We start from the raw sequence: 1153433 nt of genomic DNA, 5'->3' as shown, positions 1-1153433 counted from the left end.
CCTCCCCCCCACCCCCACTTTCCCCTTTGGTAACCATAAGTTTGTTTTCTATCTTTGTGAGCCTACTTCTGTCTTGTAAATAAGTTCATTTGTATCATTTTCTTAGATTCCATATATAAGAGATATATGATATTGGTCTTTCTCTGACTTACTTCACTTAGTATGATCGTCTCTAGGTCCATTCATGTTGCTGCAAATGGCATTATTTCATTCCTTTTTTATGGCTGAGGAGTATTCTACTGTGTTTCTTTTCTCTTTTTCTTCTCTTCAGATGCTGCTGACAACTGTGTTCCCTGTGGAGAAAACTGCTTGCCTGGCTGCCTCACTCTGGACACTGGAATCTTGACTGTTTGAGTCTAGTGGGGCATCTCCAGGCTAGGAATCTACTTGTAGTAACCCTGGGCGGGGTATAATGCTGTACTGTAAAAGATGACAGATGAGATATGCTGGGAATGACTGGACTCCCACTGTGGAATCGGAACACGTGTAGGTTACTCTAGGGGTAACACAAGCTGACCATTTGCACCAATCATGAATACTATCCAGTGGTGTGGAGGATTCACTTCCACTTCCTAACCTCCTGGTAAGACCCTCAACAAAGTGTGGCCAAGGGGCCATCTCAGCCCTGGTCTAATGCAGGCATCTTTTCTTACACACCCCATCCTGCTGACCCTTTCTCACAAGGCCACACTGTTCTTGTCCCAAACCAGTCTATAGGACTATTGATTGCTTGTGTCTGGACCTTATGAGAGAATTCTCAGCCCTGCTCTGCCATTGCTCCCATTTTATTTTCAGCCTGAGTCTCCATTGATGTTGCTTAAAGGAGGCTAAAGTCCCTCAACAAGCTCAGCAAAAACATCAACTTCCTGCTGATGCCACAAGGCTCTCTCTTCCCAAAGCACTGGGACTTGCTCCTGTCTCTGTTTCGAGCAGCTGGGCTTGCCCCAACCCCTCTACACTGTGACATGAGGAAGGGCTTCCTCCGTGGCTTAATTTGGTAAAAAGAGTAACTTCCAGATTGGGGCCAAACAAAAAATGGGCTCATCTTTGGCTTCAAACAAGAGGCTATTATAGTTCTCAGCCAATAGCTCTACCAAGCATTCTTGGCTGCTAATGTTCTCCATTTGACTGTTTACCCTTCCACATCTTCACTCTCAGTATGGGCTGTGCAAATGGACTTCAGGTACCTACTAATCCCCCCCCCACCCCAAGCAATGCTGGTTACTGGGTGGGGAGAGGAAATGGTCATATACAGCTATATAATATGATCTTGATTCTTCAGGGTCCCTCAAATGAGTTGGGGTGATAAAAATGCCTCTGTGTTTGTGCTTTCCATTGAATGCTGGTTCACAGAATGTGATTTGATCAGTGAGACTGTGTTTTTGGGAAACCAAAACCCCAAACATAACTCTGGTCCTAAGAGGGAAGTGGTACATCCAGGATGGAGAGGAAGGGATGACTTGACAAGGGAGGTGAGTGGAGCTTGTATTCCCAGGTGAGTAACGGTTCAAAATGCAGTGAGAGGGCTGCGTGGTATCTGACTTTTGAACTGTCATTGTTCTCTCTACTTCTGTCTCTCTCCTAACGCTCACCTCTTTTCTCCTTTTGTCCTTCTACTGCATAGCCCGTCTCACATACTCACCATTCTATTAAGATGGTTAACCGCCAAAAATGTGTCCTCTCTCTTCCCTGTTGTGGCAATGTTACTGACCAGGCAAGCCAGACAGGGATGCTATTTTCCAGCCCTTCTTGTGTACACATGTGGTTGTGTGACAAGTTCCCAATGATGGGAGGTAAGCAGAGAAATGTCTGTCTTTTCAGGCTGGGGCTTTGGGGAATGGGTCTGCCTTCTCTGCTGCCTCTTTCCTCTTCTACCAGCTCGAAGTGGAGGTCTCCAGGGCTCTGGTGAAGCAGTTTGAACCTTTGCTGCTCATTGGAATCAACTGGAAAGCTTAAAAAAAAATTCTGCTACCTATTTAGATGCTAATTAAATTGGTCTGAGGTGTGGTGGGGGCAGCAAGAGTTTTAAGCTCCCCAGATGTTCTAGAAGATGACCAAGGCAGAGAGTTGTCGCTCTGGAGGGCTGGTAGGGCCCTAATTGGCATAAGGAAGGAAGCTACACACTGGCCAGGACTCTCATGTTGGAATGGTACTTAAGAGGGTAGTTTTTATTCTATGATATCCCTGAAAACCTGGGGTTTATTTGCTATAGCAGCTTAGTTATTCCAATTAATTTATCTTTTTAATGAGCTCAGGGAGAATGCCTCCTTAGCATGCCATGATTTTCTCTGCTCCAACATCTTCCAGCTGTTTTGCTCTGTTAGATTAAACTGTCCCCAAGTGGGCAGCTGGGGTGCTGGGTGCTAGTGGGATGCAGAGCGGCCCCTTGACTCTGGCATCCCCAGGTGCTACTCCTGTGACCTTGAGAACTTTGGATCAGGAACAGTGCCCCCGCCTCCCCTCCCCCCATAAGCTCACACATGGAGATAATTTCTGTCTTATTGGAAAGATGGTGATTCCCTCAGGTTTGCATTTGTTCTATGATCCTATTAGGCGTTGTAATTCTGCTTACTGATATCCAGTGCTCAGGATGATGCCTTCTACTCTGTGGGTTGGTGATATGACACCACATTTAATTTTTCTAAGTTTTCTGATACCACTCAGTGGGAGAAATAATTGTTAATGTGCAGTTGCAGAATGTTTCCACCTAATTGTCTCAGAACTGCAGGGTATGTATTTGATTTCTCTGATTGATCTGTTTTGTGTATGTATTTTTCCAACATCTTGAATAATTTAGGAGCAATCCTGGGTTGGTGGCTAATTTGGCATCTAGCAATTATGAGTCCTTCTGAAACATATTTCACTCAAGTGTCTGAAGGCAGGAAGGAACTGCTTCATAACAAGACGCACTGTTATATGAGACTGGGCATACCGTGTGGCCACTCGGTTTCCGAGAATCTACTGCTTACCTTCAGGTTAACTTGTGTTCTAAAAGGCAGGCTCGGTCCTATCTCCTGACATCAGTATCGATGGGTTGATAAGTCTTCTGTTGGCTCTAAGCTCCTTCCTGTGTGTTAGTTGAAAGCAACGATGAAAGGGAAAATAATGCCTGCTGGAGCTCCTGGACCAAACCTGAAAACCTAGTCATGGGGAGGAAGTAGGGCCAGCTCTGGAGTGGAAGTGGGCTGTGGTGGGGGAGTAAGCAGCATTACCAGAGATGCTCGGGAATTATTCTGAGAATGTAGAGAGCTGCCCCCGCCCTCTAGGAGGCAAAAGGATTCATCTGTACCAAACTGTGCCCTTTCCTGCCCAACGGCTTACCGGAGGACTCCCCAGCCAAGAGGTCAAGATCTCACCTGCTAGATCAGGGAGACTTCCCTCTATGTCATGCCCTTCTCTTGGGAGCTTTCCAGCATTACCAGTGGGCAGGGGGACAGGGTGAGGAGCAGGTCGCCTTTCTGTTCCTCACAGGGAACTTAATTGGGGCTCAGGTCCTCCTTGTCAGAATCCCCTCCTCAACGTGGTCTCCGTGGTCTCGAGGCTTTGGCAGGACACAAATGCACCTTGTCTATGACCTCCAGACAAAGCCCACTAGCAACACACCTGAGGCTGAACGATTTGGGTTTGTTGACGGTTGTAATGTGGGAGACACACACCACAGGGGACTTGGGGAGACTCAGTTAAAGGGTGTTGGAAAGAACCAACTATAGGATTTGGGCTTGTGCTTGATGATTTGAGGGAGGGTTGAATAAATCAGGATTGGATGCATTCCAGGAGTGGGGGTAATTCTATGAATGGGTATCAACCCCACCATAGAAGATGGGATGAGTGAATCAAGGCTGGAGTTGTAATTGATAAAGAAGAGGGGTAACCCATTAGCAGGATAGGGGGATGTGTGGTCATTTTTACACTTTGGATGATGGTCATATTTTGGTGTGGAGTGGTTTTGTTTTTCCTTGGATCCATCACAGTCATTGGTGTCCTGTGACATCACTCATATTCAATCAGGCCTGGCTGTCCATGTCAGGGCCAGCTCCTAGCAACACCAGGGCCTGGCTGACAGAACCAGGACAGTTCCCAGATGTCGGTGGCTGTTTTTCTTGTTCTCAATCTGGTTCATTAAAAGATCATTAAAAGATAGAAACAGTTCTGAATTGCTAATATAATAGTAATTGGCCACTGCCATGAGCCTTCTGAGGGTACTCCTGCCCCTGCCCCACTGTCCTCTTTCATCTCTCACAACCCACTAGTTAGCAGCAAAGTAAGGAGCCTTCTGGATCCTGCTCCAGCTCCACTGCTATCGTCTGTCCTGATGAGTCAGCGCCTGTGTGGTACCTGCTGCCAATGTTTGGAATACCACTCTGGCTTTAGGATTGTAGATCCTCTCAACACTAAGACTGAGAAGAGGCAAGGAGCCAGAAGAAAGGGAAAAGAGAGGAAAGGAGAAGGAAGAAACAAGATGAAAAGGGAGAGTGAAGGGTAAATAAGTGAGGATGAGGGTAGCAGGAAAGATGAAAAGATGTCTAGCAAATAAAGCAGAGATGAGGCCCCAAGGGTGAACTTAACAAAGGCCAAAAACCAGAAAGAAAGAGCTGAGCAGTGAGGAATAGAAGGGAACAGAGAATAAGAGGAAAATTCAGGCTAAGGCACCCCACTTAAAACATCTTACCTTAGGCTGTGGTTCACTTACATTGAATATGTCCTGAAATGATGTTGCTAGCAGCTGGGGCTTAGAAAACAATCATTTTGTTAGAGACAAGTTTGGGTTGTGTTGGATCAAATTTGACAGGGTTTAACCTGTAAAGAAAAGAGGAAATAGGCTCTCCAGTCTATCGTGGGCTGCGGCATAGCATCAGGGAAGCTGGTTACGATTCGCAGCTTGGCGCCTCGGCTGCTTTTCTTTCTGTTTCATCCTGTGATGCTCCTTTGAATCCCAGCTTGCACAGGCCCCTGCGCAGGTATGAAAAACCTCGTTGTCTCTGAGTTAGGATGAAAACCAGCATACGTTTCCTTGCCAAGTCTCGGAAAGAAGGCAGTGCGAGCAGATGGTGGAGAAAGCTGTGCAGAGAGCCTTGATTAACCCACCATGATGGAATGGGCATCACACGTGGAGGTCTTTTCTCTGCTTGTAAAGAACTTCTGCAAATAGCCTGTGGGGACCCGGGAGCAGGGTGGGGGCGCGAGTCCTTTTCTCTGAAGTGGTGGTTCTTTGAATTGATAGCATAGCCACTGTCCCTGGGAACACAGGGCTATTTGAAGGCATTAGTGAGAGGGAGGAGAAGGTAAGCATGAAGCAGGGGGATCAGCGCACTGGCAGATGGAGGCTGGGCTCTGGAAGCCAGAGTGAGCCCAGAAGGTCACTCCATCCCAAGTTCTCATCGCGGCTCTGTGTGTCCTGGTGTCTGGGCATCTCCGGCAGCCAATCCACTGGACGCTTCCAGTGCCTGACTGTGTGGGGTGGAAGCAGGAGATTGTGAGACTCAGACCAGGGTAAAGTATTGATAGATAAAATACTCACAGGGTGACTTTCCTTGAAATCTCTCTTTAGAGATTGTTTTCTCCAGAGAAATGAGTGTCGCATTTCACAAAACATTTCAGAAATCCCCCACCAGCTCTGGGTCTTCTTCGTGTGTATTATGTTCTGTCTCAAGGAAATAATGGTTGGAGAAGTTGTTCTTTGAGGCAGGGAGCGGTCCTTTGTCTGGACACTGGAGTTTGTGATTTGTGTAAATTTCTTTGTTTTACATTTTTGGCTGAGTGAATACACCTGGAAAGTTGGAGGGTCACGTGGGTAGGTCATTTTTGCTGAAGAGGGTTCCTTTGAGTCATAAATGTGTTTTAATCTGCCTCCATTGGAGATAACAGTTTATGTTGGATAAAGTTTACATTTTATCCAGCCATCTCAAACCTGACCATATCATTCTTCTTTTTCTAATCCCTTAAACAGAGCCCCATAATCTCAGGATGAAACCCAGATTCCTTGCTATGGTTGACCCTTTAGGATCTGGCCCCTCCTTGCTTCTCCTGTCTCCTGTCTCACCCCTCCCCCTATAGGCTGCCTATGTTTCCTCTTATGAAAATCCTGGGAATCTTTCCAAATATGTCGTGCTCCTTCTTCTCTGCCAACGCACAGGCTGTTCCAAGAGAAGCACTCACAGGACGTACCATCTAGCTGGGCAGAAAGGACGTGTCCCTGATACATGAGACTCATTCAGTTTCCAAGGAAAAGAGACTCAGCCAAAGTGTTTTGGGTTTAATTTGAAGATGCTTAGGGAGTTAAGAAAAACAGAGAATTGTCTTAACCACTGCACTGCTGAAGTCACAAAAACCAAGAGTATTTGGGCACTAGACCGTAGTTCAGGATGTAACACGGCTTATCTTGTTACCAGCTCCCTTGCCTAGTGCTCCGTGCTTGCTCAGTGCCTCATCTATTTCTGACATTACTGCTCTCTACCTTGTAGGTTTGGCTGATTTATGGCTTCTGCTTACCGCTTTTTTCAAAGTAAGTTTTCCCGCTTCCATTGCCTCTATATCTTTTTTCCTCACTGTATGTTTCACATGCAGATTTCCTTAAGAGAGGGACTCTGGGCAGTCCACATCCAGGATGAAATGGTACCACTGAGCTTGGCTTTGGTTCTGGGCCCCCCTCCCTGGGCACTGGCCAACCAAGAGGTAGTTGCCTGTAGGTCAGATGCTAGTCCTTGGTTGAATCATCTGTGGCCAAGGGAGCAGAGTCACCTGGTGGAAAATATATCAACCTGGGATCAGAAGCATCAGAGAGGGCCCATTGATGGGTCAGCATAGCAAAGCGTCTCAGAAATGCTTGTGTGGGCTGCTTGGTACTCAGAAATAAGATAAGACAGCAAACAAGTGTCATATTAGTAGAATATGCAATGTGTGTTCTTGATCTGGTCAGAAGTGGCTGAGGTCTTATGGTCTGGGGTGGCATTCCTCTGCTTACAATCACGAGGATAAGCTTCTCAGAATGGCATGAGGTCTTCACGGGATCCAGCCTCTGGATCTTCCCTGGATGATTGCACCGTATTTATTCAGATGTCACTTCTATGCCATCCCTCTGTGTATTCAGAACTCCTATGCATCTTTAATTTTGGGATAAAGCATAATTTCTTTCCTGAAAGCTTACCCTGCTTCAGACACTTAGGAGCTTCCCCCCAGCGCTCTACAGCGGCTCCTGTTACAGCACCTAGAACACGGGGCTGTGATTCCCAGTTGACATGCCCACCTTGCTCACTAGACCTTTAGGTATCCTAGCAACTAGCCCAGGGCTTGGTACCTGCTACTACTGTTAGAACTAGTTACTGTTGATCGAGTTATGACTCTGTTCCATGTACTGTTCCAAGTATTTTCTGTGTGTTAACTAATTTAATCCTCTTGGTAGGAGCCATAATGATTCCATTCTCCATTTTGGGAAACTGAAGCCCAGAGAGGCTGAGAAACTTGCCCAAGGTCGTGTAGCTGATATTTGGTGGAGTCAGGATTCCAATCAGGCAACTTGTTCAGTGTGTCTTTTGCCCACTGGATTATACTGTCTCTTGGCAATAAACCTTGTGGAGGAGTTAGTAGGCATTCAGTTAGTATTGAGGATGTAAAGGCTGGTGTTGGAGGAGAAGAAAGGGTAGGGGGAAGGCAGTGTAGGGGAGGGAAATGAGGCACGAAGAAGCATACACAGAGCAGCAAGTACCAGCCTTGGGAGGCAGGCTGGACACGTTAGTTGAATCAGAGAGTGGACAAGATAAGAGGCTGGCAGTGACATGATTAAAAGCAAGTTTTAAGAAGATTAATCTTGCTTCAGAGTACAGGATGGTTTGAAATGGGAAGAGGATAAGCACAGGGGTCCAAATAGGAAGCCCCTGAAATTGTCTTGGGAGCCAGTGGATGGTGAGGTGATGAGCGTGGACCTGGAATTAGGTGAATAAAGGGTTTGAGTCTCAATTCTGTTCCTTGCCAGCTGTGTGACCTCTCTCAGTCTCCTAGCCTCTGTTCCTTCATATATAAGACAGGAATTATTACTCATCTCACAGTTTATTGTAAAGATTAAATGCATGTTTGCCAAGGGCTTAGCAAAGAACTGACCTTCTTCTTTTGTCTTGAGCGGTGAGGGCTTGTGCCTCTGTGGTAGCACCGGCAAGAGAAAGGATGGGAAAATAAGACCTAGTAGAACTTGTTGATTGATGGGCTCTGGGAAGTTGGGACAAGGAAGGGTCAGTGCAAGTAGTCATGCCAGGGAGCCTGGGTCCTGGCTCTGGTTTTGTCACTAACTACTTTGGATGCATCACTCATCCACATGGCTGGATCTCAGTTCCTCCCCTGGAATGTAAAAACGTTGGACTGATACTCGTTTTCCTTCCAGCTCTGAATGCTATAATAATATAGACAAGAGGTTTGGAATCTGGAAACTGGGAGAATATAAAAGACGGTCAAGCACTGCCTTCCCCTCCAAAGATGTTTCCCCACCTCCTTTACTTTTTATTAATCCAGTCCTTTGCTCTCCCTCTGAGTTGGCAATATTATTGTTTTCTTTTGTTTTAGACAAATGGCTCCAAAATTTCAGCTGTTGATGGAAGATTTTGCAAGCAGAGCAGAAGGTGAATCAGAGATGAGTTTTTCCCTGGAGTCCTCTGGTCGGCCTGTCCTGATCTGAACCTCCTCATTTCTCTGAGGGGCAGGAGCCAGTGACTGCTCAAACAATTTACTCTTTCTTTTCCCCTCCCTGCAGGGCACGTCCCTTGCTCTTCTCCGTCAGTCTTCAGAGCTGGTTTGTGATGATGCTGCTAGGATATCTTTTCTCCCTGGACACTCCAGCTGGGCGTCCTCAAAGAGAAAGAAAATGGGGCCTGTACCGGGCAAGACACACATGCAGTCCTCTGATAATAAATATTTTTATATCTTGAGCATTTCTTTCCTGGATTACATCTTGCTGTGGGTGAAATGAAAATGTGTGAGCACTTGCTGAATCCTTTGGCAAGCAAGTTTCCATGGCAGCCCTCAGAGGGTTGAGTCCCTCTCCTAAAGAGAATAGTTTATTATCAATTAACAAAGGGCAAAGAGGTCCTTACTGCAATTTTGCTTACAGAAACTTCAGATAAATTTCCCCAGCCCTCCAGGTGCCATATGGAGCTGGGAGGAGAGTTGTTGACTTCCATAACATACAACACCCCAGACACAGGATGTTGGTGATACGGAGCCACGAAAGAATGTTGGTTCTTAATCAAAAAGGGAAACATTATCAAATTGACCTACTAGGCATTCATCAAGTACCTACTGATAATTCCACCTGCCAGAGATGGCAAATTTCCGCTCTTTCAGAGTTCTGGGTTGAGTGTTGAGACTGGATGACTGCTTAATAGGAGAATGAATTGCGGCATTCTTTGATCTACTGAACAAAATTACAGGTGCAATCAACTACCACGTTTTTTGAGAATCACAGCTTCTATGAGGAAGCAGAGATAATAATTCTCCACATATGCTTGACAGAAGAGCAGCTTGACCTGTGGAAACTTGCCATAATGTGATTGAAAGAATAGGGAAGAATTCTGCCCTGAAGTCCTGGAAAATGAGATTATACTTGACTCAGAGGATGTGCACAATTTCTTCCAGGTCACTGATTTTCTCTTCTGACGTGTCCAACTTGTAGCCAAATACAACCATTGTTACTGTCATTTTTGAAGGTCATTTCTTTTTCAAATATGGTATGTCACTTTGTAATTTCCTATTCTATGCACATACGTTCATGTTTGTCATTTATTTCTTTAAACATGTCATCAAAGTTTTTTTTTTCTTTCTTTCTTTTTAAATAAGTCTGGGTCTAATAATTCCAAAATCTGAAATCTTTGTGGGTCTGTTCCTGTGGTCTGTGATTTTCTTTTAAATTTATTTATTTTATTTTTATTTATTGGCTGTGTTGGGTCTTCATTGCTGTGCGCTGGCTTTCTTTAGTTGCAGCGAGCAGGGGCTACTCTTCATTGCTGTGCACAGGCTTCTCATTGCAGTGGCTTCTCTTGTTGCAGAGCACAGGCTCTAGGTGTGTGGGTTTCAGTAGTTGCTGCACATGGGCTCATTTGTTGTGGCTCACAGGCTCCAGAGTGCAGCCTCAGTAGTTGTGGCACATGGGCTTAGTTGCTCTGCAGCATGTGGGATCTTCTTGGACCAGGGCTCGAACCTGTGTCTCCTGCATTGGCAGGCAGATTTTTAACCACTGTGCTACCAGGAAAGCCCTGGTCTGTGATTTTTTGATGCTTCTTGTTTATGTTCAGGTTGTCTTGTTTTCTTGTCTGCTTGCTAATCTTTGACTGTTTTCTGGTCATTTCTATTGAAAAATTATTTTTGTATGTGCTCTGAGGCCTAGATTCAATGTGTTTTCTCCTGAGGTGAGCTATCAGTCAGAACACCTCAGAACAAGTTCAAGATTTGAGACCCCGCGGCTCACACTCCAGGCTGTATAGAATGAGGTACAAATTTGTAAGAGGGCTGCCCTGGCCACACGTACCCAAGAATAGCTGTCTTTCTTTTCCTTTTCCCTCTCCCTTTTTATCACCAAAACAACCCTTTGTGAACTTCCAGAGGTTTTTCTGGGAAGAGGCAGGATGAGATCTGGTTGCACTTGACTTGAGATTATGGTTCTTTTGGGTCTCAGCCCAGAGTGGGAAGGGTCTCCCCAAACTCCTCACTCTCAGTGGGCCTGAGCCCAACTCCTGTCTCTGTAGGCCTGCTGCTGGAGTCACTTGTGTCATTGGCAAATGCCCTCAGATCATAACAGTTTGGTAAGTCTCATTTTCGGCTTATCTTTCTGGTTACAGAGTTTCATCCAAAAATTAGCCTGGAAGTTCCTCATGTTTTTGCAGATAGTCAATGTTTTTAAGTTGTTTTTATTATTACAATCTTATCTATCATTTTTAAAAATTATTTATTTATTATTTATTTATTTATTGGCTGTGTTGGGTCTTCATTGCTGCACATGGGCTTTCTCTAGTTGCTGCAAGCAGGGCTACTCTTCATTGTGGTGAGTGGGCTCCTCATTGCGGTGGCTTCTCTTGTTGTGGAGCACCGGCTCTAGGCACATGGGCTTCAATAATTGCAACACATGGGTGCAATAGTTGTGGCTCATGGGCTCTAGAGCACAGGCTCAGTAGTTGTGGCACAAGGGCTTAGTTGCTCTGCGGCATGTGGGATCTTCCCAGACCAGGGCTTGAAACTGTCCCCTGCATTAGCAGATGGATTCTTAACCACTGCGCCACCTAGGAAGTCCCTTATCCATCATTTCTCTTTGATTTCAGCTGGCAGTTTGATCTGTGCCACATAGTTTACTTTTTCTAGACGCTGGGAGGCCACCATGATCTTTCAAAATGCAAGTCAAGGCAGGTTTCTGCTCATCGCCCAGCACATTCGTTCCCCAGATGTGTTACTTGTTAAACATTATTCACTTATGGTTGGACTCTGGGCTGCACTGTGAGAAACTTCCAGGATAAAGTTCTAGCTGCTCAGCATGGAAGACAAGGCCTCTTTCTCTTTCTCTAGACCTACTGCCTTCTACTCCCCGCTTCTCACTCCAACACTGCGCTCCAACAATGTGGATAAGCTTAGATTTCTCTGAATACACTGTACCTTTTCTCACCACAGTGCCTTTGCATATGTGCTCCCTGTGGACTAGAATACCCTTTCCTCTTTGTTCCTGAGGCAAACACTTATCCATCTTTCCAAAGCCAGCTCAGAGGTCACCTCCTTTACAAAATTCTCTTCAACGGCCCTCTCACCACATGTTATACTTGTGATGGTACACTTTGTACATCAGTCTATGAGTACATATACTATTGTGATTTCCTTTTATACTAGGTTTCAAGCTCCTTGAGAGCAGGGATGGTAATTAATTCATCTGATGCTCGATATATTTTTGCTAATTGATTGAATGCACACAATCAGGCAAATCAGACATCCAGCCCAAGCTGAGAGAATACTGCCATGACTTCTGACACTAACTACCCAGACTTAAACTAAGCTTTCAGATTAAAGGCATAGTCCTCACAAGACTGCCCTCACTTTCAGAGGCCAGCGGCAAGTTCAGGGGTCCCCACACCACCCTCACTTCTGCTCAACTGATAACAAACTTTGGAGTTCACATCACCTGTTAGGTTTGATAATTTGCTAGAACTACTCACAAAGCTCAGGAAATGCTATACTCATGACAACAGTTTTATTATAGCATAAAGGATACAAATTAGAACAAGCTGAAGGAAGAAATACACAGGGAGGGTACCAAACACAAAGCTTCCGTGTTCTCTCTCAGGATGGGTCACCCTCCTGGTGCATCGATGTGTGTTAATACACACAGAGTATCACTAAACAGGTAAGTTCACTTGAGCTTTGGTGTCCAGAGTTTGTATAGGGGTTTCATGATGTAGGCATGACTGATTGAATTATTGGCCACATGATTCAACTCCATCTCTAGCCCCCTGCTCTTCCCCAGATGCCAGACTGATGTCAGGTGGCTCAAAGCACCAAGCCTATAACCACATGGGTGGTCTTTCTGGTGTGGCTAGCCCCAATCCTGAATCATCTTGTTAGCACACGCTATCTAGGGCCCCACCAAGAATAACAAAGACACTCCTATCACTTGGGAAATTTTAGTGGTTTGGAGGCTACCTTCCAGGAACTGGGAACAAAGGCCAGTGAAATTCCTTATTGTGCAGGAAATGCTTTCAGCCCTAATCTGATGTCATTGGTGCCCAGGAATTCAATCTGGTGGTTAGGGTCCATAGTAGGAAGGCCAAATGGAGACCTAACATCTGAGAGGCAGGTGAGTTGCACATAACAGCTGACATTTAGCAATAGCTGCCCTTAGATTATAGTCGGGAATCACCCAGTGTTGACACATAGTGGGTGTTTAATAACCATTTGTTAAATGAAGGAAATGTGGTGTGAATTGGACCTTAATGGATGGGGAAGGCTGAAGAGGTGAGGTGGACATTCCCAGTACAGACTTGCTGGAGCACAGAGTAAGGATGCAGGTGGCAATTTCTGGAACGTGTCTGTAGGTTCATACAGAGCTAGAGGGGGAAATAGAATGGCTGTGACCAGAATTCACAAATCTTTATGAACTAGTATAAGTACACGAGAGAGGCAGTTGGCTCTGCTCCACAAAGCTGAATGTGGTTCACTTCTACCATGTCTCGGTTCTGGTGCATGAGAAGGAAGAAAAGAGAAGTAGAGGGCAAGCATTCTTTTTTGTATTTTTTAAAAATTGAAGTATAGTTGATGTGCAATATTAAATAAGTTATACAAGGTGTACAATATAGTGATTTACAATTGTTAAAGGTTATGCTCCACTCATAGTTATTATACAAGATTGGCTACGTTCCCTATGTTGTACAACATACCCTCATAGCTTATTTTATACATAATTGTCTGTACTTCTTAATCCCCTACCCCTGTTGCCCCTCCCCCTCCCCTCTCGCCACTGGTAACCACTAGTTTGTTCTCTATATCTGTGAGTCTGTTTCTTTTCTGTTATATTCACTAGTTCGTTGTATTTTTAAGATTCCACATATAAGTGATATCATACGGTATTTGTCTTTCTCTGTCTGACTTATTTCACTTGGCATAATGCCCTCTAAGCCCAACCATGTTGTTGCAAATGGAAAAATTTCTTTTTTATGGTTGAGTAGTATTCCAGTGTGTGTGTGTGCACACATACACGGACATCTTTATCCTGTCCTCTGTCGATGGACACTTAGGTAAGCCTTTTTTTTAAGGCGAGGATCCCGATGTTGCCGGCATTACTTTTTCTCATGTCCCATTAACTAGAGAGTAGCCACATGCAAAGCTGGGAAATGTTGTCTTTACCTGAGCAGTCTCACGCCCAGTTAAAACTCAGGTGTGTGTAAGGGTTGAGGGTTGTATTAAGAAAGTAAGAAGATGCATCCTGGGGGGAAAAACAGACTATTATACCAGCCTAACATGTTTGGATTTCATCTCAAAGGACACCGAAACTTATTGAGAGTTTTAGGAAGAAATGATCAAGCTCAGTTCTGAATGCCTTCTAGTGCCTCCCGAGGGGTTTCTGAGATGTATGATAAACATTTCTTCTTGATTTATGATTAGTGAGACGAGAGCAGAGGAGGACCAACCTTACCACAGGAGGAGGCAACTGTCCCCAAACTTCCACAAATATCTCCTCCACTGATGCTTGAAATTCTGTCTTTCCTGTCATTCTTTTGGGAGGGGCATTGGGAACCAACTTCCCTGAACCTCTTCCTGCAGGGACCACTGTGAGGGGAACACATAGTCCCCACTCTCGATGGTTCCTTCTGTGTGGAGGGGCCTTCTTTAGAGGAACACCCTGGTCTCCCTCTGCTCCTGCTTTACTCTTCCCCAGAGGAAGAGGAGGGTCTTACTTGATTGGCAAGCCTTTAAATAGGGATGGTGTCTCATTTGTTCTTGGTTACAAGAGATGTCCTGCAGGGTTAGTCTCTAAGGAAGAGCCTGCCATTTTCTAACTGTACCTGTCACTGGTGGGTGACCGTGATACCAGAGCTAAACCATGCCCTCCAGGAGAGCTTTTCATCCGTATTGAAGGTGATATTTCTGACCTCCTCTGCCAGATTCCTGTGTCTACCTCTGAACTGTTTCAGAACCCCTGTGGGGAACAGGGACACTATTTATTAGCCCCTCAAAAGCTAACAGGTGTGCACAGAGCCTACTCCTGGTCACTGAAGGGGCTCTGCTCATCCCCTCTGCCCCTGAGAAGCAGAGAGTCTCACACCACGGGGGACACTGCGACTGGCTCATCAGCAAACACTTCAGCAACTCATCAAGTCCAGGGCCTCTCCCGAAAAAGATTAAACCAACGCAAGCAAACAGGCAGGCAAGAAGGAAAGAAGAGGAAAGCAAGAGAAGAGAAGGGCTCAGAAAGAGGGGAGCTGACAGGAGAATCAGGATAGGCTTCTTGGAAGAGCGAAGGGCATGGCGCAGGTTTTACATTTTTCTTTAATGAATTTTTTCTTGCTTCCACCCTGACAAAGCCCAGTTTTATGTTTTCCCTGTTATATGAGCCCAGAAGTTTCCACAACATCCTGGTCAGTTCCATAAATTTTTTTTTAAGGGGTAATCTATGAGTGTAATTTTCCATTCTCCTTTCCAGCGCACTTGGCTCCTTTAAGGAAGCCCAGCAGGCTGTGGGGGTGTCCAGCATGTCCCTTTCATGGAGTCCAGCTGCAGGGAGTCCCTCCTCTTTGATGGCCGGTGATGACTCACTTCCCTCTGACTGCCTTGAATAGCTTCCGAAGCCACTCCTGGGTCAGGCTGCTGCTCTATAGCCTTTCCCTCTGAATTCCAAGAGCAAGAACTTATCCGCTGGCCACCCCGAATCCAATCCCAGCTGTTAGGTGGAGGGCCCACATTTCTGGTCCTGCAGCAGTGGGAGACTTTGTGAGTAGTCATCCAGCTCAGATGACTTGAAGGAAGGATGAGAACAAAGCTGTGAATGAGGGAGGCGGGGACGTGCAGGCAGGGCGAGGATCCCAGAGGGCTTGATTATTACACTGGGAACATCGGGCCTCGGGCTAATGACTGCTCAAAAGTCAAGAGTGATTTAGCTTTCTGTTGCCCCCAGGTAAGACCGATTAAATTTAATAGACACAATAAGATGATTCTGAATCTTGGGTGCACGGAATAGAAATCTCCACTCTGATGAGATTTAAAACATTCAAACTAGAACTCCTGGTCTTACTCCCCTCCCACCAAACTTGCTATTTCCCCATCTTCCCTCTTACTTAGTGACACCACCATTTACCCCTTACGCAGCCATTGAGGCCTCATCCTTTAAGACCCTACTTAAAAGTCACCTTTTTGATAAAGACTGTCTTACCTTCATTCCTCCCCCATTAGAATTAATCACTTCTTATTCTGTGCCGCTCCAACACTTTGTTCATCCTGCTATTATAACATGACACTGTCTTACAGTTGTAGCTCATCTCATTTACACCTCTTATTTTATTTCCCCTAAAGTGCCCTGCAGAGATCTTAGGCTATTGTGTTAGTTTGCCAGGGCTGTCGTAACAAAGTGGCACCAACTGTGTGCCTTAAACAGCAGAAATGAATTGTCTCACAGTTTGGGAGGCTAGAAGTCAGAGATAAAGGTGTCAGCGGGGCTGGTTCCTTCCGAGTGCTGCGAGGGAGATCTGCTCTAGGCCTCTTGCCCAGCGTTTGGCAATTTACTGCCGATCTTTGGCCTTCTTTGGCTTTTAGAAGCATCACAGAATGTATGCCTTCATCTTCACATGGAGTTCTCCTTGTGCGTGTATATTTCTCTGTGTCCAAATTTTTCCTTTTTTCTGACACCTGTCATATTGGATTAGGGCCCACCCTAATGACCTCATTTTAACTTGCTCACATTTGTAAAGACCCTATATCCAAATAAGGTCACATTCTGGGTTACTGGGTGATGGAACTCCAACATATCTTTTTTGGGGAACACAATTCAACTCATAACAAGTATTCACCCAAAAATATGAGTTGATATGAACTGGAGTCCTTTTCTAGAGAGAAAAAGTATCTGTGACTCTTCTACCTTCTCTAGCTTGAGTTTCCTAAGGGCAAGCCCACATATGGTTTATTTTTCTATCCCCAGTGTGTAGCTCTGGGTGTGGCAAGCTGTACTTGCTCAATAAGTGAATGACTGACTATAAATTCTTATTCAGATGCTACTTTTCTTCAAGAGAAACCTGGCATAGCAGGAAACTCCAAAGGGCTCTGAAGGGATGGAACTCCATCGCATGGTAAGTGGGTTCATGCAAATTGGCCTAACATCCAGCAGAGCTCTTTTCAGGGTAGCAACAATAAGATAAATTATAATTTGTGTCCTATGAGACATCTACATGTCAGGTGTTGGGGCCAGGTGAAGATAATAATAGCTAACCATTATTCTCCCATTGAACCCTCACAACAGTCCTCTGAGATAGTACATGTATTGGTCCCATTTTGTGGATAAAGAAGTAAGAGAGATGCAAGACAGATAGGTGTCAGGTGGTCCAGTGTCACCAGCAGGTGTATAATGGGGCCAGGATCTGACCCCAGTTCTGAGACCAAAGCCAATGTTCTTAGCTACCATGATACGCTGCCTCTCTGCTTGGATTTTGAGCTGTTTGGGGAGACAGGCTCATTAGTTGGAATGGCTTTGAAGATCATCTCAAGAAATCAACAGCCCCCTCAATGCAGGAGTCCACATTCTCACCTCCAGGACCCATGGTGTGCTTGTAGCACTTCCAGGCTTGCATTTCGTTTTCTGTAAAATAAAGAAGTTGGGCTCTGTCGTCTCCACCAGCTCAACAACTCTGTGATCATTCGAACATCCCCAGGGAAGGCTTTACCCTGAGAGGGGTGGTTGCAAGTTCTTAACTGACAGAAAAGTCTGTAAGGAATCCACATCTGTCCCCCCTGCAGCTTCTACCCTTTTCTCCTTGTTTGGCCCCTCTGGAAAATCTAGTCCTTCATCCTCACATGACAGCTCTTTAGAGGCAGCAGCCTTTCTCCTTTTGACACCAGCTTCAAAGACTTTCCTACATTGGGTTCTTCTCCTCTGGATGAGAAATCCATTGTAAAATGCAGGACCTGGAGGGTCTGATGAGATTGGGGAGCTCTGTGGCTGCCACATGCAAAACTGTTTCTAGGAAGTGGTGGACTCCAGCCTTTCCCCTTTGGGGATGCTGTTGCTTACACGGAGCAGCTTAAAAGCAACTGAAGGCTGCCCATTACACTGGAGCTGTGGCAACAGGGGAAGGCGACCACCGGCTGGCTGGGCACCCCTCGGGGCCTTCTGGTGCTCAGTCCTCCAGAGCTCTTCGACCTCGGCTCCTTCCTGACTCTTCCCTTTCTTGCACCTACTCAGGCCTGCTGTTCGGGCTACTTTTACCTGGTCAGTAATCTAGTCAAGTCCCAATTTCAAGTCCCATTTTTTTAAAAATTTATTTTATATTGGACTATAGTTGATTTACAATGTTGTGTTAGTTTCAGGTGTACAGCAAAGTGACTTAGTTTTATATATATATATATATACACATATATCTGTCCTTTTTCAAATTCTTTTCCCATTTAGGTTATTATAGAATGTTGAATGGAGTTCCCTGGGCTATACAGTAGGTCCTGTTGATTACCTATTTTATATATAGTAGTATATATATATCAATGCCAAACTCCCAATTTATCATCCCCCCCCAGCCTTTCCCCTTTGGTAATCATAAGTTTGTTTTCTAAGTCTGTGAGTCTGTTTCTATTTTGTAAATAAGTTTATTTGTATCCTTTTTTTTTAGATTCTACATGTAAGTGATATCATATGATATTTGTCTTTGACTTACTTCGCTTAGTATAATCATCTCCAAGTCCATCCATGTTGCTGCAAATGACATTATTTCATTCTTTTCAATGACTGAGTAATATTCCATTGCATACATGTACCATATCTTCTTTATCCATTCCTCTGTTGATGGACATTTAGGTTGCTTCCATGTCTTGGCTATTGTAAACAATGCTGCAATGTCAAGTCCCATTTCTTTAGAATATCTCCTGGGGAATGTTCTACTGCCCCCTCTCTTGGCCAGACCCTGACACACAGGGGCCTAGATTTCCACCGTGGCTCCATGCTTCCCTACTCCCACCTGCCCTGTTTCCTGTTGCCAGAGTAGCTGTCCTGCAACACAGCCTCATCCTGCAGCCGCACTTGTTACCACATTCTCTCTCTGCCTCTCAGTCTGTGGTCAGGGCCCTCTGTCTAACTCTCTTCCCTCCCACTGGACTTGACACGTGCAGTCTCACCCCAGTCACCCTCATGCTGAGAATGAGGCCTCTTAGTTTACATCCAGAGGATGGAGTACATACTGTTCACCCCCAAAATACTTGTTTATAAATTGATATGAACTGGAGTCCTTTTTGAAGAGCAAGCACCCATCTATTTTCCGACAGTGAAGAGAGGACTTATTTTATGTTCTTCTCAGGAAGTCAGAAGGACCAGGTCTGGCTGAATCATTCTGATTTTGAACAGAATTCCCTTGTTCATTAAAAATTTGGAGATGTTTGAGTCTCTAATTAAAGAAAACAACTCCCCAAATATTAATTCCAGTCCCAAAGAAATTCATCCAATTTTACCAACTCCGAGGAAAATATTAAAGATCCTAACATCGTTCAGGTGCCAGTTCCAGATGGTGAGAATGAAAGATTATTAAAAGTAAAAAAAAAACCTGATCATTAAATGACACAGGGATGACATAATGGCTTTGGGCTTTCATGTGAGTTCTGTACAGGAGGATAAGGATCAATTCCAGCTGTGTAGCTGGGTGAGGCTTCCCCAGGAATGACACCAAAAGTTCCCACTTATCTGCAAGTCATTTCCATGAGAAAGATGTTAGATTCACTTTTTTTTTCCAATAGCAGATGTATTTTTAAAATGACTTTGGGACCAGTTCCTTATTTCCTCACTGAGAGTCTATTCTTACAATGACATCCCAGGACTCCCCAGAGCATCAGAGATCAGGACGCCGAAAAGCAAACTCCTTGTGTTACTTCCTGCAGTTGCAAGCCATTCCCGATCCACAGGCTCTGGGGACCTTTCTCTGGGCCCAGCTCAGAGGAGAGCGAGGGCTTACAACTAGAGACCATGCACGACTCAGCCTGCAGAGTCATCGGTTTGAGAGAAGTGAGATCGTTGGTTTGTTCTCAGAACATCAGTCAGCACGTCTCCTCCATTTTCCTTCCATGTGTGACACGCATTCCCAAGTCTTTCCAAAACTTTGGCAAGCTCTTGGGGTAGGGGTGGGGAGGGGGGAACTTGCGTGGATGGATGCTATCCAGAAGCCAATACATGAGGCCCATTTTACCTAATTTGAATGGTATTTGGGGCTTGAACAAAGTATAATTGTTTACACTTTTAATTGCCAAAACAAATGCTTGAATACAGATGCTAAGTGGGATCATAGCATCCTACGCGGGCTATTACAGAATGTGATTTTAGTGCAATGACAGACTTTTATTAAGACATATGTGCCAGGCATGTTCCTTAGTACTGGAAATGGGGGGAATTCAGTAATTATTGAATTGAGCGCATGCGCATGTGCGCGCGCACACACACAGCATTCACATCACAAAATCTCCTTTTGACACCCAAGGACTGTTGACCTGAAGCACTAGCTGCAGTTGCTCGTTTTTGCTTTAGCTACCTGATTTCCTTATTTACTTTTTCCCCTGATTTAATTTGACGTTGCCACTGTGTAAAAAGAGACTTAGATGTTGGGAGAGAGGTGGAAACAGATATGTATTTGGTGTAAGACATTTGTGTGCACATCTGAGCTGTTGATTTAATGAGGTGACATCCAGGTCTGCAAACTGAATGAGAAGGAAGGGAGAAGGGATTTACAAGCTGGCTGGATAATTAAAGATTTGTTTAACTGTCACTAGGATCCCATTTCATTGTTTTGTTTTAATAATTAAAATTATTTCATCACTGGGTTAAAACCTTATATCTTAAGTGTCACCCAAAAGCATATTTTTGTGATTGAGTTGTTCTGGAAAGCCTTTGGAACACAAGGTTTACCAAAGAAATAATAAAATACAGGCATAATAAATAGAGAGGCAAACTCAAGGTGGTTGATTAATGTGGAAAGATTATTGAAGTGTGCAGTGAATATGGGGTAATCTAGTGGACATTGTTTATGGGGAGACATTTTAAAACACAGGGTGTTTTAAAATAAATAAAACCCAGCTTTGATTAGTGTGTGTACTTTTGGTAACAGAATACATAATCTTGAAAAAATATTGGCGTCCCCTTTGAGGTACAATGGTTTAGCACAGATTTTTCATTTGAAATTAGTGTTTACTCTCAGCCAGAGAAAACTCCCAGATGTTTTTTCCATTAAGCCGTGTATTTAACATGAAGCCATAATTACAGAGCACTTTGCAATATGTAGTATGCTATTGCCCATATCTGAAGCCTATACTAATATTAATAACTACCATTCATTAAGGGTTTGTCTTGTGCCCAGCCCTGTGTTAAGCACTTTGCAAACTCATTTAATCCTGAAGAAAACCTGTGGGTATTATTATGTCCGTTTCACAAGTTAGGAGGCTGCTACCCAGCGAAGTGAATAAGTCCCCTGCCCTAGTTTCTGGAGAGCCAGAGCTGGGGTCCTGGGCTGCCCTGTCTGAATCCAGAGCCTGAGGAGCTCTGCCCCCACCCGCGTCCTGAGTGGGGGCGGGGCGTTTGCATGGGGCTCCCTCTGCCTTGCCTTCTGTGTCACCAGGGTGCGGTGTGGTTGGGAAGAACACGTGGTCCCTCCTCCGCACCAGCAACCAGCACCTGACGCCTCCGTTTCATGCCCTGTAAAATGGGGATCATAAATTTTTAAGAAATTATTTATTTATGGTTTATTTTTTACTGAAATATGGTTGTGTTGATTTTTGTACAGCAGTGATTCAGTATACATACATGTGTGTGTATATATGCGTGTGTTTATGTATATATATGTGTCTATTATTTTCCACATTCTTTTCCATTGTGGTTTATCACAGGATACTGAATATAGTTCCCTGTGCTATACAGTAGAACCTTGTTTCTATCCATTCTTTATATAATCGTTTGCATCTACTAATCCCAAATTCCCACTCCATCCCTTCCCCCAGCCCCCACCCCCCATACAACCTCAAGTCTGTTCTCTATGTCTGTGAGTCCATTTCTGCTTTGGAGCTAAGTTGAGTCAGGGTTGTTGTGAGTCTGAAGTGAGACCACGCATAAGAAAAATTTTGTAAACTGTACGGAGTCATATACATGCAATATCAGTTATGCTAATTTTACTATGACAATAATATGAATCAGTCAATCCCAACAAACTCTGTGGATATAGTTATTATTCCTGTTTCCCAAGGAGGCAGAGCTTTTTTTTTGGCTGGCTTTTTAAAGTTTAAAAAACAGGAATGTGTTTAGGAATAAAATCTTTTGCTGACTCTCTTTCTCTCCTCCCTGCAGCTCAGCTCAGGGGGCCCTTGCCTCCCTGGAGATGGAGAATTTCATTTAACTGAAAAACTTCTTGGCCTCTGGAAAGCATTCCTTCCTTTACCATAACTATTTAAAAGCTTTACTCTCATTCGAAGAACTTTCTTTGTGTGTCCACCACTGAACCCCACCCATTCCAACTGTTTTTTTTCCCCTAGCAGCCCCAGGGTTTTTAAAGAGGGACTATGGGATTTTTTTCTTTCCTATCCTGAAAGGTCAACTGACTCAGGGCAGCTGTAACAGACCCATTTAGGATACCAGATTGATATGCTGCTAGGTAAGTAATAGGTGGTATGTCCAGAGATTTCTCTTATTCTGGGCACACCTAAGAAGAACCTTCGTTCAGAGTCTCAGTGAGTTGCTAAGGTTCTCATGGCTCAGAAGCAAGAGATAAGGTATGAAGTACCTTTCCCTGGGACCAACACACTAAATGAAAGAGTTGTCTGGAGAAGCTTCTGGAAATTCATATATATTCTGTAAATATATGCTAGGGCCAATCACATGGAAAACACCATGTTAGGGTTGCAAAGATGAGTAAAACACAGGGCTTGTTTGCAAGATGCTTTTGTACTATTGGGAGGAAAAGACTGGAATACAAGTGAGTATAAAATAAAGTAGAATATGTAACTCATGTCAAAATAAAGATACAACATATGGGATTAAGAAGAGACCCAGAGTACATCCCATTGGGGGAAATGAAAAAGACTGCATGACAAAGTTGGGACACTGGGAACTGAGAGTGGTCCAGCTTGGCTAGGGTCTTGGGTTACTGCAGGGAAGCAGTGACAAATACGATGGAAAGGTGAGAAGTTCAGGTGACATTATGGGCGGCCTTCAATATTAGGCCCTTGAGGGAAACTGACAAAGGAGTTGGTCCCTGGAATCATCTGATTTTCCAATACCTTTTCAGGTCCTTATGTAGAATTATATTAAACCCACATCTTTTGAGGGGTGTTTTAATTGGATTCCTTGCACAAAAAGAGCATGGCCAAAGGTAACTTTCTCCTTTTGTTATTTTTTCCTCCCTTTGTTCTATCTATCCTCTCCCAGGGCTCAACATCAGAACTGTGGATGTGTGATAATTGGCTGCAACCACTGAAGGCAACAGGGCTCCCTGCTCAGTGCATCTGAAATCTCTTAATCTTGGTTGCACATCCTGTAATGATTAGGATGGATCAGGGCTCACTTCAAAACACAGGGAGGAGGTTCCTTAGATTATTGGTTCTCAACCCTGGCTGCATATTAGAATCACCCAGGGACATTTACAAATTCTGGTCCTTTGGCCCCGCCTCAGGATAACTGGATGAGAATCTCTGGGGCTGGACCTGAACATAGATATTTAAAAATTTCCTCTAGTGATTCCAATGCACAGTGAGAGTTAGGAATCACTGCTTTAGATAATTTCTGCTAGGAAACACAAAACTCAGCAGTCAAGGAGCCTAACATTTCCCTTTTTGACATCTTTTCCTGAACACAGGGTGGAATAAAGAAGTGTCATCTCTTAGTCTAAGTCCCTATCCAAGTGTCATCTAGAAGCAACAGCCAGCAGCCTTACTGCAGGTAGTGACGGAGAAAGCACCTTTGCCCCACGTGGGGACCCAGGCAGGTTCATGTCACAATTGTGCCTTTTGACAAAGTGACTGCTGCCTTTTCTTCCTGAACATGGTGTTAGTGCACAATGACTTTGGAATCAGCAATGTAAACATTGCTTCTGAAGCCCAGCAGGACCCTGTGGCGCTCCTGGGTATGGATTCTGTGTCCCCTATTTCTTGTTTGTAGGGAACAGTCTCCAGTCTCCATGACCTTCCCTGAGTCCCAGAGGGCAGATTCAAACAGTTGCTGATCAGGGAAGGGAGGGGATGCAGAGACAAGGGAAGAGCAGCCAAACAAACAAACAAACAAAAAACAATGGTGCAGCCTTGGGGCAGGGTCCTCAAGGGATACACATAACAATGCCTTTGAGCTCTTTACTGAACTAACCCCCCCCCAACAAATGATTTGAGTTAGTATTCTTTATTCCAGAGAAGACCACAGGAGGACAGATTAAAGGAACCAGAGAAGCTCATCAAGAGATTACCTGAGACCAGATTAAAAGAGTGCAGGTGCTGCACACACCCTATTCTTTTCAGCAAACCCACCCTTGAACTATTGCTATACAACTCCTCACCAAATCCTCCCTGGTTGAGGAGGATTTTTGAGGGCACAGTTTTTGAGGGCACGGAGCCTGCTGTATCCCCTTTGCCTGGCAAAGCAATAAAGCTATTCTTTTCTACTTTACCCAAAACTCTGTCTCCAGGATTTGATCTGGCACCAGTGCACAGAGGCTGAGTTTTCAGCATCGCTTCCTTCTCCTGGCACATCTTGTTGCTCAGGCAACTGGGGGCACTGCACCAGCTACTTGAAATAGATTTCTCTTCCCAAAGAGAGACTTTCACTTAACACTTCTTATCATGTTGGTCTCCTTACTCTGAAAGGGTCCTTCTGGTTGAAGACCCCCAAAATAAGAAGCCTTGTTTCCAAGAACTTGATGTTTTTTGCCTTGAATTATCTGGACAATTCTTTCATGCACTCCATTCTGTATACAGTTTTCCTTGGATCAAGAAATCTGGATCCCAAAATGTGAAGCATCATGTTTGATGCACATGCTGCTCCCCAGGTTATAGAATGAAGGGAGTACCTTCACAAACACTGGCTCAGGGGAAGAATCTGGTCCAAAGTCACAAATCGTTTTGGCTTCAGAGTTATTGTGTGGGACATTATCTTGATGTATTGGTAGCCTTTAAGTATGTTATCAGCAAGCTACCCCAGACTAAAGACTCTACTCCCCAGACTCCTTTGCAGCCAGGTATAGCCAGATCACTGAATTCTGGCCAATGAGATACAAGCAAAAGTGACATGTGACATTTCCAGGTCATAAACTTCAGAAGGAAGGCGTGTCCCCTCTCCTTCCCCCTTCCTGCTGGCTGGAATGAAGACTTCATGGTCTCTGGGAGAGACTTTCATATGAGAGAGAAATATATTTCTATCCTGTTTAAACCAGTGTGATTCTGGGTCTCTGTCACATATAACTGAACTCACATCCTAACTGATAACAGTCCTCAGGGTCTTAAGTACCATTACAAAATCTTTCGTGGGTACTTGGCTCCAAGGGGAGGGCAGGGGGTTTGGGGAGAGTAATTGACATGCAGACTAATGATGTCATTGCCAACTTTTTTGCTAAAAGTAGTCTGATTTGAGGATATCACAGAGCCAAGGAGAAATGGAACACAAGAAAAACCACACAGTACAGTGGGGTCCCTGGACCATGGGTGCCCCGGGTTAGCTACCCTTGGTCATCTTGGAAGCCTCGTCTAAGTGGGAGAGAGAAACACATAAGAAACAAACTATTTCATTGAGAAGAATAAAGTGACAGCCACACTGCATATAATGCAGGATTCTGAAAAGGAGGCATCCCCATGCTGTGTGCACAGTTCACTGGGAAAAATTTGTTTAAAATAAGACATTAATTATGTCTATATGTTCAAAGTGTCTCCCAGAAAAGAAAAGTTAGATTTCTGAATTATGTGCATCAGTTGCTTTGCTACAGTCAGAAATTCTAAGGAAAGAGAGACATGTGAAAGTTGTGAAATTCCAGGGAGCACTTATAGCCGGGGCAGTGAACCCCAGACCATTTGTCTCTGTATGAGCTCCCTGAGCAATCATCCTTCTGGTATCTAGCGAGCAGAGTGGCTCAACTCTCTGCTTCATAAGGTTCACTTCATTTTTTCTCAGCCCCAGAGAAGGCCGTCTAGCACCTGGCATGTTTAGGAGAGAAAGTAATGAGCTGTCAGCAAGGGCAGATTCGAAGCAATTGACTGAGTAGTCAGGAAACTCAGCCATGTTCTTGTCAAGTAGGCAAGCTTTGCTGCCTTCAGTTCTTCTTAGGAACTTGTGTATTAGCCTCAGGGTAAGGCATCCAGTCAAGTCGCTGGGGTCATCTAATCCACTCAGACTGGCTCTGGTTTTCTAGGCACGTAAGAACTGAAGATATTGGATATATGCTCACATTTCCCCCTCCTAAGCCACTTTTCTTGCCTTGATTCCAGTGCAAACTCAGACACTTCCCGAACAAACCTACGATACTGAGTTACATGAAATGTGTTTAATTCCACCCAGAACTGTATTTGGTGATACAGTGTGAAGTTTTAAAATAATATTTTAGCACAAAAATGTAAATGTTCTCGTAAATGTTATGCCTTTCCCAAGTACTTTGGTTGATTCATTGTTAAACTGAAAAGCCTTAATTACATTTCTGTTCCTCATTAACAGCTACAGTGCAGGAATATTCAGCCTCAGAGTTTTCGGCGGGCTGATTTGATGAGATGGCTTACAGACATCGGGGGAAAAACATGTCCTACAAGGAGATGGGATGACGGACTGGCTAATTTATTGATGCTGTAACTGATCTTCAGGGAAGGATGTGGAACTTTTTAGGGAAGAAACTGTTGACCTCAAAGTGTCACTGAGGGGCTCTCAGATCTGCCAGGACTCCCAGGCACCCTCATAGGCTCCTGACACCAGCCTCTCCCCCAACTGCCAACCTCCATCCAGGATGTATTGCTCTGGTTCTTTCCTCTGCACTTTCTAAGAGAAGAGTGGGGTGGAGGTTCTGAGAGAGAAAATGGGGATCAGTTAGCTGCGAAGGTGAGGAGGGCAAGGTCTAGGGGCCAAAGGAAGAATGAATCAAGAGAAAAGGCAATTTAACATATGGGTCCACAATTGGTTGGAAGTGGAGAGAGATTTGTAGCTCAACAGCCAGGCAGAGTCTGAGGCAATTGCGTCTACCAGAGTCGCCCAGGGAAGGCCGCAGTGGGCGGGGGCAAAAAGGTGAACTCTGTCCATTTTGCTACTTGAGTGCCCCTGGGAATGTCTGCTTAGAATGGATAGGGAGCAGTGGTCCAAAAACTCAATGTTGATCGAGTTTATAGTAATTGACCAAAAGGCAATATATCCTTTGCCTCATTTCAACTTCACAAAGTAGCTTTTCAAGATAGCCATTATTATTTCTCCTTTTCCAAGGGAAACTGTGCAGTTAAGAATCTTGACTGGGACTTTCCTGGTGGTCCAGTGGTTAAGACTCCATGCTTCCCATTCAGGGGGTGGAGGTTCGATCCCTGGTTGGGGAACTAAGATCCTGCATGCTGTCAGTGCAGCAAAAAAAAAAAAAAAAAAAAAAAAAATCTTGACTGAAGTTACTCAGAAAGTGATGAAGTGTAGGTTAATTTGTCCATTTCATTCATTCATCCTGTAGCTGGGGTTTACACTTCTGTAAGCCATTACTTCTACGTACAGAGAAACAGGTAGTTTATCCTCTGTGACTTGGGACTTGTCCCTGATGTTCTGTTCTGCAGCACAGGGGTGAGTGGCAGAGGTGCCTAGATATTGAAACCTCTACGCAGGGCAGCTGGGTGGGGACAGGAACCCCCAGCTGCTTGCATTGTCAGCTTTCCCCTGTGGTCCACACATGCATTGTCATTTTCTCTGTGCGCCGTGATGGGAGAATGGTTGGGTAGCGCTGCTGTAAACTGATCCTGCTCCAGAGATCACCCTGCTGGGTGAAAGGGGTGGGGAGGGTGGGCGAAGAGTACTTCTGCTTTCAATGTACGCTCTCGTGGTGTCTCAGTCTTTCCCAGTTTAATGTGCCTCATTCAAGTTAGCTCAGTGTTGTCCAGGTAAACACTTGAATCTTCAGCATTTCTCCTGTTCCCCCTCCTTCCCTCCCACGTGGCTCCCAGTGTGCCGTCATGCAGTCCGTTGGCCCAAATATTCTGGATCCTTGCTGCTTTGGTTGAAATATCTTGGTCAGACTGTCTTTGTGTATCTGCTTCTGTCCTCACTGAATCCACCGCTGGGGTCACTGACCCTGCCTGCTGGGTCACGTGCTGGCATCAGCAGTTGCTGACTATGGACCTTGCTTTTGCCTCCAGGTTCAAGGTCCTCACCTGTGCGAGTTTCATCCGCCCTACTCCAGGCCTCTTCAATCCTTCTTACCCCTTCCGTGTCCCCGGCCAGGGCACACGGGAACATCTGGAATGCCTGCAAATTATGCACCAGCCATGGAAAACCACCAGGGCCATCTCAGGCTCTCTATCCAAACCTCTCCCTGTATTGCCCTGAGACTCAACCAGATGAGACCCCTGTTGTGGGCTCTACTCTTTGGCTGCACCCCTTTCCACCAGAAAGAGTCCATGGGGCCAAGAAAATGTGCTCTTTTTCTAGACTACACTTTGGGTACCCAAGACCTTGAAAATTCCTGTGCAAACTGTTCAGAGGCTGCTTCCAGGGCCTCACATGCCTGTTCCCAGGCCATTGGTGTTACATACCGGGGCCCGAGGATGACCAAGGGGCAACAGGTACAGAGAAACATGTAGGCTGTGGGGAGGCCCGTGGCTGTGTGGGCAATGCTCATTGTGGTGCAGAATGAAGGCAGGAATGGGAAGGAAAAAGGAGTCAAGTCAGGGCCTCCAGTTGCCAGCTGACCTCACCCAAACCACAGAGAGGTGGGGAGGAAGGGAGTGGGGGCTCTCCAGAGAAGGGGGAGGGCTCAGCAATGGGGGCGCAGTGGGCAATGCCTGAGTAAACTGGGGAAGAGGTGACACAGGCGGAGAAATGGCTTTTTACCCAATTCCCATTTGGGCAATTTCAGAACTTTCCTTAACAAGGGAGAGGACAGCGAATTGGGTAGAGATTTTAAGTCAACAAACAAGCAAGTTGGTGCCTTCATCATATTGTCCCACAAAGGTGTTTTTAAACTGTAAAAACATTTCTTTTTTTTTTTTTTCCAGTGGAACCACCAGCTTTGGTGTTTGTCTTAAAGTTGCATTATTTTTCATGAGTGATTAGGTTGGAAGAATAATAATTTAGTTCCCTGAGTGATGTCCCATGTGATGTGCGGTGGGTGGTGGAAAACAGAACTGGTTTAGGATATATATCTTTCCCCCCAAGGATCTCAAAGCCCAGATTTGGGAGCTGGACCAAGATGTTTCTTTCTGTGTTGTAAGCAGGAAGCAGACTCAGGGAAGCTGAGTGGGCTGCCCGTGGTGATCCATCAGCCGTCAGAGGCAGGATCCAGTTCCAGTTCTCTACTTGTTGCTCTGGCCAGTGTGATGCTTTTGGGGATTCGTGCAGCACAATCTTTGCCTGGGTAAGTGAGGCGAGTGGTCTATTTCTTAGTAGCTCATCACAGAGAAGCCTTTAATGGATTTACCTTATTTTTAAATGGAGGAGCGCATTTCTTCTCCTTCCAAGACACGCATATGGTGGATGAAACTATTATCTCCTCAGCTGAATTCTCCCTCTTTTCACTCTGGAGTGCAGGGCTTTAGCAGCACCTGCTTGACAAAAAAACATTGCCTGCAGTGGTGAAGACCTATGATGCCCTGGAGGGGGCGCAGTGGAGCCAGCAAGTGGCCCTCAGTAGTTGCTGGTTTCCCTTTCTTGTTGCTCTGGGACCCTAGGCTGTACACCCATAGACATGTATGGGAAGTTGCATTGGTACAGGGAGCTAGGCTTTCTTTATCACCTCCTTCCCCACAAACTATGAGACACAAGGAAACCCGTTTTGGATTTCAGACTGAATGGCAGTCAGGGCAAAGTAATTCCAGTTTAATTGGACTTTATTTGAAGGGAGGGAAAATGGAGGCAGTGACTTCCATTCACTCATGGAGGGGAATGATGAGAAATCAATAGTGGTTCTCGTGTTGAATGAACAGAGCTTGGACTGGGGGCAGAGCTAAATTTGGGGGGTTGTTGACTGAGAAGCCGCCCAGGTGCCTCTCTGTCAATGAGAACATCTGAGAAATATGGTGCGGAGTAACTCAGGTTTCCATGTGACATCTTCCATAACCTGCCGAATGAAGACTGATTCCTCTTGCACTAAAATAAGCAAGCTCTAGAGCAGAAATTAAAGACTCACTCCTGAGGGCCGACTGAGTATCTCTGCAACTTGCATGTGTAAGTTGCGTATTCCAGCCTTCTGTCCAATCAGCCTCGAGACTAGCTCCTGTGGACAGCTGCGGGAAGCTGGCATTTGTAGTGAATGGATATTTGGAAACTCAGTAATACGTGACATGGTACTGTTTAGTGGGAATAAGTAATTTCTTTTAGACTGATTTATTTTATCATCTACGTCTTTACATGGCTTAATTTGCTTCCGAGGCGTGTTCTGGTTCTGAAGACGATAGTAATTAATCTCTCATTTTCCAACATAGAAAAGTATACAATTTTTATTAATAGAAAATGAGTTTCTCTTTACTTCCATTAAATAAATGTTGAACAGGGGAATTCCCTGGCAGTCCAGTGGTTAGGACTCTGTGCTTCTCTGCACCAGGGTTTGACCCCTGGTCAGGGAACTAAGATCCTGCAAGCCACACAACAAAAAAAGTGTTGAACAAATGTTTAACGAATATTGGTCTGAAGGATCATCTAATTACTGACTGCTCAGGCCTCTCAATGTCTAGGTAGATATAGTTCTGCCTACTTTCCTAACTGGAGGCATAGAATTGAATGTAGAAGACAGATTTTGCCAATGTCGCAGAGAGAGAAATGACAAAAGTCAATGACAAATCAAACAAGGGAAGACAGTAAGTCCTACTGTACTGATTTGCATTCGGCCAAACCAGATTGCCTGAGAGAGGCGGCCTTTTATGGTAAACGGGGAAACTCCGGAGACCTCATCGCTCTCGCAGCCCTAAAGGGCTCAGAGTCAGATGCAACAGTATGATCTTTGGAGCTGCGCGTTTTCAAAGTGACTGTACAAACTCAGTCAAAGATTATTCTGCAGTTTTCTCTGATTGTAATAAGAGCCGATGAGCATTTGTTACATGAAAGAAAGAATCCATTGAGAGAAAGATAGTAAATAAATGTCATTTTTGCCATTTCTAGCTGAAACAGGGATCTAACAAGAGAGGTCAGAAAAATAGGAAAAGAGGAGAATGAGCTACACGTCAGGCGGAGAGATAGGTGAGCGCATGGAGGAATCTCCCCGCTCCCAGACCTATCTTAGGGAGCAGCTTTTAATTCAAAGGTGATTCTCAATGTAGCGGTAGAATCATGCGGTCCCCTTGGAGAAAGACTCTAGATAAACACAAACCCTAATGATTACCGATACATCATTATTTTCCATGTTGAACGTGGGAATTATTATTTGTATTATTTTGTATTTGGATTTCAGCATTTTTCTTTTGCCTTTACAGATCATTAAATGTATTTTTAAATCAAGAAAATTCTCAAAGGCTTTCACAAGCTAGGATTGTTTATAGAGCAAAAACTGGGCTCCCAACAAATATTTGCAACTTAATGATAGTTTGTATAAAGCCCAGAATTTTTGTATAAAACAGGTGTTGTCTGCATACATGTTTCACGGCTCCATTAAGCATCTACCTTTCCCTTGAAATTACACCCCATCTTACATGGCACAAAGACACTGAAGTGGTCATTTATTTTAAATTAACTCAGAGCTGGACTGGAAAACATGGCGCCCAGATGATGCCAAAAGTATTCCAATGAGGTTGCCTTTGGGACTGTTACCCATAAAGTGATATTTATAGGTCGGTGTTTTTCATTTCAAGCTGCTGTGACTGCAGGAATGATAAACGTCTGGCACCAAGCAAGAGGGGTGTTTGACCAATAGGGCTTTATGGCCCGTAGGTCTTAAAATTCCATTTTCTTTTTTCTTTTACTCTTTGCTCACTGTTGGGACATGTGGAAAACAGACGCTTTGAGCAGGGGAGACTTTCAAAGGTCTCCCTGTTCTGGGGCAAAATATAAACAAACATACTGGTCATCAGTTTCCAGATTTTCCCGTTTATTGCTTTCATTGCAGCCGCCGGCTCTCACTATGGGAATTGATTCTGTCTCCATCTGGGGCTCCTCTTTAGCAGAGTGAGTGAGTAGATGCGTAGAGCTCTCTCTCCCTTTAAAGATTTTGTGACCCTGCTGGATCTGACTATTGCTTCTCCTGGAGCTAAGTTCCCGAGTCCTATGACCCCGGCCCTCGGCTTCCTGCCAGAGTGTCCCAACAAAGGGTGGAAGGGGTTTGCCTCTCTGACCTGCAGTCTGATTTTATGGTTTAGCTCATTGTTCCTGAGTTTGCTTACCAGCCTCTCTCCCTGAATTCCCTACCTCCTGGTTCCTAACTCTCAGTTCAGCCAAATAGCAGTGGGCACGCATCGGCGGAAGACAAGGGAACAGAGCGCGTGTCCTTGTTCGGTAGCCCTCCTTCCTCTTGAGGTGGATGATGTTTTCCCGAGGCTCTGGTGCCTGCCCTTTGGTGCACTTTAGAGTCACTGGCGGAGCCCGATGCCCAGGCTGCCTTCAAGCCCAATCACGTCAGAATCTCTAGAGTCGGACCCCAAGCATCAATATTTTTTTAAAGCTTCTCAAGTAATTCCTAACGGCAGCCGAAGTGGAAAACCACTGTCTTAAATGTGTTTGAGTGATTGTGGCACTTCCTTGGTGTACCCAGTGGGACGGTATTGACTGGTTGTTTTATTTCCTTGAATTAAATTGAACATGGGAAAGACTGGGTCTAAAGCTACCACCTCAGATGTCTCTGAAACTTGAACATTGAGAATCTCTGTTCTTGAACCTTCTGCCTTAGAAGACCTTGAGTCTTTTAAAATGAGAAAGCCAACAGCTGTTCATCACTCAATTAACAACTTGAAGCTAAAGTCATAAGTCATAGCGTGTAATGGGGTATTGCTTAGAAATTGCTTCAGAAGTACCGTTTATTAATTAATTTGCATATACCAATTATGTTGTTTATTATAACTTGTTTTTATGGGCATATGTTCTTCACATTTTTACCCTGGGAATACTGAAACAAATTGTGATGCTGAAACTAAAGGTAAAACATTTTCTCTATTTATGTACTTAGCTATAAATTCATTTACAGTCCTCCCAACCAAAAACAAAATAAACAAAGCAAAATAATTTTCTAAAAATGATATTTTAAGCTTAGAACTTTGTTTTACATGAGGTGACTTCAAATATACTTAGATGCAGCCATGTTGTTAGTTATGTTTTTTCTGTTGTGATTGTATTAATTTTTATGCCATTCGAACAGCCAAGTTCTGTATCATCCATAGGAAGCTTATAATAGATTTGGTTTATTAAGACAATCACGGTGAATAGTGAGCTCTCAATCCAGAAGGTTTATTAATACAGTTTACTGGCCAACGTGTCTGATAAGCACAGACTGGTTACCTTAACAGATCAGTGTTATTGCTACAGCACGTGCGGGCATCAGCAAGGAAACAAGAAGAAATAGCTCCGAGTCACATCAAATAGTCCACGAGTTGACGTGTGAGCTCCGCTATCATTTTCCTCTTCTCAGTACCAGAGGGAATCTCAGAATCTAAGAATTTTGGAAATGGAGCCTAAGACGTATCTAATGCCGAGGGACTAAAAAATCTCATCCCTTGTTCCAGGGTTCAACTATTGGTAGTGGTTGTGTGGGCTGTTGTGTTGATGAAGGGAGCGAGATCACATTTGGGCTAAGCAGGAGGAGCAGCCCTGTGGACACTAGCATCTGCAGTGGGTGGGTGAGAGGAGGGCAATGCCTGAAGGTGGGTCAGTGTTCTCTGTACTCATCTAGTCCAACTCTTTCCCCGTATAGGAGTGGTTTTCAATGTGGTTTCATCCTGTGATCATTTAGGAGGCATAAAAAAAAAAATCCCAACGTCCAGGCCACATGCAGACCAATTAAATCAGAATATCTGTGTGTGGAGCCATGGTGATTCCCAGTGTGTCCAATGTTGAGAGTCACTTTCTTTTGGAAAAGGAAACAAGGGCCTTGAGAGAAACTGAATCACCCAGTGCCCTATAGTTGTAGGGACTGGATGTTTACCAGGTCTCATAATTCCCATCCACTCTTCTCTTCACTATACTGTGCTGGCTCAGCCTGATTCTTTATGGAAACACATGAATAATGGCACACTGATAACCTCGTCTGTTGACTTTTAGAACAATGTTTCCCAAACTATGACTCTTTCCACAAAGTGAATTATAAATCACGATACTTTAAAATCACTATTTTGAAAATACACATAACTTGCTTTGATGAGTAAGATACAAATATATTTAGAAACATTGCTGAATTCAGAGTAGCTTTTGACCTTTTATATTTTCTCAGTGGATGATACTCTCAATTATTGCCATGTTGAAGTTTGGCGCCTCTGATTTAGACCTAAAAGGTGCGTGAAGCAGGGCAGCTGTGATGAGCCCAGACTTTCACCAGGACTAATGAAAAGGCTCAATATTGCCTGCAGACAAGCTTTGATATTAGCATTGCTGGCCTATCTGCTGCTGTTGACATACATAGAAATGAGAAGATTCTTCTAGGACACATGAAGCACAGTATAATCTAACTCCTTGCATATCAGAAAATGATATCCTGAGTCAGTAAGGATGCCAGAGATACCTCAGCTTGGAGGTATTTTGAGACTCTTCCAAGTCAGCAGAATGTGGTAGAATTGATGACTGTGGTTCGCCATTGTGTTTCTTGTATTTGTATAAATGTTCATTTAGATAATTCCATTTCATTGTAGCTGGAAAATCTTGTGTAAGTCACTTTTCTTCCTTATGATCCAATTTCCTAATCTCTAAACAGGAGGGATTAATGTCCCTTCAATTCTAAGAAACTGTCTCCTAGGGGCCATTGTTGGATGGTTATTACTCAGTAGATGAGGACCCCGAAACCCAGTGATGTGTGAAGAAACTTTCCTAAGACCGCACTTAGTTACTTGAAAATACTGGACTAGAATTAGATCTCTTGACTTAGAGATCTATGTTCTATTAGCAAGGCTAAGGTGGTACTGAAATTTTTAGGGTGAAGATCTGGGCTCCCCTTAGGCTCCCCACATCCTTCCTTAGATCTCTGTTCCAGGACTTCTGTAGGATGCTCTGAAGACTGTTAGGAGCACAGAAGCACATTTTTTCCATCACCAGTGCGGTTGTGAATTGGGTAGAGGGGCATCTGGAAGATGGAACGGTCTCTTCTCTAGGAGTCAGCCCTGGAGCAGAAGCTGGGGAATGGGACATATAATTCCACAGAACATATACTTATTGAACTCCTGCTTACTATGTGCCAGGAACTTTTGAAGACACAAGCTGAGCTGGAAGGGGTTTCTACCTTTTTCTTGTTTGTGAAGGAGACAGATACATGAATAAACAATGACTATGAGGCAGACTGATAATTTAGGTGACTGTGGCAGATGTGACTGGTTGGCCAATTTAGTGCCCATCTCTAGACCTCTTGCTTGCCACTCTCAGAGAGGCTCAAAAAGCTATATATTTGCTTTTCAAGTATCTTGTGAAGGAAGGTGGTCATATGAATAGTCTTGCCAATGAGATGTAAGAGGAAGACAGCCTGAGAGTGGTTCTGAGAAAGTTTTATCTTTCTTTCTTGATAAAAAGAGACAGTCATCACTAATGCTACTTCTTCCCATGCTTCTTGACTTGAATATGGATGTGGTATCTAGAGGTTCAACCACCATTTTGCAACCAGGAAGCAAAAAGCATGTGGGAAAGGCCAAGACATTTGCAGAGACGGCCTAACACAACCCATCCACTGAACCAATGCCAGTGGTGGGCCGCCTCCAGATATTTTGTAATTTGACAGAAAGAAATCTTGATTTGTTTGAAATGCCATAAGCTGAAATTCCTATTACCTTCAGCTGCGTGCATGTCCAACAGACATATAAGTATATGCAAGTACTCTGGGAGTAATTTCCTATCTTCAGAAGGGAGCAGTGTAAGGCAGTATTGAAGGGCATGGACTTGGGAGTCAGAGAAAACTCTGCTGCTTAGGAGCTGTGTGACCTTGGGCAAGTCACTTAACATTTCTGAGCTGCCTTTTCTGCATGTGTAAAATGGGAATACTATCAATCTCACAGAGTTGATGCAAGGACTAATTGAGTCTGGATAGTACCTGCTGTAGTGCCTGGCATGTGAAAAGTGCCCAACTGGTAGCTCTTATTATTAGCGTTCTTCTTGAACCCTTTTATTGAAACCCTTGTGGAGGACCTTTTTGACAAAGCTTAATGCCTTCGATGTAACAGTTGTCAAGTACCAGGCTGTGCCCTCATGAAGCTTATGGACTAATATATGAAGACAGATGTTAACCGAGCAATCACACACACACCCTGTAAGATTACAACCATGACAAGTCCTATGAAGGAGAGGAGCACGAGAGACTGGTCTTGGGGTGGGGGTGGGGAGGCAGGAAATCCTCACCTGAGGACAGGATGCTCCAGCTGAGAGCGGAGGGATCAGCAGGAGTTAACTGGGCCACGAGGGGAGGGAAGAACATTCCGGCAGAGGACGCTACATTCAAAGTGCCTGTGGTGGGATGGAGGTGAGCATGAGGGCTGAAAAGAGGCAATGAGGTCAGAGTGAAGGAGTTGGGGAGGGCGGCGTGAAGGGGGCTGCCTTCCCTTTCCTGATGTGCTCTCCCCGGTGGAGGGAGCTGCATTAGTTGTAGCGTTCCTGGCCTCTTTCAACCCCTTGCTCCTCCCCTTCCCTGGGGTGGAATAGGAGTGGTGGCAGGTACAGCCCAGAGTCTTTTTTACCTTGGAGGGAGGGAGCTGCCTGCAGGGAGTGTGAGATTCCTCTGACCCTCCAAGGAGAGGCTCTGCCCCTGGGGTGGCCTGCCCCAAACAGCACTGCCTCCCCTGGGCAGGAAAGGCTGCCTGATTCTGGGACTCAGAGCGTGGAAGCACAGCAGTGCAGAGATTCCAGCACATCCTCCAAGCTGCCTTTATCATGAACAAAGATGCTGTTATGGTCTCCACATGCTTGCTCCTATGTTCTCTCTCTCCACTGTCCAGAACTTGGGTGGGAAAAAGGGATGTTATTTATGGGGCCCACAAAGACCCAAGAGGTATAGGTTGTGACCTTAGAGACGATTAGAGTTCAAACCATTCAGAGCCTTGCAGTCTTTGTTAAGAGGTTTGCATTTCATCCTATGAGCAATGGAAGTCTTTGAAGAGGTTTACAAGCAGGAGAGGGACCTACCTGATTAGAGATGCATTTTGAGAAGTTCCTTCTGGCTGCTCCATAGTGAACAGAATAGGAGACTCTTAATCCTGGGTGGACCTCTTTCTCTGCCCTCTGACTTCAAATAAGTTGTCCTAAGTCTTGGCTTCAGGCGATGTCAGAGCAGGCAGAACTGCAGTGGGTGGCCCTGGGCCCCGAAAGGGAAGAGAGTCAGAAGCAGCTCTTTCTCCTCCAGCCTCGGCTCCGGCTGAAGACAGTAGCTGTGGCTCTCTGCACCCACCCTCCCAGGCTCCTTTAGTAGGCGAAAATATACTCAGAAACACAGGGCTTACGTTGAACAGTGATGACCTGATTTTTTCAGTCATTGATGCTGGAAACAAGAAAATTAAAAATACAGTTTCAGGTTAAAAAATGCAGTTTGGGTGATGGAAGATAGATTGGCAATGATTCTTTTCATTTCTAGATGGTATCTACCTCTGGACTTATTGGTGAACTAAGAGAAGTATTTGCGGAGGATGGGACAGACAAGGGGAGAAGGCTGCAGCTTGGCTGTACACTTGTTGGCAAGAGGGAACAGGTGGTGTGGTCAGCTGTGATAAGAGCTTGACGGAAACAAACAGAGGATTGGGAAAGATTAACAAGGAGGACCTCCTCTAAGTAAGGGGCCAGGGAAGCCTCCAAAGGAGTGATTTGTGAGCAGAAACCTGAAGGAAAAGAAGATTTTCCCAGGGAGCAGTAGGGAGGAGGAGGTAAGGGATTAGGTGAGGCTGAGCCAGAGGAAGGAGCAGGGCTGGTGCAGGATGAGTTGAAGACACAGAGCGGCCAATTATACCAACTGCAAAGTAACATGGGAAGGCGTTGAAGGAAGGGCTGACTTAGCCAGAGGAAGAGGGGCTGACCTAGGAGGGCTTCAAAGGGAAAATGGCATTTGAACTGGGACTTTAAGCCTGAGTAGGAATTCTTCAGGTAGAGAAGGCAAAGAAGCACATTTCAGGGGGCAAAATAGCATTGCTTAAAGGCAGAGAGGTGTGAAAAGACCTAATCTGGGATGCCCACAACCTTCAGAAAAAAAAAATGATTAATACCATGACCTTTGGCTCCAGGTGCACTTCCCCACTTCATGTTTTCCGCCCCATGTTGTTTGTCTCCCATAGACAGGCGTCTGAGTGTTTTCACTGAAAATAAAACTCAGATAATTTCACTTACTGCTCATGTTATGAAAAGCCCCTAGTGTTGGGCCAGGTTAGGCAGAAGGCAACCAGAACTGTCCCCAAAATATTTATTTCCACAGTCTGTTTATTCTAGGTGGATTGAAAGAGATGTATTTTACTGATGCAGCAATGAGCTCAAGTCTGAAAGTTGGTCCACGGGGCAGAATGCTTGGCGGCTCACACAGGCTTAACCAGACCAGGAAGTCGGGACCCTGTCAGCAAAGAGAAATTGAAAAGAACGAAACCTCCTGAATAATTCAGATCAGAAATGAAACACTTTGGCTTCAACTTGGCTTCTGGAGAGATCCTGACTTCTTTCCCTCTACACTCTCTGACTCAGCGCTCAGAGGCCAGTCCCTAAAGAGGCAGCAGTGATCACTAATCATCCATTAGGACTCCTTTCCACAGCACGGCCTGTTTACCTCGGAAGCCACGAGAAGCCCAGAGTTCTAGATCATTCCTTGTCACCCTCCCTCTTGCCGCCTTTACAACCGTTGCCCCTTCTCTGACTTGCGCTGAACCTTCCCCAGCCCTCCAAACCCTCCCACCATGCCTCCTGGACTCGTGGTCTCTCAGAATCCCCTAGAGCCTCAAATTATTTTCTGAACGTTTTCTTCATCTTCTTGCAGCTCTGACTGAAGTCCCCTACACCTCCCTCAAGGGCGTTTCTCTTTTTGGGGGAGGGGTGCCCACACCATGCAGCGTGTGGAATCTTAGTTCCCCCACCAGGGATCGAACCTGCGCCCCTTGCAATGGAAGCTTGGAGTCTTAACTGCTGGACCGCCAGGGAAGTCCCTCAAGTGGTGTTTCTTCATCATTTTTTTTTCCTCTCCTACCTTCTTTTCACCCTGGACTTGGAGGCGGGTGAGATGACCTCCTGGCTTCTCACTGCTGCTTCCATGGCTTTGTTCCTCCAACTCTGTAAAGTCTTCCAGGGCACTGGAAACACAGACCATGGGGCTCTCCCACATCCCACTCCTTCCAGTGTGTCACCCACCTTCCTCCCCCTCATGCCTCCTCATTTTTTGACAACTTTAGCACCAGCATTTCTTTCCACCACCGCTTTTGTCATTCCTTTCAGTATTCTGAATATCCACATGGGTGATGCATCCAACCCTGGGCCTCTCAGTTGCAAAGATCTCATGTTCTGCCAACATCAGCCTTTTATTCCCATGGCCAGCCATCCCCCAGACTCTGTAGTACCCTTTCCTTCACCACCTCAAAGTCTCTACTGCACCTCAAGTGCTTTCTGGCCACCAGCTTCTTCTCTTCTAGCCCATGACCTCCAGGAAGCCAACTCTGGGAATTATCTGGCCCTTCTTAGACTGCCCATCCATCTTATTTCTTTTTGTTGCCATCTCTTCCCTCTTTACCCAGCTGAGATTTCACGGACCATCTTGCATACATTTTCTTTCCTGCCACTCAACTCCTTTGTTCGTCTCTCCCTTCTTGGTACTTGTTGGCAAAACTCCAACCCTGGTGACGTCCACCTCTCTCACTCTGCACATCTGTGCCCAGTAGCTGAGTGTGGCTTGCAAAGAGCACACAACCTTGTGCCTGGCCATGCTTTCAACTCATGACCTTGGATCTTAAGTAGGCTCTCAGCCCAGCCTGGTAGAGAGACTTTGTTTACCTTGTCAATTCATTCTCCACCCTTTGAGAGAACGATTTCACTTTCTTCTCTTTCCTAATACCACCAATGCTCTCCCCTCACTACCCATAGCCTTGCTTCTTACTTCACCAAGAAAATAAAAGCGATGGAAAAACAACTCAGGTAGCCAGATCACCAGCCAGATCTATGATCCTGCCTGCATCTGGACCATGTGCTCTCCCTCCCTCTGTAATTTGAGCGAGAAGTTACACAGGCTCTACCCAAGGCTGGCTTTCCACCCATCCCCTCTCACCTGCTCAAGGGCTCTGCCCTACCACTGTCTGGTCTCTTCTGCACCCATCTCTTCCTCTACCACTTCATTCTGTTGAGCATTGAAACCTACAGCTCTACCTCCTATCTTCTTCCTACATCATGCTCAGCCTACCTCCCTATCTTGTGCTCCTTTTTTATAACAAAATTCCTTCAAGGAGCTGTCTCTTTTTGCTATCTCTGTTTCCTCACTTTTCATTCTCTCTCTTTTTAAAAAGTTTTTAAATTATTTTATTTATTTATTTTGGCTGCGTTGGGTCTTCGTTGCTGTACGTGGGCTTTCTCTAGTTGCAACAGGCAGGGGCTACTCTTCATTGCAGTACGTGGGCTTCTTGTTGTGGAGTACGGGCTCTAGGTGCACGGGCTTCAGTAGTTGTGGCACATGGGCTCCGTCGTTGTGGCTCTCGGGCTCTAGAGTGCAGGCTCAGTAGTTGCCGTGCACAGCCTTAGTTGCTCTGAGGCATGTGGGATCTTCCCGGAGCAGGAATCAAACCCGTGTCCCCTGCATTGGCAGGCAGATTCTTAACCACTGTGCCACCAGGGAAGTCCCTTCATTCTCTCCTTAATCCACTCCCTCCATCAGGCTTTGGTCCTTATTACTCTGCCAAAACTCTGTGTGTCTACACTGACCGATCCCTTATTTCAGCTGAAGAGCATCATTCAACATATCATTCCTTCCTTCCTGAGGCCTCCTTCCCTTGGCTTGTAGACTCTGCACATTCCTGGTTTCCTGCCTGCTTTGCTGCCCTTCCTTCCCAGTTTCATACACTGGGTCCTTGTCCTCTGGACCTCTATCTGTGGAGCTATGCCTGTGCTCTGTCTTGAACGTGCCTGTTCTTCAGCCTTACACTCATCTCCCAGGTTATCTCACCCAGGCCCATGGCTTTCAAGACCATCTGCAGGCTGATGACCCCTAAATTGATATCTCTTTCCTGCACCTCCCCTCCTGCTTATCTCCTGCTCAGGACCACATGCTTGTGCAAGTTATGCTTCACACAATTCCAAGGGGTATCATTGGTATTGGCAGCAATCATAGATTTGTGTATTTATTAATATAACTTTCTGGCATTGACAATGAGGTGACAATAAAGTGTTTTCTAGTTTGCACCAAGTCACCTAGTAGGCTTAGCAGGCAGGGCTGTAACAACTTTTCCCTCCATGGGCTACACTCCAGCCATCCTACATTGTGGCTGTTCTTTAGGCAAACCAAGCACACAGTTGCCTGGGCTGTGCACTGTGCTCCCCTGCCTTGACCCTGTCCTCTAGGTATGTGCTTGGCTGCCCTGCCCGCTCTTGTCATTCCAGGCTCTGTTCAAGTATTACCACCCTTGATAAAGTAGCAGCCCTCAATTCTTTCCTGCTTGACTAATTTTAATAGTCAATACCTCTCCTCTGCATTGTATTATAATATACTTTCTTATCTTTTTTTTTCTTTCTCCACTCATCTTTAAACTCTGTGTGGGCAAGGACTTTTCTTGTTCACTGTTGAATTCCCAGCATCTAGAAGAGTGTCTGGCATGGAGCACTCAATGAATAAATACTTGTTGAATGGATGAATGAATGAAAGGGTAGCATGGCTATACGTCTTCATGGCACTAGCCTATGTCCTAGTATTCCATACATGCTAGGTATCATGGACTGAATGTTTGTATTTCCCCCAAATTCATACACTGACAACCTAACCTCCAATGTGATGCTGTTTGGTGGTATTTGGGAAGTAATTCGGTTTAAATGAGGTTATGAAGATGGGGCTCCCATGATGGGGTTAGTGCCCTTATGAAGAGATGCCAGAGAGCTTGTTTCCTCTCTCTCTCTCTCTTGCTCTGCTAAGTGAGGACACAGAAGGAAGGAAGCATTCTGCAAACCAGGAAGAGGGCCCTCACCAGGAACTGAATCTGCCAGCACATTGATCTTGGACTTCTCAATCTCCAGAACTGTGAGAAATAAAATGTTTAAGCCACCCAGTCTGTGGTGTTTGGTTATAACAGCCCAAGCTGGTTAAGACAGTGGGTGCTCATTAAACAGGAATGATAATAATGCTAAACTCCTGGGCTGTTGTGAGTCTTGAATTGGGTCATGGATGTGCATGTGAGCTGTATACAAAGACCCTTACTGTTGCTTTTATTGCTGAGAAATTAACTCAGTGATAGAAATTGAATTTCATTTATCCATTTACTCCATAATTAATTCTGAGCCCTTTGTAGGTGTGGTGTTCAGGATTCTGGGAATACAGCAGTGAATATGCAAAATCCTTGTCTTCCTGGGACTCACAAGTTCTCAGAAGATCAGATTTCTTCCTCTTTTTTTCTGCTTTGCTCCAGTTTCACTAGGGTGCGGTTTGGGTGAAAGGTGCCATCTTATAGCAGAAGGGTGGAGTAAAGTGTTAGGAGAGAGTAGTGAGCCTGGCTGTCAGGGAGGGCCATGGCATATTCAAATCCCAGCTGCCCCACTTAAAGTGGAAGGAATAGGAAAATTACTTTGTCTTTATAAACCTCATTTGTCTCCCCAGTAGAATGCAGGAACTAATGGAATCTACTTTGCTGGGCTGTTGTGAGGATAGTCTATGTAAAGCACTTGGCATCCAGGGAGAGTTAAGTGCTCACAAAGTGTTACTTGTAGAGCCATTTTTAGGAGAGGTCAAGGAGGGACTAGCTCCCGAGGGAGAGAGTTTCAGATCTTAGTGGAAGAAGGAGGATTTCTTAGAGAGGTCCTGGCTGTAGGCATATTTGCTCACAAGAGATTGATGATTACAGAAGGACATCATAGCAGGGCCTGGTAAGAAAGGAGGGAGAGAAGCAGGGCTGGAGTGAGAAAGGTGAGGCAAGTGGGTCTGAGGATGTGGAAGAAGTGGCCTCAAGGAGACTTATGTTTGAGAAGATACTTTCTAAACGCCAGGAATAAAGGAAGGTGGGATGGGGCCATGAGTTTGAGGCCTGATGATGTAAAGGAGAGATCTGTTAAAGGGAAGTGGGCCTAAGATTACTTAGCTGATACCCTGAGCGGCTTTGGATGCACTAAGGTGGATGTGGGGTTGTAGAGGAGAGTGGCAAGACTGAGCTCTGAACTCAGCAGATTGAAATGAATTTGGAGCCTCTTGGGTGCTTGGGAAGTGAGTTGGGAGGATGGTGAGGGGGAGGGATGAAAAAGGGAAGAGAGGAGTCAACAAACAGCAGGAGAATGGGGTCCAAAAGGGATCACAGATGGGTAAAAGTGAAGATCAAAGACAATTAAACTGCAACTTCAAGTTGATAACTCTATGCTATGGCCCTGTAACCCCTCCCTATGCTATGCAGCCCCCTGCCAGGTTTGATGTTGGCAATATCCTTGTTTTCCTGGATGGTTTAGGGTAGGCTTGAGAGGATTGACTAATGTTATCTTTTCGGAAGGAGTTTTCATTCAGCCCAGGACTACACACACACACACACACATATACACACACACTGACTTGTATTATCCCATGATACAATACTTAGCCTTACTTTGTGTGATAAAGTAAAAACATAAATATCAACTATGGTATCATTAATTCTTCAATGCAACATAGAAACAGTTTCAAATAAATGAAAATTTTATAATTTCAAACAAATAAAGATATGATGAGATAGTTTTTCCTGCCTGTTCATAAATTCATCCTAAGAGGCTTCCTAGGTGACGCAATGGTTAAGAATTCGTCTGCCAGTGCAGGGGGCATGGGTTGGATGCCTACTCCAGGGAGATCCCACATGCTGTGGAGTAACTAAGCCCGTGTGCCACAACTATTGAGCCCATGTGCCGCAACTAGTGAGGCCCACATGCCTAGAGCCTGTGCTCTGCAACAAGAGAAGCCATGGCAATGAGGAGCCCGTGCACCACAACAAAGAGTAGCCCCTGCTCACTGCAACTAGAGAATGCCTGCGTACAGCGATGAAGACCCAACACAGCCAATAAATTAAAAATAAAAAATTCATCCTAAAACACAGGTAGATAAGACTGCAAACATATCTGGTGAACTATTGATCACAATTTTTTATTGTTTTTAATGTAGTCAAGGTTGAAAATTAAGTTCATCCAAATGGGTTACCATGAATGATAATATTAGCAATATATCTTTTCTACTTAATTTAAAAAATTCTTAATCTTCATCCAAAGTGATCAACATAAACAAGTTTTGTAATCTTTCTTCAGGGCAAATGACTAAACTGCAGTAATTTTTTCTCTTTTTTGGACAATACCAAGTTAAACTCAATTATTGAATCAGGGTTTGGAAAAGAAAATGGATTTGTTATCCAAGTGTTTTTCTTTAATGTTTCAATTTCTCTTTTGGAAAGTTAAAAATTAAAAGTTTGGGTGGAAGGGAATTGTAAAATATCTCTAATTCTATTTCACTTGGGCTGTGTTCACTAGTAATGTTCTCTTTGATATGTTGTAACAATATTGGAAACATTTAGTAGATAATGTCATTATTTCTTATTTATTTATTTATTTTTTAAGAACTTTTATTGAGATACAGTTAACATACAATAAACTGCATATATTAATGTCATTATTTCTTACTCATTTGGCAAATAAAATCTTTTGAAATCCCTGGATATATTATCTTGTTGATTTTCTTCTATGGTTTCAAATTTAGTTCATTAAGAATACTGAAAACATCAGCAAAATATACCATTTTTTATTAACAAACATCATCTTTGAAAAAATGACCAAATGGTACTCCTTCTTGATTAGAAAAATGTGAATCTCATTCTAGAATTCATATACCCTTCTTACCACTTTCCCTCGTAACAACCAATAAATGTTGGGATGACTCAGAAAGTGGAAACGATTAGCTCTAATCTCTGAATAAAATATTCCCAAAGTCACCTATTCAGTGAGGTTCCTTTAGTAAAATTAACAACTAAGCCTGAGTTTTTCAATTTGTCCATGAGATTTGTAGAATATCTTTAGACACCCAAACCTCAAGACATATAAGCCAGATTCCAGACATTAGCATCTAACCATTTTCTAATAACTCCATCATGTTTTCTAGTTGTATTTACTGTCCCGTATCTTTTCTTGTTGTTGTTGTTGTTTTTTGTTTTTGTTTTCTTTTAAAATTTGTTTATTTATTGGCTGCATTGGGTCTTCGCTGCTGCACACGGGCTGCACGTGGACTCAATAGTTGTGGCACGCAGGCTTACCTGCTCCGTGGCATGTGGGATCCTCCTGGACCAGGGCTCGAACCCATGTCCCCTGCATTGGCAGGCAGATTCCTAACCACTGCGCCACCAGGGAAATCCCTGTGCTGTATCTTTTAATCTCATTATAGTGCTCGAGTTTAATTCACATTGATCAATAATGCATGTTTCTAATTCAGTTGTGTGAGATTCAATTTAAATTATATAACAGATTCTCCATGAGTTCTCTCACCACACATATCTGATACAAATGAAAAGAATTGCTTCTCTTATGATGTTAGTGCCCTCAAGTTGGATCTCAAAATCCATGCTAGTCTGTGTGTTCTGTATAATATACTGTGTTTTCACTAAGAGGGAGTGTTTTGATTTTATCTGCTGATTTAGCATTAAAACTTACATATACCATATCCATACAAGCTAAGAAATAATATTTTTAGGACCTTTGTATTTTGCTGCACAATATGCCACTGCATATGAGATCAAGACTTTCTTATTAACTGCCATAGAATGACTGGGAATACCATAAGCGAACACCTGTCTAGCACTCACTCTGGGCAGGCTCTTTTGTGTGGACCTTAAACATATTATCTTTACCATGGACTAACTACTGTTATTATTTTTTATTTTACAGATAAGGAAATGAGGCACAAAGAGGTAACGTAATTTACTCAAGGTATCACATCCTGTAAGAGGGGGATCTGGAATTAAAACCCAGGCAGCTAACTCCAGAGTTTGGTTCATAAACAATACTGTGAACTACCTCTCAAATTAAGAATTCTGTAATTTAAGTCTTTTTTCCTTCTAAGTGAAAAGTCTTGAGGGACATTGAAAATATATAGTTACAAAAAATATATTGGATTTTCTCATTTTCAAGGGATTAAAGCCCATATTTTAAATACTCTTCATTATAAAATCTTGCTTTCACGTTCTACTTTTTAGAATGATGTTCAAATTCAGTCCAGGTTTAGTTGGTATTTTGCTCGATTTAGTTAGTTTTTAACTTCAGATCCAGCAGTTGAACTGTACAGGTGCCTCTGGATTTTTCACCTCATCATTCTTTTTTCTTCTAGAAATAAAATATCATTTTTATGGACAATTTACACTGGACAGCGTACTTTCTGAAAAAGATCTTGCAAATTTGCAAGCTGTTGTGACTTTGTTAAACTAACACTTGTTAAGTAGAGCCTCAGGGTGTCATGGGATGGTGACCCCCAGTTTATCAACAGATCACAGCATAAATGGAAATGGAGAGGTCCTGGAGGAGGTCCACAGCCCACCTCAAGGGGCCACATGGGGAGGAGGTCCAGGCAGGTGCAGACACAGACGGCAGCAGGACCCAGGGCACATGCCTTTGTTTAGGTCTGTGGATGGAGCACTTCGGGGTTCCTGGGCTAAGGATAGATTGGTCCATTCAAACCCCCAAGAAGCAGGGTTTTGTAAGCTCCGAGGGGGTCTTGTCTAAGGGGCGCAGGAGGAGAAGGCTCTGGGAGGCAGGAAAGGCTTGATAACAGGAACTGCTGGGGAAGTCACATCAGGAACTGACATTCGCTTGTGACTCTGTGGGCTGTTATCCAGGCACACACTCAGGGGAAGAGCTAGTGCGAGTCCAAGTCCCTGCAGGCTGCTTGGCCACACAAAATAGATGCTGAGGCAGCAACATTACGGGATGGTTTAGCTAAGCTCTCAACACTCCAAAACTCAGTTGAATGACTGTACAATTTTGCTGACAGGGAATATGCAAATTTTCATATTATAAAACAAAGGACACCAAATTAACCCTCCCATTATGGTAACGGTCAATTTGACCATCATAACTTGAAAATAGAATGAGGCGTCCGTGAGCAAGAGAGGAAACGACCTGTTCCTAGTCACTGTGTGTATTCATCAGGTGCCCACCACTGTGTCTGCCACATGGGAGGGAGCAATTAAACACAGTATTTGTTGTAACATTTGCATTGCCAGGATTCCTCCTATAAACTCTGGTGTCTCCTAATTAATTAAAAAAAAACCGCTGGTGTGACTGTTGATTTTATGAGCCACCAATGGATGGGGCCTATAGTTTCAAAAACACTAAGTCAATGAAAGGGGTTGAGTTTCCCCATTGGGTCAATGCCAGGGTGAAGATAAATTAATATCCATGAAATGTAGCATCTAGAATAGGAATTATGGCAAGTTTAGTGGAGGCACCCAACTGGTACCACAGGTGATCACGAGACCCTTGACTTCTTGAGAAGCTTCAGGATGTGGGCAGGGCACTGCATTTTCCCCAAGATAGGGATGGAGGTGTGAGTTGATCTTATCTTAAGGGGCCTGGTGGTCCCAGATGCCATTGGCTTGAAAATAGCAGCAGTAGAGTGAAGAGGCCAAATGCATGAGATTTGGGGCATGGCTGCTGGGTTTGCATCTTGGTTCTGCCACTTACCAGCTGTGTGCAGATTGCTTAACCTTTTTGTGGTTCAGTTTTCTCATTTGTAAAATTGGGATAACAATTGTATTGAGCTCAGAGGATCATTATGAGGACAAAATGAGTTACTATACACTGTATGTGTAAAATAGTTACATAGTGTTTGTAACGTGACATGTATTCACTGAAAATAAGATTTAAAAAAAATTATCAAAGGAAGTTGGGCTCAGGCAGACTACAGGAGTTGAAGGAGCTTCTTAGGTTTGCTGCAAACCTCCATCTGAAGACAGCCTCTCTGGACGAATGGTGCTTCCCAGCGTCAGGTGAGTTGGAAACACTGTAATTCCCCATCAGACCCACCCCAGCAGTCTGTCCACTGCTGTATGAATCTGTGCTCAGAGACTGACCATCAGTGTCCAGGAGCTGAGGTAGCACCTGGTCAACCTGGGAATGTCAATCAACACTCCTCTACAAGCAGCACAATAGAGGTTAAGGTGTTTGCAGTAGAGGAAAGACTTTCAGATTTTTTTTTTTTTGACTTTCAGCTTTTAAATGGTGGAGTTTAAGATGTAAGTGGAGGAGTAGCTACAGGTTGGGCCAGGGTGTGCTCATGGAACGGGTTTGTGGAAATGGAGCAGAGGTGGAGGTAATTCAGAGATGTGAGGCACGGGACACTGGTCAGAATGGCCATGATTAAAATCTGTACTAATAACAAGTGCTGGAGAGGGTGTGGAGAAAAGGGAACCCTCCTACATTGTTGGTGGGAATGTAAGTTGGGGCAGCCACTATGGAAAACAGTATGGAGCTTCCTCAGAAAGCTAAAAATGGAGGTACCATATGACAATCCCACTTCTGGGCATATATCTGGAGAAAACTCTATTTCAAAAATATACATGCACTCCCATGTTCATAGCAGCACTATTCACAATAGCCAAGACATGGAAACAATCTAAATGTCCATTGGCAGAAGAATGGATAAAGAAGATGTGGTACATGTATACAATGGAATTCTACTCAGCCATAAAAGAGAATGAAATGCTATTTGCAGCAACATGGTTGGACCTAGAGAATATTGTACTTAGTAAAGTAGGGCAGACATAGAAAGACAAATACCATATGATATCACTTATCTGTGGACTCTAAAATATGACACAAATGCACTTATCTACGAAACACAGACTCAGATATAAAGAATATACTTGTGGTTGCCAAGAGGGGAGTGGGGTAGGGATGGCGTGGGAGTTTGGGATTAGCAGATGCAAACTAGTATATATAGAATGGGTAAACAACAAAGTCCTACTGTACAGCACAGGGAACTATATTCAATATCCTGTGATAAACCAATATGGAAAAGAATATGAAAAAGAATGTATATATATGTGTAACGGACTCACTGTGCTGTACAGCAGAAATTAACGTAACACTGTAGATCAGCTATACTTAACTATACTTCAATAAAAACATAAAATAAAATATGCTTGATGGCAAAAAATAAAAATAAGAAGGAAATGTGGGGCAGTGGATGCAGGAAGCTGAGATCCTGGGAGAGGCGGAGAGGCTGTGGATGGGACGTGAAAGTGATGAATCAGCATCAGAGTTAGCCACTGTGGGGGTCAAGGAGAGTGACAGGCTCACAGCAGGGAGGGGCAGACAGGGCTGCGAGCTTCCAGGGAGAAGGTTTTCAGCGGGCAGGAATGGGAGTCAAAGAGGTCTGAACACAGCACAGGGATGCGGGTGCTGCCTCTGGGCCTGGGGAGGAGAGCAGCCTGATTTGAGAGGATGAAGAGGGATATGTCCTCTGGAGAGCTGAGCATGGCTGAGGGCACCCTGCAGGGCACATCTGTTAGTGGTGGACAGCAGGTCTAAAGGAGGCGAAGCGGAGGCGGGGGAGGCAGTAGCGAGTGCTTGGCCAGATGAGAGCCTCCGTGATGACAGAGGTGCCAAGAATGACAGAAGCTGAGGACCTGAGCTGACGTGACCCAAGGGAACCAACCTGGGCAGGGACACGCCTGGCACAGCCCCTCCCACGGCGTGGGCTTCCAGCAAACCTGCTTCCCTTCTTCCTTCTCTCCTTTCCCTTCACTGAGCCTCAGTCTCCTGCCCTGTGAACTGAGATCAGCAGCTGCACGCTGCTCAGAAACACAAAAATGGCAACTGACTTCATGGCATTCTTTTCCTCGGTACCACATCCGTCAAAGCCCCTCCTTTATGATCTTCCCTGGAGACAGATCCAAGTGGTCTCCAATTCCAGTCATTGGATCCTGTGAATTGTGTGTACCAGGGTGGAGGTGGGGCTCTCGAGCCACCCCCGCTGTACCATCTGGCCCAGGGGCTGGGGCTTTGCTTACACATCACCATGGCTTCCTGGGCCTAAGGCCCCACTTTCTGTTCTAGGGACATTAGAACAATGGATAAGGGAAGAGCCACAGGGGACCGTCCTGATGGGGGCTCAGCAACCCTTGCAGCACAGACGAGCCAAGGGATGAGCAGTCCGCCTTGTTGCAAGTGGCTGGTGGGTGTGAGCTCTGCACTGGAGCTGCTCCCGCAAAGACCTGGAGGGATCTCCAGCACCCGATGGGCTCATGAGGGGCTCAGACACCTCTCAACACAGACTCCCCTCCTGGAGCATCATTCCCGTACCCCATGCCGGCTCTGGTCCTCTTGTCTCTGACTACGGAGCCCCCCAAGTCACGGTCCCACCGCGCTAGTCCCCTCCTCCAGTCCTGGCGACCTTCACCTTGTCTCCCGGGGAGCGGAGAGGGCCGCCCGGCTGCTCCCTCCCTCCTCCTCTGTGCCTCTCTGCTCTTTATTACAGAATCAACGGTCTCTGCTCTCTTCCGCTTGGGGCTTTCTCTTGATTCCCAAGAGTCTGGTTGGAGGTAAAGGAGTCTGACTGTTAGCTCTTTCCTCTGTGTCCCTGCAGCTTGAGCCACCTGGGCGTGCTGAGGGGGACTTGAGCCTCCTGGGCGTGATGAGGAGGAGCGGCTGTCCCTAATCTTTGTCATGGTGCAGACGTGACGTTCTGCCCCTCTCAGGGCCTTCTGTTCCCTTCAAGGTCAGCAAGTGAGGGAAGAAAGAAAAAGCCCCAAGATAACTATCTCAGGATCCTACCTCAGGACACAGGCTACCCTTCAGGAACTGACTTCAAAAGGCTGCGCTGGGACAGGCTCTCTGGTCACAGACCCTGCGTGGAAGGGACCTGAGTGGCCGCTATGTCTATCGGGATTCTTTCGGTTACAAGGGTCACAAGCCCCCTGGGGAGTATTGTGTAACAGGGTACAAGGGTGTCTCCCTGTAGCTGGGGGCAGGGGGGCAGCCAGCCTCAGATGGCCCCTGGCACATAGACCTGGAAGTTTCTTGCTGTGTGCCCTCCTTTGTTTACGCAGAGGGATTTTTCTGCTCCTCTGGTGCGCTGGCGCAACACGGCTGCCCTGAAGCTCTCCAGCGTACACGACACAGGGCCAGCCACTTGGATGTCACCCGTTGCTGTCTGTTCCTAAGGCCAGATTCCCGGGCTGGGGCAGCTGATGGCCGCATTCCCATCAGGCATCCGCCTCTGTTCCGATCATCTGGGGCTGGGGCTGGCGAGGGGGCTGAGAGAGGGCGCAGGCAGTGCCCAGTGGTTCTAGATGGGCCGTGTCTGAGCGAGAGGTGGGCGCAGCTCATCCTCAGAGACCGGGGAATCGTCATGCACACAGCAGGCTTCTGTGCCTCGTCCAGCCGCACGTGTGCGGCCCGGGGCCCCCAGGACCACGCTCTACCACGAGTGGTCCAGCCTGTGAGAGTCCCTCCAGTGAAGGGCCATCCCATCCCTCCTGCCTTTCGCGGAGCTGACAGACTGCTGAGCTGAAGGCTTGCTCCCTGTAACATGTTGGTTCTGACCCCTGAGGCCACGGAAAATTAATCCAGTCCCCTTTCCACCAACAAGCCCTTTCGGTATTTGAAGAATTTGAAGAAGCAGCTTCTTCAGGGGACTCTGGCCAACTCCTTTAGCTTCTCCTGGTGAAAGTGGTTCTGGCTCCTTTACCATCCTAACCACTTCCCTCTGAATGAGCTCCTCTCTCGATCGTCTTTACTTCAAAGCATGACCTCCTGGACTAGATGTGGTGATACTTGTGTCTGGCCTGCTGTGGCAGGTGCTAGCACAAATGCGTTTCCTTCCTTCTAGAAACTTCAGTGCATGCAGTGTAAGCTTGCACCAGATTATTTAATGAACTTCTGTGAAGCTGAAAAGGTGCCAGAGAGGAATTTAACCAGGCTGCCTGGGTCCTGGCAGTGGCCACACGCTAGTGAGGGGATCATGGGAAATCACTTCAAGAACTTTCAGAGCTTCGGTTTCCTCTTCCGTTGGAATGCTAGTGGCCCAAACCTCCTAAGTTTGTATGTTTGTTTTAAATGGAGACTGAACCAGTTAACACAAGGAAAGCGCTTAGCACAGTGCTGGAATCCAGGACACGATCAATGAAAGTTGGCTGTTAGCATCATCATTATTAGAGTTGCTTCAAGCGTCAGTGTGGGCTTGGGTGCTTCTTTCATGATGTTCCTGTAGGTGTCTGGATGCACCCACGTGGTGTTTAGGAGTCCAGTGTGGGGCTCCATCCTTGTGGAACTTCATCGTGTTAGATTCTGCCCATTATTCTAATTTCCCTCTCTGGCTCAGTGAGGCAGTCTATTCCATCTCTCTCCCAATTCTACACCTTAGCCACAGTTGAAGGAATCTCATTACCAATAGGAGGGTAAGCTTTTGTTTTCCCTTGGCCTCTCTGGAAGGTTAGTGGATGGAGAATGTAAGTGGAGAAGCAGGAAGCTCAACCAACCACCTGAGAAGTACAGAGTGGCAGTTAGGAGCTCCAGCAGGGGAGTCAGCGGCCGGGGGCTCCAGCCTCTCCTGGCCCGTGGTGCAGTGCGGCGTAAGTGAATGGAGTGCCCCACGCCCCTACTTCCTCATCTGTAACACGCGCGGTCTATGGACTCTACCTCTTAGGGTTGCAGCATGGATCCCATGAGCAAAAGCATGTCTGGCACGCCTAGTAGGTGCTCAGTAAATACAAGCTGCTCTATTTACATAGCTGTGGTGGTTGATCTCTGTGGTCCTGGGAACCATCACACAGCCCTAACCCTAGGAACAGTAGGAGTCTGGAAGAGGCACTGGTGTCTGGGGTACCACCAAAGTAGTCCTTGGGAGAAAAAAGAAGGGGATGGAGTGAGAGCTGGAGGATCTGATGGCCAGGGGAGCCAGCTAACAGAAACAGCAGCAAAGCAGTCCAGCTCACACAAGAGACCCTTTGTTCAGCCCTCTGCTGGCATGTTCTCCTCCAACACTGAGGCTGTTGTAACACAGGCCTGAGCTGCACACACATCCCCAGCCGCCAAGGTCAGGCGTACACAGGCCAGCTTCCCCAGCTGTGGTCTGGCTGTCTCCCAGCGCATCTGTGGGTTGTGTGCTCAACAGAGCGGCAGGCCCAGAGGGCCCGGGTGGGGGGATTATGGAGGCTGGATCTTGTGTGGCAGCCACAGAAATGCAAAAAGGGTCCTTGTTTTTTAAAAGCTCCCAGCTTAAAGCTGGGTGTTGGGTGTCCCCAAAGATGGTGTTAATAAAAATGATGGTGATAAACTGTTAAGATAGGGGCCATTCAGGCTTCTGAAGAGTATTTTGGCTTGATGGAAATGAACAGCTTCTATGCATATTGAAAATTAATCAAGTGATTCAGATCGCTGCATAATTAAAGTCCTTTATAGGGATCAGCGAAGCTTCTGCTGGGAGGCTCTTGGCGTGCATGTTTCGGAGAGGCTGGAGATAGCTAAAGAGGCTTATTTTGTTCAGACTTAACAACAGTGAAACTGAGGGAAAATCAGGGAGGGTCAGACTGAGTTGATCATATCTGTCCAGTCCCAGATTACCCCAGGATCCCCGGGTACTGCCAGGGATGGTGGACCTCCCCTCAGAGAACTTCCCTCCACCCTCCCACTTTGCTCTCATGTGGCTCCGGAGACAGGGGTGCTGCACCCCCAAACCCAGCTATGCCCTGGGCCCATTCCTCTGCTGCAGAACCTGCCCAGGTGCCCTGTTCAGAAAGCAAGAGCCCGCCAGACCAGCTGAGGCTCGGGGTTAGACCCTGTCTCAGGGCCATAGCACCAGAGGCCCTCTGTTCAAAAAGGAAAACGTTAAAAGTAGGTCACTTGGCTTCCGCTCTTGGGCTCTGGGGCTACTTTGCAACTTCCCTGAGGTTTCCCTTTGCTCTGTGGGGACATCTTTTCAGCCTGTTCCAGAAGCCAGGTTTCCTGATGGCTGCTGGGTTCCTGGCACTGCCTCTTGTTCCTGGGCGGCCAAGCTGCACCTGCAGCGGACGCCCCCCTCCTCCCCCAACGTCAAAGCGCCTTGCTTGAGCCTGAAAAGGTCTCTTTCCCCCACATCTCACTCGATGCCCTAAGGTCTGCCCTCGCCATGACTTTCTTTTACATTTAACTGTGACAATGCTGCAGCTCAGACCCCTCGAGTCTTTTCTGTGGATCATCATTACAAAACTCCTCACTGGATGTCCGCTATTCTTTCTCCAGTCCATCCTTCACACCAAAGTTGTTTTTCTAGAACACAGATCTGATCATGTCAAAAATCCACCATGGCTTCCCACTGTCTACTACATAATGTTCAATTCCCGAGCTCAACATCCATCACCGCCTTTAATCTGACTACAGCCCCCTTTTGTCACTTCCTCTCTCTTTTATTTCGTTCCAACTGTGTCGTACAACTCAGAGTCCTACAAACCTGGAATGTATCTGCCTGCTTTATACTTTTGTGTCTACTGTTCTCTCTGCCCTTTCTCCATCATAGTTTTACTCATCTTTCTAATCATTTCAAATGCCGTCTCTTGTGTGAAGTCTGCTGAGACTCCCTGTGGAACTAACTGACCGTTCTCTTTGCTTTGATTCTACCTCTATTTGAGCATCTCTTTTCTTTCTGCTTTGCATTAGAGTTTGTTTGCTGCATGCCCTCCCCTCCCCTGTGCTGTAGTGCCCTTTAAGGTTAGACCTTGTCTTACTCACCTGAATATCTACAAATAAAAGTGCTTGGCTTGCATATAGTTGGTGCTTAATATCTGGGTGTTGAACTGAACTGAATCAAAGACAATCTGCTTCTTTTTCAATACAAATAACTTTGGTTTTCTGTTTTAAAATTGCCCTATAGGCAGGGACTCTTCAAGTTAATACATAAATCTATTCTCATTGTTGGAGTTTTGAAGCAGCCAATTATGCATGTCATTTCTTGTCCATTTGTTGAGCCTATTGAGAAAAAAGACACATGTCATATTGGGATCAAAATATGAAATTTAGCTCTGACAAAACAGGATTAGAAAATGCTACTTGGACCCAAGGGTGAAATAGACCACATGCTTTTCCTCATTTGAGTTGAACTTGTCAATTGATGTAGGGATGGAGCAGTAGGGCATTGGCAGGCCCACGGCCCTTGCCTGGTGTGAGGCAGAGTCTGGCCTGGTGCTTGTTGCCTGGAGGAGGGAAGAACACGGGTGTCCTGCAGTCAGCCTGGTCTAAACTCTAGAGCACAAAAGAGCCAAGTGGAGCCACCCATGTTCCTGCCTTATTTCCCTGTTTCAATAGAGAAATCATGTCCCCTCAGAGGTAATCATTATTCACTATTTAATGGCTCCTTCCAAGCCCTTCCCTTTAATATTGGGTTTGCCAAATTTTCATTGGGGCTTTTCCGTAAGATATTACAGAAAAACCTAAACCAACTTTTGGTCAACCCAATATATTTATATAATATAGAAATATATGCAAACATAGGCTATATTTTGTATACATTGAGTTATACTGTACTTTCTTTTTTAAAAATTAATTAATTAATTAATTTTATTTATTGGTTGTGTTGGGGCTTTGTTGCTGCACATGGGTTTTTTCCAGTTGAGGTGAGCAGGGCTACTCTTCATTGCAGTGGTGCGGGCTTCTCATTGCGATGGTTTCTCTTGTTGCAGAGCATGGACTCTAGGTGCACGGGCTTCAGTAGTTGTGGCATATGGGCTCAGTAGTTGTGGATCATGGGCTCTAGAGCTCAGGCTCAGTAGTTGTGGTGCATGGGGCTTAGTTGCTCCGCCGCATGTGTGATCTTCCCAGCCCAGCGATTGAATCCATGTCCCCTGCATTGACAGGCAGATTCTTAACTACTGCACCATGTGGGAAGCCTGAATTATACTCTATTTTCTGCAACATGCTTTTCCCCGTGATGATATGCCTTACAGAATTTTTCTTTTCAGCACATATAGCTATACCACATTCATTTTGCACGCCGCATATAATATATACCATGGATATATTATAAAAATTTTTTTTCTGGGTATAACATTCTGGGTTGACAGTGATTTTCTCTCATTTTGTTGAAGATTGACTTCTGGCTTTCATTGTGGCTGTTGGCATTTCAACTTTCAGCTCAACTGATAGGAGGTGATCTATCTATTCTCTCTTTTTAAACATAGAGACCCTCTTTGTGTTCATGGATTATATATATATATATATGAATTTATTTTTTCTATTTCACAATCTTTGAGTGCCTTGAGTCTATAGGTTGGTGTCTTATAAGACTATTGGAAAATTCTTGGCCATTATGTTTTCAAATATTTCCTCTGCTGTCTCTTTTTTTCTCTTCTTCTGAAACTCCAATTAGATATATGTTAAATCTATCCTCGGTGTCTCTTACGAACTTGCTCATCTTTTCTGTATATTTCTCTCTTTACTTTTTCATTCTGGATACTTTTTTAGTCTTTCTTCCAGCTTATTGTCTCTTTTGTTGAATCTATTCTGATGTTAAATCTACCTATAGAGTTTAATGCTAATTATGATTTTTTTCATGCCTCGATATATTTGTTTGGTTTTGTAAAAATCTTCTTGGTCTTTTTTTTTTATAGTTGCTATTTATTGCAAATATTTTTCAAGCTTCTATTTTCTTTTTTTGGTCATAGTAAGCAGAGCTATTTTACATGTTTTTGACTGATAGTTCACATATCTAAGTTCCTTTGGGGTCTGTTTTTGCTGTCTGCTGTTTCAGCTGCTTCTCAAAGTTGGTGACAGGACTTCTTGTGAAAAGCTCATATACTTCCATCGTGTGTGTGTATGTGTGTGTGTGTGTGTGTGTGTGTGTGTGTGTGTGAAAATTCTTGAGACAGGAATGAAGGTGAATTCTTCCAGTGAGTATTTGCCTTTGCGATGCATCTGAGAGCATTACTAGTTCAAGTGCAGAACCGCTTTAAGCTAAATACTCATTTTGAGAACTTTCTTAGACCACCTCAGACACTATGAGTTTGGGCAATAAATTGGAGTGAGGAATGGCTTGTGGGTACAACTTATAGGATTTTGTTTGTTTGTTTTTCTCTTTCTGAGAGTACAGCTTTAGGGGATAAGAATTTTCTTTTAGTCCTCCCACTTTTGGTGGGTCTTGGCCTTCCTCAGACTATAAAAGTGAAATACAAATAGACTAGGTTTGGCAAATACCTTCAGGTGAAAGCGAACTTCTGTGCTCTGCTTCTCTTTTGAGGTTCTCACCCTCACTTTTGATCTGATGTTAGTAATTGTTGATTATTTTGCAGCTCTCTTTGCCTTTAAGATATTCCTAGTATTTTCCCCAGCATTTTAGTTGTTTTTAGTGAAAGAGTTGGTCTAGAAACCTAGCTACTTATATTACCTTTCCACAAATTATTCAGCCATTTCCTTTTTATTGGAAATTTGTTTTTTTCCCCCAAGTTTTCCTATTCCAAATCATGCTACAATGAATATGTGTCTTCGTGCACATACATAGGCATGTCTCTCAGGTATATATCTATAATTGGAAATTCTGGGTGGACTCATAGGTGTAGTTTAACTTTGACACAAAAAGTATTACTAATTTATCATCTCATAAAAAGTGGATGAGGAAAAAAAAAGTGGATGAGAGGGCTCTTTTTCATAACCTCTCACTAGCATTGGATTTTCATACTTAAGAATTAGTGCTAATGTAGTGTATAAAAATATATCTCATAGTTGTTTTCATTTGGGATTTCTTGTTCATTAGTGAATTTTATCATAATTTTAATCTCTTAATTGGCCATTCGTATCTTTTCTTCTGTGAAAGGCCTATTTATACCCCTTGATCTATGTTTTAAAAAATATGCTGTTGCTGTCTTACTGATTTGCAGAATCTCTTTGCACAGCCTGGATATTAATCCTTTGTCTCCATATTTATTGCACATATATGTTTTCAAATTTTTCACATTAGCTTTTAACCTTTTATGACATCTTTCACCACATAGCAACTTAAAAATTTTATGTATTCAATATCTGAATTTTTTCCTTAATGGATTCTAAGTTTTCCACTGTTTTTATCTAACAATTTTATGGTTTTGTTTCTTATGTTTAATTCTTCAATATATTTAGATTTAATTTTTGTAAATCATGTTATACAGGGATATAAGTTTTTTTTTTAATGGGTAGTTACCATTTTTATTTCACCAAAAATCTGGATAAACAACAATCGCCCTTTATGATATACTAAATTTCCATGTGTACATTAGACTGTATCTGTATTCTCTATTTTCTTTCTTTGACCTATTTATCCATTCTTTCTCCAATATCCCACTTTAAATTATGTTATCTTTATAATGTGATTTGAAAGCTGGTAGAGCACATCCCTCTTCATTGTTCTTTTTCAAAATTTCCTTGAGTATTCTAATGTGATCTTTATTCCAGATGAAATTTTAGAATCAACTTGTTAAATAGTTTAAAAATCCTTTAGGAATTTCAATTGTAATTATATTGATTTATATTTTATTTGGAAGGAATTAGAGTCCTTATACTAATAAATATTTCAATTCAGGAACATGGATAGCTATTTAGTCCAGTCTTTTAAAAAATATCCTTCAGGAGGAGACGATTCAAGATGGTGGAGTAGAAGGGCATGTGCTCACTCCCTCTTGCAAGACAACCAGAATTACAAATAACTGCTGAACAATCATTGACAGAATGACATTGGAACTCACCAAAAAAGACACCCACGTCCACAGACAAGGGAGACACCTCAGTGAGATGGTAGGATGGGCTCAATAGTGATAAAATCAAATCCCATAACCACTGAGTGGGCAACTCACAAATTGGAGAACAGTTGTACCACAGAAGTCCACCCACTAAAGTGAGGGTTCTGAGCCCCATCTCAGACTTCCCAACCTGGGGGTCTGGCAACAGGAAGAGGAATTCCCAGAGAATCAGACTTTGAAAGCCAGTGGGATTTGTTTAAAGGACTTCCACAGGACTGGGGGAAACAGAGACTCCACTCTTGGAGGGCACACAAAAAATAGTGTGTTCACCAAGACCCCAGATGAAGGAGCAGTGACCCCATAGGAGACTGAACCAGACCTACCTTCTGGTGTTGGAGGGTTGCCTGCAGAGGTGGGGGGCAACTGTGGCTCACCACAGGGACAGGGACACTGGCAGCAGGGGTTCTGGGAAGTGCTCATTGGTGTGAGTCTCCCAGAGTCCGCCATTAGCCCCACCAAAGAGCCTATAAGCTCCAGTGATGGGTAACCTCAGGCAAAACAACCAACAGGATGGGAACACAGCCCCACCCATTGGCAGGCAAGAGGATTAAAGTTTTACTGAGCTCTGCCCACCAAACTGGATTAAAGTTTTACTGAGTTCCGCCCATCCAGCCCTACTCACCATCAGTCCCTCACATCAGGAAGCACCCACAAGCCTCTTAGATAGCTTTCTCCATAAAAGGGAAGACAGCAGAATCAAGCAGTATCAGCAGTATTTTGTTCTGTGGAACTGAAAACCACAGCCACAGAAAGACAGAGAAAATGAAAAGGCAGAGGACTTTGTAACAGATGAAGGGACAAGACAAAACCTCAGAAAAACAAATAAATGAAGTGGATAGGCACACTTCCAGGAAAAGAATTCAGAAAAATGATGGTGAAGATGATCCAGGACTTTGAAAAAGACTGGATGCAAAGATTGAAAAGATGCAAGAAAAGTTTAACAAAGACTTAGAAGAATTAAAGAACAAACAGAGACAAACAACACAATAACTGAAATGAAACATACACTAGAAGGAACCAATAGCAGATTAACTGATGCAGAAGAACAGGTAAGTGACCTGGAAGACAGAATGGTGGAAATCACTGCAGCAGAAGAGAAGAAAGAAAAAAGAATGAAAAGAAATGAAGACAGCCTAAGAGACCTCTGGGACAACATTAAACACATCAACATTCACATTATAGGGGTCCCAGAAAGAGAAGAGAGAGAGAAAGGACCCAAGAAAATACTTGAAGAAATTATAGTCGAAAACTTCCCTGACATGGGAAAGGAAGTAGCCACCCAAGTTCAGGAAGCGCAAACAGTCCCAGGCAGGATAAATCCAAGGAGAAACATGCGAAGACACATAGTAGTCAAATTGACAAAAATTAAAGACAAAGAAAAATGATTAAAAGCAACAGGGAAAAATAACATCCAAGGGAACTTCCAAAAGATTAACAGCTGATGTCTCAGCAGAAACTCTGCAAGCCAGAAGGGAGTGGCATGATATATTTCAAGTGATGAAAGGGAAGAACCCACAACCAAGAATACTCTACCCAGCAAGGATCTCATTCAGATTTGAAGGAGAAATCAAAAGCTTTGCAGACAAGCAAAAGCTAAGAGAATTCAGCACCACCAAACCAGCACTACAACAAATGCTAAAGAACTTCTCTAAGTGGGAAACACAACAGAAGAAAAGGACCTACAAAAACAAAACAATTAAGAAAATGGTAATAGGAACATACATATTGATAATGACCTTGAATGTAAATGGACTATATGCTCCAACCAAAAGACAGACTGGCTGAATGAATACAAAAACAAGACCCCTATATATACTGTCTACAAGAGACCCACTTCAGATTTAGGGACACATACAGACTGAAAGTGAGGGGATGGAAAAAGATATTCCATGCAAATGTAAATCAAAAGAAAGCTGGAGTAGTAATACTCATATCAGATAAAATAGATTTTAAAATAAACAATGTTACAAGAGACAAGAAAGGACACTACATAAAGATCAAGGGATCCATCCAAGAAGAGGAGATAACAATTATATATACATATGTACCCAATACAGGAGCACCTCAATACATAAGGCAAATGCTAACAACTATGAAAGAGGAAATTGACAGTAACACAATAATAGTGGGGGACTTTAACATCCCTCTTACATCAATGGACAGGTCATCCAGAGAGAAAATTAATAAGGAAACACAAGCTTTAAATGACACAATAAACAAGCTAGATTTAATAGATATCTACAGGGCATTACATCCAAAACCAGCAGATTACTCTTTCTTCTCAAGTGCACATGGAACACTCTCCAGGATAAATCACATTTTGGGTCACAAATCAAGCCTTGGTAAATTCAAAAAAATTGAAATTGTATCAAGCATCTTTTCCAACCACAGTGCTATGAGATTAGAAATCAATTACAGGAAAAAAACTGTAAAAAACACAAACACATGAAGGCTGAACAATACGCTGCTAAATAACCAAGGGATCACTGAAGAAATGAAAGAGGAAATCAAAAAATACCTAGAGACAAATGACAATGAAAACACAGTGATCCAAAACCTATGGGATACAGCAGAAGCAGTTCTAAGAGGGAAGTTTATAACAATACAATCCTACCTCAAGAAACAAGAAAAATCCCAAATAAACAATCTAACCATACACCTAAAGGAACTAGAGAAAGAAGAGCAAACAAAATCCAAAGTTAGTATGTGGAGAGAAATCATAAAGATCAGAACAGAAATAAATGAAATAGAAACAAAGAAAACAATAGCAAAGATCAATAAAACTAAAAGCTGGTTCTTTGAGAAAATAAATAAAATAGATAAACCTCTAGCAAGACTCCTCAAAAAAAAGGGGGAGAGGACTCAAATCAATAAAATTAGAAATGAAACAGGAGAAGTTACAATGGACACTGCAGAAATAAAAAACACCATAAGAGACTACTATAGGCAACTATAAACCACTGAAATGGACAACCTGGAAGAAATGCACAAATTCTTAGAAAGGTGTAACCTTCCAAGACTGAATCAGGAAGAAACAGAAAATATGAACAGACCCATCACAAATAATGAAATTGAAACTGTGATTAAAAATCTTCCAACAAACAAAAGTCCAGGACCAGATGGGTTCACAGGTGAATTTTACCAAACATTTAGAGAAGAGCTAACACCCATCCTTCTCAAACTCTTCCAAAAAATTGCAGAGGAAGGAACACTCCCAAACCCATTCCACGAGGCCACCATCACCCTGATACCAAAACCAGAAAAAGATACTACAAAAAAAAAAAAGAAGAGAATTTTTTTGTAGAAAATTCATCAATATCACTTATGAATTTAGATGCAAAATTCCTCAGCAAAATACTAGCAAACAGAATCCAACAACACATTAAAAGGATCATACACCACGATCAAGTGGGATTTATCCCAGGAATGCAAGGATTCTTCACTATACACAAATCAATCAATGTGATACACCTTAGTAACAAACTGAAGGATAAAAAGCACATGATCATCTCAATAGATGCAGGAAAAGCTTTTGACAATATTCAACACCAATTTATGATAAAAACTCCCAGAAGGTGGGCATAGAGGGAACCTACCTCAACATAATAAAGGTCACATATGACAAACCCACACAAACATCATTCTCAATGGTGAAAAACTGAAAGCATTCCCTCTAAGATCAGGAACAAGACAAGGATGTCCACTCTCGCCACTCCTATTCAACATAGTTTTGGAAGTCCTTGCCACAGCAATCAGAGAGGAAAAAAGAAATAAAAGGAACCCAAATTGGAAAAGAAGAAGTAAAACTGTCACTGTTCAGAGATGACATGATTCTATACATAGACAATCCTAAAGATGCCACCAGAAAACTACTAGAGCTAAGCAATGAATGTGGAAAGTTGCAGGACACAAAATTAACACATGGAAATCTCTTGCATTCCTATGCACTAACAATGAAAGATCAGAAAGAGAAATTAAGGAAACAATCCCATTCACCATTGCAACAAAAAGAATAAAATACCTAGGAATAAACCTAACTAAGGAGGTAAAAGACCTGTACTCAGAAGACACTCATGAAAGAAATCAAAGACAACACAAACAGATGGAGAGATATACCGTGTTCTTGGATTGGAAGAATCAACATTGTGAAAATGACTATACTACCCAAAGCAATCTACAGATTCAATGCAATCCCTAGCAAATTACCAATGGCATGTTTTTAAAGCACTAGAACAAAAAAATCCTAAAATCTGATGGAGACACTAAAGACCCTGAATAGCCAAAATAATCTTGAGAGAGAAAAAAATGGAGCTGGTGGAATCAGATTCCATGACTTCAGACTATACTACAAAGCTACAGTAATCAAGACAATGTGGTACTGGCACAAAAACAGAAATATAGATCAATGGAACAGGATAGAAAGCCCAGAGGTAAACTATGGTCAACTAATCTATGACAAAGGAGGCAAGGATATACAATGGAGAAAAGAGAGCCTCTTCAATAAGTGGTGCTGGGAAAACTGGACAGCTACATATAAAAGAATGAAATTAGAACACCCCCTAACACCATATGCAAAAATAAACTCCAAATGGTTTAAAGACCTAAATGTAAGGCCAGACACTATAAAACTCCTAGAGGAAAACATAGGAAGAAAGAACACTCTTTGACAATAAATCACAGCAAGATCTTTTTGGACCACCTCCTACAGTAATGGAAATAAAAACAAAAATAAACAAGTGGGACCTAATGAAACTTAAAAGCTTTTGCACAGCAAAGGAAACTCAAAACAAGACGAAAAGACAGCCCTCAGAATGGGAGAAAATATTTGCAAATGAATCAACAGACAAAGGATTAATCTCCAAAATATATAAACAGTTCATGCAGCTCAAATCAAAAAAACAAACAACCTGATCAAAAAATGGGCAGAAGACCTAAATAGGCATTTCTCCACAGAAGACATACAGATGGCCAAGAAGCATGTAAAAAGATGCTCAACATCACTAATTATTAGAGAAATGCAAATCTAAACTACAATGAGGTATCACCTCACATCAGTTAGAATGGGCATCATCAGAAAATCTACAAACAGTAAATGCTGAAGAGGGTGTGGAGAAAAGGGAACCCTCTTGCACTGTTGGTGGGAATGTAAATTGGTACAGCCACTATGGAGAACAGTATGGAGGGTCATTGAGAAACTAAAAATAGAATTACCATATGACCCTGCAATCCCACTACTGGGCATATACCCAGAGAAAACCATAATCCAAAAAGAAGCATGTACCACAATGTTCATTGCAGCACTATTTACAATAATCAGGTCATGGAAGCAACCTAAATGTCCATCCACAGATGAATGGATAAAGAAGATGTAGTACATATATACAATGGAATATTACTCAGCCATAAAAAGGGCCAAAATTGTGACATTCATAGAAACATGGATGGACCTAGAGACTGTCATACAGAGTGAAGTGAGTCAGAAAGAGAAAAACAAATATCATACATTAAAGCATATATGTGGAATCTAGAAAAATGGTACAGATAACCAGTTTATAAGGCAGAAATAAAGATACAGATGTAGAGAACAAACATGGACACCAAGGGGGGAAAGCGTAGGGGGTGGAGGTGTGATGAATTGAGAGATTGGGATTGCCATATATACATTACTAATAAGAAAAAAAATATCGAATTGTACAATTTAAACATATACAGTTTATTATATGTCAAAAAACACAAATCATCTAATCTTAAAAAAATAATAAATGAACAAATATAACAAAATGGAAATAGTTGCACAGATACAAAGGACAAACTAGTGGTTACTAGAAGGCAGAGGCATGGGGGAGGGGTGAAATATGTAAAGAGGATTAAGTTATAAAATAAATGTCACAGCAATGTAATATACAGCACACAGAATACAGTCAATATTTTAAAATGACTTTATATGTATGTAATCTATAAAAATATTGAATCACTATTTCATAAACCTGAAACTAATGTAATATATATCAACTATACTTCAATAAAAAAATTCCCATGTCCCAATATTTTAATTAAACATGAATCTAGGTACTGCTGTGAAGGTACTCTGCAGATAGAATTAAGATTAGTAATTAACTGATCTTTAAATAGGGAGAGTATCCTGGGTTATCTAGGTGGGCCCAATGTAATCACTTCTGCCCTTAAAAGGAGAAGAGTCCGAGAGAGGTGGCAGGAGTAATGGGGCAGAAGGGAAACAGAAAGGTTCAAAATGTGAGAAGCACTTAGGCCACCACTGCTGGCTTTGAAAGTGTCCATGAACCAAGGAATGTGAGTAGCCTCTAAAGTCTGAGAACAGCTCCCAGCCAGAGAGGAACCTGCCAACAATCCAAGTGAGCCTAGAAATGGATTCTCTCCTAGAGCTTTCAGCAAGCTTCTTGAAGTCACATTTGTGACACTCTGAGCCAAGAACCAGCTGAGCCCAGACTCCTGAACTACAGAAACTATGAGAAAGTAAGTAAGTGTTGTTTTAAGATGATACATTTGTTGTAATTTGTACAGCAGTGGTAGAAAAAGAATACACTTTCTAACAGCTCCTTCTCTGCCTCCTTGTGGACCTTTCTTACTCTACTTGTTCCTTAAACATTGATTCCCATTCTTCTCATTCTCCCTGAGTAATATTATTAGCTTCATGACTTCAATTGTCATGTATATTCTATGGAATCCCTAAGCTGTATCTCCACATCACATATCTTTGCTGAGTTCCAAATCCATAGGTCCAGCTGTCTACTCAATATCTCCATTCATGTCATCTAAAACTCAACATGTCCAAATATGAACTCATTTTCTTCCCCCAAAGATGCTCCTACTTCTGAGATCTCTGTTAGAAATGGTGTTGCAATCATACAGCTGCCAGAGTCTATACCTGATCCTCATCCTCATCTCCTCCCTCTTCTTCAGTTCCCAAGCCCCAAATCCTGTCAATTCCAGCTCCTAATCTTCTCTAATCCATCATTTCTCTCCATCTCCCAGTACAAGTCACTATTATCTCTCACCTGTGCTACTGCAAAAGCTTCTTACTAGTCTCCTTTTCAGCAGTGGTACTCCTTGCCACCCATTCTCCTAGCTAAGGCCAAAAGGTCGTTCCTGACATAACATCTCTATCCAAGAGGAGAATATAACAAAGTGGATATGACTGGAGACCAGTGACCACTCTGAAGGATGAGGTCAAGGATATCATCCGTAATGAGGGCAAAAAGATAAGTATAAAAATTAGAGGGAAAATATGACATGGAGAACCACCTTATGAGGTCAGTATCACCTATGAAAAGAGGGAGTGTCCCTCAACAGATGAATGGATAAAGCTATTCATCTGAAAATGGCTCAATGGGTATAAAGCTTCAGTTACACAAGATGAATAATTCTAGATATATGCTATACAACATTGTGTCTTTAGTTAACTACACAGTATTATATACTTTAAAATGTTAAAAGGACAGATAAGATGTTGTGTTCTTACCACCAAAAAACCCAGAAAAACCCAAAAGAAATTTTGGAGGTGATGGGTATGTTCAATACCTTGGTTGGGATGATGGTATCATGGGTATATGCATATATCCAAATACATAAAAATGTAAACATTAAATATGTGCAATTTTTATATTTTGGTTATACTGCAATAAAGTTTTGAAAATAAAAATTAAAAGGTGAGATTGGGAAGTAATTTTTTAAGTAGAAGAAACTATCCCAAAGTTCTAGAAAGGAATTTCCAAGTGCCCAAAAGTATTAACGAAAAAGACCTCTGCCCAAACATATCCTAATAAAATTTTTCAGTGGTAAGACTGGATGCCTAAAGACAAAGGAGAAACATGTTAAACGTTCTAATGGAAAGTTATTTTAAATGTAGAATTCTCAGCTGAACTAACTTTATATGGGAAGACAAAATAAAGATTTTTTTTCAGATATATGTAGCATTCCGGCTCTCTAAATGAATTGTCTGTGATGTACACTGAGCAAGTATTTCAATCAGCCTCCTACAAATCAAAAAGTCAAGTTGCCTCTGACAGATCTGATCCAAGCAAAACAAAATTCATCCTACCACAACTGGTAAGCAAAGAAACCAGGAGAACTTGTAGCTAAATCTAAATAAATTGGTACATGTTTTGCAGTTGACCAAATTTTAGAATTTCGCTGTCTCTGGGATAGATTATACTTTGATTCTTTGAATCGTGAGATAAATTTCAGAACATCAAGAGACAGGCTGGTTTCACAGCCCTTTATCCACTATTGTATGTAATGCTTAAATGATATTTAGATACTGCACACATTGATTTCAGCCCTTTGCTCCAACAATGAAAACACCAATTTTGCAAACAGTCCCAGGACCCAGATCTGGGATTGCTTGCACAGTGCTTAAGGGTGGAGTAGCAAGAAATGCCAGGAGCTTAATGCCAAGAAGCCCTTTAGGGAATTTTCAGGTTATAATTCCAGCAAGCAGATTATAGAGCTATGGTGAAATTTACTTAAAACCACCACCCACGGGGAAATCCATTATGAACTCTGGTCATGGCAAAACCCCCAACTTTCTTCTGATACAAAGGCACATAACAAAAGAGCCAGCAATCAAGAATCCTCAACAAAAAGCTTCAAGCAAGTATTTTTTCTCCCTTTTTGCAGATACTGCAAGTTAGGGCAGAGAGCCTTTGACCCTATTGCTAAAAAAACAATGGCCACAATTAGCATCTTCTGTCTATTCCAGGGTTTTGTTTTACTGTTAGCTGTAGGCACGTTACACAAAGTCTGCCTAGACTACCTTAGTGACACACTAGAAGCCTTTTTAAAGTTGTGAACTCATGCTGATGTTTCAATTTAACTCGAATTTTATTAACTCTTTTCTCATCTGATTTTATGTAAACATTTACTGATTCATTTTTCTCTAAAGTGCCAGCTTTTCTCCTGTCTTCTGTATACAACATATTCTTAGCAATTTTAACACTCTCACTATATATTGTCATATATATGTCCTATATATTGTTACCAGGGGTTTAAATTATAATATTCTTCAAACCTTTAAAAATATTATTTTCCCATAAAACAATGAATGAAATCACTAAGACAGAAATAAAACATATTAAAAATTCACAATTAGAGAAAAGAATCTCTGAGGTAAGGTGAATAATACCCTCCTAAATTATCCACATCTTAATCTCCAGAACCTGTAAATATGTTACTTTATATGGCTAAGAGCACTTTGAAGATGTGATTAAGTTCCACATCTTGAGGTGAAGGGATTACCCTGAATTATCCAGGTAACCCCAATGATGTAATCACAAGTATTCTTGTAAGAAGGAAGCAGAGGGAGATACTACTACAGAAGAGAAGGCAATGTGATGACAAAGGTGGAGATAGGGGTGATGAGTTTTGAAGAAGGAAGACCCACAACCAAGGAACACAGGCCACCACCAGAAGATGAAAAAGGCCAGCAAACTGATTCTCCCCTCAGAGCCTCCAGAAGGAACCAGCCATGCCAACACCTTGACGTTAGCCTAGTGAAACTGATTCTGTACTCTGACCTCTAGAAATGCAAGAGAAAAAATTTGTGTTGTCACTAAATTTGTGGTGATTTAATACAACATCAATAAGAAACTAATACCAACTCCAATCAAAAAAAAATTTAACCTGGAAATTCAAAATAACAAATTAAAAGAGTAATTACAACCTATTTAGAAAGGACAATAAGTGTACTACATGTTAAAGGCTAAGAGATTTGGCCACTGTGGTAGCAAAAGGAAAAATGTGTGACCTCATAGGCATTTATTAGAAAAAAGAATAATTAAAAGTAAATTTAGTGTTCAGTTCTAGAAGCTAAATTAAAAAAGCAAAAGAATAAATCCAAAGAAAAAGAAGTAACTAATAACCAAAAGGCAAACATAATGCATTAGAATGCAAGATAAAAAACAGCAGACAAATGCTAAAACTAAAAGTTTATTCTTTAGAAAGACCAATGAAATAAACTTTGGCAAGTCTTGTAAAGAAAGAACAGAGGAGACAAAAAACAATGTCAGAAATTCAAAAGATAATATAACCATAGATACAGAAAAGATTATTTTAAACATGAAAAATATTCTATACAACTTTATACCAATAAATTTGAATGTTTATATGAATTGCATGTTTTTCTATGAACATCTATGACTTAAGAGGAAACTGGAAAACTTAGTGGAACCATAACCAGTTAAATTTTTTTAATTGTCAAAGATACATCCTGAAAATGATAGTAAGCTCAGATGATTTTAATGGCAAATTCTAGGAAGCACACAAACTCTGTGTTATGTAAAGTAATACAGATCATGGAGGGCTTATGAGGCTGGCATAACCCTGAAACCAAGAAGGAAAAGATAAAATAAATCAAGGAAACTATTGGCTAATCTTTCTTAGGAAAAAAATGTAGAAGTCACAAATCAAAAAGCAGCAAATCAAATACAAAAAAAAAGGTAGTAACATTTTAGAATATACAGCGTGGTCAACTTGAGTTTATCATAACTATGCAAGGATGTCTCAGTAATAATATGTCTAATAATTTAATTCAACACATTTTCAAGTTACAGATGAAAAATAATAAAACCCAACATATTCTAAAAGAACATTGGATTAAAAAAAATATTATCCTGATTCAGGAGGGAAAAAACCTTAGCAAGCTAAGACTAGAAGCAAACTTACTTAATATGATAAAATTATCTGAAATCTCTAACAAATCTATATTAAAAGCATTCCAATAAAGTCAGGTATAAGACAAAGAAGTGTACTATCATTATTCTGTAGGAGATCTAGTCAATCCAATAAGACAAGGGAAAGAAATGAGACGTATTATTTGCAACATTCAAAAGTACCAAAAGAGCTGTAGTCAACATCTGATCTATGGAAAGCTTACAAAAGAAGGAGAAGATGAGAAAAAGAGCCAAAACCAGATCAAGACATAGAATTTTGCGCAATACTATTTTGAGGATGCTAGACAAGCTCAAGGCAGTAGTTCCTAGGTCAGGTAAACTAGTATGTTAGTCTTCGCCCTTCCCCCCTTCTATATGATCCAAATGTGAGGTTTGGGAGGAAATCTATCTTACACACATACACACCCATAGAAACAAATGTCATTATTTCTACTGGATGATAATATCTTCTAAGAAATACCAAGAGAACTTTATCAATGAAAACTAGTAATGGATTCATCAAAGGAGCTGAATACATGATCAACAAACCAATCTTTTTCCAAAATTAATTAGTTAGAAAATTTCATAGGAAGGGGAACATTATTCACTGTCACAGCATAAAAATATCTAGGGGGGATGTTATATACAACACTCAGAAAAAAATATGGAGAAAGCTTTGGAAAAAATACATTGAAGGATTTTTTTCTATTTCTGCTTTGCAAAACGGTTGATTTGTAAACTTTTTCTATATTCCACATATATGTGTTAATATACGATACTTGTTTTTCTCTTTCTGACTCACTTCAGTCCGTATGACAGTCTCTAGGTCCATCCATGTCTCTACAAATATCCCAATTTCCTTCCTTTTCACAACTGTGTAATATTCCATTGTATATATGTATCACATCTTCTTTATCCATTCATCTGTGGATGGACATTTAGGTTGCTTCCGTGTCCTGGCTATTGTAAATAGTGTTGCAATGAGTATTGGAGTGCATGGGTTTTTTTGAATTATGGTGTTCTCTGGGTATATGCCCAGTAGTGGGATTGCAGGGTCATATGGTAATTCTATTTTTAGTTTCTCAATGACCCTCCATACTGTTCTCCATAGTGGCTGTACCAATTTACATTCCCACCAACAGTGCAAGAGGGTTCCCTTTTCTCCACACCCTCTTCAGCATTTACTGTTTGTAGATTTTCTGATGATGCCCATTCTAACTGATGTGAGGTGATACCTCATTGTAGTTTAGATTTGCATTTCTCTAATAATTAGTGATGTTGAGCATCTTTTTACATGCTTCTTGGCCATCTGTATGTCTTCTGTGGAGAAATGCCTATTTAGGTCTTCTGCCCATTTTTTGATCAGGTTGTTTGTTTTTTTGATTTGAGCTGCATGAACTGTTTATATATTTTGGAGATTAATCCTTTGTCTGTTGATTCATTTGCAAATATTTTCTCCCATTCTGAGGGCTGTCTTTTCGTCTTGTTTTGAGTTTCCTTTGCTGTGCAAAAGCTTTTAAGTTTCATTAGGTCCCACTTGTTTATTTTTGTTTTTATTTCCATTACTGTAGGAGGTGGTCCAAAAAGATCTTGCTGTGATTTATTGTCAAAGAGTGTTCTTTCTTCCTATGTTTTCCTCTAGGAGTTTTATAGTGTCTGGCCTTACATTTAGGTCTTTAAACCATTTGGAGTTTATTTTTGCATATGGTGTTAGGGGGTGTTCTAATTTCATTCTTTTATATGTAGCTGTCCAGTTTTCCCAGCACCACTTATTGAAGAGGCTCTCTTTTCTCCATTGTATATCCTTGCCTCCTTTGTCATAGATTAGTTGACCATAGTTTACCTCTGGGCTTTCTATCCTGTTCCATTGATCTATATTTCTGTTTTTGTGCCAGTACCACATTGTCTTGATTACTGTAGCTTTGTAGTATAGTCTGAAGTCATGGAATCTGATTCCACCAGCTCCATTTTTTTCTCTCTCAAGATTATTTTGGCTATTCAGGGTCTTTAGTGTCTCCATCAGATTTTAGGATTTTTTTGTTCTAGTGCTTTAAAAACATGCCATTGGTAATTTGCTAGGGATTGCATTGAATCTGTAGATTGCTTTGGGTAGTATAGTCATTTTCACAATGTTGATTCTTCCAATCCAAGAACACGGTATATCTCTCCATCTGTTTGTGTTGTCTTTGATTTCTTTCATGAGTGTCTTCTGAGTACAGGTCTTTTACCTCCTTAGTTAGGTTTATTCCTAGGTATTTTATTCTTTTTGTTGCAATGGTGAATGGGATTGTTTCCTTAATTTCTCTTTCTGATCTTTCATTGTTAGTGCATAGGAATGCAAGAGATTTCCATGTGTTAATTTTGTGTCCTGCAACTTTCCACATTCATTGCTTAGCTCTAGTAGTTTTCTGGTGGCATCTTTAGGATTGTCTATGTATAGAATCATGTCATCTCTGAACAGTGACAGTTTTACTTCTTCTTTTCCAATTTGGGTTCCTTTTATTTCTTTTTTCCTCTCTGATTGCTGTGGCAAGGACTTCCAAAACTATGTTGAATAGGAGTGGCGAGAGTGGACATCCTTGTCTTGTTCCTGATCTTAGAGGGAATGCTTTCAGTTTTTCACCATTGAGAATGATGTTTGTGTGGGTTTGTCATATGTGACCTTTATTATGTTGAGGTAGGTTCCCTCTATGCCCACCTTCTGGGAGTTTTTATCATAAATTGGTGTTGAATATTGTCAAAAGCTTTTCCTGCATCTATTGAGATGATCATGTGCTTTTTATCCTTCAGTTTGTTACTAAGGTGTATCACATTGATTGATTTGTGTATAGTGAAGAATCCTTGCATTCCTGGGATAAATCCCACTTGATCGTGGTGTATGATCCTTTTAATGTGTTGTTGGATTCTGTTTGCTAGTATTTTGCTGAGGAATTTTGCATCTAAATTCATAAGTGATATTGATGAATTTTCTACAAAAAAATTCTCTTCTTTTTTTTTTTTGTAGTATCTTTTTCTGGTTTTGGTATCAGGGTGATGGTGGCCTCGTGGAATGGGTTTGGGAGTGTTCCTTCCTCTGCAATTTTTTGGAAGAGTTTGAGAAGGATGGGTGTTAGCTCTTCTCTAAATGTTTGGTAAAATTCACCTGTGAACCCATCTGGTCCTGGACTTTTGTTTGTTGGAAGATTTTTAATCACAGTTTCAATTTCATTATTTGTGATGGGTCTGTTCATATTTTCTGTTTCTTCCTGATTCAGTCTTGGAAGGTTACACCTTTCTAAGAATTTGTGCATTTCTTCCAGGTTGTCCATTTCAGTGGTTTATAGTTGCCTATAGTAGTCTCTTATGGTGTTTTTTATTTCTGCAGTGTCCGTTGTAACTTCTCCTGTTTCATTTCTAATTTTATTGATTTGAGTCCTCTCCCCCCCTTTTTTTTGAGGAGTCTTGCTAGAGGTTTATCTATTTTATTTATTTTCTCAAAGAACCAGCTTTTAGTTTTATTGATCTTTGCTATTGTTTTCTTTGTTTCTATTTCATTTATTTCTGTTCTGATCTTTATGATTTCTCTCCACATACTAACTTTGGATTTTGTTTGCTCTTCTTTCTCTAGTTCCTTTAGGTGTATGGTTAGATTGTTTATTTGGGATTTTTCTTGTTTCTTGAGGTAGGATTGTATTGTTATAAACTTCCCTCTTAGAACTGCTTCTGCTGTATCCCATAGGTTTTGGATCACTGTGTTTTCATTGTCATTTGTCTCTAGGTATTTTTTGATTTCCTCTTTCATTTCTTCAGTGATCCCTTGGTTATTTAGCAGCGTATTGTTCAGCCTTCATGTGTTTGTGTTTTTTACAGTTTTTTTCCTGTAATTGATTTCTAATCTCATAGCACTGTGGTTGGAAAAGATGCTTGATACAATTTCAATTTTTTTGAATTTACCAAGGCTTGATTTGTGACCCAAAATGTGATTTATCCTGGAGAGTGTTCCATGTGCACTTGAGAAGAAAGAGTAATCTGCTGGTTTTGGATGTAATGCCCTGTAGATATCTATTAAATCTAGCTTGTTTATTGTGTCATTTAAAGCTTGTGTTTCCTTATTAATTTTCTCTCTGGATGACCTGTCCATTGATGTAAGAGGGATGTTAAAGTCCCCCACTATTATTGTGTTACTGTCAATTTCCTCTTTCATAGTTGTTAGCATTTGCCTTATGTATTGAGGTGCTCCTGTATTGGGTACATATGTATATATAATTGTTATCTCCTCTTCTTGGATGGATCCCTTGATCTTTATGTAGTGTCCTTTCTTGTCTCTTGTAACATTGTTTATTTTAAAATCTATTTTATCTGATATGAGTATTACTACTCCAGCTTTCTTTTGATTTACATTTGCATGGAATATCTTTTTCCATCCCCTCACTTTCAGTCTGTATGTGTCCCTAAATCTGAAGTGGGTCTCTTGTAGACAGTATATATAGGGGTCTTGTTTTTGTATTCATTCAGCCAGTCTGTCTTTTGGTTGGAGCATATAGTCCATTTACATTCAAGGTCATTATCAATATGTATGTTCCTATTACCATTTTCTTAATTGTTTTGTTTTTGTAGGTCCTTTTCTTCTGTTGTGTTTCCCACTTAGAGAAGTTCTTTAGCATTTGTTGTAGTGCTGGTTTGGTGGTGCTGAATTCTCTTAGCTTTTGCTTGTCTGCAAAGCTTTTGATTTCTCCTTCAAATCTGAATGAGATCCTTGCTGGGTAGAGTATTCTTGGTTGTGGGTTCTTCCCTTTCATCACTTGAAATATATCATGCCACTCCCTTCTGGCTTGCAGAGTTTCTGCTGAGACATCAGCTGTTAATCTTTTGGAAGTTCCCTTGGATGTTATTTTTCCCTGTTGCTTTTAATCATTTTTCTTTGTCTTTAATTTTTGTCAATTTGACTACTATGTGTCTTCGCATGTTTCTCCTTGGATTTATCCTGCCTGGGACTGTTTGCGCTTCCTGAACTTGGGTGGCTACTTCCTTTCCCATGTCAGGGAAGTTTTCGACTATAATTTCTTCAAGTATTTTCTTGGGTCCTTTCTCTCTCTCTTCTCTTTCTGGGACCCCTATAATGTGAATGTTGATGTGTTTAATGTTGTCCCAGAGGTCTCTTAGGCTGTCTTCATTTCTTTTCATTCTTTTTTCTTTCTTCTCTTCTGCTGCAGTGATTTCCACCATTCTGTCTTCCAGGTCACTTACCTGTTCTTCTGCATCAGTTAATCTGCTATTGGTTCCTTCTAGTGTATGTTTCATTTCAGTTATTGTGTTGTTTGTCTCTGTTTGTTCTTTAATTCTTCTAAGTCTTTGTTAAACTTTTCTTGCATCTTTTCAATCTTTGCATCCAGTCTTTTTCAAAGTCCTGGATCATCTTCACCATCATTTTTCTGAATTCTTTTCCTGGAAGTGTGCCTATCCACTTCATTTATTTGTTTTTCTGAGGTTTTGTCTTGTCCCTTCATCTGTTACAAAGTCCTCTGCCTTTTCATCTTCTCTGTCTTTCTGTGGCTGTCGTTTTTGTTCCACTGGCTGCAGGATTATAGTTCTTCTTGCTACTGCTGTCTGCCCTCTGCTGGATGAGGCTATCTGAGAGGCTTATGTGCACTTCCTGTTGGGAAGGACTGGTGGTGGGTAGGACTGGGTGTTGCTCTGGTGGGTAGAACTCAGTAAAACTTTAATTAGCTTGTCTGCCAATGGGTGGGGTTGAGTCTCCACCATGCTGGTAGTTTGGCCTGAGGTGACCCAACACTGGAGCTTACAGGCTCTTTGGCAGGGTCAATGGGGGACACCAGGAGGGTTCACATCAATCAGCACTTCCCAGAACCCCTGCTGCCAGTGTCCCTGTCCCCATGGCGAGCCACAGCTTCCCCCTGCCTCTGCAGGTGACCCTCCAACACCAGCAGATAGGTCTGGTTTAGTCTCCTAGGGGGTCACTGCTCTTTCCCTCTTGATCCTGGTGAGCACACTACTTTTTGTGTGTCCACAAGAGTGGAATCTCTGTTTCCCCCAGTCATGTGGAAGTCCTACGATCAAATTCTGCTGGCCTTCAAAATCTGATTCTCTGGGGATTCCTCCTCCTGTTGCTGGACCCCAAGTTTGGAAGTCTGATGTTGAGCTCAGAACCCTCACTCCAGTGGGTGGACTTCTGTGGTGTAACTGTTCTCCAGTTTGTGAGTTGTGCACCCAGTGGTTATGGGATTTGATTTTATAGCAATTGAACCCCTCCTACCATCTCATTGTGGCTTCTCCTTTGTCTCTGGATGTGGGGTGTCTTTTTTGGTGAGTTCCAGTGTCTTCCTATCAATGATTGTTCAGCAATTAGTTGTGATTCCTGTGCTCTCGCAGGAGGGAGTAAGCACACATCTTTCTACTCCTCCATCTTGAACTCTTCTCCTCTGTTCATATATTCTTTAGATTCCATAGATAAATGGAAAACATACAGTATTTGTCTTTCTCTGACTTACTTCACTAAGCATAATATCCTCCAGGTCCATCTATGTTGTTGCAAATGGAAAAAATTTTCTTTTGTATGGCTGAGTAATATACCATAGTGTGTATGTGTGTGTGTGTGTGTGTGTGTGTGTGTGTACTTTTAAGGGCAGCTTCCTATCTGTCTATCTATCTATCTGTCTATCATCTATCTATCTATCTACATATGTGTAAGGAAACTATAAAGACATTATATAAGGATATAAATGTCTATATAGATGTATATCAGGGTACTGTCTATATAGCTGTATATATAAGGCCATACTTAGGGCCCACCTGGATAATACAGGGTATTCTTAACCACCTTAAGATCTTTTATGTAGTCACATCTGCAAAGTGTTTACCGTATAAAGTAACATCCACAGTTCCCAGGGATTAGAATCTGTCTTTGGGGAAACACTATTCAGCCCCTTACACTAGGATTATTAGATATTTGCAAAATAGACTGAATGACCCTGTCTCTCCTTAGCCATGTGTGTTGTCCCCTAAAAGCCCACCAAAGATAGGAGTGCTGGAGAGCAGAGGAATGTAGGGTTTTATGGACCATCCCCTGGATGCTGTAATATCAGTGACTTCTCTTCTTGTCTCCAGCCATTTCTTGCTGTCTGGATGGCTACCTGGACCTCTGGCATCTTACAGGAGATGTTGAAGTACTGTGCTCACAGCTGACAGAAAAAGGTGTCTTTCCAGTTTATTAGGTATGATCTTTTAGGGGTTAGCAGGAGGTGGTACTCTCTTCCACCTTTTCCAATTTCCTTTTCCTATTCTTTGAATCCAGTGTTGACAGCCAATAGGTACAAAAGCTCTGGAGATGGGGCAGTACAGCTACTTGAGATTTCTTTGCAGTTATTCTGCCTGTAGGGTTTGATTTACTATTTACAAACATACTTTCTATGTGTAGGTCCTGGCCACCAGAGAGTTGAGTAAAATGCATTTTCTGTCCTATGAGCAATGAAGGAAAGAAATGCTGAACTTGATAGTTAATCTGAGGCAAAATAACTGAAAGTGAAAGTAAGGTGGAAGTAACAAACAGTGAGAAGAATGGATGCACCCGCAGGGCAAGCAGAAAAACCAACCTGGGTTGAAACCATCACTACTGTTTGCTAGCTGTGTGACCTTGGGCAAGTCACTTTGCCTCTGTTTTTTTAGCTCCAGTCTAGGGATGATGGCATATCCTCTCAGGGCTAATTGTCATGGGAAGCCAGTGTATGAAGGAGAGAAAGATTTGTAATTCAAATGCTGTTCCTGTCAGTCAGTAGGCATGTGATCTTGGGTGGTTTATGCAACCTCCGTGAGCCTTAGTTTCCCCATCTGCAAAACAGATAGTAATATTTTGCAGCAATATTGGGGAGAATGGAAAAGATAATTGTGGGAATTATTATTATGGAAGAAAATGATTCCTATTTGAGAAGGGATCTAGGTAAATTACAGAGTGGAGATGGAATTTGAGTTTGGTCTTGAAAGTTTGATAGTTGGGGAAAGGGGGAAAGGCATGACCCAAAAGAAAAAATGCAGAGTGTGTTGTGAATATAGAAAATGATATGGCTACCCATGTGGTGGAGAATTGGGTGTGGGTGGAGAACCTTAGCAGGGATGAGGCTGGGGAGAGGGGCGAGGGTGGACCGTGGAAACCTTGCCTGATGTGCCAAGAATCAGTCTAGCAAAGGCTGGCTCCTTGATCTTTGATGGTGGCCCCTCAAGAGCAGTACAAGAGACTATATAATGGGGGATGTGGAAAAAATAGTAGAACTTCCAGAGAACTTCTGTCTATAATCATTTTGTATTTCATTTCTTCCAAACGTTTCTCTTTTTAAAAATTTTTTTTATTGAAATATAGTTGATTTACAATGTTGTGTTTGTTTCAGGTGCGCAGCAAAGTGATTTAGTTATATATACACAAATATATGTGTATATTATTTTTTAGATTCTTTTACATCTTAGGTTATTACAAGATATCAAGTAGAGTTCCCTGTGCTATACACTAGGTCCTTATTGGTTATCTACTCCATATATAGTAGTGTATATATTTTAATCCCAAACTCCTAATTTATCCCTCCTCTACCTTTTCCCTTTGGTAACCATAAGTTTGTTTTCTATGTCTGTGAGTCTATTTCTGTTTTGTAAATAAGTTCATTTGTATCATTTTTTTTATATTCCACTTATAAGTGATTGCATATGATATTTATTTTGTCTGTCTGACTTATTTCACTTAGTATGGTAATCTCTAGATCCATCCATGTTGTTGCAAATGGCATTATTTCATTCTTTTTTTATGTCTGAGTAGTATTCCATTCTGCATATATATACCACATCTTTATACATTCATCTGTTGACAGACACTTACGTTGCTTCCATGTCTTGGCTATTGTGAATAGTGCTGCTGTGAACATTGGGATGCATGTATCTTTTCGAATTAGAGTTTTCTCCGGATCTATGCCGAAGAGTGAGATTGCCCAATGCCTTTTTCTAAAAAAACTATTTATTTATTGGCTGCTTTGGGTCTTTTCTGTTGTACACAGGCTTTCTATAGTTGTGGAGAACTGGGGCTACTCCTCATTTCACGGTGGCTTCTCTTGTTGGAGCACAGGCTCCAGGCGTGCAGGCTTCAGTAGTTGTAGCACATGGGCACAGTAGTTGTGGCTCTCGGGCTCTAGAGCGCAGGCTTAGTAGTTGTGGCACACGGGCTTAGTTGCTCCTCGGCATGTGATATCTTCTCGGCTCAGGGCTTGAACCCGTGTCCCCTGCATTGGCAGGCGGATTCTTAACCACTGTGCCACCAGGGAAGCCCTGCCCAATGCCTTTTGTAACGAATGTTTTGTATTGCTTGTAGAACATTAGTATAGTAATTGATGCATATAATCTAGTACCATAAATGACACACACACACACATATACTATATATGAAAGAAAATATAAAATATTTTACTGATTGTGTATAGGAGCAAAAGAGTTCAGAGACCACACAGTACTTTAAAGCACAGCAGCACAGCCTGCTCCATACTCCCACTGAGAGTGTAGGTAGACACCTGCTTGTGCCCAGGAATGAGGTTGTCCTGTTCAGGGGGCAAAACTGGCTCTAAGGCTCCAGGATACCAGTCCTGGATCCTGGCAGCTGTTTTCAAAGCAGGTGGGAAAAAATTATTCAAGATGCTGGGATTGAGTCCCACTGACCATATCTTAAATATCTTCCAACCTCTAACTAACTCGTTCTGATAGCCCTTTAGAAGTCAATGTATTTAGTTACTGGTTTATCTTGGAGGGTTTGCCAGGAAGCGACATAGCTTTAATCAGTGTATTTACTGATTTTTTTAAATGACTGTACCTGGAGTTTGTTAACAGCTGATTGAATTTTTTTCTAGATTGAAATGATCACAGCTACACTCTATGGAGTAAGGTTTTGGGGGATCAGTCACCCATGTTACCCTGGTGTACCCAAAATCATTTTCAGAGAGAATCTGAGCCCTACTCTGGGGGTTCTCCTGTGTCTGGCTCTGCACAGGGATGGGATGGGATGCATGTACCAGGTGCCCATCCACAAAATGCTTCTCATTCTCTATAGAAGTGTGCCAATATGTACACAGCCAATGGAAGGACATGGGCTTGCCTTTAGCTGGTGCTGTGAAATGCGTGCCCCCTTGGTGTTAGAAAATGTGTTTATGGAACTCTGGCTCCTGGGAGTCAGCCGAGCTGTTGGAAAGCTGTAAAATCTGGACTTGGCTCTTTTCACCTGGGCTTTGAGGTTAAGCTGTTTCACTACACTGAGATGCGTTATAAACGGATCTATGAACAGGCCTCACAGAACTATTGCTGAATTTGCTTCAGGGATGCTGTGGCAGGCGACAGTCTGTCTGTCATTACATCATACAGTCATTTTTAAGAGCCTCAAGTGAGAAATTTTCTGTAAATCTCAGTACCAGGATAGAGATTTTTTCCCCCCAAGCGCTTAGTTTGTTTTTCATTTTATGAATACTGTAAAGTATGTAAATGAATACATCTCCTGCTTTGATGGAGAAATGTAGAGCCAAATTTGCTGCTTTCTTCTCCAAAGTACAGAGGACTCTATGGGTGTATATTTTATATGCTAATTCCAACTTCATCTTATTTGTTTCTACCTTAAGTTTCCTCTTTATCTCTATACTTCACTGATTTGTTATCTCGTGTACTGAATGTGTTTTTAAAGTCACCTCACATATTTCTGGAATTAAGGAAGTTGAGAAGGGTTCACTGATTAAAAATATGAGCTCTTGGATCAGAATGATCTGAAGTCGAATTGCTGCCCTGCCACTTAGGATTTGTGTGACTTTAGGTAAATTATCTGACCTTGTTCAATCTCAGCATCCTCATCTGTAAAATGGGATAACAAGAGGAACAATTTTTTAAGGCTGTGGTAAGTAATTGCAAAGGATTTAATACAGCACCTGGGCAGATAATAAGTACACATGTCCCTTGGGATTGCAAGGCATTGGCTCCAGGACTCCCTCAGACACCAAAATCCATGGATGCTCAAATCCCTTATGTAAAATGATGTAGTAGAGACATCCCTCCATATCCGTGGGTTCTGCATCAAGGGATATGGGAGCCGACTACACTACATCAATGTTATGTAATTATTGCTATTGTTAGTATTAGAACTAGTAAGAAAATAAATAAATACTTGAATAAATTAATGTATCTGTTGGAGGAGAAAAAGTCTTGTTTTGCTGTGACATTTCCTCTGCTTCCATGAACTGAGGCAGTGTAGAGAATAAACTGTATAAACTCTAATGGAGATGGCTTAAAATCCTATAGAAGCTCACAAACCCCTAAGCCTCTGAGAAGAATATTTATTTTTTTATGTTTTAACTAGAAGGGAATGGAGGAAGGGTCATAAAATGTTAAAGTATATTACTGACTATGTTACTGACCTATATTACTTTTTAACAGTAACTCCTAAAATTATTACCATCTCAAAAACAATTCCAAACAATAACATTGCAGCTGGTTTGTATGCTGTCATCAATTCAGAGGGGGTATTGCTAGCTACGGGCCACATACTCTGAAACTTAAAGCAATAAAACAAAATGGAACAGTAGAAGATGATAATTTTCTAGCACAGGCTGGTAATGTTACAGTGACTAAAGACCAGATGTATTTGAGAAAGAATAGTAATACCAAGATAGTGTCTTTATTAAGGTACTTTATAAACATGAGCCTATTATTTCCCTGAGGAACTGTCTGAAAAAGCATAAGCTCCAGACACCAGAATAAGAAGTCATTTTGGTATGAACTTTTATGTGCTTAGCTCATCTTTGACTCTATTCCAGCACCCAGAACATGCCTGGCACAAATGTCTGCTGATGGAACAAATGAATGAATAGGTTGCCTCAAGTTGTGGGAGGTCCCCACAAATAACTGGACAATCTCCTTGGAGGCATCAGGACCAAAGGAAGCTCGGTGACCTGTGGGTCAGTGAGTAAGCAGCTGGAGGCTTTAATCCCAGGAACATGGGAGCAGGGGGCACGTTCATTCACTCATTCGTTCAATAAATTTTTTTAAGCTCTTTATTGGAATATAATTGCTTTACACTGCTGTGCCAGTTTTTGCTATACAGCAAAGTGAATCAGCTGTATTTATACATATATCCCCATATCCCCTCCCTCCCGCGACTCCCTCCCACCCTCCCTATCCCGGCCCTCTAAGACATCACCCATCATTGAGTTGATCTCCCTGCGTTATGTAGCAACTTCCCACTAGCCATCTATTTTACATTTAGTAGTGTATATATATCAGTGATGCTCTGTCACTTTGTCCCAGCTTCCCCTGCACCACCCCCAACCCTGTGTCCTCAACTCTGTTCTCTACATCTGTATCTTTATTCATTCACTCATTCTTGCAATAAATTTTTTAAAAAATTTTATTATTTATTTTATTTTTGGCTGCATTGGGTCTTCATTGCTGTGCGTGGGCTTTCTTTAGTTGTGGCGAGCGGGGGGCTACTCTTTGTTGCGGTGTGTGAGTTTCTCATTGCAGTGGCTTCTCTTGTTGCTGAGCACAGGCTCTAGACATGCGGGCTTCAGTAGTTGCAGTGCGTGGGCTCAGCAGTTGTGGCGCAAGGGCTTTGTTGCTCCATGGCATGTGGGATCTTCCCAGCCCAGGGCTTGAACCCATCTCCCCTGCATTGGCAGGTGGATTCTTAACCACTGTGCCACCAGGGAAGCCCTTTCAATAAATTTTTAAGTCACTACTATGGGTTCTGATGCTATGCTGGCCACGGATATAAAAGACAAGGCAAATCCATGCTCTGTTCTCCTGGCACTGACACAATCACAACACAAGTGACAGGCACAAGCCATACCACGAGATGACAAAGGAAGGATACCAAATCCAGAATTGGAAGCAATCGAGGAAAACTTCATGAAGAATGGCTGTATGACGGATGAGTTGGAAGTCTTGACTAAGTAAAGGGGGGAAGGTGGTGGGTACAGGAACAGTCAGAGAGAGTGCACGGTACACAAGAGACACTGGCCGTGCCAGGTCACTGTGGCTGGAGCAGAAGTGAGGGTGGAAGGCTGGTGAGGAGAGGAGAGGAGGCTGATCAGCAGGGCCTTGCTTTCTAGAAAAGGAATCTTGCTTGATGCTGAGAGTGATGGGAATGAATTGAAATTTTCAAGCAGAAGAGTTTCAGTATCAAATCTGAGTTTAGAAAGCTTGCTCTGGATGCCATGCAGAATGAACTTAGGGATGGAAACTAGGGGCAGGGAGTTATGTTAACTCAGGAAGGAGGCTGTTATGTTAACCAGGCGGCAGACTGTGGGTTTAAACATAATGGGGGGTTCCTAGCAGATGACTGTGACTGAGGACCAGAGAGGAAAAAGGGCCATAGCTACTTGCAAAAGAATGAACGTAAGATGGACACTTGCTTTCCGTATCGGGTAGACACGTTTCCACTTAACTGTTTGCAAAAGCCACCTTGTGATCCACGGGCGGGGCAGTGGGACGTGCCTCCAGGCTAAAGTCCTGCGAGCTCCTCTTCCTGCCTCACCCCCAATCCTGCCATCAAGGTGGCCTTGGTGCTGCAGTCCCACTGGGAAGCTGTGGGGCTGGGGACCCCTCTGATGGGATTTAGGAGGCCTTAAGATCTTCTGACAGTGCCTCCTACAGATGAGTGGGGATTAGGAGCGGCATATGAAAACAGGTGGAAATCAGTGTAAAGGAGAACCACAGCATTGAGCTTCTTGAGATTTGCAGGCAGAAAACTGAAATCCAGGCTCCATCTGGGGTGAGCTTGGGAAAATCATTTAAGCTCCAGCACTAAAATGTCATTAAATGTTGACACTAAAAATTATAACAACTTACACAAATCCATGAATCTTTTATGCTCTATGAATTTCAGTTTTCTCCTTTATAGAATGAAAATTAAAATATCTGCCTGTATGTATCTTGAATGAAACAAATCATATATGTACTAATACTTTGAAAACTGTAATGTGATGAACTATGTACATGTTGGAAACCTGTGAGGCTGTGCCGGGTGGTGCATTGAGCATAAGTCAGACAGACATGGATTTGGGCTCTGGATATATTACCAGTCAGCTGTTGGCAAGAATGGAAAGCTTGTTCTAAAATGACTCCTGCCTCCTGCCTGTCCTCCCTCATGGAACCCCCTCTTCTTCTGTGCGGGTGGGCTGGACCTAGTGACTCCAATAAATAGAATCCAGCAAAAGTGATGCCACTTTGGAGATTAGGTTATGAGACAGTGACTTCTGTTGTGTTGATACCCTCTCTCGCTCTGACTCTGATGAAACACGCCACCGTGTCACGAGCTGCTTTATGGAGAGGCTCATGTGACAGGGGACTGTGGGGGGCCTCCAGCCAAGTGACGTGGGATGCAGGCCCTCAGCCCAACATCCCACAAGGAACTGAAGCCCCAGGCAACCCTGCGAGTGAACTGGAAGGCAGATGCTTTCCTCGTGGAGCCCTGCCATGGCTGTGGCTTCAGCTGATACCTTGACTGCAGCCTAGTGGGGACGATGAGCCAGAGGACCCCAGGGACATACTGAGACTCCTGACTCAGAAGCTGTGAGACGATACATGTGGTTGTCTTCAGCCACCAAGTTTGGGGGGAATTTTTTATGCGGCAATCCGTAACAAATACAGCCAGTTACTCTCCCTGAGTTCCAGTGCTCTCCTCTATAAAATGGGATCCCAATACCTACTCACAGAACTTATAGTAAGAATTCAATGCGAGGATGTATCTAAGCCTAATGCAGTGCCTGGCACATAGTAGGCGCTTTGTAAATGGTTGTTGTTATTATTTTTATAGGAGGCAGCAAAGCCCAGAGACAGCTGAATGCTACACACAATCGGGGCGTTGAGTTCAGGGCAGTGAGTTCCTGGCTGCCCTGTCATAGCATCACTGCACTCTATTATTTTTTTATTTTAGTGTGTGTGTTTTTTTTTTTTTTTATTCATGTATTTTATTGGCTGTGTTGGGTCTTCATTGCTGCACACGGGCTTTCTCTAGTTGCGGCGAGCAGGGACTACTCTTCATTGTGGTGCGCGGGCATCTCATTGCAATGGCTTCTCTTGTAGAGCACGGGCTCTAGGTGCGTGGGCTTCAGTAGTTGCGGCACACGGGCTCAATAGTTGTGGCGCACGGGCTTAGTTGCTCTGCGGCATGTGGTATCTTCCTGGGGCAGGGATTGAACCCGTGTCCCCTGCATTGGCAGGCAGATTCTTACCCACTGCACCACCAGGGAAGTCCACTGCACTCTATTATTAATGTCTGTTTAATTGCGTGTCTTCTGCAGTTGACTTTGAACTGCGTGAGGCTGGGGCTGTGTTGTGTCACCACTTTATCTCCTGTGCTCAGCAACACTCAGTGAGGGTTTGTTAAATGAATGAATAAATAATTGAATTAATGAGAGGGTTGAGAGATTTCTTGTCCCCTTGGGATGTCTGGTACTATAAGCAGCTGGCACTTGTCCCAGGCAATAGCGTAGGGGAATGGAAAGGATGCTGAGCTAGAGCGTTAGGGTCACACTGAGGCTCACGGACCGTACGTGCTGTTCTCAGACCTTGGTTTTCTCATGCATCAAGTGAAAGTAAAATAGTTGTCCTAACTTTCTTATAGGCTCGTTGTGAGGCTTAAGTGAGGTCATGGATATAAAAGTGCTTGGAAAACTGGAAACACAATACAAACATTACTATTAGTAACATTGGTGGAAACCAGCCCACGATGGTCATCCTTCTTAAGTGGCCCATTACTCAACCAGCCATGTTTTGACACAATTCAGATTTAGATAATATGTTTGGATTGTAAATAAAATTCATGAACTAATTTCATATAAAAAGCAATACTCTAACAAATTTTACTTTTTTATTAGCTGGGACATATATTCTTCAAAAGGGGTAGAATGCCTTGTTTTTCCCTTGAACTCTTCTTGTTCCCCTTTGTGATCTGCATGTTTGGATTTTCAAATGGGAAACATGCCCTTTACAGATGAATTCTTTAGCATAGGACATGGTAGTTTTGCCTTTGCAATACGTTGTTAGTAAATTTTGACTTTAAACATTTGTTTGGACCCGCTAAGAAGTGGGTAAACACACTTACTGGCTAAAGAAAACAAAGCGTCTTGAGAGGGACGTCCAGCTGTAGTCAGGCTGGGTTAAACGCCTGAGGAACCAGTTCTGCCTCATGTGAAACACACCAGCAGGCCGCAACCAGACAACTGTTTTTGCCTCAGAAAAACCCAGTGTAGCCAAGAAGGCTAAGCCAGTTTCCTCGGAGCAGGGAAATTCCAGGCCCCTTCTCATCACACCCCAACCTTCCTTTCCAAATACAGCTTCCTCTGCACACTAGATGTCTTTCCCCAGCATTTTACAAATTGAGTGCAGGGAGAGGTTCACCAGTTTGCCTTAAATGAAGGCACTGTGTGGCATGGACATGAGTGGAGGAGACATAGCACACTGGAAACTCCCCCTTGGAAAATCACAATGCCCCCGTTAGGCAACAAACTTTAACACAATTTGGGTCAAAAGGAGCATCATCAGGTCAGAGTTAACTGCTTCCTTTGTTCTTTCTTATAGCTCTTTAATGACAATGATAATCTTCTTTCTTGTCTTTTAGTTATTTGTCCACTTGTACATCTCCCTGGCTGCTCTAACATCTTTGAGAGTACAGACTAGCTTTTTCACCTCTACATGTCTGCTGAGTCCAATACAGTGCTGTGAATGGAACAGGTGCTCAATAAATGTTTTTGGAATGAACTGATGGAATAATGAATGTTTAATGGTCTAGGGTGGGCCACATAAGCAGAACTTAGAAGAAGAGGCTACAGAGAGGCAAAACAAGTCATGTTTTTAATGAGCAAGAATCAGTTATAGGGTAAAAATTCCACTTAATTCAGCTGCTTCAGGGAGAGTCTGACATCAGATGACTATTTAGTCATCACTCCAAATAAATTTGGTCCTTTCTAACCATTTATCCAGTGTCATATAAGCACAGTCTATTTGTACTTTCCTGCCCAGGGACATTTCTTCACCCACACAAATCTTTAATTTTTTTTTTTTCTAGAGACATGAGTTTGTTTACTGGGGGAAAGTAATTTAGGAACTGTTCACCTTGATTTGGAATTAATGAAACAAAATACAGTGCCAATCTTAAATAACCAATAAGATGATCATCTCACAATAACATTTATAGTCTTTGGCCAGGTACCAATTTAGGACTCGCTTTTAACATTGGTGTCACCAACCACCTCCTCTCATACTGTGGGTAGAAGGTAATTCTTGGAAGCTTTGAATGGACTCTCAGGTTCTCCATTACTCATCAGGTTTCCCTCTGCTTTATGGACAAACACAAACAAGTGGAAAAAAAGGACTCAGACTGGCTGGAGAGTCAGAATAAAGTGTGTCGGTGTCAGGTGCTAATTCTTCTCTGTAAAGTTTACCCTTGGAGATTCTTTATCTTTCAATTAGCTCATGTGTCTTTCAATGTAGCTGCATGTGTCTAGGGATCTACGTGTGAGAGAAAGAGATGACCTTTCATATAATAATGCTGGCTCCCAAAACACGGCACTTGTCAAATGCAGGGGAGACAGGACAGCATTGGGTTGTTTCATGGTTAGCAAGACAAAATGTAGCCGTGAACTCAAGTTAAAGGTCTGCATTCTGCAGTGATAACCCCGACAACATGTGGAAACAGTGGGGGAATCCTTCAGTTTGGCCATGCCGTGCAAAGCTTCAGGACACACCTGGGTCTGTTTCCTGAGACCCAAGTGTCATTCCTGGCTAAGTAAAGTAGATGTGACAGGGGAATGACACCTTCTTGCGCGTACATATCAAGGGCCATCCAGAGAACCCAGCTGGGGGAAAGAGAATTGGTAAAGATGAGCTTTATGAAGAGTGACACCTGTTAAACTGCTAGTTATTGACAGAGATTCATAAAGCATGCAAAGATAGAAGAATTAGACTTTCTTTTTATTTTTAATTTATTTTATTTTTTAATTGAAGTACATGTGATTTAGAATGTTATATTTGTTTCTGGTGTACAGCAAAGTGAGATACACACACACACACACACACGCACTCCACACACAGATTTTTTTTTCAGATTCTTTTCCATTATAGGTTATTGCAAGATATTGTGTATAGTTCCCTGTGCTATACAGTAGGTCCTGGTTGATTATCTATTTTATATATAGTAGTTTGCACCTGCTGATCCCAAACTCCTAATTTATCCCTCCCTCACCCCCTTTCCTCTTTGGTAACCATAAGCTTGTTTTCTATGTCTGTGAGCCTGTTTCTGTTTCATAAATAAGTTCATTTGTGTCATATTTTAGATTCCACATATAGGTGATATCATATGATATTTGCCTTTCTCTTTCTGACTTACTTTACTTAATATGATAATCTCTAGGTCACTCCATGCTGCTGCAAATGACTTCATTTCATTCTTTTTCATGGCTGAATAGTATTCCATTGTGTATATATATACCACATCTTCTTTATCCGTTCATCTGTCAGTGGACATTTAGGTTGCTTCCATGTCTTGACTATTGGAAATAGTACTGCTATGAACATTGGGGTGCGTGTATCTTTTCAAATTAAAGTTCTTTCCAGAGCGGGATAGTTGGATCATATAGCAATTCTATTTTTAGTTTTTTAGGGAACCACCATACTGTTTTCCATAGTGGTTGCACCAATTTACATTCCCACCAGCAGTGTAGGAGGCTTCCCTTTTCTCCTCACCTGCTCCAGCATTTGTTATTTGTAGACTTTTTCATGATGGCCATCCTGACTGGTATGAGGTGATGGCTCATTGTAGTTTTGATTTGCATTTCTCTGATAATTAGCGATATTAAGCATCTTTGCCTGTGCCTGTTGGCCGTCTGTATGCCTTCTTTGGAGAAATTAGAGTTTCTTTTTATTAGTCTAGTCTTATTTGACTCCAGGTGGGGGTGGCACATGGAGCAGGAACATGGGCAGTGCTGGAGGTCAGAACAGAAAGGCTCAGCCACACTACATGGAAGCAATCTAAATGTCCATCAAGAGAGGAATGGGTAAAGAAGATGTAGTACATATGTACAATGGAATATTACTCAGCCATAAAAAAGAATGAAATAATGCCATTTGTAGCAACATGGGTAGACCTAGAGATTATCATACTGAGTGAAGTAAGTCAGAGAAAGACAAATATCATGTAATATCACTTATATGTGGAATCTAAAAAAGGGTACAAATGAACTTATCTACACAATAGAAACAGAGTTACAGAAGTAGAAAACAAATTTATGGTTACCAGGGGTAAGGGAGGGGGAGGGATAAATTGGGAGATTGGGACTGATATATACACACTACTATATGTAAAATTGATAGCAAATAAGGACCTACCGTATAGCACAGGGAACTCTGCTCAATACTCTGTAATGGCCTATATGGGAAAAGAATCTAAAAAAAGAGTGGATGTATGTATATGTATAACTGATTCACTTTGCTGTACACCTAAAACTGACACAACATTGTAACTCAATTACACACCAATAAAATTTTTTTAAAAATTAAAAAATAAATAAAGAGAGAAAAAACAAACCATGCCAGGGAAGAAGAGAGGGAAACAAGGTAAGGACAAAGGGAGGCCAGTGAGCCACATAGATAACCTCGCAGGGAGTTCCCTAGGCAAACAAGTGAAGCACTGGCTCATTGATTGCTGAAATTGTGGTGGGAGTTACTGAAAGGAGTCTAGGAGGCCAGGCAGAAAATCATTAGCAGAAAATAATCATCTACCACTTTCCGCACTGAAAATGATACTAACCTACACAAACCAAAAAGACCACAGAAGAAGCAGAAGTTCTGCTCTGGGGCTTGAGGGCTCCTGAAGGCGGGGGGCTGCTGTCCTGGCAGACAGAGAGCTGCAGCCGGAGTGGCGAACGGTCTGTGGAGGAAACAACAGTACCCCAGAGCTTTGTGCAGCTGAGAGAAGGGAGGTGCTTGTAGATAGAGGAGAGAAGGCCAGTACTGATGGCGGCCCAGCACCCTTTCACGAAGAAAGGAGCGATGAGGTCAGCTCCTGGCGAGGAAGGCTGTTTGGTTTGGCCCCAGGAGTTGCCCTGCAGAACCTCATGGGTAGAGAAAGGGCATGCACTGTGCAGTCTTGGGAACAGGCTGACCCTGCCAGAGGGTACGGTAACCCCAGGAGCTGGACAAGATATGACAACACTGTCTCTGTGTGGGTCAGAGCTGAAGGCTGCCTTGCTCCCTCCAGCGCGCACATCCTCTGGTTTCTGGACTGGAGCTTTTCCCTTAGGTGTCTAGGTGGTACCCTTACCACAACGAACTGTCTGATCAACCCCTTTTCCCCTCTAGGGGACTGGGGAGGGGTGGGATGGGAGCTGTTTGGGGTCCTGGCTGTGTTCCTGGGCTTGGTGATGTTGGGCTCACCAGTGGCACGAGGGTGGAGTGAGGTGCCCAGGGGGCAGAAGGGAAGGAGACGCTGGCTCTCAGTGTCTTGGAGAAAGTGCACGGTCGGCACGTCCTTGCACTTTGCTCCTGAAGCACCTCACTCCCCCCACCCTGGTGCTGGCTCTGGTTGGAGTCAACTATCTCGCTCCACATTTGGTAGTATAACTAAGGCGGTCTGGAACCAGTGTTTCTGTCTGGAGTCTAGAGAAGCTGTAGCCAAATCTGGAATGCATCAGGGTGGGAGTGGGGTATTGTGTTCTCTGCAGCCTCCAGAGCCCCAGGAAGCTGTGGATACCACTGAAGAAGGGACTGGGAGGGACCCACTGCTGTGGGCGCCTGCAGCCTGTGTGGCTGCTCCTTCTCTGGGTAAGGAGAGCTGAGAAACAGGAAGAGCGTTTGCGCAGTGTGAGCTAAAGGGAATCCTGAAAGAACATCGATCAGCTTTTAAAAATGAGTTATCTATCTTTCTTCTGATTAGGAAAATAAATGCATGTTCATTTTAGGTAGAGTTAGATTATTTTCTAATGACATTTATTTAAAGCACCTGTAATTTCAACCTTCAAAGCGATCCACTATTTCCATATTGGTCAGTTCCTTTAGATTTTCATCTTGAATCCTGTGGTCCTAGCTATGGGAATGATAAAGACGAGAAGTTGACCGTAACAAAAACCATGTACAGAGCACGTGTTTTTCCATGTCAAAACCCTACACTAATTACTTTACATTCATTTTCCAACATGATCTAATTTATTGATTATAGAAATCCCATGAGGCCGGCAATATACTACCTATTTTGCAGGTGAAGACATGGAGGCTTAGAGATGTGAAGTGACTTGCCAAGGTGACACAATCAGGAAGGAGCAGAGTTGGGGTTCCAATCCAGGTCCACCTCTTCTTCCTGTCCCTGCTCCCCTCCTCAGTTCCTTCCCTGTCCTCTCACAAAGGAAGCGTAGAGTGAAGATAAAACAGCAGGTCCTGTTTTGGAAGGTTTTTCACCCTCTCGAAAGGAATGACATGAGAGTTCCCCAAATAAGAAGTGAGCATCCACCCCACTCTAGGTTCCGAATAGCATTTGTTTCTTTTTTTTTTTTTTTAATTTTAATTTTTATTGGCGTATAGTTGACTTACAATGTTGTGTTAGTGTCTGCTGTATAGCAAAGTGCACCAGTTATACACATACATATATCCACTCTTTTTAAGATTCTTTTCCCATATAGGTCATTAGCGTTTGTTTCTTGAGCTTCCTCACACCATATAATTGACAAGTTTGAAATCAAAGCTTCTTGTCTTTTTCTGTGTTTGTATTTTGATTTTCTAGATTGTTTTGACTCTTTTTGGCACTGCAGGAAGTTCAAGCAGTGGAAAAGACCATTAGAGAAGACTGTGTCCCACTCAGATCAAACTCCCGCTCCCATCAGACTTTCTCCATTTTTTTTGAAGCCAGACACAGTGGGGTTACATCCCACTGTCATAAGAAAAAAATCCCATGTCCATACATGTTTTACAATTATATAAAATGACGAATAAAGATGCCTACAAATTCTTTGACAGTCTCCCTTTTGAGGAGAGAAAGTCTCCTCCTTTAAAATATAAGGGTGGCCTGTGACTGCTCTGACCAGTAGAACATGGCAGAGGAGATGCTACGGCAGCTCTGGGCTTAGCTTTTATGAGAGCCGGCAGCTTCTGTATTGGTCTCTTAGAATACTCTCTAGGAGTCCTGAGCTCTGTGAGGGTGTTTCGGGCCACCCTGAGGCCACCACGCTCTGAAGAATCCAAGCCAGCAAAATGGAGAAACTCTGAGGAGGAGGGGAGAGAGACTGGAGAATCTCCCAGACATTCCTGCCCCCAGCATTCAAGTCATCCCAGGTGAGACCTCAGACACTGTGGAGCAGAAATGACCTGTCCTTTGCGTCTTTTCTGAGTTCTGATTCATAGACTCTTGAGATAAAGTTGTAATCTGTTATCTTAAGCTTCTAAGTGTTTGTTACTCAGCAACAGATAACAAACAGTACCATGTGTAAAATTTTACAAAACCACCGAAGATATTTTTATCCAGACAAGCCTGTAAAAGCCAAGGGGCACTGTGTTAGTTTCCTAGGGCTGCTGTAAGAACCACAAACTGCGTGGCTTAAATCAAAGATATCTCACAGTTCTGGAGGCCAGAAGTCCAAAATCAAGGTGTCCGTAGGCCCACGCCCCCTCCGAGACTCTGGGTAGGTCCCTTCCTCGCCTCTTCCTAGTTTCTGGTGGTGGCTTGTCAATCCTTGGCCCCCCTTGGATTATGTCACTGCAATCATTTTTTCTGCTGTCAGGGGGCATTCTCCCTGGGTTTCTGTCTGTTCTCCTTTTCAGAGAAAGAATCCGTTGTATTGTATCATGAGCCCACCCTACTCCAGTATGAGCTCATCTCAACGTAACCAATTAAGTCTACTTCCAAACAAGGTCGCTTCTGAGGTACCAGGGGTCAGAATGTGAACATATTCTTTGGGGAGGGGTTGCAACTCAACCCATAATAGGTATTTTGGACACAACTGAGAGGTCAGGTGGCGGCCAAATGGCTGCTCTCTCGGAGAACACATTCCCCAAATTATTAGCAGAGCTGAGCAATTCGTTGTTTTCCAGTCCAGCTTTAGCTTTTACTCTGGTTTTCAGTTCAAGAACTGAAAGCATTCAGCATTCTAGGGAGACATTTGTTTACAACTTTAACTGGAAATGTTCCATGAAGAGCCTTTAGACATATTTACACTGGTAAGGCTAGGGGGAGAAAAACAGTCCACGTTGTTGCCTGTTACAACTTGTAATTGTATAAAAAACTAAGCAATCAGACAGGAATATGGACCCTCCCCTTATTCTCCCCCCCCCCCCACTTCTATCTCACACACACACACACACACACTCAGTTACAAAGCTCAGAGTTCTACAAGGAATCATGCCAATCACAGAGTCTTCACTCTGGTGAGGGCTGGGTGGGAACAGCACGCCGTCTGGGCAGGAGGACAGGAGGACGGGCAGGTCCTGGAAACGTCTGGGAGTGAGAGCCAGGTGGACACCGTGCACTCAGTCACCCACGTGTCCACTCACCACCCCTGCATTCAACAGCCGTAGCAGCAGTGCTGTGACCACGGACTGAGTGCTACTCTGCGTGCCAGCAACCATCAGACGAGAACGCCCGTTGTTCTCAGTAAGGAGTCCTTGGCAGCCGGGGAGATGGAAGGTGAAGTAGAGAATGATCTAGATGATTAGCTAAACTAGAATCAACCAGGACCGTGAATGTGAGTCTTGGAAGAGATGGTGGTGGGTGGAAGGTGGGGATGGCAGACACAGATGGATTTATGGTCACAACTGACAGTTGCTTTAGCGGTGAGGGTGAGTCCATGCTGATTTCACAGTGTGGCTGATCCTGTCTAGGGGTGAAGCACTGCTTAACCACTGGTGCCCAAACAGTTGAGTTTGAACCCAACCTGACCCCTTACCTGCTCTGTTAGTTTGCCAGGGCTGTCATGACAAAACACCACAGACCAGGTGTCTTCAGCAACAGACATTTATTTCCTCCCAGTTCTGAAGGCTAGAAGTCCAAGATCAAGGTGTCAGCAGGTTTGGTGTCTCCTGAGGCCTCTTCCCCTGGCTTGCAGACGGCCGTCTTCTTGTGGTGTCCTCACCTGATCTTTTCTCTGTGTGCATGAATCATTAATGCCTATTTTTTTTTTTTTTTAAATGAATTTTTTTTTTTTTTTTGGGCACACGGGCTTAGTTGCTCCGCGGCATGTGGGATCTTCCTGGAGCTGGGATTGAACCCGTGACCTCTGCATTGGCAGGCGGATTCTTAACCACTGCGCCACCTAGGAAGCCCCGATGCCTATTTTTTTGTGTCCAAATTTTTTCTTCTTATACAGACATCAGTCAGATTGCATTAGGATTCGTCCTAACAGCCTCATTTTAACTTAATGACCTCTTTAGAGGTCTGATCTCTCCAAACAGTCACATTCTGAGGTACTAGGAGTTAGGACTCAACATATGAATTTTGGTGTGGTGGGGGAGGGGGACACAATTCAGCCCGTAACACCTGCTGTCCAGTATCAGCCGATAACTTTCTCTCCCCAAGACTTAACTTCTGTACAACTGGAAAGATGTTAACTAACACATATCAAACCCCTCCTACGTTTTAACTCTTTTACATCTGTTACCTCCTTTAATCCTCACAAGAGCCATGTAAAGTTGATGTCATCATAATATCCAATAAAAATATAGGATGCCCAGTTAAATTTGAGTATCAGATAAACAGTAATTTTTTTTTTTAGTGTAAGTATGTCCTGTGTGATATTTGAGACATACTTGCACTAAAAATTTCTCATTGTTTATCTGAATTTCAGATTTCGCCAATTGTCCTGTAATTTATCTGGCAACGTTACCCGCTGGAGCCAGAACAGTGAGCAGGGTCAGGACTGCTCCCTTGGGAGAAGGCCTGATTGTCTCCCTTGTCCCATGTGAGGCTCTCTTCTCTACTGTGGCACCAAAAGGAGGCCTCCCAGGAAAGCAGCCTAAACCAGCCTGGTTCCTGATTTTGAAAGGAATTTACTTTCTCCCTCTCTCTTTAGTTACCTCCCCTCTGTCGCTGGCTAGTGTGGCTTAAATAAGCTTTTCCCTGCATTACAATTGTAATAGCAGAGACTCAAATATGAGTCTGGGGAAAAACGGCCTGCTTTGGTTCAGTGTGACTGGGACCTACCTAGCACAGAAAGGAAAGACTCCTCCAGACGACCTAGCCTTGTTCGTCTAAGCCCTTCACTCAGTTTTGAGCGCAAATCTTCAGCCAAGTGTGAAGTGCTATTTGCCTCACTTTGCTTTTCTTCATCCAGAGGCTTAGATCTCCCTTGGGGACTTTGAGTGCAGTGTTGAAAAAAGTTATTTAAACCTTGGAAATAAGCAATAGGCTTACTTCATGACCTTTCAGTGTCATCTAAGACCATGTTACCAAAGGTGTGGTTTGTTAACAGTGTCACCTGTGAACTTGTTAAAATGCAAATTCTCAGACCCAGCCCAAGACCTATTGAATCAGGATTTCTGGGGGCAGGGCCCAGATATCTGTATTTTTGTATAGTCTGAGAAACATTGGTCCAGAGAAGCTTGCCTAGGGGTCCTCTCACTCTTTGGGAGAATGCAACATAGTTTATACCGCTGACTTGGTCTCAGACCTTTTACAGTACTGGTGAGATGGTGATTTTATTTTCTGTCCAGTAGAGAAAATAACCCCAAATATTACAGTTTTGCTGCTCTCTTGGATATTAACCAATTTCATACCTGGATGTGCAGTCTTATCTCAGCCCTCTTTTCTTCCCCCACTGACTGCACGAGTCCTATTTTCTCATATTCTCCTTTGATCCAGCATTGTCAACCTGCTGGTTCCCTCATTAATGCACTGAATAAAACTATGATATGGGCTTAATTATCTATCTATATGAAAATTAGGTTTTTAACATTTTGAGAATTATACTCGAACACAAGAATAACTGAGAAAAGACAGGATTCATCTCTTCTTCAGACTCCTGGCTAAATACTGTCATAACACTCTGTCTCAATCAGGGTCTATTCGTTACAAATAGAAGCCAACCTGACTAATCGCAAAGAAGAAGGGATTTAGTGAAAGCCTGTAGGTGTCTCATGAGACTCGTTTGCAGGAAATACAGCGAGGCCTCCAAGAGAGCTGAAGAGTGTCAGTTAGTCTCAGATTCTTTCACTCCAGTGCTTTCTGGCCCCTGATTTTCTCCAGAAATGAGCACTGCTTTCTGGCTTCTTTATATACTGGTTACAGACTGGTTTCCCTGTTTACTTATCAGCATGAATGTGGCATAAAATTGATCTCAATGATCTTCCAGCCCCAGAATCTGATTTGTCTCCGACACACCAGTAAATCAATTGAATTTGAGTCAGATGCCTGCCTGCTGGGGGAGGTGGATGGATCAAGACTTCAGCTTATCAGAATGGCCATCATCGCAAAATCTGGAAACAACAAATGTTGGAGAGGGTGTGGAGAAAAGGGAACTCTCCTGCACTGTTGGTGGGACTGTAAGTTGGTACAGCCACTATGGAAAACAGTTTGGAGGTTCCTTAAAAAACTACAAATAGAACTACCATATGATCCAGTAATCCCACTCCTGGGCATATACCCAAAGAAAACCATCATCCCAAAAGAAACATGTACCATAATGTTTATTGCAGCACTCTTTACAATAGCCAGGACATGGAAGCAACCGAAATGCCCATCAACAAATGAATGGATAAAGTAGATGTGGCATATATATACAATGGAGTATTACTCAGCTATAAAAAGGGATGAGATGGAGCTATATGTAATGAGGTGGATAGAACTACAATCTGTCATACAGAGTGAAGTAAGTCAGAAAGAGAAGGACAAATATTGTATGCTAACTCACATATACGGAATCTAAAAATGGTACTGATGAACTCAGTGACAAGAACAAGGACGCAGGTGCAGAGAATGGACTGGAGAACTCGAGGTATGGGAGGGGGCGGGGGGGTGAAGCGAGAGAGTAGCACAGACATATATATACTACCAGCTGCAAAATAGATAGCCAGTGGGACGTTGTTGTATAACAAAGGGAGTTCAACTCGAGGATGGAAGATGCCTTAGAGGACTGGGACGGGGAGGGTGGGGGGGATTTGAGGCGGGGGAGAGTCAAGGGAGGGAGGGAATACGGGGATATGTGTATAAAAACAGATGATTGAACTTGGTGTACCCCCCAAAAAATAATAAATAAATAAATAAAATTAATAAAAAAATAAAAAAATAATAAAACATACCTCTCAAAAAAAAAAAAAAAAAAAAGACTTCAGCTTACCCCCCCACCAGAAGCTGAGGTTAGAGCAGATATATTGTAAGAAGCACCAGTGGGCAAGGATGGTGAATTTATCTCTGATACTCTAGACTTTAGTTAGACTGTATTAGAGAATAAAGAAAGAGAGATGATGAAAGAGGTGTTCTTCCCAGTGTTTACTCCCTTGGACATGACAATGGTCTTGGGACCAACTTGGCTCAACACACCTCTAAGCCTAACACATAGAAAAGCCTCTTGGCCTCCGAAATGGGCAGAGTGAAAGTTGAAGAAAGAGAGGCTAATTTTTAATTAAAGCTCTTTGATACGGAACCTAACAAAAATCTTATTTTTAGGGCTTGTACACTTAATTAACCTTTGAGAATATCATATTATATTGGCAAGTATTTTCAGCCAAAATATTTAACTTAGGATAATACTAGCTACTGTAACAAATCCCTAAATTTCATTGGCTTAGCACAGTACAAGTTTATTTTCTACCCACAGCGGGGTAAATATAAAGCAGGTATTCCTGGTCAGTGGGTAGGAATCCTTTAGCTTATTTAAGTCTTTTAAAAGTTTTTTCAGTAATGGTTTGTACATCGTTTGCTAAATTTATAGATATTGGGGGATTTTGATACTATTATAAGAGTTATCTTTAAAAACAATTCCATTTTCTAATGATTTGTTGCCAATGTAGTTGGAAATATAATTTTTAAAATATTGACCTTATATATACATATAGATATAGATAGATAGGTAGATGATAGGTAGATAGATAGATGATAGATAGATAGATAGATAGATAGATAGATAGATAGATAGATGATAGATAGATGATAGATAGATATAGATAGATGATAGATATAGATAGGTGTGTGTGTGTGTGTGTGTGTGTGTATCTGGCTAAATCTACTCATTCATTTTAATAATTTCTAGGTACTTTCTTTTGTGTTTTCTGTGTATACAATTATACTGTCAAAATACTGTTATTTCTCTTTTCTAATTGTTATGCCTTTTACTTCTTTTTCTTTTCTTACTGCACTGGCTAGGTCTCACAGTATGTTTTACAGATGAGATGTCAGCAAATATCCTTGTTAATTCCAAGTCTCAGGGAGAGGCTTCCACTACTTTGCCATTAGGTTTTATACAATCAGGGTCAGTTAGAATACAGAAACCATATTAGTTATTTTCAGAAAGAGAATTTAATTTAAAGAATTAACATCCATGTTTTGGAGACAAGAAAAGGCAAAGAGATGACATTAAGTATCACAGAGATTGTAACCACAGGAAGCAGCAGCTACTACCTTGGCACTAGGAAAACAAGTGAAAGAGGTTGATATTAGTAAAACTTAAAAGCTTAGATGAGAGACTCCACGCATTTGGGTTGCAGACCCCTGGGGAGAGGACATTGCTTGACCAGTGCTTGAGGACCTTGAAGAGGGCCCCTTAGAGCTGGTTTCACACCTGTGAGGAGGGGGCAACCAGGGCTGTTATTGTTATCTCTGACTGTGCATGGTGAGACAGATTCTGAAGTATGAAAAAGCTGCAAACTGGAAACAACTGCTGCTCTTGGAAACAACTGTCACTTTCAAGATGAACTTTGGATGCATTAACACAAACAAATGGGAAGAAGATAGGAAAGTCCCTTCTTCCTCCTCCAGCCTCGCAGCCTCTCTCTCATGCCCCCTAAAGCCTAACAGGGAGCAAAAGCAAAAATGTGATTTGCAGAGTCCCAGCTTCCAAAACACAAAATGAAGTAAAAACAAGGTGGGTTTGAAGCTAAATAATTGTCAAATAGCTTAATAATCTAACAATAATTGTGGTACTTGCAGTAGGTTTTTTGCATATACTTCATCAGGTAAATCCACTTTACAAGAAATTCACATCTATGCCTAGTTATTAAGAGTTTTTATACTAAATGAGTGTTGATTTTGATTAAATACTTTCTCTGTACCTATTGAAATAAACATATAATTTTTCTCCTTTATTCTATTAGTTTAGTGAATTATAGAGATTGATTTGGAATGTTAAATTAACCTTCCATTCCTGAAATGTCTCACTTGTTATGTTAGATTATATATTTTACCTGTTGCTGGGTTGGATTTGCTAATATTGTGTTAGTATCAGAAGAGTGATTTTGTCTGTAATCGTTCTTTGTCAACTTTGGTATCAAGGTTATCTTGTGCTCATGACACAGGTTGTGATGTATACACTATTTTTTATTATTATTATTATCTGGAGGAATATGTATAAAATTAGTGCTATTTTTTAAGTGTGTGGAAATATTTATTGGTGAAAGCCATCTGGGCCTAGTGTTGTGTCTTTTAGTGGGAATGTTTTCATTATGGACTGAGTTCCTTTAATAAATATAGGACTATTCATACTTCTTGTATTTCCATTTTTGGCAGGTCAGTTAGCAGTTAAAAATTTCAAAGACTGTCCATCAATTCAAATTATCACTTGCATTGGCATAAAGTTGTTCATAATATGCTCTCATTACCTCTTAAATGTTTAGAAGATCTGTAGTGATATATCTCTTTTCATTCTTGATGTTGGTAATTTGTGGGGTTTTTCTTCCCTCTCAATATTGCTAGGGGTTTATAGAGCTTGTAAACTTAAATTCAAAGAATCAGCTTTTGTCTCTGTAAGTTTTCTCTATTGTGTATTTGTTTTCTATTTTGTTAATTTCTGCTCTTTATGACTTAAAATTTCAGTCTTTCTTCTTTTCTAATACATGCATTTAAAAGTATATATATTTTCTTTAAATACAGCTTTAGCTGCACATCACAAGTTTTAATATGTTGCATTTTTATTATTAATCAGTTAAAAATTTACTTTCCAATTTCCATTTTATTTCTCCTTGACCCCATGGGCTATTTATAAATATATTTTTCAACATCTAAATATATAGAGATATTCTAATTATATTTTTGTTATTAATTTATAGCTTGCTTTTGCTGCAGCAGAAAATATACTTTATATGATTCAATTCTTTGAAATTTATTGAGACTTGCCTTTCAGCTCAGCTTATGGTCAATTTGGGCAAATGTTAAGTACACGCTGCAGTTTTGTGGTGGAGGTTCTAAATGTAACATTTAGGTCAGATTAGTTATTGTGTTGTTCAAATCTTTTATATCTTTACTGATTTATTGTCTGTTCTTTCAATTAGTAAAAGAGATGTATTGTACCTCAGTGTGATTGTGCATTCTTAAATTTATCCTTGAGGTTTTAAAATTTGCTTTCTATATTTCAAGGCTATGTTATTAGATTCATACAAATTTGGGATTGCTACATCTTTTTAGTGGATTGACATTTTTATCACTATAAAATGTCCCTATTTACCTCTGGTAATCTTCTTGCCTTAAAGTCTAACAATGTTTGACATGAATAAAACTACATTTGCTTAATTTATTGTTTATTTATAGTTTAGTGTTTGTATGGTGTATCTTTTTCTGTGCTTTTACTCTCAAATTTGTTTCTCCACTCAATGTGTGTCTCTTGTCAACAGCATGTAATTGTTTTTTTTCTACAATACAGTCTGACAAATTTTATTTTTTAAAATAAAATATTTTATATATTCATAATTAATGTAATTATTGATATATTTGCATTATTTGTCCTGTGTATCTTACTATTTGTTCTCTTTCTATATCTATTTTTTACGATTCTATTTACAATTACCCCATAGATTACAATATGTGATCTTGATTTACTAGAGTGCATTCTAAATAAGTACTTTCACCACTTCTCAGAAAATGCAGCAATCTTTGTACACTTTAATTATTTATAACCCTTCCTACTTTTGCTATATTTTGTCATGCATTTTAATTACACATATATTTAAAACAGAACAGGGCATCATTATCATTGTTTTTTACAGCCAATTTTTCTTTAGATTTATCCACATATTTACTTTTCTCACTGATCTTCATTCTTTCTGGTATTTGCAGGTTCCATTTAAGATAATTTTCTTCTGCCTCGAGAATTCTCTTTAGTACGTCTTTTAGAGTAGTCTGCTGCTGGGCTTACCTGGTGGCGCAGTGGTTAAGAATCTGCCTGCCAATTCAGGGGACATGGGATAGAGCCCTGGGCTGGGAAGATATCACATGCCACAGAGCTACTAAGCCCGTGAGCCACAACTACAGAGCCTGTGCTCTAGAGCCTGTGTTCTAGAGCCTGTGAGCCACAACTATTGAGCCCACATGCCACAACTACTACGAGAAGCACCGCAATGAGAAGCCCATGTATGGCTACGAACAGTGGCCCCAGCTCTCTGCAACTAGAGAAAACCCAACGAAGACCCAACACAGCCAATAAATAAATAAATAAATAAATAAATTTATAGAGTGGTCTGCTGCTGACAAACTCTTCTCCCTCTCTCTTCCTCCCCTCCTATCCCTCTTTTGCCTGGAAATATTTGTATCTTGCTTTCATTTTTTTTTTTCAGACAAAATAGACTTTTTTTTTTGTTTGTTTTTAAGTTCTTTATTGAAGTATAATTGCTTCACACTGTTGTGTCAGTTTCTGCTGTACAACAAAGTGAATCAGCTGTATTTATACATATATCCCTATATCCCCTCCCTCCCTTGACTCCTTCCCACCCTCCCTATACCACCCCTCTAAGTCATCACCCATCATCAAGTTGATCTCCCTGCATTGTGCAGCAGCTTCCCACTAGCTATCTATTTTACATTTAGTAGTGTATATATGTCAATGCTACTCTCTCACTTTGTCCCAGCTTTCCCTTTGCCCCTACCCTGTGTCCTCAAGTCTGTTCTCTACATCTGCATCTTTATTCTTGCTGGGTTCATCAGTACCATTTTTTTAGCTTCCATATATATGAGTTAGCATACGGTATTTGTTTTTCTCTTTTTGGCTTACTTCACTCTGTATGACAGACTCTAAGTCCATCCACCTCACTACAAATAACTCAGTTTCATTTCTTTTTATAGCTGAGTAATATTCCATTGTATATATGTGCCACATCTTCTTTATCCATTCTCTGTTAATGGGCATTTAGGTTGCTTCCATGTCCTGGCTATTGTAAATGTGCTGCAATGTACATTGTGGTACATGCTTCTTTTTGGATTATGGTTTTCTCAGAGTATATGCCCAGGAGTGGGATCGCTGGGTCATATAGTAGTTTTAGTTTTAGTTTTTTAAGGAACTTCCATACTGTTTTCCATAGTGGCTGTACCAATTTACATTCCCACCAACAGTGCAGGGGGGTTCCCTTTTCTCTGCACCCTCTCCAGGATTTATTGTTTCTAGATGTTTTGATGATGGCCATTCTGATTGGTGTGAGGTGATACCTCATTGTGGCTTTGACTTGCATTTCTCTAATGATTAGTGATGTTGAGCATCTTTTCATGTGTTTGTTGGCCATCTGTATGTCTTCTTTGGAGAAATGTCTATTTAGGTCTTCCACCCATTTGTGGACTGAGATATTTGTTTTTTTGATATTTGAGCTGCATGAGCTGCTTGTATATTTTGGAGATTAATCCTCTGTCAGTTGCTTCATTGGCAAATATTTTCTCCCATTGTGAGGGTTGTCTTCTTTTCTTGTTTATGGTTTCTTTTGCTGTGCAAAAGCTTTTAAGTTTCATTAGGTCCCTTTGTTTATTTTATTTTACTTTATTGTATTTTTTTTACAGTGTAAAACTGCTTTTATTCACAGATGTTATGCTTGCATACATTTTCCACATCAGTGATTTTCACCATTCTGTCTTCCAGGTCACTTATTCTCCCTTCTGCCTCAGTTAATCTGCTATTGGTTCCTTCTAGTGTATGTTTCATTTCAGTTATTGTGTTGTTTATCTCTGTTTGTTCTTTAATTCTTCTAGGTCTTTGGTAAGCTTTTCCTGCAACTTTTTGGTCTTTGCACCCAGTCTTTTTTTGAAGTCCTGGATCATCTTCGCCACCATTATTCTTACTTCTTTTTCTGGAAGGATGCCTATCTCCTTTTCATTTAGTTGTTTTTCTGGAGTTTTATCCTGTCCCTTCATCTGGTACAAAGTCCTCTGCCTTTTCATTTTTTCTGTCTTTCTGTGGCTGTGGTTTTCTGTTCCACAGAACAAAATACTGTTGATGCTGCTTGATACTGCTGTCTGCCCTCTTGTGGAGGAAGCTACCTAGGAGGCTTGTGCGTGCTTCCTGATGGGAGGGACTAATGGTGGGTAGGGCTGGGTGGGTGGAGCTCAGTAAGACTTTAATCTGCTTGTCTGCCAATGGATGGGGCTGTGTTCCCACCTGTTTGGTTGCTTGGCCTGAGGCGACCCAGCACTGGAGCTTACAGGCTCTTTGGTGGGGCTAATGGCGGACTCTGGGAGGGTTCACACCAATGAGCACTTCCCATAACCCCTGCTGCCAGTGTCGCTGTCCCTTTGGTGAGCCATAGCTGCCCCCACCTCTGCAGGCAACCCTCCAACACCAGAAGGTAGGTCTGGTTCAGTCTCCAGTGGGGTCACTGCTCCTTCCCCTGGGGTCCTGGTGAGCACACTATTTTTTATTTGCCCTCCAAGAGTGCAGTCTCTCTCTCCCCCAGTCCTGTGGAGGTCCTGCAATCAAATCCTGCTGGCTTTCAAAGTCTGATTCTCTGGGGATTCCTCCTCCTGTTGCCAGACTCCCAGGTTGGGGAGTCTGACGTGGGGCTGAGAACCCTCACTTTAGTGGGTGGACTTCTGCAGTATAACTGTTCTCCAATTTGTGAGTCACCCACCCAGCATTTATGGGATTTGATTTTAACATGATTGCGCCCCTCCTACCATCTCATTGTGGCTTCTCCTTTGTCTCTGGATGTGGGTGCCTTTTTTGGTGAGTTTCAGTGTCTTTCTGTTGATGATTGTTCAGCAGTTAGTTGTAATTCCGGTGCTCTTGCAAGAGGGAGTGAGCGCACGTCCTCCTACTCTGCCATCTCGAACCGTCTCTCCCCTTCATTTTTGATTTTATTTCCATTATTGTAGGAGATGGGTCAAAAAGGATCTTGCTTTGATTTATGTCATAGAGTGTTTTGCCTATGTCTTCCTCTAAGAGTTTTACAGTGTCTGGCCTTACAATATGTGCAACAGGATCCCCTTTGTTTTATTGGGGATGCAATGACTGTACAGAGTTTTATGCTACTTAGAAAATGGCAGAGATGACTTTTTATCAGGAGAACATTTCTTAAATCACTTTGGGGAAAACAAATGTTCTATGCAGTTTTAACAGGTGTTCTGTAGAAAAAGAGTTTTTGGTTAAATTACTTTGGGAATTGATAGTTAAAATAAATTCTTTACTTCACAATGTCTCTGAGCCTTGGGTATGTTATATGCCTTCTAAGTCTATGGAAGGGAGATATGGAATGCAGAATTTCCTAAATTTATTTGATCAAAGAACCCTTTGAGGAGCAACTCAGGGGGAATCTATTATTCCAGATATTATAGTTTGGGAGACACTGATTTGAGAGGAAAGAAGGCTAAGGTAGAAGTTAGACGTCTCTGGTTCTGGCTGCGATAACATAGCTAATTATCTGCTATATGACATTGCATCTCTGATAGTTTCCTCATTTGTAAAATGAGGTTTCACTTGAGATAACTGAAGTCTAAGCTTTTCTCTTCTATGATATTACCAAGCATATTACCTGTATCACACAATATTATCCCCATCTCCAACTCTCATAGTACGTTTCTCTTTTTTTTTTAATTAATTAATATGGCTGTTCTGGGTCTTAGCTGCCGTACGCGGGATCTTCCTTGTGGCATGTGGCTTGTGGGATCTAGTTCCCTGACCGGGGATCTAACCCAGGCCCCCTGCATTAGGAGCGCCTAGTCTTAGCCACTGGATCACCAGGGAAGTCCCTGTTTCTTTTTACTTACTGAGAAAGCCTTGAAGTGATGGTTTAATTATTGAAACGGGTGTACCATCTTTGAATTTGAGTCAAATTACTGAACTGAAGAGATAATGCTAAACCATCTCTGACCTCCTCAGATATTCAATAGAGGAACTGTAATGGCACAAGGTGACATGGTTTTACTCATTAAGAAAACAACAGGGCTTACGATGTTTTGTGTAGAGTTGCTAATCCTGGTAAACTTAATGTTTGTTTGTTTGTTTCATGGATTCATGGAAAAAGGAGACACCAGAAAACTCAGGGTATGTTCAAGGCAGGGAACTAAAGGTCCACCTGGTCTTTTCCTTTCTCTCAACTCAGACCACAGAGGAAATTACTTGTCTCAAAACTTGGTGCTAATCAGGGGAAAAGAAGGTCTCTCAGAATTTTAAGCCATAAACTGGGCCTCATGCTTATTTAAGTCTGAATTCATATGGAGTTGGCAACTCAAAAACATTGAACCAAGAACTTAATTTACAGTTAGGCTTAAAATGACAGCCTCCAGGAGACACGAATATAAATCACCTCTGCAGGAACCCATCTTCATCCCAAGTCCCCCAAGATTTTCAGAGATAAATTTCCAAGGAAAATAAGCAGCTTATAGTAAAAATCATGAGTATATAAGGCACCAGCAGGAAAAAATAAAGACTTTTGAAACAGACCTATAAATACTCTAGATATTGTTAACTATGGTTAATATATTTAAAGAAGTGAGGGGGAGTCAAGGAAGGGAGGGAAGACGGGGATATGTGTATAAAAACAGATGATTGAACTTGGTGTACCCCCAAAAAAATAAAAAATAAAAAAAAAAAAGAAGTGAGAGACAACCTTGAAAATATGAGCATTGGAAAGAACCTATAAAACATAGGCAAGCAAATTTGAAACAAAATAAAACTGAACTCAAAATGATAAATATAACAATTGAAATTAACATGATTATATGTGTTTATTAATATACTAGATACAGCTGAACAGAATTAATGAACTGGAAGATAAGACAGAAGAAATTACCAGAGACAAACAAAGAGATGGGAAAGAGAAAAGAGATGTTAAGATTATGGAGGATAGAATTAAAATGACTAGAAATAAATCTAAATATATCAGCAATTATAATACATGAGAAAAAAACAAATACGATCACACGGAAAAGGAAACAACATCTAGCTCATCCTATTTACATGAGACATATAAAAGCCTAAGGACACAGAAAGATTGATAGAAAAAAGATAGTGTGATAGATTGATATTTGCTTCTAATTCTTCACCCTTCCCTGCATCTCCCTTTTCCTGCCCTTATTATGAGTGTAGTATACGTCCCTACACTTTGGCTTTGGGCTTGTAATGTGACTTTCTTTGACCAGCTTAGGCTGTAAGGAGTTTTACACAAAAGGGGTCCACTTGTGCTCTTGGATCGCTGCCATTGCCCTGAGAGGAATGGGCCCCGGCTAGCCCACTGATCCAAGGGGGATGAGAGGTGGAGCAGAACCGCCCTAGCCAAGCCACTCCACACACCTGCATTGAGAAGCATATCTGATCCCAGACCAGGTCAGCTAAATTCCTGATCAGCAGACACATGAGCAATAATAAGGGACTGCTGTTTTAAGCCACCAGGTTTTGGGGTAGTTTGTTATCCAGCAATACCAAAAGGATACATTCGTCAAATGCTAAGTAAAATAAAATTGGTCTAGTTATATTAATATCAAAATAAACCACAGGGAAAAGAGTATTTCTAGTGAAAGAATTTATTTTATAGAAGTTTCAATTCAACAGAGCGATAAAATAATCCCAAGATTATATGGACTTAATAATGTAGCCTCAAAACAGATACAGTAAAAATGTACAGAACCACAAGGGAAAATAAGCAAATCCACCGTCATGATGGGGTAATGAGACAGGAAGACTAAAAAAATATCATTGAGGGTGAATGAGATTTGCATACTACAAAGAACATGGTTCACTGAATCATAGATCATTTCCATAAATGAAATGACACCTCAATCAGCTGTAAAAAAAACCATTTGTTAGAGACAAAGAACATCTATGAAAATCAACCATGTATTAGTTTATAAATCAAGGCTTAATTTTAAATGAATTTTATCATACAGGTCATATTCTCTAACCACAGCTTAATTCAGCTACAAATAAAAAACAAAAATATGACTAAAATTTTCCAATCATTTAGAAATTAAAAAGCATAATTCTAAACATTCCAAGGCCAAAGGAGAAATAACAAGGAGAATTAAACAACATTTAGAACTGAATCATATTGAAGATATTACTTATAAAAAATTCTAGGTTTCCATTAAAGCTATATTTAGGGGGAAATTTATAGTCTAAAAAAGAGTTATACAAGAATTATGGTAGAAAATTGATGAACTAAGTATCCTTAAGAAGTTAGAAAAGAGCAGTAAAATAAACTCAAAAAAAGTAGAAGGAAGAAAATAACAAAATTAAAGCAGAAAATGAACACATAATAAAGAAGACCCACAAAGCCAAAGTTTTTTTTTAAAGGCTATTAAAATTGACACACTCTGCAAAATTAATGAAAAAGAGAGAGAGAGAGGAGGCACAAATTAACAACATTAGAAGTATAAAAAATATAACTATAGATCCTGCATATATTAAAAAGAAAATATGGTCTTTTGAAACAACTTAATGCCACTAAATTAGAAAATTTAGATAAAACTGACAAATCCTTGAAAACTATAACTGACCAAAACTGATTCAAGAGGAAATAAAAATGTGAGTAGTTTTATAATAAATAAAAATGTTCAATCAGTAATATGAAATATTCCCACAAAATAATATTTACAGTTTCACTGTGTTTTTAAAAACAATTTTACAGTTTTACTAAGTACTATCAAATATTCAAGGAACAAATAATCTCCATTTTATAAAAATTATTTCAGAATATATGAGTCTAGCATAATCATAATACCAAACTTGGCAACAATAGAACAAGAAGAGTGAATTACAGTCTAGTGTCATTTATAAACATGGGTGCAAACATTCTATACAAAAATGTTAGCAAACTCGGGGCTTCCTAGGTGGCTCAGTGGTTAAGAATCTGCCTGCCAATGCAGGGGACACGGGTTCGGTCCCTGCTCCAGGAAGATCCCACATTCCACGGAGCAACTAAGCCCGTGCGTCACAACTATTGAGCCTATGCTTTAGAGCCCGTGGGCCACAACTATTGAGCCCATGTGCTGCAACTACTGAAGCCCAAGTGCCTAGAGCCTGTGCTCACAACAAGAGAAGCCATGGCAATGAGGAGCCCCAGCACCACAACAAAGAGTAGCCCCCGCTCGCTGCAACTAGAGAGAGCTTGCGCGCAGCAACGAAGACCCAACACAGCCAATTTAAAAAAAAAAAAGAATATTCTAAGATGATCATTGTTTAAAAAATATATATATTAGCAAACTGAATTCAGCAATATAGGAAAATAATCATATGTCATGAGTAAGTTGGATTTATCCCAAAGATGTAAAGTTAAACATTAGAAAATAAACTAGTATGATTCACTACATTAACACGTTAAAAGGGGATCAGAGTTCCCTGGTAGTCCTGTGTTTAGGACTTGGCACTTCCACTGTGGTAGCCTAGGTTCAGTCCCTGGTCAGGGAACTAAGATCCTGCAAGCCATGTGACATGGCCGGAAAAAAAAGGGGGGGGGGGGGAGATACAATTATCTCAATAGTTACAAAAAATGGATTGCTAAAACTCAACATGTGTTCATGATATAAACTCTCAGCAACTAGGAAGAATGCTCGATAGGAAGAAACCTCAACTTAAAAAAATCTACAAAAGCTCTCCAACAGCAAACATCATAAAAAATGGAGATGTACTTATTTAGAATATTCCCTTTAATATCAGGAATAAGACTAGAGGGCTTAACATCTCCACTTCTATTTCATGTTGTAGTAATAGTCCTAACTAGTTCAATAAGGGGAAGAAATAAGATTGGAATGCAAGAATCCTACTAAGAGAATTTAAAATTGCATAGAAAATAGGAAGGAATCTACATATAAATTATTAGACTTAATAAGACAGTTTAGCAAAGTGGCTGGATAAACAACCAACAAAAACAAAAACAACAATGCAACTCAATCTATCAGCAATACATTTAAAAAATGAAATAAAAAAATCATAGTAGCCTCCCAAATTGAGATATCTAGAAATAAATACAAAAAATACATACAAAACTTTTATGGAAACTATAATAAAAATGTATTGAAAATAGTTAAAAGACCTAAAAATGGATATGGATAGGAATACACACACAGGACACCAGCTTGGGTCTGGGTGTCATCCTGGCAATGACAGGTATGACAGTATCCTCAAGCAAGGCCATTGTATACATTAAAGGTTTGCAAAATAAGGACGGCCGGGCTCTTGACTTTCGTCCAGGGAGAGACTTGGACAGCAGAGAGCCTCTGTGACCTTTGAGGGGGAAGCCTTGAGAAGTTAAACAACTCATTCATGTTGTGTTGTTTCAGCCTCCGAGCTATGCAAATCCTAAAACCTTACAGAATATTAGGTAGCATCCTGGCTTTAAAACTGACTGGAGAAAAGTGGCTTTCTCCTTTCTAACAGAGAAAGACATGATTGGTCTGGACAAATAGAAAATGATTTTGCAAGATATATTTTATGGTAATAACAGACCCCTGAGCTTTACGGTTTGCTATAACAAGGCTGAATTACTCACGGCATGCTTCAAAACTTGAAGGCTTAGTCTTTATCCTCAATTACTGTCAGACGAGGCTTCATCAGGCTTCGGGTGCTTTGCTTCAAGCCAAGCCATCCGTTGAAAAAAGATCATACTGCAGGAATGAAAAGAGGGCCAGCACAAGTACTAATTTAGTGAATGTGGCCATTGTCACAGGTGAACACAAGCGTGGTTGAGGTGGGCGTGAAAGTCTTCTTGTGCCCTTGCGTCCTTTTCCTATGTAGAATTTATCACTGTGTTATTATTATCCATTGAAAATCAATAGTAAGAAAGCTGGGAGCCCAAAGCCCATTCAGACTAATCATCTCAGTACCTTTAATCACACGACTGTCAGCCTTGGTGTAATCACAGCCAGCACAGGTGGTAAATGGCATTTCAAAAATGCTGTCAGGTCCTGCCTCTCCCCAGTCTCTGTGGTTTACTTCCTTCTACAGCTGAGATAACTTGACCCAAACCAGCACATTCAGCCCCATAGTAGTTTCCAGGAAAAGGATTGCAAATACACTCACCACTCCTTCCTACTTCCCTTTCTGAGACAGACATCATTAATGGACCATCACCTTCGTTTCTGCTAAGCCCAGACAGCTGCAGCCTTAGAATCCGGCCTGACTCAGTGTTCCAGGCAGCTCTACCCAATGGCCAAGGATTGGAATGCAGGCAGGAACGTATCTGGCTTCCCTACTCTTGGACCAGTTAGGTGTAAAAGACCATAAAGCGAGCCAGCCTAGAACAGTAGCTCCATGTGAAGCCACCCATGCTGCTTAGTCTGTCCTTGACTTTGTGTTCCTATTCTTATAGCTGGGCTCTGCTTCATGCATCCATCCAACGAATATTGCCTGAGAGCCTCCTATAGATCAGATACTATTCTAAACCCAAAAGATAGTGTTTATATTGTATTTTATATTTATTGATTATATACATTTATATTACAATATAATATACTTATATATATGTATATACCTATTTTCTATTACATTTATATATTTATATTATATATTTATATTATGATGGAACTTTCATTTTAATGGTGGAGACATTATAAACAAATCAACAAACAAATCAGATAGTAATAAATACCAAGAAGAAAATTAAAGTAAAAGGTGGGTATACACATCTGTCAAATGAACTTGAGGTGGTGGAAGTAAATTTAGAAGGAAAATGGTGGTGGGTGACATGAAAATAGGATGAAATAGGATGGCCAAGGTGCACCCCTCCCAGGTAGCACGCATGTGTGAGCGCAGCTGTGTGAAATGAAGGAATGGCACAGGAGGATGGCTGGGAAGGAATGTCCAGGTTGTGCAGCATGAAAGGAAATCATTTAATTCATATCCCTCTCAGGTTTCAGATGAGTTTTAGAGGGGCTGCGTAACTTTAAGTTGTACTAGTTAAGGTGATATGAGCTGTAGTAACAGATAACCCCCCAAATCTCAGGGGTTTGCATGGTAGAAATGTATTTCTTGCTCACCTGAAATCCAGAGCAGGTGTTCCTGGCTGTCCAGCCTTTCCTCCAAGTAGGGATTCAGAGGCCTTATCCATCTTGGAGTATTCCCTCTCAATACCAAGTTCACTCCAAGGGCGTGGCAGCGCGGAGGACTGTGTGGGGGACATGTTAAAGTACCAGTCCAGATGACTCCACTCACGGTGTGTTGGCAAGAATGCAGTCACGTGGCCACAACTAACTGCAAAGGACACATGCTCAGAAGGAAGAGAAGCAGGTGTGGAATCCGCCAGCAGTTTTCTCCAGTTACATAGCGGCTGGACCAGGATTCAAACCGAAGTCTGCCTGCCTCCAGGGTCAACCTGTCTTATCTCTGCCCTCTTCTGTCTCCCTGATGTGAGCTGTTCTTTGCTCCCATCTGAAGGCCTGCCTCTTGCCCCTGCCGAAAGCCTGCATTCAGCCCCACTGCCTGCCTGCTTCTGAGTGTTGTCTGTTTTGAGACGCCTTTTCCCTGTGTTTGGGCCACGCACCAGTGTGCTGACTCCCCTGTTGCCTGGGTCTAGTCCTCCACATGCCAAGGGTCTGCCCGCTACACTGGGCCTGCACCCAGAGTCCCTCTGCTCCAGCATCTGCTGCACCCCAATGGGCAGGTTTCTCCCAATAGTGTTTGGTTTTGTAGTAATTAAGGGGCTATTCTGAGTGCTAAATGCAGGCACTATATTTGGAAAATCAGTGGTTTCAGTGTACACTACCGGCTGACCATTATGGTTGAAAGAAAGGTATTCTAGGTACTTTCTGCAGAATAAAGGAGGCAACCCTAACATTTACATGAATTAGAAGTCAACAGAAACACTATATGTGGAGACTCCAGCCTGGAGTATATGAGTGAATGGAATCTCAGAATATAATCACTGCACATATACAGGATCACAAAGAGCCTGGGGCATGGAAGGGATGGTATCAGGCACCGCATGCCATGGCCAGAAAGCAGCTCAAAGTACATACATCACTGATGGCAGGCTAGTGGTCTCATCTTTGCATGTAAAAGAGAAGACACAGTAACACCTAACACACATTTATAGAGGAGGACTTAAAAGTTCAATGCATGTTCTACTAAATTCATGTTTTACACTATTTTATAGTATGGTTTTATTTTCATAATCTTAGGATAGCACACAGCAGTTTCTTAATACACATTTGATAAATGAAGGATGATTTATAGATGCATCAATGAATGAAAAGGCAGGATAAAAACTGAAGTTCTCCAGTTCTTAACATTTGTGAGTAGATGAATCTTTGAGCAAGTAACATAAAGATTGAGGATTGGTGAAGATGATTGATTACCACAATTTAATAAACCTTATAATAGGGTTAATTTGATGTGTATTACATACGTATGGGAACATATAATTAATAAGGTATAAATGTTAAGCAACTCCGAAGGTGGGGCCAGCAGAAGACCCCGCCCACTCCCTGAGGTCCTCCCTGCTTTATGGGATTTGGGGAGCCTGATCCTTCACAGTCAGACTAACGTCTGGGAAGATTCTTCACCCAAAGTCCTCTAGAAATTGCCCCACAAAGGAACAGACCTGAGGAAAGAAAAGAAAGAAAAGGTAAAGAAAGGAAAAGAAAATCAAAAACACAAGAAAAGCCAAAGAGAAAAGAAAAGCTTTGATTCTCTTAACTGTGGTTCACATGTACACACACACACACACACACACACCCCTGTTTCCAAGGCACTGGATTAATTCCTGCCCTCATCCTTCCTCCCTGAAATTTTCCCTTTCCCTGGCTGATCCCTGAAATGATCAAGTTTAGCTCTTTTATGGTGTGAGGACTCCAAAAGTAGAGGCCAAGGAGTCAAAATCAAACCTCTTCTTCAAGGTGATGCTCAGGTGGTCTCGTGCGTTTTCACCTCCTCAAGGTGTTCTGTCACAGGTGATCATTTGACTTCAGGCTGTAACGACCATGAGAAATGCGCAAATAAGAGTCAAAGAGGCAGTGGACTTCTCCCCTTTTCTCTTACTCCACATCTATGTGGGAATCTAGTTCTAAGCATCCTTTGAGTCTGTCCTCTCCTCCTTATCATGCTTCTTCCTGCCTTGGATCAGGCTCTGGCTGCCTCCTCCTTGGACCACAGCCACAGTCTGAGCTCATGGACCAAGCGTGCATTAGCCTGGTGCTGAGCTCTGAGGGTTCCTTCCCCTTTATGGGCCCCAGTTCCCACAGCTTTCAAGTGTATCTGGAAGGGTTGTTGAGGAGATTAAACAAGATGTGAACTTCTGTATCCCCAGAAGGGCCTCGGTCCTCTTCTGTCTTGCCCACCCTCCACACTGATGCCACAGCAATCTCTCTGAAATGCAAATTCAATCACTTTGTTTTCCTTCCTACGCCTCTCCTGTTCCCCTCTAAACAATAAAGGCCAGACTCCTTATCATGGTTTATAAAGCTTTCATGACCAGCTCCCTCTACTTTTCTGACCTAATCTGATATGCTGTCAAGTACTGCTTTGCTTCCAACCATGCAAAGTTACACAAAATTCTCCCTGAACGTATGCTTTCCCATTAACCCAAGCCTTTTCATGCACCATTACTCCTGCCTGGAATTTCTTCCCCTCTCTTGTCCATTTGATGAACATCCAGTCATAAAGACAGTTCAAATAGACTGCATTCTGCAAAAACCCACAAACTCTCATGCTCGCAGGCTCTGTCCTCAGAGGGCCTTTCTCACCAGGTACGTGTGCCTGCAGTACAGACCGCCAGCCTGCGGCGTGTTGTTAGCTGACGTGTCTCTCTCCCAGGCTGGGGGTTCAGGAAGAGTGGCTGCCTGATCATTCCCTTCCGGGGATCCCCAGCACATGCTTGGTGCTAACTGATGTTTGTTGAATCACATGTCTGAGTTGCTTAGGACCACACAGCTGGTGAATGCATAGTGAGGACAGTGTTGCTTCCTTTCTGTTCCAGGTTGACCATGTCCCCCAAAGATATGTTGAAGTCCTAACTCCCAGTCCCTCAGAACATGACCTGATTTGGAAGTAAGGATGTTGCAGATGTAATTAGTTATGATGAAGTCACGTTGGATTAGGGAGGGCTCCTCAGCCAATATGACTGCTGTCTTTATGAGAAGAGAAGAAAGGACAGAGACAGATTCACACAGACTCACACAATGTTGCAGGCAGAGACTGAAGTGGTGTCTCTACAAGGTAAGCATGCCAAGGGTTCCTGGGAACCAGTGGAAGATGGAAGAGGCAAGAAAGGATTCCTCCCTAGAGCCAATGGAGAGAACACAGTCCTGCTGACACCTTGATCTCAAACTTCTAGCTTTGTTTTCCTCTCAGTGAGACAATTCCTGTCGTTTTAAGACACTTAGTGTGCGGTACTCTTACAGCAGCCCTACGAAAGGAATACACTTCCCATCAGACCAGCTGATCAATCCTGCCCTCCACATTTAAAGCTGACTCCCTTGATCACCTCCCTGTCCCTGCATGGGGATACGAAGGTCGGCACACAGCGGCACAAGGACCACGAAATTCATAAAACTTACACTTCAAGGGCCTTCACTTATGAGGCCCATTCCAAGGGCATGGGAGGGTCACCAGCCTTGTGTCCACATGATTATAAGTTTTCGTAAAAATTTCAAAATGGTATTTTAACCACAATCAATTAAGAGTACTATCTTGGGACTTCCTAGGTGGCTCAGTGGTTAAGAATCTGCCTGCTAATGCAGGGGACACGGGTTCGATCCCTGCCCCAGGAAGATCCCACGTGCTGCGGAGCAGCTAAGGCCGTGTGCCACACCAACTGAGCCTCCACTCTAGAGCCTGCGAGCCACAACTATTGAGCCCATGTGTTGCAACTACTGAAGCCCACACACCTGGAGCCCATGCTCCACAACAAGAGAAGCCACCACAATGAGGAGACTGTGGGCCACAATGAAGAGTAGCCCCCGCTCGCCACAACTAGAGAAAGCCTGTGTGCAGCAACGAAGACCCAACACAGCCAATAAACAAATAAATAAATAAATTTATATATATATAAAAAAAGAGTACTATCTTTTTCCTCTCAGACTTTGCCTTGGGTCAGATGACTTAATCATGGCCTGAACTTTTAGGGATGTTGCTAATAGGATGTAAACTTGGAGATACATTTAGTTTGGCTTAGTGGTGTATATTTATGTGGTTTTCAGTCACTTGCATGTATAGTGAAGTTACTGCTAGATCTCCCAGTGTAGATGACCTTCTGGAATTCTCCCCCCACTCACTGTGCCACAGGCTGCCCCCTGTCCCACATGTGTTCTTCGGTGCCCAGTCCTGACGCTAGGGGGATGTGAAAAGAAACAGGTTTGAAGTGTATCCAGAGGCTAGTCTGCAAAGAAGTCTTTGAATCACCAGATGTGTAAAATTGTAATTGGAGGATTCAGGGCTCATCAACCCTTTATCAAAATGGCAGTTCTCTCTGTCAGAGCTATACTTTGATAATGTAGGCTGTACACTGATAAACACTCCTTACATTTTTAAATATTGTAATGTGAGCCTCATAAAGTAGAATTTCATCTGAATTCTTTTGTTTGTGGGACCCAGTCCTGTAGCAATACTGTAAATGGTGAGTCTATTCCGAATGTAAAGTCATGTTTTCTGCATGCATATCAGATCATGTTTCTGTGAATCTAATATAAATTGTCCTGACGAAGTCTGGTGATTCCAGATGAAACAGCATGCAAGAAACAGCCTGAAGAAACAAGTGTACCCCTGAATGAAACTCCTACACACATTCATCTTTTTTTTTTTTTTTTTTTAGGGAATTTCTTTTTTTTTTTATTTTTTTTTTTATTTTTTTTATTATTATTTTATTTTATTTTTTTTGGGGGGGTACATCAGGTTCAATCAACTGTTTTTATACACATATCCCCATATTCCCTCCCTTCCTTGACACACATTCATCTTTGAATCATTGCGTGGCATACGACTAATCTGTTGTACAACTAGGTAGCTCATTACAATATAGCAGCCATTTTATTTTATTTTATTTATTTATTTTTTTATTATTTTTTGGGGGGTACACCAAGTTCAATCATCTGTTTTTATACACATATCCCCGTATTCCCTCCCTTCTATAGCAGCCATTTTAAAGTGCAGTTTCTCTGATGAATGTGTGTCATGAATTCTAAAAGTATTTAAGATTAGCCAAGAAATGCCCTGAAATCCTGCGGCTCTTTTATGAATGCAACTAGATTAGAGTTTTCCCAAGTTTGAAAACCCTAAAAATTAATGCAAAATCGCCAGTAAGAACTTGTGAAGCTCAAAGTAACTTTTCTAAGCTATTAAAAATAAATACAAATTTTTGTTAGAAGAAAGAGTAAATGTTCTATTCTCTCTCTGGAGAAGATTACACAATTGGTATTATATGAACAGTTAACCAGAGAGTATGGAGCCAAAAACTATTGGGCAAGAAAGTATTACAGCGATGTGGCAGGCAAATAATTCCTAAGAATATTATCTTACATTTACGGATTTTGTAATACTTGTGTTATTAGTTAACCTTGCTATATTTGTAATGTGTTATACTTTCTTCTTTCAGTCTGAAGAAATAGTCACCTTTGTACCGAATTTTATATCCCTCATTTTCTATCACTGTTATTAAAGAAGTCCCTGCCTCCAAATTATATGTGCTAAGCCCCATATAACCAGGATCTGCTCATCCTAACACAAAATAATGATTGACATGACTTGTTCATCAAGTTTGGTTGAAAGCCAGCTGCACGCAGGGTAATGTGGTGGGAGCTTTATAGTACAGACTTAAAGTGAGAAGAGCCCTCGGCTGCAGCTAAGGGTCCAGGAGTCCACCCCTAACACTCCCAGAGAAAGTCCCTTTCCAGCGTTAAGAGATTAGGCAAGTCCCTTCTGAGCTTTAAAACTTGATTTCTTCTTAAGTGAGGAGTTTGGATTAAATAAGTTCTAAAGCTCGCCTTCATGGGACAACTTTTTAAAAATTTATTTACTTATTTGCTCCTTTGGGTCTTCTTTGCTGTGTGCGAGCTTTCTCTAGTTGCAGAGAGCGGGGGCTATGCTTCGTTGTGGTGTGTGGGCTTTTCGTTGCCGGTGGCTTCTCTTGTTGTGGAGCACGGGCTCTAGGAGCGCAAGCTTCAGTAGTTGCAGCATGGGCTCAGTAGTTGTGGTGCACGGGCTTAGTTGCTCCACGGCATGTGGGATCTTCCCGGACCAGGGATCAAACCCGTGTCCCCTGCATTGGCAGGCGGATTCTTAACCACTGCACCCGCCACCAGGGAAGTCCAATGGGACAATTTAAATTTATTTTATTGAAGTATACTTGATTTACAATGTTGTGTTAATTTCTGCTGTACAGCAAAGTGATTCACTTTTACATATGTATGTTCTTTTTCATATTCTTTCCCATTATGATTTACCATAGGATATTGAACATAGTTCTCTGTGCTATACAGTAGGACCTTGCTGTTAATCCATTCTGTATAACAGCTTGCATCTCATGCTACAATTTTCTGAACATGTGTTTCAGAGTTAGCCCAACCTTAATAATATTTGTGAATAATATTGCCACAATCTAGCTGTTTCCACTCTCTAGGAGTTTACGACCTTCGTGGGCCAAGATTAGCCTTTGGTTTGTTGTGATAGGCAATGTTAGCTGGTAGTTCTGTTCCCTTGTTTTATAGGTTGGTTTACATCTTGTGACAAATACGTCCCATTTCCGGTTGCTGAACTGCTGAAGCTGTACCTGCACATGTCCTTGTGAGGATACTGTTCCTATTCCAGCAGGAGGTACCACACCTAACGGCTAGATTGACATCTGGGTCTCACTGGGCCTCTGACAAGTCCCTGCTTATGGGACCTGCGTCAAGATATATTCCTGTCTGGCAGTCTGGGGCATGATTCCATGACTTAGTTTTCATGAACCCTAACTTCTAATAGAGCATTCTATTCGATGTTTCGACTGTGCTGAGGGGATCCCCCAGTATGCTGGCTGTGACTTCTGCCACAGGGATAATGCTTATTGTCACATGGCATGTTGACATGACATCGCTCTGTAGTTCTTTGGTTTGCTAAGGAGCCATCTTCCTTATGAATGCCAAAACAAATTTTCCATCAACCAGTTAATGTTTATCCTACGTTGGAAGATTAGCAGCACATGCTTCAGTTGACACTTGTATTTTTATTTTCATGCCTAAGTTAACTGATGGCCATGCTGTTCATGATTCATTTATTGATTTGATTCACATCCCTCCTTCTTCCAGCTCAAGGATTTGAACTCAATAGGGAACTCTGGCCACATCAAAATGGCAGTTTTTGAACCTGGCAAGATCATAATTGTATTTGGGTTTGATTTTGGTTTCCAAAGATAACTTAAGAAGTTGTCAGCATCCCTTAATAAGGTCAGTTACATAAGCAGGTAATGAGTTTGCGAACAGAATGTCAACATTGATAAAAGCTGCTAATTTGGTTATTTTTAAAGGTGTTTCCGCTGCAGCACATACCTCTTAAATAAGAACTCTTGTCTGCTATGGCTGTTTTTGAAGATTATACGTCAGTTAAATGATTCATTCACTAGCCTCCTCAATAAATATTTGCTACGGCACTGGATGAGACGCTGTTGGCCACTTTGCAGAGATGATGCAGTTCTACAGACGGAGGGTTAGTATGAAGAAGATGAAAGTTACAGGTCAAGTTGACCCAAAAAAAGAAACCCCGCCTTTGATTCCACCCCAAAGATGGGAAGCTGATAGATGGTGTTGATATCTGCTGGCTTGGTAGACACTAACAGAGTAATAGAAAAAAATGGCTCAACCCCACCATGGTCCTTTTGGGAGCCAAGAGACATTGACTCTATTTAATGAAGAAAGTGGTCATTTGGTTGCTGCTGCAGAGGGTAACCAACCATAGGGTTGAGGTACAAAAGCAATAAAGCAATAGAAATTGTATGGAGCACGCAGCACAAACTGTATGGTCATGTGTCAGTCTTTTTTTTTTTTTTTTTTCTATCACTATATAGATGGGTCAAATTGTTAGTATTAATGCCACCATGTGGAAAGTGTCCTGGACATCTTACTAATTAATTAATTCAATCACTCAATCATTCAAACATTAATTTTTACTGAGCACCTGTTATGCACTAGGCCTTTGCTAGGTGTTGAGGAATCAAATATGAATAAACTGTTTGGAGGTCAGTATAAGGAGACAGATAACAAAATTAACACTGCAAAACAGTCTGGAAAGCACAATGACAGAGTACTTGACAAGAACCTAATTCATTCTTGTTTGGGAGTGGTGAACAAAGAACTCTAGGAGAGGAAGCATGGCTAAAACTGTCAGTAGCCTACCCAACCACCATTTACTTCATCCATTCATGCCAACAGAACCTTAGCTTTGTTCTGTAGGAGGGAAAAGGCACTCAGAGTAGAGGGGCTTCTTCACCAGTCACAGATAAACCATAGGAATCCTTTTCCCTTTGCCAATGATTCGAGTACAGTGAGCTAGTGACCTGGACCAACTTAATGGGACCAGAAGGGAAAGATTTTTCTTCTCTGATAAAGAAAAGAGATGTCCAAGGAGAAGCTCTTCTTTCGTTCTGCCTTTGGATGTGATTTTGTGTGGATTTGATGTTTGGAGTCAAGGTATGCATTTTGAGATAATATGGGGAAAGCCAAGACAAAGAAAAGGCAGCCTAGAGCTCAGCTGCTTAATTAGCTAGCTCTGGAACTGCAGGGGAATAATAACCTCTAAAGTATACTATAATAAATACTAGTTTGATATTTTGTTAGTTGAAGCTGAAAATATCCAAGCTGATACAAAAGTCTTCCTGAAGGAAGTTCTGAGCTGAGTCTTGAAGAGCATGTAAGACTTAACCAGACAAAGAAGTGGGTGAAGCATGCTCCTGGCAGATAGAGGTATAAAAGGCACTCTTTGGGGGATAGAGAGCAGCACATCTGGGGAACCACAAGTGCTTAAGCGTGGGTATTGCAAGAGATGGGGCTGGAGAGAAATGTAAAGCCTTATGTGCCATGAGAAGCAGCTTATACATGTATCCTCAAATAACCCCGGGGTCACTGAAGATTTTGCTTAGATTTGCATTGCACAGAGATGACTCCGGTGGCCACAGAAAGGCAGATCAGGGGGTTTGGGATGAAATGGAGAGCATGTAGGATAATCCCTACAAGAAGTGGAAAGGTGGTAAAGGGGATGCAGAAGAGGTGTAGGTCTGGGAGATGTTAGGGAAGCAGACTCCATAGGACTTGAAACCTGATCTAATGTAGGGGAAAGACAGAGGGAGGTGAAAAGGCCAACCCTTGGCTTTTTGGAGGGTGTCTAGGGGGGAAGTGGTTCTTGCCATTGAGATAGGCAATTAATAAATTGGTTCTGAGACTGGCGGAAATAGCTGGTAAGCATGTTATGGGCTGGGGGTAGCATGGGGGTAATAAATTCAACTTGAATTATTACATTTGAGAATTTCAAAGACAAACAAGTGGGGATTTCCAGTGGGCAGTTCATATGTAAGACTGAAGCCAAGTGCTCCGAGGAGAGGCCTCACCTGGAGAGATCTGAGGGTGCTCGGCAGAGAGATGCTGTTGAAACCTTGTGAGTGGATGTACAATGCATAGAATGGGATGGGGAGGCTGTTTCTAGAGACACCCAAGCTTTAGAAATAAAAAAGAGGAAAAGGTAAGAAAAAGTGGGACAAAGAAGGCAAAGAGACATAAACCAGAGAAACAGAAGAAAAGTAAGGAGAAAATGGCACAATGAAAACACAGGGAAGATTGCTTTCATTGTGCCATTGCTCAAGGGCCAGCAAGCTGTTGTTTGTGTGATGAATGGACTTATTTTCTTGTTTATGCCTGTCTCTCTGACTACACTGCAAGCACCATGGGGGCGGGGACCTCATCTCTTTTGCTCGCCGTTGAATCTCCAGTGATAGACTTACTCTCTGGACTCTAGTAGTGCTAATTAAATATTTGTTGAATGAATGGGTGGTTTATGTATTTATCTTGGTGTGCTCAGCTGTGACCACTAGGGTGCTCAAGAGTATGTCAAAAGAAGAAAGAAGCCAGAAGCCTGCCAGAAGCCTGCCACAAGCATCTAACCATATCTTCTTCCTCTTGATTCCTCAATGCTACAGAGCCTAGAAACTGAAAATGAAGACCAGTGACCATTGCGTAGTCCAAACCCATTACTGCCTATGAACTGACCTGGGCAGGCTGGTCAGCTGGGCAGCTCACTGGAGAAGGGAAGGAGAGCTGGAGTGGGAAGCAGCTGTTTGGGAGTGTGAATGATACAAGGACAACTCCAAACGATGGGAGCACAGAGGCATTTGCAGATGGGTCTTCCATTTTTTATGTCAGCTGAACAGACCAGCTGGCTCACGACGTACAAGCAGCAGAAAGAAGCAGATTAACAAAATCCAGGGTCTCTGTTCCCCTGATTGGGCCAGCAGGTGCCTTCTTGGGGGCTGTTTGAACTTGTTGGTCTGTCTCCCCTTAATAGAAAGCAAGCTCCATGAGGGCAGGGAATTCTGTCTGTTTCATTCTCTGATGTAGCCCCTAAATCAGCATCTGGCCCACAATAAATATTTATTGAATGAATGAATGAACATTATGCTTTGGCTGTTATTCGCAGCCACTGTGAGTTTCCTGCTCTCAACCCTGCAGCAATATCCCTCCCACCCCAGAACTTAATCACCTGCTCCATCATGATGCAGGCTGGGTAAAACTTCCTGAGATTCTGGACTCCACAGGGAAGAGCTTTTGTCTAACTGCTCTCTTGAATTGCCCTCAGTGCTATCATAGTCCTGAGCACAGAAGAAAGAATGAATTAAATGTTGACTTTATTCATTCAAAAAATATTGACTGGGCATGGCTGGTTCCAGGTGCTGTACCAGGCCCCACTGATAATCACGTTAAACAAGACCCAGTTCCTCACTTCAAAAGTTTACCAGGGGGACTTCCCTGGTGGCGCAGGGGTTAAGAATCTGCCTGCCAATGAGGGGACTCGAGTTTGATCCCTGGTCCAGGAAGATCCCACATGCCTCGGAGCAACTAAGCCCGTGTGCCACAACTACTGAGCCTGTGCTCTAGAGCCCGCGAGCCACAACTACTGAGCTTGTGTGCCACAAATACTGAAGCCCGTGAGCCTAGAGCCTGTGCTCCACAACCAGAGAAGTCACCACAATGAGAAGCCTGCGGCACTGCAATGAAGAGTAGCCCCCGCCTGCCGTAACTAGAGAGAGAAGCCCGCGCGCAGTAACGAAGACCCAATGCAGCCAATTAATTAATTAATTATTAATTTAAAAAAGAGTTTCCCAGGGAGAAGACAGACCTACAGGCAAACAATAATCAAACCAGTGAGAAGTGCTACAGTGGGGCCAAAGGAGGGAGCCCTACAGGGCACTGCCCTCTGCCTGGGGGTCAGGGTGTGGGTGGTGGGACGGGGCCCCAGGAAAGGCTGCGCAGAGGAGGTTCTGCCTGAGTTGGGAGATGGGAGGACGTGTGAGTTGGCCGGCATGGATGAGCTGGGAAAGGGGGAAGGGTGGTGCTGGTGTGAGGAGAAGCATATTAGGCAGGGAGAAGTGTGTAGACCATACAAACAAGGAGACATGAGAAAGCAGGGGTGTGTTCAGGGCTGGGAATGTCTGTCAGGACATGGAAAATAAATCAATGATTGATTATAATCAGAACCTGGGACTCAGACTTAACTATGGCTCCTTAAGGTAGACAGAGTATAGTTCTTTCTGCTCCTGGATGGAGGGAACCCAGTCCTAGTGCACAGATCCCTATAAATAAGATCTCTACGCTGAAGTGTGGGCTCTGGTTTCTCTGTTCTTTGTAATTAATTACTGTGGTTGATAAGATCTCATCTTTCTCCACTCTAAATCCTGCGTTTTGAGTCTGATACTGATCTATGTGATTACACTCTTCTCTTAAAATTGACCTGGTTTTTATGGCATAAGATATACTTTCAAATGATAAAACTTGTTTGAGATAAAAAGGGTTGGAAAAGAAACTGACTACAGTGCCTGTAGAAGGAGAAAGAAAATAAACATTTTGGGATAAACATGGACATCTTAAGTCCCAAACTGTGATCTGTTAGGAACATTTATATCCAACGGCAACCCTGCAGACAGCAGTGAGCAGGAAATGTTTGGGCAGCAAATACTAACTGCTTCAAGGAAAACATTCCTCTTTTAAAATAATCAAATTCAAAGGAAAGAATATTGGAACTAAATCCCACCCCTAATTTGTTTTAAAATCCATGTGGTCAAAATGAATGATTTATAAATGAAATTATCCTTGGCCTCGTTCTGAATTGACATGTTTGACTTCCTCCACGAAAGGAAAAAAAGAGAAGGAAGACTCATATTCTCTGAATGTATTTCCTCTCTGAATGGGGCTCCTGTTTAATTGATTTTACTTTGATTTTTCTGTAAGTGGAAATGGAGAAGAGGATGCAGGGGGGACCAGTCAAGGCAAAGCCCCCAGACTCCTGTGTCTTCAAACAGAAGAGACAAAGTAGAAGATATTTTGACATTTTGTTTTTATTTTTCTAACTTGGCGCAAGTCACTTACCTTTCTTCAGGATGCTATTTACACCAGAGAAATGCATACTCTGTAATTCTTGTCAGGCACAAAAAGGAAAAAAATTCTCCAACTGCTTGACAATGCAGTGGGCTGGAAGTATGCAGACATAAGTGGTGTGAACTGAAAGTCTCCATGAAACTTTCTCTATAACCATAATACGAGTAGTTTCCATTATTGTACCACTGTGCCTAGAATTCCTATTCGATTCATCCCTTCAGGGCAAGATATGTCAATATTTCAGATTACTGTCATCAAATGGTGATACCCAACTAGACTGTTAGCTGTTGGATGGCAAGGCTAGCTGGTGCTTCCTTAGTATACCTGCTCGGCTCAAGTACAGTCTATACACATGGTAGGTGTTCAAGAAATACATCTGAGAATCCCAACACACAACTATGCTAGGCATAGTCAACCCTTAGCACCATATGGCTCCTTTAAAAAATAATTCTCCAACTAGGAACACTTAAATCTGTGTTTATCCAGAAGAAGAAGAGTTAGGTTGGGTTTGGGTGCTTTAGAGGATCAGGAGTAGGACAGAGTTCAGTGAGATGCTCAGGGCCCTGGGCACTAGATCTGCATGAGAAATATGTGAGCCACATATGTAAATTGAAAATTTCTAGCAGCCACACTGAAAAAGGTAGAGGAAACAGGTGAAATAAATTTGAACATATTATATTTAACCAATATATCAAAAAATATTATTTCAACATATAATCACAATAAAAATTATTAGTGACATATTTTACATTGTTTTTTCACGCTAAGTCTTCAAAACCCACCGTGTATTTTAATCTTATCACAAATCTCAATTCAGAGGAGGCACATTTCAAGTGTCTAGTAGCCACATGTGGTTCCCACACTGGACAGCACAGATCTATGCCAGTTGGCACAGAGGAAAGAGGAAGGGAGGGAAACAGGGAGGCGGCACTGCACTTGGGAGAGACTTGGGCCAGTAGGAAGTGGCCAGAAACAGGCGAACAGGGAGGAGAGCTGGAAAGCAGGAAAGCGTAAGGCAAAATGTGCTTTGAAAGTGCGCGGGGGCATCTTTGGTACAATGGCTGGAGCTACTACTCAGGGTTTGTTTGGCTCAGGCTGGGCCGAAAGGATTCTCAGAGGTTCTTGCAGGTGGGGTTCCTTGAAGTGAAAGATGTGTGATTCCTTTGGTGTCTCTGAAGTGAATTAGCCCATTCCAAAGTCTCTTAGTTTAATAAGTCTGAAGACTTAATAAGACATCTAAGATTGTCAGTTACTGTCTTCTAGAGAAAATTACCATCTTCTAGAGGAACATAATCAAATGCCCATCTTCCAGCACAGGTATTCCTGCCTGGCCAAATTTACCTCCACAACTCTATAGTTTATATCCTGAAGATCATGGTAAAGCCTGTGAGAAAGAGGGCAGACAGAGAAACTTCCAGTTTCACCTTTTTCAGAATGCCATCCAGTCCATCCAGGGCACTTCTCCATAATCCATGACCTATGAACTTAAACTCAGTTGGGAGACAACTTCCATAAAGAGGTTACTTATGGTATGAGTTTAACATACTTGGGGTAGGTGGAAATGAAATCCACATAAAAATATCATTTCCCTCACTAGATACTGGATGTTGAAATGTTCCTTTCTTGCCAAGTTTAGAAATTTACAACAGTGGCAGCCCCAGTCACCACGCGTAATTTTAGATCTACTTCTCTCTATGAAGCAAATTAAAATTTAGAAAATTCAGGATTGTTTTTCTATTTCTATTTCTAGATTTCTGGATCTTTCCAGCATCTATTCTTCAAAAAGAGGTTTTCCATCTTCATCTCATGAGTGGGATAATCCAACCTAAGGGGTGTAGTTCCACTAGACCAATATGTAACTTGAGATCTGTGCCTGATCTACTGTTGTCTTGCTTGCCGTCTTTTTTAAAGGTCTCATTTTCACTGTGCCTTTCTTTCTGTGAATTCCACAGATTTCGTGGGCACTTCTTTCAGGTCACAGGTATTATCTGCACCTTCACTTGTGATAATGGTTCCACCTTGAAACTAACCCAGCATTTCTTCTGAATATTTTAGACGATCTTCCCTTCTCAAACCTATCTAAAGTTTCTGTAACCACAGCTGTCGCAGTCCCCTGCGTCTGGTTTCTCTGATTGCTCTCATTATGGACTCTCTTCCTATAGCTGTAAGAGCATGCTTCTCTCAACGGTTTCCTAAACTTGGGATCCCTTTGCCCGTGGGGGTGGGGGAGGGGTGGTTCTAGCTGGCTCTGTTAGAATTTTATCACTTTTCTTCCTAACCTTCCCTTTATGAGCAGCTAGAGTTGGGTATGTTTCCTGATCCCCTTGATATCCATCTACCTTGTCTCTAAAAACCCACACCTTCTCCTAAGGAAATCTTTCTCTTCCTCCTGCTTAATCATTCCATCTGCTTTTATTTGCCTTTCATTCTCCCTCTGCTCCTATTGAGATAATAAGGCAGAAGCACATTTTGACAGCCAATCCAGTTCCTCCCCGAGTTTCTGAGCAAACCTGCTTCCAGATATGCTGTTTCAGGCTCAAGCCTCCTAAATTGCCTTCTAAGCTTTGGGGCTGATAATAATTTCATTGAGCTTTTTTAGGGGGAGGGGTTGTTTTCTTTGTTTTCTTTCTGTAAACCCAAGAAGATGGGATGTTCTTTATAAAAACAGTGGCTCCTGTTCCTTCTTTGATGTATTCATTAGTGAAATCTACCACCCGCTGGAAGTGTCACCAATGTTAGTGCCGCTGGGATGTAAAGCTGGATGTAAAGCTAGGGCCAGAACTTACGTAATGAACAAATTCAGGATAAACTTGAGGCCTGGTGGTTGGGGGTGACTTGAGTCTGTGTATCAGCCCCCTATTTCCACACTTGTCTTCCTTGTCCTTGAATGCAGTTCCTAACAATGCAGAAAAGAATAGAACATTGAGGAGCTGATCTAGATTAAGGTCTGGCATGAAACTCACACTGGTGCTCTGAAGCCAGGAAGAACTTAGCTGCCTTTGTAGTTCAAACACCTGCCCTCTAGTGATGTCGAAGAGACATACTCCACGTAGAAAAAAAATTTCCCTACCCCAATGTCTAAAAAGCACATATGCTGCACCAATTTTAGGATTAGTTTTAACTAGGTCTAAAACATTCTATTTTTCCTAGAATAAAATTTATGTCACAGCCATGCCTGCTCAGGCATGAAGGGTTCCTACAAGGTCAGATCAAAGGCCATCAAAGTCATTGTTTATGGGTAGGAAGAGTGAGAAGCTCCTGCACCCCCAATTCCTGCCCCCTGGCAGAATGCATCCTCTGTGGGAAGGAAGATCAGAATCAGAGATTCCAGCAGCAGCTGATGCTAAACACTCAACTCCTTCTCCTAGACCTACCAGTTAGACACAGATCCTCTTCAAAAGGTAGGGAAATTCATCAGGCAGGTCACTCACCTGAAGTTCCTCCACCTGGAAACCCAAATGCAGGACAGCAGTTCTCAACACCATCACCTGGAGGGCTTGTTGAAACAGATCACTGGGTCACCCCCAGAATCTGATTCAGGAAGTCTGGGGTATTGCCTGAAAATCTTCATTTCTGTCGAGTCCCTAGGTGGTACTGGTGCTGCTGGTCCAGGGACCTCACTTTGAGAACCTCTGACCTATGAGAATGCAGGTCTCCTCCAAGAGGTAGACCAGTCATTCTTTGCCTGGATGAGCGAACTGCTTGTGGTTTGAGTGACATGGGGATGTGTGAGTTACAGAACTGGGGATGTGTGAGTTACAGAACTGGGAATGCGGTCCTAATGGCTTTGTTTTCACAACAGACCAGGGAGAGAAGTGACTGAAAAAAAGAAGAATTTTTACCATTCTGAAACTCAGTCCTTCTTTACAAGGGGCACTGGATTGATCTGTTAATATTACTGGGTTGGCCAAAAAGTTTGTTTGGGTTTTTCCATAACATCTTGTTTCCAAACAAACTTTTTGGTCAACCCAATTTTACAGAACCATGGTGACAGGTATTTTTTCATTTCATCAAACTAAAAACCCATTATTTCATTAAACTAAAAACATTCAGTTGAAAAAAACTGATTTGGTGGTCACTTAGAAGCAGCCTGAAATTGTTGGAAAGCAAAACCTAAACTAAGATTGGTAAACCTTGGGTTGTTTTTCTTCATTCTCAAACAAAAACTCATCATTTGGAAATCTTTGGGGCATATGTTCAATAAGTTAATTTCTTTTTATTTTTCATTGTCATCTATCAACATCAGCATTGTCAGAAAGCAGTTATTAAACATGAAAATCATACTGGACCCAATGCTAGGATCTGTACAGAGCAAGATAACACACGGGCACAGTTCTTCATCAAACGTGGACTATCAGAGGTTGGACTAAATGGTTTGGCTTCTTAGTACTCAAAGTATGGCCATGGACCCGCAGCACTAATTAGAACTGCAGAATCTTGGCCCCATCCCAGGCTTCCTGCAAATAAGAAATTGCATTTTCACAAGATCAGCAGGTGATCAGACACACTTAAACATTTCGGAAGTTCTAAGCTAGTTATGCCCCCTCCTCCCCATCCTTTATGTGGCCCCCAGAGTACCCTTTGAAGATCTAAGTCTCAACACTCTTTGCTTAAAATTCTTCAATGATATCCATTCATCCAAAGAATTAAATTTAAAAATGTCATAGCTTTGGGGGAGACAAGGGGTAGATAATACATATGATTCCAATAGAGGAGTTGTAGGTAGGTAGGAAGGGTTAGTAGCTAGATAGTTTTACGGGCTGAATGGTGTTTTTCTGGCTTTCCATCATTCAGAGAGGCATCAGAAAAGCCCAGCTCAGCCTAACCCTTCATTCCCCCAAAGCAATGCTTCGAAAAGGGCCAAACCTGTGTGCCTATGACACTGTCCTTTTCCGTAATGCTTGGTTTATACGTCTGAGATCTCTGTGGGTCTGGAAGATGGAACCCCTGTGGTTAGCAAATTTACATATACCAACAAGGGGAGAAATTCTATGTCTAGTTAGGCAGTGGGAGGGGGAGTGTGTGTTGAATTTGAGAGGGTTCATGGAGCAGCAGAAAACCACCAAGGGGCTCTTGGATGAAAGCCCTCATTTAGTGAGTGCTCCCTGTGCCACAAAATGTGCTAAGAGCTTTGCTGATACTCTTTCACTTAATTTCCACAACAGCCATTGAGGGAGGTATTAATAAAATCCACAGTTCACAGAGAAGAAAAGTAAGAATTGGAAAGGTTAAGCGACTAATCCATGTTACTTAGCTAACAGGAGGTGAAACTGGGTTAAAATTCAGATCTGATTCTAAAGTCAGTGCTGTCAGTCTGTGTACAACATGGTCTGTCTGTTTACAAGGGTGGTCACCTACTGTCCATCCCTGCCTTTTCATTTAAATCCATATTCCTCGGACATGAATCTCAGGAAACTGCTGACTGCTCTTTCCCACGATGCTTCCAGAAAGCGTTGCCTTGCAAGCGATGAAGTGGAAATGGCACCAACGAATAAGAATGAATGGATGGATGGGGAGTTCCAGATGGAGACGGCAAATGCTAAAACGATGGGTCATGCCCATAAATCAGCAGATGTGCCATGGCTCTTGGTGACAGACACCCATTTGCCCCGCAGCCAAACTGTCTGCTTTGGCTTCTCTGAGCTGCAGTGGAAGCCAAATTGTCTACCATTGAATCAGTGACCCAACAAGAGGGGCTGAAATTCTGAAAAAATCAAGCCAAATAAAAGTCCACCCTTGTGCATTGCTGCAGTGGAAGAAGAGATGTCGCGTGTCTGTTTCTGAATATTTCAGAGACTATCGTTGCCTGGGAATGGAATTCCAGTGACTGGAAAGGCAGAGGTGTTATTGCCTTAATGCATTGCCTGTAAAGTCTTTGCGTCTTCTTGCCAAGAAATTAATGAAGCCAGGTCAGAAGGAATGATTACTGTACAACCTAACATCTACCATTTAAGCTAAAAATAAAGCAGAAAAGGAAGTTCCCCAAAGGATAACAGTTTCAGCTACACAGGGAAATCTAAGGTGGGTTGTTGTAAACCTTGATTTTCAACAATGTTACTGATGCAGATGGACCGGTGGATCTTCTGAAATTTATTGCTTTTTCATGCAAGTTTGAACCAAGCAAATTTGAAATCATGTAATAAGAAAATAATAATAAAGCCTCCCTTTAGGTACAACATTTGAAATAATATAAATCCCCTCAATTTGCCATGGTCCCAGACGCAAACAGATGGCACACAAACTGGATGAAAGAGCTCCTGACAAAGGTGTGAGCAGGGTATAGGGAAACTGCAACGAGCAGCACAAATCTCCCCTCCTGACCTGAAGGCGCGAGGGGATGAGCAGGGGGATGAGCAGCTGCTGAACCCCTTAGGAGGGCAGTCGTGGAGAGGGTCACCTGACAGGACCTGGGGGCTTTGGTAAAGGGGCACAGTTGACCGTCTGCGGCCTGGTGGAGGGTTCTGGGGTTGGTTCCCCGGCCTCTCTCCTCCAGCACCCAGATTTCAGTGTGTGCTGCCCATCGGTGGGGCCTGCCTGGAAGCCAGAGGGCAAGGAGGCTCGTTGGCGTAGCCAATACAGATTGACTTTGTGGGTGGAAGAGGATGGAGGAAAATCTGGAGGGCCCCTAAACTAAAGCAGAAAACGAGCCAAGAGTGATACAATTTCAAACCAGCAGCAGGACAAACTGTAAACAGTGCCTCTGCCGTTGCCACGTGGCCACTGCCATTTCACTCACACCCCTGAGTGCCCTAAACTATCTATCCGTGGTCAGGATTGTGTGGATTTTGAATTATGAGATACTTTTAGGAAACATGCCTTCCATCAACTTCCCTAATTCGTCTTCTTCCCCAAAATACCACTTTGTTTTCTAGTCTCTTGTAGGAGATTTTAAGCCACAAATTAATCACCAGGCTATAGGAAGAGTTCTGGCTTACCTCCCTTCACGCAGTTTCTGTGTTCTTGGAATACCACAAAATGAACACTTTTCTAAATACAATTCTATTTTTATTTTGAGGCATTTTATTTATTCAATGCTGTGCAGACTTTTCTCTCCCTTTAGAACTGATTGATGCTCTAAGAAGTTAATTTTGAATAGGATGAGCAGCTGTGTTTTCACAGTCACAATGCTTGCAGGAACTCTGGTTGCCTGACTATAAGCTCCCTGAGAACAGGGGCTGTGCTGAGAACAGGGGCTGTGTCTCATTCAACAACTTATCCCCAGCTTCCAGCATAATGTCTGATTCTTAGAAAGTACTCCATAAATATTTCTTGAACGAATGAACAAAGGTTTCAAAATAATGCATAGGTCCATAACTGAACCATACCAATTCCAACCGTATTCCCTAAAAATGTGTTATGATGAGCTTTCAGAATCCCTGTAAGTGATATTGTGAAGGCTGACTGGTTTCACCCCTTCACTGGAATGCTTCACAAACTAAGAATTAGCTCCCAAGATTAGTCTTTCTGTCGTGGTCCAGTCATTTTGAGAATTCTCCAAAGAGCAATCATTGACAATTAGAAACTTTTCCCAACCAAGACCCAAAGAAAGTCATTTATCCTTTCAGAGTCTCTGTGAATGCAGAAAATCTGGAATCTCAACCAAATCAAGTGTAAAAGTTGTCATGGGGTCCATTTTGTTTAGTCATCTGCTTTCCTTAAAAGATGGCAAACCTGCATCTTATGGCCATCAAAGTTCAGCATCAAGCAGGCTGGAAGGAGCCTTGGATCCTCTCTAGGAGAGCAGGCTTTATCTGGTATCACCTGCTACAAGACAAGGATGAGTGGGAGGGGCTGGATGGATCTAGAAAAGCTTTGCCCTGAGATATTGTGCTTTGCTTAGAAAGACTGCATTCTTGCATCTCTTACTGATGGCTTCATTTGGGGTATTTTTAACCCAGGAGAGTAAATCAACCCATCCTTAAGAAGGTAATCCATGCATTTGATTTCCATTAAGAGTGAGAAGAACGGATTGTTTTCCTGTCTCTTCTTTTTGTCCTAATTTTCCCTTTACTCAAACTTCCTCTCCTCTGCTTGGTGATGCCATGGTAGCTTTTAGTCTCCGGAGGGGCCGTGGGCGTGCAGCTCTCTCTGCAGCCATCAGTGATTCATTTTGGTGACTAATCTGCCGGGGCCTCTGGGCTGGGAGAGAGTGATGTCACTGTATCTCCCCCCATCACGCCCCCCCCCACCCCCGGGCTTCTGCTTTAATTCTCTGCATGTTCACGACAGGCGTGTTCAGCTGAGGCTGCCCTGGAGTCTGGGAACTCACTGAGCTTCCCAAATGCCAGGTGACCCCAGGCAGGGAGCCTTGGGATGCTCATTGATGCAGGGCTGAACTCCTTCACCCTGCTCACCACGAGGCCATTCACAGATGCAAATATCTAGGAGGTGACCAAACAGACACATCCAAGGCAGCCAGACATCCAGGAGTCAAGTTTCCCTGCTTGGTCTCTCTGCTTTGAGGTCAGTTATTATAAACTATCATTTTGTAGGAATGCTCTTAATTCAGCTGTTGTATAAACCACAGGTCTGTTTCTCAGCAATTATAATTCAGAGCCTTCGGACAACAGTAATCCCTGGTTTGATCTTTTTACACCGCCCCTCCCCCCCCCCCCATTTCTTTCTCTCTTTTTGACTGCTCCTCTACCTCGCTCCTAACTTAACAGTTTCCAGCTGTGAATCATTTGGCTGTTTCCACCCCAGTTTTTTCTATCATATGTAGCTGGACCCCTTCCACGTCCCAGATGTGCTATTTATTTATGCCGAAGCATCTGGGCCTCAACACAGTCCTGTCACTGCAACGTGGCAAACTTGCGAAAACCCCAACTGGCAGCCAGCTCACAGGCTGCAGCACCCTGACGAGCTAGGGTGGCACTTCCATGGAGCGTGCGGAGGCCGAGGGAAGGGACGCGGGGGGCGATGGGGGCCCGGGGGGAGCCAGAGTCGCACGCTCCCATGCCGTGACTGTCAGGGGAGGCTTGTAACGCTAGAAGGGGAAGGTCTGGTTCCTTTTAAAGCAGGGGTTTTGCTGCAAAACCTAAATAACTCACTCTCCTCCATCAGTGAACTGGAAGCCTGATTACCCAATTAAAGCAAATGGTCATCGCCCCTAAGGGACAGCACTATGAGCACCGAAGCTGTGTGCCCAGGATTTGAGGAATGCAGGGCTGCCTGGAAGGGACACTGGACTGGGAGCCAAAATGCTCTGAATTCAGCTGTTGTAGGAACCACAGTTCTGTTTCTCAGCAATTATAATTCAGAGCCTTTCTACTGATTCTGATTCCGACTTTCTACTGGTTCTCTCTCTGACCTTGGACAAGCCTTGTAATCTGGGCTCCTATTTCCTTTCCCATGAAGTGAGAAGATTGCTTTAAATTGTGGGGTTTTTAAGCTTTTGTTTTAAAAATTCAAACTAAATCTTAAGTGGAAGACTTTTGTGTGTGTGTGTGTGCTCAATACAACCGTGAGAGGAAGTGGCCTGACAGCCATCTCAGGGCGCACTGGACCCCACGGAGCTCAGAGGGAGGCGGGGTGTCATTGGTGCACCCCGCCAGCATTCACCCTTCCTCGCCCCGAGAGCCGTGGGCTTGGCCACAGGGCCACCCTTCTCAGCGGCACAGGGAACAAACCTTCCCCTCTGACACTCTCGTCCTTGATCCTCCCCTGGCTTTGTCTCCTTAATGTCCTCCACTGCCTCCTCCCCGCCACCACTCTCCTCTCCTTAGCTTCCTGCAGGGAAGGCCAGCAGTTCAGTTCCAGCCTTTCTGAAAGGGCCACGCGGAGTAGGGGTGAGACAGAACACTTATAACCTTGGGTGAAAAAATCCCAGGCAGATGAATCTTCCAGACTACTAAGATGGAGCCTCACTTTGCAGATTTTCTGTGAATTGTTATATCGAAAGGAACTCTTCTCTCTCTCCTTGTATCTCGAGTCTCATTGTGAAAGCAACATTTTTTATCCTAGCCCTAACCTGTGTGGCAAGCCCCAAGAATGAGGGCAAGGACATGTCTGGGTGTGTGTCCCTCTGTCTGGCCATTTCTGAGACAACTTTATAGAACCTCAAGGGCTCCTTGGAGCACAGTTTTTGGACCACTGCACAAGAAGCAAACATCACTCCCAATCCTTGGGTCCTCAGAGAAGAGTATCCCTCTCCACCTGGACTAGAATCCTGGGAAGTCTTTGGACTAGAGAGGACCTTTGGAGACCCCCACTGTTTCTCACCTGACACTTTGAGGGAGGCCTGCATCCACCTAGATTCCCCCAGTTGGGAGAAAGTTCCCTTGGACAATAGTTCACGACTCCTAGCACCACACAGCTATCCTTAGGGGGCGCAACTCTCTCTCTAATGGTGCGGCATTAGGCCCTTTGGGCTCATGGATGAAAGAAAATTTCAGTATCTGAGAATTTCCCTCCGTACAGGTGACGTCTCACGTAGCCCCAGGAGCCCAGCTGGCTGAGAAATGAGCGCTGTGCCACCAAGGCAGGTCCCACATCATCTTGACTCTGTGGATAAACTATTACTTTTCCTCTCATCTGCAAGGAGTGGGACAGCACCATACTTCAAGCTGTTATAGACTGTATTATTCTTTCCAAATATTTGCTGCACTACTTGGCAACAGATTAAACCTCCTGGTTACATGGACGTTCAGCTTAGCCACTGATTTGCTTTAGCCAGTGAAATGTGAGGAGGAGTGATTATGTCACCTCCAAGATAACACGACAAAAGCCTATGTGAGGTTCCACCACCTCTCTCTCTCTCCTCTCTTCTAACCAAGCGCAATATCCGAGAAGGGCAACATCCCAGACTGGGCTGCTTCTCCATCCCGGGTCTCAGAACGATGAGGATGGGAAGATGCGGCAGAGCCCAGACACACATGTGATGGGTATGGAGCATGAGCAAGAAGTACAGTGTTGCTGTCATGAGCCTCAGTCTAGCTGACTGGTTACTTATGGGTTAGGAGCCAGACAGACCTCGCCTGGAATTTCAGCTATTTAATCTTAGACAAAAGCTGTTTAATCTTAGACAAATTACTTAAACTCTCTAAGCCTCAGTTTTCTCATCCATGAAATGCGGATGATAATGGCACTTATCTCACTGGGTTGTTGTGAGGAGTAAATATGAAAATGAAAGTTCCTCAGCATAGTACCTGGTACTTAGAAAACAATGAATGTTACCTATTATAATAATAAAATAGATTTAGGGCACCGAAATAAAATGATGGGTGAATATGAAAGAGGTGAACAATTATAAAGCAGGACAACCGATTGTAAATCTTCTAAAACTTAACTTTTAAAAACAATACTCAATGCTTATGGCCCTATGTTAGGAAGGATAATGGCCCCCAAATATGTCCAAATCCTAACCCTCAGAACCTGTCCATATGTTAGCTAACACGGCAAAAGGGACTTTGCGAATACGAGTAAGTTAAGGATTTTGAGATGGGAATTTATCCCGGGTAAGTTGGGTAGTGCTATTGTAATCAGGAGAGGCCTTATAAGTGAAAGAGGGAGGCTGGCGGGATGGAGAAGCGAGGACAGAGGCAGAGGCAGAAGCGAAACAGGTGTTGTTTGGAAGAGCCAAGGAACATGGACAGCCTCTAGAAGACGGAGAAACACTGGAATGGATTGTCCTCTAGAACCTCTTGTCAGGAACGCAATCCTGCCAACACCTGGATTTCAGTCCAGTGTGGCCATTTTGAATTTTTGATTCAAATTGTAAAATAATTTATGTTGTGTTAAGCCACTAAATTTGTGGTCATTTGTTATAGAACCAATAGGAAATGAATTCAGGCCTTTTTCTCTTATTTCAGCAATGCTGTTTCTTGCCAACAGGTAGCCCCGTTTATCTGAGTTCAAAATCATAAAGATCTGGGTAGGATTTCTTTAGACCCCAACACATGCTGAGTCATAAGTGAGCTGCTGCCTGTGGCCGCCCTTTCCTGCCAACTCCCTCCCCAATCCCACGTGATCCCATCCTATCCCATCCCACATACACAATCTCAAACTCATAAAAGGAATTTTCTATTTTAATTTTTAAATGACATGTTACTTTGTTAACTGTGTGTAGTTTTAGGGGGTGTGTAGTTTTGGAATATTTTTCAGTCATGCCTGAATGATAAAATTAAGGCCAGAAGGCCAGGCCCTTAGATACACCTGAGTTATATCAGCATGATTCTTTTTTTCTTTTTTAAATTTATTTATTTATTGGCTGCGTTGGGTCTTCATTGCTGTGCCCAGGCTTTCTCTAGTTGCAGAGAGCAGTGGCTACCCTTTGTTGTGGTGCACGGGCTTCTCACTGCAACGGCTTCTCTTGCTGCAGAGCATGTGCTCTAGGTGCCTGGGCTTCCGTAGTTGTGGCATGTGGGCTCAATAGTTGTGGCGCACAGGCTTCGTTGCTCTGAGGCATGTGGGATCTTCCCAGCCCAGGGATCAAACCCGTGTCCCCTGCATTGCCAGGCAGATTCTTAACCACTGCGCCACCAGGGAAGCCCCAGCATGATTCTTAACACGACTTTTTCCAGAGTTTTCTTCTAGGACATAAAGATTTCATCATCAAGAGAATGTCATATAAACGGTCTTGATGGTGAAGGAATTCCTCTGCTAGAGTAACACATGAGGCATCTGGCAGTGAACTTTAACATCACTGGTTGTTGAAATCCTGCTTGATTATAAACTGGGAGAATTGATTGTTGGGGTTTGCATCTTTTTAGGTACTGTTGTTTTACTCGTTAATGGGGTTGAGTGATGGAAGACAGGAGACAAGAGGAATATCTGTCATCTCCTTCCCAGAGGGCACTTTCGTATTGTTCAGCAGTGGGTGGGCTGCGCAGTTGCTTCAGGGGTCTCTCTCATGCTTGGAAACCTTCTGCAAGAGGCCTCCTGGGGCGCAATGTCATTTCCAGGACTAACCCTGCTGCGGTAGTTCTTGCTTCTTCCACTGCTCCTGCTTGGGGGTGGGAGGTGGGGTTCAAGTTAAGAGAACATATCACGTAGGGAAGCATAAATCGCCGGGCCAATAGCTCAGAGGTTTAGCCACAGAATGGTTAAATTTTCTCTTTCTGTTCTAAATAAAATAATAATTCTGTGCTCAAACTGCTACTTGTTTTGCTTCCCACTGGCTCCCGACTCACAGATCCCACAATGCTGGGAATGGCTGACTTTCCAGGAATCTCAGCTATGACATGCTATTGAGCTTTAGTTATTTTCTCTTATTAAAAGAGGGTTGCAGTGGGGGAGCGGTTCCCTCTATAATCCCGATGCCAGAAAATAGATCTTTTATCTTTCCTTATACTTGGCCTTGTATTTCTATGTCTTCCCGCAGCCCCCATCATTTTAGAGCTCTTGGCTGTGAGAATCCCCCCGTCTCCAACCTCTTCCTCTCTCTATGGTCAGTTCAGTCCTTGAGTAGGAGAGTCCACTGACTCTCCAGTGACCGGCATCTCTCTCTGAGTGTGTGTAAAATCTTAGTCTACACTGTATACTCACACTTCTCAAGTTAGATGTTTACTATCAGATTAGATTTTTACCATCACATTTCAGTCTGGATTCTGCAATGGGAAACTTAACTGTCACACAATTCACTTTTATGCAATATTTTTTCTATATGTGGCTATGCTCCTTTCAGCTAGATATTATATGAATTAGTACTGAATCATACCCAAGACCAGATGGAGTTGGTTTTTTCTGAGGAAGACAAAGCGTTAGCTTTTCTTGTCTTAGTTATGAAAAATGCTAGCTTGAGCGATGACCTGGCTGGTGTCCCAATTGTCTTAATGAGGAAATCAGAGGGGCCATATGGCCTACCTGATCAATTATATGCTTATTGATTAAGAAGGGGAGGAAAAAATAACCCAGAGAAACAATGTTAGTCTCTCCAATCTACCCTTTGTGTCAGAATGCTGTTACTGTCTCAGTAGAGACTTGCAGGTGTGGCTGCTGGGTGCAGAGAGCTGTAGGGATGTGTCTCTGAGCTGTTCTTGCAAAACCTTTGTATCACAGGGAGATGAAAATGGTTCTGGAACCTAAGTTACACATGGTAAGAAATCAGAGGTAGCACAGAGTCTTATGTATGAAAAAATAAAACCAATTAAAAACAACGATCGTCATCTTTGAAGTGTAAAATGAAAAAAGGATAAAAACCTTGATAAAAATATAATCCCTTACTTGTGCTCACCTTGGGTAAAGCTGTCTCTCAGTTGCCATCAACTCCTCACTTACCTTAAGAATACAAGGTAGAGTCTAGCTTGAGTCATATTACCATTCTTTATGTTCACAGGCTTTTCTTTATGCTCATAGAGCCACAAAAATTGCTCTTCTTTGGAGGAATTCAAGTCATTTCTAGATGTTCTTTCATGATTTCACTGAAAAACTGAGCTAAAAAAAAAAAACACAAAAAACTAAAGGTGTAGAACAGGTGTGACAAAGTAGAGCCTACAAGCAGAACTGTCTTGTTTGGCTGTCACAGGATTTTTAAAGTGAGAAATTTCACACAAAAATACAGATTTCTTCATGGCTACAGTCCACTGGAGTGGAGTGGCAACTACCAGCCTGAGAAGGGGCATAACTCCCTCTTCAATTCCCTAAAGGCTTGCACTGGGCCTGCTTCACTCACCTGCACCACCTGCCTGGTCCTGTACCTGAACCCTGACTCCAGCTGCCACCTCTGACCCTGTGGAGACACTGAGGTCCAAGGTCACTCTGAGGGAAACACAGCTCAACTCCACGGGGACTCGGTTTAGTCTGTGTGTGTATGGGGGAGGACCTGGAGCGGGAAAAAAACTTTTTGAAGCAAGGGGAATTGTTTTTCCAAACACATCAACGTACGGGAGAAGCAAAGAAAGGGAAGTGAGGGGAGAAAGAAAAAAAGATGAGGGAGAGGAGGGCATGGCTTTCAGGAAAGGTCTGGATGCATTTGGTAGCAGGGAGCAGAATGAAACTCACCAGCTGTACCTCATGTGAGGCCTGCCAGGCAGCACCAGGCTCCGGGCACACTGTCAGCTGAGGAGGCCGTGCTGCAGAGGCTGACTTCAAGACACACATCCACCTTCTCCTCTAAATTCTACAAACTGCTTTCTTGGATTAAGCCATTCTAGCCCTGAACCACCACGGAGCTGTGTTTACAATATGGCCCTCCGCCCAGCCTATAAGGCGGTGCTCTAGCCACCATGGTGCTGGACTCAGCGTCAGGATACTAGTGGGACTTCCAATCCGGACATTCCCCTCTGGATTCAGCACTGTGAATCCATGTGCTTTCTCTGAGAACCTGTTTTCTTGTTATTTGTTTTTTAATATTACAAACATTATGAACATTACACCACATATGATTTCTCTTCGCCCTGGTGGACAAACGTCAGAATTAAATCTGTGGCCAGCTTCTAGCAAGCGTAGGAGACACAGAGGACTGGGATGAATCTGGGGACAGTCGACCCTCCATTATCTGCAGGTTCTGCAGCTGTGGGTTCAACCAACCTTGGATGGAAACTATGAAAACAATTCCAGAAAGCATCAGAAGCAGAACTTGAATTTGTTGCACACCAGCAACTACTTACATAGCATTTACCCTGTATTAGATATTAAACGTAACTGGATGATTTAAAGTACACGGGAGGATGTGCGTAGGTTATATGCAAAGACTACACCATTTTATATGAGGGACTTAAGTATCTTTGGATTTTCTCATCCAAGATGGGGTCCTGAAATCAATCCCCCGCAGATACCAAGGGATGACTGTACTTCACTCTGTTTTGTTTTTTCTTAATTTTCAAGCTCTTTATTTTCCTTTGTTCTTTTTCTTGACTATTAATTTTAAAGTGCTTTTAAAAATATCTTATTGCTGTCAGGTATTACACAAATACAGAATGAATAAACAAAGCAGGCATTCCAGAAGGCAAGGAGCATCTTTCCTTTTCCAGGTAAAAGGAAATGGAACAATGAAACCTCATGCTTATGGGTGCTACCTGACTGCAACATATAATTGAACATTTTAACTGCACAATGCTTGCCCATTAATTAAAAATTTAATTTATTCAATTTATATTTGTTAGTTTTCCCCATGTATTCAATGCAAATTCCCAGCTTCATTAAAACTGATGGCTTATCATGGAGGGGCGGTGTCTTCTCACACCCATAGCTACCTGGCTGTGTGTGAGATGTACTGGGTGATATAAGAGGATTCACTGCCCCACCCCCATCCCAGAATCCCAACTCCCTGCAGGTACTGGTCATCCCCCATGAAGACCCTGGCTTTCCTCAATCTCAGAACCCTATGTAAACCATGCAGGATCTCAGATTATATATGAAGTGAGGGTGATTCCAGTTTCTGTTTTCCATGTTGTCCTTTCTCAAGGACTTTTTTTTCTGGGCTATTCCAAGATTTATATCCAAGTCCTGTTGGGATCTTTTCTTCCCAATTAATCCTCCAAGTGAAAATCTACCAACTCCACTTTTTTCTCTAGAATATGTCTGTACTATTAATGTGTTGTTGGGAAAAAAGAGAAGGTGTAAGTATGTTAAGATTGTGTATATATATGTTGGTGGGAATGTAAATTGGTTTCAGCCACTATGGAGAACAGTATGGAGGTTTCTTAAAAAACTAAAAATAGAGCTACCATGTGATCCAGGAATCCTATTCCTGGGCATATATCCAAAAAAGTTGAACACCCTAATTTGAAAAGATACATGCACCCCAATGTTCATAGCAGCACTATTTACAATAACCAAGGTATGCAAGCAACCTGACAGATGAATGGATAAAGAAGTGGTATATATATACAATGAAATATTACTCAGCCATAAAAAAGAATGAAACAATGCCATTTGCAGCAACATGGATAGATCTAGAGATGATCATACTAAGTGAAGTAAGTCAGACAGAAAAAGACAAATATCATATGATATCACTCATATGTGGAACCTAAAAAAAATGATACAAATGAGCTTATTTACAAAACAGAAACAGACAGACAGACATAGAAAACAAACTTATGGTTACCAAAAGTGAAGGCAGGGAGGGATAAATTAGGAGTTTGGGACTTACATATACACACCACTATGTATAAAATAGATAACGAGGACCTACTGTATAGCACAGGGAGCTATATTCAATATCTTGTAATAATCTATAATGGAAAATAATCTGAAAAAGAACATATACACACACACACATATATATATAAAACTAAATCACTTTGCTGTACACCTGAAACAATCACATTGTCAATCAACTATACTTCAATTAAAAAAAAAGAGGGTGTGTGTACATAGAGGAAAGAAAATAATAAAGATGATAAAATTATGTGTCTAACGAGCAAAAAATTGAGTGGCATGAAAGAGATGGTAGGGAAGAGAGAGATCTTGCATCTACTGTTTTCTGCACTAGACAACGTGCGGAGGTGTTGACTGAGGACAGCTTGCTTTTGTTTTGGAAATTGATGAGGGCTGTGTGGAAACTGGGGAATGGCTGGGGGGTAATTCAGAGAAGGCACGGTGCAGCTTACGTAGAAGGCAAGATAGGCCTTTGTAAATAACGAAGCTTCTGATCTGGTTGGAGACAAAGGCTTGCATACATAACCCAACTAGAGAGGAATTCAATTACTAAATTACATATTAAGAGTAATAACTGCAATAAATAGGTTGCACCTATGCTTGTAAGTTCAACATACAACCAATTAATGGCAGACTTTCTTGGAAAGCACTTAGTTTTGCCTTAGGGTCCCTCTCTAAATTGTAGTGAAAATGTTCATATTTAGTGATCGGAGTTTCAAAAATTTTTTGATTTTTGAAGTCATAACCATCTTCTATGAGTCCTTCTCATACTCTCTGTTATTTTCTAAAATTATCAATGTCATTTACCTTCTAAGGAATTCTGAAGTCACCTGTCCCTTAAGTTTCTTTGGCATTGGTAATGCATGGCTTAAACCCATTAGATACTGGGTCTGGTCTAGGTAATATTATTGTAGTGAGTATCAATTTTCATAGTTGCAGCAATTTATAAAATTCAGATAAACTTAAACATGGCAATTCAAGTAACTAGGTAACTTAACACTTAAAACACAAAATTTAAAGAACTTCCTCTGGCAACACTTACCCTGTACAGACTCTCCTGGCTGCCCTATGATGGAATGGGAAGCCTGCTAAGAGAATTTCTTGTCCAAGTTCCCGTTTTCAAGTTGGAACAAGTCCTTCCTACTCTCAGATCTCTATCTTTTCCAGGGAGGATGGTCTCTACTAGCTCCCTAGGAGTCTGACCCCTGGAGGGGTAACTGTGAGAATTCTTTTCTCAAGATCCTGTACCAACGATGCACTCTCTAAATGTTCCCCAAGCTCTTCAATCCCAGCTCAGGAAATGTTTGAGTTTCCTCTTTGTGTAGTGGAGAGATGGCTTGTATATCATTCCATGCTTTTCTTCCTTTATGGTTTATATGATAAACTCTATGCTCTTAATGCTCCATGGTTTGCCCTTGCACAGCTCAAAATTTTTTTTTCTCTTCCAATGCTATTGTATCTTCCCCTCTCAAGAACCCATTTTGAAATTCAAAGTGAAGAACCTGAGTTGCTAAATTCTGCTCTTGCTGTGTTCTTTGGTATTTTTCCTTCTCTATAACAAATGCCTCAGACGAAAGATCTAATTTTTACTGTGAAAATGTTGTAGGGTGAAAAGAAAATGCCAGGAAAGAAGAATATACCTGTCAATATTTAAAAATATTTTACAGCTACTTACATGACATGAACTGAAGGACTTAGGTGGTCTCCTACAAAATTTTGCTCTTTGGGCTGAAGGGTGGGGACGGGGAGAAAGCTAGGCACATTTTTCAAGATGTTAAGTTCAAATCGTTTTTGAAATTAACCATTAAGAGACAGATTTTTCTCTCCCCCTTTTTGTCTTTGAAAATATTCCCTATGTCACTCCTTTTCTATGATCCTCCATAATCTGAGAGGGTTAGTTGGCAAAATTTCATACAGTAAGCAAGACTCACTGTTTGATCTAAGACTCAAACTATCTCATTGGGGGAAGAGAAAATCTTTCTGGCTAAAAAGAAATATCATCTGGGATCTTAAAGCCCTTCAGCAGGGAGATGGTGGGGAATGTTGTTCTCTTGGCTGGGGAATAGGTTGGATGACTGGAATGTCTTTTTTCCAGACTGTTAATTTCTGAGATTGGAGGAAATCAGACCTCAAAAGGAATGGAGGAAGTACAATTTTCAGAGAACAAAAGTGAAGACTAGTTACTCTAATATTTTGAAAAGTGTTTTCATGAGTTTTCAATAAATATTTGCTAACGATCAACTATTTAAAAGAATCAATTAAATGCTTATATTACCGTGGACTTAAGCCCCTAATTATTGGGAAAAGGTCAAAATACTTCCAGATTTCTGAGTTCATGTGAGTAAATTTGTATTTCTTTCATAATATTCACAGAATGCTTATGACAAGTGCAGTGCAAATGAAGATGCTTTATTCCCAACCTGGACTGTTGAAGTGAAACTCCCTTCTGTTGAGTATCATCACACCACACAGAAAATGATTCATGACTAATCAGTTTATGTATTAGTTTATCTGTATATGAATGTGTATGTGCATGGATGTGTATGTAAATTATATTAAATACATATATATAATTTTTGAAAATTGAAAGGTATTTTTACCCACCAGAGTTTGTTATTTCAATCTATCAAACCATAATTTTACATCATGGAGTAGTGGTTCAGAGCATGGGTGCAGGAGCTGGATTGCCTGGCTAAAACCATTTATTAGCTGTGTGACCTTGGGCACCATACAGAACCTTTTTGTACAGCAGTAACCTCATCTCTAAGATGGGAGGAATAACCTGCTCCATGGAGTGGTTGTAGGGATTCAGTGAATTAGAACATGGTATCATATAAAGTACAAAATAAACGTGAACTTTGGTTACAATTACTAGCACGTGCAAGGGCCATGCTAGGTGCTGTGAGGGATAAAAGAGAGACACAGTCTCTACGCTTACACAGTTTACTATTTAACCGGAACCCAAGACATAGCCTCATATAAATATTAATACCTGAGGAGAAAAACCAACAGTTCAGTTCAGTAGCACAGGCCAACCTCTTAAGGAGCAGAGGAGCATCTTTATATAAGGTGCTAGTCTCACATTTGTTTCCCTTTACCCGATGCGTATCTCTTTGACATGATGAAAGCAGGCTCAAGCAGATTGTAGAATAAACACTGTCTGCAGCAGCCAGCTTACGTTAATCCTGCAGCAGTTTAGTCACGGGTGAGCCTTACATGACGCAGATGCTGATGCTGGATTAAGGCTCTTGACAACAGAGGTTGGTCCAACTGTTAGTGTTCTGAGAAGTGCGCCCATCCATCAAGTTCTGCAGTTTATAGAGGGACAGTGACTGCTTCAGCTGATTTTATTTTCCCTGAGATTTACAGAGAATTTCAGACTCTGGTTGTCTGGTTTAAGAGGTAATTCTGTACAAGAACTGGCACAAAAATGCATGTCTAATTGCCCAATGAATATATTACAGTTAACAACTTCTCTGTGAGATTAAGGACAGGGCTGCTTATTGTGGCCTGGAATGATCATAGAAGGCCTTGGGAAGAAGTGATTATGAAAGGGCCCTCGACAAGAGTTTAAGGTAGTCCTTAGCTTAATCCCTTTTAAGTTAAATATGAATTCCCCTAATTTAATTTTCAAATGCATCACTCTAGATTTTTACCTAACACTGTGCCTGAATGGTGCCCATATCAAAAGATGCTTTTTTTTTAAGCTAAATTATGAGTTTAATAGACTTTCATGTATTGATTTGGGTAAACGTCATTTATAAAATTGCTTCTGTGGGGAAAAAAGGGGTATTCTGATTTCAGACAATTTATAAACATTTTTTGAAACTCTGATTGGTTCTTTCACTCAACAATTATTTATTGAGTGCTTTTCATGTATCAGACACTGTTGTAGTCACATGTGAACAAAACAAAGATGCCTGCCCTCATGGAGAGGACATTCTAAAGAGGACAGTTAAATAATAAACACAGCAAATAATCAGTGTAGTGTGTTAGAAGGTGACGAGTGCTAAGGAATAAATTTTAAACAATGTAATGCAGAGTTAGAAGGATGCGGATGGGTGGCCATTTTAAATAGGATGGTCATTGAGAAGGTGACATTTAAGCAAAGTGTGAAGCGAGCCAGCCAAGGTGGTGAACCATACCTGGAGGAAGAGCATTTAAGGCAGAAGGAAGAGCCAGTACAAAGGCCCTGAGGCAGGAGCCTACCTAGTGAGTTTGAAGAACAGTAAGTAGGCCAGTGTAGTTGGAAGGGGGTGGGAGAGACAAGAGGATGAGGTCAGAGAGGTAAGTTGAGTAGTGGCAGGGAGGGAACTTGACAGATTACAGAGAACCTTGCAAGCTATTGTAGAGCCTTTGAGAAAGTTAGCAGTCACTTGTATGGGGCTGGTTTAATTAAGGCCCACCTGTATCAAAACAATTCCTCTTTTTCCTTGTCCTATAGTTCAATTTTAATGTGGATACAAACCAACTGAGCTCTTGTTAAAAGTCAAATTTTGATTTAGCAGGTCTGGGGTAGCACCTGAAATTCTGCATTTTTAACAAGCTTCCAGGTGATGCCAGCCTGCCAGTCCACAACCACACATGAGAGTAATGAATGTAAAAAGGTACTGAGGTATTGAGAACCCAGGGGCTGTGGGCCTTACTTCTCCATTAGCTGGCTGCAAGGGCCTTCTTGTTCCCTTTGAGCTTAAAAGGACAACCTGAAAACTCTCATACTGGTCATAACCTCATCACTGTCTTCACTATTTCACAGTCCTTTCACCTGGCTAGTAAGAGCATGGTCTAGGGCTCTCCTGGGAACACAAAATAGGTTATCTGGCTGTTTCCATAAAGGGTCTATGAAGTTTCTAAGGCCTCCCCACTGCCATTATGGAGGCTCTGCTTCTGAACCTTAACCTGGGAAGACCTGCCCCACTCCTTGAATGATAATTAAATAATTCTCTGACTGCTTTCCTGTCTTACTCCAGTTATAGTAACTCTGACTTGCATCCTTCACTCCTGGCCCTACACCTTGAGTGACAGCCCAGCTCTGTAAACAAGGCCTGATGCAGCTAGAGGACTTGGGTCATGGTCCCAGGATGAAGAGGTGCTCAGCTGATGCTGGTTTAACAGGCAAGGCTGGCCTTCTTAAGAGCTAATGCAGTAATTTACAGCTGAGCAGGTCTGGAAGGATTAGACACTTGTGAATATAAAACAAATGTTATGAGTCAGACAGGATTGGGTTAGAATTGTGCTTCCACCCCTTATTGTGTTATCTCAGAAATGCTCCTTGGCATCTCTGAGCCACAGTTTTCTCCTCTGGAAAATGACAATGATAACAGCAGCTCCTTCATATACTGAGAAAATGCATATAAAGCACATAGCAACGTGCCTGACATAATGTTACTCATAAAACACTAGTTGCTATTACCTTTTTTTATATAATTACTATTAACATCCCACCACATATCACATAGCTTTGTGGCCTGGCATTACAGTACATACCTTTAAAGTCCCTGGAGTTAAGGTACCAGGGCAAATCCCTCAGCAAAGTCTTTCAAAGATGAGACAGAGACCAGGAGCAGGTTCATGATAGACGGCACAGAAGATAACGGAAGGGACTTTAGATGTTTAGTTTAGAAAGCATATGATGGGGGAACTGACACGATGGCTGTCTCGAGGGTGTCTTGTATAAGAGGCGCCCGAGGGCACATCTGAGACCAACTGCAAGAAAATAACTGGAAGCACATCCGTCCGTAACAGTGAGCTGGGGGGAGATGCGGCTGGGGGCGTCTGTGAGGGTGGGCTGGTGCGCAGCTGCGGCGGTGGAGCCAATCACCGGGCGCAGCCCGTCCTCGCGCGACGGTACCGTCGTGCAGTCGTGACGTCGGCGGTTGCCATGGAGAGGCCCGCTCGGTGGGGACCGCGAGCTGGCGCCAGGGGCCGCAAGGTCGGAGCGTGGCTTTGAGGCCGAGTCCGTCCCACCATGAGCGGCCGAAGTAGGGGCAGAAAGTCCTCCCGCGCCAAAAGCCGAGGCAAAGGCCGCGCTAAAGGCCGAGTCCGCGCTGCTGCTGACGACGCCCCGCGCGACCCGGACCCTCCACAGTGCCAGAGGCTCGGGGAGGAGACCAAGGCGGCACAGGTGCAGGCTGGCGCGGGTTGGGGTGGCCTGGAAACCGCTGCGCCCGCGCCGCCCCGCCGGCCCGGGGAGGAGGGCGCCTGCCGGCTCCCCCTGGACTGCGGCCTCGCGCTCCGGGCGCGGGCTGCGGGGGATCGCGGGCAGGCCACAGCCAGGCCCGGCCCGGGGAAGGCCACATCCCTCTCGGAGCGCCTGGCCGCAGACACAGTCTTCGTGGGAACCGTGGGAAGCGTGGGAAGGCCGAAAAATGGCCCCCGCGTTGGAAACCGGCGCGGCCCCGCTGGGAAGAAGGCCCCAGCTACCTGTAGCGCGGTGGGGAGGGTGGCTCCGGCCGTGGCCGGTGGGAAGCCCAAGAAAGGGACCAATGGGGAGTCTGCCTCCGTTCCAGTGGTAGAGGAAAACAAGGTAGAGAAGGATGCAGGGTCAGGGCCCCCGGCGACAGATGGCAGCATGGATACACTGGAGAACGTGCAGCTGAAGCTGGAGACCATGAACGCCCAGGCGGACAGGGCCTACCTGCGGCTCTCTCGCAAGTTTGGGCAGTTGCGGCTGCACCACTTAGAGCGCAGGAACCTCCTCATCCAGAATATCCCGGGCTTTTGGGGGCAGGCTTTTCAGAACCACCCCCAGCTCTCATCCTTTCTGAACAACCAAGATAAAGAGGTACTCAGCTACTTGAACAGCTTGGAGGTGGAAGAGCTTGGCCTCGCCAGACTGGGCTACAAAATCAAGTTCTACTTTGGGCGCAACCCCTATTTCCAAAATAAGGTGCTCATCAAGGAATATGGGTGTGGTCCTTCCGGTCAGGTGGTGTCTCGGTCTACTCCAATCCAGTGGCTCCCAGGGCATGATCTCCAGTCCCTAAGCCAGGGGAACCCAGACAACAGCCGGAGCTTCTTTGGGTGGTTTTCCAACCACAGCTCCATTGAGTCTGACAAGATTGTGGAAATCATCAACGAGGAGTTGTGGCCCAATCCCCTGCAGTACTACCTTATGAGTGAAGGGGCCCGTGCAGAGAAAGGAAAGGAGGGCAGGCCAGGTCCAGCAAGGCAGCCAGTGGAGACCCCAGAGCCTGCGGTAAACAAGTCCAACTGATTCTGCACAAGTCTCCCTACTACCTACTGCGGGACCCGTGCCTGACTGACCACATGTGTTTGCCTGTCTGCCTTCTCTTCATGTTGGCCTCTGTGCACAGTATTTCCTTTGGACTTTAGTTACAAGAATATGGCATTTATGATCATGTTCTTTTGCCTCCCCATGGTGTTCTTGCTCTTTTACATTAGTGTCACATGTTACGTGATCTCACCCCTACTGTTTATATGTTAAACACTCATGACTTAAGATGTGTGCTGCCTTTATCTACGTTGCCTGGACCCTGTTCTTGGCTCTGGCCTTTCCCACCTGTCTTTAATGTGGACACTCATGAGTCATCCAACAAGAGGACCAGTGCCTCCTTAAGCTCTGCTGCTTCAGGGCTCATGACTTGCTGGGCTTCGCATTCATGCTGGCCATGCGTTCCGTCTGTGACAGGCTCTTCTCTTGCCACTGCAGAATGAAGCTAGTGCACATGGTATTGGCCCTCAGCCAAAACTGATTGTTCCATTGCTCTAGGGTCACCAGCCAAGGTGCCGCCTATAGGATCTCTGGCTTTGGCCCGGGGCCCATGCTGCCCTTCTGGACGTGGATGAGGTTAAGGGTGAGAAACAGTATGCTGCATGTTCTGTACCATCATGCATTTCTTCCTGCCTCTGGGCCTTTCTCCTGGTGAACCTTCGGCAAGGTTTGCCCCATCACTATCAGGCCATTGAGTTTTGTTTAGGTTGCTGTTGGCCCCAGTTGGCTTCCTGGTCAACAAGGACCTCAAGAACTGCCTGTGGACCCAGGCCCCCTGCCAGTGCATGAGACACATACCTATCCTCCCTAGGCTTCCAGGAACCCTACTGGCTGCCAGACTGATGGGCGGGCTGGTATGTGTGGATGTGCTCACTGTCATCAAGCTGTGACTCCAGGTGAGGGTGGGGACTGACTCATCTGTAATCTAAGTACTGTTATGAACTCCCCTCATCCCTTCCTCACACATGACCAAAGTGTTATGGTGGGGTTGCTGGGGAAGAGGTCTTGCTGATTTGTGGGCCTGTGTCTACTTCAGCTCACACCTCCATGCCTCCTTCCTCACTCTTCCTTCCCTCCCTCTCTTCCTCCTTTCCCTCTCTCCCTTCTTCCCTCGCTCCCTGTCCTGTCCCCCACCCCTCGCTCCCTTCCTTTGTTTTTTTTGTTTTAATAGTACCACAGCTCAGAAAGAGAAAACAAAACAATGATAAAACCAGGGTTTTCTACATATAGCTAGGGAAACAGCTGGGGACTTGCTACGCACATGCACACACTGGGCTGGAAGAGGGTAGAGGAAGCCAGAAGGCCAAGTGGGTCTGTGGTGAGACACTGCTCCCGACTCCTGGGTTCACACTGTAATTCTGATGTTGATAATTCTTTTCATGGCTGGCATCTGCTAGAATGATAACCCCCTAGGCAGCAGTGTTGTGAGCTAGAGTTACTCCTGTTCCGGCCTTTTCCTCTGCCGCTTAAGACCCGGTTGCCTCCTGCTGTTTCCTCCTCTGTGGTAGCCTCTGGCCCTCTGGAACCTCATTCCCCAGCTTTCCCACCCTCAGCAGTCCTTTGCTCTCTTGGCTTCTACCTTCAGATACCCGTAGGAGTAGGCCTTAGTCTCCAATATGGGGGAATCTCAAGGCTTTCTTGGGGCATGGGGGCAGAGGTGGGCAGAACTTGTTCTGAATCTCCAAGGCTCATTTCCAGTGGGTGTAAAAGCTGAGCTGGGCCCTCCCTGCCCAGGCTTAACTGTGCCTCTTTCCCCCTCATCTCAGAGGATGGGGAAGTAGGATTGTGTCTACACTTGCCCTCCACTTGCTAACTTCCCTTTCCTTATGGAAGACCTTGTTCTGAGTTCCTCAAGGGCTTGACTCAGAGCTGTCGAGAGGGTGTTTTGGGCAAAGGAGTTGGGTAAAAACTTAGAGTGGGAGTGAGTCTGGTGTAGAGTGGGCCTGGAAGAGCAGGTAGAAATAGTGTGAGGAGCCTCAGGGAGAGTACACCTGTCTCTCAGTGATGGAGGGGACAGGGAGGGACTTTCCCCAGGGTGGGGATGGGAGCATTAAAGGGCTGTGGGCAAATGCGATGCCTCGGTGAGGGTACGCCCAAAGTTTTGTCCAGTCTCTCTCATTAGTGGATTTTATAAATCATAGAAACAAAAACAGAATAATGTTACTTTGGTTGCTTTCTCTGTTCTAGGTGTGGCCTTGTGTATGTGAAAGCTTAATGCTATATGCTGCTTATTTTGTTTCTAAGTAAATCGTACCACTTTCCTCATTTTTTTGTCTGATGGGAATATAAAACTGTACAGGTCTGCTTTTTAGTTTTGTTTTGTTTTTGTTTTTTTGTCTGTTTTTTTAAGCTTTTTCCTCTTTATTATGGACATTTTCAGACATGCACATGCACAGAAGTGGAGAGGATGGTCCCTGCACCCCGTGTGCCCATCACCTAACTACATCAGTTATCAGTTATGATCAACCTGGTTTCATCTGTATCTCCCTCTCCCTGCCTGTATTGTTTATCACAAGTCCAAGACACTGTGCCAGTTCAACAAGGACTGCTTTGGGAGATGGGGACTCTGTGTGGGTGCTGATGGTGGCAGGGTGCACTATCATCATCACGTCTGGTCTGCTTTTTGCTTTTCATGTTAACTAATGAAGTTCCAGAGATGGGCCTTAGGAAGGAACGTCTTCAGAATTAACAAGAAGTCTCAAAAAGAGACGAAGGGGATGCTGTCTTTTCCCTGCAACCACAAAAGGAAAGAGACTGTTCTGTTGTAAACTCTTTCAAAGACTTATCAGTCTTTGATAAGGTGCTTACTTGAGAACTTTCACCAGAATATCAGTCTTTTTTCCCATGTAAGATGGAGACTTGTGTGACTATTAGAATTATCAGCTTGTCCTGGTCTCATAATATAATTCTAGGCTTGAAAGTATAATTTGGAAATTGTTGCTGTGTTCTGTGAAAATAACCTCCCAAAAGTAATCAGTAACTGGTTGTCTTACTTGGTAATTGACACCCTGGTAATAATGCAATTATTCGTTTGTTCCAAAACAGTATAAATAGTTGTAAGCGTGCATGCATGATGGAAAAAATAAAAGCCTGTATCTCTGTTATATTTTTTTATCTTTAAAAAAGAATTGGGAGGTTAAGCAGAGGCTGGGTAACTGAGGGGATGTATACTATGGTGTACATGAGTGATTCCTAAGCCTCGGGCCCTTGTGTGATTAGCTACATAACAATATATAAAATTCTGATCTCCAAGCCCTTACCAGAGATTGAGATTCTGTGGTTCTGGGAAGAAGCCAGGCAGTCTTGTTTTTAACAAGCTTTCCAGGTAATTCTAGTGGAAATCCAGTGCTTCTCAGATTTTAGAGTACCTCTGAATTGTGTGAGGAATCCTGTTAGAATATGAATTCTGATGCAGTAGTCCTGGGTGGAACCTGAGATTCTGCATTTCTAACAAACCTCCCGGTGATGCCAGTGCTGGCGGTTTGTGAACTGTAGTTTGAGTAGCACATGAGGTGACCTTTAAGGACCTTTCAAACTAGATTAAGAGTGCTCAATCTTGGTTGCACGTCAGAATTGTCTGGGAAGCTTAAAGAAATACGCACATTCTGGGAGAGCCCCTCACAAATACTGACTAAATCAGGATGGGGGAGGGGACTGATCCAGGGGTAAGTATTTTAAAAACATCCCAGGTGATTCTGATGTCTAGTCAGAGTAGAGGACTAGGGTTTCTGATACTGTTCGTAACAGATTCATAACAGGGACCATTTTCCGTTAATCAGGAGAATCAGCAGCAGACAACCAAATGCCACATAAAGCTGCCCAGCAGAAAATGGTTGGAAAAAATTAGAAGTGGGTTGTTAAATGACAAGAAAATAAAGTTGGTTTATAAGATGTTGGGCCTGAATCAATAAATATGCAGTGTTCAGGGCATAATAGGTGCTCAAATGTTGAGTGAAAGAATGAACTTAAAACATAGTTTATATTCAAATGCTTTAGGACCAGGCTGGTAATTAAATTTGTGAAGTGGGCCATATTTCTTTCATAAAGATGTATGTATCAGTGCATTAGGGCTTCTGTAACAAAGTACCACAGACTAGATGACTTAACAGAAATTTATTTCCAGTTCTGGAGGCTAGAAGTCTGAGATCAATGTGTTGGCAGGGTTAGTTTCTTCTGAAGGCCTCTCTCCTTGGCTTATAGAAGGCTGTCTTCTCTGTCTTTTCTTGACTTTACCTCTGTGTGTGTCTGGGAGCAGTGGGAAGAGGTGGGGGTTGTGTGTAAATTGGAGCAGCTGTTCTGCAGCACCAGGTCATTTACCTGGGGGCCCACAGCCCAAGTGTTGCTCCATCTTCAAAAAAGGAATGAGGGGAATCAATCTTTATGTAGAATCTCCCAGTTTTGAATGTTTTCAACTAAAAAAAAACCAAAACAAAACTAAACACCCAGAGCCTCACTGTCAGTGATAGGTGGAGTGCAAGAGGGTATGGAGGGCAGCCTCTCCTTCAGGCTGAGCATCCTCCTGAGATCCATGCAGAGTCCTCCGGGGCTGCGAGCTGGAGGGGCTCTCCGTGCAATTCAGCTCACATTCTTGCTTCTTCACAGGTGCGGAGCCTCCCCTTCCCAGGCCCCCCTTCACACCCCTCCCTTCTGTTCTTCATAGAACCCATCTGATCTGGGGCTCCCGACCGCCCCAGGGGCCCATTCATGCGTTGTCTCCTACACGAGCCAGCCTCTGTTGTGGACATTAGAGATACAGCGATGGACAAATACAGCTTTGAATTCTGCCCCCATTCTGAGTTTCAGCTTCCTCTCAGCTTTGGCCTGGAATTGTCAGTCAATCTTTCTCTTTTTCTTCCTTTTCCTGCATGGGGCTGACCAGTGTTTTAGATCCATATGGGGGCTAAAGGAAACCTCTTTTCACTCTCTGGCCTCTAGGCCAGGCTTCATAAGGCAATTTAAACTTAATAACCTGGAGAGGAAGGGCTTCTTGGAGTAATTCTTGTTAGGCTGAGTCCCTTGCCCCTTTCTCACCTAGTTTTATGGCAAAAGGCCGCCTGATTTCTTAACTCCTTACTTGCTGGGCTTTTTTGGAATGTAGTGGGTTTGTGCTATGCCGTAGGGGAGAGGGGAGAGGAAAATAAACAGTCTTGCTACCCGTAGCTTACTGAAAGTCTCTCTCTACTTCTGACTGTCTCTCCTTACACTTTGGGCTTCCCCCTCTGGTCTGCTGCACTGATTTGCTACAAGGGAAGGAGGCACACTGCCTTGAGGTGGCTTCACCAAGGGAGGGGACTTCACCCCCATTTGCCCCTCTGAAGATTTTGGACACTCCTCCCACCCTCTCACCCCTTGAGTTCCTCGGCCTTGGGGAGCCACCATTACTGCTGGGGCTCTGGAGGGGCATATCCCTCCGGTGCCGAAGCAGTAAAAAAAAAAAAAAGAAAAGCAGAGATTTACATCTCCAGTCTGTGGTTTCTGTCTCTTTGTCCTTAGCATCTTCATTCCTGCTTTTGGAATCTTCTCCAACTATTTCACCTTTCAGGTTCACATCTCACTTCTGCTGGTTCACCTTCACCTGAAACTCCGACGTTGCACGAGTCCTGCTTCTGTACCCCAGGCCATCACCCTCTGGTCTGGTGTTCAGTTACAGACTGTCCAACTTTCATTATCTCAGTGATAATAATTATCCCATAAGATGGCTTGAAGAGGTTAGATGACCAAAATCGCAAAGCCAGTAAGCAGTAGAGCCCGGGCTCAAACTCGGGTCTTCTGCTTCCAAGCTCCTACCATACATGTGATGGTAAACATGAGGCTGGGGCAGGTATCTGGCACAGGAGTCTAGGCACTTCTTTGCACAGAATCTGTATTCAACCCTTCACGCGGTGCACCAGAAGCCTCAGCACAGCACATAAATCACTGCCAATCAATCAGAGTTGACATGTGAATGTGAACCTGACCATTCCACACCACAGCTGCTGTCAGAGCTCGACCGGGGCAGTGATTCGATGGCTTAGGTGACCTAGAATGTGGCTGAGGCCTCCTTCAGCTGCTCTATCCCGGGGTCAGGATTGGTTCTAGACACACATGGCTACTGCAGGAGGCTGAGTGAGGAGGTTTTGGGCTACACGTATCAATACTTGAATATGAATGCCTTGGAAGAAAGGATAACAAGAAGTTCTCCTATAGCAAGAAGTCAGGTGATAGGAAGTTACAGGCTTGCTTCAGCAGCACTGTGATATTAGGGCTCTGGGTCCTCCTCTCTGCTTCTCTTCTCTTGGGTTTCACCTCGTGGTTCCCCAGCTCCAAGCACCACATCCTCATCCAGCTGCACTTAAAGGCACGCAGGAAGGAGAGGGGGTCTTCTCACACGTCTCTGTCTTTATCAGGGAAGAAAATCTCTGCCAGTAGTCCGTGGTGGATTTCAGGGGACCTGAGTCAAGTCCCTTGGGCCAGAAATGGGTCACATGCCCACATTCTGCTTGAAGGAAATCTAGCACTTTTCAGCACGTCTTGTGGGAGTGGGGTTCTGACATCAAGGAATAAGAGGTCAAGGGGCTAGAATTGACGGGAGATCTTAGTCACCTGTAGGTTCATCCTTTTGGGGGTGATGTGGCTGTGCTGCTGACCTGAAACACCACGTACCACTTGGAGGCACGTGCACCTGCACTTCACCTGCTCTGCCAGTCACCTCTTCTGACAAGAAAGCTCTACCCGTGCTCCGTGTTTTGTGTCTCGTCCCCTCTATTTATGGTAAATGCTTTCTCGGCCAGCAATGCCTGTTTGCCGTTCCTATCTCCCACGGCACCTAGCTCAAGGTTCACTCGGCATTTGGTGTAGGTGGTCCGTAAATGCTAGTTGAGTGAACGCATTAAGCCAATAATCTTTCTATGATGTAAATTTGATCCTGTCAATCATCTGTTCAAAGCCTTCAGGAGTAAGGTCTAAAATCCTAAGAAGCTCATAACTGGCCCTTCGTTATCTGACCCTACACTCTTTTTTCTTTTCAAACTTCTCTATTATGAAAACTCACATAAAAGTTGATAGAAAAGTACAATGATCACCCACATACCTACCATTTAAGTTCAATGATTGTTGACTTTTTTGCCATATTTATTTTGTTAATTCATGTGTCTGTATGTTTATATTTGATAAACCACTTGAAAATATTTTGATGTTTCACTCCTAAATATGTAGTGTGTATCTCATAAAAAAATAAGGATACTCTCCTATACAATCACAAAACCATTATCAGACTGCAGAAAGTTACAGTTCCCGAATACTGTCTAGTATCCAGTCCGTATTTAGATGTCTCCGTTGTTCCCAATATTATCTTATAGTATTAGTTTTTTTTTTTTAATTTTATTTTATTTTTTTATAATTTTTTGGGGGTACACCAAGTTCAGTCATCTGTTTTTATACACATATCCCCGTATTCCCTCCCTTCCTTGACTCCCCCCCCCGCCTCGAGTCCCCCCCACCCTCCCCGCCCCAGTCCTCTAAGGCATCTTCCATCCTCGAGTTGGACTCCCTTTGTCATGCAACAACTTCCCACTGACTTTCCATTTTACAGTTGGTAGTATATATATGTCTGTGCTACTCTCTCGCTTCGTCTCAGTTTCCCCTTCACCCCCCGCCCCCTCCCATACCTCGAGTTCTCCAGTCCATTTATAGTATTAGTTTTAAGAACAAGATCTAATAATGTTCAGGCATTGCATTTTGCTGTTTTTTTTATTCTTTTTAAAACAAGAATAATCCACTCGCTTTTTTTCCTGCATGACATTGAATTTCTAAACAAGTTAGGCCAGTTGTCTTACAGGCTGTTCCACATTCTGGATTTGTCTGATTGCATCTTCTTGGTGTAATTTAACTTTCTCCTCTGTCTCCTGTATTTTTTGAAAACTGAGGATTTGGATGAAACACCTTTGGCAAGAATATTGCATAAATGAGGTGTTTACTTCATAAGGCGTCACTTCAGAAAACACATGACAGTTTGTCCCACTATCATGCTGTTAATTTGATCTCCTAGTTAAGATGGTGATCACTAGATCTTTCCTATGTAAGCATGGATTTTCCCCTTCCAATCAGCAGGTAATCTCTGAGATGGTACTTGGTCACTGTGAGAATATCCTTTTTCCTTAAACTTTTCATCCCAATGTTTTAGCAGCCGTTGATCGTATTTGCCCCAATCAGTTATTTCTCTGTGGGTTACAAAATAGTGATATTCTAAACTTGGCATTTCTTTTACATATTTTAGCAGGTATTCTAAAAGGAAGACTTTACCCTCATTATCTGGTGATGAACCATACTTCCTTCTGAAAAGGCAGTATAAGTAAGTGCTTAACGTGTTCCCTTTAGTTATCAATTTTCAGAATCAGAAGTTGGCATAATAATCACCTCTAATGCATGTTTTTCTTTATTTTCTCTTTATTACCACTGTGGACTTGTGGCATTTTATTTATTTAATGTCTTACAATCAGTTACATTCACCTTTCCTGTAGCTACAATATTGACCCGCATTTTGCTCCAAACTCACCTTTAGCAGACCCCTCTCATCTTTGTCCCTGATTTTTCTCCCATTGCCCCCTGTGCTGCACGCCAGCCAGCGTGAACCACTATGCATTCTCAGGACACCATGGTGCTCCTTCACGCCCTACACATTTGCACACACCATTTGCTAGGGGAAACACCTCGTGGACCCTCTTGGGTGCTCAGATACGGCTCAGATATTTTTGTGCTGTAGTTTTTACTCTTTCAAGGCTGAATTAGTCCTTCTCTTATCTTTATTTCCACAATATTTTGTACATACTTCGATTCATATTATATAATGGATTGACTTGTTCCCACCAGAGACTATGAGACCACAGAAACTAATTAGCAGTGTGTCTTAATCATTTTTGCATTCCCATAGCTCAAGGGCTTACACATAGTAGGTGCTCATTAAGTACTGAACACGTGAACAAATGAATGGTCCCTAACGATTCATGAAGGCATCGATGACAAACTACAGAGAGTTTGGAGGTGCCCAGGAGCAAAGACTGGGAATAATTTCAAGTGAAGGAGGAGCATGAACCTAATACAAATGGATTAAAGGATAGTGGGGGCAGGAAGCTATCACCTGTGCAAAGCCTCAGGCAAAAACCACACCAAATTACTCTCATAGCATATTGGAAATCTAGTAGGAAAATAGAAGTGAGCAGGAAAGCAAATGAAGAATGTTGGAAATGTACCAGGTATGCTGTGCTTTAGCAATATTCCACAGCACGCAGGTCTGTAATCGAAAACAAGAAAAAGCCAAGCCGATGTGATTCTGGTAATAAGTTTCCCAGGCTCTTTCTCTCCCATTATACGTGGATGTGTATATATAGTCTCAGGTCTCCTAAGAGGTCCCTTTAATTCAAATGACTTCAAAAAATTGGGTTAGAACAAAGTCAGTCTCTAAAAGAATGACGTCACCGAAAAGAAGCTGGACGAGAGTGACCTGCCGAATGGAATGCAGGGAGTGGATCTAGGGAATCTAAGGGACAGGTCCCTTGAGCTTCAGCATTAAGCAGCCTAAATTCTAAGATGCTAGAACACATACGGTCATCAAAGCCTGGTGCTGTATCACCTAGTGCTGTGGCCCCAGATACCTAATGAGAACATTCAGAGCACTTCGGGGGAGAGAGGAGCACGACCAGGCTGACTGTCCCTCAGGAAGTGAGGTAGTAGGGCCTGGATGTGTCATCGCAAGAGCTCTTCATCTTGTGCCCTGAGAACTCATTTTGCTCTCAGTGCCACCTCTGGGGTGGGAGGCATTTACTTACCCAAACAACACTGGAGGGACACTGAGGTCCTCCGTGGTCACCTGTCATTCTCTCAGCAGGGGGTCTTATCCGACTCTGATAAAATGGTACTCCAGCTCCCACGGCTCACGGTATTCCTTTTTTCCTTCATAGGACTTATCACAATTCAAGACTATGATTTTTGTCTCTGAGTTTGTTTCTCCCTCTGGACTGTAAGCTTTCAAGGATTTTGTTCACTGTTGAATCCCAAGTGCATATACATAGGAGGTGTTCGACAAATCGTTTGGGCTGATGGACATGTTAGTCTTTTGAGCTCTGGCCTGTTCAGGTGGCAGGTTGGTGGGCTGTACCTTGGCTTGTCCTCTGGCAGGAGGAGCTGTCTCTTCCTAAGTATGCACTGGGACTTAGTCTGTTTTGTTGAGCACATACCACATGCCAAGCACAGTGCTAGGGCATTTAAACACATCACCCCAACAATTCTATTATTATCTGCATTTTTCCAGATGAGATAAAAGAGCCCAAGAAAGTTTGGATAACTTGTTCAATATCATGTAAGTTGTCATTCCTGGGGTTGGCAGTAGAGCCCCTTAGCTACCATTCTGCCCTGCCTCTCAGGCTGGGGTTTTCAGGTGAGTTGGTGAGTTAGACTAACACGGTCTCCTGACTTCAGAAGGGAAGGAAGATGGTGTGTGGCCGCAGATAGGCTTCCAGCTCTCCTGAGGCTGGCGGTCACTGTGCCCACTCACCAGGGACGGGAAGTGTGTGTGTGTGTGTGTGTGTGTGTGTGGTGGTGGGGGGGTGCATATCTGGGTGTGTGTCCAGGGAGGGCATGTGTCCTGGGTGTGTCCAGGTGTGTGTCCAACGTCAGCTTTGGAACGTGGGCTGCAGACCACCTGCTGCTTGTCCGCAGGGCCACGGTGCCCCGAGGCTGCTGGGCACGACGCTCGCTCAGGATCACTGCCGGCCAAGCAGTGAGGTCCACACCTCAAAGCCACCCAGCTGTGGGCAGTTTGTGGGGAACAGACTCGCCTGGCCTGAAGCAGCTCAGAAGAAGGGGCCTCTGTTGAGGCCCTGAGCAGATGGTTTAACAGGGAAGCTGAGTCTCAGGAGGCACCAGCTTCAACAAAAGGGTGTTGCAGCTACAAAATGAGGGGATTTGTTTGTGTGCAGGCAGCACAGGTCAGCCTCCTGGTCATAAGCTGTTCTTGGAGCTGTAGCCTCCCCCACAGACAGCCATCCCTATCACTGCTCTTGTCTCTGAGTGAGAAAGATGGTGAGAAATCATTCTTTCTTGACATTTCCGTAGGGGTGTGCGTCCTTATGTACAAAAATTTCACTGAACCTTCTACTCCACAAAGGGATCACATGGAGGGAAAGGAAGCAAGGCAGTTAGCATTTATTGAGCACCTACTGTCTGCCAGACTGACTTAGGTGCAGATTATTTTTTATTTTTTATAATAATAAGCTTATGAAAGCTGCATTATTATCTACATTTTATAGTTAATGATACTGAAACCCTGAAAGTTGAAAAACTTGCTCAGGGTTACTCAGCCAGAATTCTAACTGATGAGAGTGTCTTTGGTTCCAAAACAGAGGACCTCTCCATTATCTCATACTGCCCTTCCTGGAAGAAGAAAGGAGACATAATTACTTTTAATTTTAGTGTGAGTAATATGAATCAGATAGAATGCTTTTAGCAGCAAGTAGCAGATACTCTGACCAATGAGGCCCAAGAGTAAGGGCAGTTACGGTTTTCATAATAAGGAATTTGGAGGTAAGTGATCCCATGCTTAGCTGAGCTGCTCAGACAAGTCCCCAGACTCTTTCCATCCTTCTATCATCCTTGGCATAGACTCAGCAAGGACTTTTTGTCTCAAACTTGTCTCATGGTCTCAAGATGGCTGCTTCAATTCCAGGCATCATATTCTCAAAGGCAGTGTCTAAAAATCTAAAATAGAAAAGTAGCAAAGGGGGCAAACAGGGAATTCTCCTGTACAACTGACTCTCTTACAGGGAAGGAAAATCTATCCTGAAGGCTCTACTAGTGTACTTTCCTTTACACCTCATTCATTTCATCAGTCAGACATGAGTCGCACATGCACATATATATCCCCTCTCAGGCCAACTCCTGGCCAAGAGGAATGTTACTGTCATGACTGGCTTAGATCAACCAGGATTAGTTCCCAGGGGCTGGGCACACAGCCTGCAGTGAAGAAGGGAGCATGGCTGTTGGGTGGGCACTTGCCATGTGATACTAAAGCCAAGGGCTCATCAGGCTCTGTGATTGGCATAGCCAGAATGGAATAGTTGGGAGGACTGAGGACATTCACTATTTCTTCATAGATTTGGACAGCATGCTTGTTTAGTACCGTCTCTGATCCAGGCGTGAGTTAGGCACCTTGGTGTGTTGAAAGAACTGTAGGGTATAGACCTGTAACATACCTTATAATCTAGATGAGGGAGGAGTTAAGTATCAGTGCACAGTTAAATAAAGCATGAAACAAAAATTTAGCAAAAGCCAGCATAGCAGCAAATGGTTTCTGGGTCAGAGGGCGATTCCGCACATTCTTCTTGAAAGTATTCTGTGATTTCTTTCTCTTACTCATGACTGGATGGAAGCACTTTAAAAACTATTTTCAATCAGCAAGGTTTATTTTTGTATCCTCTGCCAGGTTTTTATTTCCTTCCAAAAAATGCATTAATTTTTCAATGATTTGAAGATATTTGGGGCCAAGGAAATTATCTTTAGGTGTTAAACACAATATTGCTGGCTTTCTAGAGGAAAATATTTGGTGCTTCAGCAGGAGATCCGAACCAATTTTAAATTTAAGCATCAGCCCTGGTAGCTTTACCGTGTAAGGGTGACACTTTATGATTTTTTTTTTCTTTTTTGGGGGTTCCCTGTGGATCTAAGCAGTATTCAAATTAAGCATGAACATTCATGTCAACAGTTACATTAGAGGCATTTGAATGATGCTTAGAAAATGCCATAGCGGCAGCCAACACTTTAATTTGGCCTCTGATTAAAGGCAGTCTTCTCAATCTGGCCTCAGTTCCTAGAATAATCCTTTGAACAGATACATACAAACACATACTTTGCTGATAATTCTGTTGAACCTATAATAAATTGGTTAGGAATCATTATCATTTGAAACCCAAAAGAGTGATCTAGAATATGGGCTCTCGTTTCTCTAGAGCTTCCGCTGGAGACTCTTCCCTGTAGCCCAGTCACTTTGGTAAACGATCAGCACCTGGGAGACCTCCCCCTTTTTTATTTAGGGCTTTTCTTATGTGACACCCCCCCACCCACCCACCCAGAGATGCTAACCTTATTTTTTCCAGCCTCTTCTTGGTGGGGGGTTGGAGAGAGCAGGGAGGGTCATCCCCAGTATGGCATTTCTCAGGCTCTCTTTTCAGGGGCTGCTGTAATTAGAGAGGGGAGTAAGTGTTTTGCCACCTAACCCCACCCTGTCGGCTGTTTTAACTGTTCCTCAGCCCTAGCTAAGCTGGAGCCACGGTGACCCAATCCCAGTACATCTAAAAAGAGACAGTCCTGCCAAACAGTCACGGCAGTTCTCTGCCCCTGAGCGCTCCAGTAGCGACTGGGGCCAGTGAGCAATTGGGGAAAATGTTGTGGATCTCGTGCTAAAGAAAAAGGGTACGATGCAGGTTGCAGAATGCGCTCACCTTAGAGCTGGCTTCAGGTCTGCCTTCGAAAGCTATGGCCTTCAAACCAAAGCCAGAATGCCGGCTGGAACCAGCATAGAGCAGCGGGCATGAACACTGGTCTAAGTAAGACGAGCTGGAGTCACGACTTTGTTCCAAATGTTCCAGATGTTCAAACACTTGTTCCAAATGCCAAATGGTCCAGAATGGTTGACTGCTAAATGTTTACCAGAGTTGGTCAGGGACCCAGAGAGTGCGGGCAGGAATATAATGGGAGGTTGTAGAGTATGGCAACTAAGGCTTGGAATCAGGCATATCTGGGTTCATATCCAAACTCTGATAGTTACTAGGCAGTGTGTGCCACCTGGGTAGGTTATTTAGTGTCTCTAAGCCCCAGTTTTCTTCTCTATAGAGACAAAAGTTCTGAGTTAGGTGAAAGTCATAAAAAATGAGACTCAAATTAATGGAATAAAAACAATTAGTGTGTAGAACTGCAAAGTCCAGGAGCAATCTGGACTTCAGATAGGGCTTGATCCAGGGGATCAAATCACGTCAGCTTTTCTTTGTTCTGTATTAACTTCATTCTCAAGCAGGTTCTTCCCTTCTGGGGGCAAGCTGGCAGCTTAATGTTCTAGACCCACAAATATTACTCTTTCTGCAACCCTAATAAAGACAAAAAATATTTCTTCCTTTGCAGTTTCAAAAAAAAAAAAAAACACCCCGAGATTGACTCTCTTGGTTCACTAGGTCCATACATACACTTGAACAAATCGCTAAGCACTGGGTCACTGCCCAGCCCTGGAGCCCAGAATGGGGTCAGCATCATCCAAGCTACAAGACTGACAGTAGGAAAGGGATAACTTTTTCCAAATGAGATTAAATGATGGTGTCTGTACCAGAGGAAGCGGGGATGGATGCTGGGCCTGAAAACCAATAGATGCCCGCGGAGCAGAAGTCCATTCCCAGGTCATCCTTGTTCATAAGGAAGCGGGAAGGCAGAAGCAAAAACACTGCTGTTATTTGTAAGGACCAGGTGCCAACACCTCCCTACCTTGCCCTTCTTCACCGTGTGACGGCCTTTCTACTGTGGAAATTTGGGTGCAGCTTGAACATGACGTACACCCATGTTGCTTCAAGCTCTCGGGGCATCCGGCTTCACTATTGCTGCTCGGTACGTACCCCTCCCCGCCCCCCAACGTTTTCTTTGCCGTGATTATCCTCTCCAGGTCTTGGTGCGTTTCCTCTGTGTTTTCTGGTGCGCCTCTTCACCGCAGGTAATCCAGACAGTGACTGCTGACTGTGGGCCTGTGAGTCTGGGGAGGCAGTCGGCAGCTACTACGGGCGGTGAGGAGGGGTGAGGGGCGTCTCACCTGCGGCAGTTTGCAGGCAGGTGATACGGGCTGGGGCCACAGAGAAGCTGGTGAGGCATTATGGCGTTTCCTGGGAGCCAGGGGACTTTCCGTGTATTGGGTTGGCCAAAAAGTTCATTTGGATTTTTCCACAAGATGTTATGGAAAAACCCAAATGAACTTTTTGGCCAACCCAATACCTCAAAGAGGACTGGGAGTCTTTGGCGCCCCCTTTCCCAGGCCAGTGGCTTGCCCTTCATCCTTCCTCAAGGCTCCCACTCTGGGGCTTGAATTTCTGTAACTCCCTCTTGTCTTCTCCACACGGTGGGGGATAAGCCATCCCAGGTCACCCCTCAGGACCTGGGTGGTTCAGGGACACACAGGCAGGTCAGCGTCTTCCAGCACCGAGCAGGGCCAGTGAAGGGGTGGACGTAAGTCTGGCCACGCAGGTGACGTCTGTAAGGATTTACCATAGGACATAGGGCAGGACAGAATTAGAAAGGCTTTCTAATCATGTGAAAAAGACTGTTCACAAGAAATGTCGCACACAAACTTATAACAAGAACATGGAGAAAGAGATGAACTCTCCCTGGTGGTGGGCTCTTTGTGCCTCTCGCCAGGCTGGGCTGTGGTGAGGGAGGAGGCAGGTGAGAGAATTAACAGAGTTTTAGGAGGAGTTACACAAAATGTGGTCATAAGAGAAGAGGAGGCAGGACATAGAAGGGGCACAGCTAATTAGGTGGGGGGGTGTGTGGATAAATTCACCCAGGAGCCAAGCAGGGGAGACATTTCCTCCTTCAGAGATAAAACAGAGTCCAGAGGAGATGCCCAGCCGTGGGCCAGAGTGAGAGATGGGAAGGAGGGAAGCTTTGTTCTGAGGAACAGGGTTTGGAGGGAAGGGAGCACAGACCACCCAGAAGGGGTACCCTCTCCTGTCCTAAGGTGGGGGGACCTGGGAGACTGTGCACAGCTATCTCAGACCTTCCTACACCTCTGTTTCTTTCATCTGTGGTCCAGCTTTGCTCTGCGCTTGAGTAGCTGTGTGAGGACAGGCGTGGCAGGACGGGGTGATGAAGTGGTACTGCAGGGGCAGCCCCTGTCTCAGGACTGAGGCCGTGCACAGAGAAATCTCCTCTTCCTCCTTACGCTGAGGTGGTGGTGGCCACGTATGCATGGCAGAGGCCTAGCAGTATTACAGGACGCCCCCTGCAGGCCCCTTCAACCTCGGGCTGGCGGCGGCAGGGGGTGGGTGGGTCAGACTCTCCTTGGCCGGGCAGGTGTCCTGGTTCCTGTTCTGCGTGAGGGCCACTGTGAGGCCACCGTCCCTCTGTACCCATCTACACGTCTAAATCATAAAGCTCTCCAGGCTCCAGTCCAGCCCAGAAGAACTATTTGTTCTCTTAAGCTTTATTTCAATTTCCATAGGACAGAAGAAAAAAGAAATCTAAAACAAAAAGTAAGACCGTTTTAAACAACCAGGGACTTTGTTTTGGTTATTTGTGGAAGGGCGTGTGGTGGGGGCTGGGGGGAGCTGTTTAGGAGTTTTCCATTCCCGGAGAATCTAAATCAATGAAAAGTGAGTTAAAAATTGGGTCCCAAGATTACACTGAAAAGTCTCAATCCAGAAGAAACTCTGAAAGCTATATTTTCAGCCTGAAGGGTGAGGGCTTTCTCGTGGAAATGTTGGTGGCCCCTGGCTCCGTGGCCCCGGCCCTGGGCAGCGCTGTGATGCTGTTTATGTGAAGACAGGACGCAGCCCTGGGAGTGGCGCTCTCGAGGAGTGTGGTCCTCAGCTCTGGCCCTCCTTGTCTCCGGGGAGCGAGCCCCTCCCCCAGCCAGCCCTGTCCTGGCTCCTCTGCTGGAGGGCTCTTCCCTGCAGATCCGTCCTGGGCATCTGCCGTCAGCTCCCTTTGCCTTTGAAAGAAGGTGCTGTTGCTTTCACCTGCCTCTTCTGGGGGGAATTTCTTTCTGACTACCTACAGGGAAGAAGTGCAGCTGTGGGCAGGGAGGGCATGGGGACCACTGGCAGTTGAAGGAAAGGATGAAGCCACAGCCGGCACCCAAAGCACTTGTCCTCTGGACCCCATACCTCATACCCCAGAGGCAGTCTTCTGTAGGCTGACAGCTCAGCCCTTCAGCTGGACTTGGACCTGGAGGGAAAGCCATGCTTGGTGATGTGAGAATGGCAGAGTGTGTGTTGGGGGTGGGGGGTGCTGGGGCAGGGTGGTGTGTGTGTGTGAAGGGGGTGGACAGGGACAGTAGGGGTAGTGATTGGGAGCACTGGCCTTGCAACAAGACAGGAGTGGATTTGAATCTCAGCCCTGGGACTTACTGGCTTTGTGACTGTGGGCAAGTCACTTGACCTCTCTGAAGGCCGATTTCTTGATCTTTTTTTAAAAATTTCATATTATAACCTAATTAAAAAAATGTTTATTGGCTGCGTTGGGTCTTCATTGCTGCACACGGGCTTTCTCTAGTTGCTGCGAGCAGGGGCTACTCTTCATTGTGGTGCACGGGCTCTTCATTGCAGTGGCTTCTCTTGTTGCAGAGCACGGGCTCTAGGGGCGCGGGCTTTAGTAATTGTGGCACATGGGCTCAATAGTTGTGGCTCACGGGCTCTGGAGCGCAGGCTCAATAGTGGTGGCTGCAGCATGAGGGATCCTCCTGGAGCAGGGATCGAACCCGTGTCCCCTGCAGTGGCAGGCAGATTCCCAACCACTGCACCACATAGGAAGTCCCTCTTGATCTTTTTGTAATATGTACTGTAGATAAAGGCTTAGGACCTCTCGTGCGCCACAATATATCATGTGACTCTGAAATCATTTCTTTGGACTCAGACCTATAGACTGTGATTTATGAAATTCCATCCTTGTCCTGAAAAGGGGCTTATGCTCTGGTGGACTTCTCTGCCCCAGCTTCCAACTGGCGTCACAGCCTCTGTTTTGCCTATCAGCCTACATTCAACACTCAGGTCCTTCCCACAAATATCCTCTCCCAGCGAGCACTTGGCACATCTAGGAAACTTTATGGACAATCTGGGGCAAGGACCCAGCGGCTTCTTGTCTTCTTTCTGATTCTTTCTCCTCACATCTCTCTACCCCTGTCCTTCAAGTTTGCTCAGAATTCCAAATCCTCTGCCTCTGTCTATCCAGAGCGTGATGCAGTTTTGTTCAGTGGGATGCAGGTGGAGATGTTGGTGGCAGCTCCCAGGAACCCTCCTTAGAGATCAATGGTGCCCATCTACAAAATGGGGGTGGTAACAGTACCAGCCTCCCAGGATTTAAGTTAATGTGTGTGCATGTCCTTTGTAAACTGACATGAGTCATCTCTATGGACACTAAGGGCACTCCCCCCCCGCCAGGCAGCCCTGGACTGGGGAGCCCTTCGCGGCAGAGCTTCCCTGGGAGAGATGCCTAGACAGGTCACCAAGCTGACCAGCCCTTCCTGATAGGATTAACCCCCTGCGAATATCAGAAGTGGAAATCCAGAGCCTGCAGAGTTGGATGCTGTGAAGATGTTCGTTTAATTGAGTCTCCGCTGCTCCTTCATTCAGATGCTTCACATTAAATGGCAGTCTAGGTTCAGAGCGAGATGGTTTCTGATCAAAACTAGTGAAATTAAACGTGGAAGAAGTCTAGAAAAAGAGGAATGCTGAAGGAAGCTGATTTTCATTCCATTCTGAAATCTCCGAATGTATGTAAGGCTCGGATCTCCCTATTCTAGAAGCATCAAGCATAAAGCTTTCTCTCCTGCATCAGTCAGGATCTGAGTCATTTCAGACCCACGTCTGAGTTGGGGTGGATGAGTAGAAGGATGCTAGCAGAAGATTGTCACAGTAATGGCCCCCAGTGAATCACGCCTCCTGGTATTCACCCCTGTGTGGTTCCCTCCCACCGTGGCTCTGGGCGTGGCCATGTGACTTATTTTGGCCAATGGGACATCTTACCTAGCTGACACTTGGTAGGTGCCGGGCACTGGGATTTGCTGAGGTTTGCACTCAACTCCTTGAGGATGAAAGACCAGGTGGAAAGAGAGGCCCTGCCCTCCTAGGCAACCCTCCTGCTGAAAGGAGCCTAGATGAAGCCAGCAGAGCCTCCCAGCTGTCCCACAGAATCACGACAAAGAATTAATTGCTGTGATTATACATTTTTTAACTGAAGTGAAATTCATGTAACATATAATTAACCATTTTAAAGTGTACAATCCAGTGGCATTTAGTACATTCACAATGTTGTGCAACCACCACCTCCTTCTAGTTGCAAAACATTTTCATCAGCCCAGAAGCAAGCCCGGCGCCCTTTATGTAGGTGCTCCCCTGTCCCCCTCCCTCCAGCACCTGGCAACCACCAATCTGCTTTCTGTCTCTATGGAGACAGACCTTTGGTGACTGGCTTCTTTTCACTTAGCATAATGTTTTCTGTATTCATCCATGTTTTAGCAGGTGTCAGTACTTCATTATTTTTGTGCTCAAACAGTTGTGGATATTCATAGCGGCACTATTCAGAATAGCCAAAAGACGAAAACAACCCAAATGTCCATCAACAGATGAACGGATAAATAAATTGCGGTATGTAAACACCATGGAATATTATTTAGCCATAACGTACTGTTATTTTAAGCCATTCAGTTTGGGGTTGGCTTGTTACTATAGTAATAGATAACTGATCGAGTTTTTAAGGTGATTGGAGTAATAACAAGAGCTATCAATTCTTAGATGGTTTCTATATGCCATGTGCATGTGAAGCACTTTGAATGCTAATACTTCAACCTTCGCAAGAACCCTGTGATTTAGATACGAATAATGACCCCGCTTTACAAAGGGGAAAACTGAAAGAGTAAGTAATTTGCCCAATTTAACCCAGATGATCTCATTCCAGTGCTCATGACTTATCTACTCATCGTACGTAAACCAGCCCTAAACGACAGGCTTGCTCTGGGAGGTGTAAGGGCACGAGCCCATGACAGTCTGCGGCTTTGTCATGAAAGAGACACACTCTCAGTTTTCTACAGTTCATACCGATTACCACTGGAAGAGAGATCAACCGAAATTAAAGCCAATCGTGTTTAAAATCGGTACCATGTAAAATTCTAATTTTTTGGAGCCTGACTTGGGAACATTGAACTTTGTAGAAATAGTATCTATAAAGTAACTGTTCAAAGGCAGACATTGCAATCATAATGTTTGATATAAACAAAGCACATTTATTGATGGGTCAAAGCTTTATTGTAAAATTTGCATGGGAAAGAATCCCAATGAAAATAACTTTTGTGAAATTCAATATGAACAAAAATGGAAAGACTTTGAAAGGATTTCACTGGGCTATTTAAAAAAAATGATCAAGGAATTAAATTGTCTGAGGGGAGTGTGTTTCAGAAAATACGTCCCCTACAAAAATGTATCCATGAAGATACAGTTGTGGTTTAAATTGTATTTTTAGGAGTCAAAATTTCCTTACGACAGAACATCTTTCTGAGTCAAAACATCTTTTATCTTTTCATAAGGATTTTTGGAAGAGTGTAAAATGCTATAAAAATGTGAGTATGGGTCACTCTGAGAGGCCATGAGAGATTTCTAAGACCCCTTGGAGAGTAAATGCACTGTGATTTGGTCAGACTCCCACACACTGGGATTGCTTATGGTGCCAGGTGAGGAGGTGAAGGCTGCCCCGGGGAATCAGGAATTCCTGACTCTGCAAGGCAGAGTCAAGTTCTCATGTCCTTCTTGAGACGCAGATACTGGGCAGGGAGGGGAGTGGCACAGGGAAAAGTCACAGGAGTAACCTCATGGCCCGATGTGTAGGGAACTTAATATAAGCTCTCCATAAGAGGGAGCCTTCATCCTTAACAGAGAAGGGACAGCAGCAACTTTTGGGGCTGTGGCCATCTCAGGTGACCACAGAGCCCAGCACAGCAGAAACATGAACCCAGCAGCGACACCCACCTGGAGCCAGGATGTGGAAGGACGAGTTACTCGGGATCCACCAGAAAAGGGTTTGGGCTGGCTGGGCAGTGCGGGGATGGGGAGATGTGCGGGGATGGGGAGATGTGCGGGACTGTTCGTACATTAGTCCCTAGATCCCTAGATCTAGGCCTACAAGTTTTTCAGGACCTCTGACCATATTTATTAGCTCTAAATATACAAAGAAAATTTCAAAGCTAAAATGAATACAGGAATGTAAAATATAATACTAGGTCGTCTAATAGTGGATTATGTATAGGTCTCATACAATTATACATAAATATAAAAAGTTTGGATCTTAAAAATAAAACAATTTATTCTTTGCAAACTCAAATGTATGAAAATTAAACCTTTCAAAAACTTATAGCAAAAATATAGAATATATAATATAAATAGTATATATTATACATATGATTTTAGCTAGCTAGCTAGCTAGCTAGCTATTCATCCATGAACACTGTGGGTATGTTTTAATATATTTCACGTGATGTAGAAGTGGTCTAGGAACTATAAAGGTTTTCACGTGACGAGAGTGGTGGTGAGGGCATGACTTGAAAGCGAGGTAAGGATAGTTAGCCTGGTAACAAAACTAGGTGGGTGTGGAGCCAGTGCCCTTGTTAATCAGCCCAAGAGTTTGATTTTTCTTGAGGCTGGTGTGACCTAGGAAGTAAGGACTGTATATATTATCAGAATTTAAGTAGAAAAAATGCTGAGTACACAGATAAAACCTAGGTTTTCAGATGGAAAATGTAGATTGTGGTTCAGTGACATACCAGGTGCCAAGTAGGGTTAAAAATAAAGCCCCCAAACCACATAGTGGGGCCTTTGTGTGAACGGAGCCCTCTGGAGTTGTGTAACATGGTCACGGCCCTGCCACGTCGCTTGGACTCATAGAAACGTGGAGAGCAGGATAGAACTATGGGGATTGCTCATCCTGCATTCCGTTCAGTGAGATCCTACTCAAGATATAAGGGCTGTGTAGTCATCACAGGGAGAGGGAAAGAGATGGAGTCACGAGAGAGGAAACCTCCGGACCGAGCCCTACACAATTAATCACCTCTCCTTCCTTCCTTGCAGGATGGGGGCTCAGAGCCTTGGGGAAGATACAGCTCTCTCTCTGTTCCTAGAGAAGCTGGACAGGTCTGGGCAGCTGGCCATGGGCTGAACAGACAGAGTGAAATGTGGGGAGCGCTAATTTATCAGGAATCCCTGAAGCCCCTCTGTCACTGGATATCACTTATGTTCTACAAGCTTTCTTTGCAGGGGCCTTCTCATTTACAAACACATGCATTAACTTAATGCCTTTGTTGTTTAAGGGGAGAGAGCGTAAGTCAAGGGCTGCCACTGTAGCTGCTGACTCTCCGAGCACTGTGCACTGTCACTGTTCATCTTGTTGAATGCCGTCACCTCTGCGGAGAAGAGAGTTAGCTACTGCAACTTCACTTCTGGAGAGAACTTGAAAGTTGTCTTGATTCCCAGCCTCAGTGCTGATTCCCCTGAAACAGGAACCTCTCCCCTTGATGCTTTAGAAGCCAAACAGATAATGGAAACACTTCCCTGATGGATGCTGAGAAACGGATCCTTCACAAACACCACCCTTCCCAAGTTCAAGGAGAGCTTGGATGGAATGCACTTGGCCAGTGTGTTCTTAAGGATATTCTTGGGAATATCCTTGTCACTCATAGGGCATTGGTGAGAATTTGAATAAAATGTTTTTATCCTCTTTATTCTTGCACCAGGTGACCATTCCTGCCCATTCTAACCCTCCCCACCCCTCTGCCTCTGCTCCTCCAGATTCAGGATCCTAGAACATCAGGTTTAACAAAGGATGAGACTGCCTTATCTAACCCCTTATTTATTTCCCCTGAGGAAACAAGGCCCAGAAAGATGAACAAAATAGCCAATAATTATTCAGCTTAGCATCACAGCTGTGGCTAAGTAGGGCCCATTGAAGGCAGGGCCATTTCCACCAGGGCTCAGGACTTGTGCCCCTTGTTTTTCACCTAAAGGAATGGGGCTGAAGACCCTTTGATGACACCCAGTTAATCCCAGGCTCCTATTTGGAAATATGTGGGAATAAGCTGTATTCTAACCTCATGGATACAGACTGACCAGGACAAAGCTCCATTGGACACACAAGCTTGCTTTGTGGACCAAATGTGATGGTAAAACTTGTATATAAATTTTTGTTGCTGTTGTTAACCACTACATATTATGGACACAAAGACAACTGGCAAGTTTAAGGAAATGTAAAGGAATCCTTTTGTGAAGCAAGTCAGCATTTCTTAATTTGCCTTTGTGATAAATCTAGACCTCCACTATCCATGAGAATCCCTATATTTGGACATCATAGGGAACCTTGGATTAAGCAACTGCTCCATGTCTTTGTTTTCTCACCCGTAACATAATACTGGTACTCCTCAGCACCCCCCAACAGGACAATTGTGAGGGGTTACCTTGCTGGGCTGAACAGGAGGTGTTAACCCCCACCCCCCTGCCCTGGCTATTACCAATATTGTCAGCGGTTTCCATTCCTCTGTAGCCTTTCGTTGCCATTGGCTGGAAGGCTCCTGTCCTGGAACAGTGAGGATGGAGTGGAGTGTGTGTGAGAGGGTCCAGCAAGGAGTTCTCATGTTAGAGGAACTACTCACCGTCAAGAGAAGTGCAGACTGAAGGTGTGACAATCCAGTTCAGTTTAGCTTGTGTACCAGGTGCCGTACTGTGCCCAGGGGAGAGAGACCTCAGTGACCTGCCCCTGCCCTCACGTGGTCACTTAGAGGAGGGGCCCTGCCAGAGCCCTGCGTGGATCTGATAAAGAGTAACTCTCCACCTTTTGACTCGGGCATGGCCCATCAAGGGCAGAGCCATCCTCCACCAATGTATTTTTCTTTTTTTTAAGTAAATTTATTTTTTTATTTAGGCTGCATTGGGTCTTCGTTGCTGTGCACAGGCTTTCTCTAGTTGCAGTGAGCAGGGGGCTTCTTTGCGGTGCGTGGGCTTCTCAGCATGGTGGCTTCTCTTGTTGTGGAGCAGGGGCTCTTGGCGCGTGGGCACCAACGTATTTTTGATGTACTCAGGTGGTCCTAGTAGAGTCAGTCAAATACGTCCTGAAGAGCAGCAGGGGCAAGAGGCCCACAGAAGAAAGGTGTAGAAATTCGTAGTGACTTGAAGCTGGAATTTTGTCACACTGAAGTCAAGACGCTTCTTGGGAAGATCTCTGATCAAGATGTCACTTTGCAAGGAAACTTCTCCCCAGCTTTCCTCCAGCATTTGAAGCTGCAAGCTCTGAAGGTGAGCTCAGGCTGTCATATCCCTCCCCTTGGCTCCCTCAACCCCAGTAACCATGACGAGCTGCATCTGACCATGGCAACGTCTAATTTTTCAGAAAGGCCTAGCCGGAACACTCACCATACTTAAAAGGAGCATTGACAGATAAGCAGCCTCCAGGATGCCATTTCCAAAAACCCATCTCTAATGAGGCATAGCTAACAAAATGTGTACGGTGATTATTTATTCCACCAGCAAGTCCCAAGGTGATAGAATCAGTTGCATGTGAAATTTGCATTGACAAACCATCCCTGATGATGTAAGCCTCCCTCTGTGCTCTGGACCATGGAGCTTCCACTATTGACTGGAGCTTCTGATCAACTCTTCCAGCATATGGCAGAATATAGATGGAAATCATGGTCAGGTCTGGAGTCACGCATCACCTCCTGGGCCTGCACTCGGAGAAATGGGCTGGTGACTAGTGGGCAGGTTAGGGGGCTGCAAGAGTCAGGGCAAAACGCTGTTGCTTTCCTGGGGGAGAATCCAGTTGCTGCTTTTATAGGAGACCAGGAAAGGGTGATGTGGTCATGGGAGTGAGGCCAAAGGTTTCAGGGAACCCTGTCAGATTAGGGCACCTCTCTCTGCAGGTGCCCCAGTTTCTGCAGTTTTGAAAGGTAAGAACTTATACCTGCCCTGGAAATTCTGAAACCTCAGGCTGCTGGCAGTTTATCTGACATTTTCTGTTGTGTTTAGACTTGATGGGTTCAATTTTATAGCATAGAGGTGAGCCAATATTTTTCAGGACAGAGGGTCTGGGACAAGTGGGTAGTTTGCTTTGATTCAAAGAGAACTCGTAAATATCATACAGTCTGTATCTGTTAGGATTAGGACCAGCTGCTAGAAACAGACAGCAGAAATAAAGGTGGCTTCAGTAATATAGAGGTTTATTTTCTCTCGTACAAACTAAGTCCAAATAACTAGAATAAGTTCAGACCACTAGCTTCCATGGCCCATGATGGCTTCTGGAGCACCAGCCATCACATCTGTATTCTAAGCAGGAGAAGGAAGAGGGAAGGGCAAAACGAATGCCTTCTGATGGAATCTATTTTTTAAAGGAGCCCCATTTTTACTTTAATTGACCATCCTTACTTGCAGGGAAAGCTGCGCTGTGTATTATTTTAGCTGGGTACATTGCTGCTCGGAATATATTGGGCAGGCAACAGACAGGCACTGCCATATCATCTTTTAAGGGCAGCCTCTGAAGCTTCAGTAGAAAGAGTATTTCTTTAGAACCTAGACATAAGTGTGTGATAAGGGGTAATTTATTTTGATTCTCTGGATCTGTTTCTTTAGCCATAAAAATGAAGATATTAATCCTGCCTGATGGGACTGCTATAAGGAGTAGATGACACACTTATGAAGGCTCTCAGCATGGTGCCTGACACTTGAGTAGTAAGTGTTCAATAAATGTTAGTGCCCCTTTCTTTCCTGTGCATAAGAATGTATTATCTACCTGCATGGAGGCTTTGACCACTAGCTCCTCAGCTGAGGCCCATGACACATTCCCCGGCAGAATGCCTAAGAGGATGACAATTACAGTTTCATAATTACAACCACAGAGACACCAGCAACAAGAGGGGGCATGTATCCCGCGACTCTTCTGCACAGGCACCGAGCAAGATGTTCTACACAAATCCTCTCGTTCAGCCCTAGCTGTGTTAGATGCCATTTGTCCTCTGCCAGAACCTGGGGGCTCTTTTACCATAACGGTGCTTCCAGGGCTCCCACCTGTGAATCTCATCAGACATCTGACTGAGGGCTCTTGGGGCTGGTTTGCCCACAGGGCAGAGTGCCCAGGCACCTGGAATATATCTCCTGCATGCTCTCAGCCCCTGAAGACCAGTGCAGGTACATGAAAGCCCCGCTTACTTGCGAGTGGGACAGTCTGATGTACAGCATCCTCCCAAGTGCCAGGAGCATCAGGCTAGGAAACCATACCTTGCTTTGATTTTTCCCACCCCTGCCTGCTTCCTCATCTCCTGTAATGGGAGCAGGTCCTCAATAAACCATCTGCACGTGAATCCTCTCGGGGTCTGCTTCTGGGGAGTCTGACCTAACATATACCTCAAACCCCATGAGGCAGACCTATTTGTAAACCCTTTACTATTTTATAGAGGGAAAATTGAAGTTTAGACAGGCCAAGCAATTTGCCTGAGGTCACACAGCTAGTAAGGTGGTAGAGTAGTGTTGTGGACTCAGGTCCGCCTGGCAGCACCTGAAATCTTCCTCTCCAGCTGCACATCTCTGAATGCTGGCCCAGAATGGCAAGGGTAACATGCCAAGGACTCTGGCACATTGAATTCCTCAACCTGCCTGCTGGTGAGGTGGGGCCCTGTGTTTCCAAGAGTGCTAATGGGCGCATCTAAGTTAGGTCTTCAGTGACAGTCATCCAGGGTGTCCTGGAAACCTGATTCTTTTGACTGAGGTTTGGGGAGGGAGCAGTGGAGCCGCTGGAGAAGACGCAGGAGCGTCCGCTTGGCCAGCTAGAGTAGCCAAGTCCAGCCTGGTGGGCCAAGGGGTACAGAGGCCATGCGCATTCATGCCTCACAGCCCATCTCTGCCTCATCCTCTCCCAGTGCACTCTGCACCCAGCCTGGCATGACAGTGTCAATTCTGCCCAGAAAATTGGGCTCACTTCTCACTGTATTGTTTCCAAGACATTTTGGCTTTATCTCTGAAAGAGTGACATGCTGGGCCTTTCCACTTCTGAAGGGCTGGAAGCTTGTTCCTTTCCCTCCTTTGGGCTTGAAGAGACTGTCAGAACCATTTCCTCTGAGGGAGACTGGGAAATAACGAAATTAGCAATAATAATTCAATAATTATAAAAAGTCCTCATGATCTGAGAATGATTGATATCAGTGAAAAAAAAAGCTACATGAAAGTGAATCCACTTAAAGTGTTGACCAAAAGATCATGGTAAAATAGTTAAAAAAAAAATCAAAAAACAAAATTGAATGTGATTTTTCCTACAAAATGAAACATTTTATAAAAATTTTTACAAAATTAGTTTATTTTCTGTTGAATAAACTTAGGGTCATAATACCAACTATTAATTAATTCTTAAAGAATGAATAAAATAAACACTTTTTACATGTGAAAAATTTCCAGCAAAATTACATGATTGCCTAATCCTAAATTCTTCATATTTAACTTTTGTAGCACAATCCAAAAGAGAGCAATTTTTACAAAATACTTGAGTATTTATCGTTTCCCCAAGAGCCCCTCACAAAGCTTTGCTATTCAAATGGTTTTCTCCATTGCATCACTAACCTTTCGCTTCTTCTCTGTTTGTTGGTGGCTGCCTACCTCTGCCTGGACTCCTTGGTCAGTACCTTAGCTGACTGAGCTGAGCAGTCTCCAACATCACTTTCATCGACTTCATGAAAACCCTCATTTATTGCAAGATTTGCAATCTCATTTTGCCATCTATTTGCACTGCATTTGCAAATACGGTCAGCATTGTGGGCCTCATACCCTCTGGAAGGGTCAGACCTTCTCCTTCTGGCAGAAAGCGATGCTTATATTAATTGTAAGACAGTTTGGAGTGGGGACGGATTTTTTTAAGTGCTGTACCTCAGCAGTGGGTAGTTTGGGGGTATGAAACCTTTTACTTTCTGGTGCCACTCCCTCTTTCAGGCACTTACAGGATGAATATCATTGCAAGGGCTCCTCTGCGTTTCTGTAAAGAGTTTCAAAGTTTATGAAGCACTTTGACATTTCATTTGACCCTAACAACTGCCCAGCGAGGAACCATTATTTTCTGGATGACCTTTCTGAGAGCCATAAAGTTACATGACTTGTCCAAGGTCCCACAGGTGCTGGAGAAGCAGAGCCAGGGCTATAGCTCAGGGCTGTTGGTTGTAGGTCTGGCTCTTTCTCTTTCTCATCCATAGTGCTGGTTTACCCAAGAGAGCAACTTTGATATTTCTAAAAGATGCATGGAAGTTATAGTAGAAAAAAATCAGAACATCTTTAGAATTAATTTTAAGGTTTACTACTACATTTATTTTAAATTACGCATTGTGGAGGGCTGTATTTTTTTTTGCTGCTGATATCCTCTGGAAGTTCTTCATCTGGCCCTGCTCACTTGGGCACCCAGGAGATCAACTGCAGATTCTGAAGGGAGGCCTAGAAGGCACAGAGCCCTGGTTCTGTCCTGGTCCCTTCCACTTAGCCAGGCGGCCTGTATAAGGCAGAACCTGACACCTAGCACTCTTTACATCTAGCTCCATACCCAGGTTAAAAAGTCCCATTAACAAAGCTCATTTCTAAACTTTGCCAAAATCAAAGTTAGGTCCTCTGCTTGCAGAAGAGTCTACTGTAAGCAAGAAACTCGCTCTCTGGTCCAGAATTGCTATTTGGTTCACCTTGGCAACATCATTTCAATTAGGGTCAACAACCCTCTTAATTAAGCACTATTCCTTAAGCAACAAGGTAATGCTTCATTCATCAGAATTTTATCTCCTAGTTATGCCGCAAAGAGTCCCTTTGGTCTACTCCACTCAAATTATCAGCAAGAATAAATCTGAGAGTTCAATATTACTGCAGAGCTGGCCATTCATTAGGGCTTGTTTTATTAGTCTCCTGCAGTTTGGAGCTGCCAGGAAGTGGGCAGTCCACTGCCAGCCAAGGTTGAACTGTTACAGCTAGCCACAGAGGCACAGTAGCCAGGTTGGCTTTGAGGCAGACCAGGGATGGGGAGGTGGCCCTTGGGAGGGTTCTGGAGGAAGCAGGGGAGGGAGGAACTAGCCTCTCTTCCTCCAATCACTTCTAGCAGGCGAAGTATTCTTTTTCTCATTTCTTTCCAAGGATGTGACCAGAGGGGTCAAGGACTCCCGAGAATCATCCTGCTTATTCTTCTTCCTCTGAAACACTGGCTCCTGTGTGCTGGCCTTGGACTCGGGAGAACTGAGGGGCCATTGCAGTAGGTCTGGGCAGCCACATGTGCATCCAGCACTGTATTACACTGCAATTTTTCAAATGTTTTCAGAGGCCTCTGGGATGAATAAAATAAAAATTCATTTAAGAGATACAGAATTCACAGTAATTATATCAGCAGCTTTATGAAGGGTGTCTTTTCAGCCTCCGAAGACTCTTTTTCTCTGAGAACTAATTTTCTTCACCCAATAGAAAACAGCCCCTGGCCCATGTTTGCAGCACCCGCTCCCCCTTCTTCCCAGTCACAGCTAACTGGACCCGGGCCGGTGCCTTGTCTATGTGTAGCTGACCAGTCTCTCTCCTAGAACTTGAACTCGAGATTTAATGCATTTTGGGGAGCAGGTGTCTGGCACAGAGGGAACCTGTCACTGGCAACTGTGGGCCAGCACCATCTTCTTGTTTTAAGCATGGAGAAAGGGGGTAGTGGGGGAGAAGTGTTGCAAACACATGGGGAGAAGCAGAAACCAAGGCAGCCACAGCTGTGTACCAAACACTCTCCAGACTCAGCCTTTCTCTTCCCAGAGGCTTGGATGCTGCTGGCTTCCCAGGAGTCCTTCCAATATGTTAAAAATTGATTAAGGTAACCTCAACCAAGGAAACATTGACAAAACAGTGATTTCTTGATATGTATATTCTCATGCAGTAGATACTAAATGACTGTTATTATGTGGGAATCATGATTTTATATATTATAAAGGTGCCTGAATTCTTTTTCTCCAGTTTTAATATATATTTTTTAATTGAAGTATAGTTGATTTACAATGTTGTATTAATTTCTGCTATACAGCAAAGTGATTCAGTTATACATATATATTCATTCTTTTTTTTTATATTGTCTTCTATTATGATTTATTACAGGATATTGAATATAGTTCTCTGCACTATACGGTAGGACTTTTTGTTTATACATTCTATACATAAAATCTTACATCTGCTCACTCCAACCTCCCACTCCATCTCTCCCCTAATCCCCTCGCCCTTGGCAACCAACAGTCTGTCCTCTATGTCCTTGATTCTGTTTCTGTTTCATAGATAGGTTCATTTGTGTCATATTTGAGGTTCCACATATAAGTGATATCATATGGTATTTGTCTTTCTCTTTCTGACTTACTTCACTCAGTATGATAATCTCTAGTTGCAACCATGTTGCTCTGAATTCTTAATAAGAATGTTTTAGAGGGATGGTGGTCTCTGTTTTGCCTAAAAATTCTATACAGGAGATGCATCACTTACAGGAGAAAATTCACGTGCAGCACTCAGCATCCTCCAAGGAGTTCATGCTCAACAAGGGTTATCAATTATTTTCATAGACTCCTGACCAGTACTCACAATGACCAGGTCCAGAAACACCCTTTTGAAGTCTGTTGCGTAGCCATGATCTGAGTCATGATTTGAGCATATCTCCCTCACCTTGAAAACCTTTGCAGATACGATGCACTTCCCTGCTTTCAGGAGCAGGAAGAGGAAGTGCTGGGATTTGTTGTGGGGTGAGGTGGTCTCACCAGCATCACCTGGATAACGTGTTGAATTAAAAATTCCCAGGCCCCATCCCAGACCCATTGCATAGAAGCTTCAGGGGAGGAACCTGAGGAGCTGCATCTTTAACAAGTGCCCCACGTGATCCACATCACCAGGGAGTGTGGACCTGTCTTTAAGTGGACAAGCCACAGGTCTGAGCAGATGTCTTAGGTACAGAAAATCATACCATGCTTTTTAATGATGATAAAAGGTGGGGGGTTGTTTTCACAATGACACAGCATCCAACTGCCCACCCTAACGCTACTGAGATTTTCAGTCCATTTTCTTCTTCTTCCCCACAATCACAAGTGCTTCTAGGAAACTGACACTGCACTGCCCCCCATCCCCCAGGTCCAGAGGTGGGCCCTCATTAAATCAAGCCAGTCACTACATTCAACTTCCTGATTCAAGTGTGGACACATGACCCGGGCTGATATCATCTAGGGGGATTTTAGGCCTATGGCTTCGAAGGGATGCTGTGCTATAAGAATGTGAGGGCTAGAGCCGCTGCAGCTATTTTGCCACAATGAGGGGGAAAGTTTTCAAATGACTGATCCTGTGGAAGTAGAAAAAAGAAAAGAAACCAAGATTTTATTAAGGTGCCAAAGCTCAACTTAGCTCTGTGCGTACCATTTGGGGGATGGGGGGGGGGGGCGTGAGATCCTCAGCTCCACCTCCTTCACTCTCCCAGTGCTTTGCTAATGCTTCTCATGTCCTAGTTAGCTGTTCATGTCCTACAGAGTGCATCCTCAGCTTAAAGGATCTTTATTTAGCCACTGAGTTGGGTATTTGGAACTTGCTAATAGATATACTTCACAACATCTTTAAAAAACATTCATTTTATTTCAGGTATTGATGCAAATTGATCAAGGCATTAAATCCTTGGCTGATCCTTAACAAAAGGGAATGAATTTGAATTTCAGCAAGAGGGATTTGGGTTAGAAAGAAGGAATACTTTCTTCCCATAAAAGTATTAAAGGGGTCATCCAGAGAGGTTCTAAGAGTTTCCTATTCTGCAGATTAAAGAAAAAAGATAGAGAATTTGGTAGGATAATTTTAGTGTTGTCCTGCAGAGTAGTGGAAGGATAGATTAATTATCATCACTTAGGATCTCTTCTGCTCCATGATTTCATAAAACCACCCAAACTTTATTCTGGACGAGATTTCTGATTTCAGTTATGAAATTCATCATCCCTGCTCTCCTGGAGTTACTGGAGTGACACTTTGCAAACATTCTCAAGGTAGACCTGCCCAGATGCCTTCTCCCAGGCTGCGGAGGAATGAAAGAGCTTGTTCTCTCCCTCATCGTGACTGACCAGATGTGTCACTTGGCTGGTCAGGAATATTTTTATTGCAAATGATGCTGTTTCCACTGACCACAGTTCCAAAGCCATTAAGACAAAAACAGAATAAAATATCATATTCTGGTTTGCTTGATTTTCTGCTGTGGACTTGATGAGGCAGACATTATTCCAAGGTCTTAAATCTATCTCACCAAAACATCCCGTAGTGTCCAATGCCTGCTCATTTACACACAAATATAGCAGTGGAGGTAACTTTGTCAAGAAAAAGATTTTGGGTTTTTTTCTATGCGGGGTGCAACACCGACCAGGGTGCCAAGGGCCATCCCCAAGTTCATTTATTTGTTTATTAGTTATTATTCACTTACGATGCTAGGCAGAGGATAGTCAGAGTTGAACCAGACACTGTCTCTGCCATTGACATCCTCATAGGCCAGGGACAGGGGACCCCGAACTGCTACCTAGGATATGAGACGTGTGAGCAAAGCGCCAGCGAGGGAGGGATGGAGGGATGTGAGGAGCTGCCGGGCAAGGCTCCTGAGAGGGAGGAGGACAGCCTGCTCGGCTCCTGGAGGACAGTTAGATGAAGAGAACTGAAAATAACTCCTGTCTGGGAGCTAAAGCTCTGGTTGCTTAGTCCCAACTCTGTTGTTTTTTACCTTAAGCCAGTCACTAAATTTTCCTGAGCTGGTTTCTTCAGCAGTCAAGCAGAGCTCATAAAACTACCTCACGGATGGCGTGCACGTGCTTTAAAAACCACCACGCGTCTGCCACTTCAGGTGCGTTCCCCTGCGAGGCTGGAAGGGGACCGATCAGGATCCACCTTCTGTGCAAAGGGCAGTGAGCTCAGAGGCGGCTGTAGGCGTATGGGCTGTTGCTGGTCCCTTCTTTCAGCTTAAAATAGCAGAAAACGCAGGCTCTCCCAGATGATGGCGTCAACTCTTTCCAGGGATGGGAGTCAAATTCCAATCCCACGTCCCTGGCCTAGCAAAAGGGCCCAATTCATCAGCTTGACGTTTTCTCCCCCCACTCTCTGAAAACTCAGGAATGTTTAACAAACCAGGCTGCGTCACCATGGAGATGTGAACCTGCCTGTGCTTCCTGGGGCAGGACAACCCAGGCATTGAGGACGCCCGACTCCAGTGGGCTGATTTCAGACACCAGGAAGACCCCCATTTCTTATTTCCTCCAAGGCCCTCAGGGCTTGCTTTTCCCATTCTGGGGGGGCACCTGTTCACTAGTGTGTACATTTCGTTTAATGAGGATTAAGCCTTTTGTCCCCTAATTAGCCATAAGAGCTAAGATTCCGTTGCCCCCAGGAAAAGAGGAGAGTAACTTTCCCGTAGAAACGTACACAATGAGTGGGCATCCTTTGAGAGGGATGCTGGAGGAGGGTGAGAAGAACTGTACTCAGTTTTTGGAAACCCAGGGAAGGGCCCCCTGGCAAAAGAGAAAGGGAGCAGAAAGCCTCTGTCAAAATGCTACTCTCTTCCAGTTTCCTCTAGGGCTGGTCCTATTATGGTGGCTGAGATTCATGGTGTCTTCTGTTGGAAGACTGGCATGATGGGGATAATATCTCCATCTTCCAAAACAGGAAAAAAAGAGTTCATTTGAGGAAATACTGGGTTTACTGTTTATCCTTATCTAAATTCTGGAATAGATCATTTCGTAGAGGTTTGTGAGCCCCTTTCAAAAGAAAGTCGTGCTCCTGAGTTACAAGCAAAGGCTCAGCTAGGAATTTATAGCCTGTAGCCATCTCCTTCCATCGAGTGCTGTGTGCAGGGGAGGCAATAAAAAGCATTTGTTAAATAATTGAAGGCAGACTTGAGGTGACCTGTGATAACAAAAACATATCCTAAAATGGATAATAGGAGATATGAAAGAAAAAAGTAGTGGAGAAAGAGAAAAAATAGATTAAAAAAAGAAAGATAAAACAGAAAAATATTTTAGTGTGTGGGCTGATTGAAAGACTACAAGTAAACATAAGATTTAGCTCCAAGTTTCCTGGAAAACAAAGGAAAAGAGTAATTGTTAGGCTCTCTTATTCTTTCCATGTTTGACAAAAAAAAAAAAAAAAGGCACCTGAATAGATGTTTTTCATTTTTTTTCTGGCACTAGATTGTATGTGAAATTTATTGCATGAAAATTGTGTTTTACAAGGAACAGCAAGCAACACGATGTTTCCAAAGATCCAGAAATGTTCTTTAAATAGACCTTTTAATACTTATTCTCTATAAAAGTCGAGGACTTCATATTGAATCATAACTCAGTTAAGACATTTCTGCAGGAAACTATTCAAATACAGGCCAGATGAATTTCTTTAGAGACCCTAAAGGAAGTAAATAAATAATGTATCCTTTGGTTCAGTCCTCTCCAATATTACATCTAAGGATGGACTTCTAGCTCATAGAACATTAACAGATGCCAGAAATGTCCATATTCTACTTGTGATGAGGGAGAGAGCTGAATGCTTTAGATACCTGATGTGCAGACCACATTTGACACAATGTTAAAAAAAACCTTAGGAATCTGATAAAAATTCTCACCCAGACAAGCATCGTAGTATAGAAAAATCAGAGCCTGGATACTCTTCAGATAGACTGGGTCTCAAACTGGGCTCAACAATTACCATATGACCACGTTGGCTAAGCTACTTAAAGTCTCTCAGCCTTGGGATTCTCTTTGCCAAAATGTGGATAATATGCCTTACTTTCAAGGTTGAGTGAAAATTAGCTGACATAATGTATTGGTTACCACTAGTTTTATCTACAAGCAGCAAAAAAACCAACCAACCAAACAAACAAACAAGTCCCAAAATAGCAGTGGCTCAAATAAGATAGAAACTCATTTCTTGTTTTTGTTCTAGACCAAGGACCTTCTTGTTGTTGTAGACCAGTCCCTTAGCTTTCTGTTCTGCCATGAGTGGCTTCCATTTCTCAGATCACCTCATAGTCCAAAGTGCTTGCTGGAGCTCCAGCATAACCTTTACATTGCAACAGGTGAGTGGAAAGGAGAAAGAGAGAGGGGCATATCATTTGCTTTTTAAAAACATGTTTATTTGCATCTTTTTGGCCAGAATTTTGTCACATAGTCTCACCTAAATTCAGGGAAATTGAGGAATGTCATCTTTATTCAGGGTAGCCTAGTGCCAGACTTAACAACAACAACAAAATACAGGACATCCAGTTAAATTAGAATTTTGGATAAATAATGAATTTTTTTTTTTTTTTAGCGTCAGTATCCCCAATGCAGTATCTGAGACATACTTTCAATAAAAAATTTTCATTGTTTATCTAGAATTCAAATTTAACTGAGTGTCTTGTATTTTATCTGGCAACTCTAGCCCACTTAAAAATCAAGGGTCCCATTACTGAGGTGGCGGGGAAAGAATGAACATTGGTGGACAGCCAGCAGTCTCAGCCACAGGAGCGAGTGTAAAAGTGTGTTTCACAGAATGGGTCTCCAATAAGTGCTGGTCCTCCCTGCCTTTTCCCTATGAGGCGAGGCAAGGCAAGGTCAGAGGGCAGTCACAAGGGTAGCTGTTAGTAGAGCCAAAATTCATTTCTAAAATAGAACTTTGAGGCCAGTTTAAGCACATGTAAGCATGTAGACCTGGTTAAGACCTGAGAGATCTGTGTATTAATCATGAACGAGACAAATTTGGCCTGGAAATTAACAAAGCACAGCCCTTTTTTATAAAAAACAAAAATGAGAATGCTGTCTCATCTTTGCAGAAAACCCATTTCTAAGCACATCTGTAAGTTAGTGCTCTCATCAGCTGTGTTGGCTGCAAGAGATGAGGGAGGGGCCTGCGGGGGAGGGTGGGGGCAGGAGAGGAATTCGGTCTGTGGCTCACCTGCTTTCCCTCCACTGCAAATATTTTTTCTTTAGCAGAGCTGATGTGAGATTGTTCTTTCTGCCCATACTGAACCAAATGTTTCTGTTTTTTCTCAAGGCCACTCTGAGTTTCAGGCCATAAAACCATGTCATCAGTACTATGGCAGAGAGAGTATGAGTTCACTTTAGCTAATAGTCAAAGTAAACTGTTTGGGTTGCAGGTAAAATAAAGTGGAGCTCAGACACAGTGTTGTTTTGCAGCATTTAGAATTAGCATTTGCTTTGTCAAAAGACTGTTCTTACCAGCAGTCTTGTGTTCCAGGGTTTGACGAAGAATTATTTGCCTATAATCCTTAGATTTGCGAATGGCAGATTTGCTCCATACTTAAGCTCTAGGTTGGCAATAGCCGCTGAACTAGTCTCCCTGTCGCCTCTCTGCTGTCTTGTCACAAATCCATTCTTCACAGAGCAGCAAGTGTGATCACTATAAAATGTATCCCAGTACAAACCTTGCCTGAGACCTCCAACAGCTTCTTATTAAACCCCTTCCCAGGCCGAAAAGGCCCTACCCAGTCTTTCTCTTTGTTCTTTGACCACACTGTACTGGGTTGAATGGTGGCCCCCTCAAAGCTACATCCACATACTAATCTCTGGAATCTGTGATTGTTACCTTATATGGAAAAAAGTTAAGTACTGTCTTGTATGGCAAAAAAAGTGGTTAAGGATCTTGACAAGAGAAGCGTCTCTCTGATTATCCAGGTGGGCCCTAAATCCAATCACTTGTATCCTTATAGGATGGACGCACAGAGAAGACACACAGAGAATAGGAGGGGGCAACGTGACCACGGAAGTAGCGTTTGGAGTGATGCAGCCACAAGCCAAAGGACGCTTGGAGCCACCAGAAGCTGGAAGAGGCAATGGAAGCATCCTCCCTGAAAGCCTTCGGAGGAATATGACCCTGCCATCTGGATTTTGAACTTCTGCTTCCAGAACTATGAGAGAATCCACTTCTGTAGTTTCAAGCCACCTTGTTTTCAGGAATTTGTTACAGCAGCCACAGGAAACTAATACACCTGTCATGATTGTTACAAATCTGCTGGTTCTTGCTGTCATGCGAGGCTCAGCTTAAACGCCACCTCCTTAGACCTGCCTTCCCTGATCGCCAGTCTTCAGTCGGCTCCCGTCGATTCCTTAGTCATTCTTCATGTGTTTCCAGGAGGGAGTGATCAAATAATTACATGTAACTACTGGGGAAAGTAAGACAAATATTGAGAACTGAGGAAAGGATGCACAGAAAGGGTAAATAAGCTGTCCGTTGTGGCACATTAAGTGGAGGGCTGGGCTGTCTGACTCCAGAGCTTGTGGCCTTCCTCTCCCACCTGTACCACCTCCCAGCAGTGGGAGAGGGTGCTGCCAGATGGCTGATTCGGTAGCATAGGGTATCTACTTTTGTCCCCCAACATATTCGTACAATTGCAAAGACCTAGGCTGCATTTTATCCCTCTCGCCTTCCTCTCCAACCATCTTATCCCTCCTGCCGTGCTTGTACCTGAAGGCAGAGGAAGTCCAAGTGGGGAGTGGTCACTCACTTTCAGCCACATAAAACAGCCATGCTGAGGGATGAAGATAGCAAAACAGGGCCAGTGGCAATTAACCACAAAACTGATGATCCATAAGGTGTGTAGTTGGACATGGACTTACACCGTGGACTGCCACTCAGTGGTGGTGATTAAAGGAGGGTTATACATGTGTTTCACCCGGGTATTTCCCTCTTGGCTTCAGGCAGCTCTCCCTAATCATTCCTGGGGAAGTTGTCTAGGGAGAAACAATATTCCTGATCCAGGTTTCCCGTGGATGACTGCTGGACAGAGCCATCGTCAATTTTAGCATTTGTGTGTCAGATTCAGCAGATGCTTTGCAGCTGTCAAACTCAGACGAATGGTGAATTGGGTCCATATATTTCTAGGATGTGTATATATTTTTGCAAGATAAGGGATAACGAGATGGCCTTGGCAACAGAATCAACATCAACATTTGGAGGAATGAGTTACCTACCAGGTATGCAGAGCTGACCCCTAATTTTCATAGACTGTTACTTTTAATGAGAGGATACAGATCTTAGTGATTGGGGGCTTTGTAGAAAATTAAATATGACCACAAATCCTCTCACCCTCCTGCCATCAAGAGATGAGATCTAATTCTTCTCTCTTTGAATCTGAGCAGGCCATAGTGTCTTACTTAACTAATAAAATATATTGAGAATGATGTTCTGGGATTTCTGAGGTTAGGTCGTAAGAAGTGTTGAGGTTCTGCCTAGGGCTTCTGGAACACTCACTCTCAGAATGGTCCCTCTTGGACTAGGCTGTCAGAAGCCCAGACCAGCATCAGCTGCCAGCTGTTTGAGGGAGGCCTCCTGAACATCCTCCACAGCCAAGCCTTCGGATAACCGCAGCCCCAGCTGACATCTGACAGCAAGTGTACGAGAAAGCCCAAGTGAGAACAGCCAGCTGAGCTCAGTCGCCCATAAAGCCATGAGAAATGACATAGTTGTTGTAAGCCATTAAGTTTTAGGTGGCTTGCTATGCAGTCACAGGTGATTAGGACAGAATTTGGTACCTGGAAGAGGAATGCTGCTATGATAAAAACTTGAATTGTGCGACGTTGGCTTTGTCACCAAGCAACAAGAAGAAGCCAGGAAGTGCTTGAGGAAACTATGAATGAAAACAGGAAGGAAAAGGAGGAAACTGTCATTGGGGGCTGGAAAAAGGCATCCCTTGTTTTGTAATGATGGATAATTTGGTACTCTGTTGTTTATGGTAATGCAAACCACAGAAAATGTACCTATGATATAGCAGATTTGGCTAAGGAGACGTCCAGGTAGAATGTTGAAAGTGCCTACTGTTTTCTTTCAGGCAGGTATGGACATAGAGAGACGAGCTGAAAACTGAACTATTCAGTTTCAAGTAAACGTAGATGAAATATAAAGAAGCAGACTTTCCGGGTTTAGGGACAAAGCTGATTCTTATTCCCAGCCTCTCCAGTTGGAAAAAGGTTCTCAAAGTAAGACATGATATGAGGGTATTAATCGTCTCGAAGGCATGGCTATAAGACACCTGTTAAGCTTTGGAAAGTTTTAGGAGTATGCCTCACAGACCCTCTCAACTAGGCAGGAAAGTTTCAAAGGAATCTGATGGGCATTGTTCCACACGTCTGACTCTCAGCCCAAGGCAGAAAGGGGGACTGTCTCAAAGAGATTTGTTGGTGCGTATTTTGACTAATGGTGTGAACTCAAAAGAGTCCTTAGGAAGCTCACAAAAATTTAAAAGCATTATGAATGCAAAAGCACCATCAGTTGGGACTGAAAAAGACAGAGGGAGTTAAACATGCAAAGAGCCTTCCTTCCACGGGTGGGAAACAGGAGAAGAAGGCTACTAAGCTGCAAACGTGGCCACTTCTTATGGAAAAGGGAGGATGACTCAGAGTACAGAATCAATACCCCAGTGAGTGGAACCAAGACCCTCAGAAAATCATCAGTGTTCAATGGTAGTCCCAGAAGAGCTCCCGGCCCACGGCCAACACTGACAGGCAGCTTAGATGAGCTGTCATTTTGAACATCCAGCCCAGCCGAGCCTTCAGAGGGCTGCAGCCCCAGCTGCCATCTGACTGCAACCACAGGAGAGAGCATAAGTGAAGATTTCCCTCCTAAGCCCAGTCGGCCCACAAACCCATCAGAGGTAACAGTAAATTGTTTAAAGCCATTACATTTTAGAAGTGGTTTGCTATACAGCAAAAGATAAGCAGAAAAGATTTCAAATCTCAAGTCCCTCGTTTATTAGCTGTGGGATGTGGACAAATCACCTGAAATCTCTGAACTTCATCTCCATCTCTGCAAAGTGAGAATCACAACAGGACCTACCTAACGGATTTGTTTGGGGATTAAGAGAGAGAAAGCGTGAAAAGCAACAAACTCAGTGAGAGGGTCTTAGTGAATGGGTCAGTAGGTAGTAGTTACTGTAGTTAGTAAATCAGTATAAATCATTTGCTCTTGTGCAAAATGTAGATGAAGAGCTGGGGAGCCTGTGGGAGGAATTCCTTTAAGTGTCTGGTCTTTTGCTAATGACCTGAGAGTACGATGAGGTCATAAACATCTTTGCATTTGCTTTCCATTCTTTTCTACATGCCAAGAGAGCATTTTGAGTCATTAGAGAAATTTTCCAAAGAAATTCTGAGGTCAGAAGAAATATTACCACTTGGCCTTTAAAAATGTGGCTGCTATGATCCCATAGGTGGGTCTTATTACCAGCACATGAGCTGAGCAGGCCTGGGTCATAAAGGGCATAAGGAGGGGCTGAGCAGACCTGATCTTGTTACAGTGAGCTCTGCGGGCTTCCTGGCAGAGGAGGAGGGCTCTAAAGTCCCCTGGAGGCCTAGGATGGTGCTGTCCTCCAGTGCGCGCACGTGTATGTTGCGGGGGTGGGGGGGTAGTTGGAATTCAGAGTGGGTGAGGGCAAGCTTAAAGAGGCTGGGCCCCAGCAGAGAGCGCTAAAGGAGCATCACACGGAGGTTCAGGGCATCAGCATACTGATGTGCTCAGTCACGTTTTGGTCATTTATTCATTCATAAAGTCAGTCACTCATTCAACACCTATCTCCATGTACCAGACTGGGTGCTATGCTCTGGAGACCCATGATGCATAAGAGACAGTCCCTCCCCAAGAGGTCGGGATCTAGTGGGGGAGACAGACGCATACATAGGATGTATAACCAGAGGATAAGTACCACAGGAGAGGTGATGTGAGAGCACAGAAGAGGGGCCCCCCATCCTGGAATCAAATTTGTTCCCCCTGTGACAAAGCTCTGAGAGGAGCAGCAAGTGGGGCATGAGCTGTGTCTGGAGAAAAGGGCCGGCTCAGCATGGACAAAGGATGCACTTCGGGCAGAGGCTGCAAACAGACCAGAGGCACCAAAGGACAAGCCACCCCTGACCTTCTAGGGGCCACAGCCCGGCCCCTCTGAGGCTCAGCTCCTGGAATCTGGAGGGTTTGTTCCAAGGCTCCCAGGGGACTTGGAGACAGGGACCATCTCTCTCAGGCACAGGTGGAAAGCAAAACGTCTCAAGTATGTCTTCGTTTTGGCTCCACAGACAACTTCTGTGTGGGCAAATCTTTTTCTGCATGTGTTCTATTACTATTTACTGTCCATGCTCTAAAACATTAAAAAAAAAAAAAAGAAGAAAAGCTAAAATAAACTTCCACAGAGTTCCAAATGGCAGACTGCGGTGAGAGCCAATGTCCTTTTCCTTCCAGTGTTGGCTCGTCTGCCAAGTGATGGCACACACGTTTGGTGAGGCTGTGCCGCCGCCACTCCCATCTGCTCCTTCCTCTCGCCTCCCCCAGTTCCCACCCACGGGAGGCTGTCATCAACATCAGCTGTGGTCAAAGGCTACGACCTGGGGCGAAGTCTATCCTGAACTCTCTTCAGGGCTGGGCTGAGGGGCTTTACTCGTATCCGATTTTGGAAGTTGAATCGCCTACATGGGATCGGGAACCAAGGTGACATTTTTGTCCATGACGGTGTAGAACTCTCTCCTTGCTTATCCAATGGGTGGTCTAGCTTGAGTCAAGAATCGACTCCTCCCTGGAGCACTCACACAACGCGGGCAGCAGCCATGGCCAAGCACGATCCAAGTATAATGCGCATCGGCACCCGCGGGTGAGGGTCCCAGTTCTGGTCTGGCAGCTCCTGGAGGGCAGGAACCAGACCTTCCTTCCCTGTTTTCCAGCAGCCAGCAGGCCCTCTGACGTCTGGAAGGGGGCAGGAGAGCTTGTGGAATTCAACCCCGGGTATCACCCAGGCAGGCAACGGCACTCAGACTCGCCTTATTATCAGGAGGACTTTTCTATAGTCAAAGAATAATAATGATAATGGTAATAAGAATTTTAAAACTAATACTGTGTATTGAGCCCTAACCCTTTGTCAGGCACGAGGACAAGTACTTTCCTTCCGTGACCTCATTTGAGACTCAGAGGCTCTGTTGTGTGTCATTACCCTCACTTGATAGATGAAGAAATGGAATCTCGGAGTTGAAGCAACTTGCAACAGCCTGGTTGATGGGGCTTGGATCTGAATGTAGGATGGTCCGTTTTGAAGACTGACTCTTATCCACAACACGTTGTTGTGGACCCGAACTAAGACTACTGGAATGGCCCAACCCTGGAGAGTATCCCCGGTACCAGGGGACAAATTGATACTCAGGGGTGGGGGGTGGTTGCTGTCAGGTGTCACCTTTGTCTAGAGTATACCTCCAATTCCCTCCCTAGGGAAGCAGGAGCCAGGCTTATGCAGTGGGAGGATGGGTTTTGGTGCCCAAGCAACAAAGAGATAAACACCATTCTAATTCCCACTTAAAATAAGCAAACCAGCCCTGGAGCGCACATGGACAGAGCAAGGGGCTGAGGGATTTGGTAGGTCTGTTTATTTCAGTTTGTATTTGACCTTGCGCTACATTGGCCAAGCAACTCCCAGTGAATGCAGAAACCTTTCCCCTGCCTCGGGAACATTTCCACACAAACAGAAACACCACACAGATGACAAAAATTAAGATGTACTCTCTAGCTCGCCTTGCTGTATTATTTGAAACAATTACTGTATGATTTTGCTTTCACATAGCCATGGAAACCCTGCTGAAAGGATTTAATACAATTTATTGTGTGAAGCTTAAGAAGAAATCTGTTTCCCTAGTGCTGGAAAACAAAGCCAGCCAATTCCTCCCCAATTCCGTACAAGGTGTGATGGATGCAAATTGTGGACCTGTGACCTCACACAGCAGGCGAAGGAGATTTCTGGGAAAGCATCCTGGAGATAAGTGGACCTGCCTCCTTCAGATGTGTCAGAAAATAAAGCCAGTGCCAGAGGAATGATAATCTCCTTTGATGTGCCCAGAGCTGATTTTCTGTTTCAGAGAGGGAGGCACAGCTCTGAGTGGCAGGACCACAGAGCTTTGCAGTAAACACAACAGAGAAATTTTCCCTGCCAGGTCACCCCAGGAGCCTCTCACTCACAGGCTCCTCTGACAGGTATCTCATGCCGTAGTGATGGGATCCACGAAGGAGGGTAGCTTGACACCTGGGTCTGATGAGGGGGTGGGTTCACTTCAGAGCCTCTTGATACCTACGGTGTAGTTTTACAGCAGTGGTTCTCAACACTGGCTGCTTAGAATTCCCTGAGGGGCTTGGAGAAATACCACCCTTAAGCCCCAGACCTTACTGATTAGATTAGAACCTGTGAGGCTGGGGTAGGCACAGGTATTTTTTAAAAAGCTCACCAGGTGATGTGAATGTGCAGCCAGGCTTGCAAACCACTGCGTCAGGGCTTGATCTTCTTTAGGCTGAACTCTTTTTATACTTACTTTCTGGTTCCCAGAAAGAAACGCAGTGCCTGATGATCTGTAAACCTAAAAAGTCTGTTTTCACCCAAATCTGTAGTCTCGGCAGTTCAGTCCTTTATCCCTAGTTTCAGCTGGTGGTGGGAAGAACATAAATTGCGGCAGAAGTTGGGGAAGCCGGGCTTCTCTGAACTATTTTTGCTACTTCCTGGGCATTTCAAAACAAAACATTAAGCAAAATTGCAGCTGAAGACTTGGGTTCAAATTCTGGATTTGTTACTTATTGGGTGTGGGACTCAGGGAAATGACTTATTCCCTCTGGCCTTTTCCTTTGGAAGAGGAGGATGATTATATCTATTTATTGTGTGATCAAAGGAGATAATAAAAGTGTAAAACCTAGATGTCAAGTGGGGTCTCTTAAGGGCTAGATTAGATGGTGCAAACCTTCCACCTACAGATAGTGGAACATCTAATTATTTTCTCAAGAGTCACGGGAATTTCTGAGCAGCTCACAGCCTTGCGGTCACCTGATGCTGTGAGCTCCTGCTGCCACTAAACTAGTCAGTTCAGCCACTGTCTCGTTGCTCACTTGGGTTGTTCAACCCAAATGTGCAACTCAAGCATTTCCCTTACCTTCCCCCAAACAATCCTCTCACACAGGCATTTTTTGAGTGTAGGTGACTTTACTGAAAGCTGGGGGGGATGAAAGGAATTCCACGGTAGCATCAGAAATGACATGCAACAGTGTCATGCAATCCTGTTTCTCAGGTTTCTGGCCATCTCCACGCTGCTTAGTCCTCCGCTCTTCTGCTCCCATCTTCCCTCCTGTCTTTCCCCTTCATCCCTAAGTTTCTGCACATTTTTAACATGGAACATTTAGCTATCTCGTTTGTTTCCTTGGACATCATCTTTCCTCCAGACATTTATTAAACTATTTCCTGACATATCCAGCCCCTCCAAAGCCCCATGGAACTTTGGTAGCTCAACAAAGCCAGCCCCTGACTGATCAGGTATGATGATAACAGCTGGACCATGCTTTCAGCTCAAGATCAGGCTCCACAGGACCCTCCCACCCTCCACAGGCCACTCCCACGTCCACAGGCCCCTCCCACCCTCCACAGCCTCACCATCAGCCCTGTGAAAGCCCAGGTTTCAGAAGTGGGAAGGTGTCTAACTCAAACTTTTTCTTTTTAGGTTTAGATTTGAAGACCACACTCTGGGTATTGGGGATTTGAAAATCCAGCCCTTTAGGGGAATTTAAAAAAGGGTTTATAGAGGCTTCTTGTATCCTGAATAAAAAATAACATTTTGAGGAATGTAAATGAGTCAGAAACCCAAGACTGATCTTTCCTCTGAAATACACATTTATAAAAATTGAAGTAAAATGCACCGGGCAAAGTGCCCCCTACCAAACCCCACACATTCAGTGGGAATTTGGAGTCGTGTTGCTGCCCACAGGCCTCCTACCAACAAACCCACCTAGGAGGGCCTGGGTCGCGGAGACCAGGAGGGCTGGCGCTCTGCAAACATTCCCTCATTTGTCTTCCTTCTGCGGCTGATGACAGGAAATTAAGACTTTTTAAGCAGATAACTGAAAGGCGGAAGGGATCCAGTTGGTTCCCACTGTCTAGGAATAGCTCCAGAAGCCTCCCGTCCCTCCCCTCTCTTGTGGATGTTTCTCTGAGTCCTGCCAAACCCAGGGTGGCCTTATAAGAAGACATCCCTAAGAGTCATCTCCTCACCCAGGCAGGGTTGATCAGCCTCCTCGCATACTGCCCTGGGATGCTGTTGGTACCCCCATCAGAACAGACTTCCCTCTAGTTGTACATTGGGCATCCCACTTACCCTACCCCCTGCCCTAGCTGGTGAGCTGCTCCAAGGCAGGAAACACACACTTTCTAACACATAACATAGCCCTGGTGCAGAGAAGGCATTTATAAATGCTTGCTCCAAGAATCAACGAACGAGTGAAAGTTCACCAAACAACAACACTGAGTTTGCTAGTATTATTTATTTTAATATCATGCAAAATACAGAGCGGACATTATCTTCTGCTCCTAACACTTTTGTGATTGGCTAATCAACAAGTTTTAACTAAAGATAGCTGCATCCTAAGAAACGCGTGAGAAGGAAGCAATGGCATCCGCATTGTTGAAGAGGTTTATTATCAGCTACAAATAATAATGCTACATCACATCATTAGAGCTATTCTTTAGAGATCAGCCATTCTTTAGTGCTTATAAAGTGCTTTGCTTAATTTAAAAATATTCTAGCAAGGATAAAGGACAGCACATTTTATAATCACTTGTCAGTAATTACCAGCTAGCCTGTGATAGGGAAGGATTAAAGTTCAGATCTTTAGGACTTCAGGCTCTGCTGTCATATATTTTCCTTGCCATCTATTTCCTTGTCATATATTTTCACTTCTGGAGAAAGAAGCTAAATCCTTCTAGCGGGCAGAGATGCATCTCTTAGCAGCAGAAAGCAGGGCTCAGTTCCCATCTGCCTTGATGTTCTTCTTCCACTGGGGTCCTATGAACCTGGCCTGTGGCTTATCTGGACCTCTCAGCTTCCAGGTCCCTGCCAGCACTGGGGATGGAGGAGGGCAACGGGCAGCTGTGGAGACACTTGTCAAACCTCAATGCTCATGCTTACTCAGTGCCACTGGATTGAGACAGCATGGCTTCCTCATACCTCATAGAAAGTCAGTCCATACACATTTATTGGGTACCTTCTGTGTGCAGGCACTGTTCTAGGTGCTGAGGATTCCGAGGTGAACGGGAGAGTCATGGTCCCTATCCTGATGGTCTAGTGGAGAAGATGGATTTTTAACAAATAAATGATTATAAATATGCAAATTGCTGTGAAGGAGAAGCATAGTGCAATTCAAGGGTATCATGGGATTAGTGGAGGAAGTTGAAAACAAGGTCATCATGTGCTTTGTTGCTGTGCAAACTGTAGTCTCTGTGAATGGTGCCCCCTGGAGTTGTGTTCTATAACCTGTCTGGTCAATACAGTAGTCCTGGCTGAGAGGGAAGAAATAACATGTAAACTGAAAAGGATGTAAAAGATTGACCAGGTGAAGAAAGGAGAAGAGCCTCCCAGAAAGAGGGCTTGACATGTGCCCGGGCCCTGAGGCAGAAAGGAGCTGAGCATGGCAAAAGGATGGAGGGAGACTCGCGTGATTATAGCAGAGAGCACGAGGGATAGAGTTGTGGGCGCTGAGCTTGGAGGAGCAGGAGGATTCGGGCGGGGCCTCTCAGGCCATTGCAGGGAGTTTGCATGCTATTCTTTTTTTTTTTTAATCGAAGTATAGTTGATTTACAATATTGTGTTAGTTTCAGGTATACAGCAAAGTGATTTGCTTATACATATATATATATATATATATATATTCTTTTTTTCAATTCTTTTCCATTACAGGTTATTACAAGATATTAAACATAGTTTCCTGTGTTATATAGTAAATCCTTGTTGTTTATCTGCATACTAATTCTAATTGCAATGGGAAAACATTTAAACTGAGAATGACATGATCTGATTTATGTCATTTTGGCTGCCACTGGGGGAAGGATTGGGTGGGGGGCAGCATGATTAAAGGTGTAACGTGCTCAGTGTCAGAGTCGATTTGCAAAGTGTCTGGTGCACACTGGGTGCACAATAAACCGTGGCTTCCTTTTCCTTCTCTCATAATTACAACATGTTTTGCAATTCCCAAAGCACTTGCAATTCCTTATCTGCTTTGATCTGCATAACAGCCCTAGGAGGTGACTTGGGTATGTTCACCCTGCTTCACACCTGCAAAAACCAAGGATTAGAAGGGCAAAGCGGCTTTCCTAAGATCCAACAGCCAGTACCTCCTGGAGCTGGTTCTCACATCAGTTCAGGGAACCTAACTGATGCCCAATCCTACCACATCATGCAATGTCCACACTAAATCATATAATTAGTTACTTTTCCAAACACGAAGAAAATATTTTTAAATTTCCAGGAGTCATGATCTGCAAATAGAAAAAGAAAGAAAGAAAAATACCAATGAAAGAGACAATATTTTCCCTAAGAACAGTCTGGGTCATCCAAACTTCAGATTAACTAAGAAGACTGTATTTCATTGGAGTCACAGTGGCTCTCTCTTCTTTTCATCTTTATTTACCCCAGTGTGGCCCACTAAAAAGGATCCAGTGTGCTCTGAGTCTCAGAAGATAAATTTTAGCTCATTAATCACCAAACAGGGGTTAAGACATAAACAAATCAACATTATTTATACTGAATGAGGCAAACATTCCTTTCAAAGACTTTCGTTTCCTCTGGGAACACAGGCTACCTGAGCCATAACCACCAAAATATCTATTTTCTTTCCCTTTTAAGGAAATGCCACCTCATTGCCAAACCTCAAACACAGCATCCCAAGTGGAAGGAGATGTTTCAAGTAGAGCAGGGGGAAAACTCAGATTCAAAAGCCTTTCAGTCCTCTGCCACTAGGGATTCCATCTGAAACCGTCTGTGGATAGTGTTTAATGTTCCGCAAATCTATTGAAAAGAGATTTTCGTCACAATTACATTATAATGTTTTTCCCCAAGATCCTTCCTTGTCTGGGAGCCAACAGCTGAAACCTTGAACCAGTGTTTCCCAGACCTCATTTCCAACGCCCTCATTAAAAAAGAGGCAGGCACACAGGGGGATCAGGCTTATCTTGTCTTTGTCCCTGACTCTGGGGAACACCAGAAAAGTTGGGAGTTTGGGGCTTGAGGACTATAGTATGCAATTGGCCCTCTTCCCTTTTTTTGGCCAGAGTTTTGTCAGAATTAATTCACTTGGATTTGTTGTTTTGCTAGCATCTCTATGGAAATTACTTATCTAGAACATTACAAGCACAGTCCCCATGAAAGCAGTAAAACTTAGATGTGGACCAATACGGCCCTGTGGGAAACCGAGAATGGTAAACATGGAGACTGGAGTTTTTCAGCCAGCTAGCGGAGGGGTGGAAGGTGCCAGAACTCAAAGTGGCCATGTCCCCAAGGCGTGGTCAGTGGAAGGTTTGCGCTTGGGCACTCAGGAGAGACTGCTTGGGGGGATGCAAGGCTGCCAGCTGTGCCCTCCTTGACCTGGCTTCGCTGTCACCACTAAGAACTCTGCTTCCTTCCCCAGGGGCCCCTGCCCAGACGGGGAAGGAGGGGTGGCTGCGACCGCTGGGTCAGACCTCAGTTCTGGGAGGAAGCTCGGCGGGGGCCCCCTGGCTGTGGCTGTCACACAGAAGCAGCAGCAGAGGTGGCACCTGGGGCAGCTGTGGCGCCTGTTGCAGGCCTCCTGGGTCCTCACCCACCACTGTCCCTTCCTGCCTCCTCTGTATACTTTTCCCTCTCCTGGTGGCCCTTGGTGACGCATTAGCATTTACCACACCCACTAGGATTATCTATGCCTTTTTTTTTTTTTTAAGTCCTTTAGGTTTCCTTGATTTCAACAACAGAAAGTGACTCTGAGCAGCGGAGGGGTGGGGGGAGGGAGTTTATTGGGAGGTAGATCAAGCATAGGATGAGCAGAGCTATTGGAGCACCGGGCTAGGAAGCAGACAGGAGGCCAGGTGACCTCGGGGCTGGGAGAGGGAAGCCCGGCTGTTGTGTTCAATCAGGACTGTGCACTCGGGAGGCCACCACGGGGAACGAGGGACAGTATCACAGATCCTTGGGACACTCACTCAAGACTCAGAAATGGGGGAGAGCATCCGTTTCCTGAGCTTAGTCCTGCCTGGCCCCCGTGGCGCTGGGCACCGAGGGAGGAGCATCTGATTTCTCTATTTAGAGGGGAGATGTATGGCTTTATCCCCCGCACCTTTCCCCAGACCGGAGGAAATGAGGATTCTGTTAGGAAAGGCGCCTGAGCCCTGAGTGGGGGCTGGGGGGGGGGGGGAGGGGCGGAGAACAAGGTGTACTACGCGTTCTCGTTCTCTCCCACGGGACGGCAAGCTGCTCCAGGCACAGGACCAGGTGTTGTTTTTCCTCTCCTTGTGTCCCCAAGGCAGGGTCCCCTGTTCATGCCAAGTCCCCAAACAGCGGCCAGGCCTCCGATGGGGGCTCGGACGGGCCTGCCGTTGCAGGTTCCATGCTGGGAGGGGCGAGGCCCTCAGGGAGGAGGCAGGAGGTGAACCCGTCTCCTCCTCCGGAGTAACTGCCGGCTGTGAACGTTCCTCTCGCCAGGAGCTTCGGAAACTGGCGTCAGAGACCCAAGGGTGGGGGGATTCCCTCCTGAGCCCCGGGGTTGCCCATCCCAGCTACTCAGCACATCTCCAGGAGCCAGTGAAAGGCAGGAGCGTGTGCAGCTGAGAACTTGGGAAGAGAAAGCACACGTTCCCTGCCTCTCCCTGGGGCCGCCTTGCTGTCTCAGGGGCAGTGGTGTCTGCCTCTGTCCCGTCCCTCCTTCCCCTCCCCTGAGCTACCACCCTGGACAGCATCTATTTATTTCTGAAGCAATTAGAAAAAAAATACAGCACCTTATAATGATTGGCGGTCATGTTACAACTTTAACCCTGGTGGAGACGGATGAGAAAAGCCTTGGCTCTCTGGGACGCAGTAAATGGGAGGGAAGGCGGGGGTGAGGGGCTGCTGCTTAAGTAACAAACTTCTGAGATTATTTGACTCTTTACACTATGTATATGTATATTTTATTGTAAAAAATGTTAAAAAAAAAAAAAAAAAGACAAGCATCAGCTCTGATGTTGGGAAAGCCACAGCTTCTCCCTGGGCCCTATTCCTCTTCTCTAAAGTGGCAGGGACAGGGCTGAGCTCCAAGTGCATCCACGCTCCCCAGGTCACCAGGCCAGGTGAGTCAGCCCACTGTTCAGCGAGGACGCGCAGGCACCTCATTTATTTGGGGCTGCACTCAGAATGCAAAGGCACAGCTGGTCTCCTAGGTGACTGCCAGGTAACACCATGGTAATCTACTTCCTGTGCCTGTTCTCCCCTGTGGAGGGTTCTGGTCAAAGATCACAGAGGCGCTGCGGAGCAGAGAGAAGCCAAGGATTTTAATATGCGTGTGGTGACATTTAGGGCCATGTCAGCCTCTCCAAGCTGAGCTGGCACATACAGCTCACAAGAGGATGCCTTTGGCTCATGTTCTGCTTAAAAACAAAATGGAAATCCACTAGGAATCCCAAATATCCTTTAGCGGAAAAGGAGGGACACCTGGTACAAGTCAGGTGTTGCGTGGGTCTGAAGGAAGAACAATTTCTAGTGATACTCATCTTGGGAAGTCAAGTATTAGCCTATTAAAGACCCCTTGCAGTCCTGACAGAAAGGAAAGGTTTAATTTTTTATAACCTAGCACCCCCAAACATTCAAACATGACATTTTCTTTTCATGGAATGCTCATTAATTACTGGCAACTTCACAATATCTATTTCCACATACATGCTTGTATAGGATGGGAACTGACCATAGGGTTGAGACAGTTGGGCAGCTTGGAAAGAAATGACTCAGTTAATCAGGTCATTCAACATGCTTTAAATGCTCACCGTGGACCAGGTACTAAACAGGTTATAAAAAAGATAAATTAGTAAAAATCCGTGGTTTCTTTCCTTAAGGCACTCGTAGTCTTTTTTAAAAAATTTTTTATTGAAGTATAGTTGATTTACAATGCTGTGTTTAATTTCTACTGTACAGCAAATGACTCTTATAAATATATATATATATATACACACATATATATATATATATATATCCTTTCCCTTATTCTTTTCCATTAGGGTTTATCACAGGATACCGAATATCGTTCCCCGTGGTATACAGTAGGACCTTGTTGTTTATTCATCCTGTATATACTAGTTTGCATCTACTAACCCCAACCTCCCAATCCTTCCCTCTCTCACCCTGCCCTCCCCCTTGGCAACCACAAGTCTGTTCTCTATATTAGTGCGTCTGTTTTCATTTTGTAGATATGTTCATTTATGTCGTGTTTTAGATTCCACATGTAAGTGATATCATGTGGTATTTTTCTTTCTCTTTCTGACTTACTTCACTTAGTATGATAACCTCTCGGTCCATCCATATTGCTGCAAATGACATTATTTTGTTGTTTTTTAATGACTGAGTAATATTACACACACACACACACACCACATCTTCTTTATGCATTCATCGGTCGATGGACATTTATGTTGTTCCAGGCCTTGGCTATTGTGAATAGTGCTGCTGTGAACATGGGGTGCATGTATCTCCTCACATTATAGTTTTGTCTGGGTATATGCCCAGGAGGGGGATTGCTGGATCTTATGGTGGCTCTATTTTTAGTTTTTTGAGGAACCTTCATACTGCTCTCCATGGTGGCTGTACCAACTTACATTCCCACCAACAGTGTAAGAGGGTTCCCATTTCGGAGCTTGTAGTCTTGTAGGAGGAAACAGACACATGAACAATGACATAAACTTGCCTTAAGTATTGCTACGGAGTGAAGGGTGGCCCCCCGTTATGGACTAAATGTTTGTGTCCCCACAGATGCATCTATTGAAACCCTATCTCCCAATGCGATGGTGTTCGGACGTGGGGCCTTTGGAGGTGATTAGCATTAGACAAGGTCAGGAGGCAGGAGCTCTGTGAATGAGCCTCGTGCCTTTATAGGAGCCCCCAGAGCGCCTGCTTCTCTCTGCTGTCCGCCACGTGAGGCTATAATGAGTCGGCCATCTACCACCTGGAGGATGGCTCTCAGGAGAACTCAACCTTGCTGGCGCACCCATCTCAGGCTTCCCGCCTCCAGAACTGTGAGGAAATAAACATCTGTTGTTTATAAGCTAACCAGTCTATGGTACTTTTTTACAGCAGCTTGAACTAAAACACCCCCCAAATTCATGTTGAAGCCTTAACTCCCAGTGTAACTATATTTGGAGACAGGGCCCTTAAGGAGGAAATTAAGATTAAATGAGGGTAGGGCCCTAATCTGATAGACTGTGGCCTTAGAAGAAGAGGAAGAGAGAGAGCTGTCTCCCTCTCTGCACATACTGAGGAAAGGCCAGGTGAGGACACAGTGAGAAGACAGCCATCTACAAGCCAGGAAGAGAGCCCTCACCAACAAACCCAGCTCTGCTGGAACCTTGATATCCACCTTTCCTCCTGCAGAATTGTGATAAAATAAATTTTAATTGTTTAAATGCCCAGTCTATGGCATTTTGTTATAGTGGCCCAAGCTGACTAATGCAAGTATGGTATGTGTTTGGGCAGAAGCACAGGATCTGAAGTCAAAAGTGGGCAGCCTCAGAAGTGTCAGAAATGACAGCCAGGGTAGACTGTTCTGGTTCCTTCCAGTACACCGTCCTTGCCATGGACTCTCTGTGGACGTTTGGAAACCAAGTCAGGCCTCTGGACCTCAGCTTCCTCCTCTGATAGGTCTAGATGGCTTTAATGTTTTGTAATTATTTGGCCCTTGTTTCCTAGGGATGCCACAAATGTGGTGGCTTAAAACAATGGAAAGTTACTGTCTCTCAGTTCTAGAAATCAAGGTGTCACCAGGGCCATGCTGCCTCTGAGACTGTGGGTAGAAGCCTTCCTGGCTTTTCCTAGGGTCTAGTGGCTACTGGTAGTCTTTGAAGTTCCTTGCCTTGCAGCTCATCACTCCAATCCTGCCTCCCTCTTCACATGGCCTTTTCTGTGTGTGTATCTGCGTCTTCAATTCTCCTTGTCCTTATAAGATCACCAGTCATTGACCTTATTTAGGGCTCACCCTAATCCTAATGACATTGACTTGATCACATCTCCAAAGACCTAATCTCCAAATTGCAATAGGTACTGGCAATTAGGACTCTAACATATCTTTTTGAGGGACACATTCGATTCACTACAGCCATCCACAGGTAGATAAGATTAATTTGCCCAAACTTGTCGAACCACTTTTAGATCATGTCATAAAGCAAAAAAGATTGTTCAAGATTCACCATGTTTGCAAATAATGGCCAATGCAACAAAACAATGCAAGCTGGAACGCATGACATTGGCTCCGTCCTAGTGTCCCTGCTGTTGGTCTCACACTCCTATCCATTCTCTACTGTGCTCTGAGAGCAACCATAATAAAATACAAATCTAATTATGCCATCTCTCTGTCCAAAATTTTTAGGGGCTCTCCCTTTCTTAAAGCACAAACACTACTCCATCACAGACCATGCTAGACCTCATGGTTTGGTCACTGTCCAGCCCGGTGTGTGTTCGTGCCCTTGCTCCTTCCATACAGTGTGGGAAGACATTCGGGAACCTTTTTGATGTGGGCCGAGCGATGGGATTCTTGAGCAGTGGAGGAGCTGAGGGTGCGGGGCGTGGAGACTAATATCACCCTGTTTGGTCCTGAAGGATGGCTGGTTAGCCAAAGACGGGTAAGATTCCTCAGAGGAGGAACAACCTAAGACAGGCACAGCCGCAGAGGGGCCAACAGGGGTGGTGCATAGAGCCTTCCTTATATCACCGTGTTTGGCCCTAGAGGATGACTGGTTAGCCAGAGACGGGTAAGATTCCTCAAGGGAGGAACAACCTAAGACAGGCACAGTCGCAGAGGGGCCAACACGGGTGGGGCACAGACCCCCAATATCTGAGAGAGGTCTCCTGCCCCCAGGGCTGTTTTGCTCTCCACCCCCAGCTCAAATCTACACCTGCTCAACTCAGACCCAGGAAGTTAACAAAGATAATTGCCTCAGTCATGTGAGGCCTTTGGTTGTTTATGAGTGTAACCTGAGAATGTTAGCCCACGAACTCAATAAAAACAACCTGGGATGAGTCAGCAGGGCTCTTGATCCGAGAGGACTTGAGCACCCCCCCCCCCCCCCCCCCCCGGTCCCACTTTTCTCTTCCGTCTGTGTCTGTGTCTTCTTCAAGCTTGCGGCACCCGTCACTCGCCTCGAGTCGCCGAGCTGGTCTCGGCAATACAGTAGAGCACTGGGATGTTAGAAGGCACGTCAGAAGGCATAGTCAGGTGGAGAGGGGACAGCGGTCACCCCCAAAACTCCCCAGTGGGGGCTGCAGAGCAGAGATGAGACGGGGGCTAGCTTCAGTGGAGCCTTCGCCAGAAAGGGGCAAAGAGGCATGCAGCGGGCTTCCGCCAGAAGAATCGCAAAAGTGGCCAGATGATGCCTAAGGATTTGTGCCCGGTGAGAGGCTTGTCAGCAGGGCAGGTATGGCACTCCATCCTTGCCAAGTCTAGAGGGAGTTGGATTGGCGCTCTAGCCATTAAAATAGACAACCGCCTTACCACGGGCATCAGCTAGGAGGTGCCCTCACCCTTCCTCCTCCCTGCCCGACGCCAGATGAGAGCCCGGAAGATGCATCAGACGGAGGATGATGAGAAAGCAGATTCTGACCTGCCCTGCCCTTGGCCCCAAACCATAGGAGCTGCATATCCAGTCAGCACTGGAGGGCCAGCTGCCTGGATTCGATGGTGACCAGTTGCAACCGGAATGAAAAGCTTGTCAGTACGTTCATTATGTCATGTGGCTGTGCATTAGACTCGGGTCTTTAAGAGATCAGTGTTACATGGAAGAAAGCATTCCCTGTGAGCCAGTTCTGCTGCAATAACTAAAGCAAACAAACAACAGAAAAAAACACACCAAAAAACCTAGTAGGAACCCAGCTTAGTAAGGTAAATTCCTGACTAACAAGGCAGTGCTGGCCCCATTTACAGAAATTCAGCAAAGCACTGCGCTTATTTAGAGTTGAGAGAGACGTCCTCCCAATCCCTGAACAAGAAATTATTCCCAAACAATTATTCTTGGAAGAGAAGCACAATCCTTCTGCTGGAACCTGAGTTTCCCAGGCTCCACGAGATGAAGAGCCAGGAATCTCAGCTGTGAGCTCTTCTGTCCCTAAAACTTCAGAGTCTGGCACATAGTAGCTGCTGGATAAAGACGTGTGGATTCAAAAGGAATTGGATCTGGAGTCCCAGGGAGAAACTAGCTGACCTGTGTAGTGTGGAGCTCACCAGCTTATCTTCTTCAATGGCTAAATAAGCGGCAGGTGGAGACCATGACCATGCAGAGTTGAGAGGACGCAGCTCACACTGCAGGAGATGCGGCCACTGGCCTTCTTGGTTTCAGAAGAGTTTAATAATCAGCTCTTTTATAAGGTGAAGGGCCTACATCCAGGGATTTCCTCTCTGCCCCTTTGATTTTAAAAAAGAACCAAATACATTTATGAAGCACCTCCAGCATACCAAGCTCTGTGGTAGGCACTGGATTTGCTTTCTAGTCTGGGAGGCAGATATGTAAACAAAAACAGAGAGATAAAGGATGCTCAAAGAACTGTGGCGATTTTCCCCTTCCACGTCCGGGAGGTGGTCCTCGGCTGCTCAAGACCCTGACAGCCTCACTGCAGAGATGCTTCCCTGCATCCCACCTCAATGACTTGCTCCCTCGGCGGTACTGCTGTGTATGGCACAATAGGGCGGGAAGCGAGTCCCCAGGAGGCGGGGCTCGGGAGGGGGTGGGACGGGGCGCAGGCAGCGTCCGGTGGCAGTGGGAACCGGAAGGCCGGCATCTGAGCGCCCACGCGGTGGGGGTGCGTGGGGTGAGAGGAAAACTTGCAACTTATTTTGGATTGTTTCCATTTTCTCAGTGCGTCAGGAAGCTGTGAGTGAGGATAGGGAAGAGTCGTTTGAGGAGGAAAGAGTGTGCAAAGTTCATCTATGAGATGAATGGTGTGATTGTCCAGGGAAATGATCCTTGACTGGTTCTGGGAAGCTTTCAACAAAATATCGATCCCTGAGCAGGAAGGATGGAGGGGGATTGGAGGCGGCGAAGCCTCCGCGACTCCAGGTCCGCTTGTACCACGACGGGTGTGGGAGGGACAGGTGGCATCGTAGGAGAGGCCCTCATGGGTAGCGGTGTCCTTGGGGACGGCGGCATTCGGTGGTGTGAGCGAGAGAAGACGGCGAGTTTGCTGCCCGCGCATGGATGCAGCGGCCACCTCACCACCTGCCACCCTCCATCCATTACCTGCTCTGTGCTCCATACGCAGCAGCGGGTTCCTGAAATGCCTCTGTGTGCCGACCCATTTATCTCACTTGACCAGAACCACAGCCTTTCCAGGGCAGGGATGAAGGCCTGTGCGTTGCTTTCCTCCTGGAGTCCTGGACATAAATAAGCTACTTTTATGAAAAATGATTATATTTTCCCAAAGCAAAAAATTTAGTAAGAATGGCCTTGTTTTATAGTCACACATAAATCTCTTTATATCTGACTTAAAAAAGGCCAAGGGATTCTCATACCTGTTGGTGCCTTCAATCTGTCGTGTTTTCCCTGGTCACGTAGTCTCTGGAAACCTCCATGGGACATTTGTGAGAAAATGAGAGTGAAAAAGGTAAATAATATTTTAGCAGTATAGCAAAAATAGTTTTGAACACTTGCATACGCCCAGGGGAGAACTACTCTATGGACAGTCTCTAAGTATTTGCTGATTGACTGGTTGACTGACTGACTGAATGAATAAATGAATGAACAAATGAGTGGATGACCCTCTCACTGTGCTGTGTCCACAGTGTTCTAACTGGGCTTCCTGCTGCCACTTAGGTCTCCCCCAATCCACCTCCTGTATTGTTGCAGCGTGACCTTTCCATTGCTGTCTCTGTCATCTTCAGGGTCAAGTGCAGTTTGGTAGCAAGACAAACATTGTCTCCAGATCCCGCCCCCGCCCACCTCTTGGGTCTCTTGTTTTTATTCTCCCCACCCAGCCCCGCGATTGCCTCCAGCCAAACAAAACTGCTTCCACAGTTACTCACGTTGTTCCCACGCCGCCTAGAAAATGTGTCCTTCTCCGCTCTGTCCCCACAACACAGCGTCTGGCAAGCTTGTACAGCTCCTTCAAAACTCTACTAAAAGTCACCCCTCTGAAGGCTTGCCTGCCTGCCTGTCATCTGATCCACAGGTAGACGAAGAGGCACTTAGTCCAGACCCTGGTACATAGAGGCAAAGACCTTCATATTCAGGGCTGATGACTAAATCCTCAGCAACCCTGTGGGTCAGAGGTTGCTCTGTAGCCAGTGCTGGCCCTGCTGGGCTGGAACCCAGGCCCCTTAGGTCACAGCTCTGGATCAAATCGTGAGACACTTGTCTGAAATGCCCGGGTGTGTGATGTTAGGCAGGTGACTTAATGTTGCTAAGCCTCAGTATCCATCTATAAAATGGGATGCTAATTGGACCTGAGGGCTTTATAAGGTTTAAACAGGGTGACACATGCCGATGGTTTAGTGCAGACAGCATCTGTCACGTAGATGTGCTCCGTCCCTGTGAGCGCGTGTTATTTATTGCCGTGTGTCGATTAGTTCCTATCTTCTGCTAAATGGAAGCAGATATTTACGTCACGTTTCTCTACTTGACTGAAGTCAGCAAAGCGGCAACTACGTCCTGTATATCTGTGTAGGCACAGCAGCCACTGCAGTGCATGGCATCTAGTAGGTGCTCAGTAAATATCCTGTGACCCATAGAATGAGCGGCCAGGCTGCAGCTTGAGTCAAGGGATGCGTATTCCCTGTTCCCTGGACCCCATCTTGGTTAATGCTCAGCTTTCCCATCATCACTGAGCTACACATTCAAGTCAGCATCTTGAGAAGACCTTTTCTGGTGCCTCCCGTTTTCAGGGTGACCAGCGGAATTTCCCCCCATTATTTTCTCAGAGGGAACCTGCAAAGAAGTATAATTTGAGGAAAAGTATCTGGTGAAGGCAGGCAATGACACTTCTTTTGGGAAGTGCCCTTTGAAAGCACACACGTTTTCAGAACAAGAGCAAACCCAGGGCGCCCGGGGGTGCAGAGGCTTCTGGACGGCTGCGGCTCTGGTGTGGCTCCCCCCAGCGCCCTCTGAGAGGAGGCAGGAGGGCTGCTGCCGGGCCTCGGCTGTCACGTGGGCTGTCACCTGCAGACTCTCTCTCTGGGGAATGGCTGCGTGGGGCCTGACTTGAGGAAGGGGTGCCAGGTCCTGGTCCCTCCACACACGCGCTGCCTGGCGTCGCACACACACTCACACAGCATTGTCTGTTGTTGCTGCCATTATTGTCAGTGCTGTGGGAGTGTCATTAAAAGCCCGCCCTCCATCGGAAGAAAACAGCCTCCAGTCCAGGATGGGGCTTCTCAGGTCAGGAGGCCGTGACTCATGAGGGTCAAGGGCACCAAGTGTGGGAGTCAGACGAAACTAAACACAAACCCCACCCCTGCTTCTTTCTGGCTGTGTGAGATTTGGTGTCATTGCCCCAAGCCTCAGCTTCCTCATTGGCAACAGGTGGATTGTGGTAGTCTCTCAGAGGGCAACCTGAGCTTTAAGTGGTTTTGAAGAGGAAAGTTACAAACTTACACTCAGCTAAAAACAACTCCATGCTTGTTTTGCTTTTGTGAAATATGCTTGCTGCCGGGAGAAAAACAGGATGACCTAAGGATTCAATGTAACTTGAAGATGTTTTGCTAAAAAATGGAATGTTCTGCACCTGCTCTTGTAAGTTTCTGTGTGGAAACTTCCATGCTCTGTAAACATGTGCACTATAAAAGTAAAGCTCACCCTGAGCTCGGGGCCCAGAACTTTGGAGCCTTAGCTCATCTGGTGCCTGCCAGCTTAATAAACCTGGTTCTCCAACCCTCCAAGTGCGGTGCTTGGTTTCTCGATGGACTGATTTCTGCAACATTTCAGGTGAAGCTCTAGTCCTTGGAGCTCACTAAGTGCTCCAGAATTCTAGTTGTTGTTAGGAGAGAAGGCCACAGGGTAAACAAATTGGGTACTTTCCTCTTTTGCTGGAAAATCAGTTTTACTCAGAGAGTTGGGAAGAAGTTTTGAATTTTGATGATCTTAATAGAACAGGCACACAATGTAAATATTCTATAAATTTAAAGATAAAAGAAACCCTTTGGGGAAAATAAAATTGTGATTTCAGTGTGTGTTTTGCCTTTTCTGAACTTGATTCCAGAGCTCCCAGGCCTGGGACCGGAAGCTCACCCTCCTTTGGTGAGAAGGGGTGGGGAGTATGTGTCTTCAGGCCTGCACATCAGGCCTCTCTCTGTGTGTCTCTAATAATACAGAGTCCTGGGCCCTGATCTCACTCAGAGGAACTGTACCCTTAGGACATGGGAGGGGCGGGGTTTGCCCTCATTTATTTATTTATTTATTTATTTATTTATTTATTTATTTGGCTGTGTCGGGTCTTAGTTGTGGTATACGGGCTCTTCGTTGAGGCATGCGGGATCTTTCATTGCAGCGCACAGGCTCTTCAACGTAGCGAGTGGGCTTCTCTCTAGTTGTGGTGTGTGGGTTTTCTCTTCTCTCTCTTTGTGGCCGCACAGGCTCCAGGGTGCGTGGGCTCTGTAGTTGTGGTGCGTGGATTCCAAAGCACATGGGCTCTATAGTTTGCAGCACGTGGGCTCTCTAGTTGAGGCATGCAGGTTTAGTTGCCCCACGGCTTATGGAATCTTGGTTCCCTGACCAGGGATCGAACCCACGTCACCTGCTTTGAAAGGTGGATGCTTTACCACTGGACCACCATGGAAGTCCCTAAATTAATTTTTAAAAAATTCATTTTATTCAAGTATAGTTGATTTACAGTGTTGTGTTAATTTCTGCTGGACAGCAAAGCGACTCAGTTATACATGTATGTATACATTCTTTTTCATATTCTTTTCCATTATGATTTATCATAGGATATTGAATAAGTTCCCTGTGCTATACAGTAGGACTTTATTGTTTATCCATCCTATATAAAATAGTTTGCATCTGCTAATCCCAAACTCCCAATCCTTCCCTCTCCTTCTCCCCTCCCTCTTGGCAACCACAAGTCTGTTCTCTATGCCTGTGAGTCTGTTTCTGTTTTGTAGCTAAGTTCATTTGTGTTGTATTTTAGATTCCACATATAAGTGATATATGGTATATGTCTTTGTCTGACTTACTTCACTTAGTATGATAATCTTTAGGTTGATCCATGTTGCAGCAAATGGCATGATTTCATTCTTTTTTATGGCTAAGTAAGACATATATTACATAAAAAATACATTGTATATATGTACCACATCTTCTTTATCCATTCCTCTGTGGATGGACATTTAGGCTGCTTCCATGGCTTGGTATTATAAAGAGCGCTGCTGTGTACGTGTGCATGTATCTTTTCAAATCATAGTTTTCTGAGGATGTGTGCCCAGGAGTGGGATTGCTGGGTCACATGGTAGCTCTATTTTTAGTTTTTTGAGGAACCTCCACACTGTTCTCCATAGTGGTTGCACCAACTTACGTTCCCACCAGCAGTGCAGGAGGATCTCTCTTCTAGAGACGCCTAACTATTACAGATGAGGCAGCAATTAATCTGCTGCCTGAGGCCTGACCAGAGCTGGTCCAACAGAGAAGGGAAGGGGCGGTTTTATGTATTTCTCTACTCTGAAGTCCTTCAATACCCTGAAATTTCTGTCTCCCCAGAATCCATGCTCTTATTTCCCCTGCATTTGAACTCACTTCGGGGCTGTACTCTGACCTCTGGAAAGGTGGACAGGACTGTTAAGAAATGTGGTAATTACTTTACCCACCCCTTGGCTTTCTGCTTGCACTGGTGGCAAGGCCTGAACCTATGGTTTTCAGTGGCTCCTTCAGGGTAATTAGATGCCAAAAGACAAGTAAAATATATGGATGCAGGCTGGGTAGCTGCTCCATCACACCTCTCTGCAGGTGGTGCTTGCAGCTCGTGGCTTTATATGGGGGGGCAAGTGACAACTCGAGGCTCTAGTCTGTGGGTCATGGTAGGTTTATTTAAGGTCAATTATGACAAGCTCTGAGCAAAGGATTAATATAAATCTGACAAATCATATTAGGAAATGTATTTATTGTGTCAGATTTCTCAAGTGGTAGTGTTTCTTTGTGCAGGCTGAATGATGACATTCAATGTGCATACTTACTCATCTTGACAGCTAACAAGATAAGCACGTCAGCATGTGATTTGCCAAATAATGTTCCCATGAATTTCATATAGAAGTCGCCAGCGGTGCACATTTTGGAAAAGGGATGAATGTCGCCTTCAGGGTAGTGGCTGTCGAACAAATTTTTTTCTTCCTACTCTGCCTCGGTGTTTGCCTCTCATGACCAGGTCAGCCACACCCATGACCAATTGGTGAGCTCGGATGAAGCTTCACGGTATTAGAGGGCTGTTAGCAGAGAGCTGAGGACCTGTGGGCACAGGCAAAAGGTGCAGCTGATTTGCAGCTTGGGGCACTTGCTCTGACCTGTGGCATTTCTGCAGCCACAGATGTGCAGGAGCTGTGGCATAAGGGGTGCCTGGTATCGTCAGACTGCCTGAAAAGTGCTAGCTTGGGTCCTGGGGAGGACCACATGGTCTCCAAAGGGTGGCTGGGGCCTGGTGATGTAGCAGACAGGAGTCAAAGTGGAGGGCTCCCTGTGATCCTTTGCCTTGTCTGCCAGGCATTGGCTTATCAGGGACCACTGTATCAACCTCTCCATTTCCCAGGGGGCTGCATTGGCAAGACAGGGCACTTCTGGGTTAATTTGGTCCTTTTGTCTTGCCTCCAGTTCCTGTTGATGGGTGACCATGGACACAGGATGCCTCCAAGTTCAAGGCACGGTGGACCTGAATTTGGAGAACACGCTTTGACAAGGGGGCCATGCCAGTGTCGCAGAAGGCTTGTCTACCTCTCCCCCACCGTCTCCTCTCCTCTGATAATTTCTCACCCTTGTGTCTGGTCTCCAGAGTTAGATGGCAAACTGCTGATGCGAGGGCCTTGGTTTCCTTTTTGTGGCCCCCACAATATCTGGGTAGGTTCTCGATACATTCTTGTAGCTTGACCAAGTTCTGGAGAGACTTCTCGTTTTGCCCACCTAGAAGGCAGCCTAGAGATAAGGCAAGCTTCCATCTCCTCAATGAGAAGGTTTCCCCAAAAGTGTTTTGTTTTTTGCCAAACTGATCATCCAAACCCTAGGATATAAGTTAACTCATTAGTCAATGACTTAAGTATTTATTCTATTAATTTAAGGATACACATATATTTAAAATTACAGAGCACATAAAGTATTTTATGTTCATTTCATTAAAATATTTTGTTTTACTACAGATGTCTCTGGCACCAGTGTCTTTACTACAGTGTCCGTGGCACCAGAGCACATCCATTGCTTTTACTTCCCTCTCAGCTGCTGAGCTGCAGCCCTTCTGAATCCGTGTAAGACAGACAGGAAATTACCCATTGCTTACATGATGCTGTTTCAAGGGGATCATTTGCACTGTATCCTGAGGGCTCTTCGGCATGCTTGTTCACAATAGCTAACACAGCTGGGAGGCCACCACCGCAGGACCTAAAGCTGTGCCATAATCCTTTGCCTTCTTTACTTTTTTTTTAATTTTTAAATTTATTTTTATTTATTTATTTTTAGGCTGTGTTGGGTCTTCGTTGCTGCGGGGTGGGGGGTGGGAATACTCTTCACTGCGGTGCGCGGGCTTCTCCTTGCAGTGGCTTCTCTTATTGTGGAGCATGGGCTCTAGGTGTGCGGGCTTCAGTAACTGCAGCACATGGGCTCAGTAGTTGTGGCTCTCGGGTCTAGAGTGCAGGCTCAGTAGTTGTGGCACACGGGCTTAGTTCCTCCAAGGCATGTGGGATCTTTCCAGACCAGGGCTTGAACCCGTGTTCTCTGCATTGGCAGGTGGATTCTCAACCACTGCACCACCAGGGAAGTCGCTGACTTCATTATTTTTAACCAAATTTATATGGTCATCTCTATAAACATCCCCATAACTAGCATCTCTGTAAACTAGTATCGACAGAGGTCATGTCAACCTAATATGCTTTCTCTAAACAGGCCTTTGTTGGTCCAAATAAAGTCTTAGCAAAAAGGCTCTTTGCTATGAGAAATGAGACTTTCTAAAGGCTCAGATAAGAGCAACTCTCTTCTCCCTGCCCCTCTTTTTTCTGAAAGGTAATTTTTGGGGGGCAAAAAGAGCTCAGCTTACTGGGGCATATTATAGTATCTCACGTTTAAGAAGAAGGGAGCATTATTACCACTCCCTTCTCATGGTTGAAGTGCCTCTTCCTCCAGGAAGCCCCTCGGGCCAGCTGGACTGGCTGCTCCCACTCTATCCCCATGGCGCCTGCCCTGGCGCCACCACAGCATTCGTCATGCTCGTTTATTGTAATTGCTCATTTAGTTGGGTCTCTGCTAATAGACTGTAAATTCCAAGAGGGCTTTGTTTCACCCTTAGTGTCCAGCAAAGAAGCTGTCGTGGTAGGAATTCAGCAGATTTTTAGAATGTACAGGTAAAGGTGTGCATAAAAAATCAGTGATTTTGTGGTGTGATGATTTCCCATCCTCCCTTGGCAGACAGGTAACACCCAATTCCTCCAGCCATGTGTTCGGGGCTGTGCCAAGGGCCCTAGGACCCCCTGAGGTTGGGATAAGTAGCCCAGAGTTTCAGCTAAGGTGGTGACACCTCCCCACAAGGCACGGTCAGGTTTTCTTCCAGAGCCGACCTGATCTGACCTGGTCAAGACAGCTGAGCCTCAGCCACTGGTAAGGGCTCTGGACTTGGTACCAAAGGCCTGGTGTGGAGGAATGAGGACCCATGCGTGGGCTGGGCCCACTGGCCCTGTCACACGCTGGGGTCCCTTTTTCCCTTCGGGGCTGAGGCCTGCCATGGTTCTCCAAGGGCGGGGCCTGACTCACTAACTGTTCCCTCTCCCTTCTGGGGGGGGGGGGGGTAGGTGGGGGCTGATAGATCCTTTCCCGCACACAAGGGGAGTGGACTGATGGCCCAGACCATAGTGTGTCACTTTTGAGGGTCACTGCCACTTGCATTTGTGTCAATTTGTTCCCTTGGCCCCTATCCGGGGGTCAGATGCAGGTCCCCACAGCTCAATAACAGCTAGTTAGTGAGTCCTTACCAGGTGCCAAGTCCTTACCAAGTAAGAACTCGGGCAGGCAGGCAGGCTCAGGTGCCCGGGGCTGAACCACTGTGTCTGAGTGGCCTCTCTGCTGAGCAGAGGGGACAGCTTTCAGCCGAGTCATTTCGGGAGGCCCCAGAGCCCCCCTGAGTGGTCCTGACTCAGAGGCCTGATGCCAGGGGGCTCTGGTCTGCCACCCTGAATCCCTGGACATGGCTGGAGTTATTTGCAGAGTCCCAAGAACCATCCAGGGAAGGGTGGGAGGCCCAGATAGGCCCCTGGCCACTCTCAGAAGCACCACAATTCATTATTTGTGATTAGTCACGAGGCGACCCTTCAGGTGTGCCTGGACACGTTGTCTGCTGGGAAGCAGGGCTGGCCTGCTAGGCCTCGGGAACTGGTGTGCCAGTGAGTCACCCCCATCTGCAGAGGTGGGAAGGCAGCTGGCAGGCAGAAGGGCTGCATCAGCAAAAATGGGCAGCGGCCACCCACTTGTACTGGCCCCAGCATGGGTTCCCTTGGAAGTGGTTCCGTTTGCCCTGGAACAACCCTGTGTGGGTCAGATCGACTGGTAACCACCACGCTTTACAAAATCAAGGCTGGCCCCTGTCGAGGAAGCGCCCTCTCCATTGGAGCCCGGGCCCTGTGGGTTTCACCTGCGCCTTTGCGGCACAGAGAAGCAATAGGGGCTTTTGTTTGAGCAGCTGCTGGACCACCCCGGTGGTACTCAATGCGGTTGCCTCCTTGCCTCCAGTGAGGGCTTCTGGAGACTTCCTCACCCTTCCTCTATCTCCCAGCCTCTTGCATGTTCTCCCTGCAGAGGGAGCCACATACCTGGGCTGGGCAAATCCCGGGGCTGTGACTCGGGGTTAATGCGTGTCAGGGGGTGGTGGGTTGTATCCAGAATTTTAGTGGTGGGACAGTTCTGTCTTCTATCCTCCGCAAAAGCCCATTTGTCAGCCATGTTTCTGGCACTTGCTAATACAGTTCTGAGATCTCTCGTTCATCTTCTGGGACGCCACAAAGTTAGATGTAGCCATCCAGGGAGTCGGGCTGGCCCTCTCTCTGTCCTCAGGCTTAGTAGAGGAAAGCTGTGCCCTCTGAGGATGTTGTCACCTGGTGGCTGTGCTCTCTGCTAATTGCAAATACACTATAAGTTCGCTGCAAGGAGAAAGCCTGTATCTTGGGAAAGATGCGTTCTTTTGTGAAGCTGTGTTGGAAATTGCTGGAATCACGAGCGATTGACAAACGCTGTTTGGCAGGGTCAGGATAGCTAACAATGGAAGAAGAGAAACTAAGCAAAAGGAATTTATGAAGGTGGTTTAAAAGAGAAGAACATTGAAGGATAAGAAAGGCCTTTGGGGAAAATGATAAAGATGTCAAATACCTGTGTAGTGCTTCTGCAGAGGTCTTCATTACGACTGTGCTGCAAATCAGGTCAGAATGCTTTCATGTTCTGTTATACGTGTTATCGTATTGGTCATCTCTGATGGGTAGACTCATGGCCTTGCTCCTGGCCTCACCTTGACCACAGCCAGGGCTTCAGGACAGAAGAATCTTCTCTGTGGGCATCCACACTAATGGCTCCTACCCGTCACTTCCTTCCTGGGCTTCTTTGATGTGTTGGTACTGATGCAGCTTCCAATGCACACAAGTAGCCCCAAAGTGCTGGGAGCGTCTGTGGCCCCAGGAACAGCCCACAAGCAATGTGGAGCTGGGAGCTGGTGGAGAAGGAGTCTTGTGGTCAGTGTCCAGGTGGACAACTCTGCCCTCCTTGGAAGATCAGTGGTGAGATGATGCCCTTGTTTGCCCCCAGGAGTGACCTTGACAACGCATGCGCTGTGGTTGCATCCTTCTTCTCTTCTACTCCATGCCCCTCAGCCCCAATACTGGGATCTCCCTCTGAATCAATGAGCAGCACATGAGTCCTTGACTCAGTCTGTCAGTAAGATTCTATCCAACCCTGCTTTCAGTCTGGGTTCTAAGAGTTAGCTCAAAGTTTTAATTATGACCTATATAGTATTACATATACAATGAATTAGCATTTTATAATTTTTAGTTTTATTTTTCAAGATACAACTCTCATCAGTCCATTTCTTGCCATTCATTATAACACATATTTTAAGTGGATTTACTTTAACTGGCCTTTTCCCATCAGATCATGGGACCCTTATATACATCCCCCACCCCCCAAATTCTGTAATTGATTTTCCCCCACTTGTATGTCTTTTTCCATTCATCAAACTTTCTTCTAAAGTACACACTTCACCATATAGCTGCACCACAATTATATACTCAGTCCTTATTGTATTTTGAAGTTATTTCCATTAAAAAAAATCACAAATAAAGTTGAAGAGAATACTCTCAATGCATGAAGGTTGGGCAGATTTTCAACTCTTGTGCCTCAGTTTCCTCATCTGTCATATGGGGACAAATATACAGCCCCTGCTTCATAGAGCTGCTGTGAGGATTACATGTAATATTACTTATAACATGCTCAGAACATGCCCTAGCCATACTCGGTGATCCATAAGGTTAGCGATGATGGTGACGGTGACGGTGATACAGACTCTCATTTTATGGAATGACATTGTCCATCTAGTTAGTCCAGTCAATTCCCAGGACTGGTGAGTGCCATCAACTTTGCTTACTTTCCGCACCCTGCTGCCGCTACTCTATTCAGGCCACCCTCCACTCTGCCTGCAGTACTGTCCCCAAATGGTCCCCTTGTCTTGAGTTTTGCCTCTTCCCATCTCCTGTGCTCACAGTGTTCTCTTCAAGGCAAAACCCTGAAGAGGGGAACCAATTTATTTCCTACTAGCGCTGTATAGGAGTACCTACTTCCAAAAGTTTGCTAATATTGTCTGTAATTATTTTAAAAAACATTTTTGAAAAATGGTATCATTTTACATTTCACTTCCTCGAAAAGGTTGAACTTTAAAAAACAAATGCTTGCCTCTATCATTACTGCCTTTGTATAGTGCCTATTCATGTCCTTTGCTCTAAAAGACCTTTAATGTTATGACACAGGAAGCACTATCTGTGTGGCAGAGCTCAATTTTGGAGCTGGGCAACGTTTGCCCTGGCTAGCTTTGGCTCTGGGCCTGGAACCACACAGAAAAGCCCCTTTTATGGTTAATTCGGAGGGTACAGTGTCAGGCGCCCATCTGTTTTAATTTGGCCCAGCCCATGAGGACTTGCGGATAGGACCCCTCGCAGCACATAACCATCCTTTAAGTGACCCGTTCCTCATCCCTGGACCCCTTTCCACATCCAGCTCTTCCCATGGCCATTTTTAGCCCAGATGACCATGCCATTTTGAAGCCTGCTGCTTCAGGGGGCTAAATATAATTTCTCTGGGAAAGAGGCCAACCGCGACCGTTTATTTCCGTTTGGCCTTGTCTTGAGACCAGACTGAATGTGAGAGAACGTGGAGCCAGCGTGAAGACACAGCGTGGCCCCGCCGAGTGCCAACCACCGCCGCACACACACCTTCTGGTGACAAAGGGGAGCCAGAGGACAGGAGCCCTGCTCCTACTTCCCAGGCCCCGGAGGGGAGCGGCAACTCAGTCGTGACCTGCGGCCAGGTTCTTCTGGTCTGAAATGACAGGGAGGTTGGCGTGTGTGCCTCCTCAAAACTTGCTGGAAGTTTCTGCCTGAACTCAGTTTCTCATTCTGGTAGCTCACACTGCCTGCGAGAACACAGGAACTATAGTCCCCTCTCCAGCCATGTGGAACAGCTCCAGATCCCCGAGCACACCGTGCTGTGTTACAGATCCATCCTCTGCATACGCTACTTTCTCTGCTTGGGTCACAACTGGAGAGCTAGTGCTCATCGTCCCAAATCCAGACCCAGTGCTCCTTGACCCACCGGAAGAGACGTCATAATCTCTCCTGTGTCTGAGGTGCCCAGTTCATACGGTGGCTGTTTTAGCACTACATTCTCTACGCTTGTGTCTCCTCTAGGGGAGTGTGAAAAACCTGGAGGGCAGAGACTGTCTTCATTCATTCATTCAGCCACTCAACAAACATTTGTGGAGCTTCCTTGGTGGCGCAGTGGTTAAGAATCCTTCTGCCAATGCAGGGAACACGGGTTCGAGCCCTGGTCCGGGAAGATCCCCCATGCCATGGAGCAACTAAACCCGTGCACCACAACTACTAAGTGCGCTAGAGCCTGTGAGCGACAACTATTGAGCCCATGTACCGCAACAACTGAAGCCCACGTGCCTAGAGCCCGTGCTCCGCAACAAGAGAAGCCACCACGATGAGAAGCTCGCGCACCACCACGAAGAGTAGCCCCCACTCATCACAACTAGAGAAAGCCCGTGTGCAGCAACAAAGACCCAATGCAGCCAGCAAATAAATAAATTAATTAACTAATTTAAAAAAAATTTGTGGGCACCCACCCTGTGCTGCGTGTACTCTTCCTTACCTTGCCTGTGTGCTGCTGAGCCTGGGGCTGGCACATAACAGGTGCTCAAGAGTGGGTGGAGGATGGGATCCAGTTTCTGAGCATGGCCACCCAGCCAGTTCCCAGCCGGGGAGGGTTGCCCTCAGGCACAGTGTTTTTCGTTAGCCTGGGCGGTCCCTCACTCCCCACAGGTGAGGGTTCTTCATGTGGTCCCACCATGTGGGAGAGGTGCGCCATGGTCTCCCCACCCCACCTGAGAACCGCTCACCACTTTCTGGCCGCTGAGCCTCACTCTGTCCCCAGAGTTGCCAGGTGCAACCAGGAGAATCACCTGAATTCTCACCTCTTCCTTCCCAGCTGACTTGCTTTCCCAGTGGAAATTGCATATCACATGGCACCTGGAAGGGCCAGCGTGTGCCCACGTCACGGCATGACTCGGCCTAAGTCCCGGGAGTTATGCCAGGACAGCACGATGCCAACGCAGAGCAGATAATAGGAAGTAGGTGTTGGCAATAGTCACCACGCTTCATCCAAGAGGACAAGGCTCACAGAGACGGCTTTAGTGACCCGCGTCCTGATGGTGTTTGGAAAGGTCTGTAACTGGGGGTGGAGCTGGGGGGAAGGGATGAACGTGAGTGTGGAACAGAGAAATGACCATGAACTCGGACAGGAGTGTGAGCCGTGCTTGTCTTTTGGAAGCATCTGCCGTTTGCAGATGCATGCTTTCTTTCTTGGTTTTCCAGACTCTGGACGCTCTGCCCATCTCTCCGTTGAGTCCCTCTGTCACCCTGGCAGCTCCCAAAAAGCCTCCCTGAAGGAAATTGTCCCCAAAACGGTCTCTGATCGAATTCTACACTGGCCATTAAGTCTAGATTATTCATTTAATTATTTGTTTTGTAGTTTTGTTTTGTTTTCATCTTTTTAAGTCTTTTTTGGTATTTGTGTTTGACGTATTTTATGCTACTTCTTTTAAAAAATAGATTAAGCCCTTCCCTAATATGTGGTTCTATACTTCATTTCCCCCCCAAAGGAACATTTACCATGTAAATTCCACAATAACTGTTTCATTTCTTTACTCTTATTTTAATGACTGATTTGGAGTTAGTATGGTTTGAAATGGGATCTCAGAAACAGATCACAAAACTTTTTTCCAGTTTTATTTAAAAACAGTTTTATGACATTAAAAATGTGCTTTTCATTTTTTACACTTAATTTTGAAGTATGTTTTTGGAGCATCTGTCCTAAAAGATGACTCTCAGCGTTTTTAAACAGAATTCTTATTAGGATGTCCTAAGGACCAGAATCTCACTTTATGTTGCTTTCGAAACACAGTAATTTTCTTTATAAAACTCAGTGTCTCATTTCAGGTTCTTTGTGGGAATGCTGGGACGATCCCTCTGCCCCCTCCTCTGGGTCCACCGTCTCCTGCAACAGGCTGGCTTCCCAACTTCTCAGGCTAGTCTCCAGGGGTCTGTTCCAAGTGGACATTGGGTCACCACTGCTTCCTCGACAGTGTGATTGGTCCTTTGATATGTCCTCTCATCCAATCAGAAATCCCTACGTGATAATCAAGTCTTGGCGATGCTTCTCACCATGGGAGAAAAGTCACATCACAGTCTAATTTGGGGGATCACCAAGCCACTCGCTTTCAGTTTGAAGTTCCCAAATCCCAGGTGTGTGAGACGTTAGTCCCTGGACGCCTCGGGAGACATGAGCCATAGTGCACACTGGTAGATGTGAAACAGAGGTCCATTCAAGCAGTTCGCCCTCTCAAGTGTGAACACCCCACTGTACTGGTGGTCGCACAGCCGTGGCAGTGCGCCCCACTCTGCTCCTCTAGCAACGTGGGAAATAGTCGCAAGCTCGGACTTTACCTTAAAATATATATATGCTTTTACTTTCCATTTCTTAGAATTAAATTCTTACGTGAATTTCATATGTGAATGGGTAGAACCAAGGGCCCTGGAAGTCAGAAAAATCCCATTTAAAACCTTAACTCCACTTCGTAGCTGGGTAACCTTGGGCACACTGTTTCACCTCCCTCAGTCTCAGATTATTCACCCATAAAGTGAGATGATGACCCTGACCTCCTAGAGCTGCTGCGGAGATTCAAGGAGACCAATGTGTGTATGCGGCACCCGGTGGACAGGACCCAACGGTCAGCAGGAGGTAAAGAAGCGAAAACGGGCCAGGCTTTTGAAAGACCTGGAGTAGCAACGGCAGCATTTCTGGTCTAATTTAGGCCTGGACACCCCTGCTCTTACTTGGTGCCCCTCCCCATTGCCCTTTGGTGGACCATGGGAGCAACCACCGCGTGTGGCCCACGTGCAAGGGGCACCAGGTCAAGGGCAGCAGATGCCACGTGCCAGCAGCTCGCGTTACTCTTGCCCCAGCTCTTCTGCGGAAGGTTGTAGCCTCATAATAAACTCCCATTACCTGAGGCAACTTGGAGACACTCTTTAGAGGTAACTGGCTTAAATAGCTCAGGATCAGAGATCGGGGTTGGAAAACGTTTTCTGTAAGGGGCCAGATAGAAAGCATTTTAGGTGTTTGTGGCGCATGTGGTCTCTGCTGAAGGGACTTTATCTTTGTTAGCGTGAAAGCAACCACAGACTACATATGAATGGATGGGTGTGGCTGAGTTCAAGTAAAACTGTATTTGTAGACACTGCAATTTGAATTGGATACAATTTTCATGGGCCACAAAATATTCTCCCCTTTACTTTTTAAAATGACACTTTAAAATATAAAAAACGAGCCGTGCAAAAAGAGGTGGTGGGCTGGATTTGGCCCACAGGTTATTTTGCTGACCCCTTGTCTAGAATGATGTCTTAATAAAGATGAAATGGGGGAGTCTGCTGGCTTTAGCTTTCTTCCTGTTAAATGTATATGTTTATTGAATGTGGACTCTGGGCCTGCACTATGTCAGGTTCACGTTATCAGAACTTCAAGGAGAGAACAACAAATCCACCATTATAATGAAAGCTTTCAACACTCTCCTCATAAATGACCCATAAATAAGATGTACTTTATCTCTTTTCATCTCCACTCAACACTGCGAGGTAGATCTCACCACCCTGATTTTGCCATTGGGGAAGTGGAGATTCAGAGAGGCTGCTTCACTTGTCCAGGGTCACACGTGAGGAAGTGGCGGAACCACGATCTAGCCCAGGATTGTGTGCTGTCAAGGTCCAGGTGCTTTGCACTGGCTTTCAGGGCCTCCCTTCACCACCAGCCTTGTGATCACCTGCAAACTCACAGGGGAGTAGAGAGCTACAACAGCAGGGCTGTGTTGACCACTGACCTCACTTTTTAAAACCCAGGTCGACTTGGGTTCTGTTGGGGTAACATTGAGGAAGTTCGATCAAATGACCAGCAACTGCAATAGCTATTCATATTGGGTTTTGGTTTTTAATCACATGAGCAGGGATGACTATTAGCCAGGAGTCCACAGCCACACACGGTGAGGGACACCCTGTAGTGAAGCAATAATTACCGAGGCCACAGATCCCTGTGGGGCAAAGCTGATGCTGGGGTCTGGTCCCTGATGGAGCAGGTCAAGGGGGCCGAGCCACCCTGAGCGTAGTTCAAGGCTGTCCAATTAAACTGAAGGAATTCAGAGACCAGAAGGATAAATATTAACAGTTCTGGAAGGGGTTGAGTTGGGAAGCCCAGTTTCTGATTTGACAGAGTTGTAGTGAAGGCAAGTGATGAGAAGGTTTCCAAGAAGAGTCATTTGCTTGTATTTGGCTTGAACGTAGAGGAAGCAGGTCAATGACAACTTGAATTGTTCTAGAGGTCATTATCCAGTCTCCTCTGAGAACACACACACACACAGAATGAAATGGGTAAAAACTGAGAAACTAGCAAAATAGCAAGCAAAGCTTGAGGTTTACCATAAAGTGGCCTTGGAGTAGCTTCTGAAAGGAAGAATGTGTGTGTGTTGTGGGAGAAGCTAAACTAGGGTGTAACATGAGATAATAAGCAAACAGGAGGGGAGAGTCTTGCCTGACCGAGAACAGTGAGGGAGTGCGGAAATGCCACATCTGTTTCTCACACTGCGACCAAAGGGACCAGATTTCAGGGTGTGAACCTGGCACAGTGGAGTGGAAAGTTTGCTTCTCCAGGGCATCCTTCCCAAGGGGTGTGGGAAACACAGGCAGTCCCAAATTGATGACAGGAGGATGTCTTAGCTTGGGCTGCTCCCCAGGGCAGACTCTCAGAGAAGTATTTGAGAGCAAATAGTTTTTTTTGGGAGGTGATGGCAGGAAGCAGTGGGGTGTTGGGGAAGAGAGACTGAGACAGGAATGCAGACAAATAAAGGTACATCCTCCAGCAAGTCATCACCATGGACAGACAGAGCTGAATCCTGCCAGGGATGCTCGGGGCCAGTGTGGAACACAGGCTTTGGAGTTATCCTGCCTGAAGGGAGAGGGAGTCAGGCGTTCGTCTATCACCTGTCAGCGGCTGGTCAAGGGCCTTTTCCCACATGGTGTGTGACCGTTGACTCCCTGTGGGCTCTGGTGGGCACAGCAGGCACAGGGGGCCTTCGCAGCCAGAGAGAGCCCTTGGGAAACATCACAGGTGTTTGCTGGCGGACGAAGTTGGGCTGGTGTGTATGGCAGTTGTGAATGCTGAGGGGACACGGCTGGGGCACTGAAAGCATCTCAGCTGGGCACCTTCCAAAGACTCATCTCAAAAGTAAGGGTCTAAAGGTTATGGCTTTCCATGTGCACGTGTCCCTGGCTAAACAAGCTGGGGTGGGGGCAGGGGCGGGGAGGGTGGGAGAGAGGAGAAGGAGAGACAAAGGCTGCAGAGCAAGAGGTGACTATAGAGAAAGAAAAGAAGCAAGTTCAGGCGAGAACAGAGGTGTCACAGGGAGGACCAGAGCTAGAAAGTTGAGGTCTAGAATTTTCTTGCCCGTTACCCATTCCTATGACAAATGAAACGTGGATATTGTCCGCTGAGCCTAATAATTCTAGTCCTCCCTGTTCTCATGCTGAGTATCGTGCTGGATATGAAGACAGATGGTTCTCTATCTTTGAGATAGAGTGGAGCTGGACATGGGAGAGTGGAGCTGGACATGGGAGAAAATGTTTGCCATGTCAAGAAAATTTAGCTGCTTTTGTTGGCATGAAAAACTCCACAGATTAGGGAAAAAAGAACCTCTGAGTCCTCCTTTTAAGTGGTCTAGGAGTGAGACAGTTTTCCCCAAATGAATTCCTGGGCCAGTATAAACCTCTGCTGGGGCCAGCGCTGCCGTTCCCCTCTCCACCCATTTCCCCAGAAGCAGGAGCCCAGCCAAAGCCTCTTTCAATACAACCTAAGCTCTTGGAAGGCGTCCGAGACTCAGTCTTGCGTAGGGAGAGGGTGTCTCCACTCAGCAAACACACCCCATTCGTCCTCCTGGTCTGGGAGTGGCTCTCTCAGGTGCCCAGGGGACAACATCTCTTTCTATCAGTGGGGCTGTGGCTTTTGTTCACGTTTGCTGTTACCCAGGGGATGACGTGACCTCCTCTGAGCTCAGGGCATCAGCCTCCCCTGGGAAGCCAGAGATATCAGGTCCTGATTCCTGGAAACTGTAAATGTTACTCTACTTGGAAAAAGCATGTTTATAGATGTGAGTCAGTTAAGGGTCTGGAGATGAGGAGATGATCCTGGATTAGCCAAGCCCTAAACGCCATCACAAGTGTCCTTGCAAGAGAAAGGCAGAGGGAGATTTCACATTCATGGAGAAGAAGGCCATGTGAAGACGGAGGCAGAGACTGAAGTGATGCAACCACCAGCTAAGGAACACTGGCAGCCACCAGAAGGTGGAAGAGGCACAGAATGGATTCTCCCCTAGAAGTTCTGGAGAGAGGGTGGTCCTGCTGACACCTTGATTCAGGACCTCTGGCCTTTAGATCTGTGAGAATAAATTTATGTGTTTTAAGCCAAGTGTGTGGTCATTTGTTACAGCCAGCAGCCACAGGAAAGTAATGCATGAAAGTATGAACTTGCTGGTCACAAGCTGACCGGGTTACAGCCAACTTGTGGATTGAGTTGGATAACCCCTCCGTAGTAGCTTCTTCTGAGGCAAGGTGGAGGTGCGGAAGGGAAAAGTCAGAGATGTTTGCTTCCAGCAGGAGCGTCTCTGGGGGTGCCAGCTTGCTTCCCGAGGCCTTGGGAGACTAAGCAGGTCCTTACTTTTATCTTCCCAATGGCCATGCGGCTACCCAAGGGTGGGGTGACTTATTGAAGGAACATGGGGTGCGGTGTGGATCTGGGTCCGGAGGCCAGCTCCAGCTTCCCCGGTTCCTCTCTGTGCAGTGAAGTGACGGGTTTGGGGTAAAGCTGGGATTTGTACCCAGGTCTCCTGACTGCACTGTGGCTAGCACAGGACAGGAGGATTTCTGCCTGCCACTGGCCTGTGAGGAGGCTGCTGGCCTCAGATCTTGTTCTTTGGAGGACCCGGGTTCTTTTGTGGGGGATACGCAACACTTACAGTGTACCAGGTACCATCCTAAGTACTTCCCAATAGCTTGGTAGAGTAGAATTGCTTATTCTCTGTGATACTCAGGGTTCTTCAGAAAACCAGAACCAATAGGGTGTGTGTGTGTGTGTGTGTGTGTGTGTGTGTGTGTGTGTGTGACATAACATAGATAATCATATATTATGTAATATATAATAAATTATACATATTATATATGATATCTATGTATGTATGCATATTTTATATATACACGCGAGCACGCGCATGTGTGTGTGTGTGTGTATTTATACACACAGACAGAGAATGAGAAAGAGCGAGAGATTTATTTTAAGGAATTGGCTCATACAGCTGTGGAGGATTGGCCAGCTGGTGGAGACCCAGGGAATCATTGATGCTGCAGGTCAAGTGCAAAGGCTGTCTGCTGGCTGAATTGCCTCTTGCTTGGGGGGAGGTCAGTTTTTCTCTCTTCAAGGCTTCAAATGATTGGATGAGGTCCACCTACATTATGGAGGGCAATCGGCTTTACTCAGTCTACTGATTTAATTATTAATCTCATCTAAAAAAATACCTTGGCAGGAACATCCAAATGTGTTTGACCAACTGTCTGGGTACTGTGGCCCCACCAAGTTGACACAAAAAATGAATCATCACACTCTCCCCTCTGCCCAGCTCCCTATTTTTTAACATGTAGGGAAAATGAGGCTTAGAGAAGGAAGAAAACTTGCTCAAGTCATGTACTGAGTGTGGCTTCAAACTCAGAAGCCACGCCTTGGCCACCATGTGACAGGCATGCTGTAGAGGGAACCCTGGTATTAGGCTGAACTTGGTTGTGCCACGATACCCTGTTGTTTGAGCAGGTAGGTAGCTGACACTTCCTCCTTTGCCACACCAAGACTAGGCAACACGCCGAGGTGACCTGAATCAACTTGAATTCTTTTTCCTCCTTGTTTACTGCTCACCCTTAACCTTCTGGTCCTTTTCTTTAGTGCTCTCCTGTCCATCACATCTTTCTGTTCCCTAGTGAAGTTTCTTTCGGCATGTGCTTCCTATCGGTGTTCTTTTTTTTCGAGTTACTACCAACACCTCACACTGATTTCAGGTGCCATATATTTACCCAGAGAAAGCTCCTAGCCTCCTGCAAAGAGTCAAGCCCACATTTAGTTGGGGCTAGTGAGGGGGTTTCCCCTGCTGTACCCATCACTCACAGGGCAGTGAGACGAGAACAGAACCTAACTGTCCTTGCTCTTGAAGGGCAAGGGCTTGTCCCCAGCCGACCTTAAAGACAGGGCTGTCTCTTGGACATCTTTGTGCCCCATGTCAGTCAGTGTGCAACTGGGGAATCTGAAACATATCAGACATTTGAAACTGAATCTGAAATCAATCAGGGAATTTATCAAAAATGACTGAATAGAACAAGGAAAGGGTAAGGGAAACCAAAGATTAGTAGCTGCTGGGGAACAAAGGGCAGAGAGTTCACTGGCCAGAGAGGCGGCTGTAGTCTTCCCTGCCTTGACCCCCAAGGATGACCACAGCCACTGCTGCTGCTGCTGCTGCTTCAGGAAGTTAGAAAGCGTAGCTTATCCTCGATTGGGGTTCTTTCTCAGGGAGATGCTTGAGACTGACACAGAGGAGGAGGGAAGCTGAGGGTGTAGCTATGGTGACAAGGCTCTGTGCGTGTGTGTACGTTAGTGGGAGCGGGTGTTCTTCACTGCTTAGGTCCCAGATGAGGTAATTAACCAGGCTCCCGTAGTCCACTGTCTTCCTCACGGCACTTGGTCCATGACAGTCACTCCAGTTACCATTTGTAATTGTGCATTTTACCAGCTTCCCAACTAGACTGTTTGTTCCGCGAAGTAAGACCTTGCCCTCTTGTTTTCTCTCATGTCTCCTTGTGCCCAGCGCTAAGTGGCTACTCAGCGCACGGGAATTGACTGGCTACCAACCAGGATCTCAAGAGATACCTTTTCTTCTCTCATCAAAAACACATGCAGTGCATCAAAGGGTCTTATGGGAGTGCCTGGTTTTTGAGAAGAAAGCTGGATTTGCAGGCTGGGTTTTTTCCTCAGCTATGGCTGTATCGTTGAACTTTTCACAGAGAAGAGGCAGCAAGAATGGTCAGGCAAAGTGCAGTCTGAACTAGAAGCCGGGAGGACACACACTCCTTCCTGGGGGCATCTCTGAGTAGAGATTGGGTGGTCACTGAAGCAGGCAGAGCTGGGATGCAATAGCAGCCAGGCACCTGCCTGTACACTCATCATCCAGCTCTCCCTCCAGCCATTATTTACAGCCTGCTGCCCTGATCCCACAGGCTCATCTTCACTCCCAAAGGAGAAAGACATGAAATAGATTGATATGAGAATCGGTGTGTTTGTCCATGAGCCCTGTGGGAGCTGGCATTCTGAGAGCAGCTCCCGTTCTCCCAGAGAGACTCTGACAGGCTGGGTGTGGACTCTCCCTGAGAAGTTGCTCTTTCCCTCTCATGGCCAAAGGTGAATGGACTGATTCCTATGCTTGGTGGTGTTAATTAAGCTCTAATACTGAGGGTTCATGAATGTGACTGTCAGGTCTGCTGGATGACCACAGCTTGGGCTCTCCTAGATGCATTTTAATTTTGTCCCTGCAAATGTATTTAGCAGACTTGTACTTGTTCAAGAGGCTGCCACCCATCCACCATTTGACCACAATATAACCTTAACACGTCCGTAAGATACATACTTTTTTTTAACCCAGATAACTCCTGTGAGGGAGAGATATACAATACATTTTTATCTTGCATGTACACTTTGATCACTTATTGGCTGCCTGGGACACTGTGTGGAGAAGGATTCTGAAGCACTGTGATCAGTAAATTATGTGCACCAGAGGACTTATAAGATTCTTTTATAAGAAATATGCTAGACAAAATCAGCAGAGGGACGGGAAAAAGATGGCGGCGAAGTAGAGAGACGTGGAGTGCATCCCTCTCCACAGATGCATTGGGAATGCACGGAAGGATGCAGTCATTCCCACAGAGAACCAGCTGAACACCAGCAGACGGCCTCGGACACCAGAAAGGGCTGCGGAGAGCCCGACATAGCCGGTAGGGAGGCATCTACGAGGGCTCAAAGAGGGTGAAGCGGCGGAGCTGTGGCAGACGGGAGGGAGTGAGAAACATACGGAGGGTCCGCAGCGCAGCTCAGCGTTCCCGGACCGAGAGTGGGAGCGTGGGAACCGGAGAGCTGGTTCAGGGTGAGAAACATTGTTGCTGGTAGGGTGACGGACCGAGAGGACAAGAGGGAGGAGGTCCGCGGAGAGGAGTGCCCGTCCCTGAGAGCTGCCCGGCCATGATGGCGGCTGGAGGCTGCAGGCTCACAGTGGGGGGGGGGGAGCCGCGCGAGTAGCCTCTCTCTCTCTTTCGGTGCCTCTGCAACAGGCAGTGGAGAGACGTCCGTGGGCCACCTAAGGCGCTCAGGGATAACAAGCACCCTCAGGCACTCGAGCGGGGCTCGATTAAAACCCCTTGCAACGCCAGCAGCAGGGAGGCTGACGAGAGAAAAAAAAAAAAAAACCAACAACAGCAACAACAAAAAAAAACCTGAGAGAGGCCCAACTCTAAGACTTTCTGTTTACGCCTGAGCCACCAGCGTCCCTCTGCAACAGACACCTCCAAGCCCGACTGAAACAACAGTGCGCCACTGCTCACTCACTCCCAGGAGAAGGAGCCACTATTGTACCCTCTCCCTCCCCACACACCGACGCTTACAGACGAACAATAAAGGAACCTCTGCTGGTCACAGAATAACGCAAAAAAACCCAAGGCAAGGAGAAGGACACTTACAGCTGAGACGCTAAGGAAACAGAAATAGTAGTATCAATACCTATTGAACTGGTCCATTCTGGGATCAGTTCTGGATTTTTTTTTTTTTCTTTTTCTTTTCCTCTTTCTCTTTTTTTTTTTTTTTTCTTTATTAAATACGATCTTAGCCCTAAGGGATCTACAAGTTTTATAACATAATTTTTTAATGATATTTTTTATTCTTTTTTTTTTTTTTTGCCTTTTTATATACTTCTATATCTAGCTAAGTTTTGGGTAGTACGGACAATATATCTCTCATACTTTCCTTTCATCCCTATCTTTTATACATTTCTATTCTTTTCTTTTTATTTGCATATTTCCAACCACAGTACGCTCTTCTGTTCCCCTTTCTTCCAGCCTTTTTAAGTTTATTTTATCTTAACATACTTATAAGCAACACGATTGGTCTGCTCAGACTCCTTGCTCTGTTCTCCAGATGACGCACTGCCTTGGTATTTAATATTAGGCTTTTGTCTTTATCTTAGTTCTTCGTACAGTTGTCTAATTACATTCTGAGAATCTCCATTCTCTCTGGTGGTACTCTGGCTCTTTTCTATATTTGATCCTAGCTTACAAAATCTCCCTGGATTAATGTTTGTATGTGTAAGGTGTTATTTGTTTGTTTGTTTGCTTTTGCTTTTGTCTCTGATTTGTTCTGTTTCAGTTGTCAATTTCTGTTGGGTTTCTCTTTGAATATCTGATAGCACACTGGGGTTCTGTCAGGTCTTTCTAGAGCCTTATGTCCTAATGGATTCAGTAATTGTGTGTCTTATACATGTATGTGTTTCCTAGACTTAATATTCGTGTAATCCAATACTTGGACATTCGTCTGAGGCTTGGACAGTCTTCTATAAACACCTCTATCGCCAGGACAAGCAACCCCAAAAGTTTGGACAACCATGAGGAAACAAAGAAACACCATGCAGGCAAAGGAGCAGGAAAAAAACCCACAAGACCAAATAAATGAGGAGGAAATAGGAAAAATGCCTGAAAAAGAATTTAGAGTAATGATAGTAAAAATGATACAAAATCTCAATAACAAAATAGAGAAAGTACAAGTAACAGTTCATAAGAACTCAGAAAAACAAACAGCAATGGATAACAAAATAACTGAAATTAAAAATACTCTAGATGCTATAACCAGCAGAATGACTGAGGCAGAAGAACGAATAAGTGAGTTGGAAGATAGAATGGGAGAAATAAACGCCACAGAGCAGGAAAAAGAAAAAAGAATAAAAAGAATAGAAGACAGTCTCAGAGACCTCAGTGATAACATTAAGCATACCAACATTCGAATTATAGGCATCCCAGAAGAAGAAGAAAACAAGAAAGGGTCTGAGAAAACATTTGAAGAGGTTCTAGTGGAAAACTTCCCCAACATGGGAAAGGAAATAATGAACCAAGTCCAAGAAGCACAGAGAGTCCCATACAGAATAAACCCAAGGAGAAATACACCAAGACACATATTAATCAAACTAACGACAATTCAACACAAAGAAAAAATATTAAAAGCAGCAAGAGAAAAGCAACAAACAACATATAAGGGAAAACCCATCAGGATAACAGCTGACCTTTCTACAGAAACTCTGCAGGCCAGAAGGGAATGGCAGGATATACTGAAAGTCCTGAAAGAGAGAAATCTACAGCCAAGAATACTCTACCCAGCAAGAATCTCATTCAGATTCGAGGGAGAAATCAAAAGCTTTCCAGACAAGCAAAAGTTAAGAGAATTCAGCACCACCAAACCAGCCTTACAACAAGTGCTAAAGGAACTTCTCTAAGTAGGAAACACAAGAAAAGGAAAACACCTACAAATACAAACCCAAAACAATTCGGAAAATGGTCATTGGAACACACATGTCAATAATCACCTTAAATGTAAATGGATTAAATGCTCCAACCAAAAGACACAGACTGGCTGAATGGATCCAAAAACAAGACCCTTCTATATGCTGCCTACAAGGAACCCACTTCAGACCTAGGGATACATATAGACTGAAAGTAAAGGGATAGAAAAAGGTATTCCATGCAAATGGAAGTCAAAAGAAAGCTGGAGTAGCAATACTCATATCAGACAAATTAGACTTGAAAGTAAAGACTATTAAAAGAGACAAGGAAGGACAGTACATAATGATCAAGGGATCCATTCAAGAAGAACATATCACAATGGTAAATATCTATGCCCCCAATATAGGAGCACCTCAATACATAAGGCAAATGTTAACAGCCATAAAAGGGGACATCGACAGTAACACAATAATAGTGGGAGACTTGAACACCCCACTTACATCAATGGACAGATCATCCAAACAGAAAATAAATAAAGACACACAAGCTTTAAATGACACATTAGACCATCTCAACTTCATTGATATTTATAGGACATTCCATCCAAAAATGACAGACTACACTTTCTTCTCAAGTGCACACGGAACATTTTCCAGGATAGATCACATTCTGGGTCACAAATCAAACCTCGGCAAATTCAAGAAAATTGAAATCATATCAAGCATCTTCTCAGACCACAATGCCATGAGACTAGATATCAATTACAGGAAAAAAACTGCAAAAAATACAAACACATGGAGGCTAAACAATTCACTGCTAAACAACCAAGGAATCACTACACAAATCAAAGAGGAAATCAAAAAATATCTAGAAACAAATGACAACGAAAACACAACAACCCAAAACCTATGGGATGCAGCAAAAGCAGTTCTAAGAGGGAAGTTCATAGCAATACAGTCCTACCTTAAGAAACAAGAAAATGATCGAATAAACAACCTAACCTTACACCTAAAACAACTAGAGAAAGAAGAACAAAGAAACCCCAAAGTGAGCAGAAGGAAAGAAATCATAAAGATCAGAGCAGAAAAAAATGAAAAAGAAAGGAAAGAAACCATAAGAAAAATAAATAAAACTAAAAGCTGGTTCTTTGAGAAGATCAACAAAATTGATAAACCATTAGCCAGACTCATCAAGAAAATAAGGGAGAAGACGCAAATCAACAGAATTAGAAATGAAAAAGGAGAAGTAACAACGGACACCTCAGAAATACAAAACATCATGAGAGACTACTACAAGCAACTATATGCCAATCAGTTGGATAACCTGGAAGAAATGGATACATTCTTAGAAAAATACAATCTTCCAAGACTGAACCAGGAAGAAATAGAAACCATGAACAGACCAATCACAAGTATGGAAATTGAGGCAGTGATTAAAAATCTCCCAGCACACAAAAGCCCAGGACCAGATGGGTTCACGGGCGAATTCTATCAAACATTTCGAGAAGAGTTAACACCTATCCTTCTCAAACTCTTCCAAAATATTGCAGAAGGAGGAACACTCCCAAACTCATTCTACGAGGCTACCATCACCCTGATACCAAAACCAGGCAAAGATGTCACAAAAAAAGAAAACTACAGACCAATATCACTGATGAATATAGATGCAAAAATCCTCAACAAAATACTAGCTAACAGACTCCAACAGCACATTAAAAAAATCACACACCATGATCAAGTGGGGCTTATCCCTGGGATGCAAGGATTCTTCAATATACGCAAATCAATCAACGTGATACATCATATCAACAACTTGAAGGATAAAAACCATATGATCATTTCAATAGATGCAGAAAAAGCTTTTGACAAAGTTCAACATCCATTTATGATAAAAGCTCTCCAGAAAATGGGCATAGAAGGAAATTACCTCAACATAATAAAAGCCATATATGAAAAACCAAAAGCCAACATTGTTCTCAATGGGGAAAAACTGGAAGAATTCCCTCTAAGAACAGGAACAAGACAAGGGTGTCCACTCTCACCACTGTTATTCAACATAGTTTTGGAAGTTTTAGCCACAGCAATCAGAGAAGAAAAAGAAATAAAAGGAATCCAAATTGGAAAAGAAGAAGTAAAATTGTCACTCTTTGCAGATGACATGATATTATATATAGAAAACCCTAAAGACTCTATCAGAAAACTGCTAGCACTCATTGAAGAGTTTAGTAAAGTAGCAGGATACAAAATTAATGCACAGAAATCTCTTGCATTCCTATACACTAACAACGGAAGAGCAGAAAGAGAAATTAAGGAAACTCTCCCATTCACCATTGCAACAAAAAGAATCAAATACCTAGGAATAAACCTGCCTAAGGAGGCAAAAGATCTGTATGCAGAAAACTTTAAGACATTGATGAAAGAAATCAAAGATGACACAAACAGATGGAGGGACATACCATGTCCCTGGATTGGAAGAATCAACATCGTGAAAATGTCTGTACTACCCAAAGCAATTTACAGATTCAATGCAATCCCGATCAAATTACCAATGGCATTTTTCACAGAACTAGAGCAAGAAATCTTACGATTTGTATGGAAATGCAAAAGACCCCGAATAGCCAAAGCAATCTTGAGAAGGAAAAATGGAGTTGGTGGAATCAGGCTTCCTGACTTCAAACTATACTACAAGGCCATAGTGATCAAGACAGTAAGTTACTGGCACAAAAATGGAAAGGAAGATCAATGGAATCGAATAGAGAACTCAGAAGTAAGCCCAAACACATATGGGCACCTTATCTTTGACAAAGGAGGCACGAGTATACAATGGAAAAAAGACAGCCTCTTCAATAAGTGGTGCTGGGAAAATTGGACAGCAACATGTAAAAGAATGAAATTAGAACACTTCCTAACACCATCCACAAAAAGAAACTCCAAATGGATTAAAGACCTACATGTAAGGCCAGACACTATAAAACTCCTAGAGGAAAACATAGGCAGAACACTCTATGACATCCATCAAAGCAAGATCCTTTTTGACCCACCTCCTAGAATCATGGAAATAAAATCAAGAAGAAACAAATGGGACCTCATGAAACTTAAAAGTTTTTGCACAGCGAAAGAAACCATAAACAAGACTAAAAGGCAACCCTCAGAATGGGAGAAAATAATTGCCTATGAAACAACGGACAAAGGATTAACCTCCAAAATATACAAGCAGCTCATGCAGCTTCATACCAAAAAAGCAAATAACCCAATCCACAAATGGGCAGAAGACCTAAATAGACATTTCTCCAAAGAAGACATACAGATGGCCAACAAACCCATGAAAAGATGCTCAACATCACTCATCATCAGAGAAATGCAAGTCAAAGCCACAATGAGGTATCACCTCACACCAATCAGAATGGCCATCATCACAAAATCTGGAAACAACAAATGTTGGAGAGGGTGTGGAGAAAAGGGAACTCTCCTGCACTGTTGGTGGGACTGTAAGTTGGTACAGCCACTATGGAAAACAATTTGGAGGTTCCTTCAAAAACTACAAATAGAACTACCATATGATCCAGTAATCCCACTCCTGCGCATATACCCAAAGAAAACCATAATCCCAAAAGAAACTTGTACCATAATGTTTATTGCAGCACTATTTACAATAGCCAGGACATGGAAGCAACCTAAATGCCCATCAACAAATGAATGGATACAGAAGATGTGGCATATATATACAATGGAATATTACTCAGGTATAAAAAGGGATGAGATGGAGCTATATGTAATGAGGTGGATAGAACTACAATCTGTCATACAGAGTGAAGTAAGTCAGAAAGAGAAGGACAAATATTGTATGCTAACTCACATATACGGAATCTAAAAATGGTACTGATGAACTCAGTGACAAGAACAAGGATGTAGATACAGAGAATGGACTGGAGAACTCGAGGTATGGGAGGGGGCGGGGGGTGAAGGGGAAACTGAGACGAAGCAAGAGAGTAGCACAGACATATATATACTACCAACTGTAAAATAGTCAGTGGGAAGTTATTGTATAACAAAGGGAGTCCAACTCGAGGATGGAAGATGCCTTAGAGGACTGGGGCGGGGCGGGTGGGGGGGGACTCGAGGTGGAGGGAGTCAAGGAAGGGAGGGAATACGGGGATATGTGTATAAAAACAGATGATTGAACCTGGTGTACCCCCAAAAAATAAAAAATAAAAAAATAAATTTAAAAAAAAAAAAAAAAAAGAAATATGCTAGAAACCAAAGGCTCAATAAGGCGCACTTCTAAGCTTCCCTGGGAGGAATTCTGCTGCTTCTCTAGAATGTGAAAGGGGCTATAGTTGTTCCTCTCCTTTCTTTTTGTTAATAGCAAAATTTCCCTTCCCGTCATACTTGCCTGTCAGCAGACATGACATATTTCATGGTATCATTGAATGTTAATGCTGGGTGATTCTTCAGAGAGCATTTAGTCAAAGCGTCTTGCTTTACAGAAGGTGGAAATGAGGCCGCAGGAGTCCGATTTTCAAAAGGTCAAACAGCTGGTTAATACAGGTCCTCTGTCTCCCCTTGTCTTCTTTTGGACCCTCTGCTTCCAAGGCAGGAAATCTGTCTTTACCTCAGTTCTCTGCTCAAAAAAATGTGGGCTTGTTCAGGATGGGGACCTTGGGCTGACACAGCAGCACCTTCGGCCACAGAGCCTGGCTCTCTCACTTGATGGCGGAGGAAACACGAGTAAGTGGCTTACTCTTGCTAAGCCTCTATGTCCTCACCAATTAACTGAGGATGAAGATTGTGAGGATTGAGATGACGGATATAAAGTGTGCAGCGCTGGGCCTGGCTCCACGGACACAGGCTGCTGTTCACCTCTGAAGGACAATCTCATTGGGCTCAATGATTCCTTATTCTGAGAGCCTGTAATTTGCAACATCAGCTGATAATACATGGGGTTGTCTCTGAAATACCTGTGAGGCGTTCCAGGTTTCCATCAGGATTTTTCTATCAGATGAGATGATACGTGGAGAGTGAGTTCTTTGCTAACAAAAAAGCATTTTTCATTGTTCATTTCAGATAACATGTTTCTCATCATCACTATTCCTACCGCTACTAATCATGTCAAGCTATATTCTGTGAGTATCACTCTGATTCCATGGCAAGTTTCAAATTCATCAAGGACTCTCTGGAATTCTTAGCCCCCTTAAGGACAACCTCTTTTTGCCAACCTTTATTTTCTGACTTGTGTCTTTAAACTGATTCTTCTCAACAAGGTGGTGTTTTAGGCGGATATTTATATCTAGCTACAGTTTTAATTAGTATTGTATTTATATTTGCTTTTTTTTTAAAATTGATATCTTATTCCTGGCTGGCATCCACAGTCATTTCCTAAAGGACACAATTTTTAAAAGCCTGATAAATAAATAAGTGTGTGTGTGTGTCTAAGCTTAAGTCGGCACAGCTTCTGAACAGTATTTGTGAAGGGGAGCAGCGTCTTGAGGCAGAATCGTCTCCTGTGCCTGGCAATGTTGTCTGGGCACAAGTCCCAAAATATGCCATTCTCAGTGAAACACACTGAGAGCGCACTTGACACAGGCTGGGACCTGGGGCCTGGGGCCCTCTACTGCAGTGCTTGCACCTGGACAAAAGTCTCCTCGAACAACAAAATACAGAGAAAGTATAAGGGACTAAAAATAACTTTGTGCATGTGCAGCTGGGGCAAACTATGGACAAGATCAAGAGCCCAACTGCCACTTCTTGAAGAGCTGAGAGCAAAGCAGAGGTGCTGCACAGGCCCCCTGCACACAACACCACCAAAGGAGTGAGCAAACCACCTAAGCCACCCCTCCAGCCCGACCACAGGACACGCCCCTACCCTCTCCCCATATAAGGAACCAGCTCGCCCCCATTTGGGGAGCAAGCAAGGGAACCTGTTGTTTGTTCTCGCTGCCCCTTGCTGCAGCAGGGGCCCCAGTAAAGCCTTGCTGGAGTTACTTGTCTGGCCACTGATCAATTTCTATTGATTGAGGATGCCAAGAACCCTGGTTGGTAACACAATCAATCCAATCGTGTAGTCCTGATCCACACAGTGTATACCAGGAAATTGGCTGGGAAGATGTCAGAGACATGAACTCAGCTGATGTCCCATCATAAGTTATCTTGAAGCCCCAGTGAGTACCCCAGGTCTGCACTTCATCCTCCTGGAGATGTGCTCTGTGAACAAAGTCCAATAGTGGGGCTTGGCAACTTTCTCACAGGCCAGGGAATCTTAAGTATCTTTTATGGCTGGGGTTCATGGAGCCACTATAGAAAACTCATTGAACTCTAGGTCTGTTATTTTTTCATGAAAAGGAGGCATCAAGATGAAAACGAAAAGTGAAGGCTCTGTGATCAGAGCGAGTCGGTCCCTGCCGTGGCACCAGCCATCTGATGCCAGGGCTGGAGCCTCCGTCTCCTCCAGGATCAGTTTCCCCATCTATGAACTGGAGGAGGATTGCACTTCCACTGCTGACTTACGGGTTGTTGAGATAATAGACACAAAAGGATTTGTAAGTTCTTAAGTCATTTTCAAAAATAAATTTCTCATAATAATCCTAACAATTTTAGTGATGCAAAGAAAACCCCACCCTGCATTCAAGTCCCAAGAGCAGAGAGGAGGAAGAGGAGAGATATAGAAAGAATAAAAGACACAATCTCTGCTCTTACAAGCTGCAGCCTAGACTGAGAATTGGCCCTGATGGCAAACCACCACTGAAGCCTGGAGCTCAGGGCTTGTCAGGCAGGTCTCTTTCAGCCGTGAGTGATAGAGCCCATGTCAGCACGGCCTCAGCAGAGAGCAACGTGCTGTCTCTCATCGTGAACAAGATCACAGCTGCGTCCAGAGGGTCGGTGTCATCGGGCCCTGGTCTCCCTCACTCAATCTCTTGGCTCTACTCTCCTCTTTGTTAGCTTTAGTCTTGGGCAAAATCATCCCACAGTTCTTGCGCTGATCCCAGCAATAAAAGAACTTCTCATTCCCAAGAAAAGTCCTAGAGCTTGAATCCAGTCTTGAATGGAATGGCTTGGGTCATGTTGGTCACGTTTCTTAAACTAACCACCATTGCCAAGGGCCTGCGGTAGGCTGATTCATTCATTTATTCAACACATACCTATTAAGCATCTACTTTGTTCCTAAAACTTTTCTGGGATCTGAAGATAGAGCAGTGAACAAAACAGGCAAACAAGTATATAAATAAACAGGTAACTTCAGACACAGACCCAAAGTCAGAGGTTCTGGGTGAGGTATTTTAGCAAGCTCCCCAGTGAGTCAGATGCCCGTGGTCCGTGGTCCCCACTTTATTAGGTGGTATCAACACGGTATAAGGAATGCGCTCCGAAGCACTAGTGAGCAGTGTCCAGGTGCAAGCCCCCTTTCTTAGGTTGGGGAAGTTCACGTAGACGTGTACAGAGTAGACAGCAACACACCAGTGACCACAGCTTCAGGATGCACAGGGAACAGTCTGCTTGCTCAAAGGGCAGGAGCTGGAACTATACTTGTTCAAGGCATCATTTCTCACCTAGGAAGTCCCCAGCATCACCCAAGCCAAAACTCAGATATCTCCTGCAGATATAAAAATGAGGATTTGTTTGCTTCCTCTCTTTCCAGCTTAAATATTTGTAAAGGTTCCGTCTGTGTGGGAACTCATCATTTTGTGCTCCAGATGCGGGGTTACATGTTTAGGGTCCAATATTGTGGTTAATCATTACTTCACTAGCTGTCACTCCTTCTTCCCTAGATCTTCCCTTCAGAACAGCCTCTAGTATCTCATTTCTTTCCCATCCCCTGAAAGGCAGATCCTTGCCAAAGATGTGTCTATGTGTGGAGTTCAGAGTCTGGCTTCTGGAAGTGAAGAGTGAGCAATGCTTTGAAATCTGGTTTCACAAGCCTCCCAGTTTTACCAGAGGTAAGAAACCAAAGCTGAGCCAGAGCAATGCCAGGTAGTGCTTCTGGAAACTTCTCCCTTAAAGCTGCCCTGAGGCTATTTCTGTGAGCTTCTCCTTCTCCTTTCCCAGCTTCTCCTTCCTGTTTGCTTCCGCAGGGAAAAATCTTTATACTGTGTGACTTCCTTTTCTTCTGAACTTTCTATCTTTCATTCTAGCCTTTGGTCACTATCTTTCCTTCTCTGAATGTCAGAAATAGGGGCCTGGCCTTGCCAGGCATGTGGACGTGTTCATGGATGTTTATCAAGCGAAAGAACTATTGCTGCAGTTGGGTGTGGGGAGGGGAGGATAATTATGATGGAAGGTACACAAGGAAGGCAGGGCGCCGACCTCAGCTGAGGAAATAGGCAAGAAGGCAGTTCCTTGGTGGAGGCATTAAGTATTCTACCTCAGGAAGCAACTGATGTGAGGCCACTTCTGGATAACAGGGCAGGAGACAGAACCACTCTTCAGAACCCTCCTTCTGGATCATTCGCAGATCAGTCACTTAAACGCAAATGCAGGTTAAAGGTGGAGACTCAGAACTAGAAGAGGGCGAGTGGAAATGTCCCAGTGCTCATCCTTTGGGGCTCATGTACCAGGGAGGAAAGCAAGTCTAACAAAGCGGGTGACTTGACCAAGGTCAGGCAGGACCTTTCAATGACAAAACCCTGCAAGGCATAGGCTGAAGCCAGGGCGGTCAAGGGTGGCTTAGATTCACCTGGGTCCACAACTCCTAAGGTCTATCAAGTTATATAATAAAGAAAAAAATGATATTCTTTAGTCATTTATGGATAAAGAAATGATGTGAGTCATTTTGACTTTATTCGAAACTTCTTCCTCTGTGGCAAGATGCTTGTAGAGTGTGGGTGGCTCCATCTGTAGAGGAGAATATTGGTCAGTGAGATGGCAGCTCCTGCCTGGCCTCTGTGACCTGAATGGTGACACCTGAATGGTGACACCTGGTTCTTTGGGATCTGGCAATTTCCTTCCTTTTTAAAGAGCTTCTTGAATAGAATTTGAATCCTAATTGAAAAAATAATAAAATAAAAAGATGAATTAATTCAAATCACACATCACTTCCTGCCTCCAATCCCCCAATCCAAATATCTGAATAAAACCTTAGCCCCTAACCAGTCTGTGCTGCCACCTGACTTCTCACCACCCTGAGCTACTGGCTCCATCCTATCTAAGACTAAGTTATGCATTGAAATCATCAAGTCTGGGGAAGTGGGTTATCTGTTTCAGCATATGAGAAATTGTCTCCTTTTAAAAAATTTATTTTAAATAGTCAGATGAGTTGTCAGTATTAATGCCTGGACTATGAGAGCGGAATCCAAATGAAATGGTGGTGGAGAGGGGGTTGGGGAGAATAGAAGTATAGTCCGGCATTCACTTAAAGATATTATTTCGACCTTAGGTACTAAAGTGAACGGGGGTAGAATTTCCAGAAGCCAAGTTCAGATGTGACCGCCTTTCCTAAAGAGGCCCAATTAAGATCATATATCAAATCACCTCCCAGATTTGCATGTGTAAAGGAGCAGTTATGGATGTAGCAACCCGTTTGCACAGCAAATTTCGTATAAGGAGCTGTTCCTTCCTTCTGTCATCAAGACACTATTTCTGCCATTTCCGTATCGATTTTGTAGACTGGAAAGCCCTTGTTGCCATTAATTACATCTGTTCAAAACTGGAAGGAGTGGATATAGGTTGGTAATAAAATAAGACAAGGCAGAAAATCTTGTAGAATACCTCCACCTGGGAAAGGGCAGGCTTGGAATTATCTGTGCAAGGAATCCAGGGTGTCAGAAGTTGGGAGGACAAAACTGTCTCTCAGGACAGAAGACACTCTCAGATGCCTTGTCCCTGCGTCCTCTCCTCTCGCTCCCCCAGGACCAAGCTCGCCGGAGTCACCGTACCGCATGCGGAGCCATCCCTTCTCTCCACCTGTGTGATACATCACTAGACCGCCACCCAGCCCCACCAGCAACATGTTTTCTTGGCTCAGTTTGGCTGACAACACTCAGGTAGGTCCATCCCAGCCCAGACAAGAACTTCGGTTCTCAAGTTGTCCATGCATTAAAGTAACCTGGGGAAATTTTTTAAAAATCCTAATGTCCAGGATTCACCCCCGAGAGCCTGATTGAATTGGTCTGCGTGGGCCCAGATGTTCAGCTCTCTGTTCTTCTTCTTCTTTTTTTTTTTTATCTTTCCCTATTGATTCTAATGTATGGTCCGTGTGGAAACAATGCATTTAAGAAAAGCATAAATACTTCAGGGACGCTGTCGCTTTTCCGTAATTGTGTTTAGTTCAGACAGGGACCCTCAGACCCAGCCCTCCAGGAAGCGTGCTGGATGGGGGACGCCTGACTCCTGGGCTCCTCACCCCCACTGGCCAAGTGCCTCAGCCTCACTGGGCTCTGCTTCCTCTCAGGTGAAATCAAGAGTCTCCATTTCCTCTGGTTCTTAAGGAGGGGATGCTGCCAGAGCTGCTCCAGGTCTTTGCTCAAAACCTGCCAACCCCCCTCTTCAGCAGGAGTGAACAGAAGTCCTTCAGTTAAAGGGTGCAGAGATAAGAGAGGAACGTACACACAAACAAAAACCTGGGTGGAATCTGCTGGGACCAAGATGGTGATGCATGTGACCTCCTGCAGAGCCTGAGTCATTACATGAGGACTTTACTACATGAGCACATTAACTGGTGCACCTGTCGGCGACCATGACTGGACAGTGAGGATCAAAAAGGGATAAAAAGGGGGGGGCACCTCACTTCCTGGAAAAAGCCCTGCCCCTTCCCGGTAGACTAGGGCACATGCCTCCCCACCATTAGCCTCACTCCCCCTGCCTTTGTCTTTACTCTTTAAAATTAAATCCCTCTCTCCAGGTGGGATTTAACTGACTTGTGAACTTAGTTCCTCCTTCTCCATTCTTTGGCCACAGAATAAAGTTTATGCTGTGTCCATCTCAGCTTCGGTTTTCTTGTTCGACAGCTCGATAAAGAACCCTCCCCAGCAGAGGCAGAGAGCCTGGCCGGGCTAGGGCCCGAGCGGGGTCTATAGGACTTAATTCTGTGACAGGGACTCTGGGAGCCCTGCAGGAATTCTGTGCCTCTGTCTGACTGAGGTGCAGTGAGGAAAACCAGCTTTTGTGCCTCATTTAGCCCGGTTTGTAAAAGGGACCCCGCTTTGCTCTCTCTTCCCTCAGATTTCAGTTTTGGTATAACTCTAGGCTGGCGAGTCACATTCTCTAATCAAAACATCTTCTTACATTCAACTCTAGGTCTCTCGAGATTGGCACCACAAGGCCTGACGCTGGAGTCAGGATGGTAGGTTCCAGATGGGAGGCAAGCTCAGTCTCCATCAGAGCTAAAAGCATGCAGCGTCACACCTCAGAAGGCACCTTGGACTTAAGCTCCCTAGCCTGGCAGCCTTAGCCTGGCAGCCCATGACACTTAGAAACTTATAGATTGAAAAAGAAACTTCAGTCTCTTGGAGGCATAAAACTCCCCCCAAATCCCTAATTTAAACACAAAAGACATAAACGTCTATTTAGCCCTAGAAGACAGGATGTCACACGAGCAGCTATATGAGTTAATATATAAAAAATGGGTTAATAAATCTTAAGGGCAAAATTGAAGTACAGGCAAGTTAGAAAGATGCACATTACATTTTCCCTGAAATGGAGCACACGGTGAAAAATAAAATAAGACAAGGATCTGGGACTGAAATATGCTGAGGTCTCCCTGAGCCCATGCTGCACGCAAAAGCAGTCCTGGTGCTTATGTATGTGAGGACGTCCGTGGCTCTTTTTTTCCTCTCCCTGAACCTGCTGTTGGAATCTATCGTCCTGTCCTTTTTCATAACCTTCTCTGCAGGGTAGATGTACTCTCCCAACTGGGGCTCTATTTGCCCTGCCAAATCCCATTCTGAAAATCAATTTTCCAAATGGCAGCTTCGCAGGGACACAAACAAAGCTGAAAACTAGGGATCAACCTACAGGAACGGCCTGAGTTTGGAAGTTAAAGAGACTCTAAGCCTCCCCGTGGAGTGAGCTCATATTTCCTGAGGACCCTGCTGGCTTGTGCCAGTTGAGGTGACCGGTCTTTCCAGATGGGACGTGTCGCTTTGTGCGCTGGGCTGTAATTGTCCATGACAATTGCAGTCTTTTTACTACACCAAGAAGAAGAGATATACCAACAAAAGCAGCAACCAGAAACCCACACTGTTTGAGGCAGATGTGCTATTAAAACTGTAATGGACTCCATTAGAGAAATCCCTCCCCATGTTCTCATTCTTTGTTTCAAGTACCTATTTTTCAATAGTCTTCCCCCAGCCACATCCCCCAAATCTACTGGGCTCTTTTTTTGAGGAAGAAAACCAATAGGATTGCTATCCTTGACTGCTCTCACTGTTCAGATATAAAAGCAAGTATTTTTCTCGTAAGTTTCTCATCGTAGAGACCCTTGCCCTGGGCATCACATTTTTGCATTCATTCACACATCCACCCATCCATCCATCCATCCACCCATCCATCCATTCATCTGATATTCCTGCATTTACTGAACCCATGAGAATATTAGTTGTTTTTGCCTGCCCAGAGATGTTCCCTATTATCTTGGTAACAAACCCCATTTTCCTTTAGGAAAATGTCCTCATTCATTTTCTTTCTTTCTTTTGTTTAAATTTATTTACTTATTGGCTGTGTTGGGTCTTCGTTGTTGCACACGGGCTTTCTCTAGTTGTGGTGGGGGCAGGGCTACTCTTCATTGTGGTGCACGGGCTTCTCACTGCAGTGGCTTCTCTTGTTGCGGAGCATGGGCTCTAGGCGTGTGGTCTTCAGCAGTTGTGGCTCATGGGCTCTAGAGCGCAGGATCAATAGTTGTGGCGCACAGGATTAGTGGCTCTGCGGCCTGAGGGGTCTTCCCGGACCAGGGCTCGAACCCATGTCCACTGCATTGGCAGGTGGATTCTTAACCACTGCACCACCTGGGAAGTCCCTGTCCTCATTCATTTTCAATCTATGTGGTTCAAGTGGGACTGACCCTATAGCCAGCAGCCAGGGTGCATACATCACCCCAGGCTGGCCACTGCCTCACCTCAGTGACCGGATTAATTGGGCAAATTGGAGTTAGTTTAACTCATTGGTCTGTGGCTGGAACTCTTGGGAGGTAGAAGCTCTCACGGAGTTGATTGTCAAGCTACAGGAATGTCAGCATAGAGCTGACAGCAGTGAAGTAGCAAAGAAACAGAAGCGAGAGACGCTGAATGGGCAGGGAAATCCTCCCTGCCTGGTTGAGCCCACGGATCCAGCTGTTTCAGTTCTCCTCCCTAAAATTTTCAGGCCTGTGAGTGAATACATATCCCTTTTCACATTTTGGCTTGGGGTTTCTGTCACTTGCAAATGAAGGAGTTCTCTCTACTCTGTGCTAGGCCCCGAGACTAAGACAAACCAGTTTCAGGAACCGAGCAGCCTAGCAGAGGGGCTGAGTGTAAACTCTGTCACCCGCATTTGACTTCTGGCTCCACCACTGACAGTGTGTGACCTCACACAAGTTCCCTTGCGCCTTTGTTTACTCGTGTACGAAATGGTGAAGGGATACACGGCGCCTACCTCTGGCTTGTGAGGATAAGCTAATTCAGCGTTTCGCGTGGCGCCTGGTCTGCAGTGAGCAGTCAGTAAATACGAGCCAGAGGCCAACTGCGGTCAGCAGTGTCTGGGAGGCAAGAACGAGATCACAGCCACACCAATATGCTCATGAATCTGCCTTCTCCTCTTTCTCCGCCTCTTTATCCCACTTGTATAAATTGTAGTACTGTTCCTAACTGATAACAGACCCTGACTGTCGTAAGCGTTTGCTCCTGTGGCATATCTCCACAAAAGCTGACCAGTAGATCACCTCTCTCTACCCACTGCAAATAAGTGATGAAGGGAGGACATGTCATGTGGAAATTTATCTCCAAGTACATAAGGTGGTAGCCTTTAAATACATCATCAGGCAGGCTACCCCAGAAAGACTCATAGGACAAATTAAAATACTAAAGTCACAAGGACTTCAATATATTTAAAACATATAATAAGAAGCAAGAGGAGAAAGAGAGGGTGAGTTCATGCACTCGGGATAGGGTGCAAGTGGGGTGCAAGGACCACACTACCTGAACCCCGTGTGCACAATGTCTGGGTGCACTAAGCTCGCCCCGCTGGTAGTGTGGGTACTAGGACCAGAGTTGAGGTTTGAAGCAAGAGGACTGGGCGGTAAAGCGTTAACTTAGCAGGCTTGGGGTGTTCAAGCTCTGTTCATTCCAAAGAAAGGACTGGCCCTTGACTAGCTCCTGGGAGCTCATCCTTGAGCCATTGAAATATCCTGCTTGATAAGAATGTCTTTGTTTACCTGGGGTCTTGGGACCTGCCACATAGTTTACGTTAGCAGTGTGATTTATGGTAGGGGCTTTGGGCCACACGCTATCAGCTGGACCTCTGGAGGCTGGGTAGTTAAGGTCCGTCTCATGGACATTCCATGCCTACGTGACTGAACCCCAATAAAAACCCTGGACACCAAGGTTTAGTTGAATTTCCTGGTTGGCAACACTTTATATTTTGGGTCACACATGGTTGTTGGGAGGATGAAGTGTCATCCATACAGTTCCACTGGGAGAGGACAGCTAAAGCTTGCACCTGTTCTATGTTTTAATCCGTATCTTTTTGCTGTAACAAACTGTCATTTTGCTGGTTTTATTCTGTATCTTTTCCTGTAATAAGCTGTAATCAAGAGTTTAACTGCTTTTCTGAGTTCTGCAAGTCCTAGCAAATCATCAGATCTGAGAGCGGTGTTGGCGACTCCTGACACGGGGGCCCACTGATGGTGGATGCCCTGGGCCAGTGTCACATACTTGTCCTACTAGAGAGATGCGGTGTGCCTGGGCTCTGCTGTTGTTCCCCAATTAGCCTGATGAACAGTTATGGGCTCTATTTGAATTTCTTGAGCAGAGGACACGTGACCTGAGGGGACTAACCAGTAGGTACCCAAATTAGGAGATCATGCATATTAAATACTCATGTATATGTAATGACTCCTGATATTTAATCACCTGTGTGTTGAGTATATCGAGACTATTTAGCACTCAGGTGCATCATCCACATGAGGTATTTCTTGGTTCCTCCATCCTCCTCTACCTGTGTTTAATGTGCACATGTTCTACTTGCTGACTACTTAACATGTCTCATGAATTCTGTTGATGACAATCACACTTTTTGCTTAATAGCTACTTATTTACATTTAAACATTTCAAGACAGTTTGCCTATGCGTGTAAACTACAAGCTTCTTTGTTTCCTAGAAATGTTTAGTCTCCATAGTGTGCAATCACAGGGCACAGTCTGATCAGTGGATTAGGGGAGGAGAGGCAAACACATCACTAAATGCTTCTGTGCTCCAAGCACTTCAGTTCTGAGAACGCACACGCACAGTCCTGATTCCTGGCCTCATGGTGGCTGCCTCCCAAAGGGCTGAGCTCCTACTCACGGTTCTCGTGGAATAATGATAGTCATGCTACTCACAGCAACCACACACACACAGCTGCTGCGTTCCAGGCATTTGTAAAAGCACTTCACGTAAATTAATGCTTGACAGGAGCCCTATGAGGTAGCGGCAATTTTAATCTCATTTTTACAGAGGAGAATAAAAGATGCAGGTGAGTGAGGAACTTGCTCGGTAGAACTAGCAGAGGTGATGGTATAGCTGGGGCTCAAACTCAGGACAGCTGGCTCCGCAAACCCTGCTCCTGGGCGCAGGCATTCTGCTCACCCACACAGCAATGTCAGCCCCTCAGTAGCTCACTGCCTTGGCTGCACTCAAGTGGGAATGCCTCAGAAACATGGCTAAATATAAAATACCTGAAAATTAAAAATGCTTAGGCTGAATGTTGATAAGAAACTAGAGTGACGGTGGAATGCATTCGTGTATATTAACCTGCGACAACACCATCCTTCAGGAGGAAGGTTTTAATTATTGCAACATTTTATAATTATTAATTGCAAAATGGACATGAAGAGTAGAAGTTCAGAATGGTAGAATTTCATCCAGTGCTAGCATAGTGAAGGAGATATTCTTAATTTGAGTTGGAAGTGTTAGGAGAAAATAATAGTTACATATCCAGAGCCATGCTGAAAACATACAGTAACATACATGGGGCATCAACACAGACAGCCACTCCAGAGTTTCCAGGTATTTGTCACAAGGTTTGTCTGCTTACTCATGTGCTCAAAAGTTGGAAATATTAAGGGAAAAAAAAAAGGTCCAGAAGCATAACTAGGGTGGGTGAGATCAGAGGGTGTCACACTCAGAGGGAGACATTTTCACATGCCTTCCCTTAAGCTACGTACTTCTGATGCTCATGGCAACAGTTTTAACTCCCTTTGCAAGTCACTGTCTGGGTTATTCTGTTGCGACAGGGCCGAAGGGTGGCAAAGGACCAGCATCAGTCAAAGGACTTGGATAAAAATCCCAGCTCTGCACTCATCGGGTGGCCTTGTGTGGTCTGTGAGCCTGACAGTGCGTCGTCTGCAGCACGGGTGACCATCCACGTGTGCTCAGGGGTCCGGGTGCCGTGGGCGTGGTGGAGCAAGGCCAGGGAAAGCGCTCTGCACAGGGTCTGGCATACAGTAGGTGCTCCGTAATGACAGTGGAGTCTGAAGTGTGTATACAGTTTGTTAAAATATTCCTTTTGGAGGTGAGAGCCTAAATTTTGCCCATCCTGGCTTCCTATGTGTCCTCAGAATGTTGGAGGCGGGTGGGCGGGTTGGGAATTGGGTTCCTGGCTCAAAGTAAAATGTTCTTGACAAAACAAAACATTTAGCTTTCAAGGGCTTCTAAAAGAAAATATCTCACACAGTTCCTTGGAAATAAGTGCTTCCCACCTGAGCATGTTTTCAGGCACAGCTGAAGCACAGGACATGGAGGAGAGTGGGGAGGAAGATCTGGAAAAAGCTGTCTACACCAACTGACTGATCTCAGGGACCAGGGAGCCGGCCCTGGGCAAAGTCTGTTTGGAGCTTCACCAAGATCCTAATTTTATACAATGAGTAATTTTGCAGCGTCTCCGGCGCTTGTCTCACTCCTGTCCCCTCCCTCGGCCACTAGTTAATGGTCCCCGTGGGCAACAGTCCCTGTAGTTAATGAACCCCAACAAGACCGGGCCTCCTGGTCCCCACACGAGCCCGGACGCTGCACGCGGTATCAGACTCCCTATGAAGCCTTCACCAAACGTGGCCTCCTGATTGGCCCCCTCACTGTGAGTCAGTAAAACCCCTCAGCATAGGCCACGGAGTTCTCCTCATCATTAACCTCTCTTTTATAGCTAATGGTTCTCACAGCCAGGCCTCTCATGTAGGGCAGCCAGGAATTCACCCTGAGGGCCTCCTTCCACGTATACACCCAAGCGTTTTTAAAGAGAGACTTTCTGCGGCCCAGCAGCAGCTAAAAGTTGCCTAGAAAGCCCATGGCAAAGGCCTTTGTGACGCTGAGGACAGGTCCCCTGGACCTGTGTTTGATTTCCTTGTTCTTCCCCTTTATTATTATTTTTTTTAAACAGAAATAATCAAGTCCATTTCCATTTAAGTGTGTTCTGTGATTATAAATAGTGCCTTCCTATTCCTGGGACTCTGACTAGGGGTTGCTGGAAGCTGAGGTTTTAGAGAACGTCCAACCTGAGAAACGAAACTTTCAAAAATAGGGAAGATATACCACCCTCATGTGAGTTCACGTTGAGGCTAAGGGAAAAAGGGCTAGAACCTTCCAGGAGACAACGAGCTAACAAATAATTCCCACCAGAATGCCAAATAAACAAATAAAAAGGAAACACAAGCATACAAATGAACAAACAAAAATTCCAAGATCCTGAAACAAGAAAGGAAACGAGTGTGGCGTCGCCTACCTCTATGTGTAAGAGCAACTGATGTGGTGATGACCATGCTAAGAGCAGCTAACACTTATTGCCAGTTGGGGTCACGCCAGGCATATGCTAAGCAGTTGATGATGGTTTCCTCACATAATCCTCAGGACAACCCTGTGAAGTAAATGCTATTAGTCCTATTTCACAGATGAGGACACCGAGGTGAATACACACGAAGCCAGAAAATGTTGGCATGTGACCAAGCGTTGGCCCCTGGCCACGCTCCAGGCACGTTCACACACCTTCTGGGGGCCAATCTCGGGTGACCTGCTGACCTTCCTGGCTGTGTGCAGCAGCTGATGCTGTGTTTTCTACTGCACAGCGTTATAGCTCCAGGAACGTTCTCCTTTCTAAAGCCACATCTCCAGTCTGTTCTATCTAGTCTCTCCTCAACCCAGCGGGTTTCTAGATAGAAATCCTGAAGCCATGTCCAACCAGAGGGTGAGTAAGAGAGAGTATCATGCAGTGAGGGTGCCCCGGGTTCGTGGAATGTGTGGGCCTCTTGGACACAGAGATGGAAAAGCCAAGCTCCTTGGACTCAAGGATTTCATAATCTGGTAGTGGCGACAGGCAAGCAAACAGACCATTCCAATATATGCAACAAATGTTATTACGATAAGTACAAATAGCATTTAATTTGTACCAGGCACTGTTCTTAGCACTTTTCATAAATTTCTCTCATTTAATCTTCACAATAATCCCATGAGCAGTTGTGGTCATCATTTTGCAGACATGAAAGTGGGGGTAGCGAGAGGCTGTGTGACAACTGCAAATGAAAGAGATGGGATTCTGAGTCCAGGCGGTCGGGTCTCAATCCTGCACTTTTAACCAAGCTGCTCTGTGGCTTCCGTCCTGATGGCAGTGAGCACGGAGGGCTGTGGGAGCACTGCCAGACTCTCCATCAGGCAGCAGGCAGGGCGGGGCCTTTCCACACGAGGGGCTCCCAAGTTGGGTGAACTGATCCGTAGAACCCCCCTAGTCCATGACTGGACCAGAAAAGGGGGAAAAGTAAAACGGTGCAGGCACATCATAGGGTATATGTTGTGGTTGGAAGCGATGGTCTGGATACACCTTATGAACAGAAGACGGAACTGCAAAAGGAAGGCAAAGAATGGGACCTGTAGCCCAATGTCATATATGTAAATTAAAGATGCATGCACACAAAACAATGCATATACATTATATAAGAGCATATATAAAAGAAAAGATTCCTACGAAACACAGTTGAACGGCTGCCTTTGGGGATGCGAGAAGAACGGGGGTGGAGTAGAGGAATAAGGTGAAATAAAGCGAGAGACGCATGATGATGATAAAGTGCTGTGAACTGAAGGGAATAACTAAGTCAGTCTTGGGCACTGAGAGAGGAGGAGGGAGGGGAGGAGGATGATCCTGAGGAGCGTCTGTGAAGCGCGCCTTTCCTAAGTTTTGCCCCTTCCTCCCTCCTTCCCTGGCGGCAGCAGGAGCACCAAGTTGCTTCCTCCAGTGCCATCCTACCCCCTTCTCATCGTTGATTGGCTCAGGGATGGGCACCCGACTCAAGCTCAGCCAATCAATTCACTTCCTTTTATAGACCGCCTGAGTGCCCAATAGAGGCATCATAACTGAGGGTTAAGGGCAAACTCGAGCCAAAGTAGATTCAAACCCTGTCACCGGCCGCTTTCTACGTGAACTTGGGCGCGTGGCTTTGCCTCTAAGTCCTGGGTTTTCTTGTCTATGAAGTGAGAAAATGTAATTCCCAACTTACAGGATTGTGTGAAGATTTAGTGAGTGAATGAAATGCGTGTATAGTGCTTAGAGCAGTGCCTGCAATAACAGGACTCGATGAATGCTGGCCGTAATTGTTCCCTAAGAACCTGGGACTTGGGAGACTAAAGAAAGGGCTGCATCTGGGTAGCGGATCAGTATGCCAAAGAGTAAGTCACTTCCCGTTGTGTGGAGCTTCCGCAGTATTTTAGCCTCATGGACCATAGAAATACCATTATTTTATCTAGTACTGGAGAGATGGAAGAGGTTGGGAAGCGTTGCTGAGCAGAAATCAGTCTCTGGTTCAATACCTGAAGCCTCACTATCCTAAGTTCTTGAGCCTATGTCATACCTCCGTATTTTTGCGTTCATCTAATATCCACCCCCACTTTTCTGCTGAAGTTAAAGTGTATTTCTATCAGTTACTTATAGACGGTATAGGTGTAAAGAGGGTCGTGATGACAGTGAAGACCCCAAGGCTCAGCCTATTAGCTCATCTCCACATGTGATCACTTCCATGGTGTCATCCTTGCAGCCAGAATCACCCTTACATGCTGATTACTGAGTTAAAATTCCTTGAAAAAGTACAAAATCATATATCCCACTTACTGTCATTATCAAGTCCCAGTTCACACAAATGGGTAACAACCTCAGCACACAGAATTTTGTAAAATCTGGATTTTATACAGAATTTTCTGGGGTTACGACACATTTGTGACTTCATAAGCTTTCAATATGTTGCTAAAAGAATCAGTTCCCGCCCTTACTCATTTACCTCCATTCCGGTAAATTCTATTTACCATTTCCTAATAGAATACAACTGTTTTTGAAAAAAATCATTTTCAGTTGTTGGAAAAGATGGTCAAGGCTTTATTGGGAATTCAAACTTGTGTATCAAACAGATAAATCATGGATTTAAATTTCCTAGAACAAAAGTACTTAGGCGAGAATGTGAAAGTGTTTCAGGAAGAGGGAACAAATAGAAAACCTTCCCTGACCTTTGGAAGTCAGAGAATAATCAACAAACTGATTTAGGCAATTTCACCACTTTGAAGGCTTTCAAAGAAGACTGATTTCTGTTTGTTCAGCCATCATTTGGAAGTGCAAAGATCAGGGACATCAAAAGCTTTATCTGAGCTTCTAAATGTGTTTGTGAAATCGCTAATATGCCATGGAGGCATTTCTCAGAGATCTGCATTGTGGCGGTTTTTATCTTTGTCAGTTTGACAGGTGCCATCTGATAGAGTGGGTGGCCCTTCCGGCATGCCAAACGCCTTCCAGCGCCTTCCAGAGGCAAGCCAGAGAAAAAAGGAAAACCAGCCATTTCCTGTGACTGGGAGTCAGAGGCAGCTGAAGGGGTGTGTAATGACTTCCTGAGGATGTTTAGTCAATCATTACTGTGGTTAAAGATTTTGCATGAAGCGCGTAGTCTACACTTCCCAAGTAGCAGTATTAAATCTTCAGACTCATAAAGAAGTCTAGTCATCCTTCCATAGGAAGTACAGTGTCCATAAAGTTTCTCTGAGGGAGTCAGTGCAGGGCTGACAGGGTACTCCACAGTGTCAGCAACCCATCGTCCTTCCTGTTTGCTTCTCTGCTGAGTGTGCTTGCATCCCCACGTTCACTTCATACTCCAAGTCTACAGCTGCCGCTTCCACCTTCCAATAAGAAAGAGGATGGGAGGAGAAGGGTATGCCCATCCCCCCAGCTCCCCTTAAGGAGACTTCCTAGAAGTTTCTCATGCTACTTCCGGTTCTAACCTATTAGCCAGAACTTAATCACATGGCTACATCTAATTATAAGGTGGGTTGGAGGATATAATCTAGCTAAGATTTAGGGGTTCTGTTATCATAAAAAAAGGTAGAAAGGATTCTGAAGGACAATTAGCTAGCTCTGCCCCATCGTCCTTCAGGACTCAGCTCAAATGTCCCTTTCTTTAGAGAGACCATCTGAGCCCATCCTCTTGGTAAGCAGACTTTCCTCACTTACCTGCTATCACAGGACCTGTTTGGTTCCTCCATAGGAATGATCTTGTTTGTTTACTTGTTTACTTCTACTTTTCATGGCCTTACTCCTCCACTAGAATAAAATTCCTTGAGTCCAGGAACCTCACCTGCCTTGCTGCTCACCACGCTGCCCGCAGTGCCTGGCACCAGCAGAAACCTCGTAAACACGTGGAATGAGTGAACAAATGATGAATGAGGGCCCTTACACACAAAGCCACTGTGGCATTGAGAATAAATGTATAAGGTCTGGGGTTGGACAGCCTTGATTAAAATCTTGCCTCACCTCTTGTTAATAATGTGACTGTGGGCTAGTGACTTAACTTGTCTAACCTTGACTTCTCTATTTGTAAAAATGAAGGGGAGGGCTTTTGGAAGAATAAAAAGAATTTAAACATGTGAAGTGCTTCCCTCTCTGCCTATTAGAGAGCAAACAGTCAATAATTTTATACATGACCATCAAAATAATTTTTATTTTGATATTATTGGGATCTATCTAGTCCAAAGATTCAAAGGAGGCTTCTTGGAAGAAGGGATCTTAGAGATGAGTCCAGTGGACAGGCAGGAGTTAACTAGATAGGAAAGAGGGGAGGAGAACCTCGTAGGGAGAAAGAAGCACACATGCATTGGTCTTGGGCCAGGAATGCATATGTTGGAAGAACTAGAATAAAAGTCAATGTGGCCAGAGTTGAAGAGAGGAAGGAAGACAGGGCTAGAACATACAGGGCTTCCGTATTGTGCACTTTATCCCAGATGCAAAGAGTAGTCACCAAAGGGCTCCAAGCAGGAGAGTGCATAATTGGATTTGTAATGTATATCATCATCCTGGCTGTGATATAGGGAGGGGGTTATCACATCAGAGTAACTTCTGTAGGTGAGATGACTACTGTATTCACACTTTCAAACTCAAGTCTGCCCCTATCAAACATTTGAGGCTCTGGGCAGAGAGAAGTAGAGCAGCAGATCAGCCTGGGCTGGCTATTCTTGGGCTTCTTGATTGTGAGAAACTTTTAGATATGCCTGAATATTTAAATACTCTAAATGAAAACTAACAAACTGTTAAAATAAATGTGTTCTAGCATCTTGTTTTGAAAAATATACATACACAATGACTAAAAGTCTAAAAAATATCAGAGAAGGTTGAATTAAATTATTATTGTCCATGCCTGGGTGTTCTGCAATAGGATCAGACATACATAATTTGCAATTTATTGTATATGTATTCCATAAAATTCATTGTTCTTATCTTCAATTCAGCAAAATCATGAATTGTATTCTTATAATCTAGATTTTCATATACTTTGTTCTCCACTGAAAATAATGTCCTAAAGGACAAAAATCTAAAATGCATTTGTATTCAAAGTCCAGAAAATTTGAATATATTTAGTAAAAATGTAAATTAAAATGAATGTAAACAATTAAACATATTCTGTATATATTTAAAAAAAATTGTTGTTCTTCTAAAATATTCAAAATTAACTACTGAAGGCAGGGCAACTAGCCAAGAAAAAGAAGTAAAAGGCATTCATTGGAAAGGAAGGAGTAAAATTATCTCTATTCACAGACGACATGATCTTATATGTAAAAAACTCTAAAGGTTCCACAAACTGTTAGAACTAGTAAATGAATTCCGTGAAGTTGCAGGATACAAAATCAACAATAAAAATCAGCTGAATTTCTATACACTAACAATTAACCATTCAAAAAGGGAATTAAGAAAACAATTCCATTTACAATAACATCAAAAAGAATGAAATACTAAGAATAAACTTAACCAAAGAGGTAAAAGACTTTTACACTGAAAACAACAAATTGTTGCTGAAAGAAATTGAAGACACAGATAAAGACATTTGCTATGGACTGAATGTCTGTGTTCCTCCCAAACCCATCTTTTGAAGCCCTGATCTCCAATGGATGGTATTTGGAGGTGAGGCCTTTGGGGAGTAATTAGAGTTAGGTTAGGACATGAGGATGGGTCCCTCATGATGGGATTAATGCCCTCATAAAAAGAGAAAGACACTTGAGATCTTTCCATAAGCACACACCAAGGAAAGACCATGTGAGCACGCATTGTGAAGGTGACTGTATACCAGCCAGGAAGACGGCCTTCACCAAGAACTGAATCTGACAACACTTTGATCCTGGACTTCTCAACATCCAGAACTGTAAGAAATACATGTCTGTTGTTTAAGTTACCCAGCCTATGGTATTTAGTTATATTAGCCCAAGCTAAGCAGCAGCCTTTATTTGTGGGTACTGTTAAGATGGCAGTACTACTAAAAGTGACCTGCAGATTCAAGGCCGTCCTTATCAAAATCCCAATAGTGATTTTTGCAGAAATAGAAAATATGTCCAAAAATTCATATGGAATCTCAAAGGACCCCAAATAGTCAAAACAATCTTAAAAAAGAACAAAGTTTGAAGTCTTATACTTACTTATTTTAAAACTTTAGAACTGATTTACTAAAGTTACAGTAAGTCAAAACAGTGTGGTACTGTAATAAAGACAGACATAGAGATCAAATGGAATAGAATAAAAACTTAGAAATGAACCCTTCATTTTACATGGTCAAATTATTTTTGATAAGTGTGCCAAGACCATTCAATGGGGAAAAGGCACTTTTTTCCAATAAATGTTGTTGAAAAAACTGGATATTCACACTCAAAAGAATGAAGTTGGATGCTTACCTTATACCATATAAAAATTAACTCAAAATTGATCAAAGACCTAAATGTAAGAGTTAAAACTGTAAAACTCTCTGAAGACAAAATAGGAGAAAAGCTTCATGACATTGGATTTGGCAGTGGTTTCCTGGATAAGATACCAAAGGAACAGGCAACAAAAGTAAAAATAAACAAAACTACACAAAATTTTAAAAATTCTCTGCATCATTCCACAGAGTGAAATGATAATCCATGGAATGAGAGAAAATATTTGCAAATCACATCTCTGATAAGGGGCTAGTATCCAGAATATATAAACAACTCAAAAACGAGAAAAAAAGAAAACGATTAAAAAATGGGAGAAGACAAATACTGTATGCTAACTCATATAAATGGACTCTAAAAAATGGTACTGATGAACCTGGTGACAGGGCAAGAATAAAGATGCAGATGTAGAGAATGGATTTGAGGACACGGGGTTGGGGGGTGGGCAAAGGGGAAGCTGGGACAAAGTGAGAGAGTAGCATAGACATATATACACTACCGACTGTAAAATAGATAGCTAGTGGGAAGTTGCTGTATAACAAAGGGAGATCAACTCGATGATGGGTGATGCTTTAGAGGGCCAGGACAGGGAGGGTGGGAGGGAGTCACAGGAGGGAGGGGATGTGGGGATATATGTATAAATACAGCTGATTCACTTTGGTGTACCTCAGAAACTGGTACAAGAGTGTAAAGCAATTATATTCCAATAAAGAGCTTAAAAAAAATGGGGGAAGGACTTGAGTAGACATTTCTCCAAAGAAGATATATACAAATGACCAATAAGTACATGAAAAGATACTCAACGTCACTAATCATTAGGGAAATGTAAATCAAAATCACAAATACCACCTCACACCCATTAAGATGGCTACAAAAAACAAACAAAAAACTCAGCACTCCCCCCACCCACCAAAATCCCCCCAAAAATACAGGGAAAAAAGGAAAATAACAAGTGTTGGTGAGGATGTGGAGAAATTGGAACAGTTGTGCACTGCAGGTGGGAGTGTAAAATGGTATAGCCACTGTGGAAAACAGTATAGTGGTTCATCAGAAAATGGAACTACCATATGATCCAGCAAATCCACTTCTGAATTTAAGCAGGATCTGGAAGAGATATTTGCACACCCATGTTCATAACAGCATTATTCACAATAGTAAGAAGTGGTAACAACCTAAGAGTGGAGCAACATTGATGGATAAATGGATAAACACAATGTGGTATAAAATACAACGAAATATTATTCAGCCTTAAAAAGGAAGGAAATTCTGACACATGCTACAACATGGATGAAATTTAAGGACAAGTGAAACGCCAGTCACAGGACAAATACTATATGATTTCACTTATATAGGGTACTTAGAGTAGTCAGATTCAGAGAAAGGGAAAGTAGAAAGGTGGTTGCCAGGGGTTGGGGGCAGAGAGTAATGGGGTGTTATTGGTTAATTGGTACAGAGTTTTATTTTTACAAGATGAAAAGAGTCCTGGAGATGGATGGTGGTGATGGTTGCGAAAAAATGTGGATGTACTTAATGCCACTGAATTGTACATTTCAAAATGATTAAGATGGTGAATTTCATGTTATGTATATTCAACCACAATTAAAAATAATAAATAATTGTTAAATAAAAGAGAAATATAAATTATAAAGAATAAATATCAAATTTTTAAATAAAAATATTTAAAGTGAACTTTCTCCACTTACATTTAAAAATGTTGAACATTATTAATTTTACAAACATGAAAACTATTTGCAATTCTAGCATGAAATGTCCATCTAATTGCCAATTTAAGTTATAGGTATTAGATATTAAATAACATTGAAAACATTAGATAATGCAATATGCCACCACGTACAGCTGTTGCGAGTACCATGCTTATTCATGAGTACTTTCAGAATCACTAATCGGAACAGGATGAGAATTAAGAAAATAGATGCCCCACACTTCTGGGCAACAGCACCTAATTATGCAAGAACTGTTGCCGTCTTGCTCTCTGAGAGGAAAGATTTGACAGGTTAATGAATTTGTCTTCTCTTCTTGAGTACTTTTGTTCCTCAAATCTTCTTCGTGCTCTGAGGCAGTGTCTATGTTCACAACATTTGGACGCAGTTACCTCTCAAAGGCAGGACCTGAGGGGCAGCATTTCTCTGGAGCCAGCTTGGTGTTCGCCTGAAAGTGGATGCTCAGACACATGAGTCTCGCTGTGCCCCCCTCACTGCCAGGCAGCTGGTGACAGAAGCACCCACAGCGCCCTCGGTCAATTTGGTGGTGGTGCGCGTTTGTGGTACGTGGGGCCTTCTAGAAGCACAAGGCCCCTCTTCCTTGGCCAAAGCTTGGCACTGTTCAAGCCCCACTTTCTATGCCTTGAAATGAAAACGAACCAGTTAGACGGGATCTGTGCACACAGGGAAAGCTAGAGGGGTCACTATCGAGAGGATTTATGTTTGTCTGAGTGGGATATTTGGGTTTGAATTTTCTGGATTTCAGCCACATTTTATCAGCTCCGTGACCTTGGAAAAGTAAGCTATGAGCTGTATATCCAGGTTTTCTCATCTCTAAAATGGGGACTAAAATAGAACCGGCCTCATTTTGTTGGATGAGGATTAAGTGAGAAAATGCACATAAAGTTCCCAGCAGCATAACTGGCCCAGGCTGGGTATCAGCCATAGCGGTGATGACGCTTTGGATGGCAAGGCAGAGCTTGGGGAAAATTCAGGGTCCATTACAATCTCTTAGAATTAAGAGGACTAATTGGATTAGGGTGTGAATTTATCATCAAAGTCTAAGGCAAAACTAAATGTTCTTTAGATCTGGAGAATAGAACAAGGCTTTCAGAGGTATCATCAAACTCATAGATAGTTGTGTGGCTGTTTGAGCAGACCTGGGATGACAACCAATGATAATAAGAACATGAGATGCTCCAAAGGACTTGAGCACACTTAAGATATGCTGCACATAAAATGAGTATTTCTCTGTCAAGTTTCAGGGCCACAGGGATGCCTAACGTCCAGGGAAAAGGTCTTTGCCTGAAATTGTGTAACTGATTGGTTGGAAGGCCTGATTTGGTGAGAGCTGAGTTCATCTGTCTTATTTTGTGTGCAAAACCCCTGTAACCATTGCTTTTCTACCATTCCTTTGCTGAACTGTGGATGATCTAAGGGAGAGGAAAGAAAAAAAAAAAAAGCTTCAAAGGTAATTCCTTCCTGCTTCAAAAACAGTCTTGGGTTTTCTGGTTTAACAGAGAATTGGAAAGTAAGCATGCATCATTAATTTCTATGCAAAAACATTCTTCACTTCAAATGGCAATTAGTTGATAACATTTCTATCTAGTGTCGTGATGAGATTTTTATGCTAATCATCACATAGCAGTAAATTAATCATTTGGGCACAGTTAGAGAGGATGTATATTTCATGAGACAGATATAGATATCAAGATCTGTTTGATATTTACTCAAGGTAAGTGGGGAGCATCTCAAATTATTATGAGGGGAGCACACTGAGTAAATAGGACTGCATGGCAATGAAACGTATGCAGTGTAGACGCATGAGGATTTTCAAAACACTCTTGGTGTCATTAGTGTAATTATTGTGAGGAAGTTGCAACACTCTGGGGAACTTCAACTCCAAATCATTCACAGACACACCAGAACCCTCAAAACCACATCTTAACAACATCAAGGGCAAAATCAGCAATCGACCTCCTTTCCCTCTAATCTCCTCCTTTTTCTGTTACAGAATTCACCCTTTTCACATTGTACAATATTTAAATGGGTTTCTCTTCTCAGTGTGCACTTAAGTCTACTCAGTCAAATGAATCAGAAAAGCAACTTGACCCTAAAGTCAGATTGGAAAGCTGCTGCGCACATAGGAACTAGGCCACCATTCAAATGAGACACCCTTTCTCAGCAGATGGACAGTGCCTTTCACAATTTATGGAAAATAAGAGAATTGTACTTGAAAATGCCAATAGCTCTAGTGATTCACTAACACATGCCAGGCTCTACGGCTGCCTGGGAGACCTAAGCAATTATGATGTGTGAGTGGAGCTGCTGTGAAAAACAAAACTCTGTAGACCCCTCTCTTTCTTCACGATTCTTCCACCCTCTATTTTCCCAGCGCCAACACACTTCTCCGTTAGCCCCTATGCTGTTAGTGCTACCGATCACCCCACCCACCAACACACTCCCCCACCTCACACATTCACCCCATCCCCCAACCAAGCCCCTCCACTCTCCTCCAGTAAGGCAGCGGCAGAGGGACCAGGGAGGACGTGCTTTCATCTGGCCCTATGGAATTATTATTTTTTCAGGGAAATAGACAACTTTATGGGGAAAGGCAAAGAGATGGAATGAGAGCCATTTCCTCAGAGACATTTCTAGGATACAGGCAATGAAGGTACAACCCCAAACCCTGTGCAGAAGGTGGGGGTGGAGAAAAGACTGCATTTCCTGGAGGGACAAGGTGGGTGCAGTGACTCAGGAGGCAGTTGGCGGGGGGAGGTGGAGTCTCGCCAGCTGGTGGGAACTTGAGGCTAGAAAATAACTTCGGGACTGTTTTTCTCTTGCAAAGTTGCTTTGAACTTTAAAATTCCGGAGTGAGCGGGGAGGGTGGTGGTGGCAGTGAGTGAGAATACAAAACGGGACGTATCTGAGCTCCATCATCTATCTGTGAGGGTGATCTAAAGATGCTGCTCAGGGTGACAAGGAGAAGGCAAAGCAGCTCCAAGTCAAGGGGAGGTGGAGACCATGAGTGTAGCCCAGTTCCTGCTGAGAAGTCCCTCTCTGCTGACCGTGAAGGAAATGGAAGAAGCTGGTCCACAAGGACATACAATGTTGCTCCATTTTAGGGAGCAACAAGGAGGCAACCAGCAGCCTATGAGTTTATATAAATAATTATACATGTATTTATATATTTACATATTATTTTAAATGTATATAATATATATTATATATAAATATATACATATACATATGTATATGATATATTCTTTCTAGAAAATAATCCTTGAAACTAAAGATGATTACCAGCTAAACCATAGATTATCTTTGGACTCTGATGCCATAAGTTTTATCTCAGTGTGTGGACGGTTTGTGAAATCCCTGAGAATCTACATTCTCCAATTGGAATCAAGTAGTGAGAAGAGAATGATTCAAAATGCACAAAATGTGAAAAGAACATGGTTGTATATGTTGGACAAAAATTAGTGACTTGACACTTATTTCTGACCAAGTAAGAGTAACGGGGATCAGGTTTATTTTTAGGTATGAAATCTTTAAAAATTCTAATAAAATGTATGAAACAATAGTTATTAAGATCCTGGACATCAGGAGATGAAGGACAGTGTTCCCCAAGACACAGAAAATAATTGAAGTGAGTCCCACAATGGCCCTAGCTTACCGTGAGAGAGTTTCCAGTCACAGTTCAGGAAAGGGAAGCCCCAGCAAAGCCCAGGAACTACCATGAGTTGAAGAGAGGATTCCGAATGTCCGGGGAGGCCAAGGCAGCGAGATTTCACAGGACACAGTCTCAGAGAGGGGAGAGCCTCACAGAGGGAGGTGCCAGAGGTCTCTGAAGGCTCCCCCACCCCTCCCCAGCTGAGCCCTGATCCGTGCACGTGTTGCAGGAAACTCTCAGAGGCTGGGGAAAGAGCTAACTGAAAGGAACAGAAGAAACAACACTTGGAGCTGAAACAAGGACAGAAATAGTTTGTTCCCCCAGTCAGAGAGGAAAACCTCCTAATTTATGGGGCACCAACAGAGCACTCAGAAGGTTTAGGCCTTGTAGTTAGGCAAAATTAGCCCTGGGCTGAATGCTCCTATAATTGTGCCTCACAGAGCTCGGGAAAGAATTAGGATGTGTTATATTTCTCAATCCAGCATGAACCTGAGAGTGACTGGATTTTGGAGTGAGGAGGAAGACATCACCTTGTAAACTGCATGACCACCATTACTCAGTGAAAATATCCTCTTGTGTCTCTGCAGGGCCACTGTAGTAGGAACTGGCAACCACGTGGGTTACTTCCAGTCCAAGTCTCCATTTATGGCTTCTGTCTCCTTTTGTGAAGATGGGATACAAATGGGACCACCTAAAGCACAACTGTGAAGACCTCCCGCTCTTTGGCAGCTTCCCATATTTCCTGCTTAAGCTTATTCCCTTGCTTGAGAGAATTCCAGGACTTTCCTGCTGGCATTCAGTTTAGCTCTCTCTTGATAGGGCTCCCTGTTGGGAATTTTCATCTCGTTTCTATCATTACCTCAAAGAAGAGAAGAACAGAGGAATGGAAACTGAGAAATGGGTTTGCTGCAAGATGGAAGGAGATGACATCCTCCAATCAGAGAATATTTATTGTGAAGCTACTACGCATTGTTCTTGGTGCTTTCAGATGTGTTTCAGAGGACTGCGCCCTTAAATTAGGTAAGCGATTCAATCACTTGTTTTCCATTTATTCTCAACAAGACTACAGAGGAAGTATGAAGTGGGAGTCAAATTTCATTGTTTACTTAGCGTTTATGGTAGTATTTATCGAGAAGTCTGTCTTTTATTTTTATTTTTTGCTGATCTTCTATACCAACCTGGCCATAAATCAAGTCTTCATGAATGTATGGTTCTGGATTGGGACTCTCTGTTCTGTTCCATTGGTCTATTGATCGACCCTTGCGCTAATGCCATGCCGTCTTAAATACTACAGCTTGGTAAGAGGCCTTGATATCTGGCAAGGTAAGATTAAAAAATCAGTTAGAGTAAGCTGTGGAAACAAAACCCCACAAATTATCAGTCTTAATATAATAAAGATTTATTTCTTGTTCATGCCTCATGTCCATTATGGGTAGACTGGAAGTTGGGTCATGCCTGGTCATCACTCTGGAGGGAGGCTCCTGGAGCAGGCACTCTCTGGAACACTGCCCTTTGCTATGATGGGGGAAGAGAGAGTATGGCAAAGTCATGCACTGGGTCTTAAAACAAATAAATTTGGAGAGAATGGACATCTTTACTACTGAGTCTTCCAAAACTTAAACATGGCATATTTATCCGATTATTTAGTTCTACCTTAATATATTTCAGTGAAGTTTTATCTTTTTCTCCCCAAAAGAATCTTATACATCTTTTTGTAAAATGTTTCCAGATATTTTATATTATTAGATGTTAATGCCAATAACATAGTTTTGGTTGCATTTTCTAAGTATATGTATAGACATGTTTCTCATTATATTCAATGATTTTTTTCTCTAAACCTCCGAAACTTTGTTTTTAATTTTGATTTTTTTTGTAGGTTCTCTTGATTTTTCTACGTAGGCAATCATATGTATCTACAAGTAAAACAGTTTCTTCTTTTCCATTGCTTACACTTTGTCCCCTCTGCCTTTCTGTAGTAGCCAGGACATCTGAGATACCACTGACTAGAAGTAGCTCTAGTGATCACCTATATCTTATTCCTTATCTTAAAGGAAAAGTTTTTGGTATTTCATTGCAATTGTGATATTTAAAATTTTATTTTTGGTAGGAGTTTTTCATCAGGTTAAGGATGTCCTTTTATTTTTATCATAAATGGATTTGGGATTTTACATGATTCTTTTGCTATGTCTTTTGCTGTCTGTAGTTTCTCTATAACATGTCAGTGCAGATTTCCTTTCGTTTATTCTGTTTGGGATTCATTGGGTTTCTTGATTCTGTGGATTGGTATATTTCATTATTGCTGGAAATTTTTCATTTATTATTTATTCAGATAATTCTTTGTCTTATTTCCTCTTTTCTGGAACCCTGATTAAACATATATTAGGCCATATAACTCTATCTTTCATATTTTTTAACCTCATTCATAATTTCCTTATCTTTTTTTTGTGCTAAATTGTCATTAATTTCCTCAGTATTTTTTTTTTCAGTTCATGAATTCTTTTATCTGCAGTTAAGCTGGTCCTCTAATTTTCAAATTCCATTTACTATAGTTTACATTTCTAGAAGTTCTTTTTTTAAAATATGCTTGCTCACTTTTTATAGTCCTTTGATCTCTGTTCTATTTTCAATCCCTTCTTTTACTTCCTTAAACATAGTAGACATAGATTAGAAAATTTTTGATTTAAAAATTGCAGTATCAGAGGATATTGTGAATTGATTCTGTTGTTTTCTTTTTTGGATTGCTCTTGGTCAGAAGTCCTGTTTTTTGTTTTTTTGACTGTGAGTTAATATTTATTGTAACTGCATCTGTGGGAATTTCTCTGGACCCTCTATTCAGCACTCAATAACAGTAATTTTCATTACAGTCCTCAGAGTTATTTTTAGTCCACCATTGTAATGATGTATCATCCTTTGGGATACCAATTTCATTGGGGTTCTCTAGTATCCCTAACATGGTAGTCTCTGGGGCTTGTCTATAGTCCCCCAAAGTCACTAAAAGCTGTGAAAATAGAATTTAAGTTCATCACATTCTATAAATTTTCTCAAAAACAAATCTGACCTAATTTGATGTACATCTTTTTGGTTCATGCCTCCACTTAATTTTTTTGTCTAATATTCTTTACCTTTTAATCAGTTAATTCATATATTCAAGAAAGTGATTCTCAGATGTTATCTGGCATTTTAGTTTTCAGTATAAAGGTCAGTCTCTTACCTTGCCAGAAATGAAAGATCTTTTTAATTATTACCATTAACAAAACTGATACTTTGTCTTCTCCTAAGGATTCAGTTACATGTATATTAAATCACTTGATAACCAATTATATGTATATGAGATCCCATATATATTAGGTCATACTCTTGGATGATCCATTCTGGTGTTTGTTTAACTTCACTTTTCCTTCTTTTAGTGTTTTAGTTTGGATAATTTTTATTGACCTATTTTCAAGTTTGTTGATTCTTTCCTCAGCCTTTTCCAGTCCACTAATGAGCCCAACAAGGAAATTCTCCATTTTTGATGTTGTATTTTTTAGTTTAGTATTTGTATTTGATTCTGTTTTATAGTTTTCATCTTTCTGTTGAAATTCTCCTTCTGTTCATGTATATAGTCCCATTTTCCTACTAGATTTTAACATATTAATCATAATTATGTCAAAGTTCCTCTCTGATACTTCAAACATCTGAGTTCTCTCTTTGCCTGGTTTTCTTAATTGCTTTAACTCTTGACGATGAATTTTTCTTGCATTTTTGGGTGTGTCTCGTAATTTTTAAAATTGAATACTGGACATTGTGTGTGGAAGGATAGTAGAGATTATTCCCAGAGTAGATAAGGATCAATGTTTTGCTTTGTGAATATTAGTTAGCTTCTCTGAGCCTCAATCTTGTTATTAGCAAAATGTGAATAAGCCCCAACTTCACAGATATATTATGTGAAATATATAAAATGTAAATGTAAAATAGTATTACTGTTTGTCTGGTGATAGACCTTTAATAAGGCAATCAGATTTCACATACTTGATATTTTCCCCAAATGGTGACTTTTTTTCTGTTAATTAAAAAAAAATTTAATGCTTTATTAAAAAATTCTAATAATATAAAAATGTGCAAATTAGAAAGCCAGATGCCTCCATACATTCAATTAAGACTGTACTACAATTGTGTATTCCTCTACTCTTTCAATGAATAAATAACAAAAAATTGGTGTCACTGTATTTGATTTAATGTTCATAAATACATGCATAAAAGCCAAAGGTCTTCCAAAGCTTTATCCAGTATTTACTTTCAAAGTAGAAACAATATTTTTAATATGTGGTATAAAGAAATTCCCTCACTGTGATCCTTACCATATGTTGATTCTATGTGGGGGTGGGGATCATTCCTTACAGAGAATTTGGAAAGTATCAAAAAAGATGATATCACAAAGTATGAAAAAGCGTTGTGCTTTGTAAATGATCACATAAAATTGTTAGGTGAAGAGGGGCTTCCTGAAACTGCAAACCCGGGATTCCTGGCCAGAAAGGACAAAACTGCCTTCTCTCTTGTTCTCGCTAAGACCTGGGCAACATTTCTTCCATGTCTGCAATGACATAAGAGACAACAGCCCAAACAGCGGCAGCAACATTCATCTGCTTTGGATCCATTACAGTCATGGTGTCTCCATGGGAGTGATGGAAGGAGAAATATTTATATAGGTCATCAAGTAGACTGGCACCTGTGGAGAAAAGAGGAAGAATTCTTAGTGAAATATTTTGACAGGCATTGCTGAATAGCTGCTCAGAAACCACTTTCCCCTTCCCTGCTCCTATTATACAGGCTGCAATGGCAAAATAATGATGTTCCCAGCCTCTCTTGCAGCAAGAAATGGTCATGTGACACTGTTCTTACTACTAGGATATGAGTGTGAGAGTGGGAGAGTTCTAGGAAAGCCTTTACTTGGGGGACAAGAGTCAGTAAAATGCCCTCGTAGTGAATTAGATGAGAAGTTTGGAACTGCAGGGGGCAAAAAGCCCACACACTAAAAAATGGCAAAGTGGAAAGACAGAAGGAGCCTGGATTTAGAAATTATTGCAAGCCCACTGAACAAGCTCTATATTGCTTACTTCTGGACTTCCTGCTAGGTGAAGAAAAATAAACTTTATTTGAAAAGCAAGTGATACAAATGTCCTCTTTATTCATAAAAAGGTTTTGTTTTGTTTTGTTTTGTTTTTGTACCAGCAGAGTGCAAATTTTTTACTTCCCTGGATACAAAAAAAAAGTCAATACTCCTTTGCTCAGGTTTTTCTTCTCAAATTATTCATTCATTTCCCATAATATTTCCCAGCAACCTCTAAGGGCACCAGCAGGAGTCTCCGCCCCACTTTCTTCTCACTCTAGTGAGGCTTTTCTCTAGTTTCAGCCATGGATCAGAGCCTCAAGGTATCTTCATACCTCCTAGTCATCCTTCAGAACCTATTGGGCCCATTCTGTGAGTTCCAACTGCAGTTCTTTAGCCTCTGGCCTATTTACTGACCATTTTATTATGAAATATACCATGTATACATAATATTGTAGAGAACATAAATGTATATTATAAAGGGCGACAATATAAAAGTTCACATATGTCCATAATTCAATGCAAGAAGGATATCACCAGTACCTTTATTTTTTTATTTTTTATTTTTATTTTTATTTTTTTTGGGGGGGGATACACCAGGTTCAATCATCTGTTTTTATACACATATCCCCGTATTCCCTCCCTTCCTTGACTCCCCCCCCCTTGAGTCCCCGCCACCCTCCCTGCCCCAGTCCTCTAAGGCATCTTCCATCCTCGAGTTGGACTCCCTCTGTTATACAACAACTTCCCACTGACTATTTTACAGTTGTCACCAGTACCTTTAAAGCCCACTTTATGAGTTCCCTCCCACCCTGCCCCATCCCATGGATCCTTCCTCCCTCCAGAGGTACCCATCCACTCTCCTATTCTGCTTCTATATTAACCACTCCTTGCTTTCTTTACAGTTTTACCAAATAAATATAATCAACACTCTCTAGGCTCTAAATGTAGGAGTGGAATTGCTGGGCTATAGAGCATGTGCATGTTTAATTTCCTTATGCAGCTCCAAAATGTTTTCCTTTTCAGTTTATCCTTCCATTGTCAGTATATGAGTCTTTCTCTTTCTTCACATCCTCTCTAGCATTTGCTGTTGCCAGGCTAATATTTGCTAATCTGGTAGATGTGAAATATTACATCATAAGGTTTTAATTTTTAAAATTATTAGTGAGACTGCGCATGTTTTCATACATGCAATTTTTGTCATTTATGCTTTCTCTTTTGTAAAATGCCTGTTCATGCTCCTTGCTCGTTTTCAATGGATTTGTCTTTTCTTATTGATTTGTAGGAGTTCCTGATATATTTTAGACACTAATCTTTAGTTGGTAGTCAGTTTATATAAATCATTTCCCAGTTTGGCTCTTTTCACTCTGTTGATCATGTGTTTAGAAGAACAGATTTTTTTTTTTAAAGCTCTTTATTGGAATATAATTGCTTTACACTGTTGTGCCAGTTTTTGAGGTACACCAAAGTCAATCAGCTGTATTTATACATATATACCCATATCCCCTCCCTCCCACGACTCCCTCCCACCCTCCCTATCGTGGCCCTCTAATTCATCACCCATCATCAAGTTTATCTCCCTATGTTATGCAGCAACTTCCCACGAGCTATCTATTTTACATTTGGTAGTGTATATGTGTCAATGCTACTCTCTCACTTCGTCCCAACTTCCCATTTGCCCCCCACCCCCACCCTGTGTCCTCAAGTCCGTTCTCTACATCTGCAACTTTATTCTTGCTCTGTAACTGGATTCATCAGTACCATTTTTTTTTTTTTTTTAGATTCCATATGTATGAGTCAGCATATAGTATTTGTTTTTCTCTTTCTGGCTTACTTTGCTCTGTATGACACACTCTAGGTCTATCCACCTCATTAAATATAGCTCCATTTCATTCTTTCTTATGGCTGAGTAATATTTCATTGTATATATATGCCACATCTTTATCCATTCATCTGTTGATGGGCATTAAGGTTGCTTCCATGTCTGGGCTATTGTAAAGAGTGCTGCAATAAACATTATGGTACATGTTTTTTTGGGGATTATGGTTTTATCTGGGTATATGCCCAGTAGTGGGATTGCTGGCTCATATGGTAGTTCCATTTTTAATTTTTTAAGGAACCTCCAAACTGTTTTCCATAGTGGCTGTACCAGTTTACATTCCCACCAACAGTGCAGGAGAGTTCCCTTTTCTCCACACCCTCTCCAACATTTATTGTTTCTAGATTTTCTGATGATGGCCATTCTGACTGGAGTGAGGGTGATACCTCATTGTGGCTTTGACTTGCATTTCTCTAATGATTAGTGATGTTCAGCATCTTTTCATGTGCTCGTTAGCCATCTGCACGTCTTCTTTGAAGAAATGTCTATTTAGGTCTTCCGCCCATTTGTGGATTGGGTTATTTGCTTTTTTGGTATTAAGCTGCATGAGCTGTTTGTGTATTTTGGAGATTAATCCTTTGTCCATTGCTTCATTGGGAAGTATTTTCTCCCATTCTGAGGGTTGTCTTCTTGTCTTGTTTATGGTTTCTTTCGCTGTGCAAAAGCTTTTAAGTCTCATTAGGTCCCATTTGCTTATTTTTGATTTTATTTCCATTATTCTAGGTGGAGGGTCAAAAAGGATTTTGCTTTGGTTTCTGTCATAGAGTGTTCTGCCTATGTTTTCCTCTATGAGTTTTATAGTGTCTGGCCTTATATTTAGGTCTTTAATCCATTTTGAGTTTATTTTTGTGTATGGTGTTAGGAAGTGTTCTAATTTCATTCTTTTATATGTAGCTGTCCAATTTTCCAGCATCACTTATTAAAGAGGCTGTCTTTTTTCCATAGTATATTGTTGCCTCCTTTATCAAAAATAAGATGCCCATATGTGTGTGGATTTATCTCTGGGCTCTCTATTGTGTTCCATTGATCTATATTTCTGTTTTTGTGTTAGTACCATACTATCTTGATCACTGTAGCCTCATAGTATAGTTGGAAGTCAGGGAGCCTGATGCCTCCAGCTCCGTCTTTCCTTCTTAAGATTGCTCTTTTCTTTTTTTTTTTGCGTTTCCATACAAACTGTAAAATTTCTTGTTCTAGTTCTGTGAAAAATGCCATTGGTAATTTGATAGGGATTGCTATTGAATCTGTAAGTTGCATTGGGTAGTATAGTCATTTTCACAATGTTGATTTTTCCAATCCAAGAACATGGTATGGCCCTCCATCTGTTTGTATCGTCTTTGATTTCTTTCATCAGTATCTTATAGTTTTCTTGTACAGGTCTTTTGCCTCCTTAGGCAGGTTTATTTCTAGGTATTTTATTTTTTTTGTTGCAATGGCAAATGGGAGTGTTTCTTTAATTTCTCTTTCTGCTCTTTCATTGTTAGTGTATGGGGATGCAAGAGATTTCTGTGCATTAATTTTATATCCTGCTACTTTACTAAATTCATCAACTAATGCTAGCAGTTTTCTGGTAGAATCTTTAGGGTTTTCTATGTGTTATCATGTCACCTGTAAAGAGTGACAATTTTACTTCTTCTTTTCCAATTTGGATTCCTTTCTTTTCTTTTTCTTCTATGATTGCTATGGCTAAAACTTCCGAAAGTATGTTGAATAATAGTGGTGAGAGTGGGCACCCTTGTCTTGTTCCTGTCCTTAGAGGAAATGCATTCAGTTTTTCACCATTTAGAATGATGTTGGCTGCTGGTTTGTCATATATGGCTTTTATCATGTTGAGGTAACTTCTTTTTATGCCCACTTGCTGGAGAGTTTTTATGATAAATGGATGTTAAACTTTGTCAAAAGCTTTTTCTGCATCTATTGAGATGATCGTATGGTTTTTATCCTTCAATTTGTTAATATGATGTATCATATTGATTGATCTGCGTATACTGAAGAATCCTTGCATCCCAGGGATAAACCCCACTTGATCATGGTATGTGATCTCTTTAATGTGCTGTTGCATTCTGTTAGCTAGTATTTTGTTGAGGATTTTTGCATTTATATTCATCAGTGATATTAGCCTGTAATGTTCTTTTTTTGTGACATCTTTCCCTGATTTGGTATCAGGGTGATGGTGGCCTTGTAGAATGAGTTTGGCAGTGTTCCCCCTTCTGCTATATTTTGGAACCGTTTGAGAAGGAAAGGTGTTAGCTCTTCTCTAAATGTTTGATAGAATTTCCCTGTGAATCCATCTAGCCCTGGGCTTTTGTTTGTTGGGAGATTGTGAATCACAGTCTCAATTTCAGTGCTTGTGATTGGTCTGTTCATAGTTTCTGTTTCTTCCTGGTTCAGTCTTGGAAGGTTGTACTTTTCTAAGAATGTATCCATTTCTTCCAGGTTATCGAATTTATTGGCATATAGTTGCTTGTAGTTGTCTCTCATGATCTTTTGTATTTCTGTGGCGCCAGTTGTTACTTCTCCTTTTTCATTTCTAATTCTGTTGATTTGTGTCTTCTCCCTTTTTTTCCTGATGAGTCTGGCTAATGGTTTATCAATTTTGTTTATCTTCTCAAAGAACCAGCTTTTAGTTTTATTGATCTTTGCTACTGTTTCTTTCATTTCTTTTTCATTTATTTCTCATCTGATCTTTATGATTTCTTTCCTTCTGCTCACTTTGAGGGTTTTTTTGTTCTTCTTTCTCTAATTGTTTTAGGTGTAAGGTGAGGTTATTCATTCGATATTTTTCTTGTTTCTTGAGGTAGGATTGTATTGCTGTAAACTTCCCTCTTAGAGCTGCTTTAGCTGTTTCCCATAGGTTTTGGGTCATCATGTTTTCATTGTCATTTCTTTCTAGGTATTTTCTGATTTCCTCTTTGATTTCTTCAGTGACTTCTTGGTTGTTTAGTAGCATATTGTTTAGCCTCCATGTGTTTGTATTTTTTACAGTTTTTTTCCTATAATTGATATCTAGTCTCATGGTGTTTTGGTCAGAGAAGATGCTTGAAATGATTTCAATTTTCTTGAAGTTACTGAGGCTTGATTTATGCCCCAAGATGTGATTTATTCTGGAGAATGTTCCATGTGCATTTGAGAAGCAAGGTATTTTGTAGTTTTTGGATGGAATGTCCTATAAATATCAATTAAGTCAAGATGGTCTAATGTTTCATTTAGAGCTTGTGATTCCTTATTTATTTTCTGTTTGGATGATCTGTCCATTGGTGTAAGCGGGGTGTTAAAGTCTCCTACTATTTTCGTGTTACTGTCGATGTCCCCTTTTATGGCTGTTAGCAATTGCCTTACATATTGAGGTGCTCCTATGTTGGGTGCATAGATATTTACAATTGTTATATGTTCTTCTTGGATTGATCCCTTGATCTTTATGTAGTGTCCTTCCTTGTCTCTTGTAACAGTTTTTACTTTAAGGTCTAATTTGTCTGATATGAGTATTGCTATTCCAGCTTTTTTTTGACTTCCATTTGCATGGAAAAGCTTTTTCCTTCCCCTTACTTTCAGTCTGTGTGTGTCCCTAGGTCTGAAGTGGGTTTCTTCTAGGCAGCATATAGACGGGTCTTGTTTTTGTATGCATTCAGCCAGTTTGTGTCTTTTGGTTGGAGCATTTAATCCATTTACATTGAAGATAATTACTGACATGTACGTTCCTATTACCATTTTCTTAATTGTTTTGGCTGTGTTTTTGTAGGTCTTTTCCTTCTCTTTTGTTTACTGCCTAGAGGAGTTCTTTAGCAGTTGTTGTAAGGCTGTTTTGGTGGTGCTGAATTCTCTTAACTTTTGCTTGTCTGTAAAGCTTTTGATTTCTCCTTCGAATCTGAATGAGATTCTTTCTGGATACAGTATTCTTGGCTGTAGGTTTTTCTCTTTCAAGTCTTTATCACCTGCCACTCCCTTCTGACATGCAGAGTTTCTGCAGACAGACCAGCTGTTATCCTTATGGGTTTCCCCTTATATGTTATTTGTTGCTTTTCTCTTGCTGCTTTTAATATTTTTTTCTTTGCGTTTAATTTTTGTTACTTTGATTAATATGTGCCTCGGTGTGTTTGTCCTTGGGTTTATTCTGTATGGGACTCTACACTTCTTGGACTTGGTTTACTGTTTCCTTTCCCATGTGGGGGAAGTTTTCCACCATAATCTTCTCAAATATTTTCTCAGACCCTTTCTTTTTTTTTCTTCTTCTTCTGGGACTCCTATGATTTGAATGTTAGTATGCTTGATATTATCCCTGAGGTCTGTGAGACTGTCTTCCATTCTTTTTATTCTTTTTCCTTTTTCCTGCTCTGTGGCAGTTGTTTCTCCCCTTCTATCTTCCAACTCACACATTCTTCTGCCTCAGTTATTCTGCTGTTTATACCATCTAGAGTAGTTTTGATTTCAGTTATCGTGTTGTTCATTACTGTTTGCTTGCTCTTTAGTTCTTCTAGGTCCTTATTAAATGTTTCTTGTATTTTCTCTATTTTTTTTTCGAGATTTTGGATGGTCTTTACTATCATTATTCTGAATTCTTTTTCAGGCAATTTGCCAACTTCTTCATTTATTTGATCTTGTGGGTTTTTATCTTGCTCCTTTGCCTGCAAGGTGTTTCTTTGTTTTCTCATTTTGTCTATTTGCTGTCTCCTTTCCCAATGCTGCCTAGTAGAAATTCCTCTTATCTCTGTTCTGTTTGGCTTGAGGTGTCAAGAACTGGAGCTTGCTGGCCTTTGGTTGGATTTGGAGCTTGGTGTTGAGAATGAGAACTCTGGGGGAGCACTTGCTGATTAATATCCCATGGGGTCAGGAGCTCTGTGGTGGTCCAATGTCCTGGACTCCGCTCTGCTGTCTCAGAGGTCCAGGTTTGGTCCCTGGCCGGGGCATCAAGTCCCTGGAAGCTGCATGGCATGGAGAAAAAGGAGTAGAAGGAGAGCAAAAAGAAAAAGGAAGAAAAAAGGGAAGAAGGGGAAAAGGACAGACAGATCCCCAAGACTGGTGGTAAAAGCAACTCTAATAAGTCAAAATCACACAAGGAGATGTGCACACTTGCCCTTGCAGAAGAGAAGAGGAAAAGAAACCAATGAGAAGAGAAAATGAGAGAGCAAAGAAAAGAAGAGAGTACTCATACCAATTACAAGCAAATCCACATACAAATATATACAGTAAAAATTTAACTAACAAATACCTAAAACCAGAAACAAGATAAGCATACCAAGAAGTCCTCCAATATTTCTAGGTAGGGCTCTGCATCTGCTGTGGAGGAGACTATGGAGAGCTCAGACTGTGATCTGGTAGTAGTCCTGTGTGTATTTGTCCCCACAGTTCCCAGTTGTCCCCTATGTCTACAGTCTCTATTGCAGAAACGCTCGTCTATTCAAGTGATCCACAGATGCAGATTCTTTCAAGCCTATTGTGGGCATTAAATCTGCTCCTCCTGCAGCTGTTTCTCTTTCTCTTCTTCAGTCCTGCAGTCCTGGGGGATCAGTTTTGCTTTTAGTCCTTACTTTGTGTGTGGGTTGCTCTCAGGAGTCAGTTCTCTGACCAGGCAAGAGGAGGTGAAAGAGGGTGATTGGGGCTCACTTGCACATTTAGGTTGGGGGTAGGGAGGGATATGGCAGTCTAACTGAAATCTGCAGGATTGCTTGCAGCATCAGAGGTGAGTGTGAGGCTGAGGTGTGCTGTGTGTTCTCCCAGGGAAGTTGGTCCTGATCGTGGGACCCTTGTTGGTGGGCTGCCCCTGCTGCTGGGAGGGTGTGGCCGATAACTTGCCTTACACACAGGACCCTTGGCGGCTGTGGGTGAGCAGGCCGGGGGCCGGCAGCGTGGCAGTGGGGGCGGCGTGCAGCTGGGTGGGCGTTCAGCTGGACCCAGAGGTGCGTGGGGCGGGCGGGGGCATGGGATGGCAGGCTTTTTGATCCAGCAGTCTTGGGTCATGCCACTTCGCAGCCTGTGAGTTCGTGGAGAGGAAACTTCCTCCCAAGCACTCTGAAACAAAAGTCCCCTGCCTCTCTGTCTGACCCAGGACTTTCCCCAAACTCCCTCCTAGCTTGCTGGTGCACCTGTCCCTCAGGCTATTCTCATGCAGCCCCCTCCCCCCCCCACCCCCCCCCCCACCCCGGGGTCTGTTCTCTGAATCCCAGGCCTCAGGGCCCAGCCCCCACCACCGCTGCAGGTGAGCACATTAGCTTCTCTGGCTGGGGAGTGCTGCCTGACTCCTACGTGCGGGGATCTCTCCACTGGGCCCTCAGCAGACCTCTCCACTGGGCCCTCAGCAGACCTGCCGTTGCTCTCTCTTCTGGGGCTCCGAGGCTCCCTCTGTCCTTCCCTGCCAGTGAGGGGGCTCTCATGTGTGGGAGCCTTCCCCCCTCACAGCTCCCTCCCAGAGGAGCCGGTCTCCTCAGAATGCTTTGTCTCTTTTCCCCTTCTTTCCCTTGCGCTACCCAATTATGTCAAAATTCTCTTGCCTTTTTGGCGGTCTGAGGTTTCCTGCCAGCATTTGGAAGGTGTTCTCCAGGACCCACTCCCCAAGTAGATGTATTTGTGTGGAGGAAGGTGATCGCCACGTCCTACTCCTCCATCTTTTTCCAGTCTTGATGTTCTTACTTTTAATGTAGTTGAATTTATGAATACTTTCCTTTATGATTTTTACTTTTTATATCTTGTTTAAGAAATACTTCCCTACCCTTACATCACAAAAATATTCTCTGGGGTCCTATTCTAAAACTTTTAAAATTTGCTTTTCATTTTTAAGTTCTTCATCCATTTAGAATTGGAATTGACTTTGGTGTAGGGTAGGCTTCTATTCTTATTTTTCAGTTGTTCAAGCAAAATTTGACTAGTACATCCTCTTTCCCCACGGGTCTGCACTATGAATTTTGGCATATATCAAATTTCCTTATATATGTTGGTCTTGGGACTTCCTAATTCTGTTCTAGTGGTCTGTTTGTCTGTTCCCACGACACTATCACAGTACCTTAATTACCACTGCTTTCTAATTCTTGTTATCTGGCAGGGCAAGTTCCTTCACTTTCTCTTTCTTCTCCTTCAGGAATATCTTACTATTCTTGTCTGTTTGCTCTTTCAGATAAAATTTAGAATCATTTTAAAATTATACAAATTTTTTGTGGGGGCGGGTTTAATGGGAATTGTGTTAATCTACATATCACTTTGTGGAGGACTAACATCTTTTTATTAGGAGACTATGTTCTTATCCATGAAAATGGTGTGTTGATATGTTTCTATTTATTTAAGTCTTCTGTAATGTCTTTGAAGTTTTGTAATACAGTGTGGCATGCCTTTTGTTAGTTTTCTTTCCTCCATGGCTTGTACTTTTTGTTACTAACTGTAAATTATACATTTTTAAAAATTTGCATTTTCTATTTGTGGCTTTCCATTTTTAGCATCAAGGATATATATCTGATTCATAAAATGGCAAGTGTTCCTTCTTTTTCTATACTCTGGAATAGTTTGTGTAAGATTAGAATGATTCATTTCCTGGTCATTTTGTAGAACTCCTTACAAAAGCATCTAAGTCTGGTACTTTCTTTATGATAAGAATTTTAACTAATGATTCCATTTCTATCCTAGTTATTGGGTTATTGAGGTTTTGTGTTTCTTCTTGAATTAACTTTGGAAACTACAATTTTTCTAGGAATGTGTGAGTTTTTCCAAATATTCAAAATAATCAGCTTAAAGTTGTCAGTAATATCCTGTCTTTATCTCTGTTTATGTCTGCAGCATCTATAGAGAGTATTCTTTTTCATTCCTGATGCTGGTTTTTGGAGTCTCTTCTCTTTTTTATTCTTCAATGTTGCCAGCAGTTTGTCAGCTGTATTACTCTTTGAAAAAAAAAGAGAGAGACAATCTTGTTTTTTGGGGACATTCTCTAATGTGTAGTATTTTTTTCTTCATTGACTTTTACTTATATTTATTATTTCCGTCCTTATTCTTAGGTTGATTCACTTTTGTTTTTTTAACCACTTGAGTTGAATGCTCAGTTTATTACTTTGCACTTTCCTTGTCACTGACATAAGCAGTAAGGCTACAATCTTTCCCCTACTACTGCTTTAGCTCTCTATATCCCACCAGTTCTTTTTTTATTATTATTAATTAATTAATTATATTGGCCGCATTGGGTCTTCGTTGCTGTGCGTGGGCTTTCTCTAATTGTGGCGAGTGGGGGCTACTTTTCCTTGCAGTGTGAGGGCTTCTCATTGTGGTGGCTTCTCTTGTTGCAGAGCATGGGCTCTAGGCATGCGGGCTTCAGTAGTGTGGTGTGCAGGCTCAGTAATTGTGGCTCGTGGGCTCTAGGGCGCAGGCTCAGTAGTTGTAGTGCAGGGCTTTGCTGCTCCACGGCATGTGGGATCTTCCCGGACCAGGGCTCGAACCCGTGTCCCCTGCATTGGCAAGCAGATTCCTAACCAATGCACCACCGGAGAAGTCCCTATCCCACTAGTTCTGATGAGTATTTTCATGATCACTTAGTTCTGAATATGTACTAATTCCTAGTTTGGTTTTTTTCTTTGATGCACGAATTAGAATGTGTTTTTTAATTTTCAAGGGTACATGGTTTCCTTAGTTATTTTTTCATTATTGGCATACAATTCAACTGTTAGAGAATGTGGGCTATATGATACGAACTCTGAGTTTTGCTGAGATTTTCTCCATGGCCTAATGGATGATCCATTTTATAAATGTTACATGTGGTGAAAAGAATGTGCTTTCAGTATACTGTGTCTGTGCATTAAAACAAGTTTGTTAATTGTATTTGTCAAATCTTTTAACTCCTTACTGATTTATTGTCTATTTGGTTTATCAATTTTGAGAGAGATCTGTGAAAATGACCTGTAATTTTGGATGTGTTTATTTTTTTTGTAGATTCAGCAAGTTCTTTTAAATATATTCAAAGTTATGCTTTTAGGAGCACACAAACTTAGAATTACATCTTCCTGGTAAACTGAACATCTTTATTAATATGTAGTCATCCTTGCCATTTGTAGTAATACTTTTTGTCATGAAATCTAGTTTTACCTAATATTTAATATAGCTCTACCTCCTTTCTTTACCTAATTCTTTGTCTTTACCCATCAATTTACTTGCAGTCTGCCTCTGTACTTATATTTTTAGGGGTTTCCCTTATCAATAGTTTAAAGTTGAATTTTTGAAATCTAGTCTAACAATCTTTGGTTTTTAACTGGAGATTATAATTCATTTATGTAGATTGTGATTATTGTTAAATTGGACTCATATCATCTTAGTTTTTGTTTTCTATTTGTTCACTTGCTTTCTAAGTTTGTTTTTTTCCTTTTCTTTCTTCCCCTCCTTTGTGCTGAATTTATTTCTTCTTCCTGTCATTCCTTTTTCCCCCAAACTCTACTCCTTTGGAAGTTACACACTTTATTTCAGTTCTCTCAGTGGAGACCTCAGATGATTGATAGGATTACATATTTATTTAAAGTTAACCAAGACCTTATATAAGAACACTAGGGCCCCAAGTTTTGTCTCCTGTTCCAGATGCCCTCACTCCTCATTAAAACCGATGCTCTACGAGAGCAGAGATTGGCAGATACCCTTAGACAAAGGCTCCAGAGTTTCTTACCTCTTATAGATCCTTGCTTCATCATTTTTTACCTCTGAGGAATTCACTTACTTTGCTTCACTAAGCCATGTGTTATAGAAAGACAGTTATTGTTTTATCCAACAATCATTTTTTTTTTTTTGGCAGGAGAGCAATGTGTCTGAGAAATTCTGGTCTATCACATCGCCAGAGTTCTCTTCTCCCAATCCTCTACTTCATGCTCTTTGTTCTTGAGCTCTCTGCTGCCTCAGGATGCCATCCAGATTTTCTCTACACCAACCCAAGTTTTAAAAACTTTGTACCACAGCTTTTCTTTACTTATCGCCCCACGCTCCTTCCTCTATAGTAGAATATGGATTTCCCTCTATTCATTCATATTTCACACTGAGTTCAGTCAGCTATGTTGCTATCAACACAACACAAGCCAGGGAGGCAAAACAAACATATAAAAGAAAGCTCACCTCTCAACCCCGACAATAAATGACCCCCATGTCTGTTAGCAAGTATCTGAAACAGGGTGTATTAAGTTGATAACACCTTCACCTGTGTTGAGGAGGCTTCTAAAGTAGTAACACATGTTTTCTGTTACTTGGATAGCTCTGTAAGGGTGGGGTCCTCACCATTATCTGTCCTGATAAGGTACAACCTTCAGTGGGTGGGCTGGAACTGAGGTTTATAAGTGTTCAGAAGGTTCCATTCAATTCAACTGGACAAATATTTGAATTCCTACAACATTCTAGGTATACAGGTGAAAAAGTCTCTGCTCTCAAAAGCTCATTCTGTAGCAGAGGCAGCGAAATGTGTCTGCAAGTAATAGTAACACAGTCAGAATGTACTGAGTGCTATGGGGAAAGGACAGAAAATAGTGGATACCTTATGTAATTGAATGAACTTCTCTGACCCCTAGGTTAGGTCCCCTTGCTGGGTGTTCTCCATACCTCTCCTATTGTAATCTTTACCCTTCTTTGTTATAATTGCTCTTTTCACATTTGTTTTCCGCACTATATTGTAAGTTCCTGAAGGCAAGGCCACTGTTTTGTTCTCCTCTCTGTCACCAATGCCTACAGCATAACACCAAACAAATGATAAATGTATATTTGTTGAGTGAATGAATGAAATCAGCAAATTGTGTAAGTGAACTGGGCCTTGGGGGTGCTGTATCAGTCAGAGCCCTTGTAGGAAATGGATGGGACACTCCAAAAAGATAAGTGGAAAATTTAATGAAAGGATTATTTACAAAGAGTGGTCAGGGTTAGATAAAACCAACAAGGGATGCTAAAGGAGCAGCAAGGAAGGCCAGTGCCATCCCTAGGCCAAAAAGGGCAAAGAAGAAAGCAGCTACAGTGCAGTTATATCTGCTGGAGAGGGTCACCAGAGGAGCTGTGGTTGTTTGTAGAAGCCGGGGAATCAGTCCCCTGTTGGTGCCTCTCACATCCTCCAGGGCCTCCCTTGGCCAGTCATCAGCCAGAGGGTAGTCCATAACAGTGAGCCTCCAAGGGCACAGTATAGGGTAGAGAAAGGTGATGACTGATACGGAGTGGCACAAGAGAACATCCAGCACAAGTACTTAGGATGCTGACAGGCAGAGATGGGGCACAGATGTTCCAGGTGAATAGAACATGTGAGCATTCCAGTTTCAGTGATGTCGGGGGGAATCTGGGTTATTTATAGGCAGATAAAGTTGGCAACCAACATTATCTTTGAACGGTTCTAATAAGGCTGAAAACAGACTGAACATAGCTCATAAATGGGGAGCTGTTGGGGGCCAACGGGCAGGAAGGTGGGGAGACTGGAGCTGCACCGTAGGGAGACGCTCCAGAAAACTGTGGAGGTGGAATTGTGTAAACAATCGTGGTGGTGAGGAGATGGCTGGGGAGGAAGTACAGTTTGGGGGACAGGTGACAAAGACCAGGGCCAGATGATGGTATCCCAGCCTCTGAAATTCTCTGGAAAGCATGTGGTTGAAGATAACCAAACTTCCCAGTGAAAAGGCCAGCAGTCCATTTTTAAACCAGAAGACACTTTATGCCATGAGCTCACAGCACAACCCAGGAGAGACGAATCTGTGTTTTCGCTTTGGTAGGCGCTAGAAGCATTTCTAACAGAAGCCATGACATTTTAGAACTAGTTGAAGCGGGTGAGGAGCATGTGCTCTCTGGATCTCAGACAGCGTCAGGATGTCAAATTCATGTACAAGTTAAGGACTAAGTCGAGGAGTTCAAAGAATGAAAGTCACTGAGGGCAGATAGAAGATGAATCAGAATTGTGGACTTCAAGTAACAGGAAAGGACATTTAATTCTAACAGAGTGCAGCTTGCTTGGGGCTGGTGTGCTCTCATTTAGAGTTTCCTAAAGACACAGCATGGTGGCTGACAGACAAGTCTCCAAATTCCATGTTGAAAAAATAGAAGCAAGAAATATTTGTGCATGCCCTCTTCAAGGCCTCTGAAATTCCCCTTCTGTCTCAGACTGAAAGAAACTGACTGCCAGATGGCTGGGAATTGGCTGCATCCCTTCAGAACCAGTGACTTAAGGAAAGCATTTCCTCAGAGATCATCTAGGTTCCCATGAACAGTTTACAAAACTGAAACAACTCCAGAAGATCTGGTACCACCAGTGAGGACACTGATAACCACAGGAGAAACGAGAGCAGGCCTGCTGGCAGCCTTGCAGCTTTGTTTCTGCAGTTCCAAGGAGACATTTTGTCAGTGACAGCCACTGACTGAAAAGACCAGCACTTGAGGGAGAGACTGCATTGCAATTTCTGAGAGTACCTGACGTTGCAGGGTGAGGGGCAGCAGGCGATATGTTAACTACCCTTAGGGATAAATTGCACAGAATCTTTTGACAGGTATATGAGCTCTGAAAAGGGAATCAACAAATGATTTTTAGGAGGCGAAAGCAAGTAGGAAGGAGCCTGCTCTGAAGGCCAGTATTCACCACTTGGAAATAAACTACAGCACGATTAGGGCAGTTCACCTTTAGGAAATAAGTTCTAAGGGAGGTTTGGAATTCAAGGATGTAAAGACATATCCTTGAGCTTGTCAGTCACGGAGAAATCGGACCTAGACAGGGAGATACAGCTTAGAGAATATAGGGGTTAGAGTCAGATAGGACTGGGTTCAAATTCAAACTCCTCTGCTTAATAACTGGGTGAATTTGGGCGAATCATGTAAGGCCACCCGGACTGTTTCCTCATGAATGAGTGAGGGCTGATGATACCCAAGTTCAAGATGCTGGTGAGGATGAGTAGGCACTCAGTTAATGCTTTACTACAGACATTATGTATCCATGAGATTGGCCAATATATCCACAAAGCATGATCAATTAAATACAACTTGAAGGATTTAAAATTCTTATTTAACATATCAAAGTTCTGATGATCGTTCTTCAACATGGAACAGTTGGACCATACGGTCTATTCTATGTGACCCTGCCTTGACCCATGTTTGGATTATTTTCCCTTCTCGTCCTTCTCTTTCCCCCTTTTCTCTCTCCTTTCTGAATCCTTTTTTTGGTAAACATTCATCTCACAAAATATTTTCCAGCTGTGTGACTGGGTGAAGATGGTCCAATGAATATTGGAAGAAATACTTGACCCGCTCTATACTGTTCACGACAGATTCTAATCTTCACAGAACGATCCCAGTAATGACCATGGTCTGTGCAGGATATCAGAAAAAGGTTAAATGAATACCTGCTAATTCCTGAAGAGATGGGTGGTAAATACACGAGATTCTCATAGCCCCCTCTTACCGTAGGTTGACTCTCATTCATATGTAATCAGTGGGGGTTCATGGGCACAAATTAAGCAATTCATGTTATGAGAAGTTTTTGAAAGACGTTTGAAAGCTTTGAAAGTTTAAATTCAAGTCTGTTATTTCCGTGCACACATTGGCTGCCGCAATGTTTCATGAAGGAGGCACTCACAGGCGAGCAGCTGTGGAAAATCCATTCTCCTTTATAAACAGATCTTGAACAGTTTGGGGTATGTGATTTAATTACAATGTAATGTATTACAGACATTTCCTGATCATGATAATTATGGGGTTGGAGAAGAACGTTATGGTCTTAACGTATTCCCTGCAAGAAAACTTAGTCTCCCTAGAATATATAAAATAAAAAATTACATTTAAAGCTTAATTAAAATTATTATTTCTTTCAGCAACATTATGAAATGAAAAAACATTACCAAAATAAGTAGAAAATCAATTCATGGAATTTGCAGACATTTAACCTCTCTTTTCAAAAGGGCAGTTTTATCCCTACTATATTAAATCTCATTGAAAATTAGAGTGAGACACAACTAATTAACAGCTTCCTAACCCATAGCTCTCCAGAAGAGAAAGCAACTTATAAGAGGGAAAGGAAAGAACAGTAAAACAAAGGAAAGGACAGGAAATGGAAAAACATCCCAGATCAAAACTCCATGAAAAGTATCATAATTTTAGTTTCTAAATTCTTACCCACGAATTTCCACGCCTGTGCCGGAAAGTTTCAGGGGTGCCACTAAGGCCTCGCGCCTCCCATCTCTGGAAAGCTTGGAACTGGTGGCTGGGATAATTGTGACCACAGAATGTGGGTCAGCACCAACATCTCTGGAGCACCTCCAGTTCACAAGTACCTAAACTCTGTGATAATGATTTGTCTTTCCATAGAGTTGAAGCTGTATGGCTGTAATAAGACTAATTAATTATCGCTATAGGAAGATGGCACTACAGACTCTGCAAATGTGGGAAGGACAGGAACAATACTATTTGTTGAGGGTCTCCTGTGTGCCTAGGGCTTTTTGGAGATTATTTGGTTCAGTTTTCCAAGTGACCCCATGAGGGAGTGATCATCCTGCATCATTAACAGATGGAAAACAGGTTTAAGTAACGAAAGTCACACGGTGGTAAGCAGCAGAGATAGCATTCAAAGCCAGGGCTCTCCAAACGGACAACCACGCTCCTACCCAGTTTTCGGAGCCGTCTCTCCCTGCCTTATGCTGGGACAGCTGTAACAGCCTGTCCCCACTGGAGAACTGTGTGCACGGTTCACGCCACTTGCAGCTCCATCCTTACTTTGCATCATGACAAGAAGATGGAAATTCAAGCTGGGGGTATCCTGAGCCGTGAACTAGAGTGAAGACTCAATCATGTTCAGATGGTGGGCTCAGGCAGCCTGGGCCTACCTATCAGAAGACGGACAGCAGAGCCCCTCCTAACACCAAGCCCCCGGTCTTGTGTGCCACACTCTGCAGGGCCTGCCGATCCTCCTCAGAGCTTGCAAGCATCCCATCCCAAACCACCCCTCCCCTCGGATCATTTGTTATCCTCTTACCCTGTTTCCTCCCCCTCCCCCACCTTGACAGCACTTTCTACTACCTAAAACTATATCACTCTTGCAATGATTTCATTATTTGCTGCTTGTCTTTCCCACTAGAAGGGACTTTGTCTTTTTCACTCTGCTCCCTAAAGCCTGGCAGGCAGTAGATGCTCAATAAATGTTTGTTGAATCACTGAATGGATAAATGAATGAATTATTAAATATCTAATGGGGCAAAAGCAGAGAGAAATACTGGTTTCATTCTGCCTCTCTACATGAATTTTGTTAGGTAAATCCTATTTTCTGGGGATTCTCCTCTCAGCTGCTGCCTTGGGGAATGACAAGAAGCTTCTTGTTACCGAAAGCTTGGGATGTTTCACATATAAGCTGAGATCTAAACACTCTATTATGTACTACTCAGTATGTTCCTCTACTTTTCACCACTGTTGTGGAAATTATCCACAACTTGATAATAAGGCAAAAAGGTGGGGAACACATCCTTTCAGTGTCATTCAGGGGCAAAGCCCATGAAAGATTATCTAGGACAATGTACTTAGTTTGACTCACTGCTAACTACTGATTAAAGGTCCCAGACTTAGTGATGTTATATGTTTAGTCACTGATATTTAGCCTAGTAGAGATGAAAATTATTTCTGTCTCATAGAACAGTTGTTTCCAAAGGTTACAGTTTATTGGCCTCTAAGACATTAACTAGTTAATCAGTTTTAATCTAACCTAGCAATCTTAGGTTAATATTTATTAAGCTGCATAAACTCAGTTTCTCAAATGCTCTTTGAATTGGGGTGACTATCTTACTGATTCCCATATTAATGAATGAATTGAATAAAATCTTTGACGTGTTCATTTTTTATTTGCATGGGAATTATGATTGTACCTTTTAGAAAATTATAACTTAATACCACCCATCTACAACCTTAAAGGAACAGTCACATTCATGTTGCTTCTCAAAAGTTCAATGACTCATGGTCTCCATCCATGATTCCCCGTGATTCCCCTAAGGGCACTGAGCAAACTGAGTACCAACCTAAGCGCTGGTCTTCTGCCTTCTCCCTTAGGGTAGGGGATGGTCCCCAGTGATGAGGAGGATTGGGGGGAAAATAAAAACAAATTTTGCACACAGACACACACATTTATCTATATCTATATCTATATCTATATCTATATCTATATCTATATCTATAATCTGTGTGTGTATAAAATTGGACTTGTCTTCACCACCTACCCACCCCTTAATACCCTAATTTCTCCCCTGACCTGCCTCACACCTTCCACATGAGAGTCATTATTTTGCCTTTCAGAAAATTAACCCACCTATAAACCTTGAAAGTACAATCACATTCATACATAATTGATTCTTTATCTTTGAGTTTATAATTTTATGTCTGCGCATGTGTAGTCATAACTTCCATATGTAGCGATAAAGAAACATCTATACCACTCTCTCCTTCTACCTTGTTTTGTACCTCAAACTAACATTGACACTTCTCATGATGGGGGTAATTTTGAATCTTACTCATGTATATATGTCAGTCCCAATTTATTATTCTCCCTTTGTCCATACAGAAATCATTGCCCACTCTTCTTTCATGGCCTGATGTCCACAAAGCTCCTACCCATTTGAGCCAGTGTGACTCCATGTATGTGCCTTTCTGCAGTTCTCTCCGCACCTGGGGAATGATGCTCCTAAAAAAACGTCAGTAAAAACTGTCTGTGCCAGAGCACAGTGTGAGAGCAGTCAATGCACATGGGTCTTCAGACTTGAAAAGACTCTAAAGATTGCTTCCAGGGTGGAGTTTATAACGAAAGCCTTAAAATCATCATGGTTTTCTATAATTGTGTTCAAATGGACATTTTGATTTCTGGCTACAGATACATAAAGGTTACAAAGCTGCTGTGCAGTGGAAGCCAGATGTTAGTAGATGTAAACCTTTGTTTCCGCGTGTCACCTCCCATTCTGTTGGCAAGCAGACACAAAGGAATGAGACAAGTTGGAAGTATTACCTGGACATGCTGTTCTAGGCCTACTTCCTGTACTGAATATGAATCGTTCTGGAAGGCTGGCTGGCAGGGGTACTGCAGGAATGCCTGGGGGACATGGTGGAGCTGGAGAGAGCCATTATAAATGATTACGGTACTGGAGGCCAATTGGTCGATAGGAAGATGTCCAGGCACGAGGGAGGTTGCAAGGGAGACGCTATGAACCTCTGACTAGTGATTCTCACTGTCACACGGCCAAGCTGATGGATTTATAAAACTTATTTAAAGAAGGTTTATTATTAAGCACTTAAGCACATAGTCTATAGGGAAAAAAAGATCATAGTTTTTCATAATAGGAGGAGTTGGCTTGTTTTTACAATCTTTAAAAAGGTTTAAAAAAAGATGTAAGAAAGGAGAAGGGGGTGTATTTTACCCATTCAAAGAAACTTTGATAAAACTATACTGACCATCAAAAAGGCCGAGTTGCTGTAGGATGGAGGGAATGCGTTGCTGTGGATGGAGACCTAACTGGCTGTGAGACAAAGAACAGGAGCAGCAGGTAAGGCCACCTGAGGATTGGTATCACTATTCAGAATGGAAATCAGTCTTGAGAAGCTGCAATGGCCCTTCCAGTTACTCTGTGGATCTCCATTACCCATCCCCCCCAGTATGTAGGACAGGTTAAAACTGTCCTTTTAAAGGGATCTAGCTAAATTCACAGCTGATTAAGCCATATGAGGTTACAAAGAGAATGAGACTATTTTAGAGTAGGCACCTAAAATTTTAGGGGTCATGTCAAGGGGGGCAACCAAGTCCTCCACAAAATGGCTTTGGGGGCCACTGTCGGCAGTAGAATTACGGGCTAGGTGGACTAAGCGTCTGCGCCAAGACAGGCTTCTTTATTTCTGCATATGACCGTGTGAGGGTCATGGGACGTTGTACCACAGAAAATAGGAAACATACAGAAGACAATTTTAATACTAAAAAAAAAAATTCCACCTGAAAAGATACAGCATTAAAAATATAATAAAAGGTGACATTAAGGAATACTATGTAATCATATCCAGAAAAATGAGGATGGTGTCCTGTGGATCCATTCAGAGGCAGCTCAGGACACTGACGAAAACTGCTCTGGCAGTGAGTACCTCTAGACGCCTTTCAATTCTTTATCGCTTGCTTATGTGTCAGATAGCATGGACTTGTCCAAAATAAGTGTGTCCATGCTTTGGTGTAAGTCAGTTGGTTACAAATAGATCACAAACTATTTGGCTAAAGTTGCAAAGTTCCTCCACCACAGCTTCTGAGGAAAGAACTACAAGGAAAACAGAAACATGGTGAATAGTCCTGGCCTCAAACCATCATCCTGAAGAGGAAGCAGGTAAAGTTAGAGGTTGACACTGGAGAAAAATCTAGTAAATGTTGGCTCAGTTATTCTAATATGCTTTTGTTTTATTTAAGCAAATAGGCCTTTACTTTCTTGGTCACCTGGCAGGTTCCCATTTGGCAGCTAAATGCAGCCCCATTAATTGACTATTTGCTAAAGGGATGCGATGTTTGTTTTTTTTTAAACATAAAACCTTTTAAAATTTAACCTTCTGAAAGTCGTTATGCAGTGAGGAAAAAAATGAGCTAAACACGAAAAGCTTTGTGGATTCCGAAACAAAGGAAACAAATGTGTAAGAAGGAGACTGGGAAATGAGTATGCTTTTAATGCAAGCACACATCTCACTTAAAGTAAAACAGTTCCAGGAATATGCATTAAATGCCAATGCCCATGAAAAGGTCCTGGCCCACAGCAATCAATTTGGAGGGAATCTACAAGGCTGAGATGTAAGTTTAACATTTAGATGTAGCTTAATTCCCAATGCTATTATGGTTCACCCTCATTAATGTAATTCTTAGGGCAATCCTTATAATGAAGAAACAGTGATTATTCTCAGTAGCCATGAAAAATATAATTGTAGTACATGTGATTAAATGCTTCTGTGGTGAGATAAACTGCAATTTATACATTTCTGTGTGTTCTTTAAAAAAAAAGGCTGATGATGATAAAGGAAGCTAATTCTACTTTGTGGGGCAACATGTCATTAGTTATTCCATCATTTATACTCAAACTCCGGCATTATGGGGCAAGGTAAAAGGTGCTTGAGATTTGCTGCTACAGACCCTGAAATAGTTTCCAGTGCAGAGTGTATAAGTAAGTCCTACTGTTTCACCTCCAGAGTCATTTCTCTTAAAGTCTTTAGAATTCTTGACAAAAGGTGGAAAGGAAAGAATGCTGTCCTTTACTAACTAATTAAACTGGTAAGAAGACCTCATTATGAAGGACAGGGAACATGAAGCATGAATTATTTCTTGGTCCATTTCATACAGTGAGAAATAATCTTCCAGCTACTGTAAACAGGTTAAATGACTACTCAGTATGATCACAGTTACAATGTGCAAACCTTGACTTCACTGCTGCATAAGCAAGGCAGCCACTTAGGGGTTCTATCAAACATGACTTGCATATAAGGCTTTTGGAAAGGAGATCACATTCATTTATCTGTCATCTACTGAGCTCCTACTAAGCGCCAAGTACCTTGCTAAGCTCTGGGCAAACAATGATGGGTATAACTTACAGGTGTCTGCTCTCACAGAATTTCATAGAACTCTCAATCTAGTAGAATACACCTTCGTAGAAATGAGGTTGACTGGAGAATAAAGTATCACATCTAAAACTGCTTGGGACTCTACAGATGAAACTTTAAAAGGAGAAAGCCTCATTCTTCCCAAGTTTCTGTTTTTAACGCAGTAAAGATGGTTCTTGAGTGTGTTGGAGGGTAGCACAGGCTGTTTCACTCTGGGCATGGTACAGAGACTGGAGATGGTACTGCTACTTATTGTCTCTGGATTACTGGGATGTACAATGACATGCTGTTTAATGATGAGAAAGATAACAAATCATAACCATTTTCATAGCCAGGATTTACTAAGTACTTTCTATGTGTCATGGCCTTAACTAAACCTGCATGATCTTATCAAATCCGCACGATGACTCTCTAATTATTATTATTCTCATTTTACAGATGAGTAAACTTAGATTTAAAGGTTATAATGACAATTATAAGCAGAGGAGTCTGATGAGAGGATGTGCAGACCTTTTTACCTTGTGCTGAATTCATTCCTTCATCTTGAGGATGAAGGTCCACGGGAGTGGGGAGTCTTGCCCTCACCGAGTGGAGTGAAAGAGCAATTCTATGGGTCTGCCATCCTCAGGTGACCCATCCCCACATCACCACCGTCTTTGCTCTCCAGGGAACTTCTCGCATGAACCTGCGTTTCTTGAAACACCTTCTATTAGATCTCATAATAGAATACCTGGTTCGTACATTTCCGAAATTATATCCTTCCCTTGCTTATAATTCAACCTTGCATACTTGGTAACAGACACTGTATCCTACTCTGTTGGTTTAGGGTGAACCCACTCTACCTGTGCTCAGCAGGTTGTCAGGATGGCTACTGTCCCTCTTAAATTTTAGAATCTCTTTTCTCTGTGGAGAAACACCTCATCCATTCCCTTGGAAGCTTTCTTTTTACATAAATCAGAACTGGCAAAGAACTTCTCTAGTCCAACCATCATCTAACGTTTGAATCACTTTACAATATTTCTAACATACAGTTGTTCAGTCTTCTCTTAAACACCTCTATTGACAGGAAACTTGGGACTTTCCAAAGTAGCCCACCCCAAGTGCTCTCCAGTAATGCGTTCATTCAACATTAACTACATTCATAAAATGAGTTGTGGGGAAAGTTTTAAGTAAAGAACTGTTATAGTTGTACCAAGTCCCTGTCTTTTATGAGGCCCAACTAGGGGAGCTAAGACATGTACACCAAGAGCTAAAACATGAGATCCAAAGTTCTGTAAGAGCTCAGGGGATGGAAAGGTCAATTACAATTGTGATGTTCAATCAGACCAAGACAAACCATGCTAATATCCTACTTCTCAGATTAACCAAAGGACTTCAAAATACTCTATAACCTTGGAAAACAGTCAGATAACAGTAACTGCTAATATTGCTTATGTAATAAATGATTAGCTTCTTTTATATATAATGTGCATACTATAAAATATACCCATTTGAAGTGTACATTCTTCAAGTTTTGACACATGCACACACCTGTGTGACTATCACAGCAATCAGGTTGTAGAACGTTCCCACTGCTGCTAAAAGGTCCCTCGTGTCCAGTCTTAGTTCACTGCTTCCCACCTTCAGCGTCTGGCAACCACTGATTTGCTCCCAGTACTGCAGATTAGATTTGGCTTTCCTAGAATGTCACATGAATGGAATTACACGGAATGCAGTCTTTTGTGTTCGGCTTCTTTCATTCAGCATGATGATTTTGAAATTCACCTATATTGTTGCATAGTTTGTTATTTTTTTTTTTCTTGGTCATCGAGTGTAGGAATGTCTCATCTTGGTTTTAATTTACATTTCCATGATGACTAATAATGTCCAACACCTTTTTGTGTCATTATTGGGCATTTATATATCTTCTTTGTGAATGTAGTGTTTGTTAAAATTTGCGTGACCATATATGTATGGATCTATTTTTGGATTCTCTACTCTGTTCTGTTGATCTGTTTGTCTATTCTTATGCCAATAGACCACATTGCTTTAATTACTGTAGACAGGACAATTTAAAATCAGATAGAGTAAGTCTTCCAACTATTTTCTTCTTTTTCAAAATTGTTCTGAATCGTCTAGGCCCATAGCATTTCCACACAGATTTTAGAATCAGCTTATCATTTTGTAAAATAAAGGACTACTTTAGCTTCATCCCACACATTTTGACACGTCATGTTATTATTATCAAAAAGATTCAAAACAATCTCTAATTTTCCTTGGTGGTTTCTTCTTTGACTCACGTGTGCTGTTTAATTTTCTATTTGGGCATTTTGTTGATATCTTACTGCTTTCACTTTCATATTTAATTCCACAGTGGTCAGCAAATATATTGGGCTGGCCAAAAAGTTCATTCGTGTTTTTTGTAAGATGTTATGGAAAAACCTGAATGAACTTTTTGGCCAACCCAATACTTCATATAATTTCAATCCCTTTAAATTCACTGAGATGGCTCTTAAGACCAGCACATACTCTATCATGATGAATGCGGTATGTGCACTTTAAAAAAAGAATGTGCATTTTGCTATTGTTGAATTCATTATTCCATAAAATCAATTTGATCATGTGGGTTGATAGTGTGTCTTCCATATCCATACTGACTTCCTAGCTACTTGTTCTAACATTAAAAAATGAGTGCTGAAATCTCCAACCATAACTATGGATTTGTCTGCTCTTTGATTTCTGTAGTTTTCATGGATTTTTGAAGCTTTGTATTGAGTGCATTCACATTTAAGATTTACATGCCTTAATATAAAATGTCCCTTCTTCTCAATAATATTCTTTATTTTGACACTTACTTTTACAGATAGTACAGTTATTATGGTCTTCACATGTTCAAAACTTGCTGTGTATCTTTTATCCACCACTTCTAACCTACTTGTCTTTACATTTAAAGTGTGCTTTTTGCAAATAGCATATAACTAAGTCTATTTTTCTGTTCAGTTTGACAATCTCTGTCTTTTAATTAAAAGAGTTTAGTGCATTTATGTTAATGTAATTATTGATATGCTTGAGTTTTAGTCTACCATCTTGTTATTTGTTTAGCATTTGTTTCTTTTTTTCTTTTTTCTTTTTTCTGTTAAATATACCACATATCCAACAAGTTTGATCCATTTTGGCTGATCAAAGTTCAAAATTTTCCTAGCCCTGTGGTCTCTGGGAATTGTTCAGCCTCCAGCTCCCTGACAGTTCTTCTTTGCTGATTCTTGTGGAATTTTACCTTATACATGCTCAGGTTAGTATGCAGCAAAAGACTCAAGGGGACCCTTATGCAGACTTCTGGAGCTCCTTTTCTGTGTAGCTCCTTGCTCTGGTACTCTGTCCTATAAAAACACAGCTGCCTCAGACTCCCTGAACTCTGTCCCTGTAACCTAGTGAGACCACTGTGTTGTGCTTGGGCTTTCCCTCCCTGCGCCATGACCCCAAATATGCCTTTAGGCAGAAAACTGGGGCAATCACAGGGCTCATCTTTTGTTTTCTTTACCTCAGGGATCGCAGTCCTCACCTTCCTGCTGTCCAATGGATGACTTAGTTGTCTGATATATTTTGTCTAGCTTTCTAGGGTTTTTTTTGTTTGCTTTTTTGTTCTTTAATAGCAAGGGTGAGTCCAAGTTTCTCTCTTATGGCTGGAAGCAGATATACTTATTAGCTTCTTGAAGGTAGAAAATATGTCATATGCTCCTACATTTCAGCATCTGACAGTTGCTTTACTTGTCAATATAGCACAGTGGTTAATAACATAAATTATAAAGCAAGCCTCACTGAGTTTGAATCCAGACTGCATGTATCATCTTGTGACACGGGGAAGGGTATTTTACTTCTCCGTGCCTTAATCTTCCCACCTATAATATAAGAATGGTAATAACCTAGCTTTTGGGTTTGTTTGAGGTCAATGAGCTAATGAGTTTGGATACTGCTTGGCATAAGATAACGCTTAATACTAATGCTATTGCTAATGTTATAATGACTTGGCTTCAAAGGGCCAGGTAGCTTATTCCTGTGAAAAAAGTGAAGATTCACTTTTTTGGAATCTCATGCAGATAACCAGAGTAAGTGAATGGAACCACATGATATTGTTTCATTGTTGCTATATTAAAGAATCATGGACCTCCATCTCTCCTAGCCAATCGTAAGTAACGGATAACATCAAGCTCCTAGCCTGAGAACAAAGGATCTTGACAAAAGCCACACTAAGATCTAAGGAGACTATAAGTGTACCCTGCTCTTCATATTTCCATCTAGGTTAGCAATGAAAAAGTATATGTGTGCTGCATTTCTAAAATAAGATTTTATTAGAAATGCACTACTGGCAATAGATCAGTTAAAGGAACACAACAGTGGATCTGCTTGTAAAGTGAAGACTCCTTTTATAGAGCAAATGATCGCCCACTAATTTATCTATGCCATAAATCTAGAGTTCTGTATGTAGGGTCTGTAATGGGTGGCACCTGAGCCAATGTTACTTTCAGAGACTAGGCTTGGCTGTTTTGAGACATATTAAAAGCTGCTCCTTTTAGGGAGATCCTCCCTGGGGCTTTGAGGAAGTTCTTGGGAAAGAGGAGGTCCTAATATTTACATGTGTCAGGCAAAGGTTTGTTACTCACTTGTGTATATGCTTAACCAGCCTGGGTATCAGTCATGTGTCCAAGAATGAAATACAAATTAAAGTTTTAACACAGACAAATATCTTTGGTATTTGCTCTGCAAACCAGCCCATGTGTTACCACCACCACCACTGTTCTTCTGTCTTGGGAGTATGTGCCTGAAGGCCCCTCTCTCGGTCCTGGATTAAAATGGCCAGCTCTCAGGTGACCTCAGCAGAGATGTTAGCATGATCTGAAGTTCATGTCTTGTAAATGTTTAATGATAGTCTTCAGAGGATAAAGGAATAAAGAAGCAATTAAAACTCTCTTCTTGACTGAATACTGTGATTAAATTAGATTCTGGTGCATTATTGTAGTTTTTGATGTGGTACCGTGGTGCAGGGGTCTGTATGCTACCACTGATCTAAGTAATCCCCCACTGAGGTACACGAGAGAACTAATATCACAGAGTAACAACGCACCAGTCACCATTTCCGAATCATCTAACGGCATCCACCCTATGACTAATACTTTGAAATTAAATCATCTTTCCTTCAGAAAAAAAAAAAAAAAATCAATGCTTTTGTTTTATTATCTACCTTAACAACATTTCTACGAGGAAAGAAGGGGCTGGATTTGTAGTCCGCTCTTTTTAAAAGTATGAGAACCAGAGAACCAGAGAGTAAATCATCTGAGTGATATCATATAGGGACATACAACCTAAGAGAATCCTGGACCTTGCAACACCAATCTTGAAACCTTTCTGCTAGATCAGGGTTACCAAAGTATTTTTGTAAAGGGCTAGAGGCTAAATATTTTAGAATTGGGTGGGCCATACTGTTTCTGTGGCAACACAACTGCTCAACTCTGCTGTTGTATCAAGAAAGCTATCACAGTGTAGAAACGTAAATGAAGGAGCACAGTTGGTTATGATGACTAACTTTCTCTCTCCCTCTCTCCCTCTCTCTCTGTGTACACACACACACACACACACACACAACAGGTGATGGGCCAGACTTGGCCTGCATATAAAAGTTTAACAACACTTGCACTAAATCGTGACCCATGTTAGAGGCTACCATAGGATCTAAGGGATACTACATGACGGTAGAATGTGACATTTGTCCTTGCTTCTTTTTTTTTTTTAATAAATTTATTTATTTATTTTATTGGCTGTGTTGGGTCTTTTTTTGCTGTGCACGGGCTTTCTTTAGTTGCGGTGAGTGGGGGCTACTCTTCGTTGTGGTGCGTAGGCTCCTCATTGCCGTGGCTTCTCTTGTTGTGGAGCACAGGCTCTAGGCAAGTGGACTTCAGTAGTTACAGCACATGGGCTCAGTAGTTGCAGCATGTGGGCTCAACAGTTGTGGCTCATGGGCTCTAAAGCGCAGGCTCAGTAGCTGTGGCGCATGGGCTTAGTTGCTCCAAGGCATGTGGGATCTTCCTGGAACGGGTATCGAACCCATGTCCCCTGCATTGGCAGGCGGATTCTTAACCACTGCACCACCAGGGAAGCCCTGTCCTCACTTCTTGCATTATCATTTGGTCTTCACAAGAAATCTGCTCTGTGGGCTATTAATAACTTTCCATTTTATACATGAGAAAGCTAAGAGGCTAGCTCACTTGTCCAGGTCCACATGGTTGTAAATGCAGTGTGAAGACTCCTGAATTTCAACATTTCTCCTCTGCTGGCTGTTCCATAAGAAGTTCTTATCTACACTTTCATTTTTAGTTGTGAAAATGCTTGGACCTGGGGAGGCTGAATGACTTGTCTGGGGTCAATGGTCTGTTAGTGACTGAACCAGGACCAGAACCATCATCTGTTGGCTTCCAGGCTGGGCTTCTATCCCTTCACATTATTGTGAACATTTTCCAGAAAAAAAAAAAAAAGGTGTAACTAGATAGAATGATGGTATGTTCATTGTATTTCATTCTTTAAACTTCCTGAAATGATACCATTAAAAAAAAAAATCTCTTTGACATACCAAACAGTATCCAGATAGAGAATAATGATTTGTGATTCACTTTATGTCTTTGACTATCTAATTTTCAAATCCCAATCTGGATCATAAAATTCTTTTTTGGCACACAGCAGTACCATTTGTTTAATTTTATTCTGTAATGCTGACAATTACATCTTCAATCACAGCACTTAATTATCTCCTCCAATCCAGGGAATGTGTGAATCAGAAGGAAAATAAATTGATAAAGAGGACTCGGTTTTAACCAGCACTTTAAAAGGAATCACTGTGATTTCCAGGGTCTCTTCTGGCTCTATCAGAACATGGAAGGTGATCGGGTGACCAATTGTCCTGGTCTGCTTGGGACTGAGGAGTTTCCTGGAATGCAGGGCTTTCAGTGCTAAAACCAGAAAAGCCCCAGGCAAATGGTCACCCTGACTGCTAAATCATACGTACGGAATGAACTGACCACTAACCATAACTCTGGAGGTAATGACCCTCCTCTGGAAAGTGACTGCGGACAAGAATAAGAGGGCTGCCCAGTTTCTCAGCAACATTTGAGCATGACAGGGCCCCATGATTTTGCAGGAAAATCTAACTATATTAAACCCAACTATATTAAAATATCAACAGGTATAGATGGACGAATAGCCCATTGACAAACATCAATCAGTCTGGATTATTACTGCTACGTTTCCCACTCATTGGTGAAAATAGTGTAATCTGTCAACCTAAGATACACATAAGGAAAGAGGGCTTTTAGCTCCAACCATAACAGAAGGCATCCGCTCAACAAGGAAAAGAATCCACAAGCCACCGGTGAGCATCAGTTCTTAGACTCCACAGAATACGCATCTCCCAGCGCCAGGGTCCTCAGCCAGCCCGGGAGGCGACGCCAAGGTTCCAAACTCTGGCTCTGAAGCCACAGGCCAGATGACACCTTCTTGGGATTTCTCTCAGGCCTCCTGCCGTTTCTACCTTCCTCTGACAGCTCCGGCTTTGCAAATTTGGGCTGGCTGAGAAGACCTGCTCTGGATGTCCCAGCTTTGGGGAAAGGAGTTTCTGGTGGTCCCCTTCGAATCCAAACCTCTCGAAGGCCCCTTTGCTATGGCTGGAGTAACAAGGGGCTTGGCGAGCCCCACAGCTGTCAGCCCCGCTCCCTGCCCTGGAGGATGCTAAAAGTAAATGCGAGAAGGATGCACACCGTCCGGCGGCGGAACAGTTGCTACCGTACGTGCCAGGGTTAAAAGCCACAGATGATGAAAAACTCTGGAAAAAGCCACGTGAAGGGTGTTCAGACCTTTCCTATAGAAACGCTCACCACTGAAAGCCTGATTCTAATTTTCAGCTATATTTGGTGACTGTTTATTTAAGAACTTGCTTAGAAAATTCAGTTGAAATATGCATCAGTGAAATCTGTGGCCGTTACAGGCTGGCCAAATGTAGTAATGAGTCTGAGTCAGCATGTGCAGGGGACAGTCCCCGTGACCATCAGACGGCCCGGAGGCATTCAGACACCTCACTTCACGAGGGACTGATCGAGCCCCGTCTACGTCCTCCCAGGCCACCAATCACCTGCAATTCTAGAGACCTGGCTGTCTCTGACATTTTTCTCCTTAATCCTTACTTTGGCCTTCACTTTTTCTACTTCCTTCGTTGAGTCCATTACTCAACTCCACGTCATTTCTTTTCCTGTCTCCTGTCTCCCTTCTGCTGCTTACTTGACCCTTTATCCCTTTCTAATTTATCTCCTGTCAACCTCTCCCACATTTCTTTATTATTTGCCTTTCTTAACTGTCCTTGTCTCTATGACCTAATTTCTCTTCCTCTTTTGCAACTTGTTTCTTGTTTTCCACTGGGGATTCCTTTAAGCACTTAAAAAACCAATTATTACCACGTTGCTTCATTTTCAGTAAACCTGATTTTGCAAGTGGAAACTCCATTTCCTTGGCGTGCTATGGCAGAGAGGTAAAGACATAAATTAACGAGCCGGCTGAGATGGGGAAGAGACAGCCAATTTGCAGCTCTGTGCTGGAACGACTATGAAGCAGGTGGCGAGGGGCATGAATACACACCTCTATGCAGCTTAGCACACCCTGTACGCACCAGATATCTACAGCCTGTCCAGGCCTGGAGAAAAATCAATTTCTCCTTGTTGAATGCCAAATGAAGGCTGTCAAAGTCAGGTGCTGATCCACTATTTAAAGAGAACAAATTCAAAAATGGCAGGGAGCTCTGTGAAATTGCTATGAAGTCCAGTTTCAGAAACAGGAGTACTTGAGTCAGCCGAGGATCTTCCTACAGGGGGGTTGATGTCTGTGTGTCGGCGGAAGTGCTCTGGTATATTCTCCAGATCCCCGAACATTCTGCTAACATAAAATGTGAACAACACAGGCGCACTGGCTAGAATAAAATTGCTTCAGGTTGATAAGCATTCAATAGCTTCCCTGAGTTTTCAGCCGACTCAGACTCACACCTGCCAATGTTGCTTTTGATTACAAAACACAACAGTTGGGCATTCCAGGTAACCAGAATTATCTTGGTAATTAGATTCTGTCATGCACGGTATACTCAGGCCTCGGGCTTTTGTGGAAACAGAAGAGGCTCCCGGAGTATCTTTAAAGCACTTGGTCTCTTCTAGAGAGCAGGTCGCTAATAAGCTCTTCCTGAAACAATGAGAAGGTGGATTGCCTCTCCTTTCACACCTCCTGCCTCCCCTTTCTGGTTCAGCAAATTTCAGTTGTGTTGCAGAAGGAAAAAGAAGGAAGAAAGCTGTAAACAAGGAGAAGGGATGGAAACTCTCCAGGAAGAAATCCAAATTTCTGTCTTGGTTTCTGTGCATTTCAAAATGGAAGTGCTACACCTGTTAAAGTGCCCATTAGGCAAACAATACAGGAAACAAGATGGGCTTTAGGAGGTTGGGAGGGAGGAGAAGAGGCAGGTCAGGGAGCGGAAGCAAGAGGAGGGCATTGTGTTTAAAGGTGATTGCAAAATGTTCAACCAGGGGAAAGAAATGCCTGCACACATTTCACCGAAGAGTGAAGGAGAGCATCATTTCAATGCTGACAAGGGGAACAACATCTCTGTTGCAGCCACACAGAGGTCTGTCTGTGTCTAACAAGACAAAATTACAGGTCTGGTGATGGTGCAACTTCCATGCCCTGAGTTCCATGCATCAGGAGGAGGTGCGACTAAACACTTGATATATTGACTAGATGTGAAGAAATAGATCAGATCTGTGAGGGTAATCGTGGTTACCTAGTGGTTAAAACAGGCACACAGAGAAGGGAGAAGAAAAAACACAGAATACCTACTGTGCGCCAGGTACTTCCATCTACTCTGTCTCGCTTAAGCCCTAACACACGCCGGTGCACTAAATATTATGAAGCTTCATTCCCAGATGAGGAAAAAAGCCTCAAGAAGATGTAAATAACCCAAGTTCATACAGCTGCTCAACAGTAGAGCCAAAATTTGAGGGCAAACCCCATGACTTCTACCCGGTCATGCTGCCCCCAGAGGACACAGTCTCCGTACCTTCCAGAAAGGAAACCAACACTCAAGGATCACCAACCGTATGCCAGCCTCTTTGGAACACACTCTCACACTCTCACATTCTCCGGTAATTTCAGTTCCACCGACACATAGATGATCTGACAGACAAACAGTACGCGGTCTCTTCAAGAAGACAACTCAAACCTTTGCCACAGCAATCACACAGATCTGGTGCCTGGGGATGGGTGTGTGAGGGAATCCCCAGCATCTGGCGCCCCCCCCCGAACATGGAAATCTCACCTGAAGACCAGAGGAGAGGCTTTGGAGAGAGACAGGGTAGGGACCCACGAGAGATCTCTGGGCTGCCCTCGCCCCGCCTTCACGATGGGCGCTTCTGCTGCCCCTCTGGGTGGAGCCACGCCACACAGACTCAAGGGCTTCTGTGGGCGGAAGGGGCCCAGCGCTTCAGGACAGGTCTGATTCTCAACAGTCTAGAACACAAGGGCACAGGAGGTGTTTTTCGAGCTCCTTAGCAGGCGTGAGAAGCCACTGGGTGAGGTCTTTCCCTGCAACGTTAGGCTTCCTCTGATGATCGCAGCCGACACTACGGAGCACTTGCCGGTGTGTGCCAGGCACTGCTCTAAGCACTTCTGTGTCTTATCTCATCGCGTTGACGAGACTCGAGAGGTGGCTCTGCTTATCCTGACTTCGGGCAGAGAGCTTAGGGAGCGTGCCCAGCCCTCCTCAGCTGGGACTGCGCCGCAGGGCGTTGCTCCCGGATCAGCCCGCGGTGCTGCTTCCACCACATGGAACTGGATGCTCCAACCCTTCTGCAACCTGGGGACGCGGCACACTCGCATAGAACTTTGTCTTTATCACGCGAACATAGTGCCGACACTCTCCCGTCTGTTACTGGCTTTATATCCTGCAATTGCTTCTTATGACAGATTTCATGCCTTCATCGTCCTTCCTCACTCTAAAACATGTTACAATCTGTTTATGTTTCTCTCATCTTAAAAAAACAAAACAAATCCATCCTTTTACCCCATACCCCTCTCTAGCTACTTCTTTTTCTATCACCTCCCTTTATAGCCAATCCTCTTGAGAGAGTTTCCTTTTTTGACATCTTTATTTCCTCATGTCCCACTCACTGTTCAATCCACTTTACCCCCACTCTTCCCCTGAAATTGCACCTGCCAACCACACGTTTCTGGTTGTTAACTCCAGTGGGTATAACAGTGTCTTTCTGGGAGGTCAGACCTGGTTGACCATCCGTCCTTCCTGAAAGACGCCTCTGTTGCCTCCTGTCAGGGTGATCCCTTCTCCTGGTTTGTCCCACTCCCTGGCTGCCCCTCTCAGTCTTCTCTATATTCCTCTCCCTCTGCCCCTCCTTAGTGTCCCGAGCCCTCCCTCCTCCTGGGCTGTCTAACCCATTCTGCGGCAGCATGAGCACTGAGCGTGGATGACGTACAGCTCCACTAGCACGGTCCCCTCCTGAGGCCCAGGCACATATCCAACTGCCTCAGGGACACCCCTAGCCCGAAGCTCCCGTGTTCCTTCTTCTGTGACCGACCGCCATAATCCTAGCCTGAAGCCTGGCCTCCCCCCTTACCCTTTCCTCTCCCCTAAGTCTCACATCACGCCCGCAGGCTGAGACATCACCAGCCCACCCACCTTCTCCAGATCCCCTGCCCCTCCTCTTGTGAGCCTCCATCACTCTCGTCTGGCCCTCCTGCCTGTTCCAGCTTTGCCCCTCCAGTCCACGCTATCAGAGCTTCTGCCAGAGTGACCTTTGCAAACAGAAAAGAGGTGCTCTCCCTCTTCTTCTTGAGCCTTTGAATGGCTCTCCTTTGCTGTGAGACATCCGTAGTCCTTATCAGAACTTACAGGAAAGGCCTGTTATGATCATGCCCGTAATTATCTTTTCGGCTTCATTTTTCACGATCTCTCCTGCATTCTGCTTTTCAAACCATCGAACTTCTCTCAGTTCCTTGCTGTGTTATGCTCTCACAGTTTCTATGTGTTCCCACATTTGGCCTTTATTATGTGACGCACCCTACTCCCATGCTCATGTCTTTCAGCTGACTTCTGGGTAAGTGTCACTGGCTTAAATGTCACCTCTTCTTTGAAGCCTTCCCAGACCTCCTGAGCCCGGACTCCTTCCATGTGTCCCTACAGTGCCCTGCACTTTTAATAAGATGGCAGTCAGGACACTTTTTTGTAGTCGTCTCTTTGTGTATCTATGTTTCCTAGTAAACATAAGCTCCAGAAAAAGGCACTGTTTCTGTCTTGACTTTTGTTGGACATTAACTCCTACCACAGTGTTTAGTGAAAAAATTAAACAATTTAAAATGGCATTAAATATTTTTGAATGAATAAGCATACTTTGTAGGAACTAGGAGGTAAGGAGAAAGTGAAGCAGCCTAGCCAGGTGAAGAGATGACCAGCAGGGCAGAATAAGGAAGCATGGGGAGGTAATATTCCTGGGTGCTCCTGCTCACACTTCCCAGAATTAAAAGTGAAGGGCTTTGGGCTTCCTAGGTGGTGCAGTGGTTGAGAATCCGCCTGCCAATGCAGGGGACACAGGTTTGATCCCTGCTCCAGGAAGATACCACATGCCGCGGAGCAACTAAGCCCGTGCGCCACAGCTATTGAGCCGGTGCTTTAGAGCCACAACTATTGAGCCCATGTGCCGCAACTACTGAAGCCCACGCACCTAGAGCCCGTGGTCCACAACAAGAGAAGCCATGGCAATGAGAAGCCTGTGCACCACAACGAAGAGTAGCCCCCACTCACCGCAACTAAAAAAGAAAAGCCCGCGCACCGCAAAAAAGACCCAACACAGCCAATTAAATAAATAAATAAATAAATTTAAAAAAAAGAAAAAAAGTGAAGGGTTTTTCTGGAGTCCAATAAAGACAATGGGAATTGAAAGAGAAGACTCTTCTGTCCAGGCTGTCTTTCAGGAAGACATCTGGGAGAACTGCCCAGAGTCTACGTGGGAACAGACAAGGTGCAGGTTTGTTTTGAGAGCGAGAGGGAACAGAGCACAGAAAAGCTGGAGGGTTGGAAGGCCCCCTCTCTTGTCTTGGTCAAGATATTTGCCAAATTTAAGCCAACTGTTTCCGTGTCTCTCTTGGAAAATGAGAAGCGTGTATGAGCGGTAAGAAGCAGAGCCATGTTACTCAGTGCCTTCCCACACGCTCAGAGGACTGAACGCTCTAACACGCACTCTTGAATGCAGCTCAAGCTCTTCACTGACTGGTGAGTGATGAAACATGCTCTGAAGCAATTTATCGCTTCAAGATGATGGCAGGAGGCAGACAGTGCTGGCTAGAAGTGGAGAGGCTCATTTTGAGCAGGGGATGTCAAAAAAAAGAGGTTCTGCATAGCAGCTGGCCCTCTGGAACACGGCTGCAGACATTTGGGGTATGCTTGTCATGTACAGGCCCTGGAATACCCCTATTAACCTAGAAGCCCTGTCACCCTCCTCTGGGGAGGTTGTAATAATTCACAGGAGAGAATAGTTACTGAAGGATGAAGCAGTGGGGAAAGCTTCATAGAGACACTGGCCTTTGTGCCAGGCCTTGAAGATTTAGCTTCTAGGAGGAAAAAAGAAAGGGCATTCCAGGTAAGAATTTTCCCCATACTGTGGGAAAAGGCATGGAGGAGGATATGAACAGGGTATGCCCAGAGAATAACGATTAGACTAGCTTGGCTGGAGAGGCAGGCTCCCGTCACAGAATATTGGAAGTTAAGACAGGACAAAAATACCCTGCAGTGTTCTACAGGTAAGATCAATGGCTCATTTACCCAGCTTCAAAAGGCTGCAAATAGCTATTTTTTATGTTGGAAAAGAAATCCAATAATTTGTATCACTCGGGCTATGAATCTGATAAAAAGCCTTTCCTGAAGACTGTAACAAATGGCCGCAGGAGCCCTGCATTCAAGCTGCAGTATTGTAATACACTGCCGGGAGAGTCAGATCATATTGATTTTGTTGGGCCACTCGGCTGTCTGTACAGAATTCCCAGAGTCCCTGCCTCCCTCACTGGGTTCCATTTTATCCTGTTTTGTACAGATTTAGAGAGAGCCAGCTCCCAGGAAGGCTGCACTGGGCTGTGCAAAGCCAACTGAGGCACAACTGCTGTCCTTAAGAAGCTCAAGTGGAGAGAGAGATAAGATGCTCTAATAATGCAGGACCACATGTCAAAGAAAAGACAAACAACAACACAAAAGGAAGAGATGGATGTGGAGCAACTGGAACTCTCATCCACTGCTGGCAGGAATGTAAAGAATGGGAAATGGTAAAAGCACTTAAGAAAACAGTTTGGCAGTTTCTTCTGAAGTTAAACATAGTTCTACCCTATGACCCAGCAGTTCCACTCCTAGATATTTTCCCAAGGGGGGAAAACATATATCCACAAAAAACATCTGTATAAGAATGTACATAGTAGCTTTATGCATAAAAACCAAAAAACTGGAAAAAAAGCTAAATGTGTATTTAACAGGAAAATGGATAAACAAATTGTGGATGGGAAGTACTCAGAATTAAAAAGAATGAACTACTGCTAAATGCAACAACATGGATGAACCTCAAAAATAGGATGTAGTACTAACTAAATATGACACAATTCCCTGCATTTATTCCATTTATATGATGTTCAAACATAGGCAAAACTAACCTCAGATGATAGACATCAGAATAGTGGTCGTCTCTGGAGATGGGGTGAGGTTGGGGGTTGTCTGGAAAGGAGAATGAGGGAGACTGTCTGGGTGATGGAAATGTTATATCAATTTGGGCATTGGTTACCCAGGTGTACATGATTATCAAACCAGGTGCATTTTACTCTATGTCAATTATACCTCATTAAAAAAAAATAAAACAAAATAGGAGTTGGGTAAAAGACAGCATGGATTCATGGACATGATGCCTTGAGCAAGCTTCAGAGAGTGACCCTCGAAAAGTGGCTGGGGAAAGCCTATCCAGGGGGATGTACTGTGGGATTCAGGAAGCACTATGCTGGTCATGGGAGCTAAGGCCAGAAAGGTGGGCTGAGGTCATAATAGTGGTTGGGGTGGTAGGAGCAGAATCACTGACTATATCCCATTAGATTCACCAAGAAAGAGAAGGGAAATAGAAAATTAAAGGGATTAAAAAGCTTTGGAAATTTTGTTTTTTGGATTTGTTTGTAGCATATTTGTAGGCCAAAGGGCTGAATCACTGTGGAAGAGACACTGAAGTGAGAAGATCACTCACAGATCATGGTTCTGGTAGATGTGGGTGGTTCACACTTAGATAGGATGTGAACCTGCTACACCTCTGTCAGGAGAGAAGCTGGAGGCCCGAGTAAAACTGTGAAGGGCAGGGAGCATGAAGCTCATGGTGGATGTCCTCTAATGTCTCAATGTAGCTGACCTTCAGTGAAAGTGACAAAGAAGTAGGGCGGGGGCTTGAGGAGCACAGAAAAAGTTCAGAACAGGGTGCTATAGAGAATCTGAAAGAGAATCCGGAGATGAACAGGCAAATTCTGAGAGTTATGCAGCCTGGATTGCTAATAGAGATCACTGGCCAGGCTGGGGACTAGCAAGGCATGGAGAATGAAAGCATATGGTGGCTACTGAGAACATGCTTGACATGGGTCATGGCTAGAGGGTGGGGATGAGATAGTGCAGGGCCAATGGAGATCACGAAAGGGTCAGAGTTCTGGCTGCCAGGAAGAAGAGAAGCACGTCCAGGAGGCATAAGAAACTTTATAAGTATAAGGCAGCGTTGCTCAGTGAAGGTGGTTTTATGATTCACGATGTTTGAAGGAGAGCAGTTCTGAATGATGGATGGGTTGAATGGGGATGCCATTCAGCTCTGGAAGTTGGGAGTCATCAAGGATGATGGCAGAAGACACGCAGGAAGGAAGACTGAGCCAAAGGCTGAAGTCCTTGAGCAAATGTGGTGGAGTATTCCCACTTACAAGTTCCTCTCTCTCCAAATGTGAAGCAGAAGTTGACCTGAGCTTTGGTTACAAAGTACTGTTTTAAATAATGTGCTACTGATTATATTTAACTCTTTTTATTCTATGAAGTTGAAAATGCTTCAGGGTATGTTTTAAAGTTGATTTTAATCACGTCTCTATGAGTAACACAAAAGTGGTTTCTATTCTCATCTTACAAATAATGAGCCTTACTTCAGTGCCCCTGGGTACACAAAAGCAATTGCTGAAATCACCTGTCTATTCAGAAAGTGACTGCATTAGACAAAGGGCACAAAACGGCATAGTTTTCAGTGTCTGAAAAGAAGTCGCACGTTTTGACACTTAAAAAATAAAATTTATGAGAAGAAAGAAGTTGTTTTGTTCTTATTCATCTTTCCAGTTCTTTTATTGATTTTTTTATTGGAATAATTCCTTCAAGCCCTTAAAAATCAAAATTTTTATTTAGGGACTCCCAGACTCCTACATCAAGAAATATATCCTAAAGGCCAGCGGGGAGCTTTTTGGTATATCATGAGTCAGAAGGAAATGGCAGCAGCATTGTTTCTACTACTTATTAACTGTGTATCTTTTGACAAAATATTGCCTCTCTGTGCTTTGAGTTCCTCATGGAAATATTATGCAAGTAAAAGAGCTAAACAAGGTTGGAATTTTTAATACACGAAGAAAACAGTGAATGATTAGTGAGTCTTTAAATAGAAATTAAATTAACCACCACAAAAATGTCAACTTTGACCCAAAACAGTTCTCTGGCAAGGCATCCTTAATCAGGGATCTTCTAGAAACGAGTTCTGATTAATGAGATGAGAATGTCCATACCTCCCACCCCCACATCTACTTCCTCACCAGCATTAGCACCTACATGCTCTGTCTTCCTGCCGGTTACCACAGAAGAACCATTCAAGCTTATTCCCAAAGCCAATTTCCACATTTGGGCATTAGGTCCTTTTCCCTTTTGCCTGCTCAAAGAATTGGTCATTCTTTTCCATATCATTTACTTCCCCCTCTCTATCAGATTGTTCTCATGAGCAAATAAACACATTATTTCTCTATCTTAAAAATCTTTTTCTCTACTCCTTTCCTTACCAGCTCAGAGAGCCAGTGAGAGGGTCCCTGCCCTTAGCTCTGTGCCTTAAAAGGCCATGTTCTGGTCCTTCTCCAGCCACGGGTTTCCCTATGGGGTAGGAAGTCTGTTGGGACAAGAAGTGTTTACCCAGAGCTGACTGATGCTCCCCACTTTCCAAACCAGACTCTGGGTACCCTGCACCACAGAATTCTCTGTCCACATAGACCTTAGCTCCTCATGGAGTGCTCGCAGTCCTCTTTCCTGGATCCATCTTCCTTAGGGTAGACTTGCTGTCATACGCCTAGACCCAAGTGATATTCAAGAGATGGTCTTGGTGGGAGTATGGACCAAGCTTGGACACGCAGGCTGGGGTGTCCCCTCCCAAGCAAACAAAACCCCTCATAGTATGGGATGAGCTGGCATCTGGAAGGGAAGGGGTGTGGGCCACAGGCCCTTTCCCTGTGCCACCAAGTCATGGTGTGGAATTCCAGAGTCCAAGAATTCTAAACCCGAACCTGGTTTTCCAGGTTCTTATGAAAAATAATATTTGTCAATCTGATGGAAATAACATTTTACTTAATAGTCTGTTAGCTTGATATAGAAATTTTACATAATTGAAAATACATGGTGATTCCTTCTTTATCTTATCCCAACTTCTTAATGCTGGCATTGTCAGGGCTCAGTTTCAGTACCTCTTCGCTTCTTTATATTCAATCCCTATTTATCCACCCAGCCCATGGCTTAGAAGGCTCATGATTCCCCAATAGTTTCTCCAGCCCACACTTCTTTCTTAGTTTTATACTCTCTACTTGACATTTCCACTTGGATGTCTAACGGGCATCTCAAACTTGCGCATGTACCAAAATAAACTCCTGTCTTCTTTTACCAAACCTGGTCCAGTCACAGCCTTTCACATTCCACTTTATGCCAACTCCATCTTCCAATTGCTTAGACCAAAAACCTTGGAATCTTTTGGAATCACCTTTTACTCTTGCAATCTATCAGGAAACCATACTGGCTCTATGTTCAAAATATATCCAAAACATGACCATTTCTCACTACTTCTCCTGCTGCCACACCCTGGTCCAAGCTCCAATCACCTCTTGCCTGGACTACTACAATTGCCTCTCACCGGGTTCTCTTTTGGTCTCTTCTCAATACAGACACCAGTGTGATACCATTCCAATATGGCAGATCATGTCATTCTGCTCAAGATCCTGCAATGGTTTCCCCATTTCACTTAATTGTCTTCAAAGCCCTATGTTCTCTAGACCCTGATATCCTCTGATCTCCTCTGACCATTCATTCCCTCCCCTGCTCACTCAGCTTCAGCCACTCTAGCTTCCTGCAGGGCCTGGAATGTGTCACGTGTATTCCTGACTCAGTATGTTGCTCTGGCTGTTCAGTCTGCTGGAAGGCTTCCCTCTCAGTTATCTGCTTAATTAACATTCGCACCTCTTTCAAGTCTGTTTGAGTCTCACCTTCTCAGCAATACTGTCACTGACCACCCTGTTTAATACCACAACCTGTCTCCATCCACCGAATTCCCCTTACTCTTCTCTACTTTTCTCTATTCCATACCTCTTACTACATTTTAACATTCTATAGTTTATTTAATATTTCATTTAATATTTCTCTTTCCTATCTTGTGATGGAAGTGTTGTACATCTGCACTGTCCAATATAGTGGCCACCAGCCATATGTGGCTATTAAGCACTTCAGATGTACATGGAATTGAATTCTAAATTTTACTTAATTTTAATTAATTTATATTTTATTTAAGTAGCTACATGTGGCTAGTGGCTACCATCAGGAACAGTTCCAGAATCTGGGTACCATGAGAGCAGGGAACTTTGTTTCATTCACTAAGGTCATCTAAATGCCCAGCAGAGTGCTTGACACACAGTAGGTGCTCAATTAAAACTGTGTTAGTATATGTACAAAGTTCAAGGCCAACTTTTCCAAGGCCATGCAGTCTACCACTGGAAGAGAGATAGGGACAGAACCAGGAACTCATCAATAGGAAACCCACTTCCCCAGCATATCAAAGAAATATCCAGAAATCTGGGCAGAGGATTTCTGCCAGGCGTGCCCTGTAAGTAAGCACAAAGCCTCACACATATAAATTAAGGGTACAAATAATCCCTCCTGCACAGAATCCAAATCTCCAATCTCTGCCAATATGCAACCAACTTGACTCATTTGTGGCCATCATTAGAATTCAAGGCAGCGGCTCTCGGCGTGTTCTCTGCAGAGGAAGGTTAATAAGAATCTATAAAGTATTGCACCATCCTGATGGTGAGGAAGATGAAGGCACATTTCAGCATCACTGATGAAAATGCTGAGGTCATGAAATATAAGGTTTTATGCAATTACATCCTGAAAACCAAGCAGAATTACCAAATAGCTGTGGAAATTTACGTGATTTTGGCGGAATGAATATACCATACAGGAAAATAAATCATTATTGTGTGAATGGTATTTTAAAAGCTATTCTGGAGTTTAAATAGGGAATCAGTCTCACAATACCAAATCAAGATTTTCAAACTGTTTCCTTCCAAAATCTTATTTTGATGATCTATAAGATAAGAGCTTCCAATACTCCTAAGGTAGTTCAGTTAGAAGTGCTTTACTAAGTTGCAATAACACTAAGGATTAGGCAATATTTCCTTGTATTATCCGCTTAGTTCCTCAGGATGCTAGTAAAAGCAACAGTTTGTTATGTCTCTAGTTTATTTAAAATACTTCAGCATATATTTGGACACTAGTGTTCACAGCAGCATTATTCACAGCAACCAAAACACGGAACCAGCTCAAATGTCCATTGACGGATAAACGAATAAATAAAACATGGTATATAAATATAATGGAATATTATTCAGTCTTAAAAAGAAATGAAATTCTGACACATTACAACATGGATGAACCTCAAAGACATTATGCTAAGTAAAATAATGCAGACACAAAAGGAAAACTATTGTATGATTCCACGTATATGAGAAATGTAGAATAGTCAAATTCATAGAGTCAGAAAGTAGAATGGTGATTCTGGGTGGAGCGGGGAATGGAGGGTTATTGTTATTATTGTTTTCTGGGTACAGAGCTCAGAAATGTTAAGTGATCTTCCCAGTGCCAATGAATTTCATAAGCAGAAACTAAAGGGAAATATTTGATATCATCATTATTTAAGAGCTACCAGTTATTGAGCAATTATTATGAGTGGGGCATACTACTAGGTACTTTACAGGTGACGGCTAATTTTCACAAGATCCCTGCAAAGTGAGTTTTCAGAGGAGGGACTGAAGTTCAGAGAGGTCACGTCAGCAGATGTGGTCAGCGCCCCATTTACAACCCCAAGGCACTCAGCCTTCTTCACTAGATGTGGGCATCCTGCTGCCAACACTCTCCCAGGGAGTGGAGCAGGCTGGGAGTCCCAGGGATAACACCTCTGGATCAGTGCTTGGCCAGTGGGGAAAGCTTCCTCCTCTCACGTTAGGTACCTCTGAGGCATGTTCTACACTGTCTCCCAGACCCCAAAGTTCACCCAGTGGCCCACAGGAGTAACCTGCTCAACCACACGCTGCCTGTTAGCTTCCTTCCATTCTCGGACTCATTTCTTCACTCCCCATCAGTGCTTCCGGGGATCACCTTCCAAATAAACTACCTGCCTCAATTCCCTGTCTCGGGGGATGCTTTGGGGGCAATCATGTAATTCTCTCAAGGTAACCCAACCAGCTACCAGGCTGCAGAGTTGGATGGTGAACCCAGGTCCATCTATGTTTGAGAATCATGCTTCCACAAATGTAATTACATCTTCCTTCCTGAGTAAGCAGAGATAAGATAGAGGTGGAAGGAGAGAATGGATGTTTCAGAAAAAGCTCTTGAGATTTCTAAATGATTTGTTTGGTTAGTATCTTAAGCACTCATGCCCTCAGAGTTTATACTCACCACTTTGCATTGTAGAGATATGAAGCAAATTATCACAATCATGTTCACAAATCTGATCCATTCAATGTGGGAGGCTGAAAAATGGCTCCCAAAGATGTCCACAATTCCAGTCCCCTAAACGTGTGAATGTTACTTTACATGGCAAAAGGAAACTTTGCAGATGTGATTAAAGATCTTGAGATGGGAAGATTATATTGGATTATCTGGGTAGATAAAATGTAATCACAAGGGTCCTTATAAAGAGGGACCTAGAAGGAGTCAGAGAAGATGACACTGTAGTGAGGAAAGCAGAGATCACAGTGATGCACACTGAGGATGGAGGAAGGGGCCACAAGGTACTAGGAGACGAAAGAGGTAAGGAAATGGGTTTTCCCTTACACTCTCCAGAAGGAACCATCCCCGCTAATCCCTTAACTTCAGCCCCATGAAACTGATTTCTGACTTTCAACCCCCAAAACTGTATAAGAACAAATTTGTGTTGTTTTAAGCCAAGTTTGTGGTGACTTGTTACAGGGGTGACAGGAAACTGACACAGCTGAACATTACCAGTGATCATAATATAAAAGATAATATTTATTCCTAGTGATAATAGTTATATAATAACAGATAATCTTTATTCAGCCCTGACCATGTCTAGGCATGGTGCTGGGCATTTTATCGGACCATCTAACTTCACAGTCCTCATAAAAATAGTGAGGGACTATTTCTAATTTCCTCATTTGGGAGATGAGGAAGCTGAGACTTAGGTTCAGAACTTGCTTCAAATCACAAGCTAATACCTGAGCTCAGGCTTTTCTGGCCCCCAAACCACGTTCCTAATAAAAACTCCAAAATCTGAATCCTTGAAGCTGAAAGTAAAATGAGTTATGTGAAAGGACACTGATGATTAGCGTTGCAAAGCAGCTGGCCTTGGCCTTCCATTATACGTTGAAGAGAGTGAAACAGCAACACACGCAACCTTCCTGTTGAACATAAATCGCTCTGGTCTTCACCCGATTCTCCGACCATAGAACCTCTTCCCTGTTCCCCTCTGTCTCCAAAAAAATGGAAACTTAACTCAAACAGTACTGCTGGTTGGATGGGGATAATTTAGTAATTAGGTGTTTTGGTTTCTAAGGTCTTCTTAGCTTCTAGCTTCTATCAGAATTGAGCTAAAAGAAATTCCCCCAACAGCTTTCTTGAAATCAGAAGAGGTTTTGAAAACCCAGAATGAAACACGTCTTTTTTACTTTTTTTCATTTTGAGTGCATTTTCATTTTAAAAATAAAAAGTTCAAGTGATCACATTTTAAAAGGGAGCAGGATTTGACTGGTTCACATAGTTTGATCTTGTCTCTCTAACTATACAGTACTGTATACCCTTCCAGAGCAGGAAATGGAAGAAAAAATTACATTTTTTTTTTCTCTCTTATGCACTCAGTATAAGCTGAGCTATCAGTAGATAGAAGGGGTGGGGGAGAGATCACTAGTCAAATAAATAAATAATGAAGAAAGGAGGGAGGTTGAAAGATGACTTTCATATCAGTCCTGCATCTATGCATTTTAATCATATGCACTCACACACCTTCCAGGCCATTAAGAGTGATAAGGGGCTTTCTTTATTTGAAACTTTGTAGAGCCATCCTTCACTCCAGGATAGTAAGTAGTTTTCATTTTGCCTGTGTCAACTCCAACCTACTGGTACTGGCTTCTAGAATGCTATACGGCAAAGAGAATTAATGGCCAAACCAAGTGAAAGGACACTGAGGATCAGCATTGCAAAGCAGCCAGCCTTGGCCTTCCAGGTGGAAAGAATGAGTGATTGATTAGTAATGTCTGCTTTGGACTAAGTATGAGAGTTGGAGGAGTGCTGTGCCTTTGCTGAAACCTTTCACACAATCAACTGTGGGCAGAATTTACTGCCCAAATTTATTTCAAGACAATGCCATCATCTCTGAAATGATCTCTACTCCATGAATATGTAGTTTTCACTTCTGCTTCTTCAATAGTTTCTTTTACTGACACCCAGTGAATCTTACATTTTGCTTCTAGGCATACTCAGAAACGACTTTAATTTGAGAATGTATTTGAAGAGAAGTTTAAATCAATGTTTGTCAAATTCTCTGAAGATAAGGGATGTTATACATGCCAAGTATCATTAACAACAATAAAGCTTTGTCTAACATTCCTTAACAATGCAAGTGTGGTTGGGTATGATTCTAATCAAGTTCCTTCACTGACTCAGTGAATCAATGGATCTTTACCTCTCACATATAACTCTGTGAAATGAATATATCCAATTCATAATAATCGAAATTAATTACACAAATTTAACTTTACAACCCCTCCTAAAACTTACTTAGGAATCTTAAAAGAATTTTCTCACTTGTCCTATTTTGAAATTATTCAATAAGAAATCCCTAGATTTCATCTTTCTACCTATTTCTTCCCAGACACACATCTTAGGGCCTTTCTATGAACAATTTTTCCCACTCCGAGAGAACCCCCAGAATCAAGAGGCCACCCAGAACATTATTTTCATCAATAATAACAAAAATAATACCATCTTTTAAATAGCTCAAGTTTACAACTTTTCACCTGTCACATCTTCTTAATTTTTATTTAATATGTCTTTTACTATTATTCCCAAAGTATAGATATTAAATCAGGTTATTGAGTAAATGGCAGAACTAGGACAGAAACCCAAACGGTGTGACAAAGTCCATACTTCCACGCCTGGTCCGCCTGGGTTCTATCACATCACCATGTGATTCTCTGGCCCGAGTTAAGCCCATTTCCCCACTGCACCGCGCTAATTCCCTCTTCTACTACTTCTCTCTTCTCTTCTCCTGGTTTGGTCTGCTCACCCGACTCTCCTCCACCTACTCGAAGTCTATAATTCTTCATGGCTCTTCTCAACTCTACCATCTTCACAAATCTTTGCTATTCTTGCTGCACTCCTTCAACTCCGACATTCTTAATACTTGTTGATATACTCCTCTATGCTATTTCATCTCCATTTGTTAACGAATAAGCCTGGAGGATCCACTACATGCCAAGTACTATTTAGGCACTAGGGATTCAGCAGTGAATAAGCATGCCTCTCATGGAATTTACGTTCCAACTGGGACTCCTGCTGTGAGGGTTCACATCTGGGTTTTAAGCTCCTTTGTGACAGTAACCGCACTTGTGTTTTCTCTGTCTATGAAAGGGCAATGTAACTTCACTGCGCATAGCTTATCACTAATAAAGCGGTGTCCTGGTGGTATAAGTATATAGCCAGTTAACGTCAGGGGGCGAGACAAGTAATTCACTTGAGATACCAGCTCCCTCCATTCGCCAATAATTTTCTAACTCTGGGAAATCTACAGTACTGTTGAGTAAGCGATTTTAGGAGTTTTTGAGGAAACTGCCTGGAGATGGTTTCCTGTCTCTGCTAAAGCAAGATCCAAAATATCCATTTCTCCGAGATCTGTCTGGGAAGTTCCACCACACTTGGGAACAACAGTTTAAGAGGTTTTGAATTACTGTGCGTATTAACATGTTTTCCCCTCCTTTGATCTTTTCCTCGAGGACAACTAGAATTACTCTTATAGCATTTCAGGGGTGGTGAGAACTTAGCACTAGGAGAAACCACTTGCTCAGAAAAACGTATTTTAAGGCTTCCTCTTATAATCAAAACAAACAAGGGTGGAGTTGAGCCCACTAAACAAACAAACAAACAGACAAAAAACACCACTTTTCCCTCCCAAGTCTGATAGGAAGTGATCAGAGAGGGAGTTTTAGGGCTTCTTCCAGAGGATTCATCTTGGAAAATTTGGCATCTTGAATGTTTCTAAAGATTGGTTTAAAAAGATACTCGGTTGCTGTGTTAAATTAAACTTATTTAACAGTCTAAGGCAGTCTCCTTCACAAAATTTCTCTCTGAATCTTGTACACACACACACACACACACACACACACACGTCTCCCTTGAGGAATCATGAGATACCAGTGGCTGTCTGTGGGACCTGCTTTGCATAAATACCCCTTTTTCCTTATGGGAGGACAGGAGAAGGGAACTCGGAACTCTTGCCCGCTCTTCTCCCCACCTTAGAGCAAGCTCCCTCCAGAGGCTCGTGACGCCAGCCCCGGGACGGCCAGATCCGCCCAGACAAGCGTGCCGGCTCGCCTGGAGCCCAGGAACACCGTGGATCTGCGTCACGCCTCAGGACACAGTCGAAAGAGAGTCTTAGAAATACGCAGGGGTACGGCACTGGGTTATGCTCTCATTCCAGGGATGTTTGCAGAAGGATTCTGAAGCTTTGCAAACAGAGAGCACAGCTGGAGGAACAAGCAGGCTTTCTGTAAAGAGATGCGGTCTAGAGCAGGTGTGGAGAGGGGACTGTGCCTTCTCTCTGACAGACCTAGGAGCAGTCTGAGAGAGAGAAAGACACCGGAGAAAGCCTTTTGGGGTTGATGTTAGGGCATGACATGGTAAGGCTGGCCCCCAACAGACTGAGCATCCTGAGAGCGGAGACTGTCTTGTTTGTGGCAGACTCCCCAGGACCTAGGACAGTGATTGGCTCTTGGTAAGAAGTCAACTAATGTTTTTGAACTGAACTAAATTGGAAGCAGCTGCCGAAAGCCACGATCAAGAAAAAAGTGGGTAGAACAAAGTTGGGAAAATGGTATTATTTGTGTATTCCCCATGTTCTTCACCAAGCTATTGATATCTGAGAGTGGGGGAGGAAGACTTTGAAACTTTCACAATATGCATAATAACTAGAATACTGAAGAGGATAACGACTGTGATAGAGACAATGCTGTATGTTCACCAAACCAACTTTATTTTTCTCCTGAACACATAGGAAGGCTACATTTCCCAGCTTCCCTGTACCTAGACAGGGCTATGCCACTTGCTCCGGGCAATGGGATGTGGGCAGAGGTGATATGTGTTACTTCCAGGCCTGGCTCCAAACCCCTTTCTTATAATCTCCCATATTCTTTCTTCCTTCCTTCCTTCCTACCTCCCTCTTTTTCTTTCTTTCTTCCTTCCTCTTTCTCCCTTCCTCTTTCTTTCTCCCTTTCTCCCTTTCTCTCTTTCTCTCTCTCTCTCTCTCTCTGTCTCTCTCTTTCTCTCTTTCTCTCTTTCTTTCTTTCTTTCTTTCTTTCTTTCTTTCTTCCTCTCCCCCTCTCTCTATATCCCTCTCTCCCTCTGTCTGAATAGATACAGAGCTTTCAGTGGAGGACTTCAAGGGTCTGAAGCTTTAAGGTGCAGTGAGGCCAGTAGATGGAAGGAGTCTCAGTACTTGAAACACTGTGTGGTGTACAATGTCTCCTCCCAAACACTGATCCCCACTGGACTGAGACATGAGCAAGAGTGACATGTTTGTTAAGTCACTGAGCTGGGGTTGTCTGTTGTAGCTGCCAGCACTACATCCCTGACTAATAACAGGTCATTATTCTGTGTTAGTTATAGGGGCCTGGAATCCTCAGATTCCTGACAGAGAGTAGGGCTAGAAAAATAGAGTTTACAATCATGTATATATTTGCATATGTGTATACTGAATCACAAATGTAATTTCTTAAGCATTTTCCATATGCAAGGCATTAAGTAAATAGCAAGCAAAGCATTTCAAAATGATTCTTTGTGTACTCACACAGTAAAAAAAGCGAGTCTAAGGTTGACAGTCACCAAGTAGTCATGGAGTTGGCCACAACCAACTTCAGGTTGCCTATGATCATTAACTATTTTCCCTAAGAAAATGCAACCAAAAATAGTTCTCTACTAAACAACAACAAAAAATCAGCCTCACTGAGTAAAAACCCTTACAATCTTCTGAGAAGCCCATGGCGTAGAAGAGCCAAGCTCACTGGGCTGCTTTCTGGGCAGAAGCAACACGACATTTCAGCTTGGGGAAAGGGCACCAACAACTTTCTCAAGACTAGAACCACAGGGTTCAAATTTGAGGCCTCAGGATAGTTCAGTTCTCTCCTGGGACGTTAAAATACCATTTAAAAAGGCTTACCTCGTTGTCCAGGGAAGTGGGCACAGACAGACCAACTAATACGCGAATGGACTGGGGTGTGGGAGGGAGCACACGTGGGTTTAGTGTCTCGGGCACACCTCCTTGCTTCCACAGTTGCCTGCACGGCAGCAACCAAGGGGTTCTGAGCCATGAGAGATTACATTCTCTATTTCCCCTTCTTGGAGGGAGAAAGACTCTGCTGAAGCCTCTTGCCCTTGTTTTACTCCTCTGCCATGAAGTCAGGTAATAAGAGGTTGTTCTCTACAAGCGCTCTTTAAATCCCACCGACTCTTTACCCCTCGGCCATCTTCACCCATTAGGACCCAACTTAGGCACACGTCAAATGCCACCACTTCCAAAAAGGCTTTCCTGAGTTTTCCTCAACCAGGCTTAAACTTTCTCAGTTTTCAATTTTTGTATCACTTGTAAGTTTTACCATTTACAGTATTTTTCCTAGTTATTGTGGTATCATATCTTATTTACCCTTCTAGGTGGCAAATTTGAGGGAAGAACTGTTTTATTCAAAGACCTAATTCAATCAAATTAGATCTATAATAAACATTTGAATTGACTTTCCAGTACCTCTCTCTCACAGAGTAATAGGATGGAATAAGGTTAGTATCGGGGCATGGAAAATATTTTCCCTTTCTTTGTGTGCTCTGGACTGCTACTCTATGTGTTCAAATCCTGACCTCACTACTTATAAGATGTGTCACTTGGCTGAGAAACTTTACTCTCTCATCTTTAGTTCCCTCACCCATTAAATGAGGTTAATAAGGTTATACATGTAAAACATTCAGAAAGTGCCTCGCATATAGTAAGAACTCAATAAATGTAACCATTACCACCACAACAAAAATTTCACTAGAGAATTGTTGATGGTCTTTGTTACTTTAAACAGGGATAGCAAACCCAAATGCCTTTAGGGTCCAGGTAGGTAATGTAAGTAAGTAAAGCAAAGTAGGATGGATAAGTGAAGTGAGACGGTTGGAATTCAGAACTAGGTGATGAGAAAAACAAGTAGCAGTTTACAATGTATGTATAATAGTGCTGTGTTACAGGTTTACTATGAGGAGAACACAGAGGAGGGGTACCAAACAGCCTTACATACTAAATGGAGGTATAACAGCAAAGACAGCAATGATAGTAATTGCTAAGTTTCCTGAATGAGCGTGTTAGGAAGTTAGCTGAGCTGAGTTTTAAAAGATTAGAAATTAGCTTGGAGGATTAGAAAGGAAGACTGTTAGGAGCAGTACATAAAAGGAGTTGTAAAGTAATTTAGTGCTTTGAAGGAACTTCTAGTAGGATGTTATGGCCAGAGTGAAGGTCCACATGCAAAACTGGTGAGAGACCAGGCTAGAGAATTTGGCAGGTGTCAGGTCATGAAGGACCTTATATGCCTTGCTCAAGAGTTCACCTAGAAAGCAGTGAGAAGCTGCATTTTAGAAAATAGGTAGGGGACTTCCCTCATGGCACAGCGGTTAAGACTCCGCGCTCCAAATGCAGGGGGCTTGGGTTGGATCCCTGGTCAGGGAACTAGATCCTACATGCATGCTGCAACTAAGAGTTTGCATGCTACAACTAAGGAGTCAGGGAGCCACCACTAAGGAGCTCACCTGCCACAACTAAGGAAGCCCACATGCTGCAACTAAGGAGCCTGCCTGTTGCAACTAAGGAGCCCGTGTGCTGCAACTAAGGAGCCAGCAAGCCACAACTAAGGAGCCTGCCTGCCACAACTAAGGAAGCCCATGTGCTGCAACTAAGGAAGCCCATGTGCCTCCACTAAGGAGGCCTTGAGCCGCAACTAAGAAGTCTGCCTGCCACAACTAAGACCCAGTGCAAGCAAATAAATATTTAAAAAATTAAAAAAAGAAAAAGAAAACAGGTAGAAACAATGCAGTAATGAGAAATTTTAATACCTTAACTTAAAGCACACTGTATAGAGAAGAGGCTATATTTAGAAGGTTGAATTGGCATACCTTGGGGATCAACTGAATGGAGAGGGATGACTGAGGAAGAGAGGTCCATGTCAGTGCAAAGCTTGCAGGTCTGAGTGACTAGGATGATACTCTGCCCTTCCTAGAGATGTGTTACAGTGAGAGTGAGGACAAAAGCTCAGCTTCTGGCATGTTGAGTTTAAGTACCTATAGGGCATCCAAGTGGTAATGCTGGCTACATGGATTTTAATACCTGGACATACAGATTTGGAGATCTATAGAGTTATCTTCTAGGAACAGTGAACTGAATAAGAAGAGTCTAAGGATGATACCTTACACATCATAACTCTGAAGAGACCAGTAAAAGGAGAGGAACTTGAAAAGGAATGGGGAAAAGGAGGTGCAAAACTGGGAAAGAGAAGTGCCTAGAAGCTAAGGAAGTAAACAGTTTCAAGAAGTGGGTGGTGCTCAACAGTGCCAAGGCTTCAGAAAAATCAAGTAAGGAAAGGACTAGCATGGACCCATTGAATCTGGGCAAAAGAAGGACCTTGGAGTCCTGGGAAGGGCAGTCTCAGTGGTCTGCTCCAGTAGAATTCAGACTGCAGTGTGAAAAGGAACGAATGGGAGGAGACAAGCTTGGCTGCAAAGAAAAGAAAAAGAGCTGGAAGGGCATGGAGTCATGTAAGGGTGTTTACATTTTTTTTTTTTAATGCTAAAGACTTGAGAATATTTTATATTCTGAAGAAAAACCTTTTAAGGAAGAGAAAGGACTAAAGCTATAGAGGAGAAACTATAATTGTCAGTATGAGGTGCTGGATGGTGTAAAAGGGTACAGGACCCAGAACATAGCCCTGGATAAGAAGAGAGACACATACCCTATTGTATCCAAAAGGGAGAGTGGGAAAAGATGGATAATGGACCGCCCTTTGCTGAGGGTGGGAGAAAATAGAGCATGGGAGAAGGTCAGTGGAGACTGTTTGGGAGAGGAAGGGACTGAGAACACGTAGCAGAAGTATGAGGCCTCATTGAGGGCCCAGCCCAAGTTGGAGGCCATGAGTTTTCAGCAGCACAAAGTTAGCATGTGTGTGACTTTCTCAAGCAGCTCTTGGTTGTCCAGAGGCAAGGAAGGCACATGAAGGAATTGATCCAAGATGTCCAGACATCCGGGGAAAGGCTCACGCTCATGAACTGTTTAGTGATTTCCTCAGACTGAGATTTCATTATGAGTCTGAACAATTTGCAAACCTGCAAATCATCTGAGATTTTCCCAAAGCTGTGTTGAATACTAATTCATCTAGATCGACAGGATAACCTGCAAGGGAATTGGAGCCTTTAAACTCAATTCTCTCTTGACACTTGAGAAATGAATGGAGAATTACGTGTCCAATTCTTAATCCTTGGAGAACCAAGCAGAAACGTGTTTTATAAGAGTTATCAGAGAAGAATTTTGTTCTTTTCAGAATGCTCAATATGCAACAAGAAAAGAAAAAAGAGAAGAGAAAAAAGGAGCAAGGAGGCCTTCACATACCCCAACAGTAGAAGGAGGGGCCTACCAAAGGCATTCCCTATCTTTGTTTATGAAGCCTCATACCTTATGGTGCCACAGGCTCTAGGTACTGGCTATGACAAGGCTTTAAAGTAGAAGGAAAAGAAATCCCAGGCAAATGATTTCCCTTAAAGGTTTCAAATTCTGATTGGTGGTTTAACCTCTCAGTAGGCTTAGTCCTTATGAAGCATCTAAGAAGAGGGACCCCTGTCCTGTGCCCAGGGTACTACGCACTGAGTGGGAGTTCAGCCTCTATAGCTCTCTATGCTATGGAACGCGTGTGGCACCCCTGGGTTCTCTCCCACACCTCTTGAGGAAGGAGCCCTCTCTACTGAGTGTTTCTACAGACGTGCCTGCTGAAAAGGAATGCATCTCGCATACCCTGACTCTATTCTATGTTTATATGACAATGAACATTTCATAGGCTTCAAACCTTATGATTTTGAGGATCACCACAGCTGACAAGAGATATCTGACAGATTTCAAAGGTAATGGGGATTAAAACTAAATGTTGCAAACGGTTTTCTACTGAGTTTTCATCCTATTTACTTTCCCCTTAGTTAAGAAAACCTCCTGAAACATTAGCTGCTTTTCCTCATAACTTCAGCAGCCCATAATTTCAGCATTACGTGTCAATACCAGGTGAAATACACATGTGTGTACGTACATACACAAAGAAATCATAAAAACGGAGGAATCACGTGCTTTGTTGGTTATTTGTTCTAGAGGTATTCAGGACAACTGCAGCTTATCTGGGTGGCAAGGAGCTCAGATGGGCCTCATGTTTTATACCCATCCATCCATCTGTCCATCCACCTATTCCATACTTGAGTAAACGTTGGCAATAACTTTATATCCCCTTGCTCCTACTTAGAATTTCCCTACTGATCTACTGCTTCATGGGAAGGAACCTCTCCTCACTCTTCTTGCTGTTCCTAAGTCCCCAAGTATCCCTAATGCATAAGTTCCTAAATGCTAGGGACAGACAACTTGAGATCAGATAAACTGATCATAAACAAACAATGGCAAAGCTGAAGATTAATTTAAAAAAAAACAAACCAGCATCTATGAAGAGAACCTGAAATGTTCATGACAAAAAAACATACTGCTCTAAGACTGATTTTATACGACAAGGACATTTGTTCTGAAGAAGAAGAAAGCAGCCCCTGACATCCAGAAACTGGTGTGACACTTACAGGCAGGCGGCAGGGCTGTTAAAGAAGCCCTACCCCCTCGTTCTTCTGCGGGACACATAAAGAACCTCACAGAACACCAGCATCAGATAAGGGCGTTCTGTGACTGACAGAGCGAGTCAAAACAAGCCACTTCATAGTTCTGTATAAGCCCAGACTAAAAGTTCCTGTGCAAACCACAAAATACTAACATCCCCTCTCCTGAGTAATAAGAGTGACCGCTGCTTCTTCACTCATTATGACCTTAGTCTCCATCGGGTCTGTTCCCTGCACATGAGATTTAAGATACCCAGTCATTGAACTGTCCCTCTTCCAGGGAGCACCCAAGCTAGAGTAAAGCCCTGCTTCCTTGGGCCTTCCCCAAACCAAACCCTGAAGCCCCCAAGTCCTTTCTCACATCCTTTGACTGAGATGCCTCACAGTCCCTCACGGGATGTGCCCTCCCTCACTGCAACAAGTGATAGACCCACCTTGTTCCACCCCAGGAGTCTCCCCGGCCTCTGACAAAGCAGGGGTGACAGGTACTCTTGCTGTACGCTGCTCTGAAGTGAAGTGCACATAGTGTCTGGAGAGGATGAAGTGGGTAAAGCACTGAGAGAGGTTCCTCTCGTGAGGAAGCAAGGATGCTTCCTTTCAAAAAATGCCAGTTCCAAAGAACCACTTGAGAGCTTTCCCTTGCTCAGCTCCTTCTCTTCTGCATGAGGTCTTGTATAGATAGAGGCACCTACACACTGACTCATGATTGGGAAGGCTTTGTGGTTTAACCTGACTTTTCATCCCATATATTATATCAGGCTGGCTCAGCAGCTGTTTGTTATTTTCAGTGAGTCAAAAAAGGTTGACCTCCTAGGTTCTGAGCAAGGGAAATATGAGATTTCCAAAGGTACCAGTTAGAGGGTGGTTTAGAAGCGTGACATGTAATCTGGCATCTCAGTATCTTTATAGAAATGAACTGAGACAGGATGAAGGTAAAGTTGAAAGTTATGGGCAAAGTCTCTGCGGAAACTGTTTTACAAACATCATCTACAACTGAGGGAAACTATTATAAAACATAAGGAAAATGTTGGGTTTTCTATGGGTGTTTGGTTTCTGGAAATCTGTTACTTATGTAAGTTCACTACCACGCAGGAATCAGTTTATTTTCACAAGCTGGTGCCTCAACATTTGTCAGAGCATTGGTATCAGGTGGGTAGAAGGCAAAGATAATTATTTCCACTCATATACTAGAAAACTGAGCCATGGTAATAAGTCGCTCAACACAGCCAAAGCTTCATCAACAGGGCCCTGGAACTCACCCAGGTCTTCCCACCTCAGAGCACTCTCAATAGCCACCAAACTGCTTTCAGGCCAAGTAGTCTTTGGTTCTGTATCTGATAACATTAATAAACCTGGGAAAACACTGCCTAGATCATCTAATTCTTGGGTACAGTAGATAGTTGCTGTTTGAACATGTGAGTAAGGACTCAGAACCCATCCTCTTCCTCAAAGGATGGTTCCCAGACACCCTACATCTTAAACATCAGGGGAACGTAAGGAAAATGAAAATTCCAGGTCCCACTACTGACTTACTACATAGTGTTTCAGGTATGGGACTCAGGAACCTGCACTTTTAACAAGCTTTACAAGAGCTTCTTAATTACATTGTTTGAATACTACTGGTCTAGAGTAAGCAAGTGTTTGCAAAAAGCCACTCAAAGTGAAAGAAAGGATCAACACCCCCAACCCCTACCTTAAGTTGAGTTCAATACACATTAGGAATAACACTGAAAAGGAAAAAGTGGCAAATGTTTAATGCAGGGGTCACCAAGCAAAACAAATAGTTCTCCAGCATAAAGGGATCCAGAGGTTTTTCAGATCCTCTTATCACAAAACTGCTGTTCTCATGCTCATGAGGCAGGGGGATGACCCCTGTAGCACCAGCAGGAGCTAGCAGCTATTTTGATGTTAGCAGAATCTGCGGCCTGAGGTCTGGTCTTGATTGAAGCAGGGACTTAGGATACATTCTGGATCATTAAAATTGCTTCTAGGCCTGTGCTTTTAGGGAAGAAGCAGATATACAACAAGCGGAGATAGAAGCAATGCATTTTCCTACTAGCAGTGGCTGCCTAGGAATCTTGGGAGTATAATATTATATGTTATTATTTTTTAAAATAGAAGCGTCACCTATAAAAGTTATTTCAAGCATAACTTGGACTTTATATTTTATAGCTATGCTTTAGGCAATCTATTTTCTTCCTGCATATGTAGCATTTTAATCAAGCTTTTTAAGCTATTTATGGCTAAAATTAACCAAGTGTGATGAAAATAATGCTACAAACCAGTCTGTTACCCTAAAGCAGCATTTTTTTAAACCAAGCCCTAGGTTCTGAATGCAAAAATCTCTCATGAACGAATAAAGGCAACACAAGTGAGTGAGGGGGCTATGGTAACAGAGCTGAGACCATCATCAGCTGGTCTAGCATTTAAATCTCAATGATTCTCACTTTTACGGCTGAAACAAATGTTTCAGTTCTTCAACAATTGTATAACATTTGAGAACTCATAGCAAAATCACATTCTGATTTTTAAAAAGCCATTCTAGGTTATACAGTTTAAAATAAGGTAAGCAAATTGTGAAGAATTTGTCTTTACAAAGGTCTCATTTGGGATCTGAATGCAGTATACAGAACCAGACAACAGGTATTAAGTGAAGTCAATGAACCTTTTAGCTTCCTTTTCCCAAATGGTCATCTTGAACACAGATGTCTAAAATGTGCTACAGATGTATAAAGCAAGGTATGTAGCTATTTATAAAATTAAAATTCCATTGATCAAAGGTGAGATATTTACATTTTTACCCCACTCTCAACTTGGCAAATAGTTGGGTGAAAATTAACTGTACTTACCTGAAATTTATTACCACTCCTTTCATCACCACCATTTCCTCTTTGCCATCAGTGTTTTTAGGGCAAACACAAAATATGAAATATTGTTAAAGAAGTAAGTACCTTCTCTTTTGAAATCATATTATGAGGAAAATAGGTGAAAAAAAAGCTCATTTTCTCCCTTTTTTTCTCTTTCTTTTTAACTTCCGTTTGGATGTAAAATGTTTAATAACTGGAAGTCAAATATTCTTTGATGAGAAAAGAAGCTTGCAATATTATCTTATAAACTGTGCTTGCATATCACCAGAACAAAATAATAACTATAACTATTTCAATTTAAAATTTGATAAAGTACTCTAAATGTATAACTTCTTTTTAAATCGGGTACTGCAAATAGGCATTTTTTAAACTGGGAACAGGCTATGAATATAAAATATCCCATGTTAGCAATAACCTTTTGTATTTTTTAGTGAGATCTTTTCAAATTAATCTTTCAACACTCATATTGAGAAATCCCCGTTCTTGTCAGTTCTCAAATTTAATGACAGCCTTTTGCATTTGTGCTGTTGAGGATTAGAATGAGGTAATGAATGCACAAACGTGGCCAATTTAGCTCACCTCCAGTCCACAAAATTAATGCAACTGGATTCCTAGAGGAAAAGCTTTTAAAATTTAAAATTCTGTTTTGGATTTCTTAATTTACTATTCAAGATGTACTGCTAATTACCATTATAACAAAAGATTAAAATACAAAGAAGAGCCTGGTACTTTGGGGGTGGTGAGGACTTGCTGAGGAAGGACCACCCGTCAGGCAGGGGTGAAAGCCCTTGACCTCAGCGGCCAGCACCTGGAGAGGTGTACTCCAGAGGCAGCTGCCTGCCCAAGCCAGGAGCCACAGGCTGTCTGGACTCCCTCTCGTTTTTTTCACAGTGCAAGGCCATTCCTTCTGTCCCATGTAATTTGCAGCCATTATCATAGATATTAGATGTGGAAAGACTTGGCAGGTTACCTAACGTCCCAGCCCTTCGCACAGAATGCTCCTGTTGAATATGTATGAAGCAGTTGTTAGTAAGCGCCTGTGGAAGCCAGCCTATTAGCAGTCATGGTCATTTACCACCACCTGGGGGGCCGACGACATCTAAAGATCCTTAGCGCACAACCATAAGTGGAAAAATAAATAACAAAGGAATGCCATATTCAAGACATTTGACTAACTGTCAAATAATGAGGTTTATTAAAAACTTCCATAGACACTAGATTCCTCTTATGTTTGGGGATACCGTTAAAAGGGCTCTAAACAATACATGGTGGTTGCTTTCCTTCCTTTTGGGTAAAAACAGCTCAAAATGGGCTCTTCCCACGCCAGAGACAGAGCACACTTCAAGAGCCAACCTTCAGGATTCTTAATTTAGGTGCCATACATTTAATTAATATGAGACAGCACAGCATATACTTAATTAACACAAGACAACATTTTTAGTATTCTCGGGACAATGTGAGTTTTGAGACATTTGGAGCTGGATACAAAGCAGAAACTAGAGAGAGGATATAGCATTACTTGATATATGGGATAATTTAGACTCAAAACCAGATCAGTCAGGCCTCAAGGTGATTTACAGGTGTGAGGCTGGGTACGTGTCTTTGGAGAATCGGGCTGTACCCATGGCAAAGCCTACATGAACTAAGAAGCTGCCACTCTTTGCTGTTTTCAACAAAATCCCAGGGATGTGAAGATAGCAGAGAAGGAAAACGGGCTTTGCAGTCACACAGAGCTGGTTTCGGAGTGCACTGCACCTCACACCAGTTAGGAAATGCCCCTAGGCAGCCTTACCTTGTTTCCCCATCTATAAAACAGAAACAGCAACATCTACTCGTGGATATTACGAGAAGAAAAAATAATGAAAGTAATATCTTGTAGATCTTTAATAAATATTAGCTTCCTTTTCCCCTCTGAGAATTCTATAGTTGCATTTAAATGACAGATTATTTAGGCATACAGCAAAAATTTATTACAGGTAAATTTGCATGACTCAAAATGCAATCAAATTTTCAAAATATTTCTAACTCACTGAACAGCAGAGCAAGTTTTTTAAGTGCCAAGCAATTAGAATTGCTTCCTTCACAAATCCTTGAGTTTAATAGCAAACCAATGCAAAACAATGCTGGAGAAGAGGCACACTTGTGCATCCTGTTTTCGCCATTTGAAGGACGTGGTTGGTACCTTGGATCTAACAGCTTCCTCTCTTCTGTAGAATTCTCAAAACCCCTCAAGCTGCTCCTCTTTAATAAGCACTAAAGAATCTGTAGGTCACTTCCACTATTCTCCAATATGGTGGTAATTCATTTAGAAATTAAGGATAATTAAGCGTTACAACACACTTGATATTTAAAGATTGAGAAACACCATTAACCACCACGGATGAAACGACCATTGGCTTTAACCTTAGTCTGAACTTCTTTATCTTCTAGTTCTCTTTCAGCCATTAAACAACTCTTTCAGATAGCTCTTCTACTAGAATTCATTTAATTATTCATAATATTAATAAGAGGTACTCACAATGTCCAAACGCAGTACCTCTCTTTTAAATGAAAAAAAGAATATTTCTATAGTCATGCATACCCAGTACTAAATATTTGAATGAAAGCAGGAAAAAAGGTCAATACTTTGCACATTGCCAAAATTCCAGGTGCTAAGCTTAGAGTGATAAAATACCTAGATAGATGACTTGTAAATTCAGCTCCACTTTTCTAGGTTCTAGATACGTCCTGAATAATATGGCTTATAGAATGAAAAAAGCTGCATGTTCACAGGTCAAATAGAGATCCAAAAAAAAGAAAGCATAACTCCACAGAAGGTTCCAGTGACTTATAATTACATGGATCATACCTGTAAAAAATCTGATCCAAATATTGACTAAGAACATAGAGAAATGAAATCAGAATTAAATAATATTCAAGAAACAGGTAAAATCCAAGAAAAGCTAAGAAATATACTATTTAACAAAAGAATGAAAAAAAAATAAAAGCAGCAGTTTACAAGAAAGGTTGGTGGGTAGTCGGAAAAGGTCTTTATTCTTATTATATGACATGGTTCTTTTTTGGTGCAGGTACACACACACACACATTCACACACACAGCATAATAAGGGAAAGCAAAAGGGAATGATTAGCTCCTTTACAAGATACATAAACACATTATCAGGCAAAATTAAACTCTTTAGTTCCAGGACAGTTAAAAAAGCACACACTTCGTAAACGTCCCTGAGGGCCTGTGACCCGAGGCATAGGGAAGCACATGCCATGACATGAATGGCATTGTATGTACCTCTGTAATCGTCAACAGATGTGGCATGCCAACAGACTAGAAACACAGCTTCCACTTAACACCCGCTTTTTGGTGGCTAACAGGCTGGGAGTCTTAGAAAAATGAAGGTTTGATGAATGAGGCATCCTGCTTAATTGCGCTAAACCGTTTAGTTCCAATTTTCATAAACAGATTCAACAGTTGAGAAATAGGAAACCTCTTCCTGATTCTCTCAAGAAAAAAGAAGGGGAGGGATAGGAAGGAAATGAAAGAGAGAAGCACAGATTATGTTGCCACGGGATACTTAAACTGTATAAATCAGGCATTTATGTGGTTGTATCAGCAGAAATTGAAATAAAATTGTACCAAGACCAGATATTAAAAAATATTAAGAAAATGCATTCCTTCACTGCTGGGATATTCTCATCAATTTGCTCCCTACATTTTAGTGCTGTTGAAGTACCAATCTTTCGAATAATTTAAAATCCATAGCTGACCTTTATTCATGTTTGTTTGATATAGGCAATTCTGTGCTATTTAATCTCTTGCTCCTAAAAGGCAGAGGTAATCTCATTCTCCTTCATTTAAATCATCTCTGTTTTACATCAAAAGCAATTTTCACTTCTGGAAAAATATGGGCTTTAGGTTATAGAGTCTTAACACTAGAAAAGGCTTAGAAAGGTAATTCCCCCATTTTTAGGTCAGAGAACATGCCTACTATATATATTTTTTGAGGTGTACTATCTGAATATCAGTGTCTGGGATGAGGCTCCTTGCCAACAGAGAATACCTAGTCAGTCCACAGTACAGAATCTAGAACTTGATGTTGCCCTAGAGGGTCAGTGAGACTGCCATCTGTGTCCTTGGCCACGAGCCAGTTGGCTTTTACACATTCACTTATATAATCCTCCCACCAACTCTTATCAACCCATAATCAATTTACTTTGGTGGAACAGGAACTGTAAAGAGGCCTCAAAATCCCAGAAGCATCATTTGATATAGAAGAGCTACTAATGGTATTATTAACATTTGACTTTTTTCTTCTTTGCTGCCTTCTCTGCAGTGTTCACCATGTTGTAATGAAGTGAGTCAGGTGCTTTCCTAAGTCATGCCACTGAACCAGTAAAGTAGCAGGGTCACTTGAAGTGAATGCCAGCAGTTTCATCCCTCATTTACGTAACCACAAAGTAACGTGCTAAGGCCCAAAGGTCAGTGAATACCAATAATACTCATGCATCTTTTGCAATATTTCCTAGAATATTCCAGTAATGCCCAGTCACCCTCTCTACTGGGTCTAAATACATGAGAGCATGTTCATAGCAAGGCCTCTTCAGTGATTTTTTAAAATACAGAACTAACCCCCAAACACTGAAACCACTTACTGAAGATCAACTGTGTAGCGTGTAATTGACTTTCAAATACATTATCACTTATCAAATAAATACATTCAATTCTCACAATAGTCCTGTGGAATATTATTGCCCTCATTTTACAGATCAGGAAACCGAAGCTTAGAGAAGTTAAATGACTTGTCCAAAGCACACTGCTCTAAAGCTATGAAGCCTGTTCCTCTTTTATGACATTTGCTGCCTCTCTAACACAAATGTTAGGTAAGTGGTCAGAACAATTTAAATGTTAAAGGATGTTTCTGAGTCTTTCCTCATGGCCTTCTTCTTGGAGAAATACACAATGTATCTGCAGAGTGTGTTCCTAGAAATAATCTGCTAAGTTTTCCCATTTGTAGAGGTAAGGAGAGACCGGGGGTGGGGGTGGCAGGAGAGAACACACAGGTGTTCGATCCTGTGGACTGCGGGGAGTGTGGCATTAACTTTACCCAGCTCTGCATCTGCCTGGTCACCTGAGTGTCTCAAGTAAAATGGGTCAGAAAAGCCTAAGGAATGCTTTTCTTGCCCTGAACTCATCTTAGGTCATGAAGAGCTGAGAGGACAGGTGCTATAAATTCAGGGTATTTTGTTTGTTTGTTTGTTTTTGGGACTTCACTGCTGTCCTTCCTTATCTGCTAATAGATCCTAGATGGCAGAGGCTTTATGTATTTTATATATTTTGAATCAGGTCTCAACAGTGAAAATAAAGGCAGTTACTGTGTTCATTCACACATCACCAATTCTCCCCACTTTAAGGATTATATACCTTGACAACAGGGATGAACAAAAATGCCAGGCTGGGCCTCTGTGATTTTCCCAACTGAGCTGGATGTGATGAATTACTTGGCTCTTCTGTGCTGAAGAGGCTGTGAAGACCTAAGTCTTGAGCTTTGAGCTGCCTAAGGTCATAGTTGAGCCTCTAAGGGGACAGCTGGCTTGAGAGAATGAAGGCGCCACGAAAGAAGGCGGAATGTGCACCAGAGAGAAAGAATATCCCAATGCTGGATCTGTGAGACCAGCTCCAGGCCTGTTCTGTGGCTTGAAAGATTCTTCATTTTTGCTTCAGGTCATCTGAGTTAGACTTCTGTTACTTAGCACTGAAGGAGTATGGGCTAATACAGAAATTATGCTTTAATAACTGAAAATAATAACAGTGGCTTCTTGAGAGTGAACTTTGTGCCAAGCATTTCACTTGAATTGTCCTTAATTTTTTCTTTAATTTCACGAGGCAGGTGAAATCATTATCACCATTTTATTTATGAAGAGATTGAAGTTCTAAGAGGATAAATGACTTTCTTAAGGTCACACAACTAGAGAGTAGTAAAGCAAGATTTTTTGAATCCATTTCTTCTTGGCTCCTAAATCCATGCTCTTAACATCTAGGCTATGTTTTACCTAGATGGCTTGCAAGTCTGGCTGTATACGGGAATCCCCTGGGGGGCTTCTGAAACCAGGTGTGCTCTAGGTCCCAAGTCTGCACAGGTACAGTGGGCATCTTCCATGTGGAACACAATGGACTTGTGCTCTGGGAGACTGGAGGCCCCGAGGGATGAATATGTTCTTGGTAAGTGGTACTCCCTGAACTTGTGCATCTGTTGTGGCCCTGCAGCCAGACCAATTAAATCTTTGCAGGTGAGCCCCAGTGCTGATATGTTTTTAAAAGTCCCCCAAGTGATTTTAAAGTTCAGTCAAGGGTGTGAACCACAACTGTAACCTGAACACATGTTTGGGTCTACACCAACACAGAATGAAAAATTAAAGCCATTGAAGCTAACATACCAAATGACTACAATTATCTCAAGTAATTGGATATCTCAGATAAAATCTCCTGTCAGAAAGAGTTGAGTGTGGAATCACTGACCCCTCCATTTGAGCTTTGCACTATAGTGCTGGCTAAAGATATTAAAATGATATCTTTGAGTACCTTCATTCTTTAAATATGGCATCAATAATACTTAATAAACAATTTACACAAAAAAAATGTGGATTTTGTAAAGAAATGTCCAGCAAACATTTCCACTTAGGTTTAAACCTTACATAACTGGATAGTTTTGGGTACTGATGAAAGTCATGCCTATCTCTACATAGGCTGTTCTCTCAATTGTTAGACGACTATTTCAGCCATTACAACAGAAGAGAAAGAAGGAAGGAAGGAAGGAAGGAAAGAAGGAAAGAAAGAAAGAAAAAAGAAAGAAAGAAAGAAAGAAAGAAAGAAAGAAAGAAAGAAAGAAAGAAAGAAAGAAAGAAAGAAAGAAAGAAAGAAAGAAAAAGAGAAAGAAAGAAAGAAAGAAAGAAAGAAAGAAAAAGGAGGAAAGAGAGAAAGGGAGAGAGAAAGAGAAAGAAGGAGAGAGGGGGAGGCAGGGAGGGAGAGAGAGAGGAAGGGAGGGAAGAAGAAAGGAAAGAGAGAGGAAGGAAGAGAGAAAGAAAGATGGAAAGAGAGGGAGGGAGGGATGGAGGGAGGGAGGGAGGAAGGAAGAAACAAAAACAGAAAGAAGAAGAAGATGGAGAAGGAGGGACAGATGGAGAGAGGAAGGAAGGGGAAGGGAAGGAAAGGGAAGAGAAAAGAAGGAAGGAGGAAGAAAGGAAGGAGGGAGAAGGGAGGAAGGAGGGAAGAAAGGAAAGAATACTGAGGACATACTTCATAACTAGTCCTATTATAGGCAACAGCTCACCAGATCACAAATGATCCACAACTAATAGATTTGACAGAGCTCAGCCATATCTGATTTACGCATTATGAATTGGAAGGACAATTAAGATAGCATATGTCATATCGTAAAAGAAAGTTTAGTTACGATGATTATGCAATCTCACACTTTCTTATAAAAATGAGATAACAGGGAGACAATTCACTGTGTTAGAAATCCCCATGAGGGGAATCTACAAGAATATCAGGTTAAGTAGTCATTTTTGAACTTTAATACCGAGCAAAGGAAGGATCTTAAGCCAATGAAATTACGCAAACTAAGGAGTCTATTGTACACAATTGAGATATTATTTAAAAGTCCTCACCCAATCAGAAACTCAATTTTACCAAAATCCCTTGAATTGTGATGTTTTTCCTGTTGTTTCCATAATCCTATGCTTATTAAAGTAATTAAATTGATAAACATATTTTTAGTAGAGCTCTTATAAGAAATTGATGAGCTGTCACAATACTCGAAGACTTATTTGACTCAGAGAAGGTTCAACAAGCAGATTATGTCCAATTATAGTCAGAATTCATTGCTAATATCTGAGAACTCCAGCAACCACTGCCAATCACAGTGTAATGTCTTATGGGACTACTCTATGTCTCTCCAACTCTACGGTTTAATTTGGCAAAACGTCAAGTCGCAAAACATGGAAAAGTGCAATTTTAGCAAGACATTGCTAGAAGCCATGCAGACCAGCGCATGAGATGTGCGGATCTATGAAGCTAGCTTTTGTTTTGAGTCTCATAGGAGGATGCTGTGGGTTTGATGGCGCCTACTCAGTGGCAGGGATTGAGCCCTGTCATGCCTCACTCCTGCTGAAAATTTTCAAAAGTTTCTGGCCGTCCCCAATTCTCCGAATAGCATTCAGGGGTCCCAAGAGACCTTTTCAGTTTTAGCTCTATTTCCCTATATTAAACTAAACTTTGGTCAAACTAGACTAATCATTTCAAGAACCCATTGAACTTTCTTACCTATGCAATTTTGTGTATTCTCATCTTTTCACGTGCAATGCACTCCCTCTCCATCCAACAAAATTCTATTCTTTCTGGAAAATCAGGTGAAATGCCACCTCTCTTGTGATGCCCCATGATTTTAATTCATCTCTTGCCTGAACTCCTATTGCACTTTGTTCCCCTGTGTCTAAACCCTCCATTAACTCCTTGAGTATAGAGAGCGAACCTTATATATGACATTGGAATAAAACAGGCCAATATGTTAATTCTGGCTTTTCCACTTAATATCTTTATGACTTTGGACAAAGAAAGTCCCTGAGCTCCAACTAACTCATCTGAAAATTGGTTACAGACTACTAATGTATGCTTTAAAAGGTTCTTACAGAATTATTTAAGATAATGTACGTAAAGCAGCTAAAATAATACTTCACATACAAAAGACACTCAACACATATTAAATCCCCTCTTTATTTCTCTTGTCTGAATGTCACGTAGTACTTACTAGATACTTCCTGGATGAATGAATGAAATTGTGAAACTGTCTGAGTCAGATCTAATAAGAAAGAACAGGCAGTGCATGTCTTAAGGATCCAACTATGACACTCCAAGATAATTACTTTAATAAATATCATAACTATTCCTATCTGTAATCTTTTTCTCACTTTATAAAGAAAAATCATAAATAAGCATTTAAACATTTTAGAAATCAGTAGTTTCAGATTTTAAGACAAACGTGAAAGATGGAGATGATATTATATTCAGGGTAACTTGCATTACAGGTTAACAGAAATTTGTACACCTCTAGTGGAATATACAATATATCCTAAAGACAAAAAAACAACCTGCGACAAACAAACCATTTTCAATAGTCGTGCTGTTGTTTGTTGTGCAGTGTTGTTCTGAGACTATTGTGTGTGCTGTGGGATAAAGCAAGTGAGTGGTTATGTGGCTGCACTAAGAGCCAGGATTTCCAGCAAAGGAGAAAGGAGATACAGACATAATATCGGTGAGGTAAAGTACAACTTTATAGTCCTGAACTTGAATTGAAAATATATAATTCACGGTATCTTTTTTCTTTAGAAAAAAATAAATTCTAGTTCTATCCTAAAAAGACATAGAAACAATGACTAACCCAAAAGCAATAAGCATACTTAGTGTTCAGACTGTGGTCTCTAAATACAGTGACCTAGTAGAAGAAACTGGAGCTCTTTTAGAGAAATAGCTGATTACATCTGTGGCAGGAAATATACAAGATAGCCTGGAACACTGTCACATCAGAAAGCTAGGATGCTATCAGTGACTACAAGGGCATGTCTAAAGGACTCAGGAACTAGTTTAAAGAGGCTCTCATTGGCCAAAAATAGGACAATTTTGAGCATTAATAAGCATAATTACTACAACAGAATGAAGCACATCTATACTTTTTAAATCCATTGGTAAATTATGACAGTGAAAATTAACCCAATTAGTTATTTTTGGAGGATACTGGCGAATCAACTAATAATTTTTAAAATAGGTAAATAAAGGCAAAGACTGAAATATTTATCGCACTTTTCTTACACAAAGGTACCTCCGGGTAACCAGAGAGTTCTTTTTACAGAATTATTTCAACTAATAACCAGTTACCATTTTGCAACCCCCAATGAAATAACAGATCTAGGCAATAATCTTCAATGACTGTCAACATCATAAAAAAGAGAGAAAACTAGACATTACTCATAAATGGAAATAAACAACAATACCTAAGAAGTATTCTTGACCCCCAAAATTAAAAAAGAAAATCAAACCTGAATCAGATTAAGCCTCTAGATTTAACTACCAATTAACAGAACTATAAGAGAGAGTGGTAACATGTTAAATGATTCCACGGAAAAGGAATTACCTAAATCTAGACTACTGGAAGTCCCATGGAACAAATTACTTGGTTTCTGTAACAAGTGGCAAGAAAGCAGACAAATGAAGGTGGAACCTATGGATCAGAAGAGACTCAGGACACATCAAACACATCAACCAACTGCACTGTTTGAACTTTACTGGAATCCCACTTTAAACAAGAAAACTATGGAGGAAAATACAGCTTGGAGGAAACTGGAAACATTTGAAAACATATTGCATATGCTATTAAGAGATTACTGTAAAATATTTTTAGGAGGAATAATACATGACTACAATATTATTATTCCTCCTAATATATATATTATTATATATATTATATTATATATATCTCCTTACCTTTTAGAGATTAATTAAAATATTTACAAAGGAAATGATATAAAATGATATGATGTTGGGCATTTGCTTCAAAATAATCTTGGTATAGAGGAGTGACTGTGGTGTAAATGAAATAAGCATGCCCAAGAATGAAAAATTCCTGAGTGACGAGTATATGGGAGAGTTCATTAGACTGTCCTCTTTACTTTTGCGTATGTTTGAAATTTTCTGTAATTAAAATTTTAAACCGCATTTAAAAGCATCTAATATGCCAGGCTATAACGAATTTTCCAGGCTCTAATCACTTAAAGTAGGGATAGGCAAAGTTCACACAGCTGACAAAGAGGAAACATGTTTTGAAATCCCATTTCCTTGAACTCTACTGGCTTTCAAGTAATGTTAGATTTTTTTTCTTAGAAAATTTCAATGTAGCTTTATTTGGTTTTCCATGATGAAGTCTTCCTTCATAATTATTAAGTAAACCAAATCACAGTCAGTCCTCAATAGTGAGCTCCTGGAGAAAAGACGCTGTATCTTATATTTGTATCCTCCATAATTTATGTATAATATAGCTACCTGTTGAATGAAGTATTAAATAAGAGGTCAATTAGAGCATCTGTAAAGTATTAAGTGAAACTGATGGAAAGTCAAATGTTAGGAAAGGGAACCGGGAAGAACCAACCTTGAGATCTTGAAAGGGGCAGTCAGAGAAGCTTCTAGGCTACATTATTAGCAGGCATGGCAAACACGCACAGTAGACAGAGAAATTTGAGTCATAGTGTTTTTTGGGTTGCTATAGTGCAGAAAATAAAGCAATAATTTAGTGGTATCCTCTGATTTTCTAAAGTAATTGTTTCTAATCCTGTGCTACTTCCTCAAGCTCCCTTTTCACGCCAGGTCTTCCACTGTGAGCCTCCTACTTCAGTGTGACAGTGTACCCCCTGGCACGAGTTTTACGGATTCCCTTCTAAAACACTGCTCTCATCTTCTGCTGAAGATGTCTGGTGACTTTGCATCAACTACAAGAGTTTCCACCTGAAATTTACGCCTCTTCTTCGTCTGACCCAGAGATACTCAACTGCTGCTACCACTCACTGCTCTCCAAGCTGATTCCTTTGCCCTGTGGAGTCCCTCTCCCCACTGTCCCCAAAAGTGACACCTGCCTTTGTTCACAGGACAAAGGAATATACTTCTCTGCCCCTTCTGTCCCTTCTGACACTACAAATCCTTCAGCATCCAGCCCAAGCTCACCTCTTCCAGGCCTTTCCTGTCTTCCACCCGATGACTTCCTATAGCTTTCTGCATGTGTTATTTACCTTGGTGCTGTACCAAAACTTTCTTTTACTATGACTTAACTCTTTTTTATGTTCATCTTAGTTTCCTCATGGTTGTCCAAGCTTTTGGGGCTGCTTGTCCTGGTGATAGAGGTGTTTATAGAAGACTGTCCAAGCCTCAGACTAATGTCCAAGTATTGGATTAAACGAATATTCAGTCAGTTCACTCAGCAACTGATGCCTTTTGTTACCAGTTTTATGAAACCATCAGGTTTTCCGTTAGGATTCTGTAATTTCTCACCCAGTTCAGCAGTATGATCTGAAACTGGAAGCTCTTTGAACCCCATCCAATTTTTTTCTTTTCATCGAGGCTTCATAAAAGCATACTTAGGCAAGGTTGTTTAAAGCATTGGCCATTGGTGTTTGAACTCAGTTTCCAGCCCCTCTCCTCCCTGTATGTTCATCTTAAAATCAAACACATCTACTCGGTAAATATTTACTGGATATCTATTATATGCCAGGTAATAATAAGTATTGGGTATATAAGGGTGAATAAAATACTCTCTTGGTTTTCAAACCAGTTAAGGAGATAAAATACAAAGTATATTAATTTTAAAGTGAAAGTGTGTGCTTTAAATAACAGATCGGGCAACAATAGAAGACACTTCAGAAGGCAGTGCATAACTAACTGCCCAATGTTAGAAACAATTCCCTCTTCTTCCAGGCTATTGTCAGTCCTACTATAGGGTGTAAGCCCAGCCTGCTTTGGTCAAGATACCCAATGGCTTCTCTGGAGCTGCAGCCGATCTACTGCAAGAGGAAAAAACAGCAGAAGCTTATTCTGTTAGCTGTTATTATTACCTGTTTCAAAGAGCAATTCCCAATTGTGTGGTCCAGATGTGGATGCTACACACACCTATCTAGCATGCAGCAGACGATGAATATTAAAGCAAGAGCTCTGACTCACCTGAGCTAGAGGTGAGCGGCAGCCACCTGCTATAATTCTCTGTATTACCCTTATCACTCTCTAATGTTTTTCTCCATTCTTGATTTCTTTGTTACAGCTTGTCTCCTCCTACTGCCCTCTCCCCACCTCCCAATACAATGTAAACTTCATAAGGGCAGAGAGCTGGTAAGTCCTTTTCATGCTGTATCCTCAGTGTCTAGAGTGCGTGATTTACAGTAGGCACTCAGGACATGCTCGCTAACTGAATGAAACTGCTGGGCTATTTAAAACAAGGGCTATAGTCACAAACCAGGGAGTGCCTTTTCATGTTCTCAGTGGGGTGAGGTCTACTCACCATGCAGCATCAACCTCTCAGACATCACTAGCACAGTTTTTTTAACCATAAAGGAGGCATCTTTTAATTAGGGACAGCAGGGGACATAGAACTACTGTATTGCGCTATTCCACTTGGTGATTGGAAAACATGAGTCCTGGATCTAGAGGCTGAAACTTCAATCTATTTTACATTCCTACTTAGGTCCTGATCATCTCCTTTCTTGGAAAATTTTAGAAGAAAGGCCTTGGAGATGTATAAATGAAAAATTTTAATTTAGTTCTGCTTAATGCCATAAGGTATCAAAAAGAAGCAGGATGGAAAATATGAGAAATTCTGAGTAATCTGCATATTTGGTACTTCACTGTGGAATCTGAACTATTATAAAGAGATGAAAGAAATAACAATGTGATTTTAAAAACAATTCAATATGTAAGAAAAGAGGACAGCTCAACAAAGCAAAGTTATTACTAAAGTAATCACAACTATGTTCTGGCATCACAGTTTACAAACCTCTCTCACATCATCTTACTCTCCCTGTAAACCTAGACACTACTGATTCAGCATCTGACTCAGGACATTTTGTCAAGGGCCAGGCACCACTTCTTAGGGGCTGGAAACTCTGAGACATTTGCAATCAATCACAACTCTAAAAGGGTAAGAGCCATGAGGAGAGGTGAGCAGGAGGTTATAGGAACATACCCAACGTTCACTCACCCAGACCGCTGGGGATCCAAGAAGGCTTGTGAGAGGAGAACGAGGTGCCGAATCATGGGTGAGTAGGACTTAGCTGGTGGAGAAGACAGAACAGGGCAGGTCCAATGGCTAGGAAGCTGAGAGCACAGGGTGCACTGCACCCTCAATGAATGAGACTTGTATGAGCAACAGATGGATAGAGAGCAGTGGGGCAGCCACGAGAGGGGAGGCTGCACACCAGCCCAGGGTGGAACCAGAAGGGCCTTGAATTCCATGCTAAACAAAGACCTGACACTCTGAAGACAATAGGGAGACAGCGAAGGATTTTAAGCAAGGAGGAGAGAGGATCGGATATGCCGCTACTCTGTTGCTTATCAGTGGGAACTCTCATCTTCTTCCTAAAGAATAACTGTTAAATAGATAGCCAGTGGGAAGTTGTTGTATAATAAAGGGAGTCCAACTCGAGGATGGAAGATGCCTTAGAGGACTGGGATGGGGAGGGTGGGGGGGACTCGAGGGAGGGTGGGGGGGAGTTGAGGGAGGGAGGGAATATGGGGATATGTGTATAAAAAGATGATTGAACTTGGTGTACCCCCCAAAAAAATAATAAAATTAAAAAAAAAAAAGGATCCCAGTTTTTCTCACACATCAGGAGGCTACACCTTCAGGGGAGACTGGGCTCCACCCCAGACCCAGGAAGTAAAACCTAATCAAGATAATCCAATTTTGGTAATTGTACTCCATTGCCACAAACGTTACAATTTTGGCCAATGAAACTGAGGAAAAATCTGCTTTGGAGCTCCTGGATGACATTGCCTTACTGTTAAAAGAGCTAGCCATTATGGACAGTCTCTCTTCCACTGCTGCACAATGTGTGAGAATTTGTTGCCTGGAACAACTGCAGCCATCTAGGGACCACGAGGGGACAAGCCTGGAGACAGAAGTCAACATGCTGAGGATGGCACAGTGGAAAGATGTAAAGAATCAAGGTCTTTGTTGTGGTTGATAACTGAAATGAAGCATTCTGTAAGCATCCACACCAGGGCTCTATTTTAAGTAAATTTAAAAATCCCCTTATTACTGTTCTAAGTTGCAGCTTCTGTGTTATTTTGCAACTAAAAGCATCCCAATTGATAGTGTGATTTTCAATTTAGAAAGTTCACTTTGGAAGCAGTGAGCCAATTAGATGGAAGGGAACCAAGAATGCACGTTAAGATGTGAGGATGAGGCTGCTACAGGAAAATCAGCGAGTGCTACTGAGACAAGGTTTGTGGGGTAGAGAGAAAGGAATGGGCTTTAAAAATAGGAGGAAATTGGAGTAAACAGGACTTGAGGGTATTTGGTTCTATGTCCTGGGTGATTGTGTGGTTTCTGGAAGGTAGTGCCAGTCAATGAGAGCGGGGACAGAGAAGGAGGAGGAATGCATGTGTGGGCTTGGTGGTGACCATACCTATTTTGCGTATAAGATAACCAACCCTCACTCACTAGACTGTATAGACTGTGAGAGTGTGGATCTTGCCTATCTTCTTTACGGTTGATTCCCAAGTGCCATACAGCAGATGAGTAGTAAGAACGCTTAATAGTAAATGCGTGAGGCTGAGAAAAATCACATCATTTGCCTAAGACGGCACATGCAGTTCAAAGCTGTGAAGCCAGAACACACACTGTTAATTCTTCCCAGCACACTGTCTACCACTTGCCAAGATCATCAGCAAAAGGTTGCCTCTCTGAAGCAGAGGAAGAAATTCGTATTTGGTAGATATGGAATCAAGGTGGGCTCACTCCCTCAGGTCACATTAAGAGAGTATCTAATTTTTTACACTCATATATCAATATACTGTATTGAAGAGTTTCTAAAGAAAGGCGTTCAAGAAGGATGCATTAAGGACATCTGAGAACCATGAATTATACCCTATTACTGACAGGTTCAGAATGAAATAGATTCCTGCCATTCTAATCAGGAGCTTATAATTAAAGAATCAGGCAAAAAATCAAGATTGAAAGCCTTTCTGCTATCTGGAGGCAGTGGAGACTAGCCTAAATCCCTCTTGGACTCCTCTGAGTCATGCTCTTGCATTATCTCTGAAAGAGTCGGGGAGCAACTGTTTACCATTTTATGTATAAGAATCATTAATACACTAGAAAATATTATTCAACATCTCTCAGTCTTTATTTCTTTAAGATAAATATGCCTAATTGCTCTAAGTCATGCTCTTGTATTATCTTTGAAAGAGTCGGGGAACAACTGTTTACCACTTTATGTATAAGAATCATTAATGTACTCGAAAATATTATTCAACATCTTCTCTCAGTCTTTACTCTTTTAAGATAAATAATCCTAATTGCTCTAGCCTTCTTAATTTATGTCGTTTTTCCATCTGTCATTTTTTCTATCTTTATGTCTTTTTTCTCAGCATCCTTTATTTTCTCCACACTCTTAAGCTGAAGGACCCAAAGCTTGTCAAGAAAACAATTACTTCTATGTTTTTGTTTTTCCTCTCGTGAGATTTATAAGAAATTAAATTTTTCCCAAAATTAAACTAAGAGCTACAGAGGAGGCAAAGAAGTAGAAACCGTTGACCTTGACCTCAAAGAATTGATCACTGAGTATAGGAGGCAGGATGCATGGAAATTCCTAGTAACCAAAGAACAATGTTTGTGTGTGATTCAAGTGCCAGACTGGGGGCTACAGGAGTGTTTCAGAAGTTCAGAAAAGCAATAGAGCACCAGGGTCTGTTACAAAAGGATTCGCAGACACCGACAGATATAGAGTGAGGCTTAAAGAGCGTGTAGGATCTGGAGGAGAAAATAGGAAGGAGTATGGAAGGGGGTGGAAATGGGAGAAGGCCGGGGTATAAAGATATCTGGAACAGAGAGTTGATGTGGCAAATACATCTAAGATGTTATAATTTTAACTTGTCCCCTCAAAGCCTTATACTTATGTTGATAGTTATCCTGTCCACCATGGACACCACCTAGATGGCGGAAGGATAGCCCGTCTCCTCTCCAAAGATGATCCTTTCATAAATGTATCTATTTGGCTTCTATAATTAATGAAAATCATATTGAATTTTAATTATATCTGTGATCTTGATTAGTATTTTGATAGAGTATACCTGAAACATTAAAAAAATTGGGGCTCAGTTATCAGACTACAGAAATTTGATAGGCCAAGGACATGGTAGGGGCTCAATAAATATTTATTAGTTCAACAGAAGAAAGGAAAGAAGAAAGAAGAAAGGAAGAACGGAGTTTGGAAATATTTCTCATTAATTTTTCAAAAGTTAGGTGAGCAGTTATTTAAATCATAACTCAATTAGCATTTTGAATCCTATCTTTGGATTTAACTCACTGTAACTTACCATATTTTCAAGAATTCAGAATACACAACTAGTATATTTTAATTTTTTTTTCAGATTAACTATGGTTCTTCATCTTTTTCTAAAGTTCCTGAAATTTTCGATGGGTGACAAGAGTTATAATCAGTTCCATCATTTCTTCCAGGAAGAGCTCGAACTTGAAATATCAAAAGATAGCTCAATAATAATAGGGGAAACAGCAATAATCTGGTTCCATCTTACAATACTCTAAATGAAATAAAAAAGAATTCCAGGAAACATCAGTTGCAGTCTAAATGAACTACCAAGTTTATATAAACCTTCCTGATCTACAGAGATAGAGAGGGGAGTGGAACAAAGAATGTGAGAAGAAATAAGTAGTTATTTACAATAACAAACTCCTTTCCCCAGGGGTAAATTATTCTGGAGCAGGAATGAACTGAAATCCTTTGCATAAGCAAGAGCTGAGTAACATAAACATTTCAGACACTGCCATAGATTTGGAAGACCATCTCAGCATTCCAGACGCCCCTGTGTTGCTGTATATTGTGGGAAAAGGGCCACCAGCCGTGAAACAGAAGTGGCCTGTTCTCAGGGTGGCTTATACACTTAAGAGCTGGATAGACTTGGGCAAGTCATTTAGTGCCTCTTCGTCTGTTTCTTCATCTTCAGAATAGGAATAATTGTACCTACCTCTTAGGGTAGTTGTACAGATCAAAAAGACAATGTCTGCAAAAAGCCTAACCTAGCTCAGTAAATTATAACTCACGTTAATTCTTAAGCAACCACAATAGGCCTCAAATTCCCCACTGCACCATGGCAAGAGGGAAAGCCCTCCTTACCTTTGTGAAGACAATCAAATCAACTTGCCAATTCCAAATAGAACCATTCTTACGGAATATCTACATGGAAGGAATACAGCTAGAGCCAGTTCTCAATCATCCCGTGCAACAAAAGCAAGAACTACCTGGGAGGAGGCAGCACACATTTTTTTTGTTCTACTTCTGTCTTTAGTTTCAGCTCCTCACCATTCTTTTAACCACCCCCAGTTTTCACTCTAATTCACCCACAATCTGTCAGTCTTTTCCTCACGTCTACCATCCAGCAAACTTACTTAGCTTTTCTGATATTTTAAGAAGATTCTTATTGAGAAATTTAAGGGTCAGGAAAAATCTAAAATTCAAACAAAATCATTCTATACATCTTAAAGGGCAAAATCTCTTCCCCTAGACCTTGATCATGATTAAAAACACATATATGTAGAGAGTCTCAGTTCTGTCTAGATGACCCACAGCACTGAAAATGGAAATGTTGTTTTAAGATATTTCAAATATGGTTAAAATATACACAAACCATTGGAGAGAATTTAGGTCCTTGTCTTAGAATAAGGAAGAGCTCCTTCTATTTTTATTTATGAAAGATCAACAGCAATCTTAACATCTAAAATATGCTTTAATCTATAATATCTAAAGAATGAGCTTTTTAAAAAGCTTAAATCCATACAGCATGCTATTGGCAAAGTCTATTTTGCAGGCTGAAAAAAAAAAAGCTGCAGCGGGGTGGATCTAGAGAGACTTTTTTTTTAAACCTGTGAAATGTTTTGTAGCCATAGAAATGGTTCTGGAAACTGTAATTTAAAAACTATTCAAACGCTGGACTTCCTGTTTGCATAATACAAGTACAGAATAATATGCTAATAGATTCTTTAACAGAGTTTTGATTATGGATATAATGGTGTTGAGGGAACAACTCCAGGTCATAGAGGTCTAATATCATTAATAACCCTTTCCCATGGCCAGTTTAGGGCAAATTTGTTAAGTACTATAAATTTGTCTTCTTTAGGACCGTTCCCTTTTCTAGTCCTGTAACCACCCTAGGCCTATTCCTATTACATAATTTCATCCCCGCCTAGGACTTGTCTTAAAAATATCAACCTGATGAATCACTGATCAGGGTAAATTAGTTTATGTTCAACCTCTTAAAGCAGTCTTTGCATTAGGAAAAAATGATTAGCAAGAGTACCCAAGCTCAAAGAATAAATCTCTAATGGTAAAATTTCAGATACCATGGTCTGGGGTAGGGAATTATTTGGGTCAGAGAACTTCTGTAGAACAGGACTAGAACTAGAAGGATATTAGTAGTAATAATTGCCTCCTACTCTAGTTCATAAATTTTGGTCAGAAGATCATTTGTGCTACAATCACCAGATACCTGTTTAAAAAAAAAAAAACTAAAACAATTTCTAGGCCCAATCCCAGAGTCATTAAATCAGACTCCCTTGGAGTGAGGAACATATACTTTAGAAAGAGAAAACAGATGGGTAAATAAATACAAAGGAGTATTATTATCCCCAAATTGGAAATCATCAGATTATATCTTACAGACAAAAGCTAAGGATTTCCATATATTAATTGACCTACCAGTATCTATTGTGGCATGTTAGAAATTTTATTTTAAATCGGTAGCAGTATGTAAAGAACCTCAGTTTCAACTTTTGCTCTTACCAGGCACTCCAGCTTGGATCCAGAAGTTAATGTCTGTCCCTTCTCCAGCCCTAAAGACCTGTGTGACATTGATGGGCTGCAGCAGCCGCATGACTTCCTCCACGATGGCCCTGGCCTTGTCACTGCCAGTGAACTGCAGCCCAGAGGGTAAGAAGGTCCCCAGGTCAGACTCCATCACGAGGCTGTAGTTGGAAATATTTGCCTAAACAAAAGACAGAAGTGTTTGGTTCATATCTGTCACTTCTCTGCTTTCCCTTTGGAAGTTATCAAAAAAACAATAATCAAATTCTTTCTCTCCTCACCAGTTGTTGCCAAAACACATGTTGCTCTTCCCAACTTAGGTCTGGTCTGTATATTACCTAACAGCTCTGAGATGAAAATTACTCATCCTGGGATTTGCTAAGTTTCAATTGACTTGGAAAGACTTCTTTTTTAATTCAATGAAAATAAATAAAAAGCTCCATATTAAAATTACTCAGTTATTACTACCAACAATAATATTCTTTCAGCCAATTTTCTTAAGAGCTTACCTTGTACCAGATTCAATTCCTTTAATATGGTGGAGACCTCCAGATAGTACTAGCCATGCTCAGACTAAAAAAGGTATGCCCTGTCTATCTTAATTGTGAATTCTGTGAAGACTTAAAGGCTTCAAACTGACAGGTTTGTCTTGGGTTCCTGATCCCATTGTTCTTCCATCTGTTGAATCTCCAGGGAGGGAGGTAATAGAACACATGAAATGCTGTTCTCTCTGGGGTACAACTGTAGCATCTAAACCCTGGCAAGTCTGCCAGGCTGCTAGTGTGTAAACTTTTTCCAAATAAAGTCTGGTAAGAAAGCACACAGTGATTTCATGTAGCCAATATTGTCGCAGCAAAAGCTTAGAATATAAGAGTCTCTCAATAGATTGCACAGCTAAATTGCCACATAGTCCCGAGGCTTGCAAGTTTAAGGTCCTTCAAACTGGCCTGGCCATCTCCTTCCCGGGTCCCATTCACGTCTTCAAGACTGACCAATCACTAGCTTGGCTGAGTTATTCCAGAGCTGTCATCCTCATTATTCACCTAGTAAAAATTAACAACAACATTTGCACGGTGCTTTCAGAGAGCTTTCATATTTGCAGTCTCCTTTGATCTTCTTCCATAACCCACAAAGTAGAGCAGTTTTATGGTTGATGCTGTTTTATAGAAAAGGAACTGAGGATCAGAGAGGTCAAGTGCTTTGCTCAAAGTCACACCGTTGGCAAATGAGAGAGCTGAGTCTGAAATCCTATGCTTTTCAAAACCCCACACTGCCATCGCTAGCATGGGAGGGGGTAGTAGGTCATGCTTGTTGTGAATTAGAATGATTTTTCACTTACAACACAACAATTTCAGGGTTGCATAAATATTTTTCTGTCTGTAAAACAGATAAGTTTTTACAATGAATTCCTAACAATTGCTGTGGAAGGGCACTGTTGTTATAAGGGGAAAAACAGTGGTGGGTTCTAAAGGAGGATGTTGCCAACATTTACAGGACTGAACTTCATGGTCCTGGGACACCATTTTGTTGTTATCGATGAAAATGAGAAGGTTCACGAAGCAGAAGTCTGTTCATATTTCCACTTCCACTTCTAAAGAATTTCTGTCTTCATGGTGATTTTCAGAGAAAGACCCACGGTACTTTATGATAAAAAGTACCACCTCCGCTTTCAGCTGTGGCTACTGCATGATGGTAGCATCATTAGAGTTAATAACATGCAAAATATTTGCATTAATGTCTTACATTCAGGGCTTGTTCAACTAGCACATTGGTGCTAGGTCAGCAAGTTGACCTGAATTTGGCAGTCCTAACCCTTATGTGCCCTGATGCTCCTCCATCCCAAATGCTCTCTCTCCCCTGTAAAAATAAGAAAAGAAATAAGACAATATATCTGAAAATAAAAACAAATTGGGTAATGTATGCGAGGGTTCCCATATTTCTGGCAGATCCCATCCTTCCAACAAGAAAATGAGGCAATTTGCTCCTAACTATATACCATTTATTTAAACGTAGAGCTAAGCAGTAGTTTGGCTATCAGCCTGGTGAGGTGGACAACCCTGGACCCACTCGACTCCATTCTTGACTCAGCAACTGATATTCTGGGCTGCCAAGGGGAGTGACAGCCTCTGTCCCCAAGGCATGTTGCCTTGGCCCCTGGCTTCTCCATCTGTAGGCTGGGACAAAGGCTCTTTTCCAGGCTTGAACAATGAGCCTGGGCATATGCAGCTTTGAGGATCTTCAAAGAAAAGGCCTTTGTAGACCAAAGTGAAAGTGGTTGTGTGAGTTGAATTTGTCAGGGCTCCTAACAAAATATGCATTAAGGGCTTCTTGACCCTCATCAACCGCAAATGAACAGATGTCCCAGGGACAGGGAACCCCACAGTCTGTGAATGCTACCGTGCAATGCCAGGATGTTGATGGGAACGCTGAGAATAATGTAAATGAAGGAGGTTTCAAAGGTGCTGGATGCTGTCTACGTGCCAGCCTGTTGGGCAGAGGGATAACAAGTATGGGCTCTGGGATTATTCAGACTGGGTTTGACCCTCAGATTAACCAGTCACGGGCTCTGTGACTCTGGGCAGTCTGTGTAACCCCTCAGTTTCTTCCACCATGAAATGGGGATAATACTGGTACCCAATTCATGGAGCTGTAAAAAAAGAGTGCATTGTAGGGCCTGGCGTGTAATGAGCACTTAGTCAATAGTTGCTGTTACTGGTCCTACCACGAAACATCAGTACCTCCCAGATTTTCAAGGATGGTCTCCATGTAAACCATTCTGTGAGCAGCTTACAATGATAATAGGTAGCGTTTTTGCAGTGCTTCCTACATGCCAGACTCTGTGTGAAATGCTTTACAGCTTATCGCATGTAATGCTCCCAATCATTCTGTACGTGCTATTATAGCTCTCATTTCACAGTTGAAGCAACTGAGGTTTAGTCGGGTTAACTAGCTTTCCCCAGGTTACCTAGCTGGTAAGTGGAGCAGCCAGAGTTCAGATCCAGAGGTCTGCCTCCCCACGCCTGTGCCCTCGACCCCTCCACTGCGCTGGCTGCTGCTGCTTATTTCCAACTGTTGGGCCACAAGTCCCCACTTTTAATTCAAAAATACAAAGGCTGTGGTGAAACAAATGTATAGAATTTAAAATGTTTTTGCGTGATCACAATACAAGGTCTGCTTGGACAGAATTTATTGTCCCTGCTAACAGATTAATGTGATGAAGCAATGAAAAGAATGAAACAAAAACAAAAACAAGAACAAAACCCTTGATCCTCCATTTCCTTCCAACTAGGAACAAAAAGTAAAATAACAAAACATCTTTTCAACCCGAATGAGACAGGATATGCAGATCTCAGTAAACCAGAATTCTGGCCTAGGTAGAAACATGTTTGATTTCTATTCATGTAGAATTTTATTAGCTGCTGCTAACATGATGGCAGCGGTCTATTGTTGTCTATTTATATATAAACATCTCCATATGTTTTCAATAAAGAACTAAGAAAACAAACCACCCACCGTCCATGACACTGCTTTTTCTCATTTATGGAGTCATTGTCTAATCATTAGCACATGGCCAAAGAGCTGGGAAAACAAAATGTCTCTGCACAAAGAAACAGGAATGAATAAGCTGGGTCACTGGGCTGTTAGAACTGCTGCTTCTCAGGAACGTGTTGTCACACACGTGTTCCTCACTGTGCCATCAGTCGTTGGGGACACACTCTGTAGATTTGAAAAGCTGATTATAGCGAGTGACAGCGGAGCAGAGCCATGCTGGTTTTATTCAACCCACTTCAGCTTAGAAAACAAAAGATCCATCCTCCTGGTTACAGGATATAAGGAGGAACCTACTTCTAGAGATTGAATGCTTTATCGCTGAGATAACCTGCACCGATTGAGGCAAACATATAGATGAAGAGGCTGAGAAGCTCAGTGACAAGCTCAGATATCATCTGTAAACCCCTCACTCTGCTCTCTTAATAAAGAGAAGCATCTCTTTATTAGGAGCCATGGGAACTGTCCTTCATTGCCATGTTACAGACATAATGCAATGCAGAGAAATGCTCCTGGCCAATCTCCTAGGTTGGGATCGCTGGATTGTTAATATATATCTGCTCAGGGTTGAGGATTCATAACTTTGCCCTGTGCTAGAATTACATCCTATCACTTCTTTTCCTTTCTCCTTTTTTTCAAGGGTCAGCTTACTCTGCCAAAGAACAATTTGGTAACCATTAGCATTCTTTGGGTGCAACACAAGATTAAAAAGTAGAACAGTGTTTAAAATACATATTGCATGTTTTCAAATGCTTACTTCCTAATATAAACACAAGGATGATGTGTGTGTTCTTTGCCTTTATAAAAATCCAGATAATTCTTCTTCGGAAACATAGACCCAAGGTCAACATCTCTCCTCCCAAATTTGGCTTCTTTTCTGTTTTAAAGCTTTTATTTTCTCATAACCTAGGTAACCTGTCTTTGATTTTGAACTAAAATTGCAATCCCCAAAATCAAATGACAAGAAAAAGAGACTCCTAAGTATTTGGATTAATCATGTAGCCTCCTCAGTTCAATTTTCGAAGAAGGGGATCCCCCCTCAGCCCCCCACCTCCACCCCCGCCCCGCACCTCCCCCGACACAGGGCAATCAGCCTCCGTACCACTTTCCTGCTCTGGTAAATGTTAATATTTTACAGATGATGGTGGTGATGCTGTTTGGTCAGGTGGTGGGCTCAGAACAAGTTCTCAAAAGGAAATCATCCTATGCGACCCTGTGCTGAGTTTCTAAAATCACCTTCTCCAGCACTGCCAGTGATCCTGGAATTCCCATTTCAAAGCGTGTAACTAGAAGGGGGTCGCTTCGCAGAACTTTAGCTCAAATACCTCTCATGATGGGATGATAGGTAAAGAGGTTTCTCCCTGCTGTGCAAAACCAAGCATAGGTTTTACTTTCTGGTCATGTCTACCCTGAGGTTCAGACTTTTATTTCTGGCAGTCTCCAGCATTCAGTTTTGAACAGCCTTGGGGACCCAGGGGAGAGTCAGGAAAGGGATGATGACAAGGTGGAGTGCCATACGTTATTTTTATTTGACAGCTAAACTGGCTGTGGCTCAGGGGAATGGGCAGCCTTGGGTGAGTTACATGAGTACTAAAATTGCAGACACCTATTGTGGTTTACCCACCATGCTGCCTGAAGACGGGACAGAATAAATGGCTTCCGGAGGTCCCTTTCCAGCCCTATCATTCTGTGTGTGTGCACAGAAGCTTTCTCTTGTGAGACAAACCTGTGTTTTCAGGCAATCCAATTTTCACAATGTTGTTTGAAGCGCTCTAGATCTCAGTGAATTCTCCTCTTGGGCTGGTTCAGGTCCATGGATAGCCCTTAAACTTATGGAAAATGCACGATCCCTCTATAAACGTCACTATGGTGACGACTGTGAGTCAGAAGGCTGAAAATATGGCATAAACATAGGCTAAAAGAAATAAGAATTTTATTTATATTATACAGGAACTATGACTCTACTCACATTTCTTTTAGGAATAGAAACAACCCAATATCCAGGGTATTTGGTAGACAAACTTATAAAAAGGTTTACATGGCAGCTTGTCATCTATCTCAGCTTTTAATTTGATGTCTGCATGTTGAAGCAACATAATCAACAGTTAGAACCAGTGGGACTCAAAGTCTCCACAATTAAATTTTGATTCCTTTAGCATAATGCGTTGCCCAAGTGTTCTGTGTTACTAGTTTCATATTCATTTCAATAAGTTGTTGCAGAAGAGAAATCTCCAACACGGCTGGCTTTGTGAAAGCAGCTGTCTCTGCCCTTTTCATTTTCTATCCCTCTCAACCTCCTTCCTCACAGGGTATCTGCCTGTCTGTCTCCTCTTGTACCCATCACGCTGCCATCAAAGTGTAAGAACTAAATTGTCTAAAAGAGGATCCTTTTCTTTTTAACCTTTCTTCTTTGACACTATTGCATGCTTAAAAAACATAAAGACATGTTTCTTGTTTTTGATGGTGGGGTCTTGCCAGTCAAGACAGTGCTTTCTGGTTGACTTCTAATCAATCCCCTTCCCTCGGCCGGGAGGCCTACAGCAGCTTCTTTAAATCCCTATCCAAGGTTATAACTGACAAGGAGTTCCTCTTCTTATGAGTAGACAGGTTATTTCCTGTAAAAATATATTACTTATTTTCTTGCCCTGCAAAAATAGGCTACTTTATAATCTGGAACTGAAATATTCACTCGATCCTAGGGCAAATCATATTAAAAATATTAATCGTTAATTCTCCTTTCTGTATAGCCAGTAGACAAGCACTTACAGCATTTCTGGAGTATGACAATATCCCTAAATGCTTTATCTGATCAAGCACTCTTTACTAATGTTAGTAAAGATGCTAAACACAGCTTTAGAAGTAATTTTATTTTCTTAAACATGCCTTCTTTTCTCTCAAAATCACAATAGTGGGTCTGAAACCTCATTAAAAACAATTATACCCAAATATGAGCTTCAAGGCTCTGGTTGTACTCAAGGCCTCATGCCCCGCCTCTCCCCTTGCCTTTCATTCCTAACACACCACATCCCATCTAATATGCTGCACTGTTGCATCTTACTCAATTTGTTTTTTATACCTACCTTGCTCTTGAAAGAATTCAAGGTTTCCTACAAGATACTAATTCTATATTTTAAAAGTATGCAAACTCTTGAGAACCAAGAAAATGCCATGAAGTCAGTGATCAAATCTGTGAGGATCTCTGCCATACCTCTAGCTTAAATAACCAAGCTCAGCACATAGTGGGTGCTCAAGAAATATCTGAGGAGAAAGAAAGTCACAGCGGGGAAAATTTGACATATTTTGACCCCAATAGCAGCCTGAAGATATAACGTAGTTCTAGATCGTGCTGCCAAGGTAAGAGGGAAGAATGATGTACTATGAAGCTCCCATTATCTAGGAAAAGAAAGGATACCACCAGCTCCTTGAAAAAGGCAATAGTTTTTCCAGCATTCAATTCTAAGAGGAATTACCACATGGTTGTTTCTATGAGAAACACTGAACAAAATAACGAACAGAGTTTCCAATAACAGTTTTATAAAACAGGCAGAAACACCTTTCCTAACACTACTTCCTAAATATTAATCCTCAATTAAAGCCAAAAGCAAAATATTAAGTCATATTTCAGTAAAGGTATTTCTTTAGGGAGTAAACTGTATTTATTGAACAGTTACTGAGACGGAAACCAAATTGGGTGACCATACGTCCCTGTTTGCCCTGGGAGGTCCCAATTTACATCCTTTGTCTTGGTATGATTATTAGTAGTGCCTCCTTTTTCTATCCTACTCTCAAATATCAATTATTCCTCATAGAATTTTTGTAGAAGTTAGCAAAAAATTCAAGATTGAGATCACCAAGTGAGCATTAAATTGTGAGTATTTGATGGAGCTAAATTTGTCACTTGTTTACTCCTGCAAACACTTTCTTCCCTTAGCTTCTGGGACCTTAGACTCTCTGCATTCCTCATGCAGCACTGGACATGCCTTCTCACTTTCCTTGGCTGGTTTTCTCATCCTCCTGATCTTTAGATGTTGGGGTGGTCAAAACTAGCCAAAAGGGTTTATCTTTTCTCTATCCTCACTGTGTTGGTGCTCTCATCCAGCTTTATGGTTTTCAAAAAACCTATATTGTGATGAGTTCCAATTCACATTCCATGTCTCTCTCCTCAAGTTCAGACTCATAACCAACAGCTACTCAGCACTTACATTTAAAGGTCTAATCGGGTATTAGTTTCCTATTGCTGCTATAACAAATTACCACAAATTTAGTGACTTAACATAAATTTATTTTCTTATAGTTCTGGATGTCATAAGTCTGAAAGGAGTCTTACAGGGCTAAAATCTAGGTGTTGACAGGGCTGGCTCCTTCTGGAGGCTCTAAGGGGAAATCCACAACCTTGCCATTTCCAGCTTTAGAAGCTTCCTCCATTCTTCAGCTCATGGCTCCTTTTCTTATTGCCTCTTCTCCTCCTGCTTCTGTCATCATGTTGCCTTCTTCTCCGTTTGCCCTTCTCGCCTTCCTCTTGAAAGGATGGCCCAACCCAGTAAACAGAAAACCCATTCTTCTAGTTGCTGAGTGTAAAAATTTTGACAGCCACAAATTCCTGACTCCTCTCTTGATTTTATACCCTAAATGCAATCTATCAGCAAATCTTGTTGGCTTTATTTTCAAAATAGACCTACTATCCAATGACAACTCACCAGCTCTACTGTTCTCACTCAGTTCAAGCCACTATCATCCCTCGCCTGGAGTATTGCAATAGCTTCCCAAGCATTTCAACCCTTGCCATTCTTCAGTGTATTCCTTACACAGAAGCCAGGGTAAGCCTGTTAAAAAAAATCTAGTCTAAATGAGGCTACTCCTCTTTTGGAACTCTGCATGTAGCTTCCAAGGTCACTCAGGCTAACAGGCAAAGCCTTTAAACTTGCCTGTTAGGCCCTAGATGGAGTTAGAACCTGACCTTCCATAACTTCTGTGACCTCATCTCCTGTTACTCTCTATTGAAATTTCACTGTTCCAGCCACCTTCAGTTCCTCAACAATGCTTGCGTTCTGAAGCTTATGCACTTGTTACTTCTTCTGTTACTTTCTTCCTCTGAATATTTCCCACTTTCTTCTGGGCTCTGCTGAAATGCCCTCTTCTTAGGGAAGTCTTCCTGCCTACCTTATATAAAATAAGACCTCCCTTAACACTCCTGATAACACTCCCTAACCCCCTTATTCTGCTTTCTTTTTCTCCTTTGCATCAACAATAAATGTTTATCTTTATTGCCTGTCTCGTCTTAGATTAGTGTTTGGTCCCTGATGGCAGGGACTTCTCTGTTGTGTTTTCTACTTGTTATCAATTATTTAATGGCTATAAATCCTTCCTTTCCCTGTATATATTCACTTTTCCAATGTGAATTTGCCACTCCTTTCATCAAGAGGTGCAATCTCTTTCCCCACCTTCTGAATATAGGCTGGCCCTGTGTCTTTCGTTGACCAACAGACTCTGGCAGAAGTGACCACTTGCGACTTCAGATCGTGGGCCAAAAGAAGCCATACAACTGCCACCTTGACCCTTTGCTGCCCTAAGAATGACATGTAAAGAAGCCTGGGCCAGCTGAGGTACCACCTGGGAAGCACAGCCCAGCTGACAGTCAGACCCAACTTCCATAAGTCAGGCCATCTTTGACCATCCAGCCCACCAAGCTGTCACATGACTGCAGCCTCAGTGATCAGATAAAATTCAGGATACTCAGTTAAATCTGAAATGTAGGTAAACAACAAATATGTTTTTAGTATAATTATGGCCTGTGTGATATTTGGAAGCATCTAGGCTCCCTAATTACAGGGAACTCCCTAATGACAGGGTACCTGAAACAACACCAAGAACATGTAACAGATGCTCAATAAATTTTGTTGAATGAGTTAATATTCTATATTATTTATTCAAAGAAGATTAATATGTTTATAATTTGGATATGTGGGTAAGTTGGAATTTTATAATTTGAAAAATTAATGAGTCTGGTTGTAATCTTGCCCATCTGTTAAATCAACCCGCCTCTGCTGACATGGGTTTAGGAGCGTATCTGTGAGCAGAGCCAAAAACATTCTCAAGAAGCACCGTAGGATCTGCTGAAATGCCCAAGCACTTGCTCAGTTGAGTTTCCAGAATTCTTCACCAAAAGAATAGAAGAAATGATCTTGGTTTGGAAGAATCTGGGGGCAAGAGTTACTAGTTATTTGGTTTTATGATTAAAGTAGCCTCAAGTTGGGTATAGAATATTGAATTGAACCCCAAAGAAGGCTGAACAAAACCATCCTGTTAAAACAAAATCAACTGACGTTGACTGGAATGGTGGTGCAGCCAATGCCTTTAGGGGCTATAACAGCCATGGGCGAAGGAGAGGAGAGATGGAGAATGAATCGGGAGTAGGGAGAGAACAGCCTAGAAATAGTGACTCCCAGTGAGTCTCATGAGGATGGGATGGAGGAGACCTATGGAGAAAAGTAACCCTGGGGACCAGAGGATCTTATGTTCCTTAGAGAGCAAAAATAGCAGTCCCAGCGTTGAAAGCACAGAAGCTGAGCTTCCACTGGAGAGGAGGCAGAGGTGTTGTGAGAAGGAAAGTAGTATCGTCGGTACAGATGGAGCATCTTTATGGAGAAAACTCCATGAGCATGGCTATCTTTAGACCTCTCCCCTGAACTCTAGTTATTTTTTTACCAAGCTGTGTACTTGACCTCTCCATGTGGATGTCTGATACCTCAAACTTATTATGTCCAACACTGAGCTCCTGATCACCTCCTCACACCCCTCTACCCAACTCTTGCCACTTGAGCTGCTCAGGCCTCAAACTGTGGGGTCCCACTTGACTCCTCTCTTTCTCTCACACTCTACATACAACCCACCCTCAGATCCTCTTGGCGCTTCCCTTAAACATACCTGGAGGCTGACAACTTCTCATCCACTGCTACCATCCTGGTCCAAGTCACCACTCTCTCTCACCTGGATTATTCACCCTTGTTCAGTTCTAGTCCCCCTTCAGTCTATTCTCAAACCAGCTTCCAAAGCAATCATTTTAGATTATTAATTCAGGTCAGGTTAGTCCTCTGCTCAAAAGCCTCCAAGAGTTCTAATCTCCCTCAGAGAAAATGGCCCGTGAGGACTGACATGATCTGTCCTGCTGCTTTCCCTTCCCTGAAGCACGTCAGGTACGTTGGCTTCCTCCCTGTTCCTGGAATGCCCCCCCCCCCCCACTCCATCAGCACCTTCCCTAGAATGTTCTCTTCCAGATACCCACGTAGCAACCTCTTTATCTTCTTTAGACCTTTACTCAAACCTTATCGCAGTCAAGCTTTTTCTGCCGCCCCCCCAACAAAAATTCACAGACTCCCTCCCCACACACCCCATCTCTGTCCCGTTTTGTTTTTCTCCTCAGCTGTTCTCATATCATTTTAGTTATTTATCCATATCATCAGTCTTGATGCACTAGAATGGAAGTAAAGTGAGGGCAGTTTAAAACAGTGCCTGGAACTTAGAAGGCTCCCAATGAACATGCACTGAGTGAATGGATAAATGCGTGTATTTACGTGTTTAAACGCATCAATGTGTACGTGTGTATATGTAACCCCTGCAAGCACATCCCTAGCTGCTATTCTGGATGACGGTGGTGAGGACGCAGATGATGATGGTGACGTGGTTGCTAGTACTGGTGATAAGGCAGCATCAGTTTTTCAGAATCTGTTTCTGTTTTTTAAAAATCTTCTCAAGAAAGCATAGGGTTCAACAACTAAAGGTGAAAGCTGAATCTTTAGTGTATATTTTATAAAGCTCCTAAAACATATAAGTTTTTTTCAACATCCATTACAAATGCTAAAAATAAATCCTTCTTAGAAAGCTATATAAAAGGATAGCAATAAAAATGCCCTTTAATTACCTAAATATAAGTGAAACTTCTAAGGTTCCTTCAATAATGGAATAATAAGATACGCATTCTCAGAGCTGTGTGGCAAAAGTAATCTCCTTCTCAGCTGAAAACAGGGCTGGGAGACATCCTTATGTAGCATCCCTATGTCATGGTCGTTTTGCCATCAAAGGTAAGAAACCCCAACGTGCAAGATTCGCCAGAATAAAATGGCCACCATTAACAGGAGGAAAAAGCACGAGCAACGAGCAACCCAACTGCCAAAGGGGCATGTACATAGAATTTTTGAAGTAGTAAATAATTTTTAAAAGAAACCTTAAGGTTTGTTATGCTAGCGTTAGTACAACTTGAGGCTAATAATACATGGTGTAATCAGTAAGATTCAATTACAAAAACTAAGAAATGCATCCTGGGACTACTGAGAGCTTTAACAATTGCTTAGCATACTTTGTAAGTTTTAAAGTATTCAGACAAAATGAAGGAAAAATAATAAACAGATGAGGCAATTTAGTTTTGAGAAGCGTTGCGATAATTTAATAGGTATAGTTTAGATAAAAGGAGGCTAAGGAATTACAGCAATTATAGAAAAAAATCCAAATAGGTACCTATATTGAGCTAGGGGAGGTGTAGAAAAACAATTTCCCTCATCTGAGAACAGTAATAAGCAACAGTAGAAATCATTTAAAGGTAGAAGAGGAAAATAGCTACAGCAGAAAATAGCATCAAATACGTTGGAAACAATGATCATTCTGAAAAGCCACCTCAGGACCACTTAGGGGAGACCAAACATTAGAAATGCTTGACAGAAGTTGAATAGAAACAGTTGGGTACACAGACTTTGCCCCCAATTTCTCTCTGGTTATCTGCAATCTTCAAGGATATCACTGCTGTTTGAAGGAGGTGCAGGTGATTAGGGTAGCAATCCTGAAGGTGTCGTCCATCTCAGAGTGAGGTGGATGCTTCAATTCCCACTTCAGTGGTGACTGCCACTGGGGAGTTAGAGGAGGTGATGCACAGATGCTAATATCACTTGACACCATTCTTGGCCATCAGGTGAGAAATATTAGGCAAGTTACTTAATACCCTGGGCCTTAGTTTATTCATTTGTAAGATGGGGATAACAATAGTTATCTGGCCAGTTTATTCAAAGTTGGAGTTCTTAACCTGGCATCCTTGGGGGTTCATAAATTTGGAGGTGGTCAGTGAACTTGAGTGGGAAAAAGATTACATCTTTGTTTTCAATACCCTCTAAATGAAATTTAGAATTTCCTCCAATTATGGATAAAGTAACAAACCACAGTAGTATTAGCAGAATGTGCCACTTCACTACCAAGAGAAATCACAGATATTTTCACATCACGTCAGACTTGCAGAAATCTCAAAATAATCCTTATGTTCATCACTACTTTGAAATCATAGTACTAATTATGTAATAGCGCAAGATAGTATTTTATGCACTTAAAACGTATAACAGTATCACATATTTAGTTTAAAAGTTTTGATAACTGTGTTTTCATAAAATTCATATCCTTGTAATACTGTGCATTTTATTTTATGCATTCAAAAACAGTATTTGAGAAGATGTCCACAGGCTATACCAGAATGCCGACGTGGTCCATGGAACAAACAATGGTCACAAACCTCTGCTGGGTAAGCGGTAGCTTTACTCTGAAGGTGGTGAGGATGATGGCGATCGTTCCTCCTGTTATTATTATTATTAAACTCACTAGAATCCGTTTGCCCTGGACATCTGGATTGGAGTCTCGGTTCTGTAACATAACGGCTCATTGAACTTGGCAGGCCATTTAATCTTACTGAGTTTTGTATCCTCTTCAACAAAGGAAAGACCAACTTGACAGCATTTTTCTGAGGATTACATGAATTTATCATATGTATTCAAAGGTATATTGTATGTCAAAGTATTCAGTTCTCTTGAGACGTCTTACCAGCAAGACGTCTTACCAGACGTGTCACCAGCAAGAGTGCCCAATAAGTAGAACAGCCATACAGATGATCACCCCAGCCAATGACGCCTTCGAGAGTGAAAGATCAGTAATTATGGCAGGACGATGGGTGGAAAGCGGACTACCTAAAGTATATCAGGAACCACGAAGCTACTTAAATACTCCTTTTCTGATTTCTTTTGTATCTCCCATTCCTGCCGTTGTAAAATCCAACAGATAAACACACAATTTCCTTGATTATAAGAATCACATTTTTCTCCTATTTTAGCATTTTGGTAATTGGAATGCACCTTGTTATTGATACATTCCATAAGATACTTGCCAAATTCCAGGCAAAGAAACAGATTGTGCCATCTACTAGTTGTCACTGTTTGTCTGTGTACAAATGTCATCACACACAAAGGGTCTCTGGGATTTCATTTTACACTTTGGTTGTTTGCATTAGTATCAACACAGATCACTAAATTTTAAATTTGAGCTCCTAATTATTGATTAAAATTCTTCCTAAGTTTTTATGTGCACAGAAAATTGATTTTCACGTGAGGTAAAACAATGAACGGCAGTAGATATCACCAGACGTTCAGACTACATCCTACAGTGTTCACGGTTAGTGAAGACGGGTGTCACCAAACAGGTGTCATGGAGGCCTCTACTCGGGTAATGAAGAATTTGTGGAGAGCTTCCTTAGAATTTCAAAAGAAGTTGTATGACTCTTAGAAATATTAAAGTTTTTTTAATGGGAAAAACCCCCCCACAACTTAGCCCATTTGGAAATACAGAGGAAAGCCTATATTCAATATGCCTCATGATCAGACTGTCAACCCTAAAGGTGCACTGTTAGCCCCTCTCAGCCCCACTCGAGGCCCCACTGCCCAGGACCAAAAAGTATCCAGTGTCATCTTTAGACCTGGAGAGATGCTGATTCGAGCTATAAAAGTGTGAGATTGTGTATGCTATTGCCAGTTTTTAAAAACTCGATGTTTAATGCAGTTTTATTTTTCCTAAGGCTTTATTATTCCTAATCACACTCCTTAAAACTAATAATCCTTAAATTGAAGAAATGGAGGACTGAATCTCTTCCAACCAGTCCCACGACGTCCCTCTTCAGTTTCGTCTCCCCTTTCTCAGGCTCCACCACTATTTTATAGCTTAAATTTGAGAATACAATATTTGACATTCTGTTGTTCTAGCTGAAGAGGTGTGAATGGCTGAGGTGTTTTTGTTTGTTTGTTTGTTTCTAATGTAAAAGGATGTTTCTTCCACTGCTATTCATACATCAACTGCTTGAGCCATGTTTAAGAAAAGAGGAAGAGTCTAGACTCTCCCAGCTGCTGGTAGCCTTTGACCTTCCTTGGGTTTAGCTGTCAGTAATAATTTACTCATTTAAATCTCACTGCCCTACTTCAATGGTAAATATTTGCTAAAAGAAGGTGGTATTATACACATAAATATAGAAGGCACCTTTCACTGAATCAGAGTAGTCATGAGAAGAGTGTATTTCATTCCACTTGAAAATTTTAAGTGAAAGTCCACAGTTGCTGGCTTTTATAGAGACCACATTAAACTATTACTTCATGTGTCACTTCATATAATGAAATAATTAGCTGGGAAATTATATTTGCATTCTCTATTTTTGTACAATAGGAATGTCATTCATTAACCATTAACACAGTTTCAGAGAACTGAAGGTAGAAGCTTTGTATACAAGTGATTATTTTTTCCATCTTTATTTGCTCCATTCTTATCTTGGTAATTCAGAAAACAGATGTTTAAATAGAGCCTTTCAATGGAACCCATCACTACTGTGTTCCATGTCAAGGTAATTGCCTAAAAGATGCGAAGATAAAAATCACATGGGTGGTCAGTATTTCCGCCAAGCTCTTGCGGAAGCCAACAGCCTAAGTGTCTTAGGTTCAAACTGTTTATTGCACTCTTGATTATGTCCTTCATTTTCCTTTTCCTTTCCATTTCTGTTGTGTTAGACTATGGCAGGCTGAACTACCCAACAGAGACAGCTCGTGATCACCACCACCTATCACTGAAGAAGAGCAAAACCACCCGTCCATTCTGGCAGGTACACCTTTCCACATATTCAGAAAACAGGGTGCCAAAAGTAGTGACAAAGGGAGCTCTCGATTATGAAGGAAAGAACATATTAAAGATATACATTATTTTATCTCCGAATTAATGAAAGAATAGAGTCCACTTTCTTAAAAATAAAAACAAGCAAACAGAACAAGTGTTAAATCATTTGTTCTTTGAGTATGGTTTGCAAGTAATGTTTACATTTCTCTTTTGCAATTCACAATTCATCCCCCATTCCACAATTCAACTTTCCTTCCTCAGCGTTTTACACGGAAACTACTAAAGCACGTAGGGTTAAGGTACACCAACTTTTGGAGACCTCATGGCTCTCTTCTTTTATAACTGCTCCTCTGGTATTCTAAGTTGTATCATTAAATTAAGATATTGCTAAATGAACACGGCCTACGGTATGCTTATTGTCTGATAATGTTAAAAAAAGTACTGACACAGTGAAATCTCTGTTCTTGGAAATTTTTAAAAACAGCACAAGCAGGGATCCGTCCTGGTGTATTCCCTGTACTTGGTGTATCAGTCACAGCTATCTTGGAGGAAGGAAGCTGGACTCGATTTGTGGAGGGTTTTAATATATTTTCCTACGTGTCTAAGCTCCACACATGTAGAAAAGATGTAACCAGATAAATACATACACTATATCCATCTCTCAAGGATCAGAGTTTTCATCTCAATTCTCCTTTCTTTTAAGATTAGAGGCAGTGGGAGATGTCCTAAAGTGTTAGCCCTGAAAACCTCTGATCTGAAGACAATCTTTTAAATAGTGGCATGATCTTAACACTTATTAGTGTAAAGAGTTTCATATCACTAAAAGTTCTCTTTGGATGTTTTTTGATTTTATCTATTACCTAGCTAAAATATGACTTAGAAAATGCCCCAAACTAAAAGAAAATTACAGTGAAGATTAAAAACAAATTTTAGTCATTGTAGCAGGATTTAGAGGGTTAACTTCAGGAACAAATACATATATTTTTATTCTTTTCAGAGAAGATGAGAATATGAAACATTGAGAATTATTGGCAACAGCTAATGGTCTGCATGATTATACAATATTCCTTGAACTTAAACTCCAAAATGTGGTAGAATATGATTCTATGTTATATGTGTTTTAAGCTAAGCACTTGGAAGTGACATCTCCATTCATCCATTCATGTGTTACTGTATCTACCATGTCTGAATAATTGCTGTGTATGTGCTTCAGACTATGACAAGCGGATAAGTGTACATATAAATGTAGGTAAATCCTGTATATAAGATAAGTATATAGAAAAGTACATGAGGGCTTCCCTGGTGGCTCAGTGATTAAGAATCTGCCTGCCAGTGCAGAGGACATGGGTTCGAGCCCTGGTCTGGGAAGATCCCACATGCCACATAGCAACTAAGCCTGTGCTCCTCAACTACTGATCCTGTGCTCTAGAGCCCACGAGTCACAACTACTGAAGCCTGTGCGCCTAGAGCCCGTGCTCTGCAGCAAGAGAAGCCACCGTAATGAGAAGCCCGCACACTGCAACAGAGTAGCCGCTGCTCATCGCAACTAGAGAAAGCCTGTGAGCAGCCACGAAGACCCAACGCAGCCAAAAATACATACATACATACATACATACATAATAAAATATATCTTAAAAAAAAAGAAAAGAAAAGTACATGGTGAGCGAAGTCATTATGGCTGAAGTTTGGAGACAGAAAACCTAGGTTCAAATTCAGGCTCTGTACCTCACATCTGTGCTGTGCAACTTTGGATACATGTTGTTTAACCTCTTGAGCCTCTTTTTTTTTCTTTTTTCTTTTCATCTATGAAATAAGGAAAGCAGTACATGGCCTGGCAACTACCAGGGTCATTACTATTACCAATGTCTATGGAAAAGTATTAATAGTTATAAATGATCATATAGATGCAAGAGATTACAATAACATCTTGTAAACAGTAAGAACATAGTACATATTTGTTTGGGAAATGGGATCTTTCAAAATTCTTGATTGTTTCTTTTCTCTCTATAAGTCTATCCAAAAAATCTCTAGTATTGGATTTCCAGATCTACTAAAAGGAATGAAGTATTTATCCTTACATGGAAAAAAATTGGCAATTTTCACAAAGCACTTTTCCTTCTGTCTACTATCACATTCTCTTCCCTTTGACCTTTCCTAACTCAAATGACAAAATAGCTTCATTGTCTCCCATTTGCTCTACGAGGCATAATAAAATACTTTCCAGAGCTTTGGAGGGGAAAATACTATCCAGTTATAGCAGTGATGGGGCAAGGGTGTGTGCTATACATTCTCCTAGGCCTTAGTTAATACCTGGAGAGTTTCCTGAAACACATTTACAAGTATTTAACATAGCATCACCTCTGCTTTCATGGGGATGAGTTTCATTAAATGAAACTATAGAAATTTATAAAAGCAAATTACACTCCTGTTTTAACTAGTGATGAAAATTCTGTCTAATCTCAAAATAACTCATGTTATGAAACCAGTTTAAACCTTTGTTGAAAGGTCTTGTCAAGCTTTTAAAATCAGAATTGTTGTTTATATACATTTTGCTGTGTGGAGTATAAAAGCTCTTGAGAAATTAATCCTGAGAACTCTCCTTTAAGAGAACTCTGAAATCAAAGCAGTTTAGACAAACTGCTGGTTGCCAGGGGTAACCTCAGCTTCTAGAATGAATAACTGTAAATGCAGGACAAGCATTTGATAAAAGGATGCAAGAGTGAGATCTTCTGAAAGAAAATAAGGAATGAGTTCTAATCTTTTGGCTAGGAAAAATTATGCCTTTATGTTTTTAACACAGATGAGTCAGAAAGGATTATAGATGTGTCCTAATCGATAAGGAAGTTAGAAAGCCAGACCAAGACCTACTCTATCAGGGGACAAGTGGCATCTTTAAGGCAAGACAGGACTTGGGTTAATACTTAAAGGAATGACCTATTAGGATGAGTTCCAGAGAAAAAGACAAAGGACTGTGGGCAATACTCAGGTTGTGCTCTCAGCTGCGCCCCACGATTCTGCTTCTCAGTTCCCTGTGTGATATTCAGCCCTAAAAGCAACAGTGTTAGTACTGCCTATTGTGACTTCTGGACACTGCTTCTCAGAGTAGGAAGTAAACTCACCATCCAGTATCTGCTTTCTAGCACTGACCTTGCTGGCGGCCCTGCCAGTTTGATTCTGCCCATTCATTCCTCAAGCCATCATCGACAGACCATTCTTCAGTGATTATATATTATTCTGGCACAAGTACACAAAACCCACAGCAGCCAGAGGAGGGGACAAACTTCCAGAAGGGTTACTGAGTACCAAAAGACATGAGGTTTTTAGGGTCTCCTAGGAAGAGCCTCTCTCCCAGACAATAAAACAGATTTAAGAAAAGAAACACTGCAAGTAAATCTATGGGTATAACTAAGATGTGGTTAAACAGTGAATGACAATTGTTAAGGACTAGTAGAAAGTTGCCAAGATACATTAGAGTGTTCACTTCTTTAAAAGACCCTTCTACATGTATAGACTTTTAAAAAAATCCCATTTAAAATATATTTTCAAATGTTATATTTAGTTATCATAATAAAAGATTTGAGGAAGTATGTTAACCCTTTCCTCCAAAGCTCACTATGCCTGTTGTGTGGCTCACTGGGCTAGAACCATGGCAAAAGATTGACCTGGTAATGGTGTGTTCTGTCCTGGTAATGGTGACCAGTGCTGAGCATACAAATAACAGTCATATTAAAATCTCAATGTTAGAGATAAGACACTTTAAATATTAGAATACAATCATGTGCCACAAACCTCTTCCACCAACAGGTGTGATTATGAGATTGGAAAAAGCTTCAGAAGAAAGTTCTCTAAACTTCTTCTCAGTAACAGGAATCATCATACTTCCCCTCCCCTCTTCCTCAGCTCCTTTTCCTCCTTCTTTTCCTCCTCCTCCTCCTCCTTCTTATATTTTATTGGAAAACAGCTCTGCTCGTCTAGTATTGTCTGTGACTACTTTGGCACTATAATGACAGAGTTGAGTAGAGAGATCATATGGCCTGAAAGGCTAAAATATTTACTACTTGGACCTTAAAAATAGCTGGCCAACCCGGGCTTTAGAAGACAAAGAGAGGACGACATTCTCAGGCAAATTAAAACAGTGCTGGTGGTTCAAAAGTGGTCTGCTGACTCTGTAACTCAGTACTGCCCAAGTGCATGGGGCGCGGCAATGTAGTCCCAAAGGCTCTTGTGATCCATAGGTCACTTGTGAGCCTAAGCGTGACACCTCAGTTCAGATCTGTGTATCCTGGTGTGTCAACCTGATTTCTTTAGGAAGTTCTAAATGCACTAAATATGCTATGGGTCCTTCCAGGTCAGATCACGACCTGGTTAGCAACAGGGAAGCACTGAGGCAGAAACTGTGCCTAGTAGGCAACCTCTAGTAAGCTGGTAAAACGGGCTGGATACAAACTAAAGTCCTTCATGGTTTCACGAATGGAGAACAAATAAGATGCCACTCACAAGAATTCACGAGAAACCTCAGTGTTTTGGCACAATGTTCTCAGAACCAACTTTGAAAGGCAGTTGCCTCCATTGGGCTAGTAATGGTAGCAGAGAAGTCAGGATATGGTTCTTTACATGTCTGGGCTAAAACGAATACTCAAGCCTACCATCACTGCGACCTGAAACCATAAGGCCTTATACAGTAAATATTGCCCCACAACGGTAGGCAAAGTCAAAGATTCCATTCTCATTGCCACAGCCAGTCTTCTTACTTTAAACTATTTCCTTCCTCTTATATAGAAAAAAATAATAAAAACTTAGCTAAGAAGGATCCCTTCTAAAGAGATAAAGCGAAGAGGTGAGTGAAAGCCTACTCATGTTCATTTGAAAGATGGCATAATATGATTGTCCTAATACCAGAGGGAATATTTTGACATCTCTGCCCAGGCTAACATAACATCCATATATAAATACCATACAGAATATTCTGAAGTCCCATAGTCATAATGGGATTCTCAGGAGAAAGCAAACAAATGCAAAAGACAGCCCTTTCCTTTTTTTAAAAAATAAAATCCGCAAATTCTAATAAGACCCCAAAGAGCTCCCAGGTGTGCTGTAGAAATTATGTGAATGTTGAAACTACATGGGGCTCCAGACTAAAAACATGCTGAGATAAATGAAATTTAAACTAATTTTGTGATGTGCTTGACAGACTAATGCAAGTACCTAGGCACTGAAAGAAAAACACGGGATGCATAAAAGCCCAGCAGTAATGATTGAAACAATAACCTCTGATTAGTACATCTATACTGCACAGAACATTAACGATATAAGAAAGGCCATTCTGGAGACACAGTCCAGACACAATTAGGCTGAATGAGTATATCAGGTCTATTGTTTTTATAACCAGAGCTGCAGATGAGTACAAAACTGTTCTCACTCTAGCAGTGTCACCCTAGCTAAATTAACATTATATAGAGGCAATAGGGTTGGTGAAATAAAAATGCCAAAGTAAATCCATTTGCCCAGATAACATGAAGAATTCTCACAAGCATTTCTAAATATCCCTTTATTTTGGAGTGAAACATGAACTCAGTGTGGGTTGGGAAGTTGGCGAGAACTTTGCTACTAAAAGAAGCTAGCATTTTTGTATATTTACATAAGTAAAAAGGAAAATTTGTTCCCCAGCGTGGCAACACCAGAAATTCTGACAAAATATTATACATATTCATTTTAACTTTTTCTGTTTTAGAGTTGGCTAGAGTTAGGAGAGACTAATGTATTTAGAATGATCATACCTCCCATCCCTCATTTAATAAAGCCTGTTTAAAATATTGCCCTTATTAATGACTACCAGAACGTGGCAGTGTTCATAATCCCAGTAATTCAATTGCCAGGAGTTTGTGCAATAAATCAGGAAAAGGTTAAAATATTTTTCATGCCAGAATAGAACATATCAATCTATTTTATTTGATTACTTTGTGTAATGAGGCTTTCTCAAGGCCAGATTACCTTACTCATTATAATTATGCCAGACCATATTTTTGCTTAAAATGGAAAAGATTAAAAGATGCCAGCAATCCAGTGGAAATGATTCTAGGGCGTTTTCCCTCCTTTGTATGTTTCAGGACATGAGAAATGACATCCTGCTCTCCTTCCAAGAGTAGAGAAGAAAGTAACATTGTTCCCATGAAAAGCAGATTAGGCAAATGGCATCTGGACAACACTCATTTCACTCATTGACTTGAAAATTCAATAAAATCATCTGTAATGTTTTTTAATTCCAAAGTTAAATTCCACCCCTATAAGTAAACTCTTAAAAATCACTAGAGCACAATAACATCCTTCTATATGTGGTGACATTTCCTTCTCAGTGAATGCAATCTGAATTCAACAAAAAAAGCAGTTCATATTTTTTAAAAAAGTAATGACTTTATCAATAAAGAATAACATAAAGCATTTTCTGACATCTTTCCCCCCCACTTTCTAGAATAACCTCTTCTCTGGGCATAAGGAAAATCTCCCTCCCCAAACCCTTTTGGGGCTCATTCCTGCCTCAGGTTCCCTTTGGCTCCAGTTGAGTTCCAGCAGCCTCAGCCGCCATGTGAAATCTGTCTCCAGGGAGTCAGCTGTGGTTATGAGAGGATGGAATGTCTATGTCCTGCTCTTCCAAGGTGTTCCTCCAAATTGAAATAAGGTCACTCCAACCATTAGCAGCCCCACAAACCTCATGCTGGGTAAAAAGGCCTTTGATCTTGCTAAGTCATAAGGCAGAACACAGAATGAAGGTGGTAGTCTTCAAGCAAGGAAGCAGGAAAGCGTGAAAGAATGATGACCATTAGAAGTGGAGTCAGAACTTTTCTTGGGACTTTTCAGAACTGTCCCTTGTAAAATATAAAAATACCACTCCCACAAGAATGGTCAGAAATAAAAAGTCTAACAACACTACGACGTATTGGGAAGGATGGGGAGCCACCAGGACTCTCATAGTTGCTGGTGGGAACATTGAATGGTACAGCTTCCTACCACTTTGGCAGTTTCTAACAAAGTTAGACCTTCACCTATCATATGACCCAGCAATTCTACTCCTAGAAAAGAAAAGAAATGCATATGTTCATCAAAAGATTTGTACCAAAATGTTCATATCAGCCTTATTTATAATAGCTAAAACTGGAAGCAACCCAAATGACCATCTATAGGAGAATGGATAAAGAACTTGTGCTATATACTATTCACACAATAAAAAACTGCTCTGCAACAGAAAGAGACAAACTGCTGTTACTGCAACAACATGCACGAATCACAAAACCATACTGTCTGCTTAGTGCAGGAAGCCTAAGAGTATATCCTGTGTGGTGATAAAAATCAGTATAACAGTCATCTCTGGTGGAGTCAGAGGTTGATCTGAAAGGGAAATTTCCTAGCATAACAGCAATGCTCTATGTCATGATCTGGGTGATGGTTACACAGGGGTATACATTTGCCAAATATATACTGTGCTGTATACATAAGATGTGTGCACTTTATCACTGAATGCTAATTATACCTCAATAAAACACTGCTAGCATGAAAAATGTGTTATTTCTAAACAAATCAATAAACATAAAGCACAAATAATATACATATAAATAATTCTCAAGTTCATGTGCTAATGTGAAGGGACAGTGAAAAGAACTTCAACACTAGGAGAGAAAAGTTTACAGTTTATCAAAATTTGTGAAGTAGCATGTTTTTTTTTAAACAAGAGAATAATATGTACACACCCTGGGACTTTATGCTATGAATTGTTATGGGCAAGCTGGATGGACACGAGGAATGCTTTCTTTTTCCTTTTCTTTTTTTGAAAATAAATTTATTTACTTATTTATTTGTTTATTCATTTATTTATTTATTGGCTGTGTTGGGTCTTTTTTGCTGTGTGCGGGCTTTCTTTTTAGTTGCAGTGAGTGGGGGCTACTCTTCGTTGTGGTGCTCGGGCTCCTCATTGCCGTGGCTTCTCTTGTTGCAGAGCATGGGCTCTAGGCGCATGGGCTTCAGTAGTTGCAGCACATGGGCTCAATAGTTGTGGCTCATGGGCTCTAAAGTACAGGCTCAACAGTTGCAGCACATGGGCTTAGCTGCTCCGCGGCATGTGGGATCTTCCTGGAGCAGGGATCGAACCCGTGTCCCCTGCATTGGCAGGCGGATTCCCAACCACTGCGCCACCTAGGAAGCCCCAGGAATGATTTCTATTCCAGTTGACTCCAAAATACAGTGAAAAATCAGTACTTCCTGTTCCAATTATTTTACTTAGTAATGCCCACCAAAATCCTCACAGACCTTTCTGAGCTGAAGTTTGTTTCCTTGGAAAGTGTGTTTTAGATATCACAATAAAGTTCTATTTTAGTTTCAAAATTTATACTCAAACCACAGTATCACATATTTCACAACAATTTAGTAAGGCTAGCAATTATTATAATAATTGAACCAATACTTCATAAGTATAACTATGAAGCAAAGGAAGCTATTAATCTGAATACAGTTTTGAAAATTAGGCAGTAAGTTTCAGCATATGATTTTAAATCATTCTAATTTTACATTTTTCTATAAATATATTAATTAAATTATAAACAAAGAAATACTTACTAAGAGAAGGATAATGAATGTTAATATTAATTTTATTCCCATGGAAGTTTAGCTACATATGTTCATTAAAGTAGCCCTTATAGAACTTTACTGTTGAAAAGATTCTATGATAGGGAAGAAAGAATACATTCAGAGCAACAAAAAGAAGAAATAATAATTTTTTACATACTGTTTTTCTCCATAATTAATGCTATGTAAGTAAAGCTAACTTTATGTTAAACTCTATACCAAATAAGAATGCACAGAAAAAAGGGTGGTTCATGTACATTTATATTATTTATTACAATAATATCTTCCTGCAAAATACTTATGTAATTGGCTTCAAACAAAATTTATAAAATTATCATTTAGGTCATACAAAGTTATAAATAAATCACTGTATGGAAATAACATGAATATGTTTTATGATTTTTATCATGTAGATTAAGGATCCATCAACTTTTTCTATAAAGTATCAGACACCTATTATTTTGGGGCTTGCAGGCCACATACAATCTCAGTCAAATAATCAGTTAAAACATGTAAAAATATTCTTGTCTTGAGGTCTGTACATAGACAGATGGATTTGGCCCACAGGCCATAACTCACTGACCCTTGTTATAGATCACTAATAACCATGACTACATCATAAAAATGCTAGCAGAGTTTTAAAAGTGCAAATCTTTTATTTTTACAGTCACCAGAATAGGTCCTCCCCCAAATAAAAGTTTTGCTCCTGTTTGGTATCACCCATACCGATGCCAAGGGTGCACGTCAGGCTCAGTTCTCATCAATACGAAGGAGAGCGGCTTTCCCTTTTCCACCCGCTCCTGACTACTCACTCAAACCCACTTACTCCTCAAGGATGAGGTCCTTATTACAGTTACTTTACAGTTAAACTCAGCCACCCAGAAATGATCATGCTCCTGACAACGTTTATATCAATATGCTTAATCATCAGAATATACAGTGAATCCTTCAAAACTGGCTGTGTCCTGCAAAACATGCAGAATGTCTTTTTAAAGGTGAGATAAAGAGCTATCCTAAAATAAAAGGCCTATGTTTTCCCTTTCTGGAATTTCTTCTTTCCATCCCTGAAAATGCAATTCAGACCAGCCATCAGTATATAGACACACTTGTAAGAAGGCAATGTGGATATTTTCAGGATAAACCAGCTTTGCTAATGTCATTGCATGTCCTTTGAGTATATATTCATATATACTCAAAGATATATATATACACACTTTGAGTATATATATATTTTATATATATATGTCTGCCAACCTCTTAAAGTTTAAAAATCAAGTAATTTCTGATTTCACCCATGTATTTAGTAGGCTATGGCAAAACTCAAAATCTTCAGAGAAATAAACTTTTTTTTTTTTCCAGATCAAAGGAATTTCAATGGTTGAGGAAATTTCAAGCTGGCGCCATAGCAGTTTAAATCCTTTTTTTTTTTTCTTGCAGTTAGAGTATATTACACAGAATGACTAAGCTTCCAAACAGTTCCTTTAGGTTTTTTTTGTTTTTTACAGAGTCCAAGATGTATAGATTCTAAAAAGCTCCTTCTTAAAAGTAATGCAATCACTCTCCTGCCCTCGCGATAAAGTGCGCACTTCTAAACATAGTTTGTGCTGTCTTGTCCAGACTCTTCTTCCTCTCTCTTCTCTGCTCTTACCACTGTGCATCTTGCACTCAACACAGTAGCCACTTGGAATGCCTTTCAGTTTCTACTGTGTGATGTGACCTTTTCACCTCCAGCCTTGTCACATGGAGGTCCCACTACCACAGACCCACCTCCTCTCTGCCAACTCCTTTCCTTATCTGGTTTCTGCTTAGTCCTTAGGTCTCTGCTGAGATGTCATTTCTCTCCTATAGTCTATCCTGACCACTCCAGAAGGCCAGGCTGTGTGAACTTCCTGTCTCTGCTCTCACTGGTTGATTCTTTATCAGAACGCTCTTAACATGTTATATTATGATTGAAGTTTAGGTGTCCTTCTTTAGATGGCAGTCTCAGCAAGGTCAGTGAGTCCTCTTAATGACAGTAAACCTAATGCCTAATACAGTGCCTGAGATCGTAGGTGCTCAGAGAATATTAACTGAATGTTGCTGTCCACCCAACACAGAGAAGATGACGCTACTGACCCGCCAAACCAGAGGACATAATTTGGAGTAATCTTATTCCCCGGGAACACTTGAGGCCATAAGAACCGACGTGCTGGAAGAGCTGGGCATGAAGCATGGTCCTCCTCTGTACGGAAAGTAATGATATTCAGTGACCAAATTCATGACCCTAACTAAACTTATTGTTCTTAAGCTCCAAATAACTGAAATAGGGTAATGGAGACTGACTTTGTCAAATGATCAAAAAGGATATAAACACAACTTAGAAAACAACAGACCTCTCTCTGATTTTGATAATTTAAGTTGAAAAGATGTGTTCCTTCTAACCTGGAGATGCAGGGAGAACAATCCAGCAGACCAGACCCTGCTCCTCTGCCCGGCGGGCACTGCACAGCAGCACAGCCACTGATTGGGGATTCCTCTTTGAACTAACATTTGATTTGATTCAGGGCATTTCTAAGCTTGTACATTTCACCCTCTCTCCCCTCTCTCAAAGGTTGTTCCTGACATTAATCTCCTTGTCCCCCATTTTAAATTTTTTTCGTTTTCATTTTTAATTTTTTAGGCTGCATTGGGTCTTCGTTGCTGCGCACGGGCTTTCTCTAGTTGCGGCGAGCAGGGGGGCTGCTCTTCATTGTGGTGCTCGGGCTTCTCAGTGCAGTGGCTTCTCTTGTTGTGGAGCATGGGCTCCAGGTGCTCAGGCTTCAGCAGTTGTGGCATGTGGGCTCAGTAGTTGTGGCTCGTGAGCTCTAGAGTGCAGGCTCTGTAGTTGGGGCACATGGGCTTAGTTGCTCCACGGCATGTGGGATCTTCCCAGACCAGGGATCGAATCCGTGTCCCCTGCATTGGTGGATTCTTAACCACTGTGCAACCAGGGAAGTCCCCCCATTTTTCTAAAAATTGAAGTTTCGTTGATTTACAATATTGCGTTAGTTGCAGGTGTTACAGCAAAATGATTCAGCTATATATATATTTTTTTCCAGAATATTTTCTATTACAGGCTATTACAAGATCCTGTGCATTTGTGTATCTTGTGCTATGCAGTAAATCCTTGTTCCCTATTTTATATGTGGTAGTTTATAGCAGTTTCCTAATTTATCCCTCCCCTTACTCCCGTTCCCCTTTGGTAACCATAGTTTGTTTTCTATGTCTGGGAATCTATTTCTGTTTTATATATACATTCATTTGTACTATTTTTAATTTCCACACATAAGTGATATCATATAATATTTATCTTTCTCTGCCAGACCTACTGCACTTAGTATGACATTCTCTAGGACCATCCATGTTGCTACAAATGGCAATATTTCTTTTCTATGACTGAGTAACAATACTCCATTGTATATATGTACCACATCTTCTTAAGTCTGTTGATGGGCACTTGGGTTGTTTCCATGTCTTGGCTATTGCAAATAGTGTTGCTATGAATGTGTATCTTTTTGAATTGGAGTTCTCTTTTTCAGATATATGTCTAGGAATGGGATTGCTGGATCTATTTTCAGTTTTATAAGGAACCTCCATACTGTTTTCCATATTGGCTGCACCAATTTCCCAACAACAGTGCACGAGGGTTCCGTTTTGCCCATATCCTCTCCAGCATTTATTATCTGTAGACATTTTGATGATGGTCATTCTGACTGGTGTGAGGTGATACCTCCTTGTGGTTTTGGATTTCCATCTCTCTAATAATTAGTGATGTTGAGCATCTTTTCATGTGCCTGTGGGCCACCTGTATGTCTTCTTTGGAGAACTGTCTTATTAGATTGTCTGCCCATTTTTGATATTGAGTTGTTTGTATATTTTGGATATTAACCCTTTGTCGATGGTGTCGTTTGCAAATATTTTCTCCCATTCCGTAGATTGTCTTTTTGTTTCGTTGATGGTTTCCTTTGCTGGGCAAAAGCTTTTAGTTTGATTAGGTCCCATTTGTTTATTTTTGCTTTTCTTTCTTTTGCCTTGGGAGTCCCTGTCCCCTATCTTAAACGTGGTCCTTTATTTCTATTTATGATCTTCCACGGTCACCTTCTTGCCTCAAGCTTCACTTTTGCCGTTTTTGGTCAGTGTCAGACCACGCTGTCCTCTACATTCCCAGGTCTGAGACCTCTGGTTGCTGCCATTCCCACGGCCATTATCGATGCTGACTGACTCAAGGTCTCAGGATGTGGCTTTCAAATACCAGTGCCCCCAGGAGGATCTGGGACATTGGGGTATGGGGGTGGACTCAGCAGGAGCAGTGACCGTTAACCTATTGCTATTCCTCCGGCATACATGAGTACAACAGAACTAGAGAGTTTAAGAAAACGGCCACACAGCAGGTGGAACTTCCCTAAGGCCACGGACTCATGCAGAAACAGAAAATCCCTCAGCCCCACCCCAGCCCCCTCAGCTTACCAGTGCATTCTCTCTTATGGGGCGGGATGAAGAAGCCTTCTGTGAGGGGTATTTGCCAGAGTCAGCCTACCACAAAGTACTGCTGAGTCTTCAGGACAACAGCGGGAATTCTTAAACCAAAAGATCAGTGTATTTACACTGATATTACATGTGCAAATGCCCAGCCGTCCATGCCTGCTCTCTCACCTTGTGTAACTGGTAGTACTGGAAGGCACCGATTCCACCTTGCTCCTCGCCCGTCCAGAGCACCAAACGCAGAGTCCTCTTTGGGCGCAGCCCTGGGAAAAATAATAAAATAAAGCGAGTGATTCTTCAGTTGATTTTGAATTTTTTAAAAATGGCAGCGCCTCTTATTTGCATTCTGGAGGCGGGAGGGAATCAGAGGCATGAACGTTCCTCTCTTGCTGGTGTGGCTGCCTGATTCAGGCTGTGGTTGACACAGCAGAGGAGTACCCTCAGGGCTGATCTTCAGGGCAGGTTAACAGAGAAAGGGGTTGTGACAAACGCTGTCTGCCAGCCAGGGAATGAGAGCCTCTATTCATGTCCTTAACTGGACAACCTGCCCAGTAGGACCCAATGGATGGCCAAGTTCATTGGGATATTAGATTGCATCCAGAAGATGCAGTTAGGAAGGCTCTAGGCAGATCATGAGGCCTTCCATTGATGAACTGAAACCCAATCATTTGTCTCTACTTCAAGATAAAGTGTGTTGGTGGGGGGGGAGGGGGGAGCGTAGCTTCTTAATCTAAATCCACAGTATAGCTAGCTGCCCATGCTGTCCTTGGTGAGGTAATGATTGTGAAGCAGATGCAATGTTTGTGTTTACCCACAGTCATGTTCCTCTCCTTCTTGGAAATATAAGGTCATTCACTTAAGGTCAATGAAAATGAACTGAATGAGAATGACATTTTATTCACCTTATTAGGGCACAAACAGCTTGCTGGCAATTTCATTGCCCTGGGAACTACAAACTTGTAACCTGCAGCTGTTAAAGTTACCCGCAGATCTGGTACATGTAGAACCAGTTTTGAGTGGCTCTGTCGGCTCAGTAAAAGTTAACTACAGTGGTCGAACAGCAGGCTAAAAGTTTCACTTTCTGACAAAGAATTAAAACTCATTTCTGATCTGGACCTGATGATGTTGTTTCTGAGGAATAACAAAGACAGAAAAACATGAAGCTGGGCTTAAATCTCATTAATAAGATCTGTCCTCTTGCCTCACTGAAGGAAAACCATAGGGAAGGACTTGGCATGGCTCCGAGATGGACACACTACAAACATCAAGTATAACCACCAAGTGCTGCTACCCAGGCACATGGCCTTCTTCAAGGGAGCAGGCTGGTCGACTGCAGCCTGGATGATAAACGCTCCTGGGAAATGGAGCTCTGTCCTGCCCCTTCTGGACACACAGCAAGTACCCTCCTTTCACAAGTCTAGTGCTAAGGCACTGAAAAGGAGCTACGTGTTTCACTAAATTGAATACTGTGAAGCTGCTTTACACTTGAGTATTTTAACATAGTTAAAGAGTGCAGGTTTAGAAGGCAGGCTGACCTGAGTTCCAGTTAAAACCTAGACAAGCAATATCCACATCCAATTGTTCAGCAAATTGGTGTTTTCTTCTAAGTCCGTCTAGAATCCAACTTTTCACCTCTGCTATCACGCGAGCCCAAGCCCCAACTTCTTTTGCCTGGACTGTCACAGTCACCTCCTAACTGGTCTCCCTGCCACAGTCCGTGCCCCTCTGCAGGTGATGGTTCGCAGTGCAGCCAGCAAGACCCTTGTAAAACTAATATCAGAGTGTGTCATTTCTCTATTCAAAACCTCCAAGAGCCATAGTGTAAGCTTCTCAAAGGTAGGGATTTGAGCCTTGTGATTCAATGTGACGCCCCCAGTGCCTAGACCGTTTGGCCCATATTAGGTGCCCAATAAATAGGTCCTGAATGAATAAATGAATCCAAAGTGTGGTGCCACACTTAGAGTAAAATTCAAAGCCCTCTACCTCTGTTCCAGCCTCATCTCCTAAAACCTTCCTGCCAGCTCATTTCCAGGCAAAGTGGTATAGTTGAAAAAGGCAGACAGATCTGGTGAGCCCTGCTATCCATAGGCACTAGCTGTGTAGCCACTGGGAAACGGATTTACCTCAACTTCAGCTTCCTTAGCTGAAGAGTGGAGGGAATATTACATGCTCATAACATAACAATTTCCTAGCGTGGCTGTGAGGATGAAATGAGATGTGATGATGTATATAAGACAGTGTGTCTGGCATGCAACAGACATTCAATGAATGAGCTATAAAACTACATAATGGACAGCCAGGCACAGAGCGCACACTTTTACCCACAGAGAGCAGGGGCCTCTAAATACTCAGGACAGTCTTCCAAAGTCATCTGAGCCCCTGTTAAAGAAGAATCACGCACTACCCACTGCCTGCTCCACAGAGGCGAACCACCTACTCACACGCACAGCACAAACTTCAACTACTGTTGGAGGAAGAAATCCAATCAGTCTATCTAGAGATCACAATCACTGGCTCCTCTAACAGAAATGCGCTTAATGTCAATTTGAATCAAATGACATTTTGCTTGCAATGTAGAAAAAAATAAAAAAGGATAAAGTGTTGCAAATGAAAATTTTGAACATTTTTTAAATCCATAACAAAGGGGGAAAAGCTTTGTTTACATATCTCTGCATTCAGCAGCAAAACAGTACCAAATTATTAAAACGATGGAATTCTCTAAATAAGGATCAAGGGACAGTTAGCACAAGTTAGAGAAAAATCGATTTTTAAACGCAAATGCTCTGAATATCCCCACAGATTTGGTGTTCTACTCGCAAATCATCAGGGTACAGGATTAGTCTCTTTCAAATTTCAAATTAGCCAGATGGCCAATGATGTTATATTATGATAACAAAAAAGTAATCGGTTTGAAGTGAGGAATGCTAACTAAGGCCTCCAAACAACAACAGTATAGGTGGTGCATGGCTGGCCCTGAGGAGACAAAGAGAGCCACCTCCCAGCCCTGGAGAAGTTCAGTCCCCACCCTACTCTACATTCAAGGTTAAGGCCCAACAGAAGAAGTTAGGAAACCAGTGGTTAAGCAAATTCCTGACTGAGCTGCAAAGTCTCTTTTCCACTCCGACATTCTGATTGCCCCTAGAACCTAAGAGAAACACATGGGACTTCACTCAGTACTAGACCCTGACTCTAGCGTGGAGGTGGAGCCCGCAGGCCACCTGAGTCCACAGATGGGCAGCATGGGGCACCGAAAGGTACTGGCTGTGGAATCTCAATAAACGTTTGATTCCTTGCTCTGCCACTTCTGGCTGTGACTTTAGATTAGGTGCCCAAGCTCTCTGAGCCCCAGTTTCCTCATCTACACAATAAGGAAAAGGGTAATTGCCTCATGGCTTTGTTAGGAAAATTAAATGAGAGCAGGCAAGTATACATGAAGCACAGTTCTTGGCACATAGCAGACTTTCAAGAATTGTTTGTTAGCTTTTCTCTACATCATTCCATGAACTTCAGTCTGTGCCAATGTTTTCCCAGGAGACCCTGTGAGAGAACTAGGAAAGAAGCGCCTTCCTCATTCCTCTTCCCTAGGAGCCGTAGAACATCTTTGTTTATACATAATGCATACCCAGCCAAGGGAAAAACACAGATTTCATCTAGCTCATAGAAAAACACATAACCTCTTTCAGCATGGAATACGCCCTCATTCCCACATAGAGCATATCCAAATCCAAACAAATAGAAATTGTTTCCTCACTTTAAAAGCTAAAGGCCAATCAGAAGTTTTAGTTTTTGGATAAAGTCAAAAAGCTTAATAAATCTGAAGACTGAATAAAGTTGATATAAGGATGTCTGTATTTATTATTCTTAAATAATAGAATTTATTGTATATCTCAAATCCAAACTAGTTTGAAAAGCTAGGAATTTTAAGTATATAAAGTAACAAAAATAACAACAGCAACAATAATAAAACAATAATGATGATAGCAACACAACAAAGTGATGCAAAGTCAATACAGGGATCTCATCCCGTAGCGAAACTAGGGTAAATGAATAGCTCCGTAGTTATCCTAGCTCACAGCTCTGGCCCTGGCTAGATGGTTTACAGCACAAGCCTAAGGCAAGCAAATGAAATAAGTCTTAGGATTGGTGGTGAGAGGGAGGACCCTGGGCTGAGCTGCTAGGAGTCAAGTCTCATTGAGGTTTTGTCAGGGGATAGGCAATTAGCTCCCCCGTAAATGTAATGAAACTGCCCAGAGATCTCTTGACCTCCCGGAATTTTTATTAATAACTTCAGATAGTACAACAAACATGCTGTGGTATTACAGTTTTCCTCTAAAGAGGAAATACAACCTACGTTCCATCTCACTTTCATTTTATTGAGGAGAGTAATAATGCTACTGGGAAAATAGTGCCTATGAGAAAAGGTGAAGACAATCCGGTTGGAGTTTACTTTTTGTTATCATCAGATTTAAAGATAAGAAGGCTGAGAGTTAAACCCATAAACTGAAAAGGTCAACTGACTGTCCTACACTTGTATGAAGAGTGGGCCAAAATAAAATAAACTTAGATTAATCCAGCCTTGTAGACAGATTTCCCAGATCATGAATTCTAAAGAACACTATTTGTTAACAAAGTGTATTAACCCAAACGCCTGCTTACTACTCCGTTTCAATCCTGCCAGAACTATGTATATGTACTCTTCTCCATTCTGAGACCTAATTTTGCAGAGAAAACACAAATTTTCTCTTACAGTAAATATACTCAGTTCCCACACAGATGTGCTAGCTCATACATACACTTGTTGTCCAGCTCTCCTTTATCAACAGTTCAAAAGAGACTGCTGCATTTAGAGATGTCTAATGCTGCAGTACACTTGACTAGTATAACTGCAGTATCTGGATTAAAGAATAAATAATGACAGTATATAAATGGAGTGAGACGAGTCAGTAAGCATAGTGGTTAAGCACATGGGTTTTGGAGTTGAGACCTATTTCCACCTTGGACAAGTTACATAATTCATTATATAATATATAAGCACGTTATCATGGATTTTTAAAAATAAGGGCATGGGTACCCCAAATTTAATTATTTTAGTGAAGTAAATTGCCACTACTTCTCTTTACAGGCAGGAACAGAAAATCACTTGGAGGAGATCTTTTGTTCTTGGAAGAATCACTTGGTATCTTTCTCAGTCATGTAAATATAAAGAAATTAGGCACTTTTGGGGGCCATTGGGGCAGGGCAATAAACATTTTTAAAACTCCACCTTGCTAGCTGCTACCTCTTGAGCTACCTGGAGGAACAACCTGGACACTGGGCAGGAGATAAACCAGTGTAAGAGAAGCCCAGGGCCTTCTGGGAGGAAAGCCCTGTGTCCTCAACCCTGCTTGCTTGGACAGGGGGCTGGGGAGGAGAGGACTGTTGTATCAGGGTGACAATGACTAAAGTCCCAGGGGAGGGAAGGTCTGAGAAACCACTAAAAGAAAGTGACCTTCTACAACTTCATATGAACCTCTCTGTTCACTGTCAACCACACTTACATGTTGATCTCCCCACCAGACCACGAATTTTCTGAGACTTACTCATTTCTCTTTTTACATAATCCTAGTCCAGGACCGGACATGTAACAAGTGCTAAATAATTGTTTATTGACTAACTAGATAAATGAATGAGTGAATACATATATTTATATAAGCATAAATATAGCTACTGACTTTTCATTTAACCTAAAGCATACTAGTGACTCCTCAGTTCAGAAAGTTAAGATATGCTCTTTTTGTGAAACTAAAGCCCAAATATCACAGGTGGAACCACCCTAGTAGCCTAGTTAATTAGATGTGCATTTGCGTCCACATTTGCTTCAATCGCTAATACATTTACTTACTTTTGCAGCATGGATAGATATAGTCAAAATTGTTACATCAATAATAGCTCTTGCTGATCAAGTCATTAAACAAATATATTGGGTTGGCCCAAAAGTTCATTCGGGTTTTTCATAACATCCTATGGAAAAACCCAAACGAACTTTTGGGCCAACCCAATATTATGGTCACAGAAGTCTTTCCATCAGCTAACTGTATTAAATTGAAGTTATTTGCATTGTAAGGTCTGACAGCTCTCTTTAATTTTTTAGTTCAATATTTTTTCTGATTATAAAACAATATATCCTTTAAAAAATGGAAAACAATAAAAAATTAGAAAACAAAAACAGCCTACAAGCATATTGTATTTCCTTATAATTTTTGTATACATACATTTGTATACATATATAAAGAGTGATTTTTAAATATAATTTTATATACTTTTTCCACTTAAAAATCATGGCATATGTGACCATCTATAATAATCAATATCTTCAAGAAAATGATTCTTAATTTTTTAAGCTATTCTTTTACTGTTGGATATTTAAGGTTTTTATCCTTAGGGAAAGTTCTTAAAGGTAGAAATAATGAGTCTAAATAGTATACACATTTTTAAGGCTCTTGAAACATGTCACCAATGCCCTAAAGAAAGCTTACCAATATATATTCCCACCAGCAGAGTATGAGAATATTCACTTCTGCTTAATGTGGAACTTTTAATCTTATCTCCTTAATTTTTATGTCTGTCAGTACACTATATTTATTTTTCTATACTACATTCTACTCATTTTCAGCCAAAATAATTATACCACACACATGCACACTCAATCTGTAGTCTAGTTTAACTTGACTCAGACAAATATTAAGTTTGTATCTGATGCATGCCTAGAGTTAAAATATGTGAATTTGTTTTTCTTATTTAAAATGCCTGATAGTAGGGCTCTTTCATCAATATATTTCTAAGATAATGTGAGTATCATATAGGGATTACAAGCTTGATCTAGCTGGCATTTTAAAACATACTATTTATTCTTCCCTATCATTATTCAGAGTGTTTTTATCTGCAAGGAGAAATAGAGAAGCCTGCTTAATGATAGATTTGAACCCTGAATCACACTTTTGTTAAGAGTTCTACCTTGCAAAAACATCAAATGGGGAAGTTAAGCAAACAGTGCAATTTTTAAGGAATGATGGTAAATCAAGTACAAATACCAAGACTTCTCTTATAAATTCACATTCACCAATATGATTCTTTAAATTGTATTTCTTGTGAAGATGGTGCTGTGTGAGGAAGCACAAAGGTGTTTGCACTTGAATCAGGGATTATCAACAAGTAATGCATTTCCAACAAACAACTGAGGTGAGAACATTTCTGGGATCCCTTCTCAATACCAAACAACAGATATGAAGCATAGATCTTTTACAATGAAGGCACCATCATTAAGCTGCTGCTGTTAACTCTTCCAAGTGCTCCTTTTTAGGGTTATGGTAGAAAGGATGTTACCTACATTTTTAAAGATTTTCCTTGTGTGTATTATGATTTGTAAAGTTATCTAAACTTGTTTCTGACCAATAATTAACCATAACTTTTACTTTTGGTTCCATTTAAGTTTCAGTTTTCAGACCACAACACATTTGGTAGTATCAATACCTTTTTGCAATCACTGTTGAGCTAAAAAACTCACCATCTTGAGCACTGCTTCCTCCTCGGCTCCCACAGTGACTGCTGGCTGCTCTTGCTAAGGGAAAATCTCACCATTAAAGGAATAAGATCATCAGAATGTCTCTGGTACTCTCCCCCATCTTTCCAGTCCCACTCTAGCTACCATTATTTAAGCCCTTTGAATTGTTGCAATCGCCAACTAACTGATTCTTCCGATTCTCTCTGTAGAACTGCTGCCAGATTTATCTTCTTAAAATACTGCTTTGAATATGTCACTGGCTAAGTGAAAGTCTTTAATCATCCATCATCTACAAAGGTAGTCTGCCTCCAAACGTTTTTGAACACGCATCTCTACCAGTAAAAACACTGGGGCATGCATCACCCCATATGTATATTCATGACTGCATGACACATATATAGTACTGTCAATATGTCCAAGAAGTATTAGTAAGAAACTAACATTTCTTTCTGTAAATAGAGAATAAATATTTTCCTGTACCGAAATGACGGTCCTACATAGTGCCTGGCTTTGGAGGCCACTGGTTTACAGCACAGAGTATGTGCTGTTCAGTACGGCATTCGAGGTCCTGTGCAGATTGGTTCCAATCTTCTCCTCCAGGCTTGCCTCCATTCCTCCCCTTCCCAAAGCCTCATTTCCAGGTAGATTGGCCTCTTCATTTTCCTCCTACCCCTGTGCTTTTCCTCACCATTTATCCCATCCTCTTTGCCCTTCCTTGTTTTTTCTTTTTACCCATATCCCAAGTATCTTTCAAGATCCAGTTCCAACTCCTCCTGCTCCACCTTCTTCCTCCCCTGAACTTCAAAGCTGTTATTTTCTGTTCTAACCATTTGGCAATTAATCACGACTGATGTACTTTCCGCTCCTGATTTCCACACACAGCCCCTGGTAAATCAAAGAGCCCTATATGTATTCGTTGATAAATGGATTAGCACATCTAATGGAAATTGTTTTAAACTGAGACTAGACAGATACAGATTAGATCTGTAAAAAGAACTTTTGGACAGAGGACATTTTGAAACATTAAATCAGTTATCAGTTACATTTGCCTAAGGGAGAGTAAAGCTGGAAATAAGGCTGGGCTTGGACAGGTTTGGAACATGGAAATAGATTGGAATCTCTGAATCTCTGTTAGATCTAGAATATTACAGTGATGATTCCGCAAAGACTGAACTCTACCCACAGGGACGTGAGATTGACGTGTTCTCAAGAGAAGTATTTGGCCTTACAGGAGAGGTGCTGTTTATCTCAAACATTTTCATTCCTCAATTATGAAACGTGTGAACATATCTGTATTCTCCAGATAAAAGAAAACTTAGAGAAAACCCAGGGTGTTTACATGAAATCAATGCCTCATAATTTATGCACCTTACATTGCCAAGGTAATGGATTATCTGACCCCATGGGCCTCTGGCTTTTCCAGGTCATTATGTCACATCTTACATATAAAAGTCGTTAGGGTAAGCAAGAAATTTTATATAGTCTGTTAAGGTATTTATAGGCACTTGTAAAAATTTATTTTAGACTTCAGGGGACTGTCATCTTAGAAAGATTCTCCAAGTTTAACTGCTGCCCTCCGAGGGCCAGGCTTACAAGGCATGTTCAGAGTCTGTGAACACTTCACTTGAAATGAAACCAAACCCATGCAGAGTTATGTGCTTAGTGTGGGAAGGAATGTGATGGCTCCATTCTCAGAACTTTTCCCAGGACCCCCTGTTCTCAAACCTTAAACTCAACTTACTAGAGTTCTTTTTCCCTGTGTAGACAGTGACATTTCAAGAACATTACTTCCTGTCATGTTCCAATTTATTGATATTTAATGTGCACATATAATGCTTATTAAAACATATCAGCACGGTCCATATTTGGATATAAAAGCATATGTTTAAGAATTTCATTCCATAAAAGAAGAAACTAATATTCTGTAATAGGAGAAGTGAACACACAAATCAACAAATACTCATTTGGACTAACTGTACAGAAATCAAAAAAATTAAATGGCATAGTCAAAGCTGCTTGAAATATCAGACTCATTCATTCAACAGCTATTCCTGTTTCAGGAGTGAGGGGTTTAAGGCTGAAAAAGACAGCCATATTTTTTTAAGGTCTTTATTGGAATATAATTGCTTTACACTTTTGTACCAGCTTTTGAGGTACACCAAAGTGAATCAGCTGTATTTATACATATATCCCCATATCCCCTCCCTCCCACAACTCCCTCCCACCCTCCCTGCCCTGGCTCTCTAAGGCATAACCCATCATCCAGTTGATCTCTCTTTGTTATACAGCAACTTTCCACTAGCTATCTATTTTACAGTTGGTAGTGTATATACGTCTATGCTAGTCTCTCACTTTGTCCCAGCTTCCCCTTCGCCCCCTGCCCCCCCCAACCCCATGTCCTCCAGTCCATTCTCTGCATCTGCATCCTTATTCTTGCCCAGTCACTGGGTTCATCAGTACCTTTTTTTTTTTATTTTTAAGATTCCGTATATATGAGTTAGCATACAGTATTTGCTTTTCTCTTTCTGGCTTACTTCACTCTGTATGACAGACTCTAGGTCTATCCACCTTATTACATATAGCCCCATTTCATTCCCTTTTATGGCTGAGTAATATTCCATTGTATAAATGTACTACTTCTTCTTTATCCATTCATCTGTTGATGGGCATTTAGGTTGCTTCCATGTCCTAGCTATTGTAAATAGTGCTGCGATAAACATTATGGTACACGTTTCTTTTTGGATTATGGTTTTCTCTGGGTATATGCCCAGTAGTGGGATTGCTGGATCATATGGTAGTTCTATTTTGAGTTTTTTAAGAAACCTCCAAACTGTTTTTCATAGTGCCTGCACCAACTTACATTCCCACCAACAGGGCAGGAGAGTTCCCTTTTCTCCACACCCTCTCCAACATTTGTTGTTTCTAGATGTTTTGATGATGGCCATTCTGACCAGTGTGAGGTGATACCTCATTGTGGCTTTGACTTGCATTTCTCTGATGACTAGTGATGTTGAACATCTTTTCATGTGTTTGTTGGCCTTCTGTATGTCTTCTTTGGAGAAATGTCTATTTAGGTCTTCTGCCCATTTGTGGATTGGGTTATTTGCTTTTTTGGTATTAAGCTGCATGAGTTGCTTGTATATTTTGGAGATTAATCCTTTGTCTGTTGTTTCGTTGGCAAGTATTTTCTCCCATTCTGAGGGTTGTCTTCTTGTCTTGTTTATGGTTTCTTTCACTGTGCAAAAGCTTTTAAGTTTCATGAGGTCCCATTTGTTTATTCTTGATTTTATTTTCATGATTCTAGGAGGTGGGTCCAAAAGGATCTTGCTTTAATGTATGTCATAGAGTGTCCTGCCTATGTTTTCCTCTAGGAGTTTTATAGTGTGTGGCCTTACATGTAGGTCTTTGATCCATTTGGAGTTTCTTTTTGTGTATGGTGTTAGGAAGTATTCTAATTTCATTCTTTTACATGTTGCTGTCCAATTTTCCCAGCACCACTTATTGAAGAGAAGACAGCCATATTTTTTGACATTTACAGTCTAGAGGACAAAGTGAGTAAGAAATTTCCACATTATTCTTAGCATCATTGCCATCACCATCAATTATCTTTGTAGGTACTTTGAATTTATCTAAAGAAAATCGATTTTTTAGAAATTAAGTTATCATTGCTCTGAATGGAAAATGAGGTTATGCCAGAGAGAGACTTAACTAGGTTCAAGGGTAGAATTGGGAGATAGGGCAGACAGGTAATGAAGAAAAGAACTGGAGGAGAGCAATGACATAGTAGTAAAAGCAATTACAGCATCACTGATGTGATTTTAGGGATGGCCAACATTCCACACAAGATGGGGGGAGAGGGGACCAAGATTTACCAGCACTCAGCACCAGTACCATACCAGACACTGTGCCGAGATGTTTCCAGACACTGTATCACATAATTTCAGAAACATGACTTCATTTAATTCTGAAAAGCAAGTGATAGTGCCTTCCTCTTTTACAGATAATGAAACTGAGAGATACAGAAATGAAGTCACTTGCCCAGGACTACACAGTTGGTAAGTGGCAGAGCTGGGCTTGTAATTTGGGGCTGTCTGACGCCCAATCCCTGCTCTTAACCCCATCCTGCCACGGCCTTCCCAAGCAACAAGCTGCATGGAAAGATCTCACCCATCCTGTGCAACCTCTGCCTTCTGTCTTTTTTCAGGTGAAACTCTCACATTACAGAATATACTCTAACAAAGCTACTGTATCTAGCCCATTACTCAGAGGTTCACATTAGCACCTTCAATTCCACCTAATACTATCCAATTTCAAGAGACAGAGTGGCAAGAATATGCCTATCGACAGCTGCGTGGGTAAATGCGTTTGGTCAGTAGGGGTGAGGACCCGCACCAATGCAAAGAAGGCCATTTTCTAGGCCGACAGAGATAAGCAAGCAGACACTAAGACACGCAGAACCTGAACAACACTGGGGTATCCAGATGTATAGCAACAGGAATGACAAAAGTCTTCAACTGTTGGGTCCAAAAATCATCACCAACTCAAAATAAGTAGGAGACAGAGAAGGAAAATACCTTATCTTTCATGTGGGTTGCTGAAGAGTCACTTGCATTTTGGGGACCTGAGCTCCAGAAATATTCAAAAGAAATCTAAAAAATTATAAGCCTAGCATCCACTTAGACAAATCAACAAAATGAATTCTCTGCACGCAAAAATCAGAGGGCTTTTCAAAAATTGGAAAATTTTACTGTCAAGGTTATTGTGAAAAATGAGCTCCAAACATAAATATATTAATTTTTGTTGTCAATAATACATCCTATGGGAAAACAAAAACTCACAAGGACAGTATAGGACATCATAAGTTCTTCTCAGGAAAAAATTTTTAAACATCAAGATTTCACTGTTTCTGCGAGGGAGACTATACCAGGGAGAGTTACAACTGAGTTTAGGAAGATCTGGAGGGAGGGCAAAAAGTTGATCAAGGAGCGAATTGGTGGAGAGTGATTCTATCATGGTGAAAGTATTTACAGCTCCACTGCTTCTGTTAGAGACAGCTGGCCAGCTGGTGGGGAGGTGTGGCTGGGGGAGAGAGGAGAGCAGCATTTACTGGGTATTAACCACTGTGCCAGACACTGTGCTACGTTTTTTCCAGACATTATCTCACTTAATTGTCATAGCAATCCTATAGTACCTGGGAGTATTATAATACCTGAGACTGTTATCCCCAAGTTACAGATAAGAAACAAGGCTACAAGAATATAAGTGATTTGTACTATGTTGCAGAGCTGCTTAGTGCTAGAGGCTGGATATGAACCCAGTGTCCATGCCTCACCAGCCAGACCACCCTGACCCAGGCTCCCTTATGTTGAGAACATTCTCTGACATATGAAAGACAAAAATAATTTAGGACAAATACTAAAGGCATAGGGAGACCATGAGGGCCTGAACTTCAATACAATGTGGAAGTAACAGAGCTGTTCTCTAGTGTATGTTTCACTGAGTCGGCCACGTACGAAATCATCAGGGTTAGGTCACAGGCATCGTCATCGTGGAGGACAGGGCCTATTTTCAAGTCTTCTATTCACTTCCACTAGGTCTCCACTTTCTAACCCCTCAAGTTTCCAGTGTAACCTTCCTCAGAGAAACAAGAATTGAGATAAATGGAAAGCGTGGGGAAGGAAAGAAGTGGTGCAATGGCAGACACAAAGCATAACAGCAACTCAAATACCACCAGCCTGCTGCTTGCAGAAATCACAGAAAGTATACAATCACCTTGTGAGCTGCAAGCTTGCAGCCACCACCATCCCCATTCTCCCACTATACGCTGCACGTGGCGCTCTGAGAAAAGTCATCACCTTCCATTGTAATTTAGCAGGGCCTGATCTCTCACCTGGTTTAATGGATGGATGAACAGATGAATGAATGAAGGAACAAAAGAATAAAAGGAAAGAAGAAAGAAGACTAATCAAGAATTAAGAAAATCCAGAGAGCAAATGACTAGGATATAGTGATATAGATATGACATAGACAATTCTCAAGTCCCATTCAAAAAAAAAGATGGTAAGCTATGTTTCTTTTTACACAGAGTAAAAAACATCTTTTTTCCTAATGGATACATAATACCGTAAATAAAAACTGATGACCATAAACAGCACTGCCACAAACTCAAGATGTGGACACCTTACTTCATCCCTCCCAGCCCCTCCTGCCAACACCACCCTGGCTGGGACAGCTGTCAGCAGGCCACACTCCCTCCTAAGACCCTGCATCCACCCTCTACGATATGGAAAAATCAGATGCGACGTGGAGGAGATGAGGTGGAAAGTGCCTGGACCAAGTAGAGAGAAGGCTGGCATCTGTCAAACAGAGACTCCAAGAATCCGGAAACGCAGATGCCCACCTGGCCTGGCTCTCTGAGGCCTCGGCGGGTGTGCCATGGCTGCGAGAGGCCAGCACAGAGCCGTGCAGACGACGACGAGGAACAAACGCCCAGGCGCTGACCGGTGGGGGCCCTGGCTGGGTGAGGCTGCCAGTGTGCGGTGGCTGGGAGGCTTCCGCCCGGGGCTGTGAAGAGACCCTGTGCACGGGACTGGCTGGGATCCAAGGCCAGGGCCACGGCCCGGACCTCAGAGCTGACCAGGTCAGCGTGTGGAGAAGTAAATAAGTCACGAGGCTGTCACATACAGCACAGGGAATACAGTCAGTATCTTAAAATAACTTTGTATGGAGCCTATTCCATAAAAATATCAAATCACCACGTTCCACACCTGAAATACAAACCAGGCAGACTTCTCTGGTGTCATGCTCACCCTGAAGTGGACAGGAGAATGCTATCTAGAGAACAGAGACGTTTGCTAATGAGGTAAAGTAAAAAGTAAAAAGAAAGCTAGCATTTACTGAGTGCCTACGATGTGCTAAGGCAGCCTGCTAAGCACTTTGTGTGCTTTAGTTCCTTTAATTTTTCTCAACTGATCCTCATGGTAACACAAGGATGCAGGTATTATTATTTTTCCTCTTTTACAGATCAGGAAACTGAGGCTTAGGGAGGTGAATGAAGCAACTCGCTTGTGGTCACATATATAACAGCAGAAGCAGGACTTGAACCCAGACCCTTCTGATCCCAAAGCCCATGGTTTAAGCCTGCACGGGGGTGCCCCTCAGTGAGCTCAGCGGGCTGGGGCTGACTCACATGGGGATTAGTCCTGAGGGAAGCGACACAGGCATCTGATGAAGATGATAACATGACATTATTGATACACACTCACAAGACTCCAATAAAAAAAATATGCACCCAGCCAGTCACAAAACTGAAAAGTGAGGAACCCAGTCCAGGGGAAGAGCTATTCTGTTGGCACTAGGCCCACGCTGGCTGCAAGTTGAAGCTACACTTGCACACATTTGTATAAGCAGACAGTCTAAAATGTCCAAGCACAAATCAACACATTATTACAGAGTCCATCTACTGTGCTCTCAATCCAGCTCCCCAGCTCTCCTTGGCCTGACTCACTCCTGTGTTGCTTAAATCTGTTTCTGTGTACTGGGGGATCCATGGCACAAAGCATCGAACTGTTCCGGGCAAAGAATTTTGTCTTTAAATTCTTCAAACGACAACTGGCATTAAAGAGGTTTTTTAAAAAAATAGAGATGTCAGGCCGCTTCCTCAAAGCCTGGACTTTCCAAGGACCCAAGGAAGGAGAATAGCTTACTACCCCACCACCAGCCATACATATGTTCAAGTGCTCTGTGTGATAACCACGTCGATTTATTCATTTTTGAGCCTTGAACCTGGATTACTTTGAGTCAACTGCCTAATCTAAGTCAGACTCTTTTACTGTTCCAGCATTAAATAACAGCACCAAAGTGAATCTCTCCAGCACCAAACAGACCACGGGCATGAAATGCTAAATAAACAAGACTTATCCCAGTGTTCTGCAGCTCACTTCTTTATAGTATTAAAACTTGCTTCATCCCCCTGAGGTTCCCAAATAAGAAAAACACCCTGTTCTTTATTATAAGCACTAACAATTTCTCCTCCCATCTAGAAAATGTATGCCATTGCCCAGAATGAAGTTTATTTCAAGAATTAGATCACCTTAGACTGTAAAGCGTAACTGTGTTCTGGCTGCCTGAGAAATCACAATCCACTTTGAAAATTTATACACATTTGTCATTTAGAAATAGTTCTTTTCTTTGGCTTTTGAGTAAGTAAAGGATTTTCCTAAGGACAGTGTCAAATAGCCCCATTATGACTCCCATTTTGGTAGCCTAATCATTATCTTCCATTACCAGGCTAGAGACACTGTCAGTTTTGAAAACAGCCTCTTTATGGAACATAAAGTATGAGTCAGGAGGCAAGCAAGTTCTCAGTGGCATGCGTGTGTCATTTTATCCTAGGCAGTACCTGTGGCATTTCTGCAGGGTGGGCCTGCTTTCATCAGCTGCCAGGGGCATCATGGGAAGGCACGAGCTCTCAAAGATCTGGCTGAAGAAACACCACACAGCTTCTGTCAAAACAGCTGGAGGCCAAAAATCAAGCCACACAGAAAACTGTTGTGTAAAACTCCAAGTGAAATAGAAGATTCTGTCTCTCTTAAGAGAAGTCCCTCTCATTCCAGAACCAGCTGTTACAGACATCAGTAAACTTGGGGCGTGTCTAGTGTTCTATAGAAGAAACTCTTCAAACAAACTTTGGGGGGTGGGGAGGAGACAGGATTGGGAGCAGGAGTCTGCTTTTTAATGACCAAGGCTGAATATGCTTTCCTCTGGTTTTCTTTTATGTTTCTTCATAAAGCATTTTTCATGCTTTCCTATTTTGTAGTAGCTTTTTTTTTTTTCTAATATACTTAGGTTGCCAAAGGAAAAAAGAATCTCTGCCCCCATGTACTCTATTTAGTTGAAAGACAAGTTTCAACTATCTCATGCAAGAGAATGAGCCAGCAACCTGCCACAGAGGTCAGGTAACAATAGGCTCCCTTCAGAGCCTGTCAGTTTCCAGGCCCTGCTGCTCTGCAACCAGATAAGTCAGTTCCCTGAGCACCTGGGTCCTCCCAGGCTGCCAGTGAGGTTGCTGGCATCACACATCAGGGATCTAGCCATGTTATTTACATTTTAATAAATATTTTGTTTTTATTACTTTTTCTTGTTTGTTTCCAGGGGTTCTAAGAAAGGGAGAGACACAGTCATAACCAACTAATGTAGGCTAGAAGCAGCTACATTTGGCTGACCTGCAATTTGGTCTAAGAAATCAGAGCTGGAGTTTTTTAAATAGGACAAATATTTAGAAGGGAACAAATGCACTTTGCATAAGTTTCATTTCCCTTGCAGAACAATTCCCCGCCGTCCTATTCACAGACTCTAACAGGTGCAGTAGAGTTACAGACCCCTACGAGAGTGTCTGCTGGATTCAAGCTCCTGACACCTCTTCCTGGGTCAGGTTTGGGTAAATCTAAGGAACAGCAGGACATGTACACAGAAGAGATTGAGAAAAGGCAACTCCATTTTTAGACTCTTTCACTCATATTCAATCTTACCTCTGTCCCTTCTGCAAACTCTAACAGTTTTCTTGGTTTCAAAACTGCTTCCTCACTTTTACTGAAATTCTGAGAGCCGACTTCTGACAACTTCAAATAACCCCTCAAAAAACCACAGGGACACAGATTTCAGACTAGTTGACAGACTCAGCTACCTGAAAGTAAGGCCTCTGTTAGGGCACCGTGGGGCTTGTTTAGATTTTGCTTCCCTCACCATACATTTTTGGGGAAAGTATTTAGGATTCTAAACTGTCGAGGATACCTGGGATATTGGTGGTTATTGTCAGCACATTTCATGGAGCATATGAAACGGGCACTGTTTTTTTGTTTTTTTGTTTTTTAAATTTTAAGTTCCCCATTATTCAGTGCAGCAGTGTGTACACATGGGGAGAAATACGTCCGGAGTGGGGAGCTTAGTCCTGAAGGACGACAAACTGAGATTTAACATTCAGAACAAAAAAACAAAGCACAACTCTATTTACCCACACATTTAGATTTCACCCCATTAAGAAGAGATAAGGTTCATTTTTAATCAGTATCATTTACATGCAGTTAACATGTCAAAGCCCATCAAAAAGCTGCTTAGTGTAGTTTAGGATCTAAGCTATGATGAAACTTTTCTCTCTCTCGTCATCTTCACACTTTTAAGTGTTAGCTTAGGAGAAGTTGCCTTTGCTGGCTATTCAAAATTGCTTTTAAATCAATCCATATGGAATCTAAAAAAATGGTACTGATGAACCCACTGACAAGGCAAGAATAAGGATGCAAATGTAGAGAATGGACTGGAAGACACAGGGTTGGGGGGTGGGTGCAAAGGGGAAGCTGGGACGAAGTGAGAGACTAGCATAGACATATATACACTACCAAATGTAAAACGGATAGCTAGTGGGAAGTTGCTGCATAACAAAGGGAGATCAACTCAATGATGGCTGAGGACTTCGAGGGCCAGGACAGGGAGGGTGGGAGGGAGCTGCGGGAGGGAGAGGATATAGGGATATGTGTATAAATACAGCTGATTCACTTTGGTGTACTTCAAAAACTGGCACAAGAGTGTAAAGCAATTATATTCCAATAAAGAGCTTTAAAAAAAACAATGTAAATCAATCCATATGAAATGATCATAAATGCTCAGTTGCTAAAGAAAAAATTCACAAGCCTTCCCATTCAGACCACATTTGTGGAGGTTCTTTCCCCAGCACCATAGAAATTGTTTTGATTGTATATTTTTTCTTTAAAAAAAAATAAATTTCCTTTTTCTCTTAAAATAGAAGAAATTACATTAATCATGGAAAGTTTGGAAAATGTAGGAAAAAATAGTCACAGAACTATTAACAAGAGATAATCTTTGTTAACATTTTGGTATTTTCCTTCAATTCTTTTACCATGCTTTCAAATTGCTTTAAGGTGATCCATTACACATGTATATTTTTCATTTTACGTTACAACCTGCATGTTTATCTGTGTTATTTCAAAGTCTCTCTAAATTTCTATTTCTATTTCAAAATATTTCACTATAAGGATGAAGCATAAGTTAACTGTTCTTTATTTGTTATAATTTTCATTTATTTCCAAGTTTTAATATTATACATAATATTGTAATGAGCTTTGAACATAAAGCTTTTTCAGATATTTGAATTTTTTTGAGGATAGATTATAAGCAGAATTAGTCAAAGTGTAATTTTACCTCTCAATACATATTGCCAAATTGCTTTCCAAACAGTTGTATCAAATTATGTAAAAATGCCTTTTTGTTGTGCTCTTATCAGTATCTTTTTAAATCACTAATTTAAAAGGCAAAAAATGTTATTTCATTGTCTTGAATTACATGTATTTGCTACTGAGATTCAACATTTTAAACTTTTTTGCAAATTATATATTGTGGTCCTTTATTTATTGCAGTCCTAGGACTTCTTTCTTATTGATTCGTTTGAATGTTTTATGTATTAGAGATATTACTGGCTATAATTTCATTGGAATTCTTTTGTGTATTTTGAATTAAGTTCTGTGATTTCACTATCTGTCCTTAATCCTCAGTCTTCCTGCTAACATTTCAAAGGCTGGCTTTGGATATCACATAATAAAAATGAATTAGGAGAATTAAAGAAAAAGATGTCATGATAGTTAAATCCAAAATGCAGTTCTATCTCTAATCTGATAAATTCAATACAGCTCAATGGATACCCAAATTCCTTTCTAAGTCTGAGTAATAAAGACAGGTGCATATATCCTAGATAACAGCGATAATAAGCGTCAACAAAGTCATGACAGACAGTATATCACAGAGTGATAAGGTTTAAGGTAGATGCTCCGTGAATGTCCCCTCCAGCAATGAGAATTATTGTCCCCCACCCTCCTTCGTTTGACATAGTGAGAACAGTGCAATTTTAAAGGTCCCTATCAAGCAGAAGTTGTCAATATGTACCCAGGCTTATCTCAGGTCCTTACCAAATCCCTTAGTCATCAATTTCACTTACCAACACATGCAGATGACTGCAGACTGAGTTATGTAGCACCAGGCCATCAGGGAAATGAAAGAGAGGTAACCCAACAGTGGGAACCTAGACATGGGGCCTCAAAGTGCAGCACAGCTGCTTACTGCTGCAGAAGAGGCCAAGATTCTCAGGCTTCAAGAGGAGTATATAGGTGTGTATAAGTATATATAGTGGGTAGAGTCCTGGGAAGTAAAATCAAAGAATTGTAGACCAATTACATTCACCTAAAACAAAAACTTCAGGTTAATAACAACTAAACTGCACAGTGCTCTGAGGTGGTTCAAAAGGTTTTAACATTAATTTTCTCAGTTGATGCTTCCAAAAATTCAGTGCCTATGATTATATTAATTTTATTGATACAATAACTAAGATAAGAGAATTTCACTGAAGTTTCCACAATTATAGATCTTTTAGTTTGCAGAGCAGGGCATCAAAGTTAGACTTATAAACTATAAGAGCAGTCAACTTTTCGATTCATTTATGACTCCTAGCCTTGCTGGTCTTCTCTGGATGCCTCTCTTGCAGCCTGAATGGAAAACTCAACTTGTCTTCTCACCCAAACCTTACAAAACTCAGAAGTAAAACCAGCATCTGCTTTCAAGAGAAAGAGAGTAGAGAGGAAATTCCCCTCCGTTAGAATCTACTGGGCAGCCTGGGAAGGCTTTCAAGTTCTGGCAACAGAAAATTCTTAGGGCTCTGCAAAAGGCAAGTAATTCCTATGCCTCACAAGCCTAAAGGGTTACCCAGAAATACATATCACAGGGGTAACTAGACCAGCTGAGGGAGTACTTATGACTTACGTAGCCTGGATGATCTCAGCCACACGTGGATCTGAAAAAGTGAACCATCTATAAAACAACCAATCACTTGTCTAGGGATCAGAATTTCATCAATGTCAATGTTCTAGAATACAACCCCACAGGAGAAAGGCTGCTGAGAAAGACAGCCAGTTGTTTTCCTAAAGGCTTCTCTTTTTCATAAAAGAATTTGGGCTTAGAATTACACTGACTTTGTTAAAATAAAGGATGCACCACCGACCATACTAGCTAAAGATACATGACCTTGGGCAAGTGACTCAACTTCTCTAACTAAGCCTTCAGGGTCCTCAAATGGAAAATGAGGATGATACAGTAGTACTAGTCTCATGTGGATACTGTGAAGATTATATGAGAAAAGTCTTATAAAAGCATCCCATAAATAGTAAACATTCTATAAATCTAAGCTATTGTTATTCTAGTATGATTATGTGCTGCTTTAAAGCCAATCCTTTATTCCATAGACTATTCTTATTTATTATCTATTGAAAGTTTCTTAATAAATATAGTTTTTGGATTGTCCAATAAACAGCAAAGAACAGCAGCAAAGTAAAATGAGCTGTGGGACAGTACAATGACTACAGGACAGCAAGCAAACAACTAAGTAAATATAGAAGAGAGCTTTATCACAAGAGAATGCAAGAATATACCTCTAGTAACAAGGAAAGCTTCAGTATTATTTCACATCTACCCATTCAAAAAAGCAGACATTCTGCCCTTGATGTTCTTTAGCTTCATTATAATGTAAACATAAGAAGTTTTTAAAATGTAATATTGCTTGGCATTCTTTGAACTTTTGTGATATGAATACTCATGTCTTGCCTTAATTCTAGAAAATATTTAGCAATTTTCTCTCTGTTATCTCCTACTGGGAGTATTTACTGATATATAACAGAATTTGTTATATTCCAAATCTTTAATATTTTCAATTCTATTTTCTTTCTATTATGCAATTTGGTAATTTTCTAATTTATGTGTTCCAATTCATAAAGTCTCTCTTTGACAGCATTCTCTCTTTGACTATTTATTCCTTCGGTTGAGATTTTTTTAAGAAAAAATCTAAATGACTATACATTTTTATTTCCAATAATGATAATTGGCTCTGTTCTGTATCTGGACATTCTAGTTTCATTCTAGTTTCCACAATTTAGTTGTTATTTCATAAACTTGTTCTTTTTTGTTTTTTAATGGATGCTATTCATTCTTTTATTTTTTGAAGATTTTAAACATACTTGATTCTTATTTTCAAGTTTTTTCTACCATAATCATACCACCCTATGATGACTGGGATAGCATAGCATGCTGTAAATGAATACAAACTCAGGTTGCTAGCCAATGTAAGGGAAAGACTGAGGGAATGGTGTAAGCAGCAGTATGGAGGTGATGGAGATTATGTGAGAAAGCCATCATATAATTTCCATTTTTCTCAAGTTGGTTTTTAAAATATTGAGAGAAAAGTGCTGAATACACTTTTAAGAAATATGATGGCTTAAGACATATGATAAATGACTTGCTTTAAAAATTCAAAACACTAACTAACCCCAGGTACTATTCACTGTCCATTGCTTAGCCAGAGCTTAAGACTTAATCACTGCTCTCAATAACTTTGGGTTGAATGGATGCATGAAGAATAGATGGATGAATAGTAAGTAATGATGAATCCCACAAATGGAAAGGTTCAGTCAAGTGCAATGATCATTAATACCATAACTCTTCAATTACAAGAGCATATTTTTTAACATTTAAGTTTTTGAAATTAGAATTATGATCAATGTATACATTTACTGAGAAATTTTTTTTTTCTCATGAAAATGTCTTACAGCAAAGATGCATCTTTAAACTAATGTTATTTGGAGTTAAAGAAATAGAATATTTTAATACCATAATTATGAAAATGCATTACACACCTGCATGAAAACAAAATGATAGCAACAATTTGGAAATTTCTAATTAAATTGGAACAACAGAGACCAGTCCCTAACTGAAATGGATAGGCTATGTTATATATAAAGTCAGCAAAAATATGAGCTTGGTAAAAACTGGAGGAAAATTATATGTTTTGAACTCTTTGGAGGAACATAACCTTTTCTTAGCTCCCTCGGGTCTGTGCATATGAGCAACTTTAACTCTTCTAGCTAACGTGAATTTTCTAATAAACCAGTGGAACCACGCTTATGAGTTTGAGGATATTAATTGGTAGAGAAAAAACTAAAAGGGGATTTCTGAATGCTCTTGATCAAAACTGAGGTATCTCTGGAAGAAACTTTTCCCTTGAGGCTAAGAAAACATTTGAAGAGACTTTCCAAACAGAAGATCTCAGACAAAAGGCAGCCGTCCTGAATAACGATGCGGTCATAAATTCTGATTCTCCTATGCCCTAGCAAGACTGGAGGTGAGTGATGGGAGACCTGGGATCTTTAAAAAACAAGGCCATTGGCTCCTCCTGGTAGAATATTTCCAGATGCTTAGTCTACCTTATTTCACTAGTAGCAAACTAACTGCTTTACTCTAGTCAATAAACCAACTAAGGCTCGAGGGGAAAATATTAAAGTCTTTGAAAAGAATTCTCATTCAGTAAACCTCATCCAATGTTATGACCTAATGATTTAATAATTATTCTTTGCAAAAAGCTGGAAACATAGACATGAAAAAATAATGGCCAAAAAGATAAACTGCAAATAAGCATAAGCAACTGGTTGAAAACAGGAACCAATTAAAGAGTAGACTGTAATGGAATTAAATGATGTGATACTAAAAAATTGAGAACTCTATTCATAAATACACTTGGTATGGATATGTTTGAACTCTAAGCCATTTATCCCAGAAGACTCATAAGATCAAATTAAATTCTAATAAATTTGTTAAGATAAGACAGATTTTATGCTTTGTCTACAGGTATCACCCTGTGAAAATAAAAACTGAACCTAGGAACTCATTAAGTAGAGAATCATGGAATAATAAACATTTTGAGATGGAAAGAACTTTGAAGGTCATGTAATTCAAAACCTTTCCTGGTCTGCAAATCCTTTGTGCAACTCTGGGACCAAATGATCCCATAGGCTCTGTTTTTTGTTTTTTTGTTTTGTTTTTAAGAACTTTTATTGAGATATAGTTAACATACAATAAACTGCATATATTTAGAGTGTACAATTTGGTATTCCAATCTCCTAATTCACTCCCCCTCAACCCTGCCTGTTTCCCCCACCTGATGTCCATGTTTGTTCTCTACATCTGTGTCTCTATTTCTGCCTTGTAAACCAGTTGATTTGTACCATTTTTCTATAGCCCGTATATATGTGTTAATATACAGTATTTGTTTTTCTCTTTCTGACTCACTTCACTCTGTATGAGTCTCTAGGTCCATCCATGTCTCTACAAATGTCCCAATTTCATTCCTTATTACAGCTGAGTAATATTCCATTGTATATATGTACCACTTCTTCTTTATCCATTCATCTGTTGAGGGACATTTAGGTTGCTTCCATGTCCTGGCTATGTAAATAGTGCTGCAATGAACATTGGAGTGCATGTGTCTTTTTGAATTATGGTGTTCTTTGGGTATATGCCCAGTAGTGGGATTACTGGGTCACATGGTAACTCTATTTTTAGTTTTGCAAGGAACCTCCATACTGTTCTCCACAGTGGCTGTACCAATTTACATTCGCACCAACAGTGCAAGAGCGTTCCCTTTTCTCCACACCCTCTCCAGCATTTACTGTTTGTAGATTTTCTGATGATGCCTAATCTAACTGGTGTGAGGTGATACCTCATTGTCATTTTGATTTGCATTTCTCTAATAATTAGTGATGTTGAGCAGATTTTCATGTGCTTCTTGGCCATCCGTATGTCTTCTTTGGAGAAATGCCTATTTAGGTCTTCTGCCCATTTTTGGATTGGGTTGTTTGTTTCTTTGATACTGAGTTGGATGAACTGTTTATATATTTTGGAGATTAATCCTTTGTCTGTTGATTCGTTTGCAAATATTTTCTCCCGTTCTGAGGGTTGTCTTTTCATCTTGCTTATAGTTTCCTTTGTTGTGCAGAAGCTTTGAAGTTTCATTAGGCCCCACTTATTTATTTTTGTTTTTATTTCCATTATTCTAGGAGGTGGATCAAAAAAGATCTTGCTGTGATTTATGTCGCAGAGTGTTCTGCCTATGTTTTCCTCTAGGAGTTTTATAGTGTCTGGCTTTACATTTAGGTCTCTAATCCATTCTGAGTTTATTTTTGTGTATGGTGTTAAGGAGTGTTCTAATTTCATTCTTTTACATGTTACTGTCCAATTTTCCCAGCACCGCTTATTGAAGAGGCTGCCTTTTCTCCATTGTATATCCTTGCCTCCTTTGTCATAGAATAGTTGACCATAGTTTATCTCTGGGCTTTCCATCCTGTTCCATTGATCTATATTTCTGTTTTTGTGCCAGTACCATACTGTGTTGATCACTGTAGCCTTGTAGTATAGTTTTGAAGAGGAAAGTTAGAAACTTACACTCAGCCTAAAATAACTCCATGCTTGTTTTGCTTTTGTGAAATATGCTTGCTGCACCGAGAAAAACAGAAAAAAAGGATGACCTAACAATCCAATGTTACTTTAAGATGTTTTGCTAAAAAATGGAATGTTCTGCACCTGCTCTTGTAAGTTTCTGTTTGGAAACTTCCATGCTCTGTAAACATGCGCTCACCCTGAGTTCGGGGCCGAGAACTTTGGAGCGTTAGCTAGTCTGGGGCCGCTGGCTTAATAAACCTGAGTTCACCAACCCTCCGAGTGTGGTGCTTGGTTTCTCGACGGACCAATTTCTGCAACAGTTTGAAGTCAGGTAGCCTGATTCCACCAACTCCATCTTTCCTTCTCAAGATTGCTTTGGCTATTTGGGGTCTTTTGCGTTTCCATACAAATCACAAAATTTCTTGTTCTGGTTCTGTGAAAAATGCCATTGGTAATCTGATAGGGATTGCACTGAATCTGTAAATTGCTTTGGGTAGTATAGTCATTTTCACAATGTTGATTCTTCCAATCTGAGAACATGGTATATCTCTTCATCTGTTTGTGTTGTCTTTGATTTCTTTCATGAGTGTCTTATAGTTTTCTGAGTATAGGTCTTTTACCTCCTTAGTTAGGTTTATTCCTAGGTATTTTATTCTTTTTGTTGCAATGGTGAATGGGATTGTTTCCTTAATTTCTCTTTCTGATCTTTCATTGTTAGTGTATAGAAATGCAAGAGATTTCTGTGCATTAATTTTGTATCCTGCAACTTTACCAAATTCATTGATTAGCTCAAGTAGTTTTCTGGTGGCAGGCTCTGTTTTTGAAGAGGTTCCAACCACCAGCTGATCCTTTCTTTTCCTTCACAGAAGAAAAGATGAATGCTTCATTATCTCCACATCATCTCTTCTCATTCTCACCTCCACTCTTTGTGATCAGACTTCTACTTTCCCTACTCCATTGAATTTATTTTTTCTAAAATCAGCAATAGCCCCCACTTTCTGGATTCATGGAACTCATTTCTGTTCTTATCTTCTAGAGTTATGTTTGGCACTTAACGCTGTCGCCCTCTCTGTTCTTCCTTCACACCTCTCACTGGTTCTCTTCTACATATCTGGCTGTATTCCTTCTTGTCTTTTTCAAGGGCCTTTATTCTCTGACCTTCAAATACTGGCCTATCCCAGATACGAAGTAATGGCCCTTTCTTTTCCCACTCTGAATACTCTATTTGATCCCCCATATTTCCTTGGTTCCGACCACCATCTAAGATCCTAAAAATTCACAAATCTAGATCTCAACTCAGAACTCTATCTGTGCCCCAGATTTAGATATTCAGCTGCCTATTAGACAGCGTCATGTGGATACCCAACAGGTCCCTCAATCTCAACAAAACCAAACTGAATGTATTATTTCCCCCACACTTAAATTGGCTTTTCCTGTATTTACTCTTTTAGTAATACATCCAACCGTAGGCATTACTTCCCTCACATAAATCAGCTTCCTCTGCATTTACTATTTTTTAAGAGTTTTTTTATTTATTTATTTTTATATCCTGCATATAAGAGAGGTCATACAGAATTTTTTTTTCATCAAAACAATACTTAGAATAGTCTTTATTAAAGAAGCTTAGCAAAAATAACTAGTATACAGTTCTGACTTATTTGCTGGCATAAACAGGGGTTTTTACTTAACTCCTGGATAATCCCAGCCAAACTGTGATGGAATAATGACAAATTTCCAGAAGATCCTTCACTAGACAGCTTTGTGTGAGATTTTTTGAGATGGAACTTGGTACATTTTGGAGATTCCATCACCTCATACCCGTGACATTGCACATAATGACTCCGTAAAGACATATTCTGACACATTCTCATTAGCAAGTTACACAGGTGGTTTTTTTTTTTCCTTCTTTACTGGAGTATAATAGCTTTACACTGTTGTGCCAGTTTCTGCTGTACAACAAAGCATATCAGCTTTAGTGCCAGTTTCCGCTGTACAATAAAGTGAATCAGCTTTTGTTGATTATAAATATATATCCCCATATCCCCTCCTTCTTGAGCCTCCCTCCCGAGCCTCCCTCCCACACTCCCTATCCCACTCTTCTAGGTCATCAGCAATCATCGAGTTGATCTCCCTGTGTTAGGCAGTTGCTTCCCATTAGCTATCTATTTTACATTTGGTAGTGTATAAATGTAAATACTACTCCTTTACTTTGTTCCAGCTTCTCCTTCCCTACCTCCCCATGTCCTCAAGTCTGTTCTCTACATCTGTGTCTTTATTCTTCCTCTGCCACTGAGTTCATCAATACCATTTTTTTTTAGATTCCATATATATGTGTTAGCAAATGGTATTTGTTTTTCTCTTTCTGACTTACTTCACTCTGTATGACAGTCTCTAGGTCCATCTACTTCACTACAAATAACTCAATTTCATTCCTTTTTATTGCTGAGTAATATTCCATTGTATATATCTAACACATCTTCTTTATCCATTCATCTGTCGATGGACATTTAGGTGCTTCCATGTCTTGGCTATTGTAAATAATGCTGCAATGAACACTGTAGTACATGTATATTTTTGAATTATGGTTTTCTCTGGGTATATGCCCAGTAGTGGGATTGCTGGGTCATACAGTAGCTCTATTTTTAGTTTCTTAAGGACCCTCCATACTGTTTTCCATAGTGGCTGTACCAATTTACATTCCCACCAACAGTGCAGGAGGGTTCCCTTTTCTCCACAGTGTTTCCAGCATTTATTGTTCCTAGATGTTTTGATGACGGCCATTCTGACTGATGTGAGGTGATACCTCATTGTGGTTTTGATATGCATTCCTCTAATGATTAGTGATGTTGAGCATCTTTTCATGTGTTTGTTGACCATCTGTATGTCTTCTCTGGAGAAATGTCTGCTTAGGACTTTTGCCCATTTTTGGATGGGGTTGTTTGTTTTTTGATATTGAGCTGCACGAGCCGATTGTATATTTTAGAGATTAATCCTTTATCAGTTGCTTCATTGGCAAATATTTTCTCCCACTCCAAGGGCTGTCTTTTTGTCATATTTATGGTTTCCTTTGCTGTGAAAAAACTTTTAAGTTTCATTAGGTCCCATTTGTTTATTTTTGCTTTTATTTCCTTTACTCTAGGAGGTGGGTCAAGAAAGATCTTGCTGTCATTTATGTCATAGAGTGTTCTGCCTATGTTTTCTTCTAAGAGTTTTATAGTGTCAGGCCTTACATTTAGGTCTTTGATCCATTTTGAGTTTATTTTTGTGTACAGTGTTAGGGAATGTTCTAAATTCATTCTTTTACAAGTAAGTGTCCTGTTTCCCCAGCACCACTTTTTGAAGAGTCTTTTCTCCATTGTATATTTTTGCCTCCTTTGTCATAGATTAGTTGACCATATGTACATGGGTTCATTTCTGGGCTTTCTATCCTGTTCCATTGATCTATATTTCTGTTTTTGTGCCAGTACCATACTGTCTTGATTACTGTAGCTGTGTAGTATAGCCTGAAGTCAGGGAGCTTGATTCCTCCAGCTCCATTTTTTCCTCTCAAGATTGCTTTGGCTATTCAGGGTATTTTGTGTTTTCATATAAATTGTATAACTTTTTGTTCTAGTTCTGTGAAAAATGCCATTGGTAATTTCATAGGGATTGCATTGAATCTGTAGATTGTTTTGGGTAGTATAGTTATTCTCACAATGTTGATTCTTCCAATCCAAGAACATGGTATATCTCTCCATCTGTTTGTGCTGTCTTTGATTTCTTTCATCAGTGTCTTATAATTTTCTGCATACAGGTCTTTTGCCTCCTTAGGTAGGTTTTGCCTAGGTATTTTATTCTTTTTGTTGCAATGGTAAATAGGATTGTTTCATTAATTTCTATTTCTGATTTTTCATTGTTGGTATATTGGAATGCAAGAGATTTCTGTGCATTAATTTTGTATCCTGCAACTTAACCAAATTCTGTGATTAACTCTAACAGTTTTCTGGTAGCATCTTTAGGGTTTTCTATATATAGTATCATGTCATCTGCAAACAGTGACATTTTTACTTCTTCTTTTCCAATTTGAATTCCTTTTATTTCTTTTTCTTCTCTGACTGCTGTGGCTAAAACTTCCAAAACTACGTTGAATAATAGTGGTGAGAGTGGGCACCCTTATCTTGTTCCTGATCTTAGAGTAAATGCTTTCAGTTTTTCATCACTGAGGATGATGTTGGCTGTGGGTTGTCATATATGGCCTTTATTAGGTCATATGGTATTTACCTTTCTTTGTCTGACTTATTTCACTTAGCATAATGCTCTCAAGGTCCATCCATGTTTTTGCAAATGGCAAGATTTCATTCTATTTTATGGCTACATAGTAATCTACTGTGTATATGTGTGTGTATTTTATATATATATATATATATATATATATATATATATATATATATAAAGTCTCAGAGTTTATTCATTCATCTATCAGTGAACACAGGTTGTTTCCATATATTGGCAATTGTAAATAAATCTGTGACAAACATGGGGTGCATATATATTTTCAAGTTAGTGTTTTCATTGTCTTTGGATAAATACCCAGAAGTGGAATTGCTGGATGATATGGCAGTCCTAGTTTTAATTTTTTGAAGAACCTCTATACCATTTTCCATACTGGCTGGTACTCATTTACATTCCCACCAGCAGTGCACGAGGGTTCCCTTTTTTACACATCTTTGCCAACACTTGTCATTTCCAGTCTTTTTGATAATAACCATTCTAACAGATGTGAGGTGATATCTCATTGGAGTTTTGAATTGTATTTCCTTAATGATTAATAATGTAGAGCATCTTTTCACGTACCCATTAGCAATCTCTACGTCTTCTTCAGAAAAAATGTATATTCAGATCTTCTGCCCACTTTTCAAATGAGTTGTTTGGTTTTTTTGCTATTGAGTTGTATGAGTGCTTTATATATTTTGGATATTAGCCCTCTATTAGATGTATGATTTACAAATATTTTCTCCCATTCAGTAGGCTGCCTTTTCATTTTGTTGATGGTTTCCTTTGCTGTACAGAAGCTTTTTAGTTTGGTATAGTCTCACTTATTTATTTTTGCTTTTGTTGCTTTTGCTTTTGGTGTCAGATTCCAAAAATCATTGCCAAGACCTATATCAAGGAGCTTACCACTTATGTTTTCTTCTAGAAGTTTTATAGTTTCAGAGCTTATATTCAAGGCTTTAATGTATTTCAAGCTAATTCTTGTGCATGTAAGTGTAAGATAGTGGTCCAATTTTATTCTTTTTCATTTGGCTGTCTAGTTTCCCTAACATCATTTATTAAAGAAACTGTCCTACCTCTGTTACATATTCTTGGCACTTTTGTCATAAATTAATTGACCATATATGTGTGGGTTTATTTCTGCGCACTCTATTTTGTTCCATTGATCTATATGCATGTTTTTATGCCAAACCATACTGTTTTGATTACTATAGGTTTGTAATATACTTTGAAATCAGGGAGCATGATGCCACAGCTTTTTTTTTCTTAGCTTTGTTCTTTCTTAAGATTGCTTTGGTTATGTAGGGTCTTTTTGTGGTTTTATGCAAATTTTAGATTGTTTGTTCTATTTCTGTGAAAAATGCCATTGGAATTTTGACAGGGATTGCATTGAATCTGTAGATAGCTTTGGGTAGTATGGGCATTTTAACAATATTAATTCTTCCAAACCATGAGCATGGAATATCTTTCCATATGTTTGTGTCTTCTTTGATTTCTTTCATTAATGTCTTGTAATTTCTGATATACAGGTCCTTTGTTTCATTGGTTAAATTTATTCCTAGGTCCTTTATTCTTCTTGATGCAATTGTAAATGGAACTGTTTTCTTAACTCCTCTTTATGATAGTTCATCATTAGTGTATAAAAAAAATTTAAAAAAAAATTAAAAAAAAATGCAACAGATTTTTGACATTTGATTTTGTATTCCACAACTTTATTGAATTTATTAGTTCTAACAGTTTTTTTTTCTTTTTTTGATGGAGTCTTTAGGGTTTCCATATATAATATCATGTCAACTGCAAATAGTGACAGTTTTACTTCTTCCTTTTCAATCTGGATATCTTTTTTTTTTTCTTATCTGATTGCTGTGTCTGGGACTTTCAATAAAAATAAAACCTTCAATAGAAGTGATGAGAGTGAACATCCTTGTGTTGTTCCTGATCTCAGAACAAAAGCTTTCAGCTTTTCAGTATGATACTGAAACTCCCATTTAGCTGTGGGCTTGTAACAAATGGCCTTTATTATGTTGAGGTATGTTCCCTCTATAACCCTTTGTCTAGAGTTTTTACCACAAATGATGTTAAATTTTGTTAAATGCTTTTTATGCATCTATTGAGTTGATCATGTGGTTTTTATCCTTCATTTTGCTAATGTGGTCTATCACACTGACTGATTTCTAGATGTTGACTCATCCTTACATCCCTGAAATGAATCCACTTGATCATAGTGTCTGATCCTTTTAGTGTATTGTTGAATTTGGTTTGTTAATATTTTGTTGAGGATTTTTGCATCTGTGTTCATCAGGGATCTTGACCTGTAATTTTCTCATGAAATCTTTGGTTTTGCTATCAGGGAGAGCAGGAAGAGTTCCCACCTGTTCTATTCTTTGGAAGACTCTGAGAAGGATTGGTATTAATTCTTTGAATTCCTGGTAGAATTCATCAGTGAAGCCATCTGATTCTGGGCTTTTGTTTGTTGGGAGGTTGCGCTGTTGCAGGTTGATTATAGACTCAATCTCCTTACTAGTAATTGAGCCGTTTAGATTTTCTATTTCATCATGATTCAGTCTTGGTAAGCTGTACGTTTCTAGATTTTTATCCATTTCTTATAGGTTTCCAATTTGTTGACGTATAATTGTTCATATTAGTCTATAACGATTCTTTGTATTTCTGTAGTATTAGTTGTAACATCTCCTCTTTCATTTCTGACTTTATTTATTTGAGTCCTCTCTCTCTCTCTCTTTTTTTTTTGGTGAGTCTAGCTGAAGATTTGTCAGATAAAAATGAAAATGCAACAACCAAAATTTATGGGATGCAACAAAAGCCATTCTAAGGGGAAGTTCATAGCAATAAATGCTTACCTCAAGAAATAAGAAAAGTCACAAATAAACAATCTAAGTTTACACCTTAAGGAACTATAAAAAGAAGAACAAATGAATCCCAAAGTTAGTATAAGGAAGGAAATAACAAATATTTGAGCAGAAATAAATGAAATAGAGACTAAAAAGACATTAGAAAAGATCAATGAAACTAAGAACTGGTTCTCTGCACAACCATCCATCAAGACACCAAAGTCATAAACCTGTGAGTTTCTTAGGTACTCTCTCATATTCAATCATTACAAAAGAAAACTTCTTCCTCCTCCTCTTCCTTCTTCTTCATTATTGTGATCATAACAAATATTTATTGAGTGTTTACTGTATGATAAGTACTCGTAAGCTTTATAAGTTATCTCATTTAATTTCCATGACAATTATTATTAATACCACTTTACAGATTAGTCAGTTGAGGCAGAGATTAGTTGGCAACTTCCCAAGTTAACATAAATAATAAGTGGTGGAGTTGGTTTTCAACTACAGTCTGACTCAAGAGCTTAAGGGTCTTAACCACTATGCAGATTAGTTATCAAGACCATACAGTTTAATTCCTCAACCTCTTTTAAATATGTCTACTCTGCTCCATCCTCATAGTATTGCCCTGTTTACAGGCTTATCATTCACTAAACCAGATTCTAAATTCTATGAAGTTCAGGATCATGTGTGCCTTTGTTTATCAATGTCCCCAGTGCTTAGTATGATGGTTAGCACTTAGTATATCCTTAATAACTGTCTGCAGAGGAAACAAATATTTTCACCATGTTAATAATAGGAAGATGGCTGTATACTTTAGTGTCCGAACTGGAAATGTTTTGAGATTGAAACAGGGCACTATCAATAATTACTCTGGGGACTTCCCTGGTGGTCCAGTGGCTAAGACTCTGCGCTCCCAATGCAGAGGGTCTGAGTTCGATCCCTGGTCAGGGAACTAGATCCCACATGCCACAACTAAGATCCTGCATGCCACAACTAAGAACTGATACAGCCAACAAATAAATAAATAGAAACCATTATTATTCCTTTGAGGGGAAAAGTCACTTGGGCCTTGATGGATAGCATATGTGAGCTGTTCCTAACAGCTTCCAAGCATCTTCCTACAAACTACGCACTTTGGTGCAGGGGACAGCTGAAACCATTGGTGAAAGTTTCCTGTAGTTTCTGTGCTCCAAGATTTTCTGAATACTAGTAGCTGCATTCCTGATCTTCCCTATCCCAGGTCTTCCAACGCTTTTATAAGTCCCTTTATTTATAAGGCAATCAAAACTAGCTGCCTCAACAGACAGACAAAACTCTCAAATCTCTACGTTAACACACAGAGTGTGTTAAAGAGTCCAGTAAAAGTTGACTTTTGCTCATGCAAAGTCCAAATACAGGTTGATGACAGCTCTCTTCCATCTGGTGATTCAGACAAGCAAGATTCTTCCATCTTTTTATTTCCATCTTTTCATATAGCTTCCAGGGTTGCTTCCAGCGGCAGTAGGGGTTAGAAGAGGTATACAAGCATTTAACCATTTTAGTCCTGGGAAATTACTTCACTCTCCTTCACAGTCCTTTGGCCAGGACCATCATAAGTTCCCAACCTCACAGCAAGAGGGGATGAGAGAACAATACAATGTGTAAGCATTAACTCTTTCTGTCATAGGCTTAAATTCCCTAAATTAAATCCCTTCCTGCTTGAAATATCTGAGGTGGTTTCTGCTCTTCTTATTGATACACCATGAAATAATACATAATTATAGAACCAAAATATATTAACTTTATGAAGAGGCACTAATCATTAGTTTCTACACTTAAATGTGTAATTATTGGTTTTGCTGTGTATGTATACAAGCATATTACCTTACATAGAATTTTACATACATGCTTATGGCTTAGTTCATATACCTACTGATAGATATTATTTGAATTAGCAGATTCAATAGTAAAGACTAAATTGGTATTAATGACTCAAATGAAGAGAACAAAATTTTATTGGTATGTAATCTATTTATACATGTGTCTACAATTCCTTTGAATTAAAATGACCTATTTTAGTGAATAACAATGCTTTTGAAATTTATAAAGGACTGCATCTGTTGTATCTGTAAAGACCAGGGCTTGTATCATTATTTGCTTATACCAACATGTCTGATGATGCATTAGGTTGTACTAAAGTGAGCAAGAGTGGTTGTGAAACAGGACATTGACTCCTAAATCTAGTAATAATCATATTTTCATAGAAAACTCTTAGCTTCTGTTTGACTCTTACCAGGAAACAAATAATACATACACAAACTGACTCATGCAACACAATATCTGCAAACATTTGTGTTAGTGTGATTATAGATGTAGATGCATCACATATACTGTGCCTGATGTTCATCCTTTCCATTCAAAGGAGATGTTCAATGGACAGGCCCTTGTTTCCATCTCAGTGACTATAGTGAAGGTGGGTCAATTTCCAGGGATGATGTATAGTCAATGCAGGTAGCAGAGCTAGCCTACCCCACAGGCAATGTTCAATTCCCACCTGAATTGAGACATTCATCACTCCATTCTGCCTATTCATGACTCTGTCAAAAAATTAAGGTCATGTTACTCCTTCTAATTTGTGTTTATAGGAAATGTGGGTACAACAAGCAATCTGAAAGATAAATGTGAATTGAGAGTAAGCACTTCAGGTGAGCCGTTCTAGAACTGAAGCCTAATTCTGCCACTTTTCATTCAGGTTAATTTATGGGAAAGAAAATGAAGGGAAAGAAAGTGAGTGGAAACTCACCTTTACTAAATGCTTACTCTGGGCCAGATTCTGTGCTCAACAATTTCAGACATATTTCCTTACTGATTCATCACAACAACCCTTGTAGAAGATATGATTGTTATCCTTATTTTATAATAAGGAGGCTTGACTGTGTTGCTTACTGTCTCAAAAACAAAAGCAAAATTTCTTGTCTCTCACAGCCTCAGTTTTCTCATCTGCTAATACATACCCTATATCTAGGCATTCTTCACACATGGAATTTCTTCTTTAACATTTTCCTTCCTTACTAGACTAGCAGCTACATGAAGCTTTCAAATGCAGACCTGATGCCAAAGGCCCTCTTTCTGCCATGCCTCAGAACCCACCTGTAGGAGCGCCTTTAAAATAAGAGCTCACTTGGACGAGCTAGAGCCTCCTCAGACACGTGTGCACCCTCAGGCAGAAGCTGCATTTAGTACGGCACTATGAGAAGCTTATCTCTGCCACCAAAAATACTCATACATCAAAGACCAAAGAAGAAAACTGCAGAAGAAAAGCAACCACTAGTGATAAAGCAGAGAAGGTCACCCCTCTGTCAATGATCTCTGGCACCCACGCATCAAGGGATGAAGAACAGACCTGAGTGAAGGTCAAACGCCTCTACTTTGTGTGCCAGGTACTGAGACTAGGGAAGAACCTGCAATGAAATATCATGAACTTTCGAAGGTCCTCACTTATGACCAAGGGTCAGTGGTTAGTCTGTTGATTTTCTGTGAGTCTTGTGCCTTCTCAGTCTTGGAGAGTGTAAAATGGGAACCCAAACTAAAAACTACCACTCTCTACAGAGTCAGGACAAGAACATCAAAGATAACAAGAATCATAATAACAGTTTATAACTGCTTTAAACTTTTCCCTGTCACTTCATCAACCAACTGACTACAGTACATACCCTACTATGGACCAAGTTCTGGAGATACAGCAGTAAACAAGATATGTACAGACCCCGCCCTCGTGCAGCTGATAATCTGGCAGTGAAGAAAATGTCAAGAAATCATTACATGGAGAATGACTAGACGTAGGGCATGGATTCTTACTCGTATTTAACAGACAAGAAGACTGAAGCTAGTAAGGGGTTTTGAATATCGTTTTTAAACCAGTAAATGGCGTAGTCAGGCCTCAAACATGGGCCTTTATATTTGTCGTCCAGAGCTCTTTCCATATTGCTACACTGCCTGGGTCCCTGCCTCTAAGGACTCCCTTCTACCAAGGCATGCTGCTTTGAGTCTACTGAAAGCTGAACATGCTGAATACAGCTTAGAATGGGAAAAGAGTAAATGGATTACAGGTGATTCTGGAGCCGACCTCAAGTCTTCCCCTTTCTTGGCTTTAAACCACAAGGATCTTGTTTTAGGATGGATTTTAAAAAGGAGGTAGAAAGCACGTCTCTGAATTGCACTATGATTCACAAACTTTTGCTTAGGATAACTATGTCTTTATTACTTTCCATGCTATCGTCAGGACACCTGAGACTTTCCTAGGGCTCACCTGTCACTCAGTCAGCAGATGTCTGTGTTCAGCATTTACCATAATACCCATCCTGTAGGGTCCATCCCTCCTAAAAGAGGAGCTTCAGATGAAACTGTGAACCTCACAACTATACTATTGGCAAGGCCTTTGGGAGACTTCCATTTCAACAATAAGAATTAGCTCCTTGTGGTCTCTGGAGAAACGGGATAAATAAAAACGGTTGTTGATACAGGTGCTGGAAATGTTTGACGAGTGGAGACGGACTCTGAAGAGGACCTGAACGTGAGTGTACTTAAGTTCTGTGTGGCTGTGCTTCTTCCTTCTTCTACCTGCCTGATAGAAGACTATTCAATACGCCCGCTAACAAGCCGGGAGTCCGCTGTGTTCTCAGCCTGGTGGTAGGTGCTGCGAGGACTACAATGCAGAAGACAAAAACTTAGACATTAGAGAGTGTGGTCTGATTAGGAAATTGAGATCAAACATGAAACAGAGAATTAAACTGGGCTGAAGGAGTCCAGAGAGAGGGGAGGTTAATCTGGGTGGGAAGACCTGTAGAGCCTTCCCTGTGGAAATGGGATGGACCACATGTTGCGGGATGTAGTGAGCTTGACTAGAAGAGCCCGAAGAGAAGGACAGGCTGAGCAGGGCACATGGCATCAGCAAAGATGCAGAGATGGAAGCAAAGAGGGTTTGTGGAGGACACAGTGGCCCATTCTGCAAAGCAGAAGATGTGTCTTGGAGAGCAATGGGATTCAGCTGGTGGATATACCACAGCCCACCCAGGGCCACAGTCAGAAAACCTGGTTTGGGACACAAACCGTGGTCTGTGCCCTTGCACAAGACACATCCTCTCTGGGCTTCACTTTATTGTTATGATCAATTAGATTGTTCCACTGGATAATCTCGGAGATCCCCTTCCAGTTCTAGCAACTATGATCCTGTGATTCTCAAAGTTATGGGGGATCTTCTTCTGGCTAAAGGCCCAGGGGGAAACAGAGAACCAAGGCCACAAAGAACAAACAGGAAAATGTCCTATTATTTTTTTAGCACCATTGAGACCCCCTGGAATTCCTTACAGAAGAAGGAAGAAGTCTGGGTGGTTTCACGTGGAGGTCCGAGGCTCACTGTTCTTTTCCTCGCAGGAGCCACTGTCCAAGGTTGGTGGGGTTTGAGGAAATCCAGCTCACACGTTCATTTCTTTCCTCTTCTGCTGCACATGCTTTTGATAGTAAGACATGCTTCACTAGTCACAGCCTGAAAAACTGGTCACACACATTTCTTTCTTCAGAATCATTTCCTCTTGAAGATGCTTCCTCACAAATAAGTTATTCAATGGCCACTGCGGCGATTTTAATTTCATGCCTCAGAACGGGGGCCTGCCTTCTGTGTGCAGGGCTCACAGTGACCAGTGACGGGAATCGCCTCTGCTGCCTGGCAGCTCAGGGAATCGCTGTGCAGGAAGCATGGTGAGGGCCTATCTCTTGCAGACGGAATTCACACAGCAGATAATCTTGTCTTCGTCTCAACACAGCCAGGGAAAACAGGACATTTTAAGTAGGCTCTTACATAAAACAAGGATTTTGCAAACTATTTTGATCTAGATGTATTTCCCTCAAAGAGAATAAATACATAAGAAAATCCATTTTTGAAGATCAAATGAAAGTAAGCACATATACACACACTCATCAAGGGGAAGCTTCTAAGACTCTGATTTGATTACTACTATGCAGTAGCCGCAGTACATATTTATCTGAAGGAGGAGGTATTTCTGTTTGATCATTTTTACCTCCTCCCCCTTAGCAACTGCTTTTTAAACTGCCAGCTGTTCTTAACAAGAAACAGAATGACCAAAGTCTCCTTTCCTTGATGATGTCTTATAAGATTTTAACTGCTAATATTACTACTTCCAGCACTGAGTGACATGAGATAAATCTTCCCAAGTTTGTGAGGTCAACAACCAAGGTTTTGTCAAAGCTGGAAAACAGCATCTGTACTTGGATGTTTCTCACGGTTTCAAGCAGTAAATCATGGGGAGAGAGAAATAAAAAGGCATTTATTGAAATTAAATCATCTGCTCACAAATAGTATATTTTTTCCAGTCTGAAAGATTTGAAAAGAAAACAAAAACCCTGGATGTGTATGCAGCAGACCAGGGCAAGTGCCGATCAGTCTTAAGTAATATATATAACAAAATTTTAGAAATAATATTTGTGTAGAGTAGTAGGTATATGATTTATTTCAAAAAGTGAATGTGATGAAGTTAACATCACTGAGGAAAGATAAAAGATTATTTCTCTTCTCTAGCCATCTTTCAGTAAGTGAGTGGAAGAAAACAGTATGTAAAAATTGCATTTGAACATAAAATTTCAGGATAGTTGAACATAACAAAACTACCCCACCACTGAACTAGTGAACAGCAACCAGATCCAAAAACAACAACAAAAAATGTTTGAATCTCTTGGATGTAGATCAACTCAGCTCACACATTTTTGAACCTAAAACAAACTCTACATAGTTGCTGACAGACAGTGTGGAAAGAAATATTACTTCAAAGTTGATCACAGCAATTCACAATGACAGGACAACCCCCATCATGGGAATTCACTTCATGCCATTCAGTTACTTTTTATAGCACTTGGAGAATTATGAAGAATTTGCCACTGTGACCGCAACTAATCTCACCACTGGAAAAAATTATTCAATAAAATCTATCTTCTTCCATAAGAGGAAATAACTGTCACTTTAAACATGTGTATGGCAAAAAGGACTGAATGTAGCTCACCTGGAAGACTTAGTTTTCTAAGTTAATATTAACGTAATAGTTAAGATGAAGCTTAGGAAGGACAAAAGAAAAGTGATTAAATGATTAAACAAAGGCTAACTAACAAAAGGCAAAAATCCAGGTGGCGGCCAGATTAACGAGATGTAGAGATGTGGACTTCCCATCTGACTTTACGACATGCACCCCAAACATCATTCTTTCACACCACTGTGCCTCTCCAAGCCAGGCTACGCTTCTACCAGGTCGTGCCTCTACCTTCTTTCTCTCTTCTTTCCTTTCCCTTTAGTCACAGTTGGCCTCCTCACCCGTCCTGTGTTTCTGAAAGAGACCCAGGGCCTCTGTGGATTGGCTCCTACACTCCTCAAAGCAAGCTTCCCACTGGCCCTCCTACTTTCTTGGCCCAAAGCATTTGAGTGGGGTCATTTCTGCTAAACCTGACAAACACTATGATTGACATTATCTTGCGTTGGGTGCTGAACATGCAAAGATTAAAAGTCAAGCTTAAGGAGCTCAAATCTGACAGCAGAAACAATGAGTACACGTAACATACTGGAGATGGGGTGAAGGAAGGGAGGTAAAACAGGACGGCGGTTTTAGGGACATGCAGTAGACGTCGCATAAAATGCCACTGAAGACACACAGCAGGCAGCAGCCCCCATGGAAGGGCCTGAAGGACACACATGTACCCACTTCCCACATGACTCCTACCTGTGCCCACGCAGGGACCTACGCCCACTCCTTCCAGGCCACTGACCGACCGTGACCAACACTACGCTCCGTTCCATTCTCCCTATCCACATTCCCCAGATTTAAATATACAGCCCTAAGGGTCCTCACTAATACAGCCATCCCTCACTTAATGATCTTTTTTCCATTACGAAAAGAGGAACAGTACACAGAAATGAATCAGGTAAATGACAAGGCTAGACGTGTGATTCAAATGTTTGGATAATAGAACGGTATCGTTTATCCCTCTAGCAAGTCCAGTCTAAAAACATGTTCTCTCTAACTATATAAAGCAACAGGGAAATGGCCACTCCTCCTGGTGGCTTCCTGATTCACCCTCCAACTGTCTCCTCAGGCTCTCCAGTGACTAGTGCTTCCCCCACTGTCCTTCAATGACAGGCCAGCTTCTGAGCAAGCTCAGTTCTGGATGTCATGAGTGACTTAGATTTGGAATTAGGGTTTTGTTTCTTCTTCATTGTTGGGCATTGGGGTTGGGAGATGGAGGATGGAGGAGACCTGCTTAATAATTGCCAAGAAAAATTGGTACAGATTTTTCTAAGGCAGTATTCTGAAAGAATAAACAAACAGAAAAAATACAGCGAAAATCTTTGGGGTCTGATTATGTAACTTGCATTTATGAAAGTTGGCAGAATCACTGATAAGAACACATTTGCTTGGATGGCCCAGGACTTTATAATCTGCTATGAAAATTTGAGTCATTTGTCAAGGGTGGCAATGAGGTGATTTTGTGTTATAATTTTCCTGCTAGTCCAAATAACACCCTCTGAAAACTAACAAACACCTGTGCTTAGACCACTTAGGAACTGCATCTCCAACCTCTGTAGATGCTGTGAATTGGGTCGAGAAGGGGATTAGCAGTGACTGCAGACGTAGTTCTTGGACCCTCCAGCAGTAGCTAAACCTTAAGAGAGAAGGAGGTAAGCAAGAATGACTTTTCTCTTTCTAGGGCTCTAACCAGTACCTTTATGCCAGTGTTTCCACAAACCTAGGATAATGAGAAGGTCTATAAACCAATTTATAAAAAACACAGAAAAAAAATTATACCTTTAGTACCACTTTTTTTTTTTTTTTTAGATTCCGTATATATGAGTTAGCATACAGTATTTCTTTTTCTCTTTCTGGCTTACTTCACTCTGTGTGACAGACTGTAGTTCTATCCACCTCATTACATATAGCCCCATTTCATTCCTTTTTATGGCTGAGTAATATTCCATTGTATACACATGCCACATCTTCTTTATCCATTCATCTGTTGATGGCATTTAGGTTGCTTCCATGTCCTGGCTATTGTAAATAGTGCTGCAATGAACATTATGGTACAGGTTTCTTTTGGGATTATGGTTTTCTCTGGGTATATGCCCAGTAGTGGGATTACTGGATCATATGGTAGTTCTATTTTGAGTTTTTTAAGGAACCTCCAAACTGTTTGCCATAGTGGCTGTACCAACTTTACATTCCCACCAACAGTGCAAGAGAGTTCCCTTTTCTCCACACCCTCTCCAACATTTATTGTTTCTAGATTTTGTGATGATGGCCATTCTGACGGGTGTGAGGTGATACCTCATTGTGGCTTTGACTTGCATTTCTCTAATGATTAGTGATGTTGAACATCTTTTCATGTGTTTGTTGGTCATCTGTATGTCTTCTTTGGAGAAATGTCTATTGAGGTCTTCCACCCATTTGTACCCAGTGACAGGGCAAGAATAAGGATGCAGATGCAGAGAATGGACTGGAGGACACTGGGTTGGGGGGGGCGGGGGGTGAAGGGGAAGCTGGGACAAAGTGAGAGAGTAACATAGACATATATACACTACCAACTGTAAAATAGATAGCTAGTGGGAAGTTGCTGTATAACAAAGGGAGATCAACTCGATGATGGGTGATGCCTTAGAGGGCCAGGACAGGGAGGGAGTCGTGGGAGGGAGGGGATATGGGGATATATGTATAAATACAGCTGATTGACTTTGGTGTACCTCAAAAGCTGGTACAAGAGTGTAAAGCAATTATATTCCAATAAAGAGCTTAAAAAAATTATACTTTTATATGTGAAATGGTTCCCTGCATAAATTAAATTGACAATTTAATTTATTTGCTCTTAGTTGGAAGAATATCAACTTGATAGCAGTAACAGCGGTCATCTTACGATAAAAGTGTGGTTATAAAATTTCACGATTAACAAAATTTGAAAATAAATCATTATTAGTTAACAGGTTTGTTTTCAAAACCTTGCAAAGCATGCAGATAAAGATGAAAACACAAAGGAAGCTGGACGGTAAACTGACTGAGACTATTGGCTTTGGCCGTCCATGCTTTTCTCCTTGTCCCTTTCTCATTATTCCATAACAACAAGTGGCATAGACAGGTCACCATCCTGATTTTCCAGATCTTCTCTTTTCCAAATGCCAAGCACCAGGCCAAATGAAAGGTGTTTTGCTTTCTCAGAAAATGACTAGAGGAGTTCTGGCTACTCAAGGTGATGCTAAAGGGATCCTTTCTTATACAAATATGTACAAATGATTAGAAATGTATGCATTTTAAAAACTATTGTTTAATGCATAGCATTAACTCACAAAAAGAGAAAGGGAGGAAGAGAGAAAGAGGGAGAGAAGGATGGGAGGAAAAAAAGGAAGGAGGGAAAGAGGGAAAAAAAAGAAAGAGAAAGACACAGAAATCCTCAGATCCCAGAAGCAATAAGGGAATTTAAGCTAGAACAGAAAGTAAAAGCTGACATTGCAGTAACCTGGGGTTTTCAAAACCCCATGCTGAGAAAGGAACTGGGAGGCCGGTCTATGATCTCGGAGATACAGAGACACTGAGCCCGAGTGGAGTGGATTTGCTGTGCAGGCACCTCCATACCCAACTCTCACAGGAAAAAAAAGATAATCTATGACTTAATCCATATGTAGTTTAAGTTAAAAACTCAATGGAAGAGACAGAAAGTAGAATGGTTGCCAGGAGTTGAGGGAAGGGGAGAAGGGGGAGTTGGTGTTTAATGGGTAGAGAAGTTTAGTTTCACAAGATGAAAAAAGAGAAAAGAACTACTGTGGGGTCTGCTTCAGGAAGAAGGTAATGGAACCAGAAGAAAGGGATAATAGTTAATAAAAATGTCAACAAATATCATGGCAATCTAATATTACTTACACTGACTATAAATAATAATAACAGCTAATATTCACTGAGAAGTTATTGTGTGTCAAAAACTGAACTAACTCATTTAATTATCATAATAAACCTATAGGTAGATACTATTGTAACACCATTATACATGTGAAGAAACTGAGGTATAGCACACTTAAACAGTAATGTGACAAAATAAAAAATAATAATAATAACCAGTAAGTGAGAAAATAAAAAAAATAACAATAAATAATAAATCTGGGGAGGGTTTGGAAACAAGGCATAACTAAAACACTGGTCAGCATGAATATATACAATGCATATGATGGGAGTGCATGGACTGGAGCAATTCACGATTGCTGGGTTATTTAATTAAAACAACTATACATGTGACATTTTAATAATGACCACTAAAAGAATAGGAAGAAAATGAATACATTTCCAACTAGTGGAGGGAAAAACAGGAGGAGAGTGTAAGAAAAAACAATGAATCCAATAGAGAGGTAGTCGTGATATAGTACTAATATTAGATGAAATAAACTTCTAGGGAAAAAACATTATTAAGGATAAAGAAGGTCTTTAGACTCAACCATATAAAGCAACAAAGCTTCAAACTATACAAAGCTAATTAAGCTGATAGAAATTCAAGGAGAAATTTATAAAATCACCATCTTAGTGGGAGATTTTAATATACTGCTCTCAAAAACTGATAGAGCAACTAGATAAAAAACTAGTAACGATACCGTAATTTTAAACAGCACAATTAATAAATTTTCTCTAATGAAAGAATATGTAGAATGTTATTCCTAGCAAAAGGAGGCTACATATTCTTTACAAGTCAAAAGAACACAGTTTTAAAAAACTGACCAAGTAATAAACCAAAATTTTGTCTCAACAAATACCAAAGAATCAGTATTACATAAACCATGTTTAACCACAACTATGCAACAAAATTGGAACTCAAAACTAATATTTTTGAAAACTTAAAGAAAGCTGTAATAATTAAAGAGTCAAAGAAGAAATCATAATGAAAATTCCAACATGTTTAGATTGGATGGCCATTAAGACACTATTTCAAAACTTGTGGGAAGTAGCTAAATCAGTAGTTAGTAAGAGATGTATGGCCTTAAATGTAAATGTTAGAAAATAAGAAAGACAACATCAGTGGACTAAACATTTACCTGAAGAAGACAGAAGAAATAAATAAAACACAATAAACCCACACATGGAAGAGAATAATACTATCTATGAAAATTCAAAATCACAAAAACTATATGATACTGTTTTTGGAGAAATACACTTACAGAATAATGTTACAACAATCAGATCATGGTTACAACTGCAAGGGGAGAAGGGGATGGATTGTGGAGAGGTACAAAACAGGTTTCAACTGTATTGGTAATTTTTAACTTCTTTTAAACTAAGGACCAGAAACAAATACTTGAAATTGTTAACATTTACGAGATTTGGGTGGAGGATTCTTAGCATTTATTATTATATGTTGGCTTCCAAATATTTGAATTATTTGTTTAGAAAAAGGAGGGCAAAAAAAAAAAAATAAAGCGCAACATTAAGAAAAAGAATTAAAAGATTTTCTACTTTTGTAAGTTGTAAGTAGCATCAGCCTTAGGCCCCTCATCTGTAAAAGGAATAACAGTAGTTTCTACCTTCCAGACTCTGAGAGCTGCGTATCCAGCAAGCAGCTCAGAGCTTGGTAGAGTGTGCTCTAGAATGCTAAACACCATTATTATTTCATCCTAAAGGCAGGAAGCATCTCCTCTCAGCTTCACATCAACTTAAGAAGACCTGAATGAGAAATCTTCTTTGATTTTCCTTCATTTAAATCCTAAAGCAAGAATATTCACTGCTACTGTCGATTAAAAAAAAAAGAAGAAAAGAAATGTTATACATTTGTAATTAGTAAAATGATGCTACTGTTACAAAACGCAGTAGGACATTATTGAAGTTTTTCTTACTATGACCACTTTAGGGTTACCTTGTCTCCCTACCTCCTAAATCACTTCTCCACCAAAGTGCTCCACTTGAATTCCAAGTCAGTGAGATGGTTGCCATCAGCGGCAGCATTGCCACTACAGTTTTCGTCAATATCTGTGTCACGGATCTTTCATCTTCGCAAGTCGGATAGATATGCATTTGCTTACACTGTGTTTGACTCATGTAACAGTCCTGCAAGCATACTGTCTTCTATTTTACTGATAAGGAGCTAAGGCCCAGATAGGTCCAGTGACCTGCCAGGCATAACAAGATATACCTCAGAGGGCTCTTTTGAGGATTAAAAAAGGTCATGTGAAGTAACTGGTGCATAAGAGATATTCCATATATATTGGCTCTCTCCTCTTTTCTCCCAAATGTTCAGTTAATGTTTGATGATATATTGTTTAATTAATGTCTGCCTGTTATATTAAGTGAAAATACATGGGGTTCTTTTGATATATGTTTTGTATTTTTATCAAAAAATCCCTGCTTTGTAAGTTTAACCACTGTTTTTTGCAACAACGTATAGTAAAAGTTCCAGAAAGGTAATCAATTCAAAAATTCCTCTAACTCTTCGTTTGTGGCTAAAAATGACAATCAAATGATTTCATCTAAAATTATTCAACTATGAAAGATGAACTCACACTTCTATCTTTCACAAAAGAGTAACTGCAGTATGAAGCACTTCATAAAATCTTCCCTTGTTCTAATGTGCTGCCTGAAACAAGTGACCATGGGATGACCAAGTGGATATATGGTCTATGGTGATGAGAACAAAACTACAGCCTCTGAAACACTTCCTGACGTATATTTTCCTATACACATTAATCAAAGCAATAACTCTGAATACTTTCAATTACATTTTAAATACATTTTTTTTAAAAGATCCATTATTACAGAGAAAGAACAATAATACAAGCATCATTGGTCACGATCCTCAGTTTCCTGTGCATGAGGATCTTCTGAGAATGCCTGGAAACTGTGGGGTTTTGACTATATTAAAAAATAGAAAGATTTCTTTAGAACTCAGTTACAAGGGTTAAAATGTAAGAGTAAGTACTAGATCTGATTCTTTGCTTTCTCTGTCTTGATTTTTTTCTACATTTCAAACAATTTACTTTGTAGTAAATTATGTTGTCCTCTACAGCTATTTCCTGTTTTTACTATTTTTTTTCTTCGAGGATATGATAAGTCTTTGTAAATACAGCATTACTAGGTTAAGGATATCGGCAGAGAGAGAAAAGGGGACGAAGAAGATGAAGATCTCCTTTCCCATATCCTGTAAGTGTTACTTTAATTCCATGTTACATTTCTGAAGCATCTATTAAGTGCCCTTCACTACAGCAATGAGGAGAGAATCAGATTTATATACTGTTGGATGGTGGCTACACTGGGGTGATGGTTTGTGAGTCTGGCTCATTGGAACAAGCTACCGTTCTTCTATTATGAGAGCTTCTCTGCTTTCCAGATGGCCCTGACCAAGCCCAACTGTGCAAAGAGATAGACATCAATCCTTGAGAGACAAAGTCGATCCTGAGATTATACTCTCTGCTGGAATACCCACCCTTACTGTTTTGGCAATTAGCATCTAATAATACTAATTATTATTACTGATAATCTAGTAGGGGTCAGATACTGTCTAAATTGTTTCAAATCATTGTATAACAATTCAAGATAAATTGCTCCTACTGTAAGGAAGAGGAAACTGAGATTTAAATGGTTAAATAATTTGTCCAACGTAATACAGCTACCAAGGATTTGAACCAAAGATACTCTAACATGGAGTGTATGCTTCTACTATCCATGCTGCTTCTCATTTGCCTACAGATTTTGAGTTATTTAGGGGCTAAAGAAGGAGGAGTTCATGGGTTAAAAAGCCCATGAGATCTGGGTCACATGGTACAGTCTGGAGGTGCTGGTGTCAAGCAAGAATATGGGCGGAGCATAAGTTCATCACTGATGATTCACCCAATGTGAGGATGGCATTAGCAGGATTACAAACAAGTAATCTTACAATAGTCAACTTCATTTAATACTTTATTTAGCTTATCATTTCTGTCACACACCCAATAGAAACTCTTTACTCCTAGAGCTTAATTTTGAGGATGTTCACAGGGTTGGTGTGCCTAAAAATGAACTAAACTAAATCCTTATCTCCCAGGACTATGAAAAACAATGCAGCTAACCATAAAGGTCCAATCAGATGTTCATATTATATTTTCTTGTTTCTTTGTTTGCAGACCCTTGTTTATAGGCACATTTATTGGAACAGAATTCATTCTAAGCTGAGCAGACCACAGCTTTTGCAAAATGCAGCATTAACATGATGCAGAGAAGTGTGTAGGCGAAGAACACAGCATCCTTGGAAACCCCATCACTTCCTCTTTGGTATATTTAGCATAGAGAGGTAGAAGCTGGCTTGTCAGCCACATGGCAAATAAAATTTGCTTAGGGACTCCAAATCTGTGGTTCTCCAGGCTCTGTATGGCTGGAATCTCCCCACTCCACTTTCCTGTGTTTCCATTCTATTCACCCCGCTTCCTTACAACTGAAAAGGATAGCCTACCCACTATCTTTAGAAGTCAATCCCATGCTTAAAATCTTCAACAGCTCCTACTGCCTGTAGCACCAACTCCAAAGCTGAACTTTGTATCCAATGTCCTTTACAAACTGACCTTCATTTGCTAATTTCCCACCACTCCTCACTCACCTATTGTTCTAGATTTACAAAAACATCCTCCACTCCTTAAACTATGTACTTTCATGAGCTCTAATTTTGTCCTTTCTTCTCCTGGCTCCCACCCATTCAAGGCTTAGCTCAAATGTCTCTGTCCATGTGAAGCTACTGATGCCTGACTGTGAGCTCTTTGATGGAAGGATCTCTGTATCTTATCCATTTTACTTGTCGGACATGAAGTGGGTGTTCAATATGTATTATAGAAATAGGAGATCTCTTGTGAGCCAAGTTGCGTAATACTGTGATGCTACAGTTTTAATGAGGTAGCCTACATTTTCGACACAGCCCTGCCCTGGACTTATATGGATCCTATTCTTGAGTGGGAAGAAATCCACTGGGGCATTAAAGATACCATTATTACATCTTTCCATAGCCTTTCTTCTCCAGGATAAATAGTAGCAACTTTTAAAGCTTCCGTTTCCTTTACCAACACCACATTTCTTAACTTTCTAAGGCATACAGGCCAAATCAAAGCAGATGTGGGGGAGGAAGCTGAGCATGCTATGGACAGAGGGGCCCCTTGAGACCCTTCCTCTCACAACATTCATCTGCCACCCCTCCAGATTCTGTCAGACAGGAAGGAATTAGTCACAATGCTGAATGCCACTGGGCCTGGGTCTTCTCTCCATTCACACAGAAATGGTATACTTTGGCTAAATAATAAAATAATAACAGCAATATTCATGTAGTCTAGGCTTTAAAAGGACTGCAGGATCTCCCCTACCACACCCAAACTAAAAGGTAGAACACATTCTAAGTGATTCATTTTTAACAAATCTTACTTTATCTCATCACATATTTGGAAGAGCAATCTACACACAGTTTGTTTTTTTACACACACCAGTGGAAATGTCTATGTTAGCTGAATGAGATATAAAGTTGCAAAGTGTTTTAGTGAAACTTATCAATGCGTTCAAACCTCAAGAAAAGTGCTCAGAAATTCCCAACCAAAAAAATATGTATCTGCCACTGGTCTTAAGGTAAAGCCAGACACTATATAACTTGCCACTATAGGAAATAATATATCTGAATAAAAAATGAGACAATCATCCTCTAAAGACAATGAGAAGGAGCCACAAATGCCCCCTGACAAAAAAACCTACTTTTAGCAATTAGAAAAAAGAGAAGCAGCAAGCAAATTCTTAGCTTCTAATTCCTCCATTGTTCTAGGTATTTGCATCACTAAATATAATCATAAAAAGTCAAGACCAAAATTTGTTCATTACAAAAAGGCAGACAATCATCTACAAATTAAAATCCAGATTAATAAAAATAAAATTCAATGTTGGGGAAAACATTTTTTTTCTAAGACTTGAACTAAGTTAATTTCTTAGAAAATTCCCGAAGCAGACATATTATTTCCTAAAGGTATCAGGGTGATTTTAATAGGAAATCTTTCAAAGGGCTGTAAGTCTCCCTTCTGGTATTCACAAAATAATTGTGGAGGAAAAGCATACAAAATGGGAGCAGGGAAGAGTTTGTAGAATGTTTTAAAATAAAAATTCCCTCTAGAAAAAATAAGTCCTACCAAACTCTGATGCATTTGGGGTCATAGAAAAACCTGGCAGAGAGAGCCTTTAGCATATGTCAAACATTTCCAATAATACTACATTTATCTTAATAAAATAGGCTCAGATAGTGCAGAAATGAAGTTACTTGTTGGGTGAACTCTGTATTTGGATGGGTACAAATGCTATTCAAGAAGTAATATAGAGAAGGATGTGGAATGCATCCTTCTCCACAGAAGCATCAGGAATACACGAAAAGACACAATAATTCCCAAAGAGAACCAGCTGAACACCAGCAGAAGACCTAGGACACCAGAAAGGACTGCAAAGATCCTGACAGAACTGGGACAAGCAACCTCTGAAGTCTGGACTACTCCATCAGAAGTCAAGTAGGAGGCTCTGGTGAGGGAGCACTGAATCCAGGATGCTAGACTACTAGGGAGTCCTCAGACAAAGGGAAGATTAACTGCAGAGATTTCTCACGGAGTCCTGTATCAGGGTCTAAGACTCAGCTTTGTCCGACTGTCTGCAACTGCCAGTGCTGGACACCTCACACCAAACTACAAACCAGAGAGGAACACAAACTCGCCCATCAGCACACAGACTACCTAAAGCCATATTAACCTCACAGATACCCTAAAACACACGTCCTGACACGGCCCTGCTCATCAGAGAGAAAAGACACAGAGCTACACACCAGAAGGCAGACACCTGACCCCCAAACCAGGAGGCCCACTCAAGACACTGGACAAACCCCACCACAGGGGGCAGAGGGCAGAAACAAGAGGAATTACTACCAGGCAGCATAGGCAAAGGAGACAGTAAATCCTATAAATTAGACAAAATGAGAAAACAAAGAAACACCATGCTGGCAAAGGAGCAGGAAAAATCCCACAAGACCAAATAAATGAAGAGGAAATAGGAAAATTGCCTGAAAAAGAATTCAGAGTAATGTTAGTAAAGATGATCCAATATCTCGATAACAAAATACAGAAAGTACAATAAAAAGTTAATAAGGACTCAGAAGAACTAAAGAGCAAACAAACAGTAATGGACAACACAATAACCAGAATTAAAACTAGTCTAGATGGTATAAACAGCAGAATAACTGAGGCAGAAGAACGAATAAGTGAGTTGGAAGATAGAATGGGGGAAATCACTGCCACAGAGCAGGAAAGAGATAAAAGAATCAAAAGAATGGAAGACAGTCTCAGAGACCTTGGTGACAACATTAAGCACACCAACATTCAAATCATAGGCATCCCAGAAGAAGGAGAAAAAAAGAAAGGGTCTGAGAAAATATTTCAAGAAGTTATAGGGGAAAACTTCTCGAACATGGGAAAGGAAATAATCACGTCCAAGAAGCGCAGAGAGTCCCATACAGAATAAACCCAAGGAGAAATACACCGAGGCACATATTAATCAAACTAATGAAAATTAAACATGAAGAAAAAATATTAAAAGCAGCAAGAGAAAAACAACAAATAACATATAAGGGGAAACCCATAAGGATAACAGCTGATCTATTTGCAGAAACTCTGCAGGCCAGAAGGGAATGGCAGGATATACTGAAAATCCTGAAAGACAAAAACTTACAGCCAAGAATACTCTACCCAGAAAGAATGTCATTCAGATTCGAAGGAGAAATCAAAGGCTTTACAGACAAGCAAAAGTTAAGAGAATTCAGCACCACCAACCAGCCTTACAACAATTGCTAAAGGAACTTTTCTAAGTAGGAAACACAAGAAAAGGAAAAGACCTACAAAAACAAACCCAAAACAATTAAGAAAATGGTAATAGGAACACACATGTCAATAATCACCTTAAATGTAAATGGATTAAATGCTCCAACCAAAAGACACAAATTGGCTGAATGGAACAAAAATAAGACCTATCTATATGCTGCCTACAAGAAACCCACTTCAGACCTAGGGACACATATAGACTGAAAGTAAGGGGATGGAAAAAGATATTCCATGCAAATGGAAGTCAGAATAAAGCTGGAGTAGCATTACTCATATCAGACAAATTAGACCTTAAAGACTATTAAAAGAGACAAGGAAGGACACTACATAATGATCAAGGGATCCATCCAAGAAGAACATATCACAATTGTAAATATCTATGCACCCAACATAGGAGCACCTCAAGACATAAGGCAAATGCTAACAGCCATAAAAGGGGACATTGACAGTAACACAATAATCATAGGAGAATTTAACACCCCACTTACATCAATGGACAGATCATCCAAACAGAAAATAAATAAGGACACACAAGCTTTAAATGACACATTAGACCATCACGACTTAATTGATATTTATAGGACATTCCATCCAAAAACGACAGAATACACTTTCTTCTCAAGTGCACACGGAACATTTTCCAGGATAGATCACATTCTGGGTCACAAATCAAGCCTTGGTAAATTCAAGAAAACTGAAATCATATCAAGTATCTTCTCCAACCACAATGACATGAGACTAGATATCAATTACAGGAAAAAAACTATAAAAAATACAAACACATGGAGACTAAACGATACACTATTAAACAACCAAGAAATCACTAAAGAAATCAAAGAGGAAATCAAAAAATATCTAGAAACAAATGACAATGAAAACACAATGACCCAAAACCTATGGGACACAGCAAAAGCAGTTCTAAGAGGGAAGTTTATAACAACACACTCTTACCTCAAAAAACAAAAAAAATAGCAAATAAGCAACCTAAACTTACACCTAAAACAATCAGAGAAAGTAGAACAAAGAAACCCCAAAGTGAGAAGAAGGAAAGAAATCATAAAGATCAGAGCAGAAATAAATGAAAAAGAAAGGAAGGAAACAATAGCAAAGAATAATGAAACTAAAAGCTGGTTCTTTGAGAAGATTAACAAAATTGAAAAATCATTAGCCAGACTCATCAGGAAAAAAAGGGAGAAGATGCAAATCAAGAGAATTAGAAATGAAAAAGGAGAAGCCACAACGGACACCACAGAAATACAAAAGATCATGAGAGACTACTACAAGCAACTATATGCCAATAAATTGGATAACCTGGAAGAAATGGATACATTCTTAGAAAAGTACAACCTTCCAAGACTGAACCAGGGAGAAATAGAACATATGAACAGACCAATCACAAGTACAGAAATTGAGACTGTCATTAAAAATCTCCCAACAAATAAAAGCCCAGGGCCAGATGAATTCACACGCAAATTCCATCAAACATTTCGAAAGGAGCTAACACCTATCCTTCTCAAACTCTTCCAAAATATTGCAGAAGGAGGAACACTCCCAAACTCATTCTACGAGGCCACCATCACCCTGATACCAAAACCAGGCAAAGATGTCACACAAAAAGAAAATTACAGGCCAATATCACTGATGAATATAGATGCAAAATCCTCCACAAAATACTAGCTAACAGAATCCAACAGCACATTAAGAAAATCATACACCATGATCAAGTGCAGTTTATCCCTGGAATGCAAGGATTCTTCAATACACACAAATCCATCAATGTGATACATCATATCAACAAATTGAAGGATAAAAACCATATGAGAATCTCAATAGATGTGGGAAAAGCTTTTGACAAAATTCAACATCCATTTATGATAAAAACTCACCAGAAAATGGGCACAGAAGGAAATTACCTCAACATAATAAAAGCCATATATGAAAAACCAAAAGCCAACATCATTCTAAATGGTGAAAAACTGAAAGAATTCCCTCTAAGAACAGGAACAAGACAAGGGTGCTCACTGTCACCACTATTATTAAACATATTTTTGGAAGTATTAGCCACAGCAATCAGAGAAGAAAATGAAATAAAAGGATTCCAATTGGAAAAGAAGTAAAATTGTCACTCTTTGCAGATGTCATGATATTATACATAGAAAACCCTAAAGACTCTACCAGAAAACTGCTAGCACTAATTGATGAATTTAGTAAAGTAGCAGGATACAAAATTAATGCACAAATATATCTTGCATTCCTATACACTAACAATGAAAGAGCAGAAAGAGAAATTAAGGAAACTCTCCCATTTACCACTGCAACAAAAAGAATAAAATACCTAGCAATAAACCTGCCTAAGGAGGCAAAAGATCTGTATGCAGAAAACTATAAGACACTCATGAAAGAAGTCAAAGATGATACAAACAGATGGAGAGACATACCATGTTCTTGGATTGGAAGATTCAACACTATGAAAATGACTATACTACCCAAAACAATTTACAGATTCAACACACTCCCTATCAAATTACCAATGGCATTTTTCAAATAAGTAGAACAAGAAATCTTACAATCTGTATGGAAACGCAAAAGACCCCAAATAGCCAAAGCAATCTTGAGCAGGAAAGATGGAGTTGGTGGAATTAGGCTCCCTGACTTCCAACTATAATATAAGGCCACAGTGGTCAAGACAGTATGGTACTGGCACAAAAATAGAAAGGAAGATCAATGGAATAGAATAGAGAACTCGGAGGTAAGCCCAAGCACATATGGGCACCTTATCTTTGACAAAGGAGGCAAGAATATACAATGGAAAAAGGACAGCCTCTTCAATAAGTGGTGCTGGGAAAATTGGAAAGCAACATGTCAAAGAATGAAATTAGAACACTTCCTAACAGCATACACAAAAATAAACTCAAAATGGATTAAAGACCTACATGTAAGGTCAGACACGATAAAACTCCTAGAGGAAAACATAGGCAGAACACTCTATGACATCCATCAAAGCAAGATCCTTTTTGACCCATCTCCTAGAATCATGGAAATAAAATCAAGAATAAACTAACGGGACCTCATGAAACTTAAAAGCTTTTGCACAGCAAAAGAAACCATAAACAAGACAAGAAGGCAGCTCTCAGAATGGGAGAAAATACTTGCCAACGAAACAACAAAGGATTAATCTCCAGAATATACAAGCAGCTCATGCAGCTTAATACCAAAAAAGCAAATAACCCAATCCACAAATGGGCAGAAGACCTAAATAGACATTTCTCCAAAGAAGACATGCAGATGGTCAACAAATACATGAAAAGATGCTCAACATCACTAATCATTAGAGAAATGCAAGTCAAAGCCACAGTGAGGTATCACCTCACACCCGTCAGAATGGCCATCATCACAAAATCTAGAAACAACAAATGTTGGAGAGGGTATGGAGAAAAGGGAACTCTCCTGCACTGTTGGTGGGAATGTAAAGTTGGTACAGCCATTATGGAAAACAGTTTGGAGGTTCCTTAAAACACTAAAAATGGAACTACCAAATGATCCAGCAATCCCACTACTGGGCATATACCCAGAGAAAAGCATAATCCAAAAACAAACATGTACCATAATGTTCACTGCGACACTATTTACAATAGCCAGGACATGGAAGCAATCTAAATGCCCTTCAATGGATGAATGGATAAAGAAGATGTGGCGTGTGTATACAGTGGAATATTACTCAGCCATAAAAAGGAATGAAATGGAGCTATATGTAATGAGGCGGATAGACCTAGAGACTGTCATACAGAGTGAAGTAAGCCAGAAGGAGAAAAACAAATATTGTATGCTATCTCATATATACGGAATCTAAAAAAAAAAAAAAAAAAAATGGTAGTGATGAACCCAGTGACTGGGCAAGAATAAGGATGCAGATGCAGAGAACTGACTGGAGGACATGGGGTTGGGGTGGTGGGTTCGAAGGGGAAGCTGGGACGAAGTGAGAGAGTAGCATAGACATATATACACTACCAACTGTAAAATAGATAGCTAGTGGGAAGTTGCCATATAACAAAGGGAGATCAACTCAATGATGGGTGATGCCTTAGAGGGCCAAGACAGGGAGGGTGGGAGGGAGTCATAGGAGGGAGGGCATATGGGGACGTATGTATAAATACAGCTGATTGACTTTGGTGTACCTCAAAAGCTGGTACAAGAGTGTAAAGCAATTATATTCCAATAAAGAGCTTAAAAAAAAGTAATATAATTTCTACCATGCCAATTAAGAAAACATCACTTGGTTCCATCTTGTCAATATTCTGGCAACCACAAGAGCCCAAAGACAGCGTATAAAATCTAGAATTAAAATAAGTCCAAGGCTATTTGTACTCAGTTCCATGAAATGTACCTCAGCAAGCATTCTTGGATTCTTCCTCACTGCTGCCGACACCAGTAATGCCCCAGAGCAATGTTTCCCAAAGCACACTCGAGTCATGGAAGACTCTCGCAACAGATGTTTTTTGATTAATAAAGAAATTACCAAGAGAGAGTTTCCCAAACTTATTTGACCATAAAAGAAGGTCCTTTCTAATGGGATCTCCTTTCTAGATCTGGGGTAGTCCCATGTTGGCTTCAGGCTCTATCTACCTCTAGCTCCAGCCTTTAGGTTTCCATTTCTTGGAAGTCTTTCATTTCCCTCACACAGTTATTCTGGATGGGACTTCCTGAGACTTTTCCAAGGGAGGCTTGACCAGGGCCTTGGAGAAGAAAACCCTCATCCTGGATGGATCCCCACCTCTAAGAGGGAAGCTACTGCATTACAAATGGCTACATAAAGCTCTAACTGCACCAAAGCCTTAGCTGTGCTGCCTGGTGCACTTCTGGGCCTAGAAGGCCTGATGACTCCTGCATGACTCTTCCTACTTCCTACCTCTGCTCTGTATTTCCTATTAACAAAGTGTTTATGGTGATTGCAATACCAAGAATTTCTCTCTCTCTTTTTTTTTTTTTTTTTTTGCTTCTGAGGGTTTTTTTTTTTTCTTAATTACTAAAGTAACACATGCTTAATACACAAAAATCTAATGTTATATAAGCATATCAGGTAAAAAAGAGCATGTCCTGACATTCTACAAACCCTCTCTTCCCTCCACAATCCCATGATTGTTAATGTCAACAATTTTCTCCTCATTTTTAATGATACACAAGACTGGAACCTCTGTAATCTGCTGGGAATTCTTCATTGTTCCCCTTTTGCCTCAGGAATTTCTATTTATCTTTCTAAAAGAAAGCTCAAATATCACTTTTGTGAAGGTGCTCTGACCCAGCCAAGCCATGCTAGGCCCTCCCTTTACCAGGTGCCCAAAGTAATTTGCACATATTTCAATTAAAGAGCTTATAACAATTTCATTGCAATTTCTGAATTAAATGTGTCTATTACTTCAAAGACTTCAAGGAGCATGTCTCATTCCTCTTTGTTACAAGGTATCTGGCACACTGACCTGAAATTAGTACACGGTAAATATCTGTTGGATGAATGAGTGAAGAAATACATAAATAAAATATTTTTATAACATGCAGACTTCAGGCTCTATAAAAATCACAGTCAAGATGCTCACGTTTATATTTCTCTAAAAAGATGTTCTACATATATCCAACATTTCAACAACCAGGTAGTACTGTTAACTATTTTTTTTCCTTTGTTTAGGCCTGAAAAGTTCAAATTCTAACTTTATGGAAAACGGTAAAGTTGGAAGAATTTGGGGATGGATGGTGGTTTACTATTCAAGTGCCAAATGAACATTTTGAAGCATAACGTCTTTGGCCATAGGCTATGTCCACTGACACCAGAACATTCCAGGAAATGATATTTCAAATAAACAGTTTCAAGTCCAGTAAACCACAAACACAAAAAAGTATTCAATAGCATTTCACAGCAAATAGCCTTCTGCTGACAGTTACTCAGGAATGACTGATTATATCTGCAAAGCACAAATATCTCTTCTGTTAGATTAATTGAAAATGGTTTTAGCTGATGGCTTGGGCAAAAGAGTGAATCTATGAAAGTAGTGAAAGAAGTGAATAAAGGATAAGAGACTTGAAGGATGAATCGTAGAACAATATTCCTAAATATCAGAAAGTCCCACTGGACCAACATTTCAAATTAACAAGCCCTACTGAGGGACTCTGACATGCATTCTGCATGATATATTGTCCAAGGAACAGAAGCCAAAAGGAGTCTCACTTTTCTTGGAAAAAGAGATTGTCATACAGCTTTCATAATTCACCAATTAAACAGTTTGGGCTCAATGTAACTAAGTAATATAATTATGAACCCATCTCTTGGCCTCTGGCCCAAAGTGCTCTTTCTTATTCAAGCTTACCAGTAATTTTCATCTAGAAGGCATATGTGACATGTTAGACCCGGTTATTCATATTGAAACACATAGGCAATCTACAAGCAGAAACTCACAATCTAATTTTAATTTTAAAATTAAAGAGTAAGGGGCTTCCTAGGTGGCGCAGTGGTTAAGAATCCGCCTGCCAATGCAGAGGTCACGGGTTCGATCCCAGCTCCAGGAAGATCCCACATGCCGCGGAGCAACTAAGCCCGTGTGCCACAAAAAAAAAAATAAAATAAAATAAAATAAAAAAAAAAATAAAAAAAAAAATTAAAGAGTAAGACTCAGTGGGTGCAATTGCAGGATATAAGGTATAGTGTGGATTCTGGGCATTCAGCTTAAGCAGGAAGTGGAAGCAGAAAGTGACCAGGTGAAATTTAGACCCTTGAAAATTTAGGATTAAAGTGGAAAATAGTAAGGGGTCAGTGGATTTTCATTATACAAGGGATGGTGACCAATAGTAAAGGGAAAGGATATTTAGGGATACCATAACAGCTGGCCCTGGAGTTACAGCAGTACAATTAACATATTAAGTTAGGAGGCAAAGCAATCACTAAGCAGGTGGGGGTTTAAAAAAAAAAAAAATATATATATATATATATTCCTCCCTTACATAAAAAATACGGTACTGTCAGATCATGCTTATTAAATCATAAAACTTAAAATTTATTGCATATTTGGGTTGGGTTAGGCACTGTTTTAAGTTCATCATGTGAATACATTATTTAATTCTCAGAGCAACCTTACGAGATAGGAATTATTGTTATTTCCAATTCACAGATGAGAAAACGCACAGAAAGACAAAGTAACTTGCTTAGGGCCACATGCCAGTAAGTTGCAGAGCTGGGATTTGAACCCAGGCAGTCTGGCTCCAGAGTGTTTTTTTAACAGTATGCCATGCTGCCTCTTAATACCCACTCAAAATAAATATTATTCTTTATTTTAGAGTTGTATTCATATGTTTACACAGATTTTCAGAAATCTATAGGAGAGTTAAGTCCTGAATTGAAGGAGACTGTTTACTTGCTATCAAAAGCAACTGAAGTCAGTGTACTTTCAGAGCTGGAGAAAGATACTCAGTTCACCTTTGCATGGTGTTTGACATTTATTCATGCAATTGAATTCAACTCAATTAACAGTGATTTAGGATTCCATGCTGAGTACTAAAGAAGTAAGATGTAAGGCTTACAGAAGACACAATTTTTATCCTAATCTAGAGCAGATAAAATACTCTGGAAGCTAACAGTTGAACAGAGATGAAGAAAATGAACTCCAAAGAGTTCAAATGACCTGCCCGAGGCCAAAAAAGTAGTGTGTGGCACAGAGTGACCTAAAGATCTAATTGAAATGGGTCCAGTTCTCTTTTTACCCTACCACTCTGCCTCCAGTCAAGCTGGTTGGGATACACTGAAATAAAACTAACTTCGAAAATAAATATCTGTGCCCTATAAACAGAGGAAAACGTTTGACATTTGCCTGCCTCATCTCTAGAACCCACTTCATTCTGGAATGAAGTTAAGGACAGAGAGAACAGAGAGCCAAGGGAATAATTTTTTTTAAGGGAAGAGGAGGAGAGAATTCACATATGGAGTCTCCCAGATCTTCTCTGAAGTGTTTTTTGGTTTTATTTGCTGGACAATTTCTCTCTCTCAAACCTTACCCAATTCTAAAAACTGACCTGATACTGTCTTCACTGATGTGTATAGGTGCATATGTATGTCTCCAACTATATTTTAAGGGTCTTAAGAACAGAGGACATGCTTTAAACCTCTCTGCATGCCCAGCTTTTACAAAATGCTTTCACATAGTAGGTGCTCACTATGGCAACGATGTTAAGTGTAAGTATATTTGTCGATGGGCATTTAGGTTGCTTCCATGTCCTGGCTATTGTAAATAGTGCTGCAATAAACATTACGGCACATGTTTCTTTTTGGATTATGCTTTTCTCTGGGTATATGCCCAGTAGTGGGATTAATGGATCATATGGTAGTTCTATTTTGAGTTTTTTAAGGAACCTCCAAACTGTTTGCCATAGTGGCTGTACCAACTTACATTCCCACCAACAGTGCAAGAGAGTTCCTTTTCTCCACACCCTCTCCAACATTTGTTGTTTCTAGATTTTGTGATGATGGCCATTCTGACTGGTGTGAGGTGATACCTCATTGTGGCTTTGACTTGCATTTCTCTGATAATTAGTGATGAACATCCTTTCATGTGTTTGTTGGCCATCTGTATGTCTTCTTTGGAGAAATGTCTATTTAGGTCTTCTGCCCATTTGTGGACTGGGTTATTTGCTTTTTTGGTATTAAGCTGCATGAGCTGCTTGTATATTTTGGAGATTAATCCTTTGTCCGTTGTTCCATTGGCAAGTATTTTCTCCCATTCTGAGGGTTGCCTTTTAGTCTTGTTTACGGTTTCTTTTGCTGTGTAAAAGCTTTTAAGTTTCATGAGATCCCATTTGTTTATTCTTGATTTTATTTCCATGATTCTAGGAGGTGGGTCAAAAAGGATCTTGCTTTGATGGATGTCATAGAGTGTTCTGCCTATGTTTTCCTCTAGGAGTTTTATCGAGTCTGGCCTTACATGTAGGCCTTTAATTCATTTTGAGTTTATTTTTGTGTATGCTGTTAGGAAGTGTTCTAATTTCCTTCTTTTACATGGAGCTGTCCAATTTTCCCAGCACCACTTATTGAAGAGGCTATCATTTTCCATTGTATATTCTTGCCTCCTTTGCCAAAGATAAGCTGCCCATATGTGCTTGGGTTTACCTCTGAGTTCTCTATTCTATTCCATTGATCTTCCTGTCTATTTTTGTGCCGGTACCACACTGTCTTGATCACTGTGGCCTTGTATAGTTTGAAGTCAGGGAGCCTAATTCTACCAACTCCGTCTTTCCTTCTCAAGATTGCTTTGGCTATTCAGGGTCTTTTGTGTTTCCATACAAATTGTAAGATTTCTTGCTCTAGTTCTGTGAAAAATGCCATTGGTAATTTGATAGGGATTGCAGAGAATCTGTAAATTGCTTTGGGTAGTACAGTCATTTTCACTAAATGCCCATCAACAAATGAATGGATAAAGAAGATGTGGCATATATATACAATGGAATATTACTCAGCTATAAAAAGGAATGAGATGGAGCTATATGTAATGAGGTTGATAGACCTAGAGTCTGTCATACAGAGTGAAGTAAGCCAGAAAGAGAAAAACAAATATTGTATGCTAACTCATATATACGGAATCTAAAAATGGTACTGATCAACTCAGTGACAAGACAAGAATAAGGACACAGATGCAGAGAATGGACTGGAGAACTCGAGGTTTGGGGGGGTGGGGGGTGAAGGGGAAGCTGAGATGAAGTGAGAGAGTAGCACAGACATATATATACTACCAACTGTAAAATAGATAGCCAGTGGGAAGTTGCTGTATAACAAAGGGAGATCAACTCGATGATGGATGATGCCTTAGAGGACTGGGACGGGGAGGGTGGGGGGGGAGTCAAGGGAGGGAGGGAATATGGGGATATGTGTATAAATACAGATGATTGACCTTGGTGTACCTCAAAAACTGGTATAAGAGTGTAAAGCAATTATATTCCAATAAAAAAATTAAGAATTTATTAAGTAAAATTATCTCACTTCAGAGATGACCTGGTTTAAAAAAAAATAAAAGTGTAAGTATATACAATGTAAGGTTTCCAATTAGTTTGTTTTACTTAAAAAAAAAATGATCCTGTATTCAGGTCTCCTAGAAATTTTTTATTAGCTTATTTTAGTGGGGCAATTTTATGTGCCACCTTCTCCCCCCACAACCTGCCAGGGGATGTTTGGCAATGTCTGGAGACATTTTTGGTGTCATAACTTGGGGGATAGCGGAGAATAGTGCTACTGGCATCTAGTAGGTAGACGCCAGGAATGTGGCTAAATATCCTACAATGCACAGGACACACCTCACAACAAAGAATTATCTGGACCCAAGTGTCAATAGTGCCAATGCTGAGAGACACTGGCCTCTTTAGAAATTAAAAAAATGCACAATCACCTTCCCATTTCTCCATTTTTAAAACACAGGTAAGACATAAATCAAAATGAAACACTAAAGATTTGCCCAACCAAGACTGTTTCAGTAGTCTAAAGATGAACAACTATTTAATGGGCTGATTTAGGATTAGAAGGGTTCATTAAAAGCCAGAGCAAATGCATGAATCTAAATGCTTGTGTACTTAAGTAAGCAATGGAATGCCTGCACCAAAAGGAATATTCTGATATTTATCACATCTGAAACCAAGGTTACTCCACAGTTACAATATAAAACGTTCTGCTGATGAGGCAATTTCAAAACCAGCACTTGTCTGATTTAGACATGGAACTGTTCTTTCAGACTCTTTCATTATTTCTAACCTCACTCAAAAGCTACCTTTTGACCAGCACACAAAGAGGAAATGTATGTTTTTTGTTTGCAAATATGGTCATCAAAATAAACTGTTTTCACAATTAGTCCTTCCTTTTTATGCCTGTCCATCTTTCTCATGTCTAGGTTAACCTGGAAGGTCCAATTTTTCATCCTAAATTCCCTATTGTGGCCAGGAGAATCATTGCTTCAGGCCTACTTTGGCTCCTTGACTTCTATCATGGAAAGACAACTGCAGTAAAGCTCTGCTAACAGCTTGATGATGTCTTTAAAGATAAACAAAGAAAAGGAAGTGGGGGAGCTGCTGATTTTTCCTTCCACTTGCTTATGGTTTCCTTACACAGTCTCTAACTGATGTGGTTGCATTTGCTACAGTTTTATTTGCTTGTTCATTTTCCCCAGTGGCTGATCATATTTGATACCTTGGCTGTCTGGTAGAAGCATGAATAAAAATTTCCTTCTTTAAGGGGACAAATTAGTTATTTTCTGGGAATCAACTGACAAAAAACATAATAGACCTCAGGAGGATCTTTGAACATTCCACAGCAACTAATCTGTTGAACATTTTGTATGTTGAGTTAAACACGTCACCACTGACACCCTCACACATTGGTTAACGACTTTCTAAATATTTACCAAGATCTTTAATAAGCGAGAGTGCTTCCCATGATATAAAGGCTCCACCACCATCATCCATGGCACCCTGCCCGACATCCCAGCTGTCCAGATGTCCACTGACCAGTACAACCTAAAACAAATAATAAAAAGAGAAAAAAATAAAATAAAACTAAGCAGGAATGACATCAAAGAAGAAGCATTCAGCATTCCAAATACAGAAATGAAACTTTTATATTTTCTTTTCTATTTTTACTTCTTAAAAGATCTGTGTCATTACTAGTGAAAAACTTGGTATACAGACATTACATTAATAGAAATAAAACTTCTCACCTGTACTTCTCTTTATTAATATAATTTTGAACACTAAAGAAAAATGTTTATTACTGATGGATGTTTGACAACTTTATTACGTGGCTTAAAACCTAAATGACATAAAAATGGAGCTCAAACTTCACCCATATTGTCAACTGTCCCAAATTCTAGCAGACAAATAATAAACATGTACTAAATTGAATTCAAATGAAAAAGTGAGAATAATTTATTTGTTTTAAATTATTGGGCTTTGTGCATTATAAATCACTCTGGTGTTGCATAAATGAGTATGCTGGAGTTACAAACTAGAGTCTAATTAAACAGAAGAACCTCTAAGAAATATCTCAATTTATGTGTTAAATAAATCTATAGATTATATTATAAATTTTGCATCATTGTAGGTTTACATTTTTTTTCAAGAATTGTCAGTAATTCTCTCCAGGAAAATATAAAGAAAAATTCAATAAAACTACATTTTATGGACATATTTTTCAACAAGTTAAAAACCAAGTAAAATGATGCTGGGTTAATAGGATATCCACATGGAAAGTACGTATCTTGACTTCTAGATCATGCAATAGACAAATATCAAGTCAGATGAATTACAAATTTAAATAAAGATATTGGAAGAAAGCATAAAACAGATTTGCCAACTTAGAGTAGGCAAAGATTTCTTAAACTGGACAAGAAAAGTGTAAATCGTAAAAGAAAAAATAATAAGTTGGACTTTAAAAATATTAGGAATATTTATTCATCAAAAGACTCCATTACAGGAGTGAAAAGGCAACCCACAGAGAAGAAAATATTTACAATACATATTTTCAACATAGGTCCCATATCCAGATTATATAAAGAACTCCTATGAAATAGTAACAAAAAGAGAGTCAAATGACAGAAAAATGGGCAAAAAACTTGAACAGACAATTCACAAAAATAGATATATCAACACAAATCATTAATGATCATATTAAAAGTTGCTCAGGTTCATTATCAAGGAAGTATAAATTAAACCCACATTCAAGACATATCCACTGGAATAGCTAAAATGAAAAAGACAGAAAGTACTGGTGACCAGGTGGAGCAACTGGAACTCTCATACATGGAGTGTGAGTATAAATACTTATGACCATTCTGGAAAACTGGCTTATCTACTAAATCTGAACATACACACACCCTAGGACCCAGCAATTCCATTGCCAGCTACAATCCAACAGGAATGGATGTGTATGAATGCTTTCATCAAAAGGAACGTAGTAGAACGTTTCTAGAGTATTCATAACAGCGCCCATCTCCCCCCCACCCCCTGCTCCCGAAAGAAGACAAGTCAAATGCCTGTCAACAGCAGAATGACTAGTATGCTGTATTGATCAATAGGACACTGCACGGCAGTGTGAATCAACAAATGCAATATACAATAAATACACGAATCTCACAAACATAATGAAGAGTAAAAGAAGTCAGACACAATAATACATCGTGTATAATTTTGTTTATGTAAAACAGAAAAACAGGCAAAACAGGAGAGTGGTTACCCATGGTGAGGAGGGGCAGCGACAGGAAGAGGGCACAAGCTGAGCTGCTGGGTGCTGGTCATTTTCATGTTCTGTTTCCTGACTGCGGTACTGGTTACACAGGTGCACCCAAGTTTGTAAAAGGTCAGCTCATTATACACTTAGGGTTTGTGCATGCTCTCTGAGAATATTACACTTCAATAAAAAAGCTTTAAAAAGCCAAATCCAGCAGATTGATTCTACATAGAGTATACAGCAAATAACTAAACCAAAGTTGAACAAATCTTGATGATTCATATGAAAATGCCCAGGACTCTGGGAAAGTGGGATTCTGGGTTTACAATATCAGAGTGACCCCTTGCACTGCCTCCTTCACTGAGCAGCTGCAGGATCTCCCATTCACTCTGTATATCCAGACAGACCCAGCTTACCATGACTTCACTGTAGTCACAAACAAGTACAATGTCCCAGACTAACAAATGGCCATTTAATGAACCCAAATGGACTGTTTCTAAGGAAAAAATAATAATAAAGAAAAAAACATGTTGCAAGAGCCGGAAATTCTGATTCAAAAAGTGGTGTAATCCCATGTGGGATGAACAAGCCAATTAGTCAACATTCTCACCATCCTCAGAACCATCTTCCCAATGACCTTAAAGCTCCAGTGGATAAGAAGTGTCAAAATCTGTTTTAATCCACTTTTTTCTCAGATAACACATGAGTAATTAAGGCACCTATTGTTTTAATCTTTAGACTTCCTTCAGAATAACTGAAGTTGTTTTACAATCACACCTCTTTATGTTTTCTGAAATTATCTCTGTTCTCTAATCTAGAATTATTACTTTAATACTTAAAAGATGGAAATGGTTCTGAATGATAGGAAACTAAATGATATCCCATAGGATAAGGTCTTTGGCACAGTGATATGGAAGAACGATTACAAGCCATTTGGATGATGAGAGTTTGTTTTACTTTTTTTTGTTGTTTCTGTTTTACAAAAACAGAATATATTGGGGGTCACCATGAGATAGTAGTAATTGATTTGCAAACTAGGTAATGACAATAAGCTACTTCTAATTCAGCATATTTAAGGAACTCGAATTTTCCTAATCATAAAAGCTTCAACCTACACCTTGAAAATAGTATTGCAGGAGGTCTCATTCAACATGGTGTCTGACTGGCATGCCTTAATGCAGCCTCACAAAGGATAACCCAGCAAAACATAACAAAGTCACTATGTCTTATGTCAGGGTCAGGCAGAAATGAACATTGATTGTAACATATCTGGATCTGATTTAAGCAAACGAAACAAAAACAGATAACTCAGAGACACAATAAACTCCAGATTTATGAAAAAGGATCACCTTATGAAAGATAGGAGAATACACTGGTTCTGTTGCCAGATGTGGAGCCCTTAGAGCAACAACATGGCCTAGACCCGACAGAGCAGTGGGGCCCCACTCATCTTTCCCCCTCGTGTGCTGCTCTCTGAGGCAGGCAGAGCACTGACCAATTCCCTGCCCTCCAACTTCCTTCTCACCACCATCTCTTCCAAATGCAGTCAAGAGTAAAAATTATTAAAATGACAGCAAAAGCCAAGAGCATCCACAGCAAAACAAACAGAAAAGCAGAATGGGAACTGTGATGCTCTGAAATGGAGTTTGTTATTTGTGAGGCACACATCAGCCCTGACCACCAAAGACTCAGGTTTGGGGGTCGGAGGGGGGAACTTCTGCAGTAGGGCAGAGATGCACTGGATGACTGCCTGCGAGGATGAGGATTTAGACTAACCGTGGCACAGAAACACCTGCAGGCCAGCTGTGGGTCTGAGAGCAAAGATACACTAAATCAAGGGTAGACAAAAGCCCCCACTTCTCTGTCATTGGGGCATATGGAGACACTGAAGGCAAACCGGTTTGCTTGATTAAAAGATAAATAAGAAGATAATGGAAATGGGACACGTGGAAAATATGGCAGAGAACAAGGGAGAGAGAACAGCTTCAGAAGAAGTACCTTCTTATAAAAACAAGCTAATGCAAGATCCTGGAGAAAATGTCGTGGTCTTGGGCATTCATGCATGCATTTATTCAACAGCTTTTACTGAGTTTCTCCTATGTGCCAGAGACATGGAAATGGTCAAAACAAGCAAATATTCTGCCTTAATGGAATTTACATTCTGGTGAGGGAGATGGGCAATAATAAATATAACATAATGGTAGTTTTAAGTATTATGAAGAAAAATGAGGCAGCGAAAGGGAATAGAGAGGGCAGTGTAAGGGAGAGGAGATCAGTCAGGTTCCTCCTAAAACGTAGATAGCCTCCTAAAACGTAGATAGCCTCCTAAAACGTAGATGCCCCCATCCTAACGATGAGAGAAATCTGTTTAATCTAGAAAATGATAACTTTTTTAGGCCCATCAGAGATCTGAGGTTGTAATTCAACCAGAGGAACTGAATTGCAGAGGATGACACGCTCATCCAAGAAGAAGTGGGACCCACGAACTGTCGGCCCTTAGCAGCAGCAGGAAACCTGCCCACACCCAGAATTCCTCACTGATGTAAAGAGTTCTGCTGCCCCTGGGTTAGGGGCATGGGACTCATTTCCATAACTCACAGGAAAACCTAGGCAGAACACTCTTTGACGTAAATTGCGGCAGTATCTTTTTTGATCCACCTCCCAGAGTAATGAAAATAAAAACAAAAAATAAACAAATGAGAAAGCCCCACTCTTGAGCTCAGGCACATACAGCCTGGCTAAGACTGAGGGGCAGAAGCACCAAGAAACCATCCTGTCCCTCCCAGGAGCCTCCAGTGAGTAACAAGCAGAGCAGTAACAGTTCATAACCAAGGGAACGGCAAGGGCCCAGAGAGACCCCTGTGGTGCAGACACACGGAGCCTGCTGAAAGCTGAGGGTGAAGCAAGGCACTGGGAAAACTCCTCCCACAACCCAACCCCTACATTAAAAACAGACTAGTAGCAGCCTAAAAGTATGTGAGCACCAAAAGTAAGAATAGAAACGATAAAATCCAAACCTAGCTCAACTCCAAATAGATTGACTCAACCACCCTCACACTAATGGTTTGATAGAAGAGGCATTCTCATTGTTGAACATACACACTGTTCATCTCAGGCTCTACTGTTCTCTTACAGATGATATCCAGCACCCAATAAAAAATTACGAGGTATAAAATAAACATGAAATAAAAAGAATTTTTATCAGGAAATAGAGTATTCAACAGAACAAGACTCATATAGAGCCCAGATATTTAAACAATAAGATAAGGACTTAAAAAGTCTTTGTCTTTCTGATTAATCTGTTAAAGGATCTAGTGGAAAAGACAGGGAACTTCATCAGAGAGATGACTATGTAAAAAAAGTCAAATGGAAATGATAAAAATGAAAACTACAATGTATTACTTAAAGATGCACTAAATGCTTAAATGAAGTAAGAAACTAAAACTTTTGTAGGAAAATAAAGTATTTTTATGTCTTTGGAGGGGAGGGAAAGATGTCTAAAACAAGACATAAAAAATGCAAAGCTTCAAAGCATAAGCATGAAGAAAAATGCATACATTCAACTATATGAAAATGAAGCCTTTATGTCTATCAAGAGAAATCATAGAATGAAAGGAGTTATTATAAATTGGGAGAAGATACTTACAGTATATATACAACCAAAAAATAGCTTATATTCAAAATATGTAAAGAATTCCTACTAATCAGGCAGAAAAAGGCAAGAAACCCAAAAGACAAATGGAAAAAAGACATAAATGGCATTCACAGAGTTCACATAAAAGGCATTTCACAGAAAAGAAATTATGAATGGCCATCAAACACTTGAAAAGATGACCAACCTTAAAAACATAAATTAAATCCTCAATAAGACACCACTTTGCATCTATCTAACTGGTAGGAAGTTTAAAATCTGACAATATGAAGTTGTGGCAAGGATGCTGGACAACAGGAATTCTCATCCACTGCTGGCAGGAGCAGGAAATTGCTAAAATCATTTAGGAAAACAATTGGGCGTATCCTTTTAGGTTGAACACAACTCACTATCCAACAATTTCACTTTAGATGCAATTTAGAATTCTGGCAGTTGGGTTCTTGAAGACACATACGAAAATGGTCATTCACAAACAATCATAAGGCCTCAAACTACAACCAACTCAAATGTCCATCAACAGTAAAATGGATAAACTATGGTAGAGTCATACAATGGAATACGATAAAGTAGTCAAAATGACCTCTAGCTACATATGAAAATACATATAAATGAATATAAAAAAAGAAATATGAAAGAAAAAGCAAGAACAAAATAAATCACAAAAGAGTATGATTGCATAATACAAATTTCAAAATTCAGTGAGCTAAGTAATATAATCTTTAGCAATGCATACAAAGATGATAAAATCATGAAGAAAAAGCAAAGTAATGGTAAACTGAAATCAGGATAGCATTTACACCAGATGGGTTTAGGGCAGAGGGAGGAAATCACTAGAGAGGAGCACACAGCAGGCTTCTAAGGCACTGGTAGTGTTCCCTCTCTGAAGCTGAGTGAGAACACTTGGAACCCTTTCATTCTTCTTCTTCAGATTGTACATACATGCTGAAGTCTTTTGCATGACTTTAGCAATAGGAAGAGTTATCAAAGACAATTTTTTAAGTGAGTTCAAACAAACATTTAAGGTCAGATTTATCTCATTCTATTTCACCTGCTGCAAAGCAAAAGAAAAATATGGAAAATGTATACATCTACTTACAATGATAATTTTGTTACTAAAACATGTTACTAAAACATGGAAAATGTATACATCTACTTATAATGATAATTTTGTTACTAAAACATGTATCCCTTCCTAAAAACCAACTAGAGATCAAATATAATTGTAAAATCTAAAATAATTTTATCTAGCAACATATTGAAAGCTATTGCAATGTAATGGTTCAATGGTCTCCAAAGGCCCACGTTAACTAGAAGGTGTAGATATGTAGCAGATAATACAGTCATCCCTCTCTCAATATATTCAGAGTGTTTGGTTCCAGGGCCCCTAGCAAACACCTAAATCCATGGATGCTCAAGTGCCTTATATAAAATGGCATGGTGTATGCATATGACTTATGCACAACTTCTCATATACTTTACATCACCTCTAGATTATTTATAATGCTTAGTACAATGTAAATGCTATGTAAATAGTTGCTGGCTTGCAGCAAATTCAAGTTTGGCTTTTTGGAACTTTCTGGAATTTTTTGCAAATATTTTTGATCTGCAGTTGGTTGATTCTGTGAATACGAAACCTGCAGACTCAGAGGGCCAACTGTACTAATAAAGGGCCAGTATTGGCTCATCCTTACCTTCTTGGCATGTCTAGCTTTTCACAGTCTGCATTTTAGATTGTGAGTTATATAGGTATTTATCTAAACCTGACCAAGTCCTTGTTAATCAATCTTCAATAAACGAGATGCTCACCTCCTTTGAAGCGTGCTTCATTTTATAAATATCTTGCTCATTCAAAACCCAGAAAGACAACTACCTGGTGGTTTTATTTTTTGCTTTTGTGATGTTTTGTTTTGTTTGCAGCTGCTTCATTCTCTTCGTCTCATTTTATTTGGTGTATCTTAAGAGCTAGCAGGGAGGAGTATCAGGGCTACAATTCAAGGCCTAATGCATTTCCAGACATAGGAAATCCCCGATCAAATTTTTAACAACAAAATTCATTAAATAGTTGAAAAAGATGACCTACAAAAAGAGGAGGAAAAACCTCTCATTATTTAGCCTTAGAGAAGAAGCCAAGAAGTGATGTAATACTGGGCTTCAGCTATGACAGGCCCTCTGTGGCTGATATGAACAGCAGAAGATAAAGCAAAGGAACCAGGTTTGGGCTGCAGCAGTGAGCATTTAGGGTCATATAAATGATCAAGAATTTTCTGATGGAAGGCTTTTGTAGAAGTTAAAAAAAAAAAAGGCTAACAGGGGAAAGGTTATGGAAAATTCAGTTCCTTGGAGGGTTTCTAAATTAGGACACATTCTTAGGTCTTAAAAGGAAAGCTAATAGAGAAGGAATAAATAAAATCTTTCAAGGTTCCATCTAGTCCAATATTCTATGACAGTTTTCAAGAATTCTTCTTTTGTTGAAACCACTTTAAAGGGGGAGATTGTCCTTTGAAAAGTCTCCATAACCTCAACAGACTTTTCCCTGAGCATCTCCTCCATACTCTGGCTGCCAAGATCTTCCCACAATTTAGAATCTAAACACAGGTGGGCAGGCACTTCTCAAGAAATCTGTTTCATAATTCCTGTCAAAGTCTTGGCTTTCAGAAGGCAGTTGCTGAATGTATCATGCTATTGCCTAGAACAGACAAAGGGGACAATGTTTGAACAAATATCACCCTCCACAGTGACCAGACCAGGTGGTCTACAGAACAGAGCCGGGCTGCTGACACTCAGGTGGTTCAGAGGAAACACAGCAAACACCTGAGCTCCTCTTGAGTTGGTTTCTTATTGTCAAACCTTGTTTAATGAAGCTGTTGGGTACTGATAGCTTGTGGGATACAGACTTCTTTCACAAGAAATTGGGCCATCTGTCCAAATGCTCACGCATCACAAAGCTGCTCCTGAAAGCGGCTGTTTCCACTCCTAGAGGGGCCCCTTACTCGTGCAAGGCACTCAGATTGGCCTCATAAAAGGAAGATCATGCCTATTCCCGGTTGAATTCTCTGGGCACGTTACTGGACTGATATCGGAGGATAAAACAAGAAGGGCCTAATTTATCTGTGACTCACAAAAACCAAGCCTCTGGTAGATTTAGAAAATGTGGTTGCAGTGTATTTGGAGGAAATGGCTGAAACTGATTAAACATTGATTTGTGCATGGGACACAGCAGAGAATATCTATGGGAGGAAATCATTCTGATTAAACAGAAGCAATTGGGTTTTACCAAGAAGTCATGATTGGTTGCAACTGGAGATAATATTCTTTTAAGTGAAAGAACTATGCTCTTGCATGCCTTCTCCTTTGGTCTAAGCATCCACAGGATAAGCTGTCTCACTTAAGAGGATGCGAGGAGTAGAAAAGTTGAACTACAACATTGTACTTGAACTTCCTCAGGGGAGGAGAGGGAGACAGAGTTTAGGCAGCTTCTATCTCAAAAATGATCATCTTTCCTATGGTCGAATCCAACTATGGTACAGTGCCCAGCTATAACTTAGCTTTTCTTACAACCATGTTCCAGGATTTTGTTAGGTGTGGTGTGTAGAATTTAAAAAAAAGGAAAGAACAGAGGCATGTGGTACTTTGATATTCTACAGACTCCTTTACGGTTCAATTTAGACAAGCTAATAGAAGTAGCATCACTCTTTCATTATAGAAAATGGAGGCTAAGGTGCTTCCTACCTAAAGAAACTTTTATAACTTTTTTTTTTGCCATTTAGATTTATAAGCTAAAAGATTCTTCTTGTCCTCTAATGGTTTCTAAAATCCCAGAAGAAAAAAAAATAAAAAAATAAAAAGTAAAAAAAAAAAAAAAACCAAAGTAAAATCCCAGAAGCCTATGCAACTTAGAGTACTGTTTTTGATGCTTGTTTGTCTATTGATTGTGGAAACTTTCTCAATTATTGAACCTTCTCTGATCTTGTGAATGTTCTCTACAGAAGTCAGTCTGCAAGATCAGCTGAAAGCCTCAGTCTGCAAAATACTCTGCAGCCTCCAGTTCTGAGCCATGAGAAGAAACTAAACAACCAGCTAGGATTTACCTATTCAAGTGAGTGTTGTCATTTTGAAAAGCATGGTCCCTGGGAGGCTATACAGTAATTCCTTCTCTACCACCAGTTCCCATAAAGAGAAAGCCAAATTAGCATGGATAGGTATAGATGAACTTACTTCTGTCCAGTTTCTCCTTAATCGAAAGAAATTTAGTCTGAAGATGGGGGATTTTTAGTTGCTTTAATTGTGATGACTAGGAAAGGAAGGAAGGAGGGAGGGAAGGAGGGAGGGAAGGAAGGAAAGAAGGAAGGAAGGAGAAGGGGAGAGGAAAGGATGGAGGAAGAGAAGGAAGCAAGATGATGACTAGCACAAATGAGAAATTGAAGAACAGATCAGAAGGGAAGAGGATGGCAAAGAAGCTTTTGAGAAAGGCAGAGGAAGAAAAGAGAAAGTAAACCCAGGTCAAGATGTGAACCCAGGCTTGTGTCAGGTTGCTGAGGTTCACATGCAAAGTTCAGAGAAAATGTTTCCCCATGTTCTGATGTGCACGAGCTTGATGTCATCATGGATGTTGCTAAGACTAGGTAAGCTCAGAAGTGGGAAGGAGGATTTGGAAATACTACCCAGCTGTGACAGCCTGTGTAATTTAAAGAAAAGTTATCTAAAGTATTTCTACCTCAAATATCCAAGTTATTCTGTTGCTCCTGCCTGCCATGTTCCTGGACCACAGTGGTAAGCAGGAATCAGAAGTCAACCATTCCAAGTTTCAAGACTTGGCAGTGAACTTTGGGGTAGCTGCATGGCTTCCTGCAATGTTGGCACTTGAAGAGAACTTTAATTTTGATGCATAAATTAGAGCTTAAGCAAAAGACAGTCAAATAATGTTATAGGTACCCTGAATAGAGGACTTTTTTTTTTTTCTTCTTTTGGCCGCACCATGCAGCTTGTGGGATCTTAGTTTCCTGACCAGGGAGCAAACCTGTATCCCCTGCAGTAGAAGTGCGGGGTCCTAACCACTGGACTGCCAGGGAATTCCCAATAGAGGACTTTTCAATGATTCTAGTTTTTAGCTTCAAGACAGAGTGTCAAGGAGCCAAGCTTACTTTGAAAGTCTCCATGTCTGCATGAGCCACAGGCTTGCTGTCCAAGTGTAGTACTTCCTGGTCTATAGCTCTCTCATCATACTTGATCTCACATTCTATCAGCTAGGTCATTGTAGTTAATAATCTCTGTGTTCAGACTCTAGGAAGAAGCCAAATTTCCATTGGTATATTTTGTTTTAGGAGGAAGATGTTGCAAATATTGAACACTTTATATTCTTGCATCCTTGTGTGAAAGAATACTATTTTGCCCATTAACCCTGATTCTGTGTTACTTTTTATTGGAATTTATATGACCTAGGAAAAAAATCAGAATAGACAGCTTAACTAGCATTGTACCTAATATAAATGCTATGAGATCCAGGGAAAAGTGTATATTATATATATTTACCCAAACTGAAAAACTCTCCCTTTCCATTTAAAATATAATAAATAGAACCTTAACTTCAATATTCACAGGCAAACAACACATCAACACGAACAAAAGAAGTGACAATTTTAGTCTCACAAGAATCAAAAGCCACTAATAGCTGAGAAGCAGGTTAATCTTATAATGTTTGTGCATCACAACTCAAAAGGAATCATCTGGAAGTGATTTCTTCTAAGTCCAAAGCTAACTTGAAGCATGGCCATGCTTTGCACAGCACAGAAAACTTATCCCCTGCCCTCTTAAAGTGAACTTCAAGAATAAGGAGTAGGAGCAACCTGAATGTCACAATGTTTGGTAAAGGCAGACCTGCTAGAAAAAAAGGAATAAAAATGGGCCCTAGGGACTGAGAGTCCATGAGGAGTGCCAATGGAGAAAAAGAACATAATGAGAACACAAGGTAATTTTCAGAACTTAAAAGAGGCCACAAAAGGATAATAAAAAATTTAGCTTTTCTCTCTCCAAAATGCAACTAATTAAAATAAAAGACCATCAGGATAAAAGAACATTCACTTTCTCCATAAATGGATATTATGACATTATTGTAATATTGTGGGCCTAGATTTCGTAATGTCAGCACTTATGAGGCTATCCATGGTCCCCTAAACATTTTGACTTGTCATGAGACTATGTCCTCACCAGTTAAATGTTGGTTGTAGCCATGTGGTTTGAACAGTTAATCATAAACCTTGGGGAAAGAAAGGAAGGAAGGGAGGAGGGAAGGAGGAAGATGGACTCTTTCTCCTGAATTGTCCTTTTTCTGAAGAAACAAAAAATGCTAATTAAAAATGAGTATTTATTAATTTAACTTGTATTTATTAGCACAAACAGTATATTTTAATAGGCTATAAAAGTAGAGCAAGAAAAAGAGAAATGCAAGCATCAATACAAAGTCACGTATTTCTCACTAGATTCTTAATGTTAGCACTTGCTTAACGTAATGGTACAATCATGTTCAACATTTCCATCAATATCTTAATGACATGCTTATGAATTTTAAGATGATAAAAATGTGAGATGAATCATTAATGTGGTGGATCAAATCATAAAGATCCAAAAATATCCTGAAGCAGAAATAATAGTTTATAGCCAATAAGATAATTCAATAGGATAAGTTTGAAGGTGCACACTACACTTTGAGGCGGTGGGTTGATTGTAGTTCATTTGGGAATGAACAGAAAATTCAGGTGGGCCTAAGCATTTTGAGCCAACAATGTGTCTCAGCTATGAAAAAAGTTAATAAAACTTTAGGGTTGAGAAAAGATGGCGGCAAAGTAGAGGGACGTGGAGTGCATCCCTCTCCACACATGCATTGGGAATGCACGGAAGGATGCAGTCATTCCCACAGAGAACCAGCTGAACACCAGCAGACGGCCTCGGACACCAGAAAGGACTGCGGGGAGCCCGACATAGCCGGCAGGGAGGCCTCTACGACGGCTCAAAGAGGGTAAAGCGGCGGAGCTGTGGCAGACGGGAGGGAGTGAGAAACATACGGAGGGTCCGCAGCGCAGCACAGCGTTCCCAGACCCAGACGTCAATCCGCGGCTGAACGGAGGGTCCGGGAGCAGGAGCGTGGGAACCCGAGAGCTGGTTCAGGGTGAGAAACATTGTTGCCGGTAGGGTGACGGACGGAGAGGACAGGAGGGAGGAGGTCCGCGGAGAGGAGTGCCCGTCCCAGAGAGCTGCGGCTGGAGGCTGCAGGCTCATGGGCGGGGGGGAGGAGCCGCGCGTGTAGCCTCTCTCTCTCTTTCGGCGCCTCTGCAACAGGCAGTGGAGAGACGCCCCTTGGGCCACCTAAGGCGATCAGGGATAACAAGCACCCTCAGGTACTCGGGCGGGGCTAGATTAAAACCCCTTGCAACCCAGCAGCAGGGAGGCTGACGAGAGGAAAAAAAACAACAATAGCAACCAAAAAAAAACCCCAAGAGAGGCCCAACTCTAAGACTTTCTGTTTAAGCCTGAGCCACCAGCGTCCCTCTGCAACAGGCACCTCCAAGCCCGAGTGAAACAACAGTGCACCACTGCTCACTCACTCCCAGGAGAAGGAGCCACTATTGTACCCTCTCCCTCCCCACACACCGACGCTTACAGACGAACAATAAAGGAACCTCTGCTGGTCACAGAATAACGCAAAAAAACCCAAGGCAAGGAGAAGGACACTTACAGCTGAGACGCTAAGGAAACAGAAATAGTAGTATCAATACCTATTGAACTGGTCCATTCTGGGATCAGTTCTGGATTTTTTTTTTTTTCTTTCTCTCTCTCTTTTTTTTTTTTTTTTATTAAATACGATCTTAGCCCTAAGGGATCTACAAATTTTATAACATAATTTTTTAATGATATTTTTTATTCCTTTTTTTTTTTGCCTTTTTATATACTTCTATATCTAGCTAAGTTTTAGGTAGTACGGACAATATATCTCTCATACTTTCCTTTCATCCCTATCTTTTATATATTTCTATTCTTTTCTTTTTATTTGCATATTTCCAACCACATTACACTCTTCTGTTCCCCTTTCTTCCAGCCATTTTAAGTTTATTTTATCTTAACATACTTATAAGCAACATGATCCATCTGCTCAGACTCCTTGCTCTATTCTCCAGATGACACACAGCCTTGGTATTTAATATTAGGCTTTTGTCTTTATCTTAGTTCTTCGTACAGTTGTCTAATTACATTCTGAGAATCTCCATTCTCTCTGGTGGTACTCTGGCTCTTTTCTATATTTGATCCTAGCTTACAAAATCTCCCTGGATTAATGTTTGTATGTGTAAGGTGTTATTTGTTTGTTTGTTTGCTTTTGCTTTTGTCTCTGATTTGTTCTGTTTCAGTTGTCAATTTCTGTTGGGTTTCTCTTTGAATATCTGATAGCACACTGGGGTTCTGTCAGGTCTTTCTAGAGCCTTATGTCCTAATGGATTCAGTAATTGTGTGTCTTATACATGTATGTCTTTCCTAGACTTAATATTTGTTTAATCCAATACTTGGACATTCGTCTGAGGCTTGGACAGTCTTCTATAAACACCTCTATCGCCAGGACACGCAACCCCAAAAGTTTGGACAACCATGAGGAAACAAAGAAACACCATGCAGGCAAAGGAGCAGGAAAAAAACCCACAAGACCAAATAAATGAGGAGGAAATAGGAAAAATGCCTGAAAAAGAATTCAGAGCAATGATAGTAAAAATGATACAAAATCTCGATAACAAAATACAGAAAATATAAGAAACAGTTCATAAGAACTCAGAAAAACAAACAGCAATGGATAACAAAATAACTGAAATTAAAAATACTCTAGATGCTATAACTAGCAGAATGACTGAGGCAGAAGAACGAATAAGTGAGTTGGAAGATAGAATGGGGGAAATAACTGCCACAGAGCAGGAAAAAGAAAAAAGAATAAAAAGAATAGAAGACAGTCTCAGAGACCTCAGTGATAACATTAAGCGTACCAACATTCGAATTATAGGCATCCCAGAAGAAGAAAACAAGAAAGGGTCTGAGAAAATATTTGAAGAGGTTCTCGTGGAAAACTTCCCCAACATGGGAAAGGAAATAATGAACCAAGTCCAAGAAGCACAGAGAGTCCCATACAGAATAAACCCAAGGAGAAATACACCAAGACACATATTAATCAAACTAACAACAATAAAACACAAAGAAAAATATTAAAAGCAGCAAGAGAAAAGCAACAAACAACATATAAGGGAAAACCCATCAGGATAACAGCTGACCTTTCTACAGAAACTCTGCAGGCCAGAAGGGAATGGCAGGATATACTGAAAGTCCTGAAAGAGAGAAACCTACAGCCAAGAATACTCTACCCAGCAAGAATCTCATTCAGATTTGAGGAAGAAATCAAAAGCTTTCCAGACAAGCAAAAGTTAAGAGAATTCAGCACCACCAAACCAGCCTTACAACAAGTGCTAAAGGAACTTCTCTAAGTAGGAAACACAAGAAAAGGAAAACACCTACAAATACAAACCCAAAACAATTCAGAAAATGGTCATTGGAACACACATGTCAATAATCACCTTAAATGTAAATGGATTAAATGCTCCAACCAAAAGACAAAGACTGGCTGAATGGATAGAAAAACAAGACCCTTCTATATGCTGCCTACAAGAAGCCCACTTCAGACCAAGGGATACATATAGACTGAAAGTAAAGGGATGGAAAAAGGTATTCCATGCAAATGGAAGTCAAAAGAAAGCTGGAGTAGCAATACTCATATCAGAAAAATTAGACTTGAAAGTAAAGACTATTAAAAGAGACAAGGAAGGACACTACATAATGATCACGGGATCCATTCAAGAAGAACATATCACAATGGTAAATATCTATGCCCCCAATATAGGAGCACCTCAATACATAAGGCAAATGCTAACAGCTATAAAAGGGGACATCGACAGGAACACAATAATAGTGGGAGACTTGAACACCCCACTTACATCAATGGACAGATCATCCAAACAGAAAATAAATAAAGACACACAAGCTTTAAATGACACATTAGACCATCTCAACTTCATTGATATTTATAGGACATTCCATCCTATAACGACAGACTATACTTTCTTCTCAAGTGCACATGGAACATTTTCCAGGACAGATCACATCTTGGGTCACAAATCAAACCTCAGCAAATTCAAGAAAATTGAAATCATATCAAGCATCTTCTCAGACCACAACGCCATGAGACTAGATATCAATTACAGGAAAAAAACTGCAAAAAATACAAACACATGGAGGCTAAACAATTCAGTCTTAAACAACCAAGGAATCACTACAGAAATCAAAGAGGAAATCAAAAAATATCTGGAAACAAACGACAACGAAAACACAACAACCCAAAACCTATGGGATGCAGCAAAAGCAGTTCTAAGAGGGAAGTTTATAGCAATACAGTCCTACCTTAAGAAACAAGAAAATGATCGAATAAACAACCTAACCTTACACCTAAAACAACTAGAGAAAGAAGAACAAAGAAACCCCAAAGTGAGCAGAAGGAAAGAAATCATAAAGATCAGAGCAGAAATAAAAAAAAAAGAAAGGAAGGAAACAATAGCAAAAATAAATAAAACTAAAAGCTGGTTCTTTGAGAAGATTAACAAAATTGATAAACCATTAGCCAGACTCATCAAGAAAAAAAGGGAGAAGATGCAAATCAACAGAATTAGAAATGAAAAAGCAGAAGTAACAACGGACACCTCAGAAATACAAAACATCATGAGAGACTACTACAAGCAACTATATGCCAATAAATTGGATAACCTGGAAGAAATGGATACATTCTTAGAAAAATACAATCTTCCAAGACTGAACCAGGAAGAAATAGAAACCATGAACAGACCAATCACAAGTACGGAAATTGAGACTGTGATTAAAAGTCTCCCAACTCACAAAAGCCCAGGACCAGATGGGTTCACGGGCGAATTCTATCAAACATTTCGAGAAGAGCTAACACCTATCCTTCTCAAACTCTTCCAAAATATTGTAGAAGGTGGAACACTCCCAAACTCATTCTACGAGGCTACCATCACCCTGATACCAAAACCAGGCAAGATGTCACAAAAAAAGAAAATTACAGACCAATATCACTGATGAATATAGTTGCAAAAATCCTCAACAAAATACTAGCTAACAGACTCCAACAGCACATTAAAAAAATCATCCACCATGATCAAGTGGGGTTTATCCCTGGGATGCAAGGATTCTTCAATATACGCAAATCAATCAACGTGATACATCATATCAACAACTTGAAGGATAAAAACCATATGATCATTTCAATAGATGCAGAAAAAGCTTTTGACAAAGTTCAACATCCATTTATGATAAAAGCTCTCCAGAAAATGGGCAGAGAAGGAAATTACCTCAACATAATAAAAGCCATATATGAAAAACCAAAAGCCAACATCGTTCTCAATGGGGAAAAACTGGAAGAATTCCCTCTAAGAACAGGAACAAGACAAGGGTGTCCACTCTCACCACTATTATTCAACGTAGTTTTGGAAGTTTTAGCCACAGCAATCAGAGAAGAAAAAGAAATAAAAGGAATCCAAACTGGAAAAGAACAAGTAAAATTGTCACTCTTTGCAGATGACATGATATTATATATAGAAAACCCGAAAGACTCTACCAGAAAACTGCTAGCACTCATTGATGAGTTTAGTAAAGTAGCAGGATACAAAATTAATGCACAGAAATCTCTTGCATTCCTATACACTAACAACGGAATTAAGGAAACTCTCCCATTCACCATTGCAACAAAAAGAATCAAATACCTAGGAATAAACCTACCTAAGGAGGCAAAAGATCTGTATGCAGAAAACTTTAAGACATTGATGAAAGAAATCAAAGACGACACAAACAGATGGAGGGACATACCATGTTCCTGGATTGGAAGAATCAACATCGTGAAAATGAGTGTACAACCCAAAGCAATTTACAGATTCTCTGCAATCCCTATCAAATTACCAATGGCATTTTTCACAGAACTAGAGCAACAAATCTTACGATTTGTATGGAAACACAAAAGACCCCGAATAGCCAAAGTAATCTTGAGAAGGAAAAATGGAGTTGGTGGAATCAGGCTTCCTGACTTCAAACTATACTACAAGGCCATAGTGATCAAGACAGTATGGTACTGGCACAAAAACAGAAAGGAAGATCAATGGAATCGAATAGAGAACTCAGAAGTAAGCCCAAACACATATGGGCACCTTATCTTTGACAAAGGAGGCACGAGTATACAATGGAAAAAAGACAGCCTCTTCAAGAAGTGGTGCTGGGAAAATTGGAGAGCAACATGTAAAAGAATGAAATTAGAACACTTCCTAACACCATCCACAAAAATACACTCCAAATGGATGAAAGGCCTACATGTAAGGCCAGACTCGATAAAACTCCTAGAGGAAAACATAGGCAGAACACTCTATGACATCCATCAAAGCAAGATCCTTTTTGACCCACCTCCTAGAATCATGGAAATAAAATCAAGAATAAACTAACGGGACCTCATGAAACTTAAAAGCTTTTGCACAGCGAAAGAAACCATAAACAAGACAAGAAGGCAACCCTCAGAATGGGAAAAAATAATTGCCTATGAAACAATGGACAAAGGATTAAACTCCAAAATATACAAGCAGCTCATTCAGCTTAATACCAAAAAAGCAAATAACCCAATCCACAAATGGGCAGAAGACCTAAATAGACATTTCTCCAAAGAAGACATACAGATGGCCAACACACACATGAAAAGATGCTCAATATCACTCATCATCAGAGAAATGCAAGTCAAAGCCACAATGAGGTATCACCTCACACCCGTCAGAATGGCCATCATCACAAAATCTGGGAACCACAAATGTTGGAGAGGGTGTGGAGAAAAGGGAACTCTCCTGCACTGTTGGTGGGAATGTAAGTTGGTACAGCCACTATGGAAAACAATTTGGAGGTTCCTTAAAAAACTACAAATAGAACTTCCATATGATCCAGTAATCTCACTACTGCGCATATACCCAAAGAAAACCATGATCCCAAAAGAAACTTGTACCATAATGTTTATTGCAGCACTATTTACAATAGCCAGGACATGGAAGCAACCTAAATGCCCATCAACAAATGAATGGATACAGAAGATGTGGCATATATACACAATGGAATATTACTCAGCTATAAAAAAGGGATGAGATGGAGCTATAGGTAATGAGGTGGATAGATCTACAATGTGTCATACAGAGTGAAGTAAGTCAGAAAGAGAAGGACAAATATTGTATGCTAACTCACATATACGGAATCTAAAAATGGTACTGATGAACTCAGTGACAAGAACAAGGATGCAGATACAGAGAATGGACTGGAGAACTCGAGGTATGGTATGGGGCGGGGGGTGAAGGGGAAACTGAGTCAAAGCAAGAGAGTAGCACAGACATATATATACTACCAACTGTAAAATAGATAGTCAGTGGGAAGTTGTTGTATAACAAAGGGAGTCCAACTCGAGGATGGAAGATGCCTTAGAGGACTGGGGCGGGGAGGGTGGGGGGACTCGAGGTGGGGGGAGTCAAGGAAGGGAGGGAATACGGGGATATGTGTACAAAAACAGATGATTGAACTTGGTGTACCCCCCAAAAAATAATAAAGAATAAATAAATAAATAAATAAATAAAAATTAAAAAAAAAACTTTAGGGTTTGTTGCTAAAAATATGAGATTCTGATTATGTGAAGTAAAAAACTCTCACTTTATTCTAGTTAACCAAACAATTTTCCTCCTTTTTCTCCCACCTAGATACCTAAGCAGATCTTCTGCAAAAAGGACTGTGGTCAGAGAAGAGCTGTCGGGATTTAACAGTATGTGAATGTAGTGCTGTTTGAAGAGTAAGGGAATATGTTACCCTGAGGAAGAGAAGGCTTCAAAGGGCTAAATGCTTCATCTACAAGAAGAACAAACTTGCCCACAGGGTATAACCAGGCCAGCGAGTGGAGGATATATGCAGACAGATTTCAGCTCAGTACAGGAATCGATCTGAGTGTTTTCAACAAGGGACTAGTAGCCCTTAGAGGAGTCAGCTGCTGAATACTGGCAGTGCTCCAGGAGGAACATCTGTCAGGTGAAGAATGGACACCTGACCTGAGGTGGGAGTGGGAGGTACGCACTGAGCTGGATGATCTCCAAAGGCAATGTCAACCCCAAGATTCTATGATTCTAAAAGGAAAAATGGGCTTATCTTGGCCATGATTCAGTGATTCCTATGATACTAATATATTTTTCTACTGTATATTTCTATTATCATGTTATTTCTTTGGATCAAAAATAAAAATTTTAAATTATACGACTGGTAACATTAATTATTAAGGAAATATGCCATACTAAAGAGAACATTTTATGATTTAAAGTTTGCCTTCTTGCTGCATTGACTTCCACTGGAACCTAGGGGCGTATCGGGGGAGGGCTTAATAATGTGACCACTCTCACTATTGTCCTTTGGCGTGAGCTCCACCTCTTACAGTTCACTTTAATAATCTATGATGGACGGTCATCTCTTCATGTGATCAAATGTTTTCTAAGTCATTTTCATATTTTGCATCCATGAGTAGAAAATTCCATGTCTATCAACTCCACATGGTATTCCCCTTTATCTGCCCTAAGATTACCTTCTCAAGGACATAATACATAAAAATTATGACTTTGTAGACATTTCCAAATGAGCTATTTTTTTTCTTTGCAGGGTAAAAAGGTTGCTACACTCTTATAACGGTCTCATCATACCACTTTGACGGCTCCTTCTGAATTTTCTCCAGTTCCACTGGATTTTGGAGATGTGGCAATCAAACTTGTAATGTATAGATGCCAGAACTTTTTTTGTATTATAGAGAAGCTACAGCAACCTTCCTGATAGTTCCCAGAACTTACTTGGTCTCTTTAATTGCCTAGAATTACACAAATTAAGAAACTTACCCGACTCTGGGTTTCTTTTCAGGCTCCTATATTCATACTCTACTAGAGCAAGAGTAATCTTAGTAGATTATGGCCAACACTCTGCTTTTACACAGGGAAGTAAAGTGATGTGCCCAAGTGGCAGGGCCTGAAAATAGAACCCAGAGCTTCTGACCCAGAGCCAAGGGTTATTTCCCTCCTGTCCCTCTGCCTGCTTTATAAGAAGTGGTGCATAGCCGACTTTTGATTTTTCTCTAATGCATTACCTTTTACTTGACTGTGCTAAAAATTAATCTGCTACTTTTTCCCTTAACACACAGTCTAATGAGTTTTTTTCAACAAATTTATCCTGATCAGCTTGACATGGGTAAGTTCTTTAACCTCTGTAAACCTTGTTTCCCTAGCTGTAAAGTAGGAAAAATAATACAAGTGTATTATTACACTTTAAAGTGTATTGTGAAAATTAAATGAGATGAAATACCATGTTCATCACTGTCATGGTCCCTGGCACAGCACAATGAACACTGTAAATGGTTGCCGTTATTGAGTACACCATAATTATTTTAAGATGACCTCAAACGCTGCAAACAATTCTCTCCAGGAAAGACTCACTTGGGAAGCTGGAGCGCATAAGTGGATTTCACACAGCCCGCTGCAGCAGGCACAGGTTTAGGGTACTATGTGCTGCCAGTTTGAATTAGAGGCAGTATCAATCACAAGCACATATTATTTAGAAATATGACAAATATTCTAAAAATGTTGTTTGGTGAGCCTAATTTAAAACAGCATGAACTTATTCCATCTGAAAACATCCATATGCCATGAAATAGCTAAGTTACATTTTCATTTCAATAATAGGTTGCAAAGGGGAAAAAAAAAAGTTAGAGCTCAAGCAATCACAAACACACAGCCCTCTCTAAATAACTCTGCCGTTCCTAGGTAACCAGGCAGCACTGGGGGAAAATGAATTCAGGGCTTTGAACTGATGCTGCCCATGTACCAGAGGTGAGTTTTGTCCTGGCAATGGCTAATTGAATGAATGATTCCACTGACAACTGCATTTACAGAGCTGGCAAGACTGGGCACGCAATAGCTCTCTCCTTAGGAAGGCCTAGAATACAGGCAGAGAGTCCAGAAAAGAGTCTAAGAGAAAGCATCAAAAGTCTGGCATACTTCATGTGGAAATGAGAAGCTTACGCCAGGAAGAAAAGCATATCCTGACATCACATTTGAGCATAATCTCTGTAGAGAAGGTATAAAAATCACCAAGAATGGGGAGTGGATGACGAAGGGCAGATATCAATTTTTCATGCTATTGTAGACAAATTTAAGGGTAGCATTGTTTAAAGATCAAAGAAATAACGAAATGGCTTGTCAAAGGAACACTGTTTCATATCTTTCAACTCTATACTCTTAACAGTTTATGAATTTTAATCTCCATGTGTTCCTCCAGTAAACTGCGATGAGGTACAGCATGTTTCAACACTGTCTTCGTCCCTCTTCTTGCAACAGGGTAGTCAGGACCATGAGCTCTAGGGGTAGAAGGGCGGGGTTTGAAGTCTACCTCTCACTCATCAGGAACTTTCAGCAAGCTGCTTGGGCTCTCTGGGCTCCTATTGCCATGTATCTTTTGAACGTTAACAACGGTCCCCAGCATTGGTGTAAGGGCAAGCATGAGGAAAGGGCCTAGTGCACTGTCAGGCACCCACCACATGCTCCATCCATCTAGTGTCCTGATCATTCATCTTAGCATCTAATTATATGTTTAATTGTTATCAGAATGTCCTGTTGAGATGTTGTCTGTTCTTAGTAAAAATGGCTCTCTCTGATGGTATTCTCAAACAGCTGAGGGGCAAAGAATGCTACCCTCCCCCAGCAGTAGAGGGGTGGGAAGGGGAAGGAGTGTGCAAGAGTTTGAAAATAAAATCCCATCCCTGATTCAATGCACTTCCACTGGGGAGAGGGAAGGAGTAGGCCTTCCATCCTCATCCCTCAGCGGAGAAACACTCTCCTAGTGGCAGTTTACATCCTTCATGTGTATTTCTCACAAAACTTGAAATATGGTAGAGAATCAACAAACCAACAGTTGATTTGTTTCTATTTAGTAATAAAATGTGATTCAGAATCAAGCCAGTTCAGTCTCTTACAGAGAAAGATATTCGTTTTTGTGATCAATACACAATTTAAAAAAATTTCCAATTAATTACTTTGACCTTTACAATTTAGTCACATAAACCCATTAAAGAAGTTTACTCTCAACTATGTATAATGGATAAGGTAACTCCCTTTCTCTCAATGATGGGTATAAACAATGAGCACATTAAAAAAAGATTAACCTTTAATGTGTTCTTCGAAGGTCAGAACAATATAGAGCAATGGACAAGAAATTAGGACCAGAAATAGTCATGCTTAAAAGTTAACTATGAGACTTCTGGTCAACAGGGTACAGCAAATTCACATCTTCACGAGCCTCCTCTGTTCCAAACACATGGCAATTAGAGATGAAACATAAAAAGGGAAAACCAAAAGGTTGTAATTTGGCTCCAAAAACTAGATAAATGTCTCTGTGGACTAGAAATGGATGAGAATCATGAGGCCATGAGTGGGTCTGAAGCCAGGGGGCCCACAGGGCTCCAGATGTAGACTGCACGCCATGAATGCTGGGCATTCTGGTCCTGCAGGCAGACAGAATCTAAGATCACTTCACTGGAGACAGCGGGACCTAAGCCAGGCTGACTGTGTGAAAGCAAGCAAGAGGGTGGAGCTCAGGAGAGGAGGCTGAAAACAAGAGAAATGTGCCAAGAGGTAAAACTTTAGAAAACATTTGAGCCTGTGGAGGAGAAATGGACAAAGACACGAATCAGAACCAGGCACTGAATCAAGCCACCTGCTGGCTTTGCAACCGAATGTGTGACCCTCGTTATCACCATTGGCGAGGGTGGCTGATACAAGATAATAAAACCTGGTTCTCGGTTGGCAACGTCACAGGCCGGGTGAAAACAATCACAAAACCTCGAGAGAAAGAACTGAACCAGAGGGAGAGAAAACAGTACAAACAATGATACAAACTGAATTTTTTTTTCAGATTTCTTATTTATTTATTTATTTATTTATTTTATTGGCTGTATTGGGTCTTTTTTGCTGTGCGTGGGCTTTCTTTAGTTGCGGTGAGTCGGGGCTACTCTTTGTTGTGGTGCGAAGGCTCCTCATTGCTGTGGCTTCTCTTGTTGCAGAGCATGGGCTCTAGGCGCGTGGGCTTCAGTAGTTGTGGCACATGGGCTCAATAGTTGTGGCTCACAGGCTCTAAAGCGCAGGCTGAATCGTTGTGACACACGGGCTTAGCTGCTCCGTGGCATGTGGGATCTTCCTGGCGCAGGGATCGAACCCATGTCCCCTGCATTGGCAGGCGGATTCTCAACCACTGCGCTACCTAGGAAGCCCCAAACTGAATTTTAAAACATCCTGCTCAAAATGAGTCAGCAAAACCAAATTCCAAAAAAACGTGAAGGAATATAGTGCTAAACATGTCAACAAAATCAACATCGGAAATAAAACCTCCACTCCAGATTAATTTGTGGGAAGACTGTATAACAGGTTTTAAAAATTATACTTAGGGTGATCAAAGGACTAATTTGCTAGAAAAAGAAAAATCACCAAAGTTGACTTAAGAAGAAATAGAAAACCTTGAAATATAAAAAAACATTAAGAAATTTAATCAAGAATCAAAAAGTACTCTCCATGCACACAAACTAAGCCACCAGTCTCAACAGGTTTTACAGGTGAGCTTCATCCAATTAAAAGGAACAGAACATCCTCAGACTTAGCCAACTCATTTGTCAAGGTGTTACAATGACACCAAAAAAAGACAAGGACAGTACAATAAAGTAAATTACAGACAAATCTTATTTATGAATAGAATGCAAAATTATTAAACAAATTATTAAACAGGATGCAAAACTTCCTCCAGTTTTAATAGATAAAATTAGAAAACTAACAGACAATAATGCTTTAGTCCAAAATGTGAAATACAAGTTAGCGATTCTCTATGAAAAAATAAAATCCATAATATTTCTGATCGTACACACGAATGGGTCTGTACATTTGTTCACACAGACATGGCATTTGGAATGATCAACTCCAGGTTGTTGCCTAAAGATTAAAGAATTAAATTGAGCAGAAAATGAGCACAGTAATTCATTTACTCCTGCTTCGCTGCCCACATCTATAAAGCACCACAATTTACTTATTTTTATTTTATATATACACTACTGCAGTATCCGTGAAATATTCAACAATCTAAAAAGAAAACAAAGCAACAATAAAACAGAAATATAGGACTGTGTTCCATTCTGTTCCATTCAGGTAGGCGCCCTGAAGTACCAAGTGCCTGCCCTATCCACACGCTTCTCCTTAGGGAAGTAGCCTCGGGAATGCTTTCAGCACATAGTTGTCAGGGCTTATGCTATGTGCAGTAAATCATTAGACCCCAGGTTAATCTGGGCATATTCTATCCCTTCTATCCATCCCCCAATTATCTATCCATCTATCTATCTAAATATATTTAGAAAATGCTATACTTCTCTAGAGAAACATGTTTAGCTTTCCCACCATTTCCAAAATGTTTTATCCATGCATTCAGAAAGCATTTATCAATCCACTGTTAGACACTGTACTATGTATGTGGTGAGGATAGAGCAATGAACTTGACAGATAAAGGCCTCTGTCCTTCTGAACTTATTATATTCTAGTTGAAGGACAGATGATGACTAAGTGAACAAAGATAACCCAAGACAGCGACATATGCTGTGAAAACCTGGAATCAAATGATGTGTCAGAGAATGATGAGGGGCTCATTGGCCAGAAAAATACCTCTCCAAGAAAGTAGAGGTGGACTGAACCCTGAATGGTAAGAGTAGACACATGAAGATCTAGGAAAGAAAACTCCAGCCAAAGGGAACAGCTGGTGCAAAGACCCGGGGGTTGGAATGACTTTTAGTGGTTAAGTCTCTCTTGACAACAACCTGTCAGCAGAACAGTGAATCAGGGAACCACATTTAGGAAATACTTGAAGTACCAGAAATACTGGTTTAATTTGAATTGAGGAATTATGAATGGGCATGCTGATTTAGGAAACTAAAGAAATTACTTAAATGCTCATAAACAGATCCATCTGGAAATGATAATAATTCCCTTTCAAGTAGGGAAATGCAACATATTAGATCTAGAAGTCCCCGAAAAGATTTGATATAGCAAACTACAATGAAATTTTCTAGAATTATTTTCCTTTCTTTTTTTTTTTAATTAATTAATTTATTTATTTTATTGGCTGCGTTGGGTCTTCCCTGCTGTGCGCAGGCTTCCTCCAGTTGCAGTGAGTGGGGGCTACTCTTCCCCGCGGCGCGCGGGCTCCTCACTGCCGTGGCGTCTCCCATTGCGGAGCACGGGCTCCAGGCGCATGGGCTTCAGTAGTTGCAGCACATGGGCTCAACAGTTGTGGCCCACGGGCCCCAAAGCACAGGCTCAATAGCCGTGGCACACGGGCCCAGTTGCTCTGCAGCATGTGGGATCTTCCCGGAGCAGGGCTCAAACTCGTGTCCTCTGCATTGGCAGGCAGATTCTCAACCACTGCGCCACCTAGGAAGCCCTAGAATTATTTTTCTAATCAAAGATAGTCATCAAATAATTTTGCTTTGGAAATGAAAGTAATGCAAATGTCTAATTGTCATGCAAGTCCTAGGGAAGGATCATGTTCTGAAAACAATCTATCTTCCAGGGAAAACTGGGGAAGGAATGGGCACTGAAGATGGAGTCCAATGGAAGAGGAGTTGGAGAACCAGAAGATCTAAGCAGACACAGACCGTTTCACAGTCAATAGGAAAAGCGGCATCACTGAAAGCAGCCCTGATGGGAGCCGTCTGTGGCGCTGGTGGCATCAACCAGGCAGCAGCAGCTCATGAAATGAACAGCCACCCCTCAAGGCAAGTCACCTGGAAGCCACCTGGGCGGACCGCAATTCACAGTGTCACAAGTGACGGGCAGAGAGCAAACCCAGGGGAATCTGCAAGCAACCTGATAGTGCGGAGAACTTCCTCAAGAAGAGGTCACAGTTTACGGACACGGGGAAACCAGTGAAGGAAGAATTCACACAGCGCAAATAGGATGAAACGGGGGTAAGTGAACAAGTTAACGGGGAAGGCTGTGTTTTGGGTTTTATGGAATGTCATACATTACAGCAGATTATCCTTCAGAAATGTAAGTTCCTCCAATTTTGAATCGAACTTGAAAGGGGTGCTAAATTGGATTTAAGTGCAAAAAATAACCATGCTGCTGGGGACTCTTTCATCTTGAGAAAAAAAAAACATGCTCAATCAAGTCATTTATGGAATGGCGTGTTCCGAGTAAATCGATTTCCTGATTAGCTACATTAGATTTTTAAAGTGTAGTTGTCAATCTTTCTTAAAGATATCTGCTAAGATCAGTGGAACAGAACAGACAGTCCTGAAACAGATCTGGGTACGTGTATTATAAAAAAATGCTTCACAACACCAACATATAATGTACGATATGAAATGTCCAAAACAATAGAAATCTAAAATGAGATACATCTAAGTTTCATATTTTTTCCGAACATCCTCAAGGACTTTCTTGTACCCACTTTGGAGACGTCTGTGCTCTCTGGCCATACGGACCTCTGCTGACCTGCAACCATGACCTCCAGGAGGACGGGGCCAATGGCTGCCTTGCTCACCCTCTAATCCCCAGTACCTCAGAGTACTCAGTGTTAGTTCTTCCTTGAGCCCTTTCCTTCCTGGTGGGCTGACACTAGATACAGGCAATATTAGCTTCTCTGTTAGCTTTAAGCAATCTAATTCTATAACCTCTGGGGGCACGAAAGAGAACTTCACCCAGTGACAGAATGACACGCACTGGGATGTAAAGTGAGTCTCCCTTGGCCTAAGGCTACTGGTGAATGTGAAGGAGAATTTTTATACCCTGTAGGAAATGCAGTCCATTAAACCATTAAAAAGAGGAATTTGAGGTATTTCCCCACTATCCAATGCCACTGGAAGAATTTTTAAAGTTGAAGAGTAAATATAGGAACACTGCAACCTTTCAGAAGTACAACTGTTTAAAAAGACCATACTGGCAAGCTGCTCAAATAGTCTAAAACAATGAGCAGCCTGACATTTTTCAAACAAATATTTTAAAACTCAGGTCCACATGTGCACTGGAAATTAGTGCCATTTGTTCAACAATAATAGACTTGATTCATATCCACTCTTGTACGCTGGATTATATTTGCTGATTTCATTAAACCTTCTAAAGGTTACAGCTGGTTGACATATGAAAAATTCCACACTTCTAAAAGAAGGAATTTTGTACCAGCCCTCTTTTTTACAAAACCACTCTTCAGAAAAAAAATGATAAAGCATAGGACTGTTCCTCACAGTCACTTATTATATACTCAAACTTTTTTTTTTTTTTTAATCTACGGATATACTAAGAAGGAAACAGAAATAGGTGGTCATGAACAAATTTGGGACGGAGAACAAAGCAGGTACCACGGGGAACTCCAAGCACTGCCTGAGGGGACTTTGTAGGGAGGCCTGAAGACCTGGGCTCCACAAGCAAGAGTCATAGGATGCAAGACTGGGCATGAACGTGAAGGAGCCCTCCTCAGCACTTGACTGGTGGGGCTGGGGGCATTACATACAGGACTCTAGAATTCAGTACTTAGCAATGTCAATTGTAGTCTATCTCTTCTTTCCAGAACACTAAAAAAACCCACAAAAAAACAAAAAACGACAAAATCCTCAAAAGGGATTTCAGCAGGACTAACAGAAGGGCTGTGTAACTACAGAAGAGACTGAAGTCACCCCTTAAATGTGCTTTATAAAGCTACTTGATTCGGAAAAAACTTCTTGACCATGCCAGAAACATGATCAATGTGGCTTAAATTAGGGTTTCCATAATCATGACAGTAATTTTTAACAGCTACTAATGTACAAAACCTTCCAGCCTAAAAGGCTTAGTGACACAAATAACTATTACACTGTCAAATCCTGAATGACAATAAAAGTCCTGGAATTAACCCCAATGTGCATTAAAGGTTACAGCTACTGTAACTGCAGACTCACTACAATTCTGAAAAACTTTTAAAAAAAAAGATACAACACTTCTCACTAGTAGCTGTGCTGCAGCCCTATAATGCCCTTTATGTATTTCCTTTCTCTTTTGAAAAAAGAAAACAAAGCCTTCTTCAGATTCCCAGTTTCCGTAACAGTTTCATTTTAAATTACACAGACCAAGAGGGCCAGACTGCTACTCTCTAGCTGTGAACGCTCCTTAACTTTCTTGTGCCTTGGTTTCTCAGCTACAGAAGGAGACTAACAACCACACGTGCAGTGTTCGTATTATCAGGATTCGCTGAATGTATGCAAATCAGTTAGCACAAAGCCAGGTCCATGGTAGTCAATTATCAATTATTTGTATTATTTTTATTATTTCAGTGGTTTATATAGATTTATGAAAATAGGTCCAAACATGATATGGGGGAAACTTTCAAATTCTTGATAATTTCCTTCCAGATCATTCAGCTCTCCTACTTAAAATTCCAGCCTATGAGTAAATCTTATTCTACATTGGAGTACCAGAGGGCTTTCCAAAGGAACAGAATTTGGGTATGTGTGGAAAGCTAACAGCTTTCAATAGAAGACTCCAGCTTTCAATCTATAGGACAGTACATAGGTCTGGTGGAAGCCTTCCAGAAAGCGGATCTCTAGTAAGTAATATATTTAATGCCCTCTCAGATAGAGTTCAACTAGGTTAGATAAAAGTACATCACAGGGATTCCTGGTTCCAGTTCCAAGTGGTGACATTAAAAGAGTCATATTCAAAGTCACTTCCTGAAGCAGAGAAAGAGCAGAAGGGAAGAGATGATAAGAGGCACTAGATTGATGTTTCTCTAACATTTGTACAAATGCAGATTCCATTCCAGACCTATTGAATCTGTACCTGAGAATGGGTCTGAGGAATCTACATTTTTATTAATCATCCAGATGATGCCTGCACATCAGTAATTTCGAGAACCAGTCCAAGGAATTTGACTAAGGTTGTGGGATGGAGCCATAATTCTGTGCTGTTGGTGACAGATCTTATGTGTCAACTAGAGGAACTGTGGGATGGTTGAGCTCTAGCTTACCTCTCTTATACCCCACAGGTCCCTTTCATTTGCTTCATGTCTGCACTTTACCCTAGCCTCAGAGAACCCAACTCTAGAAACAGCATTCGGACCAAAGGAGGCAAAATGGACAGAGCTTGCCATCCTGAGAACCTGGCTCCAAGAACAGTGCCTTTGTAGTGTTCCTTCTTTAATGTAGCTTCTGGCAAGATTATCAAATTTCCATTTAAAAGACAACCACATAAGTTCAGGGTAAGACAGTAAGGCTTGGGAAAGAAAAGAAAAAGAAAAAAGAAAAGAAAGGAAACGAAAAGAAAAAAACCACTTAAGAAACCATCCTTATAGGGATGAAAGAAGAGAATGGAAAATAGAAAATGTACTAAATAAAAAAATAAAAGCAAGAGAGAAAGAGAGAAAGAAAATGTACCAAATAATTGCTTTTTTTGGTTTACTTGTGAAATCAAGTTAGGCAGTCTTTGGAAAGACAATACTATATCATGTGCTGCTAACAAGGGTAGCTGAATTGTTTCTCTAAACTATAAATCAGTATATACCACTATGTTATTTAGACATTGCAAGATAAGTTATCTTCTAGAGAGAAAAGGAAAAGGAGAAAGGATAAGGATAATAAAGCATTCTAGCACACATATCACCATTAAAGAAATTCAATTTTTCAATAGTAGCTTGAATGGCTAAACATCTTCCTCTTTCAATGTTAGCTGCCTTATTCTCTCTTTTTATCAGTTCAGTTTCTTGAATTTGTATATTTTAAAAAAATCAAACTGGTTACATTTGATCCATAGGCATGAGAAGAGGACATCCTGATGTACAATGCACGTACAGATGTGAAGCCGTGCTTGCCCCACTACTGTGAGGGCACGAAAGAGTACTGTGTGCTTCCACTCCAATAGTTTTTACTTATTTATTTATTTTAATTTATTTATTTTTGGCTGTGTTGGGTCTTCGTTGCTGCGCATGGGCTTTCCCTAGTTGTGGAGAGCTGGGGCTACTTACTCTTTGTTGCAGTGCGCGGGCTTCTCACTGCGGTGGCTTCTCTTGCTGTGGAGCATGGGCTCTAGGTGCATGGGCCTCAGTAGCTGTGGCACATGGGCTCAATAGCTGTGGCTCACAGACTCTAGAGCACAGGCTAGTAGTTGTGGCACACGGGCTTAGCTGCTCTGCGGCATGTGGGATCTTCCCAGCCCAGGGATCGAACCCGTGTCCCCTGCATTGGCAGGCGGATTTTTAACCACTGCACCACCAGGGAAGCCCCTTACTCCAATAGTCTTAGAATCATGGGTCTCAGTTATGCCCCTGACGTCTCTAGTAGGGAAAGGAAAACGTCACCTCCTGCAGTAGGGCAGCAGTGGCATGGGGGACCTGGAGTGGCTTGGCAAAGTCTCCAGGGTCCCATGGTGCGCTGGCCAGGAAACTCTGTCTCGAGCATCTCAGTCACCCCATCGACTCAACCCCATGCTGATCCCAACTCATTACTACTAATGGTAACCATATTGTCCAGTGTTAAGGTACACTACCACACTATGGACAGGAGCCTACAGAGAGAGAACTCCTTACAGAGTGTAAACTGGGGGAGTATATAGGCAGCTGAAAGTCTGAAGCTGATTTACATGCAAGCCAGCCAGGATAAAAGATGAAAGAAACTAGGGACCCAGGCAAATGCAGCTGAGCTCTGGAATGCAAGTAAAGTTTACGAATGAGAAAGGTATCAAGGTTATAATAGTAAGGGTGCAAGGCCAGCACGAGTTCAGCCAATCCCAGCAGCTTGTTAAAAGTAGTTCTCCCCTACCCCACTGAATGTGCTTCCTGATTTCAAAGTTACACAAGCCCATTTGTGGCAGCAGCAGCACCGCACTCCATCCATTACCCACATTCCATCCAGCTAATTACCAAGCGCCAGATACACTTCTATGGGAGAGGGCTGAGAGCAATTTTGTAAGTCCCTGTGTTTTCATTAATGTGAATTTCTCAGCCTTTCTAGGTCAGAGAAACGCTGGGTGATTACAAGCTTTTACTTGTATGAAAAGAGGAAAAGCATGCTGGCACATTATAAGGAGCTAATGCCAGTTCCCAAGATTTGGGGAAAGAAGATGGAGTGCTTGAAAGAATGCAAAGGTATTTTTTTTAAGTAAAATAAATTGATAGAATGTTTTACATCTCTTAAAAAATCAATCAAGAGATCATGTAAGGTGCTCTGAGTATTAAATTATGAAAGAAGACTAATTCCAGTAATTGAAAGTGAACTAGTTGATGAGAATTCAACTTCATGTAGTTCTTCCTAAATTACGAGTGAAGAACTGAAAACTCTTTGTAGTATTCATTCATTCATTCATTCAACAAACACTTGGTAAAGCCTACCTCATTCCAGGAACCAAGGAAGACTCGAGAAACACAGAGGCTGAGTGTCCTCCTTTGTACTCCAGAAGCCATCTGTCCCCTCCTCATCATCCCATTTGCAAGCTACTCAGGAGTATTATTTTGCCTTTCCCACTAGATTTTTAGCCAGTGAGTTAATGAATACTTGAGGAAAGAAAGATAGAAGGGAGAGAGAGAGAGAATTGGAAGGAGCACATAATCTAGTTTGCTGTGAAAGCAAGGTGGTCTGGAGTTTGGTAAAAAGAGACCACGGAGGACTGCTCGTTTTCTTTCTTCTTTGTGAGCTAAGTCCTCCATATGGGACCGACCCTAACCTTCGGCTGATGAAGCATAATTTTATGTGAAGCCCTATCAGGATCACATTCATTTTAGAGTTGGGAAGAATTTAAAAATCCATTTGTCATATTTGTTTTCAATGTATTAAACTGTGTAACAGGTAGGGAATAATGAGGCAAATCAGATAGGGCAGGAAAGGGTAAACAATTTTTACAGAGAAAAGTAGAATTCAAGTTTTAGGATAGCCAGGTTAAAAATATTTATTATGATAACAGAGTCAGACTCGCATTAAACGTTCACTTGGCATCCCTGAAAAAAGTATTAGTGGTAAAAATTAAGACATCTGAAAGTACCAAGCATTGGGGAAGACAGGGAACAACCAGAACTCTTACGTACTTCTGGTGGGAATGTAAATTGGCACAATCCCACTGAAAACAAATTTGGCATCACCTAGCAAAGCTGAATATGTGTAAACCCCTTGACCCAAAAATTCCACTCCTAGGTAAATGCCCTAGAGCAACTTCTGCACGCATGTGCCAGGAGACACAGACAAAAAAAATGTTCACAAGCTGCACTGTTTGAAACGGCAAAAACTGGAATCAACCCAAAAGTCCATCGACAGTCTAATGGGAAGGTAAGTTGTGGCACGGTCACACAATGGAGTATTATGAAATGTGAAAATAAATGAAGCACAGATGCACACAGCAAAATGTAAGCTATGGTTTTGAAAAAAATGCAAATTATGGAAGACTACATACAATTAAAATACTTTTATAAAGCTAAAGCAAAACTATGTATTGTTTAGAGATACACATATGGAAAAACTATTTTAAAAAGCATAAATGGATTAACACAAAAAATCTAGACCAGCATTTGCAGGGTGAGGGGACACAGAGAGACTCTAGGAGTGGAACCCAAGGTAGAGTCAAGGGGACTAGAGATCTTAGGTTGAAATTGTTTCATTATACAGATGAGCATTTCATTATTAGGCTTCATAATGTACACAGATGGTACATATTCTGTTGTATACATCAACTATGACATATACAAAATATTTAAATTCTGAAATACTACACAGCCATTAAAATAAGTTAATTAGATCCACACGTTCTGATAGGAAAAGATCAGGACAAATTGTTTAGGTTAATGAAAAAGCAAGACAGAACAATACCATAGTACACTCCCATTTCTGTAACAAGTTAGTAAAGATACCAAAAGCTCATATAACAATGTGATAAGTACATACTTGTACTGAATACTTTCTCTTTGGCCCTCCCACCCACCCTCCACCCTGCTCTCTGGCTGAGGAGGCTGACCCAGATGGACCACATCAATTTGTTTTCCTGCCCCTTGGCTTCCCATAGGGTTCAGTCAATGGGGAGCTTCAACAGGAGGGTGGAGGGAGGGAAAAGAGGGAGGTCGGTGTGCTTCTTCCCAGATACCTCCCTGTAGGTGTGGCTGCATCCCTCCACCAAAGGTCTCAGTGCCATCAGAGGGTCCTTTCTGCAGCATGTTCCCTGTGCCCAGGTACCTATGCAACTCCCTCTCTGGGCCCTCTCAGGGCTAGGGGTAGTAAACAGTATCTCTTGTGCCTTCCCGCATCACCCTCACACTTTGTAAATAGTCCCTTTATTAAACTCAAATTATCCTAATTTGATTGCACCATCTGTTTCCTGCTGGGACCCCAACTGATACAATTATGTATGGATATACAAGCAAAGAAACAGGACTAGAAATATACACAAGAAAGGTTATCAGTGGTTAACACTGGTGAAAAAAGCTAGAATTAGAGAAAGAAGGAAACACTAAGGTTTGGCCTTTATACTTTTGCGTTGTATAATATTTCTAAGAGGCAAGTAGGCATGTATTTGAGCAAAACAAATTTTATGAGTACCAGAAAAAATAATGTTTTAAATGCAAAGTTGGGCAGTTTAGTTAAAGGACCAAATCGGGTCCTTTCATCTCTATATCCCTGGTCCCCAGCACAGTGCCAGCCGTACAGTAGGTGCTCATAAGAAATGCTGACACTATAATCCAGCGAACCTTAGACGTAAAGAATTTCTTGAAAGCAGGGTTAGGTTCTATGGAGTTAAGTAATAAACGGGAAAGAATAAACACCTGCTAGCAGCTCCGCAGTAACTATAGGTGCAGGCAACAACTGGGCTGTGAGCCTGCTTCCTGCCCTGCACGGTGTGCCCAAGGCTAAGCCCTCTGCGCTGGTCTGTGCCACGGTCTCTGGGCATAAGAACTGCACCTAACCAAGCTCACGCAGGTGTCTGTCCAAGGCCTGACAGGCTTCACTACTACTGTCTCCCCTCCTGGTACCCAGGGTCTGGATGCTTCTCTGGTCTATGAACTCCGTGGTTAAATCCTTGGCTACTGGGCTACAGCCATGAGACTGGATGCCATCTGGGCATCTGAGGCTGGGGGTGGCCACCACCAACACCCATCTCACCCCAGGAGGGAGATTAAACCCTGGCCCAGGCTGTCCCCAGGCTGGCCCACTCAGCCATAGAAAACCGGGTTGGTTAACTCAAATTGTCCTTCAAAATTCACTTCCTCGGAGAAGCCTTTCCTGATTCCCTGAGTTTGAGTAAGTGCTCTCCTTCTTAAATGGTCCATAGACGTTGTGTACGTCCTCTATCATAATATTTTTTACACTGTATGGAAGTTTCCCATTTACTTGTGTGTATCTCTAACATACGAGCTCTGAGGACGGGGCTGAGCCATCGTCACCTCTTATCATAAGGGACACTGACACAGAGTAAGGATTCATCAAATACTGGAAAGGAAAAAGAAGAAGGAAGAGAGGGAGTGAGGGAATCGAAGGAAGGAAGGAAGGAAGGAAAGAGGGAGGTTTGGAGGGAGGGAGGAAGGAGGGAAGGAGGGAAGGAGGGAAGGAGGGAAGGAAGGAAGGGGAAAAAGAAACCACACACTGCTGGATCGATAGATATGACAATACAAAATAGATCACCCTGTTTTGCCTACTCCAATGACTTAAAGCGATGGATACTCACAAGCCCATGTAACGATGAAGTTGCTGATTTATCACATACTTACTGAGAACCTCCCTTTCACCAATCACCGTGCGAGAGGCCAGTGATACAATGGTGAGAAGAAAAACAGACCATAGTCCCTTACTCACCTCCCCTGCATATATATGGGGATGTTTTGTTTTTCAAACTTCTGATGTTTCTAAACGTTTTGAAATTTTTTTTCCAAAGATCTTTTGAGATCTTTAGAGTATTTAGATATTTCTGCATATTTCTACTAATTGTTGTCAGGCAAGAGATTCTGTGAGTGAGTTAATTAGCAGTAGGTACAGCTATCAGAGACAGGCATTGGTTCTTCTGTGCCGAATGATCTCCAAAATTCTTTGCCAAAGAAACGAAAATGAATGTTTAATTTTGGCCCCCTCTGTCTTTCTGATGGCTTTACAGAATTCTGTGGTATTTGAAAAGCATCGGGAAGAGTAAATAATGAAGGTTTGGTGTTCCTTTTTTAAACACAAATGAAACCCATTAAGCAAATGAGTCAGAAATCATATAAGAGAACATTAGGAATTAAAACAGACTTGAAAATGATTTCTAAAAGACCTGAGGCAAAATTCTACTCAATTCCATCCAGAAATACTGCACCAGTCCCACCACACTGAACAATGCTACCTTCTGACTGCCCCTCAACACCTTTGCTTCCTTCTAATATTGCCACAATGCATCAGGACAAGAGAATGCAAGCACTTCATTCTTAATAAACAGGCCCGGAGTTTTCTCCAAGCACATGAGAAGTACACGAGACAATTACTTTATCAAATAAACTAATGGCTCTTTTGAAAAGCAGGACCAAGGGGGAACTGGACCAAGAGAGTACAGTCACCCCTCTCCATCTTCTCCAACCACCCCTTCCCCCCTAACCCACGGGCCTTTCCATGGTACACAAAATTCCCATGTTATACACATTAAAACACTGACAATCCTTCACAAGACGGCAAACTCTACAGGGATACAAAACCTTAAACTGGTATCAACCTGTGGTTGGCTGTGTGGCTGATGCATGGGTGGGTTCACACACACTGGCTCAACAACCATTTCCCCTTCTTTTGAAAAGAGACATCTGGTTTTGTCCTGGGAACCATCTCTTCCCTACTCTCAGTCCATGGTTTGGGTGAAACTGACCGTGACCCCTGGTTCCAGTAGTGAGCACCCTAGCTAGTGCTGGACAACCACAGATCTACGACCCTCCCCAACAATGAAAGGAGGCAGATGACTCAAGTCAAACTAATGCAAGTTCTATCCAGGACTTCTGCCAGAAAAAAATTTCTCCATTTCTCTTAGGATGCTAAAATGGTAGAATATAAGCCTGGTGCTATTAAGGGCTTTGGGACACCATTTCTCAGTCTTCTTGAGAATGAAGCATGCCAAAAAAAAAAAAAAATAGAGTCTTGTGAAGGAGAAGCAAACTCCCGACACGTTCTAGAAACCTGGAAATTCTTCAGTTACACCAGCCAAGACATTGCCCTCTTATTAAACCTGTCTCACTAAGTTTCTGAAACTTAAATTTCCTAGAGTTCCAATTCATACATAGGTATTGATGCCTAAATCAGAAAGCATAGTGGAGAAAAACACAGGCTGCAGAGTGGAAGGAAAAGAACATAACTGGAGACCACAAAGATCGGGTTCTGTCCCTAAATACTTGACATTGGGCACGTCCCTTCATAAAAACAGCAGGGGCTGGGTGATGATGAACTCTGAGCTCTCTTTAAGCTTTGACATACTATGATTATAGACATATTTCTGAGAGCAGGGAGAAGAACCGAAGAATGGCATACTTTGTAGTCTTGCAAAGGGAGGTGGGAGTCAGGGGCTCATTTAGCTGAGCTGACGGGGACCCCCAGGCGAGGAAGGTGTGTTGTTGACAGGAAGATGAACGATCATGCAGATGAGCTTCAATAACTTGACAGTTTTGCCAGAACCAGCCCTGACTATCAAAGAAAGAAACTTCTGACTCAAAGTCAAGAGCTGTGTATTAACCATTCTCCTCCAGGAGTAAGGCTGCCTTAGAGGCGAGGAGATGAAGGATGCGGCTGCCACACTGATGTGTGATTGGACCCTTTTTGCTCCATGGAGCCCCTGCCTGGAATGCCCTCTTCACCTAGCGCTTCCTGTCTAAAGCCTACCTGACCTTCAGCACGCAGCCCAAGGCTCTTCTCCTCCATGAAGCCTCCACATCATCGCATCACACAGTGATCTCTCTATGGTCTTTAATCCTCGGTCACTTGTTATGTGTTCCTCTCACTTAAAAAATACCTGATTTGTGGATGGACCTCTCTGCAATGATGGGGGACCCCAGAGGATGCCAGAGAGGACATGCCCAAGGGCACCCTGCTCTCCACTGACAGACCCTGCATGAGAACTCAGGTCCCCAGGCTCCACATTCAGAGTTCTTCCCTCCTCATCCATCAATGACACCTATTGCTACATTTTTCCTACTCCTTGTCTTTTTACTGAATGTTCATTTCAACCCCCCGCCCCAGTGACTTCTTCCTGAATGCCTCCTGTGTACTAGGCTCTGTGTTACGTTGCTTGTGGACACCTTCTGTAATCATCACAACCATCCTGGAATCATCACAACACATCACTAGTCCCAATTCACAGATGAGGCACAGTAAGGCTGTAACTTATCTGAGATCACAGAGCTAAGAACAGGAAGGGCTAGGATTTGAAATTAGGACTATCTAGTTGTGAGGGTGTTTTTTTCCCCCATCATCATTCATCACCACCACCCATACCACATTATTATCACTGGTACTTGGCAAAGAGCAGCAATTTAAAGATACTACTTTAAATCCTCCCGCCTTGCCATGTGGACATCAATCTCATTTTCCAGGTGAAGTCACTTCTCCAGGAAGCCACTGCTGACCACCACCCACAGAGGAGCTCAGTGTCCCTCCCGAGTGCTTCTCTACCACCCTATGCTTCCTCTCTGTTTTTAACATTTAGCTACTGCCTTGAAAACTCCAGCTCTCTATCTCCTCCACTGAATTAGAAGCAAATTGGAGGCAGGAACAATGTCTTGTCAGCTGCTTATTCAGTAAATAATTGTTGAATAAATAAGGTTGACAGAAGTTCACAAGAAGCCTCTGCTGGTGGTACAGAACCCTGTCCATCTCACCCTGGCCCCACCCCCACTCATTACAAGAGGGCACACTCACTTCCAGGCAAATCAAGAACAAACTGGCCCTGCTGCCAAGAACAGCAGCATCAGGGGAAAATTATCTCCCTGTGACTGGGGCTACACACTTGGCATTTTCTCACCAAATCTGGTATTCATGACTTAACTGGGGCCTAGTCAAAGCCAAATCAAAGCTGCTTCCAAGAGACAGATGGCAAGAGCCTAACATCTGCCAGGCCTTTCAAATCACCAATTCCCCATAGCAAGAGCTTTCGGTGGCTCTTTGCAAACACCCAGTGGTCCTCATTGAGCCATGTAGAAGGACTCTAAAATCTGAAAGAGTTGATAAAAATCATCTCTTTAATCTATTGTGGCAATTTTTAAAGAGTAAACCAATCAGCAATCAGCAAGAAATCAGTGGTGGCTGGAGGTGGTGTGAACATTTTCAGAAAAGCCTTAATACCCTCTTACATGCATTCAGAATCACGGCATTAAATCCTTTTTCTTTTTAATTTATTTATTTATGTATTTATTTATTATTTTATTGGCTGTGTTGGGTCTTTTTTGCTGTGAGCAGGCTTTCTTTTTAGTTGCGGTGAGTGGGGGCTACTCTTCGTTGCGGTGTGCGGGCTCCTCATTGCCGTGGCTTCTCTTGTTGCGGAGCACGGGCTCTAGGCGCATGGGCTTCAGTAGTTGCAGCACGTGGGCTCAATAGTTGTGGCTCACGGGCTCTAAAGCGCAGGCTCAATAGTTGTGGCACAAGGGCTTAGTTGCTCCGCGGCATGTGGGATCTTCCTGGAGCAGGGATCGAACCCGTGTCCCCTGCATTGGCAGGCGGATTCTTAACCACTGCACCACCTAGGAAGCCCATTAAACCCTTTTTCGACAGACACCTCCTTTCACCATAAGCAGACCTTCATTTAACCAGTAGTTACTGCTTATCTGTTTAAAATCAAGTACTCTCCTAGATGCTGGAGAGAGAAAGGTGAACAAATGAGACCTGCTATCACAAATGAACTCTTACCTGGAAGAGGCAGCTTATCAGGCCATTTGTACTCACTGGAGTCAAAGCACAGACTTTATCAAATAAACTAATGGTTCTTTTGAAAAGCAGGACCAAGAGGGAACTGGACCAGGACATTACAGTCACCCCTCTGTACCCACAGGTGGCTTGTCCTTTTTTGATTTTTTGTGGTTTTCTAAAATGTTTGAAATTTATTCTAATTAAAAATAATTAAAAAGAACAAGAAACATTGAGAAAAGTTAGGGAGTGGTACATAGAAAATCCAGAGTAAAATATCTCAAGTTTCCTCTCCAGGGAAGTTACTGATTGACTAGAGGGAAAGAGTCCACAGAGATCCACAAATACCATTCAAGGCAAGAGGACTAAACTAATACCAGGAAGACCCTGGTCTACTCAAGCAAGGTCTAAAACCTTTCACCATACCAAGACACAATCTGGTACCTCCCTCTCCTCCTCTCAGCCCTACCAAATGAGGCACCTTCTATTTGAAGCAGTTCTGCTCATAGAGCTCTTTTTGGAGCTGGGAGAAACAGGGCATGTGGGGTCAGGGGAGAGGGAAAAGCAGTAGTCCTAAAGTTTGGTCCCTGGGTTCAATGATGCAAAGCTATGGAATAGCTGTACTTGTTTAAGGTAGGGAGTCCAGTCGAAGAAAGGGAGGACTTACAGAAGTGAGCTAAGCCAGTGGCAGCCTCCTATGCATTCCTCCTGACATGTCTATTCCTTCTCTGAAGGCCAAGCTTCACCCAGCCTAGCTGATCACAAATTGATGAATAAAACAGGAGCAAAAGAAAGAGTGGGACTATGATAAAAATGAACAACAACAACAAAAAACCCAACAGTGTTGTGGAAATTGTATGGCAATGTCTCCAGGGCTACCATAAAACTACAGAACCAAAACTTCACTTTTGCCAAAACTTCTTTAGATAAGAAGGAGATACATTTGTCATTTGTGGCACAAAAGAAAAGCTAAAGAGAAATAAAAAGAACGGAAGCTAGCAATGGAGTCATTTTACCTATCTCGAATTTGAACCCAGCATGGCTAAAAGGCAACCAGATCAGACCAGCATCGCTGAACGTTGGTGGATAGCCTTGATCCCTGGAATCCTCTATAAGTGAAAGCCTGTCACCTCCTAGCCTTTGTTGGAAAGAATAGGAGAGGGGTCAGAGGCTTGCATATATGTCTGCTGAAAGGGTAATATGGCCTTTGGTGTGCACACAGCCACTGACAGAAAAGGGGGAAAGAAAACTCTTGGTTTCCCTCTTCTCCCTCTGCCTAGGATGTGCAGCACTGCTTGGGGACCACCACCCAGGAAGCTGATGCAAAGGAGGTTACGAGACTCAGCACACTGATGTCGGTCTTTGCCATGTGAAGGTCTCTCTGTGGGACAAACACCTCCCTCCTCCCACAGAGCTGACAGACACAAGTCCAAGGAGGTTATAAATCTGTCTAACATTCTAACTGCCCATCAGAATTCTTTCTTTATCTTGGAGTCCAGACAGCTATAATGATCTCCATTCCTACCCTCTGGCCAGGTAGTCAAATGACACGTCTGTTGGTGCTCCTGTGAAGGGAGCTGGCGTTATCCTCTGTATTCTGCAGACCTAAAACGTCATCATTGGGAACCAGGAGGGCAATGAAGGTTTGCCTCTGACCACTGGGAAATGGGTGCATGCAAGTTATGCCTCCAGTAAAATAGATGCTTAAAAGTAAAAATCTCCAAAGAATACCATCCTTACTGCCAGAGATGGAGCTTTTTGGTAAATGTGTTTCTGAGGGTTCGACTTAGACTTAGAAACAGCTAGGCAAAGAATCAAACCTCGGAAACAGCAATTCTATGGACTTCAATGCGGAGCCAGCAAGCGAGAGAGATTCTCTATCCCACACCTGCACAAGTGAACAGGATTAACAGCTCAATATGCCCAAAAAAATCGCTCTCTCTATATATTTTAAAAATGTAACAGTTCTCTTAACTCCTCATCCAATGAAGATCTAAGGAGTTCCTACTGCTAGTCATCTGCTGGGCTAAAAGAAATGTGTCCCTCTTTGCTTTGTGACTTTCTATGTATTTGATTCCTTGATCTTGGGCTCATATGAAGCTGAAGGATCTTAAGAAGAGAAGATAACAATGTACTTTCCCTATTCATTTCTGTTGTCATAGAAACCGCTATAGTTTCTGAATGTGTTTCAGGAAACCTGTATCTCCCTCTTGATCTCATAGTAGTGAAGTTCGGGAAGGATAAGCTTTCCCCTCTCTCGGTTTTGACTGCTCCAGCTGGGGGTATTTCTTGATACACCTCCTGACCTGAACACAGTGCCCCTTAGGTTCTCAGCACACAGAAAAGGCTGTTTTCAAAGCATAGCAATTTGTAAAGAAACTTTTGCCTCTGAGACACAGATGTAAGTGAATTCTCTACCCATTTTCTTCAGTGGATGTTTTCAGCTGGAAGCAAGCACAAGTAATTGTATCTGAGTATAATTCATTTGTGTGCTTATACAGAAAATAAAAGAACAGAGTGAAAGTACATTTTTAACCCAAACTCTAAGGTGTAAAGACAGATGTAGGAAAAATTAAGCATGTTTCAGAGAGAGAGAGTCAGAATTGGAGAGAAGCCATGCTTTGAACCATGTTGAAGAAAAGGAATATCCACTTGGGTTTCTGAAATTAAGCCAAAGAAGGATAACCTGAGAGGGGACTGCACTCCGATTCTCTACGATCGGAAACTGGCATTCAGGGAAGCACACGAGCAAGCCTAGAAAGACAAGCATTTTTGTTTACTCTCATAAAGCAGGTCAAGAGAGCCCCGAGCGCAACTTCTTTACAGCATGACATGCTACCTTCAAGCAGAGCAAAACATTCTACCTGCCCCATTCCTTCCACCCAACACAAGAGGTCACTTCAGTGAGGCCTTCCTCATGGGAACAAAACGAATGTTACACGTTTTATTTCTTTGCCTTGGAAAGGTTCTCTCTAGGAAGTCTCAGTCCTCTGTCCCTCCCCAAAAAGCAGAGAGAAAGAAAGCACCTGGGATTTTAAACTATTAGTCATTTAGGTCTGAATGATCTTCCATCATTCAAAAGCCTGCCCAAGTGCGAAGATAAATGCTTGTTAACAGTCCATTAGAAAGTCATGCCCCAAAATGAGGTTGGAAGGGGAGAGCATCTTCTCAATGAGAATAAAGTATAAGAAAAACACATGTTTTGAAATAATTCACAATTCCTTGAAAGCGACCTGGATTGAAGTCTGGTTTTTGTTTGTTTTCAGACTCAGCAGAAAGGCCCTGGGCTCCTCAAATTAAAATCAGACACCAATCCAAGCAACTTGTTTCTTCTGACTTGCCGCCCTCGGATTTGGAGTATAATTTTCCTTCATCAGGGTCTGAACTTCAGAAGCCCATCTTGCAAGCAGTTTTCAGCCCCCAAACAACGTGAAGAGACTTCTGCTTTTCAGCAGGAGAGTCAGTGAAGGGGAGACCCTGGCAGCTCTTCAGAGCACAGCCCGGGTGGGTGCAGTCTAAACGCGGGACTGTTTGCTTTCTGATAGAGGTAAACTGCTTCACCACGTCTGCCTGTTCAGAATACCATACTCAGGAAAGCGTGATTAAGAGGCCTGTAGCTGGCCAAAAGATAAACATTTGATAAACATGCATCACCCACAAATCACAAGGCTGTGTATCTGAGGCTACACACAAGGCCAGCACCCCTCTCCACCCCCTCGTGCAATCCTCTCTTATACCAAGACCTAATTTTTGGCTTATTCTTAATTCAAAGTAGGCAGGCACTAGAGAGCTCATACAAAAGGAACGTTAACCCCTGAATATTGAATTTCCTGACAACTGATTTATGCTACCATGCCAATGTTAACTCCATTTAATTTAGTTGCTCTGGTTTACGTTCTTCTCAAAAGCACAAAGGAGGAAGGTTATTAGTGCATAAATGCCCCAGGGTTTGGAACTGAAAGAGCACTTTTCCCTCACTCCCTGTCTTATGATATTAGAAAATGCTTCATGAGAATAAGAGATGGGTACGGTCAACCCACAAAATGAATTGGGTAATTAGTTGGTTGTAAAGCACCACGATGAACTTGAGCTTTACAGGACTTGCTGGTCCGGCCCTGCATATCTTCAGTGCCTGTGTCTGTTTTAAGGTCAATGTGGTTGCAGAGGACACAACTACTTCCTGGCATGATGTATATCACGGGATAAAGCAGAGCAGGGTGGAGGAATAAGCCAGAATTCATCACCAGCGTGCAAACTTCATTGTACTGAGAAACAGTGTTAGAAGGAAATCAGATCATTTCGTGGCTGGGTTTATTTGAAAGAAAGGAGGACCTGGGGTCTAAGCAAGCAAGAGAGGATGATGGTGGGAATATCTTAGCTAGGTTAGTTTCTGGAGCATAAAATTCCTCTCTGATGTGTTTCTATGTTGGGGTAAGTGGAACCATGTTCTGGTTCCCAGGAAAGAGTCCCTGGGACCCCTGACTTTCCCTCTGATGGGACAGCATAGAGTTTCAACACTTCTCCAGCACCAGTGTTTTCATGGCTGCTCGTCTCCACTGTGCCCTAGGGCCAGCGTCACCCCATGACACTCTCTGGGGGCACCATTCTCCTGATATCTATGAATGCAACTCCTTAGGGTCACGGCAACAGGAATGGGGTCTCCAGAGCGCCAAGGTTCAGCAGTCCTGCCTTCCTCCCCTTGAAAAAGTCTTGGAAACCCATTTAAGGCTAATGTGACCCAGACACGCCTTTAATGTGCTTTGTTTCCCAGCAAAACCTTCAATGTTAGGGAACCGGCATGACCATGCACTGCTGGACCAAGATTCTCCTGGGATACCCCAGCTAGCTGCTGGCATCACGGGAAACAATGGAAGAGGAAGCAATCTTGTCCATCTTCCCCTCCCCCCAAATTATCAAAAGTCAAGTACCTTAATCATTCAGCCTGGCTTCATTTGGAGATGCAGAAAGACTCAGAATGAACTCTGAGAAGTAACCTAGGACATTGCCCTCCGCCCTCAAGGCTGTACATAAATGGAATATTTAACGTTTCAAGAAAAGGTTCCACAGCCTTACTCAGTAAACTGTTCCCAAAGTTTTATAGTCATAACTCTGCTACATAAATTTCTCATGTTGTAGCTTAAGCCCATTTGGTCTCTTACTGTTCTAGCCTAGATAATCTTTTATGTAAGAAATGTGGCATATTAAAACAAAACAGAATTTATTTATAGAAATGAAGATTGACTTTCAAATTTTCCTAGAAATCTGTACTTTCACTTCCAATGAGGTAGCCCAGAACCCAGTACATAGTAGGTATTCCTTAAAATTTTTTTGAATGAATGGATTGTTCAAACATTTAAAAAAAACTTTGGGGGAAGTTTTTTTTTTTCCCCTACAGCAGTACAAACAGGAAGAATACTTTGAAGTTACAAAGAAGATAGACCTGGATCTAAACTGTTCAGAGCTGCCCAAAGATGGATTAGCTTGCACTGGGGAAGTTCCACGTCATTGGGCGTATTCAAACTGGACAACCAGAATGTTGTCAGAGGTATCTAGGAATTGGAAGAGTGGTTGGGATAGTTCATCTGCCCAGACTACAAAGACAATCACAACTGACTTTAAGAGGTATAATCAAGGTTTCTGGGTCTTCAGAGAATGGAGCAAACATATCCAGGTAGGACGGTGGTTCTCCAGTTTGGCTGTACATTGTAACCAGCTGAGCTTTTACAAATGCAGAGGCCTGAATTCCACCCCCAGCGGCTCTGATTCAAATAATCTGGGGGGTAGCCTGCGAAAACAAGATTTTTAACAGCTCGCCAACTGCATCCAAGTATAAGAAGCACTGAATTGCAAGAAACTAGAGAAGATTCATTAAAGAAAGAGAAATTATGTCTAGGCTTTAAACGCTGGACAAGATTTGAATAAATAGAGAGAAAAAGAGAGACATTCCTGGCATAATTTGGAGTATGTGTTTGATAAGCCATGTTATAACGTGTTATATATAACATGTTACAATGTGTTATACATAACGTGTTATATATAATGTGTTTATGCTCTATAGAGCATCCATGAATGAATATCAAAAGAGAGTTAATTTACTAATTTTTGTTAGGGTTCATGGTCATTGTTCTTAGATATAAATTCCAAATGAATTTCTTTCATGCATTCAATAATATTTCCTCTATATTAGTTACTCACAATTACTTTTGTCCTCAGCCCAGTGATGTGTAGGGTAGAAATGATTAAACAAAAGGGTGGGTGGCTGTGTTTAAAAAAACAATGACAAGGTCAATTCAATTATAAAGGATTAGTAAAAATCTTTTTGATGGAACCAAAGTGATGACATTGAAACTCTGACACTTGAAAGTATTAATAACCACAGAAGTTTATTATTTAATTAACTGAATGGTATCTGGTAAATTAAGCCCACCAAACCAAGCACGCAATAATCAATCATTGTATCCGGTCTGGTTTTATATCCATCTCTACTTCTCTGAAAGGTGTGCTGAATCAAATATTTCTCCCCTAACTTTCCATGTATAGTGTCTGCTTACTAGCACACCATAACTGGAGAGTGAATGGGTGATAAAACAAACTGCATTCGCCATTAGAAGAGTTATGCTACGTGGATGTAATCATTCTTTGCAAAAAAAAAAAAAAAAATCATTGCACAAGAGTTGTGAAATATTCTTTTCAAAAGATAGATAATAAATCAAATGGGCATGATAAATGTCAGCATAGGGAAATTTGCAGTGGTGCTTTTGGTTGCAATATTTTTCTTGTCTGCATAAATCTGCTGAAAAGAGGTTATGGAGAAAAGGGAAGCTATATATATTCAGGAAAAGAGTAAGTCCAATTCTAAACATAGTGCTGTGTTTCTGCACATGAAATAGAGTACATGCCCACTCTGGCACACTTCACTGGGAAATGGACAACTCTCATGCATTTCTGTTTCAGGCAGTTAGGATGGCCACAGAGGCGGACGCAGATGGTACGGATACCTCACCCCACAGCCTCAGGACTCACCTCTGGGCTCTCCTGCAGCCTCAGTAAACTGAACCTGGCCATGCCTCTGCTCCCAGCTTTTATACCCAAGGGCTTTCTCTGGCATTAAAAGCCTGCTTGCAGGGAATCCTGAAAAATGCCAGGGATTTAATGCCCCCAAAGTAACTCTCAACCAATGAGGACAAGGGTCAATGGATAAACCTCTCAGCTTTCCCATATTTCAGTGGGACAATTCTGAAGCATGTTCTAAAAAGTTTCTCACCCCAGCAGGACTGAGCCCATTGCCTATAGCAATTACCCATGTCCTAATGCATCCTTTATTGTTTTTTTTCCCTTTCTTTCTTCCTCTTTACTTCACTTTGGCTTCCTGGAATCACCTATCAAATAAACTACTTGCACCCAATTCTTTATTATAGGTTCTGCTTTTGAAAAAATCGAACTACAAACAGAGCATCTAACCTTTCATTGTATTCCTAGACTGGCCAGGGAAATAATGCTTTGAGAACATGCCTTGCATGCACATGGTAGTTACTCAATAAATGATGGATGGGTGGATGGTTAGATGGATGGACAAATGGAAAGATGGATGGATAGATGAGTGGGTGGATGGACAAACAAGAGTGTGTTATTGGGGACAACAGAAAAAAATAGTAAGATTAATACTGGAGCCATGGGAAACAATAACATTTGAAGGAAAGGGAGAGAAAAAGAAGTTGAAGAAGGAGACTGAACTGTTCCCATCAGCCAGGCTCTAGGATCTGGTTGAATGATTCTGATGGAAGAGCTCTGTCAGTGTAAGGATGAGAAGGAAGTATTTCATGGCGCACAGCTGAGAGGTTTATCCATTGATTCTTGTCCTCATTGGTTGATAGTTACCTTGTGGACATTAAAAAGGTACTCTCTCTGAATACCCAGACCATGTGTTTAACTGTATAGCCACTGACGATTCAAGTTCATATTTTATACCCTTTCCTTATACTTCTTTGCATCATAATCTTAACAGTTTCAGTTTAATATTTAATGTGTTACTTGTAACTTCCAGAGTAGAATTCTGATTTCCAGAAAGATGATTGAAAAAAAAAAAAACCAAGTGAGGATAATATAGAAGCCAAGGGAAGAAAGACTATCAGAAAGTCAACCTGGTTAAGTGTGCCCTGGGCTACTAAGAGGGCTGGTATGATCTTGACTGAGAAGTCCTTATCCCTGTAGCTGAGTCTTGGCTAAGATGACTTCAGCATCCAGTGGCAATGACTCATGGAGATATTGTCAAAAAGTTTGCAGCCTACTAACTTCTACTTAATTCTGGCCCAAGGAAAGATGGAGCTGCTTTGATAGAGGCAGATCTTCCAACTCCCCTATTCCTAGAGGGAATTTATTCTCAGTGAGACATATGGAAATGGACTGAGCGGAGGGCTCAATGTTAAGGAGTGGTCTCAACCGCATAGCCCTGCCACTACCTCAATTTTGAAGGTCAGCTAATCTTATGGGATGCATCACCCAATCAAGCACCAAAGTACTGTTCTGACCCTGCCGTGGACACTCTGAGCCCTCTGCACACCATGGGTGGTCTAATCAACACCAACCACGTATGCATTCATCTAAAGAACTGGCTTTTCAAGCATATTATCATCTGTGTTAAGTATTCACTTCTTAAGAGGAGTTTCTGCACTGGAGGTAAGTATAAGGAATTTGGTTAAAATTATGATAAATAGCATTGTCCTATTTAGTGAGAAAAGGATGAAATATCTAAAAGGCTTTCAGGTTCAGAGACACATTGATTTGAAAGTTGTAATATATTTTTACTTCTTTTTAAACAAAACAAAACCAAACCCTATTGCATAAGGTCATGAAGAACAGGAAAACAAAGAATTATCCCTGCCTCATGTTTCAGCCACTAGTCAGTCTCCAATCCTGTTTGGCAGCTCAGGCTGAGTACATGAAATTCACAGCTGTCTATCCCTTTCCAAAAGGAGAAAGAGAAACAAATTAGGGGGTTAATCCTTGCTGTCTGATGAACTCCCACTGTCCGAATCACATGCTGCTGAGCAAACAGATTTAAAGCCTCTGTTCCCAAAAAGCATTTTAAGTATCATCCAAAGTTGTTTTTTTCCCCCCAAACCCACTACTTATGTCATCTTGTAAAAGAGACAGTTGGGAAAGTATTAAGGGTTGATCCTGGTTAGGAAGAATGGGTTGTCATAGTTACTGTTTTATAAATATGGGCTCTGGACCAATTCCAATACTGATCATAGTTAGGAAACATTTTTCTAATTAAATGGCCAGAGAATTAAAGTTACATACTCTGTGTTGTCACACAGGAATAACAAAAGTCTCTGAAATGTAAAATTTTAATTTAATTTAAAAATTTGATTGAAAAGAGTGATTGCTACTCTCCGGGAGGAAATAGAAGCATTCTCCATTTCTTGAAGTAAAATTTTTAGTGAAAAAAATATAATACACACAAACTTCTTTTAAATTCTAGTCTAAAGATAACAGGAAAGAAACCCCAAATCAAAGTTGTTACTTGAACGTCCCCTCCCTGTCCATTCACTTTCCCCCCCAAGATACTTCCACACATGAGCAAACAGTTATAACTTTAATTATGAATGACTACAACAATAAACTAAGACTGTATAAGACCAATTAATATCAGATTGTTTACTATGTTATTTTGAGGCAAGCTTTCTCAAATTTCCATAGAAATCTTTCTGACAATGAAGGAACACGTTGAAAGTTTAATTTCGGGGTGGCGGAAGGTATATTTTCAACACAGGAAAGAAGCGACAATGTCATCTCACAGAGGAGAGAAACCTCTCTGACTCAAGAACCAACAGTCTGCTGTTCAGCCACATCCCTCATGCCGCACACATTAACTCCCACTTCAAAAGCTGATATCCAAACTCGGGGCTCCTAACAGGTGCTCAATATGTATTTGTGGAATGAATGAACAACTAAAAGTTGATCTAACCATAGAATGGCTTCCAAGCAAAACAAAAACAAATCCAAAACAAAAAAAGGTATGTCAATATTCCATTCTTCACTTTCATTGAAACAGTGATAGAAAATTGAAAGGCATTAGATTCTGGAAGCTAGTAATAAATACTCTTCTCAGATTTGGCAAAATTGCTGGCAAAATTTTCTTCATCCCAGCATTAGGCAGAAATCTGCAGTCACCAGTGGTAACCAACCAGTGGTAACCTGTCAAAACTCTCCTAACAAATCCAGTGCATGAACTACACTAGGAAGAAACAGGTGCACATTTTACACTCACGGTAACGGGGAGAGATAATGAGAAGGAGATTTAAATCGAAAAGCCTGGCTTCCAATTTCACCTGCCCCCTGAGCAGCTCTGTGTTTGTACAGACTCTCTGAAAGCCCAAGCACTTCATCTGTAAAATGGAGTAAATAATAACACTTATTTTAAGGGCTGGGTGATATTCAAATGATGTGTGTGCTAAGTGCTTTACAAACTACAAGGGATAAAATGAAATCAGAAATTCCACAGTGAATTTCGCTCCTCAATGCCAACTGTGTTAGCTGGCTAGGGCTGCCATAACAATACCACAGAGTAGGTGGCCTAAACAATAGAAATTTATTTTCTCACATTTTCTCACAGGCTGCAAGTTTAAGATCAAAGTGCCAGCAGGTTTGGTTCCTCCAGAGGCCAATCTCTTTGGCTTGCACATGGTCTCCTTCTACCTCTTCACACAGTTGTTCCTCTGTGAACACGCACCCCTGGTCTCTCTGTGTGCCCCAATTTCTTCTTCTTATAAGCACATCAATTATATTAGATTAGGACTTATCCTAAGGGCCTCATTTTAACTTAACCACCACTTTAAAGGCCCTATCTCTAGATATGGTCAGCTTCTGAGGTACTGGGGGTTAGGCTTCAATGTCTTTTGTGGGGAACAGAATTTAGCCCATAAATACCAAGTAAATATGTTTTAAAATAAAAATGTGGTGAGGGGATGAGATATTGAAACAACACAGAAGGCTGATCTGCTAACTAATTAGCAGAATGCCAGAGTTAAATGATAGCATTTGAGAGAACAATATATTATAATTGTTAAGAAAACAAGTCCATTACCAAATAACACATTTATTTACACCAATGGCCTCACAACATTAACAGCTAAATGGAGTAGCTAATGGACTTTAGATCATAAGAAATGATTCATATAGCTGCTCTTTTCCTTGGCTGCTAGAACACAATCTTTCAATCTAACAGGGCTCAGTAAAGAAAGTACCACGGGTTACTCATTTTGCTAAATTTTCTATGCCCCATCCCTAACCCCTACACCCCAAATTTTTTCCATAAACTTTTGCAAATAATTTTAGACAACTATCTAATATGTGCTTGGCATTATATTAACTGTCATGATAGATAGTAACAAATACAGGTAATATATATCGAAAGCTTACCACATGTCAGGTATTATGCTAAGTATTTTATATGCATTTTCTTGTTTTATCCTCATACAACCGTTATGTAACAGCAATATGTATTCTTATTACCACAACTTCAATATGGAGAAACTGAGGCTCAGAGAAGTTAATGATTTACCCATTTGATCAGTGAAGGAGCGAAGATTCAAAGTTAGTTGTGTCTAACTCCAGAGCCCATATTCTTAATTACCTCAGGTGGCTTTCTTGTCTTAACCCTAACTGGACTTCTGTTGCTGAAGTGATTCTTCCTAACGATTAGGCCACACCAACATCACAGCAAATCTGCACAGAAATGATATTAAAGTATGAGAGCTGCCTCTATCTAATTAGAAAAATCTAGTTTATTTGGGAATCTTTCAAATTATCGTACACTCGATTTGCTATAATTCTTCCAGGTCACTGAAGAATACCTCCTAGAGGCAGCATAGTTTGGGGGCATAAAATTGAGTTAAAACTTGGGAATGTGAGATTCTAGTTCATCCCAGCATTATCCCTTAGCTTCTCAAATGACACCTGAGCAACTATGACATATTTCAGAACTTTTGGTGCCTGTTCACAGTTAATATGACAAACACAGTGCTATTCACTTATTCTTAGATTCGACAAGCAGGTATTGACTATTCCTAGCAAAGTCAGGCCAGTGCAAGGCTCATGGTACACACCGCATAGATGTGGTCCCTGCCATAGTTGGGCTCATCGTCTAGTGGGGGAAATGAACAGAGGGACTGCAGCAGAGTACTGTATGACACGTGCCCTGACAGAGATACAGCCATGGACGCCAAGAACAAAGTAACCTAACTTCGCTTGGAGCATTCAAGAGTACCTTTTCCAAAGAGATAACATGAGCTGAGGCTAAAGGGGGTCATAGAAAATGTAGATCAAGTGTGAGACTTCTTGTTTAAGTTGGGGGTCCCTTTTCTATTCAAAATCAGCCCCCCTCAAAACAACCCACAGCCCACAAAACACAAACACAAACTCTATCTTTGATGAAATTTAAAGACATTTGTAACACTGAAACACATTAACTGAAAGTGTAAAGCACATATAGAATTCTTACTGACTTGTCAGAGTAAAGCAAGAGGAACCCATGTGCCTGCAGACAGCATACCTAAAAGAATCAAGCTACATTTCAGGAACTAGATGTATCAGGTACGTGTGAAGCAGGGGTGAGATGTCATACTAAAAGCAAGAAGTTTGCTTGAAAGTATTTATGAAAAGCTGGTATGCCTCCAGGTTTCTACTCCCTTCATGCCTACTCAAACAACTACAACCTGCATTCTCCCAATGCCAGCAAATAGGAGCATAAGTCTCACAGAGGGTGACTCGGAAAGGTTTGGGACTCAGTGACCAGTGCAGGATAAGGCACCAAATCTGAAAATAGGGAGATTAAGTGAAAGCTTGCATGTAAAACAGTAAGACTTCCATTTTCCTTTTCCATCCAGTTCCCAGATACCAATGGCCTTATTCCTTGCTCTGCATACTTATTCTCAATGAAGTATCCCAGAAAACAGAGAGTCCTAGGAGGTGAGGATGAATGAAAATTATGTAATAAGTTTGATCACATGCAAAAAAAATGTAGACTGGAAGACAGTGATAGATACAAAAAATGAATTAATTATTAATTCCAGGATCTTTTTAATTAACAAGAAAATAATGTAAAAACTAAATACTGATTTAATTAAAAAAACTGTGAACTAGGTTTTGCAGAAACTGGTCAGGGAAAGGAGGTTAAGTAAAGTTAAATCTTCATTTACAAAAAAAATAAAATAAAATAAAATCTTCACTTACAATAATAGGAAATCAATGGATAATGTTTAAAATTGATGTCTCAGTAGACAGCTGTAAAGCACATTACTTAGAATTATGGGTACAAATAGCTAAGAGGTGAATGTGTTGCTCTTGGGATATAGGTCAAGATGGAGTAAGAAGAGGGGACTGCTATTTTTCATTATAAGCCTTTTAGCTCAATTTGACATGTTTAGCTATACATTTATTCCTTGGATAAATATAAAACACAATTTTAGAAAGATTATGTTTTAAAATTGTGTGGCTGGGAAGGAATCAAGAAGACCCTGAGTCACCTCCTTCCACGGGCACACCAAAATTACAACTAGTCACAGAGCAACTTTTTATGAGAAAAACCAGAAGACTAGAAGAAAAGATTTTCTATAACTAAAGATATAAAGAAAGAACCACGATGAGATCGGTAGAAGGGGCAGCACTCCTTGAGGAGCAAAGGGTGTGAGCCCCACACTGGGCTCCCCAACCCAAGGTCCTGTAATAGAAAGATGAAGCCCCAGAACATCTGGCTTTGAAAACCAGAAGGGCTTATGTTCAGGAGAGCTGGGAGGGCTATAGGAAACAGAAACTCTGCTCTTAAAGAGCACTTAAAACACCTCACACACTCTAAGTCCCAATGCAGAGGAAGTAGTTTGAAAGTTACCTGGGTTACTGACCTTGGAAACTCTCCTGTAGAGCAAGGAGGCAGCTGAGACTCCCTTTGGGGACTGAGACACTGGTAGCAGACTTTTTTTGGGATCTCGTTCTACTGGCATGGGCAAGTGCCATTCTGAAATGCTCCTTCCAGCCTATTATTGAGGGGTCTTCCCTGCTCACCGGCAAACCCACAGCAACCACACATGGCTGTGCCACATCACTAGTCATGCTAGGGGCTGGCCCCTCCCACCACTGGGCCCACAGCAGCTGCAGGAGGCAGGACCTCACAGCCACTAAACGAGGGCCCAGCCTCACTACCAGCACGTCTAGAGTAGCTGGCTCCACCACAAGAGAAGGGCCCATGCAGCCCACATAGGAAATAACCCAGAAGAATCTACCTCTTATGACCAAAAAAAGCATGATGCTGGGTCTCACAGGATGTCTCTTACATAAGATCACTTCTCCAAGATTAGGAAACAAAACAGACTTACCAAATACACAGAAATAAACACAGAGAATTAGGCAAAACAAGAAGACAGAGGAATATGTTCCAAACAAAGGAACAAGAAAAAACCTCAGAAAAAGAACTAAATGTAACAAAGATAGGCAATCTACCCAATAGAGCAGTGGTCCCCAACCTTTTTGGTACCAGGAATGAGTTTCGTGGAAGACAACTTTTCCATGGATAGGGGGAAGAGGATGGTTCAGGCAGTAATGCAAGTGATGGGGAGCAGCAGATGAACCTTCACTCACTCACCCAAAGCTCACCTCCTGCTGTGCAGCCCAGTTCCTAACGGACCACGGACTGGTACCAGTCCATGGCCTGGGGGTTGGGGACCCCTGCAATAAAGAGTTCAAGGTAATGATCATAAAGATGCTCACTGATCTTGGTAGAAAAATGGATGAACACAGGGGGAACTACAACAGAGTTAGGTAATATAAAAAAGAACCAATCAGAGCTGAAAAATGTAATAACTGAAATGAAAAATACACTAGAAGGAATCAACTGTATATTAGATGATACAGAAGAAAAAAGCAACAGTTTAGAAGACAGGGGAGTGGAAATCACCCAAATGGAAAAGAAAAAAGAAAAAAGAATTTTTTTGTATGAGAATAGTTTAAGGGGCTCTGGGACTACTATTAACATTATAGTGGTCTGAGAAGGAAAAGAGAGAGAAAGGTTCAGACAATTTATTTGAAGAAATAATAGCTGAAAATTTCCAGGTCCAGAAAGCACAGAGAGTCCCAAACAAGATAAACCCAAAGAGGCCCACACCAAGACACACTGTAATTAAAATGTCAAAAATTAATGAGAAAGAGAGAATCTTAAAAGCAGCAAGAGACTAATTATATACAAGGTAACTCCCATAAGACAACTGGTTGCCTTTTCAATAGAAACTTTGCAGGCCAGAAGGGAGATGCACAATATATTTAAAATGACGAAAGGAAAAATCTATAACCAAGAATACTCTACCCAGCAAGGTTATAATTCAGAATTGAAGGAGATATAAAGAGTTTTACAGACCAGCAAAAGTTAAAAGAATTTATCACCACTAAATGAGCCTTAAAAGAAACGTTAAAGGGACTTCTCTAAGTGGAAAAGAACAGGCCACATTTAGAACTAAGAAAATTATGAAAGGGAAAATCTCACTGGTAAAGGCAAGCATATAGTAAAGGTAGTGGATCAACCAGTTATAAAGTTAGTAGAAAGGTTAAAGGTTAAAATAGTAAGATCACCTACAGTTGGCCCTTGAACATCACGGGTTTGAACTGTACAGGTACACTTATTTGTGGATTTTTTCAATAGAAAATGTACAGTACTACTGGTTTCGTGGTTGACTGAATCTGCAGATGTGGAACCACAAATGTGGAGGGCCAACTATAAAGTACATGCAGATTTTCTACTGCATGAAGAGTTTGTGCCCCTAACCTTTACTTTGTTCAAGGGTCAACTATATCTCCATAACAAATAGTTAACATAAAATTAAAAGATGTAAAATATGATGTCAAAAAACATAAAACATGGGGGGCAATAAAAGTGTAGGGCTCTTAGAATGTATTCAAGCTTAAGATATCATCAACTTAAAAAATACACACACACACACACACCCACACCCACACCCACAGTAACCACAAACCAAAAAAACCTATAAAACATAAAAGTATCCAAACATAACACTAAAGATAGTCATCAAATAACAAGGGAAGAGAGCAAGAGAAGAAGAAAAAGACAGAGGAGAACTACAAAAATAATCACAAAACAATTAACAAAATGGCAATAATTACATACCTATCACAAATTACGTGCAATGTAAATGAACTAAATGTTCCAATCAAAAGACAGAGAGTAAGTGAATGGATACAGAATAAGACCCATATATATGCTGCTTCCAAGAGACTGACTTCAGATCTAAAGACACACACAAAATGAAAGTTAGGAGGTGGAAAAAAGTATTCCATACAAATGAAAAGGAAATGAAAGCTTGGGTTTATCAGACAAAATAAACTCTAAAACAAATATTGTAACAAGAGATAAAGAAGGGCATTACATAATGATAAAAGGATCAATCCAACAAGAAGATACAACACTTGCAAATATATATGCACCCAAAATATAGGGTTCACTAAAATATACAAAAGAAGTATTAACAGACATAAAGGGATAAAGTAATAGTAATACAACAGACAGGGGGCAGAGTCAAGATGGCAGCACGGGAAGATGCAGAGATCGAGTCTCCCCACACACAGAACAGTTGCAGGAGGCCGGCGTGGGACCTGAGGCCCAAGCTGACCGCAGGAACCCTGGAGCAACCAGGTAGGACCTGGGGGAAGTCGGGGGGGTGGGGAAGGGGAAGTCGGAAGGGACCGGCGCCCCTGGGGGGTGGCTGGGTGAGGGAGGAGGTTCCCGCCTGGAGGGACCATTGGGGGCTGGGGAGATCGGGGAAACCGCAACTGGGTTTCTCCCGCCCAGGAAGCCAGGAGGCCAGCTGAGCTCCCTGGCTTGGGGGCCTGCTGGGCTCCCCAGCGGGGTCCTCCACCCTCCAGGGCCCATTCCAGGCTGCCTGGGTCCTGGGGGTGTGGGAAGGAGGGAGGAGGGGCGAGGAGGTGGAGAGGTGGATAGGAGGGGGTGGGGGCTTTGAGATTGGCGGACAAGGAGGCAAGAGGGAGTTTTGCCTGCCCTCTGGACCAGGGAGGCCCACTGGGCTCCTGGTCCTGGTCTTTCACTCTCCCGGCCCCCTCCAGCTGCTTGAGACCTAGGAAACTGGGGGTGGGGGAGAGGAAGAGAGGCAGACAGGGACCCTATGAGACTGGGAGATCTGGGGAAGTGCCACAGGCATTACCCTAGCCCAGTTGGCCCTGGGAAGACTACTGGGCGTCAGAGTCTGGTCTCCTGCCTTTCAGTGCCCTCTGCAGCTGTGAGGGTCCTAGGGGAATAGGACAGAGGGGGTGAGAAAGAAGAGAACCCAAGGGGGAGGGACCCTCCGAGACTGGAGGACAAGGGGAGGTGCCTAGCATCTCTCCTACCAACTCGGGCCCAGGGAGCTTGCTGGGTACCTTGACCCACTGGGGCCTTTGCTCCCAGGACCAGAGGCATTCCTGGGCCTCTCTGACTCATTGGGCCCATTCCCCACCACCCCCAGGAACGTTGGAAGCATAGGACCTGCCCATTGCCTAACTTCGCCCCCACCCACGCCCCTCTCTAAGCCCCAACCCACAGCCAAGGCCTTTTCTGGCTTTTTTTTTTTTTTTTTCATTTTTCTTTTTCTATTTCTTTTTCTTTTCTTCCCACCTCCTCACTTAGGCTATTGCAGTTGTTTTACCTTCCAGTTGTTGCTCCACCTTTTTTTTTCTTTTTTAAATTTTTCCTAACACATATGTTAGTTTCCTATTATAATATTTTTTTATCTTGCTATTGCTCTGCTGTTCTCCTACTTTTATTTTTTTTATTTTTTTTATTTTCCTTGCTCCACATGGCTTGTGGGATCTTGATTCACAAGCCCAGTGTCAGCCCTGAGCTTCTGAGGTGGGAGCTGAGAGTCCAAAACATTGGACTAACAGGGAAACCCAGTTCCCAGGGAATATTCTTCAGAGTGAGGTCTCCCAAAGGTTCTCAACTCAACACCAAGACCCAGCTATACTCAACAGCCTATAAACTCCAGTCCATGAAACCTCAGGCCAAACACCCAGAGAGACAGGAACACAATCCCGCACATCCAAAGTGGGGGGAAAATGAGATGACAGGAAAATATGTCACAGATGAAGGAACAAGGTAAAAATACACAAGACCAAATAAATGAAGAGGAAATAGCAAAACTGCCTGAAAAAGAATTCAGAGTAATGATAGTAAAGAAGATCCAAAATCTCGATAACAAAATACAGAAAATATAAGAAACAGTTAATAAGGACTCAGAAGAACTAAAGAGCAAACAAGCAGTAATAGATAACAAAATAACTGAAATTAAAAATATTCTAGATGGTATAAACAGCAGAATAACTGAGGCAGAAGAAAGAATAAGTGAGTTGGAAGATAGAATGGGGGAAATAACTGCCACAGAGCAGGAAAGAGATAAAAGAATTAAAAGAATGGAAGACAGTCTCAGAGACCTTGGTGACAACATTAAGCACACCAACATTCGAATCATAGGCATCGCAGAAGAAGAAGAATAAAAGAAAGGGTCTGAGAAAATATTTCAAGAGGTTATAGTGGAAAACTTCCCCAACGTGGGGAAGGAAATAATTAATTAAGTCCAAGAAGCGTGGAGAGTCCCATACAGAATAAACTCAAGGAGAAATACACCAAGACACATATTAATCAAACTAACGACAATTAAACACAAAGAAAAATATTAAAAGCAGCAAGAGAAAAGCAACACATAACATATAAGGGAAAACCCATAAGGATAACAACTGATCTTTCTGCAGACACTCTGCAGGCCAGAAGGGAGTGGCAGGATATACTGAAAATCCTGAGAGATAAAAACCTACAGCCAAGAATACTCTACCCAGCAAGAATCTCATTCAGATTCGAAGGAGAAATCAAAAGCTTTACAGACAATCAAAAGTTAAGAGAATTCAGCACCACCAAACTAGCCTTACAACAATTGCTAAAGGAACTTTTCTAAGCACGAAACACAAGAGAAAGAAAAGACCTACAAAAACAAACCCAAAACAATTAAGAAAATGGTAACAGGAGCATATATGTCAATAATCACCTTAAATGTAAGTGGATTAAATGCTCCAACCAAAAGACACAGACTGGCTGAATGGATACAAAAAGAAGACCCATATATATGCTGTCTACAAGAAACCCACTTCAGACCAAGGGACACAAAAAGACTGGAAAGTAAGGGGATGGAAAAAGATATTCCATGCAAATGGAAGTCAAAGGAAAGCTGGAGTAGCAATACTCATATCATACAAATTAGACCTTAAAGTAAAGACTATTACAAGAGACAAGGAAGGACACTACATAATGATCATGGGATCAATCCAAGAAGAACATATAACAATTGTAAATATCTATACACCCAACACAGGAGCACCTCAATACATAAGGCAAATGCTAACAGCCATAAAAGTGGAAGTCGACAGTAACATAAGAATAGTGGGAGACTTGAACACCCCACTGACATCAATGGACAGATCATCCAAACAGAAAATAAATAAGGACACACAAGCCTTAAATGACACATCAGACCACCTTGACTTAATTGATATTTATAAGACATTCCATCCAAAAACTACAGAATACACTTTCTTCTCAAATGAACATGGAACATTTTCCAGGATAGATCACATCTTGGGTCACAAATCAAGCCTCGGTAAATTCAAAAAAATTAAAATCATATCAAGCATTTTCTCTGACCACAATGCCATGAGACTAAATATCAATTACAGGAAAAACACTGTAAAAAGTACAACCACATGGAGACTAAACAATATGCTATTAAACAACCAAGAAATCACTAAAGAAATCAAAGAAGAATTAAAAAAATACCTAGAAACAAATGACAATGAAAACACAATGACCCAAAACCTATGGGACGCAGCAAAAGCAGTTCTAAGAGGGAAGTTTAAAGCAATACAATCCTACTGCAAGAAACAAGAAAAATAGCAAATAAGCAACCTAACCTTACACCTAAATCAGAGAAACAAGAACAAAGAAACCCCAAAGTGAGCAGAAGGAAAGAAATCATAAAGATCAGATGAGAAATAAATGAAAAAGAAATCAAGGAAACAACGGCAAAGATCAATGAAACTAAAAGCTGGTTCTTTGAGAAGATAAACAAAATTGATAAACCATTAGCCAGACTCATCAGGAAAAAAAGGGAGAAGAGGCAAATCAACAGAATTAGAAATGAAAAAGCAGAAGTAACAACAGATGCCACAGAAATACAAAAGATCATGAGAGACTACTATAAGCAGCTATATGCCAATAAATTGGATAACCTGGAAGACATGGATAATTTCTTAGAAAAGTACAGTCCTAAGTCCCTTCCATCAGGAAGCACACAGGAGCCTCCTAGACAGCTTCCTCCACAAGAGGGCAGACAGCAGTATCAAGCAGTATCAGCAGTACTTCGTCTTGTGGAACTGAAAACCACAGCCACAGAAAGATAGAGAAAATGAAAAAGCAGAGGACTTTGTACCAGATGAAGGGACAGGATAAAGCCCCAGAAAAACAACTAAATGAAGAGGTGATAGGCACCCTTCCAGAAAAAGAATTCAGAATAATGATAGTGAAGATGATCTAGGACTTTGAAAAAAGACTGGATGCAAAGATCGAAAAGTTTACCAAAGACCTAGAAGAATTAAAGAGCAAACAAACAGAGATATGCAACACAATAATGGAAATGAAAAATACACTAGAAGGAACCAATAGCAGATTAACTGAGGCAGAAGGGCAAATAAGTGACCTGGAAGACAAAATGGTGATAATCACTGATGCAGAAAAGAATAAAGAAAAAAGAATGAAAAGAACTGAAGACAGCCTAAGAGACCTCTGGGACAATGTTAAACGCACCAACATTCGCATTATAGGGGTCCCAGAAGGAGACGAGAGAGAGAAAGGACCTGAGAAAATATTGGAAGAGATTATAGTTGAAAACTTCCCTAACATGCAAAAGGAAATAGCTACCCAAGTCAAGGAAGCGCAGAGAGTCCCAGGCAAGATAAACCCAAGGAGAAACATGCCAAGACATATATTAGTCAAACTGACAAAAATTAAAGACAGAGAAATGTTATTAAAAGCAACAAGGGAAAAACAACAAATAACATACAAGGGAACTCCCATAAGGTTAACAGCTGATTTCTCAGTAGAAACTCTGCAAGCCAGAAGGGAGTGGCATGATATATTTCAAGTGATGAAAGGGAAGAACCTACAACCAAGAATACTCTACCCAGCAAGGATCTCATTCAGATTTGATGGAGAAATCAAAAGCTTTCCAGACAAGCAACAGCTAAGAGAATTCAGTACCACCAAACCAGCCCTACAACAAATGCTAAAGGAACTTCTCTAAGTGGGAAACATAAGAGAAGAAAAGGACCTACAACAACAACAACAAAACAATTAAGAAAATGGTAACAGGAACATACATATCAATAATGACCTTGAATGTAAATGGACTAAATGCACCAACCAGAAGACACAGACTGGCTGAATGGATACAAAAACAAGACCCATATATATGCTGTCTACAAAAGACCCACTTCAGACCTAGGGACACATACAGACGGAAAGTGAAAGGATGGAAAAAGATATTCCATGCAAATGAAAATCAAAAGAAAGCTTGGAGTAGCAATACTTATATCAGATAAAATAGACTTTAAAATAAAAAATGTTACAAGAGACAAGAAAGGACATTACATAAAGATCAAGGGATCAATCCAAGAAGGGGAGATAACAATTATGAATATATATGCACCCAATATAGGAGCACCTCAATACATAAGGCAAATGCTAACAACTATGAAAGAGGAAATGCAAGGCAGAAATAGAGACACAGGTGTAGAGAACAAACACATGGAAACCAAGTGGGGAAAGCGGGGAGAGTTGGGGGGGAATGAATTGGGAGATTGGGACACCAAATTGTACACTCTAAATATATGCTGTTTACTGTCTGTTAACTGTATCTCAATAAAAGTTCTTAAAAAAAAAAAAGAAAGAAAAAAAAAAGAAAAGTACAATCCTCCAAGACTGAACCAGGAAGAAATAGAAACTATGAACAGATCAATCACAAGTAAGGAAATTGAGACTGTCATTAAAAATCTCCCAACAGACAAAAGCCCAGGACCAGATGGATTCACAGGCGAATTCTATCAAACATTTTGAGAAGAGCTAACACCTATCCTTCTGAAACTCTTCCAAAATATAGCAGAAGGAGAAACATTCCCAAAATCATTCTACGAGGCCACCATCACCGTGATACCAAAGCCAGGCAAAGATGTCACAAAAAAAAGAAAATTATAGACCAATATCACTGATGAGTATAGATGCAAAAATCCTCCACAAAATACTAGCTAACAGAATCCAACAGCACATAAAAAAATCATACACCATGATCAAGTGTGGTTTATACCTGGAATGCAAGGATTCTTCAATATATGCAAATCAATTAGTGTGATACACCATATTAACAAATTGAAGGGTAAAAACCATTTGATCATCTCAATAATGCAGAAAAAGCTTTTAACAAAATTCAACATCCATTTATGATAAAAACTCTCCAGAAAATGGGCATAGAAGGAAATTACCTCAACATAATAAAAGCCATATATGACAAACCAACATCCAACATCATTCTAAATGGTGAAAAACTGACAGAATTCCCTCCAAGGACAGGAACGAAATAGGGGTGTCCATTCTCACCATTATTATTCAACATAGTTTTGGAAGTTTTAGCCACAGCAATCAGAGAAGAAAATGAAATAAAAGGAATCCAAACTGGAAAAGAAGAAGTAAAACTGTCACTCTTTGCAGATGATATGATATTATGCATAAAATACCCTAAAGACTCTACCAGAAAACTGCTAACACTAATCGATGAATTTAGTAAAGTAGCAGGATACACAATGAATGAGCAGAAAACTCTTGCATTCCTATACACTAACAATGAAAGAGCAGAAAGAGAATTTAAGGAAACTCTCCCATTTACCACTGCAACAAAAAGAATAAAATACCTAGCAATAAACCTGCCTAAGGAGGCAAAAGACCTGGATGCAGAAAATTATAAGACACTCATGAAAGAAATCAAAGATGATACAAACAGATGAAGAGACATACCATGTTCTTGGATTGGAAGAATCAATATTGTGAAAATGACTATACTACCCAAAGCAATTTACAGATTCAATGCGATCACTATCAAATTACCAATGGCATTTTTCACAAACTAGAGCAAGAAATCTTACGATTTGTATGGAAACACAAAAGACCCTGAATAGCCAAAGCAATCTTGAGAAGGAAAGACGGAGTTGGCAGAATTAGGCTTCCTGACTTCAAGCTATACAAGGCCACAGTGATCAAGACAGTGTGGTACTGGCACAAAAATAGAAAGGAAGATCAATGGAATAGAATAGAGAACTCAGAGGTAAACCCAAGCACATATGGGCAGCTTATCTTTGTCAAAGGAGGCAAGAATATACAATGGAAAATGACAGCCTCTTCAATGAGTGGTGCTGGGAAAACTGGACAGCAACATGCAAAAGAATGAAATTAGAACACTTCCTAACAGCATACACAAAAATAAACTCAAAATGGATTAAAGGCCTACAGGTAAGACCAGACAGTATAAAACTCCTGGAGGAAAACATAGGCAGAACACTCTATGAGATACATCAAAGCAAGATCCCTTTTGACCCACCTCCTAGAATCATGGAAATAAAATCAAGAATAAACTAACGGGACCTCATGAAACTTAAAAGCTTTTGCACAGCGAAAGAAACCATAAACAAGACAAGAAGACAACCCTCAGAATGGGAGAAAATACTTGCCAACAAAGCAACGGACAAAGGATTAATCTCCAAAATATAAAAGCAGCTCATGCAGCCTAATACCAAAAAAATAAATAACCCAATCCACAAATGGGCGGAAGACCTAAATAGACAATTCTCCAAAGAAGACATACAGATGGCCAACAAAAACATGAAAAGATGCTCAACATCACTAATCATTAGAGAAATGCAAGTCAAAGCCACAATGAGGTATCACCTCACACCAGCCAGAATGGCCAGTCATCAAAACATCTAGAAACAATAAATGTTGGAGAGGATGTGGAGAAAAGGGAACTCTCCTGCACTGTTGGTGGGAATGTAAGCTGGTACAGCCACTATGGAAAACAGTTTGGAGGTTCCTTAAAAAACTAAAAAATAGAACTACCATATGACCCAGTAATCCCACTACTGGGTATATACCCAGAGAATGCCATAATCCAAAAAGAAACATGCACCATAATGTTCATTGCGACACCATTTATAATAGCCAGGACATGGAAGCAACCTAAATGCCCATCAACAGATGAATGGATAAAGAAGATGTGGCATGTATATACAATGGAATATTACTCAGCCATAAAAGGGAATGAAATGGAGCTATATGTAACGAGGCAGATAGATCCAGAGTCTGTCATACATAGTGAAGTAAGTCAGAAAGAGAGAAACAAACACAGTATGCTAACTCATATATATGGAATCTGAAGAAATGGTACTGATGAACCCATTGACAGAGCCAGTGTGGAGATACAGATATAAAGAATGGACCTGAGGACACGGGGCTGGGGTAGGGGGTGAAGGGGAAGTTGGGATGAAGTGAGAGAGTAGCATGGACATATTTACACTACCAACTGTAAAAATAGGTTGCTAATGTGAAGTTGCCATATAACAAAGGGATATCAACTTGATGATGGGTTATGCATTAGAGGGCCAGGACAGGGAGAGGGCGAGGGAGTTGCGGGAGGGAGGGAATATGGGGATATATGTATAAACACAGCTGATTTACTTTGGTGTACCTCAAAAGCTGGTACAAGAGTGTAAAGCAAATATATTCCAATAAAGAGCTTAAAAAAATAAAAATAAAAACAAAACAAAACAAAATAGTAATACAATAATAGTAGGGAACTTTAACACTGTACTTACATCACAGGACAGTTCATCCAGAAAGAAGACCAATAAGGAAACACTGACCTTAAACTATACATTAGAGCATAAGGACTTGGTATATATATAGAACATTCCATCCAAAAAATTGTAAAGTACTAATTTTTTTTCATGTGCATATTGAACATTCTCCAGGATAAATCACATGCTAGGCCACAAAACAAGCCTCAGTAAATTTAAGAAGAATAAAATGATGTCAAGTACCTTTTCTGATGAGAACAATATGAGACTAGAAATTAACTACAAGAAAAAAACCTAAAAACTAAATGAACATGTGGAGGATAAACAATATGCTTCAAAGAAAACCAATTGGCTATTGAGGACTTCACAGAGGAAATCAAGTAAACCACAAAATACCTAGAGACAAATGAAAATGGAAACATAATGTATCAAAATCTATGGGACACAGCAAAAGCAATTCTAAGAGGGAAGTTTATAGTGATATAGAACTACCTTGGAAAACAAGTAAAATAAGCAATCTAATCTTATCCTGAAGGAAACAGAAGAAGAACAAAGCCCAAAGTTAGTATAAGGAAAGAAATCATAAAACATAAAACAAAAATAAATAAAATAGAACTAAAAAAACAATTTTAAAGATCAGTGAAACTCAGAGGAGGTTCTTTGAAAAGATAAACAAAACTGACAAAGAAAAAAGAAAGGCCCAAATATATAAAATCAGAGTTGAAAGAGTAGAAACTGACACCACAGAAATACAAACAATTATACAGTAACATTGGACAACCTAAAAGAAATGGATAAATTCCTAGAAATATACAATCTTCCAAGACTGAATTAGGAAGAAACAGAAAATCTGAACAGACCAATTACTAGTAATGAAAATGAATCAGTAATAATAATAATAATAAACTCCCAACAAACTAAAGTTCAGGATCAGACTCCTTCACAGGAGAATTCTACCAAAGATTTAAGAAAGAGTTAATACCTATGCTTCTCAAATTACCCCAAAATACTGAAGAGGAAGGAATGCTCCAAACTCATTCTACTAGGCCTTTGGAATCAAGCATCACCTTGATTCCAAAACCAGACAAACACACTTAAAAGAAAAAAAAAAACTTATAGATCAATATCATAGATAAACAGGGATACAAAACTCCTCAACAAAATATTAGCAACCTGAATTCAACAATACATTAAAAGGATCACACACCATGATCAAGTAGGGTTTATCCAAGCAATGCAAGGATGATTGGATATCCTCAACTCAATCAATGTGAGACACTACATTAACAAAATGAAGGGAAAAAAATCATACATTCATCTCAATAGACACAGAAAAAGGTTTTGACAAAATTCAACACCGATTTATAATAAAGAATTTAACAAAGTGGGTAGAGAGGGAACATACCTCAACATAATAAAAGCTATATATGACAAATCTACAGCTATCATAGTCAATAGTGTAAAACTGAAAACAATTCCTCTAAGATCAGAAATAAGATAAGGATGCCCACTCTTACCACTTTTAATCAACATGGTCTTGGACATCCTAGCCGTAGCAATCAGACAATAAAAGAAATAAAAGGAATCTAAACTGAAAAGAAATAAAATTGTTACTGTTTGCAGATGACATAATACTATATATAAAAGACCCTAAAGACTTCAATAAAAAACTATTAGAACTCATAAATGAATTCAGTAAAGTTGCAGGATAAAAATATACAGAAATTTGCTGTGTTTCTATACTTTAACAACACACTATCAGAAAGAGAAATTAAGAAAATTATCCCCTTTGCAATTGCATCAAAGAGAATAAAATACCTAGCAATAAATCTAACCAAAGAAGTGAAAGATCTGTACTCTGAAAAGTGTAAGAATTGATGACAGAAACTGAAGATGACACAAGCAAATGGAAAGGTATACCATGATTAGGGACTAGAAGAATTAATCTAAAACAAAGGAGACAAGAATATATAATGGGGAAAAGACAGCCTCTTTAATAAATGGTGTTGGGAAAATTGGGCAGCTACATGCCAAAAAATGAAACTGAACCACTTTCGCACACCATATACAAAAATAAACTCAAAATGGATTAAAGACTTAAATGTAAGTCTGAAAAACCACAAAACCCCTAGAAGAGAACATAGGCAGTATATTCTTTGACATCGGTCTTAGCAATGTTTTTTTGGATATGCCTCCTCAGGCAAGGGAAACAAAAGCAAAAATAAACAAATGGGTCTACATCAATCTAAAAAGCTTTCGCACAGTGGGGGAAACTATCAACAAAACAAAAAGGCAGCCTACTGAATGGGAAAAGATAATTGCAAGTGATATATCCAATAAGGTGTTAATATCTAAAATATATAAAGAACTCATAGAATTCAACATCAGAAAAACAAACAACCAATTAAAAACATGGACAGAGGATCTGAATAGACATTTTTCCAAAGAAGACATACAGATGGCCAATAGGCACATGAAAAGATGCTCAACATCACTAATCATCAGGGAAATGCAAATCAAAACCAAAATGAGATATCACCTCACACCTGTCAGAATCGTCAAACATAGTCATCAACGAATAACAAGTGTTGGCAAGGATGTGGAAAAATGGTAAACCTCAAGCTCTGCTGGTAGAATTGTAAATCGGTGCTGACACTATGGAAAACAGTATGGCGGTTCCTCAAAAAATTAAAAATAGAACTATCATACAATCCAGAAGTTTCACTTTGGGGCATTTACCTTAAAAAATAAACTAACTCAAAAAAATATATGCACCCCTATGTTTACTGCAGCATTACTTACAAGAACCAAGATATAGAAGCAACCTAAGTGTCCATTGATAGGCGAATGAATAAAGAAGATGTGACAGACACACAGACACACACACACAGACACACACACACACACACACACTAGAATACTACTCGGCCATAAAAAAGAATGAAATCTTGCCATTTATGACAACGTGAATGGACCTCAAGGGCATTACACTAAGTGAAATAAGTCAGACAGGAAAAGACAAATACCATACTTTATATCTGAAATCTGAAAAATAAAACAAAAAATGAAAACAGACTCACAGGTACAGAAAACAAATAGGTGCTTTCCAGAGGGGAAGAGGTGAGGGAATGGGTGAAATTGGTGAAGGAAATTGAGAGATACAAACTTCCAGTTACAAAATAAATATGTCACCAGAATGTAATACACAGCATAAAGAATACGTTCAATAATACTGTAATAACTGTGTATGAGGACAGATGGTTTCTAGACTGATTATGGAGATATTTCATAATGTAATTAAATGTCAAATCATTATGTTGTATACCTGAAGCTAACATAATATTGTAAGTCAACTATATTTCAATTATGTGTGTGTGTGTATGTGTGTGTGTGTGTATACACTAGTGTGAAACAACCCCACTGCAGAAGGTGGAGGAATAGGTGTTCATCTATGTAACTCTGGAAATGGGTGGAGTCCGTAACGTAAAATGAACTGCACCATAAGCACTGTGTTCTAGTTGATAAAGTTGCTTCCTACAGGAGTACAAGTTAATGCTGAAACAACAAAACACATAGACTGGAACTGAACAATTAATTCAATGGATGGTGGGTGGTAGGAGCCAGTTTTCTCATTGTTGGGTGGGAGGTTACAGAAAAGCAAGAGGATGAGGCTAGAATGTGGTAAAGGACTAGAGCTGGAGACATCAGTATGAATCATGTTTAGCTTAATATAGATACAGATGGCTATCTACAGAAATATTTATAGATATGTGTATACAGATGGTTTGGTATATAAACACATATCTCCTTGCTCTGTCAGCTGAGACGACCTAGAACCAATGACACCCCTAGCTAGTAACAAGCATACCTAGAGCCAAATCTTTGTTTTTAATGCCATTCTCCAAGAAAAAGAACTAGGGTTCCTTGGAGAAATGGTTGATTCTTAAACTGGGGCAAGAAATACACAAGATTAGCCTAGAGCAACTTGTAGTGTCAGAAAGCAAGGAAGTGCATAAAAACAAAAACAATAACCACCACACCACAAGTATGTCAAAGGAACACAGGAGTCCACTGAAAGCGCTCCCAGTGGCCAAAGCTGTAACAATATGAGCAAAAAATAAAGTAGTATTGAATTATAACCTAAAGTATAGAATAAGTATCTATGCATCCACTCCAACATCAATGATTGAATAAATAAGTAAATAGAGAAAAATAGTCAAATATCCTGTGCAGAACAATTACAAGCAGTTTATATAGATGTTCCACCCTTAAGGAGGTACAGCATAACTCTCAAACTCTTTAAGTGTGGGCTGCACACATGACTTCCTTCCAAAGAACGCAATATGGAAAGGGAAAAAAAATAGCTTTAAAGTGGAGAAAACTGGCAAACAAGGTCCACATCAACACCAACAAGTCATGTTGTTGATATGTGCCCTGGAAATGGTGTGATGAGAATGGCACTTTACCTCTGTGGCCTTCCTACCCGAAACACATCACTCTAGTCTAATCATTAGCAAAATATTAGACAAGTTCCCATTGAAGGACATTTCTATAAAATATCTGATCAGTACTCTTCAAAACAATAAAGGACATCAAAAACAAGGAAAATCTGAGAAACAATCACACCAAGAGAAGCCTAAGAGGTGTGACATCTAAATGTAGTGTGGATTCCTAGATAAGACCCTGGAACAGAAAAAGGACATCAGGGGATAAATGAAGAAATATGAATAAAGTATGAATTAACATCAATGTTGGTTCACAAATTATGACAAATGTATCATACTACTGTAAGATGTTAATAATAGGGGAAACTGGGTCTGGGCTATGTGGAAACTCTGCACTATTTCTGCAATAATTCTGTAAATTTAAAGCTGTTCTGAAATAAAAAGATTACTTAAAAAAAGACAATGGTCACAAATTTCCATAATTTCGGCTCTAATTCTCCATTTTAAACTCACACGTTTCTAAAACTCTTGGGAGAAATGAAGCAGCATGAGGGAGAATATTATTTAAATTCATAGCCAAGATTCCTTTGAATTCTAAAACCTTCTGAGAACTGTAGGCAACAACCTACACTATGCTTTCAACATGCTGCACATTATCATGACATCAACTGACACTGAAGATGCAGTATGGATCAGGATATTTTGTCAGCAAACAACAGCCGATTCTGGCCAATTGGGACAGAATAAAGTTATTTATTGGGAAGATAAGGGGCAGCTCACAGAATCTTAAGTAAAGCTACCCAGCTAGGCTTCACAAAGGACAGGAAGCAGGCAGCTCGAAGGCAGGCAGCAGAACCTCCTGCCTTCTCTTCAGAGAACTCCCTTCAGAGAAATCAGCTCTAGCACGTTTTCATTCTAAAGGGAGCTCTGCTCAAAGTTCAAATTCTTAGAATGGAGGTAGAGAGTCTGGATGGCCCGTTTGAATCATGTGACCACCTCCAGGCAGAGCAGAGCAGAGCAGAATATCTTAGTTGGGATGCTACTTAGCCTGCATGCAAAGTGGGAGACTAAGTTCTCCCAAGTAACTAAGGCATTTCCAGAAGAAGAGGAAGTAGTTGCTTGGTAGGCCAAAATATCAGCTGTCCAACCACAGTTTTTCCTTCAGGAAACTTAAAATCCAAAGGCATGGTGGAGACAAAAAGGATATTTGGACCCAAGCATCCGGAAATAGAGGACAGAGGTGGCAAGTTACAAACCAGAAAGGTGGGACCCTCAAGAGAAGAATCTTCAAGATCCGTCCTCAATACTTGCAGCACAGCAATAGAGAACACAGAGTCAAACAGCTGTGAGGTCCTCTGGGAAAGGACCATTTGATGAGAAACAAGTATGGAAAAGTCAAGTAAGTGACTTACAATTCATCAATGTAGAGCATATCCCATTTTGTCTACTGGGTGGGTGGTGTGTTTTCTCTTATTTCTTCTTTTGCAGATCTTATTTTTAGAGTGTTTTTTTTTTTAGAATGTGCACAAATACGAATGAAAAAGAAAAAGTATATTCAGTCACAGGGATGCTTCCACTGATCAGCTCTAGACATTTTCATGTTCAGCCCTTAAGCCACAGACTTCTAGGTATACAACGCGCATGCTCCTAGAGTAGGACGTTACAACACTTCAGGAGGCTTGTCTCCACCTCCCTGATGTGCAAAGAGCCTTGCACAGAGCAGGGTACTGGAAAAGAACCCTCTTAAGCCCCGACTCTTAAAAAACATAGGCTCCTGCATTGGCAGGATGGAAAGGGCACTGCAGTCATCACTCAGCATTGGGCAAGTCAGTGCTAAGGACAACTCAGCAGTTCCTGGCTCTTTAGTTCTCTTTTATGTTACGTGTGGCAGGTAAAGCAGATAACCTAGGAAACCAGCCTCCTGTGTCACAATCCATCTTTTCTGATAACTTAGAAGATTTCCCTCTGATTATTCCATCAGTGATTTCAATGCCAAAGAGCCAGCTGCAGTAAGTAATTTTTCCCATTTTTGACTGCACAATGGACCGTAATTGGCAGAAATGCATCCCACAAGTCAGTCTCTAACCCACGATTCAGGCTTACATCAACAGATTCCTCCAATCTGCCAAGTGTTATTCCATCTGAGCAATCGCCTTATTCCTGGCACCCTAGCATGGCACTTCCTGTTCTGTATGTTGGAGGTGGGGATCATTTATGGCTAGCTGGAGTCAGCAAACTCGGTTTGAAACTAGCCTGGTGGAATTCTGACCAAAAATCCCTTACTATAATTTAAAAATAAATCATCCCCAAATGACAAAGCAGAACCAGGGCTACGTTCCCCTCACTGAAAACGAAGAAGTTTAATGGAAAATAAAATGCCAAAGCTGCAGGGAAAATTACTATTGCAAAAATTGTATTTCAGATTTCTGAGCTCAAGTCAATTATATTTCCTAAAGCTGTTCAAAGGATAGATAAAATGCCAGCTAACCTCACAGTGTGTATATCTATTAATTTTCTACCAGCAATACCTGCTGAAAGTACCACAAGAGGATTCCAGAGCTCTGAACTGGGCCCTGCTCTAGTCCTCTCACGATCTTACTACCATTGCTATAAACCCCTCTGTGATGGGGGCATTCAAGGAATGAATCAAAACTATTTTTTCCCTAATGTCTAGATTGTAGTAAGTAACTAAAGCTGTCTTTTTATAGCTATAAAGTCCTTGGGATGGTGTCTCCTTCCACAAAGCGAATCAAAACCAAAACCAAAACCTCAAACCCAAAGAGAGGTGAAGTTCCCTTACGACACATTGAAGGTACTCAATAAATGTTTGTCAGACTTAAAAATAGCACTAATATAATTTGTCTACTGAAAAACAACTAAATTTGTTTTGACTCTGTACCCCAACTTACCGCCACAGTCCCCCAGCACACACATGGCACCGTTATGCAGAGAAGCTGGAACACCATGAAAGGAATAAAAATGCCTTTCTTTAAAAGCCATTCATAGTCACTTTGTAAATCGAACATGTGTTTAGGAAGGATTATTTCACAACTTCTTTTCAGTGGTGTTCAAGGTAATCACGTGGGTGTGTAAACAGCATAGTAACGGCTGAGAAGTAAATGACCATACCAGGGATTTTTTGTTTTTGTTTTTATGGTAAAGTTTTCAGCAATCAGCAAGACTTTAGACTGAACAATAATAATTTATAAATAGCTAGACAACCAAAACAACTCCCTTGAATTGCCCCTTTGAAGTTTTAGCTGATGAGGAATTTTTCTGAGAGATGGGAAATAGGACATTTACAAAATACAAACAATCTACTCTTCATTCTGAAATCACAACATGGAATATTGACTAGGAAAGGAATTGGAAAGTATCATCCCATGAAGCTTGAAAGCGTATAATGGGTGAGGGTCCAAAGCCCTGAGTTGAGAGAGGAGAGTCTAATTCACTTAATCTCCTCTTCTGACACCCCACACATGCCCCCCTTCCTAGCATGAGTAGGGCTGTGGCAAAGCCCGCTGCCCCTCCCTCTCATCTGCAATTAACTCATCCACCACCTTGTGCTAGAGAAGCACATGGAGTTCACAACTTGAGAGCAGATAGATATTTGCTCTCCTGGCAACATTATAAGGATGATATGGTTAGATCAGCAAGACTTCAAAATCCAGAGCAAAGAGCAAGGGACCATATGTGTTATAACCATTCTTTAAAACGCTGCCAGCCCTGCCAGCAGCGTGGACAATGGCCCATATGTAAAGCACATCTGGAGCTACATGTGGTTGCCTGATTGTCTTGCTCAACACTTCTGCATATTTAGTAGAATCAAAGGGTTTAATACAGCGTCCTCCTCATATGGGAAAGTAACGGTAGCTTGTGTGTGTGATGCGAGGAGAGGAGCAAGAGGACAGCAGAGGAGGAGACAGTGGGGCCTGGCCTCGCAGGGCTGGGGATGTCACAATCAGATGAGCCATCTGTGTGTGGCACGGCTTGCACACTCTCCTCCTCAGAGCACTTCTGTCCCACTGCTTCTACTTACATGGGCCTTAAAACAGCCCCATTTACAGACAGAGAGGGGGTTTCAGAGGAAAGCATATGGAATCATTCTATGTAGCTGAGGCAGATTTGATCTCTGAGACTATTTAAAATGATTCTAAGCCTGCAGCAATACAACTGGGTTTTTTCTCTTAGTACTCCTTCGAGGTAGGTCAGATTCTGCCATTTCCTTCAAAGAACTGGCAGAGAAATTCTCATTCCTTTATTCGAGCATTATTTCTATAAAACCCTAAAGAAAACCCTCTATAAAGTCACGAATTTGGTGTATGCCTGATTTCATACATTTCTGAGAAAACAGTAATCAGTTTCTGTCCCCAAGTCCGCAAAAACAGCCTTATCATTTAATGTACTTTTTAAAAAGCATTTTTTAAGTTATTATTATTATACTGGAACTTTGACATTTTTCTGACATTAAAAGACTAGATTAAAATAAACAATATGCTCACAGAGATGTACTTGGCACATAAAGGATATTTTCACATTCATTTGCAAGGTAACAGAAAGAATGCCTTTCTTGCTGCCTCCCTCACAGTGAAAGGATAAGAAATGAAAGTAACCTGGAGTGAAAACTTACTGATGTTATGAGCCTTGACTTCTAAAGCGAGGTACAAAGCTTTAAAAAGAATATTTTTTAATCTTTTCCATACAATGAATGCATTGCAAATGTTAAAAAGAATCCCGAATGACCTTTGTCTAGCTAAAGCTTCCTAATGAGGAAAAAATATCACAAATGAATCACTCACCTGGTTCTGGGGAGCAAGATCAGGCAAAATGCTGTTCCTGAATCATAGCACTTTGCATGGGGCAGCTCCTTTGATCCTCACAGCACCAGTGGGTGGTAGGGACCATTACTGTCACTTTACAGATGGGGAAAGTAAGGCTCAGAGAACTTATATGACATCGCAGTTAAGCTGCATAGCCAGGACTCAGCCCCAGGTCTGGCTGACTCTATAGACCATGCTATTACCCTCTGGATAATGTTGCCCCTGTGCTGTTTTATAAACCTGGATTCAGGAAAATGCCCACAGAAATAGCAGAAATAATGGGAAAATCAGACTAAATCAGGTTACATAGGAAAACCTCAGAATGTCAATATTTACATTTTTAAATGTGCGTGGTTTTCTAATTATGGCCAATAGAAGGGTTTCTGAGATTAAAAGATTTCATTTTATTGCCAGAAAGAACTGCTTTCCAGTAAGCCTGATTATTATATGGTGGGCCTGGATGACTCAGTGACAGCAAAATAGGGGGAGCACGGGCCTTCCATAGGAGAGGACGGGTGTAAGTGAAACTCACTGCTGTGTCATCATCACCAAGAATCATTAACCACAGTATGAGGGACAGACAAAACACATGGCCCAAGGGCTGGGGAAGTGCAAAGGGACTCCTCATTTGGAGAGGGCACTGGGACAAAAAGGCAAGCACAAGGCCTGCAGACTTTTCTCCTGCTGGGCTCTCAGGTGCCATTACTGGCCTGAACCTGAACTTGGCAGGAACAAATGACTCAGATGGTCTCCTCATTTATGAGCTGCATTTCTGAAGGAGCAAACATCTCATTCACATGTTGGAGCAAGGTCCTTTCCTTATACGTTGTCTTATACATTTTGTTTTGGCTTGGTTCAGTTTTATAACTACTCCCAATGGAAGCCTGCTATCTCTTGCTCAACCTGTGTATTTACCCAAGAGGTCTGGTGGCTCGAAAGCACATGGGTCGCTAAAATATTAATATAACTCAAGAAAACTGTTTTGGTGTTCTTGCAGCATCCTCATCCTAAAAACTCCTAACTGCAGCTACTAAATTATAGATAATAACATTGACTCCTGTTTGTCCCATCTTTCAGTCCTCTCCTCCATGTGCTGGCACAACAGTGAGGATCCCCTTAGAGCAGAGTGAAGCCAACACAGTGAAGTTGAACAGATCTGGGCTCAAGTCCTCACTCAGTCCTCAGTGAGACCCCAACAAGATGCTCGGCCTTTCAGACTATCAGTTTCCCCAAGTGTAAAGTAAGAGCACTGATATGATTATAACACTACTTCATCAACTACAAATTAAATGGAAACATTCATTTTAAAAAGTACTTTACAGATTTCAAAGTACCACACAAGTGATAATATTAAGGTTATCATTGTATAAAAGTACAACGGGTAGACAGGAAGGGAAAGCCAGTGACCTAGTGAGAAAAAGTCTTAAAAAACATTACTTCCAGTTTCAGGTCTGCTGTTACCCAGTTGTACCATGCTGGGCAGGGCATTTAACCTCTCTGGACCAATACTTCTTCATCTATCACAAATGCGAACAGAAAGAAGGGAAGTAAACCATGGGCCACACAATGGGCTAGGATTTGTATGTTCTCTCTCAGTTAATCCAAAAGGTAGGTTTCACAAGAAGAGTCATGGTAGCCACTGATACTGATGAAGAGACCAGAGACATGAGAATTTAGTGAAAAGAATGCAAAGCACACCTAGTGGCTCCTGATTCAAACGCTGCTCTGCTAACTCCAAAGTGTGTGCTCAACCTGGTTGAATACCACACAGAAAAAGTAGAGTGACTGTGGCTTTGATCAAGGTGACGTCTAAGGATTTCTTTTAATTCTAAAATACCATGAGTCTAAAACTTTGTGATCTTCCATTTAATTATAAATAAAAGCCTAAGTAATGCAAAGTTAATATCTCTTCCGTTTCTATATGAACTCCCTCCACAAACGTTCCCTTGTTTTTCAGGGTCAGGCAGACTGGCTACTAGTGGGCTGATCAAAGCTCCTTAGATGTCCACTCCCAACTCTTCTCTGGGGGATGGATGCGACTCATGTCATTGGGCTATTACAACTCATCTCTCTTCTCACAAAAACACAGGCCAATAATAGCAGGACAATCATATCACTGGCTTCCAATACTGTGAGAAACATCTGCCCACACATCCCCAGCTCTACAGACAGAAAAACAGCTTTTTCTCTCACTAAAAGAAAATTGCTGAATTTGTAGCATGATACGCTTATGGTACGTATATTGAGAAAACACAGAGAAAAACCACTAAGGAATTTTCCTCTCTGACCAATGCCTGCAACAAAAGAAGAGTATTAGAAGAAGGCTGCCTTGTGTTAAGTACAAGGCCTCTAACTCCACTTTATTTCCACTGTTACTGATGTAATTGTGAATTTCTACTGCATTTATAATTAAGAAAGAAACAGATAGTAATGCTTAGTATTAAGCATTGAGTGGCCATTAAAATAATCTAGAATGCCAGCAGTTGTATATGATATCAGAGGTTCAGTTTACCATAACAAAGTTTTATATCCATGGGAAAAGAGGACGAGAAATTAAGGCCCTTTTTTGCATCACAAATCCATTCACGTCACAGCTGTCCCCTCATTGAAGGCACATTACTCATCACAGGCAGACTCCTGGACACATTCACTGCTGGACACAAAATAGGTCACATCTTGGTTTTATTATAAATTGCCATCACAAGTGGCAAAACGTAAGATCCAAGATGGAACGTTCACCAAGTTATGGAAATGCAGTTGGTGAGGCACTAGAGAATCACTAAAATCACTTGGGGGATAGGGCAGGCCAATGGTAGAGGGGAGAATTCCAGAATACTGTGGGAACGTGGCCAGCAGCCTACATCTCCTGGAGAACATAAGAGCCTATTAAATTCTGCTGCAGAAATAAAACACACTACCCCTCCCCCAAAATACATGTGTATATGTGGTGCGTGTAATATATGTGTGTGTGTGCACACATGCGCGCAAAAACTGAGGGGAGAAATGGTGTATAATTTTTCCAGTAAGACAAACTTTAATGACCATGTCAGCTAGCTGTTAGGAAAGTAATCTATCTCCCATTCTCCACTTATACACGAGTGTTTTTGCCTTTAGTAATCTGAGCTTCCTGAACACTTTCTCAGCTCAGCCTGCCTTCAGATTCTTCTTTGAACTAATTTCATCTCACTGGAGACACACAGGGATCCAGTTCCCACGGTGGCGACAGGTCACTCTCTGAACGAACATACCCCCCCCCCCCCACCACAGCAGCTCTCACTCACATCAGTGTGCTTCTATCCTCCTTAACAGTGTCTGTCACCTGCCAGACTCCAGTCTAAGCCACTAATCCTGCACAGTGCCTGGCAGCAGAGCGGCTTCACCTTCAGAACATCCCAAGGCAGCTAATTATAAGACCTTCCTACTATGAATAGTGCTATACATCACAAAATAATGAGGAAAAAAAACTTTAAGAATTCTAAAATCTATTGTCATGTTGGAACATTCTCTTCCCAATCTTCCCCCACCCCCAACAGAGAGAGAGAGAGAGAGAGAGAGAGAGAGAGAGAGAGAAATTCAATAAGGAGGTAGTATAGAATAAAGCGAGTGCAGGAACAGGTGGAGTCTTGGGAACCATTGGTAAAAATGTTGAAAAACTGTGAAGTCATTTTATGCTTGGATGATCCTTAAGAAAATGTCCTTAATGTTCAGAGCCTCTGATTATGTGACAATAGTCACATTTGAGATTCACTATGTCACAACTGTCAGAAAAGCAAATGGAAGACAATTCAAACTGGTGCTTTTGCCAACATTTTCCAACTAATAGCACATTTATTAACTGTTTGATGGGACTCAACAAGTCTTTTCTCATGACCTGCACAGGATACAGGAGGAGAACTCTAAAAATGAGAAAAAGGAACGCCAGCATCCACATTGCTCAGAATAGTGCACAGGCCCAGCTGGATGCTAGGAGTGAGGTTTGGGACAGGCTGGGAACAGCACATCACAGGGAAGAGGATACTCCACAGCACAGCAGCCAATCAGTGAAGCCAGGAAGAGCAGTGATTGGCTCCATTTCCAAAGCTCCATATACCTTTCCTGTGGCAGATACTGCTAGATAGGCACCAGCTCTGTTCTCCCCTCCCTCTATAGCATTAATAATAGAGGCATAGCTGGGTATGTTGCTATTCAGCAAGGCTACAGCTCCCAGCCCCCCTTTCACTTAGGCATGGCGCTGTTTCAAAGCTGGTCAACGGCTTGTGAATGGAAGTGATATGGGCCACTTCCAGGTCTGAACCTTAAGATAGTTCACGTTCTCTTTCCCCTTTCCAGCTGACAAGCCAGCTGCTACAATACAGATGATGACACTGCCCTAGGTTATAAAAGAACAACAAGATGGATGGAAAGTATTCCTTCAATGACCAGGGAAAGCAGAGCTACTCAGCAGACATGGACCACTCATACCAGGCCTGCCACATGAGCAATAAATAAGCCTCTTTGATATCTGAACAACTATATTGTGAAGCTTCTTTGTTACAGCAGCTAGACTTTAACTAATACATTCCCAAATAGGACCAAAACATATTACAAATACAAAACATATTAATAGTATAAATATAATTCTTTGGTCAGGATTTGTTTTCCTCATCTACTGAGTTCCCTCTATCAATCTCCTTGGCAAATTCCCCTTCTACATTAGTTTGGCAGATACTATTTTCCAATAGCATAGAGACATAACTAACAGCAGTTTTGTCACTTTGATATCCTAGAAATCTTTCAAAGGCTTCCAAGTGAACTAGGTCAGATTAGGGTACGTTCCATACACACATTCCAGTGCCCAATGCTGGAAGTGAGAGGTGGGTTTACAGAAGCCCATGAAATAGACTTGTATTCATGTATATTTATTTTCTAAGTAATTAGCACCATCTCTTTTATTTACACAGTTTATTTTGAAATATTTTTCTGAGACCTGTGATTTTAGTAGGGGAAAGTATCCATTTACATAACATGAAAGGAAACTAAGGCTCAGAGGAGTTCATATAATTCCCAAGAAACACAAGGCTCTATTCCGGGGCAGAGGTCACCAACCTTCCTTTCATTGTCTAGGACAGCATTCTCAAAATGTGGTCTCTGGATGCTCATGTGAAATGCGCAACTCCAGACTCACCAAATCAGAATTAGTTAGAGATTTGGCAGGAATCTACACTGCTGACAAGTGCGTCAACTGATTCTCATGCAAATTAAGCAAAATACTGTCCTAGACAATGGACATACCTCAGGCCAGCTTAGAAACATCTTATTAGCATGTGAGAAAAAAAAAATCATTTATAACATTTAATCTAATCAAAGCTGAATCCCAACATTCTTCCCCCAGAATTTTAACCTTGCACTAGTGTCTTCGACTATTTACCAACATAACTCGGCTCTAGCAGCTACCGTGATACCTCTATACAGGCTTAAGTGTGAACAAATCTTTTTTTTTTTTAATTTGGTTAAGAAAAGGCTGGATTATTATTTCAAAAGGAACTTCACAATATATAAAGGGAAAATAAAGCCAAAGAACCCCCAAAGAAGAGAAATTAATTGACAGCTACAAGCTTGTCCTAGTAGGGGAAAGCCTTACTTCTTTTCCTCAACTCAACCCTGTCTGGTGAACCCTGATCCAAGGCCCACCTTTCTGGCCAAGCTGCCTTCGATGCCCTGCTTTCTTCACAGACTTACCCCTCATCTCAGATGGGTGCCAGATGTAATGTAGGAGTTAGTCTGAAAACCGGTTTCCTGTGGAACAATGTTCATTAGCTGTTCTTCAGCTGCCTTCTACTTTGCTATCCTATGGTCATAGCGACTGTGCCTCTGTGCTTAACAATATGCTTCAGGGCCACTGTCCATTCAACACGTCACTCCACTGTAATGTTGTAAAATCAAAGAATATCCATGCTAGGAAATGACCATCTGCAGTAATCAGCTCCCACAGGGCTGCTGTGTCGCACAACTCCACGGGCACTAGTCACATTCTATTCCATGGAAACAGGGCTCATGGAGGTCATACAGGCAGATGGCACCCCTTGAGCTGTGCTACTGGCAGTACTGCATAAAGTGGTTCCTAAACTGTGCATCAGAATGACTTCAAGAGCTTGCCGCAATTATGGATTCTGGGCCTCTGCTCCTTCTCTGCTCTCCTTTCTCTTCCCTCTCCTGGAATTGGGACTAGATGGGGCCCTTTTTAAAAAGCATCAGTGGGGCTTCCCTGGTGGCACAGTGGTTAAGAATCCACCTGCCAATGCAGGGGACACGGGTTCGAGCCCTGATCCAGGAAGATCCCACGTGCTTCAGAGCAACTAAGCCTGGTGCCACAACTACTGAGCCTGCACTCCCCACGAGCCACAACTACTGAGCCCATGTGCTGCAACTACTGAAGCCTGCGTGCCTAGAGCCCAGGCGCCACAACAAGAGAAGCCATTGCAATAGGAAGCCTGTGCACTGCAGTGAAGAGTAGCCCCCGCTCTCCACAATTACAGAAAGCCCGTGCAGCAATGAAGACCCAATGCAGCCAATAAATAAAAAATAAAATTAATTAATTAATTAAAAAAATAAGCCAAAAATCATTTTTAAAAAAAAGCATCAGTGGTGATTCTGATGATCAGCATGGTTTGGGAATAAATAATCTCATCCAACTCTCCCATTTTGCAGGTGGATGAACTGAGTCTTCCAAGGACTAGATAACATATCAAAGTCACACCTAGCTGGTAAGCCAGAGCTGCAATCAGGTCCCAGATCTCAAGACTTTCAACAGGGGCCTTTGTCTCCATTATTTAAACAACAAATATCAAAAACAAAGTAAAACTAAACAACAGCAACAAAAACATTACTAGAAGGGTAAAAAGTGGTGAGATGTCTCAAAGTCAAACATGAAATGCTATTTGTATTCTCCATTGGGTGGATCACTTGTACCATGACTTGCTTCCACAGCAAACGTGGTCCTATTAATGCACAAACACAAAACTGTGGGGATGTACTGAGGAGTGAAAGTTCAGAGATAAGAATTTTAGGGTCAAAGGAATAATTTTAAAGAAAAATTGGCTCCCCTAAGGACACCTATCAAGATAGGTATTGACGAAGAAGTTTGCTGGCTGCCCTGGGCTGGGTGACCTCCAAAAGATCACCATGTTCAGGGTCTGGCTCTGCCAGGCAGACTTGGGAGACAGATTCGTGCCAATCTAATACTTAAAAGCATGATCAAGGAGCCAGAGGGCCCACTTACTATTTTACAATGGGAGGTCTTCTTGGCTTGAGACGTATCAACAGTCTGCCGCTCAGGAATGGGCACTTCTTCCTGGGAGGCAAGGATACTCCAAACACCAGCAGCTGGCTCCACCAGAAGTTGCTTTTGGAGCAAATTAGAACAAAGGGAATGAAATGCTCTCATGCCATATTTTCTTCTCCATGTGGCTTTTCCCTGCTCCAAATAACTTCCTTTGATAAGGAACTTTGTAGAAGACAGTGGAAGGTACCAGTTTTGACTGTAGGCTTCAGAGCTTCGCAGCTCTGGGTTTGAATTCTGGCTCTAGTACTCATTAGCTGCCGCACAGTCACCTCTCTGAGTCTCACTTTTCTACCTCAAAGGAGTAAATGAGAAATTATGCACCATCAGATATATACTTAAGAGTTTAGAAAACGGTGGCTATTTCTGCTGTTGGTAACACGAAGAGGAGCAGGAGAAGGCATAACAGGCAGTAAAGCACATGTGATCTCCAATGCCTCATTAGGGAGAGAGTACCTGGTGATGTTCTTCACTCCGAAGATACCCCCTCCTTTGTAACTGTTCACATTGCATCAAAATTAACTCGGTAAGTACTGACACTGACCTGTTAGTCGTAACATCAACTTCCACTTTATTCTAAGTGTATTTTTCAAAGATTCAATGTTCTCTTTGCCCCGAACAATGAAGTATTGCTGAGATATTGCCCACTTCTCTGTTTCCACTTTTTAGACCAGGCCTACTTTCTTAGCTTGGCTTTAATAATTTTTTTTTGGAGGGGTGGGGGGGACATAGAAAGGCAGTAAACCCAGAACAGCAAGAGTTATAGAGAAGGAAAGGGGGATTAGGAAGGATGCCAAGCAACGCCAAGTGAAGTATGACTATCACTTAGAGATAAGCCAAAGAGAGACACAAGTCCTCAGGCAGGTGAATCCACTTGACAAGAGAGACTCTTCTGGATGTTCGAGAAGGAAAATCCTGTGCCTCTGAGTCACGGATGGGGCAGAAGATGACGGGATTTATCTGGCTACCTTCTACCCGACCCTTGCTTTCCTCTGGTCAAATTTCACCCCACAGGGAGTTAACTCTCCTGCATTTCTGGATTGTATCATCTCAGTTCTTCAGATGCTCTTGGGGTCTCATTGCAGGCCCCATGGTTTGGTACCTCATCCAGGTCCTGAAGTGGCAGTGAGAGCCAGAAACTCTAAGCAGGGGACTGGCGGGCCAAGCAGCACAGTGACAGGCACAGGCAAGGGCCCAGTTCTCCCCGGGCAGGTGACTGCTGGTCCCCTGGGCTGTGAGTGCAGGATGCAGTTGGCCCAGATAGATCTGAAAAGGCATAGAAAATGTGTGTCTGATACATTCATCTCCTCCCCTCCCACATATTCAGTCTTGGCTTTTCATCAAGTAGAGTTATAATCTATAAGAAGCTTCTGCTTCAGAAGCTGGTATGTAAGCAATGAGCAATATTCAGAAGAGCACAAACTTTGGGAAAAACCTGGGTTTGAAGACAGGCTCAACTACTTAAGAGCTATGTGACACTGTACAAGTTTTCTGACCCCTTTGTGCCTCAGTTGTTCCATCTCCTAAACAGGTTTGAATGATCAAACCTACCTCATACCATAATAAGCACACCTACCTCGCAGACTTATTGTAGGAATGAATGTACTTACACACACAAAATGATGAGAACAGCACCTGACATGTAATGAGGGACATAGAAAAAATATTTGTTGTCCCTCACATCTGTTCCACTGTCTCATATCTGATTTCCTAGGCCCTCTGTCTTGGGGCCCCATCTCTTTCTTTCCACTCAGTCTCCTGGCTAGCTTCCTGGTCCTGAGATAAGCTTCATGAACTTAGCCTAGTCTGTCTCTCTTTGCCTTAACTGACCTTCCCCCTCCTTGGATATCTCGTGCTGCGGATGTACAGTTCTCATCAGCCTCTCCTTTGCCACCACGCTCTCAGTCCTGGTCTGCTCAGTTCTGTTACTGCCAAATTTCTGGGATGACAAGTATGAAATTTTTGACGTGTTGTTTCAGACAGTGCAAGTACTACCAGGACAATTTTATGCAGGTCTTGGAACTCACAGCTCTCCCAAAGTAAATAAAAATGCTAATTGGCTGTCTGACTACATCTCTCAAATCTCATGAAGAAAGCCCACAGCCCTGCCACTTGACACCCCAAAGATGAGCTTGTTAGCAAGCTGCTGATGAAGAATTGCAGCTATGAAATGACGGAGATCACTGTGACTAACCATTTCAGAGCTGAGTCACTAGTGGCTAATTCACTCATAAGGGACGGCAGCAGCCACACAGGATATGATGCTAAAACAGTGCTTTATTCCACACAATGAAGGACGATCTTCGTTTGGATTCTAAGCTACTTCCCAATTCCCTTACTCCTCACCTTGATTTAATAAGAAACTGCTACATGGCTTAACACCACCAGAGTCAAAACTCTGTGACATTCAAAATGTAGTGGATACAGAGCAGCTAGATCAAAGACATGAAAGGAACTCTTAGAAAAATCACTGTCAAAATACTTAGCAATAAATGCCCACAATTGGTAGACAAGCATAAAGAGTATAAGGACCTTTACATAAGGGTTTCTGTAATTTCTCTTTGTGAGATTTTACAGTCATATGTCTAACTAGCCAAGTTTAGTATTCAACTCATGAGTGAGCAATTATTTCACTACTTCCAATTCATTAGAAGTTTCTCTACCTCCTATGATCGGAGATGAAAAGCTTGACATTCGTTCTACGAACTTGTGAGGAGAACATCCAGCCCAATGTACCCCGTCCTTCATAAAACCCACACGCAAAGAGACTCCCAGAACCACAGTGTCATTGCTTGTGGCCATCACTCTATATCTGTCCCCTCTCATGCCTTGTCTCATATCTTCTCGGTCCAACTTTTTACACCCATGATTGCTGCAGCAAGCAGCTGTGCGCAGGTGTAACCTGACAGAATCTCTCCTCAGCTGCATCTGGCATCTCTCGCTTTCTGCTCAGGGCCTTCAGTGCTGGCCTCCTGGGAAGGTGACAGGCACTCTCTCAGCAGTTCTAGGGCATGCACAAACCTGGACCTGCAAGGGAGTTAACAACTCATGGGGCAAGTCTTGACCAATGGGGATCAGGAGCTGGTGGATAAATGCTCTCCTCTCCCATCTTCTGGCGGACAGCTCTGCCTCACTTCTCAGAGGGTCACAGGGGGAGCAGACCCCAGTTGCCCATAGTGATAAGTAGCTCGATAATAAAGCCTTGACTTGGCTTTCCCTCCTTTGCTGTTTCCAGTCCTCCACTTCTGTTCCTTAGGATAATTTCTCAAAATAAACTACTCACATGTAACCTCTGTCTCCAGCCCTACTTTTGAGGGGTGTAACTAAACTAAGACACCTCTGCTGAAAAATTTTTCTCTCTACTGTATCAGTTTTACACATTGGATTCATATCAATGAAACTTAAAGTATTCCTCAAAGCCAAAAGTATTACAATCATATAGGAGATTACCCTAGGTACCCATCTACTCCAGAAGCCCTATCAAAGTGCCTAGGTCCATAAGCAAACCGGAATGGTACATGAGAAGACTTGAGGTCACACATTACAGATTGGGTTCCCCAGAAGGCAGACTGCACCAGAGTTTGGTATGCAGACTGTTTATGCCCTTGAGATGAATACCTGAGAAAGGGAAGGGAAGGACACAAGAAGGAATGGATGGAGAAGTCAAGTTGTAATGCAGCCCAACAATGGCCTCACCTGACCCCACAGGCAGCCCTAAGACTAAAATGGCCTGCCAGAATTGTCACGCATCAGACTGAAATAACTAGGCTTTCTCACTCTCGTATGAATCGGTATTGGATGTGGACCACTCCAGGAGTGGGTGAGACCTTGGATGAATGGCTCTCTGCTGCTGAAACAATCCCTGAAGGGGATGACACTGGAGGCCCTCTGCTGAGTGCATTCCCAGAACCTGGGCCAACATCTTCCCTGAAGGAAGATGTCCCCCAAGGAACCACTGAAGAGCTGGTGGAGAAACTCAGCCCAGCAAAGAGAAAATCAGGAAAGACATAGAGGCTGTTTCCAAATATGTGAGGAGCTCTCATGTGGAAGAGCAATTTGTCTTCTATGGATAGAACTAGGAACAACTGGTGAATATATGCTTACAGGTAGGAAGATTTCACCTCAAAAGTGAGATTTTTCATGTAAGGAGAGCTACCTAAAGAACTGGGATGTGTCAGTAAGGATCTCATGCAGATGTAAAGCAAAGTCTGCATATAGAGCAAATCCAAGAGAGAATGTTAAGTTCCTTTCCAACCTTGAGATTCTCTGATTCCAAGAGTCAGAGCAATGCTCACAATACAAAATTGTCACTTATGCATCATTCATAGGCAGCACCATCAGCCCTTAGGCACAAAAAATAAATATGAAAGTTCTATTTGTCATAGCTACGTGAGGAAATAAAGTTGAGAAGCAATAGGAATACTGACGAGTGACTACAGACACTTCCCAACTTCCAAACGCCCAACTCACCAATAAACATCTGTTCATCTCCCTACATATCTCCCTAGCTAGCTAGCTGTCTCTGCCAATGCATCCACCTGTTTATCCTCCACTCTTCTGCAGCGAATGAAATACTCCAAGTATACTCATCTCCACCACTGGGCGACAAACCAAGATCTTTCTTGTGACCAGACAGCAGGACAGAGCTATCCCAAGGCAGCTCAAAATCTACATATCTAAAGCCATGCTCACCTCTCCCTAGCCCACACCCCACTCCATCCCATATTCTTTCTATAATCCTTTATTTTGTTAATGGTGGTCTATTAACGCAGACATTCCAAGCCAACAATATTGGAGTTCACGAGTTTTAGAACCAGATATACTTGATTATGAAACTGACTTTTCCCATTTACAATACCAGACGTGAGTGAGTCACATAAATTCCTCTAAGCCTCATTTTTCTCATTTATATCATTGGGATAATACCTATTTCATTGGGTTATTCTGCAACAAGAGGATTCTATTACAGAGAAAAGTTACCATGAACTGCAAGAAGAGGACAAAAAAGAGAGGCTATCAAAGACAATATCATCTTTTCTTTCTTTTTTTTGCTTGTTTGTTTGTTTGTTTGTTTTTGCCAAGAATTGGCCCAAAGTCCCTAGATGATAGAGGAAAGTCTCCTCCTCCATCATCCTGTGCTCTCATACCTTCTTTCTCTTACCCTCGTACCTTGTTCTGGTGTACCTAATGCTAGAAGATGAATTAAACAATCATTTTCAGCATCATGTCTATTGGAAATGCATGCATTCCAACTTCCAAACAACCTACTTTTTGTACAATGGCTGGTAAATGGGCAACTGTTCAAACTTGAAATAACAACAAAAAGTCACTGTAAGTACGTATGTAGCTGCACCTATGGCTTCTAATACTCTCTCCAGGCCCCTATACTAAAGATCAAAGATACACATTTGATCAAAACTCCCCCATCACTTCACATCAGTGTTCTACCAACCAGCAGGATACTTTCTTTTTCCATCACAGCACCCTAAAATTGCCCAGAACCTTTCATCGGCTGGAATATACAAAGTCTTGATCCTAGGTTTCCTTAACATAGATGCCTCCTGGACATCTCATTTATAATACTCTACATTCTTATTATCAAATCCAATATGCACTGTTTCACTTTTGAAGTTCTCACCACCCACAGCTGAATGTTGATTAATATGCTTGAGCCTCACCATAACTATTCATTAAAAGAGGCTCTTGGCCACTGGATGGCTAGATGGCTACTCCTTTATAGACTACAAACTTTCTACTCCCTCCACATCCCCCTCCAAACTCCCACAGCATGAGACCATTGATTTTATAAGAGTGAAACATTGTGAGTTTTAAAAGTAATACTATATACTATAACAAAGTAGCAGTGCATCATCCCACACAGTTCACAATCACCCTGAGCATCTTTTGCTAACTCATCATGTGAATGGTTGTATGTTCTTCTCAAGCACCATTAATAATTCTGTATATACTGTCTCCTCTGTAGAAAGAGTCTACTTTTGCCTTGTCTTCTTTAGGAGAAAAAAGAATTGTCCCTAGGACTAGTAACCTCAAAGTGCAGTAACCATCATTCATTGAAGAACAACTCTGTGCCAAAGCTTTCATGGATAACATCTCACTGAATCCTCAAACAACTCAGTGAAGCACACGCACACCATTTTGCAGAGGGAAAACCTGAGTCCCAGAGATCCTGAACTGTGCAGGGCAACATCACGGATAACTCAGCTCCAACCTCCTCTGTCCCTGTGTGTCTCTGTTCAGGTTTGCAATTCTTAGTAGTGGGAGCTGGCAGTCCACCAGAAGCACAAATGTTGGGAGAGGTACCATTCCCAAAGGAAGGGATCCTGGGCAGACACACCTTTCTTGAGTTCTAGTTCCTTAATTAGAGGCCCCCTACTTATTTTTTGCTTCTCTAACCAAAATGTAAGAAAACAGAATTCAAGGTAACTGCACATTATGAAAAAACGATCATCTTCAGAAGAAGAGTCACACCTACTTTGCTTCGGTATGGGGTACAGATTAAAATGGAACCTCCAACCACTAGAAACAGCACAATTGTTTCAGATTTCCCCTGCCAAAAAAAAAAAAAAAAAAATCAAGCCCAGTCTTATTCATCATTCATAGAGCTAAAGTTTAATCTGTCCACTCCTCACATTTACTAATCCAGTGGGCATGGACAAGTTGCTTAATCTCTCTAAAATTCCCAGTCCCCATCTGTAAGATTAGAGGGGAAAAGTACGTATTCATAGATTTCTTTAGGGGAGATGAGAAACTGGACAAGAAAATCCCTGACACATGGTAAACACAGCTGATGGTTATAATGACTGTTTTGATGGCTCACTTCTATTAGGAACTAATCAAGGTACCTAGCTCTTACTCATTCAAAATAAATGGTTTTTCCATATTACTTAATCTCCTATGTTTTTCTCACCACTCAGGTTAATATATTTGCCTTTTTTGAATGCTAAAATATGTTACTGGCACTCTGAAAGTAGAATCTTCCTATTTAGTGATGTTCTTAAAATGCTGTCTTTTCTTTTTTAACTTATTTTATATTGGAGTATAGCCAATTAACAATGTGATAGTTTCAGGTGCAGAGCAAAATGACTCAGCCATTACATATACATGTATCCATTCTCCCCCAAACTCCTCTCCCATCCAGGATGCCACATGGCATTGAGCAGAGTTCCCTGTGCTATACAGTAGGTCCTTGTTGGTTATCCATTTTAAATATAGCAGTGTAAAACACTATATCTTATAATGAAAAGCAGTGACAAAGTGTAAGACTGCCTTGACTTTAACAGGTAGATAGTGTAGAATGTGGTGGCGTGCTGGCAAGAAAGCACTGATCTGGAAATCAGAAGATGAGGATTCCATACGTTCCCTTCTCTGTTGGGATTATTCACTATGGAAACCATATAGGGGTGTTTAATAGACTCGAAACCCATAACAAGCTTAAATTTCTATCCCAGTTTAACCATTTTATTTTAGTCGTCAGCTTCTCCTAGTAGAGAAGGCAAAACTTTTCTTTTGTTCATTAGTTCATCCATCTATCCATTCATTTTTTATTTAATTCAAAAAGAATTTTTGAGTGCCTACTGTATACACAGCAATGAGGTATAGATTTGTGACAAAAGAAAAGCGTAAAAAAGACCAATGGGAGTTCTGAAGAGCAAAACATTGTGTAGGGCTGACATTAACTATTCTACCTGAAAAGGCTCTTGGGGGGAGGGGCATTTAAGCTGGCCCTTGAACAGTGTTTGGCATGCAACTGGTGCTCAGTAAATATTTACTAAATAAATTAGTTATTAAATCATTCAATTAAATAGTGAATTAGAAAGAGTAGGTAAGATTTCAAAAGGTAGACACGGAAAAGAGGATCAGTATGGGAAAGGCAAAGAGACAAGAAAGTGACACCAAACACATGAGACAGTAAAATCTTCTGGGCTTCCAGAAAACAGATTACCTGTGGGAAAAGGTATGACCAGTATAATAGCTTGTAAATGCAAGGCTTTAAGTGAGAGACTTAAGGAGTATTGACTATTATCTTAAAGGAAGCAGGGAGCCACTGAGTTTTTAAAATAGATGGTAGATAGAGACATACTTAAGGAATAAGCATAAAGGCATGCTTGAGGAATACTGGTTGGGTGGTGGTATAGCGGACAGATGGAGAGAAGAAAGACCAGAAGAGAGACATTAAGATGGCAACTCTATTGTCTACACAATATCCCCTGGAGGATTTTTTTAAAAAAAAGACTGGGTCCAGTACCCTGTTTTGCATTGTGTCTTGTGCTCTTGCAACCAGGTCCACTTCTTAGAGGCTTATTATGAAAATACACAAATGGTGGTTCATAGTATAAACTCAAAACTCTTCTGATATAAACACTGAGGGAAAATAGGAGAAAGTGCTACTTACAAATCTGATCAGAATAAATCTGGAATGAAATATTGTCATTTTGCAAAGAGATGAGGCATGACTAATGAAGAACATGCATTAACTGGCCATAATTGCTGCTAAAAATTCACACGACATTAAATTAAGTTAGTTTAACCTTAAATTGAGTCAAGAATGTACACAGAATAATATCGTTCTTCCTCCAATCATCCATGTTTAATGTAACTAACAGTATAACTATAGTGGCACTCTTGGCACATGGCCACACAGTCATCTTAGAATTTTCCAAAGGCAGCTCTTTAAGCAGAGAGAGAAACCACATTAACCCCTTGCTAAGCTTCCCATTGATTATTATTTAAAACTACGCCATGTTAGCAAAGCCCATAAACAAGTCAAAAGACAACTTCAAAATTCTCTAGCTACGTACTTATTTCGCTAGAACATCATTTTTACTGAAAGATTCATGTGTAACCAAAACATCTAATAACAGGTTAAGTAAATTACAAAGCACCCATTTGGTTAGAATAACTGAACTTAAAAGATACTAAAATTTCTATTTCAAGGGATATTTTGCCTGATGTTAAACAAAAATTTGATCTGATGCCATCTATAAAAATAAATGTATAAAAATATTCATAGAAGAAAATACAGAGAAGGAAATGCAGCAAGATGTTGACAGCAATTTTCTGAGTTAATGTGCTTCTGAGTAAAATTCCTTTCATTTTTCTCTTTTTCAAATAAGCAGCTATTAATTTTATATTAAAGTCCAACTTAAACAATAAATGGAGTCCTTCTACCAGGAGCTGCTAGTTACTCTAGAAAACAGTAGAGCTGGAACTGGGACTCAAAGAGATTTCTGCAACACAAATATAAAGGTTTGGTTTATGAGCCTGTCACAGTGGGTAACACATGGATAGCACTCAATAAATAGTCAAAGAGATACAGCATAGAATAACAGGTCAGTCTGAGCTGTTCCCTTTTATAAAATTTCAGTTGGTTAGCATGATGCCAAGCAAAACACATAATTGGTTATAAAATGTTAATTTCTACCTGATTGTTGTAGCAGAACTGGTAGAGTGAAAGCCTGGGGAAAATCCAGGTGTTCTTCATTAGCTATTTCTTGGCCCTACATTTGAGCTTAAAGTTTTCAAAACACAGACCCAGACACTCTAGTGAAGTTACAACATAGGGAGGTGGCTATTTTGGATAGCCTGAACTCCCCCTTTCACTAAGGATTTATAACAGTGCTTTTTTGTTTTACTTTTTGAAGTAAATACTTCAATGTTTTAATTGCTTTCCCATCTTCTTAAATAGTACCTATGGAACTTCCTTGCAGACTCTAGTCACTCTTAGGATCATTAGTTACTGCATTACCATATAATACAGTAAGTTCTTAATGAGATTCTCACACCTCAAATGCTATGATTTTTGAGTTGTGAGTTTTGTTTTATCCTTTACTTGCAGTTTCTGAAATGTGCGTTGCAGTGTCACACTTTTATACTTTTTTTACACACGTTTTCTCTTTGCCCAGAACACCTCCCAGTAAATTCTTGGTCCACCTATTAAACTCCTACTTATCTCTCTATCTTTCCGTAGCCAGCTTTCCTGAGAGTTCAGACTCAGTTACTCCTCTGTGTGTACCTTATACTCCTTGATTGCTGTATTAGCTTACCCCAAAACCCAGTGGCTTAAAACAATAAATATTTATTATATCACACATTTTTTGTGGGTCAAAAATTTGGAAGTGGCTTAGCTGGGTGGTTCTGGCTCCGAGTTTCTTATAACATTGTGATCAAGATGTTGGCCAGGGTTGCAGTCATCTGATGGCTTGACTAGAGCTGTTGGATCTACTTGCTGGCTAACTTGGGCTGGTCGATAGCCGAAAGCCTCAGTTCTTCATCAAGTGGACCTCTCCCCAGGTCCACTTACAACATGGCAGCTGGTTTCTCCCAGAATAAGTGATCCAAGAGAAAGAACAATAAGAAAGCCACATTGTTTTTTATGTTCTAATCTCAGACATCACACACCATCATTTCTGCCACATTCTATTCATTAGAAGTAAATCACTAGTACAGCCTAGGCGTAGGGGAAGGAGTCCAGCTTTATCTTTTAAAAGGAGAACAAAGACTTCGAGGGTATACTTTAAAACCACAAAGATTGCTCTTATGGCATTATAATTATTTATTTAAACACTTTCATTTTTAGGTTGTTTTTTAGGACATCCTTAAAGCATTGACTTTACCCCATATAAAAATAGAGATCTGGGCAGTGACTTTAGTGAATATAGAGGAATCAAACTGAATCTTACCTCCCACTTATTAGATGTGCATCTGACTTTAGTCAAGTCATTTAGTCTGAATCTCAGCTCTCTTGTCTTTAACACGGGGATTGTAATCATCAGCCCTGTTGTTAGGATGAAGTGGAATAATACAGGTGAGAGTCTACCGCAAATTGCGAGGTATTGTACGTTTACGTTCGTACTGAACCAGGCAAGAGGCAGTCAGTACTGCAAGCCCGGTGTTAGCAGAGCCTGGCTTCCAGAATTTACTGCCTAGTTTACTTATCAGCCACTGCCCAAGGGCCCCTTTATCACCTCTCCTCCCCTCTCTGCCTCAGAATGTCTCCAAGCTTGTAACATCGAATTCTGCACATAGTAGCTAATCAGCAAGCCTGTGCTGTTATTCACTGTGATGCTGACAGTTGCCCTGGTTTTTTTTTTTCATTTAGGGTAAATAGCAGTATTTCACAAAACAGAATAGGAAGTTACTAGGGGAACAGGATAATGAATGGTTAAGAAAGAGTACAGGTTCCGGGAAAGGACAGTCTTGAGTTATACACTGCCACTCAGAAGCTTTGTGAACTCTGAGAACTCGTCACACCTCAGTTTCTTCATCAGTAACACTGGGATAACAGCACTGATTATTTGACAAGGTCATAATGAAGATCAAAGGAGATAATACATGAGAAGCATCTCAAATACTGCCTGTCACATAGTAAGTGCTCCATTAATGTGTATTATCATTCATCATATGATTATGATTATTATGAAATGGTTCCACCATTAACAAGGGTAAGGTGCTCAAACCCATGGAAGGTGGCATCCTCCTGCTTGCAAGTCCCATTCTGCACACTAAGGTGACTTACTGAGTCCAGGAAAGAGTACTCTTCAAGGCTTGCCTTGCCTACCTGGGTGGCTGTCTATCTAAAACAGCCTGTCTGGCTTGAGCTGTTTCCATTCGCTGTCTTTATGAGCCCAGAGGCATGCACAGCTATGAGCACATTTCAGAAATTTGAAAAATAAACAATGAAATGTCTCATGCTTGCCACACATGTATTTTTCCTACCATGATTTAGGTTGGCTGGTTCTAAGCCATAAAAAGTTTATAAGAAAGAAAAAAAAAAAAAAAAGAATGAAATTTGCCAGTTTAAAACTCTTTAACCCCAGCTCCCAAAACTTTCCAACTCAAGGTTAAGATGTGAACCAATGTTCCAACCAATATGTTCATGAAAGATTTAATAATTACTTTGCTTATGAAAGTTTAAACAGCTGCTTAAGCGAGTAAAAAGGCTCCCACCTAGGCAGAATAACCTGTTGTACCCATTAAGAAGGTTTTACAAATCATCAGATTACTTATTCAGATGAAAGGAAAGCCACATTTGCTGCACAGCCTCTAACTATTCAATTATGTATGGAATAAGTTTGTCCACCAGGTCAATCAGGTTTTGTTTATTCCTTCAACAGGGGTCTTGACAGCATCAGCGTTAAGGCAGTTCCCAAAGGGATTGCTGAGCTTTTCAATAATGTATTTTTAAAAACACATATATATGAAATAGGCCATGACTTTTTCTTTAGGTTATTTTACAGCTTAGCTCCATGAATACAGAGTTCATTATCAAATGGACTGGGAAATTACAGGAGGTCACATCACATCCCTTAAAAAAAGAACAACATTACTCTTTGAGCTTTTACATATACTACTCCTTCTGCTTGGAATATTCCCCATCCAAACTCCATCCGCATAACCTTTAGCATGGTTACCTCTTCATGGTTAACTACTCATGGTATGGGAATAAGTTGGATCTCTCCAGAAAGCCATCCTTGGCCTCCCTGACGAGGGTGGTTATCCCCATCATACCACTCTGCTACCACATTATGGCACTTATTGCCTGTTACTGCAGTTACTGGTTAAACTGCCTGTCTCTACCATGAAACCCCAAGGGCTGTGAGGGCAAATTAATATACCAGCATATGTTAGGAGCTCAGTTACTTCCTGTAGAATCAATGAATAAGTTCTCCAAGTCACCCAAACTACACTTTTTCTTCTTTTTCTCCTTCTATCCAAACTTTAACAACTCTTGCCAATTTTATTTCCAAAATATTTCCTGAATCCTTCTCCACTTTTCCTACACTATTTCAACTGTCTCCGTTCAAATCCAGCTAATCTCCTGGCTGAATTTCCGTCTTTGCCCCTCGAACATATACAGTGGGTAGAGTGAACCAAAATGAAAAATCCACTGCTAACCCAACCTTTCAGTGACTCCCTGCTGTCAACAGGACAAAGCCCTTCAAGAGGTATGCCAGGCCTCTGTGATCAGTCCCTCCTGATGCGCCCTCCTATTTCTCAGTTCCTTACTTCTGCATAAGCTCTCCCCTCTCTAAAGAAGGCTAATACTGATTGAGGGTCAGAGAGGTAAAATAACCTACCAACCAAATGTAAGAGGCAGGATTTGAATTCTACAGGCTATGTTTCTAACCACACTGCTATGCTGCCCACCCAATGCTATTGCTACAACCCTGGTGCCTGACACACATCCCATATTCCATAAATGTATGTTGAATGAATGAATAAACAGTTGGGGGGAGGGAAGAATATAAAAAAAAACACCAAAATGTAAACTATCCAGTGGCTCTTATCCTGCTTTTCTCCTGTTTCTCAGAAAGTTTGGGGAATATTGCAAAACAACCTCTTCAAGATTTCCAGTGCACATTAGCACATTAAAGGCTTAAGAATTGCCTCAAAAAAAGGCATCTGTTTAACTTTTTTCAACAGAAGAGTTCCTAACTGTATTTGAACAGAGAATGTTTTTAAAAAAAAAAGAAAAAAAAAAGAAGAAAGAAAGAAAGAAAGAAAGAAAGAAAGAAAGAAAGAAAGAAAGAAAGAAAGAAAGAAAGGAAGAAAGAAAGGAAGGAAGGAAGAAAGAAAGAAAAGAACACCAACCAACACCCTTACTCTGTGACCGAGTGAAAGGGCTCCCACCGTTGTCTGTTACCATCTAAAAGTATATACTGCGCACTGTCAGTCTCATGATAATCTCCAAGTATTTTTTTTAAATAATGGAATTTTCAGGCTGGAAATGACCTTTGAGCTTTTCCAAACAAAATCCCCCATTCTACAGTTGAGGGATTAAGCGACCCAAGGTCACTCAGCTTATTAGTGGCAGAAATAAAACCAGAACCAAGGCCTGGCAACACCCACACAGTGGGTACTTTCTATCATGCCACACCAGTGATTCTCAATGTGCAGTGACCTCTGCCCCTCAGGGGACATTTGGCAATGCCTGGAGACATCTTTGACGGTCATGGCTATGGGGACGAGGGGAGAGGCCAGGGATGATGCTCAATATTCTACAATGTACATGATTGCCTCCCACGACAAAGACTTATCTGGCCCCAAACATCACTGGTGATGATGCAGAGAAACCCTGCCCCACGCTAAGCAAAAGAAAAAGCGACCTCTCCAGTGAACAGACTAGAGCTTTCATTTCAATGTTTCCGACCAGCCTGCATATTATATTTGAAATAATACTGGCATATGAAACTGAAATTGTTCTTTGAATCCCTGAAAATAACTGCTATTGGAAAGAGGCTTAGATTAAGAAAAGAAAAAAAAAAATTACCCCCATCAAGGCTTTACCAAAATGGGTTTGGATATTATCAACCAAAAAAAAAAAAAAAAAAAAAAAAACCCAAAACACTCTTCTTCTCCATACAATTCTCTCAGAAGAATTCTTGAATATACTAACATGTTAAAAATATTGCATTTACTAAGCAAGACCTCAGAATAAGGCCTAGGAAATCGCTGAGGAACAACAGCAATGGGCCAGCCCTAAAGGTAGCACGAGAGACCCTGCTCTCGGTGAGATTCTCCCACAGTGCCCTGTACCCCTGGTCCCAGGTAACTTCCACTCACGTCAGGTCAATTTGAGCACAACTTTCCTTCTGTGTCTGCTTGTTTGTCTGAGTGGGAGACCCTGGAGGCATCACAAACTAAGCCTGAGAAAGGACGATGTGGGGTAATGTCAGGACAGCGCCCCAGCTGCACTGGGGGCTGCACAGAGGATGCCTGCAGGCAGCCCATACTTTCCAAGAAAGCAGCTCACTCTCGGGAGTGTCTCCTGAGAGTTTCCCCATTGGGTTAATGTGCCATAGTTCTGTAAGATGTCATCAGTGGGGAAGCTGGTCAAAGGATACACCCAAGCTATCTGGACTATTTCTGAAACTTTTTGGGAATCTAAAATTATTTCCAAATAAAAAGTGTTTTTTAAATGACATGATTGGTAGTAGATCTTTTTTGGCTTTGTCTGTGGTCCTTTGCTAAAAAAGAAACACCTGATTACCTGATTAGTGAGAGTGAAGGTGTATGAACAGGGGCACAGGGGAAGAGGGCATCATAAAGTGTCACTTCTACTGAAGAAGTGCTGCCTCTACCAGATCCTCTTCCAAAGGGACAAGGAGGTAAACAGGAATGAGAGCCAAATCAGACTTGATGGAGAGAGGATGAGTAGGAGGAATGGACCAAGTGCAGGTGGGTTTCCCAAGTAACAACCCTCATCGGTGCTCTAAGGAAAGTGAGACAACAAGGGACAGTATATTTGAGAGTCTGTGCCTAAGAAAGTGATATCAGAAGAAAAAGCATGAGAGGGAGACACAAGTAATGCCTTAGTGGGTAGAGCACGACTTGAATCATGAATCAACAAAATCCCATGGGTTTAAATGCTATCCATCCAGCTAAAGTGTGCCTAGGCACAATGGAGTATCTTTGAGGTCAGGAAAGAAATGGGAGTCAGGAAATCTAGAGTCACATTCCAAATGTGTCCTATCACGCATTCATTGTGTCTCCTTGGACAAGTGACTCTTAGATTCAGTTTCCTCATCTGGAGGTCAGGGAATTGGTACTAAATTGCTAAGATCCTTACCTGTCTGTCTCTGCCTAGGACTATTCTAAGAGGTGGGATACTCTCTATTGATTTAATAAAAACTAAAACCTATTCATGGAGGGCAGCACGTTTCCTATGAATTTTCCAATGCAAATTAGCTCTTTAATAAATGGGAGTAGAATAATGTGGCTGTTTTAGTGCCAGGGAGGATCAGCTCAGAAGTCAAAGAGCTCTCGTTCCCACCCTCTCAGATGTATTCTCAACCATGGATATGCCTCACAGATACACTGATAAATCACTCTGAGAGACAGGAGTTCAAAGGCCTAATGTCTGAGCTTCCAGAGACCTACTTTCCCCTCCTAAAGGTGTTCAAGGTCTGCTGAATCCTGAAGAACACTTCCAAATCACAGAGGAGCCATTTCAGAAAAAGTAAGAATGGGGAGAGAATTCTGGGCCTGGAGGAGCCATCTTGTGGGGTTTTTAGGAAGAGAGTAGGATTTATGTCTATGATACCCTCATTCTGCCCTTTCACATACTGAAACCCAATAAAGTATGTGTGTGATTGGCATTTTTTAAAAGCTTGTGGTTAATTTAGTCAAAGCTTATCTCTGCATTATGTAATAGGGTTCTGAGATGTGTTAATGCTTCGTTCATCACATATATACTTTTCCAGAGCTGAAATCCAGCACATGTTGTCCGTAGATCTTGGGCCAAATGAGAAGGATTCTTTATGTGTTAAATGCTTTCCTTTCATCAAGGTGCTGTGCATGGATGAGTTGTAAGGGGCTCTGCTGGGTTTCAGCATTGAAGAATATCAGCCACTGCCTGAGTGTTAGCCCACTTTCAAGTCACACAGCATGCTCAGCTGGAAGCAGAATAATGGTCATTTCAACATATCTTCTTCATTTTTAGAAATAATTTCCACTGCAACTAGTTTGCTTAGCATTATTTAGCACTATTCTTCAGTATAATAAGGAGCAAGCTAGCAAGGATGTGTCAGGGGTAAGTTAGTCAACCTAAACTATCAAGACCAACATTTATGTCATTGTCAGCACACTAATAATTAAAAATAAAGTTGAATGATTTTACACAAGTTTGTCAGAGTTTAGGAGAGCGTCTCTCCCTCACTAGCCAATGAAAGAATGGGTCTTAGCTAATATTGAATCTCCATCATACATTTCCTTTCCTTCTTTCTTCATTCTAATTTTCTGCTCATTTATGAATAATACTATATAATTTAACCAAAACTGCTTCCTACTTAACCCCACCTCAAACTCCCCACCTCATGGTCTCTTTTCCTCTGTCCTCTTCACCTCTAGTTACTCACCTCAGCATTTACCTTTATCATAACCTTTATTTCACAGGGAACAGGAGAGGGGACCTGACAGCATGGAAACATCATTTTGAGATGGACTGCATTGCAAAAATGCAGAAGCAGAAAGAGAACAGAAGAAAAGATCAGGAGGGAAATAGCAAGGGACTGAATTAGAACAGTAAAGACACGACAGGAGTAAAGACAAGACAGGAACAGATTTTTTTTTTTTATGGGCTGAAAGTAGACTGAGTAGGATGTGGTTCCTGACTGTAGGACAGTAACAAAGAGGAGAGAATGAAAAATAACTTGAAGTTTCCAAACTGTGCTGATAGGTAAATACAGTTCCTTCAACAGGGACAAGAAACCAAGGTGAGGCGTCAGATGTGAGGTAGTTGATGGGCTCAAGTTTAGCCATACAGCCCATGGATAACTGATGTTCTAAATGGGCAGGAAAACTTCTGGATTTAAAAAGAATAGAAATTAAGAACATATTCCATTCATTTTCTTCTTTTATTCCTCTCTTCATTCTCCTGAAATAAAATATGTATTGAGAAGCTACTGCATGCCAAGCCCTGGGATAGGCATTAGGGAAAAAAGAAAAGAAAAAAAGTAAACAGAATGCTCATGGCATCTGCAGGCTCTGGTGGGAGATGACAGCATACCAATGGCAGAGTGGTGGGATGAGGGGAGGGCTCCCAGAGGAGGCTGTATTAGGGATGGACTGTGCTTACTCAGGTTCATTAACTCACCTAACACCTGGCGGGAAGAACACACACTCCCCACCTCTCTTCAAGGGCTAGATGTCCCCTGTGGTTCCAGGCAGGCTGTAAGGCAGATTTCCCCCCCCCCAAATACAGCCACATGGACTTCACTGCGCTCACCCACATTCCTTCTGGGGAAGTAATGCTGTGAGTTCTTTGTTCGTCTTCTATCTAGGTAACAAGGTATTTACAACTAACAAGGTATTTACAAATAACTCCTAGGGTAGGAGGGGCTTAGGATTATGTACTATCAGTTGTCTGGATGAGCAGGCTAGTTCCAGCCTAAGAGTGGGTGGCAAGGTGGGAGTGAGTTATTGGAACCTTAGTCTGAAACGGCCAGTGGGTGGCAGGGTCTGTGGCTAACAAGATATTTATAACTAACTCAGGATGCAACGTTATGGTAGAGGTAAAAGTTTAATTCTGATTCCTGAGACCTCTCTGGAATTGTCTATCACCCACCTGGAGAAGGTGCTACCCCTATAGAACACAGAGATTGAAGCATCTTGACAGAGATTAGGGTGTTTAAGATTCAGGCCAGCTCCACAATTCTCCTCCTAGGCACTTACCAAGGAGGAATTAAAATATATGGCCATAGGAAGACTTATACAAGAATGCTCACAGAAACCTTCTTTATAATGTCAAAAACTAGAAACTATCCAAATGTCCATCATCACTGGTGAATGGAAAAACACATTGTGGTCTAGCCACACAACAAAATATTACTTAGCAGTATAAAGGACTGCACAAAGGATACAACAACATGGATAAATCTCAAAAGCATTATGCTGAGTGAAAGCAGCTGGCCCAAAAGACTCCACTTATATGACTCCAACTATATGACATTCTACAGAAGAAAAAGCTATAGTCCCAGAAAGCAGATCAGTGGTGCCCAGGGGGCAGGGGAGTAGAGGAGGAGATGGTTTGCAAAGTGAAACAAGGGAACACTTGGGGTGATGAAAGTATTCTCTATTATGACTGTGCTTACATTACTGGATACATTTTTCAACACTCATTGAATTGTACACATAAACTTGGTAAATTTATTTTATGTAAATTATACATCAATAAAACAGATTAGAGACACAACCATGCAGGGCTGAGGGGTAGGCCCGAGCACGCTCAGCCAGAAGGTGCCAGTAGTTCCTGGGAAGCCCTGAGCCAGCACCACCTAAATCCTCCAGGTGCTGCGTCCCAAGATTGCCTCTGTTTTAACACTTTGCCCGCAGACCCTGCCACGCCCTGGGCATTACAGACTAAGGTTCCAAAAACACACTCTCACCTTGCCACCACTCTTAGGCCTGAACGGGCCTGCTCATCTAGACAACTGATAGTATATAAGCCTAGCCCCTCCCACTCTGTACTAGAAACCTTAAAATGGCAACATTTTATCCTGGAAGTACTGACCATGAGGATGACATTCTCAGGAGTCTGGCTACTCAGTACCTGGAAGGTGGACTCTTGGCTCTTCTGCTATTCTTAGTTTCCTAAAGACACAAGGCGCTGGATTTGTTTGTTTTCTCAATATTTAAAACTATAGTTTCTCTCTGGCTGTTTGACTCCCCGCGGTCCTACTGAGATCTTGCTTCTCCATTACCCCTGTGGTGTAACCCCAGGGTTGACGCATACCCAGGTCCAGGAAGCAGGTCACTTAGGAAGGGAGAAAAGAGTCCTGAACTTAAAACGAATCTTTACTGCAGCATAGCCCTTAAGTCTGAGAGAGGCCCTGAGTCAGGACACGTGCAGAAGGACTGTTTCTCCACCACTATGCGCTTGTTCCTTCATCCCACTGATCTTCTTAAGCAAAATACAAGTCTGAACTTCCCGAAGAGCTTTACTTTTAAGTGTTATTTTCAGAATTTCAATAACTACTAATAAAGAAGATTTGTACTAGAAACCTTATAAACACCATTTTTTGTACACTTGATGTCATAGGTAGTAAACTGACATGACATTCAGTGAGTGCCTGTGATGTGACAAACACAGTAGCAGGAGGCAAGCAGATGTGCATTATCTAATCCAGTCCTCACAATAATGCTGTTCCTTACATACTCCACCCCCTTCTTTGTAAATAAATTCTCTTAGAGTTAGAGAACAAGTAGTTTGCTGAAGTTATTTAAGCTTTAGCTAGTATAGAGTTTGAATATGCATCTGGGTCTATTTGAGTCCTATTCACAAGATCCTGGGTTTGAGTCCCTTCTTAGCCATTTACTAGCTGTAAGGACCTTAGGCAAGTGAGTTTCCCTCTAGGTTAATTCCCTCATCTGTAAAATGAAGAAAGTAGATCTACTTCACAGAGCTTTGAAAGGATGCGGTAAGATAAGTCACATGATAAGCATATTATCAACTACTGGTATGATCTCAAATGCGAAGCTGGCTCCAAATGCAAGAAATACAACACTTATGAACAAATACTACCCTCAACTTTCAGAGCTGGATTTCCACACAGTGGAACATATTCTGCCCTTCAGTTAGTTCTGCCTTCCTTCAGTCAATATAGTAAACTTTTGATGAAAAAAAATACATATATATGTATTTTTAATATATATATTAATATATATATAAAATGTCTGCCTTTAACGAGTCTATGCAGACCACCTCTGCAGACTCATCCTCTCTTTCCTAAACCGTCTCTAAAAACTGAAACTTGACCACAACACCTTATTCCCAGACAAGCCATTCCTCGCCTTCACTCACCTGCTGTGGATACTTGCTACCAAGGATTTCTGCTACGGTGTTGAAGGAATTAGCATCTGGGTAGTTCCTTGCCCCCATCTTCAGCTGAATAACAATTCTGCTCCCACGAGAAGCCATTCTTGACATCATCTCTGCATCTTCCACCGTAATACAAGCTGTTGGGATCTTTGGCACACCATCCTGATATTCCTGAATACCTGTGTGAGGACTTGAGAAAAGAAGCCACCAGGTTACCTTGAAAGTGGAAATGAACCAAAAATATTTTTTAAAAGCCTTTCACTGATCTCTGTTTGCATGTGAGGAATGGGAAGGGTGGGTAATATTGGTTTACTTGCTTTCGATGTGAATATAATTTTTCTTTTTGATAAAAATAACTTAGAAACTTTAATTTAATACTAATTTCACTGAAAACGTTACATGAAATTTATTTTGATAATTTGAATTATCCTTTAAAAAGCTGTAAATTGCCTCAAACTCAGTGCCTTCATGACCAAGAGGTGAACACATGTGTTTGAGGAGACAAAGCCTATGGAGGTTGCAGACCAGAAGGGCCACACATCTAGAAGAAAACTGGCCCAGATACACCCAGCTTTCTGGTCACTGACTGCCTCAAGAGCTACTCTTTTCCCACCCAAACACAGAGGTCTGCATATGTAGCCCACTGTGCACAAAAACCATAGAACAACGTCTGGGAAATGTTTGGATTCCCAGGAAGAAAAGTGCCAAATAAACCCAGGTCTGTGATTTCACTGCCACAGGAAAAAGAAAACTATTATAACTGCAATTTAAGGGGAAATATCATCCCAACTGGTCAAGTTTTTTCTGCTAATTTCCAGGTGCTTCCTACATCACTAGAAACACTTGTAATTAAAGTTGATATTAATCTACTGTTGATTCAACCTCTGCCCATGCTAACTGAGTTTATCAAATTCATTTTCTAAAACTTCTCTTTCAAGCTGTCCCCTGAGGTACAGCTCCAAACCCACTCCCACCACAACTTCCTCAGGACCACAGCTTCTGAGCGCTCACCATATCCTATCAGTCTATTCCTATCTTCTGTGGAAGCACAAGCTAACAGCTTCCCTTTGCAAATTAATTTCTCTTTTTATACTTCCATATTTATTTCATATTGTCTCATATTCAGAGAAAAGCCTTTTTATTCCTTTCAGCCACAACACATTTCTCTCCTGGTGAAGCGACTCCAATCTTCACATGTGTAAACATGATGATCCAGTCTTATCACTGCTTTCTTGGTGTGACTGTGTTGCTGTGACTGTGCATCAGGTGACTATTTACTGACTTAGAGAAATTGCATGGCAAGGTGCTTAAGAATAGAGGTTCTGGAGCAAGACTGTCTGGGTTCAAATCCAGGCTGTGCCATTTACTGCTAACTGGCCTTGGGCAACTTACGCATCTTTGCTTCAGTGGCTTCAGCTATGACTGGAGGTGGTAATTGTAATACCTATTTCATAGTTATTTTGAAAACTTAGTTAATTTATACAGATAAATCGCTCACCCTGGAACATAGCAAGCACTTAATACATGTTAAATATTTATGATACTAACATCTATTACATTAACCCTGCAGAGAGAGACTATATAATCTCAAGTCCTCAGGACCATCTAAGTACATCCTTTATGGACATTTCTTAAGTGCTGACTGAAAATCATATTCCTCATAAGAGAGAGACAAGTGACTTATAAATCTAAAACTTACAAAGCAGAAACCCTGAATCTGAATCCCCGTTCTGAAATATGCCTAATCCACTCTAACTTTCCATTTACGGCTATGGAGTCATATAACCTAGGTCAAATCCTGGCTCTACCATTCTCTAGCTGCCTGACACCTAGCAACTTAGATTACCTCTCCATTTCTGAGTTTTCACATCTGAAAAGTGGAGAATAATATTAGCATTAACCTCATAAGATTTTTATAAGGAATAAAAGAGATAGTATATGTAAAGGATTTTAAAGTGCTTGGCACATAGTCATTACTCAGTAAACATTAGTTATTATTATTTCTGCAGTGTTAATTTTTGCCACTGAGTTGGTAGAGTGATTAATGACCAAAAGTATTTTGAAACATGTAGGAAGACAATCTAAATATTTATTATTGATATTACCTTACGTGATGTCTAGGAGTCAACAAACTCTCCTTGTTCTCAGGCTCTCTGACTCAAAAGGAGGTCAGTGTAACACTATTTAATAGGCTCTTTTAAATAATGTTTCTAAACAAATTGGTACTAATACGCTACATGTAAGAGTTCTTAATTTGGGGACAGTGAATTGGGCATACACCCATAGCTCCACTGAGGAAAATAGCATTTTCTTAATTCAAGACATAAGAAGCTTCTAATTTGTTTCTACAATTAAGCATGTTCTCTAGTGGAGTATTCAGCATTGTTTAGTAGAAGTAGGCAGAACGAAGACTCAACCGTTTTATTTCGAGTCCTGTATTTTCACTGTCAGTTGTCCTACAGGAGATGATCAGCAACCTGACCCCATTTAGAAGCCTAACCTGCAATTTCACAATAGCAAAGGGTAACCTACAAGGAAGCCATAAAAAATCAAAACAAGAACATTTAAGGATTAATGCCAATCCTTCACAAAGTCTCTGAAAAAATACAAGAGGAGGGAACAATTTTCCAACTTATTCTTCACGACCACTATTACTAATAACAAAACCAGACACAGACACTACAAGAAAACTAGAGACCAGTATCTCTTATGAATATAAATGCATAAAAAATCAACAAAATAGAACAAACTGATACAGCAACATATGAATTTTACACCATGACCAAGTGGGATTTACTCCAGGAACACAAGGGTGATTTAAAATCAAAAAATCAATCAATGCAGTATATTCTAATAATATTCTAATAATATAATAAAGGACAAAAACCACATGAACATCTCAATAGATGCTGATGAAGTCTCTGACAAAATCTAATACTCTTTCATAATAAAAACCCTCAACAAACTAAGAATGGAAAGGAACTTCCATAACCTAATAAAAGGTATCTATGAAAAACCCACAACTAACATCATACTTAGTGGTGGAAGACTGAATGCTTTTCTCCTGTGATCAGAAACAAGACGAGGATGTCTGCTCTGTCCACTTCCATTTAATGTTGTACTGGAAATTCTTGCCAGGAAAATCAGACAAGAAAAAGAAATCTAGGTTGGAAACAAAGACATAAAACTCTCTCTGTTCACAGATGGTCAAGTATATAGAAAATCCTAAGGAATCCACACACACATAAAAAATCTGTTAGAACTAATTAACAAGTTCAACAAGGTTGCAGGATACAATATCAATATACAAAAATCAATCGTACAGTAGTAATAAAAAATACAATATAGTAGCAATACAGTAGCAATGAACAATTTGAAAATTAAGTTAACAATTGCATTTCCATTAGCAACAAAAAAAATAAAGTACTACAAATAAATTTAACAAAAGTGCAGGGACCCCCCAGTGCTGCAGTGGTTAAGAATCTGCCTGCCAATGCAGGGGACACAGGTTCGATCCCTGGGCCGGGAAGATCCCACATGCCATGGATCAAATAAGCCTGTGCACCACAACTACTGAGCCTGTGCTCTAGAGCCCTTGAGCCACAACTATTGAGCACACGTGCTGCACCTACTGAAGCCTGAGCAGCTAGAGTCCGTGCTCTGCAACAAGAAGCCACCTCAATGAGAAGCCCTCAAACCGTAATGAAGAGTAGCCCCTGCTCATCACAACTAGAGAAAGCCTGCATACAGCAACGAAGACCCAACAAAGCCAACAAATAAATAAATTTATAAAAATAAATAAATTTAAAAAACATACTACAAATCTATAGTAATTACAAGAATGGTACTGGTATAAGGATAGACTCACAGATCAATCAAATAGAACTGAGAATCCAGAAATAAACTTTATAAGAATGGTCAATTCATTTTCAATGAGAGGGCCAAGATAATTCAATGGGGATAAAAAATTATTTCCACAAATGGTGCTGGGGCCAATCATATACCCACATGAAAAAGAATGAAATTGCAACATTACATCACTCACAAAAAAAACAAAAACCAAAAACCAAAAAACAAAACAAAAATACAATTCAAAATGAAATACAGACCTAAATGTAAGAGCTAAAACTATAAAACTTCATGACCTTAGGTAAGGAAATTGTTTCTTAGATACAATACCAAAATCATAAGCAACAAAAGGAAAAAAGAGACATTGAACCATCAAAATGTTAAACTTTGTTATTTCAAAAGCCACCATCAAAAAGTGAAAAAACAATCCACAGAATGGGAGAAAGCTTTTGCAAATCATATATCTGTATCTAAATATATAAACAGCTCTTAAAACTCAATAACAAAAAGGCAACCCAATTTAAAAATGGGTGAAGAGGGCTTCCTAGATGGCACAGTGGTTAAGAATCTGCCTGCCAATACAGGGGACATGGGTTCAAGCCCTGCTCCAGGAAGATCCCACATGCCGTGGAGCAACTAAGCCCATGTGCCACAACTATTGAGACTGCGCTTTAGAGCCTGTGAGCCACAACTATTGAGCCCATGTGTCGCAACTACTGAAGCCCACGCGCCTAGAGCCTGTGCTCCACGACAAGAGAAGCCACGGCAATGAGGAGCCCGCGCACCACAGGAAGAGTAGCCCCCGCTCGCCGCAACTAAAGAAAGCCCGCATGCAGCAATGAAGACCCAACACAGCCAGTAAATAAATAAATAAATGAATACATAAATAAATAAATTTATTTTAAAAAAAATGGGTGAAGAATTTAAATAGACAGTTCTCCAAATAAGATATACAAATGGATAATAAGCATGTGGAAAGATGCTGAACATCATTAGCCACAAGGGAAATGCAAATTAAAGGCACAATGAAATGCCACTTCGCATAGGATGGCTACGATAAAAAAGACAGGTAAAAACAAGCACTGGTAAGAATGTGGGAAAATTTGAACCCTTGTGCATTGCTGGTGTGAATGTAAAATGGTGTGGCCATTTTGGGAAAACAACTTGACAGTTCCTCAAAAAGTAAAACATGTAGCTACCATACAACCCACAATTCTACTCCTAGGTATATACTCAAGAGAAATGAAAATATATGTTTACACAAAAACTGGCACACAAATGTTTACAGCATTATTCAGAATAGTCCAAAGGTGGAAACAACCCTAATGTCCACCAACTGATGAGTGGATAAACAAATATGGTATATCTATACAATGGAATATTATTCAGCAATAAAAAAAATAATGTCCTGAAACATGCTACAATATGAATGAACCTTGAAAACATTATCCTAAGCAAAAGAAGTCAGTCACATAAGACCACATGTTGTAAAATTCCCATTTATAAGAAATGTTCAGAATAGGCAAATTCATAGAGGCAGAAAGTAAATTCTAGGTTGCCTTGCACTATTGGAAGGCAGAGGGAAATGGGGAGTGAATGCTAACAGTTAGGGACTTCTTTTCAGAATGATGAAAATGTTCTAAAACTAGACAGTGATGGTGTTTCCACAAATCTTTGAATATACTAAAAAACACCAAACTGTGTGTGTTAAAATGGTGAATTGTGAATTTACCCCAATAAAACTTCTTATATAAAAAATCAAAATAAAAATCTTAAGGTTCCAGATTTCTCTTTAAGGGGAAAATCCTGGTATCTTTTTCATTCAAAAATCATGCTTCCATGGCTCTGGTTTATGAGATGTATGAAAACAAAGCCTGCTGTCTCTGTGCTTGCAAGAGAGTATACCCAAAATATAAAATGAATGTGGAAACTCTAAGTCTTAAATCAGCTTTTCAAATTTTACTAAATTTCTTGTGTATGTTGTGTAAAGTGATATAATTTGTTTTTTTTAAGAACTTTTATTGAGATACAGTTAACAGACAATAAACTGCATATATTTAGAGTGTTCAATTTGGTTTTTTTTTTTACTAGTAATGTATATATGGCAATCCCGATCTCCCGATTTAAAGTGATATAATTTGAAGTCAGCTGAACACTATCTTTTAACTACATAAAAGAGTGCAAGGTTTAAACAAATAAGTTTGACATTTCCCACCTGACTGCCACACATCAAACTCCCTTAATGCCAGTCATTTTTGACTAGCTCTTTAGAAAAGATACCAGGCACTTTGTTTCTGAGCACTTCAAAATCTGCAAAGCTCAAATCAACCACTGAAAGTGGGTGTCAGCTTGTGATGTTAAATATCCAACAAGAGGAAAATTATGCATCCTTACTGTGGAATATGTAGGTTTTCACAGGGGCACAGAATACACTGACTAAAGTAAAAATTATTCACAACACAATGAAGTCTTGGAATGTTTCCTAAAGAAAGAGTCTAGAGGTGGGAATGACTGTGAGGACTGGGAAGTTTTGAAGCTATAGCCTTTTGTTTCTATGAGAGTTTTTTTTTAAACTTCCTTATTAAGAAGGTTAAAAGAGCACCCATTATGTTTATTAGAAAGGCTTGTTTGTTCCAAAACTCAGTTTGAAAATAACTCTCTTGGAAAAATTACAATTGAATTTATTAATTTTTTTTAGATCCAGCACTTTAAGAATAAATTCATCTCAGACTTTTATACTGTCATTAACAACAAGACTACATTGATCTCAGGCATTTATACTATCATTAAGAACACAAAAGCCAAAGGATGCATTTGCACCATAATTTCACAGAAAAAGCAAACAATGAAATATTTCCAACTCCCACAGGTTAAAAAAAATGAAAACAAAACAAAAAAAAAGAACTTGATCAAGAGAGGAGGTAAGACTAAATTTCATTCCTAATTTATGTAATTCAGTTGAAATGGCAGAAGAGAGAAGAAAAAGTCAAATTCTTACATTCTATTCCATATTGATGACAGACTCCACATGAACAAAACATGTTTAATATCGTATTCACGGGCAGATCTCAGTAAGGAGACCATTACAGACACAGCATCGGAGAGATGCACCTTCTTCCAAAACAGAGGAACCCAGCCAGCTCCACAAGAGTGTGAGACAGAAGGAAGATGGTCAAAATGTGTAGAGGGATTTTTTAATATCCACAGTATATAGGGAGGGCTTTTGGTTAATTTCTCTAAGACACAAAAATGTAAAGAAGATTTAAAGATATAAGGAGGTAACTGCGTGTAAAATAAATATAAGAGAGAATTCAATATACCTAAAAAAATTATATTTAATATTTTGTTATCTAGAAACTATTGCATAAATACTAGTTTTGTTATTATTAGATACTTTGTAACCTAAAGTAAACATCAAAAATATATTTGTTCCTTTTTTTCCTTTCTGATCTTGTTCTTCTGTATAAGTTATAATTTTCTGCTAATGTAGTTATTCCATCATCTTAATTTGTTTTTTTTCTTATATTCTCCTCCAATCTTTACAATTGCTAAAAGAAAGACGTGCTTATGTATTAAAAGTAAGATGAAAACCTACCTTGGATAACAAAAATGTTACAACAGATAATTTCTTTAATAAAAATGATAATAATGATAAAGATATGGAGCAACATAAAAATCACTGAATAATGAGGACCGTTAACTTTAACCAACAAAATGTTCTGTCCATTTTACTAACTAAATAATGTTTTTAGTTTACACCTCAATGGGAAACATTTCTGATTAACTGGACTGGAAAATATTTCAAGATCATCTAACCCAAGATCACTGTCTTCTCAGTCAGAAATATCCTAAGTTTCTATTATTAACTATGTTAAACAAAGTCAATCTCTCATTACCCTCACAGCCCAACATCCTCTTATTAGAACAGAACTGAAGATATCACTCATAGCACATGCTATAGACTGAACGTTTGTGTTCCTCCAAAATTTATACATTGCAATTCTAACCCGCATGGTGATGGTTTTAGGAGGTGGGGTCTTTGGCAAGTGACTAGGTCATGAGGACAAAGCCCGCCTGAGTGGTATTAGGACCCTTATAAAAAAGGCCCCAGAAAGATCCCTCACTCCTTCCACCACATGAGGTTACAGTGAAAAAACAGCCATCTAGGAAGTGGGCGCTCACCAGCTGGCACCATGATCTTAGACTTCCCAGCCTGCAAAATTGTAAGAAATAACTGTTGGTTTTTTATAAATCACCCAGTCTAAGGCATTTTTGTTATAAAAGCTTAAACAAACTAGACAGCATATTCTGTCAGAAGGGAAACAAGATAAAGCCATTTGAATCATTTAATATCCATTCTTGATTAAAACGCTGGGCGAGAAAAGGAATGGCTGATTTGTTTCTTGACATGAAGGAAATATTCCTGAAACAGAGCATCAGATAGTCATACAAGGGTCAGATCAAGATGGCAGAGTAGGACGATGAGGAGCTCACCTCCCCCAACAAACACACCAAAAATATATCTACATGTGGAAAAATTCTCATGGAAAACTAATTGGAAACTGGCAGAAGAACTCCTATAGAACCAAAGTGATAAGAAATATTTCCACATAACAGGGTAAGTATGGAAAAAAGGCATAGGGTCGGGACCTCCACCCCTGGGAGGGATCTGAAAGAAAAAGAAGGTCTGCTTAGGCAGACCCTCACCCTGGGGACCTAGTAGGGCACCCCTGTCTTGGGGTCCTACATGGAGAAAACAAGCCCTCTTGGCTTCTGGGAGAACCATAGGAACTGGAAAAGGGCTGGAGAAGCCTAGATTCTACTCATAAAGAGTGTGTGGGTGCCGGCTTCCCAACAAACAGGGTGGAGAGAGCTCTGCACGGTGGCTGCCACCTCACCACACTCCCAAATCCAAGTGCGGTGAACACCGCAGCCCTACCCATGCCACAGCACATTTTGGCACTGGATCTGGGGCAGACAGGCCCTGGGAGAAGACCCAATCTAGGGATGCAGAGGAGGCTAGGGGACGTGGGGTACAGTCCAGGTGGGGAAGCAGCAACAAGTGTTGGCACTAACTCAATCTGCACTGCGGAAGCAGTCCACTTCAATTCCTCCAGCCACAGTGCCACAATTCGAACCCCCACCTAGTGAATGCTCCAGCCCCACCCACTCCACACCACAGCCTTGCCCTAGACCACACAACCCTAGAGGACCTTGCACTAGATGACCACAACAGGGGAAGGGATGCAACTTGGGTTCTGTCTGAGTGGAGCTGCAGATGTCTACACAGGGGACGCATCAGATCTCTGTGAGCACACAAGCCTCACTTACTTCAGCACCCTTCTCTGGGGCAAAACATGCACTCAAAGGGAACAGAGCCTGCTTAGGTTCAACCCTCAGGACTTCTGCTCCAGCAACTGGGGAGCAGATCCCGACCCTGACAGGACACTGACAGCTATGGGGCAGAGAGAAGATTCTACCTCACACGCTGCAAAGGCTTTAGATCCTCCAACAACAACCACATTCCCCATCAAGGTGATAGTGGCCAGCACATCCTGGGGAAAGACGTGGCTGGTGTCTACATCAGAACCAGCCCTCACACCAAAGACATAGGATAATCACAGTCTACATAGGTGCATGCCCACATAAAAACAACCCTTCAAGACCATAATAGGTAACTATTTCTCCTAAATTCACAGAGACAGAGAAAGTTGAGTAAAATGAAAAGGTGGTGGAACTACTCCCAATTAAAAAAGCAAGAGAAAACACTTGAAAAACTAAAAATAAAACAGAGATCGTCAGTCTTCCAGACACTGAATTCAAAAAGGAGCTAATAAAAATGCTAAATGAATTAAGAAAGATTATTAATATAAACATAGATCATTGTAACAGCAAACTAGAAACCATAAAGATGACCCAATCAAAAATAGATAATTCAATTTCTGATATTAAAAAGCAGTATAAAAGCAATGAATAGCTGAGTAAATGACACTGAAAAACAAATACATGATCTGGAAAACACAATAAGAGAAATCACACAATTAGAAGAACAGACAGAAAAACAAATGAAAAAAAATGAAAGCAAAATACAAGATCTATGGCATAATATGCCAACTTACACATAATAGGGGTTCCAAAAGGAGAAGCGCAAGAGAGAGAAAGCAATCAAAAATATATCTGAAAAAATTATGGCTGAAAACTTCCTAAACATAAAGAAGGAAATAGATATCCAGGTACAGGAAGACCAGAAAGTCCCAAACAAGATGAACCAAAACAGACTCACACCAAGGCATATCATAATTAAAATAGCAAAAGTTAAAGATAAAGAGAGACTTCTAAAGGTAGCAAGAGAAAAACAAAGTGTCATTTACAAGGGAACCCCCATAAAGGCTGTCAGCTGATTTTCCTGCAAAAACTTGGCAGGCCAGAAGGGAGTGGCATGATATATTCAAAGTCCTGAAAGGGAAAAATCGGCAACCTAAAATATTCTACTCAGCAATATTACCCTTGAGAAGAGAAGAAGAGATAAAGAATTTGTCACACAAGCAAAGACAAAAAAATTCAGCAATAATAAACCTAACCCAAAAGAAGTGGTGAAAGATCTTCTCTAAATGAAAGAAAAAAAAAAAAAAAGGCAAGAATCCATGGGAAAAGAAAAATTCTAACAGGAAAGGCAAATATAGACTAAGGACTGAAGATCACTTAAGTAATTCGGATTTATAAAAGCAACTATAACTACAATAAACAGCAAAAGGAATAAGCATGAAGATATAAAATAGGACATCCAAAACACAAAATGTGGAGGAGGGGAGTAAAAAATGTAGATCTTTTAGAATGTGTGTGAACTTAAATGATGATCCATTTAAAGCAACTATATATAGTTATGAGTCAACATACATGAACCCCATGGTAACCATAAATCCAGACCTACAATAAGTTCATAAAAACCAAAAAGAAAGAAACTCAAGCATACTATAAAACAAAATCATCAAACCACAACAGAAAAACAAACAAAAAAGATGAACAAAGAAAGGCTGCAAAAACAACTGGAAAACAAGGAATAAAATGGATATGAGTACATACCTATCCATAATCACTTTAAATGTCAATGGACTGAATGTTCTGATCAAAAGACATAGAGTGGCTTATTGGATACAAAAGAATAAGCACCTTCAATATGCTGACTACAAAAGACTCACTTAAGGGGGAAAGACACACACAGACTGAAAGTGAGAACATGGAAAAAGATTTTTCATGCAAGTGGAAATGACAAGAAAGAGGGAGTAGCAATATTCATATCAGACAAAATAGACATTAAAACCAAGGCCATAAAAAAAGACAAAGAAAGGCATTATATAATGATAAAGGGATCAATACAAGAAGAGGATATTATACTCATTAACATATATGCACCCCATACAGCAGCACCTAAATATATAAAGCAGATACTAACAGACATAAAGGGAGAAACTGACAAAAATAATAACAGTAGGAGACTTTAACACCCCACTGACATCAATAGACAGATGATCCAGACAGAAAACCAATGAGGCAAGAGAGGTCCTAAATGACACAATAGGCTGGTTGGACTTAATTGATATTATCTACAGGACACTACAGTCCTCAAAAAGCATAATACACATTCTTTCAAAGCATGCATGGAACATTCTCCAAGCCAGACTATGTACTGAGTCACAAAACAAGCCTCAACAAATTTAAAAGAACAGAAATTATACCAAGCATCTTTTCCGACTACAACAGTATGAAACTAAAGATCAACTACAGAAAGAAAAATGAGAAAAGAACAAACATGTGGAAGCAAAACAAATGCTACTAAAAACTAAAACAAAAACCAAACAAATAAAAAAACCAATGGGCCAATGATGAAATAAAAGAAGATATTAAAATCTAGGGGATGCAGCAAAAGCAGTTCTAAAAGGGAAGTTTGTAGCAATACAGGCCTTCCTTAAGAAAAAAGAAAAATCTCAAATAAACAACCTAACCTATCACCTAAAATAATTACCAGAAAAAGAGCAAACAAATCCTAGAGTCAGGAGAAGAAAGGAAATAATAAAGATCAGAGAGGAAATAAATAAAACAGAGATCAGAAAAACAATAGAAAGAAATCAATGAAGCCAAGAAATGTTCTTTTGTTTTTGTGTTTGTTTTTTTAAACATAAAGAAAATTGACAAACTTTTATAGCCAGGTTCAGCAAGGAGAAAAGATGGAGGGCATCGCTAATCATTAGAGAAATGCAAATCAAAACCACAGTGAGGTATCACCTCTCACCAGTCAGAAAAGCTATTATCAAAAAGTCTACTAATAACAAATGCTGGAGAGCATGTGGAGAAAAGGGAATCCTCATACACTGCTGGTGGGAATGTAAATTGGTGCAGCCACTAGAAAAAACAGTATGGTGGTTCCTTACCATCCAGCAACTCCACTCCCGGATATATATCCAGAAAAAACAAAAGCACCAATTTGAAAAGATACATGCACCCCAATGTTCACAGCAGCAGTATTTACAATAACACATGGAAGCAACCCAAGTGTCCAGCAACAGACAATAGGCTTAAGATGATGTGGCATATATGATATATATGATATCACTCATATGTGGAATGTAAAAAGTAATACAATTGAATCTATATACAAAACAGAAACAGATTCACAGATATAGAAAACAAAACTTATGGCTACCAAAGTGGATGGAGGATAAATCAGGGGTATGGGATTAACAGATACAAAGTACTATATATAAAATAGACAAGCAAAAAGGATTTACTGGATAGCGTGGGAATTATACCCAATATCTTAATAACATATAATAGAATATAATCTTCAAACAAACAAAAAAAAACCCGAATCACTATGCTGTACACCTGGAACTAACACAATATTTTAAGTCAACTATTCTTCAATCAAAAAATTAAAAATTTAAAAATTTTAAAAAAACCAATAAAGCATCAGCTAAGTACCAAAGGAAACACTAGAGTCATGTTCTCAAGGTGTTTTCTGCAGAATACTAGGCCTAAAAAGCCTTGTAAGGGGCAAAAGATTCCATGATGAAATACAGTTGTGAAACATTGAACATTATTTCCCTGTTTTGAGGAGTCATGAAGCACATTAGGCTATTCATAGGCTCTGAGAAGTAACATACTCAAAAAAAATGTTTGATAAAACTAAGCATTCCCAAACTTAATTGACCATAGAACCCTTTTTGTGTAACACTTTCACTCTCCCTAAAGGAGGACCAAGAAAATACCTGGGCATTTTCCTTCAACAATCAATTCAAATAGATTCAAATAGCCTTTTCTCTGTAAAGTCTTTTGAATACCACTGAGGCAGAGTTGGAGACTCACTCCCCTGTGCACCCCTGCTTCCTCCTCCATACTTCTGTCTGTAGCCCTTATGATATTGTTATATTCATGCATTTAAACACCCCATACTAGATATGAGTGCCTCAAGAATCTAACCATGTCTAATTATTCTTTGTACAGGAAAAACCTGCAGCTTCTACCATATTTTAAGTATTTATAGTTCTACCATATTTTTAAGTGTTCAACAAATACATATATGCTGTATGTGTTTGTCAAACACTATAAAGTTCAACATATATATATATATATGTATGCTATTGGTTCTCTTTTTCTAAAGGATCCTAACTAAAAGTCAAATTTACTTTTATTTGCAGCCAAATATATTCCCAACATTTGCAACAAGTGAAGTAGAAAAATCAGTAGATTGCATATGTTAAAATTATATACATGAAAACTTCCCTTTTAAAAAATACATCTCCATATCAAGTAAAGAAATGCAAATTAAAATTACTGCAAGAAGCCATGATAGAAGATTCTTGGAAGATGGCAGAGTACACCTGCCCTTCAGCAACTGCTTAAGGGAGTCCTATAGGGTGAAACAAAAGGACACTAGACAGTAACTTGAAGCTCTATGAAGAAATAAATATCTCAGTAAAGATAAATGGGCAATTATGAGATTTTTTATTGTAACAATGGATTGTAGCTCCACTTTTACTTTTCTACATGATTTAAGAGACTAATGCACTTAAAATAATTATTAGTTTATGTATTGAAACACATAATATATGAAGATGTAATTTTGTAATAACAACTAAAAAGGTTGGGAAAGGAGCAAAGGAACGAAGTTTTTGTATGTTACTGAAGTTAAGCTAATCTAAATTCAAATTAGAGTGTTATAACTTTAGGATGTTAAATGTAATCCCCATGGTAACCACAAAGAAAATAGCTCTAGAATATGAACAAAAGGAAATGAGAAATAAATGTAAACATTCCACTACAAAATAATCAACTTAACACAAAAGAAGACAGCAATGCAGGAAATGAGGGACAAAAAAGCTAAAAGGTATAAAGAAAGCAAATAGCAAATTGACAGAAGTCCCTATTTACAAATAATTACTTTAAATGTAAATGCATTAAACTCTCTAATCAAAAGACAAAGATTGGCAAAATTGATTTTTTCAAGTGATCCAACTATCTGCTATCTGCAAGAGACTTACTTTGATACCAAAGACACAAACATATTGGACAAAGGTATTCCATGCAAATAGTAACCAAAAGAGAACAGGGATGGCTATACTAACATCACACAAAATAGACTTTGAATCAAAAAAGTTTACAAGAGAAAAAGAACATTATTTATTAATAAATGGGTTGATACAGGAAGAAGATATAACAATTATAAACATTTATGCACCTAATGACAGACTATCAATATATACAAAACAAACACTGATAGAATTGAAGGTAGAAATGGACAGTTCTAAAATAATAGTCTTAGACTTCAATACTCAACTCTCAATAATGGAGAACAACCAGACAGAAGATAAGTAAGGAAACAGAGGAGTTAAACACTGCAACAAACCAACTAGATCTAACAGACATATACAGACCATTCTCCCCAACAACAGCATATACATTCTTCTCAAGTCCACATGGAATGTTTTCCAGGATAGACCAAATGTTAGGCCAAAAACTAAGTCTCAATTGATCTAAGAAGACACCTATGCAAAGTATGTTCCCTGACAATAACAAAATAAAGTTACAAAATAAATATCAGAAGGAAAACTTGAAAATTCACAAGTTTGTGGAAAGTAAATGGCACACTCTTAACCAACCATTGGATCAAAGAAGAAATCACAGGGGAAATTATAATATATTTAGAGATGAGTGAAAACAAAAATACAACATACCAAAGCTTATGGGATGCAGCAAAAGCAGTGCTAAGAGGGAAAATTATAGCTATAAATGCTTACATCTGAAAACAAGAAAGATCTAAAAAAGCAACCTAACTTTACAACTTAAGGAAGTAGAAAGAGAAAAACAAATTAAACCCAAAACTAGTGGAAGGAAGAAAATAAAATTTAGAGCAGAGGTAAATAAAGCAGAGAATAGAAGAACAACAGAGAAAATCAATGACACCAAAACTTGGTTCTTTGAAAAGAGCAACAAAACTGACAAAGCTTTAGCTATATGGACTAAGAAATAAAAAGAGGAGACTCAAAATTTCTAAAATCAGAAATGAAAGTGAGGATATTGCTACCAATTGCACAAAAATAAAAAGGATTATAAGAGACTACTATGAGCAGTTATACATTAACAAATTGGATAACCTGGATGAAATAAGCAAATTTCTAGAAACACAAAACCTACCAAGCCTGAATCATGAAGAAATAGAAAAACTGAATACATCTCTAACTAGTAAGGAAATTAAATCAGTAATTTAAAAAATCTGATCGCTTCAATGGTGGATTCTACGAAACATTTAAAGAACTAACACCCACCCTTAGCAAACTATTTCCAAAAAAATTTAAGAGGAGGGAATACATGCTAGCTCATTCTATGAACTCAACATTACCCTGATATCAAAGCCAGGTAAAGACACTACAAGGAAAGAAAGCTACCGACAAATATCCCTTAATAACTTTGATGCAAAAATCCTTAACAAAATACTAGTAAACAGAATTCAGCAGCTTATTAAAAGGATTATACATCATAACCAAGTGCGATTTATTCCTAGCATGCAAGGATGGTTAAACATACAAATCTATTCAGTGTAAGAAAGCACATTAACAGAATGAAAGAAAAAGCCCACATGATCACCTTATTTGATAAAGAAAAAAAGTAGCAAATGTCAAGACCCTTTCATGATAAAAACACTCAACAAACTAGGACTAGAAAGAAACTACTTCATATATAACTAAAGCCATATATGAAAAACCCACAGCAAACATCATACTTAACGGTGAAAGACTGAAAATTATTTTGCTAAGGTCAGGAACAAGGCAAAAAGACATTTGCAATTTCTATTCAAATAGTACTGGAAGTTCTGGCCAGAACAACCAGACAAGAAAAAAATAATAATAAAAGGCATCTAAATTAGGAAAAAAAGAAGTAAAATTATATCCATTCACAGATCACATTATATGTAGAAAACCCTAAAGATTCAAAACACACACACACACACCCCCAAACAAAAACTACTGAAAGTAATAAATGAATTCAGCAAAATAGCAGGATACAAAGCCAACATACAAAAATCAGTTGCATTTCTATACATAAACAATGAACAAGTTGAAAAAATTCCACTTACAATAACATAAAAAAGAATCGAATACTTAGGAATTAACCAAGGAAGTGAAAGACTTGTACAATGAAAACTACAAAACATTGCTGAAAGCAATTAAAGAACATAAATAAATAAATAAACACATTCCATGTTCATGAACTAGAATATTTAATACTGGTAAAATGTCAACACTACCAAAAGCCATCAGCAGATTCAATGCAATCCTTATTAAAATTCCAAGGATGTTTTGGGCAGAAATAGAAAAACTCATCCTAAAATTTATATGGCCTCTCAATGAGCCTGAATAGCCAAAACAATCTTGAGAAAGAAGATCAAAGCTGAAGGACTCATGCTTCCCGATTTTAAAGCTTACTACAAAACTATCACAATCAAAATAGTGTTATGTTTGCATAAACACAGGCATGTAGACAGATGAAATAGAGAGCCCAGAAATAAACCATTGCATGTATGGGATTTTGGACAAGTGCGCAGAGACCATTCAATGGGGAAAGAGCAGACTTTTCAATAAATGGTGCTGGGTAAACTGTATATCCACTTGCAAGGGAATGAAGTTAGACACTTACCCTAACACCATACACAAAAATTAACTCAAAATGGACAAAAGACTTAAATGTAATACTTAAAGTTATAAAACTCTTAGGAGAAAACATAAGGCAGCACTTCCCTGGTGGTGCAGAGGTTAAGAATCTGCCTGCCAGTGCAGGGGACATGGGTTCGAGCCCTGGCGTGGGAAGATCCCACATGCCACAGAGCAACTAAGCCCGTGTGCCACAACTACTGAGCCTGTGCTCTAGAGCCCATGAGCCACAACTACTGAAGCCCGTGTGCCTAGAGCCTGTGCTCCGCAACAAGAGAAGCCACCGCAATGAGAAGCTTGCACACTTGCACGGCAACAAAGAGTAGCCCCCGCTCTCTGCAACTAGAGAAAGCCCGTGTGCAGCAACGAAGACCCAACACAGCCAATAAATTAATTAATTAATTTAATTTAATTAAAAAAAGAAAAAAAACATAGGGCAAAATTTCTTGACATTGGATTTGGCAATGATTTTTTGGATATGACACCAAAGGTACAAACAACAAAAAACAAACTAAATTTCATGAATATTAGAAAATTTTGTGCATTAAAAGACAATATCAACAGGTAAAAAGACAATACACAGAATGGGAGAAAAAGTTTACAAATCATATCTCTGATAAGAGATTAATATCCAGAATAAATAGAGAACTCTGAAAACTCAACAACAAAAAACCAAACAACATAATTCAAAAATGGGCAAAGGATTTGAACACATATTTCAACAAAGAAGATATACAAATGGTCAATAAGCACAAGAAATGATGCTCAACATCACTAATCATTAGGGAAACGCAAATCAAAACTACAATGAGCTACCACCTCACACCCATTAGGATGTCTACTATCAAAAAGCAGAAAATAGCAAGTACTGGTGAGGATGTGAAGAAATTGGAACCTTGTGTGCTATTGGTGGAAATGTGAAAGGGCACAGCCTCTTTGAAAATAGTATGGTTGTTCCTCAAAAAGCTAAAAACAGCATTACCACATTACTGGCAATTCCACTTCTCGGCATGTTCCCAAAATAATTAAAAGTAGGGTCTCAAAGAGATATTTATACACCCATGTTCATGGCAGCATTATTCACAATAGCTAAAATGTATTAGCAACTCAAGTGAACAGATAAACAGAATGTGGTGTATACATACAATGGAATATTATTCAGCCTTAAAAAAGAAGGAAATTCTGACATATGCTACAACGTGGATGAATACTGAGAGCATTACATAAGTGAAGTAAGGCAGTCAAAAAGGACAAATACCGTATAATTCCACTTATATTAGGTACTGAGAGTTGTCAAAATCACAGAGGCAGGAAGTAGAATGGTGGTTTCCAGGGTCTGGGGGAAGGGGACAATGGGGAATTATTGTTTAATCGGTGTCAAGTTTCAGTTTTACAAGATGAAAAGAGTTATGGAGATGGATGGTTTGAAGGTCGCACAATGTATTTAATTATGAATGTATTTAATACCACTGAATTGTAGACTTAAAATGGTTAAGAAGGTAAATTTTATTTTATTTTAATTTTTAAAGCCATTACACATATAAATTAAAATAAGACCCAATATTGTGTAAATGGTAGAAGAAAGTGTATGTACTGTAAATTAGTTTGATATTTCTATAGTGTGATATCCCAAAATGCAGCAAGAACTACACAAATCCTTACTTTTTTCAGTTATTCTGCTTTGGAGAGCAAACTCCCTGGCAATATTATAAAATAAAAAAAAATTATACTAAGATGTTCCCTGCATCTCTGCATATAAATGTGAAAAGCTAGAGACTGTCCAGCAGAGGAACTTCAGAAGAGGTAGCAGGAAAATGAAAGAGCTGCACAGCAAGTAAATGGCCAAAAGCTATACAGGGAAACATGTAAATAAATAATGTTAAGTTAAATAAAAGTGTGTGCACAATAAAGACTGAATATGCATTTGGAGTGATGTAAATTGAGTTAACAGTCACTTGAGTCTTTGGGAAATTCGTCATTCTGTTAGACTGAAATCATGTGAACTGCAGCATTACCAATAAACAGAGTTAAATCCTTAAAAGTCTGTGCCCAGTCTGTAATATAACCTGGAAGCAAAGCCTGAGCTATCACAGTAGCAATCTGAATCCTCGAAATCCTAGGTCATGGGCATCTGAGCACCTGTGGAAAATAAATAGAAGAATGTCTGTTGCAATTTTCTTTTCTTCTACCATCAATTACACAAAGTCCTTGCAGCTGAATCCTGCTGCAGTGCCGGTCCCTCGACATGCCATCTAGGCAGAACTACAAAGCTAATATTTTCTTGATGTCAATCACATTTGTGTTCAGGGGCTCTTCCTGTACATCTTGTAGTGTTTCAACTGTTTATTCACATTTGTGTACATCGTCTCAGCCTCTGAGTCAATCAATAGGTATGTGTTGTTAGTCTTCTAATCTTTAGAAAAGTCATATATGAGATCTCCATCCCACTATGATATAGAGGGGCACAGAATTAATTCTGTAAAGACTGCTGGCACAGATAGGATATCAGGACTCAGTCACCTTAAAGGAGGAAAATGATGTCTACAAACAGCACCTGTGCACCATCATCAGTAAGTCTGCCTAAGTAATACATTTTGATGAAACAGAAATGGATGCCCTGCCCTTGGATTTAAAGTTTTCCTTCCTTGGCCTTTTCCCCTTACTTTGGGCACCATGAAAAGACCTTTACTCAAGTAAGTAGTGGAGTTTTGAACCCTACAGTGTTAAGGAAAGGTGATCTTCTTGTTCCATGGACCCCTAAAACATAAACTCTTCTATCAAAATCACAAAATACCACGAAGAGAAGTTAAACTCTCTAACATGGAGGTCTGTTGAACGTTCCAAAGAAGTTAATGATAATAATAGCTAGTGCTTGCTGAGCACTTGTTGTGGGGCTGGCAGTGTGCTGAGTGTCTTACATGCATTAATTCATTTATCAGTCACTACAACCCTAAGAAGTAAGGACCTGTCCCCGCTGTACAGGTGAGAAAATTAAAGCACAGAGAGGCAAAGCTCACAGTCTCACAGCTAGAAGTTGACAAAGCTAGAATTGAACTCTGGCAGTCTATCTCATATCCATCCTCTTAAACTATAACAGAATATGTATTATATTGCCACACACAACACTAGTAACAGTGATAATTTTGATGATGATTACTGTTAATAACAATAATTACAATTTATATTTGAATATTAAGACATATACTGAGCTATGCAATTTCATACATTACCTTATTTAATCTGCACCTCAATTATGAGATAAGTGCCCATATACCCATTTCTGAAGTGAACTGACAGAGTTCATGAATAGTTCAAGTTCTCTGGGTAAGAAATAGTGAACTTTGAGACCAAGTTTTTATTCTTCCAGATTCAAGGGAACCTATTCAAGCCATACAGCACCTTTTAATCTTTTATATTCCTTCTGATGAGAAGACTGAAAGAGATTATACATTGTGATGGAAAGCACTTGCACTGGGTCTGACTGGAAATATGTGGCTTATAAATGGTACTTACCTTCCTCACCACCCATCAATCGCATATACTTCTGCATTAAAGTATCACAGATCACTGTGTTTATTTACACATTTTATACCCATTACACATTTTATCTCTTCTAGACCATCAGCTCCCTGAGAACAAAGACATGATCTTTCTTGCTTTTGTGTACTCATTGTTACAGCACAATTTTCGGTCCATAATATGTGCTCAGAAAACATTTATTAAATTCTATTAACCTGGAGCCTCTGACACCAACTTTCTCTCACCACAGTATCATCTCCTTGAATTTTATTTTCAGTTTTCCCCAGGCAACTTCACTATTTATTGATCATGAATCTGTGTCAGAATCACATAGAGGACTTGCCAAAACACAAATTGCTGGGCCCAACGTCCAGAATTTCTGATAGGACCAGGGTGGGGCCGGGGCATATGCATTTTTAACAAATCCCCAGGTGACATAGATATTGTTGGTCCTAGGTGTTGGAGAGTTTGAGGCTTCACCAGAAGAAAGGATTTATTCAAAGACAGCACCCTGTCAACGGAAAAAAGTGTCTTTTCAACATTCGTTTCCAGAGACTCTATCACAAATATACACAGGTATAATAAATCAGTAAGAGAAGTGCTGTGAAAGAATGAATCCTTACGCTCAATGATCTGACATTTATTCATAACAACATCAGTTTTATACAAAGTGTGACTATAGAGTTATGGACTTAATGGATACAGTAGCAAACCTACTCAAACTCACATCAAAAGGATTGTTATCCCTCCAAAGCTGTCACTGTGGGAAGCTGGCTGCACAGTGACTACAGTAATTGCCCACTGTTGTAAACAATTTTGGAACTTCTTCCTCTAAAACTGCCTTCAGAGCATCTGACAGCCTTTCAAATGGTCTAAATGGGGGCAAAATTTGGTATTTTAAAATTTTAACTTTTGGTATTTTAAAATTTCGATTCCTCAAAATAACCAAAATATTATGAAGTAGTATCATGAACAAAATGAATGAATGTTACAAAATAATAAAACTACTCTTTAATGTATGGCTAATTAATTGGCTCTAAAGACAACTTCAAAAGAGAAGTATCAGAAATATTTGCGTCAATGGCACCTATGTTAGAATATGTTTAGTCTTAGAAGTTATTTACACTATTGTGTAAATGCTAATTAGATGTACATATCCTAGTGTATTTGTTTAAAATGATTTATTCCAACAGTATTTCTTTTTTAAAATGACAGCAACCTAAAAGTTCAGTAATAAGGAAATTGCGACATAAATTATGGTGTTCAATTTCAATGGATCTTTTGCAACCATTAAAACTAATTATGAAATCTATAAAACATGAAAAATTTTAATATAGAGAAATGCCATGTTCTATATAAACTATGATAAGTGATATAAAATTTATGCCCAAGCAATAGATGAAAATATAAGAGAAACAAGTTTAGATGGCAGGGGAAATTTTTTTCTTTTGAAATTTCTCATTTTTATACAACTACAAAATTTAGACTGAAAAAAATAAATCTTTATCCTAAATTTGCTATTTGTATTTGCCAGAGCAACAGAAACATATGGACTAATTGTAAATATTGTGAGACTAAAAGTATGAATGCTTTTATTTGTATGTGACATGAGTTACGAAATATACCTGAAGTCAGCCAAAGGAACATTTTGAAAACAGAGATGTAGGGAGAAATATTCCCCAACTATTTGAGAATCTGAAGATGTGTACAGTGACCTAGCACAAAATTCAAGAAAATAAAGGTGACCATGGGTCCACTTGAGATCACAAGGTCTAAGCCAGATTTCCAGTCTAAATACAAATGCTCAGTATATCAGCCATGATAAGCTAAATTATACTATGAAAACGATCAACCTCTAAGATTCCATTCATCAAAATGATAAATTTTTAAAAATTTCAGTCTTTTTGAGCGATATAATTGACACATGAAATTGTAAGATATTTAAATTGTACATCAAGATGATCAATATATGTATATATTGTGAAAGGATTCATCCCCTTGAGTTAATTAAAATACCCATCACCTCACATATTTATCCTTTTGTGTGTGTGTGTGTGAGAAAATTTAAATTCTGCTCTCTTAGCAAATTCAATTATATAACACCATTCACCCTAGAACAACACGGGTTTGAATGTTCAGGCCACTTATATCGTTCGTGGATTATGGATAAATACGTACTATAGTACTACACAATCTGGGGTTGGTTGAATCCTCAGATGGGGAGCCACAGATACAGAGGGCCAACCGTAAAGTTATACGCAGATTTTCAACTGCAGACAGTTGGTGCCCCTAACCGCAAAGTTCTTTAAGAGTCAACTATACAGTGTTATCAATTACAGTCACCATATTTTACATTAGATCCTCAGACCTTATTCATCTTACAGCTGAAAGTTTGAAGTCTTTCACCAACCTCTTCCTATTCCCCTTCACTCCTTCACACCTGGGCCCTTGCAATTACTTTTCTACCCTCTGTTTCTATCAGTTAGACCTCTTTTTTTTTTTTTTTTAAATATTTATTTATTTATTTGGCTGTGCCAGGTCTTACTTGCAGCACACAGGATCTTCCTTGAGACATATGGACTCTTTTAGTTGCAGCAGGTGGGATCTAATTCCCTGACCAGGGATCAAACCCAGGCCCCTGCATTGGGAGCACAGAGACTTACCCACTGGACCACCAGGGAAGTCCCAAGTTAGACCTTTTATTAGATTCCATATATAAGTGATGCCATGCAGTATTTGCCTTTCTCTGTCTAGCTTACTTCACTTAGCATAGTGCCCTCAAGATCCATTTGTGTCGTCACAAATGGCATGATTTCCCTCCTTCTCATGACCAAATAAGATTCCATTGTGTGCATGCGTGTGTGTGTATAGACACACACACACATATATACACACGCATACACATATATGTATCAACATCTTTACCCATTTATCTGTTGACAGGCATACATTGTTTATATATTTTCCCTATTGTGAATATTATTGCAGTGAACATGGGGTTTCAGATATCTCTTTGATATCCTGTTTTATTTCCTCCGGATGTATACCTAGAAGTGGAATTGCTGATCATACGGTAGTTTTAATTTTTTTGAGGAAGCTCCATGCTGCTGTTCATAGTGGCTGCACCAATTTACATTCCCACCAACAGTGAATAAGTGTTTCCTTTTCTCCGTATACTCACCAACACTCATTATCTCTTTTCTGTTTGATAACAAGTATTCTAACAATACCTCATTGTGGTTTTGGTTTGCATTTCCCTATCGGCTATATGTATGTCTTCTCTAGAAAGATGTCTATTCAGTTCCTCTGCCCATTTTTAATCAAATTATTTGTTCTTTTGGCTGAGCTGAATGAGTTATTTATATATTTTGGATATTGACCCTTTAACAGATACACGATTTGCAAATATTTTCTCCCATTCAGTAAGCTGCTTTTTCATTTGTTGATGGTATCCTTTACTGTGAGGAAGATTTTCAGTTTGATGTAGTCTAGCTTATTTATTTTTGCTTTTGTTGCTTTTGTTTTTGGCATCAAATCCAACAAATCACTGGCAAAACCAATGTCAAGGAGCTTACTGCAATGTTTTCTACTAAGAATTTTATGGATTCGGGTATTATGGTCAAGCCTTTAATCCATTTTAGTTGATTTTTGTGTATGTGGCCTAAGACAGGGACCCAGTTTCATTATTTTGCATGTGGCTGTCCAGTTTTCCCAACATCATTTATTGAAAAAAAACTACCCTTTCCCCATCGTATATTCTTGGCACAATTGTGGTAAATTAATTGACCTTACATGCGTGGGTTGACTTTTGGGCTCTCTTTTCTGTTCCACTGATCAATATATTTGTTTTCATGCCAATACTGTACTGTTTTGATTACTATAGCTTTGTAATATCATTTGAAATCAAGCAGTGTAATGCCTCCAGCTTTGTTTCTCTTTCTCAGGATTGCTTTGGCTATTAAGGGTCTTTAATGGTTCCATACAAATTTTAGGAACTTCTTTTCTATTTATGTGAAAAGTACCATTGAACTTTTGAGGGACTGCATTGAATCTGTAGATTGCTTTGCAAAGAATGACCATTTTAACAATACTAATTCTTCTAATCCATGAGTAAAGAATATCTTTTCATTTGTGTCTTCTTCAATTTCTTTCACCAATGTCTTATAGTTTTCTGAGAATAGGTATTTACCTCCTTGGTTATATTTATTCCTAGCTATTTTATCCTTTTTTATGCAATTGTAAATGGGATTGTTTTCTTACTCTCTTTTTCTGATAGTTCCTTATTAGTGTATAGAAATGCAATTGATTCTTATATATTTGTCTCATTTCAGTTTTTGGCTTATTGTCTGATATCAGTCTATACTGTCTGATATCAGTATTGCTACCTCTGCTTTCTTTTGGTTTACATTTACATGGGGTATATTTTTCTACCTCTTCACTTTCACTCTTAAAGCTAAAGTGAATATTAACTTTTAGGCAGCATATAGTTGGGTCTTGTTTTTTGGTTTTTTGTTATTTATCCATTCAGCCACTGTATGTATTTTAATTGGAGAGTTTAGTCCATTTACAGTTAAAGTAATTATTTATAGGTATACTTATTATTGCCATTTTGTGAATTGTTTTCTGGCTATTTGGTAATCCTTTTGTTTCTTTTTTCTTCTTTTGTTCTCTTCCTTGTGATTTGATGGTTTCAGTAATGTTATGCTTAAAATCATTTTCTTCATCTTCTATGTATCTACTATAGGTTTTTGCTTTGTGGTTACCATGAGGCTTACATAAAGTATCTTATAACAGTATATTTTAAACTCATAACAGCTTAACTTCAAACATATACTAAAGCTCTACATTTTTACTCTCCCCTGCACATGTTATGTTTTTGATGTCACAATTTATATTTTTTACCTTACGTACAATTTTTGTAGTTGTAGTTATTTTACTACTTTTGTCTTTTAACCTTCATAATGGATTTATAAGTGATTTGCCCACCACCATTATATAAGAGTATTCTGAATTTAACTATATATTTACCTTTACCAGTGATATTCATACTTTCCTAAGTTTTCCTGTCACTAATTAGCATCTTTTATTTTTATTTTATGTATTTTTTATACATCTTTGAGTATAATTGTTTTACAATGTTGTGTTTCTGTTGTACAATAAAGTGAATCAGCTATATTTATACATATATCCCTATATCCTTTCCTTCTTGAGCCTCCCTCCCATCCTCCCCATCCTACCCCTCTAGTTCATCACAAAGCACCAAGCTGATCTCCCTGTGCTATGCAGCAGCTTCCCACTAGCTATCTATTTTACATTTGGTAGTGTATATATATCAATGCATCTTGAAGAATTAACTTCAATACTTCTAGTAAGGCTGGTCCAGTGGTGATGAACCCTTTCAGCTTTTGCTTGTCCAGAAACTCTCTCTCCTTCATTTATGAAGGACAAATTTGCCAGGTAGTGTAGTCTCACTTGACAGGTTTTTTCTTCCCAAATTTTGAATATATTATGCTACTCCTTCTAGCCTGCAAAGTTTCCTTTTTTTTTTAAATTTATTAATTTATTTATTTTACTGGCTGTTTTGGGTCTTGCTTGCTGTGTGCGGGCTGTCTTTTTAGTTGCCGTGATTGGGGGCTACTCTTCGTTGTGGTGCACAGGCTCCTCATTGCCGTGGCTTCTCTTGTTGCAGAGTATGGGCTCTAGGCGTGTGGACTTCAGTAGTTGCAGCACATGGGTGCAATAGTTGTGGCTCACAGACTCTAAAGTGCAGGCTCAGTAGTTGTGGCGCACAGACTTAGTTGCTCTGCGGCATGTGGGATCTTCCTGGAGCAGGGACTGAACCCGTGTCCCCTGCATTGGCAGGCTGATTCTCAACCACTGTGCCACCTAGGAAGCCCTGGCCTGCAAAGTTTCTGCTGAAAAATGTGCCTTTAGTCTTATGGGGGTTCCCCATACATAACCAGCTGTTTTTTTCTTGCTGCTTTTAAGATTCTCTCTTTAGCTTTAACTTTTGATAGTGTAATTATAATGTGTCCCAGTGTGGGTCTCTTTAGATTCTCCTCTACAGAGCAGCTCTCTGGGATTCCTGTATCTGTATGTCTGTTCCTTTCCCTAGGTTAGGGAAGTTTTTGGCCATTATTTGTCTGAGTTAGCTTTCTGCCTTTTTCTCTCTTCCTTCTCTTTCTGGGACTGCTATCATGCAAATATTTGTCCTCTTGATAGTGTCTCATAAGTCCCTTAAGCTATCTTAACTCTTTTTCATTCTTTTTTCCTTTTGCTGCTGTGATTGGATAAATTCCAGTGCCCTGTCTTCAAGTTCACTGATCACTTTTTCTGCTTGACCTTGTTTGATATTGAACCCCTCTTAGAAATGTTTAGTGCAGTTATTGTACTCTTTAGCTCTGTGATTTCTGTTTGGTATTTTCTTATATTTTCTATCTCTGTAAAAGTTCTTACTTTATTCATGCATTGTTCTCCTGACCTCAATGAGAGTCTTCATGACCGTTGTTTTCAATTCTATGAATGCTATAGAGAGCCAAGAGGGACTAAGGGAAGAGTAAAGGTAGATGTGAATCACCAGGGGACTGAGACCAGGCACCATAAATAGATAGGAAAAACCAAATAAAGGATGGTAAAAGCATCATAAATAACTATGCAGCCATTAAACACTATATTTTGATGAATATTTAATGATTCAAGAAAATGGTTAAAATATGTTTCAAAACTGCATATACTCTAACCCCCATAGCATATATGTAAATTTATGCAGAAAGAAAGACTCAAAAAATAGATGAAGAGGTAAAAGTGTTTTTTATCCTCCAAACCTGAATATAAAATGTAAGCTTAAATGTTGCTTTAGTCTCCCCATTTTTCTACTTCTTTCTCCCAATATACCTTTCTAAGTTCTCTTAAAAACTGACTAACAATGATGAGTTGAGCAGACAGATTTTTCAAAGGATTAGATTCTGCTGCTGAGTTTTGAGGAATTAATGGATGTTCCTCCATTCATCTTACATAGTCTCAATAAATAATCTGGCTTAAGAAACTGAGAAATCAAACTTTTCTTTCAAAGAGAGAATATATTTTGAGCAAACTAGAAGAGTTAGGGGAGGTACAAGAAACATTACCAAGGACTTAGCATTCACACAAAATTCCACAAAACCAGGCTGAATTCTCGCCAAATGTCACAGAGAAAATAGGTGATAATATGGAATAAGTCCCTTTGAGGCAGAAGGGTGGGAGTGAAGGGCTGTAGAGCAGCTTGAGAATAATATTTAGTTGATGTAAAATACTTTCATCTGGTACTTTGAAGTAGGCAAATGTATTTTTTTTTACCACAAAGTCAAAGTATAAACAGGACATTTGTAAAATGGCATTTTATAAACATCTGGATAATGTGTTTCTAAAGCCTAGGCCTAAAGATTCAGGAATCAGCTGGCAATAATTCCAAATCCATCACTGATTAAAATACTTTTCAAACATCAAACCTCTGGTACTTGCTGTGGTTTCAGATTGCACTAGAACATTCCACATAATTTAACTCATTTCATAAACACTACGTTGAGGTATTTAGCCTTAAATTTATAGTTTTAATTTTAAAATGTAGGGTAACTAAAATTATCCAAAAATAGATAGACGTTAACTCTAAAAAAATTAGTAATCAAATGGAAACTATTATTTCTACTTTTAGAACTATAATTAAACTTCTGTGAGAAATTAATATCTATTAATCTTTTAAATCATAAAAAAGTCATCAAATAGCTAATAAATTTCCCATAATCTGCCCCCTTCTCATGTAATTTCTGCTTTTAAATAGGAAGCTAGATATATTTTTTAAAGTTATTTTCCTAGTTTTCTTACATGAATATTACATAAGCTAATAGGTCTCATTTGCTGTGAAAATTTCCTAAGAAACTTGGTATAATGTTTTAAAACTGCCAACAGATTTGGTGAGCTTGTCATGAGCCTTCTGCTTTTATTAAAAATAAATCATTCACCAAACCTGTGACTAGGCACAATCATTAATTATCAGAATAAACATTTGGGTACCAGGTTGACTATGGCAACCAAAAATTTCTAGCTCACTAAAGGGAGTTAAAAAGAACTCATGGGTTAAATTAACTCATTCTGGCCACTTGATCATGTAATTAGAATTATTAATAATATAATATGTTATAATAATACAATATTAGAAATATTATTAATGTCATTTCACGAAACACCTTGGGTACTTAGCTAAGCCAAATTCTGTGCTAAGGCAAAGAAGATAGGCTACATCTGTGAATAAAATAAATGCAATTCCTGTCCTCTAAGGAAAAAAAAAAATTCACATTTTTGCAAAAGTTTGTTGAGCATTATTTCCCAGACTAACCTGAATGCCACCCTCTAGAACAGCATTGTTTATATATTTATCTATTTATGTCTAGCATTTAGTGTGCACCCTAATGCACAGTAGGCTTTTAATAAATGTTTGATGGATGAATGAATGAAAAAATATAATTGTTATATCCACCACTATGCCCCTCACTAGGGGGTGATGAGTTTACTGCTGACAACTTGAGTTTAGGAAAAACTTAACCTCTCCTCATCTATACTCTCTCTAACTGTTCTCAAACCCCACGGGTTTATTTAAAAGCAATACCATCTGAATTTCTTACAAAGGCTGAAAAAGAATCAGTCACACAGCAACTCTAGAGAAAGTACAGCTTAAGAGGCAAGGGCGTGTTGCAACCTCTCCAAACTCAAATGAACCGGTGTTGAGTGGAATAGGAATTCAATAAATGGCCACTCTCCACAGGGCAGCATATCGACCACACACGCCAGGAAGGGTCCTGCTGGGCTCCTCTCACATGCACTTGTTAAGGAAAGGGATACCTGGGTATCTCAGCACATCATCCATGTGCTGCTCAAAGCTAAATCAGATCTAGCAGAGCCTCCTTTCCTGTTCCTTTCCCCCAAGACACACCTAGCTTGCCATGGTAGTTTACTCTCAATACCTGCCTCTCTATTCCAGACAGATTCATAGAGCCTTGCTGAGTGAGAGAACTAGCCTTTGGAAGCATTCAAACTGGACAGAACTCAGCTATCATTCAGGGAATTGTTGATTTCATGTTGAATCCTGGAGAGGCAGGGTCAACGTATGAACTAGAGTGACCAGGGTCAAATCCAGCTTTGACGCTAACAGTATTGACCTAGAGCGGCTTTCACTAGCAGGCTCAGTCTCAGATTTCTCATCTGTAAAATGCAGCTAATATCTAGCTCAGAGTGTTGGTGAGTCTTCAGAATAGCTTACCCAAAATTCCTGGCTCACTGTAATTTAAAATGAAAGCCATCATTATTACCCTACTTTTTGGAGCCACCTGCCTTCCTATGTACCCAGAGGCCCAAAGCCCATACATTCCACACAAGTTTGCACTCATGCCTTCCTCCATGGATCCTAATCCCTGGCAGTGCTCCAATTGTTAGTATTTTATTACGTTGCTACTGGTATCAATAATAACATCTAACTTTTGCATTGTCACCTGGATTTACTAAGCAGGTCCTCATAAATTTTATTTACTTTTCACAACAATCATATAAGGTAGATATTTTTACTCAGATTTTTTTTAATGGAGAAGCTCTGGCTCAAAGTTAAGCAATTTGCTCAATATCACATAACTAGTAATTAAAGGAACTGAAAGTTGAACCACAATTTCGCCAATACCTATGTTTTATGGGGAAGACATGCTGCCTCTCACTGCTCTCCCCACTCTATGCCTCATCCCTCACCCTACCCCTCCAATTAGCTATTGGTGCTCATTTCTTTATGTCTGAAAATACAGAGGACAGGTAGATCTAGGATGCAATTTTAAATATGCCTGAAATAAAAATATTTATCCAAAATTCATTTAACAAATTTTTACTGAGGCACTCCTATGTGTTTAGATGATATAGCAGCAAATGTGATATTTTGTTATCAAGAAACCCTTTTTGGTTTCTTATGGTCCATAACTCTGCCTTGTTTCATCTTTTAAATCGTGGAACACTAGCTGTTTTGGATACTGCTGCTCAGACCAAAACTCTGTCCCAAGATTCCTGTAACCTTCACACACAGAGACCTGCCCCTTTAGAGTCCTGATGAGTGCAGATAATCATAATTTCTGAAGTTTCTGTGGTCTGCAGCCTCCTTCTCTCCTGCTGAGAGGGGGAAAAAAAAGCTTTGGGTGGGGTCATACATAAAGTCTCAAAGAACTTTCAGGAAATCAGGGAACTGCAGATGGCAATATCTTTCACCTTCTCCAACTGAGAGAATATGGCCAGCCCTGTAGCATGGAGACTGGTACAGGTAGACCCACTAGGTCCTTTGGTGGGCTTAAGTGGCGCAAGGCACTTTAGGCCTCCAATTCTAGAACAAGCTGGTTAAGAAACAGGAGGGGAAAGGTGCCCACCTCCTCCGACACTTCCTCTTGGCACAAGCCATCCTTTCCCTCACGTTTCTCAGTATTATCCTTCTTACAGCTACCTGCACAAATGCCTGGTGTGTGTCCAGGCAAAAGTGGTACTGGCTACTACCAGTTACAGCCAGTTACTATATGACCTGTCATCCTGAAGACCGACAACAATTATGTATACTATTACAATGTGTGAAATGCAATTCGTTATTCATTTTATTTGATGCCAACGCTAAAAACATTCATGAGTTCTCAGTGTTCATGGTTTGTTGCTTAAGCAGCATGATCCCCTGCTCACCACTTTAAAAACCATTGAGTAACTTTCCAACTAAGACCATCCGTCCCCCATGGAATTCCTTGGCAATTCTGTCACTGAGACACTTTGGTATGCAGCTGCTTACCTGAGAAGAGCCTATCAGAGCTGTAGCCAAGCATTAAAATCAGAATACAACCCCATGGGCTGGAATGAAAAGCCTCCTTGAAACATTCAACAAAATAGCACTTTATTCATTAACAAATAAACACATATAATCAGTACACTCCTGACTATGAGAAACCAAGGAATTCCTTTTCCTCTCCCACATCTCCTGCCATGTGCAGAAGAAATAAACTTCACCATCCAGTCTTAATTCTTTTTCCTTTAACCCTCAATATGCATCTCTTTCTACCTAACTTCCCTAACTCTGTTGCCTACCCCCCGCCCATCCCTTGAACAGAGACTTCATCAAGTGTCAGCCTTCAGGTTTTTACACTCATTTTACACTCTCTCTACACTCTCCTCCCTTGGAAATTTCATCCCCTCCCATATATTCAATTATCAGAGCTATTTAGAGGACTGCTTCCCACTTCAAGTCTGTATCTCCAACTCTGACCACTCTTCCAGCCTCCTAAGTTTGGTTTCTAATCATCTGACATCTCCATCTGGATTGGACCCAAACCAAAAGCATCCTCCTTCCCCTGCTCTAAACATGTTTCCTTTATATTCCTGTAACTGCCATTGGCTTGAACTCCTAGAAACTAAGCTCCTATTCATTTTCCCCCTCCATCTCTGAGTTGGCTACTTCTACTGCAAGTAACAGAATCTCAAATTTTCAGTGGCTTCAATAACACTGTTTAATTCTCTCTCATGTAGAAGTCTGGCAGAATTAATCTAGGGCTGATATGACTATTGTGGCCCATGAAGTCTTCAGACTCCTTTTAATTCACCTCTCCACTATTCCTAGGATCCAATGAGCATTTAGACCTACCAGGATGGCAGATTATCTAAACAGCAGAACAGAAGAAGCGATGGAAGAAAAGGATGTGTGCCAGCCATCTTTAGGCATGCTACTGCACGAAATTCTGGCCAGAACATAGTCACACAGCCCCACCTAGCCACAGGGAAAGTTGGGAAAGATAGTCTTTGTTTTAAATGGCCATGTTTACAGCTAAAAATTGAAAGGGAAAAGAAGAGATACTCAGGTGTGACAAGCAGGGTCTGACACCATTCTCCACGACTAACTGTTCTAAGCTTTCACATTTTATCTCTACAATGAATCTGGCATCAGCACTGCTAGCAGAAAAACTTCCAATTTAAAGTTTAATCATATCACCCCCTAGTCAAAAATTTTCAATGGCTCTCCAATGTCTGTATGTAAACTTCATATTCCTAAACTAGCTCCTTTAGACCAACCAAAATTTGATCACAGACTACTTTTCTGGTCTTATCTAATACCATTGCCCCAAACTGAGACAGCCTAACTACTTATAATAATATTTGCTACCATTTATGGAAAGCCAAAGAGTTTACATAGATTATGACCAATCTTCACAAGAAAAAAAAATCAAACACACAAAAAAACCGAAAAACTAAGATTACTATCCCCATTTTAAAGATGAGGGAACTGAGATTCAGAAAGGTTAAGTATCATGGGCATAGTCCCACATTTATGAGCAGAAGGCATCTGAAGACATAGCTGTGTGACCCCAAAGTACATTGTTTTTCTGCATTCTCCATCCCCAACCCCCACCCCATAACACACCAATAGTCATCATACAGGCTCTCCTTCTAAAGCTTTGTTCTGCTGTTACTTCACCCATATCATCCAGCCCTGTTGAGATCTATCATTTATTGACATTTAAACCATCTTCCATGATAGGTTAAAATACTCTCTCCTTCATGAAAACTTCTCTGACTTTTTTTTTTTTTGCCTTCCTCCCTCTACTCAATTACCCGACAACCAGAAGTATTTTTCCCCTGAATGCCCACAATATTTTGTTTGTATTTCCTTTAAAGTCTTAATCATATCCTGTCTTACATCATGGTTGGCTATATCCCAGACTGCTCTCTCTCGAGGCCTCTTAGTCTCAGAGTGCTGGACCAGTATGTCTGTCAAGTACATCCCCAATGTGGGTAGCACTGGATGTCAGGCGTTTTGGGTAATCATCTAATTTTTGTGAAGTAAATAAATCTGAATTTAAACATATCAAGTTTTTTTAAGAATAAGCACACCTGTTCATGATGTATCTCCATACACTGTTGAGCACGTTCTCTGCAACAACTTTGATGCCAGAATTAGCAAAGAGAAGTGAGACTGAAGAATTTATCACATTTCAGTGATGTCCTCGTCATGTCCTATGTCTTCAGGGTCACAATGTACTGACTGGGAAATAGAAGATCTTGTAAGCTTAGTGACCTAAACAACCTTCCTCAGTCCCTGTTGCTTTTCCTGCTTCTGTTCAAATTTCGTCCTCTCAGCTCTGTCCCCATTCCATTAACTTCTTGCCTCTTTCATTGTTCACCCCAATTTTCTGCTTAGTGTTAGTCATAAGATTCTAAATTACTGGTAAAAAGCAGAGCACTTTCTTAGACAACTGACTGTACAATTTTGATCCTAAATGGAGTATTCCTGCTTGGTTTCTATGTTCTATATTCTAAAATGCTCATGCTGGCTTAGAATTCAATCTAGACAATTTTTATGACACAGCACCAATAAAAGTATCACAGTCTCATTCATTTGTCTATCAGTAATGCAAAGCCCAAAGTTTGATGTTTAGGAGGAATTTAATAACTGCTTAATAAAGAGTGAATAAATGAATGAGTCCAGATAAGAGACTGCTTTATTTCTGACCCCTTCCCCACTATATTTCAAAGAATTAAAATGACATCACTAAATCAAAATTCAAATATTTTAAACTCAAAATAAATCAGCATGTATTACTAGGAAAATTCACATTGAAAATCCATTTGCTAGCTTTGAAAATAAGCACTACAGCTTCTTATTTCAGTACAATAGAGAGTCTATGAATGCTGCCTAAAGCTAAGCTACTGCAAAGGAAAAAAGGAATAAGGTATTTTCCTTTAGAATTTTAGGTTAAGTGTCCAGAGCCCTGAGACTTATCCTTACCTCCCATCTATTCAGCCAACAGCTTAATTCTACCCTGGAGTGAAAGGAGACCCAAGATAACTATCCCAGCAGATCTACCCTATGAACTGGAGGAGCTCCTACAGGCTGAACACATTTGCGCACACCATGTTTACTGGCTCCAACCCTTCCCACTGCTCAATACCAATAAATGCCTAGAAAAAGCTACTTCCCCACTCCCTGTGCCCTGGCAAGAAAAGGAACTGCTACTGGGCCAAGGAGCATGAGGGAATCTGAAAAGGTATTTAAATACACTGAGTGAACCATCCAAAGGATTGATTTTACAGTAAGCACATGAAAAAATCGCTGATATGAATAAGGAGCAGGCCCCACAGACTTGAATTAGTGTCTAGTATCCTCTCAGTGCAATAATAGCTAAGTTTTTCAACTGGGGAATTGCCTGTATTGGAAATAGGCTATTCACGGTGATTTGTTTTTTTCTACTGACTGTCTCCTCTGTGCTGATATCACTCCCCAAGCGTCTTAGAGAATGTGTTGAACTATTGCAACCCACTGCATGATCATGAACATATTGTAAAAGTTCTGAACGTGCCCTCAGGAGAGCATCACGGTCAGAGTGGCAGGGACAACATACGTAAGCCCTCAGTGTGCTCAGTGTCTCCGGAAGAGTTAATAGGTCTCTCCATGGTCTCAGAAGAACTGTTTGGTACGAGATCAGACTCAGACCTGAAAAGTACTGATTTAGCTGAAAGGAAGCCTCTGAGTATCTAATTTAAATTGTTTTGTAAAACAATTTGGTAATTTCTATCAAAATGAAAAGTTCATATTTTTCCATCCAGAAGTTCCAGATATTAGTAACTGCCATATGCATATAAGTACAGAAAGATGCATATGCTTTCATTTTAACTGCAAGATTGTAACAGTGAAAAACTAGAAATTATCAGCATGTTCATAAACAGGGAGATGGCTAAATAAATTGCAGAAGATAGTATATCATGCAATGAAATTCTGTAGGAGTTAAAAAGAAGGAGGGAGAAATTCTACTTCTGGGTATAATGAGTTATTCATAGCAGGCCAACTTTCCCACTATAAACAACAAGAAAAATCAAATAGATTACAAAAATCATATAGTTAAAGATATTAGAGCATTACTGAAGCAAAGAGGACTGAAAAAGTAAAATTCCAGAAAGAAAGGAAGATTTCGGAGGTGACCTTAGTGTAAGCAGCTACCCATAAGGGGACATTTGCCACTCCTGAGCTGACTCACTCTAGAAGGTCTAGAGGATAGACTCAGGGTAGGACCAGGCAGAGGACAGCTACTGGGACAGAGAAACCAGCAAATCCTCTGGCAGCCATTTGGACTTCAGTGACAAAACTGGAGATGTGAGGGCCTTGACCACAGTGTTGGTCTCTCCATCAAGTTACTGTCAAATTCTGAGGTTGCACAGGACATAAAGGTAGAGAGTTAAGTCAAAATATCTCAAAAGCTTACCAGAAATTTTGCATTCTCTCAATACTAAGGATTCAAAGATTTACCAGGTTTTTGATTGAAAGCCCTAGGGGACCATGCTTAGAAACAGGGAGAACCGGAAGTAGTCTGAGTCTTAACAAAATTGCAACCTATCCTGATGCAACTTAGTCTGTGGTTGGATTAAGGAGATCAGTTCCTCAACTTGATCTGTCTAGGAGAGGAAAGGTAAACCTATGAAGCCTCTACAGCTTTTTAAAAAAATGTCTGGCATTCGTACAAAAATTATTACGCATACAAAGAGTTAGAAAAACATAAATGACAATTAAGAGGAAAAAATAAAAGCAATGAAATACTATATGTACTGATATAAAACTATTTCTAAACACAAAACTAAACATTTACAACAGCTGGAAAATTAATGAGCCAGCAACCTACCTGCCTTGATAGGATAAAAGGAAACAAGGTGGTGGAAGAACTAGAAAGAGTGGGAGATCTCTTCTTATTAACTACCCTAGCCATGGTGATTTTAGTCATACTCATTTTGTTAATACACTTTTGCATTAGCGATTTTCATTTGGGTAGAAAAAAAAAAAAAAAGAGTAACAATCAGGATATTTGACACCACCGTGCACATAACTCAGAAGTTAAGTAACTGGAAACAAAGGGTAAACTCAAAGCAGGTGGAAGATTATCTGATAAAAGCAAACATAGGCACAGGTACCAGTCTTGATGAGATCTGCCACAAGCTAGAGGAAACTAATAACCCAAGAGGAATACTCAAAAATAATATCTGGGGCAAAGTGTACATAAGGATCCCTAGGAAGGCCTGGACTCCCCCCAAAAGTATTAATATCTCCCTCCCCTGTGTTCTCACAAGACCTCCTATTTCTCTTATTAATCTAAGTACATGCTTCCCTGAGAGATAGCGTTCATGTACACATCTTTTCTGCACACTTAACTGAGGCCCGAGGGGACAAACAGTGTGTCAGGTGGATCTCGGTATCCTGCTTCACTTCTAAGAGTGTCCACGTGTGGTCAGTGCTCTACACTAGTTTATGATCTAAACCAAAATGAAGAGACCTCTGGCCGTAGCGCTTGGCAAGAGACGACACTGACTCCACAGGGCACCATTCACTGAAATCATCAAACCACTGAATTATGAACTGAGTATCTACCGTCTGCTTAGCATTATGCTAAGTTCACACTTTCACAGCATAAGAACTGCCATGACTCACCTCTTCCCAGTCTGCTTTCTGATCAGCCTTGCTTTCCCTTTCCTCCTGAAGATACTAAATGGGTCAGTGATCTTGAGTTATGGAGAACACAGGGACAGGAAAAGTAACAAGAAGGTAAAGCGTGAGGAATGCTTCCCAGTTGAGGCCCAATATACAGGAAGCATGAATAAATATTTATCAATTACCTGGCAACCAAAAAGTCTCTTCTGGCTAAAATGTATCCAGTAGTTTGTAAATGAACAACTGAAAAATGCTGTGCTACCAAAGCATTCCATGCTTACTCCAGTTGAGGAAGACTTTTTTTCATTTTTCATTTTGATAGCTGACCAATAACCCAGTGAAAATTTTCCCCTGATTGTGCATCCTTATCCGAGGAAAAGACTGCCTAAGGGTAAACAAAGCTCTTTTGAAAATCTTCTGATCAAAGCAGATGCCATGGAGGAAATGACTTCATAAGAGGAGGTGTAAATATGTTCCTTTAGTAGAGGAGGAGGTGTTTTCTTTGTTTTTTAATAAACATGCAGATGCTCCTCAGATCCCTCTGGGCACTGCTCTCTGGCACTCCATGTTTACTGGCCTAAGTGTATTCCCCTTACAGATTTAATTCTTCCCTACTGAACTTGCACTCTCTTCTGCTAAACTTGCAACAAGGCTGTTTGCGGCTGTGCGAGTCCATAGGTGGACTGCCCGTGCCTAGTAACAACCAAAGCCGGGGAAGCAGTTAATTGACAGGCCTGCCCAGGCAGAGACCCATGGGTCTAGGTGTGGTGACCTGTATGAGAAAGGAGAGGCTTGGCTACTTTCCTTAGCTGGTCACACTGCACAGATAACCAAACAGGTACCTAAGGCACACCGGGAGCCAAGCATGGCTTACAGGCATGACCAGCCCATTTGCATTTCCTGGGGACATATTATCTGCTTAGCACTAAGCAACGAATATAAGACCTAGACCTCGCTTTCATGCAAGTTACAGTCTAGTGAACAAATGTAGAACAGACAAAAAAACTAAAGCAAGCGTGTTTCCTTAACCACCCTACTTATTCTTTTTTCAACACAGCACTTATCAAAATCTGAAACAACTTGGTTTACATGTTTGTTATCTATCTCCTCCACCAGAATGCAGGCTACATGTCTGTAGAGATCACTTCTTTCTTGTTCTCCTCTGTATCTCAGCCTTAGGACAGGCTTGGTCCATACAAAATAATCAATCAATCAATCAGTATTTATACATGCACACATTCAAGGCATCAGGCACTGTTCTAGACACTGAGGGTAAGGCAATTCCTTAGCATCTGACAAGATAAGCAGGGTTTCTTCTCTCACTGTACTTATAGCCTGGTGGGAGGAGACAAACAGCAAAGAAATATACAAATAAATAAGCAAAATAATTTCAAATAAAAATAAATGCCATTAAGAAAATAAAACTTAGCATTCACATTTGAATCCTTTTTCTTCATCTCCCACATCTAATCCATCAGCAAGTCCTGAAGACTCTGCCTACTTGGCAGCCAAATCTGATCACAGTCCACTATCGCCACTGCTGCTACCACAGTCCACGTATCATAATGTCTCACCTGGATTCTTGCAACAGCCTCCTAAATGTCTGGTCTTCTTACCTCCATTCCTGTTCCCCACAATCTATGCCCCACCCAAAGGTCAGTGATTTCCTAAAGCATGATCAGACTGTACTACTCTTCTACTAAAAACCCGTTTCCATTAGGCTAAAATGCAAGCTCCGAACCAAGGCCTATATGACCTTTTATGAAGACATGGCCCTGCTGACCTCTGTGCCAGGCACTTCCTGCCTCTCTCCTCCTTGTTCCCTCTGTTGCAAGCACATCAGCTTCTGTTCGGTGCCCAGAATAGGTCAAATGATTCTCCCTGTTGTGCTATCACACTAGCTGTTACCTCTGCCCAAGAGTCTCTGCCCCCAGGTCTTTGAATGGACAGTTTCTTCGCATCACTCAAACCCAAGCTGAATGTGATCTTCTAGAAAGGTCTTCCCTGGCCAGTATAGCTAGTGTAACCACCACTGTGCCCAAATCTACACTTTACTGCATTAATCTATTTTATTTGTTATTGCATGTAACAGTATCAGAAATGACGTTCTTTATTTGTTCATTTGTTTGTATCTGGGCCCATTAGTGCGTGAGATGCACAAGGGCAGGGACCTTGTCTCTTACCCACAGTCATTGTTGAATTCCCCGAGGTCTTTCACAACGTAGGCCCTCAATAAATTTTTGTGAATGAAAATGAGAGCATCTGAAAGGACTACTTTAGACAGTGTCTAGGGACAGAGCCCCACCCCCACCCCCAGAGGAAGTAATATATGAATTGAGCCTGGAATGAAAAAAAATGAATGAATGAATGACATAATTTAGAAGCTAATCTACCTATTTCCCAGAACCAAGCATTCTCCTATCAGGGCTGGATTTACTGTCTTTGCCCTAGATCCTTGGGCCCATGACATGATGCCATCAGTCTTCTTTTCCTGGCCCTTCTCAGTAGCCACCTGTTGTCCAGAGATAGGAAGACATCTTAACGTGACTGATGAAGAAGAGGGCTGAGGTGGTTGACTTTATGTGTCAACTTTAGTGGGCCATGAGGTGCCAGATATTTGGTTAAACATCATTCTGGGTATTTCTGTGAGGGTGTTTCTGGATAAGATTAATATGAATGAGTCTCACCCAAACAGGTGAAGGTCTAAATGAAATAAAATGATGGACTATCCCCAGGTGACAGAGAACTCCTACTACCTGATTGCCTTCAAACTGAGACATCAGTTTTCTCCTGCCAAACTCTCCAAACTCAAACTGAAACAATGGCTCTTCCTGGGTCTTGAGCCTGCAGCCTTTGGGTTGGAACTACATCACTGACTCTCCTGCTTCTTGGCCCTTCAGACGTGGACTGGGACCACACCATCAGCTCTCCTGGGTCTCCAGCTTGCAGGTCTTGGGACTTATCAGCCTCTATACCTGCATAAGCCAATTCCTTATACTAAATAAGGTTATATAGATGATGATTAATAGATAGATCAGTAGATAGATAGATAGATAGATAGATAGATAGATAGATAGATAGACAGACAGACAGATCAACCAATCCTATTAGTTCTGTTTTCCTGGAGAGCCCTTATCCTCTTCCCTTCTTGTTAAAACACTTTTACTAAGCCTTCAATTTCCCTACCCAGTTTCTTAAAAAGAAGACACAGTATAACTTTTCTGGGTGACTCAATGCAATCCTTACGAATTCCCACCGTTGTAGGTATGGCAATCCAGCTTTGTGGCTACACTTTAATTTTTCCTGTCTCTTCCCTCAGTGTCAAAAATGTCCTCTGTCATTCCCACATCTGTTAATCTGGTATGTCCTTAAAACTCAGAAATCTAAACTTGTCAAAAATAAAGTGTTAAGAATGGCCAACACAATATCAAAGGAGAACAAAGCTGAAGGATTGACACTACTCTCAACTTCAAGACTTACTACAAAGCTACAGGAATCAAACAGTGTGGTATTAGTGAAAGAACATACAAATAGACCAATGGAACAAAACAGAGAGCCCAGAAATAGCTTCATAAATATAGTCAACGGATCTTTGACAAAGAAGTAAAGGCTACACAATGGAGCAGATAGTCTCTTCAACAAAAGGAGCTAGACCAACTGGACATCCACATTCAAAACTAATGAATTTAGACACAGACCTTACACTCTTCACAAAAATTAACTCAAAATGAGTCACAGACTTACAAGTAAAACGCAAAACTCCAAAATTCCTAGAAGATAACATAGGAGAAAACCTACATGACTTTAGTTATAGTGATGCTTTTTAGATACAACATCAAAGACACAATCCATGAAAGAAATAATTGATAAACTTGACTTCGTTAAAATTAAAAATTCTGCTCTGTGAAAGACAGTACCAAGAGAATTAGAAGACAAAACACAGATCCAGAAAAAAGACACATCTGATGAAGGACTGTTATCCAAAATATACAAAGAATTCCTAATACTTGACAATAAAAAAAAAAACAAACAACCCAATTTAAAAATGGGTCAAAGACCTTAACAGACACCTCAGACATACAGATGGCATATAAATATATGAAAAGGTTCTACTCATTACATGTTATCAGGGAAATGCAAATTAAATGAGATACCATTATCAACCTATGTGAATGGCCAAAATCTAAAACACGAACAACACCAAATGCTGGCAAGGATGTGGAGCAATAAGAACTCTCATTCACTGCTGGTGGAAATGCCAAATGATACAACCACTTCAAAAGGCACTTCAGCATTTTCTTACAAAACTAAATACACTCTTACCACACAATCAAGCAATCACGCTCCTAGGTATTTACCCAAAAGAGCTGAAAACTTATATCCATACAGAAACCCAATCACAGATGTTTATAGCAGCTTTATTCATAACTGCCCAAACTTGGAAGCAACCAAGATCTCTTTCAATAGGTGAATGGATAAACAAGTTATGGGACATCCAGACAATGAAATGTTATTTAGCACTAAAATGGGATAAGCTATCAAGCCATGAAAAGTCATGGGGAAAACTTAAATGCACGTTACTAAACAAAAGAAGCCAATATGAAAAGGCTATATACTGTATGATTCCAACTATATGACATCCTGGGAAAGGCAAAACTATGGGGACACTAAAAAGATCATGGTTGCAGGGGTAGGGGCGGGGAGAGAAGAATAGACAGAGCACAGAGGATTTTTAGGGCAGTGAAAATATTCTGTATAATACTGTAATCATATATATCTCTCACTATATATTTGTCCAAACCCACAGAATGTACAATAGCAAGAGTGAACTCAAAGGTGAGCTCTGGACTTTGGATAATAATTATGTATCAATGTAGGCTAATCCTCAGTGAAAATTTTTACCATTCTGGGAAGTGGTGTTGTTCCTGGGGTGGATTATGCATGTATGGGGGCAGTGGGTATATGGGAAATCTCTGTATCTCCCTCTCAATGTTGCTGTAAACCTAAAGCTGCTCTTAAAAAATAAAGTCTCTAATAATAATAATCATGTGGTAAAGTCCCAAAAGCTCTTGGAGAGAAGAGCAGAAGTACAATGTACTATCTTGAGACACAGGGGCTGTGACAGCTAGATGGGGTTGCTCAGAGGCCTTTTTCTCTGACTTCCATCTTAAGTTATTACTGAAACTTCAACCTCCAAATAAATATGACATTGCCATCAATTAGCTTTGCTCCAACTATGGGATTCCTAATACCAAGCACATGTATCATTTAGTACAAAATAAATAATAAAGAAAAGTGTGGGTTGTCTACACTATTGGGTACTTTATTTCTTCACTCACAATAAGCCTTTTCTATGAATAAATTTCATCACTGAATTAGCAACAACATCGAATCTCCAAAACGTGTATATTCAGAGCCAAAGCTTACAGGCTGGAAAAAATAAAGGTTCTCATGTGAACCAAATATTGACCAAAAAAAAAAAAATTGATGCCCAACATTAAAAACATCTGCTTTGCTTGTGTACTTAAAACATCAACTTGTGTTGCTCTCTCAGAAGGCCTGCTAAGTGACCAGTAATAGCACCGTGCAAGGTTGAGAGAAAGAATTTCACTGCAAACATAAGCAAACAGCAAATGTCACGTGAATTACTAGTGTTCAGAGGAGAAATTCTGCCTGTGTCTACAAAGGCTGATCTCTCTTTTCCTGTTCTCAGGGTATGTTAAGAATTTAATGATTCATAGATTATTACAGCCTGCCATATGCCCTGGCCTTGAATTTTAATATGTTTTACATGTACCAAAAAAATCTCACCTTCCACTAAATACCTTCCCAAGACATTTATGTCCATAGGTTCCCTTTCTGGCAAGTGAGAGCCAAAAAAAATCAGTCTAACTGGGAGGCAAATGGGGAAGAATATTTAAGAACACGTCTGTTCATATCTTGATAAGAAGTGCCGAACGTAGCCAGGGTTTGGGACTGCCCAAAATGTCAAAAGTTTTGCAGCTCAGATAATAGACCTGTAAACCACTAGCACGGCTCACAATCAAGGTTTCTTCAAATATGTGCGTAAACGGGTCTGGGAAGCATCAGTAATAATGAGTGTATATAATGGGGCGGGGGGAGGGGGGGATGTAGACTTGTTAGGCTGTGTCACTATCAACTCTTTTTCTTGGCAACTTCCAAGAACAACTTCATTTGTATTTCAAGGTTTCCATTTGGGTCAACTGTGAACAAATAAGAATAGCGGGGAGAGAGACAGAGAGGCCACCTGGAACGTGAGCTGGGAGCCTGATGAAAGTTTCTCCAGTCGAGCCATCTGGTGTGTCCTGGCACTTGTCATCCAAATTGCTATTCTCCGCAACAAATTTAGTTTCCCCCAGACAGTTCAGCTTAAATGAGCTCATACTGTCTATCTGACACTTGTCAAGAGAAGAGTGAAAGACTTCTCTAAGCCCTAACAGAAGGAGAGAGGGAGGCAGAGCAGGAAGAGGGCACAGAGATGGGATACAGCAGGAGCTCCTTCTTGGAGGGCCAGTGCGTGTTTATCTTCACCTATAAATCTCATGCCAGAAGGTGGGAAAAGAAGACAAAGTACACATGAAATATGAAGACAGTACAAACCACCTTTGTGCTCACCTAGCACCTTTTTGTTTGTTTTTGTCTGATGATTGTATGAGGTGTTTTGCTTTTAGTTAAGAAAGGAAGAAATAGCAATGGAGAAATCTGATCTGCTTTTGACAGCATGGCCAACGCTCTTTTGCAGCATCTCAGCTGGAACAGGACTCAGTAACAGGCAAGGGCAAGTGGAGGGCTGCGTTCGTTAACTAAGTCTTGATTCTGAGGTTTGTATATCTACAGATCTGTTTTTCCCTCCCTAAGTCTTGGGGAGCTGCCAATGTGGGCAAAAGGAGTGGGGGTGATGGACCAAAGCTGCCACAGGGCAAATCTCTGTTAGGGGAGATATCATAAACAGTTGCCAGGAGGGTACTGCTTGTGCCTCTGCCTCTCAGGCTGGGAGGGAACAGGGAATCTAATTTAGGAATGGTTATTTGCCACAAGAAGGTACTGAATAAAGAGAAGGAGGAAGGGAACAAGAGGAAAAGCAGGAAACAAATGAGCCTCACAGAAATATCACCAAATATGGCTTTTAAAACCCACTTTCCAAAGCAAAAGGGCCCAGGACTGCAGAGGCCTCTTCACTGTCATTAATGCAGGGGTTTGTACATTTGTGGGCAATTTTCCCCCTTTCATTTTCTCGACCTGATCTTCTTAACTGGAACACGTTGTTTGGTCTCTTTTGCACATTTACTAAAGTGATCTTACAAAAAACCTTATCTACATATTATTTTCTCTATTTCCAGTTTACTTACATCAAGACTGTCAGTTAAGTTGGCAGACAGATAATCAAAGAAACCTTTCTCAAAATGTCCTAGGATAGTAAAAGGCGAAAGATTTAACCTCACACTGGTCAGAATGGCCATAGTCACGAAATCTAGAACAATAAATGCTGGAGAGGGTGTGGAGAAAAGGGAACCCTCCTGCACTGTTGGTAGGAATGCAAACTGGTACAGCCACTATGGAAAACAGTATGGAGGTTCCTTAAAAAACTAAAAATAGACCTACCATATGACCCAACAATCTCACTACTGGGCATATACCCTGAGAAAACCATAATCCAAAAAGAAACATGTACCACGATGTTCATTGCAGCACTATTTACAATAGCCAGGACATGGAAGCAACCTAAATGCCCATCAATAGATGAATGGATAAAGAAGATGTGGCACATATATACAATGGAATATTACACACCCATAAAAAGGAATGAAATTGAGTTATCTGTAGCAAGGTGGGTAGACCTAGAGTCTGTCATACAGAGCACAGTAAGGGGGAAAGAGAAAAACAAATACCGTATGCTAACTTATATATATGGAATCTAAAAAAATGGTACTGATGAACCCAGTGACAGGACAAGAATAAGGATACAGTTGTAGAGAACGGACTTGAGGACACAGGGTGGGTGGCAAAGGGGAAGCTTGGATGAAGCGAGATAATAGTATTGACATATACATACTGCCAAATGTAAAACAGATAGCTAGTAGGAAATTGCTGCAAAACACAGGGAGATCAACTTGATGATGGGCGATGACTTGGAGAGATGGGATAGGGAGGGTGCGGGGAGTCATGCGAGGGAGAGGATATGGGGATATATGTATAAATACAGATGATTCACTTTGTTGTACAGCAAAAAATGGCACAACAGTGTAAAGCAATTATATTCCAATAAAGAGCTTTAAAAAAAAATGTCCTAGGATACAATCTTGATCAAGTTACTCAAATGTAAAATGAGTCTAAAGCTCCCTGCCTCCCAAGGCTCTCATAAGGGTTCAGTTGAGATTGCATACGTATATATCACTCAATATTTAAAAGCTGTTGAATATATGTTAGCTCTTTTCTCTTCCCCTCTTTGAATTAAGAGATTCCTAGAACTTATACCAGAAAAATCTACATCAGTAATAGGCATTATTTGGGCATACATCCATACACTTAAGTTTTCTCAGGGGAATAAGTGCAATAAAGATAAAAATCGGTATACTTTCACAATGCCTATTTGGGGTATTTATGAGCATCCGAGTCCCTTTTAACAGTTATTCTAATGGAGCAGTATTTTAAATTCACCATGGTGTTATGGGTACAGCTGGTGCTAAGCAACATAAGGCACATAAGCAATGAAGATCTATTTCACAGCTTCTCTCCTTAGCAAGAGAAGATATGACATTTTGCCGGCCTCGCCTCCCTGGAGATTAAAAACCAAGCTCCAGAGGAAGGCCAGGCAGCTGACATACAGACTCTTCCCTTGCTGAGGAAAGGAAAACACAAAGCCCCTGGAAAGCATCTCTCTTCAAAAGGTGAGTTTCCATTTCCTGTGGGAGTGTTCATGATACAGTGCACTTTTCTGAAGGTCCTATCAAAATGAGCAAAGCAACCCTATTATGTGGCATTTTAGAAGCACACTGGGCATTCTAACTCTTAAAAATATCAATTGGGGTGGGGGGAGGACACCTCAAAGAGATTAAATCATGCATGTCTAAATTAATTGACTCTTAATCCTGGGAGGCTGGGTGTAGCTGATAGAGATCTACACACGAGACTTGAGAAAAAAGAAACATGGTATGAGGAGCTACAAGACAGTCGTCCCTATTCTGCCATTAACTAGGTGAGTGACCTTCAGTCCCAAGGTCCTCATCTGTAAGATGAAGGGGTGGAGTAGATGTTCTCTCAGGGCTCATCCAGCTTTAACATTTTGAAATTTAGGTTCTAAAAGGGAAAGGGAGTAGAAATAGGAAGAAGCTGCTTATAAAAAATTCCAAGTGCCAAGCCACCAGAATCTGAAAAGGCCACAAAAACATGTATAGAAATGAGGAGGAGGAGGAGGATGAAGATGAGGATGGTGTTATCAGCTGCATCTGTGGATACTTTACTAGGACCCCAGCACTGGTCCATGCGCTTTACAGGTTTTAACTTTTTTAATCCATTCTCCCTCCATTTCTGTCATACTTCCTCATCATATTGGGCAACACTAGAATGAATCCAGATATTTTGAGGAAGCTGATTGGGGGATATACTAGTTTGGGTTCATGGGGATGTATTTACGGGATTCACAGTCACAGTTTCCATCCTGGTACAAGAATGGCCCCCAGGACTAGCGGTGTCATAATACAAAGGGCAGGGCCAGAGGTCACACTGTGCTGAGAATGGATCCTGAAACACCTGGCAACGAAAGCAGGCAGTCAGTGGTAGAGATTCAGAAGCTAGTCACTCAAAAACTTCTTCCAGCTATCAGATGTGTAAAACTGCAATTGAAGGACTCCATTCCCACTGGTGCCTATTTAAAATGGAAAGTCTCACCTGTCAAGAATAGACTCAATAATTCAGAGTATGCTATTATGAAAACACCTTCTAATTTTACATTTTAGTGTTCTTTTTTAAGAAAGTCATGCAAAATGCAATTTGTCAGAATCCCTGTGTTTCTAGGGCACAAGCCTGTGGTTGTACTGCAGTGAGTGCACTGATATATGAAGTCACATGTTTTATGTTAGTCAACATATCAAACAGCATGTTAGCATACATATCTGTCCTAATCGGTCTGGCAATAGCAGACAAAAGACATACAAAAACCATGATTTACTGAGAGAAAGAGATGTGCTTCAAATATTCATGATGAATAGTCTCAGATTATTTATTAATACAAATAATGAAGAATAAATCACTTTAGAAAGAGACTGCAATTTCTTATTAATCTGACACAAAACAGTAACAAATATTAAAGTAACAGAAAGTCATAATATGCATTCAAAAACTGTTGTCAATTCATTGTCATTGTACAAGAACATCTGTAACGTCCTGAAGTTCATACGTGAAAACAACTTGATGGCAACTTTTCGAAATTTGACTATCTTAAGAACGTATACGATATTACCAACAAAAATCTGTAAAGCTGAAATAAACTTTCCCAAACTACCAATAATAAAAACTAAATTTCTATCAACCATAGTAGAGGAAAAACTGAACTTTCTTTTTATTCTCTCTATAGAAAATATAAACAGCAATCAAAGAGTATGCAAGAAAAAAATGTGGAAAAAATATAGACACTTGACAGGTAGTTATTTAATAAAAACATTATATTTTTCTGAATTTTGTAATGTTTGTAGTATTTGGCAGAGTTCCTAAATTTGTAATTTGTAATCATTTAGTTGCTATTCTAAGTAAATGTTGATTTTATATCTAAATTTGTATTTGCAATTTCATATTCTTTTTCTTAAAGAGACTCCAAAGTTATATAAGCGTCTAGCCCTACAAAACTTGGGTCCTCCCCGGCCTGGAACATAAAAACAACTGATAAATGTTTATTGAATGAATAAAGTTGGGAAATGTCAAAAATTAAATTCTTCTCCTAGATGTCAAACATTTAATTTATAGAGCAGTTGCCAGTGCAGAAACAAACATTCATTGAGCTATTAAACTATTACCCGTTGACTCACTAGCCAAGACTGGTTACCCCTTCACAACCACTGATGACGGGGAGAAGTTGGAGTGAGTGGATAATTTACAGTTTTCTGTGCTACACCACAGAAACTAGGTAAACTCCTCCCGAGTAAATATCCTTACAGGCCTCTGCAGACCCACACTGAGACACTTATTTCTCCTGGAAAGGGCTCTTTGAGAGCACACTCCTCAACATCAGCACTACATAGCAAAAAAAGAGAAAAAAGAAAAGAAAAAGAGAAAAAACTCCGGAGAAGCAACTGCTGGATTTGAGATTTTTGCCCATTTATTTTAACAATTAACAGCAATTATGTATGGAGTGAAGGATCTTCACTCACATATGGTACACAGTGGTAACGGTAAACTCTAAAAATAACTTTCAGAGTTATTACTCCAGAGCTCATGCTGTTAATGAGAAAGTTGAGAGGAAATGGTATTGATTACACCCTGCTAATTAGCTGACTTACCAGGGATAGCTTGGGTTCCTCTGGACAAAAAATTTTTTAAAAAGTGAATTCCTTTCAACGCTTCAAACATTCAAGCTTATCATAAAATATTAGTTTTGACATTTAAGTGCCTTGAAATTGTTCATGCTTTATCAGAAAGAATGACAGTAATAAATTTTTGTACGTACACTTTTAAAAATCCATGAAGTGATACTCAGAAACAATAAGAGAATAAAGGTGGAAGCTCTTCTTTACAAAAACATGCCAGTTAATAAATGTACATAATAGGAATGACTGAATTAGGAAAACATTTGTAACTGGCAATGTAATGATGGGTTCAGGCAAGAATCATCAACACATGCTATCTGGTGGGCCAAAAGGTTCATTTGGTCTTTTTCATAAGATGACTCTAGTTAGTTGTCTTTAACTCCATTCGAAACAATTTTGTTAGGTTGTATGTGACAGCTGTCATACCAGCATGCATTTTAAAAAAGACATCAAAATTGGTGATTTTTTTGTGTAGCCATTTTAATATTGAAGATGGAAGAAAAAAGCAACATTTTCAGCATATTATGCTTTGTTATTTCAAGAACGGTAAAAACGCAGCTGAAATGCAAAAAGAAAGATTTGTGCAGTATGTGGAGAAGGTGCTGCGGCTGATCAAATGTGTCAAAAGTGGTTTGCGAAGTTTCATGCTGGAGATTTCTCACTGGCCAATGCTCCATGGTCAGGTAGACCAGTTGACGTTGATAGTGATCGAACAGAAATATTAACCGAGAATAATCAACGTGGGAGATAGCCGACATACCCAAAACATCCAAATCAGGTGCTGAAAATCATTTACACCAGCCTGGTTATGTTCATTGCTTCGATGTTTAGGTTTCACATAAGTGAAAAAAACCTTCTTGACCGTATTTCTGCATGCAAGTCTCTACTTAAACATAATGAAAACTTTCTGTTTTTAAAACAAATTGCAACAGGCAATAAAAAGTGGATACTGTACAATAATGTGGAATGGAAGAGACTGTGGGGCAAGTGAAATGAACCACCACCAACCACACCGTTGGCCGGTCTTCATCCAAAGAAGGTGATACTGTGTATATGGTGGGATTGGAAGGGAGCCCTCTATTATGAGCTCCTTCCGGAAAACCAAATGATTAATTCCAACAAGTACTGCTCCCAATTAGACCAACTAAAGGCAGCACTTGAAGAAAAGCGTCCAGAATTAGTCAACAGAAAATGCATGATCTTCCATCAGGATAACGCAAAGCTGCATGTATGTTTGATGACCTGGTAAAAACTGTTACGGCTTGGCTGGGAAGTTCTGATTCACCCACCGTATTCACCAGACATTGTACCTTCAGATTTCCATTTATTTCAGCCTTTACAAAATTCTCTTAATGGAAAAAACTTCAATTCCCTGGAAGACTATAAAAGGCACCTGGAACAGTTCTTTGCTCAAAAAGATAAAAAGTTTTGGGAAGATAGAATTATGAACTTGCCTGAAAAGTGGGAGAAGGTAGTGGAACAAAAGGGTGAATACATTGTTCAGTAAAGCTCTTGGTGAAAATGAAAAATGTGTCTTTTATTTTTACTTAAAAACTGAAGGCACTTTTTGGCCAACCCAAAAAATTTTCATTGGATGAAATTTTATTGAGGAATATAACATTCACAAAGTTTCAAAGCATCTCACCATAATTACAATGTATTTCCCCTACAAAGCGGAAAAGGTACCTCTCTAATGAAGCAATCCAGAGATACTGCCTTAGACAAGAGATCAAACTTAGCCTCACTAACAAGGAAAAGTGGTATTATTCATTTCCTTATGTAATACAATAGGAAGGACACAACAACATCCATATAGAATTCTTGCCAAAAACATTTCATTTGAATCTAATAACGAGGAAATAACTCCAAACTGAGGGACACTGTGCAAAACAGTTGCCCTATACGCTTCAAAAATGTCAATGCAATAAAATATTAAAAAGACTAGGGAACAATTCCAGATTTAAGGAGACTAAAGATACATGAAAACTAAATGTAATGTTATATCCTTGATTGGGTTCTGGAATTTTTAAAAAAGCAGGGACATTAACTATTGAGAGTGTGGAATAACTGGGGGTCTGAACATGGATGGAATTTACATTATATAACATTTATATAACAATGCTACATTTCCTAAATATGACAATGATACTGCATTATGTTAGAGAAGGTCCTTGTTCTTATGCAACATACACTCATACATTTATGGTTGAAATGTTTCATGGCTGTACCTACCTTATTTTAAACTGATTAGGAAATTGAAAGAGACCAAATGTGGCAAAATGTTAAATGATGAATGTAGATGAAGGGTATACGAGCGGACACAGAAAGCAACTAAAAAAAATAAGTTAAAATTCATCAATATTTAAAACTTCTCTTCACCAAAAGACACAAACTAAAAACAATAAACAAAAGAAAAGAATAGGTAAGGCACCAACTGAGAGAAAATACTTGCAAAACATATAGCTGACAATGGACTTGCATCTGGAATATATGGAGAACTCCTACTACTGAATAATTTAAAAACAACCCGATTATGCAATAGGGAAAAGACTTGAGCAGACTATTCACAAAGGAAGATTCAGAAACGATCAATCAGCATGTGAACACGTGCTCAACCTCATTAGCCATCAGGGAAACGCAAATTAACACTTCAGTGAGATGCCAATACATACCCACCAGAATGGCTAAAATTACACAGACTGACAACATCAAATTTCAGTGAGAATGTGGAGCAGCCTGAACTCTCACACATGGCAGGTGGCAATGTAAAATGGTACCATCTCTCAGGAAAAAGGCAATTTCTTACAAAGAGTATGTGAGTCATTTCATATTCTTTCAGCTTTACCAGAGGTTGATATTTTACCAAAAAGAAAGCTGGGGGGAAAATCTGTGATGCTTTAGAATATAGCTTCAGAAAATAGACATGAGTCAGTATATATCCATTTATAGTTGGTTCTCTATTCTTTTGATCTCAAGTGATTTCTTAATAGTAACTCATTCAACAAATATCTCGAGTACCTGCCACGTGCTGACACTCTCCTGTGTAGTGAGAGGATAACAGTGTACAAGAAAGACACAGTCTAGCCCTCGTGGAATTTATATTCTCGTGGAGAGACACATACTGAACAGGTAGAGAGAGAAGTTACCAAACGTTATTAGGCCTCTGAGCAGGCGGAGGTAAAAGAATTTGAGGGAGAGTGCTACTCTACTCGGGAGAGTCAGGAAAGGCCTGCAGGGAAGAACCCTTCACTTAAGATCTGGCGTTTAAATAGAACACTTGCTGCACGTTGGTCAGCAGGCCACTGATCACAGGTCTGAGTCACTATACCTTTGGCATTATATGCAAGAACAGTAAGGAGCATCCAAAGTGAGGTCAAAGGGGATAAAAAGAGCAGAACAAGAGTTTTAAGCGGAGACTGAGGGAGACTACAAGAGTGGGTTCCTGAGTTAAACAGGAGATAAACTGAACCAAGGTCTCCGGAGCCCATGCTGAGGAGAGTTCTGGAGCTGCTGCTTTTTAAGATGCTTCTGCTCAGGTCAACGTAGCTGCTTAGACCTGTCATCATCTGACGATGATAATGATGGAAACAACCATGATCAAGGTAAGACATCAGGCATGTAATCCACTGGTCGCGTCCCACATGTCATGGTCTACATCGAATGCGTGATCCCACATAATTCTCTCGACAGCCCTATGAGGTAAACAGTATTCTCCCCACGTTCCAGATGAGCAAACAGGTCCAGACATGAAACGAGGTATGTAAACTCACACAACCTCTAAGTGGCTAAACCTGCATCTGAATCCAGGTCTATCTAATTCCAAATCCCACTCTCTACATTGTTACCTTTGCTAATCTCCAGTCTTCCTGGCAGTACCTTCCGATTGCTCCTTTCTCCAGGGGGCTAAAGAAGCCAAAGGGTCATTTGGATGCTAGAGGACTTTTGGAATGGTCTTCAGCTTTGATGAGAGAGAGAGAACAAAAGCACATGCAATAGTAAAAGGCTGACTTGAGGCTACTGGGGATTATTTTGGTTCATATGCTATACTAGACATTTTTCAAAGGGCACTGCATAAGCAAACAGCATTGTCATAATCCTGAAACCTGAATTCAAAATGCATTAATTTCTTTTTACCACTAGAGATTCGGAAAAACATGCCATGGTGATATGGTTCTTAAGCTTCTGCTTTCGATAATCAGAAAGCTGGAAAACAGAAGGTGAACATTTATAAATATTTTAAAATTATGAATGCAAAATATCAACCAAGAATAAATTTTTATATCAAGGTTATAAGCAGATGAAAAATGACAGTCCGTACTAGGAATGCAAACAGACCATTAATTACAGCAGCCTCACAAAGCACCAAAGTAATAGCAGTTTGCAATCCTTTACCAAAATTTACATAACTATATAGTCTACTTTCAGATTCCAGAGATTCTATTTTTGATAAGTAGCAATTCAAAAGGTTAGTCACCTCATCTATATTATTATTCAACTTTTATGAATGTGAAATGGTGACACCTTCAATTTCCATGTGAGCAAATCTGATAGGCTGCCTCTAACTCTTCATTCATTCATTCATTCATTCATTCCAGCAATACTGAGTGCCAGGCACTGTGCACAGCCCTGGAGACCCTGAGATGAATAAGACGCACAGTACACCCCCAGGAGAACGTCCAATCCAGAAAGAGAAACACAACCCCAACAGAGTTTGAACAAACTAAACAGATGGAGATCAAAACGGCAATATGATGTCAGAGGTTGTCTCCCAATCAGACAGCAGCAATTACAATACTGATATAAGTAAATTAAGTTCTTCTTTCTCTCTCTTCCCTCCCTCTTTCTTACTTGTCTTCCTTCCGGACCTTGTCTTCTCCTCTTCTTCTTCCCTCCCTCCCTCTCTCCGTGTTTCCCTCCCTTTCTTCCTCTTTTATTCTGTAAGCATATACAGTCATTACTTAGCAAGACTATATAATAATGGTACTTTACATGTATGCAAAACATAACTACGTGTCAGGCAATAATAATATCTCAGTTAATCCTTACAAAATGCCCAGAAGAAGGTACAATTATTTCCCCCATTTTAAAGATGAAACTGAGGTCCAGAGAGTTTACACAACACGCCAAGGTCACACATCTGTCAAGAGGCCAAAGACCCAGGCACTGTGACTCCAGAATTGGAGCTCTGAAGTACATTGCCCTAGTGTATCCATTACCAGGTAGTATGCCTGTCACACTACCTGAAGCAATAATAAGAACTCAGTGATTAAAGGACACTCTGGAATTTCTAACAAAGGCCTTCTAAGCAAGAATCTGCCTTTCATAAACCAGAGAGAGATGAGGAAAAAAAAAAGGATGATGAGAAGAAAAAAATGCAGTGTTCATTGTGGGTCTTCTCTGGTTTCTCCCCTTAGGAGCACAGAGGCCCTCCACCTGCATAAATGATGAGAATTGGCATTCTGCTTGATTACTGTGCATCTGTTATGAGCCTCAGAGTGAATTAAGGAAAAACAAAATAAGGAAGGAAAAGAACTTACTAATTGAGGCTGGCCCAGTTGTACCATTTTGAATCACGGTGATATTTTCCTTATTTTGTAATTACCAGCAGGCACATATGCCCCCCAAATTGCAAAAATATTTCAAAACAACTTAAATCAGGCTTGATAGCTAATTATGCTAAGGTCACACCAAAGAACCAAACCACCAGGGCATCAAAAATCCAGACAGCATAAGCATAAAGTAGCAGCATTAATTTTTCTCCCATTAAAAAACAAAGGGAGGGGGACACGCTTTTTTATTCTCTGAGAATAAAATGGCTTTTAAAAATCATCCAAAATAGATCTCTTAAGACATTTCACCTCTGCTCTGAATGTCTTAAACTGGTCCTCTGATTACAAAAATGTTCATGTTAAATCTCATCAAGATGCCTTCTTAAGATGAAGAACGTTTTATAAATCATAATGGTTTTAATCAGAACCCTCTTTGAAGCTATTTAACTCTACAATGTAGCCCAACCATTGCTTCAACTATGCCACTTATCGACTCTGTATTAATTAAGTATCATTACAGGGATTGATTTATATACTTTCTCACAGCTCTCTCGCCAGATGGTCTAACATTCTCCCTCTCTGACACTCCATAAACATCACCTGGATTCACTCATCTTTCTCTCCAGCTGAATGTTTAATCAGATCTTAGTCATCTTCAAACTGAATTGCTTCACTTCTTCCTCCTCTTCACTATACTCTATCAACACACTACACAAAGGCCAAGTGATATAAAACATAAACCAGCAGTAGTTACAAAGCCAAGTTCTATCAAGAGCTCATTCCCACCTCAATGAATTCTTACTGAGTGTGGTGCTGCAGTTTTCACAGTAAAGTGAAAGGAGAGTCTTTTGCTTCCTTAGCTGATTAAAACTTACAGTTTGTGTTTAATCATCTGGGGCAATGTAGAAAATAACTAGGAAAAATGTATATTTGGCAATGGGAGTACAACAAACAATTTGGCCTCAGCAGAGTTACTTTCTGAATAGAAAAATTACTTTGCATTCTTGAGCTCGCAAGTTGAGAAAGCAGGAGGCAGAAGTCCCAAGGTGTACTGCACTGCAAGGAAGCCAGCCTAGGATTTTAAATTGCCTTGGGTGATCCAAAAAGTAGATAACAGAGTAATGGAAATGCTTAACTGTTTTTCTTACAAAATATAAAAACCAGACTAATGGGACTATCTCATAGCCACCTCAAACAAAATGTCTAAAAACCAAACTGGTCATGTTGCCTCCATATGGGCTCCTCTCCTGACCGCTGTATCTCTCCTCATTCTCCAGTCCCCAAGCTCGGCAGAGGGAAACTTGGAAACCATGGCAGACTGGAGAAGGCACATCCCACAGACAAAAAGGACTTGGTGGCTAACCCACTAGGCTGAAGTCTGCCTTACAGAAAATACAAGATGTCACCCCAGCTATAGTCTTTTCTCTAAAAACCACAAACCCTTATTTTTACATAAAACTCATGATTTTTAAATATTGGGCTAGACTGAATGCAGATTCATCCCTTGGTTTTCAATCCTTGACTTACTGTAAGCTTTGACTCCTCCTCCTTCCTCCCTTCAAATGCAATCAGTCCCCAAGTTTTGATAATTTTTTCATACTATCCCTCTGTACAGTCAGGCCACTCAAGATGGCTGTTCTCTTGCTCTCTGTACATCCCCTGCTCAGCCAGTCCCTGCTTCACCTACACCTACTCACATGACTATCCAATTCTGTTAATCATAGGGCTTAATCAGTAGCTGCTTAAGTGCTTGCCTCCTGCCCCAGCTGCTGGTTTACTTGGTAACTGATGAGCTAACCTGACATCAATCCCCCCTATAACTGGTAGCTTCCTTCTCCACCAAGTAGCAAAGACGGCTGGCGTGTCCTGCCTTCTGTCTGCCGTACACAGTGGGGTGTCACTCCAGGACTTTGCTTCACTCTTGTGAGATTTCCTATGCAATAAACTACTGACGTCTCTGTTGCCGTCTCCAGGCTCTTTCTTCAGTCTCGCGGCTGGGCAATTACAAGGCCTGCCGCGTACAGCCCAACACCCTCCTGCTGTCTCTTCCTCTCCGTTCCCATTGCCATCATCTATGTCCTCATTACTTCATATCTGTACCGTCAGATCAGTCACTTCCTTGAAGCACATCACCTACAGTCACCAGGTTGATCTTTCTTTTTTTTTTTTTATTTTATTTTATTTTATTTTATTTTATTTTTTTGGGGGGTACACCAGGTTCAATCAACTGTTTTTATACACATATCCCCATATTCCCTCCCTTCCTTGACGCCCCCCCCTCGATTCCCCCCCACCCTCCCTGTCCCAGTCCTCTAAGGCATCTTCCATCCTCGAGTTGGACTCCCTTTGTTATACCACAACTTCCCACTGACTATTTTACAGTTGGTAGTATATATATGTCTGTACTACTCTCCCGCTTCTTCTCAGTTTCCCCTTCACCCCCCGCCCCCTCCCGTACCTCGAGTTCTCCAGTCCATTCCCTGTATCTGCTTCCCTGTTCTTGTCACTGAGTTCATCAGTACCATTTTTAGATTCCGTATATGTGAGTTAGCATACAATATTTGTCTTTCTCTTTCTGACTTACTTCACTCTGTATGACAGACTGTAGTTCTATCCACCTCATTACATATAGCTCCATCTCATCCCTTTTTATAGCTGAGTAATATTCCATTGTATATATATGCCACATCTTCTGTATCCATTCATTTGTTGATGGGCATTTAGGTTGCTTCCATGTCCTGGCTATTGTAAAGAGTGCTGCAATAAACATGATGGTACAAGTTTCTTTTGGGATTATGGTTTTCTTTGGGTATATGCCCAGGAGTGGGATTACTGGATCATATGGTAGTTCTATTTGTAGTTTTTTAAGGAACCTCCAAATTGTTTTCCATAGTGGCTGTACCAACTTACAGTCCCACCAACAGTGCAGGAGAGTTCCCTTTTCTCCACACCCTCTCCAACATTTGTTGTTTCCAGACTTTGTGATGATGGCCATTCTGATTGGTGTGAGGTGATACCTCATTGTGGCTTTGACTTGCATTTCTCTGATGATGAGTGATGTTGAGCATCTTTTCATGTGTTTGTTGGCCATCTGTATGTCTTCTTTGGAGAAATGTCTATTTAGGTCTTCTGCCCATTTGTGGATTGGGTTATTTGCTTTTTTGGTATGAAGCTGCATGAGCTGCTTGTATATTTTGGAGGTTAATCCTTTGTCCGTTGTTTCATAGGCAATTATTTTTTCCCATTCTGAGGGTTGCCTTTTAGTCTTGTTTATGATTTCTTTTGCTGTGCAAAAGCTTTTAAGTTTCATGAGGTCCCATTCGTTTATTCTTGATTTTATTTCCATGATTCTAGGAGGTGGGTCAAAAAGGATGTTGCTTTGATGTATGTCAAAGAGTGTTCTGCCTATGTTTTCCTCTAGGAGTTTGATAGTGTCTGGCCTTATATGTAGGTCTTTAATCCATTTGGAGTTTATTTTTGTGTATGGTGTTAGGAAGTGTTCTAATTTCATTCTTTTACATGTTGCTGTCCAATTTTCCCAGCACCACTTATTGAAGAGGCTGTCTTTTTTCCACTGTATACTTGTGCCTCCTTTGTCAAAGATAAGGTGCCCATATGTGTTTGGGCTTACTTCTGAGTTCTCTATTCTGTTCCATTGATCTTCCTTTCTATTTTTGTGCCAGTACCATACTGTCTTGATCACTATGGCCTTGTAGTATAGTTTGAAGTCAGGAAGCCTGATTCCACCAACTCCATTTTTCCTGCTCAAGATTGCTTTGGCTATTCGGGGTCTTTTGCGTTTCCATACAAATCGTAAGATTTCTTGCTCTAGTTCTGTGAAAAATGCCATTGGTAATCTGATCGGGATTGCATTAAATCTGTAAATTGCTTTGGGTAGTACAGTCATTTTCACGATGTTGATTCTTCCAATCCAGGAACATGGTATATCCCTCCATCTGTTTATGTCATCTTTGATTTCTTTCATCAATGTCTTAAAGTTTTCTGCATACAGATCTTTTGCCTCCTTAGGCAGGTTTATTCCTAGGTATTTTATTCTTTTGGTTGCAATGGTGAATGGGAGAGTTTCCTTAATTTCTCTTTCTGCTCTTCCGTTGTTAGTGTATAGGAATGCAAGAGATTTCTGTGCATTAATTTTGTATCCTGCTACTTTACTAAACTCATCAATGAGTGCTAGCAGTTTTCTGGTAGAGTCTTTAGGGTTTTCTATATATAGTATCATGTCATCTGCAAAGAGTGATAATTTTACTTCTTCTTTTCCAATTTGGATTCCTTTAATTTCTTTTTCTTCTCTGATTGCTGTGGCTAACACTTCCAAAACTATGTTGAATAACAGTGGTGAGAGTGGACACCCTTGTCTTGTTCCTGTTCTTAGAGGGAATTCTTCCAGTTTTTCTCCATTGAGAACAATGTTGGCTTTTGGTTTGTCATATATGGCTTTTATGATGTTGAGGTAATTTCCTTCTATGCCCATTTTCTGGAGAGCTTTTATCATAAATGGATGTTGAACTTTGTCAAAAGCTTTTTCTGCATCTATTGAAATGATCATATGGTTTTTATCCTTCAAGTTGTTGATATGATGTATCACGTTGATTGATTTGCGTATATTGAAGAATCCTTGCATCCCAGGGATAAACCCCACTTGATCGTGGTGTATGATTTTTTTAATGTGCTGTTGCAGTCTGTTAGCTAGTATTTTGTTGAGGATTTTTGCATCTATATTCATCAGTGATATTGGTCTGTAGTTTTCTTTTTTTGTGACATCTTTGCCTGGTTTTGGTATCAGGGTGATGGTAGCCTCATAGAATGAGTTTGGGAGTGCTCCGCCTTCTGCAATATTTTGGAAGAGTTTGAGAAGGATAGGTGTTAACTCTTCTCGAAATGTTTGATAGAATTCGCCTGTGAATCCATCTGGTCCTGGGCTTTTGTGTGTTGGGAGATTTTTAATCACTGCCTCAATTTCTGTACTTGTGATTGATCTGTTCATGGTTTCTATTTCTTCCTGGTTCAGTCTTGGAAGATTGTATTTTTCTAAGAATGTATCCATTTCTTCCAGGTTATCCAACTGATTGGCATATAGTTGCTTGTAGTAGTCTCTCATGATGTTTTGTATTTCTGAGGTGTCCGTTGTGACTTCTCCTTTTTCATTTCTAATTCTGTTGATTTGCATCTTCTCCCTTTTTTTCTTGATGAGTCTGGCTAATGGTTTATCAATTTTGTTAATCTTCTCAAAGAACCAGCTTTTAGTTTTATTTATTTTTCTTATGGTTTCTTTCCTTTCTTTTTCATTTATTTCTGCTCTGATCTTTACGATTTCTTTCCTTCTGCTCACTTTGGGGTTTCTTTGTTCTTCTTTCTCTAGTTGTTTGAGGTGTAAGGTTAGGTTGTTTATTCGATCATTTTCTTGTTTCTTAAGGTAGGACTGTATTGCTATAAACTTCCCTCTTAGAACTGCTTTTGCTGCGTCCCATAGGTTTTGGGTTGTTGTGTTTTCGTTGTCATTTGTTTCTAGATACTTTTTGATTTCCTCTTTGATTTCTGTAGTGATTCCTTGGTTGTTTAATAGTGAATTGTTTAGCCTCCATGTGTTTGTATTTTTTGCAGTTTTTTTCCTGTAATTGATATCTAGTCTCATGGCGTTGTGGTCTGAGAAGATGCTTGATATGATTTCAATTTTCTTGAATTTGCTGAGGTTTGATTTGTGACCCAGAATGTGATCTATCCTGGAAAATGTTCCGTGTGCACTTGAGAAGAAAGTGTAGTCTGTCGTTTTTGGATGGAATGTCCTATAAATATCAATTAAGTCGAGATGGTCTAATGTGTCATTTAAAGCTTGTGTGTCTTTATTGATTTTCTGTTTGGATAATCTGTCCATTGATGTAAGTGGGGTGTTCAAGTCTCCCACTATAATTGTGTTACTGTCGATGTCCCCTTTTATAGCTGTTAGCTTTTGCCTTATGTATTGAGGTGCTCCTATATTGGGGGCATAGATATTTACCATTGTGATATGTTCTTCTTGGATGGATCCCTTGATCATTATGTAGTGCCCTTCCTTGTCTCTTTTAATAGTCTTTACTTTCAAGTCTAATTTGTCTGATATGAGTATTGCTACTCCAGCTTTCTTTTGACTTCCATTTGCATGGAATATCTTTTTCCATCCCTTCACTTTCAGTCTATATGTATCCCTTGGTCTGAAGTGGGTTTCTTGTAGGCAGCATATAGAAGGGTCTTGTTTTTGTATCCATTCAGCCAGTCTGTGTCTTTTGGTTGGAGCATTTAATCCATTTACATTTAAAGTGATTATTGACATGTGTGTTCCAATGACCATTTTCTGAATTGTTTTGGGTTTGTATTTGTAGGTGTTTTCCTTTTCTTGTGTTTCCTACTTAGAGAAGTTCCTTTAGCACTTGTTGTAAGGCTGGTTTGGTGGTGCTGAATTCTCTTAACTTTTGCTTGTCTGGAAAGCTTTTGATTTCTCCCTCAAATCTGAATGAGATTCTTGCTGGGTAAAGTATTCTTGGCTGTAGGTTTCTCTCTTTCAGGACTTTCAGTATATCCTGCCATTCCCTTCTGGCCTGCAGAGTTTCTGTAGAAAGGTCAGCTGTTATCCTGATGGGTTTTCCCTTATATGTTGTTTGTTGGTTTTCTCTTGCTGCTTTTAATATTTTTTCTTTGTGTTGAATTGTCGTTAGTTTGATTAATATGTGTCTTGGTGTATTTCTCCTTGGGTTTATTCTGTATGGGACTCTCTGTGCTTCTTGGACTTGGTTCATTATTTCCTTTCCCATGTTGGGGAAGTTTTCCACTAGAACCTCTTCAAATATTTTCACAGACCCTTTCTTGTTTTCTTCTTCTTCTGGGATGCCTATAATTCGAATGTTGGTACGTTTAAGGTTATCACTGAGGTCTCTGAGGCTGTCTTCTAGTCTTTTTATTTTTTTATCTTTTTCCTGCTCTGTGGCGTTTATTTCTTCCATTCTATCTTCCAACTCACTTATTCGTTCTTCTGCCTCAGTCATTCTGCTGGTTAGAGCATCTAGAGTATTTTTAATTTCAGTTATTTTGTTATCCATTGCTGTTTGTTTTTCTGAGTTCTTATGAACTGTTTCTTGTACTTTCTCTAATTTGTTATCGAGATTTTGTATCATTTTTACTATCATTACTCTAAATTCTTTTTCAGGCATTTTTCCTATTTCCTCCTCATTTATTTGGTCTTGTGGGTTTTTTTCCTGCTCCTTTGCCTGCATGGTGTTTCTTTGTTTCCTCATGGTTGTCCAAGCTTTTGGGGTTGCTTGTCCTGGTGATAGAGGTGTTTATAGAAGACTGTCCAAGCCTCAGACTAATGTCCAAGTATTGGATTAGACGAATATTCAGTCGGCTATGTCAGGTTCTCCGCAGCCCTTTCCGGTGTCCGAGGCCGTCTGCTGGTGTTCAGCTGGTTCTCTGTGGGAATGACTGTGTCCTTCCGTGCATTCCCAATGCATCTGTGGAGAGGGATGCACTCCACGTCTCTCTACTTCGCCGCCATCTTTTTTCCCCAGGTTGATCTTTCTAAAACAGTAATTCCCAACTTTAACGTGCATCAGAATCACCTGGAGGGCTATTTAAACCACAAATCCCACCCCCAAGCATGTTTTAATTTAACGGGCCTCAAGTAGGGCCTGACAACTTGCAAATCAATAAGCTCTCAGGTGAGGCTGATGATGTTCCAGGGACCATACTTAGAGAAACAGTGGACTAAAAAATTACCCTCCAACTCTAAGACAATCAATGATTCCCCATTTCCTCCACATTAAACTTAAAACTCCCCATTCTGGTACTATAGATTCTTCATAAAGCTGGTCCCTTCCTCTCACCTCAAAATTACATTTCTCTGATCTCCTAAAACCCTGCTCCAGTCAAACTGGCCTACTTGTGTATTACCCAGAGCATCATGCACTCCCGCTTTCTTGCCTTGATCATGTGTAGACTGCCTTTCCACCTCCTGCCTCTTGTTCAAGTTCAACCTTTTTACTGAGTACACCCAAAACCCACATTCTCAATGTAACCAGCCCCCATCAGACTTCTGCTACCTCTTCTCGACTCCTATAGCATTAGCTCTCCAGCTAAATCTAAAGTGCATGGAATTTAGAGCCAAAGCCTCTCTGTGTATGAATCCTGGTTCCTTCATTAGCTGTGCAACTTGACTAGCCATTTAGCCATTCTGAACCTGTTTCTCCCTCAGTAAAGATCTATTTCTATTGGGTTGCATGAAGAATTAATTGAAACAAACTATTTAAGCCTTTGGAGAAGCATAAACAAAGTAGGTGTTTAATAAATATCAATTTCCTGTCTTTGTCCCTTTCCCCAATCACACATTTAGCACTAAATATAAAATGTTTTACACTAATCATGTACATTTTAAGCTTACCCTTCTCTCTTTTAGTCAGATAGAATATTTCTAAGGAACGAAAAACATGTCTAATTCATCTTAGCAACCCTAGTGCCTGGCAACTTCTGAGCAACTGGTAAGCTCTCAATAAATATTTACTAAAAAATATGATTAATTTGAGAAATAATGTAAGGCAAGTGGTTCCACAGAGCAGCTTTCCTCTGTAGAAATTAAATCCCTTACAATTATATTTATCCTTAAAATATTCTCCTATGACAAAGGCAAATTGTATTTTACAAACAGAAAAACTAAAAAAAGATCTAATGGAAGTCCCCATTAGACAGTCCCCACTTGGTACTTAATATTGAACAAGAGAAAATCATTATAAAAGCATCAATGAAGGACAAATCTTCTCTTTGATGTAAATTTGAGCACAAAAACACTAATAACAGGAATACAGAGAAATAACGACCAAGAACCCAGAGATAATGCTGGCAACAGTTAATGGACTGCCTTTTGAGGACATCTGTCATGTAACCATGTGACTGTTATACTTCTAAAATGGCTGACAAATATTGATAATTGCATTGACAGGTGTCAAGTCACATTGGTGAAACACATTTCCTGTCCTTTAGGAGATTCTCTAATTTTGCCATCAAGTAGCAACAAATTACAGTTTCTATTCTGTTCTCCAGTGTTGCTGACTTCTCCACTACTCCTAAAAAGAAACCAGTATAACTCACTGCCATAGAGCTAACGGTGACTCAAAAGATCATTGTTTATGAATATTGGGGCAGAAAAAAAGATGTAATCTGGCATACTGGCATCTGGATGTTCCTCCAAGTACAGGGCACTTGGCTCTGTTTTCAATTCACTAGATAGAGGCTACACAGTCTGGTCAGAGAGCACTAGGAATCAGGTCACCTGGTTTGTTGCAAGAGCCCTAACACAACTGATCACATAACCTGAGACAAGTTGATTCCTCTGATAGTCATTTCCTGAGTAACCACCATGTATCAAATATTATACAAGATGATAAGGATACAGAGGCAAAGTGTATAATCCTTGTTTTCCTGGAACTTATAGTCTAGTGTCGAGTCCGGCAATTGAAGCAAACTGCACAGTTGTTCACCAAACTTGTTCTCCTTTCACAGTGAGCGCAAAGCTAGACCAAATTTCCCAGCCTCCATATAACTGCACTGTGGCTGGTGGAACATAAACAGTGAGGTATGCCACACCCAGGCCTGGCCACGGAAAGCCTCCTCCCTGATTATCGACTTTCTCTCTCCATCTCCTTATTTGCCAGCTGGATGCACAGGACCCTGCAGAGGACTCTGATTTCTTAGAGGTGATGGAGCCACAAGATGGAAAGGAGCAAAAGGCCACCCACTGAACACCCTCCTGGAATTATTAGGTCAGCAAGAAAGAGATTCCTATTGTGTGAAGTGTCTAAGCTGTTTGTTACAAGTCAGTCTACCCTACTGCAGCATGAACCCAAACTATTCCCAAGATGTTATGATGCAGAGTATGCCCAGGATGATATGGGATACCAAAAAGGGGTAGCCCACCTGGGCTGGCGTTGGATATGGGGGGGGGGCTCACCAGAAGGAGAAACACTTAAGATGAATCTTGAAGGACAGTGTGAGATAGTGAGGAAGCGAATAGAAGGTTGCAGAGGAGAAAGAATTTGCAAAGTCATGAAACTTTGAAGAAATGGGATACATTGGGGAAGTCTTAGTGATTCCTGACTAGTAGAGTGTGGAGTGATGTTGGGAGATGGAGCTGCTCAATATATATCTGCTGAAACAACTGATACAGAGCAGAACCTAGGAGATGTCGTAGCTACTAGAAATGATGGATAAGGAAAGAGGGAAAAAATAACCAAGGACCATCTAACTTGGCAGAATAGGTGGCATTCTCTTCACTGAGATAGCAAATGCAGGAGAAAGGTGAAAGAATGAGTTCGATTTAAAGAAAAGAAAAGAAAAAGAGAAGAAAAAAGAAAAGAAAAAAGAAACTGAGGTAGCTATGGAATACCAAATGATAAATTGGCAGGTAGTTAGATGTATGGACCTAGAACTCAGGCCGTGGTATGGACAGGAGAGGTGGGTTTGGAAATGGCTACAGTGTAGGTGCTGGCTGAAGTCATAAGCATGATGGGATTGCTCAGGTAGAATATTCAGAGTGAGAAGCCAGAGAAACAGGGAAGAAAAGGGAAAGTGGGAAAGGGAAAGAGCGAGAGCTAGAGAAAGAATATGGCAAAGAAGTCACAGAAGCCAAAGAGAAGAGATTGAAAAAGCAATAAATAGCAAGAAATGCTTCAGAATGGTGAAATAAGATGATGGCCTGAAAAATGTCCATTATGTTCAACTAGGCAGCTATCTGTGACCTTAACAACTTCCATTTCAGTACTGGGAAGAGCCAGGTGAAAGTAGTCTGGAGAGTGGATGAGGGATGAAGGATTACAGATAGGAATATAGAATACTCTGAGGAAAATTGGCTCTAGAAAACAATTAACCGGAGGTAGAAAAAGAGATTGTTTCATTTTAGTTTTCATTTTTCAAGATGGAAGACTTAAACATGTTAACATGCTGCATTCCCTGAACTCTTCTCTCTCTATCTGTAAAATGGGAATAATAATGCCCCTTCTGCTTGGCCCACTGGATTGCTGTCAGAACAAATCCGATAACAAGACAACATATGCGAAAGATTCCAAAGTACTATGTAGGGAGCAACGTTATTTTGTATTTATAAATGTTGAATTATGGAGTTATAAAAGTTGAGTCCACTGAAATACATCTGACTATAAAATCAATGAAAAAATTATAATCAGTCTGATCTAGAGATATTAAGAAAAATGCCTTTTGAATAAACACTACACACTGGCAACCCCAAATCTTAGAGGCTAACAACAGATTTCTAAGTCCTTTGCCAGACAAAATTCTTCTGGTGCTCCTAGGTTATAGCCTAGGTTTCCAGATGTCCTCATTACACCAGGAAAAAAATGCCAATGAACCCTGGCAGATTCCTGTGCATTAAGTCATCTGGGAATGTATTAGTCTTATGAGTAGAAGTTCTTAAATAAATATTTCTGGCATTCACCTAGTTTCACAAAGCAACAGACTAGCTCCATAATTTAGGTCTCATGAGCAGTGAAATCATAGTGAATGGCCACAAGTTGCTGAGTACGTTATTCGAAGGGGTGATTGAGGTATTATGGGAAGTAAGCTTGGCATTTCAGGAATTCCCTCCTGGGAAGAGTAACCATCCAAAAGAATATGTTCCAATCATTATTTCACTAGTCTCCAAAACTTTAAAGACTCTACAAAGAGCATTATTTTTAGCACTATGACATCAATGTAACTAGGTTTTCTCTCATAAAACTTCTGACAAGTGATCTTAGCGTGCCCCATCTTCCTCCCCTGGGAAGATATCTTATCCTCATAAAACCAAAACGTCCCTCTCCTTTTCTCTGCACTTTTGAACAACTCCTCTGACTGGGCTTCCTAGCTGCTGATGTCTCCTCAGTTATTTTCAAGGGCATAGGGTGCTAATCAATGAAGGTCAAGCAGCTGTGACTCCAGCGCCAAAGAGCAATTGTGCAGAATAAAGATGCCTTCCTTTACAAAAGATATTAAAGATCTAATCTTGAGACTCAAATAAACCCTATTTGCAATTATTTTTACTCTTTTTTTTTTTTTAATCTTAAGAGAGAGACCAGGCTACAATACTCAAATGGTGCTTCTTTTTCCCATGTTTCTCAAATATTTTATCCTTGATATGTGACGCTACCATATGTAGCTATTAGACTAGGCCCAGTGTCTGCAAGTCAATTTTCAGACCTTTTACCTACTGCAATGCTGAATTTCCTCCTAGGAATGAGGGTCAATAAAGCACTTTGCAATTACCTCAATCAGAAATACAAAGAAAAAGACAAAACTTATGTTGCCCTCAAAATAGACCTTTATAGATATCAAGTATCTTTCATAAGTTTACTTCACTCAATCTTAAAATAATTTTGTACATGTATTATTGTTAATTATCACCAATCGATAGAGGAGAATGCTGAGGCCCAGAGTCTTAAGAACATTCCCAAGGTGGTATGAGATTAACGAACTACTATGTACAAAATAAATAAGGAATAAGAACATATTGTATAGCACAGGGAATTATAGCCATTATCTTGAAATAACTTATAATGGAGTGTAATCTGCAAAAATACTGAATCATTTTGCTGTACACCTGAAACCAATATAATATTGTAAATCAACTATGCTTCAATAGAGAAAAGAACATTCCTAAGGCCTCATGGTTCTTCAGAAGCAGAAGCAGGTCTATATCCAGGGTCCTCTGCTGCCTCAACTCTTTCCACTACACCATAGATGGCCCCCATCATGTTACCAGCTTTATTTGTATTTCACTTCTCTAGCAACAATGGAAAAAAGCCTGTCTTCCTCTGAAGTCATTAGGAATCTTTGATGAAATGCAGACATGTATTCAGTTCTCCCTCCAATGAAAATACACAAAATATACTGGATATATAAGGAATGTTATGGGATCATCATGGACGTGGAAAGCTTTTTAAAGGAATGCACAAATGATGCTTGCAATCCTGAAAAGGCCAAAGAAGATATGACAAACAAATGACCAAATGTGGAATGGGGAAAAATTCTATGAACAATCAGTATTTTCATCTGACTGGTTTGTTTTTATTTCATAAGGGCTTCTCTTTGATGGAAAACCCCGGTTTTTGAAAGCATTTCAGGTGAATATAATGACCCACCTGTAGATGGAGAAGGAAGCCACGGATCGAATGAGGGATGCCAAAGCCCCCACTTTGGCAGCTTCCACTGCACCCTGGACGCGGTATTGCACAGCCCTCGAGTAGTTTGTATAAGGTTGATTGTAAACGACAATCTTCCCTCTTGCTTCTGGGGCCCTTCTCTGCAGTTCATCGAAAGAGGTCACCAGCAGGACTTCTGCTGTAATGCCTACAAATAAAAGTCATACAAGATTAATGTGTGGTTTCCGATCAGCCAGGTTGAATTGGCACACAAAAGGTCACACATGCTCTATCCACTACATCTGGCAAACTGGTTTGCAAAGATCAAAGCTTCAGAGCCATCTGCCACGGGAGAAAGATTGTGGGGGTTATCCAGTTTCCCAAGAAAGAGAAAAGGCATTCAAAAAATATAATATACAACTCATAAGGTTTTTCAACTCACTTGACCAGCTGCTATTAAATCACAAATTGCTTGAAAAGATATCTTTTTTTGCCTCTTTCTCACCCTAACAAGTCATGAGTTCCACAGAATGACACTAATTATTTATTTTTAAAAATACATTTTAGAAAGCTCCCCTTGGGATTAATGAAACACATATTTATCTTTTCATAAAACTATTTTGATACGTTGCTAAACAACCTTCATTGACATCATACAAAGGATGGCAGTTTATAAAAAATGTTCTTAAAAAGCCAATGATCTTCATAAATCCAACTTTTAACAAACGGTTAATGTTACCTTTCCCAAGAGCCACAAAAAGTCAGCTTGTTTTCTTTCCTTCTTTGTACCAAACCCTTTTAAAGAATGTGGAAACTTCCCATGCCTTTCGATTTATAGTACTTGTTCATCACCAAACATATCGCTATTCTTCAGATAAAAATTTTGAAGATGTTGTGTAATTGTACGATTATAATCCTGTTGTGTCACTTAGAAAGATGTGGCATCTTTCTTCATACCACAAGACTTGCCCAGATCTTCCTGATTAGGACATAAGGTTTCACAGCTTCCAAGCAGTCATTCAAAAACTGCCAAACCACTCAAGATTCAATTTGATGGAGTAGTTAGACGACAAGAAAAAAATATTTAGCAACAAAGGCCAGATGTAGTAGCTAAATATAACTATCTAAAATAAAGTGGCAGGCACCTACTGTTTTATGGCTTTAGCCACGCAATCATGAAATATGTCAGTAAAAAAAACAAGTATCAACACAGATCTGGCATACTTCTTTAATCTTGCAAACCAGAGAAATGGGTTCTTCCGGAAGCTTAACACATGTCATCAAAATAGTAACTGTTACTTGGAAAATCCTTTTAAAATGCACTGCAGGTATGAGAGAATTCTTTTCAATATGGACCCCATTACAATGGACCCTCCTGGCTGGCTCCTCTCTGATGTCTGGTTCCACCATCCAGACTAAATCTGTACCTTTACTTTAAAGTGACTATAGACCTATAAGCATATCTCCACCAACATTCAGAACTTAGAATTTAATTTATAATCTAAAGAAAGCAATGTATGATTATGAAAAGTAAGGAATCCACTAGCTCTTTCCCATGATAAATAGGTGTAAAAATACAAATAAGGGTTCAGCTAGACAGATTTTGAGATTCATAACTTTCTGAAACCTAGAGTTACCTTGAAATTGGACTGGTGTTATTGTTGGCATAGGACAGGAATTTTGTTGATGGTTTTCAGCTGTTTCTAATGAATAACAGATTCAATGGTCCACCCAAGGGGTGTCCCAGCAATGGGGTAATTTTGGCATCTGGATTGGAGCCACTAGAAATGAAGCCAAATTTCTATAAATTTTCATAGGCCACTGAAAAATTAAAGTCATACAAGGGTAGTGCTTCACTATAGTCTGCAGTTCAAGTTCTTTTAACAAATGTGAGTGATGGAGTCCGAAAGAGCCAAAACCTAACCTAGACACCAGCTGCCAATGCAAAACACTAGTAGCAGCTATACGTCAAAACCTATCACCATGAACTTGGAAGAAGTGTTCAAATTAACCTGTTTTCCTGAAAGCTTAGAGTCATCTCTGATTCCTCTGTCTTCTTCATCCTCCAGGTCTCATCAGTCCTCATATACTGATAATCTTACCCCTTAAGAACTGATTGAAAGCAGGTCCTCTGCTCCACCGTATCACACGCTCTCACATCAGGCCCTGGTTCTCTCTCTACTGGACTGCTGTGAACTTCTCCTCCTCCACCCACCACAGTGTCCCAGCCTCCAGTCCAACTCCCTCAAATTTAACTTGCACAGAACGGCCAGAGCGCACAACCTGAGCTGCTGAGAAGGCACATCAGCCTATGTCACCATCCCTTCGCCCCTCCGGCTCCACTGACTACCCATCACTCAACATACCAGTCAAAGCCCGTCTATCTCTACAGACACAGGCTCCCTTTTAGTTTAAATTCTACTGATACTAAACTTAAAGTTCCCACTCTCACCACACCAGTTTACTTCTCAGTGTCTTTGTTCACGCTACGGTACATCATGTCTTGTTGACCCCGTTCTCCTAACTTTGTCATGTGACACCTATTACCCCTCAGGATGCCATTTAAGAATCACTCCTTCCAATTCTACTCAATACTCTGTAATAACCTATATGGAGAAAGAATCTAAACAAGTGGATATATGCATATGTAGAATTGATTCACTATGCTGTACACCTGAAACTAACACAACATTGTAAATCAACTATACTCCAATAAAAATAAGAATAAAAAAAGAAATAGGAAAAAAAAAAAAAGAATCACTCCTTTAGGGAGTGTTCCCAAGGCCTCTGGCCTCTTGTCTCAGCCCCCTCCCGCCACCTCCAAGAAGGCTGGTTCCTGCACCATTCTCCTCGGGACTTTCAGAGTGTTCTGGGCACACTTGGGCACTAGACAATGAAACTTTGCTTATTTATGACTATCTCTACCACCTAAACTGACAACTCCTCAGGGTTTGGGGCCATGTTCACTTTTGTTTGTATCTCCTGGGCCTAGCATAGTGCTAGGTGTACGTGGAGATGTGTAGGCAGTCAGTCAATAAGCTTTCCTTAAACGGCACTGCTCCAGAGAAGAGGCCATTGACTGGGTCTAAAGCATTTCCATAAAAGTGCAATTTTACCTTTAAAGTCTGATAGCACTTCTCCCACAATAACTCAGCAGTCTGACTCTCTGACCACCCAGAGCACAGCTATATAAGAACAGCCAAGCAAAAAAAGGCCTTAGGGCAGTCAGAACAGAAATATAAATTCCAAGTGTGAAAACTCAGGTACCTGAACTTAAGAAAGCTCTTCTGCTCTTAGAGCCTACTTAACCTTACTTTACATAAAATTCTAAATCTAGTACTTAATCCTACGAACTATGAGAGACAACAAATCAAAAAGAAGAGATAGATTTGGAAGCTGATAGCGGTACCACAAAAAGCAATGTCAGAGACAGGTACACGAAACATAAAAACGTAAGCACATACTTACAGACGTCTTTGCAATGTCGGAAATGTTCTGTATCTGGGCTAACACCGTAGCCATGAGCCCCACCCCCCAACATCACTCCACACACTGAACACGTGAAATGTGACTCATGTGACTCGGGAACTGAATTTTTAATGTCATTTATTTTAATTAATTTCTATTTAAATTTAAATAGCCATATGTACATAGCAGCTACTACGTAGAACTCACAATCACTGCAGACTCAGGCAATACACAGGCAAATAGCCAAAAGCATCTCTGTTGGCCCTGAGGGCCTTGCTTCACGACAGTTTAGTAACAGACATGGCAGTCACGGTGAGGGCCTCCTGCAGCAGTCACAGCCAGGCAAACTGGATTCAGTGCCCATTGTCTGGAAAGGCACGGTGTGTACAAAATATTTAAGGAAGGTTTTTGCTCAAATTTGAATAAAATAAAACCAGGCCACCTGGAAAACTTCACTCTTCCATATTAGTTTGTGTTTTGACACGTTACACAAGGAAATGCTTCTGCTCTTCTGCAAGTCAGCGGGCTCCTGTTCTTTTCTGTCCTCTCATCACGCCCCACTCTAAAAGCTAGTACATGAAAGCCTCAGAGGACACAAAACCAGTATCAGATGCTCTGAACTCCTTATTAATAATTATAACCCACTCCCAACCCCCATTCCTCTTTTCTGGCTTAATTCTTCAATAGCAGTTACCGACTTCCAGCTGCACCCACTACAGTAATGTAAGCTCCAAGGGGGGTAGAAATTCTTGTCTGTTTCATTCATTAACGTTACCAAAGTGCATGAAGTGGTGCCTGACATGTAATATGTGAAATTCACTCACACACACTCACAGGTACAAATACACACATGTACACATGCATACACTGAATGAATAAAAACAAAAATAAAAGTATAATAATACCCCATCCCTAATTACTCCCCAAAAATGTATACTTCCAAGGAACTTGGATATTTCTGTAGGTGAGCATAATTGATAATAATAATAGCTGTATTTGCGTATCTATTGTTTACACAAGTGTTCACAGCAACTCTGCAAAGTCATTATTAGGAAGACACTGAAGTGCATAGAAATAAGTTTACACAACCATAAGGTTTGAAACTCAGAGTTGTTGGTCATCTGAATCCACGGATCACACTCCTTCAATTAGCTGCACTGCTATCTTCGTTCACAAATGTAAAATATATCAAAAGCTCAGGATTTTCATTTTAAGAGGAATAAGAAGAAACATAAATAAGTATACAAAAGCCTGCCTAAGTCATCAGTTAATTTTTCTTAGTCTACTGAGGGTCTTGCTGGTAAATCAGAGCACTGTTATCACATGAAGTCCCAATCTACTCATAGGAGAGTTGGAAGGGATGCTTCACTCTAGGACAAGAGTCATCAGACTGCTAGAGTAATGAAAAGGATTATGGTAGTTAATTCTGAAGAAAATGTAAGACTGAAGCTAAAAATATTCATATTATAAAGTGACTCTCTTGGCTACAGCTGACTGTATCACACACACACAAAATAGTATAAAAGTTCTCAGGTTCCCTTCTATTCTCCACACCTAATTTTCAAAATTGATCAATTTACTTTTTTAAACTACTTATCCTGTGTGTAATGACTGCTGCAGTTTTCTTGCAGAGACAACAGATGCTGACCGCTGTGGTGTTGGCTCAGATATTTATTCTATGGAGAATGTGATACAGAGACTCCAGTCTCAGCCTCTTCTCACCTGATTCCTCCCAAGAACAGTTAAGAATAGGAAGATAGTGAAGTGAGAATTTTATAATGTTTTCCACTATTTAGAGGAAAAGACTACAGACAGAAAAACATCTCGGGGGCTCAATTCAATGTGGTTTAAGTCTTAGGAAATTGATTCTGATTACTCCTGCCCCACCCAAAAGGAAGCCTAGTGTCTTACTCTTACCACATAATCTTATACCAAATGCACTATACAAGATAACTAGGTGCAATGGAATGGCTGGTTTTCCTGAATTCAGTTATGGAGAAAGGATAATAGTTGTTCTCAGAAATTTGGTGTTTGGGCTGAAGTGCTAAGGAAATTGCTAATTCATGGAAAGGCAGATGAAAGAACCTCAGAACTGTCCTTTCTGAGTGTCCATCTGTTTATGGAGAACATTATTATTGTGCAACATCCTCTTCATGGAAGGACAACCTTTAAAGATTCAAAGTCATTCAACAAACGTACAGCCCTCCTACTGGGCGGGCTTTGTGCTAAGCATTGGGGACAATATGAACTTGAGTAAGTTCCACTCCTATCCTCAAAAACTGTATAATGTGGGGAAGAAAAATAGGTAAACAATAACTTTAAAAAGAGCACAGAATGTCACAAGTGCTAAATGAAAGTACAAAGTAAAATTTCACAAAAAAATAACATAAATCAATATCAATTCTCACTGGGGGAAATCTAGCAAGTTTCCAATAAGGTAAAACTTTAAGTGGACCTTAGAAAATTTCAGTAGCCTGAAAATAAAGAAAAGGGCATTCCCAGGTAAAGAACAAAGAAAGGAACACAAAAATAGATGACACATCTATTCATTTACAGTGAATAGGAGGCTTCCTGCCAGGCCCCAAAACAGACAGAGGAACACTCTAAACTCTTCTAACTTTTAACCAAGATATTTATGGATCCCTATCATTCTTTGAATTCCAACAAGGCAAGCACAACAGTCTCCTCGAAATAATTTTCAGCAAAAAAATGGTTAAACTCAGTTATTAGTTGAGTGAAAGTTACAAGAACAAGAGGCAAAGAACAGCTCCAAACAGTCCTGACCCACCCTCTCCAAACTGGCTCCTGAGAGCAGCTCGAATCAAATCTGGTCTCTCTGCCTTGTGAGCGAGCCCAGAGCTCACGTCATCACAATCCACGGACACGATAAAGTATCATCATCTCGAGACAGGCAGCCATTTGTCCAACAAAGCAGCGTGCCATAAGCCATCTTTCCATACCAACACTTGAGGACGAGCCACAGGCAAAGCAGCTTGTCTACCTTGCCCTCTAAAATGCAGAATTTACACATTTTGTCATTTACTGGAGAGGTGCCTACCATAGGACCATTGTATTTGATTCAACTCAAGCTGTCCAGAGACCCAACTCAGCAACATCCTGCAGCCACACAGCACAGACCAATCCTTAGCAATCTGATCACTTAGAATCCAAACCGCTTCCACAGCAGGGAAGGCAATCACACTTTTGGGCACCCTGATTAATTTCAGCAATTATCAAAGGAAGCATTTATAGTCTAAAACATGAGGTGTATGGAGAACAGTATGGAGGTTCCTTAAAAAACTGAAAATAGAGCTACCATATGATCCAGCAATCCCACTCCTGGGCATATATCTGGAGAAAACCATAATTTGAAAAGACACATACACCCTAATGTTCAATGCAGCCATTCACAATAGCCAGGATGTAGAAGCAACCTAAATGTCCATCAACAGAGGAATGGATAAAGAAGATGTGGTACATATATACAATAGAATATTACTCAGCCATAAAAAAGAACAAAATAATGCCATTTGCAGGAACATGGATGGACCTAGACATTCTCATACTGAGTGAAGTAAGTCAGACAGAGAAAGACAAATATCATATGATATCGCTTATATGTGGAATCTAAAAAAAAGACTGCAAATGAACATATCTACAAAACTGAAATAGAGTCACAGATGTAAAAAACAAACTTATGGTTACTGGGGGCTAAGGGAGGGAGTGATAAATTGGAAGACTGGAATGGATACATATACACCACTATATATAAAATAGGTAACTAATAAGGACCTACTGTCTAGCACAGGGAACTCTACTCAGTACTGTGTAATGACCTATATGGGAAAAGAATCTAAAAAAGAGTGGGTATAGGTATTTGTATAACAGATTCACTTTGCTGTATACCTGAAACTGGCACAATATTGTAAATCAATTATACCCCAATAAAAATTTTTAAGAAAGAAAGAAAGAAAAAGAAAGAAAGAAAGAAAGAAAGAAAGAAAGAAAGAAAGAAAGAAAGAAAGAAAGAAAGAAAGGGAAAGGAAGAAACAAAGTTTGGTTTGAAACATATTTGAAGTGGTTGCTTTCTCCCCAACCACTGGGTATTTCCTTGTAATAGGGATTGGTGCAGGTGTGTGAGGGCTTTCGCAAAAACCACTGTCATCTAATACATCTGGTAAAGTGAGCAGCTGTACCTCAGTCAGTTTCCAGTGGTATTTAAGGAGTAAAATTCACAGGCCTTAGTGATAGTGGGGATACAGAGGTGAGTTTCTATAGACTAAAACAGGACTAGTTATCATGGCCTGGAGGGCCTCCCCAGCTTTGCTGAGAAGGTGAGATCAGAGAAATGAGTGCTAATGGACTAGAAGACATTGGCAGGGAGGCTAGAGGGAGGTGGGAGGGAGGAGAGCACTAAGATTACAGTAAGCAGAGACTGAGGAAGAGAATGGCGCAAGAGGATGCTGGTGGTGTGTAGGCGACATCACATGAGAGGCCTGTAACTGTACTAAGGAATTGGGATGGGGATAGAGAGTCAGGCAAATTCACATTTGCATTTAAAAATCTCACTAGGCTTAGTGTGATGGAAGACTTGGAGGAGGTGAGGAAAGGAGGCAGGCTTGGAGGAGGGCTATTAGGGGACTACTGCCACATTCTGCCCAGGAGGTGACAGTGGCTTGGAGTAGGGCAGGGCAGTAGAGAAAAGGAAGAGTGAACCACTTTGAGCGATAGTATGGAAGGGACACTATTTACTGTGATGGGAAAACTGACTTTGTGGAGTTTTGCATTCCACTAACCATACTGCCCAATCTATATAATGATTGTTTTCCTGGGGAAAGTTATATGTAAACTGAAATTTAGTGATCAAATCATTCAAAATGAAGAAGACAATTTTTCAATGTTTTTGTTTTTAATTTTTATTGGAGTATAGTTGATTGAAAATATTGTGTTAGTTTCAGGTGTACAGCAAAGTGAATCAGCTATACATATACCTATACCCACTCTTTTTTAGATTCTTTTCCCATATAAGTCATTACAGAGTATCGACTAGAGTTCCCTGTGCTATACAGTAGGTCCTTACTAGTTATCTATTTTATATACAATAGTGTGTATATGTCAATCCCAACCTCCCAATTTATCCCTCCCCCTCTCCCCCCTGGTAACCATAAGTTTGTTTTCTATATCTGTGATTCTATTCCGATTTTATAGATATGTGCATTTGTAGCCTTTTTTTAAGATTCCACATATAAGCGATATCATATGATATATGTCTGTGTCTGAATAATGTGAACTCTATTGGTAAAATGTGTCTTACTCTAAAACTTTTTTACAAACAAAAGTATTTATATATTACATTATGCGTTCTTCAAGATATACTTAAAACAGGGTATTTCTTTATCAGTAACAAGAAGTGTCCATCATTGTGTACTGGCTATGAAGCTCACTAGCCTTTGATCCTGAATCAGTACCTTAACTTTCCCCAGCCTGTAACATGGCAATCAGAATAATGTTGATCTCAACAGGATTCCTGGGAGCATAGTATGAGATGATAGAGGTAAAAAGTGCTCTGTGTGTTCCAAAGCTTCATAAGATAAGAGTAGGTATGCAAGGGTTCTGGACACATATAGAGTAAGTATAAGTAATAAATATACAAGGGTGAGTCAAAAGTTATCCACATTCTGGCTGTAGAATTTACTTTAATTAACTTTTAGAAAAGACAAATACATCATATTTTGACATAATCTCCTTGCTTTTCAGTGCACTTTGTCCATCTGTCAACAAGCTTTCATATCCCCTCATTAAAATATATTTTAGGCTGAGCTGAGAGCCATGAATGCACCGCTGTCTTCACTTCTTCATCAGAAGTGAATCTTCGTCCTCGTAGGGCTGCTTTCAGGGGACCAAACAGGTGAGAGTCCGATGGAGCAAGATCAGGACTATAGGGAGGATGCTTTAACTCCTCAAAACAAAGTAACCCACGACAGACTTAGGTTTCGAAAAGTTTGTGCGAGATGAGTACCAAAACAACTCATGGAAGAGCATAGACAGAAGTGTTTGGATATCTGCAAACAAAATTTCAACCAATACTCTAAGGAAGTTGAAAGTTTCTTAAAGAGAATCATTACTAGTGACGAGACATGGATTCATCACTACAAGCCTGAGAGTAAACGGCAGAGTATGAAATAGAAACATCCTCAATTGCTGAACAAGTTCAAAAGTCAACCATCAGCTGGAAAACTGATGCTTAACAGTTTTTCTGAGATTCTCAAGGGCCAGTATTGGAACATTATCAGGAAAAAAGTTAAACAATCAACAGTGCTCATTATAGTGAAATGCTTATTGAAGAGATGAAGCCTAAACTTTGGATTAAATGCAGAGGACTGCTATCCAAGGGCGCTGTGATCTTGCATGACAATGCACATCTGCACACTTCTGCCCACACTGTCGACACTCTGCAAAAACTTTGTTTTGAGGTGTTAAAGCATCCTTCCTATAGTCCTGATCTTGCTCCATCGGACTTTCACCTGTTTGGTCCCCTGAAAACAGCCCTACGAGGACGAAGATTCACTTCTGATGAAGAAGTGAAGACAGTGGTGCATTCATGGCTCGCAGCTCAGCCTAAAATATTTTTTAATGAGGGAATACAAAAGCTTGTTGACAGATGGACAAAGTGCACTGAAAAGCAAGAAAATTATGTTGAAAAATGATGTATCTGTCTTTTCTAAAAGTTAATTAAAATAAATTGTACAGCCAGAGTGCTGATAATTTTTGACTCACCCTCATATGATTTATTAAAAATTTCACTGCAAACTAATTACCAGGAATAAAACAGAAATAGTGGGTATGACTTCAGCAAATAGAGAGCCTCTTGGCTCAGGGCACAGCTAGTCTTTATCAGGTCAGACAGTTCCAGAGGCTGTGTGACTTCCTGTCAATTTTGACTAAAGCAATAACTTAGGCAGTATATCATAAAGACCCCACAACAGGCTGGGCAGAGAAGCTGAGTAGGTTTCATGGGTCTACTTGGCAGCAAAGGGTACAGAAGGACTGATGAGGGATGGGTGGAAGGAGCAGGGAAGGGATTTTTTTGAGTAGCATCAGAAGAACAGGCCACAACAGAAAAAGATGCCAGTGGCCCTATGTTACATTCTACTATTTCCTCTACCCTCTTCTATAAAAGAATGACACATGCCTATCAACTGCCTTGTAAACTGCAAGGTCTCTCTTGAAACACAGTGACACTGGGCTTGGCTATGAGACTTGCTCTGGCCAACGGAATGTGCATGACCAATCTATGTGTGGTCACAGCTGAGCAGGAACTTTAAGAGCCACTGCAAGTTTTGACTGTCTCTGAAGAGCCCTTTACTTTCAACCACAAGAATCGCATGTTCCAGATGGGGGTTTCTCCTTCAGCCTGCATCCTGGAGTGAAAAAGATAACTGAGACAGAAACAAAGGCACTACATATATGTATGTATGTATACACACACACACACACATACACACATAAACATACATATGACGTAAATCTTAGTGGTTGCAAGCCATAGAGATTTGAGGGTTGCATGTTATCCCTGCATTACTGAGGAAGAGCTGAGTAATGTAGGAGCCCTGAAGTCAAAGTTTCTATCAGGGCATTTCACAATCTGTAGCTGATGACAGATAAGATATAGAATAAATATATTTAATATCTTAGGGAAGACCGTTCAGTGAACATTAGATAACTACTGTCTTCCTCCTATCACACATCAAAGCGATCAACTGATCAACATCAAACAGTAGAAAACAAACAAATCTGAAGAAGAATTTAGCAAGCATCAGTGATTTAACACACGCAGACTAAATGACAAAGAATTTTAAGTAGGAGATAAACCCTAGAGATCATTAAAATACAGTCTTGGCAGCTCAGTTAGCTAACCCACCTGATGTCACTTCTAAAGAAACAAGGAGCCCTGTTGTACTGCTAAATACTTCTACACACTTTCAGTAGATTTCAGTATCTCATATCTAAATGCATTTTCCCTCTAAATTCCATCTTCAAAAACCAAGGGCAAAAATGATAGAAACTGGTGGGCTTATGTTTGTATCAAGTACAAAATAATGCTATTGTAGTGTTATATCAGAGAGATAAAATAACTCTGTGACAGCTTGGCATTCCAAAATGGGCATTTTTTTAAAGCTATGTTTTGAAATGTTAACTGTCCTATGCTCTTCTTAGAGAAGCAAAACTTGGGGGGAAAAATACTGTAACCAAACAGAATTTCTGCCCTCAAAAAAAAGAAACCTGGCTCAGTTTCATGATTCAGTTTGACACAGCTGATATTTCTGATGGAAATATCAGAACCATATGAATTACACAGGAAAATTTCCTGGATGCCATTTATTAAAGTCCATTGGCTGGAAGGACATAAATTCAGCTATCACTGTCAATTCAAAGCCATCACCATACAGTTTAAGCAGGAGAGATTTAGACACAAAGGCATTAGCCACATTTAACAGGTGAGAAAATATAAAGTTTCAGGAAGGTACAGGAAAGTTCAATTATCTTATCAAACTAGAAAGTGGCAGCACTTGAATTTGAATTTAGGTCAGACTGACTCCAAATCCATGCTTTTCTCACCCTATTGCACATAACTTCCCTCCTGATGAACTTAAGTCAGCATGTACTTGTGTTTTCTAGGACTCTCTCCTCAGGTAGCCAATAATCTTCAAAGGAGCCCAACGTCCTGTCCTATTTCACAAATCCCTGGATTTAGAAAGTGGAAAGGAAAAGCAAAGATGTTCTGAAGGCTCACAAATGAATAAGTATCATTAACTTTTCAAATATTCAGAGATCTATGTTGCCTTCAGGATACCCAAAGTCACTTATTTCCTGCTTCCCCTCCCCTACCCCTAACTGTTTTACAAATAACCCATCCTTCTATCCTCAGCTAAATATCTATTTGATTTGGCAAATAGTTGAATCAAACTAGACTTAACTTAAATAACTGATGTTAAAGTGGAAGAAGCGTATTTCCATTTTAAAAGAGATTTTCACCTACAATAATTTATTTATTCAAGAAATGTATTTGAGACCTTGCAATATGCCAGGCCATTCTAAAATGCTAAAAATACAGTCAATGATATGGTGATTTCACTAATGAAGATTATATTCTAGTGGGGAGGACTGGTACCCATCAAAAGCAGCAAACATATTAATATATAATTACAATTTAATAACTGAAATACATGATGTTCTAAAATTGTAATCCTTGGGACTTGATCTGGTCTGACAGTATCTTGAAAATCTTCTAAGGAAAGGAAACACTGAGTTAAGAAACTGGGGAATGAGTAGACATTAACTAAGTGGAGCAGGAGAGGAAAAGGGGAAATACAATATTCCAAGCAGATTAAATAACATACCAAAAGCTCTGAAATGAGATGAAGTCCAAGTAACTGAAAAAAGACCAGGGTAGAGTGGTAGAGCGATACAAAATGAAGATGGAGAGGTAGGGAGGAACCAGTTTAGGCAGGACCTTGAGGACCACTTTAAGGAATCTGAGTATTTAGCAATGAGTAGTTGGAAATAATTGAGAGGTTTTAAGCGGGAGCAGTAATAATCCATCTTCTATAGGACTCATCCAAGGTGGCAATGGCTTTTTAAGTTTATGTTTCAAGCATTAAATCAGAACAAAAAAAGGTTGCTCACTATCACAACATCTATTCAAAAATGTACTGGAAATCTTAACCAATGAAGCAAGACAAGAAAAGATATCAAACAGTTAAAGACTAGAAAGGAAGAAACAAATTGTCTTTATTTGAGAATAACATAATCATCTGTAGATAATCTTAGAAAATCTACAGAGAAAATATTAGAGAAATCAGCTACGCTGCTTACACAATCAATATACACAAATCAAAGCATCCTATATACCACGCAAACCCTGATTTTTAAAACATAACAGAGAAAATTATGTTATTATTAATAGCAACAGAAGTTAACTTTAAAAAATTGTAAAAATATTAGAGAAAGAAGAAAACATTCCTGTGCCCATATTGAGAATGGAGGCTAAAAATAACCAGGAATATCTCAACAATAACAACAAAACACAGAGAGGGCACGAGCAGACAGTAAGACAATTATAGAGCTTAAACAATGAAAGAAATATAGTATTACTAAATGGAAAGAAAAATAAATAGAAAAGAATACAGTCCAGAAATAGACCCACCCAGCTATGAAAACCTGGTATATGATACAGGATGATACAGAATACAGCATTTCAAATCCATGGGGAAATGATAACTTATTCAATGAATGATCCTAGAAAAATATAAAACTGCCCTCTACCTTTCAACATATAGAAAAATAAGTTATAAGGAGATCAAAGACATGACAAATTAAAATACTTAAAAGTTTCTGAAATTCAACACAATCTCTATCAAAATCCCAATAAGATGTTTTGCAGAAATAGAAAAATTCATTCTAAAATTCACATAGCACCGCAAGGGACTCCAAACAGCCAAAACAATATTTAAAAAGAAGAACAAAGTTGGAGAAGTCATATATCCAGATTTCAAAACCATCTTAGAAAGACACTATAATCAAAACAGTGTGGTACTGGCATAAAGCCAGACAAACAGGCCAATGAAATAGAATAGAAAGCCCAGAAAAAAAAAAAAAAAAAAACCTTGCATATATGGCTAGCTGATCTTTGACAAGTGTGCCAAGACAACTTCAACAATTGCTGTTGGGAAAACTAGATATCCACATGTAAAAGAGAACCTGGAAGTTTATTTTACACCATATACAAAAATTAACTCAAAATGGATTAGAGACCTAAATGTAGATATAAAACCGTGAAACTCCTAGAAGAAAACATAGGGGGAAAGCTTGATTACATTGGACTTGGCAATGATTTCTAGGGTGTTTTACCAAAAGGACAGGAAACAAGGGTAAAAATAGACAACTGGGACTACATCAGACTTATAAACTCATGTGCATCAAAGCATACAATCAACAGGGTGAAAAGGCAACCTACAGAATGGGAGGGTTATATTTGAAAATCATAAGGGGTTAATATTCAGAATATGTAAAAGACTCCTGCAACTCAACAAGAATCCAAAACATAAAATAACCTGATTAAAAAATGGGGGAAGACTTGAATACATAAATACCACCATGAGATATTACCTCACACCCATTAAGATGTCTACTATCACAAAAACAAAACATAACAAGTGTTGGTGGGATGTGGAGAAACTAGAATTCCCATGCACTGTTAGTGAGATTATAAAATGGTGCAACCAAAATAGAAAAAAATCACAATTCCTCAAAAACTTAAAAACAGAACTACCATATGATCCAGAAATCCCACATGTGGGTATATATTCAAAAGAATTGAAAGCAGGGTCTCAAAGAGATATTGGTACACTCATGTTCATAGCAGTATTCACAATAGCCAAGAGGCAGAAGCAACCCAAATATCCATCAACAGATGAACAGATAAACAAAATGTGGTGTATACATACAATGGAATATTATTCAGCCTTAAAAAGGAAGGAAATCCTGTCTCATGCTGCATGGATAAACCTTGGTACATTATGCTAAGTGAAATAAAACCATAACAAAAAGGCAAATATTGTATGATTCCACTTATATGAGGTGTTAATATGATCAAATTCTTATAAACAGAAGGTAGAATGGTGGTTATCAGGGGCTGGGGGGAGAAGGAAAAGAGGAGTTATTATTTAATGGGTATCATTTTTCAGATTTGCAAGATAAAAAGTTCTGGATATCAGTTTCACAATAATGTGAAAACACTTACCACTACTGAATTGTACACTTAAAAATGGTTAAGGTAGTAAATTGTAAATTATATGTTTACCAACACAATAAAAAAATGTTTTGAAGAAACTATAGTAATATTTATGTTATAAGAGTAGGAAAGGAATTTTTTAAAAGACACAAAAAATGCACACCACAATGAAAATTTTAATAAATTTGACTACAGTGAAATACAATAATATAAAAGCTTCTGTTCGAAAAACACCTAGTAAACAAAGTTAAAGTGCCACGGACTTGGAGAAGATATTTGCTCTTCATACAACTAATAGAGGATTAGTTTCCAAACTATATAAGGAACTCATGGCAATGTATAAGAAAAAAAAAACAATTCAATAGAAAAATGGTCAACAAATATAAATAAACAATGTGTATAGAAGTAGAAACCCAAAAGGCCAGTAAACAAAAGCGCACTTAACCTCTAATTATTCCACAGTGAAATAATATTTCACATACATTAAATTGAGGAAATATTGAAAAGTCTGGCAATGCCAAGGGTTGGCAAGGATTTGAGGACAACAGAATCCTCATACATTGCTAGTGGTAATGTAAATTGGTACAAACATGCTATAGAGAAATTTAGCAATTTCAGGTAAAATTCAAGAAGTCCTAATACCCAACAATTCCACAGTGAAGTATTTAAATACTTTAGGGAAATCTGAGAAACTCTCACACGTGCACTGTGGAAATAATGTACAAAGATATTTTAGCATTATTTTTAATCAAAGTATGAACAACAAAATAAAAGTATAAACAGTGAACAAAAAAATCCATCAATAAGAAAAAAACATGTAACTTATATATTCATTCAAAAGAAAACAGCTGTTGAAATAAATGAATTAGATCCACAGGTATCAACATGGATAAATCATGAAAAGTTTTTTTAAAACAAGCATTTTTCAGAACAATTTTTTCCATTAGTGTGTCATTTAAAAACATACAGAATACAATTGTATATGTAGTCTGTGACACATATGTACAAGGCAAAGAATAAATACATGCAGGGGCGAAATAAACATCAACCAGAATAGTTATTATCCTTCAGAAGAAAGAAAAGAAAAAGGAATTGGTGAGAAGTACAAAAGAAGTTTCAATTGTATAAAAAAAAAAAATTTATTCTTTATTTTTAAAAGTATTTACGAATGTGTTTGTGTGTGTGTATATGAAACAAGTGTACCCCAAATTTGACAATTATTAAATCTTAGTAGGGAATAGTTCTCTGCAAGTTTGAAATATTTTTAAAATTCACTCCATTTGAGGGAATTGGGGAATGGAGGTGCTAAACTTCCCATATATCCTATATCTTGCCCACCTATGAACAAAGCACAGAGGAATGCCACTATAAACACACACTTATTTTGCAACTTAAAAAACATATAGGTTGGGGACTTCCCTGGTGGCATAGTGCTTAAGAATCCGCCTGCCAATGCAGGGGATATGGGTACAAGCCCTGGTCTGGAAGATTCCATATGCCGCGGAACAGCTATGCCCATGCGCCACAACTACTGAGCCTGCACTCTAGAGACTGCAAGCCACAAGCATTGAGCCCTCGTGCCACAACTACTGAAGCCCGCGTGCCTAGATCCTGTGCTCCACAACAAGAGAAGCCACTACAATGAGAAGTCTGTGCACCACAATGAAGAGTAGCCCTCACTCGCCACAACTAGAGGAAGCTCTCATGCAGCAACAAAGACCCAACACAGCCAATAAAAAATTAATTAATTAATTTTATATACATACATATATATATAGGTTGTTCAACAACCCAATTAAAAAACTGACAATAGATCTGAACAGACATCTTACCAAAGAAAACCTACAGATGGCAAGTAAGCATATGAAAAGGATGTTCAACATCATATATCATTAGGGAAATGCAAATTAAAACAACGAGATACCACTGCACAGCTATTAAAATGGTCAAAATCCAAAACACTGACAACACCAAATGCTGGTGAGGATATGGAAGAACAGAAACTCTCATTCATTGCTGATGGGGGTGAAAAATAGCATAGCCACTTTGGAAGGTGGTTCCACAGTTAAACAACTGATGCATGGATTTTTTTTTTAAGTAGTATATTGAAACAACAGAATATTATTTGGTAATAAAAAGGAATGAAATAGTGATGCATGCTAAAATATGATGAACCTCAAAAGCATGAGGATAAGTAGAAAATCCCAGTCACAAAAGACCTCATTTTGTATGATTCTGTTTATATAAAATATCTATAATAGGCTAATCCATAGAGAAAGTAAATAGATTAGTGGTTGCTAGGGGCTGAGGATGGGGAGTGATTACTAATGGCACAGTGTCTGTCTTGAGGGTGATGAAATGTTCTAAAATATATTGTGGTGATGGCTGCATAACTCTATGAACATAATAAAACTCACTGAATGGTATACTTTAAGTGAATTAATTGTATGTTAAGTGAATTTAATCTCAATAAAGCTTCTATTAAAAATGAGAGAGAGAGGAGGATGAGGAGGAGGAGGAAGGAGAAAAGGGGAGGTGGAGAAAGAGGGAGAAGAGTAGAATATTAAAAAGAGAGGGTAAAAACGGATATGGGGAAAGGAACAATGTCCCCACAGTTATACCTGTGGTAAAATGGACTCTTGGTTATTATCATATCACATGGCATTTTCTTTATGATGGCTCACAAAATAACTTTCTTGTAGGAAATTTGTACTTCTCCTGAGCAACCGACTTGTTTTTCTATTACGGACACTGTGAATCTTGCGTCTATTATCTTTCACTCCTTGTTTTATTTGCCAGGCACTTTGTAGCTAAACTTATGGTGATTCCTGGCAACTATGCAAACTTTATGATATGTATTTTTTCTACAATATTAATCCTGGCATTATTTTATTTTATTGTACCTGTTTTCTCTACTTTCTTCATTTGTTTTTTTAATTTTTTTCAGTGTGTTTTTGCAAGTCTCCTCAAAGTCTTTTGGTAATAAAGTAGGAAACAAGTAAAATACAATTATAAATAAATTAAGTACCATGTATTTAATGAGGGTATTAAAAATATCTGCATCATAGAGCCATTGAGAGAATCCAGAGTTAAAATAAAACATTCAAAACAGTGTCTGGAACATTATAAGAACTATATAAATGTTTATTCAGTATTTTTATTATAATTGAATCTGTACTGAAGTGACCATCAGGTAAACCTGCTTGAAGAGACAGTCTTATGAACATCCTCAAAATAGGTTAAATGAAGAGGCAAAAGATAAAGTTACATATTTAAGGGCCACTCATCAACCATTATTCTATCTGCAGATTATCATCTATGTAGCAGCTAGCAAATGCATGTGCATGTGCTGTATAAGATAATATGCTAAAAGTCTTAGTACATATGGCCTCTAAGACATTTCACATGTCCAGTAGTTAGGCATCTTGTAGATACAAACATATGGCTGGTTAACTGGACAAGGATTCAATCACCAGAAGGACCATTGCTCTCAATCTACCTTTTTCAATGTTAGAGATAGAAAGTCTCCATCAGATAGGTCTGAGTTTGAATCTTATATCTATAATACATCACACTCTGTGACCTAGGTCCAGTCTCAGTTTTCAACTCAGTAAACAGGGACAGCAATACTTACCACATAGGGACATAAGACTTACATGAAATAAAGTATGCTGAAGAGCTTTACATGATACCTGGCCAGAGTATGCATATAACAGTTATTCTTGTTATTAGTTTCTTGCAAATCTTTTGAACTGAAGAATTATTACATTTCATCTCTAGGATTTATACTGAATATAGACAATATCTGATTTTTTTTTCTTTAAGACATCTGCCCTAAAATCTGATAGAAAGTCTTAAATTTTTACTTTTCTATCATGAGGTTGTATAGAATAGTAGCTTTTTAGAACTGTTTCAAGGATTATAAATGGGCCACATGAATTCTTGGGAACCATGCAAGCTATGGGTTCTTGTTGCATTAATGTTTCTATTACCATAGCATTTCTGCTTAAGTTTCTGGTATGGATTAATAAACTATTAATAGTGTTAAATGGATGCCTGGTTTTCATTAATCGGTAGCTCTTCAGAAGCTCATCACAACTTTCCCATTCACTTTGTTGAATTCAAGTGGTTGGGGATGAATGGCCTGAGAGGCTCTTCACTCTGCCAAAATGGATCATGAAAAACATGGTCAATTTAATTCAACTTGGCAAACACGTACTGAATTCAGAATATGGGAAAAGCACTGTGTACATATTGTGGCAATATCAAGAGATACCCTCTGTGGTGACCATCTGTTGTTTGCTACCCAGCATCCACCTCACCTCTATCTGGGAGTCGGTGAAGGCCACCCATTCCCAGCCATATGGTTTGGGTGGGATTGGTACCTCACCTAAGTCTAGAGGTGGACCTTGCTTGGCTTAAGGTAGTCAGCACATTCCACCCCCAAGACCACAGCACTGGATTCAGAGTCGGAATCTTAAACAGACTTGCCTCCTGGGGATTTTGTCTTTCCCATGGGACTGCTGGATGAGACACTTTCTCTTTCCCTGGGCAATATAATAAGTTGTGAGGTCTGGGAGCACCTGGAGCTGTGAAGGAGCAGATCACCACACAGACGCTGAAGATGAAGGAGGGCAGTGCCAGAAACCAGGAACCATGTGAGGCCATGAGCCAATACACTTCCTTAAGCCAACTGGAAATTTCGTTAAGCCAACTGCGGTTTTCTAACACTTGCAAGTATGAGAATCCACACATTCTTTGACCTTAACAATTAGAAAAAAATATTCAGGATAGTTGCAACTGAAATGTTACTATTATCCTAGAATACTGATTCATATCTGTAATAAAACTTGAACTAGGGATTAACTTATTATGGAACCAAAATTAATCAATGACAAGTATTTACTGAAATGCCTTCAGAGAAGGGACCATATCTTTTAATTACGGTTGGATCTTCTAGGACCATTCCTCCATAGTTAAGCTCTCGGTATATGTTGATTGAATATGTGAGCTCAACCCTACGCTAGGCTCTGTGTTTCCCACACATAGGAGAGCTTCCCCACTGGGGCATTCCTGATTAGAGACTTTAATGGCCACAACCTCTTCCTTTTGAATATATGTATATATTTTTAAATTAATAAATTTTATTTTTAGAGAAGTTTTAGGTTCGCAGCAAAATTGAGGGTAAAGTACAGAGGATTTCCATATACTCACTCCCCCTACACACAAATAACTTCCCCAGTATCAACATACCACACCACAGTGGTACATTTGCTACAATTGATGAATCTACACTGACACATCATCATCCAAACCCATAGTTTACACTAGGGTTCACTCTTGATGTACATTCTATGGGTTCTGACAAACGTATAACGATGTGCATCCACCATTACAGTATTGTAAAGAATAATTTCACTGCCCTAAATATTCAATGTGCTCTGCCTATTCATCCAGAATGTCATATTGGATGGAATCATACAGTATTTAGTCTTTTTAGATTGGCTTCTTTCACTTAATAATATGCATTTAAATCTCCTCCATGTCTTTTCGTGGCTTGATAGCTCTTTTCCTTTTAGTGCTGAATATTTATCTGTAAGCAACACAGTTTATTTATCTACTTACATGCTGAAGAAAATCTTGTTTTGGCAATTTTGAATAAAGCTCCTATAAACATCTCTGTGCAGGTTTTTATGTGGACATAAGTTTTCAAATCCTTTGGGTAAATATCAACAGGTACAATGGTGGATTGTATAGTAAGAGTATGTTTCAAACCAGTGAGGACTGTAAGCCCCTGATGTCAGCAACTACTGCTCATTTCTGTAGCAACAGCACCTGCACCCAACTGGCATATACTGGTGTTCAATAAAAGTCTATTCAATGAATAAAAGAATGATAGAGGTTCAAAAATCATTTACTGAAATAAGTTACATATTGATGGCAAAATTTAGATAAATGCAAATATCTGGATTCAGATTAGTATATTTATTCACTAGCCCTTAGCCCTAAAAACTAACCTTACCAAAGCAAATAGACTGCTTCCTTCAATGGAGCCTGAATTTTTTTAACTTGGAATGAAAACTCCCCAGGAGCATGTATACACCCAGAGTCCGTTCACAGTTTTGTGCCAAAAGCCTTTGCCTTTCCAGCTTCAGTCTTTCTAGTGAAAGATGTGTTGTTTCCAAAATAATCGGGGGGAAAAAAGGTGCTTTTTTGCCTCTGCAGCACTCACAATCCCTAATCTAAGTGATAAAGAGTCCTTGCATTCCACTGAGGAGGGTCGCAGGAGAGCTTAAGGCAACAAATACCTTGATTTACTGTCCATTAAAAAAAATTAAAGGCTAACTTAAGTGAAATTGAGTTTATTGATGGTCTCATCCTTGATTTAGGTAACAGACAGAATAATGACCAAAATGTGTTATTCATTCAAGAAGTGCTTAAGAAGCGCTTCCCTGGTGCAGTGGTTAAGAGTCCATCAGCCAATGCAGGGGACACAGGTTCGAGCCCTGCCTGGGAAGATCCTACGTGCCTCAGAGCAACGAAGCCCATGCGCCACAACTACTGCACCCGCGCTCTAGAGCCCACAAGTCACAACTATTGAGCCCATGTGCTGCAACTACTGAAGCTCATGTGCCTAGAGCACATGCTCCACAACAAAAGAAGCCACCGCAGTGAGAAGCCCTCGCACCACAATGAAGAGTAGCCCCCACTCACCACAACTAGAGAAAGCCCTTGAGCAGCAACGAAGACCCAACATAGCCAATAAATAAATAAATTTAAAAAAAAGAAGTGCTTAAGAGAAAATAAAAAATAAACAGGAGACATTTCTGGTGACAGTCTGATAGCCTGAGCTCCTCACCTAATTCCTACCTGTCTTTTGGGATTGGTTCCTCCTTCTAGAAACAAACACATCAGCTCACAGAACACGTCCTGATCTATAAGTAAAACGACAGCCTGACATTGAGAAATGTCACGTTATCCGAACACAGGCACCTGGACAAGCACTGTTCCCTCATCTTGGAGAGGTTATCAGAGTGGACAGCACCCAAGTTCTCCATGCCCCTCTGACCTCAGTGATCTGAGTGCTAATCTCTGTTAGAGCTTCCAGGCCTCGCCTGCTTCCAGCTTTAGCTTATTCTCTTCTTCCCACCAGAGATGCCTAGACTATCCTGACTAGATAAAAGAATGGTTGAACTACAATTGAGGTTCAACTTGTAAAGCAGTAACAGTTATGCTTAGGTTGGGGCCAAATTCTAGAAGGCCTCCACCTGCCACCGACACTGAAGTGTTTGGACTTTTTCCTGTCTTCCCTGTGGGGAAGGGAACAACACTGGAGATTTCTGAGTAGGGGATGAACAAAATAAAATCACTGTTTATTTTATAACCACATCCTTCTGACCTAACCTACAGTACCAAACACAGTACCAAAATCACAGGAAGAAGTCTCTCACTCTGAGTGAAAGCCCAAATCACTGTCAACCTAGATGACAAATATTTTAGCTTTCTTGAAAACAGATGCATTGTTTCTTTTTTTATAAAGAGAATCAATAACATATGGCCAGAAAACCAGACATCTGCTCAGCTTGAGAGGAAAACCTTGATGGGGACTCAGCATTTTCTAAGACCAACCTCTTATTTGTCTCTTGGCTGGCCTAGTAGCAACGCCATCCTTTCCTGTTTTGTGACTGGTGCTATACCAGCACTTGTGGATTTTACAAAAGATCAGGAAAACCCACTCCTGTTCTCAAAGATTCCATTACCTAAGGATCTCTTCTAACCATTCCCCTCATTCCTTGACCTTGATGATACTATTCCAGTTTTAGGTTTGCACCTGAGATGTTCAAAACAGTCTGCCTAGGAGCAAAGATACTATCTCCCAATCACACTAACATTTCAATCCCTCCAGCAATATTTTACAGCAGTTACTTTCAAAAAGAGAAGTTCTTTATTATGCATGAGGCAAGAGACATAGACTAACCACATTTTTTTCAATAAACAGCTATAAATCAATACATGTTGTTTAGTAAACAGGCACATCGTTTTTGAAGGTGCTTTTAATCCTTTTAAAAATTAATGTAAATTTAAATATAATTAAAGATGAATGGCTGAGAAACATATTTGCCATGGCATATAACCCAGTAAGAATGACAAACCATTTTGAAAGCATGCAAAGCTCTGAGAAGTTATGATGCAGGCTTTTTTTTTCTGGAGGTGGGGGAGGGTGTGAACAGGAAAATACCTGTGCAAAAAAGCTATACTGGCATAAAGCATTGCTCCTAAATGCAAATACAGTCATCCCTCCGTATCTGCAGGTTCCGCATCTGTGGATTCAACCAACCACAGATCAAAAATACTAAAAAAAAAAGCCAGAAAGTTCCAAAAAGTAAAACTTGAATTTGCCATGTGCTGGCAACTATTTAAATAGCATTTACATTGTATTGGGCATTATAAGTAATCTAGAGATAATTTAAAGTAGACGGGAGGATGTCTGTAGGCTATATGCAAATACCGTGCCATTTTATTGAAGGGACTTGAGCATCCCCAATTTTTATAACCACTGGGGGTCCTGGAATCATTCCTTCACAGATACCGAGGGACAACTGTATTGCTATATTAGAATAGTGAAAATAACCCATTTAGTAAAAATGTAATATTTCTCTTTGAGTACTCCAAAGGGAATTGCCTCATAAGAGTATATAATCATATATGAAAATAATAATCTACAAAGAAAAGGAATTATTGGGTTAATATCCCAACTATCAGAGTCACTAATGTGGATTTCTAAATAAAGCCCATAAACAAATATTTGGTTTATATTCAAGTTCCTCTTTCTTTCCACTTCCCCCAATTTATACAGTCACTCATGGGAAACTCTGATTTATGTAAAGCAAATAAGCACAAATATTGGATTTATTCCCCAAATATTTTCACATCCTAACCAAAAACACATTTGGGTAAATATCTATAAATGCCGCAAGAAGTTAGTGGCCCTTGGCATATTTGAAAAGTTAAGCCAACGAGTCAGCAAATTATTTTAAATTGCTTACCAAGATTAGAACATAGCTTTAAATCACCTTGAGATAGAAATTCACTTATTAAAAATGACAATAACATAATTTTTTGCTTTCTATTATAATTCTATCTCATAAATTTAAATATCTGTATAACATACTTTACCAGTAAAATATTTCAGCATCTCTCACATTTTCTTGTCAATTTCATTTATTTTTATCCTATGTCTGAAAACAGTCATATTACCTACAATATTATTTTGATGAATTCTTAATGTACCTCAAAATTTATACATCTAATTAGGTTTTCTCCCATTTTGTTCCAAGCAATATCAATAAGGTTAGTAAAATCTACAAATAATGATGTATCTATCCAGTTAGAGTAGGTCAAGGGCCTAATGCTTGATCTATTACCTATAAATAAGGCATAGTCCCCATTCTTTCTATAATCAAGGTAAAATATTATTTTTTTAAATAAAAAGGTCTACGAGAACCAAAGAAGACATACAGATGGCCAACACACACATGAAAAGATGCTCAACATCACTAATCATCAGAGAAATGCAAGTCAAAGTCACAATGAGGTATCACCTCACACCCGTCAGAATGGCCACCATCACAAAGTCTGGAAACCACAAATGTTGGAGAGGGTGTGGAGAAAGGGGAACTCTCCTGCACTGTTGGTGGGAATGTAAGTTGGTACAGCCACTATGGAAAACAATTTGGAGGTTCCTTCAAAAACTACAAATAGAACTACCATATGATCCAGTAATCCCACTCCTGGGCATATACCCAAAGAAAACCATAATCCCAAAAGAAACATGTACCATAAGGTTTATTGCAGCACTATTTACAATAGCCAGGACATGGAAGCAACCGAAATGCCCATCAACAAATGAATGGATACAGAAGATGTGGCATATATATACAATGGAATATTACTCAGTTATAAAAAGGGATGAGATGGAGCTATATGTAATGAGGTGGATAGAACTACAATCTGTCATACAGAGTGAAGTAAGTCAGAAAGAGAAGGACAAATATTGTATGCTAACTCACATATACGGAATCTAAAAATGGTACTGATGAACTCAGTGACAAGAATAAGGATGCAGATACAGAGAATGGACTGGAGAACTCGAGGTATGGGAGGGGGCGGGGGGTGAAGGGGAAGCTGAGACAAAGCGAGAGAGTAGCACAGACATATATATACTACCAACTGTAAAGTAGTCAGTGGGAAGTTGTATAACAAAGGGAGTCCAACTCGAGGATGGAAGATGCCTTAGAGGACTGGGGCAGGGAGGGTGGGGGGGACTCAAGGCGGGGGAGTCAAGGAAGGGAGGGAATACGGGGATATGTGCATAAAAACAGATGATTGAACCTGATGTACCCCCCCAAAAAAAATAAAATTAAAAAAAAAAAAATCAAAAAAAAAAAGGTCTACGAAATGCCAGAAAGAATGCCACACAGATAACATACTATAGTTCAGATTTTAAAACTTGAGGGAAATGGATCTTAGACAAAGTGAAATTCATTAGTTTTACGAAGTTCCAAATGAAGACATCAGTAGACATCCAAAGATCCAGGAGATTTTTATTAGCTTAAATTTGGATGGTTTCTGTGGTAACCCCAAATTATTTGAACAGACTCTAAAAATGAGATGTAATTGCAACTTTAGTTTGAAATCTAGTCTTAAAGAAAACTGGATAACATTTCTTTAGACTTCTATGCTAAGTTCTATGTGGTTTGTCATCGTAACATTTCTGGGTGCACTGCTTTCTATTAAGCCTTATAGAGGACTCAAAGATAAATAAGACAAGAGCCCTATCTTCAAAAATTTTACAGACTGGTTGGCAATTGCTTCATTGTGAAATAACAGAGTGAATGAATTTGACAAGACTATAGATGTCTCTCACGAGCAGAGGAAGTTTTAACTAATGCCACAAGGAGTCAGGTAAACAAATCAATGTAATGCTGAGTGAGCCCAATCTTAAACGCTTGAAGGTGAACAGACTTTACCTATTTGATTTGGTTTTGCATCACTATATCCCAGAGCTGAGAAATTATGCCCTTCCAATGATACAAAATAACTCGTGTGCGAACTGTGTCACTCTGTAGAGCGCTCTCACATACATTCTCTTATTTATGTCTCTCAACAATCCTACTCAGTAGATAGGACTATTTCCTTCACTTTCTGTACAAGAAAGCTAAAGTTGACACATTAAATAACTTGTCCAAAGTTATTCTAACCACTGAAAGACTGGGTTTCAACTAGATCTTTCTTCTTTTCCAATCTTTTCACAGTTAAACACTGTCCCACCACGATTCCCTGACATACTCCCATTTATTCATTCATTGTCATTTATTGACCGTCAGCAACACACTGGGCACTGGGGATAAAAAGCATCTAAGATATGGTACCCAACCTCTAAAAGATCACCATCTTTTAGGGAAGTCAAGTTTATAAAGAGTTAATTATAGTGTAATCTGGCAAATGTTATCATAAAGCTAACAGATGGGGATACCCAAAGGTGTCCCAATATTTAGGAGTTAGGAAAAATCAAGGGAAGTCTACTGGAGAAGGTGAATTCCAAACTGAATCTTCAAGGGTAGGTAGGAGTTAGCCGGGTGAGGGAGAGAGAAAGTGGAAGCCCCAGGGGAGGACAAGAGAGGAAGTCTTACGAAGTCTTACAATAGTCTTACTATTCCAGCCTAAGCAAATGATGGCAGAAGACAGAAACAATACAGTGTGTATGGAAGACTTCTCAGCAAGTTTGGTATTACTCAGTGCAAGAGATCAGGCTGAAAAATGTATTACTAAAAGGCTGAAACTGAAATATATAAACTATAAAGGGGATCTACTTGATTTGTAATAGGAAGTTCTTCCTTTCTCTTTCAACACTACATTTTCTGTTTTACATAAGCAAACTAATTACTCCAATTTTTAATCAACTTGTTACTGAGGTATAATTTACATACAACAAAATGGGCCAGTTTTCAGCATACAATTCAATGAGTTTTAACAAATATATATGGTTATATAACCATAACCACAATCAAGATATAAATTATTTTCATCACCATAGAAAGTTCCCTCCTGGGACTTCCCTTCTGGTGCAGTGCTTAAGAATCTGCCTGCCAATGCAGGGAACACCAGTTCGGTCCCTGGTCCAGGAAGATACCATATGCTGCAGAGCAGCTAAGCCCGTGCACCACAACTACTGAGCCTGTGCTCTAGAGCCCGCAAGCCACAACTATTGAGCCTGTGTGCCACAACTACAGTGTGCCTAGAGCCAGTGCTCTGCAACAAGAGGAGCCACCATAATGAGAAGCATGCACACTGCAACGAAGAGTAACCCCCACTCGCCGCAACTAGAGAAAGCCTGTGCACAGCAACAAAGACACAATGCAGCCAAAAATAAATAAATAAATAAATAAATAAATAATTTTTTTAAAAAAGTTCCCTCCTGCCTCCCATTCCTTCTTCCAGCCAAAAATAAATTTATTTATTTATTTATTTAAAAAGAAAAAGAAAAGAAAGTTCCCTCCTGCCTCCCATTCCTTCTCCCATCCTTGGTCCCTGGCCACCACTGACCTTTCTGGCACTCACCTTTTGCCTTTTACAGGATTGTATATAAATGGAATCATAGGGTATGTAATTGTTTGTCTTCTTTTGCTCAGCATAAAGCTTTTGAGATTCATCTATGTTGTGGTGTCCATTCATCACCCTCCTTTTGTATTACTGAGTAGTACTCCACTGGACAGATTCACCACAGTGTGTTTATCCAGTTCACCCGGTGATGAACACAGGAGCCACTGCTTTTAGCTGTTAAAAACACATGTTTTCAGCTGTTGTGGCTACAACTAAGATGAACAATCACAGACAAGCCTTTGTGTGGGCATATGTTTTCATTTCTCTTGAGTAAATACCTGGGAATGGAATTGCTGGGTTGTATAATAGGCATGTGTTTAACTTTATAGGACACTGCTTTTTAAATAAGTAAAAGAGTGAGGCAATAATTATTTATTCTCATTAAAGAATTTTTTGGTTAAACAGCCCAAAGCACTTCTGAAATGTCCTACCCAATGCATGTATTTTACATTAACAGCACAGATTTATTACTTGTAGTTTTTAAAGTACATTCACATGGATGATCCTATTTTACCCTTACAGCAACTCTGTAAAATAGTCCTGATGGACATTCAGCTGGTAAATGTCAGAGACAATCTTACCAGACATGAATGGCATCTAACAGACCAACAGCCAGGCCACACTGACTGTCAGATATTTTAAATATCACTTTTGAAATAGGTTCTATGGGCCCCATGTGATGATGAGGAAACTGAGGCTCAAAGAAGTTAAGAATCTTGACCACCATGAGATCCTGTAAAAAGCATAAGGACAACGAACTGCCACCTAGATCTTCTAGGCTCCTGTCCTTTATACATCTTATAGGCACCACAAAGGAGTAGCCACGTGAGTTTAGGGGATATTTGAACTATAATTACATAAAGAGGGTATCTGTCTTCCCACAGGCTTCACATGGGAAGTTTGTCCTTTGAAGTTCCCAAATTCAACTCTAGAGAATTTTAGCAAAAATACATTGGATTTCTCTCCCTAATGGGGGACAGGAATAGAAAACAATATGAGAAATGCTAGAAGCGCCCAGCTTTGAGAGGAGAGGGCTATAAACCAAACTCTGTGCTGACAAGGAGCAGGGACTTTCCATGCTCTGTGCAGCCACGCTCACTGTGACCCCACAGCAAACTCCCCAAAGCCAGGCCAGACAGCTGGCGGCTACAGCTCAGCTACCAACACCCACTTCACTGTTCATCATTTTATTTTTCTTCCTTTAGCTCAAAAAAAGGCATAGGTAATTTAAATGCCTACACAGGCGTTTTCCCTCCATTTTCGTAAAGCATAACTATATTGTTATAATCTTACCAACCTCTCCAAAAATCACTAATAAACATTTAATTTGATAAAGCTGAATAGAATACAAATGAGGACAAACTTAGCATTATCTGGATTCAACAGCAACCCCGAGATGGAGGCATGGTCTCGGCAGAGTGACTTGTAAAATTAACAGCAGTACCAAATCCCAGCTTCGCCCAAGGCCATAAAAAGTGCACTTTTCCTTGAGGGGTGTGAATCCCTCACATATGTTCACCCTGACATTGTCTCTGGTCCCAAGCTTAATATATTCAACTGCCTGACAAACTAAACTGGGAAAAGAAACTTTCAACTCTGAACATAAATATATTTTTGTTTTCATGGTTGGTGTGGGTCTGAGCACAATGTCTTTACAATTTAGTGTCTAAAACTGATCATCTGTATTTTAGATCAATGATTCCAAATCTGAACTTTAAAGACACTATGGCTGCAGTATATATATACAATGGAATACTACTCAACCATAAAAAAGAATGAAATTTTGCCATCTGAGGCAACATGGCTGGACTTAGAGGGCATTATGCTAAATGAAATAAGTCACACTGGGATGGGGGGGGGGAGTCGAGGGAGGGAGGGAATACAGGGATATGTGTATAAAAACAGATGATTGAACTTGGTGTACCCCCCAAAAAATAATAAATAAATAAATAAAATTAAAAAAAAAAAAGCAGCACGGTTGAATCCTATGTGAAATTATGAAAAAAGGGAGAATGAGTTGCAAAATAACATTCCCACAAATAATAAAAGCATGCTAGAAAAACATGCACAAAGGAGATGAAAAATTAATATTTCAAAAAAAGTCAGGAAAAATTTAAATGATAGTAGTTATGAAACTACATAATCAAAATTAAATGAGCTCAGAAGTCAAGCAATTAGGGAAAAAGGAAAGTTTTGAAAAGAATGATGATAAAAGTCAGAAAATAACTAAATATAAAAGAATGAGAAACCATTTCAGAAATGAAGATGAAAAGGAACAAAAGAGAGAATAACCATAATAGAGAATATTTTCAAAGAAAACTAAGATAGAAAAGAAGGACATTTTAAAAGAGACATAAAAGATAAAAAAATGTGGACTTCCCTGGTGGTGCAGTGGTTAAGAATCTGCCTGCCAATGCAGGGGACATGGGTTCGAGCCCTGGTCCAGGAGGATCCCACAGTCTGCGGAGCAACTAAGCCTGTGTGCCAAAACTACTGAAGCCCACGCATCTAGAGCCCGTGCTCTGCAACAAGAGAAGCCACCGCAATGAGAAGCCGGCACACTGCAACCAAGAGTAGCCCCAGCTCACCACGACTAGAGAAAGCCCGCGTACAGCAACAAAGACCCAACGCAACCAATAAAAATAAATAAATTTATTTTAAAAAAAGATAAAAAGATGCAAGAGTGATAGAGCAGAGAAAATATAGAAAAGAAAGAGTCAGCATACATGTAATAGGGATCCATGGAGAACCCTGAAGAAAAGCAAAACAATGGAACAGAACAAGTACTAAAAAGTATAATTCAAGGAAATGTTTCTTACAGAGATCATGGCCTGCAATTTCATCCAGAAGAAGCATCTGTATACCTGGGTGAATCAACCCTGAGACTTACATCTAGGAAAACTACTGGGCCTTAAAGGGAAAAAATTTAAAAATTTTTAAAAATAAATAAATAAATAAATAAATAAAGTAAATGAAATAAGTCAGACAGAGAAAGACAAATTTTGTACGGTATCACATATGCGGAATCTAAAGAATACAACAAACTAGTGAAGATAAAAAAGAAGCAGACTGACAGATACAGAGAACAAACTAGTGATTACAAGAGGGGAGAGGGCAGGGAGGAGGGGCCATATAGGGGTAGGGGACTAAGAGATACAAACTATTATGTATAAAATAAGCTACAAGGATATACTGTACAACACAAGGAATACAGCCAATATTTTATAATAACTATAAATGGAAAATAAACTTTAAAATTTGTGATTCACTATATTGTATAACGTAACATATAATATTGTACATCAACTATATTTCAGTAAAAAAAGAAACTATGGTTGTACCTACTTTCATGAAGCAAGTTTCTTGACAAGAAATCGTCAGAAATTATAGGATGAATGATCTCCAAAATATATAAAGTTCAATGAAAAGAGCCAAGAGCATTAACTGTACAGGTATAAAGGGAATAACTACACAATATGCTTCGATATCAGAGACTGTCATAAGAAGGATTCATGGGCAACAGCTAAGTGGTTTTCTCTAGTAAAGGGAGCAGGAACCAAAGATCAGGGGTTCAATAAAGACTTTCCCTTGTGTTGCTGGAATGTATCTTTATTGTGGTCATATATTAATTTCCTCTGTCCCCCTTCCCCATTTTAGTAAATCATGAAATATGTTAATCATATAAAAAATACAATATAGAACATATTTCAACCTCTTTACATCTTAATATTTTGTCATTTTTGCTTCAGTTCTTTTTTCTCCTTAAATAAATATCCACAGAATACAAATCAGTGATGTTTTACCTCCCCCATCTCATTCTTTTTTTTTCTCCAGAGATAACACATATTATCTAAATGTGGTGTTCAAACTATACCTACATATCTCAAACTATATGTAGTGTTTAAACCTTCACTACGTATACATGTATAAATATAGCATTCTTTGTGTGTTCTTTAACTTTGTATAAACTGTATGACACATACCTATAATTCATCAACTCACTTTTTAACATTCATTGTTGTTTGTTAAATTATTCCAGGCTGATACATGTAACTCTAGTTCATCCATTTGAACTGCTTTCTAGTACTCCACTGTCTAAATCTGCTCCAATTTACCCACTCCCCTGTAATAATTCCTTATTATTACAAGCAACAATGCAATAAACATTCTTGTCCAGGTCTCCTTAAGCAGTGTGTGAGAATTTCTTTAGGGTATATGTCTAGAATTAGAATTTGCTCATTTGCATAGCAGCTCTCAAAAAGTAGCAACTCATCATACTCCAGGTAGTACTTGGAGTTTCTGCTGCCCCAAGAGCATTTTGCTAGAGTCAAACTTTTAAAATGTTGTTAAATATTATCTCATTTTTATTACACTTTCAATAAATATGTAAGTTGGGAGTGGGGGAGGAGTAGTGTGAGACTCTAAGGCATCACCAAGATACAAGAAGACAAACACACTGTAAACCAATATCTCCAGCTAAAAGAGCAACAAAATTCATTAAAGCTATGCTAGCTTCATCCCCTCCATCCCTTCTGTCCATCCTACGTCACGCTGGTGTTATCTAACTCTGCTCCTTAAATCCCAACTTGGTTCCATCCCCAGACTTCAGTACCCTGCTTACAAGGCCTCTGGTGGCCACTCATAAAATCCTATGACTGGCCCCCTTGCCAGCCGTGACTCAGATTGAGCCTCTAAACGCACCAGCCAGGCTTCATTCTTACCAAGTCCTATCGTGGACGGCATGTGAAAGAGTATCATCACTTCAGAAATAAACCCATGCCAACCATGTGAGGTCATGTGGTGTGACCAAAGCCATATAAGGGGGACAACTGAGAGAAATCCCAAGTGTCAGAAATCCGTGCAAAAACTCCTACAGGGGACAACATACAATGTGGTGACAGTCTGGCTCAGCAGTTCTTTTCTATAATTGAGCTAGACACACAAATCAATAACTGCACAGTAAGGAATCTGATGACACCAACTGTGTCATGTCGCTTAGCAAATATTACATACAGGAAAAAACCCTACAAACAACGGAAATATCCAATAATGAAAGACTTGGAGAATAAAAAGCTATGTGCCAGGCACTGAATGCTTTAAATGTGTTATCTCACTTCGCCCTGACTCTAACCCTTTGAGGAAAACACTATTAGTATCACCATTTTGCAGAAAATACAACAGAGCCTTTAGGTTAAATAATTTGATAAAGGTCACGTTGCCAATTAGCAATAAATCAGGAGACACCCTCAAAGCCAGGTTCCGAACAATTATACTATACCATCATTAAAATGATGAGAAATGTTCACAATGTATTGTAAATGCACACAAACATTCAAATGAAAAAAAGAGTATGTATATAGACCAAAATGTTCTTAGCTCTCACTTTTAGGCAAACAGGATTTCATGTTATTTTATATTCCTACATGTGCTTTTATTTTTCAAATTTGTACCTTTGAAAAGAAATGCATTACTTTTAAAATCATGAAAATACTGTTTTAAAAGACTGTATGGAACTTATACTTTGTCCTTGCACATCATCTGCTGTTTAGTTTTTGTTCAGACCAGGTATATCACCTGTGGTGCCCACAGATGAGCGCTTAGTAAATGCTCTTTAGGATGAAAATAATGCGTAAATGCAGTCTGCGGGCAAATGTCCTGTTCCATGAACTGAGAGAGACAGCCAAAAGCCTTCTCAGAAAACAAAGCCCTGAATGTTTTGTGGTAATTTCCCACAAATTAAGTAGAGAAAATCCACTTGAAAGGTAAGGTTCAGGGGCAGCACAATATGGCAGTCTGAATTTTTTAAAAACACACACTTTGCAAAGCATCCTTTTACTAAAAGCCACACTAGCTTCAAAGTCATTTCTATCATAGTAAGACTGACAGAGATAGATTACAAAATGGCAGCGTAATGGAGGAAGTGAACTTTATTTAATAGACAATGAGATTAACAGTTGCCTCTGAAGGCGAGACTGGAAATTATTTCATTGATCCTGTATGATCAAGAGAGCATGAGCTACTGTTTGGTTTATTAGATTTTTAAAAAACAAAAAACTAGATATCTTACTTAAAAAATCAGGAATTCTCAAATCAAATACCAATTATGCAACTACTAGTAATATTTATAAATACCAAAGAAAGTGACCCCAAATCATTCAGAGAATTTTTTAACTTTGTCCTGCTTACACGATAGAGTAGGAAAGATTAAAACTGAAAACTCTTTACAGCTAGTTCTTTATGCTTGGCTAAGAGATACCAATTTAGGACTAATCTCCCTTCCCTTCTTTCCTCACCCTAGAAATAATTTCTGTCCTAAGAAAGGTAAGAATACGTAAGATGACCTTAGCAAGGTTTTCTACCATCTAACTTTGTAGCTTTCCAGTCACCCACTTACTTCTTCTCTCTATAAACATGCTCCTCTGGTCATTAGGTAAGTTCATCGGACACTTTTATACCCTCATGCCTTTGCTATTCTTCCTTCCTGTCCTAAGAATAACTTTTCTTCCTTCTTAGCCCCAGTGAATCTTTCATCCTTTAATGTCATGTCCCTCTGAAGGCTTATTTAACCCACACATTCAACTAATCCCCATCTTCTCAATGTTCCCATTTTATTTACACCAGTGTTCTCTCCTTGTTTGACTCATCTGTGTATCATCACCACCTAAGCCTGTGCTGGGCATACAGTGGGTGTCAATACAATAACCAATTACTGAGCACCTGGCATGTGAGAGGTGCTACCTTAGGGGCTGGAGGGACAGAGATTACAGGCAGCTCTTACCTGAATCAAGCTCATGGTACATTGATTTGACAGATAAGTAAACATGAATCACTGTTATGGCAGTATCAATGGAGAATTCAATCGTTTATAGAATTTAACTAAAGAAAATAAGAAATGCCACAAGGGTGGGATTAGTGACCACTCTGGTCCATTGTTAACATTTTGTGGCATTTAGGGACAGTCTATAAAAGGACATGAATGCTTTCTATGGAATCAACCTCAAAAGGTCAGTATATTAAAAACTAACCCTATTGGGACTTCCCTGGCGGTCCAGTGGTTGAGACTTCACCTTCCAATGCAGGGGGTACGGGTTCGATCCCTGGTCGCGAGCTAAGATCCCACATGCCTCAAGGCCAAAAAACCAAAACATAAAACAGAAGCAATATTTTAACAAATTCAATAAAGACTTTTAAAAAAATTATTAAAAAAAAACCCAAAAACTATTATCCACTGTCTTCAGCCAACTTCCTTCCCCAGCCCTCTTCTTTCTCTCTGTGATATCACTATGGCTTTTCTACTAACTCAGACTTGAAAGCTCTGTAATATTTGATTCCACCCATTCCTGATCTCTCATATCCAAAATGTATTCATTGATCTTCATTTAAGAGCATTTTTAATAATATTCACGGGGGAATTCCCTGGTGGTCCAGTGGTTAGGACTCAGCGCTTTCACTGCGGGGGCCCAGGTTGGATCCCTGGTCAGGCAACTAAGATCCCACAAGCTACAAGGCGTGGCCACCACCCCCCCACCAAAAAAAATTCATGCCTCCATTTCTGAGGCCATTAGTCCAAACTATTAATCCCTCAAATCGGAACTCCCTATGATCTTTCTCCTTTCCCATCTATTTGTCATGAGCCAAGAGAATGTTTTCTAAAAAAATGTGTATCCAAAAATTTCCCTATTTTATACGTGCATACCAGTTCCCACCAGTTATAAATCTGATCTGGCCCTATGTTACATTTCCACCATTATTCACATATCATCTTCTGTCATCTATATGCACCTTTCATAAGTGCCCTACACATTACCTTGTCATACATAAGGATGAAAGAAAGAAGTTATGATCACCAACAAAATGTACTTCTCAAGGTCTTCTTGGAAAAATTCCTATAGAAGGTGGTCACAAATCTGATAATTCTTGGGCTCAGTGGCAACTAACAAGGATTAACTACAACTTCACCAAGTTTTGACAGTTTCACCCTCAACTTTCTTCAAAAATACTAGGTGGATGTCATCTGGTCCCAGTGGTTTATTTATCACCCACTCTGTCAATCAGGCATTGAGGACCCAATATATTTACCAGTAGCTGAGCTAAAACCTCTAAGCCATCTACTTCTAAAGAAGACAAATCTCGATGTTTCCTCAGAAAAATGTTTTAATTAGATAATATAAAGTTCTGAAACTTCCTAGAAATTTTATATAAAATTTTTTCAGACAAAGAAAATCAAGAATGTAAGGAGTTCCACAAGCGTTGACCTACTAAGTGCCCTGGAGAAACCAAAGTGCCTTCAGCTAATTGATATTACTGATGCATTTTTCTCAACAACCATCAAAATGGCACTGATTCTTAGAAAACCTCTTCCAATATGAAATGCATCACAAATTTTTTCTTTACTGCTATAAGAGTGCAAACCATGTGCTCACCAACTTGCTTCCAGTAACTATAATTCTAAGAATACAATAAGGCTGTCAAAGAGGACTTTTACAGACTAAAAAAAAGAAATTCCAATTAAATCTAGAGCGATAACCTGACAGAGCTGCAAAGACATCACCTTGGACTACCCTGTTGGTGACACAATGAACCCGAAGCTAAGAAGTAGGAAACAGAAAAAGACAAAACAAAAAGACAGAGTCCAAAACAAAGAAGAAAAAGAGAGAAAGAAAACATGAAATAAAGAGAGTAATAGAGATAAGGGCAGAGATGGTTAGTACAGACAGGTACAGAGAAAGAAATAGGCAGAGAGAAGCAGAGTAAATAACAGAGATACAAAGAGAAAGAAAAATAAAGGGACAGATTCACAACTATTGGACAAAATATCTAAATTTCCCAGTCATACATGATGAAGTTCAATACTAACTGTCATCTCTTGATTATTGAACACATTTCTTAGATTCACCCACAACATCAGTTATCAAAAACCTACAGTTATTAACCAATGATATTTTCCATTAGTAAAAAGAAGTCAGATTTGCTAAAGGAAATGAAGAGATGAAATGTGAGCTGGAGAAGTGTGTTTTTTTTTTAGAAAGGATACCTACAGTATTTCATCATCAAGTCACCAGGAAATATTATCCATACTTTTACATTTACGAAGAAAACCTCTTCCTAGAAGATTTTCCAAAAAATTAAACTAACATGATCTAGGGGTCTAACTACACTAAAGGCTACACAAAGCAAATGAAAAGAGACATCATCTCTGCTTCCAGAAGTTTTGCAAGTTAGAAGACAAAAATAACAAAGATATACATTACATTAAAACTAAAAACATATAAGTAAAAAGTTAAGATTTTACATTGTATAAGCATAAATCTAAGTGATTGCATAAGATTATGGATGAAGAGGTATCTGGATAATGTTTAAAAAGTAAAAGAGAAGTGGTTTCCTTTCCTCTTTGGAGAAAACAACAAATTACCGAAATACCTACCTTAACCTCATGACTCATGGACAGGAAAGTGGATTTCTGTTTTCAATATCAGATACAGACTGCTGGGCTAATTATATGCCTTAGTTCATAGCACACCATCTTTATTGGCTTATTCAAGGCAAATATCTTTGTTTTATTTGCTTGTTTTTAATTTATTTATTCTCTTTTATCCCCATTCTTCGTTCCTACCTCCAACCTATGTCCTGGGTAGGCAACCATTCTGAGGTATTTTTTGCTTATGTGTCTTCTTGTAAAATGTGAACTATAATTCTGTGTACATGAAAAAAAGCTGTATTTATATGTATGCAACTGTATTATGTATGTCATTCTATGTTTTTATTTTTATTACCCAGCTTTATACATGTACATCCATGTTGAGATGTATATATGTGTATGCATACACACACACACACACACACATATATTGGTTTGTTGCTTCCAACCTCTGTATAACATACCCTGGGGGCATCTACCACATTTTACATGTCTACTCTCCCAGTGATGGACCTCCAGATAGACCCTACCCCCACAAAAAAGGCTATAATAATCATCCTTATATATGTACCCTTAGGGACCTATGTGACAATTTCTTTGGGAAATATACTAAGAAAAGTGAATGACTGGTTCATTGGGTATGAAAATATATTTAAGTTGGCTAAATAGTACCAGTCTGCTCTCCAGAATGGTGGCAACAGCCTTCATGCCCACCAATTATTGTATAAGGGTTCCTATGCCACCACACCACCACTAGCGTGTTTTACATCTCTGCTATAAAATGATCTCATTATTTTTAAAACTTGCATTGTTCTGATTACTAATGAGTCAAGATCTCTTTATACACTTGTTAGCTTTCATGCCTCCTCTTCTTTAAACTGCTTATTCAGAGCCTTTGTCCATTTTTCTGTTAGGGTTATTGCCTTTTTCTTGTTGATTTCCAGTAGTTCATAGCCTGCATATGAATCTCATAACAATTTTAGACAGTGTTAATCTTCTCCCATTTTTCCATCTGCCTAACAGCTTTGTTCATGGTATCCTTCACTGAATTGAAATTCTTAATTCTGATGCAATCAAATTCAGTAATGTCTTTGTCTCACGGTTTTGTGCTTTTTAAGCTGTGTTTGTATGAGAGTGTGAAGGCACAGAGGAGACATATGCGGTGGCCCTACTGAGGAATCAGCCAAGAAGAAAATGGATATACCTGTAAAATGTGGGCAGAAAGAGTCACCACGAAGCTAGGTGAAGAGGGAAGGCCATAGCGAAGGTAAGACTCGGGACATGACTCTGCCACATATTATATGCTGTGTTACCCTGGAAAAAGTGCTAAACCTCCCAGAGACTGCCACCTGTAAAGCTTGAAAAACACCTGTCCCAAAAGACAATATAAGTAAAAGAATCTGCACGACGACTAGCATATAATAGGTGGTCTCTCAATAAATGTGAGTTCCTTTGCCCCCTTCCTCCCTCATTCCCAATCCTGATTTAATGCTGAGAGAGACAATTTGCAACCTGTGACACTTTGCAATCAGATCCTTCAGCTGATTCCACATCTCCAAATTCCAAGTATCATCTGTGGATACAGTCTCTCGAGAGCACTTCTGTTCATACTGCAATTAGATATCAGACAAAGATTAAGCCATAGGGAAAAAAACAGTGAAAATGCTGTTTTCCTAATGAGACCAAAGGAGGAAAAGAGGACAGGTGCAAATAACTAATTATCTGATGATGGGACCTTAGGTGTAAATTAGTTAGCACCTCACTAAGAAATGGCTCAGAGTATTGGCTATAGAATACCTTCATTTGGTGGATGCGCTGGGAGTACGCAGGAAGGCTACTTTAAGTTTCCACAGGATCAATACAGAGATTTTGGAATAAGCTTAAGCTGTAGCTTTCCAGGCTTTCTGATCCGTGTTGCCGAAGTTTTCAGAAAGAATAGGCTGGTAAAAAACCTCATCGTGATTTGACTGATGTTCATTTATCCTCCTCTTTCCAACGTGCCTTCACTTCAGATGCAAACCAAAACTTATTGTTATTTGGATATGACAGGGATGTAAAGACTTATGGAATTCACATAGGGCTAAAGGAAGCTTGTTGGAGTATGAATAAGTTTTTAAATATCCTTTTAAAATGTGCCATATTTGTTACAAATCTACTCATCAGATCAATAGCTATTTAATATGCATTAGTATTGCATAACCAGGTGTAGCACTAAAGGAGATACAAAGATAATTAAGATGTGCCTTCTACCCTGGAGGAGGTCACAGTTTCTCAGAAGAGGTAACCATGTGAATGATCTCCCATAGTAAATTGTGATCATTGTATAATGCAGGCAAACAAAGTGCTATGAGAATGGAAATGAAAGAACAATTACATTTATTTAGCTTTGGGTTCAAGAAAGATTTTAGAGAAAAGATCCACTTTAAATGAGTCTTTAAAAGTGAGTAGGGATTCTCCAAGCAGAGAAGGGTTGGGTTGGGTTGGGATTAGGGTTGGGTTAGCAGAGATCCAGAAAGCAGTTTTTAAGTCAAGGAGGTATGAACATGCCCAGCAAGAGCAGTTAGGACCATGTGGCTGAAGCATAAGGTGTGTGGGTGGGTGGGGAGGAACTAGACATAAGCCTATAAAGGCCTGGGGTCACTTTTTTAAAGGTCATAAGAATTTGAACTATACCCTGAACAATTAAAAGACCTTAAGTAAGGGAGTGACATGATGAGATCTATATTTTAGAGAGACAACTGAAGCAGCAGTATGGGAACTGATTAAAATGAGACTGGAGTCAGCAAGATCAGTTAGGTAGTGGTTGTAACACTCCAGGCAGGAGACGTTAGGTCCTGAACTCTGATGTGAGAGTGAGAATAGAAAAATGGAGTCATGTGACATTTAAGTCTTGGTGACCAGCTGAACCTTGGAGTGAGATAAATGGAGAGACTCATTCATTCAACAAATATTTCCCAAAACTTTTCTGTGTATGAGACACTATGTTAAGAGCTACGGCAGAGTTTCTCAACTTTGGCACTACCGGCATTTTAGAATGGATAATTATTTGATGTGGCGGGAAGGGGAGGCCTGTTCTGTACATTGTGAGATGTTTAGCAGTATACCTGACCTCTACCCACGAAAGGCAAGTAGCACCCCCTCTCAGTCATGACCATCAAAAATGTGTCCAGACATTGCCAAATTTCCCCTAGGGAGCAAAATTATTCCCAGTAGAGAACCACTTAAACTGGGATCTCTGATTCTAAGAGGCTTATTATCTGTAGAGAAATGTTTATGACATAAGCAAGTATAGGGTACAAGAAAAGCAGAAAGGAAGAAGTCGTCAATACTTCTTTGGGGATGAGCAAGCATAGAAAAAGTCTCCATAGAAGAGGAGACAGTCAAGCTGAATCCTTAAATAAGGGCATTCCCGGCAGGGGACAAAAACATGAAAGCAAGATGCCATATCAGATACTAGCAAAATTCTGAGGCTCTGAGCCTGAGCATCTGGGTGGTTGGCAATGTCATTAATGAGGATGATACACACAGGAGAGACAAGATACTAAATTTGTGGGGCTTGCAGGACATCCAGGAGTTGGAAACGCAAGTAGAAAGTCTTCTTCCTGCTTTCCACAGACAGCTCACAGAGCCCTAACCTGGGCACACAAACAAACTAATACACACTGTAATACTCAAGTCTAGATCTGGAAAGTCTGAAAAAACAAATCAGTTCTGGTTATATAAGGAATCTGCCCAGTAGCACATGCCTAGGAGAATACTGTTCTTGTGATCTTGTGATCATCTTCACTGATCCCTTGTGGATTCTCAGAGAAACCACAGCCTCTCTAATCTAGAGAGATATTACAGATTCATATATCACCCATCTCATTTTATAGGCAACAAAATTAAGGCCCATAGAGATTAAATGACTGGGCCAAAAATAAAAAAAAAAAATTAAAAATTAAAAAATGACTGGGCCAAGGTCATACAACTAGTAGGTGGCTAAACCAAGGATACAACATGGGTTTCCTGGGAGGTAAGCTCTGCACCACACTGCCTGTACCTAGAGGGCCCTTTATGCAGACTTCACCCTACCTCCTGTGGGAATTTTCCCACACCTGATCCAGTCTAATCTCCAGTCTCCTCAGAGTTTAAAATAGCCCCGTTGCTAGACAATTGTTTATCTACCTTCAGCTCCATGGAATCAGGAATTGGGTAAAAGTGAGTCTTGGAACCCCACAATAGAGTCCAGTGAGAAAAATTCACTTCCCCTGGGTTTTTAAGACCCCAGGAGCAATCAGTAACTTGGCTCAGTTTTCCCAGGCAGACAGCCAGGGAAGAGCAGGCCCAGCTACAGTAACAAAACATGTGGATAAGAAAGAAAGGAAAATGAGAAAAAGTATTCAAAATAAGGTACAGACATGAGTATATTCTGCCATTACAGTACGGGTATCAGCAACTTTTGAGACAGATCTGCTTCAGTCAAACGGATAAAAAGGGAAATCTTACAAATGAAAATAACATTAAAATATCTGTATGTGAGGCAATATAGTCTAATGACTAAAAGCACAAACTCTGGAGTTTGACAGTTGTTCATGCTTGAACTTGGCCTCTCACTAGTTGTGTAACCCTGGGCAAAGTCACTTCTTGTAATCTGGTTTTCTCATTTGTTAAAAACAAAGCAAAACAAACAAAAGCCCTTAACCCTTTAAAGACAGTTAGGAGGGCTAAAAAGAAAAAAAGAAAAAATATATCTATCTATCTATATATGCTGGTATCTAACACAGATTAGTGATAACAGAAGGCAATTAAACAAACTCCTGACTGACAATATAAAACCCAAGCTGAGGGGTCCCTAACATCTTAGAGGACTCTACCACCTGTCAGAACTAGACATCCCAGTGGTACTTCCAGAATGGTGGGGTGAGAAACTTGGCAGGTCTTCCTCCCTATGAAACATTTAACTGGGAAAATGATATTTTTTAAAAATTAACTTAAAGTCTCTCAGAATTGTCCTAAGGGCATACAGAAAGTGGAGAAACATTCATTTAAGAAAATATACTAAATCTAAGTTAGAATAATGAGAGTCTGTAGCATGTGACCAAGACCCGCCTCCTTCTCCCACCCTCAACTCCATGTTATACAGACTCTATTACGGCCACTCCACTCCAAGAGGATTGCGTTTCCATTCCTCTACCCAGACCCTACTTGTATGGTGGAAACCTACCCCAAGTACAATCCATGAGAAAGCTGGGACCCTGGCCACTGCTGTCTTAGCTCACTCATAGGCAGAGGTCCCATGCTGGGAGAGGCAAGCTGAAAAGGCCAGTTGCTACCACCCTCCCCTTCTAGCATCTGCCAGGGACACCATTCTGGGGAAGCAGGCCACTATCACTGTGCCTAGCTCCTGAGAACTCCCAGGGAAGAGGTAACCTAGGAGGATGAAGAGCTCTGCAGTTCTTAACCAGAGTAGTGACTTTATTTGGAACAGAACATAGAGAATTCCATGCCTGACGGTGTTGTTGCAAACGATGGAGAGCTTGATACAGAACAAGGGAGGAGGTGCTGTTAGCAACAAGCAAAATGGCAGAACAATCAGAAATTTAAAAAAAAGAACTAGGGGAAAAAAAAGCAACCAAGAAAAGCCCTCCCTGGATCACAATAAACCCTGGGGGTTGGGAACACTATGCACATGTTCCTACTTAGAAGCAATCAAAACCGGACATGGGTCAGATTGAAAACATTTTCCAAGCTGCACACAGATCCGTCAACAAAGGGCAGAAGCCTCACTGGCACAAGAGGCTTAAGCACAACCAAATACTGGCTGAAAAATAAGCTATTCTGACACAGGGGAAAATATTATTAAGCTAGGCTTAATAATAAAACCACATGCATCCTAGCAGGCTAGAGGACTATGTGCATGCCCAAGGCTGTGACCTCTCAAGAGTGACTGGACAGGGGACTTCCAAGCTACGAGGCCCTGGATGAACTTCAGGCAAAAAAATAAATTCATAAGTTTTAATAACAGCCCTTAAGCAACATAAACATCCAACAGCAAAGGGTAAAAATATAACTGGCTAAAGGGACCTAAGCACAACCTTTGACCAGTAAGTGGCTTGTGCAGGCCTCAGGGTGACACCTAGAGAGACAGACTAAAGGAAAAATAGGAAAAATAAAAGCACTGTGAATAGGGACATCAGAATCCATACTCTGTGGGAGAAAAAGACTTCACAAAGTTAGTACAACTAATTCACTAAACAATAAAGGACATAACAAACAAAAACAACATCAGTGGTCAGTGGAGCAGAAGGGAGAAGAATCAGTATCTGGGGTTGCTAGAATATATTATTTAAAATCAGTTTTCAACAACAACAACAACAACAACAACAAATGAGACATGAAATAGGAAAGTGTGACCAATACACACACACAAAAGCAGGCAATAGAAACTGCCCTGAAGGGGCCACGCTGTAGGACATAGCAGGCAAAGACTTCGAAGCAGCTATTACAAATATGTTCAAGGAACTAAAGGAAACCATACTTAAAGAATTAAAGGAAGGTGTGATGACAATGTTTTATCAAATAGAGAATATCAATCAAAAGACAGAAATTATAGAAAAGACCAAATGGAAATTCTGGAGTTGAAAAGTAAAATAACTGAAGAGAGAAATTAAGTAGAGGGGCTCAGTAGTACATTTAATCTATCAGAAGAAAGAATTAATGAATTTGATGATAAACTGATAAAGATTATGCAATCTGAAGAACAGAGAGGAAAAGGAGAGAAAAATGAGCAAAGCCTCAGAGAAATGTGCTACACCATTAAGTGCACCAATATACTCATAACGGAAGTATCAGAAGGAGAAGAGAGCAAAAAAGGGGTAGAAAATATATTCATAGGAAAAAAAGCTAAAAATTTCCAGAACTGATGAAAAACATTAATCTATACATGAAGCTCAACAACCTCTAAGCAAGATAAAAGCAAAGAGACTGCCATCTAGGTACATCAAAATCAAAATGTTGAAAACCTAAAATAAAGATAAAAATCTTAAAATCAGTAAGAGCAAAATGACTTGTCACATACAAGCATACCTCATTTTATTGTGCTTTGCAGACACTGTTTTTTACAGATTGAGGGTTTGTGGCAACACCTGTGTTAAGCAAGTCTATTGGTGCCATTTTCCCAACAGCATTATTTTTTAATTAAGGCATGTACATTTTTTAGACATACTGATATTACACCAAAAAATTCATGTGACTCACTTTATTGCAACATTCACTTTATTGCAGTGGCCTGGAACCAAACCACGGTATCTCCAAGGTATGCCTATACAAGCAAATTCCAGTAATGTAAACAGCTAAATTCTCACTGGAAATAATGAAGGCCAGAGGACAATGGAATGTGAATTTGAATTTGTCAATTCAAAGTGCTGGAAGTAAAAAACTGTGAATCAAGAATCTTATATCCAGTAAAACTGTGTTTCAAAAATAAAGATTAAACAACTAGAGATGGATGAAAGCTTAGAAAACTTTCTGCTAGCAGACAGGCTTTGAAAAACAAAGAAAAAAACTAAAGCGAGTTCTGTCAGAAAGCATATGATACCAAACAGTAATTTGAATCCTTATTCTCACAAAAATAAAAATAATTATAAGTGAATACTATAAATAACTATGCTAAAAACATCAACATAATTTATATAAAATTAATAAATTCCTAGAAAGACATAAACTACTAAAACTGACTCAAAAAGAAATAGAAATAGAAAAATCTGAATAGATTTTCTATACCAAGGAAAAATATTGAAGTAATAATTAAGAATCTTCCCACAAATAAAATTCCAGAACCAGATGGCTTCACTGATGAATGCTACCAACAACTTAAATAATTAATACTAACCTTTCACAAACTCTTCCAAAAAATAGAAGACAAGGTAATACTTTTCAACTTATTCTTTGAGGCCAGAATTACCCTGATACCAAACTAGACAAAGACATCACGCAAAGAAAACTACAGACCAATATCCCTTATGAATATATACATGAAACTGCTCAACAAAATACTAGCAACCTGAGAATTCAGTAACATGTAAAACAGAGTATACACAATAACCAAGTGGGATTTATCCCAGGAATGCAAGGTTGGTTTAACATCTGAAAATCAATTAATGACATACACCCAATTCAATGGGGAAAGAATAGTCTTTTCAACAGATGATGCTGAGACAACTGAATGACCACAGCAAAAGAACAAACTTGAACTCCTACATCACACCTAAAATTAACTCACAGACATAAATGTAAGAGATAAAAGTATAAAACTCTTAGAAGAATAAATAAAACTCTTAGGAATAAATCTTGTGACCATGGTTTAGGCAATGGTTTCTTAGATATAACACCAAAAGCACAAACAACAGAAAAAAAAATTAGATAAATTATGCTAATTCAAAATTGAAGATGTTTCTGCAGCAAATACTACCATCAAGAAGATTAAAAAAAAATCCATAGAATGGGAAAGAACATTGGTAAATCACACTGATAAGAAATTTGCATCCAAAATACATGAAGAACTTTTACAATTCAATAATGAAAATTCAAATAGCACAATTAAAAACTGGGCAAAGGACCTGAATATACGTTTCTCTGAAAAAGATACACAAATGGCAAATAAGAATGTGAAAGAGCACTCAACATCATTAGTCATTAGAGAAGTACAAATGAAAACCACAATGAATATCACTTCATACCCACTAGGACAGCTGTAACCAAAAAGACAGACAACAAGTATTTATCAGTATGTAAAAAAAAAAATTGAAATACATCAGTGAAAATGTAAAATGGTGCAGTCACGTTGGAAAACAGTTTGGCAGTTCCTCCAAAAGTTATTATATAACCAAGCAATTCCACTCCTTGGTTTATACCCAAGAGAAATGAAAATATATGTACATACAAAAACATGCATTTTTATGCATGAATGTTTATTGCTGCATTATTCATAACAGCCAAAAGGTGGGAAAAAAAAAACAAATGTTTATCAACTGATCAATGGATAAATAAAATGATATATCCATAAAATGGAAAATTATTCAACAATAAAAATGAACTAAATACTGATACATGCTACAACAGGGATGAACCTGGAATACATACTACATGAAAGAAGCCAGTCACAAAAGAAAATACACTTTATTATTTCATTCATGTGAAATATCCAAAATAGGCAAATCCATAAAGATAGAAAGCAAATTAGTGGTTGCCTAGGGCTTAGGAGAGTGGTAGGAAAGGGATGGAGCGTAACTGCTAATGAGTACAAAGTTTCTTTGGGGGGTGATGAAATGTTCTTTGATTAGACTGTGGTGCTGGTTGCACAATTCTGTGAATATATTAAAAACCACTGCAGTGTACGTTTTAAATGGGTGAATATTATGGTATGTGAATTACATCTCAATAAAGTTTTTTTTTTTTTTTTGGCTGCACTATGAGGCATGCAGGATCTTAGTTCTCCAACCAGGGCTCGAACACATGCCCCCTGAAGTGGAAGCACAGAGTCTTAACCACTGGACCATCAGGGAAGTCCCAGTATCTCAGTGAAGATGGTTTTAAAAACTGATCGTCTGCTTCTCTACTGGGTGCTTCTCTCAGCATTAGAGAAGGTCAAAAGTTTCTATAAACTTTTAAGAGGAGTCCAACTAGTTTTTTTACAAACTACAGTTGACCCTTGAACAATGTAGGTTTTAACTGCACAGGTCCACTTACACGTGGATTGTTTTTTCAATAGTAAATATTCAAAAAGTTCCTTTGGACTTTTCCATAAGATATTACAGAAAAAACATGAATGAACTTTTTGGCCAACTCACTACAACAATACTACATGATCTGTGGTTGAATATGCAGATACAGAAACTCACAGATATAGGAGAACCAAACTGTATGCATGGAGGGCTGACTATATGTTATACGTAGATTTTCAACTGAGCTGGAGGGTTGGTGTCCCAACTTTCATGTTCTTCAAGGACCAACTGTAGTTCCCTTGCCATAGGAAAACAGCTCATGAATATATGCACAGTCCATGAATAGTCCAATACTGACTGACGGATAGCTCACTGTTGACTGGTTACATATCCCTGATCTAAGCATTTATATTGCCTGATGAAGCTGAGCCAGAGGGCTGATAAGTAAAGACAGAACTCCACCTCGACAACTCCTTGCATTAGAAGCCTCAAGTTCTGTAAAAATAATTACCTCAAATCAATTCACTGTGCAAGGCTCTGTCCCCTATTTCATTAATTCTAAGAAATTTTGTACATTGAGGCCACTTGGTAGCAGTCATAGTTTTTGTAACCTATTTACACATATCTCAATTCTCTACAGAATGATACTAATGTTATACTACATAGAAATTATTGTGATACAGTTCATCAGTATCATGGTCCAAGAGCTGTAGATGCTTCATTTTAAAAAGTGACACTTTCAGAAAAGAAAGAAAGGGGGGAAAAGGAAGAAAAAAAGAGTATAAGAGTCAAGAACTCATTAAGCCAAGGGAATAGGAAATGTTTATATCTTCCTTTTTATCACCCAATTATAATATGAATCATGCACGCTATAATCAGTTATGTCACATGGCATTAGTTTTATAAAGAACACAGCAAATTGACTTGAAAAGGCAAATAATACCTTCTGGGGGTGTTCCAACACTGCTGCCAAGCCCCAAAATAGCCATCTTGTGAATTCTCGGCTCCAACATCACAGCAGATTCTTCTCCCCTTTCCCAGTGGGGTATTTTGACAGGCTCCAGGTGAACATTCTCCAGCCCATCTTCCTGCAGGTTTTGGTGCATGATTTGGATGGCTTTTTCTAGGCTCTTGGAGCCACTCAGTCTGGGTCCAACAGTATCAACCAGAAGTGCCAATCGCTCATAGGATCTGTTCTGGGCTTTACCATAAACAGCAAGGTTGATTATTGCTTTAGCAACATCTCCATAGCAGGCTATTTCTTCTTTTATTTCTTGAAAAGTCCTCTGAGAGATGCCATTCCCATATATAGCCTTCCCAGAGTTCAGGGATAAAAGGTGGACGACACCAACAAGTACGAGGAGAAGGAACTTCATTTTTTTTCCAGTCGGTTTTCTTCCTAAAATAATCTATGTAAGTAAGAAATATGTGTTAGGGGAAAAGAATGTCACAGCTATCTGCCCATAACCCAGGGACTGCTTTTCAAACAGGACTCCCCCTTCCCTTTTCAACCATTGCCCAATTTCCACCATCAAATTTAGGCACCATAACTCCCAGGAATAAAGAAGGAAAGAGGCAATGATTGGCTTTATTGACAAGGTAGCATTCATTACAACCACAAAATCCCATGTTACCTAGCAATTGGTTTAAAATGTGCTAAAAGATTAACATAAGAAGACAAATAGGAAAGAGGAAGAAATAGTGGTAGCAGTGACAGAACTAGGGCAATGTTATCTGCTACCCCTTCTTCTAAACAGAGTATGATCCAAATGCGTTTCAGAGTTCCCTTTACCTGATGTGCTCTCTTGCTCTCTCCTGTTTGCCTACTGAACTCATCCTTTGAGGCCTTTGTAGACGTTATGTTTTCTTGATGCTCTCCCTAATCCCACCCCCTCCACATGTAATCCTCATAACAATTCTATGACACAGTTTATTATTATTATTACCTTCATTTTAGAATTAAGGATCCTGGGGTAGCAAGAGATTAAGTAACTTGCCAAAGACACACGAAGGCTTTCTAGCTCTAGAGACCATGCTGTAGACAGCGCTATTCAAAGCATGGTTTGTGGATCAATGCCAGTCCACAGCTTTTTTTCACTAGTCCACAAAAGGTAAATACAAAGATTAAGAGTAAACATATTTAGTGCTGTACAACACCATAGCCAATAGTCTAATGTGGGGCCTCCCTGGTGGCACAGTGGTTAAGAATCCGCCTGCCAAAGCAGGGGCACGGGTTCAAGCTCTGGTCCGGGAAGATCCCACATGCTGCGGAGCAACTAATCCCATGTGCCACAGCTACTGAGCCTGCGCTCTAGAGCCACAGCTACTAAGCCCACGTGCCGCAACTACTGAAGCCCACGTGCCTAGAACCCATGCTCTGCCACAAGAAAAGCCACTGCAATGAGAAGCCCGAGCAACGCAGCGAAGAGTAGCCCCCACTCACCACAACTAGAGAAAGCCCGCGCAGCAACGAAGACCCAACACAGCCAAAAAATAAAACAAACTAAATTTAAAAAATAGTCTAATATGGCTATTACAACTTAAATTAAATAATCAGCTTCTCTGTCACGATAGCTGCATTTCACATGCTCAATAGCCACATGTGCATAGTGGCTACTGTACTGAGCAGCACAGACAGAGCATTTCTATCATCACGGAAAGTTCTATTGAACAGCCCTGGCTTAGACACCTTTATAGATAATTGACAGAACTATGTATTTGTCAAATCTAATGACAAAAAAATAGTGCTTCTCTTTGTATAACCCATTTTATTTTTCTAATTCACTATTATATTTTGCAAAAGTATCAGCATGCAACAAATTCTAAATTTAAAAACCTGGCCCTTCACCACAGATAATCTGAGAAGCACAGTCATAAACTACTATCTTGTAAGGATAAACTCCAAATTCAGGCAGCATACAAGGCCTTTCAAAATATGGTTCCAACAGCCACTTCAAGCTCCTCTCTCCACCTGCCCCTCTAGAGTGCACACATCTTCATTCTCATTCTCATTTCTTCTCTCTCTCCCTTTCTCTCTCTCTCACGTGCACACACACATAGCACTTGAAATGTGGCTAGTCTACCTTGAGATGTCTTGTACATATAAAATATATAGCTGATTTGATCTTTAAAATCAACTACTACATACCTAATTATGAAAAAACAACAAATATTTCAGATATATTAGATTAAATAAAATACATTATTATTAATCTTACCTATTTCTTTCTAGTTTTTAATATGGCTATTAAGAAATTTTTAACTTACAGAATATTTATATTTATATTGGACAGTAATGTTCTAGCTGCACTGAACTGGACCCTGTTCTTCAAATACCCAGGCCCTTTCACATGTAGAGGCTCCCTCTGGGTCTCTACATATGTTCATTCCCTTTTATTGAAAGGCGCTTCTCTTCACCCTGCTCCCTTTCTGTCAAATGTCTACACTCATTCTGTAGTGAGAATGCATTAAAAATCACCTCTTCCATGGAGCCCTGATAAACAATACCCCAGAGGTACTTGCACCATTTTTCCTGTTTCTACCATAATTAACTGTATTATCAGCTAATACAAATTTGTTTATAAATCTGTCTCTCCTTCTCTCAAAGTCAAGGAGGGTAAATTATTCATCATTGTACCCATATATAGGCACTCAATACCTTTTTAAGAAGGAATGAATAAGCCTTTAATCTCTCTAGGTCTCAGCCTCCCCAGAGTATGAGAGTACTTGCCTTGCCTCCTTCACAAAGAAGCTGCAGGAATTAAAAACTTGTGACCATATTTAAAATACTTTGAAAAATTATAAAAACTATACATTGCTGCTGCTTTTTTATTACAACTGTAGTTGACCCTTGAACAACATGGGTTTGAACTTCCCAGGTCCATTTATATGCAGATTTTTTCCCATAAATACTACAGTACTACAAGATCCAGGGTTGGTTTAAGCCATGGATGCAGAACCCCAGATACAGAGGACTCACTATGGGACTTCAGCGTCCACAGAGGGTCTTGGAACCAATACCCCTCCTTGTTCAAGGGTCAATGCATAGGTTTTTCATTTCTACAGTCACTATACTGATGCTTGTTTTAAAAGCTAAATTTTATTAAGCAGTCAAAATATTTCACTAGATTGCAATTTATTCTTGAAAGTACGTTCTTCCAATGTGTTGTTGGGGCAAAAAAGAAAAAAAAAGGTTAATAAGCCATCTATTAATTAACACTAACCACAAGTATCTACTTCTCATTAAAAGTTCTCTAAGCATTCTGCAAACATTAATTAAGGATTTCATAATACATTTCTAGTGATGGATTAGAATCATATTATGACAACATTGTAGAGATACAGGAGAGCTCAGGGATCCCTAGTCCACAACCTTATTTTGTTGAAAGTTAATCATGGCCTCTGTTGTGATTCCCAGGCAGCAGACAAACCAACAACTACAATCAACCAGGTAAGTGGACCAACTAGCACATACTTCCTAAAGGATTAAGAATGGTTTTCTTACAGGATGTAAGGATATGTAAAATATGCATTTGCATATAATAGAAATTCAATGAAGCATACCCAAATGCAGTCTGAGAAGCAAATACCTATAATAAAATATATGTATATAGAATAGCATCAGAACAAAGTGAAGAACAAAGGGGATCACGGAAAACTATAGAGAAGACATGACATCTCAAGAAAGGCTCAAGAAACAGTTCCGCAGGCAGAAAAGAGTGAATGGTATCCCTCTCAGAGGGCCACTAGAACATCATCTGTACATCATATCCTGGTTAAAAGATACGTCCAGAAAATAACAGTGCCCGAGTCTATCATCTTTACATCTTTTTTCATATATGTCAATTGAATTAACAGATACATAATTTTGATAATAAATATTTAATGCTTCTTAACATGGTCGGTTAAATTAATTTTGACACTAAAAAAATAACTGCTTTAAAACAGAATTCAGTATCTGTGAGTGTTGTTCTGAGTATCTTAACTATACTGTTTCTTCAAATCCCACAAATGCAATGAATGCTTATTTTTAAAAGTAGGTTAATTTAAAAGGTGATGGTTTGTTACCTTTCAATGGATCAGTTTTTCCCTGAGTATAAAGTTTACTAAGATCAAAGGCACAAACAATGCATTACATGAGAAATCACACTTGACATAACACTAAATACATGTTAGTTGACTGTAAACCTAGTTTTCTCTGGAACATAATCTGAAAATTACCAATGTAATTCATGGCTAGAATACATAATTGTGTATCTCTCCAACAGAGCACTACAAGAATCTTTTGTTATTATTACTATTATTGTTTTTGGAAAGGTACATTAGCCCAACTAAGGTGTGCATTCATTAATAAATAGTAGAAAATAACAACTATAACTAACAGCCTATATTTGAGGAGGTAACAAAAATGGAACAAGATTTACTATATCACATTCCACTCAAGAAAAATAAAATATAAGATGTAATTTAAAAACAAAGGGACTATACATAATATGTACATAATGTGTACAAATCGGATACATAATTTGTACCTTCCTAGCAAGAAATAGAGGATTATAATAAAAACTAAGATAGTGAAATATACAGACAGAATAAGACTAAATAAAAGCCAATAATCAAGGCCAACCTGAAGAAATTCTCTCCTAATTCACAGATTTTGGGTCATCATACACCATACAACAAAAATTCATCCTAGAACTGAAGTCAATCCAAGTGAGAAGGGTGACCAAAGATCCCAGTCTATTTGCATGAAAGGACCAAGACACTAGCCCTCCCCAGTGTGAAAAGACATAAGCCAAAACCAGAAACATTTTGCTGTATAAAATCACGAAGGGTTTGGAAAACATGAATACAGATTTACTTGCCAAATCTTTTCATACTAGTGCCAAGGGATAGCCCTAGTAGCTCAAAGCTAATTTGGGGAAAATCAAAATGTTCAGTTTTACACACTAAGTGATAAGCATGTAAACAGTTTACCTAAGAAAAAAGAGGACTGGATAAAACCATGAATGATACAGTCATTAGAGCTGAACCCTTTTAAATCTACCAGAAAACATTGGTACCACACTGACCGAAGTAAAGTTTCCCATGGGATCACCAGGAGGGTTTACTGATTTGAAAGACTGTTAGTTTGTCCTAGCTCAGAGATAGAAACTGTCCCTATACAGTCATTTCAGTCAAATAAAGTTAAGCAAGCTACAGTATTTTTCTATAGCCTGCAAAGGGAGCAAATAATTCTATGGTGATCAACAAAGACAAACAGAATTACTCATCTCAAATATTTCCCCTTTATAACTGCAAATGGTGCTTTGTTTTGGGTCATAACTTCATTTCTCCAGTCATTTAATAAAAATGTACTGAACACCTTACCTACTAAGCACCAAAGACACAAATGTGTAAGATAATATCCATACCCTCAAAGAGCCATCAAGTATAATAGACAGATAATATGAAAACCCTATAACTGAAATGGTTACAAGGTTCTGCGAAAACACAAATTCCTCATCACGACAAGGACAACATGTGAAGTTCCTCAAAATTCCCAAACAAGCCACTTCTTATTACCTATGTGGATACTCCTTACAATTTTCACAGAGGGAACAGTAACCCATGCTTACAAAAGATGCATTAGTCAATTTATTTACAAAGACACTCAAGATTTTATTCATTTAAGATCCCTAAAATAGGCCATCATCACAAAATCTGGAAACAACAAATGTTGGAGAGGGTGTGAAGAAAAGGGAACTCTCCTGCACTGTTGGTGGGAATGTAAGTTGGTACAGCCACTATGGAAAACAATTTGGAGGTTCCTTCAAAAACTACAAATAGAACTACCATATGATCCAGTAATCCCACTACTGGGCATATACCCAAAGAAAACCATCATCCCAAAGAAACTTGTACCATAATGTTTATTGCAGCACTATTTACAATAGCCAGGACATGGAAGCAATCTAAATGCCCATCAACAAATGAATGGATAAAGAAGATGTGGCATATATATACAATGGAGTATTACTCAGCTATAAAAAGGGATGAGATGGAGCTATATGTAATGAGGTGGATAGAACTACAGTCTGTCATACAGAGTGAAGTAAGTCAGAAAGAGAAAGACAAATATTGTATGCTAACTCACATATACGGAATCTAAAGATGGTACTGATGAACTCAGTGACAAGAACAAGGACGCAGATGCAGAGAATGGACTGGAGAACTCGAGGATTGGGAGGGGGCAGGGGGTGAAGGGGAAGCTGAGACAAAGAGAGAGAGTAGCACAGACATACAAATACTACCAACTGTAAAATAGATAGCCAGTGGGAAGTTGTTGTATAACAAAGGGAGTCCAACTCGAGGATGGAAGATGCCTTAGAGGACTGGGACGGGGAGGGTGGGGGGGGACTTGAGGGAGGGTGGGGGGGAGTCGAGGGAAGGAGGGAATATGGGGATATGTGTATAAAAACCGAGGATTGAACTTGGTGTACCCCCAAAAAATAATAAATAAGTAAAATTAATTTTAAAAAATTAAAAAAAAAATAAAAAGTAAGATCCCTAAAATACTAATAACCCAATTCACACACACACACACACACACACACACACAAATCTAGCACACTCTTGAGCAAATTGTAGGACACTTGCAATGTCTAAACTTAAACTGCAAAACATTTTTTTTAAATAGTCTATTTTCATACACAAAAAGTAGAAATCATTGTTGCTTTACTTGAATTCAAACTGTGGAAATATTAAACGTTATACTCTTCAAAATCTTAAACAACTATTTTTAAAACTCATGCTGGATCATGCCTTTGAATTCAGAAAGTTATATATTCAAAGGGAACTTCAGGAGACTATTTGAAAAAAGACTTTCTTTTCATATATTGTCTTCATGATCCATAGTTCCAGATTATCTTTTTCACAAAAAGAGATAAACCCAACACGTCATTTTCATTCTTTTCTACTTAAATTTGGAAGGAAACTTAAGCAAAATCAACTTTTCTTCTGCTGTGAATTACATTCTCTCTAACAATAGGTTTATATTTTGAGGAAACAAAACAAACCCTTTGCTTCTATTTCGAAATCTTTTTCCTAAAATATTATTGTTTGAAAATGTCTCGGGGTATGATAGAATTGCCAGGATGAATAGACTAAGTGAAGTGGAAAAGGACACAATGAGAAGAGAATGTGCTGAAAGACAGAAGGAGTAAGATTTAGGGGTTGAGATTTTTATTGATTTTCTTTTCATTGCGTCGCTTCTTCTTCCAGACACTACATATACTAGTTCCGTGAAGACGTAGCTATTTCCCCTAAACCTACCATGGCTGCACAGGACGTGTGGATATACATTTCAACCCTTCCTCTTCAGCTTAGAGTGGATAGCAGGTATAATGACCAGAAAGGCTAAATCCTAGCTCAGACACTGGCACGTGGAAGTGCACTTTCTAACTCCTGCTAATGCTCCTAGATTTACAATAATTAGCCCTTTAACCATCTTAAGGAAGATTCTTTCCTTTATTACATTCAAAGTTCAAACAATAATGGACTTCTACTTTCCATAGCTTACATCCCAATTATGCATTCAGTCCTTCAACAAAGTTCATTGAGAACTTACTATCTGCCAGGAACTGTGCAAGAATTTGGAGAAGATATAAAAGTAAGCAAGACTCAGTTCCTAGTAGGCACTGTTAATTACGTATTTAATATCCATCCGTCCCTTTTCTTGCTAACCAAACCTGGATTCTGTTTGGGGTGCAAAGTGCCCAGCCCCACTAATCTAGGCCAGTTGTTCTTAACATGGATGGTAGTAGTCCAAGGAGATGTTTGGTATATGAGGTGGGGGGAGGAGCATTTTTGGCTGTCATAAAGCTATGGGGGGTCCTACTAGTAATTTGCTGGCAGAGGCCAGGGACACTAGACATACTAATTTCGGGGGAAATCCTGTCTACCAAGAACTCTCCTATTCTACACAGATCTTTTTAATGTGAAAACGCTATTTGAGCCTTGACCCTAACTCTATTATACATACAAATACGTACAAAAAATAGTTTTCTGCGGTTTTAAAGCAAGTTGACTTTTTCAAGAAGTGACTACCGTGTTTATCAAGGGAGGACTATACTGTGCTTGGTTGAGGATTTTACCAAGAGCTGTCCATCGCTTCAGTGAAACATCAATGACTACGCTGCTTCTGGTATTGGAAACACTGTCCCCACGCCCTGGGCCCATCTGCATTTGCTGCTGTCACATTCACCATGCAAGCATCTGACTACTTCATTATGTCACCTAGTGCAGTCATGCCTGAAAATGTATGTTTTGAAGTACTGTATCATAAATTACTTTCCTTTAATGGCTCCTTTATATTACAGTTAGGATAGCACACTGATTTACTTGCAAATATGCGGAAGCATATTATCTATGATGCTTAATTCAGAATAATAAAGCAGGCATTATAAACTGTTTTGCTGTTTTATTTTAAAGAGGCACTGCATCTAATAGGATGAAGAACTATTGATTTAACTGAATCAACAATTCTCTTCCTCACACTTTCAGCCTACCTTTTAGCCAGAGGAGGCCCCCTGACCCAATTCTATTCAAAGGTACCCAAAAGGAAACAGCTGACAAGAAAATGGTCACAATTTTAGAGCTGCATCAGCTCCTCTGTAACCATGAGGGCAAGTCCAAGAGTACAACTCCCGACATCAATGAGCAGCTAAACCAATACCAGCACCACCAATATTTCTGTTACGTGAGAGAAATAAACTCCATTTGTTACAGCCATTGTTAGTTAGATTTTCTGTTCCTTAAAGCTGTGATTGTATTGCCAATTGCTATAGTACTTCCAGGGCTTCTTGGGGATCCACAGTCACATATATTGTTAATACTGATTAACATCATAAGTGTGATGGGGAAGAATAAATGTGACTCCATACTGCATATGTTTCTTGTACTTCAACCTTTGTATTCTATTGCTTTTGCTTCAAGTTAAGAATGTCGCCTATAGCCTGAAGTATACAGGACAGCCCATTCTCAAGGTTCTTTTTTTTTTTCTTTAAGCTCTTTATTGGAATATAATTGCTTTCCAATCTTGCACCAGATTTGAGGTACACCAAAGTGAATCAGCTGTATTTATACATATATCCCCATATCCCCTCCCTCCCGAAACTCCCTCCCACCCCTCCTATCCGGGTCCTCTAAGGCATCACCCATCATCGAGTTGATCTCCTTTTGTTATACAGCAACTTCCCCCTACCTATCTGTTTTACAGTTGGTAGTGTATATATGTCTACGCTACTCTCTCACTTCGTCCCAGCTTCCCCTTCGCCCCCCAACCCTCCAACCCCATGTCCTCCAGTCCATTCTCTGCATCTGCATCCTTATTCTTGCCCTGTCACTGGGTTCATCAGTACTATTTTTTTTAGATTCTGTATATATGAGTTAGCATATAGTATTTGTTTTGCTCTTTCTGGCTTACTTCACTCTGTATGACAGACTCTAGGTCTATCCACCTCATTACATATATCTCCATTTCATTCCCTTTTATGGCTGAGTAAAATTCCATTGTACGTATGTGCCACATCTTCTTTATCCATTCATCTGTTGATGGGCATTTAGGTTGCTTCCATGTCCTGGCTATTGTAAATAGTGCTGCAATGAACACTATGGTACATGCTTCTCTTTGGATTATGGTTTTCTCTGGGTATATGCCCAGTAGTGGGATTGCTAGATCATATGGTAGTTCCATTTTTAGTTTTTTAAGGAACCTCCAAACTGTTTTCCACAGTGGCTGTACCAACTTACATTCCCACCAACAGTGCAGGAGAGTTCCCTTTTCTCCACACCCTCTCCAACATTTATTGTTTCCAGATATTTTGATGATGGCCATTCTGACTGGTGTGAGGTGATTCCTCATTGTGGTTTTGGCTTGCATTTCCCTGATGATTAGTGATGTTGAGCATCTTTTCATGGGTTTGTTGGCCATCTGTATGTCTTCTTTGGAGAATTGTCTATTTAGGTCTTCTGCCATTTGTGGATTGGGTTATTTGCTTTTTGCTTTAAGCTGCATGAGGTGTTTGTATACTTTGGAGGTTAATCCTTTGTCCGTTGCTTCATTGGCAAGTATTTTCTCCCATTCTGAGGGCTGCCTTCTTGTCTTGTTTATGGTTTCTTTTGCTGTGCAAAAGCTTTTAAGTTTCATGAGGTCCCATTAGTTTATTCTTGATTTTATTTCCATGATTCTAGGAGGTGGGTCAAAAAGGATCTTGCTTTGATGGATGTCATAGAGTGTCCTGCCTATGTTTTCCTCTAGGAGTTTTATAGTGTCTAGCTTTACATGTAGGTCTTTAATCCATTTTGAGTTTATTTTTGTGTATGGTGTTAGGAAGTGTTCTAATTTCATTCTTTTACATGTTGCTTTCCAATTTTCCCAGCACCACTTATTGAAGAGGCTGTCCTTTTTCCGTTGTATATTCTTGCCTCCTTTGTCAAAGATAAGGTGCCCATATGTGCATGGATTTATCTCTGGGTTCTCTACTCTGTTCCATTGATCTTCCTTTCTGTTTTTGTGCCAGTACCACACTGTCTTGATCACTGTGGCTTTGTAGTATAGTTGGAAGTTAGGAAGCCTAATTCTACCAACTCCATTCCACCAACTCCATCTTTCCTGCTCAAGATTGCTTTGGCTCTTCAGGGTCTTTTGCGTTTCCATACAAATCATAAGATTTCTTGTTATACTTCTGTGAAAAGTGCCATTTGTAATTTGATCGGGATTGCACTGAATCTGTAAATTGCTTTAGGTAGTACACTCATTTTCACAATGTTGATTCTTCCAATCCAAGAACATGGAATGTCTCTCCATCTGTTTGTATCATCTTTGATTTCTTTCATCAGTGTCTTATAGTTTTCTGCTCTTTTGCCTCCTTAGGCAGGTTTATTCCTAGGTATTTTATTCTTTTTGTTGCAATGGTAAATGGGAGAGTTTCCTTAATTTCTTTCTGCTTTTTCGTTGTTAGTGTTTAGGAATGCAAGAGATTTCTGCGCATTAATTTTGCATCCTGCTACTTTCCTAAATTCATCGATTAGTGCTAGCAGTCTTCTGGTAGAGTCTTTAGGGTTTTCTATGTATAATATCATGTCATCTGCAAAGAGTGACAATTTTACTTCTTTTCCAATTTGGTGAGCATGGGCACCCTTGTATTGTTCCTGTTCTTAGATGGAATTCTTTCAGTTTTTCACCGTTTAGAATGATGTTGGCTTTTGGTTTCTCATATATGGCTTTTATTATGTTGAGGTAATTTCCTTCTATGCCCATTTTCTGGACAGTTTTTATCATAAATGGATGTTGAATTTTGTCAAAAGCTTTTTCTGCATCTACTGAGATAATCATATGGTTTTGATCCTTCAATTTGTTGATATGATGTATCACATTGATTGATTTGCATATATTGAAGAATCCTTGCATCCCAGGGATAAACCCCACTTGATCATGGTGGATGATCTTTTTAATGTGCTGTTGGATTCTGTTAGCTTATATTTTGTGGAGGCTATTTGCATCTATATTCATCAGTGATATTGGCCTGTAATTTCCTTTTTTTGTGACATCTTTGCCTGGTTTTGGTATTAAGGTGATGGTGGCCTCGTAGAATGTTTGGGAGTATTCCTCCTTCTGCTACATTTTGGAAGTGTCTGAGAAGGATAGGCGTTAGCTCTTCTCTAAATGTTTGACAGAATTCGCCTGTGAATGCATCTGGCCCTGGGCTTTTGTCTGCTGGGAGATTTTGAATCACAGTCTCAATTTTCGTACTTGTGATTGGTCTGCTCATATTTTCTCTTTCTTCCTGGTTCAGTCTTGGAAGATTGTTCTTTTCTAAGTATGTATCCATCTCTCCTAGGTTATCCAATTTATTGGCATATAGTTGCTTGTAGTAGTCTCTCAGGATCTTTTGTATTTCTGTGGCATCAGCTCTAACTTCTACTTTTTCCTAATTCTGTTGATTTGCATCTTCTCCCTTTTTTTCCTGATGAGTCTGGCTAATGATTTATCAATTTTATCTTCTCAAAGAACCAGCTTTTAGTTTCACTGATCTTTGCTATTGTTGCCTTCATTTCCTTTTCATTTATTTCTGATCTGATCTTTATGATTTCTTTCCTTCTGCTCACTTTGGGGTTTCTTTGTTCTTCTTTCTCTAATTGTTTTAGGTGTAAGGTAAGCTTGTTTATTTGAGATTTTTCTTGTTTCTTGAGGTAGGATTGTATTGCTATAAACTTCCCTCTTAGAACTGCTTTTGCTGCGTTCCATAGGTTTTGGGTTGTTGTGTTTCCATTGTCATTTGTTTCTACGTATTTTTTGATTTCCTCTTTGATTTCTTCAGTGATTTCTTGGTTGTTTAATAATGTATTATTTAGCCTCCATGTGTTTGTATTTTTTTACAGGTAATTGATATCTAGTCTTATGGCATTGTGGTCAGAAAAGATGTTTGATATGATGTCAATTTTCTCAAATTTACTGGGGATTGATTTGTGACCCAAGATGTGATCTATCCTGGAAAATGTCCCATGTGCACTTGAGAAGAAAGTGTAGTCTGTCATTTTTGGATGGAATGTCCTATAAATATCAATTAAGTCGAGATGGTCTAATGTGTCATTTAAAGCTTGTGATTCTTTATTTATTTTCCGTTTAGATGATCTGTCCATTGATGTAAGTGGGGTGTTCAAGTCTCCTACGATTATTGTGTTACTGTCGATGTCCCCTTTTATGGCTGATAGCATTTGCCTTATGTATTGAGGTGCTCCTATGTTGGGTATATAGATATTTACAATTGTTATATGTTCTTCTTGGATTGATCCCTTGATCATTATGCAGTGTCCTTCCTTGTCTCTTGTAATAGTCTTTACTGTGTCTGATATGAGTATTGCTTCTCCAGCTTTCTTCTGACTTTCATTTGCATGGAATATCTTTTTTTTTTTTCATTTTATTTATTTTTTTTTGAGGTACACCAAGTTCAATCATCTGTATTTATACACGTATCCCCGTATTCCCTCCCTCCCTCATGGAAAATCTTTTTACATCCCCTTACTTTCAGTCTATATGTGTCCCTTGGTCTGAAGTGGGTTTCTTATACGCAGCATATTGAAGGGTCTTGTTTTTGTATCCATTCAGCCAGTCTGTGTCTTTTCGTTGGAGCATTTAATCCATTTACATTTAAGGTGATTATTGACGTGTAGGTTCCCATTACCATTTTCTTAATTGTTTTGGATTTGTTTTTGTAGGTCTTTTCCTTCTCTTGTGTTTCCTACTTAGAAAAGTTCCTTTAGCAATTGCTGTAAGGCTGATTTGGTGGTGCTGAATTTCTTAACTTTTGCTTGTTTGTAAAGCTTTTGATTTCTCCTTCGAATCTGAATGAGATTCTTGCTGGGTAGAGTATTCTTGCTTGTAGGTTTTTCTCTTTCAGGACTTTCAGTATATCCTGCCATTCCCTTCTGGCCTGCAGAGTTTCTGCAGAAAGATCAGCTGTTATCCTTCTGGATTTTCCCTTATATGTTATTTGTTGCTTTTCTCTTGCTGCTTTTAATGTTTTTTCTTTGTATTAATTTTCATTAGTTTGATTAATATGTGCCTCGGTGTATTTCTCCTTCAGTTTATTCTGTATGGGACTCTCTGCATTTCTTGGACTTGATAAATTATTTCCTCTCCCCTATTGGGGAAGTTTTCCACTATAACCTCTTCAAATATTTTCTCAGACCCTTTCTTTTTTTCTCCTTCTTCTGGGATGCCTATGATTCGAATATTGGTGCACTTAATGTTGTCAACAAGGTCTCTGAGACTGTCTTCCATTCTCTTTATTCTTTTTTCTCTTTTCTGCTCTGTGGCAGTTATCTCCTCCATTCCATCTTCCAACTCACTTATTCTTTCTTCTGCCTCAGTTATTCTGCTGTTTATACCATCTAGACTAGTTTTAATTTCAGTTATTTTCTTGTCCACTACTGTTTGTTTGTTCTTTAATTCTTCTGAGTCCTTATTAACTGTTTCTTGTATTTTCTGTATTTTGTTATCAAGATTTTGGATCATCTTTACTATCATTACTCTGAATTCTTTTTCAGGCAATTTTCCTATTTCCTCTTCATTTATTCGGTCTTGTGGGTTTTTTCCTGCTCCTTTGCCTACATGGTGTTTCTTTGTTTTCTCATTTTGTCTAAATTATAGGATTTGCTGTCTCCTTTCCCTATGCTGCCTAGTAGTAATTCTTGTTTTTGCCCTCTGCCCCCTGCTGTAGGGTTTGTCCAGTGTCTTGAGTAGGCTTCCTGGTGGGGGTTCTGGTGTCTGCTTTCCAATGTGTGGCTCTATGTCTTTTCTCTCTGATGAGCAGGGCCGTGACAGATGGTGTGTTTTAGGGTATCTGTGAGGTTAATATGGCTTTAGGTAGTCTGTGTTCTGATGGGTGGGTCTGTGTTCCTGTCTTCTTTGTAGTTTGGTATGAGGTATCCAGCACTGGCAGTTGCAGACAGTCGGATGAAGCTGCACCTTAGACTCTGATACAGGGTTCTGTGAGAGTTCTCTGCAGTTAATCTTCCCTTTGTCTGAGGACTCCCTAGTAGTCTAGCAACCTGGATTCAGTGCTCCCTCCCCAGAGCCTCCTACTTGACTTCTGATGGAGTAGTCCAGACTTCAGAGGTTGCTTGTCCCAGTTCTGTAGGGATCTTTGCAGTCCTTTCTGGTGTCCGCGGTCTTCTAATGGTGTTCATCTGGCTCTCTGGGGGAATTACTGCATCTTTTGATGTATTCCTGATGCACCTGTGGAGAGGGATGCATTCCACATCCTTCTAATTCGCCACCATCTTTCTCCCCTCCTGTTTGAGGGGACAGCTCAGTACCACCCGGTCCCAGAGCTCCTGGCAGTCCTCCACATCAGACTCAGAGCAGGGCTTAGACTTCCTCTCAAGGTTCTTACCTTTAAAGGTTTAACACTTTTCCATTCACAGAGAGATAAAAAGTTGCAGAACAGAGAATAACATTTGTCCTGTGGGAGGCTTTCAGGAACATTGTGACCTAAGAGGTCAGCTGCAAGAACAAATGATTCCAACAGCAAGAAGTTTGCAACAACCAACAACACCCCCTCCTTTTTTAGTATAAAAGAAGGTTGAATTCTAACTCAGGTAACATGGTTCTTAGGGACAGTAGTCCACCACTTTCTCGGTGTACTGACTTTCCAAATAAAGTCACTGTTCCTCTCCCCAACAACTCTTCTCAATTTATTGGCCTGTTATGTGGCGAGCAGTACAAGTTTGAACTCAGTAACATAAGCAAGGCCTAGGATCTGGCATATGGTCTGCCTAGACTTCCCACATGCACCTAAATTCTAAATATCCAACACCAGACACAGAATATTCCCTTCAAAACTTGCTCTTGTTCCCTGCTCCTAGTCAGTAAGTTAGAAATTGCAGTGTGTTGGTGGATTCTTCCCTCTCCCTCAAGGAAACAGGAGTCAGCAAGTCCTGTAACTCTACCTTCAGGTTCTTTCTTGACCCATTTCCATCCTCTCCACATTTACCATCACTTTCCTAGGTCAAAACCTCATTAGCCTTCATTTGAAACCCTTCCTCACACTCCTCTCTGCCTGAAACTCAGGTCCCTTTCCAATCCATGTTCCATACTGCCACCAGCTTTATCTAGGAGCCAAATCGAATAACTCTTTGGCTTAAAGCATCTGTTGCCCCATTTACTGTTCAGTGTTCTGGATGTGGCTTTCATCACAATCATGCCCTGTTGTTCCCCCACCTGAGCGTTGCTGCCCTAATGGGCATTTACCATTCCTTAAAGTCACAGAACACTCTTTACACCTCTCTAATTTTGCTCATGCTGTCCCCTCTGCCAAAAATGCCCTTTCATCTTTTCTCCACTTGGAGAAGTCATGATCCTGACTGAGGTCCGGCACATCAGTCTCCAGCTCCAGGCAGAACCATTTGCTGCCTTTTCATTAGTGCGCTGTATGCTTCATGCCTTTGTGTCTATTGCTCTGTTGGCATCACTTAATAGCAATAATATTTTATTTTTGTAAAATTCACCAAGCATGTTCTCTGAAAGGAATGTGTTTTATGTGTTTTGTATACTAAGCAAACAGCACAATGCCGGTCAATAAATATTTATAGAATAAATAAATAAATTCATCAAACAAGTAGTTATAGTTCAAAACAGAAGTATACGGCTCTGATTCATCAAATTAATTATTGCTTTTCTTGCATCAGACGCTAGTTTGCTCCTTTAAACTACAGCATATTCACAACTTCCTCTCACAAAAGGAGTGACGAGACTGGGACTTGATCCTGGCTGTCCCTTTCTAGATGCATGACCTTGAACAACTGATTTGAAGTCTCTCTTTATGTGTAAAATAAAGGGTTGCATTCCAGCTCTAACATTCTATTATGTATTTTCTTAAATATTTAATATCAATCACACTTTTCTTTATACTCCATATTAGCACTTGAATATATCACCTTATACCATTTTGTCTCCTCCCAAACTAAAATTGAACTCACAAAGGTCACTAAGGAAGCCCTTGTGCCTAAATGCAATAAAAACATTTCAATTCCTATTATACTTAACATCTGAAACATTTAACATTGTGGGAAGCCTCTCCTTTTCCAAATATTCTTCTTTCTATATTTCTACTCTCATTCCCAATCTTTTTTGTAGGGTCCCTTTTCTCCATCTATCCTTTAAAGTTTATTATTTCCTAGGGCCCTCTCCCATAAGCGACGCTAAGAAGTCTTCATTAAATGTCTCTGCCACTGAATGTCATCCTGAATAACACACGGGCACTGAAGAAACAAGGGAGGAGGACTGAAGGAAGAGTGGCAAATCCTAACAGCTGTGCAAAGACCCCAGTGTATGATATACCTCTTTCTTCTGGAAGTTAGTACAGTAACAGTGGGTTAGTGAGGTAATGAGAGCAGGGCAAATGGTACCTTGACTGGCAGTCCCATTCTCAGAGAGAATCCGAGGAGCTCTGGGTGGGGAGGTGTGGGGGTGACAACCTGCTAAGAGAGGTCTACCAGTAGACCCTTCTCCTCCCACTGGCCACACTGAATACCCATGGCCCCATTCTACAAGTGTCAAGTGACCTTCTCTCTCTTTTCCCTCCTCATCCCACCAGGATGAGCCAGAGGGCTTACTCACTTTGTATTTCTCACATTTTACTGCTTACCAGTGAGCAGTTTTGAGAAATTGTAAGAAAGTTAATTGGGCTCACTTTGCTAATTCTTTTTCCGGATTTCTTTATCCCTTTCTTGTGTATATAAAACAATGAAGCCTAAATTCCTACTGTTCAAAAGTAGGCATCTCTGTCATACAGCCAAATGTAACTGACTTTTGACCTACATCATGATGGGACTGAGAAGAATAAATATGAAGCTCCTTCACATGCTGCTTAAGTGAAACAATATGATTAAAATTCCAATAAATGAAATCAACCATGAGTTCTAGGACAAACTTTGTATTCTTGGCTTAAAAAATGTGTACTGAAACTCAAAATGGATATGAGACAGCTCTTGGCTCCATTTTTAGCTGAGGATGCTGGGCTGACAGTGAGGGTGGATGCCCTTGAGAACAGGGGTCCATGATCTGTGACTCTGACACAAGTGCACACACCTGCAGTCAGCATCCATGCCAAGCACACAGTCAATAACAATACAGACAAATCACGAAGAATGCAGTTCAAACCCTTTGAGGCCAAATACAAAGTAGGTAACCATAAACATAGGTAATTCTGAGGTCTGGTGATCTGAGAGAACTGAAAAAGGGGACAAAAGGGCATGGGATTTTAGTCTTGTAAAGTCCTGGTTTTCTAGAACTTGGACCCCCAACATAAGAGTAATAACAGGAAGTGCTTTATTTCTGTCAGTAAAACCAGTGAAGCATTTGTCTTTGATCTGGGGATATTAAAAAACTATTACAAGGCACAGCAGCCTCTTCCAGAGGCAAGGGAGAGAATATGGCCCTCCTTGAATCAGAAAAAATGCGTAAGTCTTCCAAAGACTCAGCTGCAGAAAACTATAAAGCTAGAGATATATAGATTTAATTACTATTTGCCAATATAGGGTTACAGTAAGCTGACTGTACTAATGTGTTTTTATTGCTAAACAGCATGTTTCCCCCATGTATCTTCCCCTGAACTGGTTAATAACAAGTTCCAAGGAACACTCTGGTAGAGATATTAGTAATTTCCTTTGGAACATTCTTTTCATTTTCCCTTGTTTTAACCAGGCTCCCCCATTCCATAAACACAAGAGCAGAAAGACAGACCCTCATTGAATCTTGCTGCAAACACAGTACTTATTACAGCCCAAGCCAGGGAGGCCTGTTCAGCAAGTCACTTACTGCAAAGTTTGCTATTAAACCTGTCAAACAGACATGTATGAAAATGCGGCTTCACTAAACAGCTGTTAAGTTTCATGAGCTTAAAAAGAAAATACCATCTAGCTATACACTGTTAACTCAATAGAGACTCACCATTCAGTTTCAAAATCTGATCTGCTGGTACACTTTTCCCTAAATCCTAACATTTGCTCTCTGCTATGAGATGGCTGCCACATGGCAGCATCAGCAAACACTGGCTGAGAGCTCGTGCGTGCGCATACACACACTCACTTGACAACAGTGCGTGCTCCTTCCTCCTGCAATGGGAGCACGCAGCATCTGTTGCTTCAGGCTCCTGCACACAGAAAAGAGCACTTCTCAGTCGCATCGAGAGGAAATTAATGTGCAGATCCCTCCCTGTCCCAATGGTCAGACATTAATCAAAGGTGGCAAAAGAAAAGAGTTAAGCCAAATAGATTCACAGTAATGGAGCTAAAACAATTATTCAAAGTGCTTAATCGGTCAATGTAAAATAAAACCCTGTAGCACTCCATCAGTGCACAGCCAGCCAAATTATCCTGGGGAGAAAGAACATTCATAAAACAAGTTTTCTACAAAGTGGAGAAAGCAAGGTGATACAGCAGATGTTTGACAGCAGGAAATTAAAAAGGTAATTTTAAAAAATAAAAAAGGAATTAGGGAGACACACAGAGATGAGTTTGCAGTGTGGAACAAAGACGGTGGGAAAAAATATATCCCAGTCCAGAGGTGAGAAGGGAGGAGAAAAGGACCATAAAGAGGCATGGGACACCAGCTGAGAGTGACTTTTCTTAATGGGCAATTTCTAAATCCAAAGGGTAATTTTTTAAAAGATAATCACACTTATCAGGAGACTAATGACTTAAAGGATCATGAAGACAGACTTAAAGAAAAGATTCTTGGATCCCAGATAGGACTGCAGAAGAAAAAGGGAAAAGAGAACCCGTTACCTCTGGGGAGAGAAAAAAACGGCTTGGGAGGAGGACAGAGAAATAAAAGGTATCACAGCTTGTCTCAATTTTGGTGATTAATTCCCCATACCTGACTCAAAAGATGAAAAACCCACAGGTCACTCAAGTCATTGTTATGGGAAATGAGGTGAGGAAACACTAAGTTGGGAATAATCGCCCATAATTGCCTAGAGGTCTACTAAATCTGTGACGGATCGGCCATTTCCTCAATGCAGTGCGTTTGATTTCCCTCCAGAGGATGCAGGAAATTGTACCCTTTGAAACAGATGAGAGATTTTGGATAACATCAGATTCTATTGGAAAGCCCCCGGGTAATGAGTCGGCAGCTCGCAGCCTGCACAACAGTGTCTGATACGTTTAGTAGCAGATGAGGGGAAGTTTGTTGTGACAGCTGTGCAGAAAAACAAGTCTGAAGGTTAGGTGGATTTGCAACATGAGAAGGTGGTTTAGGTTTGGAAAAAGCAAAGGCGTCTCTCGATGGGAAGAGCGCACAGAAAAATGAACAAGAGAAAACACAGAGTGGCGGAAGTAAAGGTGCCAGTGGTATGGAGTACTTGGCATTGTTTCCATGTCAGAAAGGCCTGCTCACCATTCAGAATGTCCCACAAACACATCTGTACCATTCACTGTTACAGCAGCTAAGGTCTAGCCAAGAGTAGGAATAACGTACTACTTGCAGGATAACATAGATGCAGAGAAACTTGAGTTATACTCAAAGATGATTTTCCTCTCTGCTTGTCCTCCCCTGAGACCAGCATCCAGGCCTCTGTTCTCTCCACTCTGTCAATGAAGCAATCTTCTCTCAGGCTCCGCACAGATGATGGCTGCTGCCTGCCCTCCCTTGCCAGTGTTCTGCTCAGTGCAGCCCTTGGTGCTACATTTGTTTCTCATCGTCCCTCTGCCGCCACCACTTGCTCAGAGACCAGCCACTTCCCCTAATGCAGCGCCACAGGCAGGACAGGAAAGACCTCGTGCTGCACACGAGCATGGTCCACACCAGCATCAGAGGGAGAAGTCCCGAATGAACTGGAAGCAGGAAGATAAACACCAAGTGACAGAGATGATGGCTCAAACCCCTCCATATGTTATCTCTCTGTAACCAAGTTCCTCACTTGATGCAGGCAGGAGGAGGGGGAGAAAAGGAAGGAAGAAAACCAATATTGACCCTTGCCCTAGCCAGCGACTGGGCTACGTGTTTTCATATACATCATCTGATTTAACCCTCATAAGCAACCACTGAGGGAAATAATAAGTACTTCCAACGCGGAGCTTCAGAGTTCGTAAGTGATCTGCTTATGCGATTTGAGTGATTTGCTCATTGTCCCTTCAGTACTAAGAAGCAGAAGCTTTTCCTCTGCTTCTCTGAGGAGGTAACTAACAACTTTTGAACACCCTTGCCTGACTTGATAGTTTGGGTTGGGTGGTCCTCCTATAGGTCCCAGTACTACTCTGTTCCAAGTACTTTCTCCACGGTAGATATCACTCTGCATCATAATTGCCTGTTTCTCAATCTCTGTCTCTAGGCTGAAGGCTCACTTAAGGCAAAGGCTGTGGTTCAGTATCCCTCAGTGCTAAACACGATGCCTGGTCTATATGTGCTTGAGGAATGCTGGCCAGTAATGAGGGTCTCCATCCCATGCTGTCTCTCAGTAATACTGCTTAGAATTTTGATTTAACAAAGTGCTTAGCAAAATGAAAAAGAAGTTACAAAGACTGTGTCCTACTTTCAAGCTCCCACTGTATAGTCTCAATGGTACTAATGCTGCTATGTGGAACACGGTTATGGACTTGCAAAAGAAATAGGGTGTTTAAATGCAAGTGACTGTACAATACTGTAGTACTTGCTATTCCCTGGCTGAAAATGAATGTTAGGTGGAAATGCTTATGTCTGACAGTAGGTTTTTTTCCAGGTTCTTTTCTGTAGAGTAATGAGAAACACTGGTAAGCTCTGCTTTCACTCTTGGAGTCCCACAGACACCAATTATTCATACTCAGTATCACAACTTCAAAATGTTTAAGGTGCTCTGAACTTTGGTGCGTTCTTTCTTTTAGAGATGGGAACAGGAAGAGAGCCAAATCACCTTAGCCCATATTTTTGGAAGACATCTGGTTTCTGCACCACAGAACCCATGCAATTGTTCCAGCAATCCTATCCCAATGCCTGTTTCCAAAGTAAAAAATACATGACTTGACCACCAGGAATGTTTGTACTAAGTCCAAGTCCAGAGCACAGTGGCTCTGCCTGAGCTATCACCTCTGAAGCCCCAATAATTAGTAAAGTCTAATCAACCCAGAAAACCAGCAAAAAGAGGTCAGCCAAACAACTAAGTCCCAACTGAAGCAAAGCTGCTTCTAGTTACTTTTCTCTCTTGTTCCAAACACATCTAGGTACAGACTTTAATAAAGGCATGTGCAAAGTCTGGTTTTACTGAATTTCACACCCAGTGGGGATAGCAAATTGTAGACTTAAAAAAAGTAGCCTCTAGCAACTAGAACCAGAGCTGAACATGCACGTAATCCAAATGTACTGAACTCTACGAAAAAAGCTCAACCTTTCTCAGTCTGTCTTCACATTTCATGGTTCCATGCTGTATTTCAGGGCTACTAACAATATAAGGAGTCTCTTCTCAGTCTCCTGACTGCATGGATTGGATATTTCCTGAAGTATAAAGAGTCACTTGCACGCTGTTGGGATAGCAGAAATTCTAAGAGGCCTGAAAGCTGATGACTAGTACTCTTGTATTTTTCACCTTATTCTTTGAGTCTTCATACCATTAGTCCAAATGTTTTCAGCCACTTTTTACAGCAGCTGTATTAAGGTATACTTAACATACAATGAACGGCATATATTTAAAATGTACTACTTGACAAGTTTTGACATATGTTTAAATTCATGGGGCCATCACCACAATTGAGATAATGAACATATTCATTCAAACTCCCAAAAGGGTCCCTCCTCCATATCTTTGCCACACTGGATATGGTCAGTCTTTTTTCATTTTCCTAATGGTGGCACTGTGGTTTTATTTTATATTTCTCTAGTGATGACGACATTGAGTATATTTTCATGTGCTTGTTTGCCAACCACATAAATTTTTTGGTGAAGTATCTATTCAAATATTTTTCCTGTTTTTTATTGGGTTATTTGCTTATTAGTTAGATCTCAGAGTTCTTTATATACTCTGGATATAAGTTCTGTATCAGATCTATGACTTCCAAATATATATATTTTCCCCATCTATGATTTGTCTTTATTTTCTTAGCAGTGTCTTTTGAAGAGCAGAAGTTTTCAATTTTGAAAAAGTCCAACTTATCAATTTTCCCCAAAATTTATTATAAAGCCAATGTAATTAAGACAGTATGGTGTTGGAGTAAAGAAAGACAAATTGGGATCTTCCTGGTGGTCCAGTGGTAAAGAATCCATTCTGCAATGCAGGGGACGCAAGTTCGATCCCTGGTCAGGGAACTAGGATCCCACATACTGCGGGGCCACTAAGCCCACACGCCACAACTAAGCCCACGTGCCACAAACTACAGAGCCCATGTGCCACAACTACAGAGCCCACACGCCCTGGAGCCCTCATGCCACAACTAGAGAGAAGTCTGCGCGCCGCAACTAAAGAGAGGCCCATGTACCACAGGAAAGAGCCTGCACGTGGCAACTAAGACCTGGAGCAGCCAAAAATAAAGAAAAAGATCAATGGAGAAGAATAGAGACTACAGAGATCAGCTCACATTTACATGGACAGTTGTTTTTCAACAAAGGCACAAAGGCATTTCAGTAGAGAAAGGAGGTTCTTTTCAGCAAATGTTGCTAAAACAATCAAATATCTATACACAAAACAAAAAACAAACAAAAAAAGAAAAAAAAACCTACTTCACATATATTATGGGCTCAATTATTCCCTCCCCCTCCTCCCAAATTCATATGCTGAAGTCCTAACTCCCAGTACTTCAGAATGTGACTATTATTTAGAGAGAGGGTCTTTAGAGGGGTAATTAAATTAAAATGAGGTCATATGGGTGGCCCTTAATCCAACATGACTGGTGTCCTTATTGGAAGAAGAAGTTAGGACACAGATACGCACAGGGGAAGACCATGTGTAGACACAGGGAGAAGACAGCCACCCAGAAGCCAAGAAGAAAAGACTCAGAAGAAACCAACCCAGCTGACACCACAACCTTGGACTTCTGGCCTCCAAAATTGTGAGAATATAAATTTATTGTTTAAGGCACCCAATCTGTGGTGCTTTTTTATAGCAGCCCTAGCAAACACCATAACTCTCACCACATACAAAAACTGACTCAAAATGGGTCATAGACCTAAATTTAAAACTTAAAACTATAAAAACTTTTGTAAGAAAATATTTGTGACCTCAGGTTATACAAAGATTTCTTAGATACAATACAAAAAGTAGGATTCAATAGGAAAAATTGATAACTTGGACTTCAACCATGCTTTAAGCATTTTTCCTTTAAAAAATCTTACGCAGAGCACCTATATATATAGAACAGATATAAAGCAGAGCTTCTTTTGAAGGGGGCAAGGATCCTGGGTAGTTTTCTTAGTCTTTCCATCACCTTCCTTTGTGGTCTCTAAGACGTCCCTACAGAACAAATGGCCCAAAGAATAAAATGTGGAAACCACTGGATTTTACTGACAGGCTGCTTGGATCTGCCCAAAATAATAACCACTAGCTTTTATTGAGAGGCTATTTATGTGTTGTGTTATGTAATGTGATAGATACTTTCTTATATTTTTTCTCTTTTAATCCCATGAAGTAGGTGTCATTCACATTCACACATGAGGAAAATTAAGGTTCTCACAGCTGGTACATTTCACAGCTGGAATCTGAACCCAGTTTTGACCCTCAAGTCCATGATCTTTCAGGGGCACCTCACAGTATCGTGAAACCAAACATAAAAGATAAGAATCTGGACTTTTTGTGGACACTAACTAGTTGTACCAAATAACTGTCAATTCTAAAAAAATGAAATTATTTCTAGAAAAACAAACTCCAGCTAAAAATAATGTATTATAAACATCTGGATATACGTCCTATAAAGCCACATGTGATAGTGTGCTCTAGGGCAAAGTTTTTTGGTAAGCCCCCTCTCTCAGACACACACATGCCTTCCCTGCTATCAAGCAAGTGGCACATGGGGGGCTGCAGCCGACAAATTCCATTTGTTTAAAGGCCTAGGTAAGCTACTTTACTGTGCTGTATTCAGAAGAGGGGTAGGACAGTAAAGTAGTTATGAATATTTTAATGTCACACAAAGGGTAAAGAGACTGAGCCCTGATTAAGTTTGATGCTATTAGTAGAGGTAACAGTTAAAATAATACCTAATCCCTATCAAGTCCTAAGGACTTACTATCTCATTTAATTCTCACAACTCTGTGAGCTAAGTGTCAATAATATAGTGTTACAGACGGAAAAGAGACTTAGGATAAATGATGAGGTCAAGGTTACATAGTAAATGAGGGACAGAGTCACAATTTGTACCCAGATTGGTGACTGCAGAGCTGGTTCTCTGAACTACTGCTGTAGTCTACCTGGCTCAGGAAGAGTAAGAGCAAAGAAAACACAAAAGCTCTCTACCCTCTCCATTGTCCCTCCACTCTAGCGTCCTGGGGTAGGACAATCACTCCCCTGGTCACCCTACAGACCCTACAGAGGGGGCTCCCCATTAAGGAAGTCAATGCAGGGCTGCTGGGAGAGGAAAATAAGGGGTGCTGGATGAGCCCTGGCCCCTGGAGGTGGGGAAGTCGCATCTGTGGGCAATGTGTCTGTATGTCAGTTTATCCGCAAATGATGGCATCACAGACTTCAGGCCAGCCTGTGCACATCAATAAGCAGACATGCAACCTTCTTCCCATGAACCAAAAACCCAGTCTGGCCAGCCGTCCTTGCTCAAAACCACCTAACACCAAAAAGACCTTAGAAGGAATGGGGAAGTGCTTGTCACCCACGACTTACGCACTTTGTCAACAGAGCGTTGGAGATTCAGAAGGGAGGTTTTTACCTGAACGTCATTAACAGCTGCTTATTCCCTATGAAGTTTCAGGCAAAATGCTCAGCCACACAACAGTTTAATCAACACACATCCTGAGACTTTTATAGCCTTAGTTTTTCTTGTTAGAAGATTTTGCCTCTCTCTGACATAATTACAAGTTCCATATTTTTGCCCTAAGGCTAAAACGTACATCATTTCCTGGTATACCACAATTTCCCAGCATTGACTACATAAGGCAAGGCTGCATAGCATTTAAAATTAAAAACATCATTTTCGTAAATGTGTGTGTCATTATGATGTTTACCAATGTGTTTTTGCTGGTTAAGTCCCAGTTCTTATGTATTTCAGTCAAAGGCCTGCTGGCATCATGATATAAGCTAAGCAGTGTAGCCTAAAACTTGCCAGTTTTTCCTCTCTTTGGATTCTCTGAGTTCCTTCACAGCACACTTCATGATAGCATATTGATTCGAGCGCCTGTAATCAGCAGGGGCTAAGTTCATCCCTTGGTTAAAGTCCTCCTTTGGGCCCTGAGAAATACGCTGCCTCTCACTAGCCCCGAGAGCAGCGCCACTGACAGACCTGGGCAAAAATCCGGACTCTTCCACTTATAAGCTTGCACAAGCTCCCTTCACCTCTCTGAACCTGTGTTTCCTCCTCCACAGTGTGGGAATGATAATATCAGACTTACAGAGTTCTCAAAGGTGACACAGGTTTCTAACCACCACTGGGCATAATATCAGTGCTTGGTAAATGTTAGTTCCCTTCACCTTCTCTGTCCTTCTTATACACACAGCTTCCAATTCTACCCCTGACAATAGACCCCAGATCTGTAGGAGTCATAGGGAGGAGAACAAAGTTTGTAATCACAGCTCAGGAAATCATTAGAAACGGAACAGCCTTTTAAAAGCTAGGCAGTGTTGGGACTTCCCTGGTGGTCCAGTGGGTAAGACTCCTCACTCCCAGCGCAGGGGGCCTGGGTTTGCTCCCTGGTCGGGAACCAGATTCGGTGGGCCACAGCTAAGAAGTTCGCATGCCGCAACTCGCATGCCACAACAAAGATCCCACGGGCCGCAACTAAGACCCAGCGCAGCCAAAATAAATAAATAAATATTTTTTTTAAATAAAATAAAAGCTAGGGTGTGTTGAACATCCTCACAGGCTCTATCCAACAAAACTAAGAGGGAGCCAAATGGCTAAGAGCTTGGGTTATGAAATCAGAGAAATCTGGGTTCAAGCTGCAGCCCTATCAGTACTAGCTGTGTGACGTTGACCAAGTTACCTAACCTCTCTAAACTGCAGTTCCCTTGTGTGTAATTGTGGAGATAACAGTAGTGGCCTGCTCTGCAGGGTTAGGAAGAGTATTAAATGACAACACGAATATAAAAGGTCTAACACAGTAGCTGGCCCGCTGTAAGTACTCGGTGTGATGATCATCTCCTTTACTAACAGTGATGGGCAGCACATCCTTGTCATACTAGCCAGAGACATGGCTCCTTGTCAGCCTGAAGCCACCTTACTCGCTGCAAGACTCTGGATGAGTCACTTAAATGTTCTGCATCTCAGTCTCCGCATCTATAAAATAGGAATGAGAACAGACTCCTTAACATTCCTCACAGCACTATTGAGAGTATCAAATAAAATAATGACCATAAAGCACAATGAAAAACATGGTATAGAAAATTTAGAAGTTATGATTATTATAATACAAAATGTTATAGAAATGCGAGTGGATGCTAATCACAAGGTTCTCAAGTTCATACAAAAAGCAAGTTGGTCTGAATAGGGCTTAACTGAGTGCAAAAAAAAAAAAATCAACTGAGAAGCATCCATTAGTCAGGAAACCACACTTCAAAGAAGGGTTTTAATGCTTCATACATATTTATGTGGTCTATTTCTGACTTTGGAATTCAACAGCCCATTTTTCTAATACTAAAATCTCTTCCCTCACTGGAGGTTTGGGGGAAAGAGAAGAAAGGAAACAAGAGAGTAAGTTGAGCCCCGTGAAGGCAGATTAAAGGTAGGACAGGGATGCAGCAAGGTGAGCCAGCCCATCCTGCAGAGCCTTGCAGCAGCACACTTACTAGCTTGGTCCCAGGAGACAAGACAAGGCAGCACACTGTTTCCCCCACCAGGAGACCAGAAAGCAAGGGGATGAGGCCTCCATAGTACGTGTCTGGGTTCCCAGTTCTCCTCAGAAAACATTACTCAAACCTTGCCCTTTTCCAGGGTTTAGCTTTGCTGGGCGAAAGAGGAGTAGGAGCTCATTTATATCCCCTTCATGAAGCTTATCAGTAAATATGTCTTGAACATCTACTGTATGGTACATACAGAGAGTTAAGACTTAGCTCTCACCTTCAAGGAAATAGCTCCCAGTCTAATTGGTGACTCAGTACCTGAAATAATCATCAATCCAAGTGATAAGCCAGGATGTGGAAGCAATATGAAGACCCACAAAGGAGTTCTAGGGTGAAAAAGTTGGGAGAGAACCCAAGATGAGTTAAGTGAGAGAGAATTCAGCCCCTGAGGATGAATTAAAAACACATGAAAAGCTGCTAATAATAATAACAATAATAGCTAAAGAGAAAGCCAAAAGAAAGCCATCTGAGATCCCTAGCTCATCAAAATCCAGTAACAGGTTAATGATTGGTCTTCTTAGCATGGTAGCAGGCTAGACTTGCATAATAGGGCTTCTCCTCACTTCTCATTATAAAACCATATGTACACACACACACACACACACACACACACACACACACATAAAATGACTGGCCAAGTACAGAAGCCAAAGATCAGAAGAAACAGTCATTCACTGTGGGTGCAAAAATTCCATTTAATACAGCCTCAGTGGGAATGGGTTAAACGTTTTATACTATTTAAATAACTGCAAATCGCATGTTACCTTATAGTTAAAAACTTAGACCGTATATCACAGGCTTCATCTTCACAACCAGACAGAAAAAATAGTCCCAAAGAACATAGGAAAAGATCTCTATCACCTCTAGAGTCAGCACCAAATTTCAGGACACAGGGCTGCAGTGGTCAGAAACATGGTGAGCAGCAGCACCCAGTTCTATGAGAACTCTCCTTTCCGCAGTCATGGACTCCTACCCAAACCAGTCTTGCCATCCTATCAGCTCTGCCTACACCACTTCACTAAGAGACCCCAGCTCTCCTATCTTAGAAAGATAATGAACACAGGTGGAAGCACAGTTTTTTAGAAAAAGTATCACAAAAAAGAGCAAAGACAGAAAGAGTTCACATTCTGGGAGACCATGTTACAGAGTATTTAACGTTTTACACTATTTAACTACAAATCGCTCGTAACCTTGTAGTTTAAAAAATGCAAGGGTTTTAGTAAGAGGATATTAACTGTAATCCATCTAAATCCTTGAGAGATGAATGCATGCTAGATATAAAAATAAGAAATAAAGAAAACATGAAATTAAATTTTTACATTAAATCTGAGCAGAACAATGTGAACAGTAAGTGAAGTAAAAAATAATTCACCTACTCTTTTTGTTAATAAAAACAAAGGCTGCCTAGATCTCACACAATTCGAGAAAAAAAAAGTAGAAAGAGAGCCAATAATGGGCTTAAGAAAAACAAAAAGCCTCCAGCAAAAGAGAAAATGAATAATATCCTAAAACTTTAAAGAAAGAGAAACTAAAAACAGTTTTCCACAAGTGAAAAATTAAATCTTATTTTGTCATCTTCATAAAGATGTAAAAGAACATCATCTCTGAAACAAAATCAGAACATGATAATTAGAAAACAAACTGCCAAAAGACTTGGATAAAATATGAAGTAAGAAATCCAAAATGCACTCAGGAATTTTAAAACATATTAACAACAACGAAAAATAGAATGGCACTGCAGAAAATAGAACTTGTGATAGAGTAGCACTTTTCAAACTTTCAAGTGTACATGAATCACTTAAGGGCCTCGTTAAAACATAAGTTCTGATTCACCAGTTCTGGAGGGAGACCCAAATTCTGCATTCCTAAAAGGCTCCTGGTGATGTTGAAACTGCTGCTCCAGACTATGTACATAGCAAAAATACAGAGAACAAGCTTGAAAAATTCTCCCAGAATACAGAGAAACAAAAAACTATACAAAGGAAGAAGAGGATAGGTAGAATGAATCCAGAATATATATCCAAGGTATTGTAGGTATGCTAGATGGAAAAAAATAAGATTAAAAGCAATAATCAAATAAAACTTGTCTCAAATTTAGAACAGTCGATAAAAAGACAGTATTCCAGTTTATAAATTTCTGAGTTTCATTGTGAAAACATAAACATGCACATGTGCATGCATGAGCACACACGCACGTGCAACCCCCCCCCCCCCCGCCCCCGATCCAGGCAATAACATAACTGCTACAAAGGGAAACAGGGAGGGAAAAGGAAGGAAAGAAGCAAAAGGCTAGTCTCAGAATTCCCCACTGTAAATGTAAGGAACAAATGTAAGGAACACTGTAAATGTATCAAATTACACACAGATTTTAGAGAAAAAAGTTGTATCCAAAGAATATGACACCCAGTCAATTAACTGTGCATGTCCCAAAGCAGCAGAACAATATTTTCAGATGTGAATATGTTTAGCAAATAATATGACATATCCACACTTCCTGAGAATGCTACTTAAAGAAATTCTGCCTTCAGGGTATAATCAAAATTAAGAACTGATTAATAGAAAAGTCACAGTATTAAAGGACTGGTAGTGAGCACCAATGCAACTCAATGCTGCTTACAAATGACAAATCTAAAAGAAAATGCGGTATAAACTAACAGGATGAATAAAGCTCTACCAGGCAAAAGTAGAAAAAAAAGAAGGGGAAGGTGGTATTGTACATACAAAACATAAAGGAATTCAAGGCAAAAATTATTAACTAGAAGAAAGGTAATTTCTGAGAGTTTTCTTTTCATTCTGTTTATGGTTTCCTTTGCTGTGCAAAAGCTTTTAAGTTTAATTAGGTTTCATCTGTTTATTTTTGTTTTTATTTTCATTATTCTAGGAGGTGGATCAAAAAAGATCTTGCTGTGGTTTATGTCAGAGAGTGTTCTCCCTATCCTTTCCTCTAAAAGTATTATAGTATTCAGCCTTACATTTAGGTCTTTAATCCATTTTGAGTTTATTTTTGTGTATGCTATCAGGGTGTGTTCTGATTTCATTCTTTCACACGTAGCTGTCCAGTTTTCCCAGCACCACTTATTGAAAAGACTATCTTTTCTCCACTGTATATTCTTGCCTCCTTTGTCATATATTAGGTGAAGATCAGTGTGTGGGTTTATCCCTAGACTTTCCATCCTGTTCCATTGATCTATATTTGTTTTTGAGCTAGTATCGTACTGTTTTGATGACTGCAACTTCGTAGTATAGTAGAAAGTCAGGAAGCCTGATTCCTCCAGCTCCATTTTCTTTCTCAAGAGTGCTTTGGCTATTCATGGTCTTTTGTGTTTCCACACAAATTGTAAAATTTTTTGTTCTAATTCTGTGAAAAATACCATTGCTGGTTTGAGAGGGATTGCATTTAATCTACAGGTTGCTTTGGATAGCATAGTCACTTTCACACTACTGATTCTTCCAATCAAAGAACATGGTATATCTCTCTATCTGTTTGTGTCACCTTTTATTTCTTTCATCAGTATCTTATAGTTTTCCAAGAGAAAATATCTGCAAATAAAGAAACTTACAAGGGATTAATCTCCAAAATATACAAACAGTTCATGCAGCTCAATAATAAAAAAACAAACAACCCAATCAAAAAATGGGCAGAACAACAAACACATGAAAAGATGCTCAACATCACTAATCATCAGAGAAATGCAAGTCAAAGCCACAATGAGGTATCACCTCACACCAATCAGAATGGCCATCATCACAAAGTCTGGAAACCACAAATGTTGGAGAGGGTGTGGAGAAAAGGGAACTCTCCTGCACTGTTGGTGGGACTGTAAGTTGGTACAGCCACTATGGAAAACAATTTGGAGGTTCCTTCAAAAACTACAAATAGAACTACCATATGATCCAGTAATCCCACTCCTGGGCATATACCCAAAGAAAACCATAATCCCAAAAGAAACTTATACCATAATGTTTATTGCAGCACTATTTACAATAGCCAGGACATGGAAGCAACCGAAATGCCCATCAACAAATGAATGGATACAGAAGATGTGGCATATATATACAATGGAATATTACTCAGCTATAAAAAGGGATGCGATGGAGCTATATGTAATGAGGTGGATAGAACTACAATCTGTCATACAGAGTGAAGTAAGTCAGAAAGAGAAGGACAAATATTGTATGCTAACTCACATTTACGGAATCTAAAAATGGTACTGATGAACTCAGTGACAAGAACAAGGACGCAGATACAGAGAATGGACTGGAGAACTCGAGGTACGGGAGGGGGCGGGGGGTGAAGGGGAAACTGAGACGAAGCGAGAGAGTAGCACAGACATATATATACTACCAACTGTAAAATAGTCAGTGGGAAGTTGTTGTATAACAAAGGGAGTCCAACTCGAGGATGGAAGATGCCTTAGAGGACTGGGGCAGGGAGGGTGGGGGGGACTCGAGGGGGGGGCGTCAAGGAAGGGAGGGAATACGGGGATATGTGTATAAAAACAGTTGATTGAACCTGGTGTACCCCCAAAAAAATAAAAAAATAAAAAATAAAAAAATGCTAAAAAAAAAAAAAAAAAAAAAAATGGGCAGAAGATCTAAACAGACATTTCTCCAAAGAAGACATACAGGTGGTCAAAAAGCACATGAAAAAAATGATCAACATCACTTATTATCAGAGAAATGCAAATCAAAACTACAATGAGATCACCTCATACTGGTCAGAATGGTCATCATCAAAGAGTCTACAAACAATAAATGCTGGAGTGGGTGTGGAGAAAAGGGAACCCTCCTACACTGTTGTTGGGAATGCAAAGTGGTACAGTTACTATGGAGAACAGTATAGAGGTTCCTTAAAAAACTAAAAATGGAGGTACCATATGATCCCAGCAATCCCATTCCTGGGCATATATGCAGAGAAAACCATAATTCGAAAAAAATACATGCACCCCAGTGTTCACTGCAGCACTATTTACAATAGCCAGGACATGGAAGCAACTTAAATATCCATCAACAGAGAAATGGATAAAGAAGATGTGGTACATATATACAATGGAATATTACTCAGCCATAAAAAAGAATGACAAATGCCATTTGCAGCAACATGGATGGACCTAGAGATTCTCATACCGAGTAAGTCAAAGACAAATATCATATGATATCACTTATATGTGGAATCTGAAAAAAGGCTACAAATGAACCTATCTACAAGACAGAAATACAGTTACAGATGTAGAAAATAAATTTATGATTACTTGTGTGTAAAGGAGGAGGCATAAATTGGGAGACTGGGATTGACATATACACACTACTATATATAAAATAGATAACTAATAAGGACCATACCATATAGCACAAGGAACTCTACTCAATACCCTATAACGGCCTATAAGAGAAAAGAATCTAAAAAAGAGTGGATATATCACTTGCTGTACACCTGAAACTAACACAACATTGTGAATCAATTATATCCCCCAATAAAAATTTTTTAAAAAAGGAAAAAGGTCACTTAACACTGAAAAAAATTACAACGCAGATTTATTTCCATATTAGAAGGCAGACTAATTACTTATAAATAACTCCTTCCCCTCCTGAAAGCCCACTGAACTAACACTTTTTAAAAAACACAAAAGAAAAGAAAAGCAGAAAATAACTGGAAAACAATAGAATAAAAACCTTCAAACCTGAAGATACCTGTCTTTAGGTTAAAAGAATCCAGGAATGTTCACCAGGAGAAATTATTTTAAGTCTAGAATTCTATACCTAGCAAAATATCAGTCAAGCATTAGGTCAAAACAAAGACATTTTAAGAAAGCAAGGACTGAGAAAGTCTATCTTTTCTGGAAAAAAGAATCACCTGAATATGAACTGGAGGGAAAGAATGGGATAAAAAGAGAGGAATATACAGGATCTAAGGAACAGTGGAAAAAATCAAGAAGTGAAAATAAGAAAAATTCCAGGATGCTAGGTATAGACAGACCTAAAAAATATGTCAACACCTACTAAAGCATTCAATAAATACTTTGACTAAGAGTTGCAAGATATTGGTATATGGTAGAGAGGCATGTGTTTCTCTCATTAAGAAAAAAGACAGGGACTTCCCTGGTGGCGCAGTGGTTAAGAATCTGCCTGCCAATGTAGGGGACATGGGTTTGATCCCTGGTCCAGGAAGATCCCACATGCCGTGGAGCAACTAAGCCCGTGTGCCACAACTACTGAGCCTGTGCTCTAGAGCCCGTGACTCACAACTACTGAGCGAGCCTGTGTGCTGCAACTACTGAAACCCATGCACCTAGAGCCCGTGCTCCACAGGAGAAGCCACTGCAATGAGAAGCCTGTGTACCACAACTGCACCATGTGCATAAAGGACCATGAAATACACAAACATTTTAAAACCAAATTAATAGACTTAAATATTTTTATTACTAACCAAGAATTTTGTCTAAATGAACTACTCCATCAACCTAAGAACCTAGAAAGAAAGAAAAAACAAATTCCAAGGAACACAGGGAGAATAAAATAACAATCTAAGCAGAAAACTAATTTTTTTAAAACAATAAAATAAATGCATGGATAGATAGGTGGGTAAATAGATAAGTAGAAGGGGTGATTACTTCAGAAAAAAAGCTTTTGAATTGACAAAATTCTGACTAATCTAAATTAAAAAGAAACAAAATTAGAAAGCAAGTAGAAAATAAAAGAATTCACCATTTACAAAGTGCCATACGCTGTCTCAAACATTTGACATAGATCATTTCTTTCCATTGTATTTACCAACCAATAAGTACACGTCTTAAGAATTAAAGAGAATTCTACACTTAGTTACATTTTAACAACTTTAGAAATCTCAATAATACAAACAATTTTCTAGAAATGTGAATTAATAAAATTGGTTCAATGGAGTAAGAAAGCTAAATATCCATGGAAGACACTGCAAATGATATCAAGAGATAATTTGGAAAACTGGTTCTAGGCCCACACAATCCTATGGGCAGGGCCTTGAAAGTTTTCAAGAAAATGATTAACATCCATATTGTATAATCTCTTCCACAGCACATTAAATTATGAAAAGCTATCCCAATTCACTTTACGAAGTTAACATAACTCTAATGCCAAAATATGAAAATGACTAGTATATTCCAAAGACGGTTCTGTGGAAATTAGTATACTTTCTAAGCAGGAAAGTCTATTGGGAACTAGTTTGGAAAACACTCTCTCAAAAATTTACAGCATATATTAGCATATTAAATCTCTGAGAGGCCAGAAGCAAAGAAATTTGTTTAAATGTTTTAATCTTTCTCAAATGTGTTTGACCATGGAACCTTTTTTTTTCCCTCATAATATTCATTTTTAGAAAACACTTCAATTAATGATACTCTAGACATGATTCATTTATGGATACAGTTGTGAAAATCCTAAATGAGGAACCAGTGAAATTAAGTCAAGTATATTAAAACAATAAGCCAGCACAATCAAGTAGGGATTGCCTCAGGAATACAAGGATTATTTAATATTAGCAAGTATATTAATATATTACATCACTAGGTCAAATGAGAAAGAGCCATAATTATAAAAAAGAGCAAAAAATCATTTAATAAAATTCAACATCTTTTTTTCTGATTTTTAAGCTTCCAAGTGAACTAGGAAGCAAAGTATATTTCTTAATCTTTCTTAGACCAATTGCCAAATCCCTTTTAGCAGCAAATTACTAAAGTTGCTCTCATTAAAATCAGGAAGAAGGTAAGGATATCCAGGATCACTACTAACATTCAAGAAAAGAAAAAACACATAAATATTTGAAAATAGGAGTGTGCTCTCACTTCAGCAGCCCATATACTAAAATTGAAAACAGGATAGAAATTACAATTATTTGCACAAGATGATTGTTTTTCTAGAAAAATAAGAGAACCAAAAAACCAATGAAACTAATAACACTCAACAAACTAAGTATAAAATATATATTCAGGATTCAGTTTACTACATACTAGCAATAACCAATTAGAAAATGTAATGAGGGCAAGATCTAATTCACAATAGCCATAGACTATAAATTACTTAAGTAAAACCCTGAGAGATGGAACAGAGGAGAAAATTAAACAAACATGTTTTGGAGGGTAGACTAAATAATGGAAAATGTCAATTATTCCCAAGTAAATTTATTTTCGGCATAATGCCAAGACTGAGTATGGCAAACATTGCGCATGAAGATAGTTATGGTTAAAAAAAAAAAGAAAAAAAGAAAAAAGAAAAGCAGTGGAAATGTACCCAAACTAGATATTAAATTATATTATAATCTTTTCATAATTAAAACAGTATACTACCAGTACAAGAATCAATACACAGATCAGTGCAACAAAAACAAACAGGCCTGAGATAGACTTGTATATATTATAACTTAATATATGACAAAGTACACATCACAAGCCCATATGGAAAAAATGGATTACTCTATAAGTGATTTGTGTAAAACTGGCCAAGTATTCTGGAAGAAAGAAAATCAACATACGGTCTCACTTCAAACCATACAAAAATGGACTTCAAATAAATTTTAGATTTAAATGAAAATATATTTTTGAAGCCGAATAGATAATATTTGCCAAATTTTAGAGAGAGAATTTTCTAGACCTAATAGCCATTGGAAGGACTCAAAGGATAAAATGATGAAATGACATGGGATCATGAAACTTGACCCTCAAAACCTTTAATGAAATGAACAAAAAAAATTAATGACCAGCCAGAAATACACCAGCAACACCCAGAAAAAGGAAGGGGTAAAACTTCACGCTAAGGAAGGCATGTAACCTCATAAACTGGTGTCTGAGAAGTGAGAATCAGGGAATGGGAAAAGATCTCAAGAAAAAGTAAAAACAGCTGTCCTGCAGAAGCAGTTCCAGTGGAAGAAGATGAAGGAATAAAATTCAGAAAAATCTCCCCGATATTACCTAATACTGCCAAGTTGGGAGTAAAGTTCTTTGCCTGCCACTCACTCATTTAACTTGCTAATACACATGATACATTTATTCTATTCCAAGTACTATTTTTTCACTCCAGAGAGCACCAATCTGAATGAATTATCCTTTCTAAAGGTAACAATTTTGAAAAAAATATTATCTCTTTGTAAGTCAAGCATTATATGTTCTCTGTAAAAACTTTGTAACATTAAGATAAATCAAAAGAGGCCTTCCCTGGCAGTACAGTGGTTAGGACTCCACACTTCCACTTCAGGGGGCACAAGTTCCATCCCCAGTCAGGAAACTATGATCCCATGTGCCACAGAGCACGACCAAAAGAATAAAAACAAAAACAAACAAACAAAACACACACACACAAGAAGAAGAAGAAAATAAGATAAATCAAGAGAAAAAACTTCTTAGTGTGTAACTTCCCATAATTGTTTGGTCCATGTACACATAAATATACACATTTTACAAAAATTAATCATAATCTACCTATGGCTTCATGGACAGCTTTTTTAATATATCATGTACCTTTTCAATAAATATAACTCTAAATCATTATTTAAGTGCCTGTGTAAACATTCCCTTGTATACATGAATCTCTTTGTTTGATCAGTTCCCTATTTTTTGGACCTTTAGATTGATTCCAAATAAATATCTTTATACAAACAACTTGGTACACTTCTCAGATTATTCCATTAAGAAAAATCCTTACAAGTGCAATTGGTAAGAAAAATGTAAACACCTTCAAGGTGTTTAACACACACTGCAAAACCACACTCTAGACTGTATAATTTATACTCTGTCCTCACCAACAGTGTAAATGCCTTTCCCTCACATCCAAGCCAACCCGTAGTACTAAGATGCTTTCTTGGCTACTGTGCCCTTCCATTTCCCTCATTCTCAAGCTCTTTACCAGAACTGAACTAAGCCTCTTTCCTGAGTTTCACACTGGCAGCAAAGCACCCCTTCCAAGATGTAGGCTTCCTCCCTTTCCCTTCCACTCCTAGAAGGTCTGTGTTGCTTACTGACAAATCATCTCAGCAATTTTCAGATCAGAATGAAAGATTATGAATTTCTGAGTTCTGATCCTTACTGAATGAGATACCCAAGTACTGGCCCTAATCCAGATTTGAGACAGACACAAGTCTATTAAACTAAAAAGGTAGCTCCAAGCTTTTCAAATAGTCATCACCACACCACGCTCAATATACAAATTTTTCTTGACTGCTCTTTGACAGAGCTGATCTATTTCCCAGAGCAAGGAGAGACAGATCACTTGGCCAGCCTACTATCCCTAAGTGGGTACGTATATGATCCAGTGTTCCAGGTACCAAAGAGTAAGGTAAGAAGGATAAATCTCTTGAAGAACAAATATCTTAGTCAAAAGAAAAATTTCGTTTAACATCAATTATTGAACATCACATTGTGCCAGACCCCATGGAGGCACTTAGGTATAAAGCAGAAAGAAACATAACATAGCAAGAAAGACAGAAACAGAATAATAATAATAATAATAACAACAATAATTAGTGTTCAATACAAATTATAAAAAAGTATAGACAAATATCCCAAGTAACATGGAAAATATACAGGAGAGAGTACTTCAATGGATCTGTAGGTGTCAGAGAAGGCTTCACAGAGAAGGTAACAAATCCACTGACTCTTGAACTGTTGCAGAAATTGGTCCATCGAGAAACCAAGCACCACACTCAGGGGGTTGGAGAACTCAGGTTTACTAAGCCGGAGGCCCCAGACGAGCTAATGCTCCAAAATTCTGGGCCTCAAACTCAGGGTGAGCTTTACTTTTATAATGCACGTTTACAGAGCATGGAAGTTTCCAAACAGAAACTTACAAGAGCAGGTACAGAACATTCCATTTTTTAGCAAAACATCTTAAAGTTACATTGAATTGTTAGGTCATCCTGTTTTTCTGTTTTTCATGGTGCAGCAAGCATATTTCACAAAAGCAAAACAAGCATGGAGTTGTTTTTAGCTGAGTGTAAGTTTCTAACTTTCCTCTTCAGAACAATGAGTAGGAGTTCTTCAAGAAGAGAAGCTTCAGAAACGCATTCCAGAAAGAAAAAAACCATGGGGACACAAGGCCCTGACACTTCACAGAGAACTCTGGTGCTGCACAAACTGAATCAAGATAGTTTATGGTTTAAGCCATAGAATGGCAATCTGTCACAACAAATCTTTTCTGTAAAGTACAAGTAACATAAAGGATATTCTTGGGGACTTCCCTGGTGGCAGAGTGGTTAAGAATCCACCTGCCAATGCAGGGGACACGGGTTTGATCCCCGTACCGGGAAGATCCTACATGCTATGGAGCAATTAAGCCTATGTGCCACAACTACTGAGCTCACACACCACAACTACTAAAGCCCTCGCACTCTAGGGCCTGCATGCCACAATTACTGAGCCCACGTTCTGCAACTACTGAAGCCTGCATGCCTAGAGCCCATGCTCCGAAACAAGAGAAACTACCACACTGAAAAGCTCGTACACCACAACAAAGAGTAGCCCCTGCTCGCCACAACTAGAGAAAGCCCACATGTAGCAACAAAGACCCAACGCAGCCAAAATTAAAAAAAAAAAAATTTAAGTACATAGAATATTCTTAATTTTAAGTTATTCTTGCATAAAAATGTCTTTGGTACTTTTTTCTTCCAGTTTTATTGAAATAATTGACGTAAAAGCACTGTATAAGTTTAAGCATGACACTACACATACCATGAAATGATTACCACAATAAGTTTAGTAAAAATCCATCATCTAATATAGATACAAAAGAAAAGAAAAAGAAAAAATATTTTTCCTTGTGATGAGAACACAGAATTTACTCTTACCACTTTCACATATGGCATACAGCAGTGTTAATTATATTGATTATGTACCTTACATCTCTAGCACTTATTTATGTTATAACTGGATGTTTGCACCTTTCGCCAGTTTTCATCCAATTCCTTCTCCTCCTACCCTCTACCTCTGGTAATCACAGATCTGATCTCTTTCTATGAGTTTGTTTGTTTATTTGTTGACATTTAATTGACCTCAACGCTATGTTAGTTCCTGGTGCACAACAGTGCTTCAATATTTCTATACATTTCAGAATGATCACCGCAATAAATCTAGTTACCATCCATCACCATACAAAGATACTACATAGTTATTAACTATACTCCCCATGCTGTACATGTAATCCCCATGACTCATTTATTTTGTAACTGGATTTTTTTTTTTAATTTTTACTTTACATTAGAATATAGTTGATTTATGTTGTGTTAGTTTCAGATGTACAGCAAAGTGATTTAGTTATACATACACATATATCTATTCTTTTTCAGATTCTTTTCCCATATAGGTTATTACAGAGTATTGAATAGAGTCCCCTCTGCTATGCAGTAGATCCTTGTTGATTATCTATTTTATATATAGTATATATATACGTTAATCACCCACACCTTTCCCCTTTGGTAACCATAAGTTTGTTTTCTGTGAGCCTGTTTCTGTTTTATAACTAAGTTCATTTATATCATGTTTTAGATTCCACATATGAGTGATATCATATGATATCTGTCTTTCTCTGACTTACTTCAATCAGTATGATAATCTCTAGGTCCATCCATATTGCTGCAAATGGCATTATTTCATTCTTTTTTATGGCTGAGTAATATTCCATTGTATATATGTACCACATCTTCTTTATCCATTCCTCTGTTGATGGACATTTAGATTGCTTCCATGTCCTGTCTATTGTAAATAACACTGCAATGAACACTGGGGTGCATGTATCCTTTCGGATTATGGTTCTCTCTAGATATATGCCCAGGAGTGGGATTGCTGGATCATATAGTAATTCTGTTTTCAGTTTTTTAAGGAATCTCCATACTGTTCTCCATAGTGGTTGTACCAATTTACATTCCCACCAATGTAGGAGGGTTCCCTTTTCTCCACATCCTCTCCAGTATTTATTGTTCGTAGACCTTTTGATGATGGCCATTCTGACCAGTGTGAGGTGATACCTCACTGTAGTTTTGATTTGCATTTCTCTAATAATTAACAATGTTGAGCAACTTTTCATGTGCTTTTTGGTCATCTGTATGTCTTCTTTGAAGAAATGTCTATTTAGATCTTCTGCCCACTTTTTGATTGAATTGTTTGTTTTTTTGATATTGAGATGATGAGCTGTTTGTATATTTTGGAGATTAGTCCCTTATCAGCTGCATTGTTTGCAAATATTTTCTCCCATTCTGTGGGCTGTCTTTTCATTTCATTTATGGTTTCCTTTGCTGTGCAAAAGTTTTTTAGTTTAATTAGGTCCCATTTGTTTATTTCTGTTTTTATTTTCATTACTCTAGGAAGTAGATCCAAAAAGATAAGTAGATCCAAAAAGATATTGCTGTGATTTACGTCAAAGAGTGTTCTGCCTGTTTTCCTCTGAGAGTTTCATAGCATCCAGTTTTACATTTAGCTCTTTAATCCACTTTGAGTTTACTTTTGTGGATGGTGTTAGATAATGTTCTAATTTCATTCTTTTACATGGAGCTGTCCAGTTTTCCCAGCACCACTTATTGAAGAGACTGTCTTTTCTCCATTGTCTATCCTTGCCTCCTCTGTCATTGATTAATTGACCATAGGTACATGCATTTATATATTTCTGGACTTTCTATCCTGTTCCATTGATCTGTAAGTCTGTCTCTGTGCCAGGACCATACTGTTTTGTTTTTTGTTTTGTTTTGTTTACATTTATTTCATCATATTTATTTATTTTTTAAGCTTTTTATTGGAATATAATTGCTTTACACTCTTGTACCAGCTTTTGAGGTATACCAAAGTCAACCAGCTGTGTTTATACACATATCCCCATATCCCCTCCCTCCCGCGACTCCCCCCCCACCCTCCCCATCCCAGCCCTCTAAGGCATCACCCATCATCGAGTTGATCTCCCTTTGTTATACAGCAACTTCCCACTAGCTATCTATTTTACAGTTGGTAGTGTAAATATGTCTATGCTACTCCCTCACTTCGTCCCAACCTTTGCCTCCCCGCCCCCCCCAACCTCGTGTCCTCCAGTCATACCGTTTTGATTACTGTAGCTTTACAGTATAGTCTGAAGTCAGAGAGCCTAATTCCTCCAGCTCCATTTTTCCTTCTTAAGATTGCTTTGACTGTTCAGGGTCTTTTGTGGAAGTTAATTTTCCTCATGTAGTCTTTTGTACTTGTTTTCAATTTTCTAACAGCAACAAGTAGCAAAGAGTAAAAATAATCACACAAAAATATTAAATCAAAAAAATCAAAAAGACAAACTAAATCCAGTGCTTGCTTTTTTTTATTAATAAATGCTTATGGTTTAATGTTTTAGCATATTTTCTATGAATAAGATTGTCTCTGGGTCCAATGATGGAGTAAAACATAAAACTATTTCATAAAAAAAAAAAACAGAAACATGATGACTAACTAGGTAATCAGCTACCTCCACTAGTTTGAGAAACAAAGGATTCCTGGATGGATGGATGGATGGATGGATGGATGGATGGATGGATGGATGTGAAATTTTGGGAGATAAAACTGCAAAGATAAGGTATGATGCAGTACTTGAAAAGTTCTAGTAAGCCATACTGAGAAATTAAGTGTTTTATAACATAAAGAAATAACATATCAACTGTGTGAAGGACTTCTTTGTGTTTGTTATTTTACAGACTAAAACAAAACCCTCGGATAATAGCATAAAGGATGGGTTTGCATGAGAAGAGATTGAAGGTTACTGCAGTTATGCAAGAAAGAAACAGGACCAAAGCAGATAATAAGTTGGGAGAGACAGACATAAATAATGAAACTAATATAGTCATCACATACTAATTAGTTGATTTGTGGCAAATTTAAAACAGCTAGAGTCTCTGACATGAAAGAAGAGCAACCAGTTATGGTCAACAGGTACATAAAAAAGTGCTCAACATCACTAATCATCAGGAAAATGCAAATCAAAACCAAAACGAGATATCACCTCACACTTGTTAGGATGGCTATTATCACAAAAGACAAAGATAACTAATGTTATCAAGGATGTGTAGAAAAGAGAATCTTCATACACTGTTGGTGGGAATGTAAACTGATGAAGCCACCATGGAAAACAGTATGCAGTTTCCTCAAAAAACTAAAAATAGAACTACCATATGATCCAGCAATTCCACTTCTGGGTTTTTATCTGAAAGAACTGAAATCAGGATCTCAAAGAGATATCTACATTCCCATGTTCACTGCAGCATTTTTCACAATAGCCAAGATATGGAAAAATGTAAATGTTCATGGATAAAGAAAAGGTAGTATTTACAGTCAAAAGGAAATCCTGCCATTTACAACAATATAAATAAACCTGGAGGACATTACACTAAGTGAAATAAGCCAGACAGAAGAATGAATACATGATACTACTTATATGAGGAAATTAAAATAGTCAAACTCATTGAAGCAGAGAGTAGAATGGTGGTTACCAGGGGCTGGGAGGAGGGGGAAATGGGGCAATGTTGGTTCAAGAAGACAAAGTTTCAGTTATGCAAGATGAGTAAGTCCTAGAGATCTACTGCAAAGCATAGTGCCTATAGTTAACAATACTGTATTATATACTTATAAATTTGTTGAGAGTGTAGATCTAAGTGTTCATATCACAAGGAAGGGAGGGGAGGGGGGAGGAAGGAAGAAAGGAAGGAAGGAAGGGAAAAAAGGAGGGAGGAAGAGGAATCTTTTGGGGGTGATGGATACGTTTATGGCATTGACTGTGGTGATGGTCTCATAAATGTATGCTTACCTCCAAGCCTACCAATTTGCATACATTAAATATGTTCAGCTTTTGTATGTCAAAAAAAAAGTTTTATACACAAAAAAAGAAGAGTAAAGAAATTTCTGCCAAAATTAAATCCATAATTGCTATCTTTGTCTTTCTCACTCAGAAAATCATAGGACATCAAAGGTAGAAGGAACCTCACTCTGAGGTGCTTAAACTTCAGTGCACATACTTCGTCAGCCAGTTAAAAGGAAGATACCTGAGTTCCATCCCTAGAGGTTCCAATCCTGTAGGCCAGGAATCTCGACTTTTAACAAGCCCCCCTAGTAATTCTGATACATGTGATCCAAGGAGCATATTCCGACAATCACTGATCTGGGACAAGCCCCTCAACTATCAGATGAGAAAGCTGAGACCATCGACAATAAAAGTCATGAATCTAATCTCAGGAAGTTTCAGAATTCAAACTTAGGTTCCCAATTCCTAGTAATCTTTATACTACACATCTCTGACTGCCCCAAACAACCCAAAGTCAGTGTGAGCCAACTAGATGAAACCAGAACAATCTACAAGAGATACAGAGTCAAATTCAGAAAGCAAGAATTTTTGAGAGGTGGCTTTGGTTTCATGCATGCAGGTGACAGCACATTCACCTCAGTGGTAGGCCCTTCTCAAAGTGTGTTCACATTCTAGTAGGCTGTTAATAGCCATTCTTCTTTCCATGCCTTGGGCAGCACTTGCTTGGCCCATTCCAACAACGAGCTCAGCAAATTGCAAATACCTCAAACCCCAGGTATCAGCCATGTCATATACTTAAACTCTAAGCTTCAGAAACTGGTGAGAAGTATTCTGGAACACAAAGTTTTATTGTTAGAGCTGTGGGGCTCAAAGATGCTAAACCTGCCGTTAACTTCTTTGCAATGTACAATCTCCTTATGCAATGTACAACCTCAATTTCTTCACATATCAAAAGGCCATAATGAGACCTTTCCTACATACCTCAGAGACATGCTGTAGGAAGCAGGTAGTTGTGAAATTGCTTTTACAAGTTTTAAAAGGATTATATGATAAAGTAAAATCCTGTCTCATCTACTTCAGGTGTCACTACTTTGAGAGGTACAGGTACAAGGAGAAGCAAAGATCAATAGACGCATCTGGAAGAAATCTGCTTTTGGCTGGGCTTTAAAACAAGAAGTGGTTACTGATGGAATGACAGTGAGGATAAGAAACTACGGTGGACAGAAGCAGAGACTACAGGGTGGACAGCCTGATAAGACTGCTGACAGAAATTATTTTTTTTATTCTTATGGGCTCTTGGCCGTCACAAGGTAGAATGTACCAAGAAAGTAAGACACAGATGATAAATTGTTTTTTCCCAATTCTGGTGGCTTACTGAAAGCTATCTATAAAATAATACTTCATTTTTAAAACACTGTGTTTAAAATTAGGCATGGCTTGACTGTTAAAGCTTTTAATGTGAAGACGTGTGTTGATATTACAAGGAGTCTCTCAGCTTTTGCATCTCTTGGCTCTGGCATTTCAGATTAACAAACCTTACGCTGCACTCATGTTTTCACTCTATAAACTATATGACTTGTTTTTCTCCTATCTAAACAGGCCAAGTCAACTTTCATCAAGTCATCATCAAATAGCATTTTATTAAGCCAACACCTGTGCACATCATATAACACTGCAGTGAGTTAAAGAGCATGAGTGAAAAAAGGACAAGTTCACACTGCAGCTACTTTCAAAAAGTAGGGAGAGCTTTGAAAGGCATACACTTGTTAAGCTTTGGCACAGTTTCAATAAGATGATGGGAACTGAACTGGACCTTACTGGTCATCTAACTCAAGCATCTGTTCTAAAGTACAACTTCCAACTCAAAGTAAAGCTCCCACTGCCCATTGCCTTAATTTATGACTACCTTCTCTTTGCTTGGAAATGTCCAAAAATGGGATGCTCACCACCCCAAACAATAGGTCATTACTTTCGATCAATTTTAATTAAAAGAAAGTTCTTTTATTTGCTGTTTACCTGTTCACCTCCCTTAAATATAACTTAGTGAAAAAAGCAAGCATTTCAGAGTCATACAGGATTGAGTACAATCCCCAATTCTGCCATTTACCAGTTGTTTGACCTTGAGCATTTTCTTCAAGCTCTCTGATCCTTGGCTTTCTCACCTATAAAATGAAAATGATAATCCCCTACCTTAGTGGTTATGTTGTATGAAGTAAATTATATGTGCAAAGTGCTTAGTAATTTACATGGCTCTTAGCTGCTCAATGAACAAAGTATTATTCTACTCATTTGTTCTAGCTCTGTCACTTGCTGCTAATGTTTTAATTCCTCTCATATGCACATGAGAGTTGTTTAAACATATGATGATGGTGAACTTCTCCTTTCGTAGCACTGGTCTTTAACCATCCTCAATTCCTGCATTGTGTTCTGTTGCCATTTAATCTCAAGTCATTACTCTGCTGGGGTCATAGGGATAGTCGAACATAATGGGCTGCAGATAGGTGACTGGGTTAGTCAGTGACTTGGAACATCTTTCAACCAAAGAATGTGATACAATCCAGATCAACAATTCAGTTCAAACCATTACAAGATGGAAGAAATAAACCCAAATACAGGTATACCTCATTTTATTGTGCTTCACTTTACTGCATCTCGCAGATATTACATTTTTAAAAACTGAAGGTTTGTGGGAACACTGCATCAAGTAAACTCTATCAGTGCCATTTTTCCAATTGCATTTACTCACTTCATGTTTCTGTGTCACATTTTGGTAATTCTCATAACATTTCAAACTTTTCAATTATTATTTCTTATGGTGATCTGTAATTAATGACCTTTGATGCTATTGTTATCATTGTTTTGGGGCACCACAAACTGCACCCACTTAAGATGGCAAACAATAAATGCTGTGTATGTTCTGACAGCTCCAGACTCTCTCCCTCTCCTTGGGCCTTCTTATTCCCTAAAGCACAACAATATTGAAATTAGGCAAATTTATAGCCCTACAATGGCTTCTAAGCACTTGTTCAAGTAAAACGAAGATTTGCACATCTCTCACTATAAATCAAAAGCTAGAAATGATTATTATGCTTAGTGAGGAAAGCATGTCAAAAGCAAAGAGAGGTCAAAAGCTAGGCCTCTTGTGCCAAACAGTTAGCCAAACTGTGAAAGCAAAGGAAAAGTTCTTAAAGGAATGAAAGTGCTACTCAGGTGAACACACGAATGATAAGAAAGCAAAACAGCCTTATTGCTGATATGGAGAAAGTTCAATGATCTAGACAGATCATCAAACCAGCCACATCATTCACTTAAGCCACAGCCTAATCCAGAGCAAGGCCCTAACTCTCTTCAATTCTATGAAGGCTGAGAGAGGTGTGCAAGCTGCAGAAGGAAACTTTGAAGTAGCAGAAGTTGGTTCTTGAGCTTTATGGAAAGAAGCCATCTTCATAACATAAAAGTACAACATGAAGCAGCAAGTGCTAGTGTAGAAGCTGCAGAAATTATCCAGAAGATCCAGCTAAAATCATTCATGAAGGTAGCTACACTAAACAACAGATTTTCAGTGTAGATGAAACAGCCTTCTATTGGAAGAAGATGCCATCTGGGACTTGTAGAGCTAGAGAAGAGAAGTTTAAAAGCTTCAAAGGGCAGGCTGACTCTCTTGTTAGGGGCTTATGAAGCTGGTGACTTGAAGTTGAATGAAGTTTAAATGACCATTTCAAAAATCCTAGGGCACTTAAGAATTATGCTAAACCTACACTGCCTGTGCTCTATAAATGGAACAATAAAGCCTGTTGCTCCACAACGAGAGAAGCCACGCACCCAAATGAGGAGCCTGCACGCCACAACAAAGAGTAGCCCCTGCTCCCCACAATTAGAGAAAGCCTGTGTACAGCAACGAAGACCCAACAAGACCAATAAGTAAATAAATAAATAAATTTTTAAGAAAACAAAAATAAATAAAAATTAAAAAAATAAAGAAAATATATAGAACTGAATGATAACAAAAATACTACTGATCAAAACACATGAAATGCAGCTAAAGACAGATTCATAACTTTGGAATAGTCTAGAGTGTACTTAAATGAGATTTTAGAAAGCAGAAACCATAAAGGAAAAGATCAGTTAATTTACTATATTAAAATTAATATCTTGATACATAAAAAGACCATAGAATGACTGAGGAGAAAAAAAAAGCCACAAACTGGGAGAAAATATTAGCAATACAAATACAATTAAAGCATCAGGACCTAAAATACAGAAAAATCTCAAAGAAACGAAGAGGAAAAGATGAACACTCCAACAGAAAAATGGCAAAAGTCACTTCATAGAAAGGGAAACAGGTATGGTGAATTAAAAAATTAGAAGATGTTCACCTTCATTAGGAACCAGAAAACTGTAAATTTAACTCACAAGATACCATTTACACCATAATACTGGCAAAAACACAAAAGTCTAATAGTAAGTATGGGAGATAACATGGAACAAAAGAATTCCTGCACTCTGGAAAACAATTTGGAACTATATGGTAAATTTGAACATGCACATACCTATGACCTGGCAATTCTACAACCACATGAGCTGGTATGAGGGGCGGGCAGGCTGATGGTGAAAGTACGCTAAGTTCACAAAGCTAAGCTGGTAATATTGTCATCACCACCTCAAGGCCCATGGAATTCTCCCAAGTTTATCAAAAGTTTGCCAAAGAAACAGGCTCTTAAAGGATACATTCTAAAATGTTCACATGAAAACAGAAGCTGGAACACTTAGTCATACCTACACGAGGTCCTAAAACCTTGAGAAGGCTCCTAAAGCTCCCAAGCTGCTAGAAACAACAGGTTGAGCCATACATTTACAGGTTCAGCTGAAATTTATTGAAGGCTTGCTATATACTCCAGGCCCGGGGCTGGTACTATAGACACAAAGGTAATGAACAAGAGAGAGTGTGCTTTTTTCTCATGAAGCTTACATTGGTCAATCTAGACAATACACTAAAATTACACAAATAATCATATAGATAAAATTGTGATACGTGCTATGAAGGAGACATAGTGTACTATGGAAACATACCGTACATATAGAATGGAAACCCAAGACCAAGGAAGCTAGAGAAGGCATCCCTAAGGAAGTCATGTTTAACTGGAATGGCAAAAAAGAAGTTAGCCAGGCAGAGAGAGAGGGCAGCAAGCACTGCAGGTAAAAGCTGGAAGCTGTGTGAAAATTCTCATATAGAAAGAGAGATGCATAGCAAAATAAAGAGGGAAGGAATAGTAGATAGGTAGGAGCCAGATATCAAAGGGCCTTTTAAGCCACCATAGGATTTTGGACTCTATCCTAAAAGTATGAGAGGTTGTTAGAAGATTTTAAGAGGGAGAGAGGCCTGCTCTGACTTGCCTTTTCCAACACAGGTTGCAGCATGGAGAATGGACTAGAGGACATTCAAAGTGGATGTGGGGAACCAGTTAGAGGCCACTGCATTAATCCAGGTGGTAGTAATCTCTCTAAACAGATGATAGCAGAGATCGAGAGCTGTGGTCTGATTCTAGATGTGCTTTGAAGGTAGAGTCAACAGAAGTCAGTGAAAGAAGGGACTGGAGAAGATGGGGCAAGGTGTGAAGGAAAAAAAGTATCACAAATAACTCCCATTTTGGCATGGACAATTAAGCAGTGTTGAAGAGGAAAATTAGAAACTTGCACTCAGCTAAAAATAACTCCATGCTCCTCCTGCTTTTGTAAAATATGCTTGCTGTGCCAAGAAAAACAAAAAAACAGGATGACCTAGCAATCCAATGTAACCATAAGATGTTTTGCTAAAAATGGAATGTTCTGCACCTGCTCTTGTAAGTTTCTGTTTGGAAACTTCTGTGCTCTGTAAACCAAGTAACCAGTCTACCCATGCTAACATGTGCACTGACCCCTATAAAAGTAAAGCTCAACCTGAGCTCAGGGCCCAGAAATTTGGAGCCTTGGTGCTTGGTTTCTAGATGGACTGATTTGTGCAACAGTGTTACTGAACCAGTACCTCTGCATACAACCATGTGCATTGTAATTAGTACCTCTTAGAGGTACACAGTGTCCTACATGTAAAAACATATAGAGCAAGCCTGTCAGTGACAATTACTGAACTGGAGATCACCAGAGAAGACTTGGGGAGAAAAATCATCAATTTATATTTAAACATTTTCCACAAAGAATACAGTTTTAACTAAACCTAAACCTAAGCTCACAATTCTATACTCTTCTCACTCAAATTTTCTAAGTCTATGAATAATACAGTCACTAGCTACATTTAGCTACTGAACACTTGATATGTGGCTACTGCAAACTGAGATATGCTATAACTGTAAACTACATTCAAATACATTTCAAAGACTAAGTACAGAGGGAAAAAAGAGTATAAGATACCTCATTAATTATTTATATCAATTACAGGTTGAAATAATATTTTTACATTGGATTAAATAAAACATATTACTAAAAATGTATTTCACCTCTTTTTATTTTCTTTTAAGTGTGGCTACTACGAAATTCAAAATTAGGTATGGAGCTCACATACTATTTCTATTGAACCAGGCTGTTCTAAGAACCATCTGCACCACGTATTCCTTATTATCCATGACTTCAGTAAGTAACGATGGGTTGAAAAAGTTCATTGTTAAAACTGGTGAAAGGGATACCCAGGTGGTGGGAGAGAAAGCGTGGTCCCTACTGCACAAAGGCACATCTGAGGCTTGGCAGCATCACCGCCCAAATCACCTTACTGCCAGGGCAGGGCTAGGGACGAGGGAGCCTGGGTCCCCCCCCTTGTCGCCTGCTGCTGACAGACTGGCGCAGGGATCAGTGACATTTGAGGATGTGGCCCTGACCTTCACTTCGAGTTCCTGGCATAGAAGACCTCACCCAAAAGACCCTGGAGCAGGAAGTGATGCTGCAGAGCTGAAGGACCTGCTTTGGCCAGAGGAAAAATATCTGTCAGAGGACATAATTAGGACCATGGAAGAAAGATGGGGGCGAAGTAGAAGGACGTAGAATGCATCCCTCTCCACAGATGCATTAGGAATACACCAAAAGACACAATAATTCCCACAGAGAACCAGCTGAACACCAGCAAATGACCTCGGTCACCAGAAAGGACTGCAAAGATCCCAACATAACAGGTAGGGAGACATCTGCGACTGTTCAAAGAGAGTGAAATGGCTGAGCTGAGGCAGACGGGAAAGAGTGAGAAACACACAGAGGGTCCGCACCATGGCTCAGCGTGCCCGGACTGAGATGTTGACTCGCAGCTGAACAGGGGGTCTGGGAGCGGGAGCGTGGGAACTGGAAAGCTGGTTCAGGGTGAGAAACATTGCTGGCGGTGCAGAGACAGACCAAGGGGAAAGGAGGGAAGAGGTCCACAGCGAGGAGTGCCTACCGCAGAGAGCTGCAAGACCATAGTGGCGGCTGGATACTACTGATTCACAAGCAGCGGGGAGGAGCTGCGGGTATAGCCTCTCTCTCAGAGCCTGCGACGGACAGAGGAAGGACCCCGGTGGGCCAAATTAAGGCACTCAGGGATAACAAAGGCCCCCGGGTGGGGCTGGCTTAGAGTGCCTGCAGCCGAGAGCCAAAAGCCCTGCAGAGTGGCCCAACTCTGAGACATTCTGTTTACACCTGAGCTGCCAGGGTCCCTCTGTAACAGGCACCACCACACCCGACTGAACTGCCGTGTCCCAGACAGGGCGCCACTGCTCACTCATTCCCAGGGGAAGGAACCACTATTGTACCCTCTCCCTCCCCACACACCAGCGCTTACAGACGAACAATAAAGGGAGCTCTGCTGGTTGCAGAATAATACAAAAGTTCCAAGGCAGGTAGAAGGACACTTAAAGCTGAGACCCCAAGGAAACAGAAATATTAGTATTGATTCTATTGAACTGGTCCATTCTGGGGTCAGTTCTAGTTTTTTTTTTATCAATTACGATCTTAGTCCTAAGGGATCTACAAGTTTTATAATATATTTTTTATTCCATTTTTTATTCTATTTTTATTTTTAGCCTTTTTATATATTTCTATCTTTAGCTAAGTTTTTTGTAGTGCTGACTGTATCTCTCCTACCTTCTTTTCATCTCTATCTTTTATACATTTCTATTTCTTTCTTTTTACTTTCATATTTCTAGTCACACTATGCTATTCAGTTGCCCTGTCTTCTGGCCACTTTTAGTTTATTTTATCTTAATATACTTACAAGCAATATTATCGATCTGCTCTGTCTCCTTGCTTTATTCCCCAGATGACACACTGCTTTGGTATTTAGCATTAGGTTTTCGTCTTTATCTAAGTTCTAAGTATATCTGTCTGATTTCATTCTGAATATCTTCAGCCTGTCTGGCGGTACTCTAGCTCCTCATTATATTTGATCCCAGCTTTCAATATCTCCCTGAATGTGTGTATGCGTTTGTGGTGCTGTTTGTTTGTTTGTTTTTTCTTTTGTTTCTGTTTAGTTCTGTTTTGGTTTTCAATTTCTGTTGGTTTTCTTTTTGAATGTCTGATAGCATACTGAGGTTCTTATGTCAGGTCTTTCTAGTGCCTTATGTTCTAATGCATTTAGTATTTCTGTGTCTTATACATATATGTGTTTTCTTGACTTACTATTTGTTTGACTCAACACGCTGCCATTAGTCTGGGGCTTGGATAGTCTGCTTTAAACCCCTTTATTGCAGGGATAAGCAACCTCTGAAGTATGGACTACCATGAGAAAACAAAGAAACACCATGCAGGCAAAGGAACAGGAAAAAAACCCACAAGACCAAATAAATGAAGAGGAAAGAGGGAAAATGCCTGAAAAAGAATTCAGAGTAATGATAGTAAAAATGATACAAAATCTCGATAACAAAATACTGAAAATACAAGAAACAGTTAATAAGGACTCAAAAGAACTAAAGAACACACAAACAGCAATGGACAACAAAATAACTGAAATTAAAAATACTCTAGATGGTATAAACAGCAGAATAACTGAAGCAGAAGAACGAATAAGTGAGTTGGAAGATAGAATGGGGAGAAAACTGCCACAGAGAAGGAAAAAGAAAAAGAATAAAAAGAATGACAGAGAGCCTCAGAGACCTTGGTGACAACATTAAGCACACCAACATTCGAATCATAGGCATCCCAAAAGAAGAAGAAGAAAAAAACAAAGGGTCTCAGAAAATATTTGAAGAGGTTATACTGGAAAACTTCCCCCACATGGGAAAGGAAATAATGAACCAAGTCCAAGAAGCACAGAGAGTCCCATACAGAATAAACACAAGGAGAAATACACCAAGACACATATTAATCAAACTAATGAAAATAAAACACAAAGAAAAATATTAAAAGCAGCAAGAGAAAAGCAACAAATCACATATAAGGGAAAACCCATAAAGGTAACAGCTGATCCTTCTGCAGAAACTCTGCAGGCGAGAAGGGAATGGCAGGATATACTAAAACTCCTGAAAGAGAAAAACCTACAGCCAAGAATGCTCTACCAAGCAAGAATCTCATTCAGATTTGACGGAGAAATCAAAAGCTTTACAAACAACCAAAAGTTAAGAGAATTCAGCACCACCAAACCAGCCTTACAACAATTGCTAGAGGAACTTTTCTAAGTAGGAAACACAAGAGAAGCAAAAGACCTACAAAAACAAACCCAAAACAATTAAGAAAATGGTAATAGAAATACACATGTCAATAATCACCTTAAGTGTAAATGGATTAAATGCTCCAACGAAAAGACACAGACTGGCTGAATGGATACAAAACAAGACCCTTCTATATGCTGCCTACAAGAAAACCATTTCAGACCAAGGGATACATATAGACTGAAAGTAAAGGGATGGAAAAAGATATTCCATGCAAATGGAATTCAAAAGAAAGCTGGAGTAGCAATACTCATATCAGACAAATTAGACTTGGTAAAGAATATTACAAGAGACAAGGAAGGACACTACATAATGATCATGGGATCCATTCAAGAAGAACATATCACAATGGTAAATATCTATGCACCCAACATAAGAGCACCTCAATGCATAAGGCAAATGCTAACAGCCATAAAAGGGGACATCAACAGTAACACAATAATCGTAGGAGACTTTAACACCCCACTTACATCAATGGATAGAACATCCAAACAGAAAATAAATAAGGACACACAAGCTTTAAATAACACAGCAGACCATCTTGACTTAATTGATATTTATAGGACATTCCATCCAAAAACTAGAGAATACACTTTCTTCTCAAGTGCACACTGAACATTTTCCAGGATAGATCACATCCTGGGTCACAAATCAAGCCTCGGTAAATTCAAGAAAATTGAAATCATATCAAGCATCTTCTCTGACCACAACATCATGAGACTAGATATCAATTACAGGAAAAAAAAAACTGTAAAAATACAAACACATGGAGGCTAAACAATACACTAGTAAAGAACCAAGCAATCATTAAAGAAATCAAAGAAGAAATCAAAAAAGACCTAGAAACAAATGACAATGGAAACACAACAACCCAAAACCTACGGGACGCAGCAAAAGCCATTCTAAGAGGGAAGTTTATAGCAATACAGTCCTATCTTAAGAAACAAAAATATCAAATAAACAACCTAACCTTACACCTAAAACAATTAGAGAAAGAAGAACAAAGAAACCCCAAAGTGAGCAGAAGGAAAGAAATCATAAAGATCAGAGCAGAAATAAATGAGAAAGAAATGAAGAAAACAACAGCAAAGATCACTGAAACTAAAATCTGGTTCTTTGAGAAGATAAACAAAATTGATAAACCATTAGCCAGACTCATCAGGAAAAAAGGGAGAAGACCAAAATCAACAGAATTAGAAATGAAAAAGGAGAAGTAACAACTGGCACCACAGAAATACAAAAGAGCAGGAGAGACTACTACAAGCAACTATATGCCAAGAAATTGGATACTTAGAAAAAATGGATACATTCTTAGAAAAATACAATCTTCCAAGACTGAACCAGGAAAATATAGAAAATATGAACAGACCAATCACAAGTACAGAAATTGAGATTGTCATTAAAAATCTCCCAACAAGTCCAACTCGAGGATGGAAGATGCCTTAGAGGACTGGGGCAGGGAGGGTGGGGGGGAATCGAGGTGGGGGCGTCAAGGAAGGGAGGGAATATGGGGATATGTGTATAAAAACAGTTGATTGAACCTGGTGTACCCCCAAAAAAAAATAAAATAAAATAAAATAAAATAAAATAAAAAAAAAAAAAAAAAATCTCCCAACAAACAAAAGCCCAGGGCAAGATGGATTCACAGGCAAATTCTATCAAACATTTCAAGAAGAGCTAACACCCATCCTTCTCAAACTCTTCCAAAACATAGCAGAGGAAGGAACACTCCCAAACTCATTCTACGAGGCCACCATCACAATGATACCAAAACCAGGCAAAGATGCCACCAACAGAGAAAATTACAGACCAATATCACTGATGAATATAGATGCAAAAATCCTCAACAAAATACTAGCTAACAGAATGCAACAGCACATTAAAAAAATCATACACCATGATCAAGTGGGGTTTATCCCTAGGATGCAAGGATTCTTCACTATACGCAAATCAATCAACATGATTACATCATATCAACAAACTGAAGGATCAAAACCATATGATCATCTCAATAGATGCAGAAAAAGCTTTTGACAAAATTCAACATCCATTTATGATAAAAGCTCTCCAGAAAATGGGCATAGAAGGAAATTACCTCAACATAATAAAAGCCATATATGAGAAACCAAAAGCCAGCATCATTCTAAATGGTGAAAAATTAATGCATTCCCTCTAAGAACAGGAACAAGACAAGGGTGTCCACTCTCACCACTATTCTTCAACATAGTTTTGGAAGTTTTAGCCACAGCAATCAGAGAAGAAAAAGAAATTAAAGGAATCCAAATTGGAAAAGAAGAAGTAAAATTGTCACTCTTCGCAGATGACATGATATTATATATAGAAAACCCTAAAGACTCTACCAGAAAACTGCTAGCACTCATTGATGAGTTTAGGAAAGTAGCAGGATGCAAAATTAATGCACAGAAATCTCTTGCATTCCTATACACTAACAACGGAAGAGCAGAAAGAGAAATTAAGGAAACTCTCCCATTCACCATTGCAACAAAAAGAATAAAATACCTAGGAATAAACCTGCCTAAGGAGGCAAAAGATCTGGATGCAGAAAACTATAAGACACTGATGAAAGAAATCAAAGACGACACAAACAAATAAGAGACATACCATGTTCTTGGATTGGAAGAATCAACATTGTGAAAATGACTGTACTACCCAAAGCAATTTACAGATTCGTCACAATTCCTATCAAATTACACATCGCATTTTTCACAGAACTAGAACAAGAAATCTTATGATTTGTATGGAAATGCAAAAGACCCCGAATAGCCAAAGCAATCTTAAGAAGGAAAGATGGAGATGGTGGAATTAGGCTTCCTGACTTCCAACTATACTACAAGGCCATAGTGATCAAGACAGTATGGTACTGGCACAAAAACAGAAAGGAAGATAAATGGAACAGAATAGAGAACTCAGAGGTAAGCCCAAGCACATTTGGGCACCTTATCTTTGACAAAGGAGGCACGAATATACAATGGAAAAAAGACAGCCTCTTCAATAAGTGGTGCTGGGAAAACTGGACAGCAACACATGTAAAAGAATGAAATTAGAAAACTGCCTAACTGCCGAGACCAGCTCGGCGACTCGAGGTGAGTGACGGGTGCCACAAGCTTGAAGAAGACACAGACACAGGCTGAAGAGAAAAGTGGGACCGGGGGACTCAAGACCTCTCGGATCAAGAGCCCTGCTGACTCATCCCACGTTGCTTTTATTGGTTTCTCGGCTAACATTCTCAGGTTACTCCCATAAACAATCAAAGGCCTCACATGACTGGGGCAATGATCTTTGTTTGCCTCCGGGGTCCGAGTTGAGCAGGTGTGGATTTGAGCAGGGCGTGGAGAGCAAAACAGCCCTGGGGGCAGGAGACCTCTCTCAGATATTAGGGGTCTGTGCCCCACCCCTGTTGGCCCCTCTGCCACTGTGCCTGTCTTAGGTTGTTCCTCCCTTGAGGAATCTTACCCGTCTCTGGCTAACCAGTCATCCTCCAGGGCCAAACAGGGTGATATAAGGAAGGCTCTATGCACCACCCCTGTGGGTCCCTCTGCGGCTGTGCCTGTCTTAGGTTGTTCCTTCTCTGAGGAATCTTACCCGTCTTTGGCTAACCAGCCATCCTTCAGGGCCAAACAGGGTGATATGAGGTGTGCAGTGAGAAAGGGGCTGCACCCATAGAGACGGCCAACCCTCTGCCTATGCCCCCACAGTCTCCACGCCCCGCACCCTCAGCTCCTCCACTGCTCAAGCAGGACATTCTGAATCCCATCACTCGGCCCACATACTTTAACATTTTCAAGGTTTCAGAAAGGCTCCTGAATGTCTTCCCACACCTAACACCATACACAAAAATAAACTCAAAATGGATTAAAGACCTACTTGTAAGGCCAGACACGATAAAACTCCTGGAGGAAAACATAGGTAGAATACTCTATGATATATGTCAAAGCAAGATCCTTTTTGACCCACCTCCTAGAATAACGGAAATAAAATCAAGAATAAACAAATGGGACCTCATGAAACTTAAAAGCTTTTGCACAGCGAAAGAAACCGTAAACAAGACAAGAAGGCAACCCTCAGAATGGGAGAAAATACTTGCCAACGAAACAACACACAAAGGATTAATCTCCAAAATATACAAGCAGCTCATGCAGCTTAATACCAAAAAAGCAAATAACCCAATCCACAAATGGGCGGAAGACCTAACCCATGAAAAGATGCTCAACATCACTAATCATCAGTGAAATGCAAGTCAAAGCCACAATGAGGTATCACCTCATACTGGTCAGAATGGCCATCATCAAAACATCTAGAAACAATAAATGTTGGAGATGGTGTGGAGAAAAGGGAACTCTCCTGCACTGTTGGTGGGAATGTAAGTTGGTACAGCCACTATGGAAAACAATTTGGAGGTTTCTTAAAAAACTAAAAATGGAATTACCATATGATCCAGTAATCCCATTACTGGGCATATACCCAGAGAAAACCATAATCCAAAAAGAAACATGTACCATAATGTTTATGCAGCACTATTTACAATAGTCAGGACATGGAAGCAACCTAAATGCCCATCAACAAATGAATGGATAAAGAAGATGTGGCATATATGTACAATGGAATATTACTCAGCTATAAAAGGAATGAAATGGAGCTATATGTAATGAGGTGGATAGACCTAGAATCTGTCATACAGAGTGCAGTAAGCCAGAAAGAGAAGGACAAATATTGTATGCTAACTCATATATACGGAATCTAAAAAAAAAAAAAAAAAATGGTACTGATGAACCCAGTGACAAGACAAGAATAAGGATGCAGATGCAGAGAATGGACTGGAGGACACGAGTTTGGGGGGGCAGGGAGTGAAGGGGAAGCTGGGACGAAGTGAGAGAGTAGCATAGACATATATATACTACCAACTGTAAAACAGATAGCCAGTGGGAAGTTGCTGTAAAACAAAGGGAGATCAACTTGATGATGGGTGATGCCTTAGCGGGCAGGGATGGAGAGGGTGGGGGGGAGTTGCGGGAGGGAGGGAATATGGGGATATGTGTATAAATACAGCTGATTGACATTGGTGTACCTCCAAAACTGGTACAAGTATGTAAAGCAATTATATTCCAATAAAGAGCCAAAAAAAAAGGGGGACATAATTAGATATTTATGAAACACCAAGCTTCCTCTTTGTGTTTACAATTTGACATATGCAATAAAGGTATTATTTTTGAGTCAAATATATTGTTTGTAAATAAAATTTTCATTATTAGAGGTTTGCATAGGACAAAAAAAAATACTGGTGAAACAGAAATAAAGATGTCCCTCACACTGAAAAGTCAGGACCGTAATAAAGGAAGTCATTTGTTAATTGAATGCAAAGTAAGGAACTGAAATCCCTATACTCCACAAATTTCACCTCTTCAATACAGAGAATAGTCACAAGTGGGCAGAAATTGAGATGTCACCAGTGTCTTATTTTTGCTGGGAATGGAAGGGACTTTTAAATGTACTGACAATGAGGAGGTATAACAAAAAGGGAGCTTGGTGATATTAAGCTAAAACTTAAATAAGTCCTGTGTTTAAAATAGGTTTGAAACAGAAGTCTTGCGTTGAGATTTGAGGAAGTCTATGTAAAAGACTATACACCACTCTGCCCCAGCCATCAAGTCTATACCTGAGATCTTGAAAACACCTTTGTTAACAGATAGATGAATTAACTGGGGTTTACAGGGGACTTGTTTTTAAATGTATATACTCATAGCAGGATAAAACATTGATCTCACATTGAACTTGATGTGCGCTATCTTTATCAAATTCTTTCCTCAGACAACTCACTAACATTGAGGCATTAAAAAAATAATTTTTTCTGGAAGGAGAAATGCTAAAAAAACATAGCCTTGCAGGGGTTGCTCTCACTGGGACATTGCAGGCAGTGAACTTTGAGAGCAGAGCCACACGGGGGGCCCTGCTCAGCATCTGGATGTGAGTGGAGGTGTGACAGACAGCAGGCGGATACAGGGGAATAATAAGAGAAGAGGCCCCTGTAGCCAACATTTGACAAGACAGCATCACAAGTCAGCAACTGCCTTGGTTTCAATTTCAAACTACCAAAAGATTTTATTGTCCCAAATAAGCATTTTCCACTATTTACTTCTTAGAAGTGTTTTTTCTCATTTGTCTGTAAAGAATGGAAATGAAAAAGACAACTACTACATTAAAGAGGGTTAGCAACCAAACTTACATATTTTGGATAATAACATGTCAATAAGATAACTCGAAAAAAAATTTTAGGGGACTTCCCTGGCAGTCCAGTGGTTAAGACTCCGTGCTTCTACTGCAGGGGGCATGGGTTTGATCCCTGGTTGAGGAACTAAGATCCCATATGCCGCATGGCATGGCCAAAAGATAAAAATAAAAATAAATAAAATTAACAATTCTTATAAAAAAAAGAATTAACAGACTAAAGATAATCCACAGTGAGCCCACCAAACATCCTAATTGGTTCAAATGCCTATTTTAATAGGGTGCTGTTCCTCCATTTATCCAGACACCAGAAAGAAAAGAACTCTGAAGCTGCTTCATTGTGAATGCTGAGGATTGTGAATGCATTTTTCATTCTATAGAGGTCGGGGTGTGCAGAGAACACGATGTGGAAATTGATGCCAGCTTGTGAAAGATAAACAGGAAATACCACCTTATGCCATGTTAAGACTTGAAACACTAGTTCAGTGTCATTGAGACAGGGCCAAACCCAAATGAGTTTTCCTTTAATAGATTTTAGACACTTCTGATTTGTGTATTCTACTCAACATTATTCAATTACAGATCATCTAACTATGTAGTTCCCCAAGCCTCTGACTTCTCCTTTGTCATCTCCCTGAACACCTCCAGTCATTTCACTACTTACCAAAGTCTGGTTGGGAAGGAGGAGGAGGAGGAAGTTAAATTCATATCAGTCAATTACACTTCTTAGCAACACTGCAAAATATTCACAAGGGAAAAAGTGAGGTGTCTGTATTACCTGGGAGTTTTGTTTAACCACATTGGAATACCAAAATGGGAAAGAATATGTTCATGTTTTTATGTACCTGCTTAAAATTCCACTGTTCTTTTAAAAATAATTTTTTTTTAATCAAAAAAACCCTCCCTCAGACTTCCTTCATGGCGCGGCGTTTAAGAATCTGCTTGCCAATGCAGGGGACATGGTTCAATCCCTGGTCTGGGAAGATCCCACACGCTGCAGGACAACTAAGCCCGTGCACCACAACTACTGAGCCTGCACTCAAGAGCCCAAGAGCCAAGACTACTGAGCCTGTGTGCCGTAACTACTAAAGGTCATGTGCATAGAACCCATGCTCCACAACAAGAGAAGCCACCACAGTGAGAAGTCGGTGCACCACAAGGAAGAGTATCCCCCACTCACCACAACTAGAGAAAGCCCACGGGCAGCAACAAAGACCCAACACAGCCAAAAATAATAATAAATAAAAATAAATAAATAAATAAAAATCTATTTTAAAAAATCCTTCCTCAACCATTAATCTGCACGTCTGTCTGGTCCAGAGAGATCCCCTTCCCCCATTAAACCCCCCAACCCCCAGCCCGTCCACCACCGCCATTCACAGACCCTCATACTACTTTCATTCTCATGAAAACAGCTTGTGCCTGGTTCCCTCTCCATTGATTCTCTCAGTTCATTCAAGTTACAGGGTATTTCCTGAGACATTGCATGGAAGCTCCTGGACTGTCCTTCGTCATTCAACAGGGAACTACTCCTTTCCCACCCCATCTGGTCCCACGATGCTACAAGTTAATCAAAAACTTTGGACTCATCATGTGTAGAGGGAATCCGTGTTCATCCTACAAGTACAATACAAAGGTAACGAAAGGCTGCCAGGTTAAACCAAACCATGGATCCCATGCCAAAACAGACCTGAAAGCTTATGGTGACTTCAAGGAAAGCCTGAACTATCCAAGGAGCTAAGGTCTATCTAGAGTACACTAGCATATATCCAGCTTTCATTTTTGTTAACAACTTGTGACACAGGTATTATCTTTAACTAAGAGGTAAAAGAACTGAGGGTTAGAGAGTTTAGGTATAGCTGTCCAAAGTCACACAGTTAATAAGTGACAGAGACAGGGTTCAAATCCAGGTCTAGATGGCTAAAATCCAGTAAAGTCTAGAGCAGTGATTTTTTTTAATAGTCTTCCCCTTTGGAGCTTAGTTCTATGAACATGCTGCTACAGGGAGGAAATGAGAGTTTAGAAAAAATTAGTAATGCAGGTGGCAAATGGTGCCCAATGGGCAAGGTTTCAGAACTATCTTAAATGAAGAACCTACACATATCTTTTTTAAGCACTGGAATTGCATAAAGTTTAATGGAGATGGGGGAGACAACTGACTGTCTTTTTTTTTTAAGTTAATGTATTTACAGTTTATTGCTCTAGGTCATTGGGTCTCAAACATAGATGCACATTAGAATCACCTGGGGAGCCTTTAAGAAGCCTGTTGCCATAGCCACATCTGAAACAAATTACATCAGAATTTCTGAGGGTGGGACCCAGGCATCAGTAGTTTTTAAACCTTTCCGAGTGATACTATTCAAGTTTCAGATCCCCTGCTCTGGGTTAAGAATACTAAGGATTGAGTAGTTTTCCAAAACACCTTTAAGATCAGAAAGGTTTTACATGCCCTCTGACAACCACCAGGCTTTTGCGGGAAGGAAAAAAGAGGCGTGCTGGACCCTCTCCTGCTTTGCCCGCTGTGCTAAGCTTTCCTCTTAGGTTGTGCTCTTCTTCCCAAGTCTCATCTCCTAATGTCAGTCATCAGCTTCTCCCAAGACACCTGGTCCTCTGAAGTTGTCTATTCCAAATCTGGTTTCTTGCTACCCCCAAGAGAGATGAGCAGACTTCAGGAGAGGAGAACAAACTCAAGCTGTCAGGCCGCTGGTAATCTTCTATGGCCTTCTCATAGCTTTAGTTTCCTTTCATCTTCCCGTCTCTTTGTTTCAACTTGTTCTATTCAAGATATGTCATTCAAAGTATATGTCCAATAGGATCATTATATCCTCAAGCTCTGTGCTATGGCCTATCAAAGAGAAAAAATTAGCTGATTCTTTCTGATAGGACTATGGTCCTATGTGTTCACATGAGTCCGTCAGCTCTGGCACAGAGCAAGACACGGGAACATGGAGCACTGCCACTGCCTTTGTGTTTATGCTCCTCATTATATGAGGCCCTCTGTGCACAGGGTCTTCCAACTGCTGCCAATCTCCAGATGCAAGGCCATTTCAACACCAAATAAAGCATCAAAACCCATCCTGAAAAATCAGACAAATTCAGGAGATGAGACATGGTAGAAGCGACCTGGCTTGTCTCTTTAACAAGTCAACGTCATGTGTTCACACAAACACACACACACGCAGACACACACACACACACAAAAGCAAGGATGAGGAAGAACTCAGCTCAGAGAGGCTTAAGAGACATAGAATGAAATGAAATGCATTGGCCCTGATTAGATCCTGAACTGAACAAACCAGCTACAAAAGATACTTTGGAGACAAATGGGACATTTGAATATGGACCAAGTATTAGATGATATTAAGGAATTACAGCTCTTTTTTTTTTTTTTACAATAAACTGCATATATTTAGAGTGTACAATTTGGCATCCCAGCTCTTTTTAATAACAGTGATAACAATATATGATACTGCAGGAAACAGTCACATTTTTAGAGAAATATGTATGGATGACATAACACTAACAATAAAACAAAAATGATGAAACAAATATGGCAAAATGTTGAAAATTATTAAATCCAGATGATGTGCATATGGGTATTCATTATCATATGCTAACTACTTTGAAATTTTTCATAATAAAATTTTTTTAATTTCTCATCCTTGAAAAATAGACACGGCTAGAAAACACTGTCTTTCCTATAATGAAGACTTCCCTAGAAAAATGCTCAGGAAATGTGAAACCAGGATGTACAAATATACAGGGTGTGTAAGGCAGCCATAGGACAACCATCTACAATCCCAGGCCCACTACAACTCTCTCTGCCCTTTTACCCACCCTGCTTGAGAAAAGTGTTGTCTCAAGGTACATGTGCATAGCTTCACACCTAACAAGGAATCACACAGAGCTCTTCAGCACAGTCACAGTGTTCCATGGAGGTCCACCCCAGCTCCATCAGCTCTAAGACTCTCTGTCACTTCCCAGATTTCTGGAAGTCACTGGTTTCCACTGGTTATTTAAATTTGTGTGGCGGGTATTACATCTGTTGTGATGCAAATGTTCTCCCTATATGTAGGTAATCCAGGCGCTGACTCCATCCACAAATGACATAATACATTAAAACAGGACAAGTGCTCTGAGTTCCTTTTTTCCTTAGTGAGGAAGGATTTGCTCACTCTCTAATCCAATCCTTCTTGAGCCTGAAACCATACATTTGCCAGACAGGCTGAGTCAGGAGTCCCTCCTTGGGCTAAGTTAACAGACCTGTTTGGGGATCAAACACACGACCCTGTGCTTATTAGTACCTTGCTCTAATGAAATCCACTAGCTCAATCTCAGGGAACACATCCATAATCCCAAACCTGGAAGACCAGCATGACTGGCTCAGAAAATATGTCTGATAGTAACTCAAGAACAGAGAAAACTCTGTGATTTATGAAGTGCTTTCTTGGTTTCCCAAGATGACAATGACTACATCCATGCTGAGAATGCATCAAATAATCCCAAAGAAAGCAAAGGTTTTGTTTCAAGAAGGCTATGCCCAAAATGCTCAAAAGTCTAAATAAAATCCACAAATCAAAAGGTAGAGAAAATCTAAGACAGTAGATTAAACATCTTCTTTTTATAAATTAAAAAAACCTGAAGTAAGTCAGAAAGAGAAGGACAAATATTGTATGCTAACTCACATATACGGAATCTAAAAATGGTACTGTTGGACTCAGTGACCAGAACAAGGATGCAGATACAGAGAATGGACTGGAGAACTCGAGGTATGGGAGGGGGCGGGGGGTGAAGGGGAAACTGAGATGAAGCGAGAGAGTAACACAGACATATATATACTACCAACTGTAAAATAGTCAGTGGGAAGTTGTTGTATAACAAAGGGAGTCCAACTCGAGTATGGAAGATGCCTTTGAGGACTGGGGCGGGGAGGGTGGGGGGGGCTTGGGGGGGGCGTCAAGGAAGGGAGGGAAGATGGGGATATGTGTATAAAAACGGATGATTGAACCTGGTGTACCCCCCCAAAAAATAAATAAATAAATAAATAAAATAAAATAAATAAAAAAAATAAAAAAAATAAAAACCTAACTCCTCTTTAGCCCACCAATCTGTTAGGATGGGGGGGAGGGGCAGTGGGGAGCCAGCTTCTAATTACATTGGAGTCACCTGATTCACATTAGAGCACAATCAAGCAGAGAAACCTTACAGTGCAAAAAGGTTTAAGACTCACTGAATAATCAAATGCTGGCCTCTTTTACTTTTTCAACAGTTAAAAAAAAGTATTCTTCCATATAACATTTCTCCTCTATGAAAATTATCAAAACAAGTCAGGTCTCCCAAGCACCAGCATTTGGTAAAAGCACTTAAGACAAGCAGCAAGGTTAAGTACGCAGACATTGTCCTGCCTGTTCTTGGTGTCAAATGACTTGGAAGTCAAGGTTCTCCTGACAGCCATTTCAATGAAGTATCACTCCAAGGGGTAGGTGACACCCCGGCAGGAACAGCAGGATAGGGGCTAAGACCAGGCAGTAGCCAAAGCAAAAGGCAGATAAGCCAAACTTGGAAGCAAAGGTTACAAATGAGTGATCTGTGGGCTGCATCCAGGTCAGATAAATTTTGTTTGCCTCGCACAGTGTTTTTCCAAATAGCAAATCAATTATTGACATCCAAAGGTCAGGAGATTTCACACAAAAATGGGGATTTATAATTTTTTCTGGAAAAATCGGAAGACCTGGGAGCAGCCCGATGAGAAGTGGCTAACCGGAAGGTGGTGGAGTAAAAGGACATGTGCTTACTCTCTCCTGTGACAGTACTGGAATCACTACTAACTGCTGAACAGTCACTAACAGGAAGACACTGGAACTCACCAAAAAAAGACACCTCACATCCAGAGAAAAGGAGAAGCCATAATGAGATGGTAGGAGGGGCGTAATCGCAATAAAATCAAACCCCATAACCATTGGGTGGGCGACTCACAAACTGGAGAACTGTTATACCACAGAAGTCCACCCACTGGAGTGAGGATTCTGAGTCCCACGTCCGGCTTCCCAACCTGGGGATCTGGCAACAGAGGGAGAAATCCCCAGAGAATCAGTCTTTGAAGGCCAGTGAGATTTGATTGCAGGACTGCCACAGGACTGGAGGAAACAGAGAATGCACTCTTGGAGGGCACACAAAAAGTAGTGTGCACACCAGGACCCAGGGGGAAGGAGCAGTGACCCCATAGGAGACTGAATCAGACCTACCTGCTGGTGTTGGAGGGGTGCCTGCAGAGGCACAGCTGTGGCTCACCATGGGGATGGGGACTCTGAGAGCAGGGGTTTTGGGAAGTGTTCATTGGCATGAGCCCTCGCAGAGTCCGCCATTAGCCCTGTCAAAGATCTAAGCTCCAGTGCTGGGTCACCTAAGGCCAAACAACCATCAGGGATGGAACTTAGCCCCACCCATCAGCAGACAAGTGGGTTAAAGTTTTACTGAGCTCTGCCCACCAGAGCAACACCCAGCTCTACCCACCACCAGTCTCTCTCATCAGGAAGCATGTACAAGCCTCTTAGATAGCCTCATTCACCAGAGGGCAGAGAGCAGTAGCAAGAAGAACTATAATCCTGCAGCCTGTGGAATGAAAACTACAGCCACAGAAAGACAGACAAAATGAAAAGGCAGAGGGCTATGAACTAGATGACAGAACAGGAAAAAACCCCAGAAAAACAACTAAATGAAGTGCAGATAGGCAACCTTGCAGAAAAAGAATTCAGATAGTGAAGATTCATTGATAGTGAAGATGATCCAGGACCTTGGAAAAAGAATGGAGAAGATGCAAGAAATGTTTACAAAGACCCAGAAGAATTAAAGAACAAACAAACAGGGATGAGCTACACAATAACTGAAATGAAAAGTACACTAGAAAGAATCAATAGCAGAATAACGAGGCAGAAGAACAGATAAGTGACCTGGAATACAGAAAGGTGGAAATAACTGCTGAGGAACAGAATAAAGAAAGAAGAATGAAAAGAAATGAAGACAGCCTAAAAGACCTCTGGGACAACATTAAACACACCAACATTTGCCTTATAGGGGTCCCAGAGGGAGAAGACAGAGATAAAGGACCCAAGAAAATATTTTAAGAGATTATAATTGAAAACTTCCCTAACATGGGAAAGGAAATAGCCACCAGAAAATGCAGAGAGTCCCAGGAAGGATAAACCCAGTATTATTGTATTACTGTTGATTTCCTTTTTTTATAGTTATTAGCATTTGCCTTATATATTGACATGGTCCTATATTGGGTACATATGTATTTATAATTGTTATATCTTCTTAGATTGATTCTTTTATCATTATATAGTGTCCTTACACCCCACTTACACCAATGAACACATCATCCAGACAGAAAATTAACACGAAAACACAACCTTTAAATGACACAACAGACCAGATAAATTTAATTGAAATATATAGGACATTTGATCTGAAAACAGCAGATTATACTTTCTTCTCAAGTGCACATGGAACATTCTCCAGGATACATGGCATTTGGGATCACAAATCAAGCCTTGGTAAATTTAAGAAAATTGAAATTGTATCAAGCATCTTTTCCAAACACAACACTATGAGACTAGAAATCAATTACAGGAAAAAAAACTGTAAAAAACACAAACACATGGAGGCTAAACAATATGCTACTAAATAACCAAGAGATCACTGAAGAAATCAAAGAGGAAATTAAAAAATTACCTAGAGACAAATGACAACAAAAACACAACGATCCAAAATCTGTGGGATGCAGCAAAAGCAGTTCTAAGAGGGAAGTTTATTGCAATACAATCCTACCTCAAGAAACAAGAAAAATCCCAAATAAACAATCTAACCTTACCCCTGAAGAAACTAGCAAAAGAACAAACAAAACCCAAAGTTAGCAGAAGGAAAGAAATCATAAAGATCAGAGCAGAAATAAATGAAATAGAAACAAAGAAAACAATAGCAAAGATCAATAAAACTCAAAGCTGGTTCTTTGAGAAGATAAACAAAGTTAATAAAACTTTAGCCAGGCTCATCAAGAAAAAGAGGGAGAGGACTCAAATCAATAAAATTAAAAACGAAACAGGAGAAGTTACAACAGACACAGCAGAAATAAAAAGCACCATAAGAGAATACTACAAGCAACTATATGCCAATAAAATGGACACCCTGGAAAAAATGGACGAATTCTTAGAAAGGTATAAGCTTCCAAGACTGAACCAGGAAGAAATAGAAAATATGAACAGACTAATCACAAGTAACGAAATTGAAACTGTGACTAAAAATCATCCAACAAACAAAAGTCCAGGATCAGATGGTGTCACAGGTGAATTCTATCACACATTTAAAGAAGAGCTAACACCCATCCTTCTCAAAATTTTCCAAAAAACTGCAGAGGAAAGAACACTCCAAAACTCATTCCACAAGGCCACAATCACCCTGATACCAAAACCAGACAAAGATACTACAAAAAAAGAAAACTGCAAACCAATATCACTGATGAATTTAGATGCAAAAATCCTCAACAAAATACTAGCTAACAGAATCCAACAACACATAAAAAGGATCATACACCATGATTAAGTGGGATTCACTCCAGGGATGTAAGGATTCTTCAACATATGCAAATCAATCAATGTGATACATCATATCAACAAATTGAAGGATCAAAACCATATGATCATCTCAATAGATGCAGAAAAAGCTTTTGACAAAATTCAACATCCATTTATGATAATAACTCTCCAGAAAATGGGCACAGAAGGAAATTACCTCAACATAATAAAAGCCATATATGAGAAACCAAAAGCCAGCATCATTCTAAATGGTGAAAAATTAATGCATTCCCTCTAAGAACAGGAACAAGACAAGGGTGTCCACTCTCACCAGTCTTATTCAACATAGTTTTGGAAGTTTTAGCCACAGCAATCAGAGAAGAAAATGAAATAAAAGGAATCCAAATTGGAAAAGAAGAAGTAAAATTGTCACTCTTTGCAGATGACATGATATTATACATAGAAAACCCTAAAGATGCTACCAGAAAACTGCTAGCACTAATTGATGAATTTAGGAAAGTAGCAGGATACAAAATTAATGCACAGAAATCTCTTGCATTCCTATACACTAACAACGGAAGAGCAGAAAGAGAAATTAAGGAAACTCTCCCAATTACCATTGCAACAAAAAGAATAAAATACCTAGGAATAAACCTGCCTAAGGAGGCAAAAGACCTGGATGCAGAAAACTATAAGACACTGATGAAAGAAATCAAAGACGACACAAACAGATGAAGAGATATACCACGTTCTTGGATTGGAAGAATCAACATTGTGAAAATGATTGTACTACCCAAAGCAATTTACAGATTCAATGCAATCCCTATCAAATTACCAACGGCACTTTTCACAGAACTAGAACAAGAAATCTTATGATTTGTATGGAAATGCAAAAGACCCCGAATAGCCAAAGCAATCTGAAGAAGGAAAGACAGAGTTGGTGGAATTAGGCTTCCTGACTTCCAACTATACTACAAGGCCACAGTGATCAAGACAGTATGGTACTGGCACAAAAATAGAAAGGAAGATCAATGGAACAGAATAGAGAACTCAGAGGTAAGCCCAAGCACATATGGGCACCTCATCTTTGACAAAGGAGGCAAGAATATACAATGGAAAAAAGACAGCTTCTTCAATAAGTGGTGCTGGGAAAACTGGAAAGCTACATGTAAAAGAATGAAATTAGAACACTTCCTAACACCATACACAAAAATAAACTCAAAATGGATTAAAGACCTACATGTAAGGCCAGATACAATAAAACTCCTAGAGGAAAACATAGGCAGAACACTCTATGACATACATCAAAGCAAGATCCTTTTTGACCCTCCACCTAGAATAACAGAAATAAAATCAAGAATAAACAAATGGGACCTAATGAAACTTAAAAGCTTTTGCACAGCGAAAGAAACCGTAAACAAGACAAGAAGGCAACCCTCAGAATGGGAGAAAATACTTGCCAATGAAACAATGGACAAAGGATTAATCTCCAAAATATACAAACAGCACATGCAGCCTAATACCAGAAAAGCAAATAACCCAACCCGCAAATGGGTGGAAGACCTAAATAGACATTTCTCCAAAGAAGACATACAGATGGCCAACAAACACATGAAAAGATGCTCAACATCACTAATCATTAGAGAATTGCAAGTCAAAGCCACAATGAGGTATCACTTCACACCAGTCAGAATGGCCATCATCAAAACATCTAGAAACAACAAATGCTGGAGAGGGTGTGGAGAAAAGGGAACTCTCCTGCACTGCTGGTGGGAATGTAAGTTGGTACAGCCATTATGGAAAACAGTTTGGAGGTTCCTTAAAAAACTAAAAATGGAACTACCATATGATCCAGCAATCCCACTACTGGGCATATACCCAGAGAAAACCATAATCCAAAAAGAGACATGTACCATAATGTTCACTGCAGCAGTATTTACAATAGCCAGGACATGGAAGCAACCTAAATGCCCATCAACAGATGAATGGATAAAGAAGATGTGGCATGTGTATACGATGGAATATTACTCAGCCATAAAAAGGAATGAAATGGAGCTATATGTAATGAGGTGGATAGATCTAGAGACTGTCATACAGAGTGCAGTAAGCCAGAAAGAGAAAAACAAATATTGCATGCTAACTCATATATACGGAATCAAAAAAAAAAATGTACTGATGAACCCAGTGACAGGACAAGAATAAGGATGCAGATGCAGAGAATGGACTGGAAGACATGGGGTTAGGGGAGTGGGCGGCAAAGTGGAAGCTGGGACGAAGCAAGAGAGTAGCATAGACATATATATACTACCAAGTGTAAAACAGATAGCTAGTGGGAAGTTGCTGTATAACAAAAGGAGATCAAGTCGATGATGTGTGATGCCTTGGAGGGCCAGGATGGGGAGGGTGGGGGGGCATCGCAGGCGGGAGGGGATCTGGGGATATGTTTATAAATACAGCTGATTCACTTTGTTGTACCTCATAAGCTGGTACAAGAGTGTAAAGCAATTATATCCCAATAATGAGCTTAAAAAAATTTAAAAATAAACAAATAATAAATAAATAAAAATAAAAACAGGGGGACTTCTCTGGTGGCGCAGTGGTTAAGAATGCACCTGCCAATGCAGGGGACACGGGTTCAATCCCTGGGCCGGCAAAATGCTACATGCAACTAGCCTGTGCACCACAACTACTGAGTCCACGCACTACAACTACTGAAGCATTTTATAACTATTGTGGATACAGCACCAGACAAGACATATCAAATCCCTGCCTTTATAAAGCACATTTCTTAGGGGAGTAAAGAGGAAAAATAGAACTATTAAATAATTACACCAAGGTAGTGTATGAAGCATAAAGAAGGGGCTCTGTTCTGGTACAAATATCCTGTACTTCTCAAAAGTTCACTTTATACCACTTCGCTTTTACAAAAGACCTACGTTAGTACTGGTTTTTACTAATTCAAAGAGAAGTTTCACTTTTATGAGAAAAGGCAAAAAGCAAAGTTTCAGAGTTTGTTTTGCAGGAAACTGATATAGAGGCAGCACACACCCCAAGCAGCACATGTGTACCAGAGTGGCACCGCCAAGCTCCTTTCCTGGCAACTACACTCAGCATCTCAGCATCAAGCCTCCATAGCTTTGAACTGTGTCTGTGAGCATCTGTGCTTTATCTCAATTTACTTTGTGCATCTGTTAGCAAGATATGCTGTAAGGTAATTGTCTTTTTGCTTTACATCATTTTGCATTCATAGGTTTCACAGGAATGCTCTACTTTCAGATAGTGGGAAACCTATATGGGTCTTCCAGAAAAAGATAGGAAGAGCAGAAGTTAGCTAAATAAGGTGGGAAGTCAAGGATGTGGGGGTTCCAGACACAGGAAAATAAATATGCGAAGGCAAGTGACACTACTGCACATTTGACAACTGGGAAAGATCAGCGTGCCACATACAAGTGTTCAAGATAGGGCAACAAAACCCAAAGCTGGAGAGAAAGGGGATGAATCAAAGAGGGAGGACCATGAGTCACTCTGGAGGGTCTGAACTTCATCCTACGGGTAACAGAATTCCTAAGAAGGGTTTCCAACAGTGAAATTACAGAAAAGGTTGGTGTTTCAGAAAGTTCCCTCCAGAGGTTGTATGGGGACCAGGAGACCAGTTAAAAGGCTATTGTTTTAATCCTAAGAGGATGATTATCACCTGGCTACAGATGGGGACTAAAAGAAGTAGAGGAAGGATTTCTGTTTCCAGTAGAAGTCAGAGAGACTGGAGTTTTGGTACAGGACTAACCATCCCACCACTGCCATACAGCTATAAAACTGAATAAAAAGGCAGCGATTTTCAGACATTGGAAAAGAAGCAATGCAAGACTGCAGTCTCTGAGAGAAGAAAAATTCACAAGGTGACCCCAATTGTCCAATTCTTTGCCTAGGAACAACTTACCAAAAACAGCAAAGCGAGCTAGAATCCAAGCAGAGCACAGCATGCTCAGTGAATTGAGAAGGCATAGTTCCAAGTTTGAAGAGTTGCAATCTGCAAGGCAGAGAAGAGGAAGCTATATAACAAGGGGCCCTGGAAGTGCATGCCGATGTCCCTGCAAGTCCTTAGCTGAGGGCTGGACTGTGCAGCCCAGGTGAGACTACCTAAAGTTTCCCAGAGAATGGCGGCCACAGGGTTGAAAAAGAAACAGAAAAATTAGTTTGAGTCCTGGTGGAAGATATTGGCATTCTGGCACAGCCAGAGAGGAAAAATCTCATTATCACCTCATAAATCCCCTGGGCATCCAGCAGAAACACCAAAAAGGCTTTCCCTTAAAAATAGGGGCCACACCCTGGAACATGTATACTCAACAAGGGTAGTATTATCAAGAGGGTGAAAATTAATTCCCGCGAGAGAGGGGGAGTGAAAAACATCTTAGATGTTACACAGATTATAGATACATAGTTATATATGTGGTATTAAAACTTCACAAGAGGCATGGGGAAGTGCGGGCAGGATCAATGATGGGGGAAGGAGTGAAAATGTCTAAAAAGTCTCCTTGGTGGGTAATAATTTTAAAAAGATTGAGAAATACTGCCCTAGAGTACAGACTACTCTAGACCTTCCCAAGAAAAGCCTAAAACTAAACCTTGACAAAGTATTCAATGGAAACAGAGTTTACAATTTAAGTCCCAGTAAGTTAGAGAGGCTTAGGGAACACCTAGAGCTTTCCACAGAACCATTCTAGCAAAGCATAACCCAAGCTTATCCAAGTTCAAGGTGATCAAGTGACTTCTAAAACAAATGCAAGTGCCTTCTAAAAAGAAAAAATACTCTTCAGAGGAAGATATTTTCAGAAGAAGATAACAGATCACATAGTATCTAAAATGTATCGCCTGCAATATCTAGCATACAATCAAAAATTGCTAGATCTGCAAAAAAAGGAAAACGTGGTCATAGTTAAGAAAAGAGTAATCAATAGAAATTGACCCCAAGATGGCTCAGGTGTTGGATTTATCAAAAACTTTTAAATAATTATTATAAACATGTTTAAGAAATTAAAGAAAATATACATACTGAGAGAATTCAAGAAAAAATATGGTCTTTATTAAACAAATGAGTATCTAAACAGAGAAACGGAAATTATTAAAAATTTTAAATTCTAGGACTGAAAAGTATAATTACTATAGTGAAAAAAATGGACAGACCTGAGAGATAAGTTAGGAGTTATATGTTTTAGGATATCTAATAGTGGTGAACAGAGAGAGAGGACTTTGAAAAATTTTGCTCAGACAACTGTGTGGGTGGTAGCACCATTTCTTGAGACAGTAGCACCATAGGAAAATTATCTCTACATTGTTCCAAAAGTCGAAACCAGAGGGCTACTGTGTGGAGATGATAAAGGATCAGATGATAGGATGACAAAACAATTAAAGTTATACAACAGTGCAACTGATTTTGTTGCTAAGTAGGGAGTATCCTTCATAGGAAACTATTGACAGAAGCTAAATGAATAACAGATTCTACAGAACGGAATAATACTGTATGGGATAGAACACTGGGCTTGGTATCATCTAAGTTCCCTTTTAAAGTTAAATTTCTATTGTCTCAAATCATTATAAGAACTGTATACTGTAATGAATGAAAAACAGATATAGGCTCAACAAATAATGTGAAAAAGATGTATAGGGCTTGGCCTGCCCTTTCATTAAAGGGCTCCATATTTACAAGATGTTGTGGCATGTAGAATAAAGCACTCCTAAACATGTTCAACTCTTAATCCCTAAACATGTGAATATGTGAGGTTACACATAAAAGGGGAATTAGGGTTGCTAAACGTCTGACTTTAAAATAGGGAGGGACTTCCCTGGTGGTCCAGTGGTAAAGAATCCACCTTCCAATGCAGGGGATGCAGGTCCGATCCCTGGTCAAGGAACTAAGATCCCACATGCCGTGGGGCAACTAAGCCTGCGCACCACCACAAGTAAGCTTACATGCCTCAACTAGAGAGCCCACGTGCAGCAAACGAGAGAGCCCACACACGCTGGAACCCACGTACCACAATTCCAGATCCCACGCGCCCTGGAACCTGCGCACCACAACGAGAGATGAGAAAACCCGAATGCCACAACTGGAGAGGAGCCCATGTCGCAACTAGACAGCCTGCAACAAAGTCTGTACACAGCAACGAAAAATCCTGCATGCCTCAACGAAGATCCCACGTAACACAACTAAGACCCGATGCTGAAAGAAAGGAAGGAAGGAAGGAAGGAAGGAAGGAAGGAAGGAAGGGAGGGAGGGAGGGAGGGAGGGAGGGAGGGAGGGAGGGAGGAAGGAGAAAAAGAGAAAGTAAAATAAAAATAAAAGAATAAAATAAAATAAGGAGATTATCCTGGATTTTCCAGGTGAACCCAATGTAATCATAAGTGTCCTTAAAAGTGGAAGAGAGAGACAGAAGTCAGAGGGAGATATGACTATGGAAGAAAAGGACAGAGAGATGTAACGTTGCATTAAAATGGAGGAAAGGGACCATGAACCAAGGAATGTGGGCCGCTGCTAAAAGTCAGAGCAAGGAAATGGATTCTCCCCTAGAGCCCCCAGAAAAGAAAGCAGCTTTGCCAGCACCTTGACTGTAGCCCAGTGAGACCTATCCCAGACGTCTAGCCTACAGACTGCAAGAAAATAAAATCATGTTGTTTAACCCACTAATTTTATAATAATGTTTTAAATGTAGCAATAGGGAACTAATACAATGATCTATATAATTGGACCATCTAAAATAGTAATCACTATCCACACGTGATTATTTAAGTTAATTAAAATGAAATAAAAATTAAAATTCAGTTCCTCAGTCACAATAGCCATGTGGCCAGTGGCCACTGTCTTGGACAGTGCAAACACTTCTGTTATCACAGAAATTTCTACTGAACAGCACTGATCTCCTCAGTGACTCACTTCAAGTATGCTTTCTGGCCCATAACTTTGTGCAGGGCTATTTTAAAAGCCATAAGCCTCCTTTGTTTCCTAGGTCAAAAGTAAAAAGTATGTTTCCAGGGTACAATAAATAAAATGTCATAGATATAACTAAATCAAATAATGTCTGGGCCTATTACAAAAAAAGGAAATGCCATTCTGGTTTTACCAAGTCAAACTACGGGCTTTGTGGAAGATATTTTCGTTGTGCTCAAAGGTTTTTATTTCAGTCTTCTCCTATATTTGCAGCTATTCCAAAGGTTATAGTTGTAAGAAATAGACAAATTGAGTAGCAAGATGATTACTGCAACTTAAAATTTGCAAAAATATAAAAGGGATGTAAGTAATAACTACTGAATAAAAAAAAAAAGTCAAAATAATTTCCTCCTCTGTAACCTTTCTGGGTTTTATTCACAGTACTAACATAATGAAACTTGAATACGTAAAGCAAGTTAGTGTCAATGAATAAGGTCATGTTATTTAAAATTATACTACTTCTTATGAATCATAACTTCCCATTTTAATATTAGGCTGTCATCTTAAATATATGCCTTCAAATGTTTTAAAAATTGGTCTTCACTCATGTAGACAGAACTTCATACTCACCTTGATTTGAAATCAGTGAAATTTATTTTGTTGAAAGTCCCGCTCCAAAGTAGCCCCTGTTTCACCAAGACTCTCTACCCCGATACCCTCCACGCTCTCACCCCCAGCCCTCAAAAGCTAAACCCCACTCTTCTCTAGTCACATGCAGGTCATGCTGATGCTTTTCCCCAAAGCTAACAAAATGCCCAATCATCCAACTCACTCTGGAGATGAGAAATATAACAGGCAGCACAAAAAATAGCAGGCAGAGGATGAAAAACGCATAGCTGGCTTAAAAGAGCAGAGTCATTGGTTCAAAACCAGGGACTTATGAAAAATTCCACAGGTCAAGTAAGCATAAAATTCCACAGGTCAAGAACAAACAGTAAGTCTTGAGAAAAGAAAACTGAGGCAGCAAAGATCATAAATTAAAGCAGAGTCCAGGCAACAGGGACTGGATCACTAGCTGACAGCAAGGCTTCGATATTACAGCTGTTGCTTCAGCCCAGGAAAAAGAATCGATCTCCAAACATGTGTATGGCAGGCTATGCTAGCACAGACACCCCCACAGCAATGAGGAACAATGGGAGGACAGGATGGCCCACGGACCACCATCAGTCACATTATCATTATTAGATCCATTATCAAAGAGAATACAGAAACCTCATTCATTACCAAAGGTAAAAATTATATGAAATGAAGTAACGTATTTCAGAATGAAAAATGGAGAAGAGCATCACTAACCATACAAAAATATTATTAAATCCTGAGTAAAATAATGCCTACAATTGTGAAACATGCCCCTGGGATTCTTTGGGCAAAGGAAAAAGAAGGATTCATATAAAGTTAGGCAAAGTGGCAGTACACAATCACAGAGATGAAGGACTTCCCTAGAACTCCAGCAGTTAGGTCTCCATGCAGGGGGCATGGGTTCGATTCCTGGTTCAGGGAACTAAGGTCCCACAAGCCACACAGCACAGCCAAAAAAAAAAAAAAAAGAGAGAGAGAGAGAGATGGAAAAGAGAGAAAAGGCCTACTGGCAGACCTGAGCAGGTCAGGCTGCTGAGGTGGATAGATACCAAAATCTGATGCAGCAGCTTCTGCAAATAACTTCTAGCAGCCGTAAGACACCATAGATGAAGAACTTGAACTCCTCTGCCCCCAGAAGTTTACCACATGCTTGCTGATACTTGAAGGTCACCATTTCACAGTTATATACAAAATTCTTAAAATTCAGTGTCTACAGTTGCCACACAGAGAAGCTATGTGAGAAAAACTCTGCTTTCTGCACTTACTCATCTTTCCTAAGGAGGATCTTTATTCCCACTCAAACACAGACATATCCCTTGCCTACTAAGCAGTCAGTGTGCTAGATGCTAGGGTTTCAAGTATGGTTTTAAAAAACAAAGTCCCAGCTCTTAAGAACAATAAAAGGAATGGACAAGAAAATGAATCATTAAAATATGGTAAATTAAGTTGAATTCCAGTAGAGAGATTAGGCTTAAGGTGGATGCAACTATCTTTGGGCAACTGACAACAAAACTGTTTAGAGAGGCTATAGAAATTGGCGTAAATAACTCAGCCCCCTTTGCTTTTAAAGTTCTTCCCTGTTCATCCTTTTTGTCAAGTCTTGAAGTTTCTCAAGACTGAGACTAAATGAAACTCTTTTTTTCTTAAGTCTATACTCTTTCCCTAACCAATTCATCAATACCCTTGACTTCAAATACCATCTACAGTGCTGTCACTCAAATGTGCATATTCATCTCAGACCTCTTCTCTGAACCCAATAATATATATACACAATTGTCTATTTGACATCTCCAGCTGGAGATGTTTTACAGGTACTTCGACTTCAAGATTTCCCAAACTGAATGCCTGATCTTCGAAACCACAAAAGGTCACACTCATTTGTCTCCCTCCAGTCTACAGAGCCGCAGGATTGATTTCCTGTTTACAGTTCTTCAATTGCTTCCCACTGCTCGTAGGATAAAACTTTAAATCCCTACACACAGCCTGAAATCCCTCAATGTCCTGCCTGCCCTCTCCTACCTCTGTAGGCTCTTCTCTTGTATTCTCCTACTCACACACTCCAACATGCTATGCTTTGTCCTGATTCCTCTGCCTGGAATATACCCTCTTGCCCCCTTCAGTCAATTCTTACTTCTTCAGAGTTCAGTTCAATCAGTATTTTCTTAAAGACACATTCCTGATTCCCTGCACTAAGTCAAAATCTCTAGGAATATACTTCATATCATTACCACAATTATAATTAAGAACAAACATTTCTGAAGCACCTGCTATTAAACCAAACACTATTCTAGGTGATGAAGATTCAGCAACAGAAAAACAAGGTCTCCATTCTTTTGGAGCTACGTATCTGTATGAAAAGAGAGACAGACAATAAGCAAATAGACCCCCAAAAAGCAAGATAATTTCAGATAATAATACGGGGACAATAAAACAGGTGATGTAAGAGAGAGACTGGCTGAGTTAGAAACAAGGCCAAAGGAGAAGTACTGCTCTAATCAGATTGTTCAGGATCTGCTTTTCCTGAAGGAATGTAAACTTCAAAAGGCAGAGGCTTTGTCTATTGCTACATCCTAAGTGCCTGGAAATAATAGGTGTTCAATGTATATATAAGGGATAAATTATGAAATATATTGGTTTCTAAATGAGGACTATTTTCCAATATGCCACAGAACAGCTGCAATCTCAGGGAAGTCACATTTTTTATATGATAAATTACATCACCAAAATACTTGTTCAAAATACTTGTTGAATAGATAAATAAATGAAACAAAAATATCCACTTCCATAGGTCCCCAGGTACATATAAGGTTCTTCATGGACCAGAATCCCTTACATAATCTACCTAAGTTGGTGATTCCTGACCCCTGAACCCAACAATAGTCAGACTACAGGGTATCCACAGAAGTAGCTGATAACCTCTTTGTTTATCAAAGTGCTCTTGGTAAGTCAGCAGTGCACTCTTATCCAAGACAGAGGGACCTTAATCTTATCAGACAGGATTAAGGGAAATAAACAACCTATACAGCAAAATGTAAAATTACATTCAGAAAATCCCAACAGCCAGTGCTCATCAAATACTATATAATCGCCCAGAAGGCAACTTAAAGCTTTTATGGCTTACCTAAAAAGAAAGAGAATATTGATTTCCAGGTCCATTCATGTATTTCTTAAGAAATAGAATATTAGACTAGGTTATCTTGTAGATGTGAAGCATTCACTTATTCATTTATTCACTCATTCATTCAATAAGCATTTACTGAGTATCAACCACTTGCTAGGTACCATGTAAGATACTGTGTATGGGATTTTATGAAGTGAGGAAACAAAACCTGTATAACATAGTGGCAGTGTTTAGCAAATTGACAACATGGCTTAGAAAGATGGCTGTATGTCTAGCCAAACTTAGATGGCAAGGAGATATCTGCTATCATCTTTGCAAGAAAGAGATATATGTCGAGTCTCATTATTCATGGTAGTTACATTCTATAAAGTCGCCACAAACACTGAACCATAGAACACTGAACTATGACTCCTAGGGAAATACAGGGTTAGGTTCCTGTGAACCTCTGGTTACAACGTTTTTGTCAGCTTATCAAGACATAACTTTGTTTTGTGTGTGTTAATTTTAAAGACACCATATATAACACCTATTAATTCATTAATATTGAACTTACAGCCAGTAGACTATAACTCATGCCTGAACAAAGCTTATCTAACACGTGTACTTTCCATGTAAGGCACATCACGGACTTCCTGCACTTAGGAACACTGGACAGCACTTCAGCACTACACTTGAGGGCCATTTTAAACAGTGTAATCACCCTCTCAAAAAACACAAAAATGTGAGCAATGTGGCACGAAACAGACCACAAAAGACACTTGTTTACAGTATGAGTGAAGAGACAAGGAAAAGGAAGGAGAAGGGAAGGAGCAGACCATCCGCAAGCAGAAGGAGCCTTCTCGTTAACTCCGCAGCTCTGCAACTGCCCCTCTGCATGCCAGCCAGGGACTAGAGTGTTGCCATCCTGCCAGCACTTCAGTTTTCCGTGGGTCACCAAAGAAGCCAGGCTCCAGACAAAGTAAAGAGAAGACGAGGAGCCAGGTGAGAATGGCAATGCCAAAGCGCGGGCCTTCTCAAAGCGAACCTCCCACATGCATGTCTGAGCTGGAGGATGTGGACAGGAAGTCTGGGCCAGGGCCAGTGAGTAGAAGAAAAGAGATACAATGGCCATCACACAAACAAAAGTTCCTTGCGTTGGGGATAGGGAAGCGGTCAGGAGCAAAGACGCTCAAGCCAGCCCCAAGTGGCAGGGCTTTAGCTGGCAATAAGAAAACCCCCTCCTGCCAAGGTTGCCAAGGAACATGCTCCCAAGGCCCAGAGTATGTCATTCAGAGCATCTTCCCAGTGAGACGTGTGTGGCACATTTGCAGAAGGGCCGAAGCCCTGCCTCAGATCCCTTCTTGGGAGCTTCCTCATCTTTCTGATCAGGACAAGAGGCCCTTTTTCACGGTTTTCATAGTATTAAGATTCCAGTTAGATAAGTTTAAACTTCCAAATTAAGCAGAAAAATGCCTTGAAACTGTACTGCCTTCATTGAAAAAGACAGTTTGGGATTTAGAAAACATCAAATACTCAGCAGATTCGACACATCTAACTACTGCAAATGACATGTGACAGCTACATAGGCCATTAGTCCTGGACTTACCACATCTGTCTTGAGTTAAAGTAATAATCACTCCCCCTTTCAAGGATCTATGCTGTGGCCATGATGCTAGACACTTCCTAGAACTTATTTCACCTAACCTTCCCCCAAATCCCTGCAAGGTTGATATTACAACCCATTCCAATTTCACAGTTAAGAAAACTGTGTGGAAAGGAATTTGCCAAAAATCACGGGGAAAGTAAGTGGTTGAATAAGGACCCAAACCCAAGTCAGCCTGACTTTAATACCTATATCCTTTCTACTATATTGTATATAACCAGGTAATTGTATGGTCTGCACTCAATGGAACATGAACTTGAAATGGTTTTATTTTCCCCAGTCCTTCCTGCCAATCGTGCTACAAAGCGCCATACCTCACTGTCCCTTAGTAACATCTGGGCAGATTCCACAACTCTCCAATCATTTTCAGTCATTAGAAGAGTCTCATTCCAGTTTTTAAGATTCAAACCTATTTATTTTTCAGATTCCCGTTTCTCATCCAGTTTAAAGCTCTCCTCCTTCTATCTACCCAAGGCCAGCCCTGCTTCAGGGCAGCTCAGGGCCTAGAGGGCGTAGGTGCCCTGGTCTGCTCTTTCCCCCCCACCACCACCCTCCAGGTAGTGCTGCTCAGCCTCCAGAGTATCTCCTCCCTTCCCCACCTTCCAGGCTTCAGCCAGCCAGTGCTTTGGAGCACAGAGAGTGAGATCTGTGAGGTGGCAGGGCTCGACTTCTCAGGCCAGCTCCCTGGGAGGGGGGGCAGCTATGGGAGTCTATTTGTCTGTCCACTCTAGCTGAGCCTGGTTCTCTCTGCTGCTGGTGGTCTCCACTAATTTGGCAGTTTCTACCCAGAATCTGCATGTGGTTTACTTGGAGAGATGCCTTGCTGCACCTCATCTCTGTCCGTGACTGAGAATGCTCTCAGAGTGGGGCAACTGGGCTTCCATGCTGCCTCTGCCAGCAGTCCATGCCCCCAGGCATCTGCCCCATCCCCTAACTAGATGTCACCTGATTATCCCGACACTCATGCCTCCCATTCTGCATTCTATGCTTCCTCTTTGAAGCCACAGGAACCATGAAAATCCTCTTCTAGGCCCTCCAGGTGGGGTGGGGGATTTCCGCTGCCTTCTTAGACACCTTACCCTGCAGTGTCTCTATCAGCTTTGGCAGACTACCACAGCCAGGCAAGAAGCAGCCACCGATCTCCAAGTTCACATGTGCCCCTACACTTCAGGGAGCCACGTCAGCCTGCTGCCTTCCTTCCCCACACTTAGCTCCCCTCCGTGCTAATGACAGCACCAAGCAGGGCCTCTGCTACCCCATCTCATCCACCATCTAGGCAGGGTGAGAAGCCAGCCTGCTGGGACACCCCCAGGCTCTCATCCAGTAGTCCACCTTTCACAGGGCTTTGACTTCAGCAGGAAACCCCCACGGGGAAGGAAGGGAAGCACTGTAACATTTGGATATTTGGTCAGCAACTCACAACTGTAACAATGTCTTCTTTCTCCTCTCCACCCCATACCTTCTTTTACCAGTTGGGAAGGGATGAGGGAGGAATGAGGTGATACTTTAGAATGGAAAGAGTTCGGCCACCTCTTACTGAGCTCTGGGGGAAGTGTCTGACTCCACTTATTTGCATCTCACTTTAAAATAAGAGGTGCTTGATACATGGCCCTAGTTACCAATTCCAAGGTAGTAAGAAAAGTTTCACTCAATACACTGCAACATAAATTATGCCCAATTGTCCCATGCCTTTCAAATTTTAATTGAACTTGGTAGAGTACAAATAAGAAGCTGTGGTTATAGATTATTTCAAAAGATGTTGAAAGTCTAATACATCAGTGAAAACTGTATTTTAATGTTATCAATTTGTCAGTGGAGTCTGAAGAATATCACTCAGATTGAAACTGATGGAGAGAAATGTCCCTCCTCTCCATCATAAATGGTAGTCCCAAATAAAGCCAGCCATCAAAAAGCCAAAATGACCACACAAAAGGCTTCCTCGGCCCTCATTTAACAGGGCTGACAGACTGGTGGCCAAGGGCCAAAAACTGCCAACAGGCATTTTTGTCTGAGTCACCAGCATTTTCAGAAATTGGAAACAAGAGCCAACTCATCAGGAGGCTTCACGTAAACTCCAAATCTCCCAGGACGGGCAATACTGGCCGCGCATCCCCACACAGAGACGGCTACAGGAGCTGAGCAGTGGCTTTCCCCTTTAGCCTGGGCAGGAGCTCTCTAGTTCATGACCAGCCCTCTCCAGTCATCTGTGCCATCCTGGCCCCCAGAGATGTTAGTTTGTAGGTCATGGCACTTCTCCTTTGCCTGCTCCCTCTGCAAATGCATTTTTTAAACTCAATTATTCTTGCATCAAAACTTCAGTAATCAAAATTACTCAACCCATATTTTCCCTTCATCTCTTTCTTGGCCTCCATTCTCTACCAGAATTCTATCTCCCAAAACAGTAAACCTCTTCCATACAGCAGAGCCCAGAAGACCCTGACCTCACACTTTGCTGGTTCTGGGGGTTGAGGCTCTGCCCTCCCCTCCTCTGGCATTCTCTCTCATGGAACCACCCCTGAAGGAGACATCCAGAAGGGGAATATCCCTCCTCCTGCCAAGTAAACTCAGCCCTACTTGTCCAGACCCTGTCTACCTTGGCCAATTTCATGGCGCTGCTCACTCTTACATCTCTAGTCCCTGTCTCTAAATTGTTTCCTTCCACTCTTACCTGGTGCTACAAATCTTCTCCGCCTGGTAACAGAATTAGTTGACTGGACCACCTGCTCAACTTGCCATGCATTCCATTCCTTCCATTCATTGCCATGATTCTCAATATAGCTCCATTTCCTCACCACTCTCTTCCTCCTAATTCTCTGCAACGTGTCTTTCAATGCCCTCCAACCAGTCACACACCCACAGTGCTGAGATGTGTTACTAAACATCGGGAACTTCAGGTTGCCAAAAGGCCCTTCTCCTGACCTCTCTGACCTATGGATTTAATGGTCAAGTCATGCTTCTCAGAATTTTCTCCTATTTTAGCCCCAATGACACCAATCTCTCCTGGTTCTCCCATCTCTGGAGGCTCCTTCTCTGTATTCTTAACAGACTCTTCTCTGTCTCCTTCCACCCCTCAATCGATCTTTTGTAACCCTATTATGGCCAAGTCTCACTGAAGAGGAAAATCAGAACCTTGCACTCAGCTAAAAACAACTCCATGCTCCTTCTGCTTTTGTAAAATATGCTTGCTGTGCTGCAAAGGAAAAACAAAAACAGGATGACCTAGCAATCAAATGTAACCATAGGATGTTTTGCTAAATATGGAATGTTTTGCACCTGCTCTTGTAAGTTTCTATTTGGAAACTTCTGGGCTCTGTAAACCAAGTAACCAATCTACCAATGCTAATTGTAACCAGGTGCACTGACCTCTATAAAATCAAAGCTCACCCTGAGTTCAGGGCCCAGAACTTTGGAGTGTTAGCTCATCTGGGGCCTCCAGCTTAATAAACTTGAGTTCTCCAACCCTCTGTGTGTGGTGCTTGGTTTCTCGAGGGACCGATTTCTGCAACATCACAACAAAATGAATGGTGGACCTCACTGTGAAGTAAAAACTCACAGGCTATTTAAGGCTCACCCTTTATTAAGAACTACAACTTTAGGACTTCCCTGGCAATCCAGTGGTTGGGAATTCACGCTTCCACTGCAGGGAGAGTGGGTTTGATCCCTGGTCAGGGAACAAGGATCCTGCCTATGGTGTGGTGCAGCAAAAAAAAAAAAAAAAAAAAAAAACCACCACCACCACTATCAACAACAAGAAAAACCTACAACTTTATTCAGGATAGTCCTAATATTCTGCAATCCTGCACTTCTACCGAAAGCCTGAAGGAGTCCAGCCAGATCAAACCATTCATTTGTTGTTTCAAGTCTGTCTTAGGTACATTCCTGCCTTTACCAATGTTATAGTCACTACTGGAATGCCCTCTTTCTCAGTCATATTGCACCCAGCCTTCAGATTCAGCTCAAGATCCATTTCCCAGAGACAACTCCAACCACAGAGACCTTGCCCTCCTCCAAAATTATAGGACTTATCACTGTCCTACATTTAATCATATGCAATTGTGTGTTTTTATAAATGCCAGCTCCTTCACTGATTTCCAAAGGAAATACACTCAACAAACTTTTATTCTGATTTTTATGGTTTGACTAATATAGAGAGAGAATAAGGAAGGGTCATATTGCAGCAAACACAGAATTTCACATGAAGAATCCCCATTTGGTTTTACTTTCCCTAAAGCCACCTCTCATACCACCATCAATGACCCTCTTGACCATCCTACCTTTTAAATTCATTCTTACAGAAACCTGAGGACCAGCCAGGCCTTGGAGCCTCACTCTTGCCCAAGCTTACCAATGCATTATCTCAAAGAAGACATTTCTCCTAGCACTCTTGCCCAAGCTTACCAATGCATTATCTCAAAGAAGACATTTCTCTTACCAATGCATTATCTCAAAGAAGACATTTCTCTTATACCAGTTACCAAGATGCTCCACTTTTCAACTTATTTTTTAACTTGTACTGTTGTTCAAATGTAGTTCTTAAGTGCTCAATAAAATTATAAACATCTTGAGGAATACTGGTGTAATTAGTAGTTGTAGTACTAATGATACCAGTAATAATAGTAAACACTCTGAAACCCCTAGAACAGTGTTATTCACAAAGGCAATGTTCTGTAAAGGTCTGCTGAACATATGAAAGGAGGTGATGCAAAAAGAAACACCTGTGTAGTGGACTGAACTCCCAAAAGTTATGTACATATCTTAACACCCAGAACCTAACTGGGACCTTACTTGGAAAAAGGGCCTTTGTAGATATAAAGTTAAGGATCCTGAGATGAAAGCATCCTGAATTATTTGGTAGACCTTAGATTTAATGACAAGTGTCCTCATAAGACACAGAATAAGAGAAGATGCAGAACACAAAAGATAAGGCCATGTGAAAATGGATGTAGAGATAAGAAATTAAGTAGCCACAAGCTAAGGAATGCCTAGAGCCACCAAAATCTGGTACATGCAGGAGGATTCTCCTCTAGAATCTCGAGAGAGGGCACAGCCCTGCCAACACCTTGAGTTGAGACTTCTGCCCCCAGAACTGTGAAGGAATAAATTTCTGTTCTTTTGAGTCACCGACTTTGTGGTAATTTAGCAGCTCTAGGACACAAATACAACCAGCCTCCACAGATTTATTCGTCCACTAGAAAAATATTCCTCAAGAGGTTGTTACATACAAAATAGACACTGTGCTAGCATTTCAGATATACAGAGATGTCTTACACATGGATCTTGCCTTGGGAAAAGTTTATATTCCTAAAGCAACTACGGTTACTTCTTGGATTTGGGGTGTCACTTGCTAGCAGGACATTTTGTGTTTCATAAAAGACTACAGATACAGTCATATATTTGTCACAGTAAATCATAATGTGGCTCTTAAAAGATATGTGGGAAGAGCGCTCTAGGCCAGATTTTCCTAATTCCTGCCATTATCAGGAGAGACTGTGAGAGTCTGAACAAGTCAACAACTACAGCATCCAAAAAAGCAGGGCACACATCACTTCCCTTGAGTTACACATGTAAACCTGTGTCACAGCTCCAACAGGAGCACAGGAAGATGTCAAAAGAGAGCACTTGTGGCTACAGATCTAAACAAAACCAGCAGAGGACAGTTTTCCAAAGTGCCACACCCTAATAGAAAAAAACTAACAACCCCTTATTTGGAATGATGTAGTAGAAGCATGAGGTGGCAGCAGATTTCCTGGACCAAACTTAGCACAAAAGAAAGCAGGTAGCTGAGAATAAATAACAAATCAAATGTACAAGCCATATTTTCAGATGAAGGATTTGGAAAGAAGGTAAAGGCTAAAATAAAAAACTATGCTCGCCCATAAAATCCCATGTCACAAGGACAATTGTTGTTAGGCTGGAACATGGCATTAGTCCCTCTCCCTTACAAACCTTATACAAATAAGTGATTCCGAAAGAACATGGCTTACTTAAAAGATGACTATAATAAAGAAGGGAAGGGAATTCCCTGCTGGTCCAGTTGTTAGGATTCAGCACCTTCACTGCCAGGTCCCATATTCAGTCCCTGGCCAGGGAACTAAGATCCCACAAACCTCATGGTACAGCCAAAAAAAGAAAAAAGAAAAGAAGAAAAAAAATTATAGGGAACGATCTAAGCCAGGCTTTGTAAGTCTATTTGCCTTAACAATAATGCTTTAGCATGAACATGTGATTCAATTCTAGCCAATGAGGCATGAGGAGACATTTGTTTCTTTGCTCTTATGAAGAAATGTGGAGAAGCCAAAACAGCACATTCTTCTGTCTCTTGCCACAGCTTCACAGCTACTGCATGCCTGTGATGGAACCAAAAAGAGATAACCGCAAAGATAAAGTCTACATGCCAAGGACTGCAAAGTGGAAAGATGGAAAACCTAGGTCCTGAAGACACTTCTGAGATCTAGAACAGTCCTACCTCTGGATATTTATTATTGAGATAACAAATGTTTTTACTGATTAAGCAATCATTAGATGGATTTTCAGTTACTCATTGAAGAAACATTCTGATATACCAGAGGTCAAAAGGTATCATTTAATACTGATGAATCAAACATTAGAATTATGTGTTTTAAATGTATGAAATGCATGTAAATGTAGAATTATATTTAAATGTAGAGACAGATGCAAAGAACTATAACACCATCAATTTGGGGGTGGAGGTAGTAGAAAAAAAGTGGAAATTGCCAAGTTCACCAATGTTCATAGTGAGAAGAGAGAGAACTATGTAAAGATATGGTCATAAGAGTAACTGTTAGAACAAAAATACAAATCTTCCAAATTATCATAAAATATATACATACCCAACAAAGCAGAAATACAGTTCATATTGTAATTTTAAAAACAAAAAAGATGACAGAACTGAAAGCAAACATTTATTTCCATAAATACACATGGCCTAAACATAACTATTAAAAGAAAAAAAAGGCTCTTAGACTGAATCTAAAAGCAAAATCCGACTACCTGCTGCATATAAGAGGAGAGTCTTAGATTCAGTAAGAAAGTCTGAAAATAAAAGGAAGGGCAAAGTCTCTAACAGGCAATAGCAAATAAAAAGAAAACAAGGTTCATGATATTAATGTCAGATGAGTTTGAATGCAGAGTAAAATGCATTAAATGAAAAAAAGAAAGAAACTTTATAATGTTAAATGGTACAAGCCAAAATGAAGATAAATTGTTATGAATATCTAAGTACCCAACAAGATAGCATTGCTATCCATAACAAAAAACCTTCAAAAAATTACAAGTTTTAAACTGGAAAATATAATCTCAGCAATAGGAAACTTGGATTCTTTTCTTTCAGTACATGACAGAACAAGCAGACAAAATATATCTCAGAATACAGAAAACATAAATAAAATGATGTATTCCTAAGTGATATACTATGAAAATAGAGAATATATCTTCTTTCCAAGTTGCCATGTTACATTTACAAAACTATTTGGAAGCAAAGAAAACTTTAGCAAGTTCCAAAAAAGGAGACACAATATAGACATCCATGATCACAATACAGCAAAACTTTAAAATAACAAAACTAGAACATAAAAAATACTCTACCATGAGATATTTTAAAATTCTGTTAACCTTTGGAACCTTCCTACACTGTAGGCGGGAATGTAAGTTGGTAGAGCCAGTATGGAAAACAGTATGGAGGCTCCTCAGAAAACTAAAAATAGAAATTACCATATGATCCAGCAATCTCACTACTGGGAATATACCCAGACAAAACTATAATTCAAAAAGATACATGCACCCCTGTGTTCATAACAGCACTGTTCACAATAGTCAAAACATGAAAATAACCTGATCGTCCACTGACAGATGAATGGGTGAGAATATGTGGTACATATATACAATGGAATATTACTCAGCCATAAAAAAGAACAAAATAATACCATTTGCAGCAACATGGTAACTAGAGAAACAAAACTAGAGATGATCATACTAAGTGAAGTAAATCAGAAAGAGAAAAACAAATACCATATGATATCACTTATATATGGAATCTAAAATATGGCACAAATGAACTTACCTACAAAATAGAACAGACTCATAGACATAGAGAACAGACTTATGCCTGCCAAGGGGGAGGGGGAGAGAAAAAGGGATGGACTGGGTGTTTGGGGTTGGTAGATGCAAACCATTACATTTAGAACGGATAAACAACAAGGTCCTAATGTATAGCACAGGGAACTATATTCAGTATCCTGTGATGAACCATAATGGGAAAGAATATAAAAAAAGGAATATATATATATATATATATATATATATATACACATATATAAAAAACAATAACAGTCACTCTGCTGTACAGCAGATTGGTACAACATTGTAAATCAACTATACTTCAATAAAAATAAATAAATAAATTTCTGTTAACTTTTACATCAAAGATGAAATCAAAACTGAAGATGTAGGATACCTAGAAGATAATGATAAAAAAAAGAACTATATAGATTTAAAACACTGTATAGAAAAACAGGGTAACTATATTACCTAAAGGATGCAGCTAAAAACATTAAGAAATAAGGAAGAATGAAAGAGATGACTTAAGCACTCAACTCAAGAAGGTAAAATAAAAGGGAAGGAAAGAGAAGATAGTAGGAACAAATCAACAAAAATGAATATTGAAATTAAGGAATTAGAAAAACAGAACATGGTAGAATTAATAAGTAAACCCCCAAGAACTGTTTCTTGGGTGAAGGCGGAGTGCGGAATACAAAATAAAACCTTTAACTTGCCTAATTTTTTTAGTAAGGAGGAAAGAAACAATGATGAGAAAAATCACAAAACATAAGAAATTGAAAGAATCCTAAAACAACCATTTTGCTCAATGTGAGTAAATTCGAGGACTAAGATGAAACAGATTATTTTCTAAGAAATCTCACCCCAGATGGGAATGAAAATTTAACAGACTAATGTCCATAGAAAAAGCAGGGCAAATTGTCAAACATTTACTCCTACCAAAATAGTTCAACACACAGTTGGTTTCACAAGGGGAATCCTGCCAAATCTTTACAACAGATAACCCCAATGCCATTTAAAGTGTTTCAGAGCATACACAAAGAAGAAAAACCTCAAAATTATATTTATGAAGATATAAAACTCCAATAAAGGTAGGGTAGAAAAAAAGAAAACTACATCCCAAACTCATTTATGAGTACTGATGAAAACTTCTAGATGAACATTGGCAAACAGAATCCAAGATCACATTGAAGTACATTAATACCATTATCAAGTGGAGTTTATTCCCCAAATAAAAGAATAATTCTATAATTAAAAACTGATTAAATAACTTTCCATATTAATAATAAAAAAGAAAATTAAATGACCACCTCCATTGACTACGAAAAAGCTTTCACTGAGGGGCTGGTGTTCATCCAAATGGCAGTGCAAAGGCAGATGGCTTGTGCCAGATCCTTGGCAGGAGCTCCAAGACAAGAAAGCTCAGTGTAGTCAAGCAGAATTGGTAGCAGCAACAGGACCCAAAGTGAACTTCTAACAGCATTCAGGGCGATGAGAAACACAGGAATGGTGCCCTGAGAACACTTTTGAGTTCACTGTTTCCTCACCAGTTTGCAGGGCCACTGAACCAACGTAGCCCTAGAGCCCCATTGGAAGGGACCTTACCAAGTGGTCATGACCACTGACCCTGCTGTGAAACTAGAGGCCATGGGTACACATCTCACAGCTAAAGAAGGCTTCACCTGACACCTGTAGAAACTCTGGAGACCTCCGAATCAAACTGACAAGGAAGAGAAGCAGCTAACATCAAGGCAGACTGACTCTACCTGAGATGCTGGGTCAAATTTTCATACTTTAGCTAAACATGAAACCCTTTCTTCTTTTTCTTTCCTTTACTCTGGCACTGATAATGCCATCATCTGTATCTCCCAGGGCATTGCTGGGGGATGAGGGGTGGGGAGGGGGATAACCTCTGGAATTTAAGATAACTCTTTATTTCAGGCTAGGAAAAACCTAACTGACCCCAGACCTGAATGGGCAATGATGCCCTGACAGGATTTATCTTTGTCTGGGGTGGTTATCATTCTCCTTGAACCTAGGTGCCTAGTGCACAGCTGGGCAATGCCCTTTAGGTTATCTAGCTATGCCCCCAACTGTTCTAGAAAGGACCTATCAGGATGCTTTCCATGATTCAGGGTTCACTAACCTTGGCAGGGCCCTACTTCCCTGGTTAGGAGTTAATACAAATGAGAATATGATCAGGAATCCTTCCGTAACTCATAGAGACATTGTAGAGTCTGTTGCTAGACTCTAGCTGCCCAACAAAAATCTTTAAGATGCTCTGGCTAAGGGTGCTCTTGAGAATACGATGACCCTCGATTCTCTTTTAGCTAGTTAAGGAGGTGTCTACGCTGTGGCCAATACCACCTGCTGTACCTGGACTGACACTTCTGAGGAAGTTGAAACTCAGTTACATAAGATCACAGAACAACCCATTTGGCTTAAAAGAGTGACTTCTTCAGTGGGGTCTTCCTTTGATTGGTTTGAGTCTTAGGGACCGTGGCTCTGAAGTACATGAGAAACATAGGGAATTATCCTGCTTATGATAATCATAATAACCTCCCTGGAGCACTGTATTCTCTCAAAAGCTTTAAATCTATGTTCACGGCCGCTAACCACCAGGAAATGACCTCCCTGAGACTGGAACATTGGGAAAGGAATGAAGAGAATGACCAACTTAAGACATGTGAACCTGGAACTGTGATCTATGGATGTCATGGGAATTAAGCAAAAATATCACGCCACACCAAGCATCAACAAAGCTTCAGAGTGGTAGCTGAGAGAGATGCTAATACCTTAATTTTTTATCACATCTCTCAATCAAGTTGAGAGTTTTACCGAAAGGGAGGAATTATTAAAAAGAAAACCACAGGCCCAAAATGGTGTTATTTGTGCCAAAGCCCGTGTCAGCAAACCAAGACTTAATACCAGATTTAATTGCAGTCTCAGCCTTCCCCAGAAATGTAACCTTAATGAACCAGTCTGGAATTCTCCTGTGAGAACCAGTGAGGAAATCTGTCATGTGGGCCCTTCCCCATCCACCCCTTACCACCACGACATGAAGAAGAGGCAATCTGTATGACAAAACCTTTGCCAATTCCTTCCCCCACAAAAGAAGGTATCCTGACCTAAAAAACAATCCTTTCTTTCTTTTACTAATAGCTCCCTTGCCCCACCTTTCCTGGGAGCACTCTTCTACTTTGCTAGATGGGATGCTGCCTGATTCATTAATTGTTGAATAAAGCCAATAAGATCTTTCAAAAAAAAGAAAGGAAGAAAAGGAAGGAGGGAGGGAGGAAGGAAGGAAGGCGAAGGAAGGAAGGAAGGAAAAGCTTTTGCTAAAATTCAATATTTTGACAAAAATTCTTACTGTATACTATACTAAGAATAGATGAATTCTCCCTTAACATGATAAAATATCCCTATTACATCTCAAAAGCCAGCATATCTGCCTTAATGAAAATACTATTAGTATTCTTACTAAAATCAAGTTGAAGACAAGGATGTCTACTATGATCACTATTAATTTTTGAGGGTCCTGGGTCACATTAGACAATTAAAAATAATTAGGTATAAAATTTTAAAGGATAAGGTAAAATTATCATTATTTTCAGATAATATGATTAGTTATCAGGACAGCACTGGAGAACCAACTGAAAAACTATATAATCAATAAGAGAATTCACTAAAGTAGATAAATATAGCCATAATATGGTAACATAACTACTATTCATATACACAGACAACGCTGACAGGAGTTTTAAAGAAAGAATACATTGCAATCAAAGGTTAAAATAGCTAGAAAAATATATAACAAGAAATATATACAAATCCATATGAAGAAAACTTTTAAATGTTACTGAAGGACACACAAGAACTGAGCAAGTGAAAAGGTAAAGCATGTTCATGAATAAGAAAATTCCATGCATTAAAGATCAGTCCTCCCTAAATTATTCTATAAACTTAACGTTATCACACACACAAACACACACATAATTTTAACTGTTTGAAACTAGACAAACTGACTCCAAAGTTCAAAGGAAAAATAAACAAGAATAATCAGAAATATTCTGAAAAAGAAGACAAAGACCAGGGATTAGCAATGCAAAATATTAAAACCTAATATAAAGTTATAGTATTTAAAATGGTGAGCTACTGGTTCATGAATAGATAAAAAGATAAATGAAACAGAATAGAAAGTCCAGAAATAGATTCAAATAGTTAGAAATTTTAAACGTGATAAATGAATTTTAATTTCACAGAAAAAAGTGACTATTCAATAAGTAGTATAAAAACAAAATACCTGATAGCTAAATGGAAAAAGATTAAGTTGGATCCCTATTTCACACCTTACATCAAAATACATCCCAGATAGATCAAATATTTCAGCATAAAAACCATTAAAGTATTATAAGAAACAAGAAGAGTAAAAAGTAATCTCAGAGTGGTGAAAGATTTTCTAATTATATCATAGAATTCAGAGTCCATAGATGACTGATAAATTTGACTACTAAAAATGGAAATTAAAACAGTTTAAAAAAAGCAAAAAGTCAAAGACAAATGACTAAGAAACTAAGGAAAATATTTACAAACCATATAACATTGGGCCAACTTCATAAATTCATTAAGGATCCTCACAAGTCAATAAGAAAAGACCAACAATGCTTTTTTTAAATTTCAATTTTATTGGAGTATAATTGATGTACAATATTGTGTTAGTTTCAGGTGTGCAGCAAAGTGATTCAGTTATACATATACATATATTCATTCTTTTTGAGATTCTTTTCTAATATAGGTTATCACAGAATACTGAGCAGGGTTCCCTGTGCTGTATAGTAGGTCCTTGTTAGTTAGCTATCTTATATATAGTAGTATGTGTGTATTCATCCCAAGCTCCTGATTTATCCCTCCCCCCATTCCTTTCCCCTTCGGTAATCACAAGGTTCTTTTTAATATCTCTAAGTCCATTTCTGTTTTGTAAATAAGTTCATTTGTATCTTTTTATAAAATTAGATTCCACATGAGTGATATCATATATTTGTCTTTCTCTGTCTGACTTACTTCACTTAGTATGATCATCTCTAGGTTCATCCATGTTGCTGCAAATGGCATTATTTCATTCTTTTTTATGGCTAAGTAATATTCCAATATATACATGTACCACATCTTCTTCATCTATTCTTCTGACAATGGACATTTAGGTTGCTTCCATGTCCTGGTTATTGTAAACAGTGCTGCAATAAACATTGGGATGTATGTACCCTTTTGGATTATGGTTCTCTCTGGATATATGCCTAGGAGTGGGACTGCTGGATTATATGGTAGTTATATTTTTAGTTTTTTCCATACAGTTCTCCATAGCGGTTATATCAGGTTACATTCCCACCAACAGTGCAAGATGGTTCCCTTTTCTCTGCACCCTCTCCAGCATTTATTGTTTATAGATTTTTTGATGATGGCCATTTTGACTGGTGTGAGGTGATACCTCATTATAGATTTGATTTGCATTTCTCTAATACTTAGTGATGTTGAGCAACTTTTCATGTGCTTTTTGGCCATCTGTATGTCTTCTTTAGAGAAATGTCTATTTAGATCTCCTACTCATTTTTCGATTGAGTTGTTTGTTTGTTTTTTTGACATTGAGCAGCATGAGCTGTTTGTATATTTTGGAGATTAATCCCTTGTCGGTCTCATCCTTTGCAAATATTTTCTCCCATACTGTGGGTTGTCTTTTCAATTTGTTTATAATAATGCTTTTAAAAAGAGACAAAAGATATGAACAGACAGTTCACAGAAAATACAAATGGCTCTTAAATTTAGGAAAAGATGCTCAACATCATTCATAATGAGATAAAAACCAAAACAGTATACAATTTCCCTCCATCAGATTGCTAAACATCATAAGGTTTGGTACACACAGTAATGACAAGGGAATAGGGAAACAGGCACAGTTACGTATCACTGCTGGGAGTGTACAATTTCTATAGAGAACATGTACTTTTTAACACAAGAATTCCTCTTCTAGAGATGATCCTACAGATATACTCACACAAAATGATCTATACACAAGGATATTCATTGTTATATAGTTTATGATAGCAAAACTTTGGAAAAGCCTAAATGCCTGTGTATAGTAGACTAAGTAAATTATGGTACATCTGTAAGGTAAAGCATGAAGCTATTAAAAAGAATGAAGTGCTCTCTCTGAACAAATATTGAATAGCCTCAGGATGAAATGTCAGAAAAACAAAACAAGGCACAGAAAAAAATGTATAGCAAGCTACCATTGAACTAAAGAAAAAAAAAATGCTTTCTCCTGAAGGATACACAAGACACTGATAACAAGGGGTACCTCTGAGAACAGGGGGTGCCTCTGTGGAGAGTAACTCAGTACCTTAGAGTAGGAGGAAGAGCGAAACTGACATTTCACTACACACCATTTTTGATTCGTGTTTCACTTACATATATTGCCTCAAAAACTATAAAAATTTAAAAAAAAAACAAAAAAAAACAAAAAAAAACTATAAAAATTTAAAGCCTTTTTATAGGCTTTCTTTTATCTGTCATGTAGCTTCTCAAATTCTCAACAAATATGCACTTAGTGTCTATTCTTCTAAACAGGGTGTCACCTCTGTGGGTATTCTTGTTTTGTTTCAGGGACAGGCCAGATAAATTCCACCCTTAAGGGTATCAGGGTTTCAATTTTCAATGTGATTATGATCTCCAGGAGAAAAAAAAAAAGCAGACAATACTGGCTCTTTTTTAAAAGCCCTTTAAACCGTTTCTGTTCTTAAGCAAATCTGCTGCCAAACATCAAAAGGTGTCTTTTCTACCTTTACATACAAAGATAAATGGTTTTTCAAGGGCACTCCTTATTTTACTAAAAACAAAATAAAAATCAAGATTCCTACTTTTGTGGGATGTAGCTGTATCAGGGTACAAAGGGTATGTCTCCTTCAAACAAAAGAAAAGAAAGATTTTGTTCACATTTTGTTTGAATCTCTTTCTTCTTCAGAACTGCTATGCCAAGTTTCAATCCGAAAATATGCACCTGTCATGGATGTGCTGACAGACCTTTATCTAGGGAAATGTGAACCTAATGCAATAATTCTTAGCCAAGTAACATGGGTAGTTTTTCATTATTTTAAAGTCTCCACAAACATTTCTTAAGGAAACTTATGGCCTTGATACCACTAATTCAGGGTAATATAGAAGTTTACTTAGGTCATGAAGTCTTACACATTAGAGACTACAGAACAGTACTATTCAGCCATGTAAACCTGACTTTAATGAGATGTAAATGAGTATATTTATTAAACAATCTCCATAAACCCACAGAAGTGTTTTAAACACAACATCTTTAAGGAAAGGATAAAAAGCTCAGAGAATCCATGCATTTCAGTCCCTTCTACTTTTCAGACTCCGTCCGCTTCAGAACATTTTCTGTCTCCAACTGGTTTTTCCAGTGGGAGGAATTCAAACTATAACAGGTATTTTGGATAATTTGCAATGTTGAAAATTTTAAGATACCATGGTAATGGTTGGTATATTACTGTTACCTACTAAAATAGATCTACTATGATCAGTTTCAAGGTTTCTAGTCTAATAATTATTTTAGATACAAGACTGCTTTAATTACAAGACAATCTCTGACTCCTCCACCTCTACTATCTTAGAAGTATTATAATAGAAGTCTCGTCAGGTGTTTTGTGTGTATGGTTTCGAAGTTTTTTTCTTTTCTTCAGTCTAACCACCCTTTTCTCCAGTTGCAGCCCTAACTTAGCAATGTATTGCTAAGTTGCTTCATTGTGGTATTTGAGCTGCTTCCTTACTAGCAAAGCAATGTGGTACTCATACCAAAGCTAGCTGTCAAATAGGATGGTCCTCTGCCTAAAGCCCTCAAATTGCTCCTCATCTCGCTCAGAGTAAGAGGCAAAGTCCTCAGGATGCCCACAAGGCCCCTACTACTTTCAGACCTCATCTCTACTACTCCTCCCTTCTGCTCCAGTTACTATGGCCTTCTTGCTAAAGTACAAGGCTCCCACCTCAGAACCTCAGTACTAACTGTTCCCTCTGTTTGGAACACTCTTACCCAGGAGGAACACAGTACCTTCAAGGCTATGCTCAAAATTCACTTTTCAGTGAATCTCTCCTTGACCAACAGATTCAAAAATTCAATGACTCCCCCACTCTAGCAGTCCTTTTCCTCCTCCCTCAATTTATTTTCTGCATAGAACATATCACTTCTAAGCATACTATAAAATTAACTTGCCTGTTTAGTTTATGTCCATATTCCCAATCTAAAATGGAAACTCTATGAGGGCAGGGATTTTCATCTGTTTTGCTCACTGCTGTATCCCCACTACCCAGAACAATATCAGGCACACGGTAGGTGCCAGGGCTGCTACATACAACTGAGCTGACTGTGTAATACATGACCCCAGAGGACATCATTCACATGGTCTAGGAGTGGCACAACGGTGCAGTCCTGTCCAGGCACCAGGAGTTTCTTAGCTTTGTGATCTGTAACACAGCAGCTTTTCACAAATGGTTTCTGAGGTCCATGAAGCTTTATTTTTGCCTCCTTTTTGTTTTTATGGTTTCATTTCTATTACAAGTAAGCTGGTATTGGATATTGCATAGAAAGACAATTATCTGGTTCTATAAAAGCAAAAATCTTCATCTATTACATCTAAATCTGTAAGAATTCCTCTAAACTATAAGATCTGATAGAATCTGTTTTTCTACCAGATCCCTGAATACCATAGTAGTGAATTAAAACAACTTAGTTGTTTAACTAGATCAAGCAAATTAACTGATAATTCAGAAAGAATCTAAAATGCTACACTTTCATATACTTCATAAATACAAATCAAGGAAAAGTTGGCAAGAATTTTATTTTCTTTTTTTCCCTAATTTTTGGAAATGAGTTGTAGATTCTTCATTCATTTCAAGCACTAGAATTACTTGGGAGAATTCTTTTAAATATAATCCATCACAACAAACCTCAAATTGATAGGTTCCTTGCTGCAGCTGCCAAACCTTAGCTAGGCCATTTGTTTTTCCTTTGTTATGCATAATTCACATGGATTTAACAATGCAATGGTTAGTGCTATAGTGAGGCTACATATCCTGAGAGAGCTGAATAGGATTACAAATGCCACTTTACACTACTGTGTATAGCTCTTACAATTTACAATGGAACATTAGAAATATTGAAAAAGAAGAATTATGTCTACTCCCTAAGACATACTTGCACATGCTTTTCACAAACACACACACACACACTCACTCACACTTTAGTTTGTATATACTGTAAATTGTATGTTTCTATGATTATATTCCTAATAATTCCAGCCACCACAATGCTGACTGATTTTCAAATACTGAACCAGTCTTGATTCCTGGAATAAAAGTTCCTTGGTTGTGATATATAGTTCTTTTTCTGTGTTGCTAAATTCTATTTGCTAATATTTTGTTAAGGATTTTGTGTCTATATTCATGAGGAACATTGGTCTGTAGTTATCTTTTTTGTACTGTTTTTGCCATTTGGTATCACAGTAATACTAACTTCATAAAATGATTTAGGAAATGTTCCCTTCTACTTTCAGGATTAGGTTATATAGAATTGATGTTAATTCTTCTTTAAATATTTGGTAGAAATCTCTATAGTGAAACTATCTGGGGCTAGAGATTTCTTTCTTGGGAGTTTCTAAATTATTAATTCAATTTCCTTTATAGTTATAAGGCTATTCAAATTATTTGTTATACATTGAGTAAATTGTGGTAGTTTGTGTTTTACAAGGAACTGGTCTTTTCATTTACACTGTCAAATTTATGTATGTAAAATTACTTGCGGTATGTAGTCCCTTACTAAGCTCCTGATGTCTGTAGTTGGTGATTTCCTGCTTCACTCTTGGTATTGGTATCTGTGCCTCCCCATTTCTGTGATTTTTGTTGTTAATTTTACTGTTAAAATAACCTTAAGCATAGTGCTTAAGTGCTATCTACTCTTCCTAAGGGAAAGAAACTATGATTTGCTTTACAGAGAAAATATATGCTAGATAAGCTTTGATCAAACATGAATCACAGTGCAGTTGGCAGTGAGTTCAAAGTTAATAAATCAACAATAAATACTCGGACTTCCCTGGTAGCGCAGTGGTTAAGATCCACCTGCTAATGCAGGGGACACAGGTTCAGTCCCTGGTCCAGGAAGATCCCACATGCTGCAGAGCAACTAAGCCCATGTGCCACAACTACTGAGCCTGTGCTCTAGAGGCCACGAGCCACAACTGTTGAGCCCATGTGCCACAACTACTGAAGCCCGCAAGCCTAGAGCCCATGCTCCGCAACAAGAGAAGCCGCTACAATGAGAAGCCCATGCACCACAATGAAGAATAGCCCCACTCTCTGCAACTAGAGAAAGCCTGAGCACAGCAACTAAGACCCAATATAGCCAAGAAGTAAATAAATAAATAAATTTATAAAATATATATATGTATATATATAAATACTCAATAAGCTGTCTTTAAACAAAAACACACATAAAACAAGAATATGTATTGATCAGTTGACAAAAATATGAACAGAGGCTCACAGAAACCTAACCCTGTGTTTCCCTTAGGAGCAGCAGTTCAGTATGTGGGAATTCAGCATTCACAGTAACTTTATTAGCTACCACAAACAATGATAATCAACTGTTTATATTTTTCCATCCTTTTATTTTCTACCTCCTCATATTGCTATATTTGAAATGAGTTTCTTGTAGATAGCATACAGTGTAGCACACTTTTTAATCTTCCCTGCCAATCTGTTGTTTAATTGCATATTTACACCATTTATATTTAATGTAATTCCTGACATGTTAGAACTTTACTGTTTTACTTTTTGTTTTCTACTTCCTCTCTGCTTTTTGTTTATCTGTTTTTTTTTTCTCTGCCTGCCTATGGGTTACATGAACATTTTTTAGAATTCCATTTTTACTTATCTGTAATGTTTTCAAATATATCTCTTTGCATAGCTTTTTTAGTGGTGTTATATCATATATATATATATCATCACTGGTAAAATATCATTTTACCGGTTTGACTGAAGTATAGAAAACTTACCTCCTATTTATGTCCCTTTACTCCTCCATGTTTATAATATAATTTTCTTAAATATTTTCTCTACATATATTTAGAGAGTGTTAACAGTTTTCACTTCAATCAAGAGGAAATTAAGAAAACTCAAGAGGAAAACAAGTCAGGAACTTCCCTAGTGGCACAGTGGTTAAGACTCCACCCTCCCAATGCAGAGGGCTTGGGTTCAATCCCTGGTCAGGGAACTAGATCCCACATGCGTGCCACAACTAAGTGTTCACATGCCACAACTAAGGAGCCCCCTGCTGCGACTAAGATCCAGCACAACTGAATACATAAAATATGTAAATAAATCTTTAAAAAAAAAGAAAGAAAACAAAAGCCAATTGTATTTACTGATATATTTGTTTATCATGTTCTTTCTTTCCTTCCTAATGTTCCTTCTTTTAGCATTTCTTTTCTGTTCAGAGAACTTCTTTAGCCATTCCTTCAGGGTAAGTCTGCTTAAGGTTGTTTCTTTTACCTGAGAATGTCTTGATTTCTACCTTCATTCCTGAAGGATATTTTTGCTGGATATAATAACTAAGTTGACAGCTATTTTCTTTCAGTACCTAAAAAGTATTGTGCCACCATCTTCTGACCTCCATAGTTTCTGATGAGAAATATACTTTCATTCTAATTATTTTTCTCCTATAGGTAAGGTGTCATTTTGCTCTCACTGCTTTCAAGGTTTTTTTCTTTGTCTTTAGTTTTCAGAAGTCTAATTATGCTGTGTATTGACAGAGATCTCTTAGAGTTTATCCTGTTGAAAGTTTGCTCAGCTTCTTGAATCTCTAGGTTTATGTCTCTTATCAAATTTGGGAATTTTGCAGCCATTATTTCTTTGAGAGTTTTTTTTCAACCCTGATTTCTTTCTCCTCTCCTGAAACACTGACAACAAGAATGTTAGATTTTTTCTTATACTACACTGGCTCTGAGACTCCGTTTTTTGTTTTTTGTTTTTTTCCTGTCTGTTTTTTCTCTGTTGGTCAGATTGGGCAATTTCTATTGCTCTATCATCAATTTTACTGATTCTTTCTTCCGTCACCTCCATTCCGCATTGAGATTCACTGAGATTATTTTGTTTGTTTGTTTGCTTTTTGTCTGTAATCATCTGCACTTCCAAATTGCTGGCGTTTTCAGCTTCAAGTCTGAGATATATGACACAAAAAGAAAACCCAAGGAACTCAAGCACCAACATCTCTAGCTGGTCTATCTTTTTTCCACCTTTCAGAGTCTTATTATGTTTGAGTAGGTAGGTAGGTAGGTAGATAGATAGACTGACAGACACACAGGTTTTTAGATTTTTTTAGTTGTACTTAGAGGGATAAATAGGAAAAAGTACACCTAGCCCATCTTCCCAGAAGTGGAAACTCTCAAGCATGTTAATTTTTAAAAACACACTGTGTAAAGTATAAAACTGTCACGAAGCAAACATAAGTGTCAAAGCTACCTCCAAGCCCACTTCATTTTTTTCCTGAATGTTATCTCTTCTGTGAATCCTTTGCTGAACTATCCAGGTCAGAACAAATTGCTCCTTTCTTTGTGTGTTCACAGCATATTATTTATTTTTCTATAATGCCTTATAATCATCTAATGGTGTCATCGTTGGTCATTCAAGTAAAGCAAATTGAGGATGAGGATCAAGTCAAATTCATGTTTGGAGTCTCAATGTCTGAATGTCTAATAGGATACATGTATTAGAATAACTCACACAGTGTGGGGCATATAGTGGATATTCAATAAATATTTGTTGACTGAATAAGTGAACAAATGAACATTTATTCAACACTCGCCATACGTTCCAGAACTCAATAAGGGTTTGTTAAATTGGACTAAACTGTTTCCGCATCTGTCAGTCTAATCAATCCACAATTATTTTTTCCTATGGGGAAAACAGAAGCTCACTAAGCATATCCAAAGTGCAATTATTGCAGATTAGCACTTTTTCCCAATCAACAATTAATTATCAACTACTTATTTAAAACTATATGACCAGGGGACTAGAGCCTCAGCCTCCTGATTACTAGTTTCATAAACTTTTCCTTGACCCTCTGATTCAGACTGGGGCTAGTTTATCTACCAATCAGATCGAGTGGCTTCTTGTAGTCTAGATTGGTGTTTTTCAAACTGTGGAGTCATGAAATTGATTTAGAGGGTCATGACCCAGCATTAAAAGAAAACAGGATAGAAACTATTAGAGTGCATCCCACATAGTAAAGACTATATTTTAAGGAAGACAAAGTACTTTCACACCAATTATATAATTTACTCCTGAGGAGGCTGAAAAAAGATGGCGGAGGAGTAGGAGGTGGAGATCACCTTCCTCCCTACCAATATATCAAAAATACATCTACTTGGGGAGTGGCTCCTGGAGAACACCTTCCGAATGCCAGCAGGAGACTTCAGATCGCCAAAAAGGCAAGAGAATTTCCACGTAATTGGGTAGCACTAAGGAAAGAAGGGAAAAAGAGAGACAAAGAATCCTGAGGAGACTGGCCCTCCTGGGAGGGAACTGTGAGGCAGGGAAGGCTCCTACACAATGGGGAGCCCCCTCACTGGCAGGGAAGGACAGGGGAAGCCTCGGAGCCCCCAGAAGAGAGAGCAATGGCAGGTGTATCAAGGGCAGAGAGGAGAGATCCCCACACGGAAGAGTCAGGCAGCACTCCCCAGACAGAGAAGCTAATCTGCTCACTCGCGGTGGCAGTGGGGGCCAGGCACCAAGGCTTGGGCTTCGGAGAACAGACACCAGGGAGAAAGCTGGGACTGACTGTATGAGAACAGCCTGGGGGCATGTGCGCCAGCAAGCTAGGAGGAGTTTGGGGAAAATCCTGGGCCAGACAGAGAGGGAGGGAACTTTTGTTTCGGAGTGCTTCGGAGGAACTTCCCTCTCCGCAAACTCACAGGCTGTGAAGCTGTGCGACCCATGGCTGCTGGATCGAAAAGCCTGCCTGCCACCCCACACCACCGACCCGTGGCTGCTGGATCAAGAAGCCCACCTGCCGCCCTGCACCCCTGCCCACCCCGTGCACAGCTGGGTCCCGCAGAATGCCTGCCCACCTGTCTGCTGTCCCACTCCCCCACCCTGCTGCCACATCGCCAGTCCCCACAGCCAGTCCACCCGCAGCCGCCAAGTGTCCTGTGTGTAAGGCAAGACACTGGCCACACCCTCCCAGCAGTAGGTGAAGCCCACCAACACCAAGGGTCTGGCGATCAGGACCAAATTCCCTGGGAGAACGCACAGCACACCTCAGGCTCACGCTGTCCTCTACTTCTATAAGCACTCCTGCAGATTTCACTTACACTGCCATATCCCTCCCTACCCCCGACCTGAAGTTGCAAGTGAGGCCCAAGCGCCCTCTTCCACCCACCTCTTGCCTGTGCAGGGAATGACTCCTGAGAGCAACCCACATGCAAAGTAGGGACCAAAACCAAAACTGATCTCTAAGGACCGCAGGACCAAAGAAGAGAAAGAGAAACAGCTGCAGGAGAAGCAGATTTAATGCCCACAATAGGCTTGAAAGACCCTGCATCTGTGGATCACCTGAACAGACAAGTGTTTCTACAACAGAGACTGCAGACATAGGTGGCAACTGGGGACTGTGGGGACAAATACACACAGGACTAATACCAGATCACAGTCTGAGCTCTCCACAGTCCTCTCCACAGCAGGTGCAGAGCCCTACCTAGAAGTACTGGAGGACTTCTTGGTATGTTTGTCTTGTTTCTGGTTTTAATATTTGTTACTTAAATCTTTACTTATATATTTGAATGTGGATTTGCTCGTAATTGGTATGACTACTCTCTTCTTTCTTTTCTTTGCTCTCTCCTGTTCTCCTCTCTTTGGTTTCTATTCCTCTTCTCTTTTTGCAAGTGCAAGTGTGCACATCTTGTGTGATTTTGACTGCTTAGAGTTGCTTTCACCACGAGTCTTGGGGATCTGTCTGTCCTTTTCCCTTCTTCCCTTTTTTCCCCCCCTTTTTTTCTTTGCTCAACTTCTACCTCCTTTTTCTGTGTGCCATGCAGCGTCCAGGGTCTTGGTGCCCCTGCCGGGGGTCATACCTGGACCTCTGAGACAGCAGAGCAGAGTTCAGGACACTGGACCACCACAGAACTCTGGACCCCATGGAATATTAATCAGCAAGTGCTCCCCCAGAGTTCGCATTCTCAGCACAAAGCTCCAAATCCAACCAAAGGCCAGCAAGCTCCAGTGCTTGACATCTCAAGCCAAACAGAACAGAGATAAGAGGAATTACTACTGAGCAGCACAGGGAAAGGAGACAGTAAATACTCTAAATTAAACAAAATGAGAAAACAAAGAAACACCTTGCAGGCAAAGGAGCAAGATAAAAACCCACAAGACCAAATAAATGAAGAAGAAGTTGGCAAATTGCCTGAAAAAGAATTCAGAGTGATGACAGTAAAGATGATCCAAAATCTCGAACACAAAATAAAGAAAATACAAGAAACATTTAATAAGGACCTAGAAGAACTAAAGAGCAAACAAACAGTAATGAACAACACAATAATTCAAATCAAAAATACTCTAGATGGTATAAACAGCAGAATAACTGAGGCAGAAGAACGAGTGAGTTGGAAGATAGAATAGGGGAAATAACTGCCATAAGCCAGGAAAAAGGAAAAAGAATAAAAAGAATGGAAGACAGTCTCACAGACCTCAGGGATAATATTAAGCAAAACAACACTGGAGTCATAGGCATCCCAGAAGAAGAAGGAAAAAAGAAAGAGTCTGAGAAAATATTTGAGGAGATTATGGTGGAAAACTTCCTCCACATGGGAAAGGAAATAGTAAACCAAGTCCAAGAAGTGCAGAGAGTCCCATACAGAATAAACCCAAGGAGAAACACACTGAGGCACATATTAATCAAACTAACGAAAATAAAACACAAAGAAAAAATATTAAAAGCAGCACGATAAAAGCAACAAATCACATATAAGGGAAAACCCATAAGGATAACAGCTGATCTCTCTGCAGAAACTCTGCAGGCCAGAAGGGAGTGGCAGGAGATAATTAAAGTCTTGAAAGAGAAAAACCTACAGGCAAGAATACTCTACCCAGCAAGAATCTCAATTCAGATTCAATGGAGAAATCAAAAGCTTTACAGACAAGCAAAAGTTAAGAGAATTCAGCACCACCAAAACAGCCTTACAACAATTGCTAAAGGAACTCCTCTAGACAGCAAACACAAGACAAGGAAAAGACCTACAAAAACAAGCCCAAAACAATTAAGAAAATGGTAATAGGAACATACATGTCAATAATTATCTTAAATGGAAATGGATTAAATGCTCCAAACAAAAGACACAGACTGGCTGAATGGATACAAAATCAAGACCCTTACAAGAAACCCACTTCAGACTTAGGGACACATACAAACTGAAAGTAAAGGGATGGAAAAAGATATTCCATGCAAATGGAAGTCAAAAGAAAGCTGGAGTAGCAACACTCATATCAGACAAATTAGACCTTAAAGTAAAGACTATTACAAGAGACAAGGAAGGACACTACATAATGATCAAGGGATCAATCCAAGAAGAACATATAACAATTGTAAATATCTTTACACCCAACATAGGAGCACTGCAATACATAAGGCAAATGCTATCAGCCATAAACGGGGAAATCAACAGTAACACAATAATCATAGGAGACTTTAACACCCCACTTATACCAATGGACAGATCATCCAAACAGAAAATAAAAAAGAAAACACAAGCTTTAAATGACACATCAGACCATCCAGACTTAATTGATATTTATAGGATATTCTATCCAAAAACTACAAAATACACTTTCTTCACAAGTGCACACAGACATTTTCCAGGATAGATCACATCTTGGGGCATAAATCAAGCCTCAGTAAATTCAAGAAAATTGAAATCGTATCAAGCATCTTTTCCGACCACAACACCATGAGACTAGGTATCAATTACAGGAAAAAAACTGTAAAAAATACAAACACATGGAGGCTAAACAATACGCTATTAAACAACCAAGAAGTCACTGAAGAAATCACAGAGGAAATCAAAAAAGACCTAGAAACAAATGACAATGAAAACACGATGACCCAAAACTACGGGATGCAGCAAAAGCAGTTCTAAGAAGGAAGTTTATAACAATACAATCCTACCTCAAGAAACAACCAAAGCATACACCTAAAACAATTAGAGAAAGAACAAAAAGCCCCAAAGTGAGCAGAAGGAAAGGAATCATAAAGATCAGATCAGAAATAAATGAAAAGGAAAGGGAAGAAACAATAGCAAAGATTAATGAAACTAAAAGCTGGTTCTTTGAGAAGATAAACAAAATTGATAAGCCATTAGCCAGACTCATCAGGAAAAAAAGGGAGAAGATGCAAATCAATAGAACTAGAAATGAAAAAGGAGAAGTAACAACGGACACCACAGAAATACAAAAGACCATGAGAGATGACCACAAGCAACTATATGCCAATAAATTGGATAACCTGGAAGAAATGGATACATTCTTAGAAAAGTACAACTTTCCAAGACTGAACCAGGAAGAAATAGAAACTATGAACAGACCAATCACAAGCACTGAAATTGAGACTGTGATGAAAAATCTCCCAACAAACAAAAGTCCAGGGCCAGATGGCTTCACAGGTGAATTCTATCAAACATTTAGAGAAGAGCTAATACCCATCCTTCTCAAACTCTTCCAAAATATTGCAGAAGGAGGAACACTCCCAAACTTATTCTACGAGGCCACCATCACCCTGATACCAAAACCAGGCAAAGATGTCACACAAAAAGAAAATTACAGACCAATATCACTGATGAATATAGATGTAAAAATCCTCCACAAAATACTAGCTAACAGAATCCAACAGCACATTAAAAAGATCATACACCATGATCAAGTGGGGTTTATCCCTGGAATGCAAGGATTCTTCAGTATATGTAAATCAATCAATGTGATACATCATATTAACAAATCGAAGGATAAAAACCATATGATCATTTCAATAGATGCAGAAAAAGCTTTTAACAAATTTCAAAATCCATTTATCATAAAAATTCTCCAGAAAGTGGGCATAAAAGGAAGTTACCTCAACATGATAAAAGCCATATATGACAAACCAACATCCAACATCATTCTAAATGGTGAAAAATTAATGCATTCCCTCTAAGAACAGGAACAAGACAAGGGTGCCCACTCTCACCAATATTATTCAACACAGTTTTGGAAGTCTTAGCCACAGCAATCAGAGAAGAAAATGAAATAAAAGGAATCCAAATTGGAAAAGAACAAGTAAAATTGTCACTCTTTGCAGATGATATGATATTATACATAGAAAACCCTAAAGATGCTACCAGAAAACTGCTAGCACTAATCGATGAATTTAGTAAAGCAGCAGGATACAAAGTTAATGCACAGAAATCTCTTTCATTTCTATACACTAACAACAAAAGAGCAGAATGAGAAATTAAGGAAACACTCCCATTTACCATTGCAACAAAAAGAATAAAATACCTAGGAATAAACCTGCCTAAGGAGGCAAAAGACCTGGATGCAGAAAACTATAAGACACTCATGAAAAAAAAATCAAAGATGATACAAACAGATGAAGAGACATACCACATTCTTAAATTGGAAGAATCAACATTGTGAAAATGACTGTGCTACCCAAAGCAATCTACAGATTCAATGCAATCACTATCAAATTTCCAATGGCATTTTTCACAGAACTAGAACAAGAAATTTAATGATTTGTATGGAAACGCAAAAGACCCTGAAGAGCCAAAGCAATCTTGAGAAGGAAAGACGGAATTGGTGGAATCAGGCTCCCTGACTTCAAACTATACTGTAAGGTTACAGTGATCAAGACAGTATGGTACTGGCACAAAAACAGAAAGGAACATCAATAGAACAGAATACAGAACTCAGAGGTAAGCCCAAGCACATGTGGGCACCTTATCTTTGATAAAGAAGACAAGAATACACAATGGAAAAAAGACAGCCTCTTTAACAAGTGGTGCTGGGAAAACTGGACAGCTACATGTAAAAATGAAATTAGAACACTGCCTAACACCATACACAAAAATAAACTCAAAATGGATTAAAGACCTACATGTAAGGCCAGACACTATAAAACTCTTAGAGGAAAACATAGGCAGGACACTCTATGATATAAACCAAAGCAAGATCCTTTTTGACCCACCTCCTAGAATAATGAAAATAAAATCAAGAATAAACAAATGGGACCTAATGAGACTTAAAAGCTTAATATCAAAAACACAAATAACCCAATCCACAAATGGGTGGAAGACCTAAACAGACATTTCTCCAAAGAAGACATACAGATGGCTAACAAACACATGAAAAGATGCTCAACATCACTAATCATTAGAGAAATGCAAGTCAAAGCCACAATGAGGTATCACCTCACACCAGTCAGAATGGCCATCATCAAAAAAACTAGAAACAACAAATGCTAGAGAGGGTGTGGAGAAAAGGGAACTCTCCTGCACTGCTGGTGGGAATGTAAGTTGGTACAGCCACTATGGAAAACAGTTTGGAGGTCTGTTAAAAAACTAAAAAAGGAACTACCATATGACCCAGCAATCCCACTGCTGGGTACATACCCTGAGAAAACCATAATCCAAAAAGAGACATGGACCATAATGTTCATCGCAGTACTATTTACAATAGCCAGGACACGGAAGCAACCTAAATGCCCATCAACAGATGAATGGATACAGAAGATGTGGCACATATATACAATGGAATATTATGCAGCCATAAAAAAAAGAATGAAATTGAGTTATTTGTAATGAGGTGGATAGACCCAGAGTCTGTCATACAAAGCAAAGTAAGCCAGAAAGAGAAAAACAAATACCACATGCTAACTCATATACATGGAATCTAAAAAAATGGTACTGACGAACCCAGTGACAGAGCAAGAATAAAGATGCAGATTTAGAGAATGGACTTGAGGACACAGGGTGGGATGGCAAAGCGGAAGCTGGGATGAAGTGAGAGAGTAGCATTTACACTATCAATGGTAAAATAGATACCTAGTGGAAAGTTGCCACATAACATAGGGAGATAAACTCGATGATGGGTGATGAATTAGAGGGCCAGGATAGGAAGGGGGGTAGGGAGTCGCAGAAGGTAGGGGATATGGGGATATATGTATAAATACAGCTGATTCACTTTGGTGAACCTCAAAAACTGGCACAACACTGTAAAGCAATTTTATTCCAACAAAGAGCTTTTAAAAAAAATTTTTTAATTAAAAAAAATAAAACTATATGAACAGAACTATGCATGGCACAAAATTAGTGAAAGTCAGGATTCCTGCCCTCAGAAGTATAAAACACATTGTGGAGACTAAAAGATAAGCAAAAATTAAAGAGTAAATAACCAGTAGTGAAAAATGAAGCATAAGGAAAAAAAGAGAATAACTAAAAAGGACTTTATAAAAGAGGCAGGACTTCAGTCAGGCCTTTAAAAAAACGGTTAAGATTTAGTTGTCAGGAGAGCAAAGAGAAGGGCATTCCAAGTTTAGGAACAGTGTAGAAAGATAGAACCAAATGTGGGCTAAGCATGGGGACAGAGAGGAATTCACTTAAAAAGAGGACATAAGGCTGAAAATTAGAGTTTGGAAAAGACTTAGAATTTGTACAGCATAGAAAGAGAAATAAAGAAACCACCATTATCTGAACATTACAGTTTACAAAGATTTTTCAAACAAGCATTTTCTCATTTAAGCCACAAAATTTCTCTAATGAAATGCAGAGGAGGAACATGAAGTGACTTGAATTTAGATCTTCACACATTCACCCTGTGCCATGTACACACCATTCTCTATATATAATGTTCAAATAACTGGGGGTTGGTTATCCTGGGGAATAGGAGGTGACTTTTCCCAGGGAGCTATATCTGACAATATGAAGAAAGATGGATTAAAAAGAAGAGACTAGAGGGACTTCCCTGGTGGTCCCATGATTAAGAATCTGCCTTCCAATTCAGGGGACACAGGTTCGATCCCTTGTCAGGGAAATAAGAACCCATGTGCCACAGGGCAACTAAGCCCACACACCACAACTAGAGAGCCTGCATGCCACAACTACTGAACCCACATGCCACAACTACTGAGCCCACACACTCTGGAGCCCATGCACCACAACTAGAAAGAAGCCCATGTGCCACAACAAAGAGCCCATGTGCCACAATGAAAGATTCCGCATGCCACAACTAAGACCCAACACAGCCAAATAAATAAAATTTTAATTAATTAATTTAATTTGATTAATTAAAAAACAAGCGACTAGAAAAGTGGTGAAGATCCTAACTAGAAAGTCAGCAGTGAATATGCATAAGAAAGGAGTAAATTTAGGAGAGATTCAGAAGAGGATAGATGACTTGTGAGAGGGGGAAGGAAAGGAGTCAAGAAAAAGCTAAGCACTGAAGAAAACACTGCTATCTAATCAAAGGGACCAGAAAATATAAATGATGAGTTTAAATGTGGTCACTGAGTTTCAGGAACTCCACAGGCTTATAGAAATGCAAAAAAAGGAAAGGCATCAAACCAGGGAACACTGCATGTTGGGCAATGAGAGCTGCTAAAACAAAAACAAACCCCTAACTTCTCTGAAGTCTAGAAGCCCAGAGCCACATCTGAACTGCCACCTGCTCAGCTCAACCACAATGGCTACAGGCACCTTATAGTAGACTACAGTAGCTATAGTTTTTGGCTTCCCAGTATACTTTCCCACTTCCTGTTTCTTTTTCTTTAAGTTTATTCTCTGGTCTAGATTGGCTGTCAATCACAGTACCATTCCTTACCCCACACTCCACACCCAAACTACAGAGATAAGATGACCCAAGCAAGGCCAATCAGAATCTTCCCTGATATTGATATACAGTAAAATAGCAACTATATTTTCTTATTTTCTGTATTCTTGATGCTCTGCCATCTTGGACCTCACTGACTGGGAGAACCCCCCTCCCAGGGCTAGTTAATCCTTAATGAGCACTCCTTTCATATGCAAACCAACCAATCTAAAGCCCATACTGATAAATCACTTCCTTTATCTTACTCTCACAGGCCAAACCAATTTTTCCCTGACCTAGTCAACCCAGGGCCAGGTACCAGACAACTTAGGACAGTCCCAATACCTGAGAACCCATTGAAATTATTCACACTAGCCAATGCTAAGCCTGTTTACCCAGTACAACCCATTTTTACTTGCCAAAACCACAATGAAGTCTTTTGCCCGTGCTTTCCCCGCACTCCTTTTGCCTCCTAACTGGCTCTGCTGTTTCTCTATGTGACCATGCATGGCATGGGAAGCCCCACCTCCCGGGAAGTGTGAACAACAAAGTATCTTTTCAATGGCAATCATTTCCTGATCTGTTGGCCTCACCATACCTGAATAATAATAAAATAGATTTTAAAAAATATAGATGTTGCAAATAAAAGTTGTTACTGGAAGTCCTAGCCACAGAAATTAGGCAAGAAAAAGAAATAAAAAGCATTCAAATTGGATAAAAAGAAGTAAAATTGTCACTATTTGTAGATAACATGATATCATATATAGAAAACCCTAAAGACACCACCAAAACAATTGTTAGAAAAAATGAATTCAGTAAATTTGCAAAATACAAAATCAACACACACAAATCTACTGCATTTCTATACACTAGTAATGAAATATCAGAAAGATAATTTAAGAAAACAATCCCACTTACAACTGCATCAAAAAATTAAAAACCAAGGAATAAATCTAACCAAGGAGATGAAAGACATGTATACTGAAAACTACAAGACATTAATGAAAGAAACTGAAGAAGGCACAAACAAACGGAAAGATATTCTGTTTTCATGGATGGGAAGAATTAATACTGTTAAAATATTCATACTATCCAAAGCAATATACAGATTCAATGCAACCCCTATAAAAATGTCAATGGTATTTTTCACAGAATTAGAACTAATGATCCTAAAACTTGTATGGAACCACAAAAGACCCCAAATTGCCAAAGCAATTTTGAGAATGAAGAACAAAGCTGGAAACATCATGCTCCTTGACGTCAAACCATATTATAAAGCTATAGTAATTAAAACAGTATGGAACAGAATAGAAAGCTCAGAAGTCAACCCATGCCTATAAGATCAATTAATTTACAATAAAGGAGCCAAAAATATACAATGAGGAAAGGACAGTCTCTTCAATAAACACTGTTGGGTAAATTGGACAGCCACAGGCAAAAGAATTAAACTGAACCACTATCTTCACTATACATAAAAATTAACTCAAAATAGATTAAAAACTTGAACATAAGACTTGAAACCATAAAACTTTAGAGGAAAACATAGGCAGTAAGCTGCTAGACGTGTCTTAGCAGTGATTTTTTGAATCTGACACCAAAAGCAAAATCAACAAAAGCAAAAATAAATAAGTGGGACTACATCAAACTAAAAAGCTTCTATACAGCAAAGGAAACCATCAACAAAATGAAAAGGCTATCTACTGAATAAAAAATATTTGCAAATCATAGAGCTAATATCCAAAATACATAAATAACTCATACAACTTAATGACAAAAAAAACAAACAATCCAATTAAAAATAGAGGATCTGAATAAATATTTTCCAAAGACATATAGACAGCCAATAGGTACAACAGACACTCTATATCATTTCATCAGGGAAATGCAAACTAAAGCCATATGAGATATCACCTCACTCCTGTTAGAATGGCTAATATCAAAAAGATCAGAAATAACAAATGTTAGCAAGGATGTGGGGAAAAGGAAACACGTGTGCACTGTTGGTGGGAATGTATATTGGTCAAGCCACTACAGAAAATGGTATAGGGGTTGCTCAAAAATTAAAAATAGAACTATCATATGATCCAGCAATTCCACTTCTGAGTATTTATTTGAAGAAAAGAGAAACACTTGATATATGTACTCCCATGTTCATTGCAGCATTATTTACAATAGCCAATATTTTGGAAACAACCTAACTGTCCAACCATGGATAAATGCATAAAGAAATTGTGATATATATGCAATGGAATATTCTTCAGCCATAAACAAAGAATGAAACCTTACCATTTGCGACAACATGCGTGGACCTCAAGGGCATTACACCAAGTGGACAGAAGGACAAGATGGTGGAGTAGAAGGACTTTAAGCTCACCTTCACTCTTGAGCACCCCAAAATCACAACTGACTGCTGAACAATGATTGACAAAAAAGACGGAAACCTACCAAAAAAGATATTCTACATCCAAAGAGATAAGAAAGAAACCCAACAAAACGGTAGGAGGGGTGCACTCATGACATAATCAAATCCCATAACCCCTACCCCGTGGCTGACCCACAAACTGGTGAAGAATTATATCACGGAAGTTCTCCCACCTGAGTGAGAGTTCTGAGCCCCACAGCAGGATCCCCAACTTGGGGGTCTGGCATCAGAAGGAGGCCCCAGAGCATTTGGCTTTGAAGGCTTGACTGCAGGAACTCTACAGGACTGGGGGAAACAGAGACTCCATTCGTGGAGGGAACACACAAGGTCTTGTGTGCACCAGGACACAGGGCAAAAGCAGACACTTCACAGGAGCCTAGGCCAGACCTACCTGCTGGTCTTGGAGGGTCTCCCGGGGAGGCAGGGAGTGGCTGTGACTCACTGTGGGGACAAGGACACTGGTGGTGGAGGTATCAGGGAGTAATCAGGCTTGAGCACCCATGGAGACTGCCATTTTGGCACCAAGACCTGCCCCCACCTAACCGCCTGTAGACTCCAGTGCCGGGATGCCTCAGGCCAAACAACCAACAGGGTAGGAACACAGACCCACCCATCAGCAGACACGCTACCTAAAGAATTCCTGAACGTACAGTCACCCCTAGACACACCCCTTGATGTGGCCCTACCCACCAGTGGCCAAGACTCAGCACACCCACCAGTGGGCAAGCAGTCGCCCCTCCCACCAGGAAGCCAGACACCAGAAACAAGAAAGCTGATGATCTGGCAGCCTGCAGAACCAAGTTCACAAACACAGATGAGAACCTACCCTGGGACCAGCTGGTCCCTGGCCCTTGGGTGACGAGAGAGGAGTATACTGCTGGAACCCATAGGATATCCCCTACAGATGGCCACTTCTCCAAGGTCGAGAAATATAACTAACCTGCCACATACATAAAAATACAAGTAGAAATTGAGAAAAAAATGAGGGCATTATGCCAAGTGAAATTAGACAGAGAAAAACAAATGCCATATGATCTCTCTCATACATGGAATCTTAAAAAATTACATTTCATTAAATTTTAAAAAATGAGCTCATAGTTATAGAGAACAGATTGGTGGTTGCCACAGGCAAGGGTTTGAGGGTGGGAGAAATGGGTGAACTGTTTGTTTTTAAGTATAAAAAGGAAGGAAGGAAGGAAGGGAGGGAGGGAGGGAAGAAAGGAGGGAGGGAGGGAGAGAGAGAGAGAAAGAAAGAAGAAAGAGAGAGAGAGAGAAAGAAAGAAAGAGGAAGGAAGGAGGGAAGGAAGGAAGGAAGGAAGGAAGGAAGGAAGGAAGGAAGGAAGGAAGGAAGGAAGGACAGACCTCTCCTTGCAATTAAATGATGTGAACTCAGACACGTCTCTATCTCTGGGATTTGTTTTCTAAAACGTTCCTTTTGTGCTAATATTAGATGCCTCTAAGATCTACTGAGCTAATTTTTTTATTATTATTCTCCTACCCAATTGCTTTTCTCACACAACTTAATCATATTCAGTGTCTCTTTGCACCTAATCCCAAAGCATGTGTTTGTCTTCTCAGACCAAACCTACATTCTCAAACGCCTGCAAAGCATCTCAACCTGTGGATGCTTTCAAAGCCTAACTAAATTCATAACCTCTTCTCCTCGACATCTTTCCTTTCTAGATTCCCTGTTTCTGATAGAACACACCATCCTTCCACACGTAAATTCTCAGAACTTGGTGGGCAGCCTTCCCTTCTTCCTTCTCCCTTGAAACCTGCACATTGATGGGTCCCTGTATTGCTTCTGCCCTATGTTTGTGCAGCTCCTTGGGGCCTCCCTCCTGGACAAGAAGCAAGCCTCTCTGGTCTGTGGCTCTCAGAGCCTTCTGCTCATTTTCCTCCCAAGGATCACTGCAGATCATTTGAGTGTTATGTCTGCATAACTGTCTCTGACACTGGACCATGACTGTCTTGAAAAAAAGAGCTTTGTTTTATGTATCTTTGTATTCTGATTTCCTCCATATTTCAGTCTGGAATCAAAAAGATGCTCAATAAATGCTGGTTGAATTACTTTTTAAATTGCAATAAATGCAATGGCAAGTGAAGACAATGTAAATGCAATATTTAAAAGGCAGGATTTTCCTGAGTCTTCTGATTAGTGAAAATTAACAGAAATATCCAATGAGTGGGGTGTGATTAGAATGTCATAAATATAGAAAGGGGTAAAAATTCAAGGAACTTGGTAGAAAGAGGTTAAAAAGTTTAGCAACAGTTTCCTAGATTGATGGAAATAAATTTGAAAAATAGAAATGTCTTTAATTTCAAATTACTGGAAGACAATTATATTATTTCTGCCTCTTAATCAGACTACGTTGAAGATTGGACATTTGAAATAATTTATGTTTTTAAAATTATAATTGAGAAAAGGTAAAATAAAGTCTTCATGTATAAAATCAGAAAACAAAAAGTTGTTTCCACCTGGATTGCTAAGATGTGAACCTATAGCTATAGGTGCCCATTTTGCCCACTGTATGCTGAGAACCTGTCTGCAAAACGAAACTAAGCAGGACAAGCTAAGCCAAGAGGTACAGACAATAGGGATAGAGACAGACCCATATCACATCATTTGTAACCTGGATCCTGCCATGCCTGAAGCCAGCTGTATCTCTGAATTTGCCAGTTATGAAAGTTACAGATTTCTTCTTTTGGTTTAATATTATTTTAGTTGGATTGCTTTCATTTATAATCAGATGTTCTGATTCAAAATCTCCAAACTCATCATCTTCCCCAAAATCTTCTCTAACCCAGAAAGAGGACTGTATGAAAACATAATTCTTCCTATCATTCAGTCTCATCTAGTCATTCTCCCACAGTCAGTCACTAAGTCTCATCATTCTGTCCTCTTACATCTCTTTCTTCTACGCCTGTCAACAAAAATTTTACCACTTTAATTCAGGTCTTCTTTAATTCTCTCACTTGGCAATAATATCATACATCTCACTCACCTCAAAGATCACCTTCTCTCTGAAACTTTTTTTTAACTTGCCCTGGCCAAAGCAACCCCCTGGCTCTGCTTTTTCTCCACCCCCACTCTCTTTCAATCATCTTGAGTCAACTCAGGCACAGTTTTTTCCAGGATGCTTTTCCTGACCTGGTTTCCTCTTCTCACAGGTTGTGTTGAATGTCCTCTTCTACAATTTTCTAGCACCTCTGCTTACCTACTTCAAAGTTTACCACAATCTGAATTGAAATTATCCAGATTATGTCACTAGTCTTAAAGCTTTTCAAGGGAAAGATCAGTGTCCTATGGATGATTTGCCCAGTGTACAGTAAAAGCTCAACAACTTTGAGCTTTTAAAGTGAATTGTGCTTTCTTCATCCTTGTATCCCCGCCACTCAGCACACGCGTGGCACAGAGGAGCAGCTAGACTAACGCTGGCTGAGGGAACAGCCTCCTGCAACACACTGAATGTGTCCCCCTAAAACGCATATGTTGAAATCCTAACCATAATGTGATGGTATTAGGAGGTGGGGCCTTTGATAGGTAATTAGGTCATGAGGGTAGAGCCCTCATGAATGGGATTAGTACCCGTATAAAAGAGGCACCTTCTTTTTTTGCCAGGTGAGGATACTGTGAGAAAGTGGCAGTCTGCAACCCAGAAGGGGGTCCTCAGCAGAATCTGACCATGCTGGCACCTTGATCTCAGACTTCTAGCCTCCAGACTTTGAGAAGGGAATTTCTGTGGCGCATAAGCCACCCGGTCTATGGAACTTTGCTACAGCAGCTGGAACTAAGATACTGCTTGGCCTCCAGTCTAACTGTACCTCTATCCACCCAACTCACCATTTCAGATTAAATCTTGGTTCACAGCCTCACTTGGTGGTTAATGATTCCAACAATGCTTTCATTAGCACCTCAGAACACCTTTGCCTTTCCTCCTCACCTAAGTTGCCGATTCTTCAAAACTAATTTTGAATTTTCTTTGTACATGCTCCATAATACCATCAACATTTACTTAATCATGCCAAATATCTCCACCACGAACTAAGGCTGTCTCATCTCAGCTGGGTCCCTTGCATTGCTCAGCAACCCTTATATTTATCTTCAACTGACCCCTATCAAATTCTCCACAGCAGCCGCTACAAAGTTTTTCCACTGTCCTTAAGCCCCAGATTCAACCCCTACTCCCTTCATGCTCAGTAAAATGTCTCCTCTTCTGCACAACTGAGAATACAATATTATGGCTATGAGATGACTTGGCTTTCTTCATCCTGAACTCAAAACTTTCCTATCCTTTTATCTATATAATTCTTCTCAGCTCACGTCCCAGTGAAAGAATTGTCCACCCTCTTTTCCAAAGCCAAATTCTCTACCCGTACTGTACCAATTATTGGGAGGCAGAGATACTGAATAACATCCTCCAAACTGACAAGAACTTTGAGACAGAAAAACAAAACAGGCAATTCCATAAAGTGCAATTATGAAGTTTATTGTGGATAACCTACACACAGGCAGGAAGGCTCACGCAGACGGGATGCTCCAGAGGCATTCGCAGCTGCACTCCACAGCACAGAAGGGGGTACTGGGGGACCTAAAGGGGCCAAAGCTAAATACAGAATCTGACTGCCAAGTGAGAAGCACAACGGCACTGACCAGGACCAGGGATTTTTCCCTCCCCAAGGGATCTCAGGACCATTAACCATCTGTGTCAGCATAAGGCATTCTTCCAGTTTTCATATCAGATGAAGGCAAGGGTAAAAGTTGATGGAGGACGTATCTGGCTTGGGCAAATTCCTTGTCAGTTAAGTTAAAGCTCAGTCACCCAGAAAGGGAAGGGGGTAGGACTACGGACCTAAGATGGAGCTGACAAAATGGAGTCAGTGTGGTTCTGCCACACACCAGCTATCCAATTTTTCTCCCTCTCCTTGGCTCCCTCCCTTCACCATACAGGAATGCTTAAATCTCCTCTATCCAGAAAGTTTTTAATATTTCATTATTAGCTAACACTGGTTGAGCATTTACAATGTGGCAGGTGCCACTATAAGCAGTTTACTTTCATAGATCATTTTATTTAACCTGACAATAACCTTTGATGTTCTTGATATTACATTCCCTATTTTATAGACTAGGAAACTGAAGCTAGTAGAATTGGAAACTTTAATCAAGGTCACATGCTTTCTGCTTCCTTATATATGCCAACTTTTCTAAAGAATAACCTAAATTTGATTCTTCTCCCTTATTCCTTCCTCTCTTCCTTTGTGCTTCTACATCATGGATCCAAAATCTGCATTGCTATATCAATCAGAAATTGAACACTTCCATGTCTGTCAACAAAGGTAGGGACATGCATACACTACACGCACATATACACACTATTAACACTCATCCAATATATATATGTTGAAATGTTGAAAAAAATGAACTACATATAGTTCTCTTATAGTTCTTAAGAGAATTATATTTAAAACATAACACTGCCCTTTGTCACTTTCTCAGCTGTTATCACTTTTATAATTTTTCAAGCACAAAGAGTTTAGAACTGGGCAAAAGAAACTAAAGCACTAAGCAGGTTTTGTTGGATGTGAAAAGTACGCACAGCCTCAGTGCTTTCTTCTAGCTACAGAATCTAATCCCATGGCCCACAGTTTGGCAAAGTCTCCACGGCTTTCAAGATTTTTTTTTTTTTTTTTTTTTTTGCCTCACCAAGTGGCTTGCACATCTTAGTTTCCCAACCAGGGACTGAACCCCAGGCCACAGGAGTGAAAGCGCTGAGTCCTAACCACTGGACTGCCAAGGAATTCCCTAAAGAAGAATTCTGTCTGAACAAGGACAAGATTGGGCCCAGAAAGGAAGAGCATACAACAGTATCAGCTGAAACTCCTTCCCCATCAGAAGGCCAGGCTGACACCAGGTCAGATGAGCAAGCAAACATTTCTTACATTGACAAGTGTTTAATTGGACGTTTTGAGAATCTAATGTCATGTATGCAGATGCAAATGTTTGAAGAGTTGTTTACAGTGTAGTTTGTGCCAAACAGGCTCCCATGCCAAGCCAGCACACAGCCTCCTATTATTCCGCTGGGCTCAGTTTCTAAAGATGTTTCAGGGCTCTCTGAGCGTTGTAAATTTCCACATCCAAAGACTCATCTGTGTTTTTAAGTCAGAGTCATTTCTTGCGCTCATGAGTAGACATCAGTCCTTCCCCTGCCAATCTCTGCTACTGCCTGCCCCGGTTCAGAAAAGGCTTTGGAGAAATTATTTAAGAGACAATTACTCCATCTCTAGAAGTTTTAGTAGTTTTGGGAAAATTAACACAAAGGAAAAGTCAGACTCTTGATCCCTGCTTGGAAACTGGGTATTAGCTGATGTAATTATTTCAAGAACTGTTTCTGTTATTCACTGACCCAGGAAAACACAGCTTATTATTAGCTCAGCTAACAGACAAAGCCACCTTAACATACCCACTATAAGGAAGTAGTTCTTGATCGGGAGGATAAACAAGGATACACCACAAGTGGGCACTGGGGAATCCATTCATTTTTAAGAATTGAACCATCCACACTCTGCCTTGAAAATACAATGCAAAAAAAAAAAAAAGGTGTCATTATCACAAATTGTTATGATGCCTTTACTATATCCTCTTCCGATTATCAAATACCTTCTTCAAGAAAAAATTTTACATGTTTAAAGTTCTAAATTGGAAAATACACATGAAGACTGTTGTTCATGTATCATGTTAAGGATACTCAATTCGAGAATAAAAATTTGCTACTAGTTTTATATTTGATAAGCTGATTTGTTTTATACAATGGTCTCCATAAGAAAATTATCAGCATTTATCCATACTACAGACACTGATTGATTATCTACTATGCTCAGAGCAACTGCAACTGTTTCAGATATACAGAAATAAAGAAAATGTCATCCTAGGCCTTAGGAAGCCAATGAAAGAGGAAGGCAAATGACTATGATACAAAAACAAAAGGAAACAGATTCTCAAATACTAACAATAAAATACAGCTGATCATTGAACGACATGGGTTTGAACTGTGTGTGTCTACTTATATGTAGATTTTTTCAATAAATACTGCAGTACTACAGGATAGAAAGTTGGTTGAATCTGACGATGCAGACTCACAGATAGGTGGGGCCAACTGTAAAGTTATTCTCAGATTTCCGACTGCTGGGGTGTTGGTGCCCCTCATCCCCAAGTTGCTCAAGGGTCAACTGTAATGAGAAAGTATTGCAAGATTATCACAGGAGAGAACAAGGAAGCAATAACAGAGAAGGTGGTACTTCAGCTCAGCCTTGTAGGATAGATGAATTTTCACAGTTGTATGGTGGGAAGGGTATTTCTAGTTAAAGAACAACCCAACCATGAGCAAAGATGTGAACATTTATAATATGTTCCCCAGAAATGATTTTAAAAAAAAGTCTGGGGTACAAAAAGCTGCAGTATTATAAAGCTCTAGGGATTAATCTAAACATACACATGCATACAACAAATGTATCCCCAGTCCCATTTCAGACATAGTGATTCAGAACCCACAGGGTTAGTTAGGTGGGATCCAGGAATCAGTATTTTTCAAATCCTCCATGTCATGAAGTACACTCATGATGTGATCTGATACACACATATAGTATACATGGAGGGATCTAGTAGGTGTTATGGGCTGAACTGTGCCCCACCCCAGTTCATATGTCTAAGACCTACCACCTAGTGCCTCAGAATGTGACTATATTTGGAGATAGGAACTTTAAAGAGGTAATTAAGTTAAAATGAGGGTATGGGGGGCCAGAGCGAATACAGTCTGACTGATATCCTTATAAGAAGAGGAAATTTGGGCACAGAGAGATACCAGGGATGCACGTGAACAGACAAAAATGACTATGTGAGGAACGAGCGAGAAGGTGGACATCTGTAAGCTAAGGAGAGACACCTCAGAAGAAATCAAACCTGCTGAGACCTTGACCTTGGACTTCCAGCCTCTAGAACTGTGAGAAAATACATTTCTACTGTTTAAGCCACCCAGTCTGTGGTATTTTGTTATGGCGGGCCTTGCGAACTAACACAGTGAGTGAATGCACCAGGAACACGTCGAGAAATACATTTTACTGTCAAATCTTTAAGAACCTTAAATGCCATATTAGGAGTTTAGACTATTCCACAGTCAATTTCTCAAAATGTAGGTCTTTTGAGAAGGGAAATAATATGATCCAGCCTATAATCTGACTCTTGAAGCAGTGTGGAAGGCGAAGTGACTTAAAAGATTCTGCCTGGCCAAGGCAAAAGACAATAACCAATATGACTACAGCTGTGACAGAAAGGATGGGGGGAATAAAAAAAACAGAAAATTTCAGATGCTGTCACAACATACCAGCATTTGGTGACTTACTAATCTGGGAGCATGAGGAAAAGGGAAGAGTTAAGGCTACCCTCCCAGATTTTGAGCCTGTTTTGCATGCTATATTTCAGATACGTCACATTACCTACTATCTCATAGACTGAGATGCCATTAACCAAAATAGAAAACCCAGAAAGCATATTCGGGAATGAAATTGATAAGTTGAAAACCACAGAACAGAAATCAGAAAGAGGTCAACTGTAAAGCTGGAGATCTCTTGAGAACAGAAGAGCTCGTTATAGTCACAGGGTAATGAGAGCACTGTCTTCACTTTCATCATTACTTCTGTCCTTACAGCAACAAATAAAACTGAGCAAACTGAAAACCAACGACTCTCCTTGAAGCAGAGAAGTGAGGGTGCAAAGCAAACCACCACACTAAAATCTAGAGAAATAGGCAAATCCAGAGAGTCACAACCCAGATCTGCTTATCTGGAGCAGAAGCCACTGGACCCGTATATCTAGGAATACCTAAAAGGTAATTTTTTGCTGGAGACTGAGTATGGACTACCTTGAGAGTGAGAACCTCCTAGGGCCACAGTCTTGGGGAAGGTGGGGGGGTGATTTACAACAATTTTGGGTAATCACAAGACAGCTATTACAAAGAGGCAAAGACAGGAGGGGAAGTACCAATGAAAAAAGTAACAATGATAGTGGCTAATACTGACTGAGCAGGCCTGTCCTAAATGTTTATATTTCTTAACCCTACAGCAAACCTATAGGATAATGCATTGGTTTTCTACTGCTGCTGTAGCAAATAACCACAAACTTGGTGGCTTAAACAATACAAAGTTATTATCTTATAGTTCTGTAGGTCAAAAATCCAGCACTGGATTCACCAGGTAAAATCAAAGGGCTGGCAGGGCTGCATTCCTTCCTGCTTTAGGGAAGGAGTTTTGCCTCTTAAGGGCCACCTATATTCTCTGTCTCATGGCCTCCTTGCTCCATCTTCAAAGCTGGCAACAATGCATCTCTCTGACCGTTATTCCATAGTCACATCTCCCTAACTCTCTGACTCCTCTTCTGCCCCCCTCTCCATTGTTAATTGGGCCCACTACATAATCTAGAATATGGATTTAAGATCAGATAATGAGCAATCTTAATTCCATCTGCAACCTTAATTCTCCTTTGCCACATAACCTATCATATTCACAGGTTCCAGGGATCAGGGCATGGGCATCTTTGGGGGAAGACATTTTCTGTCTATCACAGATAGTTATAATTATCTTTCCCATTTTACAGAGGAAGAAACTGAGGCATAGTGAGGATATGTAATTGGTCCAAGGTCATACAAGTGTTGGCGACAGAGCTAAAAACTGAACCCAAGAAACTGACTTCAGAGCGCATTTTCTTAACTGTTAAACTACAGAGAACATAGGGTGCTAGTGAGTAAGCAGCTTAAATGGTAAACCCTAAAAATTAGATTGAATAGGTAGTGAATAGTGCTAACTTCCCATGACTTGCCCTCTGCTTCTCAAAGAACTTAATTGGGGTTTGTGATCCTTCATTCATTCCCTAGTCTTCCTATGGCCCCTAGTTTTCTGTAAGCTTTATCTCAGAAAAGCTAATGAAAAAAACAACTCTATGAAAGAACAGCCAGATGTTTCAGATGGTAAATTTTGCAGTACAGCATTAATGATTTAGAATGTTTAATCAAATGTAATAAATGCAGCTTCAGATTAGTCACAGATAACATAGATCCAAAGTATTTTGATAATGGTAAAAGAATCTCAAAACGATGTTCTGGGAACAAAAAGGACATATGTGTATGAAAGTGGAAGATTAATTACATGAGCCTCTTGACAGCATCCTGAAAGAAAAGATGTTTTCTTTGTACCATTTCAATCTATTACAAAGCTAACTGAAAACATGGGCTAAACCACAGGATTGAAGCACAAGACCAGCAGGACTCCGAAATTCACTGAATTCTTCATTAAATCTTTTTTTACAATCTTTCATAAATGTTCCAAGGAAGAAACAAATTTTCTGGGACTTCCTTGGTGGTGCAATGGTTAAGACTCCACGCTCCCAATGCAGAGGGCCCAGGTTCGACCCCTGGTCAGGGAACTAGATCCCACATCCATGCCACAACTAAGAGTTTGCATGCCACAACTAAGGAGCCAACCCCCTGTGCCACAACTAAGAAGCTGGTGAGCCACAACTAAGAAGTCCGCCTGCCACAACTAAGGAGCCCACGTGCTGCAACTAAGAAGCCATCAAGTCACAACTAAGGAGCCCACCTGCCACAGCTAAGACTTGGCACAACTAAATAAATAAATAGTTAAAAAAATTAATCCTCATTTTCCAAAAAAAATTCAAAATTAAAAAAAAAGGAATGAATTTTCTCTGAATGAGACCATATATATACATATATATAACACATACATCACATATACATTCATATAGAGCATAAATAATTTGATAAACATTTAATACACCATATTATTGGAACTTTCTATATCCCTGTTCACCCTTATGAATTATATTCTTCAACCTCATGAATTATATTATTCAAATCTTAATTTGAGTTTTTTTTAACATCTCTATTGGATTATAATCGCTTTACATTGTTGTGCTAGCTTCTGCTGTACAACAAACTGAATCAGCTGTATGTATACATATATCCCCTCCCTCTTGAGCCTCCCTCCCACCCTCCCCATCCCACCCCTCTAGGTCTCACAAAGCACTGAGCTGATCTCGCTGTGCTATACAGCAGCTTCCCACCAGCTATCTATTTTACACATGGTAGTGTATATCTGTCAATGCTAGTATCTCAATTCAACCTAGCCTCCCCTTCCCTGCTGTGTCCACAAGTCCGTTCTCACCATTTGTCTTTTGTACATTACCATTTGGCTTTTGTCTACTTGATATGTCACGTAAACAACAGATCATAAAGTCTACTATAAATTGTTTTGGTCAAGTTAGACAGAGAAAGACAAATATCACATGATATCGTTTATATGTGGAGGCTAAAAAAATGGTACAAATGGACTTATTTACAAAACAGAAATAGAGTCACAGATGTAGAAAACAAAGTTATGGTTACCAAGAGGGGGAGGGGGAGAGGGATAAATTGGGAGATTGGGATTGACATATACACACTACTATATATAAAACAGATAACTAATAAGGACCTACTGTATAGCACAGGGAACTCTACTCAATACTCTGTAATGACCTATATGAGAAAAGAATCTAAAAAAGAGTGGATATATGTATACATATAACTGATTCACTTTGCTGTACAGCAGAAACTAACAAAGCATTGTAAATCAACTATACTTTAATAAAAATTAATTTTTAAAAATTGTTTTGGTCATTTTCTCATATTTCTGACCCTTTCCTCTATATACTTTGAAGACAGATATTTTTAAATGCCTGGCCCATAAAAAGTCACAACTATTCTTCCTTTTATCAACTCTAGATCTGGTATAATGCTCTTTGCTTTGAATTACATTTGGTTTCATTTTAATAATGATGTGGAACTCAAGGCCCATAAAGATTTCTGGTTTCTCTACCCTGGCACACTAGGTTGATGGATTTACACTCATGACTGTCTCTTGTGGGTCCCATCAAGGGCAGTGCCAGTGCTGGGCTTATCTCTCCATTTCCTAGCTGAGCTTTGCCCAATGTCCTACACGTAGGTGCTTCATAAGCAGTAAAGGTAGCTAGATGGATTTAACTGCAAATCATTACATTAAATATGTTGTAAATGGCCTAAAAAAATTAGGGGATCCAGGTCCAGAGCCCCATTTTCGCATTTGATATTCAAGTTAGAAAAGTCTTCACATATAATACAATCAAAGTAGATGTAGCTTACTACAGATGTATCTTGCTTTAAGGAAACCCCATATTGAAAGTCTGGATTTATCTAGATAATATGTTAAGGAATGATTAATTGTTCACTTAGTAAAGGGGTTATTTGCCTCTTGGAAGATTTAATCATAACATTGTTTTATATTGTAGACTCTCCTATTACATTTTAAGTATTGATTTCCACAGATATTCTCTATCGAGAACTCTTCATGACCATCCCTGCTGCATGTAGCAGAGTTGGTGCTAAGGGTCCTTTCCAACACTGCCTCTCCCCAGAGATCTTGGCTTTGTTGGCCCTCAAACATCATCTGCCTTATTCTTACTTTTACATGATGGACATGGTGGGAGGTGGAGGGGACACACTGTAAAACACCAAGATTCCAAGGCAAAGCACGGTTCTGCTACAATGGACAGAGCAGTGGGCTGAAAGCCAGAAGGCCTAAGAGCTCTTGCCAGTTATGGGTTCTGAGGCCAACTACAGCCTCCTTAATACCCAGATTTTTAGTTTATAAAAGAAAGATAATAGTGCCCGGCTGCACATGCTTCTATGGGTTCATGTAACAATCAAATATAAAAATTATTTTTAAATATAAGGTGCTGTGCTAATATATCCTTTTTTCCAAGCAAGTCTAATGCCACAACCCTAAGAGAACATTATTACATCAATCTTTTTCTTTGTTAGCAACTGTTTCTCACAGAATTTATTAAATGTTCTGAAAATTCCTCCTAACCATTATCCTTTTCATTTTATCTTCCTCTACCTGTTATTCTTCCCTTAGTTCAAAGTCACCCAACACTGTCTCTGCAAAATAAGATCAAAACCTCTGTACAGCACCTCTAAACAATCACCTATTCATCTCTGCCTGACAAGCTGAATAAGATGAGAAACCAAAGCTTGTGATATTCTTACCACTAAAGAAGTATATTATTTGGAAGAGCCAGCTCAAATGTCCTCTCTGTATTCCAAATCTGCCTATACCTGTGTCTTAAGCAATAAGTTCTCTGCTACACTCCTGCCATTTGCTTATCTTTGTTCCTTTCAACCACCCTGTCTGTGTTGCTCTATTTTGGTTTCTCTTGATGGTTTATAATAACCCCTCATTGTTTGAGTATCTAACTTTTTTTCCTTCACTAGAATTTACATAATAATTAGAATTCTAAAAAACTCACCTGAAATAGAAGGGTCATTAGTTAAGTCTAATGTGGTTTTTTGCTTCCTTGTGTTTTATTGAATTGATTTGTCTTTTTCGACTGCAGACCTGTCATAAAGTTTGGCCGGTCTTGGCTATATGACGTCACAACACAGCTACAGTCAAAGCTGTACACCAGGGATCTCCCCTGGATGTTCCACAGGTGTCTGTACTCACTGTCTTTCTCCCAAAATCTCTTCCTCATCTGATGTTTATCACCGTCATTAGTGGCATCTCCATCCACCCAGGTAAGCAATTCCAAAATCTCAGAATTATTTTCAACCTTATTTCCCATATCCAGCTAGTCATTAAATCCTGCCTTCCCTATTTTCTGAATATCTCTCAAACTTATGCTAGTTTAGACCTTTACGCTATTTCACTTGGACTACAACAATAGTATCTTCATTTTCCTCTAGCCTCCTGGCTTTTCCCTCTCTAGTTACTCTGAAATACTATTGCTGGAGCTATTTTCTAAAGAAAATCCAATCATAGCACTCCTCTGCTTAAAAATTCAGCTTAAAGGCTCTTAAAGATTATCTGGGCTGTAATAAAATCTAAATAACATGGCATTCAAGGACCTTCTTTCTCTGGCCTCAACCTCACAAGACCTCTTTACTACAGCCCCACCCAACCCCTGTCTCTCCCTGGGAGTGCCACGCTCTAACTGCCTCCTTTTCTTTTCCCATGTTGTTCTCTGTGCTTAGAACGAAGGCCCTTCTCCCTCCTCTTTGCCTTTAGGTTTCAAAATCCAGTTCAGAATTCACCTGCTCTGTGAAGTCTTCCTAAATTTTGACTATACCTCTCTCCTGGGAGAATGAGTTGCCACTACTTCCACATCACCCTGTGCTGCAATTATTTGTGGGTGGATCACTTTCCCAAGTGAACTCAGTATCTCATTCATCTTGATCTGGCACACAGTATGCACTCATTAAATGGTTACTGAAATTAATATGTGCTGAATAAAAGAATAACTAAAGAAAAATTCCATATATCTAGAAGCACACCAGTCCTCCTTCTTAGCTGCATTAAAGCAACAGGGCCCAGGAATAAAGAAAAGGACTAATAATCTGATGTAGCAAACACATGAATGGGTTGTTTGTTTTTAAAACCTAAGTGGTTTAGGGAGGGCAGGGGGAGAAGAAAGTACATTTTAAAGCTCTAGCTCCAGGGCAAGTAATAAAAATTGTTGCTTTAATGTTTTTTTCATAATATTGTGAGCAATGGGAAGGTCTATTCCATCACACCAGCCTTCAGGGCAGAAAGTTTCAGCCTCCTGAGCTAAATCAAACTGGCACCAGCTCTCAGTTTTTCAAGCAGCCGCAACTGGTCTCTGCCTTCTATGAGACTAAACTTGACTGACAAAGAAGAAACAAAATAATTTCCCACTTACTTTATGGGCCTCTCTTTTGCTCTTGTCAATTAATTATAAGAGTTCTGGAAACTCATCTAGCATTTCTGCCCCTAGATTACAGTGAGGCAGGCACTGCACTTTGCATTAGGAGTTGTCATTCTTATAAAGAAGGATGTTGGGAGGCAGCAGCTTACCGAGGACCAGAAGCAAGCCCAAGAAACAACACTGTTTGGTACTCACAGGTCAAAGCCCTTAGGTGCCACTCACCCATATAGCTCTTGATGTCATCCTTTTTATACTCCCTGGATGGGTAAATCTGAACACATTTTAAAATTAGGATGCATGTGCATCTAGGTCAAAATATCAGAATCTACCAGAGTACCAACGGAACTCAATAATTTTCAAAATGATATAACAACCAATTCTCTGTAATTCAGTCTTAATCATTCCACCCCTGAGCTCCCATTCTAAATTTACTCACCCATAATGCCCTAGAGTTTAATATATATCCTGGAACACAGAGACCACATTCTACAACATTACACAGACTTTCCTAGCAGGGACTGTCTATGTTTCCAGGAGAAACCTTGCCTCCATCTGTCTGTGTTGTGAACACCTGACTTTCCCATTTTCTAAGCACTGTTTGTATTTAGGAAGGTTGAATAGGGATTACAACTGTACCTAGCACTTAAGTTTACAGTGAGGATTAAATGGGGCAATACAAGTAAAAAGGTTAAATATAACAGCGCTTGGTTAGTGGTCAGTGCCCCATAAATATCATCTCTGTTACATGCCATGTTGGAACCACAGGTGATCCCATAACTGGATCTTTGAGAAAAAAGTCAGAGAAAGTTGGTCTTTTCCACCAAGCACCATGTTTGGCTTCACTTATCCCAATAGACTTGAAAGAACTGAAGTAGGTAACATTAATTTTATTTTACTTAACACGTTTGGGACTTCGTGTTTGTGAAATGTAACATGCAAGAAATATTTTAATATGAATGTAAAATGACTTTTTAAGTGCCTTAAAAAAATCTCTAAGGTCCTTCCAATTCCAAAATGTTGTGATCTATGATAACTAATCTCAAATGCTGGCAAATTAATAGTGATGTAATTCCCTAGATATTCTGAAAATATATGGCATTGTCAGGCTGGTTGCATTGGAAACAAGTTAAGACCCAGAACCAGGAGCCTGTGGCAATGCACAAAACAGTATTGCCCTTCTTTCTCGCCCCCCAACCCAGAGTCTCTAATTCTCATCTCAGGCTCCCAGGTCCTTCTGTAGCAGATGTGGAGAGGATGAGGAATGAGTTGGAATTTGCAGAGAACACAGTGGGGCCAAGATTGGATTCTACAGAATCCCAAGTAGAGCAGCTGAAGTGAGCAGGCTTCATGAAATCACCTGCAACATCACCTTTTACCCAATAAAAGAGAATCCTAGAAGTTTCTAACTCAGGAAGGGGCCCTACCTAACCTCCTGCATCTTGGAGATTAAGAAACTGAGACCTAGAGAGATCAAGTAACAAGTCTAAAGTCATCCAGCGTTTCTGAAACCTGGGTCTGGAAACCTAGAATTGATGCAGTGACCAACTGAATTAAAGCAGCCTATGTCACTTACAAAGTGTCTGCACACAGATAAAAGTCTCTCTTTTCCTCTCTGAACTATATTCAGCCTTCTTCAGTCACAAACCAGCCAGCACTTGTCTCAGGAAAACAAACGAGATCCTCCACAATCCTGAATTCAAAGAAACGTCTGGTTTTACAAAAAAGTTACTAAAAGCAGAGTCATGTGGTACTACCTTCAGATTCATCCTTGTCTTTCAGAAATACATTAAATAATACAGTAACAATGATTCTCCAAAGCAGAAAACAAAACTCAAGCAAAAAAAAAAAAAAAGCCTGGGCATACTTTGCTTTAAGCAATGCATATACAACAAAATCTACTCAAAGCATAAACATGAGGTGGTGCTTCTGGTGATCGTTTTCTTGTGAAACGGCATAGAACAGAACTTTTTAAGTAGCCACAATCAGAATGACTCCATTTACAAGAGTGCAACATTTACACAGCTTTTGGAAAACTACCAGAAGATAAGAGTTGTGAGCCTGTGTCTCCACTGCCTCCATGTCGTGTGTATTTATATCCATTCATGTATTCCTTCATTCAGCTCTACTTTATGTGTACTCGCTCACTTATTCATTAATTCACCAGTTCTCCCTCATAGCAACTCGGTCATTCAGTTGCTCACCGAGTACTACTGAGTACCTGACAAGTCCGACAGGGGCTCTGCCCCCGTGTAACTTAGCTTGCGTGGAGCCCAGACGTGCGCACCAAAAATGAAAGTACAAGATAAAAGGCGAAAGGAACCACAAAGGATCCCCGATAAAGCAACCTGGAGGCTCAGGGAAACTAGGAATTGGTTTCAGATGCGAGCGAGGGAAGCTCCTTGGCGGTCTGAGGCTGAGCACCTACCCCCAGTCCTCCTCCAGACAAGAAAGGAGCCATCACGCCCCGCTCGCTGTCCTCCGCGCACATTATCCTTCTCCATCCCAGCGACCGCACGCGGCTTCCCCATTTCTGGGCCCGTGTCGCGGAAGCCGCAGGCCCGACCCGTTTCCCGGTGGCCTCCCCACCCCGTCCGTCAGTCGTTCCCACGAATGAGAGGCTTGGGAAGTCCCCTCACACCGGGGCCGGCACCCGCCTCGACCCGCCCGCCGGGAGGAGCCAGGCCCAGCCGCCCGCGGGTACGGCCTGCAGCCGGGCCGGCGGAGCACGCACCTGGTCGGCTGCTTGGGCTGCGGCGGCAGCAGCGCCCGGGGTCAGGCTCGCGGCCCAGGCTTCAGGTGGCAGCGGCCACACCCCCGACGCGGCTCGGGCCCGGCACACGGCGGGGTATCCGCGGACCTGCCCCCTGTGCCTCGGGCGGGAAGGCGCGGCGCAGCCGCCCGGGTTGCGGGGCGCGGGCAGGAAGGCGGGGCGCAGCGGCCCGGGACGCCGGGCGCGGGCGGGAGGGCCGGGCGGGGTGCCGCCTCCACGGCGCATGAGGGCGTCGCTGCGACTCGGGAGACCTGAGGGCCGCGGGCCGACAGGCTGGCATCTCACCTTCTGGATCTGGTCCCCTTTAGAAAATCGGTATCACACCCTGGGTCCTGAGCCCCGCGGCCTTGCTTCTTTATTTAGGGGGCAAAGGGCCCGAGCGTCGCCCTCGCGGGTACGCACGGCCTGGGCCTTTGGGCCGCAGGGGGTTTCAGGAGTTGTAACCTCAGGTGGGCCGACGGGCTTAGCCGACGTGTTCTGTGCTTTCATGAGTGGCTGTGCAGGTAGGGAAGGAAGGGGTTGTGGAAAGGAAAACGTGAAAGGTGTTGCTCTGTCTCTGCGCCTGAATGAGGGCGTCTGGAAACCCCATGCTTTGTGAGCAGACGCCGCCCACGGCTACGTGGTTATTAAACTGTTATTGTCCCATCCTGCCGGGCAGTATGGTTAAAGAGGCGGTGATGATGGAAGGTGGACAAGAGGACCCGAACTGGAAGATCAGAAAGAGTTCTGTCTCTTTGGTTTATGCATTAATTATATGAGGGTGCCCGAGAAGAAAGGAGACTCATGTGAGTACCCAGCTGTAACTTATCTCAACAAGTCACCCGCATCGCTGGTCACAAAGTGTGTGCTCACGTATTTTCAACGTTTTCTGTTTTGATAAATTTGAATTCCTTTGTTTAACCACACTCTTATCAAATACAAAGTTATCTTAGTGAAACAGAGCAATTCAGGTCTCCTCTTTAACCAGAAAAACAAGGCAAAACAAAAAACGCGTGCTCACTTGGAACTTAAAAAAGTACAAAACTTGCAATGTCCATTTACCTACATACACTTAACCCTCAGTCAACAATCTCTCTAAACTTTTAGTAACCCCGTTGCCCACGTGAACTAAGACATTCAAAGTAGTTCATCTCAATGTGACCCTGGCCCACCTCTCCAGGATCATCTCCATAGTGCTATATCCAGCTACCTTGAATCACTTTTTTCTCAAAATATCTGAGGTAAAGGACAAGTTTTATTATTTCCAGTAAGTTATGGACTGTCATTTTTTGTAAGATACAATTAAAAACTTGCTAGAAAAGTGAAAAAAAACATGTAAAAAACTACAAGGCCCAATTTTCATTACAGGTATATAACAGTATACAAATATAAAATAACTGTCAATTTATTTTTGTGTTCTTTTAATTTGTTTTTTTAAATATCAGTACATTATATTTCATTTATTTATGTATTTATTTTTAATTTTTTGGCTGCATTGGGTCTTTGTTGCTGCACGGGGGCTTTCTCTAGTTGTGGCATGGGGGTTTCTCAGTGCGATGGCTTCTCTTGTTACGCAGCATGGGCTCTAGGCCCACAGGCCTCAGTAGTTGCAGCATGTGGGCTCAGTAGTTGTGGCGTGAGGGCTCAGTTGCTCTGCAGCATGTGGAATCTTCCCAGACCAGGGATAGAACCCATGTCCCCCAGCATTGGCAGGCAGATTCTTAACCACTGTACCACCAGGGAAGTCCAATGTTCTTTTAATTTCGAAGTGTTGACTCTGAACTTCTATATTTACCTCATCATGGACTAATAAAGACAATTCATAGATTGGCACCGATGACCATACTTTAAAGTGCCTTTTGACTTGCTGTTCTTCAAATGTGTCAGATGCTTTTCGAATTTGGGGACTTTTATTCCTTTAGTGCCAAAGTTCTTCTCACTCTAGGTTGAACTCATAATGTTATAATAATAATAATAGCTTCATATTTATTGGGTACTTTATGCTAAGACTTTACATGCATTAACTGTGAATTATTATCAACTCTGTATGAGTTAGTTATTATTATTATTCCCACTTTACAGATGAGGACACTGAGGATTAGAGAAGTCAAATCACAAAACTAGTGAGGTGCAGAGTTAGCATTCTGACCTGAGCAGGGCTATGCTGTCAACCTTGAGGTGAGCCCTCCTCCATAAAGCCTTTGCATTTGCTTTGGAGTTGAAATTAATCACCCCTTGGTCCCTCTGCCAGATTCCCCATCCCCACCCCGTTGTTTTGTAGTTTGTGTTTTTGTGGGGTTTTCTTTGTTTGTTTTTTGTTTTTTGGCAGCACCACGCGACTTGTGGGATCTTAGTTCCCCAACCAGGGATCAAAACCAGGCCCCCACAGTGAAAGCCTAACCACTGGACCGACAGGCAATTCCCCACCCCCACCCCCACTGGTTTTCATTGATGTCTGGCCTTAAGCTTTAAGCATCTGAGTCAGTGTTATCTATCTCAACACTTCTTAGTGCTGCTTTCTCCAATTGGAACTTCCTTTATGCTCTTGACTGCCCATAATAAGCACTTGAAACTAAGTTCATCCTCGTCTTTGTGTTACCACTATCTTTGGTGCTTACCCCATGTTATGTTATAATTATTTGTTTTTATCTGCATCCCCCGTTGGACTGCAGGCCACCCACAACGTCCAGTTATCTCACCAAAGATATTTTTATTTAATTGAACTAGCACTTTCATAGCATTTATGATGTGCTATGAACTGTTCTAACGGTTTACAAGCTAATAAACAGTCCTGCAGAGTAGGTATTATTTTGTTTTGTTTTTGTTTTTGTTTTTATTTTTAATAATATGAAGAGCTCTCAATATATAGCATAATTATTTTTATTGCATCACTTGTAGTAAACACAGGCAGGCTCATTCTCACCTTTCAAGTCTCAGACTCAATGACACCAACTCAGAAACACTTTTTTTTTTTGGCTGCCTCGCTTGGCATGTGGAACTTCCCCAACCAGGGGATGGAACCCATGCCTCCTGCATGGGAAGCATGGAGTCTTAACCACTGGACCACCAGGGATTCCAGAGTAGGTATTATTTTATCACCATTTAACCCATGAGGAAACTGAGGCACAGAGAAGTTACTTACTAAGATACTAGTAAGTCGCGGAGTCAACCTTCCAAGCCAGGCAACCAGGCTCCAGAGTTGATTTCTGAACCACCATACCATGCTGATTTTCCACTGTACATGTGCCCTTCCTGCTCAAAACACTTTCCATTGCTCTTAGGATAAAGAGGAAACTCTTTAGTGGGGCCTACGAAACTCTGTGTGGCCTTAACTCTGCAGCTGCATCACCCCCCAAGCTTCAGGGCTCCCATCTGCCACACTGTCCACTTACCCTTGCTCCTGAGGGTCATGCTCCCCCCAACCATAGCATATGTTGCTTCCTGGACCTGGATTGTTTTCTTGCCTTGTCCCTTCTTAAACCTAACCTTATCCTTCATCGGATTTTAGCTCAGGAAAACCTTCCTGGGCTAGGTCAGATATCCTAGTATAGATTTTTAAAGCATTTTTAGGTCTTTACATAATGATCATTTAAAATTTAATGTATATGGCTATTTGACTAAGGTCAATCTCCCTGTTTCAACACTGTCAGCTCATACTGCAAGGATTATCTTATTTGCCCCCCTTTATGTCCTCAGTATCTGACATCTGGCAGTGGGTAAACATTCTTGAATGAATGAAGTAAATGGTGTTCCAAGTGTTATGAAAATATAGGAGAGGCATAGTGTTGTTCTGGTAAATGTTTACTAATCAGTTAAAAAAAAAAAAAAAAGACCCTGGTTTGTACCATTTGTCACTTTCCCTGGTGTGAATACTCCCACCATGGGCTAATTTCAAGATGCCAACATGACACCATGCAACGCTGAAATTGGGAAGTGATGTAAACAATCGGCTTTGAGAGCCTGTTCCAGTTGGCTCCCGTGCATCACTGGAAGGACACCAAAGTTAGACAGAGAGTGGCTCACAAAGCCCAGGCAAGCTGCCCAGAGATCTAAACTAAGATCTCAAGTATGAATAGAAGACAGGGTTGGGAGGTAGGGATGTGTGTGGGACAAATAATTGGCAAAATAGGTGGGGTTGGAGAAGAAAAAGGAGAAAGTTCAGTAGGACTGACATGTACAATTAAGAAGAAGAGCCTGATAAATCTTGATAAGAGGTTCAGACTTCATCTTTATGGGAAGCACCAGGCTGGCTTAGGCAGGTGAGTGGAATGATAAAGTTAGCATTTTGGAGAGATTGCTCTGGCTGCCTTTGCCAGATGGATTGGGCCCCGTGCAGTCACCCAGAGAGGAGATGCTGGTGAACAGAACCAGGATAGGGATGAAGAGAGAGTGCTGACAACTGTAAAAGAGAGCCTGTAAAAGGAAGATGTTTGATGTGGAGATTTGGGCCAAAGGGCAGTCTGGCAGTGAGCAGATTGAAACTACAGCCCGAGTTTCAACAAGGTGGGACCCCAAGAAAAAGAATCAACACAAGGCTGGAGACTCAGGGACTACACCTGATTTTTTTTTAAGCTCTTTATTGGAATATAATTGCTTTACACTCTTGTACCAGCTTTTGAGGTACACCAAAGTGAATCAGCTGTATTTATACATATATCCCCATATCCCCTCCCTCCCACGACTCCCTCCTGCTCTCCCTGTCCTGGCCCTCTAAGGTATCACCCATCATCGAGTTGATCTCCCTTTGTTATACAGCAACTTCCCACTAGCTATCTATTTTACAGTTGGTAGTGTATCTACGTCTATGCTACTCTCTCACTTCGTCCCAGCTTCCCCTTCGCCTCCCCCGCACCCAACCCCATGTCCTCCAGTCCATTCTCTGCATCTGCATCCTTATTCTTGTCCTGTCACTGGGTTCATCAGTAACTTTTCTTTTTTTTTTAAGATTCCGTATATGTGAGTTAGCATACAGTATTTTTTTTTCTCTTTCTGGCTTACTTCACTCTGTATGACAGACTCTAGGTCTATCCACCTCATTACATATAGCTCCATTTCATTCCTTTTTATGGCTGAGTAATATTCCATTATATATGTGCCACATCTTCTTTATTCATTCATCTGTTGATGGGCATTTAGGTTGCTTCCATGTCCTGGCTATTGTAAATAGTGCTGCAATGAACATTATGGTACATGTTTCTTTTTGGATTATGGTTTTCTCTGGGTATATGCCCAGTAGTGGGATTACTGAATCATAATAGTTCTATTTTTAGTTTTCCAGACTTTTCCATAGTGGCTGTACCAACTTACATTCCTATCAGCAGTGCAGGGGAGTTCCCTTTTCTCCACACCCTCCCCAACATTTATTGTTTCTAGATTTTTTGATGATGGCCATTCTGACCAGTGTGAGGTGTTACCTCTTTGTGGCTTTGACTTGCATTTCTCTAATGATTAGTGATGCTGAGCATCTTTTCATGTGTTTGTTGGCCATCTGTATGTCTTCTTTGAAGAAATGTCTATTTAGGTCTTCCGCCCATTTGTGGATTGAGTTATTTGCTTTTTTTGGCTTAAGCTGCATGAGGTGCTTGTATATTTTGAAGATGAATTGTTTGTCCTTTGGTTCGTTGGCAAGTATTTTCTCCCCTTCTGAGGGCTGTCCTCTTGTCTTGCTAATGGTTTCTTTCGCTGTGCAAAAGCTTTTAAGTCTCATTAGGTCCCATTTGTTTATTCTTGATTTTATTTCCATGATTCTAGGAGGTGGGTCAAAAAGGATCTTTCCTTGATGTGTGTCATAGAGTGTTCTGCCTATGTTTTCCTCTAGGAGTTTTATAGTGTCTGGCCTTACATGTAGGTCTTTAATCCATGTTGAGTTTATTTTTGTGTATGGTGTTAGGAAGTGTTCTAATTTCATTCTTTTACTACACCTGATTTTAAGCACACACTTTAGAAACAGGGAGCAAGGCTTGAGTTCTGGTTTAGTCACTTACTACCAGTAACTGGTCAATTACGCTCTCTGGATTTTCAGTTTTCTTATCTGTTAAAAAAGAAGGGATATAATAAAAGCACCTCATATGGTAATTCTGATGATAAGATAATATGTCAAAGTAACTAATATAGTGCATGGAACATAAGTATACAATGAATGTTTTTACAATTTAACAGGAGAAAAAGAATTCAGGCACCCCTTTGTTTCTAAGAGCAGTCTTCAAATCTGAGTAATGTTTTCTTGGGGGACCACAAGGGATACTTGATGGGGTGATCTGTAATATCCTCCAAACTGAGATACTCAGAGAAGAACGGGGTTTTGTTAATAGTTACACCAAGACAACAGGTCTAAACTGGAGTGGGTAGGCATCTTAGTGCTGAAGGACTTCCCAAGAGGCAAACAGTTATGAAGAGTCTTAAGATCCAGAAGCTTAAGGAAAAATTCCTCTCACATATCCCACACCTCCCTAAAGTGCATTGTCCTGAGGGAAAAGATGTCCCAGAGTTCAAGCTAAAGAACATTTTGATATACCCTTCATCAGAGTTCCATAGATTCCCATGACCCACATCTATCTCACGAAGTTTCATTTCCAATATTTTACATGTGTGTTCAATAATTATTGAATATGTAATATATTTATGCTTCAATAAATTATTAACTACTAGTGATTATAGCGATAATTCAATTCAGAAAAAATATTTTAACACAAGACTTTATGATCACAGGAAATTTTATGTGTATTCATTATTGTACAGAAGTATGATAGGGCAACCAACAAAATATTTTGAAGCATAAAAACTAGGGGAATAGAAAAAATCCTGGGGGATTTTTCTGGTGGCACAGTGGTTAAAAATCCGCTTGCCAATGCAGGGGACATGGGTTTGATCCATGGTCCAGGAAGATCCCACATGCCCCAGAGCAACTAAGCCCGCGAGCCACAACTACTGAGCCCACATGCTGCAACCACTGAAGCTCACGTGCCTAAAGCCTGTGCTCCCCAACGAGAGAAGCCACCGCAATGAGAAGCCCGAGCACCACAACAAAGAGTAGTCCTGGCTCACCACAGCTAGAAAATGCCCAAGTGCAGCAATGAAGGCCTAACGAACGCAGCCAATAAATAAATAAATAATTTTTTTAAAAAAACCCTGGAATATGGGCATTAAGATGGAAAAATAACTTCATGGAAGGAAAGGGACTGTAAATTTTTAACTATTACGAGCTTTTTCAAGTATTTTTTGAATGGACCATGGTGCGTAGCCAATCACTGTGAAATTTAAATGCCGTTGGATGCATTTAGAAGAGTGATATAACAGTTTTATTTTGAAATGCCAATAGTCACAATGCTGGAAATTGTATTCTTTGTAACTGTTATACTTACAGTGAAAATTATGGAAGTATTTTTTTTAACGTGCCAAGGAGTATATTAGCAAAAACATTTGAAGACCCTGGGTTTACATGACCTAGAAGTTAAAGTCTGACTCTGCCATTTGTTAGCTGTTAGCCGTGGGCAAGCCGTTTAACCCCTCTAAGCATTAATTTTCTTATCTGCAAAATGGGAAATAATAAACCTACTTGAGGATTAGACTGAATAAACTTTATAAAAATTCCTAGCAAGCCTGGCACTCAAGCCTGGTACTCAATAAATTGTACACAATGATACTCAATGTTAACAATAGTTAACATTTCTTGATCACTTAGTATATGCTAAGCACTGAGGTAATGCAATTTAATTTTCATATGACTCTCTAAGGTAAGTTTCTATGAATCATAGATGAAGAAACTGAGGCACAAAGCAGTGTCATTTTGTTTTTTAAGTATTTTACAAAACAATTGGTTAATGGCAAAGCTATCATTCAAAATCAAGTAGTTTGACTCTAGAGCCGTCCCAGGAAACCACAAGACTTCACTTTTCTTTCTTAGAGGCTCCTCTTGCCCATCCAGGAAGATGGGTTAGTGTCAAGATTTAGGAATAATTCTCTATTTATAAGTGGAACTCTTCACTGTGCTAGGGGTCTCACTATTTTTTCTCATTACTGACTTTCCAACCCTTTGTACGTTACTGCACACAGAGGAAATGATATCCATAGAGAACAATGGATTGAAGGACTGAAATATCTCATTGTAGGAGTAATTTCATTCTCTTCAAGCCTGGCTTGACCACCCTTGAAAGCTGAGTAGAATCCGTGCCTCCATACACACACCATTCATTCCCAGCACGTGGTGCGCCAAGGCACACAGATTGGGAAGCTCTAGTATAGATACTACTGAAGAGAGGGCTACACCTTATTTTTCTGCTTAACATGGGCTTGCAGGAATAACTGGTGGGTCCTTATTTTGGTGGGGTCTGATCAACTTGGCATTATGGAAAATTGTTTTTTGTCAAAGTTGGCATTATGAGACTATTGCAATTAGGGAAGGTGTTATAATCAAATGCTATTTGTCAGCTAACAAAAGTCAATGTTGCGCTGATTGTTCAAAGAATGCAATAAGAAGCATTGCGTATTCTCTTTCATCACTCACTCCTAACTACTCTCCCAGATATGTGAAGAAAGAGGTCTACCTAGAAATGAATGACTGAAACTTACAACAAGACCCTTATCTTCTCTACTGTGAATCCAATGAGGAAAAAAAAAATGCATGTCGTAGTAATTAAAAGCAGTATAGGATCAATGGATTTTGATCATAGTTCTCTGTTTCTAGGCAATCATTTTTAATTAAGATTACATTAAATAGTATAAAGAGTCTGATGGTAATTATGAATGCTAAATACCCATGTATAACTCAATGACTTTTCAAAGTGAACAAACCTGCATAGTAAACACAAAGATCAAGAAACAATATTACTAGTACCACCAAAACCCCCTCATCCCCCTTCCAGTTACCCACAGCCACAAGGATACCCTCTGACTTCTAACACCACAGATTAGATCAATTTTGAATTTTATGTAAATGGAATCATACAGTTTATATTATTTTCTGTCTGACTCCCTTTATTTAAAAATACATTTGGGACTTCCCTGGTGGCACAGTGGTTGGGAGTCTGCTTGCCAATGCAGGGGACATGAGTTCGATACCTGGTCCAGGAAGATCCCACATGCTGCAGCCACAACTACTGAGCCTGTGCTCTAGAGCCCACAAGCCACAACTATTGAGACTGTGTGCTGCAACTGCTGAAGCCTGCGGACCTAGATCCTGTGCTCTACAACAAGATGAGAAGCCTACACACCATAATGAAGAGTAGCCCCTGCTCTCCACAACTAGAGAAACAACGAAGACCCAACACAGGCCATAAATAAAGAAAAAACAAAACAAAACAAAAATATGTTTGATGGCATAGTGACAGACATATATACCAATGGCTTAGAACAGACAGCCAAGAAATACATCCTCATGTATACGGCCAAATGTTCTTTGACAAGGGTGCCAAGACCATGCAATAAGGAAAAGACAGTCTCTTCAACAAACGGTGCTGGGAACCTAGACATCCACATACAGATGAATAAAATACAACTCTTACCTTATACCATATACAAAAATTAACTCAAAATGGGTTAAAGACCTAAACGTAAGACCTAAAACTATAAAACTCCTAGAAGAAAACAGGGAAAAAACTTCATCACATGGGGTTTGGCAATGATTTCTTGGATATGACACCAAAAGCACAGGCAACAATAGCAAAAATAGATTAATTGGATTTCATCACAATTTAAAATTTCTGTGCATCAAAAGACACAATTAATAGAGTGAAAATTTATCCTAAAGAACAGGAAAATATTTGCAAGTCATATATCTGATAAGGGGTTCACACCCATAATGTATAAAGAACTCTTATAGCTCAACAACAGCAAAAAACAAATAATCAGATTAAAAATGGGCAAAGAACTTGAATAGACATTTCTCCAAAGATAACACACAAATGGCCAATAAGCATACGAAAAGATGCTCAACATTACTAATCATTGGAGAAATACAAATCAAAACCATAATGAGAGGGGCTTCCTAGGTGGTGCAGTGGTTAAGAATCCACCTGCCAATGCAGGGGACACAGGTTCAAGCCCTGCTCCAGGAAGATCCCACGTGCCATGGAGCAACTAAGCCTGTGAGCCACAACTATTGAGCCCATGTGCTGCAACTACTGAAGCCCACGCATCTAGAGCCTGTAGTCCACAACAAGAGAAGCCATGGTAATGAGGAGCCCATGCACCACAACGAAGAGTAGCCCCCACTCACCACAACTAAAAAGAAAGCTCGCACACAGCAGAAAAGACCCAACACAGCCAATAAAATTAATTAATTAATTAATTAATTAATTAATTAAAAAAAAGGAAACCATAATGAGATACCACCTCATACCCAGTAGCATGGCTACTGTTAAGAAACAAAAAACAGAAAATAACAAGTGTTGACAAGGATATGAAGAAATGGAAACTGTTGTGCCCTGTTGGTTGGAATGTAAAATGGTGCAGCCACTATAGAAAATGGTTTGATTATTCTTCAAAATGGTAAAAATAGAATTACCACAGGATCTAGATATCCCACTTCTGGGTATATATCCAGAAGAATTGAATCGGAGTCTCTAAGACATATTTGCTCACCCATGTTCATAGCAACATTGTTCACAAGAGCCAAGAAGTGGAAGCAACCCAGATGTCCATCAAGATGAATGGAAAAACAAAATTCAGTATACACATCCAGTGGATATTATTCAGCCTTAAAAAGGAAAGAAATCCTGTCACATGCTACAATGTGGGTGAATCTTGAGGACATTATGGTAAGTGAAATGAGCCACTCACAAGAAGAAAAATACATGTAAAATTCCACTTATATGAGGTATCTAAAGTAGTCAAATTCATAGAAACAGAAAGTAGAAGGATGGTTGCTTGGAGCTAGCAGAAAGGGAAATGGGGAGTTGTTGTTTAATGGGTACAGTTTTTCAGTTTTGCAGGATGAAAAAGATCTGGAGATGTATTGCACAACATTGCAAACACGCCTATCACAACTGAACTGTACACTTAATATGTAGTCTTAATATATTTTGTTACTTTTTTAACTATAATTTTTCTAAATTTTTAATTTAAATATTTTTGAGAGACTCATTCACATTATTGTGCATAGCTATAGTTCATTCAGTCTTATTGCTGTTTCATTATGTGCATATACCACAATATATTTACTTATTCTACTGTTGAAGGGCATTTGGGAAGTATCTAGTTGGCGCTATTGTAATTAGTGCTATACATAGCCTTTTTAAATGAGGAAAATAAAAATCTATCCAATTTTTATGGCTTAGAAAGCGTTCAGAGAACATTCATAATATATTTTGAATGAGTTAATGTATCCCTCTCCATCCTCACTCTAAGACTGTATATCCACCTGCTAACAACTGCACTTGGATATCCAACAGATGTCTCAAACTTATCATATCCAATCTGCTTTACCTGCAGCCTTCTTCACATTTGTTGACAATTCTAATCCTTCTAGTTGCCCAGGCCAAAAACTTTCGTAACATCTTGACTTCTCTCTTTCTCTCACACCAACATCCAAGGCATCAGTAAATAATGTTGGCTCTACTTTCAAACTAAATCCAGAATCTGACCCCTTTCTGTTATCTCTGCTGTTATCATTCTGGTCTATACCACTGTCATCTCTTGCTTAGATTAACCTCTTGGACAGTCTGTCTTTGGCACCTGCCACTGCCATCCTTCCCCCAATCACCCAATCTATTCTCATCACAACAGCTAGAGGGATTCTAAGGCATATTATATTTTCCAAAGAGAGAAACAATAATACCTCCCATCCCACATACTCTTTTGCAGTGTGACAACCTTGCCATTCTCACACAAGAAGTAGAGTCTAAAACACCTCTTATGAATCTGGGCTGACCTCAAAGACTTGCTTGAACAATGAGGCAGAAGCAACATTCAGGGATTTCCACAGCTATTCATAAGAAGCCTTGCTTCTTTGGTCTCTTGGAAGACTTGCCTTTGGCATGCTTCCTCTAGGAACCTACCTTCCATGCTTGAGAAGCCCAAGCCACATGGAGAAGCCACATGTGGGTGTTCCAGTCAACACCCAAGCTGAGGATCCAACCAACAGTGAAAATCAAATGCCATGTGATTAAGAAGAACTGCCCAACTCAGCCCAGTCAATTTGCAGAACTATGAGAGATAATAATAATAAATTGTTTTAAGTCACTACATTTTGGGATGGTTTGTTACACAGCAGTAGATAGTGGGAACAGAACTTTTAACAGTGAAAGTCAGATAATGTCATTCTGTTCAAAATCCTCTAGTGGTTTCCCATTGTACCCAGAGAGTCAAGGTGCTTATAAGAGCCTACAAGATGCTATATGATGTAGCCTCCATCCTCACTTCCTTCCTTCAGGGTAACTCTGCTCCAGCCATACTGCTTTCCTTTTTGCCACTCCTTAAACACGCCCACATTAGGAATTTTGCACTATCTGCTCCTTCCCTAGATATCTACTTAACCTACTCTCCTCAGTCACTTCCTTCAAGTTTTAGATCAAATCTCATCTTCTTTTTGAGATTAACCCTGACCACCTATTTAATACTGTAACCAGCCCTCAATCATCTTGGCCCTACTCTACTTTTTTTCCCATAGCACTTATCATTTTCCAACATACTATGTGATAGTATTTATTTGTTATATTTATTGTATACTGTTTGAAAATTCCTCAAGGGCAGGGAGTTTTCTTTTTTTCCTTTTTTACCTACTGTATTCCCAGCATCTAGAACACTGTCTGGCACATAACAGGCACTCAATAAATATTTGTGTGGTAAGTCCCAGTAATAGTTAAGACTGAACTGGCCAGGGTAACCATGAGAGTAAAGTGAAGTTGACTTGCAGAGCCATGTAAGAACAGAGAGGTAAAACTAAGTACAAGGGAACGGATTATACTTCCAGAGTCCTAATCACCACCCATTCCCCCATTCCCAGCAGAAAACAGCTCTGTGGTAGAAACCATGCTTGAAATAAAGCATTCAGCCCATGTGAGAAACTCAAAATGGTAACATGTGTCACATAAGTCAAAGCCAATGTATGAGTTGAGCTAAACTCCATTATAATACTGTTCCTAATTATAGTGAATTGCAGCCAAATTACACTCGCCAAAACCAAATAAATATAGAATATACCAGGTGGTGGCCCTGTTTTCCAACACCAGAATTTGAAAGGAATTTCTTGATATTTATTTTGAATGTGCTATTCTGCAATTACCTGATTAACAATTTAGTTTTCCCAGAATTGCGGGACCAAATCCAGCTGGGTTTTTTTCCTTGGTCTTGTTGGTCATGAGATACTATTAAAGCATAATGATAGTTTAGGATCTTCTAAAATATTAGCCAAAAAACTAAGCCTGACTCTTCAGGTCAATAGAGTATTAATTTGAGATTGTCTATAAGCATGTAGATTGAAACAATGAAGTGCATCAAAGAAGGAAAGATATATTTGAGTGCTTTAAAAAAATTATACATCATAAAATGCAAGTGATTAATAAACAGAAAAATATTCAACTTCACCAGTAATCACAAAAGGCAAATTTAATAATGAATCTTTTCATGCAAGGTGGTAAACGTATTTTTAATGCTGACCATGGTGTGGGCTTTCTCATACATTGCAAATGAGAATATACATTATCAGTACCTTTTAGACAGCGGTTTTAAAATATATACAAAAAACAACAAACTGTACAAGGATATTTTAAAGTGTGTATTTTTTATTAGTCTGATAACATTGATCCAAAAATGTATAATGGCTCAGACAAAATAGAAGTTTACTTCTTGTTCATATGATTTTCCTGAACTGTTTCAGGTCTTGAGGTGTGTGTGTGTGTGTGTGTGTGTGTGTGTGTGTGTGTGTGTGTGTGGGAGAGAGAGAGATGCTCTATTCAATCACTCAAGGTCCTGGAAATTCATGGATCCTTGGCCAAATTTAATGGAGATGTTGAGAGTCATTCTGCAGAGTCGGAGAGAGTACACAAGAGTCTGCATGTAATGTTCTATGGACAGGCCTAGAAGTGGCTCTCATTCCGTTGGCCAGAGCTAGGTCAAGTTGGCACACTTCACTGCAAGGAAGGCTGGGAAATGTATCCAGATGTGTGTCCAGGAAGAAGGGGCAATGGGTTTGCTGAACAGCTCACATTTTTGTCACGTTCTTTAACCCAGTAATGCACTTCTAGAAATCTCTTTTAAGGAAATAATCATAAAGGCAGTAGATTAATTTAGTATAACGAAACTCTGACATTATATCAGATGACTCATAATATCAGAATAATTCCCAAGGCTATGTACATCCGCAAAGTGAAATATCATGCAGCAATTAAAAATTAAGCTTAAAAATAATTTTTCATGACATGGAAAATAGCATATAATTTTAAATGAAAAAGCTTACTACACATATTTATAGTGTTTTAATTGCATAAATATATGTATCTTGTTATATATATCATACACCTACCCCCAAACAAGGATATGATTAAGTAGGCAATACACTCATGGCTGTGTAATAATATCAATATTATTAATACACTTATGCTCAGTATAACACTTAATTTTATATTCACAAGGATTAAAACAGTGGAAAATGCTTTTGTTATAATATTAATGTCTGTTATAATATTAAAGCAGGAAAAATGGTTTATGTGACTATGACTCTAAAAAAGTCCTGAAAAGCGTGGAAATGAAATGAACCAAAATGATAATAATGATTGTCTCTGTATGATGGGTTGAATGTGTATATTTCTTCTTTTTCCTTGTATGAAATTTCTCACTTTTCTAGAAATAACTTTTATTACTTTTACATTGAAAAAATTTACCTCCTCAAACAGATGGATGTCAGAGGACATCCTTTAGTAAAACTGAGTCTCTGCTGGAGGTAGTGGTGACAATCCTAGAAATGGAAGATAGAGCTTCCTCGCATCCTCTGCCTCTTAGGAAAGAGGGGATGAAGGGAACAATCACGAGTCATCGGCACTCTTCTTGTGTCCTGAAGAGCGAGCGGTACGGGAACACTTGAACCTGGGGGCAGGGGGAAGAGAGGACCTCAAGGAAGCATCAGTGACTGGTGCTGTAATATCCCCCAGAGGGTGGAATAGGGCCTGAGCCATGCATGTCCTGCCAGAGTCCCTATGCTGAACCTCTCTGTCCTGTTCCTGTGACAAGGGGTGGTGGTGTTGGGAAGCAGAAAAAATGAGAGCACATGCCTTTTCCCCAACATCACCAAGGAATCTGGCTGCCTTATTTGACCTCACAGAGATTGCTTGTTGCAGTAGAACAATAACTCAGCTAACTCTCAAAAGACATGGATTCTGACTCTACTACTAACTCTCAGCTATGTGGTTCCAGCTGCACCTCCAGTTCTAAGTTGCTTATACTCGTCCAGCACAGCACCGCCTCCGGGCCTCTGGGCCTTCGTTTCCCTAACTTCTCGAAGTACCGCTGGCAGCCAATCAGCCTGCAGCTGTTAGCCCTCTTCCAGAATTTCCTTTGTTGCAGGTTGCCTTACTCATTGAGAACGTTCTCTTTAGCACAAAAAGAGAGTGTATGTATTAGAGACATACGGAAGAAATTATAGGAACACTGGAATTGAGGGGCTGTGCTAAGGCAATAGACAGTGGTTGAGAATGATTAATGTATAATCAAAAGGTAAGTGTGAAAGCCAAGAGTGCTCCTTTGGTGTCATGTAAAGAGGTTTCATTGCTACACAAGAGGGAAGAAGAAGCTGATGACCCTCCTTAATCATTAGAGAAGAGCTTTGAAGAAGGTAAAATTCTCAACCTAGGCAGGTTTGCTATGCAAAGGTTAGGACTCTGGTTGGGCTGTGCTGGACCTTGTACGGGAGTGAGGGATTGTAACGCAAAGTTGAGGTAGGACCTGACTTCTATGTACCAACAGGAGTTCAGTAAATATGAGTCCAATGAAAGAAAGAAAGAAATGATGCAGGATCAAGGAGGGCAGAACATAGAGATAAATAAGAGAGTTTGTCAACTTGGTAGCTCTTTCCCCTGAGACAGGATTTAGCATGTGGCAATGACTGCAAAAGATGATACTAATAGGCAGCTAGGTTAGCTTTTGAGGAATCTTGGATAAAGTGATGCCCCACGCTACAAATGCCAGATCTGATAAGGCAGATGGTTTAGGAAGGCCTCCAAGGTTCAGAGAGGTGGGCACACTAGATAGATTCCCTAAGGCTAGAAAGTCCACCAGCCAACCATTTACCAAAGCAATAAGGATGCACTGATGAGAGGGGCAAGAACTCCAGGATAATAGATATCAGGCAGCTAGAGTTAAACATAAGAAGAAGGTGTGTCCAGTTATCAAAATGGAAAAAGTTATGGCAGTAAGGTCAGAGTGATGCAAAGATCTATAGGATATAGGGGTGATGGTCCCCATCCTATCTCCATTTAATTTTCAGCCTGGTTCCCTCAAAAGTTAAATAAAGTTAGAGGATGACAGTGCACTCTTGTAAACTCAACCAAATAGTAGCCCTAAGTGAAGCTGCTGTTCCGTGTGGTACCTTTGCTGGAGCAGATTAACATGGCCTTAGACACGTAGTATGCTGCCATCAATCAGATACATATATTCTCTTCCATTCTCATTAGAAAGGAAGATCAGGAAAAAAAGTCACATTCATTTAGAACAAACAGTCTTACCCCAAGGCTATGTTAATTCTACCATCCTTTGCCGTAATGTAGTGCAAAAACAAGTAGGCCAGCTGGACATCTCACAGCAATTATATCCACTATAGCAATCACATCCACTATAGCAATCACATGATGCTCATTGGAGAGGATGAGCCATACTGTAAGACACGTGAGTGCCAGAGAGCGGGAAATAAACCCAAACAAGATGAAGGGACCCACTGCATCAGTAAAATGTTTAGGGATGAGTGGTCTGGGGTGGGCTGGGACATCCCTCCAAAGGAAAAGGCAGATTATTGCATCTTGCATTTCCCACCACAAAGAAGAAAGCACAATGCTTGGTAGAATTCTTTGGTTCCTTGAGTCAACATTTCTATGCCTGGGGATTCTCTTAACTCATGTACTGACGGACAAAAAAAAACACTGCCATGTTTGAGTGGGACCAGAGCAGGAAAAGGCTCTTTAGCAGATCCAGACTGCAGTAAGCACAGCCCTGAACTTGGGCTGCACAACGAGGCAACCCCTGTACTAGATTTATCAGTGTGGGAAAATACACCATAGAGAATGTATGGAAAGCCCCAGTGAAGGAACCACAACATAGTCCCCCAGGATTCTGGAACAGGTCTATGTCACCTTCAAAGAAATAAAATATACACTTTGAAAACAGGTGCCACATGCAAGTGAGGAAAACTGGGAAGAGCCATCCTAGCTTCGTAGCTTCCCGTAGAGTTAGCTTCTGTCTAATCCTGCTTTCTTTCTTGCCCTTTCTTTACGTGGGTGTTAATCCCTCCAGCACTCCCTTATAGTCCTTCTGCATGGTAATTTCTGTCTTAGAATCTGCATCCTGGAAAACCTAGCCTGTGATAGGTGTTATGTTGGTTGGTTTTAAACACATTGTATGATTTCATTATAACCCTACCAATGATTCCAGTTAGACCCTGGTCGAACAAACAGTGATGAGTTTAAATAATTTTCTGCTTCCTTTCAAAACTCTCTATGGACAGCATGTGCTGAATCCAAATAAGAATTTACTTAAAACATGGTAGCAACCACATCATACCCATAAGGATGTCAAAAATAAAATAAAATAAAATAAAATAAAATAAGTGTTAGAAAGGATATGGAGAAATTGAAACTTTTGTATACTGTTGGTGGGAATGTAAAATGGTACAGCCATTATGGAAAACAGTAGGGGAGCTCCTCAAAAAATTACAAAATAGAATTACTAAATGATCCTGTAATTCTACTTCCAGGTATTCAAGGGGATCAGAATGGAGTTTCCTCAAAAAACTAAAAATAGAGATGCCATATGATCCAGCAATCTCACTCCTGAGCATATATGTGGACAAAACTATAATTCGAAAAGATACATGCACTCCTACGTTCATAGCAGTACTATTTACAATAGCCACAACATCAAAAAAACCTGTGTCCATCGACAGATGAATGAATAAAGAAGATGTGAGATATATATATGTGTATGTGGAATATTACTCAGCCATAAAAAGAATGAAATAATGCCATTTGTAGCAATATGGATGGATCTAGAGGTTATCATACTAAGTGAAGTAAGTCAGACAAATACCCTATGATATCATTTACATGTGGAATTTAAAATGTGACACAAATGAATTTATCTATGAAAGAGAAACAGACACACAGACATAGAGAACAGACTTGTGGTTGCCAAGGGGGTGGGGTGGGGGAGGGAAAGATTGGGAGTTTGGGATTAGCAGAAGCAAACTTTTTTGTATATGTATAACTGAATCACTTTGCTGTACACCAAAAACTAACACAACATTGTAAATCAACTACACTTCAATAAAATAAATTTTTAAAAGAAAAGAATATGCTACCACAAAAATTCGCCACTTTGGCATAAGGATTAATTTGAGCTGAAGACAATTGACAAACAGCAGGTTCAGGGGAAAGCTCTCTACCCTCCCCTTTCTGCCTAAAGGAAGGGTATAAATTTTCCTGTACCAAGAGAAGGAAAACAACCTTCATCGCTAGAGATGGTGCGAGAATGAACCTGAACAAACAAACCTTATTAAAATAACCCTCATCTTCCATTAGTTTCCCACATCTACTTACATTCCTACAATTTACCTCCCCCCAAATCCAAAACCTATTTTCTCTTATTTTGGCAAGTCTCCACAAATTTATTGCTCTTTGTTAAAATAGTATACAAGCCCCCAGGTCTAGCTGCTTCTTTGGGTCTTCACTTCTTTTCTGTGACGTCCTCTATAGGCATACACAGTAAACAATTTCTCCTGTTAACCTTTCTTTTGGCAGTTGAATTTTCAGGGTCCCAGTCACCAAAGAAAGTAGAGGAAAAAGATGTTTTTCCTCCCCTTCAGTTTACACCCAAGAGAACTGAAAGTAGATTGTTATACACCCATATTCATAGTGGTATTATTCACAATGGCCAAAAACTGGAAGCAACTCAAGTGTTCACTGACAGGTGAATGGATAAACAAAATGTGGTACATACATAAAATGAAGTATTGTTCAGGCTTAGAAAGAAGGAAAATTTGATGCATGCTATAAGGAGAAACCTTAAGGACATTACGCTGAGTAAAATAAGCCAGTCATAAAAGGAAAATTATTGTATAATTCCACTTATATGAAATACGTAGAGTAGTCAGACTTATGGAGACAGCAAGTAGAATGGTGGTTGCTAGGGGATGGGAGTAAGGGAGAGTGTGGAGTTGTTTAAGGGGTACAGAATTTCAGATTTGCAAGAGGAAAAGAGCTCTATGGATGAACGATGATGATGGCAGCAAGACAATGTGAATGTACTTAGTGTCACTAAATTGCATAGCAAAAAGTGGTTAAGATGGTAAATGTGGTGGTGTATGCATTTTATGACAATTAAAAAAAAACAAAACCAGAAAACATAGTGGCAGCCTTTAAGTAGTTGGTAGGGGCCTGGGCATCATGTGCAGTTAAAATCCTTCTCTTATTGAGGGAAAAGAGCCTCTTCTTAAAGATACAGATGGATTTCTTACTTTGGAAATGTTTTAAGTGATTGCTTGATATCTCATGCTTTTGTTTAGTATTCATTTCCTGTGGGGGTTGTCCTCTGCATAGCATTGTGCTGGATTCCAGGAATCAAAGACAAATGAAACACTGTCTCTGCTCTCAAGGAGATTAGAGGCAGGTGGAAGAGACAAGCATGTGAAAAGATGGCTTTACTATGGTGTGAAGAGGGCTGGACTAAAGGTGAGCACATCTAAGGGGACATCTAAATCATCCTGGAGGGCAGAGAAAGCTTCCTGGAAAAGGTGATGTTTTGCTTCATCTTGAAGAATGATTAGAATTATTTAGGCAGGGGAGTCAAGACATCCTAGAAAGAGGCTATTGAGTACACAAAGACATGGAGGTGTGAAACGTGATGACCTACGTGGGGATCCAGCGTAATGAGTGCGTAGTGGAGATAAAGTGGACAGTTAGGCAAGGATCAGATCCAAGACTGTTTGGAGAACAGTTAGAGTGTGAGCTTTGTCATAAAAACTATAGAGAGCTTTTATAAGCAGAATAATCACATCTCTTATCCCAATTTCAGGACAATGCAATGTTTCTACAATGGATAAAAAGTGTTCTAAGTGGGGCTTCCTAGGTGGCGCAGTGGTTAAGAATCCGCCTGCCAATGCAGAGGTCACGGGTTCGATCCCAGCTCCAGGAAGATCCCACATGCCGTGGAGCAGCTAAGCCTGTGTGCCCAAAAAAAAACTTACAAAAAAAAAAAAAGTGTTCTAAGAGATAGTCTCAGCCACCTATTGATGTATAACAAACCATCCTAGTGTCTTAAAACAACTCATTTATTCCTACTCACATGTCTTCAGGTTGACCAGGCCTATACTAGACTGGGTGTAGCTAGCTTCTCTGCTTCAATCTGCAAGTCTGTCTGGGCTCAGTTCCTTGCTGTAGGTTGGCCTCACATCTGTTCCATGTGAGTTAATTCTGGGGCCTGAGATAAAGGGGAGGCATTACCTATGGGGGCTTCTTCTCATCCTCCGTGGTGCAGTTGGCCATCCAGGGAATTTTCTTTCCATGGCAATGACAGAAGCCCCAGAGGGAAGGTAGAAACTCTGATTCTCTTAACGCCTAGGCTCAGAACAGGGACATAATGATGTCCACCCACATTCCATTGGCCAAAGGAAGTCATAGAGCTGAGTCCAAAGTCAAGAAGCAGGGAAGTAAACCATGCCTCTAGTGAGAGAAACTATAAACTCACTTGTAGAGAATGTAAAATTGGGGTCAAAATTCAATCCACCATAGATGCCACTTTTACTCAATACTTAGAGGCTGCAGATAGACTATCACTTAATATCTCTGTGGCATTCTACAAGTTATTTAAAATTCTCTAGACATCAGTTTTCTCATCTATAAAATCTAGATTGATATCTCCCCCACCTTGCGGTTACAAGACTTGCATGTGACACTGTCCATGGACTTTGCATTTTGGGCACCAATGCTAGTTATATGTAGCGTGTCATGACTCTATTGATAAGAACTATGGGGAGGGAGATCAATGGTTTGACTTTGGTGCTGCAAAGTCAACATATTGGAGAGAAACAAAAATTCAATAGAACCCAGAATACAGCATTCCACTAAGATGACTAGTAACACTGTCTCTGCTGCCAACTACAACTTTTTATCTTTGGGGAAAGATGTGTCTCCCAGAAGAAAACCAGGCAAATGATATGTGTTTGGTCTGACAGTTCTTTTATACATCCACTTTATTCCTTAGCAGTTTGAATTTTTGGTTCATGAATAAGAGGGGTATTTTCCCCAGAAGGGTCTAAGACAAAGTTGGGCAGGAGGCAAGTGGAAAAAGCACCTCTTGGCATTGCTTTAGAGATGTTCTCCCTGTGTCTGTAGCTACTGCTCTGTCCAGATGGCCTCCCTTGGCTGAAGCATTGTGCCAAAGACAATACCCAAAGTGTTCTTATTTATCTTCTCAGATTGAGACCAAATGGACCAACATCACATAGCTCTTTGAACTCAATTCTCTTGAGTCCCACGGCAATGCTCTTTCTTCTATTGGCATAAGTTAGATAGGCAAAAGGCTAAGCTGCTGTATAAAAGACATCACAACACATAGAAGCTCAGGGCTTCCCTGGTGGCGCAGTGGTTAAGAATCCACGTGCTAATGCAGGGGACATGGGTTCGATCCCTGGTCTTGGAGGATCTGCAGAGCAACTAAGCCTGTGTGCCACAACTACTGAGCCTGTGCTCTAGAGCCCACGAGTCACAACTATTGAGCCTGTGTGCCACAACTACTAAAGCCCGCACGCCTAGATCCCGTGCTCCATTACAAGAGAAGTCATCACAATAAGAAGTCTGCGCACCACAAAGAAGAGTAGCCCCCGCTCACCACAACTAGAGAAAGCCTATGTGCAGCAACAAAGACATCAACAAAGACCCAACTCAGCCAATAAATTAATTAATTAAAAACAAACAAAAAAACATAGAAGCTCAAATAATACTGACATTCATTTCTCTCTCATATTGTCTAGAGATGGGCAAGCAGTCAAAACGGGTTGGAGGCTGAGGTCCAGGTGGACATTCAGGAATGCAGGTTTCTTTTATTTTCTTGCTTCAACATCCTCAAGCTTAATTCAAAAGAATTAAGCTCTAATGCTTAAAGCATCTATTGTGGTAATGAATTAACCTTTCTCTTATGTATCTGGAATACAAGTATAGCTTTGTACCATCCTTGGAATAAGGGAGATGAGTTACTTAAATAATTTCTTGAAAGGTTTATTTCTCTTACAGGAACCCCTTTTGAGATAGGCTGCTAGAGTATGGTTCTTATTCCATGGTTGAAGCTGGACCTCAGCACCATATCTGCACGTTCTAATCCACAGGAAGGGAGACAAAAGACGTGAGAGAAAGGAGATTCTTTAATCAACTGATGTGGGAGTTGCATACATTACTTCTGCTCATACCTGATTGGCCAAAATATAATTTCAAAGCCACTTTCAGTCACAAAGGTGCTGGGGAAAGTAGTTTCTAACTTGGCAGCCAAATGCACAGCTAAAACTTTTAGGGATTCTATTACTAATAGGAAGAAGAATGAAGTAAACAGGGAGACAATTGTCAGTCTCTGCCACATTTGACTATTACTCACTAGAGTATAAGTTTCATGAGAGCAGGAACTATGACTCATTCACTAAGGACAAATAAGTAAGTATGTGTATATATATATATATTTTTTTAATTTCTTTCTTTTCTTTCTTCCCCTTTCTTTCTTTCTTTCTTTCTTTCTTTCTTTCTTTCTTTCTTTCTTTCTTTCTTTCTTTCTTTCTTTCTTTCTTTCTTTTGGCTGCGTTGGATCTTTGTTGCTGCACACAGGCTTTCTCTAGTTGTAATTAGTGTGGGCTACTCTTTGTTGTGGTGAGCAGGGCTTCTCACTACAGTGACTTCTCTTGTTGAGGAGCATGGACTCCAGGTGCAGGGGCTTCAGTAGCTGCAGCACGTGGGCTCAGTAGTTGTGGCTCACGGGCTCTAGAGCACAGGCTCAGTAGCTGTGGCACACTGGCTTAGTTGCTCCTCAGCGTGTAGGATATTCTCAGACCAGGGATTGAACCTGTGTCCCCTGCATTAGCAGATGAATTCTTGACCACTGCACCACCAGGGAAGTCCCAGTAAGTATATTTTTCACCATAGTATCTAGTAAACAGAAGATTGAATTCGTTTTATTTATATCACATTAAGGTAGTTCAGAGGACTGTCTGAAATTATAATTTTCAAAAAACCCAAGGACTGAATACTTCAGTGAATACTTATTTAACATTATCTATTTTTTTCTTTTTTTTTTTTTTTTGGCAGGGGAGAGAGGGTAACCTTGATTTTCTCTGAGATAAGTTTCTCATTGTTAGTTTTAATTATTGATTACTCTGACTTTCAAACGTTCAGGATCAATTGGTGGACTTTCATAAACTTGCAGAAGAAAAACTCTTTCCTCAAATGTGACAAAAAGGGACTGTTAGGATATGAAAATTATGTGAAATAAAAGGGCTGGTATTTGTAAAAAACACTTAAAATGATGCCTGACACATGGTAAGTGATATATAAATGGTATAGATGGTAGAAGGTAAATGATAGATGATAGATAGGTAGATAGATGATAGATAGATATAGATAGATAGATATAGATAGATGATAGATAGATAGATGATAGATAGATAGATGATAGATAGATGGAATGAAGGAAATGCAATGAGAAACAAGCTGATGTTATCTGCCTTATTTGTGAGTATATTGTAACATTTTCTACTAAAGGCAGAAACTGTCACTAGGCCTCTCTAGCAGGAGACATCTCACCAGAGACCTGAAGATTCCTTTCTTGCTTGGCCAAGCCCAGGTGCACTTTGCCTACTACATGTACTAGAGTCAAGGTAACTCTTAACAACTCTTTGCAGACACAAAAATGACAAGCAAAAGTGGATGAGAGTGGACATTAGTTTAGCAGGTAGAGACAGACAGGGCCTAACTCAGAAGGAGGCCACTGCCATAGCAAGAAACTCTAGGAGTTCTCAGACCTAGTCTTCTGAGGTCATTGTCAGGCGCGTTAGAGGTAATCTAGCACAGAGAATACTTCAAGACAGGAGATGACCTGGGCATGTAAAACGCATCTGCCCTGGCTTGGTAGAGCAGTCTGGAAGGGACACATGGTTTGGCTCTCCTTCCATGCATCCATTCTCCATTCTTCTGGTAACAGCACTTTGCTGCCCTTCTAGGGAGGGGATCCATTGCTCTCTCTTTCCATGTGATTCTGGTGCAGTTGTGCCCACCCTCTGCCACACCCAGGATGACCACTCAGAGTATGCCATCCTCCTGACCATGTGACTGGTTTGTAAGTGGCTATACGACTCAGACTGAACTAGCATCTTCCTTAAAATGTAATGCAGACACTGGAAGAGAGAGGTGGGATTCTTCTGGACAGATAAAGGTAAGTGGATGTTGACCTACTTGAAAACATCTTTCCTAGCCCCAGAAAGGACATATGTGGTGGAAAAATGCAGCCAAACCAAAGAGGGAAACAAAGTTGAGCAGATACCAGATGGAAAGTACTGATACCACCCGAAACTCCAAGATCCAGTTGTTCCGGAAACTAGATTTGCCCCTTTCAGCTACATGCACCAATAACTTCCTTTTTTATTTAAGCTTATTTAGTTAGTGTTTCTACCACCTGCTTACAAGAGAGTCCTGATTCAAAGAGTACGTGATTTGGTTGGATTACCCTAACAGGTGCAAGGGCTAAGCTCACCCATGTCTAAGAGGGCTGAGGACCTAGAGACAGCTCCTAGTTATGTCCCAGTGGTCCAGAAAATTGCTCCAGGTTCCACTCTGTACTCTTCACTCTAAAACCTCTTCTCTAGTTCCTTATCTCTACTTCTGTCCTGTGGTCTGGTACTTGAATCTCGTCAGATTGACACTTCATGGAACATTGAGCCTGGCCTTCTATTTCAGTCTCACCCTGAATATAGTGCCTCCAAAAACCCTGGGCTGCACCCTTTGTATTCCATGAGCCAATGTCTCCAACCTCTGCACCCAGCCCAGGACCCCTGAGCCAGACAACTCTCCATAGCAGAGAACCACTGAGTCACTTGATTTCCATTCTGTGGGCCCTTTTTTCCCTTCCATGGGCCCTGGAGCAAACCTGCCAGGTCCTTTTAATAGTGTTCCCCTTCTTTTGATGTGGTTACCCTTGGCTTTAATTTATGTTTTTCAGGAAACCCAAAGTCAAAACTTCCTCTATAGCCCACCAAAATATTCAGACTATTTTTCCCAGATTTGTTAATAGCAATTTTTGATGGGAAAGGATAAGAAAGAATAAGCTTTTATAAAGAGGTTAGTCATTCAAATAAGGAAGTCTTAAATATCTGTATTGCATAAGGCACTCTGGCCACTTTTAGCCTTACATAAGACTTTTAGCCTTATGGGAGTATGTCCTTATTGTGGACTCAATTGTGTCCCCTCGAAATTCTTATTGAAGTCCTAATCCCCAGTGCCTCAGAATGTAACTGTATTTGGAGATAGAATCCTTACAGAGGTAATTAAGTTAAAAGGAAGTCATTAGGGTGAGCCCTAATCCAATATGACTGGTGTTCTTATTGGAAGAAGCTATTAGGACACAGATACACAAAGGGAAGACAAGGTGAAGACGTAGGGAGAAGACGGTCATCTCTAAGCCGAAGAAAGAGGCCTCAGAAGAAATCAGCCCTGGGGACACCTTGATCTTGAACTCCTAGTCTCCAGAATAGTGACAAAATAATATCTGCTGTTTAAGCCACCCAGTCTGTGGTACTTTGTTATGGTTTCCCTTGCAAACTAATCAGTTCCCACTAATTATTACCAAACTGGCATCTCTCTTCATCAAATCCATTGGGAAAGAACGATAGAAATCTCTTCCTGGCTCTCTCTCTCAAAAAATACCCACAGAAAAGAAACCCACGGTGTTTGTGGAATTACTACTACACACTTCCTCATCCAGCCAGTAATAAAGGCAAGGATCTGGGGTCTCGATCATTGGTGGGAGGGATAATAGTACAGTATTCTCTTCCTGGAGTCATCTGTGGCTCCTCTTCCTCCTCTTCTTTCCCTTCCTCTCCCCTTCCCGCACAATTTGTGCAAAAGCCATTAGATGGAGCTGAGCAAGTAAAGTATGTCTGTGTGTGTGTTTGGGGCCTACAGGGATGGTAAACTGTGGTGGCCCAGAGGAGGCTGCTAGTGTCTGAGTGGGAGGACGAGGGTACCCACACAAGGGCTAAGCCTAGCACAGGGTAGCCTGGCCCGAGAATGGTGAGGAGGGCATTTATGTACATGAGCTGCCTGTGTGAGGAGCTGGAGGCTGAGCAGGGTAAGGCTAGTCTCCATATGGGAGGGTGACCCTGTGTGGGGTGTCATGGCCAGAACGAGGTGAGAAGGATGTCTCTTCCCCACAGGGGTGTGATCCAGTGTAAAATATTAAAGCCTGAACGGAGTGAGGAAGATGTCCACATTGGGTTGGGGGTAGGGAGGCTGGTATGGTGTTAGAGCCCCAATGGGGTGAGGAGGATGCCCAGAAAGAAGGGTGGGGTGGTGTGAAGTGGCAGGGCTTGAGCTGGGTGACTAGGACATCCACATAGTAGTGGATGTGGAATGTTGGAGCCCAAGTGGTATAAGGAGCACAGATGAGAGATTCGTTACAGAGGCGGGTTGATTAAATAAGTAAATATACTAAGGACAAGGAAAGCTAGATGTCTCATGAATGGAGAAGGAAATTACAAATATGGAAAAAGGAAATGTTCTAGAGTGAACATTGTGTGTTGGATTAGAGTTGAAGATGATGGTGTGAACACATAGTTTTCAAGGCAGATAGATGGAGGATAAACAGATGATAGATGATAGATGATAGACAGATAGATGATAGATATATTTGGATGATAGATGATAGATAGATGATAGATAGATAGATGATAGATAGATGATAGATAGATAGATGATAGATAGATAGATGATAGATGATAGATAGATGATAGATAGATGGTAGATAGATAGATAGATGATAGATAGATCGATAGATGATAGATGATTTATAGATTTAAAAATGTAAATGTAGCTCTGAGAGGATTTAGGAGTGGTGATACTCCAATATCAATGAGCATCCTAAGTGCCTAGATTTGGGTTTCTAAACACTATTCTCCGCTAAAAGACACCAGGTATGCTTGGTTAAAGGGCTGATTTCAGATCTGGGCTTGCAAAAGTACAAGATAACCCTGAAATCTCTTTTTGTACCAGAAAGTTAAAAAGTGATCAAGGAATTTAGAGACATGTCACATCAAAAAGACACAGAAGTCAGCTTGAAGGGACTCCCACTAGCCAAATATGGAACAATAATAAACATGAAAATAATAGTTACAGATTATAACTCATCAAGTAAAATAGGAATTCATGAATCAATACTGATATAAATACATAACAAATTGAAGGTATGATAAGAAATAGTATAATGAGATATTTCCCTAGTCTTAAAGTGCCTCCCCATAAGACAATGACTAGTTACAAAGGGAAAGATGCCTGAGTGGCAGATACCACCTTAATGGTCAATGTTAACATCATTAGTAATGGGACAAATCTACATCTTACGACAGCGGATGGGATACAGTGGGAAGAAGGCAGCATTGGTTCTGTGATATTTCTGCCAAAGATGCATAGCCTGAATCTAATCATGAGGACATATCAGACAAATCTAAACAGAGGGACATTCTACAAAATAACCAGCCTCAAATCTCCACAAATGTCAAGCTCAGGAAAGTCAAGGAAAGTTAAAAATTGTTCCATATCAAAAGGAGGCTAAAGAGACATGACATGAAAACTCCACACATTATTCCAGACTGAACCCTTCATCTGAAGGTTTTACTGGGGTAATTAAAGAAACTTGAAGGGGGTCTGAAGATTAGATGGTAGTGGTGTATCACTGTTAATTTCCTGATTTGATGGTGGTATTGTGGTTATGTAGGAGAATGTCTTTTTTGTAGTAAATACACCCTTAAATGTCTGGATGTGATGGGGCACCATGTCAGCACATGCTTCTACAAATTATTTGTACCGTAACTTTTCTGTAAATTTAGGATCAATTCCAAATTAAAAAAGAAAAAAAAAAAAAAAAGGTCAAGGAGGCAGGACAATTGTCCCAGTCTCTTCAAAGAATCTGTGTCATGAAAACAAGGATAGAGTAAAAGAGGCTTATGGGACATGACAAGTAGATGCAAACATGATCTTGGATAAGATTCAACCTTGAATAAACAGCAACAAAGCACATTTTGGAGGTGACTGGGTAATATAAGTGTGGCTTATTATTAGATGAGATGAAATGTGTTGAAATGGAAAAATGGACACCATTAACCAGAAAAGAAAAGAAAAAAGCAGGTAATAGAACAGTGATATGCATCACGTGAGCTCATTTCACAGAAAAGAGAGAAATACAAGTAAAGTTCTAGAAAGATAAATACCAACCTTAGCACTGTTACTCATTGAGTGGTGGAAATATCTTTTTATGCTCTTGTTTTTGCTTGTCTTTATTTTGTAATATATAACAATGTCCATGACCTTTTCCTGTGGTAGTAAAAGATAATTTTTAAGGAAAATTTAAATAACAGAATTAGGGGGAAGCATCAATGGGGTATACACAACCTTGACTAACCCATATTTTTATCAGCTGGGACATGGTGATGTTACAGAAGACGTTTGGACAAAGTCCCCAGTGCATCTCCTCGTCTCTGGCATAGGGTCATCACCTCTGCTCCAGGTGTCTGAGAGGTGCCTAAGGGTGTGTCTGGCTGTATCAGTCCACTTTAATACCATATAGAAACATTTCAGTTACCTCACCTGTAAAACTGGGACTAAAGCCCTGCCTCAGAAGGTTATGGGGAGTATTAAATGAGTTAATACATTTGCAAAGTGTTAAATAAATTATTAATAGATACCAATAGCACCTCATTTATACAACTGCAAAATTTGTGATCATCTCATTTTTTGTTTCATGGAGAGAATAAAAGGAAACAGATATAGCCTCCCAGTTCAGATTGGAACATGGCATTTATTTTAATTCATGAACTCATATTGTACTTTCTGTATGCTCGGTACTATTCTAAGGGCTTCACAAATAGCACATTTGAAATCATCATAATAATCCTATGAGGAGGGTAATCCCATTACCTTCCCCATTTTGTAGCTGAAGGAATTGAGCCACAAAGAGTTTCAGTTGTGTAAAGTCGCACAGACAGCAAGAGGCAGGGACAGGGTTAGAACTAGGCAGTCCACGCTCTTGACCTCAACCCACGTGGCTGCTCTTACCACCACACAACCAAAGTACAGGTGTTGCTGGTACATTTATGTACCAATTGCTTTCCAGAAGTTCACTTGTAAGCTAACATTTCAGGTTCTAATGCATTTCGGACCAAAACAGTCCTGCAAATTAGGTTTGGTTCCTAGGCCAACCTATTTAAATAGACCAAACTTATTTAACAACATGGCTGATTCAGAACAACTATGTCCTCAAGACCATGCATAGGTTTTATCTCCCAGCTCAATTCCAGTCAATGACTTGTGGCTGCACAGAACGTGGAATGCTGTCTGGAGAAGAATTCTGAGGTTGGCCTTAGCACAAAGGATACGTTTTCCATGAATGAAGAAGTAGGAAGAGAGACCCCAAAGCCAGGCATTTGCCATCTCTGCTCCAGACCCTTTTATACCCTGACACTGAGCTGTAAGCTAAGGCTTGCGACCCTGTCTCTGGATACGTCTCAATCTTGAGCCCCAACGAGTCCAGGGAGTGGAAGAAGGGAGAGGGAAGGCATTCTGAGAGCAAAGAGGGGAGGCAGAAACTGCTCGAGGCTTCCATTGGCCGTGGCGGGGGTTAGGGGGAGGGCTGGTGAAATCAGTGGCTAGGACTCCTCTGATGGGGTGACAACAGCTGTTCAGAATTATGGGTGACTCTCAAGTTGAGAATCTGTGTGTCAGCCATGCTGGCCTAGCCCCTCCCCACACTCGCAAACTTCACAGCAACAATCCACACACCAGCAAGGCTCAGGGAGACAAGTCTTCGTCTACTCTTGTGGCATTTCAAGAAGTTGTCAGAATGGTTAAATGATTCACTCCAGGTCACACAGTGAGATCAGTCATGAGTTATATATAAAAGTAATGTCAGAGTAGAATGAAAATGAGTACGTAGAACCCAGCAAGATGATCCCACAAACCACCAGCTTACGTACAGGACTGTTAAACTAGGGTTTGGGATGGGTGGATGCTTGCTCATACTGCTGAGGTTTTCAGAGAGGGACATTAGAATGTGAAATAGACTTTGCATGTGGTTTGCTGAGGACTTATTTCTCAAGATAAACTAGAAAAAAAATATTCTTTAAAGCTAAAAGTGAGTCCCAGGCTAGGTTGCATTTGAGAGAGTACTGTAGCCCAGCAGGCCCCCAAAATGTCATGTCAGCTTTCAAAGGCATTTCACAGTTGCTGCAACAGCACCGTTGGAATAAAGCCAAGCAGCTTTAGAAGCAGCCCAGTCCCTTAGACATAGATGACAATGCCAAGAGCAAAATAAAAAAGGGCCGTTGCCTAGCTTGGCATCTGGGTCCTGCAGCTGCCAAATCATATCCATTAATGATGCCAAAGTCATCCTCAGAGTAATTCCCAATGAGAGGCCCAGTGGCCCAGCAAACTGCAAAGTCACCTGTGATCCAGGCAAGCAGTGGGTTCCAGTTCTCCAGCTTCTACCGAGATTGCCAGGCAGACTTGATTAAGCAAGTCAGTAGGAAGATTTCTTGTTCATAAAACAGGTACTTTATTCCTTGTGTGCGTGTGTAAGAGAGAGAGACAGACAGACAGACAGACAGACAGACAGGGATGAGGAGAGACAGAGAGGGCACTGGAAGGCAATGATAAAATGAACAAAAATTTTATTTAGGGAATTCCCTGGCAGTCCAGTAGTTGGGACTCCGAGCTTTCACTGTCCTAAGGGGCAGGTTCAGTCTTGGTCAGGGAACCAAGATACCACAAGCCACGTGGCCAAATAAATAAATAAATACAATTGTTTATAAATTGTCCAGAAGATAAGGGTAATGATTAAATGCACTAAAAAGAGGAGTGGGGAGAAAAAGAAGACCCTGGCCATTTCCTTGGCCCTTCCCCCAGTATGACAGGAAACTGACACAGGGACTGAAAGCCCTCCCTGAAGGAAGGAAAGTCATGCCTTCCTCTGCTGGGGAGGTAAAAGAAAGCAAAGCAAAAACAGAAAAGTTGGCTAAGCCAGGCAGAAGCTTCTCTCCCACCTGCACATCTGTCTTGGGCTTTTCTTCTTTTCAGATTGTTGCAAGAAAACAGATGGCTGTAGAAGCCTGAATTTTAAATTTATGAATGGAAATTTGAACAGATGTTAGTAGTCAAGGCATATAAGAATGTTCTTCATGCCGTGTTTACAGCCCGCCTCCTTCACAGAAATGGCAGAGGGGGTCATAAAAAGGGTAGTTTTTGATCTAAGGACAGTGTGGATCCAGCCCGGGGGTTGTGTGGCCCAATAACGGAAATATTGAGAGAACAAAGGAAGAAAACACTAATCAGCTCCCTGTATAAATGCTAAATATTTACCTACCACATGATAAAATGTATCTGCAAGAAACCCATTAACCCATCAAGAGCACATTCTGTGTTTTAAGTAGGTGACATTCAAGCCCAAGGTCTTAACAAATATCTTTGAACACCTACTTGCTTGGATTCTGTTTAGATTTTTGACGTGATATAGACGGTTGGGTTTGGTTTGGTTTGGCTGGATGTCCCAGACATGTGGGGCCTTGCTGAACTTCAGGAGGAGTTGAGTAAGAGCTAGTCAGAGGCCTGATGACAACCGTGCATGCATCCATCACCCAATGCTAGGAACTGGGCCGGGTGCTCAGGGTGAGTGGGAAGCAGCAAAATGAATCAAACCTGATCTAGACCCTCATCCCACTGAGAGCTGAAAGCAAAAGTCGGTATGTCACACAAGGCTGGGACAAGGTATATGTTGGCGGTTAAAGGAGTGAAAAGAAAGGAGTGGGGTTGATTGGAGAATGGATCATGACAGTGGTTCCTGGTACCCTAAGAAGAAGGGAAGACTCAGGCGCTTGCAGCCATATGGGAGAAGAAGAGCGTCACCTAGGGCTTGTTAGCAATTTCTGTTGACTACACCTTCAAAACATGGGGTGGCCATAAAGTCTGGATCATAATGTGATCAGATAGTATAATGTCAGTAAACCATGTATTATGTATTCACCTGGATTTCCAGACGTTGCGGCCCCCTTGGCTCTCCAGAATCCATCACTTCTCACCACTGCCATCCACCGTGGTTGTCTCTCTCCTTGAGGACCACAACAACCTCACTAGTCTTCCTGCTCGTGGTTTTGCCCTCATCCATCACCCACAACCAATCTATTCTCAATACAATAATCAAAGCAATCCTTTTGCAGCAGTGGTTCTCAAAGCGGGGGTCCTTGGACTAGCAGCACCAGCAGCTGGGAATGTTGCTGGAAATGCAGATTCTTGGGTTCTCCTCGCCTACAGAATCAGAAATTCTGGAGCTAGGGTGCAGACATCTGTGTTTTAACAAGCGCTCCCGGTGATTCTGATGCCTGCTGAGGTTTGAGAATGAATTGTAAGCATAGGTGAGATCCTGTCACTCCTTGGCTGAAAATCCTACAACTCTCCAAGGTCAGTGCAAAGCTACAAGGCCATCTGGCCTGTGGATCTTTCACTGACTGCCCATCACTCTGGTCTCTAGCTCACTTGCTCCTCGGCTATACTCAGGGCCTTGGCATTTACTGCTCCTTCTGGCCGGGAGGTTCCTCAGCTCCCCAGGCCTCCTACCCAACCTACCATGGCTCAATCCCTCCCCACCTTCGCCCCTGCTCAGAGGTCACTTTCTTGTTGATACATTACATACTCATGGTCTGTCTCTTCCTGCTAGAATGTAAGTTGAGAGATGGGACTTTGTTTTGTTGGCTCCTGTATTCTCAGGGCTGGAACTGTGTACTTGGTACATAGTGAGTGCTTGGGAAACAGTTGGTGAAGGAATGAAAAAATGATCCTATATTGAGGTCCTACCAGATGCCAGATATTGTGCTGAGTCGCCTCATTGAATTCCCACAACAAGCCAATGCAGCATATGTTATCATCTTTATTTTACACAGGAAAAAATGAACTAAATGAGAAAAAGAAGATAGCAGATACTAAAACCAAACCAAAACAAAAATAAACAAAAAAAAAGGAAAGGACTGAGTTATGAGGTTATCAGAAAAGAAAATTTTTCATAATCCCCAAGTTCTGGGTCTGACATGGAGCCAAATTCATCTACCTTTTGTACCATCTTTACTGCTTTTCCTTGCAACTGCTCTGGGCAGAGGACATGCCAGCTTACTCTGGTATTTACCTAAGCATTATGTAATTAAAGAGGCAAAATCCCGCTTTCAACGATCCCAGGACAAGGCTACAAGTAGGAGAATTACTGTTTTGTTTGCTGATATGTTCCTATCGTAAACACAGATGACAGAGATATTTCCTGAATACTGAAATAGTTCTTACTCTTCCTCTCAAGCACCTTTTTCAATTTTAAAAAGTTCATAGTGTATGTTGTTAATGACATGGTCGAGGTGGATACTTTAACATAATTGTTAATGTGCTCAAAAATGAGCTATCAAACATTATGGGGATTTTTCCCCCGGCAATTAAAAATGTTTGTTCGCTGCTAAGCACCTGCCAAAATGGAAATCCAGTCCTGTGACCAGTGCTAACGTGATTCATCTACAAAGAAAAACTGTGCGAGTGGACAGACCCAGGGCCATCCTCCTTCTCTGTGCACCTCTCCAGATGATCTCATCTAGTCTCACGGCTTTTAATACCATCTACATGCTGTTCACTGCTATGTCATCAGTCGGGGTCCAGGAAGGAAAATAGAACACATGCTGGGTAACACAACGGAGGGAATTTAATCCAGGGAATTAGTTACAAAGATGTTGGAAAAGCTGTACGGGCAAACCAGGGAGGTGAGATAACCCAGAGAAGAGCAACAGCAGGAAACTGTGACACTCCCAGAGGCGGGAGAGACAAAGGGGCACAGTGGGGTTTATGAGAGTTTAGGGACAGTCGGAGAGGGGACCTTGGAGGAGAGTCAGACCAGTGGGATCTCAAAACGTAGAGGAGCTGCCTTAATGCTAGGGATGCTGCCCAAAGCAGGAAGAGGGGAAAGAACTCTGGCTTCTCCCTTCCTCCTGACCTTCCGTGGTCGGCCAGGGCCTTCCACTGGCCAGACTTTGCCAGAAGCCAGCTAGCAGGGAAGCTTGGGAAATGTCGTTTGTATGGGTCACCTCCACCCCTACTTCCATAGAGAGCAGAGTAGGGAAGAGAAGGAAATGAGTCGGAGTGCCAGCAGGCAGTGATGAACACTGGTCCTAAATTAACATCTCCAGCTCAGACCTCTTCTCTGAGCTCCAGATTCTTACATCCAGTTGTTCACCTGACACTTCCACTTGCGTGTTGAATAGTTCTAACCTAACATGGTCCAAAAGGAACTCATTTCACCAGCCAGCTTCCCTGATATTCTCTTTCTCAGAACGTGGATCACCCGGCTCTGCCAAAAGTACGGGTGACCTTCAATTTTTCTTTCCTTACTCCCTATTCCTTCCAACTTTTAGCAAGACTCATTGATTCCACCTCCCCAACAATCCCTCTCCAGGAGTCTGTGTCTCCACTGTTACCACCTTAGGCCGAGCCACCATCATTTCTCCACTGGGTAACAATAATGACCTCCTAACTGGCCATGGTACCCGCCCCCCCCAACTCCGCCCCCGGTCTCCTTACAGTGCCTTGTCCAGGGGTCAGTTCCTAAAGACCTGGAGGGCAAGTGTAAGGAGTCAGGACTTTATTCTAAGTGCTTTAAGAGACACTGAAGAGAGTGACATAAATCATTTATATTATAAAGAGATCAGCCTAGCTTCTTGGTGGGAAATAAAATACAAGGGACCAAAGGTAGAAGAAGGAAGACTAATTAGGAGGCATTTACACTTCTCAGCCCTCTTATCTTACCCCTTCTATACCTATTCACCTGCTGAGCAGCCTCTGTCCTTCTCACTGTGCCTCCAACATGCCAAACCCCTTCCCTCCTTAAGGCTATCCAAAGCCTGGAATGCCTGTCCTGATGTTAGCACCACTGGCTCCACATTATTCAAGCCCTACCCTCTCAGAGACCTTTCCTGACCAGGAGGTAATAATTACAGCTGTTCACAAATATCCCATCTCTCTCCTTAGGGGCACAAAGTAGGATTGTACTTTTCTGCTCCTGGGCAGTTAGTTGTGGCCAGATGACTTGCTTTGGCCAATGAAACGTGGGTGGAAGTGACATACGTCACCACTGGGTGGAAGCCTAAGAGCCACTGCGTGTTTCACGATTTTTCTTCTGCCACAGCAACTGGCAGTGTTTCAGATAATGGCTCCTCCATTGGCCTGAGACCTCGACTGAGGATGACGACTGTTCAGAGCACAGCTCTCTGCCAACCCACAGACATGTGGCATGAGCAAGAAATCAATCTTTCCTGTTTTAAGTTGCTGAGACTTTAAGATGGTGACCACAGCATACCTAGCCCATCTGGGTCTCTTACATCAGCCTGCATCAGGGACGCTGTGGAAATACCACCAAGTGATCATCTCTACTTGATGGTTTTATTCACGAATTTAGTTTCACCTATGCACCTCTCTCCAAACCCTATGAGAGCAGGATCTCTGTTTACCTAGTTCACCACTATACCCCCAGCTTTTAGAAGGGAGCCCAGCATACGTCCGTAGGCACATATCTGTTGATTAAACCTCCGATGCCTTGCACATAGCATTTGCTGCTTTTGTGCTGTTTTGCCAAGGCAACTGGAATGAAGAGTCTTGCACTCAGCACATCTGATACATCAAAGTCTAAAGCTTCACTCTGCTGTTTACGGGTTAGGACAGTTGCTTGGGTTACACCCTTTCAGCTAATTCACAGGAAACCAAGTTTCCCAAAGTCACCATAATTCCTTGGTCAGGAAAAGCTCTGCTAAAGACCACATGCAGCAGATAAACAAAAAGGAATGAAATCTCAGCACCGCAAATCATAAGAGTGAAGTCGCCCACAGTGAGGAGACACAGTGGAACAAAATTCATTTTGATACTATTTTACCAATTGTACTTGGCAGACGGCTGTTCTGTCCTTTTAAAAGTTTTCTATGCCAGCTAAATCTAATTCCCCAGAAAGGGCCGAGCCTCCAACTTTACTATGGTCATAAAATATTGGCATTGAAAAAAACCTTAGTGATTACTTAATTCAGACAACTCCATTTATCAGCTGGCTTGATACATTTTAATTGGAAACCTCTTAGGGTCTCACTGTTGTCTGCCAGAGGCTTAGAACTTAAAAACTTAAGTTAGAGGTTGTTTTGCTTAAAGTCATTGCCTTTTTAAACCAAATTTATTTTTCTAGCATTCCATTATGTATTTATAATAGAGCTGCAAAGAAGACCCTGATTCTAAAATTAACCCTGCCATATTTTTAGGTTTTATATTTTTGATGGTCACTTAAAATTTGTACTTAAGGTTTCAAAATGTCTGAGATACTGCAGAAATACACTCTTAAAAACCTTGAAATTAATATTGCATCTGTTCTTTCAGAAACTAGCACCCTTTGGGTTTTTAGGGCAACCAGAGTAAATTACTCATGTTCTATTTATTTAGCGTAGTCTCCGAGATCAAGGACAAACAGGCTATATCATCACTAAGCAACTGCATTTTGTCTAACTTACCAAAAAAAAAAAAAAAAAAAAAAAAAGCATTACCAAAATATCAATTCCCTAAACATTTGATCTGAAACTATCAATTTTTAATGTTAATAGGTGGCAATTTCTGCAATCTTGTCCAACCTAAATTCAATTTTATCAAACAGGTCCTAATCCTGAAGCTCAGGTACTAGGCACTTGCAGGTGAAACTTAAAAAAACAAAAAACGAGCTCATACCATTTCCCCCACACGCTGAACATGGAACAGTTTGAATACTGCAAGTCTCTCAAACAAAGCCATATTCACACACAGGAAATCATTTAGATGTGGTTAAGGAAACAGGAAATTTTCACACTGGCTTTAATATTTATACTTTACCGAAATTTTCCTGAACTTGGTAATCACTACTAAAACACTTTTTATAGTACTATTTACTGCATCTTCAAAACAAAAAAACTAAGCAGAAAACGTACAGTTGAAGAAAACTGGATGTCAGTCTATACAATGATTTTTTACTTTCAGCATGACAGACTTTATTTTGGCACTTTAACAAATATTTTGCTTTACAGCAGTGACAAAATATTTGCCAGAAATTTCCTTTTCCTGGCATGGATATTCCAAGCAGTGTTTATTCTATGAACTGAATTTCGCTATGCGTTGCACAGTTAGAGGTATACCCACTACATTCTTCACCTCTGTAACCGAGGGACATCGTGCAGCTCTAGAAGGTGCTATCACTTCCTTTTAATCACTCCAAAGTGGATTGATTCTGTAAGTGATGGGACAGGAATTTGAGAATTAAGGCCATTAAGAATGGAAGTAAACACTGTTCCGAGGGCTGCTGTGGCAATTCCAGGGAATGTTCTCTAAATGAAGTATTCATACTTCATTAAAAGTAAATTATATGTTGGAAAGGTTGCTGTTTTTGCTGTCTTCTTCCTTTGGCAGCTCACATGTTAAAACAAAATTAGAGGTAAAATAGAAAAAGGAAATGTTCAGTGAGAAGGCAGTCCCCAGACAGGGTACCCTCAGATTTCCATCTCTTCCTCAGGCATCACTGCTTTCCCACAATGTCATTCCTAAGCAGTGAGGCCCTCCTTCTAATGCACAGAACCTCCCCGTCCAACTCTTCCCTACAACGTGAACTATGGTATTCCATCTATTACCTCTTCAGTTAAGCTTCAGGAGAGATTTGGTGCACAGTCTCAAAGGTAAAACAATCTACAGGACTAAAGCAAAGATACTAGGAAACCCCCCTTTAGGTCTTTGGAATTTATAGTCCTAAAAGTTATTTGCAAGAGCAGGTATCCGTCTCTATATTGCCATCAGCTATCTCTGTAAAGCTTTCAAAATTCACAATTCCCTCCCTGGCAGCCTTCCAATATCTACATCTAAACACACACAGAATGATACATTCAGATTTCCTCTGGCCAATTCAGAAGCGAATCTGGTAATAAACAGCCTCATCAATGAGCTCTTTGGTTTTGATTTACAGACACTGCGGAACACTCAGAAATCAAACCCACATCACCCTTGAGAGCAGACGGTCGTTAGCAAAGGGGAGATGTACATTTGATCAAAAATGTACAAAATTTATAACCGTGACATTTTCAATATTAGGCCACATGATTTATTCAGTAGTTGTTGTGTTCCCAAATTACAATTTACGTCTATTCTTAAGACTACAAAAGTTACCATTAGAATTGTCTGTGCTTATAAAATACCAACTTTTTTTTTAACTGTTATATATACTCATTAACACCAGTCTGCGACAAGTTACATAGAATCATAGGCACTTCAAAGGCTTAAAAAGACGTTTACAACTTAAATGCATTTTTAAGAACAAAAACTGATTTCTTCCTTAAGTTCCCACTCCTTCAAATTGCAAGAAATTAACAAATACAGTGGCCAAAGGAATCTGCAGCAACTTCTCAAAATACTGTTAGCATCTTTGGGTTTGCTGAGGCTTGTCAGTAACTCATATCAAATCCTCCCAAAAGAAGATCTGATTAGATAGACATGACTAACCAGTTTTGTGGTGATAATCCAATTTTACACATTAATTTGCTGTTGCAAATCTGCCTGAAGCTACAGGTACTGAAAAATAAAGCAAGTGTAAAATGGATAGTCTGACACTTAAAAATTTATACAAAGTGGAGGTTAAAGTTTACATATTTGAAAATCACATATACACTAAATTACCATTATCTGAATTATCCAAAGACAAATTGCACTGTAACAGCTACAAAAGGCATAGAGTTTTGTTTTGTTTTCAAGGGGACAAGAGGGGCAAGCAGAGGAGAGGGGAACAACAGATAAATTAACAAAGTAAGACCAACTTGGTAAGGTCAATCTGAGACATGCTGACACAAATGAAACAGCTTTCATCTTTGAACCGTAGGATAAAAACAATCTTTTCATATTTGCACATAAACGTTTAAACCGATTCCATGAACATTGAGGGTTTTTATAACATAATATTTTGCCACTGCTATTCACAGAACACTGCAGATGTTACGTTTGAATTTTATGTTGTTCTAAAGAAATACATGAAAAGTTTTAAATACAATGGGATCTTATCATTAAAGTGCCAGAATGGCTCTTTAATGAAAAAAACAAAAAAAACAAAGATCTTCATTATTCTATGCAAAAGCTTTATTTTTAAAAGTTCAGTGATCTCATAAATAGAGACACTAAATGGGAGTTTTCACGCATAAAACTCCTTAGTAGGTGCCTTCTGATAAGCAGCACTGGATGGTTTGCGTTCTCCAAGGTCGTAACTTCCTTCATCCTTCTTTCTCATGCGATACACCAACAGCAGGATAAGGAAAATTGCAAAGAGAAAGCCGATAACTCCGCCAGCAATGACAGCTGAAATACACCAAAAGGAAGATTACTTTTAGAAGAGATTCAAGGGTGGCAGAAATTAGCTTTGTCAAGCCCAATCTACCTACACTTTCATAAAACGCTTAATTTCAAAACCCCAAAACTTTAAAAAACTGGATTCAATGAAGCAACTAGGTAATTATGCAAATCTGCTATTCCTCAGGAGGTATAATGCTTTCTTTGATTAGTATTAATAATATCACCCGAAAGGCTCAATAAGAAAAATCTGGCTGGGACCTCAACTAATTCCATACTTTAAAACTCTTGAGTCTTTTCAATATTCACATTTTGTAGTCTAATCTTCTAATTGCTTTTTCAATGAAAACACAAAACATGATATAATTGACAAGTTTTGTAAAGGTAAATATGAAAAAAGCATGCAAATTTCCTTTCTAAGTCTTGGATTTGGAACTATCCTTTCAAGGATCAAGTGTTCTACAGACAGAGAGAGCAGATTTGTGGCTGCCAAGGGGGGTGGGGGGGGGGGGATGGATAGGGAGTTTGGGATTAGCAAATGCAAACTATTACATACATGTGTAACTGAATCACTTTGCTGTACATCAGACACTAACACAACACTGTAAATCAAATACACTTCAATAAAATAAAAATTAAAAAAAAGGATTAAGTGTTCTAAAATCTTGCAAATCTTCCCCTTTAAAATCAAATGTTGGGCTTCCCTGGTAGCACAATGGTTAAGAATCCACCTGCCAATGCAGGGGACACGGGCTTGAGCTCTGGTCCAGGAAGATCCCACATGCTGCAGAGCAACTAAGCTCATGCGCCATAACTACTGAGCCTGCACTCTAGAGCCTGCGAGCCACAACTAGTGAGCCTGTGTGCCACAACTACTGAAGCCCGTGCGCCTAGAGCCCGTGCTCCACAAGAGAAGCCACTGCAATGAGAAGCCCAAGCACTGCAACGAAGAGTAGCCCCCGCTCTCCACAACTAGAGAAAGCCTGCACACAGCAACGAAGACCCAATGCAACTCAATAAAATAAAATAAATAAATTTATTAAAAAAAATCAAATGTTAACAGTTTCATCAGGTAAGTTACGATTAAAGACAATATCCTTTAATGCCTGGGGCACTATATCAACTGTCCTCCCCACAAAAAACCTTTCCTTCTCTTAAATTTATTTTGAAATCAGTGTGACTTGGATCAAGACTGATCGCTCTTCACATTCTGCCACCCCAATGCCCAGTTTCTCTGGACCAATGCAGGCCTTAACTTTCTTCTTCTTGCCTCTCCCCACCCTGCCCAAATGGCTGGCCAAGGGGTAGGCTGAGCGGGCTGACAGAAAATAAACACAATGTTTGTCTAATCCTTGCCTCTGACTCTGGAATGAGACAGGTGCTCAAGATGGTCTTCAGTAGTAAGGTAACATCTAACAAGCTTTGCTGATACCTCTGAATATCACTTAGACAAACCCAGGCCTATTTAGGGACCCCCCCCATACACACCTGACCCCTACTGGGCTACTCACCTGCCAGGACCTCTGTTCGTTTAAACAGATTGTCTGAGTGCTTCTCAGTATACACATTTGTATCTTCTTCAGCTGGGTCCATTTTCCTTTCTGAGTCAGAGAGGTGAACTTTTTCCTTATCAATTTCTTCAGGTGACTGGCATGGGGGCAAAAAAAAAGAAAGATTATAAAGATTTTCTTAAATGTGCTGGGAAGAGTAAATAATAGAGTCTGTTCTTTCAAACACTGAGTTTAGAAAATAAATGGAATAATCACTTTGTGTGATGTGCCTGCCAGTGGGTGAGCCCTAGGGTGGGCCCACGTTGTTCATGGTTTTATATAACATCTATCCCATGGCTAGGCAAGATGGATAGTTGCCAGTTCATAATACTCCTAATGGCATGGTTAGGTTGTTTTAGTCGACGTTTTGTTAAGATCTCTACCCTTCTCATCACCCTGCTGACTTCAGGCCACCATTCCCCTCTGGCTGCTCCAACCCAATAGCACTGCCCCGATTCTCCTCACTCCTTTATCATCTTTTTGCTACACAGGGCACTGTGATGACAGCTTCTTTGTAGGCATTCTCTCCAGGTGTTCTCCCAGGGCTCTTCCTGCCACCACTCTGTGGGAAGCAGCCCCCAGACTTCATCTGTATGCTCCCCTCTATTCACTCCTACACCTCCACCAAACACTGGACTATAAAGAACCTCGGTGGGGGGGGGGCCTGGATTCTGCAAGTAGCTCTGCTGTGGTCCTCACCAAGTCATCCAGTTTTCTGGACCTCACTTTCTATATCTGTCCAATGAAAGGCACTCTCAGGTTCTTGAGTTTTCCACAATTCTAAAGTACAAATCTAAAATGATAACTCTTACTATCTCACCTCCAGGCAGCATTATTCCCATCTATCCAGCAGCCTCCAGGACCCTTGGCCTTGGCTGTACCATCATGTCAAGTTGTATGTTTTACTATGTCCCAAGTCCTGGCAATTTGCCTTTCACCATTCTCTCAAATTCAGTATCTTCCACAGATTCTCATTTCCATAGCTTGGTCTGGGTCCTTACCACATCACACCCAAGTTCTCGCAGCAACCTCATAACTGCATGTGTTGGGTGGGGTCCAGTCTATCTCCCAAGCCTATTGCTTAATCTCTAGTAGGAAGCCCTGCAAAGCCATCTCTGCTGCCACTTACTTATAAAAACTTATTCTTAACATGTCTTGGTTCATGCAGTTCTCCTAACTCCAATCCAAAAGTTTCACTTCCTTCATTGTCCATTTGTCCTTAATGAAGCCCTCCTTGATCTTTTACCTCCCTAAAACCCCAAAACACATTATAGTCTACCACACAAACACATTAAATCATCTGTTGGCTTTCTAACCTTCAGCACCAATGTTGGCCATCATGTATGAATGACCTAAGATTACAATGAAACATTAAAGCACTTGAAAAGTTAAAAAAATATATATATATAAGACTACCGCTAGAGATTCTGTTTCAATTGGTCTGAGATGGGGAAGCTGGCACTGATTTTTGTTGTTGCTTGTTTAAAGCTTTCCAGATAATTCTATGATTTGAGAACCACTGAATTAGAGAAGCTCAGTTCAAATAAGTTGGCTATTCTCTATCAGGCTGAAGTTCTTGTCGACCAACACAATTGATGAAAAACACTGTCAATTCCATTGGTCTATTATTGTAGACAAAACTCTTTTTTAGCTTTACTACTCTTCCTAAAAACAGCCAACCACCTTCATTAGGACTCTAGGCTGTGGCCCGGTTAAGTGCCTGATTGCTTTCTGAAGGCCAGCGTTCATCCAACATGGCCACCTGCTGCTTAGTCTAGAGGCTAAAAAACATAAGACCTCACCTTCCTGGGGTGGCTTAAGGTCATCAGTGTTTCCAAGAAGGATTACTAGGTAGATCCATTTGAACTCTGGAGTACATGAGGTCATTGGGCCTTGCCTCAGTGTACAGAGCACTAGGCTTCCACTGAAGACGGCATATAATAAAATGTGATAAAAAATTTTTGTCTTACTTTTCCAAGCCACAGGAAACCTTGTACTGCCTTAAACCTCAACCCACCATGACTTACAAAAAGCAGAGACCACAGAGAAATGATCATTTCACTGCCATACGACATCCACCCCAAATTTCACTATTCTCTACATTATTGCAAGAGAAGAAAATACGAAAGGACTTCCCAGGCTTTCATGCACCAAGGGAAAGCAAAGAGAAAAGCTCATTGGCAGTATTTTGCTTCAGTTTCCTCCACTCTTCTCATGGAAAGCCCATCACTAATTGGATGCCTGGTAGAAGGACAGACAACTCAATAAATGAGAGAATGAATTACCTGGGTTCTAAGCCAGGAGCCTTTTCACTGCTCATTAGCAGTTAGGGCAGGGTTAGGAAAGGGAAGAGAAAGCTCAAATAGCTTGATATTTAGGTTTGCAACTAGGGAAAGAGGAAAGTGAGTTCTGGTGGCAAATGAGGTGACTATAAGTAGCTACTGTGACATAAGTAGAGACTGAATTTAACTCATCTATATCATCTTTGTACCATTATTATGAAAGATCACATGTGTATAAGAACAGATGATTGAACCTGATGTACCCCCCAAAAAAAAATAAAATTAAAAAAAAAAAGAAAGATCACATGAGTTCCCCTCAGGTTCTTTCAGTCCCTAAAATCATTTGAGAGCGTTGACATTTCCATTCCCTCTGACTCAGCTTCTGATCCAGCAGCCAGGAAGGAACTTGCATTTCAGGGGGTCTGCGGGTGGGGACAGGAAGTCTCCACAGAACTGGGCCACCACGTACTCACAGGAATGAGTGCACAAGCTTCCAGGTGCTCTGGATGGAACATTCATTCTTTAAACTAAAAGGTTTTATTGTCTGACTAGTAAGAATTTTTTCTATAGTATAGAACTAATCTGAAATACTTGAACTCTCATATATATGTGCAACGTGAAATTATGAAAAGCCAGCATAGATAACTGGATGAAGCCAATTAAAGATCTGTCACATCACGTCTGGTTGTTTGGATGCCATGGAAATGTAAAGGAAGGAAAAGGTTACGAGCAATGCTCTGCTTGAACAAACAACTGTGTTCTTTTTATTTTTGTCACATAAATTTACAACAAACTAGAAAGAATATCTATAACAGTGACATTAATGACATTGTGACGCCCATTCAAAAGCAAAGTCTACATTAATGGTATCCTAGAGGCAATGTTTAATTTAGCTGTGCCATGGGAACCACAAAATAGAAAATTTAATCACCTGTATTAATAGTATTCGTCATGAATGTTATCACGATAAGTACCTCAGAAAGTGTTTGACACAATGAGTAGCACTCGATAAATCTCCCACAAATGGATGCATTTTTATTATTGCTACATCGGACACAAATGATACCAGGAATACATTAAAAGGTTCTGGGGTCCTTAATTTCTGAGCTAATCTGTCAAACATCTATCTTCTTTATTTTAATCTGACACAATTACTTCCTTAAGACCAATTTTTAAAAACTTAAATCAATTTTCAATTCACTGTTGCCAACTGACCAGAGAGCTCCACGTCAAATCAGGTTTTGCTTAAGATAAAACTCTACCACGAAAAGCCAAAACTGAGTTTCTTGTCTCAAGGTAGTGAGTCCTAATGGTTCCTGACTTCAAGGGATTCAGTCATGACAAGTGGTCAGATAAACATGCAGTAAAGCCGGCTGCATCTTCCAGCAGCCACACTGGATGACCTACCCTCGGCAACAGCTGTTACTTTGCATTTCTCCTCTTCTCCCTTTTTCTTTTCATTTATTGAACTGAACCCACCTTTAGAGCAGCCACCGTGCACAGAGCCAGGTGTGTCTGCCTCAGCGCTCAGAGCTTCTCCTTCCTTTCCTATTGCCTGGCCTGCGAAGTTGGTCTACCACTAACGGTAACGGACTCTTCTCCATGCAACAGACAGCACCCCCGTCTGGAGAGGGTTGACCCGGCTGCTGCACATCTGCAGACACCCACGCAGCCCTGTCGTTCACCACCCTGTGCGCATGCGCTGGGAGGACAGTGGGTGGGGGGAAGAACAGATGCACTCTGGGAAGGGGAGGAGCCTCGGCGGACAGGAAGCCCGTGGGGTGTTCTGCCCGCAGGGCGGCGCTTCTTACTCCAGGGGAGGTCTGTCCCTACCTTTGTGACACGGCCTTCCACATCCTGTCTGCTGCTAAAGCTTGGCAGCGTCTCATTTCTAACCCGCAGACGGGTGAGCTCCAAAAGGCGACACCTGTATTTCCAAGTTCTCATAAGCAGCATGTCACCCCCGGGCTGTCTGCAAAGTCTCCTGCTGCTGTTACTCCACACGCTCACCTGGTGAACTGCCTCCGTCTCTCCCGCTCTAGCCAAATTCAGTGAGGGCTTACAGGATGCTTACCGGGTCTCAGGTGCCATGCTACATGCCCTCACATTTAGTCTTCTCAAGGACCCGTGAGGAATGGGCTCAGAGAAGCTAAGAAACTTGACCAGATCTAGGATTTTAAACCTAGGCCTTCTTCAGACTTTAATTTGCATTTTCCACCTTAAATAGCTTACCTAGCAGTAAGTGGGCAGCTAATTGCAATAGCATACTAATAAGACCAAAATCACTGGTCTCATAGTCTCCATTAGCTAGCAACTTCGCTTTTGTTCTAAGGCTAAAGACCTTATTTCTGAATAAGTCCACTCCCAAAATGAATACAGAGATGTACGCGCACTTATCATTGTCGGAAGAGGTCATACCACTGATGGTGGGCCTGAAAAGACTTTGGGAAAACACTTACTGAGACTAGTACCTGGAGCCTCCTTAGTCCATAACCTCAGTTTCAGGAGATGTAAAGTTCACAATGGTTTTAACTCAGAACAAATTCTTTACGAAATAAAAACAAATTTTCTTAGCATAAGCCAAATAAACTAAAAAGGTTTTGCTTCTTAACTGGGCTATGAGTCCCTAAAGAAGGAGTACCCTGTAAAAAAGATTTGTTTATAAGCTAGGCCTGTGTGATAAAAGTAACAGGCAGAATTAGCTATCAAGCTATGAAAAGATGTGGAGGAACTGTAAATGCATATTACTAAGTAAAAGAAGCCAATCTGAAAAGGCTACATACTGTAGGATTCTAACTATGCAACGTTTTGGAAAGGCATAACTATGGAAACAGTAAAAAGATTAGTGGTTTCCCAGGGCTGGGCGGGGGGACAGGAGGGATGAATATATACAGTATAGAGGACTTACAGGACAGTGAAACTACTCTGTAGCCTGCACTAATGGTGGATACATGCCCATTACACATTTGTCAGAACCTATAGGCTGTACATCACCATGAGTGAACCCCATATGCCCTGTCAATGTCGGTTCACCAGCTGTAACAAGTGTACCCCTCTGGCACAGGATGTTGATGTGGAGGGAGGTAGGCTGTGCATGTGCGGGGTGGGGGTATATGGGAACTGTCTGTACTGCCCACTCAATTCTGCTGTGAACGCAAAATTGCTCTGAAAAACAAAATCTATTTAACAAAAACAAAATAGCAGTAGGTGGGCAAATGTCAAAATGATCATAAAGAGTAAGGAAGAGCCACTTACAATATAATGAAAAGACCATTTGTCCTCACACCGTTTTAAAGGGTGCCTCTTAAAAGGCACATTTTGTGCAATTTTTTAAAAAGGCACATTTACAATAACCTGAAAACGCAATGGAAAACAAAACATACCTTTGTCTGAGCAGGGATCTTGTTTTGTATCTTGTTCAGTGTTGTGGTTTCCACTCTCGGAACAGCACTAGTGAATGGAATATTTGGAAGGGGTCTAGATGTGGTCAGCTCTGGACTCTCTCCATCCTCATCAGCTCCTGTCAAAATAAGCAAAGATAAGCTGAGCACAGATTTCTACAGGATCAGATAACATTGTCTAAGGTTGATGATGACAGAGCCATGTTCTTTCAAAATACCTGCTCCTCAAGAACTCAACACAAACCTTCCTGCAGTCTTCATAGCAATGAAGAAGTGATTTCAAGGTGGATCTGTGGGGAGCCTGGCATTTTTTTTCTATATTATTTTATCCTGAATGCTCTCAAGTAGCCTTACTTACATGTTCAATCTCTCCCACTCAAGAGATTTCTTTCCTTCTATGCTGAAACATGCTACATTTTCCATTTTAAAACATAACAACAACAAAAAAGGAATGCTGACCCTTTATCTGAGTGAGCTGCTGCCCTCTCTCCCCTTTTACAGCCAGATTTTTCTAATGGCGGTATGCAGACTCACCGGCCCCTTTCCTCACACTTCTGCTCTACTCCCCCTAGTCAGATGTTTCCTGTCACCACACTACTGGTACTGTTTTGTTAAGGTCACCATTCTCCTCCACAGTCTATATCCAGAGGCATCTTCCAGAGCGGTCCTCATCTGATTGAACCTCCTAGCACCACTGGACACTCGTCACTCTCACCTCCTTCTTGATATACTACCTTTAGGTTTCTGTGACTTTGACTTCCTGGCTTTCCCCTCACCTCTCTGGCTATTTCTAAGTTTCCTTAGATTCATTCTCTTGGACACAAAATATGAAGAGTTCCTTAAGGTTGAGCCCTAGGATGCTTCTTACTCTACACTTTCTCCCTCACCCATGGCTTCAATTACCATCTAATACAAATGAAACCTAAGGTGACATTATTAGCTTCTACCACTGCTCTGAAATTTAGACCTACATATCCACTGACCTACTTAGCATTTTCACTTGCATGATTCAAAGGTACTGTATAATCTCTATCATGTTCAAAATATAACTCATGGAACAGACTTGTGGTTGCCAAGGGAGGGAAGGATTAGGAGTTCGGAATTAGTAGATGCAAACTATTATACACAGAATGGATGAACAACAAGGTCATATTGTATAGCATAGGGAACTATATTCTATATCCTGTGATAAACCATAATGGAAAAGAATATTGAAAAAGAATATATATAACTGAATCACTCTGCTGTACAGCAGAAATTAACACAATATTGTAAATCAACTTCAATATACAATGTAAATATACTTCAATAAAATTAAAAATAAACTAGAACTCACGATCTCCCTGCCTCTCCTCCCTACAAACCTGGCCTTCTCCCCATGTTATCTCCCAGTAAATGGAACCCTCCATTCTCATAAATCACAGCTCTGGCTCCCTCCCCCTTTTCCTTACCATCGCATTGAATCCATCACCCAGTTCTATGGAGTTTAGCTTCTTATTATGTCTCCACTCTAACACCCTTCTATACTTCCAGGGCCACCACCCTCATCCAAACCACTAATCTTCCCATCAATCACTGCACCTACCTTCTTCCTAATAGCTCCCTTTCAGTCCACTGTCCACAAACTGGCTGTGACCCCCATCATCCTGCTGTTTAAAGCTATTACAATGGCACTCCACTCATCTCAAGATGAATATAAAATGCCTCAACCTAGCCATGTGTGGTCCAGCCCTGGCCTACCTTTCCAGCTTCCTACGGCATCATTTTCCCTGTTGTACCCTGTGCTCCAGCTGTGGTCTCCTGATCTTCACCCAGAAGCCTTTGCCTAGTTAATTCCTATATCGCCTCCAGATCTCAGCACAAACGTCATTCCTTGGAGAAAGCCTCCCTTCCATATTAGATTAGAGTCTTAATTAAATGGTTTTTTTAACACCACCTTTCTTACCCAAAGATTGCATTTATCACAAGCTGGCAAAGATGCATTTTTTGTGTGTAACAACTGACTGAAGTTTCCCTGCAAGACTGAAGCTCCATATGGCCAAGGGATTGTATCTGGTTTGTTCGCGAGTGCCCAACAGAGTCCCAACACCTCCAGACTCTGACTTAGTATCTGTGAAGTAAGGACTGACCACTGACTGCCAGCTGGGCACTATGTGTTTTGTTTGTTTGTTTTGCTTTTTTATCAGAAGAATGTTTGAGAATTTCTCACATTCAAATATAAAATTCTTTTTCAGCTGACCATCAAATTTGTAACAACTCCAAAAACCTGTCTCTAACTCAAACTAATCTGCTTCCTCAAACAAGAACAAATAATGAATAGCCCCAAATTCCTCACCGAATCATGTTAAAATAACAAGCAGTTCAAAAAGTAAGAGGTGAGATACTGGAAATAGTACAAATCTATAAATATGACTCATTTAAAAAATATTTTAATATACTGACTGCCTCCAGCATGTACACTCATTATATAGAGAAGAAATGGTGAGGGTATATTGGAAAAACTATGAGATTTGGCATTAAACAAACTTAGTACTGGTTCTGGCATTTATTATCTCTGTGACCTTGGGCAAATAATGCTTGAGTCAGTTTCTTCATCTGTAAAATGGGGATAACAACAACTAACTCTCAGAGGTGCAAACATGATATATATATTTGAAAGCATTTTGTACACATAATGTTACATAAATGTGTCATTAATAATGATGGCTCCAAACACTGCTCTTTCATATCAGCCTCCCTGATCGTCCGTTGAAGTTTTATATATAAAATGATTGATTTGCTTCTTACAAAAAAAATTCAATGAGAAATGAAAATTTTTTAATTAAGGGCTTTCAAAACTCCCTTGGTTCACTACAGTTAAAAATATGAATTGCCAAATTAGGAGTGTGGAGAATTTGTTGTGAGAGAAGAGATTTTGTAAAGTAGAAAATGCCCTCAAGTTGGACTTCTTAAATTAGAGACAGATAAGTGACCCACCTCAGGTGGCTCTTCCACTGCATTTATTATCTTTATTAAAAAGATTGACCCTCTTGCCCAAACCAGAAATCTTGGGACCCCCTTGATCACATCTCCCTCACTCCTGACTTTCAGCTCTCACTGTCCTCTCTGCCTGAGACATCCTAGCCCTGAGCCCAAAGCTCGTTTCCACCTGGGAAACTCCTGCTTACACTCTCATGCCCAGAATCAACGTCATCCCCTCTCCCTCCATCGTGGAACTGTTTCGTTCTCTATGTTCCCACTGTTCACGGAGTTTCTTCTTTTTAAAAAAATAACATTTTTTTCTACTTATAAAAATAATATATGTTTTAAAAAAATACATTTTTTCACAGATGATATTGGGAAACAGAAATACAGGAAGGAATAAATAAAATTATTCTACCACCAGAGAAAGTATCATTAGATTTTATTTACTGAAGTGTTCCTAGCACCTAGAATGGTGTCTGTTCCCCCATGTTATGGGACATTATTAAATAGTTGTTGAATGAATTGAATATATATCTGCATATCATCTCATCTCCTAATGAGTTTTTCATCTCTGACATGACAGTTCCACCCTCCAAGGACTCTTGTACTCACAGAATGTTCCTTTTTTATAGTATTCTCTTCTTGTTTCAACGTTAAAGCACCTTATCTCTCCAAATTTAGTAAGCTTTTCTGTAAGTTCTCTTCTCACTGTGAGTTTCTGTTCTCTTCCAGTTTGGGGGTATGGGAAGGTCTCTATCTTTCAGAAGCCACTACTTCTCCTGTAAATGTCTGGGGAGCCTTGGTTGTCTTATATTTAAGAGGGAAAGGCTGAAGAGCTGACTAGAAGCTCTGAGCACACAGGAGAGGTCTGACAAATGTAAGCATCATCAGATAGAGTTGTGTGTTTTGTTTGAGAAATTGCAGAGGCCAGTATCTTGGAGCTGTTTTCTTTGAGTTGGTCCAATCCCTAGAGAGGGTAAAGGCAAGCCTTTCGGTATTCTGGCAACTGGCTAGGAGAAGACAACTGGAATACCTCCGCATTAAATAACTCTTAATGTAAGAACTTGTTCTCCCTTTTTCAGTGTGGAGGTCCCCTGCTCCATCTGTGTGTGGTATACTGCAAGTCCAAAGACCCTCTGTTTTATCTTCCCCAGATAATAAACCTCTAGTTTTCTTCTGAGGACCTTTGCTGCATTATGGTGGGAAAGAATTAGGGAATCTACTTGCATCTTGAACAGACTTTCAACCAATCATCCGGAGTTTAGTACCATTTTCACGCTCCACCTAGTGCCATGAATTCCGGGGCCCCATGGGGATTCTGCTGTGTAAAGTGGGTTGCTTCTTGGCTCTCCCCACCCCCGCTCCCACAAGGGGCTAACTCAGCGTTCTCTTGACTGCCAAATCTGTTACTACTAGCCCATCTGCTTCCCAGCTTTCAAAACATTGTGGCCTTTGTCTCCTGTACTGTTTTGTTTGTCCTTGTGAGTTTAGGCCCAATTCCTTTATTGTCGGTTTAGTTGGGTATTGGAAGGTATGTGCGTTCAATCTGCCATCTTTAACCAAAACTCTGCATTTAACTCTTACATGTTTGTTGTACAGCACCTTCTTATGTTATATCACCCATGACATGGTGTAACAATAATTTTTTCTCATTTCATCCTTTTTCTCATCAGACTCCTGGTTTCTTGAGGACAAGGACCTAGTCTCTCACCTGTGTCCCAAGAATATGGCCTAGTGTCTGGTCCACAGTGAATGCCCATGAAACGTTTAAGTGAACTGTTGAAGTTTTCATGTTCACCAGTGCCCACCCCTGAGTCCACATGTATAGTCTGGTACCATCTTCTAAGCTGGGAGGTACCCTCTGGGCCTTTGGCCATTTTCCTCCAGTCCCTCTGCTCTTCTACTGGATAGCGTGACAGGAGTGAGGACAGAGGGAACACGGGCCAAAACCCAGGGGGTCTCATTTTCCAGCTGGGACTGGGCATCAGCCAGGCAGGGTCTCCTCATTCAGGAGTAGACTTTTATGACACAAGGAGGCAGTAGAGCAAAGGAGTGAGGAGAACACACTCTCAAGCCCAATTCCCTGGCCCTTATCCCAGCTCCTTTTCTTTCCAACAGTGTGATCTGAGGCAAGTTATTCAATCTCCCTGAGCCTCAGGTTTTCTCATGTGAAAAACAGAGATAATACAATCTGTGTTATAAGACTAGGAACCATGCCTGACAGGCAGTAAGGGCTTTGCAAATGTTAGTTACAGCTTCTATTACCTTTAAGCTGAAAATCAACATCCCTAGTGCAATGCAAAGAGGTTTCCAAAATTCAGAATGATAACACTTCTTTGTAGCAATGATCTGCCCAAGGCTAAAGCCAAGGCAGGAGCAATGTGGGCCCTCATTTAAGCTTCAGCTCCATCCGTCTGATGAGTGGTTCAGGATTTCAAATGACCCACTCCAATCCCCTTTCACCTGGATGGGGGGAGTGAGGGATGCTGCTGGAGGAGCAGGATTGAACCTGCATCCTTTATATTAAGCTTAAGGACAATCTTGGCAGAAATCAGCAAAATGACTTGGACAATCTCTACAAATCTCTAACAGCTCTCAGATTCTAAGATCTGTGAAATGGGGACCAAAATGTATCCATATTTATTATTTCCTGGGACATTTTGAAGAAGGCAGTTACAAAGCACTTTTGAGGTGCTAACGAAAAAAAAAAAGAGGTGCCATGAGTGAACGATATTAATAGAGTTGTGGGCTACGGAGAACAACTTTTCACACTCATCCTGCGTGTGCGATATATATCACTTTCCCCAGAATAACTAGGGCTATTTTTACACGAGGACTGCATTGTAAGCTCATTGTTACTAGGTCAGCCACCACCTCTCTTTCTCAGACTTTCTGTTTTCTAACCTAAAACACTCGCTCTTATGTAGCTAGATTCCTCCCAAAGACACAATTGATTTTAATTTGCTCTGGGTCATCCTGAAGCCCAGTCTGACCTGACTGTGAGACATCTATGTTCAGCATAACTTTTACCAAATGTTGAACGTAAAATGAAAACTCAAATCAAGGAAGATCTGGGATGAGACTTTCCCAGCATGTTGCTGACTTCAAGTTCCTGACCTGATCATCAACATATGCACAAGCTCTTCTCTCTCTGCTACCTGGGGGTCATTCCTGGCACAGGTGAAACATTTCCCAGGTATGGTAGATTGCAAAAACGGCCAAATCATTTATTCCCCCTTGTATCCACATCCTCTGCAATGTGGCCCTGCAGTTCTTTTCATTAAGAGGCAGCGTCTGAGCTGGCCTTATAACTGGCTTTGACCAATGGTAGTGAAATTTTGCCAGTTCTAAGCCTTGGTTTCAGGAGACTTTGCACACTCCTGCCTTCTATCGTGGGATCTCTGTCTCCTCTCTGTGGACAAATGGCTGGCCTTCTGGAGGATGAGAGACCGTATGACCAGAGCCAAGTCTGCCCAGCTGCCCCAGAGATATGACAGAGCCCAGAAAGATCACCAAAGCTGCAAACCCAACCTGCAACTGACCACTGACATGTGAGGGAGCCCAGTCAGGCAAGCCTAAATTGCCAGCCTGCAGAGTAATGAGCTAAATAAAATGATTATTGTTTTTAGCCACTATACTTTGGGGTAGTTTGTTACAAGGCATTACCGAGGTGATAGATAACTGATATATCACAAGAGCTGAGGATATCACTGTACAATCATTTTACCTGGCTACTACATTCTCCCTCCTACTTTTGAACACTAGGGGTAAGAAAGTATAACTCTTCTTGGTCTCACCTATAATCTTTAAGGTAGGGTTGACGGCTTTATGAAACCAGTGTTTGCGGGATTTCTTTAAGGGTGGTTTCCATAACATCACTCTGAAAGCCTTAATAATAAAATTAAAGGCCAATGTGGACAGAACACTGACTGCATGCCAAGCAGCAAACTCTAAGAGCTACAGATGTGTCAACCCTGTAAGCCTCATGACAAACTTATGTGGGAGGGACTATTATTACCTTTCATTCTATAAATGAGGAAACTGAGGTTCAGCCAAGGTAAATACATTCCCAAGATCTCACAGCTCAAGTGGCGGGGAGCTAGAATTCACCCTCAGGCGCTGTGACTCCACAGAGCGTGCTCTTAACCACCGTGCATCCTGCCTGTCTCCTCAAAGTAAGTTCCGTGTGTGTGTGTGTGTGTGTGTGCGCGCGCACACGCGTGCAAGTGGGCACGTGTGCGTGCACAAGCACGGAGAGCAGAGGTGAGTGTGGCTGTAGCCCGCCTTACCTGAGCCTGACGCAGAAGCATAGTCATCATCATCAATAGGATACACTCCTGAAGCTTCTTCAATGGAGCTGTTGTCAAGGTACATGTCTTTATCAGACGTCAGCTCCGCCCGCTGAGAAAGGAAAGAGAAGGAGTTCAGGATGCTGAGAAAGTAGGAGATGAGCTTATTCATCTCACTGGTTTACACTTTGGTGACTACCCGTCCCTCTCCCCTGTTCCTTTGAACCCACATTTCTGGCCCTACCCTTCCTCGGAACACCCTGACACCTCACATCACGTCAAGGGCTGACCACAGACAATGCCCCCAAGGGAAGCCTACAGCGCCTAACCCAACAGAATGAAAACAGCTCAGAGACCGAAGCACCTATCACGGGCTTATTTCCTTACATCCCACTAAACCTGTCTGAGTTTCAGGGCCCCAGTGCTAGCTGGAAGCATCTCAGGCATTCCTGTTGTCACAAAGTCACCGTGAGGCTCCTTTACTGGAAAAGCTACAAGACATTCAAATCATTTAAGACTTTCTTACGGATGTATTAGGGCATTTGGGCAAAATCACCACCCAGGGACCTGTCAAGGCCCCTTGGACGTTTGCAGGCCTGGCCGCGCTCAGAGACACATCACCAGGGTGGCCAGGAGCTCTTGGTGGCAGGCAGCCTGTCACAGGGCTTCCTGCCACAGCGCAGATGGATGCAGATGCCAGCACCACACCCCTCAAGGACCGGGGCCTGCAAGGCTCATGGACCAGGGTGACATCCCACCGTGAGCCGCGCCGGAGGCTCATGGCTTAGCCGAGTCTTAATGACAAATGCAGATAAACCCACACGAACACATTCTTTTTATATTCTTGGCACTTGGCAACAGCAAATCACAGGCTGAATATGGAGAGGGCTCATTCACTAAGTCCACCAGTTCCACAGCTTCTCAGCTCTTCGGTAGGAGTTTTAGTATTAAAATTCAACCTAATCCTGCCAAGAGAGTAACTCCCATGAAATGGAAGCCGAGCAGACGTATAATTTTTCTTAAATGGTTTCAGTACATTGATATTTTACCACCAGTATCTCATGAAAACCCAGAAACAAATACAGCAGACTGTCAGCTTCTAAACAATATCTGTGTTTGGAAAAAGGCAATACTCATTATTGTCCCATTTTTTAAAATCAAATGGAATGTTTGCTCCTAACAGGAATGATAAAAAATGTTTCCCTCAGTATGTTGGCTTTGATTAGCTCTCCTCTTAAAATAAGGCCTCAGTTCCAGCTGTCACTGGGACTGCAGCCTTCCTAGGAGGACGCCGGGGCCACCCCCATCACAGCACCACTTTCTTCTCTTGGGTTTCGGCTGCTGGATGGAGAGGCTGAGGTGTGCTAAACCCGAGTCCGTGTTCTCCAGGTGTCAGTGACAACTGATAGGAAGTTATGTGCACCCACTTTGTTTGAGCAACCACACTGACACATTCTGAGAACTGAGACCGCAGTTAGGGACTGGTTTCCCAGTGGCCTGGCCTGCAGGCACTGAGTGACCACCTTGAGCCAAGAGTGTGCTGGACTAGAACAGTCAGAGCTTAACTCTGCCACCTGAGGCTGTCCTGCATGACCCAGTGTCCAAGGCTCTCACCAGTCCAGGGCATGTTTCCCAAAGCTTGTGAACCGACCGAATGAGGAGCCCTGGCTTCCACAGCCCCAACATTAGTATCACTGACCCACAGTAAGACAAGCAGCTCCTCTGAGGGCAAGGACTGTACCTCACACATCTTCAATCCACCCCAACTCCCCGCAATCACAGTATCTGGAGTATAGGAGGTGCTCAGTAAACTCTGCCTGGGCTGTTTTTTGTCCTGCGTGTATTAAACTTCATCCTGTAAACTTCATCTGCAGGACCCTCTCGTTCTTTCTTTCAAATCCTGTCCCCCAAACAGGCTCTGACTTCTCCAGTCTTTCTATGTCCCCTTGTTAGAAACGACTATTTTGGATTTTGTGGCCTATGAGCGGTGTTATTTTTAACTGCTTGCTGTGTGTCTTCTGTTGCCCTCAGCAGAGCGCACTTGGAGCGGGCAGGTCTCAAGGCCCTGTGTGTGCTCCCAGGTCCTCTCAGAGGGCATGGGGACTCAGTAAATATTTGCCGACTGCGATTACCTAAAACAAATTGGCCTTTGACTCAGGCTTCAGAGTTAACCCATGTCACAGGACTCCTACAGTTGAAATCTTTCCATCCAAAGCCTGGGCATCACTGGCCCCAAACCTCCTGCCCACGTGGCACGGCACCTGCTTAAGAGACCTCAGGTCTTAAAAGCAGAAACCTGTTTGCCTTTTCTTAACATTGAATGATTGTTCCTCTTGCTCTGTCAGAGAAGTCTGAAGTGGCAAGCGGCACACGATGATATTTAATCCCTACTTGTACACTGAATTTCTCTTCATTAGGTGACCCAGTTGTTGGACGGACACGTCAGTCACACTCGCAGGCAGATGGGCCAAAAACGTCTCCCAGAGGATTCCGGCTACTGCACAGCTCAGCCGCATGGGGCGGCTTGACAAGCAACTCACTTGTCCGATGCCACCTTAGGAGGACGCTGTCAGACCTGAATTATTACAAGATGTGGGGTCAGGATGCATCTAGAGAAGCTGACATGCTCTCGGCCCCGTGGGCTCTGCGGGGCTCCGGGGTGGTCCTGGGGCTGATGGGATGTTTAATGTGCTCGAGGGCAGCTCAAAGCATGTGTTCCTCCCTCGCTGGTGTGGTGCAAATAATTATGACCTCACACTCAAAGTTATCTCCTGCTCTGTCAGGGGCACCGAGCACATGAGAGGAATTACCAATATCCATCCTTCCATAGAGTTCAGTTTCCTATAAGCAGGCTCCTTTCCACCCGGTAGCAGACACTGCTCAAAGAACACTGTGAAACAGTTTCCTGTGAAACAAAAACACCTTCGCAAACAGGACAATTCCTTTGGTGAAGACTCCACACTCTGTGTGGAAAGGACTGCTGCAGTTAATGTGCCCGGAGAGGGAAATGAATTCTGCATTAACATTCCCTGGGGGCAAGATGTGCATCTCTTGAAAGCCAAGAAAAGGGGTGACTCAAGACTACTGCTTCTACACCAGCCAACTGTGATTTGCCTCAGTAAGCAGAAAACCCCAAGACACACCGAACACTCTCGTGTTCAATGAGACAGAGCCACTGGATGCAAGGAGCCAGCAGGAAATGTGCAGAGGCACGGCCCAGGGTGCAGAGCGACGGCCTGACGGTAGGATCTCCTCACGCATTTGTTTCATTTGGGACCAGCCATCTTTACAAGGTGGCGCCAACACTGTTGGCTCGCAGGGCTCAGAGTACAAGCCGGAAGAAAAACAAAGCTGGTCTTTCAGACCTTCCCCCGCTTGGCTGATGCAAGACACGCATGGGGAAGAGCAAAGGGAAGCAACCAGGCACAACGAGGAGGAAAACTGACCGCAGGGCAAAACGGAGGTTCAGCCTCGGAAACTGAGCACTCGGCTCTTTCCAGGGGAGAAGGCGCCCTGCCTGAGTCTCTATCCCCACAATGCCTCAAAGGCAGGCAAGATACACGTTTGTCTCCCAACTCCACCTCCTCCCGAGCCTGCACACTGCAGCAACCTCATCACGTCGGGCCCGGACCATCACAAAGGCCTCCTTACTCAGCCATCCCTCAAGTCTTTGTTTTTGAATCACTGTCTGCTGAGGGACCATTCTTACATAGGACCACATCGCTCCCATGCTAAAAACAAAAAACAAAAAACCCTTTATTGGCTCCCTATCACCTATAGGGTGAAATAAAACCTCCTTTTCCTTGAGAGATATTCTTTTACCACACGACCGCACCTGCATTTCCAAGTATCAGCTGCTGCCACTTCCTCCACCCAAACCCCAGGCTCCATGACAAAAAAAAACTCCACTCAGAGACCTGTGGACACCGCTGTCCTTTACACAAAACCCTTAAGAGGAAATAAACTCCTCGAAGGACAGGAAACTGAGGAAAGCAGTGGTGATCTCAGCCTCACATACTTCATGATGAAAACTAACGTTCTGACCAAACGGATCACCCAAACATACATGGTGTCTGTAATAAAAATGAACAGAGAAAATGCTGACTCAGTGCCCAGAAGACCACAGGTGCACTAACCTCAATTTTAATAAGAAATATCACAAACCTGCCCATTTTCTCAGCAAAGAAAATTTGTGGGATGGCAACTCAACAAACCTACTTGCTGGTTTTTTCTTTTTTCTTGTGAGGTAAAGCTTACATCAAACGAATTCCATGTTTCAAACTGCCAGGGTGGAAATCTGTTATTTAGAAATTCGAGGTCTTCCTTGAAAGATACACGGACTTTATCTACTAGATGAATGTCCTCTAAATGTTTTAAACTAGTGCAACCGATAAACAGTGGTCAAGATAATTAAAGCTCAAAGTAGTAGGTGTTAAATTCACCTTATGGTGGAATCTTAGATTGATAACAAAGTCATAAAGTAAAAAACCTAACTATTTATGGATACCACCCGCATCTACCCCCAGACCCAATCTTCAGAAAATCACCCTTCAGACATAAAAACTGAATATCCATGTGGCCTGTCATGACATCCTAAATCACATCACAGAAAACAAACACCTGGATGATGTCTCTTAGTTTTAGGATAAAGGGACATCCAGTCCTGACTTAGACTCAAATGTACATTAACGTTTATGGTGATTACAAAGCCCCAAACTGGCTGTAACTTTACCTTATTTTTCCAGGGGTGACTTACTAAACTATTTTATTACTAGCTAATAAACATTGTAAATGAAGTAGTAGTTAAAACTTTCTCCCACATAGTTCCACCGAGATGATATACTTGCCCTTAAGATGAACTTGCCAATTCTGGCTTAGGTAGAGCCCGAAGGAACATATAATCTCAGAACTTGACTGGCCACTACGGGCATCCAGATGACCTATTTATTTCAAAAGTGAAGACACAGAACACCACAGTGGCAAAGTCACTTAAAATCATCCAGTCTGGTTGGTGGCCAAACTAGAGCCCCAAACCTCTTGCCACCTAATTCTAGGCTCTTACTATTGCCCTGTAATGTTCCACAACACGAAGCTATCAGAGCCAGTCAGCCTGGGGTTCAAAAGGATTAGCTGTAGCTGACTGTTAAGTGTTTATTATGTGCCAGGCATTCTGTGCTAAGTGTTTTATAAGCACTGGCACATGTAACCATCTCAACAATCTCCTCTGCAGACCAAGGAACTGAGGCTTGTCCAAAGACAGCTCAGAAGTGGGGACCAGGGGTTCACATCCAAGTCTGGCCTTCAAAGTGTGTGCTCACTGAGAGTGTTGGCCGTGCCGTGCCTGCCTCCCCCTCGGCCCTGGATTCACACGTAAGTATCATAAAGGCCCTGAGAAGAACTGGAATAAAGAGTCCTGTTGAACTCTGCTTGATGCAGCACTTTCAGACCTTGGCCATGGAAATTCTCCTCTCCAAAAACCTATTTAACATCTTTCAGAACTAGTATTCTTGGCATCACAGATGGGGAAAAATCTGTGTGAAGAGTCAAAATTCTAGCTCAACAATTTCTTCTCTGCCTAATATCCTGTCAACTACCCATATGAAGGATGCCAACTGCCATTCGTTCATTTTTAGTAACACCTTCCTCTCTATCAGGTGCCCCATCCAAGCCAAAGATGTAATGAAAGGAAAGAAACCTGTTTTTTGTTGGGAAAAGATACTGCTGTCCTTGAACATGTGAGAGATGACTGCATTACGTATTTACAGGCAAATGCTGTATTCACCACACACTTATTTTAAGGGTTTGTTTGCAGAAAACTACCTGGTACCTAACAATATCCTAGGCTTATTCTTACTATCCTGTATATAATTCATACAAAAGCTGAGGTCAAAAGTGAAGTCACACAAGAAAGTAAATTCTTAAGTCACTGCTTAAGAAATCCTTAAGAAAGACCTTTAGCTCAGACCTGCTTCAAACACCTAGACTAGTCCTTAATTACATAAAAAGTTAGTCTCTAACTTTAAGAAACACTTCAGCATACCTTCTATAAAGTGAGTGAAGAGTTAAATTAGCGACTGATGTACTTTAGGAAAATAAACCCAATTCTGAAAAGAAAAAATCAGGCCTAGGAAGGCAGAATCACATTTGGGTGTGAGGTATGAGGCAAAGAGATGACTGGGCTGCTCATAAAAATGTCACATCAGAAAATAAATTCTAAAACAGTCAAATCATCAGCAACTGTGGAAAAATTCAACTAGTTCCATGAACCTTTTGAAACAAACCAAGGCACGGCAGATGAGAGAATTCCTACAGTATCTGTTTACAATCATTCAGGTCTGAACCACTCATTTGCAATTCACCAGTCATGGCAGATTTTCCTGTTGGACGCCACATACATAGTGGGAATCTTGTCTCACCACTTAGAATGTATGTTCCTTGAAGAGGTCCAGGAACCAGGAGCACGTCTGATGTTTTCTGCATCCTCTACTGCTTTAGAGCCAGCATGCGGTAAAGGTTCAACAAAGAGTATGAGAGGTCACATTTTTCTGAAAGGCTGAACCCAAGCTTTAAGCCATTTGGTGAAAGGAAATAACCACATATTTTAAATAAGTAACCTGGCTACCTCACATCAGGGAAAATGTAACGATGTCTTACTAGGTCTCTTTTTAAAAAGGGTGATCTGGAATTCAGCCTTACACTGTGAAGAGGACTAACAGAAACATAAGTATGACCTTAGAAGAATCCGTCAATGCATTAAGGATGCCTCTAATGAGCCAGGCACAACGTTAGTCTCTGGGGAACATTTAAGTGGCCAAAAAGCATTTTAAAAAGTAACACTGAGTGAGTGTACTTCACAGTAGAAATCTTCCTCTTTGTTTAAAGAAAAGAACTGAATGTGGTTCAAAGTACTTACATTTTCTAGCCAGCAAAGCTCAAATAAAATCTTTCTCTAATAAAATGCTCAGCCCAATAATCAGCATGTTAAAAAAGACAACAGCAAAAAAAATCTTGCCAAAGGATTACTTGGCTCATCTCAATTCATATTTATGATTCAACAGAATCCATATCACTCTCACAAAAGATGCCTCACCGTAGGTATGCTGGTGTACCTGGTGCTTCGAAATTATGTTTCATCTTACAGCATTTGTCTATTGAGTCTACAGTATGGTACCTGGCTCAGGAAGTGGTTTGTTGGGCAAATTTAAACCAGCATCTCAGACAGGAGGACCCAGAAGCCCCTGTATGCTTATTTAGAATGATGCAACCCTCCTCTGCCCCCAAGCATTACGACACACAGAACAGGCAGGATGCTGGTCCCCAGTTCCACTTGTCTTTAATCTAGACCTTGGTAACAATGAACAGCCCTGATGACATAGATTCATTGAGAATAAGCTCACCTACCAATAATCACCCACTGGCATATCACTCTACAAATTCCTTTGTTCCATAGCCCTCCGTGCCTATAAGCCACCATTTCAGAAAGAAAAGCCCTCGAGTAAATAAACCAAGCAGAAAGAAGTTTAAACCTTGCACCCAAATTTCTGACATACTTTATGCTTTCTCACCCAGAGAAGTTACAGGGACAACTAATAAATGCAAAATCTCTCATCTGGAGAGAGTTTTCACGTTATGTCCTTTTGGAACTTTTGAATTTTGAAACACCTATACTACAGAATTCAATCAATATGGTTTTTTTTTTTTTTTTTTAAATCCTTTTCCTGAGATTGGTTTACTGTTAATACTAAACAAAAGCCAGTCTTCCTCTTTGGGAACAAGGAAGTCAACCAGGAGGTAGGGGGGTGAGGGGTGGGCAGTGGGGGACAAGAGCAGAACACAGCAAAACTTCTTACTTCTGTGTGTGGTAAAGGGTGTGCATTCTTGATCCAGAGAGAGAAGGGAAGCCACCTTGAATTAAATTTGCTGGCAATAAAAACAGGGTTCTACGAAGCAATGTACATTACAGCAACGCCTGGGACGCGGCGTGGCATTATGTTGAATATGCATGACACACAAAAGGAAAATGTTCATGACTTACAGATGTGCTCCAAGTTGTGCCTTCTTCCTTTTTTGGAATATCAGAGGGAAGCAAGAGGTTTGCAGCCATGTTATTATAAGCACCGCTGTCTCTCCCCCTCCCAAACTAGAATATTCCAGTATTTATTTTGCCATCCATACGACCACAGTTTAGACTAGGGTAAAAATAGAAGCTGTGTGGGCCTAACCTGAAAAGCCCCAAGTGCTGGAGAGGGTCAGTACGAATATATTCTAACCGAAATAACGAGATTCTGTTTCCTGGTGGCGTTTGGCAAGAGAGGGGGGAAAAAGAGATTTGGAATTTATTTCTCATTGAGAAGTGTTCTGCAAAAACTACCATAATGGAACAGACTCCAAGTCAAGCACAGGAAGCCAACAGGCTCTGGTTTAGATTTCATAATTCACTCTAAAGGCTTTTCAACTGCTACAATCTTAGGCCCCGAGGCACAACCACATATATTCTCCGCCCCACATGGGAGCGGACAGAGTACCACAGGATGCCAATGCGACAGGAGAACGGGAAAGACCTTAGGTCCAAAGGGCAAACCGCGCCCTCCCAGGCTCCCACGGATGTGCGGGGTGAACCTGCTCTTGGCGGATGGAATTTCCAACGGAGCCTGCCTCTCAGGTGGAAGCCAGCACGGAGTGTGCACGCTGACAGGAACGCGGGATGTTCTACTGCAGGCCTGTAAAGGGACGCTCTGGTTAAAAGGCACCAGCTAACAGAAATGGGCACAAGCCCTTCGGGAAGCACACTGGCAACATGTTTTAAGAAGATATGAAATCTTTCATACCATCTGACCAGATATTTCTACTCTCAGGAATTATCCTAAGGAAATATTCCAAAAAGGAGAGGTGGGGCGTTTACTACTGCTTTAAGCAAAATCACCGAGACAACCAGAACGCAGCTATGGAGGGGTAGCTATGTCAACTGCGTGTGATGCATCAGCTTTCCCAACACAGCCATTAAAAACCACACACCACAGAACGAGGAGAAATGTTTAGACAACACACTACATTCAAAAAGCATATATTGCGTTCATATTTTCTAATATTACAGCTCTTAAAATTTCATATCAAAGGGGAATGAAAGAATGAAGAGAGTTAACTGGTGAGGGTGGTGGCTTGTGAAGGATTTCATTCTTAATTGATATTACTGTTATATTTTCCAACACATACACACTGCTAAAGGCACAGAAAGCACAAGATCCACGGAAGTGGCCAGGGACCAGCCTCCAAACATCAACCCTAACTTTTAATAGTTAATACGTTCACACAGACAGGTACACACACAAAGAACCTAAAGAAAGCATCATGGAAGCATATAGGTGGGTAAGTGACAAACACTGAAAAAACAAAGTGCACACTTCAGAAACGTGCCACAGAATCACGGCACAGTGCTTGGGCCCCTCCCCATCCAGTTTATCTGAAACCATCAAGGCAAAAAAGGTCTAGTAAAATGGGTATTTAATCAGAAGATTCTAGGTTCTAAAACGTCCTGCGTCTAATTCCCCATCTCATTAGCTACTCTTTGCTCCTGGGTTATCTAAAGCAGGGAAGACGCTCCATGTCGAGGTGAGGCTGCCAGGGCCCCACGGAACAAGCTCCCTTACAGCTTAGTCCCCACCTGCGGTGGCCACTGCCTGACCTGGGAGCACTGTGCCCCCCCCGGCCCCCCACATCCTCCAGGGCTGATGTGCCAGTGAGCTCTGAAGATGTTCTGAGTTGCTCCTGGTTTTCAGGGTCCATTCTGTTACACTGATCTCATCTGTCTGCAAGGGGAGCCTCTTGGTCCATCTCTCCTTTTACTGATTCCAGAGAGCCTTGGGTTGGCACAGTGACTACCTGATCTAGGAGACTTTTTCAATGAAGAAAATGACATTTGTGGCTACTTCCTTATAATGGAAGACTGAAAACACGTCAGCACTTATCTAAATAAAAGGAACAAAGCTAGACAGAAAAGGACAATCCAAAGGTGATGAGACTACGGATTTCAAAACTGGAGTCAAGTTGTTCTGAAAGGCGAGCTTTTTCAAAAATTCTTTATTTTATATTGGAGTATAGTTGATTAACAATGTTGTGTTAGTTTCAGGTGTACAGTACAGCAAAGTGATTCAGCTATACAGATACATGTATCTATTCTTTTTCAAATTCTTTTCCCATGTAGGTTATTACAGAGTATTGAATAGTATTGAGAAGAGTTCCCTGTGCTACACAGTAGGTCCTTATTTTAAATATAGCAGTGTGTAGATGAACGGTGGGCTTTTAATACCTAGTGCTAAGTCACAGCGGTGGCTACACCGTGTGTTGAAGGATTATTCACATTCTTGATTATCTACAGGAAAAACACTCTGATTCTGCCCAAGGCACATAGCCCCTGGCCCTGTATTTCTTTTTGTTATGTAAAGGAATTGTTCTTGACCAAACTTTCCAACCAAGTAAACAAAAAAAGGCTTTTAAAGAAATGATTTCCTTGATAGAGAAAGCAGGAAAAAATTTAAAGGTATTAGAGTCCCATTATGAAATCCATTGTGGACCCTGCATGAAATTCCCCAAGAAATGGAGCCTGAGCTCCCACACAAAAGCACCTGTTTCACAAGGAGTGTTTATAGTCACGTGACCTGTGCCATCTCTCAAGTGAACGGCATTTTAGAAAGCGCTCCGGTTGGTGTTCTCAAGTGTTGTTTATGAGTTATTTATCTGAAGATAACATTTACAGTCTTGCCAAAGAAAGAGGAAAGGAGATGTGTGGACGGTCATATTTTTTTCCAACAATAAACATTTTATTGGCTGTTTAAAATAACACATGCGCAAAATCTTCAAAAATCTAAAAGGTAACCTAATCCACCCCAGCGCTGCTTGTCTCTCTGATCTACCTCCATCAGAACCTATCAAGACATTCTGACATTATGCTGATGGAATTGTACACTCTCATTCTTATGATACAAGGGTGTGAAAGATGAAGGGGAAAAGGGAGCCTAGCCTGCAAGATGGTAAAATTACATACTCAATTAGAAAATAATATTTAAGAAGCACTTTAGAGAATATATTGGAAAGAGCCTGTCATCTTTTGCACCCAAATGAGGCCGATTCATGGTAATTCACTAGTGATAATTAAAAGTCTCAGCTGGAACACACATTCATAAGTACCATTTCATAAGAGACATAGCACTTAGTTTTCTAAAAATATGGGAGGTAAGGAAAAGCAAATAGTTAGGAGTCAAAAACATATCAGATCATCTTAAGTAATTTTTTTTTTCTCCAAGTGAATCCTGTAATAAAAGCAGCTTAGTAGCTGATTCCATCAGTTCTGAAGCAAGCCATACCAAAAGCCTCTGGGCTGATTTAGCACCCAAGGGTGCTAAATTATTTTCTAAAAATTCCCATATTCCCTAGGATCTTTACTTCTTCCCAGATTAATGGGCCACCCCATGTCTGCAAATACCTTCTGCAAAGCAACCAATGACAAGATCTATGTAAAAAGCCCCACCTTTTCGGATGACAGCCACCTGGGGCTACCTGTTACATCTGTTACATCCTCATTTCCTAGAGAGCACAGGGTCTTACTGAGAATTAAAGCCCGGGGAGCCCAGCCCACATTCACGGTCTCTCGCTTTGGTCCTGTCACAGCCTTTCAAGATGGGACCAATTTCGAACAGATGTAATTGCCCCAGGCACCCCACCGCCACACAGTGCCTCTGCCCACAGAGTGGAGTTTATTATTTAATTGGTACAAGATCAGTAGGCAGCCTGAGAAGAACTCGCTCCTGGTGCTCAAGATTAAGAGACCCAAGGAAGATGCGTCCACGCCTCACCAGCCCGCAGGCCACAGCGGAGGATGTGGAAGCTGGGGTGACGGGGGCAACTCTTAGCTTCTATCCTTCCTAACTTGGACTGGACATACCTTTGGCCGGTACTCTGTAACAGAGATACACTGATACTTCCATCTCTCTCTTCCGGCTGCTTACACACTGCTCATAGAACACTCACTTGCTTCTCGCCCCTCCTGCTTTGCAGGCTGAGGCATTCAGCTGAATGATTGCAGCTGCCAGGGTAACCTCTTTGGCATGCAGGCCTACAACCCCTCACCTAATAGCCTTTCCCTGCCTGGCTGCCTTAGCCCGCCAGGGCAGCCACAAGCCCTTCGAGTGGTCACACTGCAGCACAGCCCCCCTGGAAACCTGCTTGGAACTGTTCAAGCTCATACCAAAGAAGGAGGTTTTTAATACAGATTGTTCTTTTTAAATCCTTTACAAAAACAGCTGTAATCAATCGTGCTGGGGGGCTCTGTAAAAACCTGCCACTCAGAAAGCCCTAATATTGATTCTTTCCCCTTGCATGGCTTTTGAGAAAACAATCCCATGCGAAGAAACCATAATCAATTTCTAGAGGCTTTGCTAATATGAAACAGTGTCTAAATTAAAATGTACGTTTTAAAATTAAATGAAGACCACAGTAAATATAAGAAATCCATCCGTTACCCTGCCTTTTATTCAAGGGCCAATGCGTTTGTTTTCAAAGAAAAGTCAGTTGAACAAATGCAATAATTATTAAATAATGATTAAATCTCAGCAACTCTTCCAAGAGTTGTTTAGCAGGTGACACTAGCTGAAAGATTAAAGGGAAATCTGTCTTCATTTGAGGTCTGGCATTTCCAATTCTTCATTTGCAAGATAATATACTATTTTCTCTGTGCCTATTCTTAGAGAAAACTATCAATTCTAAGCCTGTGTTTAGAGACATTCATGATGCCAAGTGGTCACATTCTGACTGGACGTCCAAATACCAGAATATTTTAAGTCTTTTCATAGGAATTCTGGTACATATATTATCCTGTCAAATTTGCCTTTCCACATGAGGCCTCTCAGAAACCTGAGCATGTCAAAAGGTGAAAAGTCAGTATTTAAAGCTACAACGTGCAAAAAGAGCAATTTGGTGTTTTCAGTTGAAAACTGTATTAAAAACCCTCGCCAGCACCAACAGCCAATTTCCAGATTAGGCATTAAGGAAAAGCACAATTTCATATAATGTCTGTTATCTGTACTTCTATTTAGAAGAAAAAAAAACCTGAAGACTTTATTAAAATGCCATACATAAAATGAATACAGAACTGAAATCTAAGTAGACTGAAAACCCATAATACTGTGTGTCAGCATGGCACTCAGCGCATGAATGAAATTAGATCTGATCGCATCCAAAGAGCTGGCAAAAAAAGAAAAAACCAAGAAAACTTCACTGTCATTTGCTTTGCTCCCAAATGAGAGTAATTTCCATTTCAAGGGAGTGAGCTACAATTTCTGCACACAAATATCTGATATTTGTTCAGGTTTCACATTCCTGGCATCCAAGGACGTAGGAGTTTCCTCGGGGGTGGGTGTACAATTTGCAAATTTATTAGTTGAGAAGTTTAACTCCCTCTCCACACCCACCCCAACCCCTCAAATTAGAGAAGGCCCCTGCTTTTTCACCAAACTAAATAAGCAAGAACTCAGAGTTCTGTAAAACTCCTTAACACTAGCTGATCAAGGGCCTAAACCTTTGTCAAGCTGGGCCTCCTGGGGCTGTCACACAAGGAAGATTTCACAGCTTCACTGGCCTGGGCAGCCTTTTTATCCCCAATAAGTTATTTTAAGCCACTTTTCTCCAGCAAACAAATCTCTGGCCTTCCTCTCTTCCATTGTAAAATGGTTGCAACTCAAAACAGCTAAGCATTAAGGACAAACCAGAATCAGCCTCCTGGTCAACTCATTTCAATTCCATTCTTCCATGTGAAGGCTCTAGATCAGGGCTGTCCGATACAATTGTCTGTAGTGGTGACAATGTTCTAGACGTGCCTTGTCCAAAAGGGGGCCACGAAGCCACATACAGCTATTGAGCAGTTGAAATGTGGCTGGTGCAACAGAGGCATTGCATTTTTTATTTTATTTAATCAATTTAAATTGAAATTGCCACATGTGGCTCATGGCTACTGCATTGGACGGTGCAGTGCTAGAGAGAACGTTTAAACTGTTGTTGGAAGCCTGGGCATATCGAAGTTGTCTGTAGCTGCTGGGCGAAGCTGCTGTGGGGTCAAATGCTGTCTCCTTAAACAATAACTGCATACTGGCAGAAATCAATGCCTAACACAGAATTGCCTTTTCCATCACAACACTCCCTTTGCACTACACATCTGTCAGAAAAAGTAAGGATTCAATTTAACTAAGTTATTTAATAGCTACTGATTTACCAGAGACCTATATGTGCCGAAATGTTCTATCATCTGTTTAAAAATAAAACATAAGCTTTGTGAATGGATAAACAAAGTGTGGTAGAGCCAACCAATGTGATAAGATAAAAGGAGCTGTCAAGCCAGTAAAAGACATGGAGGAAACTTACATGCATATTACTAAGTGAAAGAAGCCAGTCTGAAAAGGCTACACACTGTATGATTTCAACTATATGACATTATGGAGGAGGCAAAACTATGGAGACAGTGAAAAGCTCAGGTGTCCAGGAGGAAGGAGGGATGGATGAACAGGTGGAACACAGGGGATTTTCAGGGCAGTGAAACTATCCTGTGCGAAACTGTAATGGTAGATACATGACATTCAGCATTTGTCAAAACCAACAGAATGTGCAACATGAGGTGTGAACCTTAATGTAAACCGTGGGCTATAGCTAATGAAAATGTACCAGTATTGGTTCATTAATTGCAACCAGTGTATGCAATAATAAAGCAAATGGGGGGGAGGCTGGGGGATATCTAAAACTATATACTATCTGTTCAATTATTCTGTAAATCTTAATGTGTACTCCCCCCCCAAAAGTCTGTTACTTATCTGGAGAATTCCTGAGGCCTGCGCATGTATCTGTCCTGAGCCACGCTCCCTTCTAGAATAACAATGCACGTTTTTAGCAAACCAGCACACACGAGATGGTTCCTGGGTACTAACAACGTGTCCGTGGCTGCCTGACAACAATGGCAGACACAATTAGGTTCATGAAATAAGTGAGACCTTCCGGACTTCCAGGAGCGACAGGTGGCCCATTCACAGTGGTGATGGGTGTCTGCATTCATGCGTATTCACTCACTCTTGCCTACACTGCTGCATCAAACAAGTACGGGAACTGCCAACAACAGACAGGCAAACGCAGTCTTCTCCTGGGGAACTGTCTACACGATTAAGTAACGAGTTGTACCACTGTTCTAGCCACCGAGCCATCACAATCATCCAGGTGGTCTCTGATGCATTAATAAATGACAGGGAATAAAAACGACTCTGTTTAAAAAAAAAAAATTATAAAAGACATTCTAAGGACAACTGGGGAAATCTTAATGTGGACTGGATATTAGAAAATATTATGGAGTATGAGCTCATCACTAATGGGCCTAGAAAGTGCTGTTTTCCTAATCAGGAAGAAGAGTGAACTGCACTTCACTGAAAATTACACCAGCCTGTGTTAAGTTGGCTTCAATTAAGTGCACCCACAAAAGACTGCATGGGAGGAGGGGAGGTGACCTGACAAATCTCCTAGAAAAAAACAAGGCTATGAACTTGAGAGATACACTACAGCCCTAAAGAATTTCCACCTCTGAAGAAAGAAAAGGGGGAGACATAGGGGTAAGAGAGGCATCTTCATAAGGGAGGAATCCAATCTAGGTAGGGACCTCCCTTATCAGAACCACATGTGCAGATAAACTCTTTGATGTCCTTTCTTCGGACAAACAAGTAGGGCGGGAGCAGGCCACTTTTATACACGGGGGCTTTAATGGAATTCATTTGTGTATTCAAAAGGCTAAAGAAACAGAATTGGAGGCAAAAATTACAGGCTGTGCGCACCAGGAAAACAAAAGTTTTGCCTCCCTGAGCATGTGAGTAATGGGAAGGTTATTAAAGGTGTCAAGAGAACAGAATTCAGAACTTCCCTCCCATCTCCAACCTCACTGCCCCCTTCATTTAATTCAATAAGAAATTGGTGGTGGCACCAAATCCTATTAATTATTATATATTAATATATGAAAAGGGCAACTTGCAAATTCAAGCTGTGCACTTCCGATTTGTGTCCTTTTCTGATGGCGTTATACTTCAGTAAAAAGTTGACTAAAACAAACCAGCATAAAGAGAGCAACCTCAGTCTTTGAGAACAACTCCTTTTCCCTGGTCACAGCTTTCTCTTTCAGACAAGCTTGCATTTCCAAGACCCATAGCAGGTGGGTCGTGGGGTCCTCTTTCAGGCACTTCTGTATAATGAGCACGAAACTCAGAGATGTCAACACTCGCTCGGGAACATATTTAGCAGGTTTTGCATCTTTTTGGGGGGAGACAAAGCAAATCCCCACAGTTCTCATGAAGGGGAGAGGTTTGGATTTCTAGTGGTTTTGAACATATACGTAATGCAGTGAGTTTTCCACGCTTCCTGAGTTTTCCAGAGTATAACATATGGAGGGAAGCGTTAAATGTCTTTCTCACAATAAGACTAGACTAACGCCTCACAACATTCTGGGGAAAGCTGTCAGGTGACCCCGGACAGGTGTGATTCCGGCCACAACAGGATAAGAGCCTACGGCCTGTAGGGCCCGCAGGCCTGGCTTGGTCACTTTTCGGCTAGTGAAGGTGGTCTGCCTGGTAACCACGGCTAGTCACTCTCAGCCGGCTGTTGCTGGGGAGGGGGTGGGGTGGGATGCGATGTGGGTGGTGGGAGGATGGCTGCTCCTGCAGGGAATATTTAGGCATAATTATGGTGTAAATTCCGAATAGCCAAATGGCAACTCTGGATAAATTCCTGGTGGGACAGCTGCTGCTGTATATACTTGAACCTCAGGTAGGCTCTCTTGCTGTGATGAAGTGGATGGAGTGTGGTGACGGTGACCTCACGTCTCTTCACCCCACGTTCCTGGGGGCAGACTACAGGCCTCCCGGTGGCTCAGCTACCAACCCAGGGTCTTCCCCTGAAGATCCAGTCTGTGTCCAGCCTTGCCAACCCCCCAGAGACACTGGAGACATGAGAGGACTCTGGGCTAAAGATGCTGGCCACTCAGTGTCCACTGAAGCCAAGAGTTAATTCGTTCACTTCTTGAGCATCTACTGTGTGCAGGATGCTCAGACCACAAAGCCGAAGGTGTGTTGACACCAGCTAGACACAGGGGGGTGGGGGGTGGGGGCGGCAGGGAGCGGGGTTCTGAGGGCCGGGAGGGAAGAGGGGAAACTGGGGACAGAGAATGCCAGCATTTAAGGGACCAAGACAGGATGGGAAATAATTCAGAGGAGCCCCAGTTCTGCACGGTGGAGGGCAGCATGTGTGTCCATGAACAGGAATGATAATGAGATGAGGCTGTGAAAAGAGTTAGGTCATGAAAGGCCTTTGGGGGAAAACTAAAGAATTTAAATTTATTCTATAAGCAAATAAGGGACTTCAAATAGAAGTTCAAATTTGCGTTTTTGGAAAGATGAGAATGGATATCATGTAGGTGATGGATCAGAGGGGCTAGACGAGAGCCACAGCTGATGGGTCAAATCATGGCAGCAATTATGCAAGACGTCCATGGTAGAGAGACTGGAAAAGACAGAGTGGATGGTATTAATGTGGGCAGAGGGACTTCCCTGGTGTTCCAGTGGTAAAGAATCCGTCCTGCAATGCAGGGGACTCGGGTTCGATTCCCAGTTGGGGAACTAAGATCCCACATGCTGCAGTCAACTAAGCTCGCACCACAATGACTGAGCCCTCGTGCCTCAACCAAAGAGCCCACATGCCACAAACTACAGAACCCATGTGACCTGCAGCCTGCACGCCACAGCTGCTGAGCCCACGCGATCTGGAGCTGGCATGCCACAACTAGAGAGAAGCCCATGCGCCACATCGAAGAGCCCACAGGCCGCAACTAAGACCTAATGCAGGAAAAAAAAAAAAAAAAGTGGGGAGAATCTATAGGACCTGCCAACTAATTGAAGACTGAATGAGGGGTAAGAAGATATAATTATTATTTTTTTAAATGACAACAGTAGCTGCTATCCTTAGAGAGCACTTGTGTGCCAAATTTAAATGGATGAGACCCCAAGATACTCCCAACACCCAATAAGGCAGGTATTAGCCCCATTTTACAGCTGTGGAACCCTGAGCCTTAGCGATCACCTGGTGTGTCCACCATCTCCCACATGTAATCCTAACACCCAGGTTTTGTCAAATGAGGGGTAGAGTACTTCACTGACTGAGAAATACAGGAAGACGCAGGCATGCACTTTTGGTTTGAGCAAGCTGGTTTGAGACACAATGAGTTTGAAGACTGAGCAGGCAGGACGCGCCAGAGGGAGTCACTAGAGAGAGAATCAGGAATGATACTTGATGGATGATGGGCTCCTCCCTCGATGGGTTTTTGTTTTTGCCTTTTTTTTTTTTTGGCTGCACCACATGGCTTGCAGGGTCTTAGTTCCCTGGCCAGGGACAGAACTCGAGCCCTCGGCAGTGAAAGTACAGAGCCCTAACCACTGGACAGCCAGGGAATTCCCTCCTGCCCTTATGTTGAATGACCAGATTCTCATAGTCCATTTAGCCATATGCCGGAAAGTTAGGTGACATGGACGTTAGAAGGGGATGAAGAGTATCCAACCTGAAGTCAGTGCACCTGGATGGAAACTCAGAGGCTGTCTCCTTATCTGTAAGATGAGAAAATGATGACACCCATTTCCTGGGTTTCACGGGAAAATCAAAGAGCGGCAATGCGTGAAACAGCTACTGTAAACTGGAAAATAAAAATCTAATACTTGATTATTTATATCTGTATAGATGCATTTGCTCTTTTAGGCAGGTCAGGTGCCATGTTAAAAAAAAAAAAAGTGACTGTTCCTCAAACACCACTCTGGGGAGTCACACAGCCTTCTTAGTCTGTGTCATAATGAAGCCAGCGGGTCACAAGGATCTGGCTAATCTTGATATTAAATAACTCAAATAAAGCTGATCAGGACTGAAAAATAAAGGAAAGGCTCTGTAACTACCCTAAACCCAACTCCACCTTCATATAAACTATCTGAATATGGAGTTCCTCATGTGGTTAGAAAGTGGTGAATTAATGTAGTTCATGACTTCTATTAGTTGACTATTTGACAGTAAACAAAGATGATACAACAGTGACCCCACAGAAACAGATCACAATATGCAGAGCTGAGAGATCTTGCAGAAATTATGGGACAGATTTCTGCTTTGTGGCTTAGATATCAATGATTACCTGACACGCCTCTGCTGTTTTTAGAAAATTAGCTTGCACAGCAACTAGGCTACCAGAAGATGTCTAGTCATCCCAGGGGAGCACCACACATCCAGTCAACTTTTGAAACTCCACACAGCCTGAGGAATCCACACTCATCTCTTCCCCTCACACCACCTAGGATGCCCAGAGCCAGTAGAAGCGTTTGGTTGGGGAGTTCAAATAGGACCCAGACTGCCTCCACAAAAGGCCAGAGCCCAAGGCGGCAATCATTATCACTGGCTGGACTCACTGGTCTCCAGCAGGTGGCCAGAGAGGTTGCAAAGCCCAGAGAATGTTTTCACAAAATGAAAGATTTTAGGTACTAACCATCTTCCTCTTTAATATGAACAAACATTTTCCACCAGGGACTCTGGAATCAAAGACTATTAAGAAAAAGATCTGTCCCGCAGCACCTCCCATAGGGTCACCTCTCATGGTCCGAGGCCCCCTCCTCCGGAAGAGGCAGTAATAACACACAACGAGGCCACCAAGGTGGGCTGGGGAAGCAGAGCACGGCCGCGAGATGACCTGAGCCAGCGCCGATGGCCTTTAGTACAAGGATAAACCACCCCAACTTGCCTTCCTAATAACCGTCCCCTACGGGGAAGGCCAACCCTTCAATTTACTTGTCCTGAGTCAAGACCTTTCTGGAAGGAAAAGTCTCCCTGTGCAATAATAATAAACACCCAAGGTGACTTGATAGAGACAGGAGATCCAAAGGTGCTAATGATACTATTCTCTCTCCCTACAAGTTCCAAAAGCCACGAAGCTGATAAAGACAAAGGTTTATAAAATAGGAAACATTCGAAAGACTGCCTTCAGGATTTTTTTTTATTATTTGTGACAGTGTCAGTTTGTGGCCAGCTAGGTTTTCTGCCATTTCAACACAGATTTGTTCTCAGGCACTGTGCTCTGCAAGCCAACAGGATGGGGTCTTGTCCTCTGAGGCACCCATCAAAGAGCAAGGAATTAGAAACAACGAAGCATGTTCTTTGCCTGCAGAAAGGGCATATCCCTGGTGAAACAAATCCCAGATGAAATTGCCATTTTGGAGGTCAGAAATATCAGCAACTTTATATGGTTTCATCTATACAGACTTTGCATTTTTTTATTGCTTTGTTTCTTTTTTTTTTTTTTTTGGCTGCTCTGGGTCTTTGTCTCTGCACGTGGGCTTTCTCTAGTTGCGGCAAGTGGGGGCTACTCTTTGCTGCAGTGAGCGGGCTTCTCACTGCAGTGGCTTCTCTTGTTGCAGAGCATGAGCTCTAGGCGCACAGGCTTCGTTGCTCCTCAGCATGTGGGATCTTCCCGGACCAGGGATCAAACCCATGTCTCCTGCATTGGCAGGTGGATTCTTAACCACTGCGCCACCAGGGAAGCCCCTATTGCTTTGTTTCTCATCTCAAGTTGAGCAGAAGTAGTATCTGAACTCTTCACAGTTCAGTGCCATTAAGTACATTCATACTGTCAAGCAACTATCACTACCATCCATTTCAGACTTTGCATCATCCCAAACTGAAACTCTGTATCCATCAAACAATAATTTCCCATTTCCTGCTCCTCCAGCCCCTAGAAACTATCATTCTACTTTCCGTCTCTAGGAACCCAATTATTCCTCATATAAGTGGAATATACGATATTTGCCCTTTGGTGCCTAGAGTATCTCACCTATCATTTATTTAGTATATTTTATTTAATTCAATATATAATTTATTTTAAGATATAATCAATGTAAAACTTGAGCTATTGATGATTTTCTTTTCATACTAAGTCTCTAAACTGCAGTGTGTATCTTACACTTACAGCACTTCACAGTGTGGACTGGCCACACTTCAAGCGCTCAGTGGACACGTGGCAAGCGGCTACTGTAGTGGGTAGTATAGGTCTAGCACATCACCTTTTTAACTTTTTTCACTTACCTTTCTCTAGCCAAAGTTATTTTTTTCTTTATATGTCTATGTGCTTTTTTGTCTCCCCTCAGCAAAATATAAGTTCCTCAAGGCAAGGCCTGTGTTTCCTGTCTTTTGTTTTGTTTTGTTTTCTGCTCTAAGCCAAGCATGTATTACATAGAACAGAATCATTTAAATATTTCTAGACAAATGTCTTTAGAGCAGATGCTTTTACAAATGGAAGAATCCTTCTCCAAAATATCACCAAGATCCTCTATTGTCTGAAATGGAAGCATCCCCGGAGAGCACCAGTAATCAAACATATCCTTTTACAGGAGGACTCAGGGCAGCATGGGATAGTGGTTAAGAGCCTGAACTCAGCCTTCTCGGGCCCTGCCACTTACCGTCTGTGGGTCCTCCCTGAACCTCAGGTTCCTCATCTGTAAAGTGGGGATGATTATAATGGTGCCGACCTCATAGGGTTGCCATGAATATTAGATCAGTTAATATTTGTAAAGCACTTTGAACAGTGCCTGGCACATGGGAAGCACTCTGCGTGTTTATTAAGTCAATAAATCACACTAATATGTCTTGCCGGTGCCACGTCAGAGATGACGCCCTGCTCCAGGCATCTCTCTTCTTTGCACAGTCCATCCACACAACAGTGCCAGGATTACTTTACATGGGCACACACTCTCCTGCTTAGAGCACTAACAGCCCCCGCTGCCTCCAGGAGCCAGTCTAAACCCCCCAGCAGGGCAAGCAGGGAGCAAAGTGGGTGAGAGCAAGACTTTGGATCCAAAAGACTAGGGTTGGGCCAGGCTCTGCACTTATAAGCTGTGCAACCTTTGAGGACAGATTCAACCTCCATGCTTCAGGTTCTCCATCTATAAAACAGAATAATAAGAGTACCTACTTTCTGGGTTGTTGAACAATGAGAGGAATTGATACATACCAAGCCCTTTACAGGGCCTGGCACACAATAAGCATTTAATAAATATCTATTCTTATTACAGGGCCCTCCACAACTGCATTCCAACCTTTATAGCTTCATTTAGCAAATATTTAAGCACCTACTAAGTGCAGGGTGCTGTGTCTACACAGCCCTTCCTCTCACGGGAGCTTACAGTCAGGTAGGAGTCGGTGATAATCTGGGGGGTTAGCTGTCTGCTGTGGGTGGTACGCCGTCCCCTAGGACCCCACAACAAGGGAATCTAACCCAGTCCTGGGGTGGGGGGTCAGGAAAAGGCCTTCACGGAGGAAAGGATATCTAGACTGAGATAATAGGAAGGAAGAAGGGGGAGTGAGCATGAAAGAACATTCTACCTAAGCACCAGCCACACGGAACTCCTCCCCCTTCCCTGGTCACATGATGCCTTTTCATGACTCCTTGTGACTCTTGCTTGTGTTACACTCTGATTTTATGTCTGCTACCCCGACACACGAAGAGTTTCCCTCACCTGCTTCCCTACTAAGCACAGAAAAACATTCAGGAAATGTTTCCTGAATGGATTCACTTTTCCCCTATTTTCCTTTATGAGTCAAGACCCACTCTTCCAAAACGGCAGCCTGAGCTACGGTCCTAGACCAGGGCTCCTGGCTTCAGCAGACCCACGCTCAGTTCACAGTATCAAACCAGCTCACATTCCACAAACCTGCAAATACAAGAAAAGACGGCTCTAACTCAATCTCTCTGGTATTTATTTCCCACCTACGAATCAAGAACACCAACGGAGAGTTCCACCTCCAGGTTTTCCCTCCGGCAAGTCACTGAACCTCTCTGACCCACATACGTCCCTCCCCAGCCACCCCGCCTGTCAGGCTAATACACACAGAGCTTCAGGGCTCTATCACAGGTACTAATCCAACCATTTTAGCAACTGGACGACGGTTCAATATCTTCAACAAGCTCTGATTATGTTTCAAAGGTACATTGTGAAAAACAGATTCGTTCGCGCTGCTTCCCCAGCCACTTGTGTTGAAACCAACTTGTTGGGCTGGCCAGCAGCTTTACTCTTTATAGTTGCCATTTCATTTTCTACCCCCGCAAGACGCATTCTTCCGCTACCAGATGTGCCAAGAGCAATTCAGAACTTCTGAGGAAGAGAGGAAAACCCCACAGGTTTTGCTGCAGACAGAGGGTTTCCCTGGACCCTACCTCACATAACTTTTAAGACAAAGCAGAGAAAACGGAGACAATTCTCCTTTAAGTTTGGAATAAGCTCTACTGGCATTTTAGATAAAGAGTCCGCAATCTATGTCTCTATAAGGAAGCAGTGGGAAAAATACAGACGTTCAGCGTGCAGCAGACCTAGGTTTGAATGACAGCAAGAGTTCACAGGAGTTTCTCCCTAAAAAAGTGAAGATTATACTCCTACAATGATATAATGACACCTGCACATAAAGTGTCTAACAGTTTCTGGCACATAGTATGTAACTATGAAATGTAACTCAGGAGATGTAACTCCCATTCCACTTCTCAGAATACAGGTGTGTAATGAGACTTTTATGGCAAGAATAAGTTTAGGAAAAAATATCTAAGACAACTAAATTACCCTGTGAACATTCGATCAAATTCAAGATGGCAGAACATGTCAAAACTTAAGACTTTCATAATAAGACACCATTTTCTCTTCAAACTGCAATTGAGAAATGAGAATTCTCCCTATTTTTTTGCTACCAGAATTCTTGAAGTCAGACTTTGATGACATTTAACAGAAACTGTTATAGACATGAGATCATACTACAGAATTTTCACTGTGTAAACTTTAGGAAATAAAGATATACTTTAAAGACACACACAAACATATTCACACACCTCTCCCTGAATATAAATGCTTACAGTGGGATTAAAATATGAAAATAAGGCCCATGCTTCTCAAATAGCAAGGTCAGAATGACTTAAAAAAACAAAAACAAACCAAACCAAACCAAACAAAACAAAACCCTCTAATATCTAAGGGAAAGTGAGATCAGCAAAAATATTTTCCGGTATATTTGCTTATTAGTTGTCCTTCACATAAAACTAATAAGTACAATAGTTATTATAAAGGCTTCTTTAGACATGTAAAATACGCCCAAACAAAATCCATTCTGGTTCACCTTTCGTTATTTTCCCAGAAATGTTGGGAGTAGAATGATTGAAAACCCTTCTGCAATTTTCCTTATCATTCTAATGAACTAGCTGTAGCCTTTGCTTTCAGAGCCATAGCACTATTAATGGTTTTATAACTCCACAGCATTAGGACGAATGAAATGGTCTTAAATAATCAAGAAATAATTAAAGGCCAGGAGAAAGTTTACGTGTTTAAGTTCATGTATTTACCAAAGTCAGCTCCACTGCTCTTATACGAAATATGCTTTTAAATTAAAATTCCATATTTCTTGACGAGAAAGCATCTAAGAAACCCACAATAAAGTGAGCCAATATAATAAACACTATAATATAATCATGATAAAACACCAGACGTTTCATTTGGCTGCCTTATACCTGCCACAGTTTCAGGTCATCCAGGGAGATGCTCCCCACACTCAGGTGAGGCAGTTAATGCTCCCGGCACCCAGGTGAGGCAGACCAGGCCGTGGGCGTCACGGACGTCAAAAAGGATGCTCCCCGCCCCAACCCCCGACACCCGCGTGTGTGTGACAGACTCTGTTCCTCACCAGGTCTTCTCACAAGACTTTCAGGATCGAGCGATTCCTGGCCACGAGACAAAAGCAGAATTGTCCCACTTCCCCAGTGGATTTGGGTGAAACCTCATAATAAATCAGCTACAACTCCAAGAGGAGACACTGGAGAAGAACCAAGCTGGGTCTATAAGGAGTCGCACATGAGCTGGCACACATATTTATGCTGTTTCAAGGTCACTTGCATCTTACCATATCACTGTGACAACATCGCTACTATCTGGACAGTCAGCTGTGCCGTACCGGGGAAATGATTTTTCTCTTCGTTTCAGTGTTTCTGCACTAGTGGACTGGCTTGGTAATAAATACATAAGACCTTCTGTTTGAAAAAAAAAAAAAAAAAAAAGAATGTGACTCTAGAGTCCTACTCAAGATCACACAGCTAATAAGTGACGCAAGGGGCAGGAAAGAAAGCCAGGTCTCCTGGGCGCCCTGCTCAGGGTGTTCTTCACTCACAGCACGAGTCTTCCAGGGGGTAACAACTCAGGTATATGGATAATCTCTGTTTATCCAAAACCCTGCTAAACTAAGACTCAACCTAAATTCATTTCTTCAGTAGAGAGAAACAAGGAAGATTGTTTTCAGTATGCTGATTCCATAGGACCCTGAGATATCTTCTCAATAAAAGATTAAGTCAGAATCAGATGGTTTCAGTGATCAGTGATTTATCAGGACCTCACTGCACTCATATAAAATGAGAGATTGGGCATCCCTAATAAAACTTTCACCTCTAGAAAGAAATTCTGAGAATTTTAAAAAAAAGTGATAACTTATAAACAGCAAACGTACCCACGTAACCAGACTATTCCTGAACAGAAATCTCATTTCGAAAACAAACTTCAGAAATAAGACCTTAGTGTAGTAACGCAAATGATTCGTTCATATAATAATCTATTCATAAAAAACTGTGACTAAAATACTGGATACGTTTTGTGCCTTTATTGTATATGTTTAACGCACTGTAATTTTCCTAAAAACTACTTTTCTTTCCTCCATGTACAGTTTTTGAAGAATAAGAAAATATACCTGGGCAGAAAAAGATACCTACCCCACTGCTTGCTAACTTATCAAAGTTTAGGAAATCGAGTAAAAAATGGACAGAGAATGACTAAAATGCAACAGAAGACAATGCAGTCAGTTTTCTAAAGGATCACGAAGTTCAACTCCCACAGCAATGGGCATGGTGCTTTCCCACAGCACTGGCAGGGCCGACTTCATCACTTACCTGCGGGGAATAATAAAACTTGTAAGATGAGCCACAGGAAAAAACTTGAGAATCTCAAGGCATTTCCTTGGAATGTTTTATTTTGGGTTAGATATCAGAAGTCCAGAGGTGTGTAAGGGGAACATCTTAGGTACATTCACCCATCAGTGAGCCCTCTTCAGGCTTTCCCTTTAGAATCCTTCACAAAAGAAGCCCCATTAAATGAGAGGTCCTTTACCTCCCTGTGAGAGGCCTGGCCACAGGCAAGCAATGTTTATAGCTCTACATTCAAGGGATTGCAGGCTAGACCCGCAGAATGTAACTGCAATGAGAAGAGGAGTGAAAAGTCTTCTATTAGGTACTGATTACCTTCTCAGGAGTTCCAAACACCCTCCTCTAACTGTATCCAACCTTGGACCTGCCCTTGCAAAGTTAAGAGCATGAAAGTGCCTCTAACAGGCTGTAGGCCACACCGCTCTCCCACCCCTCTCTTTTGAACAGGGCAAGGACAAATACTTACATTTAAAAATAAGACTGAAATGTAAAACCTTCTCACCAGGACAGAGTGGGAGACCTGAGTCTTTAAAAGGGTGTAATTACCAAGTCACCAAGCCACAAGACTATGCCTAGGCCTGGTAACACACGAACAACCAAGATGCTGGCATAGCCTCCAGTATACAGGCCTGTAGTTGGGTAATTGGCAGTTGACTGGCTGTAGAGCCTGTTGGTCTGTAATGACAGAGTGAGGCCATCGGTGGCCTGAGAGGAAAGATGACAAGTGTCCTCATCCAATATGTAGAGAGGAAACAGAAGTATAACCCTCAATTCAACAGTGCTTTTACAGGCAAAGGGCCTGCCAGCTGGCACAGAGTAAGAGCTTAAATTATACATTTTTTTATGTTCAAAACTCATTTTTAGCACCGTTGTATACAAACTCCAGTGCACAGATCTGGATAACTGACAACCTTCTTATGAGTTAAATTTATCTTTTAACCCAAACGTATCAAATATGGACTGTAATACTTTCACATCAGCTTTGAAAATTGCTTAGACGAGTGGTTCTCAAGGTACAACGCAGGGTTCTGTACCACCAGCATCAGTATCACCTGGATACCTGTTAAAACTACAAATTCTCAGACCCCGTATGAATGAGGACACAAAAGTGAAAATGTATAAGATATTTATAGGAAATGGTAAGGGGTGGGTACGGAAAGAATACTCAGTTTAGTTAGGTAGCAAAGAGCGTGAGGAAATGTACTAGAAATAAAGATGAAAGTTAGGTTTAAAAGCCAGGAAATTCAAGTCACTGAGTGCCAACCCAGGAAGCCAAAACTCTAACTGGGAATTGTGAGCTCTTGAAAGTTTGGGGGCAGGAAGTGAGCTCATTAGAAGGGTGGGTTAGGAAGAGCTAGGAAGACTTGATGGAAGGCTGTCAAGAAGGGTATTCTAGAGCAAGGTAATGAAATATGGACAAGGGACAGATGTATAAGGTCTCAGGACTGGAAATTTCAGCAGGACTTGGCAACAGAGACATCTCACTGATGCCATTTATAGCAAGAGCAATGAAGAAGATAAGTTTGGGGGAAGAACAGCCAATGTCGCTTTTGATGTTTGAGATGCCAACAGAGTGCCCAAGGAAAACGTCTATCAGGTGATTAGAACAGCGACAGAGAAAAGAGCATAGAGGCAGCAAAACAAATTAGGAGTGAAGTGTGTGAAAATGATGGTCTGATGCTACAGAGTTAAGTGATATTGGAGGGGGAAATGTAAAAAAAAAAAAAGAAAAGAAAAGAAAAGAATGGAACTTCTACGGTGAACTGTCCCCTCTCTTACGTTCCCTAACCTATCACCAAATTAACCTTGGCTTCCAAGGGAGAACCATCCAAGTGCCCAAAGGGGAAATCTGGAATTTAGATCAGCCTGCAGATACAGAGAAAGAAGTGGGGTAATTTAAGCACAAAAGCTCTGCTTGAAAACAATGCTGATTTTATTTTAGGTTTCACTAGAATGAAGAATGGAAGGTGAGGACTACCAATTATATTTGTTTCAATTGGAATCCCTGGTTCTAGTAGTTACACATAATTTGGCTCTAATTATCTTATCAGTGAGAGTGAGTGTGTTATGAACGGGGAGCCTGCAGAAGAGGAGGAAATGAGAGTTGGACTCATTTTTATTCTACTAATGCAGAGCCTCTCACTGTCACTCTGGTAACAATGAGTCCTTTGCTTAGAAACTCCCGGAGCTCCCAAGACCCACAGGAGCACCCTCCATGCCAGCCCCCTGCCCTCCTGACACCCCTGGCTGACCATCACCTTCCGAAGTCCTGCCAAGAGCAAGCAAGGCCGGCAAGGCAGCTCCAGTAAACGTACCGCCTCTGTCACTTATCTTTAAGTCACTAAAAGGTTGTGGCCCAGAAACAGAGCTGCAGAAACACAGCTGACCCTTGAACAATCCAGGGGTCCGGAGTGCCAACCCTCTTCGCAGCCAAAACTCCACATGGAACTTACAGTGGGCCCTCTGTATCGCTGGTCCCCGTATCCACTGATGCCTGCAACCTCTGCATCTGCCTATCATGCCAACCATTCAACCCACCTCAGATGGTGCAGCAGGGCAGTATACACTGAAAAAGATCCACGTATGAGTGAACCGACACAATTCAAACCCACGTTGTTTAAGGGTCAACTGTGCAGTCAATTGATTTTTAACAGAGAGGCAAAGGCAGTACAATGGAGAAAAAAGTCTTTTTGACAAATGGTGCTAGAACAGCTGGACATCCACATGCCAAAACAAAAATCAAAAAACAGTCTAGACACAGACCTTACACCCTTCGCAAAAATTAACTCAAAATGGATTATAGACCTAAATGTAAAACGCAAAACTAAAAAACTCCTAGAAGATAACACAGGAGAAAATCTAAATGACTTTGGGTATGAGAATGACTTTTCAGGGACAACACCAAAAGCACAATCCATGGAAGAAACAATTGGTAATAACTCATTAAAATTAAAAACCTCTGCTCTGCAAAGGACACTGCCAAGAAAATGAGAAGACAAGCCACAGACCAGGAGAAGATATTTACAGAAGACATGTCTGATAAAGGACTGTGATCCAAAGGTTGTACAGCACGTGGTCTTCTTATCTGACAGGGACCACCTGGCCATTCTCCGTTTACTAGTATTCATTTCACTTTCACCTCATCTCTTCTCCCCATCGCAACACTCTGGGCTTTGTTCTCAGTCGGATCCTTCTACCGCTGCTCCCCAAATATTTTCCCAGGATAATAAACATTTCCAACTAAGGGAAGGAACTGGGAAAACACAAATGATAAGGAAGAAATCTGCTTTTTGATACAGTAAGAACTTTGTTAAATCTACTGAGGGATGCTGCACCGTGGGGCCATCGAACTACCATGAAATAAACAACTGTGCAATGGTATCAAGCGGCCCGTGAGTAGCAGCTATCTAGAGAATAAACTCAATCAAGGCCATCCCACTCACCTTGTGCCCTAAGGCTGTTGTGAATTCCCACTTCCCCATGGTCCTTCGGGAATCCAATGCTTGTTTATACAAGAGTTCTAAAATGGGCAGGCCCTGGGGTGGGGCACTGCTTACAATATGACAGATGCTCTGGTTGTTTTATTTTCCTCTCACCACCTTTGTCTTTCAGGGACACTACCCTTCATTTCTTCTCTATGTGAAAAGTGTGTACATTTCTATACCTAGAAGAAAATCCACCTTGCTTGGCCAGACACATACTGGGCACACTTTGACATGGATATTAAAAATTGGAGGGTAAGTAAACACACTTCAACCTGATGGCTGTGTTTTCCTGCCAATGTGTGGGACTGTTCACCCCAGCGTTGAAGAGCTACTTTCTCTCTCTTTTAAAAGACTAAGGACTCTGAATCTAGTATGTAGGGAGTATATGGATGGTTTCTAGGGATCCATCGGCCTTCTAATTTTTTAAAAAATAAAATCAAGTGTATGTGTATAGCTTTCATCAATTCTAAAAGGAGTCTGTGATCCAAAAATAGCCTAAGCACCACTACACTAGGTTCTACAGGGAAATCCAGAAACACTTCTTCCATCTTAAAAGTCAACCCTAAAGTCACATAAATAATAAAACTATAGTATAGCCTTAAGAACATAAATCCTGTCCTTTTATATCCAAACATCATATTACTTATCATATTATGTTCCACCAACTATTATTTTGGAGGATCAATATCTGAGACTGTTTAATAATTCAGTTACACACCTCCTGTGGAACAATGAACGCATACATCACTTAACACTTTCATATAAACATCCTTTAATCTTTACAAAAAACTGTGAAGTATATATTAGTCATGTTTTAAAAAGTATGAAAACAGACTTACAAAATTAAAGTTTTTTCTCAAGGTCACAGTACTAGTGAGCTGGGGTTTGAACCTAGGTCTTCTGATGTCAAAATCTCTGGTAACACTCTGTAAAATACTAGTTTAAAAAATATCCATAGGACTATAGAGACAGAAATTTGGTTGACTAGAGATGAGGAGGAGAGTGGGATGGAGAGAAGAGGTGAGAACTGCAGGGTGGCGGGGGAGTGACTGCTAATGGATACAGGTTTTTTTCAGGGACCTGATGAAAAAGTTCTAACATTAGAGTGTGGTGATGGTTGCACAACTCTGAATATACTATAAACCCCTGAGTTGTGTACTTCTTTTTTTTTTTCGTGTGTGTACTTCTTAGATGGATGAACTATACAGCATGTGAATTATATCTCAATAAAGCTGCTAAAAAATCAATTGAAAACTAATGGAGGGAATCAATTTTCAATACTTTGTCATCTTTAAGATCAAAATAAATACAGCTCAAAAACTCATGTAGGTGTTTTGGTTCCCCGAGTATTTACAATCCATTTCACATCAGGGAATTCAGTCGTAACTGGAAGAGAAAAGTTAGCTTACTATTCCTGGATTAATTCCAGCTTGGTTAGAATCTGGCTGAAGAACTGTCGAGCTTCCTCTACCTCCCCTCCTGTAGAGTGGGAACTGAACTGCTTAGTTGTACTCTAACTTAGAAAGGCATAAAAATGGAGACAAAAACCTAATACTCAGGAAGGTTTAACCACTAAATCATTTTTGGTCATTAGGGTATAGAAACAGCAAGTTACACTTATGTCATGAGAAGTACTCATGAACATAGCAAACCAAGCTTATCTTTAAACCACAGTTTCATTCTTCCACTTTTTTCAGAAATGTTCAATGGTCTCTTATTATGTATCTTATTAAATCCGAAATCCTCTGCCTGGCCCCACACCCCACCTATTACAATAGCCTCAAGGTCAGTCGCCCTCCTCACTGTCTCACACTCAACACCAAGTTAGTGGAGATTCTCCAGCAATTCCTTCCTTTCTCTCCTCTAGCCTTCAAACTCCTAAATCTTTTAAGCCCCACCTCAAATCTCACCCCCTTCTTGGCCCTTCAGCCTTGACTCTCCTCTCTCACAGCATTACATCCTATCTAGTCACCTACCATTGGACCTTACACCAAATACAACAACCTTGTTTCCACCATCATTCTGTGGGGGAGGAGATCCCACATGACAAGCACCTACACTAGAAATGAGTATAAAGTAGATAACTTAGTCATTAAATTATCATGAGTAGATTTACTCCCCAACTCCAGTAAGTCAGGCAAAATAGTCTAAAAATATATATCGCTTAGCTTATTACACAGTAATAATAAAAAATTTCATATGATTTATGGAAATGCTTCAAAAATGGATATTTGATCTATATGGGCTTATTTAAAAATCACATTCTTCCATTCAGTAAATATTTCAGAGCACCCACTAGGTGTCAGGAACTTAGTCATCAGAACTCTAAGCCGACTTCAAGAGGTAAAATTCAGAAATTCGTCGCCGTTATGCTCACTTTGAAAAGATTTCCCCCAATACATGCCAAGGATGTAACTGAAGACCGCAACCAACACGGGCGCCTACACAGGCTACATCCTTGCCAGGGAAGGCCCGTCTGCTTCCTGCCACGAAGCCACCGCCCGCCATCTCTGTTGCTTGAGCATTGTTCCTGGTCACCCAAACCTGGAGCCTGAATCACAAATCCTCCTCCCTCCCAAGAACCAGGGCAGATCTAGTTATTTTCCTCTCACCCCATCTCCACCCACCAGCAGAGCAGCACGTCTGAACCCTAGCAAACCATTTCTAAATGACACACAGCTCTACCCTACACTTATAATCTCCTCAACCGCCAAGAACAGAATGGATCCTTCTCAGACGGGTTTCATGCAATTAGAACTGCTAACTACTCATGCGTACCAATTATGGGCTTTATTTACAAAGTACACTGACTGTAGACACGGTTTAGACACACCCTGACATCCATCCTCAGGATAAGTTTAATGTATTTACGTTCCTCTTGTACTTGTGTATCTTCTTTACTTATTTTTTTAAATAAATTTATTTATTTATTTATTTTATTTTATTTATTGGCTGCGTTGGGTCTTCGTGGCTGTGTGTGGGCTTTCTCTAGTTGCGGTGAGCGGGGGGGGGGCTACTCTTTGTTGTAGGTGTGTGGGCTTCTCATTGAGGTGGCTTCTCTTGTGGAGGAGCACAGGCTCTAGGTGCACAGGCTTCAGCAGTTGCGGCATGTGGACTCAATAGCTGTGGCTCGCAGGCCCTAGAGCTCAGGCTCAGTAGTTGTGGTGCACGGGCTTAGTTGCTCGGCAGCATGTGGGATCTTCCCGGACCAGGGATCGAACCTGTGTCACCTGCATTGGCAGGCGGATTCTTAACCACTGCGCCACCAGGGAAGCCCTTTATCTTCTTTAAAAAAAATCCCAGCCTGGCATTCTAGGACCTTCCTACTACACAACACAGCTATTGTGTTCTTGGGCTTGGGACAGGTATCAAAGAGATAAAAATATTGTTTAGCAAGAAATAATCCATATTTTTATATACGGAGAAACAATACTCCATACATAAAGACATGGAGTGGCCACACATGTGACAAAATACTCAACTGATCCAATTTTAAAATTGGTTAAAAGTTAAAAATCCACAGTGTAAGAGCAGTAGTGTGGCCAAAGAGGAGGAACAGTTTCCATGTTTAGTTTTTCTTTTAAACATAATAAAATTTCTTAAAGCTGGCTTATATGTAGTTAACTTCTCAAATGATCAACCCCAAAGAGGGAAACATAATGGTGAAAAATCTGAGCTAACATTACAAAAATAATCTAAGCCATAAATTTTCTAATTCAAGTTGGACTTCCAAGTATGTCACTTAATCACATTCAAATATACATGTACGTGTGATATTCTCAGAATTCACTCCAAACAAACTATGTTTTAACAACCAAGCTCAGGAGGAAGTTGAGAGGTCCAGCTTTCACTAAGTTTAACCATTTATTAAAGCTCAAGTTGGAAATATACTATTCTTAGACCAAGAGAAAATTTATACTATCTCAAACCTCCTCTGCAGCAGGCAAATAAGTTAAGCATGTGGATTTGTATAGATGCTTCAACTTGCAGGCTCAATAAAGGGAGCCTGAGAGATGAACAAAGGAAGGACATTGGTGCAGAAAATGCTACTAAACCTGAAGAGTAAGTGCTGTCAGGAGCAACTGAGAAGTGGCCTCATTTTCTGAAAACTTCCAAGGCCATGAAGCATCATACACCAAAGGGAAAAAATTTTAATCTAGCCCATTTTATTAAATTCCACCAGTGACATCCATTTGTGTTTAAATGTTTATGCAGCTCCCTTAAAAATAAATACTAGTATTTATTAGCTGGTCACTTTTACCTGGTGGCTTCCATCAGCTACTTGAATCATTCTCATTGCTCTATAAACATGAGTAACTGCTAAGATGGAGACATAAAGAAGCCAGGAGAGCTACAAACACTGCACACCCTGTCTCAGACTCAGTAGATATTGGCTAACTGATTGGAGTTGGAACTAAACAAAACGTTTCTAATTTGTTCAAATCTGGCCAAGTGCCATACCAGCTACTTTCTAAATTTATTTTTTCTTTTTCTTTTTTTTTTTGGGTGGGGGGGGTGCATGCGGCACGGCTTGTGGGATTTTAGTTCCCTGACCAAGGACTGAACCCAGGCCACTGCAGTGAAAGCGCCAAGTCCTAACCACTAGACTGCAAGGGAATTCCCATACTAGCTATTCTTAATGGATGCTAACTGAATCCCGTGAGCTCCCTATGATTCTAATGGCCTAAGAAAGGAGACAAAACAAGTCTGCATCATCCATCCATCCATCCATCCATCCATCCATCCATCCATGTGAAACCTCTTATGTGCTAGGCACCATGCTAAGGGCTGAGAATATAATGTGTTTACTAAAATTTTCCAACTTCCTATTTTTCTTATGCTTCAACATCCCCACAAACGGGCAGTCATCACCTTGTCTAGGTGACCAGTTGCACCAGTGAAATAAAGCTGGTGCTACCCCAAGTTCCCCTTCCCGCCCTTCCCCAGCTGTGAGCTTAGTGACATTCAAACACACCAATGAACTCGCCTCACGTCCTGCGCTCTGTACTCCATCTGAGCCCAATAAAGGCACTCGCCTGGGGGTCCTCTCTCCCCCGAGACCTGGCTGAGTGTGCTCCCTGGAGCTCCTCTCACATAGACCCTGCGCAGCACTCCAGGCCTCCCTCTTCTGGGACCCGTGGGTGTGATGACTCCTTTCACTTCATATGCCTCTCCGGGGGTAACTTCTGTGACCATTTGCCATGATCCTTAATGATCCCAAAAGGAGGCCATACTCCTGCGTTTACAACACAGGGAGCAAAACTGAACAAAGTCCCCATCCTTCTGGAGCTTGGTCTAATGAGAGACAATCAAGCGCCATGAAAATCAACTGTAGAAGTAAGTGCTTCGGAGGAGAGGTGAGCAGGGCTACGAGGGTGTGAAGGGTTGGTTGGTTTGTTTTGGGGGTGGGGGTGGTCAAAGAAGCCTTGCCCTGAGGGCTGAAGGAGGCTAGGCCTTAACTAAGGGAAGAAGGAAGAAAAGAAAGAGGGAACAGCAAGGAAGAATGTTTTGCAGAAATAGCAGTTTTATGCAAAAGTCCCTGGAGGGAGGAAGTGGCCCACAGGAGAGGAAGTGGCCCCCAGCCCGCACTGCTGAGTGACAGGAGGGCAGAGGCCAGACCCGCAGCATCTAGCTAAGGATGTGTCTTTATCGTAACATAAAAAAAGGGGAAAAACAAAAACTCGAGAAGCTTCATGTAGCACAGCAGAAAGTGGACGGGATCCTGAATCAGACAAGAGATCCCCAGGCCCAAGTTGCAGCTCAAAAACAGGTGGGTGCCAACCTCTGCCCCACTCAGTGCGTCAAACGAAGATACAAAGACCCATCGCAGGGCACCTTGTGTCCTGCACTAGGTGAAGGATGTGAAATTGTTCTGCAAAGTGCTTGCCAAATTAACTGCATTATAAGATTATAGATTATTTTTAATTAAATGCTGGAATATAAACCATACCTAAAATTGACTTTCCCCTTTTAAAACCACAAATTAGGAAACAGGCTCAAAGATATCATCATTTTCTTTTTCAGTTCAGAAAAATAATTTTTTTATTAGTTATCTATTTTATACATATTAGTGTATATATGTCAACCCCAATCAAAGGTATAATCATTTTAAGAGTAATACTCTTATACTTACACTGAAGGAAATGATATTTACAAAACTCAAGACCTTATTAAAATTCAGATATTAACCCGCACTATGACCCTTTCTGGATGCATGGCCGGCTGTTCAGATTTTCATATATTTCAATGCACCAGAATCTTATATCTTAAATAATCACCACTGTAAACCTCCTTAGAAAAAATATGCCTGGTATAAATCAGAATTGTATATCATCAATCAATTATCTTATTACACAGAAAGCTTGGAGCCAAACTAGACAGAGAGCTTACCAATCCCTGTGCAATTAAACATAAATAAGTTGAAGTACAAGTGGCTCTCATGGTCTGAAGGCAATATCCTGAAGGAGGGCAATAAAGCATAAAGAAAAGAATACTTTTGTGGTTCTTTACGATGGATAAATGGCTGCATCATCGACTCTGTTATTGGTACGTGCAGTTCTTGCTGCCAAAAAATAGCAAGCAAGAAAAAAAAAAGCAAGGTGCTCTAAAACTGATGCTGGTATATAGTTAGCTTATCTCTATAACTTCCCATTACCCTTATCTCTTCCTAAAAGGAAGATATTAAAGCAATCAAACTTTAGCAAGAGGAATGACTCAGTAGACACACACACACACACACACACACACACACACACACACACACACACGCACTGTTTAGGCTACTTGCATATTAAACAGTGTAACTTCTAGGTCATTTACAGTAACAACTGCTGTAGGTATCTTCAAAAAATTATTTGAAAAAATCAAAATAATAAAACAGTATAAAATTTTATAGAAGTGTATTCTCATACCACCCATGTGTATACTTACAGCTTTGTGATCAGAACTGAATGCCTGTAATGACTATTTTCTGAAATTAATACTCATTTATAGGAGCTGAGTCCATTTAAAAAGTATGCCTCATAAAACACATTTTTTCTCACAAATACTTATCAAATGAAACTCATTTTATGCCTTTTAGTAATGTCTCTCTCAAAGTAAAAGAGCATTTTGTAAAATAAAGGGGTCAGATTTTTTGCATCATTTTTAAAATGTGAAACTTGCACTGCATATTAACTCCAAGCCTAAAACTGCTTTTTTTTTTTTTTTTCATATCTGAATATAAAATAGCTCTTCTGGAATTCCTGAAATACCTACAAGACTTTTTCATTCAATACCAGAAATCTCTTATAAGCTTAATGAATTGGAGAAGCATTACCCCCTAACAAAGGCAAGAAGCTTCAAGACTCCACAGGAATTTCATCACGCAGTCTTCCAACGTGGGATGGGGGAGGGGAGACCACACTCTAGGAAAGGTTAACTAAACACACTGAAGGACTGTAAAGTATCCCTTCTACAGAACAACAGAACCACAAAACAAAATAGAGAGGCTTCAAAGCAGTTTAAAAATACTTTTAATTATATGTTAAAAGTTAGTGACAAAAACCTAAAAACTCCTTTGTCCCTTTTAGCCTTGAAAGCAGAGGGAGACTGCCTATAAGTAGGACTACTGGAAGATTTTATCCTAAGTAAAATTTAGGACTTTACAATGATACTGAATCAGAGTCAACTCTTAGATACAGCAAACACCAAACGCACTCAGTGAATCAATCCATTTTCTAAAAGGCAAAATGAAAAACTGATTTTATGTCAAAAGACCGTGGCTGGATAGGAAGAATTCCTTCCTTTTAGATATTGCATAGAATTCAAACAAACGCATGGTAACAACACAGCACCATTTGCTTCTCTTTCAATTTTGAAACCCACATTTGCCAAGATCAATAACATGGAATATAATTTAAGAACTTTAATATATCAAAACAAAAGAGGGAAAGAAGGTCCTCAGGGCCTCTGGATAGAACAGAGTCCCAAGATGGAACTCAGAGTAAAAACAAGTCAGAGTTTTATATTAGATACTGGAATCTGTGCTTCATTCCTCATCTCACCTGGCGGCTGAGACATCGACTGGAACAAGGTCTGGGTGCAGCAGGGGTTTTGGCCAAGCCTAGCTGGAGAAGAGCACCCTCAAATCAGAGGCAAGCCAGATACACACCAGCTTGTCACAGCTTCTGTGGAAGAATACTGGAGTCTGTTACTTTCCCCAAATCAGGACACACCAAGCCCTCCAAGGAGGCAGCAGGAATTGGCCCCTTGTGCTGCCAATCAAGTGCCTGACTCATGGTGCATACACCCTGCCCCTCAGGAGAGAACACAGGCTGATCTTGTTCAAGAAAAAGGAAGGAGGAAGAGAAGATCTGAAGGAAATGGAGATATCTGAGAAAACCTATTCCAAGAAAAAGGAAATGGGCGCAGGAGGAATTGGCACACGAGTTCACGGGGCGGGAATCAGAGCAGGAGAGAAGTCCCAGAGCACCGGGCCTGCCACACTTGCTGAGCTAGTCAGGTACTCTTTCTGTTACTGGTTTCTTCCTTGGTCTCTCTCCTCTGCAGATCCTCAAAATGACCTGCCTGCTCTCATAAATAATCAAACTCAATCACCTGAAAAGTCCATCAGGATCCAAAATTAACCACCCTGAAACTATAATAGCTTGCACCCATGATGAGCAGGACAAGTGCTTAAGGACAGAGCCTTGGAGCTCAATAGGCTGGGTTAATTCCTGATTCCACCAACCCACTGACTCTGGGCAAGGGACTTACTTACTGGCCCCGGGTCTTTCTGGTTAACTCACCTGTAACCTGGGGCAGATAACAGTATACCTGCCTCACACAATGGCAGTGAGGATTCCAGGCACAGACTGCTTAGCATAGCTGCTTGGCACGTGTAAGTAAGCAATGCATAGCATTAGTTACTAGTAATTATTTTACTGATGAAGTGGTCAGTTTTCTACTGTCCTATGAAAAAGAGATGGGTTTGATAAAGAAACTTATAACCACAGGCAGGTTTTCTCTCTTAATCCCATTTAGGGGATGAGAGGTGAATTTCTTGGGGCTTGTAGGAGGAATGTGATGTAACCCACAGCAAGCACATGACAGGCGTCTTCTCTGCACCTACACCACCTGCTTGGGCTAGAGGCGGGCCAAAGCAACCCTCCACGGGAAACCGGCTAACAGGTTAGAACCAAGGGGCGCTCCCCAGGGGCAGTCACTTACTATTCCAGCAGCCCTGCTCACAGGCAGGACTTGGGCGAGGGCGCTGATCACTGGCTGGGCCGGAGGCAAGTTCCGAGTCCTCCTCAACAGTAACCTGCGAGCTGTGTGCAACCCAGGGACCTCGCCAGACTGATGAGCACGGATACCATGGGTAGGAACCAAGAGCTGATGATATTAGGACTAGAAAAATGATCAGGGCACCCATCAACAGAAAGCAGTTTGACTCTTGTAACTCCAGAAATGAGACCCACACAGGAGGTTCCAGATGCCGATGAGGAATAAAGACAGAGGGGGGCAATGGACTGTTATGATTGGCCAGTTTAAATAAGAATCACTGCAATATACCTCATTGGAACATTTTATCTTTCAGTAAAACATGCCTAGAGAAGGGAGGTCAGGGGACTTGATCTGAGCTGTCGAAGTTATTTTGCCAGGGTTCTGGGGGTCTGTGTGTTGGGTGGGAATCAGCCCAAGACAATGGAGGTGTTATACATGCACAGTGGGGAGTATCAAAACTCCTTCCTCACCAGCACCGCTGACACAAGTGTTGTGCCAATAATGATAGTATTATCGGCCTTGAAGCTTTCTTTTTCAGTAGAATCTGTCTACTGGGAAAAGACTGTTAGCATTCTCCATCAACTGCTTGAATTACCACTAGACTCTATAAAAATCCTACAGTGACACTGGGGCAACCATCCTGTCTCCTGTTTTGATTTTAATTTTTACATTTTATATTATACACACTTGTAAATATGAGATCGTTGACAAGCTTTTGGGGTTCCAATGTTCACGTTAGCCGAGGGGTCCCAGCCTATCTAAGCTGCCCACATTGGAGGGAACATAAACTACTAGGGAAACCCCCAAAGCCCAGGTATAAAATTTCAAACCAAAAAGAGAGAGAGCAGTCTCAAAGTGAGCTGGACTTCAAAACTGATGAATCAGAAAAGTTCTTCTAACTCTATTCTTTTCGCTAAAGGACTAATAATCTCTACAACAGTTTCTAGGCTCTGGTTCAACCTAAGGAAATAGGTCTTGTTTTAAACAATGCTCATTAAGTTTTAAAAAATCAAATTCAGTAATATTTGAGGAATTATTTGAGTAATATTCAGTATTTCTTGAGTCCCTATACAGAGACATATGCAAACATATGGGAGTTATTACTATAGTCCTCAGAAAAGAAACTGATATGAGAGCTTTTAAAACCATACTGTCCCTGATGGGAGGCACCAAGATAACAGCCTGATGAAGATACTCCAAACAAGGAGAAACAAAGGGCCAATTGATCAACATTCCCCAAATTACTGGCTCCAATGGGCCTCCTGTGAAGGACAACTGGTTCTATCCTATCTACCAGCTGTATTAATGCTTCCTAGTGTTACGGTCATTAGGATTGAACCTCCCTTTTCCCAACTACTCATAAGCCACTCACTTCTAAAAAGCTGCTCAGTTCACAGCAGTTGCTGGACAGCTCTCAGAGACAAAGACTTCAGTCCCATTTTCAGGGTTACCTACAGAAAAAACTTCTGTTGTCCACTTATTCCACACCCTGCAGCAGAGCCTCAAGCCACCCAGCTGTTCAGCGGACTGTGATTCAAGAGCAGGAAACAAATGCAAACACTGGAGAAAATTTTGTTTGTTTGTTTTTTCCCCATGTCAAGGCCTCTGCTTGGGAGGAAAAAGAATGCAAAGGAAGAAAATAGGGGGAAAGTTTAGAAACGTACCAAATTGTTTTCAAATAACACTCTTTCCTAAGTTTTCCTGAAGAACTGAGGAGGATCTCAATTTCAGTGTAAGAGTGTTCTGTTAAATGCTCCATTTTTAGATTCCTATACTCAGCCTACCCAAGAAATGTTTCTGACAGAGTTTGAGATCCAAGAGATAAAAGGTACACAGGCACACTTCCATTCAATTTGCTAGAGCAGCGAAAAGAAGGAATTTTACGCAACACATAATATGCTGCAAAAGCCCATTAAATGACATCTACTCCACGTGCACACTGTTGTCTAGGAGCATTTTGGTTGCCATGGTCCTACTTACCACCAAAATCGACACCAAGACTGTGAAGTGCCTGCCCTCAAAGCTACAAATACCCTGTTTCGTGTTCATTGCAAAGCAGATTCTCACCATTAAAACTGGCAGTTTAAACAGAAGGCTCAGACCAGGACTTTCATTGGTCCGTTTCTGGTCATAGCTACTTTCAGTAGCACCTCACCTTTCAGGAATAGTCCTGTCACTTCAAGAAGAAAAAAAAGGAAGCACTGAAATGATGGGGTAAAACATAGGTTAAAAAACAGTGAAAGCATGGCAGCTTGCCCCTGCAGGGAAGACTGCCTGAAGGCGAGAAGAATCCCTCTACCAAGATGGATCACATTGCACGTCTGTCTGTCTGTCTGTCTGTCTGTCTGCAGCAAAAAGCACCTGTGAGCCTTGGAACGTTCTTCCTCCTCGACCTTTCAGGTTTGGGAAAGACAAATAGTGGATATCTCAACCACCTTTATTATTGGTGCTGTTGCTGTTGTTAGTAATAAACATCTACGAAAGCTGCATAAAATGGCTGCATAAAAAGTCAAACCAGGACCCACCCCAGTCAAGCCAGATATCAAGACAAACAAAGCATCCTTTAAATTCAGACTCCACAGTTTTGCATAAGAGCCACTTTGATATCCTACATCAGCAGGCAAAGAGAAAAAAAAAAGTTCTACCCAGGTACAGCCTGACACCATTTATTACCATGTGCCAATCTTACAAAGAGCCCAGATTAGCCTCAAGATTGAATACTGGGATGCGGCGAATGCATACAGACCTAACAACTGCCGGTGGCTTCTTCTAAAAATAGGAGGTGGAGAGCGTTGGTGGGAAGGTGGTCCCCAAGTTCATGGGTGAGCTTGAGTCATAATTAGGCCTGCTAGATCCATATTTACCGACTGTGACTCACACAGTACGTGGAGCTGTAGGAGTCTTTTATAGTGTAAGCTTCTGAACCAGTTTTTTACGTGTACATCCAAGGCATCTGATATGAGTAGCTCTTTCAACAGGAGGGGAAAACATCACTGCCTAAATGTCGTCAACTCAAATCTTTGAGACACAAATAAATTGAAACTAGTCTGCATTTCCCCCCTCAACTCAGATATGAGACCATTCAACGTGACACAAAAAGGTTATGCAAATCAATAGGCCATTTAGCAATGGCCCGTTTTTTTTATTCCAGCACGGTGGCTTTTTAAACACGGTCACACCCTATATAGCAGCCTACAGGCTGCGTGGAAAGTGCCAGTGCAGAAAAGCTTTGCTCGTTGTGAAGGTTCCCATCAGCAGAGGGGCTTCACAGCAGGATGCTCTGCTGGACCCATTAGTCAATATATGGAAACTCAAACAAAAGGCTTGTGACAGCCTCGTCCCCAAAGCATTTTTTAATTCCACAAAGGAATCAGAGGCGAGAGACTCTTGATGGTTAGAGGGCTAACCGTGCTGACGCATCTTTAATGAAACACTTGAGAAATCCATTCACACGTAGTCCTGTTTCACACACCAGCTTTTTTCCTCCACTCCAAACTGGATAGCAATAACTAGTCATTCACCTCCCTGTCGTTAAAATAGCCTTTTCTTTGTACTTCAGCTGAGACCACTGAAATTGCTCCATGAGGAACAGAAAAATTCATCACATGCTCTACAAAAAGCTCCCCATTCCCCCTTTTCCTCCAATTTACTATGATGCCGGCATTCCCACCACACAAACGCAAAGGAAGGGTCTTCTGTAGGGAAGTCCACAGCTCCTCCCTCACTCCATCCTATGGACTGGAGCCTTCTGTGTTCTTTTGGCTAATTTTTCCACTAACAGGAATTTGTTTCAGATTTTAAAAGAGAGAAGAGAGAGAAAACAAGCCAGCCAATCAGTCAAGTCCTAAATTATCTTACCCCAAATCCTCGTTAAGGGCTCCTCTTGATACCGAGCAGGGCTCTGTGGGGCTCCTGGGCACAGAGCCTTTCTGTGCCCCCCATTTCTGTGAGTATAGGAAACAGCCTTCATTCAGCCTCCAGGACCTTCCCTGAGTTCCAGTGGGCAGATTCAAGCCGTTGTTAATTCGTGAAGGGAGGGGATGCACGAGACCTGGGAGAAAGAGTCAAGAGCAGCCTTGGGGCAGGGTCTGTTTCCCCACCCACAATGCACACAACAATATCTTTGAGCTATTCTGCAGATGTTGAAACCCCCTCCAGGTGGGAGAAGTTAATGATTAACGAGGGTGTGCTGCCCACAAGCATGCAGACCCCAGACCAGCTGGACCTGAAGGTTGAGGATGCCGACTCCTTCTCACCTCACCACCAGCCCATCAGAAGAATGCAAGACAGTTACTGCCTTGATCCTTATTGTCAACCCCTGACCACGAGCCCCGACTGTAAGACCTCTCCCTGTTCCCCAGGGAGGGGGGCACAGTCTTGCGGTGCTAGCCTACTGTGTTCTCCCTTTGCCTGGCAACATAATAAAGCTGTTCCTTTCTACTCCTCCAAAGCTCTGTCTCCGTATTTCTGTTTGGCAGGTGAATAGAGGCCCGGTTTTTCTCGGCAGCACAGGGACTACATTTTGGCAGGCCTTCCATTTTTGGATGAAGTTTTGGGGTTTAAGGTGGGGAGACCTAGATCTCTGCTGGGGGATCGGTTCGAGGGCTGCTGAGTAATCCTGCTGAAGGGGTACAAGCAGGGAGGGGACAGGGAGAGAGGAGGGTCAGGAATGAAAGGGCAGGACTTTTCCTTGGAAGAAGGTATTAGCTGAAAAAGGAGTTTACTCGCTGTAGACTGCTCAGAAATTGCAGAGAAATTTTCCGTTTACATAATCTCTTGCAATTTTTTAGAAAGGTAACCCTCTTCATCCATCCCTCAATCGGCCTGACAATAGTCCCTCACAGACATCTAAAATAGCCGAAGATCAGAGAGTGGTCCAGTCTTGGGGTTTGACTAGGAATCCATGAATCCTGGATGGACCTAAGGATTTCATGAATCAACTGCCGGAAACTGTAGAATTTTGTGTGGACCCACAATTTCGGGGCGGGGGGGGGGGAAGGTCCGTGGTCTCTCTCACGTTCTCAGAGGGATACCAAAAGCTCAGCTTCTCTGTGCACCGGTGCTGAATCAAATCTCAGAGACAGAGTTTTGGGTGAAGTAGAGAAGGACAGCTTAATTACGTTGCCAGGCAAAGGGAGAACACAGTAAACTAGCACCGCAAGACTGTGCCTCCCTCCCTGGGGAACAGGAAGAGGTCTTACAGTCGGGGCTTGTGATCAGGGGTTGACAATAAGGATCAAGGCAGTAACTGTCTTGCATTCTTCTGCTGGGTCGGTGGTGAGGTGAGAAGGAGTCGGCATCCTCAACCTTCAGGTCCAGCTGGTCTGGGGTCTGCATGCTTGTGGGCAGCACACCCTCGTTAATCATTAACTTCTCCCACCTGGAGGGGGTTTCAACATCTGCAGAATAGCTCAAAGATATTGTTGTGTGCATTGTAGGTGGGGAAACAGACCCTGCCCCAAGGCTGCTCTTGACTCTTTCTCCCAGGTCTCGTGCATCCCCTCCCTTCACGAATTAACAACGGCTTGAATCTGCCCACTGGAACTCAGGGAAGGTCCTGGAGGCTGAATGAAGGCTGTTTCCTATACTCACAGAAATGGGGGGCACAGAAAGGCTCTGTGTCCAGGAGCCCCACAGGGTCCTGCTCGGTATCACCTATCACCCTGTCAGCTTATCCTCTTTACTCCTTAAAGCAGAGGTTCCATCCCTCCAGGGAGCTCGAGGTCAGTCAGATGTTTGCCAGAAATGCAAATGCCCAGGGCACACCCTAAACCTCAGAACACCCCACAATGACAGAATTCCAGAGTGGGGTGCAGGAACATGCATGTTTACAGAGCTCGTGGACATTTCTCATGCACCCACGCTTTGTGAACTTACTCAGCAGTTATCCTCCACTGAAGCCTGGGTAAGGTCCTCCTTGCCTGCCTCTCTCCTAATCTTATGTGCTCTTTCTCACCTTAGAATCTATTCTATTTCTTACCTCTGCAGGGAAATATCCTCCACCTACCTAAATCTCACCCATTTTAAAAGGCCGATCTCAAAGCTACTTCCTTTCCCAATACTGATCTATTCTGACCTCTCTCAAGGTGAATTTTTCTCGGACTTCAAGTATCAGACTTGCCTAATCCCTCAAATACTAGCTATCAGCCCTGTCCCAGTGCGGCAGAACTGGCAGAACATGAAGTGAAATGTAAATATATGAACGTTAAAACATAAAATAGACGAAAAACAGACAGAACTCTCAAAACCACCAAAATCTTGTCTGTTCAATTTCTACTTTCCAAAAGGCCCCTAAAATACTTCTGAAACTGAGGCCAGGCAGAGAAGAGTTAAAGTCTTTAAATCTGCTCTCTCAGCTAACGCAATGGACGCCAGCTACCAGAGAAAAGCTAGTCAGGTGGGGACAGCTGTGCTAGGGCTTAGCCTAACAGGATATACCAACAGCACGAAGGGCCAGCTCACTGAGCTTCTGCAAAAGACCTCAACTATGCCCCTCCCCCTCCTCACAGCAGTGTCTCCCAAACCCCTGTGCCGCTTAATTCAACGACAGGCCCCGAAAGCAGCGCGGACTTAAAACTGCACACGATAACCTTCTGCACAAAAATATACAATTACTCTTTAAAATCATGCACAAACCAGGTGATAATTATACTGACAGTAAGGTCCCTAGAATATGCCTGTGTTTCAGAAAGCTTCAATCCTCACCACTTATGAGTGGGCGTAACCATCGCTAAACCCATTCACTTATTCAAAAGCATTCACTGCAAAGCCTCCTAGGGATGTGGCACTGTGCTAAGTGCAGTGGGGACACCAGGATGAATGAGAAATGGTTATTGCCCCTGAGGAGCTCAGCACAATCTTGTAGGAAGGAATATAATAAAGACAAATAGCCAGAGTGCAAAGCGGTGTGTGATACGCGCCATGAGAGAAAGTCAAGGTCCTAGAGGAGTTCAGGAGAGAAGGAGTGATCACTAGAATAAACAGAGAAAACAGCATCGTGGCAACAGCAGTTCACCTGGTTCTTGAGGACAGAATCGAGAGGACAGTCAGCAGGCAGGAAGGGCAAGAGCTTAAGAACACAGATGGCAAAGTCCTTCTGCTCGGAATGGAATGGGATGTTAACTGAGGCAGAGTTGTCAAGAGGATAATTGCATAGATGCTCCCTGGCCTCTCTTGGGCACACCCGTAGGATGGGGATGATTTTACATCCGTCAAGTCACTTTGCTGATGCGTAAACCATGTCCAATTGGCCCAAAGGCAGCCAGGTTATTTCTTTCCTCACACTCTTGTGGCCCAACCTCAAATTAAGCCTCCATGGAAAGGAAATTGGGGAAAAAAACTATGTTCTGCTATAACCTAGGCACGAAAAAGTAACAGGGAGCATCATGGCTAGAGCAATGGACGTAAAATCAGAAGACTTGGGTTTGAGTTCAAGTTCGTTCTGTCAGCTGTAACACCTTGAGTGAGTCACTAACACTGTTTCTTCACATGCAAAATACAAATGTTAATTTCTCCACCCAGTAAGAGTGTTGTTCCAATGACATGGATGCGAAGGTCCTTTGTAAAACTATAAAGCTCTTTCAAAACGTAAGGCAACATTACTGGATAAGTTTTGAAGAGCTTTAAATTTTATTTTTAAATACATATGGTCGTGATGAAACAAAAAACAAAACACAAACAAAAAAACCTCAAATAATATGATGACTGTCCATGGCAAGGGGAGTGCCAGGCTCAGGCAGAAGCAAATGCCAGAGATGCCAGAGCAGAAAAGTGGGAATGAACAGGATGTTGTTGAAATTGTTGGGCTGCTGGAAAACCAACCCCGAAAACACCCTGCAGCCAGCCTTTCCATTCACTTAAAACAGAGATACCTCCTTAACAGAAAATCAGCTCAAACTTGTTTAAATTGAAACATGCGACATAAAAAATTCCTAAGCCATACTTGATTTAAAAAAAAAGAAAAACCACTTATTTGGTTCAGGTTACATGATGCTCCCTCAGTAACTATGAAGACATTACTGTGGCCCTACCTAATTTCCTTTGTTATCATCTTGGCTTTTTTTAATAGCTAGGGTCAACCAATAATGAATATCCACTACACAATCACCTAAGCTAAATACATACACATATGAAACAGAATTTTAAAAGGCTGAAATTCATTTTCACAGTTAAAGAAACAAATGCAAGATATATACACACATTTGCACATTACAGTGAACTCCTTTGCCATGAGCCATAAAAATTTTTGAAGCTCTAAGTAAACATATTAACCTGTTAACCTGCACTAAAGAGTTCTACAGTGTGACTAATTAAAATAAATCTTCCTTTGATCCCATGCAGCCCTCAAGACTTTCAAATTCTAACATATTAGACTAGCATGCTTATAATTTAACTAGCATGCTTATAATTTAAGAGCCAAATAATTTTTTCCATCCAAAGAATATCTAACGCGCCAGACTACACAGCTATTTCTCAAATTCCTTACCTCCTGAATCTCTAGCAGTTTAAATTCCCCTTTCTCTTTCTCCCTGTGTTCCCTCCATAACTGATTTTCTCTACATGTTCCTCCTTTTAACCACAGTAGCAATAAAATTTATCATCCAACCCGGGCACTTTTGAGAGTGAAAGAGGGGAGCTGTTAATATTTAAGCCAGAAAAACAGGTATAAAAAACTGGGACAGGGACTTCCCTGGTGGTCCAGTGGTAAAGAATCCACCTTCCCAGGCAGGGACTCGGGTTTGATCGCTAGTCAGGGACCTAAGATCCCACATGCCATGGAGCAACTAAGCCCACATGCTGCAAAGTACAGAGTCCATGTGCTGTTGAGCCCATGCGCCACAACTAGAGAGAAAACCTGCATGCCACAACTAGAGAAGGCTGTGCACCTCAAAGAAGAGCCCACCCGCTGCAATGAAAGATCCCATGTGTTACAACTAAGATCTAACACAGACAAAAATAAAATAAATAAATAAATAAATAAAATATTTTTTAAAAGAAAATGGGCAAAGGACCCGAATACACATTTTAAAAACAAACAAACAAACAAACAAAACTGGGACATATGGTAACCCTACCTACAGCTATTATTCTAGGTAGAAGGAAAACTCTACTCAAGAAAAGGGAGAGAAGGAAATCTCCTATTTAATAGGCTGAATTAGTATGTAAATATTCAGACCCATCCCAGCCCTGAATTCCATCTATGAACCATGCACAAGACAGAAAATTGCCCGGCTGCCCCATCTCTCCTCCTCTCTGGAATGCAAAGTCCAAGTTATAATGTACCTGACAGCAAATTCTTTGGGACCACTGGAAAAAGCTTGAGGGCTTGTTTGTTCTCTGGTATAAACAGAAGACTATCCTTCACTGTTAAAGAGGCATTAATAACCTTCAATTAAATAGGCATCAGCAATATCAGCTTCCAACTTCAGAGGCTCATCCTCATCCAAAACATTCATTAAGTGTAGTTTACTGTGCTGGGTGCTGCAAAGGTCAAAGGGCATAGCCCATATCCTCCCTGAATTTACAGTCCAAGAAGGAAAATGACATGGGCTGTAAATAGGAGATACTCACACATCAAATAGGGAAGGCCAAGGAGGAAGAGCAGAGCTGGATTTGGGAATGGAGCAGAGAGCAAGCCAGTTAAAGGAGAAACGGGTTCAAATGATCCCCACGGCACTGGCTTTGGGAACGCAGCAACAAGGCGGTACTACGTGTTGTGAGGAGAAGCCGGGAGGAAGTGGGAATCACAGAGAACCAGGTCTGGTCCTTTTTCATGGCTCAGTTCAGGTTCACCTGCGTTTAGGACCAAAGCATCCTTAACCATGATGTGACTGCGGTCCCCATCCCAGCAGCATCACACCCTCACCTCTCCCATGAATGCCCTCAAACCTGGGGGCTTTTATGTCAGTCACTGGAGTATAATTGGTACCCCAAACAGATGTTCAATAAATACTTTTTAAAAAACCATAGTAAAATATGCAGAACATAAAATGTATCATTTTAGCCACTTTCAAGTGTATAGTCCAGTAGTGTTAACATTCAATATGCTCTACAACCGTCACCACCATCCACCTCCACCATTCTCTGCATCTGGCAAAACCGAAACTCTGTACCCATTAAACAGCTCCCCATGCCTCCTTCCCTCAGTCCCTGGCAAACACCCTTCTACCTTCTTTCTGCCTCTATAAATTTGATTGCTCTAGGTGCCTCACATAAAAGTGGAATCATACAATACTTACACCAGGCTTTTGTAACTGGCTTATTTCACGTAGCAAAATCTCCTCAGGGTTCATCCATGTAGCGTGTGTCAGAATTTCCTCCTTTTTTAAGGCTGAATAATAACCAATTGCATGTATATACCACGGACTGTTTTTCTATAGTAAATACCTTTGGAATCAAAGTAGCTGTACCCCAGAGAGTAGAACATAGTCTTCTCACACGTGACAGAGTTTTAAGTCTCTTTCTTAGACTGGACTATCTGAAATTTCTTAGAGCAACAGAGATGAACTGGCAATTAAAGAAAAAAAATCAGGCAAGAAAATGCTTCCCAAGGCTCTCTGCGATTCCCTACCACTCAAGGAGAATGCGGGACTTAATAACTCACTTGGCCTGGGTGAACTGAGATTTTTCTGGTAAACTGCCTTGCTTTTATCAGCTTATATTTGAATGCTTCTATTTCAAGGCAGGAGTAAAACCCACTTTCACGAAGGCCAAGAGGGTAGCCTCTTCATCTGGAAAGAGAAAGCCACTACAGAATGAATAAACAACTGCTAAATCTTTTCAAATCCTGACTTCCACAAACCACAGAAGTTGTAAAGAAAAGCTGTGTGGGGGGAGAGGCCCCTGGAGAGACACCGCCTCCACAAGGGTGACCTCCCAAGGCAGGCCGGTGAGCACAGGGGGGCCTGCTGAAAGCTACTGTGTACGATTCTGAGTCTTCGAGGCATTTACGGCTGCATCTGTAGGGGCTTCCCTTTCCCTTCCTCCCTCCATCTTGAGACTCTAAACAGACATCAGAACTGCATAATCACACATGTGGCTCATAATGAACATGACGCTTCTTCTTCCTACTGCTTGGAACTTCTTGGAAGCTTGATCTAATTATCTCAATGGAGCTAAATATAATGACTTGTTTTAGAAGCGTTTCTTCTGTCAACTCTTCCTGTCACTATGGCCCCATTTTCCCAACCCCATTAACTGGTCAGAACTGCTTCTGTTCATTCGTCTCATATGATGTCCCAAAGGGTAGGAAAGGGTTGAATTATACCCTGATCCAGAAAGGACACCTTAGAAAACTGGAAAACCTGAGCAGGGGAGTGACCCATAAGACAAAGAAAACCAGACACGTTATCGAACACAAGCAAACTGGATGAATGAAAAAATGGAAGTCGAATACCGTGTTCCTGGGTTGGAAGAATCAACATCATGAAAATGACTGTACTACCCAAAGCAATTTACAGATTCAGTGCAATCCCGATCAAATTACCCATGGCATTTTTCACAGAACTAGAGCAAGAAATCTTACGATTTGTATGGAAATGCAAAAGACCCCGAATAGCCAAAGCAATCTTGAGAAGGAAAAATGGAGTTGGTGGAATCAGCCTTCCTGACTTCAAACTATACTACAAGGCCATAGTGATCAAGACAGTATGGTACTGGCACAAAAACAGAAAGGAAGATCAATGGAATAGAATAGAGAACTCAGAAGTAAGCCCAAACACATATGGGCACCTTATCTTTGACAAAGGAGGCAAGAATATACAAAGGAAAAAAGACAGCCTCTTCAATAAGTGGTGCTGGGAAAATTGGACAGCAACATGTAAAAGAATGAAATTAGAACACTTCCTAACACCATACACAAAAATAAACTCCAAATGGACTGAAGACTTCAATGTAAGGCCGGACACTATAAAACTCCTAGAGGAAAACATAGGAAGAACACTCTATGACATCCATCAAAGCAAGATCCTTTTGGACCCACCTCCTAGAATCATGGACATAAAATCAAGAATAAACAAATGGGACCTAATGAAACTTAAAAGCTTTTGCACAGCAAAAGAAAGCATAAACAAGACTAAAAGGCAACCCTCAGAATGGGAAAAAATAATTGCCTATGGAACAACAGACAAAGGATTAACCTCCAAAATATACAAGCAGCTCATGCAGCTTAATACCAAAAAAGCAAATAACCCAATCCACAAATGGGTGGAAGACCTAAATAGACATTTCTCCAAAGAAGACATACAGATGGCCAACAAACACATGAAAAGATGCTCAACATCACTCATCATCAGAGAAATGCAAGTCAAAGCCACAATGAGGTATCACCTCACACCAATCAGAATGGCCATCATCATAAAATCTGGGAACCACAAATGTTGGAGAGGGTGTGGAGAAAAGGGAACTCTCCTGCACTGTTGGTGGGAATGTAAGTTGGTACAGCCACTATGGAAAACAATTTGGAGGTTCCTTAAAAAACTACAAATAGAACTACCATATGATCCAGTCATCCCACTACTGGGCATATACCCAAAGAAAACCATAATCCCAAAAGAAACTTGTACCATAATGTTTATTGCAGCACTATTTACAATAGCCAGGACATAGAAGCAACCGAAATGCCCATCAACAAATGAATGGATACAGAAGACGTGGCATATATATACAGTGGAATATTACTCAGCTATAAAAAGGGATGCGATGGAGCTATATGTCATGAGGTGGATAGAACTACAGTCTGTTATACAGAGTGAAGTAAGTCAGAAAGAGAAAGACAAATATTGTATGCTAACTCACATATACGGAATCTAAAAATGGTACTGATGAACTCAGTGACAAGAACAAGGACGCAAATACAGAGAATGGACTGGAGAACTCGAGGTTTGGGAGGGGGCGGGGGGTGAAGGGGAAGCTGAGATGAAGCGAGAGAGTAGCACAGACATATATATACTACCAACTATAAAATAGATAGTGGGAAGTTGTTGTATAACAAAGGGAGTCCAACTCAAGGATGGAAGATGCCTTAGAGGACTGGGGCGGGGAGGGTGGGGGGAGTCAAGGAAGGGAGGGAATACGGGGATATGTGTATAAAAACAGATGATTGAACTTGGTGTACCCCTCAAAAAATAATAAATAAATTAAAATTAAAAAAAAAATGGAAGTCGAATGCATTGGTAGTGAAACCCATGTCATATTGCTTTTTAATCACTAATAAATGGTCAGGCGACTTGAAGGGAGGAGAGTTTATTTTTCATGCCTCCTTGGATCCCTGTGGTATAGTGCTAGGCAAATAACTACTACACTTAACACATGTTGATTGATAGACTGATGTTTACTTGACTGTGAGCAATAATGCAAGATTATTGGTTCTCTTCCTTTCTTAACATAATTCAGTAATTTTTTCAAAATAAAAATTCTACCAGAAAGTGAGAGTCAACATATCCATAAATTCTGAAGTAATTTACCATGTATGTAACCCTACAAAGCACAAAATCTAGATGAGATGATGAGTGAGAAAAAATAAGAACCCCAAGATGTTTGCAGAAAATACTTTTATATCATCTCATTCACACTTAGATGTGTTTCATCTTTGACAACACAGGAGATAAAAGATCTTCCTTTAATGTCATTTCTGCAGGAACTCCAACATGAAATTCTATGGTCAGTGCTGGTTATTACAAGTAATGCCAGGCCCTGCTTTGTTTTCTTATTTAAAAGGAAAACCAACCAATGATTACAGCATAAATTTGTTCTCTTAGCCAAAAATGTATCTTTTGCTGACTTTCTTGAGACACACGCAGACATAGATTAAAGGAGAACATCCTAATGATGTTTGGGCAGCAAACCCCAAAGACAGCTCAACTTGCAACTGCCTCTCCCCGCCTAAGATCCTGATGGGGATAACAAACATTGATGGCAATCAGACCCATGAAAGTCAATGCCTTCGTCAGCGAACTGGCCTGGCTGACGCAGCTGGGGACAGCACACATCCAGCTAGCTATCTGCTCTAACTGTACTTAGGGCGAATGACTTTCTTTAGCAATGGCTCATTCTGAAGACTTGAATGAATTCTTAATATTTCATTCACAGCTCAGCAAAGAAAGTCCTTCTGAAATATCAGAGCATGGGTGGCTGCAGAAGTTGCCATGGCAACTGCCCCTCCCTCAACTTTCAGCAATTAAGAAACTTAGTGGCATTTCTAACAATTTTCACGGCAATAGAACCTGAGACAGACAACCCTATTACATAATACAACTTTAAGGTCCTCGAAGTAATGGAAAAAATACCTATATTTGCTTACGGGAAATTCAACTAATAAGCTTCAGTCAATCCAACCTCAGCAGAAAAATTCCCCAAAAGTAACATTTATTTACAGCAAAGCCTTTTTTTTTTTTTTTACTACCTTCAGTATCTTTCATTTAGAATATTTAATAAATATTAGTTTTTTAAAAAGTGCATTTGTATTTTTGATGTATTTTCACATCCCTTTTATTATTTTTAATATTATAAAACAGACTTCCAGGAATGGAAGCTCAATACATCACATAAGCTTTACATCTAACACAGCCTAGAGGAAATAAGAGTTTGTGTTACGGCCATGCCTCAAGACTAGACGTTCGGGAACCGATTAGGCCTGAAGTTAGAGGTCACTGTAAATAAAAAGATTTTAAAGACAAAGCTGACAGATATTTTTACTTAAAAATTGGTATTAGCCCTTAAGGACTAAGGGAATGAACTTCGTCCCCCTAAATTATCTTTAAAATTCATGGCTAGGTTATAGGCCCACTAGGCTCATTAAAATAGCATTTGAAATACCAGCACAAAATAAACAAAATATCCCAAAGCAAAAATCTTTCAGAAGAAAAGTCATTAGTTTCCTTTTACTTCCCTGAATACCTAAAACCACTGATTTCTATGCGGTCTTTTTAACGTGCTCACTCACCACTGCCTGATTTGCTATCTCCCCCCACAGAGCATCTTGCTAGCCCTAAAGAATACTCCACTGCGTGCCTTTATTCCGTAAGTATATTGTTTTCAGAATTTTTGGAGAACTCTGTGACAGCTCTGAGATACCTGGACACTGTGAGTTCCTGTAAACTTCAGGCTGGGGATCTCAAGCAGCCCAAGAAGCTTCTAGAATACAGGCAAGAATCCAAACTCCAGCAGGTTTAAAATGAGGCTTATTTTTCTCTCTTATCTTAAAAAAAAACCTAGAACTTCCAGAACCACGAGCCTTCTCTCTTACTCTGTACCATTTATAAATTCTCCTGCTAAGGAAGAAAAACCTGTCACAGCACAATCTTTTTAGCCCCCTCAAATTTATCAAGCTGTCATTAGAATTAATCAAGTTCCACCATTTTTTCATAACAGTAGACCCCTACAAAAGTACTGCTAATGCACCAATATCAGGAGGCATGCTGGCATGAGATGGAGGATTCCTTCATTATTTTATGAAGATAGATTGATTGGCTGGGTGACTAGCTATTTACAGCCTGCCACTGTCAGCTTGGACTGGCTAGTGAAGCTTCTGGTATAAAATTTCTCAATGAGGGACCTTAGGTTTGATGAGTTTTCCAAACAACAATGCACAAACAGGTTTCCAGTGCTCTGGCCAACAGCACGTTCTTTCTCTAATTGAAGAGAGGGAAAGCACGTAGGAACCAATCCTAATTAGGCTCCTGGAGGCCAGGATTTCCTCCCAACCTGGTACATCTGTACTTCTCAAAGCACCCACATCAATTGAGCACAAGCTCCATGAAGCTGGGACTGTGTCCATGTCACTCGCTGCTACAACCCCAGCACCTACAGCCCTGCCAGGCACACGCAGGGCACTCAATAAATATGATGAACACCCGCATCCAACAGGTACTCAAGAAATATCATGGAGCCATCAGTGCAACCCATACCTGGGAGCATTCAGGACACAACCAACCTTCACACGATGATTCCTACCCATAGCTGTGGCAGCTCTAGTTCTGTCTCTTGGGAGGGAAGTAAAAGGAAGAAACAAAAAAAAAGAAAAAGAAGTTGGCATAAGCCATTCTGTTTTCAAATTTCTCACCCATAAATTAGATTCCTTGCAGGGCAAGTCCATGTCATCTGATTACTTCGGTACTCCCTATGGACATTTCCATAAATGTTCATAGCTGACAAACACAAATCATTCTTGTTTGGGTTTTCCCCTTCAACGTCAGGCCTTTGAGCTGCATGAAAAAGCCATTTCTGTTTCATAAAAACTGCCCAATGTAACATTTAACTGCTGAATTGACCATTTTTTAAATCGTGTCAGTCTCCCAAACCAAAGTAGGTATGTATCTCCGGCCCTGACATCACAGAGTTCACTACCAACTGTCAGACTCTCCTATTAACCTGAGGGCATTTTCTTTTCAAGGCAGTCAAAACAAGGCCTCAGGAGGTACCTGGGAAGCCTCTCTTATTCCTGTCGGCATTCTTAAGGCCCAAATATGCCACTGTAGGAGTAAGTTACAACCGCGTACCTGGTACAGATATTTATAGGGTAGTAAGACTTTAAAAATATGGGATGCTCAGTTAAATGTGAATTTCAAATAATGAATACTTTTTAGTATAAGTATGTCCCACATAGTGCATGGGACGTACATATGCTAAAAAAAAATTTGGTGTTTATCCGAAATTACATTTTAACTGAATGTCCTGTATTTTATCTGGCAATCCTACAGGTGAAGGGGTAGGATGGTGAGACAGCAAGAAGCACAGTGAGGCTAGAGACTCTGATGAGGGGACTGAGAACTTGGGTGACAAAACTAAAGGGGCCGAAGAACTTAGAATGATGCTCAAAAAGTTCGTGGGGAAAGAGGGCAGAGGACGAGGAGCTTGAGAACCACTCATTGAAAGTCACCATGAAAAGGCCACTAGCATGAAACAGCTCCCATGGGTCACCACATAAGACTACCCAAAGATGCAGTTAAAAAAAATCACAGTTTGGCAATGATGAACTCAGAAAAGAGAAGTCACATTCATGGCAAACAATCTACGTTCCAGGCACCTCGCTAGTCTCTTACACCATGTCCCCAGTGGCTCACGACACCTACAGCAGGTGGCTCGCAACTGGAGGACTGTCAGAGAAAGTAGAGGCACAGCCCAGGATGTACTCAGTCATATGTGGACCAGAAGCCAAAGCCAGCTTGTTTGAATTCAAAGCTCCAGCTCTTCCCCTCACACTCCCTGGGGGAACAGATGACTCAAAAAGCACCGTGCTGTCTAGATATTGGTTACTTGCAGTCTTAGAAAAGCCAGAAGTTGGGATCTTTATCCCTCCTTCTTATTCCATTTTGCAAAATAATGACCAGAATTTCATGTTAATTATGGGGGGAAAATATAGTTTATCCATGTTCCAGAAGGTAGGCTTTCTTTTTTTTCCCCCAAGGAAGAAAGCCCAACAAAAAGCCCCCTCAAAAGGCAGCCAGTTGGGTACCTTCAAGAGTCACACTCCCTGGTGCCTCAAGCACTCAGTTAGGTGACTACTATTTCTATAAAAGTGTAAGTCTGAGACTGACAAAGTAGGGTAGCCCTTAGCTACACCTGGAGACCCCGCTGTCCCCTAATCAACGACAATCATGGTCACAAATAATAATACCTAACATTTACTGTAGGTTTTCTATGTGCCAGATGTTATTGTCTTTGCATTTATAAAAAGTATTTAATCTGTGCAGCAATCCTAGCAGACAAGTACTACTATCTCCCACTGTATAGATGAGAGAAAGGAGACAGGCAAAGAGATCAGGAATTTCAAGGTCATGTAGCTGTTAATGGTAGGTGACGCTAGTCTAGAGCTACGCATCTTGAAGTAATGACAAACAACTCCATCTGATGTCACAACCCTAGCATATCACAAATTGCCCTAAACTGGCACGTAGTTTGTAGTTCAGTCAAGGAACTGAAAATGAGATACCATGTTCCAGTACCCATCCTGCCTGGCACACACACACATACATATACAAGGCTGAACCAAGCCATGAATACACTAGAATCAGTGAGTCATATCATGGGGTGGAAGAAGAACTCAGAAGTTACTAGAACTGAATCATAAAACCACACCAGATAACCACAGTTAACTAGTATTCTTAAGGGGCTTAGTCAGTCAGTAAATATAAGGATGGAGGTGACGGTGGTTCACTGTGATATTTACATTTTTGGTCTCCTTTTCCATCTTACTTTTATCTCTTGAATTTCAAAGGCAAGGTAATGCCCAAACTTACAGTTTTAAACATTAAATACATTTTTGATTTGTGTAAATAAAATATTTTAAAATGGCTTAGTGGTTTTTATATATACTGGACTGTTTTTAGTTTCATAACCTTCATTTTGCTGTTTTTTTAAAACAACCTTTTATTCTTTGGATTGTCGAAAAGAAATATATGTATAATTTACTACTCTTAAGTATATACTTCCCTTTTATATAATAGGGCAAAGAGACAATAAACCTTTTAGGAAAACATGACCTACAAATGTCTTTATGGTCTTTAATGATCTTGAAAAAGATCACCCTATGTAAAAGAAAAGTCATTGCAGACTCCGAAATGCTCTAATTCTATCTACTATAACATCACTAACTCATTGTGCAACCTTGAACAAGCTATTTTACCTCTCTGAGTCTTGATGTGTAAACACAGATGTCTCATTTGTAAATGGGAGGGCTGGATTAGATCACAGTGCCCCATCTGGGATGTGCTGGCACAGCTGTGCCAGGATTCTGATGCCCCTGGGCCCTCAGGGCAGCTGGAGAGAGCCTACACTGGAGGCCCCAGAACCATCACCTCCAGCCAAAAGGGGCCATTTGTTTCCCCGCAGTGAGCTGTGCAAACCTTTTCAATGTGTGCCATGATGTGAAAATGGCTGGGAAGCACTGGATTAGATGCCCTCAAGGTCCATACTAGCTCTGACATTTTGTATACTCTAAATTTTGAGTCTGAGCTACTGCCGGTGGCCATCTACTAAGTGATTCTATCACCTGCAATGCAGAGCATGGTGCTGTATAATTAGGAAGCACTCAACAAATGTGTTACAATGGCTCAAACCGCAATGGCATCACTATAAGAAAGCAACATTACTATAAAAATTAAATATACAATCACAATGTTCTTTACTAGAGTTCTACCAATTGGAAATTTCTATTACTTAATATCTTGGTTTATTATCTCTGCTCGGGCTGTCAAGGCACCCTGTAGACCCTAAAGTGCTATATAAAAGAAAGTAATCTATATTTAGCATCATTTCAATACAAGCAGTATGACAGTATATTCCATCTTTTATAAGTAATTGCTATATGCCATGGTGGCCTCAATATTAATCATTCTAAAATTTTGCTGAAGAATTATAATGCCACTTCTCATTTCCCATGGACCCGCCACCTCCATCATTTAGACAAAACAATCACATTTTTTCAGAGAATTAAAATCTTTGGAGTCAATCAAAAGTACCTGTTTAAGAAGCCAGAGAAAACAGGGTTTAAACAGCTTTAATGTCTATAGTGTTTATCCTCAAAGTAAAGCAAAACCAACAAAGGGTTAAAAAAAGCCCACATTCCCCAATCTGGTTTAAACTAATAGGTTGGAAAGTTCCAGGCAACATTACCAGAAAGATGTAAATAAGCAGAAGGGAGCTGGGAGAGGAAAAACAATAATGACTAAGGAATGAGAAGGGCTGCCTTATAAAGGACAAGTTAAAAACAGATTCTCCATCGCTTAGCTGAGCAGGCACAAGGGACATCTAACTATATACACACAGGGGATCAAGAAAAACAAAGAGAGGAGAAGTACTTAGTAATTCAGGGATGCCATGGAAGGGAAAAGAGTGGGAAGAAAGCATTTGGGGAGGAATACAAGGAAGAAGATGACGTTTCAGGTAAGCCACCCTTGAGTAAGGAGGAGGCTTCTAACTCCCTCGACAGACGGGCCTTCTGCTCAAAGGTTACTTCTCACACCTTAAATCAGCCCGAGCAAGAAACCCTAGGATGAAAATGCCCCAGGATATTTACATAAAGAGAAATGGGTCCAGCTCCGGCATTTTATTCTTGTTAGAATCTTAACACTGACAGCCACAGTGGCCACCTGTACTCATGGAGTTTTAGAATATAAGGATGGCTACATGGAGAATTTGTCTTTAAAGACTATTCTTATTTTAAATTTAACCTATTCCTAACACAGTAAATTTGAAAGATACAGAATATTATAAATGAGAATAAAAATTACCCATAAGCTCACCACCAGAAACAATCACTGATAACATTCTGATGTATTTTCCTCCATTCATTTTTTTAACACTCTATTGAATATTGAGTGGAAAGGATGAGTGGTTCATTATATCTGAAATTATCTCCTTCTCCACCTAGCTTTCACCTCTTGAATTTAAGAGTAGAACAGCTTGCTTCATACACATTTGATGCATTAAGTGTGATCTGTGGTAGTATTTGCACAGCTCATTGGGGAAAAGAAATGGCTGCTCTTGGCTGGTGGTGATGGACCTGCGGCCTCTACCTCAGGCTCTGTCCACTTGCCCTGAGGGCTCAGGGGCATCAGAATTTGGCACAGCTGTGCTACGGCATCCTAGTTGGTAAACTGTGAGCTAATCCAATCCTCCCATTTTACAGATGAGGATACTGAGACCCAGAGAGGTAAAACGGCTTGTTCAAAGTCACCCTGTGACTTATAATGCCAACATTTCAGAAACTGGAGTCTAGTATGACTTGTCTTTTATGTAAGATGTCTCATTATGGTCTTCTAGGATATTAAGGATCATAAATCTCCTTTATAAGGCATGCTTTCCCTGATGGTTTATCTCTTGGCCATATTTTATATGGAGAAATATATGATTAAAAGTAGTGAATTATAGATATCTCTCTTTTGGACAACCCGAAGGCCAAAACGCCTTTGTTATTTTAAAAAACAACAAACTAAGATGAAAAACCGAGGTTATAAAACCAAAATTAGAGATTTTCATTTTTAAATAATTTACACAAGTTTTTAAACAGTAATATTCCCCCGGTATATATAAAATCCAAACCACTTTAAAATATCTAGAGAATATTTTAAATTACATTTCTTTCTAGAAAGGATGTCTCAGAGTATCCTAATAAGTACTGGGTATTTGCATTTTCTAAATCTTGTCTAATATGATGACAGAACACTTGTTTGGGTTTGCATTTTTTGATACTAGAGATCATTACCAGTCATTTGTAACTCCTCAGTAAAAGGAATAATTTTATGTACTCAAGTTGAGCCATCACTAAGTTTCTTGCTTTCAGGCTTAAAAAAATGCCCTTGTTCAGAGATCAAATATCCTCCTTTTTGGCAGGGTGGGGTTAGGGTTTTAAAAATATATAACCCAATCCATATGAATGATATTTTGGTGATGACCTGAGGCAAGAATCTAGATAGGTTGTATGTGTGGTTTTTTTCTGTAAGTATCCAATTTCACAACCTCCTTTACCAGATAATCTGTACCTTCCCCCAAGGACTTATCATATAATTGTTATTCCACACATTGAAAAATTTTGTTATTCTGTTTGTTTGTATATTTTTATACCCACATCATCCTCTTTTATTATTATAGCTCTACAGTAAGTTTTAATCTCTAGTAGCACAGGTCTCTGTCTCATTCCTTTTCCAATTTAAAAAATATATATATATGTATGTGTATATATGTGTATACCTATACACACATATATATTCTTCCAGATAAACTATATAGGATCAGTTGAAAAAAACACCTTTTATTGAATAGATTTTTGAAGATTATATGCAAAGATCCCTTAACATCTCAATTTTCTCTAGTCACTTAACATGAATTATTGCACTCCTGTTCCAAATATTCAATGCCTTTTTTTGTTTTTTTAGTGTACCTTACTAACATGTCCCAAATATGCTGATTCTCAGCTCATTTGGAGACCCAACTCAGGGCAGGTTTTAAAATGTCCTGGTTTTAAACCCAGCATATCAAACTCCACCTGGTAGATTCAAGCCCCCACCGAACCGTCTGCAGGGCTGCCCAAGGAGGCCCTGAGATCTGATGCAGCGGAGGCAACAGGACCAGGTCAGAGGGCAATGTCCCCGGGAAGCAAGGAGTACAGACTTTACTGGGGGTGACAGGGAGTTGCTGAGGGCACTTAAGTAGTAAGGACAGTGCCATGATCGGATTTCTGTTTTGGAAGGATAAAGATAACCTTGAGCATGGATGGCTAGATTAGCGTGAAAGCATCCAACAGAGGCAGAAGAATAGCCGGGAATCTCCCACAGTACCTGTCCTAGCCGAGCAGGGGCCAGGACAACGGAAAACAAAGAATGATATATTTGGTACGTTTATGATATATTTATGGCATCACAACAGCACTGACTGCTACGGAGGGTGCATTTGAACACTCCAGAGGCAGAAATGATGAAGCCCGTAAAGCTGTCCCTAGGCATGGTCTCTCCCCACATGTCAATAGGCACATTGTCCCTCTTTCCCTTGGGGTACACTGGCTCAACCAGTGTTTACTGAGCACCTACTATGGGTCAGGCGCCATGCTAGCTGTTGAAATAAATCCTGGATGAGTCAGTGCCAAAAGTCAGTGAGAGTCACAGAGAACAAAGAATATGACTCTGACATCCAAACACAGAGCCAAGTATGAGGAATTGGAGTCACCCAGACATCAGGAAGACTGTTGTATGGGGCCACCACCTTCCAGAGGACACCCACCTCTCCCCTTCAGGCTGGTGGCCAGGCCCCCACCGCTCCTGCAGATCCAGGAGCCCTGTGAGTGCCTTCCAAAAGCCTTCTTTGAAGCAGTACCACCACCTCAGTTTTAAGGACAGATCGACAAAGACACATGAAATCAGGCACCCCACCCACAGCTACATGTGGGGGAGGGGATCAATACAGAACCCAATTTTGGGTTCCCTGGCTTGAACATTTTGTCTTTGTGATGTATCCCAAGTACTTACACAGGCCCTTACTTATCAAAAAGAAACAGGACAGGCCTTTTCCCACTTTTTGCTCACTGTTTGATCTCCTCCCCTGGATGGGTGTGGGGTTTCCAAAGCTCTCTGGGCACAATCTACTCACTGCTAACAGGAGACCACCCCCTCAGCACTCCTGTCATCTGTAATCTAGACAGACCTCCCTCTATCTCCCCCATAGCACTGGAAACAGGCAAAGACATCAGCACCACCTTTTTAATCTCAAGGAAGGGAGTGAAGAAATTTGTGCATTTATTGGCCATGTGCTGCGTAACAAGAAACACATATTGTTATATAACAATAGGGTGGTTTTAGCAACTGCTTTAAAGAGATCAGCTCTGTACATCAAGCCTGTAAACTTATAACTTTTTTCTCTGGCTTATGTAAAATGATTTTTCTACACTTTTCTATACTTCATTTTCTACAAAACTTAAACGTTTGCATTCCCTTTAAAGATTCCCGTGTTTAAATGTGGAATCACAAATAAAAGTACATAGTCACTGAATTCTAACCTCCTTAGACCTATAACAGAAATAGGTACAAAGTCACCCTGGGGAGGCCTCCAGGCCCAAAACATAGAGAAATAACTACAAGGCAAAACACGCCTCCCACTACCAGTCACCTGCAGGAGTCGAGACCATCTCTACCATCTGATGCGCCACAAGCTTCAGGCCGAATGCTCGGGTTTGCTAAGCCTCTCCTTCAACCTCGAGTGGAGACTGCTTTCCTCCCCTGTGAAACAAGGTCAGCGACACCTACCCCACAGGGTTACAGTGAGCAATGACCTTGGTAAGTGTGAGAAAAGTTCTGTAAATTATAAAGAACTATGCAAACATCCTAGATCCTTCCCCCTGGGGGCACTCCGACTGCCCTCTTTCAGTTACATGAGACAGTTGTCTTATTCTGATTTTATACATGGAGAAACTAAAGCCAATCCTTTTTCAAGGGATGGGGAGGAATCCAACAACAAAGGCAAAGCCTCCAGAAATCAATAAAGACCTGGAAATCCAGTATGTAATAAGGCCTGGTCTTAAAGTAGGCATCTAACCCTTCCAAGCACCACTGTTTCGAGTTCGACAAACCTGCCTGGAGGGTAGCCCAGCAGAGGAAGATTTATCACAAGGAAGCTTTAAGGAGATGATGCAGACTAGAGGATTTGGGCCTGACTTCTAGCTTCCAGGGCAAGAACCTTGTCCCTGCCCCCTGCGGCTCACAGATAATGCAGTCCAAGCAGAACAGCAGGGGCAGGATGGGGTGCTGCCCCACTCTAACAGGAAGGGGGTTCTGGTGAGGAACTTGTCCGGTGACCTAAGTGGACCCAGTGTTACAGGAAACGAGGCTGGCCCGTACTCACCAAGCACAGGTGGGAGGCCGAGCACGGAGCCGCTGTGGAAAGGAGGCTGCGTCAACTCCAAGGAGGGCAGCTCCCAAGGTGAGAGGCAGAAGCTTCTCCAGGATGACCAAGTGCAAGACAAGGCCATCTCCTGCCCTAACTGACATCAGGCATCACACCCTAACTGGCAGCCTCGCCACTTCTTGCCTCCAGATGGCTCAAAGATGAGACAGAGGATGCCCTGGGGAGAGGAAATAGATGGCCAGGAACAATTAGGAGCACTTGGGCAGAGAGTGAAATCATGACTGGCATTTGCCTGAAGAAGGGACAGCAGGCATTCCAACCACTTCTCTGGAGCGAGGTGAAGCACAAAGTACGATTTTATGTTACTGTGACCCAGTTCCTCCGATACCCTCAAAGCTCATATAGAAATTCGGATGACTTGTTAAATAACGGCCCGAGTCTTATCTCCCTCAAATTCTGATCCCATAAAAGACTATAATTATTGGAAAGTCCTCAGACCTCACATCTTTTCAAGAGTGCGCAGTAAACCACACAAAAATAAGAACCACCCACCACCCACTGAAGTGCACATGACACTCTATCAGGTCCCATTAAACAGCCCAGTGAAGTCTGAGGGATGTTTTAGGTGTAACCACAGCCATGCTCTGACTCCTATTGGAAAGGAGGAGAGGGAGGAGGGGTGGTTTTTAAATATTTCTTGCGCACGTTGCTAACAAGCCTTGCGGCGCTGGCTCATTATTCCCAGCCAGCCCGCCTGCATCATTAACCCGGGCAGCTGTGGGTGGGGGTAGGACAAAGGCACCCAGTCCCCTGTCCAAGGAGCCTTCCTGATGCTGCCTCCAACAGCAACTTGCAGGAAGCCGTAGCTTCTACCTCTGAAAGCAGGAGAGCTGAGACCCTGAACTGGAACAGCCAACTGAAGTTACTTCTGCCTGGTTTTCATTAAGTCTTTTTAGCCAGTTGTCAGCGTGCTTCAGAGAGAGGGGGAAAAAAAAAAAAAAATATATATATATATATATATATATGTATATATATAAAATCTCACATGTTCAACAGATGTGGGCTGGAATCAAAGCCGAGCTGAGCAGAGCAGCAGACAGCAAGCAGCAGCAGTTTCCCCAAACAAAAGGTCAGCCACGGATAATGACATCCCCTGAGTGATGTATGTGCACATTAGGAAGTTAAATTTCATGAAAAGAATGTCCAATAAAGCCATCAATTTTATTTTTAGTTCATCTGGCTGCAATTTCTGCCTCCGGTCATTGGCTCCAGGAAAACAGCACCGGGCAGGCACCTGGATTCACTTGGGGCCCCCGGTCCATGAACTACAACATTCCACACATACTTTCCCAACGCAAGCACTGAAAGGCCTGCTCCCTACTTCTTAGCTCACTGTCTGCACAACATTCCCTGACCTTTGATGTGAAAGAAAAACACTCTGCTTTACAACATTCCCTTCAACTGGGCTTTTCTGAAAGAAGCCAAAACACCCCCATCCTTGTGGCCACACCACCCTTGTGGCCACCCTGTCCGTCCCAACACCTTAGGAATGAATGGCTATCTGAATGTTACAAACACTTGGAGTGCGTTTACATCCACTAAATCCTGTTACCCTGGGTGCTGTTTAAGGGGAGAGAGATCATTAGCAGAATTCCCCACAATTATCCTTGAAAAAAGCCCACCTCTTTTGCAGGGGGCGGGGGTGGATTCTAAACCCACACAGTTAAGAATTCCTCCATCCTTCTTCAAGTGCCAGGGTCATTTGTTATTATATAAATGCACATGTATACCAATGTTGTGTAATGTTGCTGCTGTTTTCAATGAGTTTCCTCCCCTTCCTACCAGGCATTTTGGGCTAGAATAGCCGTCCCACAGTCGCCTCCTACTGAATAATTACAGTAGTGGGCCAATTAAACTAATCACCTTTCCACCTATTTTTATCCGGCTTACAGATGTAAATCTCACTCAGAACGCCAGGAATAAAAGGCTCCTCTCTAATAGCACCTAGGACCCCGAGTGCTGCTCCTGGAAGAGGCCCAAAGCACCGGGGCAAGCTTAACTCCCAACCAAAATGAATAAGTCACATTTTCAAACATGCGACATTCATGTATATTCACTATATATTCCTCTTTCTTCTTCAAGGAAATCTAAAGGCTCTCCCGTTATTATTCCTGCACTGCTCCTACACTTCAAAAGCCTGAACTTCAATGTTAACGTGGTTTAGCTGAAGCAGCCAAACACCACCAAATCCTCTAAAAAGAGATTACAGAGAATGACAGTGCGATACAATGCGGGATTTTTAGCGGCTCGGAAACCCATTGTATACATTTTTGGAAGAAAAGAAAGAAAATGTTTTTAAGAGATTTCACATTCACAGGTTTATCATTGTAGTGTGAGCCATTTGCTACGGAGCAACTGAATTAATAACTGCTTGGAGAAATTTCTCCTGATGAATTACACAGAATCTTCTGGCGCTGAAAGGGAGGACACATTTCCATTCAAAGGCCAAGTGACAAGCAGTGAAAGGGAAAAATTCCAACCCTAGGCAAAGAGCAGCAGGTGGGAAAGACACTTCATTTGTGTGAAATGAATCCAGAAATAGACATATATATCCCCTTCCCAGAGAAAGCTCCCATCTGAGGCATGTGACTTCTAGGTGAGGTGGCAATTCGGAGACAGTGCATAAACAAAATTCATCTCACGCTACACATCCTGAAACTGCCCATTTTGCTCTAAATACCCAATTAGATAGGACAGATCAATAGCTATCTCAAATAAAGATCATAGATCCTTAAGCTACTTTCCCTCTCTTATGAGTCTAAATAGCTCTTCAAAAAGTTTCATAATATATCATAAGCTGGAATAACTGCCTACAGAGAAAATCGCTTTAGTTGCCTCCCTTGGTATCATGACAGCATAAGGATAGCATGAAGAGACCGTTTCCCAAGGGGACAAAGAGCCACTGCTATCAATTAAGGGAAACAAAGGAGGAAAGGATTCGTGACCTTTTGACAACCTTCTCTTTCCAAAGTGCCCAAAGCTCTGTCTTTGGTGAAGAACAAGGACAACAACATATAGCTTCTTTTTGTGCCCTAAGTTCTCACCCAGTCAGAGGGGAAAAAAAAAAAAATCAGGTAACCACTTGAAAAATTCACTTGCAGGCAACAGGTACTTCAAAAGCGCGTCAGTCAATAAACCAACACAGGCATGACCTAATTAGGCCACTAAATAAAAGACATTCCCAAGGCATAGCTCTAAAGGAAGACTCCCACATTTGCCTGTCTAGGATACGCTCCAGACCTTCCGTCACCCCTTTATTTTCAGCTATAGATGTCACCAAAATTCTAGAAAGAGAATAAGTGCAAAGAAAGACATTCCACTGTATCTCAATAGGGTATCCTAAAGGTAGTATTTTCTGTTAAGTTTTGCAGAAAGGATGGTTGGACGTAGAAAAGATGCTCAGCTCATACTCAACATAACCTTTAAAAGTGAATAAAGTAATTAAAAACCCCACTATTAAAAAGTATAAAAATAGGTCCCAAATCCACTCGGCATGTTAGTGAATAAAATCACCCTGATTCTTCTCTCTTGCTTAGTCACAACCCTTTTAGGTCAACAATGTTACTCAGTTCCATTATCCAGACAAAACTCTACCAGCTCAATCCTTTAACTGGGCAAGAAGAGAAAGCATCCACATTTCAGTGATATCCCTGGATTTAACGTATTATTTCCTACAAGAAATTTGCTTCCCAACCTTTTAAAGGAGGAAAACTGGGGATCTTATTTCAACCACAGAGCAGGGAAAATTCTCACTTCCCAACACAAATGTGAAACAAAGAGCCACACATTACTCTGCAAGAACTCCAGACAGCTATCTTCTTTGACAAAGCCTTTTGTTACCTGGACAGCCTTAGGCTCAAGGACCCTGCACACATTCTTCAACACAGATAATGTGAGCCCACCTACTTTCTCCAGATTGAGAGCCATAAATCCTCAGAGGCTGTAGCCCTGCACCAGATACCCCCATCGTTGAACAAAAGAGTTTTTTACATGAGCATCCTTCCTCATTTTCAGAACAGTCTTCCTAGACTCAAATTTTCCCTTCCAACACCTCTCCAATATGCCTCTTCTGTCTTTAGGAATCATACACAGAATTTACTGGAATAATCTATTTACTGGTCCACTTATCAAGATTTAAACAATAAGGAAACACTACTGCCTGAAAGAAAAATCCGAATGTGCCTGCTTAGCTCATAATTCCAAATTTTTTTTTGAAGTTTCTTCTCTTTCGGCTCAATTTTAAAAAATATACAACATGTTATTTATATTGATGTGAGAATCCTGTCATTAAGAATGTGGTACTATACAAAATAGCTGTAACCCGGAGATGAGGGGACATGGATTTCAGTCCTGACTGGTTCCCTTTGGGCAAGTCTCCCAACCTCCCCAAGACTCTGCTCCTTCATCTACAAAATTAAAGGGTCTTAAAAGGCGCTTGCAGTTCTGAACTTCTGCAGTTTCCTTCCTAGATTGTTCTCCCAAATCCAATCTTCAAAAACTCCACCTTCTTTTAACCTCCATATTGTTTTGCCTTTTGCCCTTGGGTGTCCAGGGGAAGAGTCTTTTGTTTAAAAGGGAGCCCTGACGTCCCCCAGGGGCCCCAGGGTTAAGGCAGGTCTCCCAGAGCAGGATGTGCACAATCAAACTCAGACAGCAGCTGCTGAGTTGGAGATAATCCTAAACGGCCGGCTTCAGACCTCCTCTTTCTCTCCCAGTGAAAACTGCCTGGCATCAGGCCTGTTCCGGCTGTTTGGACCTTATGTTTTCGGCACATTGCAAACAACATCTTCTGTGGATTCAACTCTCAAAATGCCAATGGATTTTTCTGTTTTGCTTTTTCAAGCTGGCTCTCCAGAAGCAGATACTTGAAAGACATCAGCAGCCACAGTGTCCGTGCGCTGAGCATATATAAACAGCTTGGGGTGAAAAGAGAGTCTCTGAGGGGCAGGGAGGTAGCGCTCCTTATTAAAGGGCTTAGTACTGTCCCTCTGTTCACCTGGATAGACAATCTTTCATGAAATAGCAAAAGTGGCTAAAACAACAGAAATCACCCATTCAGAAGTTGCTACATTTACGGATCTCACACTAATTCCTAATAGTGATCTCGTGTTTCTACAAAGTCACAACCTCTCTCCACTTCACTTCCACGGCCCCCTGAAGTGAAGACAATTCCAACGTGCTTTCTTGGAAATACAATGTGAAACAACGGCTTAGCTTCATAAAACGGGTTCTATTTGTAGGTTCAAGAGAGCTTTTTATAATGTGTACTTTTAAAAGCAGAGGAGGTTGTCATTACAAAGTCTTCTTGCCAGGATTCTTAGAGCAACTCTCACCTGGCAAAAGTTTTCTTGTTCCAGGAAGTCCTGTCGGAAAAGTGAAGAGGATGTGCTATGAGAATCACTTAGTTCCAGAACACAAGTGTGGGCTGCCTCAGCCAAATTAATGGTCTTGTGGGAATTATGAGAAGCTATCGATTTATTCATATAATTAATGTTCTACCACTAACTTCTAAAAATAACAAATTAGGATTTACATTTCTTTCACATGAAATGTAAATTTAAGATTTTTTTCTCCCCAAGGTATCCAAGGTAAAAGAGGTATCTTTTAACAATGTGATACAATTACATATTCTCATAGGAAATTGATTTTGTTGTTGCTTTAAAGTTTCTCCGAATACTACCTCCATCCAAATCACTGTTCAAGAATACACATTTTTTAATATTTATTCTTTCTCTCTCTTTTTTTGGCCATTCTGCATGGCATGTGGGATCTTAGTTCCCGACCAGGGATCTAACCCGAGCCCCCTGCAGTGGAAACTTGGAGTCAACCACTGGACTGCCAGGAAAGTCCAATACTTATTCTCTAATAAATATTTACCACTTAGAAAGCTTTCTCTAAGATGGAGCCATGGTGAGTGAACTCCACAAATAAACTGTCTTAATACTTTGGAATTTGAAGACCTTACAAAAAGCACGGTGGGAGGGATAAATAACATAAAATTAGCTTTATGATTTGGGTCCATTATCCAGGGAATTGGAAGAGTTCTTTTTATCCCAAGGAAGTAATGAGTGCCACACAGGGGTTCAGTCTCCATTCATAAGCAGTTAATTCAAACGCACCCGCTCTCCTAACAAGGCTCCCATCTGCATCAAGTAGGGTCCCACTGTAGGGGGCCAAACCTGAGGCCACAAGCTCCCCAAATATGCCTGATCCAGGCTCCTGGTGCTCGTTGCATCTACTCAAGGGCTCTGTATGGAGGATGTCTGGATGGATTTTGTTGAGTATGGGCTGGTTTTGTGTGTGCTTTTAGGTGGAAGACATTAAAAATCAAACCATGGAAATCATCGTAACAAATTAGCAAGACAAGGCAGACACACATACTTCCTGACCGAAAACTGGGATGGACCCCCTCCAAATGTTCCACTGGAAGACACTGCCAGACTTTAGATCAAAAAAATGTAGTGGATTAAAACTAACAACTTAAGAGGTGAACCGTATTGTTCCTAATTATTATTACCACTATATTCATGCACCAGCTGTGAACAATTAAAAGCCTATATTTCTAACATTCCCATGAACCCAAGAATAAAATTAAGACATTTCTGAAGGAAGTTTCAGCTATTTATCTGCAAGCTAACTGCTCTCAAGGTAAGGCGGGCTCTCTAACTATATCCACAAGGCAGAAGCACACGGTGTCATAGCAAAATTTTGTTTTTTCCTTTTTCTGTCATGCATTTCATCATTAAAAATTAAAATAACCAAGAAATATTACGAGAGCACATGACTAGGCTTTTTATACCATTAAACTAACAGAACTGATCACTTCAATCCCACCATTTATGTGCTTTCCAGCCTCTTCTCACCAGAATCACCAATAAAATATGAGAACATTAGTAGGATATGTCTTTACTCTTTCAGCTATACGTGCCGGTGACAATGATAAAGCATACCACTTTTTTAAATTAATTAATTTATTTACTTTATTTATTTTACTGATTTGGGTCTTCGTTGCTGCACATGGGCTTTCTCTAATTGTGGCAAGTGGGGGCTACTCTTCGTTCTGTTGCACGGGCTCCTCATTGCAGTGGCTTCTCTTGTTTCACAGCACAGACTCTAGGCACGTGGGCTTCAATAGTTGCAGCACATGGGCTCAACAGTTGTGGCTCACAGGCTCTAGAGCACAGGCTCAGTAGTTGTAGCACATGGGCTTCGTTGCTCTGCAGCATGGGGGCTCTTCCTGGAGCAGGGATCGAACCCGTGCCCCCTGCATTGCCAGGTGGATTCTCAACCACTGCGCCACCTAGGAAGTCCAAGCACACCATTTTTTAAGGTGTGGCCAGGCACACACATCACAGGATTTCGAGCTGACTTGGGGGGAAGCATCAGAATTTAGTCAAGCTCCTTCATTTCACAGCTGAAGAAACCTAGGCCCAGAGACTTTGTAGGCAGGTGGAGGGCAGTCAGAGCTCAGGAAGGTCACTTAACCGAGTTTTTACTGGCAGGGCTAAGCCAGGGACTAGAAATCTAAAGGGGGCTCCACTCCAAACATGCATTCCATTTCAGAAGGGAGAAAAACCGAATAAAAACTAACAGCAATCCAACCACTTCGCCACCTACCCTTCGTATCTGTGGCAAGTGGGCTCATTGAGGCTTGAGGGACCTCATGGCCAAGTCTCCTGATTTAGTTAAAATCTTACATTCCTACTTTTAATTTCGTCCCATCTCCCAACCACCTAAATTAAAGCCAAAGGAACGACATCAATCACAACCAAGCTGGTTTGAAGATTCCCTTCTACAGGGGTGTCTATACAGAGGAGCACACATATTTATGTACATAAATATGTACATACAGTACTGCATATAGATAATAAAGATAAACAGAATAAAATTGAGAGTTCAGAAATAAATCCTTACATTTATGGTCAATTGATTTTTGGCAACAGTGCCAACATAATTCAACAGGGGAAAGAATAGTCCTTTTAATAAAATGTATTGGACAACTAGAAACCACATGCAAAAAAAAAAAAGTTGTACCCCTATTCCATAACACACGCAAAAATTAATAATTAACTCAAAATAGATTACAAACCTAAATGTGAGAGGTAAAAACATAAAACAATTAGGACACATAGGCATAAAGCTTTGTAACCTTCAGTAAGGAAACGATTCCTTATATATGACACCAAAAGCAACAAATGAAAAATTAGACAAACAGTAGACTTAATAAAAATGAAAACTTTTGTGTTTCAAAGTACACTACCAAGAGGATGAAAAGGCAATCCACGGAATGGGAGAAAATATTTACATACTGAATATCTGATAAAGGACTTGCATTAAGAACATATAAAGAACTCTCAAAACTCAGTGATAATAAGACAACTCAATTTTTAAATAGGCAAAGGATTTAAATAGACATGACTCCAAAGAGGAAATACAAGTGGCTAATAGGAACACAAAAAGATGCTCAACATCATTAATCATTAAATAAATGCAAAACCACAATGAGGTACCATATCACCCCCACTAGAATGACTATGATCAAAAGGACAGACAATAATAAGTGTTAGCAAGGATGCAGAGAACCCTTGTGCACTGCTGATGGGAATGTAAAATATTCCAGTCACTCTGGAAAACAGTTTGGCAGTTAAACATAGTTACCATATGACCCAACAATCCCACTCCTAGTTATACAGCCAAAAGAAACAAAATCGTATGTCCACACACAAACCTGTACACGAATTTTCAAAACAGCATTGTTTATAATTGCCCCTAAGTTGAAATAACCCAAATATTCCTCAACTGATGAATGGGTAAACAAAATCTGGTACATCCATACAACGGAATATTATTCGGCAATAAAGAGAAATGCAGTACTCATTCGGGCACCAATATGGATGAACCTTGAAAATATTATGCCAAGTGAAAGAACTTGGTCAAAAAAGACCACATAGTATATGACTTCACGTACATAAAATGTCCAGAATAGACAAACCTATAGAGACGATCTATAATAAAGACAGAGGTAGATTAGTGTTTACCTAGGACTTGGTGGGGGTAGAATGAGAGGTGACTGCTAATGGGTAGAGGGTTTCCTTTGGGGGTGATGAAAAATGTTCTAAAATCAAGTTGTGTCAAATGTTGCACAACTGAAAATACTCAAACCCACTAAACCGTACACGTTAAATGGGTGACAGTTTGTGGTATGTGAGTTATAGCTTAAGAAAGCTATTAAATTTTATGTATTTATGTACATCAACTGCAAGAACCATAAGAGAAAGACTGTTTGCCAGGAATCCTATTGCATGGCTGAATAAACTATTTTGTAAATAAATAAACCATTCCAGATAATACAAAGTACGTTTTGATCCTGAGCTTGGTGTCAAATTTTGCATTTTGTAGAGGACCTCAGACCAGAACTAAAAACAACAAAAAGGTTATTAGCATAGAGGTGGGGGTCCCCAGAAAGTCCCTCCAAGCTTTCTAGTTTTTCAGGCAAAAGCAGTTTGTCCTCTAACTTCAGTGTGTTTAGACTTTAAAGCGCAGAGTCGAAGGTGGGAAGGGAACCAAGAATGTGCATTTTTAACAAACCACCCCTTCCCTCCCCCAAGATGATTCTAATCCAGGCAGTGTGAGGACAGCGCTGTGGGCAAGGAGACCCATCCACCTGGAAAGGCTGCATCCAGGGCAGTCCTGGGGCTAAGGAGCTGTAAATCGGTGGGCGTGTCGTGATCACAGTTCGGCGGCGTTTTTCATACTAATTCTTGCCATCCATTTCATAGGCATCTGGGAGATATTCATTTGAAAGTCTGTGGATAAATCATGCTGGGTGAAATGTTCGCCTTTGGAGGAGGAGGTTCAGTCACTCCTTGGGGCCCCCATACTTGAGCTACTCAAAGTCTCAGTATCCTTCTAGAGTGCATTCACTTGCACAGTGTTTAACAGAACTATTAGATTCCAGGAAAACGAAACTGTATATCTGGTGTGTGATACTCAGAGCCTAAAGATGAGGGAAAAAATCTGCTGGAATTGTCATCCATAGAACAAGGACAGCTGGCCTTCACACCCCAGTTGTTTCCTGTCTCTAACAGGTGGACAACATTCTCCCTACTGTGAGAACTTCACCTCCTACTTCAACTTCTACTTCCCATACTCAGAAGCAACCTCCATCCTCCTGCCTGGGAGGAAGAAATCTGAGCTATAACAGCTAGATGGAGTGGCATCTCTGAGAGGAAACGGTTAGTCATGAGAGATTACAGTATTCTAAATGACAACTGTAACGAACTGACAAAGGAGAAGAGAATAGAGCACGATGTTCAAATGTGGACTGGAATTTTAAAAACTTCATTCCAAGGCAATAGGTAGAAGGGAGAAAAAAGTTATTTTCTAAAAAAAAAAAAAAAAGAGCGCAGCCATTATAGCACATTTGGTGGCAGAGATGAGTGGGTTTTACAAATGGGGAAAACAAGACAAAAGAGGTTGAGTGATGTGCCAGAGGTCAGTGCTGTTATTGGCAGAGAAAGGCCAGCTTACAGGAACCCGTCTTCTGGCTACCTGGCCAGTACTCTCTTGCTTCATGCAGAATAAAGAAGGAAGCACGAAGGAGGTGCTATTTGGACAACAGTAAAGAGGTAGAGAAATAGTTCCTAACCTAGAGTCCTTCTGCCCATCATTTGTTTCAGTGTGTTTTTCACAGTGGTTGCTTCAGCCTCATAAGGAAAGCTTTGTGCTATGACGCATGGGTCATGGGTGATCACAACACAGCATGACCATCTCATCCAGTCTAAGCAGAGGTACTTGGTGCATGTCATAAAGTGATGGAGGAATGAATGTTTGGGAGGCTAAGCCTACCTCCCACACCCCTGACAGCCTGGGACAGTGGGCCCTTTCCCTGGTACTATTCATGCTGGCTTGGAGACCATCTCCCTCTCCTCCTCTGAAGACTCTTCCTTTGCCCTCAAGTCCTGGGCCCTTGGTGTGAATTGAGTTTGCCTCATCTCCCAGGTCCACACCTCTCTGGCTCACATCAGATGGTCAAGCTGGCCATTCTGCCTGACCTAAGTACCTGTCAGGGTCACTTGAAGTTCTGAGGCAGTGTCAAATTTCAGTAGTTACGGTGTCCCCTCAAGGTAACCCCTCAAGTTGCCTCAACTATTTGGCAAATAGGCATCTTGCCATCAGTTTAACAGAAAATTGGTCCTAGAATGCCATACTCCTTCATCTAAGGCAACAAATGAGGTCTAGCCTAAGACCAAGTTATCGGGAAAGGAAATAAAATATATTTTAAGTCGTTCAGTGTTTAACTTCAAAATATGATAAGAACAATAGAATCTAAAGTTAGAAGGAAGCTATAAAGGTCAGCTGATCTCCCAGTCAGCTGATACTTTGAATCTCCTCTAAAAATCCCAAATGGCCATCCAAGCACATGCTTACGTACCTCTAGGCTAGGGCCCTCACTACTTCTGAAGTGGTCTATTCCATCCCTGCCTGCCTTTTAGAAAGGACTTCCTTTAATTCAGTCAAAATCTGTCTCCTTGGAAGGTACCACCCCTTTCCTTCCTAATTGTCCAACAGTATATGAGATCCAAGAAGGCAAAGGGTCAGATGTAAGTCATCACAATATATCTTCCTGGTGCTTGTTAGATGATGATGCTTTCCAGAAAATGTTTTTATTATTGTTTTTTAAATTTCCAGTAAAAGAAATACAAGCTCTGGCACATGTAGATGCTCCAAGAAAGTAGTTTTATATGAAATAGACTAAAAGGCTTCCCTGAATGAATACTAAACACATCTGCAAATAGTTTATGGTATGGAACTTGTTTGAATCTTCTGGGTTTTCTGTCTCTGTTTATACCTCAAGGCACAAAATAACAAAAGCAGTCTGGTAAGGACTCACAAGAGTAGTTAATGCCCAGGGAGAAAAACAGCAAACACTAAGAGACATCTCTTAATAGTTATTAAACCAACAATAGTGTTTTGGGTAAATCTTATTAACGTAATACACAAAGTTCTGGGCAAATGAAATTTTAATTTGTTTACATCAGATGTGCCTGCAATCCACATTTTTATTAAAAAGGACAATAAACTTTCAGTTGAGAGGCTTGGAAACAGCATGTTATTCTGAATGTTATGCATTATTTTTCTTTCATTTAACTCTGTTACAACTTTTTTTTTTTTAACACAGTATGCTTTTAAAATGCTCCTGTCGCATATAATTCAACCACTTATATCATTTCTTCTAAAGTTTGTGGAAAAGTTTGCAATCTTGGAAGTCACCTCAGATCTTCTGTGCAATAAGTTATTTTATATACATATGGAAACAAAACCTTGAGAATGAGAGGTAAACAGCATAATTCATCATTTTTATAACACTCATCACTGTTTGATGTACTAAAGGCCTCTATCTATACAATCTTTTGCAGTTAAAGATGCAAACCATTTCATTTAGAATGTTTTTAAAAAAGCATTTACCAATCAAAGATAAACAAATTTATCTTTTATTTACCAGTCATTAAAATAAAGCATCAAAAAGTGCACTGCTGCAGTCTCCTCTGTTTATTAAACTCATCAAAACATTTGTTCTTAAATGCCTTTTATCTAATGTGCCAATAATCTTCAAATATTCCATGCACAACTAAGTTGACAGTAAATACTCCTCCACCCCGGGCTTTAGCACCCCTAAGTTCTCCACTTCCCTTTCCTGCCTAGATCCAAATGCCAGTTAAAAGAGTAATAAGCTACTGTGTACTATGCCTGCTATTTAATTTGTCACTTAACAGATGCTTACAGGAGTTTCCACCTGGATAAAGAGCAATGCCTGGACCCACATCTAAGCTACAACCTCCATGTCAAAGTTATGACCCCCTTCCCAAGATATGAACCCACTTTCAAGATACAGTCATCAGGAGTGTAAGCCCCGAGGCAAACTGTTGTGTGTGTCAAATATCTTTCCCTGGCAAAATCAGGTAAAGTGAAGATTAGGCTTGAAAGAGGAGAGAAAAGTTACCGCATAGTAAGAGCCAGAGCCCAGGTGAAGGGAAGAAAAGGTGTGCCATTTTGACAGCATCCATTCTCTTCCCTCAGGTAACAGTCCCTCCATTTTCATCTGGGGACCCAATCCTTTCCTATCACGGCCAACAGATTCAGGCTTTTCCTCCACTTGGAGTTCCAGGGATGATACACGTGACCTAGGCCAGAGGCAGCCAGGTCAAGTCTTAATCAAGCGTCAGTGACAAGCTATTCTCGGATTCTTACTAGAATAATTGGGAAAGAGAAGCTCTTTCTACCACAACTGCTGAGAAGACAAGCTGTTTGCTAACCTGGAGTTGCCATGCCCCATCTTGCCACTGCAAGGGGAGCAGTCTCTCCTGGTTGTCATCAATATCTAAAATCTTCTCTTCTTTAGTAATATGACCTCCCCAGATTTTTACTAGGCACATGGCTGCCCACATAGAGACCACATTTCCCAACCTGCATTGCATCTTGTGTAGCCATATGACTACACTCCGACCAATGGGATGTAAGTGGCAGTGATGCATACACTTCCAGGCTGTGCCCGTAAGAGGAATGGGCATGTCCTCCCTTTGACTCTTTCTCCTGGCTGGGAGGCAGTAATGATGAAGCAGCCATCTTGGAGCCACAGATAAGAGCTGCATGTGAACATGGTAGAACCACCCCACCAGCTCTGTTCGTGGACTGTTATGTCAAAGGGAAATAAAACAGCTATTTTAAGCCACTATATTTGGGGAAAAATCTCTTTTTAACAACAGCTGAGCTATTACCTTAATTAGTATAAGCCCTGGGAGTAAATCTAAGAAAGGAAAGTTGCGCTCAGAGACATGTAAAACCCGAGACCTGATACTTAAGCCTCTTGATGCAGCCCAGCCTGAAGACAAAACTACTCCTGGACTTCTCCATTACCTTAGTCAAAAAGTTCCTTTTTATTGCTTATGCCAATCTGAGTTGGGATTTTTGTTACTTGCACCTGGAAATGATGATGGCTTTTGGGCTAGTGTTATACCTAATGGTCCCGGAATCTCCTAAGCAGCAGCTAGCAAGCCATTCCCTTCTTCCCATCAGTGCCTGCTTGCCTGAGTCAACATCAGACAGAAGCCAAAGCAGCTTTCTGCCTCCTCACAAAACTGTAAATTAAGGGCATTCTAGGGACTGACTTCTATAAAGGAAACTCACTATTTCTATAAGGTAGTATTTCACCAACTGTAATGTGCCTATGAGTCACTGGGAGTCTTGGTAAAATGCAAATTAGAAGTCAGTAGTCTCAGGTGGGGTTTGGGATTCTGTGTTTCTAATGAGCTCCCAGGTGATGCACAGGCGGCTGGTCCAGTGCCCACATCTGGAGTCGTAACGCCCTAAAGCAGTGGCTGCAAGCCTGGCTGCACAGTAGAATCACCAAGGCAGCCTTAAAAAAAAAAACAAAAACAAAAACAAAAACACATATCTGGGCTCCACAGCTAGGGGCCCTCCTTTAGTGGTGCCTGTACCATCAGGGATGAGAATCATTTCTCAGTAGTTCTCAAACTCTAGTATGCCACAAAATCACCAGAGGGGCTTTTAAAAACTCAGCTTTCTGGGCCCCACCCCCAGATTTCTGATTCATTTGGACTGGAGTTTGGCACAGACCCCCACATTTCTAACAAGATCCTAGGTAATACAGATGCTGCGATCCACCCACACTTTAAGAACCGCTGGCCAAAAGCTAGAGTTAATGACTCCTGCAACAGACCTCAATTTCCACTGAGAACAAATGCCTTTATCTGCCAATTTTATTCTATCAATGCTCTGGAACATCTATCAGGGATACACGGGGGGAAGGGAGAAGAATTCACATTTCTAATTCCTTAATTTCTAAGACTAGTCTCTGTGCATGCTTAACACTTTGTAAAGACACATTTAACCCTATTGTCGCCAAAATAATAAACAGTAACATTGAATTTTATTCTGGATATTACAGACTCATTGGGTTTAAAGGCCTATGAATCACAGCAAATGGCTCACTTTAACATCTTGCTCAAAATAATACTTCTTCCAACTGTATTGTAGGACAGATATATGTTGAGTGGCAGTTCCTAAAGGGTCAGCATTTTAATGTTATCCTGAAGAGATGTTTTTAAAAGCTTTGAAAACTCCAGAATTCTTAAACAAGGTTTTTTACCCCGAGTCAAAGATATCCCCTTTTATTCAAGGGATGGAAAACTGTGTTCAGAGTTGAGTGAGGGCAAACATGCTCCCAAAGTAGATATCTGAACAAAGTAAACTATGAATAGATTAGATAACGGGCTGCTGCTTTTTCACTTAAGCAAGAACTAAAGACGACTCAGATGTCTTATTCACAGGACAGCCTAAAGCACTCTCTCTTCCCGACTCCAACCGGAAACAGTCTAGTTCCATAGAATTAATTCGACTTGAACCAGGTCCAAGTAGCTGAACTGAAGTGCAGTTACAATAAGAGAGCCATCATTAAGACACGTGTGCTTGGCTCATACATGATCAGTACATTCAGACAAGCCCTAGAATACATCTTCAATCAGTAAAACACCCCATCTCTCTGCTCAAAGCATGAACTCAGGCAAATCTAATAAGCTGACCAAAACATGCTTTTCTGCAAGCAGGCCAAGAGGACAGGCATCCTTTGTTCAACCAAGGAGAGTTTTCAAAGGCCAAGGGAAATATTTCAAATTTTTAAAGACATCCTCAGATAAATTTCATTTGTACACGTATAATCTTTTGTCTGAGGAGCCCTCTAATGGTATCCCTAATCCACCAACATAATTATCAGAAAGATAAACCAGCAGAAAGAGATGCTGAAGAGGAGGGTACGAAAGGAAGAAGCTGGGAAGGGAGCAAGCACTTCCCAATCCTACACAGCTTACACTGTGCCAGGATGCAGATCTCTCCTGGGAAGTCACTGCATTCCACGTGGCTTGGTCACATGCAGTGGAGAGCACGGTTTAAGAAGACAAAATCTTGCATGCCAGACTTCCTCCAAAGCTGGAGGAGACCAGAAAAACATCCAGAACAGTAGTTTGCAAATCTTCTAGAAGTTACAATCACATGGGGAACTTTCCCAGCTGGCTGGGCCCCACCCCCACAGATTCAGGTTTAATTGGTCCTGGGTGGGGTCCAGGCACAGAGAGCTTTGAAAAGCTCCCTGGGTGAGCTTACTGTGCAGGAAGGGCTGATAACCACTGATCTAGAACCTGCTCTTCACTATCCAGATGAGCACTAAGAGCTGAAGAGGCAAAACACCTTCTCTTTTCACCAAAACTCAACAGCCAAAAAGGAAAAAATAAAGAAGAAAAAAATTCAGCCTCTCCTTTTGTCTTTTTCCATCTGGTTAGTGGCACCATCATTCTTCTCTGTCTCAGGTTCAAAACCTCAAAAGAGGATGCTTTCTTCTTTGATCAGCATATCTAATTAGCCATCCATTTCAATCAGCATCAACAGGAAACTAGCGCCAGTTCTACACCAGGCACTCTCCTAAATGCTTGATGTGCAGTAACTCACTGATCCTCACAGCATCTCGATGAGCTGCTACTGTGACTCACTTCCTTTTCACAGATGAGAAAACTGAGGTCCAGAGAGAGTAAGTAACCTGCTGAAAGCCCTACAGCCAGGTACCAGCAGATCTGGAATTTAAAGAGATTCCTGTTCATTCTACACTCAGTTCTCCCATTACCAGACTGAAGCTTGTGGCGAGAAGCCTTCAAGATAAGATGCTAAATGTTGGTAAAGAAATCAGGAAATGGGTGACCTAGAATATTAGCCCAACAATGCAAATGAAGGGTCTGACCTGTCACTAATTGGGGCTGCACCCATCAGACTGTATTTTTTTTTGTTTTTTGTTTTTAATTTATTTATTTTACTTTTTATTTACTGGTTGCATTGGGTCTTTGTTGCGGCGCGCGGGCTTGCTCTAGTTTTGGGGTGGGGGGTACAGGGCTACTCTTCATTGCGGTGCACGGACTTACGGGCTTCTCTTGCTGTGCAGCACGCTCTAGGTGCGCTGGCTTCAGTAGTTGCTGTGTGTGGACTCAACAGTTGTGGCTCATGGGCTCTAGAGCGTAGGCTCAGTAGCTGTGGCGCACGGGCTTAGTTGCTCCGTGGCATGTGGAATCTTCCCAGCCCAGGGTTCGAATCCGCGTCCCCTGCATTGGCAGGCGGATTCTTAACCACTGCACCACCAGGGAAGCCCCATCAGACTGTTTTAAAAAGTGATTATACATTTAAACACTCACCGTTCTCCTGAAAAACTACAGTATCAAGCCAGGGCTATTTAAAACTGGAAAAACTGAGGATCTGACTTCTGCTCGGTCACCTAAAATACAGCCATGGCAAGTAATACCACCTAGCAGTTGTAAGACAATTATAGCCAATAAATGGGAAGCGCTTTCATAGTTCTAAGCACATAGTAGGAGGTCAGTGTAGTAATTACTCATGTCATTGTCTTTTAAAATTCATTTCTTAAAAATATCCCACAGATTTATTTTCTGAAAAATCAAGACTCAAATACATTTATGTTATTACACTAAGAACTACAATACCAGTACTCAAGAGAAAAATGTGAGAAGATAAACCTTCATCCAATGCTGCCAAAACGCACCTCCACCTGGGCCCTCAGCTCCACAGACTCTTCCCTGAAGGCACTGACACAATTGTAGTATAAAAATCCAAAGAATGTTCTTCTCCTCTCAACCTACAATAGCAGTTTGCTACCCACATAAAATGTGGTATTAATTTATGAGGATTTTGCTTCTAGTTTTGATTCTTATCTCTAAGAAGCTTTTATCTCCTTTTCTGCCTACTTGTCTCCACAATCTTCCTAAGATTTACAAATCAACTTGGCTTCAGTCTTTCTCTCTCTGGGTCTTCCAGATCCCAGTGCTCTCAGCCCTCCTTCCCTAATCGGCCAAAAGGTTCACAGACAATAAAGGAGTTAGCAGGAGTACATGTTTTTTTGCTGGAAGTTCGGAAATTATCTAAACATCACTTTAAATATTCATTTTGCACAAAACACATGAACCATATTGGTGTAGAGTATATAACATACAATGTATGTTCCTCTTGGAATTTCATTTATTCATCAAACATGTGCCAGAAGTAAGTATATTAGGTGCTAATCATTAGTGTACGGAATGGGGGAGAAGGAGCGAAAAAAGGAATGTGTCATGGTAAGAAAAAAGCAGCAACAAATCAGATAGCCTGGGCTCAACTTATAACTCTACCACTAGCTACTAACTATGTGATCTTCAACAAATCAATGCCAGCTCTGAAATCCATTGCTGAATACTGAAAAGGCAGAATCCAAAAGGACACAATGAAAATCATCCCAGTCCTTTCATACCTCTTTCATCCATCAGCTAAGACTATTTGATCAACTAAACACATAAAGTCTAGCTCTCATTTTTAAGAGTCCAAAGCTTATAGAGTATGGGGGATTAAACTGGATGAAATGTAAGATTTCATTCTCCCCTGATATAAATATCAATAGACTATTCAGGTTCTAAACAATTTCTTGTTCTTTGTGTCTTTTGTACATTTTAATATGCAAAGTCCTTCCTTACAGAGCACATAGGGGAAAAGAAAAAAGTATGAAAATCCAATGTCTAACTCTGGGTTCTCTCTAACACACTGTGCCACTTCAGGGAAGGCTTTTTGTTTTTTTTGGAAAGCAGTGATTTCTCTTCTACAAAGGGTTCTTCTTATCCTTCTTAGCTGTAGTTCTGAGGCAGTTTTGATTGCTAGATATGTCTAACTAGATTCAGACAAAAACAAACTGATCCATATTTTACAAAGAATGCATATTTAAATATAGGCCCAACCCATCTGCAATTAAGCTAAATAATCAAAAGATAGAAAACAGTTGTTTGAGGGTAGGTATCACGTCATTTCTTTTTAACTTACAGGACAAGCAGGAGCTGTGCGGTTGGTTGATGTGCAATAACATGAGTGAACTACTAACCAACTGACTTACCAAATATAAACCTTCATCCAGTAACTAATCAGGACAATTACAAAATCTAATCAACTCAAATATAATCAAAATACTCAAATCAAAATACTCCCCCCTCTTACCTAAGTGAGTTCAGAGGTGAGACATAAATGAAGTTAAAATTTTAATTCATTAGTAAACCTAACAGATAAATCAGTATTTACAATATAAGATTCCAATGTTGACTCCTTTAAGTATTTTACAATTATAATCCCAAGTATTATGTTAGATTTTCAAGTCCTAACTAAATTTCCAACCTGTATGCAAGTCTATTTTGAGCTTTACCTTAATGTAACCCAGGAAATGGATGATACAGGAAAGAAAGAATATAATTCAGCATACACCCTGCTTGGTGAAAAATAAACTGGTCATAAATATGTGAAAATATATGTCCCTTGGTGCCAAGGGTCAGAATGCAAGTGAGAGACAAGAAACATGCATACATATTTATGCATATAAAATATATTCCAGAATCACAAAACTTAAAGCTGAAGGAAAGAGATCAAATGTGTTTATAACACCTACTACGGGTCAGGTTTTTTGTTAGAAGTTTTCAGTCATTATTTGAAGCTAATCTTCAAAATTAACTCAAAAGCAAAATATTATAATTCCCAATTTTACACTGAAAAAAATGAGTTCAGAGATGATAAGAAACTTCCCCAAGGTCATGTGGCTTTTAGGTGGTAATACCAGAAACTGAACCACAATATACTCGATTCCAAAAGCTTCACTATCGTCTCCTGTGTTATCTTACTTTGGGAGGGCACACAAGTGAAACGTGAGAATGCTAGCACTATGACTTCATATGAATTAGGATCTATGTATGTTATGACCCGTGCTTTACTGCACTGCCACACACCTGTCATCCATGCAAGCAGAGACTGTTGCCTAACAACTCAGTAAACAGTGGCCTTTTGGTTCCTAAACATGTCAAATGATCTGAGCCTTCAGCACAGATGCACCAACCCTAATACAGTAAGCCTTCAGTTAACCAGATATGAGACCTTTATATTAACATTTTTGTAAACTTTTATCAGATGCTTTTCTGCATCTGTTGAGATGATCATATTGTTAGCTCCCTTAAACTGTTAATAACTGCATTGGTTTTCTGATGTTGAAGAATTCCTTGAATAAACCCTACTTGAACTCATCATTACCCTTTTAATAAGCTGCTGTACTCAGTTTTAAATAATATTCTATTTAAAATTTTGGCATCTATGATCACAAGTGAAACTGGCCTAAAGATTCATTTCCCTGTGCTTTCCTGGTCTGGTTTTGACATTGAATAATGCTAACCTCATGAGATGAAAAAGAACAGTCTTCTGTCATTCTCTAAGCTCTGGAACAATTACCTGTTCCTTGAAGGATCAGCAGGACTTATTTGTAAAATCATCTAGGTCTGGTGCCACTTTTTTAAATGAAATGTTTTGTTGAGATAATTGTAGATTCACATGCAGTTGTAAGAAATAATACAGAAAAAGACACATGCAATCCAATATTCACTGCAGCACTACTTACAATAGCCAGGACATGGAAGCAACCTAAATGTCCATCAACAGATGAATGGATAAAAAAGATGTAGTACATATATACAATGGAATATTACTCACTGTAAAAAGCAATGAAATTGGGACATTTGTAGAGACATGGACGGACCTAGAGACTGTCATACAAAGTGAAGTGAGTCAGAAAGAGAAAAACAAATATTGTATATTAACACATATATGCGGAATATAGAAAAATGGTACAAATCAACTGGTTTGCAAGGCAGAAATAAAGACACAGATGTACAGAACAAACATATGGACACCAAGTGGGGACAGCAGGGAGGGTTTGGGGGGAATGAATTGGGAGACTGGGATACCAAATTGCACACTCTAAATATATGCAGTTTATTGTATGTTAACTGTATCTCAATGGAAGTCCTTAAAAAAAAAAAAAAAAGAAAGAAATAATACAGAGACTTCTCTTGTACCCTTTACCCAGTTTCCCCCAGTGGTAACATTTTATAAAACTACAGTAAGCTTCACAACAAGGATACTGACATTGACACAATCAGCCAATCTTATTCATATTTCCCCAGTTTTACTTGTACTCATTTGTGTTTGTGTCTGTGTATTTAGTTCTATGCAATTTCATCGTACGCACAGGTTTGTGGATACATAAATATATAATATATACATATATATGTAGATATATACAGATTTATTCAATATAACCAGGGTTTTACTATACATAGGTTTTTGGTATTTTTTTTTTTGGAGTATAGTTGATTTACAATGTTGTCTATACATAGTTTTATATTGGACTTTTTTGCTATTATAAACAGTTTCCAAGTTATAAAAATTCTTCAAAAACATTTTTAATGGCTGTATGATATTTAATGTATAATATAGAATCTTTTATTTAACCATTCCTCTAGTATTATAAACTTAGGTTGTTTCCATTTTTTTAACTATTATAAGTAAGGCTTCAATAAATACATTTACCCAGCTATGATTATTTCCTTTGGAGACATTTGTAGAGATAAAATTACTGGAGAAACTTTTCATGGGCCAGAAATAATCAATGACATATTCTATCACATCGCCCACATTTAGAGAAAAGGCTGATTACAGGCATACTTCATTTTATTGTGCTTCAAAGATATAGTGTTTTTTTAGAAATTGAAGGTTTGAGTCAACCCTGCATCTCGCAAGTCTATCCAGCGCCATTTTTCCACCAGCACTTGCTCACTGTGTGTCTCGGTGTCACATTTTGGTAACTCTCACAATATTGCAAACCTTTTCATTATTATTATATTTGTTATGGTGATCTGTGATCAGTGATCGTTGATGTTGCTATTGTAACTGTTTTGGGGACGGTCACCCATATAAGACCACAAATAAATGTTGATGTATTCTGACTGGTCCACAGACCAGCCAGTCCCCGTCTCTCTCCCTCTTCTCAGGCCTCCCCACTCCCTGAGACACACAATATTGAAATCAGGCCAACTAATAACCCTACAGAGGCCTCTACATGTTCAAATAAAAGGAAGAGTCTCTCACTTTAAATCAAAAGCTAGACATGATTACAGTTAGTAAGAAGGCATGTCAAAAGCTGAGAGAGGCTGAAAGCTAGGCCTCTTGTGCCAAACAGTAACTGAGCTGTGAAAGCAGAGAAAAAGTTCTTAAAGGAAATGAAAGTGCTACTCAGGTGAACACACGAATGATAAGAAAGCAAAGCAGCCTTAAAGCTGATAGGGAGAAAGTTTAATGGTCTGGGGAGAAGATCAAACAAGGCACAACATTCCCTTAAGCCTAAACCTAATCCAGAGTGAGGCCCTGACTCTCCTCAATCCAGCAAAGGCTGAGAGAGGTGAGGAAGCTGCAGGTGAAGTTAGCAGAAGTTGGTTCATGAGGTTTAAGGAAAGAAGCCATCACCGTAACATAACATAACAAGATGAAGCAGCAGCAAGTGCTGATGTAGAAGCTGCAGCAAGTTATCCAGAAGAGCGAGCTGAGATCACTCATGAAGGAGGCTACACCAAACAACAGATTTTCAATGTAGACGAAACAGCCTCATATCAGAAGATGATGCCATCTAGGACTTGCAGAGCTACAGAGGAGAAGTCAATGCCTGGCTTCAAAGCTTCTAAGACAGCCTGACTCTCTTGTTAGGGGCTAATGTAGCTGGTGACTTGACGTTGAAGTCAATGCTTGTTTACCATTTCAGAAATCCTAGGGCCCTTAAGAATGATGCTAAATCTACTCTGCCTGTGACCTGTAAGTGGAATGACAAAGCCTAGATGACAGCACATCTGTTTACAACATGGTTTACTTAATATCTTAAGCCCACTGTTGAGACCTACTGCTCAGAAAAAGAAAGGTTCCTTTCACAATATTACTGTTCATTGACAATGCACCTGGTCACCCCAGAGCTCTGATGAAGATATACTAAGAGAGTAATGCTGTTGTTTTTTTTAACTTTTTGTTTATTTTTTACAATAAACTGCATATATTTAGAGTGTACAATTTGGTATCCCAGTCTCCCAATTTGTTCCCCCCCCCAAACCTCCCTGCTTTCCCCTTTGGTGTCCATATGTTTGTTCTCTACATCTGTGTCTCTATTTCTGCCTTGCAAACCAGTTGATTTGTACCATTTTTCTATAGTCCACATATATGTGTTAATATACAATATTTGTTTTTCTCTTTCTGACTCACTTCACTCTGTATGACAGTCTCTAGGTCCATCCATGTCTCTACAAATGTCCCAGTTTCCTTGCTTTTTACAGCTGAGTAATATTCCATTGTATGTATGTACCACATCTTCTTTATCCATTCATCAGTTGATGGACATTTAGGTTGTTTTCATGTTCTGGCTATTGTAAATAGTGCTGCGATGAACACTGGAGTGCATATGTCTTTCTGAATTATGGTGTTCTCTGGGTATTTGCCCAGTAGTGGGATTGCTGGGTCATATGGTAGTTCTATTTTTAGTTTTGCAAGGAACCTTCATACTGTTTTCCATAGTGGCTGTATCAATTTACATTTCTACCAGCAATGCAAGAGCGCTCCTTTTTCTCCACACCCTCTCCAGCATTTACTGTGTGTAGATTTTCTGATGATGCCCATTCTAACCGGTGTGAGGTGATACCTCATTGTAGTTTTGATTTGCATTTCTCTAATAATTAGTGATGTTGAGCAGCTTTTCATATGCTTCTTGGCCATCCATATGTCTTCTTTGGAGAAATGCCTATTTAGGTCTTCTGCCCATTTTTTGATTGGGTTGTTTATTTTTTTGATATTGAGCTGGATGAACTGTTTATATATTTTGGAGATTAATCCTTTGTCTGTTGATTCATTTGCAAATATTTTTTCCCATTCTGAGGGTTGTCTTTTTGTCTTGCTTATAGTTTCCTTTGCTGTGCAAAAGCTTTGAAGTTTCATTAGGTACCACTTATTTATTTTTGTTTTTATTTCCATTATTCTAGGGGGTGGATTAAAAAAGATCTTGCTGTTATTTACGTCGAAGAGTGTTCTTCTTATGTTTTCCTCCAGGAGTTTTATAGTGTCTGGCCTTACATTTAGGTCTTTTATCCATTTTGAGTTTATTTTTGTATATGGTGTTAGGAAGTATTCTAATTTCATTCTTTTACATGTAGCTGTCCAGTTTTCCCAGTACCACTTATTGAAGAGGCTGCCTTTTCTCCATTGTATATCCTTGCCTCCTTTGTCATAGATTAGTTGACCATAGTTTATCTCTGGGCTTTCTATCCTGTTCCATTGATCTGTATTTCTGTTTTTGTGCCAGTACCATACTGTCTTGATCACTGTAGCCTTGTAGTATAGCCTGAAGTCAGGAAGCCTGATTCCCCCAACTCCGTCTTTCCTTCTCAAGATTAGTAATGCTGTTTTCACGCCTGCAAGCACAGCGTCCATTTTGCAGCCCATGGATCATCTCAACTTTCAAAATTTACTATTTAAAAATACATTTTGTAAGGCCATAGATAGTGTTTCCTCTGAAGGATCTGGGCAAAGTAAACTGAACACCTTCTGGAAAGCATTCACCATTCTAGATGCCATTAAGAACATTTGTGATTCATGGGAAGAGGTTAAAACATCAACATTCACAGGAGTTTGGAAGAAGTTGATTCCAACCCTTTCAGGAGATGAGTTTGAGGGGTTCAGGACTTCAGTGGAGGAAGTAATTGCAGATATGGTAGAAACAGCAAGAGAACCAGAATTAGAAGTGGAGCCTGACGATGTGAGTGAACTGCTCCAATCGCATGATAAAACTTGGATGGATGAGGAGTTGCTTCTGATGGATGAACAAAGAAAGTGGTTTCTTGAGATGGAATCTACTCCTGGTGAAGATGCTGTGAAGATCACTGAGATGATAACAAAGGATTCAGAACATGACATAAACTTAGTTGATAAGGCAGCACCAGGGTATGAGAGGACTGACTCCAGTTTTGAAAGAAGTTCCATGGTGAGTAAAATCATCATACAGCACCAAATATTACAGAGAAATCGTGAAGGAAGAAACAATCACTGCTGCAAACTTCACTGTTGTCTTATTTTAAGAAATTGCTGCAGCCACTGCAGCCTTCATCAACATCAAGGCAGACCCTCCACCAGCAAAAAGATTATGATTGGCTGAAGGCTCAGATGATGGTTAGTATTTTTAGCAATAAAATATTTTTTAATTATGGTAATATACATTGCTTTTTTTTTTAGACATAACACACTACACTTAGAATACAGTATAGTATAAACATACTTTTATGTGCACTGGGAAACCAAAAAACTCGTGTGGCTCACTTTATTGTGATTTGCTTTATTGCAATATTTACTTTTTTGTGGTGGCCTGGAACCAAACCCACAGTATCTCCAAGTATACCTGTATAAAAGTGTCCCTAATATCTTGAGGTAGAGCTAGGCCTCCCCAAGGCAGGGAAAGAATCCCAGCTATGAAAAAGCAGGCTCAATCATATATATTCTGGGCCACCCTCTGGGCTGGAGCTTACCAGATAAGCCCACATAGTGTCAAGTCCCCACTCTTTAGGGAGGCAGAAAACCACGAATTAGAATATCGGTAACTAACATGTGACACAGGGTGTGAATATGCCGCTGTGTTAAAAGCTCCAATGTATTCCGTCTCACATAATCCTAAGAACCTATTTTAGGCTATTCCATTTTACAGAGGAGAAAACTGAGCACAGGGAGGTTCAGAAACTTGCCCAAGGTTATACAGTAAGTGGATTCTAACCCCCAGGCAAGTCTTAACTCCAGTGCCCAGACTCTGAACCACTTTACCATACTGCCTGCTCATTTAGACTCTGGATATGGTCTCCACAGCCCTGACGCTGGGCTCTGGTGATATAGAAAGGAACCAAAAGGAAGGCAGTTAAAGGTTCCTCTCTGGAAATGAAGGTCAAGGCCAGAAACCAAATGAGAAGCCTGAGACCCCTCAGTGGCTTATGCTTCAAAAAGCCTTCCAGATTACATCAACAAGTCACATTGTGCTCTCTGTAGAACGAAAGTGGGTTCCATCACATCAACTGCTCTCACTGCTACACTGGCTTACATCAGAAAACACTAGACATTAGATCATGACTATTCAGAGCAATGTATATAATCCCAGTACATGATGAATAATAGTTAGTTCAAGTTAACTGATTACCACCAGCTAGTAGAAATGACTTTCTGTAACGTGAATAAATTCCTTGCTCCAGTAATAAAATAGTAAGTATTTGGCAGGAGCTGAATAATTACTTATTGATTAGGTTAATCTTAACATTGCTCCAATCATACCCTGAAGCATACAGAAAAAAATAAATACGAAAAACAGAAAGCTCTTCTAGTTCACTTCATCATTTTACAGATGGGAAAGCTGAGGTTCCACAGGGATTAAGATTGTTAATTACAAGTGTGCAAAGCCTCTCTTTTGCCTTCAATATTGTATGTTTATCTTCATTGTCTTTATCAATACATTGCACAAAAACACATATTTAACTCTTACTCTTTTTTTTGATAAGACCTTTAAAGAAATAATTTTCCTTTAATATTCGGATATCTTGTTCCATGTGTCATTCTTACCATGAGACTAAACTCTATTAATTGTACATATTCCTTAAACATCTGTACTATTTGTATTTAATATACCTGTATAATCATAAGAAAAGAAAATAAACAGCAAATTGCTTTGTAAAGGACACATTTACTGCATCTTTGTGACCATTTTCACAGAACAGATTCAACAACAGAGAAGAGAAATGTGAAAACACATCATGTCTTTAATAACGTTTTTTCTACAGCTTGGAGTCCAAGACCATGGCCTCTCACATCACCAACTGACGTACCAGTTGGTCTCATGCTGTTGATTCAAATGGGAAATCTCCAGTGACTTTGAGGCTTCTCCCCTTTTTCTAGTCCCACCAATCCTTTGCGATGCCCAAGAAAAACAGACGTACACAATCTATTTCAACAGCGTCCTTTCCTACTCAGAGGCAATCACCCCTCTAGCCTTATTGCTAACACTAATGTTGCCCTAGAAACAGACCTGTCAAAATGCAATGGAGATTTTTAATAGTAGGACCCACAGCTCAAACTGCTAAAATGAGAAATTTTTCCACGCATTTCTACTCAAAAAATAAAAATCTCCCCATCTCTACTCACAGCTCCCCAGCATTCCCTCACCTCCCATGCCACCTCACTCCAGATGCCCAGTGGCACTCATGCATGCAATGACACTGCTGTAACTCTCTCCTCCTGACCTGCTAGAATCTCAACCCAGCTGAAGGATACAGACACGGGAGGAAGCAGGAAGGTACACGGAGCGGAGGCATGAGATTTGTCTTGTTTATTCTTCACACCAACACTACAGTGTTGATGAAACTTGAGGTCAGGAGCCAAAACTTGCAAACTAGCCCAGGTCCACCCCCAGGCTGGTGGATTCAGCTGACCCCAGACCACGCTGCCTTCGGCGGCCAGAGCGAAGCAGAACTTCAGCAAGACCAACCGACCCCGGCTGCCCGGGCCACGGGCACATGCACTTACGTATGGAGCATCAACAGGTGCTTACCGCAGGGGCGGAAGGTGGAGAAAAAAGGGCCTTCCCCTCAGACAGCGCCAACCTCCAAGACATCAGAGGGCTAAGGGGCCACAAGAACATCATATACAGCTCTCTCATTTCACAGCCAAGAAAACAGCCCAAGAAAGAAAAATGAAAAAGGCCACTTATTTTCTGTGCCTCAGGTACCACTCTCACTCCCCCTCATTTTATCCTCACAACAGTCCTGTTATAAAGGCATTCTCAGGTGCAATTTATATGCACACATGTATGTATTTTTTCAAGTGACTTCAAGTGTTAGTATCTTGCTCCAGTCCTAACATGGAGTAAGTGGCAAAGTACCAACAGCTCCCCCATCCAAAGCCTTTGTCTCTACCCTGGTCCTCAGGGTCACAAAGCGTCTTACTCCTGGGAGCCCCAGGACTAATACAAAATAGCACGTAAGAAAGGGTAAAACGTGTCACTAGACCAGTGGTTCCCAAATGTGGCTAATTCATTGGCATCATCTGAGATGCTTCATAAAAATACAGATCGTCCCACCCCCTTTAGGCCTCTGATTGTTAGAAGGCCCTGAAATCTCTATTTTCACATACTTTCAGTGATTCTGATCGTCAGTCTGCCTTACTATTTACAGAAAGAGAAAAACAATGGCTAGATCAGTCATGAAAGGCTTGTGGAGCCTGGATTTGAATCAACAGAATTTAAAAGGAGAAACACTGAAGAGGTGGCTATGTCCAGGGAGTGTTCATGAAAGTGAGGCCGTGGGGTGAGGGCAGGGAGACATGATAGAGAGTGACGGGGGGATGTGGTGCTAACTAGGAAGGAGCAATACTCTGGAGCATCACACAAATCGGGCAGAGGTATTTAGACTCCATACCATGATAACAAGGAAACACAATCCAAGTGGTACAGGGTAAATCAAACAGCAGGTGAGCATCTGGGCCAGGAAAGGCAATGACAAGGCTGTTGACATGGGGCACATGCTGGCAAGGCCCCAGCAAAGAAAAACCTGAAAGGGAATGCTTCCTGGCGGCCTGGTTTGCTTATGCCTTTATCCTGAACACTCAGTGCAACAGATGATGAATAAGTATCATGGGATGAACAACATGTAGGTGCATATAGCGGCCAACTGATCACAAAAGTTAACAAAGATGAGTGGGTCAAGGACCTGACTTCAAGATTCAAATCTGAAAGTCTAGAATAAAGATGATGGTGCTGGCAGAGGTGACTAAAAAAAAAAAAGAGTAGATTGTTTTCAGCAAAAGCTCTTCTTCATTACTTCTTGCTTTTCTCTAAAACTTTACTTTGGCTTCTGGTGCATGAAAGAATTAGGTGACTTAGAAATACTGGGAATGTACCTTTGCCAGTGGCACGAACAGCAGGTCTTCTGTCTTGGGAAGAAGGAAACGATGGCCAAGATCTTTTGGTGTGATTTTTGGCAATGAAGGAGAGACAATCACGTGAGAATCTAAACTCAGATGACATTCCTCATGTGACCTAAGGATCACTGCCCGGTGACATGCCCACAGCACGGTGGCTTAACTGGACTCCCTATAAACCTTAATGACAGAGCTGGCCAGGCTCTGTGTGGCTGGGTCAGTCTCAGGCTTTGCCAACCTGAGGAGACTCCGGCACCCTAAAGCTGGCCAGTCAGGCCTCTGGGGGCTTCTAGGAGACTTAAGAACTAGTTCTATCCAGGAAAAAACTAGATGATCTTTTGAAGTCTTTTCCAAACTAATGATTATTCAAGGTGCCATGTGTAATCATATAACACAGTCCCTCAAATGGCAAGCAGGTCCCAGAAGTAGGAGCTGGAGGCTGTCCTCAAATTCCTCTGGACGCCCATCTTCCACAAGACTGATCTTAACAAGATCTTTCCTTCTTAAGTGACATCTACCTACTGCTAATATCCAACTAAGAGAATGAGCCCTCGTTTCTCTAAGATTCTCTAGCAAGTATAATTTGCTACATCACTAGAGCAGCCAAAATGTATTTTTTTAAAGAAGTGCGAAAGGTTATATGGTTCCAATTTAATTTTTCCTTCAAATGCAAACCTTCTGATGCCTGCCTTTCATAACACACTGAGACATAATGCATGGATCCAAATGACTTGACAGTTTCTTTAAATTTACACACATCTAAGCGTGTGTATAAAATTCCACTAGTTCAAAACGCTTCCTTTCCTTAAACATACTTCCAGTTCAAATCACGTGTTTATGGCAGTCTGCAATGTATTATTTCTAAAGATAAACAGTCATGTAAAAAATGGACAGAAAAACAGCAGCATATCACTACTGCCACACTCTGTCAGTCTCTCCCCTCGCAAGGCCGGTCCTGCACCACCAGGACCAGGCTCTCCCTGCCGTCTCCAGCGTCCAGGAAGGCTGGGCCACCAGTTCCTTTCCACAGACAGCTTTGAGCTTTGTTGCTGAGAGCCCTTTTTCTCCCTTGAACTTAGTATAAAACTCAAGAATGCACTCACTAACTGTGGACGTTTATTCCTTTTGAAAACGAAAGGCTTTAAGCTCAGATGATCACTGCTTCTAACTCCCAGGAAACAGTTGCAGTTTTCCAATTAAAATCTGAAGTACTGGAGATAATGTACTATAATGGCTAAATGTTGAAAAGTGAAGTCTTTCAACTTCGCATACATTTATGCTGCTACTCGTGAACCAAATAGAGACTGAAAAGTAATTTAAATGGACTACTGGCCATCCTGGGCCTTGAAAAAGCTTCTATTGAGAAAAACTGACTCACTGCCTAACAAAGACTCTCTGCTACAGTTTTCAAGTTGACATTTTAAAAATATCTAATCACACTTTTGAATGATATTCCAATTACTGAAAACAGTATTTACCACAGTGAAACAGCTCACTTGGAAAGCATCCAATTCTGGTTGGAAATGAGAAATATTAGAACCCCAAAGGCATAGAGTTGGGGGGAGAGGTGTCACCAGGGAAGACAGGTAGAGTTCAGCCAAAAAGCTTCCTTAAAAAGCACTGTCAGATTTATGCAAAAACCCAAGGAGACGTTCTTCCTCTAGAATCCCGAACAGTAACACTTTCTAGCAAATTCCTGAACAGGATTCAGCAAAAAAGGACCTCCTTAACCCTGTACAGCTTTTTAGGCAGGCTTCTCCTGAAAATCTTTCCATGGAGTTCTCCCTTGGCCCTGTTTTGCAACAAGATGAGCAATAATGTTTTTCTGAAATAAACACAGAATCTCTCCCTTTTGGTGTGCAAAGAGCCAAAGTTCATAACGGGCTGGGAGATTACCCATCCCAACGTACAAAACAATCATTTGCTGATAAGGCTCGGAGTTCTGTTTTACAGCCAGAGCACCCAAATTGCCATCTACTGTGTTCAGTTTACAATCCTATGTGCTCTCCAATCTCGCGTAACGTTTGGGGACCTGCTAACACACGCAGAGGCTCCCACACCGATGAAAAATGCCCATCTGCTGCTCAGCGCCAAAGAGGTTTCCCAATCCTAAATCGCATCAACTCAAAAGAAGGGGGCGGGGGAGGGGCTTAGGGAGAAATAACACGCCAAAGGCGAGGGGGGGGAAATTCACAAAACCACCCCTAAAGATGACATTATTTGTCTTCGAAGAGACGGTTCCGTTTATGAGAAATGACAAGTTATTAGGTGGCAAAGGGAGGAGATAGGGGAACTAGCAGGGCCAGAAACAGCTGCCCTCCCTAACCGAGGCCCCGGACCGCACTGAGGCTGCAGACGGGATCGCGGGTGCTGGGCCTCCCGCCAGCCGGACAAAAGCTCGGGGCGCCCAGGTAGGGGCCGCCAAGCACAAGCGAAAGCCCAGGAGGCAGTTCCCTTTAGAGGGCGCTCATTGGGCGTCGTACGCAAACAAGCCCCAACCCCCCCAAACGCGACCCAGAGGAGGAGAAACCAAGTTCCCACCGCCAAGGCCGGGGAGGGAAGGCTGGGTGCCCGCGGCCGGCCCCGCCAGGGAAGAGACTCCACGGGGCCTCGGGGCACTCCCGCCGGAGCCCGCGAGCGCGAGCGCGGCGGGCTGCAAGCCTCGGTCTCCGAGCGGCCCGGCGACCCGAGGCGAGCGCAGCGTCACGCGCACCCCGCCTCGCCCCGCTGCTGCACTCGAGGGCAACCCACCCTGAAACGCCCTCCTGTCCCTAAGCCCGCGAGTCGTCCCCCGCCCCTCAAGGAGCAGGGGTCGCCGCACGACCGGGAGTCCAGCTGCCAGCACCCCGGCATTTTCGGGCGCGTTCCGCGCACCCCCAGCGGGACGGGGGGCTGTGCCTCCGCGGGGCGCGCTTCCACGTAGCGTCTGCTCCCTTGCCCGCGCCACGGGGAACATTAAACAAAAGAACTTTTGCAAACTTTTCCCTGCTGACTCTCGCGGGTTTCTTAAAGTTGAGCCCTACCTCCCCAGAACCTGCATTCAATCGAGCTGGAGAGCCAGCGTGCGGGGGAGACGGTGTGCGGAGGAAGGGACCCCAAAGTTTCCAGGTCGTCCCCGGGTCTCGGGGAGCGAGCGGAGGGGACCAGTTCCCTCGCAGCCCTATCCGGACGTCCTCTCTCCGGCCACCCTTCCCCATCGGTCCTTCCCGGCCACGCAGCCAGACCCTCCGAGGGAGAAGTTGGGAGTGACTTCAGGGGCCTCTGCGGTTCGACAAAACTGCAGTACTCTCGCCCTCACCCCGGGGAACCTCGGGGCAACTCCAGCAAGCGGCGTTCTTCTGCGGGAAGGGAAGAGGGAGAGGAGTGGAGCAGCGGACGCGTGTGTCCCAGCCGACCCCCGGGGGCCAAGCGACACGTCTGGGAGTGGGGGGCATCCCCCAGGTGGCGCGCCCCCGTTCCCCACGGGCTCTGCGGACTCTGCTGGGTCCCCCGCCTGGCCCACTCACCGACTCTGCCGACACGCAGGCCACCAAGCCCAAGGTGAGTAGGATCCAAGCGCGCCGCATATTCCCCGGGGACCGGCTGCTCCCAGCCGCCGCTGGCAACCAGGGAGAAACGAAGCCTCTTCGCCCAGCGCCTGGCGCAGCCCGCGCAGGAGGATCCGGAGCCGAGCAGCGGCAGGGACCGCGGCTCCGGCTCGGGGGCTCGGGCTCGGGGTCGCTCGCTTCCTCCGCCTGCGCCTGCTCCCGCTGCCTGCGGCTGCGCCCCGGGAACGCGGCGCCTTCTCACTTGTTGGTTCCTGCCCTCCCGATGCCGAGCTGTTGCTCCGAGGAGGCAGCTCGCCGGAGCTCTGCTTGCTCTGCTGCTATTTTACTCCTCCGCGGACTCCTTCCCCGTGTCGCGGCTCCGTTTCTGATTTTTGAAGAATAAATTAGATGGCTTGCAATGGAGCTGCAACTGAAGTTTGGGGGCAGAGCGCTGGGGTCGCGTGCTCCGCGCGGCTGGAGCTCCGGGAGTATCTGGAGAGGAGCGCGTCGGAGCGGAGCTAGTGGCTCAGCCGCGGCGCCCCTCCTCCCGCGCCGCCGCCTCCCTCCCAGGGTCCTGCTCCACCTCCTCCTCCTCCTCCTCCTCCCCCTCCGCCTCCTCCTCTCCTCCTCCAGCTCCCTCCCTCCCGAGCCGGCTTCTCCGGGCTCCTCCGGGCGTCTCGAGGAGAGGAGGCGGCGGTGTGACTCCCCGCTAAACCCGGGAGAAATTCCTACAGGATTACGCCCGGATTGGCAGCTCTGGGGACCAGTGGCCACCGGCAGCTCCGCGCTGTGGCTGCTTTGGGTCTGCTCGTCCGCAATCTGTGCTCCAGTGCTCTAGTACGCCTTCGTTTTCTGGTTCCTTTACCCCCTGCTCTCTCCCCCTTTTTCCTCTTTCCTCCTCCGTGCTCCTTATTTCTCTATTTTCTTTTCTCTTCACTTTCACTTTTCTGGAGAAAGATCGGTGAAGCAACGAGAGACATGTTTGGCTTTTCTGACTGCGAGAATTAGACCAGTAGTAAGAACATGCTTTGGGTTGGAAAAACACACACGAAGTTTACGGATGCCTTCAAGCAATGTGAAGTGTTCATAAGTCGCTAGCTCATGAAAATTGTATTTTAAAAGAGAAGACAGTAAGTATAGTAGACGTGTATTGAGTATTTCCCACCCTCCCTAACCACCCCCCCCCCCCAAAAGGAAGTGAAGGAAGACTCCCATAAACCCAAAATGCAACACTTTCAAAGCTCATAATTTCGTTAAGGGCTTAAATACCGTTTTTGCCTCACACACAGCTTAAGCCCCCAAGGCATTTTATAGGCTCCATTTCAGCATAGAGGTGTTAAAGTTTGGAAGCTACAAATAGGGCAATTTGATGAGAAATTGGATAGAGACCCTGAATAATAACAGATTTAAGAGAACTTCAAAGAAAAGAGGGATAAAGTAATTTCTAGTTTGAAGAAAATAATGAGCATGTATTTCCTGAATGGAAGTAATCGACCTGAAATGTTTTGTTGTGAAATCTTTTTTTTTTTTTTCAATTCCATGTCTATAGTACACTAACATGGCAAATACATACTCCCTTCCAGTTTCAAGCACGATTTTTCTCTCTGACTTCTGGAGTAAATGAATTATGGAGCCATTCTGCTTCTAGGAAACCAGGGACCTTCCTGTCTTGTTCACCACTGTATTCTTTCCCGCTGCATAAAGATTCACAATAAATATTTCTTGGATGAACTTTGATCTAAAACTCAATCTATACTGCATAAGATTTGTGAGTCTTTAAGAAACATAGATGTAGATATATAGATAGCAGACCTTGAAAATTTTTGAACTTAGTATTAGAATAAAATACAATCATACTCTAAGTGAGAATTATAATGTCTTAGAAACTTTTCATGTAAGAAATCTCAGAGAAAGAAATTTAGAGAACCGGAGAGAACTTTAGAGAATGCAAAGTCTGAGACATCCAGCTCTTTGGTTTTAAGTCCCAACTACCGGGCTCCCAACAGGCAAATCTAAGGCTTTGGCAGCCAAGAGGTAATTTGGAAAAATGGAAGAGTGGGCAAAAAAGAAAGAAAAGAAGAACAAGATCAAGAGACTGGGAGTTGTAACATTGGATGTTTCTTATTCCACAGAAACTGAGCTAGCACCTGTGGGTCAATGTGGGTCTGGCTTGGTTTTTGGAAGAATGAACTATGACCATATTTTTAAGATGGATTTTTTGTGGGTTGAACATGGCCGAACATAGCTATTCCTACTTCTGCAGGGCTGCGCGTCCAGGGGCCACTGTCATCCTGTAACCTGGATGAAAGTATTCTTAGCAGCGCCCCTGCTGCAGAAAAGGGTCAAGCTACACATGCTAGGTCAGCAGCTTCTAAGGAGGGAAACTGAACCTGGGTCTATGGGTTTCGGAGCCTGTGGGTTCCGTAGAATTTATTTGTGGGTTGAAGAATTCCTGTAGATGGGGAGATTTCTGAAAAGAGTTTCCGAAGGATAATGAGCAATGTGAGAGAAATGCACAAAGATATAAAATGTCACCTCTACTCCCAAAAGAGACTTAGTCTGCTCTCCAGGCTTTGGGCAAAGTCACATGCCTTTTCTCCCCAACAGTTAAGAACCCATGAAATAAATTAGAATTCCAGTGAAAGGGGAAAATGCACTTCTCCACTGGCTCTCACAGCTATTGCTGTTTATTGGGGCATACACCTAACAAGAAGCATGGCGGCTGCTCTTTCATTGAGCTTGGGCAGGCAGTGATAAAAATGAATTAGCAGATGCACATCTTAGAGGAATGTATCTGTGCACCTGAAGACATACCCCAAGGCTCTTGGCACTTATGAGACTCTCAATGACTGGGTATTTTTTTTATCAGTGGTCATGTAGCATTGAGAGTTTATGTAATAAGGCGATGGTACTATTTTGGGAGTCACACAGTATCAGGTATATGATAACAAATAAACATTCAAGATCTTGTGCTCAAATGCATGAACAGTTGTGGCCAAAAGGATAATCTGGCCATGTGAAAATTACAAAGAGTGAAAGCACTTGCACAAGAGCTGACTACAAAAAAGTTACCCTTACTGAATGGGAGTGGGGGTTGTCTCCTGGTGTTAGAAGCATGTCTAAACTGGGAAATGATGAAGGCCTGTGCTTAGTGTGTTTGGGCTGCTATAAGAGAAATATCATAAACTGGGTGGCTTATAAACAACAAAAATTTATTTCTCATGTTTCTGGAGGCTGGGAAGTCCAAGATCAAGGCACTGGCAGATTCAGTGTCTGGTGAGAGCAGGCTTCCTGGTTCACAGACAGCTGTCTTTTCATTTTGTCCTCATGTGGTAGAGGAGGTAAGCGAGTTCTCCGGAGCCTCTTATAAGCCTATCCACGAGGGCTATGTTCTCATGACCTAAGCACCTTACAAAAGGCACCATCACCAAATACCATCACCTTGGAGATTAGAATTTCAACATATGTACTTTAGGGGGACACAAACATTTAGTCTATAGTCACCTATTTGTGTGTTTTGCTAACTGGAATTTTTTAAGCTGATAAGGACTACAATGCAGTAGAATTTTGCAGAGTATATCTCATACACTAAGTGTAGCTTGTGAGAACCAGAGGCTTCTCTCTAATATATGTTTTCAAGTCTTTCATTTGAAGATTGTGCTTTCAGGGGCACAGCAAATACAGTAGCAAAACTGATCACTTCCCGAACAGCTTCACTGATTGCTATAAAATAAACACCCTTCCTCAGGAATCTCAGAAGAAAATATAACAAATGAACAGAGTATAGAGACTAAGATGCAGAAATGTAAAAAAGAACGAGAACCAGACAAAATGAAATAATAGAAATGAAAGCTACTAGAGACATATTTTTAATTAATTTATTTATTTATGGCTGTGTTGGGTCATCATTGCTGCACATGGGCTTTCTCTAGTTGCGGAGAACCAGGGGCTACTCTTTGTTGTGGTGAATGGGCTTCTCATTGCGGTGGTTTCTCTTGTTGCGGAGCATGGGTTCTAGGCGCCTGGGCTTCAATAGTTGCATCTCTTGGGCTTAGTTGCTCTGAGGCATGTGGGATCTTCCCAGACCAGGCCTCCAACCTGTGTGCTTTGCATTGGCAGGTGGATTCTTAACCACTGCGCCACCAGGGAAGTCCCGAGACATATTTTTAAATCTAAGCTGACACATTGGACTCTATCATTACGGTATCTAAGGATATCATATTATAACTGTGAACAAGCAGGTGCTATGTTCCAGGGTGAGCTGTCAGAGCAGGAAACTGCAGAGGGAAAAAGATGCCACTTGGTTGTTCTCGGTTGTTCTTCTACTTGCCATCTCCTGGAATGTTCCCAGGGATCCAGGATGGAAATCCATTTGGTAGCATCACCCCTGACTAAATTCACTCAAAAGATGATAGAACCTGAGACTAAGAGCCAGCCAACTATTAATTGCCCATGCTAATTACAGCAAGTGAGTGGAGACCATGATGAAAATCTACAGGCAATCCAAAAAAATCTGCTGTTAGCCTCAACCTTTCCACTGTTCTCTCCATTCACCTCCATCAGCCTTTTCCCAGGGAAGTTGGCCGATTTTAGTTTCATAATTTGATTTGGTGCTAATATCGAACAAAATTGTCATATTTTGGGCAGCAGGACACAGGCAAAGTCAAAATTATATAATACAAATTACATAATACAAAATTATCCCCTGAATAAAAGAGGAGGCAAAATACTTCTATTGGTTTCTCTAACAGAGTGGCTTGGTTCTTGAAAGACTGGCAAAACCTGACATTCATTCATCTGATAAACATACATGGGCCTCCTGCCACATGCCAGGTGCTTGTGGGGTAGGCACATGAATTTTCTTGAAACGTGTTAGAGTTAATACATTTTAAACTGAAAGTTGTCCTCAAATCACAAATCTGTGACTAAGGTCCATGTCAAATTTCATCCTAAAATCATATATGAAAATTTAAAGAAAACATTATTTATAAAATACATTGTTTGGGGGCATCAAACAACATTTTCCTAAGAGCTATACTTGGATATGTGAATTTAGAAAGTTTCCATAAAGGTATCTTCAGATTATTTGCATTGTATTTGTATATGTCCAGTTGGACAGGAATCTCTAATCTTGGCTGATTTTGTGTAAAATGATACTCCTCTTGTTACCACTGTCTATAGATAATTACTTTAATGGCAGCAAGCCCTACCCTCTTCACTGTTCTTAGAGATCCATCCTCTCCAAGGCCCTGGAGGGGAGCTTTACATCCTATGTCCTTAATGCTCCCATACCTCCTTGCTCACTGTTATGCAGACTAGGGCTGGATGTGAAGGGGAGCGATCTCTTAGTGGGCCAGCAGTCAATCAGATTCACCCTTTGGATCATTTAAGCCAGGGAACTCAGAATCTCACTCAATTGTACATTGACCTGGGAGTCATCCAAAACCAGTGAGGGGTCCTTGTGTGCTGAAATAGAAGGGGCTGATCCGCAGTAGAAAGAGTAAAGCAGGTGAACAGAGAGAATCAGAAATAGAGAATGCATGACTCCAGAATAATGTAGGTTCCTGATTTTTCTTCCAGTTCCTTTCCTAGCCTCTTTTGAGACCCATATCAACTTGATTCCTTTAGGATCTATGAGATACTCTGGTATCCTTAAGGTAAATTCCTATTTTTCCTTAGCTAGTTTAAGAGAATTTCTGTTCCTGGTAAACAAATGATCCCAAACAAAGACACAGCTGCAAATGAGGCAGAGTTTTGACTACCTTACCTTCACTCGGAATAGAACAGAATCCTTGCCATTTGATGCTTTGTAAGCTTATATGAGTAAAGAATAGTCTTAATGAAAAATGGTTTTTGGGAAAAAAATTAGGAAAAAGGTGTTTAAATTATTGAATTACCGTGGGGAAAATATTTTCCCCACTCAGTAGAGTTAGATACCTTAAAAATCCTAAAAGCAGAATAGAATACATAGATACTTCTTTGAATAGAATAGTATTAGTACTGGGACCGCTTGCAGGTTAATGCTGGAAATTGCTTCATTGAACATTTTTCTAAAAGATCTAGAAGGCAAAATGCACAAACATCCAGGTGTGAAGTGTAACCAGATTCTTTCAGGTAGTGAAATGTGAAACAGGTAGTAAGGTCACGCCTGGGTGAGTTGTTAAGCAACCCAGTGCCTGCAGGAGACAGAATGCAGCCTCTCAGACCTGCTGTTAGGGAAGGCTGCACACTGAAGTGGGTAGTAGCTCAGGCTTTGGCGACAGACAGGCTGGAGTTTGAATCCTAATTCCACCCCTTACTGTGTTTTAAGAGGCCTTGACACTGGAGCAGGCCACTGAAACTAAGCCTCAGTTTCCTCATCTGTAGATCGGAAACAATAGGGTTAATGTGTGGAATCTGTGAGCTATTGTAGTTATTGAGTTACTTTGTACATAGTGAATTTCCAATAAATGCCAGTTGTCTCCATAAATGCCAGTTGTCATTATTAGTATTTCCTCTGTCTGGAATAACCTATCTGTTCTCCCAATTCTCTGGCTAATTCCTACTTGCCCTTTCAGTGTCAGTTCAAAAGTGTCCTCACTGGCAAATATTTGAATGCCTGCTCTGTGTCACACACCTCCTCCAGGTAGCCTTTCCTGATCCTCCTCAACTGAATAAGAGACCTGTAAGGCAATTAATTCTCACCTATTAATTGTAACCTAGGATAAGATATTGGAGTATTAGTAAAATTTGCTCATAGAAACATGTTCTGTTGTGGCTAAAATCTGAAACAAAACAAAACAAAACAAAACAAAACAAAACAAAAACCTGAATAGCATCAGTAAGGGCACAGGAAAAAAAGAGTACCCATCTTTCTACCTTTCAAAAACAATGTGCACCGCAACACATTTACACCCAAATAAAAACCTAGAGAAGGAGTGTAAAAATCTAAAACTGCAAATTCTGAAATAGAAGTAAAGAGAACTGAATTGTTAAAACAAACAAAAATCCTACTTTTGAATTCAGACAGAAATAGGAAAATGCTTCTGGGAAGGAAAAAATATATAATCTATCATAAAGTCAGAATTCAGTTATGTCTAATTTTTGCTTTTTTCCCTTGTAGCTGTTAGTAACGCACGTAACAAAGGAAGGGACGTTCTCTGCAGATTTCACTCCAGTGTTGCATGTCAGAGCATCTCTTCCTGCTTCCTGCTCACCACAGCCACACCCCAACACCCCAAGGTGACCTATGTGAACAGCCCAGACTGAGTGTCTCCTTTTCCCTCCCTTCTCATATAACCCTATGTGGACAGATACACACATACATGACACACACATGAGTTTTTTGGTTTATTTTGTTCTTGTTTGTTTTACAAAATGGATCCCATTAAACACTTTCTTCATCTTGTAGAAATTCCTCCAAGTCCCTTGACAGAACTTTCATTCTTTTTTTTTAATGGCTGCATATTTCCCTTTGATGTATTTCATACTCAATCCAGCCATTTCCCTGTAATAGGCATTCATTCTGTTTCCAGTTGTTTCCTACAAACAATCTTACAGGAAATACCTTTTATATGTTTCCTTAATTCATGGCAATTTTCTTTCTGAAGGCTAGATTCCCAAGAGTGGGATTGTTGGGCTGGAAAGTATAAATATTTCTAATTTCATGAGGTGTTGTTTGACACTTTCACAATAACAAAAGTTTTCACACTTCCACCAGCGATGTTTGAGAGCATCCTTTTCCTTTCTTCATGTGGCAGCTAGCAATAGATGTTAGCTTTCTTTTTGGCCATTTGATAAGTATGAAGTGACAGCTCATTGCTAGTGTTATGCGCATTTCCCTGAGTACCAGTGCTTTAGAGCATCTTTTTATGTATTTCTTACATTTGGAGTTGATCTTTTGTGAATTATCTGTTCATATCCTTTTCCCATTTATAAGAGCTCTTGTATGATTGCTATAAATATATCCATCTACAACTATGGTATTAAATCATCTTACACATATTTTTATATATACTACAATCTATTTCCAATTCTCTATTCTATCCACTAATCTATTTGTCTGTTTCCATGTCATACCTTATTTATTTGCTTACCTTGATGAAATAGTACCTTCTGATATTTTCCAAAACCAATCTTCCTACCCTCCCTAACTACACATTATTTTCTTTTCTTTTCCACTTTTCTTGGATATCTTTGGGTATTTTTTCATCCATGTAAGTTCTAAGAATATTTTAGACAATTAAAATAAACCATTTTAGAATTTCATTTGGAATTAAACTAAATTTATTATTGGTTTTGGGACAATTAACATTTTTATATTGTCATTTCAAACCAGGAAATGTTATATTCAACTTTGTTCAGATCTTTAAAATTTTTATAAGGTTTTATAGTTTCCTATAGATCCTGTGAATTTCTTTTTATATATAGACCCATATATATATATGTATATGTATATGGTGTCACTTATAAGTAGAGTTTCCCCCATTTCATTTAGAAAGTTATTGCTAGAGGAAAACTGTCTTATCTTACAAAATTCTTTAGTTAATCTAGTACATTTTTCACTAGAGTCTCTTGGATTTCTGGCTATACAATTATATCATCAACAAAAAGTGTGGTTTTAATATATTTTCTAATATTAATGCTGGTTATTTAACAACAGAAGCATTATAAACAATGATGGTGATAACAAGGCATCCCAGTCTAGCTACTGATTTTAATGAAAACAACTTGTATTTTGTTTTGTCATTTAGAAAGACAGCTGTGGTTGGTTTGGGGGTAGTTTTTAGTAAATCAAAAAGTTTCATTACTTATTATGAGTTTTTATTAGAAATGATTATTGAATTTGATGAGAGCCCTTCAAGATTTATTGCTATGATTCTATGGGTTTTGTCCTTTAGCCAGTTGATGTAATAAATTGTGTTGCTGTTCCCTGAGAGTGATGTTTTTTAGTAGCAAGCCACTTCCACATTCCTTTAACAAAACTTGTTTGATCTTAGCCATCATTTTTTGAGAACTTGCTAATATTTGCTAATACAGATCTTCTTCAACTTATGATGCCGATAAAACCATCGTAAATTGAAAATAAGTAAAAATGTAATTAATACACTTAACCGACTGATCATACTAGTTTAGATTAGCCTACCCTAAACATGCACAAACACTTACAGTAGCCTACAGTTGGGCAAAATCATCTAACACAAAGCCTATTTTATAACAAATAATTCAGATCTGAACAGCATTTACCGTTTTTCACCTTCTAAATTTTTTATTAGGAAATCATATGTTTTTAGTATTAATTAATTAATATTATTTATATGTAGATGCATTTGGGCTCTTTAAGTACACTTATTATTTTTTTAAACTTATGTTTTCATCTGTCTCCTCTGGCAATTTTATGTCCTTGGGTGTGTGATCTAACGTTTTTTCCTCTCTCAGGCTGCTGGATACCTTTAGATGGGGCGTTATATTTCTTTGTCGCCTGGTTGGGTCTCAGTTCTAGTTGATCTGAGAGTATCCTTATGATGGAGATCCTTCCCTTTGGGAGAAGGCAAAGCTGTTCCGCTCACGTGTCCCTGCACAGATAGGCAAGCTGCTGTCAGTTCTCTTGCCTTCCTGCTAGGTCACCTGGAGGAAGTCTCTCTTTTACCTTTAACTCAGCCTCAGGGGCAGGAAGATTTATCCCCACCTTGGACTTTGCAGAGGAGATCAGAAAGACTTAGCATACTGACACAGAGCAGACAGTGTCTTCTGCCCCACAGACACTCCATTGCACATTTCTCTTCTGGATCCTCCTTAGGGGAATCGAGGGTACACATGGGGGTGGGGGATGCATTCAAGACTAGCACTTCAGTGGACCCGCCTAAGTTATCTTTTATTGTGTACTTTCTAAAATGAAACACACTACTGAAATCATGGCGGAGGAGCTAGAACGGGCGGTGGAGTCAGATCTAGGTTTTGAAATCCATTTAGTGAGAACAGAGAAGGTTTAAACAGCAAGAGTTCTTTGCAAGCTGAACATTTCAGGGAAAACTTCATGCAAACCAAGAAGTGTCTTCACATAACAGACTAGAAACTGGGACTCTGAGAATTTCTATCATTTGCTCAAATTGACTCAGCTAGTGAGTTTTAGAGGCAGGATTCCGAGCCCAGTATGTCTGGAACATTTTTAAGTCTTCTGAAATCTCTTCCTTAAATTCTTCTTGGTTAGGAATTGGAAGCATTAGTTACCTGCTGGCTTTTTAAAGTCTTAAGCAAAATTTACAAATATTTCACGGAGAGAGTATTTTTTAGTTTTCATATTTGTAGGTTACATAACCTATCTTTTTAATATCAAGTGCCAAATGACTTGTCATCAGAGAACATAATTTGAATATTTTTATGTATGTCAAGCAAAAGAGGACTCAGGTTGTTAACTCAGCACCTCCTTGCTGGGTGATGTTTATTTTCTTCTTGTATAGATCCATTTGTGGATGTTCTCCCAGAATACCAGATGCAGCTGGGGTTACTGTGCTTTAGAAGAGACATAAAAGGACATTTGAAGGTCCTAGAGCAAAGTAACAAAAATGCCTGTAGATTTAGGAGCTATCTAATGAGGAGAAACTAAATGAAATAGCCAAGTTCAGACAAGGTTAAAGGTAACAGGAAAGTGACTGATGCTTATAGAGCAATAAGAGTTATCTTGGAGAGATACTTGTCCATCAAATCCTGGATTTGGAACTAAAGAGCATTACTTAGCTCTTGGAGGAAATAGTTTTAGGACAAATGAGAGAGAATTAATTGTGAACTTTGGGACTTTTTGTTTTTGCTGTAGCATTTTATTATTAAGAACTTTAAACGTATAAAAGTAAGAAGAATTACATATTAGAGATCTTTTCCCCACATATGGCTTAGACTGAAAATAAAAACAGATTCAAGAATCATTTTCATAATGCACAAGTGATAACTGAATGTTGGATTTTTTTAAGCTTTTTTTTAAATGAATTTATTTATTTATTTATTATTTATTTATTTTGTTGACTGTGTTGGGTCTTTTTTGCTGTGTGCGGGCTTTCTTTTAGTTGCGGTGAGTGGGGGCTACTCTTTGTTGTGGTGCGCAGGCTCCTCATTGCCGTGGCTTCTCTTGTTGTGGAGCACGGGCTCTAGGCACATGGGCTTCAGTAGTTGCAGCACACGGGCTCCATAGTTGTGGCTCACAGGCTCTAAAGCACAGGCTCAATAGTTGTGGCACACAGGATTAGTTGCTCCACAGTATGTGGTATCTTCCTGGAGCAGGGCTTGAACCTGTGTCCCCTGCGTTGGCAGGCGGATTCTTAACCACTGCACCACCTAGGAAGCCCTGAATGTTGGATTTTTAAAGACTTTAAAGATTTTTAGAATTTAAGTTTTGAAGTAAATGTTCCAGAAGATATCAATGATAAAAAAAACTTTAGGGATAGTGGGCAAAAGTTTGACATGAGAAGGGAAACACTGGGCAGAAGGATAGGTCACAAGTGTCCCAGAGAAATATTTTGACATCTGAGAGGAAAAAATCTTAGAGCAGTTGGGATGTGACAGCTTTGCAAAAACATGAGAAATTAGATCTCTGAGCTGTGACTATAAGTCATAATTCAATTTCTTTTGCAACAGTATAAAACATTCAAAGTTTTTATAAAAACAAAATGGAAGCTTACAAGAATCAAGTAATATCACTTCTTCTTCTGGACAGAATGGAGTCACTGCTACTGGGTTCCCACCCCCCATCACGAACAACTATAAAGTTGAACAAGATATATGAGGTAGCTGTTTTAAAGCACTGGCTAACAGGAAGTGCAGGACTCTGATTCTTGGAAGAAGGGACATACACAAAAGGACATCCATGGCTACCTAAGTTTTCTTCCTGGGGAAGATTTCTGGACCACAGTTCAGGGAGAGAAAGCCCAGTAGCAGTCTTGCTGAGTTGAGGAGGTAAGATGAAAGACTGGGGCTGCAGAAGGTTGAACTTTGTGAGCAGAGTACTGGAAAGGAAGTAGCTAGACAAAGTGTGACCCCAGAGCTCTGTGTGGATATTCATCATAGGTCCTTGGAGAGGGCTAGCAGCCTAGTAGAAGACAGCTATTGTTAAGCTAAGAACAGAATAGAGATACTGGAGATACTGCCCAGGGCTGGCAGGTGTGGAGGCCTGGACCAGCCAGCATAGAGAAACGTCACTGTATTCAGTTAAAATCAGAGAGAGAGGGCTTCCCTGGTAGCACCGTGGTTAAGAATCCTCCTGCCAATGCAGGGCACATGGGTTCAGTCCCTGGTCTGGGAAGATCCCACATGCCGAGGAGCAACTAAGCCCGTGTGCCACAGCTGTTGAGCCTGTGCTCTAAAACCCGTGAGCCACAACTACTGAAGCCTGCACACCACAACAAAGAGGAGCCCCCGCTCACCGCAACTAAAGAAAGCCTGAGCGCAGTAACAAAGACCCAACACAGCCAATAAATAAAAATAAAGTAAATAAATAAATTTAAAAAAAATCGGAAAAAGACCATATCTTAAGCATAAGTTCTAGCCATTCCCCAGGACTAAAGATAAAATCAAAATATACCCACTCTAAGAGCATAAAACCAAGTGTGACATGAAAATCTACCAGTACTATAATTGTCTGCCAGAACAAAATTCAACGCTCTTTGAAGGATGGCAAAACAATCCAGACTCCTGACAACGTATCACTCACAAAATCCAGAATACCTTCCATAATTACTAGACATGTAAAGAAATAGAAAAATGTGACCAATAATTAAGAAAAAAAAAAAGGCAGTCAATAAAAATTGACCCTGAGGTGGCCAAGATGTTAGATTTAGCCAATAGGGACTTTAAAATAGCTACTATAAATATGCCAAGGACTTGAAGGAAAAGATGGACATAGAGAATAAATAAATAGGGACTCCCCTGTTGGTGCGGCGGTTAAGACTCTGCCTGCCCATGCAAGAGACACGGGTTTGATCCCTTGGCCAGGAAGATCCCACATGCCACGGAGCAACCAAGCCTATTCACCACAACTACTGAAGCCCCCATGCCCTTGAGCCCACGCCCCACAACTACTAAAGCCTGAGCACTCTAGGGCCTGCGTGCGGCAACAACTGAGCCCGTGCTGCAACTACTGAAGCCCGCGAGACGAGAGCCCATGCCCTGCAACAAGAGAAGCCACCGCAATCAGAAGCCCACGCACTGCAATGAAGAGTAGCCCCCACTTGCCACAGCTAGAGAAAGCCCATGCGCAGCAACAAAGATCCAATGCAGCCGTAAATAAATACATACATACATAAAAATAAAATGTTAAAAAAAACAAGTACTCAAAAATTAGTTATATAAAAAAAGAATGAACAAATAAGGAATATTAGCACATAAATGGAAATTATAAAAAAAGAGTTAGATGAAAATTCTAGAACAGAAAAGTGAATTATCAGAAAAGTGAAAATAAAATGGACAGTTATTAACTTGTGTGACATTAACTTGTGTGACTATCAAGTGGTCTAACATACATATATTAGTGTCTGAAAAGAGAAAAGGACAGAAGAGGAGAAGTGAGGAGAGAAGAGGGAGAGGAAGAGGAAGAAAGAGAGAGAGATGCAGAAACAGAATGAGGCAGAAGAAATATTTGAAGAAACAGTGGCTGAGATTTTTCCAAAATTGGAGTCAAGAAGCTCAACAAACAGTGTGTGGGATAAATACAAAACAAACCACACCTAGGCACGTTATAGTCAAGTTGATGGAAAACAAAGATAAAATCTTTACAATGTCAAGATTAAAAGACACATTAGGCGTAGGGGAATAACAATAGGAATTTTGACTGACTTTTCAGCAACTTTGGTGGCCAGAAGACAGTGAAAAATTATCTTTAAAGTGCTAGAAGGGGAAAAAATAACTGTCAACTCAGAATTCTTCATCTAGTAAAAATATCTTTGAAAAATGAAGATGAAATAGACATGATCAGATAAGCAAAAGCTGAGAGGATTTATTGCCCGCAGATATGCACTGTAAGAAATATTGAAGGAAATTCTTCATGTTGAGAGGAAATGGTACCAAATGGAAACTAAATGTACAAGCAGGAATGAAAGAACACCAGGAATGGTAAATATATGTACAGTCATACCTGGGCATCCATAGGGGATTGGTTTCAGCATCCAGCAAAATATACCAAAATCTGTGGATGCTCAAGTCCCCTGCTCAACGCTCCATTTCTGTGGTTGTGCATCCACGGATTCAACCAACCACGGGTCATGTAGTACTGCAGCAGTTACTGAAAAAACCCTGTGTATAAGTGGACCCAAGCTTTCAAAGCCACGTTGCTCAAGGGTCAACTGTATACATTTTTAAACCTTTTTTTAATCTTAATTTCTTCAAAAGACACTTGATTGTTTAAAGTCAAAATAATTACAGTTTTAGTTTACAGTTTGTAATCTATGTGTTGGTGTTAGTAAAATCCATGAGAGAAATAGTGAAAAGAATGGAGGGCAGTAGTAAATAGAATTACAGTAAGGCTCTTACATTTTTATAGGAGGTGATAGAATATTCATTAGATATTGATAAGGTGAGGATCCATATTGTGACCTGAGGGTAACCAACTTTTATGGTGTGCTTGGGACTGAGGTGTTTCCCAGGATGTTTAGGCACCTTATTTCACATTTGAGGCAAATAAAATAAAATTGGCAAGATGGTAGATTTAAACCCAATTATAGCAATATTTACATTAAATTTAAGAGGACTGTACATGTCAATTAAAAGAAGAAATTAGCCTGGATAAAAAAGTAAGACTAAATTACAGACAGTAATACAGTTTATAAGAAATGCACTTTTATATGTAAAGACTGGAATAGGTTGCAATGAAAAGAATAGAAAAAATATTCCTGGTAGACAGTAAGCCTAAGAATCCTAATGTAGCCATATTAATATCAGCAAAGTAGACTTCAAGACAAAAAATATTACAAAAGATTTAAAAAGACTTTTCCATAATGTTAAAAGTGTCAATACATCAGGAAGACACAATAATCCTGAATATATATGCAACTAGTACCAGAGCTTCAAAAGACGTGGAGCGAAACTGACAAAACTAAAGTAAGACAATCATAGCTGGGTATTTTAATGCTCTTTTATCAGTAATTGATAGAAGAAATAGATTTTTAAAATCAGTAAGGATGCAGAAGATATGCATCCTTAACAAAACTACCAGTCAACTTAACCTTATTGACATTTATAGAACACTATACCTAACCACTGCACAGTATACATTCTTTACAAGGGACGTCACCAAGGTACACCATACCTGTGATATAAAGTAAGTATCCATGAATTTCACAAGCGATTTAAATCATGCAGAATATGTTCTCTGGTGAACATATTCTGTATGTAGAAACTAATTAGAAACTAATAACTAGTTAAAAAGAAATACCAATAACATACTTAGAAAAGGCCCAAACATTTGGAGATTAAACAGCATAATTTTAAATAACCAATAAGGTCAAAGAAGAAATCATAAGATACATTAGAAAGATTTTTTAAGTGAATGAAAATAGTGCTTTAAGATTTGTGAACTATAACTAAAGCAGTGTTTAAAGAGAAATATATAACTTTAAATACTTACATTAGAAACAAAGAAAGGTTTCAAATCAGCTCCCTAAATTTCCAGCTTAAAAAGCTAAGTAAACTCAAGTGGGTAGAAAGAAGGGAAATTGTAGTCAGGACTAATAATATAGAAAATAGAAAAACAGTAAAGAAAACCAACAGAGCAAAAAGTCAGTTATTTGAAAACATTAATAAAAGTATTAATCCCCTAGCAAGATTAAGAAAAAAGTAGACCCGTAAGCAAAAATGAAAAACTCAAAGAACTATGAAGTCATTGCTGCTAACTCGGGGAAGTGTGCACTGGGGTGCTGTTGATATAAAGCTAAAAGCCTTGTGTATTTATCTAGGCTCACCATTTTTTTTTTAATAATTAAAAAAAATTTTTAATTAATTTTATTTATTTATTTGCTGCATTGGGTCTTCTTTGCTGTGTGGGCTTTCTCTAGTTGGGGCGAGAAACTAGAGAAAGGGGGCTACTCTTCATTGTGGTGCGTGGGCTTCTCATTGAGGTGGCTTCTCTTGTTATGGCGCACAGGCGCTAGGTGCACAGGCTTCAGTAGCTGTGGCTTGCAGGCTCTAGGGTGCAGGCTCAGTAGTTGTGGCGCACGGGCTTAGTTTGCTCCGCAGCATGTGGGATCTTGTTGGCCCAGGGATTGAACCCATGTCTCCTGCATTCCCAGGCAGATTCTTAACCACTGTACCACCTGGGAAGCCCTCACCACTGTTTTTTTAAGAAAAGCATTTAAGCATTTTCTTTTCTGCCCATTTTTTCAACTATAACTGCAAAAGGAAACACTAAGAAGAGATAAAGTGGGGAGAGGTGGGTAAACACACTAAGTAGTGTAGAATCTATGAGTGGAGATTTGTAAGATACTTTATAATACTTGAAATATCATAAAAGCACAAATTAACCAATTGTGAAAACACTAGTTTTATTTTTATTTCTTTTGGAAACTTAGGGAGATCTTATATATACAAACCTGGTTAATCATTGCCCTTGGTTCACAAACACTGCCCTCTTTGGTCTGGGTATAACTATCTTTTCTTTTCAGTTCTTTATTTATTTAATTATTTAATGAAAATCTAAGAACCTGCCATCCAATCTAAGATCTACAACTACCCCTAAATTAAACTTACCTGTGTGCTATCTTCCTCAATTCCAGAAACAACTATTATCCTGAATTTTGTTTATCATTTTTTAACATATGCATAAACAATATATTGTTTAGTTTTGCTTATTTTATATCTCAGACTTGCTTTTTTTCACTCAATATTATGTTACTAAAATTCATCCATGTTGTTATAGGTAGTTATAGTTCACTCATCCTATTGGGAGAACATATCATGGAATAATTTATCTATTCTGCTAGTGTGAACATGCACTTTTTTTTCTATCCCCCAAAATATGCGTGTTTGTGTAGTGCACAAGCATATGCCCAGGAGTCAAATTGCTGGGTCCTGAGATGTGACTTTACAAGATGATGCCAAACTGTTTTCCAAAATGAATGTGGCAATTTACACTCCTTCTTGCAATGTGCAAGTGACCCGGTTGATTCATATCCTTTCCAATATTTGGTATTGTCAGATTTCTTAACTTTTGTCAATTAAATGGATATAAAATGGTGTCTCATAGTCTTGATTTGCATTTGCCATGTATGTTACCTCTTCTGTGAAATGACTCTTCATTTTTTTTTCCCTATTTTTCTATTGGATTATTCATCTTTTTCCTATTAACTTGAAGGAGTTCTGTGTATACCTAATAACAATATTGTCTGTTATATGTATTCCAACTACCTTCCCTCAGTCTGTGGCTTATCTTTTCACTTTTGAAAGGTCTTTTTTGATGAGTCAAAGTTGTTTCCTTTAATGTAGTTGAATCGCTCAAGCCTTTATTTTAAGGCCAACACATTTTGATGTATTTAAAAGATCTATGGTCAGAAAGATAATCACCTGCAGAGCTCTAAAAGTTTTAAAGTTTTGCATTTGACAAGTAAATCTTTAGTCCATGTAGAATTGATTTTTGTGTTTGGCATGAGGTAGGGATCTAATTTCACTTTGTTTCCCTTTATAGATAATTGTATCTGTCTTCATTGTTTTCAGGTAGGAAAAGTGACAGAAAGCCTAAGAAGAAAATCTCTCTATGGGTATTTTTCTCATTGGAGTCAAAGCGGAGAAGGTCATGTTACCCATTTGAAAGAACAAAAATCTAACGTAATGCCCAGATTTCTCATCAGATTGCAGGAATGGGAAGAGCCTTCAGAGTTACACAATTCATCACTCAGCCTCCAGAGATGCTTCAACTACATTGCTCAGGACAAATTAGTAGGTGACTCACATTTTAAGATATCTCTGGGAAAAGATTTCTCATTCCAACCTTTGATTGTTTTTTTTTTTAGAATATTTCTCCTCTGCCTAGTCATAGAATCGGGCTCATTTCCTTTATTTATATTGAATCCTACCGGAAAATAATTTATTGTAATAATAATTTGCACATGGATCACAAATCTCCCCAAAGATCATAAACTCAAATTAGTTTAAATTAGCATTGTAGCTAAAGATTTTGAATCCTCGTCCATTAAAACTTTCACTCACTTATAAAGCATTTGCCTCTCTTTTGGACCAACAAAAGAGTCAGGGCACTGATGTGGTGACAGCAGGGGTCATTAATAGCACAGAAAATATTGGTGTTTTTTTTTTTCAATTGAAAAAATTACATCCATTTAATTTATTTAAATCTAACTCAATTTATTTTTGCCCTCCGAGGGGAGGGAATAAATATATGTGAATAGAGTTAAAAATGGTAATTTTTTTACACAATAACAACAGCAACAAAAACCAAAAAAGTGAATCCCAAACTATGAGTTTAAATCTAATTCTTAGGTTTTGGAACTTCTTTGGAATAACAGGGAAACGGGCAGAAATAATTAAATAGACTGTGGTTCCATTTTAGCCAATTACATACTGAAAACAGAACAAGAAAACCCTTCTTACAATTCACATACAAGATCACACTCTTGGGTAGAAATTTTATCTAGTAATAAAATTGACAAGTGTCTTCGTATTTGTAAAGAATTAAGATAAAAGTAAGCCAGGAAACCTACCCCAACCTGATAATTCTGAGAAAGGCCATAAGTTTTTTCATCTCTTTCTACTATGTTCTGGCGCTCTTCTTCCCTGGTGAAGTTTTCTTCTTGGTACCTCTCAATCTGCTTGCCTTTAAAGTTTTCACTGCAGATCCTTTGTCATAGGCTGAAGGATACATTTTTTTTTTTTTAATGGCAGGGTTTGAGGTATGGTTCTCCTATACAGCTTTAGTGCTCTCAAGATAGGTACCCAAGAAGTGAGTCATAAAGGCGCACATCAGTTTTAGGAGGAAGTTGTTGATGATGGCTTCATTGCTTTTACAGACAATAGGAAACAGCAATGCACATTTTGGGGGTGGGGATGAGGAGAAAATATATAAACATTTAATTTCTTTTTATTTAGAATAATCTCTTATACAGTAATGCTGCTAATGGCAATCTAAATGAAGCCTTAATTGAGGCTGGTGCTAAAACCATTCAGATGCTGAAACAGACTTTAAAACTCTAAAACTGCAGCCTGCATCCTCTGAGAATTAGTAAATGAACTAGAAGTTATATGTTCAAAGACACGTACTCACTTTGTCCCCATTAAATTGGAAGTTATACAAGTTCTTCTGGGTTCAGATCAAAGAGTTCTTGCTTTCTTGCTTTGCCTCTACGATAATGTGATGAGTTTTGAACAAATCACTCTATTTTCCGTCTGTTTTTGTTACTATATCAAATGGAGATGACCATCACACTTTACAAGGCTTCTGTTAGAAATAAAAATACTTCAGTATGATTAACTACTACATGCTGTGTTTACTAGCACCATTCCTCATTTGCCCTTGAAGTAATTTGGGAGGCATCTAAATTCTGGTCTATCTCCATTCTTGGCTTAGAACTAAAAAAGAGTAAAGCAAAGAATTATAAAAAAAAAAAAAGACTATACAAAAGCCCCAAAGAATATATTAATGCATATTTTTAAGAGAGAAATAAGAAGAAATAAAAGCATCTTTTTTGTCATTTTCCTCCACATTTTAAATTTATACCCTAAGAAAGCAAAAATCAAAGAATTACACTTGGGACTCTCCATTTGAAACTGTCAAACACGCCTGTATGTTTCTGAGTGAGAAGTAGACACAGAGTGGCAGTAAGGAGTCCCTTCTAAGTTCTCCTTTCATATGTAAGAGCCTTTGGTCCTGGAGGAGGACCTGCAGCCTTTCAGACACCCTGGCATGGCCAGGCTCTCCAGGTGGTCACCTAGCAGGGCTGAAGTGGCTATGTTCTCAAACTGAGTCAGCTTAGGATCAGTTCCCACAATTCACTTTGGTTTGTATTTAGTTCCTGGCAATGGTCCAGAAAAGATAAGGAGCTAGTGGACAAGAAGGAAGGGGAGAAAGAAGCAGATGTATGGTGGAGAGTCACTGATTACCATTTTTCTTGTCCTATTTAGCAGTCAATGATTGGTCGTTGTTGGTTGTTCCTTTCATCGAACACTCACGTGCTGGGGAAGACATTGTCCTTCAGATTCTTTAAGTTAATTTTTTTTTTATTGAATATAGTTGATTTACAATGTTGTGTTAATTTCTGCTGTACAGCAAAGTGATTCAGTTATACGTGTGTACGTGTATACATATATATGTGTACATTCTTTTTTTAAAATATTCTTTTCCATTGTGGTTATCATAGGACTTTAAATATAGTTCTTTGTGCCACACAGTAAGACCTTGTTGTTCACTGTCCTTTAGATTTGTTATCTACACCTCCAGTAGAACATATAGTCAGTGTCTTTTTGAGTGAATTCATACGCTATTCTTTTGACTCCCAGAAGAGCTTACCAATGGCCACAGTTCTTTTGTTTAAAAACAAAAATGTATGTGTGAGAAGCATTTGTATGAATGGTGTGAGAGAGAAGAGCCTGGGGGCAAGAGTCTTGTTGGGTAGTGGGGGACGTCAGGAAGAAATAGAAACATGTAAACCACAGAAAATGTAATGAAGTAAAATCCTGAAGTACTGAGACACAATGGCAATAAATGCTTGTACATTAAGCAGTATATCACCTAAAGGGGAAATAAAACAAAAAGATCATAGTATGAATTGCTGAGATGTCTCAAAATTTAATGATTTATTTGGTCTTTTTCTTTTTTTTCATCTAATCAGGAAAAACTAGAAACATAATTTTACTTGTCTTAGAAATTTTATTTGGTTTCCAGGTGCAACAAAGATTTGAGCTTTTAAGTTTTACTTTTAACATTGAAGACCTAAGAGGTAGAAGCATTATTGCTTTTGAGAAAAAAAATTGACTTTGTGACAACTAAGGTTGAGTTGAAAATAGTGTTACACATTCTGTGTGCATAGGACACAATGACATCTGAAGGTGGCCGATAGAACAAAGCCTGGTCTAAAAGGATGCTTTTCTGATTAGGTGCAAATGGCTGGAATGTTGGCCCAGGCTGTGATGCCTTCCCTGCTCCTGCAGCCCAAATCTCTCCTTCCTCTGCAATCCCACTTCTTATTATCATAAGATAATATGATAGATTAAGATATGATAATATGATATCATAAGATATCATATGATAAGCTTCTTATTATCATCCCCCAGGTCACCTATTATGTTCCCTAAACAGCCCCTACTAAGTGTCTTGAGAACTTAGGCCACATTTTAAATTCCCTAGAAACAAAGCCAAAGACAGAAATTCATGTGCAAGCAATATTACTGAAGGAGTTCTCTCAGGAGGCATCTGTAGGGTAGTGAGGGCAGCAGGACAGGGAAGGGGAAGAATGTGGCTTCGATCAGATCTTCTCAAGCTTTGGAGCATAAATCATACTGCAGAGTCTGTCCTACCTTGAAACAGGAGAGCAAGACTTTTATTCCTTTCCCTTGGGTTCTGACCTTGGATGAGGGCATCTTAACTTTGGGCAAGATGGCTTCCATTGCCCAAGGGCGATCCTCTGGACAAAGTCCAGAGTCCAAATTATCACAAACCGAGTGGCTTAAAACAACACATATTTATGATTTTACAGTTCAGGAGATCAGGAGTCTGAAATGGGAGTTCATCGGGCTAAAATCAATGTATCAGCTCAACAGGGCTCCTTCTGGAGGTTCTGGGGGAGTATCTGTTTCCTTGCTTTTTCCAGCTTCTAGAAGCCAGCTACATTCCCTGTTCATGGCCCCTTCCTCTTTCTTCAAAGTCATCAGAGTAGCATCAGCAAATCTCTCTCACTCTGGCTCTCCAGCCTCCCTCTTTCAATTATAAGAACCCTTAGTGATTATATTGGGCCACTCAGATAATCCAGGATAATCTTCCCATCACAAGATCCTTAATTTGATCATATCTGCAAGGGCCGTTTTGCTAAGGTAGCATATTCACAGGTTCTGGGGGTTAGGATGTGGACATCTTTGGAGGCCACTACTCTGCCCACCACAGGGTGGCTAGGAGCTGTCTCAGATTTAGTTTTGGTCACCTAGCCCAGCAGAAGGAAGGTTTAATATATTTTAATTTTAATTATGGAAGAATAAACACATTTCTTTCACATCTGAGTTTATAAACTGAGATTCATAGCTGGCACTATGACTTGTATACACATCTTATAATCCACATTTATCTATTCATTCGTTTAACAAGTGTTTACTTACCACCTACCATGGACTGTTACATGAGACAAATGATCTTCTGTTATGTTTTAGCCACTTTACATTTTGAGATCAACTTATTGGGGTCTAGGCTACTCCAACTAATACAGCTAAGTTTGAAAATGCAACATTAAATGTGAGCACTAGAAGCTAGGTTCCTCAAAGGCCAGCAGATGCCTTGTTATTTGGGCTAGATCATCTGTAAATTTTTTAAACGGTGATAAAACATACATAACATAAAATTTACCATTTTAACCATTTTCAAGTGTGCATACAGTTCAGTAGTGTTGAGTATATTCATATTGTTGTGAAAGAGATCTCCAGAACTTTTCCATCTTGCAAAACTGAAATTTAATACCCATTAAACTACAGCTCTCCATTTCCTCCTCCCCCTACTGCTGGCAACCACCATTCTACATGCTGATTCTACGAGTTTAACTATTCTACATGCCTCATATAAGTGGAATCATACAGAATTTATCTTTTTGTGACTAGTTTATTTCAATTAACAAAATGTCTTCCAGGTTCACCCATGTTGTAGCATGTATCATAATTTCCTTCCTTTTTAAGATGGAATAATATTCCATTGTATGTATATACCACTTTTTCTTTATCCATTCAGCACATTTGAGTGGCTTATCTGTAATTCCTTCAGGGTCTAGGAGCCATCTTTACGGGAGGAGGACCCCCCAGGCAACACTGCAGTTTGGCTTTTTATTTCTTCACCTCCTTCAGAGTCTTGCCACCAACTGCATTCTTTTTTCTTTTCCCCCCTCTTTATTTTTAAAATTTTCTTATTTTTATACAATTTTTAAAGGTTACTTTCCATTTACAGTTTTTTCAAAATATTGGCTATATTCCCCATTTTGTGTAATACATCCTTGAGTCTATCTACGCCCAATAGTTTATACCTCCCACTCCCCCACACCTGCCAACTGCATTCTAATCCTGAAATGACAAATTCAGGGATTTAGGAATGGTAGTTGAATAAAAGTAGGTACAGATGCAAAATAAGTTTAAAAAAAAAAGTACTTGAGGAATTACTAGTACATTTCTCCCCATATTTTGTGGTTCCATATATAAAAAACAAATCTACAAAAAACACTTGAAAATATGAGTAATGAAGGGCATTACTATAAGATGTAAAGCCTGAACTTGACATAAAAACAACCCAAATTATATTCATTACTCTGAAAATTTTTATTTGCCTCATGCTGAAGAACAGAATAGAATTTTATAGTTCTTTTATGATTGCATGTAGCTTTTTGGTCTATTATCCAAAATAGAAGGTCTATAATTTATGCATCCTATATTTAAAAAAATATGTTTTTCAACTTTATATTCAAACAGAAAAAGAATGTTTCAAAAGCCAATTTAGACCAGAAGTTAGGGTTGTTTCATCAACTCAACAATTAATAAAGCTTGGGTTTTTAGCTTTTAAAAAAGAACAGTGACATTCTACTTTTGGTATCCATCCTACAGAAACGTTGGCAAATGTATACAAGGTTGTATGAACAAAGATATTAATTAGATTGTTGTTTGTATAAAGAGAACAGAAATGTCGTAAACATCCAACGGTAAGAAAATGGTTCTATAAATCACCATACATTAATACTACAGAATAATGTGTGTCCATTTAAAAGAATGTAGCAGATCACTGTATGCTCATCTGGATATAGCTCCAAACTTATTGTTAAGTAAAATAAAAGCAAGGCACAGATGAATACATATAGTATTCATTTATTCAATCCATATTTTTTGATAGCGAACTGCCTAATAGCTAGTTGTAAGAATTTAATGAGGTGTAACTCATGCAAAACTTAATTAGAAATCATGTAAAACTTACTTAGAACACTGGCACATATATTAAGTGCTCCAAAATGTTAGTTCTTTTACTATGCAATATTCTGCTCATATAAGCAGAATAACAAAATAAGCAGAATAGCCTCCAAGAATAATTCTCTAAGACATGATTCCTCTACTTCCTTAAACAGGGCCAGTCCCTGGTGAAATTGTGGGCTTGATCTTCATCATTCCCTTACTCACTTTGCAGCCCTGCTACTCTTCAACTTCCCGAGTACTTCTATTCCCTCATGTCCCATCACCCTGTCTACTCAGGATGCCTCATGTGGCCCTCATATAGACGTACTATCTTTGGGCAGAAGATAAAATACCTATCTGTTCTGTGTCCTGTGTCCATAAGATCCTGACTGAATTATTAGCTAATCTGGAAGAACTTGAAAGAACAGATATACAAGCCTTTGCTAAGAATCCTCATTTTTCATAAAGATGTCTCCATGTTGGAAAATATTCTCCTCTTGTGCCATAACTGCCAGATCTCTACCACTCCTGGTTCAGAGTACACGGAGGGTGGGGTTTGTAATCTTGGTTCTGCGGTCCTGTGACCTGGCTCGGAAACCCAAACCCACCACTTGTTCTTAGCTCTGTGGTTTAGCACAAATTACTTCCTTTTCCTAATTAGAACTTCTTCATCTGTAGCTGAAGATAATATGTACTTGCTAAAAGTCATTGAAGGATTATTTTAAAAGTAGATGTGAAGCATTTAGCATAGTGTGGGGTATAGGGTACACACACCAACTGGTAGAGGTATGGCTGTCTAGGTAAGTGAGTGGGTATCTAGACAATCAGTTTCACGTGTCTGGGTCACTCTCTCATTAACATATATGTTGATGTCATCTCCTTATTATGGCTGTAAGCTCCTTGAAGATGGGGTCCTGCCTTCTGCTTAATTATTTTTTTCCCCATTGCTAAGGTGATTTGGTTCCCAGATCTTTCAAGGAATCTTTCCTGTCCATTTTGAAAGACCAAGGTTGGGACCATGCATTCATTTTCTGGATTGGACAGTATGGCCAGCAGAATAACACAGAAGTTAAGGCTATGCTCCCTGGAGTCCAACAGACATGATTTTGCCACATACTCATTGTGTGGTCCTGGGCAGACTATTTAACCCCAATAAGCCCCAGTTTCCTAGGATGTGTATGTGACCGGTGGGAATTCCTACCTCATAAGTGTTGATGTGAGAATTAAGTAAGATGTGTGTGTAAAAGATGTGGCAGAGTGCCTGGTATTAATAAGTGCTGATAAATGTTAACTGATATCATCATCCTTGTCATTATCTTCCTCCTCTTCCTCCTCATCAGAAAGCTAGAAAACCTAGCCCTACTACTGAGCATATAGTTCTCATTCTTTCATTTAGACCATTGCTCAAGGAGTGTCAACTATACCAGGAACTGTGATGGACACCATAGGATAGAAAGATGAATGAGTGTGCTTGTGAAATCACATCGCTCACTCAATGAAGGAGACAAACACATAGACAGTGCGGTGGGTTAAGTGATGGGGTGGTGGTGACAGGGAGCAGGGTAGAAGGAGGATTTTTCTGGATGAATTGAGTGGGCATAGATGTGCTCTCTGGAAAGGCTGACCCATCATTTCCGTTTCCTCTCAGATCATGTACGTGCATTTTGTCCAGGGCTGGGGAAAACACTCTACCTTCACTGCCTGACTCTTAACAGAGGCTGCCTGGGAGGGCTTCAGGGCAAATGGGAGGAAAATGTGACATCGTGACACAGGAGGTGCTGTTCTGGAACAAGCAGAGCTCCGTGGTTCCCCTCTGGACCCTGATGCTGGCAGTGGCTGCTTTGTCTGGGTTTGGGGCAGGCCCTCATTCGTTCATTCATTCATCCAACTGTCTCTGAAACTTCTTGAGGTCATTAGTATGAGTGGATGGGCCTCCTACATAAACATGTGATGCCTAGCATGTTCCATGTTCACAAACACTCCAAGCCTTCTGTCAACTATTTACTTTTTAAAGATTTGTTTATCTTCTATGTTTACAAATTACGATGCTATATACAGACATTCATGTATAGAGAAGAGAGCACATGATTTGAGCCATAAAACTTGGATTTTCATCACAGTGCTGCTTTGGATGTCACTTTAACTTTCTGGGCCACACTTTTCTTATCTGTAAAATGGGAGTGATATCATTGACATTATCATTGCTGTTACTAAAAAGAATATCTTTTACATTTGTAACTGTTTCTTTTCTTAAAGACTAGAAAGATTGGTGAAAAATATCAGTGGAGGAAAGGTCTTGATTTGCCAGCTGCTGGTCAATATACATGTTTAATCACACTAAAAATATCTTGTACAAATGGAGATGCTCTAGAATGCTTGAATGGGGTGCCCTAGAGTATCAAAGTGCAGTGATAGTTTTGCCAGTCAGTGATAGGCGTTGCATACAGGCCTTGTCATTTTTAGCATTTTATTACAAATGTTAAATGAGAACAATGATTAAAGAGATTCTGAATGTGGTTTTTAATAAAGCAGAAGATAGCGGGCCTCTGTTGGCCAGATAGGAGGATATGAGTGGATGGTGACTTTGATCTTTGAAGAAATTTATACAGAAGGATAAGAAAGGAAGAAGAGGAAGGAGAAATAACATTAAGCAAAGAAACATCCATTAATGAGGATTTAGGGCAAGAAATAGATTCCAAGTCCAGTTCCGTGTCTGTGGCCAGGGAAATGGATCTGAATGCCATTAAAATGCATTATATTGAGTTCTATTAATATTTGGGTCTTGCCAAAGCAGCAAAATGCTGTAGAATTTCCAACTCTATTAACCTTGAGATCTTCATTTTTGAGCAGGGGAGGGTTCAAATTATTTTACATGTTTGTAGTATTACAATTAAATTTAACCATGGCATGAAATTTGCATTTGGGGAAATAATGAGAGTTAGAATCAGATCATTCTGAATATTAATTCCTCTGCAGCATTCACAAAGAGGCCAAACCTCTCCCAGGCTGCTCCCAGCCAACAGCTGAGCGTGGTGGGGGGGTGGGGATATAAGAGTCCTGGTGATTCCTGCCCAACATGGGTCTCCTCTAGTGGGAAAGTTTTGTTCCAGAATTTTCCCCATAAATCTGGCTGAGATTTTCTCGGAGCTGTGTTACAGTCTGAGTCTCTTCCTACTTAAGCCTCCTTCCTTATCCCCTCCTTTCACCGTGTCAGACCTTTTGCAGCATCATGACCTGAAGGCTTTCCCTGTTGTTCCTGCTCCCTCTCCCCTTTATCCTCTATAGAAATTGCCCCCAATAAATCTTTTGCACTTTTAAATCAACGTTGACACCTGCTTCTTGGAAGAATTGAACTGACACAGATCCTCAGAGGTTTTTTTGTGAAGATTAAATGAGATCATTCACATAAGGTGCTTGGCATGGTGTTGGATTCATAGCAAAATCTCATTGAAAACTGGCTGATGAAGTTTTGAGAAAGAAGACTAAGGTTAGAGGAATCACACTACTTGATTTTAAGAGATTTGAAGACTTACTATAAAGCTACAGCTATCAAGACAGTGGAGGCATTGGTGAAGGGATATAGACACATAGGTCAATGGAAAAGAATAAAGAACCCAGAAATAGACCCATACAGATACAGTCAATTGATTTTTGACAAAGGTGCAAAAGCAGTTCAATGGAGAAAGGATGGTCTTTTCAACAAACTATGTTGGACCAATTGGACATCCATAGGCAAAAAAAAAAAAAAAGAAAGAAAGAAAGAAAGAAAGAAAGAAAGAAAGAAAGAAACTTGACCTAACTTCACACGTTATACAAAACTTAACTCAAAATAGATCATAGACCTAAAACTATAAAACTTTTAGAAGAAAACACAGGAGAAAATATTTGTAACTTGGTGTTAGTTCTGAAACATGGCACAAAAGCATGATGCGTAAAAGAATACAGCCATAAGTTAGATTTCATCAAAATTAAAAACTTTTTGTCTGTGAAATATATTGTTAAGAGAATGAAAAGAAGAGCTACAAACTGGGAGAAAATATTAGCAAATTAAATATTCTACAAATGATTTCTATCCAGAATACATAAGAACCCTCAAAACTCAACAGTGAGAAAACAAACCAATTAAAATACAGGCAAAAGATGAATAGATACTTCACCAAAGAGAATACAAGGATGGCAAAGAAGCATAAGAAAAGATGTTCAACATTATTAACCATCGGGGAAATGCAAATTGAGGTCACAACAAGATATCACTACATGTCTAGTAGAATGGTTAAAATAACAATTACTGACAGGACAGTGTGCTGATAAGGATGCAGAGCAACTAGAACGCTCATTCATAGTTGATGTGAATGCAAAATAGTACAGCCACTCTGGAACTTTCCCATATATTTAAATATAGACTTACCATATGACCCAGCAATCCTACTCCTGGACATTTACCTTAGAGAAATGAAAACTTGTATTCACACAAAAATTTGTACACAAATATTTAGAGAAGCTCTGTTCTTAATTGCCCCACTGGAAACAACCCAAATGTCCTTCCACAAATGATGCATAAACTGTGGTACAGGCGTGCAATGGACCACTACTCAGCAATGAAGAGGAGACAACTATTAATACGTGAAATGACTTGGATGAAGCTCAAAGGCATTATTCTGAGGGAAAGAAAATCTAAAAAGGTTATGTACTAATTATTCCATTTATATGACAGTCTCTAAAAGACAAAACTGTAGTGATATAGAACTGATCAGTGTCCAGGGGATGAGGTCGGAGAGGATGTGACTACAAAGGGGCAGCACGAGAGAGTTTTCTGAGGTGATGGATTCCTTCTGTACCCGGATTGTGGTGGTGGGTACGTGAATCCCTACATATATTAAAATGCACAGCACTGTACACACACACACACACACACACACACACACACACACGCACACATACACACACAGGTTGATTTTACTACATGAGAATTGTTAAAATAAAATTAATTTAAAAATTAGTCATTAATATTATTGATATCACTGAGTGTTTGTTATGTAAATAATAGTTGCCACTGATCATTGTCTAACTGTTTCAGGTATTCTTGTTGTTAACTTCCCACACCCTGCTAAACCTGCCATCAAGCTCATGCTTGCTGTGTTCTAAAACCTCATTCAATCCCATGGTCAGACTAGGAAGATTTTGTTCAGAAAATTGGTTCAGCAAAGGACAGCTATCAAATGCTCTGAAGACTGCACAGTGGATGTACTTGAAGTTCATAATGATGGTAGTGATGTTGCTGGTTATGATAATGGCACTCTGAAGCTCTGGGGCATTTTCTCAATGGTTCATATGTGTAGGAAGAGCCTAACAGTTACTGACATTAACTCTTCCCATTGGCATCAAAGTCAGCAAGTCATGGCTCAAAATGTGGGGAGGACTTCCTGGGGGATCCCCGGAGTGACACATCACTGTGACTTTGAGGAAGTGAATGATTTTTTGGCTACCTGGAAAAACTCTCAATGGGTCTGCATGGTGAGGACTTCCTGGGGGATCCCCGGAGTGACACATCACTGTGACTTTGAGGAAGTGACTGATTTTTTGGCTAGCTGGAAAAACTCTCAATGGGTCTGCACGGGACAGTGGAAGCCACAGAAATAACTGTGAAGCTTGATTCATCTTCTTTTTTGCTTGTCACTTTCTAATCAAGCTCTGACCCATTGTCAGTGGCTGACCCTGCTTCTGATAATTGGGCAGTATTGTTACCAGTTTCCTCTGGGAGGGAGATGGTTGGCTCTAGGCCAGTGGTGGAACATAAAGGTTGGCATGGAGGTACCTGGGTACCGGTTGTATATGCAAGTGGAGCCACTCTCCCCCTTTTGGATCGTCAGTTTTTCTCCAAAGCCCACTCACCTCACCTACCACCCACAGGCCCACTCTGCGTTTGAGGTTTCTACGCGAAGCTAACGATTTCCTGGTGGAACATAGAATTCCGCAAACCTTATTTATGCATTCATTGGAAGCTCATCCAGTTTTAAAGGAAAATTAACTAAGGATAGAAATGTGAATTTTGCGTGTACAGAGAACACCATGGGTGCCCCTTTGAGGATATCATACTGTGCGACAGATTCCCAAAGTGCTTTCTTAGCGTTTTTTTCCAAAAGGGAAGTGTTGGACAACACTGGTATCAAAATGAGAAAAATTAACAACACTGAGCTATTATCTTTTTCATTTGTCAAATTGGCAACGAATAAGAAATGACCTTGTCTGCACCTTCACTCTGCAAGTTCACAGCTTGATTGGTTTAATTCTTGGGTCTAGCCAGTGCCCTCTTCCCACACACAGGCTCATATTTTAATTTACTATTATTTATTTACTATTATTGAATAAAGTTTACTGCTTTTCTATTATAAAAGCAATATGTGCTCAGTAGAGACAATAGATAAAATACCAAAAACTGCAAGTAAGGAAAAACAATTACCTGTAGAGAACAGATTTGTGGTTGCCAAGGGGGAGGGAGTTGAAGAAGGGATGGAGTGGAAGGCCGGGGTTAGCAGATGTAAGCTATTATATAGAGAATAGATACACAATAAGGTCCTACTCAATAGCACAGAGAACTATATTCAATATCCCATGAGAAACCACAGAAGAAAAAAATTTTTTTAAATTACCTGTAGTCTCAATAGTCATAGCCAATCACTGTTGAAACGTCAATGACATTCCTCACAGCTGTTTTTGTAAGGCACCTGTTCCTATTTTTAGAGTTAGGATTACATTAAATATAATATTCTGTAGCTCACTTTTATTTTCATGTAACATTTTATCAAGCATAGTCTTGTTCCTATACATTCACATCATTTAAACAGGGCAGCTGGCAGTTCTGTCCCAAATGGTAGTCGTAATGCTTCATCATAAAAACTCTCATCACCATGGCTGTCCCACTGCCAGGTTAATTTCCTTACTCTGTTCAGAATTTTGCGCTCTCTTTTTCTGCTCCCTGCCACAGGGAGAGGGAGAATTAATGTTTGTGTCGGATTTTCACTTCTGGTTAAAAGCGTCACAGCTAACAAAACTTGCCTTACCTTAAAGGGCCTCTTTGGATGCAATTCTGTGTTTCTTAGAGAGCCTAGGATGTGTCTGTGGAACACCCTGGCATCCTTCCAGCAAATTCCCACCACGAAGAGGAGATACTCATCTGAGTCTAGTGTTACCAACCTTATTAATGCCTAATTTCTTCTCTGAGATAACACCACCTGCCACAGCTTGGAGTTTTGTTTTCTAAAGCCCTCTTCAATGTTTTCTGGAATACTCAAGAAAAACAAATGCCTGTTTGCTACAATCTTTCAAATCTGCTTCCTGCAAAATAATGATAATAGAAGATTCCAGCTGCTCCATGGAGTCTCAGAAATGACATAATCTTTTTGAATCTCATTCAGACCTGTGCTTCAAAATTAAGAAAGAATAAAATTATGAAACTTTACTGTGCATCCGAAGACAACACAGAAAAACTTCAAAGTATGCTGAATTAACAAACAAGGATCTTGAAGACCCAACCCCAGCATTCCCATTCAGGGAAGACTTCCTGGAAGAGGTGATATCTGAGTTGAAGAGTAAAGGGTGAGTAAGAGTTAACCAGGGTGCAGTGAGGCGCAAAGAGTGAGACCATCTTGGCAAGGAGTGTGATATGAGCAAAGGCACAGAAGAAAGAAGTAGGGAGGTGAATCTGTTCAGTGTTCTGCTGTTAAAGAATCAAGTACAAGGTGGTGTGGGGGGCGGAGGGAGATTGACCAAGAGTGAGACCAGAAAGCTAGGAGGGAACAAAGGAAAAAACCCAAACCAGTCCAGACTGAATACAAAATGTTATATTCCTGTGAGCTTTATTGATTTAGTGACTGTTTCTGCCTGCCACAATTTTGTACAATATTAAAACCCCTATATGTAAACTGAAATATGAACAAATGTTTTTTAGCAGTTTTTACTCCTGAAATTTCTCCTCCTCAATAAGAACCTATCTTCAAATATTTTCTATCCTTTTTTGATATAGAGTTTTGTGTAAATTTAGGTTATTTCTAAGTTTCACCCTAATAGTAGGAAATAAGCATGTATTTGAATTAGGGTATACATACACATATATATACAAGTGTGTGCATGTGTGTGTGTGTGTGTGTGTGTGTGTGTGTGTAAGGTGGCACAATAGATGTGCTTTGTACTTCCTTCCTAAATACCCTTTCATATCTCTGTGGCTTGGTACATGCTGTTCCCATGCCTGAATGCCTTTCCTCCTAATCCTTTCCCACCTGATAAATTCTTGCATATTCTTCAAACCCAGTGCCCCCTCCTTGAAGCCATCCATCATGGCCCTGGCAGTGCTCATTGTTCCGTCTGTGTTCCCAGATAATTTTCTATCACTTTTGCAGCACTTAGGGCAGTAGTTCTCAACTGTGGCTGTATGGTAAAAACACTGGGATTGCTTTGCAAAAAATACATTTGCTTGGACTCCACCCCTAGAGATTTTGATGTCATTAGCCTGGGGAGGGGTCCAGGGATCAGTATTTTTTAAAAGCTCTCCAGATGGTTCAAATGTGAATCAAAATTGAGAACCATGACTTATCTAACACTAATTTAACTTTACACAAATTTTGAAATGCTGCAGTTTTATTTTCATTCAGTTCAAAATATTTTCTAATTTATCTTGAAACTTGCTCTTTGATCCACAGATTATTTAGTAGGCTATTCTTTAATTTCCAAGTATTTGAATATTTTCAGTTATATTTTTGTTATTGATCTCTAATTTAATTCCGTTATGGCCAGAGAACTTACATTGTATGCTTTTAATTCCTTTAAATGTGTTAAGGTTTGTAGTAGAACCCAGAATATGGTCTGTTTTGGTGAATATTCAATGTGTACTTGAAAACCATCAGCGTGCTTTTGTGCTGGAAGGATGTCAATTTGATGTAGTTGGTTGATGGTATTGTTCATTCTACTATATCCTAGTGGATTTTCTGTCTACTTGTTCTATCAGCTTCTGAGAGAAGTGTATTAAAGTCTCCAGCTATAACTGCGGATTCTTCCATTTCTCCTTTCAGTACTATCAGCTTTTGTTTCATGTATTTTGAAACAGTTGCTAGTTTCATGCACATTTAGACGTATGTCTACCTGCTGAATTGACCCTTTTGTTGTGGTGTAACTGTCCTTCTTGACCCCTGGTAACTTTCATTGCTCTGAAATTTACTTTGTCTGTTATTAAGGTAGCCGTTCTAGCTGTCTTTGCCTTAGTGTTTGCATGGTCTACCTTGCCCATCCTTTCACTTTTAACCTACCTACACCATTGTATTTAAGGTGGGTTTCCTGCAGAGAGCATACAGTCAGGTCTTTCTCTGCTATTTACTATGAGACTCTCTTTTTCCTAAATGATGCAGTTAGACTACGTACATTCTCTGTAATTATTTATATATTTGAATTAGTATACCTCTTTATTATTTGTTTTCTATTTGATCCCTATATTTTGTGCTCCTAATCTCCCCCCGTCCTGCTGTCTTTTTAATTGTTTGAATATTTTGAATAATTTTGTTAGTTCTTGCTCTAGAGATCACAACATAATACTTAACATTCGCAATCTGCCTAGAATAAATATTTTAGCGCTTCAAGTGGAGTTCAGAAAATTCATCATCATGTAAGTCTCTCTACTCTCCTCCCTTTATGTTATAGTGGTCCTATGCATTGAAAACACCATCAAATAGTGTTATTATTTTTGCTTTCAACTGTAATGTATATTTAAGGCATCACAGTTATTCTATTTACCCAGATATTTACTACTTCTATGTATTTTTTCTTTCCTTCATGAAGTTTCACGTTTCCCTCTGATACTGTTTCCTTTCCATCCTAAGAACTGCCTTTAGCATTTCTTTTAGAGAAGATCTGCCGGCAACAAATTCTCTTAGGTTTCCTGCTCCTGGGGAAAACTTCCCTTTCATTCCTGAAGGGTATTTTCACTGTATATAGAATCCTAGGTTGACTATTCTTTCCTTTCAGCCCTTTGAAAGTGTTCGCGGCTTCCTTCTGGTCTCCATGGTTTCTGATGAGAAAGCTACAGTCATTCACATTGCTGTTCTTCTATAAGCAAAAGTATCATTTTTCTGTGCCTTCTCTCAAGATTACCCCCCCCCCCCTTTTAGTGTTCTGCAGTTTGACTATGATACACATGAGCATGGATTTCATTGAGTTTACCCTGTATGGGGGTCCTTGAACCTGTGAGTGTTGAATCCCAGGTTTACTCTAATTTGAGAAATTTTCAGCCACTATTTCTTCAAATATATACGTAGATGCTCTTTCTCCTTCCTTTCTGGGACTCTGATGACAAAAACATCAGGCCTTTGGGTATTGTCTCATAGATCCCTGAGGTTCTTCTCATTTTATTTTTGATCTTTTCTCTATTGTTTGATTGGCTAATTCCTGAAGTATTATCCTTCAAAATAGGAAAAATATGCTAAGACTCACTCTCAGTCGTTTACTACCCTGTTTTGCAACCTATTGTGACACCAGTGAAACCAGATTCATTTCTCACCTGACAACCCTGCCATCACTGATAGCAGATGATAATTCTTAACACTTACATGGTTGACACAGTTTACAAAAAGCCTTCACACATATTGATCCCCATAAGCTTCAGTGAAGAATTATACATTATTCTCACTTTTTAGGTAAGAAATTTGAGAAGCAAAATAATAAGTAGCAAGCCTAAGAAAACAGCTTGCAGAAATTAAAATGGGGACCAATTGATTATAGACTATACACAGTTCCCTCTTTTATGGAATTTGTGGAATTACAAGCTGACTTTAAAATTAGGAATATGTTTTCAAGCAACACCTTAATAAAACTCCAGTATATAAATGAAGTGAGCAGAGTTGCTCTGGTTGAAGGGCAGGATTGGCTTGTAGGACATTCTGCTCTGAGTGATAGAGGGTGAAAACCACTGCTGTGCATCACAATTAGGCTTTGAAGGACTGAGACATGACCACTGAGAACATAGCTTCTTCTCACCAGAGGTGAAGCCCATCTGTCATGCATTCATTATTTCAACAGATTTTGTCAAGTTCAATCACAGTTTCTCTTTGTGCACACTAAAGCTGAACCCATTTTTCCTGTCATTTTTACTTGAAAATTGGAAAGAGAGGGGGCATCCTGCATCTTGACAGACTACCACCTTCAGTAGTCTTTGTTAATTCGTGAGATTCTCCCGCTAGATATACTAAAGAACAGCAGAGACGAGATTCATCTTTGGCAGTGTTCATCGTAATCCTAAAATTTCTGGGTTTTCAGTCGTTCTTTGCATCCCTGAAAAGGAATGCTTAGCAAGGAGGCAAAGTTGAGGAGCAGAAAGGCTATAGGCAAGGGTCTGAAGCCAGCCAGTGATACGGTGGTCCTCTGTCTTGCCCCCAATGACTCATTAACAAGGCTCAGTATTTTAGTATGACCTTGGTGGCCAGCATCTCAACACAATAATGTTCCAGATTAAATTTAAAAAAATTATATTGCTATTATTTTTAAGTTTCAGTTCTGGAATTTAATATCTATTAATTCTTGGAGTAGAAAGACTAAGTGGCCTCCACAGCCACAGCTCCTGTTGGCACTGTTCCCCACTCCACACCTTGAGGTATGAACAGGTAAGTGTGTCTAAGACTGAACAACCTGCATCTCAGGATCTATTCCAGTGCTCTTCTGTGTTCTTTCTGTGACTCTATGTTGGCAGCTATCAGGGCTAGAATAGTAGTTATTCCAGCATCATTCCGGAAGACAGTAGCCTTGCAGAGTGTTTAACCACCTCCCTCAATCGTGCAAGGTCAAACCTTCCCAAATGCAACCTATTTGATTTGTATCAGACTTGTACAATTTTATCTTCTATGTTCTTCTCTTTCATATTTTCTATCTCTGCTTAGTGTTACATTTCAGGTAATTTGATCACATCAGTCTTCCAATTCTCCCGTTCCTTATTCAGGGACGGCTATGTCTAGTCTAGTCTTTTAAAGCCTTTACCATTGGCTTCTTCCCCAAACAATAATAACTAGCTACTATCTGCTCTGACAAAGACAAAGCGGAGAGAAATCTCTGCTAAACATTTACTTATTATTTCAAAATAGAAAAAAAAGTCGTAGAGTGACAACCTCACTAACAAGCAAACGCAATAGTACTTTTTTGTAGATTTTTTTTGGTGCATAGTTGATTTACAATGTTGTATTAGTTTCAGGTGTACAGCAAAGTGAATCAGTTATACACATATCCACTCTTTTTTAAAAAAATTCTTTTCCCATATAGGCCATTACAGAGTATTTAGGAGAGTTCCCTGTGCAAATGAAATAGTATTAAAACAGCCATGCACTAGTCTCTTTTTTCTTTTTTAGGAGACCAGTCAATGCTGGCAAGGAAGTATGGGAATAGATATTTCCATATACTGCATGCATCATTATAAATTAGTACAACAATATTAAGAAGCAATTTAAAAAATATGTATCAAGAAGCTTTACCCAGTATTTAAGTTCATGAAACATATGGACCATAGGCAGTACTTTGGAAATAACATGAAGTTTGAAAACAAAATATAAATTATAAATGCAGAATGAATTATTACTGTGGAACATAAACTAGAACAAAGTGCGAAGAGTATTTGGTTTTTGGTGGTACAACTCTGGGGGATATTTTTTCTTTCTGCTTTTCTTTTTTATACATTTTCTTGTACTATTCTTTTTGAATTGAGGTAAAATTCACATAACATAGAATTAACCTTTTTTTTTTTTTTTTTTTTTTTTTTTTTTGCTGCATGGCATGCAAGATCTTATTTCCCTGACCAGGGATCGAACCTGTGCCCCCTGCAGTGGAAGCGTGGAGTCCTAAACACTGGACAACTAGGGAATCCCCTAGAATTAACTGTTTTTAAAGTATACAATTCAATGGCTTTAAGTATTTGTACATTCACAGTGTTGCACAACCATCACTTCTATGTAGTTCTGGAAGAGTTCATCATCCCAAAAGGAAACCCTACACCCATAAAGCAGCCTCCTCTCACTTCTCCCTTCCCCCCAGTCCCTGGCCACCACTGATCTACTTTCTATCTCTATGTATTTACCTTTCTGGATATCTCATATAAATGAAATCATACAATATGTGACATTTTGTGCCTGGCTTTTCATTTAGTATGTTTTCAAGGTTGACCCATGTCATAATATGTATCAGTACTTCATTCCTTTTTATGGCTGAGTAATATTCTGTTATATGGATATACCATATTTTGTTTATCCATTCATCCATCGATGGACATGTGAGTTATTTCCATCTTTTGGCTATGGTGAGTAGGGCTGCTGTGAACATTTGTGTACAAGTTTTTGTTTGAGTACTTATTTTCAGTTCTTTGGGGAACATACCTAGGAGTGTTTTCAGAGAACTGGAACTAGTTACTCAGTGAAGGCATATTATTAATTTGTCTCTCTAAATTTGTGTGCAGCATCTTAGATGTGATGGAATACATGAAAGGAGAACTATATGGGAGTTTTTCCCATCCCCACAGGTAAGTGTGTGAGCTCTGGTGGGCTGCCATAGTGGCCCTAAGGAGTGAGTACTCTAATCTAGTGCCACTCGAAACATGGGCTGGGAGCCAGGTGCTGGTGTGTGAACGATGTGGCACCAGTCAGGGACTGGCATTTTGAGCAGTGTTGCTTAGCATTGGTAATGTGCTAAGCACTGACAAGAATCTGGGGAACTTTAGTGATGAGACTAATGGAGGTCCAGGAATTTTCGAATGGGGGTTAGGGAAAGACAGGTCTTTAGGTCTTTAGGGATCTACTAAGTTTCTGTTAACCTTGTATGGCATCTTTAGGCCATATCTGGAGGTGGGGAAGGACGAGAGGAGTTTGCACTGCCCTCTATCCTAGCAGACCTTCTCCCCACGTCATTTATGACTCAGGGCTGGCTCAGTGGATAGATGGTTACCCAGGCAACAGATGTTGTATGGCTCTCATCCATAGTTCTGCTCTCTGTGTGACAACTTGGTCAGGAACGCTGGGCTTTGCAATGTTCTTCTGAAAGAGTTGGGGCTGTCATCTGGGATTTGCTTCCAGTTTCATCACAGAGAGCTGATCCCAGAGTTACGCATGTGGCCTGAATGCACCTCTACTTCTGTTTCCTGCAAGAAGAAGAAAATCATTAAGAAAAGATTACAAATGGAGGGAAAAACTCCCTCGGTGAAATGGTAGAAATTCATTTACTTCTTATTTTTTGAATGTCATATATTTAAGCCCACAGGAGCCCTTGGAATAATATTACAAAGATATTGCAGCCAGGGAAAAAAAAAAAAACCTACCTGGGAAATAGTTGTTCCTCTTAATGGGATGTGGAAATTAACCTTATTTGGGCATCAGACATCAGCCAAGTGCTCAAAAACTTGAGGCAGAAAACGATGCAGATTTTAAATTAAAGTCTGGCTGAGTCAGAGTGATGTTTCAGGTTAGTTCAGCCTAATATATATGCTTCATCCAAAATTGGGTAGCCTTTGACATTTCTCCTTAACTGAAGAGTGCTTTAATCAGGGAAAGCAAAGCAAGCAGCTGCTGTGAATCTGTTCAGCTGTTAAGTGTTTTATGCCAAGGCCCAATTTTGGGCACTTCTTACTAAGCGTTTAGTACCATTCTGGAGTCTGAATTTGGGGTAGTCAACAAGTGTTTACCAGCAGTGATGGTGAAATTTTAGCACCAGACTGGGAATGAAGAAGAAGAAGAAGAAGAGGAAAAGAAAGAGGGAGAGAAAGAAGAAGAAGAAGGGGGGGTAGGAGGAGGAGGAGGAAAAGGGGAAGAAGAAGAGGAAGAGGAGGAGAAAGGAAGAAAAAGAGGAAGAAGAAGAAGAAGAAGGAGGAGAAGGAGAAGAAGAAGAAGAAGAAAAGAAGGGGGAGAAGGAGGAGGAAGATGAGGAGGAAGGGGAAGGAGGAGAAGGAGGAGAAGGGGAAGGGGAAGAAGAGCAGGAGGAGGAGGAGGAGCATCCTGACCTCAGTTCCTTTTCCTTGGGTAAGCATTAGCCTCAGCTTTTTAGCAGTGGAATTTTCAGGTCAATAATATTTTCCCCCTAAAGCAACTGAAAACTTGAGAAAATTCAAATCATCCTTCCTGAACCTCTGGCTCTGTGAGGTTCTTTTAGAACTCCTGGGGCTCTTCCAGATCCATTCTCTCCTTCTATGTGGCCAATCGGTTTCAAATCTGATCCACAGTGATCCTGGAGTATGAGACTGAGAAGGATTCAAAGGCCACTTCGGGGCCCAGACACAAACAATGCCATGTGCCCGCCTCAGACCTGGGAAGGGATTTCTGCACCGGCCTTTTCAGTCTGACGTTGAGTCCACAGAGGTTCCCCTCCGCTGGGAAGGTGATTCCCTTGGCTTGAGACCCCGTCCCCCAGCCCACCTGCCCAGGCCTGCCTGGCTTCTCAGCAGTGGGAAGCAGTGGAGTGGGTTTTGGTTCAAACCAACCTAGAATCAAACTCCAGTTTCAATACTTATTAGCTCTGTGACTGTGAGAGAATGAATTGAAATGAAGTAAGTAAAATATCCAGGACAGGTGCTTTATAAATTATACCCTTCTTTTGAGGCTCAGCTTGTGCTTGTTTGGGAAGCCGTTTCTGGCTCTCTTCGCTCCCGGGGACTCCCACATACCTTTCTCCTCTGGTTTTCCCATTTTACTGTGATTGGCGCTCTCCTGACTGCTCTTCCCCCCGCGCCCCTCCCCACACCTTGAACCAAGCCATTTGTGGTGTTTACATTAGTTTTTCAAGAAATGCTGCTTGCTGATTAAGTGCTTCTAAAGTACTGGTCCCTAGCCGTATGTGATGGAAAGATCAGCCCATAAGGTTCCCGCAGTACTGTCGAGGGCAAGGGAAGCCCTCGTAGCGTCTGCTCTTCCCAAACAGAAATGAGCCAGCAACGCAGAGTGGGAAGACAGCCTTGGTTGCTTCCAGACCATCAAACTATAAGAGAGCTCTTCCGAACTGCTGTTTGGCCTGAGAAAAATGCATCCAGTGATGAGGTTCGTGGTGACACACGGAGCCGGGTTTCTCAGTGAGTCGCTGGGATGACAGGACTTTGGATTCTGCTGGAATCAGAATCCCTATCAGGGAAGAGGGTGATGCTTCTATCCAGCTGCTCTTCAGCAATGCAAAGCCTCCCCTAAACCCTTAACCCTCCTAAATTAGACCTCAGGGGCTTAAGCTTGGCGTTGGGTAACCTTATAAATAAAGCAAGCCATGAAATGTTCTCTAGGTCAGACTTCAGTGTGGGGAATCGAGTAGGGACTTTTATAATATATTTTATGTAGGGTCCACACTATTCACAGCCATTGTTCCTCCCTGTTCTACCTTAGCAGGGAAGGAGTCTTTAGTATAAAATACAAATTATTCTATGGGAAGTGATTGTTTTAGCTTGAAAGAGGCTGACTTATGTAGTGGGTGCCCTCCCTGTGGGATTTTAAAACACAGGCAAACAGGACATCACTCACGGACTTGTGGGGAGCCCTGAGAGATGACATTCGCTAGCTCCAGCTCAGGGCCAGTGACAGGATGAAGCCAGGACCCTGGGGAGATAAAAGTGGTTGGTGGGAGGGTAGGTGACCAAGGAGAAGGGGCTTCCAGGTGCCCACATAATACTGAGTCAGCCCTTGCTGAAAAGTGGCCCCAAGGGCAGGTGAATCAGTATCTATGCAGAACTTTAGGAGCCCCGTGTGTTTCACATAAGCCATGAGTAAGATTGGGTTCTTCTGGGAGTAAACTAAGAGGATCCATCTTTCTAGACTTCAAGGGGTGCAGTGGCGGCATTATATGGGCAATGTCTAGTTTCAAACCAAAACAAAACAAAAAGCAGAGCTCCTGACATCTTATGCACCTGAAAAATTCTCCCTTTCTCTTACCCGTGCCGTAGCAATGACTTTTACTACAAGCCACATGCTTCATCGAGTTTTAACGCATTTCATTCTGTGTTATCATTTCATCATTTGACAGCTGAGGAAACCGAGGCAGGGAGGGATGAAGCAGCTTCCCCAAGGTGGTATGAGCTCGTGCGGGCAGACGTGGGAGGATGAATGCAGTGTCTGAGACGAGCCTGTACCTCGCCCCTTGACCACACCGCCTTGCCTCGGCCTTATTAAGAGCTTCCAGACGCCTCCTTTAGCCCTGACCAGCCTCACCCCCACCTGGCTGCTCCTCCTCTGTAACCTCACACCTGGGCACCGGGCGCTCCGAGGTGGCTCTCCTGTTACTTGGTGGATCTATGCTTCATTTCCAGACTAGACTAGGACGTTAGGATATTTAAGAGGATATTTATGCTGTTCAGATATTTAGGAGTACGAACCTCATCTCATAATCGTTTTGGTGATAGACGCAAAGCTAGCCGTTGTAAATGTTTGACAGATGAAATGAATGAATAAGCGTAAACTTAGGGATATGGGAAAACACTGGGCAGATGGAGCAGCATGGGACCTAGTGATAACAGTCATTCATATTTATTGCCCACTTGCTATATTCCAGGCCGTGTGCTGAGCACTTTTCATACGTTATCCATTTAATCATCAACACACCCTCTGAGGTAGGTTCTGCCCATTGTACATTTGAGGAAAGTAAGGCTCACGGTGAGTTCCTGGAGTTCACCCAGCTAGTAATCTGCAGAACTAGGATCCCAACACAGATCTGTCTGAAGCCAAAATCATCAATTTCAACCTTCACAATCTTATCAAATCCCTGCCCTGCTAGTCTAACCTTGTATACTTGTTAAGGAACAGAACACAGGCTTTTCCAGCTGTGTTTTTATAGTCCTACCACCTTTGCAAGGATCTCCTGAAAACAATGCTGCGTGTGGTCATCTCAAAAAAGCTCTGTTTTTCTTATTGGTGTTATGTAATCATCTCATTGTTACTACTGCTGGCTAATTCATGTTGAGCCCTTGCGCTAAGTACTTTCAGTATTTAAATGCATCTAATCCTGAAAAGAACCACATGAGGAAGTTACTTTTAGTAAAGTCCTTTTACAAGTGAGGAAATTGAGGCCCAGAGAGGCAAATTAAAACTTGCCCAAGGTTCCACCATTAGTGAGAGACAGGTTGGTACTTAGTCCCAAGCAGTCTGATCCAGAGCCTGTGTTCTCAACTACTGTGCCAACCTGACTGCCAGCAGTGCTGGGCACTCCACATTCCAGCCTGAGTCTTTAATTAGCAGGGGGCCTTCAAAAGCCAGGGCTATGGGCTTGATCTCTTATCACAGTCATCTGCACCTTAATCCTGACCAGATGTCCTGCAAACGTCTTACAGATCTAGGCCCTTGGTTACCAAGGAGACCAGGTGGGGATGGATCAGTGCCAGTCTGCCAGCACCATGGGGAGAACTGTGCTGCAGATAAAAGGTCAGAACTAGCTTCTCCATGTCATTAAAATACCTATTAAAAAGTAGGTTGGTCAGTCAGTCTGGCTTACTTGTTTCTCCACTGGCTTTACATGCACAGAGTGTTGGCTTTCATATCCATGATTTGTCAGAAGGGTCAAATTCCACACTGGCCATTTCATCAGAAGGGTAAATACTGTGTGTTTAGATAGTTGCTGTCTTTAGAGTGAGAGAGTTTTCCAGTGAAAACTTCAGAGGTTTTTGGACAGAGGCTGGTGTCACGAGGGGCTTTAGGGCTCAAAGTCCAGCTCTGCCATTTTTACAGATAAGGGAGGCCTGGTTGGTGGACTCCGCATCCACGCAGCTAGTGAACGGCAGACCCAGGACTGCACCTCCTACCTGCTACTAATAGGTCAATTGCAACTGTGAAATGGTGCTTGCTCAGAACTCTTTGGGAATTTGTTTTGGCTTCATTGGCAAGCTTTGAGAATTGAAACTGGCTTCCTTTCCTCATTGGAGAGGGAAGAAGTCCGTATGATCAGGGCATTAACATCTGTACAGTCAAAATGAACTGAAGAATTGGTCAACTTCCTGGCCGATTTGATCAGCAAGGTAGTCAACAGGAAGTTATTTCCCTAAATATCCAGGTCCTATGTCTGAATTAACTACATTCTGTGTGTTAATTCTGTGTAACTCCATGTATTTCACTATGTTTCTATAGATAGAATCATATTGAAGTTTGTTTTTTTATCCTTTATCCTTTCCTAATAGGAAAATTGTCACGCCATTTAATAGCTCTTGTATACCAATTGCCTTTCACAAATCTTTGCACCCAAAACAAGTCTGTCACTTTAACATTAAATTTGTAGTATGGGGTTTCCATTTGGGATAATGAAAAAGTTATGGAACTGGATAATAGTGGTCATTGTGAAACATCATGAACGTGCTTAATGCCACTTTAAAGTAGTGGTAAATTATGTATATTTTTCCATAATAAAAAATAAACATATAAAGAAATCTAATTATTGGGAATAAGAAAAAAATTAGATCAGTTGAAAATTATGTATTAATATCTCATTGAGTTATCTAATAAATATATATGTAGTATTTGCTATGAGTCAAATACATATTTGAAGGATACTTGAAATTCCTTGCTAACTATAAGGTGTTATGAACATGTAAGATATGTATTTAACTGTGTCTGTGTTTGTGGAGTGAGTGCTTGATATTGTCCATTCACTCTTCACCCTTCTCCACCTTGCTTTGTGTGTTGGGAGGTTCTCCTGAAGGGACTGCAGCAATAGACTCCCTTACGGTTTGGCTTCCTATTAGGTTTGGCCGATGGGAGGTGCCAAGAGAAGAAGAGAGGGAGGGAGGAGTGTGAGGCTGGGACATTTATTCCCTCAACTCCCTTTCTGCTAGGTCTTGTAAGTTGGTTGCATCCCTCTACCAAAGGCCATTCAGGTAGAGCTTTAGAAACTATCCTTTCCCCTTTCCTCTTCTGGCCTAGGTTGGTAACAGCTCCCAGCAATTGCTAGACCCAGAATGCTGATGCAATCCTCACTGATTCCCTTCAGCCCTACCTACCCAGCTGTGAATGATCCTTTTATTCAACAATCCTCAGTTACCCTGGCTGAGTATACCAATTGGATGCCTTCAGGAACCCTGACCAATACAGGATGTGTACGCATATTTGTGTGTGTGTGTGTGTGTGTGTGTGTGTGTATGACGTGTAGCAAATGGTAGACATTTTCTCTGCCCTGACTCATGTTATCTAAAGCCATTGGAAGTGCATAAATTAAACTTTGCAGTGTCCGAGGAATTCAGAAGTATTCATAATCAAGAGAAAACTGGGACTTCCTAGGTGGCGCAGTGGTAAAGAATCTGCCTGCCAATGCAGGGGACACAGGTTCGAGCTCTGCCCTGGGAAGATTCCACATGCCACGGAGCAACTAAGCCTGAGCACCACAACTATTGAGGCTGTGCTCTAGAGCCCGTGAGCCACAACTACTGAGCCCATGTGCCACAACTATTGAAGCCCATGTGCCTAGAGCCCGTGCTCCAAAACAAGAGAAGCCACTACAATGAGGAGCCTGCGCACCACAATGAAGAGTAGCCCCTGCTCGCAGCAACTAGAGAAAGCCTGTGTGCAGCAACGAAGACCCAACGCAGCCAATAAAAAAAAAAGAGAGAGAAAACAAGTTTTTTTCCTTTAAATTTTTTTTCTCTACAAACAAGAGAAACTGAGTTTTAAAGATTCTTTCCACTTAAGATTGCTTTTAGTTTTATTTTCTAATCTTTTTTAGCATTATGTCCCATGATTTAAAAGGTGACCATTCTCCAAATGGGTTAACATTTTCTAAAAACTCCCATTATTTTAGGAAAAAACCAGACTTCCAATGAACAGAGTTTTGAAGGATGCAATCTCTTTTATTATAAAACAAGGAAGCAATTTCAACTTGGGGATACTGATTGCTTAAAACGACACTCTTTTGAATAAACCTATATTAGTTTAATGAAGTTTTCCTGTGATTAGTATAATTTACTGCAATTGTGTTCAAACCACAAATTATGGGTATTATACACATGAAATACAGCAGTGGTGTAAGGCAATTAGTTTAATCACTTTCCTGATGTGAATTGAAACAGGGACTCTATAGGGCAGGGCTGCCCATTAGCACATGATGTGAAGAGGCCAGCCCTCCTTATTGGTCCTTGCAGTGCAGATTCTTACTTTCTTATGACTGCCACCGCCCTTGCTTTGTATGTGTAAGATGCACATTGTATGTTACAAAGCAATGCTGCATGTAGTGGTGCTTATTGCTCTTAATCAATATCCTCAAGCTGTGTAATTCAGGATTTCCTCATCATTCACCTGGACAACTGCCAATATGCTTCCTCATATGATCATGCACTGGTTTCAGTGCACAAGGATGCCCAGGCTGAAGCAGGGCTTAAATCTAGTCTACACCCTGCTCACCAAGACTGTCCGGGCTGCTTCTATGAAGAAAAGTTGCCTTTTAAAAATTTACTCAAAAGTGGCAACAGCAGCGCTGATGCTAGTGTCTCCTGCCTGGGCTCTCTTCTGCTGGTCTTGCCTTCATTTTATTATCCTCATTCAAGAGTAAACTTCTAAAGTGCAGGTTTGAAAACATTGATGAAAGTAATTGAAGACACACATCAATGGAAAGATATTCTGCGTTTGTGAACTGGAAGAATTAATATTGTTAAACTGTCCATACTACCCAAAGTGATCTACAGATTCAATGCAATCCCTATCAAAACTCCAGTGGCATTTTTCACAGAAATAGAAAAAAAAATTCTAAAATTCACAGGGAATCACAAAAAACCCTGAATAGCTGAAACAATTTTGAGAAAGAAGAACAAAGCTGGAGGCATCACACTTCCTGATTTCAAACTATATTACAAACCTATAGTAATCAAACAGTATGGTTTTTGGCATAAAAACATATAGACCAATGGAACAGAAAAAGAGAACCCAGAAATAAAACCTCATATATATGGCCAGATGATCTTCAATGAGGGTGCCAAGAACACACACTGGGGAAAGGATGGTATATTCTGTAAATGGTCCTGGGAAAACTGGATATCACTATGTAGAAGAATGAAATTAGACCTTCATCTCACTCCATATACAAAAGTCAACTGAAGTGAATTAAAGACTTAAATATAAGACCTAAAGCTGTAAAAGTTCTAGAAGAAAACATAGGAGAAAATCTTCTTGACATTGGTCTGGGCAATGATTTTTTGCCAATCACCCCAAAAACATAGAAAACAGAAGAAAAAATAGACAAATGGGATTTCATCAATCAAAAAAATCTTCTGCTTAGCAAAGGAAACAATGAGTAGAGTGAAAAGACAATCTAGTGGAGTAGGAAAAATATTTGCCAACCATATATTTGATAAAAGGTTAATATCCAAAATATACAAGGAATTCAAATAACCAATAGCAAGAAAACACATAACCCAATTTAAAAAATGGGCAAAGGACTTGAAGAGACATTTCTCCAAAGAAGACATACCAATGGCCAACAGATACATGAAAAGATGCCCATCATCAATGAAATGCAAATTCAGACCACAATGAGATATCACCTCAGACCTGTTAGAATGGCTATAATCAAAAGACAAAAGATAAATGTTGGAAAGAATGTGGAGAAACAGAACACTTGTACAATGTTGGTGGGAATGTAAATTGGTTCAGCCATTATGGAAAGTAGTATGGAGGTTCCTCAAAAAATTAAAAATAGAACTATCACATGATCCAGCAATTCACTTCTGAATATAGTGTATCCAAAGGAAATAAAATTAGTATCTCAAGGAGGTATCTGCATTCCCATGTTCACAATAGTCAAGAATAGAAACAACCCAAGTGTCTCTCAATGAATGAATGGATAAAGAAAATGTGATATACATATATCACATATATATATATATATATATGTATAATATGATACATGATATGCTAGTCAGCCTTAAAAAAGAAGGAAATCCTGTCACTTGCCACAACATGGATGAGCCTGGAGGACATTATCCTATATGAAATAAGATAGGCACAGAAAGACAACTCTATCTCTGCTCAAAGAGGTAGAGAGTAGAATGGTGGTTGCTGGAGGAGTGGTGTGGGGCAGTGCAGGAAATGAGGAGATGGGGAGCTGGATAGAAAAATGAAGAAAAATAAAGGAAAAATGTGAGTTTGACCATGCTGTTTCTGCTTAAACCATTCAATAACTCCCCATTCTAGAGAGCAGTGTCTCAAACTTCTATTTACAACATGAATCACCAGGGGTAGGGTGAAGAAGAGGGGTGCATGTTGTTAAATGCAGATTATAATTCACTGGGTCTGGGGATCTGAGGGTCTGCATTTCTAACAAGCTCCCAGGTGAAGCCAATGCTTCTGATCTGCTGACCACTTTGAGTAGCTGGGTTCTAGAGCAGCACTGTCCAGTACAAATTCCTATGGTGATGGAAATATTCTCTGTCTGAACTGCCTAATATGGTAGCCACTAGCCTATGTGACTATTGGGACTGAATAATAAAATGTGACTATTGAAATGTGGCTTGTGTGACTGAGAAACTGATTTTTATATTTTATTTCATTTTTATTCACTTACATTTATTTCTTTATTTTTAATTTATTTTTTTATTATAGTTGATTTACAAAGTTGTGTTAGTTTCTGGTACACAGAAAAGTGATGCAGTTATACATATATATATATATTTTTTTTCATTATAGGTTATTATAGGATATTGAGTACAGTTCCCTGTGCTATACAGTAGGCCCTTGTTGGTTATCTATTTTATATGTAGTAGTTTGTATCTGCTAATCCCAAACTCCTAATTTATCCCTCCCTGCACTTCCCCCTTTGGTAACAATAAGTTTGTTTTCTATGTCTGTCATTAACTTACACTTACATAGCCACATGGGGCTAGCGGCTGCTGTATGGGACATCTCAGCTGTAGACGATACCACCCATGCTCCTCACTATGACACACAGAGCCCTCTGGTCATCCGTATTTTGCTCACTTCTTACTCCTCATTTCCTGCCCTTCCATGTTCCTTATTTTACGGTACAACATCACTAAACAACCATGATTTTCCAAACAGACCAAGTGGTTGTTATGCCTCCACTTTGCCCAGGCCGTTCCCTTTTCTTTGAAATGCCCTTCTCCATGTTTTATGCCCAATAATGTCACATCGTTTTCCTGGTCCAGTCCCAGCACCAGGTCCTCTGTGAATCCTTCCCTGACCTCATCCTGCTAACAATAGTCATTTACCATCTACAGGTATTGAAGTCCCTTCATACCCATTATTTCCTTCAACCTGTACATGAAGCCTGGTATAAGGAAACTGAAACTGAAAGTGGCTTGCCCAGGGTCACAGAGCTAGAAGGCAGAACATCATAAATTCAAACGTAGGTCTGCTTGATCCTGAAGCCCATTCTTTTCACCCCACACCATGGTGCCTTCTGCTGGTGCAGTGCAGTGATACGCTCAGCACTCATCACACAATGGTGAAATTATTTCTCTACAGTCTCTCTTCTCTGAGGGATCATAAGCTCCTAGAGGTCACAGACAAGGTATTATTTATTTCTGTATCCCTGGGGCCTGGCACATCATGAGTGTTCAATATCTCCTGTGGAATCCATGTGTATGTTTCAGCTCTCCAGCTCCATTGTAAAATCCCTGAGTCTGTGTTTATTTCACTGATGTGCTTGGCTCTTGACAGGCCCCAGTAAGTGTCTGAATACATGAATGAATAACAAGTGAGTCTGTTGACTAGGGGCAACATTGGCAAGGATTCTTTTAGAAACCCAAGGGGACAGATTCTTGCTAAGCAGCTTTTAGACTTCAAAATGAAACACTCATTTTCATTCTCTTCATAATTTACCAAATGCCATTTTCCCACACTATGTCACTTTCTATCTCTTGAGATAGTTTGGATCAAAACTATACATCTGAATTCAGTTAACTTACCTTTTTTAACAAATATTTAATACCGACAAAGCTCTGTGCTAGGCCCTAAGAGTATAGAAGAATATAAATTGAATCAGACATGTTCCTTACCTTCAAACCTAAGACAGTGCAAGAGAGCAATGGGTACCTAAATCGTACCAAGGAGAAAACAAGGAGACAGAACAGAGGGGTGTGAGAGGGCTGGGGATGGAAGGAAACTGGGATGATAAAGTTGAGATACATACTTCCCTTCAGATCTGCCTAATCAGTATCGCCAGTGTTCTCCTGCATTAACACCTTGTAAGGTACACTTTATTGAGAACGTGAGAAAATGGGAATGCTTTTATACTGCCAGGAGGACCCAGGAGTATAAATTGGCATGACCTTCGTGAAGGTAATTTGGAATCCTATTCAAATTCTTTAAAAATATGCATACCATTTGTTCCAGCAATTCTACTTGTAGGAATTTACCCTAAGATAATCATCATGGCTACGTACTGAGTTTTATTGGGACACTTCATTGTAACATTGTTTATAATGATTAAAAAATTTCTAAACCAGAGGGAATTAAATAAGTTACTCAAAATTCATCTGATTGAATACTATTAAATCATAAAAAGTCATGCAAATCTATATGAATGGATATGGAACAACATTGTTATATAGTTTTAAGTGAGGAAAAGCAGATAAGAACACAGAATATGCCCTGTGATTTCCTAATTTAGGGGGGGAAGTGTGAAGGTGCTTTTATATGCACAGATTCACAAAGACTTTAGGGAAAGACCCAGAGTCTCTGGGTGATGGGATTAGAGTATTTGTGTCTATGTTCTTCCTCTGTATGTGCTACTTTTGATGACAGAAAAAGACATCTATAAAAAACGAAGACACCAGTCTGTTCAGTGGTGTCATTTTAGCCTGGTATCTAATTACAAAATATCTTCTTAAAGGGATTTCCCTGGTGGCGCAGTGGTTAAGAATCCACCTGCCAATGAAGGGGACATGGGTTTGATCCCCGGTCTGGGAAGATCCCACATGCCACGGAGCAACTACGGAGCCTGTGCGAGCCACAACTACTGAAGCTTGCATGCTCTAGAGCCCATGCTCTGCAACAAGAGAAGCCACCACAATGAGAAGCCTGTGTACTGCAATGAAGGGTAGGCCCCCGCTCGCTGCAATTAGAGAAAGCCCACGTGCTGCAATTAGAGAAAGCCTGCTGGCAGCAATGAAGACCCAAAGCAGCCCCCCCAAAAAAATAAAATTAAAAAAAAAAGATCCAGGATACCTCACAGGAAATCCCTTGGAGGCCAACTGCTTAGTGATGTCTCAGGCTCAGAGAAGTCCCACTCTCTCCTGTCATCTTTCAGTGCCCTCATTCCTTGATTGCCAGTGACCACGATTTTCCTGTCTCTGCTTTCAAACTCAGCCTAGATTGAAGCCATATCATCCTTGTCCAGCCTTCACATGATCGCTGTCCCCCTGGGTGGGCCACCTATAGCAGAAGTAAGCCTTCTGATGCCCAAAGGCTAGTGGCCCAGACACATTTCTCACTGTCCAGTTTCCTTTGATGTACAACTTCCTTCACTGAGGTCTCTTGCTCTTAGTTTTGGGGCTGTTGTTGTCTTTCCTCTCCTGTGCTTTCTCTTCCTGAGCTTCCTAGATGGTGAGGAGTGGGGGTCATGCACTGGACCTTAATGAATTGTCCCAGGAGCCCATGAGTTGCAAAGGAAAAGCAAAGAAAGTAATTAGAGCCTATTCTAGTATCTAGACATTATTTGATCTGTGAAACAGTTATGTAAAAAGAGGGAAACAAGATAAATAGTAGCTCCCTGGTTTGTTCCAACAGCACAAGATAGGTTTAGAAGCATTACATTAGCTCCTTCAAGGAAATTCACGTTATCATCTTAAAGAGTTCTTCAGCTTTACATAAGGTAGGAGAGAGATTTTAAGAGCAAAATTAGAAAATGATTCAGACTCATTTTTTGCTGCTTAAGGAGTGTGGCTTAAGCCACCTGTACCTTTATAACAAAGTCTGGCTCCCTGATGTCACTCTGCATAGCAGATTATGTGACAAGGGGATTCAGCAGAGAACTAGGGCGTGAGGAGAGAGGTGTGTACGTAGGAAGTACCTACAAGACCGTGGGGGTGGGCTGGACCCTGGAAAGCCTCATCCATGAACCAGTCACAATAAACCAGCAACTAATGAGCAAGCTAGTAGGGGAAGCAAAGGCTGAGAGCAAGGAATGTACACCTGCTTGAAGGAGGGACCACCCCCAACCAGTGTGACAGGTGCACCCAGAGGTCACACCTCCTGCAGTGAGTGTGTGGTGCTTATACATTGGTCATCCAACAGTTACTGACTTCTGGTCTCTGCAGCCCCTTCTCTCTCCACATCTGTATTGTGTTCTACATGCCAGCCAGGTCCTCAAATACCCCATAATCCCTTCTGCCTCAGAGCCTTTGCATAGGCTGTTCACACTGCCAGGAATACTCCTTCCTCTTTACCTAGCTAACTCCTGCTCACCTGAGAGATCTCTCAGGAACCTCTCTGTCTCTAACATCTCCACCTTTATTTCTATCTCCATCTCCATCTAAGTCTCCATCTCCGTCTCCATCTCCATCTCCATCTCTGTCTCTATCTGCATCTCTATATCTAGATTAAGATGTAGATATAGACACACACACACACACACACACACACATCACTTAGTGTGTCCCAAGCACAGGCCTAAGAAGTTAAAATGGTTATTTCCTCAGGAAAGCCCTCCCTGATCACCCACCCAGGCAAAGTCAAATCCCCTGTTATGAGCCCCACGACACTGTATGTCTCCATCGTGTGCTTATCACGGTGCAATTAGAGACATAAGCCCCGCAAAGGTAGGGATTCACTGTTGTGTCCCCAGCATCTAGCACAGAGCTCGGCACCTCATAGATGTTTCATAATATTTATTTGTGTTTCTCTGATTCACCTCCATCTTCTAAGCTAGAAGGGCAGTTCCATAAGTACAGACATTGTGTTTCTGTTCACCATTTGTTCCCAGCGCCTGGGGCATAGGATGCAGTCAACAAATACTTGCCGAGTGAATGCGTGAACTGTATATCAAGTGCCAACACAGGGACTGCAGTGGGGAATAAGATCCAGTCCCTGGCCTCATGCAGTTTTCAGTTTAGTGGGGAGACAGACAAGCAGACTGTTGCTATTCAGCGTGAAAGTGCTGGGAAGAGTGTGAGCAGGGGTGGTGTGTTACCAGGTGGGTGGGTATGACCCAGGCTTAGAGGTGGGGAGGGGAGAAGATAGGTGAGGGTTGGGAGCGTGGTCACAGAAGGTTGTCTGGGCAGGTGGCAGAACAGGGAGGTATTAGGCAGGTGACGGCAAGAAGGAATCGGAGCACCGTCATTCCTGCCAAAGGGAACAGAGCTGAGATCCGAAAGGGAGTCAGGGACAGAACAGCAGAGACTCAAGGGGACAGGGACACACGGATGGGAAGGACAGGCTGCCAAGCTCAGCGTAGAGGCAGTGAGGTTTACCCTTGTCTAAATTTACCTCCTTTGAGGAGGGGTAGATACTGTACAAAAGCTCATTGCACAAGAGAGACATCATCTATGAAATTGTTTTATTGCTAAAAAAAAAAAGAAAAAAGAAAGAAAGAAAGAAAAGAAAAGAAAAAAAGAAAAGAAAAGCCTGCTTAGGAGGGTTCAGTTTGTAAGCAGGTGTAAGCGTGCATTTTGTGACTTCAGAAAGGCCCCTTGAAATGTCCCCAAGATCCTTGTTGATGCGGAACCCAGGCTTCTAATTAGATGGCGCTGGATTCTACTCGGGGCCCGCGTAGCTGGTCACTTTCTTGGTGAGCTGCACCTGCTGGTTAATGACCAGCAGTGAAGAGAATACTCTTTAACAGGACTTTTTCTCCTCCTGAAAGCTAGCTCTGTTCTTGAAAAGCCCCGGTCCTGTGCCTCCACAGCCGATTAGAGGGGAGGTGTTCTTTATTTTCCATCACCTCCCCCACACCTAAGCCTCCCAGTTACCGTGTACTATCCAGGAGTGGTTTGTGAGGTGCCCCCTCGAGCTCCCCACCTATTTGAGGGAAATCTACAGTATTTGCATTCCTGTTATTCCTAGAACTGCTTAGCTGTACTCTGAGGGGTACAGAGAAAGCAAAGACAGAGTTCTTAGCATCAAAGAGCTAACATTTAGTTGAGGATAAAAAATGTACCTAAAGCAATTAGGGTATAGTATTCATTCAAGTTCTTTTATTTACAGGCAACAGAAACCATCTCTTCCCTCTTAAGCAAAAGGGGAAAATTACAGGGTGGAGACAAGGTAATCACACAAAATTGAAGGAACGTTTGACAACCAGGATGCAGTGTGAACAGAATCCACGGCGGCCCGGGAATCTTAGTAGCAGGAATGCAGACCTTCTCTGTTGAGATTTGTCATATGGGGTGTGCACTGGGGTAAATGGGAGTGGGGACAGCTTCTTGCATCTGGAACACTGGAAAATATAAAGAAGAAAATGAAAACCACCCAGTATCTTACCTCCCAGAGACAGCCGCAGTTATGCTTCTAGTGTGTATTCTTCTGGTCTTATATTCTGTGAGTGGGTGGGTGAATATGTGTATTTCTCACAAAGTTGAGCTCCTCCTACACTTTGTACTGTTTTGCGTCTTGCTCTTTTCACTTAACATTGTACTGTAAACATTGAACTGTCTTTGAAAGTTTTTTGAAAATATGACTTTTAGTGGCTGAATAATTTTATCATGTAGCTGTCTTTAATTTATTTACCAGTCCCCTGGTGTTGGACATTTAAGCCATTTCCAATTTTCCATTGCTGTAAACTACACTGTAATAAACATCACGGTACATTGAATCATTGTCTGAATTTATGATTAAGAAAAGGGCTATGGCCAAAATAGATCCTCAGATGACTTCAAATGCTGGCATCACTGAAGGATTCTGCCCAACCAGAGCTCTGTTCCATTAACTTTGCCATTCTAGAGGGGGCATCTTCCTCTGTGTGCACAGGATGACATTCTGCAGATCACTGACTGCTTATTATTCTAAACAGATCAACAATCACTGGAAAGAAAGAGGGACTTCAAAGTCTAATCAATAACAGGCCAATTCCAAGAGGCATGTGAAAAGATGCTCAACATCACTAGAGAAATGCAAATCAAAACTATCACCTCACACTGGTTAGAATGGGCATCATCAGAAAATCTACAAACAGTAAATGTTGGAGAGGGTGTGGAGAAAAGGGAATGCTCTTGCACTGCTGGTGGGAATGTAAATTGATACAGCCACTATGGAGAACAGTATGGATGTTCCTTGCAAAACTAAAAATAGAACTACCATATGACCCAGCAATCGCACTGCTGGGCATATACCCAGAGAACACCATAATTTAAAAAGACACATGCACGCCAATGTTCATTGCAGCACTATTTACAATAGCCAGGACATGGAAGCAATCTAAATGTCCATCAACAGAAGAATGGATAAAGAAGATGTAGTACATATATACAATGGAATATTACTCAGCTGTAACAAGCAATGAAACTAGGACATTTGTAGAGACATGGATGGACCTAGAGACTGTCATACAGAGTGAAGTGAGTCAGAAAGAGAAAAACAAATATCGTATATTAACACATATATGCGGACTATAGAAAAATGGTACAAATCAACCGGTTTGCAAGGCAGAAATAGTGACACAGATGTAGAGAACAACATGTGGACACCAAGTGGGGAAAGTGGGGAGGGTTTGGGGGGAATGAATTGGGAGATTGGGATACCAAATTGTACACTCTCTATATATGCAATTTATTGTCTGTTAACTGTATCTCAATAAAAGTTCTTAAAAAAAATAACTGGCCAATTATCTGTTCTTGTCCTCCAGAGATGAATCTATGTTGTGGAAGTTAGGGAGAGTCAACTGATTGCCTTTTGTTTCAGTAGATTTTGCCACGGGTCAGGAGAGGAAAGAGGTAGATGTGTGTCTGGAAGGCGGATAAAATCTAGGAGGCCATCAGGGACCCCAGAAGCTTCTAGTTTGTAATTTTGTAACTTTTTATTTAACCAACACTTACTATGTGTCAGGCACTGTTATAAGGGGTTTACTCATATCCAGTGACTTAATCCTCCTGCCAACTCTATAAGGCAGGTGTTACTGTCAATGTCATTTTACGGATGAGGAGACTAAGTCACAGAGTCATAGTAAGGGCAGAGCTGGAATTTGAACACAACCACCTTGCTTCCACGAATATATTAAAGTTCAAATTCAGAAATTAGGATGTTTGAAAAATGCCCAAACATTATCATCAAAGAGCATCAAGCCAGTGTGCATTGTTTTATTTCACTGGATTTTAGTGTTTCTATGTAATCCTATGTAACTCAATCACCAGCAACCTGAGTGTCCTCCGGTTTTCTTGCTTTTACTTTAATATTGTAAAAACTGGCTCAAACCCTGTAGTGAACGTTGTGGTTGCCTCCCCAGCGTGCATGCACCACCCCTTCCGCCATGTGTAGAAGCCATTGATCTGAGTGGGGCTGACCCTGCCCCCCACCTCAGGGGTAGGCCTGTTGGTGTCAGCATAACCTTACCTCTCTGTCTCAAGGATGAGGAGTAACCAAGCTCTAAGCACATCAGTGCTTAGCATTCCATGGCTACAGGGATTGGGTCAGTCTTGCACAGTACCAGATTTTCTTTACTAATTGGCAAAGAAAAGAGCTCTCTTTTGCATCTCACTTTCTCCTCTCTACCTTGCATCTGTGAAGGTACCTAGTCCCTTTTTCTTTGACTTACCTTCCCAAAGAACCAGTAACGCAAGATAGAGCACGTAACAGATGGTTACTGGAAGTTAAGAATAATGGAGGTGGTTACAGGCCACATGAAACAACAAACAAAAGATATTGGCCCATTCTTCAAAGTCTCTGTGCTACCCTTCCAATCTGGCTCTCTTTTCCCTTCAAGCACCAGCATCTACCATCCTGTTCAACACCCCTCCCTCAGGTCCAGCTTCCTTGCATCTTCTTTATTCTCCCCATCTTCCTTGGTCCCTCATCCTCTCCCTCTGCGCCTCCTCTGAAAAACTAAAACATTCTCATTTCCTCTGCAAATTAGTTTGGCCTTCCTTTGCCCTAATTTCTTCATATCAAGGCCCATATTTATTCCCCTAACCCCCTAAAGAAGGACTCAGTGTTTTCTAAACAAAAGCTTCTTTGTTCCTTAAGAAGAATTCTAAGGTAACTTTCAGCTTTCAGAAGTCTTTTCTTTATGTTAAACAATTAAAGAAAATATTTTCTACTTATCACTCACACAGAGCTCTGCCCTGGCTTCACATCCCATCAACCATGACGTTGTTCTGTTGAGTCTGCATCTGGGAACACTCCCACACCAAGCCCCTCCACTCCCACATCACCTCACCCACGCCACCCTGCAGCTCTAGGTAAGGCCATCGCTGTCTCTCCCCTAGACTGGGGTTTCCAAATATCACCCCACAGACGCTGATGGAGTTTGCACCAACCTGTAGGGAAAAAAGAAGATTAAAGACAGTGCAGTGAGTTTCTCAATCTGTCTAAATGTATTTAAAATAAAATAATCAAAACTCGATATCCCCATGTGAAAAATTAAGTTGAACTCTCACCTTACAACATGTACCAAAATTCATTCTAAATGGATCAAGGCCTCAAATGTAAGAACTAAAATTAGAAAACTCTTTGAAGACAACATAGGGAAAATTTTCATGACATTAGATTTAGCAGCGATTTCTTGGATATGATGCTGAAAGCACAAGCAATAAGGGAAAAAAATCGATAAAAGCTGGACTTCATCAAAATGCAAAACCTTTTTACATCAAAAGACACTATCAACAGAGTGAAAGACCACCCATGGAATGGGAGAAAATATTCGCAAATCATCTATCTGATAAGAGATTAATATCCAGGATATATAAAGAAGTCCTGCAATCCAACAACAAAACAATTAAGTTAAAAAATGGGCAAAGGACTTGAACAGATATTTTTCCAAAGAAGGTATGCAAATGGCCAATAAACACATAAAAAGATTCTCAGTATCACTAAGCATCAGGGACATGTAAATTAAAACCACAATGAGATATCACTTCACATTCATTCAGATGGCAATTATACAAAACAAAACAAAACAAACAAACAAAACCCCAGAAAATATCAAGTGCTGATGAGGAGATGGGGAAAGTAGAACCTTGTGCATTGCTGATTGGAATGTGAAACTGTGCAGCCATTGTGGAGAACAGTACGATGGTTCCTCAGAAAATTAAACATAGACTTATCATATGATCCAGCACTTTCACTTCTAAATATATACCCCAAAGCACTGAAAGCAGGGATTCAAACAGATATTTGTATACCATGTTCATGGCAGCATTACTCACAATAGTCAAAAGGTGGGAAAAAACTGTCCATTGACAAATAAATGGATAAACAAAATGTGGAATATACACAAATGAATATTACCCAGCCTTAAAAAGGAGGAAATTCTGACATATGTTACAACATGGATGAACTTTAAAGGTATCGTGCTGAATGAAGTAAGCCAGTCTCTAAATGACAATTACATGATTCCATTTGCATGAGGTACTTAGAAGAGTCAAACTTACAGAGACAGAAAATAGAATGGTGGCCACCAGTAGCTGAAGGGATGGGAGAATGGGGAGTTAGTATTTAAGGAGTATACACTTTCAGTTGGGGAAGATGACAAAGTTCCAGAGATGGATGGTGGTGATGGTTACAGAACAATGTGAATGTACTTGATGCCACAGAATTGCAAACTTAAAAACAGTTAAGATGGTAAATTTTATGTTATGTATATTTTACCACAATTTTAAAAAATCTATTAAAAAAAAAGAATTTACCTCTAATCTGAGATTGTCCTTCACACTTTTTTGGCATGAAAGTGTGTCTCTAAAAATAAAACCTCAAATAATCTTTTTTCCCCTTAATTTGTACTTGGCAAAAACAAAAAAGCTGACAAATCGAAATAATAATAGTTGGTATTATTATTACTCTTACAGGTCCTTGAAATCCTAGAAGTTCAGGAAGTACTGTTCTAGCCTACCTGCTAACTTGCCTTCTTGTCTCCTCCACACCACTCCAGAGTCATGTTTCTGAGATCTCATTATGTTCCTGTTTCAAACCCTTCAGTAACTCATTATTCACACTGGTGAAACCAGGGGAGGTTGCAAGCATCCCAGGTGTAACAAGGTGATCCATGGGGTGCAAGAAGAAATCTAGACTTACTATTTCCATTAAATTTTCATTCCATTATTAATAAGTATTTATTAAGTATTTTTTCTGTGCCCAGAGCCATCTAGGTGCTGGGGATAGGTGGTGAATAAAAGAATAAATCCCCACCCTTAGGGAGCTTATACTCTAGCATACAATTTATAACCCACCTGTTATACTAGCACAGCATATCAATTATGGGTAAAGATATAGATATAGATATACTTGTATGTAATATATATTTGATTTATATAATAAATTATATATATTATAGATATGTTAATATATAATAAATATAAATTTATATATTATAAATTATTTAATCTATACATATAAATATATAAATATATTTTTATATATTTTGGTTTATATATTTAATTTACATATATTTGTATGCTTCAAAAATATTTTTATTGAATAAAACTACACCATCAAAATGTTGGAGATCCCTGTCTTATAGAATAAAATCTGAACGCCTTGGTATGGAACGTATGCTTTTCATCATTTTTCAACACTCTCTACCTTGTCATTTATGGTCTAACTTTTCCAAACTTCTGGCCATTCCCCAGCAGGCCCTTCTGATCCACAGACTGCACCTTTGCATATGCACTCCTTCTGCCTGAAATGCCCTCATTCATCTGGCAAACCAATACACTTTCAAGAATCAACTTGATGGCCTTTTGTTCATCCCCAAACACAGATTTAGGCAGATTTAGACACTTTTCTTCCATAACAGGAACTGGAGTTTCCAAATGTAATGCCACAGACACTGTGGACACCAGTATTGTATTATGTTGGCAGGTATTCTGGGTCAGATACTCAAAATCTCCTTTCCCCCTTGCCTATCTGTACAATAAAGGCTGAAAAGTTAATACACTCATCTTCCTAGACTCCCTTGCAGCTACATATAATCATGCAGAACAGTCTATTCAGTGAAATGCAAGTAAGGATCCCTGAGGAATCCCACAGGCATTTCCTCCAATAAACCTCTTGCACATCTAATCCCAGATGGCATCTGCTTCTAAGAAGATCTGAACTAACACATCAGAAAATTTGAGTAATTTGCCTGAGCTAATGGCATGGGTGAAATGTGAACATATGTCTTTTTCATTCCAAAGACCAAACCCAAGTTCTTTCCAACACACCACATTATAATTTTGTATTGAGTTAAATAGTACTCTCCATGCCCCACTCCCCAAAGATATGTCTTCATCCTAACTCCCAGAACCTGTGAATGTGATCTGATTTATAAAAAGAGCTTTGCAGATGTAATTTAGTACCTTGAGATGAGCTCATCCTGATTACCTGGATGGGGCCTAGATTCAAGGACAAGTGTCCTTATAGACAGAAGAGGAGAAGACAGAAACACAGGGAGAGGGCCATGTAAAGACTGAGACAGAGATTGGAGTGATACAGCCACACTCCATCACAGACCGGGGGAGGCAACGAGATGGTCCCCTAGAATCTTCACAGGGAGTGTGGCCCTGCCAACATCTTGATTTCAGCCTTCCAGCTTCCAGAACTGTGAGAGAATAAATTTCTGTTAAGTGACGGAGTTTGCAGTAATTTGTAGTGGCAGCCACAAGAAACTAATGCTAAATTTTTCTTATCCCCTATCTTGCTACTAGCACAAAACCTGACACATATGTTTTTAAAGAGTGAATTAGTTACTAGATTAATACATGAGGATGATGAAACAATTTTAAATTGTTACCAAGTAACTTTTGGACTGAACATTATGAAATTGTACTTGATGATAGATTTCCAGTTGGAGGTTTTCTAGGAAGAGAACTAATGTTTATTGAGTGCCTGCTGTGTACTAGACACCAAGATTAAGTTTCATACATTGTATTATAGTAGGACTACTATAAATTATAGTGGTAAAGGCAGGGTTTTGGAGTCAAATTTGAACTCTGATTCTTATTAGCTGAAAATTACTTAAACTCTCTTAGCCAAAATTTACTTACCTGAAAAGTGGGGAAATGAAGCCTATCTCCCCACCTTGTTTCAAGGATTAAAAACGATAATGTTTAAATAGCTGAGCACAGTGCCAGGCACACAGAAAATCCCAGAAAACATGAGGTATTATGAGTGTATCATGGTGATGGGTGCAGAGGGAGTGCTGGAATTGGGAACTAGGACCCTCACCTAAGAACAACAGGTGCTAAGTGCCCCATGTCCGTGCAGGCTTGCTGAGATGAGCCCTATGGGTCAATTGGACCCTGCAGAAGGTGGTGCAGTTTAAGCTGTGTTGCCAGTATTCTCCCCTTGGAAGGGCGCCTAGTTGGAGGAGGGGCCTCTCAGCAACAAGAAACTGTTGGGGTGGCGGTTACTTCCAGCAGAGGGCTGATTTGGGGAGGCAAACTGAAGCCTGATCTGGAGCACCAGAAGGAAGACCCTCACAGGGCCCTCCGGAGAACCAACAAAGGCACTTGACAGGAGAGCCCATATTTGGACATCAGCCATACCCTGGCAACAAATGGCCTGTTGGTGTCAAATGGAGGCGCTGTGGTGACTAATGGAGAGGGTTACTAGTTTACAACGGACAGTCCAGTAAAATGAGACTGGCCTCTCCTTTCTTCACCCCCAACACCACAGCAATGCATGCTGGGAAGCAGGAGGTGCAGGTAAAACCAGAGGAAGCCAGACCACCCTTCAAACTCTTGAGAGTAGTCTCAACCCTGACTGCACATTAGAATCGCTTGGGGAAATTTTATTTAAAATTCTTGATATGCCCAGATATTCAGATTTAACTGGTCTGGAATGGAACACAGGCATTGAAATTTTTAATGAACAGCCTGAGCTGGGAACCACTTCCCCATAGCCTGTGCCTGGGAGAAAGTGGACGGTTGCCAGGTGTAGCAACCAAAATGAGAGATAGTTAATATAAAAAAAATATTTATCTAAAACTCTAATCTCATTGGCATTCTGCATTTTCCTTGGAAATTTGAAGAGGGAAGGGAAAGTATTTGAAATGCATAGAAGATTGAAATTTTAAAATGAACAAGGCAGAATCTTAAGGGTGGAAAATAACCATTTAATAATAAAAAGTGACAAACTATGGAACAACTACTACGGAATTGGGCTGATCTGCTACCCAGTGAGAAATGGGGGGTTTAAGAGTTTGGGAGCAATTTCAGGGAAAGTAAACCTTTCATATTTATGCCCCCAGTGAACTGAGATTCCCAGTAAACCAGTGATATCACTCTGACCTTGCCCCAGAGGTGAGCAAACAGAAGCCTCGAGAATTTACGTGATTCATGCAAGTTCAACACAGCTGGCGGGTGACAGAGCCAGGATTTGAACCTAAGTTAATTTGACTTAAAAAAAAAAGGTGTGTGTGTGGGGGGGGGGGTTGTGGGGGAGTGAAAATTTCTTTCTACTGTGCCATAATGACTTTCGGGAGTGTTTGTTGGTATTATTAATATTAACAGATTGATTTCCTAAAGCCACAGTCAACCCATAAAGTAGCCCAGGGAAGCCCATCTTCATCTGAGGCAGGGGCTGGAGTTGTGCACTGCGGAGACTTGGGGGCCTGCTCCTGCCTTCCGGCCCCACCCTGGGCGAGCAGGGTGAGGGGCTGAGCCAGGACACGCCTGGCTCCTGTCCTCTCAGTTGCTGAGCAGCCAAATGGCAGTGGCTCCTTGGATGTTTACTTTGCGGCGATTTCTGCTGCTCTATCATGATGTCAACTGCTTATATTTCTGTATTTTAATTAAATGCCATCTCACTGTGCCTGTACTTGTTGTGCTTGAGTCCCGAGGCTGTTTTAGTAAAGTACAATTTTGTAAATGAAATGGAGAAAAATAAACAAAACCACCTGTTTTGCAAAACTGCGTTCTGCCCAGCAAAGCTTTCCCATCCATCCCTCCCTCCCTGACTACTTCCCACCAAAGAAGGGAGGTTCCCTATCCCCATCCAAAAGTAACCTGTAGATGTGGGCTCCCAGTCACAGGGCCTTGACTTTGGGGGTCTGAGAACAGCTGTCGTGACAGGTGGGGGTGGTGACTCAGGGTGTGCGGGAAGACAGGTTGTTGAGGGCAGCTGGTACCCAAATTACCTTGTGCTCGCATGTCTGAAAGAGGCAAAACTTACTAACGAATAATACCAGTTTTTGCCTTGCGCTTTCCCACCACCTGTTAAACGAAAATGTGTCTTTTCCTCCTCAGCTCCCCTCTTTCCTCACCCACGTGCAGAATTGCATGTTTGCCAGCCTGCCTCCTGGGATTCTGAGATATGGGATGGGTGCAAACAGGACTAGAAACAGGAGAGAAAAGAGAAGGAACTAAATTGGAGGGTTTTATGGACTGGGCTTTGAGGAACATTTTTGGCAGAGTTGAGAATAAGATACAAAAGCAGTTTTAGGCTAGGAGAGACAAGGTATTTTTTTTCTAAATAATTTATTGAGGTGAAATTCACATAACATAAAGTTAGCCTTTTAAAGTGAAAAATTCAGTGGCGTTGAGTTACATGTCGTGGAACCAGCACCTATCTATTTCTGAAACATTTTCATCACCTCAAAGTAAAACCCTGAGACGGTCGATATGAAATAGGAATCGAATCCCTTAATGTTCTTTAAGAGATGCAAGTGAAAATTGGGCTTTATTCTTATCAACTTGAGTTGCGGACTTTGGTAGGACTTTGACCTACCCAAATTGGGTCATAAGGTCCCTGGGGATTATTGGGTTCCGTACACAAATACAGTGATCCCACAGTTACCCTGCTGCCCCCGGCAGGAGACCTGCAGGAGCGCTTCACCCTGAGCACAGCATTAGGTCCTGCACATCCCAGGCTGTGGGTTCCGCACAGTGTCCTCGGGATTCACCATGGTGTGATTTCACTGGATCAGATGCTGGGAGGGACAGGTAGCATTCTCTGTGATATGTCCTGCACCCACATCTTCTAAGGAGAGTCTGGCCTTAGTGTCCCCCAAGAAAGGCCCCCACCAGCAGCCTTGGAGTTCGAACTTTGAGTATACCCAGAATCCTCCACATACCCTTCAGGTAAGTGGAACTATTCACTCTCACCCATACATTCCCTGAAACTTCTCACGTCTTAGTTGTCTCAAGGATCCACCCCATCAGCTCTCTCCCACAGTCCCCTACCCCCAGATGACCATGTGCTAATAGCCTTTTAACTTTCCCCATCTTCATATAATGATATAAGATTATAGATAAATGATATAGATGATAGATTAAATAGATAGATAGGTGATAGATAGATAGATAGATAGATAGATAGATAGATAGATAGATAGATAGAATCTCTCTATATGTAGGATTTTGAGGAGTTCATTGCTTTCTCTGGAAAAATTAGATCAAATGGATTTTGTATATATTATATTTCTCACTCAAAACTACCTTGTGGAAATCCCTCTGTCACCTGGTATGGTTCTAATTCATTTTTTGTGTTGGCTACATAATAATTCATGATGAGACTCTTTCATAATTTATCCATTATTTATTCATTATTTATCTTTCTCTTGATAGACATTTTTTTGGTTTTAAGTTTCTGTCCCAACAATGAAGCAATAAATATTCTTCTGCTTGCATCTTTATGTACTGATGCTTTTGCTTCTGCTGAATAGATTCCAAGGTTGAAGGGCATGTGTATTTTAAAATTTATTATGTATTTCCAGATTGCTTTCAAAAAGGCTCAAACAGCATGTTTTCAGGAGTAAAATATGGAGAATACTTTACCCACATCCCTACTAGCAACAGTCGCTATCACTCTTGTTTTAATATTTCCCATTCAGATTGTCATAAAGTGATATTTCATGGTAAACTTAATTTGCAGTTTGGGGACTACTGGTGAGCTTGAGCATCTTTTCAAGTTTGTTGAGAATTTGGATTTGCTTTTCTGTGAATTGTCTATTCACATTCTTTGCCCATTTTTTGATTGGGCAATTTGTAGGAGTTATTTTTATAATATTGTTATTTATCTTTTATCTGTCATCTGTAAAATTTTTCCCTCCAAATCTATCACCTATCTATTATCTTAGCAGCATTTTCTATTTAAATAAGTCAAATATGTCTTTCTTTCAGAGGTTCTAGATTGCCTGTCCTGATAAGAAGATTCCCCAACCCGTGTATTTACCTAGATTTTCTTCTAAGCTATTTATTGTTTTACTTTATAGAAATGTAACAAGTCCTATATATGTCTAAATTTTGTTTTTGTGTATGGCATAAGATGGGATTCAACTTGTTCTAGTAGGTTGAGCTAGAATCATTTATTAAATAGTCTATTCTTTCCCTGCTGACTTGAATTATCAGCTTTGTATTAAATGCTCACATGCACTGGTATTGATTTTTTCATCCCCTGTTCTGTACCTCTCACTGTTGGTCTCTTCCTGTACTAATACACAATGATTTGATTACAGTAGCTTTTTGGAATGCTCCCATATCTGATAAGATTAGGCATCTCTTATTGTTATTCTTTTTCTTATTTTTCTTATCTTCTGAACATTTATTGTCCGTGTAAATTCTAAGCACATTTTATCCAATTAAAAAACAAGGCCTGTTGGAGATGAAATAAGTCTATGGATTTAGAAGTCAGGATAGTAGGTGGTTTCCCCTTGGTGTTGGGGGAGACTGGGAGGGGACAGGATGGGGAACTTAAGGGGTGCTGGTTATGTTTATTTCTTTATGGGAATGTTTATTACATGGGCACATTTATGATTTGGCACTTTTCTGTATGTACACTGTACTTCAAAATCAGTTTACTTAAAATTAAAAAATCTACTGGGATTATAATTGGCATTGCATTACATTTATATTTTAGGGGAGGATGAAGTTGTTATGATATTAACTCCTCTGAACAAATTGTGTAGTGTTAAAATTTCTTCAGATTTTGTTTCGGCTTTTTTCATAAAGTTTTTTTCCACAGTCTTATGTTTCTTTTATATTTATCCCTCAATATTTTATAGATTTTGTCACTGAAATTAACTGAATATTCTTCTTATATCTATTTTTAGATGAACAGGCTATCATATAAAGAAGTGATTAATTTTTTATACATTTCTGTAAAGCTTGCCACTTTAGCAAATTCATTAATTTGAGTGTTTTTTTAAAACTAGAGTTTCCTGAGTTTTCTAGGAATGCGGTCATGTGGTCAATGGAAGAAAATATTATCAAATATTTACGTCAGTTACTTAATTTTATGTTCTTACTGTATTTTCCAAAAACCTCCAAGGCAATGTTAAACAGGAACATTGACAGCAGGCATACATCTGAAAAGAAGAGATAAAACCATGAGCAAAAAGAAATATTCCAATACTTTATTTTTCCTTCACATGCTTGTACTCATCACTTCATTTTCTTACCTTATTACATTTGCTTGAATCTCTGAATCACGAAGAAAATGTTGAGTTACAATGCCAATAGTGGCCATTTTTGTCTGGTTTTGATTTTAATTGAAATGCTTTTGGTGTTTGACCAAAGAGAATGATATTGGCTGCTGGTTTTTTTTTTTATTATTTTTTTTTTATTTTTTTTTTTTGGGCACACGAGCTTAGTTGCTCTGCAGCATGTGGGATCTTCCTGGAGCTGGGATCGAACCCCTGACCTCTGCATTGGCAGGTGGATTCTTAACCACTGCGCCACCTAGGAAGCCCTGGCTGCTGGTTTTTGATAGAGACTTTACCATACACAACAACCATCATTTCATTCTTATTTTCCTTAAAGCTTTAATAGGGATGGCTGCTGAATTTTATCAAATGCCTTTTCAGGAACTATTGCTAGGGTATGGTTTTTTGCTTTTAATTTATTGATGAAAATATTTATGCTGATAGATTTCTTGATGTTGTGCTTTGTAATCCTAGAATAAACTCTGCTTTGATATAGTGTATTATTTTTTTGCCACATTGCTAGATTCTATTTGTTAATATTTTATGTAGAAATAAGATGGGCCTATAGTTTCCTTTTTTGTACTATATCAGATTTTAGCATTAAAATCATGATGCTTCATAAAATAAATTGAGAAGCTTTCAATTTTTTCCATGGTCTAGAATAAATTAACACTGATATTATCTATTCTTTGAAGATTAGAAAACTGAGCTGTTAAACCGTCTGTCTTGATCCCCTTGTTAAAGGTTGATCTTTAACAACCTTTCTTTTCTCTCCCACTAAAAGTGTTATTCAGGTTTTCACTTCTTGGATTAATTTTAGTAATTTCCTCTAGATCTTCAGATTTATTGTCATAAAATTAGCATATAATCAATTCTTATTTTAATCTCTTCTGTATCTGTGATGATGGCTCTTTTTTCACTTCCAATTTTATCTATTTTTTTTTATTAAGGTATAATTGACACATAACATTATGTGAGTTTCAGTTGTTCTTGTTTATTTTTTGTTCTCTCTTTTCTTTAAACAGACTAGGGAAGGGTTTATCAGTTTCATTGAACTTTTTAAGAACAAGACTTTGGATTTGTTCAATAGTGTCTCATATGATTTTCGTTTCTACTTCGTTCACTCAGCTTTCATGTTCACTAATTCTCCTTTCGAAGAATTTATCTTCCTCCCCCCCCCCCCACCTTCCCTCTCTAGAGGAGATAAAATAAATGCTTTTGCTTTGCTGCTTCATCCCTCTCCCACCTCTAGGTTTTGCTGAGATACAGAGGAACCTTTCATTCTAGATTATTATTATTATTAGAATGTCCTTGGAACATTCCTTGCCTATTTCAAGAATCCTTATTTAGAATTTATATTACACATTCTCAGGCTGCCTACTGTTATGAATTTAGGTAGTACACATATTTATATGAATAGCAAGCATCACAGCTCACTACTCTTTCCATTTCCTTATTCTTCTTTCTTGATATTGAGTTCTCTGTTGTGATTCATTTGTTGTTTAATTAGAGCCCTTTGTTTAGTGTTTTCCCCAGATAGGGTATAGCAATAATTTATCCTCTGAATTCTTGCACACCCCATACATCTTTCTTTCTCGCTGACAGGTAAAGGCTAACTTGGCCAGCATAGGAATCCTAGGGTGCAGTCCTTTTTTCTCAAAAGGCCATAAATGTTACTCTCCTAGCTTTCAGTTCAGCAGAGCTGAGTGCCGATGTGATTCTCCTTTCTTGTTCCTTTCTGTCTGTGAACCTGAAAAATTTATTGCTTTACCTTTGGAATTTGGCAATTGACCAAATATATCAATTGACTAAATTGATATACTTGGGTGCAGAATTTGGTGAAAACTTGCAAGACAGGTACTGATCTTTCTTCATCTGTAGGAAATTTTCTTGCATCACTGTTTAATTGTTGCCTCTTCTCCAGCTGTCCTCCTTCTCCTTCTGGAATTGCTGTTTTCCCATCCGTTCTGTGGCTTGAATTGTTTCTTCCACTTGATCCTCTAGGCCCTGAATTGTGCCTCAACACGGACTATCCTACTCTTTACATAATTCAATTTGTTTTAATTTGAAAATCATATTTGTCTGTTTAAATTCTAGGCTGTCTTCTGAAGGTTTTTTAAAAATCTCCTCAGTTCCGCTTATTATTGTAAATGTTTTGTATAGTTTGTGGACTATCTCCTCCAGTAGCTCTAATATTTTACAAGTCTTTTGTGTGTGTGTGTTCTGATTGCTTTGTTTATTATTTCTCTCTCTGTAGCTGTTGTCCTTTCCTGAGGTATTATTTTTCTTTGTTTCATCCTTGGGGCTGCTAAGAGCCTTCTGTAGCATCACTTCCGAGAGCAGTGGAAGGCCCTGTGGTCTCTGTTGCAGGGGCTGGCAGTGGAGCAAATGGTAGGTTGTCAGATCCCTGTGAAGGCACCACAGGAAGGAAGACTGTAGGCTTCCCATCTTTTCATGAGACCCCAGCCTCAAGAATGAAATCACTCCAACCTCCCTTTTCAGCTCTTGAGTTGGAATAGACCAGTGGATACAGACATTTCCCAGGCAGGCAATCCCTCAGGCCAGCTCCCCCAGGATACTCAGTGTTCAGACCTTCACCTGAATCCCTCAGACACTAGTGGCCAGGCTCTTAGATGACCCAGAGGGGAAAAAGTCATTTAACTGCCCAAGGACCCCCTTACCAGTTACCAACATCCATCTGGATTAGGTAGGATAGATAGTCTGGTATTGCATTTGGGAGGGAAGGGAGGTCAGGACATCTTCCCCAGTTCCTGCTCATTTCTACAAGTCAAAACTCGATCCATCCTTAAAGGTTGTTTTCAAAAACCATTTCCTTTATGAATCCCTTTCTGATCCTCCTGTCCCAGTGGGTCTCAATTCTGGCTGAATGTTGGAACCCCCTGAGGAGCTTTAAAAAACACCCCTGCCTGGGTCCACCCGCAAAGACTCTGACTTAACTGGTTGGGCTCTGGAATTTGTAAAGCTCTCCTGGCAACTCTCAGATACAGCCAGATTGAGCATCACTGATCTCACCTGGTGTGATCATTCCTTCCCACCTCCTCAGAGCATTCAGTCTTTCCTATGTTGTACCTTTTATGAACAAATTTTATCCTCCTACCAGTAAGCTTCTTGAGCTCACTTTCATTTATTCACTCAGTAATTGTCATTCGTTTCCTTACTTAGTTTATTCACTCATTCATTTATTTATTCAACAAACATTTAGTATCTATCATACTCCAGGTGGCAGGTCCTAGAAGATTCAAAGATGAATAAACGTCTCTGAGAAAATATATATATAGACTTGTGTGAGTTTAGTTAGGGTTTTTCAAACGCAGAGGATCTTTTCTTTGTACTTTTCTCTTAAACAAACTGCGAGAAAACTGCTGTGGACTGCTTGCCCATCCTGCCCTGGCAAGTGCTTTTGTGAAAAAAGGTGTTATCACAAATTCAATTTTTAAAAATCAAGATGAATAAAGACTGCAGTGTTGATTGTGGACAGAGACAAATGGAAGAGCCAGAGAGCGCTGTGAGAAGGCAAACCTCAGAAGCTACACAGTACACAGGCTTGTGTCACTAGCAGTTGCTGCTTCCTAACCCAGAATCTAAACTCTAGGAAGAAATGATGGCAAAGTTCCCTTTTCTTACCACGAATTTCTCTTTTTTTCCAGCAGTGGGTGTATTCAGAGGCATTATATGAATAATGTTTGCTCTTAGTCATGGAAATGGAAAAACATTTCTAACAAAGTTTTGAGTGCAGTGTAATGTTTGCAGGTCCCATGTACATACTGGTGCGGAGGCAGTGCTTTGGGGGTAGGACCACCTGCCTGAGACCTGGGTGAGGATGCAGTTCTGGCCCCTCTGTGACATTTTCCTCCATGTGTCATGAGCACCCCTCCCACGTGACTGGATGCCCAGGGGGTCTCTTTCCATTCTGAGTGAACATTTGTGTGGACCAGCTTCCACAAATAGGCAGATGGAATGCCAGAGGAAGACAGGCTGTTTTAGGCTAAATTCTATAAGCCCCAGACAGAGCAAGGCAAATTGGCTTCTGAGTTAGAACAAAAGATGCCACAAAGTTAGAGTAATTTTTTTTTCCTGTCTTATTTATTGCATTTAGAGTCCCACCTCACCTATCTGCAGCCTAGCCAAGAACCAAGAAAGAAACAAAACAAACAACAAAATGACAACAACAGCAACAAAAACAAAAAACCAAAACAAACAAAGTCTCTAATAAGCATAGCTGGAGATGATGGACGTCCTACCGTGTGGGTGTTCAGGTGCTTTCTACCTAGGAAGACCCAGCTCTCACCCAACAGCCATTTTCTTTTCTTTACACAGTTTTAACAAGTTTGAGATCTGGTTATCCAAACCTAGATGGATGGTTACACTTTGGAAGGGGTGTAGAGGATGCTGTAGACATGCGCACTGACAGCCATGAGCAGCCAGCAGGAAACAGAAAAAAGGAGATGTGCATACAACGACACGTCTCCATCTTTTCAGCCCATTCTTCATTCAATAAATGTGAAGGTTTCGCCTCCTTGCGGAGTTTCTGACACCTCAGGTCAATACACCCTCCCTCCTTGCCACATTGGCTTTCCTGGGAAATGTACTCTGAGATGGAGCTTGGCACACAGAATGTTTATTAAAGAGTGAACATGGCATCCATGCTGTGGAAGGGAGGGCAAGAAAGTAGAAGTTACTTCTGGAAAAATAAAAGAGAGAAATTTGTGGCAAGAAAAGGGAACGTTGTCGTTTCTTTGTGGCATTTAGATTCTAGCTTGAAAATTCAAACTGCAATGTAACACAACAATCTTTCCTTGGCCAACTCCAAAGAAAGATCTGGAGCTAACATAATCCTTCTGAGTTGTCCTCAGTTGGCTGAAGATTGATATGCCTTTATATTCCTATATCGATGGTCATTGAATGTCAGCTGTCTAGGCTCCTTGGGTGCAGAGGTTCTCAGAAGGAGCTGGCAGATGAAAGCTTTCTGCTGACAATGCTCTCTGCAGCTGAGGCAAAAGTCCTTCATGGGAGGAGACCTGGGTAGCACATGACAGCGTCCACCAAACTCCATGGCTCATCCCCTGGAGGACTAGGATATTCTCACCTTCTCTGTGTCTCACTTGATTGATGGCTGTGACAGAGACTGCAAAGTATCCATCAAATATCCATTCCAGGTATTCTGGTAATGATAGCAGGGCTTCCCTATCATCCTCATTAGTAGGTATAGCCATTGGTTTTGGCTAATGAGATATAAACATCGATGTGTGTGGAAATCCCAAGGAGGCAGAAGTTGCAGAAGTTGCTGGCTCAGCTTTCTCCTTCCACCTTTCGGCTCCCAGTGATGTGGACCAGTTAGATGGGCTCTGGCAGCCATCTTGGACCAAAAGGTAATTTTAAAGCCAGGAGCTACGAAAAAAAAAAAAAAAAAAAAAAAAGCCAGGAGCTACGTACTTGCAAGGTAGACCAGAAGAACAGGAGGGACCTGACTCCTCGATGACTCTGGAGCTGCCAGACCACAACTGAACTGATATCTCTGGACTTCTTTTTATAAGAGAAATAAGCATATATCCTGTTTAAACCACTGTTATTTTGAATTTTCTGTTTTACAGTCAAATTTGACCCCAGCAGATTCAAGGACCAAGCTCTACCGGGGATTTCTTGTGGTTAATATAGTGATTTTTGCTTCCTTAATAATTGTGGAATCTATCTCCTCTCTATTACCACTGCTCCTTTAGTGGAAGTCCTTACTGTTTCTCCCTTGAATCTTCATCCCCTCCACTAAATTGTCTGCACTGCTGCCAGAGGGATCTTCTAAAGGACAAATTTGATTATATCACTCCCATTGTTAAAAACCTTTCAAGAGGCTGGTAAGCTCTAACTTGTTTGTGATAGGATGTTTTGTCTTATGAGTTGAATATTAGGACCTGAGCACGCCCTACTCCATATCTGTGTTTATTTCATTATATGGTTTATATCATGTGTTCATTAGTATCCAAGGACCGTTGCTAGAAACATCACTGGAATTTCCTGCAGGTGAAGAAGCCACTGGTGAGCACTGTATCCTACAATAGCCAATGAAAGAACATACATTTAGCTGGTAAGCTGGCCGTTGGGCACATCTAAACCCACTTATGAATCATAGTCCAGCAGCCACCTCGTTCCCTAATCACACAATCTTCCTCTTCTTAGTAGAATTTCATTGCCATCTGAGGCATTCCATTTTTCCTTCCTGTATCACTGCTCTGAGCATTCCCAGGGTTTGTTTTCTTTTTCTTTCTTTTTCTTTCTTTTTTTTTTTTTTTTGCAATGAAATGCAGATTACAGACCCACAGCTGAACCTTTAGTCACATCCAAAGCTCCACAGGATGAGTTGCTTTCACTAGTTTTCAGAAGGGTTCCATTGTGTTATTTCACTATATCAATATTTTCCTTCCTGTGAAGATCTCTTTGACTTTTTTTGTGTGTGTGCGTACATTTAAAAAAAGTTTGTTCTGAGATCTTTGTAGATTCACACACTGTTGCGAGAAATAATAATAGTAATAATAATACCCTTCACTTAATTTCTTCCAATGGTAATATCTTAGGTAATTTTTGTACAGTATCACAATCAAGAGATTGACATTGATATAATCTGCATCAGTTTTTAAAAAGCTTTATTGTTTTCCTTCTTTTTGGATACATTATATACTTAAAAGGCACTAACTCTTATACCTTGTGCACTTGTAGTAGATCTATAATGTACTCTTTTTACTTCTGTTGGTGTGTATTTTACAGAGGCTATGTGCTTCTTGTAATGAAAATAAACTTTTTCATTATTAAAAAAATAAACTATTTTCAAGAGCTCCTTTTGCCCCTTGGGATAAAGTGTGGAAATCTTTACATAGCCTTCAAACCCCTCCAAGTTCTGGCCCTAACTGCTCACCCTTACCCATTGGCACTCTTTCCTTGGCCCCTGCACACCCAGCCTTACAGATCTACTCTCCTGCCTGGAAAACCCTCTTCTAACTGGATGTAGATAATTCCTACCCGTCTTTCAGCTTAAGCGAAGTCTGTAATTCCTCCTGGAAGCATTAGCTACCCTCTCTCTCAGGCTGGGTTAGATACATTTTTTACGTTTTACTTCCTTCATGCCTGGCACAAAGAAGATGCCCAATAAATATTTGTTGAATGAATAAATACATGAGTGAGTAACTCCAACCAGTTTAAGAGTGTTGGAATAAACTGACCACTTTTTTTTCTTCATTACCTTACTGTAGATTCCACTGTTGGGAGGACTCCCGTTTAATTGCCTTTGTATGGGCAGCACCTTGCCCAATGCCCTACCTGTACTAGGTGCTCAGTATGCGACGACGGATGACCAGAAAGGAGGCGGGAATTGAGACAAGAAGAGCAGTGTGAGCACAGGCTAGGAGAGAGTGTGTTCCAGGACAGTGAGGCAACTATTTGGTTCAGAAAAAAAATCATTTGTAGGTCATTTAACCCATTGACCAGCAAGTCTGGCTTAGATCACTGGTTCTCTTAATAAGAGATATTTTCCTGTCCCTCCTGCTCCTGTGCCACAAGAATAAAATATAAAAGAATCCACAGCTTCCGCAACCCTCTGTTCTGTGAACATCACTAACCCCCACGGGCTCACTTAGCACCTGTGCTCATCGACAGCTATTCGCAGGATCCTAGGACCCAAAATCAAAGGGAGTGAGTGTGTTACATATGCTACACTCAACTTCAGAAAGGTAAGATTTGCCAAAATGCTCATGTAAACTTAAAATGATCTCTGAATAGCTATGCTATCATTACAACTTGCAGTGTTATACTTTAGGGTAACGTGGAGCTCATGGAGCCGGAGTCCACAAGTTTTGCAGCTGGTGGTTTCTCTGAGTACCTGCAGCAACCGTGCATGCTCCTGTGCATAAGACATTCCTTTCCAGGGAGTCAGATGCACTCCCAGGGAACCAGAGACAGGGTCATGGGAAGTGGACACCGCCAGTTTTAAACCCTGGTTCTGCCTCTCTCTTAACGTGGATTTAGCCTCCTCCATTTCCACATCTGTAAAATGTGGAAATACAATGGTCCTACTTCATAGGGTAGTTGTGAGGATGCTGTGGGGGCAGTGCTTGGGAACTTACAACAGGAGCAGGCACGTGGCAGATGCTTGATAAATGTCATCATAATCACTATTATAAAAGAATCATAACTGACCACGGAGCAAGGGGGGGCTCAGGGACAGAGGTGGTGTTCTCTGAGGTTTTCATTATGTTAGGTCACTGGCGCATAGATATAATTAATATTAGGCTTACCATTTGTGGCAAGCTAAATAATGCCCCATCCCCAAAGATATCTATGTCCTAATTCCTGGAACCTGTGAATGTCACCTTAAATGGCAAAAAGAAAAAAAAAAAGAAAAAAAGACTTTGCAGATGTGATTAAGTTGAGGAATTTGAGATGGTGAGATATTCCTGGATTATCCAGATGGACCATAAATACAAGCACATGTACCCTGATAGGAAGGAGGTAGAAGGAGATCTGACACACACAGAAGAGGAGAAAGCAATGTGACCACAAAGTAACGAAGTCACAAGCCAAGGCATGCCATCAGCCACCAGAAGCTGCAAAAGACAAAGAGTAGCTTCTTCTCTAGAGGGAGTGTGACCCTGCTGACATCTTGATTTCAGCCCAGTGAGACTGGTTTTGGATTTCTGGCCTCTGGAACTGGGAGAGAATAACTTTCTCTCTACCAAGTTGTTTTAAGCCACCAAGTTGTGTTTACAGCAGCCACTGGAAACTAATACACAACTTAACTATTTGGTTGAATTATTGCAGTGGCTGTGTTTATAGTTTTTATTTTTCCTGTTTGTTTTAAAGTTATTGCCCCATTCATTAGGTCCTTTTAGGGAAAAAAAAAAGCATTCAAAATTAATGGACCCAAGATTCAAGTTATAAGTGGCAAATTTTGATGCCTCTTTATTTGCATTTACTGAGCGGTAAAGAGTTGTTTCGATCAATATTAATCCTCTAATGAGTTCTACAGAGCCTCAGTACAATTTACATTTTAAAACTTGATTTGTTTTTTAATCTTTAATAAAGAATCTGAAGTTAGCGTTTTGCAGATCTGAGGTTTAGGTAAAAAGTTACTTTGTTTTTCTCATAGTTGTTTAAAAAATCAATTACTTATTAATGATATTTCTAATAGAGTTAAGTGTTGAAAACAGTTGGCTTTTACTTTACTATGAAGTTTAGATTTCCCACAGTAAAGTCATGTTCTGGAAAGCAGTAAGACACTTGGTTGCTCCTTTTCCTTTTCTGGAAAATGATCCAGGGACGACTGGGCAGAGTGTTGTAAAGTGTGTGCACTCAGGGCAGGGCCATGAGTTCCAGGGACCTGGGGACTGGTCACTCCGTCCACCTTGTTTGTCGACCAGATAAACTCACTTGTCTGTGATGGTTGGAGAATTCCTGTAAAGAGGGTCAATCCGTTTCTCCTTGTAAAAAGGCAAATACAGTTGATTGTCATTATTTGTAGTAGTTACATTCTGTAAAGTCACCACAAACACTGCCTTAGCAAGCACTGGACCAGGGCTCCTATGGCAAAGGCAGGGTTAGTTTCCCGCAGGCCCCTGACCACATTTTCATCAACTGACCGATACATAACCTTATAGATACACATGGTCGACACCTTAATGAGTACATACTGTTGATTCATTGACATTGAACTCACAGCCAACAGGACTAAAACTCACGCCTGAGTGAAGCTCATCTATCACAGATGCATGTCAGGGATTTAACTTTTTTTTTCCCAAGTTTTTTTTTTTTTTTTAAATTTATTTATTTATTTTTTTAATTTTTTGGGGGTACACCAGGTTCAATCATCTGTTTTTTTTTTATTTTTTATTTTTTGGGGGGTACACCAGGTTCAATCATCTGTTTTTATACACATATCCCCGTATTCCCTCCCTTCCTTGACTCCCCCCTCTCAAGTCCCCCCCACCCTCCCCGCCCCAGTCCTCTAAGGCATCGTCCATCCTCAAGTTGGACTCCCTTTGTTATACAACAACTTCCCACTGACTATGTTACAGTTGGTAGTATATATATGTCTGTGCTACTCTCTCGCTTCGTCTCAGCTTCCCCTTCACCCCCCGCCCCCTCCCATACCTCGAGTTCTCCAGTCCATTCTCTGTATCTGCATCCTTATTCTTGTCACTGAGTTCATCAGTACCATTTTTAGATTCCGTATATGTGAGTTAGCATACAATATTTGTCCTTCTCTTTCTGACTTACTTCACTATGTATGACAGATTGTAGTTCTATCCACCTCATGACATATAGCTCCATCTCATCCCTTTTTATAGCTGAGTAATATTCCATTGTATATATATGCCACATCTTCTGTATCCATTCATTTGTTGATGGGCATTTAGGTTGCTTCCATGTCCTGGCTATTGTAAATAGTGCTGCAATAAACATTATGGTACATGTTTCTTTTGGGATGATGGTTTTCTTTGGGTATATGCCCAGGAGTGGGATTACTGGATCATATGGTAGTTCTATTTGTAGTTTTTTAAGGAACCTCCAAATTGTTTTCCATAGTGGCTGTACCAACTTACATTCCCACCAACAGTGCAGGAGAGTTCCCTTAGTTTTTTTTTTTTTTTTTAAGCTCTTTATTGGAATATAATTGCTTTATACTGTTGTGCCAGTTTTTGAGATACACCAAAGCAAATCAGCTGTATCTATACATATATCCTCATATCCCCTCCCTCCCATCTAAGGCATCACCCATCATCGAGTTGATCTCTTTATGTTATGCAGCAGCTTCCCACCAGCTATTTATTTTACATTTGGTAGTGTATCTATGTCAATGATACTCTCTCACTTCATCCCAGCTTCCCCTTTGCCCCGCCCCACTCCGTGCCCTCAAGTCTGCTCTCTGCATCTGCATCTTTATTCTTGCTCTGTCACTGGGTTCATCAGTACCATTTTTTTAGATTCCATATATGTGAGTTAGCATACAGTATTTGTTTTTCTCTTTCTGGCTTACTTCACTCTATATGACAGACTCTAGGTCTATCCACCTCATTACAAATAACTCAATTTCATTCTTTTTTATGGCTGAGTAATATTCTATTGTATATACGTGGCACATCTTCTTTTCTTTGCTCTGCACATGGCTGTGAATGGCTGCAAAAGCATTGGTGAGGTTACAGATAAATTACAGTGAGTAGGAAAATTTGAAAATACAGGATCCGTGAATAATGAGGAACAAATGTATTCCACAGTAAGCTAATAAAGCAGGTCTTACTGGCAATGTGAAGTTTGATGTGAAGGGACTTTATTCACAAGTGTAAAGTGAGCCTGTGCTCAGAGGAAGATGTGGTTCTTGTTGTCAAGGAGCTTAGAGTCCTGTTAGGGAGCTGGGCATGGAAACAAATGCCTGCACTTCTGATTCCACCACAGAGCTGGGTCTGACACCTCAGGGCACACCTGAAGGAGCCATGTCTATGCCTCGAGGACTGGGAGAAGCAAGCGTGTTGGGGAGAGCTACAGAGACCCCTTCCTGACAGCAGGTCTCTATAAAGGAGGGTAGAGTCCAAGTGTCCTAGGCTCTGGGGAGATGGAAGTGGTTATAAGGGAAGAGAGGGAAAGGGGAGGCTGAGGCGTGACAACGGGAGGTTGCTTCTTTCACAGTTCTGTTTGGAGCCTGTGCTCTGTGTGCTACTAACAAGTGCAGAAAGATTTTAAATATGATTATAATCTGATTAATTGTTCTTGATAGAATCACAGGAGAAAATTAAATATAAAGAGAGAGGTCAATTCAGGCAAAACCAAAATGCTTTGCGGAATGATTTACGTTCCTGAATGTGATTTTTATGACACAGGACCTAGAACTACAAGGGACATTGATCTTATCAAGTCTTATTTCTTCATTTTCCAGAAAGGATTGAGTAGTTTGTCCCAGGTCTTAGAGTGACAGGGCTAAAATTAGGGTCTCCTCATTACGGTTTCCACCCTGCATCATTTTAAAAAATGAACTTTATTTTGTAGGGCAGTTTCAGCTCCACAGCAAAGCTGAGCAGAGAGTACAGAGAGTTCCATGTACCTCTTGCCCCATCCTCCCTCATTATCAACATCCAGCACCGGAGGGGTACGTTTGTTACAATCAGTGAACCTATACTGACACATCACTAGCAACCAAAGTCCATGGTTATATTCAAGTTCAGTCTTGGTGATGTATATTCTGTGGGTTTTGACACATATATTGTAATATGCATCCTCTGTTATAGCATCATACAGAGTAACTTCACTGCCTTAACGCCCTCTGTGTTGCACCTGTTTGTCCACCTCCCCCCAACCCCTGACAACCGCTAATGTTTTACTGTCTCCATAGCTTTGCCTTCTTTCAGAATGTCACGTAATTGGAATTATACAGTATGTAGCCGTGTCGGATGGGCTTCTTTCACTTCGTAATAAGCATTTAAGGCCCTTCCATGTCTGTTCATGGCTTTTTGGCTCATTTCTTTTTAGCACTGAATTGTCTGGAGGTACCATGGTCTATCCACTCACCTACTGAAGGACACCTTGGTTGCTTCCAAGGTTTGAAAATGATGGCTAAAGCTCTGTTAACATCTGTGTGCAGGTTTTCGTGTGGCCCTAAGTTTTCAACTCTTTTGTGTAAATACCTAGGAATGTGATGCTGGATTGTATGGTAAGAGCATATGCTTAGTTTTGTAAGAAACTACCAAACTGTCTTCCACAGAGACTGTACCTTTTTGCATTTCCACCAGCAGTGCGTGAGAATTCCTGTTGCTCTACGTCCTCACCAGCATTTGGTGTTGCCAGAGTTCTGGATTTTCACTATTCTAATAGGTGTGCAGTGGTGTCTCATTGCTTTAATCTGCATTTCCCTGATGACATAGATGTGGAGCATCTTTTCACGTGCTCATCTGCCATCCATGTATATTCTTTGGTGAGGTATCTGCAAAAGCCTTTGGCCCAACTTTTAGTCGAGTCATTTGTTTTCTTATCATTGAGTTTTAAGTGTGCGTTGTATATTCTGGATACCAGTCCTTTATCAAATGTGTTTTTTGCAAATCTTTTCTCCCAGTCTGTGGCATGCCTTCTCATTCTCTTGACCCTGCATCATCTTTTTAGCACAGTGTAGATGCTCAATAAATATTAGTTACATGAATAAATTAATAACACCAGATCTCTGGAATGAAAACAGAAGCCTATGATTCTTTTCTAGGTGCTGATTTCATGTGGGTGTTCATTCTGTTCATTCCTCAAGATGTATGCATTTTTCTCTAGGTAGGTTATAAACTGCAAAAGAAGTTAGAAAAAAAAAGAAGTTAGAAAAATAGAGTACATAGGAAAGTACAATTTGAAAGAAAAATGTCCAGATTATATGAAATGTCTACCTTTCTGATAGGAAACTATCAATAGAATTTGGAAGTGATCTTAGAAATAATCTAGTCCAATTTTACAGATGACAAAACTTAATTGTAAAGGGACAGTCTGACCTGTCACTTCAACTTGGGCCTTTCAATCGGAGCAGAGTCCCAACAACAAGCCAACAGACACAGGATCTGATAGACCTGCCCTTTGCGGCTCCACTTCCTCTTCTGAAAAACAGCGATGGTAATGACACTCTGCCCTCGTAGGGTGCTCATGAGGATTAAATAAAAATGCGTGGGAAGTGCTAAGCCTGCGCCTGTGCTGAGTATGTGCTCAGTAAATGCCATTGTTAATGTCACTGCTGTTGTTACAGCCCCAAGCACAGGACTTTGCAAATAGCATTTGTCTGATAAATACTGAGTTCTATCCTATACCTTCATTTGGAAAGAAGGAGGCGGGTGGTGGTAGTGGTTTTAAAATTGGTACCTAAGAACAGATAGGATGGCAACTGTTCAAAAAATTTAGACAACCTGCTTTGAATCGAAAATAACTGTCAGCCACAAGAGTGTGTATTTGTAAATAAATGGATGGCATTATTTCCAGGATCTTAAAATGTTAATGTTTACACAGTGAATGTTCAGCATTTATGTTGCAGGCCAAGTCCCTGCCAGTCACTTTCACGTTCATTCCCACCCCCCAAACCAGCCTTGTAGAAGACTGTCCAGTGGGACATGGGGGGATCTCATCTCCCATAGCTCTAAGGTAAGTATCACATCTCTCCTCCCAGCCCCTGAGCCCAAGGCTGCTTCTCTGGTTGAGATCCTGGGGTGGGTGTCTGAGAGGCAGAAGCTTCAGAGCAGCCTCGGAGGGAAATTCAGCCCTGGGCTTATCGCTCGTGTCTATTGTTCCTGAAGGCATTGCATTTTTATATTCTTTAATAAACGTTTACTAGTTTGAATTTGTTAAACATAAACATTTAGAATATACCACATTAAAGAAAAAACTGTTTTGGCATTTTCTCATTTCTACCAGGAGCTTAAAAATCTGCAAGTGGCTTAAAGCCTCCCTCAGCCTCCCCAGAACCCTGTCACAATGCCAACAGCAGCGTGATAATAATAAAGGCAGTACCAACCAGCACTGACTGAGCAGGGGAGCAGAGACGTGGTGATGAATGTGGGCTCTGGCACGTGACTACCCACGTCCAATACCATCCTGCTTCTGACTCGTGACCTCGGACCAGTTCCCGCAGTTTTCACTTACATCGAACATGAGGATATTAGCAACAATATCTTATTAATAAGGCATATGATCTTCACAACTGCCTTATTAAGAACAGAGCTGGGCACCTAATAATCACATGATAAACAGTCAAATACATAGAGATAATTGTTTTTTAACTTAAATGTGGTTTCCCTGGACTCATAACAACTCAGTGAGTTAGGTAGCATTATCATTCTAATTTAATAGATAGTGACACTGAGGCTTAGAGACATTAGGTAACTTGCCTGTGGTCACGTCACTAGTGAGTGGCAGAGACAAATCAAACACAGGCCTCTTTGATGGTCAAGTCTGTGTCTATTACCATCCTGCCTTGCTGCATTATTTATAATAGTGGAAAATTGAAAAACAACCTAAAAGCCCCCCAAAACTGCATAGTTAAATAACTATGGTACTTGTGCATGATGAAATGTAGCCAATAAGCACCACCGGGTGCTTGTAAACTGCGCAGGCAGACTCCAGCCCTGCACCTGGCACAGCAACACGCTGTGTCCTGGCTTCGCCAGGCCTGGGCGCCCAGTGACTCTGATCACAGAGGTGAGTTCTAGCCTGTGAGACCCTCCCCGCTCTGACGCTCGTCTTGCTGAGGTTCTGAGAATAAAGCCCCTGGGGCCTGCTTCTCTCCATGCTGCTGTAGACAACCTCTGTTCTTTCTGAAATCTCCTCCATCCTTCCTCCTCCTCCAGGACGTCTCCCGAATGAACGACCTGTGTGTGTGTGTGTGTGTGTGTGTGTGTAACAGAGAGAGAGAGAGGGAGAGGGAGAGGAGAGGCAGGTTGTGAGCCTCACAGGAGTGGCTCGCACGGTGAGTGGCTGGGCAGGGTGGCTTTCCAGCACTGTGCCCTGCCACTCTGTCCCACAGCCCCCGGCTCCTGAGGCAGAACAGGGCTCCCTCCCTGCTCCCCTACAACCTCCAACCCTTTTTCTTTTCCTTTGCCAGTCACACTCCTTCCTACCTCGCTGTTGATAAGGCTGCCCTGAGACAGAAAGCTGGCGTTAACACAAACTTTCAGCGATTTTCCCCATGAAACTCTATTCTTCACAGGCCACAATAACCTCAGGGCAGAAGGCAGGCCTGTGCAATGGGTCCCACAACCACAAGGTGCATCTAAGGCAAGGTGGCCTCCCCAAGAAAGGGCTCCTGCAGTCTTAGCCCTGAGGATAATCCAGCCACGCTAAGCGCATCTTTTCCAAGCCTTGGGCTTCCGTTAACTATGAAGTATTTTGCCAAAAGGTAGTGGATTTGACCTGTCTTAGATGTTGAATCAGGATGGTAAGGAAACCAGAGAGCTGTGTCTGAGGTTTATTTGTAAGAAATATTGGTTCGGTCTGAAGTTCAAGCTAACAGAGCTCAACAAATTTCCTGCTCGCAGCACCCTTCCAGGCCTGTTTCACAGCTCAGGGTCCTCTGCTCTCATCACTGGCCCCGGCTGATTTTCTCTGGTGACTTGGTAATCTCCCTACGCTCTTCCTTAGAAGGAACAGGGGGCTGATGGGATAGTAGATTTCAGGAGCAGACCTTGTATTGACATCTTTTTACACAGTTTGTCAGCAGGAGACAAAGTGCCCGCTGATTTAGGATGACATGCCCTCCCCTCTGCTCCCTCTGCCCCTGGAAGCTGCTGAAAGACAGGTGTGTGGTACGTGGTGTGGAAGGAAATAGGAGGCTGTGCAGCTTTTGCCCATGGGCTTTCTTGGTTGGAGTAAATTGGTTTTATCTGTACCCCTCATGTAAAGACCAAAATCTTTGGCCAAACTTCTGGCCAGAATAATAAGAGTTCATCTATAATAATATCTACCTTGGAGCTAAATTCTGATCTATTTGCCCCATTCTTTCCTATCAGCCCTTTCTCCTCCTACGTCCCTACCAGAGCATAAAGGATCTTGTATCTGGTCCGCAGGCTAAAGGCAAACATCTTTTTTCAAACTTTTTGGCCTGAGTACTCACTAGGGTCTGCTGAGAATATGCCCAGGGAGAGGGGGTAGCGGGGGACACAGCAAGGATGCTTGGAATTCACCTGACACCTCTCATCTCAGAAAGGGGAGAGGAAACCCAGTTTACCGTGAGCCAGAAAGCCCAGTGTGGCCACTCTTGTTTTAAGTTGAATCAGCCGCTCCAAATATATTTAAAGTGTTTTTTAAATTATAAAATAGTTCAGATATACAAAAAGGTGGAGCTATTATGATAATGACAAGTGGTTTACCAACTACGCATCTTAAGAAGTAAGATGCTACCAGGATGGGTGGAGCCCCTGGGTAGCCCATGTTCAGATCACATTCAACGCTCCCCACTCTGGAGGCAGCCCCTGAACTGGCTTTGCTGTTTACCATCCCATCTGATGTCCTTATACTTTTATTACATCGTTAAGAATCCCTACATAACACATTTTGTGGTTTCACTTATTTAAAAATTTCTTTAATGGGGTTTTTTGGTGTATATCCTCTGAGATCCGCTTTTACCATTAAACATTTTTAGAAAGATGTCATGCTAATACACGAAGTTCTGGTTTACTTATTTATTTTCTTGGTCTAGTGTATTCCATTGTATGACTATGCTACAATTTATTTGTTCATGTTTCTGTTGATGGACAATTAGGTGATTATGTTTTTGTTTGTTTGCCATGCCAGCCTTTGCTTTGTGCTGGACAGAGGTGCAAGAGTTTCTCGGATGTCTGCCAAAGAATAGAATCTCTGAGTCATAGAGTTTGACCATCTTGAATTTTGCAAGATACTGCCAGAGGGGCTGCAAAAGTGATTGCTACCAACGGGCTCTCCCACCAACAATGACGAGAGTTGGCATTTTTCACATTCTGTGGGGGAGTAAAAATAATGTCAAGATGAGAATTTGCACAGAATTCAGTTCAAGGTTTGTTTTCTACTTTCTGAGTCATTTGTTTGTAAAGTTTGCAAGGATGTATTGAAAGACTCATCTAAAGGCTACAGTTTCTAGAGAGGGGAGGGTGAGAGGATGTACAAGGATGCATGGAATCATCTAATCTCAGAGAAGGAAGGGAGTAAATCTAGTCCTACCTTCCAGCATAAGCCTCACAGAAATCTACATGGAAGAGTCCCTGACAAAGCCTTTATTCATTCAGTGCATGTTCTTTGAGCTCCTACTAAACAACAGGCCCTGTGCTCAAGACACTTAAAGTTTAAGGGAAAGACTGTGGTGAAATACTCACAACCATATAGCTGTGATGGTCATAGGGCCACCCAGGGATGGAAAAGGGGCTCTGAGTGTAAGTAAGATGGGGTGCGGCTACCTGGCTTCCTGAAGGTGTGGAAGAATATTCTAGGCCCTGAGGTGAGAAACAGCCTAGATGGTGTGAGAAGGAGCCCAGTGTGATCGGTGCCGAATGAGAGGAGGTTTCCACGAGCTGAGGCTGGTGATGCGTACAGAGGCCGGACCACCTCAGGGTTGTGGGCCTTGTGAAAGGTCTTGGCCTTTATCCAGAAATCAGTGGATGCCACCACAGGTTTTAAGCCAGGGAGTGACATGATCAGATTTGCATTTTAGGAAGGTCGCTCATCTACAATATGGAGAATCAACTGGACAGGGCATGAATGGATGGAGGAAGACTAGAGAGGTTATTATAAATGGTTCCCAGAGGCCTGGACAAGGTGGTAGCAGAGGTAAAATAAAGCTAAAACCCCACAGGATGTTAATTCTGTGTCCAGAGATGTACATGCATCGTCTCACTTAATTCACAGCGTGAGACCTATGAGATGAGTCCTACTGTCATGCCCAGGAAATGATGAAACTGAGGCTTGGAGAGGTCAAGAAACTCAAGTTTAAGCAGCTTGTTAAGCTGTGGTTGAGGGTGGGAAAAAGAGGGGTGAAGGATGACCCAGCAAGCCCCCCAGACAGAATATGAAAACGCCCAGAAAAAAAAAAAAAAAAAAACAGGCTGAAAGGAAATAGGATGTAATCTATGAACCTGAAACAGGAGGCTGGGAGATCTGATTTGAATCTCACACCCATCACTTACCTTCTTTGTCTGGTTGGTGTTCTTTGTCTCCTCTAACTCTAAGGCTCTAGGATGATGCTATGACTTTGGAAAAGTCATTTGATCTCTCAGCATCTCTGTTTTCTCCTCAGTAAAACAAGGATAACACCTCTCAGATGAGTTGATACATATGAGAGTGTGTTGTAGAATTTAGAGAGATTTGCAGATGTCAGTCATCACTAAAATGACCTCCAGATCCTCAGATGAGGGCAGTCCACTCATTTAGGGGCAGTTCTCCATGTCACAATGGGTTTCTTTATTTTGATGCGTGTTGGTTCATAAACTGGCCCCTGTGCATTTACAGTAAGGAGAGAGGAAAGACAGACCAGACCGCTTCAGATTGCTAGGCAGCAGGTTTAATAAACAAGGCAACATATGTAGAAGTCTTGTCTCGGGCCACTGCCAGATGAATAGGTCTCTGCACCTGCCCACCAGAATCTTAAAGTTTATATAGGGCTTACTGGGCTCAGTCACATATCCTGTTCAAGTGGTCTCAGCAACACTTTACTCTTTCAAGGCCATGTCCTTGGAACAGCTCCCATTGTGGAAATGGTGGACAGGACATACATTCAAGGACAGGGGAGGGGGTGAGGGGCCTCTAATTACCTGGGTGCAGCTTGTGGATCAACCAGTGGTCACATCTTCCCCATGACCTCCTCCAACAATCTGAGATCAACTTCCCGTATCTTCCTTCCACTCTGATTGAGCTGCTGGATATGAAAGCTGACCACGCTGTCCCTCGCTCATGACAGAGCTTCAAGCACTGGGGCAGCCACTCTGTTCCCATCAGGGCATCTCTTCACACTGGACATCAGCCGCTCCTTTAAGCGCACCTCAGCTGGATTCTGCCTTTCAGCCTCTCTGGAGGGTCTCTGGTTTTGAAGTGCCAGGGTAAAATTGTGGCCCTCAGAGACAAACGCAAGACCCTGGGTGCTGTCTGACAAGACCTACGTATGGTGGAGCCACCTCCTCCTTAGTCCCCACTCACCACTGCTTCCCTTGCAGCGTGCAGCAGTTCAGGTCACTCACTACTGGGCTGGCAGAGGGCTCCGCTGTGCATCTGAGGAACAAATTCATTTTCACATGACCTCCTCCTGCCTTCCCCAAAGGATGCATGCTACCCATTTTTACATGATTTAAAGAAAATAAAATGTGTAAAATACAGGGCTTTTTAAGTCCAGGACCAGATGGCTTCACGGGAGAATTATACCAAACATTTCGAGAATAGTTAACATCTATCTTTCTGAAACTATTCCAAAAATTGCAGGGGAATGAATGCTTCTGAACTCATCCTATGAGGCCACCATCACCCTGATACCAAAACCAGACAAAGATATCACGAAAAAAGATGATTAATATCACTGATGAACAACGATGCAAAAATCCTCAACAAAATACTAGCAAACCAACAATACATTAAACAATCTATTAAATCCAACAATACATTAAAAGGATCATATACCATGAGCAAATGAGATTTACTCCAGGGAAGCAAGATTTTTTCAATATCTGCAAATCAATTACTGTGATACACCACATTAACAAACTGATCATCTCAATAGATGCAGAAAAAACTTTTGATAAAATTCAACATCCATTTATGATAACAACTCTCCAGAAAGCAAGCATAGAGGGAACATACCTCAATGTAATAAAGGCCATATATGACAAACCCACAGCTAACATCATACTCAATGGTGAAAAGCTGAAAGCATTTTCTCTAAGATCAGGAGCAACACAAGGATGTCCACTCTTACCACCTTTATGCAACATAGTTTTGTAAATCCTAGCCACAGCAATCAGACAAGAAAAAGAAATAAAAGGAATCCAAATCGGAAAAGAAGAAACAAAACTGTCACTATATGCAGATAATATGATACTATACATAGAAAATCCTAACGATGTCACCAAAAAACTACTAGAGCTCATCAATGAATTTGGTAAAGTTTCATGATACAAAATTCATATACAGAAGTCTGTTGCCTTCCTATACACTAACAATAAAATATCAGAAAGAGAAATTACATCACATCAAAAAGAAAGAAGGGGGGGGTTGGGGTGGGATGAACTGGGAGATTGGGATTGCCATATATACATTACTAATAAGAAAAAAATATCAAATTGTATACTTTAAATATATGCAGTTTGTTGTATGTCAATTACATCTCAGTAAAAGTTCTTTAAAAAAAGGATGAAATACCTAGGTATAAACCTACCGAAGGAGGCAAAAGACTGATACTCTGAAAACTGTAAGACACTGATGAAAGAAATTGAAGATGACACAATCAGATGGAAAGATATGCCATGTTCTTGGATTGGAAGAATCAATATTGTTAAAATGACCATACTACCCAAGGCAATCTACAGATTCAATGCAATCCCTACCAAAATAACCAATGGCATTTTTCACAGAACTAGAACAAATAATTTTAAAGTTTGTGGAAACACAAAAGACCACCAATAGCCAAAAAGAAAAAACAGAAAGAAGAACAGAGCTGAAGGAATCATGCCCCCTGACTTCAGACTATAATAAAATGATAGAGTAATCAAACGAGTATGGTACTGACACAAAAACAGACACATAGATCAATGGACAGGATAGAGAGCACAGAAATAAACCCATGAAATTATGGTCAATTAATCTACAACAAAGAAGGCAAGAGTACACAATGGAGAAAAGACAGACTCTTCAATAGGTGGTGCTGGGGAAACTGGACAGTGCATGGAAAAGAATGAAATTAGAACATTCTTTAACACCATATACAAAAATAAAGTCAAAATGGATTAAAGACCTAAATGGAAGACTGGCTACTCTTAAAACTTCTACAGGACACCATAGGCAGAACATTCTTTGACATAAATCACTGACATAAATCATAGCAATATTTTTTTGGATCTCTCTCCTAAGGAAAAGGAAATAAAAGCAAAAATAAATAAGTAGGACCTAATTAAGCTTAAAAGCTTTTACACAGCAAAGCAAACCATTGACAAAATGAAAAGCCAACCTACTGAATGGGAGAAAATATTTGCAAATGATTTTACTGATAAGGGATTAATATCCAACATATATAAACAGCTCATACAAGTTAACATCAGAAAAACAAAACAAAACAAAACAAAAACAAAAAACAATGAAAAATTGGGCAGAAGAACTGAACAGACATTTTTCCAAAGAGGAAATGCAGACGGCCAACAGGTACATAAAAAGATGTTCCATATTACTAATCATCAGGGAAATGCAAATGGAAACCACAATGAGATATCACCTCACACCTGTCAGAATGGCTACCATGAAAAGGAACACAGATAACAAGTGTTGGCAAGGATGTGGAGAAAAGGGAACCCTTACACACTGTTGGTGAGAATGTAAATTGGTGCAGACATTGTGGAGAACAGTATGGAGGTTTCGCAAAAAACTAAAAATAGAACTACCAGTTTTCTAGTCATAGACCCAGCAATTCCACTCTTGGGTATATACCTGAAAAAAATAAAAACAGTAATTCAAAAAAATGCATGCACCCCAATGTTCACAGCAGCATTATTTACAATTGCCAAGGTATGGAAGCAACCTAAGTGTCCATTGATAGATGAATGGATAAAGAAGATGTGATACACACACACACACACACACACACAATGGAATACTACTCAGCTATTAAAAAATGAAATTTTGATATTTGCAGCAACATGGATGGGCTTGGAGGGTATTATGCTAAGTGAAATAAGTCAGAGAAAGACAAATACTGTATGAGATCACTTATATGTGGAATCTAAAAAATACAACAAACTAGTGAATAAAACAAAAAAGAAGCAGACTCACAGATGCAGAGAACAAACTAGTTGTTACTAGCGGTAGCGAGGGAATATGGGTTGGGGGAGTGGAAGGTACAAACTATTGAGTGTAATATAGGCTACAAGGATGTACTGTACAACATGGGGAAGATAGCCAATATTTTGTAATAACTATAAATGGAGGGTAACCTTTTAAAATTATATAAATTTTTTTCATTAAAATTTTAAAAAAAATTTTTTTGAAAAGAGAAAAAAATGCAGGGCTTTTTAGATGATTCAAAATACATCATAATGAAAACATACAGGTGAACCTCATCCTTTCCCTCATTGCCAAAGTCATGTGGCTTAATTTCATTTTTCAAAATTTCTCATAATTTGTGAAAGGATTTTACTTGAAATTTGAGAGGTTTGAATAGAAAGGTAAATGTGGGGCAGGGGGTAGGAATGAAGAATGATGGGAAAAGTTTCAGCTGGCTTTTGTGGATAATGGAAAAAGTTCATTAAAAAAAATGTGATGCTATTTTCCAATATCACCTCAAAAAGTGAATTCCAATTCTTTGGAACTTCAAACTTAATGTTGAGTCCTCAATAAAAAGAATGTGTTTTCTAAGTCAAAAAATAAAAAGTGAGAGAACTCATTCCCTTGTTTCCATCAAAGAGTTCCTTCTTTTCAACCTGAATTTGAGAAGGGAACATTTATTGCGTCCAAGTAGGTGGAAATACTTCAGATTTTTTTTTTTTTTTGTCACTGATGCTTGCCACAAATCCACTAACTAGAAACCAAGATATTTGATTAAATTTTTGCCCAGTGGGGTGCTTAGACAGTTATAGAGGAGGTGTGCATAAAGCCAGCTATAGTAGCCAGTACTTTTCACTATAACATAAAACCCAGACACAAGTAATGAAAAATTCCCTTTTGCTTCATTTCCCAGCATGCTGCCTTCACATTAGGAGGTTTTGTGTGTGCTTCCTCCTCTCCGCTAGTAGAGTTATGACATTTTCCTCTTCTGTGCATTCAAGATGTAATAACTTTAAGTACAGTCAATATGCAATTTCTGAGAGCAAAGGCTCCATTTCATATGCTTCTGGCCTACTGAATAGACTTCTTGGAGGAGATGCCAAAAATGTGTGATGCTAAGTCAGTTGAAATAAAACAACTGGCTCAGAAAAGTGATTTTTGCATAAACGTGTCCTTCTGGCCTTTGCAATTTCAGTCGTATAGCCCCTGCCTTTGAAATTGGGCTGGTGAAGGCTGTGGGCCTTGCCCCTTCACGGTGGTTTTCCCTGGACAATTCCAGAAAGGGGCTCATCAGGGAGGGGCTGGATTTCAGATGACCCCAAAGCCAGATGACCCCCCCATTTCACAAAATGGCATATTCTCACCAATAAGTTGAGTATTGGGACCCAAGCTGCATTTACCTATAGAAACATCAGGGCTAAATACCTAACTCTTTAATTAATTAATCAATTCACTAAGCACTTGCTGAGAATCTATCATGGTCATCCTTTCAAAGCCCGTGATCCACAATGCATGTCACCTAAAACTCCAAGGGTTTTCAGAAGCTGTTGTTTCCGAGTCTACACAGCTAATACTTGGCCAGGTTTCTCCAAGGGCCTAAGTGATGTTTGAAGAAAGCTGCCATGTTTCCCTTGTACCTTTGCTTTTTTAAGCTTAACACATAAATGTAGCCAACAGAACAGTGGTTTCAGGCCCTTTTCTCAGTAGAGACGTCAGTCCTGAAATATGGGGGTTGGACTTTATCATAAATGCCCTGTACTAGTGCAGAGAACACCTGACCACTAGCACCCCTTCTCCTGGGACTCTGCTCTAGGAAGGCAGCCTAGGAATGCCTGTGCTTTGGGAAGTGACATCAGACTGTGGGATCATGTCCAGTTGGGCAACTCACACTTTGGGACACACTAAGAGCAAAACAACTGAGATGGCCCCCCAATAGCTCTGATAATTACCCAAAATGTGATGATGGGAAAGGGAGGAAGGGAATGAACAGTTATTGGAAGTCTGCCACGGGCCAGGAATTGTGTTAACACTGTATGTATCTAACCTATTTCACCCTCACAGGCATCCTGGAAAGCAAGTATCATTTTAGTTCTTGTTGGGTACCTGTTTTGAGAAGAGTCTGACTGTAGATAACAGACAAACTGCCCAACATGACTTAAAAGATAGGGATCGGGGCTTCCTAGGTGGCACAGTGGTTGAGAATCTGCCTGCCAATGCAGGGGACATGGGTTCGATCCCTGCTCCGGGAAGATCCCACATGCCGCGGAGCGACTAAGCCCGTGCGCCACAACTACTGAGCCTGCGCTTTAGAGCCCGTGAGCCACAACTATTGAGCCCATGTGCTGCAACTACTGAAGCTCACGCACCTAGAGCCCGTGCTCCACAACAAGAGAAGCCATGGCAATGAGGAGCCCACGCACCACAACAAAGAGTAGCCCCCGCTCTCTGCAACTAGAGAAAGCCCACGCACAGCAAAAAGACCCAACATAGCCAATAAAATGAATTAAAAAAAAAAAAAAGATAGCGATCTATTTGAATTGCAACTTATTTTGCAAGCTTGGAGGTGGGCAGCCCAGCGCTTGCTGGGAACCCTGTGAGGCCACCGGAGAAGGGTTTTCCCTCTCTCTTTTCAGCCATCCTTAGCATAAAGGTTCACCCTCATGTTCCTCACCTCACGGTCATGGGGTGGCTTGCTGTCCCTCCAGGCATTGTGACCAGGTTCTAGGGCAAAGGGGATCAAAGGGAAAGGGAGCAGTTCATGGCGGCCCAGGCCGTCCTTTAGAAAGAAACTTCTATCAGCTGTACTCAGTGGTTTCTACTTACAGCTCATGGCCGGTATCAGATAGGAGAGTGGAAATGAAACATTTATCTGGGCACTTTTCAACGCCAAACAAAATCACGGTTTTATTGGTTAAAAAAAAGGGGGGGAAATGGATATGGGGTAAGCAACAAGCATCTGCTGCTCTGTGTTACAAACGAGAAATCAGGCCAAGAGACATGAAGGAACTGTTCACGTCCACACAGCTGGAAAGTGGTTGAGCTGAAATTTGAAGGCAGGCGCCTCCAGGTCTAAAGCTCTTGCTCTTTCCCTTGTGCCGCGTGGCCTTCCAACACAGCACAAATGGGTGTCCCTTCCTCACACTGTCCGTAAACAGGACTTTTCTTGCCCCGAGTCATTTTACAGAGAGGGAAATGGAGGCACAGAGAGGTTAGAAGATTTATGTAACAGAGGATTTGAACCCAAGCAGTCACTATAAAGAGGAAATACAGTAGTAGCAGCATTAGTCTGAAAACTCAATGTCTCGAAGTACCAAAAGGGGGGGAGGGGGGAGGAGGGAGAGAAACAGAAAACAGGAGAAAAGGAAAGAAATGTGAATTGACATATTAACATGAGCAGAAATGAGAAAACAGACATGAAGAGGATTGATGGCAACTCTACCTGGTCCATGAGCTGCTTCTAGCCACCTGCCTGCCAAGGGGATGGAAGGGAGGGGAGCAGTGATCTTGACACTCAACCTGGGACTTACAAGAAAGATGAATACAAGGATATCGACTGATGTATTAAAAATATATGTAGTCAGTTACTGAAACCCTGTGAATGGTTTCAGAGTTCTTCAGATTGTGTGTATTAAGTTATTCCAAAGAGAGTCATTTTTGGCTTTAACATTTTCAGTGTATTGACCCTTACAGATTTGGTTTATAGCAGAAATACCAAAAGCTGAGTCGAGCCCACTGGTCAATTTGACCTCCAAAGTGGTGCCCATGCAGAGACAGACAATCTAACAACAACAGGCGTTTATTTAGTGAGAACTTAGTGATCAATGCTTCACATTTGTCATCTATTTAATCTTTACCAATCTCTGGGGAAAGATTTCTTATTTTTCTCACTTTTCAGATGAGAACTCTGAGGTTCACTGAAGTGACCTGCCCCAAACATACGTGTATGCAAGGGGCAGGGCTGGGGCTGCGATGTAACCCTCCCTGAACCCACCCTCGATGGTCCTGTTTGTGGGGAAATTGAACCAGGACCAGCAGATTTACAAGTAGATAACTCCCTAAATGCACTCGTGCAGTTGAATTTTTGAAGCTAAGCGAGGTGTATTACATTCATCTCCCCTCATTTATATTTTGTTACTTCAGCCCAACATTTTAGCGGGTCGAGATATTTTTAGACTAGCAAACCAGTGCAATTCTGAGGATAAAGCTACTTTAATTCCATCGTGCTTTCCTACATCTGGCAGACGGGGCATACCTTTATGTAAAATTAAAAGCCAATGAAAGTTTTAAAAAATCTTTAAAAAAAAAATTCTGGCAGGAAAGTTGCTTTCTTCCAGTTGTTCACAAATGAAAGACGCTGTGCTGATTTCTGAAAACCAAGACGCCTGGAGAGAAATTTATGACTTCAAAACAAAATTTAAAAGTTGAGGGATTTAGCAGTTTGCAAGGAACACAGAGCTAAGCCTGTGAGAAAGGCTGTTCAAAATGTCCTGGACTGAAGGGCCAAGGTCTTTTTCAAACGTCCCTGAAGAAGCTCTGAAAGGGTGCAAATGGGGAGAGAGCATTTTGAAGACATCTTTCCACTGGGAGCTGGCGCTGGCCAGACTGTGTGTTTTCCCACACAAACACGCTCGCCCTTCTGTGAGCCAGGCATTTCCTGTGCACTGCGGGTTTTGTTATCCTTCCTTCTTTTTTTTTTTTCCTTCTCAGGGAATTATCCCATATTTGTAGCCAGCGGTCTCTGCCATGTTTTCTCCCAGAGCTTAGTCATACTCCCATATACGGGAATCCTTATCACATAGCTCACTCCCCGGCTAGGACATTTTATAGGAAGTGTTTAGTGCATTGCAGGCTTGCTAAACTAAGTAATCCTCAGGATGGAATGGCAGCAACAGCAGCAAGCGTGTGTGTGTGTGTGTGTGTGTGTGTGTGTGCGTGTGTGTGTGTGTGTGTGTGTGTGTGTCTGTCTGTGTTTCAATAGACTTTTTTGCTGCTGTAACATATTTGACAAATTTAAACTCAAAGTTTCATCCCCTTCAGTAGCTTTTGAATTGCAAAGTGAATTTTTAACTATTTAGAAACGAGTCCCCACTTATTGCCTAGAGGTAAATTTGCAAGGCACGATGGGAGATTTTTTTTTTTTCCCTGTAATAAAGGATTTCAAATCCCCTCCACATTGGGATGCTTTCTTTGCGTAGGCAGCAACAGCATAGGGTTAGAAAGAATTACTCAGTCACAAGGGTAGTCCAGCTTAAATAAACAGAAATAAAATGATCTTCACAGAACGGTCTTTGAGCAGATTTTCTTGGCTTGTGAGGAGTGCAGAAAGGCAAATGTGAAATGCTATGGCTCTCATACAGTTATGCAATGAATTATGCTGTTCAGAGGATTTGCACATCTTTTTTCCTTTGGGCAACCTAATTCCCCTTACCAGAAACCTGAGGTTCCAAAAGACAAGTCATTTGCTTGAGAATACACAGCTAACAACACTCCCCATTCAAAAACTCTCATTGTTTTTGTTGTTCAAGTCCAAACTCATTAGCACAGAATTTAAGGTTTAACAAACATTTAATCAGTATCTCTGCAGTCAGGTACCTGTGGTTGGGCACCAGGAGGGGCAAAGGTGAATAAGACTAGCTCTCGAAGAGCTGTAATATAAGGGAAGGAATCTGTCATCAAAGAAGTAATTAATTGCAGCAATATATGAGTCTTAGCCAGCTCGGGTTATTATAACAAAGTACCATGGACTGGGTGGCTCTATTTCTCACAGTTCTGGTGGCAGGGAAGTCTAAGATCAAGGTGCTGGCAGATTCAGGTCCTGGAGACAGTCTGCTTGTTGGCTTGTAAGACAGAGAGACAGACCCACCTTCTAGCTGTGTGCTCACAAGGCCTATCCCCTGTGTATGCATGTGAAGAGAGATCGAGATCTCTCTCTCCTCTTAGCAGGACACTGATCCCATTTCGAGGGTCCTGCTCACATAACCATCACCTCTTGTAGGCCCTACCTGCAAATGCATTGGTGGTTGAGGCTTCATCAAGTGAATTTTGCAGGCCGCAAACATCCAGCCAATCACAATAAGCAAGTGATGAGAAAGGATGATCCGGGATACAGATGAAAACACATACTTCCCATTGGTCTCTCTCCCACTCACTCGTTCCAGGGTCTATGAATAGCTTCCTTCCTATTAATGCATCAGAGAGACAAAAGGTAGAACATTTTACATCACTTAGATAGGAGGACATGTTTGTGTTTGTCTGTGACTTTCAGCCACAAATTTAAAAGAGGGGCCGAGCTGTGGGTGAGGCTGGGGAGGAGGGGGTGAGGAGGGGCTGGCAGGGAAGACCAACGCAAGGTCATTGACGATAGCCGTGGAAGGTATTTCCCAAATTTCCTTCAGCAAAGATGGTCTGTTTGTACATTTTGATCAACATTTTGCACACAGAATACACACTTTTTTCTCAGATGTCCGAAATCTTGAGACCCTCTCCAAAGCCAGATCCCCAGGGCCAGAGAAATAGTTAATGTGTAAGTGAGATTGACCTCCCAGAGGGGTAAGAAATCTTTTCTTTAATCAGGGCCAGGTTCCGTGCGTCAGGGTTGCCTTCCTACCTGTGTGCTGTTGGCCTGGGGAGGAGAGTATTTGCTTTGCTCCAGGAGTAACTGACTCCAGGCCCCTCCACATGTGTAGAGTCCTGAAGTGGGCAAGTGTCTGTACTCGGGGTAAAGCAACCTGACCGAACAGCTTGGCGGCCAGTCCCTTGGCCTGGAGCCCGGCCCCACAAATGCCCTCCAGGTGTACCGACGCCAACTTTTGGTGTGGGGACCCTTTGCCTGTTGTGCCCCGTAGGCTTGGAGAGATTCAAAAACATTTTGAAATAATTGAATCACCATATACAATTTTTCTTGGAAGTACAATGCTAAGAAATTGTATAGTTTGATCAAGTCAGAGGGACACAAGTGAGTTGTTTTCTTTGAAAGGCCCAGTGCTGTGTCCTCCTTTCCTCCCCTCTTCCCTTCTTCTCTCACTTCCTTCCACTTTGATGAAACACCTGCCATGTGCTGGCACTGCCAGGAGCACAGAAGTACACACTGAGGCATGGCATGGCACCTGTCCTCTTTGTTCTAGAAATATTTATTGTATGAGCCAGGCACTGTGCTATGTGATGCATTAAACAGGAAATGCAGATTCTGCATCATCAATGTACAGTCCAGTAGCACTGGTGTTGAGTAAGCACTGAGGAGCAACTCACGTGAAAACACAGGGCTCCATGAAGGTGTATAACAGGGGGACCAAATTGGGTTTAGGGGATCAAACAGTTCATGCGCCAGGGCAGGAGGCTGCAGAAAGTGTTTAAAACGTGCTTTTAACTAAGTAAGCTCTGTTTTTAGTTTACACGCCATCTTCCTAAAATTGACAATCAGATTAATAATATTTAATCAAATTATTTTGATTACATGAGTCAAGCAACAAGTCTGATAAATGAATTAGTTGCCCAAGAGTTCAGTAGGGTTTGGAATGATTGGCCTTTTGAAATAGGTCTGCTCGAGACTGATTTAAACTTCCTAAGCTCACGTAGCTGTGATAGTTGGCAGAATTCTAAGGTGGTCCCCAGTCCCCACCCTCCTCTCCCCCAGTATCTACCTTCTCCTAGTTATTCAATCAAACACTAAGCTAGGTACTCTTGCAAAGGGATTTTGCAGATGTAATTAAGGTGTCAAATCAGCTGACTTTAAGATAGGGAGATTATCCTGGGGCCAGGGCAGATCTAATCAGATGAACTCTTAAAAGGAACTGGGCTCTTCCTGGTGGAAAAGATTCGAAGAGTGAGACAGATTCTACACTGGCTGGCTTTGAAGATGGAGGGAGCCATGTGGAAGGTATGTGAGGGGCTTTTAGGAGCTGAGAGCAGCCACCAAGGAAACAGGGACCCCAGTTCTACAACCGATGAATATGGCTACAACCACATGACTTTGAAAGATGACCTTGAGCTACCAAGGGGAACAAAACCTCGTGGACATGTTTTAGCCTTGTGAAATCCTGAGCAGAGAACCCAGCCATGCCGAGCACAGCCTTCTGACTTAACAGCACTGTGAACTCACAGATGAGGGCTGTTTTAACCAATCAAGTCTGTGATAACTTGCTACATGGCAAGAAATAGAAAACGAGTGCAGTAACTGTGTTTCCCTGTTCAGCAGCTTTTCCTTCAACTCCTAATAACAGGCTCAAATCTTCTTGACAACAAAGATTGGGCAAATGACATGAGGCAGCCCATCACATTTCCTGCCTCTGGGCACGGTGACTGACTCAGGTGTCGGGCAGTGGCCCAAGCGGTGCTATCCGTGTCTTTACCTGATTTACTTGAAGAAGAGAGCTAATTTTCCTTTCTGGTCTTAAGCTGTAGAAATGTGTGCCCGGAGCTGTCCACAACCATGTGCCTCATGATATGGTGAAACTGGTCTAGCCCTTGACACCCAGAGGGCATGGAGAGTCCTGACAGAGTTTGAGTCCCTGAATCCATTGTCCTTTGTCACCTGACTCACGTTCTTTCAGCAACTTGGTTAAGTGAGCCAAGGCTCCCACTTTCCAGTTAAGCTGAATCATGTTCAGCTTTTGTCATTGGTGACCAGAGTCCTGAACAATACAGCTAGGAGTCAAGAACTATTAACTGGAAGATACCAGTTCTGCTTATTAGACAATGTCAAAGCATGGAAGTACCTCTTTGCACATAACCTTGGTTTTGTTTCTTTTCATCAGTGCTGAAGGTCATCACATGATAGCAAAAATACTAAATGCAATTGTCATATTATTACCTACCTCAGATGTCATCTGGTTAAGGTCCCTCATTTTCTACATGTAGAAGCTCAGGCCCAGAGAGGAGCAGCTAATTAGGAAGTGAGGGGGTCATTCCAGAATCATTGGATATAAATGACCAGGTTGAATGAAAAATGATGCTGCTCGCATCTAATTTTTTCTTCTGCTTTCCATGGTTACTTGGCTAGTTCTGCCACCATTCCACAGTGTTTTTCTCAAATTAAAAAAAAAAATGTGTCTATTGAATGCTGTGATTCTCCAGATCCCTGTGATTTACTTACAAATGAAAACTTCCAGTCTCTGAAGTCTGATGGTATCTGAGTAGATCGGGGTGATTTTTACTTGATTCTACCAGAAAGGGTGTAAAACTGTATCTTCCAGAACAGACTGTCAGAAGCTTAGCTCAAGCATAGCTTATCTTCATGAAGACTGTATGGAGATAAATTCATAAATGATTATCTCCCTTGAGTACAAATATAAGTTGTTTCCATAGATACCCATTCACAAAATTAATGAGACAGGTTTTTTCCAAAGCCTGCTTGAATGACATCTCTGACATATGAAATTATTAACTTCTTAAGAATCACAGACTGCTAGAGCTGGCAGGAGGCTAAGAGAGCATTAGACCCAGCCTTTTATTGTTCAGACAAAGACAATGGGTTCCAGAGAGAAGGAGGGTCTTGCTCAAGATCAGATTCTGTTTTAAAAACATCAATAAGCAGTCTGCAATGCCTTTAAAAGAGATGAATGGAGAGAAATTTTTTCTTTAAAACTTGCAATTTCTGCATACACACACACACACACACACACAAAGTAGCAAAAAATATAAAGATGATTCACCTTTGGGACTTTAAAACAACTTGGGAAAGATTTGTTTTTAAAATTAAGAAAAATCTTACCAATAAGATATCATAAAATGGCCTGTTAGTTACAAACCTAAACATTGGGAGAGAAGGATTGCTTTTCATTATGAAAATTGATACCAATTTATGTTTAAATATTTAGAAAATTTTACACTGTAGAAAGAAATAAGCAGGAAAAATGATCTTAATTTTCATGACTCAACAAAGCCACACTTCAACATTTTCAGTGTTTTTTCTTTGTCTTTTTTTAACACATATAAGAAATGCAGGGGGTTGGCAGTCACAAGGATTTTCCCATGTTATTACATCTTCTTTATGAATATCTACTAAGTGCATGTGATATATTTTTCTTTTGCAACTTACTGTTCTATTATGGGAATGCTGGTTTTAAAATAACCTTACAATGAGCATCTTCATGTATAAATATCTTTTTCCATATTTAGGATGATTTTCTTATTCCTCATAAATGGAATTTCTGGGTCTGTCTTATAGTAGGTACTTAGGTCAATAGATATTCATGAACAGAATGAAATAAGTATATTAATCAAAATAGGCAAGGTGTGCCATGGTAAGAGCAGCTCTAGTATCTCAATGACCTAACAAAATAAGAACTTACTTCCTAGTCTCACAAAATTATCTCTGGGTTCATGTTTTCCTCTGAAGCTGCTGTCTTCCTTCTGTGGATTCAGCAATCCAGGCCGTTCAATCTTTTGGCTCCAACTGCCCAGCGGGGGCCTCTTCTGTGACCACATCTTCAGAGGAAGGTCCTTAAATGCTTCAGTCCAGAAGTGACACACATCACCTCTGCCCATAACCCAACAGGCAGAACTAGTTACACAGCTAGTTCTGACTCCAAGGAGGTGAGCAGGGTGAGGAGATGTGATCTTCCCACACATAAGAAGGAGGTGAGCACTGAAAGGCTCTGACACACCAAGGTTAGTGTTATTGACAAATTGCTTTCCTATAGAGTCACCATCGAGTCCCACGAGAAAGTCCTTTCACTATACTTAATTACTATACTCATTGGATATTACTCCATTTAAAAAATATTTGCTCTAGTGATGCACAAAAAAAGTTTAATTTTCATTCCTTTGATTACCTCAAGATTGACTTTTGCGTGTATTAATTCGTGCATTCATTAAATCAATCATTCAATAAATACTTCCTTAATAGGTGACTTGGCACTGACCCAGGCACTGGGGCTGCGATGGTGAACATGCAGACAGTCTCTTTCTCATAGACCTTGTAATCATTGACTAGTGAGAGTTCCTCTTTTATGAACTGTCTGTATATACCCTTGCCTGTTTATATCAAGTTCTTTGTATTTTTCTTATTGAGTTGCTTGAGTTTTTTTATACAGCAAAGAGAGCAACTCTTTGTTGTATTTACTGCAAATATTTTCTTCAGTTTGCCTTTTAATCTTAATTTTGGTGGTGCTTTCCCTTTTTTTTTACAGAATTTTGAAAGTATTCAAGTCTATTGGATCTTTTCCCTCATGATTTCTTCTCTTGCTTTTAGGCTTAGAAAATAAATGGTTAAAACCAACTTATAACCATAAAAGTGGTTATTTCTGAGTGTTCTTATAATTTTTCTCTTGCTAGAAACCACCTTGTGAGAAAACACACACGTATGACACATATAACTATATTTATAATTGTTATTCTTTTTATTATTTCAAGTGAAGATAATTATATACAATAATTATATTATATATCAAATGTATGTATTGTGTTTTCTCACAAGAGAAAAATTGTAAAATTCAGAAATATGTATTCTACATATACTTAGAAAGACAGTGCATATAATATACTTATACATTTAATGTGTATGTGTGTTTTCTCGTAAGATGGTTAATGTATATAATTGTATATATTATTTATATGCCATGTAATTTATAAATATATACATATAAAATTCACTGCACAACCCAAGACTCAATATGCAGGTTATGAACATAAAATTCCCTTCAGCAGGTCCCATGCCCTCTCACCTCTCCTGTTAGTACAACCTTTTCTCCTTTTGGGGTCCCTGCTCTCTCTCACCTCCAGCTTCCCCACTACATTTCTATACTGCTTTCCTCTCAGCAATCTGTCCCCTTAGAAGTATTAACTCACAGGAAATAAAGAAAGAGCTTACCTCTGTTGGGGGGAGTGGCGGGGTGTATTCTAATTGGGGCCTCCTGTCCTTTGACTAACAAAGATTAATTTTCAAAAGAGAAATTTCAGGCACTGTGACAGTCAGTAGGGAGCAGATTTTGAGCCAGGAACTCCTGGCTTGTCTCTTCAGACCGCACCACACCTGGCTTACAAGATCTGCCTTAAGTGGCACCTACCCAGATCTCATGTTCTTCTCCCATGCTGACTTGAAATCCAGAGCCAGCTATCATTTTCTCACCCTGTACAAGTTTAGCTCCCCCTCAAAACGGCCTCTTTTCACATTATTTATCTTTCCCCCAAAGACTAGCTTCCTCTCCTGGCTACTGTACTTCTGTCATTAGCTCTAACACCGAGGCCCAGAATCTCAGTCACTCCCAGCCCCATGGTTCATTCACCATCCCCCAACACCATTCAGACATCCCTGTCTGTTTCCATACTCTGGAAACATGTTTCCTCTGGATGCTGGTCCACTTATCCAGAGCCTCACACACATGGCCAGTAGTAACCCTCGCTCTTCTGAACCCACAGAGGACCTGCGTCTGTGCCAGTGGCCTCCAAAGTGGGGTGTCTGTGGCGATCCGTTGGGGGTGCAAGAAAGTAGTGGAACTTTTGCTTATAAAATGTCAACCTTTTAAAACACCCATTTTTCGTGTGTTTTTAAATGGACGTAGTATGTTCATTTAGAAGTATATGACCAATTTTCATCAATTCTAAGACACACATTGTTTCCATTTTAACATTTCTCAAAGTAGGACATATTTTACAACTGATGCCTAAAGAAAGCCTTATGTCCCAATTTAATTTGCCACAATATTTTTCTTTCTTCATGGGTTGTATAATAGTGATGTAATATACAACTGATAGTGTCTTGAATTCTATGAAATATATATATATATACACACACACACACACATATAGTATGTATAGGGTGTGTTTGCTCAAAAGATTTTTAACTAATGAGGTTGTAAAATGAAAAAAGTTTGGAGGTTACCCAATCTGTACAACTCAGTTGTTTCTTGTTACACACTGCCTCAAATTAGTGATTAACTTTGCACATGTGTGTCTTTGCAGGCGTGCACACCCTATGGTGAACTTGATGAAGTACAGACCACATGTTCTTCTTCTTTATAGTTCTTAAAAAACTTCCACAGTCTAAGCCAGTAGCTCTCAACCTTACCAGGCTTAAGGCCCCTTTTATATCTAATATTTTATAATGTCCTCTTTACTATTTTAAAATGAAATTCACATGTGTTAAAATAAACATCGTATCAGTTAAAGTACACTAATTGCTAAAACAAATAGATCCTATACTGAATGGCTTACATACAATAGAAATGTATTTCTAGCTCCTGTCATCAGACTGGGCAGGTAGATAATTGGTGGGGAGGAGAAGCAGGCCTGGTGAAGTGTCTTGCATCACTTCTCAGGTGCCACTGGCTAGAAATCAGTCACGTGACCACAACTAACTGCAAGGGTGGCTGGGGAATCGAGTCTAGTTGGGGGCCCAGGAGAGAGAGGACAATATGGCTTGTGGTGAGCATCTAGCAGTTTCTGCTGCAAATACAATACCCTGTTATTAAAAAGAAATAAAAGAAAAATAATTTATAAGAAAAAAATGTGATTTTCATTATGTAAACCCTTAGGCCTGGCCGTGTTTGCTGACATGAGAGTCAGATGCTTATTCCTCTATGGGGAATCCAGGGAATGCAGCTGAAGACAGCTGTGTTGTATCAGCGACTGACATATCCTTCCCTGCTTTACCATTACCATCCACCAGTGGTGTTGCTACTAGTAACCAGGGTTCTTGAAATGGTGAGTAACTCTTGGTAAAATTCTGAACAAAGTATAGTCTTCCCTTAACCTATATAGCTGATACGTGCCTGGAAAATCCAGTGCGGATGAGAACTCTGCAACAAATGCTGTATTTATGGGTTTCTGTGTAAAATTAAATTGGTCTCTAGGCTCAGATTTATGAAGAGATTTTTTTTTTTTTACGAAAGTGACTGTCCAGTGGGACACTAGGAGGTCATGAGGGTTGAAGGACAAGCCTTCATTGTCCAGGGCTCTTCGGAACTTTGCAGCACGTCTAGCATTATTGACACCCCCTGCTCAATGCCAATAGTGCCCCTGCAAGTCATAGTGACAACCAAATACACCTCCACAATTTTCCATAGCATCCCCTGTGGAGAAGTGCTGCTTCCACTGAGAATGCCTTCCACTCAATACACGCTTGTCCAATTCACTCAGGAGTGCATGACTAAATGAGTAAAGGAATGAACTCACTAACCCTGGAATACTGCTAGGAAGCAAAGCATATGGCTATATTTGGGATGCCGGCCCTGTGCCATGCTAGGTGACTTCACATATGCTATCTCATTTAACTCTCAGGACACTCTTCCAGGGTAAGTATTAGTATCAAATGAACAAAGTGGGGCTTTGGAGGTGAAGTAGCTTGTCTGCACTCACATAGTGGGTAATATGTAGGGACCTGGGATTGAAATCTGGGTCGAACTCTGGAATCCGTGCTATGTCTGTTCTTAGGGTGACCATGTGTCTCCGTTAAGCCTATTGTCCTGGGTTCATGATGATTAGCACTCCTTTTTGCTCTCCAAGAGTCCCAGTTTGGATAATAAATTACATGATTACTGTAAATATTATATGCTGCTATTATCATCATGGTTTATTAAATGGGAAGGTCAAGAGAAAGAGTGAGAAACAACCTTCTGTGTCAGACACTAGGGGGAAATGACTGGGGAGGCAGAGCGGGTTTTCTCCTCTCCATTCATTACCAGTGCACTTTAAATTCATCCATGGAGATTTGTGTCTGTTAACCTCCTTCTGTTTTCTTTTCATTATTATTAGTTTTTATTTTTTGGCTGCACTGGGTCTTTGTTGCTGTGGGCGGGCTTTCTCTAGTTGGGCTCAGCAGGGGCTACTCTTCAATGCGGTGCACAGGCTTCCCAGTGCAGTGGCTTCTTTTGTTGCAGAGCATGGGCTCTAGGTGCAAGGGCTTCAGTAGCTGTGGTGAGTGCACTCAGCAGTTGTGGCTTGTGGGCTCTAGAGTGCAGGCTCAGTAGTTGTGGCGCACGGGTTTAGTTGCTCCGCAGCATGTGGGATCTTCCCGGCCCAGGGCTCGAAGCCGTGTCCCCTGCATTGGCAGGCGGATTCTTAACCACTGCACCACCAGGGACGTCCCTGTTAACGTTTTTAGTAAAACACTGTTTTAAACAGTAGGAAAATAAACACTTCTAGATATTCAGTCTTTGCCCATTATACAGATGCTCTTCTTTACCTTCAAGTCAGATATGCTGCCCATTGAGAAAAGGAAAGATTAAACATTCCTAAGCAACAAGGGACTGTCCAGTACAGGGAAATCTACTCAATACTCTGTAATAACCTATATGGGAAAAGAATCTGAGAAAGAATGAAGATATAAAAGAATGGAGATATATATAGATATATATATATAACTAAATCACTTTGCTGTACACCTGAAACTAACACAACATTGTAAATCAATTATACTTCAATATAAAAATTAAATTAAAAAATAAACAGTCCTGGGGACTTCGTAGGTGGCGCAGTGGTTAAGAATCCACCTGCCAATGCAGGGGGACACGGGTTTGATCCCTGGTCTGAGAAGATCCCACATGCCATGGAGCAGCTAAGCCCCTGTGCCAAAACTACTGAGCCTGCACTCTAGAGCCCATGAGCCACAAATACTGAACCCGTGTGCAGCAACTACCGAAGCCCACGTGCCTAGAGGCCTTGCTCCCCAACAAGAGAAGCCACCACAATGAGGAGCCCATGCATCACAATGAAGAGTAGACTCCGTTTGCCACAACTAGAGAAAGCCATGTGCAGCAACAAGGACCCAACGCAGCCAATAAATAAGTAAGTAAGTAAATAAATAAATAAATAAAGTAAACAGTCCTTAGTCTGAGAAACAGCTGGGGACAATATAGGAAGTTAAGCTGAGACATTCTGAGCAAGGGGATGCATTGACACTTGCTTTGTTTCAATGAACTGGTCACATGATAGAATCAGAGAGAAACGCTCCCTTCCCATGTTTAAAAGTTGGAAGCTTTATCTGCTTCTCCAAAAACTACTTTAAACACATCAGTTTTAGACATGTTGTGTGCATGTTTGGTCCCAGAGATATGGAAAAGTACTAGAAAAAAATTCACAGGGTAATTTGAACCTCCAAAGAAAGTATTCAACTTCACTGGGCACATATACTCAGTCTCTGCCTCCTCTCCCATATCTTTCCTGTTGGTGACTCCTTTCTTCATCTGTATTGCTGTCTGTCTCCCCACCTTTGCTTTCTGCCCTCCACGGGATTTTGTTGTTTTTGCTCTGGATTTGTAGCTCACTGCCAGGGGCTGGTGAACAAAGACTGTCCTCCACCTCCTCTGCTCAATGTGTTTGTGTTGCTTCAATCCTAGAACCCACCTAAATGCACTCAGGCTCTTCCTCAGCTGCCATCAGCCATGGCCCGAGAGGGTGAGTGCTCTGAAAATATTTCTTAAAAAGAAAGGAGCCCAGCAGTTGCCCTTGCTTCTTGGTTTCCCAACAAGAGCTCCAATATCAAGAGTCCTGGTGTAGATGCTGAGCTAAACTTCCTTTGGGGCCCATTGGAAGATGTGTTTCGGACCCATGGAGAACAAGAGGCAGGTTGGATACACTGTCCCTGGTTTATCCATCACCATTGCCAGAGCTCAGGAACAATGCTTGCCATAGGGCGCAGCATCCCATTAAAGGCTCATAATACAATTCTAAAGTTTACAAAAATAATAATGACTGAACTGGGTTTAAGAAACACTATCCTGTTGCTTCCTTCATCTTCTGCTACATCTCAGAAGAAGAAAAAAAATCACATCAGAAAAGAGCACATGAAATGTCCCTCCCCAAGTCTCTAGAGTGAAATAGTACATGTGAAGGCTGCCAAGGGAAACCGTAACTCCTTAAAGGATAAGTGTGAAATAATCCCCCGAAGTGTGGATCTTAGATTTTTTTTGTTGTATAAAGACAGGTTGTCCTGCTGAGCCGTAGGCAAATATGCACCATAGAAACTATCTTTCCTCCCACCACACCCATGGCAGACTCTGTTAATGGATCACCTACTCTTTCTTGCTAATTCTCAATAGAGTACTTTAGGAGAAACTGATGAACGTTGCCAAGGGAGGTGAAAGCTCTTTTCCATTCTGACCTAGAGGAAGCACACACCCCTGAAAGAGTGGATGTATTAATCAGAGAAGATGTAGCCCTTCATATAGGAATCCAGAAACTTAGAGGGTGTGATTCAGACCACCATGGGAGGGATCTCCTGTCTCTCTCTCCCTGTGGGTCTTGAGAAGTCTAGGTGTGCTGGAATGCACCCGGTGGGAAGTGAAAGATGTGGGGATATGCCAGAAGCTAGGTGGGGAGACCCTGGAGAGGAACACAAGCTGGAGATGAATAAGTTATGCTTTGTTACAACTAGCTTTCTGGATCTGTTTTCTCTTTCGCTATCCTTGAGCCATAAGAAAAATTCTTTCATTCATTCAGCCTTTCATTCATTCATTTAACATTTATTGAGCATCAGTCTTGTGGCGGTCACTGAGCTATGATCTAGAATGTAGGGATGAGTGACATAGAGACAGTCCAGGGAAGGCAGACCACAACAGCCATTTATGTTCATTTATGCTCAAATGGCCTTTTACATCATTTAAGCAGGGGAAATGCTGATATTATGGGATCACACAGCAGGGGAGCCCAGGTTGTCTGAAGTCTAAGTGCTCTGGTTAAGGGGTGTCTATTCTCCAACATGGTCTCATTGGATGGACTGGATACAGAGTGGCATTATGGGCAGGGCTTGGGCAGGAAATTAAAGAGGCAGCTGTTCCCTGGGAGTTGCAGCCATGAGATCCAGGCACCTTATCCACATAAAGGCTCTTTTTCCACCACCAGTCTTGGAAGTGTGATATTAATAGACATTTGATTTTTACAGGGTGTCATGGGAGGTAAATCTGTGATCTGCCACTGTGTCTTTTTATTCTCTCCAAAAGGTGATTCTTAGAAACCTCCACTCTGAAGGCCTCTTGTCCATCAATCAAGCATCCAGCACATCCTCACAACTCTCTCAGACCACCCTGAGGCCACTCCTCTCAAAGTGGACACCACCACTGTTGTTCTAAGACCAGAAGGTCATCATGGTCAAGAGGTGAGTGGATAGTACTCAAAGGCAGAGAGGGCTGGGATAGGAGAGAGGAATTCCCTCACAGCTATTATAAATGGAGATATGACAAGTTTGAACAAATGACCTGGGACAGGAAGAGGGGAAGAGGGAGGAGGGAGGCAGAGATAATGCCGAGAGTGGATGCCTGGGCTGTGTAGGGCCATAAAAGGGGCTCAGAGAGGGCTTAGGGAGCAGATCAGAAAGGTAGATAATGAAGAAAGGTAAAGAATTCAGTCTTTGGCATTCAGGTGTGTGGTGGGGGCTGGGGATGGTGAGAGACTGGATCAGGGAACTTGAAGGCTGGGATTTCCGTTTGTGTTCTTGGAATCACTTCCCGAGGGCTTTGCAGGTAACCAAATATTAGCACTCATTTATTAAATAAAAACTCTTCTGTCCCTGGACTTGCATGAACTGGAGTGTCATGTCCCCCCACCCTCATCACAAAGACAGCTCAATCCCTGTCCCTAAGACTGTCACGATCTAGACCAAAAAGTGCCCCGAGAGGCTGGCAGGATCATCCTGGTGCACAGACTCAGTGTCCAGTGGTCCTGTGTGGCTATAGGACAGCCGGGGCTCCTGCCTCCCTTAAATCCAAGCCAAGAACAGCAAAGCACAGAGAAGGGAGGTAAATAGGAGCAGGAAGAAGAAAAGTCCCAGAAATGCAGATTAGATTGCAAATAATAATAAAGCAATAACCTGGGTGAACTATGTTCAATTCAGTTCAATTCACCAAGTACATACTGAGTGCTCCTGTGTGCCTGTTCTGAACTAGTCTGCTTGAGAGAAGGGCCACGAGAGAAAATGAGCAGTTTGGTGGAGGTCAGTCATGTTAAAGAGAAAGTATCTTTTCAGTCACCAAAGTTCTGCCCTGCAGATAGCTGCCTTTGCATTGGAGGTCCCCTGACAATTCACAGAAGATTTCTCTCAAACACCTTCCAAAGCAGTTCCTCTAAGACCCCAGTCCATGCCCCCAGGCAGCCAAGATTCTGTTCCATTTGAACCAGACCAAGCAGACCCTTTCTGAAGTTTTTGTAGAGAAATGGAGGTAATCTGATTAGAGCAGGGAATTTTAAAGCTGAAAGCAGGGGCAAGAATGGAGAATGGATTGGAGGTGGAGAAAACGAAGAAGTAGGGGGCTGGTGAGGAAAATATGAGTACTCCAGTTTCACTGAATTGGTGGCAGTGGGTAGAGCAAAGGGACAGAAGAGGATGAGGACATAAAGGCTCTGCCAACTGATTGGTTGCAGAGGACAAAAGAAAGAAGAGTTTGAGATGACCTTGGGCAAGTGGATAACAGAGTCAGGGGTCTCTGAGGAGAAGCGTTTGAAGAAGGAAGGTAATGAGTTTGGTGTCAGTGCTCATGCAGGGCTCCATCCTTCCTATCCTGGATTCTTCCTATTTGTTCCCCTTCTCTAGGCACAGTCCTCGCTTCCTTTTTCATGGGGTTTCTAAAAGGCAAACTTTACTGGATCATTCCCTACATCCAGCCTCACAGTGGTTTCCATCACCTTCAGTGAAAGGCCACCTTCAGTGAAAGGCTGTTCTGAGCACAGCATACGAAGCCTTGGCGCTCTGCCTTGCCTACATCTTAGCCTCATCTCCTGCCACTCTCCCTCTGGGACTCAACACTCCAGACATCCTGAAATATTTGCATTTTTTCAAAGAAGCCAGTTTCATGCCTCAGTGCCTTTGCAACTATAATGCCTCACCCTGGAAGTTCTTTCCCTCTTTAACTGCCTGGTGAACTCCTCATCATGTATTTCTCAGGTGTCTTAAAACTCAACAAAGCATTCCCCAGTGATCCTCCTCACCCATCAAAGGAGGTTTATTCAAAGAATGCAAGGCTGTTCAATGCTTGAACATCAATCAATGTAATCCATCATATTAATAGCTAAAGGAGAAAAATCACATGGTCTTATCAACTGAGGCAAAAAAAGATTTTTAACAAAATTCAACATGTATTCATGATAAAACTCTTAGAAGAAAATAGGAATAGAGGGGAACTTTCTCAATTTGTTGAAAAGCATCTACCAAAAGCCTACAGCTAATATCACGCTTAATGGTGAAAGATGGTATGCTTTCCACCCAAGATCAAGAACAAGGTACAGGATGTTCGTTCTCACCCCTCTTATTCAATATATTATTGGAAGCTCTGACCAAATAAATAAGACACAAAAAGGAAATAAAATGCATACAGATCAGAAAGGAAGCTATAAAACTGTCCCTATTTACAAATGACATAGTTGTCTATGTAATAAATCCCATGGAATCTATAAACAAACAAAAACAACCCAACTCCTAGAACAAATAAGTGAGTTCAGCAAAGTTGCAAGATATAAAACAAACATACAAAAATTGTACACATTTGTATTTCTACATATACAATTGTATATAATAGTGCAATTGTATTTCTATATATCAGTGACTAGGTGGACATCAAAACTCAAAATACAATGCTATTTTCAATTACTCAAAAAAAAAAAAAAAGAAACACTCAAGTTAAATCTAACAAAACATCCACAAACTTCTGTGCTGAAAAGGATGTTGAAAGAAACCAAAGATCTAAGTGGAAACATAGTGTGTTCACAGATTGGAAAGTTCAACATAATTAAGAGGTCAATTCTCCCAAATGCAGGTTTAATGCAATTCTTATCAAAATCTCAGCAAGATTTTTTTTATAGATATGGACAAAATTATTCTGAAATTTATATGGAAATGCAAATGAACCAGAATAACATTGTTTTGTAAAAGAAATATATGATGCAAGGAATCAGCCTACCTGATTTCAAGGCAGAGCTGTGATGTTTACAGAGTGATAGACATATAAAACAACAGAATAGAATAGAGAATCGAGAAATACATTCACACAAATATGCCCAACTGATTTTTTACAAAAGCACAAAAGCAGTTCAATGGAGGAAGGCTAGCTTCTTCAATGAACCTTAACTTAAATCTCACATCTTATTAAAAAGTTAACTTAAAAGGATCATGGTCTTAAATGTAAAAGGTAAAACTTGAAACTTTCAGAAAAGAAAATATCAGAAAAAAAATCTTTGGGATCCAAGGCTAAGCTAAGAGTTCTTAGATTTGCCACCAAAAGCATGATCTATAAAAGAAAAAAAGTTGTTTCATCAAAAGTTAAAAATTTATTTCACAAGTATTCCATTTTGAGAATGAAAAGACAACCTCAGTGAAAAAATATTTGCAAATCATATTTCTAGCAAAGGACTAGTATCTAGAATACATAAAGAGCTCTCAAAATCCAACAGTAAAAAATAAAAGAAAAATAATCCAATTAGATTTGGGGGAAAAGGCATGAAGGAACATTTTATTTAAGAGGATAGAGAGATGGTAAATAAGGATGTGAAAAGATACTCAATATCACTAGCCATTAGGGAAATGTAAATTGAAACCACGAGTTATCACTATACATCTATCAGAAAATCTAAAATAAGAAATAGTGATGGCATTAAACCTGATCACTTATACATTGCTGGTGGGGAGGTAAAATGGTATAGCCACTTTGGAAAGTTTGGCAGTTTCTTAAATAACTAAAAATGCAACTACCAAAAGACCCAGAGTTTTAATCCTAGAGAAATTTTTTCAGAGAAATGGAAACATGTTCAAACAAAAAGCTGTACATGAATGTTCAAAGCAGCTTTTCTGGTAGCAACCCCAAACGGAGATGTCTTAAAGCAGGTGAATGGCTAAACACACTGTGCTACATTCGTATCATGGAATACTTCTCAGCGGTAAAAAGGAATGAGCTATTTATACACACAACAACTTGGATGAATCTTCAAGGAATTATGCTGTGTGAAAAAAGCCAATTCCAAAATGTTACATGTGGTATTACTACATTTAAATAACATTCCTGAAATGACAAAATTACAGAAATGCAGGATGGATTAGTGATTGCCTAGAGCTGAAGACAAATGGGGGGAGGGGATGCAGAAGGCAAGGGGGCCTGCCTATAGAAGGACTACAGGAGCCACCTTTGCAGTGATGATATTGCTGTCTTGACTGTCTCAATGTCAATATTCTGCTTGTGATCTTGTACGACGGTTTCGAAAGATGTTACCCTTGGGAGAAACTGGGTAAAAGATACACAGGATCTCTCTGTACTGTTTCTTACAACTGCACATGAATTTACAATTATCTCAAAATAAAAAATTTAATTAAAAAAAAAAAGCAAAACCCACATCCCTTTATCATCTCACAGGTCAGACGTCCAAGCATAGCACAACTGGATCTTCTGCTCAGGTCTCACCAGGCTGAAGCCAAGGTGCCAGCCAGGGCTGTGGTCTCATCTGAGGCATGGGGTCTTCTTCCAATTTCAATCAGAAATTGGCAGAACTTGGTTCCTTATGACTCTAGGACTGCTCTCCGATTTCCTGGCTGACCATTGCCCAGGGACCATTCTCAGGTTCCTAGGGCCTTCCTGCTACTTCCTGCTATGTGGCCCTTCCCACACTCCCTCCCATGCTTGGAAGAGTTCAGAGCCACCTGTGGCCTCACCTGATTTGGTCAGGCCCACCCAGATAATCTCCCTTTTTATTAACTCCAAGTCAATTGATTAGTAGCCTAACCATGGGCGCGATAGTCCATTATATTCACAGCATCTGTCTGCCCTCAAGGTAAAGGAATTGCACAAGGCATGTACATCAGAGGGCAGGAATCTTGGGACTCTCTTAGATTTCTGCCCACTGCAGACAATCTTGGCCCCAGCCCTCCAGGTGGGATATACTGAGGTCTTTGTTGGGACTGCATTGCAGTGCAGTTCTTCTCTCTGCTCAATCCTTCAGCCTTCATTCCCCAAGGTCATTGATCCCTAGAGCACTTGTCAATCAATCTTCTGCCTGTGAGTCTGTTTCCCAAGGAGCCTGACTTAAGACAGTAGTCCTATATCACTGAACTAGAGGGCATGGAAGACAGATTGCTAACATTTAACAAATCCCCGAGCCAGTTATATGTGAGACTCTACTTAAAAAGGATGTTGACAGAGCCGGGGGGCAGGGTGGGGGTGGGGGGGGTTATCCCTAGACTGTCAAGTCAGGAGCACCACATGGGTAATTGCTGACAATGACAGCCAAGTCACTCAATGGTCTGCCTCCAGATTCAGCCTAAACTCAGTTCTCCTTTTACATCATCACCCTCACTATGATATCATAATTATCACCCATTGAGAGTTCACTCAGTTTCAGAAACCATGCAAAACAGTTCCCAGACCATCGACTGGGCCGTTATAGAGAATGGTGAGAGTCCCAGGGGTTAGAAGACTCAGCATTTAATTTCAGCTTCTCCACTTGATAGCAATATGACTCCAGCCAGCCAAGCTTTCCAAGGCTCAGTTTCCTCATCTATAAAATAAGAATGGTATCTGTTTTACAGAATAACCCTTCATGTAGAACTCTTAACATGTGCTTGGTACAGAACAAGCATTTCATAAATGTCAGCAGTTTTATAGCCTCATTTAATTCTTATGACATCCCTGCAAGAGGGTTTATAGTTGAATAAGCTAGGATCAGAGAGGTCACACAGCCTCCTGGTACCCAACAAACAGCTAAAGGGTTTAAACCCAGAGATAGGATTTAAACCGAGCTCCTTCTGACTATGAGGTCTTAGCCCTTAACCATTATCCTGGCTTCCCTCACTTTGTGGGTATTCACGGGAGCGATGAAGCCAACACTGCCTTAAGCACAATGCAGAAAGAAAGAAAAAAATGAAAAGACACATGCAGAGTCTTAAAATCTCTGGGAAGGAAATGCAGGGGGGAGGGGTCGCTACTGGTTCACCTGAAGGATGTCAGGCTTCTGAGCCCGAAGCTGTGTGCTGCTCTGTGGCTCCCTAAATGGGGTAGTGGAAATCAGAGTCTCTCTTCTCAAGACAGCTAAGCCCCGCAGGAAAATGTTATTACAGGTCCGTGATCTCTTATGCAAACATTTTGATTCAGACAGCTCTGAACACCAAAAGTTTTTCATAATTCTGACTTGACCCAAATTGACCTGAGCTCTTTGTCATCTTTGTGGCCTCACTAAGGAATGAATAATCATACATTTGCTGCAGAAATGTTCTTGTGATCATTTCCTGAGGTGGCAGCTACTAAGCTACCTTTCTAAAAATCTGAGAAATCCTGAATTTCAGATGAGGGCTTGGGGGCCTTTAATTATTATCTCTGACCATTTTTGCTACTTACCAGAGCAGAGAAAACAGACACACCAGATTTCATGCACGGAATGACCTTCATGTAAAGAGCTTTTATCCAAGAGCTCTTCAGAGGATCCCTTGTTCCCCACAAGGAAGAATAACCAGCCCCAGGCCACACATACCTGTCCAGCTTTACCTGAAAGCAGGCCTGGTATTGTCAGTGGCTGCGGCCCAGTCTGTTTCCCAGAACCATGGTTTTCCGCTCTGTGTTATGGAATTGTCCTGCATCATTTTCCCAACCAGAATGCTGATTCTGGTGTGACTTCGTATTGTTTGGGGCTAAGGGGGTTGAGGTGGGGAGAATGTCGGGGCTGTGGGTGCAAAAGAGAGACAGGAATCGTGCCCCTCCCCAGACTCCAGTTCCTTTCCTGGAGCCTCTGGGGACAGCAATCGTTTGCTCACAGTATTTTCCATATAATCCCAAAGCATAGAGTTTACATATTTTGAATGCGTAAATTCCACACCATCCTTTCTCCTTCTTCACTATTTATTTAAATGAGACAAAATGTCCAATGAGATACAGGCTTGGACATTTAAAATTTAAATCACAGGTCTACAGCTGCAAAGGAAAAGAGTCCCTTGGAATAAACAGGCTGTATCTCAATATTTCTGCTGAGTCTATTTTCTACCATTGAAAACCCCATTTAGCCACTTTGATGTGGGCTGAATAGGTGGGTCATCATTTTAACCACCATTTGTTTAGCTGCACTTTGGCAAATGTCAAGTCTAAGTCTGTGTATTTGGACAAAATGAGGTCAGCAGCCTCCTGATGGGCTTTCTGTCTGGCAGACAGCACCTCACGGACCTCCTCTCCGCTAGGAACTGTAGGTACTCCTAGGGAAGCATCAAGTGAATAAGGCTTCTGGCTGCTTTCTTCTCTTCAGGATAAATATTGGAGATCAGCCAGCACAGAAGATACTTGCCACTATTCCAGCTCCAGAGCCCACCCTGAGTGCAAACTCAGTGAAGACTTGGAGCATTTAAAGTAAAAAACAAACCAAAAATGGTTCTACGTTTGGTCACTTCCAAATTATTCTCATACTTATGGTCTATCCAGGGCTGTGTCTCTTTCATTTCCTTCTCATCAGTTATCTATCTTTGGCCAACAAATCATCGCTGGTGACTCCTTTTCCAATACAAAGATGGGAAGCAATGAGACAGAAAAACAAAATTGGTTTCGTGTTTGAGTTAAATTCAGTTTTACAAACAAACTGAGTTTGTGCTAATGGCCAGCTTTTCTGCTTGGTACTAGGGTTAAAAGGACTGAGGATTACAGTAAAGTATGGGGAAAAGACCAGTTGATTCTCAATGATGAAAAGTTAGCACAGATGCTACAGGAGACTTGAGAGTCACTTAACTCTGCCTTGGTGGGGATGGGGGAGGATCAGGGAAGGCTTCCTGGAGGAGGTGGTGGCTATTATAAATCTTGAAGATTGAATAAGCGTTACCCAGGCAAATGAGCGAGAAGGGGGTGAAGACACTGTATGCAGAGAATACTCCTACAAAGGTTCAGAGATGAGTACATGGCATGAATTATATTGCATACAACTTAGTTTCAAATACTTCAGCCCAGACAGAGAGATGCATGTATTTCTTTTAATCTACATCCTAGGAGCAATTTGTTAACATCTGAAGTGCCCTGCTCAGGAATACACATTCCAAAGTGTTTGTAGGCTTTGCTAGATGCTAATTGGATATCACACTCCAGAGGTACTTTCTACAAGAGCTTCAACCATCTTTTTTTCCTTTCTAGCTTTATTGAGATATTACTGACTTATAATACATGTAAGATTAAGGTGTACAATGTGATGATTTGGTACATGTATATATTACAAAATTATTACTACAATAAAGTTAGTTAACACCTTAATCCCCTCCCATAATTACCATTTTTTTGTGGTGATAAAAATTTAAATCTACTATATTAACAACTTTCGAATAGATAATACAGTATGGTTAATTTTAGTCTCCTTGCTATACATTGGATCCCAAGGATTTATTCATCTTATTGCTGGGAATTTGTACCTTTGACCAACATCTCCTACCTCCCAAACCCCCAGCCCCTGGCAACCACCATTCTATTCTCTATTTTTATGAGTTTGGCTTTTTTAGATTCCTCATATAAGTGAGAACATAAAATACGTCTTTGTGTATCTGACTTATTTCGCTTAGCATAATGTCCTCAAAGTCCACCCATGTTGTTGCGAAGGCAGGATTTCCTTCTTTTTTATGGGTGAATCATGTTTGTACATATATGATATATATATACACACACACATATATATACACACATATATATACATACATATATATATAACGTTTTCCACATATAGTCACTTTATATGGACACAGGTTGCTTCCACATCTTGGCTATTGTGAATGATGTTGTAATGAACGTGGGGGCACAAATATCTCTTTGAGATGGTGTTTTCATTTTCTTTGGTTATATACTCAGAAGGGAGATTGCTGGATCACATGGTAGTTCTATTTTTAATTTTTTGAGGAGTCTCTATACTGTTTTCTATAGTGGCTGTACAGATTTGCATTCCCACCAACAGTCCATAAGGGCTCCCTTTTCTCCACACCCTTGCCAACAGTTATCTGTTGTCTTTTAACGATGGCCATTCTAACATTTGTGGGGTGGTATCTGGTGGTTTGATTTCCATGTCTCTGATGATTAGCGATGTTGAGCATTTTTTCAAGTACTTGTTGACCATTTGTGTATTTTCTCTGGAAAAATGTCTATTCAATTTCTTTGCCCATTTTTAAATTGAATTGTTTGTTTTTTTGCTACTGAGTTGTATGAGTTCCTTCTATATTTTGTTTATTAACACCTCAGATAGACGTTTTGCAAATTTTTCTCCTGTTCTTTTTATTTTGATGATTTTCCCCTTTTTTTGTGCAAAAAAATTTTAGCGTGGTATAGCCTCATTTGGTTGTTTTTGCTTTTGTTGCTTGTGCTTTTAGTGTCACATCCAAAAAAATCTTGGCCAAAACCAGTGTCAGAGCGGCTTTCTCTCTCTGTTTTCCTCTAGCAGTTTCATAGTTTCGGGTCTTGCATGTAAGTCTTCAAGCCACTTTGAGTTAATTTTTGTGAGTGGTGTAAGATAGGGATCCAATTTCATCCTTCTGCATGTGCTGATCCACTTTTCCCATCACCATTTATTGGTGAGACTATCCTTTCCCCACTGAGTCTTCTTAGCCTCCTTGTCAAATACTAGTTGGCCATACACACGTGGGTTTATTTCTGGGCAGAGTTTTAGCGATCTTTGTCTTCCATCCTCACTGGACAGTTCGTTCATTTGTATAATGGGTTAAGAAATAATTTTCATTGGTTAAATGAATGGTGAAAAAGATATGGTGGGTAGCTAGAAATACAATATGGCTCTCCATGCTTACATGAACAGAGTGTAAGAATTTTGCAAGCTCAAGGACTTTCACTCTTCATAATGGCTCGCCAAGCCCAAGATTGCACTAATCTGTGTGCCACACTTAACAGATGAGGCTGTTGCCTGATTCTAACTAGCAACCCAGATGAATTCTGCCACTAGATTATTGTCTCATTATACAAGGTGTGTGTCAGAGAGCAAAGATTTCATCAAACTTAGGGGAAAAAGATTGTGCATGTTTGTGGTGCCTGCTTATTAACACGTTTGTATGTATAGCAGAGTTCGGTCTGGGTCTTGCTTTCAGTGCACCCTACCCAGTGCAACCAACCCCTTATCTGGGCAGTCATGGTAGAGGAGATCTATAATCCTCAGCTCTCTTTAACTATGGTAGGCTCTAGATACCCTGCACAAAAAACCTAATAATTATAAGAAGCCAAATTGGCTGGAGTCAGTTTCCTGCAGCATGATTCCTTTGTTTGTTTTTAACAGTGCTAGCCATCCTTCCCCACCACTCCAGGGAGGGAGTTATTCAAAGTGGTTCAATTCAACTGAGCAGCAGGAAGGACAGAATTCCATGGAAAGGAGCCAAGTTCTATCGGGAAGACAATACCAGTTCTGACAAATCTGGACGGTGATGCAAGGACAGAAAAAAGGCTACTTGGTGACTGGGAGCTGAGAGCAGGATGGAAAGGCTGTGAGGCACAGGTTAGGCTGAGCAAGTCAGGACTGAGGCTGTGTCCAGCAGGTGATTGCCAGAGCACATCTTTTTCATGGTGCCAGAACATATCGTGCAGCTTAAAGGAGCCACATGCAGCTGGACACCAGTCAACTCTCCACAGCCAAGCTTATTACCTATTACTTCACCACTTACCTCCCCTGAGTGTGCTCTGGCTTCTGTGTTTCCCATCAAACTAATGGCATCACCATCCACTTAAGAATCATCTTGGGCCTCTCCAATATCATCGTCCCAATTTTAATCAATCATCAAATCTAAAAACTTCTATCAACTAAGAATCTCTGACCCCATCCCCAGTTGCCTTGGTTCTGGCTCTCATCATCTCTCCATGGGACCATTGCTGCCTGCACTGCAAGAGGTTCCTCACAGTCTTCCTGCTGACAGCCTCCCCTCCCCACACCTGCCTCTCTACCATGGTACAGCTGCCTCTCGCCCTACACATTAAAACCCTCAGGAGGGTTCCCATTGTCCTTAGTAGACCAAATTCCAGAGCATGGCATATGAGAAAAGTCTTATTACAAGCAACAGACTTGTAATAGGACTATTTGTGATGAAAGGGGGAAATTTATTGATTTACATAGCTGAATTGTAAGAAATACACCAGTTGTGTCCCAAGAATTTGAATCAGGGCTGTGGATACTGTTGGAATTTTTTCTCTTTCTCTATGTATTGTCAACGTTGTCTTTGCCTTTTGCCACAAGCCTGGACCATGACCCCTGGCCACTTGGAGCTCATATCTACCTAGTTGCCAGTACCACTTCTCTTCAATTCCGATTTGAAAATTTGCAGGGAAGACCTCCTACTGGCCAGGATGACGGGCTCATCTCTGGTCTAATGAATACTGCTGGGATGGGGAAGGGAAACCATGATTAATGTACGTGTCCCTGGTTAGGGACCAAGAGCATGATGTACCATCAGTATGGATGAAAATGGGTGTCCTTAGATAATACCAAAGTTCTGGCCAAGAAAACACGGTCCCAATAATTTTCTCCTTGGCCAGCTAACCCCTAGCAGTATGGTACAGGAGTCACGCTCCTTATGCTCTGGAGTCGTATAGATGTAGGTTCAAATCCCAGCTCTCTCAGTTCCATTAGTTGTATGGCCTGGAGCAGTGTGCATAACCCCAGTGGGCCTCACTTTCCTGATCTATAAAATGGGGAGAGAAAATTCATCGGTATCATGAGGTCCATGTGAACCTTTAAGGAGACAGGCATCGAGAGCCCTTAGAATGGAGCCTGGCTCACGGTGCCAGCTCAGGGAGCTCTTCCTGCTCCCAGTGGCTCTGGCATGAGCGGGCAGCCTTCGGAAGGCAGCAGGGCCTCAGGCTACTGCCTGCTGCCAACAGAATGAGATCAGGGTTACTCAGAGGAACAGACTGACCTGATTCACAGCACTCCAGCGAAGGGACCCATCTGACACCCCAGAGAAGACAGTGCCAGGAAGAGGAGTTGCCTGGCATACGATATTCTCAAAAGCAGGGATGAGGGGGTCCTTTCAAAGCACCCTGTCTCCCTGCCAGAGGAGGACAATGTGTGAGGGGAGGCACTTCTCCAGCGAGATGGTTATAATGCGGCAGCCTCACGGGTCACAGCCTGGGATCATCTCTTTATTAAATAATAATTAAGAGGCCCCTGTAAAGGGAATCTGGGTATAATTACCTGACTTATTAAGCTGCTCAGTTGAAACTGGGAGGCCGTTTTACTCCAGTGGCTGCACTCTTAGGCAATTTTCCTGTTTCTGGAAGCTGCAAGTGGAGTCGCACTTTTGTGAGGGGTTCAGGCTCAAGGTCGTGTGTTTAAGGGTCCTCATCCCTCAAGAAGGCGCCAGCCAAGCCTCCGATTCAAAGGGCAAGTCCTCCCCTTTCCTGTTCCGCCAGATCTAAATCCGTCTTGGAACAGAGAACACAAGGAAGGGTGGAGGGACCAGCTGGGCAAGGAGTCAGCTCATTAGTAGCCTCTATGGAGGTGTTGAAATGAAGCAAGTTAAAAGCATATTAGTTTAAATGAGACTTTTCATCAATGAGGGGAGGTGTTTATGTATGAAGCAAATGTAATCATTTTGTGACGGGGCATAATTTGATAATTAATGGGGAAGTTGTCAGTATAATCTTGAGGGAGTCCCAGGAAATGAAGAAATCTGTCTTTATTAAGGGAAACCCAGGAGAAAAAGTTATTGGAATGCAGATAATTCACCAGCAAGGTCCTGCTAGCAAGTGTTTATTAGATGCATGGGTTGGGACAGCCTTCCTGCCCCCTCTGTGTTTTGTCTTGATTTGCCTAGACCCACTTCTTTTTTTTTTTATTGAGGTATAGTTGATTTACAATGTTGTGTTAGTTTCTGGGGTACAGCAAAGTGATTTAGTTTCATATATATATTCTTTTTCATATTCTTTTCTGTTATAATTTATTACAAGATACTGAATATAGTTCCCTGTGCTATACAGTAGGACCTTATTGTTTATCTATTTTTTTTCCTATTTTATATATAGTAGTGTGTGTCTGTTAATCCCAAACTCCTAATTTATCCCTACCCTCCTTTCCCCTTTGGTAACCATAAGTTTGTTCTTTATGTCTTTGAGTCTGTTTCTCTTTTGTAAATAAGTTCATTTGTATCATCTTTTAGATTCCACATATAAGTGATATCATATGATATTTGTCTTTCTCTGCCAGACACACCACTTCTCCTAATGGAAATACAGAGAAAATAAAGAAGGCTGCAGGGTCGTGAAGCACGTACAGGTTTCTTTCTGCTTCTCGGAAGGGCTGGCCAGCACCTCGGCCATGCTTCTCAGGAATGGCCAGGAAGACTAGCCTGCCTGGTGGGCCAGCCAGCTTCCTGCTGCCCCAAGGCTTGCCAGGGCTGTGCAGACTCCCTGTGGCTGGAAAAGGAGTCTGCGGGAAAAGTTCCACAAATGCGCCCACAGTACAGTGGTTAAGACAGGGCTCCGGAGCCGGAATGCCTGTGTTCAGCTTCTCACTTGGGGTCACGGTGGTGTGTGACCTCGGGCCGGTGATTCAAGCTTTCTGAGCTCCAGCTTCCTCACATGTAACGGGGACAGTAACTGCGGCTGTCTCGTAGGGCCGTTACGATGATGAAGTGAGTCATTCCGTGGCGGTACTTAGCGCTCAAAGCCTGCTTAACAAGCGTGAGCTCTTTTCTAGGACTTCTCCGTCTAATACAGTAACCACTAACCACACGTGACTATTGAGTGCTAGAAATGTGGCCAGTCTGGCTTGATAGGTGCTGTAGGTATAAAGTATACACAGATTTCAAAGACTTTGTAGGAGAAAAAGAATGTAAACTATCTCGTTGATAGCTCGTCTATTGATTAATTGAAGTTGATATTTCAATTATATGCTGAGAGGATAGCATTTTGGAATATACTGGGTTAAATAAATACATAATATAAGAATTAATTGCACTTTTTCTTTTTGGCTGTGTTGTGTCTTTGTTGCTGTGCGTGGGCTTTCTCTAGTTGTAGGGAGCGGGGGCTACTCTGTTGTGGTGCACGGGCTTCTCATTGTGGTGGCTTCTCTTGTTGTGGAGCACGGGTTTTAGGTGTGTGGGTTCAGTAGTTGTGGCATGCAGGTTCAGGAGTTGTGGCTCTCGGGCTCTAGAGCATAGGCTCAGTAGTTGTGGCACATGGACTTGGTTGCTCTGCGACATGTGGGGTCTTCCCAGACCAGGGATCGAAACTGTGTCCCCTGTGTTGGCAGGTGAATTCTTTTTTTTTTTTTTAAAGCTCTTTATTGGAATATAATTGCTTTACACTGCTATGCCAGTTTTTGCTGTACAACAAAGTGAATCAGCTGTATTTATAGATATATCCCCATATCCCCTCCATCCCGCAACTCCCTCCCACCCTAACTATCCCAGCCCTCTAAGTCATCACCCATCATCGAGTTGATCTCCCTGTGCTATGCAGCAGCTTCCCACTTGCTATCTATTTTACCATGGGAAGTGGATATATGTCAATGCTAGTCTCTCACTTCGTCCCAGCTTCCCCTTCGCCCCCTACCCTATGTCCTCAAGTCCGTCCTCTACATCTGGCAGATGAATTCTTAACCACTGTGCCACCAGGAAAGTCCTCACTTTCTCCTTTTATTTTTTAAGTTTTGGTAAAAAAAAAAAAAACACATAACACATGACATTTATCATCTTAACTGTTTTTCATTGTACAGTTCCATGTATTAATTATATTCACATTGTCTGATACAGCTCTCCAGAACTTTTTCATTTTGCAAATCTGTAACTCCATAGCCACTGGATAACTCCCCTTTTCCTCCTCCCCCACCAATCCGTGACAACCACCATTCTACTTTCTGTTTCTAACAATTTGACTTTAGATAGCTCATATAAGTGGAATTGTATAGTATTTGTCTTTTTGTGACTGGCTTATTTCACTTAGCATAATGTCTTTAAGGTTCACCCATGTTGTAGGATGGACGTGGTTTCTTTCCTTTTTAAGGCTGCATAATATTGCATCCTTTTAATGTTTTTAAGATAGCTGCTAGAAAACGTAGAATTTAATTTGTGGCTTGTGTTATATTTCTATAGGATAGTGCTAGTTTAGAACCAGTATTTCTCAACTCCATTAGTTCCAACCCTTTCTTAAAACAAGTAATTTGTAACACCTCCTTCACTCTTCTGAAATGAAAGTTACAGATAATATAACTCACTTATATGCATAATTTAAAAAAAAATCAATATAATGGTCTAACTATATTGTGAAAGATAAAAGAAAAGACTCTATAGGAAAAAAATGTATTTCAACTTATGGCTAGACATGAGGACTTGAAGACAAAATAATTGGATGCTTGAATACATATACAGAATTGCCTTTAAAGGGATCACTATTAATGCAGAGAACTAACTCAAAGTCTAGCAACCACACAACCATCAGAGATGTGATTTTTCTGAAACAGAACAGCTCAGTCAAGTTCCAGCAAGACAAAGTACAATTTTTTATTTTCATTCATGTGAAACTGAGTGTAAATTTAAATGGAGCAAAAGGTATATGTATATATGGAAACCATAGTTAGATTCTAAGCTCAGAGACCAAAAAGTACTCTGGATTCCTCTAGATTTCTAAATATTGCATTGGGCATTCATTTAGGTGAAAAATCTATTTATGAGTCCATATACGTTGTGCAGAACTGTCTTGTGCATGGTAGGACATCTTGTATCCCTGTGTACCCTGTATGCCTATTGAAGACAGGTGGCCTCCTCCAATCACTGGGACAACCAAAATCACCCCCTCTGTTTTCCCACGCTCTGCCTCAGAGGCAGCAGAGCGCCCCCTGAGAAGCAGTGGTCCTGTACTGTGAGAAACACAGGATGGTGGTCCCAAAGGTCCAGTGTTCTGTGCGCTGCTCTGCTTCCTTGCCTGCAGGTCCCCATCCATGGCTTTCAGTACCTCAACAGGAGGCTAGTCCTCTGATACAACACCGACCACTCTCCAGCGAGGACCAGGAGCATAAACGCAGCAGACTCAGCATCTTTCCTTTCCAACATTTTGCCCTCCCTTGACATCCAGATTTCAGTGTTACCAATGCTTTCTCGGGACCAGGAACTTCTTTTCCTCTCCCTCCAACATTACGCCTGACCCTTGCAGGTGGCAGAGTCACGAAAGCCTGTTCTTTCTTTGCCTGTGGTCCTCTCTCTTGTGCCCTGTTTGCAGCTCCCTGCCCCTGCCTCATAGCCAGCTTTCTCATGGCTCCTCATGGCTCTCCCTGACTCCAAGCTTCACTCCCCCACAGTCCATCCTAATCCTGTATTGTGTTTCTATCCAGTCTCCACTCCTTATTAGCTGCCTGTGGAGAAGTAGGTTAGCCTCTATGTATCTCCTTCATCTGGTAAAGGGGATCACAACACCTGCCTTGCAGTGCTGTTATAGAGACTATCTGAGGGTGTGCCTGTAAGACACCAAGCATTGGCCTGGAACATAGAGGGAAATAAACAAATGTGAGCTCCCTAGACCCCATTTTCTCTTCTTCAGCCTGTTCCTTTTCTCTGTGCACTGAGCCAAATATTTGCCTATTTCTCACATCATCCCAGCCAGGCAGTTGTTCCAGAAAAGACCATAGGGGAACTAAAACCTCATTAGAAATGGAATGAGATGAAGAAATTTATATTTACAAGAACACAGAAAGAGCACTTTGGATGGGTGGTAAGATTCCCAAGGGATATGAGAAGTTACAACCAAAGGTCACTGAGCAGGCCAAGTAACTGACTGCATGGCTTTGGGCTTGCTGGGTGGGGTGGGCAAATTTGGGTGGCGTGGAATTGCAGACGCAATAAAGGCCGTGAGCCCTGCCCCTCTTGGTCCTGGACACTCTCTGCACTGAGTTTCTCTTCCAGATAAACATCAAGCAAATATTTTTAGCACATCAATTTGAAATTCCTTCAAACTGTCCAACTGACACCAGCCCAGGGGGTCTTGTTTCTTCATCTGGGTATGGCCACGTCCATACTCAGGCTGTTGTTCCCAGACCCCAGGTCCCACCTGCTCTAGGACGCTTTTCCTGCTCAGTCCATCCTTGACCATCCTTCCTTTCTTGGAATATCCACCAAGCACACTCCTGATAAACTTCTTACTTATGTTGCTTTGTCTCCCAGTGAAATGATGACCGTGTCAAGAGCAGGAGCAGCATCTTCTGCTTCCTCCCATCCCTCACAGTCCCAGGACACAACTATGCTAAGAGATGCATGATAAATGTGATATGGACAAAGGATAAAGATAAATCTTCACAAATTAAGGAAGAAATTTCAGCTTGCAAGGCATGAGAGAGGTTATCGGGCAGTCCTGATTCATGGCTCAGGTGGTAGTCCAGCCGTGTGGTTCCACGGCACCTCTTTCATCAAGAGCTTTGTTCTTTCTAACACACATGTATCCTCAGAAGGATACGTCTTCCTCTGGGCAGATTTTGCCACAAATTATGAGGTAGTCTCTTCTAACAAAAAGTCGAAGACGGCCTTAGAATGCCTTAAGAAGATGGACTTCATCTGTCTAGTGGCACCTATCAACAGCTGATAAGGAAATTGTTTTGGCATGAAAATCCAAGCATCCACTTGGAGGCCCCCCTCTAAAGAATTTAAAAGAGAAAGAGCTCCTTCCTAAAGTCGTCTCTTTCGGATATAGAACCTGCTTGAAACAAAGTTTAACCTTTTTGGAGTTCAAGTTCACTTATTCTTTGCATATACAAATGCAGAAACTTCTCTATTTAAGAACAAAGGCTTGTTGGAAAGAAAAAAGTCTCTAAAGTCTCCTTGGACATCAAATAATTCTTCAGAGGAAATGCTTTGATGGGTTAGGTGTAAATGAGTAAGAAACATATGGATTAGATTTCTCATATAATACACATGGATTTAAGAATTAAGAGGAAAAATCTTTTTGGAAAATATGGTTTGGATTTGGAGTCTGTCTACTCCACAAACACTGATGAAGTTAAAGAATATGGATTTTCCCTGTGTCTTGCTCCCCACCTTCAGCCTCAGGCATTAGCAATCATTCCTTCTAAAGGGTAACAATGGATTGAATAAAAGCCAGGAAGGATTTTTAAACAGGCAATTCACAGATTACTATTTAAGAACCAGAGAGTTTTTGTAACAGAATCTCTTCCCGTCAGGTGAGTTCTAAAGCGTTTTTCAGAAATACCTCTCTGTTGGCCAGTGCAGCTCACTATCCCAGCTCCGCGTTTTGGTGACCTGAAGACACTGCCCTCTGGACACCAGGCTCTGTGGCTGGCAACCCCATTTCAAGGATGCCTCTTCCTACCCTCGCTGATTTCACCCGTGGTGGCCTTGATGCGACCTTGTGCATACATCACAAGTTGAGCCCAATGGAAAATGCTTTCTTTTAGTCAGCACAAACTTTCACACAGTATAGCGAAGAGATTAAGTGGCATTAGGGATGTGAAAGCAGTTGACACTGGATGCGGCACATGGAAGGTGTGCATTGTGTGCTGCTTCTATCTGAAAAAACTGAAAATATTCTCCTGTGGCCTCTGAGGCTGGGAACTGCTCGTCCCGCACACCCCCGCTAAGGGGTGGGCCTGGCTGTATGGTCTGGGCTGCCCTGCTTCCCTGCAGTGACCCACGCTGGACAAATGAGTCTCCATCCAGGGCATCTGAAATGGGGGTTACAGAGATGTCTATTGTCTGGGAGCTGGGCTGGATGGAACGTAGTGTAAGCCCTAGGATAGCCCTTTTTCCCCTTGTACACAGAGAGAAAGGGAGGTGGAGCAAAGGCACAGAGCAAATAGAGATGAGAGGCTGCTCCTCCCTTTCCAAAACAGTTTCAGGTCCTGTCGGCTTGCCTCCCAAGTATGGGTCTTTTTTTTCAAACAGCTTTATTGAGATATAATTCACATACCATATAATCCACGCATTTAAAGTGTACAATCCAGTGGCTTTTAGTATATTCCCAGATCTGTCAACCATAATCACAGTCAATTTTAGACTATTTTCATCATCTCAAAAAGAACCCCTGCAATTGTCTCCTCTCTTCCCATCAGTCCTTTCCCCTGGCCCTAGGCAACCACTGATCTACTTTCTGTCTCTATAAATTTTCCTATTTAGGACTTTCAAAGGAATGGAATCATATAATGTGTGACTTTTTGTTACTGGCTTCTTACATTCAGCATAACGTTTTTAAGGTTTATCCACACTGTATAAGGACTTCAATCCTTTTTACGGCTGACTAATAGTCTACCATATGGATATACTGTATTTGTTTATCCATCCATCAGTGGACAGGCATTTGGGCCATTTCCACCTTTTGGCTATCACGAAGGATGTTGCTATGAACATTCATGTGCCCCAAGTCTGTCTGGACCCTGCCTTCTCTCCACCTCTCCCCGCTCCACCTTGATCTAAACCATTGTCTGCAGGAATCCCACCAGGCTCACCCACCCCCACCCTTCTCCCTCTCCAACCCACTCTCCACCGGACCTCCAGAAGGATCTTCTAGAAATACCAAGCAGCGGATGTCACTTCCTCGCTTAAAACGCCTCAGTGGATTCCCGCTGTGTTAGAGAAGAAACCCCAGCTCCACTCCGTGGTCAGCAAGGTTCCATGTGGTCACGCCCACCATCGTGTGCCTTTCCTTTCCAGCTATTTCCCCCTCGCTCACCCCCCTCCAGGCTCCTGGGCGTCTCTTACCTCCTCAACATGCCCTTCCCTCTGCCTGGAATTTCACGTGGCTGGTACTGCCTTATCCTTCAAGTCGTGGCTTCAATGTCACCTCCTCAGAGACGTGATCAGTGATCAACTGGGGCGAAGCTGGGCCCCCTCACGGCCCCTCCATTATATTCTTTCTTGCGGCATTTGCTTTTTCTTTCATACAATTTATAAAATTTGGAATTTCGTGTTTATTTAATTATTACTCATCATCCTCAGTGAAAAGCCTATTTTATTTACAGTTGTATCCTTAAGGCCTAGCACAGTGATGCCTGCTGCTGACAGAATAAATGTGGGTTCTGTGGAGAGAAAGAGAGGAACTTTGATGAACTCCAGTTTCTCCATCCAGTATTTCCTGAGGCCCCATCTCGGGTACTATGAGACACCCCTGTGTTCTCATAGGAAGTTCCTCTTTTTTTGAGCTAGTTTGAGTGCCTTCTGTTCCTAACACCTCAACAATCCAGAATGAATGACTTTTTTTTCTGTCATTGTTAGGCATGATTTGCTTCTTTGTTCCATACATTTATTTCCCCAAATCTTCCCAACAAACTTTTCCAAACTCTTAACTTCTGTATCTCTTTAAAAGCATTTATGTGTTTGTATATCCATGTTCATAGTGGCAGTATTCAAGGTAGCCGAGGGACGCAAGCAACCCAAGTGTCCACAGATGGGTAAATAGGTTAATGTGTCTGTTACACACACACACACACACGTGTGCAATATTATTCATCCTTAAAAAGGAAGGAAATCCTGGGAATTCTCTGGTTGTCCAGTAGTTAGGACTCTGTGCTTTCACTGCCGAGGGTGAAGGTTCAATCCTTGGTCAGGGAACAAAGAATGAAGATCCTGCACACCGTGTGACAGGGCCAAAAAAAAAAAGAAGGAAATCCTGTCCCGTGCTGCAACATGGATGAATCCTGAGCACATTATGCTCGTTGAATTAAGACAGTCACATATGATTCCATTTATATGAGGCATCTAAACTAGCAAAATTCATAGAAACAGAAAGAACGGTGGTTGTCAGAAGCTGGAGGGAGGGGGAAAGGGGACTTGTTCAATGAGAGTTTTAGTTTCGCGGAATCAAAAATATCTGTTGCACAAAATTGTGAATATACTTAACGTTACAAAACTGTACACAAAAATAGTTATGACGGTAAATTTTATGTTAGTTTTTTTAATGACAATTTAAAAAAATTTACAAAGCATCTTTACTTCATTGCCCTTCCCTTCCTTCCTTCTTTCTCTCCCTCCCTTTGTGGTCGAGTATCTCCGAGTCTAGGCCAGTACCATGCTGGGAGAGGCACTAACCAAGATGCAGGCCCTGTTGGGGATGCTCACGGGGCCCAGAGCGTGCCTGATGGACACTTCCTGTTTGCAGAGCACAACAAGAGGCAGGGCCATCTCCCAAGTGGCCACGGCTGGAGGCTCTCTGGGTCTCCAGTGTGGGCTGACTGCACGCCAGGGGTTCCCCATGAGGCTGTCTCAGACCTGCTCTGACTTTGTCATAGATTTGTTTGGCCAAGGCTAAATTGCCTCCACTTCAGTGTCTTCATTTTGCTTATTTCCAATTGATTCCTCTTTTTCCCCATCATGAATATTGCAAAAACTAGGGTAATAGACTTAAGTAGGCTTTGGAGCATGAAAACCAAGAATGCTGTTTTGGAGAAAATATTTTTAAGTAAGTGTATACAGGAAGAACCAATTCATCGCTAAGCCTCTTACTGTGTAGTCAGAAAACTCCTATTTAAGTATTAAGTAGGTTTAAGTTCACTCTGACAGCAACTACAAAAATAATATCTATTTATTATACACTTACTGTCTTTCTAAGGAATTAGAATATCCTATTCATTTGCTCTCATACAGCTATTATCACTATCTCCATTGTACAGAGGGTAACTTGCCCAAAGTCACATGACCAAGAAGTAGAGCCAATATATGAACACATGCCTGTGTGAGTCCAAAGTGTGAGTGGTCATCAGACCATCATAGATCTCTCGTACTAGTCCATCAACATTTATTAAGTTCCCAATAAGGAGAGATCCCTGAACTAGGATGTAATGAGGTCCTAAAATAAGAAAGAAAGAACCCATACATAGGGAATCGTCAAAGAATAATTTTAAATAAGCACACATAGGATCTATTCAATATATATGAATGGGAGTTGAATACATATGAGTTGACTACATACGAAAGAGAACAATAAACAGACTGGCTGAGAATTTGAATCATGGGATCTCAGAGCTGGAAGGCATCTGGGAGTCATCTAATCTTATTCTCACCCAAAGCCGAGATCTCTGCTATAGAATCTGTGGTAGTTCCACGGCCGATCTGAAGGTAGCCAAGCCAATATCTTTGTTTTCTAGCTTTTGATTATTATGAAGTTCCTACTTTTCATCAGCCAAATCCGTCTTCCGTTGGGGAATTCTCCCATTGGTTCAGTTTTTCCTCTGGATCTATATCAAATGTCACCTTTCTAATTGCATGATTGCCCTCCTTCACATGGAGAAAGAGAAGAGTAGCATGTGTTGACCACGTACTCTGCTCCAGGACCATCATGATAAGCCCACTAAATGGAGAAGATGATTTCTTATCTAAGGGCTCTGAAGCTAAGAGGTGTTGAGAAACTTGTCCAAGGTGACATAACGCAGCAGTACTAGAGCAGAGATTTGAGCAGAAACTCAGCTCTTTGGTACCATACTACAATGTCTCCCAACATCAGTAATCAACATGCTCCTTCTCTTCTCTTCTACAGACCATCTAAACAGCCCTGATCTCTGCACACTCTTCTCCTTGGGGCGCACGTTCTCCAGAACTCTTCCGATGCTCGTCATTCCTTGAACATTCTCCAATCTGTCAACGTCCCCCTCAAAATGGAACGTAAGACCAGAATACCATTTCCAGTGTGGCCAAACCACCTTGGCTGTCTTTCAGGCCGTCGTACATGCCCAGGGTGGTTCATTGACTTTGGAAGCCCAGTAGCCCTATCCCACATTTGGCCTGGGCTGGTCTTAGTATAGCTGCAACCCCAGGTCTTTTTCATATAAGCCAGTTTCAAGTCACAGTTCATCTATCCTTTATTTATACTATTGATTCTAACAAGTCTCACTGACATTCTGTTGGATTTCTTTCTTGATTTTAAGACAACATTTCAATGTGTTATATAGCATATTAGCTGCCTCTCTCCCTGTAGGTTATCTGAAAAATTTAAAAGTAGGTCTTCTGTGTTGTGATAAAATGTTGAACATTCCAGGAGACGGGACAGGGCCTTGAGACATTCCATTAGAGACCTCCTACCCCCAACAGGTGACTATTAATCAGTTAATTAATGCTCTTTAGGTACAGTTATCTACCTAGCTCTGATTGCAATAAGCTATTTTTAAACCCACATTTGTCCACCTCCTTCACAGTTGATATAATAAAACGCTTAGCAAATTACCTTGCTGAAATTTGTCCAAAAACTCTTTTTCCAAGTATGTTTTGTAGATCACTTGCTCAACTGGATAATGTTAAATAGGTTCTTCAGTGCAGGACTTCTCAGAGCCTCTAATGAGTTAACTTGCACAGTGACTCTCAAAAAGGAACTCTCAAATAGAATACTGGGTTTCTCAAAGCTGGGGGGTATTTTAAAAATTTTTAATTCCTTTTTAAGTTAGATGGGGTTTATGCTCTGAGATTTGCACATGTGTAATATTCCCTTGATCTCCCAATCTGGTAATCCTGTGAAAAAAAGGACACATTAGCCTTGCATGGCTTGTTTAGAGAACCTCTGCTAATAGCCAGTGATTAATGCTTTCTTCTATAAGTATGGACACAGACTACCTTTAATAACCTGTTCTAGAACTTTATGGTGCATTAATACCAAACTTGTTGATCTGCAGTTTTCAAAAATCTGCCTTTCTCCTCCTCTCTCTTAATGACACTTTCTTGTTTCTCCACAACTCTGAAATTCAGCACCATGATATTTACATGACATTTACCTAGAGATGACATTTTTAACACAGTTAGGTGCCATCTTGGGCTTCAATTCCCTCCTACTAATGCATATTCTGTCTTCTCCTAGTTGAATATCATTCTGTTGATGGAGACTATATAAATGAAATATAAATCACTCAGCCTTATGGTTAAGGCAGATTCCTAACTGACTCTACCTGAGACCTTCCTGCTTCCCATTGACTTCCTGGATCTCTGCTAATTCATATCATTTCCTTCTAAACCTAGCTGGATCATCTCTCACTTCAAGTCTTTCCTGATTAACTACCCCTCTCTCTCTCCTTTTATTTCTTTGTCATGCATGTATTGACTTGTCCTGCTTTCTCTATCATTTGTTCATTAAAGAATTTATTCATCCAGGGACTTCCTTGCTGGTCCAGTGGTTAAGACTTCACCTTCCAACGCAGGGGGTGAGGGTTCGGTCCCTGGTTGGGGAGCTAAGATCCCACATGTCTCCAGGTCAAAAAACCAAAACATATAACAGAAGCAATATTGTAACAAATTCGATAAATTCTTTAAAAAATGGTCCACAACAGGCTTCCTAGGTGGTGCAGTGGTTGACAATCTGCCTGCCAATGCAGGGGACATGTGTTCGATCCCTGCTCCAGGAAGATCCCACATGCTGCGGAGCAACTAAGCCTGTGCACCACAACTGTTGAGCCTGCGCTTTAGAGCCCGTGAGCCACAACTATTGAGCCCACGTGCTGCAACTACTGAAGCCCACGTGCCTAGAGCCCGTGCTCCGCCACAAGAGAAGCCACGGCAACGAGGAGCCCGCACACCACAACAAAGAGTAGCACCCACTCGCTGCAACTAAAAAAAAAGAAAGCCTGCGCACAGCAAAAAAAAAAAAAAAAAGATCCAAAAAATGGTCCACATCAAGAAAAAAATCTTAAAAAATAAAAAAAAAGGATTCATTTGTCCAAAAAATATTTGCTGAGTACCTCTTGTGCTACATTTTGGGTAACTGAGAGAGGACAAACCAAAAATGGTCTGGAAGTTAATAACTTGGCAGGGAAGACAGCTGTTGAACAGGAACTAAGAGTTACAAAAGGAGATGCATGGTGCTATGGAGGGGATAATCTAGGCTGGGTGTTGATGAAGGTCCTCCTACCTAAATGATGTTCTAATCGAGAATGAAAGGATATGGATGAATTTACTAGAGGAATAGTGGGGAACAGGATGCAATGGGGAAGACCCTTGATGAATATTCAAGTAATGAAAATAGGTCAGAATGGCTGAAGTAAAGAGATTGCAGTGGGGGTGGCAGTGCACAGAAGGGCCTGAACTTGATTTACGAACCAAACTAAAGAGTAAAGAGGAGTCACAGACAGACAGCGGCAGGAAAAGATATCATCAGATTGAACTCTTTTTCCAAACAGTAGACACCATTCTTTTGTTTTCCCTTCCTGTCCTATATGTGACTTTCAAAATCTCTCCTCACCTTCATTTGAAAAGCTGTTCTCAGCACTTTCCATACTCCTCAGATCACCCCAGGCTTTGGTCACTCTTGACACTCCACTTTTATAAGCATCCTTGGCTATGTGCACTACATTTTTGTATATGCCCTTTAAAATTCTAACCTGTTAATCAGTGATAGAAGGCGTCAGAGAGTGAAGCTGGATTCTGAAGGTGAGAAAAGCGCAGTGATGTGGCAGGGAAAAAAGAAGTTTGGTAGAATGGACAAATCCCCTAAACGCATGAAGCCTGGGCAGCTGCACAAGCCACACATGGTTCATCTTCTTGAGTAACTCGTGGGAGGGCGTGGTGTACTGGGCAGGAATGTTGCAGCAGGGATCTAGAGGCAGCCTGAACCTTGGCTCTGGTAGAGCTAGCTGTGTGACCCTGGCCAAGTTACTTCACTTCTCTGGGCCTTGGTGTCCTTTTTTTTTTTTTCTCCATTTTTTTCTAAATTGTGGTAAAATACACATAAAATTTTACCATCTTGATTATTATTTAAGCATGCAGTTCAGTGGTTCACTGGTTGGGACTTCCCTGGCAGTCCAGTGGTTAAGACTCCATGCTTCCAATGCAGAGGGCGTGGGTTCTATCCCTGGTCAGGGAACTAAGATCCTGCAAGCTGGGCAGTGAGGTCAAAAATAATAATACATAAATAAATACACTCATAACGTTGTGTTCCCATCACCACCATTCATTTACCTCCATAACTCTTTCATCCAGTAAAACTGAAATTCTGCATTCATTAAACAGCAGCTCTCCATTTCCCCCTTTTCATTAGCCCCCAGCAACCACCATTCTACTCTCTGCCTCTATGATTTTGTCTACTTTAAGAACCTCACGTAAGTGGAATCATACAGTATGTTCCCTTTTGTGACCAGCTTATTTCATTCAGCATAATGTCCTCAAGGTTCACCCATGTTGTCACATTTTGCAGGATTCCTTCCTTTCAAGGCCAAATAACATTCCATTGTATGTATTTACCAAGATTTTGCTAATCCATTCATCTGTCAATAGACACTTGGGCCGCTTCCATGTTTTCGCTATTGTAAGTAGTGCTGCTGTGAACATGGATGTACAAATATCTCTTCGAGTCTACTTTCAATTCTTTTGGATATATACCAGAAATGTAATTACTGGGTCATATGGTACTTCTATTTTCACTTTTTTGAGGATCCACCATACTGTTTTCCAGCAGCTGCACCATTTTACATTTCCCCCCAACAGTGCAGTGTTTCAGTTTCTCCACATCCTCACCAACACTTGTTTGTTTTTGTTTTGTTGTTGTTTTTTGGATAGTAGCCATCCTGATGGGTGTGAGGGGGACCTTGGTGCCTTGACCTATGAACTGTAGAGGTACAACCATAGGCTGCCCCCGAGCCCCTTCTCCAAAGGTCTGTTTGCTCTGTCTGCATGTGTGTGTTACAACATGAAAGTTGTGTCATTGGGCCCTGTGCCATCCAGCCCACAATCTCCTTCTTGAACAGTCTGCGAGTCAGAAACTGATCTGCAGAAACAGCATTTGGGACCAACTCTCTTTGGATTGGAGAGGAGGTGGCAATGTGCTATTCTGGGTCACTTCCGCAGCCATCTTCTAATACAGCCCAGGCTTCTGGCTTGCATCAGCAGAAGGGCTCGGCCGGCCGATCGCGGGACTGTAATCCTGCAGAATGGAGGTTGCCCTTTCCCTGTAGCCAGGTGAGTGATTCCTTTTTGGCTCAGTTAGCCCCACAGAGAAGTCAGATTCATGTAGACACTTGCTCAGAAAAGGCAGATGCTCCACGTGGGGGTGGCTTTCTTGGGGAAACATATTTTCAAAAAACACATAAGCACTTTATTCAAGGAATAAAACACTTTACTCAGTGGTCTGTCATTGCCTGTTTGGAAAGCTTGTGGTGAGCAGACGCGAGGGGGAAGAACATTTGCGTTCAAAAGCAAAAATAATTCCCCAAACTAAACTGGTCTCAGCAGGATAAAGTTAGCTGGATGAAAGATAATTATTTCAGTTTGGGGAGAACCACCAATGGAAGCGCATTTTCTCTGGGGCTCTTTCCTCATCAAAGCAGTCACCAGGCCTTGTACGATACAGAGAGAAGGACATCTTTCCTAGACACACAGCAGACACAGCTCCTAGCAGCCCAGACCCTGTGGCTCCAGAAAGAATCTCCACAAACACCGCCGTCACCATCTGAGAACCAGAGGGGCTGCCGATCCTGTCAGGAAGGAAGCAACTTATATGGGAGCAGGAACTGCTCTGTATACTGTCAGATCTGATGAGGCAGATCCAGGCAGCTCCTCATGGGCAAAGAAGCACAGAGCTGGGAAACTAGGGCCTGCTTCTGTGACCTGGCAAGGCACCCACCTGCAATACCCTCTGTTTGCAAGCTGTTCCCAGCAGGAGCGGACAGAGCTGCAGAGAGGGCAGGAGAGGTGCCGAGAGCTCCACTCTTCCCTTTTGGGGCAGTGCTCATGGGAATCTCCTGGCTGGACTAGGTTGGCCCTGGTGGTGATGGATACGGAGGCCCCAAAGAAGACTCAACATGAGGGAAAGAGGGGCCTGGCTGGTGAACTGGGCTCCAGGGGGACAAGAGTTGGGTCTGGGGTAGGCTGTATTTGAGACTTGAACATCTAGTAGACTCCCTGTCCCTGGTATAGTCTCCTGCTCTGGGAATGACTTTCAGGCATGGTGCCACCTGGCCACCCAAGTGGGGACACTGCTACTGGGGGGTGGGGGCTGACAAAGGGTCGTGGCTGAGTGGACAACAGTTCACTGCCCTGTAAGGCAGAGCACTGGGTCAGAGTGCTCCAGGGCTGATGAGACTGCCCAGTTCTCGGACTCAGCGCGTGGCACAAACCCCCAATGTTCTTGGAGAGTTTGGGTGCGGTGGAAAAAGCCTCACGGGGAAAGGCTACGCTTTCTGCTGATGACGGCATCTTGCAGCTTGAGCAATGAACTGGAAGAATCCGAGATGTGGTTTATTTGAATCCCCAGCCAGGTGAGTCGCAAGTTGTTCAGATTCCAGTGGAGGCAGATTTACCGCAAAGCTAGAGACACTTAGGATTTTGAGTCCCCTTTCCCTTGGCCTCTTCCAAGCCTCCGGGAGGTAGCCTAGCATTGGGGCCATATGGCATTTGATTTTTTAAAAATCTAATTTCAAGAGTAAGAGCTTTTTATAGTATTTTTTTTCTTCAAAAGGACCTCTACAATTTTGAACCCCAAATGGAGGGCCCCGCAAAACTTGGATGAATCAGGAACCAAGGGAGAAAATCGGGGCATTTTGGGGAACCTTGAAATATCAAAACAGGTGCTGGGCATGAGAGTGGATGCCCTTGGTACCTATCCCAGCCCTTGTGCTGAGAATCAAGAAGTGGTCCCTAGACATCACCTTCAAAGGAAAGCTGTCCTTGAAAACAAGGTGTTTTCTGATTAACACTCCAAAGGGGCTCTACCAATTTCCACTGCTGGTGGAAGTCTAAGAGAAAACACAAAAATAAGCAAGACAACCCTCTGAAATGCCAGGGTGCGGACCTGATGCACACAGGTAAAAGCACCAGCTGAAGAGGTGGAGGCAGATCTACCACGCCTTCCCAGAAATGCAAATTTAAACAACAACAAGATATCACTAAACACCTATTAGAATGGCCAAAATCCAGAACACCAACACCACCAAAGGCTGGCAAGGATGTGGAACAACAGGAACTCTTTCATTCTTTGTTGGTGGGAATGCAAAATGGTACAGCCACTTTGGGAGACAGTTTGGTGGTTTCTTACGAAACTAAACACACTCTTACGGTAAGATCCAGCAACTGCACTGCTTGGTATTTACCCAAAAGAGTTGAAAATGTACGCTACACAAAAACCAGCATGCAAATGTGTATAGCAGCTTTATTCATAATTGCCAAACCTTGGAAGCAATCAAGATGCCCTCCAGTAGGTGAGGGGATAAACAAACTGTGGTCCATCCAGACAACAGAATATTATTCAGCACTAAAATGAGCTCTCAAGCCATGAAGGAATCCTAAATGCATATTACCGAGGGAAAGGAGCCAATCAGAGAAAGCTACATACTGAATGATTCCAACTATATGACATTCTGGGAAAGGCAAAACTACGGAGGCAGTAGAAAGGTCAGTTGTTGCCTGAAATTCTGGGGGGTGGAATGACTAGGTAGAGCACAAGGATTTTTAGGGCAGTGAAAATACTCTGTATGATACTAAAATGGTAGATATTTGTCAATTATACGTCTGTCTAAACCCATGCAGTGCACACCACCAAGAGTGAACCCTCAGGTAAACTGTGGATGCGGGGTGATGGTGCAGCAGCCGTGTAGGCTGACGACTGTAGCAGATGCCCCAGTCTGGCGGGGGTACCGATAAAGGGGGTGGCTGTGCACCCGTAGGGGCGGGGGGGACATGAGAACGCTCTGTATGTTCTGCTCACGTTTCCAGGGAACCAAAAACTCCTCTTAAAAAAAACTTCTTTGATAAAGAGGAGGAATTCCCTGGTGGGCCAGTGGTTAGGACTCCGAGCTTCCACTGCAGGACTGCAGGGGACACGGGTTTGATTCCTGGTTGGGGAACTAAGATCCCGCATGCTGCTTGGCATGGTTAAATAAATACGTAAATACATAAACAGTCATGAGATGGACGATGGTATCGTATAAAAAAATAAAGAGTAGAGGTAGCAGGACTTAACTGCAGACTCAACTGCAGGCCAAGGCGCACCTGGGCCGGAGGGCTCTGTACAGGATTCCTGTGGAAACAGAGGGAGGTGAAACAGCCCCACACACCTCATGTCCATCCTGGAAGGGGTGGTCTATGGCCTCTGTCCCACAACCCTGCTCACTCACGTGCTCATTCGGGGCATTTACGAAGCACCTGCCGTGGGCTAGGTGTTGGGGATGAACACTGTTAGGAGCCTGGACCGAGTGCAGGAGACCTGAGACACAACTGTGGATACAGCACACCGGGAAGGAGCATGTCCACGCACATCAGGGATTGGGGGAGTTTCACAGAGCACAGAGCGTCTGAGCTGAGATTTCCAAGATGATGAAACTTAACAGGCAGAGTGCCAGGGGCAGATATTCCAAGCATGTCAGAGATGCTGCGGAGCCTGAAAATGTGGTGTGCTTGGTGGGCCAGGGGAATGGCGGGGGTCCCATAGTGCTATCAGCGGGGTGTGGGGGGCACAAGAGGGTGAGCAGGAGCTGCTGCTGGACACACGGCTGGGTCAGACCTCGCTGATCATTGAGATGCCAAGGAGTGTGGGCTCGAGCCCGATCTCCTCACTCATTGGGTACCAGCCCCACTGCTTCTCTCTGTAAGGCCTCTCCAGTCTGTCTTCCAATGACGATCTCGCGAGAGATGGATCAGATTATCCATGGAACGCATGAAGCATGGTGCCCAGCACATAGTTTGCATTAGTTTTTACTATTATTTTGCAACACAGGGCAAAAACACTACCTGCCAGTCACATTAGCATCTCAAAAGCAGAGCAGCTGGGTGATGCCAACACACTAAATATAAAGACATTTATTTGGAAAAACTAAACATTCTTTTTCCCTCTCAGTCTGAGCAACTGCTCATTAAAGGGTTTTCTTTAAAACAAGATACAACTAACTGTTTGCAATGATTTTTTTAGATGAGATTGGGTGCATTCAGGGTGGTGTGGCCGTAGTGCAATGATTTTTTAAAAACCAAGGGTTGGAATAGGACAAGTGAGAAAGGTTGAGGCAATCAGTCCAATGTATGATGTGGACTTTTGTTTTTGTCCTTGGGCCACTCTATTATACCTATCTGGGGTAGATTTCACGGCACTGGCCATCTCCGCAGCTGCATACCAGAAGGTGTATGTATGCCATTGTTCTAAACTTAAAAGGCAATTCTGGTGTTCACAGCAATGTTATCTGAAAAACCAGTGACAAGTTGATTTACAGGCCAGCAATCACATTTTGGAGCATTCATTACTCAAGAACCCTGATTTTCTCATTTCCCTTTATACTTTTAACTTACCAACTTTAGTCCAAATATAAGCCTGGCTGTATTAATCAGGGTTCTCCAGGGAAACAGAACCAATAGTGTGTGTATATATATATATATATATACACACACATATGAGGAGAGCTATTATAGGCATTGTCTCTCACAGTTATGGAGGCCTGGAAGTCCCACAACCTGCTGTCTGCAAGCTGGAGAACCAAGAAAGCTGGTGCTGTGATTCAATCTAAGTCCAAACGCTTAATTCTGTGTGTGTGGGGGGGGGGGGGGGAGGGGATGGCAAAGGGGGAGTGGAAGTCCTAGCCTGCGTTTGAAAGCTGAGAACCAGGAGCACCAACTTTCAAGGGAAGGAGAAGAGGGATGTCTCGATCCAGCAGAATCAAGCAGAGAGAGAACACATTCACCCTCCCTCTATTTTTGTCCTATTCAGGCCCTCAACAGATTGGATGAGGCCCACCCACATCAGGGAGGGCAGTCTGCTTCACTGTCTACTGATTCAAATGCTAATCTCTTTCGGAGACATCCTTACCGACACATCCAGAAATAATGCTTTACAAGCTGTCTGGACATCCCTTAGCCAGTCAAGTTGACATATAAAATTAACCATCAGCTGATGTGTATATATTCCATGGCCATCACCACTGGGCTTATCTTCACTTTCTGTTGAAATTACTTAAGATGTATACACAGAACCTTCCGGCAGAGACACAATTTTGAGGAATGGACCTGCAGCTGAGGTTATCCCAGTGGTCAAAACATACACAACATCCAGACATTTCTGAGAACCCTGGCCCTCTCCTCCAGGCCCTATGTGTGGTGTAGCTAGTCCCGTGCTGAAGCTGAGCCTGGCATTTTGTGAATCAAATGTGGTCCAAAGAAAATGACAGGAAGACATGAAGGCAAGCGTGGGAGTGAATAGGTGCTTGTAATCCTATGTATTTCTGTGGGTGGACACGCCTGTGATTTTAAGCATCATATCCTCACGCACCCTCCTCTGCTGTCAGCACACTTCCTGACCACATGAATAAAAACACAAACTCATCAACTTTTATAGATGCTCTGGCAGGCTTGGGCCGTTCTAACAGTAGCTTGGGACCCCGGGTGTTTTTGCAGCCTTCACCATCATTTTGAACCAGGATGAGGTTGGGTTTGAGGGCAAAAATGCTGAAGACCAGTACAGTGATCTCAGGCACTGGATTTTGTGGTCGGAGGAGGGCAGCAGGAATTCACGCAGTGAACAGCGGCTCCTTCCTGCCTCAGCAGAGCAAGCAGCTGCTTCTGCCCTGCGTGTGAAATCTAAGCCTGGAGCTGACCCACCACTGGAATGAAAATTCAAACCCAGCCGCCGTTTGGTCTTCAGGATGAGTTTGCGGCTGTTTTCACTGCTTGCAGCAGCAGTACAAGTGGATGTAAGAAGTCGGTTCCCAGTGAGTGAGCAGACATTGATGGCTAAGAGGGACAGGAAGAGAATTCCAAAAAATCTTACAGGAAAACCTCCTCCTGAAAGTCAAAATTGGGGGTGGGGTTTGCTAAGTGACAACACCAGGGGTTGATTTGGAGCAGAGTGACCAGGTCGGCAGGCTGACGACTGAGAAGTCACGGTCACCTACAGTCCTATCCCTCTCTGTGAAGAGTGGCATTTCAATCTCAGGCAAGTGAGTTACTGGAAAATGCTATTCTCATTTTGGAAAAAACACCCTATCCCAGTGGGATATTTCACTGTTATCTGTTCTCCCCAGAAATATGGTGATGGTGGTGGGGGGAACGCAGGCCCTTAGAAATTAAAGCCATACGAAGACCATATTTAAAGAAAAAACAGAAAACACGACAACCCAGGCCATTACATTATTGTTGACCATAGGAATTCAGTATTTATAATTTACATTCTTTCCCATACTTTGCTGTTTTTCAGAAGTGAAGAGCAGAGGTTTATGGCCTCACCAGATCGTAAATCAGATTCCTGAGGGCAGAGGGGGCTGCTACAGGCAGGAGGAATTGCCTTCCGACAGTCTGCAGAATGCACCAAAACATCAGGAAAAGAACCCAAATGGAGATGGAACCCTGCTTCAAGGAGCATGAGACCCCAGTAATCCCTTCCACTGAGCCCGCAACCAGCTGAGGTCACACCCAGGATCAACACCTGCAGGGGCCTGGAGGTCTGGCCACCGCGAGCAAAGGAGCACCAGCGGGAGGGGAGGCAAAGGCGTGCGCGCCCCCAGGGGCTCCTCCTCAGCCACTTGTTGAGGCTGGCTGGGAGCGAGGCGGCGGGACACGGGACAGGTGGAGGCTCGGGCCGGGTGATGGGGCCTAAGACGTGCCCACGAGTTAAGACAAGGAGCCTGGAGTCAGAGAAAGCGTGTTACACTCTGGGTTGATCTGATTGCCCCTAGTGGCTGTGTGCTCTTGGGTCAAGTACTTAAGCCTCATGACATAAAGGAAAACAGGGATGACAGCAAACTAGCAGGACTGAAGAACACACATATGTAACAGGGGCGTGGGGGGGGGTGTGTCTCAGGGACCCCTTTCCCTGGAATTAGAAGTGCTGCTCTGGCACTTGGCTCTCCAGCAAAGCCAGCTGAGTGCTATGGTGGCCACTAGGGAGACTCAAGGGCGAGAAGGATCCCAGTCCTCTGAATGCCTTTGTCTGGAAGATTTGCTAGCAGTGGCCCTAGTAAACGCGCCCCTCCGCTCCTGGCCTGGGTTTCATCCACTCTAAGAGATGGTAGAGGATTCTAAACATTTTGAAACCTAGGGGATCTTTGTAAGCCTTTCCCAGGTTGCATTCATAAAATACCTAATCAGTATGTAGTTGGATTGATGACACTGAGTCAGGAGAGTGGGAACAGCAAGGTTTACAGTCCAGATTTTCCAGTGTGGATTGTAACATAAACCCTGCCTGCAATTTGACACTGTAATTAAGGCTATTATATGTATACTTGGACATTAGAATGCAGTATTTTAGGTCTTTGGTCTCAGATCTACTTCTCTTTTAAAGACAAACAAACCTTATTTCCTGTGGTTGTAAAGCCACACATGAGTCCCCTTTACTCAGCGTCCAGAAAAGGGATACACCCTACACAGGAACACTGGTATCTGAGGCCCTAGGGAGACCATGTGGAAGGGCAGGAGGCCAGCGCATTGGAGAAAACCTTCCTGCCATTTAGGCCATTATCGGTGCCTACAACCTGCAGACCCTTGAGAATGTTTTCAGAGCATTCCAATAACAAAACAAACAAAATTAACACCTGGGGCACAAGAGGTTCAAGCATGAGCCCAGAACGGCGGAGGAGGTTGAGTGGTCGGTTGCATCAGCTGGGAAAGCAAAATTCTCAGGCAAATTTTATTTTCTGAATGATGTTCCTGTCCTCACTGAGCTTATCAGAAGGAGATGGAAGAATGGGAATGCCAAGGCAGACAAAACTGCAGATGAATTTCTGAAAGGGATTAAAGGCAGTCTTTAGCAAACATAAGAGACAAGGAAATTTTTACATTTCAGCACTCCCACACACTAAAAAACCAAAACCCCAAGATACACACATCCCACTCTTTTCCCCTTTCTTTGGTAGGCATTAATAAATAATTCCTTTAAACTCAAAGAAGATAGCAAAATAAAAAAGCCATAAGTATTTATTGCATCAAAGGTAATATCAAGGGCTTCCCTGGTGGTGCAGTGGTTCAGAATTCATCTGCCAATGCAGAGGACATGGGTTCGAGCCCTGGTCTGGGAAGATCCCACATGCTGTGGAGCTACTAAGCCCACGTGTCACAACTACTAAGCCTGCGTTCTAGAGCCCACGCTCTAGAGCCCGTGAGCCTCAACTATTGAGCCCACGTGCCACAACTACTGAAGCCCACATGCCTAGAGCCTGTGCTCTGCAACAAGAGAAGCCACCGCAGTGAGAAGCCTGCGCACCTCAATGAGGAGTAGCCCCCGCTCTCTGCAACTAGAGACAGCCCGTGTACAGCAATGAAGACCCAATGCAGCCAATAAATAAATAAATAAATAAATAAAATTTTTTAAAAAGGTAATATCAGAGTTCAATTAAAAATTTTTGTAACCGTCACCTGTCATAGTCCTAGCTCATGTTTAGAATAAAATATAAAGCAAAATGTAAAAATCTATTATGGGCTAGCAACAAGACTGCAGCCCACTGGTCTTAGCCATCACTAATGCTGAAACTCACCGAGAACCAAATCTCAAATATAACCCTCGCCATGCACATGCACCACGAAGGCAAGGGATGCACTTGTAATGCAACCCTGATGAGCAGGAGTCTTGGCTCTCCTCACATCTTGATTTCAATCACAAAAGTGACAAACACATTGAGGGTTGCAATTGCCTACCTGGAGGATCCCTGGTTTTCACAGCAATAAGAACTCTGTAAATGAAGCCCACCTGTGAACACGTGGTGGGCCACCGTGGTCACTGAGCATAATTCCAAGAGCACAGAGCACGCAGGTTAATCCCCCGTTTAAAGTACTCACTTCCTCTGTTTCCAATGATTAAATTTTTTCTTTTCCACCCTGCATTTAGCTCCCCCTGTAAGGGCCTGACCAAGTGTGCTATTATCAACAAGTAAGACAACCCAAGGGTCGAATTCCAAAGCGAGACCCCTGACAAAAAGAGGTATCACTTAGAGATGATGCAGACCAGCTTCGGAGGAGAGACCAATAGGGCTAAACCTGACGTGTTTACCAAATTCTTTGGTAAAGAATTTTATTTTATTTCTTCTAGGTGAGTACTTTACTCATGAGCTCACTGCAGAAGCAGTCATAGTGAAAATAAGACTGGCATTTATAGGATGTCTTTTATCACCAAAATGGTTAAAACAGGTCAATGAAGTGTCCTAGCATTGCTGTGGGAGCAGTTTGGTCAAGGCTTTTACAAATGGTGAAAACAGACACAAGCAAAGCAGGGAAAGGCCATGGAAAGACCAAGAATGACAAAAAGGAAAAAGTACTTAACACTCGATGCAATGCTACTTAACAGAAAATTATACGTGAAGCATTCTTCGTGGGTTACGTCCAAAACGATGGTGTCTTTATTTAAAGAGGGTGGTTTGTAAATGGCAAATGTGAGATCATTGGCAATCAAATCGTTTCTGATATTAAATGACAACTCTGATCTATTTCCATCAATGTGAAGCCCATTTTCATAGAAACGAGTAGAAAAAGTAGACCAAACCCAGCAGCATGGTCTCTAGGAGGAATGGCAGCTGTGGATCTGGCTGGTCAAGGAAAGCACTGGTTTTGAAACCACTGTAGTCAAGAGCTCTTGCTGAAAAGGAAAAAGGAAAGTTCAAACTCAAAGAAAGGGCACGGAAAGCATCTGAGGACTTTGATGGTCATTTCGTACAAAGCCACAGAAGAAAGACTGTCTCACGTGCACTCTGCTTTCACGTAAGCCAAGGAAATCCAAGTCACCGCAGGTGGGCAGGTGCCTCCTCTGGGCTGGCCTTGGAGAAGGAAAAGTCTTTCTCAGCTGGACCAGGCTATTGATCAGAGGAGCATTAAGGCACCAGGAAACGCACTTGGAGACACTCAGGGATGTGGCCCAGCACTCGGAAGTGGAGTCGAGGCCGACGACGTACACGATGTTTGTGATACACAGGAAAACTCAGAAAAGCAAAACAAAACAAACTCACCTACTTTCAAAGTAAAATAAATTTTACCCCGTACCTCCGTTTAAGCAGGGGCTCTTTGATGGGTGGTAAAGGTGCAAGTGGGTCTATGGAACAAGCACCCCTTTGCCTCTCTTTGGGACTATCATGGGAAGGATGGGGCTGTTCTTTGGATAGCACGTGTGAGCTCACAGCTGTGGCCGGCACAGCTGAGTCCGCGCCAGCCCAGCGACTGGCGACACTTCTCTGCTAGCAACGTGTCTGCGGCTGGAGCAAGTCAGTGTGAGAATCTCGACCAAGCGGCTGCCAGAGGCCCAGAGCACAGGAAGTGACCCGAGCTTTGCATGATTCATTTAACCCTTCACCCCGGAAATTCTCTTGCAGAAAAAGAAAACCACACTTCTCCGGGTAAAGATTTCCTTAAAGGGGGAAAACACATCGAAAACCTTGGAGCTCTGTGAAATAAGGGAACAAAAGGATTGCTTCTGGCAAGTTTATATCTGTAAGACAATCAACTGGGTACCCGCCACTGGTTAGAGAAAAATATCCAACTTAGTTGATGTAACCATTACCGTAGTTTAAGAAAAAATGACTATCTTGTTCATTTCCTACTGATCACTTGGGAAGGTTAGGAAAAGGGACATATGTGTCTGCAAGTCCTCAAAAGTACACATTTTTTTCCTCTTTTCTTCTACGTAAAACGTATACACATTCATGTTATCCTAAAGTCACTTGAAAAATACAGTGATTGCTTACAAACAGCGGAAAATACCAATAAGATGCAAAGAAACGAGCACTTTACGGAGACAGAATTTGATGGGCTTTAACGTGAACCATTTTATTGAAAACAGGAATCCATCAGAGGTGGGGAACTATCAGGGTCAATGTTCTAGAGCATGGCATGGATGAAAGGGAATACTCACCAGCACCTCACACGGGACTAAAAAACAATGTCAGCAACACACCATGGAAGGAAAACAAACAAAATGGAAAAGGCACCTGGCTGGGGGAGGGGCCGTGGTGAGCACTGCCTTTCGGCAGGTTCACGCCTGTGCACTATGGATAGGTCTGGACAAGTGACACTGACAGGAAACAGAAAGGCTCCGACCTGAAGCCCAGGATCCTATGTGGGTAGCTAACCTTTCCTCAGCCTGGTTTCCACCTGCCGCTGCCATGTGGTTTCAGGTCCTAAAAAGGGGAGAAGGCTGCTAGACGGTAACACAAACTCTCCCCTTTTTTTCTCCGGAAGAGACGGGGGCCCTCCCCCAATTTAACTTCAGCAGTGGCTTCTGAAGGCTTGTAAGCATCCTGACTTAAAAACAAGGAACAGCAAAATAAAAGACAGATAAGTGGCCTGGACTTAAACCAGTCACTCAAACGGAAAGGCAGATTCAGGAAAATGAAACCTGGTGACCAGACCATCAACTGTGCGGCTGATGCCCTGTCTGAGTGAAGATGTTTAAACTGCACCCACCACACACGCAAGCACAGAGCTGCTTCTGGCAACTAAGTAAATAGCCACCCTCTCCTCCGAGCACTGTCCTGCTACCGGTGACCACGTGCCAAGTGTTGAAGTCACAAGAGACCCCCGAGTGGCAAAGGACCCCCCGCGATGGTCTGCCCCATGTGGCCGGGTCTGTGGGAAACAAGACTTATGCTCTCAAATAATGACACCCCCTCCCCCCGCCCAGTCCCCGCTCCTTCCCGCTTCCCGTTCACGCCGTGTGTTTCGACCTCCCGGGGAGGTCCAGCCGATTCCGTCCCCTCCCAGTTCTAGGCACTCCCTGGAACATCTTTGATTAACCAGGGTCTTTCATTTCTTTCCAACTCCGTTGGTGACTTTTGACTTGGAATGTCGATTCCTTCTTCTGGAAGAATGGCTCTCATTGTTGCCTGGATGTTTGGGTGGGCCGTCTTCAGAACCTGGCCAAAGGAATCGGGACACACTGTCACCGTGGGCTGCGGGCTTGGGCTTCTGAAGTCTCTGACTCGGGCTCTCCCTGCCCAGGCCTCCCCGCCACTTCTCCACTGGTCCTTGTGCTCCATCTAGTGGCCTCGTTAATAAATCAGGGCACAGAAACCCTGGCCAGGAGCTAGCACAGCTGGGATGCAGGGGGGGTCCTGAGGATGCTTATGTTCACACCGTAGGGTGGATGGTGGTCATGGTGATGGGGACCAGAAGTGAGAGCACAAATAACACTGAAGCACAAAGGAGGGACAATTAGAACTTAAACCACGTGGTTGTCGAGTCTACCTTTGCAACCAAAGGACGCAGCACCTTGACCTGCTACACCATAGCTTCTAAATCCCTAAATTGGAATGGACTCTTGACTTGACAAAAATAAAAGACATTACATTCCCTCAACGGTTTCATCTGGAGGCCACCTTTACAAATCAGGCCCTGCTGCTCATGACAGGCAGCCCCGGAGCCACACACTGAAGATGCCGCACGCCCTCGGGATGCTCACAGTCTACAGGGACGGCATCATTTGTCACACTCCATCATTTGTTTGGGAGCTCAGAGAAAGACGTCTACATTGGCTGAGTCCTGGGCAGTCAGCAGGCATCAGCCAGGTGGAGGGTGGAGCCAGGGCCGTGGGGGGTGGGGGTGGGGATGGGCATTCCGGGTAGGGGTGTGTAAGGCCTGGAAGGTCATCGGAACTTCCTGGCATTAGTTTGGCTCTGCCCTCGACCTGAGCACGTGGACAACCCCTGGCCTAGCAACTAAGCCAAAAGGTTCTCTGCTCCAGAGTTCAGATTTTTTTTTAAACTGTCTGTCTACCTTTCATTTAAATATCAATACCATTGCTTATTTCTTTCAGCCTTTTCAGTGGAGAACCTGGAACCACAGACTGATCTCTAGGGGTTGGTCCTGAATAAGGGAACCCTGGGGAACCCCTGTACCTACCTCCATCAGCATTCCACAATAGGTCACTGATTCAGAAGAAACCATCTCCACCAGGGTGATCGGCATTTTCCCCAAGGAGGGCTGTGCTGGGCTTCACCCCAAAAGAACTCAGGAGAGGAACAGCCTCCGCAGTGCTTTCCCCTCCCTCACTTCCACTTCTCTGAGTAATGCTGTGGGTTAAAACTCATGGTCTCTGGCATGCGATTCTCTTTCTTCAGTCAAACCCACAATCAGCTCATAACTGACAAGGAATTACTGTCCAGTGGAGACTCCTTGGGACCATTATTCTATAAGCCGCATTCTTTAAAATAACCAGGTAGCCCCAAATCTTTCCAAAATACGCCTTGGAGAGAAGTCAGTGGGAGATCCCTGACTAAACTGATGAAATGTCTCTTATGCTGCTCTGTCTCTTGATTACATGTAAGTTGATCCACCTCTTTGGAAAGGCTTTTCCTCCTGCACACAACTCTTCCTAACCCTTTTCACTCACGATGAAAGCCAAAAGGAGAACATCTCCTTCAGGATGCTTGAGACAGTGGGGTCTTGTTATGCCTTCCTGTCTCAGAAAAGGCAGACCACATGGCACCTCTCCTTACAAAGCAAGTTTCTTGCGCAGAACCTGCGAACACTTTGCATGCTTCTTAATAAGTAAAAGGAGACGTGTTGAGTAGGCTTGAGATCCTTCAGGGAAAATATTTTATCAACACTTGGAAGATAAATACTGATTCTAAATCCCCTTACTGGGCCTTGGGAAGGCAAGGACCCAGGAGAGTTTTCAACAATGAGCAAGAGAGAGCTACCTTTTGTACCTTTCCCATGAGGCCAGGAGATGTCAGGGCTGTAGGTGCCGTCTTCACACTCTGAGTAGGTCTAGGGAGAGAGGCAGGATTAGTGGTGGAATTTCCAGTGCTCCTGGGAGGAGGGGGGCCGGCAAACAAGCGAGGATGCTCCCCGCTGGCCTCTTCCGGGCTGGAGGCCCCCACCAGCAAGTGCAGGGCCACCTCACGCTTATGCTCTCAGCTATAAGATGAAGGCTATCTCCTGGTGATGCAGAATAAATCTTCTAGAAAGCACCTTTAGCTACTTTTTACTTAAAAAAAAAAATTACAGTTGACAAGACTACTACAGTGTTTTAAGCCCACTCACATCTATCCTCTACCTTAATCCTCATCTACTATGAAGTGGGCAGGGCGGGAGCCCCAGGCTGGGATGCACGAAGAGGCCTGCACAGAGTGAAAGACCTAGCTTTTCAAAAACTGGTCCAGGCTTGCCATGCAATTAAAAATAATAAATAAATACAAACAAATAAGTTTTAACACCCTTAAGAAACGAGGATAAAAATACTGACCTATTGAATAGGGCAGTCACAAGCAAGGATGGCAACTGATTGGAAATGAAACCTGAACTGGCTACATTTCTACAGTGGGGAGGCTGATGCCCGGCTCTCACTGTGCCGTCCATGCCACATCCTCGTGTGAATGTGCTCTGGGCTAAAGTGCCAAGCAGGACGTGACTAGTTTAGATAAAAGGCCATCTCTGCCTCTGCTTCTATACCTTTTCTCGGTGACCATAGTGCTCTGCATACCAAACCATGCCATACAGACACAGGAAGGTGGTGAAAGCCTGGAAAAGAAAAGCAAACACAAAACCATTTTAGAAGTGAGGGTGCACCAAAAAAAATCCATTTTCCAGAATTTCAGGGTTTCAATGGGCATTTATACATGACGGCTCGATGCGTTTCTGCCTTCTCTCCCAGGACGCCGGTCACAGAGTGGCTGGACAGGGCAGAGACGAACCCCGAGAGGCAGTAGGGGAAGTATCCCTACAGCTTTCGGCAAGAAGAGTTCCAATGAGGCCATAGTTACCGCTGTGACTCTACTGTCAGAATGAAGATCATTTCTAGACGTGGGAGCAGATGGGGTGCAGTTTCTGAACAGCTCTGCAGGCCCTACCTAAGAGGACGTATAAGACTCTATATTGTATTTCTTTTTTTTCTTTTCGGCCTGATTTTCATGGCCCATCCTCTGCATCCCCTCTCACCGCCCCCTGCGCCCCGCATCACTGGAGAGAGTTAAAAGCCAAGAGTGCAGGGAAGGCCGGGCTATGTGTTCTCATCACTGCAGCTTGTAGTCCAGCCCTGGCCCAGCTCCTTCAGGTCGGTGACATTCACTAAGTCTCTACTAGGCTCACAGAGTCATCTTAAGCGTCAAAAAGGAAAGGAATCTCAGCTCAGGCTGGCCATTCTCCTTCTACATCAATGAAGTGGGAATAGCGGCACAGTGGAAAGATAGCATGAAATACAAGAAGACCCACTAGTTCATTTTATATTAAATCCATATGCAAACTGATATCAATTAGGAATTTTTTAAAAAAAGCTCATATCCCCCCAATCAAAAAATCAGGCAATAAATGCATATATTAAAATTATAAGATGAAAACTACTTCTAACCTTTAACATATTCCAGCACTGGTTCAGATTTCTAATGTACATCACCATTAAATGTACCATTTTCACAGCATCTGCAGTGGTAAAGCTACGTATACGTCACCTCCTTGACAAAGAGCAGAACAGGTCGGCCTAGGTTTCACACGGAGGGCAGGGAGGGCAGGTTCTACTTCTGTGGACCAGTCAGTGGCAGTGCCGTGGGGGCGGCCACCAGACCACGGGAGCAGTGAGGGCTGGGCTGGCTGTCATTGTGCATCCCGCCCACTAGAGGGCAGGCATGTGGGGCTCTTCCTCTTCCTCCCCCGGCTCCCTCCCTTCCCCTGGGAGGGCAGGCGGGCAGCTGGGGCTGCTCCAGCAGCGGACGGATGGGCAGAGCTGGCTTCGCAGCGGGGCAGGCAAACACTGGCGGGTGCTGGGCGACAGGTGCTTACCGTCACGCTCACCACGCAAAGGGCCTGCCGCAGCTGCCAAATTCACCACTTCACCTGGGTACAAGACACCCCTTTTACATGTGTCTCAGGAGACAAAAGCCTGTAATTTATGGGTTTGCAATCACACCTGTGGAAATCTAGGCAAGTACCCACTTAAAATGTCAAGGCCTGAATTAAAATAGCAATGGTACAGATTCTGTTTAAAGAAAGGGAAGAAAAAAGGAAAGAGAAAAACGTGAGGGCTGAGAGCCACGGCAGCACACGACCCCGGGTGCGGCGTCCACGCTACAGTAAGGAACGCTCAAATTCAGACAACGGGTGCTGGGCAGCTTGTTAACCAGCATACGGGAGCGTCGCTTCCACACCGATCTCAAATCACCAGGCCAGGTGAATAACTGGGGGCTTTGTTTCTCTTAGAGTGGAGGCATGGTGTAACTCAACGCTCTTATTGAGTAATGTCTGCCTCACTGCTAAGATTGAGGCCAATCTTCATCTTTAATAAAGGCCATGATGATAAAAATGTTCTAGGACCTTATTTCCACTCTTTTTCTCTAACTGGTACATGTGTAAGGCAGGGGGGACCCCTCATCATCCCAGCCATGGCCTCTTTTCAGGCCAGGTCCCCGCCCGCAGGCTTCATCACGGATAACACTGGGGGCTTCTGCTTATCTTCAAAATCCTCTTTCCTGTGGCTGTTTCCTGTCCTCGGCCCGAGCTGCAGAATGTGGCTGCTCCCCAGACCCCACTCTCAGCCAGCGTCTCCTCCCCTCACTATGTTCCGTGATTCTCACCAACCTGATGGCTCCAACCGTGCCCTATACACAGACGCCTCCCAACTCTTTCATCTCTACTGCCGACCGCGTCTTTCCAGTGCTGCTGGACAGACCAGAATTTCCAACGACACAAGACACCTTCCCCTGTAAAATCGAAGGGTCCCTCACACCCAACTCATCTCCTTTCAACGGGCTTCTCTGACATCCCCCGACCTGTTACTAGCACCAAAAGCCACCAGTGGCACAAACAGGAAAGCCTGGAGTTGGCCTCCCCAGCTCTCACAAGGGGATGGCGTCTATTGAGTTGGGCTCCTGCATGGCTCTCCGCTCCAGCCCTTTCTCTGCATCTTCAATGCCGCTGCCTTGAAAAGGTTCTCACTGAGGTCCCTGCAACACCCTCAGGCTCACCCCTCCTCCCAGCCCCTCCCCTCCACACTCTCCCACCCTCCAGCTGCTCCATGAGACAGTCTTTCCACTGAAAAACCTTTGAATCTCCAACTAGGACACACAGAGCCCATCCTAAGCAGACGTGTCCGATCCCCTCCTCCTCCATCCAGCTCTCTCTCCTAATCCTCGCTCCCCAAACAGGTCACCATCCTCCTGCGACGGCGGCACTGGCACAGCTTCGCGTCTTCGGACGTGCTTGTCTCTCAGTCTGTGTATCTCCCCGTCTTTGTCTCTTGACCTCATTTTCCCTGTGTTTGCCGAGTGTTTCCCATGCATTAGACACTGTGCCAGCGTCCGTGGGGACAAAAGGATGATGGAAACTTATTCTTTGTGAGCAGGAGGTGCCACGTTGGGGAGACAGATATGAACACCACAATCACATCACACTGGGGCCAGAACTCGAATAAATATGTACAAAATGCCACTGTTCCCCCGAGCAGGGAGCTGTCTAGTCTGCCTTACACGTTGGAGCATATTTCACGGAAGGCACGCATTTAAGCTTGGTCACGGCATTAAGTTTCACCAGGTAGAGAAAGCAGGGAAAAGCACTCAGATGGGGCAAAGCAAGCCTCCTAGGTGAAGGCAAGACCAGTCTGGAAGGAGGATGCGTTGAGGTACAAGGTGGAGTGCGAGCACGGGGTCCAGGGGGTGGGGGTGGTGAGCAGCCCTGATGAGGACGGCCCTGAACACAAAAGCACGACTTCACATCTGAGCTGGGGGTTTGTGGTGGGGACCTGGCTTCCTTCCTGCTGCTTCTGTCCATGGAAGGAACGTCCCTGCCTCCCCTCCCCCTCCCCCCCTTCCCAGGGAGGAGTGTATCTTAAGGGACCGGAACAAGAGAGAAGGAAGCTGGGCGTCTCCCCCAGAGCAATGCGGGAGGCCCGCTTCCTGGGGCGGGAGAGGAAGCGTGTCTGCTTCTGAGGGTCACTATTCAAAGCCCCTTGCCGGCCCGCATCTGAAGCTTGATACTGAAACACGTGGATGCTCCGTAGTAAAGCTGCTGTTCTGCCCCCGCAGCCTTCGTCCATCCTGACGCGCCCCTACCTGTTCTGAACCTGGTGGGGGAACATGTACTACGGGGCCCTCTCAAGCCCCAGCCATAGGGAATGATTCTAGGCGGGGGAAAGGGGTTCCCACCTGAATTCTGGAAGATCACTCTGGCAGCAGAGCGGAGGCTGGAAGTGATGGGCAGAACAGAGAAAACGGGTGTCTAGAGACAGGGGCAGAGGCAGTGGGGATGGAGAGGAGGGGATGGTGCTGGGCCGCACGGGTGAGTGAACGGAGCCTCAGGGCTGACTTGGGGGGTGACAGAGGAGAGCAAGCAGCCGCCTTGGCCTGGCCGGGCACCTGAGGGATGGGAGAGCCGCCCGCTCGCGGTGATTCTCTACGACCCGACCCGGAGCACACATCGCCCCCAGGAGCTCCCCCCAGCTTGTCTGCTCTCCCTAGTGCTCCTCTGGCTCTGCGCACACACATCTTTTATGACATTTTAATATAAGTAGTTTGCATGTGTAACGCCCATGTGGACTTGGAGATCCTCCGAGGGGGGACACCCGTGGAGGGGCAGCAGGAAATCTCCAGCCAGACTATCTGGGTTTGAGCACCGGCTCTGCCACATACTACCTGTGTGACCTTAGGTAAGGTAGTGAACCTCTCTGTGCCTTTATCTATAAAACAGGGATAATGAAGTACCTCCCCTCAAAGTGTAAAGATCAAATGTACAGTTCATGAAAACTGCTTCGCACAGTGCCTAGCACCTAGTAAGCATGAATAAATCTTATCTTCACCATCACCTACCTGTGTGGCTCCAGCATCAGGGCAGCTCTGACAAGCACCTGGCAACATGACTGACTGACAAGTGACCATGCTAAGTGAAACAGAGACTGAGAAATGGATCATGTCCTCAAAATAAGTTACCATCACACAGACACCAAGGCAGATCAAAATTCACCGATGTAGGGGGCATATGCTATGTGTCTAATCGTAAAATAGAGCGCAAGTCTCTAAAACTTAGAGAGACGGAAGGAGCCGCTGGCTGGGTGACCAGAGATGGCTCCTTGGACATGGCTTTGGGGAGACCTTCCTGGCCGCTGATGCTCCCAGGGGAGGCCTGCAATGGGAAGAGGCTTTGGCCCATGTCCCAGGAGTCCTGCCTGCCTCAACCTCCCTGTGGTCCTGGTGGCGCCAGGTGAGGGCTGCACCCACATCTGCCCATCACCATGGATTGTGCTGCAATTCAGAGTTGGGGTGCCCATGCCAGAGAGAAATGTGAGGGGTGCATAGTAAGATCTCCTGGCCCATCTGACATACTCCCTCTAAGCAGTCCTTACATCTAGTCTCACTGCAATGGAAAAAATATACCAGCTTTAATTCTAGAGTTTGAGTACAAAGGAGATCATGACTCCTTTTCATTGTTCAAGATAAAACAGGACAGAATAGGCTCAAGGTGCCCTAGGCAGAGTTAGGATTTCGAACAAGTAACCCTAAAAACAGACACCATGAAAGGCAATAAAAAACACTTAAAAAATACAAAGTTTAGTCTTGCCAAAAGAAAAAGAAAAATAGACCTGAATCTGATTAAGCCTCTAGATCCAGCTACCAATTTACAGAAAATACAGAGGACAAAGAAATCTGTTAAATTACAGTAAGGATTGAATCAGTGAAACCACAACTGGGGGAATATCTACAGGACAAAAGAGTTTGTTTCTTCAACAAATAAACTGCAAAGGAGAGAGAGCTAGAGACAGAGGGAAAACTGTAGATTTAAAGAGATCTTTTATTAAAAGGCATGGCGACCAAGGGCAATGAGTGGATGTTGATTCAAATAAACTGTAAAAAAATACAAAATTTAAGGAAACAGAAATGTGAACATTGATCAGCTATTTGACAGCATGAAGGAATTAATTCTTTTTCAGGTGTGATAATGGTATGGTGGTGGCATTAAACAAAAAAGCATTCTTATCTTCTTTTAGAGTTATATCCTGAAATAGTAAAGATGGGTCTGCTTCAAAGTAACCCAGGGAGGGGATGCTTTCCATACGTATATGGAATACGAGGACACAAGACTGGCCATGGGTTGATAACTGTTGAAACTGGATGATGGGTACATGAGTGGGGAGTGACCCCCTATCTATTTCCACATATGTTTGAAATCTTCTATGATCATTAAAAATAAAAGCCCAAGTTAATTTTCTGGACCAAGTAAGTAAAAGTGAAGAATCTCAAATGTAAAATGTAAGACTTCTCTCCAAAGTAACAAAACAAATTAAGAAGGGCAATCACAGAATTTTAAGCTAAGCAAGATCTTACTTCACCTGAAAGATGAGGAAAAGTCCCAGGACGACGGAGCTGGAGGCCCCAGGGGCTCTTACCTTCCGAGAGGAAAACGCACCCTTCACAGGCCTGGCCTATGAAGTTGGCCCACAGGGAAGAAGCCGCATGGTCTGATTACCTCCAAAAACACCTCAATAGCCTATAAACCCCACTCCATCACTTCGTACTTAAACCCTGGACAGTAATACGTGTGTTACAGGGTACTGTAACTATCCTTGTGCCCTCAAGGCAGGCCCGACATTCTCAGCGAGGGTAGATGCATCCTCACAAGCAAAGTAAATGAGTGTGATGCGCCTGCCGAGGGCACGGGACCAGAACCTGCAAAGCTGACCAGTTTTGGGTGCCATGTGGTCCTGTGTTTATTCTTGAACTTCCGACTAGTGGCCAATCTTGGGTTACTACAGGTAGAATGTCTGTCTATAAATTTCTAAAGAACCTTGGTGTACAAGAGTGTTTTGTTTTGTTTTGGAAGACACCATGGGGAGTTTAACTAACACTTTTGGGTAAAAAAGTAATGACTTACCACACAAAGAAGCCAAAGCATAACATAGAGTATCTGGGTCTTAGAGAAGAGATCCTGTCCAAATTTTATGCAGACAATAGCTTCCAGGAAACCAATGACCCTGTTAGAAAAAGAGGTTACATATGAATTCACCTTAGAGCCTTACGCATTACCACAAATATGCATAATTCCATCAAAAAGTTCAAGTGGTCACAAGATTTCTGCCCCAAACACTGGAAGCAGGTCCCCTACAAAATGACATTGTCCTAGCCCACTGTGCCTTCTTCAGAAATAATATGCATTATTATATATACATATACATTTAGATGTAATAAAAAGTTTATTTTACTCTTACTCTTCTTTTTCTCAGACTATTGTTTTTTAGACCCGCTTTAGGTTCATAGCAAACTTGAGGGGAAGGTACAGAGTCCCTATACCCTCTGCCCCCACCCACGCACCGCCTCCCCCACCGTCAGCAGCCCCCACCAGAGGGGTACATCTGTCACAACTGATGAGCCTGCACGGACACATCACAATCCCCAAGGCTCACAGGTTACATCAGAGCACACTCTTGGTGCTGCACGTTCCATGGGTTTGGACAGATGGATAATGACAGGTGTCCACCATGAGAGGGTCACGCAGAGCAGTTTCACGGCCATAAAACCCCTCTGCGCTCTGCCTACTCATCCCTCTATCCCTCCCCAGAAACAGTAAAATATTTTTTACATCTTCCTTCCTCACAGACCACAACCTCAACTCGTACATTTTCACAGCTAGAGGTCTCCTGGTATCATCTAAGTCAGAGCCTATCTCAGTGGGTGGACAGACACCCCCTTGGGCTGGAACCCGCACAGGGCCAAGGAACCTACTACTTCTGTGGGCAGCTACTTCTGCTGCTCAGTTTCTTTCGCTGTTGGGAAGTTGCTCCTTGTCTCAGGCTGGCATCTGTTCTACCCTGGTCCTAACTCTGCCCTCTGTAGTAGGGGGCTGTGATCCTTCCAAGTGAGTTTTTCAGTACCTTGAAGGCAGCACATTCCCTGCCAGCCATCTAAGAATTTCCAGATTTAATATCCTCTAGTTCTGCTGATGAGAAGAACCCTTTATCCTCTGTCTCTGTAAGCAATTTCACTAAATACAAAAATGTTAAAAAAAAACCCCAAAACTGCCCTGTTTTACTCTTTAATTAAAACATCAAAGAAAAAAGCCAATCTTACATTATACAACTCCATTCATGAATATAAAATCAGAACTTTATTAAGGTCCAGAGCTTGAAGGTAAGAACGGGTGAGGTGAGGGTGACATAGCTAGCTGGGCACGCGATCCCAAAGACTACCAAGGAATAGCAATTTCTGATAAGGCCACTGTAGGTATTCCTTGCTCACGACGGAATTTGGAGGGACTGCTCTGGTTGCACAGATAATCTCTAAAAAGGCAGGAAGGGGCCCAGATGGCCCTGGGTCCCCTCCCCACTGGCAGACACAGAGGTCACTGCCACGGTCAAAAGGATGGACGGCTCTAAACAACGGAACACCTGGAGTCAGAACCACCTGGGCAAAGCAGAAAGTCTCCTGGACGTGTCTCTAGGGAGTCTGGGGCTGTCTTGTTCTCCAGCCCCAACGAAACAAGGTTAGGAGTGGCTGCCTGAACCCCCCTTGCTCCCTCCCTCCCTCCCCCAATAAAGTCAGGCACATGCGAGAGCAGGGCTGAGGTCGACCGTCACGCTGAAGCCTAAGCTGCAAGCCGACACTAGAGGGCAGCGAGGCAGCAAGGGGAAGGCTGTCTGCTAGCAGACACAGCACACGCAACCTCTTGCTGGGACCTCCTGAAGGACTACAACAGAAACTGTTCAGCCCAGGAAATAAGTGTGCCTACCTGCCCTTAACCAGACAGAACACCTAGAGCTTACTGTGAGAGGTTTCTGGATATTCAAGTCGACTGAGGCACCTTTCAAGAGCTTGGTGACCAGCAGACTAGAGCTGTGTTTCTCAGACTCCTGTGATCTGAGACCCACGGCAGGAAACACATTTCTCATTGTGACCAAGTACAATGACACACATACACACACACACAACTGAAACAAAAGTCACACAAAACAACTGTCCCTTTGCTCTGACATTTTCCTATTCTAGCATTTTCAGAAAACGCTAGTCAGGACCCACTCAATTGACTGCATAATGACCTGAAGTTTGCCCTAAAGACCAGTGTTCTTCAGTCAGGAACTTTAGGATATGACCCGATCCCACATGCTGAGGAATCTTAGCTAAGCTGTTGTCTATGAAGGCGACCTTGAGCACTGGGTGGGGGAAGAGGTCAGGAGTGAGGGGAAGGGGCAGAGTGAGGTCAGGGTAACGCGGGCCTTGAGGGCCACCCCGGAGCTTGGTTTCAGTCTGAGGGACATGGGAGCCCCTGGGGGGTATGGAGCACAGGGGAGAATGTGATTCATTTCACATTTTAAGATGATCATTCTGGCAGCTGAACTGAGAACTGCTGTAAGGAGCCGAGTGGAGCAGGGAGGCTTTTCCTAGTCCACGGCGAGGACCCCGGGGCAGATGTGGGGATGTGGGAAGCGGCGGGAACTGGGATGCATCACACCCACCCGATCACACGGACACTTTACCCACCACCCTCCCTGGCCCTTAGGGGGTGATAGCTGAGCTGGGCCTTAAGTAGACAGAAAACACTTTCAATCGTGCTCCATGGAACGTTCTGACTGCCCAAGAACCCCCGGGGCAGGATGGAGAGGGTGAGAAGGGGGCAAAGGGTCCTGGGTGGCATACCCAGAACCATTCTGCTCAATTGTTTTGCTGTATATTAGGGTCTGGAGGAAGATGTCATTGGAGGAAAGGGATTTTCTAAAAAAACTGTTGTGACTACTGCAGAGGTTTGAGGCTGTCAGTGCAGGTGTTTTTTGAGCAAGGGAACAGAGAGTGGCAGCAAAAAGGGTGGTCAATCTGGAGAAGGATGGGATGGAGGGGAAGATACCGGAAAAAGGAAAATGGCCATGAAGCTACCCCTGCAGTGTGAGCGCTGAGGGTGGGGAACAGGCGTGTGGACCAGAGGGAAAGCGGTGTGAGAGGCTGTGAACAAAGATCAACCTGAGGATGGTGGTGACCTGGGAGTGCTGGGGTCAGGAAGCCAGTGGGTTAGGGTGGTCTGACAGTGACCAGCCTCTAGTCTGGGGGCCCACGCACCACTGACTCTGGCCCAACCCCTGGAGGCCCAACCCAGGAACTTTCCAGAGGAGGAAAAGTGACTGCTCATTTCTGTTACAGCCAAAGCTTGGATGCCTTCCTCCCAGGGCCAAGGATTTCAACATCTTTTCTTCGTAAACCAGCCCGATTCTTTGCAGGCACAGGAACTCAATTACAGCTGGGGGGGAGTTGGGTGGGGGCAGAGGCAAAGATGAGGATGATTTCCTGTGCACACCTGAGGAATCTGTCCGCCTCGCTCTGGCCTGACACGCCCTCGGAGCTGCAGTCGCGGGAAGAAGCTGCAGTCACATTCCACGCTCCTGCCTCACCCTGGCGGGTTCCCCTTCCCCGGCTGGATGGAGTCCAATCTTGGCTGGGCCCAACACGTTTAGGCATATAAGGCTGTAAAGTTCAGATCTACAGCACAACTGCAGGAGGCCACGTGGTAAGTCTGTATTTCCTTACATCAGCAGCAGCTAATGCCAACTTCTTGAGGGTGTCACATTGCGAGAGGAAGAAAGCGCCCTCTTGAGGAGAACACGATGCAGGGGTGTGGGAGTGGCAGGCAAGCACCTGCTGAGCCCCCGCCCCCCGCCGCCCCAAAGGCAGCACATGACCGTCACCACACGGGCTCCTACTCTGTTCCGCTCACATCTCCACACCTCGACAGAGCCAACGTCACCCCAAAGGTAGTGAAAACTATAAACCTGGGACTAGTTGTTAAAAGAAATCAGACATTTCAGTGTTTGCTGTTTTGAGAGAAGATGAAAAAAAGACAAAATAAGGGCAACAGGGAAGCCTGGGGAAGGAAGGGGCAAAAGATGGGAGGTGGTGGCCTCCGAGGGGCAAACACCAGAGAAGAGGCTGGAGGCCGGGCCTCCGGTCTCACCTTCACGGGCCGACCTTGCGGACTGCGAAGAGGCAGCTCCTGCCCCTGTGCGCACACCAGGCGGCTCCGCCCTGTGTGATTTATGAAGAGGGACTTGCTATTTTCCAGCACGGCCCATGGGTTCTCAAGGTTCACCAATCTTGATAGTACCATTTGGGAGTCCTTGATTCTCAATAAAGCATCCTACATTAGCCAGCCGACCTCTGCATTTCAGATCATGTGCATTTCACTCTCCTTCACCACTTTTCAGCAAGCTGCAGCTTCCTGTGCTGGCGGCCGCTCCCTCCCACTCCCTGGTCTAGCTCCTCTCAGCCATCTCTCCCTGCACAGGGATTCTATTTTCAGGCTGCGAGATTAGAAAAAAACTGCTGTAACGCTACCTCTCTCTCTGATCCCCATCGCCTTTTCCTCAACAGGTACGTAGAGCTCTGTGGAAAATATACCCACTCACAGCAGAGTAAGACCTTGGCAAGGACTTGCAAACATGAAGAGAAAAATGCACATGGAATGAAGATGCGCATGAAAGAGGAAGAGCTCAAAGGCAGAAAAGGTCCCCAATCCTTGGACAAAACAGTAGGAAGGCAGCCCATTTCCCTCTTCCTGTGACACAACTATATTAGAAATCTGGTGGATGTAGAAATTCTCTCTCCCACCAGACCACTAAACAACGGAAATCTAATCCATCTTATCATCCTTTAAGCTACTTTGGGTAGAAAAATCAGTTTATATCACAGAATTTATGAGAAATAGTAACAATGGCCCTTTGTCTTCTGGGGAGAGGGTGGTGGGAAACTTGCCTAAATCAAACCTGAGTAACCCCCCAGAATCTGGAGTGAGAACTGGACACACACACACACACACACACATGTTTGGAATAAATGACTATGCAATGTAAGGAGCAAGTATCTCTAAACAGTTGATGTCTTTGGATGATCTTTAGTTTCTTCTTTTCTGAATTATCAACATGCGTGTATTATGGGGGGGGGGGGGGAGTTATTCTGTTAAAAAATTTGTTGGGGGTTTTGTCAGATTTTCTTCATGCTGTCCACACTCAATTTAGAACCTAGATTAGGTCCTGAATCTAAGCTCCCTGAGACTGAACTTCACATACAGATGTGCCGGACGTCTCTGGAACTTCGGTTGCTAAATGGCATGGTGAGATGTTGATGGTATTTAAGCAGAAGAGCACTTATCTGAGACACTGAAGAGCGTCTCACATTTAATATTGGGGGTTAAACTGGATAACCTCTGGTTTCTTTCAAATCATTTAAATAACTGTAAGTTCAGATACAGCATCTGCATCTGTAATGAGACAATAAATTGTCACCATGTAGTATGTGTTAGTCCTCTTTGGGACAATAAAATTAGACTCTGGTAGACAGCAAGCAGCTGCTCTGTGAGGTCTTTCTGGTGTGAAAGTAACATGAAGTGTGGTTAAGCCCATCATGAAATGTTGTGCCAAACTCACCATTGATTTCAGAGGGAATTTGAACAATTCATTTTCTGTCTAATTTATTTCAAGAAACAAGGTTTCTAAATTCCACGTGAAAAATATCTTTTGATTTCCTAATATTTTTTTAAAAGGCAGTTTCTAAACCCTCTTTCTATAATTTGACAATTATTCTAAATTTAAGTCAGAAAAGGAATGTTAAAAATGAAAAACACACAAAAGCAACATATAGTCTTTATAGGAAAATTGCACTGAAAGACACTTAATGTAGGGTCAAGAAATAACCAAAGAAATTTAGAAGCTAAAGTGGTTTTAAACGTCCATAAAAGATTACTCACCCAAACACCCAGCACTGTGTTCCCACGCGCTTGCACTGTGTGTCGGTGAGGTAAGCATAGTACTGTCTGAAAGAACAAAGGCGGAATTCACTGAGAGCTCCTGGAAGACCAGCAAGTCAATATAGAATTAAATCAATCTGACATAGTGAGTATAAAAAATGTCAGCCTTGTTCCACATACTTGAGCTGCCTGGTCTAGTATCATTCAAGGGAATAGGAAGCCAGTGCCTGTTGAAACTTTCCTGTAAGAGGCTAAGAATTTGGACTGGGTTGGAGGGAGGCGGTTTAAAGAGCCAGATTACTGGCAAAGGCAGTCTTTATTTAGACACAGACTCCCTAGCCTTGAGCCAAAGCCACCCCAGGTGGTGCTGCAGTCTCTCTCCATGGAGGTGATTCCAGAAGGTCACCTGCATGGTCACTGTCTCCTCTGGCTCTCTCCAGGACAAAGGTTGCTGATTGTGACCAGGCAAGAAATATATACATTTGTGGCTCTAAGAAACTGGAATGGGACTGTAGCTGCAGCTCACTGTCACCGAGGCCATAGACTTTGAATGTAACTGACACGATCAGAAAAGAGGTGATGACATGGAGCTGAGAGGCTTAGTGCAGCAGCCATCCAATAGAAATATGGTATGAGCTGCAAATGCAATTTAAAGTTTTCTAATAACCGTGTTAAAAAAGTAAAAGGGGAAGAGATGAAATTCATTTAAATAATTTATTTATACATATCCAATATATTGAAAACATTATAAAGAAGCATCTCATATTGTGTTGACACTAAGCCTTCAAGGTTCAGTGTGTATTCTACGTGGACAGACCATTTCAGGGCAACCGGTCACGCTCGCAGTGCTCAGTAGCCACACGTGGGACAGGCTGCCTGTAGGACAGCGCAGGCTTAGAGCCTCATAACTGCCCCTGAAACTCAACCCATCCCTGAGGAGGCAGCATCTGAACCAGGAGCTCATCATCTTTGGGGGGGGAGGTGGGGTCACAGACTCCTCTGAAGGTTTGATGAAAGCTATGACAAAGGCACAAAAACCACGTGCACAAAATTCTGCATTAAACTTTGGGGGGGGGGGGGTCCACGGATGCCTAAAGCTCACCCATGAACATGGCCTCTGTACCCCAAAGTGAAGAATTCCAGCTATAAAGAATTCAGCTTTTCCTCTAACTTCACACTACCATTACCTAATCTGCTTTTGCCAGTTCAGCTGCTTTACTCATTGTGTCCATGCCCTTATACTGCACATTATATTATTAGATTAAAAGAATGTTCACTCAAATATCTTCTCAAAGTAGAGTCATGTGAAAGTGTAACCAAAAAGGAAGAAAATGGAGATGTGGTATGTATGTATGATTTATACTGAAGCCTATGAGTTTTCTCTCCTTTTAGGGCCTGGCATTTGCTAATTGGCATGGCTGTGTTAAGACCCATTAGAGCACTTCCATCGTCCCAAGAAGCTTGTCAAACCATCTCCTTACCTAGGAATAGCCTCAAGGGGTATAGGGACACAGAAAGTGACTAATTTTTAAACAAAAAGAATCGTGTGGAAACCCACAGGGTTTGGCAAAAATTTTAAGGCGCTCTCAAAAAGTCCAAACGCTGGACTTTCAGTCTCTGGTTGAGTCTCTAGTTTTTGTTGTGAAATGTTTAACAGTACTGAAATTTCATGATAAATCACATGTGATTTGCTCTTCTGTTTTATAAGAGATTTCTTTCCTTGCTTAATTGACTTTGTTGATTGCTCCTAATTTTAGGAAGGAACTGCTGCTAATCTTTCCTCAAAATAACGGGAAGCCTTGAACTAAATCAAATTTAAAATACGGTGGGGAGGCTCCCATCAGCCAAAGGAAAACTGCATTCATGAGGTGACTATACTCTTCAACAGACCACCGGTCTATACAGCGACAACGGGCCGTGGTTTACCAGCTGCTACTTTTCTGCTTTTATATACACACATATACAATATACGAGGGTGAGTCAAAAATTATCTGCACTCTGGCTGTAGAATTTATTTTAATTAACTTTTAGAAAAGACACATACATCATTTTTTGACATAATCTCCTTGCTTTTCAATACGCTTTGTCCATCTGTCAACAAGCTTTTGTATTCCCTCATTAAAAAATGTTTTAGGCTGAGCTATGAACCATGAATGCACCCGTCTTCACTTCTTCATCAGAAGTGAATCTTCGTCCTCGTAGGGCTGCTTTCAGGGGACCAAACAGGTGAAAGTCTGATGGAGCAACATCAGGACTACAGGGAGGATGCTTTAACACCTCAAAACAAAGTGTTTGCTGAGTGTCGACAGTGTGGTCAGAAGTGTGCGGACGTGCACACCCTCATCAGGCCACAAAAAACGAAATCACTGCACCTGCTCTTTTTTTGTGCAAATCACAAGTGGGGCATCCATTTTTGCTTGCACCGCAGTTACAAATGAACTGATGTAACACGCTGACATTTGCACAGCAGTGACTGGGGAGACAGTAGCCTTGAATAAAAAGCACTGATAAGACAGTGTGGCCAACAGAAGTTTTAATATAACTGGAGTGCGGATAAGTTTTGACTCACCCTCATATAATAAATACATTTGTAATAACGAAGGAGGACAAGAAGAGTTGCTGGCTGGGAGGGGAGGCGTACATCTGACCAAGGAAAACACCCATTCTCCTTGGCAAGCGAGACCTTCTACTTGTGTAGTTCACAAGCGCATTAAAAATAATGAATTAAGTTATTCTACAGCTTTTAAAGAGCAAACTCTTTTAACTGCTTAGTTTGTATTTGTATCAGCTGTGCAGAGATCTTGGGCGTTTCTACTGATCAATGCTCGTATTCCATACTAGTTATAAATCCCAAATGCCATTTCCATTTAGGAGAAATGAAACAAATGAGTGTTTTGAAGTTCACTGGGATCTGTCCAAGTGGGGCACAGACTCTGAAGAGTGCCTCATCTCTAGAGCCCTACATGAATCATGAATTCAGGGGAAGGGTGGCATGGAAACCTAAGCTTGTCCCCGTTGTCCTGGAGGACCACAGGAAGGACATTTTTAAAAGGAAATTAATTGGCTCTAAAAGAACTAATAAAGTCTCATTCTAAAAATAACATCATTTATTACTTCAATCCACCATAAAAAAGTTTGTATTTTTCAATAATCTCATGAAGAAAATCTCAGCATTTCTATGACTCATTTTGTTTTAAATAGGACAGTAAGAGGAAAAAAAGAACAGCAGTGAAGAGTGTAAAGGGATTTGAAAAAAATGGCGTGGTGTTGGTCTTTGTGTTACTGAGGTCTGAGATGCAAAATGTTTTCTTCATATTCTGGATGTATAAGTCTTTCTTTTCCCCCCCCTTGATGTGTAATTCTTTTTTTTTTTCATTGCAGCATTATTTTCTTTTCTTTCTTTTTTTTTGCTGTACACCAAAGTGAATCAGCTGTATTTATACATATATCCCCATATCCCCTCCCTCTGAAGCCTCCCTCCCACCCTCCTTATCCCACCCCTCTACGTCATCACCCATCATCGAGTTGATCTCCCTGTGTTATGCAGCAGCTTCCCATTAGCTATCTATTTTACATTTGGTAGTGCATGTCAATGCTTTCTCTAGATGTGTAATTCTTTGGAATGACATTTTCACGGAAAATCTGCTAGTTTATGTGACTTCCCTTATGCTACACAAGACGACAGAAAGCAGGTAAACATGCTCAAATGACGGTCAGGCTAACGCAGAGTTACCTCACAGTGGGAGCCGTGATGCCACCAATAAAGAGAATTCTACACCAACTTAATGGATGACTGGCTTGGAACACAAAGATATGTTTCAGGAAGAAGGTATTCAACTCCGTCAGCTGCAAGAGAAGGAGGCGTGAGTCAACCTGGTGCTTCGTGCTAAGTCATGAGCATCTATTCCTTCAGTGGACATTCTACAGCTGAAAATAACAGGTATGTTCAGAGCATTTTCAGAAAATATATTGGGTCTCAAAGGGTTGCTATTTAATCTGGTATCAGCCAGTTCAACACAGGCACCAACGAGGGGGTCCAGGGGAGGTGCTGGGTGCTGAGAGGGGAACAGGGGGCCTTGGGCATTTGCCGTGTTTCCAGGTTCGGGTGGCTGTCACCTGGCTCAAGGGTGTGAGCTGCTGGGACCGTCAGGAGAGGGATGCTTTGAGAACAACGACACCATGAAAACAAATCTGTGCCACGGAACACCTCCTTGGCCTGACGGAAATCGGGCCAGGTCTCAACCAGGTCCGACTGCAAGAAAGCAAGCTCTTCAATAACTAAAAGCAGCTTGAGGTGCATCCCTGAGGGATGATTATGGACCTGTTCAGCTTGCACCTGGGACTGAGCAGATCCTTCACCGAGGTGGCTCTTAAAAGTGGGCGTGGGATTGGTCCAGGCTTCACCTGGCGGTGGGACTGCTCCCTGAGGGTAGCGCCTGGTGCTGCTCACCACATGACCAGTCCTGACAGCACAGGAAAGATGTCCACCAGGAAATGTGTGCTCAATGCCCAGAGTCCCTTGCATGTCCCCTCCAGATTAAGCAAGGGGCAGAGATAAGGAAAGGTCACTGCTTGAAGAGCACATCACACGGACCAGCAGGTTCATTTCAGTGACATAAAATGTGCGGCAACTTCCCACAGAGCTGATTTTAAGGATATAAAATAAAAACAGTTCACTCATTATCACCACGTAAGGAAAGCTGATCACGGCACCGTGCTCACGATGAAGGGAAAGCAGGCCCTGTGGAATTCTGCAGTCCTAGGAGCACATTCTGCTCTCTCTTCTGGGTAATCCAAATTCTTTCCAGATCCTCGTAATAAAAGAAAACCTCTACCTTCCCTGGCACTGCCCCATAAGGGAAAACTTAATTGCAATCCATGTACATGCCCTTTTTATATAAGCTGACTTCCCTAAACCATGGTGACTATGTAACTGTTCGCACACACTTCTGTAGCCATAAACCCCAGTTATTGAGATGGGCAGCATTACTCTTCCTCTGTGGACAAGGACTGTCTGTCTCTAAAGTGACACATGCCGATTTTCTCCTTATGTTGGGAGTATTTTGTACATATGTGTTCAAAATATATCTGATGATTCTGAAAGACCCCTCAGGTGAAAGCTGGTTTCCCTCAGCTAGTCCGTCAGAGTTGTGAAACAATTAACCTGGGGACAGAAGGGTCAATAAAAAAGGCTGCCTCTGGAAAACAAAGCTGCTGGGAGACCCCGGCTGTCTGAATCACTTCAGTCTGCCTGGAACAAGGGCCTGCCTCCCTCCACCACCCACACCAGACTTGAGGCCCCGGGTCCTCAAAGGGCTCCAATCCCCATGGGTAGCAGAGGGCTTCTTTATTTAGCACGCCACAAATTACCCAAAGTGGTAACAGCTGAGGCACAATTGTAACACTCAAACACTGAATTTGGACTGTAAGAAAAAGCCTTACATTTGTTACCTTGGTCCTGAAAACAGTCATTCTAGAAAGCAATCCAATGCGTAACTCACTGGGTTATAGATGCTGAGCACAAGGTTTTTACAGGGAATTGTAATCTGTTTCCAATCGGTAACTCCGAGACCCATATTTTAAAACGTCTTCACGATGAAGGAAGACCTTAGGCGTAACAGCATCACTGTTTAATTATTCTATATGCCAGCTGCAGAATATTACATCTTCTAAAGCATTGAGCTGAGAAGCAATGTCACCCAGCATGAACCCTAAATTCCTGGATGGTTTTTATGTGTTTTGTTTTGTTTTGTTTCCTACTTCTGAGCATCTGAAAAAAATACCTGCCAGATGATCATGAAAAGGTAAACTCCAGCCACTCTCTGAAAAGACGATTTGGGGTCAAACCACCGAACGTAGGTCCAGCTAGCAGGAGTGAACTGGAGCACAGCTCTTTTGATTTTCCCAGTGGTGGTGTGGATGTCCCTGTAAGCAGAAAACAGCTCCGCTGAAAGTCCAGAGAGATAAGCAAGGGTAAAGGGGGAAAAAAATCAACAAAAAAAGCCCCCAAAACAATAAAAAAAAAAAGACATTGATTATTTTACAACTAATGCTCAGAAAAAGAAGATTCCTTTCTATTTGAACATCTCTCCAACAGCGGTCTCTACTCAGGTGACGCACTGAGTGCAGCACACCTGGTGGGGAGCGTCAGCGATGACAAGTACAGTGCAGAGGCCAGGCCACTGCAGGGCCAGCGCAGACCTGTTTGTGAACTGGTAACAAAAGAAGCTGAGGGACACTGGGGACAGCCACCTGGAACTAGGCCAGGAAGCGCGAGGACGCCAGCAAGGACCCGACTCCCACCCACCTTAGGGAGCGCTGATAAAACAGAGAACATGCTCACATGTGAGGCCACACAGCATTTCCTCACCCTACAGCTTCCTTAGTTAAGTGAACAGTTCCGGGTGATGAACAATGATTTTTAACCTTTCTTAGTTTCCGTCCTAGAAATCACTCAATTTCATATTCCTATGATAGAAACAAACAGTCCCATGTTTCACAGATGGGAACACTGAGGCTCTGAGAGAGGAACTGGCTGACACCGGCTCACCTCGCAAGAGCTGGGGGTAGATTCTGGCCCTCTGGTGCTAGACCAGGAGAGCCAAAATCCAAGGTAATAGTATTAAATAAATGGTAAAGATTTTTTAATTCAACAAAGATGTATATCAAGGACCTTTAGGTCTTAGACACTGTTTTAAAGTGCTGATGGCACAAGGATGAACGGGACAGGCCTTTTATTCTTGGTGGGGGGGAGTGGAAGGAAACCAGGTTTGTTCCTTGATTCACTCACCTACCCACCAACAAGTATGCAGTGAGAAAAATCTCCCAGCAAGAACCTCTGAGGCACAAGGGCAACAAAGAGATAGAGGCTATTCAAAAATAAACAATGACGAATAACCTGCATATAAAAAATGGTGAAACTTCATGGAAAGAGGTAGAGAAAGATGGGAATAAACAGAGATACAGTGTGATGGAGAACCAGAATACTTAATGCAGTGAAGAGGTTAATCTAACCTGATCTATATTCATTCATATATTTAATGTAACAGAAAAGAAGACCTATGGGACTTTTTTGCTCATTAGTTGCACTTATGTCTTGGGAGCTTGACAGGATGATTCTCAAGTTGAATTTGAAGCATAAATGTATGAAAATAGGGAAGCATTATGGAGTGTTTAAGGAGCCAGACAGCATGATGCAAATTCAGACCCAGCTGCTCGCTAGCTGGGTGTCCTCAGGCAAATCACTAAACTGAAGCCTCAGTACTGTCATCCCTGAAATGAGGAGAATGGTACTGTCTACCTCTATGACTGAAGTAAGGCTCAAATGAGACACTGCCTATGAAGTTTGCTTGAAGCAAAACCAAGCACCTCTACAGATTTTGTTACATTGTATACTGTCTGAAATACATTAAAAAGTGCCTTTTCAGGTCAGTGGCCAAAGAAAGGATTGTTCAGGAAAGGGAAGGGGAAAACTGATTAATCAAATACAATAACATTGTGAAATCTCCCCCTTGCAGCATACACCAAAATAAATTTGAGATAGAATAAATAACTTACTTACAATTGCCAAGCCCATGGACTTTGTCCTCAGGCCCACAAGAAGCCATCACAGGGGGATGACATGATGGATTTGATGACCTGAGGGAGATCATCCAAGCCATGGTGGCAGAAGGCTTAGAGGGGTTAACCTGGGAACAGGGGACTAGTCAATCCGGCCATGGGAGTCTGAACGCTGACTGGGGCATAAGGATAAAAAGGAAAGGATGGATTTGAGAAACTCGTAAATGATTCAGCATTTTCTGGACCAATGCCTGCAACTGGGTGTACACGCATTTCTGAGTTTCAATTACTAATGTATAACTTGCTCCTTGTCATCGGAGAACGCATGCGTGTTGCGTGCTACGGAGGCAGTTAAATCTACACTGTGAGAAACTGCGACTCAGGGCCCGGAGGAAGACAACTCACTTGAAGCTTGCCCAGTGGTAAGTCCTCATCTCTAAAAACCGGCAGACGACCATGCCCAGCCAGATGCCGCCGCCGTTGCACAGCAGGATGTCCAGAATGACTTGGTCCCACCAGCACTCGGCAAAATTGGGCAGAAGATGCATGAAGAAAAGCTGAGCAACACAAGAGACGGTGGTTGTCAAAAAACAAACAAACAAACAAAAACAACAAACCTCGGGTACCATGCAGAAAGATAACTTTCCTTTTAACAGTACATTCTCTTAGTAAAACGTGTTGACATTTTAGGTTTTCTTGACGTGTTAAAAAAACAAAACAAAACAAAACGAAGGTCTGTAATCAGGTTCTCGTTTTTTATTTTGTGGATAGTTTGCAAATACTGCTAATCCAAACAGCTCCTCTTTTTTTGGACACAGGGCTTTAAAGTAATGACCCATGGTGAAAAATACTACCAGTAAACTACCTTGGTTAATGACAACATGACATGGACCCAGGAGAGGGAAGAGAGCAAAGTTCTCCTAACTGCCTAGAGCCCTGGCAGAATCCTCAAAATTAGCAGCTTGGGGATTTAAGCTGTGTATTTTAGAAACAGTCTATAGATTTTTGGGTAAAATAGTAAGTTGTAAATTAGCCGAATAGGAAATCTCACACTAACTGATTTGTAGTGTTACTCTTTTATTAAGCGCCTACGATGTACAAAGTGATGAGACAAAATGAATCAAGGTTCTTGATCTCAAGGGCAGAGGCCAGACGCTTATTCAGAACCACAAAATCAGGTAAGCTGTGGCAAGTGTTACAGCCATGACATAAGTGGAAACAGCAGGGACACTAAGAGATTCATTCTGATAGATGACAACTGCAGCAGACTTCTGGAAGGAAGACAGGCTGGAGCGGGATCCTCAAGGATAGGAACGACTGATTTCAAGAGATGGAGATGAAGGTGAGGACACTGCAGAAAAAGGGCACAGTGAGATCAAGGGTGGCACAGAAGTCTTTTACGGAAATAGTTTTGTCCAAAAGAAAGGACCCATCGGCTGCGTTGAGCAGCACGGTGTGCTGTGTGGAAGGTCCGCTTTACAAAGGGCTGAAATTATAGACACCACGCCTGGCTGTTCTCTGGAAAGAGGCAACCCCGTAATTACAACCCCCTGAAGTAATATATAATAAATGTTACAAATGAAAACTATTCAGGAAAGCATTTCATAGATTGTAAAACAATACAAATACTGTAAGAGCAGCTTGCCTTCCCGACGTGCCTGCTGCCGAGGGGACACAGAACAGCTACCGCGTGTGGGGGTGAGGGGCTGTGTGCGGACGCCCTCGCTCTGCGCACCGCCCGGGACGGCCGTCCAGGTCCGAGCCATGACATGGAGCAACTCACACGGGGCAGACAGAAACTTCTGCAGAAGCCCCCCATACAGACTCGCTGAAGCAGTACTCTGCAGGCGAGTGGATGTGGAGAACATACGTCAGCCTGAGGAGTCTTCCCGGAAAGTACTGGATCGGGGGTGAGTCGGCCCAGAGAGTGCGGAGTCGGGGAGCTGGAAGGCGGGATTTGGGAGCATCTGCCTGTGTGAGGCAGACCCCTGGCGTCTGGGCCTGGGCAGACACGGGCCCTGCCCTCTTGAGGCATAACGTGTAGCAGAAGAGAAAACATCTATCAAGTACCTAACCTGTACCAAGTGTTTCAGAGGAGAAGCGCCAGGTGCTCTATTTCCAGGTGTACGAATGTGAGCCTGGCCAGTGGGGGAGGAGGGTAGAGAGGGAGGAACTCAGAGGATGGCTCCGTGGGAGGAAGGCACACAGCATCTTTGAAGTGAAGAAAGCAAACCTGGCCGGGGCGGAGGGCAGGTGAGAGGGCTCGAGGAGGTGGGCTGGGCTGGCTAACACAGGGCCTCGGAGGCTGGCTCAGAGGCCACCCAGATTTCATCTTAAGAGCAATGGACAAACAGGGAAGAGTTTTTCGAAGAAAGACGGGATCGCACTGAGGTCTGAAAGGATCACTTTAGCAAAAGATAATGTGCAGGGAGAGACGGGAAATGCCGCTAAGAGAGGAGAGTGGAGCAGAGGGATGAACTGGAGAGGTGTTTAGAAAAGCGTCGCCAGGACGTGGGGACGCCGGGATGCTGCGGAGTCGGGAAAGGGAGGTGCAGGAGGCCCTGTGGTGTGGGCGGGGGAGGAAGCAAGAGAGGCCGAGGAAGGCCAAGCGCCCTGCACAGGTCACGCGGTGGCCAGGTCCTGAAGACGCCTGCAGGTCAGAGGGAGAGTGTGGTACGAGCGCAGGAACGTGGGCCACGCCCCCATTAACCATCTCTGGATCCACCCCTGGCTCTGAGCTCTGGTTCCCACCAGTACACTGGGAATACATGCTGCCCTTCCAGTTTATGGTGAGGATTCAGGATGATATATGAACAGCGGTGGACCCGGTTACGGTTGAATCATTCCCCTTCAAAATCCATACGCTGGAAGTCCTAACCTGCGGGACCTCATAACGTGAGCTTTTTTGGAACGCTGCAGATGTAATTAGTTATGACGGGGTCGTGTTGGAGGAGGGTGGGCCCCTAATCCAACATGACTGGTGTCTTTATAAAAAGAATGACGTGAACGCACACAGGGAGAAGGCCGTGTGAAGACGAAGGCGGAGACTGGGGTGAGCGACAAGCCAAGGAACACCAAAGATGACCAGCAAACCTCGAGCAGAGGCCTAAGAGAGGCCTGGGACAGGATCTGAAGAAACCAGCCCTGCCCACACCCTGAGCTCAGGCTTCTAGCCTCAGGGCCGTGAGGGGCACGGACTAGACGGGAACATCTAACTGGCATGCTTTGCTAAGTTAGGGTGAGGACAGCGACTGGCATCAAGATGTCCTGTGTACAGGGCCAAATTCTGTCCCCTGAGAATCACTAAGAATAATAAAATAACTGAACAATAAATGAGCTAGTTCCCAAAATATCATTTCGGTAATAGTTCTTCAAAAATACATCTCTCTCATTCAACGAAGGAGACAAGCGTTTGATGACTGTGATATCTGAGCTATACCAGGAATCCATTTTTCAGCTACAAAATGTCCTGGATGGCCTCATAATTCCTAAACACCACAATTCTATTTATCTCACACTAGAAACTAGTTAGTGGGTAAACTACCTATTACCTTCTTAGCAGATGTCCTCATTGCCATTGAATTGTCTTGCCTGGGATTTTAACGTCATTCTTTAGCTTGATTTCATTTCTTTTTTAGACTTGTGAGAGAAAGCAGACCTTACGTGGATATCCTTGTTTCTCTGTTTGTTTGACAAAGGCATAAAATATCCCTTGGGGATTTAAATAGTTTTGTACCACAGGAGCTGGAGAATGGATTACTTGACTGTCAGCTGATGGACTATCTTCTTCCCACACATCCACTGTCCACACTGTAGCATCTGATTGCAGCCCACACCCCCTCCTCACCTCCGTCAACTCCCAGGTAATACTGATGGTCCAGCAGAGACCATAACTACGGATCAGCAAGGCCTTCATGGCCCAGCCCCAGAAATGTCCAAAGGCAAATATATCAAAATGGCTGATAATCCTCTCCCAGGTGATAACATGGCAGTTCACAGCATACTCCTGTTTAAAATAAAAAGGAAATAATTAGTAATACTCTAGAAATCAGCTGCTTCTGGGATTTGGACAATAAAAATGAAAAGAACAGACATGACCTTGCCAGCTAATGTATGTGCTGCTCAATAAAAGGGTTTAGTAACTGAAGATGCTTGAGAAAAAATGGACAAGTATCAGCGTTTGTACACCAGAATTGCTTTGCTCTGAATTGCAAAAGCTTGGTTAAAGTGGGAAGCAAAACCATATTACAAAGGCTTAACCCATCTTAAAGAAATGATATCATATAGCCCATGTCGCTTGCCCATAGGGCAACTGTGTTAAAGCCAGTAACAAAAACATATAGAGAATCCCAATAAATAAAGAATACATAGAAACCTAACAGGTTCAGAAATTTTAAAATGCATCTCTAAATATCATGGAGTAAAAAAATCAGAATAGGAATTTAAAATATATTCAGTATTAAATGATAATGAAAACATTACATATCAAAATGATGAGATGCAGCTATTCAGAAGTTAGAGGAAAATATAAAGCCTTGAATGTTTTCATTAGGAAAGAAGAAAAGCTGACATATCCAACTTCAGAAATTAGAAGAAGAACACAGACTTACTCCTCCCTCCTTGATATGTGTATCAAATATTACATAATTTAAATATTAAAACATGATAAAGCTTTTAAGAATTTAGGTTTCATTTCTAATATCTTTTGTTTTTGATATATTTTAAAGTAGTTTTAAATCAACTTCCTTATATTGCTGTGTTTATTATGAAAGTGGTTATCACATGACAACATTTCTCAGGAAGTTCTACATTTCACATTCTTTTTTCCTGAAATTAAACTGATAGGAAGGAGTAAGATTTCAGCCAGCTGACGGAAGTCCTATGAAGTATATTATTTTCAAATTTTGAAAGCAATACTTTCTGAGGGAGTGAAAAGAGCACCATGGCACTGCTCTGTCTCTTCTGAAACCCACCACGCATCAGATTCCTGAAGCCTTTCTCAGACCAAATGCATTTTAGTTTGCAAAGCCGAAGGACATTGTTAAAAATTGTATTTTTTGAGAAACATTCTGATGTGGTATTATGATGTGTAAGTAAGAAATCTAGAGAAAAGAGGGAACAATCAATAGGGATAAGTCAAGATAAGGCTTAAAAAAACCAAACTGCACTGCAATGAGATGAAAATTCTCTTTCCAGGCCCTGGAGCACGTGCCTGGACAGAGAGAAACACCCTTGGGCTGAAGCAGTCACATGTTAGGTTAAGGAGAGCTTAAGGCTCGGTCAGCCTCAAACTCCTCAACCACCCTATCCTCTTATTTACTCTAGAGCGAGCTGCTGAGGGTTAGATATAAGAAAGGGCTGAGTTCTGTTTTCAGAAGGCTGCTCTTAAGGAAATCACGGGTTGAAGACCATTTTTATCTATCCATCTATCTACCTACTACCTACCTACCAACACCGGGTCTTAGTTGTGGCACATGCGGTCTTTAGTTGCAGCATGCGGGATCTTAGTTCCCTGACCTGGGATCGAACCCAGGTCCCCTGCATTGGGAGTGTGGAGTCTTAGCCCTGGACCACCAGGGAAGTCCCTGAAGGCCTTCCTACTCTGTATGAGAATATTTGTGTGCGTCAACAAATGGAAAGGCACTTTGAAAACCATAAAGAGCCAAACGTGTCTACGGGCTTATAATTATCATGAACAAATTTGCCAATGATCACATCTGGAAGGGCCCGAGATCCTGGTCCTGGGAGGGACACAGGACGCTGTAGTTTAATGCAGCTGGGGAGCCACACAGGCAGGTACAACGGTGGAAGTGGGAGGAGGAGGCATGAAATGAGGACAGGGCGGGGGCGGGGGTGGGCGGGAGCCAAGTCTGGGGAGGTGGGAGTAAGCAGTAGGTAAGGACAGATTCTGCCCACCTCCCAGCGGCCGACTCCTGATCTGGGTGGCTCCACCCTCTCCCTTGCTTGCCCGACACGTAACCAAATACCAAGTCCTATTCATTTTACCTCCCCCAGTGTTTTTTCCTTCATCTCACCGCCACTGTTGTTTCTTGCTCAGGCACCTGCAATAGCTTTCTGCGAAATGGACGGATGACGCTCTGATAAGCACATGACGACCCACCTCTAGCTTAAGACTGCAAAGATTTTAACGGGTCTCTCTGCGATCGATTCTCTACACATGAAATGATTCTGCAGATCAGGAATCACACCCTTTTAGGCATGTGTGTTGGGGAAGGCAGTCTTCCCAGTGTGGCAGGAGCTCTGGGACTCCTGCCCTGCTCTCGTGCTCATTCCTCTCTGGGGAAGGTGGTGACCTTGGAAGCAGAACACATACACTCCACCCCTTTTAGGGTCCTCTCTTTGGAAATGACTTGCCTACGGATAGCACAGGTTCCCATTTGCTCCCTCAGCCTCGGAGGAATTTTTGTCAATTGGGCTCTGCAACGTGGGAAGAAGCCCCTGGTTGTCCAATAGGACAGGGGAGCAGAAGCCTAATTCAGGGTGGGGATTAGCACGGCCTCATGGCCCAGGTCTAAAGCCATCTGTTCCACTGAGCTTCAACCAGGAAGAAGCCAGCTGTATTGTGCACTTTTCTTTCCCCCTGTTTCAACACTGGACTGGAGTGGGCGTCACGTTCACGGATGCGCTAAAGCACCAATGGAGATCACGTACCTCCTCTGCTTATACACCTTAAGGTTCTTTTACTACATTCACAGTGTAATCCTAACGCCTCATCCACGTCTTCTCAGCCCCAGGAACTGCCCTCCTCTGCCTCTAACTCCAGCTCTCCTTCACTCCTGACTGATCCCAGCTCCCGCGGCAGGGCCTCCACGCAGTCTCTTCCCTCTTCCCGAATAATGACCTCGGCCCCCTACTCCCTTTGCCCAGCTAATTCCCACTCATTTTTTAGCTGTCAGCTTAAACATCAGCTCTTCGCAGAGGCGTTCCCTGACCTGCCAGACTACATTGGGTCTCTTTTATAAGTTCTAATAGCACCCATTTCTTTTTCTTTATCACACTACACGGTACACTGAAATCATTACGCTTTCTTGATTCTATGACACATCTTTTTCACATTTAGCATTTTGAGAACTGGGTGGATATTTCAATGTATTACAATGTTTGGTGCATATATAATATAAGGTTTTGCTTTTCCCCTCTCCAAAGTCATACCTGTGATTGATGGTGCATCTTACAATTAATGCTGACCTCCTGACCCTGTGATCAAGCTTAACGTTATAAAAAAGAGACACCTAGACACCTTGCGGCTCTTAGTGTGATACACAGCACCACCTATGAGCAGCCCCTGTCGCAGAAACTGGACTGGAATCTGGACCCCATCCAGCCTCTACATCTAACTTCCAGTTTATAGGAAACACAGGGGGACAGAGAGGTACGTTAGTGACACCCTGGAAATGCAAGCTGCCAAATTCAGATGTGAGATGCTCCATAGAATAAACAATGTGGTTTCTTTGACAAGTAAACTTTGAGGTTAAAAAAAGGTGTGGAGGGACTGCAGATTAAGAGATGTACGAGCTGCACCAAAGGCAATACGAGGACCTTGTCTGGATCCTAATTTGAACAAATCAGCTGTAAAAAACCTTTATGAGACACCGGGGAAATGTGAACACTGCATACTGTTAGCTTTAAGCAACTGAAAATGGCATTGTGGTTATGTTTAAAAAAATCTATATATTTAGATATAATGTTTGATAACAATCCAAGATGTGTGTGTATTGGGGGCGGGGGGGAGGATGGAATGAAACAAGATTGGGCATCTGTTGATAAAAGTCTTAAAATTTATTGAAGTTGTCTTAGACAACTCTCTTAGAAAAAAGAGCCAATGATTTCTGTTTAATTTGCCTTCCTGTAGATTCTAAGCTCCAAGAGGACAGGGAGCGAGTGGGCCTATCCTTTTCCCCACTACCACCTGCATGGCGTCTAGCACATAGGAAAAGCTCAGTGAATATTTACTAAACAGAAGACTGCTGCTCCAGATGACCCAATCTACAAATCAAATGTGCTCGAAAGCTTGTCTGAAGCTTAGAACACATATCTTTGAATAGAATAAATATTTAGGAACATAGCAAACTTTCCAGACAATAACAGGAAAGACTGCCTCTAATAGGATTTCAATGACTGCCCTCCCAACCGGAAGTTAATTAATTTTAAGAAAAGAGGGAGCCTGAATTTCAATGTGTGACACCATGTGTGGACTAGAGCCTGGTATCAGGATTAGGAATAGGTTGCAGCTGAAGGAATGGGGCGGGCATAGGGCCCTGGAAACCAGGGAACTATAGGCTCCTGTCTTGCATAAAGGCACTTCTCATCACAGGTTCTAAAAAGGGAATGAGTTTCTCTAGAGTTATCAATGAACAGGTCCTTAGAACTGTAAAAGATTACTTTAAGGAAGTAAAAAGTGATAAGGGATTAGAGATGGAGAAGCCTCAGGCTGGTCTAGCACCAGCTGGAACTCTAGAAACTGAAAACAGCCTCAGGCTTTGCTTGGGGAGAAAGAATTAGCCAATTCTTGAAAACTAGTTTTAAATGCTAGTCTCAGCTCTTTGGGGGCTTAACTGCGACAACTGGATGTCCCTGTGATGTCAAGTTCCGAAAGAAGGTAGATGTCAAAGTATTATTAGATTCAACCTTCCCCAGCTGACTGTGAGAACAAGACTGAGAGACAAACCAGCAAATCCACATGTGAGTTAGTTTACTTCATAATATGACCAATTTTGCTTAAAAACCCAAGAAACTTGTTGGGGGGGTATTCTTCCCCAAATCTCTATTTTGCAAGATGCCTGAGTGTGTCAAATACTTGTTATTATAAGAACTTGAGGACTGTGCTTGAGACACAGTCCTTAGGGGAAGTGCGGGTTTTCGACCCAGAGAGATCTTATATTAAGCTTCTATTTCCTCCTTGGTAAAATGGAGATATTAACATACAGACTATATATAAAGCACCCAGCACAGTGCCTGGCAGAGTAGACAATCCACAATCAGCAACTGCTATCATCTTTACTGTAACTGTCCTCATCAGCATCATTAGAAGCTGTAAGTCACCCTGTACCATTCTCTTAAAGGAAGAAACCCCAAGACAGACTTTTCTCCTTGACACTTTTAGATAATTTTTGGCATTCTTGTTTTTGCCTTTAGCATGTCCTTCATAAAAGACAAAGAAAGATAAAATCTGGAAACAGCATTCCAAGAAGGGTCTGACCAATCTCAGCTGTGCTAGGATGCTCACTTCCTGGACTATTTAAGTCCCTCTGTATTGTTTTGTTTTTAAACAAGGACCCATCTACGGTCCAAATGCCTGTTCTCCTTTTCTGATCATCACTAGATTTTCCTTCAGTCTGCACTAAATGTTAGGTACTTTAAAAAGGAAAAAAGGAAAGGAACAACATTACAGTATAAACAGTCTCTTCACTAAAAGTCAAAGTACAGAGTAGTTTTAGCGAAGAGTAAAATTATTTATTGTGGTTTAATAAAAATAATGACTGAAACGGCCTCCATCATTACAACTGGCCCCTTCATGGCAAGCAGATGGGAAGAATCACAGTATCAGGGCCAGGGTCGGGGAGCAGGGGTGCCAAGAGTGATGGAGCAGGAGCAGCCGCCGTCAGAGGACCTGGGGTGTGCCAGGCACCGTGTTAGGCCCTCATTTAGTTCACAATAAACTTCCAGGACAAGTATTATTTCACTTTACAAAAGAGGGAACAGGCTAATCGTTCATAGCCCAAGTTCCTATAGCTTACAAGTGTCAGAGGCAGAATTCCCACCTACGGCTTCTCGATGATAATGTTCACATCTTCCTACCACCCCCTTTGAGCCAAGAGGGGATTCATGTCCCTGGACTGTAACAGGTCTGGGACCATGCACAGCACTAACCTGCACGGAGACCTGGGGTTTCGATTTCTATGTAGGAAATACGTAGAAGGACCAATTTAAAATGTGAAGTCAGTTACCTCCGACACCCAAGAGTCGACCGACTTCTCTAAGACACAGCAGACAAGTACGTACGTACCATGACATCTGCTTCCCTTGTGGCGTAGCGAAGGTTTGGATCTAGCCAGTACATCAGGGATTTAACCTGCTCGAAGTTCAGGAAGAGGAGGAACACCAGGAACAGGAAGTAGAGCACGCTGAGCCCTGAGGGAAACAGAAACATCCGGTGTCAGGTGCACAACACACGTCGGACTCAAATCGCTTATGGCCTGAAGCAGACACCGGTGCTGTAACATAGGCTGTGGAGACCCCGTGACAAACCGGTCTCTCCTTTGATGAGAGTCTGACACAGGGTCCTGATGGAGATCGAGAGGAGTCAGTAACCCTCTCTGAGAAAGGGATGCGGATGCTGGGAGCTGGAAGAGCGGCAGGCCACAGGTGAGAGGGTGGAGGGGTGGATGCGGCATTCAGGCAGGGAGGGCGGGCAGAGGCGAGCAGGCGGGTCCCTGGATCGGGGTCTGGGGGCCGGCAGGCGGCGGCGTGCTGGCTGAGAGGGGAGCGGAGCAAGGCGGCTACGAAGTGACAGTCAGGGCTCAGGGCCACGTGAGGACGGCAGACTTGATCCTCAGCCAAAGGAGCAGCCCCTGACGGGTTTCAAATGGGGACGTAAGATGATCTGGGTAACATTTCAGGAAATGGACTCTGGCCGCTGTGTGGAGCGTGGACTGGAGGTGGGCAGGCGGACAGGCCAGTTTGGGGTAGAGACAGGAGCGGGGGTGGGAGGTGGCCAGGGTCACTCATCCCCACCTCACACCCCACGCTAGTCCCCGTGGGCATCACATTACCGTCCCATCGTATCGTAACTGGTATCCTAATCATCACCCCACATCATTTCAAAAAGAAAGTTCATAATCTACTTTAAGAAGGCAAAAGCCTAGAACACATTTTAGGAAGACCTGAGAACCAACCACCCGTGGCTTTGCCATTTCTCTTCCTGTCGAAGCTGCTAAAATAAAAATGCTTCTGTAGGACCTCTGAACGCTGTGATACAAATAACCCTGGACCACAGCACCCCAGCCAAAGTGGGCTGGCAGCAGTTCCCAGGGAGCCGCTCCAGAGGAGAGAACGTCCGTGGCTGGAATGAAATTCTCTGTGGTGGCTACAGGGAGGGCTTCTGACAGGGCCTCTCCTGGTCCTCCGGGAGCTCGGGGGGCCGACTCAGTCACGCATCCCAGGGCCCAGGGCGCACGTGTTTTTAGGAAAGCTTAGATGATAACCTTCTTATGTATTATGTACCAGCTACTCTTACAGATTTTCATTTCAAACACCCCCCACTACACCCGTTTGAAATAATTATTTTAAGATAGAAATGTGGAGCAGAAGGCTCTTAAACGACAGTTCACCGTTGGGCTTCAACGTCCCTGAAGCCCTAACACACTAACCTCTGTGTGTGTGTGTGTGTGTGTGTGTGAGAGAGAGAGAGCGAGAGCGAGCTAGCGAGCAAGCATATGTATGGTGGGAAAGGGTCCATATTCTCATCAGGTTATCAAAGTGTCCCATGATCCCAGGGAAGAAATAAAACTGCTCATTACCTATGATGGACCATTTGAAACTGGAAATACTCAGATGAAGCCAACTAGCTGAACAGGACATAACTTCAAGCAGCAATATTAAGTCCATGAGCTATAAGTATAATGCAACCAGCATCATCTTTTAAGAAATATAAAATGAATCGCATACTTCTCTGCCAAAAAAAAAAAAAAATCCTCCCTTGACGTCCCCCTGCCCTTCACAAGACCTGTGGGGTGCCATCTGTGCCCAACTCTGCCTCTGTCACTACTCCCGGGCCTGCTGCCCTCCAGCCGTGCTGCTGGGGACACACCAGTCCTCTTCTAGCTGGGGTGTCTTGCCCTCCTCCCTGCATCTTTGCCTGGATCCTTCTTTGCAGGCGGGTTTCTGCTTAAGCACACTTCCTTCAAGCCTTCCCTTACCCGCAAGTGAAAGCGGCTGCTGAGTCACAATTGCCTCTTGTGGTTTTCATGAACTTCCTAACACTTAGTGATATCTGCTATTTTTTGATTATTGATTTTTTTCATAGCGCATTTGCTACAGCTGCCCTCCTTCCCTGGGGCCCCTCCACCTACAGCCTCCGGGCCAGAGCAGCCACCCATGTGGAAGGACTCGGTGAACACCTGCTGAGTAAATGACCAAAATTCACCACTAAATTCAAAGAGATCTACCTATGATCTCTGAAGGGTGAAAAAATAAACACACTGGAGCAAAATGTCCATTTTTCGGTCCTTTTGCATAAGATTAAATTTTCTGCACCTTGAATAATTTATTTGATCGATTATTTAGGTAAGATGAAGCCAATATCTGAAGTTTTGAAGATATGCTTTAAATCTACTCAGATGGTTTTACACTTTGGACTAGAAATCAAGTAAACATAAGAGATTCAGCATTTATATGAGCTGCTTATCACTAGGCCTTAGTTCAAATCAGGGCTCTTTGCTAAAACTTCTTTTCTAAGTTCTTTCCCATTCACAACACCGGGGAGACTGCTAGGGTTTCAGTCCTGCCTGGACGCTGACGAGACAAACGTGCTCATATGATGCACGTGAACTTGCACTAGCAAAGGGCCATGTCAGGAAGAGCAAGCCACATCCCTTCACGTCAAATCCTGTGCATTAACAGACAAAAGAGTGGGGGTGGGGGTGTGTGGAAATGAAACAGTGAGAATTTCAGCGGTCACCAGCACTTTATTTTGTGGCAGAGCATTTTAATAAAAAATTGCTATCAGGGACACCAAAAGTAAAAAGCCATTAAGTTCTATAGTAGAGTAGTAATAAGGAAAACTGCTATAATATACAGAAAACGATTTGTTTCAAGTAAAGGCTGTATTTTTAAACCAACTAATGGGTAACTCACCAAAAACCATTCGCCACAAGGCCGGATGGGGTCGAGTAAACGGACCTGCAGAGATAACGTTACAAGGTCAGAACAGATTGCTTTCAAACCAAGACTAAAATAAAGACAGTGCTGCGGATCTCCACAGAGATAAAGGGTTAAAAAAAAGCTCTCTACTGTTTATTTTTTTTTTCCACATAAATACTCTGAGGTCAAAGTCTAGCTTGAAATGTTTTATCCACATTGTAACACCCGTCCCCACAATTGTAACAGGCACCAAGCTCAACAGAGGCTTTTTTTTTTTTTTTTTTTTTTTAAAGCTTTTGTCTTCAGAACTCAGATCATAATTTCCCATGGGCACAATGTTTAACAGTGAGTAGGTCACCAGGCCAGGCTTAAACTGTATGTATCACTTACTGGACCTTAACAAGAAACCTCACAGTCCCCCAGGACATCATGTGTGTGTAGGGGACACAGACAGAGAGAGAGAAAGAGAAAGAGAGAGAGAAAGAGAAAGAGAGAGAGAGAGAGAGAGGAGACTCTAATGGACTCTGGCAATAAAAAAGAGAAATATCATGCTTGGAAAACAAGTGAGCTGGGAATGACACTACAAGCAAACCCTTGGAACAACTGGAACATGCTGGTGCAGGGGTTTTTGATCATGACCTGTGGTAACAAAATACCTTTGACCAGTTCAGATACACAGATGCAGATTCCACAAAAGGGAAACCAAAGTTTCACAGGATGAAACTTATTCTTATGCCAAGTGATACAACAATACTTTGTCTTCTATTTTATTTCATTAAAAACAACAACAACAACAAACGAGACGAATGCAAGTAAGCTGGGCCTTGATCCGTTAAACTGATTTACCACCAAGTGAAGGGTTCCAGCTCGCAGATGTTGACCACTGTTCCAGAGGGCATGTGACCTATTTGGGGCTGCCCACGCCTTCCTGCTCTTGGAGGATTTCCGGTGCTGTGATCCCACATCTCCAGGAAAGATGCCAGAGCTTGCTGCCCAGCTTCTTTATAACCGAGTCCTGGTCCTTTAGTCACACCCATGCCAGATAACGTGAGGAGCGGGTGACAGCGGAGGCAGGTATGTGGTGCTCTCCTCTCCCTCTGGCCCCGGCCAGCAGGGACAGTAGTGGGCGGTGGCACTCCTCACACTGGTGAAGGTGGCACGGGTGACGATGGCAGAGGCAGTTCCATTTAGTGTTCGCTGCAGACGTGACAGGGGGACAGACGGTAGCCAAAGCTCACTCATGAGACCAGGCCTGGGCGATGCGCCAGCCCCTGGAAGCGTAGCCTGGGGCCTGGCTTCCTAGCCCTCCCGGGATTCCTCCAGCCAGTCTATATCCAAGAACAGGCTGTGGTATCAGCGGTGTCGGCTTCTGTTGCTCGCAACCTGGAATCCTCTCTGAAGCAAACGTTTTACTGTAATTTTCATTCTGGAACTCATTCTAAATGGCCCGTCTCTTCTTAAAAAGACTACATTGAATCATACTCTAACTGCTTTCTTTGGTTGAATCAAGCTCATTTTAGGAATATCAGTTACAAGTACCCCCACCTTCCAAATTGACTCAGTTTCCGAGTTTAAAAGGTGAGAGATCAGAAGATGAGGTACGTTTAACGGGTTTGCAAGGCAGAAACAGAGACACAGGTGTAGGGGACAAACATATGGACACCAAGCTGGGGGAAGTAGGGGGGCGGCGGGTGGGGGTGGGGGGGATGAAGTGGGAGATTGGGATTGCCATATATACATTACTAATAAGAAAAAAATATCAAACTGTACACTTTAAATGTATGTAGTTTATTGCATGTCAATTATATCTCAATAAAAGTCATTAAAAAAAAAGATGAGGTAATTTTGTGAGGGACTCTGCTTTATCCAAATTAATATGGTGTTTTAGTTTTGGATGGCAAGTAGCAAGATAGGGATTTGTCTGAAAGTTTAGCTGTGTCTGTCTGATGTCTGGTTTCTGACGGCAAAGGCTCAGACAGCAAGGGATACCTGTATTCTTTTAAATCAGCTGCTTTTTTCTTAAGAAAGGCACAGCCAAGCACAGATACCAGAATCCCCTTCCAGGTAACATAATCTGGTTACCTTTCTTCGCAAGTTATTGAAAAGCTGATGGCTAAATTACTCATCTTTTAAGTGATTTTCTCATCCAAATGCTCTCCTTCACTGATGTTAGGTAATAGCCTGCCTCGTCACCAGGAATGGCTTGTCTCATGGTAGCCGTCTGGTTTGCAAGCATTACTTCACCCTAACTATTGAATTAACCTTTAGACATAACATGGGACCCAGATTTCTCTATGATTTCCTCTTACAAGGTGACATCCTGAAATTTTATGATCTATTATTTGGCTTGCAACAGAATTCTATGACCAATCGATACTTAAAAGTCATATAGTGTTATTCTCAGGAGCAATCATAATTCTAATAGTCAGCAGTGCTTCCCTGAGCACTTACTGGGTAGCAGGTTGGGGGATGAGACACGCTACCTCTTAGTTGTCCTGACAGCAGGACAACTGCCAGGACAGTGAGAGGACCACCATCATTCCCATTTTATAGATAAAGGCACTGGGGCATGAGGAACTCACCCAGGGTCACCCTGCTCACAGGACTGCACTTCAGGTCTGAGAGCCCATGTGCACTTTCTCATCAACTGTCAGAACTGAGCCAGCTTGGGAGGAGGCGGGAGGGGGGGAGGAGCTGAGGACCTGAGCCAGGACTGCCTGGGGCCAGGAGAGGGGCAGAGAGAAGCAAGCTAGTGAGTGGTGTTTAGCACTGCGGCGATGTAGAGTTGGTAAGCAAGGTCAGCAGAGACAGGAAGGACGAGGGAGAGCCCAGGGAACTCATACACGTTCCTACGCATCACATCCGCCAGTACAAAGGCCTCCAAAGTCGGCGAAGGCCTATGATTACTTTAAGAGCAGCCTTTGGAAAACAGAACTCAGCCCTTTCTTATATCTAACCCTAAGCAGTGCTCACCAGAGTAAATAAATAAGAGGACAGGGTGGTTGGGGAATTAGGGGTTGATGAGGCCTTAAGCTCTCCTTAACCTAACTTGTAACTGCTTCAGCCCAAGGGTATTTCTCTCTGTCCAGCTATGATTCCAGAGAAAGACACAAGTTCCAGGGTCTGGAAAGAGAATTTTCATTTTATTGCCCTACAGTCTGGTTTTCTAAAAGCCTTATCTTGACTTACTGCTATTGAATTTTTTCCTCTCTTCTCCAATATCCCACTTATACATCATAATATTACATCATAAATGTTTCTCATAGATTACAATTTAAACAAAACGTCCTTTCTGCCTTGCATTTGATCTGAGGAAGGCTTCTGATGCAGTGGGCTTCGGCAGAGACAGCAGAGGACCAAGGAGCTCTGCCCTGAAACCGGGTGGGTGAGAACGGGTCACTGGGGCCTTTTGCCTACAAAAGGCGAGAGAAGGCCCTGGAATATTAGGTGACCTTTCAGTTGCTAACTTTAAAACACAATCCAGGACTTCCTAGGTGGCGCAGTGGTAAAGAATCTGCCTGCCAATGCAGGGGACACAGGTTCGAGCCCTGCCCTGGGAAGATTACATGCCATGGAGCAACTAAGCCCGTGCACCACAACTATTGAGCCTGTGCTCTAGAGCCTGTGAGCCACAACTACTGAGCCCATGTGCCGCAACTATTGAAGCCCATGCGCCTAGGGCCTGTGTTCTACAACAAAAGAAGCCACTACGATGAGGAGCCTGTGCACCACAAGGAAGAGTAACCCCCACTCGCAGCAACTAGAGAAAGCCCCCGTGCAGCAACGAAGACCCAACGCAGCCAATAAATAAATAAAATAAATAATTAAAAAAAAAAAACAAAAACAACCCCAATCCAGACCTTATTTCGGTCATCAATCTGCCCTCTTCCTTCTGAGAGCTGAAAATATGATTTTACTTTTGAAAATATTGAGGATGAGGCTGGCATCCTCCTGTATGAGAAGCCTTGATACTTACGCTCACTAGGTCACCCACACTTGGATACTCCAGTTAAGTCACGCTTAACGCCATGCCTCCTCCTACAGCATCCACCTGCCCAGGAGGATACAGAGCCTTCCCGGAACATTTACCTTATCTCAGTGCCTTCCCACAGGTCTTACTCCCCAGCAAACTCTTTTCTTGCTGGTCTTCCTCTGCCCAGTGTTACGGCCAGGACATCAGTAGGACTACCAGGACATCTCGCAGTGGGCTTCTTGTCTATACTTTATTTCTGATTTGGTAAAAGCTGCCTGGAGAACTCTGGGTCTTCAGTTCAGTTATGCAGGAAAGATGGGGAAGGCATCTCAGGGTGGTGATGGAGAAACAAGTGCTGGTTTTATTTACAAAGGTGGTTTTCTTACAAGGCACACTGAAAAACTATGTTTTACTTTCTTATCAGTCCCTATGTCTAGAAAAAATACATCATTTTCAAATCAGATAATAAGAGCAAGTTTGATTTCAAAAGAAAATAGAAACCAAATGACTTTGCCATGAGACAGTGCGCATTTAAAACACTTCCTCAGAGACTTTCTTCACGCCATGGCTTTTGCAGATGATACAGAAACACTAGTTTTTGATGTTTTAGTTTTACCTCTATGACAGTTTTAAGGTTTTTGTCCTGGAACTAGATAAGATTATTAACTAGACATTTTCAAGATTGAAATAATGTGGATAACAAACTCTGTAAGATTATTTTTAGAAAGATGTCACCTAATTCTAAATAAAAAATAATCCGAGAAAAAAAATAAACACTTCCTCAGAAATCAAAACATAAGCTCACAGTCTTACTTGCCTACTGTCATATCCACGACTAACTGCATTCCAAGGACCAGCCCTAGGGAGGCAGAATCCTTTTAACCAAAGTCAGAAGCTGCCTCTCTGGCAGCTGCACATCTGTGCCTTTGGGCCCACTCAGTCTGCCTCTTCTCTTTATTATCTCTTTTTCAGCTTTATGAAGTATAATTGACAAATAAAATTGTGAGATATTTGATTAGCATTATTTGAAAGTTTAAATTCCTCTAGGAAAAACCTATAAAAGGTGAATAAAATCTCTAAGCAAATTTCAAACCTAAGAAAGAATTTTTCTACAAGAAAAAGTAGTGGAGCAGGAGACAGAGGCGGGGGGAGATAATACCTTTTTTTCCCCCTTATTTTTATTGCCTTCACGCCTCAAAGAGATGTGATTCACACTACCTCAGCTCAGAGAAATCAGATGAGGCCGAAGGACAAATAGAAGGATAAACTCGGGAAAAACAAGAAATACTAGTTATCTCACTCTCTTCAAAACATCTTAAAGAACTGCTGAATGGTGCTCCTCTTGCAGAGGAGGAGAGGAAAAGAGAAGGCTAATTCTGTGAACTGTTTTCCTCGCAGATTCATTATTTAAGTCAACATATATTTATTGAGAGGCCATTCTGGGCCGGGCACTGGGGGTACAGGGTAAGGCTGGGGTGCTTTGGGTCAGGCAGGGTGGAAGGGGAAGAATAGTCCAAGGAGGCCCTCAGAAGCTGGAAAAGCACACAGAAGTCACCTGTTGAAAGAAATCTCATAGCCAGCTGGAGACGCAACAGGTTTCTAAATTTCACTCCAGTGACAGAGTGATGCAGTTATAATTACACTCCAATGACACAGTGGCATAGTTAAAATTACACTTACACTTGAGTGTCAGTTGCTATCAGGAGGTGGAAGTGGCATTTAAAATATTTTTTTCAAGGGAACCAAAAGAGAGAATAGGAGAGAAGAGCACAGGAAAGAAGCAGGTGTAGACAACAGACCCTCTCCCTCCCTGGTCTCCCCTTGGGGTCTCTATCTCCATGTGTGTTCAAAGGACTGAAGGAAGGAACTTTAGAGCCCACACCGCCACTCACCTCGTTGACTGTCAAATGAAATTTTGAGTCTCCACTCCTCCCCCATGTAACAGCGTACATTCTAAGCTGATGGAGGTAACCCTGTTTCTCTTTTATTCCTTCAGTCAGAGAAGATCTACTGGAGATCTGTGATGTGCCTATGATGTCCTCCAGCCACTGTAAATGCCTGTCCTCAGGTCAGCCTGGAGCAGAGGCGTGTAGCCTAAGCCTAATCAAAGAGGAGTGAAGGCAAGTGTGCTGGGGGTTGCTAGAAAAGGCCTCTTCACTCTTAAAAAGATTCATGGGAAGACATGACCTCCTCTTCTGCTGGACACTGTCCATGGCCACATGTCAGCAGTGCAGCAGCTGTCCCGAAATCACCAGGGCAGTGAAGCATGGGCGTCCTAATGAAGATGCTGGAGCAGAAACAGGTAAAGAACCTGGGTCTTCACACGTCACTGAGCTGCCGAATTAGCCAACCCTGAACTACTCGATCTCAGAACTTCTCATAAGGCAAGAAAGCAAACATTTTATTTATTTTTAAAGCCATTTTGAAAGGGGTTTCCTATTACTTGTGGCCAAAAGCATCCTGGCTGTTATAAACCTTATGGAGAAAGTCAAGGGCCTTCTTTGTTATCTAGACTCTGTACAAAAAGAACCAGAGGGCCCCTCCTGTAGGAGTGGCCATTTCTGGCACACAGAAAGCACATATGAACCCGCACACACAACACATATAGACACAAGTAAATTTAGGCCTATGCTTAAACATTCAGGGCAGCCTCTACTAGGTCAAGGATAAATGTGTATGAAGTTGCCAAAACAGAACCATTCTGGGAATGCCATCCACTGCAGGCACTTTCCCAAAACTGCCTTTCAAGGAGAAGGCAAATGTTGGGCTCCGTTTCTCCCATTCACTCCATTACTTAATTTGAGAATTTGTGCCAAGGGTGAGGAGAGTGGAAGACAAGGTGACAAGATTGGAACAAGAAGACGTGTGTCCACTCCACTCAGAGATGCCTCCACCTAGCATCATGGCTCCTGCAGAGGCTGGAGTCTGAACGCCAGCCGCGGGGGGGCAGCCACATGCCCGGGAGTACCCTTTCCCAGAGGCCCTGCCAGCTCCCCTATCATCTCTAGGGCAGCCCCCAAGGCTACCCCCAATTTAAAAAATATTCAATAACAGCATTTAATGTGGAAAACACAGTTTTACTAATCTGATGTGAAGTGTGAGTAAACGGTTCTTTAGAGAACAGGCGGACACAGTGTTTGCTTTGTACATGTGGCTGCGAGACAGTCCCCCTGAGCCCCGCTTCCCAGCGTCCTGATCCTTGCTGCACAGCATGCTGAAGGGACTTTGTCCTCTTCTAAATCTGGGCCCTCGGTTTTGGTGAGGGAAGGTTCAGGTCAGGCTGCTGGTTGACACTTGGGCACAACCACCGCCCCCCGGGCACGCGGTCCAAAGCACACTAGGCACAGGCCAACTCAGTGCCCAAGGCTGCGCTCCTGGGAAGAAGAAACGTCAGAGACTGACACAGAGAAGGAGAAGCAGAGGGAGACAGGAACATATAGAGGACAGAGACGAAACACCTCACGATGGGCCTGACGTGAGCAAAGACCAGGGCTCCACTGAGTACAGAATGTGTGGGGCTGGGGCCCTAACACCAGGCCGGCATTAGCGGCTGGGTGGCGGCTCACGGGGGACTGATGGCCGTGTGTTCAGCTTTCTGAGTTGTAAACTGAGCAGGCTGAACTACAAGGAGCCCCGTGGGTCCTCCCCGCTTTGTGTGTATCACAAAGTCCGGGCAGCCAGGATAAGAAAAGCATAGAGCAAACAACTTTTTATCTTTCCAAAAGGAAAACAAAAGCCCAGTCCCACCATGAGAGACTCAGCCAGTTACATAGACTTTGAAGATTAGAGGTCTTCATGAGGGAAGAGAGGAAAAATCAGCAGAAATCATGCAAAATGTCACGTCCAACAGATTTAATCCCCCAACCTTCAGGGCTTTTGGAAACTTAAGAAAAACATCTGCTAATGAAGCCACAAAGCCCAGCTCCTGCCAAAGCTCCACAGACGGGTTGGCTGTAAAATCAAGGCTACAGAGAGACTGATTTTGGGGAATCCTCAAACTTTCAAAATGGCTCTTAGAAACAGCACGTTTAAATTTTTTAAAAAAAGCAGAAGAGAAACTTTTGAAGCTGTGAAGAACTAGGCAGTGATTAACATATAGCCAAGGAAAGCTGGAGGCCTGAAGGACAGACATACCTTTGGACCCATCAGTTTCCTGCATGTGTACTATGTTCTGACGGACTGATTTAAATATAAAAATGTGAAAAAGGATGGTAGGGGAAAGACAGGATAAGAAATAGGAATAGAGGGCACAGATCAACAATGGTCATGGCATCAAATGCTGGCCGGGAAGAAAGCAGCAGACCTTCACAGGATACAGAAGGTAGAAGGCTGAGGGGGGTGACAGTGACCACCACCTGAACTGTCACCTACTCACCTTCTCACGGGGCTCTGGTGGCTGAAGGCCTTGTGTTGGTATCAAATCTGAGATGCAGCTCACCATCTCCTCTGCCTGGGCTGTATTCTTACGTCACCTTTGTAAGGCCAGGTTCCAGAGCTCAGGGGGACCACCCACAGCCTCGGTGGTTCCAGTGTGTGTAAAATGCTAGACGCCCCAAGTGGCCACGTAAGCTGCACTACAGCATGGCGCCCTTGAAAGGATGGGCTCCATAAGGTCCAAGCTCTCCCTAAACCTAAAACCCTGAGATTCTGTGTGATGGAAGTGGGAGGGAAGAGAAAGTTAGCCAATAGCTACTAAAAAAGCTGTTCAACACTGGGGACTTTTCCTAGCAAATGCCATAGCAGGGCCAACCCCCTTCATTCCATAACCTACCTATACCCTGAATATCTCATCTTCACACTCCAATCATGTGCATTATCAGAACTCTCAATCATCATGGAAAGGCCAAACTATGTTAGTCATCTGTGCGCACGGTATGCAGGTGCTATGGACTGAAGGTCTGTGTCCCCCCCAAATTCATATGTTGAAATTCTAACCCCCAAGGTGAAGACGGTTAGACCTCCTGGACCCTACAGGGCCAGACTATAGAGCTACTCGGCTGAGAATGTTTGCTCTCCTTTAAGACACGGGAAGAAGGACTCCAAGGTGGTTCAGAGATCATCAGGGCTATCACTTACACCAAGGGCCACGGGGGAGGGGAGGAGGACTGCCTCCACCTTGGTTTCAGAGGGCAAGACCAACGCCAGCAGAGCCAGAGGGGAAGAGCCTCCTAGAGGCGAGGGGGTTCGACCCCCACCGGGCAAGCTGCGGAGGCGGACCACTGCCCCCGTAGGTCTGGAAGGCAGAGCATCAAGACGAAGAGGACTATTCTCAAGCATTGAGATCTCCTAGAGTTTGCCCTCCTATGTTTTGGATTTGCCTGGGAGTTGTCACCCTTTCCTTCTATCCTGTTTCTTCCCTTGGTAATGGGAATGCTGAGGGTGTGCCTGGCCCACTATTGTATTCTTAAGCACAGAACTTGCTTGGTTTCACAGGTTCAGAGCAGGAGCAGAATTCTGCCACAGGATGAATCTTCTGCTGTTTAAGCCACTCAGTCTATGGTATTCTATTATAGTGGCCTACACTAAGACAGAGGTTTTCATATCTTGAAAAGTTTTCACAAAATAAAATAAAATAAAATAAAATAAAATAAAATAAAATAAAATAAAATAAAATAAAATAAAATAAAATAAAATAAAATAAAATAAAATAAAATAAAATAAAATAAAATAAAATTTAATCTAAAAGCTAAACTCAGCTGCCAAATAACTCGGCTATCTAGAACCATCCATTCCCCGAAGGATTCAGAATCATGGTTTTACTGGTTGGATGATTATGCCAGCAGCAGAACCCACAAAAATACAGAACAAAATTCCACTGGCAACATTTTGGAAAGCCTAAAGGACTTGCCATGTGTCATACTGTGATTTATAAGAAGTAAGTATTTGGTCTTTGTCCCCTTTCTGGAACAGAATCCTAAGCTCCTTGGAATTTCCTATAAGATGAGAGTGAAATGTGTCTTTTGTTATGCTAATGAGGTGGTTTTTGGAGAGCCGCTCAAGGTGGAGGCCAGTGGAGCCTACAATGTGACTAGAGGGTAGGAACCCTCAGTCCTGCCCCCAACCTCTGGGGATGGGGGAGTGGCTGGCGGTCAAATCAATTGCCAATGGCCAAAGATTTAACGAATCATACCAACATAATGAAACTTCCATAGAAACCTAAAAGGATGGGGTTTAGAAAGCTTCTGGGTTGGTGAGCATCTCTTCATCTGGCTGTTATTTAATATTCTCGGTAATATAGTGAGTAAATTGGTTTCCTGAGTCCTGTGACCTGTTCTAGCAAATTAATCAAACCCAAGGAGGAGGTCATGGGAACCTCTGGTTCCCAAGACCCTTTTGGTCAGAAGCACAGGTGACACCCTGGACTTGTGACTGGCATCTGAAGCGGGGGCAGGAGCAACCTTGTAGTACTTAACCTGTGGGCTCTGATGCTATCTCCAGGTAGACAGTGTCAGAATTGAGTAGAATTGTAGGACACCCAGCCGATGTTCAACAAAGCTTGCTGGTATAGGGACACCCCTTCCAGCACACACACACTGGAATTAGTATTAGAATTCTATCACCACGGTAGCAGTCAGCAACGTTCATATGAGCTCCTTATATTACACACTATATTCTATGATGGGAGGATGGAGAAGAAGCACATCTTAAATCATTTTATTTAAAACCTGAACAGGGCCCATGGAGCATAACTCATGAAAAAAAGACTGAAACAGTTATAAAATATCCGACATGTAAAAGAAACAGGATACAAAAAGTGAGCATTTAGAGAGCACCTGCAGAGAATAACTAGAGAATATTCCAGGGAGAGAGTACTGAAGGGGAATAAGAAAAAATAAAGCAACTTGTAAGGGACAATTCAGAGGAAAGGGATGAATCTTTAAGCATGGCAGAATAATACCAAATCAGCTTTTTGTTTTGTTTTGTTTTTTTTAAGCTCTTTATTGGAATATAATCGCTTTACACTCCTGTACCAGCCTTTGAGGTACACCAAAGTGAATCAGCTGTATTCACACATATATCCCCATATCCCCTCCCTCCCGCGACTCCCTCCCACCCTCCCTGTCCTGGCCCTCCAAGGCATCACCCATCATCGAGTTGATCTCCCCCTGCTACACAGCAACTTCCCGCTAGCTATCCATTTCACAGTTGGTAGTGTACACATGTCCATGCTATTCTCACTTCGTCCCAGCTTCCCCTTCGCTCCCCCTGCCCCTCAAATTAATTTTTAAACCGAGGCTTTTGCTTCACTCTATAATCATGATGGGGGAAAATTTCACAGTAATAATTTTTTTTAACCTGATAATGAAAATTCATATCCCAGTAAAGTTTTCAGTTAGGACAACAAATTATTTAAGTAATACTCATTAGAGCACTGAGCCTGCCCTCAGCCAAAAGGAGTAACTGAACCGTAACTGAGTATTTTACGACTTGGCTGATAATACCAAAAACAACAACAAGAACAACAGTTGACATTCACTGAGAGCTTACAATTTGTCAGTCACTGTTCACAGTATTTTACAGGTATTAACTCAGTTAACCCTTACCCGTGTACTTTGGAGAGAAATGTCTTAAAGAGGGACAGAGCTAGGCAGTGGCAGAATGCGCAGTCCGCCTCCAGAGCCTGTGCCCCAACCATCAGTCTTTGTTTATTCCACCCTCCAGTTCCATCTTCCAGATGACATGCATCTCAGAAATACCAACAAGCACACGAGGCACAGGAGAAATGTGACAGAGCATTCATCACTCACCGTTGGGGAAAGCTAACACACTGATGATGAGGAAGAAGAAAATTACAGAGAGGATGCCCCTCCAGATGTTGTCTTCCGGGACAGAGTCATCCCTGAAAACAGAAAAGGAACACTGAGTATTCGTTTTTGGATTTAAATAGTCAGCCTAAGTGTAAGCATTCCATGTTCTAAAAACTGGGAGATTGCTAACTTTATTTGCTGAGCTAAGTCATTACACACACTATTCACCATCAGTTCCTAAAGTAATACAATTACATAGTAAAATCCAGTTCTTGTGCGGAAGGCAGTTGGCAACCTTACACCCCCAAACATATTCTACTCAGACAAGCATTTTGAGAATCACCACTCTGGACAAAACATTTTAAATACCCAGGATGTTAAAAGATAAGGTTTATTTCAGAGAAATGCCTTTTGGTTTTAAGAATAACTAAGGATGACCTTCACTACATAGACTGTGGCAGACAAATTGTTCAGGCATCAGAAAGGAAGCATAAGACTATACGGAAGAAGGGCATAATGCAGTGAGATTATACAGTCACTTGTCAAATATGGGCAGTTGGCTACCTAAGGGACAAATGGAAATGGGGCAATGTAGCGTAATCAGAAGGCTCCAGTAAAAAATGTTAAAAGAAAAATTAAGAGAAAACAAAATACAAGATTTAAACTCAGAGCAGAAGCAGAAGAACTGTAAAGAAGGAGATAAGCTCCCCCCCTCTCCTGCCTGGTCATTTCTAATGTATTACTGTGTTTAACTCAACTGTAACCCGAGTAACTGAAAAAATTACATTTGTTGGTTTATATGTTGTCTGTCTTTCCTATAGAAAGTAAACTCCTGAAGGCAGGGAATTAGTCACTCCTTGTATCCTCAGAGGCTGGCACATAAATATATTTCTGGACTGATTATTGACTATGGAAGAAAATTTATTGTTTTAAAATGAAGTAAAATTTCCCAAATGGAAATTTTCTTAACATTTATGGTGAAGAATTTAGGTTTTGACAGTTTACATTAAAAAAGAAGATTCTAGTAACATACCTGGCTCTCAGAGAAGCACACAAAGCGGGAAAACAAAAATACACGACAGTAAGATTTTCTGAAGTATTGCTAATTATTGAGAAGCTTGGGAGAGGGAAGTTCAGTATTTCAGTTTATTTATTTATTTATATAAATTTATTTATTTATTTATTTATTTATTTATTTATTTATTTATTTATTTATTTTATTGGCTGTGTTGGGTCTTCATTGCTGCACACAGGCTTTCTCTAGTTGCGGCGAGTGGGGGCTACTCCTCCTTGTGGTACACAGGCTTCTCACTGCGTGGCCTCTCATTGCAGAGCACAGGCTATAGGCGCGTGGGCTCAATAGTTGCGGTGCACGGGCTTAGTTGCTCCACGGCATGTGGTATCTTCCTGGGGCAGGGCTTGAGCCCATGTCCCCTGCATTGGCAGGCGGATTCTCACCCACTACGCCACCTAGGAAGTTCAGTATTTCAGTTTAGAAAGATGCAGGATGAGGGACTTCCCTGGTGGTCCAGTGGGTAAGACACCGCGCTCCCAATGCAGGGGGCCTGGGTTTGACCCTTGGTCCGGGAACTAGATCCCATATGCATGTCGCAACTAAGAAGTCTGTGTGCCACAACTAAGAAGCCTGCATGCCGCAATGAAAGATCCCTCATACAGCAACTAAACATGCCACAATGAAGACCCCACATGCCACAACTAAGGCCTGGCACAGCCAAAATAAATAAATAAATATTTTTTTAAAAAAAGATTATCTCATTAAAAAAAAAGAAATATAGGATGAGTAGTCAGAAAATATGAGATGAAACAGAATGGAAGGAGATAGTTTAGAGATGATGAGACTGGCAGCAATACATTTAAAAATGATAAAAGAAGTTGGGTTTATCTGGATAAGGACTGGTGAAAGAGTTTCCAAAAGACGAATATTAAATTAAGTTTAAATATTATTAAAGGAAAAGAAACAGGTCAAAGAAAATCTTAGAAGCAAACCAAGTTTGCAAAGAAAAAAGATCTAGAGCGTCAGAATACATACATGAAAAGGTATGGAATGGAATAATAATGAATTACTGGGTCCTGGGGTGTTGGTTTAAAAGCAGAAGTTAACTTAGATACCAGCTTTCATTTAGCCTGCCAAGTTTCTGCACCCAATGAAATAATTTCCAGACTTATGACAGGCCTGAACATAAGGTTCTGAAATAAGAGATCATACAAATCTTAAACATCTCCTAGATCATCATACAGCCAAGTAGCACTAAACTAATGCTGGACAAATAATGCTTGGCCGTTAATTTCAGAGAACAGATTACAAAATCAAACTACAGATGGACTTCCTCTTGCAGCAAAGTGCAATCTTATTTTAATGGACATCCTAACAATTAAACATCTGCCCAGAGGTTATGAACACAATGTAAAAATGCCAGCCCGACCATTACTAGGGCACTTGCCGTGCCCTTTGGCTTATGCAGGGAGGCCCCATATCCAGCTTCCAGGAATACCAGCTTTTACTGAGGAATGGCTACACACAGTGGGGGTGGGGCCACAATGTTCTCATTCAGACCAAATCATAATACCGACATTTTTAAAAATTTTAAAATTTATTTTTATTTTATTTTACTTTTGTTGGCTGCGTTGGGTCTTTGCTGCACACCAGGTTTCTGTAGTTGCGGAGAACAGGGGCTACTCTGCATTTGAGGGCGCAGGCTTCTTATTGCGGTGGCTTCTCTTGTTGCGGAGCACGGGCTCTAGGCACACGGGCTTCAGTAGTTGGGGCACATGGGCTCAGTAGTTGTGTCTTGCAGGCTGTGGAGCGCAGGCTCAGTAATTCTGGTGCACAGGCCTAGTTGCTCCGAGGCATGTGGGATTTTCCCGGCCCAGGGCTCGAAGCCATGTCCCCTGCATTGGCAGGTGGATTCTTAACCACTGCACCATCAGGGAAGCCCCCACACTACTGATATTGCTAATGATGACAGCAATAATAGTTGCTCCTGTTTATCAAGTATCTACTGTGTGCCAGGCACTGAACAAGCAGTTTCTAGACAGTTATCTCCAGTCGTCACAATCCATTTGCAGAATGGGCTATTATCAACCACATCTTACAGATGAGGTACCAAAGGCTCAGATAGGTTTAGTAACTTGTCCGAGATTGTGGAGGTAAGAAGTTGCAGAGCCAGCATTCAAAATCAGGCCTGCTACACTCTGAAGATGACGATCTTCCCCCTTTGACAAAGTGCCTCATAAAAACTTATCTGTCATCCTAAATCAGTTTCACGGTAGATGCACAGGGATGGCATAAGAGAGCTGGACAGGGCATGCAATTTGTAAGTTACAAAATAAAACATTAAAATGTATAACTGCGGCGTAGACAAAGAAGATAGAGTCCCGTAACTCATACCTTATGCCAAAATATATTCTGGGGACTTCCCTGGTGGTGCAGTGGTTAAGACTCTGAGCTCCCAATGCAGGGGGCCCAGGTTCCATCCCTGGTCAGGGAACTAGATCCCACATGCATGCCACAACTGAAAGTTTGCATGCACAACTAAGGAGCCTGCCTACCGCAACTAAGGTCCAGTACAACCAAATAAATAAATAAATAAAAATTAAAAATATATATATATTCTGGATGATTCAAAGAAATAAAAGTAAAAACAAAACAAAATTCTAGAAGAAATGGATGGAAGAACTAAAAAAACCAAAAACCCCAAAACAAAACACAACAATCTCAGACTGGGGAGGGCCTTTCTAAAGTATAACATAAACCCCTGAAGTCATAAAGGAGAAAGCTGACAAATTTGCATGGCAAAGAAATCAGTACCAAAATCAAAGGAAAAGTGATAAATCTGCAAAAAATATTTGCAACTCATATTAGGCAAAGGGTTAATTCCCCTAATTACAAAGCTCTCCCCCATCCCCAGATAAATTAACAGAAAGAACACACGGACAGAGAAAAACAAATAGAAAAATGGACAGAGGATCTGAAGAGACAGTTCAGAGTAGAAAAATCCAATGGCTCTCAGGCAGATGAAAAAAAAGATGCTCAACCTTGTTTATGGTAAAAGATGAACGAATTAAAACAACACCAAGAAACCGTTTTTATCTACCTTATGGACAAAGGTAAAAATTTAATGACTGAGCTGGTAAGGCTATGCGGAAATAGATAAACAGGCACCCTCACACACCACCTTTCTGGAGGGCAATCTGGCAACATACTAACTTATAAATGTGTATACACTGTGACCCAGCAATTCCATGTATGGGAATATATCCCACAAATATACCCTCATTTATGCAAAAATGACATGTACAAGGTTGTTCACTTGTATTATATGTATTAGCAAAACTTGGAAACAACTAAATGTCACCAAAAAGGGATGGATTAAGTAAATTATGGCTGTCTCATAATGGAGTACTAGGCAATTGTAAAAATAATGAAGAAGCTTTTAATTAATTAACTGATAGAGAATAATGTAAGAGATCATGAAGTAAACAAAGCAATTTGTAGAACAGCGAGTACAGTAAGCAACTTTTTGTGCAAAAAAGAGAGGGTGTGTATGTATATATAACCTATAATTTGTGCTCATGGCTGTATAGCACGTCTCTGGAAATCCACCCAAGAAATGGTGACGTTGGTATTCTCCAAAGAGGATAAAAGAAGAGTGGGGAGAGACTTTTCACTGTATACCCTTCGGGATATCTTGGATTTTAAGCAATGTAGATATGTTACTTTTCAAAAAAGTCACTTACACATCAACATTAAATTTGTAAGAACTTGAGATCAATGATAAAACAATGAAACTGAAATTCTGTAAAATTTGAGCAATTTTATTAGAAAGACAGGATCAAAAGAATGGCCTAGTTTCAGGAGAAAAAAAGAAAGGCCAATTAAACCTGAATAAAAGCGCGAGTCTGAAAAGTTAGCCATTTTTTATTTGCTAATTAGAATAAAAAAGTATCAAAGATGGACAGTAAGGTCTTTGGCAAAACTCAAAATATATAGTACAGGAAGATCAAACTCCTGTGATCAAAGATTGGAGGGTAGGAAGGTGAGCTGTAGAAGAAATCTGAGTCCTATCAGACTAGCAGCCCCAGATACACCCTCTAGGTTTCCCAAGAGCAGAGGGCGTACCCACGGCACCCAGCACAGTCTCTGCAAGAGCTGGGCACACAGAAAGAAAGGAATGCAGGACTGAGAAGGCTGCCCACCTCCTCCAGCCTCCTAACAAGCTGACCACACAGGGCTGTTCTGTAAGGTCTGGTGTGGCTTATTCTCTCTCAACTCGCAGTACCCCAGAGACTTAACCATACACTGAGGGATACAGACATTTTCCATAGTTAGTTGTGAAAAGCAACTTGGCTGCAAAGGCCCCAAAGATCACACTACTGACTCCAGAGACCCTCAATTAGAGGACAAGAAGGGTCTATCTCTGGACATCCACTAGATCTGTGCCTCACTCAGAAGGCTAGCTGCTTTGCATGTTAGCTCTCTTAATTTTCCTAACACCCTCCAAGGGGGAAATGAGCATAATCTACATTTTACTGACTCCAAAGTCTAAGTTTTTTCTCCTTTAGGAGGTTGTTTGGTGCAGTGACAAGCAGGACAGGCCAGACTGCCTGGGCTGGAATTCTGACTTCACACTTATCAGCCTGTGTGACCTTGGGCAGATTACTCAACCTCTCTGTGCCTTAGTTTCCTCCTCAGTGTATCAATGGATAATAACAGTTTGACCTTACAGGGCTGTTGCGAGGATAAAATAACTCAACACATGCGATGGACTTAGAACAGTGCCTAGCACAGAGGGCCTGTCAGTTATTAGTTTGCAGTTTCTGTCTACTCACTCCTTCAGCTAGCTGACACCTATCACTGGGGACAAAGGTGAACAGTCACGGTCCTGATTCTTAAGAAAATCATGATGAAAAGCACAATAAGACATAAATATTAAGTTATTACCTTAGTATAACTTTGGCTTGAGAGAAAAGTTTTTAATTTGCTGGAGCTGTCTCTGATTAGCCAGATAAACCACCCCTCAAAACCAAAAGACCACCTCAAAGACTGTTCACACAAGACTGGCCCTCTTTCCTGGAGCTGTTATCATTTCCTCAGGCTTTGCTGGGGGCAACACGGTTCCCACTTCCCACGGATGCTCATAACCTTGAGTCAGGGCTGCCAGACCCTCATCTTGACTTTTCCTGGCCTCAGGATTCTTGCTCAAATAAGACATTTTGCTTTACAACAACAAAAGATAAAAGGACCTCACGCTCTCAACCGTGATGCTGGGATAGCTGCCTGACTTCTTTCCTAGGTCCTCTGAGGCTCCTAACGAGCGCCTTGGTCTCTGGGGCTCTGAACTTTCCAAAGACCTCTCCCAGCTGGCATTTGGTTGAATAGCTCCACGGTTCTGTGGGGGGTTCTCTTCACTTGAAGGATGAGGAAAACAAAGCTCTTGCTTTATCTCGCCCACAGTTACAACAAATAAAGGCAGAGTGGAATAGGTGCCAGGGCTTCTGGAATGCTGGCTCTTCTGGAATGCTGTCAAGATTGCTACACTTATATGATACCGACAAGCTTAGGGAGGCAAAGTCCTTTTCCCTAAATTTCTGCTAAATTTAGGAGATGCTCCAGAAGCACGCTGGGGTAGCCCTGACCATATACAGTGAAAATACCAAATGGACAGATCACAGTAAAACTGTAACTTAAGGTCCCATCTCATTCACCCACAGCACCTCTGGTGCCCAGCACAACGCTTGACACAGAGCAGGCCTTCTCAGTGCGGTGGGTGCCAGAAAGAGCAAGAGGCCAGGGCTGAGCAGACCTGAGACCCGGGTAACATGATGAGGAATCATGGCCAGGGCCCCCAGGGCCACTGCAGGCGACCTTCCTGCCCTGGTGCTGACCAATCAAGTACTCAGCTCCTCCCGAAAGCCCTGTTTTAGTATAGGTAACTACCCAAGAGAGGACCTCAAAGCAGCACAGGTGTAAGGAAAGCCCTGCGTTTTTTTTAACAAAGATTTGAACTCAAAGTTTTAGACTCAGACTCTTAAATTTGAAAAACAGGCTACAGGCAGTGGGCAAGGAGACCAGGGAAAACAAGCCAACTTCATTCCCTCATAGACAACCTTTAGACAAGGCTGTCTCCCTGGGGCCAGGAAGGTAAGGAGGCTTTATCCTGACTCTTAAGGCTGCGAAGCTGATTGCCCCCCTCCCCCCACCTCTTTAATAAAAATCCTTGAAACTGAGACACACAGGTAGGGTCATGTTTATGAGGCTAGTCCCTGTTACGGATCCTCTCTCCCAGTGGAAAACTCAGTCCTGGGTTACAAAGTGGACCGATGTTAGCTGGCTTTGGTCTTATCTCTGAAGACTACATTCATTTCATTTTATAAAAAGTTAGGATCCTTTTCAAGAATTATAGCTGAGAGAGCAACTAAAAGTGATTATTTTTTCAAAGTTCATATTGTATAAATGATTTTTTATATTTGACTCATTTAGCATTTACTGGGTGCATGTTTTGCGATGATTAATATATTTGGCCTCAAGAAATTAATATAGAAACAAATATTACAATAGGAGAGATACAATAGTGAAAGATATTTGGAAGTATGTGAATATTTCTTCCTCTGAGCTTCCAGGAACAATCAGGAAAGGTGCCTGGGAGGGGGACCATCCAGGTGGGTTGCCAGGGACGCCATGGGCCCGTGGGGAGGCAGGAGGTGCCGGGAGGTGCTCTGCAGTAAAAGAGGTGCCAGCCTGGCACTAGGTATGGAGCCGGAGAGCTGTCTGGGCCTGCTGTGTGTGCCGCGTACAGGCGGGGGCAGGCATAAGGCTCTATCATGAAAGACCTTGGGCTCCAGCAAGCAATTCCTAGAGGTGAAGGGGATCCAGGGAAAGAGGGATGGATGAGATCATGATCTTGATTTCAAAAGATCACGAGGAAAGCAGTGTGCAGGATGGACTGGGGGGAAATGGAGTCAAGGCCTGGGAGTGTCTTATCCCAAAGAGCCAGGGGTGGGGGGGGGCGGGGGGAGCGTTGCTGAACTAAAGCCTGGGCATGGGTAGAGAAGGACAAGTCTGACAGCTACTAAGGCCCAACTGGACCTGGGGAAGATAAACTAGATGAACTCCAGGATGGCCAGGACCTGGGCGGGGCGGAGTGTGGACTGTTGAACTAAATTAAGGCCAATGCCAGGACCCAGGGCACAGGAAAGCAGTCCTAGCTGCCCGGATGAGTCCTAGCTTCCAGATTTGTCAAGAATAAGACCCTGATAACTTCCCTACAGAAATCTGTAGGGAAGAGGGATTATATCACAAGGTAAGCTATATGACACTTGGTAACAGAAGTATATCTAAAATACTAAAGGCTAAGCAGCAATACTAGGCACCTAAACTCTCTGAGGTAAGCACCATCCAAACCAAATAAATATCTGAGTCACTCCAGATGCTTATTTACTACAGAAGACACCAAAGAAATATGACACATTTTCCCCTTCAACAAGTGTATAATCTTATTAAGGACATAAAACACCAAAAATAAGGATAAGAAAGGATCTTACAGGGTGCTTATTTATTTAATTATTTTTGGCCACACCACCTGGCATGTGGGATCTTCGTTCCCCAACCAGGGAGCGAACCTGTGCCCCCTGCAGTGAAAGCTCCATCTTAACCCCTGGACAGCCAGGGAAGTCCCTAAAATGTGCTTATTTAAATTCAATTTAAAAATATGATTCAAACAGGAAAGAGGAAGAGAAATGTTAAGATAGCTGTTAACTGGACCTCTTTAGAGAGCATCACCTAACACAGTGGACTCCACCTCCAGGGTTGGTGTAGCCCCAGTACACAGACCTATGGACGATCATTTAACACTGCTGGTCTCCAGGAACAAGGACAGCTAGGCCTTCTGTTATTGGGAGGGAAAGAACATGATGTACATAAAGGAAATAGGCTCAAGACAACAGAATCAGCAGAGTCAGGAGATGTTTTCTAATGGGAATTGATATGGTCTAAAGGAAAGAACAGGGAAGGCTGGCAGATATCCAGGAAGGATGAGACACAGAAGGTGGAAACGTTGCTCTGCGTTAAGATAAAGGGTTAGAGCTCCAAAGCCAGTATCACAAACAAATAAAAATGAATCAGTCAAAAATCTGTCCATTTCCCTGCCCTCATCTGCCTCCTCAGTTCCATATCAAGGAGAAACCTAGTATAGGTAAGAGGATGATCCCTTAGGTACAGGAAGCTGCAGGAAGTCACTCTCTTCTGGGTAAGGGGTGATTTTTGCTGGACAAGTGTCACTGGAGAGACTGATTCCACTGTTTTACTGCCAGGTGCCTCTTAAGGAGAGAGTGAGCTGCTATGAATGTGATTTCGTAAATTTTGGTGCTTTCAAATCTAAAGCCTGAGTTTTTGAACCTGAGGCCATTCAATATTTCCAAGTGTACCAACCTATGAAAGCAGAGTAAATATGGGGTACTCTGAGCTTAAGACAAAGGCTCTCCTTGCCCCACTTTGGCTGAACAAACTTATAAGACATATGCCAAAGCATTTAATTTCTAAAAATACTTATCCTAAAACGTAGTGAAGTGAGCTTTTTCCAATCTTAGGGGGAATGATTCAACAGCATCTGGCTTTAGTGTTAGAGATAGTGATTGGGATTGGAAATTTAAACGCTATGATTTAACAGTGAGTTGGCCTAGTTGCTATTTAACAAAAGAACTACTTGACAAATCTAAACTTGTCTCAGACTTCTGTGCGAGGCATCTAATTCTTGGCAATCCTAAATTCTTGTTGTGTCTCTGCAGAATGTGACATGACCCAGGTACTGTGTCACACATACTGGCAATCTGACACCCCGAAAGTATTCTATCGCCTGCTCTCTTCAACTACTAGTCTTTGAAAAACAAACTTTAAGAAGTCAAAATTTTCAGTCTTTATGATAGATGACGGAGCTGTCACTGTAATGTCTAAGTTTAAAGGGTCACAAATCATTACAAAAAATAAGTAAGATACAGTAAGTACTAAATGTACTAATGGTGCTTATGATTTTCTATAACATGAAACTTGTTATTAAGTAGTTCTTTAGGGCTTCCTAGGCGGCGCAGTGGTTAAGAATCCGCCTGCCAATGCAGAGGTCACGGGTTTGATCCCAGCTCCAGGAAGATCCCACATGCCGCGGAGCAACTAAGCCCGTGTGCCAAAAAAAAAAAAAAAAAAGTAGTTCTTTAACACATGATTTCTGTCTGTAAGAAATTAGCGGAAGAAGTAAAATTATTATCATTTTTGGAAAAGGCCAAGGTCTAAGGTTCAGATTACGCCTTTTCTATTATATTTGACAAGCTGTTAAAATTCATATTCATTTCTTATATTTTCACTGCTGTAATTTATTGAATGCTTTGGCAGAATATGCTGTAAAAGGGAAATTCCAGAAGAATGTGACTTTCCGTATTAGAAAAGAGGAAGCGAAATCTGTTCTGAAAGTGCCCAGAATAATATTAAAGATAAAAGGTTGAAACAAAGTGCTCATTCTTGCATCTCATTATTTAAAATAAAATACCATAATTACTTTTCCAATTTCCAAAGAAACTCCTGCACTAATTCCATCCTTGCCAACATACATGAGATGAACTGAGACTGAAGTTAATATGAAACAGGGATGTATGTTATCCAAGCAAAACACTGTCCATTTTTCCAATGTCTTTATCCTTTCTCTTAATTATAGCACATATCACACTCTCACTCAATGACAAATATAATTTAGAAGGCATTAGCATACAATGAAATGATGTAACGATAACAATACCTAATGTTTACTGAGCACTTAATGTTTATCATGCACTGAGCTAAATACAGATTATCTAAAAAAATGAATTGAGCTCTTATAACAAAATCCTATCAAGTATTAGTAGGCATTTACATTTTATGTACAGATAAGGAAACTAAGGCTTAGCAAAATTAAGTGGCCACACAGCTACTTGGTGGTAAAATCAGATGAGACGATAACTGTTTTAGGGTAACCATAATTAGGGACTAATGTCCCTCCAAAGCTATAAATATGCTCTTGGTTGGATGCTGTGGAAAGATCTGGTCTTACCCCACTGCAGAGCACTGGCAGACGATTTGACAATAACAATAGCTGTTTCCCTCAATCATTACGATTACTTGTTTCACATGCTTTACGGTATTAGATAGATTCATACCAATAGATACACACTTAAAAATAAGAACCAAGAGTCAAGTGGGTCCTAGAGGTAAGGAACGAGTGTGATGTAGGAGGACATTATTAGTTTCATGAAAATCTGAAAAAGTGCATTGATTCTCAAGGGAGACACCATTGGCACTTGTGTGTATACAAGTGAGTAGGTGCACACGTGTGCCTGTGTGTAGGGGACAAGTCTTTGCCGGACGTTATCCCTTGCGTTATAAACAGTTAGCATCCTTAACCCCCACTCACTAAATACCGGAAGTTCCCTTAGTGCGTTGTTGCCACCGAAAATACCCCACACCGTTTCTGCAGATCTAGGCTGAGAACCATTGATTGTTAGATAAATACACTAGAAGAGAAGTAACTGACATTAATCACGCATCATGTGTCAGGTACTCTGCTAAGTGCATTCACACATATTCATTTAATCCTTATAACTCCATATGCGGTAAGTACATACTTTATCCCCATTTTACACGGGTGGATCCTGAGGCTCAGAGAAAGGTTAAATAACTTAACCAAGGTCACACGAATGGTCTGGAGACCAACAGTCTGGCTCCACATCTCTGGGTTGCTCTTTTAAGCCCTAACAGCACGGTATAGGCACACCTTTCTTTTCTTTAAAGAGGTTCATTCAGAAAATACAAATCCTTTTAAGTAGGACCCAAGGCGTGCCTGTCATTTAGGCATGAATCAGCTCCCCAGCTGGGGGCTGAGGGGCCACATGCTCAGTGAGGTAGAGTTATAAGCTGTGGGCAGCAAGAGTTGGGCGGGGTAACTCCCATGCACAGGTAGATATTAGAAGTGCTTTGAGTGTGTGTATGTGTATGCTTTCAGGGGCATAACAGAGTTGTGCTACAGTGTATGAGGTCTGTGCCTTTTATTTGACACTTTCCATAGCATTTACAATGCACCAAGAACCGCTACAATGGCGTGACAATGTCTCATTTCAGCATGTATGTTAGGTGATGAACAGCGTGTATGTTAGGTGATGATGGGTTGGTGTCTGTGTGGCACTCCTGGAATGTGCGCTGCGATGTGTGTGTCCACGGCCGCAGTTTGTGTTGTGGTACAGAGGGTCGTGTTTGAGGCTGGGGGAAGGGTTATGCGAGATGATTTGTGTGCAATGCATACTTGAGTGCACTTCACGTGTGCATTTTGTGCACGGCGGGAGTGCTGAATACTGGAGGAGTTCCGCGGGAAGGGGTCTGGGTTGTGTCCTGGGCCTGTGTATGGTGCGTGGAAGACGCTGTGCACTGGGTGTTTTCAGTGTGAAGAGGTATGTGCTGAAAGTGGTGCATACCAGATGATTCATGCGGTGTGCTAGGCAGGGACGGAGGCCAGAGAGGAGGGGGCCGGTATCGTGATGAGTGTGGGGAGCGATGCTGGGAGCGGCAGGGCGGGGGGGTGGTTAGATCTTGCTAGGTGACACACGAGTGTTCCTGATGTGGCCCGAGGTGCTATATGGGGAAAGGTGGTATGGAGAGGGGTGGGGGTGCGGGTGGGTTGGAGGGTAGGGACGAACGCCGGTCCAGAGGAGCTGTAGGGGAGGAAGCTGCGTGTGCGGGTGCTAGGTGACATATCCGCCGGTGGAAGAGCGTGCGCATGGGGCAATCAGCCCTCTTCCTCACCCGGCCATGCTCCGCGCCACCGCCTCCCCCACCCCGGCCCTCCCCTTCGCCCAAGGGCGCGCCCCCAGCGCAGCCCGGCCCGCTCACCTGGTGAAGGCAAAGTACATGAGGCTGACGATGGTGAAGCTGAGCAGAGTGATGGTGTGCGGCCGGTAGAAGAAGTCGATGGTGATGTCCTCCACTTGCTGCTCGTTGATCATCCGGAAATGCATCTTGTAGTTCACATCATCTTTGCTCAGGGTCCGGCTCCCCACGCAGGACGCCATGGCCCGCCTCCCCGTCCTGCGGCAGCGGCGGCGGCCCCGGCCCGTGGAGGCTGGGACCCCGGAGGTGACGAGCCGCAGCGGGAGGGCGGCCGGACGCCGGGGCCGGGACTGGCGGGGAGCAGAGGCGGGGAGCCGAGGGAAGGACGCGCGCGGGAGGGCGGGGTCGCGGCGCCGTCGACGCGGCCTCGGGAGGGGGGCGCCGCTCGCCGTGCCCCGGCTGGCGTTCCGGGAGGAGCATCTCCAGCGACTCGCGGTGGCTTGCGATTCCCGGCGGAAGCGTCGAGAGGGAGGCGGCTCGCGGGAGACGGCACACTAGGGCACTCGGCCAGCTCTGTCCCCCGCATGCCGCGCGCTCCACCCCCCGCGCAGCCTCGCAGATGGTCTCGCCCACTCGGGCCGCGGCCCACGTGGGCGAGAGCGCGCCGCGGCGCGGGCTGGCGGGCGGACTGCGGGGCGAGCTGCGCGGCGGGGCGGTGCGCACGGCCCAGCCTGTCCGCTGGCCGCAGCGAGAAAGACCACCAAGCACAGGCCTCGCCACAGGTAAAGCGGGAGCCGCCGGAGCGCGAGCGGCGCGCTCCCTGCCGGGGGTCGGGGCCGCCCTATCCAGGTGTAGGCCGCGCCCCGGGACCGCTTGGCCTTTAGGCCTTTGTGGCTCACTTGAGGGCGAATAATTATATTTTGTTTTCTTGGCTGATGAATCGAAAACGCGACCGTGCTTGTTTATTAGCGCGCTTGGCGGGGGACGCGGAAGGAGGTCCAGCGTGTCCGCGGGCTTCCTCCGGAAGTTCGGTTCGGGAACTGAAATGAACTTGTTGAAATGGCCTAGGGAGGATGTCAAGCAGTAGATGAGAGGCCCCTTATTACAAAGCCATCCTCCCACCCACCTTTCGTCTCCCGATTTCATTTTTTAGCTTTACACAGCTCGAAATCTAACACTCGCTAAAGAATATTTAAGTGCCAATTCCTGTTCCTAACAAAATACTAAGGCACACAGTTGAGAACTAGTATATGATATGTATTTCAACGGACTTCAGAATTATTTAAGGCTTTTTTTTCTTCTTTAACCTTCTTAATTAAAAGAGCCGTGTTAGAAGACTAATCACGTTGTAGGGCTTTTCTACACATGCGCAGATGTCTCACCGGGTTTTAAATACTGTGTAAGCAAATGAGTTAACCTTAGTTGCAGTTGATTTCATTTCCGTCCAAAAAGCTTTGGACCACTGCAAGGCTCTAGGCTAGGGGGAATAGCCCTGGGAGGGTGGATCCAGAGATGAGACCCAGCCCTGGTCTCGTGAACGAACAATTAATCAATTGTTAGGAGGTTTGCACAGCAATGAAATGATGATGTAGCGAAGATAGTGCGGTTGTAAATAAAAGCAGAAGGATATGTTAGTTGTTTGCACAAAGATCTTTTAATGAATATGGGTAGAATCCAAATGCCAGTCGTTCTAATATGGGAGGAGTTTTACTTTGAGCCTGGCTCTAGAGGCTTCAGAGTGAATTTGGGATTTCAGGAGTTTGCTTTGAAGTAGGACAAAATGCTTAGACAAACTGAGACGTCAAAACATTTTAGCGCTTAAGAATCATCTTATTGTACCCATAAGCTTTTTAAACGTTGCCCCCCCTCCATCATGGACCAGTCGTTGTGCCGGACCACGGTGAGAAACTTAGTCTTCAGGTAGCATAACTGAGGTCTTCTGGCTTCCAACTCAATGCCTTTATGACATTGATGTGCAGAGAATGAATATTGTAGGTCTGAGGGAAAACGCTGACAGATTTGGAGGCTCATTTCCCACCAAAGTTTAACAAAAGTCACCTATCCCACAAGGCTATTGCAAATACTTTTTTCTTTTCTAAAATCATTTCAGAATGACAGTGAGACATTTCACTTTTATAAATTCCTTTCTGGAGACTTCCCTAAACCACAAATCTCCAAGAGGAGGTTAGGCCCTCAAGCATTTATTTGGTCTAATTCAGAGCATAAAACAAGCTGAATTTCAGTATGGAGAGAAATCAAGAAGTTGTATGCAACAATTAATTCAGAATTCATTTATGCTTGGTTGTGTAATCAATAGCGATGATGACAATGGCTAACATTTGCTGGGCATTTTCCATATGTTGGACTCTATGCTGTATTTTACATGGATTGTGTTATTTAGTATAAAATAATGTGCATCAAATTTACCATTTATTAAGGTGGCCAAATATAAAAGGCTTTTCCTGGTAAAAATCACTTTAAAAACAACGGGTTTTTCGGTCAAAATATACATGTATCATTGCTGGTTGCTTATTATTTCCGTCTGTCCATTTTGCTTATTTAAGTTTTTTTCTTTTTTTCCTACAGTCAAACAGAATTTGTCAAAACCGGTTTTGTTCAATTTGCTTTTTCTGTGTAGTAATCAATAGTGCTCAATGCTGAGGATGAAGCAAGAAACAGCCTTCTAGATAGCAATGACAATATTTTGATGATTCATTTAAGACTAAGTAGAATTCTTCCTGTTTTTATTTTGTGACTAATGTACATACATAAAATGCATTTGAATAATTCAGTGTTATTTTGATCAGCAATCTGCTTCTTAAACATCCCTCAAACCAAATTTCAAGAGCACTTAATTGCATCACCTTGTTTCCTTTAAATATGAACAGGTTCAGCTGTTATTTGAACATTTACAGATTTACACCACTGATTTTGCTTTTTATTTTTAAATTGTAAAGCATATCTTTATTTTTCCAGTTCAGAAGTTCCTGTCTTTTGGTTTATAACTGAAACCGCCTTGTTTTTGGCTTTTCCTGTGCTAAAAACCATCTGACTGCTTTAGTCACCTAAATTTATTAAACACCTTTTAATTAGAAAAGATAACTTCCAGGTTTTTTTGTTGCTTGAATTCTGTTTTAAACATTTAAGTTTCTCTTTTTTGATGGTTATGTATTTCTTTTGTAGGCTACTTTAAGAAAAATGGCCCTGTCAGCCCAACAGATACCCAGATGGCTCAACTCAATTAAGTTGAGTAACTTCATTACTGCTAGGGAACTCAGACAACGTTTTCTGAGACCAAGAAAAACATTGTTGCGTGGCTTTTTTGCTCAGCCTCAGCTGTCCTCTGAGGATTGCTTTCTCCAGTGGGGTTTTAAGACATATAGGACTTCCTCCGTGTGGAACAGTTCCCAGTCGACCAACTCAAGTAGGCAAGAGATTAATTGTGCTCAGAGCACTCTGCTTCCTTCCGTGAATGAGCCGTCACAGAAGACACAAAAGATACCCAGCTTTGATTCTGAACTGTCTCTAGAAGGTAATTTTCAACTTTCAGAAAATTCTCTTTTGCCCCTGTTCGGTAGTTTGAACAAGCTACCTATTTGCGTTTTGTTAGCCCATTTCAAGTCATACTTTGTGCCAGGAAAGAAAACAATTTCACTTCTGTTCATTTGCTTCTATTATGCCTCTATTTTATTGACTAAGAAAAAAGTTTATAAACTAATATGTATAAGATTGTTTTATAGCTACATGAATAACACTTTCTAAGTTGTTTATTTAGATCCTTAAAATTTTTTTCTGGTGGTAAATAGGTTTATTAGGATCTAGTTTACACTATTCTATATATACCTAGTTAGGGTATAGTTTTATCCAAGTAAAAGTTATCCTTTTTGGGTATACAGTTTTATGAATTTTGACATAATGCATTTAGTTGTGTAACAGCCACCACAATCAACAAATAGAACAAAAAGAGCAACAAATAGAACACCTCAAAAAGCTCCCTCATGTAAGTTTTTTAGTCATTCTTCTCCCTCTTGTGCTTCCCATTCTAGGAATATTCCTACGCAAGGAATATTTCACGGCAATGAGATGATATTAGGTTAAGTAGAATATGAAAGCAAGCAAGCTGCGGGGTAAGGACAGGGAGGGGAGGCTGGCTATGAGAAATGAGAGAGGGTAGTGATAGAGACAGAAAAATAGAACGGAAAGTCATGGCCCTGATTCCTTACCCTAAGGTAGGTGGCAGTTACCAGCGTCTTCTGTACTGTGTTCGACTCAAGACAGACCAAACCTCAGACTCAAGGCAGTACTAGAGAGGGTCATGTCCTTGGCACAGGATTGCGGGTAATAGAAACAGAATCATAGAAGCCCTCCTACAGACGTATTTGAGAGTAAATTGGAGAAGAACGGATTGGACCAAAATGAAGACATTTCAGGATGTGATGACTTTAACCCATACAATTGAGGCTGGTAGGACATGTTGTACTTTTGGCCAACTTAATAAGCTATGGTAGGGCTTCCCTGATGGTGCAGTGGTTAAGAATCCACCTGCCAATGCAGGGGACATGGGCTCGATCCCTGGGCCGGGAAGATCCCACAAGCCGTGGAGCAATTAAGCCCTTGTGCCACAACTACTGAGCCTGAGCTCTAGAGCCCAAGAGCCACAACTACTGAGTCCTCGTGCTGCAACTACTGAAGCCCCCGTGCCTAGAGCCCGTGCTCTGCAACAAAAGAAGCCACTACAGTGAGAAACCCGAGTACCTCAACAAAGAGTAGCCCCCACTAAGCACAGCTACAGAGAGCCCGTGCACAGCAACAAAGACCCAACACGGCCAAAAATAAAATAAATCTTTAAAAAAAAAATAAGCTATGGTAGACTCGATCTCTTTCTCAAGATGTGCTTGAAGGTCATTTGGTCTTTAGCATTCATACCTGTTGATTACAAGTGAAGGAAAAGAAAGGAATTTTGTTCAGAACTTCGCCAACAAATTTCTTATCTTGGAGCAACAGTAATTGATATCTCTAAATAGTCTTAACCTAACCTCTTAGAAGGTAGAAAATATATGGAATTTTTAGATGTTCAATTCAGAAGTGATGCCAAGATTTAAAAAGAAGCAAACTAAGCAAGAGGCTGTCCTTGTAGAAAGAGCTTTAAGTGTACAGATTGGAGAGCTAACTTGCTTCTTTCCTACATCCTGGCTTCAAAGGACTGGACGAATTGCCTCCATTGTCTCCATTGCAGCCAGTTTCCGAGGAGGAGGCTGTTCAGATCATTGCAGACCCTCCACTGCCCCCATCGTCATTCACCCTTCGGGACTATGTGGATCATTCCGAGACTCTGAAGAAGTTAGTGCTTCTAGGTAAGTCTGAGTAACCTGCACTTTTTTTTTGGCCTTACTTTTAAAATTAGCATTTTTAATCTTTATCAAAGTACGTACACATGCACAGAAGTCAAATAGTGTGAAAAGGCTTCTAGTGAAAACCTGTACTCCCAGTTTCATCCTTCCTGAGTTCGTACCCCGTTCCCCAGAGTTTCTGCTTTTATAGCTCTTTCTGTTTGTATTTAACCTCTAAATGTTCATGTAATTGCTTATAGTGCTATTGCTTAGTTGATCAGTTTTAGACATCAGTTAATGTCTTACATAAACACACATACTTTTCCCCTTCATTGTCTTCAGTTCTCCCAACAGGCTATATGAACAATTTCTACATAAATCATTAGTCATTGATTTCATTATAATTCTAAATATTGCTTATTGCTCTCTAGGAAGTATGCTATGATTCTTTTCCTTCCTTTACAACCTTTAATTTTCTTGAAGTTCATAATTGCTTTGGCAGCTTTATTCATAAAGCACATAATTGGAAAGAATCTACTTGTCCATCAGTTGATGAGTGGATAAACAAATGGAATATACTCAGTAATAAAAAGGAAACTTCTACTGATACATGCAACATGAAAAAGGCTAAAAAACATACTGAAAGAACTGTATGATTCCATTTATCATACAGTAAGTATGGTGATACTAACTGTAACGTGTGGTGATGGAGATCTGATCGCTTCGTGAGGGAGGAGGAGAAGAGTGATTAGGAAGGGGCATGAGAACTTTTTCAGGTAATGAAAATGTTCTGTGTCTTGAAAAAAAAAATAGTTGCTTTGTTTTTCATTTGATTAGTTTTCTTTAAATTTTCCCACACCTTCCAATAGTCTCTCAGGACAGTTTTGCCTACAGTCAACCCTATCAGAAGATGTATTACTTTCGTTTCCCTACTACCCTGACCTTCCTTCTGGAGCCCACTGTCCTCCTGATTTGGGTGGTTTGTCTAGGCCTGCTCCATAACTGTCTCAGCTTGTTGACTGGTAGGATGCACCTAGATCTGGATGGTTGAAGGCAGACAAGCGATCTTCCTGCAAACTCTGGTTAGTCCTCTTCTCAGTATTTTCAGTCCAGCACCTTATTGCAACTTTCTGCTTTTCCCATTATCTCTGGATCTGGCGCTTCTCTTATTTGATTTTTCCAGAAAATGAACCTCCTTTGGGGGATTAAGAGGAACAGGATAGGCAAGGGATTATCTCACATCCACTGCTTCTCTCATTGCTTAGTCACTGCCTTAGTTTTCAGTGAAAAGTTAGAAGCTTCCTAACTTGACAGTCTTCCTTTTATCAGTACTGCCCTGGTAATCGCTCTAACATTAGTGCTCTTTCTAAAATGCAGATCTGACTATGTCCATGCCCTATTTGAAATCCTAAGCTCTTCCTGGTCTGGCTTGCCACTTCCCTCTTTTTGGTTGGCCAGGTCTGATAACTGGAGAACTTAACTCAAGTTAAAGTAACTTCCCAAATGTCTTCTCTGACCCTCCAGACAAGTGACCCTCCGCTGGGCTCTTTGCATCAGCCCCTGCTTACCTCAATTCTGGCACTAATAACACTATTATAATTGTTTATTCATCTGTCCCTGTGCAAGTTACTCAAATCCTTAGGGAATGGCCTTTGTTCTCGAGAAGCTTCAGGTCTTCCGGAGCATCTATATACGCATACATAAGAATAATGGAAATCCCAAAATGAAAGGTGAAGTGATAAATTCCACATAGAGATACAAATAAAGTGTTCTGTGGGTTCAAGAGAGAGAGAAAGGCGGCATCTGCTGCAAGCACGAAAGCCCAGGGCTTTCCCAACCCTGTGAGAAGTGCTGTGGGTAATGCCAGATAAACATAAGACCCATGTGGTCCCTACATTTAAATAATTTACAGTATACTTAGAGCTTTGCAATATGTTTCAGCCATTCCTTCAGCTGTGTACTGATACTTCAGCAGCACATCTTGGCTGTAACTTAAATGGCAGTACCCTAGAGGAACCATGATTGCATTGTTAAACAGTACTTTTGAGGACTCAAGTGTCCTGGTTCTCCTCTGCTTCTCAGATCTGTTTTCTGCCTGGCTCTGCTTGTTCTCTATCCCAGGAGGCTAACCTCTGCACCAGGGCTCCTTTGCCAGCTGGCTTCTGGACAGCTTCAGCCGTGGGAGGCACTTGCAGGAGGAGAGGGAGGGCAGGTGGGAGTTCTTTTCCCCTGTTCCCTCCCTGCCTTGGGTCATGTAACTGGCTTGCTCCATGGCAACAGCTCCTACTGAGGCGCCCTTTCTTTATAGCTTCCAGCTCCCTCTGGGTTCTCGTACCACTCTTTCCTCCCTGTCTCTTTAGTGCTAGGGGTGCCCTTATTTGTTCGCTTGACTCTGCTCACACCACTGTACAGTCACTTCATTAATGTTTTTTTCTTTTGAACTTTCTAGGGCAGCTACTGTAGCCTGCCAGACACTGATTGAAACACTAAGTATGCGTAACCATAACTGAATACAGTGGTAATTGTAGTTACTGAACGGATGGGATAAAGCCAACTTAGGCTGTGGTCACCAGAAGTTAGAATCATGTAATTTTCATTTTTTATATTCCCAGAAGTGCCTGGTCCATGAGAGGCATTCAGTGACTGTTTTTTCAAGTTAATGAAATCGTGAGTAAGCCCAAGTGATTTGTGCTGACAGCAGTGTGTTCTCCTGGTGAGATTCTGCTCTCCTATTGCTGTTAAGAAGCAGCTTTTCAGGAATTTGGTTTCAGCACAGTCAGGGTGTGACAGCTCATGCTGAGCAAGGCACTTCAGCACATGTCAGCTGTAATATTGAGTTAAATTTGAAGTCCAAACCCTTTATGCTATTTTTAAAGCATCCCTTCCCGCATTTATCACAGATTTTTGGAACTAGTTTCTATCTTATTTATCCATCCATCCAATAATTTATTTTTCTATTAGAATTATTTTTAAATTATAAAGGAATTACATCTAGTTGTTAAAAGTGCAACTGCTACAGGAAAAAGAACTCTTACCTTCTCTACATCTCCAGTTCCACTTTCCAAAGGTAACCACTGTCGCCAATTTGTTGAGTGCAAATTTCCTATGCAAATACATATATTACAGAAAGCCATACAATGAGTCTTATATCCTTATGTAGTCAAACTTTGTATTATTTTTAAAATTGTTTTTTTCTACTAGCTTTAGAATTAGTACATATTTACATTCTTAATCTATCTGAAATTAATTTTTCTATCAGATATAGAAGGAATTATTATTTTTCAAATATATAGCTAGAGGTCCCATTATATTTTAATGAATTGTCCATCTTTTCCCCCATTGCTTTGAAATGTCGTTATTGTATACCAAATTTTTAGTTCATTCTGGCTCTGTTTCTGTCTTCATTCTGGGTGTATGTGTTTGTGTAATCTGCTTTTCTGTTCATGATTGTCTTATATCAATATCTGTTTAATATCAAGAAATTTGGGTGTGGAATTATATTTGGATCTAATAATACATGGAATTATAATTTATTTTTCTGGTTGTAGACACCGTTAAAAAAAGTGCTTTCATTTCATTGTTTTTATATTTAAGACTGTAAAGTTGCATCTGGAAATCGGTCTGAGAGTTATTTTTTACCCTGAAGAAATATTTTTAAGAATATAAAATTTAAGTCTAAACAAAAGTTTTATATTATCTTCAGGTACTTATTTTAAAGATGAGGAATAGGCCTTTCTTATTCATGTTTAACTTTTTTTAATCAGATAAAAGGAAAAAAGTGAAAGGATAAAATACTTAGCTTTAATGAGAATTTTGAATCAAAGTTTACTTTGATTCCCTGCCTAATTAATGTGGACATCTAATTATATCCATAACCAAAGTAAAATAACAGCTTGCTTTCTCCCCCTTCTTGATCTCTCCTGTCCCTTGTCTCATTTACTTAGATTACCTAAGATTCTAAGGATATGTGAAGGTTGAAGGTAGTATACTTTCTGCTTTGTTGTATACTTGAGGGCTGTGTATGTTCTCCTGTTTCATGCAGACATTTCTTGAGCTCCTTCAAGGTACTTGCCTTTATGCTAAAGGCCAGGAGAATACAAGTAAGACATAGGGTCACTTTTATTCCTCCTATGGAGGGGATTATAAACATATTTTTTAAATAATGCTTATAACTAAAGAAATGATAAACTTCAAAGAAAGTAACAATTTAGAGGGTTTGTTACCCTGCAGAATTACCAGTTAAGCAGTTACTATGGGGACCATCAGGGGCTCATAAGCATCCTGCAAACAAATTCAAGAAACCATAGATAAAGATGCTGATCCTAGGACAATATGACGTAGTGAATTTGTTTGGGGTGGAAATTTAGCCCCAAATGCACTGTTTTCCTTTATATGTGGCTTTGAAATAAATACTACATTTTTTCTTTCCTTTTCTTTTCTTCTTTTTCTTTTTTCATTTCTGCAACCAGTTTTAAAATATTTAGAAGTTTCTGTTGGCCTGCCTCAGGTCTCCTTTGGATGGGTTGTTGATCTCCATCAGTATGTTTCTATATATGAAGTTTAATGACTCAGCCAAGCAGTTATCTTCAAATAGTGTTTGTAATTTATTACAGGAGTGGATTTATCCAAGATAGAAAAACATCCAGATGCAGCCAACCTACTTCTGCGACTGGATTTTGAAAAAGACATTAAGCAAATACTCCTGTTTCTTAAAGATTTGGGCATAGAGGATAACCAACTGGGAACTATCCTGACGAAAAACTATGCTATTTTCTCTGAAGACCTTGAAAATCTTAAGACTAGGTATGGCTTTTAATTTTTTATTTTTATTTTTTTAAACAGTTAATATCATCTTTGCTGTATGTTTTTATTTTTTATTTTTTTAATATAAATTATTTTATTGGCTGTGTTGGGTCTTCTTTGCTGTGTGCGGGCTTTCTTGTTTTAGTTGCGGTGAGTGGGGGCTACTCTTCATTGTGGTGTGTGGGCTCTAGGTGTGTGGGCTTCAGTATTTGCAGCACATGGGCTCAATAGTTGTGGCGCATGGGCTCAATAGTTGTGGCGCATGGGCTTAGTTGCTCTGCGGCATGGGGGATCTTCCTGGAGCAGGGATCAAACCCGTGTCCCCTGCATTGGCAGGTGGATTCTCAACCACTGCGCCACCTAGGAAGCCCAGGTGTGGCTTTTAGGATGACTCACATAACCCAGGAAGTGGCTATGAAGAAATATACGTGTAAGTTATTTTTTAGGTCTCAGCAGCACAAGGATCTACTGATGTAATGAATGTGAATGTTACTTTTTTGTTATGGACCTTCTTTGGTCAAAATTAAGTATCTACATCAGTTCTTTTGTTCAGCTACCCATAATTATTTTTATGTTTTCAACTTATTGCTATGTCAATACTTTGGAAACTGGAATAAGTTTTTTTGAAAAATCCATTAATAAATGGCTAAGTTATCTGAGAGTACACTTAAAATTACGAAAGCCTAATCTTTCCATCGTTTCTGGCCAATTTTTATTTATTTATTTATTTATTTATTTTATTATTTTTTGAGGGGTACACCAAGTTCAGTCATCTGTTTTTATACACGTATCCCCATATTCCCTCCCTCCCTCAACTCCCCCCCCACCCTCCCTCGGCTCCCCCCCACCCTCCCCGTCCCAGTCCTCTAAGGCATCTTCCATCCTCGAGTTGGACTCCCTTTGTTATACAACAACTTCCCACTGGCTATCTATTTAACAGTTGGTACTATATATATGTCTGTGCTACTCTCTCGCTTCGTCTCAGCTTCCCCTTCTGGCCAATTTTTGATGGTAGACATTTCACCTTCTTTTGGCAAATACTGTATAATTTGCTTAATCATTTCTATTTTGGTTTTTCCTGTTTTTCTTTAAATAGCACTTTACAAACATCTTTGTACTTCACTCAGCATTCACAGAATTAATTGAGTCTGTGAGAATTGATACAGTGAGAGAGTATTGATCTATGAGGCAAGAGGTCCTGCTGGGCATTGGGAACACCACAGAGTAAGACAGAGTCTGTGTCTCTTAAGTTCACATCTTGGATTTATCATCACCCCCACCTCTCATGTAAATCAGGTCCTCCCAGTTTCCCTGAATGAGAGCACTGTTCACCCCGCTGTCCAAATCAGAAACACTGGTATTAACTTTGGCTTCTCTTCTTTTATCATCCACATCTAACAAACTACCAAGGCCTGTTGGTTCTATTTTTATTGTTCTCAAATCAGTCAGTGTATTTCTTTTAATTTTCACTTTGAATACTCTACCTCGGGGCCCCATCATTTCATGTGAAGAATTCCTCAGCCATCTCCTAACCTGCCTCTAATCTTCTCCCCCTAGACTATTCTCATACTGGTTTCAGAGAGCTTTGCAGTTCTTTGAACTGTCAGAGTCTAATGTCTCTGAACTAGGATAAAGCATAATAAAAAAAAATGCATTTCTTATATTGAATAATTTGGACCCTTATTATATATGCAGGGCACTTAGATAGACACTCTCTCCCTTCATGTGACTTACACTCTGGTGTAACATAGGCCGTCTATTGCAACACAGGGGAGAGAGAATGATTCTGAGACTCAGTCTGAGATATCTAGCTCTGCTCCTCCTGACTGTTTGGAACTCTCATTCTCTCCCGATTTAAAAACCAACTTGCCCTTTTGTTCAAGGTTTAGTCCAAGAAAGAGTACATACCAGGAGGTGGAGGTCACTGGGAACCGTTCCAGAGGCTACCTACTGCACCATTATTATTCATATCCCCATTTTACAGGAGAGGCACAGAGAGGTTAAATAATTTGCCCAAGATTACCCAGCTAGCATAAGTGGCAGTGGGGTTCAAATCCACTTAGTCTAACTCTGGAGTCCTGGCTACTACACTTTACTGTCTCCCTACTTTTAATTCTGTGAAGGAAAAATAAGCTTTTAAAAGAAGCTGAAGCTAACTTGCTTAACAATTAAAGAATATTCTCATATAATAATATAGTCTATTGGTTCCTAAACCTGGCTGACTGCCAAATTAAACTGGAGCGTTTTAAAAAATTACTTGGAATTTTTTTAATAGGTAATTTATCACATGTACTCAAAAGGATATACAATGAAAAATAAGCTTCTCCTGGAAGAGGCAAAGGTATGATAATCTTTTTTGAACTTAGCTTCTGACTCTGGTGTGTGCAGCAGTCTTATTTTCTAGAATTTCTATAACAGCACTGATTGCATACACTTGTTTTCTTTTCAATGAAGAGAATTTGAAATGTATTAAAAAACTGGTTGATTCTTTTTAAGAATTTTCCAATGAATAATTGTATTTAAGTTAGAAATTTTTTGGCTGGGGCTTGCATCTTAATTTTTTATTGGAAAAGTTATCACAGTAAACAACAGTGTCAGTGCTTTCATCAAATATTTATCTTTCCTGTGTCCAAAAAAAGGGAAAAAAATGGTAATTCTCCTTCCCAACCTACTTATTCCTATCCCTCATCTATGGAGGCAGCTACTATTATCAAGTTTTTTGTTCAACTTGTTCTATCATACACAGCATGTCTGTATCTACGCACACACATACACAAGAATACACATACATACAGTTGGTAGCATTTGTACATACCATTCTGCACCTCATATTCTTACCTTAACTCTATGTTGGAGGTAGTTTTTATTGGCTCTTCTGTTACAGTTCATCCTGTGGATCTGTCTAGTCCCCTTGTGGTAAACATGGTGGTTGTTTCTGATCTTTACTATCACAAAGAAGCTGCAGTGACTCCCCTTATGGATACATCATGTCACACATATTGGTGTATATCTGTAGGACACATTTCTGAAAGTAGAATTTCTAGGTCAAAGGGTATATGCATTTATCATTTTAGTAGGTATTGACAAATTGTCCTTCATGTAGGTTTTCCACTCCTACCAACAGTGTACAGAAGTGCCAGTTTCCCTATTATCCGCACTAATACAGGGTTATCAAACTTTACGATTTCACTTCATTTTATAGATGGAAAACATTGCCTCATTGTTTTGGAAATGATGTTTGGAGCATCAGATGTCTTGAGGATCTTTTCATATGTCAAACTTCTGCTTACATTTCCTTTTCTATAAATTATATGTGTCCTTTGCCATTTTAATTGGGCCTTTTTATTTTTTTGGTAAGCATTTTTTTATATACTAACAAAATTAATTCTTTCTCTGTGACATGTTGTAAATATTTTCTCAGACTGTCACTTGTCTGACTTGATGTTTTTTTTTTCCTTGCATTTAAAATTTTTATTTAGTTAAATTTATCAATTTTCTTCTCTCATTGCCTCTCAGGGACTGGTTTTAAGGAGTAATAGTTATTTGAGTATAAAATATAGTAAGTTCTGATATGTGGTATAAAAATATCATAGTCTTTAGAAGTAGGCATGCCTGAATTCAAATTTCAGCTGTCATTAATTAGCTGATGGTCTAAGACAAGTTATTTAACTCCTCTGAATCTATGTTTCATCAAATGCAATGTGGGAAATGTACCTAGCTCACGGGTTTTTTGTTTGTTTTTGTTTTTCTGATGAGAATTAAACAAGATAACATCCTAGAATATTTTAGACATTTAATTAAATTACTCTTTACTATGTTTATAGAGTTTAAAAAAATCAATATTATTTTATAGTCAGACTTTCTGTATTTTACTACCTTACTTTCTTTCCCAGAAACTTAGCAGGAAATTTCTCAGTTGTTAACAAAATACATATTGAAAAACTGTAGTAAAAATTACTTATAAAAATACGTTCTTAGTAAATGTACTAAAATAAAAAATTCTAGGAATTCCCTGGCAGTTTAGTGGTTAGGACTCTGCGCTTCCACTGTGAGGGGCCTGGATTCAATTCCTGGTTGGGGAACTAAGATCCTACAAGCCAAGCAGCGCAGCCAAAAAAAAAAAAATTCCTTTTCAGTCTTATCCATGTTTGATGATCTTTCTTTGTAAAAAGAGTTCTGAATCTCTTCTTAATTTGTGTGTTTTCTATTCTTAGCAAAAAAAAAAAAATCTTAAACAGAAGCTATTTCATTTTTTTCTGTCAACTAATAAGTCAGATTAACTGAAAAGGCAATGTGTCAAAGTGGATTTCAGAAATATTATGTTTCCAATTATAAGTGGAAACCATTCTAGAGTTGGGTGGATGCTTGTTTTGTTTTAACCATATTTGGGGCCATTACTATAGAATTTTTTATCTAAACTTTTTTTTGGTGTGGGAATCTTTAAAAACAGTTGTTACTTTGGGACTTCCCTGGTTGTCCATTGGTTAAGACTCTGTGCTTCCAATGCAGGGGGGAGGGTTCCGTCCCCTGTTGGGGAACTAAGATTCCAGATGCCACATGGTGCTGCTAAAAAACAATAAATAAATAAATTAAATAAATAAATAAATAAATAAATAAAATTTCAGCCTTCCCCTGCACTCCTTGTCCCTTTCCCTGCTTTAAAAAACAAAAAAACCGAAAAACAAAACATCAGTTGTTACTTTGGAAAGTGGCATGACAGTGGAAATATTTATCACATGTGCATGTATTTTGCTTGTTTCTCTAGGGTGGCTTATCTCCAGTCAAAAAATTTCAGTAAGGCGGATATTGCACAGATGGTCAGAAATGCACCATTTTTGCTGAGTTTTTCAGTGGAAAGATTGGATAACAGATTGGGATTTTTTCAGAAAGAACTTGAACTTAGTGTAAAGAAGGTAAAGAGAAGGAATTTGTATGTTTCCATTTTAAACTGTTAAATCTCATGTTTCCAACAGATGCCTGGCCCCTATGAATTCTATAAATGCCTGATAGTTTCTGTACAAGAATGAATTACCTTGCCAGGTTAATCATATAGCTATATCATTTTATAATTTTGTCAAGTTGGTTCCTTAGGTTTTATTCTAAGGATTGTTTTTTTCCTCAAACAGTATTAAGTGTATGTATTTCTGGGCTCCTTAGCATTTCTCTACTGGGTCATATTTTAAATTTCAGTTTTGTATCCCTAGTAATGCCTCATTGTTTCCAAACTAGTTGAATATGCATATATATTAATAATAGATTGTTTCATAACTGTAGACTAGAGATCTGGTAATTCGTCTCCCAAGGCTACTAACTGGAAGTCTGGAGCCTGTGAAGGAAAACATGAAGGTAGGATGATTGTAAGTTTTTGAGAAATCAGCTTCTTTAAGTGGCTAAGTCCTCTAAAGAGGATAGATTTGTTTCCATCATTTTAAAGAAAGCTAGATTGGAAAAGAAGTTATTTCTAAAAAGATGGATATAGGAAATGATATAATATCTAGCAAGCAGTTTATTTTAGTTTATAATTTTTTCACATTGACCAGTGTTACATGAGTGAGTCGCCTTGCAGACGTTGATACCCGTAATCCTAGAGGAGCAGTTTAGGTATCTGGGTGGGACCGGGAAGCTGCTTCCTTTGCCCAGGATAAGTGTCTGTGTCTTTGTCACCTAGGTGGGAGATGAGCTGCGGAGCCTGGAGTCAGAAGGCTTCTTTGAAGAGTGTAGTGGCCAGCACACTGCCCTCCTAGAGCCTGTGCCAATTGCCAGCTCCAGTTCTATCACTGAACATACCAGACACTCTCTATGTCCTCCCTCTGAAAGAATAGCACAGAACCGGGGCAGCTGACTCGTTAGTATACAAAGCTGTCATAATATTTGAGGTTATTATATGAAGCCTGTTTTCTGAGGTGCCTGAAGTGTTTCATACTCAGCTGTTGAAGACCTTTTTATTGAGCACCTGCCCATGCCCTGTGCTGGGGAGAAAGTCCCTGCTGTTGTGGAGCTTACAGTCCAGTGGGGGGTGGGGAGGTTGCCTGCAGAGTCATGAGAGCGATGGATGGGTGGGGGAGCACAGCATGCTATGAACGTACACAGAGGGCCTGACCCACATTTGAGAGTTTTTTAAAATCATCTCTGTTTGGAATTTTGACATGTAGTTTTTCCAGATGACATGGATATAGGAGTGTGCTTGGGAGCAGAGGTTCAGAAAGCACTTTGAAAATCTTACTGCCAGTCTGTGTGGTGCAGGGCCCATACAGACAAGCTGAGCAGGCCTCCTGTGAGCACTGGCGCTCCATCTCATAATTAAGCTAGCTCCTTTGGTGATCTTCATGGTGGTCATCAGGCTGTGAGTCGCTCATCCTCAGGAGAGGGGTTTGAAATTCAGGGTATCCCAGAAGCAGGAAACTGTGAACCCTAAGGGCATTAGAATAGCCATCTCCAGGTTTGAATGTCCTTATTTTAAATTTTGAAAGAATCAATGTGCCCTCTGGCATATTACCAAAATAAATATTTCTGTCTGCTTTTAGGTTTATCGGCTTGAACTAGGTTTTAAACATAATGAAATTCAACATATGATCACCAAAATCCCAAAGATGTTAACTGCAAATAAAAGGAAACTTACCGAGACTTTCAACTACGTGCACAACGTGATGTGCGTTCCCCACCACATCATTGTCAAGTTCCCGCAGGTGAGGAGTGCACAGCTTGCTGTCTTGTGAGAGCTGTCATCGCCCTCCATCCGGAGCTGCTCTCCATGTGCAGTGCTGTCCGCTCGTGAAAATCCCTTGCTGTTTGTGAGGAAATCAGACCAAATACAGTATAGTTCTGAGAGCTGTATTAAGGTCATGTTTCTTTTTGCCCATCTTTTTAGCAAGACCACATCTAGCAAATGTAGCAGAGGGATCACTTGTGAAAAGTTTACAAGTTCTAGAAATAAGTGATGAATCTGTTTCCCTGTAGTTTGTATCTAGTCCTCATTCTGCCTGTTGGAATCTAACATATTCTCTCTTGTGCTTTTCTCCATTTAAATTTGAAATAGATCACATCCATGAACGGTCCTTTCAATTCTAAATGTACTTTTGTATTCACAGTCTATCTAAATCCATTAGTTAACAAGCCATTTTGTAATGATCTCCTACCAAAGCATAAAGCAGTTCCAGTTAGCTGTCATGCCAAAGCCATAATTATAATTTCTAAGCTAATCAGATTTTCCTGTTCTTTACCTGGTGAATGACATTATCTGCTTGTTCACAAGAATGTTAACTTTTTGAAAGCAGATCTTGTCTGATTTATACACTGCTGAATTCCCAGAGCCTGGAACTATAGCCAGCCAATTAGTAGGCAGTGGATAGATATTTGTTGAACAAATGAATGATTGAATCTCATAAAAGTCATCCTTCTTTCCTGTTTGGCATGTGAATAGACACTGAGTGAGTATTTATTGGATAAATGAAAGTGATTACTCCATTTGCTACATGTGTTCTTGATGTAAAGATGGGCAAAGAAATATGACTTTAATATAACTCTTAGAACTAGACTGCATTTGGTACAGTTCCCTCACAAGTAGCAGTGTTTATTTACCTATCATACTTCACTGTGAATGGGCCCTTAATAAGAGAATTTTTCTGTTTCATCAAATGCATGTGTATTCATTATAAAAAGTGTTTGAAGCCTGCAGTGGTGCAAATTTGGCTTATAGAACCATTGTAAAGTAAGTAATCTTCAACTAAAAAGCAATGACAATTAGTTTTCCACTGGGTTGATAGATAATTCAGTGACAGTAGAGCATGATAAGAGAATATGATTTGAGGATATAAAAATTAATGAGTCATGGTCTGTATTCTTGTGGAACTTGTAATCTAGTGTGGAAGACGTTCTTAAAATATAGTTGCTTTACAGAATGTTAGAGTCTTAACATATAGTATGTGTGGCTATTGATTTAATTTAGGAGAGGTAGGAAAATCATAGAAATAATAACCGCTATTGATTATTTACTATGTACCAGCTCTGTCTTTACTGCTTTACTTGTATTAATTCATTTAATCTCCATAACCACCATATGAGGTAGATACTATTATTGTCCCTATTTTCCAAATGAAAAAATTAAGCATAAAGAGGTTCAGTAACTTGTCCAAGGTTACCTAGGTAACAGGAGCCAGAGCCAGGATTAGAACTCTGAGATATATTGCCACTCTAAGAAGTGAAATTTGAGTTGTCAGTAGAATGAGTTGGGTTTAACAATGGACAGAAACTTTCCAAGTAGAGAAAACTATAAACTTGACTGGATGCATCAAAATCAGTTGTTTAAAAACACAGATTTTAGGTACCCTAAATCCTAGCTTCTGGGAAGCCCGGTTGTAGACCTGTAGCTTCCATGTTGGGAGGATTGTCAGACTCCTAAGGGTTTGGGTAGGATTGCTTAAAAAACAAAAACAAACCTTGTTGGGAATCCCCTGGCGGTCCAGTGGTTAGGACTGCGTGCTTTCACTGCTGGGGGCCCAGGTTCAATCCCTGGTCAGGGAACTAAGATCCCAGAAGCCATGTGGTGTGGCCAAGAAAAAGAAGAAAAACAACGATGATGAAAAACCTCATTAATGGAAAAATACATTAACTGACAGTGAGGGAACTGCTGTAGACTTAAACTGATGTAGACTTCTGGTTGGTACATAATTTTATGATTAATTAAAAATGGGGAAACAATTATAACTTGAAAACTATGGTTAAGTTAGTCATTTCAAGACAGTGACCATGGAAGGTAAAGGATAACAAAAGCGGCGAATGTAATGAACATGAGGAAACCACTAGTTCAGGAAAGAGGCCATATTCAGGATCCCCTGAAACCTTGTTTCCCCTCTTTCCCTGTGGGTTTCTGTGAAGGCAGAGCTGGAGTCCACGTTAGGACAGAAGGGGATCAGTAATTCTTAAGTTCGGGTTTTTTGGTGTTTTCCATTTGTTTCAGTCCTTGAGAATCATTGATAGGATAAAACTCTTCGGACGTTGCACAGAGGCCTCTGGTGGTCAACAACAACAACAAAAAAGAGAGAGAGAGGGAGAGCGAGAGAAAAACTTAATCTGAGCCATGACTTTTGGACTTGAAAGATCACACAAATCTGTGATAATAAAGCCACTTTCAACCACTGGGAAAGTAATATAATATCTGGTCATAAGTTATATAAGTGCTTCAAAGTGTTATTATATTTAGGAAATAAATATAGTTTGGGAGCTTTAGAGTTATTTGTGGCCTTTTCTGTATGTTGTATGATAATTTTGTAAGCCGAGAATCACTGGAAGAGGCATAGTTCTAAAGAAATACATCTAAAAGCTTCTTATATCTTTTGAGCGGTAATAATATGATAATGGGAATTTAGTTACCAAAATGAAGGCAGAACGCCATGTAATTTGTTTCTGCAGAGAGAAAAAAGCATGTTTTGTTCCAAAAGCAAGCCAATCCCATGTTGAGTTAGCACACTATACTTTTTTTGGTCACTGTTCTCAAAGTACTTTAGTTTTCAACAATTGTTTTTCATAAAGTCCTTTCCAAGTGATCTGTTATTATTTTGTTCATATATAGAAGGACTCCCGGAGGTTATGTGCCATGTGGAGTGTCCCCAATGTATCTGAAATAGTCAAGAGAAGGACCTGAGACCTAATACAGAACGTGGTTCATGGGGCCTTGCCAGGGAGCCTCCTCACAGGTGTCTCTTTGGCTTAGGGCTGTATATCAAGTCTGGCCAGATCTCCTGTCTCCCTTCTTTCTTGCAACTGGCTTTAGGGACTTAGCCTGCTTCTGACTCCCTTTTAAAGTTACTGTAGTCACTCTACTCCTCAGGAGTTTTAATGCCAAGGCAGGTAAGTTGCTCCCCTGTAGTCCAGGTTCATTTCATTTTGATACTAGTCAAAGGGAGCAACAGGAAGGAAGGAAGGAAAATCTTGCAAAGCTTCACAGATTATGAAACCTTACACAATTTTTGATGCCATAAACCTTGATCTCTAACTTTGGTTCTCCAACTTGGCAGGTATCAGAATCACTTGGAGGACTTGTGGGCCCCACTCTCAAAGTTTCCTATTTAGTAGGTTTGGGGTGGGGCCTGAGGATTTGCTTTTTTAAGAGCTCCTCCTGGCTCCCTGGATTAGTCTGGTCTTTGCTTACAGTGTAGCCTTTTATTATTTTATAATTGTTCTGCTTGTTAGTTTTGAGTCCCTTTCTAATCATAATTTCTTAGCAGAAGCCAAAGGGTTTAAACCCTCTAGCATTTATGATATTTATTGAGCATGTGGTCAATTCTTTATATCTGTTAGCCTATTAAATAAAATTTTTAGCCAGATAAACATTTTAATAGTTCATCTTTCAGTACACAATGTTTTTTAAAAAAACTTTATTTTTTCTTTTCTAGGTATTTAATACAAGGTTGTTTAAAGTCAAAGAAAGACATTTGTTTCTTGCCTATTTAGGAAGAGCACAGTATGATCCGGCAAAACCTAACTATATCTCTTTGGACAAATTGGTATCTATGCCTGATGAAATATTTTGTGAAGAGATGGCCAAGGCTTCAGTACAGGACTTTGAAAAATTCTTAAAAACTCTTTAGTTTTTGATGAATGTTAAAATGTAATGATGTAAAGTGAATGTATATATGAATAAAACAATATGTTTTTAAATAAATGCCTCAAACCTCAGTTGATATTGGAAACAGTTTAATATTATCAATTTGGGTACACTTCTGGTAAGTGTTTCTTACAAGTTCCTAGAAACTTAATTTGTCTTTGCCTTGACCATTTCCTCCTTGGGAAGGAGAGATTGAAATATAGCGAGTTTAGAGAAAGAGAATCAGTTTATTAGGCTGGTGTTTCGTCCTTCTGGTGAAGATGAGAACAGTGGAGGATTCTCCTGTTTATTTTCAAGGTCTTTTAAAGTGGTTTCATCACAAGACAGCTCTATTTCCTTTGAAGTGTTAGGAGTTTCTGGAGCATGCTACGTTATCCATCTAATATCTACTACTCACTTAGTTTATGCTACAGAACACATCTGGTTTTGGGTGATCTACGCTGCTATGTTCCTGAGCCAAGATACTCAGAGTTGCCCACAGCTGACTACTGAGAATCAGGAAAGGAAAGGGAATTAGGGAGGAAAGTCTTTTGAAGGGGAGCAATGAGACATAGTAAAAGGCCATAACAAACCTTTGACTTATTGCCAGTGTGTAAAGATTTAAAACATGAATTGATAACTTTTTTTTTCCATTCACCATTTGGACATGTAATCATGGGCAAATGATTTAAGCTCTGAGTGATTCTTTATTTGTAAGATGAGACATCACGGCTTCAGTTATCTGCCTTAGGATCACGAGATTGAGTAGACTGTTAACCCTGGTGGCCCCCAAGGAGCCACACCTGGCGTTTGTGCTCAGTGGTTGTCCCCTCCCACACTGACTCAGCCGGTGCACTCTGGTTCATGGGACACTTGCACATCTGCGCTTGTCCTCTTGGAACCCTGAGCCAGGATGGAAGGAGATCTGGTGACTCTACTGGAGAAATGAGGTGGAACGAGATTCCTCACCAAACCTCAGCTGTTCCAGCTCTGCCCCCTAAGCACCAGATGAGGGAGTGAAGAGGTCATCCTGGATACTCCAGCCTCAGCAGGTACCACGCAGACCAGAACTACCCAGCCGAATACAGAACTGGGAGAAACAAAATGTTTTAAACCATTAACTTTGGGAGTAGTTTGTTGTGCATCAGGGTTTTGTGTGCTGGAAGTTCTGAAACCTTGTGAGAAACTAAATTCATAATTGGTCAGGGCCTTCTTGTTACCTGTTTTATTCATTCGCTCAACAGATATTTGAGTTCCTAGAACACAGGAGTGAATGGGGCATGGATATGTGCCTTCATGGAGTTCTCCAATGGATGAGATCAATAACATGAAACAAGAAGGTTCAGCCAGGAGGCAAAGCATGGAACCAGCCTGTCTAGTCTTTCTATGGCTCAGGATCTCATTTTGCCTTTGTTAATAACCCACTCAGAACAGCTAGCTGTGCTGTTGTAATGAACAGCCCTAAAACCACAAATGATTTAAAACCACAGAAGTTTTTATCTCATACATGTTCAACTTGGGGCCAAAAAGTTTCTGCTCCATATCATCTGAGTGACAGAGGTTGATGGAACTCCCATCAGGTCTGAAAGGTAGCCAGTCTAGGGCAAGGGAAAGGAATGTGAAAAATTGTCCTAAAAACGTCTCACATTTTTCTTGGCCAAAGCATCACATGGCCATGCCCAGCTTTAAGGGGGCAGAGAAGTGCAATCCTGCCATGTGCCAGGGGGAAAACCAAAAATAATTTTTGAATCAACACTAATGGCAACCAGCAAACATCCAGGCTCTCTAGGTTTAATACCTGTAGGAGCTGGATTAACAGTCCTGAGTATAATCCCTTGACAAGGTCTTCCTTCTCTTGCCACCTTCACCCTGTAACCAGCAAAATGAAACTTGAA

General features: G+C 41.2%; 5 protein-coding genes and 1 long non-coding RNA gene across 16 annotated transcripts; 2 read left to right on the top strand and 4 right to left on the bottom strand.

The window, feature by feature from the left end:
- Nucleotides 1–135500: 135500 nt before the first annotated feature.
- Nucleotides 135501–146260, bottom strand: LOC130853712 (uncharacterized). The gene is made up of 3 exons (XR_009053860.1): nucleotides 145978–146260; nucleotides 137665–137820; nucleotides 135501–136393 (listed from the first exon to the last, which is right to left on the bottom strand). It is a non-coding gene; the product is annotated as an uncharacterized LOC130853712 (long non-coding RNA).
- Nucleotides 146261–146388: 128 nt separating this feature from the next.
- TSPYL5 (TSPY like 5) lies at nucleotides 146389–150828 on the top strand. Its single transcript, XM_057737547.1, has 2 exons — nucleotides 146389–148620; nucleotides 150105–150828. The coding sequence occupies exon 1, from the start codon at nucleotides 146459–146461 to the stop codon at nucleotides 147704–147706; it is 1248 nt and encodes a 415-aa protein (XP_057593530.1). The 5' UTR covers nucleotides 146389–146458; the 3' UTR covers nucleotides 147707–148620; nucleotides 150105–150828.
- Nucleotides 150829–262084: 111256 nt separating this feature from the next.
- On the bottom strand, nucleotides 262085–776603 carry CPQ (carboxypeptidase Q). Of its 5 annotated transcripts, none has more exons than XM_057734219.1 (8): nucleotides 776414–776603; nucleotides 646317–646782; nucleotides 598327–598534; nucleotides 530974–531181; nucleotides 429549–429660; nucleotides 367440–367531; nucleotides 338631–338832; nucleotides 262085–262598 (listed from the first exon to the last, which is right to left on the bottom strand). In XM_057734219.1, the coding sequence occupies exons 2-8, from the start codon at nucleotides 646747–646749 to the stop codon at nucleotides 262435–262437; spliced, it is 1419 nt and encodes a 472-aa protein (XP_057590202.1). In that variant the 5' UTR covers nucleotides 646750–646782; nucleotides 776414–776603; the 3' UTR covers nucleotides 262085–262434. The 5 variants fall into 5 exon arrangements, with proteins under 5 accessions (XP_057590202.1, XP_057590198.1, XP_057590201.1 ...); XM_057734215.1 differs by lacking the exon at nucleotides 776414–776603 and adding an exon at nucleotides 776108–776160; XM_057734218.1 differs by lacking the exons at nucleotides 262085–262598; nucleotides 776414–776603 and adding exons at nucleotides 282722–283073; nucleotides 776108–776166.
- Nucleotides 776604–815006: 38403 nt separating this feature from the next.
- Nucleotides 815007–926957, bottom strand: SDC2 (syndecan 2). 2 transcript variants are annotated; one of them, XM_057735954.1, is made up of 5 exons: nucleotides 926420–926957; nucleotides 830748–830859; nucleotides 823477–823613; nucleotides 817773–817908; nucleotides 815007–816270 (listed from the first exon to the last, which is right to left on the bottom strand). In XM_057735954.1, the coding sequence occupies exons 1-5, from the start codon at nucleotides 926477–926479 to the stop codon at nucleotides 816107–816109; spliced, it is 609 nt and encodes a 202-aa protein (XP_057591937.1). In that variant the 5' UTR covers nucleotides 926480–926957; the 3' UTR covers nucleotides 815007–816106. The 2 variants fall into 2 exon arrangements, with proteins under 2 accessions (XP_057591937.1, XP_057591938.1); XM_057735955.1 differs by lacking the exon at nucleotides 926420–926957 and adding an exon at nucleotides 868364–868503.
- Nucleotides 926958–1069905: 142948 nt separating this feature from the next.
- PTDSS1 (phosphatidylserine synthase 1) lies at nucleotides 1069906–1131189 on the bottom strand. Of its 4 annotated transcripts, none has more exons than XM_057734744.1 (13): nucleotides 1130887–1131189; nucleotides 1117965–1118056; nucleotides 1106238–1106282; nucleotides 1103389–1103513; nucleotides 1097209–1097367; nucleotides 1093767–1093918; nucleotides 1091585–1091726; nucleotides 1089535–1089647; nucleotides 1085802–1085867; nucleotides 1079955–1080054; nucleotides 1073556–1073624; nucleotides 1072802–1072871; nucleotides 1069906–1071016 (listed from the first exon to the last, which is right to left on the bottom strand). In XM_057734744.1, exons 1-13 carry the CDS (start codon nucleotides 1131063–1131065, stop codon nucleotides 1070907–1070909), a joined length of 1422 nt encoding a protein of 473 aa, XP_057590727.1. In that variant the 5' UTR covers nucleotides 1131066–1131189; the 3' UTR covers nucleotides 1069906–1070906. The 4 variants fall into 4 exon arrangements, with proteins under 4 accessions (XP_057590727.1, XP_057590728.1, XP_057590729.1 ...); XM_057734745.1 differs by having other exon boundaries at nucleotides 1072811–1072871; XM_057734746.1 differs by lacking the exon at nucleotides 1073556–1073624.
- Nucleotides 1131190–1131448: 259 nt separating this feature from the next.
- MTERF3 (mitochondrial transcription termination factor 3) lies at nucleotides 1131449–1151616 on the top strand. Of its 3 annotated transcripts, none has more exons than XM_057734748.1 (8): nucleotides 1131449–1131605; nucleotides 1134007–1134355; nucleotides 1136025–1136177; nucleotides 1140767–1140956; nucleotides 1145722–1145869; nucleotides 1146231–1146302; nucleotides 1147481–1147642; nucleotides 1151348–1151616. In XM_057734748.1, the coding sequence occupies exons 2-8, from the start codon at nucleotides 1134022–1134024 to the stop codon at nucleotides 1151540–1151542; spliced, it is 1254 nt and encodes a 417-aa protein (XP_057590731.1). In that variant the 5' UTR covers nucleotides 1131449–1131605; nucleotides 1134007–1134021; the 3' UTR covers nucleotides 1151543–1151616. The 3 variants fall into 3 exon arrangements, with proteins under 3 accessions (XP_057590731.1, XP_057590732.1, XP_057590733.1); XM_057734749.1 differs by lacking the exon at nucleotides 1151348–1151616 and adding an exon at nucleotides 1146625–1146801 and having other exon boundaries at nucleotides 1147481–1147617; XM_057734750.1 differs by lacking the exons at nucleotides 1145722–1145869; nucleotides 1146231–1146302; nucleotides 1151348–1151616 and having other exon boundaries at nucleotides 1147481–1147613.
- The last annotated feature ends 1817 nt before the right edge of the window (nucleotides 1151617–1153433 follow it).

The sequence above is a fragment of the Hippopotamus amphibius genome, chromosome 5 (genome assembly GCF_030028045.1).
Source record: "Hippopotamus amphibius kiboko isolate mHipAmp2 chromosome 5, mHipAmp2.hap2, whole genome shotgun sequence".
NCBI classification, from domain to species: domain Eukaryota; kingdom Metazoa; phylum Chordata; class Mammalia; order Artiodactyla; family Hippopotamidae; genus Hippopotamus; species Hippopotamus amphibius.
The sequence above is the reverse complement of the archived record's forward strand: the minus strand, read 5'-3'. Positions and strand labels throughout refer to the sequence as shown.

Excerpts from the sequence above, each read along its gene's own strand:
- CPQ (XM_057734215.1), bottom strand. The coding sequence starts at position 776,140 with ATGGCTCCTTTCTTGTCTGGAGGAGGACTGGGG. Across the intron at positions 531,182-598,326 it reads GCTTCCTTCTCCATCTACAG|TCCTCACACAGGTATTCAGG; the intron begins GTGGGTCATTAT and ends TCTTTTCTCAAG. Across the intron at positions 338,833-367,439 it reads AGTACTACCAGTTACACAAG|GCAAATATTTCCAACTACAG; the intron begins GTGAGAGAGCAG and ends TCTTTTGTTTAG.
- SDC2 (XM_057735954.1), bottom strand. The coding sequence starts at position 926,479 with ATGCGGCGCGCTTGGATCCTACTCACCTTGGGCTTGGTGGCCTGCGTG. Across the intron at positions 817,909-823,476 it reads AGATCCCTGCTCAGACAAAG|TCACCTGAAGAAATTGATAA; the intron begins GTATGTTTTGTT and ends CCCCCATGCCAG. Across the intron at positions 816,271-817,772 it reads ACGAACAGAGGTCCTGGCAG|CTGTCATTGCTGGCGGAGTT; the intron begins GTGAGTAGCCCA and ends GGTGTATTTCAG.
- MTERF3 (XM_057734748.1), top strand. The coding sequence starts at position 1,134,022 with ATGGCCCTGTCAGCCCAACAGATACCCAGATGGCTCAACTCAATTAAG. Across the intron at positions 1,140,957-1,145,721 it reads CTTGAAAATCTTAAGACTAG|GGTGGCTTATCTCCAGTCAA; the intron begins GTATGGCTTTTA and ends TTGTTTCTCTAG. Across the intron at positions 1,147,643-1,151,347 it reads TCATTGTCAAGTTCCCGCAG|GTATTTAATACAAGGTTGTT; the intron begins GTGAGGAGTGCA and ends TTTCTTTTCTAG.
- PTDSS1 (XM_057734744.1), bottom strand. The coding sequence starts at position 1,131,065 with ATGGCGTCCTGCGTGGGGAGCCGGACCCTGAGCAAAGATGATGTGAAC. Across the intron at positions 1,118,057-1,130,886 it reads ATGTACTTTGCCTTCACCAG|GGATGACTCTGTCCCGGAAG; the intron begins GTGAGCGGGCCG and ends TTCTGTTTTCAG. Across the intron at positions 1,103,514-1,106,237 it reads CTTGTGGCGAATGGTTTTTG|GGCTCAGCGTGCTCTACTTC; the intron begins GTGAGTTACCCA and ends TGTTTCCCTCAG.
- TSPYL5 (XM_057737547.1), top strand. The coding sequence starts at position 146,459 with ATGAGCGGCCGAAGTAGGGGCAGAAAGTCCTCCCGCGCCAAAAGCCGA.